We start from the raw sequence: 916187 nt of genomic DNA on the forward strand, positions 1-916187 counted from the left end.
ATTTAAATAATAATAATAAAAGAATAACAACAACAAAAAAAGAACAGGCATAGAGGCTCTGGTTGGTGCTGCTCAGTTGTTAGAGCATCAGCCCACATACCATAGGGTCATGGGTTGCAGGTTTGATTCTGGTCCTGGTTGGGGGCACGTGTGGGAGGCAACTAATTGATGTGTCTCTTTCTCCCTCTCTATTTCCCCTACCCGCCTCTCTCCCTCCCTTCTAAAAATCAATGGAGCCCTGGCTGGTGTGCTCAATGGTTAGAGCACTGGCCTGTGCACTGAAGGGTTACAGGTTTGATTCCTGGTCAAGGGCACGTACCTGGGTTGTGGGTTTGCTCTCTGCCTCTGGTTGGGACGCATGTGGGAGGCAACCAGTTGATGTGTCTCTATCACATTGATGTGTCTCTATCACATCGATGTCCCCCCACCCCTACCCCCTTTCTCTCCTTCTCTCCTTCTCTCCCTCCCTCCCTCCCTCCCTTCCACTTTCTCTCTGAAAAGCAATGGGAAAAATATCCTCTGGTGAAGATTAACAAAAAAAGAACAAGCACAAAGGGCAAAATGATATGCTATAATTTGTGGAATTAGATAAATTATCTGTCTGGAGAAGTGGACAAAGAGATGAATGAAAAAAGGAAGTTGGATTTTAGATGGTTTTCAAATTGAGACTGTTCCCTATTGTAAGTAATTTAAGCTAAGCATGGAAATGAGATTCTGTATATTTTATCTAATTCTGCAAATGAGACAGGAATATACATTAAAATCTAATGTTTGAAAGTAAGTCACTATCAATTTGAGTAATCTGGTTTAAATCAGAGAAGAGTTCATTCTGGGTGTCATTTTGGGTTTCCAGGTTATACAGAATTAGATGCAATAGGATCTGTTAGGTTGAGAACTTTTATAGCTAGGTGTATTCCAAGACTCACTTTTATCCACGACTGATTTTTGCTGTGAGGTCATGCTAATAATGTACACTTTAAGAAATATGCTCTTCCTTTGTGAAAGTTTCTCTACATGTCAGCCAAAAGATCTTAGTTCCATAAAATAAACATTAACATAAAACAATCTTCTCTAAAAATATCACTGAAAATGTGAATTAAAATAAGTCTGTTTGTTAAAAGTTACCTGTAATTGATAATATCAGAGCAACCAAGCCGCCACTCTAAAGTTTCCGTGGTGAAGTCATCCGTATTTCCTAGGTCAGTAAATCCAGCGACGTAATCTTGCGTTTTCCCATCTTTCACCAGTGCTAGTGTGGGGATGACTTTGATCTTCAGTCTCTCACAAAGGAAAGGTGCTTTTTCCACATTCAGCTTCAAAAATTTGGTCTCCAGATGTTTCTTGGACAATATTGCTAAATGTTTGTCTAGTATTTTACATCTGTAAATAATAAATATAAAAAATCAAAACCCCAAACAACAGAGTTCTTCTTAAAGATAAATGCCATTAAGTAAGGTACACCTGATTTTATGTTTATCTGTTTGAGTCTCATACTTTGGTAGCCAACTGGTGCTTGTGTCAGGTGATCTCACTTCCATTTCAGAGATAGCTGCCTGATTATGAGAGGCAGAAAAACAATGTAGTATTCTAAGAAGTCAGATTTGCTTTAATGATATTTATAAAAAACACTCAATATATGCCTTAAATTGTAAGTGCTTCACAAAGTTGTCATGTTAGTGATAAAAACAAAAGATTGTAATTTCTTTTATGCATGATTCCTGGTATCTTATACAGGAAGCTTGAAGGGTGACAAATCTAAACTTGATGGAACTCGGAGAGACTTCTCAGAATTAGAAATGTGCATATGGTGCCATATGTGCAAGTGCCACTGAGAAGTAACACTTCTAGCTGTCAATATGTCATTATGGTTTTAGAAAATGAAAATACCAGAAGTAACTTTCATTAAGCCATCTTCTAAAGAGAAAAATGGAAGTGACATTTTCTTTAAAGTAGGATGTATTTAAACTGGTCAATCCTCTAGTGTTTCTGAAACAGACTATTGTAATAATCTTTTTGAGCAGTAGCTCTTCACCACTGGTATTCATTACATCGAACTTTAAAATATACAGATGAATCAAAATTCCCTGGGAGTGTGGCTGGATACATGCAGGTGATGCTCATGCCCAATACAGATGAGAACCACTGCTTTGGATGCCTAAGACACTAGATGCTTCAGAGTTGTTTTTACCAGGCTTTTGGGGTACTCCATAGTTGCAGCTTTTCCTGAATTAGGTTTGGGCCTAGGGAAATTCTGATAAATTTAATGTCTCATTACTTTTCCTCTGAATGTATCTTTTCATATATCACCCTGAAGTGCAGCAATGAAATTTTAGTGAAAATGGTAGGAGAGAACTAATTATTATTATTATTGTTGTTTTTAAACATCTTTTTATTGATTTGAGAGAGGAAGGGAGAGGGAAAGAGAGAGAGAAACGTCAATGATGAGAGAGAATCATTGATTGGCTGCCTCCTGCACACCCCCTACTGGGGATGAGCCTGCAACCCTCGCATGTGCCCTTGACTGGAATCGAACTCGGGACCCTTCAGGCCACAAGCCAATGCTCTATCTACTGCGCCAAATGGGCTAGGGTGAGAAGTAATTATTAAATGGTTTTTGAATGAAGCTCAAAATAAAGGATAAATAAACCATTATGTGAGACATATGTTCCTGAACATTTGTATATAAATCAACTCCATGGCTTTATTTGAGTAATAAGGAACATTTTATTTGTTGCCTTTCAATTATTTTTATTACTCAAAAAAGCTTCATTTTTCTTATTTAGCTTTTTGACTCTGTGCTTGTTCCCTCAACACGTTACAATGATTTCCTGTTCCTCAATAAGGAAAGCATGTCTGATCCTGTCACAGACACACTTAGCACACATGGATCCACCACAAGCTGTTAGACAACCTCCCTAGAACTTTAGGTCTCACAGTGCAAACTCCACGAAGCAGGCCTCGCCACAGGCCACATGCAGACTTTGGTGCTTTCCCAACCTTCTTGGTATAAAGGGGAACAGTTCTATCACCAGGGGTTTGGGACAGCCTATGTTCTGTTAGAGGCTGTATTGTTAGAGCCCGGCTGGTATGCCAAAACACTGGACCATTTGAAGGCTTGAAGACACCATCCCTGGAAGAGCTGGAATTTTTTAAACGATTTCATTTTTATTGACTTTAGAGAGAGAGAAGGGAGAGGAAGTAAGAGAGAAACATCGATTGGTTGCTTTCTGCATGCACCCTGACGGGGATCGAGCCTGCAACCTGGTATGTGCCCTGACTGGGAATCAAACTGGTGACCTCTTGTATGGGACAATGCTCAACCAATTGAGCCACACTGGCCAGGACTGGAACCTATTTTAAATAAGACTTTGCATCATTTGTCAATTAATCCATTTTTTAAAAATACAGAAGCTGCAGTCATGGTGTCGTTAAAATAGCATTAGGCTTAAACCTATTATCATTTAGTAACTGCATGACATTAGGTGAGCAGCACATGAAGCATGTACCTACTTAACTCAAAGGGTCACTGTGAGTGTTCCGGGATTTTACACGTGAAAGTGTACAGCCTATTATGTGCTAGAAACTTAGAAATATATACATACCTAATGATTTAAATTTTGATTTTTCAGTTTTAAGATTAGTACTCCTGGTGCTGCACTGTGAATGTATCCATCAAATATATTTACTAAGCACCTACTATGTGTCAGCCATGGCTGCTCTAGGGCTAGGAATCCAAAACACAGTGGTCCACCTACAGGCAAACTCTACGCCTTCATAAAACAAGCTAGTAGTGAAAACATCTCATAAACAAGCGAGCACATCACATCATCTTACAGACTGACATGATATCAATATATCACTTGTCATCAACACCAGAGGTTGGCAACTTAGGACGATGAATGCCATGGGAGATAACAGCGTACCACAATGGCAGAGGGCTTCCTTGATAACCTTTACCTTCCCCCATTTCCCCTTAGTGCAGGGGTGGGGAACCCTTTATCTGCCAAGGGCCATTTGGATATTTATAACATCACTCACGGGGCACACAAAATACCAACTTAAAAATTAGCCTGCTATTTTGGTCAAACATTTAATTAACTCACCCCTAAATGCCTTGGCAGGTACAAACCAAATGATTTCTCAGGCCTTACATGGCCTGAGGGCCAGATGTTCCCCACACCTGCCTTAGAAGATATTTCACCATTTCAATATTTTCTTTATTTTTATATTTTTAGTCAGTAAGTCTCAAGCAATCAATCCATGAAAGACGTTAATTAACAGCCAACTTGTTGGGTGGTGAACCTAAGACAGGTCAATCTCAAGAAACAAGAAAAATCTCACATAAATAATCTAACTTTACACTTAAAGGAACTAGAAAAAGAAGAAAAAAAGAAAGCCCAAATTGAGTAGCATGAAGGATAATAATAAAGACCGGAGGGGAAATAACTGAAATAGAGTCTAAAAAAATAATAAAAAGGTCAATAAAACTAAGGGCTGGTTCTTTGAAAAGATAAACAAGATTGACAAACCTTTAATCAGACTCATCCAGAAAAAAGAGAGAGGAACCAAATAAATAAAATCAGAAATGAAAGAGGAAAAGTAACAACGTACACCAAAGAAATACAAAGAATTGTAAGAAAATATTATGAACAACAATATGCCAACAAATTAGGCAATCTGGACAAAATGGATAAATTCCTAGAACCATAAAGTCTTCCATAACTGAATCAGGAAGAGTCAAGAGCATCTAAATAAACAGATTACAACTAGTAAAACTGAAGCAGCAATCAAAAAACACCCAACAGTCCTAGCCAGTCTGACTCAGGGCTTAGAGCATCGGCCCAGACTGAAGGATCTCAGGTTTGATTCTGGTGAAGGGCACGCAGGCTCGATCCTTGGCCCCTGATTGGGGCATGTGCAGGAGGCAACCAATTGATGTGTGTCTCGCACATTGGGGTTTCTCTCTCCTTCTCCCTACCACTCTCTCTAAAAATCAATGAAAAAAAAAAAATATCCTGGAGTGAGGATTAACAAAAAGAAAACAACAACAAAAAAATATCCAACAAACAAGAGTCCTAGACCAGCTGGCTTCACAGATGAATTTTACCAAACATTTGAAGAACTAACACCTATCTTTCTCAAACTATTCCAAAAAATTCAAGAGGAGGGGAGACTCCCAAGTTCATTTTACAAAACCAGATAAAGACACTACAAAGATAGAAAATTATAAGCTAATATCCTTCATGAACATAAATGCTAAAATTTTTAATTAAAGCAAACTGGATCCAGCAATACAGTGTAAAAGATTATACACTATGATCAAGTGAGATTTATTCCAGGATGCAAGGTTGGTACAATATACACAAACCAATTAATGTGACATACCATATAAACAAAATGAAGGATAAAACCACATGATCATTTCAAAAGGTGCAGGAAAAGCATTTGATAAAATCCAGCACCCATTCATGATAAAAACAAAACAAAACAAAACAAAACAAAACAAAACAAAACAACTCAGCAAAATAGAGAGGGAACATACTTCATCATAATGAAGGCCATATATGAAAAACCCACAGCCAATATCATACTCAATGGGCAAAAACTAAAAGCATTCCCTTTAAGATCAGGAACAAGACAGGGTTATCTGCTTTCACCACTCTTACTCAATATAGTACTGGAAGTCCTAGCCACAGCAATCAGATAAGAATAAATAAAAGGCATTCAAATGGAAAGGCAAAAGTAAAACTGTCATTATTTGCAAGTGACATGATACTGTATATAAAAAACCCTAAAGATTTCACCAAAAAACTACTAGGACTTGATTACATTTAATGAAGGATGTAAAAGACATATATTTGGAAAATTGCAAGATACTGAAGAAAGAAACTGAAGATACAGTAAGTGGAAACATATGCCATGTTCATGGGTAGGAAGAATTAACATAATTAAAATGTTCATAGATTCAACACCAAAGCAATATAGATTCAACACCAATTCCAATCAAGATACCAATGGCTATTCACAGAAATAGAACAAATATTCCAAAAATTTACATGAACCCCAAAAAAAGGCTCCAAATAGCAACAGTGACCTTGGGAAAGAAGAACGAAGTTGGAGGAATCACCCCACCTGATATCAAACTATACTACAGGGCCACAGTAATCAAAACAGCATGGTACTGGCATAAAAAGACATATTGATCAATGGAACAGAATAGAGAGCCCAGGAATAAATCCATGCCTTTATAGTCAATTAATATTTGACAAAGGAGGCAAAAACATACAATAAGGTAAAGGTAGTTTATTCAATAAATGGTGTTGGGAATACTGGCCAGATACGTACAAAAAAATGAAACTAGACCACCTTCTTACATCATACACAAGAATAAGCTCAAAATGGATTAAATATTAAATGTTAGAATCAAAACCAAACCAAAACATTTTTGCACAGGAAAGGAGACCATCAACAAAATGAAGACAACCCAATGAATGGGAGAACATATTTGCCAAAGATATATCTGAGAAGGGGTTAATATCCAAAATTTATAAAGAATTTATAAAATTCAACACCAAAAAACCCCCAAACAATCCAATTTAAAAATGAGCAAAGGACTTAAATGGACACTTCTCCAAAGAAGACATATAGATGGCCAATAGACATATGAAAAGATGCTCAATGTCACAAATCATCATCAGAGAAATGTAAACTAAAACCACAATGAGATGTCACCTCACACCTGTTAGAATGGCTATCAACAATAAATCAACAAACAACAAGTGCTGGGGAGGATGTGGAGAAAAGGGAACCTTGTTCGTGCACTGTTGGTTAGAATGCAGATTGGTGCAGCCACTGTGGAAAGCAGCATGGAGTTACCTCAAAAAAAAAAAAAAAAAAAAAAAAAAAAAAAAAAAAAAAAGGAAGTGCCTTATGACCTATGATTCCATTTCTGGGAATTTACCTGAAGGAACCCAAAATACTAATTCAAAAGAATATGTGCACCCCTGTGTTCACAGTGCAGCATTATTTCCAATAGCCAAAACATAGAAGCAGCCCAAGTGTCCATCAATAGATGAGTGGATAAAAAAGCTGTAGAGCCCTAACTGGTTTGGCTCAGTGGATAGAGCGCCGGCCTGCGGACTGAAAGGTCCCAGGTTCGATTCCGGCCAGGGGCATGTACCTTGGTTGCGGGCACATCCCCAGTAGGAGGTGTGCAGGAGGCAGCTGATCGATGTTTCACTCTCATCGATGTTTCTAACTCTCCCTCTCCCTTCCTCTCTGTAAAAAATCAATAAAATATATATTAAAAAAATAAAAAATAAAGGTATCTACAGCTTTTTTTTTTTTTTATGTTTTATTGATTTTTTACAGAGAGGGGATAGAGAGTTAGAAACATCGATGAGAGTGAAACATCGATCAGCTGCCTCCTGCACACCTCCTACTGGGGATGTGCCCGTAACCAAGGTACATGCCCCTGGCCGGAATCGAACCTGGGACCTTTCAGTCCGCAGGCCTGAATAAGACATAAAACATGAAAAAAAAAAAAAAAAGCTGTAGATACCTTTATTTTTTTTAATATATATTTTATTGATTTTTTACAGAGAGGAAGGGAGAGGGATAGAGAGTTAGAAACATCGATGACAGAGAAACATCGATCAGCTGCTTCCTGCACACCTCCTACTGGGGATGTGCCCGCAACCAAGGTACATGTCCTTGACCGGAATCGAACCTGGGACTTTCAGTCCGCAGGCCGGCCCTCTATCCACTGAGCCAAACTGGTTACGGCTGTAGATACCTTTATACAGTGGAATACTACTAGGCCATAAAAAGGAAATCTTACCTTTTGCAACAAAATGGATGTACCTTGAGAGCATTATGCTAAGTGAAATAAGCGAGTCAGAAAAAGGCAAATACCATATGATTTTACTCATTTGTGGAATCTAATGAACTAACAAGCAAAATAGTGACAGACTCACAGAGAGTAGGCTGACAGGTGGGAGTAGGGGGAGTAGAGGGAGTGGGGTGGAGGTACTGAGCCAAAAAGAAAAAAAAAAAAAAAGAGAAAAAACTCATGGATAGGAAAACAGTGTAGTGACTGCTGGGGGTGGGAGGGGGGTAGAGGGTCGGTGGGTAGGAGGAATGGGTGGAGGGAGGTGGAAGGAGGTAGAGGAGGGTAAAGGAGGGATAACTGGTGCTGGACAGACTTGATTTGGGATGGTAAACACAATACAGTGTACAGACTACATGTTGTAGAATTGTGCACCTGAAACCTGTATAATTTTGTTAACCAGTGTCACTCCAATAAATTCAATAAAAAGAAAAAGAAAAAAAGTAGAAAAATTCTTGTTGCACTGATAAAAAATTTAAGTATACATTTCTAAGGTGTTTTTATTTTTATTTTTTTAAATACATTTTTATTGATTTCAGAGAGGAGGGAGAGGGAGAGAGATGGAAACATCAATGAGAAAGAATCATTGACTGGCTGCCTCCTGCACGCCCCCCACCGGCACATGCCCTTGACCGGAATCGAACTTGGGACCTTTCAGTCCGCAGGCTGACGCTCTATCCACTGAGCCAAACCGGCTAGGGCTCTAAGATGTTTTTAAAGTTAGTAAATATATAATTCAGAAAACAGCCATTAATATAGAAATATTGACTTTCAATAATGTTCACTTATACTTGTATATGTAACTGGTTTTTAAGTTAATCTTTAAAATAACAATTGCTTAACTTCAATGTACAGACTTCTAGTACAAAGAAACAACTTAGAAAGTAGTTCCTTTTATTGTTCTTAATTTCTGTCAGTATACAGTATTTCTATTCAAACATCTCTCCATGTTTAAAAAAGTCAGTCAAGGAAACAATGTTACCTGAATGTAGAGTCTCTGTAGAAATGGCAAACCACATTTTTACTCTCCTTGACTTCTTGAAAAAAGTCTCTCTCACTAGGGATTTCTCTGTATTCCCCATGTCCTTTTGAAAGCCATTCCTGATTTGAAGAAAAAGGAAATATTACACATTTGAAATATCTTTTAGTACCAGCTTATAGGGTGTGTACAAATCAGCACAATACAGGTGAGGCGACAGTTTACACTTGTGAATGTGTGAAACAGTTTATTCTTGTATTATTTAATTATTGTATTATTTTACATAGGAACTATAAACTATTTTTGCCCCACCCTGTACTTTGTAATGTAGTTGATTTTATCCTGTAGAGAAAGGAATTCCTTTCAGTGACTTACTTTCCTATGTTTCTAGTGTCAATGCAAAAGTAGTGTACGTACTATCTCCACAGCACGGCTCATATTTATGACAATTACCTGCCTTGGTAACTTAGAATATAGGTTTTATTAGAACTTTGAAAATAAAATTTTAGACTCATGAGACTTAGCATGTGCAATCCATTTAATTTCTCTGCACTCAAACTACTAAAATCAGAGGCATTTGATTCAAATTACTAAAAAGCTTTCATAAATAATGCTCATGAGATAAAGCCAGCCTTTGGGGACAGGGGAAAAAAGAGGGGGGGAGGGTTACTGCAGCTCTGATGCTCAGGGGCCCTGCTTTCCCTCGACGACCAGCAGGGAGAGGCAGGAACCTCTCTATACTGGTGGCCAATGGGCAGTATCCTAGAGGAAAGAGTGGTCTACTCCGTGTCCAGAAACAACAGAGATCTCCTAAGTCATGTAATCCAACTTCCCAAACCAAGATGCCAACCCTCACCAGCACGCCTGGCACACCCTCCAGCCTCTGACCTTTCCTGTGACAAGAAGCTTCTCCCCACAACGGGCAGCCTGTTTCCTCGTCAGGCAGTTAGTTTTAATAAAGGGGAACTGGGCTCGCAGGCAGAAGGCCTGCGCCTGAATAACGTAACGGCTCTACTGCTTAACAGGCTATGAATTCTAATAACATGCCTGAGCCCCAATTTCCTCATGTGTAACAGGGCGATCATGGAGCATTTACCTCAGAGTAGTTGTGAAAATAAGGCAATCGACACGAAGATGAGTAAAACAGTGCCTGACACATGTGCTTAGAAAGCATCTGTATGTGTACTGGTGCTAATCTTTAGAAAGGTCTTCTCACACTGAAGTGCCTCTATCTCTAACTTCGGTCTGTGGATCCCAGCTTGAACCTACGATTACAGAGAAAAGTGCTAATCTTTTCTTTACATGTGGGCCCTTCACATATCACATCTCACCCATGTCCTCCCTCCTCTACACTGAATCTCCATTTCCTCTTGATTGTTTCTCACACGGAACAGTATCTAGACTCCCTCTTCTGGTTGTCCTCTGAACAGTCTAACTCCTCCATGCTCTTTTAAAACGTGGCAGAGGTCTGAATGCAGCCTCCAGAAGGTCCAACTAGAAAGAGGCAGGAACACCATCTCCTTTCCTCCTCTGCACTTAAGCTAAAGCAGCCCAGGTGCAGTATCCATTTCACAATGGCTTCCATTGAGCTGACACTCACAGGAGGCCCAGATACCTTTTCCTTATGTGACATTTCTTTGGTAAAGCTCCTATAAACAGTTTAACCTCTCAAATACAATTCCTTAAAATGATATGTGACATTTCATGATTCCTTTCTTTACTTGCTGCCGGGGTTCTTGTCCCAGCATCAAGAAGGGTTCAGGAATCTGGAAAAGGCTGTGGGTAGATGACATCGGAATCCAGAGATTAATAAAGAGTCTGGAGACGAGATATAATTTTGAAAGGCATTGGGGGTTAGAGGACCTTCAGCTAAAGGAACTGAAGACTCCCTCCTTGTCTAGGACCCTTGCTTTTATTAACACATTGCGTACCACATAGAAATCTCTAAGACATACGCCAGGCACCGCACGTTTCTGGGCAAACCGCACGTTACTTAAATCATCATAATGCACTTTAGGTGTTGTTTTTCAATGATTATAACATTTTTATTTACAAAAACAATTAAACAATTAAAGTTCCTAGTTCTTTTTTAATGTATGGTACTGCGTAAAACATTTTCCTCTATGAAGAGGGACCAAACAAAATTTATGTAAGTATCTAGATTCACTCCTTTTTCCATGGGTGTGAAAAACGAGAACACTCGTGAGCGTGAGCGGTCCTTAACAGATGGCGCGGAGAGAAAACTCCTGAGCAGTACGAAACGTGTTAACACAATCTGTCCTAAGGCAAGGTGGAGATAATACACTTCAAAGGTAAGGTTTCAAAGGGTACAGAAGCATCCTCAGAATGGGGGAATTAGCCTATGGCTGTTCAGGAGTTTGGCCAGCAGGAGGCAATAACATGAGGATTAAGATGCCCTTTAACTGTCTGGCAGCCACCATCAGTTTCCTATCCAGGTCTGGGGAAATGCCTTTAACCATTCCCAACAAGTGAATACATGTGTGACTCAACCCTGTTGAGTCCCCAAGTTTAATCAACCTTTTGATGAAACTCTTAAAATTATGACATGCTGGAATTGGTTCCCGGCAACTTGTCAATGACCTGTGCACTTAAAACAGTATTTTTATTAAAATAGAAAATAATGAACAAAATTTTTGGTGGGCTCACCCTATTTCTTACCTTGTCCTTCTGCTCTCTACCTACATCCTATGCCTCTAGCTGCCACAGTAGGGGGGTGCTTGGCTGACTGAGGAATATTGATTAACACAGGTCTATTAAGTATTTATGTCACTGTGTACACTGGTTTCCCCAATACCTTTGTGGATCAGAAAAATCAAAATTACTATACAATCTGCACTACTCTTTCAAAAAGAATGGCTATAAAAACCATTAAGGCTTCTTGCCTATTTCCTCAGAAAACATGTTCAAAAAATAAAAATAAAAAGGGATCTATTAAAATGCAGTAAAGCGCAGCCAGCATGGCTCAGTGGTTGAGTGTTGACCTATGAACCAGGAGGTCACGATTCAATTCCTGGTCAGGGCACACGCCTGGGTTGTGGGCTCGATCCCCAGTAGGGGGCGTGCAGGATGCAGCTGATCAGTGATTCTTTCTCATCACTGATGTTTCTATCTCTCTCCCTCCCTTCCTTCCTAAAATAAAAAAAAAAAAAAAATGCAGTAAAAGCTCTAAAATAAGACCCTCTGAGTTACTCCATAACAAATTCATTTTAAATTGATTTGTATGTTTTGTTTTTTTTTAAATATATTTTATTGATTCTTTACAGAGAGGAAGGGAGAGAGATAGAGAGTCAGAAACATCGATGAGAGAGAATTATCGATCTGCTGCCCCCTGCACATCCCCCACCGGGGACATGCCCGCAACCCAGGCACATGCCCCTGACCGGAATCGAACCCGGGACCTCTCAGTCCACAGGCCGACGCTCTATCCACTGAGCCAAACCGGTTTCGGCTGATTTGTATGTTAATAAAAAAAAAATCTAAAGGCTGCCTGCTTTAATTGGTTTTTAATTATAAATACTCAGCCTATTGTTTTTAAAACTGCTGGACATCTTCTTTTAAGATATCAAATATGTTCCTCACTGCAAATCAGGTAGATACAGAGTTCTACCCTCGTATGCCAACTTTTTTCTAGTTGAGCATTAGCAATGAGTAGTGTGTTTAACTCACAGCTAACTTATGACAGGCTGGCTTCACCACCTGAAAGGGAACCACTGCCTCCTGCAGCTGAAGTCTCTTCCCAGTCCACTTCAACCACATATATCTGAGCTCAGAAAATGACCCTGGGCACGCATTTCTTTTACTTGACTGTAGACTATCACACTGGGCAGGCTAATTTTGAATGTGTCTTTAAAACTAATTTTTATCCAGCCAAATTTTTAATAGTGATAGGTAATTTGAGGTTAAAAAAAAAAAAAGATAAAGGAAAAAGAAAACACCTTAACAATGAGGACCTGTAATGTAACTACTGGCACATGTGTATATCTGCTAGGCGCACACTGTTAAAGTAATTTCAGAAAGCAGAGCAGGGAGGTTACTTGTTTCTGCTGTTGAGTTTTCTTTAGTGCCTTAAGTCTCTTTTCTTTGAGGAGTTCTAGTTCATCCTCGTCCATCTGATCCATTTTCTGAATTTCAGCATCCAAACGCTCTTCTACTAGTTTGGTGGTCTGAAGCAACTGATTTTCCAGGACTTTTGAAAACATGTCGACAGATGTATGAGCTTCCATTCTTTACAGTTCAGCCTTGCTGCTGGGGAGAAGGTTTACAAGGTTAGAAAAAAAGATGCAAATAAGTAAAGTTTTCTTTCTTATTTTAAAAAAATTCCAGCAAGTGCATAATTTATAGTTTACAAAGTGTTCTGCTGACAATCAAGCACTTCATGTTAGGCTTTTCAATAGATTATAGTCACAGCACTCAAAAACGATTTAGAGCAAAGTTTAGGTGCTCCTGAGTTAGTTTTTGTTTTATTATATGAAAGCAAAGATAAGTCTTTAAGAACATAACCACAGACCAGAGAAAAATGAGTAGTTAGGAGTTATAGTAGTTGGAACTATAGCTAGTGATATATATTGACAATCATTATTCTTTACCAAAGAAAGAGAAGCAAAATAGAAATGACTAAACTGTTGTAAGGTTGTACATATACACAGATACCAAACTTTGCTTCAACACAGAGCAGAGTTGAGCAAAAGACACATTTTCATGGTCTCTGCCTAAATGACTTTCTTTTCTTTAACTCCTAAGAAAGGCAATTACAATTTATGTAAAGAATGATGCCTGGTGTTCCCTAAGCTTTGGTTTCCATTCCTTTTCTCCCATTACCTAACAAAATCTATGAGGCCACAAGATTGATATTGACTTATTGACACTCAGTGTTCTTAGCTTTGATGTAAAACAATGTAATAGTCTATTTTTGACTTTTCCATCACTCTTCTATGTAAGATAGGAGTTTGTAAACATATTCTAATTCAGATTACAAAGGAAGATCTCAATTACATTGGTTTTAAAGAAATGTAGTCCTGCCCTGGCCCAACAGCTCAAATGGTTAGAGTATCATCCCCATATGACAAGGTTGCAGGTTCAAACTCCTGATCAGGGCACATACAAGAAGTAATCAATGAACGCTTAAGTAAGTGGAACAATAAATCAATGATTCTGTCTTTCTAAAAAAAAAAAGATAAAAAATTCTTTCAAAAGAAATGTATTATTTTCCACCAGCAACAATCAGATGGCGATTTTTATGTGTACACCTGGATGACTACAGAAATATAATTTATATATTTTGCCTATCAAAGCAGGAGGCTGTTGCATCTCAACTACTTACCTGCATCTGCAAATACTAACGGAGCACTTTCAAAAATCTGAGGGAGCCCTGGCCAGTGTTTCTAAGTAGTTAGATCTTCAGCCTGTGCCCTGAAGGGTCTTAGGTTTGATTCCTGGTAAAGGGCACTACAGGGTAGTAGGTTCGATCCCCGTTCAGGAGGCAAGCAATCGATGTTTCTCTTTCTCTTTCCTCCCTCTTCCCTCCCTTCTGCTCTCTCAAAAATTCACTGGAAAAAATATCTTCAGGTGAGGATTAACAAAAAAATCTGAATAAACTGTGATCTCATCCACCAGCTTCTGTGGAAACGAAGATAGTCTTCCTGAAAACCTCACTTTTGATTCCTTTTTCTCCAAAGAAAAAGCAGCTGAAATGCACATTTCACTGCATCTTTGTATCTCTACAGCTAGCAATGTCAGGGGCACAGTAGGTGCTCAAAAAATATTTAACTTGGGCCCTGGTGTGGCTCAATGGATAGAGCACCGGCCTGCGGACTGAAGGCTCCTCCCCGGCCTGGGCCCTGGTCAGGGGCACGTGCAGGAGGCAACCAATCGATGTCTCCCTCACATTAATGTTTCTCTCTCTCTCCCTCTCTCTTCCACTCTCGCTAAAAATCAATGGGAAAAAAAATTAACTTTGAATGAACAAACTGTTAGTTCCTCAAGTGCTATAAAATTTTAAAGGAGCTGTATTTTATATGTAGTAAAAGAATTTTATGCCGAAACCGGTTTGGCTCAGTGGATAGAGCGTCGGCCTGTGGACTGAAGGGTCCCAAGTTCGATTCCAGTCAAGGGCATGTACCTTGGTTGCGGGCACCACCCCAGTAGGGAGTGTGCAGGAGGCAGCTGATCGATGTTTCTCTCTCATCGATGTTTCTAACTATCCCTCTCCCTTCCTCTCTGTAAAAAATCAACTATATATATATATAAAAGAATTTTACACTCCCTACCTTCCAAGAAAAATGTCAGCGAGACTGTGACTTTCCAGGGGCTAGGTGAGGCAGAAAACTGAATACTAAAGCCTGACTTGCTTGTCAGAACCAAGCAAGTTCTTACCAGGGGCAGATAGAATTGATACCTGACACAATGGGTCAGAGGCTGCCTGCCACTACTTGAGCCAAATTAAGCAGAGACAGGGTTGAATCATCAATGAGCGTTTATTCCAATAATGCTGGCAGTTTGGGAAGAGCAGTCGGTCACCTGGAAATTCTGCTCTGACCCCCGTCACCAGTGGGCTGATTTTATTAGGATCAGGAAAAGAAAACAGCTGTAGCTGCGAGCTGCAAGTGTAACAGGGCAAGGGAGGGTGTGGTCTGCAGTCCGGCCTTCAGGAGCTCAAAGTCTGATAACAAGGCGCTAATCTTCTTTGTTTTTTTAAAGCTTTATTTATTTATTTATAGTCAATCCTCACCTGAGGATATTTTCCCATTGATTTTTTGGGGGGAGAGTGGAAGGGAGAGGAAGAGACAGAAACATCGAAGCGAGACACATGGATTGGTTGCCTCCTGCACGAACCCCGACCAGGGGCGGGGAACCTGCAACCAAGGTATGTGCCCTTGACTGGAATCGAACCCGGGACCTTTCAATCCACAGACCAACGTTCTATCCACTGAGCCAACCGCCTAAGGCGGCTAGTCCTCTTGTGAGGCTACAAGTAGTTCAGCCCATTCCCGGGACTGGAGAATGGTCAGCCGTCCCGAAGCCAACTCCCGGAGGGGGTCAGGGTCCGAGTACCGCAACCAAATCGAAGAGTGTCCTGTCCTTGGTCTGTTTTTAAAATGTGTTTTTTTTACAGCCCTGTTGTTGTCTTTTTGCAACACATCCTATAGTTTCCCGGAGTCTGTAAGAAAACCTCCTATCTATAGTTAGTAAGGTGAGTAATTATTAAACAACTGTGGCTCTATTCTTATTAAGTGCCCTTCCCCCTTTCAGGATGAATTCAGAATTTAATGCTGCGATAATCTGGAGCGGAAGTGATTGACGAGAGCTGCGGGGGAGCGGGAGAGGGAGGGGCAGGTGATGGTGTTCACCGCATTGGAAGGGGTAAGGCCAGGTTTAGCAATCCTGTTAACTCTCTATTCTTTAAGCCACAAGCCGCGGATTCTTCCATTTTTCAGCTCCACTGGGACGGTGGGAAAGGGCTTGTTCTCCAATTACCTTCCCACTTCCTGGATCCGCCTACGTGCGCCCTCCCAACCAACCCAGAGGCCTCCTCCTCAACCGAGAACAGGACCTGCCCAAGGAATCGTCCCCAAGGTATCCTGCCACTCCCCGAGCCGCCTGGGAACAGACGAGGGCGGAGTTCAGCTGGCCCTCGCCTTCAATGCCTCCCGAGGCGCAGGCTCCAAACGGTCACAACAGCACTGACACCGGCACCGGGGCCGGGGCCGCGCCCCTCCCCCGCCTGGAAGGATGCTGAGCGGCGGCGTCTCCGTGAGCACTGGGCCGCGGCGGCCGTTTTCCCCACACCACCCCTGCCTCACCTGAGCTCTCGGTGATCCCTGAGAAGGGACGGACCAGCGGCTCCAGAAGCACAGTCCACCCTGGCTTCAGCTTCGCAGCAGCTGCTAATGGCTGCGAACCAGCCGTCACTTCCGCCTCTAGATTGGCTGAGGCGCGCTTACGCTTTACAGCCTGCGACGCCGGAGGAAGTGACGGGGGAGGAAGGCGGGCGAGAGGCTGGAGCTGACGTGTGGCCCCGTTTCCGGCCCGGGGTTTAAACAGCTCAGAGGGCGCGGGAGCAAAGTATGCTGGGAGTGGTAGTTTTTTAGTGCTCAGCTGGAGTTGTCTGTAGGCTCTGGACCTCAGGATACATGTTATGTCAGAAATCAGATAGCCACACTCTTGCTCAAGAGTGACACTCCAACTTCGTTTCCATCCTGTCTATGGAACATTAAAAAAGTTGAATTGTAACATACAGCATGATTAGCTTGTATGTAGTTAACACTCGTAATGTCACCGACCAGATCCAGTTATAGCACATTTTCACCACCTTCCTAGATTCCCTCGTGACTTCCCTAACACAAATTTTTAGAACTTGTTTTAGTAAACGACCTATTTGGGGAACTTAATGGGTGTGTCCTTTATTTTTATAGTGATTGTACGTACTTCCTAATTCATGGAGTCACTGAGAAGCTCAATTTTGTCCTGGATTTATTTCCCTTGGGAACAACCAGAGCGCTTATCTTTGCTTCATTGTGGTTCTTTACTGATTTTCCAACAGCTGAGACTACAAAGGTGTAAAGGTGTAAAGGTTGAAAGGTGGAACGGAAGCCCAGCTCAATTAAGTTCGGCTTCTGACCAGGCTCCAGTTCTCCAAGTATGCGTCCCTCGAAGGGAGGGGCCGACTTGGGGAATTTTCAGCCTCATTGTCAGCCTTTGGGTTCTAGAACCTGGAAATCGCGCGGGCGTCGATGCGCGGCGGACGCTTGCGGGAAGGGGGCGCTCCGCTCCGGCCTGGCGGGCGGGCGCAGTGGAGACGCTCTACCCGAAGGGCAGCTCTCGTTGAGCCACGCCCTGCGTCCGCACGCCGAGGCGGCGGGAAGATGCGCTTGCGCACTGCGAGCCCTCACCATATGTGCCCTGTCCCAGTGCGCGGGTCCGTGCGGAGCCGGGTGCGAGAGGCGGCAGCGCGGGGCGGACGGAGCTGAGCGGAGCCCGAAGTCGGCCGGGGGACAGTGGGTCTGTGAGAGAGCGAAGAGCGGGCTTGGGGCCGCGAGCGCCGCTGTCAGGCGATGGGGAAGAAGCAGAAAAACAAGAGCGAAGACAGGTAAGTCAGTGTCTGGGTCCGCTCGGCAGCGGCCGGCGCGGCTCAGGGGGTCGTGCGGGTCCCGCCGGGTCGGGGTGGACCAGGGTTGAGGCTCGAGGCCGGCCTCGCAGGGCACCGGGCCCGGGCCCTGAGTGGGCGCCGCGGGCCCGAGACCCCGGTTCCGGGCAGGCGCGGAGGGCCTCGGCGGCTGGCGGGCTCTCCGAGCCAGACTCAGTCCCACTTCTGCCCCTCGCCCGGCCAGGAAAGGAGGGGCCTCTGGCCTGAGAAGCGGGGCAGTGGTTTCGGGGCTCCCGGCGTGGTCCGGGTGGTCGGCGTTTTGGGGGCGCCGCTCGAGGCGAGGCTCAGGAGGAGTTCTGTGCGCCTTTGTACCTGCGAGCACTGGGGGGCGAAGGGAGCTCGAAGCAGCTGTGCCCGTAGCCGGTGTTCCCACTTGGGAGCCTCAGGTGCGTTGGGGGCGCTTTGCACTCACCTCCCCCTTGAGTTCATCTAATTTGGTGGGTACAGTTCTCGATTATTTCATGGCTGGTGGTCCGGACTCCATGCTTTTCGCTTTCCTTCTTCCGGCCAGTCTTTCGATGGTTTCTTTGCTCTCTAGCACCTCCCCCAAGAAAGGAGGCGGAGAGGAAACCGACCAACCAGGGTCGCTCCTTTCTCACCACTTAAAAGGCTTTGGGGGGAGGGAGGGAGCACCCCGAGATTTCGGTCACTTTTCTGTGTCACATTCGGTTGAGTCTTTTGTCGTCGGAAGAGTTTGCTGCCTGGGAGGGAACAGCATCTGTTACTTTCCGCCTTTGTATACCACTCACCAAACTTAGTTCAAATACGGGGGGAGGCGGGAGGGGAGTGAGGTAACTTAAAACAAAAACAACCCGTGATAGTTCATCTTTCTGACTCAAAACGGACGTGTGGTGTTGAAGTTAAAATAAGATCACTAACTATAAGTAGTAGGAATTCTAGATCGTTTCCTCACCTAGTACTCATCTAGTTGATGAGTGGAATTAAAAGATAACCAGGGTGAGGCTTGTTTTTCACTTACAGGTCCACTGGAGGAAGTTAATTGGTTTGAAAAATAGGACCTAATTATTAATCAAACAGGATAAGTACCAAAAAAAAGGTAGAATTCTGGGTGATTTCGTGGGACAAAATTTCCCTGCCTTTGACAGGATGTTCTGATGCGTGGGATACTTTTTTCTTTGAACTGTGTACACAAAATAGGTAAGTTTAAAAAGCTTCGAGTACCAATTACCCAGCTTCACCCATTGTTATCACATCGTCAATCCTGTTTCATCCACCTGTTGGATATTTTATTTTTTAAAATATATTCTTATTTCAGAGAGGAAGGGAGAGAGAGGTAGAAACATCGAGAGAATCATCCGTTGGCTGCCTCCTGCACACCCCATGCTGGGGATCGATCCCCGCAACCAGGTCATGTGCCCTGACCTGGAAGCAAATTGCGACCTGGTTCATCGGTGAACTCTCAACCACTGAGCCAGACTGCCAGGCCTGCCTTTTTGGAGATATGTGTATGTATATATATATATATATATATATACACATATATATATATATATGTATATATATATATACACACACATATGTATATATATATACACACACACACACATATATATGTGTGTGTGTGTATGTATGTAAATATAAATAATTAAAATATATTTTGATTTGAGGGAGAGGGAGAGTGAGAAACATCAGTGATAAGAGAATCCTCGATGGCTGCCTCCTGCACGCCCCCCACAGGGGATCCAGACCGCAATCCGGGCATGTGCCCTTAACCCCAGTCCAACCTGGGACCTTTCAGTCCGCAGATCCACGCTCTATTCTTTGAGCCAAACCCGGCTAGGGCCCTTGTTGGATATTTTAGAGCAAACCTTAGAATCCGTTCATGAGTAAATTCTTCAGGTGTATTTGAAAGATAATACTTGAGGGGAGAAACCTGTAGAAACAGAACAAAACACAACTGCACTGCCGCCGTCAAGCCTAAGGAGTATTTACAGTGTTTTCTTAAATATTGTCAAGTGTGCAGCCAACTTTCTAATTTCACTGATTCTCTTAATTAAAAAGATTTTTTTTAACAATTGGTTTGGTTCACGATTACGGAAGTCTGTTATTTAGGTTTAAAAGTACATGTATATGTTGTTATTTTACTTACAGTTTTTATCTTCCAGACTCACAATAGAAAAAATATTCAGAGGGGAGAATTTTATTGTCTGTATTTTTGGAGGAAATTGTGTCTCATTGATTCATAAAGATTTTCACGGATTATGTGAAGTTTCAATTGCAAACACTGGAGCCTGTTAAAAGATTGGTTTGGAAGTGTAGAAGGAATGCTCCTGTTGTTTGGGGAGTATTTTTTTTTTAATATATTTTATTGATTTTTTACAGAGAGGAATAGAGAGTTAGAAACATCAGTGAGAGAGAAACATCGATCAGCTGCCTCCTGCACACCCCCCACTGGGGATGTGCCTGCAACCAAGGTACATGCTCTTGACCGGAATCAAACCTGGGACCCTTCAGTCCACAGGCTGATGCTCTGTCCACTGAGCCAAACTGGTTAGGGCAAGTATTTTTGTTTTGTTTTGTTTTTATCCCAGCTCAGACTAATCTGTAGTCTTTATTTTTTGGCTCACCTTGAAATGAAAGTGGTGGCAATGTAATTGAAAAGGTTTTCTCACCTTATTTTTCCTCCATGGATTTCTTTGCTTGATGCTGTTCAAATTGTAGGTAAAAATTCCTAGGGTTTTGCAGAGGGTCCCCCTTGACCAGAATTGCCGGGCCTTTTTACTTGGTGTTCCACATTAGATATTTTGGAGTGGGAGAGGGAAGTTTCACTACTTGGTTAGTTTACTTTGACCTTTTGTATATTTAAAAGGTACAGGCATACCTAGTTTTATTTTGCATTGCATATGCTATTGCGTTTTCTTTTCCTTTCTTTCTTTCTTTTTTTTCAAATTAAAGTCAAGATCCTCCAGCAAAAAGATTATGATTTGCTTAGTTGATGGTTAGTATATTTAGATATTACCTGGTTTTACTTTCTTGTATAAAGATCTCCACTTTTAAAGATTTTACATTCATCCCACCTCTTCCCTAACCAAGCTCTCCTAAGTAGAGCATGTTTCTGGCCAAGTAGAATTGGGTGAGAAATGAGCAGCTGTTTATTAGTTATCAAGATAAGGCACTGAGCTACTTTTCAGTTCTTGGAAAGAGCATAAATTACTTGACTGTTTCAATTCTTACAGTGTTATATTTAATCCCTGTTTTAACTTTTTAGCCACTCAGTGTTCATTTAAAATTAGGTTTTATTTCATTTGAGTATCTAATTTGTTATACCAATGACTAAACTTTTTTTAAAGACTAAGTTTTAGAATTTTGTTCCAGCTTGTGTAATTCTGAGAATGAGGCGTTGATATAGGGTATTCAGCAAGTGATCCTGACTTTTTTTCATTTGGGAAAACTCTTGATGAGACAAGGGATAGTATTTAACATCTACAGTTTATACAGAATATAAGGCTAATATTTTCATTTCTTCCTATGACCTTCCCAGTCATCAGTTTACATAATGGGACCTTATCTTATGGAAACTTGCATTCTCAAGACACGTCCTACTGTTTTCATTTACACAGTATGGTGAATGTTTCTTACTAATGTGTGCAGAGAAAAGGACCTGGATTATCTGCTTTTTCACAATTAACATTCAATTCTTCATTCTGGTATCCCTCCTTTTGTTGGATCCCCCAAATCTGGCAGTTATATTTTTCAAGTTATAAGGAATATGGTATCTCATTATAACTAGTGGGATTAATACCATATATCTTCCCCCCCTCCCCAAACACACACACACACCTCCCCAAAGAGAATATAGAGGGAAGGAAGATACTGTTTTACCTATCACACAGTCATTTATTGTGGAGGTGGAGATGTCATTCAGGAACTAGAGTTTCATGAGTCAGTAGAATTCTGGGGTATCTATCTGCATACTTTAGATCAGAAAAAAAAGATGCTTAATCTGAGAGTTCTCTTAGCTTGTTCCGACACTGATATTTTAGGAAATTGGTGTGTTGCAGGAGGGAAAGAATTTCTAGTTTTCCATAAATGAATAAGAAGGCAGATGAACTTTTCTTGTTGTCTTATTCTGTATTGTGATCTCTATTGAGATCTGGAGCTGATGCAACCCCTTTTATTTTTAGTCCTCACCTGAGGATATGTTTTTATTGATTTTTAGAGAAAGAGCAAAGGGGGAGGGGAGAGGGAGAAACATCGATGTGAAAGAGGAAAATCAATTGGTTGCCTGCTGTACATGTCCTGACCACTGATCGAACCTGCAATCTAGGTATGTGCCCTGGCTGGGGAATTGAACCTGAAACTTTTTGGTGTATAGGACTACGCTCCAACCAACCAACTGAGCCTGGCCAGGGCTCATGTAGTTACTTTTATTTTTTTAAAATATATTTTATTGGTTTTTTTTACAGAGAGAAAGGGAGAGGAATAGAGAGTTAGAAACATTGATGAGAGAGAAACATCAATTCAGCTGCCTCCTGCACACTCCCTACTGAGGATATGCCCGCAACCAAGGTACATGCCCTTGGCTGGAATCGAACCAGGGACCCTTCAGTCCGCAGGCTGACGCTCTATCCACTGAGCCAAACCGGTTAGGGCTGTGATGGTTGATTTTAATTGGGAGTTGATTATTTGGTACATTTGACACCTTTATGTTATTGAATCATCCCATTCAAGAAATGTATTGAGTGTCTATTAAAGTGCCATATACAGTGATCAACAAATAATAATATGACATGCTTCTGTATTTGGTTAATGTAATTGTAATGTCAGTAATTGTGGAGAGCAGCTACAGCGTTCAGACAGGATCAAGCCTCAGACTGACTTGTGGCAAAGCCACATACAAGTCCCAACTTGGAGGGCAAAGCCCTCCCAGCACAATTATAGCCAAAAGGCTATGGTTGTAAGCTTGACCTTATAGTCTGACCCTGCAGTCCTAGGTAGCTAAGGGATGTGGGCTGCAGGAGGTGCAGCAAGTGCTGCTTAATCAAAGTTTGATAGAGCAGAGAATGGCAACAACAGGAAAGAAGCAGATTTGAAACTCGCCAGAACATCGTAAACATCTTGCCCTTGTTTTGCTTTGTGTGATCTGACTATAAAGTAAAGCTTGGGCTTACAGGTTGTGTCACTGTTTCCTCATCCAGACGCAGTGATCCACCTGGCCCCAACTGTATTCTCTTGTCTGTTTTCTTTAATCCTTCACTGCCCCTCCTCAGGTTCACCACTGGCCATGCTGGACGTGGTTGAAGTAATATTTTATTACCAGGGGCCCAGTGCACGAATTCGTGCACCTTGAAAGGAACTGTGGGCCACGAGGCTACAGTGGGCACAGGAGTGGGTCTCGGCTGATCCTCCATGCCCTGGCCCGGCTCCTCCCACCACAGCTCTTGGTCTCCTGTCTGCTGGTGCTGGCCCTGATTGTTCGGCGCCATCACTGGATGTGAGTGGCGGCTGCTGCCCCAATCGCCCCTCAGAAGCAGGGGGAGGTGGAGAAGCCCTGAGGGGCGATCGGGGCTGGCACCAGGTGCTGGCAGTGGGTGCGAGTGCCAGGCAGGACCGTGGTGCGTGGGAGCAAAGAATTTTCAGTAACCACCAGAGGCTCCCCCCAATGAAAGCGATTGGTGCCCCACCTTGGTCTGGCGCCCCCGCTCACCTGCTCTACCATCCCGCTGCGTCTGACGTCCACCATGTTCTGCACACGCCCCCTGGTAGTCATCACACGTCATAGTGACCAGTTCGGTGTTCCACCATTTGGTCTATTTGCATATTAGGGCTTTATATATATTTTATAATTTTCTTCACTTGAGTCTTTAGAATATTTCTTTCTTTGCTTATTTCTAGGTATCTTACAGTTTTCATTGCTGTTAATGTAATACTTTTTCTTTCTTTTTTTCTGATAAATAGGAAAACTTTTCCAGGATGGTTGGTTGTCTTGTGTGTCACCAATTTATTGTACTCTTATTAGGAGTAGCTGTATAAAGGATGAGGACTATGTTGTGATTAGATTATTAGTTTGTCCTAATATGTGAATAGTAAAGGGGGAGAGCATGGAGAAAAAGATACAGCAGCATTCAAATGTTTTAATTAGTGACACACAAATGACTGCTTTTTTACCTTCCTTTCTTTCTATTTTATGCCTTGTAACAAATATGTATTGTCGAGAACGTTTAGTGCAAAAGGTATTTTGAAACCTGTATTAAACAGTACTGAAATAATCACAGTGTACTATTTGCCCCAGCAGTAACTACAACATTTACATAATGAAACACTTAATGTAGAACCAAAACCATGCTGTAACTATTTTGAAAGTGTGGGAGGAAGGAAAAGGAATAAAGATCTAAGAAATACCATGTTACATTTCAACCAACAATGTATTAGAGTTATAATTTCTCTACATCCTCATTAACACTTATCAACTGACTTTTCGATTACTGTGTAGTAGCCATTCCCATGAGTGTGAAGTGGTATCATACTATGATTTTGGTTTGTCATTCCATGATGGTTTAAAATGTTAAATGTTGTGCTTATTGGATATTTGCATATCTTGTTTGGAGAACTGTCTATTCAAAGCCTTTGCCCATTTTAAAATTATTTAGGAATAAGAATTTTTTATATATTCTACATACCAACCCTTTATCCAGGTATGATTTGCAAATATTTTCTATCATTCTGTGAGTTGCCTTTCTTTTCTCCCATTGTTCCACTTTCTTGGTGATATCCTTTGTAGCAAAAAGGTTCTAGTTTTGATGAAGTCTGATTCATCTATGTTTTCTTTGGTTTTTTATGTTTTTGGTGTCAGATCTAAGAAACCATCACTAGATCCAAGGTCGTGAAGATTTACTAGGTTTTCTTCTAGTAGTTTTATAGTGTTAAACTTTGAGCCATTTTAAGTTAACTTTTGTATATCATGTAACATGGGGGGTCCAACTTTATTCTTTGCATGTAGATATCCAGTTGTCCTGACACCATTTGTTAAAAAGACTTTAATTCTTTGTTGAAATCAGTTCACCATGTGTGTAGGTGTTTATTTATAGATTCTCAATTCTGTCCCATTGATCTGTATGTCTATCCTTAAAGCAGCACTTCTCTGTCTTGATTACTATAGCTTTGTATTAAGTTTTGAAATTGGGAGTGTGAGTTCTCTAACCTTGTTCTTTTTGAGACTGTGTTGGCTAGTCTGGATTTCTTGCATTTCCATAGAGATATTAGGATCAGCTTCTAAATTTCTGCAAAAAAGGGGAGGTGGGAGTAGGTAGAATTTGGATTAGGATCACATTTCACCTGTAGATCAGCGATTTTGAACTTTTTTTTCATCTCATGGCCTACATAAACTAATTATTAAAATTCTATAGCACTCCAAAAATATGTTTTTTGCTGATCTGACAAAAAAAAGATGTAATTTTGATTCATTTACAATGGACAGCTATTGTGTTGGCTGTTACCATTTTTTCATTTGACAATCTTAGGGAAAAGAGGTCAGTGCCCTGACTAAATAGTCAGATATTGCATGTTTCAAAAATTCTTGCAGCACATTGTTTGAAAATTGCTGCTATAGATCAATTTTGGGAGTATTGCCAATATTTTGCCTTCTGATCTGTAAACATGGGATGTCTTTCCACTTATTTAGGTCTTAGGTGTTTTTCAATAACATTTTGTAGTTTTCAGAGTAGATTTGCAACTCTTTTCAAAAACTATTCCTGAGCATTTCTTTTTTATGCTATTGTAAATGGAATTCTTTTCTTAATTTCATTTTCAGATTGTTCATTGCTAGTGCATAGTTTAAATACAGTTGATTTTTGTACAGTGATCTATACTGAAATCTTAATGAATTCACTTATTAGCTGTAATAATCTTTTTATCCTTAGGATTTTATGGTCAGGTCTTAGGCAAGTTCAAATGGTTTCGTCCTTTTCTACTCTAAATGCTTTTTCTTTGCTTTGCCTGAAGTTCTGGCTAAATCTTGCAGTACAATGTTGAATAGAAATGGGGAGAGTGGACATTTTTGTCTTGTTTCTGATCTTAGGGGAAACTTTGTTTTCCCCCATTAAGTATAATGTTAGCTGTGCTTTCCCTAGAGACCCTTTTTTAGGTTGAGGAAAGTTTGCTTTCTATTCCTAGTTGGTTGACTCCTTTTACCAGGAAAGGGTGTTGGATTTTGGTTAAACACTATTTTTTCATTTATTACGATAACCATGTGTTTTTTGTCTTATTTACTAGAGGCCCAGTGCTCAAAATTCATGCACAGGGGCGGCGGGGGGGTGGTGGTGGTGGTGGTGGTGGTGGTGATGGTGTGGGTTCAGCCTGGCCTGTGTGCTCTCGTAATCTGGGACTCCTTGGGTAAGGTCCCTAGGCCTGGCTGGCGATCAGGGCCTAGCCCTGTAGGGCCACCACTGCCACTGCTTGCCATCTGTGTGGTGCTGCCCCTTCCCCCCTGCCCCCGCCACTGGTCGCCTCCCTCTGCGGGTGACTGGCGTGGGGTGCGATAGCTTGGCTGACCTAGGCCTCCCTCTGCAGAGTGATTGCTGGCCTGCTCACACACCGCCACAGCATCGCTGGCTAGTGACCTGGGCCTCCCTCTGTTGGGCGATCACAGGGCCCCAAATCGATCACCCCGCAGAGGGAGGCCCCGCCCACCCACCTCAGTGCTGCCAGCTAGGTGGCCTGGGCCCCCCTCTGTGGCCGCCGGCAGGAGGCAGCTGATGAATCTTTCTCTGTCATCGATGTATCTCTCTCTCTCTCCCTTCTTTCTCTAAAATCAATAAAAACATTTTTCTAAAACGTTCCTCTGTAGGTGAATGTGCTAGATTATTTTGTTCTCGAGTAACATTTAGATCTTCTTTGTTTTCATTTAAGTGCCAAGGATGACATTGATCTTGATGCCTTGGCTGCAGAAATAGAAGGAGCTGGTGCTGCTAAGGAGCAGGAGCCTCAAAAGTCCAAGGGGAAGAAGAAAAAAGAAAAAAAAAGGCAAGACTTTGAGTAAGTATATTTCAAATATATTTCCTTTTTACTGGCTTTGGTACAAGATTCACTTATTAAGCTGATTCCTTGCCTTAAATATATTTTCATCTTTTCTAGTGAAGATGATATCCTGAAAGAACTGGAAGAATTGTCTTGGGAGGCTCAAGGCATCAAAGCTGACAGAGAAACCGCGGCAACAAAGGTGAATGGTTGTTAGCCAGCCTTGCTTCCTAGTGCCTGTTTTTAGGGAGCTGCTTTTGCAAACGGATAAAATTTTCTATAAATTCTGATGCCAACAGGGGAAAAGCAAGTTTTAGGAAAGAAATAATGTCTTTTAAAACCTTTTACAGATAGAAAGATGCTTTTCTTGGAATCTAAAGGTATTTTGGGATATGTTGCCTGTTTATAAAATTGATATATTTGGAGATAGAACATTTCCTATCTCCACCTTCAATTTCTTAAATATTGTTTCTTTTTCATCATTTGAATTTGGAGAGGCCTCAGAACAGTGGGAAAGTGATAGGTATTTCTTCTTATTTCAATACCCCCCCTTAAACTTTGTGTGCCATTTGAAGAAGCTAGTAAATGTGGATTGTGATTAGTACTGGCTTTAGAGCACCTGGATTCTGACATTCACTGTCAGTGTGAGATGTGCCTGACACCTAGGCTAGCTTTTGTTACTTAGTTGAGGTTTATATCCTTATAAAAAAAAACTTTTGAAAATATTTTGAGAATTTTTTGATGTGTTTTTAATGAAGTATGTGACTGAGGAGTTTCAATTATTTATTTTAAAACAAAATATAACGCTGTTAATATTTCTAACAATGGAAATTTTCTAGCCAACAGAAAATAATGAAGAAGAATCCTTCTCAAAACAAGATAAAAAAAAGAAAGGACAGAAAGGCAAAAAACAAAATTTTGATGAGAATGATAGTGATGAATTGGAAGATAAGGATTCAAAATCAAAAAAGACAGCAAAACCAAAAGTGGAAATGTACTCTGGGAGTGATGATGATGATGATGATGATTTAAAAAAACTTTCTAAAAAAGCTAAAGGGAAAACTCAAAAATCAAATAAGAAGTGGGATGGGTCAGAAGAGGATGAGGATAACAGTAAGAGAATTAAAGAGCGTTCCAGAGTAAATTCTTCCGGGGAAAGTGGTGATGATTCAGATGAATTTTTGCAGTCTAGAAAAGGACAGAAAAAAAATCAAAAAAATAAGCCAGGTCCTACTGTAGAGAGTGGGAATGAAGATGAAGACTCCTTCAAAATTAAGACAGTGGCCCAAAAGAAGGCAGAAAAGAAAGAGCGCGAGAGAAAAAAGCGAGATGAAGAAAAGGCAAAACTGCGGAAGCTGAAAGAAAAAGAAGAGTTAGAAACTGGTAAAAAGGATCAGAGTAAACAAAAAGAACCTCAAAAGAAATCTGAAGAGGAAAGTGTAAAATCCAAGGTGACTCTTGATACTGGAACAGCCCCTGCCTCTGATGAGAAGGGAGAGGTGCCCATAGCCGCTGAAGGTTGGTAAATTATTGCAGAAAGGGCAAAAGGCTTGAGTTCATATTTAATCTAAGGTTTGGTTATTATGCCCCAAGTCATTTTCTTATTTGTCCTTGGTTATAAAGATGCTTAATTGTAAGAAAATCTTTAAAAAACTACATCTGTGTACTTTTTGAATTGATGTTTATTGTTAAAGATTTATATGTAATACAAAATGTCTTTCAAGTGGTTTGTACACAGACTAGGATTTTTATAGAATTTCACTGTGGTAACCAATTTTTTGTTGATAAAGAGTAGAAGTTGCCTAATGAAAATTTATTCTTCTCTGACGATAACTTGGTGTCAGGTGATAACTGAATTCTTTCCTGTTTTTATATTTCTTTATCAAAGTTTTTATTAACTTTAAAGAGAGAGAAAGAGAGAGGAAACATTAAACTGAGAGAGGGAGAAACATTGATTGGCTACCTCCTGCATGCCCCTTACTGAGGATAGAGCCCACAACCCAAACCGGGAATTGAACTGGTCACCTTTTGGTGCATGGGACGATGCTCAACCAACTGAGCTACCCAGGCCAGGGCTCTTAGCTGTTTTTAAAAACCCAATTCAGCCTGTGAAATAGAAAAGTGAAACATGCTGAAATTAGTTAACATCTTTTAAGCAATAGACACTTTTTAGTACCATAACTAATTACAAAAAATAGCTTTATAGTTAAATTTCCCACTCTTTTTTTTTTTTTTTTAAATATATTTTATTGATTTTTTTACAGAGAGGAAGGGAGAGAGATAGAGAGTTAGAAACATCGATAAGAGAGAAACATCGATCAGCTGCCTCTTGCACATCTCCTACCGGGGATGTGCCCGCAACCCAAGTACATGCCCTTGACCGGAATCGAACCCGGAACCTTTCAGTCCGCAGGCCGACGCTCTATCCACTGAGCCAAACCGGTTTTGGCAAATTTCCCATTCTTAATCAGAATAAAAACAGATCAAATGATTCACATAGCTTTTCTTTAGACTGGTAAAACTTTTAAGGGGAAAATTGACATAACTTTTTTAACCACTTGAAATATTATCTGGACATATTTGAAGAGAAATACCATGAAAGTAGCTTTATAATCTTTAGCTTTCTAAGCATAATACTATAGAGTTCTTAGAATATAATTACCTATATTTTTGTGTTTTACCCTTCTAATATCTTAAGATTGGCATCATTCATATTATTCCCATTTTATAGAAGCAACACTAGCTAAGAATTAAGGCAGGAATTCAGACACTGTGGATTAAGAGCTACATTAGATACATTATATCTTGTCCCTGCTGACAAGATCCTGCTGTCTTCTGGCATCTCTCAGGACAGCTTAGAGCAACACCAGCCTTGCAGGCTCCTAAGGAAGCTAGCTTGGGGATTCTAAGCTGATCTAGGCGCTCAGGTTCTCCTGTGCTCTTCTGGATGCCTTGATGCCTATGGGCTCTAGCCTGCTGCTAGCATCAGCTTCAGCCCATTACGGTCCTAGAATTCTGGGGTTTGCTCATCATTGCCTTAGGAAACTTTAAAAAAACAACAGCTTATCTATTCTTTTTTGATAGATGACAATGAAGCAGACAAAAAGAAAAAAGATAAGAAGAAAAAGAAAGTAGAAAAGGAAGACAAAGAGAAGGAGAAGAAAAAAGGACCTAGCAAAGCCACAGTTAAAGCTATGCAGGAAGCTCTGGCTAAGCTGAAAGAAGAAGAAGAGAGACAGAAGCGAGAAGAGGAAGAACGCATCAAACGGCTTGAGGAGTTGGAAGCCAAGCGGAAAGAAGAGGTACGTTTTCATAAAGTTGCTGACATTGACATTGTGTTTAACTTAAGATCTCTTCTCTATGAAATATCTCTAACCTCTAATCTGTTGTCTGTCTGGATTTAAATAATAAGATCAAGAGGTACAGAAAATTCTACCCTTATTTCCTGAGGTACAGACAGGTGTTGCTTATGTATCATTGCCAAGACATAGTCTATTCTCATGAATAATCATTATGTGCGCCCTGGCTGGTGTGGCTCAGTGGTAGAGTGTCGGCCCAAACACTGAAGGATCACTGGCTCGATTCCTGGTCAAGGACGCATGCTGGCAGGCTCGTTCCCTGGCCTTGGTTGGGAACATGCAGGAGGCCACCAATCTATGTTTCTCTCTCACATTGATGTTTCTCTCTCTCTGTCTGTCCCCATCCCTTCCACTCTCTAAAAAATCAGTGGAAAAAATATTCTTGGGTGAGGATTAACAAAAAAAATTATGTATAACATTTAAAATATTTTCATTTGGAATCTCCTAACATAATACTTTGCATGTATCGCAAAAGCTCTGTTTGAAGCTTGGGTTTTTTACATTTAAATTTTATAATTGATTAAGCTAGTACAATTTTTGTCTGATATATATTCTTTTATAGGAAAGATTAGAACAAGAAAAAAGAGAAAGGAAAAAGCAAAAAGAAAAAGAAAGAAAAGAACGCTTGAAAAAAGAAGGGAAACTTTTAACAAAATCTCAGAGAGAAGCCAGAGCCAGAGCTGAAGCTACCCTTAAACTTCTACAAGCTCAGGGTAAGTAGTATTTTTAATTAATGGGAAGAGTCTAGATGTTTCTCTCAAGTAGTTGTATCTTTATAATGGTCAAAATGAAAATTGAATTGTACTAGAACAATTCCTATGAAAATGCTGTGAAAAAGTCTAATAATGTTAGGTGATATAATTTCCTTATGTAGGGAGATGACTTACATACTATGTTAAAATTTTATGTGTAAATGATAGTGTATGTATAAAAACATTTTTTTGTTCCCCAAAATAAATGAAAATAGAGAATGTAGTTAAATGAGTCCCCATTACCCATCACTCAGTTTAAACAATTATCAATATATATCATTTTTGTTTTGTCCTCCACCCACTTTTTTCCCTTGTAGTATTTTAAAGTAAATTTCAGATACCATATTATTTTACTTTAGTATGTATCTCTAACAAGTAAGGACATTTTACTTTTTAACATGAATAGAGTACATCTTCTAACAAAGTTAATTCCTTGATAGCATCTGATTTTCTGTCCATTTAAAATTTTTCCCCATTTGTCTCCAAATGCATTTTATAGTTGATTAAGAAAAAAAAAAAAATCAGGATCCAGAGCCATAAAACAAGCTTTAAGACATTTGAAAGAATTAAAGCAAACAGAATAAAAAATAAAACATAATTGAACTGTCTGGCTGGTGAGCACAGTGGTTAGAGCATTGGTCTACACACTGAAGGTTCATGGGTTTGAATCCTGATCCAAGGGAACATAACCTGGGTTGCAGGTTTGATTCATGCCCTGGTTGGGGTGAGTGCAGGTGTCAGCAGTCGATGTGTGTCTCTCATATTGATGTCTCTCTCTGCCCTCCCCCCACTTTCTGGCTTCCTCCCTTTCCCTCTCTAAAAATCAGTAGGAAAAATATCTCAGGTAAGGATTAACCAAACACGCACGCACGCACTCACACAACAATTACACTAGAAAAGAATAATAGAAATATATTGAGAAAAATCCAGAAATATTTGAAAATTAAACAACCTGCTTCTTATTAATCCATGAGTTCAAGAAGTCCATAAGAATTAGATAGTAACTTTAAAAAAAGATAAAGCACAACAAAATTTTGAAAATGTGCGTAGAGGGAAATTTATAGCATTAAAATGCTTCTTTTAGTAAAAGGAGAATAGTCTTACGTTTCCCATCCTACCAACCAAAAATAAGAAGAGCAAAGTAATGTAGTAGAAAAAAAATAGAATCAATTAGGCCTCCTCATTCTACCCCGCCTGCTCGGCAGCGGAGGCAGTGGTGGCAGCAGCGGTTGTCCCTGCCTCTCCGCCACCTCCACCTCAGCTTATCTCCAGGCCAGTGTCGTTGGCAGAGAGGGGGACAGTAGTCATAGACGCCTGCCCCTGCCTCACAAGAAGCTCCCCAGTTGTTGCACAGTCTCACTCTTTGGGGAAAGTTTATGCTAGAAAACTGAAGGCAATTAATGGGTGAATATGATCAGATTTCTCCACCAAGTTCTCAGTCTGATAAGGAAAATCCCTTGTTGTCAACCTAAAGAAGCATTCAGAGAAGACATCTGACTCTTTTCAAGATGAACTTGAAGGTTATATCAAAGTGCAGAAAGCCAGAGGCTTAAAACCAAAGACTTGTTTCAGACAGATGAGAGAGGACTATTTGGAAACCTGTAGGGACAAAGAAGAGGTTGATTTCAGACCCAGGTACAGAAGGTTTGATCAAAGACTCCCAACTGAAACCATCCAGACCCACCCAAGGTCATGCAGTGTTTCACAAACAGTGGAAAACCAGTTACCTCATACTACCAGCTCATGACAGCATGAGATACTGTCAATTCACCAGGGACTATTTCTCAGGAAAACCAGCACCCCTGAACCTTAGTCATCTAGAGTATAATTATAGCTCACACAGTGTAGAATCTAGAGTTTACAGGCACCTCTCAGAAACCAGTACCAGTGCCCATAAAGCCGGCCATGAACAGATACAGGAGAAGAGAAAATGGCACCCAGAAGGAGGCAGAGAAAAATCGGAGGAGCAGCAGCCCAAACATAAGAGGAAAAAAGGTTGTGAGGAAACAGATTTAGACAAACACAAGAGCTTCCAGAGAAGCAACACAGAGGTAGAAACAGGATCAGCACAGAAAAGCTTAAGAATCAAAGGGAGAGAAAAAGACAAGATGTAGCCTCTAAGAAAGGATTGTAAGCGTAGAAAAGAGAAAAAGGAACAAGGCACAGAAAAGGACAGGAGAGGAAATGCTTTGGGACCAGTCTGTCCTTGGACTTTGAAGCTCTTGAGTTGGTTCTCCTGAGGTTAAACTGAAAAATCATTGGGGAGCTTGGTTTTATGATGTTCATGTTCATAGCACTTTTCTCATGGAAATAGGTACTGTCACTTCAAACAAAGGCCAAGTGAACAAAAAGTATTTAGGCCTTGGCCGGATAGCTCAGTTGGTTGGAGTGTGGTCCCAATAAGCCAAGCTTTCAGGTTCAATCCCTGGTCAGGGCACATACAAGAAGCAACCAATGAATGCACAAATAAGTGAAACAACAAATTGATGTTTCTCTCATTCTCTCTCTCTCTCTCTCTCTCTCTCCTTCAAATCCTTATTTAGTATGCTTGATAAATCCAACATGGAAATTACTTTTCTTCATTTTCTAGAAACATCATTACATTTTTCTTACATATAATGTAATTTTCCTTAATGAGAGCAGCTTTGCTTTTATTCATCAAACTGCTATGATTATGGAAATATTTTTCCCTTGGGAATTCATTTATTTTAAATTGGAGGATTAATAGGCTTTGTAGAATCTATTTCTTAATTGGGTTTGTTTTAGTTTGGGGTGGGGTATTTTTACATTTATTAGTTTTTTCAATTTACATTTTTTCCCTCTGAGATATATATATATAAGTTCTTTGTACTTTATAGATTGAATAATGAAAAACATTAAAATAATCTTAGGTTACATATGGCTTTAAAAGTTTCAAAGAGTATACAAAATCCATTTATAATAAGTACTTATAATGAAGTTCTAGTTTCTGAAAAAAAAAGAATGGAGCCAAAAACCAGTTCTTGAAAAAAAAAATGAATAAAATTGATAAACTTCTAGACTGACTAAGAAAAAGCTAAGACAAATTATTGATATCAGGAGTGAAAGGGTCGGGAGAGGCATCATCATTACAGATCCTATAAGTATTGAAATGATGATAAGGGAATAGAACGAGCAATTCTATACTCATAAATTCAAAAGCTCAGATAAAATAGGGCCATTCCTTACTAGATATAAACTATCAAAACTCATAAAGAAGTACATAACCTGGATAGTCCTATATCTACTGTAGTCTCCCTTCAAATGTGGAGGATACATTCCAAGATCCTCAGTGGATGCCTAAAACCATGGAGTAACAAAACATACTTATGTTTTCTCCTACATATACATACCTCTGATAAAGTTTAATTTATAAATTAGACACAGTAAGAGATTAACAAGAACTAAAATGAAAAATATAACAATATTAACTATAATAAAAGTTATGTGAACATGGTCTCAAATTAAGACTACAATGAGATATCACTACACATTTTTTAGAATACATAAATTAAAAAGAATCAAAACATATGTTTTAACCAAATGCTTGTGAGGATATTGAACAGTTGATACTTTCATACATTACTGCTGGGAATGCAAACTTGTAAAGACACTTTGGAAAACAGTGGTCAGTTGCTTAGAAAATTAAATACATATTTACCTAATGTGCCATAATTTCCACTCCAAAATCTTTACCCCAGAGAAATGTTCACACAAAAACCTCTCCATACGAATACTCATATCAGCTTTATTTATAAATGTCAAAAACTAGAAATAACTCAAATGTCCTTCAGTTGTCTACTGAATAAAGAAAGGAACTGTGTTCCATCAATACAATGGAATGCTACCCAGCAGTAAAAAGAAATGAAATACTGGTACATATAACAAAGAGGATGACTCATCCCTTAAGATGACAGCAGCCAGACTGTAAGGTTCATTTCTGTGACATTTGGAAAATGCAAATCTTTGAGGATGTAGAACAGGTCAGTGCTGCCAGGGGCTAAGGATGTGAGCAGAGTTTGACTACATAATATCCACAGAGTGATGGAATTTTTTTGCATCATCATTGCGATGGTGGTTGCATAATTTTAGGCATTTGTCAAAAGTCTTAGAATCGTACACCGACATAATGGAATTTTATTGTATTGGTAAAATTTAGAATGCCTTATATAAAAAAGGTTTTTCCATGAATGTTATTTTTTATATTTTAAGGTATGTATCTTTGAGGTGAATAGAATGTTATGTGTTTAAGTACTATCTCCTAAGGTGACATACAGGTTAGTATAAACCTGAAATTTTCCATTATCCCTCAGGTGTTGAAGTGCCATCAAAAGACTCTTTGCCAAAGAAAAGGCCAATTTATGAAGATAAAAAGAAGAAAAAAACTCCACAGCAGCTAGAAAATAAAGAAGGTTTGTATACAAAATAATCTGATTTAGAAACATTTTTTTTGCTTTTTCCCAACTTTAAAACAGAATGGCTTTAAAAAAGAAATCAACAAGTCAGAATGGCATATTAAAACTGATTTTTTTCACACATTTCTGATTTTTATTATTCTCAACTGGTTGAAATAATAGGGTGATGAAAAAGTAGTTGTGTTTTAAAAATCTGGATCCTACCCTATAAATAACTATTTTTTAATTTAATTTAATTTTTTAATCTTTATTGTTGAGAGAGTATTACAGATGTCCCCACCTTCTTTCTCCCCTTTGTCGCTCTCCACTGGTTCCTGCCCCATCCCAGGCCTTCACCACCCTCTTGTCTATGTCCATAGGTAATGCATACATGCATATAAGTTCTTTGCTTAATCTCTTCCCCCCCCCTTCCCTCTGAGATTCTTAGTCTGTTCCATGTTTCTATGCCTTTGATTCTATTTTATTCATCAGTATATTTTGTTCATTAGATTTCTTTTTTTTGTTTTTTTTAAATATATTTTATTGACTTTTTTACAGAGAGGAAGGGAGAAGGATAGAGAGTTAGAAACATCGATGAGAGAGAAACATCGATCAGCTGCCTCCTGCACACCCCCAACTGGGGATGTGCCTGCAACCAAGGTACATGCCCTTGACCGGAATCGAACCGGGGACCCTTCAGTCCCCAGGCTGACGCTCTATCCACTGAGCCAAACTGGTCAGGGCTCATTAGATTTCTTGATTGTTTATTTTGATTTTTACATTAAATTGTTGATAGATATGTATTTATTGCCATTTTATTCATATTTTTTATCTTTTTTTTTCTTTTTCTTCTTTAAGAAGACCCTTTAGCATTTCATGTAATGCTGGTTTGGTGATGATGAACTCCTTTAGTTTTTTTCTTGTCTGTGAAGCTCTTTATCTGACCTTCAATTCTAAATGATAGCTTTGCTGGGTAGAGTAATCTTGTCTGTAGATCCTTGCTATTGTCACTTTGACTATTTCTTGCTACTCCCTTCTGGACTGCAAAGTTTCTTGAGAAATCAGCTGACAGCCCTAACCGGTTTGGCTCGGTGGATAGAGCATCGGCCTGCAGACTGAAGGGTCCCAGGTTCGATTCCGGTCAAGGGCATGTACTTGGTTGTGGACACAACCCCCACAGTGGGGAGTGTGCAGGAGGCAGCTGATCTATGTTTCTCTCTCATCGATGTTTCTAACTCTTTATCCCTCTCCCTTCCTCTGTAAAAAATCAATAGAATATATTTTTTAAAAAAAATCAGCTGACAGTCCTGTGGGTGCTCCCTCATAGGTAACTAACTGCTTTTCTCTTGCTTCTTTTAAGATTCTCTCTTGGTCTTTAACCTTTGGCATTTTAATTATGATGTACCTTGGTGTGGGTCTCTCTGGGTTCATCATATTTGGAACTCTGTGCTTCCTGGATTTGTGTGTCTATTTCACCAGATAAGGGAAGTTTTTGTTTTTGTTTTGTTTTTAAATAAATTTTATTGATTTTTTACAGAGAGGAAGGGAGAGGGATAGAGAGTTAGAAACATTGATGAGAGAGAAACGTCGATCAGCTAGCTGCCTCCTGCACACTCCCCACTGGGGATGTGCCCCCAATTAAGGTACATGTCCTTGACCTGGATCAAACCTGGGACCCTTGAGTCCACAGGCTAACGCTCTATCCACTGAGCCAAACCAGTTAGGGCTAGGGAAGTTTTCTGTCATTTTTTTTTTTTAATAAGTTTTCAATTTTTTGCTCCCTCTCTTCTCCTTCGGGTACCCCCACGATGTGAATGTTGGTATGCTTGAAGTTGTCCCAGAGGCTCTTTACACTATTTTCATATTGGATTATTTTTTCTTTCTGCTCTTCTGATTGGGGTTTTTTTTTTTTGTTTTTTTTTTTTGCTTCCTCATATTCCAAATTGCTGACTTGATTCTCAACATCCTCTACTCTATTGTTGACTCCCTGTAAATTATTCTTCATTTCAGCTAGTGTATTCTTCATTTCTGAATGGTCCTTTTTTATGTTGCCAATGTTCTCACTAAGTTCCTTGAAGTTCTCACTGGGTTCCTTGAGCATCCTTATAACTATTGTTTTGAATTCTGTATCTGGTAGTTAGCTTGCTTCCATTTCATTTAGTTCTTTTTCTGTAGATATTCTCTTCTTTTGTTTGCAACATGTTTCTTTGTCTCCACATTTTGGCTGCTTCCCTGTATTTGTTTCTACGTATTAGGTAGAGCTGCTTTGTCTCCTGGAATTGGTAGAGTCTCCTTGTGTGTAGGTAGGTGTCCTATATTGCCCAGTGGCTCAGCCTCCCCAGTCACCTGAGCTCAGCACTCTAGGTGCATCCCTGTGTGGGCTCTTTGCACTGTTCTGTTGTAGTTAAGCCTTTATTGCTGTTGGCATCACTGGAAGGGATTTACCTCTAGGCTAATCAGCTGTGAGGACCAGCTGTGACTACAGTTGAAGAGCTAGTGTGCAGGAGACACCCCCTGTGGAGCAGGACTTGTTTCATTGTGGCTTTGGTGCTCACCAAATGCATCCCTTGAATGTGTCGCTCATGGATGTGGTAGGGTTGTAATCTGGTTTGGTCTTAATCTGACCACTGAGTGCACTGGCTCTGGGACCTCCTGGGAGGTTCAAAGTCAGCTATTGCCTGTTCCCCGCTTGGCCAACCTCCACACACCCCCACTACCCCCAGTCGTGAGCTACAGAATGATCTGTAGATTGCTGTTACCTGTTTTGGGCTTGGAGGTGCCCAGGAGAGGCCAAGCTGTGAATCAAGGCAGGCTGCTGCTAGTGCCAGGCCTGGGCTATTTACCAAGAGGTATAGGGTATGCTAAGGCCAGCTGCTGCTTGCTTGAGAGATTTTAGGAAAGTCTGAAGCCTGAGCCACGACTGGCCATTTCATATAGAAAAGCCACTGGAAATAGCTTGAGTGGGCCTGCAAATTGGGTAGGGCCAGATCTCAGGGAATCACCATGGTGGGCAAACAGTGTGAGCCAGACTGATGGAGACTCAGATATGGTGCCTGATTGTTGACTCTGTTGGGGGGAAGGGGTCATCAAAGGAATAGTGATCTCTGCCAGCACTTTTGTTTGAGAGAAATCTGCCCCCCCAGTTCTTGCCCTGATTTCAGATAATTTAGGTCTTCCCCCTATGTCCCTGGATCCTTTCAAGCTGCTGCCCCAGAGCTGGAGCTCAGAGGAAGTGGGTCTGAATGAGTGCGCTGGCCCTTTTAAGAGGAACTGGCTGAGACTCTATCATTCTTTGTTCACTCAGCCACAATCCCTGCTGGTTTTTTCAGCCTGAAGTTACGGAGACCTCTTCTCAGCACTGGAACCCTGGGCTGAGGGGTCTGATGTGGGCTGGGACCCCTGGCTCCTCATGGGGGACCTACACAGCTCAAATGCCACCAGTGGGTGTTAGACCAGCCTGTTCCACACCTCTGCTCAATGTGGCTTCTTTAATTCTCTAGTGGTAGGACTTCCATTTGGCCAGCTTTTAGGCAGTTCTGAAGGCTGTTCTGTAGTTTAGTTGTAATTCTGATGTGGTTATGGGAGGAGGTTGAGTACCGCGTTTACCTATGCTGCAATCCTGACCTGCCCCGTGAATAACTCTTCTTAACTGAAAAGTACAACTATCATTTTCTTTTTTTCTCAATCTTCTGTATTTTTACATTCTATTCTTTGAGCAGAAAGAAAAACTATTTTCTGTAAAATATATGACATACTTAAACATTTTTTGAACTTGATAAAGAATTAAGTATATACTAATGATTTTTATTCAATACTTTAATAGAGTATCCTCACAAAAATTATATACTGAAAAATATTAATTTGGTTTCTGCCCTTCACTCAGTGTCTGAGCCAATAGAATTAAGTGCTGCTGTAGAAGTTGTGGAACAAGGTGTACCAGAAAAAGAAGAGTCACCACCTCCTGTTGAACCAGGCCAGTAGCATTGACTAATAAATTCTTATTAAGTAGCATTGATGTGTCCTAACTGTCCTAGTTATTAGTTTGGAGAAACCAAATATCTGGCAGGGTGGCCTTTTTTTATAGTCTTTTCTAAATCATTTCTTTTTATTTCCACATTGCAAAAGTGTGGAAGTGAGCCTTGAATCAATTTTTTATTTGTAGAATAAAATTTTTGTAGAGAGGATAGAGGTTTTTTACTTTCTTTCTATTGATGGGTCAGAAATCTTAGGTGGTACCAAGAAGACCTGAAGTTATTTAATCTTTCTGAAGAAAAATTGGAAGCATTTTTAATTAGGACTTTTTAAGAGTCATAAAAGTTACTATTTTTAAAACATTCTTAGAGGTCAGCCTCTTATTTAGTAAATCAATTCAGTTTATTCAGTGTTTGTGTTTTTAGGTTGGAGAAAGTCTCTGACTTTCTTTTCTTCTTCTTTTTTTTTTTTAAGATAAATATTATTCTAATTCATGAAACTAGATATTGATAGGAAGCCACAGGCTAACATAATGTATGTTTGGTAAAATCAAGAGACTCTCAAGTGTTCAAAGACAGGAATGGGAGTAGAAACACTTGAGGATGTCAAGACTGACCTACCCTGGGGAAAAATATTACTGGTAGTCCCTCTCTACATCCCCCCCTGGTTCACAGTGCAAAAAAATATCATTTGTTTGGGCACATCTTAGCTTAGCGTAATGAAACTAGAGAAATTCCATTTGACATGCTTATAGCAGTCCAGGATTGTAGGTGATATCTGTAGCAGTAAAAAGAATTGCTAAACTGGAAGGAGGCCTCTTTGGGCACATGTTCCTGACTGTTGTTTCCTCCTCCTTAAGATGACTTATCCAAACTTGCTGGCAAATGATTTTTCCAGAGAAGCAAATACTACATGTGCCCTCATCTTTTGAGAATAGTTATGCCTAATTGGATTTCAGTAAAAGTGTCATTGTTGTTAAAGGCAGTATTAAGTTCTTAATATTCAAAATAATACCTTTCTGACTATTTTTGCGTTGTAAGCACAACATCTCTTCTAATTTTCAACATGAGTAGAGATGTAGCTTTGTACATCCAATTATGTGATTTATGTAGTATTTGTATGTATCTATAGAGGCTAAAGAAAAATAAATTCTTATGTGTATAAAGTTTAGTTGAAAAATCAAAAAGAAGATATATGTGAAATTTCATTTGTCTTCAAGAATAGAGTGTGATCATGTGCCCTAGTGTACTGGTTGGGGCAAGAGTAGGTTTACAGTTATGAGTACATGAAACAGAGTTTATTCTTGTACTAGAGGCCTGGTGCATGAAATTCATGCATGGATGTGGTCCCTAGGCCTGGCCGGCGATCAAAGCCTGAGCTTCTGGTGTGGAAGGGCAGGTCCCAGCTAACCCCTGGGCCCTGGGCAGCACCTGAGACCCCGGTCTCCTGTGCCCCCAACTCTCTGCCTGAATCATTGGACCCCTGCCAGGCTCCCTCAGCATCTGGGAGCCGGGCAGCCCCGCTGCTGATTGCCATCTGCAGGGTGATTGGTGAGGCGATTGGGCCCCACTCACACCTGCCTTGATCTGGCGCTGCCCACTCACCTGCTCCATCATTCCACCCTGGTCCTGCTCTCGTTGGGGCTGGTGGCACCTCCACTGCCAGTGCCATGTTGCTGACACCTGCCATGTTCCGTGCTGCCCGCTGGTGGTCAGCACTTGTCATAGCAAGCAGTTAAACTCTGGGTTGAACTCCAGGTCAAGGGGACAATTTGCATCTTAGGCTTTTATTATATAGGATCATTATTTAGTAATTATTGCATTTTCCATACAAACAACTGTAAAACTACTTTTGCCCCAACCTGTATTCAAAATACTAGGGAATTGTGAATCATTTAGTAATAATAAATTATAACATGATAGCTATATTGAAAATTAGTTCCAAAGATAATGAAATTGTGTGTATTTTTTTTTGCATAATTAAAACATTTCTTTTTAGGTCAGCATAATTTTCCACTTTTTTCTATGTCTTTAATGAAAACTTTTATTTACAGAAGAGGAGGAAGAAACTGAGGAAGCTGGATTGGATGACTGGGAAGCTATGGTCAGTGATGAGGAGAGAGAAAAAGGTGAATAGCTCGTAAGCACTTGTTGATAAATCCAGTGGTTATTAGAGGTGTTTATATTTAAAGGAATAGTTAGTCTCCTCATAATGACTGCTATATGAGCATTCCTGAGGACGGAGAGCAGTTTTGCTCTCTCCGTTGCTATGGTTCCTAAATCCTCATGTGGATCCCATTTCATGAATAGGTGGTTTTTCAGAAGGTCATTTGTAAGATAGTTGCCTGGGATTTAGAATACAGTTTTTCAGAGTGATAATGTTATAAATGGGGTTAAGTTATTAAAGCTAGCCTACAAAAAGCCTCTTTAACTTAAAATATAATACAAACTCAATAGAAATAATAGTATATTTCCTAATCACTCTGATAAAAAGTGTCTTTTTGTAATTACTTTCTATCCTTTATTACTAAAATCAACTTTCTTTAGGTTTAATTTGCTGGGTTTTTTCCTTTTTGAGTTGGATATTTATCTCTTTGTTTTTCAGTCTTTCACCTCAAATATTTTTAAAATTATAAATTTTTCTTTAAGCATGGCTTTAGCAAAATTCTACAGGTTCTGATATGTTGATTTTTTTAAATTTACATTTAAATATATGTTAATTTTACCTATGATTTATTTTTTTTAAGTATATTTTATTGATTTTTTTACAGAGAGGAGGGGAGAGGGATAGAGAGTTAGAAACATCGATCAGCTGCCTCTTGCACGCCCCCTACTGGGGATGTGCCCGCAACCAAGGTACATGCCCTTGACTGGAATCAAACCTGGGACCCTTGAGTCCGCAGGGCCGGTTAGGGCCCTATGATTTATTTAGAGGTACATTTCTTAATTTACATTAGTAAGGACTTTCTAATTATCTTCTTGTTAAGTTATTATGATCAGAAAACATACATGGTTCTGTCCTTTGCAATGGGTTGAGAATTTACAACCCAGCAAATAGTTGATTATTGTAAATGTTTCATATGTGATTGGGTGTGCTTGGTGTCTTGTTCACTGTGTTTAGTCAAGTTTGCTGATCGTTTTGATTAAGTCTTTTATGTTCTGAGTTTTTTCTGGTGTGCTTTTTCTTTTACTAAGTGATGTGTTAAAATCTCCCACCATGATTGCAGATTGTCTATTTTTCCCTGAGTTTTGCCAACTTTTGCTTTCTGTATTTTGGTGTTACATTATTAGGTGAACACAGTCTTACATCTTTCTGATGAATCGACTCTTACTGATATATTATTTGTTTATATTATATTTACTTTATATTTTATTTTTATTCATTTTTAGTGATACCTTTAGCCTTTAACATGTACTTTATCTGATTTTAATTAATACAGTTCCACACGCTTTGATTTACGTGCTTTTTTCCTGTATTTATTATTCTTTCTGTGTCCTTAAAGAGCCTGTAATTGAGATTTTTATATCCAGTTTGTCAGTCTTTATTTTTTACCTAGTGCACTTAGCCCATTCTTATACCTAACATTTGTTGTAATTAATGAAGTATATTGGTTTTATACTTATCTCACTAAATCCTTGTTATTTGTTTTGTCTTTTTGTTTTTTCTCTCTTTTCTTACTATATTTTGGATTGTTGGATTCTTTTTATTAACATTTTTTCCTCCTTCCATGAGCTTGGAAGTTGTGTACTTTTTCATTTACTTTTAGTGTTAACCTAGAGACTTTTAACATGGACCTTTGAACTATCATTGTGTAATGTTACCATCTTCCCAGACGATGCAAAGACCACTGAATACATGAATAACATTTACTCAGTTCTCAATTTATATGTCATTATTCTCATTTGTTTTAATTCTCTATTTTAAACCCCATAATACCATATTTTTCATAGTCAATATTTATTTAAATTTACCTAAATTCTTAGCTTTTTGTTGGTCTTAATTTCTTCCTACATCTCTGACCTTCCATTTGGGGTTATTTCTTCCTGCCAGAAGAACTCCCTTTAGAATTTCCTTTAGTAGGAATCTATTAGTGAGACATTCCATTTTTGCTTTTCTAAAAATATTTTTCTTAACTTCATTCTTAAAGGATATATTTACTGAGTGAGGAGTTCTTTGCTAAACTTTTTTTAAAAATATATTTTATTGATTTTTTACAGAGAGGAAGGGAGAGGGATAGAGAATTAGAAACATCCATGAGCAAGAACATCAATCAGCTGCCTCCTGCACGCCCCCTACTGGGGATGTGCCCGCAGCCAAGGTACATGCCCTTGACCGGAATCGAACCTGGGACCCTTGAGCCGCAGGCCAATGCTCTATCCACTGAGCCAAACCGGTTAGGGCCTTTGCTAAACTTTTATTTATTTAACCCTTTGAAAATATTACTCCCTTGTCTTGTCTTTCATTATTTCTGTTGAGGATTCAACAAATAAATTTTTCATGTGTCTTTGGTTTTTAGCAGTTTAATTATGATATAACTTGGGTTGATTTTTTCTCATTTATTCTGCCTGTAGAGCTTTATAAATGTATGGTTTTATGTTTTTTTATCAGTTTTGCAATGTAATGAGCCATTATTTCCCCTCAGGTAATCTAGTTATGACTAGATAGACCTTGTTACTGTATTCTTGCATTTTATTTTATTCACTTTACTGTATTTTCCATCTTATTAAGTCTCCATGGTTTATTCTAGTTGTTTGCTCATTTTAAAAAAATTTTTTAAATTTTTATTGATTTTAGATAGGGAGGAAGAGAGAAAGAGAAATACTGGTTTGTTGTTCCACTTATTGATGCATTCATTAGTTGATTCTTTGTGTGTGTTCTTGACTGGGGATTGAACCCACAACTTTGTCATGTCAGGGCGCTGCTGTAAGCAACTGAGGCACTCCACCAGGGTTAGATTGCTTCTTCTGGTCTGTCTTCTGGTAAAAATTTCATTTTTTAAAAAATTTAGTCTTATCTTTTGCTCCCTGGATGTTAGAAGCATAGTCATTTTTTAATTTTGGCTTCATGACTTCAGTGGAAGCCCTCTGGGTATGCTGGCTTTCCTCATGTGAATTGTTTTCTCGTGTGGTTTGTTACTTTTATGTGTTTTTATAATATATGTAGATATTATATTTGTAAAAGTATAGAAATAATTTGTGGTCAAGGATTTTTTTTTCCACCCTCCAAAAAGAATTTCTTTGTACATTCACCAGGAGTGAACTAGGAATAATAAACACTAGTTAATTATTCCAAATGTAGAATTCAGAGAACCTAGAAGTGTTCTGCTAAGAATGAGGGGGAGGTTCTGTTTACTTCCTATTCATCCTTACTGCTAGGGTACAGTTTTTCAGGTTTTACCTCACAGTAAGGGTGTTATCTAGTGTTCATCTACCTTGCCCTCCCTGAATCCTTGGTAGGCCTGCATTCCCAATGCTCCTATTCACTGAGGGGCTAGAAAGCACTGCTCAACCTTTGAGCTGCCTCCTCCAGAATTCCGCACATAAACCCCAGGGTAAGGCAATACCAAGTATTGTATTCAACATCCCAGGTTTCTGTCCTCTTGTATCCTGGCTTAGTAATGTCTTTCTTTTTTTTATTTGATTATGTATGAATTAATGCTTTACATGTTTACTGTAAAATGGCAGTCTTCATTGTAGCATATGGGCAAAGACTTATTTGGAATTAAAGATATAATATTGCTGCCTTATTTGTCTTTAAGGTCTCTTATGTTGATGGGAATCTCATTTTTAATTTTTGTTTATTATAAAATCTCTTGTTTTTCTGAAAGAAGGAAACACAGTGCATATAGAAGTAAAAGAAAACCCCGAGGAAGAGGAGGAAGAGGAGGAAGAGGAAGAAGAAGAAGAAGAAGAGAGTGAAGAGGAAGAAGAAGAAAGTGAAGGCAGTGACGGTGAAGAAGAGGAAGAAAAGGTGTCAGATGAGAAAGATTCGGTTAAAACATTAGTTAAAAAGCCAAGTAAAGAATTGAGCTCAGAATCTGAATATGACTCTGATGATGATCGAACTAAAGAAGAAAGAGCTTATGACAAAGCAAAACGGAGGATTGAGGTATTTATTGTTCCCTTTTTCTTTGCTCCTTTCCTCCACAGTCCTCCTCTGTGGTCCTTAGAACTGTATTCTACAACAGAGGCTTTTATTTAACAGCACTTTAAAAAATATAGTCACAGAATAGTATTTTGTCCAGTTTCTTGTAAATCAAGACAATAGATCTGACAGTGTTCCAACCAAGGACCCCAGTCCCTTACCCAAGTCAGAACAGTGACTGCTTCATCATGCTTTTCTTGTGTTCTCAGAATTTTAATGTGCTCTTCGAATGATGGTTTCTAGGTATGCAAAGGTATTCTGAGCATATGGCCTTTACTTAGAAACATCAGTTAAGTGTGGATTGCATATTTAAGTTAGTCAGTGTGAGGCATCTGATCACATAAGTTTGAATCTGGTGGGTTAGTGAGGCTTCTCTTTATTAAGTGCACATACGTAGGAGACTTACTCTATTTTTCCTACTTAATGCAGCAGATTTCAAGAGATAGTTTTCTTAAATTATGTCAGTTTGGCATAAGCAGCACACTATAACTTTTAATTTGCTTGAAGAGGCTAAGGCTAAAAACCATCTTAGCGTTATCTTTTCATGAATAATTTTAATTAAAAATTTTTTAATACCTTTATATCAGTGTTTACTGTTTTCTTCTGTGAAGTCTTGATAGGTATACATTTTCTGATTTTCAAAGGACTAAGAAGGACTGTTATTGTAAATTGGGCTTTCTTAACCCTGGTGCTATTGACATTTTGGGGCCAGGTAATTTTTATATATATATTTCATATATATATTTTTTATTTATATATATATATTATATATATATATTATCTTATATATATAATTTATTTTTTTATTTTTTTTAAATATAGAACAACCAGCTCACTTCTCCTCTCATAGTTTTTGTTTTTTTAAAATATATTTTTATTGATTTCAGAGAGGGAGAGAAAGATAGAAACATCAGTGTTGAGAGAGAATCATTTGATCAGCAGCCTCCTACACGCCTCCTACTGGGGATGCAGCCCTCAACCTGGACATATGCCCTGACTGGAAATCAAACTCTGACCTCCTGGTTCATAGGTCGACCCTCAACCATTGAGCTATGCTGGCCAGCCGGACGTGTAATTCTTTGTTGTGGGGATTGTCCTCTATATTTTGGGATGTTGTGTAGCATCCCTGTCCTCTACCCACCAGATGCCAGTAGCATTCCCCTCCTGACGGCTGGTTGTGACTGCTTCTTTCTACGGCACCTACTCAAACCATCTCCCTTGCTTTGGAGTTTGTTCTGTGTTTGAAAATCTAAAAACAAGCAAACAAAATGGCTATAAAGCAGAAAGTACAAGTTTCCCCATTATCTCACTCCCCAGACTTGTTCATATTCTTGTTTATGCACTTCAGATTTTTTTAAATGTTTAATTGAAAGTAAGTTATATAATATGTTTTGGAAAGATTTTTTTTTTTTCACATAACAATATGCTGTGGACCTCTTAGCTTAACACATTTTTAAGCAGCTTTGTTGAGATATGCTTTACATACCATCACAGTAACCTGTTTTAAGTGTACAATTAAATGATATTTTGTAAATTTACAGTTGTGCTACCAACACACCTTAACTTTGGAGTATTTTCATTACCATCAAAAGATTCCTTGTGCCAATTTAGTCATTTCCCATTCTTAGCCACAGACAGCTACTAATCTGCTTTGTCTCTATAGATAACTTTTCTGGAAATTTCATAAAAATTCACTTCTATAATATGTGGTCTTTTGTGCCTGGCTGTTTCTCTTACTCTGTTCCTTTATGTGGTAGTTATATCAGTATTTTGTTCTCTTTAATTACCAAGTAGTGTTTTGTATAAATATGTCATATTATATTATTGTCCATTCACCAGTTAATGGACGTTTGAGTTGTTTCCACTGGCTATTGAGAACGGTATAGTATTGTTATAAGTATTTTGTTATGAGTTCTTTACCTGAAAATGTGTTTTTATTTCTTTTGGATTTATTGCTACAAGTGAAATTGCTAAATCCTATGGTAGATTTGCATTTAACTGCCAAAATATTTTCCATAATGGTTGCACAATTATAGATTATCCCATTTGAGGGTTCTAGTTGCTCTACATTCTCGCTAGTAGTTTTTATTGTTTGTCTTTTCAATTTTAGCCGTTCTAGTGGATGTGAAATAGTTTGTCTTATTGTGGTTTTAAATTACACTTCCATGATCTTGAGCATTTCTTCATGTGCTATTGCCATAACTATGCCCTCATGGTGAAACATCAATTCAAATTTTTAAATTTTGTAATATGACTTTTTATTATTGAACTAGTGGCCCCGTGCACAAAATTCGTGCATGGGGTGGTTTCCCTCAGCCTCTCCAATCTGGGACAGCTGGCTCCTAACTGCTCACCTGCTTGCCTGCCTGATTGCCCTTAACTGCCTCTGCCTGATTGGCCCTAACCCCTCTGCCAGCCTGCCTGATCGCCCCTAACCTCTCTGCCTGCCTAATCGCCCCTAACTGCCCTCCCCTGCCGGCCTGATCTCGCCCCCAGCTGCCCTCTCTGCCTCAGCCCCCACCACCATGGCTTTGTCCGGAAGGAAATCGGAAGTCTGGAAGATGGCCAGTCGACCCATTCTAATTAGCAGATCACCCTTTTATTAGTATAGATATATTATATAGGATAGGATTGCTTAAATGGGGGGAAAAAGCCTTTTTCAGCAGAAGGAGGTGCTCTTGGCAGACAAAAATACATAATCCCTATGTCTAGACTGATAGCCAGCCATATGCACTATACTGCCAAACCAGGCATTAAAAAATTGAACCGCTTTCTCATACCTTACACCAAACAGCTGTTGCCCTTAAAACCCTTCCTCAGCCCCCACCTTAGGTTCTGCCTTCGCAGTTCACCCAGATTAGGTTCTGATTGGTCGGTTTCTATGCCAGGCAGTGTCAAAAGCTCCACCTCCTACGCAGCCATTGGCTCCTCGCACTTCCCCCTTATTTGGTTCTGATTGGTCAGTTTCTATGCCAGTCAGTGTTTCCGGGCCTCATCAGAGAGGTGGGGCTGATCAGCAGCGCCCTAGGAGGCCCAGAGAGAAAGAGAGAGGCAACGGCTGATCAACAGCTGCCATGGAGACTGCGCATGAGAACCTGCCTGTCTTTTCAGGCCCCTCTCCAGGCCTGATCCGCAGCCCCTTTGGCAGTCAGTGCTGGGTCGCCACGTGGGCAGCGGCAGTCAGTGCTGGGTCGCCACGGCAACCCAGCATTGACTGCAGGACTCACTTCCGGTTGGTAGGGCCTTCAGTCCTTATGGACCCTGGGTTTTTATATATTAGGATTGCAAGAGTTTTTTTTCTCTTTTCACTTTTTTACCCATTGGTTGTTAAATAATCTTTTTCTTTATTAAGTTTTAGAAAGGAAAGGAGAGGGAGGGAGGAAAGAAGAGAGAGAGAGGGAGAGGGAGAGAGAGGAGAGAGAAAAACAGAAACCAGTATGAAAGCGGCTTTTGAAATTTAGCAGTTTTATTTAGTTTTCAGAGTATAAAATTTGTCATTTTGTTAAATTTGTTACTATTTCATTGTTTTTGCTGCTATTGTGAGTAGGGTCATATTTTTTAAACTTTTCATTGCTAATGTAATTAAACAATTGATTTTTGTTGATTGATCTTGTATCCTGCAACTGTACTTAAATTTTTTTATTCTAATAATTTTTCAAGGATTCTTAAATTTTCTTTTTAATTGGTGTCATGTTGCCTATCAAAGGACGATTTTAATTCTTCACTTTCAATCTCATTGTTGCTTATTTTTCTTGCCTGATTTCATTGGCTAGAACAGTGTATTATTGAATAGAATACTTGCCTTGTTCCCAGTCTTTGGGAGAAAAGCATTCAGATCTTAAACATAACTATGATGTGAACTGTGATGTTAGGTCGATATCTTTGATCAGTTTGAGGAAATTTTTTTCTTTTCCTAGTTTGTTGGAGTTTTCTGTCATGAATGGGTGATGGATGCCTTTTGTTTGTCTATTGAGATGGTGTTTTTCCTTTCCAGTATTAATGTATGATGTAGTACATCAATTGGCATTCAAATGTAAAACCAACCTTGTATTGCTGGAACAAATTCCACTTGATTTTGGTATATAATCCTCTTTATGTGTTACTGGATTTGGCTTGTAATATTTTGTTGAGGATTTTGTGATACCCATGAGTGATATTTGTCAATAGTTTTCTTGTCATATAGTTGTTTGTCTGGCTTTGGTGTCAGTTTAATATTAGCCTCTTAGGGTTCCTTTGTTTTCTGTAAGAGTTTGTGAGGGATCATATTATTTACAGTTTTAAATATTTGGTTGAATTTACTAAAAAAGCTCTTTTTATGGGAAGATTTTATAATTACTAATTCAGTTTATTTAGCATTTCGTTTTTTCAACTTGTTATACTCAGTAATTTTTGTCTTTCAGATAATTATTGTGTTTTACTTAAGTGTGAACATAAAGTAGTTCATAGTATCCTCAATCCTTTAAGTTTCTGTAAAGTCAATAGTGGTGTCTCTCTGTTGATTCTCATTTTGGCTATTTTTGTCTCCATAGTCTAGCTAAAGATTTTCCATCTTTTTGATCTTTTAAGACCCAGTTTTTGGTTTCATTAATTCTTCTCTATTTTTGTTTTTTCTTCAATTGACTTTTTTATTTATTCTCTTCCTTTTGTTTGGGCTCAGTTTCCCCATTTGCTAATTTCTTAGGATGACAACTGAAATTATTATTTTTTTAAATAAATCATTATTGTTCAGATTATTACAGTTGTTCCTCTTTTACCCCCATAGCTCCCCTCCACCCAGTTCCCACCCCACACTCTTCCCTTACCCCCCCACTGCCCTCATCCATAGATGTACAATTTTTGTCCAGTCTCTTCCCACACCCCTTCTCCCCACCCCCCCGAGAATTGTCAGTCCACTCCCTTTCGATGCCCCTGATTCTATTATAATCACCAGTTCACTCTGTTCATCAGATTTTTTATTCACTTGATTTTTAGATTCACTTGTTTATATGTATTTGTTCCTAATTTTTATCTTTAACTTTTTCTTCTTCCTCTTCTTAAAGAATACCTTTCAGCATTTCATATAATACTGGTTTGGTGGTGATGAACTCCTTTAGCTTTTTCTTATCTGTGAAGCTCTTTATCTGACCTTCAATTCTTAATGATAGCTTTGCTGGATAAAGTAATCTTGGTTGTAGGTTCTAGCTATTCATCACTTTGAATATTTCTTGCCACTCCCTCTGGCCTGCATAGTTTCTGTTGAGAAATCAGCTGACAGTCTTATGGGTACTCCCTTGTAGGTAACTGACTTTTTTTCTCTTGCTGCTTTTAAGATTTTCTCTTTGTCTTTTGCCCTTGGCATTTTAATTATGATGTGTCTTGGTGTGGTCCTCTTTGGATTCCTTTTGTTTGGGGTTCTCTGCGCTTCCTGGACTTGTAAGTCTATTTCTTTCACCAGATAAGGGAAGTTTTCTGTCATTATTTCTTCAAATAGGTTTTCAGTATCTTGCTCTCTTCTTCTGGCACCCCTATAATTTGGATGTTGGTTCACTTGAAGTTGTCCCAGAAGCTCCTTACACTATCTTCATATTTTTGGATTCTTTTCTTTTTGCTTTATCGGATGGGTGCTTTTTACTTCTTCGTATTTCAAATCTTTGACTTGATTCTTGGGATTCTCTTGTCTGCTGTTGGATCTCTGTATAATGTTCTTTATTTCAGTCAGTGTATGCTTAATTTCTAGTTGGTCCTTTTTCATATCCTCGAGGGTCTCACTAAATTTATCGGCGGTTTCTAGAAAATTCTTGAAAAACATTATAAGTGTGGTTTTGAACTCTATATCCAGTAGTTTGCTTTCCTCCATTTCTGTCATTTGTGATCTGTTTCTTTGTCTCCACATTTTTTATGCTTCCCTGTGTTGGTAGAGTGGCTTTCTGTGCTAGGTGTCCTCTAGGGCCCAGTGGCTCAGCCTCCCCAATTACCTGGGGTTGACACTCTGGGTGCACCCCCTTGTGGGCTGTGTGCATAGTCTTGTTGTATTTAAGGATTGATTGTTTAGGTAACACTGGGAGGAATTGACCTCCAGGCCAATTGGCTGTGAGAATCAGCTGTGTCTGCAGTGAGAGAACTTCTGTGCTGGAGACACCCTTCTGGGGCAAGACTTGCTTCAGTGGGGCTTTGGTGCTCACTGAGTCTGCCCCCTGAGTGTGTCCCTTATGGATCTGAGGAGTTGTAATCTGGATGGTCCTAATCTGACCACTGGGTACACTGGCACTTGGATCTAAGGAGGTGCTAATTTAGCCTCTGCCTGAGGCTACCCAGCAGGAGCTATGGAGAGATCTGCAGGTTCCTCTTCCTTGTTTGGGGTTTGGAGGTGCCCAGATGAGTCCCAGCTATGAAGCAGTGCAAGCTGCTGTGGGGCCTTGGGCCTTCTTTTGGATGTTCTGGGTCTTTCTGACCCAGCTGCAGTTTGTTAGGTAATTTTAGATCTCAAAGGGCCAGCCCATTCATATGCAAAAGCCTCTGCGCACAGCTTGGGTGGGGCAGGGTCTCAGGGAATCAAGAGGGCGGAGCAAACAGCTATGGTTGATCCTCAGTGCTACCCTAAGAGGCCCCGTGTCTCAGTGTCCTGGTAATTGCTGCAAACACCTCTGAGAGAAAGCCACCCTTGAGTTCCCACCGATGCCAGACAATCCAGTTTCTCCCTGTATGAGTCTGGGTCCCCAGAGACTCACCCGGAACTGGAGTCAGGGCCGTCGGGAGCTTGTGCCTCCCTCCTGATTGCAAAAGACACCGGCATCCTCCGTTGCCAGCCCTTTCCGCATGCGCCTCCGTACCTCTGTACTTTACTTCCGCACCTCCTGAGTCTCAGTGTGCTTTTCTCTTTCTTCTAGTTGGAGAATTTCCACTCAGCCAGCCTTCCTGTGGTTCTGGATAATGTCCGTTTTGTCTTTTAGTTGTATTTTTGAAGTGGCTGTGCAAGGCAGCAATTTCCAGTGTTTACCTATACCACCATCTTGGTTTTTCCTGAAATTATTAGTTTAAGACTTTTCTTCTTTCCTAATACTATATAGAGCAGTGATGGTGAACCTTTTGAGCTCGGTGTGTCAGCATTTTGAAAAACCCTAACTTAACTCTGGTGCCGTGTCATATATAAAAATTTTTTGATATTTGCAACCCTAGTAAAACAAAGACTTATATTTTTGATATTTATTTATATATTTAAATGCCATTTAACAAAGAAAAATCAACCAAAAAAATGAGTTCGCATGTCACCTCTGACACGCGTGTCATAGGTTCGCCGTCACTGATACAGACATTTAAAAATACAAATTTCCCTCTACGTACTGCTTTAGCTGCATCCCATAAATTTTGGTATGTTGCACTTTTGTTTTATTCTGTTCGAAATATTTTCTAACTCCCTTTACTATTTCCTTCTTGACCCAGGTTTTATTTAGAAATACATAGTCGTAATTTATAATTGTTTGTAGATTTCGTTATTTTCCTCCTGGTGTTAATGCTAAATTTTGATTATTGTGGTTGGAGAACACACTTTGTATAGTGTCTGTTATGTAAAAATAATTAAGGATTAAAAAAAAAAAAGAAGAAGAATTAAGGATGACTTATCCCTTAGCATATGGTCTCTTCTGGAAAATGTTTCTTACGCATTAAGGAAGAACGTGGATTCTGCTGTTAGCGGGTCTGGTGTTTAGTTAGGTCAATTTGGTAGGTGATGGTGTTCAAATTTTCTGTATACTTGCTCATTTTATGTGCAGTGTTTTTTTTTTTTTATGTGTAGCTTTTCTTTCCTATTTTGAAAGTGGGTTATTGAAGATCCTAAATTTATTGTTGAATTGCATATCTTAATAACGTTTTTGTTTTGTTTTGTTTTTGGTCTGGTACTCATATAGCTGATCCAGCTGTTTTATAGTTATCATTTGCATGGTCTTTTTCAGTCTCCACTTTCTACCTATTTGTGGCTTTGAATTTATAGTGTCTCTTGATGACAGTGTGTAGGTGAATCTTGCTGTTTTATTTATTCACACAATCTGCCTTTAAAAGTATTTAATTGATTCATATTTAAAGTTATGAATATAGTTGGATTTTCTCCATTTTTACTATTTTTTTTTTTTTAATACACTGAATGGTTTTGGTATCTTTTTTAAAAGTTATTTTCTTTTTCTTTTTTTTAAAGAATAGTATATTGATTTTTAGAGAGAGAGGAAGACAGAGGGAGAGAGAAACATTGATGTGAGGGCGCAACATTGCCCTAGTGGGGATTGATCTCGCAACCACGGCATGTGCCCTTGACTGGTAATAGAACCGGCAGCTACCTGGTATAGGGGTCCATGCCCAATCCACTGAGCCACACTGGCCAAGGGTTAAGTTATTTTCTTTTTCTAATATATTTTATTGATTGTTTACAGAGAGGAAGGGAGAGGGATAGAGAGTCAGAAACATCGATGGGAAAGAAACATTGATCAGCTGCCTCCTGCACATCTCCTATTGGGGATGTGCCCGCAACCAAGGTACATGCCCTTGACCGGAATCGAACCTGGGACCTTCCAGTCGGCAGGCCGATGCTCTATCCACTGAGCCAAACCAGTTAGGCCATGAAGTTATTTTCTTAATGGTTGCTTTATGCATTATAATATGTGTCTTATCTACTTCAGATTATTAGTAGTTTAATTCTAGTAAAATATATAGATTTTGTTCTAATATAGATCCATTCTTTCCACTTTTCTTTGCATGTTATTGTTATATCTGTATATATATATAAAAGCCTAAGCAACCATTACTACTGAACGACCAGAAAGACTATCAACCAGTCACTATGACACGCACTGACCATCAGGGGCCAGATGCAGGAGCTGCCCCGTGGTGGTCAGTGCGGCTCCCACATCCAACCTCTCGTGGCCCCTCCCCCTGGCCGGCCAGGGGTCCCTCCCCCCAGCCTGCCGGCCCCCTGGTAGGCCTCAATCACCAGCCAGGCCAAGGGACCCACCCGTGCACGAATTTGTGCACTAGGTCTCTAGTATGTTTTTAAATGTTCTAAACCCAGTAAAACAGGGGTGTTAATATCTTATTTGACCATTTATCTTTTAAAGGAATTAAGAGAAGAAAGGAGAAAAATACATTTAAAGCATCTTAATATTAACCTAAATATTAACATATCTGGTATTCCTCATTTCTTCATATGGATTGTTTCTGCCTGTCATTTTTTTCTACAGTGTAGCTCTAGCCCCTCCTTCACTTTGCCTTTGTGCTCTTTATAATATTTATTACATCTTTATACAGGGTGGGACAAATGTAGGTTTAGAATTGTTCATATGGAAAATAATAAATAAATAATGACTAATAATATAAGAATAAACTGTTTTACATGCAACTGTAAACCTACTTTTGCCCCACTCTGTATATTATAAGCTCAACCATACAACTTTATAATTATTACTTTGTGAAGTTATCTTTTAAATCAGTTAAGGAAGAAGGCAGAAATAGATACATTTTTACTGTTTTTTACATTTACTATACTAGTGTAATGACAGTTGCCATTGCTCCTTTTTTCTTATATGGCTTTGGCTTTGAGTTACCATCTGGTATGGCTTCATTTCAGCCTAATGAACTTCTGTGGTATTTCTATTTCTCACACGCTGATCTCCCAGCGGTGAGTTTTCTCACTCTTTTTAAATTTGGGATTTATTTATTTCACCTTCATTTTTTTAAAGGATAATATTACTGCATGCTGAATTTTTGCTTGACAACTTGTTTTGTTTTTCTTTTTAGCTCTTTGATATGTCATCTCATTGCCTACTGGCCTGTGTTCCTTCTGACGAAGATTAAGCTATTAATCTTATTTGAACTTGACCAATAAATAGTGAGTGGTTTTTCTCTTGCTGTTAGGATTTTCTTTTTGACTTGGCTTTTAACAATTTAATTAGATGTGTCTTGGTGTGGATATCTTTGTAATTATCCTACTTGGAGGCTATTGAGCTTTTTAGGTGTGTAGATTAATGTTTTTCATCAAAATTTGGTAGTTTTTGGTCATTATTTAAATCTTTTTTCTCTATTTCTCTGTCTCTTCTCCGTCTGGGACTCATTTTATATGCACATTTGTTTGTTTGAGGGTGTGCCATAGGTCTGTTGAGGTTGTCTGTGTGTGTCCCCCCCGCCCCCCCCCACACACACACACTTTTCTTCTTAACCATTGTTCAAGGTCTCTGATTGCCCCCCATTCGTTTATATTTTCTGTTGAGACACTCCAGTGAGATTTTAAATTTGCTATTGAAGTTTTAAATTCCAGAATTTTCATGTGTTTTTCTATAATTTATATTTCTTAGTACCTTCTTTTGATGATCCATTCATTGTCTTTGCACGGATTCTCTTTAGTCTTTTGAACGTATTCATAATAGCTGCTTTCAAGTCTTTTTCTGCCAAATCCAAAATTTGGGTCTCTCAGGCCCAGATTCTGTTGACCACTTTTTTCCTCTGTGGTCAACATCTCTCTCTCTCTCTCTCACACACACACACACACACATTTTCCTGTTTCTTTGTATGTCTTATAAATTTTTGTTAACAAGTGGACATTTCAGAGAATATATTATAGCAAATCTGAATTCTGTTCACTCCCTACAAATGTGGTGATTTTGGGTATTTCTGTTTATTTGCTTTTAGTGAATCATGTGGATTAATTCTGTAAAGTCTTTCGCTTTCTTCTCAGTTTTTGGTTCATTTTAAAATTTTTGTTTTTATTTTTAAGCCTGGTTTTCTTAGCCTTGCAATTTGTGTGCCTCAATTTATTTGCCTTTGACCAATTTGCCTTAGCCTTGCATGTAGGTTAGCTTATTTTAGTTGTCAGCCATATGATTGGTCAGTTTATTAGTTCATTCTGGATTTTACTTCATGCATTTGCAAGGCTTGGTGTTGAGTCAGGAACTAGTAACTCTCTAAGACCTTTCTGGTCTCTGCTGTCAGCCTTTCCCAGGAGCACAGACCCTGGACCACCAGCAATAAGTAGATCTTATCATTGCCTACTTTTGTTGCCTTCTTCCACCGACCTCCCTGTTAATTTTGTGACTGATCTTCCAGGTCATCTCTTGCTCCCCCAGTATAGAGACCTTAGTCTAGTTGTGATTTTAGTTTTATCTCTTTGTTTGCCGCTGAGATCTCTCTGTTTTGACAATGATTGAAGGCAGGGATGGGGAGCGTCCAGCCCATGGGCTGTATAAGGCCTGCGAAATCATTTGCTCTCGCCCTGCCAAGGCATTAGGGGTGAGTTAATGAAATGTTTAACCAAATACAGCAGGCTAACTTTCAAGTTAATAATTTTGTATGGCCCGTGAATGATGTTATAAACATCCAAGTGGGCCTTGGCAGAGAAAAGGTTCCCCACCCCTGCTGTGAGGCATGGAATTGAAGTCCCTGTCCCCTCTCTCATACCACTTCTACTCCATGGCACAGTGGGGGTGCAGCTCCGGACTGAAACTGCACAGGCTTCCGTTGCTCTTACTGATGGTCAGTAGATTTTCTTGAATTAAATGTTTCTCAATTTATTTGCCTTTGACCAATTTCTAGAGTCCGTAAGTGGTTGTTTTAACTATTTTATCCACGTCTATCTTTTTTTTCGGGGGGAGAGGATTTGCTGAGCTCCTCATTCTATCATTCAAGAAATCCTGCCTTTAAAACCACATATAGTATTTGATATTATAGAAGGATTCTGTGTTAACTTGGTATTGATCTGCTTGGTCTGCTATAACAAAAGACCACAGACTGGGTGATTTAAAATAGCGGTTGCCAACCTTTCAAACCTCACGGACCACTGGTTGGCAACTGCTGATTTAAACAACAGAGGTTTATTTTCTGACAGTTCTTGAGGCTTAAAGTTCAAGATTAAAGTGTCAGCAGGTTTGTTTTCTGATGAAGGCTCTCTTTCTGGCTTGCAGACAGCTGCCTTCTCACTGCGTTCTCGTGGCCTTTCCCCTGAGTGTACTCAGAGATTGATTTTTTATTTCTCCTCCTCTTGCAAGGATACAAGACCTATCAGATTACAGCCCCACCCTTATGACCTCATTTAACCTTAATTACATCCTTTAAGGCAGCCTCTCTCCAAATAGTCAAATTTGGGTGGTAGGGCTTAAGTGTATGAATTTGGGAGAGATACATTTCAGTTCATGACAAACTTCATGGTTCTCAAACCTTGCTACATACTATCCTTGTCTCAAATTCACCTCACACTCTGAGTAAGTAGTTCCATTGTGGATAGGGGTCTCTGCGACAGGAATCTATGCAGCCAGATAGGTATCATCAGCCTGGGGGTGGGAACACTCTACAAATCCCTCAAAGAAATTAAGTGGTTACTAATTTTCACTTATAAATAATACTGCAGTGGACAATCACTTACTGGACACCTGCATCTCTGTGTACTTGTCCTGTCATTGCTTCAGGACAGATATTGAGGGGTAGAGTTTTCAGGTTAAAATCGATACTATATTACTTTCCAGAAAATGTTAACACTTCACCAAGTATAGGAGCGGAGGCATTTTCTCCATATGAATCCTGAGGTCACAGTGTTCGCATTCCAGCAGGATGTACTGTGAAGCTCCTTTACTGCTCTTTGCTAGTAAATACTCGCGTGTCACTTTGACATTTTAAAACTTTTCCCCCACTTGCTACAGAAAGATCCAGTGTCTAGTGGTAGAAATGAAAGTAAAGAGTTCCTACAGAAATGGTTTTTAGATGGAAATAGTGTTGTGAGTGATACTTCAGAGTCTAGATGAAAGTCTTATTACCTCATGTGAATGGCAGCTTTGTTGTGCGTGAAAGGTTATCATTGGAAAGAACCACTGGCATGGGTTTTTGCTTGGTTCTCAGAAGTGAAGTGTTTAGGTAATTAAATGCTTCAGAGAATGCAATGTGGTTCAAGGACAGACTTTCTCATGCCCAGTCATACATTAGGAAGGTGGGAAATGCCATTGGATGTCTTGGGCTAAGGCTTAAGTAAACTTTCTTCTAATTGGTAGGTTTCATAATGTTTGTACATTGGACAGGTTTTGAAATAAATTGTTTTACAACTCTGAAGCTCTAAAGAAATATTTAGGATGCAAGAGCATACCTCTTTTTATATAATCCCACATAAGTTAAAGGTTGTAGTGTATAGTAAATGTGACAGAAAGATCAATTTTTTTTTTTTTTTTAGTATATTATTGATTTCAGAGAGGAAGGGAGAGAGAGAGATAGAAACATCAATGATGAGAGAATCATTGATCAGCTGCCTCCTGCACGCCCTCTACTGGGGATCGAGCCTGCAACCCAGGCATATGCCCTTGACCTGAATCAAACCTGTGATCCTTCAGTCCACACACAGGCTGACACTCTGTCCACTGAGCCACGCCGGCCAGGGCAGAAACAGCAATTTCTTTTCTGTTCATTCTATTCCATTAAGTTAGTCATGTGCAAAAGTGTCTGGAAATTTGAGCCCACACCTCACATCGCCCTTACTCGTATTAACAGTGCTACTCTGAAAGCTACTGTAACCAGGTTTATTTTTATTCAGAGGTACTGTGATGGAAATTAGATTGTAAAGCTTATCTTGTAAAATGCAGTTACATGTACTTAAACACATTGTATGCGGGTAACTTATTTATACGTTTTACGTATTTATACGTTCTACCAGTGTAGTAGAGCACGGGACACGTATTAATACGTTTTTTATAGACTAGCGGTAGAATGCGGGTAGCGTATAAATACGTAAACTAAAGTTATCGTAATTTTACTGAACGTTGCCATTTGCGCAAAAAATTAGCAAAAATGGCCCGCGCCACTTGTTAGCGCACGATAAAAACTACCCGCAAACAATGTGTAAATCAAGAAAGAACTTGAATGAGGTTGTGGCATTCTCTTGCCAAGGCAACATCATTAAAAGGAAAATAATGATAGGGTTTGAAATGTTATTTCTGAGATTTTTTTTTTCTTCCTAGAAACGGCGACTTGAACATAGTAAAAATGTAAATACGGAAAAACTACGAGCCCCTGTTATTTGTGTACTTGGACATGTGGACACAGGGAAGACAAAAATTCTAGATAAGGTAAGAAAGTGCTGTTATGCATTGATACAACTTTTAAAACGAATGATGACTTATGAAAAGTTAATGTAAACCATGGCACATATATGCAGTTCTCTTTACAATAAATACGTTACTACTTCCTTTTTGTGTTTGCTTCCTTTTGCATTTTGAAATACAAACCTGAATCTGCTGTCTTGCCCCAGCTCCGTCACACGCATGTACAGGATGGTGAAGCAGGTGGTATCACCCAGCAAATTGGAGCCACCAATGTTCCCCTTGAAGCTATTAATGAACAGACTAAGATGATTAAAAATGTAAGTATACTGTATCTCATATGTTTTACTCTCTAAAAAGATGTAAGCTATTTCAAGCATAAGAAAAAGAACAGAATAGTATAACAGACCTATATGCTCACCATTCATAATTACTATGCCATTTTGTCCTATTTTGCTTCAGATCTTTCTTAAGCAATAAAACATTAGATATTGTAGGACCCATCATATTTCATTTCCTTTCCTCTTACTCCAGGAGATCATCACTATTCTGAAGTTAGTATAGCCTTCCCCTCCATGTTTTAACACTTTACCACCTAGCTCCATGTTTCAAAATTGAGTTCTGCCCTGACCAGTGTGTCTCTCAGTGGTTAGAGTGTTGGCTGTACATTGAAGGGTCTTGGATTCGATTCCTGGTCAAGGGCATGTACCTGGGTTGCAGGTTCGATACCCGGCCCTCGTTGGGGCTCGTGCAATAGACAACTATTCGATGTGTCTCTCTCTCACATTGAAGTTTCTCCTCCTCTCTCCCTCCCTCCCTTTCACTCTCTCTCTAAAAATCAATGGGAAAAATATCCTTGGGTGAGGATTAACAACAACAAAAAAATTTTGAATTCCCTCCCCATCAAATTATATATCAGATTAATTACATATATGTATTTTACCTTCCTTATTTTCTCTGTTCTGGAGATATTTTATCTATTTATGCTAATTATAACACAAAGATCATATAAGATTAATGTAAAGCTTAATGAATCATGATTAATGCAGACACCCTTTGCATCACCGATGTTAGGAGAACGGAGTCTTGCCAGTTCCCTCAGAAGCACTCTGCCCTTTTCTGGTCAGTCTTTCCCCCTGGAGTAACTTTTAAAGTAACCTCTAGCTTTTATTGTGTTAGTGGTCACAGAATGTTGATATTCCAGTCCCTTCAACCCCCCCTATGGATTACTTCTGTAGAGAAACTCTGTTTAATCTACTTCTTTGTTACTAGGTATAGGAAAGACAAAAATAAGCATCTGATACTTTATCAGCTTTCAAAATAGTGACCACTTTGGCTTGGTTTTGTATTATAAACTCTTGGATTTAAACATGTTTACTGTGTTTTAATCCATTTCAGTTATATCGTGCTGAGATAGTTCCATCTTTGCCCTGTGGTTGGCTCCTGAGCCTTTTTGATACAATTCTGGTGGTCTTATTGGTCTTTTATTGCATCCAGGCTCTGGTGTACCATGATGTTCTAGGCTTTTCTTATATATGAACTAGAGGCCCGGTGCACAAAAATTTGTGCACTCGGGGTGGTGGGGGGGCGGGGGGGAGGCCCTCAGCCCGGCCTGTGCCCTCTCGCAGTCTGGGACCCCTTGGGGAATGACCACCTGCTGGCTTAGGCCTGCTCCTTGGGGGATTGGGCCTAAGCTGGCAGTCACACATCCCTCTGGCAGCCCGGCAGTCCTCAGGGGATCTCCACTTGCCAGCGGGGAGCAGGCCTAAGCTGCAGCCGGACATCCTTAGTGCTGCTGAGGAGACAGGAGAGGCTCCCACCACCACCACTGCTGTACTGGCAGCCATCAGCCTGGCTTGTGGCTGAGCAGAGCTCCTCCATGTGGGAGCTCACTGACCACCAGAGGGCAGCTCCTGCATTGAGTGTCTGCCACCTGGTGGTCAGTGTGTGCCATAGTGACCAGTCATTCCCAGTCTTTCCGCTGTTAGGGTCAGTTTGCATATTACCTGTTTACTATATAGGATAGAGGCCTGGTGCACAGGTGGGGGCCGGCTGGTTTGCCCTGAAGGGTGTCCTGGATCAGGGTGGGGGTCCCCACTGGGGTGCCTGGCCAGCCTGGATGAGGGGCTGATGGCTGTTTTCAGGCTGGCCAAGCCGGCGACAAGCTCCCAGCCTCTCCTTTTTTTCTTTTTTTTATTCTGGGATTTATTTATCTTCTATAATTGGAACTTTGTTGCCACTCCAGCTTCGAGGCCACGGCCTGCTGAAAGCAGGTATCTGGGGTTTGTTTAGCTTCTATAATTGCAACTTTGTTGCTTAGAGTGGAGCTCAGAGCCCGGCCGCTTGGCTTCCTCCATCACTGGAGCAAGCAAGCCTCCTGCTCGCTTCAGCTGCGTGGCTGCTGGCCGCCATCTTGGTTGGGTTAATTTGCATATCCTGCTGATTAGCCAATGGGAAGTGTAGCGGAGGTATGGTCAATTACCATGTTTGTCTATTATTAGATTAGATAACTCTGTCCGGACCTGCAACTGCGCCTTGCAAATAATTCCCCAGTTCCATTGTCACAGAGCAGGTCAAATTGGTAAATTTAGAACCGAGAAGCAATAAGTAACAGACACACACAGCACATATTATTACTTATCAGTGTCATCTCCCTTTGTCCCTGAATTGGTCTTCATTTAGTGTGTAGTCTGTCTCTTCAGTGTTGGTTCTGTGTGCTTGTGTTTTATGAAGCTTGCTTTCTGGTAGATTCCTGAGGCAGGAATAATGTCAGTAATGTTCTTTGCGTTGTTTGACTATTGAAGAGTCACTTTGTGGCTGCCCATTGGCTTCATGCAAATGCTTGGCTCACACTTTCTTTCCTTAACATCTTAGTTACTCCAGTTTCTTCTCCCACATGCACTGCCCTTCAGAACTGATCACGAGCTGACTTTCATCTTCTTACAAGTAACATGGTCTTTCTTCATTTTGGTGTTGCTTCTGGGTCAGTTTCCAGTTGTGGCGTCTTCAGTGTGTGCTTGAAAATCTGTAGTTTAGGACAGTTTTCTTGAATTATAGTTTTTCAAATTTGTTATTTACTTTTGTGATATTTTACCTGATATTTCTGTCATTGGGGAATTCATTCCACCGATTTTCAAAATACATTTAACCCTTTGCGGTCGTATTAAATTTGGACATGGGTGTCGTACTGGTCGGAATTAATTTCCATTGAAAGAGCAGTGATACATAACATGCAAGATTATGAAGGATAAACAAGATTTATTAATTCTTTTTTGGAACTACGTCACTGCTAGTAGAATCACTACAAACGTTATCACTTTCTACGTCAGAGTCATTATTCAAGGTGCCAAAATAAAACTCTTCATCGTTACTTTCAGATTCGCAGTACACTTCTTTCGGTAACTTTCTTTTTGCCATTTTGGAGTATTATTTTGAAATATCTTAACAAGCGAGAATGCCCAATTACAGTTAAACGTAATTTGTAAAGCTTTATTTGAAATTCTGCAAAGTATCTCCGAAGCTTGTTGATTTCTTCACTCTCAAAAGGCGACTGACTCGCCACGGTGTTTTGCATGGCGAGTGTGGAATGACCGCGTTTGTTTATATTGAGTTTCGATATCTCCGATTTGTCGGGGCAATGTTTTGGTTCGTGACAAGGTCGCTTAGACACTTAAAAGCTTTCAGAGAAATTATGAACTGATACATGAATGAATAGAGTTAAGATTCGTACGGTTCCTTGCTGTGGTGGCTGAGAGCAGACATACGACCGGAATGGTAAAAAAGCTTTGGTGGCTGAGAGTAGACAAACAACCGCAAAGGGTTAATAGCTTATTCCACCAGGTGCCAGGACTTGAAATCTGGTGTTATATTGGGACATAGTTGAAGAGCATGACTTTTATTAGGCCTGTATTAAAGTTCTCCGGATAATGTTCATATGACAGTTATAAATGTTTGCATTCCAGATGCTGAAGTGGAAATGATTATGGTGCTCAGTGAATGTTGATTCAGGATCACCAGGATGCAAATTTGAAATGTTTTACATTTGAATCATTCTTTTAAACTGGGTCAGGAGATAAGATTTTGAAAAAATCATTTGAAGATTGTCAACAAGTACATATAAAGTAAAAACTGTTTTGTGTGTGAGAGAGATTTATTGGTCAGTGCTACTCTTTAGCTTAAACAGCGGTTCTCAACCTGTGGGTCGCGACCCCTTTGGCAGTCGAACGACCCTTTCACAGGGGTCGCCTAAGACCATTGGAAAACACATATATAATTATATATTGTTTTTGTGATTAATCACTATGCTTTAATTATGTTCAATTTGTAACAATGAAATTGTGGGTCACCACAACATGAGGAACTGTATTAAAGGGTCGCGGCATTAGGAAGGTTGAGAACCACTGGCTTAAGAGAATGTCCCTCTCAGGCCTGTTGTACTGCTTCCCTTCATTTATTCTTTACTATTTTAGGTTGATGTGGTACATTTTCTTCAACACATACTTGGGATATTTTTCAGAGTTTAGAATTGCTTTAAAATTGGACCAGAGAAATTTTCTAGACTTCGAGAACCTCTTTTTATGTGTCAGCTTTTTTATAGTCACTCTCAGATGATCACTCTGTCATTTATTGCTAATACTCTGTTCAGGGAATATTAACAAAGGGAATGCCTTCTTCCCTTTTTTTGGTTTTTGTTTGTTAATCCTCACCTGAGGATATTTTTTCCATTGATCTTTTAGAGACGGGGGAAGGGAGAGAGAGAGAGAGAAACATTTATTTGAGAAATATCTATCAGTTGCCTCCCACACATGCCCTGAACGGGAATCGAACCTGCAACCTGCCACCTTTTCGTGTATCGGACGATGCTCTCTCTAACCACTAAGACACGAGCCAGGGTGGGAATATTTACTCGTTTCCATTTTTTCTGCAAAACCCCTTTTGATACTATTGAAAATATTAACTGTTATGCTTTGCTGGTTGACTCACTGTTTTCAAAATAGTTCATTTAGAAAAGGAAGTGGTGATAGTTTCGAGTGTTCGTGGTGAGCTAATTGTAAATACGCTGGTACTATTTTGGCTTCCCTAAGCTCTCCCTCTTCCCCATCTTTCTAGTTTGACCGAGAGAACCTACGGATCCCAGGAATGCTGATTATTGACACCCCTGGCCATGAGTCTTTCAGGTGAGAGCACGGGGATTCTTTTGTCCACAAGCAAACTGCTTGAAACTGTGAGTCTGAAGGTCCAGTCAGTGAAGTCTGAGCCTTCTGAATCGTTGGGTATACTTTGAGATTTGTGGTTTCTACTGCAGTTCTCTAGCTACTTATCTCTGATAATTACCAGTCCTCCTCCTTGCCTCACTAATTTTATTTGGATACTTGTTTTTTGTTGTTTTTTAGTTTTAATTTTTTATTTTAATCCTCACCCAAAGACAGTTTTCCCATTGATTTCTAGAGACAATAAAAGGGAGGAAGGAGAGGGGCGGAGAGAGACACACACACATCGATTGGTTGCCTCCCACATTCACCCCTACTGGGGCTGGGGAACCTGCAAATGAGGTACATGCCCTTGGCCTAGAATTGAAACATAGACCCTTTGGTCCAAGGGCCGATTCTCTAACCACGGGGCAACCTGGCCAGGGCTACATACTAGTTTTTTTATAGAGAGAAGCCTTTTCTACTTGGAAGAACAAATCCTATTACATTCCTGGTCTGTCTCCTGTGAGACCCATTGCAGGTGGGATTTTCCCTCATAGCCTCTCGGCCATATTCCTTAGCACACAAAAACCTTCGTCAGTAAAATTGGCAGAAATATTGGATTTACTTTGGCAACTAACTCATTCCAGCTGGTGTCAGATAGGTGTTTGGAAAGTGAAGGGCTAATGAATGGCACTTGAATTTAATGCATGTACTTCATTTTGTTCTTTTGTTTAGGTTTTACAAAACAATTAACATTTTAAGTTTCTTTAAGTAAAATTTTATTTCAAGATTTCTACTTATGCATCTTTTTCCTTCCTTTCAACAGTAATCTGAGAAACAGAGGCAGCTCTCTTTGTGATATTGCTATTTTAGTTGTTGATATCATGCATGGTTTGGAGCCCCAGACAATTGAATCTATTAACCTTCTGAAATCTAAAAAATGTCCCTTCATTGTTGCACTCAATAAGGTAAGCTCTGCTTCTGAAAAATTAAATTGTGAAAATATGCTTCTGCCTTAGCTGGTTTGGCTCAGTGGATAGAGCATCGGCCTGTGGACTGAAATGTCCCAGGTTCGAATCTGGTCAAGGGCACATGCCTGGGTTACGGGCTCAATTCCCAGTGGGGGGCGTGCAGGAGACAGCCGGTCAATGATTCTCTCTCATCACTGATGTTGCTATCTCTCTCCCTCTCCCTTCCTCTCTGAAATCAACAAATATATAATTAAAAAATGCTTCTTTAATTTTAGTACTAGAGGCCGGGTGCATGAAATTCGTACGCGGGACAGTTCCTAGGCCTGGCCTGCAATCAGGGACATCTTCGCCGGCCCCGCCCCCTGCCGCCATCCACCCCTGGCTCCCTGTTTGCCATTGGGTGATCAGTGCCTGATGGCCGGGGGAAGAGACTGAGAGGTGGTCAGTGCGCCTCATAGTGACTGGTCCAGCGGTCATTCTGGTCATTCTCCTGTTAGGGTTAATTTGCATATTACCCTTTTATTGTATAGGATAGAGGCCTGGTGCACGGGTCGGGGCTGGCTGGCCTGCCCTGAAGGCGGTCCTGGATCGGGGTGGCAGGGGTTCCCCCTAGGGGGGCGGGGCCAGCCTGGGCGAGGGGCCACCAGGGGTTTGCAGGCCGGCCATGCCCCTGGCTTTGTCAGGAAGGACATCTGGAAGACATCGGTCTATCCGGTCTAATTAGCATATTACCCTTTTATAGATAGACTAGTGGCCTGGTGCACGAAATTCGTGCACATTGAAAGGGAATTAATTAGAGGAAATATTTTAATGTTGCTATTTGCCCTTTCTCTATAATAAAAGTGTGAGAGATAAAAGGAAATGAGTACAATGTATATGAAAATAATACATAATTTTATTAATAAATAAACAATAATAAAATGATACAACAAAAAACTCATGATGTAAAAACAACACTGATGCAAATAATGACTGATAAAGTGATTAAACTTATTCTAATATCTCCCTGTATACCACATTAAGAGTAAAAACACTTTCAGAGTGCTTGACTAATTTCCCTTGGGATAAAGTATTTATAACTTTAACTTTAACATCACATGCTCTTCGAACTTGAGAGAAAGCAACATATAACTGACCATGTGCGAAAACGGGTTCAGGTAGAAATATTCCTACTCTGTCTAGAGTTTGTCCTTGTGATCTCCCGGCGGAAGGGCTGGTTGGGGGCGTGACTGATGGCTGACGGGCAGCAGTCACCCCGCCAGTGCCGGATCTCCCACGGGGGATCCAGGCTGGAGGGGCGACTGCTGCGGGAGATCCAGGCTGGAGAGGAGACTGCTGGCGGTCGCAGTCGCCCCGCCAGTCCGGATCTCCCGTCGGGAGGCGTGACTGATGGCTGACTGGCAGCAGTCACCCCGCCAGTGCCGGATCTCCCGGCGGGAGGGCCAGTTGGGGGTGTGACAGCTGGCAGACCGCCAGGGTCACGCCCGCCAGCCCTGGGTCGGGTCGCACAGCGGTCGCCCACCATCCAGGTCACAGATAGCAGGCCCGGATGGCGGCGGGGCAGGCAGAATGGCGCTGTCCCATCCTGCCTGCAGTATGCAAATCAGCCGCCATCTTGGCTGGCAGTTAATTTGCATATAGCCCTGATTAGCCAATGGGAAGGGTAGCAGAGTGACACTAATTACCATGTTTCTCTTTTATTAGATAGGATAACTTTCATATAATCTACTCATGGTAAGTTCAAAATGAATGACAAATTTACACACACACACATAACCATCACCATTCACAATATAGACCATTTTTGTATTCCCAGAACATTCCCTCCTGTTCTTCTACAGTTAGCCTGCACCCATCACCAACTCCAAGCAGAGACTGATCTGCCACTATAGACTAGTCTACCTGTTGTAGAAATTCATGTTAAAGGAAATATACACTGTGTAATCTTTCCAGTCTGGCATTTTTCATTATTCATATTATAATAGGATTATCCATGTAGTTGCATATCTCATAGGTTGTTCCTTTTTATTTCTGAGTAACATTTTTTTATCTGAATAATACCACATTTTATTTCCCCGTTGAAGGACATTTAGATTAGTTCTATTTTAGGTTACTTATTAATGAAGCAGCTGCGAACATTTGTACACAAGAATTGCTGGTTCATATGGTATATGTATGTTCAACTTTGTGAGAAAATGACACATTTTTCCCAAAGGGACGTACCAGTTCTTTTACATTTTAGCCCACAGTGCTTAAGAGCTCCAGTTCCTGCACGCTGTTGCTGACTTGTAGCCATCCTAATAAGTGTGGAGTGCTAATCTGTATTTCCATGATGACTGATGGCATCAAGCATCTTTTCCTGGGCTTATTTGCCACCTCTCTCTTTGTGAAGTATCTATTTAAGATCCTTTGCTCATTTTTTATCAGTGTTGTTTTAGTGTTGAAATTTTTTTGCTGTTATTAATCTTCACCAGAAGATATTTTTTCCATTGATTTTCAGAAAAGGAGGGAGGAAGGGTGGGAGAGAAGGTGGAGGGAGGGGGAGAGAAAAAGAGAGACACATTGACTGCTTGTCTTCCATGGTTAGAGTGACAGCGCTGGAACACTGAAGGGCCCATATCGGTGTTGTGGGTTCACAGTGTTCCAGCGCTGTCACTCTAACCATTGAACCACACCAGTCAGGGGTTGTATTGAATTTTAAGAGTTTCTTACATATTGTTGTTACAATTCCTTGGTCAGTAATGGGTACTGCAGGTAACTCTTGTAGTCAGGACTTGGCGTTTTCTTGTTTGTTTTTTTCATTTTCTTTACCATGTGTTTTGAGTAAAGATTTCTGATTTTGACAAAATCTATTTTTAATTTTTTTATATTTTAGAGAGAGGAAGGGAGAGAGAAAGAGAAAAACATCCATCGGTTGCCTCCTACATGCTCCCAGGGGATCAAACCTGCAGTCTTTGTATGTGCCCTGACTGGCGATTGAACCTTCACCTTTTGGTGTACTGTACCATGCTCCAACCAACTGAGCCACTTGGCCAGGGCTTGACAAAATCTAATTTATGAGAAATTCATAATTTGTGTTTTTTGTATTCTATATAAATAGTGTTACCCTAGCTGGTTTGGCCAATTTGAGCAATAGAATAATTAAAATGGGCTATTCTCTGAGATTGGGAATAATTACTTTTTATTTTCAATTTTTTTGGTATATAATTTTCCTGATGATGGTATTTGCTGTAATTGATCCTTGTTCCTGTCTGCTATTGATACAAAGCCATTTTGGAATTCTAACAATGTGGTGGTGGTGCTGGGTCATTCTGGGATCTCATCTTTTGCAAACAGATGGCCACCTCTCAGGACTCAGCGGTTTCTAATTTAGGAGGGGATGCAGGTTGTCAGGGGCTTTGGGTGCAATAAAATAATGAGTAATTCACAAAAATACGGGTAAATATAAGTAACACGAGGAATTTTCTGGAGCATTTATTAACCTTTTTAAGTGTTTTCTGTGAAAAACTCTTCCAGATTGATAGGCTGTATGATTGGAAAAAAAGCCCCGAGTCCGATGTGGCGGCCACTTTAAAGAAGCAGAAAAAGAACACAAAGGATGAATTTGAGGAGCGAGCAAAGGCTATTATAGTGGAATTTGCACAGCAGGTAAGAAAGCTGTCCACTCATTACGAAGAGGCTGCATCATGGAGCAGCGTTTTCTTTCACGGCCTTATCTGTCACTAATACTGGTTCTGTTCCCCTATTCCTGGCACTTGATGACTTTTATTCTTCCCCCTTAGACATTTTCCTTTGTAAATCAGAAAGTGCATATTTCAAAGATCTCTAGGTAGTTTTGATGTTTAAATTTTAAAAACTGAGTTAACTTGGGAAGAAACTTTTTCTGAAACATAATGAATGCCTCAGGATATGCATGACCTTTCCTTGAGTGTTTCTGACGCGTTTCAGGATTAGCCATTTGCTCATTCAGCTTCTAGTTGGGTTAAGCATTCCTGTTCTGGATGGCCCTCCACAGCTTGGCCTTGTGGGTGATTTTGCGCTTTATGTCTTTAGGGTTTGAATGCGGCTTTGTTTTATGAGAATAAAGATCCCCGCACTTTTGTGTCCTTGGTACCTACCTCTGCACATACTGGTGATGGAATGGGAAGCCTCATCTACCTTCTCGTCGAGTTGACGCAGACCATGCTGAGCAAGAGGCTAGCCCACTGTGAAGAGCTGCGGGCACAGGTGATGGAGGTAAGGTTACCTGGCAGGTGATCATTTTTTTGTTTTGTTTTTATTTTTAATAGTAGGTTCCTGGGTGGGGATATTTACTGCTGTTAGATTTAATCGGCATGGCGCGTTGTAGCTTATACTTCTTTGCAACCATGTCTCTTAGGTTAAGGCTCTCCCAGGAATGGGCACCACTATAGATGTGATATTGATCAATGGACGTTTGAAGGAAGGAGATACAATTATTGTTCCCGGAGTGGAAGGGCCCATCGTAACCCAGATCCGAGGCCTCCTGTTGCCTCCACCTATGAAGGAGTTAAGAGTGAAGGTAAGCCGTGGTGATCAGCAGTGACCTGTGGGGACTTTTCGTGTTGGGAAACTGCTGAGGTCTCTTCCTCATTTTGAGTGCTGCTTGTCTCACTACGCACACACACACGCCCACACCCCCCTTCCCCACTTTATGTTAGAGGTCTTCATATAGGAGGGACCAGAATCTTCTTATTCGCCAACTAAGCTCTTGATAAAAACTAAAGCACACTGCTAAGTAATTTTTCATCACCACTTTTATTGTTAAATAAGACATTCATACAGAAAAGTACACAGCACATAGAAATGTTGAGTAAGTTTTTAGGAAGCAGACAACCAGATCAAGGACAAGAGCGCTGACACCCGGAAGCCTTCTGTGTGCCTCTCCTGGACTCAGCTCCCTCTGCCCCAGAGGGGACCGTGCTTCCGTTGTCATGATAGTAACGAGTACCCTTGCTCTCTAACTTACAGCCTCCATACCTGAGGATGCGCTCTTAAAAAGTGCGGACTTTCTATGCATCGTGTCATTCTCATTTTCCCTTTGTATCCTGCTGCTTTCAGTCAAAAAATAAAGATTTATGGGTGTTGCTGCACTTTGGTTCCCCTTAGCTGTGTGTGGTGGGCCATTGCACAAGTACATTGCGGTCAGTTTGTTCTCCTGGTGACGGAGAGCGCAGGCTGGCTCCAGTTGTACATTTCACTGCCAACACTCGTGAACATGGCGTATTGTCTCCTGGGTGGTTGCACAGGTTTCTCCAGGGTGTGTATAGGAGTGAAGGGCGGACTCATTGCTTAGGCTTAGCTCCACCTTCAGGAGGGGAGGCCAGTGTCCACGGTGAGTGTGATGTTGCCTCCCACCTGTGTCCATTACTCACATCTTTCAGCTCTCGATGCTGATTCTTCTTTCTGTTTTTCCCATTCTGGTGGCTGTGTAGCTCTTTGCTGTTCCAGGTCGGACTTGCCTGATTAAAACATCGTGGCCATTATTTTGTTTATAGCCATTTGAATTTCTTTGTGAAATGCCTATTGTGCCCTGGCATTGTTTCTCCTTAGCACATTTCCGAGTTGTTTAGTAGTCAGGGTATCAGGCTGATTGGTAGGTAGCTAGTGCATCATTTTTTCCTGTTCCATAACTTTTTTTTTACTCTTTTTCTGGCAGCTTGAGAAACAGAACTACTTAATTTACTGTCGATTTTATCAAGCTTTTGTGTATTGCTTTTTGTGTCTAGTTTAAGAAATCTTTACCCCAAGATCATGGAAATACTGTCTCTCCCGTCATCTCCTGGTGCTGAGCACTTTCCCGATGGTTGTGGTAACGTGCTTTGGTCTCTGCAGAACCAGTATGAGAAGCACAAAGAGGTGGAAGCAGCTCAGGGCGTGAAGATTCTCGGCAAAGACCTGGAGAAGACGCTGGCTGGCTTACCCCTGCTGGTGGCGCACAAGGAGGATGAGATTCCGGTGCTTAAAGTAAGTGGTTTTCCTCTGGAGCCACCTGACCTGTCGTGGGGCCGAGGGGTTCGCGCTAGGAATGGCGAGGGAAGCCTTAGGTCATGGCCTCTTAGCGAACAGTTGACACTTTTTAAAAAATTACTCCAGTTTAAACCCCCCCATTATTTTAGTTTGTATAATCATATGAATTGGCATAAGTAATACTGATGTGCCCTACAATTCTAAAATACACATTTCACTTAAATAAAAAATAAGTCCAGAAGGTGTTTGCATTTAGATGCCCGAGTCTGTGGGCAGAACTAGGTCCTGGGAGTCACTCAAAGCGCCGTGCCTGTTTGTAGGAGCAGATGCCGCGTGAGCCCAGCAGCTTCACAAACGCGGATGGTGAGCCACAGGTTATACCACTGTTCTCAGCCCACGGCTGGTCTGGTGAGCTGGGCCCAGCAATCACTCTTCAGGCTGTACCAGGCCCAGGGCAGGGAGAAGAGGGCGGGCATGCCTCGTCGGCCAGTCCCAGGTTGGCGTGGACACCTGCATCATCTTGGCATCAACATGATTGTTTTACTTAGAATCTCCTCACCTTCAGAGGAGCAGTGACGGAGGACAGGGCTGCGAGATTAGGGTAATTTCAAAATTGAGACAGTTGAGCTGAGCCGTTGGACTATTTCGTTCCTCTCACTGCTCTGCCTTATTTGCCAAGTTGCGCAGAGGTTAAGCATATTTCAGTGTTAGTAAACCCCACACGGCGAAGCGAGGTGGGACACAGCTCAAATGTGGCCCCAGAGCCTCCACTCCTGCTCAGGTTCTGCAGTGCCGGCTCCTGTAGGCCTTGGTTTTGTGTTTGCAGAAGAATACTCTAGGCTGCTGCTGGTGGAGTTGTATGTACAGCCATGTAAATTCCAATTTCTTCTTCAGGACGAATTGATCCATGAGCTAAAGCAGACACTAAACGCCATCAAGTTAGAAGAAAAAGGAGTCTATGTGCAGGCGTCGACACTGGGCTCTTTGGAAGCTCTGCTGGAGTTCCTGAGGACGTCAGAAGTGCCGGTAAGTGACCAAGCGCGGCTGCAGTCCGTAGGGATGGTGGTGGGCTGCTTCTGCCATGTGGTCGGGTAACGTGCGGACACCGTCTCCAGTACGCAGGAATCAACATCGGCCCCGTCCATAAGAAAGACGTCATGAAGGCCTCGGTGATGTTGGAGCATGACCCCCAGTGAGTACCCGCCCTCCTGCCGGAGGCTTCGCCCGTGATTTCTGTGCACCTCCTTGGGGTGTGCGCCGTTCTCATTGTCTCTCCTGTTCTGACTTCCAGGTACGCAGTCATTTTGGCCTTTGATGTGAGAATTGAACGGGATGCACAAGAAATGGCTGATAGTTTAGGAGTTAGAATTTTTAGTGCAGAAATTATTTATCATTTATTTGATGCCTTTACAAAATATAGACAAGACTACAAGAAACAGAAACAAGAGGAATTTAAGTAAGTTGGTGATTTTCCCTACTTTGGCCTTTGATGAAGTTGACTATTGGAGAATTGCCTAACAGCAGGAAGGTGTGTGGACAGCAGAAGCATGGTGTTTGCTGGAGGCTGTACCTGCAGTGCTGTAACCCGTGGCCCCGTCCCCACCCCCTCCCAACCGTGTGGGGACAAATCCTCAGGAGTCTTCTTGGCTTACGTTTTGGTTTCCATTTTCAGTTTGGCAAATGGAAGTCTCTTTCATGGGGGTAGCTGCTCCATTTGGGGACTGTCTTCCTCCTCTGGGATTGCCAGGAATGGGGAACCTAGGAACTGAAATGAGGGAGGCATTCCAGGGAGCAAAGCTTGGGCCTGCAGCTGACCTGACCAGGAGCTCAGTGTAAGAGGCACTCGCAGGAGCTAGAGTCAGCAGTGCCCCTGGCACTCTCTTCCTCTGGGAGCTCAGGGGAGAGACAAGCAATGAACACACGAGAAGTGGGGAGAAGTGCTAAAAAGCCAAACAGAGCAGGGGCGGGCCCAGATGAGGAGAGCTGGGAGGCAGCTCACCTCTGAGATCCAGGCTACGATCCAGCCACCCAGACACGGGTGAGGACAACGCTGGGCAGTGGCCCACACAGAAACCCTTAGAGGGATGAGTTCAGAGGAGTCGGCAGGACCCAGAGCACGTGGGACCCTGTGCATAGGATGGATTTTGGAGTCAGGGATGAGGGCCCATCAGGAGGCTCCCATAGTCCAAGCCAGACACCACAAAGGCTCAGAGCAGTCGCCCTCGGAGTGATGACTCAATCGGGCATATTCTCAAAGCTCAGACTGTAAGGATTTAGACCAGCCGTGGGCAAACTACAGCCCGCGGGCCGGCCCGTTTGAAATGAATAAAACTAAAAAAAAAAAAAGACCGTACCCTTTTATGTCATGATGTTTACTTTGAATTTATATTAGTTCACACAAACACTCCATCCATGCTTTTGTTCCGGCCCTCCGGTCCAGTTTAAGAACCCATTGTGGCCCTCGAGTCAAAAAGTTTGCCCACCCCTGGTCTAGACTGAGACGTGTTCACTGTAGATCGTGAAACCTGACGTGAAAAGGCTTAAGACATAAGACGCTGTGAAAGCACTTGAAGCTTTGCTTCATGAGCAGGGAAATGCTTTTGGATCGTCTGATCTGGGAGCATGCCAGAGAAGAGGATGTGGTTTGATGCCTGCGGGTCCCAAGAACAGCCTTCACGTGGGCCATGCGCCACCCTGAGGGTAGCGCCCACCGAGGTTCTAAGACCCGAGTGCCGTCTGTAGCTCAAGCCTTTCAGTCTGGGCACCAGATGCTCCGTGGGGCAGTTTCTCCGAGACCTGATGGGCGGGGGAGGGGGAGGAGAGGAAGGAACCACAGAAGGTGCTGTGGACTGAGCACACCCCCGGGTAGCACAGTGTCCCTGCTGCCTGCAGGGGTCTGGGAAAGCAGCCTTGTGTTCACCTGTACTTGCTTTTTAGTTTAAGTGACTGTACTTTAAAATCCTTGTTTTTTTCTTTCAGGCACATAGCAGTATTTCCCTGCAAGATGAAAATCCTCCCTCAGTATATTTTCAATTCCCGAGACCCCATCGTGATGGGCGTGACGGTGGAAGCAGGTCAGGTGAAACAAGGGACCCCCATGTGTGTCCCCAGCAAAAATGTAAGTGCCAGCTGTACTTTAAGAACAATGTGCTATCTCGTAAGCTGTAAATGGGAGTCCAGGAATGGTGACAAAAGACTTACACCAAGCAGAGCTTGTCGCCTTGTGTAATTTAGACTGCAGTCTTGCTGAATGTCAGCATTCCTTAGTCAATCTTGGTTACTAACACCAGTGCATCAGTTATGAAGACTGCAATTTAGAGCCCTTTCACATTTCACTAATTGCCCACCTGCTGGCTTGGTCCCGGATCCCTTCATGTGCACTGCCTTTGGCTGTTGGGTGTTTCAGTCTTCATCGGGAGCAGCCCGTCCTTCCTGAAGAGGCCAGACCATTGCTTCCCAGGGCATTTCTCCACTTGGGTTTCGTGACTAAGGAAAGGATCCTGCATGTCCAGGTGCTTGTCGGTAACCTGATTGCTGGGGGAGCTGTGTGTTGCCAGCTCAGCCTCTCCATTAGAGACACACCTTTCCCCTTTGTAATTAATTACTAGGTGGTCTGTGGGGTACTTTGAGTCCCTATGATCTCCTATTCCTCAGCCTTTATCCCAGAAGCAAGCATTATATAAATGGTTGCAAAATTGTGATTCTATCACCCACCTCCCTCTGTGAAGAGCCCTCACCTCCCTGACCTTTTCATTAAGTATCCATCTGTTTTGCTTTTTAGCACTTCTCCCCACTTCTCGTGTGTTCATTGTTTGGTTTTGTAAACTCTGCTGTTGTAATCCATCACTGATACTTTCGATGGCCACGTTACCCAGTTTGGTCTGTGGGAGCCACATGCCCCTGGAGCGTAAGCATCTCTTCCTCCTCCCGGTGCAGGACGCTGCCCCAGACCATTCCTGTAGTTCCCATTTCTGGGATGAGCGAGGACGTTTATTTGCAGTTATTGTCTCCTGTATGACTGGCCAACCTTTCTCTCTTCCCAAGCAGAGGATGCCCCCCCACCCCTAAAATTGAGACTAGGCTGCTCATAATTCATCCTCAGAACGAAATGCAAAGTCTTTACGTGGACCTGCAAAGCCTCCCTGACTTCATCCCCAGCTCCTCACCCCTTGCTCATAGCAGCCACTCCATGCTCATGCCTTGGGCACCTGTCCTGTGAAGGGTGGGACAGAAATAGGAAACAGCATACAGCGCTTTCCAAGCTGTGGCCACCTCGGGAAGGGCAGGGGGGACGGTGCTGTCACCCGTTTCTCAACGAGAACATTGCACTGCGGAGGTGGTGGCCATGGTCAGCAGCCGAGGCTTTGACACTGGCCCTCGTGCTCAGCAACTGGTTTTCCTCAGGCTCAGCTCTCAGGTGCCTGCAGCGGGCAGGATTCCTCTGCTGACATTGTCCTCTGTTCTTATTTGACAGTTTGTGGACATTGGAATAGTAACAAGTATTGAAATAAACCACAAACAAGTGGATGTTGCAAAAAAAGGACAAGAAGTCTGTGTGAAAATAGAACCTATTCCTGGTGAATCCCCCAAAATGTACGGGAGACATTTTGAAGCTACAGACATTCTCGTCAGTAAGGTAAGTCCCTGCCAGAGGGGCACCTGAAGGGACTGGTTGTGGGCGGGCTTGATGGGTTGAGTGGCCGCCTAGAAAGCTTTTCATGTCGCGGGCTGCCGGTCTCCCAGGTCCCCCTGCAGCCCTCGCCCAGTGGCGCCGCCTCGGTGTCCAGAGTGGCCAGCATCTGGGGGCGGCTGGCCGCCCGCTTCTCTGGGCACTTGTGGGTTACATTCTGTTCTTATGCCACCTGTGCCTCGTCCTTTGCAGATCAGCCGGCAGTCCATCGATGCCCTGAAAGACTGGTTCAGAGACGAGATGCAGAAGAGTGACTGGCAGCTTATTGTGGAGCTGAAGAAAGTATTTGAAATCATCTAATTTTTCCACATGGGGCAAGAATTAGAGTAAATGCAAGAAAAAAAAACAGGATAAAAAGTGGAATGGACGTATCTGGACACTGATGCACTTAAGTACGGAAGGAAAAAATAGATGTATAAAATGTTTTCCATGAGAAACCAAGAAACTTACACTGGTTTGACAGTGGTCAATACCTGTCCCACAGCTCCAAGGTGCCTGTCCACATGCCCGCTCCTTCCCCACCCTACCTGCTGCTGTTTTAAAGTTTGCCCTTCCCCAAATTTGGATTTTTATTACAGATCTAAAGCTCTTTGGATTTTATACTGATTAAATCAGTACTGCAGTGTTTGATTAACCAAGCTTCTGCAGATTTTGTGATTCTTGGGACTTTTGATGTAAGAAATACTATTTTATTTATGCATCTCCTTCCCACAGTCATTTTTGTCCCCACCCATCTGCTCTTTGGATTTTTTAAAATAGAAAATTAGGTATTCTGGTATTTCTTTATCTGCTTTGTGTGAAACCATGGTGTAGAGTGTAGCTGGCTGCTATTGACTGCTTGTCTAGTCATGAGTCCACTGTAATCAGCACAATTCTGAACTCCAATAAAGAGAACATTCACTAGAAAGCTCTGCTAGGCCTTCATGTTAGCGTAGCTTCTCTCCCATGAGTCTTCAGCTCTTTTCTTTTAAAGATAAGAACTATTTTATGAACTGTCTCCAACCTTGTGTACCAGCACATCTTAACATTAGGAGTTTTTAGATAATAATCTTGGTCTATTTTGTCCTAGAAAGTCTATCATGCATACATTTTCTGATTAGAAAACGGAACTGATAACTATATGGGCTCAGTGCTTCTAAATTGTCATGGAGACGTCATAATGACTCATTTATACCAGTAATCTGATTATAGCTAGTTTTATGGTTTTCCTGCAAAGTGTGGGTAAAGATTAATTCCTATAACAGATCTCAAGGGTCTGACAACCTATTTATAAGTGTCAGATGAAGTCAGTGTAGGTGTTTGAAGAAAATGTTCCCAAGTAAACTCTATTTTTAAAGTGTTATGGCATAACATAGCATAAAATACTTTATACTTTATGTACATTTGAAAATCTGTACCACTCGTCATTATTGAAGTTCCTCAAGGGCCAATAGAGGCAAGAAAAACACCTCTAAACACCTGTGGGGCATAATTTTCCCAGGAGAAACTTAATCTTCAATTGTGTGTTCTAATTCACCACATGGAAACTCCTCCACTGGGAAGAAGTAAAGATGTTCTTAACAGGCTGTTAACTGTGTTCCTGCGTGGGGGGAGGGGTGACTGTCTGGAAGCAGCAGGCCCAGCCTGGCCCTCTCGGGAATTACAGAGCCCAGCACGAGTCTGGGCTGCAGGTTGTTCCCATGGTGTAACAAACGGTTCCGGGTCTGGTTCCTAAAGGATTCACAAAAAGGAACCTGTACAAAATATACATACAGTTCTTTATTAAACAACTGTAAACACTTCACTGTAAAAATCCATAAAACTTTATAAACAAACATTTTGTAAATAGAATCTATACTACAGTAAAAGAACACATTTATTTACATGCAATACTGACAAATTTGGCACTTTTTGAAAAGAAATGTACAAAACACTTGCTCAAAAAGAAATTTGAAATTATGAAAACTCAGAGCATTACTACCATGCACTTTGTAGATACCTCACAAGCACTTATGGCACCGCAGCGAGAGCACCGCGCTCCCTGCTCACACTATGTAACTTTCAATGTGCTCCCATAAGTCTGTTGTAAAACCACCTGAACATTGTCAAGAATAAAGTCAAATGCCATATTCCAAACTGATTCCACCGACTGCTGCGTCAACCTACAGGTGGGGAAAGAGGAACATCAGGAAAGACTCATGATTCCTTCAGAATCAGTTTAACATTTTAAGATAAGAATCGATTTTGGCAAACTCTCGAACATTCCAAAGGACTTCCCTTGGTTTTAAACTATATTAAATCCCAAGGGGAACAATCTCATTTTGCCTTTATTACCCAGCCAATATTACAGCATTCCTTTCTCTGCGATTCTAAATAATAGGCACCTATTTTTCATTAACCCTGGAGAGCAAAGTTAAGGCAACCGACTGCAAGAAACTACAAAACTTCGAGCCTTGCCCTCCCTCCACTAGCCCGTGACATGCCATTTCACCTTCGATGGAAGTACTAGTTACCTTTTCATGTATTTTATAACGAGGTCCAGTTTCTCCAAGTCTTTCTCCTCTATCAGGTCAGTGCAGTATTTCACAACTTGCAGAATGTCTTCTTCCATTGGATCTAGAGGGAAAAGACCTCAAATGAGAACCAGCCCACCTGTTCGTAGGACAGGAAACTGTGTTTTTACAACAACGCAGACGAATGGGCTATGAGGGAACTTCCCCAACCAGTGTAGGTGCTTGGCTGATTGAAGGCTATCAGATTTAGAAAAATGAGCACCATCGACATAGTTGAGCCTGTCATGTTCTGAAACCACAGGACCATGCATTACACATCAGTGTTCGGCTCTGCCCATCCAAGCCGACCTGAAATGGTGGTGATCCACTCCTTGAGCAGTGTCTTCACGTCACTGAACTCGACGGCTCCGGCAAGGTTGGGTGCTGGGGGTCTGACACAGCCAGATGGGGAAGGCTGCACACCTGAAGTAGAAGCAGAGAGTTCTCCCTGTTAAGAAAACAAATGATAAAAGTGCTGTATTTACACAACATCAAGTGCATTACGATTCAGTAAAAGGTCAAAGTTTAAGAAGCATAAAGCTGACCAGCGGTTTCCCAGGGGTAGGACCTTCGTGTTTCAGAAACCCTTCGATTAACTTCTGGGGACTCCCGCTGGCCCCTGGCGCAGCTTTTACGGGACTGTTAAGCAGCTTGTTTTTCAAAGGGCTCTGAACCTTTTTGGGGGAACTGATGGGATTTTTCTTCTTGTTTCGTTTCTTTTCTTTCACTGAGGCTGGTTTCAGCTGAAGGAACGGATTCTTTGGCACTAAAAGATGAACATAAGATCCTCAAACAAGGTATCTGGATAGTAATAAGGATTCTCTCCCCGCCTCAAATCCAACCCTTGTGCGCGCGCACCCCCAACAAGGCTTCTAGCTGAGACTGGGAGGCATTAATGACGAGGGCAGAGAGGTGCAGGCGCTTCCTCGTCTCCGTTGGACCACTGCTTACTGATAACTGTTCACAGGATGCGATAAAAACTCAGCAGGTGAAACAGAAATAGGTGAAACAAATAAGCGGCCCATCAGCACTAGTCTGTTTTTAGCCTACATCCTTTTATGTGTCCCTTTCAAAGGACAATGGCCTTGGCAATTATGCAAAAAGATTTCTGGAAATACCTATTTAGGCATCATTGTTTTTTTAAAGGCTTAAAAAAGTCAAGAATGGTGTTTATAAGTCAAGAAGTTACAGACACCAATCTAACTAGGACTATATCACTTACTATATTGTCTACTTGTTCTGTTCCTCTCAACATGACTAAGAGCTGGGACTCTGGCCATGACACACAATGGTTCGCTTCTCGCACGCTCCTTGCTGGAGGCCACTCCCCAGGCTCACCTGCGGCGCTGGCTGCCTGCGGGTGCGCGCTCTCCCCCGGCCTCTGCCTCTGCCCATAAGCCGCTTTCAGCTCCTTCTGAAGCTCAGCGGGAAGGGCAGCAAACACCTCGGGGTCCACCTCGTGGGAAGGAAAAGGGTCAAAGTCAAACAGGTTGATTCCACACGGCACCTGGCTTATACTTTTCACAAAATCGATTATTTTCAAATCATACTTTTCTGACCTATATGAATTCAGAACAGGTCCTCAATATTAAGGCTCATTAAATCCTCATGGGGTTTTAGGATGAGACTAAGGAATACGATTCTGAATATGAAGTGAACTTTAAAAAAAACAGTCACCAGGGCAAGCACAGGCTCAGCTCGTATGTAATGTTTTCTGAGACATCAGACTTGGACTGTGTCACTGTCCCCGAGTTAAGTTCTCCACCCTGTTTCTCAAGTACAGCCCATCAGTAGTCTCTGGCTGGTGAAACGGGAACAGGATGTTCTGGGTAGAAGCTGTGAACACTCATGTGCCACAGCCTCCCTCTTCTCAGCCCTCAGTTGCTTCAAGAGAGGCTGCTATCCGTCTGTCCTACAGATGATGAGACGAGCCAATCCCCTTTCCCCCTCGCCCCACCATGGATGTGGTGTAGACTAATGAGAGTTTGAGGTGCAAAGGAAATAAGACATGCCCTGAGCTGGAGCAGGGGGGTGGGGCCATTTAAACTGGCAGAAGACCCTATATTTAACTTACTTGTGAGAATGCTGGGAGGGCTATTAGGCTGATTCCCATGTCGCTGTTAGATGCTTGAGGTTCTGGTATTTGTAATAAAACTGTCCCCACTGGTTGAGGCACGATTCCTGTATTACAGCCATTTACTGGTTCGTTCTTTTTGTCACCATGCTGCTCCCCTTGCTGAACAGCACAAACTTGCTCTACTTGTTCCCGGAGATCAGGCGGGAGTGCTTCTAAAACAGACTGATCGAGCTGTAAAATACAGGGTGCAAGGTTGCACCACACTCAGAGATGATGTGTTTGGAGAGATCATACTTCACGTCCACCTCAACTTTAACATCTTGGATAATGAAGATAAGGTGAGGTGCAGAAACCAGGCCAGGAAGGCCCCCCAAGCTCCTGCCTCCAAAGGCTGAGTAGAAATGTGTGGTTCTAAAGGTGACCTATGTACACACTGGAGATGAGACTACACAACTGGCCGATCCCACAGGATCAGGTCAGTCCACACAGGAAGAGCCTCTGTTAAACTCAAATCTGACCCCACCCTTGGGCACGGGCCACTGCCTAAGGCAAGTATGTCAAATTTCTAAGGCCAGAAGTTGGCCTTTCAGACAGGAAACTATATGCCCCTAAGCACAAATAATTTTAGGCCGAGAGCAGACAGCTAGAAAAAAGCTAACTGCTCCAGCCCACATACTAGCATCCCTGTTCCCTTGGCCAGGTCCTTCCTCCCTCCACCCACCGCATACATCCCTTAGGAAGCACGAAGCTCATGAGCTGGGCAGGCCGATCTGACCTTGCTGGGAGCAACTTTCTGAAAACTCAGGCCCATACCTGCCCTTTCCCTAGCTTACAGCCAGCGGCAAATGTTCTCAGCCTCTGCCACCTACTGCTGCAGAGAAATCAACCTTCCCATCGGGCCTGCAGCAGCACGCCACGCCAACAGCGCACACCAGCTCAGTGAGCAGCGCGGTCAGGAAAGTCACCCCTCCCAGTGGACTGTGCACCTGCTGTCACAGGCTTCTAGTGACCGCCAGTGCTGGTGCTCCGCTCAGGAAGTGCCTGTGGTGGACACTCACAAAGGCAGTTAAGGAACTGGCTCTCATCCAACATTTTACAACTTGCAAGGGATGCAGATCTGCAGAAGCACCAATCTTTCACTTACACTGATCATGTGGCATTTGGAATTCAGGTATATAGTGGCCCTAAGGAGTCACCTTTTCTCTCTCTTGACTACACTGGCAAGGAAATTAAACACGTCGTTCCTACTGTAAAACTACTTTTGCATTTTTATCATACTTAATTATAGAAATATACCTGGGAAGGTGATGGGACCTCTATACTCAGGTTCAGTTTTGATTTTAAGCTGATGGGAGAATGTAGACCATTCCATTTCCCCGAAGGCTCGGCTTTGCTCGTAACAGGGCTGACAGCAGATGCCAGATGTGTAGAGAGAGATGGCAGGAACGTGCAAGTTCTAGAGGCAGATGAGATTTCCAGATCCATGGCAGCCAGGAATACTGAAAGTACAGAAAATACATACACTAGCCTCTTCAGCTCATCTGGGCACATGGGGGGCATTCTGCTCCACAGACTTCAATATGCTCATCCTGATGCCAGCCTGTGTCTGAAGGGCCACACACAGAGCCCTGCCAGACAGCATTTACAATGAACAGCTCTCCTAAGGACACAGCGGCCCCAGGCAGAACCAACCCACCACCCACCTTCCTGGTGCTCTTCTTCTGAGGATGTCTTTGCTTTCTGAACTTGGAGGAGGTCCAGGACAGAGTGGGAGCCACCAGGATCTGGCTGAGCTGGCACATGCCTGGGACAGGCGTGAAGTCTCGGATGAGCAGGAACCAACTGGTTCACTTGAATCCCAACCTAGAATCAGAAGAAAGTATGTTTTTAGGAAAACTGAAGTGAAACGTGAAGTCAACTGAGCAAAATTCTCAGCCAATCCTCTTTTTACATCTTCTGCTCCTGTTACTAGAATATAACGTTAAAGTATTTAATCAGCCTTCTACATGATTTTTACAGAAGTGGCTTCTATACTACCTGGTGAGCAGACAGTCCCTCCACCTTCAGTATCCACTTCTACCCATATACAGCACTCTTCACACAGAACAGCCAAAAAGGAAGCTGCTGTATCTCACCAAAGTTCTTGCCAGCCAAGTTTTTAAAATAAGATTCTAAAAAATTTTAAAAAGCAGATAGTCTACCTGCAAACTTCATATAAAATAAAAAATATTAAAAAATGGGTTTGGGAGTGGATGGGCAGCGGGTACCCTTCAGACATCTGTACAAACAAGCACCCTGCACCAGCACAGAATCAGCACAGCAGAGCCGGGAGAAGTTGAGTCACGGCTGCTGCAGCAGCACCCCAGTCCTTCCACAACGCCCACAGCAGCCAGTAACTACCCTGTACGCACGCGTGCGTGCACACCGGGACCAGCCAAGGTTCATCTTTAAGGAAACTAGGTTTTCACATTCCTGATGCCCTCTTCTAGTCACCCTCATCAGACATACGTTTCTGATTAAAAAGCACCCGATAAGTACAAGAACTGCAGATTCACACTCCTCCCAGTCCCATCTATTTCTAGAGAAACAAGAATAGGAAGCAAGATAATGCATGTAAAATGAGTCCTTGGTTAATTAAAGAAAGTGCTATAAAAACTGAAGATATCAAATTATTCTAGGCAGAAAACAGATTTCAGAACAAATTTGATTTTCTCTGAAAAAGGAGATCGGGTCAGGTGAGAGTTGAGTTTTTTGGTTTCTATCAAAGGAGCTGAAACCTGCAAACAAACCCCACACCCGCCATGGCCAGGTTCTGATCAGGCCTCCAGTGAAAACCATGCTACATACAGAAAGCCTTTTAAATGCTGTGTACTCACCCCTCTCATGTCCGATATGTTTAGCTTCAATGTGTGGAACATGTTCAGTGTGGCCTTTCCAATTACTTTTGCACTGTCTGTTGCCTGGTCGAGAGTCACGGTCCTGTAAGGACAGAAGTAGCTTTTTACAGGGCCGGAGCTGCCCCTGCGCCCACGGGTGTCTCTGCTCCAGGGCACTGCTTACAGTTACAAGGAAGGTGTAAGGAAGCCACAAAAAGCTCACGTAAGTATGAACCAATGAGAGAGTTTTCCCTCAAGGAAGCCAAATGAATTAATTACATTGGCAGCAAAGGGAAAAGAAAATTCATATAGGATATTGGGATTTTAAGAAAAAAACTAATAAAGAACTAGCCAACTAAAAGAAAGTGGAACTTAAAAAAAAAAAGTACTCTAGTTAATACATAAACAAATATAAGCATATTGTGTTGCAGCCAAAGCATGGATGTTAAGTACAATGCTTTTTAGATACCAAGACAAGTTTTAGGTTCCAAGAAAGTTGCAGCGGAATGGTTAATGTTAAGAAGGCAAAGGAGAATCCTTGTATTTTGGTTCCTGACTCTAGTTTTGTTAGTCTGAGGTAAGGCCATTGAATAATCTCAACAAGTGGATATGAGCTCATTACAATCCTACTTTCCCTCAGCTCTGTACACAGAAACGTGTGGACAGCCATGACAAAGGGGACACGGTGGCATGTACATGAGAGAGCCCCCCTCCTTTCACCACCTAGGAGGAGCCTGCCACTCACAGCTAAGGGAGGAGGCACCTCCCTCAAAAGATCCCCCTTCCCGTCCAGACCACACCCCCTTGCTATGGAGGAACCAGATGCGAGCTGGAGGACTCCATTCTGGTGAACCTGTAAGCTAACAGAAAAGATCACAGACACTACCAATGGCTGTGGCCACCCCACAGCAAGCCCCTCCAAACACTCGGCTGTGGTGAAGCCCACAGCTCTGGGCGACCCACTGAGTCCAGAGGACCAAACAGCATCGTCGCAGTTCCCCGGGGGGAGACAGCCAAGCACTGCCCGACAGACACCGGGAGAAAACCTCCTGTAACAGCAGCCAGGACAGGAATAAAGGAATGTGGAGAAACACTCACCCTGGGACTGGATGAGTATTTAAGAGATCAGAGAAAATGCTGCAATGTGAAACACTAGGAATATTTACATGTCCAAAGAACAAAACACAACACTCGGAAATTTAAAATGTTACTAGAAACAAAAGATTTAATGCTGACAAACTCCCTGGCACAAGGAGACAGAGCAGACAATAAAACTCCAGAGCCTGAGACAGAGGTCCTGAGAGCTCAGGAAGGGAAGGGCTGGAATTCTCAGTAGGAATCCTGACAAACTGGAAAAGTGACTTCTAACTCTAAGTTATGTTTATAGCCTTTAAGCCAGCAAAACCCATACAGGTTCAAAAAGGCATCTTGCCAGGCACTCTTCCTCAGTGAGATGGAGGAGGAGGAAACGGATGCACACAGTGCAGGCTTGGCAGGGGGTCTTGAGATGAACCAATCAGCCAGGAGTAGCAGGCTGGGGGACGCCAAGAGACAGGTCTCCCAGAAAAAAAGGTCAAACCAACAGATTGCTGATGTATTGAGACACACTGGAAGGGGTTTGGGAACAACCTCTGGTCAATTCACAAAAAAAGCCAACAAGATACTCAGTAAATCGAGAACAACCTGTTCACCAGGAGAGGAAATGTGTGGATCACTGTACAGTATGCACGCGGCTGTAACAATTTAACACTAGACTGTGACTGATCAAAAAACCGACGACTTTAGGGGGCAAAGAAACAAGCAGACAGGGAAAATAGTCACTGACAACGGAAGAGAGAAGAGGATAAATCCTCATCTGCAGTAGAAAGTCAGTCAACATTTTACAAAACGGAAAGCAGCTAGAAACAGCTGAAGCGTGTCCCTAAAGCATGGAGGCACCACCAGGAGAAACCTCTGAAGCGCAGAAAGAGCAGCACTGGAGCTGGAGGGCCCAGCACGGAAGCACTGCAGGCGGCACCTTTTCAATCAGACGCATTCCTTTGATAAAATACAGACGTACAAACTTCAAACTAACCCACATACACAAAAGAACTCCAACGGGGAAAGATTCTTTCCCAAAAGGAAAAGCGTTGTAGGAAAAACTTTCCTAAGCGAAAATCAAGCCAGATCTCAGTCTCCATGTAGCTCTGACAGGCCATTAAAATCTGTCGTTTCTATTAGTTTCATCTAGTGTCAGAGTCTGGAAGCCACAAGACTGTGGTCAAGGCCACGTACAAGAAATTACAGAATCATGGAATGCGGAGACCAGTTCTTAATTCCCTCAACTGAACAGCACTTTAGTCAGACTACAACGGGAATCCACAAACTTTTCTGTAAAGGGCCAGACAGTAAACACTGGTGCCTGGTAGGCCCCTTCGCAGCCTTCATTTCTCACAAGCCATTGTGACAAGTCATTCTTCCCTCACACCAATCCTATACAAACAAGCACAGGCTGACTAGGCCCACAGGAAGCAATCTGTCACCCCCGGATTAGAGGGAACAGAGACTCAGCATTATCGTATTCCATAATCCCCCACTTCAGCATTTCTTATGCAGTCAGGACACCACCACAATGTTAGGTGTCAGGGGCTGGCTTACAGCTCATCTATATCTTGGTGACGCTTATAAAATGGCACTGTGTCAATCAATTATGTGCTTCTTGTGCATCATCACGTGTCATGCAAGTTAATATGTTAAGAGCACAGCAAAATGTATATTATATTGCTGTGTTTACTAAGCGGAGAGTTCTTATCTTGTTAGAGGTACTAGTAAACATGGACATATTGTGGCGGAAAGGCTATAGCAGCTGGGATGTGCTGCAAAATAATTGGGAGGAGGGGAGGGTGCAGCAGGGGAGCTCACAGCAATGGTTGAAGTCAGGTGATGCGCCCGTGTGGGTTCACTGTACTCTCCTTTCTATTTTTGTATTATATGTTTAAGATTTTCATAAAACATTGTTTCTTAAAAGTTCAGGACAGCCCTAACCGGTTTGGCTCAGTGGATAGAGCGTCGGCCTGCGGACTGAAGGGTCCCAGGTTTGATTCCGGTCAAGGGCATGTACCTTGGTTGCGGGCACATCCCCAGTAGGGAGTGTGCAGGAAGCAGCTGATCGATGTTTCTCTCTCATCAATGTTTCTAACTCTCTATCCCTCTCCCGTCCTCTCTGTAAAAAAATCAATAAAATATATTAAAAAAAAAAAGTTCAGGACAAAAAAAGAAACAAATACCAACAGCAGCAAATAGACACGTGCTTATAAAAAAGCCAAATAATTATCCTGAGTCAGGGGGAATAAAATATCAATTTCAGTTTTTTAAATGTTGTAATTACATTTCTGGAGAATCAGCGTTTTTCCAAAGAGAATGATCAGCAGGCTGATTTTCTTAATAAGATTAGACAGAGGGAGCCCCTAAGCACTGCTGAATATACCACAACATACAATGCTAAGTAACGATATGACATTTAAAAGTGCGGACATGCCAAGAGGAAACGAACTGCTACCAGTTCCCCTTCCAAAGAATTATTTCAGTTTTGGATGTTCCTTTCCATGTATCTTGAAAAAATAAAGCTCCAGGTTACATTCCCAGAAAATGTATTATTATAAACTGTTCCTATAGAAACTATGTTAAAAAAAACTTATATCCAGAGTAGAGTCCTAATAACCAACTTATTATAGAAATAACCAGAGGCCAGGTGCATGAAATCGTGCATGGGTGGGGTCCCTCTGGGTGACCTGCAGAGATCGAGCTGAAACCCGCAGTCCAACGCCACCTGCAGCTCCTATCTGCTGCTCCCGCTCATCCCGGCCCCACTGTGCCTGCCACAGGCTCGCACCCAATCAGTCTGCATCTGGCACCCTCCCAAGGGGAGTGGTGTGCAGGATCAGGTTGAAACCGACTCTCCGACATCTTCCAAGGGGTCCCGGATTGCAGGAGGGTGCAGGCCAGGCTGAGGGACCCCACCAGTGCATGATCAGGCTAGGGAGGGACCACAGGAGGGCTCCAGGGCATGTCTGGCCCATCTCACTCAGTCCGGATCAGCTGGACCCCAGCATCAAGCTAACCTACTGGTCAGAGCATCTGCCCCCTGGTGGTCAGTGCACATCATAGTGACTGGTCGACCAGTTGACTGCTCCCTGGTGTTCAGTGCACGTCATAACAAGCAGTTGAGCAGCCTTAGCATACCAGCATATTACACTTTGATTGGTTGTTCAGTTGTTCTGCCATTTGGTCTATTTGCATATTACCCTTTTATTATATAGAATAAGAAACTACCATTTGAAATAGGTAATTAAAGGTTCATTAAAATAGGTAAACAGAGTTCAAAATTATCCGATTGCATAAAAATGTATTTTATAAATTACGTTGTTCAATGGGTAATTTGTAACCCGTTTTCCTGGTAAACAAAGGCCTTCATGATAAAGCTGGAAGTTTTCTGTGGCTGACAGCATCCTCTTGTCCCCCTCAGCAGCATCTCTATAAAAAATGTGACTGTAATCATGTTTGGAATGAACTCTTTCTTTACATCTATGTGGCTTTCAGGAACCAAAGTCTTAAAGCTGTGGTTGCCCAGCAGATATAAAACAGTGTGCAGAGTGGCATAAAGTGATGTGCAAAAAACTAAATATTTTCATACTAGTCTCAGCTCTTAACTGAAGTTTTATATTTGTGGCTCCTGCAATTAAAAAAACTCATTTTAAAATGCATTCTACCAGTTTTCAGAGACTACAAGGATTAATCTTTTCATGAATAGAAATGAGACCTCTCTCAATGAGGAAACGTCTCATTCAACTCATTTATTGAATGACTATATTGAAATTTCCCAACAGGTCCCTCTCCCCAAGTCCACAACCATCTGTGGGTACAGGTGTTAGGCCTTTCCTGTCCTTCCTGTCCCTGCACTAAAGTCAACGGCCTGACCCCAAAGCTAGGCCACCAAAGGTCAGGAACACGTGGACAGGCTGACCCTGATCAAAGCAACTTAATTCAAAGATGGCCCCAGGCTGAGCCTGCCTCTACAGAGTATCACATACCATCGGAGTTTACAGATCTCTATTCATACTTTTCCTTGGTTTTTATTAAATACTAGAGGCCTGGTGCACGAAATCCGTGCATGGGCGGGGTGGGTCGGGTCCCTCAGCCCAACCTGCGCCCTCTTGCAATCCAGAACCCTTGGGGGATGTCTGACTGCCGGACATCTCTTTCTCTCAATCCGGGACTGCTGGCTCCTAATCGCTTGCCTGCCTGCCTGCCTGATCGCCCCTAACCGCCTCTGCCTCAGCCCCCACACCCAGGACCCAATTTTCCATCCTCCGGCCGGCCACAGGCAACCAGGACCTGAGTTTCCCTCCCTCTGGCTGGCCGCCGGCACCTGGGACCCAGGCTGGCTTCGTCCAGGCCAGCCACAGGCACCCGGGACCCTGGGTGGTGCTGCCGGGTCTATCCAGTCTAATTAGCATATTACCCTTTTATTAGTATAGATAATAACCTGCACTGAAATATTAACACCCAATATCCTTTTAAAGATAAGCTTACCTGGCGATGTGATCACAAATTCCATGGCCTCCAAATTTTGCAGTTTCTACAGGGGCCCCCGGCTTCCGTACCATTATTTTGAGAGTCAGGCGTTTACCCTTCATGCCAGCAGCTTCAAGCCGTCTTTGAATTTCCTCTGAAAGACTCAGAAGGAAAGCTTCTGCTTCTTTGGGCTATGGAAAGGCATACACAGAAAACTCCCACATTATTTTCCTATAGACCTAACAATTCCAACATTATGCATACACATTATTGACTATTTTGCTAAGCATTTGTTTAAAAAGATTCTACAAGCTCTAGGGATAGCAAATATTTGAAGAGTTAATGTCAAGCACCAAGTCTGGTCTAGTTACAAGATAAGACAATGTGAAAACATAAAGGACAGCCTAAGGTAAACCTATGAAGTGATCAGTACCTGGGTAAACCTTATTCCATAGTTGATCTCAGCTGAAATCGATTTTCTTTCCTTTTCGGTTCGAACTGGTCTGTCATCCAAACCTCGGCAGAACCTGTACAGCATCTGCCCTGTCTTGGGACCAAATTCCCTCTGGAGTCTTGCCATGGTCATGTACTGCAGGTCTCCACAAGTCTTAATTCCCAAAGATGCCAGTTTGGCCTCCATGGACCGTCCCACTCCTAGGAAAGAGCCCATATTGAGTTTAGTTGTACACATAAACTAAGAAAAACAATGAATTTGAATGAAAATTTCATATTGAAATTAATTTTTAATTATTACATTAATTTAACAATTTAAATATATTAATTTAAAATAATCTCCCTTAAAATTTTTTAAAAGAACTGATCCTTTGTTTATTGACATTGTTTATCATCAATCTCTCCTTTTTTTTTGGTTTTGTTTTGTTAATCCTTACCCGAGGATATGTTTCCCATCGATTTTTTTAGAGAGAGTAGAAGGGAGGGTGAAGAGACAGAAAGAGAAACATCAATGTGAGAGGGACACATCGATTGGTTGCCTCCCTAGTGCCTCGACTGGGGTTGGAGATTGATCCCACAACCGAGGTATGTGCTCTTGACCGGAATCGAACCTGTGACCCTTCAGTCTGCGGGCCAATACTCTAACCACTTAGCAACGCTGGCTAGGGCTTTTTGTAAAATTGTTGACAGCATTACAGATGTCTCCCATTTTCTCCCTTTTTGCCCCACTCCTCCCACCCCCTGGCCCACCCAAGGCCTTCTCCATACTATTGTCTGTGTCCATAGGTTATGTACATAGGTTCTTCCATTCTTCCCACTTCTCCCACTGAGATCTGCTATTCTTATTCATGCAGCCATACCTCTGGACCTGTTTTGTTCATCAGTTTATTTTTAGGTGACATAATCAAAGCATCTCATAGGTTAAAGAATTTTTCTGTGTAAATCTTGCTAGTAAAGTCATTTCTAGAATCTTGTTCTCAATTTGGGATACACATATAGGTGAGCCAGAATTTCTCAAATATGTAGAGGTCTCAAAAGAATACTGTTTTTACTTATTACTGAGTAATGTTCAAAATTTCTACCTTATTCACAGAATCAACTAATTTAGCTATAGTAGGATTTTACAGACAGATGAGGAAACTCATGTTAGGATTCTATTATGATTTTGGTGATGGCAAAAGTTATAGCCCTAGCCTGTCTGGTTCAGTGGAAAGAACGTCGGCCTGCAGATTGAAGGGTTCCAGGTTTGATTCCAGTCAAGGGCATGTACCTCAGCTGCAGGCTCAATCCCTGGCTCTGGTTGAGGCATGTGCGGAGGCAACTGATCGATGTGTCTCTCTCTTACCAATGTCTCTCTCCCTTCCACTCTCTCTAAAAATCAATGGAAAAATATCCTCAGGTCAGGATTAACAAAGAAAGTTTAGGATACAGTTCCAACCACATTTTCTTTCTTTTTTTTTAATTAAATCTTTATTGTTCAGATTATTACATTTGTTCCTCTTTTTCCCCCCCATAACTCCCCTCCTCCCAGTTCCCGCCCCACCCTCCGCCCTCACTCCCCACCCACTGTCCTCATCCATAGGTGCACGATTTTTGTCCAGTCTCCTCCCGCACCCCCTACACCCGTCTCCCCCACAAGAATAGTCAGTCCATTCCCTTTCTATGTCCCTGATTCTATTATGATCACCAGATTATTTATTCACTTGATTCTTAGATTCACTTGTTGATAGATGCATGTTTGTTGTTCATAATTTGTATCTTTACCTTTTTCTTCTTCTTCCTCTTCTTAAAGGATACCTTTCAGCATTTCATGTAATACTGGTTTGGTGGTGATGAACTCCTTTAGCTTTTCCTTATCTGTGAAGCTCTTTATCTAACCTTCAGTTCTGAATGATAGCTTTGCTGGATAAAGTAATCTTGGTTGTAGGTTCTTGGTATTCATCACTTTGAATATTTCTTGCCATTCCCTTCTGGCCTGCAAAGTTTCTGTTGAGAAATCAGCTGACAGCCGTATGGGTATTCCCTTGTAGGTAACTGAGTTTCTTTCTCTTGCTGCTTTTAAGATTCTCTCTTTATCTTTTGCTCTTGGCATTTTAATTATGATGTGTCTTGGTGTGGTCCTCTTTGGATTCCTTTTGTTTGGGGTTCTCTGCGCTTCCTGGACCTGTAAGTCTATTTCTTTCACCAGGTGGGGGAAGTTTTCTGTCATTATTTCTTCAAATAGGTTTTCAATATCTTGCTCTCTCTCTTCTTCTGGCACCCCTATAATTCTGATGTTGGTACGCTTGAAGCTGTCCCAGAGGCTCCTTACATTATCTTCGTATTTTCGGATTCTTTTTTCATTTTGCTTTTCTGGTTGGGTGTTTTTTGCTTCTTCGCATTTCAAATCTTTGCCTTGATTCTTGCGCTCCTCTGGTCTGCTGTTGGGAGTCTGTATAGTATTCGTTATTTCAGTCCGTGTATGCTTAATTTCTAGTTGGTTCTTTATCATAACATCGAGGGTCTCATTAGTTTTCTTGAGGATCTCACTACATTTATCGGCGGCTTCTAGACAGTTCTTAAGAGACCTTAAAAGTGTGGTTCTGAACTCAATATCCTCCATTGACAGTTTTGTCCTGTTTCTTTGTCTCCGCATTTTTTATGCTTTCTTGGTGCACCCCCTAGTGGTCTTTGTGCGCAGTCTTGTTGTAGTTAAGCCTTGATTGTTGTAGGCAATACCGGGGGTGATTTGACCTCCAGGCTAACTGGCTATGAGAGTCCGCTGTGTCTCCACATTTTCTTTAAATGGGCAGTAGAACAAGAACTTACAACACAGGCCCAAACCTGGACAAGGGGTACCAGTGATCTAGGGATGAAGGTCCCTAAGAAACCGAGAGGCAGAGAGGGCGGGGGGTGGGGGGGTGGTGGTGACAGATTTCTTTTATAAACAAAGATTACCTCCCAGGAAAGGTACTACCTTTCTACAGATGGCCAGCATGCACTAGTCCCTATGTCGCCCTGTCCAAAATGCAAGGGGGACCTTCACCCATAGGAAGCTGATGGGATCTGTTGCTTTCAATTTGCCTGAAAGTTTAACAAAGGAATACATATTTAAGAAAGATATTTGAGAGTAACCAAAGGGAACTAAAAGTCTTATTAAAATGGCCTCCAAACCACCAAATCAGTATTTTTTCATCAATGAGGAGACTGCATTCCTGGTCTTCTGCAGGATCTTATCAGAGACCCCAGAGTGCAATGTGACATTTGCTCGTCACTGTCACTCGGCCCCTCGGAGTGGCTTCAGTGGAAGGAACACCCAGCCTAGTCCACCTTGTGCCAGGAGAGCCTCTGTAGCAGTAATGCATGACACAGGTTAGGAGGCCGTCACCCTCACAAGAGGCCTATGGCCATGGAAGGGGGCTAGACGAGATTCAACCAGAACTGATTCCCTAACAGAAGCTAGAAGATGTTGAGGGTGCTGCCTCCCATTTTGAAGTTCACGTCAGAATAGAGAAAAAGTAAGAATACCAGAGTCTGAGTTAACAATTACAACAAATCTTCCAGGGGAACACCGTTCAGAAAAGGTGAAGTTCCAGGTGAAACGCTTGAATATTCTCATATACTAGATTGGCCAAAGACAGACACTTTCCTATTCAGGCTCAGAGAAGGCTTTTTGTCTCAGTTTTTTCCTTCTCATCACTGCCCTGCTCTCCACTCTCAAAACGTAACCATGCTCTTTCCCTTACAGATCTGGGAGCCAATCTGTTCTCCGTGACTTGCGAAGTCAGTAAGAGGTGACATTAAAGTGTGTGTGCTGTGTGTCGGGGAGGGGAGGAATAGGAAACCTATAGTTTTTGAGAGTATCTTGAGTACACCAAACAGAATTATTATTCACTAATAGGTACAAAAGAAAGGCTATTATATTAAACTATCAAATTAGCCACAATCAACTGAATCTAACAGAACTGTCCTGTAGGAAAGCAGAAAAGATCCTCTCTATTGCATGCTCACCTACTGCAAGGAGAGTGGCCTGAAGTCCAGTGTGGGAGGGAGGCATGGGGGTGGGTCAACCTCTAACCCCTATCACCTGCAGTGGGGCGGAAAAGTTAAGCTTGGAATCAGCACCAAACCCCGAGAGGGTGGCTAGTTTAACTGACTGTATCATATAAGTGTTTATAATGAAAGGAGGTGTGGCTAAGGAGAAAGTAACAGAGTCTTAAGACTCATACTGAAGACAGCCACCTAGAAAGGAAAAAGTGAAGAACAATATGCTAACTTAGAACCAAGTCTCAGAGTCTCAGGAGAGAAGAAAATCAGATGTGGGAGCTCCTGGTCAAGCCACTGGGACCAGGCCTTGGTACTTGCCTTGAATGGGAACCATTACTTTAGATTAGAAAAGGCCACCAACGTCTCCTCCTCACCATCAGACAGCGACAGCCCAACAGAGCCACACGAGAGTAGTTTTGAGAATAAAGTTTCACCACCTAAGTGAGCGCTGTCCAACAGAAGTGTCTGTGATACTGCACACGTTCTGTACGTGCGCTGTTCAACCCAACAGGCACTTGCCCATGTGGCTAGTTCACCCGAGGAGCTGACTTTCAGTTTCACTTCACTTTAACACGTGTTGCTAGTTCCCTTTGGCTACCCTATCAGGACAGCATGGACCTTTCTGCACAGCTACATGTTCATGCATTTCTCTGAGAATAGAGGTGGGAACTAAGTGCACAGCCCAGAGTCGGCTGAACAGGTAGAGAGGGCCCTTAAATTGGGCACATGCACAAGATAAAGAGTCTTGCAAAGATCTTAAGAACACACAGAAACACCTATTGCATTTACATAGTTCTTGGGGACAGTCCTGTCTTTCAATAGATAAACAGATCTCACTGAGTAATGTATTTCTGAGCCTAACATATAATCATTAATCTGTGGAGTTCCCTAAAGTAAACGTAACTAGTGTGTTTTTCCTTCTCATGTAGCTACCATAACTGCGTATTACTGTGCGAGTAACAACACTATGTGCTAAAAATTTAGGGCCAAAGAAAGCTTGTGGAAAACAAGGAGTGAGGTTTGTAAACACTGAATTTCTTCTGGTTATTGGTCAAAGAGCATAATTTCCTCAAAGCATGTTCCGCAAGATGTCAATAGGTATTACATATCCATCTTCAAATATTTTGGGGAGATTACCAGTTTTTAATAAACATAAACAGGTGTTTTTACTGTAAGAATTCTCAGAATCTTGACTGTGTGGGCCCTTCCCTGCGAAGGTCCCCACACTGCATGAACCCTTTTTTAAAGTAGCAGCTTGTACTCTATAGAGCACACCTGGGGACCGTGGGTCACAGAGCCATCTGCAGGACAGGGAACAGAAGGCCAGCATTTCACATACCTGAAATGTTCTAAATACAGAATTTGGAGATTTTATAAAAGTCAACAGTTTAAACACATGAACCCCAGAATTCTGGGAGGATACAAGCAGTTTCTGAAGGAGACGATGCGCACGAGAAGGCGCTTGGCAGAGGCAGCCAGCCTTGCAGCCTCTGCTGTTGAGACCTCCACGAGGAAATTCGAGGCTGTGCCCAAGAACCTCACGCTTGCCCTTCAAGAAATAAAGAAATGTCCCTCCGGCCAGGAAGCCAATGAAAGTGAAAGGTACGATTGCTGTGTCAAGGACCTAGGATTCTCTGTAAAAACACCAACAGCAAACAACTAAATAAACCCTACAAAAATGATTCATTTCACAATGGCGTTATGGACCAAAATGTGTCTCCTCAAAATTATTAAGTATTGAAATAAATGTGAGCTCTACATACATTTAAGAAAGAGTAATAAAAACAAGCAAGGTCATTATTTTCCAACCCACTGGTTCAAGTCCAGTGGTGGCCAGAGCCCAGCCAGCAGCTCAGAGCACCAGGTGGGACCCCCCTGGACAGGATGCTCTTGCATTGCAAGGCCACCCCACGCTCATTCAGACCAGGGACAATTGAGACACCTGATTCCCCTCACATGACATCTTTAAGGTGCAGGAGGGACCTGGAGAAAACCCACAGAGAATGGGGAAGGGAGACCATGCCAACTCCCCTGGGAATCGATTTCTTTTCTCCTCAACATCATAAACAAAATGCCACTGAACCACATGACATCATTCATGGACCTGCCTGTAATTCGCCAGCTAGATTTTATGATTATTCAAATTTAACATCAAATGAAACATCAAAATGTCATATTTCACATCTCTGACATTAAATACAATCTTTTAAGTTTTTTAATATGGGATCAGGAAGCTTTAAAATTAACTCATCATAAAATGGCATTTGGGTCATTTAATACTTTGTGGCCTCTAACAGAAATTTCTTAGTTCAGATACACTTTTATTAGACTTAAGCAATACACAATCTACAAATATCATCAAATCCATTTTTACCTTTTTTTAAAAAAAATCTTTATTGTTCAGATTATTAGTTGTTCCTCCTTTTCTCCCCATAGCTCTCCTCCACCTGGTTCCCACCCCACCCTCTGCCCTTGCCCCCCACACTGTCTTCGTCCATAGGTGTACGATTTTTGTCGTCTTTTCCCACACTCCCCACACTCCCTTCCCCCCCGAGAAGTGTCAGTCCACTCCTTTTCTATGCCCCTGACTCTATTCTATCCACCAGTTTATTCTGTTCACCAGATTTTTTATTCACTTGATTTTTAGATTCACTTGTTGATATGTATTTGTTGTTCATAATTTTTATCTTTACCTTTTTCTTCTTCCTCCTCTTCTTAAAGAATACCTTTCAGCATTTCATATAATACTGGTTTGGTGGTAATGAACTCCTTTAGCTTTTTCTTATCTGTGAAGCTCTTTATCTGACCTTCAATTCTGAATGATAGTTTTGCTGGATAAAGTAATCTTGGTTGTAGGTTCTTGCTATTCATCACTTTGAATATTTCTTGCCATTCCCTTCTGGCCTGCAAAGTTTCTGTTGAGAAATCAGCTGACAATCTTATGGGTACTCCCTTGTAGGTAACTAACTCTTTTTCTCATGCTGCTTTTAAGATTCTCTCTTTGTCTTTTGCTCTTGGCATTTTAATGATGATGTGTCTTGGTGTGGTCCTCTTTGGATTCCTTTTGTTTGGAGTTCTCTGCGCTTCCTGGACTTGTAAGTCTATTTCTTTCACCAGGTAGGGGAAGTTTTCTGTCATTATTTCTTCAAATAAGTTTTCAATATCTTGCTCTCTCTCTTCTTCTGGCACCCCTAAAATTCGGATGTTGGTACGCTTGAAGCTGTCCCAGAGGCTCCTTGCACTATCTTCATATTTTTGTATTCTTTTTCTCTTTTGCTTTTCCGGTTGGGTGTTTTATGCTTCTTCGTATTTCAAATCTTTGACTTGATTCTTGCGATCCTCTAGTCTGCTGCTGGATCTCTGTATATTATTCTTTATTTCAGTCAGTGTATACTTAATTTTTAATTGGTTCTTTTTCATATCCTTGAGGGTCTCACTATATTTCTCAGAGGTTTCTAGGAGAATCTCGAGTAACCTTATAACCGTGGTTTTGAACTCTATGTCCAGTAATTTGCTTCCTCCATTTCTTTCATTTGTGACCTGTTTCTTTGTCTCTGCATTTTGGCTGCTTTCCTGTGTTGATAGAGTGGCTTTGTGTGCTAGGTGTCCTACAGGGCCCAGCCTCCCTAATTACCTGAGGTGGACACTCTTGGTGCACCCCTTTGTGGGTTGTGTGCACAGTCTTGTTGTAGTTAAGCCTTGATTGCTGTTGGGATCACTGGGAGGAATTGACCTCCAGGTCAACTGGCTGTGAGGACCCGTTGTGTCTACAATGGGAGAACTTCTGTGCTAGAGACACCTTTATGGGGCAGGACGTGCTTCATGGGACTTTGGCGCTGAGTCTGCCCCCTGAGTGTGTCTCTTATGGATCTGAGGAGTTGTAATCTAGATGGTCTCACTCTGACCACTGGGTAGACTGGCTCATGGATCTCCAAGGAAGTGCAAAGTCAGCCACTGCCTGAGGCCACCCAGCAGGAGTTACAGATAGATCTGTTTGGATGTGGCCAGAGAAGGCACAGCTGTGAAGTAATGCAGGCTGCTGAGGAGCCTTAGGCCTTCTTTTGGAAGCTCTGGGGTTCTCTGACCCAACTATAGTTTGACAGGTTTTTAGGCAGAGAAAGGCCAGGCCATTCATATGCAAAAGCCTCTGTACACAGCTTGGGTGGGGTTGTAAATTGGGTGGGTCAGGGTCTCAGGGAATCACCAGGGCGGAGTAAACCGCAATGGCTGCCAGTCTGCACTGCGGCAGAGAGGTCCCAGGGTCTGTGTCCCGCAGCACCGTGCAGGAACTATTATCACTGCAAGCACTTCTGCGAGAAAGCTGCCCTCATGTTCCAGCCCGATGCCAGACAGTCCAGTTTCTCTCCGTATGAGTCTGGGTCCCCAAAGTCTCGCCCGGAACTGGAGTTCAGAGCAGTCAGGAGCTTGTATCTCCCTCCCGATTGAAAAAGACAACAGCGTACCCAGCTCCCAGCCCCTTTCGTGCGTGCCTCCGTACCTCTACACTTCCACACCTCTGCACCTCCTACCAGACTCAATGCGCTTTTCTCTTTCCTTCTAGTTGTAGAATTTCCACTCAGCCAGCCTTCCCATGGTTCTGGGTGATATTCGTTTTGTCTTTTAGTTGTAGTTTTAATGTGGTTGTGCATGGCAGCAAGTTCAGGTGTTTACCTATGCCGCCATCTTGGTTGTCTCTCCCCATTTTTACTTTTTATTAATTTCAGAGAGGAAGGGATAAAATTTCGAGACTCAAGTCACCTACTTATAAAATTATCCTGCTGGACTAGTGATAGTTTTCTGATTTTAGTGAGCAAATAGTTTTAATTAAAAGGATAAAGTGTATGAACCATTAACTCATAGAAGTAAAACTTGCATCTCCATCTTTCTTGCCAAAGGGCCAGCATGTTTACTTTCACGTTTTGTGTAGGACTGTGTGATCAACTTCCTTATGTAAAATCTTTCCGTGGAGAATCATCGACTAGAGTTCATTACATAGAGGGAGAGAGAGATAGAAACATCAATGATGAGAGAGAATCATTGGCTGACTGCCTCTTGCACCCCCCGCCCCCCACTGGGGATCGAGCCTGCAACCCAGGCATGCTGCCTGACTGCATGTGCCCTGACAGGGAATTGAACTGTGACTCCTTCCTGGTTCATTGGTCAATGCTCAGCCACTGAGTTACACAGGCTGGGCTCACTAAATCCATTTTTAACAACCAAATGAATTAAAAAAACTTTCATCAAAATATGCTACTTTGAACTTTCCCACCACAGACCCACAGGAGCTTGGTGAAGCTCAGACAGGCTGCCTTATAGCAAAGAGGTGAGATTATATGACAGAATCAAGGACTGATGCATGGTTTAGAGAAATTCCTTAGAAAGAGGCATCTATCGCCGAAACCGGTTTGGCTCAGTGGATAGAGCGTCGGCCTGCGGACTGAAAGGTCCCAGGTTCGATTCCGGTCAAGGGCATGTACCTGGGTTGTGGGCACATCCCCAGTAGGAGATGTGCAGGAGGCAGCTGATCGATGTTTCTCTCTCATTGATGTTTCTAACTCTCTATCTCTCTCCCTTCCTCTCTGTAAAAAATCAATAAAATATATTTTAAAAAAAGAAAAAAAAAAGAAAGAGGCATCTACCATAGAAAGCAAGTCTAAATACTTAATAATTATGAAAGAAACTGTCCTCTCCCCCCCAAAAAAACCACATCTATTCAAGGCCTTTTAAAAGGCAACCACTTTTCAGTTGCAATGAACCCTATTTGATGATTCTCCATGCAAAGATTTTACATACAGTCCTACACAAAAAGGTAAAAGTAAATATGCTGCCCTTGGCAAGAAAGATGGAGATGCAAGTTTTACTTCAATCTTTGAGTTAACGGCTCATACACTTTATCCTTTTAATTAAAACTATTTGCTCACTAAAATCAGAAAACTGTCATTAGTTCAGCAGGATAATTTTATAAGTAGGTGACTTGAGTCTCAAAATTTTATCTTTCACCTAGAAGTACACTATTTTAGTTATGATTTATTTAAAGGACCAACTTCATCATATTTGCTTTAAATGTTTTCTTAGAATTCCTTATCTTCCTACTTGAGAAATACTTCACATTAAAAGCAAAGCTAAATGTAAGATTACGATCCTGATAAATCAATTGAGATAATCACTGTGAAATTCTAAATTTTTCTCATGGCACTCAAAAATAAATAAATACTTGCCGAAACTGGTTTGGCTCAGTGGATAGAGCGTTGGCCTGTGGACTGAGGGGTCCCGGGTTCGATTCCGGTCAAGGGCATGTACCTGGGTTGCGGGCACATCCCCAGTGGGAGATGTGCAGGAGGCAGCTGATTGATGTTTCTCTCTCATTGATGTTTCTAACTTTCTATCTCTCTCCCTTCCTCTCTGTGAAAAATCAATAAAATATATTTAAAAAAATAAAAATAAATAAATAAATACTTAATTCATGTTTTGGAAAAGAGATACATTATAAAACTTTTAGCACTAATAACTGTTTATAATAAGTTAATGTTAAAAAGAAAAGGTCTGTATTCACCTGGTAGATTAGTAACTAGCTGACCTCTGATGAAATCATCGACTTCTTCTGGCTTTAAGTGGTACTGGCCGTCTGGCTTTGCTTTTCTAGTTGCCATTCTAGCCAGGAGAATATTAGAACCTATAAAACAAGAAAACAAAAACAAAAGTTATTCAAGAAATAGTCACAATTATTTTTAAAATTTATTAACAAAGACATCTCCAGACAGGTTACTGAGCAAATTTCTATAAATAATGAAATTATTTACAATTTTGATCATTTCAAATACAGCATAAAACCAGCAAAATTTTGTTTACTAGAGATTATAACCAGCATGGTTACTGAACAGAGGTAACCATGTTCCTCTTTGTTCCAAAGTAAGTATCATTTCAACATCTCCTACCCAGGTAAAGGAATAGAGAAAGCAGTCCAAACAATGGTGATTTATAGAAAGTTGAGAGCAATGATCAGAAATTAGTTCACTTTACCAACCAGCAGATCCAGGCTAGGCAGGACAATCAGGCCAAATGAACTCTATTGGACTTGGGAAAAAGAAAGCCAAAGAACCAGAAGTCTCACTCTACAATCAGGACACGTATAGTAGAAACTGAGGACATGAGAGACTTAGAAACAAGATGGACCCTGGCAGTGAGGCCCCGGGTGTGGCTGTGAACACGAACCCAGAGCAGAGCAAAGGAAAGGCTCCTGCAAAGGTGCCAGGGACCTGAGAAACAACATGTCAGGTGAACTTGTATGTGAAAAATGGCACCTCCAAAAATGATGGGAGGCTTATAGAAAGCACACGTCTTAATTTTAGGGTAGACGCCTATAAAATCCATGTGTTTCCCAGGGTAAACAGATATTCAGGAAGAGAAAATGTCCTAGAAAAGTCACACCAAAATGATAAATATGGTGAGTTCTAAAGAAGAAAAGGGGGCTGAGGAGAGGAAATATCATGTGGGAATTTTGTTTTAATTATGTGCTTGAATTTGAAAGAATTTTTTGGTTTTTTTGAAAGAATTTTTCATATCGTCATACTTGTACGTTAAAAATACGTCCAATAAAAAGCACACCAAAGCTTGTGCCTGATCGGAATTGCACAAGGTGAGCCCTAAGTGAAAGATGAGAAGGACCTGCAGGCCAAACACCAGGCAGGCCAGCTATTAATAGAGGGATGCAATGAATGTATTGTCAAGTGTGGACATTGTTTTACTCTCTGTATCTTATGCTGTTTTGACACATTAAAAATCTTGCTGGGCAGTGACAGACTGCCCTCCTGAGGCTAGCTAATTTCTAAAGAGTAAACACTTCCTAGCGAACATGCCTTCCAAGGCCAGCCAGCCACCCCACCCATTTCCTTATCCAACTCACACACAAAGCCAATATGCTCCTGCTCTCCCTCATCCCAGAGCCAGGTACAGGCCACCAGAGACCACCCTTATAGCCCTAAGGCCACTGGAAGTACCCAGAGTAGCCAATCCTGAGCTGTTTACTCTTGCTCTGCCCGGCCGGCCTTTCCTAAAGAAACCCCAGTAAAGACTCAGGACTAGGATTCCTCTCACTCCTGCTTCCTCCTCCCCACCGAGCTCTGGTGCTCCCTCTCATCCCCCCACGGTCCTGCATGGTATGGCATGCCCTCTGGTCCTCTCGGGAAATGAAGCCATAAAAATCTTCCTTCACTAGGACTGGCTCTTTTATCTGCATAAATTAAAAGGCCACCGGTACAAATGAGACAGGAACTTCAGAGGAAGAAGGGTATTTGAATGAGAATGGAGAAGTCATGACTGAAAGTGACAGTGAAGCCAAGAGGAAGCTGTCCCTCCCTCTCAAGTGTGTGGCACAGAGCATGGCAGGGACAAACTAGATCCACTTGAGAGAAGGGCAAGAAGAGAGGTGCTGAGGAGGTTCTGAATGGAGAAGGTCGCTCAGGGAAGGTTAGGTATGGAGAGAGAGGGTTCCAGAGGGCACAGCAGACAAGTCCACAAAGGATAAATGGTGGGAGTTAACGAGGAAACCAAGGGCAAGACGTAAGATCAACCAGGCAATGGGTGAGAGACGAGACCGTCGCTGAGGGCACCATCACGAGGCGATGCCTGGAACTGCGAGTGGAGACAGGATGGCCGCACAGTCCAGGAGGCTGGAGTTCAGAAAGTAACTGATTACAACAGGCCTGGAACTTCACACTGAACTCCGCACCCTCACCACCCTGCTGCAAACATGGCTTCTGTCCACACTTGACAAAAAGTACGCTGTTCACACATACGGACTTCAATTCTCCCATTTCTGAAGAGCAGGTGAGAAATGCTCCAACTTGGTTACTCCACAGATATTGTCAACCACTGACTTGCACTTCCCACACTTTGATCTCATGTACTGGACAACTGTGAGCAATGATAAGAATTGTTTTGGAAGAGGCCTACGCAGGAAGGTAATAAAAACAAAACCCAAAATTCACTCCTAAAAATTAAGTGATCCAAAGTAATACTTTGAGTAAAGTGAACAATAGGAGAGAAGCTAGATCCTAACCAATCCCAACAGAGGCAGCACAGTGAGTCTGGTCTTTGATTTCCATGCGGACAGCGCTTGCAAATTCATCAGGAGTAAGCTTGGTCTCCGCAAGGATCTCAGTGATGTCCACCAGCGCTTCATCACAGCTGACTGCTTCGATGTTGTGCGTATAGCTGTCAACACAAAGCACAGGCAATGAGGCACAGCTACAACTGCATCCATCACCACAAACGTGGAAAATACAGTCTTTCCATGGTACCCCCTCCAACACTTCCTTACAAGACTTAAGATGATAAAAAATATATTAGCATTTTCATTAAACTGGCCCAAGTGCAAAGTTAATTAATTAGTGTTTTCTCTTTCCATATCATCTACCAAAAAACAGCAGGAATTATCATTCCAGTTCCATTCTCTATACTCAGAACACCTTTATAAACCTCTGAATAGTTGAAAAGTAGTAGGTGTGTTAGAACTGTCAACATTTAATCTAAAAAATTTTCAGACATGGTTTACCAGAATTCCTAAAGAATAGAAAAATCATATATCTGTCAAATAAGTAATCAATGCTGCCCTAAACAAAAATGCCACAATTCCATACCATTCACAGTAGCAGGCCCGAGACACAACATACAATGGCCAATCACCCGAAATGCCCATCTAAAAGGACACCGTCTACATTCCCAGCATGAGAGCTACTTTAAGTTTTTGTTTTTGGTTATGAAGTATCCACACACAAAAGCTTGTTTTAACTATCTAGAGAAGATAAAAGGGAGAGGAGCATTGCCATGTGCTCCAATGCTAATTAAATACATGGACCACGAGTGAGAGGCAAGCAGAGGCCTTAGGACCAAAATGTATCTTCAGGAGCCCACTTGGTAATGTACACTAGGAGGCATAGGCCTCATCCTTCACCTACACCTTACTGTAGGCAACACAACACGTCAGACTAAGTGTCTGTATCCATTCAAGAATGAATGAGTGTTTTGTTTATGCCTAAATAAAAGGTGGCATCTGTAAGAGCAGAAGGGCGTGCTTGACTTGAAGAACCTGTTCAGAGTGAAAGCTGCCCTGAGGCATGGTGACTAGGAAGCTAAGGCAAGATTTCCAAAGGGCGGTAGGAGAGTATCACGGATTTTTCCTCCCCGAAAGAATAGCCACATGCCACTGAAAATGTCTCAACAGACTAAAATTCTATCAGGACTAATACATGCATGGCTGGCAGTTGGCTCTGGGACCCAGAGCACATGAGGACCACTACTTAGCTGAGTCAGCCACTCCCAGCCCTCATTCGGACACTAGCACTGACAGCTTCAGAACAGGATTTAAAAAGCACACCTTTCACTAGGCAATACCAATGTTCCTGCATTTGGGTTTTAAGGACAGCTGTGATTACACCTGGGGCTCATCAGTCAGCACTCAGGCATACATACTGATGCCAGACAACTTCATCTGCCCCTTTATATTTTCGCTCCTGCTAAGCAAGCTCCCACAAAGTAAGAGATTGGACCATATTCTTCTCTGAAGGACTAGCAGCATCAACAGCTGTCCATATAAATAGATACTCAATAAATAGGAATTCAAAATAATGCATATGAAAGTCAAGGAAGAGGCGAACAGAGGCCAAATGTCTATCTCCTAGAACACCCACACAGCTCAAGGGGTCGGCACACCCTGGCCCACTGTCCAGATGGCTGTTTTGATAATAAAATGTAGTGGAATAAGATAACATCTGGGGCTGCTTTCACACTAAACAGGAGGTGAGTGGCTGGGACACAGACCTACACAATCATTACAGACAAATGTGCTGATTTCTGCTCTCGAGTACACATGGTCTGGCATATACTTATTTTAAATTTTGAGTTCTTAATTGATATTAAATATACCTACACTGTAAACATTTTAAAAATTAATCACCTTTTCTCAAGCCAACTAATCAAGCACCTTGAAACTATTACTAAAACTAACTTTTACAGAAACTAACTATGGCATATCTACTAATTTTAGAAGACAAAGGGCTTTACAGAGTCTCTACTTGTTCACCATCAATTCTAATTTTAAACAAAACAATAATTCCAATGTATTAAAAGGGAATAACCAGGTTTAACCCTCTGAGTGCCAACCAATATCCTGGGAACTATGCTAAAATTGCCAAGGCATTTTTGCTGATTTTACAGCAGTTTAGGAAAAAAATTATGAATCGCAAGTAAATGAAGTTACATATTCCAAAACTTAAGGAAACCTTTACTACATTGACATATCTAGCAATATCATCATCACTAATAAAAGCAGACTTAGAACTGGATGCCATTTCGAAGCTTTGATAGCGCTCTGGGCACTTTTGGCGAAAGACAGGAGGAGCGCGATCGCACTCCCCGGCACTCAAGGGGTTAAAAATTCCTTTCCTTCATTTGTCTGGTTGCATGGAAAGAAAACTAGAACCACTGACTACAAGTTATCTATACTAATAAAAGCGTAATATGCTAATTAGATTGGACATCTTTCCAGACGACGCCGGAGCTGCGAGGGCTGACCTCTAGTATACATATAAAATCAGATTCTGACCAAGTTCAGCAGCACAAAAAGATGGAACTACCGATTACTGGATCTGCCCAAAGAAAGGAGGACAGGCTGCCATACTGGAATGCTGAGGAAAGGGTTCCTGAGAGAAAAAAAGTCTATCAAAAGCAACGAACAGCCCTGCAGCATGGTTCAGTGGGTGAGCATTGACCTATGAACCAGGAGGTCACGGTTCCATTCCCAGTCAGGGCACATGCCCTGGTTGCGGGATCCATCCCCAGTAGGGGGAGTGCAGGAGGCAGCCAATCAATGATTCTCTCTCATGATTGATGTTTCTATCTCTTTCTCCTAGAGTCTCCCTTCATCTCTGAAATCAATAAAAGTATATTAAGAAAAAAAACCACAACTCTGATCATCTGAAAGCAACAGGACTCTTTAATATCAGATAGAAGAAGCAGGACAGACACACAGTGACAATATCACATACTATACCTTGCCAATGTCTCATACATCGTGCGTGCAACTTCCTTATATGCATGAAAATCATATGGAACAGCTTGAAGATTAGGACAAAGTTGTTTAGCGTACCCAAAAAACATTCCATTCTTAATACCAACTTGTCTAGAGAGAAAAAAAAGACATAATGGAAGTTATACTAAAAAATATTAAATGCAAAATAAAGTATCAAATACGTGATACCATATCCCAAGCCAATAATACACTAATTTTCATTTAACTCCATTCTCATTAGGGATAAAAATAAACATAAAAAACCTTCAGGTTTGTCTTCCCCCCAAAGGAGAATTCCACAATTGTCTGATTAGTGTGAATGACACATGGAGATGTGCCAAAATATGTTATCACAATGTTTGTCTCCTGCCTGCAATGGGAGATTTCTCCTAAGACTCACACCTTTGGCTCCTTTGCAGATGCCAGCTTCCTGTGCTGGAGATATCTCAACCACAGGGAGCAGGAATCCAAGAGAGGCTTTCTTCCTGACACGGGAACCATTTGGCCAGGACTCATCCCCCAAAGACAAAATATAAACAAAAGACTATACAAAGCAGCGCTATGTGACAAGCAGACAAAATGTACCCGTCCCACTACCACCCGGTTCCCACTGACCAATTCCAAGCTCCGCAGGTGCCTCCACAGTGGCTGAGATGCCAACAGCACTGTGTATGGCAGGACATCAGTCTGGGCAGGAGCCAGGGTTCTAGCACTTTGAGGGATCTAATTGAAAATGGTAAATTTTACATCTTGTTGTGTGCCTCAATGCCCCACACTACCTTTGATATCTGGAGCATTCAGCACAAAAGTATAACTGTGGACTTATACATAATTAGTAAAATTCCATTTTACTACTCTATAATGAATCAAGAAAAAAAGGTAAAAACACAAGCAAAATAATGAGCAATGTTTTCACCAGATTATATACTCCTATGGAAATACATCAAGTGGTTATTCTATACATACATTCAATAAATATTTACTAAGTGCTTACTTAGTATGGCGTGTGCCCTGTTTTAAGAAACGTAGTCTTTAATTACTGAGAGGCCTCTGGCATCCTCCCATCTGAGACCAACAGTGAAAGCCAAGAAAAAAAAGAATCCTCCAACTTACTCAGAAAAAAATGCAAAATCACATGCATTTCTCATATATTCAAAAACAGTTATAATTATCTAACTGCAAAGCCCCTAATAAATGAGAAAGATCTAACAGAAAGAAAAAATGACCATAAAGGAAGTGATGACAGACAAAACAGAAGGTAAAACAAATTATTTTATTCATTTCACAAAATTTTATGTCTCAGGCATTTTGGAAGGTGGTAGATAAGAAACATGAATGAAACTAGCCTCAGGAAGATCATGAGGATGCCTGCCTTCATCCCCCCAAGAATGGATATAATCAATGGGTCTTCATTAGTACGGTAGGGCAGTATATATACAGGGGTGGGGCAAAAGTAGGTGTACAGCCCCGCCTGTGGGCTCCATTTCCGGTGAGGGGGCGTGCAGGAGGCAGCTGATCAATGATTCTCTCTCTTCGTTGATATTTCTATCTCCCTCTCCCCTCCTCTCTGAAATCAATAAGAATATATTAAAAACAAAAAGTAGGTGTGCAGTTGTGAGTACATCAAACGAGTTTATTCTCGTATTATTATCACTTATTATAATATTTTCCATATGAACACCTGTAAACCTACTTTTGCCATAATATTTAGAAATGCAAATATTTTACCCAATAGTGTAAAATATTTCCAATGCTAGGTATATAGGTTCAGCATGTAAAAGCTAAACTTACAAAAGTAATTATTCATTTTTAAAGAAATGTGTTACATAATTCCTATAAACATCATATTTTTAGATTTACAATAATTTCCTTTTCAAAATTTTCACTTATACAAAATGTTCAGGGCATAACACTTAGAAAAATAGAATACAGCTCCTCATGTACTCGTGCAAATGCACATCCTGAGACAAGTGTTTAGGAGCCACTGGACACTGTAAGGACGCTACAAACAAAAAAGGAAAACCAAGAGGTTTCCATAACCAAGGGAAGCAAAATACCTTGAGTAGATGGTTGAGAAATGAGATTTGTTTCACGTAGAATAACTGAGTAGACAATTACGAAACAGTCTAAAGTTACTCTCCACTACAATGACTTCTTTCTTATTCCTCCCGCTGAAGTCCCATGCAGGGTACACACCAATACTTCCTGAGTGTGTGTGGCAGAAACAGCTGTTCCCAGTTCATGCAGCAGAGATCATGCTCTTTCTGGTCACATGCTACGCTCAGACAATTATTTTTGATGTTGGATAGACAATATAAAAAAATTAACCACTAAGTCATTTCCATGGTCGATTTAGTATACAAAAGACATCTATGTCGCTGAGAAGAGCAAAGGGTCCTTACAAAAGCCCATAAAAGCAGGTTTAAAAATTATCTGATCTTAAAAATCTATGATTCTAGGGTATCTGTATATCATCTATTCATCTACATATCTACCTTCTCACTTATAGACAAAGCGTGTTCTTTCAGTAAGTATGGGTAAAACTACTAACAATAAATGCATATTCTGACCTACATTCACACAGCCTCCTTTCTGTAACTTCCACCAGCTGGTGTTCACATTCCATCCTTTGCTAACTCCATTATTAATCTGTCTACTGAAAACTCATCAATGCACAAAGCTGGGCTAACCATCCCCACAAGTCCAGTCTCCACTCCCAACCTAGAAATACCTCTGATATAATTGTGAATATATTATTTTAAAAATCTTCCCACTTAAAGAAAACATAACTATTCGATAGCCACAACAAAAGGGTATCCAAAAATTGTTTTCTGGAGACCTTCATTAGCAATGAGCCATCTAGAAAATGGAAAATTATAATTAAAAGACCAAAACTCCACTATTGTGGTTTTTGTGGGTTTTTCCCCAACTTAAACTCAAATTCATGTTCATCATTTCTGCACCTCCTTAAAATAAACATTTGCCATTTAAGTGGCATTTAAATGGCTTGCTACATACCATTTGGCCCTCATACACCACGAGCCCAATTGTTCTGTAATAACTCAGCTTGACAACCACCATCTGTGATACAGGTGCACCATCCAAACCCCAACAGAAGCCTGGAATCTAGACACAAGTGTGGCTCTGGAGATCCAGACCCACCAGGAGCTGGAACACTTCTACTTTGGAGGCAGCCTCAGCAGCCAATCCAGCATTCAGCTTGGGGACACAGAGTGAGAAGAGAGATCCTAAAGAGGAGCACAGAAAGGTGGAGCTTTCACTTCATCAACCAGCAAAACCCAAAGTCTGAGAGAGTATCTGGGCTTCATCACACCCTCCAGATATGGGACACAACTGTCAGCCATCAGAAGCACAAGTCACTGTTCAATAACTCAGTCGGGGAGAAAAACACCAGCCTATTGGGCACAACATGAGATCAGCTCTAACTTGCCTCTGCTAACAAATAGACTAAGACTAGTCCAAAAGGCATCGGTAGTCGACAATTATTTTTTTACTAAAATAAGTTTTAACTCAGTTACATTATCAACAAACAATGAAATAAATTAAAACAATTTTGTCATCAAAGGCAAAGTTAGTTTAGGAGTAAAAGTTTGACATGTCACAAGTGGAAAATACTTTAAAATATTTTATAATTATACACAGATGATGCTTTTTCCTTAAATATCCTCTTATAAAACAATTGGAAAATTTTAAATAAACTATTTTGGTTAGATGACGTTGAGTTGAAAATTTTTGTTCAGATTAGACTTGCTTAAATAACCCCAACTTTTAATTGAGACTGAAATATGTTACATATATCGAATCATTATGTATACCTGAAATTATATCTCAATTTTTAAAAAAGTATGAATGACAAAGCCACAAGATGCTACCTACTTCTCTCTCAAAAAAATAAATAAAATACTGAAAAATATAATTGATGTAAGACTGTTTTTATAAATTTTAAATTAAATACTTTAACACTTGCCAACAATGTGTAAAGGCCTGCTGTTATAAAGGTAAAAATGTCCGTGTTTAGTTGTAAGAAAAAAAAAAGACTGCTCTTTTTAATTAATTCATTGTTACTCCTTCTACTTTCACAACTATTATAATAGATTTTTAAATGACTGATTTTTTTTAAGTATGAGAAACATATATAATATGTCTGTTTCTTCTTATATTAAGACAGCCAACAGTAATTAAGGTATAAGCTTACTATAAGATAAAGATCCACGAAGCTGGTGGTAACAAGTAGACAACACTGCAATTATAAGTGAGATTATTGGGTAGGCCAGTATGGAATTATTTATTTTTAACTTAATAGGCAATCAAGTTTTAACGTAATTTTTAAAAGAAACTGAGTATTAAGGGTTAATATCATAAAGGATTTTTCTTAGCTGTTAAAGGAATGATGACAGTAGATGAACACTACAGCCTCTCCCATTCAAAAGTATCTAATTCTTTAATTCCATTCTTCAGAAGACAATGGTTTAAAAAATTAGTGTCCAATTTCTTTTGATTTCCACTGTAGAACTTATGGGTTCCTCAGGAAACTATTTATCAAAAGTCTTCTACAGCCCTAGCTGGTTTTCCTCAGTTAGAGCGTTGGCCCGTGGACTGAATGGTCACAGGTTCGATTCCAGTCTAGGGCATGTACCTCGGTTGCAGGCTCAATCCCCGGCCTGCAACTGAGGTACATGCCTGGTTGGGGCATGTAAGGGAAGCAACCAATTGATGTTTCTCTGTGTCTCCCCTTTCCTTCCACTCTCTCTCTCTCTAAAAAAAAAATCAAAAATCAATGGGAAAAATATATCCTAGGGCAGGGGTCCTCAAACTTTTTAAACAGGGGGCCAGTTCACCGTCCCTCAGACTGTTGGAGGGCCGGACTATAGTTTAAAAAAAAACTATGAACAAATTCCTATGCACACTGCACATATCTTATTTTGAAGTAAAAAAACAAAACGGGAACAAATATAATATTTGTATTTGCATGTGGCCTGCGGGGCCTTAGTTTGAGGACCCCTGTCCTAGGGTGAGGATCAACAACAACAACAAAAAGAAATCTACATTTGTAAGGTGCGGGGGAGGGGGGAAGAAATGGAAAGAATTAAGGCTAGAACCATTTCTTTCCATACATGTCTGTATATTTTTAAATCACAGGCCTGACTAGCATGTCTGAATCCACTTCCAAAGATTATATGAAAATAATTAAGTACAATTAAACCATTCCTAAATATTATAACACAGTTAATTTTCACATACCTGGCTTCATAACTGCAAGATGCAATTTCAGCCTTCGACAAGACAGAATCAATTCCATTAGTATGCGCAGAATCTTGATTCTCCCACAGTGATGAATCTGGTATATCTGCTTTAAAAATAATAAAATTTAATGATTATATGTTAAAAACTGGTTTTCCTTAACTTCTATTCAAGAAATGTATTTTTCATTCCTTTCTTATACAAATAAATTTATAAATAAAAAACAAATGTATATATAAGTTGAGCAAACTCCAAATATAGTTTATCCCCATTGGTATTTATCTTATTTAATAAAAGGAAATCTGTAATTCTAAAATGGTTTGTTTCCATTAAGTTTTCTACTAGCAGACAGATAAAAGCTTGGAATAAATGGAAAGTATTCTGTTTTAATAACACTTTGTAAAAAATGATCAAAAGCTAAGTATGAAATATCCCCTGAACCCAGTCTCTTGGATGGACAAGGATGAAAGGTGATCAGGATGATGAACCCCTCCTATAGCCTCAGAGGATTAATTAGCGCTCTCTCATGGGAAACAGTTAAGGGAAAATATAAACCTCTCTAAATGTTCTTTGCTGTTTCCTAAAAGAACTGCAATACTTAAAAACTAATTAACATGTTCAACAAAGATCAAATTCCTACAAGTCATTTGATCAAACAATAATTTAGTAGGTCATATACCATAAAAAAATTTCACCCTAAATTTAAGACTTTTCTTTTGAACATATGTCAGGTAAAAGAGCTTCACATTATCCCCCCTTCCAGAAAATTCTACTTTTGATTTAACAATGCAGGTTCAATTAAACATTAAGTGTGGTCAGAATATCAACTGCTTCATGGAAGGCAACTCTAGCCTAAATAGTACAGCTCACCAGTATCTCTTCCTATCCAAACCAAACTGCCTGCTTCACACACAAGTATAAGAGTCTGCGAACTACAGGCACTTCACTTCCTTTGGACCACCTTTGGCCTCCCTCATAACTGAGAAACAGATGAAAACACAGCTTTAGTTACAGTCTTGGATAATGCTATAGGCTCCAAGAAGAATATGCTTTAAAAACATCATTCTAAAAACAGTCTCAGCTATAGTTCTATTATGAACAAAAATACCATTAGTTAGTAAAACCAGACCAATATACACCACTTCAGCTAATTCTAGACAAACCTATTCTGAGTATATTGTAGCAACGCAACTCAAACTCAGCATTTCTCTTCGACTTTTTTCAGAGACATAATTTCCATAAAAAAATCAGCCAAGTTAAAGCACTACCAGAAAAACATGGCTAGGTGTCTGGCTTTCTGGGCTAAAACAACTGTTGCTGGTTTGACTCCAGTAGTCAACATCTTTTTACAAACTATACAACCCATATAAGCATTTCTGGATTCGGCACCCATACACGCAAAGCATAAATGCAAACCAAACTCCGAGGACTGGCATCTTAATGAGGTCATATCCCACTTACATAAAAAATAAAAACAGCAGAGTATATAATTAGAGCTATGATTTCTGATATATTGTGACTAATATGTGTTAAAGTATGACAAATTAAGGACAGAATGCAAAACAGACTACTTCTGAAGCGTCTTAGAAGACTACATAGCAGCTTTAATAGTCCATTACTCTAAGCTGAAAATCCTTGAGAATTTCAGGATTGTATCACAGTTCAAGAGGCTACAACTAAACAACAATAACAAAAAGTTGAAGCTTGAACAGCCACAACCAGCTGCTTTTCAAATGTATAACCATGAGTTATGCATTAAAAGTTGGGGAGTTAGATGACTTATATTTGAAAGGCTAAATAGTCTAAGATACCCGTCTTAAGAATTACAGAAACCATGCTTGAGGTGAGAACAGTATCTGAGGTCCCTGCGCTCCCAAGGCCCTGCCTGAGAGGCAGCGCCTGGGGCTCCCCCTGGCTGGGCTGGCTGACCTTTTCCACAGTGCAGCAGAGTGCGTGGATCCCTCCACCAGCGGAGTGAGTTGCTTCAAGGGAGATTCGGGGAAATGCAGGGACACACTGTCCTCACTGGAGGGCAAAGTAGAGAACTGCTCATCAAAACTTGACAAACTAGACGGGCACATGGAGAATGTGGAGGAACGGTTGGAGAAATCAGAGGCCAGGACCCAAGTCTGTGAAAAAGAAATCGCTGAGAATAAATCTATGGCTAGTACGAATTTTAAAACTGTTGTTCTTTAGAATGAACACTGAAGTTGTTGAAAGAACAGGAAACACTGCATCATGGAATCCCGGGAGGGATAAAAAGGCCCAACCATGATATCTCGAGTATAAAGGGATTCCAGATAATGAGGGTCATCAATGAGAAGTGGCATCACTGAGCATCGCTCAGGAGGCAGCTAACCAAAGGAAGCCACGATGGAGAGTCCTGCTTACACTGTTAGACAAGAGTTTCTGAATATGACCAATAAGAAAATAAAGCTTTTACAAAGGGCTAAAGATGCTACTTGGTCTAATACTCTGCCTAGACATACAAGTCAAAACATTAGAAATGAATTTATTTTTAAGGTTAGTGTGCAGAAGCCAAAGATTCTAATTCCTAACTTTATCCTCAAAATTTTACAATTTGGTATCATATCTAATAAGGACCCAGAGAAAGATAGGAAATAAAAAGGAAAGAGGAACAAGGGCATTGATAAAACAAGTACTAAGTAACAAGTTCTAAGTGCAAACTTAGTTGCAACCAAACTTCATAATAAAGGGCAATCTATCCATTTTATATGTGACAAATATTTTGGTAAGCTCTTAATGGGTCAAAAGGCTTAGAACACAAAAGTGAATGACATGAAGTTAAGAGAAAGAATATAAAGTACAAAGTATCATATTCATCTCTTCTAGTGATAAAAAAAATCTATTTTTGACAGTTTTCAAAGGCAAGTGAAATTTCAATATTTCTCCTAATATTTACCTTCCAGTTTACCATCCACACAAGAGGTGGAGGGATGTGAATTAGAAAAGGTCATTACAATGTCATGAAAATCCAGTGGCTAAACTGATGAAGACCAGTAACAGTAAGTTTTGTTAACAAACTGTTTATGGTCAGATCATTTGTGAATGAAAGGAAAGAGTAAGAGGACTGGCTCTCAGCTACTCCTAAGAAAAGCTTGCTTGACAAGGTCAAACTTCCAGATGCAAACTGTGGAAATAAGAATGCGTGTGGCAAACACTTTTTTACCCAGAAACTGAGCACTGAGTACCTGAGAGATGTTACTGACTAGTATGCACATAATAATTTCTCCTTCTTTCAACGTTCATTCAGTAAGTTTTTACTAATGTCCAATATGTGACAAGTGTTGTGCATTTCCTTAAGCTACTTGGTTTCTAATACCACACAGAAAATACAGAAAGAAAACCACAAAACCATACGACCAATACTTATGAAACTGCCCATATTGTCAAATACCGCAATACAACTAAATCTCAATAAGCTCAAAATATTCACTACCTCAATATCTACTCATGACACTCAAAATATCAGAACCTTAAAAATCTCTTAAAAGATTTAAAGACCGAGAAAAGCTTTAGGTAATCTGGAAAGTACAGACACACATGAAGCATAAAGATGTACTAGTATGTATCTACAATTATTTTCTTTTATACCTGTACCATGTAAACAGATAATCACAACCAACAAAAAAGATTAATAAAAAAAAAAGGCCTTTGTGATGTCAACTAGCTTTCCTATGGCCTTAATTTCATTGAGATCACTGCTAAAACAAACCTAAGGTTTCATAACTGAAAATTTAGGGACCTGAAATAATTGGGATGAAATTTAACTGCACACTTTCCATTCCACTGTACAGCTCATTTCTGACTACTTTCTCACTAGCATTTTTCTGACAAACAAAAATTTTTTTGACAAACTAAAACATTTTTTGGCTTTGCAAACATCCACGAAGAAACTGATTAATGTTAAAGAATTTAATTTCTAAGCAAATACTTCTCAGGGAATATACTCAGGAGAAAAAAAAACCCACAAGAAAATCTTAATAGTATTTTGATAAATTTATGATTTTTATTTTATTAATAGCCAAAATTTAAAAGCCAGAGAGATAAGAAAATGTTTCTAATATGAAATAGGTTCAACAAAGATATGAGGAATCATTGCTGATATTTATCTTCTTATTCCAGTAAACTAAAGTCCTACTCTATATTACTTCACTGCCTCATACAAGTCTTTAGCAGCATAAACTTTAGCGTCTTTACTGTAATCAGTGATCAAACAACTAGCAATTAACTTGCGAGTCTAGCAGCTTCCACAAAATAATGCCCATGATTTTTATCCCCAATCTAAATTTATACAAAGCAAACTAATCACAACTTTTAAAACATTTTTCACTCTCTGTCCCAGGAAAATATCATCATCCAATTCAACCAAGCAAAACTATAAATCAGTCATAGATATTATTACATTTCAATTTTGCTTTAAGGAATCATTAACACCTTAGAGCACTTGAATGAAAAGGCTAATTAATTCAACTGCTTTTGTTGCTGTAACGACAATACCAACAGCAAAAGCCAGAAATCTTCAACAGGAGCACTACGCCTTCAAAGAGAGCTCATGATTTGTACCTGCTTTGCCTTTCAGGATTTTATTCTGGTAATACTGCCACTCCAACTGGGGGTTAGCTCCAGGACGTAGAGGTGCCCTTCCTGTGCCTCTGTTACTTGTAACAGCCACGGGTTTCCCTGGGAGGAAAAGAATTAAATTATTTTAAAATCTAAGTACAGGGAAGTTAAGAACACTAACAATATGTAAAGGAAAAATTTTCCAAAGATTTAAAAAACATGACATTTTTTCTTTAGCTTTATTTAGGCATTAATCCATAAAGGAGCTATTATTATCTTTGAATATTATCAATCACCATGTACAAATCATTTAAGTTTCTCAGCACACCCCAAAAAAGTAAACTACTGACAATTTGGATGCATTTATTCAACTTTAAAACAACATTATCACCTAGCTTTCCATGGTTTTTGTTTGGTTTCTTACAGTTGGAAAACAGGCAACTCAGATCCTAGGTTCAGACTGGAGGGGCTAAGGAGAGAAGGAACTAACTAATCTAGATTTTTAATATTTCCGATATCAGAAAAACAGCAATACCTAAACAAACCTAATTTTACAGCAAGAGACACAACATATATGCAGAGGAATCACAACCTCACCTACTATTTAATCAAATGTTCAGTATATAGTCCTATTTTGGTTTATTTATAAAAATGTTTCAGTATCACTTCTGCATGTGTGTGTTACGTTATGAGATAACTGTAACTTCTAAAACTACAGCATAATTACTTCACACATATTTTACTGGACGCATTTGTTGTAAGAACAAAAATTAATAAACAATAATAAAGAAGTCACTAATGGGCTAAATCAATTTTTTTTTTTTAAATATATATTTTATTGATTTTTTACAGAGAGGAAGGGAGAGAGATAGAGAGTTAGAAACATCGATGAGAGAGAAACATCGATCAGCTGCCTCCTGCACATCTCCTACTGGGGATGTGCCCGCAACCTAGGTACATGCCCCTGACCGGAATCGAACCTGGGACCTTTCAGTCCGCAGGCCGACGCTCTACCCACTGAGCCAAACCGGTTTCGGCTAAATCAATTTTTTAACATTTAAATACTCCTTTTAGAGGTGAAGCAGCAACTACTTGTGACAAAAATAAAGCTCTGGTATTAATCCCAGTAGCTCTGTGCTGTCCATAAGGGCAGAACTGACTCTGCGAAGAAAATGTTACATCTCTCAGACACAGAAGGAACCACTGAAAAATCCAGAATAAGTATATTTTAAAGTATTGGTTAGCTAACAAATATTTGAAATTCAATTAAAACAAAGACTGCAAAATGACAACATATTTTAGTGATATTCAGTAACACAAAATTACAATTAAAAAATTGGAATGTTCACTATGTACAGAATAGTTATTTATTCAAGAGGAAGTATTAAAGACATATGCTACCATAAAAATTCCCATTTACTAACAAAGTAATAGTAAATATAAATAAAAATATGGAAAATGCCCAATGCAGGTCCCTGCCCACATTAGTCTAAGACAGCCGTGGGCAAACTATGGCCTGCGGGCCGGATCCGGCCCGTTTGAAATGAATAAAACTAAAAGAAAAAAAAGACCCTACCCTTTTATGTCATGATGTTTACTTTGAATTTATATTAGTTCACACAAACACTCCATCCATGCTTTTGTTCCGGCCCTCCAGTCCAGTTTAAGAACCCATTGTGGCCCTCGAGTCAAAAAGTTTGCCCACCCCTCGTCTAAGATGACAGAGCCTTCAATTTAAGAGTTCTTCCCTAAAGACCTGATTTCTATAGGCAGAAAAACATATTTCTCATGATAACAGAGTCCAGAAAATTTAGAAGTAGGAATTGATTCTGCCAAGGAAAATTAGAAATACTTCTTAAAAAATATTTTATGGCCCAGCATGGCTCAGTGGTTGAGCATCGACCTATAAACCAGGAGGTCATGGTTCCATTCCCGGTCAGGGCACGTGCCCTGGCTGCAAGCTTGATCCCCGGTGGGGGCGTGCAGGAAGCAGCCAATCAATGATTCTCTCTCATGGCTGATATTTCTATTTTTCTCTCCCTCTCCCTTCCTTTCTGAAATCAATAAAAATATATTTAAAAATAGATATTTTGTGATCCTTAGAATATATATTTATTTATAATAACATATGAAGTTTCTGAAAACATAAAAAAGAATACAGACCTTTGAGATCTGGCCTATTTCGTATACCCACTGATACAAAGAAGCAATCCATATCAACATGCATTATACAGCTCTGATGTCTGGGTGAACTCAATACTGACATATTTCCTAGAAGGAAAAAGAGAATGTTCAAAACCCAAACTAATTTTTAATATAAAAGTAACAGGTCTAGTTAATTTTACAAATTATATTTTTAAGTGCTTACAAGTAGGAGTCTTAAAAAATATAGAATCTATTATATTATAGATTATTTCTATCACCTCAAGAAAAGGAAAATCTCAGTTTCTTTAGCTCTAAAAGTAGTTCAGATACAGACTGAGCTTCCCAATAATTAAAATCAATTGTGAAAATACCATGTTTTCTTCCTAGCGTATATTCTAATAAAGTCTCAAATTAACAGTTTGTCTAATGCTTAACATTTCTGTGTGCTATTTTATAAAACTGTATAAAGGTGTTTTTATATACTTAGTTACACAGAGCTCAGTAACTTCAAATGTAGTCTACAAATATTCTTTGATAAAATAAAAACTGCTGCTATTAATGAGTGCTTGGTAGGTGTCAACCACTGTTGCAGGAGGTTTACATGTGAGAATTTCAACACTATGAGACAGGCAATCTTATTATCCTTATTTTACAGATAATAACTTGCTTATTAAGTCACACAGCCAGTAAGAGACTGAGCTGGCATTCAATCCCATGAAGTCTGATTCAGAGCCCTCAAGCCACGATAAAGTTGTTCTAAACAGACACACTTAAAAAAATAACTTAAGAAGCAAAAATCTATGTATAAATTCTCCTCTTGCATTTAAACACTATCAAAAGTCAGCTCTAACGCTTATATGAGTGTTCTCTCCTAAGGTCTCTGGCTTCTAATCATCCTGAGCAACAGGGAGGCCATCGCGTTAGTTTAACTCTAATCCAGCCACAACCAGAGCTTTCCTCCATATCAGTCTCACCCTACCCTTTCCCCTAGCCCTGCAGGGTGGGCAGCCTTGGAAATATGACCCCTGAGATTATATAAAGTTCTGGCCTCAAAAAGGAGTTTTCCTCTGGTGGATTAAAGAATACTAGTACTGAAGGTTTCTCTTCACAACAGGCTTCCAAAAACTTACATCTACTGCCCAAAAGGTTCAGGCCACTCCATTTACTAAATTCTGACTGCAACGCATTTACCTAGTTCTGTATCACCGGTTCTCAACCTGTGGGTCGCGACTCCTTTAGCGGTCGAACGACCCTTTCACAGGGGTCGCCTAAATCCATCCGGCATATCAGATATTTACATTACGATTCTTAACAGTAGCAACATTACAGTTATGAAGTAGCAGTGAAAATAATTTTGTGGCTGGGTCACAACATGAGGAACTGTATTTAAAGGGCCAGAAGGTTGAGAACCACTGTTCTATATGCAAGGCACTGAGCCTTTGTTCGTGTTATCTTCCTTAAGTTCCCAACCCCACCAGGTGAGCATGATGGAATAGCATTCCACTGCAGGGAGGAAACTGAGACTCAGAGAGGGGAACTGATGTGCCCATGGTCTTGCTTCATGAGAGTAAGAGTTAGGGTTGCGTCAGAGTATGTCATCTAACTCCAAAGCCACACAATTCCTTACTACCTTCTATTTTACCTTCAAAATTGCCTTATAAATCTTAACAATATTAATTCTGCTGCATTAAAGTATTATATAAACAATGTAAACAGCCCAAAATAATGGTTTTAAATATTCAAGTAGTACAGAATGCATATATCAAATACCTATTGAGTACTTTCATACAAAATTTCCCATTTTATTCCCATTCATGTAACTAATGCATATGAATTCTTTGAAGCTTTCAAAATTAAATGACCTTTAGGTTACAAGGCCAAGGCACGATGTCAAGATAATCTAATACCTGTAACATTATTCTGAAATATTTCAGAAATAACAAAAAGCATTTAAGAATATATCAACCAGCAAAACACATTAAAAAAAGAGAGTTCCCTCACTTTCTAGGGCAGAACCATGAGCTTCTCTCTGTACCTCAGTTTCCACAGCTATAACTTAAAGGGTAATAGTAGATGTTCTCAGAGATCCCTTCCCCTTGGGGGGGAGGGGGGGAACGGGAGGGGATGTATAATCTGTAAAAAGCAACTAAAACTTCAAACCAGATACTAATTTATAATAACTGGTACAGAAATATGCTTATTATTTTTGGTTTTGTTATTTTGATAAATAAAAAAATTACAATTAACCGATCTACTTATATGTGAAAATACTTAATCCTTCTAAAAGTTTACCACTGCAATTATAACAACTATGTCAAAGTTATTTAATTATTTAAAAATCATTATGATGCAAGCTTTTAGAAATGAACAGTTACTCTTACCAAACCAATTAATTCATTCTTACAGGACTTTAAGCACTCAATATAATACGTTATCTTTTACATAGTTCAAAACTTAAACAACTGGTAATGTCTACATGATGAATGAATGTTGAAAACCTTGTTACTGTTTAAATTAGCTAGAAAATATCAGCCACACTAAAACCTAATTTTGTAAAAATTATTCCAATAAATAAGTTTTCTATAATATTATTCTTTCTGTAAACTATATAACTTGCTGTTGCCAAAGACTTTTAAGCTTAGTATTGATCAGCATACCAATGATAGCTTAAGAACAAAATGATCAAGAAAAGCTGTTGATTAAGAAAACAATTTTAGTATCTACCTGTGTCAGTTACAACAAGGGCAGACCTGCCTGTTTTCATTTTTTTTAACTTTTCCCTTCCTGGGAAGATACCATTACTTTGTCTTTGTAGGGTATTGACAAACTCAGTCAATTCACACTTCCACGTTGATATGTGATGCAGTCTTGAACGAGAATAGAAGTCTGAAATAAAACTGCCGTCTGAGGGTCTGGATGGCACTGAAGGTGCTGCCTTGCTAAGAGTAGGTCCTGAAGTGCTTTTTGTGCTTGAAGGCCCCTGAACAGTGGAGTAGTGAGCACCATTTATTTTAGTGTTAGTGTGCAAAGATGATAATGAGAAGGAATTAGTTCTGTGTGGATTCCGCACGGCATCTGTGTTCCTGGTGCTTTGTTGCGACAGCTGCACACTGCAGTCTCTGAAGTCGGTGCTGCTATTCTCAGCCTTCTCCTCCCTCTGGGTAGAGTCTGGAGAAAGCCTGCTGGCAACACTGTTGCCTCCAGGCACCCAGCAATCCTGTATCTTTAAGGCACCATTAGAGCTATGAGTGTGGCCATTGAAAATGGCAGGGCTGTCTCTGTGAGGTGGAATCCCGTTTTGTTTCCTTTCTGGAAAGATCTGCTCCAGCTCCGCAAAACTAAAATCACTACTTGCATCTTCTTCATTCCAACTGTTCATTCCATTGGCTTTGATTTCTTTTTCTGTCTCAAGCTCCTTAATTACGTGATTTCTAAAGCAGGGAAAAAGTGTTCTTAAATTAATAATGTCTTACTTTCAAGCTAAAATAATTTTTCATTTAAATATTGTCTTGGTGATACACACTTTGATACCCCCAACCCTGACTCCAAAAACTGAAAAATTAAGCCACAAGTTTTATATTCTTTTTCTTCCAACAAAGGATAATTTTTGCTAAACCAAAGTAGCAAGAAAACTAGGAAAACTCTAGAACATTCACAGCCTTTTAGTTTTTATTAAGCTTTAGACACCACCAAAGAAGACATACAATGGATTCTTATAAAGTTAAGAAAAATCCAAAAAACTATTTTCAACTACGCTTCCTACCAAAAATTAAATGGAATCTGTAAGCTCTAAATACCCAGTTTGTAAAAGTGTCTGGCATGTACTAGGCAGTCAATAAATATTCCCTAAATTATTGTAATATGAACAAACTCCCATAAAATAGGTAAGAAACTTTGAGTTCTTAATTCCTCCTTTTAATTCCAGTTTTACGTAAGGCATTTTTTCAGCAAATTAAATCCAATATGCTACAACACTGAGGACAGACAGTATTAGTTCCACTGAGGACAAGCCTGACAGACCATATTCATTAATCCATTAATGGGGCCAACTGTTGTACAAATGGATAAAAAAGAAAGAACCAGGTCAATGTGCATGGCTAGCTCAGTAAGACTTATACCTAGAAAAATGAGGACGCTTGCCCTAGTAATGAGGAAAATGGCATTTCATTTATAAAAAAGCATATTTAGATACCAAGGTGGTCCAAGGTAATCTGGACCAAGTCTCCTGATAACAAGTTTATAAATGCAGGACCAATGACAAATACTATGCTAAATTTACATCCTGGCTCCTCTAATGTTTGCTTGGTAATGCTCTATAATAAAGACAAAATTCATTTGCATTCAAGAATCACCTAAGTAAAAAAACCCAAAAACCTGAATTATCGAGCAATAATTCATTCTTAGAAACAACCAAAGTGTTAATCTAATTACAATTCAGATTTCAGATAAGGGAGCCATAGTCATAGGTGAGATTACCACAGAATTACCAGGTTTAATCTAAAGTCCCTCATCCTAATACCAACATGGTATATTAGTAATGACAGTCTGAATACACAGAAAAACCGCATGCAACAGAACATTACCACCCATTTCTGGGCTGGTTCAGGCTCAGGCTGATCATCTCATGGAATAGGACAGCCAACTCTGAGTATGTCCAACCTCACAAATTATCATGCCAGTGGCAAGGGGAAAAGAAAACCAACTGAAAACAATTAAAAGAGGAAGGAAAAAAGTCTAATTCTGTTACATGTCAGAGAAAGTCTGCCTTTGAGATAAAGAGAAAGCTATGGAGCAAAATGTCACACAAAAGAATTACAAAGACATTTGTAAAATGTATTGAACATACCGAAAAACAAGGATTATAGTAACAAAAGTGAAGTTAGAAAAGGCTTAACATCTATTTTTCTGTGTCACAAATAAGATCCTTCATATTTTACTAGCAACACATGCAACAAAAACGCATATATTAGCAGAAAACACCTTGCAAATACACATTCTTTTTGTTTTTCAGTCTAGACAAGTGGATATTTACAAAGTAGCTATACAGGAAATATATAATCAGTAAAGATACATTTAGTAAGCAATAGTGTAAAAGTATTAAGAAGTAAAATCTAATAGGTAAATTTTTCCTAAAATTGACACCAAGAATTTCAAAAAACACATATAGGCCCCCTTATCTACAGTTTCACTTTCCACAGTTTCAGTTACCCGCAATCAGCTGTGGTCTGAAAATACGAGATATACAATTCCAGAAAGAAACAATTCGTAAGTTTTAAATTGTGCACCTTCCTGAGTAGCCTCATTACTGAGGCATTTTATCATCTCATATCATAAGCAGGGTGCATACAGTACAATAAGGTATTTTAGAGAGACTTTATTCATTTAACTTTTACTACAGTTTATTATTATAACTGTTCTATTTTACTTTTAGTTATTATTGTCAATCTCTTACTGTGCCTAATTTATAAAATTAAGCTTTTATCATACGATACGTGTGTATGCACAGGAAAAAACATTGCATATATGGTATTTGTACTATTCACGGTTTTAGTCATCTACTGGAAGTCTTGGAACATAATCCCCTGTGAATAAGGAGGAACTACTGTATCTATTTTTCTACTTTTATTAGTGTGAGAAAAAAAAATATGGAGTTATGTATTCAAATGTTTTCTGGTATTACTTGTACACCTTCATAGTACTAAAAAAATTAAAAGTTTTAGGTAACATGAAATCATCTGAATATACTTATAAATGAGTACATGTTAAATAACAACAAAAACTACAGAAGGCAGTGATATTGGATACTCCCAGGTTAGATTCCTGGTCTTGTTGAGAAAAGATATATCCAATTCCCAAAGCAAGCAACTTAATAAATAAGGAGAAGGCTGATGGTAATAATGAACCACCTGATATACAAGTTAAGGTAACACACCAATTAATTTAAAATCAACTTACCCAGGATTATTGCAATTAAACCTTAAACCAATATATGTGTAAAAATCAGTCACATGGGATAAACTCTAGATTCACCTTGAACTCTATAACATTTAGGGTCACCAACTAAATTTTTATTAATATTAAATATTTACATATTTAGAACTGTTATGAATTTGGAATTTTTCAAAAATAACCTGGAAATATTAACATTTTTATTAATTGGCTTTCTATGCATGACACATAACAAAAGTATAAGTGGCATAGCTAATTCAGTTTTTGAGAAAGCAACATTCTTATCAAATTTCTTGTAAGGAAGTAATTACATTCAGAAAAATCTATAGAAAATTTTACTTCTAATAATTTAAGATCCATTAGTTTAACATGGGAATTTAAAACAACTGAAAAACCTTTCCTGTTTACATTTTATTTATGAAACTTCCATGATAAAAACAATTTCTTGGTAAGACACCCACACACCTATTTCTGCCTGTGTAGCATAGGTGAATGGCCAGGTTATATAGCTATTTCTCTCTTCAGCAGAGCAGGAACCACACCCAGTGCTAAAAGCAAGCTTTGCAGCGTTATCACCCTAGACAAACTTACACCCTGTTGTTAAGCTGTTTGGCTCCATTGCTTGGACCAGGCACCGGGTCCTCAGGTTTGCATACAGGATTGAAGTTGAGACTTTTCTGCATAGTGGACTGCTTGCTGTACAGCTGATAGGGAATGTAGGACAGGAGTCGTCCAGCTTTGATGCTGCAACAAAAAGTAATAGCAACGTAAGAGTTCAATAGTTGGGGGAAATGAGCTTTCCATGAAAAAGCAACGTTCTTAATGATGGGAGTATTTCACTAGCAAGCCATCTTTCCTATTAGTCCTCTCCCTCTGTGTTTGTGATTCTAATATACTTTGAAAAATGACATCCCATCCATGAAAAGACACACATCTGAGATTTTAAAAAATCAATAGCCAACAATCCTATATGAGGCAAAACAACAACAACTACAGAGTAAGATGAGAAAAGCAAGAGTTGGATTAGCTTATATTTTTATCTTGACTTTAACATTGACCACAATTTCCCCTCAAATAATTGTACAATCATCAATACTTTCTCAAATCCCATCTCACATATTAAATTTTCCCAGAATAAGTAAATTAGATGAGGATTCCCAATTTCCACAATTCATGTTAGGTCTATTAAATGTGAAAAATTCTAAAAGAGCCCTGGCCGGCATGCTCAGTGGTTAGAGTGTCAGCCTACGCACCAAGGATCTCCCGGTACGATTTCCGGTTAAGGGCACTTACCTGAGTTGCAGGTTTGCTCCCTGCCTCCAGGTGGGGGCATGTGCAGGAGGCAGCCCATCCATGTGTCTCTCTCACACTGACATCCCTTCCTACCACCCCTTCCCCAAATCTCTCCCTTCCACTCTCTCTGAAAAAAAAAAAAAAAAAAAAAAAAATCGATGGAAAAAATATTCTCTCTGTGGGTGAGGATAAAAAAAAGGGACAAAATCAAAATGAAGGACCTCAACTTTAATAGTAATAAAGAATTTATACTATTTTAATGGAAGAGTGACTGAGACAAGGCCATTTGAGGATATGAACTCTATGAGGGCAGAAGCTATTTGTAATATCCTCTTCCAAATGTTCATTACCTACTAAACATAACCAGTAAAACCAGAGTAACACCAGTATTATTATAATACTGGGTAGTACTAGCACATTAACTGACACTCCCAAACAACTATTCTTTTGTTCTGCATAACTAAAACTAATTTGATTGCCATCTTAAAATCTGATTTTTAATAAATTAATTATTAAATTATTAAAATAAATTATATATGGTTACTATACCATTTAAAATATTTTCAATTTAAAATAGCCAACCAATAAATATACTGTACTTATGCTAACATCCAAATTTTACAACAGGTCTTTAAGTATCAGAAAATGTTTCTAGAAACATTTCTGGCTTTAAACCTAAAATGAATACTAAGATAGTCATATTTTAATTATTTAGAAAAAAATTAATAAGTAACAGACTAAATATACTTTATTATATCATAAATCCAAGAGCTTGACATCTAATTTTCTCAAAGGACACTACAAAACATGTAAGAAATGACTGAATTAGCTAACAAAAAATAATTTAAAATACTTAGTCAACTCAGAACATAGGAAAAGGTGATGATATATGCTAAAAATGAACTACAAAATGTTAGTCTATCTGTCCTTTATGTAATTATATCAATATGTATCTAGTAATTCTACCTAAAGCACCTACTGTATCCAAATGCTATAAGGACTACATTATGATGGGAAAGAACATACCAGAGACATTTCAATTTTCATTTACCTAAATACTTATTATCAGGCTAAGTTACTTTTGTTTTATTTTTTAATTTACTTTAATCAAGTTTAAAGATTTCATCCAAATATCAGAATCAAAATCCTAAAATTAGGTCATGTATTAAATTACTATTCTTTTTTTATAAGCTGTTTATATTATTGTTTTATTTTATTTTATAAATCTTTATTGTTAAAAGTATTACATACGTCCCGCTTTTTTTCTCCATTGACCCCCCCTCCAGTCCGCCCCCACCCCCCTTAATTTACTATTCTTTATCAAACTTTTTGCTTCCTTTAACACTTGGTCTCAACTGCCTATGGATCGCTCTTCTTATAATATTATGTATTTCACCTGCTTCCCCCACGCCAGATGTAGAGGTACTTAATACGTGAAGTAGAACCCTAACCTTAGCCTCCAACTTTTCCTTACATATAGCTGTAACTAAGGGATAAGTAGAGAGTGGGCACTCAAACACTGAGCCACATCAGCCAGGCTTCTTTGAGGAGTCTTAATTTTTTTTTTTTTTTAATTTGAGGAGTCTTAATTCTTGCTTTGTCCTATAGCCCAGCCCCACTGAAGTTATCTCTAAAACAGAACTTTGTATCTAATAGTTCTCGAAATCATTTCCTATTTCTATCAACTGACAATGACTTTACACTGACAGTTATAACCAGATTTGGGGAAATTTTACAAAAAATTAATATACAACAAAATTATCGCTACATAATTGCTATTCTGAACTTTTTCTTCTAGCTTATAGTATCAGCACTTTCTTTATATGAAACAATTCTGCACATCTAATGTGTTTATGGTTCCAGTCAATGTCTCTGTTATCCTGTATTACAGAAACAGTATCTAACACTGGTCTACACACCCACCCATGGATTCAGGCTTCTGTCTTCTTCCTTATTCAAAAGTGGATTTAAAGCAAGAAAGGATCTAATGATGTGCTAAGGAAAAACTGAGCTGCATTTGTCCATTCCGCCATTAAACAAAAATTATCTTTATGCACCAAAATTAAAATTCCCTTTGCCCCACGTCCACTAAACTTCCCAACTATTCACTAAGACACTATGAGCTAAGAAAAGGAAATAAACAGGTATAAAAATATAAGATTTCTTGCCCTTACACAGATACTGAAAGTTAGGCTATTCATTCTTTTTTTGGGGGGGTGGGGGGGAGCTAATCATTTTTTAGCTCCTAAGGACTGAGAATACATTTTCTAATAAAATGTTACCTACAACAAGTCAGTGGGGTGTAGTCTGAAATGTGTGTGTTGGTTAGTTAGCCAAATAAAAATAATATTAGAAGAATTCTGTAGTGCTGTGAGAGAAAAATGTAAATGACACCAATATTAAATTTTTTAAAAAGCCAAATCTACACCAGAAACTAGAGTCATGCACATTTTCTATAAAGAATAAATTGAAGCAAGACACAAAACCACAAGGAAAATGAAAATATCATGAAAGAAAATGTTGCAATCAAGTTTTATTTGAGTTTAAATAAGCACTCTGATATTTACATTGAATATAATTAGAAACAAAGTTTTAGCCTATATGAAGTATGAGATCTTTGGAGCCTCTGAGTATATGATAGACGTGCTAACATATCAGAATTTGGGAGCTTAAAAATAAAGGACAGATTCTACTGAGCATCAGTCACTCCCACTAGAAGGGGTATGAACTAGAACAATGGAGATGACACTCTCCACTCACAACAGAGCCATGAGAACCTAACCACAGGAGGGAGGCAGGTTTCCATGCTAAAAAGACTCGATACAATAAGCAACAACAAAAACTACATTGACCTGCAATGACTTAGGACAATGCTTTTAAACTGTGTTCCATGGGACTCACTGCTTAGTGAGGAGCGGGGTGGATCACAGCAGCTTTTCATGAACTATTCCAAACTTCAAATCTCAATATAAAACTGTCTGAAGAAAAGGAACAGGCAAAATTTTGAAAATCACTGACTTATACTATATGCAAGCAAGTGTGGGATTTTCAAGGCAGAGGCTTCAGTAAAATAATCTCACATCTTACACTCATGCACACAGGCGTCTCATTAAGGGACTTTCCAGCCCCTTAGCAGTCCTGGCTCTATAATCATGTGTATGTACACTGACTCAGGTTTCATGATACAGACACAGAGACCAGGGAATTCTAATCAAAGCCCAGTAGTCACCCCACACACTTAGAAGCGGTAGCTGCTATTTAAACTGCCCAAACTAAAAACAAGAAAGTTAATTATAGAAGAGAATATCATGTAGCAGCCATTAAATAGCTAATACAATGTTTAAAATTTTAAGTATAATAAAATATCATTAAAACACCACCAAGGAGTAGCCCTGGCTGGGTAGTTCAGTTAATTAGTGTGTCATCCGATACACCCAAGTTGAGGGTTCGATTCCCGGTCAGAGCACATACCAGATACAAGAAACAACCAATTAGTGCATAAATAAGTGGAACAGCAAAACGATATTTCCTTCCCTCCCTCCCTCTCTCCCCCGTCCCTCCCTCTAAAGTCAGTAAATAAAATAAATACACCAACACTGAGGAGGGAAAGAGATCAACAAGATTGGGATTAGAGTGTAAAAGGAAACAGTAGTGTGCTTTAAGCAAAAGAATTCTATCCTATGATACAATAGATACTGACATTTATTTTATATACTAAGACATGTGCCAAGACTGATCCATTTCCACATGGGCCAATTCACCTATAACAAGCTTAATTAAATGGCAAACAGCAGACCCAAATAGGAGTCAGAAAATCTGGACTGAATCCTGCTGTTCTCAGGCAAAGTAGTTAACCTTATTAGCCCTGCCTTCTCATATATAAAATGAAGCAAACACACCCTAGCCAGTGGCTCAATGGTTAGAGCTTTGGCCTGAGGATGGAGGGGGCAAGGATTTGATTCTGGTCAAGGGCACATACCTCGGTTGTGGGCTCAATTCCTGGCCCAATCAGGGCAAGGTCAGTAGGCAACCAGTTGATGTGTTTCTCTCTCTCTCACATTGATGTTTCTCTCTGTTTCTCACCACACATTCCACTCTCTCTAAAAATCAATGGAAAAAATATGCCAGGGTGAGGATTACCAAAAACAAAACAAAATGAAGTAAACAGGCCACATAATCATGTTATCCAAAGTCACTTTAATCATTTAAAAGCAGATGATTAGGCTTGACTTCAAACTAAAATGCTATCCATAAAAGTGAATTTTAAAACTTACAATGGCCACAGTTACTTTTTCTATTTTATTACCTCTAGTTGCATTCAAGGCAAGAAAGAGCAGGCGTAAAGAAAACAGCTGTCATGAACCCCACCATTTTCTCAGCAAATCAACTCCTACCTGATAAGAACCCTTTTCACCTCCACTCTCTTACTGTCCACGGAGTTACCCCATACCTTCCAAAGCCAAACTAAATATCCCTAGATCAAAATTCTAGCCCTAGCACAGGATAGGACTGGAATGTCTGTATGCAACAACACACACCTGATTCTGGAATGATCCTAACTTCTTATACTGAAAACTTCATAATTCCTTTTTGAAACACACAGCTAAAGGCCATGTTCATTAACCTTATATAATGAATGGATAGTGACTAAGTCATGAGAACACAGCACAAAGAACCAGTGAGATGTTCTAGGAATGGACCTTCAGCAATCCTCAAAGGTTTAAAAAATGCTTAATCTATAAAATACTAGTACACCTGGCTTTCTGGAAGCTAAATACACTTTAAAATACACAGACACACACACACACACACACACACACACACACACACACACACATATTTTATTGATTTCAGAGAGGAAGGCAGAGGGAGAGAGAAATATCAATGACAAGGAAGAATCATTGATCGGCTGCCTCCTGCATGCCCCACACTGGGAATTGAGCCCACAACCTGGGCATTTGCCCCAACTGGGTATTCCATGATGACTTCCTGGTTCATAGGTCAATTCTCAACCACTGATTATGCCAGCCTGGCTAAATGCACTTTTTTTTTAAATGCTCTTTTAACTTTTTGGACTTTATTAACTAGAAGCCCAGCACGCAAAATTGTGCAGCCCTGCCCACCCACACGCGCCTCGCTGTGCCCACCCACCCGCCTGCCAGCCTTGCTGCGATCTGAGCCTGTGGACCGCAGGGGAGGGACCGAGAGATGCTCCACGCACTTCATGGTGACGGGTTGTTTGGTCGTTACAGCGTTACAACCACAGGCTTTTTATAATATAGATACTTGCTAATGTTTTTAGAATTAAAAATGAAACAAAACAGTTTCTCCTTATATATTATGCCTTTACAATGTGCCAGGCACTGTGCTAGTTTACATAACCATAGCAGGCAAGTACCAGCCTTCTTTTACAGTGAGAAACTCAAGTTCAGAATGACTGCAGAATTCTTCCCCAAGTCACACAAGATGACAGGCATGCCAATTCCTGCATTCTGATGTGAACCCCGGTGTGTCTCCAGAGCCCAGGCACAGGCTTTCCAGCTATGCTATGATGCCTCCCACTGAATCTGTGCTGCTACATCTGCTACACAAAGGAATTGAGCACAACTCAATCTGCTGAATAAATTTATGGAAAGTGTCAAAACTAGTGAAGCTTAGGATTTTTTCAAAAGCTTGGAATTGATTGAAAAAACCAAAGTTTGTTTCATTAGAACTCCATAATTTAATCTGACCATTCTTTTATATAATAACTAGAGGCCTGGTGCATGAAATTCATGCACGGGTGGGGTCCTTAGGCCTGGCCAGCGATCAGGGCCTATAAGGGTCATCTCGTCCAGTCCCAATGGGGCCAGGATGGCCGGGGCCTGCTGGATGGGGCATGCTGAAGGGGGGAAGAGACTGGGAGAGGGACCACAGGTTTTCGGACAGGGGGAGGGAAGGGGGGAGGTTGGCTGGCTGTGGAAGGTTGGCTGTGGGAGCACACTGACCACCAGGGGGAAGCTCCTTCGTTGAGCGTCTGCCCCCTGGTGGTCAGTGTGCATCATAGCAGCTGGTTGACCAGTCATCCAGTCGTAACAGTCGCTTAGGCTTTTATATATATAGACTAGAGGCCCAGCATGCGAAATCACACCAGTCGTTATGGCCACAGGCCTTTTATAATATGGACTAGAGGTCCAATGCACGAAATTCGTTCAAGGGCCTCAGCCCTCGCAGCCGAGGTGGCTTGCCTCGGCCCTCGCAGCCCCGGCTTCATCCAGAATGTCATCCAGAAGGTCGTTCAGCTGTCCAGTCTAATTAGCATTATTACACTTTCATTATTATAGATAGATTATAATCTATTCATACATAAAGTTATTATTTTAATCCTTTAACTTTCAATTTTCATAAATCTAGCAATCACTCATATATAATATTATAGTTTTAAAATATAAATCACCTAAGTATGGCTCATTACCAAAGTTCCAAATGACATATTTAAACTTAAGAAGTTAATATGAATAGCCATCACTGATTTACAGCACACCAATTCCAAACAAACGGGGAACATTGCCTAGCCCATAATAGGTGCATAAATATTTGCCAGTGAATAACTTGCTTAGTCAACCTTCTCTTATCACCACCTCCTGCTGCTTACCGGCTGATTGCCCCTAATTCCTGGTAGCTGAGGTTCCATGAACATGAATGTAGTACTTTTAATAGGATGTCAAATCCTAGGCCACCTGAATTATCAATGTGAAGTTAGAGCAGGGGTGGGCAAACTTTTTGACTTGAGGGCCACAATGGGTTCTTAAACTGGACTGGAGGGCCGGAACAAAAGCATGGATGGAGTGTTTGTGTGAACTAATATAAATTCAAAGTTAACATCATTACATAAAAGGGTATGGTCTTTTTTTTTTTTTAGTTTTATTCATTTCAAACGGGCCGGATCCGGCCCGCGGGCCGTAGTTTGCCCACAGCTGAGTTAGAGTATAGTAGTGTTCTTTAAGACATTAATTACTTTTCACACTTAAGGGGCAATGTAAATGTCTATAATAGAAATAAAATGTATTCCAATTTTTAAACCTTATTAAAAATTACACTTACCTTTCCACAATCCATTCTGGCCGAATTACTTTTTCCCCCTTCAATTCTTTTATTTTGGCAGTAGGAAGATTTGTGGCAATAATGTGTGTTGTTTTGGACCTGGAATAATACACATGGTACTGTCCTCCATGCAACATCATTAGCTTTCTCAATTCCTCAGCAGAAGGATCTGTAAAGTTAATATTAAAATATATTATGAGGTTTATATATAAGAAAGTAGAGTCCTAGCTGAATAATCCCTAGAACAAGCCATTCAGAGAGTATATGACTGGTTCACTTTCTCCTTGGCTGTGTTGCCAGTAAACAAAGTTGGGAGGTAAATCACAAGGTGATAAAGCTATTTTGCCTTAGCACATCCTCTTCCTCTGGTTGCTAGAGACGGTCTATCAACACAAAAACATCTACTGCTAAGAGGTGCCTAGAAGAGCAAATAGGAACCTCACGTAATGAATCAAATAATAATAACAGAGCAAATATTTTTAAACTTTTGATCACATTTAGCTGTATGACCCTGATATTGGTATCTTTTGTTTTTTTATAAACTGACAACTATAAAGTCATTTATGAATCAGTTTACAGAGATTCCAATTAATCTTACAGCTCTTTCAGAGCATAGCAGGTCCTCGAATAGCAACATTTTGTTATTGCATTAATGAGATGCCATAGGAACTGAAATTTCGTTTATATCAATCAGCACATTGTAAAACTGGTTATATGTCATTTCACTGAAAGTCAACAGAACCTATTGATTACATTCAGTGATGACTTACTATAATACAATAGTCAGAAGTCCACCTATACAGAAGATAAATTAAACACTGCAGACCGAGAAACAGTGCATATTTTTCAACTGTTTCAAAATATTTTATTCCTAATACAACTATTAAAAATATCTTAAAACAAAAATCAATGTAGTTTATGTTTTCCCATTAAAAAAATGTCTGACTCATTACAGTCTGTTATAGTGGGCATTTAATACTAGCAATTAAACTAATTATTTTCAATAGCTTTTCTATTTCTTTCACCTATTATCCTAATGAAAGCTCTAAATCACACCTCCCCTAGCAACAGCTGTGTCCCGGGTGGTGGTGTGTAGGGGGGTGCGGGGTGGGGGTGGGGGGGGAGTCACAGGAGGCTTATGTATCTACTTTGTTGTTCAAGCAACAGATTTTCCATAAGCCCAAACAAATATTATAGGTCCAAGTATTTAGATGAACACCTTTCTTTTTTTTTTTAAATATATGTGTGTGTGTGTGTGTGTGTGTATTTATTGATTTCAGAGAGGAAGAAAGAGGGAGAGAGAGATAGAAACATCAGCCTAACCCAGCCGTGGGCAAACTACGGCCCGCGGGCCAGATCCGGCCCGTTTGAAATGAATAAAACTAAAAAAAAAAAAAAGACCATACCCTTTTATGTAATGATGTTTACTTTGAATTTATATTAGTTCACACAAACACTCCATCCATGGTTTTGTTCCAGCCCTCCGGGCCAGTTTAAGAACCCATTGTGGCCCTCGAGTCAAAAAGTTTGCCCACCCCTGGCCTAACCAGTTTGGCTCAGTGGATAGAGCATCGACCTGCGGACTCAAGGGTCCCAGGTTTTATTCTGGTCAAGGGCATGTACCTTGGTTGTGGGCACATCCCCAGTAGGGAGTGTGCAGGAGGCAGCTGATTGATGTCTCTCTCTCATCGATGTTTCTAACTCTCTATTCCTCTCCCTTCTTCTCTGTAAAAAAATCAATAAAATATATTAAAAAAAAAAAAAAGAAAAGAAAGTAACATCAAATGATGAGAGAGAATCATCGATCAGTTGCCTCCTGCACGCCCCCCAACTGGGGAACGAGTCCACAACCCAGGCATGTGCCCTTGACCGGAATCGAACTCGGGACCCTTCATTCCACAGGAGAACACTCTATCCACCGAGCCAAACCCACCAGGGTTAGATGAAGACTTTTATTATAACTATCTAATTAAATGAGTTTTAGACTTGAGAAAAATTTAAAAACTAAAAAAGCAAATACAGATATGCCAGGTTTAATTCATGGTAAATTCTACTGTATAGAATTCATTTGATGTTACTGACCACACATACTGACATTGCCTGATAAGTGCAAGCCACATATATTAAGATTTCTAAAATAAACATATATATATATATTTATATATTTATATATTTTAGTACCCTCAGTAAAATCATGAAATCATTTTAATAATACTCAATTTAACCCAATAGTTCCAAAACATTATCATTTCACTGTGTAATCAATATAAAAAATTGGGATATTTCATATTTTTTTCATACTGAGCCTCCAGAATCAAGTGTACATTTTCTTTTTACAGCACATCTCAATTTAGACTAACCTCATTTCAAGTATTGTTTTTTTTAAAACAATATATTTTATTGATTTTTTTTTACAGAGAGGAAGGGAGAGGGATAGAGAGTTAGAAACAATGATGAGAGAGAAACATCGATCAGCTGCCTCCTGCACACTCCCTACTGGGGATGTGCCCGCAACCAAAGTACATGCCCTTGACCAAATTGAACCTGGGACCCTTTGGTCCGCAGGCCGATGCTCTATCCATTAAGCCAAACCGGTTAGGGCTATTTCAAGTGTTTAAAATATGTGGCTAAAGGCTACCAAATTGGACAATGCACTAGAAAAATAAATGAGAACAATGTTTAGATAAAATTAGTTCAAAATTCATAATCGAAAATTTTCAGGGGTTGGGATCACAAAAACCAAGCTAGAGCATCACAATGATTTAATGAAAAATGGTGAAAATTAAGTAGCTAGTCAGTCAGAAATTTATAGTTTACTTAGTTTTTTTCCCTAAGATCAAAGAATTTGGATCACTTTATTAATACCAAATTCAAGGATAGATACAATGCAATTATATGGACAGACACCAAATCCAATAAAGAGCACAGAAATGTAAAAAAACCTTCTTACAAATTAATCTATACTTTTTCCAAACCAACTGTATTAAATGACAGAAACAGCAGGGGGCTGCCGGAACACATTGTCTTTGCATACACATGCTTGAAACACACTCTTCCCTCTACTAGTTGCTCTTTGAAATCTAATTACTACATTAATTTGGAACTGGAAAACCTGGAGAGTTCATTGTCCTTGTTTTTTTCATTGTTCTTTTATGGGATGAAGTTAAGGGGGCTCATTAAAGTTCAATTCTGAAGACTCTCAAATATTCTTCAGTGTTAGTGAACCATGAAACCAATCTATTAAAGGTAAGTGCACATAAACTATGTGACCTGGGCTTACTCTTGGCTTTAACATGCTTTACTGTGTGACTCTGGACAAGTACCAGACTCCTTTAAGCTTTCTCCCTTTTCTTTAAAAATAAACAAGGAAGGCCATAATGATGAATTAAGTCTGGCACATAGGAAATACTCAATATAAAAACTGCTATTATTATAAAGTATGAAGACATCAGAACTCCTTTCAAGTAATGTATATGCCTTGAGACTCTTGCCCTAAACTCTAAAAAAAATGGTGGAAGAAGACAATACATATGCTGACAAATGGTGGCTCGAACTTGCAAACAAAACTGGAACTACCCATAGCGCACAATGGACAGCAGCCAGGAACCACTCCATCAACCCAAACAGCCTGATATGTAGCTGGTGGCCAACCTCATTATGATTGTTTTTTGAAACTTTTAAAATAGTATTTCTCTTTGACTCTATTTCTTCAGCAACCAAACATACTCCCAAATTATAAGTTCAAAAGAATATAAATAATAGCTCTAAACATTTGCATAATAAATTTAACACCCTTCTTTAATTCAGCAGATGTGTGCTAATTAGAGAAAAATACTTATGAGATAGTATTCAACAGTATGAAATCTATATGACACTAAAAGTTGTGTGACAGCCAGGCCGGTGTGGCTCAGTGATTGAGAGTCGACCTCTGAACCACAAAGTCACAGTTCGATTCCCAGTCAGGGCACATGCCCAGGTTGCGGGCTCGATGTGCAGAAGGTAGCTGATCAATGATTTTCTCTCATCATTAATGTTTCTATCTCTTTCCTTCTCCTTTCCTCCCTGAAATAAAAAAAATTTTTTTTTAAAGTTGTGTGACATACTCAAGGGACCCTATCCCTGTAATCTACTACACCAGTTACTTTTCTTCATAGTACTGATAATCTAAAATTACCTTGTCTATTCATTTACTTATTGTCAGATTTCACCCCAGAACATATGCTCCTTGAGGACAGGAACCTTGTCTGTCTTACTTCCATGTATCTGGCACAAAGCAGGTGCTCAATAAGTATCTATTGAATTCACTGAGATCCACAATGCTTCACAGACTCTCCCCTGAAATATTTACTCAGTCTCTTAACCCCTAGAGTGCCAGGGAGTGCAATCGCGCTCCTCCCGTCTTTCACCAAAAGTGCCAGGAACGCTATCACGCTCCTCCTGCAGTGTCACTATCAGATGCTAGTAGTTCACTCTTCATTGACAGATGGCACCTAAGTGCAGATTACTTATGATGCCGAATGTTTGTAGTTCTAAAATTGACCACTGGCATTTATCTGCCTAATTTTTTACAGGTACTACGATTTTATGAAGTTTACTCAGATTTTGTAGCCCTAAAGCTTCGAAATGGCGTCCAGTTCTAAGTCTGCTTTTATTAGTGATGATATTGCTAAATATGTCAATTCTTGCTGTGAAGATGACGATTTTGTGGAAGATATTGTAGAAGGGTGTCCCTCTATTTTAAAATTATATATTTTGTTCAAATTTTTTTTTCTACTAGTATTTTATAATACAATCAGCAAACAATATATGTCAAAGATGAAAACAAATGTAGTAAAGGTTTCCTTAAGTTTTTGGAATATGTAACTTCATTTACTTGCGATTCATAATTTTCCTAACCTGCTGTAAAATCAGCAAAAATGCCTTGGCAATTTCAGCATAGTTCCTAGGATATTGGTTGGCACTCAAAGGGTTAAAAATTAGGCCAGACAGCAGACTCCAAAGTGAGACTGACTGAATTAAAATCCTAGCCATGGACTTCAGGCAAGTTACTTAACTTCCTAGGCCCCGGTTTTCTCATATGTAAACTGGGGATAGAAACAGCTGTTGTGGGATCTAAAAGAGCCAAAAATTATAAATTGCTAAAAAAAGGCCATACACATAGTAAGAACAGCATGTCAGCTATCACCAGTATTATTATTATTATTATTATTATTATTATTATTATTATTATTACTAGTGGCCCGATGCATGAAATCCATGGACATTAAAAGGGAATTAATTAGAGGAAATATTTTAATATTGCTATTTTGTTTCCATCTCTCCATCCCAGTATCTCCCAGTCTCTGCCTTTGTTTTTCTCAACAGTCCTCCAGGCCTCCCTGCCTCCCTCTTCCTCTTTCCCGGCTGGGAGGGGATTGGGCCAGTGGGCCAGCTCCACCCTCTGCCTAAGGGCCTCATTCTCAGAGAGGCTGGGAGAGCAAACTGGGAGGGAGGGAAAGAAAGGGAGAAAAGGCTGTGAGCTGGTGAGCACTGTGTGTCTGTGTGTATTTGGTTATGAGTGTGAGTGCCGGCCCCACCTCCCCCGGCCCCCGCCCCGCTGCCACAAGTCCCCACCCACCAGAGCCTGCTGTGGGTGTAGCCTGGGCATTAGGCCAAGCCTTCGGCCTTGGTGTGATGGACCCTGGCTCTTTATATATATATACACTAAAGGCCCGGTGCATGAAATTCATGAACTGGGGCGGGGTGGGGATGTGTCCCTCAGCCCAGCCTGCACCCTCTCCAATCTGGGACCCCTTGAGGGATGGCCGACTGCCCATTTAGGGATGAGCAGTCGGACATCCCTCTCACAATCCAGGACTGCTGGCTCCCAACCGCTCACATGCCTGCCAGCCTGATCAGCCCCTAACCACTCCCCTGCCAGCCTGATCGACGTCTAACTGCTCCCCTGCCGGCCCAATTTCCCCTAACTGCCCTCCCCTGCTCGCCTGGTCACCCCTAACTGCCCTCCCTTGCAAGCCTGGTCCCCCTCAACTGCCCTCCCCTGCAGGCCTGGTCCCCCTCAACTGCCCTCCCCTGCAGGCCTGGTCCCTCCCAACTGCCCTCCCCTGACGGCCATCTTGTGTCCACATGGGGGCAGCCATTTTGACCTCAGGGGGTAGCCATCTTGTGTGTTGGAGTGATGGTCAATTTTCATATTACCTCTTTATTAGATAGATAACTAGAGGCCCGGTGCACGAATTTGCAGCGATTGAGGCCTATCAGGGGGGCGTCCAGCCAGGGGGATGGACCCCAAGACGTTGGCCGGTTGGAGGGGTGGGGGGTAGGGTAGGGGCTGCGGGAGTTTGGCTGCGGGAGCACACTGACCACCAGAGGGCAGTTCTGCATTGAGCGGCTGCCCTCTGGTGATCAGTGCGTGTCATAGCGACTGGTCGACCGGTCATTCTGGTCATTAGGTTGTAACCGTCACTTAAGCTTTTATATATATAGATTACTATTATTATTATCTCTTATTCCAAAGCAGGAAGATGGTAGGAACTTCAGGGCTGCTCTCCACTTTAAATAATTTTTTTTTCAATCCATAATCTCACCTACAAGTCCTTCTCTTGATGCCCACCCTTCCTTCCGTACATTCTCCTTCTAGAATGTCCTGAATGTACTGTACTGGCAACCATAAGAGAATAAAAAACCAAATTCAGGGAAATTCTATATTCTCTAAATCTTTACAATTGGTGTTACACTAGAGAATGTCACAACTAAAAAAACTTTTTGAGATCTAATAAATATTTCATTTCCCACACTGGTAATATATGAGATTAATCAAGTTAAACCAATTCAAATAAAAATTAACATTCCTCAAACCTCATTACACATTCTCACTATACATACTATTTTTAAATACATTAGAGTATAAAAAAGGTAACTGAATCACCAAGAAAATCACCACCACAGATTATCACTGACATTTTGGTGAAGATCCTTTAAGTAAAACAGTGACTCTGTGGCTCCCAAAGATCACTTTATGGGGGTGGGGTGGAGTGGGCCAGGGGTGGGGTGGGGATATAACATTGGTTCTAAAATAGAATATTAAAGGGACATGTGGCAATCAAATTTTTTCCTTGAAGCTCTAAATTTTTAAACATGTAAATTATTGTTTATTAATAAAGTTTCTTATAAATGGCATCAATTTTAGTTACATTAACAAACCAAAAACTGGAGAGATTAAGGTAACTTTCCAAAGTTACACACAGCTAGTGGGCCAGCTACAATTCAGGTCCTAGTCTATCTCCCCAAAACTCATACTTGATCAGCATTAACATGATGCAACCCTGAATGCAATGTCTGGTTTGCAGTTACAGGTTAACAATTAAAAGTCTTGGGGATATGACTCATCTCACTTAGCCTCTTTCCAAATTGACAAAATGAAAGGCTAGACTAGACATTTAAGATCCCTTACACAGCTGTTTTACAATTTCTATGCACTAAAAGTATTATCTCCAGAAAACCAACTTTGCAGACTATTTCAAAAGTTTGTGAGAGAAAGCAAAGCAAGTCACATCACACCCAATTTTATTGGTAAACTAAAGCAGAAAAAAAATGTAAATGAGGAAAAAAATACACACACACATAACTCATATATTTTGATTACCTAATAAACTACAATGTCTTACACACATAACAGATACAAAATTCAAGAAGTTTAAAGTCATGAAATGCAAAGTACTTAAAGCAAATAATGTTTCTGTTATGGCCAATATAAAACATGCGGCATAAGGGAAAACACAGTGAACTGAAGACCAAAAGTCCTGATTTTAGTTTGGCTCTGCCATAATTAACTGGGTGACATTAAGGATTCTAGCCCTAGCTGGTTTGGCTCAGTGGATAGAGCGTCGGCTTATGGAATGAAGAGTCCCAGGTTCAATTCCGGTCAAGGGCACATACCCAGGTTGCAGGCTCCATCCCCACTGGGGGGTGTGCAGGAGGCAGCCAATCAATGATTCATCACTGATGTTTCTATCTCTCCCTCCCTCTCCCTTGCTCTCTGAAATCAATAAAAATATATTTTAAAAAAAGTTTTCTACTATCCAGCCAGCATGGCTCAGTGGTTAAGCTTTGGCCTATGAACCAGGAGGTCACGGTTTAATTCCCAGTGGTTCGAACCCCAGTGTGGGGTGTGCAGGGACAGCAGATCAATGATTCCCTGTCATCATTGATGTTTCCATCTCTCTCTCTCTCTCTCTGAAATCAATAATATATATATATTATATATATATATATATGTGTGTGTGTGTGTGTGTGTGTAGAAAAGTTTTCTATAGAAACATAAGATCCAGAGAAAACAACTGATTAATAATACTTTTCACCTAAAACTGTGTTTCTCACTGATCAGAACTGTATAACTTAAAAGACTTACAAATATCTTAGAAAGCTTTGCAAACCTTACACAATATGTTTCCTAAGGAAAACCAGTGGTAACTCAGGTGTCCCATTTTCATTAAAATGTTCAACCAGCGCCCGCTCCAGTGGTGTCAGCAGTCCTGGGGGCAGACAGTGATCCCGGAGGCGCTGGACACCCCCGCCAGAGTTCAGCCACGATGGTCCGGGGTGAGAAAGCCCCGCCAGGCCCCATGGCTGCAACTTGGACCTGCTTCCTTAACCAGGGACCTGGTGTGGGGCGGGCAGCAGCGGCACTTCCTCCTCAGCCCGAGCGTGGAGCAGGTCCCTGCGGTTTCAGAACTGAACTCCGAGGCCTCCCTGGGCAGCAGCAGCCCTGAGCCTGCCGGCTCTCCCTCGATCCCGCCAAGGCTTGCTTCTCACACTTGCTGAAAACCTTCTCGGTCCACTTGCCATAGTAATCAGTTTGGCTGAAGGGTTTGGGGGACTTTAGCCGCCTCCCCCTCAACCCCACAGGGCAGGCTGAAAAGACTGGGGGACTCCAGCAGGGTTGAGGGGACAGGGCGCCGCCATCTTGTGGCTATGGGTGCCTCCATATTTGTGAGGGTGTGGTGGTCAATTTGCATATTCTGTCTTTATTAGAAAGGATTATATTTAGCTTTACCTGCTCTTTTTTTTTTAAGTTTTATTTTATTGTTTAAAGCATTACAAATAGTGATACATATGTCTCCTTTTTTTCCCCCCCGATTGTCCTTCCCCCCGCCTCCCCTACCCCACAGCACATGCCCTCACCCCACCTCCCCAGTGTCTTGTGTCCATTGCTTATGCTTATGCATACAAGTCCTTCAGTTGATCTCTTACCCCCGCCCCAACCCTCCCCGGCCTTCCCACTGTACTTTGACTGTCTGTTCGATGCTTCTCTGCCTCCGTATCTTTTTGTTCATCAGTTTATAATGTTCTTTATTCTCCATAAATGAGTGAGTTCATGTGGTATTTTTCTTTCACTGCCTGGCTTATTTCACTTAACATAATGCTTCCCAGTTCCATCCATGCTGCTGCAAATGGTAAGAAAGAATTCCTTCTTTTTTATAGCAGTGCAGTATTCCATTGTGTACATGTACCATAGTTTTCTAATCCACTCATCTGCTGATGGGCATTTAGGCTGTTTCCAAATCTTAGCTATTGTAAATTGTGCTGCTATGAACATAGGGGTGCATATATCCTGATTGGTGTTTCTGTTTTCTTGGGATATATTCCTAGAAGTGGTATTATTGGGTCAAATGGCAGTTCCATTTTTAACTTTTTGAGAAAATGCCATACTGTTTTCCACAATGACTCCTCTTTTCTTTTGTTTTCTTTTCTTTTAAAATATTTTTATTGATTTCAGAGAGGAAGGGAGGGGGTGAGAGAGATAGAAACATCAGAGATGAGAAAGAATCATTGATTGGCTGCCTCTTGCACGCCCCCTACTGGGATCAAGCCCGCAACCCAGGCATGTGCCCTTGACCGGAATCAAACCCAGAGACCCTTCAGTCCGCAGGCTGACACTCTATACACTGAACCAAACCAGCTAGGGCTCTACCTCCTCTCTTCCCTCAAAGCAGCTACCTCAAATGACGCACAAGTATGGAAAGTAGGGACAGTTTTGCTCCACTTCATGTAGGTCACACTATGCACCTCAAGTATTTGATTCCATTTATGATTAAATATATGCCAGACCCTGACCAACTTCATTAGAGAAGCACAGTAAAATTAAACCAGGATTAATCCTCTATAGAGCTCAAGCCAAGTCATGCTGGCTAATAAGCATTTACTAATGTTCAGTCATGTACAAAACACCAAAGGAAACAAATTAAGAAACTGCTCTGCCTTAATGAAGAAGACAGATGGAGAGAGACATTTAAACCAAGGATTTTCAATGTTTTTAAAGAGCAGGATCCTTATTTCAAATGAACTCTTACAATAAATCCCCCAAAATACCAAGCAAATAAAAGTAGTAGTATAAAGTTTATTATGAAAGTTCAATTAGTAACATATATACTCATTGCCATTTTGCATTTCAGCATAGTACTGACGAAATCCTGATTCACACACATTAGAACTATTAACATTTCCAACTATTTAAAAGATACTAAGTATCTTCTCAATCCAGTTTAAGATTATATTCCACAATACTCCTACTGTGAATTTCATAGAACATTCTTTGAGATTCTGGATTCCATAACATTTCAGGATTACCTGAAACAAACTACAGTAAGTAAGAGATAATTAAGCATAGTAAAAGTAAAAGGCACATATCAAACACAGGGCCACACTTTAGGCCTAAAGCTCTGCAAGAGAAATTGTAGCACAGCAAAGGCCATTGCATCACACCAAAGAGCCACATGAAGACCACTTTCACATCAAAGACAGACTACATGTTATAACACAAGCTAAGTCTCTTCAAATTCAAGAAGACTGAAATGATATCAAGCATCTTCTCAGACCACAATGGAATGAATCAATGAAAAACAATCAAACACTTGGAAGCTAAATAGCATGCTATTAAACAATGATTGGACCCTAGCCGGTTTGGCTCAGTGGATAGAGCATTGGCCTGCGGACTGAAGGGTCCCAGGTTCTATTCTGGCCAAGGGTACATGCCTGGGTTCCAGGCTTGATCCCCATTAGGGGGCGTGCAGGAGGCAGCCGATCAATGATTCTCTCTCATCACTGATGTTTCTCTCTATCCCTCTCCCTTCCTTTCTAAAATCAATAAAAATGTATTAAAAACAAAATACAAAACAAAACAAAAAACAATGATTGAGTTACCAAAGAGATCAAAGAAGAAATAAAAAACATCCTGGAAACAAATGACAATGAAAACACAACAATCCAAAATCTATGGGACACGGTGAAAGCAGTCCTGAGAGGGAAGTTCATAGCACTACAGGCCTACTTCAAAAACAACAAACAAGAAACATTGGTAATTATCTAACCCTACAACTTAAAAAAAATTATAAAGAGAGTACAAAGAAAAACCTAGAGGAAGTAGAAGGAAGGAAATAATAAAGGTCAGGGCAGAAACAAATGACATAGAGACCAAAAAGAACAATACAAATGATCAATATAACCAAGAACTGATTCTTTGAAAAGATAAACAAGATTGATGAACCGCTAGCCAGGCTCACCAAGAAGCAAAGAGGGAGGACCCAAGTAAACAAAACCAGAAATGAACGGTGAAGTTAACAATGGACCCCAATCCTAGAAATAAAAAGGATTATAAAAAGAAAATACTTCGAACTCTATTCCAACAAAATAAACAACCTAGACGAAATGAACATATTCCTAGAAAATAAAATCTTCCAAAAATGAATTAGAAAGAATAAAAAAATCTGAATAGGCTGATAACTACTGATGAAATTGAAGCAGTAGTTTAAAACTCCAAGCAAACAAAAGCCCTGGTCCAGAGGGATTCCCAGGGGAGTTTTACCAAATTCTCAAAGAAGAACTAACACCTCTACTCCTCAAACTATTCCAAAAAATTCAAGAGGCAGGAACACTTCCAAACTCTTTCTATGAGGCTAGCATTACCCTAATTCCAAAAACAGATAAAGACATGGCAAAGAAAGAGAATTACAGGCCAATATACCTGATGAACACAGATGCTAAAATCCTCAACAAAATTTTAGCAAGTCAGATCCAGCAATACATTAAAAAGATTATACATCATTACCAAGTGAGATTTATTCAGGGGATGCAAGGTTTGTACAATATCCTCAAATCAATAAATGTGATACAGCACATAAACAGATACAAGACAAAAATCACACGATCATATTAATCAATGTACAAAAAGCATTCGACAAAATCCAACACCCTTTTTTGATAAAAACTCTCAGCAAAGTGGGACTAGAGGGGGAATATACCTCAACATAATAAAGGTCATATATGAAAATCCTACAGCCAACATCATACTCAATGGGCAAAAACTAAAACCATTTCCCCTAAGAATAGTAACAAGACAGGGATGCCCTCTTTCACTCTTGTTCAACATAGGTCTGGAAGTCTTGGCCATAGGGAGCAGATAAGAAGAAATAAAAGGCATCCAATTAGAAAGGAAGAAGTAAAACTCTCATTTGCAGATGGCATGATAGTATACTATACACAGAAAACCCTAAAGACTCCCTCAAAAAACTACTAGAATTAATAAATAAATTTGGAAATGTAGGATACAAAATTAACGCCCAAAAATCCATAGCATTTTTATATACTAATAGTGAACTCTCACAAAGAGAAACTAAAAAAAAATCCCATTTACCATTGTAACAACAAAAATTTAAGATACTTAGGATTAAACTTAACCAAGGAGGTAAAAGACTTGTACTTTGAAAACTACAGTACTGTAGAGAGTGCCTGGGAAGGCACATGAGCATTTCTTAAAAAATATTGTCAGCTGAATCCAGTGCCATCCTGGAACCCCGCTTTGCCAGAGGCAGGACTGTTGTCAGCTTGACCTTCAGCCCAGGTGCCAGGGGGTGGGTTTTGCTATTTAAATCCAGCCAACCACCAGGAAAGAATATGACTCAGGCCCACCCAAGAATACGCATAATCTCCTTTGTCTTGACCTTTAGTAAAACTTCCTGGTTTTTGCTGTATAAAATAAACACGCTGTATTGGCTCTGGGTCCCTGTCTCTCCATCAGAGGACAGTGGTCTCATCAAGCCCCAGCTTTTTCCTTCCATCTCTGTGTCTGTCTCTTTCATTTTCTCAATCCCCAGCAGCCCCTACTCAGGAACCGGACCACTCTCTAGCTGCGCTGGACACGGAAAAGAGAGAAATATTCACACAGTACATTAAAAAAAAAAGGAATATATATAAACAAATGGAAGAATATACCATGTTCATGGATTAGTAAAATCAACAACATTAAAATGTCCCGATTATCCAAAGCAATCTAGATTCAATGCAATCCCTATTAAAATACAAAAGGCTTATCTCACAGACCTAGAAGACTCCAAAACTTAATATGGGACCAAAAAAGACCCCGAATAGCTGCAGCAATCTTGAGAAAGAAGAACAAAGTTGGAGGAATCACAATACCAGGTATCAAAAAAAGCCTGGTATTAGCACAAGAATAGGCATACAGAACAATGGAACAGAACAAAGAACCTAGAAATCGACCTAAGCCTTTATGCTCAATTAATATTTGACAGAGGAGGCAAAAGCATACATTGGAGCACAGTTTCTTCAATAAATGGTGTTGGGAAAATTGGGTAGATACATACAAAAATATGAAACTAGACCACCAACTTACACCATACAGAAGAATAAACTCAAAATGGATAAAAGGCTTAAATGTAAGTCGTGAAACCATAAAAGACCTAGAAGAAACTATAGGCAGCAAAATCTCAGACATCCTTCATAGTGATGTTTATGGATACATCTCCTATGACAATGAAAATGAAGGAGAAAATAAACAAATGGAATTACATGAAAATAAAAAGCTTCTGCACAGCAAAAGAAACCATCATCAAAATAACGAGAGTCCACCACATCGGAGAACATATTTGGCAATGAAACATCTGATAATGGGTTAATCTCCAAAATATACAGGGAACTCATACAACCTAACAAAATTAAGACAAATAATCCAATTAAAAAATGGGCAAAGGACCTAAACAGACACTTCTCCAAAGTGGACATACAGAAAGCAAAGAAACATATGAAAAAATGCTCAAAGTCACTAATCATCCGAGAAATGTAAATTAAAACGAGATATAATTTCACACCTGTCAAAATGGCTATCATCAACAAATCAACAAAAGACAAGTATTGGCGTGGTTGTAGAGAAAAGGGAACCCTCATGCACTGCTGGTGGGAATGCAGACTGGTACAGCCACTGTGAAACAGTATGAAGTTTCCTCAAAACATTAAAAATGGAACTCCCATTTGACCCACTGATCCCACTTCTAGGAATAAATCCTAAGAAACCTGAAACACTCATCAGAAAGAATATATGCACCCCTATGTTCATAGCAGCATAATTTACAATAGCTAAGACTTGGAACAGCATAAGTGCCCATCAGTAGATGAGTAGATAAAAAAAACTATGGTACATTTACACAATGGACTATGCAGCAATAAGAAAGAACTCTTACCATTTACAACAGCATGGATGGACCTGGAGAGTATTATGCTGAGCAAAATAAGCCAGTCAGAGAAAGATAAGTATCACATGATCTCACTCATATGTAGAATCTAATGAACCAAATAAACTGATGATCAAAAGTAGACCCAGAGTCACAGAAGCATGAACAAACTGTTGAACCTCAGAGGAAAGTCAGGGGAGGGTGGGGAGGAAGAGATCAACCAGCATGTTGATCAAAATTAAAGAATGTAAAGGTGAAAATGTAGGTTAGAATTAGGACAAGAATGTCTTTAGCCATTTTCATTAGAAAACACTTATTTATCCAAGACCCAAGTAAAAATGTCAATTCCTCTTTAAAGGATGTATTCTAACTCTTTTTTAAAATATATATATATATATATGTGTATATATATATATATATATATATATATATATATATATATATATATTATTGATTTTTTTACAAAGAGGAAGGGAGAGGGATAGAGAGTTAGAAACATCGATGAGAGAGAAACATCGATCAGCTTCCTCCTGCATACCTCCTACTGGGGATGTGCCCACAACCAAGGTACATGCCCCTGACCAGAATCGAATCTGGGACCTTTCAGTCCGCAAGCTGACGCTCTATCCACTGAGCCAATCCGGTTAGGGCCATTCTAACTCTTGAAGGCAATTATCACTCTTCTGTATTGCCACCCACCCATTTCCTCTCTTCATGTCTAACTCCCAGAGATTACTTATTCATCACAAAATCCACATTTTCCATGAACCACCATCTTGGTTCAAACACAGTTCCTAACACATAAGCAGCATACAAAATGTATTTGTTCAATCAACTATAGTAGAGTAAAATGAGACGGAAGATCCATAGACTGAAAAACTCAACATTATAAAGATATCAATTCTCCCTAAATTGATCTATAGGTTAAAGTAATTCCTATCAAAATCCTAGGTAGGTATTTATTCTATAGACAAAGACAAGCTTATTCTAAAATTTATATGGGAAGGCACAGGCTCTAGAATAGCTAATATAATCTTGACAAAGAATAAAATGGAAATAATCACTCTACCTGATGTTTAGGCTTACTATGTAGATACGATGAGTCAAGACCACATGATATTGGTGAAGAGATAGACATACGTCAATGAAATAAAACAGAGACCCTAGCAAGAGACCCACTCAAATATGCCCCACTGATTTCTGACAAAAGTGAAAAAGTAATTCAATGGAAGAAGCACAGTTTTTTCAACAAATGGTGCTATAGCAACTGGATATCCATAGGCCATGCACACAAAAAGTTAACTCAAAATGGATCATAAACTTAAATGTAAAACATAAAACTACCAAATTTTTAGAAAAAAATTTTTTTTTAAAATCTAGTGCTAAGTAGACTTCTAACCTAAAAGCACACTCTAATATAAGGAAAGATTGACAAACTGGACCTAACCAATGAAAAACTTTGTTCTGCAAAAGACCACATAAAGAGGCTGCAAAAGACCACATAAAGAGGCTGAAAGACAAACTACAGACTGGAAGAAAATATTTGAGAACCACATATCTGACAAAGAAGTAGTACCTAAACTACATAAAGAATTTATAAAACTCCACAGTAAAGAAACAAACAATCCAATAAGAAAATAGGCAAAATACATGTATAGACATTTTACTGAAGAGGATATAAAGATGGCAAATAAACAACACTAGCCATCAGGCAAATGCAAATTAAAACTGCAATGAGATACTACTACTTAGCTGTATTGAGGATGCATAGCAATCCTATCCTATATAATAAAACCCTAATATGCAAATCAACCGAATGGCAGAAGGACCTGCGGAATGCTGTCACTATGATATGCACTGACTACCAGGGAGCAGACACTCAATGCAGGAGCTGCCCCCTAGTGGTCAGTGCACTCCCACAGGGAGAGCACTGCTCAGCCAGAAGCTGGGCTTAGAGCTGGCGAACGCAGCGGCGGTGGCAGGAGCTTCTTCCGCCTCTGCTGCAGGCAGGCAGTAAGGAGCGAGGGGAACTGGGCTGCGAGAGTCCCAGACTGTGGGAGGGTGCAGGCCGGGCTGAGGGACCCTCCACCCCAGTAGGCCTCAAGTTGTTATACAAAAGAAAACCACAATGAGAAATGACCACTACAATGTTTAAAATACAATACACAGCCGAAACCGGTTTGGCTCAGTGGATAGAGCGTCTGCCTGCGGACTGAAGGGTCCCAGGTTCGATTCCGGTCAATGGCATGTACCTGGATTGCGGGCACATCCCCAGTAGGAGATGTGCAGGAGGCAGCTGATCGATGTTTCTCTCTCATCGATGTTTCTAACTCTCTATCTCTCTCCCTTCCTCTCTGTGAAAAAATCAATAAAATATATATATATATAAAAAAAATACAATACACAAACACTGTGGATGCACAGAAACTGGATCACTCGAATTGCTAATGGGAATATAAAATAGTATAGCCACTTAAGAAAGTTTGTCAATTTCTTTAAAAAAAAAAGTGAACATGCAACCACCATGACCCAGCAATTGCACTCTTAAGTACACAAGTGTTCACAGCCAAAACCAGGATATAACCCAGATGTTCATAAACAGGTGAATGATTAACAAATTGTGGAATACCCAAAGGATATAAGACAATTCAGCAATAAAAACAAAACAAAACCTGGAAACCAAGATGGCAGCATATGTAAACACCTGAAATTGCTGCCTCGCACAACAACTTCAAAAACACAACTAAAAGACAAAACGGACATCATCCAGAAACACAGGAAGGCTGGCTGAGTGGAAATTCTACAACCAGAAGTAAAGAAAAGCACACTGAGACGCAGAGGAGGTGCGGAAGTAAAGTGCAGAGGTACGGAGGCGCGTGCAGAAAGGGCTGGCAACTGAGGAGGTGGGTGTCTTTTTCAATTGGGAGGGAGACACAAGCTCCCAACGGCCCTGACTCCAGTTCCGGGCGAGTCTCTGGGGACCCAGACTCATACACGGAGAAACTGGACTGTCTGGCAGCGGGCAGAAATCAGAACTCGAGGACAGCTTTCTCAGAGGTATAGGTGGAATAGCAGTAAAAGTGACGGAGTACCTAACCAAAGGATTTTACTTTTATCATTTTTATATACAAGACTAGAGGCCCGATGCACAAAAATTCGTGCAAGAGTAGGCTTTCTTTCCCCTGGCTGTGGGCACCGGCTTCCTCCGGTCTAATTACCATATTACCCTTTTATTATTACAGATAATTATTATTATAGATAATTTTTAAAAAGTCACTCTCAATCCTAATAATAATGCATGCCAAAAGAGTACCTAAAAAGTAAAAAGTACTCAACCTGTATATCCATTAACATAGATGGCAACTCCACTAAAAATTGTAGATGAAGTTCCATCCTTCTGCATTTCAGCATCTGATCGAAACTGTTCCTCCAATTTCTGGACCTTGGCAGCCATATATCCACCCTAGAATTAAAGAAAAGGTAAACACTAATCACAAAAGTTATACTTTTACCCCCTTACCCCTTTTCTTAAAGAAACTTCTATTTAAAAAGACTTTATTCTGTGCCAATGACCAAAGTATAATGATGACAAAGGTGTAATGCTAAACATGAACCAGAGGCAAGGCAATAAAACAGGCAGGTCAAAAGAGACTTTTCCCTCTTTTGACTCTATTTTTAATAATTCTTTAACATTTTTATAATAAGTTATTTCAAAATATTAAACAAAAATAAGAATATGTAAAATGTCAGAAATAATAAATTTAATGCCACAAAATATTGTTCTTATCTATAAAATCAAGCAAAAGTTACATCAAAGTTTAAACCAATTAAAATTTAACATGTGGTCAATAAGTGTATATTTTAAATGGGCTTCCACTATCTTCTGTATATAGAAAGCTTAAAAAAACTTCATGTAAAATGAAGCAGCTTGAAAAAACAGTATAGTCCTCTATACATGTAGATAAGAATACAATAAAGAATTCGGTGACTAAATTCTGGATCTAATCAATCTATGACAAATTTTTATTAGATAACAGGAACCTAAAAAAAGAATATAAAAACATTATCATTTTTCCTACAGACATTTACAAATCTAAAAAGCATGCCTGAATTCAGCTACATTTCCCCCAAATATTTAAATAATTAAGCTTAATTGATTTAAATTATCAATTAAGTTTTTATTGATTTATCTAGATCAATTAAGAGTATCAATTAGGTCTTTAAAAAAGTAGTACACATTTTTTTCAAAATGCAAATGACTTCATTGTTTTTGATTATTCAAATATTGAATGCTCACTGCCAATTTTTTAAATATAAAGAAGAAACTTTAAATTAGCTATGATCCCATTCATTGTTAACATTTTAGGATATTATTTTCAAAGTTTATATCTATGCCTCAGAGCATAGCAGCTTTACAAAAACAGAATCATATATATCAATATTCCTTTATAACACAACACCCTTTTAAGTCAAGACCATCTGCCAGTTTAAAAAATATAAAGCTAAATAATGGCTGCAGTGTTTCACTGTATAAAAATAATTTATTTAACTAACTCCCTATTCTTGGATAGCTAAGTTTTCCTGTTTCTCAGTATTATTAGCAATGCTGCAATAAAATTATCACACAATAAATTGTGTGCGCTATAATATTTATTTCTCAGGATAAAATTCCTGCAAGTTTAGGGGTTCAAGTTGAGCTTTCTACACATTGTGAAAACTCAGAGTTGATATCTAAAGTGATTTATAATTTAGAAAATGGCTTAAATCACATTATAAGCTATAAAAAGAATGAAAAATATCTAGACAGTTCAATATAATTTTTATTCTTTTAAAACACACCCATTTTCCCCAGCCATCATTTTCAGCTCGCCTCCTCCATCCACCTCGTCTCATGGTGGAGTTTCTGTATTAGGGAGAAAAAATAAAATCAATCTTATAACATAATATACTAATTGATATTTTACTTCAGTATCAAGAAAAATAAAAAATTAAAATACAAATGTTTAATTCATAAAAGTTGAAAGTATAATACCAAGTGAAGAAAGTTTTTCCAAATTTTCACAAGTGACATTTGTTCCTAAAAACACCCTCCTACAGGTGAGTATCAGGTTTTAATTACAAGTACTTTAAATTTAAACAGGAAAACCTTTTAGACATTCCTGATCAACAATCCCAACACCTACTTATGTAAAACATCACCAAATCTGACTAACATGGTCGTGATTACTTGTTAAGGATTAATCAGTGTTAACAGAACCTAAGAAAACACATTCCTTTATGAAATGACCTATAGTATGGCTCTTAAACTCTGTCTTTGCTATTGTATACTGGGCACTTAAGAGTGCACTCACAGTGTAATTCATCTATTACGCAAAAAGCCCTTTAAAAAAATCAAGTAAAATAACACACCTACTAAAGCAGTGATTTTCAAGTGTGCCACACACAAAAGAAATTTTTTTAATCATCACCGGAGGACATGCTTAGAGAGGAAGGAAGAAAGGGAGGGAGGGGGATAGAGACAGAGAAAGAGAAGCATTGATAAGAGAAAGAAACCTCAATGTTTTGCCTTCCACACATGCCCTGACCAGGAACAAACTGGCAACCTTTCAGTGCACAGGACAACACTTCAGTTATTACTTCTCTCAAGATGAGGCCAACCAACTGAGCCATTCCAGTCAGGCCACAAGAATTTTTAAAACATGCAATAGCTGACTATTTAGTCAGGGGCACTCACCTCTTTTCCCTTAGATTGTCAAATTAAAAAACGACAATGGCCAACACAATAGCTGTCTGGTGTGAATGAATCAAAGTTATACCTATTTTTATAGTTACACTGGCAAAATATGTATTGTTTGGTATGCCATAGAATTTTGGTAATTAGTTTATGTGTGCCATGAGATGAAAAGGTTGAAAAGTGCTGATCTAGGGATTTGACGCAGAAAGATTACACTGATAAACTAGGAAATCTGGCATTTTCCTTAAGCAAACACTTGACCATCTGTACTATAAAATTACCAAAATGACCAAATGATAGCTCAGTGGCTAGCAAGGTATAAAATGACTCCTAAGCCTGGCTGTTGTGGCTCAGTGGTTGAGCATCAACCCATGCACCAAGAGGTCACTGGTTCAATTCCCAGTCAGGGCACATGCCTGGGTTGCAGGCTGGATCCCCAGAAGAGGGCATGTAGGAGGCAGTCAATTGATGTTTCTCTCTTATCGATGTTTCTCTCTTATTGATGTTTCTCTCTTATCGATGTTTCTATCTCACCCTCTAAAATTCAATAAAAAACATTTTTAAAATATTTAAAAAATAATAAAATGACTTCTACATCAAAACATAAGGCTAACCCTAAATGGCTACATCTTGAGACATGACTGCATTATCCTTCATAAAATTAACATGATTTCCATTTAGGCATTATTTTCTTCTAGTAACTATATGTAGGTTAATATCAAATGGTTCCCCTATGTTACTGGAGAAGCCTTATACATTATCCAAGTCAAATCAGCTTTGATATGGTTTTTAAGGTTTTGTTATTGAGTAACATCTTAGAACATGACAGCATATATTTTCTTTCAAATATTTCTATTCTTGGTATATTGTGGGATGTAGTTTCTCCTTTCTGACATTTATGTTAATTATAAATTTTTACTGTCAACCTTTGAAGGGTGTCTAAAAGATGTGTGGAGATATGCTCAAAGAGTTAAGTCCAACAGAGCAACAAAGTGCAAAGTGATTAACTCTGATTAGGGGCTGCTGGTGCTGAGGGAGAAGAGTTTTGTTTTTTCAAGTTTGAGAAAGGCAGGGCATGGCTACCCAAGGTTCATCATGAGTCTCAGAACTGCCATATTTGCTTTGCTGAATACTTGTTTTCGCGAGGCTTACTTTGTCCAGTCCCTCAAGATTTTCCCCCTTATCTTAAAGGAGTCTTGGGAAATTTGTTAACACACAGTCCTTGACTTCATATAACCTGAATCCATATATCTGCTCTAACAAGTAAAGAGAGTTTGGGAGTTCTGGCTATTAGATTAAGGATGTATACCCACAAAAAGTAAATGCAACAATCTGATAAATGAGGCAAATTTTAAAAATACAATATATTTTTAGTTTAATTCATTTGCCCAATCATTTAAGAGCCTCTTATTTAAGAGGTATTGTGTATCCACTAAGAAAAGCCAATATGAAAATCCTTACTGATGGGTTAATGAGGATAGACAAGTACAAAACAAAGCTGCAATAAAAAAACAAAAACAACAAACACATTTTAAAGGTTCTTTACCCATTCCAGAGTAATATAACTATCCCAGACAAATGTTTAAAGCTTCGAAAAGTAAAAGAAATGAGAATAAAGGAATTAAAATTGTAATTTCATCATTTCCACTAATTTAACCCATGTACAGCAAACTCCTAGTGGTCCAGGATTCAAAGAATAAGACCCCAAAAAAGGGAAAAGGAAACAAGAAGCATATTTCATTTTATACATTCAAATTCAACTTGAGAAAATTCCATAACAAATAGTAAACTAAACAATATGGACCAAACTTCCTGCTGAGGAAGAGGAAAGCTACACAAAACATTGATTTTAAAAAATTGCCTCAAGGCATACAAGGTCCAGCAAATAATGAATTACTGGGCCAAGATTTAGAAGATGACAGAGAGGACTCCTGCCAGCTCATGTTACCTTTCCCCACACAAACTGGGACAGCTTTTCTCGCTGAGGGCATTTGGCAACTCTAGAAGAGTGGCTGAGAAGATGGACAATGTTTTTGAAAACAAAAATCACAGTATTAAGCGAACAGAAGTTGCAGTTCAAAGGTCTTCCAAGGATATAAATCTGCACACTTGGGATGAAGACCCTAAGAGTAAGAGTAAGCTGAAAGTAGGCAGACCATACTTTGCAGAACATGTATCCTGCCCAGATTATTTGTCTCTGAAAGCAAATTAAGGTGATTTTGGATTGTTAGTGCCGGAGTATCTGGTGAAGCAAATGTAAATCCTCAGTGGAGAACATCCTAAACTCCACATACTTGTACAATCTTGCAAATATAATGTCTGGCACACAAACAAAACTAACCAGGCACACAAGATCACACGAGTGAGAACCAACAGCAACAACAAAATAAACAGATCCACAGACACTTCAGATCCTGAATTTAACAAAGACAAGTATCAGAATATGGGTAAAAAACTGGGAAGTATACAAAGTAGTAATTAAATGCTAACTCTAGAATTGAAACATACCAGAAGTAGATGGGCAAATTAATAAATAAAAGCAAATAAAGAACAGTTGAAAATAAGTAACAAGAAAAGATCCAGATAAAGGAGTAACAGACACAAAATGATAGAAAACATGGGAGGGAAAAAGATAAAGGATATTTAAGAAGGTCTAACTTAAGTAAATTTGGGAGGGAAAAAAATAAGAAAAACAAGTTATATTTGAAGAAATAATGGCTAAATCATTCTAAAACTGATTAAAGATATCAAGCCACAAATACGAGAAATCCAGGGGGGGAAAAAAGACATCTATATTTAGATATATACTAGAAGTATGGAAAACTAAAGACAAAAATATATACATTGAAAGGTGACATGAGTAGGGAGAACAGAGTGATTCCATTCAAAATACACAAAAGAACAAATTAACAGACAGCCATCTTTCCAATAGAAACTAAAAGAGTTAGAAGACAACAGTTCTGGGGAGAAAAAATCATTAACTTAGAATTCTATACCCAGAAAAAATCAGTTAAGAATAGAATAAAGGCATTTCAGGCAAATAAAACAGAAGCTAATGGCATTAGCAAACTTGCACTGAAGGAAACCCAAAAGGATATCCCTCAGGTGAAAGGTAAATTCTCTTACAGAAAAAGAAAAGGCAAACAGTAAATATCTGGATAAATCAATGTTAAACAATGACTGGATAAAAATACAATACTGGCAATCAGCTGTTTGTAGCATTAATATATAGCTTAAGTGAATCCAAAGATTATGAAAAAGAGGAACTGTTTCTAGTCAAGGCTCTGTCACTAACTGGTTTCACTGATCTCTGGGAAATCTTAATTTCTTGGATCACAATTACTGTCACCTGGGTCTCTTACTATAAGAGGTTAGAACAGTTGACTACTGGAGTTCTGTTAACTTAAAAAACAGGTAAACTAAGGAAAGCTCAAATTACCATAAACTGAGTTTATTTGGAAACTAGTGGCCTGGTGCATGAAATTCATGCACATTAAAAGGGAATTAGAGGAAATATTTTAATATTGCTATTTGCCCTTTCTCTATAATACAAGTGTCAGAGATGAAAAGAAAAGTAGTAAAATATATATGACAACCTCCCTCCTGTCAGAGTTTGCGGCATGCCGCAGGACCCAGAGTCAAGTCCCCGCCCAACCGTGTGCGCCTCAAAATTGTGCGAGACCCAGACCCAGCCGGCCCCACCCCCGTCAAGCCCCGCTGGGCGGGGGGCGCAGCCTCTGGTCTCCCGTCAAGCCCCACTGGGCAGGGGGGTGCAGCCTCAGGTCCCCCAGCCCCAGTGTGAGGGCACGATGAACATTTGCATATTAGCTCTTTATTATATAGGATAGCAGAAGAATTGCATGCTGTAACAAGGTACAGGAGAGCCTTGAGGGGTGAAGGGAGCTGTATTTATTGGCAAGGAGTGCAAAAAGGGGGAACTTCAGCTAAAGTCTACGCAATAAGTTCACTAGCTGGAGAATGGGGAGGGTGTTCTGGCAGATATTCATTGGTTTTGGTCTTCTGTAAATCAGGCATTTACAGGAAATCAGTCTCTTGGTTCTGAAGTTCACACATGCATGAGATTCTCCATTTCAAATCCTCCTGTTCCATTTTAGATTGAAATCCTTTCACAGTTCTCTTTGGTGCACTATACAAGACACACTGAAAAACTATTTTCAGAAACTAAATATAAAAAAATAAAATAACTATATCCATCTTTGTTAGCAATGTATTTCAAGGATTTTATTATTTAACAATGTTGCTCTACATTTGTTTACTTATTATACAGATCCCTTTTACTTATTCCAGAAGGTGACAGATAAGGCAACTTGTTCTATCAAATTCATTTAAATAATCTATGTTTAGGCTAAGATTGCCCATGACAATAAATTAGGGGTAAAAACATAACTAAATCTGGCCTTTACTGAACACTAGGAGTGGCAACTTATCAGCCGTGTCACTGCTGGATGACATCAATTGTATAACTTTCTTTTATCAGACAGTCAATGCTAAGCAATTCAGTATATAGCTGTAGATTACATTACATATCACAGCTAATTATGTCATCTAAGAAATAACTTAGAGACCACGTATAGGAGAACCCACACTAGACTACTAACGGCATAATACTCTGTGAAAGCATGATACTATAGTAGGCACTACTGAGACAAATGAAAAATAGGCACTCTGTATGAGTTCTAAAAAGAAATGAGCACCAATCAAGGAAATACTAGCTCTACAAATAAACTTAAAAGAAAGATTTTAGGCAGGAATAATGGGGGGAAAAACCAGCAAACCCTGGAGCATCAAGTGAACTACATGACCCAGATCCATAATCCTGGTCAAGAGCAGTGACAGACCACGCTGGCAAGCAGCAAAGCTATCAGACAACCTGAACTGCATGGCCAAATAAAAGGGAGACTCAGGTGACAGGATGTAAACAGTAAGTAGGATTATCACACTTCTGTTGATATGTACATGGCATCAAAGACTGTTTATACTTCCCTCATTTCTGTTAGACCCACACTCATCTGCTTTCTGATACTCAAGATACCACAGAATGAAAGTATGAAAAATATGCTAAACATGTAAAACTGCCTTGCCCGGCTAGCATGGCTCAGAGGTTGAGCGTCAACCTATGAACCAGGAGGTCATGGTTCAATTCCTGGTCAGGGCACATGCCTAGTTTTCAGGCACAATCCCCAGTATGGGGCATGCAGGAGGCAGCCGATCAATGATTCTCTCTTATCATTGATGTTTCTATCTCTCCCTCTCCCTTTCTCTCTGAAACCAATAAAAGATAAAAATAAAAAATTGCTTTTAATCTTGTATATGATAGGAAGTCAATAAATTCTTGTTGAATAAAGAAAATAAACTTATATATAAAGCATGGTAGTAATAGCGATATGTAACAAGTATAGTGTACCTCAATATATCAATATTCAAAACTCCACCTTGCATATTTAATCTTACCTACTCTTTATTTCTCTTATTTTAAAACAGCTTTCCAAAAATTCACAACAGAATCCTGTGCTGTTTAATAGTCAGCAATATGATAGACACTCCTTCCTCAAAAAGTAGCACAGACAAGATTAGCAAATGACACACACTTTTGGTGCTAACCAGAACCACAAAACAGATAGAATTAAGTATAAATCATTTAAAGCAGTGGTCGCCAACTGGTGGTCCGTGAGGTCCAAAAGCTTGGCGACCGCTGATTTAAAGGGTTCTAAAGACTACGGTGCTTCCTTGGAAGCATGAAATCACGAAGTAGCTAACATAAAACCCTGATCTTGGAAACTGGTATGCCATGAGTAAGGCTTACCTTTCTGCTAACCAGTAAGAATCTTTGAAAAAGGGGCTTTGTTAGTGCCCTGACGCCATATCCAGGGGAAAAGTTCCCCACTCTAGATGACTCATTTGCTTCTTCAAATACTGCTCTCCCTAGCATGGAGGAGGGCAAGAAGTCAGGCTATCACAGCTTGGGAGAAACAGTCCACAGAAATAAAACTGTTCTCATCCTCTCAGTTACCCACAACCTTCTGAACTACTAGTATAATGTGTCCTCTTGACTAACCCCACTCACTAAGAGAATGTCCTTCATGGACAAGCCATCCAATTCCCAAGGTAGGCTTGTTAAGTAAAAAGTGCCTACTAGTTTTCAGATGAAATTCCTGCAGACTGGGTTCCAACCTACTAGGTGTACCAGTTAATAATGTGGATTTTTTCAATAGGTGGAGTTACACATATGTTGATGTATATGCGATTTGACATGTATGCTATTTTGTTGTATTGACAACAAGCTTCAAAACTTCGTATGTCAAATTTCCTGAAGGTGTTAACATCATAGATATTTTTACACTTAAAAATGTCAAATTTCGTGCCAAAAAAAGAGCATTTGAGGGAAGTTTTAACGCATTGTATGCAGGAAACGTATTTATACGTTTTACGTATTTATACGTTCTACCAGTGTACTAGAGCACGGGACACGTACTAATATGTTTTTTATAGACTAGCGGTAGAATGCGGGTAACATATAAATACGCAAACTAAAGTTATCATGATTTTACTGAACGTTGCCATTTGCACAAAAAATTAGCAAAAATGGCCCGCACCACCCGTTAGCGCGCGATAAAAACTACCAGCAAACAACGTGTTAATTCATTACTTTATTTTGAAGAAAAGTGCTGCTGAATACTTCGGGAAGCTTATGGTGAACATGCTCCATCTCAAGATACTTGTGAATGCTGGTTTAAACGCTTTAAAACTGATGATTTCGATGTGAAAGACAAAGAATGTCCAGGTAAACCGAAAAAGTTTGAAGACCAACAATTACAAGCATTATTGAATGAAGATGCATGTCAAACTCAAAAACAACTTGCAAAAAGATTAAACACTGCTCAGCAAACAATTTCTGATTGTTTACAAGCAATGGGAAAGATTTTAAAGGAAGGAAAATGGGTGCCGCATCAACTGAATGAAAGACAAATGGAAACCGAAAAGTCATCAGTAAATTGCTGCAATGGCACAAAAGAAATTCTTTTCTGCATCAGATTGTGACTGGCGATGAAAAGTGGATTTATTTTGAGAATCCCAAATGCACAAAATCATGAGTTGATCCAGGTCAACCATCAACATTGACTGCAAGGCCAAATTGCTTCAGAAAGAAGACAATGCTCTGTGTTTGGTGGGATCAGGAAGGTGTGGTGTATTCTGAGCTTCTAAAACCAGGTGAAACTGTTAATACTGACTGCTACCGACAACAAATAATCAATTTGAACCACACTCTGATCATGAAACGACCAGAATGTGCCAGAAGACACGGCAAAGTAATTTTGCTTCATGATGATGCACCATCACACAGTTCAAAACCAGTTAAAGCAGTGGTTCTCAACCTTCTGGCTCTTTAAAACAGTTCCTCATGTTGTGACCCCCAACCATAAAATTATTTTCGTTGCTAGTTCATAACTGTAATTTTGCTAATGTTATGAATTGTAATGTAAATATCTGATATGCAGGATGGTCTTAGGCGACCCCTGTGAAAGGGTTGTTCGACCCCCCCCAAAGGGGTCGCGACCCACAGGTTGAGAACCGCTGCTTTAGACAATAAATTAAAAAATAAATATAAAAGGCTAGTCAAGCCCTGGCCAGATGCTCATTGGTTAGAGCATCAGCCAGTGGACCGAAGGGTCATGGGTTTGATTCCTGGTCAAGGGCGCATACCTCGGTTACAAACTCGATGCCCCAGCCCCTGTCAGGGTGCAACCAACTGATGTGTCTCTCTCACATCAATGTTTCTGTCTGTCTCAATCTCTCTCTCTCTTCCCATGCTCTCCTACCTCCCCTTCTACTCTCCAAAAAAACCAATGGAAACAAATGTCCTCAGGTGAGGATAGATCTTCTATATATACACACATATAAAAGCCTAATATGCAACGTGTCCTCTCGGGAGTTCGACTTAGAGACCAGGAGGTTGATTGCTCACTATGACATGCACTGACCACTGGGGGCAGCGTGGAACAAAGGAAGGCCCCGGCCAGCAGCCCAAAGGCTCGATCGGCCCTGACCACTGGCCAGGCCTAGGGCCCTTACCAGTGTACGAAATTTCATGCACCGGGCCTCTAGTAGATAGGTAAAAAAGGCTAATCAAAACCCACTACAAAAGAACATCATTTTGACTTTTTTACTGATTGTTGGTGGATATTACCTCCCCACTGAATGATGTTAATCACCAGGAGCAATCATTTTCATGCAAAAGTAGTATTTCATCCATTTTCTAAAGAATTATCAACATTATAAGTTTTCAAACAGTTCATAACACACCAGCAAAATTCCCACTACATATTCAGAAAATGTCCAAATACATATTCATCAGCGTTAATTTGTTGGCTACATATTTGTAACTCTATAAAGTATACTAACTATTAAATAATGAAATTGATTTTGAGTGGCTTTTATTCAGTCTCATTATTCTAGTTATATGTGCATGTAAGGGTTTATCCTCAACTTAAATAGTTGTTGGGTAGGTGCAGCTACTGCTGCTCATCTGCCAGTCAATCCACGAGCAGCATGACTGGCCTGCGTGTCTACAGCATGTTGGTCACTGGGTCACTCGAAATCAAATCTCAGCAGAGTGAGGTAACCTGCACCCTGGATGGGAAGTGCATCCAGTACCAGCTAATAGACATCTCCCAGGACAACACCCTGAGGGATGAGATGGGAGCCTTGGCAGGCAACCCACTGTCAGTGGGAATGAAAAATGGTGTAGCTACTATGGAAATCAGTATGACAATTCCTTAAAAAAATGAATATAGAATTAACATATGACCCAGAAATTCCACTTCTGGGTATATACCCAAAATAATTGAAAATAGGGTCTAGAAATGGTATTTTTACACCCATGTTAATAACAGCATTATTCACAACAGCCAAAAGATAGAAGCATTCAAAGTGTCCAGTGACTGATAAATGGATAAGCAAAATGTGGTATATACATGACAATAGTGTATTTTCAGCCTTAAAAAGGAAGAAGATTCGGATACATCCTACAAGGATGAACCTTGAGGACATTATGCTAGGTGAAAATAAGCCAGCCATAAAAAGATAAATATTGTGTGATTTTACTTATATGAGTTATCTAGAGTAGTCAAATTCATAAAGACAGAAAGTAGAATGGTGGCTGCCAGGGGCTTGGAAAGGGGGAAATAGGGAGTTGTTTAATGGGTTAAAGTTTCAGTTTTGCAAGATGAAAAAGCTCTGGAGGTTGGTTGCACAAGATGAATATACTTAACATTACTGAACTATATGCTTAAAAATGGTTAAAATGGTATATTTTATGTTTATATGTATTTTACTACAATTTAAAAAATAAAACATTTTTTTAAAAAAGCAAAGATGATAAAAAAAAAAAAAAAAAAAGACTTTTGACACTGGAAACACTCCACAGGCATCTGGGTTCACAGAGACCAACTAGCAAGCTACAGGGAAGGGGTGACTGGGAGTTCAGATGGTAGTACAAAGCTGAGAAAGAGACTACTTCCCTAAGAAATCTGTATAGCAGATTTTTTAAAATCTTTTAGGAGAGGGCAGTGGGAACGGGTTTGCAGAATTAATTTATCAGGACCAACTATTGTCCTTATAAGTAACTAAGTAAATGAAGTACTGGCACATAGTCACTAACAAGGTCTGTCAATACCTGTTCAAATGTGCTCTTATTTGGTCTTATGTGAAAAAGGCTTTACCACCAGATAAATAGCTTTTTATATAACATTTAGATACGAAAACACAGCTGTTTTGATTCAACCACAGACACCATCATGGTTCTCAGACTGCTGAAGTTATAAGGGCACAAGACAGATTCTTGAATTTTGTATCCCAAGGAAGTAGAACCTTCTTCCAGCCCCATCGCACACACTACAGTCAGGATTTTACTTTGAAGAGACCCTCGCCAATCTATTTAAAACAAAAACAACTAGATGAAGAATATTGAGCCCTTGTAACAATGTCCAAGAAGCACAACTACTGGCTCTAGTCTTTAGCATATACTCACTTGTAGTGTAAAGGAAAACCCCTATTCTGTAAAACTACTGTTTGGAATTCTCTGCTATTCTTTGGACGGCCTCTTATTCTGAAAAAATAACTTGGCTTTCTAGCCTGCTTGAATAATGGGGGAGATAAACTTAGCTGTCTGACCTTGTAGGCCAGAGACTAGATACATCCAATGCCATGCCAGGTGCATTTTTTAATTGGATAGAACTGTGTAGTTTTCAAGGCCGCCGCCAGCAAGCGCACAAAGGGCTGGCTCTTCCATAAAAAGGGAAGTTCTGCTTGTAGCTTTGCTTAGAATTTGGATTCATTTCCCTAAGCCCACCGCAGTGAATAAAGTGTAACTCCAAACTCTCAGAGCGCTGCTTGGTTCTTGTCCAGTTTTTCTGTAACAGTAGGGATTCTAAACCAAGATGAAAATTTACATCCTAAGAATCATAGCTGTGTATTTATTATCCTAAATAACTGTATTTCATATATTTAAAATACTTTTCAAAAACATATAAAAATAAAAAGGCAAGATATTTAGACCAGATATTATTCCTAACCTGATAAATCCTTAAAATTTTTCATTTTAAAGTGGTTTTTCCCCCTTCAGTATATTGACACATTTTCCTATTACCAATTTTTTTCTGCTTCAATAAAACAATTCCTGTACTATATTAGGTACCATCTTGATCAATACCAATTAAACATAGCATTCAAAAACTTTAATCTACCAAATAAGAGTGGCTATACATAGTGCTCTCTCAACAAATTCCAGACTTGGATGCATAAGCCTTTCCTTGAGACATTCACTGCTATCGTCACAATTACTGATTTGCTGTTTTTGTTTTTTACAAAGTTATGCATTATTTTTATTAAAAATACCAGTTCACACATTTTAAAACTCAAAACAGAACTGGCTATCCACATTACATATTTTACAATATAGCCACCTAAAGACTTCCTTTGTGAGATGTAGAAGAAAGACAAGATTCAGTCAAAAGTTCCTAGTACTTAGGAAATAAATTCCTTACTCAGATCACTGCTATTATGCATACCACCGCCTCCTCAGAGCAATGTGAGGAATAAAAGGGACAGTGCATGGTGATAGCAAACTACCCTTAGATCACATTTCCCTGTCTCGGACAACATCATGGTCTTGGTTTCACAGAGGCCCTAAACAAGTAATTGATGCAAAACAATTTTGCCGAACTAAAGTGGTCACACCAGTGTAAAAGTCAACATGCAAGCTCTTAAGCCTTTCTAAAGCATCCCAATGATGTTATACTGTTACGTGAAGAACAAATCTAATTACACATAATCTGATCAGTCTCCAGCTATATTTCCTGTTTCATCACAGTATGTTATTTATCAGAAATGCAATGCGTCAATGATGCACAAGTAAGAGAGGCTTAAGGTTTGCTAGAAGTTTTCAATGTATTTTTAAACTATACTGTAGAACAGTAAGCTCTTACAAGGATGTTTTATGATTACATCACAGCAAGCAACTGTCTATTGGGACAAAAAAAGATATGTTAAAAGGCAAATAATTTGCTCTAATTAAATATGCACAGCTTATTGACATTTTTCTTAAAACAAAAATTAGGGTTCATCTAGTGAAGCATAGGCATTCTGCCACCACCTCTGTTAGCAAATGGAATACAGTTCTAAAAATTCCTGTGATCTTGAATGTCTTGTTAAGTGTTACAGGGCTTTTGTTTTTCTTTTAGCCACTAAATTTTTCAGGAAAAATTCACCTGCTTTATATGAAGAACATACCAGAGGGCCACTTGCCATATAATGAAATCCAAGGTCATTTCCTACTTTTTCCCTATATTTGAACTTTTCAGGAGTAATGTATTATTCAACCTTGAGGTGGCGCTTTGTTGGCTGCATATACTGTCCTAAAGTCAAACAGTCCACATCTGCCTCACGAAGTGCTTTCATTGTTACATATACTTGCTCGTCATCCTCGCCTAAACCCAACATTATAGATGTTTTAGAAATGACATCAGGCTGAACCTCCTTGGCATGCTTCAGGACCCGCAGAGATTGGTCGAAATTGGCCCTGGGATCACGAACTTTCCTCTGTAATTCTGGAACTGTTTCTACATTATGTGCATATACATCTAACCCTGACAGAGCGAATTTTTCTATTGCTTTAAGATCTCCTCAGAAATCAGGAGTGAGACATTCCACAAGAATTTTTGGATTCCTTTAAGTATGATACAGTCTTTGCAAAGTGTTCAGCTCCTCCATCAGGCAAATCATCTCGATCCACAGATGTCAGGACGACATAATCCAGACCCCACTCTGCTACTGCCTTTACAGTATTGTAGGGCTCATTGGCATCCAGTGGAGGTGACTTTCTTGCAGTCTTAACGGAACAAAATCTGCAACCTCTTGTACATGTGTCACCCATCCACGTGATTGTGGCTGTAGCAGTAGCATATTCTCCACCTCCCCCAACACTCTCCAATATTGGGACATCAAGCTTCCTCACACACTGTATGGAGATTTAAATTCCGCAAAGTATTTTTCAGCTTATTGTAATTTTTCCCCATGGGAATCTCTGTCTTTAGCCATGGAGGTAGTCTTAACCTTTCTCCTTTCTGGCGCTTTAAGTTTCCTTTATATTCATCCCAGGTGCTCTTGTCTGCAAGATAACCAGACATAAAATCTTGAAGGTCTGGTCCATTTTGTAAAAATTCCTTTTCTTTATCTGACAAGGAACTTACTGCTCTGACTGGGCTGCATAAATATTTTCCAAATACCTGGGGTCCCACGGTGCGGACCACTACCCCGCATCGTAGAGACATCTCCCTCTTCCGACTTCCAGCAGGGTCCCGGGATCTAGTTACCAGGAAAAGCCAATTACTGATTTGTGTTTATGCACTGCTTTTCCATGCAGCCAGTACTCAGTTTGGCTAGGTATTTTCAAAGGTTTCTCTGCTCTAGTTATAAAAGCACCACGTTATTGTAGAAAAGTGAGATAATACATAAAATGGAGAAAGGGAGAATTACCCATATTCCCACAATCATTTAAAAAATGCATCTGTTGACTGACACTTTGTATTTCCTTCTAGTATTCCTTAACTTTTAACATTTAAATTTAAATTCTTTAAACTTAAACACACCAATAGTAATATCTTACATTTCCACAGTGCTTTTATTTTTTAAAGGGGTCTTTACAACTATTTATCTTTACATCTGTGGAGCAGGTAGGCCAAGTACTAGTTATTTTGTACACAGCTGCCTTCTAGGGCAAAATGTTTGATAAAGCTGCACTACTGGTTTGTGGTACAAAATCACACTTAGCTTTTATGAAACAATGTCTCCAAATTTTCAAGGGAGAAATTAACAATGCAAATTACAAGCAGTCAGATCTTAGTTCTTTTAGGGCTAGAATTGTAACAGAAATTCTAGTCTTGCAATTTTTTAAATGTTTATGATTCTATCCATTTACAAAAAGGCTTTTAACATGAAAAGCTTACTTACTATGCAACTCTGTCTATACTTCCAAAAAATAAGATGTGCCTAATCAATGTGGCTGTATAGTAAAATATTAATCTTTACTATAGAGGTCTAGTCTTTTTCCTTCATTCCTGGGAGGTGAACTCTTAAGCCCGTGGAATGTCCTGCCTAATAAATGTCTTTGTCTACCAAGGAACTGAACTAGGAGCCACTCACATAGTCTGATTCATGGTGGAGGCTTCTGGCCATCACAATCAACCTTCTGAGGCAAGCATGTCAAACTCAAAGGCTAACAGGGGCCAAATAAATGAGGCACGTGGCCTGCTGAGAGTTTGACATGCTTATTCTGAGGGAATGGAGACTAAAGGTCAACCACATGAGCAGTCAACCATATCTATATGACCAAACTGTAAGGTCTGATCAAATAATCAAATCGATATTCCCTCCCCTGGGAATGGACCTTTAGGCCACTTCACAATGGACATTCCACTTGCTTAGACCACACACCACTTGCTAAGACCATCATCTCTCCCCTCCGGAGTTTCCTAGAATCCGGACCTGCACAGAGAATTCTCTACCCATAAAAAGCCGGCCTAGAGTCCTTTAAAAACTTCTGACTCCCCGTCTTTGGGTGCTGGTACCATTTGGGGGCTCAGCCCATCTGGTATTCAGATGACCTAATAAATTTATAATGCTTCACCCCTTTTGGCCTCGTGTGTTCCTCCTTCGGCGACCCTAACACAAACTCTAATAAAAACTCTGGACACTAAGCCTGGTTGGCAATACTTGGTGTATCTTGTCACTCGTCATTGCCAGAAGTTAGCTCTATACCAGACAGACTTCAGTGGGAGAAGACAACCCAAGTGCCACACATGAACTCCCCTGTGCTCTCATGCACCCTTTCTCTCAGCCATTTTTTTTTTACTTCTTCCTTTTCTATTTATTATTTTTAAATTAAATCTTTATTGTTCAGATTATTAGTTGTTCCTCTTCCCCCCCGCCCATAGCTCCCCTCCACCAAATTCCCACCTGTCTGCCCTTACCCGCCCCCCCCCACTGTCCTCATCCAGATATGAGTTTTGTCCAGTCTCTTCCCGCACCCCCCACACCCGTCCCCCCAAGAACTGTCATTCCACTCCCTTTCTATGCCTCTGATTCTATTCTATTCACGAGTTTATTCTATTCATCAGATTTTTTATTCACTTGATTTTTAGATTCACTTGTTGATATGTATTTGTTGTTCATAATTTTTCTCTTTACCTTTTTCTTCTTCTTCCACTTCTTAAAGAATACCTTTCAGCATTTCATATAATACTGGTTTGGTGGTGATGAACTCCTTGAGCTTTTTCTTATCTGTGATGCTCTTTATCTGACCTTCAATTCTGAATGATAGCTTTGCTGGATAAAGTAATCTTGGTTGTAGGTTCTTGCTATTCATCACTTTGAATATTTCTTGCCACTCCCTTCTGGCCTGCAAAGTTTCTGTTGAGAAATCAGCTTACAATCTTATGGGTACTCCCTTGTAGGTAACTGTTTTTCTCTTGCTGCTTTTAAGATTCTCTCTTTGTCTTTTGCCCTTGGCATTTTAATTATGATGTGTCTTGGTGTGGTCCTCTTTGAATTCCTTTTGTTTGGGGTTCTCTGTGCATCCTGGTCTTGTAAGTCTATTTCTTTCACCAGGTAGGGGACGTTTTCTGTCATTATTTCTTCAAATAGGTTTTCAATATCTTGCTCTCTCTTCTTCTGGCACCCCCATAATTCGGATGTTGGTTCGCGTGAAGTTGTCCCAGAGGCTCCTTACACTATCTTCATATTTTTGGATTCGTTTTTCTTTTTGCTTTTCTGGTTGGGTGTTTTTTACTTTTTTGTATTTCAAATCTTTGAGTTGAGTCTTGGGATCCTCTTGTCTGCTGTTGGATCTCTGTATAATACTCTTTATTTCAGTCAGTGTATGCTTAATTTCTAGTTGGTCCTTTTTCATATCCTCGAGGGTCTCACTAGACTTGTTGAGGGTCTTTATCAGCGGTTTCTAGAAAATTCTTGAAAAACCTTATAACCGTGGTTTTGAACTCTATATCCATTAGTTTGCTTTCCTCCATTTCTGTCATTTGTGACCTGTTTCTTTGCCTCCGCATTTTGGCTGCTTCCCGGTGTTGATAGAGTGGCTTTTTGTGCTAGGTGTCCTATAGGGCCCAGTGGCTCAGCCTCCCCAATTACCTGAGGTGGACACTCTTGGTGCACCCCTTTGTGGGCTGTGTGAACAGTCTTGTTGTAGGTTAAGCCTTGATTGTAGTTGGTATCACTGGGAGGAATTGACCTCCAGGCCAATTGTCTATGAGAACCAGCAGTGTCTACGGTGGGAGAACTTCTGTGATGGAGACACCCTTATGGGGCAAGACTTGCTTCAGTGGGACTTTGGTGCTCACTGAGTCTGCCCCCTGGGTGTGTCCCTTATGGATCTGAGGAGTTGTAATCTGGATAGTCCCACTCTGACCACTGGGTACACTGGCACTTGGATCTATAAGGAGGTGCTAATTTAGCCTCTGCCTAAGGCTACCCAGCAGAAGCTACGGAGAGATCTGCAGATTCCTCTTCTTTGTTTGGGATTTGGAGGTGCCCAGATGAGGCCCAGCTGTGAGGCAATGCAAGCTGCTGTGGGGCCCTGGGCCTTCTTTTGGATGTTCTGGGTCTCTCTGACCCAACAGCAGTTTGTTAGGTAATTTTAGATTGCAAAGGGCCAGGTCATTCATATGCAAAAGCCTCTGTGCACAGCTTGGGTGGGGTGGGGCGGGGTCTCAGGGAATCAACAGGGCAGAGCAAACAGCTATGGCTGATCCTCAGTCCTTCCCTAAGAGGTCCCGGGTCTCAGTGTCCCACAGTAATTGCTGCAAGCACCTCTGAGAGAAAGCTGCCCTTGAGTTCTGCCCACTGCCAGACAGTCCACTTTCTCCCAGTATGAGTCTGGGTCCCCAGAGACTCGCCCGGAACTGGAGTCAGGGCCGTTGGGAGCTTGTGTCTCCCTCCCAATTGAAAAAGACAACCATGTCCTCAGTTGCCAGCCTTTTCCGAGCGCCTCCGTACCTCTGCACTTTACTTCCACACCTCCTCTGAGTCTCAGCGTGCTTTTCTCTTTCCTTCTAGTTGTAGAATTTCCACTCAGCCAGCCTTCCTGTGGTTCTGGATGATGTCCGTTTGTCTTTTATTTGTAGTTTTGAAGTGGTTGTGCGAGGCAGCAATTTCAGGCGTTTACCTATGCTGCCATCTTGGTTTCTCCGTCCCATTTTTACTCTTTACTCTTTTAATGTAATAAATCGTAACTGTAAGTTTAACAACTTTCAGGAGTTCTGAGTCCTAGTTAATCACTGAACTTGAGGGCAGTTTGGGGGACATCCAAATTTGTAGTTGGTATCAGAAGCAAGAACCGTCTTGGAATTCCCAAACTACTAGGTGGCAGAATGACAACTGTCCTCCTATAATATGGTATTCATTACTCATTCTCCCTTTCTTTTAGTAAAGAAACACCTTTTCCACCCTCCCTTAGTAGGAAGCAAGGGAGCCAACTAGAGACTACACTTCTAGACTCCTCTAAAATCAAGCCTGGACACAAGCAGAGTAATATATACAGAAATTTGTGCCATATTCTTTGTTATTGTTGTTAATCTTCAACCGAGAATATTTTTCCATTGATTTTTTAGAGAGTGGAAGGCCAGAGTAAAAGCCAGTGATCTTCACTAAGGAGGAATGTTTTATCTTCACAGAAAGCCCAATGATTGCAGTAAATCAACAATTCCCAAGGCTGCTGTAGAAGCTTCATATTAGGAACAGAACTTAGCTGGAGAATAAAGGAGTTGATATCAAAGAGGGGACTGTGTCCTCAGCAGTGGTCTCACATTGAGCAAGCATCAGAATCACGTGGAGGGCCTGTCAAGATGCAGACTGCTGGGCCCCAACCCCAAAGCTTCTCACGCAGTAGGTCAGGAGTGGGGCCGGTAATCTGCATTTCTAAAAAAAACGTTCCTAGGAAATGCTAATGCTGCTAGTCTGAGGCATATACTTTGAGAATCACTGATTTTGCCTAAAGTGTATCTAGAGTGGTCAGTGAGAACAGAGACAAATAAAGAAGTTCACAGGTAATGAGACAGAGTATATAAATAGGATGCTGCCACAATGTGCACTAAGGAGAAGGAACTAACAAAACTAAATACAATTCACCTTCAATGCAATTGAAGGTTTTTATTAGGTTACAGATGACAAGATCTCTCCTATCCTGACTTTAATTCCTTCTCTCCCCCCCCCCCCATTCCAGGTATAATCTAAAAATTTACTCCATATTTACAGAACATTTACCATAATTTGCAATTTTCAGGTGAGTAAAAAGTATAAACCACAATGCAAAGTTAACTATTAGAGAAAAAAAGACTTGCATACAACTACAAAACAGCAATGAACCTCCTCTTGGGGGAGATCCAAGGAGGCCTCTCTGAAAAGGTGCATCTAAGCTGTGAATAATAAGTAGGATTTAAATAGGTAGAAGGGGATTTCAGGAAGAAGCAAAATTCATGATTAAAATCAAAAGAAAAAAGATTAAGTTTAAGCAACATTAGGGTATTGGCTGCTATTCAGGACACATGGCCAGAGGTAGTGACAAATGAACTAATAAGGTAGGTTGAGGTAATAGAACAGAAGGTCCTGATCTTACCAAGAAGTTTGAACCTTACTGTGTATAAGTTAGGAAAGGAAGTGTAAATTTGTGCCTGTAATGGTAGGGATTGGGCTGGTTGCAGAGACAGAGGTTCTGGCTCTTGAAGTTCTCACCTTGTGTATCTCACAAGGTAAGTTGGCACACACAACACTTAACTAAAAACCAATCCCTCTGCAGAACTGCAATTCAAAAATATGGTCAAATTCACTCTTTTCTAGCTCTGCTAAATTCCATCTTGAACAAATCTCTCTTCTCATAAATCCTAATATTAAATGTAATTGCAAGTGAACATAAAGGGAGTAGAATGTTTAAGAAACTACCACTCCTTTACTTTCTGGCCTCTTCTCCCTGGCTTCCTGCCAAGTAGCCCCTATTGTACATGAAAAACAACAAAACCCCCTACCTTTTAAGATGATATGACATTCTAAGGAAATGCTACATTGTTCAAAAGACACTAGAACTAGTAGTCTTACTCAATGTAACAGTTTTTTGTGCACTTTATACCTTAAAACTAATGCAGTTTATTTCTGAGAAACATTGAGTTCCAAGAGAATGTAATACAATCTTTCAGTGACAATTAGAAATTTTCTGTTGGACATAAACAATACGCAAAAGAACATTAATCTGCACCTGCAACATTATAAAATTGAACAGCTAGCAACTTCCACTCAAGACTGAACATTTAAAAGGGCAATTAATTCGACAAATAAGTTACTAAAACATTTTAAAATTCTAACAAATACATTATCAATACCTCCACCTCTCCAAAAAAAATCTCACTTCATAGGTTCTTTTCACTTAACAGTAATAACCTAAGTCTAAAATTACAAATTCAAAAAGAAATTCTAAAAATTAAAGTTTTCACAGCCAAAATTATTGAGCTTTTTAAAATACCAAAAAGTCTGCCCTAGCTGGTTGAGCTCATGGATAAGGCATCGGCCTCGGGACTGAAGGATCCTGGGTTCGATTCCAGTCAAGGGCACATGCCCAGGATGAGGGCTCAATCCCCAGTAGGGGGTGTGCAAGAAGCAGCCGATCAATGATTCTCTCTCATCATTGATGTTTCTCTCTGTGTCTCTCCTTTCCCTGAAATCAATAAAAAAATATATTTTTAAAAGTCTGTATTCATAACCCAACCTACAACACAATTTATATAAATAAAATATTTGGCTTAAACAAACATCATCAGCCCAGGTTTTAAATACTCTTGCATCAATTGAAAAGAAAATGTCAACAGAAGTCAATCTTCCATATTCAAAGGTAACCTGTTCCAATTTTTAATATAATGGATATCACCAGGCTAGACCAGAACGACCAGTCACTATGACGCCCACTGCTGCCAGCGAACCGGCCTGATCCGGGGGTAGGCCAGTGGCCAACCTCCAGTGGCCCCTCCTCCTGGCCACCCGATCGCTCTCACACCCCAATTGGGGGTGGGGCCCGCCAGCCAATTGCCCACGGCCTCTCCTCCCAGCAGGCCCAGCTCCGATCTGCCAACTGGGGCCAGGATGGCCAGACCCCACCTGTGCACGAATTCGTGCACTAGGCCTCTAGTATTTTATATTAACAGGTGACTCCCAGTGCACACTTAGTTTCAGGATGGGGTGGGCCATGCTAGAACGGCCAACCATGTGATGAAGGTTGGGGCTCTGAGCCAGAGAAAGCCTGACATCCCAGAAGAGGAGAGGGACTAGTGGCTGAATTAAACTCTGTGACCAATGACTCAATCATGCATATGTACTAAGAACCATACAGTAAGGCTTGGATGAGCTTCCCTGGCTTGTAATCCTGTATGGATGTGGTGGGAAAATGACTTTCTGAGGACACAGAAACTTCATCTATGGGACTCTCCCAGGCTTTTCTCTATGTATCTCTTGATTTGGCAGGTCCTGATTTGTATCCTTTACAATAAAACCGTAACTGCAAGTACAGCACCTTCCTGAGTTCTAAGAGTCATTTTAGCAAATTATGAAACCTGAGCAGGTGGTGGGAACTTCCAAATTTGTAGCCAGTTGATCAGAAGTACAGGTGGCCTGGTTGCCCTGTAATACTTGGTATCTGAAGTGGAGTTTGTGGGCTGTGCCCTTAACCGGTGATGTTGGCCCTAACTCTGGGTAGTTGGTGCCAGAACTGCATTACAGCTATAAAACAGGAAATACTGCCTTACCTCTCTTCTCAGGACTCTTAGAAGAATCAAATGAGAAAAAGTCAAATGAAAGTACTTTTTAAAACACAAAGCATTCCAAAAAGTAAAGGGCTTTTTCAGTTAGGCTCTCAATATTGCCAATAGTCACCAAGCAATAGAGCTTATTACAAGATAAAATTCAGAATTTTGTGAAAAGCATTTAAAAAAACAAGAAATCAGCCCTGGCCGGGTGGCTCAGTTGGTTGGGAGCGTCATCCAGTACACCCAAAGATTGAAGGTTCAATTCCCAGTCAGGGCACATACCTAGATTGCAGGTTCGGTGCATACAGAAGGCAACCAAGTGGTCAATGTTTCTCTCTCTCTTAAAAAAATAAAAATAAAAATCAATAAAATTTGTTTAAAAACAAACAAACAGAAAAACCTACCCTCAGGTGAGGATTTTTAAAAAAATCATAATTTTAATTACATAATTCAGACTTATGCCTAAATGATAAAAGTATATTAAGTCCATTCTCAAGTGTAGAAATGGGAGTTTAGAAAATGTAGGGTTCAGCTATTTTCTGACTATACCTCCAAAAAAGGTAATTTTAGCCTCAGTTTTGATCAGGAATGATTGAAGCTAATACGCAACATTTTGGTTACTCAAGATATGGCTTCAAAAAAAAAGTATTTGTATCACAACCAACTTTTTGCCCATCCTTAACTAGACTTTCAATTCAAGCATAAAGCCGAGAGACCAGGTTGGTCTTTCAAAGATTTCTCAAGCTATCCTATGTGCATAAGGAGAAAGCACAATTTCTAATTGCATTACAGAGCACAAGACCTTTCCTGTTACTAAAGCCAGTGATTTTATTTTATTATTGATTTCAGAGAGGAAGGGAGAGGGAGAGATAGAAACATCAATGATGAGTATCACTGATTGGCTGCCTGGCTGCCTCCTGCACATCCGCTACTGGGGATGGAGCCTGCAAGTGCCCTGGACTGGAATCGAACCCGGGACCCCTCAGTCCACAGGCCGACGCTCTTTCCACTGAGCCAAACCAGCTAGGGCAAAGCAGGTTTTTTTTAAAAAACTCTCAAAGTTCTCTACCCTCTTGAAAATAAGATACTAAGTATACCTTGGTCTTTCCCTGGGTGACAAAGGGGGCAACTTGTTATTGTAGCAGAAAAAAAATGGTCTTAGAGAAAACAAAAACAAAAGCCCCCTAGGTTCTAGTCCAGGGGTGGGCAAACTTTTTGACTGGAGGGCCACAATGGGTTCTTAAACTGGACCGGAGGGCCGGAACAAAAGCATGGATGGAGTGTTTGTGTGAACTAATATAAATTCAAAGTAAACATCATTACATAAAAGGGTACGGTCTTTTTCAATAGTTTTATTCATTTCAAACGGCTGGCCCACGGGCCGTAGTTTGCCCACGGCTGTTCTAGTCCTATTTCTCCTCTTTATTAGTCAAATGAGTCTATGGGTCTCATTTTCCTCCAGGAAAATATAAGGGTATGGTCTACAGAAAACATGTCAAACTCAGGGGGGGGGGGGGGGGTTGCATGCCTCTTTTCAATAAGAGAGGCATGTGGCCCACTGGCCACGAGTTTCACATGCTTGGTCTACAGAATCTGTAAGGTTCAATCTAACACCAGCATTCTGAATCTAAAGTGTTGAGAAGTCAAAAACTCATATCTTCAATATTCTTCAAATTTCAAGTCTTGCATATATATGTCAAAGATCATTAAGGCTTACCATGGTGCAAAACATTCTATCACATGTTCCTCCTCACTAAAAACAGAGATAACAAAAAGTTGCTCCACATCAGCATCATTAATTTCTGTTATTTACTTACTACCTGAAATTTATTTCAGCCTTAAGTAAATTTAAAGATATTCATGTTTTCTTAAATCTGGAGCATTATATCATTATATACAAAACCTTTTCAAACTATTTACAAAGCTGACCTAATGCCACATGATGCTTTTGACTCATTTTTTAAAATATATTTTTTATTGATTTTCAGAGAGGAAGGGAGAGGAAGAGAAAAAAACATAGAGCATCGGCCTGCGGATTCAAGGGTCCCAGGTTCGATTTCGGTCAAGGGCATGTACCTTGTATGCGGGGACATCCCCAGTGGGGGGTGTGCAGGAGGCAGCTGATCGATGTTTCTCTCTCATCGATGTTTCTAGCTCTCTATCCCTCCCTCTCCCTTCTTCTCTGTAAAAAATTAATAAAATATATATATTTTTTTTTTTTAAAAAAAAAGACTTAGACTTCAACTGGACCTTCAAGAATTTTCCTGTCTTAAGCCTCCAGCAAGTCATTTCATCACCACAATCCTATCTCCAGTGGAACTTCAAAGAGAAATACATAGAAGCCACTCTGGTGGGCAGCTGTGGAGATAATCACTCTAAGCATCTTCCACATATCTAAGAATAAAAAGGCTGACTGACTTAAACATTGCTCAGCAATTTATTTTTTAATCCGTTCTAGACATCCACAAAATATATGTATTTAAAAAGAAAGAGTTCTATAAATCAGCAAAATATAAAATTCAATTGATTATACCTCTATCTCATGCAAAAACACAAAATCTTAACTGAATACTCCAAGGTAATTTCAAACATTGTTTTTAAAAACTATAAAACAACCCTGTGCTAAGCACTTTACATATATTAACTCAATTACTCACAATAATCCTATGAGATAGAAATGATTGCTCGCATCTTACAGATGAGCAAACTGAATCACCAAGGAATTAATTTGCCCAAGGCCACACAATCAGTAAATGGTAGGAGCCAGGATTCTGACCCCAGCGCCAATGTTTAAATCAACTTATACCACTCATTCATTTAACAAGGTTTATTGAGAACCTACTATGTGCCAGGCACAGTTCTAAGCACTGGAATAGAGCCATGAACAAGTCAGACAAGGTCTCTGCTCTCTAGTGGGGGAGGGAGGGAGGGCCTTGGAGCAAATGGGGGAAATTGATAAATAAATGACTATTGTATATTTGCCTAGTAACAAATGCTGTGGAGAAAAATAAGGCAAAATGAAAGAATTGGAAGACAGAAGGAGGGGCTGGCTTCTACTTTAGAAATCACCTCAGATAGTCCTCCCAGGACATCTGACCAGCGAACAGAAGATGTAAAGGCAAGATAACCGCCAGGAAAAGGGGTGCCCAGCTAACTGCACAGCAAGTAAATCACCCTATGATAGGAACAGTTTGGTTTGTTCAAGAAATGGCAAAAGGACCTAGGGCAGGGGTGGGCAAACTTTTTGACTCGAGGGCCACAATGGGCTCTTAAACTGGACCGGAGGGCCGGAACAAAAGCATGGATGGAGTGTTTGTGTGAACTAATATAAATTCAAAGTAAACATCATTACATAAAAGGGTACGGTCTTTTTTTTTTTTTTTAGTTTTATTCATTTCAAAAGGGCCGGATCCGGCCCGCGGGCCGTAGTTTGCCCACGGCTGACCTAGGGACTGAGGCAAGGTGAAGAGTCACCTGCTAAGAGGTAAGGTTAGAATTAGCAGCTATCAAATATGTAATGCCCTGATAGGCTGTGGTAAGGAGTTTGGATTCAATTCTAAGGGTTATAGGAAACATGGGGAGGATTTTAAGCATGATAAAGAAAAATGATTTATGTCTTTAAAAAAAAATCACTGTTATGTGGGGATCAGTAAGACAGGGAGCAAAGCAGGACAGCAGGGAAGGCAGGCACTGTTGTGGCAGTATAAGGAAGAGAAACTGTTTATACACAGATGAGATATTAAAAGGAGAACATGAAACCTAACTGTCTCTAAAAAAGACATTTTTAAATATTTCTCCTTCCTCGCCCTGGCTGATGTGGCTCAGTTGGTTGAGCATCATCCTGTGCACCAAAGGGTAACCAATTCAATTCCCAATCAGAGCACATGCCCAGGTTGTAGATTCCAATCCTGGTCAGGTGTGTACAGGAGGCAAACGATCAGTGTTTCTCTTTCTCCCTCTCCCTTCTAAAATCAATTTAAAAAACTCACATAATTAAAAAATATATATCCCTCCTTTCACTCCCCATTCCTTACATAATTTTGAAAATCAGAGATAATCTTTTAATAGCCATGTTAATGCTTCAGATAGTGCTATTCTAGGAGAACAAAAGATTGCTATTGCCTTCATTTGTAAATGCTGTTTAATATACTGATATATAATATGCCACATGAACTCATGTAGTCTTGAGAAGCAGAAAGAGCTTTACTGCTCTTTAGTTTAGGATTCATTTATCTATTTGGAGACAAGAGGTACCTATCACCTCTTCTAATTACACTTTTCTTCTAATGCTTTGTCTCCAGCACATCCTGACTCACTCTAGATTATGAATTATAATAGAGACATTTTCCAAAGGAATCTATATTTACTGAGCTTCACTGTGTACCAGGGATTCACTAGGTGCCTTAGATTTAATTCATTTAATCCTGAGCTACCCAAGGTGGGAGTGAGGTCTTCATTCAACAAATGAGAAAAAAAAATCAGATATTAGTAACTTAAATTGTCCAAGGTCACACAGCTAATGGACAGAATCAGAATTGAAATCTACATGTAAGTCCAAAGTCTTTGTCTTTCTACTATAGCAGCTATCAAAGGAAGGACTATCAGATATATGATATGTAGCCTTCTAAACTTAACTTTTTTTAAATAGTCACCCAAGGATATGATTTTATTGATTGGGGGGGGGGGTTAAAGAAACATCGATCTGAGAAAACATCGATCAGTTGCCTCCCGAATGCACTCCAACGGAATTAAACAAGCAACTTTGGGTATGTGTCCTGACAAGGAATCGAACCCAGACTTTCAGTGCACAAGGGGACACTCCACCCAAATCAGCCACACCAGCCAGGACCCTTCCTGACTTATTATTAATGACGAGGCTGTCCCAGGTGAGGACAGGGTTTCTTCTCTTATGTAGAATCTGAGTTTTGAAGTTGGAAGTGGGAAAATGGAGTGGCCTTACATATTCAAACACACTATCTTGAAAAATTACTTTCTACTTGAAACTTCATAGAAATTAACTCCAAAAGAATGAGTCCCACCTGTTTAGGATAAAGAAAATTTAAATACGTATTTATCATAAAATAGGTGAAAAGTTCTATGACAAAAGACAGACTCTGCCCTTGAGACTGCAAGACATTGGGAGAGCCTGGCCAGTGCTGCTCAGTGGTAGAGCATCAGCACACGCACGGAAGGGTTAGTCTTGGGTTTTGGTTCCTGGTCAAGGGCATGTACCTGGGTTGCAGGTTTATCCCAGGCCTTGGTCAGGGCTTTTGGGAGGCAGGCTATCCTTGTGTCTCTTTCTCTCTCTATTTCCCCATCCCTCCCTTCCACTCTCTCTAAAAGTCAATGGAAAAAATATCCTCAGGCGAGGATTAAAAACAAACAAACAAAAAAGGCAGTCAGAGAAAAACAGAATGTGGATGAAAAGATATCAAAAGTGACAAATAGCCCTAACCTGTTTGGTTCAGTGGATAGAGTGTCGGCCTGCGGACTGAAGGGTCCCAGGTTCGATTCCAGTCAAGGGCATGTACCTTGGTTGCCGGCACATTCCCAGTATGGGGTGTGCAGGAGGCAGCTGATCGATGTTTCTCTCTCATCGATGTTTCTAACTCTCTATCCCTCTCCCTTCCTCTCTGCAAAAAACCAATAAAATATATTTTTTAAAAAGTGACAAATAAATACACTGAAAATTGAATGGAGATCATTAAAGACGGAGGATTTCGGGGGTGGGGGTGGGGGGGGGGCGGTGAGCTTGAAGAGCCCAACACAGGAAGCAGGGGGAGGGACATGCGAAGGTATTTGCACCGTAAGGCCAGGCGACCTGGGAAGGCGGAGAGGGCGAGTTCAGCAAGCAGGTGGAGGCACCCAGACGGGTTGCCGTGCGGGCCCCAGGGAGAAGCAATGTCTTGTCCTACCCTACCCCAAGGGGAAACCCCAGGACCGAGGTGGAGAAGCAGAGAGACCAGGCGGACACCAGAATTAAAACGATCACAGAAAGTCCTTCACAGTTAGGTACCAGCCCTTCATGGTAGGTGCTGGTCCATCCACATTATTTTTACCTAAAGATAACCATTTCCACCCTGGACGTGACCTGAGAAGCCTGGAAGACAGAAAGCAGACTTACACCGCCTGTAGTTTTTTTTAATAAGGGGGAGGCAATCAAGGAGTGATATATTAAGGTATTTCTTTACAAGCTGGGTTAGGTAGCGAGAGCAGTTTACTGCGGAAGGAAAGGCCCCTCTCCGTGCACACAGGGACTGACTTGTTTTGACAGGGAGTGCGAGTGTGAAAGGGGCACTTGTCTGGACAGGTAGGAGGTGCCCCACGTCTTAAGGCAACAGAGGAGGAGGAAAAACAAGTGCACAAAAGCTGTCTTCAGATATTCCGACCCGATGCTGGGACCCACTGCGGGGATGTTTGATGGAGGGGACCACCGGCAGCGACGAAGACCCGCTCGGCCCCCGCGGGCACCCCGCGCCGCTCCGCGAGCCAGCGAGCAAACGCGCGCACGAATGAATGGCGCGGCGCTGAATGGCCGGCGAGGCGCCGGCGCAGGAGAGGGAGTTTGCGGCGCGGCCGGAGCGGGGCCGGGAGGCGTCTGCGGCCCGGGGCCGGGGGCGCGGAAGGCAGGGCCGCAGCGCCAGTCGTCGCGTGCCGCCTCCGCGGGCCGCCCAGTGAGGGGCCGGCCGGCTGCGCCATGGCGGAGGCGGGGAGGGAGGTCACCGTTACATAACCCGGCGGCCGCCGCGCTACAAGCGCCCCGGGCCGCCAGGCCGCGCGGGGACTGCCGCGGTGCCCGGCCAGCGCGCCTGCCCGCCCCGCCTCAGCCGCCCGCGCTCGGCCGCCTCCGGACGGGGCTGCGGTACCTCTGGGCTGCGCGTGTCCGGTCCCGCCCTTCCCCCCATCCCGCCGCCGGCCGGGGTCGCTCACCTTCCACGTTGCCCCACACCACCATGCCCGGCGCCGCCGCCTCCTCCGGCCTCGCGGGCCCCGACGCCCCCCGCCGCCGCACAGTGCGCTTGCCGGGGCCGGGAGGAGGGCCGGGGAAGGAGTCACACCGCCGCGCCGCTCGCCCCACGCTCTCGGAGGGCGGCCCCGCGCGCTCCGCGGCAGACCCCGCCCCTCCCCCTCGGCGGGCGCGCGCCGCAGTCTCGCCCCGCCCCCTCAGGCCGGATCCTGGCTCCGCCCCCGCCCCGCCCCCTGCGGGCGGTGGCCGGCTTGTGCGCGCTGCCGGCGAGGCCCGCCCCGCCTCACCCGCACTCATTCCCGCGCGGCGCACGCGCCCGCTGCCGCCCGGCCTGGGGCGACCCCGAACGCCGGGAGCTGAGCTTGGAAGCTGGGCGACCCTCCCAGGCCCCGCCCCCTCTCACGCCGCGGGGATAGCGCCGCCGCCGCACGTGACCGTCTCCCTGGCGGGGGCGGAGAAAACGTAGCGCGGACCGGCCTTTCGCTTCGCGGAGCCCGCCCCGCACCCCATGACCTCCACGCCCCCAGCTGGGATGGCTGCTTTGGACTGGGCGCGGTTCTTCTTCAGCGAGTCTCCGCCGCCCCCTTCCGCCCCGGACGCTACTGTCCGAGAGGACACAAGTGCAAGGACTGACCATGCTTAGAACCCTGCGCTGTGTGTGCCTCCGTGGAACACCGGGTCCCCTCCACGAGCGACTGCCTTACAGTGACATCTAGCGGAGAAGGGACACAGGCACTGACACTTCCCGGCGTCGGAGCAACGGGGCCCGCATTGGTGGGTGGGAATGAACACCGCGCCCTGATTGGCTGTCAATTCCAGGCGGCACAGCGCCTTTCCCGTCCTCCCAGGTCCCGCCCTGCGTTGCGCCTGGATCTTTGTAAACCTGCGGCTGGAATCCCATCTCGCAGCACTGGCGTTACACGCGAAAGCAATTTTCTACTGATGTAAAAAGAAAAATTACACATTATGTATGATTAAATACAATTTTAATTCGAGGGCCTTCTAGCTACTCATAAGGCCCATTCCCGCCCTCTTGGCAATGTCGGTTTTCCTGGAGATCCCACGTTTCTATGATAATCTTTATTGTAATGCACAAACGTGAAGTGAAACTCCATGCAAAGGCTCAACACGTTTTCTCATTTCCTTTCCCTGAAACACCTGACGAGTTTCCAAGTACTTTGGGGGAAAAACCGGCACTCTTGAAAGCTGATCTTGCGGAGCTGGCGTTAGTTTACTAGTAATTCGGAGAATACTCAAATGACGTTTCTTTTTTCCGAGCCTTTTGTGTTTACTACTTTATAGGCTTTTAAAAATGCGCTTCAATTTCGGTGTTCTTGTCTCTCACCCAGCAAATGCAGGCTGTGTGCTTTTCTGAGACGTCATAATGTAGTACCGATTGGAGTGCTTTCCACAAGCAGAAGCAGCTGCGGACTGCACCATCAGGGTGTCATCTGCTAAAACGCCACAGAAAAACAGTGGCAAAACCTTTTTAGTTATGGTTTTTAACGGGTCTCTAAATGGCAGTATTTCCATTAACAAGGAATGGCAAAACTCGCTTTTCAAATTGAAAAAATAACTTGTGAACTCTACAGGAAATGTACCACTGTATTTCAATGTCAATTTTCTTCCCCGCTCTCCTATTCCAGTGAAAGGTATTATTTTTATGTATTTTCTCAAGGAAGAAATACAATATTAAGTTAACTGACCTTGGCAACACCTTTCTAGAAAATAAGATGATATTAACTGCACTTGAGTGCAATCTAGCAGGCGGCCTCCAATTCGAATTGTTCTCTAGATAAAATAGGATAAAAGGAGTGATGAAGAGATAAATAAAATGTATACAAACTAGAATTCTTGGCACAATTTAGCCAAAGTTTTCTTCATTTTTGCCCATTCTAGAATATTCTAGTACACGATTATACATATATATATATATATATATATATATATATATATATATATAGACAATATATTACATAATGTCTGAGGAGGCTTTTATTTCCATTTTATCCAGTTACCTGCATTCATTTGTCGACTTCCATTTATTCTCATTTATCTTTCCTAATCTAAGGGGCAGAGCTGGCCTGACCTTTAGGTAGGGCCACTGAGATGACCACTTTGGACTCCCACATTTTAGGGTGTGCTTTGGGGCACTCCACCTTATTCCTCTTTTCTGAACTTCCTTAACATCCATTTTTGAAATTTCTATCATTACTAACATCTCTAGGGGCCTATGAAACTCAGGCGGATGAGCCTTGTAGGGACTGCCCTTGGTAAGGACATGACTCTGCTATCCTTCAACCTCTGTATTGACAGTAAGTTTTCTAGGAAACATCCACCTCTAGCCTCTTAAATACCCAAAACGGAGAGCATGAAACCATTAAAGAACAGAGGCTTGTACTCGAGTTCCTTGGGCGCTATGTGCACAGTGACTCCTGTGACTGACTGACAGGAAAGGACGATCGTGCTGATTAGTATAAGGCCTTCAGCATATTATGCGGAACGATGAAATAAGGCAGAGTAAGCACAAGCCCACAGAAATTTAGAATTGGTTGGAAGCAGAATTGGTTTACCAAGACTTAATTCTTCTAAACATAGTATCTGTTATTACATCTGTTATCCACAGTAAAAAAAAAAAAAAAAAAAAGCCCATGGGCAGGTGTATATATATCTATATTTAAGCACCATAGTTCCCAAAATTTAGGACGATTCAACAAGTGGTTACAATGTGCATTCTGAATGTCAGTCACTGTCGAGTCAACGAGTCAATGGTGAACAAAATGCATGTCCTGCCCTCGGTAAGTTTCTAGTGTGGTGAGGGAGGAGGCACAGGTTCAGGGCTGCCCGCTGAAGGTGTTCTGTGGCCCACATAGAAAGATGACATCTCGGTAAGGACTGACAGACGAGTCAACCTGGCAAGGGAATGCCGCTCTCCACAGAAGGAGCACCATGTGCAAAGGCAGAGGAGGGAGGAGGACCCCATAAACTGGATGAGTGTGTTTTAGCTAAAGGCAATAAGCCATTGAAGGGTTTTAAAGGGTAAAGTGACAAGTGTGAAAGTCGCTCTGGCTGCCGCATGGAAATAGGCTGGAGAGGCAGTCAGGGGTTCTTCTAACAGTCCAGGTGCCCAGGTGCAGGCCCAGAGGAGGCAGGGGGTTAAATGTGACCAGGGTAGGGGTTCGAACATAATGAAAGAGTAAAGAGCAAGGCAGCTGAGGACATATACAAGGAAGGGATTATGTGGATTGATCATGGAACTTAAACTGAAAAGGAGGAAAAGATTTGCCAAGGGTAGGCGGGTGGGTGGGTGTCAGTGAAAAGATGGTACCTATGAGGGGGTGGGGAGCGGGGAGGAGTCAAAGGATTTTTGGAGTCAGGCACTAAAGGCTGTGGTAATAACAAGGTTGCAGAGGAAATTAGTGGTTGAGTTGGGATAGAGGCCAAGATCAGAGACAAGTTCAAGGATATGAGAGGCCAGCATGAGAGAATCTAGGTATATACTGAAATTATCGAGAGTTAAGACAGGAGTAGTGTTGGAGAACGGGTCAGTGAATCAGAACACAATTTTGATTACTCTAGGCCAGGAGGATAAATGGCATTCAATAAGCTCAACTCCAATAGAGAGATGGTCCTAGGACAGAGGTTCCCAAACCTTCTCTGTTCACAGCATCCTTAGATCTGTCATTTTTTCCACAGTATCCCTAGGCCATAAGTAATACTTAATAGTTTTGTTTGTCAAGTAAGTAGGGCCAAATAACCTAATAAGTACTTGTGACCTAACAACTTAATAGGCATTTAAAAGAAAGTAATACAAATAAAGTGAAAGCAAAAATAATATGTCAATTTTATTTTTAATAACCATCATTACTATGGGACCTATGTGTCCATTGAGCAATGTAAAACTTTTCAAGCCATGGGACCACATTGGATACTGCCACCCTCATTTCCCATTCCGCGCTGGCAAGAATATTTCATGCTTATTGCTATCTACTTCATATTCCATTAAAAGAGGAGGTCCAGGAGGTCCCACGGTGATACTAAGGTAAGTCACCTGGCGAGGTGCATTGTAAAACTAACTGCATTTCCCCATGCAAGCTGCAGTGGTACTTTTCACCAAGTGAATATTCTCTTCAGCAAACTTTTTACCCAGTGGTTTCAGCATCCACTGATGATCCTGGACTGAATAAATTATTTCACTAGTTTGCAAAGGAGCAATTTTCTAATTCCATCATTCTCTCCACATTATTATTAGCAGGCATTTTTCTTCAGAGAAGAACTATTTCTTATAAACTGGGAATAAACTATCATTTCTCCTTAAAAAGCAGAGCAAATGCTTAATTTTTTCCCAATAGCTACTAATTTTCATAGAAAAGTGTTGTCTAAAAATTACCTCCAATGGTGGTAAGTTTTTTCTTGAAAATTCTAATGAACTCATAAATTTTATTTATTGCAATCTTTCCATTGATTATATTCATTCTTTTTGATGCACAAATTGTTCCAGATTTGGCCAGTCGTAGTCCCTTTAAGTCAGTACCTATGTCCTTTAACACACATCTGTCAATTGTTCAAAGGTTTTTTAAAAAATATAGTAAGACAACCATTATTATTATTATTATTGTCATTATTATTATTATTATTATGCTATTCTTGCTTGCTAATTTTTCCATGTGAGGATCAATCCTGTGATATCATTTGCTTTTGTCTCTAGGTCTTCTTTATATTCCTGGTGTTCTGGAATTTCACAATTATATACTGTAGTGTGGTGCTTTTTCTATTCATTATGTTGGGCACTTCACTGACCCTTTTAGTCTAGAAGTACTTGTATTCATCTATTTTGAAAGGTTTTCTTGTACTATTTCTTTAATAATTTATTTCTTTAAATATGCTCTCCTACACCACCACACCCCCCCCCCAAAAAAAAAAATAGAAAAGAAGACAAAATAAGCTCAAAGTTAGCAGAAGGAAGGAACTAACAAAGGTCAGGATAGAACAAATGAAATAGAGGTTGTAAAAAATAGAACAAAATGGCCCTAACTGGTTTGGCTCAGTGGGTAGAGCACTGGCCTGTGGACTCAAGGGTCCCAGGTTCGATTCCGATCAAGGGCATGTACCTTGGTTGTGGGCACATACCCAGTAGGGAGTGTGCAGGAAACAGCTAATCGATGTTTCTAACTCTCTATCACTCTCCATTGCTCTCTGTAAAAAATCAATAAAATATATTTAAAAAATAGAACAAAATGAAGAGTTGGGTTTTTTTTTAAATAAACAAGGAATGTACACTTGAAACCTATATAATCTTATTAACCATTGTCACACAATATGTTTAATTAAATTATTTTAAAATAAAAAAGAGATAAAAAACATTGACAAACCTTTAGCTAGACTAAGAAAGCAAGAAGACTCAAATACATAAAATCAGAAATGAAAGAGGAGATATTAATTACAACTGCTACCACAGGAATGTAAGGTATCATCAGAGACTACTATGAACAATTATACACCTAAAAATTGGATAACTTAAAAGAAATGAATAAGTTCCTAGAAACCTTCAACCTACCAAGACTTACTCATGAAGAAATAGAAAATATGAAAAGACAAGAAGTAATCAAAAACTTGCCAACAAAGAAAAGACCACAGCACTTGATGGCCTTACTGATGAACTCTTGAAAAACATTTAAAGAAGAACACCAATCCTTCTCAAACTCTTCCAAGAAATTTAAGACAAATTCATTTTATGAAGTCAGCAAGGCACTATAAGAAAAGAAAATTATAGGCCAACATTCCTGATGAATGCAGATCTGGGAGAGTAGACCTTATTCTCACCACACACAATGGAAACTCTGTGAGGTGATGGATGTGTTTATTAACTTGATTGTGGTAATCCTTTCTCAAAGTACACAATTTTAAATCATCATATTGTATTTTATTTTATTAGTCAATTATACAATAAAGCTGAAATAAATTTCCTTTCCAATTTTCTATCCATTTGTTCTATCTTTTGGGAGACTTCCTCAATTTTATCTTCTAAATTTTCAATTAACTTTAAAACTTCCTACTATCATGTTTTACATTTCACACAGCTCCTTTTTTGTACTGGGAAGGTCCCTGATTTGTTTAAAAATATCATTCTGTTTCCATTGCCAAGATCTTCTCTTCTCTTTCTATGGATATTACTGACATTAATTATTTCAAAAGTTTTTCTCTGTTTCTCATGTCTCTATTTCTTCTCTTCACTGTTGTTTTTTTTTGGGGGGGGGGTGGCAGAGGGGGATGTTGGTTCTTATTTTCACATTATACACTGTGGTAGTCTGCTAGGACTGCCATAACAAAATGCCACAGATGAGCAACTTAAATGCCAGAAATTTATTTTCTCACAGTTCTGGAGGCTGAAAGTCTAAAATCAAGGTGCCAACTGGGTTGGTTTCTGGTGAGGCCTCTCTCCTTGGTTTGCAGACAATAGCCTTCTCCTTGTGTCCTCAGCCTTCCCTCTGTGCATGCACCTTCCTGGCGTCTCTTCCTCTTCTTACAAAGACACCAGTTCTATTGGATGAGGGTTCCATCCACCCTTATGATCGTTTAACCTTAATTACCTCCTTAAATGTCCTATCTCCAAATATAGTCACATGGGGTTTAAGGCTTCAACATGTGAATTTGAGGGTGTGACACAATTCAGTCCACAACAGATACCTTTCTCAGATATTGATAACTTTGATCTATCGGCTCATATTTAAGCATGAGGCCCTGACAGCACGGTGTGGCATGAAAAGGCCTGTTGAGTGATGGGTGTCACTACCAGACAATGAGAGCATCAGCTGCCTTCTATGTTGGGAATCCCTGAATATCAGTAACCATTGGTTTTTTAGGAAGGACGATTCATTTTTTCTAAAGAAAGCCCCTCCAGTCCTGCGGTGGGAGATGAAGCCTCGTTGCTGGCTCTGTGGAGCAGGAACAGGGGGCTGGGGCAGGAATCTGGGCATCTCAGCCTCTGGTGCTTACACTTTCATTCCATCCCGTTTTCTTCTGGGCATCCTCACCTTCAGCTGGCCATGCATTTTGCATCCTGAGCTTCTGTAGATCAGCCTCTCCAGGGACAAACTTCTACTCTTACTCTGGGGTCAGAGAACGGGCATTATTTGGGTGCACAGCCTGCTTAGCAGGTCTGTTCTGGGTGTGGAGACACAGAGAAGTCAGCAACCTGGGAGCAGTCCTGTGCTTATGGAGCTTAAGGTAAAGGTGTTCAATAAGCAAGTAAAAAGTATGTCAGCAAAACACCAGGTAGTGGTAAGTGCCATGGAGAAAGGCAAAACAGGAAGGAGGGTGTATATTTATAGGGATGGTCGGGGCGCCCTCTCTGGTAAGCAGTCTTTCAGGCCAGAGGAGCCAAGGGAAGAAGCCATGTGGGCATCAGAGAGGAGGGCATTCCAGGCTCAGGGCACAGCGAGGGCAAAGGCCCTGAGGTGGGAATATGTCTCAGTCTTTAAGGATAATGAAGCCGGGTTAGAGTGACCAAGAGGGGAATGGTTGGAGATAAAAGTCGGAGAGTGGCAAAAAGTCAATTAGGCCCTGGACCTGGATGCTGAGTGTGATGGGACCATCAAAAGGTTTTGAGCAGAGGAGTGATGTAGAATCTGATTTAGTTTTTAGGAGAATCCCCATGGCTGTCATGCCAGGATGACCAGAGGAAGAGCAGTTTTAGAGGGGAGTCAGGAATTCTGCTTTAGTCACGTTAAGTTTGAGATGTCTATGAGATATGAAAATGAAGATGCTGAACAGACAGATATGGGGAGATGTCTAGGTTAGGGGGTATGCATTTTGGAATTGTTAGTTTATGGTGATTTGGATCACTCAGGGAAAGACTGTAGAGAGAGATGTCTAATGACTGAACTTTGCAGCACTCCGATTGGAGGATGTTGTCAAGAAGATGGGGAGCCAGCAGAAGAGTCTTAGCAGCTTTTCTGCCCGAAGCTTCTCAGATTGCTCCTCTGTGGCCACTGGAGACACTTAGCTTTCAGCTTCTGCTCAGCCAGGTCAGGTGCCACACACCCTTCTGATCTCTACCTTCCAAACTTCCTCTCCTTCCCATTCTTTTTCCTTGTGTAAGTCCTTCTTATTTTTTTAAAAAAAATCCTTTTACGGCCATTTCTGTGAGATTTGAAAGCGGACAGAGAAAAATAATGTGCTCAATCCAAAGTTTAATAGCAAATCTCCATGTTTGATTTTTAAAAATTAACAAATTATTTTTTTTCTCTAGTTTGGTCAGGTCTGTTGGTCCTTCATCATGCTTACGTCAGATGTTTCAGAGCCCGTGTTTTCTGAATGAGATGGACCAGTAATCTGAGGGACATTCTGACTGGGTGGCTCAGCTGATTGGAGCAACGTCCCGCACACCAAAAGGTTGCAGATGTAATTCTTAGTCAAGGTGCCACGGATCGATGTTTCTCTCTCACATGGATATTTATCCTCTCCCTCCCTCCCTCTCTCTAAAAAATCAATGGACATATCCTTGGGTGAGGATTAAAACATAAAAAATAAGTAATCTGAGTGACAGATTTTCTTTCTGCCTTTCTCCTCTCTATTTTTCTCTGACATGAAACAATGTGTTTTATTGTTTCACTACCACTGGGCATCAGCCTGGAAAAAAGTATGCTGTACTTTAAAACTTCGTGAGGCCTTTGCTTAAACCAGCGATTTTCAACCTTTTCATCTCATGGCACATAAGCTAATTATAAAATTCTGTGGCATACCAAAAAAGTATATTTTTTGCTGATCTGACAAAAAATATGTATAATTTTGATTGATTCACAATGGAGGGCTATTATTGTGTTGGCTGTTGTAACTTTTTTTATTTAACAATCTAAGGCCGTGGTAGGCAAACCACGGCTCACGAGCCACATGCGGCTCTTTGGCCCCTTGAGTGTGGCCACGAAATTGCAATCATACTGTATATGCGCACCGGCACGTGGTATTTTGTGGAAGAGCCATACTCAAGGGGCCGCAGTTTGCTGACCACTGATCTAAGGGAAAAGAGGTCAGTGCCCTTGACTAAATAGTCAGATATTGCATATTTTAAATTTCTTGTGGCACACTATTTGAAAGTCACTGGCTTAGACAATGTGAGCTTTGTATAAGTGTGTGCATTTGAATTTGAGTATATGCCCCTTATCTTTATTTGGGCTTTTTCATATATTCAAAAAAAAAAAAGTCAGAACATTTACTCTGAAGATGCAGTAGAGAGTCACAGTCATCTCTATTTCTCGTAGGCTTCCGCCGGGAAAGTATGCATCTCCTCGTGGCATGCAACCTCGAGAACTCTGAGTGAATTTATAGTCTGGGGACCAGGAAGCCTATCTCGCAGATTCCTGCAGTGGATTCCTGAGAGAACTGGTCCTGGGTCCGTCTCGGGCATTTTCCAGGCCCCGGCTCCAGGCCTTGGCAGCCCCGTCTCTGCCCTGAGCTCCATGACCTGTGCTTCAGCTGACTCAAGTTGGTCTCAGTAACTTGCAACCGGTAACTTAGTAAGAAGTTCTTACTGAGATCAAAGCTCTGTTTCACTGATCTGGAAGGTTGACTGAACTTTCCGTACAGAGTTAAAGCAGTCTCTCTCTTCCTCTGCCATCAAAAGGAACCAAAGCATTGGCTTGGGACGAACAGCTCCAACTCAACTTTGCTGGGTGCGGGTTAGCAATTCCCATGACCTTGGACCATTTGTGGGGCTTTGGTAGAACTTGGTCTCGGGGACCAGCCATGCCTCACCAGATGGAGAAAGCTGCAAACGGACATAGGCCTAATTGATCAGCACTTCCCTTTCCCCTTCACCAGACAGTAAGCAAACCAAGGAGCATTCTAAATTGCCCTGAATTTGGGGCGTAGTGGGAGAGGTTTAGAAATGTACTCCTAACTAATATAGGAGATACGAGAATCACATTTCTGGATTAAAAGTAAGTGCACGTCCCCAAATTCAATTTCCTAACAATGCTACATATCTTGTTTTCAGACTACCTCCTCTGGAGGAGGTCTTTCAAAGGGTTTGTCTATAAGAGGTTCCAACATTTTAGGAAAGCCCAAGGGCAAAATACTCCCGTAGTGGTAGACCAAGTCGATACACCAAGTCGGCAGGAGAACCACAAACAAAGACCAGGGACACTCGCTTCCCACTCTATCAGCAAGGCCCTGGGGCCTGCGTGTACCTGGGCGGGTGGAGTCTCTTTCTGCATTTTATTGGATGAGTTCCCTTTTGTGGGCGTTCTAAATACAAACACTGAAGGCAAAAGAGATTAATATGAAAATGATCTCTGATGCTGGTGGTATTCAAACATAAACACACTTTAAACCAGTGGTTCTCAACCTTCCTAATGCCGCGACCCTTTAATACAGTTCCTCATGTTATGTTGACCCCCAATTTCATTGTTACAAATTGAACATAATTAAAGCATAGTGATTCATCACAAAAACAATATGTAATTATATATGTGTTTTCCAATGGTCTTAGGCGACCCCTGTGAAAAGGTCGTTCGACCCCCAAAGGGGTCGCGACCCACAGGTTGAGAACCGCTGCTAAACGGAGGCTCAGTTCTGTTGTGGGAATAGCACTGGACAGAGAGTCAGGCACCAGGTTTCTGGTTTGGATTCTGGCACTAAAGAGCTGCTTAATTTTGCACAAATAGTTTAACTTCTCTGGACCTCAAAGCAATGGTCTGTAAAAGAAAAAGGTTGTAGTAAACAATGCTTTCCCTAGTTCTAAAATTTTATAAAAAAACCTTAATTTTAAAGGTTTAAAAACTAAATAAAATGAATTGGAATCATGGTTGTCTCATACCGTACTGAAATATTCAAAATAATACAATTCACTTAAAAAGCTAAAATGGTTAAAAATATAATCAATTAAAGATAGGAGAACAATAGAAAAGGCTTTTGTTTCTGATCTTTTTTTTTAATATATGAAAAAGCCAGAATAAAGATAAGGGGATTATAAAAGACAAGCAGAATTAATCATTATATGAGTTTAATCAGGAAAAGATTAAAAAAATCAGGAGGCTCAATATTGCAAGCAGCATTCATAATCATAGGCTTTTAAACCACATACACAAGACATCAAATATTTCCACATGGGGAAAAAGAGGGCTCAGAGAACAAAAGGGATAAAGAAAGTCTAGGCTTTGAAAAGACAATTTCATTACTCACAGAGGGAGAGAGTGGAGAATTGCCAAAATGAAGAGCCTTCTATCTAGGAACAACAGCTGACATTCAGGAGGCTGAGTGAAAGGGCGGGGACAGTAGGAAGATTATTAACAGGCAGAATGCATCTCGGCTAAGCAAAGCACCGAGCTTAGATATTATTGTTTCAAAGGCGTTCGGCAAATAAACAGAGGTATAGAGAAAATTTGAAAACATTATGAAAAAACCCCAACCAATGTGAAGAAAGTTTTCAAAGTAGGAAGAAGCACAGTTATCTTGAAGGGAAAACAACAAACAAAAACTGAATGGACTAATCAGAATATACAATGGTTTAGGAAAATGGAAAATCTAATATGGGAAAAAAGCCAGCATGAAAGTATGGGATATAATTTCAATTATGTGGAATATAAAGAGTATAAATGAACAAAAAACACACACACAGAAACAGACTCATAGACACAGAGAACAGACTGATGGTTGCCAGAAGGCAGGGGGTTGGGGGCCTGGGTGAAAGAGGTGAAGGGATTGAGAGTACAAATTGGTAGCTACAGAATAGTCCTGGGGCCGTAAAGTACAGCAGAGGGAATAGAGTCAATAATATTGTAATAACTATGTGTGGTGCCAGGTGGGTACTGGAAATATCAGGGGAATACTTGTAAAGTCTAAAGTTGTTGAACCATTATGCTGCACACCTGAAACTAATACAAAATAATATTGAATGGATATATATATATATATATATATATACTTTTGATTAAATAAAAAAACAACAACAACAGAAAGTCTGGGACAGTAACAGGAATTTTTAAAAGCACAATTAGGTTTCATTTTTAAGACATGTTATTTCACCAAACTTTGGGCAGTTCTAGAAGTTACTGCAATAACTATGAAATAAAGCTGATGGTTGCCAATCAGCACATCCTAATTTTTAGTAAGAATTCTTCGAAAATTCCAGCATGGGAAATTAAATTTAAATGCTGAGTCAGAGGCTAGGAAGTTCCCTATTTCGGAGCCAGGAAGCGGTAGGAAGGTGGCCCATCAACGGCCCTGGGACTAGGGCACCACTGTTCAGGAAGCCCAGGTCCCAAAGGGAAACGGGAAGTGCAGCAGGAAAGAAGGAAATAGTGAGTCGAGAACCAGGAAAGGGGCTTCTGAGGTGAGCAGCACCTCTGCAATTGGGTTCCCCTCCTTAGCAACATTCTTATCTTGGCATCCAAGACCCTGTGACTGGCCCTGCTTCCTCATCAATGCCATGCTGCTGCGCTCTCCCCTTCACCCACCACTCTGCAACCAAACTTTGTGCCTGTCCTTGACTTCACCTCTGGGGCTTTGCCCTTACAGGTTCCCTCTGCCTGAGGCCTGTTTGGCCAGCTTCCGCTCTCCTTCAGGCCTCGACTCATAGCTCACCACTGCAGAATGACATCCGGTGAACAACCTGTCCAGAGTTGCCGCCGCCACACCTTCTGTTCACCTACCATCGCATCCCCGTTTCTATTATCTGTCTCCTCGCCGATCACATGTCCAAATGGTCCCCACCTCCTCCTCCCAATTGGGATATGAGCTCCCCGAGAAGGGGACCTGGTTGTCTTGCTCAGCATTGTGTCCCACCACCTGGCATGCATTGGTTGCCTGAATAAATTAACAATAATTACTCAATCTCTACCAATTCTTCCAAATGTCCCTTTTTCTTTCATGCTTATTCCCATGACACAGTCTTAGCACAATTCTTCATCTCTTCACACCTCGACAAACACAACTGCTTCCGAAATAATTACTGTCCCGTTCTGTGGCCCATCCCACATGTTACTTTCAGATGACTCTTCCTAAAACATCGTATCTGCTATGACTCTCCCTGTGGTGACTTTATCAGTGCCCTCCAGCCAAAGACCACCAGGGTCACCCCTGTAGTTGAACCAGTTGGGTTTAATACTCACTGTGGAGAGCACACGCCATGGGGAGTGACTCAGTCAGGGGTGAGAAAGGACCTGTTATATGAGTTGGTTTGGTTGGGTGATTTGGAATAAGGTGTAAGGAAGTGGGGGTCACTGGATTGGACGTTGTCAGAAAGCAGGGGTAATTCTATGATTGCAGGTCCATAAATCTTATCTACGAGGAGACGAGACTAGAAGGAGGATAAAGTTGTAATTGGTAAAGAAGTAGCAGTCACTCATTTGGCTGAGAAAGGGAGTATTTGGTACTTCTGAGTGGCAGAGTGACTTTTTTTTTTGTTTCATGCTCAGTCAAAATTATGAAGTAGGCTTGCTTTATTTCATTTTATCACGGTCTCAGAGTGGCCTTATCTGAGAATTGTTTACATCTAATAAGAGACTAGTATACCTAGCAGTGAGGGCCAGGCCAGCTTCTCAATGTCAGGGGCTGCTTTTTTTGTTCTCTTTCTTCCCTTTTGGCCACAAGCAGATGAAGTCAAGCCACAGGACATTAATTATGTTATCTAGATTTTCACTATTGCCAAGATTTTGTTGAGCAAGAGCAGAAAAGTATCTTTGAATGCAGCCTGTGGTTGATCTAGGGTTAATCTTTCCTTCTTCTGTTGTATGAGAGTTGTTGAAACTCTGTGACAATGACTTTGCAGGAGCATGATGGACAGGATACATCAACCAACTGCCACACAGGCAATTATCAGAAGCAAAATGCCTCTTAGTTGCTCTAAGAGGGCTTGAAGCCAAAGGCATAGATTATGAAAGCCAGGCAATAAAAGTGTCTCCCATAATCCACCTGTGTGTGTTTAACAGAGCCAGATGGCTTTTCCTTTCAGCCTAGTCATAGATCATTCTGTTTACCCTGGAGTATTCATATAGGTCCAACAGAGAGTATTTGCTATGGTATCAACTCCCCGTTGGCTGGCTAAGAGGAAATGAAGGGATAATATGATTGTTCATGACAACTCAGGCTAATGAGTCTAGATTAGCTCTTCAGATTTCCAGAGTAGAATCATTCATGATTTCTGCTCAAGTCAGACACAAGTTTCAACTCACTTTTCTAACTGTATTATTCCCATTGTGGGAATCCCCCTGGACGTTCTCCCAAATAATATGTGCTGCTTTGGAGGCTTTGGGTATCCTTCTTAAGGAAATAGGATCCAATGAAAGGATTGTGCTTTAAATATCTGGATGTCTCTACCAATTGCTCCGAATACACAGGGTCAGTGAGTGTGTGGTAGAGAGGAAGCCTGATGTCCATAGAAGTAGTATCCTAGCGGAATGCAGATTGAATTAGAAGTGTAAGCATCATTCATTGCCATGGGCATGCGTCCCCCATGATGGACAAATTCCTTGAGTGAAATTTAATAGTTCCTGCAAAGGAGGCTGAAGTTATTTATGAAGAGAACACATGATCAGGATAGACCCAATATCTAGTCCTGATAGATAAGGTTCGGCTGATAGGATTGTAATGATCTCAGCAGAAACATTTCAAAGTCCAATTTTTGCAAGATTGGAGATTGGGATTAGTGATGTGAATGAAATTCAAGAGTCAGAAGGAATCTGTTAAAGGGAATTTTTATTCTAAAGAATTTAAAGGAATAGTCATTAAGTTTTTATCACAGGGGCAGTTAAGGAGTTACAGATCCGGTAATCCATTGGATTCAGAGTGGCAGCGATGATCTGGAAGAAACATATAAGAGAGTTTTGCTTTTCCTTAAGGCTTAAGGGGTAGAAGGGACCATAAGGGACCAGAAATAAAAGGATGAGGACAAGAGGGATTATATTAGTGTTTTGTTTTGGCAGATGTTAAAGTGGAATAATAGGCAACTTCGTGCAGTAGAGTGAAGGGAAATCAGCAAATTGTTGAGGAATCTGAAAATTCATCTTGTCCCATCATCCTGACTGGGAGCTGTCCGCTCTGAAGTCACTTATTTGCCCCATCATCTTCGGTAGACACTGACCATCCCTGAAGATGGCACCTCAGGGAGGATTGCCGGGGGCTGCCTGTGTAAGATCTCAGGTGAAGTAGATGTTCAGTAGTCAGACCGAAGTGACATATATATCTTTTTAAATTAAAAAATTACTGATTTGAGAGAGAGAGAAGGAGAGAGAGAGAAACATCGATTTGTTGCTCCACTTTTTGATGCATTCATTGGTTGCTTCTTGTTTGTGCGCTGACTGGGGATTGAGCCCACAGCCTTTGCCTATTGTGACGATGCTGTATGCAACTGAGCTGCCTGGCCAGGGCAGATAAGTCTTTTGATCTGAAAAATATGAAACCAAGGGCCAGTGCTCCCCCCCCTCCCAAATTGTAATTGCAGATGTCTTTAATAATAATGTTCCCTTCAGTAAGTTGCAACAAAATTGAGAACATATAGTGTGGGGCAAACGTAGATTTATAATTATTCATATAGAAAATAATCCAAAAATTAATAATGATACAAAAATAAACACTGTTTCATGTACTCACAACTATAAACCTACTTTTGCTCACCTTGTATAGTAGATCAAATAGCTCCAAGACCACATCTTTATTTAATTGTATCTGCAAAGACCCACCTTTTTTTTCAAATAAGGTCACATTCACAGGTATTGGGGGTTAGAAGTTGAAGATATCTTTTTAGGAGGCACAAGAGCTATGGCATTACTTCAGCTATGGGAGTTAAGGGTTTCTGAGAGCTTTGCTAATTTTGTTTATAATTTCACTAGTTCTTTTTCTTTTCTTTTTTTTTTTTAAATATATTTTATTGATTTTTTACAGAGAGGAAGGGAGAGAGATAGAGAGTTAGAAACATCGATGAGAGAGAAACATCGATCAGCTGCCTCCTGCACATCTCCCACTGGGGATATGCCCGCAACCAAGGTACATGCCCCTGACCGGAATCGAACCCGGGACCCTTCAGTCCGCAGGCCGACGCTCTATCCACTGAGCAAAACCGGTTTCGGCTTTTTTCTTTTTTTTTGAGCATTGCAGATGAGTAGTTTCAGATTAAAAGACAAAACTTTACAGAGTTCTTTAATAACAGGACCAGTAAATGAATGTCCCTCTCACTAGAGCAGTGGGAATTCCCCAACGTGTAGAAACAAAAGCAAGACATTTTCTTTTTTCAGTTTTCCATTTCTTTTTTCTTTCTTTCTTTACTTTTTTTTTTTTTGCCATAGTTAGAGCAGTAGATCTTTGGCAAGAAAATTCAAGCTGCTCTGAGAATAACGAAAATATATGCATAAGCCAGTACAGGAGGCATTTCTAGAAAGTCCACATGGAGTGTTCAAAGGGCCCTCAAGCTTTGGTTCCTGCCCGCATCTGCTCTTCACCGTTTTGCAGGATTTTGTCACTGGCTGGTAGGATGTATTTTGGAAACACCCTCACACACCTCTAAAGCTACCCCGCTAATGTTGCCGATTGATTTCTGTTACTATGTGTAATCTAATGAAGCATTTTGCTAACTCCATCTTCAGTTTTTTCCGCACTACCAGGTGGCCATCCTGAGAGTGCCAATCAAATATTATCCATGTGCAATGACTATCCTACTTCTTGCTGTTTTCTTTCTTTTCTTTTTTTTTTTTTTTTTATGAATCAGGGGCTTGTCTCTGATCGTTAATAACAGCCTCTTTGGGTTCCTCCGAGGCCTTCTTTTCTGTGTGATTATAGGAGCAATTATCTTGGTTAATGTTGCCTTTTTAGACATAGTGGTCAGCTAAGGCATTTCCATGACATTCAAGGGCTTTGCATTTTGAATGACCTTCCACTTTTATTATAGCTATTTCCTTACGTAAAAGCAAAGCGTTAAAAGTTCTTTAATTTGTCACCCAGTTCTTATAGGGGATCCTGTCTATGTTAGAAAACCTCTTTGTTTCTGGAGCATTCCAAAGTCATGGACCACTCCAAAAACATATCCACTATCGGTATAAATATTTGCTCTGTTATTCTTTTGCACTTGATAGATCCTGGTGAGGGCAATTAATTCAGCCAGCTGAGCTGATTTGGTTTCTGGCAGTAGTTTATATTCCACAGGTGAATTCAGTTTTGTGATCGCCTGACTTGGTTTCAGATTGCTTTGTACCACGGTGCTTGCAATAGGAAAATGACCCCCAGCTTCAGGGAGCCGGGGGACAAAGCGTGGCTTTTCTGCGCAGAAATGCATCAGTTCAGCCTCATCTAGGAGCCTCCTGGGCAGTTCCTCCTTCAGGATCTGGTGGGCAGGACAGACGAAGAGGAACTCTGTTGCAACGTTCAAAGTGATTTTGATCACGTAATTGATGGAGCCAGCGGATGGCTAATGCAAATCAGAACAGAGTGAGTGAACAGGATAGTCTATGAGCAAAGAGCGAGTCTGGGGGCAGGGCACGTTTGGGGGTCCTCCTTGGTCATGGCTGGGCACTGATGGGTCCCCTCACCTCATGCTCAGAGGCAGCCACTAGACAATCACGGCAAGGAGTGCAGGAGGCAATAAAACACACTTGAGAAAAGTCAGTGGTTGAACAGAGACCATCTGGAATAAGCAGTAGTCACCAGAGAAAGGATAATGTACTTTGCCTGGGTTTTTTAAAAAAAAGCCCAGTAACTGATGTAAGTACTATGGGCCTCACTTTATTGAAATATATGGTATGAGGGGCCAGCATGTATTTTTATGGCTAAGTTAACGGACTTCTAGAGATAAAAATGAATATAAAAGCAACATTTACTACTCATATAACCTTAGAAAAATCTCTAATAGCCTTTCTCCTCCTTTCTCTACTTCCTTCTCTCCCTTTCCCTGCTTCCCTTCATCCCTTCCTCCCTCCATCCTCTCGCACTCATTTATACTCAGCATCTACTATGTGCCAGACATTGTGCTAGGTACTGCAGACAAAGAGATAGAGAAGAGTCCCACCCTGGCTTCCAATCTAGCTCACAAGCTGATGCCAGTAAAGTTTGCACCCAGGTGATTACCAGGTAGTGCAGGAAGGGGTGGGATGTGGAGCCCCGAGCAAGGTGCTCTGGAGTCCAAATGTGGGCCCCTCACCAGATTGGGGGGTAGGGAGAGAAATAAAGGCAGGTTGAATTTGGGGGTGGATGGGGCTGGATGAGGCCTGTGTGTTTTGAAAGCTAATAAGGAATTGGCTGAGAGAAGTTGGAGAAAGGTGGTCTAGGAGGTGGGAAGAAGGTGTGCAAAGCTCTGGAGGCATAGAGGGTGCTCAGTTCAGAACTCTCACGTGGCTTGGCATGGTGGGAGTCCCCTGTGGGGAAGTGAGTGAGCTGAGATCAGAGAGGCGAAGGCCAGGTGGCTGGGGTCATGCATGTCAGTGCGGCTGGACTTTCTCCTAGAGCAGTGGTCCTCAATGTGGGGAGTTTTGTCCCTCAGGAGACCCTTGGCAGTGTCTGGAGACAGTTTTCATTGTTACAGCTTGGAGAGGGGTGCTACTGGTATCCAGTGGGTGGAAGTCAAGGGCGCCACTCTACATCTTAGCATTGGCTGTGGCCGCCTCTCTCCAGTCTTAATAAATCCACATGAATGAAAAGAAATGGGATTTACAGACTTTAACTATGAATCTCTCTTTCTTCCTGTCTCCCCCCTCCCTCCCTCCTCCTTCCCGAGGAGTCAGGTGTGGTGACAAACAGGCCTCTTAAATGTCAGGCGTGTGTGCATGTGTGTGTCACATGAAAGGCCAACATGGGAAAGGAGCGGAGGGATCGGATGGTCCAACCGGTCGGCTTCCAGATGTGGAGAGCGTGGCCCACAGAAGTGCATGCACTTGTTCAAGGTCACAGGCAGTGTGACTCCTGGCACCTCCCCCCCCTCCCCCCCAGTCCCCAACACTAGATTCTTCAGCTGCAGTTCCTAGTGCCTCCCACCCCCTTGGAGCGAATATCTCAGAACCGCTGGAAACCCTGTGTTTGCCCCTTGTCTGTGTTCTTTGGCATGTGTAGTGGCCATTGCTGAACTCCGTCCTTGAAGCTATCATTTTCATACCAAAACAAAGCAGAATAGAACAAAACAGTCCATCCAAGCTGAGTTACAAATCAAAGGTACCTGATAACAATACGTGGCATTTCTGGAGAGTTTTTGTCTGCAGAGCACGTCCAGAGCGATAGCTAATGAACTCTACACGCCTCTTAGGAATACACACGCACCTCCCCGCACGCACCAGCAACTTAATTTACATGAAACAACGAACCCTGAAGTGGCGTTCCACTCAATCACAGTTATAGTCTCACCCACTGGGGAGCTCCCTCTTAGATCCCCGTGCTGCCTCCTCGGGGAGGACAGGCCAGGAGCGTTCACACAAAATCAACTGTCTCTGGGATGAAGGTCCCGTTTTAAAGGCAATGACCTCCAGTAAAAGACTTGTTTAGGTGCAAAGGCAGGACAGTGGTTGGATTTGAGTGTGGCCTTCCTCCTGCGCTGGGCCCCTCCCCTCCTCTCTAACCTTCCTGGCACCCCCTACCTCCCCACAGTCTCCTCCTGCTAATTGGGGAGAAGCAGTGTGATAAGATGTCACGCCAGGAGGAATGGGGTGCTCACTACATCCAAGACAAGGTGCAGTAAACTGAAAGAACATTGGGGGAAAGGCTGAAAACTCAAATGAAAAGTTGAGTGCACAGCCAATAATCCCTAGTTGACATTTGAAAACAGCCGTAAAAGAGAGGTACCAACCCCAAGAAATGGAAAAGTTTACATCCAAAGAAGCAGAGTTAATAGAGCAAACAGAATTTGGCACATGTATAATTAGAATCCTCAGAGAGAAATAAAGTGATATTGCACCCATAAAAAGGAAGGTCTTCAAGGTCTTGAAAATGAAAAATCTGATGATTGAAATAAAATTCTCAGTAAATGGGCAGAAGCATTGAAACTGATAAAAGAACAAGTGGAAAGGCTGAGCCAAGGAATTCTCTCAGAATAGCAAAAATGAACAAAGAGACAGTATAAAACATGGTCAAGAGCATTGGAAAATAAACCCAAACGTTCCGAGACCATGAAGGAGAGTGTCCTGGGCCAGGACTGGAGAGCAATGTCCCAGGGTGAGGACAGCTGAGCAGAATCAAGGACAAAAGGAGAGAACAAGAGACTTATCCAGCCATGTTCTAGTGAAATTCCCGACAGCAGCGGCACAGGGAGCAGCCGTGCCCTGGGAGTCGGGGTAGGGAACGGAGGGCTCTGTCACCACACAGAGAACACTGGAGACAAGAAGAACTGAGCGATGTCTTCCAAACTCTGAGGCCAGTCCTTGGGAATCGGCACTCCTCACCAAGTGAGACGATGGCACAAGGGTGATCATCCAAAGACAGATATTTTCAGACTTGCAAGGATTCCAAAAAGTTACATCTCAGATCGGACCTGAAGGAAGAATTAACTCAGGGAGTGTACGGAACAGCAACAACAAAAAAGCTGGGAAGCCTTATGGTTAAGTCTAATTAAATAAATATCGACTCCTTTTAAAATTGAGATATAATTCACACACCACAAAATTCATCCCTTTAGAATGTGCACTCCAGTGGGTTTTAGTATATTCCTGTGCTGTGTGACCTTCATCACCAATTCCAGAATATTTTCATCACCCCAGAAAGAAACCCTGAGCCCCTCAGCAGTCGCTCCCCATCCTCCCCTCCTCCCAGCCCCTGGCAACCACCAGTTCACTTCCCATCTCTGTGGATTTGCCTAAACAGTTCATATAAATGGAATCATGCGGCAGGTGGCCTTTTGCATTAGGCTTCTTTCATTTAGCATAATGTTTTCAAGGTTCATCTATGTTGTAGCATCTTATTATTCCATCATATGGTTATACCTATTTTATCCACATCAGTTTATGAACTCTTGTTTCCCCTTTTTGGTTATGAATAACGTTACTATGAACATTTATGTGCAAAATTCTGTGTGAATATGCTTTCACCTATCTTGGGTATATATGGAATTGTTGGGTCATATGGTAGCACTATGTTTAACTTTTGAAAAATTGCCAAACTGTTTTCCATAGTGTCTACATTTTATATTTTCAACAGCAATATATGAGGGTTCCAATTTTTCCTCATCTTCATCAATGTTTGTTATTGTCTGCCTTTTTTATTATAGCCATTCTACTGAAAGGGAAGTAGGAGCTCATTGTGGCTTGGATATGCATTTCCCTAGTGATTAATAATGTTGATCATTTCAAGTGCTTATTGATAATTTTTATATATTCTCAGGAGAAATCTCTATTTAAATTATTTGCCAGTTTTAAAGTTGGGTCATTTGCCTCTTTTGTGGTTGCATTGTAAGAGTTATTTATATATTCCGGACGCTAGACCCATATCAGATATATGACTTGCAAATATTTTCTTTGGGTTGTCTTTTACTTTCTAAATGACATCCTTTGAAATATGAAAGCTGTTAATGTAGTGATGTTCAACTTATCTTTTTTTCCTTTGGTTGTGCTTTAGGTGTCACATCTAAGAAGCCAGTCCTTGATTCAAGGTCACAGAGATTTATAGCTACATTTTCTTCTAAAAGTTTTATAGTTGGAGCTCTTACATTTAGATCTTTGATCCATTTTGAGCTACCTTTTGTATGTGGTGTGAGATAGGGGTCCAAATTCATTCTTTTGCACATGGGTATCTAGTTGTCCTGGTACCATTAAAAAATAATTTATTTTTATTATTTTAAAATCCTTACCCGAGGATATTTTTCCATTGATTTTTAGTGAGAGTGAAAGACAGAGGGAAAGACAGAGAGCAATACTGATGTGAGAGGAACACATCAATTGGTTGCCTCCTGCACACACCCTGACCAGGGCCTGGAGCCAGGGAGGAACATGAAACCATGGTATGTGCCCATGACCAGAATCAAACCCAGGACCCTTTGGTCTGCAGGCCAACACTCTGCACTGAGCCAAACCAGCTAGGGCCCATTTGTTGAAATGTTGATTATTTTTAAAGAGTCCAGTCTGGAACTAAAAGTTTACAAATGGTATCTATATGAGAGACTAAGGTGAGGTAACCCAGTTTGCTAAGGTTTATTTTTTTTTCTTGTTGTTGTTGTTGGGGGACATAGATACTAATATTAATTCTAAGCATTGACAGAAAAACATGTATTTATGTTTGTGTATTAAAATCTAAGGGCAACCACTAAAAGAAACTCATCAGAGAAAAAAGTAGAATAAATAAAAGTTGATTAAATCAATGAAACAGAAAAGAGAAGAGAAAGTGTGGCAAATAGACACATGGAAGATGGCAGGAAAACCCAAACATATCAGTAATCACAATGAATGTGGCCCTATAAAAGTCACCTATTAAAAACATGGAGATACTCATAGTGGGTAAAATCCACAGTCCAACTACATGCTGATTACAACTACATGTGAGAGACAAATCTAAAGCAAAACAACATAGGAAAATAAATGGTCCTGGGATGAAAAAAGATACAGGCTAGCTAACACATGGAAAGTAGCCATAGCGATGTGACATGGGGCAAAATAGAAAATGAGGGGTGGCCCCCTTGCGGGGAGCTGAGAAGGGTGGCAAACCCCATGGCCACATGAGGCCCAGGTCTTAATTCTAGTTTAACCGAATGTTAAATAGACCTCCCTTTTTCCAAGAGTTGTCAGTGTGCTGTGAGTTCCCTTCTTCACATTATACATAGAAATCATCTTATAATTTAAAAAATATTTTTATTGATTTTTAGAGAGTGAGGAAGGGACAGGGAAAGAGAAAGAGAAAAACATCGATGTGAGAATGGAACATCAATCAGCTGCCTCCTCTATGACCCACACTGGGGACCCCCCCCCCCCCGCCATGCCCCACACTGGGGATCAAACCTGAAACCTGAGCGTGTGCCCTGACTGGGAATTGAACAGCAATCTTTTGGTGCATGGAACGACACTCACCCAACTGAGCCACACCAGCCAGGGCCACAAAAATCATCTTAAAGTGGATCATACATCTAAATTTTAGAACTAAAACCTTAAAATAGGGGTCCTCAAACTTTTTAAACAGGGGGCCAGTTCACTGTCCCTCAGACCCTTGGAGGGCCGGACTATAGTTTAAAAAATAACTATGAACAAATTCCTATGCACACTGCACATATCTTATTTTGAAGTAAGAAAACAAAACAGGAACAAATACAATATTTGTATTTGCATGTGGCCTGTGGGCCGTAGTTTGAGGACCCCTGCCTTAAAACCATTTGAAAAAAAAATCAGGTGTAAATCCTGATGACTGTGGGTTAGGCAAAACCTTCTTATAAATGGCAAAATTAAAATAAATTAGTTGGATCTCATCAAAATTAGTCTTTTGTACCATAGAGGACACTATCAAGAAAGTGAAAAAATGACCACCAAATGGGAGGAAATATTTACAGATCATATCTCTGATAAGATGCTAGTATACAGAACACACAAAGGACTCTTACAACTCAAGAGGCAAAAGACAAATAATCTGATTTTAAAATGGATAAAGGATTTGAACAGACATTTTTCCAAGGAAAATTTTAAAATGGCAAATAAGTACCTAAAAGGATGCTCAACATTATTAGTCACGAGGGAAATGCAAATCAAAACCACAATGCATACTACTCACACTCAGTAGAATGGCTGTTTAAAAAAAAGATGGACAATAACAAGTGTTGGTGAGGATGTGGAGAAACTGGAATGCTCAGACGTTGCTGGTGGGACTGTGTAATGGTGCTGCTCCTGTGCAGAACCGTTTGGTGATGCCTCAAAAAATTAAACATAGAGTTCCCTTGTGACCCAGCAATTCTACACCTAGGCATATACCTAAGAGTAGGAACATATGTTCACACAAAAACTTGTGCTATGAATGTTCATAGCAGCATTATTTATAATACCCAGGAAGTGAAAACACCCAATATCCATAAACTGATAAATAAGTAAAATGTGGCATGTCCACACAATGGAATAGTATCAAGGCATGAAAAAGAATGAAGTGCTGACACATGTTACAACACGGATGAACCTTGAAGACATTATACGAAGTAAAAGAAGGCAAACACAAAAGACCATCTGCTGTATGATTCTGATGATACGAAATATCCAGAATAGCCATAGAGATAGAAAGTGGATTAGTGGTTGGCAGGGGCTGGAGGAAAGGGTAATGGGGAGTGATTGAAAATAAGTAAGAAGCCCTAACTGGTTTGGCTCAGTGGATAGAGCATCGGCTTGTGGACTGAAAGGTCCCAGGTTCAATTCTGGTCAAGGGCATGTACCTTGGTTGCAGGCACATCCCCAGTAGGAGGTGTGCAGGAGGCGGCTGATTGATGTTTCTCTCTCATTGATGTTTCTGACTCTCTGTCCCTCTCCTTTCCTCTTCTGTAAAAAATCAATAAATTTTATAAAATATATTTTTTAAAAAAGAAAATAAGTAATAAGCTTCTTTTGGAGTAATAAAAATGTTCTATAATTAGGTAGTGGTGATTGTCACAATCTTGTGACTATCCTAAAAACCAATGAACACTTTAAAAGGGTGAAATTTACCCTGGGTGGTGTGGCTCAGTTGGTTGTCAGTTCCATTCCTGGCCAGGGCACATGCCTGAGTTTTGGGCTCGATCCCCATAGGGGGCATGCAGGAGATAGCTGGTCAATGTTTAACCCTCACATTGATGTTTCTCTCTCTGTCTCTCCCTCTCCCTTCCCCTCTCTCTAAAAATCAATAAAAATATTTTTTTAAAGGGTGAAATTTTGTTTGTGAAATATATCTGAATTAAAAATATATAATGAGTCAACCTAAACATCCATCAATAGGGGATGTCAAATAAACTACAGTAGCCCACACTATGGAAATAATGTGCAGAGGGTCAAACAATGGGGTGGATCTTATGTACTGACCAGAGGCCTGGTGCACAAAATTTGTGCACTGGTGGTGGTGGTGAGGGGGGGGTCCCTCAGCCCGGTCTGTGCCCTCTCACAGTCTTGGAGCCCTCGGGGAATGTCTGACTGATGGCTTAGGCCCGCTCCCCCTGGGGACCGGGACTAAGCAGGCTGACCTCCTTAGCACTGTTGTGGAAGTGGGAGAGGCTCCTGCCACCACCGCTGTGCTCGCCAGCTCTGAGCCCGGCTTCTGGTTGAATGGCACTTCTCCTGTGGAAGCTCACTGATCACCAGGGGGCAGCTCTTGTGTTGAGTGTCTGCCCCCTGGTGGTCAGTGCACATCATAGCGACTGGTGTTCCGCCATTCGGTCGATTTGCATATTAGCCTTTTATACCTGTGGGATCAGGCTGAAACTGGCTCTCTGACATCCCCCACAGGGTCCCAGATTGTGAGAGGGTGCAGGCCAAGCCAAGGGACCCCACCGGTGAACGATCGGGGCCAGGGAGCGATGCAGGAGGTTGGCCAGCCAGGGAGGGACTGCAGGAGGGCTCCAGGGCATGTTCAGCCCATCTCGCTCAGTCCTGATTGGCCAGACCCCAGCAGCAAGCTAACCTACCAGTCGGATGTCTGCCCCCTGGCGGTCAGTGCATGTCATAGTGAGCGGTTGAGTGGCCTTAGCATATCATTAGCATATTATGCTTTGATTGGTTGAACGGATGACCGGACGACCGGACACCTAGCATATTAGGCTTTTATTATATAGGATAATAAAGGGTGCCCAAGACTTACTATTAAATGGTAAGTTTCAGGACACAGAACAGCATGCACAGTATGATCCTATTTCTGTAAATACACAGATAAAGTGAATATAGACAGATACACCCAACTGACTCCTGTGGCTCCCGTTGGGTGAAATGGGATGAGAACCAAAGGGAACTTTTGTCTGTCCGAATTGCATGCCTTTTAAAAACAAGAATGTATTCTTGAATTGTTTGAAAGTGAATTTTAAAGAAGAAAAGGGGAAAAATGTAATGAACTAAAAAAATGGCTTAAATCAGTCTTCATATCCAGTATTTTCAATATTAGTGTTCAAACCACATACAGCGTCACAGCTTCCATTGGTGCATTGCTTTGTAGTAAACAAGGTTTGACAGGTAAAAAACACAAAACCAAAAACTCTCTCAGCAAGGATATTCCAGGCTCTACCATAGGAACCTGCATTCCATACTCACTTAAGCTGGTGTTCCTTTTTTTACATACTTTCATAGAGGAAAAGATAGTTTGTTTATATTTAAACTGGTTGATTATATTTCTAACACATAAGAAAGGACGTTTTGCTCTGAAGTCCTAGGAAGAGACAGTAGCATGTTTTTGAGACAGAGTGATGTTGATTTCAAGGTTTATTAAGACACTAAAAAGCACTACTATTTACCTTTACCAGCTGTACCGGTTAATAATGCTGATTTTTTTCAATAGGTGGAGTTACACATATGTTGATATATATGCAATTTGATATGTATACTATTTTGTTGTATTGACAACAAGCTTCAAAACTTCATATGTCAAATTTTCTGAAGGTGTTAACATATTTTTACGCTTAAAAATGTCGAATTTCGTGCCAAAAAAGGGCATTTGCAGGAAGTTTTAATTCATTACTTTATTTTGAAGAAAAGTACTGCTGAAAGTTATCGCATACTTCGGGAAGCTTATGGTGAACACGCTCCATCTCAAGATACTTGTGAACGCTGGTTTAAACACTTTAAAAGTGATGATTTCGATGTGAAAGACAAAGAACATCCAGGTAAACCGAAAAAGTTTGAAGACCAACAATTACAAGCATTATTGAATGAAGATGCGTGTTAAACTCAAAAACAACTCGCAGAAAGATTAAACACTGCTCAGCAAACAATTTCTGATTGTTTACAAGCAATGGGAAAGATTTTAAAGGAAGGAAAATGGGTGCCACATCAACTGAATGAAAGACAAATGGAAACCGAAAAGTCATCAGTAAAATGTTGCTTCAGTGGCACAAAAGAAATTCTTTTCTGCATCAGATTGTGACTGGCGATGAAAAGTGGATTTATTTTGAGAATCCCAAATGCACAAAATCATGAGTTGATCCAGGTCAACCATCAACATTGACTGCAAGGCCAAATCGCTTCGGAAAGAAGACAATGCTCTGTGTTTGGTGGGATCAGGAAGGTGTGGTGTATTATGAGTTTCTAAAACCAGTTGAAACTGTTAATACTGATTGCTACCGACAACAAATAATCAATTTGAACCACGCTTTAATCGTGAAACGACCAGAATGTGCCAGAAGACACGGCAAAGTAATTTTGCTTTATGATGACGCACCATCACACACTTCAAAACCAGTTAAAGAAACATTAAAAGATCTTGCCTGGGAAGTATTAACCCACCCGCCGTATTCACCAGACCTTGCTCCTGCAGATTCCCACTTGTTACGATCGATGGCACATGCACTTTCTGAGCAGCACTTCAAAACATACGAAGAGGTGGAAAATTGGGTCTCTGAATGGTTTGCCTCAAAACAAGAAAAGTTCTATTGGGAAGGTAGTCACAAATTACCTGAAAGATGGGGGATGGACATTACTTTGAATAAAGCACTTTTGATGTTTCTCTCGAAATTATCGTGTTTTCTTTGATTACAAAATCTGCATTATTAACCAACCAGTACACCTGGTAAATGTAAAAGTGCTTATTCGTATGAATCCTTCAGGCTCATTCTGTTACAGTGTTTCCCAGCCCACAGACTGCGCTGCCTGTTTCGCGGGACTTATAGATGCGGCAGGCTCTCCAAACAGCGAAATAAATGGTCGATTCCATCATCTTCATACAAGTCAACTCAGACAAAATATAAGACCCCTAGATGTACTCCACTCCTTCCTCACATCTTTCCAAAATAACTCACTATTGAATTAGTCATGATTTAAATGTGGAGTAGTGTTTATCTGCAATATGGTAAACACAGCTGTGAGGGAGCAACTTTTCTTCTTATATGAGAGGGAGACAGAAAAAAGGGATTTGACATGTGCCCTTCTTATGCAGGTCTGGGCACCACCACAGCGAAGCCCTCCAAGCTCCCCACGCAGGCAGCTCAGAGGTGTCCTGGGAGACACAGCCTCTGCAGGCACAAGAGAACCCAGTACCGAGCGGGGTCTGCTGGAATTTCCTTGGAAAAAGTGTTCTCGAATTTTGAGAAGAAAAGCTGGAGGAATGACCCCCACTGAAGCCACTGGTGTTTGTTAATTTCTGGGGTGAAGCTTTCCCCACATGCTGGAGTGCACAGGTGAGAGCACGTGGGTTCCTCAGTGGTAGCGGTCTGTAATGTGGGTGCTTAGCAGACCATTGCGACTACTTGGGTTAAAATGGTGACTATCCACACAGATTCTGGAACTTTCTCCATAACCATATCCAAGTGCTCTAACCAAAAGCCCCAAGTAACTATGATGTGGCAAAAATGAACTTAAGCTCTTTTAATGTTGAATTGCTAGACAAACATGAAAATGATATTGGGCCTTATTAATCAGCACTTTCAACAGTGCTACAATATGTATCTTTTTTTTTTTTTGAGCATAAATTACTGTACAGAATTGGCCCATTTAAAACCTTCACTGCTGGGAACCATCCTGAGACCAATTCCTGTAAGAGTGAGGAAGATGAAGGCCTTGTGACTTGGTGGCTGCTAAAATCTGGTCATCGGAAAAGTCTCGAGGGAGATGAACAGGTTCCTTGGTTGCTGGCAACTTACCCAAGATGGAGACGCAGAATTTGAAATGGTGTTTGCTGTGATCCCCAGGGCGTTTGATACTGGAATACTGACTCAGAGCTGCCCGCTCCGTGGCTAAACATCCGAGGTGACAGCATGAGAAAACTAGGGTTTTATTTATTTTATTTATTTTTATTGATTTCAGAGAGGAAGGGAGAGGGAGAGAGAAACATCAATGATGAGAAAGAATCATTGATTGGCTGCCTCCTGCACGCTCCTTACTGGGGACCAAGCCCACAACCCGGGCATGTGCCCTTGACCCTTGACTGGAATCGAACCCGGGACCCGTCAGTCCGCAGGCCGATGCTCTATCCACTGAACCAAACCGGCCAGGGCCAAAAACTAGGGTTTAAATTCTTGCTGTGACGACATGGAGCGACCTGGATTCCACTGAACCAAAGCATCTCTAGGCCTCCTCGTGCTAATACACCTTGTGTTGCTGCTCTGGAACTTTTTACCGTAATGCGGGAATTCACACTGGTTAAGGCATTGTGCTTCCGTGGGAAGGGGGTTAGAATTGATTGGGGCTTAAATTGGGCTGGATCTCTCAGGACCTTCAGCCGCTGTTCTTTTGAACTGAGAAAGGCTAGGAAAGGGATTGCCAGTGAGTATGGAAGACAGGGTTCCTTTTGAGAGTACTTCATGGTTATTTTGGTTAACCTCAAAGCACTGATTTAGGGACACGGGAAGCTCTGCGTGTAAGTAATATAAATATTAGACACAAGCTAAACACTTCGATCCACCTTTCAGGGCCTTGACCTCAGTGGTATGAAACACTGAGATCACTGGTCAAATTTCCAGTCTTTGTCCCAATGTTGGGGGCTAGAATGTTTAGTTTCTAATTGGGCATCACAAAAATCACTAAGTTATTATGTTGATTTTTCTCTCTCTTTGGACAGACTAAGGTTTAACCTATAATTAAGAGATCATGTTGAGGCAACCACCTAATCCACTAGAGAAAGATCCATCCATTTTCCCCAGAGAGGTTTCCTCTTTCCTGAAGCCCATGACGTACCCATATCCCTCATGACAGTTCTCCTTTCTCAGGGACCACTCCCCAGAGCAGCTGTCCTCCACTCCCCGGCCCCAAACACCACCACCACTAACAACAACAATCACCACCACCACGATCAGAGGCACAAGACCCACACGAGGAGAACTCAGCCTCCCAGCGTCCAGAGCAAAACAATGAGCGCAGGAGGGGAGGCTGCTGGCTGAGATAGGGGGCCCGCTGTTCAATAGGCACATTGTTTTGTCACGGCAGGTGCACACGCTGGAAGCCTGGACCCCATGGTCCTTCTTCCGTTTCCATCAGGAGGCCCCGCTTTCTGAAGGCCAGGCCTGGATGGGAAAGGGGGCGTGAGATCGCACCACTCGTTCTTGGCGGCTCTGCTGCTCCTGGCCAGGACAGACCCCCATTGGTTCAGTAGATCTCTGCCTACAGGCAGGATAGACTCAAGGTGGTGACAACAAAGGCTGAGGAGCTCCCTGTCACCCTCGTCCCATGAGGGGCCTGTGACTACCTGCTGTCACCCCCTGGGGCCTCCAGAACCGAGTCAGGACTGAGATGAGACGCAGCTCCCATCACACACCTCTGCACACTGGTGCCTGCAGATGCAGTGCGTTCCTGCTGTCGCTGTCCTGACAGATGCTTGACTCCTGCTGAGAGTGACAATGTGATCCTCGCTCTCGCTCTCGGTGAGGAAGTCTGAGTTACTCCTCACAGAGAGGAAAGGGAGGTGTGGAAAGGAGTTTCCTTCAAGGGTCAGGTGCAACAGGGAGAGGAGGGCAGTGTTTGGCAGCCCAGTTGTTTTTCTGACTTCTCGTCCCCAACGTCAACAAGTTCTAATGTTGAATCTTTGTCTCCTTAAAGCCCCACGGCCTCTAATAACCGTTCTTCTACTTTATTTTTTATTTTAAAGGATTTTAAAATTTGATTTTTAGAGAGAGAGGAAGAGAGAGAAACACCATTAGGAAAACAAAACATTGATTGGCTGTCTTCTGCATGCCCCACCCCTGCACACCCCCTACTGGGGATTGAGCCCCCAACCCGGACACAAGCCCTGACTGGGAATTGAATGGGCAACCTTTTCCTGTACAGGATGGCGCCCAACCGACCGAGCCACGCCAGCCAGGACTAATAACTATTCTTTTAAAAAGTCAAGATATTAAATCTAATAGAACTTAAAAGGAATAAAAACCCCAAAGACACATAAAAATCAACCCAGCTCACAGAGAAGGACATTTTGGGTTGAGTTGGCAGCCTTGGGGACCGCAGGGGGTTACTAATCAGTTTGCAATTGACTCCAAGTGTTAATATTGGTATTTCACCAGACAGGCCGCAGAGACAGCTGGTGATGCCACAAAGTGCCCATCACTCGCGCGAGTTCTATCCCTAGACTTGTGGACATCTGGACAACATGGCCATTCTTGAGGCTCTGTGGTCAACCCAGCTAGAGGGTGACGGAAACGAACCAGACTCAACCTCAGTCTCCACATTCTCTACAAAGCCACATAGCTTCGGCTGCTGTGGCAGGACGCTGTTAGTCAGGCGATGCACACTCCTAGGGCTAGTAGGTCCTTCCTCTTTGCTCATTTGGGAATCAGAAATAGAGATGATACATTTTTTGGGGAAAATCAGTTTTGTCTAATGAAAACTAAACAAGGGTGGAAAACAATATGGTAACTAAAATATTGTAATTATTTTTGTAACCAAATGGCACTGTGTGAAAACTCTAAACACTAATTTTTTTTCTCTTACATCATGATAGGCTAGACATATTCTCTGATGAGCTTTTCCTAGGTTAGCTCATGAGAGTCCTTGATTCAGCTTTTGGGCCTCATTGTTTCTATATATATATATCTTGATTTCAGAGGTGAAGGGGGAGGAGGAGGGGGGAGAGAGAGTGAGAGTGAGAGAGAGATTAATGATGAGAGAATCATTGATCGGCCACCTCCTGCACACCCCACATTGGGGATTGAGCCCACAACCTGGGCATGTGCCCTGACCGGGAATCGAACTGTGACCTCTAGTTCACAGGTCCATGCTCAACTACAGAGCTACACCGGCCGGGCTCATCCTTGCTTCTTGATGCTTAAAGACAAATGCTAATTCTTGTGTTGACTTGTAATTAGTACCTTGAATTCATCCCTGAGATCAGTGTGTTTAAAACAGGCTGTAAGAGGATTTTCAAAGAAACACATGGGGATTTACTCCCCTGGCTCCCATTACTGTAAGAGCTGTGGATTTAAACCCTTTGCAACTGACCCAACATTTACCCCTGCTGCCTCAGAGTGCCAATTAAATAATGCAAACCCAAACCGTGGTCCGGTGTAATTAGTTGGAGAACAGGTTTATGGTTTTCCTCATGCCAAGAAACAAATGGGCCCCTCTGGTGACAAATGCAGGGTAGTTCAGTTTGGACAGAAAAAGCACAAATCTCACATCTGAACATTCCTTGTGCTGCTTGGCAGGAAGTTGTAATATTGAAAGACTGAGAACGAGAAAAAACTCTGGTTCCAAATAGTTGGAAATGCAGGTCCTGTGGTTGTTTTTTCTTTTTTCCTTTCATTACAGAAAAGAGTCAAGACTTCAGTTGATTCAGGTTTCATAAAAAGGTATTACTTTAAAAAATAGGATTCTCATAGGGACAGGCTTTAGCATACGAGAAAGATAGTTCTAGAAAGACTGTGGGGTGTGAGGGAGTAGCAAGTTGGTGGTCCTGGAGCAAGCATAGCCCAGTGCCCGTCCTGGCTGGCGTGGGAGTGAGGGCTCTGCTTCAGGACAAGGCGTACAGGAATCTAAGGATGTGGGCTGGGTGAGGTGAAGTCATCCGGGTGTGTGTGTTACTGCTTCTGCCTCTTTGTTTAGTTTAGTTTGGAGGAGAGGGGGTTGAAAAAGGAGGGAGAGAAGAATAAAAACCAGGTGAACAAAAAAGCCTCCTGCACAGGGAGACAGACCATGGCAGGACACGGGTCTAATATTTTCATCTTTGCTAATTCAAAGGTCTTTTATTCTACTTAACCAGATATTGCGGACATCATTTCACCATGCTGGTTTGAGCTGGAAAATCCTGGAACACAAGGCAGGGAATGAACTTGGTCATGAAGGGATGCTGGGTAGGACAGGGTCTTGGGCGCTGGCTGGAGGTGTCCATGCGGTCATCAAAGTTAATTTCTAATCAGCGTTTCCTGAAACACGTGGGTGTGTTCTCCCCCATGTGTGTGCAGGCTTATGTGTGGGCTGGGAAAGACAAGTAGCAATGTGCAGGTGTAATGAAGAAAAACATACCTTTTTTTCCTCATGAAAAATATTAGACTGGGTATTGATAACCTGTGGGAGCTGTTAAAAAAACCTCAGGAGCCCTAGCCGATTTGGCTCAGTGCATAGAGCGTTGGCCTGCAGACTGAAGGGTCCCAGGTTCGATTCCAGTCAGGAGCACATGGCTGGGTTATAGGCTCGATGCCCAGTAGGGGGTGTGCAGGAGGCAGCCAATCAATAATTCTCTCTCTTCACTGATGTTTCTCTCTCCCTTCCTCTCTGAAAAAAACAAACAAACAAAAACAAAAAACAAACTCACAACAAGGTCACTTCTAAAGAGATTATGATCTGGGGACCAGAAAACTTACTTGAACATATTCTGAGTCTAAAGTTTTCTTGTAAAAATAGTCACAGAAACTGGTGGATGTTTTTTACGTACAACTCAATTTCTCTCATTTACAACATAAATCATTTAATGTAACATTTGCAACCTTAGAAAGGCAGACATATTTAATCCGAGTCAGTTTATAAATTCCAATTTCACATGGATTAAAAACTGCAGATAAATTAAGTCACAATAATATCCTGTACATGCATTAAGGCTGGTGACTGCTAAAGTCTCTTGGGTATCTACAAACAGGAAATCACACACAGATTACTGGGTCTGAAGAGTGTCTACATCATTAAAAAAATCTTGCTTTTTTTTTTTTTTTGGTGATACAGATTTCAACAGTAACTCTGGAAAACTGTGAAAAATGTTGTTTAAAAATATATATGTATATACTACTGCACAGTTTCAAAGATGTGATTCATAAATAATGTTGGTTGCACTGATTAATTTTATAACAATTACCGTACTTCCAAGGTGATGCGAACACGCAGTGACTTACACTCAATGTTAGGCACTAGTCATACCCTTCAGGCGTACTATAGTCTCATGGTAGCTGTATTGTACATATATATTTTTAAATGTATGCATTTATACAAACTGTGTATCGTATGCATGGGATTTCAGAAATGTACACATCACTGTTATATAATACACGCATCAGTGTTGCACACACTGGGTAAGTTTTAGTGCAGGGAGTCTCATTGCATTGCGTTCTATACGTTCAATCTAGTACACAATTTGTCAGCTTTTCAGATTATTTTTCCAGTACATTCCTCATTAGATCGTGGGTCCAAGTTTCCATTTGTAATTGGAAAGTTTCCAGAAATATCTGTTTTAACCAAACCTCTCTTTCCAGGCACAACTCTGCACATAAGTCTGATCTGTGTAGAGCAGTCACAAATCCCACATGTTGATCAGGAATGCATTTGATTACATTGTGATAAAGGGTGGCATCCGTTCAGGTCACGGAAGGATAGGTCAGTTGACTTGTGCTGAACGGCTAAGGAAATATGTCTCCAAAAAGAAAGACATAATAATGGACAGTACATGTTGAAACAGGAGAGTCACTAGAAGGACAGACATGAAGCTGTGAACAGTGGTTGCTTGGGGGTGGGGGGAGATTGGGGTGGGACTTACTACTACTTTCTACATTTCCATGTTGTCTGAATTTTTACATTGAAGCATGTATTGCTCTTATAATCAGAAAATGCAAGAAATATATTTCTACTTTGAAAAAAACTAAATAAGAGGAACAGTTATGAATGACTTTCACACGCAACAATAAGAAGTTGGCTCCTTACCATAATCATCTCTTCAAGCTCACACACACTGCCCCATCGTGCTCCATGATGAAACGAAAGGCCACCCCCACAACGACAGGTTTTGTTGGGAAACATGGTCTTCAAAACACTGGTAAAACGCCAGAGGCCACCTGTGTGTGTAGATGGGGCTTCACGGGTAGCACACCACGTGGATAGCGCACAGGCCTGCAGCTTTAAGATGGTCGAGGCCAGCAGAGCACCTGGGGACACACCTGAGGGTCACCCCTTATGTGAGAGTTTGAACATTTCAGCGGAATTCAGCAAGAGCAAGCAGAACTAAGCCTCAGTCCTCCAAACAAACAGACAAACAAACACACCCCACACACCAGTTCACAATTTCTTAAGTTAGACTGAAATTCCCAACATGAATGGGATCATGAACTCTACCCACAAGGACTAGCGAGAGGGTGTGACAAACCCCTCAGCTGGATAAAAGTAAAACAAACTCTGAGCAGTGCAGATGCTTGAAGGCCAAAGTCAAATGCCAATTTCATAAGCCCTTCACTTGCTCTTTCTAAGTTAATTTCGGGTCACCATGCGCACAGATCAATCATTTGTACAGTTTTGAAAGAGTGCTGAGAGCTAGGGAATTACAGCAATCTTACTTCCACTATCCATCAGGCTGACAATGTCAACATCGAAACTGGACCAACTGACCGTTGGCGAGAGCACACGAGTATCTGTTATAAATGCTGGGCGCCACCGCCCCCTGAAGAAAGGGTGGGGGAGCTCCGTAAACCGCACCGCTGTCTTTCTCAGACCAGCCTGGTGCGATATGGTCAAGTGAGAGGCCTCAGGGACATTTTTTTTTGTTTTTAAAATATGGCAAAGTACATCCTTTTTTCCCCCAGAAGTTTTTCTTTTTAAGCAATAATTTTATATCCAAATATATTTAATAAGAAGACTAAATCTAGGACATGACAGGGGACTATAAAATAAACAAGTTTCAGACAAAAACTGTAAACAGGTGTCAAAAAATTAAAATGTAAACTTAATAAAAAAAAGAAAAGAGTTAAGGGCGAGATGTAAACATACCAGACACAGAGGACATGAGCGTGACGTTCTGGGGCTGCTACCCCAAACAGCACCGCGACCGAGGCAGGAAGAACGCACCCTGCGCGGTAAGCAGGCAGCTAACCGGAGCCCCACACGTGCCCCCGTTCAAAATGCATTAACGTGGCACATTCTGCAGGAGGCGTGAGAGCATCAGACATCGTCAGGAGCTCGAGGCTCTCAGCCCGATAAGCAACACACACAGGCTCCCAGCGAAGGGGCAACCGGGGTAGCGTCCTGATTTGGCCAAGACGTTTGTAAGAAAGCTATCGTGGAAAGAAAAGGCTTAAAAAATCGCCACATTTAAAAGACTGACAAGTGCCGCCAAAGCTCCCCAGCCAGGTGCCACAGAGGCAGGAAGAAGTAACACCTGCGCAGGGCGGGCTTGTTGCAGGTGCAGGAGGTTCCAGTTCCTAACGGGACTCCCAAACGCAGCCGTGGCTGCCTGAGCGCTGGCTGGCTCGCTTCCAAAAGCACCGAGTTCTCTCCGAACATCTGCGCCAGGTTCAGACCACGATGGGGGCAGGGCAGTTGATCCATTTGCTCACCACGCATTTAGCCGATGATAAAGTTGGATGGAGGGGGCGAGTAGTAAATGAAAGGCAGGGCATTTGGTAACATGCAACCTAGTAAACATCCAGCAAAACGTGACTGACGTTCATTATTCAATTACCCATGAACACGTACAACCAGAGGGTAAGTGGGGATAGTATATCAACACTGGAAGTCATCAACAACGTAAGGACTAGGTCGTCTTGACTGGCAGTCAGGCTGTTGGTGTGCTGCATGTGCTGCACCTGTGAACTCACAGCGAGATTTTGGTTGAATGTTCTAAAAAGTCATGGTTTAGCTTTGAAGTAGAAAGTGTGTGTGTGTGTGTGTGTGTGTGTGTGTGTGTGTATGTGTGTAAGTGTATTTCCTCTAATCAGAAACCTCTGACCACTTTGTCTAGCCTGGGATTATGGAAACTAGACAAAGAAAATAGGTTTTAAGAGCTGTGCTTCTTACACACACAGGCTGCTGCTTCTACACCCACACATACAGGCACACATGCCCTGGGAAAAGACCATTGTTCGAGGCTGAGAAAATATTCACTGGATTTTGATAAATGCTGTGGCTGGGAATGTCAGTAGCACAGTGTCCAGAAACATTGAGCCGTCCACGGAGGTGGGAGCACAGTGCGGCCGCAGGGCGCGGTCCCTACGGCAGGTGGGCGCTGTTCCGCAGCCAGTGCAGGCCCTGCTGGGAGTACTGGACCAGGTGCTCCATGCTGCTGTGCAGGGTGACCGGCCCCATGAGCAGATCCAGGTCGTTGAAGAACTCTAGGGGACAGACAGAGTGGTTAGAGCGCCACACACGCTACGTGTGCTACCCTGGGACCCAAGTGACTTAAGAAGAAACTCCACTCGTGGCCCTAGATAGGGAAGTTTCTCCGTTCCATCATGCGACTTCAGCATCCCACTGAACAGAATGAAACACAAAGGTACAGAACTCAGACTTTTATCCAAATAGTCACTCTATGGGCAATTTTTAATTCAAATGAGTAACATTTACTTAGCCCAGGGGTGGGCTTGTAAATGTTATTTACAAGGGCCAATATCCAAATGGCCCTTGGCTTGTTTCTGCCAAGGGCCATTTGGATATTGATACCATCATTCTCTGGCCAGACAAAGTTATCAACTTAAAAATCAGCCTGCTGCGTTTAATAATCTCACCCCTAATGCCTTGGCAGGGCCAGACCAGATGATTTTGCCGGCCTTATAGGGCCTGCGGGCCGGATGCCCCCCCACCCCTCCTTGACTTAGCCAAACAGCAAAAAACTTGACTTCCTCAGGACATTCTCCTGGAGCAGCAATACTTCCCACTCTGGACGTGGGCTGTGTCTCTGTCGCCCTCCCCCTCGACCCAGCTGAGGCGTGTGCTGCACTGACAGGAGTCCCATGGAGGAGGCTCCAGGTTCCACGCTCCAGGCAGCAAATCAGAGGCAGCTGTGAAACAGCTCCCAGCCCTTGGACTTTCTCTGGGCTGGTCCTTCCATTAAACATGTACTATGTGCCAAGGCCCTGTGCTAGGTGCAGCAGGGTAGACAGGGAGTGCCAAGAGATCACAGCTGAGTGGCCGGGAGGGACAAGTACATCCGCAGGGCTGCTATGCCATCGTCGTAACTGGATTGCGGAGCAACACTCCTTCAAAAGAAGTGCCTTGGAGACGTTTTCAGAGGTGCTCATATGCATACATGCTGAATGAGGGCCTGCTGGGAGGCCAGGGAGGGCTGAGGGAAATGCCAGGTCCAGGTGGCTGGGAAGGTAGCCACGCAGGGACTGGAGCAGAACCGTGAGGGGAGCTGGTCCGAAAAACAATACTGACTTCCCGTTAGACATGTGCCCCTGGGCCCTCACGGAGGAGCCGTCGAGTAGGCCGCTGCCAGTGCAAGAGCTGGCCTGCTCAGGGTGTCCCAAACTGGCCACATACATTTTTATACATTTGTCCTTCTGTTTTGTTTACTTGGGACACCTTCCCCACTCCATCTCGGCTACTCAACTACTATTTGCTTTTCAAAATCCTGTTCCATGCCGGCTTCCCAGTGGATTTTCAGGGTCAGCACCTCTGGGCTGCACGTCACGCGCTACCTGGCTTTCTCATCAGTTTCATGAGCTCAGGCCCCACTGCCTATCCATGCTGTAACTTCCTCGTCACACTGTGGACAGCCTGGTCTTGTCCTCAGAGGCTTTACGCTGTCATGGCACCAAATGTACATCCAATGACTGGAAAGTGACCTCGGATTTGCACTTTCACCCGAGTAGTAAGTTGGTATAATCATTTGGGAGAAAAATTAACAATATATATATACCAAGATATCTATACATATAAAAGCCAAGTGACTGGAACGAGCAGTCACTATGAAGCATACTGTGGCAGCCAACCAGCCCGATCAGGGCCCTGATCGGTCCCCCATCCTCCCTCGGCCCAACCCTCCTGCTGGCCCGGCCCTAATCAGCCCCCATCGGGGCGGGTGGCCTGACTCCACCCATGCACGAATTCGTGCACTGGGCCTCTAGTATAACAATATAGATCTTAAAAGAATGTATACCTGTTGACCCCCAAATTCTACTTCTGTAACTCCTTCCTATGAAAATAATAAAATATATGGAAAAGGACTTATGCAAAACTATCATAACCTTATTTGTAATAGTGGAAAAAATTGGAAATAACCTAAATGTCCAACAACAGGGGGATGGCCTAAGAAATCATACTTTATGATTGTATAACCACTGTTCTGACAATAGTATAGAACCAACATAAAGGGTGTTTTTGAACTAGTTAGTAACATGAGAAAATTCCTGATATACTATTAAACAACAACAACAAAACAAAACAGGGCATAACACTGTAGATATACTATGACCTTATTTTGGTAAAAATCACACATATTTGGAGGAGACTAGACGAGACTTCAGTAGAATGTTAACAGTAATTATTTCTTGGTGGTACGATTACTGATGATATAAAAATATTTCTTTCCTTTACAACAGTTTCTATACTTTATAAATTTAGCCACAATAAACATGCACTCTGTTTATAATCAGTAAAAAAAAAAATTTAGAAAGAAATGGAACTTATTGCTTCATGTAAACACTTTTTTTTCAGTTGTAAGCAGCTATCCCTTAAAAAGCCAGTAACATTCACACTCATTAATTCATTCATTCAATGTTTCAGACCTCAACCGTGTTCTGGGCTCGGTGCAGGTCTTAGGAATACAAAGTCAGAGGAAACAGAGTCTGTCTTCAAGGAGCTCACTGTCAGCAGGGAAAAGAACATGTGTGCGCACATCTATGTCTGTATCTACAGATCTGTATCTTTGCACATTACTTGTGTCTTTATCATCTCTACTAGAGGCCCGGTGCATGAATTTGTGCACAGGTGGGGTCCAGCTAGCCTGTCCTGATCAGGGCTGACCCTGATCAGGGGCAGGGCCAGCTGGGGGGAGGGGCTGCGGGTGGTTGGCTGGCTTCCTCCCCCCCCCCCCCCCCCGGTCAAACTCCAGGTCGAGGGGACAATTTGCATATTAGCCTTTTATTATATAGGATGTGGAATCTTCCACAGTGAAGATAAAGGTGGGTTAAGGCCTGAGTGAGGGGAGAGGTTGGGAAGTTTCACGCTCTTCCACAGTGAAGATAAAGGTGGGTTAAGGCCTGAGTGAGGGGAGAGGTTGGGAAGTTTCACGCAATAGGTGACAGCTTCTAGAATTTCTTCTTCGGTAAATGATGACAACTTGTGTGGTGACGCCCAAGGTCAGGTTGTCTCCCTGAGCTGTGGTCAGGCATGCACACACACCCCAAAGGCACACACCTCGGTTTTCCTTGGCCAGGTTGTCTGCCATCTCCCAGTAGTCGTAGCTGTGGAGAATGCTGTTGGTGATGCTGACGTGATTGGCTGCCATCTGGTGGATGCGCTGTGGGATGCTGACGATGGTCGAAGGGGACAGGGCGCTGGTATTGGAGAGGCTCCCCTGAGATCCCACGGAGCTGGTGGGGGAGGGGTTGGGAGACATGGGGGATGGGGTTCCAGTGCTCCTGGAAGGGGAGAGCAAGAAAAGCAAGGTGGAGAGGCTGGTTCCCGGTGAGGCGGGCCAGCCCCAGGGCACCGTAAGCAAAGAAGCACACTGCCCAACACCAGGCAGTGCCTTGTTTATCGCCTTTACTTTGGAAAAATGAACTTACTCACATATGTAATAACTTAATCAATAAAGAAATTAAAAAAAAATAAAATGGTGAATGAGAAAAAAAGGAAAAAAAAGAAAAAAAGGAAAAATGAACTTACTTTCCACCGGCTCCCCATGGAGATGGGGCTTGGGCAGCTTTAGATGAATTCTGCAGGAAAATAGAAACATGGACAGTGAGCCATCTGCATAGGTTTACAGAGCTGACAATAACATGCTCTCAGGTGATGGCTGAGATTAGTAATGGCTGACACTGCAGAGAAAATGCAGATTCCCAGAAATGAATCTGGGAAGTCGCAAATCCTAGGGTACTGCTCCCTCTCTGAAACCCAGTGGGGACAGCTGCCTGGCCTGCTGGGTTCCACAATTGGCTAAAGCCAAGAGCTTATCCTGTAGCCTGGGATTTCATGCACCAAATGCAACGTATCAAATTAAATCATAATCCAGAGGGTCTGCTGAATCCTGAGCCAGTTTAATTTTTTCACCTGAAACTAGCTTAATTTTTCTGGAAAAGAAAAAAGACCAGACCTCCCGTCCCCCATGAGAACACCCCATATTGAAATGTAGGGCATATCTGCAGGAACCGTTGGCATACATTTAATGCCTGGAAATATGAGACATCAACTTGTATTATTTTAACTTATGAGACTTAAAAGTATTTCTCTTAAAGAAAGTTCCTCTTGAATATTTCTAAAAGGACAGATTTAAATATATTTCCTTGACAGGTAGGGTGTTCAAAAATTCTGATTTCCTGAATATCCTGACTGGGGAGGATATGTTTCCCAAGCCAGTTGTCTGCATCGGGCATTTACAAGAAGTTCTGCCTTTGGTGAGGGAAGTTCCTAAACGTATAGACAGACCCTCTCTGAGAGCCAACGATGACTTCTGGGACCTCCGTCTATGGCCGGTTAGAGGGAAGAAGTCTTTATACGCTGGTGTGAGTTTTCCCCCATCCCTGGCCTGTTAGAGGGAAGAGGTCTCTATACGCTGGTGTGAGTTTCCCCCCATCCCTGGCCTGTTAGAGGGAAGAGGTCTCTATACGCTGGTGTGAGCTTCCCTCTGTCCCTGGCCTGTTAGAGGGTTAAGAAGTCGCTACAATACTGATGTGAGTTTTCCTCAGTCCATGGCCTGTTAGAGGGAAGAGGTCTCTATAAGCTGGTGTGAGCTTTCCCCCATCCCTGGCCTGTTAGAGGGAAGAGGTCTCTGTATACTGGTGTGAGCTTCCCTCTGTCCCTGGCCTGGGAGAGTGTTAAGAAGTCTCTACAATACTGATGTGAGTTTTCCTTCCTGAGACAAGAAAACAGCCTTGTCCTGGTTCCCTAGACACAAAGCATTGCTTTTGGTTAAAAAGAACTTCACGAAGTGGAGACTGAGTTTTAGACTCCAGTGGGGGTGCTGTCAAGATGGTAGACGTGGCCTTGTATGTGGCAACTGTCAGTTGCCATCAGGCCTCTTCCTTGACCACCAGGCCCCGTGACTGTTAAAACACAGGGAACAAAGCCCTCTGTTCAGACAGCTCTGTACCGATAGAGCAGTCATTGCAGACAATTTGTCAGTGTTACCTGAAGGCCCATGATCGTGGGACTTTAAGGAGCATTTAAAAAGCCTTTGATTAAGGGTGACTACCGGGAACTCCTGGAGGGGAAACTCTGCTTTTAAGTGTGTCCTCTCTGCATTGCGCACACACTCAGGACTGTATACGGACACTAAGAACTTCTTGTATTCCTTCAAGTTCTGTGGTAACCGCTGTGGCCTGCAGAGTTCAGATTCCTTCTCAGTGAAGCATTTTTCTTGACTGTAATAACTCTCGTTAGTATTAGTTCTTAGATTCTAACATTTTTAAAATGACTTATCTTGACCTTAGGTGCCCAAAATAAAGGGAAAGGCTTAATGTTAGCCAAGACTGTTCCCTTCTTGGCTTAGCACCTGGTTACTCCTCAGGCACGACCAGGAAGGGGGTGGCACGCTGCATACAGCCCGCGGACCCCAACTCAGCCTGGTCACCAGAGATAATGTCTAAGTGGGGCTGGGGATAAAGGGTCTAAAATGACGGTGGTGCATGGATTGGTGGAGGTAGAGGTGGTGTAATTTCTTGTTCCTATAGACAGATAGACAGTAAAGAGGCCCCAAACCTCAAATTAATTATTACTTCAAGTCTACATCACAAAAGTGTTTTTGTTTTATTTTCCCAGTGAAAATGATTTCATTTGCTGAGATAGATAAAAGTTCTATCTTTGTGTTTACATATTGCTAGTGCCTCTGAGTTCCAACAAGCCATTTCTTACCATTTTAAATAACACCGTCATCAATAATTAAAGTAGCTACTGGAATTAGCTAAGATGTTCTAAGTAGTTACTTCCAAAAGGAAGAAGCTCGAGGTGCACATGAGGAATCTATGTGAAATACCAAGATGCATTTCCTACGACACGGAAGTGGGAACTCAGTCTCCTTTCCCTGGAGGCCATCGGAATGCCCGGGCTCCAGGCAAGGGGCTCTCAAGGCCATGCTCAGCCCTGCGCACCACGAACATGTCACAAATGGGTCAGAAGGCTCCTGTATTCTCCTCAAAGCAATGGATCCTGTCCTCAAAATGTCCCTGGTAGGGACACAACTAAATACGGGGAACCATGTCCCCCGATAGCCAGACAGTACCTTGAAATAGTCGATAAGTGCTTTTGAGTACTTGACAGCGTGATCTCTTTTGAGTCGAAACATCCGCCAGTACAGGAGAGCCAGGCATCGGTAACTGCAGGGAAGAAGAGAGATGAGCCCTGCAGGCACAAGTGTGTCCTGTGCAAACAAGACTTTTTAAAAATCTTTTGTTGTTGTTGTTGTTAATCTGCACCTGAGGATATTTTTCCATTGATTTTTAGGGAGAGTGGAAGAGAGAGGGAAAGATAGAGAAACATCGATGTGAGAGAAACACATCGATTGGTCGCCTCCTGCATGAGCCCTGACCAGGGCCCGGGCAGGGGAGGAGCCTGGAACCAAGGTAAGTGCCCTTGACTGGAATCGAACCCAGGACACTTTGGTCTGCAGGCCAACATTCTATCCACTGAGCCAAACCGGTGAGGGCTCTAAAAATCTTCTTGTTCCAAGTACTCAATATTTATATCCTCATTGTATATACAGTATACATACATACATACATGTCTGTAAGTGTCTGATCTTCCTTTTGTTCAGAAGGTGTACTTCACAATTTCAAGGGGTTACTCCATAAATGCATTTGCCATCAGATCATCGGTTCTCAACCTGTGGGTCACGACCCCTTTCACAGGGGTCGCCTAAGACCATCCTGCATATCAGATATTTACATTACGATTCATAACAGTAGCAAAATTACAGCTATGAAGTAGAAACGAAAATAATTTTATGGTTGGGGGTCACAACATGAGGAACTGTATTTAAAGGGCCAGAAGGTTGAGAACCACTGCATCAGATCATTTAATAATAGCTTTATTGCTTTGTTGGGGTACGGGGCTGGCCATTTCTTCTGCCACCACTAGAGGACAGTGTCTCTCCACGGAGGAGTGAGGAAGCTGCAGCTCATAGCTTTCGCTGCTTAAGGGGAGTTTTGGGGCAGAGTGACCTCACTCTGATTTCCCTCTGACACCCTGGCCTTCCCGCACCAGCGGTGTTGCTGAAAGAATAACCATCCACCTGCTTTTATTCCTTTACCTTTAAACTATTTTACTGCAATTAGTTCAAATAAAGGGACAGATATGTGTTTTTATAAATAGTAAAAACTCTATGCTGGGAATAGTTAACATTTTATTTTATATATTTTATTACTTACATATTAGTAACCTTCTATAATGCCAATTACTAATCATCATTAATTTATTAACCCTAATATGAAATTTAAAATTTGAAAAGAGTGCAGAAAGCATTTCCGAGAAATGCTTTTTTTGCTTGGTGCTTTTTACGCTCTTTTGCTTGGTGCTTTCCACTCATAATTATTGGCTAACTCGGGTGTGGTGTTGACCTGGGAGATTACCAACATACCCAATACAATATAACGGTCTCTTCTTAGCAGATCAAACTCCAGATGATGTGATGATGCTAAACTATGTGAGGCCCTCTTTTTTCTTGTATGTTGCTGTTATTTTATTTATTTATTTATTTATTTATTTATTTATGAGGCTCAATTGTCCACTGCAGATCAGGGAAGTAAACCTTTGGGGGCAAACATTTTGGATCCCTGTCACAGAAGGAACAAATAGAGAGGTGTCTTGTGATTTGTGGGCGTGGGAGGAGGTGTACTGAGAAGATGTCACAGGGAAATTACTTTTATAATCACATATTCATTATTAGTGTAATCGTCATAGAAATAAAAACCTATTAATGTTGGTTAACATTTTACAAGGAAAGCTTTTATTATCAAAGTGTAATGAGCCGCTCCTCAGTTTAATGTGTTGAGGACTTGAATGCGTCATCTTCATTCACTCAGACTAATCCCATGTATAAAGAGATAGATGAATTATTTTGATTGCAACTAAAATGTTCAACACAAGAGAAATTACATTTGGCACAATTCACATTCAAATCATTAAAACACAAACCTACCTGGTTTTAAAACACACACACACACACATACACACACACACACACACACACACACGAAAAGCTATCCTTGCCTAATGGACCTGTTGATTTTCAATACCTGAGTAGGCACCTCCTGGCTGGCATAGCAGCAAGCAAAGCAATGGGTGGGCTCTCCCTGGCCACCAGTGGACTTGCATTTGGTTTTGCATGTCAGAGGCACTAGAAAAACATTATGCTCCAGCACCTGGTTTACCAATGACAACATCCAGGCTGGGCAGGCTGTTTTAAGCTGATATGATGCACTCACCATAACGCAGCCAGCTGTTTATCCTCTGGTGTGGCATTGGGGCCTGAGTGGGTCTTTAGTCTCATAGCATACCTAGAGGAAAAGAAAACAAAACCAAAGAAATTTTTAAAAGTTTTTATTAAATTTATTGGGGAGACAGTGTTTAATAAAATTATGTAAGTTTCAGGTATACAATTCTCTAATACATCATCTGTATATTGTACTGTGTGTTCAACAACCCAAGTCAAGTCTCCTATCACCATTGAACCCCACCTTTCTCTATGTAATCACCATACTGTTTTCTGTGTCTATGGGTTTCTTTTTTGCTTAATCCACCTTTTTCACCCATCCCTGCAACCCCCCTCCCTCTGACAGCTGTCAGTCTGTTCTCTATGAATCTGTTTCTATTTAGTTTATTTACTTTGTTCATTAGATTACACATATAAGTGAGATCATATGGTATTTGTCTTTCTCTGACTCACTTATTTCACTTAGTGTAATACTCTCCAGGTCCATCCATGTTGTCACAAAAGGTAAGATTTCCTTCCTTTTTTTATGGCCAAGTAGTGTCCCCTTGTGTAAATATACCATAGCTTTTTTTTTTTTTTTTTTTTTTATCCACTCATCATCCACTGATGGGCACTTGGGCTGCTTCCAAATCTTGACTATTGTAAATAGCAATGCATTGAATATAGGGGCACATATTCTTTCGAATTAGTGTTTCAGGTTTCTTCGAATATATTCCCAGAAGTGGAATTGCTGGGTCACAAGGCAGTTCCTGTTGTAATTTTTTTTGGAGAAAACTCCATACTGCTTTCCATAGTGGCTGCACCAATCTGCATTCCCACCAACAGTGAACAAGGGTTCCCTTTTCTCCACACCTTCCACAATACTTGTTTGTTAATTTATTGGTGATAGCCTTTCTGACAGAGGGTGACATTTCATTGTGGTTTTAATTTGCATCTCTCTGATGATTAGTGACGTTGAGCATCTTTTCATATGTCTTTTGGCCATCTGTATGTCCTTTTTGGAGAAGTGTCTATTCCGATCCTTTGGCCATTGTTTAATTGGACTGGTTGTTGTATTAGTGTTGAGTTGTCCGAGTTCTTTATAAATTTTGGAAATTAGTTCCTTCTCAGATGTATCATTGATGAATATGTTCTCCCATTCGGTAGGTTGTCTTTTCATTTTGTTGAGGGTTGCTTTTGCTGCACTAAAACTTCTTAGTTTGAAGTAGTCCCATTTGTTTACTTAATCTTTTGTTTCCCTTGCATGAGGAGATATGTCATAAAAAATATTGCTATGAGAAACGTCCAACATTTTACTGCCTATATTTTCTTCTAGGACTTTTATGGTTTCAAGTCTTACATTTAAGTCTTTACTCCATTTTGCATTTATTCTTGTGTATGGTGTAAGAAGGTGGCCTAGTTTCATTTTATTTTGCATGTATCTATTCAATTTTCCCAACACCTTTTATTGAATAGACTATCTTTACCCCATTGTATGTTCTTTCTTCTTTTGTCAAATATTAATTGACCATAAAAATGTGGGTTTACTTCTGGGCTCTACTCTTTTCCTATGATCTATGTTTGTTCTTATGCCAGTACCATGCTAATTTGATTACTATGGCCTTATACTATAGTTTGATATCAGATAGCATGCTTTCTCAAACTTTGTTCTTTCTCAAGATTGCTATTCAGGTCTTTTGTGATTCCACATAAATTATTGGAATATTTGTTCTAGTTATATGAAATATACCATTGGTATCTTGATAAAAATTGCACTGACTCTGTAGATTGCATTAGGTAGTATGGACATTTTAATGATGCTAATTTTTCCTATCTATGAACATGGTGTACATTTCAGCTTATTTGTATCTTCTTATAATTTTCTGAGCACAGGTCTTTTACATCCTTGGTTAAATTTATGCCTAGGTATTTTTTTTTGATGCAATTGTAAATGGGATTGTTTTCTTAGTTTCCCTCTCTGTTAATTATTGGTGTATAAAAATGCAACAGATTTCTAGGCATTTATTTTGTATCCTGCTACTTTACTGAATTCATTTACCAGTTCTAGTTGTTTTTTTGGTGTTATCTTTAGAGTTCTCTATACTAGTACACAGTATCATGTCATTTGCAAATAATGACAATTTTACATTTTCTTTTCCAATTTGGATGCCTTTTAATTCTTCTTATTGTCTGACTGCTGTGGCTAGGATTTCCAGTACTATGTTGAATAACAGAGGTGAAAGCAGACATCCCTGTCTTGTTCCAGATCTTAAGGGAAATGCTTTTAGTTTCAGTCCATTGAGTATGATGTTGGCTATAGATTTATTATATATGGCCTTTATTATATTGAGTTATATTCACTCTATTCCCTCTTTAATGAGAGTTTTTATCATAAATCATTGCTGGATGTTGTTCAATGCTTTTTCTGTATCTATTCATATGATTATGTGATTTTTATCCTTCATTTTGTTTATGTGGTGTATCACGTTTATTGGTTTGTGCATTTTTTCTGCTTCAGTTTTGGAAGACTGTATGTTGCTAGAAATTTATCCATTTCATTTAGATTGTTAAATTTGTTGTCATGTACCTGTTTGTAATATTTTCTTACAATCCTTTGTATTCCTGTGGTGTCAGTTGTTACTTATCCTCTTTCATTTCTGATTTTATTTATTTGTGTCCTCTCTCTTTTTTCTTGATGAGTCTATAAATTTTGTTTATCTTTTCAAAGAACCAGCTCTTGGTTTCATGGATCTTTGTATATTTTTTTAGTCTCTATACCATTTATTTCCACTTCGATCTTCATTATTTCCTTCCTTCCACTTACTCTGAGCTTTTCTTGTTGTTCACATGATAATTCTTTTAGTTGTGGGGTTAGATAATTTATTTGAGCTTTTTTTTATTTCTTGAGGTAGGCCTATAATGCTATAAATTTCCCTCTTAGGACTGCTTTCACTGTGTCACATAGGTTTGGGGTTGTTGTGTTCTCATTGTCATTTGTTTCAAGGTATCTTTTGATGTCTCCCTTGATCTCATTGTTAACCCATTCATTGTTTACTAATATGTTATTTAGCCTCCATATCTTTGTGTGTTTTTCAGCTTTTTTCTTGTGATTGATTTCTAGTTTCATACCATTATCGTCAGAGAAGATGCTTGCTATGATTTCAATCTTCTTAAATTTATTGACACCTGTTTTGTGTCCTAACATGTGGTCTATACTAGAATATATTCCATGTGCACTTGAAAAGAACGTATATTCTGCTGCGTTGGGGTGAAATGCTCTGAAGGTACCAATTAAATCCATCTGGTCTAGTGTGTCATTTAAGGCCACTGTTTCCTTTTAGATTTCTGTCTGGAAAACATTGATGTTAATGGGATGTTAAAATCCTGTACTATGACTGTATTACTGTCCTTTTCTTGCTTTATGTTCATCAAGATTTGCTTTATATAATTAGGTGCTCCTATGTTGGGTGTTTAAAAGGGTTATATCCTGTTGTTGGATAATGATCCCTTTACCAGCATGTAGTGTTTTTCTTTGTCTCTTAATATAACCTTTGTTTTTAAGTCTATTTTGTCAACTATAAGTATTGCTACCCCAGATTTTTTTCACTTTCATTTGCACGAAATATCTTTTTCCATTCCTTTACTTTGAAAGGGGTCTCTTGGAGATGGGCCTCTTGTACACAGCATATATATGGGTCTTGTTTTCTTATCTGTTAAGCTACCCCATATCTTCTGATTGGAGCATTTAAGTCATTTACATTTAAAGTGATTATTGATACGTATGTATTTCTTGCCATTTTCTTCTTTACTAGAGGCCCGGTGCATGAATTCGTGCACCAGTGGGGTCCCTCGGCCTGGCCTGCAGGATCGGGCCGAAATTGGCTCTCTGACATCCCCCGAGGGGTCCTGGATTGAGAGAGGGTGCAGGCCAGGCAGAGGGACCCTACAGAGGTTGGCCAGCTGGGGAGGGACTGTGGGAGGGCTCCGGGGCAAATCTGGCCCATCTTGCCCAGTCCCAATTGGTCAGACCCCAGCAGCCAGCTAATCTATTGGTCGGAGTGTCTGCCCCTTGGTGGTCAGTGCATGTCATAGTGAGTGGTTGAGTGGCCTTATCATATCATTAGCATATTACGCTTTGATTGGTTGAACGGCTGACCAGTCAACCAGACACTTAGCATATTGGGCTTTTATTATATAGGATACCAATGTTCCTCTTTCTCCTCCATCTTTTTTTTGACCCTTTAACATTCCTTGTAATACTGGTTTGGTGGTGATGAACGCTTTTAGCTTTTCTTGTCTGGGAAGCTCTTTATTTCTCCTTCAATTATAAATGACAGCCTTGCTGGGTAAAGTCGCCTTGGTTGTAGGTCCTTATTTTTCATTACTTTGAATATTTCATGCCAATCCCTTCTGGCCTGAAATGCTGTTGAGAAATCAGCTTTCAGTCTTTTGGGAGCTCCTTTATGGGTAACTATCTTTCTCTTGTTGTTTTTAAGATTCTCTCTTTGTGTTTAACCAAAGCCATTTTATTTTATTTATTATTATTTTTTAAATCCTCACTCAAGGATATATTTTTATTAATTTTAGAGAAAGAGGAAGTGTAGAAAGAAAGAGGAACATTGATTAGTTGCCTCTAGCACACACCCTGATTGGGGATCAAACCCGCAACGTAGGTATGTGCCTTGACCAGGAATAAAAACCAGTAACCTTTAGGTACACTGGATGATGTTCCAACTAACTGAGCCACCCAGCCAGGACTAACCTTTGCCATTTTAATTATGATGTGTTCTGGTATGGGCCTCTTTGGACTTGTCTTGTTTGGGATTCTTTGTGCTTCCTAGACTAGTCTGTCTTTTGCCTTTACCTAGTTAGGGAAGTTTTCAGTCATTATTTCTTCAACTAGGTTCTCAATTCTTTGCTCTGGTACCCCTATGATGCAGATGTTGTTATGTTCATGTTGTCCCAAAGGTCTCTTAAACTATCTACATTTGAAAAAATTCTCTTTTCTTTTTGCTGCTCTGATTGGATGCTTTTTGCTACCTTGTCTTCTAAATCACTGATTTGATCTTCTGCTTCATCCAACCTACTATTTATTCCTTCTAGTGTATTCTTCATTTCAGATATTGTATTCATTTCTGACTGGATTTTTTTTTTTATTTCTCTGTCCCTTTTCACCTTGTTGTACTTCTTACTAAGTTCCTTGAGCATCCCTATAAACATTTTTAAAAACTCTGTATCTTATAAATTACCTCCATTTCATTTATCTCTTTTTTTCCCCCCTAGAGATTTCTCCTGTTCTTTCATTTAGGGCCCTTTTCTCCCCATTTTGGCTACCTATTTGTGTTTTTTTTCTATGTATTAGGTATATCTCTTATGTCTCCCAATCTTGGTATCCTGGCCTTATGTAGTAGGTGTCCTGTGGGATCCAGTGGCACAGTCTCCTTGATCAACTGACCTGGGTGTTCCAGGAATGTCCTTTGTGTGGGTTATGTGAGCCCTCCTGTTGTAGTTAAGTCATGAGTTTGCTATTGGCCCATTTTGTGTGGGTTTGACACTCAGGCTGTTTGACTGTGAGGCTCAGTGTACTAGCTGCTGTGCAGGTGCTGACCACACTAAGTAGAATTTGCTTCAGCAGGGTCTGGTGCCTGCAGAGATCTCACTTAGGCTATGCCACTTGTAAAGCTATCTGGATCCTTCTCTGATGTTGTCTGAAGTTGTGTTGGTTGTGAAGTTGTGATGTTGTCTGAAGTTGGGTGTGTTGGTTCTGGGGCCTCTTGGGAGGGACTGGTGCAGGTCAATATCAGGCACTGCCTGTGACTGATGCTGGGAAACTTGTTTGGAGCTACATGGGGATCCACAGTTTCTGGATGCCTCTGCTGTACCTGGGTATGTGTGCAAAGGACCAAGCTGTTCACCAAAGCTTGCTTGCACCAGCACCGAGTCCAGTGTTCAGTCAGCAAAAGGCCCCAAGGCACCTTGATATCCACCTTTGCCTGCCTCCACCTGCTGGTAGCCTGTCAGGCTCAGTCACTGAAAGAGCCTCTGATGGTACTTGAGTTTAATAGGTAGCTTCTCAGTGAGTCACCAGGTATGAATGGTGTTCACTAGATGGATAACACATTTAATCATAGAGCCAGTGCTGGGTCTGAGGCCACTCAGCAAAAGTCCTAGGGTATACCGAGTCTAGCTGCCACCCGCTGGGTAACTACAGACCTTTGTGGTGAAGCAGGGTCTTAGAAAATTTTCAGGGTGAGGCCAGCAGGGTTTATCAGGCCCAAACTGACCACGGCTTGGCTGTGTGAAGGGAGGGCTCTGCACTGGTCAGGCATAAGAAAGAAAAATGGACCCTGTCCTAGAGCCACACAACTCAGTATGTCCCAGATTCTGCCAGGAGCTGAGCAGGGCAGGGCTTCTGAGAGATGGGAAGGTGGGACTAGTGGATCTCCCATGTGAGGAAGTGCTGGTCAGGCTTGGGGGAAGGAGGGAGGAGTGGCCCCACCCCAGGGCCACACAACTCAGTCACCGACACCCTGAGTCTGCCTGGATATCTATCTATACTCTTGTCAAGGCATTTGGCTCCTCAGCAGGGTGTGAGCTCCACCGGATGGGAGACAGGGATTCCGGAGGGTGGGGCTATTGCATTTACCCAGGTTCATGTCATAAGGAGGGGAGTGCTCTGCCAAAAGAAAGATGGCGTCTAGGGTGTGGGAGAGGGACTCGGCACAGGGATCATGACAGCTGTCCCTTTAGCTCTCTCCCCAGAGCCACAAAGCCCAGTCTCTCCTCACACTACTCAAGTCCACTCTGCTGGAGCCCAGGGTGAGTTGCTGTGAACAGGATTTCGTGTGCTGGCCCTCTAAGAGGGCACCTGTGTCTCTAGCAGCCTTCTGTCTCTCCCTGGTGGACAGAATCCGTGATTTTTATAGCCCAGTGTTATGAGAGTGCCCGTTCCCAGCTCGGATGCTCTGGTCTGGGGAGCCTGGTGTGGGGTTGAGACCCCACACTCCTCAGAAGGAACCTCTGCAGCTGAGATATCCCTCTGGGATCTCAGATGCCACCCATGGGAACGGGCCAGCCCTTGTCGTCTCCACTCTTCCTGCCAGTCTCGATGTGGCTGCTGTAAATCTTGGTTATCAGACTCCTCTTCAGCTTGTCTCCAGTTGGTTATTCAGGATGATTGTTCTATAATTTAGATGTAACTCCAGTTTGGTCCTGGGAGGGGTAAGTGTAGATTCCACTTATCCGTTGCCATCTTGGGTCTCATCCAAAGAAATTTTTTAAAAATAACTTTCTTATTAACAATAGAATATCTTCTATGATGGAAGTCCTCTCTGCCTAATACTTAGATTTTCATAGTGCTTGCAGATATTTCTTTCTGAAAAGCTACCCGATGCTGCCTTGTTTTCCTGTAGCATTGTATTACTGTGATGCCTAGGACAAAATGATTTTTATAACCATCTAGCTACTTTCTGCTCTTTGATGATACAAATTCAAATGCTACAGATGGTTCAGAGTGACACCGGTTCAAGCATTCCACATATATGGTGACACATCCATTTTTACAAATTTTGATTTACAGCTGAGTGGCTGACAAGATGGAGGCAAAGTTCAATTATTCTGGGCCAATCTCCAGAAAAAAAATGTTCATTCCTATGCTCAGATAAATGCCGGGACTTACCTCCTTTTCACTGTGACAATATTTACTTTGACAGTAGTGTAAGTGTCCCGGTGTGTAATTAGTGGCTTTTATAAACTGAAATAGTTAATCACATTTATTTCTTGGGACTCTGGCCATCTCTCCAAAAACATACCAAGTTACTTGCAGATTCTTTGAGAGAGCTGAAGTAGTATGTGGCATGGTCAGGGAGTCCTGGGTCCGAATCCCAGCAGACAATCATTATTTGTGAGAGTGTAGATAAACTAGTATCTTTAAGCCTCCATGTCCTTATGTATCTAGTAAAACCAATACTGCTAATGACATAGGACTGTTGTAAGAATTAACTGAGATAGTATTTGGAAAGCTCTTGACATAATGAACTAGCTTGTTGTAAATTGCTCAAGAAACGATACTATTACTATATCATCTCTACAACATGCAGATTTGTAGTGTTTTCATGTGTATCTCTTTGCACAGTTTGCACAGTGGCTGCTGTGGATTTTACAATATACACATAAGACATCACAATTTACTGATATCAACAGTCTCCACTTTCGGCAAAGTGTGGAAGCTTTACTTCTATTTATGTCCCTTTACTTTCTCCACTTTTAAATAACATTGTCTCGAGTATCAGATAGTGGTATACTTTTTGTTTCAACCAATATGTATGATTTATGAAACTCATGAGATAGTTTATTGCACATATCTTCTTCAGCTGTTCTTCGTTCTTTCACAATGCTCCAAGATCCCTTTTTATTTGCCATTTTCTTTCTGTTTGAGGGACTTCCTCTAGCTAATCTGCAATGTTGGGTTTTTCTTAGTCAGATAATATATTTATTTCCTCTTCATTCCTGAAAAATAGTTTCATTGAATCTAGAATTCACTGTTTGATAGTTTTTTCCCCTTTCAGCACTTAAAAAATGTTGTGCCACTCTCTTTTGGCTTCCACGGTTTCAGATGCGAAGTCAGCTGTCATTTGAATTGGTGTTCCCCTACAGTAACATGTCATTTCTCTCTGGTTGCCTTCAAGATTTCTTTTTCTTTGCTTTTAGTTTTCAGAAATGTAGTGAAGATGTGTCTTCATATGCATTTCTTGGGGTTTATCCTATTTGGGTTTTTCTCAGCTTCTTGAGCCTGTATGTTTATATCTTTTGCCAAAATTGGCAAGTTTCAGCTATTACTTCTTCAAATACTCTTCAGTCTTGCTGTCTTCCTTTCCTTCTGGGACTCCAATGATACATATGTGGATCTTCTGTCATTGTGTTTGAGGCTCTATGCATTTTTTCCAGTCTATTTTCTCTCTGTTACTTAGATTGGGTAAATGCTATTTTCTGTTCATTGACTCTATCCTCTGTCATCGCCACTGTACTACTGAGCCCATTCAGTGAGATTTTTATTTCTGTTAGTTTTGGGAAGAATTATTTTATATAATGAGTATTAGACATTATCCAAAGAAGTTGAACTCGCTAAAAACATAAATCATATGACAAAGGTTCTCAGTAGGGTTAACGGCTGAAATGCCCTTATTGGTTCATTAATGAGATGATAAGGATGTGCCTTTCCAGGTCTCCATCATGGAAAAGAAATGTCTCCCACCCACCCCTTCAGGTGCCCCCATTAGAAACTCTGTTCTGCTCATATGCCATGCCTTAACCCAGGTTGGGGAATTATGCACACATCTAAGTCTTACACTAGGACAACACCAGGACCTCTGAGATATTAAATCATAGGATACATTTCCTTCCCTAAAATCCCCTGAATCTGCTTTCCTTTCATTAAATACTTCTGAATCATTATTGATGGAGTTAGAATTGAGATTACACCAACATGAATCAGATTTTTAAAAAAGCAGCATAGAAGTGAAGTGAGTTAAAAATTTGCTACTTCCTAGCTGGGTGAAGTGGGCATTCATATCCCACCCAGACTTAGCTTCCTTCCTACAGCAATAAGGGATTATAGGAGCTGCCCTACCTCATCATAATGAGGGCAAAGGAAGCAAGGGATGCTGAAAGTGTCATGCAAAATCTTACATCCTCACTTTCGGAGATGAACAAAGGTTCTTAGTAGCTGGTACTACAGGTTGACATCTTTTCTCTGTATTCAGAGTGCTTACACACATTCCTCACTCCCCAACCCCACCCGCCCAGCGAGAAAACACAGTACTTACCTGATGAGTTCTACTGTTTCTGAATACATTGTGTATGGAGATTTGGATTCCATTGGGCCCTGTTCCATTGCATTTCCACACTCAATGAATGACAAGGCTGCTTCGGCATAGTTCAAAGCCTTTCCAAACTTTTCCACCTGTTCAACAGAGTTAACACAGTGTTTTCCCAAAGTACAGATTTTAAACATTATTGCCACACAGTCTAGACACTTCATTTGAGAAATCCAACTTTTGAGTTCTAAAATCCTGTGAATGGAACTGAGAGGAAAAAGAAATGGGGCACTTCCTCCTCTAGTTATCTTCATAAATTGCCACTATTTTAGGGTAAATGAGTGAATGGTTATAGACAGAATTGTACCAAATCTATGTAACAACTGCCAATTAGAACTGCTCAGAACTTCACGGTTGCTCCTCTTTCAACCCCCAGGGGCGTGGCAGCTTCATTCCTTGTTCCTCCACGCTCTGCTAAATACACAGCGAAGCTGGTAGGTATGATTCCATATAAGAATTTTCATAATCTTTTTTGTATACTTCAACTTTGATGATTGACAGCATAAACCTGTACTTTTGTATTTTACATTATCTGACATTTCCTTTTCCATGCCTTCCTCCTATTGTGTGTGTGTGTGTGTGTGTGTGTGTGTGTGTGCATGTGTGTAGTTATGTCTTTCATAGTCAGGACCCCAGTCAGGGATGAGAGTGAGGAGAGGAGATAAAACTCAAGGCAATATTTCAGCTTAGCTAAAAGGGGATACAGAGTTGATATTTAATAAAGAACATTTTTTGGATTATATGAGGTTGTCTAAATTGATGTTAATCTTTCCCTACAATAGCAAGAATGAGCTTTATATTCTTAGGCTCTATTAAATACAAATTTACACATCAAGTTCCTGGTTCCATACTTTGCTACTCTCTGTAGATAATTACATATTTTAAGTTTGAATCGCATAATCTCTCCAGTATTCATTCGTGAATCAAAACAGAATTACACAAATACTCTAATTACTAATATAAGTCTTGCCTCTAAAAAAAATTCTCATTGATAATGATGCCTTAGAAAACAGAATGTAGAGCAAAATACTCCTTCATTAGCAAATCGAATTTTTAAACAGCTTATAACCCTAATAGGCTATCCAGTAATATTTCTTGGCAACGCTTTCAGATTAAAGAAGCCATTTCATTCAGTAAGGATTTCCTGAAGCATCCAGTTCTGTCCTATGTGTACTCGATACACACAAGTTCCTCCCAAGAACATACAATACAATTAGAGAGAAAAAATGTGCACCCACAGGACAGTTCACCGTGCAAGGCAGCCTGCGAGTGACTTGAAACGCAGAGCAAGGAGTCCAATGCACATGAGATGGTAGGAAGGGAGCAGGTGGTGGGGCTTCAGAGGCGGGAGGCCTTGGGGAGGAGACCAGAAAATGACAGTGGGAAGGAAAGGATTTGGGGAGCATGCTGAGAGTGAGTGTGGCGAGAGTGAGAGTGTGTAAGTATGTGCGAGCTGTGAGCGTGTGAGTGTGAGGTTCTACAAGTGCACAGGCCTGCTGGCTGGCATGAGGAAGGTCTGCTTAGAGGCCGGTGGGAACACAGGCCTGCTGGCTGAAGCTGTGTCGGGTTGGACAAGGTGACACTGAGTGAAGAATCCTAGTAACCCTGGTGATTCAGGCAGAACTTTTCATTCTGCTTTAACGATCGCTGCTCTTCTCCAACAGTGACCTGGCCTCAGCTCCTCAGGTGACCATAACCCTTCATCAGCCTGTGGGAGTGCGAGGGCAAGAACTGCACCTTCTCTACTTTCTGACACTCTGGTTATGTCCCTTGCACTGATGAACCTAGGCAGTGATCCTCAGACAAGTAAATATTGAGGGGCAACATCGGTAGCATTGGGAGCGGAGTGCTGTTATGGCTTGGGCATCTTCAACACTGGAACAATACGATAAAGGTCATTTGAAATGCCTTCTCCATCTCCAGCTCCCCAGCCTCAGTTATACATGCTGGTGGGGAATGGAGCTGGCATTCCCTGAGGCAAGAGTCCCTTTGGACGAGCCTCAAGATGCAATAACCATACGATGGCTTTTAGAAAAAACACACACATACGTTGTTTTTTTTAAAAAAAAATCTAATGTCTAAACAGCTTCAAGCTTTCCAAAACAGGTAAGAAACATTTTTTTTTATAAACATCAAGTCATGGTGACTCTAGAGCAGTGGTTCTCAACCTTCCTAACGCCACGACCCTTTAAATACAGTTCCTCATGTTGTGGTGACCCCCAACCATAAAATTATTTTTGTTGCTACTTCATAACTGTAATTTTGCTACTGTCATGAATCGTAATGTGACTATCTGATATGCTATGTGTTTTCCAATGGTCGCGACCCACAGGTTGAGAACTGTTGCTCTAGAGCAGTGATGGTGAACCTATGACACGCGTGTCACCTCTGAACGCGTGAACTCATTTTTTTGGTTGATTTTTCTTTGTTAAATGGCATTTAAATATATAAAATAAATATCAAAAATATAAATCTTTTACTATGGTTGTAAATATCAAAAAATTTCTATATGCGACACGGCACCAGAGTTAAGTTAGGGTTTTTCAAAATGCTGACACGCCGAGCTCAAAGGGTTCACCATCACTGCTCTAGAGGCTTATGTGTGTTATAACAGTTTCTGCTGTACGGTTTCAGAGAAATATTCATTTTGGCAGATACCCATGAAGAACACAAGTCTTTTTGAAAAGGGATTAGATCTTGGGACCACGCCAAGGGCTGGCCAGGCTAATATGACAGAAAAGTGCAAACTTAGATTTTATTTTTAAAGAAAAAAAAAAAATGCTACCCACTGTCTCCATTACCTCTAGTTACTATTCAAAACTTAGGACTAAAATAAAATATTCATTTCTCCAGGGTTTTCTCCCTGTCAGGCGTTATTGGTTGAAGTCATACTTTACCGGGTGATGAGTGCTTGATTATATAAACATTTCTCCATTTAACGGACTCGGCCATCCTTGTAATAGATTTTATAATTACCCCAGCTACACTGCCCCAGTGATGAAGGTGCAGTACAAACATCATTTGGAAAAACCTATCTGGAGAGAAAAGGAACTTACCATTGCATCTGCCTTATGCTTCATCCGCTTAGCTTCTTGCATAAAATAATCTGCACTGCGTGGCCTACAAGGAGAGGATGATGCCAATGTCACTGCCGTGGAAGGGTAAGGTCTCCTGAAAATCTTCCTTCCTTCTGCTCAAACTTAAATCAGTTTCAAAACTCTGCTTAACAGGGAAGCAGGTACTTTTCACATTTCCAAATCACTGCCCGTATGTAAAGTACCACGACGATATTTCGCTTAAGTTAGCAATTCAAAACACAGTCTATGCCCATCATCTACATTTGCAGTGATTTTAACACGGCTCCCCAGGGCCTGATCTGAATCAGATTTTTTATTGCATGGTTAAGAAAACAAGTAAAAAACTTACTGTGTGATATTTACACGAAACAATGGCTTTTTAATGTAAAGATTGCAAAATATACCTCATAATAATTGCATGGGTGAGTATATATATGTATCCTTGTGAAAATCTGTGTCATTTACAGGTATACAAGGTAGAGTTATATGTACCCATATGTAATTATTTTAAAGCTTGGCAGTGGGAAAGGAAAAGAGGTCATGCTGTATGATTCCATTCCAGGCATAAGGACATTAACTGTAAAACGATGTCTACCTTGTAACAACGCAGTCGTGGCCTGGTTCTCTACGGCTCTGATTAGCTGGCTGGTCAATATGAGCAGTAGCCGTGCATTATTAAAGCAACACCCCGGCCAGCACTGCTTCTGCTGGGAGGTGATCCGAGTGTGCGTGTAACTTCAAGTTACACTGAGGTACTCATCACACTGCACCTTTCAATGCTTAGTCTGATAGTTTTTACACATCTGCATTCTTGAGGTGATATCACCCTAAACTGTTTTTGTGGTATTATAGGTCTTTATGTAGTCAATAAACTTGACTTACTCATGGATACCCAAAATAAGCTAGGACTCCCTGGAAGCGATAAGACGTAGGTAGTGATATGAACCATGGACTGTTTAACCTATTGTTACATGCTTATTCTGGACTGTCTTTTTCAGATTCTAATGGGTCTCTTTTCTCACTGCAATATTAGGTGGTCAAATATTAGGTGACCTTTTACCTGAAAAGGTCAAAATGCTTAGAAAAACCATGAATATCATATTGCCGATACCACTGCAATCCAAAACGATTATGCTCATTTTAATGGTTTTAATCAACCAATCAATCAAAGAAACAAACTGGTCATAGGTCACAAATCACTGAAGCATAAAATATTGTCAGGACTGTGGTACCACGCTAGAAATATTCAACTTCAACAAAGAAATGAGGAACATAGTTGCAGGGTTTCCTTGATGCATTAATAAAACTTCCGTTTTGGCTCATCTTCCCTTTGCCATTCCTCCTGTCACTCAGGCCTGCAAACTCCCATTCATCTCGGCGGGTCTCCAGTGGCCTGCAGGTTCCTTCATTGAAGGCCCTGGTCCTACGGACTCTGGTTTCTCCAGTTCCCTTCCTAGATGTCCATACTTCTTCCGTTTGAATGGCTTTAGTGGCCTTTACATGGTTGTTTTCCAAAGTTCTTTGTCCCCATATTGACCTCTGAACACATGTTGGTTGTCTGTTAGGTCTTTGATTCCAATTCTGGTGATTTACAGATTTTTGTTGTTGGTTTTTAATGAACTGACTTTATTTTTTTAGAGCGAGTTTAGGTTGACAGGAAGGAGAAAGCACAAAGGGTTCCCACGCATCTCCTGCCTCACACACCCACTGTCAGCATCCCTTCACTATCAGCATCCCCCACAAGAGTGGTACATTCATTACAATCAATGAACCTGCATCATTATCACCCAAAGCCCTTAGTGCACTCTAGTGTTCACTCTTGATGCTGTATATTCTATGGGTTTTGACAAACGTTTAATGACATTTATCCACCATTCTAGTATCCGACAGAGCAGTTTCACTGACCAAAAAAATCCTCTGCTTTCTTGTTTGGTTTTCCCTTTGTTTCATGTGGCGAAGACGAAGACCAAACTCCACTGCTAGCCCAAACCCAGGTCAGACTCCTGAGCTTCAGATGTGGTCCCAGAGCCCATTTGTTCCGAAGAGGAGTCCAAGTATTTCCATCAATTTCTCCCGTTATGAGATGCCACGGATGCTTTCTTGTAAATAAATTCCCCTTTCTTTTCTCAAGGAAACATCCACAACAGAAATCTAGGCCCCCGGCACCTCCCTTGGGTTACAGTTCCACTCCCCTCCAGTCTTTCCTGGACTTCAGTCCTGATCAGTATTTGTACAATATGGTTTTCCTTACCTCACCAGCCTGTCACAGACCTACAGCCATTCTGCAGTGCCCAGGACATCTCAGCTCAGGCCTCCAGTAATCTCACCCGGCTGTCACTCACTCACCAAGGCCTCCGACCACAGGGGTCGCCTCCTCACTGTCTTGTTACCATGTCGTCCCTGTCTTAGCAGCTCTGCTCCCACTTTTCCTCCTGTCTGGAATATTCTCCTCTCTGCTCCTTCACTGAGTCCTACTTCGAGCCCAGAATCACCCATCCCTCAGATTTTACTGCCACGAGGCCTTCTTGGTTACTTTGGTCCATTCTCACGTCTTTCTTTCCTAATCTGAGGCACTACCTCTTGTTCACACTACACTTCTGGGCATTCAGTTATCTTCTGAGCTACCCTGGGCTACAGCCATTGCAGTCACACAACTCGGCAGCTGGTACATTTCAGCAGGGACGACGCTGTGGCCTCTTTGATCTTTCCCACCCTGCAGTTTTAGGCACATGGGAGAAGGAAAATGAATTCCCCTTGAATAGCACCGAATTCATTTTGAGCTTAGAAGAGAGTGGTGGCTTCTGATGGCAGCAACATAGCCAATGAGCCAGAGAACGTCTCCATGGCAACCTGAAATTCTCTACATCATTATCTGCTCTACACTCCAGTATATGAGTTTGGTCATTTTTTTTCTTCCCATTTGGAAGGTCCTGTTGCTAACAGATCATCATTTCAAATGCATTTCGTTTTCATGAAAGGATTCTCTTGATAATAAGCTAAGACATCTCAGTTTTTACAAGCCTTCTACATTACCCTTATGGATGGCAGTGCCTCCTAATTCCTATGATGGGGTCCTCCATCAATGCTGTTTTTATCCGCAGCATATGAATGTATTTTTAAACCTGATATGAAGGCTGAGTCACAAACCCTCATAATAGTGGACGCGGATAAGTAACACATCTAATGTTCTGACTGTATCCCTGCAGCAACACCAGTAACCTGAGATGCTGGAAATGCACCATCCAGAGGCCACTTACGAACACATTAGAATTCTCATCTTTGCATGCAGTGGAGGGCTCGTTACACTGATTCACTGAAGACGGCCTGAAGATTGGCCCATTTTTCTCCTTTTAGGTGATTTCTGGTGCCAGGCTCCTAGACCAGATCATTATAGAGGCAAAGGGACCAATGGAATGTTGCTGAAATTGTCCAGCGGAGGATGCGTGCTGTCACCAGGCATCGCTCCACCTGCAATGCTCAAGTCAGTAGGAAAATGAAATTGTTGTTACTATTGTGGCGGTTACAGAACATGATATGGTAAAGGTACTAAAACGAAATCTAATTATCTCAGTGTTCAGACAGATTTATCATCTAATCTATTTTTTTTTTTAACACGGAAAACCTGAAGATTTTGTTTTTCGTTTAGATAATAACATTCTTCACATTGTTTGTCAGTGATGGTATTTTATGAGGATACAGGAGCAAGCCTAAAAAAAATTCAATTAAACATCATCTATGTAATTGTGTAGCTTGGGCTGATCTTCAGAAATGGGCCTTGAGTGACCTAAAAAGGCAACGCTTAGCTGCATGTATCTTTGTCATAAGAGGTCTCAGCAGCAAAAATAATCTGAGCACTTGATCCGCAAGAATGCTGCGTTCTTTTTCTTTTCCTCTCCTCGCCCTCCCACCTACCAGCACGCGCCTGCCTTCTAAGCAGCGACTGGTCTGAGCTGCCCTAATATTTCTCTGGCCCTCGAGGATTACAGCAACCTTGTCCTTTTGTTCTCCTTCGTGGAGGAGACAGAGTTGAATGGGCTCCCAGGGAGAGGCTGGCAGACTGCTTCCTGTCATTCCTGCCTCTGGGAAGGAGCCCCAGCAGCGCCAGCCTGTTCTGTGAAACCTGGCAGGCAGGAGCGCACGGCTGTTTGAATAAACAGGTGCCTTGGCACAGCAGAAATTGGAGTAATTTTCTTGGGGAAGTTGAAATCCAAACCAGACAAATAGGCAACTGCATGCCAAGTGAATTTATCACCTGACATCCCGTCAGCTGCCATTTGATAAACCCCAGACGCGCCCCAGTGTCCTGAGCGTTGGGGTACTTTCTTCACAAAGAAGAATGTGGAGGAAGTTGCCAGATGGGAGAGGGTGGGGGCCTGGGTGAAAAAGGTGAAGGGATTAGAAGTACAAACCGGTAGTTACAGAATAGCCACAGGATATAAGGCACAGTATGGGGAATATAATCAGTAATATTGCAATAACTATGTATGGTGCCAGGTGGGTACTTGAATTACTGGGGGGTCATTTTGTCAATCACATAAATGTCCAACTGCTGTGCTGTATGCCTGAAACTAACACTGAGTGTGCGCTGTAGCTGAAACAGGGCAGTCCAGGAACGGTTTCGATGCGCTGAGTGACGCCGCTGCTGAGGCCTTGCGGAGCCCGCCCCTCCGGTGCTGGAGCTGGCTTTGCAGGTGGCCTGCATCTAGGAAGCATGGGTTCACCTGCAACTTGTGTTCTCTAACCCTGGCGTTGGCTGGGTCCCGAGTCCCTGGGCCCCGGCTTCTCAGAAGCACCAGCGACCAGTCATTGTGCCTCCTTCAGGCCTTGGCTGTGCAGATGACTGCTTCCTTCGGCCACGGCCACACACAGAAAACAGCACGCGCTTTCCAGGATGCGGGCGGAGTGGGGCAGGGTTTGTTATTCCATCAAAAGCAACTTTCTAGTGAAATGGAAACTCATCAATTAGATTTTTGTTGTTCTCTGGGTGTGACATCTTATATAATAAAAGCCTAATATGTTAAGTGTCCAGTTGTCCATTTAACCAATCAAAGCGTATGATATCCTAAGGCCGCTCTGCTCGCTATGATGTGCACTGACCACCAGGGGGAAGACGCTCCCACCAATAGGTTGGCTTGCTGCTGGGGTCCGGTCGATTGGGACTGAGTGAGACGGGATGGACATGCCCTGGAGCCCTCCCGCAGTCCCTCCCTGGCCCCGATCATGCACTGGTGGGGTCCCTCTGCCTGGCCTGTGCTCTCTTGCCCTCCAGGATCCCTCGGGGGATGTTGGAGAGACAGTTTCAGCCTAATCCCATAGGCCAGGCTGAGGGACCCCACTGGTGCACGAATTCGTGCACCGGGCCTCTAGTTTAAAATAAATAATATTACAAAACCCTTTACTCCCTGGCCAGGTAGCTCAGTTGTTTAGAGCGTTGTCCCACCACGTCAAGGTTTAGGGTTCGATCTCCCATCAGGGCACATACAAGAATCAACCAATGAATGCATCAATAAGTGGAACAACAAACTGATGTTTCTCTCTCTCATCAACAAAACCCTTAAAATGATCAGAGAGGTAAGATTTCAAACAGGGAAATCTGAATTCTTTGTTGCCACCCACCCACCCCCAAGACTACGTCCCTTTTTTTTTCTCTTTTTTGTTTAGAACAAAATAAGGACCTGGTTGAGAGGCAGGAATTCTGTGGTGGAAAAAAAATCCCATTTGAAGAACATAAAGGCATACTGATCGAAAAGGTGGGGTCCAGCTTTGAAGGGACGGGGAGCCCCTCAGGAGAAGAGCAAGGTCACAGCAAGCCCTCCACGGGGGCACCCTGTGATGTCATCGCCTACTCAAGGATGTCAGGTGGTGTCCTCTGACTAAATCATGCTGCGTGAGATCCGACCTTTTACATACAGGAATCTTCCCATCCTCCATAAGATTTAAATCCCTTTAGCCCTGAGACTGCCGGGCAGAAGGACATTACAAATGCCAAGTTCCCTTCCTTCCCCACCGGGCACATTTCACACGCCACGGCCTCCAGCGCCCGGTGGCCGAGGGCGTCTGTTCTCAACCTCGGAGGCTGGAGGAGCCGGGCTCCTGTTATTGGTGCCACGGGACAGATGGGGCGTCTGGCTGAAGGTGATGATCGTGACTGACTTCCTAGTGAAATGTGGGCAAGAGACAGCCCATCCTTCTGGGAGCAGCAGGCGCCTGGCACTCGGGGTCCCTGGCTGCCAACGCAGCAATATGGCCCGTGGGAACGAGGCCGCGTTCTCCAGCCGAGCATTTCACCACTGAGCTCTGCTCAGGACGTCTGTGCTGAGGCCTGGGACACAGCTGTGCTCCCTCCCCAGCCAAGAACTCCCGTCACTAATTAGGACACCACGCAATTTACAGCCCCTGGCTCTGCACTGTGAGATCAGCTTCAAGGCGCTGAGTTGAATGCAATGCTGTCACTCACTGACATACATTCTTATGATTTTTTTTTAAAAACAAAAGCTTGGTAATCACACCAGTGTCACCTCAAGACCGTGGCTGTCAAGTAGTGATGTCGGCCCAGGAGGTGCAGTCGCACTCTGCCAACCCGCGCCTGCAGTTTTCGCAGAACAAGCTGACCTGGATCACATTTTCAAAATCATGTTATTCAGTTCAGTTCCTTCTGCATCCTGAGACACACACGGGTGCTTGTTTAGCTGGGAACAGAGAAAGGGGCCTGGAAGCCCGAGGATTCAAATGCACCTGCGTGTGGATCCCTGACACTCAGGCAAAAAGGAAGAAGCAGGCACTACCCCTGGGAATGTCACGCTAATTCAGGGGTTCATCCCACACGTGTCACTGGGCCCCCAGTGGATTCAGCTGCTGTCTGAACTGCATGTTTATCCAACCATTAATGAGTATTTATAATACAAAGGATGCGTTTACTTTTTTAAGAAGCTACACGATGCGGCTTTACGAATTAAATGGCAGCCCAGCATCTGTTCCTTTTTGGATCGTTGTAATTGGGTCCCATCCACTCGACGTGATGTCCGTGCTACTCTCTTGCTCTTTTCTTCCACTGGTGGCCTTTCTCTGGTCATTCCACTGCTTGTTGACACCGCGAGTGAGAAGCCAGGCATGATGACACAGGAGTGAGGTCGCATCTATCGGGGAGGCTGCCGGCGGGGGAGCTGCCTGGCGCAGGAGAGCGGAGAGGGAGCAGGACGCTCAAGTTTGTGGTCCCAGAAACCTTTCTGGGGAGGCCACCATGTGCCTCCGCTCCCCTGAGTTCATAACTGAGAGGTAGTTACATAATCATGTATCCTAGCTGCTTCCTGCTACTGTACCTGGTCCTTGGCAAGCCCTCAGCACATACCAATGGGACCTGGGAGACCTTTTACACAATCTTAGGTGACTTTCTCGCCCAGGGATCCCTTCAGAGACAATCTCTTATTGTTTCCAGGGAGACACAATGCTTATTTCTACTTTTCCAGCTTGACAAATCTGCCCAGGACGTTCTTAGTTCAGCGGTGGGTGGCGGGTTGAGGTGCATGTTTATTTCACTGCTATGGGTTTCAAGTCAATTGGGACACAGGGCGACTGGAACACGACATCTCCCTCTTCCTGTGATGGATGTGGAAGACGGCTTTTTTTATTCTATTATATCTATCTCCATAAAAGGAGGAACAGTTTTATTGTGGCTGTCAGCCAGGAAAATTAGACATATTGCTAATAGGAAGACCCATGGCAGCGCCTCATGGTTGATATACATGGTGACAAAATTATATTAGTTGCAGCCCCAATAAACTGAGAAACATTTTCTTGTATAAGTAGTTCAAGAAACTGCAGATCAAAGTACAATTACTTTGTTGTTGCTGTGTCTGACTTAGCTTTCTGGTCCAAACATTAGAAAATTCCTTACATTTCCATTTCCCGTGTGTGTGTGTGTGTGTGTGTGTGTGTGTGTGTGTGTGAATACCAGGCCCTTAACATTACTCGCTGGAAATGTTTGATGATTTGGGCATATCAGTGTTTGATCCTGTTGTTAGATTATGAATTCCAAATGCAAGTTTCCATGTGGTAATTAAACACAATTCTAATCTTCCGTTTTTACAAATGGTTAAAGCTCATGCGAACAATTTATACCACGGAACCCTAATTATATATGACCAACTGATTGTATTCACATTACATGCCCACCACCTAGGGCAGTGGTTGGCAAACTGCGGCTCGCGAGCCACATGCAGCTCTTTGGCCCCTTGAGTGTGGCCCTTCCACAAAATACCACGTGCAGGCGCGCATGTACAGTGCGATTGAGACTTCGTGGCCCATGCGCAGAAGTTGGTATTTTGCGATTGAGACTTTGTGGCCCATGCGCAGAAGTCGGTATTTTGTGGAAGAGCCACACTCAAGGGGCCAAAGAGCCGCATGTGGGATTAATGATATGAGAAAAATACTGCAATGTCTCAAATTAAATTACAGCGGTGGAGAGTGAGAGGTAAGAGTGATGTAAGCAGTCAGTAGCTGTGGGCCAACTAACAACAGTCTGCTCACATTCCTGAATGGCTGTTGGAGCTTTGCATCAACTTCTATAGGGAACAAAGATGCCACCGCATCCTGTACGTGCACGAACTTTCAGGACTGCTGCCCGTACGTGATCAAAATTAGTAAATAGTTCATCTTTATGCACTGTGTACCCAGCCTTAGCCTAGAACTGTCTCTGCTTCACCGTGTCCTGGTCCTGCTCTGTAACCAATGTAAATTTTTTCAAAACAACTTATATCTTTCTTCCCCAAAACATGGGTGCAGAAGGTCGGGCCTACTCCCCCACAGCCCTGCTCTTGGTGGGTCGGACCGCACACCCCAGGCAGGACCTGGTTCTTTTTCTGGCAGCATTTGGCTCAATAACCCCTTTCTTTCAGAAAAGCTTAGGTAGATTGTCCCCTCTATCATAAAACGTCTATTTTGCATCTTGTTACTTTCTTTATTTTGTGACCTATTTTGTCAGATGAAAGTATGGCTACACCACTTTCCTCTGGTGTCGTTTGCTTGGAGAATCATTTCCCACCCTTTCACTTTGAGTCTTATTTGTCCTTGCAGCTGAGATGTGTCTCCGTAAGGTGGCACATGGTTGGGTTTTGTTTTTGATTCAATCCACTACTCTGTGCCTTTTTAATGCAATCCACATCAAAATCCCAATGTCATTTTTTAAAGAAATAGAACAAGATGTCATTAGATTTGTATGGAACCACAAAAGACCCCAAATAGCCAAAGCAATCCCGAGAACAAGGAACAAAGCCGGAGATGTCACGCCCTCTGACTTCAAATTATAAAACAAAGCAGCAATAATCAAAACAGCATGGTATTGGCAGAAAAACAAACACACAGACTAACGGAGCAGAATTGAGAACCCAGAAATAAACCCCCATATATATATAGGCAAATAATTTCTGATAAAAGAGTCAAAAATTTCTAATAGAGGGAAGAAAGCCTCTTTAATAAATGATGCTGGGAAAATTGGAAAGCCACGTGCAAAAGAATAAAACTAGGTTGCCATTTGTCACCATCTGCAAAAATGAACTCAAGATGGGTCAAAGACCAAAATATAAGACCTGAAACAATAAGTTACATAGAAGAAAACATAAGTACTAAACTTATGGACCTTGGTCTTAGTGAAAATTTTATGAATTTGATCCAAATGCAAGAGAATTAAAGGCAAAAATAAATGAAAGGGACTACATCAAATTAAAAAGCAAGAGAAACCATAATCAAGACCAAAAGGCAAACACCACCTCTGGTAAGCGGTTAACATCCAAAATATATAAAGAACTCATATAATTCAACAACAACAAAAAGAAACAATCCAATTAAAAAATGGGCAGAGGACCTGAACAGACACTTCTCCCAAGGACATACAGGGGGCCACAGGTGTATGAAAACATGCCCAACTTCATAGCTATTAGGGAAATATAAGTCAAAACCACAATGAGATACCACCTCACACCTGTTAGAATGATTATTGTTGTCAAGACAAATAATGACAAGTGTTGGAGAGGTTGTGGAGGAAAAGGAAACCTCATTCACTGCTGGTGGGAATGTAGATGGTACATCCACTATGACAAACAATGGAGAAGTTCCCTAAAAGATTAAGAATAGAGTTACCATATGACTCAGCAACCCCTCTTCTGGGTATCTACCTGGAAGATTTGAGAACATTTATTCATAAATATATATTTACTCCTATATTCATTGCAGCATTATTCATGGTGGCCAAAACATGGAAACAACCAAAGCGGCCTTTGATAGACGATTGGATAAAGAAGATGTGGTACATATATACAATGGAACACAACTCAGCCATAAGAAGATAAAATACTGTCATTTGCGACAACATGGATGAATCTTGAGGATATCATGCTAAGCAAAATCAGACAGAAAAAAGTCAATAACCATATGATTTCACTCATGCCTGGGATATAAAACTGAAAGCAACAAACAAACAAAAACTCACAGATACAGACAACAGTATGGTGGTTACCAGAGGGGAAGGGCATTGGGGGGAGGTAGAACAGGGTAAAGAAAGTCAAATATATGGTGACTCGACTTTGGGTGGTGAACACACAATGCACTATACAGATGATCTATTATAGAAATGTACACTTGAAACCTCAAAGATTTCACTAACCAATGTCACGCCAATAAATTCAATAAAATGTTTTTAAAAAAGCAAATCTTTGGGCTGTGAAATTTTTTTGTTTAACAAAGATGACCTCCCTTGCTGCTTAGGGCCGTGGAGAAGATGAGGAAGTTGTGAGGGCCAGGAGCTGAGTGCAGCTATAGCAGCTGAGGGAAGAGGAGAAAAAGACACGTCCTCTTGGGCCACCCTATTGTTGTTGTCTTTAAAACTCTCATCTGAGAGGGAAGGAGAGAGAGAGAGAGAGAGAGAGAGAGAGAGAGAGAGAGAGAGAGAGAGAGAGAGAGAGAGGCGGGGAGAGGGAGAGAGAAACACTGATGTGAGCAACATCAATCGGTTATCTTTCCTATGTGCCATCCAGGGATCAAATCCACAACCCAGGTATGTGCCCTGACTGAGAATTGAACCTGCAACAACCTTTCCATGCACAGGACGATGCTCAACCAATAGAGCCGCTCTGGCAGGGCGTCCTGGACCACCTTAGCCTTTCATACATCCAATGATCTTGGAACATGTTCAGTAAATGAAACTAACAAAGAATGCATACTTGGCTTTCTATCCCCAAATTCTGGGGTCCTTGGAGGACAGGTGTGAGGACTCTCACTTCTATGATAAGGACGCTGGGACTTGGGGACATTTCGCACCCTTTAATTTTCTGACTCCGGTGGGGTTAGTGGTTTAGTGTCTGTCCCTGGGCCGGATTGTAGGCAATCTGGCCTGAGGGCGGATCTCTCATTATCACAGGCGGCTGCAGCCCCGTTTAATGTGGTGCCTCACACAGAGATGGACCGGTGCCTGGTGCACAGCTGAGGTTGCAAACAGGCGTCAAGCCAAACTCTTGAAACCATCTCTTCTGCTTTCCAGGCTTGTCCTTGACACATATTTTCTTCCCTAAGAGCCTCAGTAATTTTCATAACTTCTTATTTGTCACTTTCAGCATCTCAGGAGCATTCCAGGATGTTATCTTTATTCATCTCCTTCTCTCGTTTCTCCTCCTTTTAAATTGCTGCTGGGAAAGGAAGTAGTACTTGGGTTTTAGTGCAGGATGGAGTGACGATGACAGGATATTTTTCCTGTATAAGAACTGTTTATACTGGTATAAAGAATATAGATTTCATTTTCTTTTTAATCCTCACCTGAGGATATTTTTTTCATTGACTTTTAGAGAGAGGGGAAGGGAAGGGGGGAGAGACACAGAGCGAGAAACATAGATGTGAGAGAGACACATGGACTGGTTGCCTCCCGCATGCCCCCCGACCAGGGCCAGGGGTTGGGCCTGCAACCGAGGTACATGCCCTTGACCGGATTCAAACCCAGGACCCTTCAGTCCGCGGGCGGACGTTTTATCCACTGAGCCAAACTGACTCGGGCAAGAATACAGCATTTCAGAGGAAAGAGCTTCTGGGAATGAATCACTATTATTCTTTGCCTGTTTTATCAAAACAAAAACTCTTCTTCCTGGTAGCATACAACCGCCAAGTCGCGAGTACAAAAGGCTCACTGATGCCGTTCACCTCCTTTCGGACATCCTGGCTGCAGCCCCCTGCTCGCGGTGGTTCTGGCTGTTCCGAAGTCCCCCCAGGCCCCGGGGGCCACTCAAGTTCAGCTGCACGTCCCTTTGAGAGGACACTTACCTGACAGGTCGCGGCAGGAATGGCCACTGCATCCCAGATGCACATCCCCTCCCCTGTGGGACTGCCCTTTCCCGCTGGCCCTCACCGTAGCCGCAGAGTCCACACTTACATGTCGTCGAAGACGAGTTTCTGCCTCTTGCAGTCCCGGTGGCCGCTGGAGCCCGGGGACCACGGCTCCGTCTGTGGCCGTGGCTTGTGGAGAACGCTTTCTGAGCTGTGGTGAGCTGCTTTCTAAACAACAAACAACACGCCGGTTCTGAGAAACTGGCCGCGTGGCTGAGAGAGCAACCCATCGCACAGAGTATCTTGTGTCCCGGACTCTGTTAGAATCGGTGTTCAGATTACAAACAGACTGCTTCTTATTCGCTGTCTGTAAGAATTTGTTTAAATGAAGAAAAAGAAATATGTGCATCCCAGTTCTCAAAAGGGGCTTTCAGATACAGGGTGGGGCAAAAGGTCTACAGTTGTTCATATGAAAAAAAGCCATGCAGGTAATGATTGTAATAATACAAGAATAAACCCCGTGTTTCGCACACCCACAACTGTAAACCCACTCTGCCCGCCCTGTATGCTGTGCAGTGTCATCTCACAACAGTATCATCGGAGAAGGCTTGGCGTGGCCTCTCACAGACCTGGGCCCTGCGGTTCGGTGAGTTCAAGTGACAGCCCGACCCCCAGTGCTGTGACCAAGGCCCAGGGCTAGCACTCGCCCTGCTCTCTTCCATTGGCGAGACCTGTGGTTCTCCAAGTTGACTCTGCATGAGCTCATTCTGTGCATAGCAGCACACAGACAGCGGCCCCCCCTCCGGAGCCTCCAGGTCCGTGGGTCAGGGGCGGAGCTTGAGAGCGGGCATCTCTAACAAGCCCCAGGTGCTACTGACCACTGAGCTGTAACCCACAATCCCTCGCAAAAGAGGTGTTCAGATTACAAACAGACTGCTTCTTATTCGCTGTCTGTAAGATTAGAAAAAGCCATAGGGAATTTCTAGAAATTATTTAAAATATGTTTTTAAAAGGAACACTATTGATTTGTGGAAAAATTTAAAAAATTATAACTCTTGGGGACACAAATATTTATAGAGCACCCATTGTGTGCATACACTTGGATCAGAAGGCAATTGCCTTTGGTTATGAAATTCAAATCAATTCCTCTGAAGTAATTAAAATAGAAGGTAGCCCGGCCAGTGTGGCTCAGTGGTTGAGCATCGACTTATGAACCAGGAGGTCATGGTTTGATTCCTGGTCAGGGCACAGGCCTGGGTTGTGGGCTCGATCCCCAGTAGAGGGCGTGCAGGAGGCAGCCAATCAATGATTCTCTTATTGCTATTTCTCTCTCCCTTCCTCTCTGAAATCAATAAAAAAATATTTAAAAATAGTAGAATGAAAAAAAAATGATAGAATGTATGCCAATGCTCCTTTCCGTGTGGACCGATTTTATGTGGGGATCAGCCTCCTGGCTGTAAGAGCCCCCGTGCATCTCCTTCTTGCAGGCGCGGTGGGAGCCGCGGATGCGTGGCCCTTGTCTAGGTCGCTCTCCCCAGCTGGACGGGAGGTTTCACGCAGGCTCAGGCTGAATCTGCTAGACTGTCCCTGCCTCTCTGCTGCTGGGCACAGTGCCCAGCACTCAGTGAGCACTTGCTCAATAACCATCTACTCAGGGAAAGAATGACTAAATAAAGTCTCTATGTTGTTGTTTTTTTTTCAAATTTCTGCACACCATACAATTTTTTGCTTGTGATATAAGGACCTAGAGGCAAAGAGAAGTTTTGTTTGTTTTTAAATTTGAATTGGTAGTTTTTTATTTCAGGTTTTCCTAATATGGTTTTCTCAGATTCTTATAGTTTAGAATTAAATATAATTGTTCCCAAATGAGGGTGCTTTAGAGGGTTAATTTCCTGATACAACGAGATTTAGGCTCTTGTAAGACCTTCTACTAACCCTTTGATCTCATTATGGGATAAAGCATTGAGTACTGCCTCCTCATCTCCTTGTCAGAGTCATATTCTCATATCTCCCTTCCCCCAGCCTCACAAAGCCCCACTGGTTTTGACAGGCACAGTGACGGAGAGAATGCAGTGGGAGATGTGGAATGAAATAATGTAGCCCAGCGGATGCGTGGTCCAGCGCCCAGCTGGGGGGCAGTACAGAGGAACTAGCTTGTAGTGTTAGTTGCACAGGTGTCCACAGGTGTTGGGTTCTTTAGATAACATCATCTCATTTAAATCTTATGATGCTGTTTTGCAAATGAAACAGGCTCAGAGAGATGAAGCAAGTGACCCAAGGCCACGTGCCCACTAATTATGAAGCTAGGTGGATGGTGCACCCCAACCCCCTGCCCTCCCCAGGGGAGTGTAGGGCACTGGAATCACCCCAGGAGGTCGCCTAAAGAGGGGTGGTGGGGGTCCCACACTGTGGCTGCTACACTGGTCACCCAGGTTGGAGGGGGAACCCCAACATTTTGGCCTGGGGTTTCCATTCCAGGCTTAGCTCTGTCCTGGGACAAGGAATCTTTTCAAATGAAAGGGTGGGTTGGTCCCAAACTCCCGATTTCCTTTGTCTCGTGATAGTATTACTCTGGGCTGTTCTTTTCGGAATGGGGAATGAAACCCCACAGGCTTGCTGAGCAGAGGGCTCCTCAGTTTCTCCTCCTGCAGTTGTCCCTGTGCCAAATCTTCCCAGAACAGCCTTAGGGATCCTTTCTGGAACCTCAAGTGTGTGTCCAGACCGTGCTGGGCTAAGACAGGTGGCGTGTCGGGGTGTGCTCAGCTCCATTTCACATTCAATGGGGACAGGAGGAGCAGCAACGTACCGTGAGGTCTGCGGCATGAGCCGGCAGCTGGCTCTCCGCCTTGAGCTTTTTGTTGGAGGCGGTGGAAGGGAACAAGCCACTGCCGCTGGACCTGCTGGAAGACGTCAAGTCCTCGCTGGAGTATTTGTGTTTAGAGGCGTCGGAGAGGGGTGAGATGGGCGACCGGAGCAGCTTTTCATTTTTATTGATGGGTATTGCCAAGCTGCAAAAGAAAATCACAGTAATGGAATGTCACAAGCCAGCACAGGGAGAAGTAAATGTCTTATATATGACCCAAGCCTCCTATTTAAAGCCTGCTGGCAGCAAGACGTTTATGGGGAATTATTATACCCGGAAACAATTTTATGGCATTAGGACCATAACAAACAATAAGCAAATTTCACTCATTGTTTCTTTACTTGTCCTACAGGATGAAGAGTAACTCTGGAGTTAAATAACTAAGAATAATAAGACTTTCATTTTCTAAGTTTTTCACCCATGGATCTCAAAATGCACAACCAACTTCTTCCTGTTTTCCTACTAAGTGTTAGCAGCAAGCAATGAGGTCAATCAAATGACACACTTGTTCCTACTTCTAAAAGGACTTTTGATAACAGCTGAGCTTATACTAATTATTTTATGGAGAATAACAGAATTACAGAATGACTTGCAAAGCAAGAAGCAACTTTCAATTGTTAGGTTTCCCAGCTAACCAGGCATTGATCAGAATGAACACAGGACAAAAAACTCATCAGAAGTGACATTTTTGAATTCTAGCTCCTGATTTTACCTTCAAAACTACAGTCTGGAACTCCCTCCCCGCTCCCCCCCCCACCCACACACACACAGACACACACAATTAACCATCAGAGAAGTTAGTCATTATCCTTGAATTATTGTTAGGACTCTCTCCATTACTTAATTTGAAAAAAAATTGGGAAAAGACACATGAGCTTGAAAGAAACTCAACCACTGCTAATTTGGGATACTTGTAGAAGTCCCCTGATAGAGTCAGTTAAAAAAAGAAAAGGTAAATTCATTTAACAAAATGTAGTCATTATTCCCACAGTTATAATTGTATGTGTTGGCTATCCCTGCAAACAAATCATTAAAGCCACTTCAAAAGAAATTTCCTTAGTTGGTGGTGACCATGTAGAAATAGCAAACACAGGCCTCAGATGACAAAGCCAAGGCTCTCGAGATTATGCAAATAGACATGTTTAGGGATAGAATATGTGGTGATCGATTTCTGGTTCAAAAAGCACTGGATGACTAACAGCTTAGCAGTGGGAAGGCACGTCTGAAAAACTGCCGTGGGCCAATCACAGTCACTGGGCTAGTGATGATGGAGGCGCTGACGGTGAAGATGGATGTGAACAGTCTGAATAGAACTGTTTCTTGACATGTGAGTGAAAAAAGTCCCATATCAAACTCTATCATTGTACATATATGTGATTTTAAATGTTCATGGAAAATTGGATCATTACACTGTACTATCATGGACATATGATTATTTCTTCTTTATCATTATAAGTTTATATAGTCAAGCTGACCAAAGAAACTTTCTTTGGATCTCCTTTTTGGGATGGGTGACCACTTTACATATGGGGTTGTCTTATCACACGGGTATAACTGACAGCAGTCAGCACCAACCCGGGGGTACCCAGACTGCCTTTCCTAGAAAGTACTCAAGGCACATTGCTATACACTGTGTCATCACTTAACATGAAACCACCGACAGGGCATGTGGAGAAGCATGGGACTTGGTTGGAAAGAATGTAAGGAGGATTCTCCGAAAGGTCGGGGGCCTCTGGGTGGACCCTGCCGAAGGCGGCAGCCCCTACCGTGACTTTTCCAAACAAGTCCGATCCTCAGGGTGTTTTGCTAGAATCTCTATGTTTGGTCTTTAGACATGAACCTTGTAGAAGCATATACTTTCTTTAAGGATGCTTACCCTGCTGATTGTATCTAGAGGTTAATTTTAGTTCAAGCTGTTGCTATAATAAAAACCTAAGGAGGCAGGCAATCAAGGCTTTTTTGATGCCTTATGCCAACTAGCCCCTTAGCTTCTCTTTCACAGAAATATGTGTCAGAGTAATCATTCATCCGTCGTTCAGGGTCTGCCGGTCAGCCCCGGCAGGGGCAGGCTCTGCCAGGCAAAGGCTTTACTGCAAGAGCTTATGAGTCCTGGGCTCCATGTAGGATGGAAGCGACACCCTCACTCTCAATAACCTCTCACTGAAATTGAGCATAATGAATACTGTTTATAATCATCACTACAATCATGGTAGTTACACATGTGCTAGAAAGGTTACTTATCCTGGTCAGGGTGGCTTAGTGGTTGAGTGTCAGTCAACCTATGAACCAGGAGGTCGCGGTTCAGCTCCTGTTCAGGGCACATGTCCAGGTTGCAGACTCGATCCCCAGTAGGGGGCATGCAGGAGGCAGCTGATCAAGGACTCTCTCTCATCATTGATGTTTCTATCTCTCTCTCCCTCTCCCTTCCTCACTGAAATCAATAACACAAATATATATATATATATATATATATATATATATATATATAATTTTAAAAGAAATTACTAATGCTAATGGACAAAGAATCAGATATCTATACTAATAAAAGGGGAATATGCTAATTAGACCAGGTCAACCGGCCATCTTCCAAATGTCCGAATTCCTTCCGGACAAAGCCATGGTGGTGGGGACTGAGGCAGAGGCAGTTAGGGGTGAGATCAGGTTGGCAGGGGAGGGCAGTTGGGGGTGAGATCAGATTGGCAGGGGAGGGCAGTTGGGGGTGAGATCAGGTTGGTAGGGGAGGGCAGTTGGGGGCAAGACAGGCAGGCAGGTGAGTGGTTAGGAGCCAGTGGTCCTGGATTGTGAGAGGGATGTCTGCACAGGGATTGGGCCTAAACTAGCAGTCGGACATCCCCCGAGGGGGTTCCAGATTGGAGAGGGTGCAGGCTGGACTGAGGGACAGCCCCTCCGTGCACGAATGTCATGCACTGTGCCTCTAGTATAACTATATGCACATTTGAAAGACGATTTGGAACCACATTGTCCCCATTAACTTTTTCCCAGTTATTTTGGGATACTGTCCACTCGGCACAGAATTTGTGGACAACGCCAGCTTGTGTGCAGCTCTCCCTCCTGCTCAGACCTTCACAAGCCCTGGCCCCTCCCAAGGTGGCTCTAACACGGCAGCGGGCCTGCTCACGCGCCTCGTTCTTGGCATGTTAGTGCCGCTCTCCATCTCCTCCTAACCTTTCTGCTTACAGTTTTATGTGTTGTGCTGCAGCATTCATCTCCCCTCACAAACGCTATGTTCGCAGCCAGGGAGAGTGAGGAGAGTCTTCGCAGAGGAAAAGTGGGTTCCGAGCTGTGCTATTTCGAAATGGCAAGAGCGTCTATGACTGATGAGGGGCTACTTGCTTGTGATGAATACCTGGGAGCTTGCCTTGCGAGAAAGACATTTGTCACACAGGGGACTCAGTGCAACGTGGGTCCATCGGGAACGCCTGTGGAGGCGTCACTCGGCGGCCGTTTAACCTTGGAGACACAGATTCTGTCCCACACCATGATTTTAGTCTGCATCTAAGAGCGTCAGGTGCGTCGTCTGGAGATTCAGCTCAAAATTTATATTTCTCCATTCGTGTAATAAGCGTAGTGTCCTAAGCTTAGCTACTAAAATCATGCTTTAAGAATCCAGTCATTAAGCTTTCAGAGGGAAGCGTGCAGAGCTGTGGACGTAGTAACTGGTCTTTTGTTAGAGAAGCACTTACACACCCCAAGCGGTGGCCTGAGGTGCACGTCTCAGTGTGATGAGGAGCCTGAGGCTGACCCGAGGAGAGCAGGCCCGGACACCCAGACCAGAGCAGTCACTGAAAAACCGGACTTTCCCAGGTGGCACATGACTTCAGCCCCAGAGACCCCACCAGCTCACCTCCGCCCCCGAGGGAACACACACCTGCTGACGTTCATGTTGCAAGGATTCGCAGACACAGTGTTACTGGCAGAGGCGGCCTGTCGGGAAGAGCTCTCTTTCTCTCCCTGGGCCTTCTTGACCTCCCGGTAGTCGTCTTCGTTGTCACACTGCGTGCAAATAAGCAGAAACCAATCAGCTGCGGCTTTTAAAGGATCGTAATGAGCTCCCATCGCCATCTTGCTCAGAGCAAGGCCTTGGAGACCAGCTCACTCGCCTCACTGGAAGGCATCTGAGCAGCAATGTGGTCCAAGCGCCCTGGCTCTGGCCTGGGGTCCCAGTCAGCGCCTCATCAAATAAGGATGAAACGGGTCAGTTTTACTATTGGCAGTTCAGTGAGAGGGAAAGCCCAGCATCCTGATAAAAATGCAGGACAAAACACTGTGAATGACGAAAACGGCTCTGCCCTCAATAGACCTGACTTAGCCTCCAGAGACCTACCCTGTCCACAGCCTCGGCACCTCTCCTCCTGGAATTTCTCAGCATCCGAACAGGGCACAGCAACCCGTTCTCAGTGCCAGGAGGGCAGTGACAAGCTCGACCCTTTCTTCTGAAATTCACAGCTTTTATGAATTTCAAGCAAAGGTGTTACCTCTTGGTGCCTTACTCCCAGTTCACAATGGCTCTCCCATGATACCGAGAACCTTTGAAGCACCTTTTTGTGAAATAGTCCTTGGATTCAAGTATGTTTCCTTGGTTGTGTGTAACATTAGACGTGTATTAGGGTGCCATGCAAATGCGCTCCAGCTCGGGTGCGGCAGTGGGAACACAGGGATGGCAAGTGCAGGGCCCTCGGCAGTGCTGTCCAAAAGACATTTTCTCTCTCGCTGGGATTGCCACAGCCTCTCTCATAAGGACCCCAAGGGCTCCACTGAAACAGCGGAGGATCCCCAGTCCTTGGCTCTGGGCTACAGCAGAGCTAGACTCTGCACCTTTGACAGCCTGGTCTACGGGGTCCCATTTCCTGCACCCAGTATTGGGGTCTTAACACCCAGATGCTGAGTAAAGAGCACTAACAAATGATCTTTCACTTCTCTGTGTCTGTGTTTAATAACCAGTCATTAGATTTTATGAGCTTGGTGTCAAGGCTTGGCATAAATGAAGTTTCATAAGTTAAAATTTAAAAGGGGTCATAAATAATAAAATTATTTAAATACAGAACATTCTGGAATTTATATATACTTATAGATATTTATATGTATGTCTTTCTGCACATCTCCTTCTCTATATCTATATATGCCTATACATGTATCTGTATTTCCAATCTATGTTTATCAATTTCTCTCTCTCTATGTTTCTTATATATCAGTGGTTCTCAACCTTGGCTGCACATTAGAATCACCTGGGAATCTTTTTAAAATCCTGATTTCTGGGCCTCATCCTCCAGAAATTCTGTTTCTTTGTTATGGGGTGAGGCCACAACATTAGTAACAAAGAAACAGAATTTCCGGAGGATGAGGCCCAGAAATCAGGATTTTAAAAAGATTCCCAGGTGATTCTAACGTGCAGCCAAGGTTGAGAACCACTGTTATATATCTTTGTGTCTCTCTTACCCAAGCCCTCTCTCTTTTCATTATTCTATCCATGTATCCATCAATCCTCAGGTGGTTAATTGATTGGTCAGTCAATTGATCACCTGAGGCCTGATAGATAGATCAATCCAAAAGTAATGAGGAGGGCAGGATATCTAGAGGAAAACAGGAAGAAAGAGGGTGAGGGAAAAAGTGGGTTAACCCATATTACTGAATTATATTGTTTGAACTTGACAGTGCCCTTGTAAAGGTGTCACCATTTTACAAATGAAGAAAGTGAAATAAAGAGAAGGCAAGGTCACCAGATTAAGGTGAGGACTACGTAATTTGCTGGTTCAGCACAAAATGAAAATGTTGGGCTCCTTGTTAAAAAAGCAAGAAAAGTTCCTTGTCTTGAAGATGATTTTTTTTTTTTACAACAAAAGCAAAAAATAAACAAGTGGGACTACATCAAACTACAAAGCTTCTGCAAAGACAAGAAAACCATCAACAAAATGAAAAGGTAACCTATTGAATGGGAGAAAATATTTGCAAACCATATATCTGATAAGGAGCCAATAACCCAAATATATAAAGAAGTCACAACTCAAAAGCGAAAAACCCAAAACAATCTGTTTAAAAAATGGGTAGAGACCTGAATAGACATTTCTCCAGAGAAGACATACAGATGGCCAACAGGTACATGACAAGGTGCTCAACATCACTAATGACCAGGGAAATGCAAATCAGACCACAGTGAGATATCACCTCACACCTGTTAGAATGGCTGTGATCAAAAAGACAAGAAACCAGCATTGGCGAGAACATGGAGAAAAGGGGACCCTCCTACACTGCCGGTGGGAATGGAAATTGGTGTAGCTACTATGAAAAACAGTATGGAGGTTCCTCAAAAAATTAAAAATAGAACTACCATGTAATCCAGCTATTCCGTTTCTGGGTATTCATTTGAAGAAAAAGAAAACACTAATTTAAAAAGATATGTATATTCCTTATACATGCTCACTGCAGCATTATTTACAACAGCCAAGATATAGGAACAACCTACAAATTCATCAATGAATAAATGGATAAAAAAATTATCCTATCTAATAAAAGGGCAATATGCAAATATTTTGTCTTTGTCACTCTGTCACAAAGATGGCAGCGCTCATAGCCACATGATGGCGGTGCCCAGTCCTCTCAGCCCCGCCAGAGTCCCCCAGTCTTGGGGGGTGGTGGGAGAGAGGCACGGCTGTTGAGAGCGGGCAGCGTGAGCAGCCTGGAGGAATGCTTGCTTCATTGCTGCAGCGTTCCACCCCAGCCACGGGCAGCGGGCACAGAGTGGCCGGGGTGCGGGGGAGAAAACACTTGCCCCCAGTGATGAGGCAAGCATTCCGCACCCGGCTGCAGAGGGCCTCTGGCCAGCCCGGGCACGGAACGCTTGCATCTTTGCAGGCTGGGCTGAGGGACCCCCCACCCCCACACATGAATTTTGTGCACCAGGCCTCTAATCTACACTAATAAAAGAGAAACATGGTAATTGGCATACGACCGCTACCCTTCCCATTGGCTAATCAGCGAGATATGCAAATTAACTGTCAGCCAAGATGGCGGCCAGCAGCCAGGCAGCTTGAAACTAACATGAGGCTTGCTTGCCTCAGTGACGGAGGAAACCAACGTTCCCCGCCTGCAGCTGCAGTCCTCTAAGCCTGCTGTTTCAAACACTGTAACAAATACTGCCGGACTTCAGCCAGCAGATTTGCAACATTGTAAGCAAAGGCCAGAAACCTACTTTCAGCCGAGGCCTAAGAGCTGGAGCCAAGCCTCAAAGCTAAAGCTGGCCCAGAATAAAAAAAGAAAAAAGAAAAAAAGGAGCGGTTGGGAACTTCCGTCACCCCCAGCCTGAAAACAGCCCTCAGCCCCTCACCCAGACTGGCCAGGCACCCCAGTGGGGACCCCCACCCTGATCCAGGACACCCTTCATGGCAAACCATCCGTCCCCACCCATGCACCAGGCCTCTATCCTATATAGTAAAAGGGTAATATGCCTCCCAGCACCGGGATCAGCGTGACAGGGGGCAGCGCCCAAACCCCCTGATCGCCCTGCGGCTCTGTGTGTGACAGGGGGCGGGGCCCCAACCCCCTGAGCAGCCCTGCTCTGTGCCTGATAGGGGGGAGCTCCCCAACCCCCCCCCCCCACCCTGGGCCCTGCTCTGTGTGTGATGGGGTAGAGCCATAACCTCCCCATCGGCCCTGCCCTGAGTGTGAGAGTGGCGGCACCCCAACCCCCTGATCGGCCCTGCTCTGTGGGTGATAGAGGGCGGTGCCCCAATCCCCTGATGGGCCCTGCTCTGTGTGTGACGGGGGGGGCGCTCCCCCCCCCCCACGGGCCCTGCTCTGTGTGTGATGGGGTAGAGCCATAACCTGCCCTGAATGTGAGAGTGGCGGTGCCCCAACCCCCTGATGGGCCCTGCTCTGTGTGTGACGGGGGCAGCACCCCAACCCCCTGATTGGCCCTGCTCTGTGCGTGACAGGGGATGGAGCCGCAACCTCCCCATCGACCCTGCCTTGAGTGTGACAGGGGACGGTGCCCCAACCCCCCAATCGGCCCTACCCTGAGTGTGACTGAGGGTGGCATCACAACCTCCCAATCTTCCCTGCTCTGTGCATGATGGGGCAGTGCCCCAACTCCCCAATGGGCCCTGCTCTGAGCCCGACCAGGGGCTGCACCTAGGGATTGGGCCTGCCCTCTGCCACCCAGGAGCAGGCCTAAGCCAGCAGGTCGTTATCTCCCGAGGGGTCCCAGACTGTGAGAGGGCACAGGCCGGGCTGAGAGACCCCCCTCCCCCCCGAGTGCACAAATTTTTGTGCACCGGGCCTCTAGTATCTATATAATATATATTCACACATATATACACATGATACAAACAATGGAATATTATTCAGCCATAAAAAATAAAATCTTGCCAAAATAGATGAAGGTTGAGGGTGTTATAAGTGAAATAAGTCAGACAGAAAAACCATAAATACTATATAATCTCACTTATATGTGAACTCCATAAAACAACAAAAAACCCCTAAATAAATCCCCAAGCTTATGTACCTAGAGAACAGACTGGTGGTTGTTGAGAGGTCTGAGGGTTTTGGGGGGAAAGTGGAAGAATACATGAAGGGGATCAAAAGGTACAAATTTCCATTTACATAATAAAAAAGTCCCGGGATGTAATATACAGCATGGAGACTATTGCATATTTGAAAGTAGACAGGAGAGTAGAACTTGAAAGTTCTCATCAGGAGAAATGAAATTTGTAATTATGTATGATGATGGATGTTAATTGGACTTATTGTGGTGACCATTTCACAATATACACAAATATAGAATCATCACACTGTATACTAGAAACTAATGCAAGTTATATCAATTTTACTGCAATTTTTTTTAAAGCAGGAAGAGCAATGTAGAAAGTACTAAAGTAGAAAACATTTCCTGTTTCTCAATGTCTCCCTCTTTTTTTTTTTAATATATTTTTTATTGATTAAGATATTACATATGTGTCCTTGTCCCCACGTTACCCTCTACCCCCCACCCCCCCCACCCCCGCTCATGCCCTCACCCCCCCGTTGTCCATGTCCATTGGTTAGGCCTATATGCTTGCATATAAGTCCTTTGGTTGATCTTTCCCCCTTACCCCCACCCTCCCCTACCTTCCCTCCAAGTCCCGACAGTCCAATCAATGCCTCTCCGTCTCTGGATCAGTCCTTGTTCATCAGCTTATGTTGTTCATTAAATTCCACAAATGAGTGAGATCCTGTGGTATTTATCCGCTCTCAAGTTCCATCCATGCTGTGGCAAATGGTAAGAGTTCCTTTTTCTTCTTCCTCTTCTTAAAGAATACCTTTCAGCATTTCAGATAATGCTGGTTTGGTGGTGATGAACTCCTTTAGCTTTTTCTTATCCGTGAAGCTCTTTATCTGACCTTCTATTCTGAATGATAGCTTTGCTGGATAAAGTAATCTTGGTTGCAGGTTCTTGCTATTCATCACTTTGAATATTTCTTGCCAGTCTCTTCTGGCCTGCATGGTTTCTGTTGAGAAATCAGCTGACAGTCGTATGGGTACTCCCTTGTAGGTAACTGACTGTCTTTCTCTTGCTGCTTTTAAGATTCTCTCTTTATCTTTTGCTCTTGGCATTTTAATTATGATGTGTCTTGGTGTGGTCCTCCTTGGATTCCTTTTGTTTGGGGTTCTCTGCGCTTCCTGGACTTGTAAGTCCATTTCTTTCACCAGGTAGGGGAAGTTTTCTGTCATTATTTCTTCAAAAAGGTTTTCAATATCTTGCCCTCTCTCTCCTTCTGGTACCCCTATAATTCTGATGTTGGTACGCTTAAAGTTGTCCCAGAGGTTCCTTACACTATCTTCATATTTTTGGAATCTCTTTTCTTTTTTCTTTTTCGGTTGGGTATTTTTTGTTTCTTTGTATTTCAAATCTTTGACTTGATTCTTGGGATCCTCTTTTCTGCTGCTGGATCTCTGTAAATTATTCTTTATTTCAGTCAGTGTATGCTTAATTTCTAGTTGGTCCTTTTTCATGTCCTCCATGGTCTCACTATACTTATTGAGGGATTCATTAAATTTATCGGCGGTTTCCATAAAATTCTTGAAAAACCTTATAAACGTGGCCTTGAACTCTATATCCAATCGTTTGCTTTCCTCCATTTCTGCCATTTGTGACCTGTTTCTTTGTCTCCGCATTTTGGCAGCTTCCCTGTGTTGATAGAGTGGCCCTGTGCGCCAGGTGTCCTGTAGGGCCCAGTAGCTCAGCCTCCCCAGTTACCTGGGGTGGACACTCTTGGTGCACTCTTGGTGCCTTGGTTGTTGTAGAATCACTGGGAGGAATTGACCTCCAGGCCAATTGGCTGTGAGAATCAGCTGTGTCTAAAGTGGGAGAACTTCTGTGCTGAAGACACCCTTCTGGGGCAAGACTTGCTTCAGTGGGGCTTTGGTGCTCACTGAGTCTGCTCCCTGAGTGCGTCCCTTATGGATCTGAGGAGTTGCAGTCTGGATGGACCCCCTCTGACCACTGGGTACAGTGGCTCCTGGATCTAAGGAGGTGCTAATTCAGCCTCTGCCTGAGGCCACACAGCAGGAGCCACGAAGAGGCTCAGCTGTGAAGCAATGCAAGCCGCTGCGGGGCCTTGGGCCTTCTCTTGGAAGTTCCAGGTCTGCCTGGTTCGGCTGCAGTTAGGTACATTCACATGCAAAAGCCTCTGCCGCAGCCTGGGTGGGGTGGGGTCTCAGGGAGTCAGAGGGCGGAGAAAGCGGCCATGGCCGATTCTCAGCCCGGAGTCGCGCGTCTCAGTGTTCCGGTAACGGCTGCAAGCACCTCTGAGGGAAAGCCACCCTCAAGTTCGCTCGCTGCCGGACAGACCAGCTTCTCCCCGTATGAGACCTGGGTCCCCAGAGACTTCCCGGAACCGGAGTTCAGAGCCGTCGGGAGTTTGTGATTCAAAAAGACAGCCGCGTCCTCAGGCGCCACCCCTTTTCCTCGCGCGTGCGCGCGCGCCGCCGTACCTCTGCACTTCACCTCCGCAGCGCCTCTGGCTCTCAGTGTGCTTTTCTTTCCTTCTAGTTGTGGAATTTACACTCAGCCAGCCTTCCTGTTGTTCTGGATGATGTTTGCTCAGTCCTTTGCGGTAATTTTCAATTGTTGTGTGAGGCGATAATTTCCCGGTGTTTACCTATGCCGCCATCTTAGTTGCTCTCCTCAATGTCTCCCTCTTGATCTGCCACGGTGGTGTTTACTTGCGACTGTGGTCCTTAAGGCGTTGGCATACTTGGGAGGGGGGAGTGTAGACGCTCTAGTGCCCAGGATCCTGTCTGGCGACTGGGTGCATGCACACACCCCACAGCAAAGGATTTCCACTGCCTGCCAGTGGTGGGCCCACCTGTTGAGGGTAGAAAGTCCAAGGGAGCATTTCCCCTTTCCCTGGTCCCCACAACCCAAGGAATCTGGCAACCCTTAGGGGATTGCAGTCTCCTTTCCAGGAATACTCAGAACAGGACAGGTCTTCTCTGGACCTCACATGCTCTACTGTTCTATCACACTTCACTTACAGAGCACAAAATCAAAGAGAAAATGAAGACTATGAAGATGACCACCACCAGCATTAAACTCCAAGCCCAAGCCCTTCTGAGCAGGGAAAGTACTGCACAAACCTAAGACTGCCTTCTATTGGGAGACCTGAGCCAGACAGCCTAGGCTCACTCCTGCTCTGCCCTTATCACCTAGGGATCCCAGGCAAGTTGCTTTAAGCTCCTGAGCCTCAGTTTTCTCATCTGGAAAATGGGCATGACAATGATATTTGCCTCATAAAGTTATAAGGACTCAATGGTTTAATATACACAAAGTGCTGCGTCCCTCAGGAGGATAAGCATAAGTGTCAACTATTGTTAAGGACTTTGTCCGAACTTTGGAACCATCCATGACTACTGCAATCTTTGGTTTGTCACCCATTGTGTTTTTCACTGTGGTCCAAGTTACTTTTGAAGACACAGTAACAGGAGGGGACAATAATCCTCAAAATTGGCTTTAATTTCTGACTGGGTTATTTCCATGCTGAAAAGTCTTCGAAAACTGCTGAGCATCTGGGTCAGCTTCCAGATGTATTTCCAGCCTCCCGTCCTTGCACTGCCTTTCTCGCGCCTACGCTTCCCTGGTTTACCCGTTCCCCTTTCGGTGCCGCTTCCACCCTGACCCTCTGATCGCAGTCACGTGCCACATAATGACATTTTATTTATTTATTTATTTATTTATTTATTATGTATTTATTTATTTATTTATTTATTTATTTATTTATTTTTCATAATGACATTTTAGTCAATGATGGACTGCCTACAGGACAGTGGTCCCATAAGACTGTAATGGAGGCCGGCCGGTGTGCTCAGTGGATTGAGTGTCATCCCATGCACCAAGAGGTTGCTGATTTGATTCCTCGTCAGGGCACATGCCTGGTTGTGGGTTCGATCCCCAGTAGGGGCGTGCAGGAGGCAGCAGATCAATGTTTCTATCTTCCTCTCTCTCTCAAATCAATAAAAACATATTAAATTTTTTAAAAAAATCATAATGGAGCTGAAACATTCCTATTGCTTTGTGATTCTGTGGCCGTCCTAACATCACAGCGCCATGCATCACTCACGTGTTGGCGGTGAGGCGGTGCAAACCAAGCAGCTGCACTGCCGTTGTATGACAGTACAGCACATACAACTATGCACAGTTCGTAATACTTGATAATGATAACACACAACTATGTTACTGATCTATGTATTTGCTATGCTTTTTACCATTATTTGTGTATTCTTGATACTTATGAAATTTTTTTTCTGTACAATAGTATGTCTTCTTATGTTAGCAACAGCCTCATACGTCTCCTGTTTACCTGCCTCTTTTCTCTTGTGCTTGATTTAATGTCATGTTGTTTTCTACAGTAACATGCTCTGCAGGCTGGTAGCCCAAGAGCAATAGGCTATCCCATACAGCCTGTCCCATACAGCCTGTCCCATACAGCCTGTCCCATACAGCCTGTCCCATACAGCCTAGGTGAGTAAGAGTTTAGACCATCTAGGTTTGTGTAACTGCACTCAGTGAGGTTTGATCAAACACAAAGTCACCAACAAGGCACTTCTCAGAGCAAATCCCAGTCATTAAAGGGCACACTGTACCTCCCTCCTCCTCAGGGCCCTGTCCCAGCCCCTCTCCACCACCAAGCTCCTGATCAACACGATGAGGCTGGTGCTCCTCCCACAGGGCCGTCCTCCCACTGCCTGGCTTTGTGCACTTGTCTTCAGGCTTGACCCAGTCACAGCCTTACATTTTGCTGGCTCCTCAGTCAGCGAGTGACCCCACGGTTGATGTCACTGCACCCCTCCCAGCAAAGAATGGGGTTCACTAACCAGTGGTTACCTTTCTACAGGCCCAGCTGGCCTCGCACACACTTGATCAAGACTTCCTGTATGCTTACTTCAACACGCAGCGGACAGGGCTGTTACCAGACCTGTAAAATGGGAATTATAATGGTACCCCTGCACTGGGTGGCTGTAAGGTTTTAACTGAGTGACTGTGTGTCAACCATGTGCGACAGCATCGGGCATGTGTCAAGTGCCATGTGAATGTCTGCTGAGTGAAGACACACAGAACTGCTGCTGCCTCCCAATCCAGACCAGCAGCTGCTTGTGCTGTCACCTCACCCACAAGTTAAGGGGCAGCCCTCCTTCCCCAGTCCCGCAGCCCCATGCCTACCTTGCGTTTCCTCTTGGATTTGGGCAAAGCCTTTTCTACGGGTGTGTCGGATGGGTGGCTTGGAGGTGCGCTCTCAGCGTCCTTGGCTGCAGGCGTGCTGAGGGCCGCGGCCTCCTGGGGCAAGTGTTCTGGGATCCGGGACAGGAGGGTCAGGTCAATTTTGACCCAGAGAGACCTGACCTCGTCACTGTCCTTCAGGGGGGAGAGGAGTTCGTTGCGGCCGAAGGGGACCAGCGTGTAGAACTGCTCCTCCAGCTCCTTGGCGATGTCGCTGGTGGTCCTGGCGTTGATGGAGCCCACGGGTGCGCGGGGCCCGCCGCCGCTGCTGATGCTGCCGGCGGCCTCCTTGAGCCTCTGGTCACTTGCAGAGGCGGCGGCCACGGCCGGCGCTTTGGCCAGAGGGTACTCCTCCTGCTCCGACTCCAGGTCGGAGTCCGAGGAGGAGGACGAAGATGAGGACTCTGTCTCGATGAACTCCTTGGACTTGGGGACGATCCTGCTCAGGCCCCGCGTGCGGCGCTTCTCGCAGGTGACCGAGGCGCGCAGCTCCTTGCGGTGGCTCGTCCTGCTGTTGGCACAGGGCCTGGCTTTGGTGGGCTCCGGAGGGATGGGAGGGATCGTGGCGCTCGCCCCCAGCGCGTCCGCGGGCTCCTCCGGCCGCTGGCAGTTAGCGCTCTCGCCGGCAGAGGTCCTCTCGGTGCGCCTGGGGGGCTTCTTGCCCGCAGACCTCCGCGTGGGAGCGGGCGCGCTCTCCAGGGGCGCACCAGGGAGCGGCGGCGGCGGGGCGGCTGCGGTCACGGCCACGGCCACAGCCGCAGGCGGGGACTTCTGCTTCACCCCCTTGGTCCCCGGGGCCTTGTTGGCTGTCCTTGGCCTCTGCTCTTCCTTGCAGGCGCTCTTGACGTCCTTCTCCCTCAGGCCGGCCTGGCACCCGTCGGCGAGTTTCCCGCAGTCCTGCGCGGGGTCCTTCCCGGGGGCATAGTACTGACTGCTCTCCAGGCCGTGGCTTTCATTCTGGATCAGAATAGGCGGCTTGTGGGGATTAACTTTGTTTAGCCATTTATCCAGCTGCCACTTGTTAGAGGATGCAGGCTCGGCCTAAAAGCAACAAACAAAACATCCTTTATTACAGACCTACTCAAAGGCGCCCGGCTGTTTCATCTTCACTTACTCCTCTAGGTGTACGAGCAGAAAGCAGTGGGGGGCGGGGCGGGGGGGGGGGGCGGGGGGAGCAGGGGCACAGCCGCGGGGGCAGCTCTCAGTCGGCACCTGGATGCAGGGTGGCGTCCCTTTCCTGTCCCAGGTCGCTGAAATGTCAGGGCAGTACTTTGAAGCCAATTAGAAAAAATTTAGGGATAGTACGGTGCTTCATTAGAAGCCATTTCCAACACCTTTGCCTGTTACACAATGTGTATCTTTTATAATTACACACACACACACACACACATGAGATTCTGTGAAAGTTAACTGGGGAGCGGTCTGGAGGCCAAGTGTTAAAGTGCCTAGTTTCTGTAAGACTTAAATGACATTAATATGAGGGGGCTACGTGGAGACTATAGTCCCAAAGAAGGGACATAGCATTCATGCGGTGAAGGCAAGCAGGGCAGTTACCAGCAGAGGCAGCAGCTTGGGGCAGATGGCCTGGCTAGGGGTGCAGAACTCCCACTGAGCAGCCGCAGGTGTCCCGTGAGCTCTGACGGCGGGACTTGGTTAACCCATCCCTAACCTGCTCCCACCCACTTTGCCAGAAATGTTTCAGACATGAAAGTGATCATGGGAAGTCTTTCCTGTGAGCGATTAGTTTAGAGCAGGGTCCTCAAACTTTTTAAACAGGGGGCCAGTTCACTGTCCCTCAGACCGTTGGAGGGCCGGACTATAGTTTAAAAAAAAAACTATGAACAAATTCCTATGCACACTGCACATATCTTATTTTGAAGTAAAAAAACAAAACGGGAACAAATATAATATTTGTATTTGCATGTGGCCCGTGGGCCGTAGTTTGAGGATCCCTGGTTTAGAGCAAATCATGGGTATTCCAGGTTTTAAACTCTGCCCCATAGACCCGTTCTGGGGTCAGTGAAAGCCTGGCACAGAATGTGAAATCTTCAGAGACGCCATAACAAAGAAACAGAATTTCCGGAGGATGAGGCCCAGAAATCAGGATTTTAAAAAGATTCCTAGACGATTAATGTGCAGCCAAGGTTGAGAACCACTGCCCTCTTGGCAAAGGCGTCTCTGAAGATTTCACATTCTGTGCCAGGCTTTCACTGACCCCAGAACGGGTCTATGGGGCAGAGTTTAAAACCTGGAATACCCATGATTTGCTCTAAACCACTGGCCTAGGGGAAGGCCTTAATTCTCTGTCCCACAAAAAGGTGAAGAGCCGAGGACCTGCTTGATCGGTTGATTTCTAATGAAGTCCATTGATCCATCGTCTATGATTAATAGAAAGGAGGTATATTGGTAAGTGTAGAACTCCAAACAGAGTGTTTGCAGTTTGTGACCATACGTGAGAAGGAGAAAATATGTGAGTTAGGTGACGTCTTTTTCCTTCCCTACAGCCTCCCAGCCTCTGATCGTGGCATCTGCTGTTTCAGGGGAGACCAGAGACCAGCCTAGAAGAAAGAAGACATTGCTTGGCGTTGCCTTTCGAACATGACTGGTTAAAGTCCAGAGCAAGTCAGCCTCTCTCGTAGGAGAACACATTTTCTTTAACACAATAATTTCGTGTATCAAGATTCGTTTTTCAATAGTGGGCTCCACATGAGGAAGAACTCGGGGCACAAACCCTTGAGGAGCGTGAAGGGAAGGAGGGGCCTGGCTGCGTCTGGGGGAGTCTGGGGCCGTAACTCGGGAAGCTGGGAGCTTCTGAGGGGCCACGGGGCCTGGGGCCAAGGTGAGGGACACAGAGCGTGGGAACCAGGCACCGAGCCCTGGCAGGGACCAGGGACGTCCTGCTGCTGGTCCCTGTGTCCAGTGGGCCCAGCGTGAGCATCCGAGGCCTTTGCCCTGGGCTGTTGGGTGGCGAGGCTTCCCCCTGGGACACAGATGTGGGAGGAGGAACCCTTGTGGCCCTGATTGAGGGGTGGGGTGTCAGGTCTTTGCTTTGTTTGTTTTCATGCACCAAAAGCAAGACACGAAAGAACACAAATATCTTTTTGGCGGCCTCGAGTGGTAACACGGCAATTCCGACCTCGCTTTACTTGGCTTCTCGGAGAGGAGCCCACAGAACGCAGGAGCACACCCCGTGCACACTCACTGCCATGCAGAGCGCCCCTCGGGGAGCGGGCAGGCACAGGCAGCTGCTCCACAGGGGAAGCTGTCACCTTCCCTGAGAACGAGCTGAGTGTGGCTGAGAGCTAATTTGGTGGCAAACCATTTACGGCTCCTGTTACTGTCTCCTCCCACCCCCATTGCTCTCACTGTTTCAGTGACGTGTGTGCCTCAGCTTCCCTAGACCAGTGGTTGGCAAACTCTTTAGTCAACAGAGCCAAATACGGTGGGGCCTTGACTTAGGAGTTTAATTCGTTCCGAGACCGAGCTCGTTAACTCAAATTACTCTGTCAACTCAATGCAAAAAATCGGCCGAGAGACAGCTGGTATCTCAAAAAACTCGTTAGTCGGGACACTCGTAAGTCAAGGCCCCACTGTATCAACAGTACCATTGAAATTTCTTTTGAGAGCCAAATTTTTTAAACTTAAACTATATAGGTAGGTACATTGTTATTAACTTAATTAGGGTACTCCTAAGGCTTAGGGAGAGCCACACTCAAGGGGCCAAAGAACCGCATGTAGCTCGTGAGCCGCAGGTTGCCGACCACGGCCTTAGACAAATGGGGCGCAGGAAATATGGATGCGGGCAGAGGGGCCTCTTGCAGAAAAGGGACACATATGGGCAGGGGGGCCAACACTGTGGCAGAGCATGCCCCTCACGCTGGCCCCACCCCACGTTAACACTCCTTCCCTGCCCCCACCATCCTGAGCCTCCCACAGCTCACACCTCCCAGCACTTCTGCAGGGCACTCACAGTGAAGTGAGAGTTAGTACATTTAATATGCGCCTGCTGCCTCATGTGCTTTGGGGTCATTTTTTTCCCCACGTCACAGCTGAAGAAATTGGTCTGAAGTACCATCTACACCACTAAATCACGCTTCCTCCTGCCTCTCAAAGGGAATCCAAATTTCTGGGGCTGGTGTTCAGGACATCCATCACTTTCCAGTCATCCTTCGTTGCTGGAACATCTACAGTGTGCCTCCCGCTTCACATGTGCCATCTGATTTAATCCGTACAGATAAGAAATATCACCGCTAATTTATGGATGCGAATCAGAGAGGTTAAGTGACATGTCAAAGCTGCACAGCTACCAGGCACCCTGAGACTAAACACATACCGGTTTAGGCTTAAAGACCAGGGTCTCTCCCCGGCTGCCTCGCCTAATCTCCCATTCCCCCCGCATAGCTTCAAGAAAGAGGGACCTCATTCCCTGGAGAAATGTGGGTCTTCAACCTAAAATGAGAGAGTCAGGTCTGATTTTGGAGAACACCACTCACTCTCCAAACCAGGGGTCCTCAAACTTTTTAAACAGGGGGCCAGTTCACTGTCCCTCAGACCGTTGGAGGGCCGGACTATAGTTAAAAAAAAAAACAAAACTATGAACAAATTCCTTTGCACACTGCACATATCTTATTTTGAAGTAAAAAAACAAAATGGGAACAAATACAATATTTGTATTTGCATGTGGCCTGCGGGCCGTAGTTTGAGGACCCCTGAATGTTGGTGCCTCCTGCTAACCTCCACTGCACGGCCTTTTGATGCTCATGTTCGTTTCATGTGTACCTGTGCCTTCAACAAAGCCCAGCCCTCATGTCAGGCAGGAGCCAGGTCTCGGCTTCGGCGTGTCCCTTGCAGCGTCTGCACCAGTTAGGGAGGCAGGCTGCTGTGGCTGCTCCTGAGAACAATGCTCCCTGGCTGCCCCTCAACTCCTACTCTCAGTCCTTGGAGCGGCCATTCCGGGGGCCAGGCAGTTGTGGCCCCGGAAGCTTAGCTGTGAAGACTTCGTGGCTGTGAAAGAGGACCCAGGGTGGGACTCGTGCACTGGCATGCAGCCGGGATGGCCGCCTTCCTGAGCCACCCCAGGGCTTCTGCCCATGTTTTCTTTGCTTGCTCACTGCTTTCTATTTTCAGCCACGATTCTCCTCCCTGGTTGATTCTCCTCCCTGGTGAACCTTCTCTCCCACTCATGCCTAAGCCTCCACCGAGCACTGCAGTCCCTGCTCCATCGGACTCCTTCCTAGCACCCCCTGCCGTGCATCCCACAGACACCTCGCTAAGGGGAAGCTAGTTCAATCAACGAATACCTTGCATCACATTTCTGATGATTTTCAAGGACAACCCCGGGCAGCATTTCCCACAGGTGCTTTTAGTTCATGGAGTCCACGGAAAGGTTTCCATGTCAGATAAGTCTGGGGAATGTGCAATGGAAAACAGTTTCCATGAGCAATACCATGGGCTGGGTGGAGTCCTGGGGTAAGTGATGGTTACACCGACAATCCTGGCCTTCCATGTATCCATGTGGCAGGGTCTGGGAGCTCTCTGTCGGGGTACACTCTGCTCACTGAGGGGGAGTCACTGTCCCCTGGAAAGCTCTGACATGAAAGGGTATATCATGCCAGAAAAGAAGATGAAACTCAAGCGACACAAATTAGACTGAGAACACTCAGCGAACATCAGGCCACAGGGAGGTCACTGAAGGGTGGGCTAGTGTTTGCAGTGGCCACTCTGTGCCAGCGTCGGGACAAGGCGTATATGATGGTGAGTCTGTTCAATGCAGTGTCTCTACAAGCCCGGTTATGGAGGGCAGTGCAGAGGGAAATCAGTTGAGCCCCCTGGGTTCTGGTGCTGGCCACTGAGGGGAGAACGCGGGTCCTTGGAACGTCATGAGGGCCTCCTCTCCTCCGCACATGCCAGGCTGTTACGGTGACTAACCCGCTCTTGCCACTTCCATGGCCTCTCTGCACCCAGAAGCAAGGTGCTGAAAGCTGTGAAAGGCCCCAGGCAGCTTGGCTCCAGGCCTGCTCGCCAGAGCCAGGGCCTCTGAGAAATGCTGGGAGAAACGACAAGAGCTTCCTTTCCTCACCAAGGAGTTCAAACCTGTGATCATCTCAGGGACATTCAGAAAGAACTTGCTTAGAGTGCCTAAGAACTTACTTGGAAAACTACAGGACATTGAAAAAAGAGATAGAGGAAGACATAAACAAATGGAAGAATATACCGTGCTCATGGATTGGTAGGATCAACATCATTAAAATGTCCATACTACTCAAAGCAATCTACAGATTCAATGCAATCCCCATTAAAATACCAACGGCATACTTCAAAGATCTAGAACAAACTCTCCAAGAATTTATCGGGAATACAAAAGACCCCAAATAGCCACAGCAATCCTGAGAAAGAACAATGTAGGAGGGATCGCAATACCAGATAGCAAGCTATATTACCAAGCCACGGTTCTCAAAACTGCCTGGTACTGGCACCAGAACAAACATATAGACCAAAGGAACAGAACAGAGAAACCAGAAATTGACCCAAGCCACTATGCTCAACTAATATTTGACAAAGGAGGCAAGAGCATACAATGGAGTCAAGACAGTCTCTTCAATAAATGGTGCTGGGAAATTTGGTCAGATACATGCAAAAAAATGAAACTAGATCACCAACTTACACCATACACAAAAACAAACTCAAAATGGATAAAGGACTTAAATGTAAGACGGGAAACCATAAAAACCTTAGAAGATTCCATAGGTAGCAAAATAGCAGACATATGTCATAGCAATATCTTCAGTGATACAGCTCCAAGGGCAATGGAGACTAAGGAGAAAATAAACGAATTGGACTACATCAAAATAAAAAGCTTCTGCACAGCAAAAGAAATCATCAACAAAACAACAAGAAAACCCACTGCATGGGAGAACATGTTTGCTAATGCTATTTCAGATAAGGGTTTAATCTCCAAAATGCACAGAGAACTCACAACTTAAAAGGAAGATAATCCGATCAAAAAATGGGAAAAGGACCTAAATAGACACTTTTTGAAAGAGGACATACATAAGGCTGAGAGACATATGAAAACATGCTCTAAGTCACTAATCATCCAAGAGATGCAAATCAAAACAACAATGAGATACCATTTCCTACCTGTCAGAATGGCTATCATCAACAAATCAACTAATGACAAATGCTGGCGAGGATGTGGAGAAAAAGGAACCCTCATACACTGCTGGTGGCAATGCAGACTGGTGCAGCCACTGTGGAGAACAGTATGGAGTTTCCTCAAAAAATTAAAAATGGCACTCCCATTTGACTCAGTAATCCCACTACTAGGACTATATCCCAAGAAACCAGAAACACCAATCAGAAAGGATATATGCACCTCTATGTTAATAGCAGCACAATTTACAATAGTTAAGATTTGGAAACAGTCTAAGAGCCCATCAGCAGGTGAATGGATTAAAAAACTGTGGTACATCTGCACAATGGAATACTATGCTGCTATAAAAAAGAAGGAACTTTTACCATTTGCAACAACATGGATGGACCTGGAGAGCATTATGCTAAGCAAAATAAGTCAGTCAGAGAAAGATAAATATTACATGATCTCACTCATATGTGGGATATAATGAACAACAAAAACTGATAAACAAAAATAGATCCAGAGACAAATGGCAAGGGAGGGGGAGGTTAGAGATCAACCAGAGGACTTGTATGCATGAATATTAGCATAACCAATGGACACAGACACGGGGGTGGTGGGGGCTTGCCCTCAGGGGTGCGAGTGGCGGCGAGGGGGGGTGGTCAATTGGGGAAAAAGGAGATAGAGGTAAAACTTTAAACAACAAAAATTTTTTTTTTAAAAAAGTGCCTAAGAACTGCACTTCTCCTAGGCTGGGCTTTGGCATCACTCATGAGAATGAGACTCAACTGCTCATGGGCTTAAGCTTCAAAGTCACAGAGAAGAGCCTGGACAGGGGTCATCACAGACACTAATGCTTTTTACCCACTCCACTGCCCCCTTGGCTCCTGTACTGTCCTGGAACCCAGTTATTTCTTATAGCTAATACTCTTCTGGAGTTTCTCAACAAATTAAAGCATAACTTTGGCTTTGAAGAAGTCTGTCTAAACTTCTTTACTTTATTGAACTCCTGTATTTTTTTTGTTTCATATTATTGCCATTATCAGCCTAGCTCTGATAAGGCAGGGACATGCCAGATAATTGCTGTATCCCAGAGCAAAGCACCAGGTCTGGGGCACATGCTTGATAAGTATTAGTTGAATGAATACGGAATGAGTGAATGAATAAAATTATAAAGAAGGAATAATAATTTAGTTTTGGGGAAAAGTCAGCATTATATCAACCTGTGGCTTTTATAGATTAACTAGAAGCCCAGTGCAGGGGGGGGGGGGGGTGCATGTCCCTCAGCCCAGCTTGCACCCTCTCCAATCTGGGAGCCATCAGGTGATGTCCAACTGCTGGTTTAAACCAGCAGTCAGACATCCCTCTCACAATCCGGGACTGCTAACTCCCAACCACTCGCCTGCCTGATTGCCCCTAATTGCTTCTGCCTGCCAGTCTGATCGCCCCCTAACCACTCCCCTGCCAGCCTGATCAACGCCTAACTGCTCCCCTGCTGGCCCGATTGCCCCCAACTGCCCTCCCCTGCCAGCCATCTTGTGGTGGCCATCTTGTGACCACGTGGGGGCAGCCATTTTGGGCGAGGGTGTGATGGTCAATTTGCATATTACCTCTTTATTATATAGGATGTTGCTAAGAGCCTTCCTTTATATGGAGGCTGGGCAGGGGGGAGGAGGTAAGCCTCATGGAGAGGGGAGGGAAGTGCAGGAGAGAGGGTTTATTTCAGGGTGCATGACAAGTGCTTGGAGCAGAGCAGGAAGGTACTGGAAGAAATGAGGAGTGTGGGGAGTATGTTCCCCGGGTTTCTCAGTGCTGCTGGAGGGGGAGACCCTGAGGGACTTGAGGAGCCAGTCTCCGGACTGCAGGTAAAGCCACAGCTGCTCTCCAGCGTCCTCAGGCACAGGGCTGGGCACAGAGTGCCCGAGGGCTCCCTCTCACCGCCTCGGTTTACATAAGTGGCGTTGGTTGCATTCCAGAGCCCATTTAGAAATGTGGGCCCCACAGTGATACAGTGGGTTGTTAGGTGAAAAATTAAATCCTACCATCCAAGGTAACATCAAACATTTATACACGCAAGAGGAAACTATTTTACTCCTTCTTTAGAAATGAAAGTCTACCGTACAGAGCCGGACTTGAGAAATTTGTCCTCAACCCTCTCCCAAGAACCTCCATGCCCTGAAAGACTGTTTAATATTTCCCTTTCCCCTTTAAAGTCAAAATAGCAATGTTTTTATTGGCACCTTATAATGTTTTTATATGAGGCATCTAAATCTCCCACATAGATACTCACTATAGCTAGAAAAGGTTTCATTATTATTTGTAGGTTGATGCTAATTTTTAAAAATATTTTCACAAAGAAAGCATAGTTAGGAAAGTCTTATTAATACTTACAGCTCCTGTTCTTCTAATCTGTGACAAACTGCAAAAAGGTAAGGTCTTACCATGTCTAATCCCTAAAACTCCTTTCCCTGAGTCACAGGTGGCCTCGCTTCCCATTCAGTAACCGGCCCTGGCTGCTTACTGCCCTGCTGACCCTTAGGGAGACCTGATCCACTCCAGCCAGCGATATTTCCAGCATATTTGGGAATTTCTGGCCATCAAGATAGAGATTTTTGGAGATGAAAGATGCAACTTCTGTGCTTCCAAGGAAGCTCTGTACTTACGAGAACTGCGAGGAGGGGGCAGAGCAGGGAAAATGATGAGCCCAAACCAACCTGACAGGCTGCCAAGGGGCGGTGGCCTTAGGGGTCGTGGCTGTCACAGCACGAAGGTGGGGGGCTGTGAGGACCCGGGTCCAGGACTGACTGAGGCCCAGGGCTTGGGCCGTGCAGGTCTTACCTCGGGGCTGGAGTAGTGGGCGGGCTTGCTGCCCTCGCTCTCGCTGGAGCTGCTCTCGCTCTCGGAGTCGGATCCCGAGCTGCTCTCCGAGTCGCTGGACGAACTGCTGCCGCTGCTGCTGCTGCCGCTGCTGCTGCCCTTGCTGGAGGGCACCGAGGCTCTGCAGCTGGCCTGCTGGACCCCGGCGCTGCCAGCCCACGGCCGGGGGGAAAGGGAAGGAAAGTCAAGTGAGCCAACACGCAGCACCACCGCGCAGCTGTCACTCCACCAAAGGAGCGAGAAGGCACAGGCGGCACATTTGTCCACCATCACTTGGCGCTCGAAGAGCAACCGTCAAGGTCAAATCCTGCCCGTTAAGTGGTTACATACATGTCGATAAAATTGGGAGTGAGGGCTGGTGCCTGGGGTCGTCGGGCATGTTATTTGTATGGCCACTCGGAGGGGAAGGCGGTGTGGCTCGGCACGGCTTTCTGTCCTGCCGCTGTTCCTGAGAACGCCTTTTCCAGGGCACCCCCAAACACAACCATCTACAAAGAGGCAAGGAAATCCAAAATGCTTGGAATATTTTGTGAAATTGAAAATGTCTGTTTGCTTTATTTTAGGACGTGGGCTGTGAGGAAGGGAAGTGTTCTGCTCTGTCCTTCCCTGGCCTTCTGGAAGGTTCCGTAGACCGCGGCCCGGCGGTTACATAACCCTGCGCCCCACCTCTTCCCGCCCTCAGACTCGAGCGCTGTCGTCTTCCCAGGCCCTGGCTTGCTGAGTAAACAATCATTTTCCTCTGAGCCCTTCACTGAAGGACTGGAGATCCATCACTTACATGGTTTTATATATTCCAGACCCCAGGAGAGCGGCTGCCTTAGAGCAATAACATTTCAAAGCGTACTTCATGTTCACATTTCATGCTGAAATTCCCCAGCAAGTTATGTATGCAAATTATATATTCAGACAGAATAGGAAAAATGGACATTTTCTAATGGTAATGAATTCACCACAAAAATTCAAGTAATACATAGCCACCCAAAAAAGTGTTTGAGGCAAGAATAAAGTTTTTGGTACTCCCATAATATTTAACATTTTAAAAGTCTGTATTAATTAAAACACATCTAAATCTGTTCTTTTGAGGTTGAAAGCTAAACCCAGAAAGGCAGTGACCACGTTCTCATGTGACGGCAACCAATACTTTGCTTGCCCCTTCCCACTGTGACCATGGACCATGAGCGTAGGCAGGGCGCCAGGGCTTGGCAAGGGCTGCTAGGGTCTCAGTGCAGTTCAGCCTGGACAAGGTGAGGGACCATTTTCACCGGCCCCTGCACCTCTGACAAATGCTCTGCCAGGGACGGAATCGCATAAATCCTTAGTGTGGGGCGTGGGGGTGGGGTGAAGGGGTTATTACTCATTGGAACCCGCTTCCAGAAGCATGACAAGACAAACACCGTCTTGCAGGATAGACCTGAAAATAAAAGCAATTTGTGAGCTGCAGGCCAGGGAAAGAGCGCGCTGGAACACAACCTTGCCTAGAGGTTTTTCTTTCTCCCACAGTGTCACGGCCCACACCCACGGCTGACAAATCCTTCAACACCAGGCGGCAGGGATTTCTTGTGCAGCCTCTCGCTTGCGTCTGGTGCTGAGCGAGAAGCCCTGGCTCTTTAGAAGGGAGGTGAGTGATCAAAGGCTGTAAAATGGCTTTCTTCCCTATGAACGAAAACCCATCTTTCCTGCTGGCGGAGCTGAGATGGCTCCTATCAATAAAGTCATTACAAAGGAGATTATCAGTCTCTGACCCAACACGAACACCTGAGATCCACGTTAGTAATCGTTAGTCAGGGGGCCCCCAAAACACCGGGGTGGGGAAACTCCAAAACACAAACCGACACCCCCCACTAATAAAGCTAAACCAAATCCAAAAAGCCCCAAAGCGAAGCCACACATGGCGGAGGGAAGAGATAGTCAGTCCCCCGCCCCACTTTGGATGCCCTTTTCTGCAGACTGGGAAACCGAGATGAATGAGGAGCACGTTGGGTGGTTTTATGTGATGGCCAAAGGCTTGGAGTACGTCCTACCTGCTCCAGTTCCAACAACAAAGAGCATGTGATGCGGGCTGGTGTGTGGAGTCCCGGGGGCTTGCACCACATTGCGACTCCTTAATTTCTGGGAACTGTCCACTGAGCGTGCCCATGCCGCCCCCTCTGCGAGGCTGCCCTGCAGGATGAGACCGCAGCCCAAGGAGACAGAGCCTCTGGTCCCTCAGGACGGCAGTCAGCCTTACGCGTTCACGTTTTCCTTCCTCAGACTGGGAATTCCCTGACAAGGACAGTCTTACTGACATAACGATTGTTTGTTTTTAAAACAGTGGGGAGAGCCAAGAATTTTAGGTTTCTCTTCATGCTTTGCTCCATGGGCTGAGGCTCACGTGGCTGCGGGTCAGGATAGGATATATTTGTGGTTCAGGGTCCGAGCAGAGAGTGTGTGCCAGGAAGAAAGGTTAAGGGTGGGAGCCTGGAGAGCTCTGTGCCCCGATCTGGGACCAAGGAACTGAACGCATCCACCTGGGGACAGCTGGCCGGGCTGACCGCAGCGGCCCCACTCCCGCCTCAGCACACGGCGCCGCTGCAGAGGGAGGTGGCAGTAAAAACCAGAAGAGGGGATGCGGTCCCCACTGCAGACAAGGGCTGATAAAAGGGCTCTTTGGAGACACAGAATCAAGAAGATGGGAGAAGACGTATTGGAAAGACTTCCCCAAGGAAGACGGGGCTGCATATAGTTAACGTTTTAGTGTGACAATAGGTCTCATGCTTTTGTACCGGAGATACTAAAAAATTAATTTAAAAATTTAACTTTTTCCTGAAACAATAGCATAGAATAGTTGACATGATGACATGAGTGCTCTTGGGCTCCCTGTCATACCAGGAACATGGTGCGGTTGAGTCTGTAGACATGAAAACATAGATGAGGTCATGGGATAAATCTCTGTTGCCCAGCTTGGCACCGTACCTGGGACACAGTGGGCATTCACATGTGATCACTGAGTAAAAAAATCAATAGGAAAAAAATCCATCATTGGTTTAATGAGTTTTTTTTTTTTTTTAAAGCATTTAACCTTTCAAAAAGGTTACAATTTCTCTTTTCCAATAGAAGAATATTTAAGGGGATTTCAGCACCTCTGTGCTCTCCCAATTTTAACACTTTTTCCTTTCGGTGACTATTTCTTTAAATGTACTCTAAATTTCACATGCTATGATGTAGCCCAGTTCTCTCTCGGGTGGTTATTTAATTTTTGTATTTAATTTCGTGGAACATCTTGCTGGTTTTGTTCGTGGTCAGGACCCAATGCCCCCTGGAGAGTCCTGGCTTTATTCTAATGACCGGCTTGCTGTGCCCCTTCCTTTGGCTGCAGTGACACATCCCTGCAGAAGCCGGCCTGGGCCAAGTCTGAACACAGACAGTAACAGAAAAGATCTGGAACCCAAGCGACAAATCCCGTTCTCGCAGTCCAGGGTGTCCTGCCTGCCAAGGGTAGAGTGGGGCCTTGGATAAGTACCCACAGGCGTCCACACGCTTTCAACCAACAAGCGCCGGGGGCAGGCTCCCTGCCGGCCGGCACTGTGGGCGCCCAGGGCCCTGGCCGAATGATATTATGCAGAAGGGCGGTGCCCCTTTTCACTCAGCACTCAGTGTGAACTCAACAAATGCATGATTTCCAAAATGTAATCAGTCCCCTGGCAACAGGATCCTGTATAGAAAGCACCTTTACTAGTATTGCTATTATTTGATCTAAAACTATAACCAATGATGAGACTTGAACATGGTCAAAGCTGGCGCAAGGGGGTTCGGACTGCTGGAGTTATCTTCCAAAAGACAACACTGACAGGACCGTGGACTGATGTATTTTTGTTTGTTCTGCATTATCGCCTGGAACAGCTCTGCTAACACATGGCTTTTGAAGCTCTTCGTGGTCTGGCCTCAACCACGGGTCCATCCGAAACCCCGGCCGTGATCACTTCTATCACTTTGACAGTGTGTGTCGGTTTCTGGCTGCGTGCCTTTGCCGCGCCGTCTCGCAGGAAGCCCTTTCTCCCCTCCGCTTGCCCTGCAGGCCCTCTCAGGGCCGAGCTGCAGGGCCCCCTGTTCTGCACAGGTTTCCCAATCCCCAGGCATGGCGGCTGTTCCTCGCCCGAGCCCCCCAGCACACCGCGCATTTCTCTGCTATTATCCTTGTATCCCCAACGCTGGCAGAGGGTCTGACACAAATAGATTCTCAACTAATGTTGATTGACTTAATAAAATAACGACTCCTGACACAGTGTGTAAAACTGATTCCCGATACAATGTATTTTGTTATACTACGAAGTAGCCCAGGAGATGTTGGTATATCTGTATTTTCTCTGTTGCTCTGGGGCTGCGTAGGATTTCATAAAACTGGTATCTTTAGAAAGCTACCATCTATATCATTGGTTACAAATAGAAAACCTACAGAGGCAAGGCGAGTAGCATAAGTGACCAAGTGTACAAATGTAAGGAAAACAAATGTGTAACCTGTGATGCTAACTGACAGCAGACCCGTGGCTCCCTCGTGGGCAAGGTGTCGACCTGGAGCCCAGACAGCTCCCCAGGCCAGCCTCGCTCTGCCAGGTGGAAATGGGAGCCCGGTGTTACCAAATCCTTTGATGTTCCAGAGGAAGCCCCAAATCCCAAGGTTTATTTCAAATCTCCCGATTTTAAAATGCTAGCACCCAATTTGAAAAGTTCTGACAATGAAAAGTTCCATTGTATGTCAGCAATGAGACGCATCTGTGGTCAGTGGAGGCCTGTGAGCGCCAGTCGGAGACCCTGGCCCATGTCCTGTTATCACACATTCTGAAGGCCTCAGACGGTTCCTCATAAAAGAATGAACAAAAAAGACCACGGCTAGGAGTTTTACTCTCTCAGGATTTAGGTGAGCAGGGCCAACAAGAGGCTGCCGCTAAACAGATACAATGGCTCTCTCAGTCCACTTACTTCAAAGTTTTTAAGATTTTGAAATAATGACTGATTCACCAGAAGTTGCAAAAATAGTAGGGATGTCTCATGTACCCCACACTCAGTGTCTCTCATGGCCTCATCTCATAGGATTACAGAACAATGTCAACACCAGAAAACTGACAATGGAACAGTGTGCGTATAGTTCTATGACATTTCATCACGTGTAGACTCACGTAGCTACCCCCACAATTAAAACATAGAACTGTCCCATCATACAGGAGCTCCTCATGCAACTCCTCCAGAGTCACACCCACCCCTGGCAACGACGCATCTGTTTTCCATTTCTAATTTTTTTTTTCATTTTAAGGATGCTAAATAAAAGGTATCAGATAGTGTGCATTATTTTTAAATGAGATTTATTGAGATATAATTTAAATATCATAATATATATGTAAATATATATATATATATATATATATATATATATATCCTTTTGAGATGGGATTTTTTTTTTTTTGTCAGCATAATGCTGAAATCCCTTCCAGGTATTGAGTATATCAATAGTTTGCTATGTTTTATTGATTCCATGGTATGGATGTTTAACCATTCAATCAGGAACATTTTGGCTGTTTCCAGTTTTTGGCTATTACAAATGAGTCTGCTATCTGTGTATAGGTTTTTGTGTGAATGTGTCTGTTCATTTCTCTGGGACAAATGCCAAGGAGTGTAATTGCTGGGTTGCATGATAATTGTATGTGTAGGTTTTAAAGAAACTGAGAAACTGTTTTATTAGTTTTGGGCTCTATTGTTTGGTAGTTACACATTTAAGGATACTATATCTTTTTGCTGACTTGACTCTTTTTTTTTTTTTTTAAATATATTTTATTGATTTTTTACAGAGAGGAAGGGAGAGAGAGATAGAGAGTTAGAAACATCGATGGGAGAGAAACATCGATCAGCTGCCTCCTGCACATCTCCTACTGGGGATGTGCCCGCAACCCAGGTACATGCCCTTGACCGGAATCGAACCTGGGACCTTTCAGTCCGCAGGCCGACGCTCTATCCACTGAGCCAAACCGGTTTCGGCTGCTGACTTGACTCTTACCCGTATGTAATGTCCCACTATATCCCTGGTACTTTTCTGTGCTCTGAAGTCTACTTTACCTGATAGTAATATAGCCATTTTTGCCTTTCTTTTGATTAATATTTTAATGGTATATATTTTCCATCCTTTTACTTTCAACCTACTTGTATTATTATATTTAAATTGAGTTATATTTATTTATCCTCTCTTTTAATTGGTGAATTTAGGCCTACATAGAGAACCACATCAAACCATTTTTCAAATTATCTTTTGACTATCAAACACAATTAGAAAACACAAGAAGGGAAGGGACATTTATTATATTTACCCTATTTTTACTCTTTCTGTTTTTCTTCTTTCCTTCTTGCTATCATTTTGTTTTATCAAGGTTCCTTCTTTTAACATGTCCTTTCTGTTTCAAGAACTTTCTTTCGCCATTCTTTTTGGGTAGGTCTCCTGGTGACAAATGCTTTTAGGGTTTGTTTTTGTTTTTGTTTTTTAATCTCAGAATGTCTTCATTTGACCTTCATTCCTGAAGGAAATTTTCAATGGAGATAGGATTTTAGATCGAAAATTATTTTCTTTCAACACTTGAAAAATTACTTAGCTACTTCCTTCTGGCTTGCATGGTTTCTGAAGCAGTGCCATTCGAATTGTTTTCATTGTTTACTGCTACAGGTAAGGTGGTGTTTATTCCTGCTTTCAAGATATGTTTCTTTTGTCTTTTATTTTCAGAAGTTTGTATTTTAGTTTCAGATATATCTTGGCATGGGGTTTGTGCTGACAGGGGTTTGCTCAGCGTTCCCAAACAGATGTGTAGGTTTCTATATCTTCTGCAAAACTTGGAAACTTACATTATTACTTTAACTGCTTTTTGAATAATGTTTCAGCCTCACACTTTTTCTCCTCCCATTCTGGTTCTCTGATGACACAAGCAGATCTTTTGTTACAGACATATAGGTCTATGTAAGAGGCTCTGTCCTTTCTCTTTTCTTCTCTTTTTCTCTTTAGCTCTTCTCTATTGTTCATGTTGGTGAGTTCTCTCGTTCCACCTCAGGTTCACAGAACCTCTCCCCTGTTCTCTTCACCCTGCTGTTGAGCTCATTCATTGACATTTAAAATTTCAGTGGAAGGAAGTCAGGCTTCCCACCTGGCCTTTGCTGAGGAGGAGGAGAGTGGGGTCACTTCTTTTCCTTTCCTGGGTGTTTGGCTGGAATAGAGCAATTGCTGTCTAAATGTTTCCTTCTTGCTAGGATACCCATTTCCTGGTCCTTGGACTAGACAGAACTGGCTTCCCGGGTATTTAAAAAAAGCTGTGCCTACTGGCATTTCCAAGTTGCTGGCTTCTCCAGCATTCCCTCTGAGCCATCTGAGACAAAAGGACACCCGGGGAGCTCGCCGCCGTGTCTTTCCTGAGGACCCTGAGGTCCGAGCTGATCTGCCTGCTCTTAACCTTTGTCTTATGTTTGTTTTAAATGTGACGTCTAGGAATCTTCCTATGCTTAGCAGGAGGGACAGGGAAAAGCACACCAGTATCTTGACATTTATCAGTGGGAGGAACCTTTTCTCTCAATACTTCCAACCTCCAGGTCTGGTTAATTGTCTCAAAGGCTGATCAATGAAACAGCCATGCAGGTCTCTGCTACAGTGCTTACCCATTTTAGCGTAGTGTCAACACAGGCATTCATTCACTTACGTGAGAACCACTCCTTGTGGAGATGAAGCTCAGATTTTATAAGTATGTGTTCAAAGCCAGAAAGAACATGCCACTAACAATGCATATAGGTAGCCTTGTGAGAAAAATGGTTCATGAAACGAGCCTATAAAAATGTTAAGGATGAAAAGGTGAATACTGTAAAAGTTACGTTCAGAGGAAATGGCATGGGGGTCAGGGGTAGTATCAGGGTGACATTTGTTAAGAATCCACTTGCGCCAGGTACATCAGAGTGACAGCATGTGTGTGTGCTGCGTGTGCTTGGGAGGAGGGAGCTGACAGACACTCGGCCACACACAGACACTGCAACAGCCAGCTGCTCTAGGCTTCTCCAAGGGAAAAAGTGTGACCATCACACACACTACAGAATCATAAAATGTAGATGAAATCGGCTGTGAGAGCTACAAAGAAAGTTAAAGCACTACTTGTTGACAATGCAAAAACTGCACATTTTTCATGAATCTAGAAAAATCCAAGAAAAGCTCTATAAATAAGTCAGAATAGAGCACCCAGTACCCATAGGGAAGGAAACAGTCATATTCCAACACAAAATAGTGACTCAGGACAATGGACAATACCTCCCTCCAGCCCCCACCCCCTCAGGATCATTTTATTACTTTATGCCTTTGTTGCCCTCTCACAGGGTAAGTATTATTCTGTTACTTTATGGGTGAGGACAATGAGAGACAAATAAGGGACTAAGCTGAGATTCTACTTTACCATCTATATATATAAAAGCCTAAGTGACTGTTATGACTGAATGACCGGAACGACTGGTCGACCAGTTGCTATGATGGGCACTGACCACCAGGGGAGAGATGCTCAATGCAGGAGCTGCCCCCTAGTGGTCAGTGTGCTCCTACAGCCAACCTCCGTGGCCCCTCTTCCCTGCCCGCCCCATAGGCCCCGTTTGGGGGGGCCAGCCGGCCAACCTCCCAGGGTCCCTCCCTCTGGCTGGCCAGCCCCCCTGATAGGCCTCGATTGCCAGCCAGCTGAGGGACCCCACCTGTGCATGAATTTGTGCACTGAGCCTCTAGTATGAAAATAATTAGGGATGTTTAAAACACTTATTTACAAGGATATATGCTCATATTAGTTGCAATAGGAAAGGATTTGTAAACAATCCCAAATGCCCAACGACAGGGGATTTGTTAAAGAAGTAATGACATACCTTTACGAGGGAATACTTTTCAGTAGTGTGTAGTCACTATAAACATAGTTGCAGGATACTTCCTATCATGAAAGTCCTCACAGTGCACTGCTGAGGAAATGGGCTTTTCAGTATGCAGACCAGGAATACCTAGGTGTTGATTCTGCTTTTTCCGTGGGGAGGATAGGGTTTTGCTGACTGGATTTTATTTAAGAATCAAAGAGTCCTTTGTGTCTGTAATCTGGCTCTTACATGGGATTATTAAGCACACAGATTGTCTAAATCTTCTTGACTAGTTATGTGAGGCCCAAGCATGAAAGGACTGAGGCGTGACACCCTCGAGGGGCACAAGGGGATCTGTGCAGGTGCATGGGGCACCTGCTCTGTGGGCCGCCTTTGCCACCTAAGTTGAGGACCTTTGACTGTCAAACACAGTTTAGAGAACATAAGCAGAGAAGGAACTGACAGGATATATGTGTGTGGTATCCCCCTGATAGTTGTTGGCTACAAAGCAGCATAATCATAATTACAAAATATGTACACAGAGGAATAAACCACTAGAAGGATATATACTTAAAGGTTAACTGTGGCTATTTTTGGATGGTAGAATCATGAGGATTAAATAGTTTTGAACTTGCCTATATTTTCCAATTTTTTTTACTTTTTCTCCAATGGAACCTACACTATCTCTTCCAAGTATATTTGATTGTGAAAGTTGATTCCGCCAACATAGAACTGAAATGAGCTTGCTGGTGTTTATTTAGGATTTTGGGAGGATCTGTATTTACTGGTGAACCTGACATATATTTACGTTTCCCTATTTTGTACTTTGGGGGCAATTTTTGGCAGGTTTTACATCATGGTGGTTTTAGCTTTAAAAATACATTGGAGAATGTTTTACCTGTTCACAATGTTCTAGAAAAGTTTAAATACAATGAGAATTATCTGTTCCTTGAAAATTCAGAACATACAATCAGTAAAACCATCTAGCCCTAGAGCCTTTTAGAATGGCAATACTTTGGTATCTTTTACAATTTATTCCGTAGTTAGTATCTATTCTTTCTTTTGTCAATTTACATATGTTCCAAACAAATCTATTTATATTTTCAAATTTATTTATTTCACAAAATTTATATAATACTCTCGATAAATACAAAATCTATCTAGTATATCACCTGCTCTAAACTTTGCTTTCTCTTCCCTTTATTTTATCTGTCAAAAGTTTTTCTACTTTATTCTCAAAGAAACAGCTCTTAATATATATTATAATTCCTGCATTTTCTGGCTGTGCTGTCTTCTGCATTTTCCATGTTTATTTTACAGTACTTTTACTAACTTCTTGAGTTGAAGGCTTATTTCAGCGATTTTTATTCTTTAATAATGGAAGCATCTGGACCATCGTTTTGCCGTTGAGTACACCTATAATTGCAGGTGATCATCCTCATTATGCTGTGTTTTTATTTTCTTGACTTTCTAAATAGATTGTTGTAATAGTTTTAACTTCTCCTTTGATCAAATAGTTATTTAGAAGACTGCTGTTCTATACAGGAGGACATTTAAGAAAGGTAAGTATTTAGGTCCAAAAAAGAAACATGGGGATGCAGCCTAGCAGATGGTAGACTTCTGTGGGATGGTGGCTGCAGCCTGAAGGGGAACTCCTAGGGCTCAGGTAAGACAACCGGGTAAAGGTGAGAAGGAAGAGGCAGGCCGCGCAGCTCTGTTACTGTGAACTCGGAGGAGCTGGGAATAGGACATGGCCTGGGGAATGGGTCAAGGCCATAAGTAAGACTTACACAGCACCGTGCATACTCCAAAGGTCTCCCAAACCTCCCGGTGGCCTTAGGGAACGATAAAGGGCAGCAGAACCTGCCACATTTAGCAGGAGGGAAATTCAGTAACATGGAAGGTCTATAAACTTAGACAGAAACTATGTCTTACTGTTGATGCCATTGGAGCATATGGAATTCTTTCTGTTACAAACAGAAGAATCCAGAGAGCCTCCTGAGGAGCCAATTGGGCCATTTCTATAGTTTTACAGGGAATGAGGAACGAATGCCCAAATTCTAATTCCATGAAAAGCTTTCAGACACAAGGCTTGACCACCAATTTCAGACACCAGAGAGCACAGATGTCACCTCATGGTGCTCTTGTCATTTCCTGGGTTTCCATCCTTCATGAAATCACGTGTCATAGATGACAACAGCCAAGAATTCTTAACCAGCTGCCTGATGCTCTGCCCCCCTGGCTTAGACTGGTGCCATGCCTTGGGGCGCCTGCTGGAACAGCACCACAACATTCTTGAGCTCAAGATTGCCGAGATTATAGCATTCACACCTGACTAATGACACCTGATAAGGAATATTAATTCTTTGGATTTATCAGGTTTCCTTTTTAGGATGGAGTGAAGAATGGTCTCTTCTGAATGGACTAAGACAAGAAAAGCTATGGCTTAGGCTCTGGGTCCCATTTGGAGCAAAGTGTTACTGTAGTTGAACGAAGAACCACATGTGACTCAACCAGGGAGAAAAGCATTTCATAAATAAAGGGGGGAAAAACAGTAACATACAAATATACATTGGTTCCCAAATACTTCTGGGCCTGCTGATAGTTTTTGTCTGTTTCTAAAATAATGTTTTCTTCATGTATTTGTAAACAAGGGCCCATCAGAGAACATCTCTGGACTGAAGGCTCTGAATGGGGTGGAGCCCTCTGGTCCCTTCTGCAGATGGCAGTGTTCTTGGCGGGGGAATGTAAACATCTCCGGAAGCAGAGGACATCTGCACATCTGGTTAGTGTGACGGATAGGGCGTAAGCGGGAGTCATGATGCGTGAGCGCCCTGAAGGCTGCTGGGCTTGAGCCCATGTGGAATGCTCTCTGAAAGCTCTGCCTCGGCCTGGCCAGGCCACCTCTGCACCACACAGCCAGGTGAGCCCACGGCAGGCGCCTTTCCATGCTGTGCCTGGGCACCGTTTGCCAAGAAGCAGCTGCCTCTGGTGACACAAACATGCTTCCCTTACAGTCACGTGGGTGGTACCACCAGTGACACAGTTGAAAAGTCCTGCTTGGCCAGAGAACCTTAAAGCAGGGAATTCAACATCCTTCTCTTGACAATTGGGATGGGAGCTGCAATGTGGCAGCTCTGGAGGGCCTGGGCCCAGCTGCCAGAAGCTGCAGGACCCACCAGCGCAACCACTTCCCTGGGCGGAAAGCTGACCCCTGGGTGAGGCGAAGGGCACCTGGTGGGAGTGTGGGGACATGGGGTGGTGAGACGCAAGGCCGCTGGCCTCTGTGAGGCTGAGCTGGCTGGCTGTGGGGACGGTGCTGCCGGTGTGAGTGTTCACGCTCCAGCTGCTGAGAGTCGGCTGGCCACTCAGATGAACGACCTCAGCAGTGTTTTGTTTGACCTGCTCATAAGACAGATGCAGCTCTTCTAACTGCCTCAGCATGTTTTGCCCCAACTCTGTGCCTCTGGAGCTGAGCAGGGAGCCTCCCAACTCCATTGATTTTCAGCCACCTGGTCTACCACAGGAGGCTGAGAGATTCTGGCCTTTTGTAATTTAATGCTGGCCTGAGCTCCTTTCTCACCCGTCCTCAGGGGCAGGGTGCCCAGGGACAGCTTCTAGAGATGAAATCATGTGGGGACATGTGAGGCCTACTGCCCCCTGCTGAGTTCCATGGTTCAGTGTGACAGTCCTGGGAGAAAGAGGTTCGGCTATAAAGAGCATCTCTTGTACCTTTTGAGTATCTTAAAGGAACAGCCAATTAGAGATCTTGACACTGTGTCCTCGCGTATCTAGTTCTTAATTTACTTACCTATATTTCCAGTTCAAGGAGGCTTCACACAGTGTCCCCCCTGCCCCCTGCCGGCTCTCATGGGAATGCTGTAATCCATGTGGCAATAATACTTTATGGGAGCTCCTCACTGCTTTAAAAAAGTATCAGCTTCCCTGTGATGTAACTTACACAGCACACATTCCACCTGTCTGAAGAGTGTAATTCAATGTGTGTGAGTACACTCACAGGGCTGTGCAGCCATCATACAATATGATTTTAAAATATTTTGGTCCCTCTTTAAAGAAACCCTACACCTGTGAGTAGTCATTCATCATCTCTCCTAACCATGTTCCACTTGCTCCAGTCCTAAGTAACCACTAATCTTTCTATTGCTATAAATTTGCCTACACAGACATTTTATCCTATACAATAAAGGGGCAATATGCAAATTGACCCTTACACCATAATGCCGTCACAAGATGGTGGTGCACACAGCAGGGGCAGGGCCAGTGGCCACTCCGCCAGGGCTTCCGCCAGGGTTCCTGCAGCCCCACGGGGTCCTGGTGGCCACTTCACGCAACTTCTGCCGGGGTTTCTGTGGCCCTGCAGGGGTGGGGCCCAGCGGCCACTGCACATGGCCCAGAGGCGGGGCATCGGGGAGGCACTCCAGGACTTGGGGCCAACCTGCGATGCACTGACCATGCGGGGTAGGACTCCAGGACTTGTGGCGGTCCCATGGCGCAGGGGTGGGGGGGAGAAGTCCTGGGTCTCACATGATTTCGCACGACAGGTCACTAGGATATAATAAAAGCCTTGGTGGAGCAATGCCCTCACGCGATGTCACCACAAGATGGCTGCCCTCATGTCATCACAAGATGGCCACCACAAGATGGCTGGCAGGGGAGGGCAGTTGGGGGTGAACAGGCCAACAGGGGAGGGTAGCTGTGGATGATTTGGCCAGCAGGGGAGGGCAGTTGGGGTTGAACAGGCCTGCAGGGGAGGGCAGTTGGGGGCGACCAGGCTGGCAGGGGAAGCGGTTAGAGGAAAGGGGAGCGGTTAGGGGGTGATCCGGTTGGCAAGCAGAAGCGGTTAGAGGAAATCAGGCAGGCAGGCAGGTGAGAGGTTATGAGCGAGCAGTCCTGGATTGTGAGAGGGATGTCCGACTGCCTGTGGGATCGGGCCTAAACTGGCAGTCGGACATCCCCCAACAGGTCCCAGATTGGAGAGAGTGCAGGCTGGGCTGAGGGACCAGCCCCCCACCCACCCTGTGCACAAATTTCATGCATCAGGCCTCTAGTGTTATATAAATGAAAACATATAGTAGGTGTCTTTTGTGTGTGGCTTCTTTCATTTGGCATAATGTTTTCAAGTAGTGTCCACGTTGTACCATATATCAGCACAATCTAGTGGCTGAGCGATATTCCACTGTATAGATAAAACACCTTTTGCTTATCCATTCATCAGTTAATGAACACTGCATTGTTTCCACTTTCCGTTATTATGAATAAAGCTATGAGCATTTGTGTAAAAATTCTTGTGTGGACATACATTTTCACTTCTCTTGAGTATATACTGGGAGTGGACTTGAGGGTCCTGCCGTAGCGCTATGTTTAATCACTGGAGGAACTGCCAGTTTTTCCAAAGCAGCTGCACCATTTGGCATTCCCACCAGGTGTGTACGAGGCGCAGTTTCTCCACATGCTTGTCAACACTTGTCATTGTCTCTCTTTCTCTTCATCCATAGAAATGGGTGTGAAGTGGGAGCTCATCGCAGGTCTGACGGGCATCTCTCTGATGCCTAACAATGTCGAACATCTCTCTTCATGTGCTCATTGGCCATTTGTATACCTTCTTTGGAGAATGTCTAGTCACATCCTTTGCCCTTTAAAATTTTTTTTATTATTGAATTGTAGTAGTTCTTTATAAATTTTGGATAGAAGTCCCTTACCAGATACATAATTTTCAAATGTTCTCTCCCTGTCCATGCATTGTCTTTTCACTTTCTTGATGGCATCATCTGCAGCAAAACTGTTTTTAATTTTGATGTGGCCCTAATCTATTTTGCCTTGTGTCACTTGTCCTTACTTGACTACTTTTAATAGTATATATGCTTGAATTTATATATTCTTTACGTTTTTGAAAGCATTTTCTTTTGAAATCCTTTCTCTGAGCCTCACAATAAATCTATGAAATAGGAAAGCCAGCTATCATTATGTCCACTTTACAGAAGGCAAAACAAAAAAGCTCAAGGTTGCACAGCTGGTGAGTGGAGACGAGAGGCTGGAGCCAAGTCTCGGGCTCCGAATGCTAACCTGTGCTCTCTGAGGAGTCGAACTTCCCCAGCAAGTCGGGCCCATGACCAGCCTTTCTGGCCTCAGTTGGGCACTTTTCGATCATTCTGCCACGAGGCAGAATGGTATGTAGGCTTTAGACCACACTGCACGTGAGCTTCCCAACACTACTTCACAGAAACCCTTTCATTTCCATACACCCAGCTTTAGTGCAGGGCCCCAGACAGCTATGACACTGAGCAGGTCCAAGGACGCTCCCAGGGGAGGTGAGGGGCCCAGAGAGAGGCAGCATGGATCGCCGTCGGCCACCATCGTGTTGGCTCCTGAAACTCTCCTCCTAGCCCAATCTCTGTCTGAATAGACCAGTTCCATTTCTCTCCCATGTTTAAAGCAAATAAAGTAAAGCCTCTGAATGCCAGATGCTCAATCTGCATCTCACCAAGGAATACAAGACTTTAGGATGATGAGCTCAAGGGGTTTTTGTGGAAACCAAATTACGGCATCTGAGGGGCAGACTTGTGGTGGCATCGGCTCCAGCTGTGACTTGTTGGCTGCTGTAATTGGCTGGTTTGTTCCCGGGACAGGAACTCTCAGGGCAGATGTGTAAAAACTTCTCGAGGTGTTTGCGGGAAGGGCTGTTTCCACGGCTCCCTCAAAGGCCCTGTAATAGAGCACAGCTGATGGACTGCTCCAACAGAGCAGGCACTACAACTGAAATACGTAAAACCACAGCGAGGACGTGCGCACCTCCTGATCAGGAGCCCCTAGGAGGGCCTTTCCAGGACTGGCTGACCATCAGCGGCTCTGGTGGCCTCATCGCTCCCCGACCTCCTTTCTCACTGCCACCCGGGCTCGGCTCCAGGCTCACTCTCCTCCCAGCTCCAAGAGGGCTGCCACGCTCATCCCACAGGTGACGATGTCCAGAGGAAGGGATATTCCTCTAGGGCTTCCCTTGTTACAGAGACCACGCCTGGTGCCTCCCCGGCTTGGATTCCATCACCTCTCCATGACTAACCCAGTCCCACAGCAAGGCTCAGAAGGCCACTGAGACGGGCTTGGGAATTCAGCACTCACCCCTTAGGACTGGACACCTACCCACCTCCCTGAAGAACCTGCCGCTGAGGGTGGGGTGCATGGAACAGCCTCTCTTTGTACGGAGAGGGGGTGGCTGTCGGACAGGCAAGCACTGGTATCTTCCTCTTGCGGAAAGCTTGCTCCATCATGAGATCCTGGGCAAATGCAAGGAGCCCAGCCAGCCGGCTACCGGCTACAGGACCAGCAAGGCTGGCTTGATAGGTCACCAGCTAAGATTCAAGGAGAGAGCAGTGCAAACACTGACCCTGTGGGTCTCTACTTCTCACCTATCAAGAGCTGGGCTTCAAGTGGATGACGCCTAAGGTCCCTCTCCCTTCTACCATTCTTTGCTGAATCTATAGTTAATGAAAAAGAAAAACCTGGCTAGTGGAGGGGAGAGTCCGGGGCCTAGTCTTGGGCTCCTAATGCTAACCTGTGCTCTCTGAGGAGTGACCTACTTTTAGTTACTTTTCCCTAGAAATGCCTAATATCAGAATTTCTAACTCGAAGCTATGTGAATCTCTATGTTAATCCTATTCCTCGCCCCCATTCAGCATGGTGAGTGGTGGGTAGGTCAAGAAGAACCCGGAGAATGTTGGAGCCGGAGGCATGGATGGTAGTTCGTTGACTAACATGCTGTCCTGTGTGTGTTTACTCCCGAGCACCTGGTTTTCCCGAGGAGCTGACGTGGGCAGGCCAGCGGGCAGGGGGCCCAGCAGCTCGGAGAAGGTGTTGAGCCTCTTGGCAGTATAGCCTGGTGTGTGCGGGTGACAAGGCCCCGGGTGGGGGGGGCAGCAGGAACTTGACCTTGGAGTCTGGAACTGCTTGGCTTTGGTGGTGGCACTTGCTGGCCATGATCGCCTGCTTCATGACTGGGATCACACCCATGCCTCAGTAGCCCTGGGGGTGACGGTGCACCTTGTGGGTCTCAGCGCAGCCAGATGCCGGAAGTTCTTCGCCCGAAGGGTTGTGTTTTGTTTGTTTTTTTAACACCTGCCCACAGTAGACGATTTCCCTGAAGGTTTCTTCACCTTCTCCAGCTGAGACACAAAGTACCTGAGGCACGACTTGGCAATGAGGTGGGGAGGTGCAAAGATGCACATGCAGCAGAGGGTGGGGTGCAGCCTTGGGGGTGGTGGTGGGGGGGCAGGCAGCACCCCACTGCCTTGGACTCTGCAGCAGGCTGAGGCCTTTGTGGCATTCTCTCTGCGCTTGCCATCCCCCAAAAGGAAGGTGTCCCATGTTACAGTGGAGCTGACGCCAAATTCATTGGGGCTGGAGGTTTCTTCTCTGGCTGTGGGCAAAGTGACTTCCAGGCCAAGCCACAGGCATGACCTGCCTGCAGCCAGTCGCTTCCAGAGCACTGTCCATTTTTGGCTGAGGTCGGTGGGGGCTTTTCTGCCTTAGGCATGGAGAAGGCTGCCCGCCTGGACTGTGGCTTCACACTCACTCCCTGCCTGCACTGTGGTGATGCAGGAAGCAGGGTTCACCCCTGTCCTGGACGTCAGAGGGCCTAGAACTGTTCAAAGGAGACAGTGCCTGGCAAGTGGTAAGTTCTGGGGCACGAGTCTTAGTTCTAAGAGCTGAGAGACCGGGAATACCGAGGGCCCGAGTTTTCTCAGTGTCAGGGTTTAGCTGGGAGAAGAGAGGAGGGGCAGGCCCAGGCCCAGTGGGGGAATCATGGCAGAAGCAGGCGGCCAAGAGCCAGAGATCCGGGGGGCGGGCGCTGAGGGTAAAGTCAGAACAGCCTCAGACCAGGCGGTGGAACTGCGATCCTTCGGAGCCGGGGGTGATGATGTAAAGAGTGGACAGATAGAGTGGGACTGACTGATTCTGTGCGCCATGCGAAGAGGAAGTTCTCCAAGCAAATGCACGTGATTTAAAACGGGGCAACTATTCTGAGTGGGGGAGCATTGCCCAGCTCCGCTCTGGTGCGGGCCCTGCGGGTAGAGGCAGCCCAGGCCGGTGGTCGGGTCTCCCCCAGCTCGCTCTGCAGAACCTGGATGCCCAGGACAACGCTCGGCGAGACCCCAGCTCGTGAGGGAAAGCGACACTCCCAGACACAAGCTGAGAATGAGCTGAACCTGGAGAGGGAAACCACCACGACATTCATTCTTAAACACACATTACCAGGGCGCCTGCAGAGCGTTAAACCGAGTACAGACAGTCTGCGCGGGCTCCTGAGACAGCCCAGGCCGCTGGCCCAGGCCGTTGGTCCTGCCGGAGCTGCAGGGTTCTCTGACCTCATCCTTCTCTAATCAGAACGACCACCACAGGCTCCCAGCTCCTGAGAGCCTCGCCTTTGGGGGGGGGGGGGGCGGGGGCAGCTCCTGCCTGAAACCGAGCCAGCGACCTCTCTGTGTACACACCCTGAGTGACTGTAATGTAAAGGTGGAGGCAAAGTTCCCCGACCATCTCCAGGTAACCAGGGGGAAGCTCAAAGGAGGCTCTGTGGAGACAAGATTTCAAATAAGTGGGAGTCCCATGTAATTAAAATAATTTTGAATTAAAATTGCCACTTTAGTAATTGCTTTTCTATTATAATATTTACACTGTTGCCATTGTGTAACTTATCTCATTAATTACTGTTGGAAAAAAGTGAGGCACTGAATAATTAATGTGATGTGCTAACCAAGGGAGTCCTGATGCCTAAGGAACAGAGCTTGATAGAAAGTGTCACCCACACGCAGTCTTGCTAACGAGGGCCTCGAAGCCGGTGGCCAGTGGCTAGGGGGCCGCGCTCCAGTTCCGCCGCCTGCTGCTCTTAGAGGGCAACGGAGAACACCCCCCGCCCCCCGGCCTCATCACAGACATGGGAAGGAGGTCAGGAGTTCTCTTCAGTGGCAGCAAGAAAAAGCTTGCACTTTATCAAAACAGACAGCACTTGGCACCAATAACTCAGCGAAATAGAAATTAGAAATGGCACCCGAAGGTCAGCAGGGTTGGGGTAGCAGGTCATGCTGCACAGAAAGTGGGAGCCTGATGCTTTCCATGAGGGTACGCACGGTGGGAGGGGCAGGGAGCCAGTCCAGGCAGATGCCCCCAGCCTGGGAATGGTACCTCCCCCAGATGCCCCCAGCCTGGGAATGGTACCTCCCCCAGATGCCCCCAGCCTGCGAATGGTACCTCCTCCAGATGCCCCCAGCCTGCGAATGGTACCTCCTCCAGATGTCCCCAGCCTGTGAATGGTACCTCCCCCACCTGGATTTCCCAATAGGCCCCACACTGACAGCCAGTATGATACACTCTAGTGCAAGAGGAACCATGAGGCAGGATTTTCTACTGGAAAGAGATGCTTGTTCCACTGAAAAGGGAAACCTCGTTTTCAAGGAAGCCTCCTCAAGAGTGAGACAGAATTTGATTTAAGCCGCACCCACAGTATCTATACAGATGGCCCTCCAAGATCCCGACATTTTCTTAAGGACTTTCCAACAACGATCAAATACTCTTATAGAATTTTTTTTTTCTTAAAAAATATGTTTTTATTGATTTCAGAGAGAGGAAGAGAAGGATAGAAACAACAATGATGAGACTCATCAATGAATTGCCTCCTGCCTGCCCCCTACTGGGGATCGAGACCACAACCCAGGCATGTACCCTGACCAGGAATCAAACCATGACCTCTTGGTTGATGGGTTGCCCCTCAGCCACTGAGCTACACCTGCCTGGGCATTTTTTCCTAATGGTTTTTCAATCAAAATATGGCTTGGGTAGGGTTGCCACATAAAGTACAGGTTATCCAGTGAAATCTCAATTTCACATAAACAATGAATAACATGTAAAGTTAGGGACATAAGTTATATGGAGACTTATTTGTTGTTCCTGTAGTTTTATTTGCTAAACCTGGCAACCTTAGGCTTAGTGATCTTTCTTATCCATCCAATGTAAACGCTGTAGGTGCCACACACAGGGGAAACACCCTGGGAGGTGAATGACCCTGTTGACCCTGGCAACAGCCCCTCTACTAAATAACGTGCAGGTGATTTCCTGCTCGCCATTTTGCACTGTCTCCTGGGTTATTTCACAGGATCCCGGTTGGAATGACAAGTGAGAGGATTAATTATAACTGGTCACAGATCGGGAAGTTTGGGAGCCCGGGAAGTCACCTTTCACGTTGCCAAAGCTACATTTTAAGAGCAATGTCATACAGGAGACATTATGATGGAAGAACAGTCAGGAGATACAAGGAACGGGGAGATAAACTGTCATCTGAGTCTACTTCAAAGTTACACAACTCAGGGTTAAAAGATTGCCTTTTAAAGCTTTCAGTCAGTTGAGAGGGATGAACAGTGAGCCTACCAACCACTTACACAGTGAAACGAAAGTTGTTTCTGTCTCCAGGACTGCAACGCCCACCAGCTAATTCAGAGCCATAACGTGGCCGTATGAAGAGGTGAGAATTTCTATGCAAAGAAAAGTCTGAACTGCTCCCAGGGAAGGTGGAGACAAAGCCAACACCTAAGGGTCTTAGCGCATCCACAGTAGCCGTGCTCCACCCACCTCAGTAGCGTCCGGTGCATCTGGGCAACAGAACATTGAAAGGTGTTCCATTCGGCAGAGCTGGCCTGGCAATTGTGCTGCAGCGAAGAGAAGGAGAGTGGGATCTGCAAGCCTGGAGTCCATTTCCCAGCTCCTGTTCCTTGTTACATAAAAGCTAGAAAATCCTAAGCAGTTCTTCTCCTTCAGACCCTATTGTTTGCACCTTCCTATTGTGTGGAAGGTAGGGAGGGTGGAGAGATAGATGAGGTTGACTGCACGCGGCATATTTCACTCTAGACTCCTCTTTGGGGACTGCTCATGCGGGGAGGGCAAGGGACCCAACCCCTCAGAAATGCGACCATCATGGGAGATCCAGAGTTCATTTAGGAGCGCTGTCCCTGCCAGGGTTTTATCATTAAATGTCCAACAGATGACCTTCACCAGAAAGCTCGGAGATAGAAACAACACGGGAGGTGTGACCGGATGCGTTGTGGGAAGCTGGAAAAGGGGAAGGTTAAGGGACTGAAATGCTAAATACCAAGGAAAGTCATAGCAACGGGGTTGGGAAACAGAAAGAAGCCTAAGATAGTCACGGGAGACCCATCACAGAAATAAAGAGATGACATTTATGGCACCTCTCACTTCCCTCAGGAACTTGATCAGCTGATGGAGATGAGTGGTGGGAGGATTAGGGGGGGGGGGGGAGATGAGTGGGGGGGGGGTAAGTCCACAGGGCGGTTCACAAGCTGAGATACAGCGAAGGGGCCACACCTCCAAGGAAAGGGAGAGGCCTGGCCCGCCTGGGGCTCGCCTGGTGGATGAGTTGACCTTTCAGAGAACACGGTCTCCATCGGCTGAGATGCAGGAGCGTTTAGGAGGCAGCTACTGGCTAAGCCTTGCAGATGGAAGTACTGAGGGCCGCGGTGGGAGAGCGGCTTCACAAAAACTATCTCTGAGGCCTGCCAAACGCTTCACGGTGGACAGAGCAAGTGCTACCACCTCAACTTAGCAGGTGAGAAAAGGACGCAGAACAGCCAGCCGGTGCTCGCTGAGAGGAGGCTGGACAGGCCCACGATGGAGCCTGTCCTTCAGGGGGAGGCGGGGGGAGGAGAGGCCAGGTGAGTCAGAGGGGAGGAGGAGAAGGGGAGAGATGGCTCCAGCAGGAGGAACAGGATGTGGGCAGGCATGGAGAACTGACACGTCTGTGCCCGGTGCCGCAGAAGGCGTCTGTGACAGAGCAGGGCTGGAAGGGGCATGAGCCCCTACTGCTACTGACCTTCCGACACCCAGGGAGTCTGTGTGGCCCCCGCGACCTGGAGCTCCGCTTCACCAGACGGAGGCCGGGAACTGATGACGGGCCCCAAGGAGCAATGTGTGGGAAGGGCTCACGTTTTAAAGGCCTACGGGGCACAGAGCTGTTGTAGAGGCCCGAGGAGAGCCAGGCCGGCGGTGTCTCCCAGGAGGGACATTTCCCGAGGTTCCCTGTTCCCTTCCAGCTGGCTGGGGCAATATTAGCTCCTCCCAACGTTTCAAAGTGAGGCCACATTTTGCTCAGACGTGTCAGTTCTCCATGCCTGCCCACATCCTGTTCCTCCTGCTGGAGCCATCTCTCCCCTTCTCCTCCTCCCCTCTGACACACCTGGCCTCTCCTCCCCCCCGCCTCCCCCTGGAGGACAGGCTCCATCGTGGGCCTGTCCAGCCTCCTCTCAGCGAGCACTGGCTGGCTGTTCTGCGTCCTTTTCTCACCTGCTGAGTTGAGGTGGAAGCACTTGCTCTGTCCACCGTGAAGCGTTTGGCAGGCCTCAGAGATAGTGTTTGTGAAGCCGCTCTCCGGGCTTTTCCTGCAGCTGGTTCCCTCCGCCCTTTCCCGCAGCCGGTTAACTCGGGCAGTGTGGACGATTAGCTCACAGACGCTGGCTACAGGAGCGGGCAGGGAGGGTGGGCTGCCCACCACAGGAGATCAGGGTCACCTGCAAGAGGGCTTCCCCACCAGCAGAGAAGGGAGGAAGGAATCTCCAGGCCAGAACTCCAGCACCTCAAATCTGTGAGAACACCGCTTCCCAGTCTAGACATGAGAAAGGGGACCACCGGGGAGGGGGTGTCTAGAATATTAGGATGTGCAGAGACATACATTGTGTTTTTTTAAACTTTTTTTTTAAAAAATATATATTTTATTGATTTTTTACAGAGAGGAAGGGAGAGGGCTAGAGAGTTAGAAACATCGATCAGCGGCTCCCTGTACACCCCCTTCTGGGGATGTGCCCGCAACCAAGGTACATGCCCTTGACCGGAATCGAACCCGGGACCCTTGAGTCTGCAGGCTGACGCTCCATCCACTGAGCCAAACCAGTTAGGGCAGTGTTTTTTTAAACTTTTGATTGTGGTTTCATATAGACAGGGTGTCCCAAAAATTGTATACACAATAACAGCTGATAGCTCAACGGATGTTTCTTTTCAGATTTAACCCATTGGAAAAAATAATTATTCAAAGTGTGTATACATTTTTTTTTTGGGACACCCTGTATATATCATATAAAATGCACCATTTTAACCATTTTCAAGTGGCATTAAGAACATTCACCCTGTTGTGCAGTCATTCACACTAACTTTTTTTAAAGAGTTCAAACCCTCTTAAGGCCACACTGAGTCGCCCAGCTGTTCCTGAAGCAGCTGTGGGCTCTGATCACAAGGTTAAACCTCCTCCCCCGTTACCCCCCCCCCCCCCTTCCTGCTGCTCCTTATACCCAAGCATCAGGTTCCCATCATTACTGGGCTTCCCCAAACCCACTAAACCATCCCAAAGGGCAATCAGTGGCTTCATACAACTTATTTACTCAAAAAGGCTGAACAGTTTCTTCCAGGCTGTCCTGTTCTATTTGTAAAATACAAGTTTGGGAGCTTTTAAAATGTGTGTTATTTACCTGATAGAACTCAATGGCTTCTCAGGAGCTATTCAGCTGTAGTGTGGAAATTAGTGCAGGGGGTTTTAAAAGCTGATTTTCAGACCTGATAGCCTGCATTTCAGATGGTAATGTGGCCTGTTAAGCTAACAGCCCCCCAAGGTGGGGCAGGAACACTTACAGCCTCTCGGGAGGCTGCTAGGCAAGGGGCCACCTTGGTTAGCATGGCCGGGCCTGTCAGCCTTAGAGACATGCGCCATTCAGTGTTATCTCTCTTATCATAGTCCCCAAACAGATCTCCACCCGAAATCCCCATGTGATCTGAGAGATCGTGTTGGCTTTTGAAATGTGATTATTTGCTTTGAAATAATAAGATGAAAACAGTTCTTTGGTGATCAGCTGCAGGCGAGCGTGAGCCTCCCGAAGATCCCGAGACCACCAGTAGCTCAGGGGAGAACAGGCTGGGTGAGAACCTGCCCCAAAGTAGGGGCAGAATGAGCAGTAGTGAGGGATAGTTCTTGGAATGTGTTGATATTATCCTATACAGTAAAGAGGTAATATGCAAATTGACCCTCACTCCATCATGCCGTCACAAGATGGCTGCGCCCACAGCAGAGGCAGGGTTCCTGTAACACAAGATGGCTGCGTCTACAGTGGAGGCGGGGTTCCCATAACGAGCTGTAACGAGTGATCAGCAGGGACCTGAGGCTGCGTGGTGCTGGGCCGGGGGACCTCAGGCCACGCCCCCTGCCCCGGGGGCCCTGAGGCTGTGTCCCCTACCCGGTGGGGCTTGATGGGGGTGGGGCCGGCCGGGTCTGGGTCTCGCACGATTTCAAGGTGCACACGGGTGGGCAGGGACTTGACTCTGGGTCCCGCAGTGTGCCCCAGACTCTGACAGGAGGAAGATTTTCATATACATTTTACTAATTTTCTTTAATCTCTGACACTTCTATTATAGAGAAAGGGCAAACAGCAATATTAAAATATTTCCTCTAATTAATTCCCTTTTAATGTGCATGAATTTTGTGCACTGGCCACTAGTTTTCTTATAATGTTGGGGTAAAAACATGCCCCATACAGTCCTAGCTGGTTTGGCTCAGTGGATAGAGTATCGGCATGAAGACTGAATGGTCCTGGGTTCGATTCTGGTCAAGGGCAAGTACCTTGGCTGCAGGCTCCTCCCTGGCCCGGGCCCTGGTTGGGGCTTGTGCAGGAGGCAACCAATCAATGTGTCTCTCACAACAATGTTCCTCTCTGTCTTTCTCTCTTCCACTCTCTCTAAAAATCTATGGAAAAATATCCTTGGGTGAGGATTAAAAAAAATTTAATGACACAAAACTAACAAACAAACAAAAAGCATGCCCCATACAATTAGTTATTCATGTTTCCACATCTGAAATCCACACTAATACTTTGGTTTTTAAGCCTCTTGGTCGGACTGGAAGAGAGTCTCATGGTACGTTGGGGAGAGACTTTGCCTAGTGGGCAACAGAGTGATTGCTAGATTGACAGAGCCCTTCTACTCACCACCTCATTTAATCTGCCCAGAAACCTAACAAGGGGACACTCTTATCCTCCTATTTATACAACTAAGAAAGTCAAGACTAAGAGGGTGACTCCTTGGCCCAAAGCAAGTTCCAACCCAAGTGTAAGGATTCAGACCCCCTTGCTTGCTCCTTGACGTCCAGGCTGCAGTTGGCATTTCCCCTCCTTCCCAGGAAATCAGAGATGAGCGGCATTCTTGGTCTTTCTTGTTGGAAAGGCTTTGGGTAAGTCATTACTGAGCAGCCGCTTTGTAGGCAGGGCGCCCTGCCATTCAAGGTGTGGATCCTGTCCTTACTCGTTGCTGAGATCAGACATAAATGCATAAGGACGCAGAGGGCAGAAGCACGCCCGTGTCAGCGGGTACATGCTGTGCTGACGGAATAGGAGCTGAGGGAGTGGGGTACGCTGGTTATTCACGGTTTCTGTGGAAGATGAGGCTGGACCGCAGGCTTGAGGAAGTGCTGTGGAGCGATAGGCGTCCCAACACCAGCGCCTTGCCTGGAGGCTGCCGAGAACCTACAGGGCCCACACCTCGGGTGGGGGCTGCTGCTCCTTGCTCATGCCTCAGCCTGGCCTTGCTCAGGCCATTCTTTCTGCAGAGAAGGCTGGCCCTCCCCTTCTCCATCCTGGGTGGCCTGTCCTGATGCCACTTGTCCTTCACATGCCACCTCAAAGGCCCCTCCCCTTCCTCTGTGCTCTGAATACTTCAGTGTTACCCCTGTACCCCCTGGTGACACTCTTCCTATTAATTTACGGGTGTGTGTGTGTGTGCGCGATGTTACTGAAGCAGCTAAGAGAACTGACAGAGTCAGACAGACCAGTTTGGAGGCTTTGGCTAAGTTATGTATCCCTGGAAACCAGACTCCCTGGGATTTCAGGGAGAGTATTTGGTAAATGAAATGAAACTTCATTGAAAATGTCATCTCTCAGTTCCTCATGCTAATCTCTCCTTCCTAGCTGAGAGGGTGGTGTGAGGATTAAAGGGAGTCATGTGCGTGAAATGCTCAGCGTAGCGCCCACACACGGCTGCTGTAGTAGACCTAGGGCTGCGTGCACATGTCCATGTTTAATACACAGTGGTTATGCGGACGTCTACGTGTCCTCGGCCACTGTCAGCTCCTGCAGAGTGGGCTCCATCGTAAGGAATGTGTGTGTCTTCCGTGGAGACCAGCACAATGCCTCGCCAAGTGGAGGAGCTCAGAACTGAACCTGCATCAAATGAATGTCGGAGAGGACAGAAAGAATCTATATATATAAAAGCCTAAGCAACCATCTGACTGTTCACCTGGTAGCTATGATTTGCAAAACACCAGGGGGCAGATGCTGCGACCAGTAGAGGTGGGAGCCCGTTTCCTTGCGGAATTGGTGGTGGGTTAGGTTGCTGCTGGGGCACTGTCAGCCCCAAATTTGCTTCACTCACACCCCAGACCCAGATAGGAGGGAGCCCAATTCCAGGGTGCGTCACCCGAGAACCACCCTCTCGCAATCTGGGACCCCTCGGGGGATGTCGGAGAGCTGGTTTTGGCCTGATCCCCGCAGGCCAAGCTGAGTGACCCCACCAGTGCACGAATCTGTGCACCGGGCCTCTAGTTACAAATAATTGGTGGTAATTAGATGGAGGCAGTTTGCCCAGTTGGCGCAGCTCAGTGGCTGAGTGTTGAACTATGAACCAGGAGGTCACTGTTCGATTCCCAGTCCAGGCATGTGCCCAGGTTGTGGGTTAGATCCCCAATGAGGGGCGTGCAGAAGCAGCCAGTCAAAGATTCTCTCTCATCACTGATGTTTCTACCTCTCGCTCTCTCTCCCTTCCTCTCTGAAATCAATAAACATATATTTAAAGAAAAATGGGGGGCATTTTAAGTCCTTGGACAGGGTGAAGCATGAGGAGGGGGAGGGACTGGAGGTCATGGCCTTCACTCCCTCTTGGTGCAGAGAGTTCTCGATGGCATCATGTGTTCTCTTCTATTATAATTTCTAATTTAATACACTCTAATTTCAATCCTTTGACTTTTTTAAAAAAGATGTTCAATCCTTTGACATTTTTAAAAAAGACTTTCTTACCTACTTTTGGACTAATTTTTTTAAATTGAATTTATTGGGGTGACACTGGTTAACAAATTACACAGGTTTCAGGTGCACAATTCTACAATACATCATCTGTACACTGTATCGTGTGTCCATCACCCCAAGTCAAGTCTCCGTCCATCACCATTTATCACCTCATTCCTTCGGTACTTCCCCCCCCCACCCCCCACTCCTGGCAATCACCACATTGTTGTCCATGTCCATGAGCTTTTTTCTCTTTTTTCTCAATCCCTCTACCCCCCTCCCAGCCACCCATCCCCCCGACCGCTGTCAGCCTACTCTCTATCTATGCGTGTGTCTTTACTTTGCTTATTAGTTCATTTTGTTAATTAGATTCCACACATGAGTGAAATCCTATGGTACTTGTCATTCTCTGACTGGCTTATTTCACTTAGCATAATGTTCTCCAGGTCCATCCATGCTGTTGCAAAAGGTAAGATTTCCTTCTTTTTTACAGCTGAGAGATACTCCATTGTGTAGCTGTACCACAGCTTTTTCTATCCACTCATCTACTGATGGGAGCTTGGGTTGCTTCCAAATCTTGGCTATTGTAATTAATGCTGCAGTGAACATAGGGCTGTACATATTCTTTCAATTAGTGTTTTGGGTTTCTTTGGATAAATTCCCAGAAGCGGGATTGCTGGGTCAGAAGGCAGTTCCATTTTTAATTTTTTGAGGTAACTCCATACGGCTTTCCCCAGTGGCTGCACCAGCAGTGCACGAGGTTCCCTTTCCTCCACATCCTCACAGCACTTGCTGTCTGTGGATTTACTGATGACAGCCCTTCTGACAGGTGTGTGTGGCAGTGAACAGTGCGTCTCAATTCTATGGCATCTATAGGCAGGGCCTGCTTGGACCCTCAGGGATGAGCCCTGGCCCCGGACTCTGCCTCCTGAGGTGGTCTGCTGCCATGGGAACAGCCAGGTTCAGGAAAGCGTTTCCTATTTAAGTCCAAAGTCACCATTTTTAACCACAAAACCTTCATTCATGTTTCACTGTTCTCTTCCATTCATCAAATAACTTATTGTGTTTCCTAATTGCCAGGCACTGTGCGAGGTGCTAGGGATAAAAAGATCACCTTAGTTATGAATGAAATGTTACGATGATTATAATTATTAGTGGAAACGAAGACAGTTTTAGTGCACACCGAGTCAAGTCTTTGTCAGAATATGCGTGGCCTGAGTCGCCTGACCCCAACCCCACCCCAGCCTGCTTGTTGCTGAGTGAAGACGGACAGGGGCCTGGAGGCCTGTCCCAGCTCTGCCGCTCGCTGCCTGTGGCCTTGGCTGAATCCTGTCACCTTCTGAGGTCAGTCTTCTTGCCGGTCAAGTGAGTCCTTCCTACCTCACAGGGTGGCTGTCAATGTGACAGGGCTGTGAGCGCTGCAGGAAGCTTTTATTTACCCGGCATCCCAGAAGAACGTCACTACAGAGTCCCTGGCACTGGAGACTGGAGACTGTGGGTCTCAGGGTTGACACCCTCCCTCCAGTGTGCCTCCTGGGCATCTTCCAGGTTCAAAATGTAGAAATTCTTAAAAGTCCTCCCTGCCCTGCTTCGGGGACACGTCCAGTCCTGCTTTTAGATGCAGACAGACTCACAGGGAGGTAAAACCTCTTCACTTGATGCGATTCCTCACTTAGTTAATTTCATCATCTTCTCCCTAATGGGAAGAGGACATTCGATGGGCGAGATTGACTCAAGGAAGCTAAACTGAGAGCAGCACATGCGGGAGCCAGCAGCCCTCTGGACGACGAAGCCCCGAGGGGTGCGTGGCCGCTCCTGGTCGCCCCCGCAGCCCTGCACCGCACGGCGCCCGCTGGGTTCCCGGGATGCGCTCAATAAATACTTGTGGCATAAATGAATAAATCAATGGTAGTTGTTTGGATTTCAATATAAATGGATCCTGGAGCTGAAATACTGCCAGATGGGCTGACAGGGCACAGTCTGGTGATGCGTCTCCAAGGCTATAAACACGCAGGCATCTCTGCCGTGGCAGGCTGACATTTCAGAAGATGATTACATGCATGATTTCACCAGGGCCGCACGTGCCCTCCAACTGCCAGCGCTTCAACAACTGTTTTCACGTTGGCTTTCTTGTTCATTCCTTTTTTTTCCTTTTTTTAAGTTGAGCACCATTTTCCCCAGCTCCTCATATCAGTAGCTGAACACGATTTATTCAGATGAAATTAGGCTCCGTTTTTATAAAGCCCAGGTTACTGCAAATGATGCTTGAGGTTTCGCAGCAAATATGAATTCCTGATCAGCGGCCATAAAGCACCCCTGCGGAGCTCCAGGCCTGCCCCGGGACCACGGAGGCGCCGGGTGATTGACACCGAGTCCTCGCGTGCCTCCCGCTCCTGCCCAGGCTTCAAGATGGACCTCCGCCTCCTGCAAATGCACAGCTGCTCGGCCTGATAAATCACAGGGCCCTTTTTTTTCATCACAGTTACCTACTATTTACTGCTTCGAGGGGGAAGTGAATCACAGCGAGAGGACTCCGTGTGCTGCGTACACACCCCCTTCCTTCTCCTCCGGCACTTTGCATGTTTCCACATTCCCGCGGAGCACGCTTTCCCGCGCAGTGCGTCCACCCCGGGCTCACCTGGACAAGCAAGCCTCCGGCCCATTTATCTTGGTTCTCCTTGCCCCTCTCTACCCACTGACACAAAATCCATAAGAACAAAAGACGCCTGAGAGGCACACACTACCAGGAGTAGGTGGAAAGCACTGTGTCGTTTTGCAAGCTGAGGTTTCCTTGTAATTGGCTTGTCTACCACACTGAGGCTTTTGCCCCCTCTTCCTGCCCTGGCCTCCTGATGTTTTTCATTATTTGAGGCACCACCGCGCCTTTGGTATAGCGGACACCCAGTGGCGTATAACAGATGAAACACTCTACAGTTGATGCTAGAAAAGAATGAAAAACAGGCCACCCCACCTACACATGGCCCTTCCCGTCGGGGGGTGGCAGGCGTAAGTTGGGGGAAGTCAGATTTGCATTGTGACTGTGATCCCGTGATCATCTGCGGACACACTGGCTGTTCAGGCTAAACCGTAAATGAAGCTCATTGCTCAGGCCAAACAAAGGCAGGCCAAAGGTTTTCTTTGGGGTTGACCACAGATAATTTTTAAATTCAGGCAATGAAACATTTCATAGTTTTAATTTATCAGGGTTGTGCTTTGGTTACCATGGACTCACACACTTTATTTTATTTTATTTTTTTTGTTTTTATTTTTATTTATTTTTTAATTAAATCTTCATTGTTCAGATTATTACATTTGTTCCTCTTTTTTTCCCCCCCATAACTCCCCTCCTCCCAGTTCCCGCCCCACCCTCTGCCCTCACTCCCCACCCACTGTCCTCATCCATAGGTGCACGATTTTTGTCCAGTCTCTTCCCGCATCTCCCACACCCCTTTCCCGCCCAGGAATAGTCAGTCCATTCCCTTTCTATGTCCCTGATTCTATTATAATCAACAGTTCATTCTGTTCATCAGATTATTTATTCACTTGATTCTTAGATTCACTTGTTGATAGATGCATATTTGTTGTTCATAATTTGTATCTTTACCTTTTTCTTCCTCTTCCTCTTCTTAAAGGATACCTTTCAGCATTTCATATAATCCTGGTTTGGTGGTGATGAACTCCTTTAGCTTTTCCTTATCTGTGAAGCTCTTTATCTGACCTTCAATTCTGAATGATAGCTTTGCTGGATAAAGTAATCTTGGTTGTAGGTTCTTGGTATTCATCACTTTGAATATTTCTTGCCACTCCCTTCTGGCCTGCAAAGTTTCTGTTGAGAAATCAGCTGACAGTCGTATGGGTATTCCCTTGTAGGTAACTGAGTTTCTTTCTCTTGCTGTTTTTAAGATTCTCTCTTTATCTTTTGCTCTTGGCATTTTAATTATGATGTGTCTTGGTGTGGTCCTCTTTGGATTCCTTTTGTTTGGGGTTCTCCGCGCTTCTTGGACCTGTAAGTCCATTTCTTTCACCAGGTGGGGGAAGTTTTCTGTAATTATTTCTTCAAATAGGTTTTCAATATCTTGCTCTCTCTCATCTTCTGGCACCCCTATAATTCTGATGTTGGTACGCTTGAAGCTGACCATGGACTCACACACTTTAAAGCATACAATATGAGCTACCAGACACCCGAGTTCTCCCAGAATGCCTACTTAAAACAGGAGACCGGAGAAGTGAAAAGACAGGCAAGACTGGCCTTCTAAAGATGCTTGGATAGTCTCTCCCCTCTGACACCTCACAGGGATGAGCCTTCTACGGTCCTTACCAAGGACAGAGAAATGTCATCCCTTTGCACTGTCACTGGCCTACCAGGTCCCGCCTCAATGCCTTGGAAGCAGGCTTCCTGCACTGTAAACCCACATCCCCAAACCCTGCCGACCAAACCCACTTCATCATCAAGTTGCACATCTTAAAACAAAACAGCGCCAAGCCCTGTACCAAACGTCCTTGGGCCTGGGCACTCCAGGCGGTTGTGGGGCCACATGGAAGCGGGACTGGGTTAGATGTCCACCTTGGGAAGGTCAGAACCTGGGATGAATCTTTACTCAGTTCCATCCCCACCCGAGGGGTTCCTCTGACAGGCAGACTGTTAGGCTGTCACGAGGAGTCACGCTGACTATTTCCTAGAAATTACTGGTTTCCTCCAGATTAGGTAAGGTGGTAGAAAATGACTTCTGTCTCTGAGTCTCTAATTTAAGACCCTAGAAAATGTGAGTCCAGTGAATTCAGTAGGTGTTCTAAGTCCTTATTTGGAAGGAGGGTTTCCGATGGCATCTCCAAATGGTTACAGATGGTTCTCACTTACGGAAATTACACGTGTGGCCCGAGCCAGGGGACACAGGACAGGAGCAGCACAGAGCAGGTAGCTGCAGACAACCCGCTGCTAGGCCAGCAGGTGGAGAAACGCATTACTTTGAAATGAGCCAAGTTCCCCCAAGTTTGAACAGAAAAACTATTATATTTAAGGGGGAAATGCTCTACTCCATGGGAAGATAGAGAAATTTGTAAGGAGAGTAGTGACAACGGGAACCTCTGTCTTTAGGGAGTGGATGGTTTTCTTTTCACGTTATTTTGCACTTAGTCATGCAATCAACAGGGGCCCAGGTGCTAACTTACTAGGTGATGAACTACGGGGCTCGACCAGGAGGGTTGGAGGGAATTTCAGAACAAAGTCAAAGGGAATAGCGTTGCTCATCACCCATGTACCTTTCTACCCAGGACAGGGCCACGTGTCTTCTGGGAAGAAGTCCTAATTTCTGATTGTATCTTGCAACCAGGTCTTCGAAGGGAGCCCATACTTTCCTAAAATAGGTTTGATTCCTTCTACCAGAGGTCATAATGACATTTATTGAAATATTAGAGGCCTGATGCATGAAATTTGTGCAAGAGTAGGCCTTCCTTCCCCCGGCTGCCGGCACCGACTTCCCTCTAGCACCTGGGACCCAGGCTTCCCTCGCAGGCCCAGCTTCGTCCGGGAAGTCATCCAGTCTAATTAGCATATTATGCTTTTATTATCCCATATAATAAAAGCCCAGCGACTGAAACGGCAGGACGACCAGAATGACCAGAGACCAGAACTACCGGCCCTTCGCCCAGGCCGGTCTGCAAACCGTCATGGCCCCTCGCCCTAGCCGGCTCCGCCCCCCCCCCCAGCGGGGACCCCCACCCCAATCGGGAGCCCCCATCAGGGCAGGCCAGCCAGCCCCCACCCACGCACCAGGCCTCTATCCTATATAATAAAAGGGAAATATGCAAATTGACCCTAACAGCGGAACTACCTCTGGACCAGTCATTATGAGGCGCACTGACCACCTCTCAGTCTCTTCCCCTGGTCAGCAGGCTCCAATCGCCTGGTGGCAAATGGGGAACTGGGGGTGGGTGGTGGCGGGGGGCGGGGCTGGCTGCAGGCAGCCAGGGAAGATGGCCCTGTTTGCAGGCCAGGCCTAGGGACTGTACCCATGTATGAATTTCGTACGCCGGGCCTCTAGTTATAGATAATTTATCACCATAAAGCTTACCCATTTAAAGGATGCAATCCCATGATTTGTAGCATAGTTACAAGGTGGTGAAACCATCACCACGATCTAATCTTACATTCAATGCCCCCAAAAGAAACCTGGCAATCATTGGCAATGGAGCAATATTGTGAACCAAGGACTTTCTCTTGCTTTTCAGGGCATTTCGTTGAAGAAATCACCTAAGAAGCCAAAGGGAATGAATGGCTCAGATTTTAAGTGTTTCTATCCAGAGCCTCTCCTCCTTCTACCCACAGACTCAGAAGCACTGCAGTCCCAGCTCCTGGGAGAGTCCCGGAAGGAGCTGCTGAGGCGATGCGGCAGCCACCTTGGAGCACGCGAGCTGGGGCAGGCTTTTCAACAGTAATAAACATACTTGGGCTCAGCCCGCCACCGGAGGGAACACTTTTCACCCGGGTGCGCAGACCACGTGCCCACGTGACGGGCTTTCCCTGGTAGAAGCTGAACTGATCTTGGTTACATAGTCAATTATTGCTCATTCCACACAAGAAGAACAGGTAAGGAAGGGAGGTGGTGACAGTCCACTAGGTAACACCGAGGTGCCCACCAGCCAGCTGTTCTGATGCAGTAAGAACCTCAGATGTGCAGAGAAACATCTTTACCTCTTGAAAATTCTTTTTTAAAAATATATATTTTATTGATTTTTTACAGAGAGGAAGGGAGAGGGATAGAGAGTTAGAAACATCAATGAGAGAGTAGCATCGATTAGCTGCCTCCTGCACACCCCCTACTGGGGATGTGCACAAAACCAAGGTACATGCCCTTGACTGGAATCGAACCTGGGACCCTTCAGTCCCCAGGCTGATGCTCTATCCAGTGAGCCAAACCAGTTAGGGCTTTAAAACACACACTTTGCGCGCATGCACACACACACACACACACACACACACACACACACGTGCATGGACACACATGCACACGCAGAACCTTAGCAAGTGAAAAAATAAAAAAACCAACAACAAAAAAGGGCCTGATCTGCTCTCAAAAGTAACTATAGATCCTATTCAACTATTTTGATACAGTAAAGCCAGACGTGAGACACAGTTTGAGTGACAGTTGACTAGGCTGGTAGATCTCATTCATAATACAAGTCAGAAAACCAACCGAAGCGCAGCGCGAAGAGCCAGGCACTCAGGACCATGAAGTGGGTGACGTGCATAAAGTATTTCAGGAGAGAATCTCATTGAAAGCCAGACAGCTCCCGGGGAAATGATACGGAAAAAGTCTGACGAAAACATCTCAAAATAAATGAAGTACTTATTGCTGAAAAATGAGCTCAGATCGCAGCCAATTCCAAAGTTCAGAATTTACTGCGTGCTGAGGCCTTTTCCTCCAGTTCCTTGTCTCTTGTTTCACTAACAACAAGGGACTCTCCACACTTCCTGTGAAATACAACAAGGCGATTTTTGCAGTAATAAACCCACATGGGCATGACAAATCCAAGCATGCAAAACGTTTAACACCCCAGCTCCCAGACACTTGAGGGACAAAATCCGATTATGAATTATATGCTACAATAAATAAGGCTCGATGTTTCATAAAGCAATTTATAGTTCATAAAAATGACAAAACGTACCTGTCAGACAGAGCGTGGAGCGCGGTTCCCTGGGCTGCCTGGTGGAAGAAAGGGCAGAGATGTTTATTTAATATTCTGACTTCTAAATTACGTGGTCAATCAGCACTTAAAAAAACCCGTGTCACACACATTTTTGCCATGTGGCCAAATATTACCAGTAAGCTACAGGCAACACAGTAAGAGCTCTGTCATGGTATGCGGTAAATGCTCCCGTAGAGTTAACTGAAGCCCCTGCAGTGCCCACCTGCCACCAGGGGGCGAGCGTGGGGCGGCAGGAAGTGCCAGGCTGGTGAGGTTGGACAGGTCTCAGGAGACCGTCCCCGCCCAAACCCTCCCCAACTATTCATTTGTATTCCCTGTTGCTTTATTCTACTTTCCTGAAAGAAAAAAAAAAAAATCTGTTTTGGTTCCTTTATAGCATCTCTCCCAATGAAGGTACACCTTTTGACCCAGTTTTCTGATTTATTGAAAAAGCCACCACAATTGTAACCTGGAACACTGACGGAAATATGATATTATGAGATATGGATTTGTTTTTAGGCAACGATTTTGTGGCAATTTTAAAAGAATCTTTAGAGATTCATATTGAAATATTTATGGATACCGTTACAGGATCTGGGATCTGCCTTGAAACAATGTACTTGGAGGGAGGGGAGGGTGGGTGGACATGTAAATAAAACAATGTCCTTGGGTTGGTAACTGCTGAAACCAGGTGATGAGCACACCGGGGATTATTATATTATTCTAGACTGTTTATGTGTTTGAAATGTTCTATAAAACAAAAAAAACAAAAAAAGAAAAACGAAGCTAAAGACCTCCATTTCTCCATCAGATTTCCCCCATTTTGTACTCACTGCCTTTTGTCTGCTTAGCCTAGCTTGTCCATGTGCCCCGTGTGGCTGAGCTCCGAAGGCAGGGGGCACACTCATTCTACGTCTCCGAAGTCATTACTGGGAGGGATCACAGCACGGCCTGTGAGACCAAGGCTTACCCGGGTGCACAAGAAATAAGAAGTGCACATGGCCGTTCACTGCGTACAGGACACAGGGCACGTTTACTGTTTACCAAGGGCGCCGGAGTGTTTCCCATGCCATTCCTCATTCCATGTGGATAGCAGACAGACAGACACAATCTTCAGATGAGAAAAACACGACCTGGCAGAAACCTGATCCCTGTCACAGAACTGAATCCACCCTTGGCGACACACAAACACCTCTTGGATCACTCGGTCAGCCCAGCACTGGCCGGATTCCCAGCACATGGAGACCACTGCCGGAGGCTCCAGGAGGGATCAGAGCAAAGGCAGGGCGCACAGTCACTGTGTCAGAGAAGCCCAGTCCCTAGGCAGGAACTCTGAGCAGAGGTCCAGGGAGGACTGGAAGACACTTGGGCATTAACATGCAAGTGGAAGATGAGTAGGGGGGGATGTGGGTGCTGGTAACTCATGGCCGGTGGGCCACGGGCTCCTCAGTCAGGGCCTGGGACGGCTGGCAGGTGCTCAGTACACATCTGATGAGGAAATGTCAAATGGATGAATAAATTCGGGAAGCCTTCTCACTACTATCTGAGCAAAGCTGCAAAGACAAGGAGGGATGTGTTCAGGGAAAGAGGCATTGGTCGCTCCAGACTGCAAGGCAGAGCCAGGGCCTCCGCGGCCAGGCCTCTAGCAGTGGTTCTCAGCTGGGGCACCTCTTGCCCAAACAGCAAGGCTACTGGAGTTGAGTAGGGGTGTTTCTGTGTCTTAACAGCAAGGGGGGTCACTACTGGCCACTGATGCCTGGGGCCAGGGATGCTATAGCCTCTCAAAGGCCCGATGGGTCCCTGTACAATGAAGCGGCCCCCTTAGAAGGACAGGGGTTCTATGGAGAAACACTGCAGCAAAGGCCGGAAAGAAATCTGACAGGAGCGACACAGGAGCTGAGACTAAATCAACAACAGGAACTTGGATAATTCCCACGGGGACATAACCACACGGACTGAGGAAAACATAAGCTCTGTTGACCTGGGCACTGAAAGTCCTCATCCTGGGAGAGGTTCACTGTTCGTTTATGTGAGGGCCTCAAGACTCAGCTTCCAAACTGCTCTTTCTACCCTAAGTGGGGTGGTGAGGGAGCTGGCCAGCCATGTCCAGGCTCCAGTGAACAGTTTATGGGGTTACTGCCCCTCTTTTTTCTCTGGATTCCTGTGAATTAAGGGCCAAATGCCAGGGCATTCCAGTGTCATGAGGGGAAAGATATCCACAGAGCGCCCTCTTGCTGAGGACGCCTTAGGGAGCAGAACGAGGCGGGGAAAGAGGTGAAAAGCCTCAGGAGGCCGTGGAGACCAGGAGCCCCTCCTCCTCCCCCCATACCCCTCCCGTCTTCTCTGTGCTCTGGGGGGGGGGGGGGCGGCAGCCCAGGCACCACCATAAGGGAGCGCCCGGCAGGTGCAGGGCAGCCCCCACCGTCCCCAGGGCCCCATCGCTCAGCGAGATGCTTTCCTTTTTGGCAGCTATACTTGAAAGGAACCCAACTCCCTACTCCTGACTCTGCTTGGCTAAATATACAAACACGTATTTTGAACTCCCCCAAGAAAAGGTGGCATGCGTGATTAGTTCAGCCTCAACGCATCTCCGCAGAAGGCACGGCTGACGGACTTTTCCAGAAATAACAGAAACCTTAAGGCGCGATGTGGCTGGAAGGTCAACAGACACCTCTAACATGGCTCCTGCGTGTCCCCTGGCCAGGGCTGCCAATGTTTTAGCAGTCTGCTGGCTTTGTTCTCTTCTGCCTCCAAATACTTCCCGCTGACTTTTGTGATAAGGAAACGGTGCCCGTTGATGTGCAACGTATGAGAAAATTATTTTAAAAACAAAAGCAAAAACAAGCACAAAACAAGCCACTCTGCTGTGGTGCCTCCAGGTGGCGGTCCCTGCTGAGGACCCCGCGCAGGTGGCTGCTGGCCAAGTGCTCGGATGGGACTGAGCAGAGGCGCGGGGCAGGGCCGCCTTCCTCCAGCAGATGGGCCTGACGCTGGCACCAGAAGGCCCTCTTGGGCTGAGCATGGCATCCCACCAGCGCCGGACAATGACTTTCTGTGATCCTCACTCTCCCATCTGTCCGCATGACCAACGTGTCCACACACTTCACACCGTGGCACGGAGCACCATCGGCCACCTGCACCACAATTTTTCATGCCTGAATTTGATGGCGCTATTTACTTTGCAGTTATTTTACAACATTAAACACGTTATGGAGACGGCTCACCATCCATCAAGAAAGCAGATGAGAATATGTTAAAGTTTTAAACAATAACTTTAAAACAGCTTTATGGCATTAAGTTAAAATGGTATGTCATACACCAAAGCAAAGACCGCCAATTTTATTTTATTTTATTTTTTTACTGCTCTTCTTTTAAATAAACGTTGGCTTTTGGACACTATTTTTTTTTTACTGTTGAAAATAATAAAATAAATAAACATTGGAACTAAATCGCAGAGAAAAAACTGCGTAGGTGACTCATAATTGAAGGCTGAAGGAAGACACAGCGTAAACTAGATGAATTTCCTTCTTTCAAGCGTTGTGTGTTACAGCACCCACACTTCTCCCTTCCTGAATCATCACCTCGGCTGGTAACTTTCCTCATCCAGTTCTCAGCAAAATAGTGGGGAGGGTGAAGGGAACGCTACGCTGATCTTTCCCAAGTGCCTTACGCATTCACGAGTGACTCTGAAGCATAAGCTCTGAGACAAGTTTTCTGCCAGAAATAATCATTTTCCAGTTCTTTTCAAGAGATGGCTTTTTTTTTCTGTCTTCATTATAGAAAGCTTGGAACGTGGGACAGAAGCAGTAGAAATCCAGGTTTCAATGTATGAGAAATAAGTTACTAGTCCTTCTGCTACTGAAGGAAAATCAAAGGAGAAATGAGGTGCCCTTATTGTAACCGGGTTGCGGGCAGGGCAGGCTATGGACGCTGGAGTGCGGAGGGGAGCGAGGGAAGAGGCTGGGATTCAGAGGGTGCCAGGAAGATGCAGTTTCGTTCCTTCCTGATGGAAACAGAACGAACCGGACAGCTCCATGGTTCAATCTGAAGCACCTGTGGTGTGCAGGTAACAGGCTGGGTGTGAGTTACAATCAAACAGAGAAAGCTCTCGCCATACTGTATGTAGGGCCTAGAGGTGTCAGACATAAAAGTTACACATTCTTGATTGCACAAACGTTCTAGATTGCAGGGGCTCTGGCCGAAGAGGAGTGGGTGCCGGGGGACCTCCCTTGGAATGAGTGGGTGAGGAAGGCCCACTAAGTCAGGGGTAACTAAGCTGATGCCTAAAGGATAAACAAGAGTTACTGGAGCAGAGAAGTGAGAGGGGGTGTGGAAGAATGAGCTCCATGCAGGCCTAGGTCCTTACTCAGTTAAAGAACTACAAGAAGGCCACTGTGAGGGAACTCAGCGGGTGGTGGGGACACTGGCAGATCCCAAGGGCTTTGGAGGTCAAGTTAAGGATTTGGGGTGCTCTCCACCTAAGAAACCGCGGAGTGGTTCACATTAGGGGAAGTTGGGTAAGGGATGTACGGGGCCTGTTCGTACATTCTCTGCATCTTCTGATGATTCAATAGAAGTTTTTTGTTAATCCTCACGCAAGGATATTTGTTCCATTGATTTTAGAGAGAGTGGAAGGAAGGGGGGGGGAGAGGAACACACTGATTGGTTGCCTTCTGCATGTCCTTGGACCAGGCTTGGGGATCGAACCTGCAACCCAGGTACATGCCCTTGACTAGGAATCAAACCCATGACCCTTTGATGCCCAGGGCGACTCTAACCACTGAGCTACACCAGTCAGGGATGATGGATCTATAATTAAAAAAAATAAAGGAGGGAGCAAGGCAGTATGATTTATTTATTTATTTTTTTTTTCAAATTTCACTTTGGCTTCTGTTTGGTAAATGGATTTGGGCAGGAAGGTTCAATGTTTAAGGTTGTTGCATTAATCTAAGCAAGAGAAGTGCATGGTAGCAATGAAGGTGAAGAGAGTTTGTGTTACATTTTGGATGCAGAACTGAGGAAATTGACGATCAATTGGATGTGACGGGCCAAGGTTGGCGGCAGGAATGAACCCCAGGTTCCAGCTTGAGCCCCTGGTATAGATGGAGGGCCACTGACTGGGACAGGCAAGGTGGGGGCAGGGGCAGGGGTTAGGGCAAAGCTTAATTTGGATATGTGAAGTTCAAGTTGTTTTCAGGATGTTCAGGTGGAGATGCTAAATAGATGTCTGGACACATAGATCGCAGCTGTCAAATGCCAATGAAGTGCAAAACATTTGCATATTGTTGACAAATTACAGTCATAAAAAGGAGATACAGGCTAATGCGCCGGAGCTACAGTTTGCTCTCATTTGAAGAGAAGCAGGCTCGGGTCAGCTGGCTAGAACAGCCTGTCCATTCCACACGCACGCAGCCCATCTGCGCTGTTCCCAGCACAGGCGTGTTATCCTGACAGCGAGGGTGGCATCTCTGTGGCTGTGAGCCGAGTCAAATTGCTCCACCTGTTGGAAGGCTGTATCCACATTCAACTGCTCGAATAAATGCCATCCCAGCTCGTTTTTGGTCATTTGTGTTCAGCTGTTATGAAGCATGCCATGAAGTTTAGGTCCCATCACGTGTCTCTGTGGGAATTCTGTCCAGTAAGGCTTTACATTCTTTCTCGCCATTCTTTTGAAGTTGAGACTTGTATTCATTAATGTATTTCACTGCTTAATTTCCTTCCACATCGGTTAACACATTCTGTTTCATTTACTGAACTTTCATGCTGTTCGTTTTCATTGGAGTCCTCGTTCGTTCTTTTTAAAAAAATATATATTTTTATTGATTTCAGAGAAGAAGGGAGAGGGAAAGAGAGATAGAAACATCAACGAAGAGAGAGAATCACTGATCGGCTGCCTCCTGCACACCACATACTGGGGACTGAGCTGCATGCCCCACACTGGGGATGAACCTGCAACCTGGGCACGTGCCCTGGCCACCACCAGCTGGGCACGTCATTGAGTGTTGTGCCCTTCCATTTGGTGTCCTCCAACCCATTCAGAATACTGGCAAGACAAAAGAAGAGTCCTGCTCTCTGGTTTTCCCTCTGTAACAGTAAGCACTTCGCATTCCCAGATGCCTACAGATGCTGCCCAGGAAGCATTCTGTTCAGGAGACTTGGATCTTATTCTGTTCCCTATGGGGGGTCAGGTCGATTTGGGGATAACAACATACATCATCCAAACAAGAACATTTTTTGAGAGTGAAAGGGGATATCCCGCCCCCAAAGGGAGCTAGGGAGCTGGGGACAACAGGAGAGAAAGTGCTTTTCTCAGCACACTGGCCATGGGGCTGCTGGATCAAGGAGGCTCGATGCAAATACAATTCGATCAGGTGCGGAGGCAGAACTTCAGGGGCCGAGGAGCTTGTCAAAAAGCAAACAGCTCCGAAGGGGGTCAACAGGGACAGATCGCTTCGATTCTCAGTGTCTCTGAAGTCAAACCAACGCATCTGCCATTTTCTGGCTCTTCCTGGCTGCTCCTCCCTCTACTGAGATTCTGCCTGTCAGTGTCGCCGAACACCCGAGCTCCCGGGCACCTTTCTCTCAACTCCTCGTCTGGAACCTGGATGAGCATAGGCTTCTTTCTTCTCTTGAAAAGTTCGCCACCTGCTTCATGAGAATTTTAGTCTTGGCTCCTCAAGTTCCTGGAAGACACTGAAGGCAGAGATCCTAGCTCATCCTCACCCAGAAAGAGCTTCTTTGTGACAACACTCATTGTGAATCCACTACCGGTGGATCAGCAGGTAAGATGCGAGGAGGTGAATCAGCTACCGGTGGATCAGCAGGTAAGATGCGAGGAGGTGAATCAGCTACCGGTGGATCAGCAGGTAGGATGCGAGGAGGTGAATCATCTACCGGTGGATCAGCAGGTAAGATGCGAGGAGGTGAATCAGCTACCGGTGGATCAGCGGGTAGGATGCGAGGAGGTGAATCAGCTACTGGTGGATCAGCGGGTAAGATGCGAGGAGGTGAATCAGCTACCGGTGGATCAGCGGGTAAGATGCGAGGAGGTGAATCAGCTACCGGTGGATCAGCAGGTAGGATGCGAGGAGGTGAATCAGCTACCGGTGGATCAGCAGGTAGGATGCGAGGAGGTGAATCAGCTACCGGTGGATCAGCGGGTAGGATGTGAGAAGGTAACTTCTGCAGATGACCAATTACTACTTGCCATGGCTCTGATCTGAGAGATGTGTTAAAATACATTTCTTTCTGCACTATATATTCTTTCTCTACTTCATTTTCTTTAAAACGTGGGTCCACTTTGGCTTTAGAGAAAGGCTGCCTAGTTTTGTTTTTTAACACTGGATTGCTTGGGTTAGTTTATGTCTACCAGAAATCCAATGGAGGCAACAGCACACACTTACTGAGCACCTGCTACACCCCATGAGAATGCTGGTTAGGGTCCACAATGCCAGGTGAAGTGCCTGGATGACATCACCTCACAATCGGTGCCCTGTTACCAACCGCCTGGCGTGGGGCCATGTTTGAAGCCAGGCTGTCAGTGATAGTCAGTTACTAATTGGGCGATTCTGATCTCCTGAGAGGGGTTGAGAGCATTTCCAGGACCTTGACTCGCTAGAGCGACACTCTGAACCACCTGTGACCTCCGCTGCCAGGCCTTGCGGTCTGTGCGGTCACAAATAAAACTCAGGGCAGCTGCTAGGAGTTAGGAGAGAGAAGGGAAAGGTGATGACAATGTGAGCACATGCAATGAGGCTGCTCCTCATCTACAGGCACTGGATCCTCCCAGGGGTGAGGGTCCACTGAGGGCGAGGGCCCCGCTGAGGGCGAGGGCTGGAAGGTATCAGGCATCCTTCATGGTGGGCCACACTGACTGTCATGAGGGTGCCACTATGAGTCAGAGGGTCCCAGTGCGCCCGGGCAGGAAGTCTTCATGGGGTGGTGGTGGGGGGTGCAGGGTGAGAGGTCCGGAGGTCTTTGGGGGGTGGAGTGGGGGTGAGAGGTCAGGAGGATTTCGGGAGGGGTGGTGGGTGGGGGGAGAGGTCAGGAGGTTGGGGGGGTGGAGTGGGGGTGAGAGGTCAGGAGGTCTTTGGGATGGAGTGGGGGTGAGAGGTCAGGAGGATTTCGGGAGGGGGTGGAGTGGGGGTGAGAAGTCAGGAGGATTTCGGGAGGGTGGGAATGGGGGTGAGAAGTCAGGAGGTCTTTGGGGGGGTGGAGTGGGGGTGAGAGTCAGGAGGATTTCGGGGGGGTGGAGTGGGGCTGAGAAGTCAGGAGGATTTCGGGAGGGGGTGGTGGAGTGGGGGTGAGAGGTCAGGAGGTCTTTGGGTGGGTGGGTGTGGGGGGGGGTGGGGTGGGGGTGAGAGCGTCTAGTGAGGCTTTGGGGGGGGGGTGGGGGTGAGGAGGAGTTTGGGGGTGAGTGGGGTGAGGTCAGGAGGATTTCGGGAGGGGTGGTGGAGTGGGGGTGAGAAGTCAGGAGGTCTTTGGGGGAGTGGAGTGGGGGTGAGAAGTCAGGAGGATTTCGGGAGGGGGTGGTGGAGTGGGGGTGAGAGGTCAGGAGGTCTTTGGGGGAGTGGAGTGGGGGTGAGAAGTCAGGAGGATTTCAGGAGGGGGTGGTGGGGTGGGGGTGAGAGGTCAGTGTGAAGTGGAAGATGATGGGAGGAAGACCCAGGCCACGTGGGAGGCTATGAATGTAGCCCAGTGAGGAGGCCAGGGCATGGGAGCCATTTGCACTTCATGAGCTGTGGCACTGCCGTCCCACTGCTTCTGCCTGGGGAGTGGACACCCACCCCATAAAGGGCTAGTCTTAGGGAGGCCAGATGCCAGCTCCTTGAGGCCAGAAGTGGGTGCCAGTTTCTTTATTGAACAACCTTGGCACCAGGTCTAGCCAACAGCACAGGGCACACAAATGCTTGACAATATCATGTCCTGCCTCCAGGTGAGCACGCCTTAGTGAGGCCTCCCCGGCCCCTGGGGGTGATGGGTTAGGCTCTCCCATTCATTCAGTCAGTTCCACCTCGTTCCATAACACCTGTCCTGTCAGAGGGTGAGAGCACAAGATTGGCAACTGGGCATTGGTCTTGAACATAGATTCTAACATCTATTCAAGCTCTGCCAGTGCAATTACAAGCAAGCATTCCTTTGCTTTTTGTTTGTCTGTTTAAAGGAATGAACAAGGAGCATTTTGCTTTTACTAAACAGGCATCGTCCATCAATGATCAGTTACCCTAAAGGTAGAAGGATCTGAGAGATCTTTGCTGAACTACAATTTTGTTAAAAACCAAAATAGCAAACTCCATGAAACTCCTTTCCGTGTAAGAAATTCATTTGCACCAGTGTTTCCCAGTAAAAGCGTCTATTAAGGCTGCACATAGGGGACTGTTCAGGGTCCCTGCTGGGCAGGTGTTATTACCAGTCTCTAACCTTCTGTTCCAAACAGAAACACTTTGTCCTCCTAAGTAATATGTTCTCAAAACTCAGCCCCACTCATGAGCTCGGTTCTCTTGTTACCGATGTTCTCAAGTTGCAAAACGTCATATCTAGCCAAAGCCTTTCAGATTTCACACCTCACCTTTGTTGTGTGTGTGTGAGACATAATCACAGGGATACGTTTAAATTCCCAGCCCCCAATTTTTATATATTTTTTCACTTGTCCAAGTGGTATGTGTTCATTTCAGAAAAAAATTAGTACATATAGGAGGCCAACAACAAACAACAACTAAGGCAAACAGAAAACTGCCTCATTTCACCACTGGGCCCACAGTGACCATTAGCTGTTTGGTTGACTCTGTCCCTACCTTACATGTAAAACAAATCCAATCACGACTATCTCTCACAAAAATGCCACGAAAGCCTTGAAAATAAGGTAAAATCAAAGATTTTTTTGTTTTGTTAATCCTCACCTGAGGATATTTTTCCCATTGATTTTTAGAGAGAGTGGGAGGGAGGGGGAGAGACCGAGACACATCGATTGGTTGGCTCCGGCACACGCCCTGACTGGGGATGGAGCCTGCAACTGAGGTACGTGCCCTTGACTGGAATCGAACCCTAGAGCCTTCAGTCTGGGGGCCGATGCTCTAACCACTATGCACCCGGCTAGGGCGAAATCAAAGATTCTTGACAAGAGAAGTTCCAGGGGGAGAACCCCCTCAGAATCTTCTCACTCAGCTGTCTTTTCTAACACCCACCCGGTGGCAGTGCCTTCTCTCTCTGCCTCCTTCCCTCCTCCTCACCCTCTCCTCCAAAGCTCAGCCCACCATTCTCTCTTCCTCCTCCACCTTTGAGCTCTATTTTCTATAATTAGCTCCTTGCCTTTTCCTATAAAATTAATGGTCTTGCATTCTTCCTATACACCTCTCCTATTACTGAAATGAGCATTTAAAAAAGTGTCAGTAATGCAAAGAAAGGACACTTTTGAGGGGAACAGAAAGGGAAGAAGGAGGATGTAAAAATGTCTATTTTAAGAGTTTTACACTCAGATCTGCCTCTGTAATATATACTTATATCAATACGGAATACTTTCCACTAATCTCCGTAGTACTTCTGTCCCGGCACATTAAGGCTGGCTGGCTCCTGGTCACAGAGCAGCAAGGCCAGCCCCAGCCCGGCCTCGGCCCCACTGCAGTATCAGCACAGAGGGTGAAGGGAAGGGGACTGGGCGAATCTTGAATTCTGCGAGTTTCAGCTTAAAGAGAGCCAGTGGATGCTGAGGACGCTAACAGACGCTGGGCGAGCTTTCTCAGGGGATGCTAAAGAGGAAGTGCAGGCGGCATCTCCTGGATGGGGGTTTGCGGAGGGACGGGAGGGTTTCAGGACTCTGAGACTGATATCTTCTCAGGAAGTTCGCAGGTGGAATCACATTGTTTATCTGAGAGCTTTCCAGGAGCTCCCGGGGAAGAATTCTTTCCACCTCTGACCTCACCACGGCAGGACTACATATATAAGGAAAGAGCTGCTGGGCTAGGGCTGGGCAGGTGCAAGGACCACTGTGGACTCTCAGGCGCTGGTGGGTGGTGGCAGGAGACCCGGGCTTGGTGGGTGATTCTCAGAATTGTGAGAGGGGCAGAAAGCCCTGGACTCGGGCAGAGCACTGACAGGGTGAGTGTGTGTGTACTCATGTGCGCATGTGTGTGTGAGTGCGCGTGTGTGTGTGAGCGTGTTTGTGTATGTGTGAGTGTGCGTGTGTGTGAGTGTGTGCGTGTGTGTGAGTGCACATGTGTGTGTGTGTGAGTGTGTGTGTGTGTGATTACGCACAGGTGCTTGTCTGGCACCTACAATTTCAAAGTGAAAGCAAACTCACTAGAATAACCCGCGGATCTGGTGGCGGCTGGTTGCTTGGAGCTGCTCTATGGACAGCATTTGGGTCTGAAATCCTGTTCCTGGGAGCAGAGGTGAAGTTGGGGTGAAGCGTGATGTGGCCCCAGTCCTGCAGGTTCCACCCTGGCTTTGTGGCTGCTCCTCAGGGCTTGGGGCAGCACGTGCTGCTGGAACCCACCTTCCAGGGCACTTGCAGAGCTGGCCAGGCCTGGGCACAGCCAGATGGCAACGGCCCATTAATGATGCTCATCTTGGGCACAGCGGGGCACGGGGTTTAGTCGCTTCCCATTTTGTTGGGTCTGCCAAATGCCTTTTGGAGCTTTCAACCAAGTTCTTATGATGCCTCAATAGGGTGCCTGGTGGAGTCCCACTGACCTTCCGCTGACCTTGGTCGGTGGTTACTCTTAGGAATGCAACTGGGGCCCAAGTTGTGGGATGCAAATGTTGTTTTGTTTTCGTATAAAGGCAAGATGGAGGGAACATCAATGTTTTGATAGTTTTGTTAAACATACAACCTGCATTTGAAGAACCAAAATTAAGTCTGTCTTTATGTTTCACTTAAACATCTCTTTTACTCAGACAAAAATAACAATAGTTGAAGGTAGAAACTGACAGAATTCAAAATTAATGGTTAGGAAACATTCTCAAAATTGCACTTTGCCAATCAATTATGTAACAGAAGAGAAAGCTGAACCTATTCTCATTGTGTTATTATTGCTATTGGTGTTAGACTTTTCACCTCTCAAGTGACCATTGCTATGGTTTATTTATACTAGTGCATGAAAGTGTGTTCATGTATAATATGTTGTAATCTCATGCCCTTCCTGAATGGCCTTGGACTTTTATGAATAAAGTCCCAGTTGAGAGGAGAGGTGCCCAGAGACCTGTTGCTGGACCAGACCTCCCAGAGAGAGATTCCGGCTACCTGCACCCCCACACTTGCGCAGTCTGCGGAGGACCATGGCTGTGGCCTGGCATTCGGGGGACTGTCTGGCCACTTCTGGAAGATGGCCTTGTTTCACTCAGCACAACCTGTTGGCTGCAGATCTGGTCAGCATGGCACTGGGAAGTGCCTGGGGTGCTGAATTACCACAAATGATTATGCTCCATGTAGCAATAACGGGCTAAGAGCGTCTCCTGAGAAAAGCTGTGCTTATGAGATAACCAGCCCCATGAAGACTTGGAAAAACAAAAATGTAAACAAAACTTTCCAAGTGTAGAGCTGGACCAAAAACCTGAGTGATTTAGGGAATCCCCACGCCTGGGCAGGAGTGATAGCATGCACTTGCAGGAGCACCCACTCTTGAATGGCTGCACTTCTGAAAAAGCTATTGAAGGAAGACACCATTCAAGTCACAGGACAAAGGACTATGCCTGTGCGTTAAATAGGAGCGTCCCCTGGAGGGAGGAGTCCACCCCTCTCCCCACAGCGGCCCTGTTGGCCCTGAGTGAGAAGAGCTGCCTGTCAGTAACACGCACAGCAGTTTCTGCGCTCCCATTGGAGGGGCTACTTGGGTGGCATTGATGTGCACCATTAACGAAATGCTTAACTTAAAAAATGTTTCTCCTTTCATGAATTCTTCAACTTGACAAAGCAATAATTCTCATTTTTGTGTTAACTATATGTTTGCCTAAATTTAATGAATCACCTATGATTTTTACATAATTTTTTTTTCATTTTCCTGATTTCTAGTCAGGGTCCTCAGACTGAAATCAGGCACGTCCTAAGGTCCAAGCTGGTTGGACACAACCACGTCTACATAAATCTCAGTCAGGTCCCCGGCGGGCGTCTGAGAAAACATTTTGGGAAACAGGGTGTGGGCCTTTTTACATCTGTGCTCAGTGACACTGAAGCTGGTTGACCATTCAATTTTGGAGATTATAGTTCATTAACAAGAAAAAAAAGGCAATTACATTTTTATGTACCCCCACCTACGCTAGCGTTTTTCACAAAATGTTTAGAAAAAAAAGTCATGATATAATAAAACTGGCCATCTTAAGAGAATTTTGCAGTTGCCTATGGTGGCAGTAAAATTTTACTGATAAAATATAATTACTTAACTAAGTTTGAGAACTTAAACATATAAACATAAGCCTTCTGCTGAACACTTGGGTTTCAGTGGTTGTGACTGAAGGTTCCAAGAGTGATTCCTTCATGTGCAGATGACGAAGATCTGACAGGCAGTCGTTTTCAATTAGAGTGATTGCTCTGCTCCCACATTAAAAAGGGACCAATTTGTCAGTATGGTTAAACTGTGCAATACTAAACATGAACACAAAGTAAGCTACCTTTTTTTCTACTTTGCTATTAGGGTTAATATACATGTAATACTAGATATGTGGTGTGTATATGCATTGAAGCAAGGGCCTGGCATTTCCTGATATTTAAAATTTACTCCCAATTTTTGAGGACAAATTACTATAATGAATATTACCAATGAGGAATTCATCAAGACCAACAAGCCAGCGTCTTGTACAATTTGGCACTTAGTAGGCATTCAAGATTACTCTCGAATGACTTTTATGTAAAAATTTTGTAGCTCTTGTTTTGACTCCAAATAACATCTACCCTACAGTTCATTTCTAATGCAGGGAGAAACTTGATTTTGGAGCCTTGCCCCTCAAACCTGGTCCTGATTACTGCCTCCACTCCTGTTTATATAATTCTGCACAGTTTTGGCAGGATTCAAGAGCACATACCAGGGTGTTGGCTTTTATGAATCTCCTGGGATGTGAATGTCAAGCCGACTGGATGAACTCTGGCCACAAAGCCCAGACAAGCACAACGACTCTATTTATTCAGACTTGGCCGCCTGAATGCAGATGGACTCTGTGGGTAATAAATTTTCACAGGCCAAGAGCTCTAGCATCAACCAAGCTGATCCCGGGAAGAAAAATGCACCCAGGGCAGTGCAGCGGTGCTGCTGACCCTCCTATGCCGTGGTCCACGTCTGGGTGTCGTGCAGCCAATGCATTTGGTCGCTGATTGACAGGCACGGCCAGAGGTTCCTTTGGAAAAGCTCTGCTTTCTGTTACGCAATAGTCATATTAGAAAGAAACAAGGGAAAAAATGAATAGCACTCACTGCAATGGGCAATCTGCTCTCCCTACCACACCCCACACTGGTGTTCGTTATCCAGCGAGCTCTATGGCACAGAGCAGAGACCTGACACAGGAATGTTCCCGTGTCTCCCCACGAGAAACTCAAGGTATCAAAGAGCAAGACGTGCGGCTGAGCCAGCCATCCTGGCAGCGCCGGTGCAGCCGGGCTTTCCGTTCACACTGAGATTCCTTCTGAGAGACATGATTAGTACTCCACGCATTCAAGTAAGACAGGAACTGGCTCTTTAACTTGAAGATTGATGTTAACTACCTAGATATCTATTACATTAATTGTGCTCTCCAAATATTGATTGGGGATTAAAAGGTAACTTTTCTTCATGGTGAGGAGTAAATTATGCCAGTGGGAGACTTTCCCTCTACAGACTTTACCCAATGATCATGGCCTGCAAAATTAAAATTGTCAGTTGTAAGTGGGTAACCCGTGCTCATTTGCAGAGAAATATGCAGTTCTGTAATTAAAATGAAAAGACGGCCTAATATGCATGGATAATGTAATCACTGGAAGAGCTGTAGGCACATATGTAGCCATTCGCTTTGGACCCTGCTCCCTTCCTCTCTCCACGCTTACACATTTGTCATCTCGGAGACACTGCCTTCGCTGTAAGCTCATCTAGACATTTGCCGTGTCCGCCCTCCCGAGCCTGGCCTGACATGACCGGAAGAGCTGTCCTTTTCAACACATGCAGGACAACTCTCATCTCCCTTCCAAATGCATTTAAAAACGCCTTTGGTACTTTGTAGCTTCAGGAATAATTTTGTCTTCAACCTTTTAACTTATTCACATCCCTCCAGGGAAACACTGCTCCTTGGAATTGTTCAAAAACCAAGAGTTACAGGAAAGGAGATCAAACAAATTGCTACAAGTATCACATGTCCTTCACGTACCCGACAAACAAGAAAACTGGTTCTCATAGTTTATCCTATTCCCAGTTCAAACCTCATCAAGTATGAAATTTATAGGAGCAAACATGAGAACATGCTTCCATTCCAATGATATCTCCAAGCTCTCTGGGTAGACCCCGTCACAATCCCAGCTCTAAGGTCACAAAGTTCTGCTCTCCTCGCAAAGGAAGGCTGTGCAGACACCCACCTCCTGGCTTTGGAGGCTTCTGTCTAAGAAAGCGTCTGAAAACGTGTAACTGCAACATGGCTTGGCGTTAAGCTGTGTACTAAGTGGCTACAGACATTTCCAGGGAACCCGGAAGGACGCTTTCCTCCTAAATAGGTAGCGTACTGGTGCATTACTCTACAGTCCACTTACGACCTTGGGTCTTACGTGTGGTCTTCTCTGCCAGCACCTTTGATCTTTGGATAGATCTAATTTGAAAAATCGGTATTGGGTAAAGAAATAAAGGTAGAGAAAAGCAATCTTTGATACTGGATAATGGACAGCAGCAACTACTGTCTATTCATCTCCTCATTGTGCACTCACTCAATTTAGTGCCTCTGTTGTGCCAGACACAGTCCCTGCCTCGTCGGTAGAGAAAAGATAGTTTAAAAAGTAAAAATAACACGTAACTACAACTGTCATGAGGCTTGAAAGGTTAAGGTTATTGTGAGAAGAGCTAACCATGGTCCAATTTAGGGGACGGGGGCGCTTCTTGAGGACGTGAAAGCTATGCTGTACTTCCCAGACGAGTAGGTGCTGGTCAGGGAAAGAATGAGGGAGCCCCCCCCCCCCCCCCCCCAGGAAGCTTCGCTTGGCTTGCGGGCAGGGAGGGGGGGGTGGAGCTGAAAGAAGGCCCCCGCGGCTGGAGTGCCACGGATGAGCTCAATGCGAAGTGATGGGGAAGAGTGGGGGCGCCACGCTGTGTAGAGCCCTGTTGGCTCCGGATTTTGTCCCAAGTGGAATGGTTAGTTGAGATTCTAGACCAGTGGTTCTCAACCTTCTGGCCCTTTAAATACAGTTCCTCATGTTGGGACCCAACCATAAAATTATTGTCGTTGCTCCTTCATAACTGTCATGTTGCTACTGTTATGAATCGTAACGTAAATATCTGATATGCAGGACGGTCTTAGGCGACCCCTGTGAAAGGGTCGTTCGACTGCCAAAGGGGTCGCGACCCACAGGTTGAGAACCGCTGTTCTAGACCAAGAAATGACTTGATCTGATTTACATTTTTAAAAAATCAGTATGAGAAAGTCGTATTATAGAGGGGAAGGGATAGACATACGCTAGATGGGTTTATACTAGCCAGGATGGAAAGAGACAAATGGACTAGTATTTAGTTTTGGAGGCTGAACTTCTAGGACCTAGAGCTAAAACTAGCATTTATGTGGGGAACAGGAGTCGTCAAGGAGGAGTCCAAGGCACACATCTGGCAGTGCCGTGTTCAGAAATGGAAACATTCACAAGAAGGACATTCACATTTGGGTGCGGGTGGGTACCGGGTGGCAGGACCAGAAGTCCAGTTTGGCACATATTGAATATGAAATGCATGTGAGACATCCAAGTGGGAGAGGCAAGAAGGTCTTCAGTTCAGAAGAGAGCGCTGAGCTGAGGGTATAACTTTAGAAACTGTAAGCATATAAGCACTGAAGATCATGGGAATCATGAGACCACTCAGTCAAAGAGGGGGGGGGGAGGGGGAGAAGAGAGAGAGTGGGGGAAAGAAGTAGAGAAATCAGGAATAAATGCTAAAAGGCTCCAACATTTGAGGTTGGGTAGAGGAAGAGCAGTCAACAAAGAAGCCTGAGAAGAAACAGCCAGAGGGGCTGGAACAAGCAGGAGTTTGGTATGAGACACCTCAAGAAAAATGTGTGATTGATAGTTTTCAAGGCCGAATGCTGTACATCTTCTGGTAAGAGGAGAGGCTGAAAGGACCAAGTAGACGTGGTCTGTGGTGGTCACTGTTCACCCAGTGAGTGGTTCTGGTGGGGAGGTGGGGCAGAGGAGATGGATGGGTTTTGGAAAAGAGGAAGGCAGTGTTTTCAGTAATAGAAGAAAGGGAGAGAAACAGTGAAGATTAGGGTGGTTGTGCGGCTCTGGTTATAGGAAGAGGAGACTTCCCGGTCAGCCATGAATTCACTAGGGAAATAAAGGTGAGTAAGGTGCAGAATCATTCTGGATGTTCACTCAAGAAGTCAGGAAGAGAGAACCAAGTCCCATATTATCCACTTAGCATCAATTCTGTGACAGAGGTAACTATAGGATACTAGGAGATTAAACTTGTAGAATGCCACCACCAGTGAACTGCTAGGAGTTATGTATATATAATGTAGTACCCAGAACAAGTACTTAAAAAGCTAAACAAAGAGATACAATAAAAATAAAAAATATTACAGATAAATAAAAATGGAGTTCCCAAAATGTTCAAGAAACCTATAGGAAGCCAGGAAGAGGAACACAGAAAAATGAAAAGAAAAGAAAAGAAAAGAAAAGAAAAGAAGAGAAAAAGAACGAATAGAAAATAAAAATAAAGTGGCAGACTTCAGCACTAATGTATTAATAATTACATCAAATGCAATGATCTAAATACATCAATTAAATGATAGGCATTGGCAAAGGGATTAAAATATGACAACGATATGCTGTCTATAAGAAACTCATTTCAAATATAACGACATAAGCAGGTTGAAAGTAGAAGAATGGAATTAGTTCCATTACACAGACATTAATCAAAAGAAGGCAGCAGTGGTGGCATTGATGAAGTAGACCTCAGAACAAAGAAAATTACCCAAGAAAGAGGGGACGTTCCAACAATAAAAGGGGCAATTAACCAAGAAGACACAGGAACGCAAAATGTTATGCACCAAATAACAGAGGTTCAAAATATGTGAAGCAAAAGCTGATATAATGGAAAAGAGAAACAGACAAATCCACAATTAACATCGGAGATTTCAACACTCCTCTTCCAACAATCAACAGTGACTAGACAGAAAGTCAGCAAGGATATAGAATAACTCAGCAACATCAACAGCAGGATATAATGGATATTTACAGAACACTCCACCTAACATCAACAGATTAGATATTCTTTCAGGAGCCCACGAAACAGATACCAACACAGACCAGATCTTGGGCATAAAAATTACTCGATAAATTCACAAGAACTGAAATGACACAGCATGTGTTCTTTGACCACAATGGAACCAAACTAGAAATCAGTACAAGTAAGATGACAGTTGGGAAATGAAATAATATGGTTCTAAATAATCCCCACGCCCAAGAGGAAGTCTCACTGAACTGAATGACAATAAAACTACATCTCAACATTGTGGCATCCAGCTAGGGCACAGCTCCTTCACAGCTTCCTTCTCTGCTAGGAGCTGTGCCCTAGCTGGATGCCACAAATGTACCCCCACAGTCAGTAGGCATTGGAAGAAGATGTGAGCAGTCCTAGGCATACAGGAGAGACTTTCTTGCAGACCACGTAGCCATTGCTAATAAGGAGCCATCTGATAAAACAGTTCTTTAAAGCAGCCCTACAAAGCGGCCACATACTGGCTGGTCAACAATATCCTATATAATAAAAGGGTAATATGCAAATTGACCCTAACAGCAGAACAAACGGGAATGACTGGTCACTATGATGCGCACTGACCACCAGGGGACAGACGCTCAACGCAGGAGCTACCCCCTGGTGGTCAGTGCGCTCCCACAGGGGGAGCTCTGCTCAGCCACAAGCTGGGCTGATGGCTGTGAGTGCAGCGGCGGTGGCGGGAGTCTCTCCCACCTCCTCAACAGTGCTAAGGATGTCTGACTGCGGCTTAGGTCTGAGGCTTAGGCCACAGTTGGACATTCCCCGAGGGCTCCCAGGTTGCCAGAGGGATGTCTGACTGCCAGCTTAGGCCCGATCCCCTGGAGAGCGGGCCTAAGCTGTCAGGTGGACATCCCCCGAGGGGTCCTGGACTGTGAGAGGGCACAGGCCAGGCTGAGGGACTCCAGAATGGACAAATTTTTGTGCACTGGGCCTCTAGTATCTTTATACTGACTTAGACAAAAGAGGCTTCTTGCCAAATAGGGACATCAATATTTGGGTCACAGAAAGGTACACCTGTGCATTGTGTACAGTAAAACTGCTGTGTCATTGCCTTTGCACATGCACAAGGCAAATTGGCCTTGACCATCCGGCGTACTCTGATTAGGGTTCCCACAGCAGTGATAAGAGTGCATATATAGCACTAAATGCTTATATTAGGGAAGAGGACAAATCTCAAATCAATAATCTCAGCTTCCTCAGGGAACTAGAAAAAAAAGAGCAAAATGAACCCAAAGCAAGCAGTAGAAAAATAATAAAGGTAAGAAATCGATGAGATTGAAAACAGAAAAAACTGATAGAGAGCATCAATGCAACAAACGTTTGAAAAGATCAATAAAATTGATAGACATCCAACAAGACTGACAAAGACAAAAATAAAGGTCAGTATCAAGAATAAAACATGGTATCACGATAGCTCAGATGTCAACAGGACAATAAAGGGATACACTTGTACACACATGACAACTTAATGAAATGATGAAGTGATTATCTAGAGAGCACATAACCTACCCAATGTGAAAAAATCTGAATAACCCTTTAACTAGAAAGAAAACAGAATTCATAAGTTTTTAAAATCTCCAGGCCCACTAAGTTTCACTGAAGAATTCTGACAAACTTTTAAAGAGGAATTAACATCAATTTTATACAATCTCTTCAAAAATGGGGAAGAGCTGGGGACACATCTCAGTTCATTTTACAAGCCATTGTTGGCCTTCTGCCAAGACTAGACAAAGACGATACAAAGAAAGAAGCCTTAAGAACAATATCCCTCATGAACATAACAGACAGATGTGAGGATGTGGAGCCACTGGAATTCTCTTCCATTGGCAGTGGGAGTGTCAGCGGTGCAACCGCTTTGGAAAATGGTTTGGGACAACCTACTGGAGTTGAACGTGCACACACTCAATGGCCCAACTGCTCTCCAAGAGACCTGCACATGGGTAGTTTAGATGTGATGTGTGGTTTATGAATAGTCATCAAGTTGTACTCTTAGGTTACATGTCCTTTTCTCCACGTGTGCTTCACTCAATTATAAGTTAACTAGGAAACAATAAAAAGCCTATTGGATCTGGTGACATGAAGACAGCAGGGAAGCACAGTTCTGAGGGAGTGGCGGGCTTTGGGGACCTCAAGTTAATTCCAATTTTACAAATAGCGTGACTGGAGCAAAGAGCAGTTGAGGCAGTGGGCCAAGGTTGCAGAATTACTGCGTTGGAGGGCAGGGCTGGAACCCAGGGAGCAGGGACGCTGAGCCCGTGCCGACCCACCACCCTGCCCGTCTACTTGTCCTTGAGGGCACCGAGGCAGCGAGGACAAAGGGAGCACGGACAGGAGCACTCACAGGCACTAGGGCCTGAGGCCCCTCCCGGAAGGGCCAGCAGGCACTGCGGCTTGATGCTCCTGTAGATGTCGCTTTATTGTGATGTCCAGGCTGTTGACCAATATTCACAGGACAACCAGGCATCATGGAAGAAAAGATGACGCATTCTCGTATACTATGTTTACCAAGACCGGGAAATGTACAATATATTTTTGAAATATTTGAGTTAAGGGACAAACTCTGAGTACATCTGAAAGTCAATTGCGTTAATTGTCTAATCATCTCCCAATGCCAGAGCGACGCAGTACGCGCGCACGTGTGCCCAGGCTCCGTCCACTCTTTCTGGCACAACTGTATTTTGGTGTTGGAGAGAAAAAAAACTCACCATATCATTAGAGTTTTTGAGAAGCATGGAAATTACGATTTTGTAATTAGGCCAGGGTATAATTATAGGCTACAGTCAGATAATATAATTAGTGTTAGAGCAATCCCTGAAGCTACCACACACAACCACGGTGTGAAGCCTTAATTAAAAAGAGGAGATTACTGTATAAAAGTCATTCATTCTGTCAGCTGCTTTCATTGCAAAAGGTGGGAAGGTGCCCACACATAGGGACTAAATGCAAGAATAAAGGATCTGACACTATAATCACAATACAATAATATCAGTGTCTACAAATGGAAAAGAAGTCACTAATAAAGCAAGACGAGTCAACTCCAAGTTCTTGCTGCCTTAGAGAACATCTTTGATAACTAGTTTTTTAGAATTGAGTTTGCAGTGGAAATCTTTCCTGGAAATAACTCAGGAAATTCTTTGCTAATTAAAAAAGGCTTGTGGAGTGAAACAGCTAGGAAATCCCTTTTCCAATATGAAGTTTACACCATCTCTACGTCTGATGTGACTTATCCACAACACACCTATGTGAACTTCTCCCTGGGAAAACACACACAGATGAAATCATTTGCTTATGGTCACACAGACGAGGACCCAGACGAGAACTGTTCTCTAGGTCTAGCACAGTGGCTGTGTTATGGGCAGCTGACTGCCCTGGTGTCTCCACCTGGGACCAGTGAGCAGTTTCCCAGAACCCCGAGTGGTCCTCCGGGTTCAGTTAACCTCCCTCCACTTGGGGTTCCCTCCGCTTGGCAATCCAGTTTCAAGATGCACCGAGTTCAACCGCAGGCCAAGTTGCTTCTTTGGTGCCTCACCACCTCTCACCAGGTGAGCAGACGCTTCGCTCGCTGCTCTCCTAGCCACACTGCTCAGACGCTCTTCCTGGGAGCTTCCTTTCACTTTCCTCTCACCTCTGCCCGCTCTCTGTGCATTGTTCCCATCCGCAGGTCTAGACAGCGCCTGCGCCTGGACCGCGGGACCTTTATGTAAAATTCCCGCTCCCAAGAGCCACCGAACGGCTCACGTGGCTTGTAGTGCACGTAAAAATGACTTAGAAAAACCTCTCCGAGTCGTTCTTAGACCTCCCACGTTTATCCACCCTGACAAAATGCGGCACAGGTAACAAGAAAAAGGAAACCGTGTAGGGAAATCTGTCTTTAGTGTTTCCAAACATGCCTTAAAACGCAGGCATTGCCTGGAGCGCAGAGGTGAAAGTGATGAATGTTGAGTGGGTATTTTTTCACTTTAACTGACTGATCAGAAGAGTATTTACAAAGCCCCGACTAATGTCTGGAGCTGATAAATCAACACCAAAGGAGAACATTTCAAGCACATTTATCATTTAAGACAAATGGGCTATTCTGAGCACGAAGCTTTCTTATTCATCATTGTAGCTCACCTCTACGCTCGCGTCTCCTCAATGTTAATAACATCTGCATAGGACTCCTCAATATTTAATGTGGACAGCTTGCCTGTTGCATGCCGATGAGGTTAGGATCACGCCTCATCGCCAGCAGGCCAGTCAGCTTTCCAGAAAAAGAGGCTTCCCCTCTGAAGCCTGACCCCAGCTAGCTTCCTTATAAATAGCTGCTGTTGGTTTCAATGCCATAAAAAGCACAGAATTACTGTTTTAAGGGAAATTAAGGTCAAGATATTTTAACAGACTTTCCCAACGGCACCAAACATTGTCATTAGCAAAGGACACCCAGCATCGTGGGCCCCATGTTTCAGCATTTGTATGACTCAGCTAATGTCCGGGACGGTCTGCCAGGTCGGCGTCACAGTGCCACGCCCAAACAGCACAGAGCCCGAGGGGAGCTTACCTGTTCACCCTCCTCTTCATCACTGCTTAGCTTGAGGTCATCTTCTAGCATTCTGGAAGAGGGAACAGAGAGGTACCGATGCTTAGCAAATTCAAGTAATTCTCAACAAAATATATGAACTCGAGCAACGTTTCAGTCATAAGCCCGTTTGATGTACTGATTTGGAAAAGTGTTCGTTTGAAGCCCTTTTCCTGTGATGCACCGAGAAGCAACACATGGCCACGTCATGAAAATTACCCCTCACAGCAGTCACAGCGTGAGATGGGGGCTTCCAGAACGTGAGTCGCGTTTCCTGCGAAGGTTTTCCGCGTGGCAGCGGCTGTGCTCCGTGTCCACCGCCACGCACGGGAACAGGACCAGAGGGCCAAGGGGAACGCTGCGGAGGCTAGAAAACAACACGCTAGAGCAGCGGTTCTCAACCTGTGGGTCGCGACCCCTTTGGCGGTCGAACGACCCTTTCACAGGGGTCGCCTAAGACCATCCTGCATATCAGATATTTACATTACAATTCATAACAGTAGCAACATTACAGTTATGAAGTAGCAACGAAAATAATTTTATGGCTGGGTCACAACATGAGGAGCTGTTTTAAAGGGCCAGAAGGTTGAGAACCACTGCGCTAGAGGGTGAGCCACGCCGCTCGGGGCTCCCTCCCACGGAGACCTGGACACACCTCAGCAGACCCTGCCGGACGAGGAGGATCAGAGGGGACCTTCTGGAAAGACTCCGAAGGCCACTCCCCCGCGCCCGCAGATCTGTATGACAGCACAATCCTGGGTCCATAAAAGTTAAGGGTAAAACAAAAGACAAAAAACACTTCAAGCCCTGTGATTTCTGATGATGATAAAATGATATTCTTATCAGCACCACTGAATTGTTTCTTTACAGAATATTAGTTTTCGGATTAAGTCATTTCAAAAGAAATCTCACTTAGGAGTGCGCTCCACAGCAGAAATGCACGCAGGCTGGGGCACCAGGGGTGGGTCTGAAGGCCCTGGGCCCCTGCGCTCCAAAGGCCTTACTCTCCTCCTCAGTCACCTTCCAAAGACGGTCCCTTAGAGTGTGCCTCGATCCCTTTAAAAGTCCATCATCAGTATATTCCTCGGAATATTTTAATAAGTCATCTTGGTGACTTTTGGGGTAAACCTGGGAGAAAGACCTGCCAGGATGGGTCATGGGCAGAGTTCTGGCCCAAGGCTTCATGCTTAGGGCAGGTCACAACTCCCCTGTTTATAAAACGAGGTGATTCCTGGCAATCTCTAAGGTCCAATCTGCTTTGGATTCCATAAGTCTAGGACATAAATCTGCCCCTCTTTTGAAAAGTAGGAAAACTCTTGTATTGTCCTTGAGATCACCACTGAGGAATTGCTAAGCAACTGTGGCGTACCATTGAAGCCACAGCCGCTGGGACGCCACGTCCACGTCCTCACAGGCTGCGGCTATGCTGCCTGCCAGTAGTGAGAAGTCTCATTCGCTCATTATTTAAACCTCAAGCAAACAAACAAAACAGCAGCAAAGACTGTAGAGCAAAGACTGTGCCCCCAACTGCTCTTTATGTCCGTCTGGCATGCCATTCATTTCCCTTGACCTCAGGAACTCGTACCCCCGGCTTCCAAGAGGAGACGTAGTGGAGATTTATTAGAGCACTAGTAGCCCTGCGCACGAATCCGTGCGCCAGTAGCTTGCTGCCGCCCTCCAGTAGCTCTCTGCTGGCTGCTCCGCCCTCCTATAGCTCCCTCCGCCCCACCCCCTGCCCCGCCCTCATAGCTTGCTGCCCTGCCCCCTCCTGTAGCTCTCCACTGCCCACGTGTAGCTCGCTGCCCCACCCTCCTGCTGATCTGTGATCCGGTCGTTACGCGGTTGGTCGTTACGCTTTATGGTATAACGACCATTTGCATATTACATCTTTATTATATAGGATTGTCTGGGAAGACGCTAAGGAGGGGATGGTGTTCTCTTTGTCCTTGAGTCCTTGGTGACTAGCACAGTGACGACAGAGTACAGTGCCAGCTTGCTGGCTGGGCTAAGAGCACCTTCCCCAAGACTATTTTCCTACCAAAAGGTACACATGCCTTTCTGATGAAAAATACCAGAGAAGCAGCCAGTTTCTTGCCTCTAGCCCTTCCTCCCTCTTCTGGGGCAAACTGCCAACTGCAATTTGGTTTAATCTCACAGACTGCCCTTTGAGCACTGGGTGTTCTACGTGTGGGTGGTCCTGTCAGTGGGGAGGGAAAGGGAGGGGAGAACACACACAATCGTTGCTAACAACCCCCTTGTTGTTACATGGAAGTCCTGTCAGGGGTGACTGAGAAGTTTCATCTTTATCCCGGCAATCGTGTGCATGGATTTGAAGGCCTCTGTCAACCGGAGCAGGAAACCCCAAGACCCTTCAAAGCAAGGGATCTTCGCTGGGCTGCACACCAGCCGAGTGACTCGGCCACCACACGAAGCTGGCGCTGCTGACAGTAACCACAGCCGTGAAAACAGTGCGTCAGGGTCTCTTCTAAGGTACAGAGAACAGCTCAGTTTTGTCTGTTTTAAGCATGTGCTAAATGTGTGGACAAGCCTCTCACACCCCTGGTCCCAGGCAGGGGCACCTCTGGCCTCGGGGTCGGGTTTGCAGTGAGACTCACGTGCCTGGTCATCGCTCAGAGGAAAAGCAGGAGACCCAGCTAGCTTTGGGGGCAGTGACCATCCTAACACCGAAGCTCTCGCTCATATTTAAAAAATATCTCCTGGCTCATATCTAAAAACTAAGGATCAAATGTAAGAATACTCTGCATTCAAGAGAGACTTCAAGAGAAGTCAGAATCCAATGAAACGTCAGAATATCTTGAATCTGAGGAAAGGGCAACGGAAACACTGAGTGAAACAGACACAACTCAGGGCAATTCTGGCTGCTGTTCTCAACCGGAGACGCAGACCCAGTCCCTGCCGCCTGGAGCCTGAGCTCCAGCAGACACCCCGGAGGCCGCTGGGACTCAGCCCATCCTAGAGCCTGACCAGCGTTCTGCTTGGCTCTGAGGGTCACAGCAGAGCCCTGTGACTCAACTTCCAAAGCACAGTGCTTGTTCCCTTCACGCACTTCGTTCTGGCGTAACGTTTATCAACTGCCCACTTTTAATGCTGGAAATATCAGAGTGGCCTCTGGGGGGTGGGGGGTGGGGGGGAGCGAAGTCTATTTGAGGTTACAGCTGAACAAGAAACCATGGCCAGAGAAAAGAGAGCTGTGACAGCCACGGCATCCTAAGCGCTGTCGGGTAGTGTGGCAAAGAGGCCCCGGGCCTGTGCCTCCGCTGAAACAGGTCCATAGCTCCTGCAGCCCTGCCCCCACCCCCGCCCCGCCCAGGAGACAACATGGCTATTGTCTGTTCATTTGCAAAAGGAAAGACTGGGCTAGGTGCAATAGACAAGAACCACACAAACGAAAGTTTTAAACCAAGAGTAAAAGAAAGTGCAAACTAAGTGTCGGTTAGGCCATGGGGTAGGGGTGGGGACCGCTAATGACGTTTTCGAAAAAAGGCAATTCTGATGCTCAGAAGGCTGAGGACAGCTTAGGATGGGTCACCTGCACATAGTGCAGGGGTGTGCGGGGACCCCTCCTGGCACCCCGCCACCCCCCTCCACCCCTCACCGGGGCACCCCGTCTAAGCCAACCACCCAGAGCCCCGCCCCTCACGTTCCCAGAGCCTTCTTGGTGTCTGAGCTCCTGATAAAGGGCAGCAGCTCTCAAGTTTGAATGATTCTGGCCGGGCCTGCTGAGCACTGTCTAGACCCCCTCAGTCAACCCCCACAGCAAATCCTCTGAGGTGGGCATGCTGGGCAGCAGGCCTGGAGGTCAGAGCGACTGCCCAGGCTGAGTGAGTCCAGCTCTGAGGCTCAACCAGCCGAGTGACTGGACACCTGCCTCAAGGCTTTTCCAGAGAAGTCAGTACAGGATCCCTGGGAAACGCTCAGCACAGAACCTGGTGCAGGAGGAGCATCTATAGATGCTCACTTTTCTTAACATTCCTTTACCTCCGAGGGTGACTAAAGCTGCGGAGCATTTAAGAAACTTGATGGGTAAACAATTTAGGAGGCAAAGATGTTTCTGCAACGAAGCCTTCAAACTAAACCATTTGCTCTGCTTCGGGCCATTTTGCAAAGAAAATACGTTCTCTGGAAGCTGTGGAGGGGTTGCAACTGCTGCTGTGGTTGATTGATCTGAGGTGACTCGACGTCTACAGAAGACAGACAGCATGTCCGTCAGTCTGAGTGCACAAGGAGACATGCCCTGGGAGCCCGTGGTCGGCCTCGGGGCCAGGAGTCCCTAGCAGGACCCACAGCCTGATGACTACAGGGACACTGAAATAAAAGACATAAGGTCACACTTTGCAAGTGAATGCCAGACAGCAGAGGTGCAGCCAGCAGGGCGGAGACCCCGGATTTGGCCCTGAGCACCCAGGAGCTGCCCAACTGCTGTCAGGAGCACAAGTCGGGGCCCGTTGAGGCCGCCCTGCGAGTCTGCACCGGAGCACCTGGTGCAGGGGATCAGCATGTTTTGAGCCGTGGGCTGAATGGTCTTGCTTTCTTGTATGGACCAGACTGCGTGGAAGAAAGGGTGCGACGGGGCCTGCTCTGCCAGGCACCCCTCGGGGTGCGGGGGGGGCTCTCTCTGTTAGGAGGAGACGAGTGGAAACTGGGTCTCACCACCAGTGGCAGCATTGGCGTCCAAACTCCAACCGTTGACTTAAGTCACATGTGTGTTCACTGGGTGGGACCGCTCTCCAAGGAAGCGTCCGACTGCCAGGGCTGGCTCCCCTCACACACTGCGCTCAAACCAGCACTGCCTCCCCAGCCACTTCTCAGAGCGGATAACCGTGACGCGCAGATGCACGTGATTCTAACAGAGCCAACCGCTTCATCTGCAGAGATCTTCCCTTCGGCTCAGGAAGGTGGGTTCAAGGCAACCCAGCAACTTCATATTTGATTATGGTAACTTCCACGTGTGCACTACTCTTAATGGAGCCACAGGCAAATGTACGTTGTAGCTGGTGCTTATGTTTTCAGGCCCAGCACTCTCAGGAAGCAGAAGTAGCCGCCTGCCCTTAACAGATGGCCAACTGCGTCTCAGGCTCATCTGTATCTTACAGGTACTGCGCAGGGGCACTTCACCTGCACATGTAACAGCGGTCATTTCACAGAGCAGTGGTTTTTAATTAACAGGATTTCCCTGGAATTACTTGTCATTTAGGGCTCTTAACAGATGATGCCTTTAGTCCTTTAAAGTTCATTTCATTTAGGTATATCTTAATGGCTTTTTAAAAATCTGAGTTTAATTGGGCTGTTTGATTTTCAGATTTGTTTTTATAGCTGGTGCTACTACTGTCTCCCCCTATTTGAGGTTTAAAACCAAAGACAAATGTTTATGACTCCCCATTAAGCATATTCATATATGCAAATATCTCCTCTAGCAATTAGCAATGCATGATAGCCTATGCGTTATGCAAGTACACCCCTCTGACGGCATTCCCCGAGCCATCATCTCCACTGCCTGGAACACGGGAGGGAAAGTTGTAAAACTCATTTTATTCTGAAGTCCGGGTCAGTGCTGCCATCTCCCTGGCTTATTTTCATCACTGGTGGCCACCTCCTCTCTGCATTTGTTTAGGAGAATTTAGCTCGTGCCACTCCAGTTAACTGGGAACCAGGAAGTCTAGGGTCGGCTCACACTATGATGCAGTGGGTCCGAGGCACATGAAGTAACTGAGTCTGGAAGCAAATGGAGAATCAGAACAAGACAAAGGGGTGGTCTCGGTGACCTAAGAGTTCCCTACTCTGGTGTTTTCCCATCTGGGTGTCAGTGCTATATCTTTTTTTTTATATATATATATTTTATTGATTCTTCACAGAGAGGAAGGGAGAGGGACAGAGAGTCAGAAACATCGATGAGAGAGAAACATTGATCAGCTGCCTCCTGCACACTCCCTACTGGGGATGTGCCCGCAACCAAGGTACATGCCCTTGACCGGAATCGAACCTGGGACCCTTGAGTCCGCAGGCTGATGCTCTATCCACTGAGCCAAACCGGTTAGGGCAGTGCTACATCTTTTGAAGCCACGGTGATTCCAAGGGAGATAGACGGCGTTTGCTCACACACACTGCCTTCCTGGACTTCTCTTTCCAGAGTCTGCTCTGGTTGTCAATGACAACACAAAAGGCCTGGTTCTGCCAGGTCGATCCCGGGCAAAGGTGCACGGTATCTCTCCTGCTTATGATCTTATTTTTTCTTCAGGACAGTAAGTCCCAATGGTCCTTTTCGCGGATGTATAAGCGACGGAGTCCACCTGCCACCTTCTCCACAGGCCCACCTACCTGGGGACAGAATCTCATTTCCTACCACCTAAAAACCTTGGGAAAAGCAACCTCACTTAGGAAACCTGCCAAACCCTGGTGAGACATGGGATGAAGGCGTGCCTTCAAAATCTCAAGTGAGCCCTAGATGGTGTGCCTCAGTGGATAGAGCGCCGGCCTGCAGACTGAAGGGTTGTGGGTTTGAATCCGGTCAAGGGCATATGCCTGGGTTGCGGGCTCGATCCCCAGTAGGGAGCGTGCAGGAGGCAGCAATCAATGATTCTCTCTCATTATTGATGTTTCTATCTCCCCCCCCCCCAAATCAATAAAAATATATTAAAAAACAAATCTCAAGTGAGCAACAGCTTTCCCAATATAGTAGACCCACATCTGGTATATTAACACAGGACAAAGGGAAATCAGAGGAAAACGAAGCTCAACACTAATAGAAGGACACAGCCAGTGGTACCGAGTGTGGGGAGGGGGGATGAGTCCTGAAATGGCAGCCGTAGCCTACGTGTGAGTCAGTTCTGTCCCTAGCTAGCTCTGCGAAGACTGTTCCATCTCTCTAGACATCATTCCCACCTCTCTGAAATGAAGCTTGGATAAAGTGACTCTGCAGCCTGAATCCCATGGGTCTGTGCCTTTAGGGATGGGTGGGAGCCTGGGAAGACTGCTGGAGGATGAGGAGGGAGCTGGTCACACAGCTGCAGTGACCACAGGAAGGGGATGCTCTGAGTCCCGGCCCAGGAAGAGGGGGCGGCCTCGCAAATGCTGCACCTGGGCAAGGCTGACCGCGGCAGGGGAGGTCTGTCCACCCGTTCCCCCGGGTTGCCGGCCCCCACTTCTCCTGGATGTAGTACAGACACCTCTCCCTGAAGTTGTTTGAAGTGTCCTGGGTTTCAGTTGTGTAATTTTAAAACTCGGCTGGTTGTTCCTCTCACTTGGAATTGCAGTTGTAGCAGGTGCCAGGCTGCCCTGAGGGAGCTCTCGGTCTGGGGGACATGGAACGCTGGGCCCACACCCCTTGAACATCCCTGGACTCCTTCCACCCAGAAAGATGTAAAATGCCACACACAGTTCCAGTGATTGTAAAAACAGGAAAATGCTCCGTCTTTTCCATTTAGGGAAGTGGTTCTCAACCTTCCTAATGCCGCGACCCTTTAATACAGTTCCTCATATTGTGGTGACCCCCAATTTCATGGCTACAAATTGAACATGATTAAAGCATAGTGATCAATCACAAAAACAATATGTAATTATATATGTGTTTTCCGATGGTCTTAGGCGACCCCTGTGAAAGGGTTATTCGACCCCCAAGGGGGTCGCGACCCACAGGTTGAGAACCGCTGCTTTAGGGCAATGTGGACCACGGTATAAAGTAGCATTCTCCGTACATATTAGACCTGAAAATTGCTTCCTCCTGAAAGAATTTCAGGGAAACTGGGCCGTGGGTACTCGATGATTTCTATCAACAAACAACCGAGGCTCTAGCAAGAGTGCTTTGACAGGGAACACTTTCTCCTCAAAGATGGTTTTATAATCCCTGTCCTTGTTCCTTACAAGGACTTCTAGAAAATTACTTTCTGAACTTGCTGTTCTCGGTATTAGAGGATGAGGTTGGGAAAGCGTCGCAAAGGCAAGTACAGTGTGTGCAAAACAGGGCCCTTTTCCGAGCAGACACCAGTGAGAGGTGGCAGGACTGTCAAGGGCACAGATCCAACAGCGGGCGTTTCTTCCCCTCACCCTCTCTGCTGGGGACTCTGTCCCTAAACGAAAGGGAACTGACATGCTTTCGGATTTGGCTCAAGTGTGTGATGTCGGATATGAATTGCTTGTCAGTTAATCAGTAAGCTGGTTGCCTATTCTGTTTGCTAACAAATGACTTGCATATTTAATTGATAACTTTTTTTAAATCCTCACCTGAGGATATGTTTTTATTGATTTTTTTAGAGAAAGAGGAAGTGGGGGAGGGCAGAGGGTGGGGAAGAGAGAAAGAGAGATAAAGAAACAGTGATGTGAGAGAGACCCGACCAGAGATTGAACCTGCAACCTAGGTATGCACCCTGACCAGGAATCGAACCCACAACTTTTTGGTTGTATGAGGTGACGCTTCAACTGAGCCATGGGCCGGGACTTAACTGATGGCACTGAGAGTGAGAAAGCATTGACCCAAGAAGGGCCACTTGTACAGCAGGCTCAGATTTGTCCTTTGTTCACAATACATGTTTTTGATTTCTTTGGTTATTGTTATTGACAAGTTAATTGCTAAGAGAGTCCCTAATTAAGAGACTTATTTGAACAGATAAGCTGTTAGGACTGGAAAAGAGAACCAAGCTTAGCCTCCTAATTAGCAAATGCATGTAAGCTACACGGGCCTCACATGTTGCCTGAGCACCATAGGACACAGTGGTCTCAGAACCTGACTGGGCACTGCAATCACCGGGGATCTTTCCAAGGTGTTGCTGCCTGGCTCCCACCCCATCCCATACTCTGATGCCATAGGTTTGGGTGTGGGAACCACTGCATAACACAGAACTAGAGAGAGCGTCTCCACAGGTCAAGGCCTTGAGTAGCTCTGGATCTTGCATAAAGCTTCATTCTGAGTTATAGTTTGTCCATGAACAAAATAGGATGACAGTCAAGTCTCAAACAAGACAATAAAGGTGAAAGCAGACGCAAACTGTTGAGCCGCGTTGGAGGGGAGGGGTTCCTCAGTGATGGGGCTAGCATTTCCTGGGGTGCTCAAACACGGACTCACGGCTTCAACCCCAGAGATTCTGATTTTACTGGCCTCAGACTGGCACAGGCATCAGTCTTTATGACATGCTTCCCAGATGAATCTACCTTCAGCCAGGGTTGAGAACCAGCAGTAATGCCAAGTGGACGATGACCTTCTCCTTAAAGCCACCTCCAATCCACAGGGCAGAATTCTCTCTTCTCTAACTGCACAGACCTAGTGCATTGTGCTAGGATTGCCTATCAACACATCTGCTCCCTGCCCCGCCCCCCGCCCCTGGCCATTTGAATGAGATTGCTTCCAGGGGAGGGGTGAGTTCCCCAGTGCCAAAGATAAGGCACAAACCCATCCTTACTGGTAAGTTAAGGAATTCTCTCAGGGACACTCGATTGCCAAATCAAATAGGCACATTTGTTTCTTCGTCTTTGATCGCTCTGATTTATGTGACTAATATTAGTCTGTGACACTCCTTTCTTGGAATGCTCCCTGCACAGCTCCTCTAACTCTCCAGGTTCTCTTTACCCTTGACCTCCCTTTCCTTCAAGCATTTACGCCTTCCAGCCACTGGAACTAGTCAATGTCAGCCCAGGCCCTGGCCCTCAGTTCCTTTCTCTTCTGCACCTTCTTTTCTCTCTACTTTCTCCCAAGGATGATCTATGACCTTGTCCTCTAAGTGCCATCTCCACAGGGTCAACCACACCTTGGGGATCTCTGCACCATGGAGCCCACACAGTTGATCTCACTGGGCATCTTCAGTATCTAGTAAAATGCCGAGCACAGAATAACACACAATAACTGTTTGTCGAGCAAATAAATTAATCTCTACTTGGATGTGCCTCCACCTTGATTTGTCCAAAACCAGAACCCATTACCTCCCTAAAATCCAACATTCACTGCTGAATTCTATATCCAGGTCTGTGGCACTGCCACTCAGCTGGTCAACTGAACACAGCTTTTGACTTCCTCTCGGTCCTTCCTACAGACAATAAAACTCTCAGATGTGTCTGCCCTATTTCTTGAGCTCTCTTTTGAAACACCTCCCGCCCCCTCCATCCCTTATCATACCACTTTAGCCCATGCCTCCAGTTCTCAGTATAACAGCACATCCCACCCTGCAATCCTTCCTCTGTCCTATTCCACATCTTGCTGCTGTCCACCTACAACCTACATCCAGTCTCTGCCGCTTCCTAAGGCGCACGGGCTCTCCATAGCCGGACCTCAGTTCACTGCAGCTGCTCCCCTGGCCTGGCCCTTGAACTCTTTCCTGGAACAATACAAAACTACACACAGTTCCTCTTCTCTGCATCTTGGCCTGGCCTCTCCTCCTGCCTGAGTGCCCCTCTTTCTGCTCACCTATGACTCACCCTTCAAATGCCACCCAAAGGGCACACCTCCTTGATGCTCAGTGACCTTCATTAATTTCCCTCTTCTGTATGAGAGCATTAGTGCACTTGCCACCCTGTGTTATAACTGCTTGCCTTCAAGTCTGTTTTATCTACTGACTCATGAGAAGTGTCTGGTCTTATTCTTCTCTGTGTCCCAGGGCCTGGGGGACATAGGTATTTATTTAATTGAAAAAACATAAGCACACACTCCTCAAAATAGGAGCCAAGACCTATAATTTCACAGAAAAAAACTTGATCCATGACTCCGAATGGAATGGAATAGACTTAAAATATACCTTCAATGAACTGAGAAATAATGAGCTCAAATAAGTTATATAAAAACTTATTTAAAAAATAACTTTTTAATAACACACTTGAAAGTTCATTGTCTATTAACTTCAAAAACAAAAAGCAGTCAGGCACATTTGTCCAGTCTAGAGTCAGGCCAACACGGGAAGGGCGCAGACAGACCCCAGGGGACCTGGGGCCCCCAGGGCGGAGTGGCTGCTGAAATGTGAATGGGAACACTGACGGGCACACGCTGCTCCAGGAGTTCCTACAGGAGCCTGGATAGTGTAGATATTTTTTATCCAAATCTTCCTCAGTAAAAATTTGACTTCTGAAAGTATATTTTGGCTAATGGTATCTACACTAATAAAAGATAAAGATGCTAATTCACTGTACCTTTGCTACACCCAAGCCATGCCCACCAGCCAATCAAAGTGTGCAAATTAACCCAACCAAGATGGCAACTGGCAGCCACAGAGCTGGAGCAAGCAGGAGGCTTGGTTGCCCCGGTGTTGGAGGAAACCAAGCTTCCTGCCTGCCCTGGCTGGCTGTGGCCTCCACAAAAGGCAACAAAGTTTCAATTATTGAAGCTAAATAAATCCCAGATACCTGCTTCCAGCCAGCCTCCACTGGGAGCTTGGGTGGCTGGGGGCTGTGGCCAGCCTGCAAACAGCCATCAGCCCCTCACCCAGGCTGGCCATAGCCTCATGGGGTAAGGGTCCCCTCTGGGGGGCTTGGCCAGCCTGCAAACAGCCATCAGCTCCTCACCCAGGCTGGCCAGGCACCCCAGCGGGGACCCCCACCCTGAAGGGGCTGTGGCCAGCCTGCAAACGGCCCTCAGCCCCTCACCCAGGCTGGCCAGGTACCCCAGCAGGGATCCCCACCCCGAAGGGGGTGTGGCCAGTCTGAAAACAGCCCTCAGCCCCTCACCCAGGCTGGCCAGGCACCCCAGCGGGACCCCCACCCTGATTTGGGACACCTTCAGGGTAAACCAGCTGGCCCCCACCCATGCACCCAGGCCTCTATCCTCCTATATAATAAAAGGGTAATATGCAAATTGACCCTAACAGCAGAGCAACTGGAAATCACTGGTCACTATGACACACACTGACCACTGGGGGCAGATGCTCAATGCAGGAGCTGCCCCCTGGTGGTCAGTGTGCTCCCACAGGGGGAGCTCTGCTCAGCCACAAGTGAGGCTGATGGCTGCCAGTACAGCAGTGGTGGGTGGGAACCTCTCCTGCCTCCTCAGCAGCGCTAAGAATGTCCGACTGCAGCTAGGCCTGCTCCCCGCTGGCAAGTGGACATCCTCCGAGGGCTCCCGGGCTGCCAGAGGGATGTCTGACTGCCAGCTTAGTCCCAATCCCCCAGGGAGCAGGCCTAAGCCAGCAGGTGGTCATCCCCTGAGGGGTCCCAGACTGTGAGAGGGTACAGACCGGGCTGAGGGACTCTCCTGAGGGCACAAATTTTTGTGCACCAGGTCTCTAGTCTTAATATTTTTTAAAAGAAAATTTAACTTGTGTTTTGAAGAGTTTCAACACAGGCATAGTGGAGTTTTTTTCATTTTATATTTTTTTTCAGTTCTCTTGGTGGAGAAGGCAGGAGTAGAGAGGACCAGGGGGAGTGATGGGGAAGGACGAAGATGCCTGCGTGTTGTGCTCAGTGTCAGGAAAACTGGGTGTGTCCATCAGAGTGTGCCGGGTGTGGGCATGGGTGACGGTGTCAGTGGTATGCGAGCAATGTGTGTTTAAGGAATGCATGCTCGCTTTGCTGTGATGTTGTTTGGAGCTTAGAAAACGAACCCCTTCGGGGAGCTGAGGCCCAGAGGAGGCCTAGCTGTGTCAGAGGCTCCCTCCCTGCCCTTCTTCTTCTTCATCAAATGAATCTTAACCGGAATTTCCTCACTTCCCATCCTGCCATGCACTCCTGCTCCAGAAAGATCTCAGGCTCTCAGAGTACCAGGCGGGTCCAGGCCAGGCCACGCCCAGCTGGCGCATCTGCCCAGCAGAGTCAAGGGTGAAGGGGGAAACTTAGAATCTCATTTGTCACCGGGAGCTCCACATAAGATCCTTCCATATACCTGTGTCCACATTATTTTCATGAAAAATATGGTCCAAAAACTCAGCCAAAAATGTAGCACCCGGTGTTGCCGAAGCTCTTGTGCCGTTGGCTCCACCCCAAAGACGGTCATTTCTCTGCTTTCACTCAGCTGCCTTCCCCAAAGGAACCTTTCTCTGGGAGCCGGTGAAAGGACTCAGACCACAATGAGCTTGTGGGGATTTTAGAAGCAATGAGGCTCTGGTGACAATCGAGGCGAGTGGTTTATAAACTTCTGCTGTTGTTGGCACACCCCAACCCTTTCTTCACAGGAAAGCCTGTGGGAAGCAGGGGCCTCCCTGCCACTTACCCCTCCCACCAGGCAGCAGCACTGTGAGTGGCCACCTTGCCATCAGCAAGGGCGCTGGCCGGCAGGACAAGCCAGATTCTTGGAAACCAACGTCCTTTCTAGCGGCAGATACTGTAAAAGCTGGATGTGTCCACATCTAATTTCATATGGGCATATTTTACATAGCACTAGGACTTATCTATTGTCATCATTTATTAAAGGAAAAATGTATACCTTTTTAGAAATCAAGGTGATTTCAGCCAAAGAAAATGAAAGAGTTGGTGAGGATTACAGAAATGGCATTGGCTCCTGGATCCTGGGACATGTCCCTCTGGTTCATGGCTGCTTGCTGGGTAACAGGAGACACTATTGCATGACCCTTTTGTCCTGTGATAACAAGTAATTCTACCTTTCCCTTATCACTGGAAAATAAACTCACTTTTTTTTTTTTTAAAGAATGACCATGACAGCCAGTGAGTCTGGTACCTTATTCTCTAACTTGGCAAAGAAGAAAAGCCCCTGTTTCATTCCCCACTGCACCATTATTTCCAGTGCTGAGGTATCTTATCTGAAGCCCAGCCTTTTCACTGTGTAAACACTTATTCCTCACTCCTCAATGCTTTTCAGAACGCTCTAGCCAAGAAACTGGGGATGGCTGCTTCAGACTTTCAAAGCGTTTGGACTCAGGGTCACGTTCAGATGAAGGAAGACCCGTTTGGCGTCCCTGCCCCACTAACCATGCAGCAGGGATCAGGACGGGCGCCGCTAATGCGAGCAGGTGGGCACACTGGCAGCCCAGGGGAGTGGGGTGCTCCGGGTGTTCGTGAGTGATGGCCCGGCTCTACTGCCCAGCCTTCTTCACTTGCTTGGTGACCTATGGCAACAGTCGCTGTCCGTTTCCTTCTCTCTAAAGGAGCAAAGGAAACTGTTGGGGCTGTTGTATTTGAAACACAATATGTGGACAAAGGCTTTCATACTCCCAGGAATAAAACGTTATCAAAGTTGTCATTTGGTGACACCCTTGGAATTTGTTTACTAAAGCCTCGCCCCTCCCTCTCATACATCCTCAAAGGGCAGCTCTTCTCACCGATGCAGCACCTGGGCATTTTTGCTGCAGATGCTCCCGAGGTATTTGCTGCCGCCTCTGCTCCATCCAGCCATTTCACAGGGCGGGTTTGGAGTAGCATTTACTAGGTGTCCCGGTTAATAATGGCGGATTTTGTAATCAAAGAAAACACGATAATTTCAGGAGAAACATCAAAAGTGCTTTATTCAAAGTAATGTCCATTGCTAGCTACACATTCCCCCATCTTTCAGGTAACTTGTGGATACCGTCCCAATAGAATTTTTCTTGTTTTGAGGCAAACCATTCAGAGACCCAATTTTCCACTTCTTCATACGTTTTGAAGTGCTGCTCAGAAAGTGCGTGTGCCATTGATCAGAACAAGTGGGAATCTGCAGGAGCAAGGTCTGGTGAATTCGGCAGGTGGGTTAATACTTCCCAGGCAAGATTTTTTAACGTGTCTTTAACTGGTTTTGAAGTCTGTGATGGTGCATCATCATGAAGCAAAATTACTTTGCCGTGTCTTCTGGCACATTCTGGTCGTTTCACGATCAAAGCGTGGTTCAAATTGATTATTTGATGTCAGTAGTGATCAGTATTAAAGGTTTCACCTGGTTTTAGAAGCTCATAGTACACCACACCTTCCTGATCCCACCAAACGCAGGGCATTGTCTTCTTTCCGAAGCGATTTGGCCTTGCAGTCGATGTTGATGGTTGACCTGCATCAACCCATGATTTTGTGCGTTTGGGATTCTCAAAATAAATCCACTTTTCACCGCCAGTCACAATCTGATGCAGAAAAGAATTTCTTTTGTGCCATTGGAGCAACATTTTACTGATGACTTTTCGGTTTCCATTTGTCTTTTGTTCAGTTGATGTGGCACCCATTTTCCCTCCTTTACAATGTTTCGCATTGCTTGTAAACAATCGGAAATTGTTTGCTGGGCAACATTTAATCCTTCTGCAAGTTTTTTTTTGAGTTTGACACCATCTTCATCCACTAATGCTTATAATTGTTGGTCTTCAAACTTTTTCGATTGACCTGGACGTTGTCTTTCATATCGAAATCATCACTTTTAAAGAGTTTAAACCAGTGTTCACAAGTATCTTGAGATGGAGCACGTTCACCATAAGCTTCCCAAAGTATACGATAACTTTTTTTTCAAAATAAAATAATGAATTAAAACTTCCCGTAAATGCTCTTTTTTTTGGGCACAAAATTCAACATTTTTAAACGTAAAAATATCTATGATGTTAACACCTTCAGAAAATTTGACATATGAAGTGTTGAAGTTGTTGTCAATACAACAAAATAGCATAGATATCAAATTGCATACATATCAACATATCTGTAATTCCATGTATTGAAAAAAATCCTCATTATTAACCGGTCTCACTCATAAGATCTGTCCTGGAAGTGTCTGAATGTTTTGGCCACTTTGGCAACTAGTAAGAAGTTATATTTCTGGGCCAGGAGTGGGCACGCATCCATCCCTCCTCAACGACTTTCAAATGTCCAACATGTCTACTTAAAATAAAGCTCAAGGTGCAGGGAGATACAGGAAGTCGCTGACACCTGCACTGGAAAAGTGCTGGATTAGCAGCTACTCTGAGACTTCTGTCACTTCCCGCTCCATGGCCTGAGTGAATTAGCCTTGTTAGGCCTCCACTTCTGGGTGGAAACTGAATAACACACAACCCCTCAACTTTAAAGGATTCTTGGGGAATTGAATAGATAATGTAGACAAAAGTGTCCTGCCAATTTTAAAGCACAGAATAAATGTGAGGATTATGAGGGTGTTGGCTCAGAGCCTGGTATCCAGGAGGATTGCTCTAGATGGGAACTGAATGGAAGGGCCACCAAATCACCACCAATTCCTAGCAACTTGACATGCAGTCCAGAGGCGAGGGGGAGGAGGAAGAACCGGCAGACTATATTTGGGCTCAGCAGGCTCCAAGCAGCTTCCCTAATTGACAGGATGAGAACAATGAACTTCATCATCTGGTCATGTTTCTAAAGAATCAGTTCAAATGACAAAACACGGGGGAGACCTTTTATTCTAGCAGGCTGCATCCTTTGGGTGTCCCTGGGCCCACTGGAAAGGCAGGCAACAACCCTCGTTAACTATCTGGAGAAGACAGATGTCCAGGTGAGGAAGCAGGAAGCTATAAGCCCCTTTCCTTCCTTCTCTTCCCCCACCCCATCCTGCCACCTGTCCAGCCCTACCTGCCCTGCCTGCCCCTCAGCACACCTGGGACCGGACCCCACGCTGCTCTGCTGTCTTGCTTCTCTCATTCTGTTTGCACTGGTAGCCAGTTTCATTCACTTTTGCCCTCAGTCCTTCTATTGTTGGCTGTGGTTCCTGGTACTTCATCTCCCCTCTCTGAGGCCAGAGACCATATTTCAAGTGTCTTTTGAGGGCCATCAGTCCTTGTCAGAGGGCTGAGCCCTTGGCAGGTGATAAACACCTACTGATACGGAGCCTGGACACCTGTTAAGAAGCTGGAACCTGGTCCCACAGGCTGTGAATCCTTCAAGGGAACTAAAGAAGGATGGGCCCCGATTAGACCTGCCCTTCAGAAAGGTGATCTTTAAGGCAGCCCAGATGGAGGCCTGAGTGAGGGAGGCCGGATTTTAAGAGGGAAAAATTGCTTCAGGTCCACAGTCCTTACATGAAACCGCCCAGTCTGGGTGTGTTTGTTTCAGGATTCAGAAGTTCTTTTGTAATTTAGAAAGGCCAACTGATGCCTACCCTGCACATTCCACAACGCCCTGGGCAGGGCCTGGGTGTCTATTGAGTAGTCGCAGGAAGTGTGGTGAAAGCTACACCTGGCTTTGAGTCAGGTCTTCCAAACGGGGTTTTAAAGACTGCAGGCGTTCAGAGCATTTAACATTTCTGAACTGAGGGAGAGAGACTGTGGGTCAATATTTTATAGGAAAGCCCTCCAAGGAGAATGAGTCTTGTTAACTAAAGACTCCTGTGTTCTGCTGAGCACCTTGAGGGAAGTCAGTGGAGAGGTCAGACTGAGGAGCTGCTCAGCCCAACAGAAGGAGAGGTTTGGGAGCGCGAGGCCACCCTGGAAGGAGGGAGAGGCTGAGGGGGTGAGCTGGGCAGCGGCGGAGAGGGGCTGGCAGCTGGCCAGAGGCTGGCACTGGCTGTGCTGAAGCCACCAGAGGAAGCAGGGAGAGACCTGTGGGCTTTTAAGAACAGGGATGCCTAAAAATCACTTTGAAAGAGTGCATTGCTTTTCCCACCCCACATGCTGGTCAATTATCTAGAACAGTGTTGCCTAATAGAAATATAATGTGAGCCCCCTATGTAATTTAAAAATGTCCAGCAGCTACGTTAAAAAAGTTTAAAAATGGTGAAATTCACTTTAATAATGCATTTACTTAAGCCAATCTACCCCAAACATTATCATTTCAACATGGGATCAGTAACAATGACTAGTGACACTTTTCTTTTCTGCATGAAGTGTTTGAAATCCAGGGTCTTTTACACGTCCAGCCCATCTCAGGTCACCTGTGCCTGGTGGCTCAGCCCACCCTCAGCTCTTCACTGGGTGGGTCTCACGGCGGTCCCCAGTTCCCTCAGTATTTTCACTTGTGTGAAGTTTGGCTCGTTTAATTCATTTAGTTTTCTAACCAGAGGACTGGGTTCTAGGTACTTATATCTATGAGCAAAAACATTCTTTTTAGTCAGATCTCTTGAGATAGGCTAGAAGTATGCCCTTAAGCCACAACAAATAAATCTGGGAAATGTATTTTCCTATGAAAACTCTGATGTTCCTTGCATGCCCACAGCTACACAGGATGGAGGAGGGCTGTTTCTGCCTCACTTTTTTCCCACTGTAAGTGGACATGTTTAGTTCTAGCAATACAATAAGATTTCTCCAATGAACAGCACAGCAATGCATCCCCTTTTACTGGTAAGAAATGGGATTTCAATTGTAATGTGTAATTCTGAGAATTTGTGGGCACTTATTGCGCTCGATGCCATAAAATATAGTAAGGGAACCGGTAAGAGACTGAAATAAAGCATCTCCAAAAAGAAAGATTAACCAGTCGTTTTCCCTAGCCAAAGAACTCTCCAGAACATGTGGCAAGCTTACATGTGTGGGCCCCCACACCACTCCAACAGGGCACGTGCGAAACATCCGCCACCAGCTCCCCACAGAGGACCTTCTCAGCCTGACTCCTCACACAACAGTAAGCTGTCCAAACCCATTCCAACAAAATTGATTATTTTTTTTGGTGAGGGGTGCAGACAAAATAAATTGCCTGAGAAACCAATTTGACATAAAATCTTGGCTGCTTGGAAGAATGGTAAAACGTTCCATCGACATAGCTTCATTGTCTCCCATCTCACGCCGACATCCCCACATGTCACAGCATCAAGACAGGTGGTTTATAACACAGGAAGCTAAAACCATGGCATCTTAGCTGCATAGTATGCAATTTCAAGCCAGATAATCCTATGCTTCTATTATTTAAATTCTGCATTGAATGTAATGCAAAAGGTCTAATCCGAGGTGTGCATTAGCAACTGTACAGATATGTCAGCACCCACTCAGCCTGCCACACAAGGAAGAGAATCAATTTATACTTATTATTATACTCTGTTGCTTTTTCCTCTTTCTACTCGAGACATGTGGTTTCTGAAAGCCCAGATCTTGACCAAGGAGAGTTCTACCCATCTCAGAGCAGTGTGTGGTTCCTAGGCACTGGTGGAACTCTTGAGGGCTATGAAGGAGGAGCTGGCCAGCCCTGCTGTTCCCTTCGCTCTCATCCTCGGCCATCTATTTCATCTGAGAGGGCGAAGCCCTTGCAACACATTCAAGCTGTGAAGACATCAGGACTCTTAACCCAACTCTTCTTCCCACCCCAAGGAAAAAAAATGGCTCTTCATAAGAAGAGATGAGAAGTAGGTGAAAGCTGGTGAGGGGGTGTTTCACGTGAGTTCGGATGAGGTTTCTGCAGATTTGAGAATTCTCAATGCCATGAGGTGTCCTGCTACCCTCAGCTGGGTGGCACTGAGGTGGAATGAGATGGCTTTCTGCCCATCCCTGCTTTAAGTGTGAGGAGTGGTAGATGCATGTGTCTGTTTCAGGTTGTGGATATCATACCTTGAAAAAGACTTTCCAACCCAAAGACCAACTGTGAAGGGCCCCAAGTTTTTTTCAGAGAAAGACAAAATATGTAAGGTCCAGCTCTATAGAACAAATGTAGTAGGAAGAGCATTAGTAAGACGATGAGTTAGGTTTCTGTGCGTACTCCCATTGGAAAGGCTAAGCTTATTTTAAATGAGCAAGACATCCTGCTCTTGCAGCAAGGTCTCTGGGATCAGGACAAGAGAAAAATAAGTCCCACTGAAGACCCAGGTCATGAAAACTCCTTTCAGGGTGTGCCAGCTCTGCCAAGGGTTCAGAGCTGAGAATCAGTAGGTCCAAGGATCTGAATTCTCCTCCTGGTTCTGATGGTAATTAGAGAGAGAGGCTACAGTGTTTGGACAGGTTCAAGCCTCAGACTAATGAGAGGGCATGGTCCTCTCGTGGCAAAGCCACGTGCAAGTCCTAGCTTGGAGGGCAAAGCCCTCCCAGCGCAGTTATAGCCAAAGGCTATGGTTGTAAGCTTGACCTTATGGTCGGAACCTGTGGTTCCACGTGGCTGAATGATATGGGCTGGGGGAGGTGCAGCAAGTAAACAAAGTTTGATCAGGTGCATGTAACTGAGTAGATTGGAAACCCGTGAGAACATTGTAAACATCTTGACCACGCCCTTATTTTGCCTCGTGGAACTGGCTATAAAATAAAGACTTGGCTTGCAGGCTGTGTGCTGTCTCTCCATCAGAGAGGGCAGCATCCCACCTAGCCCCAGCTTTATTCTCTTGTCTGTCTTTTCTAATCCTTCACTGCCCCGCCTCAGGTTCACCCATGGCCGTGCCTAGCGTGGCACAGTTAACTACATAGCCACAAACTTCTTTGTGATTTCTTTTAATGGGATAATAAAACCAACTCTGCCTTCTTCACAGGTTGCTGAAGAAAACATGATCTAATAGAATAGAAAGTGCTTTGAGAACATTGTTTTATGAACATAAATAAGGCAGTGAACAAACCCCTAACCTTGTGAATTTGCACGCTTCCCCGCTATCTACTGCCTGTATCACAATGGCTTGTCTATGATGCTCTGTGGTATCTGCATCTGCTTTTTCTTCCCTAAAACGTCTCTGTATATCCCCGTCTGTTCAAAATAGAATTCCAAGTGTGCATCATCCGCAGGATTGGGCAACGGCAGAGTGCTGTTATTCCTGGACCTCACCCCAAGTTCCAAGAACCAGACCATCTCTAAATGTCTTCCCAGCTTCAAAACCCTCATGTAAGCTATGCCACAGTCTCTAGCTAGGCATCTCTTGTCCTTGCCTTTGGACTTCTGTTTCAGCAGCTCAGTTGTGTTTTCTAAAGCTCATGCCCTGCCCCCAGGCCCCATGTGTTTTCCAACACCACTAATGAAGGAGTGCTGGAGCCAAACTGGGCATCTCTTCAAGAGCCCACTTGTGACTCATGTCTTGAACTACCCAGCATCGGGGCTGGGTGGCTGTCACATAATATTTGCAGCATTTGGAAAGTCTACCTCAATCTCAACTCTAAGGGTGTTAATCCTGGCTGACCACATTCATGCAACAGAATCCAAACACTCTGACTCACGTTAGGGGTCTGGCATTCTTGGACTTTAGATATTGAGACAGTGGAAAACTTTTATATCAGTATAGGTGCTGCCAATAATTTTTATCCATTTAAGGACTTGACCTCTTACATATTTACCCAGCAATTTCCAAGGCTCATCACTGACCAGAGCTAGTACTCTCTGCAAGGAGAGACGGCTCCACACCGCTCCACACATTAGTAGGCACCACGTGAGAACAGTTTAGGCATCAGTATTTTGTAATCTTCATCACAGACACTGTACACATTTTGTTACATTCACAACTAAGTATTTAATTTTCTTTGAAGCAATTAAAGTGGTATTTTAAAAAATTTTGGTGTCTACTTGTCAATATATAGAAATGCAATTGATTATTGTGTGTTGATCTTGTATCCTGTAATACTACAGTCCTCATTTATTCTATTTTGTAGGTTCTTTGGGATTTTCTATATAGACAAGCATGCTGTCTCCAAATAGAAACAGTTTTAGTTCTTTCCCAATATGTACACCTTCCATTTCCTCCTCTTGCCATATTGCAGCGGCTAGGACTTCCAGCACTACATTGAGTAGGAGGGGTGACAGTGAACACCCTTACCTTGCTCTCCATCTTCGAGGGAAAGCATCCCCTCTTCCACTATTAAGTATGATGTCAGCTGTTAGCTGTAAGTACTCTGTAGATGTTCTTTATGAGGCTGAGGAAGGTCCCCTCTATTTCTAGTGCACTGAGAGCTTCTGCAATGAATTGGTGTGGAAATTGGTTAAATGTTTTCACTGCATCAGTTGATATGCCCATATGTCTTTTCTTCTTTAGCCTGTTTATGTAGATTACATTGGTTGACTTTTAAATATTGAACCAGCCTTGCATACCTGGAATAAATCCCACTTGCTCATGTATAGTGTTCTTTTTATATACAGGTAGGGCAAAAGTAGGTTTACAGTTGTTCAAATGGAAAATAATACAATTATTAATCCTATATAATAAAAGGTTAATATGCAAGTTGACCAAACCGCAGAATGACCAGTTGCTATGATATGCACTGACCACTAGGGGCAGACACTCAATGCAGGAGCTGCCCCCTGGTGGTCAGTGTGCTCCCACAGGGCGAGCGCTGCTCAGCCAGAAGCTGGGCTTGCAGCTGGTGAGCGCAGCGACGGTGGTGGGAGCCTCTTCCGCTTCTGCAGCAGTGCTAAGAACCACTTGGGGAATGTCCGCCTGCCGGCAGGCGGACACCCCTGAGGGGTCCCTGACTGTGAGAAGGCACAGGCCAGGCTGAAGGACTCCTCTTCCCCCCTCCAGTGCCTGAATGTTTTGCACCAGGCCTCTAGTATATAATAAAAGAATAAACTCTGTACTTGTGTACTCACAACTATAAACCTACATTTGCCCCTCCCTGTATGGTTAGATTCAACCTGCTAGAATTTAATTGAAAAAGTATATTTTTTTTATTTTGTAAATATTTTTGTTTTTAAAAATATTTTTACTGAATTTATTGGGGTGACATTGGTTAATATAATTATATAGGGCTCACGTGTAACACATTATCTGTAATACATTATCTGGAAAAAATTTTAATGTCTAAAATAGGATCTATTAGCCTCAATTAACTTTCTTCCTTCCTGTCTTTGTACTAGTATGTCTTAGGTACCAAGGTAATACTGTCCTCATATGATTTGGGAAGTGTCATGTCTGCCAAGCCCCTCCCATACTTTTTCTGGAAGAGATGATATAAAATTAATGTTAAACTTTCTTTAAATATATGATGGCCCTGGCCAGGTAGCTCAGTTGTTGGAGCATCATCTTCTACAACAAAAGGTTGTGGGTGAGATTCCTGGTCAGAGCACATACCTAGGTTCTTGGTTAGATCCCCAGTTTGGGAGCATAGGGGAAGCAATTGATCAATGTTTCTCTCTCACATTGATGCTTCGCTCTCTCTTAAAATCAATAAAAACACACACATATCCTTGGGTGAAAAGTAAAGAAATTGTTCATTAAAAATAAAAGTATATATATGATAAAATTCTCCAGTGAAACCACCTGTACCTAGAGATTTCTTTTTTTGGAGGGAACTTTGAAATTATGAAGTACATTTTTAAATAGTTGGGGGACCCTGACCAGAGTACCTGGATGTTGTTAACACTAGATTGCCCAAGGAAGTCATTGTGACTGCTTTTTAATTTCAATTAGAAAAACAATTATGTATATAAGGACACAATGTCTTAGAATTTTGTGACTTTTTGTACAACATATAATTGCGTTTATTAATAATTGTAGTTACCTCCCCCTTCTTCATTTCCCGTATATATATATGTGTTATACCTATATTGCCCAAAAGCAGTCATTTTGACTGCTTGGGAAATTTTAAATAATCAAATGACTCTTATTATTGAATTGAGTAAATTTCTTATATGACCAGTTCGGCTCTGTATTGAAATAACAGTTTTCATTTTTTTTCGATTACCGTCACATGATAACATACAAGTACATGATAAATTGTCGATACTTGATAAGTTGCAGTTGCTCAATAAGCTAAACTAGTACTTGTTATTCGAATCTTTATGCAGTGATACTTGTTCTAATAAGTTGTTTATTTTATTTCTTTTGCGCCCTAAATTCATGAAAGAAATGTGGAATAGAAGTGAGTTATTGGAAAAGCTAAGGAACGTAAGTGAAGAGTGCTCTGATATTATTCTTTCACAATGCAGTCATTTTGACTGCTTTTGGGCAATATAGGTATATGCTAAATTTCAGTCTTTCTAGTGTTAAAGGCCCATGTAACATCCGCATGTACAATGGCAATGACACAGCAGTTTTACTGTATGCACAGCGCAGGTGCACCAATGACTGGCTGCTTTGTGGGGCTGCTTTGACTGCTTTGTTAGCAATGTGTGCAGTGGCTGCTGTGTTTGCAACAAAGTCTCTTCCCTCTTCCTGTGGCTGCTCATGTCTTCCAATGCCCCGTGCCCAAGGGGTCCCATCCCTAGCGTCCCGGTCCTGTTGGGCTCAGACCCAGCAATAGATAAAGGGCTATTCAGGTTAACAATTCCAACTTGGATGAGTTTTGATAATTGTAGTTTTCAGGGAACTGGCCCATTTCATACAAGTTGTCAAATTTATGTGTGTAGAATTGTTCATAGAATTACATTATGCTTTTGACATCTGCAGGGTCCATAGCAATATTCCATTTCATTCCTGATATTGTTTTCTCTTTGGTTATCTTCAATTTAGCTAGGATCTTATGAATTTCTTAAAAACAAGTTACTGTTAATTTCCTCGACTGTTTTAAATTTCATTGATTTCTACTTCTATCTTTATTATTTCATGTTTTTTCCTGCTTGCTGGGTTTATTTTGCTTTTCTTTTTCCTGGTTTCTTGAGGCAGTGCTGAGTTAACTGATCTGAGATCTCTTTCCATTGTAATGTAAGTATTCGGTGCTGTAAATTTTCATCCCAACACTGCTTTACCCCACACATTTTGATATATTTATTTTCATTTTCATTCATTTCTATGTATATTGTAAATTTCCTCCTTGACCCATGGGTTATTTAGAAGTGTGCTGTTTAATTTCTAAGTTTAGAGATTTTCCTGTTTTCTTTCTATGATTCTGTTATGGTCAGAGAATATACTTTATACAATTTCAATTCTTTTAAATTTGTTAAGGATTGTTTTATGACCCAGGATAAGGTTTATCTTGATGAACATTCCATGGGTGCATGAAAAGAATGTGGATTCTACTGCTGCTGGGCAAAGTGTTCTGTTAATGCCAATTAGATCCCGTTCTTTCATGGTATTGCTCAGTCCTCCATATCCTTGATTTCCCCTCTAGTAGTCTATTAATTGCTGAGGGTGGGTTCTGATGTCCCTAACTAGAGTTGTGAATGTGTCTATTTATCTTTTCAGCTCTGCCAGTTTTGCTTTGTGTACTTTGAAGTGCTGTTTTTTCTACATACACGTGTCAGATTAGTATACTTTCTTGGTGGATTGATCCTTTTATCATTATGCAATTTCCCTCTTTGTCCCTAGTAATTTTCTTCTTACTCTGGTCTACTTTTTAATATTAATATATTATACTGACTCCTGATTTTTAAATTATTTTTGCATCCTGTACCTTTTCAGTATTTTTACTTTTAACTGACTTATGTCATTATGTTTGAAGTGAGATTTTATAGACAATTATAAAAACTGTTTTGTGCTGATTTGGGTTGGGAGAGAGGTGGAAGAGGGTATAGGGAGTTTATAAATGGTGATCAAAAATATAAAATAGAGAAAATAAAAATTTAACAATTAAATTTTCTCTACTAACCTCTGTCTTTTAATTGGTGTATTTAGACCACTTATGTTGAATATAACTATTGATAGGGTTTAAGTCTGCCATATTATTCATTGCTTTTTTTTAACCCCTTTTTCTCATTTCTTTTTTATTGCCTTCATGTGGATTAAACATTTTTGAATTTTGCTTTGATGTATTTTTTTAAAAAATATGTTTTTATTGATTTTTAGAGAGAGAGGGAGGATACAGAGATAGAAACATCGATTGGCTGCCTCCTGCACAGTTCCCCTTCCCCCTCCTGGGTGGGAATGGAGCCCGAAATCTGGGCATGTGTCCTGGCAGGGAATCAAACTGGTGACCTCTTGGTTCCTGGGTTGAAGCTCAACCGCTGGGCCCGGCTGTATTTGTCTTTTTAGTGCATTGCTCTGTTTAGTTTCCTTAGGCGTTGTTCTAAGTATTGCCATACACATAGATCACTTATCACAGCCTATTGGTAACCACTTTGAGTGAAGTGCAGAAACTTCCCCTCCACTTAAGTCCCTTTGTCCTCTCTGCTGTGAAAACTATCTTCAACCTGGGGCAAGAAAAGAGTTTTGGAAATTCGGGTCTGAAATATGCAAGCCTGTGGCCCCTGAACTTCTGGGGTCACCTTGAGGTATCAGCCCTTCCTGCATTTAGTGATGCCTTCCTGGTATAGGCATCAGGTGCGCAGGTGTCCAATGTAACACACTCTCTATTACAGCCATGGTGTGTCTTAAAGAAACATAAGATTATAACCATCCACTATGTCTCAGACTTCACATGTAAGACAGAGACCCACGGCAGAAGCTCAGCATCAGTATACAGTATCTTTTCTGTGGCTGTAATTGGGTAAGATGAAGTCTGGGCATTGGAAGGAATGGATTCCACCACAGAGAGCCACTCCACTTTCAGAATGTAGATCCTATACTATCTCTGAATTCTGGAAATTAAAATCAACAAGCAACTAATTATGTTTCTTGCCCTTTATTTGCTTTCCTAGCCCCTGGATCATCTGCTTAGTGGATTAAAGTACAGAGTTCTGGATCATGGGATGTATTGTGTGGCTGACACACATTTCAAAATGTTCAGGAAATAACTAAGGTGATTTTCCACTTTTTTAGTGATTTTCTATGCCTGTCATATTTATTACTAATATATTCCAAGAAAGTATATTAGGGGCAAAATCAGACACCCAAAATATCTGGTATAATGGTAGATGTAGACACTGAGCTAGATCTTGAAACCTGAGTATCATTCTCGTAGGAGAAGTGGGTACAATAGGGGAGGATCTCATATGAGAGTCAAGAGAAACCCAGAGGAGAAGTAGGAGAAAGCATTCTGAGCAGAGAGAATGGCATGAACAAAGGCCTAAGGAAGAAAATCCCGGGCATCATCGTGGAATAGCAAGCTTACCAGCTTGCATGGTGCTTCGGGTGTGTGGGGGCGTGGGGGAAGGTAGTGGGAGAGGAAGCTAGAAAAATAAGTGGGCAGATCACAAAAGATTCTTAGGTCCAGACTTGGAATTTGAACTTCATTTCTGGTAGTACAAAGTTATCACACATGTTAAAGTGGAGAAGTGGCATGAGCAGACTGTACTTCAAATGAATTAATCTGACAGCATCACCGGATGAAGAAACTGGTCGCAGGGCAGTCAGGCTCCTACAGAGGACAGGGAATGAAGCAACGGAGGCCTAAACAAAGGCGTGGCCATGGGAACTTTGGAGAAGCTGAATATAGGAGAAACCATGGACATAGAACTTGATAGGATACAGCAAGTGATTGAATCTGGAGGCCAAGGAAGGGAAGAGAATCTATCATTTTGAGTGTGGGTAGCATCATTAGCAAAAGTAGGTGATATAAGAGAAAGAGCAGGGGCAGGAAGGGTTTGTGGGAAGATGGAGAGGAATTTGAGATTCTGAAGATGTAGGGTTTGAGGTTTGAGTGAATGGCTGGAAAGACTCCTTAGGAGCTCAAGGACATCATGAATTCGAGATCTCCATCTGGGAGGCATCTGGTCGGAGAAATAGGAATGGATGAGATCGCCATGAGAAGGTTGTAGAGAAAAAGAAAGGGTCCAAAGACTGAAGCCCGGTAAGAAAACCAAGAGGATGCAGTAGGGAGACAGACAAGGAATCAATGGTTCAAAGAAGGCATGATCAACAGGTCATGGGCTGCAAAGACATCAGGAAGTTAAGGACTGGGAAAGGGCCATTCATCGGTTTGGCCCGGTGGCAGATAGGTCACGGTGACCTCGGAGTACTGATGTCAGAAAACCACCCTAGTAGACAGGCGGGATGGACTAGGAGACAGTTTAAGGTGAAAACGACGGAAATGGAGGATGCTCCATGGCCCCTGCACACCTGACTAGATTATTTTCCTTTGAAATAATCCGCAACCCTTTTTACTGAAATGAATGTGGTTCAGTTAGGGCAAAGGTGGTTTCCAATTCTGACTAATCAACAAAAGTAACTGGAAATTTCCCTAAAATACAGATTCCTAGGCCCAAACCCAGCCATGGTGATTCAGAATTTCTGTGGCGGGGCCCAGGAAGCTGTGTTTTAAAGCCTCTTCGGTAATTCTGATGGTTGGCTGGTTCTGGGACCTCCTGACTATGGTTCTCAACCAAGGCCGTATGTTAGAATCGCAGGGGCAGCCCCGACTGACCGCGACTCTGCAGAACACTGGGTTAATATTTTAGAAATTTCCCCAGGCGATCCGATGTGCACCCGTCTAAGAACCATGGTGAGGAGATTGGATTAAAAATAAATTAGTTGGATGGGATACTTAAATTCACCAAACCGATTGGTTCTCTGTTATTTATACCACCTGACCATTTCCTGTGGAGAGTTCTATCAAGACCACACCTGCTTCTAACCTGCTATCACAGGCTGACGGTGTGGTTCCCGGAGGCTCCCAGTGCAGGTCCACCGGCAGCCAGGCCTGGGCGGGTGCCATCTCTGGCTCTTTGGGGAGAGACTGGCTTTAGAACTTTTTGAATCCTCTTTAAGGGAAGCATACAGAATAACACGGTTCTTTCTCTGAACTAACCTCCAATGTACTTTATAAAACAACCACAACAACAATAAGGTGCAGGATGGAGGAAAGATGATAGAAAATGCAATGATGGTTCATAGTTCACAAATATGAAAAAAATATTTTCAGGCAGATTCATAATTAGTTTGATCAGAAAAGTCCTTGCACTGTTAAATCAAATTTTTTAAAAAAAGTATCAACAATAATACAAAACTACAGAACTGAGAGCCTAGCACCTAATTGTTGGCTCTCAGCTGAGATGTAAGCCCAACCCTTTAAATGCCTCTCAATTAAAAAAAATACAAAATTTTCTTTTATTTCAAATGATGGGACGATGCAATTCTGCTCCCGCAGCCCCAAGGATCATCTGAGATGGAAACTGTCAGCTTCTCTCCCGTTTTATAGGGCATCCCATTTGCATACTCAACAGACAGTACAAGTTCAAAGGCCATATTCCCTAACACGTACAAATCCTATAATTGAAAGATGTAACAGTAATGTGGAGATACTCTTACCCCGGTGAAGGCTGGCTCCAGCGGTGGCTCAGGAAGTCAAAAACTAGTAAACTTGCTTGTAATAACATCCTAAAATTTCCAAAGGTTATTTTCTCGCATCCACAGTTAAAAAGCCATCTCCTACAGAAGTGTCACATCTGTGACGTGTCCAGATGAAGGCAAGAGTTGCTTCCTTATAGTAATTTGTCTGGTTAGAGATTAAAGGAAAACAATCTGTTTTGAATCTATCATTTAATATTTTCTAATAAAAAAAATAAAAAAAGAAGCCATCTTCACGTTTCCCAGCAGAACTGCGTGATTTTTAAAGAGGTAAAGTTCTTCTCCATATCAGGTATCTGATAGGTTTTTGCGTTTCAGTGCAAAGCAAACAGGCAAAAGGTTACCCAGAAAGTTTCAAGCGCATCTTAGTAAGGTAAACTGAAGTTAGGAAGCTTCTTTGGTATCAAATTACTGAAGCATCTTATTGAAAACCCCAAATCCTCCTTGCAATTAATAAAGAATGGTGGTATTCTGACAAGGCTGGGAGCTGAGAGCCTTTAAATTCCAAATCTTTCCATTCCTGGGTGAGCTTTGCTCTTCAGATGTGAATAGGATGCCTTTCTCCTTCTGGCTGATGTTCAGGCTGGAGTCTGGGAAACAAACTTTTTCCACCCCATGACCTCAGTTTTAGGATTTTTTTCTTGCAAAATGTTAGTTGTTTTACTTGGCAGATTGCCAGAATTCATTCTCTCTCTCTCCTTGTATTATTTTTTTCTCTTTTCCCTTCTCTTTTTTCTCCCTTCCTCACTTCTTTACCTTGTCTGTCTTCTATTCTTCAATAAATTATGGATTTAAGTTAGCTGGACCTAAGCTTTATGTGTGGTGTTTGGTAGGGTTGCTAGAATTAGCAGATAAAAAGTATGGAATGCCCAGTTAAATTTAAATTTCAGGTTAAAAAAAACCCCCACTAATGTTATTTAGTATAAGTATTTCCCAAATATTGCATAAGACATACTTATACTAAATAATTATTCCCAGATATTACATGGGCAGAACTACACTAAAAAATTATTCCTTCTTAATCTGAAATTCAAATTTAATTGGGTGTTTTGTATTTTATCTGGCAATCCTAGTTTGAAAGTTAAACAGAAGGGATAAAAAAACAACAAAGACATCCATTTACAACTCCTGGAAGAAGAGAAGTTTCCATCCTTCTGAATGCGTTTTGTCTAGGCACAACCTTCCCCTGGCATTCCTCTCATTTATTTTTGACCCATCGAGCTTCGCTAACAGCTCCACAGAGCATACCACACTCTGATACTGAAGAAGTTCAGCAGGGTTTCAGGTCTCACCAAGCGTCACCTGAGTCCAGAACATGCAACATCATTGCCCAGGCAACATGGGATCTTAGGCCAGCAACAAAAACCATACAAATACTCATTTTAATTCATTGTTTTTCTTTAAAATCTGAACATCGAATTTCGTATTTTCAAAGGCACTGAGTTTTCTCTCCACAGTTCTCACTCTGAGGTGATTTAGCATGATTAGTAACAGTAGTTATTTAAAAAAATAGAATTCAAATGTACTTTGAACTGTACTAAAATGATGACCTCTTGGACATTCTGAAAGTTAAGAAAAATCTTAATTATGTTAATTATGCATTCAAGTGTATTTTCCATTATCCATGTATACTCAGGAGTGACACATAATTCGGAAATGCTGTTCTCTTATTCAGAGGCATGTTAATATTCAGCATTTTGAAAAGATTTTGAGGTCTAACAGCTGAAATCAAGGCTGTATGGACCGGTGACTAAAAGCACAGGCTCAGGAGTCAAACTGAGCTCAATTCCCAGTTGTCACACGAGCTGAGTGACTCTGGGCAAATCACTTACCCTCTCTGTGCATCATTTCCCTTATCTGTAAATGGGGATAACCACCCCCAGAGAGCAGTGAGAATGAGATAAGTAAATGCTGAGAAGATTGCCTAACACACGTAAATGCTCAGTACATTTTTTTTTTTGGGGGGGGGGGAGGGTGAAGGTCACATGACCTAGCCCAAATTGTCAAAAGGAAAGTGAAACGCAAAATCAGAGACTGTCTATTTTTACAATTGGCTCATGAGAAACAGATTTTTTTCTTGGGTTCAAATGCAAAGTACATTTTTTCCCAAAATCGTGAATAACAGTATTTTATGTATTGATCCATTAAAAATCTTTTTGTTTTCAGAGTCTACAACTTCTGGGGTTATTGAAGTTGGCATCATATTGCTTCAAGAAGTGAAGCTGTGTGGCTGACACACCACCCAACAATGGGTGTTTTTCTTGTCTCACCTGCTGATTACTCGCTCTGCCCTCCAAAACTCCAAAAGCAAAGCAAGAACACTTTCTCCCCATCCCCAAAAGGCCACCGATTAATCCAACCCTCTAGCTTTCGTGTGAAACAGGCTTTCAAGTGCAATAGTGCCCGGGCGCTGGGCTTGCTGCCATCGGGCACTCTGACCTTCCTTTGTTTGTGTTCGGAACCAGCCTTGGCGTCCAGCAGAGCTGGACCCACAGGACCCCCGTTCAGGAGTCTGAGTGCCAGAAAGTGCGTTCAAGTCAGACCCCTCTGGGCGACGCTGGCTCGGCCACTCTACCTGTGAGCCCCGGTTTCTTTATCTGTAAAAAGGGAGGTTCCCATGCTGCCTACTTTTCGAGTGGCTATGCGGATTCAAAGACCGGACTCTTCCATGCAGGGTTTGTCGTTTACCCCTGTGGTCCCTGCGTAGCTGCTACCGCATCTTATATAGGTACCCTGTGTTCACAAAGCGTTTCGTGCACAGCCGGGCACACAGTGAGTGCTCAGCATTTGTTATCTCCTAGTCATTTATATCGGCACTGGTACTCTTCTAAAGAAAGGCCTTCCATCTATTGTTAAACAGGAATTCCTTTTTAATGTAGAAACGTGAGTGTGTGCATGGGTGTGAAAGTTTGGTCAGCGCCCACTATCCCTTCACGCCCTGTGTCTTTGAACATGTCAGTCATTTAAGAAGCTGAAAGTGGAGGTGGAATTTTGTGGTAGAACTGTGCGGGCAGAGGCTTAAGTACTTGACATGCTTTGGTGGGATCATGTGACCACTGTTCACCGAAATATCCTGGGCCAACAGCGGGAGGCGCTCAGAGGTGAGCAGGTGGGCCAGGGCTGCGCAGCCATCCTTTCATTTCTGCCAGATGAACTCCAGACTCCATTCCCTGCTATTGCCATGACCTCCATCACTGTGCAGAGACCTCCCCTTTACCATCGCCTGTCACCAGGCATCCTCCCACCTCCTTCTCCAAGCTGCCTTCCAGGCTCTTTGGGACGGAATCTCTGAGAAATGTGGAGGGAGTCAGGTACCCAGGGCTTTCGGGCCATACCGGCCCTTGGTGGAGAAACAGGATTTCTTCCTCAACATCTCTCCCACTTCCTGTGCCCTCTGCACTGGACCACAGACCTAACGGGCGCCACCAAGCGGCTCTGCAGCCAAGCTGGTCGGAATCTCGGCTCTGCCAACTGTGCGACCTCCACGATCCAGCACATTTCTCTGAGATCTCGACTTCCCATTCAGTAAGATGAGACGTAATAATGTAATAATGCACCTCATTGGACTGTCACGAGAATTAAATAAGACACCGTGTTCACTGGAGCGCCTGGCGCAGAACAGGCACTGAGTACGTGGGAGCATCATCTCAGTGCGGCTGCCAGGGGCGGATGAGCATCAGGGCGTGGGGCCAAAGGGAAGCTGATCTGGGGGCAGCGCAGGGAAGGGACAGAACTCGGTCTGCACTCATATGAGCTCTGCAGTTTGGAAGTTTACATCTTCACTGAAATCTGTAGATGAGAAAGGACAATTCTAGCTAATGGTATTTCTGGAAAAAGATGCATAAAATGCACAACTGTACTCCAACCATCCTGTGTTATTGTGCACTCATTCATTTATTCATGCTAATAATTCCTTGTTGAGTAAGTGTTATGTTCTAAATGCTGGGCCCGGCTTCAACACAATGTCATGAAGAAGCTATATGAAAACAAACATATGAAGCAAGTATGTATACTCAGTCTGTTAATATCAGGCAATATTTATTGATTACCCACTGCAATCAATAAATATGGTAACATTTGTTGATTTCCCACACTTTCCCACAGCCACAGTGGCTCCCCAGAAAAACGCTGCCATCTGCCAATGCTACAGAGAGTACAGACTGGTCCCATGTGCTCATTAACATCTCCGTGCACTGGAAATCACTGCAAAGGTGCACACTCCCCTGTCGAGACTCCGTCTGCCTTAATCATACGTGAACAAGGCAGTTGCTATGTGATCTAATGAGGGGTCACTGAACGACTTTACCTCCTCTTAGGATATACACCCCCAAGTACCTGCTTCTTGAGCTTTGATGGGTTCCTAAACTTTCCTGAATTGTCAGTCCTGGGGGGATGCGTGTGGGTTCTGAGGGGAGGACTGCAGGGTGCCACCTAAGCCAGTCATGTCCTGCAGCTGGCAGATCTGAGTGAAAACAGAGTCACTGGATACAGATCTTTGGACCAAATTCTTATATCCTTTCAGCCTTGGTTTCCTCATCTGTAAAATGGGGAAAGAACTAGGCCATTGGGCGGACTGAAGAGGTCATTTCCATAGTGATGCAGCCAGGGCTAGCACAGGGCAGCACTCAGCACTGTCACTGCCTTCTCCTCCCCGCTTTGGGCACAAACTGTCTTGTCAGTTAGTCAATAACTATCGTATTTTGTGAACATGGGAGGACAGTTTGTGTGGTTTGACCTATGTTTAAACATATTATATAAGAACTAGTGGCCTGGTGCATAAATTCATGCACATTGAAAGGATATTAATTAGAAGAAATATTTTAATATCGCTATTCGCCCTTTCTCTATAATAGAAATGTCAACCAAAGTCACGATTGACAATGACAGATTGAAACACACGTGTGTGATTGGCACCAGCGAGAGCTTTATATGTATCATACATGTGCGAGTCAACTTAGCCTTTTATCCTATATAATAAAGAGGAAATATGCAAATTGGTCATCACTCCAACACACAAGATGGCCGTCCCCATGTGGACACATGATGGCCACCACAAGATGGCCAGTAGGAGAGGGCAGTTGGGGGTGACCGGGCCAATAGAAAAAGGCAGTTGGGGGCGACCAGGCCTGCAGGGGAGGGCAGCTGGGGGCAACCAGCCTAAACGGGCAGTCAGACATCCCTCGAGGGGTCCCAGATTGGAGAGGGTGCAGGCTGGGCTGAGGGACACCCCCCACCCCTGGGCACAAATTTTGTGCATGGGGCCTCTAGTATATATAGAATAAACTTGCTTAATTAGACCTGCTTTCTGAGTTAGCTTAACTTTTTCCAGCCTATGGAAGCACCCCAAATTCTCTTTCAGGTAATTGTCAGCAACACAGCAGTAAATATCAACATGAAGCAGATTATTATTGTAGATCACACAGGGAGAACAAAGGGTAAAATATTTGACTGCAGCAGTGTTTGACTATATTGTACGCAGTGAGAAAACCTGAAGTCATTTTCAAGGTCCACCATTTCTTACTTCTCTTCAGTTGGGCCAAGTTTCTAAACTTTCTAAATCTGTTTTCCAGCTAATGAAAAGAAAATAGGATTCCCCCGAGTCTCCTATCTACCTACTCCAGGACTTCTGTGAGGATCAAATGAGATGAGGCATGGGAAGACACTTCACAGACATTTGATTAAAGTGTGAAATGTATGCACCTGGCTATAAAGCAAGTTGTGTTCCTGGGCTGAAGAAACTGCAAGGATGTCAGTCATTGCTAGGAAGAGGAAGCCGGGCATTGATACATGATGGCATTACCACAGTGACCATTTCTGGGCTGGGCTGGGCTGTGGGCTGCATTTTGCACAATGGTGTTTTGGCATCGTCAGCTGTGATTTGGTGGGCTGTCTCTTGGGGATGGTGGCGGGGCCTGTGTCCCACTTGGGGTAAGCCCACTGTTGCTTTGTGGTCACCAACTCTGCAGTGCCATTTCTCTGTGGGCATCACGGCAGCTCCTGCATTAAGCGTCTGCCCCTCGGTGGTCAGTGCAGGTCATAGTGACTGGTAGGACAGTTGGACACTTAGCACATTAGCCTTTTATACATATAGATGAAAAATGTGAGAGTCACAGCAGGAGATGTTTGTGACGCTTGCTTCTGTCATAAGATATGATGTAAAATGTGCTTTTGACTGTGTGGGTTACGTTCAAACAGTCTGAGATGAGTATACACCTATATCCATAATTGAAAGCAGGGACTCAGAGAGATATTTGTCCACTCACATTGGTAGGCAGCATTATTCACAACAGCCGAAGGCAGAAGCAGCCCAAGTGTCCATGGGTAGATGATAAACAAAACATATATACACACAAGGGAATATTATTCAGCCTTAAAAAAGGAAATTCCTTTTCTAAAAAGGAAGGAAATTCTGACACAAGCTACAACATGGATGAGCCTTGAAGACTTTTCGCTAAGTGAGATAATCCAGCCACAAAAGTGCAAATACTGTATGAGTCCCCTTCCAGGAGGAGCCTAGAGGCAAATTCAGAGAAACGGAAAGTAGGGGGGTGGCTGCCGGGGGTGGGGAGAGGGGAGGACGGGAGTTATGTGCTAAGGCAATTTATTAATTTGGCACATTAATGGGTACAGAGTTTCAGTTTGGGAAGATGAAGAGTTCTGGAAACAGCGGTGATGGTAGCAAACAATGTGAGTGCACTTATGCTACTGACCTTTCCTGTGGCCCCCCTACCCGCAGTTTTGCTTTCTGGCGTTTCAGTTACCAGTGGTCAACCGGGGTCCAAGTGTATTAAATAGAAAATTCCAATTGTGTGCTGTTCTGAGCAGCATGGGGAAACCTTGCACCATCCTGCCCATCCTGCCCATCCTGCCTGGGACGTGAACCATCCTTGGCCAGTGTCTCTGCGCTGTGGGTGTAGACGCTCCCCACCGGTTTGTCACTTAGGAGCCGTCTGGGTGATCAGATCATCTGTCGTGGTGTCACACCCTACTTTACTTAATAATGGCCCCAAAGTGCAAGAGTGGTGAAGCTGACAATTTGGATATGCCAGAGAGAAGCCGTAAAGTGCTTCCTATAAGTGGAAAGTTATGTGTGCATAGGCAAGCCATGGAACATAGAGGGTTTCGGTACCGTCTGCAGTCTTAGGCAACAGAGGCTGGACTTGGGATAGGGGGCTACTGTATACTTAAAATGGTTAAGATGGTACATGTTATGTGTATTTATCACAATTAAATTACAAAACATTAAGTTACAAAACAAAAGTTTGAGAAACCCTGATCTAGACAACATCCTGAGGGGAGGTTCGGTGTGATGGAGCCGCATGCGCAGGGCAAAGACAAGGAGTGACTCTCTGGGAACAGAGAGGGGCCAGGGGGCAGACTTCCCCAGAGACCATGGGCCTTCCAGCCTGATGTAAGAACTTGGGAGATAAGGTGTGCAGCCTTGTTCTGTGATGGCATAATTTCTACACATTCTTGGGCTTGCTTAGTGTTTGGACCTGAGAGTAAAGCAATTATCAGTGTGACTAATTCCCCTTTCAGGTAAGACTGACAAAAACCTCCTCCCAGCTCTGCCCAGCCGCACCTGCACGTATGGCACCTGAATGCTGGGCGTGGGGCTTCCTTCCTTCCCAAGGCCTTTAGTCTAGTTTGCTCATCTAACGCAACGTCACTTTTTATTCTTGGTGTCTGAGATTGCAGACACAGGACCTGGCTGATGTTTTCTAGGCAAAGGCTGTACACTAGGCTTCTCACTTCCGTAGCAGACAGGATCCTGGCAAATCACCTAAACAGATATGGGAGGGAAGCCTCTGGGGACGGAGCCCTCATAAATAAAGGAACAGCCGCAGTTCATCATTTTAAACACGGGCTGCTATGGCCAAAATAAGTACCAGGAGGGTTTCCAGTTTCTCTGAAAAAAAAAAAGAACTTGTTTTGGTAACAGTTCTCAAATCAACGGAGATCTCTCAACTTCCGGATCAGTTTGTGTAACCTGGTTATTAAATGCACATGCATAAATAGTACATTTCTTTATAAGTTTAGCACATAATTGTTCCTCTGTATATTCTCCTTCTTAACATTTTCTAAGATAGCTCCACGATGGGCATATTTTTAATGAACATTGTTATGAACTATGAATACTGTTATCTTCCTCCAAAATTCATAAATTGAAACTCTAAACCCCCATGTGATAGTATTAGGAGGTGACCCTTTGGGAGTTGACTAGGTAATGAGGGAGGAACCCTCATGAATGGGATTAATACTCTTATAAGAGACCGGATAGAGGAAATGAAGACAACTACAATGTGTTCATTGATATGAACACATTTCACCTTTCATCTTTATGAACGACTCACAGAGTTGCACATTTCACACCTGGAAAGGGGCTCTGGGCACGATCTCGGCCCAGTCTGCTCACCATTCGACGATACCCACGTCTTCCCAGATATTTTAAAACAGGAGTCAGCGGTGGAGGTGGATTCTTCAGCCGCCTCCAGGCCACGTCTTCTTCCCTGGGAGAGGTAATACCAGGCGCTCCTGGCCTGGGCCCATCGCCAGGAGGCCTGGGGAAGTGCCCGTTTAAGCTGACATCTTTGGAGGGGCCTGACACTCAGCCTTTCTTCTTCACTAGAGGACCTCTACACATTTTTGTTCTTATCACCCTTAACCCTTTCTAAGTTTTCCACTTTTTTTAAGTAAGAGATTAAAATTCTCATAAGCTCTGGTCACTACCAACTGCCATGGCAGGGTTGTTTCCTATCTTTTATTGATCATGAATCTGGTTATGATAGTAAAGATAACTATTTACTGAGTGCCTACTAGATAATGGGCACTTTCTATAGATTAATTCCAACTAATGTATTAACTTTGGAGAAAAAACATTTCATGGGTCCGATTCAGTTTGAGCTTATAATAACTTCCAAGTCTTTTACTGTACAAGGTGTACCTCTGATGAACCATTTCCCTTCTGCCTCATTTTGCTTATTTTTCTTCCTAGGAGTTGAATACTTTCTGTTTAATCCCATTTCTTTATGAAGGTCATTTCAAATCTTCATTTACTCTTTAAGGTTACAGTTACTTGGTTCCACTGAGGGTCCTCTACAAACATTGAAGGAGCCTCCTCAGGACTTTCCCACAAGCCTGTGCTGAAGACCTCTGACTTCAGAGTGAATTTGTTGTCAGCAGGAAAATCTGGATTGAGTGAGCATGGGGACCCTGCCTAACTGTGGCTTTCATAGTATTTTGGAAATCTCCCTTTGCTAATTATCTCTAGAGCTTTTCTGGTACAGATGACTTTCTAGCAGGATCTCCGTCTACCCTTCCTCTGCAGGCCTTACCTGGAGTGATTTTCCTGGAATGATTACCATCTCCAGAGAAACTACCTAAGAACTCTGAGATGCCAGCAGAATGGGACAATGGTCAAGAGCTTGACTTGCAGGGTTTGGATTTTGGGTTCGAATCTTGACTTTGCCACTTGAAGGCATATAAAGCAGCAACCTTAATTAGCCTATTTTGCCTATAAAATAAGGTGTTTTTTTTTTTTTTTGTAAGAATAAAACATGTCCAGTGTTAAGACTAGTATGTGGACAATGTAATGGCTCAAAACATGTTAATTATTATCATTATAGGGAAGAAAAGCTGCCACATAAATATTTATCCTTTCTGTAAATATTTTTTATTTCTTATTTTTTTAGAGGGAGGCAAATTTTGTGTGTGTATGTAAGTTTTCAGCAGCTTTACCCCAAGAGTATGTACCAAGGAGCATAATGGCTGGATTATACGGCGAGAGTATATTTAGTTTTGTAAGAAACCATCAAACTGTTTTCCAAAGTGGCCGTAACATTTTGAGTTCCCACCAGCAATGTTTGAGAGTTCCTGTTGCTCCACATCCTCGCCAGCATTTGGTGCTGTCTGTGTTTTGGTGATTGTAATAGCGGCACATCACTGTTTTAATTGGCATTTCTCTGATAACATATGATGTGGAGCAACTTTTCATGTGATTATTCATTCACCATCTGTATTTCTTCCTTGGTGAAATGTCGGGTACCTTCTTTGGCCCACTTTTGGGTTGTTTTCTTACTGCTGAGTTTTAAGAATTCTTTGCTTTGGATGTCAGTCCTTTATCAGACGTGTCCTTGGCAGACATGTTCTGTCAGCCTTCTCATTCTCCCGACATTGTGTTGTCACTCTGGCAGCCCTGAGCTCCATCCTCCGACACTACCTGCCAATACGACTGTGGCTTTCTCCTTGAGTTCTTGTTGTCCTATATCAGCGGTTCTCAACCTGTGGGTCGCGACCCCTTTGGCGGTCGAACGACCCTTTCGCAGGGGTCGCCTAAGACCATCCTGCATATCAGATATTTACATGACGATTCATCACAGTGGCAACATGACAGTTATGAAGGAGCAACGAAAATAATTTTATGGTTGGGTCACAACATGAGGAACTGTATTGAAAGGGCCAGAAGGTTGAGAACCACTGTCCTACATGGATTGGGGCGTACTCTTAGGGGAGAAGCTGTATAAACGTAGATCTCACCCGCCCAATGTTCTTCTTTCAAGGATCAAATTACCAACAGTTTCTGCTTTCTAACAAACAGTTTAAAAAACATTTTGTCCAGGATTTTTTTTAATAGTTAATTCTCTGCAAGAGTATTAATCCACTATAAGGTCTCCCATCATTAACATTATTGGTACGTGACAGAGGTTCCAACTTTTGGTGTTTTGTGTGTGTTAAGAATATACCACACATTTCATCTTTCTGAATACTCATAGTATTACTGAATAATAGCTCCTGAAGGGATCTTTGGGTGTTACCCAGCTACTTGTCCTATCAGGCAATGACTGCCTAAAACTTAACATGATGCATTTTCTGCTGATTTCATCTCCAGTGAGGAAAGATTCCTTTTTAGGAAATTAGCTCTCTGTCTGCAGGCTCCCAGCTTCATACTTGAATTTAAATCCACATGATGGTTTTAAGTGACTCCCAGGGTCAGGGAGTTGCACAGACAGAGTGTTATACAGGCATTACTAAAGCCATGTCTCTCTCACCAGATCACAGGTGTGAAAATGATGTCTTTCGTAGTATCCCGTGTGTGTGTTATCTGCAGTTTTCTTTGTTCTGCTTCATCCCTCAGCTCCCATGAGCTCATCATTTCTGGTCTGTTTTACTGAGATTCTCTCCCCTTGTTCTATCTCCTGGCATCTGCACACCTGCTACTGCCAACCTGACACTGGAATCATTCTGATTACTGTGACCCTTCATGTTTTGAGTTAAATTCCCCACTCCCCCAATTCATATGCTGAAGTCCTAACCTCTCAGAATGAGACTACTGGGAGACAGGGGCTTTATAGGGGGTAATTGGATTAAACAAAGCCTGTAGGGCGGGCCCTAATCCAAGATACCAGGCATTGTTACAAAAAGGGGAAACGGACACAAGCGGGAAGGTAAGAAGAAGAGACACAGGGAGGAGAGTCCACCTGCAGAACAAGTCAGCAGGCCTGGACACATCCTTCCCTCCCAGAGGAAACCAATCTTGGACGTCCAGCCTCCGGAACCATGGGATTATACGTTTTTGTTGCTTACGGCACCCAGTCTGTTGTACTTTGTGCCTTAGCAGCCCCAGCAAACTAACACACTAACCACTTAACAAATAGTTGGACCCCAGTTTTTCTACTTGATTCTGACTCATGGCTTTACTTTGTCTCCTAAGATCCACTGACTCCTTAGAGTTAATGGGCAAAATCCAAAATATCCAAAAATTTGTAACCTACTATTTTTTACTTAAGTTGAATGTCTTTTCTGATCCTTCTAGACCAGCGGTTCTCAACCTGCGGGTTGCGACCTCTTTGGTGGTCCAACGACCCTTTCACAGGGGTCGCCTAAGACCATCCTGCGTATCAGATATTTACATTACAATTCATTTTTTTTTTTATTGCTTAAAGTATTACAAAGGGTATTACATATGTGTCCTTTTTCCCCCCCGCCCTTGACAGTAGCAACATTACAGTTATGAAGTAGCAACAAAAATAATTTTATGGTTGGGTCACAACATGAGGAACTGTATTTAAAGGGCCAGAAGGTTGAGAACCACTGTTCTAGACCAAGCATGTCAAACTCAAAGGCTAACATGGGCCAAATAAACAAGGTTTAAGCTTATGTGGGCCATAAAAAAAACTAAAGCTTCAATTTTCAAAGAAATGTAGGTTTAATTCGATAGAGACATGCTGAATACAAAGGGCTGAAATAAATGAGTAATTGTTAACATAAAATAATAGAACATTTTAATAAAAATTAATATTTTTTCTTGAACATTAACTTACCAGACACCGATTAACTGAACAAATTAATAATTGTAACACAAATAAACCTATTTTTTTGTTCTCCGAAAGTGAAATATTTCCTGTTGTGCACACCAAACAAGTTAGTCCAAGACTAATGACATGGCCATCAGCTGCTAAAATATTCCCTGCTAATATCAGTGGAGAGAAATGGTGCGCCTGTAAGGGAAGTGAATGCAACACAATTATAGTGATCAGTCATTAGCGAACTTGTAGTTCGTTATTAATAATTATGTATAACAGGATATTATAAACATTAAGTTATGAAATTTTTACTAAAATGTTTCTTACATACCATTATATTGGCTGGGCTGCAAAAAATATTCGTTGTGGGCCACATGCGGCCCACAGGCTGCGAGTTTGACATGCTTTTTCTAGACAAAGTAAGGATATTGTCCCTGCCCACCTAAATAAAGCCCAGACAAGGTACTGACAGGGACTGTAACGTGCCAAGCCCTGGCTCTCCGATCATACACGCTGCTCCTCTGGCCTAATTCCTACAGAACTCCGGATGGCGAGCTCCTCCAGGGGCCCATGTTCAGAATCCTCCACTTTTACCAGAGATCCTTGCAACCTCAGCTTAGTTCTGCTATTATAGTTCAAGAGGCGGGTGAGGCCGATGGCTAAGCAACTGCTGTGCTTGAGGAGAGAGGAGTGTGGGGTGATGCACCCAGCGTTCCCCGTCCTCAGATCGCCAGCGATAACAGAATTTAACAGAACAACTCAGACAACACATTTCCCAAGGAACTGAGGTGTGGAAACCAATTCCCTTAGAGAACAGAATTTTTTTAGGAATGCATAAGGAAAGAAGAACTTTCACGGTACATCAAACTGCATTAACAAAATTGGTGTCTACTGAATGAGATTTAAAATTTGTACAATTAAATGCAGGATGTTAGCAGTTTTCCAATATATTTTGTTTTGTAAGTGATGTTTTTTAAATGAGAAATTTAAAAAGTTATTGTCTCTGCAATAATTACCACTTTTATAAAATTATTTATAAAAATACAACTTACTCCCAAATAGCTTACATTATAGTTGTATAAATTCGCATCCAGTCTCAAATGTTATTTAAAAGAACCAAATTTTTAAATGATTCTACCCTTTTCAGTTCTCTAGAATGCCTCCAGATGGCATTAAAACCCTTTCCCCATTATATTTTGCAGCATAAAAATTTTAAAGCTAGTGATATTTTAACCATTTAAAACTAATCAATGTACTATATATCATCAGAAATCATAGCAATGGAACTGTTTAGAACTTTTAGTGTAACATCTTCAGGAACACAACATATAATCACATCCACTATGAAATATGTAGCCATCCTGTGCGTAAGGGAAGCCGAAGGATTTTTCTAGACTGAGAAACAGATCTTAGACAAACTAAGACACTCAATAATATTATATCACAAACTGTGATTTCTACTGAGTAGCATTTTAAAAGCTTAGTAGTAAGAGAGCTGACCCACATAAAGATGAATTCACAAACCATATAGGAATAAGGAAACCGTGTTCCCCCTCAGGGTTAAAGATTTTCAAAGAGCAAATGTGATTCCTAAAATAATTTGTTAGCTCCTGAATTATTTCATTTAAACTCTGGTGTATAAATTTGGTATCAACGGAATCATTAACACTTTTGGATTCCTTGAGCACCGAGAGGAAAACAGCAACATGCAAAGCGAGGAACGTGTGCTTTCGAAGGGCCTTTTCTTCTCTTTTAAAAAATGCTTTTGTTATTTCAAAAACGTCAGCAAACTCGTGAGATTCCTGAGATATCTGTATTTTTCACAAAGTTCCGAGGGGAGGATGCCGATGGCAGGCGTTTTGAATGACATCGGTCCCTCCCAGGTGTGCGGGACAATGCCTCCCGCAGGTGAGCCAAGTTCTACATTATGTACAACAGTGACGATGAAAGTCTCAAACACATTCTCACCAGTGTGTGCCCCCCCATCTCATTACACCTGGACTTTCCGAAGAAGAGCACTTGTGTCTCTGATATTATTCTTTCTGTGTTAAAGCACAAGGAAGGCCTCCAAATGCGTGTGTACTCAGAGCACTTAAAAATACGTTATCAGGAGAAGGAGAACTGGCCCTTCTCCCATTATTATTATTACTGCTACGCGGCACTTGCACTGTTCCGTATTACAGGCACATTAAAGAACCGCCATCACGAACAGAAAGAGGAAAGAGACTTACGATGTATTCGAGGTGCCATTGTCTGGACTCTCGGGCTCAGCATCACCTTTCTCTTAAAAAGGAAGCAGAAAAAAAAAAACACCCAACATGTGAGTATCACCGTCTTAAATATTTAAGAGAGATTAAATACATTTGAATACTCCTATTTCCTATTAACAATTTTTCAAAATGTGCAGCAGGAGGCTTTTAAAACACCTTTTTATGTCTGAGAACCGGATTTGCAAAATAATTTCTTCTCTGTAATACCACTGCCCGGGCACGGATCTGTGAGCAGGTACTAAGGAGCTGTTTGTAAACAACCAGAGACTCAGACTGGAAACCTCGCCAGGAGATGAATATCTGACAGCTGGAACCTGTTTCCTTCCACTCCACTTTACAGAACATTTAAGGAAATAAACCCCATTCGCATTCCACATGCAAGGCGTGCTGAACTTCGATCCCTTTTGCTAACATAAGCCGAACCAGGTCTGGCTGCGTCAGAACTCGGAGGAGAGAATTTTACTGAGGTTGTATCCTAGGTGACAAGGTCCCCAAGAAATACCCCTACCAAGAGCCCTGGCTTAGGTTTTGCCCCCTCCCTCCCCAGTTAGTGCAGAATAAGATGTAAACCAGAAATCCTTCCTATCTGACAGGTTAGGTAGAGAAATGTTTCACGGTGGTCATCAAGGATTTAGCTACGGGGGCTTGGAACCAGTTCACCTTTCGTAGTTTTAAAGGGCAAATTCCTCTTGCAAAGACACTGTAATTCTTAGATCCTCGGACACTGGGCGTTTGAATTACGCGTCCTGGTGCTGTAAGGTGCTACCTTTTGGGAGATGAAGGAGCAAGGGTCGTGACTGCCAGTGTGGGTCGGCTGTGTGACGATGGCTGTGCTGTGCTAACAGTTTAATAAACCCCAGGCCAGGCTGTGAGCTGTGGGCAATGGGCCTGATGGTGGCAGTTGCTTTGCTTTGCCATCTGAGTCTGGCCTGGAGGTCTCACAGCGCCCCCGGTGTGCTCTGCTGGGCCCAGGCCTACGCATGTGCAGGCCCCTTTTGTCAGCACGGTCTCCCTACACTGCATGATGATCACATTCTGAAGATATTGTCCAAACGGAACCCCAAACCAAACTTGATCATTTCTTCTTTTTTCTTTTAGGAAATTGAAGTTGTGAGAGAAAGAAGACCGGTAGATGTGGTTCACACGTCTGCCTTAGATATAACAGAGGTAACTGGGCGTGGGGACAGCTACGAGGGACAGCCACTTCATCAGAAAGCCAACCATGGACTTCACCGCCTGGGTAACAAACGCTGATTAACGGGCCCCGTGCACAGGAAACCACGCGGAAGCGCAAGTAGAGGCAGCAAACCAATGAAGTGGCTCTAGAGCTTGTACTGTCGCGTCCGTCCTCCAGGCCACACCTGTGGTGCCTCAGACACGAGAGGCCTCATCACGGGCTTGAGAGCTGGAAAACAACCTCCTCAGTCCATTCCAGAGTCATTCTTCCATGCAGCGGCGGCAATTCCTGCCAGAACCCTATATAGTTATACTCGCGCTATGTGAGAGAAAGCTACGCAGAGGTTCCAGTCTCCAGACTGATCCCCCTCCCTTTAATTTGGAGGAAGTTGTTGCTTTCCCCAGCCTAGCACTGCCTGCAGCCACACTGAATACAATCACAACAGAGTGTGAAATAGCCAGGCGGCAGCAGGAAACAGTCAACATTTCCAAACAACTTATGTCAAGAAAACAGGAAACCGGGACTGTCAATGAAGACACTGGATGTTTGAGTAAATGTTTTTCCCTGGCCAACAATTCTGCCAAGAACCCGCAGGTGGAGAGGACACAGGCCTCTGCACGTGGGGCCGGGGGCTGGGAGTCGGGCTGGACCAGCGCAGGGACAAAGCTGCCCCGAGCAGCACTTCTGCTGTGGCGACAGGGACAAGAGAGGAGGTTCTGGCCAGCAGCTAGGACACCCGGGGCCAAAGGAGACATTTAGGAACAGCCTGGGAGGGAGTGCGCGCAGCACCTTCTGGGGAAGGGTAGGTGCAGGAGGGAGAAAGGGACCAAATTATTTTTGTCTTTCAAAAAGAATGAAATAAGATTCTCCCAACATCTTGCAATTGTAGGTGATGCAATATCTGAAGTTCCCTTGAAATGTTTAAGTGCCTACGTCATTAAGAGCCACCGCTTCTTTCTCATGACACAAGGGAAAATTATGCATGAAAGCTAGATGTTTCTGTGCAGCTACCAAGGAGGACTGGGGTCATCCTGGCTATGTCAACTGTTTTCATGATGGATACCCCGCGGGTTCCTCTGGGAGGGAACCGGCATGGATCATTAAGGAAATGGACAGAGAGGTTGGCCCGGGTGCAGGGTGCACATGGAAATATAATTACAGAGAGGAAGAGGGGAAAAATGAGCCACAGCAAGGCCTCACACACACAGACACATGTACACACAAGTAAATCATGTAGATACATATGTGTAGTATATGTGTACTTTCAACCTGATGCTTCGCAGGGTCTCCGTGCCTCGCACAGTCCCTGACACACTGCACGCTCAGCGTCTGTCTTAAGTCTGATGCCTGTCATGAGCTCAGAACCCCACACTACAGGGGAGAGATGAATGTACAGTTCCAATATTAAACAATCTGATGACTCCAATAAGTCACAAAAGAAAAAATACCGAATTGGTGCCCTTCAGACACTTAAGCGAGTGCACGGGGAGGCTCACACTCTCCAACACCCTGCCCAGAGAGGGACTCAGGATGTCTGAACAGGGACAAATATAGGTTGCGCTAGGCTGGATTCTGCTGCACAGGTAAGGTTTACTAAACTACAACTCTTCTTTATAATACAAGTAATCCACGTGGATGGTAAAACAATCGACCAGCAGAGAAAAGCTGGCACCTTTGCTGGCTTCTGGTTTTATTCTGTGAGCCCTTCAGCCACCACTCTGAGTAACACACGTATTTCTAGATGTGTCAACATTAGAGGGCACCTAAAGATCTCTGATATGAAGGATGCGAGATAAGGTACTTAATATACTACCACCTCCCCTCTCCTTACAATTTTATTAGTCCTATCATTACTTTTACTGCCTCCAGTGAGTATTTATAACTTTCAATACATTTAATCATCCATTTCTTGATTAATCAACTTCTGACAGTATCTTTCCTCTGAAACTATGCACAATGAGGAAATTCCCCCACCCATTCTCGCCTGCCTTCCCGCCCTCCATCACCCACAACTGCACAGCTATCCCTTCCATCTGCATAGCCGAGACTTAAAATATTTATATTCTGTTCAGTGATTATTAATGAGGCATCCTCGTTCATCTTAACTTAATAACTTAACTTTTAGACTTTCCTATAGGCCAATTAGAAAAATTATAAACCCATAACAGAAGTTTAAATACTGCAACAATATAAACATTAGTCCGTGAAGAAAGGGGACTGGGCCTGTTGAGAAGAGAAAGCCACTGAGCCTGAGTGAAGGCCAGCACTCCCTGCCCTGAGGCCCCAGGGAGTCTCATTCTTAATTCCATCATGCCACAGCTTAATTGGTCTCAAGTCTCCCCTTTTCCTTAGAAAATGTTCAACAGAACATGCGTTTAATGTCCATAAAATGCATACATACAGTTTTTTAAAAATTAAAATGAGTTAACTGTGAAGAAGACACTGCCAAGAAATAACCCCAGAGTCTCTAAGTTCCTGTCCCTCCCAGCGGAATTTCGTGCTAGTCATTCTCTTCCCTTCTTGATAGTCTTTACCCCCCATGCGTTTATTAGTAAATAAAATATTCTTCAGTTTTCCTGATTCTGAAATTTGCATGAATGGAATCATACTGTATGCCTTCCTCCGAGACTTCCTTCTGTCACTCACGACCATGATGTTTAGACCCAGCCACCATGGGGCACAGAGCTGTGGTTTGTTCACTGCTGTGCAGACTATAAAAAAACCTACCAGGGTTTTTCCATTCATTCTACTGGTTGGACATTTAGGTTTTTCCATATGAATGACACAGTTACACATGTTCACGAACACCCTTTCTCATGCACGTTGGGAGTGTGGGCCACAGGGCTTTCACATGTCCAACCTCACCAGGGAATGCTGAACTGGTTCCAAGTTAACTTACAGTCAAACATTAAAGAATGGTTTTTCTCATTTAATAATATAAAGTGAAATTTCAGTGTAGTGTTTGCATTTCTCTGAGTACCAATGTGGAAGAGATATTTTGTGCTTGCTCTTCTGTGACATTCCTTCTCATTTCTCAAAAAAACAGCCTAAGTGCCCATCAGCAGATGAATGGATTAAAAAAACTGTGATACATCTACACAATGGAATACTATGCCGCTATAAAAAAGAAGGAACTTTTACCATTTGCAACAACATGGATGGAACTGGAGAGCATTATGCTAAGCGAAATAAGTTAGTCGGAGTAAGATAAATATCACATGGTCTCACTCATATGTGGGATATAATGATCAATATGATTTGATGAACAAGAATAGATCGATCTAGAGACAAATGGTAGGGGAGGGGGAGTTAGAGAGCAACCAAAGGACTTGTATGCATGCATATTAGCATAACCAATGGACACAGACCCTGGGGTGGTGGGGGCTTGCCCGGGGTTGGAATGGCTTGGGGGGGGGTCAATTGGGGGAAAAGGAGACATATGTAAAACTTTAGACAATAAAAAAATTATTAAAAAATTTTTTTGTAATTTTTTAGCTCATAGAAGCACTTCATTGTCTTGATACAAGTCTTCTGTTACTGTCTCTCTGTCTCTCTCTCTCACACACACCCTCTAGTAACTTTTCCCAGTGTGAGTCTTTTACTCTTTTTCTGGTATCTGCGCATGATTATAAGTTCTCAATTTTAATTTACTTGAATATATCAATATTTTCCTATATTTTATACTTTTGTTTTATTTGTATTTAAGAAGTACACCAAAATATGTTCTAGTTTGTCTTTGGAAAGTGTATAACTAAACTGTTCACATTTAGATCTTCTACAAATACCAGGAGAAGTTTTTTATATGACATAAGGTAATTTCATTTTTCTCATAGATAACCAATTATTCTGGTACTATCTATTAAGAAGCTCATTCTTTCTCCATTGATCTACATTATCAGCTCTTTCATGAATCTAATTTTTATATATTTGTGGGCCTGTTTCTAGGTCTCATATTATCTTTCATTGCTCAATTTGCCTATTACTGTCTGTATTACTTAGCTAAAAACATTTATATATTTTTAATATGGGCAAGGCAAGGCTCCAACCTTGTTGTTCTTTAGGAGTGTCTGAGCTATTTTTGGGCCTTTGTTCTATCAAAGAAATTTGAGAATCACCTTGTCAATTTCCAGATACACAAAAGTGAAGTTATAATTGCACTATTTCCTATAGCTGTTGAGAAAGAAGTCAACTGGAAGTTTAATTGTTGCTTCTTTGAAGGTATTAAAGGGCAGTTTAAGAATTGTTTCCTTATCTATGTGGTTTTCAGATGAACTATAACGTGTCTAGTGTGGCCTCTTATTTTTACTGCTTAATATGCATTGGGTTTCTAGAATTTGTGGGTTAGTGTATTCAATTCTAAATTTTTTTCAGTCATTATCTTCTTTAATATTTCCTCTGTTCCCTCATCTCTTTCTGAAATCCTACTTAAATATATGCTAGACTTTCTTTCTTTATCCGTTTCCTTTTTCTAAATATACTTTTATTTATTTATTTATTTTTTAGAGAGAGAGGAAGGGAGATGGAGAGAGAGAGGAACATCCATCGATATGCATCCCAACCAGGGATCGAACCCACAAACTGGGCACGTGCCCTTACCAGGAATCGAGCCAGTGACCTTTCAGTGTGGTGCATGGGATAACACTCAACCAACTGAGTCACACTAGCCAGGGAATATCCCATACGTTTCTTAATTTCCATTTCATATTTTCCATTTTCTCTAGGCTGCATTCTAGATAATTACTTAAATTCAATTTCCCAATACATTAATGCTTTTAGCTGTATCTAATCTGCTGTTCAACCTGAATGAGGAAATTTTCATTTGTTATTATTTTTTCATTTCTAGAGGTCTGATTAGTACTTCTTCAAATCTTCTTGCTCTTAACCACATTCTCAAATGTCTCATTCTGGAAACTGAAGCAAGCACTCTTATTTTATATTCGGGCTGGATAATCCTGATGTCTGAAGTCCTTACGGGTCTGTCTAATTCTCTGCGTCTGCTGTTCTCCTTACTCTTGTTCATGGTCTCTTGCTTCACTGTATATAGTGTTTGTGATATGGAGTAACTCATCTCTCTTGGAATTATGGTTCTATTATTACTTATTCTCCATTTTGTTTTCTCTTTCTGGTATTCCTATTAGCTGGATTTTGACCTTTCCACCCCAATTAATCTTCCATGTATCTTAACTTCCTTTCAAATTTTCCATCTGTCTTTTGCTTTATGTTCAGAAAAAAATGTTTTCAACTTTATATTACAAGTTATAGACTCCACTATTACCAATCATTTCTATTAATTTTTGTGAAACATATTTTTAATTCTCAAGTGCTCATTTGTTCTGCAACTGCTTCTTTTTCATACCACTCTGTTCTCTCCTTTCATTTAATAATTTCAAATGTTTCTGAAGGCTGTAACTATACTTTACATTTTTTCTTCTGTTTCTTGAATTAAGTGGATTTCCACTGGCGTCAGTCCTCTTTGGTACTTATTGGTGACACATCCATGTTTTGAGTGATAGCAGGCTGGTTAACAAAGGTAACTGATGTGGGTTTCCTGTAGTAGTACACTGATCCATTTCCCTAACACACACTCCCTGGTAGGAAATGCTGCTCTGAGCTCTTTGTAAGTGGGAGGGTATGTTAACTGCAGACTTTATCCAGGGTTGGGAGAAGAGAGACCTCAGGACAAGCTGGGAGCCCTGATCCTCTCATCACGCTCCACACCAAGGGAGAAGCCCTTTACTCCGGGTGTGCGGCATTTTTGTTTATTTCCATCTTGAAAAAAGTTAACTCTTCTTCCCCCACTCACATATGTCTTTTTTTAAAGTCTGGTATTACCTCAGAATCTATACCGCTTCTCTTAGGTATCAGCTCCCAACTAGGGCATCTGGTCACCTGTTCTTTTCTTAGCAAACGTTACCGTGTTATTTGGTATTTTGTTGTTTTGTTTTGTTTGTTTGTTTTTTGGGGGAATCCAGATGGAAAGCTCTGTATGGGAACCAGCTAGGATGGGGGTGGAGGGGCTATAGGTGGAGGAACGGCCCAGGTCCCTACCACGCTCTGAGCGCCAGGCCTGTTCCCTGTGAGACTGAGCAGAAATCTGGGGTCTGTCTTGGAGTCCCAAGGACATTCCCACCACCACTAGAGCTGGTTTCTGTTTGTTTCATTATGACCTTCCTTGCCCAGGATTACTTAATAGGAGGGTCCTGTCTACTCTCTGTTTTCTAGAAACTCACCTGAATTTCTGGTTTGTTGATGCACCCTTTTCTGTCCTCAGCGCTATTACAGATGTATGTCCATGGCGACAAAGTTCTGGTTATTTAAACAGAGATTCTGGAGGGAGGGGGAGCGCTCATGCTCAGTCTGTCCCTTGAACAGGGCACCTCTAAACTTTAATAAAATGTAGACATAGGTCACCTCTTTTAATATTTAAGTTTCTCAATGCTTAATAAGCTTTTATTTTCTAAAATTAAATTAAATTAACCAGTAATTTAGCAAACTGACTAAAGGATCCTTTAAAAGATCTGGCTTAAAAATAATTTTCTGTTCAATTAACATACTCTTTTCTCTTAGTATCTATATCATACAACATCTCCAACTTCAAAAAGAAAAAGCAGCATTGACCTGAAGTGGTGATGGTTAGCTCATCAATCCACACACACACATTTCGTGTTTGGTTTCTCTAAAGCTCAGAGTGCTTTTTATTTTCTACATATTTACGAAAGTCACCATTCCCCAAACTGTAAGGATTCCAAACCAAATACAAGACGCAGCAGAGGCACGCTGGTGAGACCAGCTCTCCTAAAGCTTTAATGTGCTGTAATCCAGGTGAATGCTCAGATTTTTAAACAGTGATATTATCTGTATATAGATGTGCTTGGCTTTAGGAGACGATTTACTTTAAAAACACAAAAAATAACCTCCCTACCCCCAGAAAAAGAAAAGCCAATCAGAGATTTCCCTGGGCGATGGACTGCCAGAGGGTTTCATACCACCCGCGGCAGGTGCCACCTCACATTCCACAGACGAGGGTCTGCTTTTTCATAAGCCAAACGCAGCTTTAGCTGGTCATTGACAGGGCATGCTGTAACAACATCCCGGATGCACACAAAACCCACGGTATACAGTTATGGACAAGAATTCAACTTCACACTGAACCATCAGAAGCAACCTTTCTGGGGTCAAGGTTAGGGGAGGGAAAGTCTGTTGTCTTTGGGGCAGACATCCCTGCATTCAAACCCTCGTTGTCATTTTTTTTCACTAAAAACAAGGTTGGCTATTAACTTCAGAATCTCATTTCATCATGTGCAAAATGGGGACCATCAGGCCTACCTCATCCAGGCACTGTTAGGATTAAGTGAAGTAGCGTGCGTCCAGGTGCGGGCACATGGAAGAGACTCGATACTTCCTTCCTTTGTTCTTTACGTCAAAAACTCCAAGCTGAGAGAAGGTACTTTTATTCACCTATTGTCTCCTCCCTCTGCCCTGAACTGTTTAAATTCAAATGGAAAGACACGCTGAGGAAAGTAACAGCACTTTTTCTGTATACTCTGGTCTTTGGCACATGGTGCTGACGCCTGCACAGCTCATGGATTTAACCGTGCATTTCTCCCGATTCCTTTTCTTACTACTGAATTTAGGATGTTCTTTAGGGTTCAAGTCCCTTGGCATTTCTCCTCTTTGCTGGTATGTGCTCACAGCAAATTCCAGCCACGGGTGAGATGATTGAGTGATACTGCCTATGCATCATTATGCCACCGTTGCCCTACCCTGACCTTTCTCCTGCTGTGCATGGGAAGTCTGGGCGTCCTAACACATCTCTCTGCCTGTCTTTTCTGCACAGCCCTCCTGCCCTCACAGATGCTCAGTGAGCGAGCCTCAGTTCCAAAGACACATCTGCTTGCTCAGAGTGATTTTCATGTTCAAACACGGCTTTGTAATTGCCAAGGGGTACTCTCAGCTGACTGGCTGGTCATCGATGGAACAAAGCCCAGTCTTTGTGGATGTTGTTCATGACACGAATGAGATGGCGTGTGCATTTTTAATGCTCAAGAAAACATTAACAACAATTAGTAGTGCCAGAGAAGTGAATGAAAACACTACTTCATGGGATGATAACATCCTCTCTTTGACAACGAAGCCGTGGCATTGGATTCAATAAGGAATTCCTTCCTCGACACTTCAGTCTGTCTGTCTCTGAGAGAGGGCATGGTTTCCTCATGGATTCTAAGGCCGTTAATCTTGAGGTCTTCTGATTGGTTCTCTTTGCCCATTCTTTTTCTTTCAATTAAGATAACTAATTAGTGTTTTTTAAAAATGTTTCCCCTCCACGTATGCCGGAAACCAGCTATAACAAAGAATAATGTTCCTCCAACCTCCATTGTTTTGATAACCACCATTTATGTTTTGGCCTCCTCCCCTTGAAAAAAGACAGAGGGGCGCTCAAGCTCACATGAACCTCATGCATTTGAAACATACTTGAACAAATGGCCCTCTTTTTCCCCGTTTGATTTTGTTTATAGTGAAATTCGTTCACAATTACTGTTTATTGCATACATCTCCCCTACTCACCCCCTCAGCAGCCCTTCCTCCACCACCACCACCACATACACACTCATAAAGCTGTAGAGAGAAGCCTTTCTTACTTGGATTATTGTGTCCAGAGGAAACCAGCTGAGAGTCCTAAAAGAACAAGAAATATCAATTAACTTTCTCATTTTGACTTTTAAAATCTAAGTTGAATGTTAGATATATTCCTGGTCAATTTCTACCAGCTACTGTAATGAAAAACATTTGCATAAATGTGCTCGTTAAAAAGTTCTGGTACAATAGTTCACAATCACTTCTCTTTTGTATTGTAGACTTTTTGTTTTGTTTATTGAGTGAAGTTCACATAACACAAAATTAGCCCTTTAAAGTGAACAATTCAGTGGCATTTAGTACATTCACAATGTTGTACAGCCACCAACTCTCTTTAGTTGCAAAATATTTCCATCGTTTCAAAATAAAACTCCACAGCATTAAGCAGTGTCCCCTCAATCGCCCCCCCTCCTCAGCCCTGGCAACCCCCAATCGCCCCTCTCCTCAGCCCCTGGCAACTCCCAGTCAGCATCCCAGCTCCATGACTTTATCTGTTCTGGATATTTCCTAGCCCTGGAATCATGCATCATGTGACCTTTGGTGCCTGGCTTCTTTTACATTGCCCGTTGTGGAGATTCATCCACGTGGTAGCTTGTATCAGTAATTCATTCCTTTTTGTGGCTGAATCATGTGCCATTGTGTGTATACACAACAGTTTTTATTAACAGGCCCATTCATCTGTTAATGCACATTTGGGCTGTTTCCACCTTCTGGCTATTGTGAGTAGTGCTGCCATAAACACACATGCATGTGTACTTGTTTGAGTCCCTGCTTTCAATCCTTTTGGGGATACACCTAAGAGGAGAACTGCAGGTTCATGTGGCGATTTTATGTTAAGCGGCACTGCCAAACTGTTTCCACAGTGGCTGAGTCATTTTGCATTCCTACTAGCAATGTCTGGAGGTTCCAATTTCTCCACATCCTCACCAGCACTTGTTATTTTCTGTTTTTAATTTTTATAAAATTTATGATAGCCATCCTAGGGGATGTGCAATGGTTTCTCATGTGGTTCAGATTTGTATTTCCCTAATGACTAATGATGTTGAGTTTCTTTTCTCTTTTCAACTATGACTCGTTTTTTGAAACAACAACAAAGCAGCTTTATTGAGGCATAAACAATTTAACACAAGCTGCACATATTTAAAGTACGCAATTTATTGATAAATAGCATTAAAGGGCTGCTACTATTATCATCTTCTTGACTCAAGGACTGTTCCATTTTATTAAGTAGCTTAAACAGAGAAGAGTAATACCTACTCATTAAAGAAAATTTAGAGGAAAGTATACAAAAGTTGTCTATAATCCCAAATCGGGTCATTTCGGAGGTTAAGCTGCTGCTTTTGGTTCGCCAGTGCGATTCAAGTGTGTCACCTGGCAGTCACATGCACAAAAGTGACACCCACTTCTGGCTTCTAGGAAGAATAGTTCCCGCTGGGCATTTCTCCTTCTCCATCTTTAAATCCTGAATTCCCAAAACCTAAACGCTTGTCTGGTACGTGGGAATCCTAAAGCTTCTTTATATGAGCTCTATTTAGCTGAGAAGTCAAGTTGGTACAAATCCTTTTGCTGAGGACAGAAATCACCAAGCTCCCCAGTGTCTGAGGAAGTCATTCCACGGAGCGCCATAGCAACCACTATGTCCCACCAAGTGTAAGGTGCCACTGGAAGTGCAGGAGGCCGCGCGATCTCAGGGACCACCAGCAAAGAAAACGGCTGCCGATTAACTGTCAGATGCCACCAGCTGTAAAACACACCCTGATTTGTAGGGAACTTACAATGTGAAAAACCACGCACCTTACACCAGTAAGTCCAGTCATCCGTAAGCCGTGTTGCTGACGGAGGACAATACTCCTACTGTGCGAGCGAGCATTACTGCAAAACTGCGTTTTGGAACCACCTGACGACTGGGCCACTCACACCTCTCCTTGTCTGTCTACGAGCCCATTGCTAGAAGTACAGAAGGCAAGAAATGCAAAACTATCTTCTCTTATTCTCCCCATACACAGTGAGATATTTCCTAGAGGAAAAGAACCATCTGACTTGGTTTCATCGCCTTCCACCCCTCTTAATCACTTTCTTCTGAATCCTATTCTATAAAGCCTCAAATAGTTAAAATAATGTAATTTACAATGAATTTCAATGTTTGATTTGAGGTAATGCTAACCATGGAGTTTTTAGTCCAAACATTTCGTGGTAGTTTTTGAGGCATCCTAGCATTACTCTTCTTTGTTTAAATACTAAATGCTACTTAATAAAATGGAACTTGCCACTTTCCTCACCCCCGGCTTCCGTTCTCCTTCTGGGCACCCAGAGGAGGCCAGCGCACGGGCATTTCTGTCAGGATGCCGGCGTTCCGCCACACAATGCTTCGCAAATCTGCCAGCCAGGACAGTTTCAGGCCAGGGCTGATCACCGGACTCAGCACCCATTGCTCTGTGACTTGTTTGTGAAAAGCCATTAGGTGTGCCCGTATGCCTTTTGAGAATGGGGAAATTCTACAATTTTCAGTTCTTTATTTGCATTTCACAACTTTTGAGACTGCTACAGAAATGAAGGGAAAAGGGCAAAGCAAATTCTTCGCCCCCCACCTTTGTTGAAACACCCGATAATGGCAGCCAATTTAAAGAAGTCACGTATTCTTTCCTTTACCCAACTCAATTACTCTTGAGATTTGAAGAATGAGGCAGACATGCCTGGTAGCATTTGTCCAGGAAACAGGGACTCCAGATGAAGTGTTCAGAGAATAGAAGAAATACCCACATTTGGTCGCAACTGACCTTACTATACGTTATGTCCTTCCATACCCGGATAAATCGGGGAAATTCTCGGAAGTATTTAGCTAATTAATTCAGTGGCGCTGCCAACTCAGATGCACAGTTAAATCAACTTTCCTGGTGAGGTCAAGTCGCCCCTTTAATCTTAACAAGATTAGGCTTAATTTAATTATTTGTTACTCATTTAGGAGATTTTGCCCCTCAAATTCTATGAATAATTCTAGCTCCTTCATGGTGGCAATACAGTGATAATCTCAAATGTTAATAATCTATCTAATTAAGGAAATGCAAGCCACCAGCTGACAGAACACTAATTAGTTGAGATACAGGTTGGAAGAGGTATAGTACGTGTCAAAATTAATGACAGTCTTGCAGTAGGCAGAACAAGGGCCCCCCAAAGATGTCTGTATCCTCATTCCCCGACCCTGTGAACATGTTACTTCTCATGGCAAAAGGGGCTTTGCAGCCTGGATTAATGATGAGTGTGGGGTGGGAGATTATTCTGGGTTACCCAAGTAGGCCCAATCTGATACTCCCGTGTCCTGGCAGCCCCACTCTGTCGTTACCGCTCTGTCATTGGCTGTTCTGTGCCCATTGGCTCTGCCCAGGCCCCACTGGCCCTGCGGTGCCTCCAAGACCCAGGTATGCTCCTGCCTTTCCCCTTCTCTTCCATTTCTGTGGACCTCTCTGCCCCTCATCTGCACGACCTGCTCCCTCACCTGCTTCAGGGATTTGCTCAAATGCCACCTCCTCAGAAAGGTCTTTCTTAAGCTCTCTATTGAAAAGTCATCCACTTCTAGTCACCATCAGCATTCACCTCCCCCTTGCTATGCATTCTATTGTCCCCTACTAGAAAAACATAAGCTCACCAAAAATCTACCAGAGCCGGAAGGAATTCAGTAAGTAGATATGTAAAATCCAGTAAATTTCCTTCACACCACTGAGGACTAATTAAAACATGAAAACTTTAAAAAAAAAAGCTCATTTAAATACAAAATACTGTTAAATATCTGTGAATAAACCACAGAACCAATGTGAAAGACCTACAAGAACAAAATGTTTACCAAAGAACATGCAAGAAGATATGAAAAGAAGTGAAGAGATATTCCAAATTCTTGGACAGGAAGATAATATTGTCAAATGGATATACTTTCTTAAATTAAGTTAGACACCAAACAAAATTCCAAGAGGATTTTTTTAAGGATCAACAGGTCATCAAGATGATTCTTAAATTGATCTGGAAGAGAAAAATGTACAATAGGCAGGACTTTTGGATAACAAAAAAGGATACTGGCCTGACCACATGTATGTATAAATAGGCCAGAAATCATTAATAATTTAAACTAGGAGTCAGCCAAATATAGCCCACAGGCCAAGTATAGCCCAGCCTTTGATTTGTTTTATCTTAAACAACTGAATGCTTTTTAACGTATTCAGAGTTTATGACCATAACACATTTTAGAATATTATCATCAATTAAAAAAATATCCTTTACCCTTTAGCCAACATTCAACCCTACCTCCCCACATCTGAGCTTCAAGAAACCACTAACCTAATTCTCTGTCTTGCTATATTTGCCTACTCTGGACATTTCAAATATATGAAATCATATAACATAGTATGTGGTTGTTTGTGACTTTCACTTAGCATAACATGTTTAAGGTTCATGCACATTGTATTAGGTATCGCCATTTCACTCCTTTTTATGCCTGAAAAGCATTCCATATGTTACTTGTGTGTATCTATTTATCAACAACATTTGTGTTGTTTCCACTTATTGGCTACTATGATTAATGCTGCTACAAATGTGCATGTCTAAGTTTTGTATGGATGTGTTTTCATTCTTTGGGTGTATATCTAGGAGTGGAATTGCTGGTTCAGAGGATAATGCAGTGCTGGAGAAACTGCCTAAATGTTTTCCAAAGAGGCTGTAACATTTTATGATCCCACCAGCAACTGAGAGCAGGTTTCCAATTTTTCTACACCCTTGCTCACACTGGTTACTGTCTTTGGTTTAGCTATTTAAGTAGGTATGACTCATTTTCTCACTGCGATTTTGATTACTAATAGTGATAGTATCTTTTCATATACTTATTAGCCATTTGTAGATCTTCTTTGGAGAAATGTCTATGTAAATCCTTTGCCCATTCTTAAAATGAGCTATCCTTTTATTGTTGAATTATGAATTCTTTATACTAGTATATTACTAAAGGCCTGATACATGAAATTTGTGCAAGAGTAGGCCTTCCTTCCCCCAGCTGCTGGCACCGGCTTTCCTCTGGCACTCGAGACCCGGCTTCCCCCCGGCCGCTGGCAGGCAACCAGGACCCAGGCTTCCCTCGCAGGCCCATCTTCGTCTGGAAGGTCTTCCGGAAAGATGTCTGGTCTAATTAGCATATTACGCTTCTATTATTATAGATGCTGTCACCTGTTTCTATAAATAAAATTTTATTTGAACATAGCTACAGTCATTCATTTATATATTGTCTGCAGAGTCTAAACTATTTATGTCCTGAGCCTTGACAGAAAAAGCTTGTCAGCATTTGATTTAAACAATGAGTTATTGGGAAAGAAGTAAATACACCGAAAAAACAGAATAGATACTCCTGAAACAAATCTATGTATTTATGAGAAATTAAATTGCTGATAAACATGGTATTTCAAAATAGTGTGTGTGTGGGGGGGAGGAATATGAGCTAATTTTATTAATAGTGTTATAATAATTTACTAGCCATTTAAAGAATACAACTAAAATTCTATGTTAAACCAGTCACAACATTTTTTTAAACCTAAAACCAAAACTATAAAAGACTTAGAATAAAATAGAGAACATTGTTAGAATACTGGTGTAGGGAAACTTTTTTAAAAATCTCTGACAAAAATTAAACACTTTGCTCGTATAAAAGGTACATAAATCATATGTATATATAGTTATATCATATATAATAAACACATGAATAAGCAATAAGGAGTTCCTAACAAATCATTTTTTAAAATGTGATATGAATGGGCAATGACTATGACTGGATAAGTTGCAAAGGAAAAACAGCCCATTGTTAAACTCAGAAGAAATTGGAGAAATGCAAATGAAAACAATGAGACAGCAAATTTTCACCCAGAAACAAGGATAAAAAGTCAAATAATATTAAACGCTGGCAAAGATGCACAACAAAGTACTCTGGAAATGCAGTCCAGAGGAATTATGGCTTTGGATGCCTCCAGCACCACGTTCCTGCTCCGGCATTAGTACTCGGGACATTCAAAGAGGCACCTGCCCAACACTGTTTGTTCAAACAGCGTTTGTGATAATAACCAACCGTAAACAATCTGAATGTCGATCAAAAGGAGTTTGAGTCAATAAATTACAGCAAATTCATACTAGGAAATACTTTGCTGCTGTTAAGAAGAATGAAGAAAATATAGGTTCACTTGGAAAGCTCTCCAAATACATTTTGTTAAGAAAAGGAAAAAACTCTTAGAATGGAATTTATCATTGTGATGATTATAATAAATAATTATTTCAATAATTCACTAGAGAAAGTTGATATGACTACTTAGCAAGGATATTTATGTATTGTGGGTATCTGGAAAAATTTCAACCCTTAGAAGAAATGCTTTTAGCAACAATACCATTTATGATTTTTAAAAACTGCATATGCACATACATGTATATGTAATGCACAGAGAGAATGACTGGAACGTTATACATCAAACTCTTGTTTGAATGTAGTCCCTTGGGTAAGGGAAATAAAATCTGGATGAGGGTACTGGAAACTTTCATATTTCACTCCTTCTATTTACATTATTTTACCTTTATAATGAGTATGAAGTTATATGTTGTATTCAAACAAAACGTATTAGACTCATGTATAACTTAAATATATTCTGTAGTTATTCTTTTTGTGTACTTGTCTTTAGAAAATATGGAAATCTATGGAAATCTTTTCTTTTAAATTCCTAGATAATATTTTATGCTTTATAAAAGATATCTAAGAGGAATTAAATACTACCTGCCCTCAATTCTAAGACATTGATTTTAAGATTCATTATTAATTTAGGAAAAAATAAGCAATTTTTAGGAAAAAATAAGCAATCACACTGAATGTATAACACTTGTAAGAAGCAACTTCACAAATGTTCTCGATAAATGACACATAATATGCATCACATTTTGCATTAAGTATGGAAGTGTAGGTGTAAAATTGCAATCTTCATTTTCCCCTTTGATGAATAAATGTATGTTTGAAAAATGTTGAAAATCAGATCCATATGCCTCTGGCAGGAATATTTTCAAAGGAAAAGACAATAAAGGGAGGACCCACTGGTCCAGGGAAATTCTGTGTGGAGACAGCAGGCTGCTCCTGAGTGACACCAGACCTCACCTTATTTGGGAATGAAAATTTGCTGGGTTCCACCTTGCCAGGCGGCTGAATAGCAGAAAGTGGTGGAAGCCAGGTCATCTCCTAAAGGGAAGAAAACAAAACAGCATTAATACAGAGCGCATCTCAAGTCGGGAGCATCTGAAGCAGCCACAAAGCCCGCCTCGCTAAAGCACGGAGGGGTAAGAAATGAGCAAGAGATGAAAGGGAATGAGAGGGATTTAAAAGAACAACACAGTGAAGCCCACTTCTACGATTTCTCCCCATAATTTTACCAAATTCGTGGTTCCGTGGCTAGCCTCATGTCCCCTTTCTACTTTAAGTAGAGCTACAAGGTTGTCCTATTTTCACTTCAATTAAGCTCCTGAGTAAAGGGACAACACGGTGGTAAAAGTTCTATGGAAAATGCCACACACAGGGGGCTGTTTCTCTGGGACTTGATCCCACAAAATTCACAGGGTGTTTCTGCAGGACTGCATACCGCACTTCCAACTTTAGGAATCAGCACTGCAGGAGTTGTTTATTTTATTAAAACTCACATCAGTATGAGTTTCCAGTAAGCTCCCCGCCCCCCATCACTTTCCTCTTCATAAAAATGTCATTCATGGAGACGTGAAGACACAATCACACATATGAAACCAAGAGAGAGCGTGTGGTGATGTTTATAACAGCATTAAGAAGACAGCTTTGGGTCACATGCAGTGGTCTGCCACATGCTTCCTGACATGCACTTTCAGGAAGCGGAGAGGGGCAGGGTCCCCCGGTCACTCCCAGCATTCCTCGCCAGCCCATCTCCTGGAAGATACCTGCGTTCACTCAGTGACTGTGGATTAAACTGAATCGATTTCTGATGACCAGGAAACTGACTTAGAGTTGACAGAGACCCTGAACCCAACTGCTTGATTTACATCCACTTCCAAACACAAGCAAGCAGAGGAGCAGGTGGTCCAGTTTAAAAGACGTGAGCAATTCTCTTTAGGCCAGCGGTTCTCAACCTGTGGATCGCGACCCCTTTGGCGGTCGAACGACCCTTTCACAGGGGTCGCCTAAGACCATCCTGCATATCAGATATTTACATTACGATTCATAACAGTAGCAACATTACAGTTATGAAGTAGCAGCGAAAATAATTTTATGGTTGGGTCACAACATGAGGAACTGTATTTAAAGGGCCAGAAGGTTGAGAACCACTGCTTCAGGCGAAGACGTGTTCTCAGTTCCCTTGGTTGGGGGTCGTTCTGTCAGGTGTTTGGAGTGAGAGTTTCTTCAGGATGGTCTTATGCCTTCTTTCCCCGGGTAAGTCTCCTCCCCCAGCACGCCAGGTGGTGTAGACCCACCCAGGGAGCAGGGAGAGGGAGTGCACTCACACCTCCTTGGGAGGATCACTGACCCTCCGTCATCTCCCGCCCACGCGACACATGTACCGTAGGTGGGTTAGGCTCCTCTGAGGTGTCCCTTCTCCATTTGCTGGCACCAAGGTTTCATCAACCGAAAGCACGGGAAGACGCAGTGACCCTTTCTTGCCTCTCACATCTCACACCCTACTCTGCGTCTCTATCCCTGTTGTCTCTTGTGAAGACTGTGTCCAGGAACAGAGTGGGTCCTCAGTCCATTTTTCAATGAACAGAAAATTAGACAGTATCTCTGCAATGTATCTGCCTTTCTTTCTGGTTACCCGAACTACCACCCTAATCGCACCTTTGTTACTTTTAACCTGAATGACTTTAGGAGCCTCCTGATTGGTTCTCTTTCTTCACTTGTGATGAAGCCATCCTCCACATGTCTGTCAACCTATTTTTCCTGAAGTGCAGATGGCAACGGAAAGCACCACTTCTACAAGACATTCATCTACCACCACATGTACAATGATGACGACTGCGATGGCCTCGACGCCTCCTGCGGTGCTTACAGTTTCAGAACACCTCCACGCGAGCCTTCCCATCCACACCCAGCCTTTAGTAATCATCATTACATCCACACTGGAGGTGAGGAAGGGAAGGCGCAAAAAGATTAAGTGATTTGCCCAAGTTCACTCAGTTCACGAACGCCACCGCTGAAATGTTCACGCACGTCTCCTTCCGCCCAGTCCAGTGTTCACTTCTCACTCTCCCGCATCTGCCCCAAACACAATGGTATTCAAGACCTTCTGCGATAAGGTCGCAGGTGTCAGCCTGGTGCCTTTTACTAATCTACACACACGACAGATAAGAAAACGACAGTCTCTGCTATGACTTACATTGCCCCCTGTGTGTGTGACTGCCCTACCCCACATGCCTTTTGGATTTCTATCTCTCCTTTAGGGCTCCTCTGAAACATCATTTATGTCATGGGCCTTAGCAGATTCCCCTTCTGACCCAACGTGATATGACAGTCCCCTTCTCATGCCCCTCCAAAGCACTACTTCTCCCTCTGGTTGTAACTCTTAGGTTCCTTTCCTGTGTTTAGTTTTGTAAGCATACACCTCTATCTGCGCGCAACCATTCTGCTTTCTTCTAATGCCCTTCCCCCAATGCAGAACAAAAACAATTCTCGGGAATCCTAATAATCTCTCTCAAGAGTATTCAGTTTTACTAAACACAACTCCAAGAAGGAATCCTAATAATTTCTTTCAAGAATATTCATGTTTATTAAACATAACCTTTTAAAAACGTAGTTATTAAATACTTAGTTATTAAATACCATGTCGTTTCCACCTAATTAGAGCATGAGACGGGAACCAGCATATCATAAATGAAGGAATAATAAAGACAATAGGGTTGCTTGAAACACTTAAATTTATTAGAATTCCCAATACATACTTATTTATATGAACTAATTAAATACTTGTTTTTAATGAATGTGCAATGACTTTTTAAGACTGATTATCCACTACATTAAAATTCTCCATTAGGGTTGCATGGAAAAAATTAAGGGCAAATAGACTATTTCTATGTCCTCTTCTGTCACTTACTAGCTCACTGAGCTTGAGTAAGTCACATTGTCAGTAACTTGTAGTGATTTCAAAGCATAGACTTTCGAATCAGTCTGATCTCAATTTGTGGTATCTTAGAGCCAGAGAAAATAGAGTTGCTAACTAGCTCATGGTTTAATCATGAACATTAAATGAGATAATATATATATATATATAAAGAGCATAGCATGGTTCTCGTATGTTTAATCATTCAATAAAAGACAGCACTGATTAATATCAAGCTTAGTTTCAGAATTCTTGTCTCTAAAATAAGAAATCAAATTTCTCTCTGGGCTTTAGATGTTGAGAATCTGGGGATAGAAGACTATATGGAAAGGTGTTTTTCCGAAGAATGAGGGTATTATGCAAATGTAGTCTATAATTAAGTTAGCAATTGTTAATTCAAACTCATATTGCTAAAACACAAAGTTATTTAAAGAGTTGATTATGATTCTTAAGTATGATATGTATTTTCCATTGGAGAAAATGTCCCTAAGTTTTCTCAAGGGAATGGAATTCTGACGTAATAATAGTAGTCAGTGAGATAGGTTTTGAGGAGAAGGTGTTTAGTTTGTATCATTTTCTGGTAGTGACTTAATCTGTAAGCAAAGGGGAAATTTCATAACTGCTGAAACTCCCCTTAGTTTGCTCACTACACAGGGTAAGAATGCTATTTCATTGCAAGGCCACCAATCCCATGCGCCGTTCCACACCCCGCCATGCTCTGGACCTCCCAGCCTCAACCATCCCTTCCTTACTGCTTCACTCCTACTTCCTCCACTTAGGTGCCCTTCCGTCACATCCTGGACCACAGGTAAGACAGGACGAGAACTAGGATGTTTAAAGCCAAGTGTGCCAAAGTCCTTCTGATCTCACAAACTCCTCTATTACTGCCCGTCTGTCTTCCTTCCTTTTTATTTTCTTGTCCCGTAGGAATGAGGCCAGCCCCATTCCCGAGCACGGAGAGGTCCTCGGTTTGGAGCCGATGGATGGGATTCAGAACCAACATATCTGTGTTCACACAGCCTCCCAGTCCCAGCCCTCAGCAGATGTCTTGTTACCCAAGGGACAGATTTCAGGGCGTCTTCCTATTTCTCAGACAGACGCAAAATGCCAAGTCTCTTTATAGCCAACACATTCCCTTTTCTCCTAAATGTAAGAACAGATGGTTAAATGATAAGAGTAGAGAACACTGCATTGCATTAACTGTCCAGCTTTTCTCTGTCTCCCAATTTCCAGAACACCGTGGGGCACGCACGAGGTTTCCATCCTCATGCCTACTGCATAGCAACCCAAACCGCGAGTCCCCAACATCCATAGCTTCCGGGAAGTAGAGTGCTTCTCTTGCACAACGCCCTCTCCCTCCATGCAGCTGCCCACTTACTGTGATGTCTCCTGCATCAGCCTGTCTTAGGACAAATGGTTGACACTTAGGACACCCATTCACTAAGCAGTGTAGCTCTTTGTTATTTAAAAAGAGGAGAAACAAAATTTAAATATTAGCCTGAAATATAATCTTAGAGTTCAAAGTGTACAGTTATGAAGATCTGCAAAGTACATTTAGCTTGCAGACAGGTTAAACAAGAAAAAATGTAAAAATACTTTAATTTTCCTACTAAAAACAGTAAATGGAAAAACACTTTCCCTGGTCTCTTTTCCTATCTATGCTTCCCCATAGCCATGGATCTCAGCCACAGCCACCGACCCAGCCTCCGATATCAGCCATGGCCACAGATCTCGGCCACGGGTCCCAGCCACGGCCACCTCTTTCAAACCCAGCCAAGGCCATGGAAGTCTTTTCTCTCAAAAATCATTCCTACGATGCACTTGCTCAGAAGCTCCCAGTGACCCTGCTCCAACATTGAAGGTGCTCTGTTGAGGGAGCCGTCAAGGAACACACAGTGTCAGTGCCCGTACCCCTCCTGGTGCAGTGTCACTGCCCGTTCCCCTCTGGATGCAGCGTCACTGCCCGTTCCCCTCCGGGCACAGCATCACTGCCCGTTCCCCTCCTGGTGCAGTGTCACTGCCCATTCCCCTCTGGGTGCAGTGTCAGTTCTGTTTCTCTCCTGCACGGTCCTCCCCGAGCTTTGGGGTTAACATCCATTCCTCCTGTCCTGCCCTAGGTTTCCTGTCCCGACATCTGTCATTTCTTTTCCTGTTATTTCTAACTTGACTTACCTCTTCAGGAAGCTCAGTGACCAGTGCTATCGTCAGCCAGGGTTACACACTTCACCCTCCTTTATACAGGATTTGTGACACGTATTTAATATCTACATGCTACCTGAGCTGTGAGTTGTCTTTCTGCCTGTCTCCACTGTCCCATCATACACTCTTTAACCCCCGCAAGATTATAACCTCTTTGAGGGTAGGGATCTCCTGTAGCTCCCGAAGGCTTAGCACAATGGGTTCAAGAACAGGAACTCATTGGATCTCTCTAGGTTCTCTGTTTTGCTTATAAAATGATGGCAACAGGGCATTACACTCGTTCCACCAAACACACAAGACTGGTGCCAGGGTCAAGGAGATGAAGCTGCTTCTTGCTCTTGCAGCAACGCTTCAGTGTGCACGCAGGGTCTGCCGGAGAGGAGGCCCAGGCCTGGCAAAAGAGCCCAGTTAACCCCAGGATTCTGTCTCAGAAACTTACTTTTTCCTAAATAAAACATGGTTTAATTCTGTCGCCTGGAAGGAAACATAAAGTGCCAGTCCGTTTTCCTGTGTGGCAGTGGCGCCTTTTGCTTTGAGTTTCCATATCAGAGAACCACTCAGCATTTCAGCTCTCATGCCCGTTATCCGTGTTATGACACTCTGATCAGACAAGTGCTGCCAACGACAGAACATGGGCGTTTTATTACACGGCCTGTCCCTTAAATGCCGCCGCGCACAGGACCGCGGGTCTGGTGACGGGGAGAGCGCCACGGGCCTGCTCCTGGGAGGCTGAGTCCAGCCCTGGAGCAGATGAAGTGGGAGAAACACTATTGGGATGAGAACGCCCATTCTAATCGTCAACCCATCCTGGCCCTTCACCGGGACAAGGCCAGACGTCAAGGCTGGGCAGATCTGGGCTCAGAATAGGATCACAGTCAAAACCTCTATGTCCGTGCCTAAATCAACAGAAGTCCAAGATTATCTCATTCTGTTACTATGGGAGAAGGGTCCATAGTTTGAAAAGTAATAGTAATAGAGTGTATTTGGGACCATTATTTTGATGGAAACATTATTTATCAAAAGATTTTGGAAAAACAGTAGCTGTTGAAAAAAACCGCCTTCCTTACTAAGATTTTTAAAAAATCTATTTTTCATAGCATAATTTAGGCTGCTAAAATTACAAATAAGCAAGTAACCAATAAAAACCTGTAACAACACCATTACCAAAAATCACAGCAAAATCTCATTTCTTTAAACGGAAAGCCCAGGAGTATGTACAATCTGAACCAAAATTGACCCGAGAAGGAGATACCCAGCAGCTCAATAGTATTTTCTGGTCTCGTGGACACACCTGGATGGAGAATCTCAGATGGAAACACCAACTACTCTAATTCACCGCTAGCGGGAGCTTTTTAAACTTCTCGCCCTCCCCTGCTCTCAATGAGGTTGATCTCCAATGGATATAATGGAAGGGGCACCTCAGAGGGAAAGATTAATGGAATCAATTGACGAAGCAGCTTTCAAGTCGGCTTTCACAGACTGAGAAAGAGGAGAAGCGCGTGTGCTTAGATAGCACGGGCCCCCCGCGGGCTTGAGGCAGGAACGGAGCATCCGGCCGGGAGGAGGAAGGGTGTTAGTCACTGGAAGGCAATCAGTTCCTGCACTGGAGTTGCCTCTCCCCTCGCTGACTCCAGCTCCCCCCCGTGAACTCTGCACTCTCTCCTTGGAAAGGGGTAAGAGCATTGGCTGAAGTTGGTTCCACTGCCCCTCTTAAAAGACTCCACTGAAGACGTCTTTTTCTAGAGACAGTGTTGCTGTTTCCCAGTGTCTTTTGGGCAGGAAGATGGTGGGACTTGTCTCAGCTCTTGCCGCTCTGTGTTCACTGCATTCCCTGACTCATCTATTCACTGGGGACCTTTTGTAACAACAAGAACCATACATCCCTCATATTAATTTTTAGAATCACCTGGCTTTCAGGTTCATTTTATTTCTGTGTTCCAAACACACTGTAATTCCCCTTCTTTACTTTGCGTATTGTTTCTAGAACAGAACATTGTGTCAAAATGCTAGAAATAGTCAAGTCTACATGGGGCTCTCAGGATTTAAAGGGGGAGGTTGGTACTGAGCGTACAGCTGCAGGAATTGGACGCTTCCTGCGCCCCCGGTGGCACGCCAGCCCCGGTTCCCGCGGCAGCACGCGGACACCGCTAGTTTCCTGCAAACCGTGTGTGGCTCCTGGGGAGGAGCATGAAGGGGTCTCGCTTTAAAAGAGGTTTTAAAAAAAGAATAAGGCATTGGAGGGGTAGGAAGGGGATCTCTCAAGTTCTGAATCTGGGGCTGGGCCACATCGTTTCTGAGATAAACCATGTTAAGTCTAGGTTTATAGGAAGTAGGCTAAATTTCTGACCAGTTTGTGAGAAAGGTCGTGTTATTCATGATGCCACTGTCACCTATTTGTGATCTCCATAACACCTTTTAGTGGCAGCACAATCCCAAGAAACTGGCCCTCCGAACAGACATGCAGATTACAACGCGTTCTAGAAGGAGCTGTGGTTCATAATGATCAGCCTTCTCTTTCATAGGCACCGCAGGGTGAAGATGGTTTACTTGGGGCAGACAGGAAGGCTGTGGAGGCCAGCAGGGGAGGAGGGAGAGAATTACGTTCTTGGCCATGTTTATCCTCACCCCCCACAACCCCAACTCTTTTCCACAGGAGATAATGTGGAAAAGTGCGTCTGACAAAACCCACGTCTCAGTGACAGAGAAGCAGAGTGGTAGAACAGACCAGGCCTGGAGCTGGCGCCTGAGAAACCTTGTCCAACGGTGACCCTGCCACGGACCCGCAGAATGGCCCTGGGCCACTGCACTTTTCTGATTGCTGGCGTCCACATCTGAAACCTGGAGTCAATAACCCTCTCTGGCAGGATTGGTGATAACGATGCAGGTACCCAGCATACGTCTGGCACAAGGCAGGCGCTCACGGAGCGTCATCACTGCTCTCGGACTGACTACCTTTGTAATTAGTGCTGGCAGCGTCTGGCATGGGCCTTGGGAGGGAGGGGACGCATGAGCACAGGAAAAGACATTTACGAGTTTGTTTTTTAATCCACTTCACTCAGTTAATTATTTAATATTTAGCTAGTTAATTATTCATAGTCAAATAGAAGGCACTATGCAAGAGTACTTATTAGGCAGTAACTTGCTTCCCTAACTCCCTCTGCCTCTGAAGCTCCAGGGCGCAGGGGGTGGCGGGGCCATCTCAGCGTTGGAGGCACATCTTAAGTGGGATGCTGACTGGTAAGCTGGTCACTGGGGTTCAAAAAGGCTTAGAAGCTTTGCCTTTAAGCATATAGACTACCCCAGGGCAACAGTTAGGGCAGTTTAGTGAGTCCGCTGGCCTGCAAGCGAGCTCTTCTCAGGTGACCTGAAGGAGGCCATGGGGACATGTGCATGTGGAGGAGAAGAGCTATGCTATGGTGATAGGACTTAGCACCTGGGCAGGCACAGAGAAAGGCAGGCCAGGATGGACAAGAGGTGTGCGAGGTGATTTATAAATCACTGAACGCCTTGCCCTTGTCCAGCAGGAATGGCTCGTAGTCTCAAGGATGAACTTTCACGAAGGACAGAATGACTTATAGGAGATGGGAATATCTCCCGAAGGACTCCAGATCTGGACAGCCAGACCCAGAGGCTGCAGGCAAGCTGGTTAGCTTTGGAGAAGGAACAATGTTTTTTTAACTATGAGGTTAAAATATCCTTAAAAAGTAGAAGCAAAAGATTAATGTGTTTCCCCCCCCAAAGTTCATAGGCCTGCAAGAAAAGGAAAGTTAGGACCAAAATAAAAATAAAATGACAACTATTTTTATTAGAAGAAAAGGCATTTAAAAAGGCGGCGTTAGGAGAGCTTGATAAAGAGATTATTAACCTTTGGGAAAAGATGTTCTGTAAGAACAAAGAAATAAAGATAAAGAGGAAGACACAACATTAATGCTGTCTGAAGATAAGATCCTGAGCTCAGCTGCTAAGTGGGGAAAGGGAGAAGAGAACGCCAGGAAATTAGGAAGCAAAGACGATCTTGCCGAAGTCTCCATGGGGAGAATGTGAGAAGGAAGGGTCTGCATACACAAGGGCAAATGGATAATCCACAAATTTCAGGCAGATGTTTCCATTCTTTGATCCTCGCCCAAAACACAGACATGGTTCCCGGTCTTGAGAAGGGGTCTGCAATCACGCTGAACAGCTTATGACTTAGTAAAGCCAATCAGCACAGTTTCTGCTAGTGCATCCAGACAGGCATTCAAGCGAACGCATATCTGAGCAGCCACTATGTCCCAGGTGGATACAGCACAGCATGCAGCAGCCATGGTCCCGCTCGGAGGAAGCGTGAGAAACAGTGGGGGATATAAGCAATCAAGAATGGACAAAGAAATGTAAAGGCAACAGGTTCATAGTCCTCGTGGTTGCTGTGTGTCCTTTTCTTTTTGGGGTGTGTGTGTGTGATGAAGCTGCCCCAGCCAACAACACCCATCCTGGCCTTACTGGGTGCTGGTTGAGGTACCATATTCCTCATGGTTGCTACACTGATCTGATGAATCTAATTAGTGTTTTAGCAAAAAGGAAGCATGAGAGGGGCATGGCTGCGGTATCAGACATCTGAGGAGCTGCCTTGTGGAAAACACATTCCATGTGGCTTATGGAGACAAGAAGCACAGTCAGCGCCAATATGGTAAAGCTACAGGAGAAAATAAGCAAATGGGGCTACATCAAAATAAAAGCTCCTGCACAGCAAAAGAAACCATCAACAAGATGAAAAGGGAGCCCACTGCATGGAAGAACATATTTGGCAGCGATACATCTGATAAAAGGTTAATATCCAACATATATAAGGAACTCATACCACTTGCCAAAATGAAGACAAACAATCCAATTAAACAATGGGCAAAGGGCCCTAGCTGGTTTGGCTCAGTGAATAGAGCATTGGCCTACAGATCAAAGGGTCCCAGGTTCAATTCCAGTCAAGGGCACATATCTTGGTGGCAGGCTCCTCCCTGGCCCGGGCTCTGGTCGGGGCTTGCGCAGGAGGCAACCAATTGTTGCGTTTCTCTCACACTGATATTTCTCTCTGTCTTTCCCTCTCGCTTCCACTCTCTCTAAAAATCAATGAAAAAATGTACTCAGGTGAGGATAAAAGAAAAAGGGCAAAGGACTTGAATAGACACTTCTCCAAAGTGAACATACAGATGGCCAAGAGACATAAGAAAAAATGCTCAAAATCACTGATCATCAGAGAGATGCAAATTAAAACTACAATGAGGTATCACCTCACACCTGTCAGAATGGCTATCATCAACAAATCAATAAGTGACAAGTGCTGGCTAGGATGTGAAGAAAAGAGAACCTAGTACACTGCTGGTGGGAATGCAGACTGGTGCAGCCATTATGGAAAATAATATGGAGTTTCCTCAGAAAATTAAATATAGAACTGATATTTGACCCAGTGATCCCACTTCCAGGAATATATCCTAAGAAGACTGAAACAACAATCAGAAAGGATATATGCACTCCTATGTTCACAGCAACATGATTTACAATAGCTAAGATCTGGAAACAGCCCAGTGCCCATCAACAGATGAGTGGATAAAGATCTGTGGTACATTTACACCAGGAATACTATGCAGCAGTAAAAAAGAACTCTTACCCTTTGAGACAGCATGGAGGGACTTGGAGAACATTATGCTAACTGAAATAAGCCAGTCAGAGAAAGACAAGTATCACATGATCTTACTCATATGTGAAATCTAATAAACAAAATAAACTGATGAACAAAATAGATCCAGACATGTAGAAGCATGGAATAGACTGCCAAATCTCAGAGGGAAGGTGGGGTTGGGTAGGTGGGTGGGAAGAGATGAACCAAAGAACTTACATGCATATATGCACAACCCATGGTCATGGACAATAGGGTGGTGAAGGCTTGGGGTGGGGGGTTGGGGCAGGCTAGAAGGGGTCAATGGGGGGAAATAAGGGACATATGTAATACTTTCAACAATAAAGATTTTTTAAAAAAAGACTTAAATGTGTAAGATCTGATATGATAAAACTCCTAGAAGAAAACATAGGGAATAAGTTCCTTGACAGTGGCCTTGGTAGTGATTTTTTGGATTTGACAAAACAAAGGCAGCAAAAATAAGCAAGTGGGATGTTAAACTAAAAAGCAAAAAATAACAAAACAAAACAACAATAAAAAAATGACAAGGCAACCTATGGGATAGGAGATTTGCCAACCACATATGTGGTAAAGTGAGAATTTCCAAAATATACAAATAACTCACAAATCCTATATAATAAAAGGCTAATATGCAAATCGACTGAACTGCGGAACGACTGGTCGCTTTGATGTGCACTGACCGCCAGGGGGCAGACGCTCAATGCAGGAGCTGCCTCCTGGTGGTCAGTGTGCTCCCACAGGAGCCTCTCTCGCCTCTGCAGCACTCAGACATCCCCCGAGGGCTCCCTCTCTGCGGGAGGGTGCAGGCCGGGCTGAGGGACCTCATGCACCGGGCCTCTAGTGCAATAATAAAAAAACCCCAAATAACCCAATTAAAAATGGGCCAGGGCCTAAATAGACATTTTTCCAAAGAGGACATATAGATGGCCAACAGTTATATGAAAAATCATCATTAGGGAAATGCAAACAAAAACCACAATGAGATAGCACCTCACACCTGTTAAGGTGGCTACCATACAAAAAAAACACACGCAAGAGATGACAAATGCTGGCAAAGATGTGGAGAAAAGGGAACTCTTGTACACTGCTGATGGTAAGGAACTACTGAAAACAGTATGGAGGTTCCTCAAGAAATTTAAAGAAGAAACACTGTATGATACAGTAATCCCATTTTCAGGTATATATCCAAAAGGAACTACATCATTATCTCAAAGAGATACCTGCATTCACCGCAGCATTAATCACAACATCCAGGGTGTGAAAACAACCTAAGTGTCCACCGACAGATACCTGGACAAAGAAAATGTGAGCTATCTCTATTATAAATTATAAAATTCGGCCTTAAAAAAGAAAATCCTGCTATCTGCAATAACATGGATGGACCTTGAAGACACGATGCTACGTAAAATATGCCAGACGGAGAAAGACAAATACCATATGGCATCACTGTATGTGGAGAAACAGCAGAAAGGTGGTTGCCTGGGGCTGGAAGGTGTGGGAAGTAGAAAGAGGTTTGTAAAAGGGTACACCTTCCAGTTATGTCAATAAAGTCTGATGATCTCATATATGGTGATAATAATGCATTGTAAATACTATACAACAGAAATTTATCAAGAGAGTAGAACTTAAGTGCTGTCACCAAAAATAAAAATAAAAAGGTAAATATGTGAAGTGATGAATGTGTTACCTGAGGCAATGGTGGGTGGGGCTCTTTCACAATGTATGACGTATATAGAAATGATCACACGCACACTTTAAATACATTGCAATTTTATTTGTCCATTACACCTTAATATACAGTCATTTTTTTACCTCTCTGTTAATTTTATAGAAAAAAAATGCTGAACTATTGCTTTAATTGCATCTCTAATTTTTAGTATAGCCTATGTATTAGACATATTCCTTTCCTATTCCTAAATACCTACTTATATCTTTGCCCACTTTGATATCAGAATATATATTTTTCATGTTATTGTTTAAAGTGTTTTGAGTATTTAGAAAATTAACTCTCTGTCTTACCTGCTAGGTTTCTGTTTTATTTTCAAATACGTCCAATATTATTCTGTATTAGTTTCAACTGTACAGCAAAGTGGTTAGAAAATCATGTGCTTTACAGAGTGGTCCTCCTGCTGCTTCAAGTGCACCCCTGGCCCCACACCTGTTCGTCTCGATATTACTGGCTCTATTCCCTACGCTGCAATCTACAGCTCTGCGGCTATTTGTGTAAATATATTTTCCATATCACATCTTCATGGAAAGAATTCCTAAAGTAAATGGAAAAGAAAACTTGGGAGGAAAAGCAGCTCTTGAGAAGAAAAGGTGAGCAATAAAATGTTTTTGGAAAGTATTCAATATAATGGTCAAAGTACGTGGCAGGAAATGTTATTGTATAGCAGCAAACGTTTCCAAATTTTGAAATGTGTCTGCTAAAAATATTTGTTGTAATAAAAGCCTACATAGGCTCTTAGCAATATAATAAGATTATATCAGTAATATTCCAGTTGAACCATTAGATGTTTAAGTGTGTGTGTGTGTGTGTGTGTGTGTGTGTGTGTGTGTGTTGTGGTTATTTTCTATACAATGAGTTTGAGGAATCTTATGGGGTGATGAAATCTTCTAAAAACTATATTGGGGTGATGCACAACTCTGTAAATTTACCAAGTCACTGAGTTGCACACTTGAAATGGGTTAGTTTTTGATACGTACACTCTGCCTCGATAAAGTTGTAAAGAGGAGAGAGGTATGGCGCTCCTGATGCCCTGCAGGTCAGGAGTAGAACAGTGGCGCGAAGGTGGCAAAGGCCCGCTGGCTGGGGAAGGGGCCACAGCGCGGGAGCAGCAGGTTTGGGATGAAGGGTCTGACCCAGTAAGTGTGGCCCTGCGGGCCATGGGGAGCATGGAGGACGGTGCTGGGGGGACAGTGAGCGTGCTGGCCCAGGCAGAGACGGAGCTGGAGTAAGTAATGAGTGCCCAGGTGATGGAAGCCTCTGAAAAACAGCAATTCAGACCCGACATCCAGCCAGTGAAGATACCGAGGCCGGATGTCATGATAAGAGTGGTTCTGAGAAGAAAGGAGGCTGGCCCATGTGGGATGCGCCAACCAATTGCTAGAGAAGCAAAGTTCCTAGTAGTAATTGTAAACGTCCCTTTGCTTATAGAATATTTATATTCCAGGACTTTATGCTTCTCCCAGCGTTTCAGAGCCCCAGAGACGGAGAGAAGGACATTGTGCAGAGAAGCAGAGCAAGGGGACGCAGAGACAGCAAGGCTGGCCCGGGTCCCAGCGGGAAGAGCATGGGGTCTGGGGTGGAGGCTACTTGGAGACCAATAGGATTTCTCAAGCGAGAGCGCGTGGCCTGTAGAGGTCACCTGGCCAAGGCCACAAGCTACTCTGCGGCTCAGACAGAATGCGGAACGGGCTCTGTGCCCTTCAGTTGGTGAAACAGTGATAAGAACACGAACTGGGCTTGGGTGAGAGCGAAATAAGACACTGCACTTGGAAGTATTTCGTAGATAAGCTACTTAATGGAGAACAAGCAGTGCGGCCAGGCTTTCTTGAGTGCGCATGGCATACTCACCCTCTCCCAGCCGCTGCTGCACGGCCCTGTGTCGGCCTCAGCGCTGGTCCCTCTCTTTCCCACGCTCCTCCCACTCTGGAAACAAGAACTAGGACAAGAGAAGAGGAGAGAGAAGAGGAAGAAAACTGCAGAGACCAGACTTGGCGAGCTGGCAGGCCACGAGGGGCAGGTGAGCAAGCACCACAGGAGTCAGAACCCTGGCTCTGTCCTTGAACAGGGTGCACGACTGGACTCTGGGGCCTCGCCTCTCCTCTGTGAGCACTGGGAGAAGAAATGCCATAGCCAGGAGTTTACCGAAAGAAGCAGTCGGTAGAGGGCTCTCCCCCAAGGGCCTGCGCAGGCTTCTTGCAAAGTCTGCAGAGAGGGCTGGCCCTGTCCAGCCCTTCTGAGAGACAGAAACGGAAAGTATTTACTCCGGAAACGTGGTCTCCACATCCAGCCAAGGTCTTAAAGTTTTACATCCTCTGTATCTGCCTCTTCCCTTTCGTTGTTTCTCCTCAGGAAGACACGGTGGAGATTTTTATAAATACTTTATTTTGACCAGATTCAAAAGCTGTGTTTAAGCCAATTACCATTTTAACTTCAGCACTAAACCACCGTGCTTTCATTCTCGAATTGCCTCCCAACTTAGGAAAGTTCATGTGCCAGTCTCCGATGTATAATTCTAGAACCATCGTTCGTTAAATGGACTTGAGCACAAGGAAGTTGGGGCCTCTGCAGCCAGGAGAAAGGCCATTGGTCCTGATGCCAGACTAACCTTCCCTGAACACCTTTCCTATCATGCCACCTGCCCACCAAAGAGTCCGCTGATCTGAGAGGGCCCCTGATCACGCATTAGACTAGGTCCGGTTCTCAGCCTCGTCTCAGGCCCTGCTCACTTGACCTTGCACAGTGCTCCTCCCAGGACCCCTCACTCAGGTGGCTGGGTCCCCCCGCCGCTCACAGGAGGGGCCTCTGAGCATCCCACCGACAGGCCTTTCTCAGGTGTCGGCCCCTCTGCGTCACTCCCTGTCCAACCCTTCCACCACTTCTTCATTCAGACCCATACTGTTCAGGAAACATGTGCGTATGGCTCCTTTTCTGAACCTCCCCTTTCTCTGAGCATCTAGAGCACGAATTGTTCACAGCACTCAGTCAGCCACCGAGACCCGCTCTCCCTCTGTTCACAGCTCCAGCCCGTGTCCAGCGTGGCGCAGTGCCCATGGCCGGGCTCATTAAAAATCCCTGAGTGGTGACTTCGCATGTGAGGTATGACAGGGAACGAGGCTGACTGTCCAGCTACCACGTGTAACACACATTCATACAATTCTTTGTCTCTGCCAGGCAGCGAGTCTTTTATTCCCACAGCGCCATGATAGCTCAAATGTCTCCGGAGTTCTTCTTTGGAATTGCTCTACATCGAAGTCCTTTGAATTCCCAGGGGATGTGTGGGGTGGGGAAGCTCACAGTGGACATGAATTCAGAGAGGCTGAAAAGTCACTCAGGCAGACTTGATAAAGTGGCTGATGACGCTAAGGAGCTGTTTTGGAACAAAACCTGAAGGAGGAGGCTGGTCCCTCACTGCTCCTGGCTCTCAGGAAGAGAGCAGTCCTAGAGCAGTGCGTGGGCCGTGACACCGTTAGAACGAGTAATTATTCTCAAAATGGCTTTCTGCAGGACAATGAGTGATCCCATTGAACGCATTAAAAACACCCCACACTATTTCTTTTAAAAATGAACCTAGCAACTAAGCACACAGTAGGAATTAATTCGACACCCACTGACCTAACCTACTTACAGTTGTGGTAGAACACTAGTTTGGTTCAAAGAAATCTGATGCTTTATAAACACAAAGCTCCGAGGTCGACCAGTAAGGCAATGCAGCAGCCAGAGACACACGGTGCGCACGACATCTCGCAGGAGGGAGGGATGTGCGGGGGACTTTTAAATTACAGTTCTCAGAGGGGTTTCAACTAACGCTGGGACGAAAAGGAACACACTCCATGTGCCTGGAGTTCCTTATAATTGTGTCTTTTTGGCTTCTAACAAAGACCAGCAGCAGAATCAGGGTTATTTTGGGCAAATTTCAAGAAACGAAAACAAAGGTTAACAAAGAAAGAACAGAGGCCAGTCTGCTCACCTAGTGCAGCCGATGGCTGTATTTACGTGGTTGGAGGAGTAACGCCGAAAGACTTTCAAAGTTCCACGCACCGTATCTGCCAAGAAACTGCTTCAGGTTGGCAGAAGGTAGAAACCCTGTGTTGGGTAAATATTTAGCAACACTGACGAATTTTTAACACTAATATCTCATTTGCAGTGGAATACACTTTATGGTCTGAAATCTCTTTCTCCATTCTGCTTCAGAGGTGATGATAAAAATCGAAACCTATCACCTGTCCTCCTTGAATCCCGCACCTGTGCCACGAGGTTTCCCACAGGCCAGCCTCCTAGTTACAGGGAGGGGAAATGCTGTGAGGAAGCCTGCTCCTGCCACCGTTCCCGCAGGGCTCCAGGCTCGCAGATGAAGGGCTGCTGGCACAACCGCGACACACTGCTCAAATCATCTTTTATTATTCCTGTCTGCACAACAAATAGCTTTGTCCGGGGCTCATGGTGGACTTCAGCCAGCATCTAAGAGGGCTCAGCTCTGATAGCAGCTCTGCCGAAGGCAAAAGGCAGACCACTGTGTCACGGCCGTGGCGCAGGGCACTGGGGGAGCTTGCGGAGGGGCATGGAAAACAGGAGCCACGGACTCTGCTGGAAGGGCTGACAGTGCTGCTGGGGGGAGGAGTCCACAGAGACACGTGCAGAAGCAATACAGTCCCTCAGCATGTGTGACAAACTCCAAAGACAGTAACGGGCAGTGATGCTCTGAGCTGAGGGAGGGGTGTGCTCACTGTGAGCTAGCGTGCTCAGGGCTCCATGGGAGTGGGGTGGGGCTGCCTGGAGGAGGCAGAAAGAGTGCAAGCCAGTAAGCAAAGTGAGATTTGGATAATTCCAGGAACAGGCTGGCACGGCATTTGAAGGGACGAATGGAAGTCAGCTGGAGTGGAGAGCTGAGGAGGGTGAGGAGCGGGGTCTACAGGGCAAGGGCTTTGAGTGCCAGACTGCACCACGGAGGGTGTGGGGCGGCAGCTGGAGGTCAGCGAGGGCTTGGACGTGGAGGGTCACCTGTGCCAGGTGCTGCTTTAGGCAGAGTAACTTGGCAGTGGTGTGCCAGACAGTTTGGAGAGGGGACAGTGGAGGGAAAGGCAGCCTTCTGGGAAGAAAAGCTTTGTAAAAAGTTGAGAATATAATTACAACAGGCTAGGAATGCGGAGGTGGAGGGCTCCAGAAAAATCAGATGTTTCAGCATCAGAGTGAGGAACTGCTTTTAGAGAACAGAGTGTGAGGCCAACATCCGACCTCAGAATAGGTTTCTTCGAGGGCAGCTTTGAGAGCACCATGGCCTAGGCTCAGTCAGGTGACTGTGAGGGCACAACCAGGCCTCCCCCCAACTTCTGGACCCCAGCCCTGCCCAGGCAAGGCCAGGGTGGGGCGAGCTTCCCTTCGACCTCTAGGGTTCTCCTTTTCTTTACTGCAGACAGGAGTGGGCCTGGTCGTCTGCACTTGAGTTAAACAGGCAGACCAACCCACCTGATTTCTTCAACGGCACTGAGGGGCTTAGCTCCGCCTTTGCCCGGCTTCTGGCCACACGTAAGACACAGAAACCGCAGCCCCCCCCCCCCCCCCCAGCAGGCTCACGTGTGGCATCTGGAGCCGGACGGACGCAGGCCGGTGAGTGAGCAGCCCCACGTGGCATGTCACTTAGGGCAGCGTCATGTATTGTAGATCAAAGCAGCCACAGGTTCGGGGACATTAGAATCAATGATCAAGTATTTTAAAGGCATAAAAGCCTGAAAAGGAACAGCGCAGCCCTGCCTGCAGAGCGCCCGCTCTCCCCTGACGAAGAAGGACTTTCACACAGAGAAAGTGCTGGGCTCCGAGGAAGGGGAAAGACATCTGAATTGAGGTATGAAGAGTAACTGGTACCATGGAGTGGCCAGCGCCATCACTGAGTCACCTGAACTGGAAGTTTCCCGTCTAAAACCACAGTGCAGGTGTGAGACTGGCTGCTTCAGCTCCTGGGGCTGCCGCTGTTCAGAGCAAGAACGTCTAATGTATTTCAAAGGCACCGTGGGCTGAACGCTCACTTCTTCCACATTTCCCCCTGTAATCCTCAGAGCAAGTGTGAGGGAAGCACTCCTGCCCCGTTTTAACGATGAGGAAACTGAGGATCTGAGAGCTTCAGGTTGTCCAGGGCCACACAGCCAGGGGGCGGAGGGGTGGTGCCCATCTCTGTGCCACCTCCCGTGGGAATGGGCCTGTGCAGGTCTTCCCCAGGGAGGCTGGCTGCTGAAACGGCGTCCCCTGCCCTGGGCAGATGCCTTCTGCCACTGACCAAGCCCTGGGCGCAGCGGCAGAGCAGTGGGGTAGGGAAGCCTCCAAGATCCACAGTGAACGTTCCGGAGGAGACACAGCCCTATTTTGTCACTTATTCTTGGAGACAAGGAGAATTTGACTTTCAGGGAAAACCTACTTTCTACTAGTGCCACTAAGCAGAGCTAGTGCTTAGAGAACTAGTGACTTTAGACGCAGACTATTGGTACGAAGGGGTGTCCTGAGCATCCAGTCACCCTCAGCCCAGAGTAAGGGGCCTATGATTTTCCGAATAAACACTCAGGCTTTTGAGTAAGTGGTAGCTGCGGTGCGTCTGTTTTTAAACTATCATTTACGGAGAGCCTCCTGCTGTGGGGCCCTGGGCTCATCCCTGTGCAGGCCCTTGTTCACCTGTTTCCTTCCCCGGATGTCGTGCCCAAATGCCCCAGGAGTCCCCAGTTCTCTCTCACATGAGAAGCTGACACCTGGTCTTCTCTCGGCAGGTCTTAAACCGGCTGACACCAGACAGAGGCCGGTGTGCCCCACGGCTGGCGGTTAAGGGCAGTGGTCCCCAGGTCACAGGCATCTGCAGACTGACCCTGCTGGGTGGGCCCAGGGAGGGGACTCCCAGCTGCTCCCCACAAAGGGAAGACACTGCCCTGGATGTGGCCTTGGATCCGCCATGGTTGGGTTAGACATCCCCACAGCCTTGCCGTGTAAACTTCTCTACTGGAGTTAAGTACAAGGTTCCTCATTTCTAACCACTAAATTAGCTCAGGCAGGATTGCTAGCGCAACACCTCCGGCCTTTCTGCAGCCACGAAAACTCCGGGGAGCTGGTCTCTGCCAGGCCACCTCCCTGCAGCCCTGCCTTCAGGCAGTGGACCAGGAGGCCACCTCCACCCCTGCGGCTGCACAGAGGGGCTCCCCTGCAGTCAGAGGCCCAAGGGCCTGGCCTGGAGCACAGGGGCAGCTCGCACAGCGGGTGCAGGTTCCTGCCAGTTCAAATGGGCAGCCCGCGCTCCCATATGGCCTGGCCCTGCAGGCCTGAGTGTGTATTAAAGACAGGTTTCAGTTGGCTTGTTCCAGGTCTGAGAACCAAAGTGATCTCTGCACCTGCCTCACGGGGTCAGGCTGCGGAGGGCGCTCCCTCTGCTTGTCGCACATCTCCCCTTCCCCGTGGGCTGATCTCTCCCCTCCTCCCCCTAGGCTCTCACCTCCTACAGGCCCGTGGTTATTCCCCGCACCTTGCAAGGTACCCAGCATTGAGTAAAGTCAACAAATATTGTTCAATGAATAGGGAACGTACCATTGATCCCAGAGAGGGATGGAGCAGTGGTGTCTCGGCCAGGCAGTGATGGGATGGGAGTGAAGGAAACAGTGGGGATGAAGAGCAGACATAGAAAGCAAGGGAAGTACTCAGGACACATTCTCCACATGCTTCCCCAGCTCTCAGCAACACCGACTGGGACGCCATCTTCCCTGCTATGTGAACGTCAGTGTGATCCTCATGGACGCCCACCTGTCTACGGGTCTATGTGTCTGTCCGTGTATATGTATCCATCTATCAAGTGTCTGCGAGGTTCTCTGAGTGTGCCACCTCCCCCCGCCACACACACACACCCCCACACGCACACACAAATACAGAAAGAAGGAGCTTAGAAAAACCATGTTCACCTAAGCAGTTCCTCCTCAAACTTTCCAGTATAAGCATACCTTTCTGAAATCAGAATTTTGTGGACTTGTAGTTTTTAGGATTTAATGATAAGGAAATGACTAAAACATATTAAATTCAGCATCACCTCTAAATTGAACACATCCTATCTAATAAAACAGAAACATGGTAATTGGCGTACAACCGCTACCCTTCCCATTGGCTAATCAGGGCAATATGCAAATTAACTGTCAGCCAAGATGGTGGCCGGCAGCCAGGCAGCTTGAAACTACCATGAGGCTTGCTTGCTTCAGTGACGGAGGACTCCAACGTTCCCCGCCTGCCGCTGCAGGCCTCTGAGCTGCAAACAACTATGTAACAAACATAGAAGCTAAACAAAACCCCAGAAACCTGCCGGGCTTCAGCCAGCAGGATCGCAACATTGTAAGCAAAGGCCAGAAACCTACTTTCAGCAGCAGAGGCCTAAGAGCTGGAGCCAAGCCTCAAAGCTAAAGCTGGCCCAGAATAAAAAGAAAAAAAGGAGCGGTTGGGAGCTTCAGTCACCCCCAGCCTGAAAATAGCCCTCAGGCCCTCACCCAGACTGGCCAGGCACCCCAGTGGGGACCCCCACCCTGAAGGGTGTGTGACCAGCTGCAAACAGCCATCATCCACTCACCCAGGCTGGCCAGGCACCCCAGTGGGGACCCTTACCCTGATCCAGGACACCCTTCAGGGCAAACCAGCTGGCACCCACCCATGCACCAGGCCTCTACCCTATATAGTAAAAGGGTACTATGCCTCCCAGCACTGGGATCAGCGGAGCCGCGAGGCCTCCCGGCACCGGGATCAGCATGACAGGGGGCAGCGCCCAAACCCCCTGATCGCCCTGCGGCTGTGTGTGTGACAGGGTGCGGCACCCCAACCCCCTGATCGGCCCTGCTCTGTGTGTGACAGGATGCGGCGCCCCAACCGCCTCCCCCCCAGCCCCCATGGGCCCTGATCTGTGTGTGACGGGGTAGAGCCATAACCACCCCATCGGCCCTGCCCTGAGTGTGAGAGTGGCGGCACCCCAACCCCCTGATCGGCCCTGCTCTGTGGGTGATAGAGGGCGGCGCCCCAACCCCCTGATTGGCCCTGCTCTGTGCGTGACAGGGTACAGAGCCCCAACCCCCCTGATGGGCCCTGCTCTGTGAGTGACAGGGGGAAATGCCCCAACCCCCTGATTGGCCCTGCTCTGTGCATGACACGGGGTGGCGCCGCAACCGCCCCATCGACCCTGCCTTGAGTGTGACAGGGGATGGTGCCCCAACCCCCCAGTCGGCCCTACACTGAGCGTGACTGCGGGTGGAATCACAACCTCCCAATCTCCCTGCTCTGTGTATGACAGGGGGCGGCGCCCCAACTCCCCAATCGGCCCTGCTCTGAGCCTGACCAGGGGCTGCACCTAGGGATTGGGCCTGCCCTCTGCCACCCGGAAGCAAGCCTAAGCCAGCAGGTCGTTATCTCCCGAGGGGTCCCAGACTGCGAGAGGGCACAGGCCAGGCTGAGGGACCCCCCTCCCCCCCCGAGTGCACAAATTTTTGTGCACCGGGCCTCTAGTCCTATATAATAAAAGCATAATATGCAAATCGACTGAATGGCCGAACAGTGGAACAACCATCCAGACAACCATCTGGGACCACGCTATAACACCCACTGGTGCCAGGCCAGCCAAGGCAGGTGCAATGCGATTGGTTGGGGGCCAGGCCATCGCCCCATCATCGCCCCCAGAAGAGGCGGGCTGCGGCAGGTGGGCAGGGCCTCCCTCTGCGAGGCAAGCCCGGATCCCAGGTCCCAGAGGGAAGCCGGTGCCATTAGCCAGAGGAAGGAAGGCCTACTCTTGAATGAATTTCGTGCATTGAACCTCTAATACAGTGGTCGGCAAACTCATTAGTCAACAGAGCCAAATATCAACAGTACGATTGAAATTTCTTTTGAAAGCCAAACTTTTAAAACTTAAACTATGTAGGTAGATACATTGTTACTAACTTAATTAGGGTACTCCTAAGGCTTAGGAAGAGCCACACTCAAGGGGCCAAAGAGCCACACGTGGCTCGCGAGCCGCAGTTTGCCAACCACGGCTCTAGTACTTAATAATCAGGAAAAATGACATTTAAAAAAGCATAGCCCCGCCTTAGGGATGATCTTGGATTTAAAAAATTCTCATTGGTTCACATTCATGAACCAGGAGAATGAGTTAGAGACTCTACGGTGGCTAACTTCGGGTGTCCAGCAGTGCTGCTAAGAACCTTGTCGCTTTCAGTTCTAATTGCTGTAGAAAAACCAGCTCATGCATGACTTCAGGACTTAAAATGTAGACAATAGGCACTTAGAAACAGCACATTTTCTATGTAAAGCTCTTTCTGTTATTTTCTGTCTGAACTGTCTACCTACACAATTAAAAGAAAGAAAACAGTAGGAAAGGAAGACACCTGGGACTTGTGCGTATGTGTCTGTGTTTAGGAGAGGCCCATTCCGGAGAACTTGGTCTCTTCCCAATAAAGCGCATTCTACAGTTGTATTTATTTTGGCACCTCAGAGCCCCAAATTCCTATCGTGTTTTTAGTAGGAACTATAAAATAACTTTAAAAATTTGAGACAAAATTTTACATAATATAAAATTAACAAATTTAACCATTTAAAAATACACAAGATAGTGGGTTTTAGTTATTTACAACGTTGGGCAACCATCATCCATATCTAATTCTGGACCATGGCCATCGTCCCCCCAAAAAACCTTGTACCTTTCGGTTCTACTCTCCCCCGATCCCTTCGGAACCACTATGTACCATCTGTTTCAGTGGATTTGCCTATTCTGGACATTTCATGTAAATGGAAGCATACAATATATGGCCTGTGTGTCTGGCTTCTTTTACTTAGCAAAATGCTTTCAAGGTTCATCCTTGTGGTAGCATACCTAAGTACTTCATTCCTATTTATGGCCAAATAATACTTCATTGTATCACAATTTGTTTACTAATATATCGGTTGATAAGCATTTGTGCTGTTTCAACTTTTTGGTCATTATGGATAATGCCACTACAAACAGTCACCTACAAGTTTTTACATGGAGATGTTTTTAGTATCCTTAGGTATATACCTCAAAATGGAACTGCTGGGTCATATGGTTTAACTTTTTGAGAAACTGCCAACTGTTTTCCACAGCTCCTGCAACTTTACATTCCTTGGCAATGTATGAGGGTTCCAATTTCCACACATCATTGCCAATACTTTTTAATTTTAGCCACCCTAGTGGTGTGGGTGTTGATCTCTATCTTCCCAATGACTAATGAATGACAAGCATCTTTTCATGTGCTTCTTGGGCATTTGTATATATTTGTATACTTGGACAAATATCTATTCAAATCCTTTGTCCATGTTTTAGTTGAGTTGTAAGAGTTCTTTATATATATATATTCTGGGTAAGAGATCCTTATCAGATGTGTGATTTACAAATATTTTCTTCCAGTCTCTGGATTATCTTTACACTTTTTTTAAAAAATATATTTTTATTGATTTTAGAGAGGAAAGGAGAGGGAGAGAGAGATAGAAACATCAATGATGAGATAGAATCATTGATCAGCTGCCCCCTACTGGGAATTGATCCTGCAACCCAGGCATGTGCCCTTGACCAGAATTGAACCAGCGACCCTTCAGTCTGCAGGCAATGCTCTATCCACTTAGCCAAACCAGCTAGGACTATTTTCACTTTCTTAATAGTGTCCTTTGAAGTACAGAAGTTTTAAATTTTTATGAGGTCTAACTTAGCTATTTTTTCTTTAGTTGTTTGAACTTTTCATGTCATCTTTAAGAACCAACTGACTACTCTAAGATTACAAAGATTTATACCTATGTTTTCTTCTAAGATTTTTATAGTTTTTGCCTCTAAAATTTAGATCTTTAATCCATTTTGAGTTAATTTTTGTATATGATATGAGGTAAGGGTCTGACTTCATTCTTTCACCTATGGCTAACCAGTTGTCCCAGCACATTTGTTGAAAAGATTATTCTTTCCCCATTGAGTGGACTTGGCATCCTTGTTCAAGATCAGCTGGCCATAAAATCATGGGATTACTTTGGGACTCTCAATTCTAGTCCATTGATCTATATGTTATTCTTATGCCAGTACCACAGTCTTGGTTATGGTTGCTTTGTCATACACTTGAAATCAGGAAATGTGAGTCCTTCAACGTTGCTCTTCTTTTGAAGACATTTTTGTGGTGTGTTTTTTTGCTTTGGAGGTCTTTTACATTCCTATATGAATTTTAAGATCAGCCAGTCCATTTCTGCAAAACAGGCAATTTGAATTTTGATAAGGATTGTACTGAATCTGTAGATCAATTTAGGGAGTATTGCCAAGAGTTTATTAAGGAAACTCACATGTGAGGCGTGTCCTGAGTGCCAACATAACATGGATAGCCTCCATCCTGACAGTTACATATTTATTTCTTGTCTCCTGCCACTAATATGTAAACTTCATGAGAACAGAGAACTTTCTCTGTTTAGTTTACTGCTCTATTGCAGAGCAGGGGCCAGTAAACAATGGCCTCCAGACCAAAGTGGCCTGTCACTTATTCTTGTAAACACAGTTTTACTGGACATGACTACCCCCATTCGTTCACTATGGTTGTCTATGGATGCTTTTGTGCCTACAAAGGCATGACTGCAGAGCTGCAAGATACTGCACGACCCACAAAGCCTAAAATATTTACCACTTGGCTCTTTATGAAAAACATCTGCTGGTTCCTGTTTTGAGGCCTGGCATTCTGTGCTGGCATATGATAGAGGTGCTGAACACACCTGTTCAATGAACGAGTGAATAAAAGGGAAGAAGAAAGAAACAAAGAAGTAGGGTTAAGAAATATCATCTCAAAAGGGCATCTGCATTTGTTATTAGGTTAATCATAACCATAGCAAAACATAAATAGGGATTTCAATATAATAAAGTCCAAATGTATATAAAACATTTTATAATGCTGTTTTCTGTACATTGGGAACACAATGTGTTTTCTTTTTATTTTTGGTGGTTCTCACCCGGGGATATTTTTCCATTGATTTTTCAGAGAGACTGGATGGAAGGTGGGGAGGAAGAAAAAGAGAGAGAGAAACAACAATGTGAGAGAGAAACGTTGATTGGTTGCCTCCCTTGCACCCCAACCAGACTTGGGGATCGATTGAGCCCACAACTAAGGTGTGTGCCCCTGATCAGAACTCATCCTGAGAACCTTTGGTGCAAGGGCCCATCTCTAACCACTGAGCACCGCTGGCCAGGGCTGCAATGTGTTTTCTTTGATGTGATGTGAAAGTAATGCTGAGAGGAATACTGCTAGCGTATGTGGCATTTAAGCTCATATTGAACTTTATTATCTGGGGGATTTCAGTCCAAATAAACAAACGTGCACACACCAAAAACTATTGCTTCCGAAGACTAAAAAGAAAGTTTTTTTTTTCTCCCCTTTTGTTTCTTTAAATTATTCTGGCCAACGTTTGCGTTTCCATTTCCACGTGGGCAGGAAGACAGCCTTTTGAATTTAGAACCCTCACATTGTAATAATTGTAAAGAGTGCACTTAAAAGGCTTAATGTAGACATTACCAAAAGCTTTGTAACTCAAACATCTGTGAATGCAAGGGAACATTATAAAATACAGAAACAGGATTCCAGGTTTATGATGTGATTTCTTTTAAAGGCACTAATTCTGCGAGCATGAGAGAGACAAAGGAAGGAACAGAAACCAACAAAGAAAAGGCCAGCACTAGGATTTTGTAATATGGTACGATGTCCCCACTGAACGCTCGGAGCACAGAATGCCTGAGCTGTGACTTTTGTTGTCGCTGCAGGACGAGGGGCCTACAGGGTCCTAAGGTGTTCCAGGGTAACCCATCTGAAACTCTCCTGAGACTTTTAAAATCTTGACCTGCAACACTGGTTCTTAAGAGATCTGGCTTGAGAAGCACTTGTTCAATTCCTTCTGACCTTTGGTTTTAATGTAACATGTAGTCTCAGGCCTCACCTGATACTTGGTCATTCAAACTGTTAGTTCAGTTTGCGGACACACAGTCCTAGCTGCGCACATGCGCACACGCACCCTACTGGTGGTGAATTCTGAGATAAGACTTCTGAAGGTAAAATGTGTGGTGAGCCAGCACGGCCATGGCATACTTAGCCCCACATTGGGTACCTTATGTGCTGCGCCAGCATAGCCAAGGGTGATCCTGAGAGGGGGTGGTGAAGGATTGAGAAAAGACAGACAAGAGAAGAAAGCTGGGTCTGGTGGGATGCTGTCCTCTCTGATGGACAAGCCATGTCTTTATTTTATAGCCAGATTCCACGAGGCAAAGTAAGGGCGTTGTCAAGATGTTTACAACATTCTCATGGGTTTCGATCCTAATCAATTACATGCACCTGAACACTATCAAGCCCACATCACTCAGGCACATGGGGCCACGTGTTCGGACCATAGGTTCACGCTTACAACCACAGCTATTGGCTATAATTGTGCTGGGAGTTGGGGCTTGCACGTGGCCCCGAGAGGACTGTGCCCTCTCATTAGTCCAAGGCTTGAACCTGTCCAAACACTGTAGCCGCTCTCCACAGAAATGAGTGTTCCAAAGCCCCCCAACAAGACTGAAAATATTTTAGACTAATGACAATTTGATGTCCAGCACCAAAAAAGACACAAATGATTTTTTAGTCTGTGAATGCGTAGAGGATCTGTTTGCTTAATCCAGTGGTTCTCAACCTTGGCTGCACTTTAGAATCACCTGGGAATCTTTTTAAAATCCTGATTTCCGGGCCTCATCCTCCGGAAATTCTGTTTCTTTGTTATGGGGAGGAGTCACAACATTAGTAACAAAGAAACAGAATTTCCAGAGGATGAGGCCCAGAAATCAGGATTTTAAAAAGATTCCCAGGTGATTCTAAAGTGCAGCCAAGGTTGAGAACCACTGGCTTAAGTTGTTTAGATAAGGTCCTAGAGTTTGAGAGAGCCTGGATGGTACAATGTCATTGGTTGTAACTTGAGTCCAGGTGGCCTCCTGGTCTCTTGGTATCTCTTTTGCAAAAAACAGTGTTGGATAAAATACATCCCTCACAAAAGAAAAACGGACAATGTGTAGAGATTTAAATGAGAAAACTTGACTATTTTCCCAACTTCAAAATGGCAATAAAGCTTTGCTCTATCTCAAAGTTTGATGACTGCCACGCACTGCCAACCCCTCGCCCCCAATATTCCTTCAGATCCTCCTCTACACTTGAGGGATTGAAATTCCCTCCATCGTTAGAAGTTCTGAAAAGCGGTCGCAGACCCCGTGCTTCCTGGGGTCTGTGCACTCTGAGGGGCTTTGCGTGTCGCCGGTGCCAGGGACTCTGGGTAGACAGTGCAAAAGGGGGGATACATGTAACCTCTGCGGTTTTGTCCAGGAGCCACTGAGGCCCTGAAGTGTGAGGGAAGCATCCTATTTTGGGGCGTCTGACTCAGGTCTCCCAGGAGGGCGCTTGATGTGTACTGACGGAAGACACCACCAGACAGCGAGGGTTAAACAACAATGAGGACCCACTGCAAGCTTCCCCTGTCCTAGGCACTAAGTCAAGCTTGGTCACTGACACATGTGTTCTTTTCCCAACCAAACAGCCTCCTTGTTCAAACTGCCTGTCGTAAAGCCTTTAGCCCGACTGTCTTTCTAGAATCCAGGCACAGTTTGTGATGTGGAGGCTGTCATTTGTAGAAACATCTAGAAGAGGAAAGAATGGTCGAGAGACCACCCTGAAGATATAAAAGCAGTTTATCTTCTAAACTCTTCTTGCTGTGGTTGTAGAAGACGGGCCCTGGTGGACAGGCAAAGGGGTCCAAGTTCTGCGTTTGGCTAGAGCAGTGAATCAACTTTCTCGTTTGAGCACCTGCGGCGTGCGAAGCACAGACTGCATGTCGTCCACTGCAGTCATTAACTGCATGTACTCCTGCAGGCTGCAAAAGTCTGGTCGAAAGTTTACTTTTGAGGTGCACTGAGGCCTCCGGCCTTCCCTAGTAACACTCAAAGAAAGCACTCAGGTGACTTCATGCATGCCTCCCGAGAAGCAGGGATGCACCTAACCAGCTGCTCTGGCCCGAATGATCAGCAAGGGAGTCTGGTCTAGGCTAGAGAACCTGGAGGCAGTATCTGTAGATCAGAACAGGCCCATGAAGCCTCGAGTTCTCAGGACTGTCATCTTGAACAAGTCCCTGCCAGCAAACAGCCTGCTGTCCCCAGCACCCTCGTGGGTGGTCCAGGGGCACTCTGTGGGTTCTCAGAGTGTATGTCTCAGTGCAGTCAGACCCTGTCAAACCTCTGCAGGCTCCAGATCTGACAGGATGCAAGGGGGCCCACAAAAGGCCCATGGTGCACCCCACAGAGGTGACAGACACAGGCCTGGGACTTACATCCCTACAAACAGACCTGTGCAAAGGCCATTGGGCTGGCAAACAAAACTGCACATACCAGGAAACTATTAGTACACGTCACACGTTAGTGTGATACTGAAGCCGTATAAAGCTTCGTACAGGATAAACAGTCTTCTAGCAGATTTAAAATGCTCCCTGTCAGCATGTGGGGAACAAGCGCCATATGGCATTAAACACTGGAGCCACTTTCTTTTATTGAATAACGTGAACTCAATGCTTTCAGCCATTTTTAATTTCAGGTTCCAAAGGAAGAATATACAAATGCAATTGTACTGCCTTAAAGTTTAGTCCATACCCTTTCAATTACCTTTAGAGACTATTTCTGTCATGAGCACATCCTGAGTGACTAGAGTTTAAAAATTCATAATGAGCTGATAAGGAGGTTGTATTTGTTTTCTTCTTTGCAAATCTCTTCTTGATTCTTTTGTATGTTTGTTCATCCCTTAACTTTAGCTCTGAAATATCCATTGAGGGAATCTGGCTGCAGTTTCTGGCCCTGTTTGCACCTGGTGTGGTGTTTATGCACAGAGGTGAAGCAGGGGCCTCAGAGATTTTAGTCTCTTTGTCCTCGTCATAGCCCTGCTGGTGTCCTGGCAGCCAGAGGACACCGAGGTGACAAGAAGCAGCAGAACGGGTTAGAGTTTCTGTATCAGCCTGAACTGGTTTGTCTGTTTCTATTAAAAATCTGGCTAAGCCAATCCAAGTTCTAAATCTATGCAGACCTCCATAACAGAAAGAGGGTAAGTGGAGAGCAGGGAATTACAGCAATGGAGTCTATAAGGAATGAAGTTACACTTCACGACCTTCGTGCCAGGCTGACATTAAGTGGCCATTTCTAAATCTAAAATAATAGCACCAAGGTGGGTTCCACCTACCTGACGGTGCTAGTCCCAAAATTATCTCCGCGTCTCCAACGATTACCTATAAAGGTTACAGCCACGACAGCTACTACCGATGAGGAGACTGGCCTAGAAAGAATAAAATGTTCCTCCCTCATTCCTCTTCTTTCTTTACAACGGAATCTTACCAGGAGCGCTGTGTGGGCAATACAAGGAGACATTTTATGTCACTCCAGGTTTCTAGAAGGTACTTAGAAATTCCTAAAAAACGCTGCAGAGGGAAGATGTCAGTGCGGTCCCTTCTCCCACAGAATCTGTGGAAGCCTGCAGGACTCCAGAAAACTTTTGCCATTTCCGTCACTCAGGAAATCCCGGGAGTTGGAGTCAGCATAAACTTTCATTCCTGGCGTTAGTTAGTTAAGGACTTGAGTTCACCTGGTGCGATACCTACATATTCCCCGCCGTCCATCTCACACACTCCTGCGCGGGGCCTCCTGTGGGGACTTGTGCCCCAGCTCGTGCCTGGCGGGTCTGCCGGGCGGCAGGAGGCACAGAGGGTATGGGTCTGTCACTCTGCTCCGTGCCCTCTGGAAAGGGTCTTAGCTCTCAGTTCAGCTCCCTCCTCTGAAACGGACTGATCATTGCACCTGACTCCTGGGCCAATGGTGGCTCCAACGAGACAGCACTAGAGCCACGATCAACACACCAGCTCCTTGAATGTCCCAAGTATTAGTTGTGGCTATTGAATTTAGGACTAAAGATTAAAGTGGTCATAAAGGGAAGGACAGAATGTTGGCTATTCAGATAAAAATAATGTTTTGCCTTCAAAATGACAAACGTTTACAAAGCAGAGTTTCCCACATCCTGTTTCCTGGTCCCGGACGATAAAGGCGTGGGTGTCCTGCAGAATAAGTTATCAGGCAGGTAAGCATCCTGGATTCTGCTCAGAAGTCAGGGGCGCAAGGGCCAGTCAACAGAGCTGACACTGGAAAGCACTGTGGTTTGATGCCATAGTGCTATACAGTAAGACAATAAAAATATAAAGATCACTTCAAGTTTATCCTTTCACCTCAGTACACTGACAGCACTGGGCTTGCCTGGGACAGACTCTGTGCCACGGGGCCTGTCCTGCACCTCTGGCTCGGGTGGTGGGATCCCCACCACGCCATCTGCTCCTGACACTCGGTCTCATTAGCACGACTATTTTTATTGATACACACAGCCATGCTCCTTGTAGCATCTTAGCTAAGCTTTATTTATTGTATCTATCTATCTATCTATACAACAATATTAACACAGTCAAGCACCAGGACCGGACTTGAGGGCATCATTAAAATCAGCCAGTGTTCAGTGAGAGATTTAACGATGGATTTAATAGTACTAAATGGAAAAAAATGCCCTTGGCCTTTACATTCTCATTTAAAAACATATAAAAGAGCCGTAATTCAGGCAGTTAGACTTCTCGCAAAGATTTTGCTCTAAATCACAGATGGCAACGGGAGGCCACGGCTGTGTGCTGGCTCCCACCCACTCACTCGGACCGTTAAGCCAGACGTGCCTCGTGCAGTCGTAATTAGCAAACTGCCTGCAAATGCCATCCCTTAAATCAGAGGCCAGTGAGTGCCAGGCGGAGGCACAGAGGGTAGAAAACAGCAAAAATCATGACCCGGGTTTCTCTGGAGGCTGCCTTCTCTGCAAGCCCACGTCTCAGCCTCAGTCCTGGTGCCGCACCTGCACCGGGCAACGCGGAGCGGGTGCTGCCTTTCCAGGAACGCCTCCTGGGTCGGCGCTGGGTCCTGGGGCTTTGAGGCCACCTGCTGCCCCGCACCAGCGCCTGCCTGCCCCTCACTCTTTGCCACGAGGTCATCTGTTTCTGTTTTGGAAACACATCACTTAACCAACTAATTCTCAAAATGTGCCCGTGACCTATGTCCAGAGAGCTCTGATTGGGGGCTACTGGTCTGAAAGGCTAAGCATTTCTGATTAAAGACCATTAGGCTGGGTTTCATGTTTGGACAGATAGAGTTTTGGCAGGCAGAGCAGAAAAGAAAATCCTGGGTTTTACTCAGAGGCCTCTGCTTGCTCAGTTACACACCAGCTCTGGGATCCAGGGCTGGCCCACCTCTGAGTCTGCTCTCTCCTCTGCAAAGTGCCTCCCTGAGTTGGTCTGACTTCTCATAATTGTTCAGGACCCAGGCCACTGGTACTGTCTTTTCTAGAGACCCAGGGATTGTGAAAACGTGACCAGAGTGACACCACGGCTGCCCTTCCCAGGCTCTTCGTCAGGCTCCTCTGGGTAGCAGGTGGGTTCACAGGCAGCGGGAGGCGGCCTTGCTCTTCTGGGTCCAGCATAGCACAGACGTCCATCCTGGAAATGTGGAGGGTCGGCACTGAGAACGGGTCACGCAGGAGGGCTGCCCAAGGATCCGGGCGGCCTTCCCGGGAGTCACAGTGCAGAGTCCTCCCACACTTTTAAAGTCTTGTCAGGAGAAATAAACATCAGTGGCAGAAGCACAAGCTCTGCAAATTAAAATAGAGCTACAAAATGGTCTTCTTTGCATTTTTAAAGCAAATTACAGAATCACTCAACGAATTTCAACAATGAGAGGAATGTAGATCCAGTCAAAATTACACATGCATGGACGCTGGCGACACCTAAAATTAGATTCCCGGTGGCAGCTTCTGCAAAAATAGTGATTGCTCATCAGAAAATACATACTTTCCTATGTGAATCGCTCTCGCCTGCGATAAATTCTTCCAAAAAATGACGACTCAAGCATTTAGCAACCTGCTTTAGAAAATACTGCAAGCTCATGCTTCTTTTCCAAAAATGAGTAAACAGCAGCACAGATAAGAGAAGGAGTGTGACAGCGACATTAGAGTCCTGAACGGTTTGAAAAGCCTATTTCGCAAATGAAGTTCCGTAAGAACTTCCTGAAACGTGACTAACAACCAGGTAAATATGGTAACTATAGTATCCAACAGTAGCACCCAAACAAAACAGCTAAAACTTTATTAATAAAACTATCATATGCTTTCCGACATCTAGACACAATGGGCCTAATGCTTTGGGGTTTTTGAATGAAATGCACTAAAAAGAACCTTCCATGAATGAATGAAAGAGCTAAGATTTGCTTCTCTCTGGTAAAGAAACTCTTAAGACACATTCACGCATGTGAAAATAAAGTATTTCCTTTATTGAGCACTGTTTGCTTTTACAATATTATTATCAATCTCCACTAAGTGGCTAACGAATTCTACAGTGGTTCTCAACCAGGGGTGATATCTGGAGAAATTGTTGGCAATCACAACTGAGGGGGTGCTACTGGCATCTAGTGGGTAGAGGCTAGGGGTGTTGCTAGCCATCCAACAATGCACAGGTCAGTCTCCCACAAACAAGAATATCTGGCCCCAAATATCAATAGTGCCAAGGCTGAGAAACCCTGATCAACATATAACCCAGCAATTGTGCTCCCAAGCATTTGCTCACTATATATGTCCATGAATGGGCAGCCACAAATGAATGGGTAGGAATGAATAGTCAGATGAGGAGGTACATAGGGTGAGGTCAAGAAGACCTTGAAGAGCGTCTGTCCCCATGGAGTTTGGGGTGTACCACTCTCTCGGCCCATGAATGAGTTCCTGTTCACCAACCGGGAGCACCAGCCTTCTGTATTTTTCTGAAGCCTTCATACATGGGCATGACTGATTACATCCTTGGCTATTGGAGATGAAGTCAACCTTTAACCCCCTCTCTGCTCCCTGGAGGTCAGGAGGTAGGGCTGAAAATTCCAGTCCTCTCCACTTTCATGGCTGGTTCTCCTGGCAGCTGGCCTCCATCCTTAAGTTATTCAGGGGATTTCCAAAGCTCACTTCATCAACAGAAACTCAGGTGTGGTTGAAAGAGCTTTGCTATCTATTAGTAACAAAAGAAACCTTTCTCTATCACTTAGGAAATTCCAAGGGTTTTAGGAGCTTTTGTACATGAAAGAGGGAGGAAGACCAAATATATATTTATTATAAATCACAGTATCATAGTGGTCATTCACGGAGGTGGCCAGAATGGTAACAATCTAAATTGCTCAATGTGCATGCTCCCAGCTGAGGCCCAACAGGTGACGCTGTGCCTCTTCTCAGCTCTCATACTATAAACAAGCGTCGTTCTCTGGTATATTCAACGCCATTTTTTTTTTTTTTTTTTTTTTCATTTCTGTGGGGTTTGTTGGTGATCCCCCTGTTTACAATGCCCTCAAGTGCAGTGCTGGAGTGCTTCTACTGCTCCTAAGTGCAAGAAAGCCGTACTGCCCGTTACGGAGAAATCCCGTGGGTTCGCTAAGTTTCGCTCAGGCCTGAGTTAGTGTTGGCCATCAGTTCAATGTTAATGAACCAGCAATACATATTAAATAAGGTGTCTTTAAACAGAAATACACATAAAACAACCTTGTGTATAGATGGGTTGATGAAATCGTTGTGACCAAACAGGCTTGCAGGAACCTAACACTCTATTTTCCTTCGGGTTGGTATTTGTGAATTCAGTCTTCATGGCACTTTATAGAACATAACTACTGTAAACAATGGGGACTGACGGTATATATGGGTCTTCTATAGATTTCATTACACTGGCATTTCTGTCTGTGTCAGTGTCTGCTTCCCTAAGAACCACACTTTAGCTCTCCATTTATTTAGGCTTTCATTTCCCTTAAAAATTTTCTATAGTTTTCAGAGTAAAATTCTTGCATGCAGTTTGCTAAATTTATCAGTACTTTATACACAATTTTGATGCTGTTTGAATGGACTATTTTACTTAATTATTATATCGGTCATGACTCGTGTATAAAAATTGGCAAAAGAGTATATATCCTTGGCTTATTGATTAACTTGAAGAGGAAAGCATTTCACTAATTATATTGTTACTATAGGCTTTTTGAGGTTGCCTTTTAATAAGCTGAAGTTCTCTTATGTTCCTAGTTTGCTGAGTTAATTTATATATTCAATTTTGTCCAATGCCTCAATTGAAATAGTATGGTTTTCTCCTTTATAAGTTAATATGAAACATTAAATTGATTAATTTTGTATGTTAAACTTTTCCTACATTCTTGGGATAACTTACTTGGTCATGGTATGACCTTTTTCATATATGTCTGGATTTGAATTGCTGTAATTTCATGAAAGCTTTTGAGTCTATGAAAATGAAAGGTGCTAGTTTATAGTTTTCTTAATCTGGTTCTCTTGTCAAGCCAATGCTATCTTCAAATAAGTATTTGGGAAGTATTTCCTACTTTTTAATTTTCTGAAAAATTCTGTAAATGATTAGTATTCTTTCTTCCTTAACTCTTGGTAAAATTTATGAGAAAAGCCTGGAGTTTTCTTTGGGGAATTATAAATTCAATTTCTTTAACACAGGCAGAACTATGCTGATATCTATTTTTCCTGGTGTCTGATTTGGTAATTTGTATCTGAATTATTGACTCTATTAGCATAAGATGGCTCATAATAGCCCCTTATTATTTTTAATATCTGTAAGATCTGTGGTAATGTCCCCTCTTTCATTGATGATAGTGATAATTTGTGTTTGCTCTTTTTTTCTTATTAGCTCACTTAGAAGATTATTAATTTTATGGATATTTTCAATGTATCAGCTTTAGATTTCATAAATTTTTCTCTTCTCTTTGTTCATGTTTTCTTTAAATAAATTCTTCTCTTATGTTTATTAATTCCCTCTACTCCCCTAAGGGCTTAACTTGCTCTTTATACTCTAAATTCTTAAGGTGAAAACTTACATACTTGCTTTTCAACCTTCTTTTCTAATACAAACTATGAAAGCTATACAATTTCCTCTAATGTTGCTCTAGCTGAATCCCACAGATTTTTATCTGATACATCTTCATTAGATTTAATATACATTCTAATTTCTCTTGTGATTTTTTTCTTTAATCTAGAAATGTGCTGCTTAAATATTCTAACTTTGGGGAATTTTCCAAATACTTTTTTGTTTTTGATTTCTAAATTAATTTTGTCTTAGATGGAGAACAAACTATATTTTTCAATGCTTCTAAATTTATTGAGATTTGTTTTATAGATTACTATATGGTCTATTTTACCAAATGCCCCATGTGGATTGATAAAGAATACTGGGTGCAGAACTGCTGGGAATAGTATTCTTTCTAAAAGGTTAACTAATAAATTATTGGGTTTAGTACTACTAGGCACAGTGTCAATTAGGTCAGGTTGGTTGTTAATATTTTAAGGTCTTCCATGATACTACTAATTTTCTGTCTACTTGTTCTATCAAATAATAATATTGAAGGTTGAAATTTCCAATGGAAATTGTGAATCTGTCAGTTTTTCCTGGCAATTCTACCAGTTTTTGCTTCATGTAATGCAAAGCTGTTTTATTAAATATATGCACATATGAGGTTGTTATATGCTTTTGATGACTTGCTATACAATTTTTATCACATTAAAACATACCACTATATCCCTGGCAATATTGTATTTATCTTGTATTCTACTTTGGCTGATATAAATGTAGCCCTTTATCATTCTTTAGATTAATATCTACATATATTTTCCATCCTTTTACCTTACCTATCTCTATATTTAAAGCATGTAGACAACATACTAGTATAGTTGATTACTGCTTTTATTATCTTTATTCTAACAATCTTGGTCTCTTAATCAGTGTTTAGGCCATTGCATTTAATGTAATTATGAAGTGGCATTAATTTAATGTTAAGTGTATATTACATTAGGCTTTGGTTTAAATCTATCATTTGATAGTTGTTTTTTATGTGCATTGTCTATTCTTCTATTGTTGTTTTCTTTTCTCTTTTCCCTGCCTTTTTTTTGTATGAATTGAATCTTTCTTGGAATTTTCCATATTTTTGGCTAGTTTGCTATATCTCTATTTAATTTTTAAATAGCTGCTCTTCCGTTTAAAATAAGCATTATTATCATATCTGCCATATAGGAATATGTAATTCTACTTCTAATGTAAGAGCTTTACAACAGTAATCTTTATTTTCTCCCTCCAGTCCTTTGTACTATTGTTTGTCATTCATTCTACTTTTACATATATTATAAACATTTCACTAACTTGTTATCATTTTGTTTTAGATTCTAGTTATCTTTAAAATCAAATTAAATTAGAAAAATATTTATATTCACTAATATATTTACCATTCCTGGAACTCTTTAATCTCATAAGTAGCTCCAAGTTTCCATCTGGCATTGTTTTTCTTAAGCCTGAAGAACTTTCTTTAATATTTCTTTAGTCCACTTGGCAATGAATTCTCCCACCTTTTATTTATATGAAAAATTCCTTTTGGCTTTCATTTATGAAAGATATCTTCACTGAATATTGATTCCTACATTGACAGGTTTTTTTTTTTCTTTCAACATTTTAAAGATTCCAATCCACTGTGTTGCTGTTTGTACTGTTTCTCACAATAAGGTGGTTGCCATGTTTTTGTTTGTGCCCCTATGTATAGGGTTCATTTTATTTTCCCCCAGCCTAGCTATTTAAAATTTTTCTTTCTTACTCAGTTTTAGCTTTTTAAGTATCATCTGCTCTGATGTAATGTTCTTTGTGTTTACCCAACTTTGAATTTGTTGAACTACCTGGATCTGTAGGTTTGTAGTTTTCATTAAATATGGAAGACTATTGGCCAGTATTTCATCAACATTATTTCTTTCTGCCTCTTTTTTTTCTCCTCTCCTTCTGGGATACCAAGTGCACATTATGATAAACACCTAGATATCACTTAAGGTTCTGTTTCTTCCCCTCAATCATTTTGGAAAGCCTACCTGCCTGCCTGCCTGATCGCTAACTGCCTCTGCCTGCCAGTCTGATGCCCCCTAACTGCTCCCCTGCCAGACTCATTGCCCCCTAACTGAGCCTTGGGCCACTGGGCAGCCGCCATTGGCGGATTGCCTGAGCCTCGGGCTGGCCCTGGGTGGCTGGGCAGCTGCCATCCCTGGCTTGCCTGAGCCATGGGTTGGCCCTGGGCAGTGGCAGTCGTCATCCGTGGCTTGCCCGCGGCTTTGTCCAGAAGGACGTCCAGATGGTCGTCTGGAATACGTCTGGATGGTCGTCCGGAATGCGTCCAGTCTAATTAGCATAGTACCCTTTTATTAGTATAGATAATTGAAATACAACACCTTATTACTTTTAGGTGTAAAACACAATGCTTTAATATTTGTATATATTGCAAAATAATCACCACAAGAAGTCTAGTCACCATATATAGTTACAATTTTTTTTGTGTGATGAGAGCTTTTAAGATTTATTTTCTTAGCAACTTTCAAATATGCAACATAATATTATTAATTATAGTCACCATTCTATTCATTATATCCTCATGACTTAATTATTTTATAACCAAAATTTATAATCAAAGTTTGTATCTTTTTACTCCCTGCAGTCCATTTTGCTCACTCCCGTCTCTCCTCGGTTTTTTAGACTATATATAAATGAGGTCATAAGGTACTTGTCTTTCTCCATCTGACTTACTTCACTTAGCATAATACCCTCAAGGTCCATCCCTACTGTCACAAAGGTCAAGATTTTTATTCTTTTTTTAAGGCTGAATATTAGTCAATATATACATATATTGCATTTAATATATATATATATATATATATATATATATATATATATATATATACTATATATATACCACATATTCGTTATCTGTTCAACCATAGATGGACATTTAGATTGTTTATAAATCCTGGCTATTGTAAATAATGCTACAGTAAACATGAGGGTGCATACATTTTTTTAAATTAGAGGTTTTTTTTCTTCATATAAATATCTAGAAGTATATATTAATGGATCATATGGTAGTTGTATTTTTAATTATTTGAGAAATGTCCAAAATGCTTTTCATAATAACTGCACCAATATACATTTATTCCAACGGTGGAGTGTTCCCTTTTCGCCACATTCTTGCAACACTTATTATTTCTTTTTTTTTTTAAATATATTTCTTTATTGATTTCAGAGAGGAAGGGAGAATGAGAGAGAGACAGAAACATCTGTGGAGAATCGAGCCCTATGGGGATCGAACCCGCAACCCGGGTATGTGCCCTTGGCTGGAATCGAAACCGGGATCCTTCAGTCCACAGGCGGACGCTCTATCCCTTGAGCCAAACCAGCTAGGGCCCAACACTTGTTATTTCTTATCTTCTTGATAACAGCCATTCTAACAGGTGTGCATTGGTAATTGTTTCAACTTTTTTCTTTCTTCAAAGATAAATAAAATTTGCTACCCGTGGATCTTATTTATCTTTAGAAGGCTTAAATTTAAAGTGTGTTAGGGTGGGTCCAAAGGAGCCTTTACTCTGGGGACATTCCAGACTTCTTACTAAGGCATGGCTCTTCTGGTGTCTCTACTTAATGTTCTGCTCTTTTAAATGAAATTTCTCCATCATAGCTGTGAGGATTCAAATGTACCTCTGCCCTACATGAGCTCTGGGAATTGTTTCGTTTATAGCTCCTTGGAAATTTTTATTTCCATGGCCTGTGGAGTTTCACATTACGTATGCAAGGATTGGTACTCAGAGATGACTCAAGGGACTCCCTGTGCAGATTTCTAGAACTTTCTGGGAATGCCTCCATTTTCGTATTCTGCCTCGCAAATCCCAGCTCTCTAGGCTCCTCTGAGCCCAATTCTCCTGCCCCTCGTCCCAGGGAGACTTCTAGGTCCTGCCGGAAGCTGCCTCTCTGCACTGTAGTCTGGAGGCACCTCTGAGTGTAAATCCAAGGAACTGCAGTTGTCACCTCGTTTATTTTCCTTCTTATAGGATCACAATTCTGCATTGACTGTTTTCAAATGTCTAACAATAGTTATTTCACTTATTCTGTGCAGTTTTCTATCTGTTTGTGGCAGAAGGACAAATCCTAAGCCATTAATCACTTCATCAGAGGAACCAGAGTAATCATTCAAAAATACAAAACTGATGATGTCACTCTAGCTTAAAATATTTCAAAGCTGACTCTATAATTTATTGTCTATGTTGGGACATTTTTGAAGTACTAAAACGATAATCAGAAGGGGGACTGTGCTAACAGCATAGAGCATGATAATCGCAGAGAACTGGGACCTCTACCATTGTCAATCATCTAGGCTTAGCTTCTAGGCTCTCATCACATTATCCCCGCCTCAATTTCCTCCCATTTTCATTCCTTAAGCTTTAATATTTCTATAGTGCTCTTTCTTTTGCTTGTGGCACCTCCCTATTGTCTAAGTAAATTCTTCTTCCCTTCAGGTGGTTGAAATACTACTAGTATGTTCCTCTACATCTATATAATTATTTGTACCTCATTTGGCAGGCACCTCATAGAACTGTATTAATTTGTTTGCATAATGTCTCCTCTTATTAACTAGGTTGATGAGGAAGTGAGTTCAAAAATCAAGAAATACGTTTAAGAAAAATTAATCCAAAAGCAATATTTGTGAACAATAGGATAAAGGATGAGTGATAGAGACAATTTAGAAGATTGTTCAATATCTAGAGTCTCTTAATTTCAACATTCAAAGCTAAAGAAATCCCAAATGCTCTGAATACCAAATCATCTTACTTCTTCTTCTTAGACTCTCTACCACAGTTATAACCTATTTAGAAATTCAGAATTTTAAAATGTAAAAACCTAAGTATAGAGATCTCATGTTCCGTATTTTATTCTCCACAGCTTATGACTTAGGCAAATCTGCCAAATTTTGGTGAGTTTTAAAGTTGGAAAAGTATCTGCAATTTTCTCACTGAACTATATTTAATATCCTACTGTAGTGCCCATTGCAACTGGCATATATGAACACATTGTGTCTACAATCACACTATTACAAAACCTTACAGTTTAAAACTGGTCTAATGTTCAATGAGCCAATCCATTAATATGATATTACAAGCTAAATGCTTATGCACCTAATAACAGAGTTTCAAAAGGTATGAGGCAAACTCTGATATAACAACAAGGAGAAATAGACAAACCCATAATTATAACCGGGTTTTACTAATCCTCCCTTAGTGAATGACAGAATAACTAGGAAGAAAATCAGCCAGAATGCAGTCTTGATGGTCTATGTAGAAAAATCAGTGAAATCTATAAAAAAGCTACTAAAATTAATGGTAGTGCCACAATGTTGGAGGACAGAAGATCAATAAACAAAGATCAATTGTATGCCTATATGCTAGCAACTAATACATAGAAATTAAAATTAGAACACAATATATACAACATAGCCCATATACAATAGTATAAAAATATGACTTAGGGATAAATCTGACAAAAGATGTTCAAGTCCTATAAACTAAAAACTTCAAAACATTGCAAGGAGAAATTAAAGGAAATTTAAATAAATGGATATATATATATATATATATATATATATATATACACACACACACACACACACACACACACATATATACTGTGTTCATGGTTTGGAAGAATCAAAATTGTTAAGATTTCAATTCTCTCCAAATTTATCTGTAGGTTCATTCAATACAATCCTAATAAAAAGCCAATGGAAATTTTATTTTGTAAAAATTGACAACCTGATTCTAAAATTCACATGGAAACACAAAGGTGTTAAAATAACCAAAACAACTCTGAAAAACAAGAACAGAATTGGAGAACTAATACCACTTCATAGAAAACCTTATTATAGAGCTACAGTGACCAAGTGAGTGTAATATTGGTGTTAAAATTGATAGACAGGAACAAAATAGAGAACCAAGAAATAGACCATATAAATACAGACAACTTATTTTCAATAAAAATGCAAAGATAATGGAATTGAGAAAGCAAAATATTTTTAACAGTTATTGCTGGAAGAATTAGATATCTATGTGTGAAAACTGAACTTCCATCCATACTTTAAAGTGAATCTTAAATGCAAATGTAAAACTTTAAAAAATAGGAGAAGCCCTAGCCGGTTTGTCTCAGTGAATAGACCATCATCCTGCGGACTGCAGGGTCCTGGGTTCAATTGCGGTCAAGGGCACATGCCTGGATGTCGGCTTGATCCCCAGTAGGCCTGCAGGAGGCAGCCGACCAATGATTCTCTCTCATCGTCGATGTTTCTATTTCTCTCTCCCTCGCTCTTCCTCTCTGAAATCAATAAAAATATATTTAAAAAAGTAAATAAAAAATAGGGGAAAAAATCTTTGTGACTTTGGATTAGGAAAAGATCTTGTAGCCATGACACCAACAAACATATAATGCATACAGAAAACAAATGATAAACTGGACTTCATTGAAATTAATTTTTAAAAAACTATCATCTTTGAAAGCTACCAAGGAATGTAAAGACAAGCCCCATACTGACAAAAATATTTGCAAAGCACATATCTACAAAGTATATGAAAGACTCATATATCAAATATGTATAAGTAATTTAAAAAAAACCCCAAATCACTAAAAATCCAAACCTCCAAAAGGTCCGAAGTTTTATATACTCCACCAAAGAAGAGCTATATGGATAGAAATTAAATATATGAAAATATGCTCAACATAATTAGTCATTAAGGCAACACAAACTAAAACCACATGAAACTATTCCCATTCAAATGTTTAGAATTAAAATGACCAAGTGTTAGCAAGAATCTAGAGGAACTGAAACTCTCATGTACCGCTGGTGGGAATAAGCACTTAGAGAATACTTTGATAGGTTATTTTTGAAAAGTTAAACATTCCACTTCTATCATTTGCTCCAAACATCTACCACTGGGTGTGTACTTCAGAGAAAAGAGAACATAATTCCACATGGACTTTTTATATGTAACAAACATGTGCACAAATGTTTAGAACATATTTCTTTGTAGTAGCCAAAAAATGGAAAAGCAAATGTCCTTTGAAAATGAATGGATAAACAAATTTTGGTATATCCATACCATATCATACTGCTCAATAATGAAAAGGAATTAGTCATACAAGCAGAAACACGGATGAACCTCAATTATGCAGAGTGACAGAATCCAAACAAGAGGACATACTATGTGAGTCCATTTATATAAAGCTCTAAAAAAACCTTCAAACTCAGCTATAATGACAGAAAGCAGATCACTGGTGGCGTAGGATGGGGCAGCATGTGGAGAAGGGTAGGAGGGAGGAATGACAAGGGGTTCTGAGACACATTCTGCGAGTGATGGGTATGTTCACCTTGATTATGAGGCTGCTTTCACAGGTATATACCCATGAGAAAACCTATCAAGCTGTCTGTCTAATTATGTGCAGTGTACTGTATGTCAACTATTCCTCAATGAAGAAATGCAATGCTACTTCCCATTTCCTCCCAATTCTACCCAGTTCAGATTTTATACATGTAATCCTTTCTGTAAGTTTCTAGCAGTGTATCTTTTATTAAAACCAGCTCAATAATTTTGAGGAAATTCTCAGAAATTTCAAAGTATGTCAACTTCTTGTAATTTTAGAGGTTAACTTCCCTCTCTAGCCTTCACCCCAGTGTGCTGTGAGGTGTTTTCTCATGTGTCAGTAACCTGGTCTTCACTGTCACAGGCCTTTTTTGTTTACGTTTTAAAGCATTATTTTATTTATTTTTTATAAGATTTTATTTATATATATTTTTTCTTTTTTTTCTTTATTGATTAGCTACTCACAGTCACAGGGGTGAACCAATGGCACTGCTACTTGAAAAGGTGGGCCGCTAAGTAAGGCAGTCCCTGCCTCAGCAGGAGACTCGTGTAGTAGGAGCAGCAAGTTCCTGCCACAGGCAAGACCCATCCTTCTTTCCTTCAGGAAACCAGATGGAGGAGCCTCCTCTGTTAAAGAAGTTTCACCAACTAAGTCCCTGTCTTGATGTCTAGTGACAGGAGCTCTCATTCTTATGCCCCCGTCACAGCTCTTCACTTCACGCATTCACCTCTGACCACAGAAGTAGAAAAGGTGAACACAGACGCTGCAGCAAGACTACTTACGGGGAGTTCCTGCTTCATTTCAAGTCATTCATTAGCCAACTTCCTTTCTTCTCTGTGAGTCAATGCTCTTGTGGCTCTTCCCATAAGAATCTCCCTCAAAATTTCCTTTGTTAAATATATGCTCCCACAGGTTTTTACATGTGTATTATGTATCAAATATATAATTACATAATTACTGTAATATAATTTAACTGCATAATTAGAATGTATAATTACATAATTAAGACATATAATTACTAAGTTTAAAAATTTATGGAAATTATTTTTTTAAATGAATAATGCATGTACAAGGAGGAAGTACTGAAATTCATGATTTGGGCCTTCTAAAAATTACTTCAACTGAAAACAATGTGTAACCACTAACCAATTATTTCACTTGATGTCTTGAGTGCTTTCACACATTTCAATGATTTTTTTATTTTATTAAAATATTACCTATCCTGGATACAGGAGGGTGACAGAAAGGCAGCGCTCGTGAAGTGTCCCTGAGGCTGCCTGCATTCCTGACCTCCCCCCACAGATGCAGCAGAAGTTTCCTTAATATCGCTGACTGATTATTAGCATGCAAGTCATTACCCAGCTGGTGTTTTGGTGAATCCAGGAAACAGTGTATCTGATTCTGAACCCCCGAAAGTCTATACTTGGTCTCAAAGGTATAGTGTTACTTCAAACGTTGATTAAATATCAGTTTCATAATAAGAAAACCTACCTGATTTCATTTAATTTCAACTTAAAGAATACAAGTTTTTAAAAGTGATGTGTATTTTATCAGTGGAATCATGACAAGCCCACTATGCCAGATGCCAGGGATAGAAACAGGAAGCAGATGTGTTCTCTGGCCTATGTCGTTCAGACAGACACATAAGCCAATAAATACGACCTGGAGAGAATATGAGCAGTAACAGCTTTTGAAAACTTTAAAAAACCTAATGTCATAATTTGGTGCCTGAGGAAATAATACTCTAAACCAGCAATCAAGTATTGATTTTCCTGATCCAAATCAGCACGACAGTTGATTAGTTCCTGTGCAGGCCCATACTTTGTTCATACTTATTAATACAACACTTCTCCCCAGCACCTCCTAACTGTGGATCTGTCTGCTGCTGCTTCAGAATGTGCCTTCCGGGAGGGCAGCTACTCAGTGCGGGAAACAGGAGTCCTACACACACACACACACACACACACACACACACACACACGCACTGAAGGAACATCGCCTGCCCTTCTCATGGGAGCAGAGTCCATGTCTCTTGACAACATATGTAACCAGCACATCTTCCGAAACTTAAGTTTAACCTGCAAGTATTCGTAAAGATCCTTCTCGAATGATGACTTATTCTTGGAAAGAAAAAGGAAGCACATGCACAAAGTAAAAAAAAGTGATGAGAGCAGGAAACTGCCGGCTGACCCTCTGTTTTATGCATTGCACTGGCCGTGAGAAGTGAGGTCTGCGTCTGCCAGAACCGCCAGCCTGGTTTCAGGAGCAGCCCCGTTCTGCAGACTGCCCCATCACGGGCCATCTTGCTCATTCATCTGCAATAGGTTCCTGTACATTCGCTCGTTAATTACTCCCCCGTCAACACTCATTGAGCCACTGCCTAGTATGTGTGCAACGCGGTGCCGGGCATGGACAATGCAACAGAGAGCAGGACACAGCCCCTGTCGGCATGGAGTTTGAGTATCAGAAACAGGGCGGACACGTCGGCCATCTCAGACATGAGAAATAGAGTCCTGGGTAGAATGGGAGAGAGATGGGACGCGAGAAAAAATGGCTTGGTATAAAGGTTGGAAAGTCCTGTAAGATCACAGAACCCCAGGTCTTGGAAGGATGTTGACCTAGCCACAAAATGAATGCAGGCATCTGTACCAATACCCCCCAAAGCCCCTTTGACATCTCAGCTGGTAGAAAGGTCTTCCTGATAAAAGCTGAAAACTGCAAATTCCGTTCCTTGGTTCTGTTTTTTTTTTTCCCCCTGAAGTCAGAAGAACCAACCTAATCACCTGCTGCTGTGGTTCAAGGCCTGCAATTACGATTCACTCCTACGTGCTGCTGGACATCTGGTGAAACCAGGCCTCCCGTGGCCTCACCACAGGGCCCCCACCCGCTCTGCCCCGGAGATGAGGTCTCCTAGCCAAACAGCCCTCCTTATGAAGGGGACCAGGCGTAGTTCCCGCTTATTCCCACAGGGGGTGTATTCCCCTGCCAGTCAGCAGTTATTCGAACAAGCCAATCTCAGCCCTGTGGGGGCCAGAGGGCACCAGACCTTCTTGTTCCTATACAGCCTGCCTCTCAGCTCTGTTGGTTCACTGTCCAGAGTGCAGCCCCTGGGACCTTGCACGGCCCCCCACCTCCAAGGCTGGGAATATATGTGAGCAATGAACAGGTGTGGATCATGTCTGTCTAGGTCAGGTGTTGCATGTGTGGCCATCCCCACTAATCCAGGGCAGGAACCCCTTCTTCAGCAACAGGGCAGAGAGGAGACAATAAAAACAGCTGCCCGTGCGTGGTGGACTTGGGAACCTGGGAAGAGGGGGTTAAAGAGAGGCCCAAAGAGCTCCACTTCATGGGAATTTGAGAATTCAGAAATCACATTTCCTCACACTTCCCGCCTTCTCTAAATCCCACCCTGACTTCTGTGGGTACAGCTGCTGACACAGTGCAAAGGCAGCAACAAGGAAAAGTGAACAGAGGCAGAAACCAAGGAGTCACACTTCAGGAAAAAGAAAACAGAAATGTTCTGGGGTTTCAGGACCACGGTGACAGGAAGCTTATTCTAGAAAATACGTGTAATTTTGCATTTAATTCATCAGCAGATTCTGCCTGCATCTAACGCTAGTTCTTTGAATATCACATCCCAGGGTACCGGAATTCTACCTGTCTCTGTGTGGAAACAAAGCATGATGAGCAAGAGAACTAATGATTAGTACTAACATGTGTGTTCGCCTGACAAACGCCAGCCAGTCTCCTCCTCCTCCCTCCTGCCCAAGCTAATGGCTGAACCTCAATCAATACACTCAGGAAAGACCACAGAATCAATAACAGGGCTAATTTCACAGAATTAAGAAGTGGCTTTTTTTAAAAACAAGAAAGTAGACACATTTGCAATAACCACATTCGTATATGTTGCCTAGCAACAAGATATAAAAATGATGCACTGTATGAGGAACTTATTTTCACATACAAAACCAGCTCCCTGCCTTCGCAATGCTGCCACGTACTTTCCCCCAACGAGAACTCCACGGAGACTATTAACACTACCATTTTCCATAATACACTCTGTTAAACAATTATGTGTTTTTGCTAGTGCATTGAAACAGTGAATTTATTTAATGACTAGTCAGTGAAGCAGCGGGAGGCGTTTTTTTCTGTTTCCAGTTTAGGCTCACAGGTTCATCCCCTGGGCAGGAGAATTCAACAGCTACAAAGCGAATGAATCAGGACACCGGAATTCACATACACAAGGTGAGAGGACAAGAGGTTGTCTTACGTACCAGTGTTTTTTAAAGGGAAAGTAGACAAGGAAGTTAAAGTGCATTATTAGTGTTTCCAGTTTTCTTTGGAATATAAAAGAAGCTTCTGGAAGGCAGAAAGCCTTTGAGGTTCCGAGGTTCGTCCTTGGATATGGGAATGAAGGGGAAGCTGTTGAGCTGCTGCGCCCCTGCTGGCCACGTGGGGAAGCTCTCAGTGAGGGCAGCTCACTCCCAACCTAGTGGCTCTGGCAGGTGGGAAGGGGAGCAGGTCCACCCAGCTTGGGCTTTACAGGTATCCTCTCGCACCATCCTCCTATGGCACCGAGTCCATTTAACAGAAGCAGGAAATGGGCTCAATGAGATTACGTGATTTACCCAGAACCACTCATCTGGCAAGTGGGAAAGCTGGATTCAAAACGGGATCTGTCTTCAATGCCACCACCCACCTTTGCCTCAGTTGGCTATTACTGGTTTCCAGCTGGGGGGGGATGTTCTCCTATCCAAGGATCTAAGGAGAAAACCTAGCCCCTCAAAAGAAAGAAAGAAACAAACAAATAAACAAAAAACCCAACAACTTTCCCAATGAGCCCACATCACCCTGCACTACACTGATGCTCTCTTCAACTTGCACGCTTACACGAGTTTTTGCAAGTTTCTTATTCACTGTTATGTGAGATCATTAACTCCTTAGTTTAGGGACACGTGTTGTATTTTGAAAACTAGTCTCTGCTGAATAGAGCATTTTATTCAGAAGACTTCCAGTAATAAAGATGGACAACCTGTGGGTCAAAGGATAGTTAGTTTTACAAAATTTGGGGGGGGGGGGCAGGGATCTATCTTATCCACAGTGCTATCTTTTAACACCTGTGCTGGAACACCACGCATGCTCTGCTCTGTAACGTGTATAAGGCCAACTTCATGCACTCGTTAATTTCCAGGTTTCCCTAACAGATGACTGACCAGTGATTTTGACTCAGGACCCTTTGGGACTTGAATCAATACTGCTATCTATGAAATAGCCTGAGACGGGCAAAAAGACAGATCTGTTATCGCTGGATGCTAATCTGAAGTGGAATGTGTTATTTAATGGGAAGAGCAGGTGCTTATAGTTGAAGACTCCTCATGACAGCTGAGCATCCTTCTGGTTGCTATGCAACTCCAGACGTCCCTGTCTTACCCAGCCTCTCTCACCTCACCTGTTTCCTCATCGAGGAAATGATGACAACACTTACACTGTCAGGGAGTCAACAGATATTGATGGCATAACCACAGGGCACGGAGCAATAGACTTACTGCTTATGTAAGCCAGGAAGGCAAAGTGGAGGATTAGTCCAGAAACCGGGGCAAACCAGAAACGAGTAGAGGCATGAGGCCCTGAAACTTTCCAGGTGAGTGTGGCCATATGCAGTCCTGGCTTTGGGGTATTTTAAACTTAGTTTCTGAAAAGTCTTGTCTACTTACTTCAGCCAACATGTTTGTATCTTGGGTTCTGTTGCTACGATAACAAATCACATCAAACTTAGTGGCTTAAAATAACACAAACTCAAGATCTTACAGTCTAGACGGGCGAACGCCACTGTGCGGCAGGGCTGTGCTCTGTTCTGGAAGCTCCAGCGGAGAATCCGCTCCTGGACCCTGCCGGCTCCTGGAGGCCCCATTCCCCACGGCCCCTTTCTCTGTCCTCAAAGCCTCCTCATACTCCCAGCCTCTGGTTCTCGCTCTCCCACTGATGAAGACGGTGATTACACTGGACCAAACCAGATCATCTGGACAATCGCCCCATCTCAAGGTCATCTGATGAGTAACCTGAACCCCATTTATAACCTGAACTCCCTGCCTTATAACCTAGCATCTTCACATGTCTGGGGCTGAGGATGTGAGCATCTTTTGGGGGGGAGTAGGAGCACTTTATTCCACCTACCGCAGTGCGGGTCTGCATTTGAGGAATTACTTGTCCACTGAGGGCAACGATGGGTTATGATTTACATGGGTGCAGCCAGGGACCTGTAAGACGTCTACTACTGCCTTGAGGACTTGTGGTCTAAGGAAGGTGATAAATACATAAAATATTAACTACAATAAAAACAACCCTGACATTTATAGCGTGATTTATAGTTTGCAAAGCACTCTGAAATACACTTTGACCTTGAGCAACACAGATTTGAACTATGCAGGTCAACTTAGATGCAGTTTTTTTCAATAAACACTGTAAATGTATTTTCTTCCTTATGAATTTCTTTCTTTTTTAAAAAAATATATTTTTATTGATTTCAGAGAGGAAGGGAGAGGGAGAGAGACAGAAACATCAATGATGAGAGAGAATCATTATTGGCTGCCTCCTGCAGTGGGAATGGAGCCCGGAACCTGAGCATGTGCCCTTAATCCAGCGGTTCTCAACCTGTGGGTCGCGACCCCTTTGGCGGTCCAACGACCCTTTCACAGGGGTCGCCTAAGACCATCCTGCATATCAGATATTTACATTATGATTCATAACAGTAGCAACATTACAGTTATGAAGTAGCAATGAAAATAATGTTATGGTTGGGTCACAACATGAGGAACTGTATTTAAAGGGCCAGAAGGTTGAGACCCACTGCCTTAATCGGAATCGAACCTGGGACCTTCCCGTCCACAGTCCAATGCTCTATCCACTGAGCCAAACCATTTAGGGCCTTTATGAATTTCTTAATGTCATTTTCTTTTCTCTGGCTTACTCGCTTATAAGAATACAGTGTATAATGCATTTAACATGCAAAATGCATGTTTTAACATGTTTAACATGTTAAAATGCATGTTAAACAACTGTTTATGTTATCGGTAAGGCATCCTGTCAATGGCAGGCCAGTAGTAGTTAAGTTTTGTAGGAGTCAAAAATTATAAATGGATTTTTAATTGCGTGGATGGGGGGGAGGGGGTTTGGTGCACCTGACTCCCAAATTGTTCAGGGGTCAACTGTATATTTCTTATTGACCTTCAAAACTACTTTATAAGACAGGTAAGACAAGTGTTCTTATCTCGGATTTATGGATGAGCAAACTTAGGCACAGAGGGATTTTCTTAAGGCCACAGAAGCAGCAGGTTCAAACCCCGGTATTCAGAGTTCTGGTCCAGCGCTCTCTGCACAAAACCGTACTGCGTGCGTCATGTCACCATACAAAGCCCAGAGAATCAGTAAGAGATCTGGTTTCTTCTCTGCGAAAGAAAGGGCAGGTGTAAGGCTGTTCAGAAACCTAACAAAGAACACAAAGTAGGCGTCTCATGGAGCTGAGGGGACTCTCTCCCCACGAACTCAGCACCTTCCCTGTGACACATCGCAGAGCGAGAGGACAGGGAGAACGGGGCACAGGCAGGGTCTTGAGCCCCCGGGGCAGAGCACCGCGCACCTCACACCCACAGTGAAGGGGAGCTGCCTGCTCTACGCTCAGTTCCTTCGTATGAATAAATGAGTGCAGTGACAGGCCGGCTTTATCCTGTGTGCACATTGGCACGGTGCACATGCACACGTAACCACAGAGGTCAGGAGAGTGTTAGAATCTTGCACTCCTGTTCACACTAGCTATTTTATTCTCCAAAAAGCTACATCATTTTCATGGAGAATCCAAGATCAGAAACTTGATCATTCAAGCCACGGTCTCACACATCTGTTCTGCCGCCTTACCTTTAAAAAGCAGCGGATGGTGGCTGTGTCCCACCCAAAGAGGTGTGCCGACAATTAGTGAGACGTGGCCACTGCTGACGACTGGGTTCGACAGCTAGGGCCCGTCCCAGTGACTGTGTTCAGTCACTACTGCCCACCCTCTCCTTTTAGCGGCTTCCCACAGTGGCCTCCGGAAGTCAGATACAGTGGGGCCTTGACTTACGAGTGTCCCGACTAACGAGTTTTTTGAGATACCAGCTGTCTCTCCGCCGATTTTTTGCATTGAGTTGACAGAGTAATTTGAGTTAACGAGCTCCTTAACGAGCTCGGTCTCGGAACAGATTAAACTCTAAGTCAAGGCCCCACTGTATCACTGTTTTCCTCCCAGGAACCTCTGGAGGAGAGAAGCTGAGAAGTCCCCACCCCTTGCAGGTAACACCCCACAAAGGCACGCGGGACCTCTGGCGGCAGTACCCTGCCCAGCCTCCTCCGGAGGGGACCTTCCGAGCCCCAGAGGCACCACATCTCTGTGCATCACTCACAACCTGACTCCCAGGGCTACGCTGAAGGCTGAGGTAGAAGATAGTCACTGGAACAATGCAGTACAATACATACTATAAATGTGAACGCATAAAGGAAAGTCAAGTGTGACTCCCTTTCTTAATTGCCTAACACAATTCTCACTGGATGCATAAATTACAGTGCCTATTAACAGCATATGAATAATAATCAGTTTACTTTCCGACTTGTATCTAAATATACTTTCTATATGATTTCATCTTTTATTCAGCTGTTTAAAAGCAGAACATCTAATTACAGTTCCTATTAGTCAACATTAATTTTTTTTCTTTTTTTTTTAACATGAAACATGTGTGACAACTGATTTTCTAAAAACAGAATTCTTTAGCATATGGAACAAATTGTGTTATTATTAATGTAGTCCCAAATGACTCGGCATTTCAATTTCCTTAATTACTTAGTCATTGCTGATTATGTCTTTTTACAATTCATTATCTCATTTCTTGCAACATGGGCATTTTATTCATTAAGTGTCAAAAGGAAGGGTCTGACCTCATAAAAAAAGATAATCAGGAAATACTGACATATTTTTAAAAGCCTGTGTGCCCCTCCTTTAACACTTCATGTGATGTGGTAACACGCTCTACACAAGTCTCGCGCGGAGGGGGTGCAGATGGGAGCACGGTGACGGCCGCAGTTGGCAGGGGTTGGAGAGGAGTCGGGGAGGGGAGGCTGTGAGCGGCTCGCCTGAGACCTGGCTAATGACAAGCACACACCAGTTCCAACCACAGCTCAATCACCCTGTGAAGCTCTCATCTTAAACAAAGTTACTATTTGGGAATGTTGACAGTTGTACTAGTTTTATTCAAAAGCTAAAATGATCTTTTTAAAAACAGCTCTTTCAGTGGTTCCAGGAAACGCCGGGTGAGAAAGGTTTCCTAAGTTAAAAGAGAAACAGCTCTAAGTAAGGATGCTGCTTGTCCTCCGGCGGATTCTGTGACGTTAGAAAACCGGAGCCTGACCTGGACCATTTAGTAGGGCCCACGCATCACGACCCTCAGGCAGACGGCGGCTCACGATTTCAGGGAGGTCTGTGCACCTTGTCTGCGACCACATCCATCGCAAAGATAAAACAAGGCAGAGAAAATAGGAAAGGCTGAGACTGTGAGGAAATTAAAAGGAGAACAGACATGCTTTTCTACCTGGTCATGCCTTGTCTCTGAGGTGTGAGGGGGCTAGGGAAGAGCACCCCCAGGCTTCTCATCATTCGCACTTTACTTATAGCCTGGATGGACGTGCTACAGTAACAGAACAAAATGGTAAGCCTTTCACTGAGCGTAGCTTCCAGCTCAGCATGCATCTCCTGGTTGTGCTGAAGTTGAGTCTGCTGAACAGGGTATGCCAATGGGACTTGGTCTGGTTTGGTTTTTTGTTAATCCTCACCCCAGGATATTTTTTCCATTGCTTTTCAGAGAGAGAGTAGAAGGGAGGGCGGGAGCGAGGGGGGGGAGAGAGAGAGAGAGAGAGAGAGAGAGAGAGAGAGAGAGAGAGACACATTGATGTGAGAGACACATCGATTGGTTGCCTCCTGACACATCCCAACTGAGGGCGGGGAATGAACCTGCAATCCAAGTATATGCCCTTGACCGGGAATCGAACCAGCGATTCCTCAGTGCAGGCCCACACTCTACCCACTGAGCAACACCAGCCAGGGCTGGCTTGTTTTGTTCTTTTTTATTTTGAATGAACCAATTGATACCAAATAATCAAAAGGACTTGCACCAAGGCAAGGCAAGGCAAAGCTTGCAACACAGGGAAGTGTTTATGACTGTCTGCTCAATACTCGTCTGAGCCCCGGAAAGAGAATGTCTTTGGAGAAAGTTGCTGAAATATTTTGACATTTTCCCTCCCCCATTTGAAGTGTGTGAGGGGAAGGGAGACAGTTCCTTCTCACCGCCAGCCTAAGCCAAAGGTTAATAAACACACGTGCACACACACACGCCCCTGAGGACTTTTATTTTCTCTGGGAGCTTGGGGGATGCCTCATTTAAGCCTGAAAGCATCAACAGGGAAGTGGCTGACTGAATGGCGTAGGTGGACTGCACTTCCTCCTGCAGGGAGACCAAAGATGCCAACGGTTGGGGCAAGACAGGGAGAGAGGAGTGGGTATTGGGAAGACTGAAAGAGAGGCACTGCCCTCGTCAGAGGAGCTACAGGTGATGTCCACAGGGGGGAATCTTTTTGGGACCATTAAAGCATCCCAAGAGAGAAAGAGACCCACTAACCGGTGAGAGAGCTGACACCTGCTCGCAGGGCTAGCCAAGGACAACTCTTTGGCCCCTCACCACTCTTTTGTGGCCCTCGCTCTAGCCCTGGAGGAGCCAGGAACCCCAGCGGAGAAAAAGAAACATGCAGACCAGTGAAACAGACGGAACCACCATGCCCCTTCCCCGTCCTCCCGGGATCCCGCCTGAAGGAAGCCCGCAACGGGGGAAGAGAGTCTTTAAATGAAGTGCAGAGATTTGACGATGGCCTGTGCCTGGGCATTTTAATTATTGAAAGGAGGCATTCTTGTGGCTCAGAATGTCTAGAAAAGTCACGGGAACTGTTGAGACTCCTTTCAGGGCCAAGGGGAGAAGGAGCCACCAAGACGGGGTCTCAGGAGGCGACTGGAGCAAAAGGAGGGCTGCTTTATATCCTACTGAGTGCTCCTCAGACGTAGCAGCGGCCTTTTCTTATTGTGGAAAAGACACATAAAACTCACCATGTTAAGCATGTTTAACTGTGTGCTTCAGTGGCACAGGTACTTCACATTGTTTTGCAACCATCACCACCACACATCCACACCAGTTTTTCATCTTTCCGAATGGAAACTCCATTTCCACTCAGTAATGTGTAATGGCTGCATTTTCAGGAGTAAATACAAGAACTCAGCATAAGGCCTGGCTCCCGGCTCCCGCATCTACTATGCTGTCGTGGCTCTTTCACTCTTTGTTTATTTCACGTCTGACACTTTTTATTTCTGCATGTGTAGAACTGAGTTTCTGACTACATCATATTCCGTCTGCCTCAAGAACTTCCTTTAGCATTCCTTGTGAAGTAGGTCTGCAGGTAATAAGTTCTCTCCGTTTTTGTTCGTGTAAAACTCTATTTCTCTTTAACTTGTGGATAATGTTTTTTTATTGAAACAAATCTCAGCTGACAGTTTTTCCTTTCAGCACTTTATAGATGTGACTTGTCTACTGCTTGCTTGGTTACTAATGAGAAGTCTGCTGAAATCCCCATCCATGGTCCACTGTTGGTAATGTGTCTTTTCTTTTTCTGGCCAACTTCAAGATCTTCTGTCTTTGGTTTTCAGCAGTTAGAATAGTATAGACCAGTGATGGCGAACCTTTTGAGCTCAGCGTGTCAGCGTTTTGAAAAACTCTGACTTAACTCTGGTACCGTGTCACATATAGAAATTTTTTGATATTTGCAACCATAGTAAAACAAAGACTTATATTTTTGATATTTATTTTATATATTTAAATGCCATTTAACAAAGAAAAATCAACCAAAAAAATGAGTTTACGTGTCACCTCTGACACGTGTGTCATAGGTTCACCATCGCTGGTATAGACTGTGGAGTGTGTGTGTGTGTGCGCTTGTGTATGTGTGTTTGTATTTATCATGTTGGGCATCCCAGAGCCTGAGCTTCTGGAATATGTGGTTTGGTGTCTGTCACAAATTTTGGAAAATTTATTATTATTAATTTTATTATTTATTTTCTTTAAAAAAATCTTTATTGTTGAAAGTATTACATAGGTAGGTCCTCCTCCCCCCGCCACCCATTAACCTCTTTCAGCCTGCTCCCATCCCCCCCAGGCCCTCACCACCCCACTGTTTGTGTCCACAGGTTATGCATATATGCATAACAGTTCATTGGTTGAATTCTTCCCAACCCCCTCCCCTGCCTTCCCTCTGAGGTTCAACAGTCTGTTCACTGTTCTACGACTTGGGGTCTATTTTTGATCATTAGTTTAGCTGGTTCATTAGATTCCACATATAAGTGAGATCATGTGATACTTACCTTTCTCTGACAGGCTATTTTGCTCAGCATAATACTCCACAGGTCCATCCATGCTTTGCAAATGGTAAGAGTCCTTTCTTTTTTATTGCTGCGTAGTATTCCGTTGTGTAAATGTACCATAGTGTTTTTTTTTATCCACTTATCTGCTGATGGGCACTTAGGCTGTTTAGTTTTGGAAAATTCTTGGCCATGATTCCCTCTGCCCTGTTTTTCTTTTCTCCTCAGGGGATTCCAATTACATGAATGTCTGACCACTTATAATTGTCCTACAGGTCTTGGGATGCTCTGTTCATTTTTTTCTCCCCTCACATTTTTATCTCTTTGTTTTCAGTTTGAGTAACTTCTATTGACTTATTTATTTTATTCATGGGTTCTTTCCTCAGCTGTGCCCAGTCTACTGATAAACCCATTACAGGCGTTCTTGGCCTCTCTGCTTTCCTTTTCTCAAAGGTTTTCATGTGCCTCTCTTTGTAGTTTGTATGTCCCTAAAAAAGTTACCTACATGATTTTGCATGCTCTCTGTCTTTTCCTTAAGAGCCATTAACATACTAATCGTAGCCATTTAAGTTCCCTGTCTGATAGTTCTAACAGTTGGGTTGCATCTGATTCTGGTTCTAATAATTGCTCTGTCCCTTCAGACTATGTGTTTCCCCTTAATTTTTAAAACATGTCTCCTAAGTCTTTGTTGAAAGCCAGACGTGTTGTATGCAACAGTAGATTCTGAGGGAACTATGCTCCATGCCTGGAGATGAGAACGCTTTTCTTCCTGTTAGGTCTTCAGAGTGGAGGTTTGCTAACCTAGGTCAGGAGTTGGGCTGGACATAAAGTCTGCTCTCTGCTTGGCTCTGCGTGAGTCTTCTCTTCGCACAGCTCCCCCGGTTGTATCCCGCTGCTATTTCTACTTAGTGCTCGTTCGTGTGGTGGCTGGAGAGTTGGGAAGAGGGTCGCTAGCGTTCGGCTTACGCCTGGTTTTAGCTGGCACTGTGACCATGAGTGTTGGTGGAGTGGCCTTCCTCCAGGCCTCATGGAATGTTAGGCAGCAGGCATTCCTGCCCTTTCCCAGGGGCAGAACTTTCAGTTTTCTCTTGTTCTCCTCCCCAGGGATGATGGGTTTCCTCCAGGGATCTCAAGATGCATTTGAATTGCCCTTCTCCGTGAAGATGAAAGCTCCTGTTTCTTAGAAATGACAGGAGATGAGACAGAGTGGAGTTTTGGTGGTGGGTGCCATTCCTCTCCCTGAGCTACAGGGGTCAGCAGGCCCCCAGGCTGCAGTTCTGTGCCCTTCTTCCTGCAGAGGAAGATGTCAAGTCAGAGGGAGAGACAGGAGTGGGTCTGAGAGGTTTGGCAGAGGCTGCTGTTCATCTCCCCAGCCAACACCCAGGAGAGGCTCCGCTGCCTGCCCCGGTCTCCCCATGAGCACCTGGTGCAGGAAAAACCTGAAAGATCTGCAAACTGCCCTGTGTTGGTGGCGCCCTCCTTCCTGGGAGCCCAACATTTGCCTTTAGCAACTCACAGCAAGTTTCCGGCTGGCTCTTCTCACTGGTCCACGTGCTCTGCGTGGCCTCCCATATAAGCAAGTGCTCAGGTCTTGCCTTTCTGAAGGTGCCGTCTCTGTTCACCTTGCAGGTTAATTGGTTGCTCTGTGACTTCAGTTCTTTCGTGGGTTTAACAGCAGTAGTTAATTTTCTGTTTCTCCAGCTTTTGTACTGATGGAGAAGAGGAAGCCATGCTCCTCTGGCTCCGCCTTCTGGAGCTCTGAGCTGAGGGATTGTTTTTAACAGCATGTTACCAAGTTGTGTGCCAGCCTCAGTCTCCTTTGAGCTACACAACCAGCCCGTGAAGCACACGATAGGTGCCCCGGGCAGAGAAGACATAATTTAGAAAACTTACTACTGATTATTCTTCATTTTCAAGTAATCATAGGTATCATTATGAACTCCTAGTTCACTCAAGTAGATTCCTACCTGAGGCAAAAATAAAGTTTATAAATTTAGATGCCTTTGCATTACCATGAAGACATGAATTTAGCATATGTGCAATGTAAGCTCTTACTCATTTATGGACCTAGAAATCACTTAAAAAAAAAATAAAATAACTCAAGGCATTGAATACAATTTAACAAGTATTATGTCCCATACTTGAAAGCATATATTATGTCTTTTTTTAATGAAATGTGTCTTTATTGATTTTGAGAGAGGAAGGGAGAGGGTAGAAAAATAGAAACATCAATGAGAAAGGAACATCATCGACTGGCTGCCTCCTGCACAGGCCCTACTGGGGGTTGAGCCCGAAACCCACACATGTGCCCAGATCAGGAAATGAACTGGTGACCTCTTGGTTCCTAGGTTGATGCTCAACCGCTGAGCCACACCAGCCAGGCTGTATGATGTCTTTAAATATGGAATGAGTCAGTTTTCTCATGAAGTTAAATTTCCAATAAGTAATTTACTTACTGAGATTATTGCTGGGTGCTACCAAACGATACAGAAATGAAGGTCTTCTCATTCTAACTGAAATTAAATATGTATATAAATGAAAAATACAATATTGAAAAGAAACACACAACCCTTCATATGTCATCCCACTTCCCTTCCTGTGTCTTCTTTTAGGGGCCTGTGTGAAGGCTGCGATTTTGTGAATTACCTCTTTACAGACTTCCACTATTTTCATTCACTGTCCTTTCAACTCCCAGTAGACTTCTGAGTTTTACATTGCTCTCCTCAGCTGCTAAGTCTTTATGTAGAAAGAATTTATATTGAAGTAGGAGGGTTTCATGTAATGTGCCAATAAGTAAGAGGGCTGGTCCAAGCAATCTACCAAGTGTATTTTGATGTGAAAATACTGCTGCAAGTTAGAAGTTATGCATGAGTTTTAATCCTTTCTGAGCTCTCTAAAGGAGTCTTGAGAAACACAGTAGACTAAGACATATATTATAAAAATTACTTTGCCTGGGTAATCTGATTCATAATTAGGCATACTTAGTATAACCATATACTTATAAAAGCAATGTATAGGCATAAGCTGACATAAATGAACATGGTTTTACAATCAGCTAAGACGGCACAGAGATTTAAATAAGCACTTTAACTGTACTTACAGTGATGAAAAGCTATGTACTGCCTCGCAAACATATGTTCCACCAGGGGGTGTAGTCTGCTTTTATTCCCTTTGCAGCGCCTTAGTGCACCTACCTAAGGAACAGTTGTATAAAAAAATCCTGTATTTTTGTAAAATGATTTATGAAGTCCTATTGGCTTTCATTTTTATTCCAAGGAAGCTTTGTCTTTATATTTTATTACTGCCTTTCAATCAAACTCAAAGTGATTTCTATCACTTTTGTTTTTCTATTAATGCTAAGTTTTTAAGAAATTGTAAAGCAAGTATCTAGAATCTTTAGGGAAGTTTGCTATTAATCCTAGGTTAATCTTTTCCTATACATAGCCAAGAATCCTTTAGCAAAGGAATTGTTTCTTAGCGATAAAGATAATCTTACAAACATCCTACAATTAGAGTTTACAGACTAAGATTTCTTTAAGTAAACCTCATCTCTAAGGAATTTGAAAACACTTGATTATCCTAACAAGAATATATAGCTGCTAATAGTAGCCAGTTCCAAATGAAAATGCTTTTTTCAATCCCGCACTTACAAAACTTGTTTGCTTCCAGAACCCTACTTGTCGAACGAAAACACTTTATTAGAGAGAGTGAGGCACGCTGACTCACCAAGACGTGCGTGTTCACAAGTTTATCCAGCAACAGATGTTACAACCGTATCAGATAATGAGGGAAAAGGACAGCTTTTCTTTTTGTTTTTGCAAAATGCCCGCTATATTGAGATCTCTGTTGGCTCCGCGCCCCCCAGCCAGTCTGTGGAAGAGCTGTGGTTGAGCAGGAGAGAAAACTCCTGTCCTTACAGGGAGAGGTGCTTCGGCTTCGCCCCTGGGAACCAACTCTTGGTGTCTCTGGGTTCTCCATCCTTCCCCGCCCCTCTCCTGAGGACAAGGGCAGTGTGGACTACTGTGGTCCTTCCTGGGGCCAGTAAGGGCAGGGGGAGTCCTAGGAGGGGTGAGTAACAGAGCTCCTCAGAGGGCAGCAGGAAACAGGCTGACGAAAAGGAGCCCAGTTTTCAAGATGCAGAACTCAGTGACCAGGACACGCGTGAGTGCACAGTCGAGGGCAACGTGTAAGGGGCTCTCAGAGGTATTTCTGTGCTCACTGCGCGCGCGCCCCTCGCGCTAGACTGCAGGCCTGGAGCCTCAGGCGACCCTGGGCAGCTTCTCATCCCAGAAGCAATGAAGGCAGCATCCGGCGCGTCACCTAGCTTCCTCGGGCCTGTGAGAAACAGGCAGTACAAACACTATGGTCCTGATACAGCCCCACAGGAAGAATCTGCTTAGTCTTCCATTTAAAAAATATTCAGATTTTTAAAAAATCACACTGTACTGTGTTTATAAACGGGCTCTGTTGTCTGCGAGGCCCGAGGTTAAACCCTAACCAAGTCTCGTCATTGCTGTCTGTTAACCTCCCCACATGTGAAGTTCCTCTTCCATAAGATGAAAATGACATCATAGGGGTCATGGTGAGGACTGAAAGAGATACGGGATGGTAAGGGCACAGTAAGCCACCACCACAGGTTAAGCAATGCCGTCACTGTTGTTTCTGTTGCGTGAAGTCATGGGGTCTAATCCAGTCCCCATCCTTTGACTTCCAAGAAAGGGAGGCTAACATGCACTATTGATTCATCGGCTCTGGATGATTTTTAGTGCTGACAGGTCCAGCACCCATTCTGCGAGGGACTTGAAGTGTTCCCGTGCCCCTAAGACACGGGGGCCTGGGTAGAGTAGGGCGAAGGAACACGTTTTTAAAAAGCTCAAACCAAAATTATCGCTGATCTGATATCCTAAACATTTGTTCTAATTCACCAAAGATGGTGCTCACTGCCTTTTCATTTCCCCTCCTTTTGCATGTGCTTGGCTTTTGATGTGGCCACACTTTAAAAATACATCATTAAGCAGACAAGCATGTGCCCCCTGGAGCTGGCCCTCTTAACAAATCTCCTTTTGTGTTCTTTTGTGCCGGAGTGATTAATCATTTCAACCATCCAAGGGCTGCTGCTGATCTGTGGATGACTCCAGTTACCACGGCCCTCCTACCCCCTCCACACGGCTGGAAACATGTTAGGAATCTGCGCTTGGGTTTTTATTCGCATCACAGTGGGCTCCTCGTTTCATAAAATAACTGGGGAACCTCCCAAAGAACTCAGGTCCATTTCCTGCCTTTTCCAGGGTCTGGGGTGGGGTGTGTGTGGAGGGGTGTGTGTGGAGGGGTAGTGAGAGACGATCAGGGAAAGAAACAAGGAAAGTTAAAAAGTCAGGAAGAGAAGTGCTTATGAGGCAGAGCAGAGGAGAGGTTTCTGTCCTGCTGCCTGGGGAGGGCCTGTGGCTCTATTTTATTCCACTTGCCTGCGCAGGATCATCTTTACTGCATGTGGCTGGTTTCTCTCCCTCTTCCCCTTCCCCCTGGTTCTCTGCAGTGGAGCCTGGGAAAGGCTTTCGGATTTGAAGCGAGTCTTTGGCTCAGCAGGGCCTTACTCTGTGATTTGGTTTCCTGTGAGGCAGCCTAGGTAGGCTTTGGGGGGCTGCTCATTTTTTAGAAGCTGTTACTAACATGTTTAGTTAATTCTTAAGGTTCTAGGTTAAAGAGCCTATTCTCCACCATTCCCACCACAGATATACTCTGTTAACTGAATTCAAACATGTTTTTAAAAAGCTGAACCAACATGCTGTTAGGTCACCGTTATTGCCAGAGAAGGGAGAGCTAAAATGGCTCATAAAGTAAATATGCAGATGCAACTATTTTGACAATATTCTATTAGTTAATATAAAATTCTGGAATGATTTTTTAAAAATGTACTTTATATAGAGAAATAACTCTACATGTGAGACTATTAGAAGGTATTTAGCAATAGCTGAGGATTTAAATTAATGTATAATAAATCGATAATAAGCATGCTGATCTCAGGATTTTAAAATCAGGTTCAGAAGCCCAATCAATGCTCATAGAGAAATACTTAAAAAAAAAGAGAAGAATATAAAAACCTTATTATGTTTAATTCCACAAAATCACAGACCTCTAATTTAGAGTTACAATTTTAAAAATTAGGCACTAAAATAAAAACATTGTAATGAAAAAGTTGTAATAACAGTGAATTGTCCATAGATTACAACTTCTATAACTTTCTAGGAAATTCAGAGAGAGAAAGACATCCTTTTGCACAAATAGGCTCCCCCTGCCCCCCTTCCCTCCTCCCCCCGGCCCCGGTGGACAAGCAGCGGAAGAAGGGAAGCTACAATAAGTAAGTCACCTAGTGTTACCATATGACAATTCGAGGTTAGTGTCTGGAGACAGCAGATGCACCGCTCCTGATTTCGATCGGACCCTGGAGGCGTGGGGAAGCGGTGCTGGGCGGGAGGCTCCGCAGCGCCCGCCGTGCCAGGCAGCACTGTGCCAGGGCAGTGAGGCGCACGCGGGCCAGGAGTGGAGCGAGGCACGAGGGAAACACCTCACGCTCAGTAAGGAGTTAATCTGGGAGGTCCAAGAATGGTGACACCTGGTTACCCATTATTTTATATCTTAGAAATTGTTTTAAGCTTTCCTGTGAGTGTACAATAGTCATCTGCAGAAAATTGGTATAATTTCACAACCCTCAATTCCAAAAAAATAACAGGAAAGACTGTGTGTGGTTTAATGATAATAAACACAATTTTAAAATGAATGTCTTGGGTTGATCACTTTGGATGGATGTGTTTTAATGTGTTCTTGTTCCAAGAATTGCTTTACACAGAACATATTAACAGTGGCAATAGCTTGGAAATAGCTTTGACTTCCAGCCCTTGATTCTAGGAGCAGCAACAAAGTAATTAGCCAAATTATCCCTGCGAAGTTATTATCCTGATTCTTCAACTTGTACATCGCACTCATTATCTCTCAAAATGGAAAACTCAGGCCCATGGAAGATCATGGGAGTACAAGTGGTGGGTGCGGAGGTGCTGGCGTTGCTGCGGGAACCGCAGGCAGAGGGCCAGGCTCCCTCGCTCCCCACCGCCGTGAGCAGGGCACAGACTGCGCATCTGTGCTACTGCTGTGTTCTCACACCCCGGGTAACACGCAGCCTCGCAGGGCAGCCCGTGGAGATCTGATGTTTCAAATGAACACCTCAACCTTTTTGTTGCAGGACTGGGAGGAAGACAGGTGGGGAGCAGGGACAGACACTGAGCAAAAGGTCAAAGTTATTGGTTTTCACCCACTTAGTTGGTATTTATTAGACATCTACTATGCGCCAGTCATTGTGCCAGTCCCTGGAGACGGGCCTAATGGGGTAAGAAAGACCTTGGCGACTCAACAAGAATAAGAGTAGGGGGTTCCTGGGAAATAGGGAATCGGAGCATTAAAGTCAGACTCGGGGAGCCAGGAAGGATCCCTGGAGGAACGGACGTCTTAGTGGGGCTTGGAAGGTAAACAGTGGCTGGAGGTGGGGTGACCGAGGTAAAACACCTGCAGGCAGTGGTGCCAGGTGAGCCAAGTCAACAGGGAGCTCCCGAGAGCAGGAGCCACACTTGAGGGAGATGGGCTAGTCCAGCCACCATGATTCAGCATAAATGAGGGGCACTCTGCCTGGCTGACCTCAGGGGTCCAGAATCCAGCCCCCAGCGCTGGCTGGTAGAGGAGGTTTCACAGCTCCATCCCAGAAATCCTGGAGGAACTCAGGCGGCGAGACTCGGGGACAGAACAAGGGCCCAAGCACGACGGTGCCCTGCTAAGAGAGACCAGAGGAGCTGCCCACAGAGGAGCCGGGCTCAGAGGGCAATGCCTCGCGCGTGGCTGTGCCAGCCACAGGCGGACACTGGGAGGAGGACGCAGTGACGGGGCAGTGATGGCACTGAGGCCTCGGTGATCTGTCTCCTAGGACTTGTGTGCGAGGACCAGCTGCCTGATGGTTTCCAGGTCAGCGAGAGAACCAAAAGGTGCAGGGTGAGGTGAAGCAGGTCACAGGGCCCTGCATGCTGAAAACGTTCTCACACAAACACACACTCCAAAATACTTCTGCAACACGTGGAACTATATTTGCCTTCGTATTTTAGTATTAATATCACTTCAGCTATTATTTTAATATTTTGTTTCTTAATTAGTACCCCCAAATATTCTTTATTAAAAGACCCCACATATAATAATGCACAAGTCATTTAAGAGAAACTCAGATTAAGTGTCCAAGACATTGAAGAGTAAACCATGGACACAGTCTATAGGGTGGTGAAGGCCTGGGGGTGGGGGGCAGGTTAGAAGAAGTCAATGGGGGGGGGGGGCATATGTAATACTTTCGACAGTAAAGATAAAATTTAAAAAAGGACATTACCAGAAACCCGGCCCGTCATGCACTCTGTGCAACATGCCCCCTTGGCCCTCTCCTGACTGCCAGCCTGGGTCAGTGGGAGGCGTCAGCTCCACTGGCTTCCATCGTAGCCGGTGGCAGCTGGTCCTGGTTAACACGATTTGCGTGCCTCTTCCTTTCTTCCAGTAACATACTGACAGACACCCATGCAAAGACACTGACTAAGGTATCAGAACCCGCCCTTTAGGGCAGAAAATATATTCCACAGACTTCCAGCTACTTTGGCTGCTAACATTCCCTTAGTCTCTATCCCCAAGGTCCTGTAAATGCCCCTGTGACTTCTCATGGTGCAGATTAGAAGGAGACAGGGGAATGTAGAAAGGCAAGAGGCAGTCCTTCATAATGGGGGCTTCAGCACTTCCAGGGTTCTTTTGGCCATCCCCCCAAAATGTCTGGGCTCAGAACAGATCCTGTAGAGTGGTCTCCTGCCCCAGCTCCACGGAAACTGACCACCTGTAGAGTGTAGCCAATAGGAGCAGGCCATGGGACACCCTCACAGACACTGGGCACCCTTAGCAGGGGTGGAGCCATTTAAGTAGAGTTTTTGGTTTCAGCCCAAAGGACAAATATAATGACATCTATTGAAAATGCAAAAAGAGGCCTGGCTGGTTAGCTCAGTTGGTAGAGGGATACGCCAAGGTTGTAGGTTCAATCCCTGGTCAGGGCACATACAAGAATCAACCAATGAATGCCCCGGTAAGTGGAACAACACATCAATGCTTCTCTCTCTCTCTCTCTTCCTTGCTCTCTCTCTAAAAATGATAAAAAAAGAAATATTTTTAAAAGAAAAATTCAAAATTAAACCCTGCCAAGTGAAGCTAATTTCTCTTGGGCAAGTAGAGTAGGTTTTTCTCAGTGAATTTCTCTAACCTACTTCTCGTTGACTTTGATTTGATTTTACTACAACGAGTAATGGGATATGCCAATGGGGCTCCCTTATAGTTATAGTTATAAAATGGCATTGATTTTGCCATTTGTGGGCTTCTTTTAGTCACTGGTAAAATCTTTACTGTTTGAAACAAATGAAGTAAGTTATAAGGAAGAGCTGGTCTGGTCTGAAGCAGGGGAGTCCGACCTGGGTCCAGCTCTGCAAATGGCCCAAACAGTCACTTAAAACAAGCCGCCTCTTCCTTCTCTGGCTTCTCTCAGGTGGCCAACATGTTCATTGGGTTAAGGAGCATGTGGACATTCAAGCCAAGGTTCCTCTCAGCCCACCACCCAGCGTCTGAATACATGGTGGGGGAGGGGGCTCAATGAGGTGCATTTCGTGTGACACCACTCTCAGCTCTCTCCTCACTCACGGTCTCCCAGGAGGTGCCTTAGTTTCCAGAAAACCAGGGAGAAGGAGTTCCCTTTACTTGTCGGCAGTCTGTTCACTTACTGCATCAGAATACTGCTCTGGGTCTCCAGAATTTAAACCACCATCAGTTACTTGCTTTCGATAAACAGAACTGCAACTCTAGGTAGGTACTCACTATGAATGTCTCACAGGACACGGGCACTGAATTAGCGTCTTCAGATGAAAGCCAAGAAGGTCATCTGCTCAGAGGCTGCACTGAAATCGACTCTGAGTTCATCCCTTAAGTCCAAGCCAGAATCTCAACTCGGGTCTCCCGCTGAGAGGCTCGCTCTGTGATGCACGCTGCCCCTCAGCCAGCGCCAGCTAAGCCTGTCTGCATGAAATGTGTGCATCCCAGGTTCCAGCCCTGCACAGCCCCATTAAGTTGTAAATGGATTTTATTTGCTGAGCAAATGTTAACGCCATTCTACGCTAATGGGTAATGCTATGAAAAGCACCTAAGTACTATAGCACCAGAGCCTTTACGGTGAAATATTGTGTAACTTAGGAAGCTGTCTGTTATAAACAGATGTCAGCCACGAGGGCTTCCAGCCCTTATTGCCCATCTTCATGGAAGTCAGTTATAAGGTCTCCCTCGGTTAAGTGAATTTTTCAATAGTACACAGATTTATTAAGTCCTAGGATTAAAATTCTCTGAGTAAAAATTAAAAAATAATTACCCTTTAGAACATAATGTAATATTTAAATGACTTGAAAACAGTCACCTCGGCAAAAATAAGACAGGGGAAAGAGAAAGAAGTTTAAAAATGAAGTTGGAGCCCCGACTGGGTGGTTCAGCTGGTTGGAGCGTTGTCTCACACACCAAAAAGGTTGCTGGTTTGGTTCTCGGTTGGGGTGTGTACGAGAGGCAACAGATCGATGTTTCTCACATGGATGTTTCTCTCTTTCCTTCTCCCCCTTCCTCTCTCTCCTAAACAAACAAACAAAGCAAAACATACCCTTGGGTGAGGATTTAAAAAAATAAAGTTTGTAACACTGTCCACAAAACCTCTATTGAGTTCAAGTGCACAAACGCGCGATCTGGCACTTCTGATTCATAAACATGTAAAAATGGAAAACCTCCCACTCACAGTAAAATACACAAGTGGTTTCATTAATGAACCAGCGAGTTGTGTGTGTGTGTGTGTGTGGGGGGGGGGTTGCTTCTTAATTTAATAAAACACCATAATTGTTAAGACAGAGAGAGGGTACTGAAGCCAGATGATGCTTGTTAAAATCCCAACTCTCCCACTTACTCACTCTGTGACCTTGGGCAAGTTGTATTTAACTTCTCGACTCAGTTTCTTCATCTGTGAAGTGGGGATGTTAACAGTGCCTCCCTGTGGGCAGCTGTGATGCTTCAATGAGTTAGCACATGCAAGGAAGTTAGTGTCTCACTCATCATAAATGCTAGCTCTCCATCATCTGGGAGTTGTCACAGTATGTCACATTTACTGCAAATGAAAGGGATCCCAATGGAAACTACGGCCTTTCCTCACGAACTGTGGCCTTTCTATGACTTTTCACTGTTCAGAGAACTCACTGACTCCATCTCTCCAGACTGGATTCACCCAGCCTCCCCACAGAACCAGCACTCCAGGTGAGTCACCAGTGACTTTTCTGTCGTTTGCCCAGTCCATCAGGTGGTTTTCGATCCTTGCCTCTCTTGTCCCCTTGGAAAGTCTGGGCACCACTGAGCTTGACACGCTCTTTCCATGGGTTGTAGGACTTTTCACTGTCACAGTTTTCCCTCGGTGTCTCCAACCACTCCCTCTCGTCTCCCCTGGACACTGGATCTTCCTTCTCCTGACCTTTAAATGTTGGAATTTAGACTCTCATTGCTCTTCAGCCTCTAGTGTCTCCCCAGGCAAATTCACCCATTTCTGTGGTTTTATTGCCAACATTCTAATTAATCCAAAAATGTTGGTCTACAGCTCAGACCTCTGTTCTGAGCTCCAGACCCATGTATGTTCATTTACATTCCCCATGTTACTGAAATGTCTCAAAAGGTACTTTAAACTCAACATGACTAAAAATAATTTATGATTTCCTCTCTGCCTCAAAGCCAGCATCTCCCTCACTGCTCCCTTGTCTGTGAGTGCCCCACAAAGCATCTCCCCTCTGGACATTGGCAATACCCTCCACTCCTTTTCTTCATCCCTTTTGCCCTCAATCCATTCTCCGAAGCAGCTAGTGGTGCATTTACATTGCCAATGTGACCACACTGCTCCCGTCTGAATCCTTCACTGGCTCCCTGTGCTTATGGGAACTTGAACATGGCCGAGAAGGAATCCTAAATTCCAGACCCCGGGGCCACAGTGTAGGAGCAATACTGATACCCAGCACATCTGGCTTCTCCGACTGACCTTTATCCGCATGCACTCCAGCCACTCTGGCCTTCCCTGGCCTTTCTGCGTCTCTGCAAGCCAAGCTCTTGCACGCCCTCTGCTTGGAACCCTCACCATTGCATCCCCGAGGCTGATTTCCTATTCATCCTCCAACTATCAGTTCAAATGGTGCTTCCTCGGGGAAGCTGTTCTTGACCCAAAACTAGGTCACGTGCCCTATGATGAAGAGGCTGTCATAAAACCATAAGTGTTTATCACAATTGACATTCTACATTTATTTGTAAAATGAAAACTTAGCTATATTTTCTGTAGAGTTGAAGAGGGGGCATGTCTGTTTGGCCCACCGTCGTTCCCCCAGTGAAAAGGGCACACTCACACATGTTAAATGAATATCCCAGTTTCCATCATTTTAAGGCATTTGTTGATGCCCCTGCTCTTACTCCACAACAAAAGGGAACCTTCACTTAAACGTGATGGCCGTGAGTAACAAGTAACTTTGGTGACCTTGGACCACAAGGAGAGAGAAACTCACCAGGACAACCGGGCTCCACAAAGACCAGCCATGGGAACCCAGCATTGAAAGGGCCAGGGCACTGTTTCCCTGATTTACGGCCAAAAGAATGTTTGTGAGCTGCCAAAATGATACTCACCCTTCTCTTTTGGAGGGTTCTTCCACTCACTCACTCATTAACTTATCCACACAACAAAATCGTGAATTCTAAATTCCAGACACGGGGGCCACAGTGTAGGGGCAATACTGATGCACATCAAATACAGATACACATACAGTAGGCTGCAGCTCAGAGAGCCCGTGCTTGTTTGCAGGAGAGGACATGCTTACGGTAAGAGGGGAAGGTGATCCTGGAGAGTGAATGGTGTGCGTGGGGCAAGGGACAGCCAGAAAACAGTCCAGGCAAAATGAGAACACTGACAGGGTCTTCGAAGAGCTGCCTAAATGCCAACTACTACCTAGATACCAAAGACCAATACCTCAGGCTGACAGGTAAGGAGAGAGGCAAAGTCTGCCTGTGCAGCACTGTTTCCTCCAACTCTGCAGCTCCTCTCGTCCCGGACCACTCTACATGGGCTCTAGGAAGAGGGGAGCTTACCGAGAGCTCGCTGTCTGCTAATGAAGGCACCGCCTCCACTACCCTCAACCTTGCATATGCATATGAATCAATGATCTGGTTGGTCCAGGCCTTCCCTTTTATCCACACCCGACTCGAGGTGGGCTGTGGCAGTGGTCGATGCACTAGGGGTCAGTGTCCTGGGAACGCAGCAGTGGGGTAAGGCAGACTGAGGCTCTCCTCAGTTCTCTTAAGGAAAAAAAACTAAGCTTTAAACTCTTGGCTGCAGCATTCAGTTTATTCTAGGTACACTTTACATTACTTATACTATATCCTTTTTTAAAAATATATTTCTTTATTGATTTAAGAGAGGAAGGGAGAAGGAAAGAGAGAGAGAAACATCAATGATGAGAGAGAATCATTGATCGGTTGCCTCCTGCACACCCCCTACTGGGGACTGAGCCTGCAACCCAGGCAGGTGCCCTGGGCTGGAATCGAACCTGGGACCCTTCAGTCCGCAGGCTGACGCTCTATCCACTGAGCCAAGCCGGCCAGAGCTACACTATATCCTTTTGGTCTGTGTGAATTACTCAAGCTCCTACTCAAACTTCGAGCTCTGCTTGGAGTATGGAGAAGAAGGGTCACATGACAGATTTCTTCTATATCCTCAGAGAAGATAGGAAAGGGTAGGGGGTAGTGTTTTAAAGAGCAGCACCCAAGAGGGGCCCGGTGTGTTCTGGTATTGTTATTCCATAGATGTAAACACCATAACCAACCAAAGGAAGATGGCCTTAAACATTGAATATTTGGACTCAAAGAGGAAAGTACACTGAAAGAGAAAAACAGGAAAAGTATATCAGCATTTTACACGATCTATTCTTTAATCTGAAACAAAACTCCAGGACAGAGAAAACATAGATATAAAATAAAATCTGTATTTTTTTTAACATATCCTTAAATGCCAGAAAAGAAGCTACCCGCTTTGAAAATGTTTTCTATATAAATCTCTACCAGAAAAACAAAAGTCAGTATTAATTCAACAAATCGAACTTTAATTCATTATTTTGGTCAACTTGAGTTCCAAGATTTACTTATGACATAATGCTTTCCAGGAAGAAAAAAAATATCCTGTCCCAGAAAACAATCTGATGGTTAATGTAAAGTTTTAACCAAATAATCATGTTACTGTAATTCACTAGAAATTCAAGAAAAAGTGTGTAGGGTGTCCAAATTTTAGAAACATATTAAAATGAAGTTTTTTTTTTCTTCCTTTATAAGGAAAGAACTTCCACACCATCTGGTCTAAGTTATCTTGGTGTTCTGCCGAACGCAGTGTCAGCTTGCTGAGAACTGTAAATTATTAGGTTACACCCCTAAAATATGAGTGAGGAGAAAAATGGATGAAGAGGACACTGACTCTAAGTCTGGACACGCAGGAAAACACTAATACGGGACAACAGCCCAGCCCAAGTGCCTCTGGGTAGGAAACGGTTCCTGGAGGGCATCCACTCCGTAGGACCATGACGAAAAGGACAGGTTTACGAGAGTAACACGCAAAGTAGTAACATGCAAAGCAATACCGAAGTGCATTTCCAGACTCCGAGATGCCTCTTCGTCAGAGTGCTTCCGATTCCAGTTAAATTTAGGGGGAAAACAACAAGGCAACCCCGCCCGACTTAACGTACAGACCATTACAGCTGCTTCTAAATGCCTCCTAACAAACGGGGCCTCCAAATGTGAGCACAGCCATGTATGCCACCTGAACTCTGTTCTCCTGCCTCCCAGCTAGTCCTGTGAATCCAGTGCCCCTGCAGCCCCGGCAAAGGCACCCAACTGAGGAGCAGCTCCCAGATCTCGAAAAGAAGTGCGGTTTCATCAAGAGGCATTTAGGCAACTTGCGTGACTCCCCGCAGAAAAGGTAAAGTGCCGGACACGGAACGACCAGCTCCCTCTGCCGACGCAGCCACATGACTGCTTTCTATCTGGAGACTGTCCAGCCAGCTGGTAAGATTTGTAAAGGAAGATCCTTACCCGGATTATTTCTTCCACACAGCTGTTGGTTTCTCCAGATCGACTCTCCTGGAAGCAAAGGAAAAAACACACAAATTAATAAGCCTGATAGACTAGATTTATGGTTACAAAGAAAAGATGACACGTTAGCTCCTACATTTAATAGAGTTTGGACTCAGGGAAATGCCTAAACTGGGACCTACCCATAAGCTCCTTTCCTTAGCGGGACAGCTCCCATCATAGCTATGACTGCTCTCCCTCCCCCACTGTGCACTGCGCTGGACAGCTCCGCCGGGAACAGGGCACACGCGGGGAGGTCAGGCTGGACCCTCAGGCACAAGGACACCGAACGGCAGGCTCCTCGGAGTAACAGTACACAACCTGCAGGGCTGAGCTCTCTTTGCCTTGGGCTCATCCAGATGTAGAAACATGGCATCTACTGCCAAGCGGATCCAGTTCACCTCCAAATACATACAGTGGCCCCGCCAAATACAAGGTTGCTGCGGCTTAAGTAAAAGTGTGGCAGTTCCGCTGTCCCCAAAGCCTAGAGTTACCAGTTTGATGGGCCGAGACCCAAAAGACCAAAGGAGACACATCCTCTCAACATTCGCACGGCATTCTGGGCGTCATGTTCCAGAGCCGCTTGCTCCAGGACCCGCACTGCCCTGTGTCATGGAGATGTTAAGGGCTCTGGGAATGGCAGCTTCCGGTCACAGCTGACTGCGGAGCATTTTAAGCTCCAGAGATGCTGTGTGGTGACTACTGGTGACACAGCCTGGAATGCAGGAGGTGGCTGTGTGGGGACATGAAAGCAGCAGCAGACACAGCAGGTAGAAGTGGTACTGTGGTGTCAGGGAGAGAGTTCTCTTGCCTTTTAATTCAATGATACTGACCACAATTCAGCATGACATCCTAAGCTCTCCTCACCCTGAATGGAGACCCATGCCCAGTAACCAGGAACTCCCCATTCCTTCCTCTCCCCAGCCTCAGGTAACCACTAATTTACTTCCTGTCACTATGAATTTATAAATTCTGGGCATTTCATATAAATGCAATCATAAAACATGTGGACGAGCCATTGTTTCTTAGGATTATGCTTTCAAGGCTCATCCATGTTGTACCACGTATCAGTACTTCACTCCTTTTTGTGGCTGAATCGTACTCCACTGTATGGTAGACCACATTTTGTTCATCCATTCACCAGCTGATGGACATTGTTGTTTCCACTTTGGCTATTGTGATAGCACTTCTTTGAACTTTTGTGTACAGTTTTTGTTTGGGTGTGTAACTAGCAGTTGACTTGGTGGGCCATATGGTAGTCCTATACTTAGCTTTTGAGGAACTGTCAAACCGCCTTCCCCAGGGGCTGTTCCATTTCACATTCCCACCAGCAGGTTCTGATTTCTCCACGTCCTCATCAACACCTGCTATTTTCCAGTTTTGTTCTTGGTAGTAGCTAACCTAGTGGGTATGAAATGGTATCACGTTGAGGTTTCAATCTGCTTTTCCTAATGATTAACACATTGTATGCGGGAAACGTATTTATACATTTTATGTATTTATACGTTCTACCAGTGTAGTAGAGCACGGGACACATATTAATACGTTTTTTATAGACTAGTGGTAGAATGCAGGTAACATATAAATACGTAAACTAAAGTTATCGTAATTTTACTGAACGTTGCCATTTGTGCAAAAAATTAGCAAAAATGACCTGGGCCACCTGTTAGCGCGCAATAAAAACTACCCGCAAACAATGTGTTAATGATGTTGAGCATCTCTTCATGTACATGTTGGCCATTTGCAACTTCTTTGGAAAAATGTCCTTTTCAAATTTTTTAATTGGATTGTCTTTTACTTGTTTTAAGAGTTCTTGATATATTCTGGATATTAGACCCTTTATCAGCTATATGATTTGTATATATTTTCTTCCATTCTGTGGCTATACTTTCTTGATAGTGTTCATCCATGTACAAAATTTTTAACTTTGATGAAGTCCAATTTATCTGGTTTTTTCTTTATTGTTTTATTTTTGGTGTCATATTTAAGAAACTGGCTAAATCCAAGGTTATACAGGTTTACCCATTTTCTTTGAAGAGTTTTATAGTTTCAGTTTTTATACTTAACCCAATAGTTTGAGAACTTTGGGTAAAATTTATTTCCTTATGGACATTTGATAAGTTTTAGTTAAAACAGAAACATTATCTTTGTATAGATTATTCCATTTTAGTCTCCTTATTAAAAGATCAATAACAAAATGTGTAAGGCACAGCCATTGTTGCTAATGGTGCATGAACACAATATACATGTCTATCCTTATAAATCAAGAAAAACTATGTTAAATATCATGACAGAATTAGCAATAATACTTCATTACCCTCTCCTACATTCACCCTTTCTTCTGTTCTTCTAAAGGTTACAGTTTGGTGACATACATCTAATGAGTCCCCACTCCACCCCCAAGACTTATTCCAGGACTTATCTGGAAATGTCACTATTCTGACACTCTGATCCACATTGGCTCAGAGAGCTCTTTTTGGAACCTGCCCCAAACCTGCTTCCTTTCCAAGGCAGCCTGAGGAAACCATCACAAATGCTGCTGGTAAATTCTCACTCAGGCAAGGCTTGATGGCCCTTTGAAACGACATTTGGAATTTAGTGGTGGGAATGAAGGTCTCAATTAAAAAATGTTTCTTCAAACCCATAACCATTTCTCTTACTCTACTTCCAAGTCTCAACCCTTTCCTACCATGTAACATACGGGTAGAGCAAATGCTAAAATCTCACTGTACTATTCTCCACTCTAAAACAATCAAGGAAAACTTGATTTCATGTTCTCCTGGTGGACTCACCCAGACACAGAGTACACTGAAAAGACTCAACAAATTAAACTCTGGGTTTGATCACTTAAAGCTAAGCTTCTTCTGAAAGTAGATTTATATACATGATTGCTCTTATAAGTAGCTCTCCCTATAGTCCTATAAGTTTCCATGACCCTACTCTGAAAAGGGAGGGAAATGCAGTATAGATGCCGCAGAGATAGGGTATGTAGGATTAATACATTGCGTCATCTCAGTGAGCTCCAACTGTGAGCTCTGATGGTCTAGAATGACATCAGGTCTTCTGTACTAAGAGGGCCCCTTGCAAAGTTGAGGAAGTGAGACCAGACCCAAGGACTTCTAAGAACAGTCTCAGCCATCCTGGTCTTACATTCCAGTGTGGAAAGTTCTCAGCAGGGGAAACTCTTGGGCCTTCTCTGAAGCATTTCTGACTCCTGGGACACCTGGTGTTACAACAGGGGGAACCAAAGAGGGGTAGTACATTGGGTTTGAATCTCTAGGACCCTGTCTGGAATGGAGTGAATGCATGAGGCATGGTATTAAGGAAAGTTTGAATTAAAAGGAAACCTAGAACTCATTTTAGGCCACTCAGTGACTTCAGCAGATGGAGAAACTGTGGCCCAGAGAAGTGGAGGACTTTGTTTAAAATCATTCTGGTGCCAAGGGGCAGGCAAGGTAGAATCCACACACATTTCTTCAACGCCAGTTCAACCCTTAGAACTGCCTCACCTTGAGGTCACTGTCATGTTTTAAAGTATGAAACTAAAAGGACCTGGACAGTATTGGGGTACATTTCCTCCTTCTTTTCCATGCTGCAAATTCTCCAACACTTGGTCACTCTGTCTCTTCCTCACTGACATCACACGCATAGGCCAAAGCAGGAAGTGACAGGAGAGGAAGTGGAGAGAAACGGTTAAAAGGACTATCCCTTCTCTGACATTAACAAATGAGAGACAGGACTTGTGTGCTCTGAAACTGGAGGACAGAATTCCGCCTGTCTCCCAAATACACAAAAGGGGGTTGGTGGGGAGGGCTGTGTTGGCAGGGCGTAGGGGTGAGGGGAGACCAGAGGGCCTTTCACCAACTTGAGATCTTTCTCAAATCTGGTTTCAGTTGCAGTTGTGTACTTTGATTAGAATTACATTTAAAAACTTCCAGTGTTTATAAACAAGATTCAAACATGCATGTAATTTACATCTCCAAATCTGAGTTTGTTTTTTTCACAGTGAAGTTACTGCTTTCCTTGGAAAGGTACCCACTGAGAAGGAGGGCTGCACAAAGCAAATTTTAATTACTCTGGAGTTTTTGAGGGTTTGTAGCTGTTGCTTCCTGCTGAGCCGCTGAGCTGTTGTTCTTATTTACTCCGATGTTGATGAACCCACTCCATTTCGCTATCATTACATTTTGAAATCTGTCATAACAGTCTCACCTCATTGAATCTCCAAGTAAACTTCAATTAAAAGCGAGCAACCCCAGCTGATTCTCCTCCACAGCCTTGCTTGTCACAGAACTGCTTTCCCCAAATCCTACCACTTAAGAGCGCTCCACACACCCTGCCAGGGAAATGCAAGGAGCTAAGGACAGCAGGTCCTCTAATAATGTTGTTTCACCCGTCAATTTGTTACACTATCGATGAGATGCCATAGAAACTTAACTCTTGTTTACATCAATTAGACTACGGTAAAATTCCACTATACATCAGCTCCTCTTAAAGTCACAAAACCGACTGACCACTAAGTGGGGACTTACTGTATAGCTCAAGACACAGCCAGGAGCTTTCTGCCAGTGAGAGCAGAAGCCCCTCATTACCATGCCAAGCACAGAGCCCTGGAAGAAGCAAGCAAGGCTTAAGGAGAAAATACTTGATCAAATCAGTGGGAAATGGCATTTCACTGCAGAGGCGATGAAGCCTATTTTAAAAAAATAGCTTAACTCTTCATCGGACACATTTAACGCAGAACTTTCATTCTAAAGTACTACTACTTTAAAGTCACAGTGCCTTTGTCTGCAAGCTCTCAAAAGGCCCTCAAGCATTTAGAAATTATTTTATCATGTGTACACTCTTACATACTTCACCAGAAGTATTTTAAAATAAGTCTTACTATTCTGGATTTACAGAACACCTCAGGTACAAAGAAATCAAGTGTGCCATCAATGCCCCCAAAACAGTGGGCGAGGGTCTGAACTCAAATTCGGGGATCATTGTAATTCTGTATGAAGGCCGTCCAATCAATGACTATGCCCCCAGCCTCACCTGAAGCTAGGGTTACCTATGGACGAGAAGACAGTCAGCCAGTTCTCTTCCAAATTCCGCCTGTCTTACACCAACCTAACACCTCCCCTTCCAAGGCCTACATTCTGTTCCCTATCACCCAAGCCACAAGCCCGGCTTCATCCCTCAATCAGTCTCCTCCTTATCTCCTGAATCTTGCTTTACCCGCCATTCACATCCATCTCTTCCTCCATGATCCTACTGTCACCATATCTCTAGACATTTATACAATGAGAGAAAAAAATAAGCAAACACAATTGTAAAAGATGTATAAAGGCATAAAATAAAAATGCAAAGAAAAGGACAGCAGACAATATTAACTAAAAGACAGGTCATAGAAAAAAAGAATTAGAGAGCACAATACAGAAGGAGTAAAAATAGGGCATTAATAGGAATGGTATGGAAAAGGAGGGGGAACAAATATTATGGATATTAAATATATATTAATCCACCCCTATTTTCCTAAAAGACAAAGGACACTCCTCCAAAAGCTACATAGGGAGATAATTCAAAAAATAAAATTAAATAAGGCTAAATTAACAGATAAAATGAACTTGGAATGCTAAGAGGAAACCCCGACTTTTCAAGCACGCTTGAGATAGTTACTGAATGGTGCTTACTGAAGTGGTCATGCACACAGCTACAAAACAGCTTCAAAAAATTCCCAAAAGTAGCTGTTTTATAGCCCAGATTCCTTAACCACAAGTTATCAAAATAATAAGTGATGAATTAAACATTGTGAAGGCATAAAATCTCCTAGAATTCTTGGAATAAAATGGATACCACACACTTATCAATAATTCTTTATATTTACAGAAAAATAAAATTAAAATGCTGCAAAACAAAACAATGGGATGCCCCCAAAGATATTCTTTGAGGCAAATTCATATACTAAAAGCTTTAATTATTTTTAAAAGGAAATTTATGTACTAAGTAATATATTTAAAATTTTAAATGAAAAGAAACATACAAAAGGAATAAAATAGAGAAAACCAAAGAAATATTTACAAGACAAAAAATCAGTAGCATTTATAAAACCAAAATACAATTTCTTAAAAACCAAAATAGAATACACTACCCAAAATAATAGAAAGGGACTTAAAAATCTGTTCAATAAAAAGTAAGCCCAAATAAACATAATTTGATATAAGGGGATAATAAAATATGTGGAAAAGATAATTATAAGAGAATCTTAATATTAATATTAAAATAGAATATAATACTAGTAAGTAAAAGTTTTTATGAAGTTGGCAACTTTTTGAAAAACATCTGACATAAGAAATAAAGAAAAATGATATTAGACCTACAAACTTGAGAATGCAGACTAAATTAATGGAAACTTATCTTCTAATAAGGTGTTCAGCTGGACAGTTTTAGAGTGAAGTATTTCAAACTTTTAAGGAATAACTAATTCCCATATTCTTTCTCTTTCAGAGTAGAAAGTACTAGAAAGCTCTGTCACTTACAAATTAGTATAAAAACCTCATGTAAAGAAAATAAATAATTATCCCTTATGAAGTTAAATATAAAATCCTCAACAGAATATTTTTTATTGTTTAAAGTATTACTAATAGTAGTACACATGTCTCCTTTTTTTAGAATATTATAAATATAATTCAATAAAACATTATAAAAATTACTAGAAATTTAGTGGATTTTGTCCTAGGAATAGAAAAATGGTTTAATATTGATGCCCTTTGAAGGTAGTGCATCATAGAGGGAATATGTAAAACTGTGATCATCTCAGCTTACAAATTTTTGATCACATACCTGGAAAAATCCAAAAGACACCACTGTTACTCTTATTTAAAAAGGAGTTTAAAATGTGGAAACCAAATACTCAAAGCTCAATAGCTCTTTTGTGTAGCAGCAATAAACAATTTAAAAATATGAAAAAAAATCCCACCTGTAATATCAAGAAAAATGAATGAGGAATAACCTTAACAAGAATGTTGAAAACCTTTAAGAGAAATCTACAAAATTCTACTAAAGAATACAATAAATAAATAAACAAACAAATAAATAAATAAATCCATCCCTGAAAGGGACCGAGTTAGACTTCTCAAATACTTCCCAACTCTAACATATAATAATATCTCAAAACTGCATTAACTTAAAATAAAATGAGGTGAAAACCATGTAACAGAAATTCAACCATTTAAAAGTGTGCATACAACTCAGAGGCATTTATGCATTCAGTGCTGGGAATCACAATCACTTCTCTCTTGTCCCAAAACGTTTCTGTCACTCCAAACAAAACCTCTGGCCCCTTAAGTAGTTTATCCACACTCCCCTTCATGTTAACTTTTTAAATATGACTTTTTTTGTATTACCAAACACTATGCTGAACTCAAAGAACAAAATCAGAAAAATGTTGATGAGTACATTTACTTGTATTAGTGGATTTTATGATTGATACAGCTCTCATTTATGTGTTTATGACCAGCTCCTGGCAGAGTACTTGTTACCTCATAGTAAGCTCTCCATGGTGTTTGTTGAATGGATAAATAAATCAGTGGTCATATACTAACAGAAAAAAAAAAAGACTAAAAAGTAATAGGGCTGGTCATCTACATTACAAAGGGAGGTCTGCTCTACCCACAAACAAAATAAATCATCACTAGAGTTATCCTAAAGACAAATTCTCAAAACATCAACATTTATTTACTTCAATAAGTTAAGCTTATTCTGATGAATACAGAAACTATTAGCACGTTGGTGTCTATAAATCAGAGAACAAGTATTAGCCTCCTGGCAACAGGCAATAGTGCTAAAGAGTTAATAATCAATTTTCTATCAGATTCTTAGCCATTGGACAAGGTCTTTCAATTATGTGATTATTTTCATAATGAAAGTTAGTGACCTCAATCAGAGGCTGTGGTTAAAAGTGTACTGGTTTCCGGAAAGTTAAGTGGTCTGTCAGTGCGATGACCTTGTCAAAAGTCATTGATGACATAAAGACATCAGAACAGAGACAGTGGTCTTACATCCTGATCACTAATTGACATCGAGTGCTTTCCCACTTAATAAAGAGCCCGAGTACTGTGTACTGGGGACGTCTTCCATACTGTCCTGTCAACGCTGGGAAGAAACCACAGAACAGGGATAATGAACACATGCTTCCCACTTGCAATCTGACACTGACAAGAGTACTTCAAGAGCTCTGTGTTCTGTCAACTAAAACGGTGCAGCCATTGCTTTCAGCAGGAGGAAGACCATGCAGGTTCAGGCAGGAATGACGATGCTGATGTTACCGCATCCTCACGTGACAGGCAGACTGTGGTGAGATTTCTAAAACAGACCATTCCTTTTTAACATTTTCCTGATTCCCATCCTGCGCCCAGTCTATCCTATCTAATAAAAGAGAAACATGGTAATTACCCGTACCTCTGCTACCCTTCCCATTGGCTAATCAGGGTGATATGCAAATTAACTGTCAGCCAAGATGGCGGCCGGCAGCCAGGCAGCTTGAAGCGAACATGAGGCTTGCTTGCTTCAGTGATGGAGGAAGCCAACGTTCCCCGCCTACCACTGCCAGCCTCTGAGCTTGCAGTTTGAAACATTGTTAAAAATATAGAATCTAAACAAACTCCAGAAACCTGCTTTCAGCCAGCCGGGATCTCAGAGCTGGAGTTGAAACAGTGTTTTGATTATAGAACCCAAACAAACCAGATACCTGCTTTTAGCAGCGGAGGCCTCAGAGCTGGAGCCAAGCCTCAGAGCTAAAGCTGGACCAGAATTAAAAAAAAGAAAAAAAGGAGCGGTTGGGAGCTTCAGTCACCCACCAGCCTGAAAACAGCCCTCAGCCCCTCACCCAGACTGGCCAGGCACCCAAGCGGGACCCCCACCCTGATCCAGGACACCCTTCAGGGCAAACCAGCCGGCCCCCACCTGTGCACCAGGCCTCTATCCTATATAGTAAAAAGGTAATATGCCTTCCAGCACCAGGATCAGAGGAGCCGCGAGGCCTTCCGGCACCGGGATCAGCGTGACAGAGGGCAGCGCCCAAACCCCCTGATCACCCTGTGGCTCTGTGTATGACAGGTGGCGGGGTCAAAACCTCCCTATCCACCCTGCTCTGTTCGTGACAGGGGAAGACGCCCCAACCCTGATAGGCCCTGCTCTGTGCCTGATAGGGGGGAGCTCCCCAACCCCCTGATTGCCCTGCAGCTCTGTGTGTGACAGGGTGTGGCACCCCAACCCCCTGATTGGCCCAGCTTTGTGTTTGACAGGGTGCAGCACCCCAACCCCCCCCCCCCACACACACACAGGCCCTGCTCTGTGTGTGACGGGTAGAGCCATAACCTCCCCATCGGCCCTGCCCTGAGTGTGACAGTGGCGGCGCCCCAACCCCCTGATCAGCCCTGCTCTGTGGGTGATAGAGGGCGGCACCCCAACCGCCCCCCATGGGCCCTGCTCTGTGTGTGATGGGGTAGAGCCATAACCTCCCCATCGGCCCTGCCCTGAGTGTGACAAGGTGCGGCGCCCCAACCCCCTGATCCACCCTGCTCTGTGTGTGACAGGGGGTGGTGCCCCAACCCCCCTATCGGCCCTACTCTGTGAGTGACAGGGGGGAGCTCCTCAACCCCCTGATCGGCCCTGCTCTGTGCATGACAGGGGGGAGCTCCCCAACCCCCTGATGGGCCCTGCTCTGTGCATAACAGGGGGCAGCGCCCCAACTCCCCAATCGGCCCTGCTCTGAGCCCAACCAGGGACTGCACCTAGGGACTGGGCCTGCCCTCTGCCACCCGGGAGCAGGCCTAAGCCAGCAGGCTGTTATCTCCCGAGGAGTCCCCGACTGCGAGAGGGCACAGGCCGGGCTGAGGGACCCCCCTCCCCCCCGAGTGCACAAATTTTTGTGCACCGGGCCTCTAGTGTAATAAAAGATTAAAATGCAAATTGACTGAATGGCAGAATGACTGGTCACTATGACGGGCACTGAACACCGGGGGACAGATGTTCAATGCAGGAGCAGCCCCCTGGTGTTAAGTGTACTCCCACAGGGGGAGCGCTGCTCAGCCAGAAGCCAGGCTCACAGCTGGTGAGTGTAGCAGTGGTGGTGGGAGCCTCTCCCACCTCCGCGGCAGCACTAAGGATGTCCATGGGGAGCGGGCCTAAGCCGGCAGTCGGACATCCCCCGAGGGCTCCCAGACTGCGAGAGGGTGCAGGCTGGGCTGAGGGATGACACCCCTCCACCCAGTGCACAATTTTCATGTACCAGGCCTCTAGTCTAAAAAATAATATGTTTTAGGTGGCAGAAGTCTTGCTATAATACAGTTCTTTTGTTTTCTTAAATGATGGAGGAAAATTTTCAGGAAAAACACATTTGATTATCATTTAGAGGTGGCAACACAGTTTTCTTTTATAATCATGAAATTCTGAACACAAAAGCTTGTGTGATGGAGAGTCCAGCCCAATGTGGCTGAAGAAATTAGCTAATTACAGATACTAAGGACTGCTCTAATTTGTGTCCCAACGGAAGACAGGTAATCAATTCTCTTCAGCCAGGAACTGAAATCACTATTATAAATGCCAATAGTGGTGCTATGCATTTGACAATATTCTAGTTGGCTTGTGCTATTAATTTTACTTCAGCATTTTGCCAAAAGAAATAAAGGACAGATTCACAAATAACCCTTAAAATGTGATGTTATTATGACTCTTTTTTCTCCATCATCATCTCACCTTTCCAGAGAGCTCTCAGGTCTGTCTGACCTCCAAAATAGCATTCATTCTGGGTGTGCCTGACATGGACTGTTTTCTGAATGCTCTCTGAGGAGATGGGCTGTAAGTAAATGCTGGGTAAAGAAAGACAACTGCAATCAGCTGGGGAGCAGGGGAGAAGGCTTACCTGAGAGGTGGGAGTGGGGAACATGGAAAACAGGCGTGAGAAACTGGTACGTATTTTTACTGGTTGATGGAAATTTTTAAGTATTCCACGTTTTATATTTTTAAATAAGTCTATCTACAATGCCACACTTAAATATTTTCTTCTTTTTCACTTTTTAAAAACTTTGTGTATATTTAGAGCATTTTCATTCTTGACTCACTATGACTCTTGGGAAATATTTGCAGGCTGTTGGAGAAGAGCTGTCACCATGGCAATGGCTACTCCTATAAAATGCTCAGTTCCTTCAAACTGTCCCCCAGTGTAAGGCCCAGTGAGCTCAGTGGCTTGTGGAACTTGGGGTGCTGGGGTACCTGGGGCTGAACCTGGATATTGGCCCACACATGCGCCCTTTCCTCTATCAAGGCAGGCCTCAGAGGCCCCTAGAAGAACTGCTGTGTAAAACATCACCAGGTAAAGTCATCCTTTATTGTGGTCCTTGGGGGGCAATTCAGGCAGAGAAGAGACTGCTCCTAGGCCCCTACCAGAAAGAGGGCAGACTGTCTTCCATCCCAATCCAAAGCTTCTGGATCCCAGGGGAACACACTCGCTCTTATCTTCATACCCTCACTACTGTCATTCATCCCTTGGATTGCTATCCAGAGGGAGAGAAACAAAGGTTTTACAAAAGTTTGGTACGAAATAAATGCAACGTCTGAACTATGCTGAGGTTATTATGGCGAGATCTCATTTGGACAGACGCAGGCATTCCCTTTTCAACGATATGTAACACCGGGTGGGGGATCCTGCACCTACAGGGAACAGCTGGAGAGAAATCCATTTGTTTGGGCCACTTTCTGGTTTCACCACCTTTGTCTTCTCCAGCTTTTCTCGGTAGATATTACAGTATGGAACTGATCATCAGGCTATTTTCTGCACCAGGAATCTCTCTTCTGAATAGAGTCAACCTTAACTGAGTTTATTAAAAAAAAAAAAAAAAAAAGCCTGGAAATCTAATGAAGGCACACCCAAGATCACGTTGGAATAATTTAATGAAAAATGATCATTTTGTGATAAATACCAACAAGAGCAGTCAAGTTAAATCAGAAAGTATGAATAAAAATTAGCCAAGGCTATTTTCTATCTAACACTACGGCTTAAAGGCCTATAGAAAAAGCAAGAAAAGAATCACTCAGTCATCTATCAACCTTCCTCTCCGACCTGATGCCAATGGACTAAGAGGCAATGTTTGATTATGGACTCAATTTCCAGCAATGGGGAAGGTGGTGAGTTTTAGAGCTCCTTCCCAAAGGCTAAAGAACAAGGACACCCAGAACCTTAGCAATCGTGATGGAATAAATGATACACATTAATTAGTGAGACATGCAACCAGAGAGTAGACCTGAAAAACCTGTAAGTTGGCATAAAATGGAAGAATAAAAGGCTGGCCACTGCTTAGGTAGATGGTGTAGTATGATGACAGAAAAGAGCACGATTCAGCTTCTCGTGTACTTCTGCTTTCACACTCAGGACCACCTTCCGAGTTATAAAGAGTAGAACAAATTAAGAAGGAGTTCACGCCCCAGTTAGGTGGCAATACTAAGAGAGAGCTTTAACCACTTCACATGGCCGCCCCAGGAAAAGTGCACTCACGGCACTGAAGGGACTTGCTGCTGTGGTCACAGGCCCACCACCTTGGAGAAACCACAGCCCCCTCAAAAAAGCAAATGCGCTAGCTCCTCCTAAGGGAGGGTCCCCAAACTCCAGACTTGAGTTTGCTCCTTAGGGCCCCACAGTCCCAGCAGAAAAGCTTGGGCTTCCACAAATACAGCCTTGCCCTTTGTCACGCATGCCCCCCAGGGAAATTACCTAACTCCTCTAGACCTCATCCTTCTCACTTGTAAAGTAGGAATAATACTAGCACCCAGTAATGGGAGGACTACATAAGGGAACACATAAATGCACATAAGGCATTTGGTGGGGTGCCTTCCATATGACAGCTGATCACTAAATATGAACAATTATTTTATTGTAGAATTACATAAGAGTACTTTAGTACTTAGAAAAGAAGCAGTGATTATTAGAAGTCAGCGTGAGTTCCCAAAGACCAGGGATGTTATCTCTACCGTTCCCCTGGTGTAAAATGTAACGCATCTGCATTTTCTGCAAGGCCTCTGTGAAGATCTTGTAAGACCTCCCAGTGGATGAGAGGGAAACATATGTTTTGGTTGTTAATACAGGTAGATGGAGCTAACGGACTAGCCACACCTCAGTAAGTTAGTACTTATAGCGTGCTTACTATGTGCCCATCATGTTCCATACTAGGGATTCATAACTGAATATAACATGCCACAAGTCCTGCCCTCGTGGAATTTAGATTCAAATGAAAGGAGACAGTAAAGTAAACAGATTACAGTACAATGGAAAATGAAATGTTATGAAGAAAAGCAGACCAGGGGTCTGGGAATGTGCGATGGGGTATTGTTAGTCATCTCTTCATCTGATGAGCAAGTTATCTCAGAGATAAGACCTGGGCTAGGTTAGCTCCCTCTCCTACCTCTTTTCCTACCTATAAAGCTATAATGTTTTTTCCTTCCACGATGAGAATTTCATCATTCTTAGTGACAATGATGTGTTTAATGTTTACCTTTGTGGCTGAATTAAAGCTCCTTGAGTCTAGAAAAAGACGGCATGATTAAAGGAGGGTCTGCCATTGGAGGAGCAGCTGAAGAAAGCGAGATAGCGTGTCCAGGGCAGGTGAAGAGGTAGAAAGGCTCAACTAGGTGTCTTCACACATTAAAGGGCCTTGATGCAGAAAAGGGTTTAAGCTTATCCTGGGTCATTCCTTCCAGACATGGGCGTGTAGACCAACGGGGGAAAGTACAGGGATCATCTTAGCTTCCTGAAAGCTCTTTTCAGAATTAAAACCATCCGCAGAGAGAATGGGTATACTGATTAAATGTCCAACCAGAAAGGAAATGACTATTTGAGTAGAAGTTAGTTATTACCTCACGTCTAAGTGTGAAACTCTTTCTCGCTTTCAATCTGTAATTCTGGTCCTTTCCAACCAATTTTTGACTAATAAAATGTTGAATGGTAAATTTCTGTATCTTCTGGTTTAGTATATAGTCTATATGAGTTATTTATGAAAAAAACACACACCCTAAAAAGAATAAAAAGAATAAAAAGAATATTCTAAAAGTACCAATCTACAGGTATGGCATAAGACCTATTACAGTATCCAGTAAATTAAATAGACTAATTGAGTGGAGATTTGAGAAATTTTAATGAATAATTAAGCAATAAAAGAATCCAATATGAAAATCTATTACAACCTGTTTACATTATTTAACTTCAAGCACTTCAGTTCTGTGTGCTTCTAATTAGCAAGCTATAAAATATGCCATCCATGACAATATAATGAGAAGAACTGTTTATAATAATAATTGATACTCATTTTCACAGAGAGGAAGGTTACATGGATACAGGTTGCAGCAAACAAAGGGTTAAACTCATCACTGAGGAAAATGCTGCAGGGAGGCAGCCTTTATTATACATTTAACCTCACAATGCAGGGCCCTGTCCTAGAAAATACTACATCACAGCCGAAGCTTCCTGCTGAGGCAGGTGATTTCCCAAGGTGAGGAGGTGAGGGCGCGGGCAAGCCAGGTGTCCATGAAATTCCATACTTTCCCTGGATTGAATGAATCCTACCATGCTGACAATGACTTAACTCCAGCTGCTAACTTTCACGTGGTCTCCCTGATTCCTCAAATCCTACCTGCATAAATGTTTTACAGAAACACTGTGTGTGTTGTGAAGGACAGGAAATTAAAAATGGTTGTCATTCTGCATTTGGGCTGGAGCTTGCCCCCTGCGGCACTCCATCCCTGAGCACGGCCAGGCTGATCGTGGGCTTGGCAGTGCGAATCTGGGCTCAGAGGTGGGAAACAAGCCCACAGTACAAAGACCCACCCTTTCCGATCCTTTTGTAATTCTGGCTTTAGAAAAATCAAAGTGTTCATTCAGGAGAGATGCAGCTCCTGCCCCTTTTCACAGAAACAGGAGCATCTATAAAGACCCGCGCTGGGAAGCCTCAGTGCTTTCTAGGCACATGATTGTGGCGGTAAACGTGTTTCTTCACCTCTGGCTGTACCTCTGAGCTGCCAGACAGAAGCCGTTACTCTGCCAACAAATAACCTGCCAACACTTCGCAATAATTAGAGCAAAAGGTCCTTTTCTAATATCGCAGAGTAGAAACTTCGATATTAAATTTTCCTCTATTTGTTCTATGTGCAAGGCTAAGACTGAGCGAATCTTAGACTGGTTTACAGCTTGGAGTCACGGAGACACTGTGAATGTAGGTCACAGTCTGGGACCAGCAACGACCTAGGACAAAGCCAGATCAATGTGAGCCAGGAACCAGTCATCACAGCGTGGCCACTGTGTGCCAATTCCAAGCCAAGCAGGCATCCTACCAGCCCTCATTTAAAAAGAGAAAATCAAATAATCTTAATAGAGTATTGGTGGGCTTCTTTTTCACCCCATACCTTTTAAGGGAAAGACCGAGTCCGCTCTGATCAATACAACCTCTCCTGCTTCCTGTGTCTCTTCCATCTGTCAAGCAAGAAAATGCCTTTCTGTTGGCACTAACCCACCGTGCCCCCAAAGGGAAGAAAACCTCTGAAGGGACTGTCTATTTATAAGCCTGCAGTCTTTTCATTTCATTAAAAACACACACATAAAAAAAACAAGGAAGTGAAGCCTATAAAGAAAACGCTTCTCAGAAAACCTCTTGAAAACATAGCTGAGTAAAATGAACAAGAAGATGAGAGAAAGCAAATCATGTTCAGGGAACTCAGATTCTGCTTTGTGAAAGACACCCCCCCCCCCCCCCCCCCCCCCCCGTATCTAGAAGGCCACTTATCAGTCACTTCACGTGCTCATTCCTTCGCTCACAGCTGGTCACTGGGCACGGACACTGTGCCAGTACTGGGGGCGGGTGGGAAGCAAGACAGATAGGGCCCAGCTCAGCTCATTACACTTTATGGCAGAGCCGGAAAACAAATACACAGGCCAGTTTCAGAGGGTGACGAGTGAATACCGAAAAGTCCAACACGGCGACGTGAAGGGGCTGGAACCGTCATCAAGACTGCCTTCCGCACGAATATCACCTCACTTTACTCACAACGCAAAGGTACAATGGGAGCTTACTGTCCCTTGGATGAAAGGGGCCTGTTTAAGATGAGACAGTGATTAAAAACAGCCGGTGCAAAACCCCAAAATATAACAACATAAAATTGAAAAGCTGCAGCAATATGTGGTCCCAATTTCCATCACATCCTCACGACTCTGGGAAAAAACTATTTACAGTTCCATCGCAGCCATACTGAAAAGGTAGGGAAAGAACCACAGGTTTTTTATAAGAAATTTTGCAAATAACATGGCAGTATTGCAAAATGCAAATGCAAATGCTGCTGAGCCATCTGTCCAGTATTACGGCAACATTGGGAAAAGGCTCTGAAAGAAATGATGTTTGAAATCATTAAAAAAATAACATGTCAAGTTTAAAATACTCAAGAATCTTAAAACCAGCATCAACACATTCATCAACCATATGGCCCTACAGCAGGTTTAAAAAAAAATTCGCCCTGCTTGCATTTTCTACTTCATCCCAATGGTTTTTAAAACATGTTTCTTTTCCTCATTTGAGTACCTTTTTTTTCTGTTGATTTCCTTGGTATTTACAGCTCCTTGAATTATAGCTAGATTCATAATATTCATTTCACCCTTTCTGAAGCAGGAGATAATACAGTGGGGAAAATTAAAGTCAAGCGTTCCAGAAGAAGAGGCACGTGGGTGACTATATATAACTTCTTGAACACATCTTGCTTTAGGTCTAGTGACCTCACATTCTCAGTAATAACAGCTGGCTTCATTGACAATCATACTTTTCTAGGCACCGTGCTAAGTGCTTTGCATTCATTGTACCATTCGGTCGTCACAGCTTTACAAAGTAGGTAACATTATTATCCACATTTTGCAAAAGAGGAACTTCCTCAAGGTCACACAGCTAGCACGTGGCAAGGCCACAGTCCAGGCCCAACTTTGTGGGCCAAGTCTGTGCTCTCGGCTTGTGTTACCTGCAACACATCAGTGTTCAGATGTTTGTGTGCACAAACCTGAGTTGGCTTTTTAAGATTAAGAATAAGCAGTATGTGTTAAGGGTAGAGACCTCCCTTATCTCATCAAGAAGGGACTCTTGGGGAAGTGCCTTACATTCTGCACAGAGGTACTTTGGGTGGTGGATACACAGTGCAACATACAGATTGTGCATCTCAGAAATGTACAATTGAAACCAATATAAGCTTATTAGCCAATGCCACCCCCCAAAATTTAATTTAACAATAAAGTGAGTGGAAATCTTAGAAAAGAAAAAGAAATGTTCAAAAAGTGGCTGTTGTGATGGTGGTATAACTATGAATATATGAAAAATGATTGAATTGTACATTTTTTTTTAAAAATATATTTTATTGATTTTTTTACAGAGAGGAAGGGAGAGGGATAGAGAGCCAGAAACATTGATGAGAGAGAAACATCAATCAGCTGCCTCCTGCACATCTCCCACTGGGGATGTGCCCGCAACCCAGGTACATGCCCTTGACTGGAATCGAACCTGGGACCCTTCAGTCCGCAAGCCGACGCTCTATCCACTGAGCCAAACCGGTTTCGGCAGAATTGTACATTTTTAATGAGTGAATTGTATAGTGTATGTTTATCTCAATAAAGTTGTTATCCAAAAGAAGAAAGAGGAGGAGGAAGAGGTGGTGCAGGAGGAGATAATCCACGGTCTCTAGGAGAAAATATTTGCAAAACATGTATTTGAAGAAAGACTTGCAACCAGAATAAAGAACTCTTAAAAAAAATTATATATATACACACACACACACACACACACACACATACAGTGGGGCCTTGACTTACAAGTGTCCCGACTAACGAGTTTTTCGAGATACCAGCCGTCTCTCGGCCGATTTTTTGCTTTGAGTTGCGAGCTAAAATTCGGGTTACGAGCCAGCTTCAGATACCCCACCGCTAGTTGGCACAGCGAACGTCACAGTGAACGCCACAACATCAGCCCAGCATCACGTGTCTCACTCGTTCACTTTAAGATTTGACATACGAGTAATTTGAGTTATGAGCTCCGTCACGGAATGAATTAAACTCGTAAGTCAAGGCCCCACTGTGTGTGTGTGTGTGTGTGTGTGTGTGTGTGTGTGTGTGTGTGTATATATATATTTCAGTGAAGAAGGGAGAGGGAGAGAGAGATCAGCTGCCTCCTGCACGCCCCCTATTGGGGATCGAGCCCACAACCCAGGTATGTGCCCTTGACCAGAATCGAACCTGGGACCTTTCAGTTCACAGGCTGATGCTCTATCCACTGAGCCTAACTGACTAGAGCCAGAATAAAGAACTCTTACAACTGAGTAAGAAGGGGACAAACAGCTCAATATAACATGTGCAAAAACACAGTGATGGGGTATTGTGAAAGGGACTCAGGGACCAACTGAAAGAGTTCCTAATGGCAAAGCTGAAATAACACAATTAAGTCATATTGGATTATAACTCAAAGTATAAAATAAATATCCATGATTCCATACTGATATAAACAAATGACTGAGCAAGTAAATGGAGAAAAATAGATAAATCCCCTGTGGACAAGAATTAAAGGAATTGTAGCTAATCTTCCCTCAAGGAAATGAAGCACAACCATGCCCCCCTTAAATGCCGGCTGCACATATGACTTCTTTCCGAAAACTACAGCATGAAAAGGAAAAGAGTCTAACTTTACAGGGAAGAAGCCTGGCAAACACTACTCCAACTAAATGATCAAGGTCAACACCAACGGTGATAAGTCTTGCTGACAGCTTGTACCCTTTTTAAAAATATATATATATTTTATTGGTTTTCCACAGAGAGGGAGAGGGATAGAGAGTTAGAAACATTGATGAGAGAGAAATATCCATCAGCTGCCTCCTGCACGCCCCCCACCGGGGATGCGCCCGCAACCAAGGTACATGCCCTTGACCGGAATTGAACCTGGGACCCTTCAGTCCGCAGGCCGACACTCTATTCACTGAGCCAAACCGGTTCGGCGACAGCTTGTACCATTGATATGATGTGATGCAACTAGCACTTGACCTCTGTGGTCTTCCTCCCACAAACCCAGAACTCAGTCTAAATCATGAGAAAAAGATCAGACAAAACCAAATTGAAGGTTTTTTCTTCAAATGCTGGGCCGGTATTCCACAACACTGTCGAGGTCATAAAAAAAAAAGTCTGAGAAACCGTCACATTATAGAGAAGATTAGGGAGATATGACAACTCGATGTGTGGCATCCTAGATGGGATCCTAGAATAGAAAAGGACAGTAGGTAACAACTAAGTAAATCTGAATAAAATATTGACTTTAGTTCATAATAATGTGTTTATGTTGGATCATTAGTTGTAGTGAATGTACTGTCTATATATATACAAAAGGCTAAGTGAACAGCTGATCAGCTGACTGGCAGATCGGCCAACCAGTAGGTATGATGCACACTGACCACCAGGGGGCAAATGCTCAATGCAGGAGCTGCCGAGTGACAGCAACTTTATAGTTTTTTATAATTTCCTGGGCTCACCACTGAGCTAAACGTGCTTGGATATAACTCTAAACAGCAAACCATAGATCTGAACTCTGGGATAGGCTGGTCGCAGACAAGACACTGAATGGCACGCAACCAGAACTATTCTGAATGGCATGCAAATGAGCTGAAAATAAAACTGACATTGAAACTAAAACCCACAGAAGGCACATCAGAACTGAAAGCCTGAATCCCACTAGGCTGAGTGCCTGCTAAAACAAAAGTATCAACATTCTCCATAAGATTTAAACAAGAACCAGAGACTTCTTGGGTGATATTCAAAATGTCCAAATGCAATCCAAAGTTACTGAGCATAGAGAACCAGGAAAATCTCAACTCACATGGGAAAAGACAAGAGATGCCAATAATGAGGTTACAGAGATGTTAAAATGATCAAAATTTGTTGAACTGTCTATTTAAAATTGGTGACTTCTTATATATATTAGAGGCCCAGTGCACAAGATTCGTGCACTGGGTGTGTGTGTGGGGTGGGGGGGGGGGAGTCCCTCAGCCCAGCCTGCACCCTCCTGCAGTCCAGGACCCCTCAGGGTATGTCCGCCTGCTCGCTGCGCCTTACCTCTCGGGCTGCTGCTCCTTAGCGCTGCCATGGAGGCAGGAGAGGCTCCCACCACTGCCGCTGTTCTCACCAGCCATGAACCTGGCTTCTGGCTGAGCAGACCTCCTGCTTTGGGAGCGCACTGATCAGCAGGGGGCAGCTCTTGTGTTGAGCATCTCCCCCACTGGTGGTCAGTGTGCATCATAGTGACCGGTTGTTCTGGTCATTCTGCTGTAAGGGTCGCTTAAGGCTTTTATTATATAGATATGATGCCTCAAAAATGAACAAAATGAGAATACGTTTTAAAAGGACTGATACAGTTGAAATATATTATTAGCTTGATTATAGTCTGAGATAAGTTGATTCTTATGGACTATTCTGAAACTAAACCATTATTCAAAGCATTGTTCTTTGAGAAGTTATGTTTTAAGTTTCAAACAATCCATTTAAAAAATATCTTTTGGCAACTAGTCCTTTCATAACTTAATGATGACCAAACATTTTAGAAAGCATGGTACCTTAGAGATCCCATCTTTAACCCAGAAACATGAAACTTCTGATCAAATTATATATAAGCATATCTTTTAAAAAATATATTGGGGTGACACTGGTTAATAAAATTGTAGAAGTTTCAGGTGTACAATTCCATACTACAGCATCTGTGTATGGAATCTGTACTGTGTGTGTATCACCCCAAATCAAGTTTCCTTCCACCACCACATAGTCCCCCTCTACCCTCTTCCGTCTTCCCCTACCTCCTCCCAACCCCACTGGTAATGACCATACTGTTTTTGATGTCTGTTGAGTTTATGTTTCTTTTTTTTTTTTCCTTCATCACTTCACCGGTTTCACCCAGCCGCTCAACCCCCTTCCCTCTGAAACTGTCATTCTGTTCTCTGTCTTTGTGAGTCTGTTTCTATATTGTTCGTTAATTTAATTTGTTCATTAGATTCCACACAGAAGTGAAATCATATGGTACCTGCCTTTCTCTGACTGGCTTTCTCCACGTAGCATAATACTCTCCAGGTCCATCCAAGCCATCACAAAGGGTAGGATTTCCTTCATTTTTATGGCTGAGTAATATTCTACTGTGTAAATGTACCACATAAGCACGTCTATTAACATCTCTCAGAAAAGTCTCAAATGATGACTCAACCGGTTTGCTGGCATGGGGGATGTAGGAGAGAGCTATTAAACCCCCTCCATTCCTCTGGCATTGAAATTCTGTTGGGAATTAATAAGTCCTTCTTTTATAGAGTATCTCTCATTAAAATCCTCAGTCTTGCCCCTAGCCGGTTTGGCTCAGTGGATAGAGCATCGGCCTGCGGACTGAAGGGTCCCGGGTTCCATTCTGCAACTTGCTTGCAGGCTCCTCCCTGACCTGGGGTCTGGTCGGGGCGCATGCAGGAGGCAACCAATCGATATGTTTCTCTCACATGGATGTTTCTCTCTGTCTGTCCCTCTCTCTTCCACTCTCTCTAAAAATCAATGGGAAAATATCCTCCAGTGAGGATTAAAAAAAAAAATCTTCAGTCTTTTCCTAGCAAAAACCTCAAAGACAAATAGCATTCCAGTTTTTATTTCTACTGATTACTAAATTATTTGGAGAGAGACATACATATAGGTTTCAAGAAGACTGTCTAAATGAATATTTATTTTCTCAAAGGGAAAAATCTGTAGAACTGATCATCTTTCACTCTAAATAAATGACTAATCATAATTGGTATCCTTGTTTGGGAGCTCATTAGCAAACTGTTCCTGTAATTGAACCACTCATTTACAGGCACAATGGAATGAATCAGAACAGAATATTGAACCCCACTTATTTGCACTGATTGTGATAAATTGTCGCAGTTTGTTTATAGCACTGAATAACTTTTAATCCTAAAATAAATAGGCTGATTATCAAATGATTCTGTATTATTTAGCTTTTTTTCTTTAACATTTAGAAAATGTTTTATGTAATGATTGCATGCATAGATCCCGAACTACAGAGCTTTTTATTTCATTGTTTGCTTCAGTTCCAAGAATTTAGAAGTTTTGCCAAGTCACTCTGTCAATAGCTCATTAGAAAAATAAGAAAAATAAACTAAGGGGAATATATGCTGTGGATTTTATTTGCAATAGGCATGAAGATACAGAAATATAACCCTGGAGCACATGTCCACATAAATCCCAAGCTTGGGTCAGACTGACTTTCTCTCCATGATGGTGAAAGAGCCCATGTACCTTATGGAGCCTACTTAATTCAACCTTCCCAGGTGGCCCCCCAAATCATGAATCGTTATCTTTTATGTTCTCCCGAAGTGCCCTGCCTATGTCTCCACTGTCACATTTCTCCCAGCCTATCTTTATTTGGGTAAGTCTACCTCCTCAACTTGACCTTGTACCCACGGGGAATTCATTAATAGCTTTTTCCCCTGACATAAACTAAAGGAAAATATCTCTATTATTGTATTACTCTGAATTATTGTTCAAAAAATATTCCCTCCCCTTTCCCTCCCACTGTGAGTGGAATATTCTCCCCCCTCCCTGCAACCGCCCCCTCCCCCATCTTGGTGGGTCAAATGACTTGCTTAGGCCAATGGTACATAGTAGACATGATACAAGCGAAGGCTTAAAAAGAACTTGCTCAGCAGGGATTGCCCTTCTAAACTCCTGCTATCTCCATGAAAAGGACGTGTGGTTGAAGGAGGATTAACTCTTAGAACAGATCTGAACCCAGCCTTCAATATGGAGCTGGCAGGCCTGGCTACAGAGCAAGAAATTAAATGACTGTTGTTCTCAGCCACTGAGTTTGGGGTGGGATATTCCTCGATAATGATGCCCACATTAATGTGGGGGTTTTAGCCACTAGGAATATGTCCGGGTTAAAATACATTTTGGAATAATCCCCCAAATGAAGTAACTCTGCTTTCCTCTGCCCTAAGTACAGTGCTAAATCGCGTCCACATTGCTTTCCACCAATGGCCTTACCTTACACTTGTTTGCATTAACACTAATGTCTCCCTTTCCTGTCCACTTAGTGGCTGAGGGTTTTCCTGTGGTTTGTCCTGACCACTTTGGCACACTGCTCTGCATCGGAGTTGGAGTTATTTGCAAGCACGTCACTGTGCCACCCTGTCTTCTGGAATCCCATCGTTTGGGGACGGAGTGTTTTTGGAGTGGCCAGGAACCACCTGCAGCCCAGTCACCCAGACCTCTTGTTAAAATTAGCAATTACTGGGCCAGCTCCTGGTCTACTGGGTCAGAGTTTCCGGGGCACCATCCAGGAATTTACATTTTTTAACAAGCTCCCTAGGAAATTCTTATGTTACAGCAAACTTTGTGAAACACTTGAACAGTGTAAATGTTAACTAACCAGATCTGAAGCCAATCCTAGTCCTAGAGGATTTAAATGATTATATATCTTTATCCAGAAATATATCTGTTTATTCTTTATTTTTGTTTTCTCTATGTTCATTATCGACTACTTTAAACCATGACTTTTTTCTTACCTCTACTTTTAATTACATCAAAGTTCAAATTTTGTTTTAGTAACCTTGGTACATACTATTTAAAAACCTTTGGATAATTTCAGTAAATTATTTCAATGGCTTTTCTCTATTAAAAAATTTATATCTTCTGCCAAAGCCGGTTTGGCTCAGCGGATAGAGCGTCGGCCTGCGGACTGAAAGGTCCCAGGTTCGATTCCGGTCAGGGGCATGTACCTGGGTTGCAGGCACTTCCCCAGTGGGGGATGTGCAGGAGGCAGCTGATCAATGTTTCTCTCTCATCAATGTTTCTAACTCTCTATCTCTCTCCCTTCCTCTCTGTAAAAAATCAATAAAATATATTAAAAAAATATTATATCTTCTCTAAAAAAAAAATGTGGCACTTGGAGTTAGTTACATATTTGCCCCAGAGAAGTCATAATTCCTCCCCTCCAAATAATTGCTCTTACATTTTGCATTCAATGATCCTCCTCTTTAATGGAATTCACTGGCTGGTCTCACATGGAACTGACTTACAAGTCTTAACTCATTCAGTTTCTTATGGAAAGAAGTAGAATTGGTAGTTGGTCAGGTTTTTAGCAGTTTGCCAGTTACATGACAGGTTTTAGTCAATAGTTCCAAAATTGCCAGTAACTCTGCTTCTTCTGTGGCTTCTATTCTATGTAAGAATGAATGCAACATTATATTTAGTCTCTTTATTACCATGTGGATGGTATAGAAAGAGCACGGGCTTTGAAGCCAAAGTGCCTGCACTGGGGCCCTGATTTTACTCTGCCTCAGTTTCCCCCACTGTATAAACTGGGATGACAATAGCATACCACACCAGCCAGTGCATTACACACTGATTACATTTAAAAGTGCTTGCACAGTACTTGCTTCATCAGAAGTTAAGATGTGTAAGTTGTTGTGATTATTATTTTGAAATCCTTGAATGTGTTCTTGGCATTGTTATAAATCTTTAGTTAGGTTCCTTTGTATTTAACCACACCCCCTTTTTGTTTTCTTAAATGTTTCATTTCAAAATATAGGAGACATACCAAAGAGTATCCATAATGTATATGTACATTTTAAAGAATAACAGTAAAGTACATACTTGTGTTCCCAAATAACTTAAGAGGCAGATTTGTAACAATAAATTTTTGGATCCACTGGGCTTCTTACTTATGTCATCACCTTGCCTTCACTATTCAAATGGTGTGCTTGCTATTCCCTTGCTTTTCTTTATGGTTTTACTACCTATTTGTTTATTAGTATTTCTAGGAAACTCTGTAAGTTGCCCATAAATTTTTTTATGACCTATTTTCTTAACACTCTCTATCTGTCACATGTTTTTAGGCTCTCCATTTTCCTCAACTGCGGCACTGTCACAGATTTTGAAAGATGTTCTGCTCCCCGCAATGGTCAATTTTTTCTACAGTGCTTAGTTTTGGAAGGTTTCCTCCCCAAGACACCCTCACCCAATTTTTCAGCTTCTCCAGTCATGTTTACAGATAACACCCAGCATCATTTGTCTGTCCCAATGCCCCACTGTGTGGTCCCGACACTGGCTGAATTATTCAGCAGGGAATTCCCACAGTCTCACCTCATTCCTTATGCTCTTTACCCTGTGTAAGAGCTAAGTAAAAACAATCACTGTTTTACAAACATAAAAGGGGTCTCTGAAACCTATATGATGTGTTAAGATGCGAAGACATCACAAATGACACTGAATGAGGCTGCAATTAAACTTATTCAGTTTTCTAAGTTAAAATCTAGTGCCAGATATCAAAGGTTTCTTCCTTCGGTCCTTCTTCTTTTAAACAGTTATGATAGCAATTAACAAGACCCCTTTGGTCACTCTTCACTATTCTGCATTCCAACCACTTCCAATCATCTAACGATGCTGTTTTGGTAAACTAGTATTACAAAGGTTTTTTATTAAAATAAATGTCGTTTTAAATGGAAACACTCAATAAAATATCTCAGTAGATGTTTTTCCTACAAAGGAAATGGAACCACAGAAATTCAAAACTAATCCATCCACCTTGCTCAATAAACACTCCACTGTTCACTTCCTATGGGCATTGATTTTTGCAGTTAATAACAGAAGTTGAGAAGAAGTAAGCTTTGTAAAAGGTAGCTGTATTTGTCACTCGCCAAGGAGCTCTGCATTGCCTATTCCAGATCCCACAAAAGGTAAAAATTTATCTTGTGTTACAAGGGTAACCATCTCAGAGTAAAAGTCAGACTGTGGTGCTGGGAAGATAACTATTCCAATTTAAAGACACTACTTTCTCATGGGCCATGAAGTCAGATGATGACTGATTTAAACTATACAAACATCAAAGTCAGACTCTTCTATTTATTTTGTCTCCTCTTTTAAAAGAAATTCAGAAAAGAGTTCACATAACCTCAACCCTAATCCTTCAACCACCAAATAAAATATCTTAAATAGATATAAGGATGACTTAGAGATACTGAAAAATATTTGGATTCCTCTACTGAATTACTTTTTTTTTTATATTTAATGTTACAGATAACACTGAAAAATCAATTATTTCATATATATGTTATGCTTTGATCTGAAGATAGAATAATATTATTTAATGGAGACCAAACTTATCCACACAACAGACCCTTTTTCATCAAAACTATATCCAGAAGTTACTGGGACGAGTGTGGCAAGCGTGTATGAGTCAGCTGGCAGCACCTTAACTGAGCAGCTCTGAGGCAGATTAGGATGGAAGCCTCGGCTGAAAGAACATGACAAGCTCATGATCAATTTTCATTTGAAGTCCACATGCCACAAAGATGTTATTTCTTTCATAATGGTAGAGTGAACTCTCCATGTTGGAGATGACAAGGAAGAACAAGAAGGAGATATTATGAGGCCCTTCTAAGCCATCAGAGTTACAGGAAAGTGAAGTAGATATAAACTATGTGTTTGCTTCTTCAATTCCATAGAATCACCTCCCGAAGGGAAGCCAAAAAAGCTGGTTGTTGCTGTGGTCCTGACGGACAGTTCACTACAACTGGAAATGTCTGACTAGATTATCTACTTCCTAATCTCACCCACCATGGCCTTGGAGAATTACAGTCTAATGTAGCTTTCTGATGTAAGGAACCTGATGATGGCTGCATAACACAGACAAAAAACAGAGGATACGATAAAGGATGTCTGATATCACTGCTGGACTTGGATTCTGGGGTCTGGATAAATTTGTCTGCTAATAAAAGTCCAAATGCCTTTAAAAATCCACCTAGTCTTTTGCATGATGATGAGGCCAGGAGTGGCAAACATGTCTGAACCAATACTGTCTCCTAACTGGGCCTTAAGTAAAGCAGAGTTCCATAATGGCTTCCATTTTGTTCAATCTCTCTTTTTTTAAATGCATTTTTAAAAATATATTGTTATTGATTTCAGAGAGGAAGGGAGAGAGAGATAGAGAGATAGAAACATCAATGATGAGAGAAAATCACTGATTGGCTGCTTCCTGCATGCCCCACACTGGGGATCAAGCCCATGACCCAGGCATGTGCCCTGATTGGAAATCGAACCGTGACTTCCTGGTTCATAGGTTGATGCTCAACCACTGAGCCATGCTGGCCAGCCTATGCAGTTATTTTTAAAAGCACAAACACAGATCTCTAGACTGGCATAACTATTTATCTGCCCGTTGGGAGAGTCTCTTAAGTTAATAGGCTACAAAAAGTTATGACCAGCCATTCAACCAGCCATATAACCAACTATTCAAAGGCGGCCTGCTCCTGACTGCTCTGAATAAAGCCCGCCTTCCAGATCCGATGACCACTCTGCTGTGAAGGTCCCTATCATTAGCAATGAGAAGTCTGAAGTTAACATGTGAGCCAAGCCAGGCAATCCTGTAAGCAACGAAAGAGCTTCATCACAGAAAGAGAGCTGGAAGCCTTGTCGGAATCCTCTTTCACAACCAAATGTGTTCATTGAACATGAAATATTAAGTAAGAGCTGATATGGTCTTTGGGAGGGTGATAGAGTTCAACACCATTAAGGCCCCCTGAAACTCCAAATCAAACAAAAGGGCAAAGAGTCGTGCATTCTCTGCAGCTGGAGACTCAGAGGTGACAGAGATGACACATAATGCTTCTTAGGCATTTTAATTAGCATCCCCTAAGTACCTTCTTAAGCATTAAATAGAAAGAAAACAGATTCTTAAACAGAATCGATTTGCTGAGCCCGCACTGCTGAGGATATGTGGAGGTTGGATAGAACCAGACAGTTAAGCAATAGCTGCATGAAATGCTGAACGGAAGTGAACAGAAGCTGTATGGGTGGATAAAATGCTCTCAGGGCACAACGGCATACCTTCAATAGCTGTAGCCCAGTCATCATGTGCTGGGGGAAACATCAGGGGACAATCATAACCAGTGGAAAGGGGAGAGCTTCTTGGAACAAACTCTGAAAGATTCAAGGACAAAAAGCAGGCAACTATGGCCCATGAGCAATGGACTATGGAAATAGAGAGTAAACCAAAGAATTATTTATATGAGCACTGAAGGTTCTGGCTATCAAACTGCTTATTTTAGCCTCGCATAGTTCATATGTTTGATGACAGAATTCGATTCAGAAAGATCTCATTAAGATGGATCAGCCATACCAACAACATAGAATTTATTAGAGATCCATGAGAATTATATTTAGGCCCAAAGATACAACTCTAAGAACCTATGACTTGTAGCTTAGGAGCTTCATGTGTATAAGACTTACTTCTGGGAGTCAACAATGAAGCAACATTGACCAATAAATTAATTTGATTAATTATGTAGGAAAAAGAAGAGGACAATCCTATTCATGGATTAAATGTGCTAGGTTCTGGATGCATCCCTTCAGAACATGTCCAAAGAAGAGGCTGCATCAAGTCACTGAAAATGCTCACTCAGGGGATATGAGAACACAAGGATATCAAAAAGCCTTAACATTTTTGAAGGGCTATGTAGACAAGAGATAGGCATTATTCTATGAGGCTATTATGGGAAAAATTAGAGCCACAGTTGGACATTACAGTTCAATCATTCATTCAACAAATACTATTTGTGGAGCTCCTACTATGTCAGGCATTGTGCTAGGCAGCAGAATTACAAGATAAGGGAAATTGTCCCAATACTCAGAGGTTTCTAGAAAAAACTGACTGCCTTATGGAGACAGTGAGCCCATAGTCTCTGAAGACACTGAGACAAAAAAGTTGGAAGCTACATTTTAGTCTTAGACTGGTTGGAAATGGTAATCTATGAATTTGAAGCTCCCAACCTCAGAGTAGTTTATGATTCTCTGATGAGTTCCACCATGCATCTCTTTGTCAGTCTTCTACATTCTAAGAAAGAGGCTATCTCAATATGGTTTTCAGTGGAAAGCAACAAAAACCAACACTGGTTATTTTAAATAGAAATGGCATTTGTTAAAGAAGATAGGATTTCTCAGAGAGTCTCCAGGAAACCTGCAAAGCTAGATCTTAGAGAAGGTCCCCAGTGTGCATGGCCAGAACACCTCTGCAGTGACTGCCGATGGTGCTATAAGAACACTATCCAGGAAACTGACACCATTGCTCCCATTCTCGCTGGGATGGGTTCCATGCATTCCTGTATCCTCACAGCACTAGCCTCTAATTTAATAACTGGAGGGATGAGTTGAACTGGCAGAGCCTGGATCATGGGCCCAAGTCTTGGCTTTAAGGGAAGCTGGGAGATCAAGTATCTAGCATTTTCAGCCTTGACAGGTGGGCTCAGCCTCACTGCGGGGTGGGGTGTCCTATTATGATGCTCAGATGCTGAGAGTCCCCAAAATGTAGTAAAGGTTTAAAAATACTCAATGGAAGTGATAGCGGTTCTTCCCCCAGTGACACTTTAACAAAGCCAAATAATGGAAACAGAAGCCCAAAAGGTGAAAAAAATGAAAGTTGGCAACATGACTTCCTTAAAATCACAGAGAGTGTTTGCTTCTCCAAATCCCCTTTTAGGAAGAATTATGACAGTCATGGTCTTTCACAAACATGCTCAACACCAGTCGGAAATTGAAATAAAACTGGTAACAGGAGGAAACCAGGAGAAACTGGGGAGTTTCGGGCTGTCTTATGGCAGAGGTGTGTGTTAAGTCAGCCTTGTGAAGAGCTAGTTGCCACAGCGGTGACCAAGAATAACCCACTAGGATCACAGGACTGGAAGAACCCTTTAGCAGTCAGGAGATCCATCACAATGCGTCCCCAGGTCCCGCATTTCCAAAATGATGGCTGGCAGCCCCCTCTCTCTAAAAGCCTCTCGGGAAGGGCATCTGATGACCTCCCGAGGTAATCAGGAATTGCAGATGTCATACAGCTCATCGTCAGAATGTTCTTCAATAATGTCTTGTTCATTCCATCCACATCCTCCCCACCCGAGTAGTGAAAACAGAGAGGAGGGGCTCACCATCTCTTCCATCAATTTCACTGTGGTTTCCATGGGACAGTGCTGGGTCAGAGCTGAGTGACCTCACACCTCAGAATGCGTCCCCGGGGGCATCGTGGACTCTGGGTGACTCCTTAGAATGCCAGACTTTCTGCAGGAAGTGAGAGCATGCTAATTGTGCCCCTGGGACGGGTGGGCACTGAAGAGAGATTAGCTTTCCCCCAGCTGTCAAGCTGGGGCCCTCTCATTAACACCCACGTTTCTCTCTCTTCCTTTCTTTTTTTTCTTTCTCAGGTCCTTTGACTGCAGCTCGTGTACTTGAAGTATGTAGCTGAAAACATGCACAGATGGGACCTGCGAGATCATGAGAACACTTTCACAGCTCCGGAAAGTGTGCTGGGCTCCTTTCCTTATGAAGAAAAAAACCCTGTATTCTAATTTCTACCCATTTTCCACTCTCTTTCTGTTTCAGAAATAGATGATTACAGAAGCCAATGTTCCAAGCAGTAATAACCAATAGGGCAATAATTAAAATCCAGTTCTTTTGTTGTTTTCTTTTAATCCTAAAGCAGCTAATTGTGTCTGCTAATCTTGTCTTCATAGTTCACAGAGAGGGCACAGCATCTGAAATATATTCAACATTAGCTGCAACCAACTGAAATTCAATGTCAGCCAGAAGGGGAGACAGCAGGGCGGCTGACAGGTGGTGCCCTGAGGGGAGATGTGTCCTGAAGGAGGAGGGACTTGGGGGAGGGGCTTTTATCTTGCTAGGAAAGTTCTAGAAAAGGGGTTGGGAGTTTTGTACAGAAACAGCAAGATAATGAGGAACGGGGGAAGAGTACTGAGGACATGAGTCTGTCTTGGATGACCCCTGGCTTCTTGAGCATTTTAATCAGTCATCTATGACCCCCTGAACAATATCAAAAAGGCAAAGAGGATGAAGTTACTGTTCTCTGGGTGGACAGTGTGTTCTCTTTGTATGAAGAAAGGGAGCCACGCCAAGATCCAACAGTCCTATTTTTAATACAAGTTCCTACTTCTGGACTTCTAGGTGGCCCCTGCCACACCCGCCTGACCCCGGCCACTCAGGCGCTCACCAAACTGACCCCAAGCACAGTGGGGCCTCCGGTATCCTGTACAAAGAGGGCTGTCGTCTATAACTTTAACATATGCTCAGGATTTGGAATAGATGAGATTAATGATTTTCCCAGAAAAGAGCTAACAGAATTTATTTGTAATGACTTGATAAAATTATAGTACTTCTTACATCTCAGCAAGGGTCTTCCATAAAAGAAGGTACTCATTCAATAAATGTACCCAGCAGCCACTCTGCCCCTGGGTCAGGTGTAGGGTTAGAGGGTGGGGTGGGTGGGGGGAGAGAATGCAATATGACTATGATAGAGTACTTACTGCACAGACTTCCACAGTTTCAAAGGTCACGAATCTAATTTTGGAAATTATGACAGCTGTCCCGAGGAAGTGTTGGGACGGACACAAACTTGATTAATAAGAAATGCTGAACAAGAAGTATTCAACTGTTTTCGTTTATCTCCAGCGTAGCAGTCACCACTGTGTGGCCTTTCAAAGGACATCAGTAACACAGCCTGCCCCGGCTCACCCCCAACAGCGCCCCGGTGTGCAGTGATGTGCCAGACAGCAAGTGACGTCAAAGCCCAGTGACAGAACCTTGACCAGAGGGCCACTTTTATAGGGTGATGGGGGTTAGGGGCCGGGCATATATTCTTAAAAATGTTGTCACTAGTGGATACACTCTTCTACTCTTCACTAGTGGAAATTCTGTTCTTCTGTAGCTCACTTCATACAGGTCCTGCAAACACAGCAGGAGTAGGCATCTTTATGTTCAGGGAGATGTGTGGGCCTCTGGGCCATCTTCTCTGCCGCCCTCTGCCTCTGGGAGCAGCAAACACCACTGCTGTGGGTGGCAGCCTGTCAACCGACCAGACAGGAACTCCAGATCCAACAGCATCACTTCTCCCCAGGGGAAACCACAGCGGCTTCCTGGCTGCCTGCATCAGCCTCCTACACTTGCTTCCCCTGGACCTAGACTCTGGTGGGAGGTAGCGGGAGGACACATGCCTGCCCTCTCCCATGGTGCAGGAAGCTGGCCAAGATGAGTGGCGGGGGTGGTGGGGGGTAGGCACCAGGGGCATCCCGGTGCTGTGAAGCACCTGTGCCAGCCCTGGGGATCTGGCCACACAGATGGCAGCCCAGTGACTTCCTGGAGAACTTCTTAGACCAGGAGATGGGTGGTCACCTGACCATCCTCCACAGGCTGGGCCAGGCAACAGCCTCAGTGACCAGGAGCCTCCTGGGCCTTTGAGGGAGCTCTTTACCCACCCTGGAGCCTTCCCTCCCAAGCTGTGGGATGAGCGAAACCATAACGCTTTTACAGGAAAAAAAAAAAAGAATTAGCAACTAGTATTTGAAAAATAATAAATTATACAAAGAAACCACTTTGTCCCTCACACTGATTTAAATTCCATAAAGTAGAATTAAAAACGTGGGATTCTGGGAGTAAACAGCCTCAGTCTGCATGCTGACTCTGTCACGTAATAGCGACTAACCCTTATAGTTTCTTCACCTACACCAGGGGTCCTCAAACTTTTTAAACAGGGGGCCAGTTCACTGTCCCTCAGACCTTTGGAGGGCCGGACTATAGTTTAAAAAAAAACTATGAACAAATTCCTATGCACACTGCACGTATCTTATTTTGAAGTAAAAAAAAAAAAAAATGGGAACAAATACAATATTTGTATTTGCATGTGGCCCGCGGGCTGTAGTTTGAGGACCCCTGACCTACACAGTGAGGAATATAAGGTCACCTGCTTCACAGGGAGCTTGTGAGTGTTAGATGCACAGCCAAGAGCTTGGCACATACTAGGCACACAATCTCAATAAATATAAGCTATTAATAATATTATTAAATGTTGATTTCACAACACTATGTTTTGTTCTATTTCTCACCTCAGTGATGTCCTATGACCCATCATGAAACAGATTAAAAACCTGGATAAGCTGAATACAGTTAAAGTTTGTCTAAACGATAAGAAATGCTCTTAAAAATGGCTTATTTTACAGATGTTTCTTCAAAGCTGAGTCTTAATCAACAATTGAAGGTAGTATTGTAAATATTACTGAGAAATTAAAAATCAAAGTAAGTAAATGTGAACTCTGAAATCACAGCAGTGAACTTTTCAAACCCCATGACATTAAAATCCGCTGGTCTCCCCGACACTTTGCACATGCATCTCTCACAGAAGCATGATTATGTAATGCTATGCATTGGTCACTGGCAAATATTGGTTCAACTGACTTATATGTATCTTCCATATTAGTTAACACATTTCATTATGGAACATCAAAAATCATATTTGTTTATATCACCACTGGTGTCATCAAAAGTCTTTAAGCTCAAGTTAGCGTCACTGTCAGACTCCTAGTGGCAGATGTAGGATTCGCTAAAATTCTGATTTTTGCTTGACAGCTCAAGTCTTATCAGTAGCAACAAACACTGTCAGATGTTTTCCTTGAAGTGACAATTTACTTCATTCACTTTTGAGAACATGTCTGCCAAACACCCAAGGTTGAGGATCAGTTTGTCTCTCAGCCACTCTTTAAAGTCAACTCCTGTTCCATTTTACTCTCGTGCCACTAAGTGGCTTTTTTCATGACGACCATTCTCGGGTCAGCGGTAGAAGGGCCTCAGACACAGCATCAGAAAGGCATGGACTCAGCTAATGAGATCTAACAACATGAATAATTTTTGCTTCCTTATCAGGGACATTCTTAAGTGGAACTGGAATTCCTTTTAAACTGTGTGTGCATGGCAGTTAGGGGCACTGCTACCATTCATGCTACGGTGCCTGCCTGCAGTCTTACCTTCCATTGTTTCTATACCTAGTGTAATGTCAACACAGTGAAAAAAGACAAATACCATTTTTGTATTATTGTGAAGACAGCTTTGATCTGAGGTACCCGCTGTAAGGGTCTTGGAGCCTTCAGAGAGTACACTTTGCCAACTGCTTTCGACAGATTCCTTCACCTTTCCAGGCCTCAATTTTCCTATCAGTAAAATGGAGAAAACTCGTAGGACATATCCCATAGGGTATCATGAGGACTCAATGGAATAAAGCATGTAAAGACAGAAGAACAAAGCTGGCCTATAGTGAGTGCCATAAAATATCAGCTAAAAGGAGATCAGGGATCACTCGAGACCCTTGGTTCATTTGGGTGTGATAAAATAACCATCTCAGTGTTTAATGAAAAGGAGAACATCTGTCAGTCATTTCCATTGAAAATTCTTGGTTATTTCCCTGACGTCATTAAAAGTGGTCAGAGACTCCTTCAAACACCTCCCTTTAAAAAGCTCTAATTGCTGAACTCACCCTCTGTGGCCTGAGAATACGACCTCCCCACTCCTGCAGAGTGTTCTGCGCCTCTCTTCTGAGGAGCTGCCTGGAAATCACCCAAGGTCCTGGAGAAAGAGCTGACATTCACATCCACGCCTCTGTGTGTACCTGGGTCCTCAAAGGGAGGTGACACCAGGTGAGAGGAGAAACTGCTTGTACCCTGAACCTGATGTTCCATGTCAGCTCTGCAGGTCAGTGTCATTTCCAAAAACACCAGGCTCAGGGCACACACATCTGTCCCTCTAACCCACAAGACAGGCAACTGATTTCGGAGGTTATTTTTTCCTGATGATACTAATATGACTTTTTGAAAAATTAAGGCCGACACAGATGTATAGTGGAGCAAAATATAAACTTGTATGAATGTTTTAGACAATGCACTTTTTGCTTTTGTTAAGACACTTATGAATGATGCTGCTCACCGGCCATGTGTTCCATGCTGACCTGCTGGGCCCCGTTGTCCAGAGCCAGCTTCCTGCCTGGCTCAGAGCACCGCAGTCAGCGCTCCTCTCGGCCTCCACAGGACAGACCTGCTCTGCCTGCGGCCGTGCCCTGGGGTCTCCCGGCCTGGAGCACGCCCCGCTCTGCTCTTCCCAGGGCTGCTCCTCCTACAGGCAGGTCTTAAAGCAGGAATCACCTCCTAGAGGCCTTGTCTGACCACCGTATTTACAAGGGCTCCCTCACTCCCACCCCAGCTCACTCTCTCTCTATCCATTCGAGGTTTGTCTGTTTTTAAATAAAATTACCAGTATCTGAAATTGCTTTATTTACTACAGTTATGTATCTTCCTCCAAGAAAATTATTCCCCATTGAGGGTAGAGACCTGGTATTTTTGGTCACTAATGTTATAAGGTTTGTCTGCCTGATGCTTCAAAAGAAAGACCAATGCTCAATTCCCTTGGGCAGGGCATGGAGTGATGCAGGCACCGACTGAATACTTGTCAGCTGAGTTGAAGACTTGGCAGTAGGCATCAGTCTCCACCATCAGGGACCCTGGCCATGTGGAGTACTCAATATATATTTATTTTGACTGAGTGATAATATGTTAATGAGTGAATAAATCACAGAGTTTCTGACTCTAAAAAGGACTATATTGTGGAAGGCTAGTGACCACACAAATTCCACAGAGAAGCTCACATGCAGCTTGGCTGGAGAGTCTGCCAGGCACTGGTTCTGACAGTTATGCTTTGGATAACCCCAGTCTGGCGTCCACCCCATCATTCCACAGAAGGTGCTCATGGTGGAGGCACACAGGATGTCCCCGTTGCCAAATCAAACAGGCTTTCTTCAATCTTCATCTTTCTTGTTGTTCTAAGCAGCGAGACAGAGCGGCCCCCTCTTCACTGCTCCCGTGACTTTGGTGACTTCTGGTTGCTCTCTGACTCTCACTCTCCTTGGCCAGCTCCGCCCGAAATCATTTACTATTCCTGGTGGTTACAAAAGACTCAGTTCTTCACTGCTCATGCCACACTATTCCCGAGACCATGCCATGCTCTCCTGTGCCTGTCGATAGCATCTGTATCTTAAACCCGAAATGTGTATCTCCAGCCTGGATCTTTTGTTAAATTCCAGGCTCATTTTCCAGCTGCCTGGCTAGCACATCTACTTGAATATCTAACAGAAATGTCAAAATTTCTAAAATTGAACAAAATCTTCTCCTAAATTGCTTCCATCCTTCTCACCTCAGGAATGTGCACCCCATGAAATCCACCTGCTGTCTTCCTATACATCCACTTCATCAAAAAGTCATGTCAATTCACGTGATTCAAAAGATAATCACATTGGAAGTACTCTGAGGTACCTCCAATTCACCACCTACCCTAAGGTATCATCACCTCTCATCTTTTAACCTGTTTCCTTGCTTCTCTCCTTGCCCAGTTCTATTCTTCATATAGCAGCCAGAGTCTTCTTTATAAAAGAGGAGTCACATCATGCCAATTCCATGCTTCAAACCATCTGTGATCGACATGATCAAAACCAAAATCCTTAACATAGCCTAATCGATCCTGTGTGGTCTCGTTCATCCCACCCCCTTCACCATCATTCCAAAATACTCCCCCGCTGGCTCACTAAGATCTAGGTGCACTGGTTTTCCTTTAGTGTCCCCAAAGTACAAAGATATTTCCTATCCTAAGGCCCTTGCCCATGCTGTTCCCTTAGCCTGGAATACTTCTTTTCTAACTTTTCTGCTATCTGAATGATCCACAACAACCTTGGTTTTAGTAAGCATTTTTTGGAAGACTTTAAGCAAGAAAAGTGCTTTAAGTCAAATTTGTAATTTATAAAGGCAAAAGGCGGGAAGAGGAACTGGAGTGGTGAGGATAAAGCAGTGATACCATTGAGATGGGGTGTGTAGGAGGAGATGTCATTGGTATATTGGGTGGGGGGAAGATAATGAACTGTTTGGGGCATGAATTTGTGACATCAGGTAGAAATGTCCATCACCTGCCATGATGGGTGGGGGCCATGGAGGGTACCAGCAGGTTGGTACCGCCACTATGAGACATCAGAAAGGGAGCTCGCTAGGAACGTGGAGAAAGAGAGACTGAGAGCCAATGGGTGGCAGAGCCATTACAACTGTTGGCACCCAGATAAGGATGTTGAGATGATCATTGGCACTTTATTAAAGATCATTACTCTGTAGCCACACAGAACACATGAAGTCAGCATTACTTTTGCAATGTTACAAAAATATTAAGTGAGATATTAAACTATTTTATAAACGCAATATCCTACTTTGTTTAGAAGAAAACTATAACTTCTGCTTGCCACTAGCATAAACATTGCTAAACAGTGACTGGACGTTATCTTCTAAACTAGAGGCCTGGTGCACAACATTCGTGCTCTGGGGGGTGTAGAGGTCCCTCAGCTCGGCCTGCACCCTCTCCAATCTGGGAGCCCTCAGGGGAGCCCTCTCCAATCCAGGAGTTTCTGTCTGTCTTTGCAATCATATGAGCGAATTGTCTGAGACCCCAACCCAGTTTGGTTTGTTGCTCACAGAATTATAGAGACATTTTTTTTTTCTTTGCTTCATGGGTGGAGATTTCCTGGAAGTTTTAGGGTAGCTTCCCTTTAATTTTTCCTAGACGCTCTGATTTTACTTATGTCTCTCACCTTTGCTTTCCCTCCATCCCCACCGCAACAGTAACTTGCTCCAGGCTTACTTTGCTCTAGTGCAGTGGCTCTCAACCTTCTGGCCCTTTAAATACAGTTCCTCATGTTGTGACCCAACCATAAAATTATTTTCGTTGCTACTTCATAACTGTAATGTTGCTACTGTTATGAATCGTAATGTAAATATCTGACATGCAGGATGGTCTTAGGCAACCCCTGTGAAAGGGTTGTTTGACCGCCAAAGGGGTCACGACCCACAGGTTAAGAACTGCTGCCTAGTGTCTAGGAGATCCACCTGCCACCAGAAGTACGATTCCCAGCATTCCTGGTGCTCCCCGCGCTCTGGGCTCCCGCTTCCGGTTCTGGGGTTGCCACCAAAACTACTATTCCCAGAATTCCTGGTGCTCCCGCAATCTTGGTTTTCCCTTTCTGCTCTGTCTCCCTCCCATGGCCTCCCACTCTGCCAAGTCCTCCAAGCTGCCAGCTCTCCCTCTCTGCTCTCTGTCTGGCAGCTTGGGGAGCCAATTTCCCCAAGCCGCTCCACTCTCTGCTGGCTCTCCCACTCTGCGCCTGTGTATGGAAATTAACCCACCATCTTTGCTGGGTTAATTTGCATACTCACTCCTGATTGGCTGGTGAGTGTAGCAGAGGGATGGTCAATTTACATGTTTCTCTTTTATTATATAGGATTTATTATATATAGACATTAATTTTCTTCCAAACAATGTAATTCACAAAAGACTGAACTCTTCATTCAACAAATATTCACTGGGTCCCCCTGTGTGTCAGACAGTATTCTAGGTGCTAGAGATAAAGTGGTAAGAAAGACATACAGGAGGCACAAATTGGGTGCTGAATGAATGGATCAAATCAAATCACACTATTATATATCAGACCCTCAACAATATTTGTAGAACAGTGTTGTGTGTAGCATTTCCCAATTATACATACATGATACTATAAGTCAGCTTACCTTGATCAGTTAGCATTAAATGTTGCAAAAATATCTAATAGTTAAAAGAAACATCAAATGAGATGCAATTTTATAGTAATACTAGTGGCCTGCTGCACGAAATTCGTGCATGGGGGGTGGTGTCCCTCAGCCCAGCCTGCACCCTCTCCAATCTGGGACCCCTCAAAGGATGTACTACTGCCAGTTTACAGGGATTGGGCCTAAACCAGCAGCCGGACATCCCTCTCAGAATCTGGGACTGCTGGCTCCTAACCACTCACTTTACTGCCTTCCTGCCTGCCTGATTGCCCCTAACCACTCTGACTCCCAGCCTTCTTGGCCCCAACTGCCCCCCGATGCCGGCCTGCTCACCCCCAAAAGCCCCCTGCCAGCCTGATCGCCCCCCAACTGCCTCCCATGCTAGTGTGCTCACCCTCAACTGTCCCCCCTGCCGGCCTGCTCGCCCCCAACTTTCCCCCCTGCTGGCCTGCTTGCCCCCACCTCCCCTCCCCACTGGCCTGCTTCCCCCCAACTGCCCCCCTGCTGGCCTTCTCACTCCAAATTGCCCCCCCAGCTGTCCTGAACACCTCCAACTGACCCCCACTGATGGCCTGCTCACCCCCAACTGGCCCCACTACTGGTCTGCTTACCCCCAACGGCCCCACACCTCATCAGCCTGATCACCCACAACTGCCATCTCATCCTAGCCTGATCACCCACAACTGCCCTCCTCTCTTGGCCTCTTACCTCCTCTACCTCAGCCATGCCATCATGGCTTTGTCCAGAAGAACGTCTGGAAGGTCTCCTGGAAGGTCTCCCAGTCTAATTAGCATATTACCTGTTATTAGTACAGATGTAGGAGAAAACAGGAAGAGGAAGTTTGGATAACCTCTGTGGCAATTTTCTCCAGGCCAACCGCGAACTTTGTTTAAGTTGAGAAGAAAAATCAAAGCTGGGCAATTTGATCCTGGGACAAAATTATTTTGGTTGAATTCTAAGTGGCTAAATTACAACTTTTGGGAGCAATAGTTTCTGCCATGGAACGTTCTTTCCCGTGTAATTAGTCTTACTCTCAATTTTTGTTTTTAAGTACTTCAGAGTCAGGAAAATTCCATGCTATAATCACCTATTTATTTGGATACATTACGTGTTTTTACTCATTAATTATGTCTTTTTGAACACTCATAGCCTTCCACATATCATGGTTTCTTTCTTTAATATGTTATTTTACAGTAAGTAGATTTTAATAAAAAACAAAGGCAAACAATTCTGTTCTGTCAGTAGGCACTGACTTATACTTCTTCCAATTCTCATGCTCTCTGGGGCTATACTTCCATGAAAACAGATACAATCTAAAAATAACCCATGATAAGTATAAATTTAAGAACATGCAAGATAGTCTAATTACTTAAGAAAGCTATCCCTGAACTCTTGATTTGGAAGTCTTTCAAGTAAAGAGTAGGTGGGTGGGTGATTCCCGGAGTCTGCCAACAAGTGTTGTCTTTTCACTCCGATTTAATAGCATCCTGGTCAATACACTTCATCTGGATTTAAGCTGTAATCCTCTTTTACACAACTTGATTCTTTAAGTGTTTGGAAAATCTTTCAAATGTCTGAATGAAACGTGGGCAGAGGTAAAGAAAACTAGACAACTGCAGGCCATGAAACTAGGTCCCTTCGAGACATCAGGCTTTCTTTGTGAGGGGACGTCTGCACTCAGGGGAGCCCAGGAGTCTGCTGGACAGAAGCAGTGAGGCAGTAACACGGGGCTGGGGCTGGGCAACCTGCAGGGCGGGTCACTGCGGTGGAAACGCAGAGCGTGCAGTTCCAAAGCTGTTTTCCAGACTGTGTTCTTTAACTAAAGATACCTATTATTTATGCTTTAAAAAAAAAATCAGTGACTTCCCCACGCAGTCCATAATGAGTTCTGCAGATTCATGGAATTCCTTTCTTGAAGTCATTCCCTTTAGCTGAATTCTGTTTATACTATCCATCCTCAAGCTTATTTACATTCAGACTGTGAGCAGGGACTATTTTTATATCTTCTAGTCGTGCTCATCAACTTCTAGTAGCTCCATAAATGTCCATATAACAATATTAAAAATATTAATGAAGCATTACATAAAAACTACCGAGTGTACATCAGTTTTTCTTCCATTTCCTTGAGGTACAGCAAGCTACCCTCATAAAATTTCTCTATTACTTCACAGGAGGAGAATAGTCAGAGGTTCTCTGTGAAGGTAATTTGGAATTCTGGACAATTTACTCAGTCAACTGGGCTAAAACAACTGGTCTTTATCATCTCTTATATTCTGCAAAAGAAGTTGGTCAACATTTCAGACATGGCCAGGTTCACAAGGCATTGGGTCTTGCCAATGTGTCTCAGGGCCACATATGTTCTTGCCCTATGTAGGGAAACCCTGAGGTTAATGTCTTCACCTCTTCTGGAGTTTTCACGTCCTTTTTGATTTCATTAATGTCCATGGAAACAGATAAAGTAGCTACTCTTTTAACAAGTATGAGCTACCATCAATTACCATTGTAACTTCAATTAAAATATTAAAGCAGTTAAGGATCCAATAGAAATAGTTTCCCTTTTTAATAGCACTTAAAATAACAATGAAAGTGGCAAGACGGTTATATGTTCATTTAATTGCTAATGAAGCCAAACCAATCATTCAAAGTTGAGTTCCCTGTAGAATATCGATCTGAAGGACCATCAGCAAAGTACCATCATTTGATAATAGAGATTTAAAATTAGTATCAGAATTTTACTTTCCAAAAATTCACCTTTGAATTTATGTTGCTGGCTGTTTCATCTCCAGCTTGCTAAAAAGAAAAGTAAGATCACCTTAAGCAGGCAGGCGTGAGTCTAGGGTGGAGGAGTGAAAGTCTGATGAAACGTGTGCCTCATATGCAGTGGACAGGAGCCCTGGGAGAGCTCCGGGGGCCTGCTGAGGCCTCCAGGGACAGGTCGCCCTCTGAGGCTCTGACTCACAGCACCAGGGCTGTTTTTCCTCTGGGGAAGGACCAGACACTTGCCCTTTATAAAAACCTCTAGGATGAGTCATCAGCAAAACTAGCTGGCACTGGGAGGTGGCGGGTAGAAATGAGGCCTGAAAGGAGACCATGCGGTCCCTGTGGCTGCTGCCCTGGCAGCGTAGGCTGGTTTTCACAGGGAGAATCCCTGTGGATCTCATCATATATACAGGACTCCTACTCAATTTCAAAGGGTGCTACCCACCCTGGGAAAAAAAAACACCCACATTAGCCCACTGAGGAGCTGTGAAAAAACACAGGCAGGCAAACAGATGGCTCAGGAAGCAGCAATGTGGAATAATAGTGAGGGTGTGGGAGTCGGAGGTGTAGGCTGGGCGATGATCAGAGAGGAGAGGAAGGACAGCAGCGGTGACAGATGACAGAGTGTTGTTTGGGAGGAGCAGTTGGAGGAGGCAAGGGGAATGGAAGGGCAGGAGCATAATTAGGAAACATCCCCTTCTGTCGACTCCTAAGTCCTGCTTGGTTCAGTCGGAGAGAGCACCGGCCTCGCGAGGAAGCCCAGGTTGGCTGCATGCTCTCCTAGGGGCCTTCCCTTTCTGATGGAGACAAGTCCGAAGTGAGCTCCTGTGTGCAGCTGCAGGCAACATCAACATGGCTGTTGAGAATTCTTTATAGAGCATCCGCCTTTGTACTCCATACTTCACCGAAGTTAATAAGTAGGTGTCAAACTCTGAATTAAAATTCCCAGAAGAGGACACAGCACAAAGGACAATAAAAATGATTTTTAAATAATCATAGGGATAAATAGCATCCACTTCTGACAAATGTAAGTGCGGGCATAAAATGTTATTAGGCTACAGACACCGTCCTTTGTTCAGGAAGTGTGCCTCATTCTCCAGGCGTGCCATTCATCATCCTAATGAGCCCTCAAAATGTAAATTAAACAGCAAAGACGGATTCGTTCGAGAAGCATCTTTGTGCGAGGTGTGAAACCATTTTTCTACTTTTATTCTTAGACAGGGCTTCATTTTTGCATTGGGGGGAAAAAAGGGCCCTCGATACTCGAACACTTTATGGGGTAAGTTCATGCAATTCACATTTTCAGTAAACCGTTCATTCACTCTTCAATACTTTGGGATCTGCAATTTCAAAGAAACAGAATCTCATTTTAAAATGCTGTGCCCTGTAAATTATGTTTGATCTGGAAAATCTTAGGAACCTGGGCATGCATATGCTTTCTTGTTTTATTCAGAAGTGATTTGGTCTAAGGGAGGCCCTCAATGAGAAAGGATTAGTGAAAATTTCAAACAGCTTTAGTTTACTGAGCCCAATGCTGTAATGGCTGGGCAAACACCATTTCAGCCATTAATGATAAAAGATTAAGGTCATGAGACAAATTAGTTGTGATTTCTTGTTATGTATTGATAAGAACATTACCCATTCCTGGGATGAATAGAGAAATCAGGGTTTTGTACTTGACCTGAATTTATGCATGAGCACACACAACAGGAGGGACTGAGCAGCGGCTAGGGAGGGATCCAGGAAAAATACAGAGAAAGGAAAATAGCAACAAATCATGTCTCATTTTGGCCTGATTGGTTCTCATTTGCCTCTCTCTGTCTCTCTTTCTCCCACCCCCACCCCATCCTCTCTTATTGCAACATATAAATCATTCTTTGCATTCTCTGGCTGTCCCTGTGCATGCGAGAGCTCAGCTTACCCATGTGTCTTCCCCAGCTCTTAGCTCTGTGTGTGAGTGAATGTATATAAAATGAAGATACAAATAATTGCCCTATTGAGGTTTACCTCCTGTCCAGGGAACAGCCATTAATCTGCCCAAGGGGGTTCCTCCAGCCCCAATCTGCAGAATAAATTATCATTAACCAGTCTAGGTATTCTAGAGACATTATATTTTATGGGGTCAAAATGTTGGGGAAGTAACCCAGAGGGAGAGCTGAAACCATCCAGCTGGGAAAGAAGCAAGCCGGCGAACAGCATTACAAGAAAGCCTGGGTTCTTAGTGGCAATGGATCAACTGCTGGTCCGGCTTGAGGTCAACCCCCAAACCCTGTCTGAATCATTGGGATGGTTGATTGTGGGAAGCACCCCTGCCCTGTCACAGTGCCCAGCGATGGCCCACCTCTCAGCGAGAGGCATCTCTCTTTGAAGGTTGGGCTAATGAAAGAGCGCATCATGACTAATGGTAGCTCACGTTAAGCCTACATATTCCACTGAACATACTGTTCCAGGTAATTTGATGGAGAATTTTCTTTTCAGCATGATCGAGCTGATTCAATACAAGGCTCAGGACTGTCAACATGACAGCTGGCCACATAAAGAAACTGCGGTCTCAGCCCAAGCTGGGGCTATTTCATTTCTGCCTCTCAGTTTCCTAATAATGCACATTTTGATGGGCACGTTGATTGGGTTATGATCTAAGAACAGCACTAATTAGTAAGAGAGAAGCTAATGCTATGTATCCATAGGCCTTGAGAAGTACTGGGGACAAGGAACAGGGAAGGAAAAAAGCAGTTTGAGTTATAAAGTCAATGTTAATCCTGACAAAGCAACACAAGGTATTATTCTATACAGATATTAACTCTGAAAAAGCACTGTACACCAAGAGACATATGTTAAAGTGGAATTTAAGCCTCGTCTGGAGTAATAAACTGTTTTATTTTCCACCCCCAGGTGGTAAACACAACGTACAATACAGGAACTGGAAAGTGCCCTACTGTGGTGAGCATGCTTTTTAACCTTGGCAGTACGTTAATAATATAAATTCACACCAATAATATAAATTCTCACACATAAAACCTTTCAAGTATAAAGGAAATAAGCGACTCCCTGAATGTTTCCTGAGAAAACTCCCAATGAGGAAGGATCTCACAGTTTGAATGCACACTTCTGGCCAGATCTTAAAATTCCTGTGAATGGGCCTCATGTTAAATGGCTGACAGCACCGCTAGGAACTCTACAAAGTAAAACACATGCTTCATTAGTCCCCCAGCTGAACTCGGGATCCTCTGGCTCAGAATACATCACGGCCTTCAAAAATAAATCCCCTTCTGAATTAACAGCTCAGAATCATTACTCTTTGGCGTGACCCTTCAGTTTCCTTGGGAAGAGAACTGCATCTCACAAAGGTCTATTTTCTGTGGGCAAACCAGGATTTCATGGAGAGAAGGCACATTAACATGCTCTTCCTGATATCATTTCCCCATTTTCACCCCCAAGTGGCTTCTTTTCCCTTCTCAACTGAAACATCCTTGATCGAAAATCAAAAGACATCTAGAAAGAGACTAAAGTTTAGTTTTAGGTGTATGTGAAAAAAAAAAAAGCTAGATGGAATTATTAACAATTTCGGAAGAAGGACGCATTATAGTTAATAAAATTTTGCCACACTGAAAATGGTCGGGGCCCAGGATGGGTGGCTCATTGAACACGCAACCCTGTACTTCAAAGGGTTACGGGTTCAATGCCCAGTCAGGGCACATGTGGAAGGTAATCAATTGTTGCTTCTCTCTCACATCAATGTTCCTTTCTCACCCCACTTTCTCTCTCTCTTAAAAATCAATGAAAACATATCCTCAGGTGAGGATTAAAAAAGTGGTTGGGATGTTCTTCTTTTTTGTTGTTGTTGTTAATCTTCTCCTGAGGATATGTTTCCACTGATTTTTAAAAAAATATATTTTATTGATTTTTTACAGAGAGGAAGGGAGAGAGATAGAGTTAGAAACATCAATGAGAGAGAAACATCGATCAGCTGTCTCCTGCACACCCCCTACTGGAGATGTGCCCGCAACCAAGGCACATGCCCTTGACCGGAATCGAACCCGGGACCCTTCAGTCCACAGGCCGACACTCTATCCACAGAGCCAAACCAGTTAGGGCTGATTTTTTTTTTTTTTTGAAAGAGTAGAAGGGAAATATGGGGAGAAAGAGAGAGAAACATTGATGTGAGGGAGACACACACATGTCTCCCTCATGTACCCTGACTGGGGCCGGGGATCAAACCTGCAACCCAGATTATATATAGGTCCTTGAGCGGGAACTGGTGTGCAGGCCGATGTTCTAACAACTGGGCAACACTAGCCAGAGTTTGGATTTTATTCTCTACTAGAGGCCTGTTGCATGAATTCCTGCACGGTGGGGTCCCTCTGGGTGGCCTGCAGGGATCAGGCCAAAACCCACAGTCCAACACCACCTGCAACTCCTACCTGCCGCTCCCGATCATCCCGGCCCTACTGGGCCTGCTGTGATCTCACGCCCAATCAGTCCCGACTGGGAGAGGCTTGCACTGCCGCAGCAGCACTCTCAAGCCCTTGGTCTGGCGCCCTCCCAAGGGCAGTGGCCTGCAGGGACCGGGCTGAAACTGGCTCTCCAAAATCCCCCAAGGGGTCCTAGATTGTGAGAGGGCACAGGCCAGGCCGAGGGACTCCACTGGTGCACAATCGGGCTGGGGAGGGACCGCAGGAGGGCTCCAGGGCATGTCTGGAGCTAACCTACTGGTCAGAGTATCTGCCCCTTGGTGGTCAGTGCACATCTCAGCGGCTGGTTGACCAGTTGACTGTCTGCCCCCTGGTGATCAGGGCATGTCATAGCGAGCAGTGGAGCAGCCTTAGCATATCATTAGCATATTACACTTTGATTGGTTTGTTTGGTTGTTCTGCCATTCAGTCTATTTGCATATTACCCTTTTATTATATAGGATTGCAGGGGCCTTGTTTATCCAATTAACCAAACTCAGTTGATTATTTCAGTGTCACCACCAAAGATTAATAATGTTTATTTATTTAACAGGCCAAATGAAGGGATGAAGTCTGTGTATAGTCAGGATAAATGCTGCCTCATTTCACCAGATGTGTATGATACTACAGACATAATGTTTTAAACACATTAGGAGAGCTTGGTCTATGAAGTAATTCTACTGTAATGCCTTCATAAGCAGAAAACCATTCCTTTATTTGCTTATTATTCCAGATTTTTCAAAGGTGGATGTTTACTTAAAGCAGAATATGACTAGACTATCCCCAACTTTCACTGTGAAGAGCACATAAGCCAAGTCCTAGAGGAGACCTATTCTGGTTTAGGAGTTGTTGGGTTCACTATATTTCTTCTCCTACCCTCTCCAACCCCAATGTTTCAAGGGTATTCACTGGAACAATCCATGTGTATTCCTGCATTTTTGGTTTTCTTCAGCCAGAAATCACTCCTGTAAAGTTAGTCTGCTACCCACCGCTAAAGAACTCTATCCTGTACTTGTAGGTTAATCTTAAAATAGAGCTCTCACCATTTAGTTCTCTTGTTTACCCACCACTAGTGGCTCCCCATCATCTAGAGCAGCGGTTCTCAACCTGTGGGTCGCGACCCTTTCACAGGGGTCGCCTAAGACCATCAGAAAACACATATATAATTACATATTGTTTTTGTGATTAATCACTATGCCTTAATTATGTTCAATTTGTAACAATGAAATTGGGGGTCACCACAACATGAGGAACTGTATTAAAGGGTCGCGGCATTAGGAAGGTTGAGAACCACTGTCCTAGAGGATAAATCTACAGTCCACAGAGCCCAGTGCAGCCCCACACCAAGCCTTCCTGTGTGGCTCATTTGGGCATTTCCTTCTGAACAGTGTCCCTTCCTGCTGGGAGCTCCTCCTTCCACCTCCCCCCATTCAAATTCTTCCTCTGAAGGTCTGCTCAAACCCTACTTCATCTATGAAGTCTTTCTCACCTCTTCCTCCCCAAACCCTATGTCTACACCTCTCTTGCTTGATACTCATTCCTTCCTATCTTTCTGAGCTATTTAATGTCCCACCTGCTTAAGTGTTACCAACATCTCTGAGTAGGAAGTATGTCCGATATTGCCAGGCATGTAGCCTACCCATGGTAAAGACTAAATAAAATTAATCATCTTTAAACCCTAAAAATTCCATCCTTGGCCCCTTGTAAGTTTTAGAGGAGAGGAAAGATACGGAGCCCTTTGGGGTCCTTTGCAATGATCACCAATTTTTCTGTAGTGAATCTGGGCGAGAAATGCAATCACTTGCTTGGGCCATTTGAACAAGCTCATTTGGCAGGAAGACCTCACTTTTTGAGCAGATGTAACCTACAGGACCAGCTTTGGAATCGATCAGGTGACGGGCTTCTCCTCCGACCCTGTCCAGCGACATTATCAGAACCTGTTACTGACTAGTTCTATTTCGTCTCCAACTCTCCAGAGAAGTTCCAGTAGACACTGGAAGAGTGGACATGTAGGCAGTAAAAGTTTATCGATCCAGTTTACTCCTAGTGACTGATCTGAAGAAGGGGGAACAAGGCCTTAACTAGAAGTGCAGTTATTTCTTAGGTTTTGAAAATACATGTAAAAATCTCCTTTAAACATACCTCTTATGCACCCTCTGCCGGAGATCCGTCTTTGGTCACTTTTTGTTCAATAATATGGGACCTTTCAGATTTGCTACCTCTTGCTACTTCAAAAAGGTAACAAGACACTGAGAGGGAGCTCAACCTCACACTAGTGACATCTTACCACTCCTTTCCACCCACACATCCAAAACTGGGACAACACTCGTCTTACCCCTGGCCAGCTCTTGCTGGGGAACCTTTTCCTCAGATTGGTCTTAGCTACCTGAACACATGGATGCCCCACGATGCCCATGGCTAAATTAAAGCTAATACACTGGAGTCATTACACCAACATTTTTTGCCAAGAACACAGGAGGGGTATACATGGTCAGAGAAGCCCCCTTAATTAAGCAGGATGGACACATTCCCTTGATGTTGGGTCTGGGGGGAGTCTCCTGTGTCCTTCCTCCCTGCTAGAAAAAAGGAAAGGATGCAAGTTTGCTATCAGGAAAATCTTTAATTGCTTTTGGACTATTTTAACTTCAAGTCCAGTGGATTAAAGTCCTTTAAAACGGTTCTGTATACCATGCTCCATGGAAGAAATCTTATTAGCCAAATTGGAAGAAAAAATTAATGACAATAAGGCAGACATATACAGGTAGGTTTACAGTTGTGAGTATGTGAAGCACAGAGTTTATTCTTGTATTATTATTAATTACTGTATTGTTTTCTATAGGAACCACTGTAAACCTACTTTTGCCCCACCCTGCACGTCATCAAAGCGACTGCTGCAGAAGACATCCCAGGGTAACATTGGATTTGTAGACTTCCTGAATGGCGAAAGAACGACAGTACTCATGAAAAGGTTTCACTATATTAATCTGGGATATTTTCTTAAAAATTATATTTTTAAAAAGACTTCAACTTAGAAAAACCATCTTTAAAATCTACTGACTTCTAGCCCTAACTGGTTTGTCTCAGGGAATAGAGCATTGGCCTGCAGACGGAAGGGTCCCAGGTTCGATTCCAGTCAAGGGCATGTACCTTGGTTTCGGGCATGTCCCCAGTAGGGGGTATGCAGGAGGCAACTGATCGATGTTTCTCTCTCATCGATGTTTCTAACACTCTCTCTCCCTTCCTCTCTGTAAAAAATAAATAAAATATACTTAAAAAATAAAATAAAATCTACTGACTTCCAGAGACTGCCCATCAAGGCGGCCGAGTTAACACTGTTCTCGCACCTCCCTCGGCCACACCAAAATTACAGCTGAACTGTGATCGGCCATCATGGAGAAACACCAAAGTCTAGCTGAACAGAAACCCTCTAAGAATACATAGGAGAAGCTACGCCACGACTGCATATGTCAACTATAAATGAAAAATAAAAATTATTTTAAAACATCTATTCATTTCCACTTTTATACCCAATGCTATAGGAAGTAGCAAATTTCTCTTAACTAAATTTCCAGTGACACATCACTTTAAAAATCACATCACTGAAATTCTCCCACTTCCCTTTGCGGGTGGCTGAGCTAGCTCATGCACCTAAGGCTGTATCACCAGTCAGTGTTTGAAACAGAAATGGTGGCACGCCGTGTTTGCCCGCACAGGTGGCAGCGCCTCCCTGCTCTGGTGGGCAGGACATCTCAGCGCTACAGGTGTGCGGATGGGATGGAGGCCGGCTGAGCTGATCTACGCACCTGTGCCTCCCCAGCATGCTACATTTGCCCTCAGTCTCTGGAATGTCAGAGGTCTAAGGGAAAGAGCAATGAGCAAGACTCAGCCCCAAGTCAGAGAGCCTGTCTCTGAATCCAGAAGAAGTTAAAGTACAGTTTCCTGACAATTTACTTTTAGAAACACAAAATTAGAGGGGAAAACCCACCCTTGTTACTAAGATCATCTGTAAGAAGGATGGCGGGTGCTTCCTGGACTGTGAGTCCTCTTTACAGCTGGTGTTCAGGGCCCCAGTGTCAGCACGGTGCTTGTTCATTCAGCATCTGCTCAGTTTTATGAAGCTGTTTTTTAACGCAATGCATTATCCTGCTCACAGAGCACCACAGTGTGTATTAACAGTAATGTGATTATCACAACCTGTTATAATTATTACCTACATATACGTACTTTTACTAGAAAATATAAGCTCTTCAATGGTAGGAGTTATTCTGTGTGTGTGTGTGTGTGTGTGTGTTTCTCCATTCCAATTCATAATACAATACCTGGAACACAATTATCATTCAGTACACATATATTTTTATTATTATTGTACTGATAATTATTAAGCTATTGTAACAGTTATCAAGCATTGAATACTTATTGTAAAAGGCACTATATTAAACTCTTTCTATATTTCATCTGATTTAATCCTTCATCACATCCCTATGAGATGGGTATTCCTTCTCTCCATTCACAGATGGAAGGGGAGGAGACAGGTATCAACTCCAGGCAGATAGGTTACTGAGCCACACTAAACATCCATGAGCACATATGACTCCAAGAGCCACGGCCTGCGCTGATATTGGTAACCAAGTTCAGCCAGTACTAGATCAGTAACTTGACAAACACTGTCATGTACAGTCAAAACTTTGCTTCTCATGTTTTGGTAATGAACCTAATGTGAATACTTTAGATTAGTGGTCGCCAACCTTTTGGACCTTGCGGACCACCAGTGGTCCGTGGACCACCGGTTGGCAACCGCTGCTTTAGATATAATTCCAAAACAAGGGATGAAAAAGTATATTCCCAATAAAACATGGATAGGAAGGCATAACTCTAAAAATGAAATATAGTAAAACTTCACTGTAACTTAAGAACAAATGATAAGAGGAAATGATGGAAGTATTGGCCTATGTGAAAGGAATCTCCCCTATAAAGCACAGGCATCGATGACATTATATGTAATTTCAAGTGAATAAAAACTGTTAATTAAATAGAAGCTTTAACATACGTACCATATTTGAACTTGGCCGTTAAAAAATGGCATTTCTGGATCTATTTTTGTTCCAGAGACAGAGAAGCATCGAACAGACTATCAAACTTCAGAGGGAAGTCGGGGTTGGGGCAGAGTAAGGGGTCAACCGAAGGACTTATGTGCATGCATATAAGCATAACCAATGGACACGGACACTGGGGGGTTGCGGGGGAGTGAGGGCATGTGCTGGGGGGTGGGGGTGGCCAGGGAGAGGTCAATGGGGAAAAAGGAAACATATGTAATACTATATGTAACATTTTAAACAATAAAGAATTTTTAAAAATACATTTCCTTTTCTGTATCATATTGAAAACTACATCCAGGGTTTCACAGCTATGAGACTAGAAATTTTTATTTAAATTAATGCTACAACTACCCTAGTACCTCTAGGTAAGTTCATTATCTTTCCCTTATTTCTTCCTACTTTGCAGTTTGCTGTTTAACAGTCACCATTGACAATGACTTTTATACTTAAGTATTTCAGAAGGAAGGACATTTAGCCAACCTAACTTGAAGTCTTCTCCTTGATGCACTGTAATCAATCACTACTTCTGAAAAGACTAAGGCATGTGCATCAACACTGTACCTTAGAGCATGCAGGGTCTTTGTCAACACACTGCATCTTCGCAAGGAAATGCCAGCACTGTTATTTTGGGGCCTCCCGCTGACCCCGAGGCCAATGAGGGCCCAACCAAGAAGCCAACGGGACGGTTAATCAATAGCAGCCACGGCACCTTTCCTTATCCCCCAGAATCTTCATTTTCAATGAGGTTTTTATATCATTAAAGTAAGAAAACAGGACCTTCAATCTCCACTGGTTTCAGTGGAGGATGGAAGAATTAATTTGACTGTCACAGAAGTAATGATCCAACTGTGTGCTTGAAGGCTTTAAAAAATCAGTTTTAGATTTAAAGCCCAGGACAGATATAGCTGAGAATGAAAAGCACTTGTGTATCAATTCTCTTTCTCACAGCCCCAACGGATCTGAATCTTGTAAAGAAGAGCAAGAGGTTACGAGTCCTTTAAGATACTATGAATAATATATTTGAAATGGTTTATCAGCAGTAATACCGGTGCAGTTGTTTCTTAACCATGTTGGCACGTGTCATCTCAACACATACATAACCACATGACCCCTTCCTAGGGGCAGACACAGGTTGTGTGGGTCTGAAAGGCTACTGAGCGCGCTTTTAAAAATGGTAAAACTAGGTACGGGCCTTGTGAGAGGACCATGCAACCCAGGAGCCTGAGATTTAAGCTTAATTTAATAGGAAAGCCGCCCTGCCTCATCCGCTGGAAAACACGAGTATCCTTCTGCTTGTACAGGGGCGAGTTCCGAGTGGGCCCGGAGAGAGCAGCGCGGGGACCCACTCAGCCCACGGTGTTCCGTGGACACCCTGGAAAACTGCAGGCGCCCTGGAAAGGGGCCAGGGAAAGGGCACAGCGGTGAAGGAGTGCCTTCTGCTGTTCACACGATTTAGGGGACTGACAGTCTTGTCATTAGGCATATGTTCAGGGTTTTCAGAACTAGCTTTACACGTTTACGTGTTTTGCTTCTCATCATTTGTTTCTGGTATTAATTTTCAATGGAAAATTCATCAGGAATGCAACAAGGAATGGAGAGGAAGTCAGAAGAAATAACCGGCTTTTCACACTTGATTAAAGTACATGTGCCGGCGCCTGGTTTTTAACTGAGACACAAAGGACGCACGGCCTGCCGAGGGCACCAGGAGCCTGACCAGGCAGACCGGGTCACGGGCCAGAGCAGGCCGAGGCCCGGGCGGGAGGAGGCACACCGCCTCTGACTCGCATGCTTTCTCACTGCCTCTGTGTTCTCACACATGCTCACCAGCAGCCCCTCCCCGGCCTTCAAACAGCAGGGGCCTCTGAGACAGGCTTTGGTGTTCCTACTCTGTCTGGGTAGCCGTGACCTCTGTGTGCCCCTGCCCCACCAGGTGCAGGATCAAGGCCTGTCACTGATCGTCCCCACCTCTATCATGGGACCCAGGGGGCTGAGAGTTAGTTCCCTGGCTCACTGGGGCCTGCCTTGGGCCTGTGTCTTTTACATGTAGGTTTTACCGTTATTGAGGTATGGGGACACGAGGCAGCAGGTTGGGAGACTGCCGAAGAAACAGATGGTCAGTCACGGGTCCCGAGAGGAAGGAGCACACCACACCGTGGGGCCACCTGGGGGCGCACCAGGGTCAGTCGGGAGGCAGAGGGATTGGGGGGAAGTGACCAAGAGCCTTTATTGTAGTTTCTAGGGAAGGAGCAAGCCCGGAGGGACGGGTAAGCAGATTCAGGGTTGGCTAGTTTGAATGATTTTAGAGCTCTGGGTCAGGCGATGTCCATAGTTCCCTAGTACCAGGTCCTGGAGTGAGTGGGGCAGGGAGATGGTGGGCAGATAAAAGAGGTGGCTGGGCAAGGAGGATCTGGGTTAGTTGGTTTGCATCTGAAAGGTGCACTCCCAGCTGGGAGTCATGTACTATCTCTAGGAATCAGCTGGCTTTGGGAGGGGCAGTCCCCCCAGGGTCAGCTGGCCCCGAGATATCAAAGCACCAAAAACACACAATAAAAACACATGATTAATACAGGAGGGAGCAGCCGTGGGCAGCTTTGGGGATGCTGAGACTGGAAGAGAGACTTCCTTGACCCTGTTTCAGGCGTGGGCCCGGCGGGCTACTGAACCTCCCACCGTGTCCCAGTAACGGATGGAAAACAGGTGCAGGTGGCTGTCTCACTCAACACCAAGGCAGTACACATGAGATCCCCCCCCATGTTAAAGATGAAGACACCGAGTTCAGAGTTTGAAGGTGCTTTTCCCATGCCACATAGCTAGCAGGCAGGCGAGTCAGGGTTTGTATCTGGGCTCAGGATCATCCTATCTCTTAGGCACTGGGTTTGAAGTCTACCAGCTTTTAAAGGTCCCAAACAAATACATGAGACCTGAAGAAGGAAAATATATCAGCTCCAAAACAAAAAGAGAAAGCTATAATGTCAAAAGTAATACAAGCTTATAATTAAATGTGCAAAAATCATATGAAGTAATTTTTATTGTTCCACTTAATATTCACTTAAAAATCCATTACACTTCACAAAACTCAATTACACTAGACAATAATGTGTTGCTTAGACTTTTTTTTTTCACGTCCCAAGAATTCCTGCGTTTACCTGACGATCGCAGAAAAATCAACTGTAAATTAAATGAATTAGTTACAGTCAAATAATTTCAAAAGCAAAATTACAAAAGCCCTTTCAAAAGTTATACAGCATTAAAATAAAACAATGAGATGTTGTGCTCAATGTGGGATATGGGTATCTTTTCATATGTTCAATCAGAGCCACCAAAAGGAAGCAGGCCTGATGGCTTGGAGGTCTGAAAAGAACTCGGCCTGAGTCAGCCCGCTCCACATGTGAGCTCTTTCCACTCATATTCCTGCCCCCACCACCCCGGGCATGGAAGGCGTTTCAGAGGTCCCTGCAGGAAGGGCCTGTTGCAGAGAGTGGCTTACGGGCTCTGCTCACTGCTTACTACGCATGTTATACCTTCAACACGGTAGCATATAACATCAACTATTACAAAGGAGGTGAGAATATTCAAATACACAGAAATTCCAAATGGAGTTTCTGGAATGTCTGTCAAGAGCACCAGTGAGGTCTGGGAGTCCGAAAAGCCGAGTTCTCCTTTGAGTGCCACCACCCTGTGACTGCCTGGGCTGGTCTCAATCCTGGGCGGGCCCTGATTTTCCTTAGATATGCATTTTAGGACTTGAATGATACCAGACCACAGCATCCCTGATCTTTAAAGTCTTTAATTTTATTATAAAAAACCACACAGCTCTGCAAAAGGGCTTGATTGTCAGAATGGAATGGCACACATTAATACGCTGATAATAATAGTATTTACAGGCTTAATTTAAACAGAGGGCATACAGGGCAGCCATGGAGACCAGGCTCCAGAGCCAGACAGCCAGATTTGAATCTTAGCAACGGAGACTTTTGGATAATTTACTTAACCTCAGCTTCTCTCATATGCAAAATGAGGATAAAGGCTCCTACCACACAGGGTTGCTGCTGCTGTAATTAAATTTAAATGTTTACAGTAATACTTGGCACACCGTAAACTCTCAGTAAATCTTGATGTTGTTCTTAACTTTTAGAATCTGTTTTTAATTTTCATAAAGTAAATTCACCAACAATAATGACTGTACCTGGAAAAGTCACTGGAAAAAAAAAAAAGTTTAAACCCAGAGACACTTGGAACCTGCAGGTTTTGTATTTGCACCGGTTCCTAGATTTCAAATGACTATACATACAACTCCCTGGTCAGGGCTGGCACTAACTCGGTGCCTCCAAAATGAACTCATATTCTTCTGAGTTTCAGAACAATGTCACACCACCTACGAGAATCAGAAAATTAAATGTACAGCTATGGAAAAAATGTCACTCAACTGTATAGATTATGATATCCATCCTAATTTTAAATACTCAGGAGAATAAGAAATTAAAAACTTAAAAGCAGCAGAATGTAAAATTAGTATTCAGAAATCTGTTGCATTTTTATACACCAATAATGAATCAGGAAAAATTAAGAAAACAATCCCATTTACAATTGCATTAAAAAATACCTAGGAGTAAATTTAACCAAGGAGGTAAAAGACCTGTGCTCAGAGAACTACAAGACACTGAAGAAAAAAATTGAAGACAATACAAAAAAATGGAAGCATAGCCCTAGCCGATTTGGCTCAGTGATTAGAGCATCGGCCTGCGGACTGAAGGGTCCTGGGTTCAATTCTGGTCAAGGCACATACCTCGGTTGTTGGCTCAATCCCCAGCCCTGGTCAGGGTGCGTGCAGGAGGCAACCAATCTATGTGTATCTTTTACAGCAATGTTTCTTTCTCTCTCTCTCTCTCTCTCTCTCTCTCTCTCTCTCTCTCTCTCTCTCTCCCCCCCCCCCCCTCTCCCTCTCCCTCTCCCTCTCCGTCTCCCTCTCCGTCTTCCCCTTCCTTCCACTCTTTAAAAATCAATGGGAAATATCTTTGGGTAAGGATTAGCAACAACAAAAAAAGGGAAGCATATACTGTGCTCATGGATTGGAAGAATTAACATTGCTAAAATGTCCATACTACCCAAATCAATCTACAGATTCAATGCAATCCCTATTAAAATATCAATGGCATTTTTCATAGAACAAATACTCCTAAAGTTTATATAAGACCCTGAATAGCCAAATCAATCATGAGAAAAGAAGAACACAGTTAGAGGTATCATACTACCTGACATCAAACTATGCTACAAGGTGCTAGTAATAAAAACAGCATGGTACTAGTATAAAAACAGATACATCAATCAATGGAACAGAACAGAGAACCCAGAAATAAACTCACACCTATATGACCAATTAATATATGACAAAGGAGGCAAGAACATACAGTGTAAAGCCAGTCTCTTCAATAAATGGTGATGGGAAAACTGAACAGAAGCATATATATATAATCACTTTCTTACACTATATATAAGAATAAACTCAAAATAGATTAAATACTTAAATATAAGATCCAAAACCATAAAACTCCTAGAAGAAAACATAGGTGGTAAACTCTCTGACATTGCTCTTGGTTCCCTTTTCCTAATATGCCTCCTCAGACAAAGGAAACAAAAGAAAAAATAAATAAATGAGACTACATCAAACTAAAAAGTTTTTGCACAGTGAAGGAAAGCATCAACCAAGTGAAAAGACAACCTAGTGAATGGGAGAAGATATTCATCAATGATACATCCAATGAGGGATTTATATCCAAAATATGAAAGAAACTCATATAACTTAACACACACAAAACAAACATACTACCAAACAATCTGATTTAAAAGTGGGCACAGGACCTGAACAGACATTTCTGCAAAGAGGACAGACAGATGTCCAATGGACATATGAAAAGATGCTCAACATCACTAATTACCAGGAAATTGCAACTTAAAATCACAATGAGATATCACCTCACACTTGTCAGAATAGCTATCATCAATATATCGACAAAACACGTGTTGGCAAGGATGTAGAGCAGTGGTTCTCAACCTTCTGGCCCTTTAAATACAGTTCCTGCCCTAACTGGTTTGGCTCAGTGGATAGAGCGTCGGCCTGCGGACTCAAGGATCCCAGGTTCGATTCCGGTCAAGGGCATGTACCTTGATTGCAGGCACATACCCAGTAGGGAGTGTGCAGGAGGCAGCTGATGCGAGGTTTCCCTCTCATCGATGTTTATAACTCTCTATCCCTCTCCCTTCTTCTCTGTAAATATCAATAAAATATATTAAAAAATAAAATAAAATAAAAAATAAATAAATACAGTTCCTCATGTTGTGACCTAACCATAAAATTATTTTCGTTGCTACTTCATAACTGTAATGTTGCTACTGTTATGAATCGTAATGTAAATATCTGATATGCAGGATGGTCTTAGGGGTCGCGACCCACAGGTTGAGAACCGCTGATGTAGAGAAAGGGGAACCATTGTATACTGTTGGTCAGAATGCAAATTGGTGAAGCCATAATGAAAAACAGGACGGTGGTTCCTAAAAAAAAAATTCAAAATATGACTACTGTATGATCCAGCAATTCCACTTCTAGGTATCTATCCAAAGAAATCTAAACCACTAATGTGGAAAGACATATGCACCTCTATGTTCATTTCAGCATCATTTCCAACAGCTAAGATACGGAAGCAATCTGAGTGTCCATTAGCAGTGGCTGTAGTACATATATGCAAAGAAATATTACTCAGCCATAAAAAAGAATGAGACATTACCATTTGTGACAACATGATGGACCGAGAGGGTATTATGCTAAGTGAAATAAGTTAGACGGAGAAAGACACATAGCATAATTTTATTTAAATGTGGAATCAAAAAAAAACCACAACAAAATAAATGGACAAACAAAACAGAAACAAACTCATAGATACAGAGACATAATGATGGTTGCCAGACTAGAGGAGGGTTGAGAGGCTGTGTAAAAACGTGAAGGGATTAAGAAGTACTAATTGCAAGTTATAAAAACAGTCATGGGCATATAAAGCAGAGCACAGGGAGTATAATCAGTAATATTGTGATAACTGTGTATGGTGTCACATGTGTATTGGCACTTATGGAGTGATCATTTCATAAGTGACATAAATGTCTAACTACTATGCTGTATACCTGAAACTAATATAATATGTATGTCAACTGTAATATAAAAATTTAAAAAATTCAAAGGAAGAAAGAAAGAAGGAAAGAAGGAAGGAAGGAAGGAAGGAAGGAAGGAAGGAAGGAAGGAAGGAAGGAAGGAAGGAAAGAAGGAAGGAAGGGAGGGAGGGAGGGAGGGAGGGAAAAGAAAAGAAAAGGAAAAGGAAAAGGAAAAGGAAAAGGAAAAGGAAAAGGAAAAAGAAAAGAAGGTAGAAAAGAAAGACGAAAAAAAGAAAAATGCTGGTCTTACCATCTGGATAGACATGACAGGCTTTTTCCCACAAACGAATATTTCTAAAAATCCAAATAAACCATCTTTGTATCCTTTGGCTGGGCCTGCCTGGTCCCTGGACAGTCAAGCTTTATGCTCAGGATAATAATGTTCACACCTTCTCAAAACCTCCCACAGCAGGAGCAACCTCCCTGAAGCACTTCATAGTGTGCTACACAAAGCAGGTATTTAATAAATGTTGGAAGTTGAGCAGTCTACATAGATGGTAGTATGGACTGAGTGTCTGTGTGCCCTTATAAGTTTACGTGTGGAAGCCCTGTCCCCCAATGTGACAGGATTTGAAGGTACAGTGTTTGGAACATAATGAGGGTTAGATGAGGTCTTAAGGGTGGGGCCCTCATCACAGGATCAGTGCCCATAAAAGAAGAAATACCATAGCCCAGCTGGTGTGGCTCAATGGTTGAGGGTCGATGCATGAACCAGGAGGTCATTGTTCAATTCCTGCTCAGGGCACATGCTTCTGTTGCAGGCTCAATTCCCAGTAGTGGGTGTGCAGGAGGCAGCCGATTAATGATTCTCTCTCATCACTGATGTTTCTTCTATCTCTCTCTCCCTCTCCCTTCCTCTCTCTGAAATCAATAAAAATATTAAAACACACACACACACACACACACACACACACACAACAAACTCAACTTGCTTTAAAAAAGGGGGATATCAGGGAGCCTGACTGCCCCCTCTCCATCATGTGAGGACACAGCATGAAGGTGTCTGTCTGCAAGCCAGGAGGAGGGCCCTCTCTAAATCCCAACTTTGCATGCACCCCGATCTCTGTCTTCCAGCCTCCAGAAACTACAGAATCTAAACTCCTGCTGTTTAAGCCACCTAGTCTATGATATTTTGTCATGGCAACCCATAAAGACTAACCCAGATAGTTTACAGATATTAACTCTATTTGATTTTATTACTTTAGACAGAGGGACTAGGAAGAAAAACCCAGAAGTCACTAAATATCTGTATCATTAGCCTCAGCTTTGGACTTGAGATTTTTATCTTTCAGTATTTAAGGGCCTCAAAACTAGGAATCCTGTTTTGTCACTTTCTCATTTTTTTAAGGCTCTGTCTCTCTGACCTATAAAGGCTCCTCATCTAGAAAATCAGGCTAATAACAGGATTAAATGAGATGTTTCATATAAAGTGATATTATACAGCTGCATAAGACAATGAGATAGCTTCTGAGAGTGATAGCCAAGGTAAATTGTGGGTGGAAGAAAAGAAAAACAAAGAAGAGAATAATACACACAGATATGGCTCCCTTTTGTAAAAAAAAGAAAAAAAAAGGAGGAAGAAAAATATTTGTTCCTATGTGATTTTATCGACTTAAAGAAAACTCTAGAAGGATTCACAAGACAACAGTAAATACAGGGATCTGTGTAAGCTGAGTGTTGGGAGGACAGAGTGCAGCAAAACAGGGTAGATGGGACAAGGGGAGTACAATGTGACTGTAAAATTTTTTTATATTATTTAAATTTGAAAAATTATTTATTCAAGAAGGAAGGTAAGTAGGTAGGAAGGAAGGACTTAGGAAGCATTGGTACTTAGTAAGCATTTCAGTTGTTTGACATTTTTTCTCATGAATGTCAGGAAATACTTTATAAAAGCTTAATCACAAAAGCATTGCTTTTAAAAACGTCACACAATGCAAAAGGACATAGATTTAAAAATTTTAAATCCCCCTTTATTTCTGCACCAGTCTATATCTCTCTCCAAAAATAATCAATTACTAATAGTTTTTGTGTCATTATTTAAAGATAAAAGTGGGATCGTCCTATATGTTGGTTTTGCAGCTCCTTTTTATTTAATATTTCTCGATGTTCATGTAACTGACATACAATAACCCACAATGTTTGTATGCCACAATTTCACTTCTTCCCTGTAGGAAGGCTTGCGGACTGCCGGCAGTTTGTTACTATTACAAATTCTTCGGGCACGTGTGTGGGCATTTCTGCCGGAAACGCTCTCAGAAGTGGACCTGCCAGCCCGAAGGGCTCACACTTTGGACTGCTCACAGGTCTTGCCCCACTGCACCAGCTGACAACCGCACCACCAGGCACTTCCCTCTCCATCAGAAGGATGATAATATGAAAACTGATTTTAAAAATTTAAATGTTTGAAGTTGATCTGTGTTTCAATAACACAGCGTAGAAACATGCCTTTGATTTTAATAAGACGACATGATGAAATTCTCTGAAGAGAAGAGGTTGTGTGGAAGGGGGGGTCAGAGCCTTCACTTACACATTATGTAACTGCACCTATTCACCAAGGTTTCGAGGTCAGGTTTTGAGAGGCCACTGAGCTCACTGCAGAGAAGCCCTCACCCTTGGTAAAGCCTGGCCTTTGACCCTGTCTGCAGAACCTCCTGGCCATGGTGCCGACTGCAATAAAGGCCTAGGCTGTACATTCTACACAGGCCAGTGAAACAGAAGGAACAGCACATCTGGGACTTGGTGGCAGTGCTTTAAGGTGAACTGCGTCAAGTATGAAACCGTACTTGTGCACCCCTAGTAGCTGCTTCTACAATATCAAAGCCTTAAATACAGAGACGTCCAGCCGACCTGCTTCCATGCTGCAGCCCCCTACCCGCCATGCCACTCACTCCTGCCACATTTGCAGGCACATCTGGTTCCAGAAGTACCTTCCCCATCAGTACCTGACGCTTTTTTGCATAAAGCTCTACTCAAGAACCTGTCAGAAGCTCCCATCTGAAGTGAGCAGAGTTCAATCAAAGGACTTTAAAGGGCTAGTAAGGTGTTTCCTGTGGTCATTCTATTCCCTGTCAAATGTAAATGAACTGTTTTTGCAAACACACCCAATACATTCTAAAGAAGAGATTTACTTTTATTTTATTATTATTTTATGTCTTCAATAGTATTGTGAAGATTTATTCAAACAATGGTTACTTTATTTGCCAAATTAAATGAAAGACATCCTATCTGATAAAAGAGTAATATGCAAATTGACCATCACTTCACGAAAAAGATGGTGGTGCCAACAGCCAATAAGAAGGGAATATGCAAATTGATGTGACAAAGATGTGACAGAGAGGAAGGGAGAGGGAGAAAGATATATAAACATCAAGGATGAGAATTATTGACTGGCTGCCTCCTGTATGCCCCCTACTGGGGATTAAGCCCACAACCCCAGCATATGCCCTTGACCGGATTGAACCCGGGACCCTTCAGTCTGCAGGCTGACACTCTATCCACTGAGCCAAACCAGTTAGGGCTTATTTACTTTTTTATATCATAATTTCATAGTCTTTCTTTCTGATAAGATACCCTTTAGGAGCAAAATATACATTTTATACCTTTTTATTTGTCCAGAATTGTGATGAAGATACAGTTGGCAAGTCCAGTAAATACTGAATTGAAGTGTTTAGTTGGGCATACATGACATAGGCACAACAAGTGAATATTACACATTTAAGAGCCCTGGCCTACAGACAGAATTACGAACTGCCAGTTTAATAAATAACATAAATTGTGAATTGATAAGAAACAAATGATTAACCTTGGAAACATACCAGAGAGTTTATCTGATAAGCTGGGTCAATAAGCCTTAAAAATTTCCTACTTCCAACCTTTTCTGCAATGCCCACTGAGCACCCCACAGCCTTATAGACAGAACACAGACAGAAGTGGGCCGCCCCCCCACCCCACTAATTCAGAAATGTGCTTGCAGAGTGAGAGAAATCTGAGCTCGCATGGCTTTTGCTTTTTGTTTTGGCCTTCTTAAGTCTTAACATTTTCCTCTATGTAATTCTCAAAATAACAGCTACTCACCTGCACTGAGCACCTACCCCATGCCCAAAGTGATGCCCAATGCTGTTACTGAATTCAACTGTCACTCCAGCCCTAAGGGACACAATTGTATGAGGACGCCAAGGCACACAGAGGGCCGGGCAGCTCCCGGCCAGCATTCTCGCATCAGCATGGGATTCCAAAGCCCTAACCCTTGAAACTGACCATGACCCCCACATCTCAAATCTCAAAACAAGGTCGTGATCAGGAAGAGCCCTTCCATAAGCAACCACATCTTAGACGCCTTCTTTTTCACCAGCTCCTTTTCTCCCCGGCATTGTTCTTAGTCCTGTAGTTGTTCGTACCAACACTGGCCCACCACGTGTTGCTTCTAGCTCTCATGGCTGCACCCAGCGCCGGACCCAGCTCCATTGCAGCCTCTTCCAGCTGCCCACTCCGCACACCTCCTGCCACCAGACCAATTTTTCAGTAATACATTTCCATTTCAGCTTAAATACTAAAACAGCTCCCACTGCCTCATGGCCCTGCTGACTGGTATCCTCATGTTGACCAACCTTATCTCCTATGACTGCCCCTGCTCCCAATGGGGCACACCTCCCCCTCATCTTCCTTTCTCCTCCTTGCACACCAGCCTCCTTCCTGTCCTCTGTCCTCTTCTCTCCTGCTTCTGCTTATGCTAAAGTCATTTTCAAAACCAAGCCCAGTGCTAACGTCAGTTACCCTAAAATGCTTCTCAGGGATCTAGGTCCAGGATGTCTTTAATAAGTACTGTGCATTTCAAATGTGTGGATTGGGCAACACTAAAGAATGCTAAATATTCGAGAAAGAAAAAAAAAAGCCCACTTCTGGACAAAACCAAAACCTTCTTATTTACTTTTCTGTTTTCACCGCACATTCACCAATATACGCCAGTCCTCCCAACTCCCCTAATCTTGGCAAGTTTACGCTGCAGTTTTGTGAAACAAAGGTCACTTGCTCAGCCACAGATAAATAAAAATTCACAAGCTTCTCTAGGAAAATCAATACAGGTACTAAAAAATCTAAGTTGATAATAAATTTTAGTTCCCCTTGCACATATCTCAGGAATGTCACTGTTTACTGGAACCGCTGTAATATCAAGATACTTCACAGGGGTATTGATTTTGCCACTGAAGTGTGACTAAAGGGATAAATAAACTGCTCTTGGGGTCAATCGATCCATTTATCTTCACTGGCATTTTATAAAAAGTCAAAGTAGCATAAACTTTGATAAATAAATGTTATCATGAAAGAAATATTGCTGACATAAGGATTCGAGGGGAAAAGAACCGACAAGTCTGCTATCGGAACGACGCGCAATTGACCTAACGTTTGAGCAGTTTTTATGAGAGCTACCCACACACGAACATCTTTTTCACCCTTTCTACGTAAGCCATGTGGGCCCAAGTAAAATTTTAAGCCCCAGTGGCCAAGAAAAATAGGGGTCACAAATCAAGCCCCTGTGAAATAGAAATGCAAGAGAAACAGAGTTTTGTTTTGTGTTCTGTTTAATCAGAAAGAAATGCTGGAGTCCCTAAGGTAGACAAATGTCTTTGGCTATTTGTACCTCATCACGCATTCCCAAAGTATGTTTGGAAATAGCCCAGCTATTTAGACTTTAAAGAGTCATAATGGGCCACGCTCTGAAGTGGCTTCTTGGGGCTTTATTGTTAAGTGACGTGGTACTAATAACCACTTAACGGCACCACAATGATCCCATAAAGATTTCAACGTGAGGCCATGAGAACACACAGCATCGCGGCTGTCATAGGAATTACGAGTCCAGAAGAATTTTTATTCAAGTGCAGGAAGAGTGGGCCCTGTGCGGAGGCTGTAACTTAGCAGGAGAAATGATACTGGCAAGAAGGTTTGCCTGCAGTTGTGTGCAGCTGTGTGAAGACAGCACTAACGCTGCAAGGACGCAAGTTGGTGCTGTACTTCCGGCCCAAGAATGACCAGTTAAATGACTCCCCAGGGAGTCGCACAGTGTTCAGGATGCAAGGACTGCTAAAGATTGTAAGTCAAGTTTAGGCGACCTCGGAAAGGGCTCTCAAACAAAACATGTCCCTAGTACGCAGCTCTTCCATTCAAGCCCAGCCCTGGATCTCTCCTCATTAACTACCAGGGACCGCTGCTGCCTTCAAATACCACCCCCCTCTACCCCCTTTCCCCACACACACACACCCCAGGGGCACTTTCCAGGGTCCTGTTGGAGGAAAGCCTGCTCAGCATTTGGTGAGGCCACTGAAAGGAGTACATCTCCCGGGGGCTGGTGCAATGCCCAAAAGGACACAGTGGGCACCGGATACAATGGGATTTACTGACTGAGAGTGTCTGGGTGGCCAGACCAGGCCTGGGATTCTCTGAGGGTCACAGGATGTTGGCAATGTGGTTCCAACAGCTGCTAACACTACCCTGGGCAGGAATGGAGCGGTAACCATGGGTACAGTCACAGGGGGAAATGCCCATGATGAAAAGCTGTCTGGCAGGCTTGGGCAGCCTCAGAAATAGGTCTGGCACATTCCCCTGATGGCAGGACCCTAGAAAGCATCCATGGAGGGCACAATGCTAGTCACTTTCCTCCGCCTACAGAGCTGCGGGTACAGGATAAGGCACAGCGGTCCAGAAATGCACGCCCCACTCTAATGGCAATGTCCCTCCTTGTCATTTGAGGAAACAGAATGTGCATACCCACGTGTGTGCATGCATGTCCTCCAGCTAAGAATTTATTGCAGAAAGTCCCCCTGATATATGGCACTAAAGAAAGAAGCGAGGTTTTGTTTGATGGGAATGCTTTTAAGTTTCCTGCCCAAACTCCTGAGGTACCCTGCCTTTCCAGTGCAGATTATCTGAGGCTTCCATTCCCTGCCAGGATGTCACCTACATGTGGGTTACAGAGCACAGCTGGAAAAAGCTGAACAAAACCAGGCAGACTGGGGCTTCATTTGGGTGCTTGGGCTACGTGCAATCTGAGTGACTCCACTAGGCCTCTCCCAGGTTCCAACAGGTTCTGCTAAACCCTGGAGGCTCTAAGCCCTGGCCCTCCCTGCCTTTCTCCACGGCCAGCCAGCGGGAGTGAACTCATTATCTTGATGCCCTGCCCCCACCCGGCTTTTCTTCCCGTGATCACTATTTCTAAGAATGGCACCACCCACGTCCCTCCAGCTACCCATGCTGACATTGTGGGAATCAGCCTCCATGGCTCCAGGGCTCCTTTCAACCTGCGCACCACCCCGTTTCCCTGAGGAGCTCTACTCTGCACACTCCTCTGTTCCTGCAGAAGCTAGTCTAGCTCCCACAGCCCTTCCTTCTTCTCTAGTTGCTGCAGTCCCTTCATCTCCCCACAGGCAGCTGAACTCACTGCAGCCACAGTGGTCTTTCCAAAACACCAGTCTCATCACATCACACACCCAGCCCCCCGCGTGAGACACTTTAATGGCTGTGCCCTTAGAAGGAAAGGCCAAATGCTTGTCGCAGCTAAGAAGGCATTTCAGGGTCTGGCACAGATGTATTTCTTAATTCCCTGCACACTTCCCAGTCCCAGTCTCTTCCAGTTCTCTCCTACACGTCTAGGTTTTGCAAATGTTTATCCCTCTGCCCCTGTGCATCATTTAAGTCTATGCTTGGATGTAATTTGCTCCTCAAATCTGAAAGTGAGATCCCTTCTGGGTGCGCCTACAGAACTCCATGTGTGGTCACTAACACTGCTCATGAAATACAGATTTCAGATCTATTAGGAAGTATGTTTGTTCATGACTGCTGAAACTGTAAGCTCATGCACTAAAAATTATAAACTTTAATAAACAGTATAAATAATTTATAGCCATATAAAGTCTTAAAATCTGGGAGCCACATGCTACAATTAGTACTGGCTTATAAATATACAATGGAGGAAATATTTCTTTTTTATGATCAGAAAAATTGAGCATTTGTTTAAAATCAATGAGTGATAAATTCTAATTCCCAGTGGGTGACTTCTGGATAATGTTTAAATAAAGATAAATGTACAGTATACTATGTGTTTTTCAGTATATTCAGCTGAATTCAATTGTTTATTCAACTCAATAATGCAGGCATACCTACCTCATCATGCAGGTACACCTCATATGCAGGCATACCTCATCATGCAGGTGTACCTCATATGCAGGTGCACCTCATATGCAGGTGTACCTCATCATGCAGGTGTACCTCATATGCAGGTGTACCTCATATGCAGGTGTACCTCATATGCAGGCATACCTCATCATGCAGGTGTACCTCATATGCAGGTGCACCTCATATGCAGGTGCACCTCATATGCAGATGTACCTCATCATGCAGGTGTACCTCATCATGCAGGTGTACCTAATCAATGCAGGTTTACCTCATTTTCATGACAGCATGCTTTTGATACTGCGTGCAAACTGAATTTGTGATTCAAAGTTGATTTTCAATGTCTCATTTGAGCAAATTCTATGATAATTCCATGTTCAAAGGAAAGAATCACCTCCTAATTTAACTTTCTTGAATGATTCAGACTTTCATAATTGGATTTACTTATAGCAATATTATAAAGTAATTAAATTGATTTTAGTCACAGAATAAAACACAGAGAAAAAACAGTAACATAAGATACATACATACACATTGCCAAGTTCCTACATAACACAGGGGCTGAAATGATTAAGCTGTCACTTAAACCTCTCATGCATAATGAGGGCAGAAACACAGGGAAGTTTAGCATTTACATTCTTCTGTATTCCATCTTCTCTTGCTAATTAAAAAATTTTTACTCTCAATTTACAACTCTCAAGAACAGACACAGCATTCTATATTGGGGCCATTTTTTCCTAGAAGTACAGAAATGAGTTTCTCAGGAGAATAATCTCTATTTTTCCAATCAATAAACATGAAATAGTTGCTTAGGTGTGTATGTGTGTGTAACTATAATTGTTTCATTATGCTCTATTCCAACAATTTTAAGATGTTGTCAGTTGTGAGCTGTACCACGATGTTGTGTGCAATTTAGGAAGAAAAACTTCTGTCAACAAAATTATGACACATAATAGACCCTAAGTCACATTCCAATTCAGAGATGTTAAAATGTGAGAAAATATTCATCTTGAAACCAATGATACACAGTATAGACTCTTTTCTGCTTTATTCCCAGCATTTGAAACAGTGCTTGACAACAGTAAACACTCTATAAATATTTGCTGAGTGAATGAAAAATTAGTAAGTGAATTAAAACAGTGAAATAAACATCTTGCATACAGGGAAATTATGAAAATTGCAGGAACTGCTCAAAAGTTTTAAAGAGTAGTTGTCGTTTCATATGCCAGTTGTCTCTTCTTTTAAATTACAGCTCAGGAAATTGGACTAGAAATGATAATTACCTCTTTACAAACTTCTACTAAATAGATAACTGTCAGGTTTAAGTCATGCAAATAAAATCATATATAAATTTGATGAGAATTTTTAAACTCGATTTTAAAGCGATTGATCACCCATTCTGACATTCTTTGCAAAGATTTTCCCTTGAGTTTTACTTGAAGCGTTTTCCTTATATCAGGCTTATCCCCAAGGTCTGGGGTATCTTCATGTCACTGAATAAACACCCCTTAGGCTTTATCGTGAATCATGCCTTACTTCACAATTGCTGACCACTTGCTGATGTCACCAATTACAAATCTTCCCCCTAACTATACGTCATGGACAATTCTTTCTTTATTAGATTGATCTTCCTCTAGCTGACATCATTTTAAGATATTCCCACTTCTGTAAACGAAGAAAGACTTCAAAAAGTTCTCATTTGTTGTTTGTATTGGCTAAGTTTTAGTCAATCACTTTATGCATCTTCTTTATAAATTCTATCTTTACCTGAAAATTCCCACTTTTCCCTCTCACTTGTTCTGCCTTCATGGGCTCATCAACATGACACCGGACACTGGTTATATCACTTCTGTCATCTGACGCTCTATTGGGAACAGAAGCTTGGCTGCCCCAAGCCTGGATCTGCATGTATCAACGCAGGTCTATCGGGTCTGGGGTGAATGTGTGTGTCCTCTGTGCTCAGCGCAGCCCTGGAGAATCACTAAGCAAGGACACTGTGTTCTGGCTCCACAGTGAAATGCACACCTCTCATTAAATGGCAATCCCTTCATTTCTAAAGGTTGAACAGACAGTGGTCACAAATGAATTCCACTCGGTTCAATTTAAAATGCAGGAAATAAGTCCTATCCAAAAATACACTCTGGCCTGGGGCCCTTTTCACTTGATTTTGAATGAATTTTATTTTACACCCCTTCCTCTCAGGATCTGTGACGCAAACACCCAGATTAGGCTCTGGAATCCGAACACAGGCATACCGACTTTTATTGTGCATCACAGATACTGAGTTTTTACAAATCAAAGGCAAGACCCTCCACCCGCAAAATAATTACAACTCACTTTATTGTGACATTTTATTGCGGGGGTCCGGTACTAAACCTGCAGTATCTCCAAGGTACGCATGTACTTGAATGCTCTGATTCAGCGGCCTTGTAGAGTTTTTAATTGGAAGAGGGCTTCTTTTTAACTGATAATACATTTTCAGTGCAAACAATATCGGCAGCGGCAACATTTCATTGCTTTGTTTTGTGTCTTCAATGATCAGCGTTGCCTTTGCCTCTCTCCCTAGAGTCCTCAGGTGCCCTCTTTCCTTGGAGAGAAAGAGAAGGTCCCAAAGGACTATGGCCAGTTCTACAACTGTCTCTCCTAGGACTCTCTGGGCCACTAACATCATCTACTTGGTTCTCTTCCTCAGAGGCCTTCTAGGGTCTAGAGCAGTGGTTCTCAACCTTCTGGCCCTTTAAATACAGCTCCTTATGTTGTGACCCAACCACAAAATTATTTTCTTTGCTGCTTCATAACTGTAATGTTGCTACTGTTATGAATTGTAATGTAAATATCCAATATGCAGGATGGTCTTAGGCGACCCCTGTGAAAGGGTCGTTCGACCGCCAAAGGGGTCGCGACCCACAGGTTGAGAACCGCTGGTCTGGAGTTACAGCCCTTCCCCACACATCTGGTGCCTGCATCCCCCTGTGGCCATGCCCGCCAGCTGCACCAGATGCCTGGTGGCCCACCATTCTGCCTTCCCTTTCCTCCATTCTCCCCTCTGCTGCGGTCACCGTGGGGCTTCCTCCCACCCCTCCATACCTCAGTACCTCCTGGGCTCCTCCTCCCTCCTCTGGGCTGTCACTCTCCACATTTCCTCCTCCCACTCTCTCCCACGCTACCCTATGGCAAGCATTCAAGGATGGAACTGTGCTGGGTGGGACATCTGACCGTGGCGAGCCATCCAGGCGGCTCTGTGCTCTTTCTCCAGAGTGGCACCCAGGTCTTCAAGGCGTAGCCCTGAAGACGTGTGTTAAAGTTCCTGCCAGCCTAACTCTGCTAGTTTGGGGAAAAACTTCTGATGAAACTTACGTAACAGCCCTCTTGGTCTTAGTGACCTTTCCCATCTAAGGGCAAGGACGGTCATCTGCTGACCTGCCTCCCATTTTCAGTTCAAATGCTTCTTGCCTGCCCTTCCACACTCCCTCCCTTTCTCTCAGAAACTAAGATTCTATTATCAGTTACAGTTTTTTCTCTTATCATCTTAGATGCCGATTATTATAAAACTAGAGGCCCGATGCAAGGGGCTCGGCCCTTACAGCCCCAGCTTCGTCCCGAAGGTCGTTCGGCTGTCCAGTCTAATTAGCATATTACGCTTTTATTATTATAGATGCCAAGGAGGAATCACCCTGGTTAGTTGCCTCTTTTGCTCTCCTGTATTTATTTATCCTCGCTTCATGCATTTCAGTGCATTGGTACAAAAAGGTGTTTGTTTCAATTTTATGTTTTGAAAACTATAACAGATATTCATGAGTTTAACTTAACTGTTTACTTACTACAGTCACGCTTGTTAAGGGCTGCAATAAACCAACTGGAAAACTAAGGGCTTCACTTCCTCACATCCTAAGTGGCACAGAATTCTAAGAATCCCCTCATTACAGATTCAGTTGGTACTCATACCAGCAGCATCGATCCTAACGACTCCACTTGGAATTCACACCGATGTTAGCATGTGTCATGCCCTCCACTGCCCTCAGAGAATCATGCTCACTTACGGTTTTTTATGCCCTGTGTTTGATAAATAAGCTGATAATCTTTGCTCTGTACAATAAAAGACTATTAAAACCAGGCCTGACTGATGTGTGGCTGGAGACAGAAGAAGAAAGAAACTTTTTAAAGTCCCAACACCAACATACAGTCCTCCAGCTCCTTTCCTGCTACCGTGTCCAGCTAATCAGGCTTTCTTACATTTCTGGATGTCATCCCAAACCACGTGAAGACACAACTCTCAATCACACGGTAAACCTTAAAACCCACCAAACCACAACTGCTACCGCCAGCGGTATTTTTTTCATGCCAGATATTCACTTGATCATCCTAAGAAACCCAGAAATTTGGCATATTGACCCATTTTGTATTCGAGGAAATAGAAGCAAGGGGGTTACCCACTGTGCTGGGCAGGCAGAGCCAGGACTTGGCGGAGCGCTGGGCTTCAGACCCAGGCTCCCCTGCTACCAAGTGGGTGTGTTAGAACTGATTTGTCACCTCCAAACATAGTCCTACCCCTACCCACCTGGAATGGCCAGCTGTGCATGTCAACTTGGCTAGGATAAAGTCACTTAATCGAACCCTCACCCAGGTGTTGCTGTGCAGATATTTCACAGATGTGGTGAGCATCCACAGTCAGTGACTTCACATAAAGGAGGTTATCCTGGCTAATCGATGTGGGCCTAATCCAATCCGTTGAGAGGCCTTAACTTCGGAACTGAGGTTTCCCTGAAGAAGCAACTCCACCAATTCCACTGGTGAACTAAACATCAATTCCTGCCCAAACTTCCAGCCTGCTCATCCTGATGGCCTGCCCCATGCATTCTGCATTTGCCTGTCAATTCCTCATGACCATATAGGCCAACTTAATACAATCAACCTGTCACCCATCCATCCATCCATCCATCCACCCACCCACCTTCCTCCCTTTTATTTATATACTAGTGGCCCAGTGCATGAATTCGTGAACATTGAAAGGAAATTAATTAGAATAAATATTTTAATATCGCTATTCGCCCTTTCTCTATAATAGAAGTGTCAACCGAATTCACAATCGACAATGACAGATGGAAACACACACGTGCGATTGTGCAAGAGATTTATATGTATTGCGTACGTGTGAGTCAATTTAGCCATATATATATAACAAACTTGCTTAATTTGACCTGCTTTCTAATTTAGCTAAACTTTTTCCAGCCTATGGAAGCACCCCAACTTCTCTTTAAGGTAATTGTCAGCAACATAGCAGTAAATATCAACATGAAGAAGATTATTATTGTAGATCATGCAGAGAGAACAAAGCATAAAATATTTAACTGCAGCAGTGTTTGACTATATTCTGCGCAGTGAGAAAACCTGAAGTCATTTTCAAGGTCCACCATTTCTTACTTCTTTTCAGTTGGGTCAAGTTTCTAAACTTTCTAAATCTCCGTTTTCCAGCTAATGAAAAGAAAATAGGATTCCACTGAGTCTCCTATACTCCAGGACTTCTGTGAGGATCAAATGAGATGAGTCAAGGGAAAACGTTTCACAGACATTTGGTTACAGTGTAAAGTGTTTCCACCTGGCTATAAAGCAAGTCATGTACCTGGGCTGAAGAAACTGCAAGGAGGCTAGTCGTTGCTAGGGAGAGGAAGTGGGTGTTGCTACGTGACGTCATTACCTGGATGGAGGGAAGGACACTTAGCATATTAGCCTTTTATATATAGATAGATAGATAGATATCCATATATCTTCTACTGTTTCTGGTTCTCTCTTGAAACCCTGACTGATGCACCACCTAAAAAGCGAACTGATGATTAAGGAGCTATCATGAGCCAATACTGTGTTAGGCACTGTGGCCTATTAATGTACAGCAAGCCTGCACATATACTACATGCCAGGCAACCTCCCCCAACCCCTACATGGCAATCAATTTCATTCTAAAATTTCGTACAACTATTTCTCCTTTTGTAATTTAGGATTCCCTTTATCCTTAATGGAGGCAGAAAACAAACTGCCCTCCTCGTATAGTTAAAGTCACTCATATATTCATGCTGTCATTGATAAAAACGATGTTAAAATGTAAAATCTGCATAAACTTCCTAACTCTAGCCCAATTCTGTTGCACTGTGTAAGTTTTACTATTTTGCATAATTAACAAGTTCATGCAAAACTCAGTCACTGCAAGTGCAAGATTAAAGTGAAGGATTTCCAGCATTACCAAAATATCATTCATCAGATGCTGGTTTGGAAAAGCCGGTTCTTCTCTCCGTGTTAAATGACCAATGCTCCCTCATGCTTCCCTGTGAATCAGCTCCTCGCTTGCAATCACTTCACTGGCTCACCTGTGGAGCTCTGGTGTCATTTTCCCCCTCATCCTAAGTCACTAACATGGGATTCAGTCTACTCATAAGAGATTCTGAAGTGCTGAGGAATGCTGCTCTTAATATGAAGCAGGTATATACCAACACGTTCAGTCTTGGGTTCACTATACCCATCCTTACACCACCACCGTCCACTCTGGCATTCTCCTAGCGGCGGGAACCTTGATTCTTTACTCTCCATCCTGAGACCTTATACCTACAGGCTGCTTACAGCTTATCTTATGTCTCCAACAAAACTACCTGATGTTTCTATTCAGGTGGCTTATACCCGCCTATGACTCCCATTTCCCATAATACTTTTCAATCTGTGTTGGCTATTTTATCTCCTCCTGTCTATTGGTCTAAAACCAACAACTGGTCACCTATAAGCCACTGAACGTAATTTCCAGCCCTTCGCTCCTGTCTCTGATCAAAAGATGTTTACAAATTCCCTTTCATGTACAGCAGCAACATGTTCACTCTGAGATGATCTCTGAAGTAACAATGTGCTGATCTGTCTGAAGAAGCATAAACACAATGTCTGCTCCACCGCAGAGACTACTCACTAAACGCCAACTGTGCTGAAACGGCCACGGAGGAAAAAAGCACCGCGAGTGCTTGGTTTGGGAACAGGTGTACTTCTGTTCAGGCAAGGCTAGAAACGATCCTCCCACTGCTTACTCACTAAGGATTGTCAGCAAACGTTTTTATTGTTCATTCGTTTTCATTCCCAAGCATATATTAAAAAAGCAGGCTTGATTAATAATTTAAAATACCGTTTATGGTAGTAGCATTTGGATACTGTATTAAAGCATTAAAGAAAGGCCTCGATAGGGGAGAGGTAAAATAGCAATGCATTCGTCCCCCACCAAGCACCACATCTGAGCATTTTGATCACTATACGCACAAAGAGAAACAACAAAAACATCTGGATGAACGTTTCCAGTTACTGCAAGAATGTTTTAAACATCTTGTCTTCCGTGTCACTGTCTGGAGGGTACATAGGAGTAATATCTCTTGGACCTGCATCTCCCAGGTGACTAAGTTTATATTTAAGGACTACGCGACTACTGAAGCCCTCCCAATTTCTCTTTTCACTTTAGCTGCTAGAAAGCTCAGAGTCCATTTACAGGCTATGTTTACTTACTCTGCAATAATTGTATAATGAATTTGGGCAAGTTCCCTTACATCCTTTGCTGAATAAGAGACCTTGTAGTTTGGCAGACCAAGTTAAATCTAATTATTTCAGGATCTGACTGGCTTTGCTGTATGGCTAACATCACATATTTCTCCAAATACTGAATTAAGGGCTCTACAATTCCTTGCTCCTTATCAAGGCTACTCTGACAACTGGTGTTAACTGAAGAATCTTAAGAGAACGCCCTTTTTTTTTTTTTTTAAATACATTTTATTGATTTTTTACAGAGAGGAAGGGAGAGAGATAGAGAGTTAGAAACATCGATGAGAGAGAAACATCAATCAGCTGCCTCCTGCACATCTCCTACTGGGGATATGCCTGCAACCCAGGTACATGCCCTTGACCGGAATCGAACCTGGGACCTTTCAGTCCGCAGGCCGACGCTCTATCCACTGAGCCAAACCGGTTTCGGCAAGAGAACGAACGCCTTTACATAAATGCTAAGGAAGGCATAAACAGTGCTTTTGACTTGTGCGCACAGAGTAATAACCCAGCACGGCGTCTGTGTCGGAGCTGCTGCGGGAGGCACTCCCTGGGGTGGAGCGCATTAGTCCATTTACTCTGCCAGCTGGCGGAGGCTCCGTCTTTGATGCTGGATTGCGAGAAGTGTGGCATCAAGGGCCTGTGGTTCTGTGTGTGGCTATCACATCCCAATCTCTTTTAATCACGGTTTGACCTATGATTTCCGTGTGTCAGTTTTTATAAGACTGAGAATGTTCCAAGACTTAGTACAAAAGTATTATGTATATGAAAAGGATTCCTCACAAAAACTCAGTAGAAACTGCAAATTACAGACTAGCAGCCTCAATAGATCAAGCCTGGTTTTGTTGGACATGTGTGCCCATTTGAAATTTGCCCGTTTGATGTTCACTCACACAGGAGGTGGGGCTGGCTGCTCTGGCAAGTACTGACCTCTGATATGGCAAAACCCCAAGTAGGAAGGCCGAACAGTCATCAAGGGTTTTCTGTGCCCCAGGATTCATACAGAATTTTACAGATCAACACTTGAACTGCATATAAAAACATTACAAATGTATGTGTTACGTTTTATCGCAAACTGTTCCTCTGAAAGAATACCCTGCTGTGCCCAGAAGCTGCCGCCACCCACCTGAAAGGATGCTGAGTGGGAACTGAAGGGGGTGAACTGAGTTCTGGCAGCCCAGGGGCTGGAAGGGAAGACGGGCATCTGGGGCACACCTGTGCTAGGTGGTGAAGAACCCCGTGCTGCTACAGCTGTGATGTGAAATTCCAAGAACCACCAGGTATTTGAAAATCATTTCACCACTTTAAAGGCTCTGGTACAGGTTAGCGGCTCTAATGATTCATCAGGATTGTCTTATTGAGAAGAGGGGCAGAATTTATAAGCACAAAACCATAGCTGGCAGAGGAAAGTGCTCAAATGGAAGAAAGGAACAGAATCCGCCCATAGCCTCAGACACAGTGTTCCTTGGGACGTGGAAATAATTCAGAGATATGGGAGGAAGAGATTGCTCTTTAGCCCAAAGGAGAGCAAGGCCACATTCTCATTACTGGGGATGATGAATCCTGATATTTCCAAGTGATCAGCCTATGCTAGTACAAGGAAGGCCACTCTATATATATCAGCCTAAGAACCCAGCATTCTTAGAGGCTTGGGGCAAAATCCACTGTGACCCGTGGAGAAATATTTGTCCAGAAAACTGATGATCAGCATTCTACATTTATGCTTGATGACAAACACAGTCTATAAATACCACTTGGTAATTTACATTAGTAAAAATTATTAGCCAAAAGTCACACTTGGAGCGTATGTGCTTCCACATACCACGTAACTTGTTACAACTTGTCCTCATAGTTATAACTACGCTGTATGTCCCCATTAAAACCCAATATATTACTTCTCTGCACACTGATTGCAAAAATTTTCCTCCATTAGGCTATCTTCCAATCATCCCGAGCTTTCGAAAGGTCATATTTTAACCTGAATAAATGTAGTTGTATTTCCCACCATATGATCCCTCAAGATCAGGAATCACTAGTGTATGAAAGAAACATGGGGCTACATCTGTCATCAGGAAACCACAAATTTAATGAGGGTCAAAATCTCACAGGGCCATACAACCCCAAATGATAACACAGGGAAACAAATTCTTAGCTTGCAGTTTCTGTATTAGGGGTTGATTGTGTTCTGCCAAAATTGCATATCCACGAGCAAAACAAATTCTCTTAGTTATTTTAAGCTGCTAAGTTTTAAACCACTAAAGTGGACTGCCACCCAGCAAGGGGTACCCACACTCTCCTACAGGGAGAGCACAAAGATGCACGAGGTGCTGTCCTCTTTGTGGAGACAGATACTAAGTGGTACCAAAACAGGGAGGAGAAAGGACAGCCCCACCTGCACTCCCAGCCCCTTGTCCCCGCTGACCCCACACCCATCCGAGCCTGAACCCTCCAAGCCCTTCCTAGGTTCTGAAAGCACTTGGGCAAAACCAATGCCAGCTCACTCCTTTCATCCATAGAGGAGAAGAATCAAAGAGTTGAAGTAATTTAATAACAAGGACAATGTCTTATTCAGTTATACCTACTATTGTCCCTAATGTAGGAAGAACTGTATCTAAGCATTTGAAATAGATAGTGAATTCTTTTTTTATTGTTGACACCATTGCAGATGTCCCCCATTTCCCCCCACCTTTGCCTACCTCCACCCAGCCCCCGTCACCCCTTCTCTGGCCTTCACCACTCTGTTATCTGTCCATGGGCTATGTGTATATGTTCTTTGGCTACTCTCTTCACCTTATTATTTGAATTCTTGATAGTATGTTTGTTTTTCACAGTGGTAGTGGTAGAAACTTTGGACCTATTGTTTGTGCATTCAAATACTCAAATAATAAAAAAAAATATTGTGGATAATGGGAACAGGGCTTCTCACTATCAGAAAAGGGAGTTATAAATACAGAAAGGGAGAAGACTAGAATGAACCGTGTGGAACGGAACTGGAATTGGAGGTATCAGTATAAACCCTGATTTCTGTTGATACAAAGGTAGATAAACAGGTGTATGGGTGATAGATGTTAGGTAGATACTCAAGTAGATACAGATATGTGTATATATGTATGTGTATCTATATATATGTATATATCTATATGTATATATTATATACTAGAGGCCCGATGCACGAAATTCATGCAAGGGCCTTGGCCCTGGCTCCCGCCCGCTGCCACTGCCATCAGGGACCTCTGCCATGGCCTCTGCCCACTGCCACCACCACTGCCGCTGCCACAGGCCTCTGCCACCTCTGCCACGGCCCCCACCTGCTGCGACTTTGTCCGGAAGGAAGGACGTCCAGAAGGACATTCAGTCTAATGAGCATATTACCCCTTTATTATTAGAAATAATATATAGTAGCTCTATCTAATGAAAGGGCCTAGAAAGAAGGATAGCCAAGTAGCAGTGAGCACACATAGTACCCAAATCTTGGTTTCTAAATACCATTTCTGGTTGCGGGGGGGAGGGGGAACCAGGGCTCCCTGAGAAATGGTTGATTCCAGACTCCAGGTCTGGGGCTGGGGAACTACAAAATGATTCTAGAACATCTTGTTGCACCAGAAAAGGGAATAATGAAGAATGATGGAAAAATGTCAAACGGAAAGAACCTAGTTTGAAAGGACTCTTGCAGATCAATTCCAGGGTAACGTGAGTGTTAAAATAACGTGAATAATCGATTATAACCCACTGGATAAAACAGAAATCCACGAGTGCACACTGATTAAGTGAATAAGGGGGAAGGAAGGCCCCTCCTTACAGAGGAGTGACAACTAGTAAACGCACCAGTCATGGCAGTTAGAAAAGCACCATTTGACCAGCACTACTATAATAATGGACCAGGCAGGACACATCAGAGAATGCTGACCTGGTCTCGAAGACACTTACTGATAGTCCTTACACTAACCTCAGGGGAGGAACCTGGCAGGTACCACTTTAACCAAGTGATGACATTCACAACATCAGTCCTAGGACAAATCTCATCATGGGCCTCTGGGCACGAGCTCTGAGAAGGATGAGCACCTCTCCTGTGACTTTCCTGTCAAAAATGCAAAGCTTGAATCCAATCATTTGAAAACACGAAACAAACCTAAATTGAGAAACAGTCTATAAAATACTGGCCTCTGGTCTTCAAAAATGTCCAGGTCATGAAAGACAAAAAAAAAAAAAAAAAAAAAAAAAAAAGAAGAAGAAGGAAAAAAAAAGAGCCGGAGGAACTAAAGCATTTACAGGAGCCTAAAGAGACATGACAACTCACGGGTCCTGAAGAGAATCCTGAGCGGGGCAAAGAAAAGGAGACATCACAAGGACAATTTGAGAAATAAAATAAGGCCTATAAGTAGCCCTGAACTGAAGATCATTGCCTAATTTTGATTACTCTCCTGCAGTTGTGTAAGAGGACGTTCTTGCTTTGTGGGAAATACACACTCAAGTATTTAGGAAAAAGTGAGCATCATGTCTGCAACTTACTCTCAAATGGTTCAGAGAAAAATTTTATGCATATATGCTAACATATTATACACTATAAACATATACAGAAAACAAAGCAAAGAGAAGAAAATATGAAAAAGATAAGAATAAAGCATTGTGGTAAAGTGTTAACATTTGGCAAATCTGAGGGAAAGGTGTAAAGGAATTTTTATTTTTCTTGCAACTTTTAATATGAAATTATTTAAAAATAAATAGTTAACATCATAAAGATATGGAAAGATTTAAAAATATCCACCCAATAGTAAAATAGATTAAAATATTACATATTAGCTTCTAACTGCAATTAACATGAAAAATACAGAGATACATGTATCAATAGGAATACATGGTAAAAATATGTTAACTGACAAAAGACAAGTTACACAATGTCATGGATAGTCCAATATCACTTAAGTCATTTAAAATACATATGTGAAACATTACTCTAATTATTTAGGGAAATTCTTATTAATTTTTGACAGGGGGCCACACATTTTCATTTTGCACTGGGTGTCAGTGTTTTTTCAAATTAAAAAAGACCTTTTCTTAAGTTCATCTTAAGATGTTAATTTGGCCTGTGATAAAACAAAAAAAAATAAACAAATAATATTCAGCATTTCAAAGTTGAATTGCCCTAAACTAGAGTTCAATTTAAAAGAAAACCTATCTGCACCCGGCTAGTGTGGCTCAATGGTTGAGCTTCAACCCATGAACCAAGATGTCACCAGTTCAATTCCTGCTCGATCCCCAGTAGGGGGCATGCAGGAGGCAGCCGATGGATGATGTTTATCTCTCATTAATGCTTCCATCTACCTATTCCACTCTCTCTAAAAGTCAATAAAAAACATATTAAAAAAAATAATTTATTTTTTTAAAAAAAGAAAGAAAACTCTGCTTAGGATGTGGTTCCCTTGTCTGAAGCAGTGGCAGTCACTTCTCTGCTGAAACATGACCTCTTCAGAAGTTTTCTTTAGCCCCCGCCCCCCATGCAGTCCATCACCCCTCGCCTTATTTGTTTTTATCACAGCACTTACTCTCTGAAATCCTACCAATTGTTCACACAGTTATGCATATTACATCCTCTTCATTAGAACATAAGCCCTGGGAGGTAAGGGGCTCTATATCCCTGACCCCTGCTACATATTCCAGGGAGCTAAACAGGACTTGGCACGCCGCAGGCATCTACTGTCTGCTGATAAAATGAACTTAAAACAAGAGGAAGGAAGAGAGAGAGATTTGCAGAGACGGAGAGAAGCCTGAAAGAGTCCATGCTTTTGGAACAAGCTCACAGCAAGGTTTTCCAAGAGCCTGAAGGTTGCACAGACTTGAAGGTGGCAGGGACACCTGGTGCTTGGAAATCACATTCTCCACTCACGTCCTCAGTAAACACTCCAGGCCAGCGGTCGCCAACCGGGGTCCGCAGGCCACTGGTGGTCTGTGAGGTCCGAAAGGTTGGCGACCACTGCTCCAGGCCACACTCCTGCACACAATTATGAGCTGCCACTACCGGAGCAGCAACCTCCCAATGTCATCAATGGTGATCACCTCACATTTTCATTTTGATGAAACTGTGTGAGAATCGCACCTTTGAGAGGCCACAGGCAAAGAGGCCTACACAGGTAAAGGCCTGACACTAAGGCCAGGGATTCCTAGGCCGCCTTGGTAAGGGGAGAATTGCCAGAATCACTTTTGTGTGTCTGCTCTTGTTTATGCTGTTCCCCGGTTCTCAATTCGCCAACCTGTAGGACTGACATGAGCTTCCCTTTGTAAAACTGGCCCTAACTATTGGGGCCACTGGATAGTTAGGGGCCTGGCAGACCGGGTAAGGTAGGACCTGGCTTAAGAGTTTAACAGAGGGACTGTCTGCCTGCCCCACTGCAGGCTAGTGCAGCACCCTGCCTGAGGTTAGAAACAGAGAGGGTCTGAACGCCCTTGGCCGGAAGGACCAGAGCCCAGAGGCTGCTAACAGAGGGCAAGCAGGGAGGGGAGGCGATGGGCCCTCAGGCTCCTCCGTCCTGATCTCCTCACTGGCTGAGCTCAACAAGAAGCCAGAGGCCAGGAGAGCCTAATGGGCTCTTAAAGGTGGGCCTTCCTGGCACTAAGCAGGAAGAAGAAGAGGTGAGAGCAGATATGGGAGAGGCAAAAGGAAGAAACTCCAAATACAATGGCTCTCCTGCTCTAAACACCTGTAACAAGGGGTGCACAGCTCTATCCTCCCTTGTTTGAGTTTAGCCCTTGTTTGCCGTGTGCTGGCCTTTCTTTCCGCTGGACTCTAAGCTCTTCAGGGCAGGGGCCTCATAGTATTCTTCCTGTGTTCTCCATCGCATCATAGCGACACTACCAGTTCGTGATGGTATGGTAGGTTACTAAGTAGGTGGTCAAGATTTCCTGATACTAAAAATGACCTGAAAGTATCAGCATTAATTTTCTAATGATCCGTGACAGCAGTGGGTGTCTATCTCGTTAACAGTAGCCAAAATTCTGCACCAAATAACATACATTTCCACAGGAGATACAACACTAGCTAGTAAGAAAAGTAAATGATGAAAGTAGTTTGCTATTTGACAAGGAAACTACATTATCTGCTTCACAAAAAGCCTGAAAAAATTTCTGTGGGGTACTTACTACTTGGCCATTACATGAAAATATTACAGAAATAAAAACCCTACGAAGAGAAAAAATCCTAACAAATCCTTATAGAACTGAATAGTATTATGCCAGTGTGCAATCAATTCTAATCCAAAAAGGAGGGAAAACAGCTTTTCTCTCTCAGTGTAGTTTTCCAAAGGGAATAAATAATTTACTGTTCTTTCAACCAAGCAATTCTCTGCTATTATTTAAAAAATATTTCCTCGTTGCAGTTGCAAAACAAAACACAGTTTGTTTGTTTTCTTGGCTTGCCCTTTACATGGCTGTGTATCTTTTGATTATGAGCATGATTACTCAGAAGTCATAAAGAAGTTTGCAAAACACCATCATCTTTCTTTGGAGACAGCGAGGAAAAGGCAATCAATCGAAGTCTGAAATATCCTGGGAATATGTTGGACTATTTAAAATAATTGTAAATTAGGTGACTTATACATCACACTTACGTTCTTTAAAAATACTACCGAACATCTACTGAACATCTTCATTTCCCAGTTCCTAGTTCCTTGGAGATTCCGGAGGTCAAAATTACTGACCAAGTCTCTGCACACAATGCCCCCCTCCTGGCTTCCACAAAGACGGTGCCACTGTCAGAACAGCATCTGTTCTGGTGTCAGTGTCTGTAATGTTAATCATTCCAAAATTTAATTAACAACTGAGATGTTGCTTTCATTCATTCATTTTTTCATCCTGGCAACAAATACTTACGAGGTGAGATGGACAGACATACCACCAATCCGCATCAAATAACTGCCAGAGGAAGTGCTAAGCTGAAGGTTACCTTACGACCGGGGTATTTATGTAAGTGCAGGATGAAGGATAAGTCTTCCTTGAAACCAAACCTAACTGAATCAGTGCCAATGGCAAACTTTACATGTTTTTATCTTGTTTTCAGATATTATTATGAAAAAGAATAGCAGGAACAAAAATACTAAATTCTGTAGAAAAAGTTGAGTATGAAGACTAAAACTTGGATATCTTACCCCCTGTTGGCCATCCAAACCACTTTTGCACAAAACCACTATCACCTCCCACTGGCCTCACAGTAAAGGTGGTTTTCATCTGGGCATTAAAATGCCTGCCTATTACGCTTTGAAAAGTAGGAGGTATATTAATCCTCCAATAATCATTATTGTTATTGTTTTATGGTACATGTCAGTTACTGTATGACTTTTATGAATATCGACAATAATCATTAATTCCCCATAGTAGCATAGAATCATTTCCCTCCACTGTACTGTCCTCATAAAGGACGTGGGTAAAAAACATTTGGGGCACCAAATTCTTTTATGGATGATCCATGAGCATAAAACTATTAATGTATAATTAAGGATAATTATCATATTTCTCACATCAATGTCCATGGCTGAACACATCAATTAAAACTAATGTGTAATTTTCATGTTTCAAATGAATTTAATTCTGGGAAGAAGATCCGTTGTATGCCTTCTTGTATCTATTTTGTAGGAGGCATTACTTTGCCAAGACTAGAAAGGATTTGTAATATGGGATGGTTCCTTTTATGAAATAGTCCAATCATCTGGGCAGCTGCCACCAAAACCAGAGCAACCACACTGTTCAGATTATTTTGGGTCTAATAGGTGAACTTTGCTTATATTTAGAAAACTGATATTAGTTCAAAGTGCCTATGATATTGTTTATAAACATTTTCCCCTTATTTTAACATTTTCATACTGATTAATCTTTTTTCCTTACTAACTAACAATTCCTTTACAGCAAAGGTTAAAAGTAATATAGTTCCACAGATTAAATGCAAAGTAACTAGAAGACAAAAATAATAAAAAATAAAAGGAAATTAATGAAATAGAAAACTGACAAACAAAACAAATCAACAAAGCCAGAAGTAGGTTCTTTTTAAAGATTGCTAAAATTGATAACCATCTAGAAAAACTAGTCAAGATTTTTAATAAAGACCGAGAAAGAAAATGGAAATTATCAACACTAAGAATAAAACAGTGACTATGACTACAGATTGTACGAAAACTAAAAGCATAATAAAGGGATATTATAAACAACTTTATGCTAATAAATTTTACAACTTGGGTGAAACAAATTCCTTTAAAGATACAATGTATTAAAACTGACACAAAAAGAAATAAAAAATCTAAATAACTCTATGTCTCTTTAAGAAATTGAATTTGTAATTAAACTATTTCCCAAAAGAAAACTCTAGGACTAAGTGTCTCCACTGTTAAATTCTTCTAAAAATTGACAAAAGAGAAAAACCAGTCATTCACAACCTTTTAGAAAATAATGAAGAGAATATTTCCCAACTCTTCCTATAAAGTCATTATAATCTGGTACCAAAACCAAAGAAGAGAGAATTATAGACCAAAATTCTTCATGAACATCAATATTAAAAAAAATTAAACAAAACATTATCAAATCACCTAGCACTATATAAATACACCACAATCAAGCAGTGTTTATTCCAAAAATTAAAGGTTGGAAGTCAATTAATGTAGTTCACTATATAAACAGATTAAGGGAGAAATTCATATAATTTTAGTAGATGTAGAGGAAGCATCTGACACATCCATTTATGTGAAACACTTTCAGTAAACTAGGAATAGAAGAGAATTTCTTCAGCCCGTAATAGGCATTAAAAAAATCTACAGTCAAAAACACTTAATAGTAAAATATTAAGTGCTTCTACCAAAGGTTGAAAAGAAGACAAAAATGTCTGCTTTTAGCACCACTATTTAACATTTTACTGGAAGTCCTAGCCAGTGCAATGAGATAAGCGAGAGAAATAAAAGGATACAGATTGGAAAGGAAGATGTAAAACTCTTCGTATTCAATGCTCACACATTGTGTATAGAAAAAGTCCGAATAAATCTAAAAGAAAACTACTAAATCAATTTAGCAATGTCCCAGGACACAACGTCAATACATCAGCAATAACAACTGCTAAAAATACTATTTATGAAAATATCAAATACTTGGTGAGAAATGTAATAAAAGACACACACAATCTTTAAACTAAAATCTCTCATACATTGCTGGAAATTACAGAAGACCCAAATAAATAGAGAGGTATAGTATGAATGCATAAACTGAAAACTCAATACTGTTAAGATGTCAATCTACCCAAATTGATCTAAATAAAGATTCAATACAATCCCACTCAAAATTCCAGCAAGCTTTTTAAAAAAGAAAATGCACACAAATAAAACTGAGATAATCATAGACAAAAAAGCTACTAGAAACAATGAGAATGCATCATTTCTCTAAGTACTCATTCTTCCCAATAATCCATAACATCAGTCTAATCAGGAAAAAATTTTCAGATAAACCCAAACTGAGGGTTATTCTACAAAATTCCTGTAGTCGTCGTCAAAAGTATCAAGGTCATAAAAGATAAGGAAAGACTGAGGAACTATCGCCTTTGGAGAAAATTAATGACTAATGACAACTAAGGGCAATGTGGAATCCTGGATTAGATCCTGGAAAACAAGGGCTTTAAAGGGAAAACTGGCAGAATCTGAACAGAGTCTCTAGTTTACTGAATACACTGTATGGATGTAAATGTCTTATTTTTGATCATTGGACCAAGGTCATGTCAGGGGAAGCTGGAAGAAGGGGATTATAGGAACTCAATGTGCTACCTTTGAAGCTCTTCTGTAAATGTACATTTCAAAATAAAAAGTTTTTAAAATCTATTAGAACAAAGTACAGAATAATAGATTCATGATGCTGAAGTAGGCAAAGATATCTTAGAGAGAGTACAGAAAGGAATAAACATAAAAGGAAAAACAACTTGGATCATATCACAATTTAAAATGTCTGTTCATCAAAAAGCACCACCTAGAGAATAAACAGGTAAGCCAAAGAATGGGAGAAAATATTTGAAAAGCCCATTTCTAAAATATAAATTGCATGTAGTGTATAAAAACACTCTAATACCCAATAAACAAAAACAACAACACCGTTAAAGATGGGCAAAAGGCCTGAAGAGACACTTCACAAATGAAGATAAGCAAACAGTCAAGAAGCACATGAAAAAGTGTTCAAGCTCATTTCCATTCAGGAAATGCAAATTAAAACCACAATGAGATACCCACACTCACCCACAAGTAAGTGAAATGAATGAATATACGAAAAAGACGAAGAGTACCAAATGTTGAAGAAGATGTGGGGTAAACAAAACTCGTCAATACTGCTGATCAATATTGCTCATCAAGTATAAGATGATAAATCACTTTGGAAATCTTTTGGGCAGTTTCTTAAAAAGTTAAACACACATCCACTCTACGATCCACCAATTCAAACCATGTCTGAAAAAAGCCCTCTACTGCTGTTTTATTCTTAACTAGAGGCCTCGTGCACGAGATTCATGCACTCGGGGGGTGGAGAGGGCCCTCAGCCCAGCCTGTGCCCTCTCACAGTCCAGAAGCCCTCAGGGGATGTCCCCACAGGGAGTGGGCCTAAGCCATCAATGGGAGATACTTAGTGCTGGTGGGAGAGGCTCCCATCACCTTCACTGCGCTGGCCAGCAGTAAGCCCGGCTTCTGGCTAAGTGAGGCTCCCCCTGTGGGAACGCACTGACCACCAGGGGCAGCTCCTGCATTGAGCGCCTGCCCCCTGTTGGTCAGTGCCTGTCATAGCGACTGGTTGTTCTGCCATTCGGTTGATTTGCACATTACCCTTTTATTATAAAGGATAACCCACACTTAGAAATAGCCCAGATTTCCATGAAGGATCAACCTACAGTGACATGTTCAGACAGAGGATTGCCACTCAGCAATGAAAAAGAAAAAGAGAAACTACTGATTCAGACCAACATAGATGAATCTCAAAAATATGACGCTGAATTTAAAAATCCATAAATAGAAAGAACATAGGTATGATCCCATTTCTATAAAATTCTAGAGTAGGTAGAGTCATGATGGTGACAGAAATGAGATCAGAATTTGCTTCCGGTGGCTGGGGCTCCAACTAGAGAGAGGCATGGAGATGACGGCATTTAGCCTTCGCACTTACCATAATTGACTGAAAGTTACACTTAATAACTGAACCTTTCACTGCATGCAAATCATACCGCAACTTTAAAAAATGGTAAAACAGTTCCTAAGAATTAACAACCATTATAAATTATCAAATTAACATGTTTTTTTTCTTTTATGCCTAGACTCTTGCCTACTTATGGGGCTGAAATAAACCTTTCCACAGTTTCAGTCCTTTGGCCACTTCTCAAGGAATGGTGGTGAATATTTTCTTTTCAAAAATATTTATCTTTATTGTTGAAAGTATTACATATGTTCCCCTTTTCTCCCCATTGACCCCTTCTAGTCCGCAACCATCCCCTGCCCCAGGCCGTCACCACCCTGGGTCCATGGGTTCTGCATACATGCATACGAGGTCTTTGATTAATCTCTTCCCACCCACCCACCCCTGCCTTCCCTCTGAGATTCTGCAATCTGCTCCATGGTGAATATGTTCTTATCCACCTTTTTGGAGCTCTTGCCTACAACAGGCTACTTCTCATTCAGGTGTCCCTGAAATACTTCTCAACTGTGTATACTACATTCATGCATGTGCCAGCCATTTCCAACAAACGCATCCAGAGCATCAACAATTTACAGACTTTTAAAAAGAACAGAGATTTCGACTAGCCTCCACCTTTGCAAATATTTTAAGCAGCCATGACAAATGCAGTGTTTTAAGCAAACACTTTTCCTGACCCCACAGGAAGCATGGCAGTAACCCTACTTCATTCTAGGTACAATGACATGGGGGAAGTCTGAGGATGACAGAGCTGGGGTCCTGTTTAACCTCGATTCTCCAGGATGTTCTCACAGTTGCCATCTCTTCAAACCAAATGTCAAGTTGCTCAAAATTAAATGGCTCCTTAGGGAGTTACTGGGTAATAGGCACAAAGCGTTGATGAGGACTTTGCTCTGAACCACATTTGTGATGCTCACCAGAGCACAGATTATCAATTTCCAGATAGGAGCTCTCAATGCTGAAAAGCATACAGAATAGATGGAAAGAAATACGCTTTGGGCCTTAAGAATAAGCAAATGCTTTATTTTACATTCCACCCAAGTATTCTCAAGAGCCACAATTACAAGTTCTATAAACTTAGAAGCTAATTTGTATTTTTGCAAAAGGAACCATTAAAGATGAGTAGGATCTTCTGAATTCTAGCTGGGTAGAAAGTAAGGTCCAATGAATTAATTCGAAAGAGATAGCAGTTGTTCAAAAACTGGCAATAGTTGTTCAACGGCATATGAACATATCTATTGTGCTGACTGTGTAAGTCATTTGAAACAGATATTTTAAATGACTTTGTTCCATAGTTCTTCTGCAATAAAAACTCAATTTTGCTTTGGGAAAAAATATTCCCCAAATAGAAAAATTTTGCATCCTTGGTTTCTGGCATCAATATAGCTTTTAAAAAAGGAAAAAGAACATGCTATGATCTACCCCAGTATGCATGTACTGAACATACGGAACATGTTTATTGCCTCTATACAGTCACACCATAGAATTTACTTTTGATGTTGTAATTCTTACAGTTACAATTAAACTAAGGTGCAAAATGCAATCAATAACAGCTACTCAGAAAGGACAGGAAGAACCATCTCTGCTTTCTGACTCCACAGTGGGTGAGAGTCAGAGCACATGGCCTAGTGCAGGTCTGCAAGGAGTGGGCTTGCCCATGAGTCAGCCTGCCAGATACGAACTGCACAAGAAGGGCATCAGATCTTGAGTTTGTTGTTAACATCTCCCCTTGAATGGCGCTGCCCTGTTCTTCCTCCCAGTATCACTTAACAAATGTTTGTGCCCTACAAGGGCCTACAATTGAGGCAATTTCTTTTCCCCTAGCTCAGAGGATTAAATTCTGAGTTGAAGAAAACACACACACACACACACACACACACACACACACACACACAATGCATTTCCTCCCACTGTGGCTAACACTAATCTTATAAACCCTTCAAGGTTCTACCTGTATGTCACCTCCTGTGAGTTGCTCTCTTAGAGCCCCTGAAGAATCGACCTTCCTACTCATGTCACAATTTGCATCTCTGCTATAGCTCTTATTTGTCCTGCTCTGATCCACAGCTTCTATCTAAGGCAGTCGAAGACTCTCTCGAGTCCTATGTGAATTCTGCCCAATGTTCAGCACAGCACCTTGCATGCAGCTGTGATCACTAAATAACAGCTGAATTCCTGACCTTTTTGTCTAAACATGGAACCTGTAAGCGCACTGTCATTCTCAGGAAGATGACCCGGGAAAATCCTGCTTCTTGGCTGCTTATAGGAAAGTGATTGAGCCCATTTAGTCAACAGTGATTGAGCCCTACTCAATTCAACTGTGTCAGGAGCAGAGGATACACAAATAAATAATTTGGCCCTGCTCCTCACGGGGCTCCCTGCCATGGGGTCAGGGTCAAACATAAACCAATAAGTACAATGCGAAAATCCCCAATACATGCCTGGAAAGAGACAGAGTGAGCTGATGAGAACATGAAAGGCAAAGTGCGAACACATGGGCGCAAAAGCGTAAACGTGCAGGCAGACCTTAGGTATATGGTGTTTGGTTCTAGACCCCGCCGCAATAAAACAAGTCCCGCAATAAAGTGAGTTATAATCTTTTTGCCGGTGGAGGTTCTTGCCTTCAATTTGTAAAATGCAACATCTGTGAAGCACAATAAAGCAACATGTAATAAAACGAGGTGTGCCTGTAATTAAAACAGAGCTCTTGCTTTAATTTACCTTTAACAATAAAGATAAATTTTTTTAAAAAGAAAATATTCACCACCATTCCTTGAGAAGTGGCCAAAAGACTGGAACTGTGGAAAGGTTTATTTCAGCCCCATAAGTAAGCAAGAGTCTAGGCATAAAAGAAAAAAACATGTTAACTTGATAATTTATAATGGTTGTTAATTCTTAGGAACTATTTTACCATTTGTTAAAGTTGCGGTATGATTTGCATGCAGTGAAAGGTTCAGTTATTAAGTGTACCTTTCAGTCAATTACGGTAAGTGCGGAGGCTAAATGCCGTCATCTCCATGCCTCTCTCTAGTCAGTTCCCCAACGGCACTTGCACCTGCCGTTCTCGCATAAGTGTGGCTGTGCAGAGCGGGAGCAGGTCAGGCCACAACTCCCTCATGCTTCCCATCACCCCACCCTGAGCTGTGCTCTACTGTTTAAAGAGACATACTTTTCATACAACAAAGCCCTAAACCCACACCACCTATCTCACACATTATTATACATACCCATAGGGGACAGGATAGGTTAGAAAAGGCATCAGCTGTTTTTAATGAGAAATGTACGGCCTCTCGAGGGCAGTTTGATTAAGTGCAATTTTCATCTCCTACACCAACTCTGAAGGCCCACTGGACACTTAGACCCTGTAAGGCTGCAGGAGAATTAGGAATGATCTACACGTTTATCATCCTACATCATGCTTCTAAAACACCATACACACATGATGCTTCCAAAGACCTCCTTCCAGAAACCTGGCTTCCTTCCTCTGCTTGTAGAAAAAATTTTAAACACTAAAATAAAATTTCTAAGGTCAAACACAATCAGGATTTTGCCCACAAATGTACATCTCAAAAGAACCTAAACAAAAAGATTGTAGCTGGCCATTGAGCTGGACTCAACCCTGATTCACTTCCTCTGAGTCTCCCGCCGGCCCCTGAGGTCGCTCCCACAGCTGCTGTGGACATGGACACAGTGGCACTGAAACTCCTAAGGGAGTGGCCCCCCGCCTCCTTTCATCTCCCTAAGGCTCAACATGCCCCCAGCTATGCAAGCCAAATCTTCCTTCGAAGTCAAAAGCTAGGAGATGAACAATTAGACAATCTTCCAAAGGCTTCCAAATGAGTCGGAAGCAACTTGGCCGCAGAGCCACAGCAGCGGTCCAAACCTTAAAATCTCAGTGTCCTGATCAGAGAGCCAGAAGCATTCGCTGAGAAGCCACCGGGCCCGTGGGGGCGAGTCCAAGCTTCAGAGTCCGTGAAGCTACTGTAGATGTACTAATACGGAAAAGGAAATTACAGTTTAGAGCTAAATAAGTTCATGAAAACCTCAAAATGGTAGCTAAATAGCATTATGTATTTTTAATACGCATGGTATAAAGCCAGCAACCTCTCCTTGAATACAAGTTTCCTAAAGCTCTTTGTCAAGTGGCGGCTGATATTTATAGGTCATCTGGGAGGAAAGTGCTCACCTAATTTTATGTAGATGAGGACAACAAGCTGGACTTTGTTTGCCAGTAGTTTCAGGGGGAGCTTGAAAGCTACTCCTGATAAAAGAATCTTCCTTCAAAAGCTCAGTAACTGAATCTGCATAAACTAAGTTAGATGACTCTTTTTATCATATCACGGGGTAAACAAGGCCAGGACTACTCATTCTTCAGTAGGAAACACAGAAAGAAGCCAGAAAGCAAGATACAGCTGCTCAGGCAGACCTTGGCGACTTGCGGGGTAAAGTAATACCACTGCTGTGGCTTGCGGTGGCCCCAACCTCAATTCACTTAAACAAAGAATGGCATCCTCCTGGCTGAGGAGGGTGTGGATCCGTCCACAGGGAGCTCTGAGCTCCTCTCCTGGAGTTGCATGGCCGCGGACTGAGAGCGCTGGTCACAGACACCCTGCATCGCAGCGTGCCACGCGCACGTCCCATAGCACCGCGGGAACCCAACTTTCATGGGTCGAATTAAATGCTGTACAAAGAAGTACAAAAACCGTTCTAGACCAGTTTAATTCTTTTCAGGCCATTCTGTAAGAAATGGCATGGGTAAGCGGAAGTAACCGTGAGAAAACTCACAATCAATTATGTAACAGGAAGGGAAGTCTCTATCTAGATCAACTCAGTTCAAGAAGAAAGGACACATTCCTTCCTTTCATCACTAAGCCGCCTGCCTACTTTCTTCCGAGTCATTTTATGTTGGCCTCAGTTATTTTCTTTAATGAATTTAGTTTCTTTGTTCCCCAGGACTTTTCCTATTAATCATCTGAAAAGCCCACATCACTCAAGCACATCTCACAGAAAAATGCCCTCTGAAAGCAAAGCATGTCGGACATCATGCTGCATGGCCCTCCCTTGATTTAGATGCAAGTTCATGGTGCAGTAAAGCAAAAAGCAATTCAAATTTTTAAAATAAAACGTTTCAGTATAACATTTTACAACCAAAGTAGCTTGAAAATGGCATTCCAAAACAATGAGAAAGGCTGGGATGCCAACGAACGCCTAGCATTCGGAACATGTGGGCGTGAGGACCATGTTACATGCATCTGACATGTCCAGTGAAGAACCAGGAGTAAAGGTACTATCACACATTTAGAATTTCTATTTTTTTAAATGAACACCTGAATACATTATATGTTTCAAATTCGGGAAAAAGGAAAATCCCAGGATATTAAAATAAACCATTTCCCGGATTATACAGAGATTGCCACAAACCTGCACCTTAATCTTCAAGAAACTCAGACTCTGGCTAAGAGAGTGATCCACACACAGGTGAGGGCTACAAGGCGAGTTCAGTTTATCCAAAGCCCTGGCCTGCTCACCAGGCAACAATGAAAGGATGGGTCATACCTGAAGACTGAGACAACTCTCATGCAAGCAGAACTGAGCCAACAGCTGGTCCTCAGGAAGGGTCGTGCTGGGTCATTATAATGTGGGTTCAAAGTTCAGAGTGTCTTCAACGTGGCCCCTGTAGGCTGGTCTTCTCAGTCTTGAGTCCAGACTGAGCCCCAACCCAGCCACCATGTGGTCATGTGAATGTGCCAGGAACTTGTTTTCAGAAGGAGATTCTTTGGTAGCTGAGTAGGCTCCAGTCCCTCCCTTCCCTCCTCCTCCCCTCCCCTCCTTCCCTCCCTCCTTCTTTTTTCTCTCTCTTTTTCACATAACTACTACATTTCTGTACTCTGGGGCAAACTAGGCTGCTTTCTGAAACAAGCGATTTGTGCCTGGGGTTCAAATCTGAGTCTGTGTTGATTAATGCCTATACCTGCAGATCCAAGGGCGGGGGGAGGGGAGGGCGCTACCCTAAGGGCTTTTATAGTTCTTCAAAGCATCGGCCATTAATGTGCTAAGTTAACTACCAGGATCCAGGAAGTTAGTCTCAAAATATAAGCTCAAATACCTGTCTTTTCTAATGTATGGTTCTCAAGGACATGTTCCATTCCTATGAGACTTTAGTGAGAATGGACATGTGTTCATTTTTCTAAAAAATGTTTTATTTATTTTGAGAGAGAGAGAAAGAGAGAGGGAGGGAGAGAGAAACATCAATCAGTTGTCTCCCATAGGCACTGAGCTCACAACCTGGGCATGTGCCCTGACCAGGAATCAAACCAGTGGCCTTTTGGTGCACGTGATAATGCTCAATCAACTGAACCACACTGACCAGGGCAGGTGTGCATTTTTTTAAAGCATGTGTTTATAATGGCACTCACAGTACATCCCGGTGTGATTCAGTAACTTGACCAGCTTTATAGGCTGGAGTTCCAACAACCGCTAGCTTAAGATTTAGAATAACATTCCTATAGAACAGGGTTTAAAGTCACAGAACAACTCTGTTTTGTCAACATCACAATCTTACATATGATTCATTGTTTTAAGACACTGAATAAGCATGGATTATGATGACCCTAGGATGCGTCTGTTTTGTAACAAAATGATAAAGTATAATCATGTCCTCCCTTTCTCATTACTTCTGGTTGGCTTATGCCCCAGGTATGATGACTCAGGGCCTAAGAGTCATTATTCACTGAACAGTTATTGGGCTCATGCCACTCGCTAGGATGTAAAACTACACACTCTGCCTTGTGGAGCAATCATTGTCCGGCCACCAAAGAAAGCCAAATTATTCAGTTCTTTTTTTAAGGAGAAAAAAGATGCTACATGGCCAAGAAGAGACTGGACCTGGATATGAACCCAGAAGGAGCCCAGCTGTGAGGGCTCGGTGAGGTATTGGAAGGTCACTGGTGGAGTCTTTTCTTTTTCCATTTCATTGAGTACTTGAAACGAGTTATTTATGGGGCACTGTTTAGAGATCACCATGACACTTTTATACAAACACACTACAAGTATAAATAACGTGCATTGTAAGATTTTCTATGTACCCTCTTCAGTCCATGGGAGGCTGAAGTCCAAGATGTTAAATAGTGCAGTCTGCGTAACTATCAAGATTAGATGCATTTATCTTCCCTAATTTAGCACTACTATTAGTGTACAGGTGATGTGGCTCACTCATCTTCCCCTCTGAAAAAGAGCATTTCGGAAGACATGTCTCCTCATTTCAGATTTTACGACGATTAAAGAAAACAAGATTTGGAGACAGAGCATTCCCCAGCTATTGGGGGTAGCAGCTACCGCCAAGAGAATGTTCTTCTCCACAGGTGTCCCCATGTTCATGGCCTTTCCCACACTACATCCACCACAGGACCATCAGCCAACGGTGCCCGGGGCCGGTCAGATGCTGCTGACTCTCCTTGCTGGGGGCCAGCGCTATACCTAAAACACTTAAGTCACCTTACAAACTCCACTGCACTGTTATGTATCTGCCTGTCCAGCTAAGCTGGAAGAACTGGGGAGTGAGGGCTGCCTCTCAAATTCATCCGTGTCTGGAATGTACAAAATGCTCTTCGATGTCAGTCCCATACTCTCAGAAACAGTGAATGCATTTTCAAGAGTTTAAAAGGCAGCACAGAGAGGCAGCAAGGTAAACAGTTTCCATGTGACCCTGAGGCCTTCTCGGTTAATCCTGTTTCCCAGTTAACTTCTCTGCCGTGCAACAGAGATCTTCTTGTTCTGTTCCTGATCACAATGCAGTCTCAACAATGTGGGTTTTTACTGATGCTAAATATGCTCCTAAAAGCTACACTGCAATCAATTTCATGGAAAGGCAAACTAGATTTGCTTGTCAGATAATAAGTGTATAAATTCATAATTAAAACAGATGTCTATTTCCATTTCCAAGAAGGAGCCTAATGGAATGGAGAGAGGGAACTGAATTCTTTTTTTTTTTTTTACAGGCATACCTTATTTTATTGCACTTCACATTGCACAGATATTGTGCTTTTCACAAACTGAAGGTAAGATCCTTCGCTAACAAAATGATTACAACTCAACTGAAGTCTTAGATGAGGGAACCGAATTCTGAGTCCTATACCACGGGTGACTTATTTCACCTGAGATCTCTTTCAGACAAACGCAACATCTGAAGATTAAAGGCTTAGGGATGACTTGGAACAAGTTCCTTGAAAGACCCATCAAGGAGGCAAGGAGCTTAAGCTAGAGGCAGTGGTATTTATATTAAGCGTTTGAAACAGTCTTAAACACGAGACTTGATAACTGGTGGAAAAGAGAACTGAAGGTGGCCGGAGGTATTTAATAAGAACAGGACTGTCCCAAGAGGGACCAGGCTGTCACGCCAGCTGAGCACCATGACCTTCCTCGGGCCCTGTGACTCCCTCTGCACAGCGCCCACCATGCACCCCAGGCTCAGGGCAGCACACCTCTGGGCAGCCTGCCCGTCATCCCTGGGGACTGGTTTAGAACCACACACAGGAATTGAAAGAGGCCTTATATACAAACAGCACATCGAGTGAGGGACAAAAGCTATGCCCAGAGTCTTGCCTCAGAAGCTGGGCGTGGGCTGGATGCCTGATGCCCCTCTCTGCATAGCCCCGGGGGTGGGAAGGGGACAATGATGGAGAGGGTGATGTCCAGGTCAAGTGTGTGGTGTCTTTTTGTTCCGTGGTTTGACATTTATGCTGACCTACCGACAGGGCATTTTCAGGTCTAGAAGGTGAGTATGTTATGTGAGTTTCCATAAAGTTCTGGATGTCAGCAAGTTTTGTGAGAGGCCTCCTCTGTGGCCCAACAGATAAAGAAATCCAGAGGCAAGTCCCTTAAACCCACAGGGCCTCAAAGGTGTGGCCCTGAAGTGCCTCATGGGCGGTAAAGATAATCAGAGCAAATCACCTGTGAGGGAGTAGAAAGTAAGAACAGAGGAGAAATGTCCTGCAAAACCTCTACCTGTGGGATGGGCCAAGAGATGCCTGGGGCTTCACCCAGCAGGGAGGGCTGCGGGACCCAGGCAGAGCAAGAAGGCAGACCAGGTGGACTTCCTGGATGCTTGCATTAGAATAGATGCTTGCAGATAACTGATTGGTGGGTTAGTGTTCCCTCTTCTCATTTGACCCGGAGGGGAGAAGCTTGCCCTCCATTCCTGAGAAGGGGCAGCTGGGAAGGAGCACTTCCGGCCCCACTCCACCCCACTCACTACTCTCTCCTTGGGCAGGAGCCATATGCTGTTACTGCCTAAGGGAGAAGGTTCAACGCACCTGGTGACCTGGTCCTTCCGGATCTTTCTATGAAGAGAGCGCACTTTGCTCTGATCCCCTGCCAGGCAGGACGCGGAGCCAGGCAGGACATGCCCCTCAGGACCAAGACCACCGTGACTGGCACGTTTAATTCTGAAGAGAAGAAACACAGCAAAGGCCACCCTCTCTGTTGCCCTTTATCGGCTGAGAATTCAACCTACATTGGACTGTCACTTATGTCTTATTTCTCAATCGGTTCTGAATTCAGGAGAGGAAGAAAGGAGGATGTTTGCACACCTCCGAACACCCCGACAGCTTTATGTCTGAAAAGAGGAGGTCACCTAATGTGTGCATTAGCACAGGGACAGCATATGACTCTGTCGTCTCCAGCATGAGTGACATTCTTTCCTCCTGAATCATGAAGAACCTCAGAGTCCCTCTCAACATGCTGCTGATGGGGACAGCCACCACCAATGAGCTGCGTCTGCAGCATCAAATACAGCCCATTTGTTATTCTGGACTTCTGCATATTGGACGATGGCTGAGTCACTTTCTGAAGAATGCCTTCTCAACTATACTTAGCCAGACAGGTTATCGGTGGCCATTATTCTCATTCATTCATTCATTCATTCACTGTACAAATATTTATTGAGCAGTTGATAACTCAAATGGAGGAGAAGGAGGCTGGTATTTTCTTTAAAGAATTTCTTTAAGATAATAAAGTAGTGAGGATAATAAAGTGCCACAAACCTCACTGTGAAGTCATGGTCTCACTACAGTCGAGGGTGCAAATCAGAAGGCAAGGGACTGAGAAACTCCAGCATTCCCAGAGATGGCAGCCCTCCCCCAGGAATGAGTGGGGCAATCTTAAGCTACAAATGACAGCTGAGAATTCCCGAGGCCTCAGTCCCACCACAGGTTTTTCCTAAACCCTACAAATGGCCCCACCTCATAAGGCCTAGAGTCTGTCCACAACTCTTATCACCATTTCTCTATTTTGAAAGTACTCAAAATCTAAATACACTTCAACTTTTTCCATTGCATTTTCAGGTGTTGACCACAGAGTACTCAGCACATGGAGGTAGGAATTAAGAACATCTGCTTGCAACAATGCAGTTTCAAATAAGCAGTCTTCTTGGTAGGTAACCCAGCTCCCTATCCTCTATCATAGGGGCTGCAAGAGGAAGCATTCACTAAAAGCAAAAGGAAGGGATGGGAGGAAGTGGGAAGAAAGAATATGAATGCAAACACAAACAAGAAAATACCTCCATGTTTTCACTCCAGAATCAGAAGAGCAAAAACACTCAAACTGATCGGCTGATATTGGAAGACAGGTGATGGGTAGATAGAGAGATATTCATTGAGAGAGAATTTCCAAGATGCTTGGAAGGAAACATAAATATAACTTCAACACTCTTGTCTTTATATTTATTTTTTCCCTCCTGCTCTGCTTCTTCCTTTCTATCCTTCAGAGACTACAGCCTTTGGGCAAACAGATTTGGGTATTAGCTGGGTATTAACTAGACCATCTGAGCTGCTGGTAGGAAGGATTCACAAGAGCTAGCCACACGACACTTGACTAATCCCTCACCTGGGCACCAGCAGCAGCTATGGCCTGGGGTGCTGTGCGGGCATGAGTTTCCAGGAAATCGGAGGATCGTTCCCGACAGCTGCATATTCTGAGTGTCAGCACCTGGCCTGCTGTGATGATGGGCTTTACCCTAATCAGACCACCCGGACTGCAGGGACATGGAAGCCGCTGAGAATAAAGGCATTCCTGTTATCTGTCAAATCCACACGCATTCCTACACAGGCAGGAGGAAATGCCATTTGGGCCGTGTGTGTACGCAGTTTACAGGCTGTAACTTCATGTTCTGATGTTTTAGAATATCAAGGAGAAGTTACACAATACTAAAGGCACAGAGACTGACTTCAAACTCAGAAGTCCCCAGGAAGGAAAAGGAATTAAGGGCATTCACTTTGTTTGCAGGTACTGGCTCACTGGGAGAAATTACTGGACTTCCGAAGTGTAAACACACTTGTTAAAAAGGCAAACACTCTTTAAAGTACTAATGGCCGTCGTCAAGGAAAGGTTTTGTCCTCGGATAATTACTGGCACGTGTCTGCTGCCCTCAGTCCAGACCAATGCCAGGGCTGGATTATCGGGGGCCTGTCCATGATCAGTGTTGGTTTAGCCTTGGCAAGTGAGGCCCTCAGAGACTTGGGCATAATCCTAGGACACCCATGACTATTCAGTGGGTCCAAATCCTCCAAAAGATCACATTCTAAATGATAGTTTACATTCAGGAAGAACACAGAAGAAAAGTACAATGCATTTCATGGTGGACAGGAATAGGAACCAATGATGTCCTAATCTGAAAGGCTAGAAGAGAAAGGAAAGGTCATTCACAAAGATATCATTTCACAGGAGCATAACGGGGAGATGCAGGGACAAAGGACATATAATTTCAGTAAATCGAAGGGTTCTTCATAGAATAAATTTCGGAAGAGTGATAGACTTCTTGATAGACCATAAGTCTAGTGACACATGGCGTTCTAAATGAATGTTTTTGAGAGGGTGGACACACACACACACACACACACACACACACACACACCCATTGGTTTTGTTTCTCTGGAAGACCCTAACACAAATGTTATTATCTTATGGTCCAGAAAGACAAGAAAAGGGAGAAATCAGTATTACGAAGATTCCATCTTCATTAACTTCTTCGGCAAGCGCCATCCTGTTTGATCATGGCTGCCTGATATAGTGGTGTTTCCTTTCGAATAGAAAATGAATACAAACGTTTATTAGGATAAACTTAAGTAACATTTAAACTTTCTGATGACACCATTAGGCAAAGATTTTTTAGATTTAACCCACCTAATCACAGAAGCGTACGGCTAAGTTCTTTTAGCGGAAAAAAAAGGGTCTCCTTACCCCTTTCCTCACTTTGCTAAAGAACACTAAGCTCCTTTCCTACAGAACAGCCCCTTTCAATTGCGATTGACACTGTATCTAAGAAACATTTAAGTATTTGCAAAAAATTAGAACTTATTACCTAGGATGAAACATTCAAGGACTACATGCAGCTTTAGAAAGGCTAGAATATATTAAATTAGAAACTAACAATTTGCTTTAATATCTCTTCACTCCAGACAGAGATAAATACAGCTATCCTATATAATAAAAGGCTAATATGCAAATCGACTGAGCAGTGAAACAACCGGTCACTACAATTTGCACTGATCACCAGGGGGCAGACACTCAACACAGGAGCTGCCCCCTGGTGGTCAGTGTGCTCCCACAGGGGGAGCGCCACTCAGCCAGAAGCCAGGCTCATGGCTGGCGAGCTCCACAGCAGAGCTAAGGATGTCCAACTGACAGCTTAGGCCTGCTCCCCCAAGGGCTCCCGGACTGTGAGAGGGAGCAGGCCGGCGGAGGGACCCCCCTCCCACCACCGAGTGCACAAATTTTGTGCACTGGGCCTCTAGTTTGTTATAACTAAGCTTCCTGAAACATTTGATATTCTGACTACTTCTGCTAGAATAATGAAACACTTGAAATACAGAAAGTGAAATCTATTTCTTTCATTATCTGTTTATGGCAACCTTTTTCATCTCATGCACACATAAGCTAATTACTAAAATTCTGCAGCACACCAAAAAATATATTATATGTTTCGCTGATCTGACATAAAAAAATTGGTATGATTTTGATTGATTCATACCAGAGGCTATTGTTGTACTGGTGGCTGTCATTTTTTAATTTGACAATCTAAGGGAAAAGAGGTCAGTGCCCCTGACTAAATAGTCAGGTATTGCATGTTTAAATATCATTGTGGCCCACTGATCTAGGAATATGATGATGAGATTATATTCTAGATGGCATGGGGAAGAGCAAGTTGAAGGGAGGAAAACAAAGATAAGGAAGAAGAAAATTAGTGTACAAGACAATTTCAGAAAATAAAGACGATGTGAGAGCGAGTTACTGCTGGGAGCTATTTTAGATATGTGACCAGAAAAAGCCTCCTATGAAGGTAATATTTAAATTGAGATCCTGAATTAAGAGAAAAAACAGCTTTGTGGAGAGCTAGGAAAGAAACATTCTTGGCTAAAGGCATAGCAAGGGCAAAGGTCCTGGGGCAGGAATAAGCTTAGCCTGTTGGAGGATGGTGCTGACTCAGAAAGGAGCACTTGGTTCTAACTGAGGGGAAGGGGTAAGTCAGGAAAGTGCTTCCAGTTGGCCCTGGCTGCAGCCAAATCCTCTCCTCTCTAGAGCACGGGGTTCCCACCAGAGAAGGAGCACAGCAAGGAAATCCTCTCTCCACCCATCCCACCTCACACCTGGCTCAGTGATACCACCCTGTGCCTCACTCTCAACAGATTTTCCTTCCCTGCATCACAATCACATGACACTTAGAGGAAAAAAACAACAACAGAGGAAACACCTCCTTCTTCTGTATTGAAGAAAAATACTTTTCAGTAGCACTTCCACTTAATAAGTAGTTGTTGCCCGGCCGGTGTTGCTCAGTGGTTGACCACTGACCTATGTGCCAGGAGATCATGGTTCCAATCCCCGTCAGGGCACATGCCAGGTTTTCAGGCTCAATCACCAGTAGGGGGCTTGCAGAAGGCAGCCAATCAATGACTCTCTCTCATCACTGATGTTTCTATCTCTCTATCCCTTACTCTTCCTCCATGAAATCAATAATTTATATATATATATTAAAGCAGTTGTCATGACTAAGACGCAGTCAGTTCCCATATCAAAAGCTCACTAAAACATGGTCCCTATCCGAAGTTTGCCAGGTGCCTCAGTTCAAAAGGTCAACTGCATCTTAACCAGCCATAGGCCAAGCCATTGCAGAAGAGAAATGACCCCTGGGACCTCCAGGCTGCCGTGAGCACCTGGTGAGGGAACCTGATGCAACTGTCCCCCTTCCTCCGGACCCTGTCAGTGAGCAGCGGGTCAGTGTCTGCAGGCCCAGCACCTTCAACACTGCCAAGAAGACAATGGCATCCTCAGTCTGTTGTTTTAGTTACCATTATTTAAACATCAGGAAACACACTAGTCCACTGACTTTAGTGGCGATATATCTAATTTTCAATGAATGATGATGACATTACACAGAAAATGATTCTTTAATCACTAAAGAAAATGCTACACTGTTCTCTGCTCAAACCCAAAAGAGCTTTTTTTCCTCTGGAGTTTTTATCAAGTGGAAGTGTTTTCATTTATTTTAATACAGATCCATCCTTTCTCTCCCTTCACAGACTTACTGCGCTCAAATAATTGTCAAATTACCTGGTGACATGCTCCTAATGAGTTCTACTTGGCTAAAAAAGAAGTCGAATGTGGAATAATTCCTCATCGGGTTTCTATTACCCTTCTGCTGACTGGCACAGTCTCCCATCTAATAATGATAGTTTGTGGGGTTTTCTGATTTCCCTCTTGTATGTTTCTCTCCGTTAGTGTTCAGGGGTCCCAGTCGTTCTGAGAAAAACACATCCTTTTCCCACTGAAGTCTCTACCTGCAATTTTTGTCTGGATGTCAGATTAGACAGAAGGTGGACTTTCAACCTAACCCACTTCTGTCTTCCATGACCTCTCTGTGTTTACAATAAGCCTACTTATATAGCCTCATTGTTCTAATGGCCTGAACTGGGATTGGAGTTGATACCATTGCATTGGAGTTGGCAATATTCTCTCCATGTTGTCTTGGTGTGACTACTTCCCAATGTAAATTAAAGCTACTTAGCTGTATTACCTAATTCCCGATCAGTAATAACCTCTATATTTAGAAATGCCCTAATAAGTAAAGTGGGATTGATTAGACAAAAACTCAACATAAGGCGAGGCAGATGTGAGAGACTGCCAGTGGGGAACCTGAATGCTTGCTTCCTCAGAAATGCAGAGGTTGGTCAGAGCCCCGCATCTTCACCCAATGGCCACCCCCGGCCGGGTCACCAGCACTGAACACAGAGAGCAAGAGCCAGCCCTTCTTTCCTTGCGGGTCAAGAAGTTTATATTCTAAGGGGTGACATGCTCGACTACTTTTTGCTGTTTAAATTTTTCAGCCGTTATATGCTGTGAACCATGCTTGGCCCTGGAGGTACACAGGATGAGACGAGGCAGTGAGCAACACGGCCTCAAGGAGCCACTCTCTAGTGGGAGGGACGTAGGTCAAGGGCCCGTTGCCACAAAGAACACTGTGTTCCACGCTAAAGTGTAATAATAAAAAACAAAATGACGTATTATTTTACATTCAATTAAGAAATAGACTTTAAGAGGTTATCTGATGGATTTTTAAAAACAGACCTAGAGAAAATGGCAGTCATGAGGAGTTCATGTGAATCTCTAATAAAAATTCATGAATGTGATTCACCATTTAAGCATTCCATAGTTATTAGACACCTACCACACCTGGTACTCCGTTAACGCTGGAGTGACAAAGGTGAGACAGGATCACCAGGGGACCTCATCCTCGGAGATGAACATGCAGCATAGCTCCCAATGCAGAGCAATAAGGGTGGTGCAGAGAGGTGAGCAAGCCCGGGGAAACCAGCCATCAAAGAACGGCCATTAGCTGGTCCTCAGGAGACAACTGTGGCTTCCAAGAACTGGAGTACTATTAGTAAGCATTCGTTTGGAACAGAAATTCTCCCAAACAATAGTCCTAATCCCGCCTGTTCAGACCCTCTCAGATCAAATTAATATATAATCACAGAAAATACAAGTAAGTGTCTATGTGTCTAGTTCAAACAAAACGAACAGCAAAAACCCAGCTCTTTGAACAAGAAAACCATGCATCTAATGGAAAAGGAGTAGCTTTTATGCTTTCCTTGAAGACTCACGGCAGATACAGACCTCTTCTCCGTTCCCATCACCCTTCCTCACTAGGAAGTCCGCCTGCCACCCAGGCACCTCCTGGTCCCCACCACAGGTCATGAGGCAGTGAACAAGGAGGAGTTGGGAACAGTTGTGCGTGTTTTTTCATATATGGGTGTGTGTGTTTTATTTCAGAGAGAGGGAAGGAGAGGGAGAGAGAGACATCAATGATGAAAGAGAATCATTGATTAGCTGTCTCCTATAACCCCAGACCAAATGATTTCATGGGTCTCATATGGCCCTCAGGCAAGACGTTCCCCACCCTGGACTGAAGGAAATAACAGTGCTGAGGTTGGTGTGTGGGTGCAACACAGGTGACCTGCCGAGGAGACTGAAGTTCAGGTGTACCCCACTTTCCACAGCTTGCATTATGCCACTTCACTTTACAAAAGATCTATATCAGTACGTGTTTTCACTAAGTGAAAGAACTCTGAAGAGGACTTTCACTTTTACTAAAAAAAAAAGTGAAAATAGCGTCATCATTTGCTTTGCAGCATCCATTAGAGGCAGAGGCACCTCAGCAGTGAGAGTGGCCCCACCGAGCTCTTTACCCAGGAACCACCCCATGCATCTCGGCATCCAGCCCTGAGCACCTGGGCTTTATCTTCACTTATTTTGTGCATCAGTAGCAAGCTGTGTCCTAAGATAACAGAAATGCCTAAGAAAGCTTGTAAAGCTATTACACTTAGCCTAAAACTGGACCTAATTAAGAGTATTTTGTATGGCTTGGTAGGTTATTTTGGGGGGTCTGGGAAGGCTCAAAATCTGTCCCATGTAAATTCAAGGTAATTGTTTCTTTAATTTATGCTACTTGGGTTTATGAAAGGTTTCATAGGAATGTCCTACTTTCAGATAGTGGGGAAAACCTGTATCTCAAGCACTTTTAATTCCCCAATTATGTATAAGTAACTTGCAAACTAATCACAAACCTTTAAGGCAGTGACCACATCTTTTGATTTCTGTATCACCCAGAGGGCTTTGCACTGCATTCTAAATAAAATGGTCCTTATTAAAATATGTCAATCAGCCCTAGCTTGTTTGGCTCAGTGGATAGAACGTCGGCCTGTGGACTGAAAGGTCCCTGGTTCGACTCTGGCCAAGGGCACATGTCTGGGTTGCAGGCTCGATCCCAGTAAGTGGCATGCAGGAGGCAGCCGATCAATGATTCTCTTTCATCATTGATGTTTCTATCTCTCTCTCCCTTTCCCTTCCTCTCTGTAATCAACAAAACTCTATTTTAAAGAATATGTCAATCATATTTCAGTTGAAACAGAAAAACTCAAAAGAGGAAGGTGGATGAACATGAATGGTGGACGAGGGCCTCGTTGAAGGACACATTATCCCTCTTCCCCAAATGAGCTTCTTCTGCTATCCCCAATGGACCTCCCTGCCTGATGCTGAGAAAGAACAAAGTCCTAACGGCACTGCCCCAGGAAGTCCACGCAGAGCTACCAACGCCTGCAGCCTCCTCTCACCCCAAACCGGCAGTCCATGCGGGAAAACACCTGAGAAAACCACGGTGTCAAAACACGCAGACAAACGCGCACGCAACAGCAACCAAAACCTGGTCTTCCCGGCCATGAGCTCATAACAACATCCAACTCTCCAACTAGAGCAGCGTGCACACTGCTAAAGAAATGGGTGAGAAACCTCTGGATGTACTTATTCTAAGTTTAATTCCTCCAAATAAAGTTCTACTTGGAAAGATGAAAGCAGAGGGCCTTTGTTAAAGTGGCCAACAATATCTTCAAGTAAGTCCTATTTGATCCAGTTTCAGGAAACAGGTTTGGTATCTTGCATAGTTTCATTTCACTTGGGAGAACAGGCTACAGCAGCACGCTGGGAGCCAGTCCAGGCCTGGGGGTCAGAACAACTCTGGATTTCAATCCTGGCTCTGCCACTTGCAAGGTGACCTTGAGCAAACTATTCTGGCTGCAGGTTCCTCATCTGTAAAGTGGAAAAACAATAGTACCGGCCTAACAGGCCTGTCGAGAATTAAATGAAATGATGCATATAAAAGTACTTAACCCATCCATTTAGGAGATCATATTGCTGCTAACATTCATGGATCTACATTTTTATTTATTTAACTGTTTCCATTTTCTTAAAAAATATTTGTTTTCTTTTAGTTCCCTTAAAGATGAGAGAGGAAGGTAAACTTTTGGGGAAGCATGTGTACTTCATTCAGTGTATGAATGTTCTAAAACACGCATAGGCATCTCTGTATGTCTTCTATAATTTTAAAATAATGTTTCAAACATCAGATAATGGAATAAACGATCTTTCCATTCACTCTTCCCAAGTACTTTTAAAAACAGTTTCTTGTATTTTTCCTAGCCATTACCAAGAAATGTTAAAAATCAAATTTCTAAGAGCAATTGGCTTTATAAGAAACAGACAACAAAGCGTTTCTAACAAAATAACTTCATAAGCTGAATCTTAATTACATGTGCAACCGTAACAATTCAGTCTGGACAAATGCACAGGGTCACTCCGCAGTGACCCCGAACGTAGCATCACCAACCAAAGGCTACTTGGGTTATCTCTCTGCTCCTTCGGTAGCCAAGTCCTTCAGCATTTGTGGTTGGGTTTCTAGGTTTTTCGTTTGTATTTTTGAACCTGTCAAAAAATAAGGGGGAAACAAGCTAAAGGAGAGGAGGTGTGGGGGTGAACATGTAACAAGGATTCCAGAAGAGAAAGAATGAAAATATGTGTTGGATCTGAATATTCTGTTGGGTAAAAGGGAGATAAAAGTCACTGTATTCTGTACACAGTGCCTGGGGCATGGGAGATAATTAAATGTTGGTTCTTTGAATGATCATAGTAATTCATTACCATTAATGATGAAAATAATATGGCCAAATAAATATTTAGTGTTTTTTTGGTGTGTTTTCAATGAACTGCCATACCCATTAATCGTTTTATTTTATACTCCTAGGATTAGAAGAGTATATTTAACTGTATAATTCACAGATGGAGAATATATCCATCCACTTAGCAAGCATTTCTTAAGCATCTATTATATGTATTTACAACAGGAAAATCAGACTCACATATAAATCTGTTAACTTAAAACTGTATTATTTATGTTTCTTGTCCTATATCAAAGTCTTAACAAGTTGTTGACATACTCTCTGTCAGGGCAGAAAATAAAATCTAATGTTTAGATAGAAAATTAATGCTGAAGAAATTAGATAATAATGAGAATACATATGCCGACATCCAAAAACATGTGCCCGAGGACACAGACGTCCCTTATCTGATTTGGTGCCAAAAGGGGGCAGGATAAAATGAAGCCACTGAAAACAGAGGCTGAAGTCCTACACTAAATAGTAAAATAAGCTTTCTATTTCACCCAAAAGCTAAAAAATAAAACTTATCTATTTTTATAACAACACTTTTATGTCCTAATTGCAACCATGCACCCAGCCTTTAGCGAAGAATGAATCAAGCCACAATTATTCTTCAAAATAAATTCTCCGACCCTTGAGAATGAACATCTTGGTGGGTTTTTTGATCCATAAAGAGGATTGCTTTTACGAAGATGACTGAGCGTGTCTGTGATTCTTACAAGGATTTCTCTTTCACACAAAAATACCTACCGCATTATCATCCTGGTTGTTCATGCGCCAATGGCGCTGCCTATGAACTGAGTTCTCCCACATCATTTTCATTGCTATCATGAAATCCCTCATTTGGGTAAAAACTGCATGTCACATTTCTAAATTGCAGTGTATTTGCAAGTTAGTGTCAGAAATGTACAGCGTCGTAGTGAGGGACAGACAGACAGATGCCTGGTTAGGTAAAGAGGAAGGTCTGAGTAGAGGTTAATTTTATAAAGGGTCAGTTCATTAGTAAATACAACAACTTGATTTTCTCTACAGCCCTGGCAGTGCCTGGCTTCCCTGCGAACGATGTGGAGGCTGAGTGAGGGGCAGGCTGCCTCCTTTAGAGAACAAGAGGGACCAGCTGAGCTCCGTTTCTCTCGCTCCACCTCAGAGCAGTCCTTCGCTTTCCAAGCACCCAAACCTTTGCTTGGTTCCCTCCATCCCATGCCCCCCACCACGAAAATGCTCGCCTTGACCTGCCCTCCAACATCTTGCTCTTCTTCCTTCCATGATTTCCCAGTCCTGCCTATGATTATTTCTAAGCTTTGCTAGGAAAATAGCTCCTTACAATAAAAAACTCACCTGAACTCTGCTATGTAGGATTGAAAAGGGGTGCGTGTGCAGAAGCCCTCTGACGTGACACATTTCCCGTTACCAGAGCCTCTGCGCTCCTCCTTATCAAAGGACCGACAGGTGCAGGCCCACAGCCCTCATGTCAGGATGTGCAGCTGGGGGCCTGGTTCTCTAACTGACGATGCAACCTCTGGTGAGTTCTTTAACTCTTGGTGTGTTAGCTTCCTTACCTGTAAAATGGGGGTGATAACAGCGCTGTACTCCATAGAGTCGAGTCAGTACGAGGACTGAGATAATTCACGGCAAAGTGCTTCAAACAGGGCCTGGTACCGGCAAGCACTAAGTGTTCGTCCTTACTGCGGACCTCAAGCACCATGTAGTGCTCACATCAGGCTTCGTACCAGAGCCGTGGGACCCAGAGATCACACCCAGCTCCTGGGCCTGAAATCTGATAGGGGTCGGTATGGCAGGGGCTTCGATGGCCCGTCACATTCACGGCTGTGTGATCTGGGGGTGGGGAAGCAGGGACAGACATCCAAAGCCGCCTGCGCCTCTTGGCAGCCATATGGCTCTAGATCAGTGGTTCTCAACCTTCCTAATGCTGCGACCCTTGAATACAGTTCCTCATGTTGTGGTGACCCCCAATTTCATTGTTACAAATTGAACATAATTAAAGAATAGTGATTAATCACAAAACAATATGTAATTATATATGTGTTTTCCGATGGTCTTAGGCGACCCCTGTGAAAGGGTCGTTTGACCCCCAAAGGGGTCGCGACCCACAGGTTGAGAACCACTGCAGTCTAGATTAAGTATCTGATGTCTTTAGGCTTCTCTCCTCTGCTGTAAAAAATGGAGACAAGACTTCCTAACTCGCAAGGTTCTTGGATGAATATGTATCATACACATTTGAGAAAGCATCTAAAACAGATTCAAACAGATACTCACAAATGTGCATTTCCCTTCTTTTCTTTATAAAAATGACCATAAATTCAAATTGCAAATACCTAGACGAGAACGTGCCTTTTAAACAAGTCACTCTGGTTAATTTTAAATCCTTCTATATCCAACGACAGTCCTTTGAAGACTGAGCATCAGTAAAAGCTGTAACTTCTCAAATTCATCAAAATTTATTATTTCATCCTGCACCGAAGTGGCTAACCAATGAACTGAGAAAATTATATTGTAATATCCTTTCTGGGGCTCTGTTTTATATAGAACAGGAGGGGAAATGCCAGTTGTTAAAAATAGGCAGGACAATTATGTGAAAATGAGAGACCAACGGATAGATGGCAACAATTTAGAACCAGCACAGCAGGGTGCAATCACGGTACAGAGAGGCAGAATGGTATGGGTGGCCCCAGAGAGGAACGGCTGCCTCCTGCCAGGACCCCTCTTGCTGTGATGACAGTCACAGAAGCACGACCCAGCCCTCACCCACACTCCTGAGTGGGGCACTGGGGAGACGTAACAACTGTTTCTCGAGAATCAAGTCCGTCTTGTGGGCTGGAGTGCTTGGCCACGGGCATGGCTTAGTCTGCCTTGGGCACTGTTTCAGGGGACTTTTCATGAATGCCGGGCAAAGTGTGACGGAGCGATACACATTCAGTGCTGCACACAAACAGACCCAAACCCTCACAGATTAAGTCCTATGGACAGAGTGTCAGTGACATATTTTCATGTCCACTTAGCATTATACAAATGCAGGGAAATTAAAATGCTGTGGTACTAAAAAATAACTTAATTAACAATTTGCCATTCTGATAACTGTACAGGATGCTTAGGTTTTTTCCTATCTTCAGTCACATTTTAAGGCTACTCTGCCTTAAAATAGAGAAGATAGATTTCATATATTTTCTAATACACAATGGTATGTATGTGTGTGTGTGTGTGTATATATATATATATATATATATATATATATATATATATATATTTCCTGACACTCTGTGGAAATGTTAGGAAGGTAATGGGGTGCACATATGAAACATACCTTGGAAGTGCAGTGTTTAGAAATGCCTTGGTTATCACCAAGGTGATGTAGTAAAATGAGGATAATAAAATATAATTAAACATTAATTACAGAAACTATCAAAAATAATCAACCTGTACAAAGCACAGCACTCCTATTAAAAAAGAAATTGATGGATAATAAAATATATACAGTATTCTGTCCTCTAGACCTAATTACTTCAAGGCAGCAATTAAATTTATAGAAAACTGTTAAGTTTCTTCTGTAACGCTTTACTACTATGAACTCAAGACATTTTGACTGAGAATCGCTTCCCAAAAAATCCCTGTGATTGTTTAACATCTTCATGGAGACCACGAAGTGCCATAAATTCAAAGGTGTCTGAGAGAAACAGACAGCAACGGATTTCAGCACAGCTGGGCCTGCTGTGTGCTCCTGGTGCCCACGGGACAGGCTCTCCTCCCATTAGAAATGTCTAATGCTCTCATAGCCAAGGCCAAGCACAGTTTAATAGGAAGAAAAACATTTTATTTTAATGCGAAAGTAATATTCTGCAGAAAGACTGGCAGAACATATTTTCACTAATAATTATGCCAAACTGCTTACACCAGTTTGTTTCCCTACTTCAGGAAGCAGGACACCCTTTCATAAAGCCACTCAATGTCCTGAAGGGAAGCATTACGTTTTTAAGTGGGTATAAAAATCTCCCCTCTTGGCCCTTTTACAGCACATCCAGCGAGTTCAGAGAATGCTCTACGTGTAGGCAGCCATAAACATAACTTCCCTCCATTGCTGTGGGGTTGGGGGAGGAGGCTGGGATTTCAGTTTTTACACCGATACATTTTTACCCACTAGGAAGTGGTTTTAGTCAAAGTAGGTGTGTTTAGGTGCAGTGATAGGCAAAAGTCAAAGCAGTAAATGTGAGAATGCTGCATGCATGTGTCTCAGGGTGCAGAACAGCTTTCAGAAATCCAACTGTATTTCATCTTTCCTCCTCTTATACTTTCTCTGTCTATAAAAGATGCTCTTCATCCAAAAAGATGTTGTTAGTCCAAAGACACTCTCAGCACAAGTGAAAACAGCATGACAAGGACATTAAATAAAGGAAGAATTGAATGATGTGCGCCTGCTGAGAGAACTGCTTAGAGTGAGAGCTGGGGACAAGGGGAGACACCGCTGCAGGCACAGGGCTCCTGTCCTGATGTGAGACGTCAGCCTGAGTCTCCGAGTGACTGTTTCCTGAAGCAGAAGTGAAATGGAACCGTGGCAGCCACGTCTGTAAACCACGCTCCTGGAAGCCAATAAATCAGGGTTGTTTGTCACTGCAGAATCACTCTCTTTAAGTTGACTGACGTCTGGTTTTTATATGCAAGTTACGGTTAGGGAACCTGATTTTAAGGGAACACAAGAGTGATCCCTCCGCCTGGCCGGGCAGCTCAGTTGGTTGAGCATTGGCCTGTACACCAAAAAGGTTGTGGGCTCTATTTCCCGGTCAGGGCACATGCTTAAGTTACGGGTTCAATCCCCAGAGTGTGTAGAAGAGGTAACTGATTGATGTTTCTCTCACATTGATGTAACTCACTCTCTCTCTCTAAAAATAACAACAGCAAAAAAATCCCCCCCCACACACACACAAAATGAGTTATTCTTCATCTGTAATGCCTGGCTTTTATATTAAATGAAACAAATGATTTGGCAACATTCCTTAAATATGCCTCATTTTGACCACTCAAAATTATTCCAATGAAGAGATTTCAGAGGCACTTTGCTCATCATCCATCTCTATTCATGACAGAACATTCCATCGTCACTAAACAATAAGCAATATTGTTGCTGCAGTGTGGTGCGAGGCAGTTTTGGCAAGGAGTTTCCAAGAGAGGAACAGGAGATGGAATAGGAAAGAAGGAACTCAATATCATCTGATAATTTACCGCTGTTGTCTTTGACTGAAGAGGAAATGTGAGCTCCATGCCATAAGAATCGCAATGTAAAAGTAGGTTAAGCATAAAGCAAAATAATATAAGCACCTACCTATGAAAGCTCCAATTTATGAAGCGATCAGCAGACGCAGCTGCACGCGCTGTTCAGCAAATGCAAGGCCCCACGCCAGGGCCGTGCGGTGCAGACAATCCGCATCTGCTGCCCGTGACCTGAAAAGGGGTCTAAGCCGTGGTCGGCAAACTGCAGCTCTCAAGCCACATGCGGCTCTTTGGCCCCTTGAGTGTGGCTCTTCCTAAGCCTTAGGAGTACCCTAATTAAGTTAATAACACTGTACCTACCTATACAGTTTAAGTTTAAAAAATTTGGCTCTCAAAAGAAATTTCAATCGTTGCACTGTTGATATTTGGCTGTGTTGACTAATGAGTTTGCTGACCACTGGCTCTAAAGTAATGCACACCCCCTCCCCATATACACAGGCTGTGTTTGTGTGTGTGTATGTATGTGTATGTATGTGTGTGTGTGTGTGGGGGGGGGGATGTCCCTGAACCATTAAGTAGATATCTACCTTAATTAAAGGTGAGGTACCTTTACTTAATTAAAATGTTGACCCCTAGAGAGTTTGGTAGGGCATTCCAGAGTTATTTTTAAAACTTCATCACTCCTTTACAGGAAGGGGAGTAACGCTCAGCACTTCAGGACGACACGCAGAAACAGACTAAAATCAAAAGACAATAACCCAGCGTGACACTTCCCTTGCATTTACCTCCACAGCCTGTCAAATCAGGAAATTCATTCGCGAGTGTGTGGGATGTGAAAGGAGAGAGAGAGGAGAACACGGTGGTGAGCTGGTGTAGTTCTTCGCAGAGTGGAAACATACTGCACGGAGTCACACAAACACCAGCCTCCTGGATGCGGCCTCCGTAGGGTGTGCAGAAGGCAGTGCTGTGCCCAGAGCGGTGTGAGGGGTGAAGGGGCCCGGGCAGGTTAGAAGCCCTTTCGGAGACAGTGGCATGTAGCAGGCACAAAGGGAGCCAGCTCTCAAGCTCCGTGGATGAGAAAGTCAGCACATCCATCTTGCTCAGGGGAAAGTCCGAGCTGTGTGTGGAAGCAGAGTTGCGTCTTGAGTATTCCCAGCGTCTAAAGCAAGGGCGGCAGGAAGTCTCTCAGAGGTAGGTTAGCAGGATGATGGAGCAGGCATAGCCACGAGGCCTGGTGGCTGCCTCAGGCACACTGGTGCCCAGAGAACTCTTGTGGACCTGACTTCCCCCCGATAATTAAAACAAGACAACTCTCAGCCTGGTGGTAGTTCTGCCTCCCAGAACAAGGAAATGGATGGTTGTGCTGTATACGCCCTCCCCCCCGCCCCCCAAGAACACTGCTTTCAATCTGGACACATTGCGAGAGGAGACAGTGTCCAAACATGAGCAAACAGGAAGATAAAGGCTTTGGACACGTTGAATGTTAGGGGAACTGCAGACGTATAGCCCTGGAAAAACTGCTGGAATGGGAAAGTGATCCCCAAAACATCCGAAGGTTCGTTATAAAATACATTTCAATAAATATTTACTGAACAGCTTCCCGTGGACGCCCCTGGAGGGACACAGGGGTTGGTAGACAGGCCTGTCCTTGGGGAGTGTGCGATCTAACGCAGGCAGAACAGCAGCACAGCGGGGCGAGGGGGAACAAAGCCCCCATTTCACCACAGGACGTGCTTGGGGATGGATAAAGTCTTGAAAGCCAGAGATTTTTTTGAGGAGAGAGTAAAAGAATAGGAATGGCTTGAACAAAGAGTTGGAAGTGGGAATAAAATACCTGAGGTTGGAGAAACAATTCTAGTTTGCCTGATAAATATGGTATGATGAGGAAAGTAATGCAAGACTGGTATGTCAAATGCATATTTCCAAGGCACGTTTGCACTTAAAGAGTATTTTATCACAGTCCTATAACCCTCTCATTTTAGTATTGGGGGGAGAATTTGTATCACAGGACTAAAATGCCCTCATCTATGCTGGGGAAATGAAGCACAGAATTCTCCCTCACAACCCTTGGATCTAGCACCTTGTGAACACTCAGAAAGGGTGTGTTTTTTTTAATAGAACAGAAAAATTAATTTATATTTAAAAATAATGTTTAGCATAAATACATAAGATTATGAGCATTCTTCTTCCTAAGAACAGTCATATATTATTCCTTTCTATCAGTTTGCAAACTCTTGTTCAAGGAATGCTTACAATATGTGCCCTAATTTCAGTATGTGCCCTACTCGACACGTGGCAATGGAAGGCTTCTCCCTACTGTACCCCAGCACACCCACCCCCAAGCGTAAGCCATAGGTCTTTCAATAGTGTCCAGACAGACAGACAAGTGCAGGACTTGAATGGTTGTTGTTCACTGTTCCATTCCCAGAGCCTAGAAGAGTACCTGGCACATAATTTGTGGGGGAAAAAAAAAGTTTGGTTGTTGAATAAATAGATTTTTAACTTATGCAAAATAAGCCAAAATAAGTTATGTGTGCCCCAGGTGGGTGGCTCAGTTGGCTGGGGTGTCGCCCCATACAAAAGGTTGTGGGTTCTATCCCGGGCGGGGCATGTACAGCAGGCAACGAATCTATGTTTCTCTCTCACACTGATGTCTCTCCCCCCTTCTTCTCTCTCTAAAGATCAATAAACATAACCTTGGGTGAGGATTAAAAAGTAATAAAATAATGTGTTTTGTTGCGTGTTTGTTTGCTCAGATTACCCATGATTTTAATGGAGTGGCACAGTGAAAAAGAGTAAATCTCCTCTCTTTGATGGGCACTGGAGTTGTTAACATCTAAGCAATCCCTCTTCCAGGGCTCATCTTTAAATTTTTAACTATTTCAACAATAACAATAACTGTAATAATAATAACAATGCAGGCTTCTGTACTATGATTTTTAGACACAACTAGAAATTACCTGTCATTATAACTTCACACTTTCTTAACTATTAAAAGGAAAGTAGTCTTTTTGATGATTCATTTAATATCACTACTTACAATTCTTTTTTTTTTTTTTAAATATATTTTATTGATTTTTTACAGAGAGGAAGGGAGAGAGATAGAGAGTTAGAAACATCGATGGGAAAGAAACATCGATCAGCCGCATCCTGCACATCTCCTCCTGGGGATGTGCCCGCAACCCAGGTACATGCCCCTGACCGGAATCGAACCTGGGACCCTTCAGTCCGCAGGCCGACGCTCCATCCACTGAGCCAAACCGGTTTCGGCACAATTCTTTTTTATGTTTACTAAAAAAAAACAAAAAACACAAAAAACCTCTAGCACCATATGGACTAACTCAGAGATATCCTGCCGGGATGTCCCATTTCATCAGCAGCACACTAAATGCTATTATCCTCACGATAACCACGAAACATAGTCCCTTCTATCAAGTGCCGCGCCTATGACAAACCTCTAATTAAAACATCAACCTTGCCATCTATGTTGCGTTATTTTTCACCTCCGCCTCCCCTGCATCTGTCCTCCTTTGCACCACACACCACCTGCCACCCCGTACAGGCACCCTCTGCGGAGGGGCAGGTGCTCGAGGTGGCTGCGGAAGGGACAGGTGCAGGGGCTGAGGCGGATGGGCATCTGCAGCAGCCCGTGTCCAAGAGGGAGCCTGACAGCTACTTCGGGATTTGCCCCACCTTTCCCGTGACCATGACGTTGCGCTGTTTCCTTCCGAGTGCCATGATGGAGCGGCCAAGCCTGTGACCCACTTCCACACAGCCCTGAGCTCCCGGCTGTCCCGGGCACACGCCCCTCCATGCTTGGGCTTGCTACCTGTTCTCAAAACCAGAGATCACACAGAGCCAGCCAGCCATGTTTCAGCACACAAGTCGCTGCTTCAGAGTTTTAGTCCTTCTGAACGCCATTATCCCCAAGTTTTGCCCATCACCTGTCTCGCCTGATATCTCACCACCCTGCTTCCCACCGCCCCAGGATACAGCAAAGCAGAGGGAGCTGACTCGGGGGAAGGTGACCTGTTTTCAGAAGTTACTTTCTAGCTGTCTGTTCCAGATTACCAGCTAGAAGCCTCTTTCATCTGGAAATTATGTCCTATGGGCGTCGCAACCATTGAAAAACTGTGGTGATTAATTGCTCAGGTCAGGCGAGGGGACGCATTGATCTTTCCTTCCTCTGGGTCCCCAGTGTTTCTTGCCCATGTCAGTCACTTGGCAATTAATCACGTTTTGCCTGGAGACATCTGCGGTTTCACTTTTGCTATTTCTATAGCTCTTTGTTCCCAACTGGCCATTCCACTTAATCCACACAGATTCTGTAGATCATGCGTCCGCATTTTCCACAGACTATTCACACTGGGTCTCAAGTATCTGTGGACTGACCGGAAGTCAGGTCTAGACACGGTGGTGTAGACTCATTTCTCCCTGCTCCTCCCTCTCACCACAACAATGAACCCTGGAAATAACACAAGTAGCAAAGGAAGGAGATGCCTGAGAGGTGGCAAAAGTAAATTGGCTAGGGACCTGGGTCCAGAGGCTCCCAGAGTGACAGGCTTCTGAGGACTGCCCCATCCAATAGAAGAAGGTGACCCAGTCCTGGCACTTCCCAACCCACAGCTCATAGGAACGGAAGGCAGCCCAGGAAGGCTCCTTCCTTCTGAGTAAGACAACACTGGGTAAGGCAGAACGGATAAGAGGGGGAAGCCAGAGGGCCCACTGACGAAACTGGACAAGGAGAGATGTTCTCCTACCCTCGAAGGCCTGAGACTGCCCTCCCCCACCCAGACACACACGCAAGGGGGATCCTGCCACAGACACCCTTCACCTGTGCCCTTCCCATGGGCCAGGCGCTCCCTTCCCTGCCCTGGAGGCATCAGGGACCCAGCCTGCAGAAACTCCTTCCTTCTCCTCAAGCAGCACCAGGACACAAGGTAAGCCAAGCAGACCAAACAGCATTATAATGGCTCTGAATAGTAAACATCATTGCAACTATAGCATACAAAAGTAGCCTATGTGCTAAACCTAAAAAAGAGAGACTCCATGTAATAGCCATGGTGTCCACAATAAAATTTTAAAATCATCCGTCATACTAAGAACCTGGAAAGTCACAAGTTGAATGAAAAAAAGACAGTCAACTGATGCCAACCTTGAGGTGATCAGACATTAGAATCATCTAAAAAGGACTTTAAAGCACTTTCCATGAAAATGCTTCAACAATCTTATAAACAATAAAATCTCTTGAAACCAATAAAAAACAGAAAACCTCAGGAAAAATTAGAAGTTATAAAAATGAACAAATTGAAATTGTATAATAAAAAGTATTTTAATGAATATAAACTCACTGAAGAGCCTAAATAATAAAGTATGGATGATAGAGGGTAGAATCAATGAAATTGAAGACTTATCAATAGAATTTACCCAATCTGAACAATAGAGAGAAAGTAGACTGAAAAAAGAAAAATAAACAGCCTCAGAGACCTCTGAAACAATAAATGGAAATCCAATAAATTTTATCGTCAGAGGGCCAGAAGGTGAGAGAAGAGTATGGATGAAAGAGTATTAAAAAATAATAACAGCTGAAAACTTCTTAAATGGGGTGAAAGACATAAAGTTACAGATTCAAGAAAATGAATGAATGCCAAATAAGATAAAATTAAAAAAAAAAGACATCATGACACAACATAATTAAACTTTTGAAAATTAAAGGCACAGAACAACTTGAAAGTGGTTAGAGGGAAAAGATATATAGTTTATAAGGGAATGACAATTCATATAAAATTATATTTCTCATCTGAAACCATGATGGCCACAAGGAAATGGCACATCATTTTTCAAATACTGAGAGGAAAGAACTGCCCAACTATGATTCTCCATCTGGTGACAATATCATTCAAAAACGAAGGGAGAAACAAAAACATCCTCAGGGGAGGGAAAACAAAGAGGATGTGTGCTGGCAAACCTACCAGCGTGGCTAGCAGAAGGCCTGTAAACAGGGACAAAAGCAACAGAGAAAACCTTGGAACTTCCGAAGAAAGGAAAATCAGAGCCGGTAAAATGGCTGGTTGGAGCAAAAATTATTACACCCTCTGATGTGGTGCACAATGTGCATAGAGGGACCCCCAAAACCAGGAGACTTAAAGAGAGGGAAGGGTGAAAATGCCCAAATGGCAGCAATGTTTCTACATTCTGCTTAAAAATGGCAAAACATTAATTAATACCAGAGATATGTTCACATGTGTAGTGTAATGCCTAGAATCAGCACTAAGAAAACTATACAGAGATATACTTTTTAAAAACTATAAATTAGCCCTGGCCGGTTTGGCTCAGTGGATAGAGCATCGGCCTGCAGACTGGAGGCTCCCAGGTTCTATTCCGGTCAAGGGCATGTACCTTGGTTGCAGGCACATCCCCAGTTGGGGGTGTGCAGGAGGCAGCTGATCGATGTTTCTCTCTCATCGATCTAATTTTTCTCTCTCTATCACTCTCCCTTCCTCCCTGTAAAAAATCAATAAAATGTATTTTTTAAAAAACTATAAATAAAACAGCGCAGAATAATTTAAAATGCTCACATAATCACCAGAAAAGTAAGGAGAAACAGAAGAATGAGAAACAGTGAAAATAAATCAGAGGGCAAATAAAACGAAAGAGATCTAAGCATGTCAATAATTACCTTAAATGTAAATTGTCTATATAAACCAATCAAAAGTCAGAGATTGTCAGAGTGGATAAAATACCATGATCCAACAGTATGCTGTCCACAATGATCTCACTTCATATACAATACCATAGGTAGACTGAAATAAAAGGATGGGAAACATCAAGAAAGGGAAAAGGGTAGAAGTGGCTATATTAATATCAGACTCAAGATAAAAAAAAATACTAGAGATAATGGGGAATATTACATAATTATGAAACAACCAATCCACTGAGAAGGCATAACAATTCTAAAATTATAGGCACTAAAACAACCATTAAATCCTCTAAATGCATGAAACAAAAACTGATAGAGCTGAAATAAGGAACAGATGAATCCATAATTATCACTTGGGACTTAAACACCCCACATTCAGCACTAGTTAAAATTACTAGACAGAAAATCAAGGAAGATAGAGAAGAACTGAACATCACATTTACCAAGATCTAACTGACGGGTGTAGAAAACTCCACTCAGTAACAGCAGAATACACATTTTTTTTCAAGTGCCCATGGAACATTTCATTCATCAAGATTAAGCATATCCTGTACCATAAAACAAACTTCAGATCTCAAAGCACTGAAGTCATACACAGACCATACTAGAATCATATCGGAAATAAATAACAGAAAAACAATAGGACAATCTACAAACCCTTGGAAATTAACACATTTCTAAACACTCCATGGTTCAAAAAAGATATCACAAAAGAAATTAAAAATCCACAGAATGGGAAAACATATAATTAACAGCATATCAAATATGTGGCATGCAGCAAAAAAAGAAAAAGCCAAAGAAACAGCGCTGAGAGGTAAACTTATAGTACTGAATGCCTGCATTACAGAAGAGAAAAGGCCTCAAATATTAGATGCAAAAATACTTAATAAAATATTAGCACATTAAATCTAGCAACATTTAAAAAGAATTATGCACCATGAACAAGTGTAATTTATTTTGGGGATGCCAGGACAGCCACGGTGGCCACAGAATCTATACAGAACTCTCTGCATCCTGATTGTGCCAGTGTCAGCATCCTGGTGGTGATACTGTACCTTGGTGCTGCAGGACGTTACCACTGGAGGGGAATGGGTAGAGGGTACACGAGATCTCTTTGTATTATTTCTTACAACTGCATGTGTAGATTACAATGATCTCTAAATAAAAAGTATAATTAAAACACCTGTGGGTGCTAAATGTAACCGAACTCAATCATTGATCTTTAGGATCTTATATTACGGAAGACTGAGCATGTCATGGTTGTTGGTTCTTAGGGTGTAGACTTCCCCAAATTGAGCAATGTTAGATTGCTCCCTGAGATTTTAACTTTAATGACGCAAAAATATAAAAATAAATTTTCAGTGAAAGCTAGACCTAGAAGAAAACATGTAATCTCAATGAAACTACCTACCTAAAGAAAGGCCATGTGGCTCAGAAGTGGGGCAGGGGGAGAAAGACACCCATCCCAGGTCTATTCAGGGAAGAAGCAGGAAGTCTTAGACAAATCTATGCCTAATACCCTGTTAGTAAGGACTCACACCACTGAGGTGGAAGCACAGAATTGCACTTATTGGACCTTAAATATTCCAGTCCTGTTCTCTCTCCTGGGGCATATAGAAGATAAGACAAAATATTCAGCAATCTACAGTAAACCTGGAGCTCATGACTAGCTGAAAGCTGTTGGTGCATACATGCCTACCTTCTGCTTTTTATCCTCTGAGCCAGGGGTGTGCAACCTTTTTTCTATCAAGGGCCATTTGGATATCTATAACATCATTCACGAGCCATACAAAATTATCCTGCTATATTTGGTCAAACATTTAATTAACTCACCCCTACTGGCTCAGCAGGGCCAGACCAAATGATTTCACAGGCCTTCTATGGCCTGTGGGCTGGACGTTCCCCACCCCTGCTCTAAGCCAACCAGATCTCAATCCTATATTCTTTACCAAACTTGTAGTTTGTTTCCTGCTTAAACTAATAAATGGACATTCTAATTTCACATATCAGGCTTGTTAGTTTAGATTACGTGAGTCTAGTCTGAGGAGTTTGGTGGCAAAACCAGCTTTCTGAGCCCCAGGTCCACCCTGCGTGCTGTGGCAAATTCCTCACGGAAATGGCGCCAACTACAAGTGGGCTCTTAGAGGCTGGGCTGACTCTCCTGGCACTGGTTACTCCCTGCTTGTCTCGGGGTCCAGTGCTGTCTTCCTGAATCTACTAGTCCAGTGATGGCGAACCTATGACACGCGTGTCAGAGGTGACACGCGAACTCATTTTTTTGGTTGATTTTTCTTTGTTAAATGGCATTTAAATATATAAAATGAATATCAAAAATATAAGTCTTTGTTTTACTATGGTTGCAGAGTTAAGTTAGGGTTTTTCAAAATGCTGGCATGCCAAGCTCAAAAGGTTCGCCATCACTGTACTAGTCAGTCTTCTGCCAGCACTACCAGTTTAAACATGGTGCTTTCAAACTCTTCGGCCATTTTCACACAACTGCCACATGACCAACAGAAATATACATGAGATTGTTTTATTATTTTGACTAGCGAGTAAAAGTATTTGGTGTTTCTGCTTACTTTAAAGCACTAAGGAAATTCAAGATTTAAAAAGTATTATTATAATACAGGAAATTAAGTGACCTCCCAATACCAGACTTTAAGACTTTGCTCTATTGAGTTACTCTATTGAGTTTATGATATGAAAGACCTTTCCAAACCACTTTATCTTCTGCCATCAGGATTCCCAGCTCCTCTTAAAGCCCTGTGCTCAGGTGAGCTGTCAAGAAAAAGTGACTAACTCAGACGGGCTTAATTGAATAGTTAGTATTTAAAGACAAAGTAGAACTAACATGGCCATGGTGGCCACAGAATCTATACAGATGAAATGCTGCCTAAAGGGTCATGTAGTGTTAATGGTAAAAAATTTTAAAATAACTCAGGGAAACTGGACCTAGAAATGATAGTCTCAAAAGAAAATGAACGACACAGGATATAATCAGTACCAAAATAATCAGTCATTCAATAGAGATTTTAAAGTTATTGATAAACTCAAGCTTTATGATGATATTTATAAAGAGAATACTTGATTCTGATTTAAATATCTTCATTAAGATAAATATGAAAATGGGAAAAATTGGAAACAGATTAACTGCACTCCATGGAAAATTGATTACGGGAAGGAATTAAATAGGCTTAATGATGTTCCCCCGGGAGCTCCATGAAAATTAATCTATGCTGGGCCAATTCTGATTAAAATGTTATGTTCGTAAATTGGGAACCAAAACGTCCTATGCTGATTACGTCACTCTGCCGCTTGAACTCTGCTCCTGTAGATCCGGCCATCCTGCCTTCTCCCCATTCTCACCCCACCTTTCCATTCTTTCTCTTCCCCAGTCTTTCACTCATTTTGATTTTCCACAGCTCACCTCTTATACATGGGTATTCCCCAAGGTTCCATTCTAAGCCCACTTTGTAAATTCAATCGCCCTCCCTCCTTCCCTCTCCAGTCACTGTCCCTCTCCTCGCCCGCCCCCTGTAATGCTCCTGACTTCCACCTCCCTAGCTCGTCTGGCTCCTGAGTGCCAGCTATCAATAAGTGCCAATGCCTGCTACACTCTTTCGACATGGACGTTCCACTGATGCATTCAAGTCAAACCATCCAAACTGCACCTAGCACCTTCCTCCACAACCTACTGGACACAGGAGGAGCTGGCTCCCAACAGCTTGGGCACTGCTGTCTTTTCTCAGCTCCACACTCAGTGGCACCGCCTAGGAGCTGAACGCAGCATGGCTGGGAGCATCTACACCACGGAAATTGGCAAGCAGGACCTCCCTGTGTTATTTCTTGGCATTCCACCCACACAGAGCTTCATTCAAGCCTCACCAGTGTGTGCCTAGACCACTGCCAGTTCCCTAACTGGTCCCCTCGACTTCTGCCTTAGATCACATGATATATCCCTCCCACAGCCGCAGGATTCTACTCCTTAAAAAATAGCGTGGCACATTCAATCTGCCTCAGGAGCTCACCATTTTCTAAGGAACAAAGCCCAAAACACAGTCGATCATCTGTGTTTCCTGAACACAATAGTAAGTGCCTACACATTCCCATCTGTGGTTTTCCTTTGTATTCCCTTAACCTCAAATGTCCCCACCCTCACCCTCCTCTCAAGGCCACTCAGCTGAGAGGCGCCTTTCTGGACCCCCATTAAGAAGGAACCATTTCTCCTTAAGCCCTGCAACACCTTCGCTTGCACCACTGTCCCTTCGGGCTCTCTGCTTCTGCGTCTCACGTGTGCCAAACTCGGCAACAATCCACTTCATTTCCATCCGTTTTTAAAGCCTCCTCTTGCTCTTAAATGATGGAGATGCTATTTTTCTTTCAACCATACATTTCCTTCATGTTGCTTCCCTAACCCAATTTAATTATCCCCAAACCATAAGCATTCACAGAGTCAGGAATGCCTACTCTGTCTGTCACAATCATGGGAGATGAAAGGATGTTTAACCCCAGGCTGGGTGTTCCAAGTGCCTGCAATTAACGCAAATCTTCTTTCCCCCTTTGGTTGACTCTATGATTAAAAAAGAAAATGATTTCATTCAAGATAATTTAGTTGACATTTCTGGTTTGGTACAACTTGGAGCTGAGACGGCTCCCACTCCCTGGGATAAATCAGCATGCAGAACTGTGGAGGCCCCAGGAGCAGGAATGCCCTCGACATCTACAAGTAATGGGCAAACAGGAAGTGAGAGCAAGAAAACAAGTGACCTAGAGGAGGTCTGGTTGCCATCAAATACCTCCGGAAGTCTCGGACACTCTGGCTACAATTTGTCCAATTTTCCCACCGCCCTTCCTGTGAGCCTTCCCCTCTCTCTCCCTTTGCTCCCACTCCTCAGGCAGATGAAGCCACATCCTCTCAAGGAGGTGCCAGCACTCAGCAATGGGCCATTGCAACAGAAGAGAACCAGACCTAGGTCAGAGTCAAGCTGAGCTGAAAATGAAGCAAAAGGGAGGTGGCATGAGAAAGAGCACAGGCCCGGAGTCACCCGGCCTACACTGCCTCCCTGCTGCACCCTGCTGACTTCCCAAGTCCCACAGGAGGAAGGAGGGCAGGGGCGGCGTTCGGTCCCTGCTCTCCTTGGCCAGGGCACGAAGGTGAGGAGATGACCGTGCTGCTCAGGTGTGTCACTGTGTCCCCTCCCTCTCATCCCTCAGAGAGAACCCTGGCATTCTCTTTCTCTGCAGTGACTGGTGGCCTCACCACCTTGAACAAAATGTACTAAGTGGTTGAGAGAGCCATGTGTGTACAGCTCCACCTGCATATGCAGGCGGCTTAAACCCCCTGTCTATGGAGACAGGTTGTGCTTCATTAACTGCAAGTTATTAACATGAAAATCCCTGACTTTTCCTTCAGATCATCCAGATTCACAATTAAAAATTAATAAAGTCCTACAAAATCAACTAATTTTAGTATTTCTAAGCCTGATTATCTATTTACTATCATCTTTTATAATTAGGACCTTTTTGAAGTTTCACACAGTTACCACAATAGCACCGCACATTTATACGTTTCCCTCCTAAAAAAACGCAAACACCTACAGGTTATCTCCCTCAGGCTCAGCTGCTGTACTGCATGTGGGACTGAGATGAAACCTAATGACACCTAATAGCATACAAACGGCGCGTCTCCTCTGTGAGAGGTAAAGACATTTTCTGATAGGAGATGAAAAAGGAAAAATTTACAGCAAAAGGCAGGGACATGAAACAATGGGCTGGATGGTTTTTCTTGGGGGCATTTGCTCTACAGCTGACACTAAATGCAGTCACCTTCTCACAAGAAGTGCCCTCTCTTCCCCAGAGCAAGCCAGGGCCCAGAGCAGGTTGCACCTGGCCTGAGAGCACAGCCCTCCTCTCTCCCACCAACCCTTCCTGCCTGGCCCTTTCAAACAGCCACGCCCTCCCACAGCAGGAACCACCATCTGCCAAGCCTGTGGCTTCCCTAGAACCCATCTCCCTCCCCTCTCCTCCCTCTCTCCTTATCTCTCTCTATATAAATACATATTTATAAATATATCTCCCACCTGCCCTCCCCATCATTCTTTATTACTAAACCTGGTTTAGCATCAAAATCTCTATTTCATCACCACCCACTTACTCACTTGGTAATCCTTCACCACCTGCCTTGGGTTGTTACCGAACAATCTGTCTGTTTTTACTATGCTCACCAAGTTGACAACGGTCACAGAAATGAGCCTTCTTCCCAACCCTGCAAGGCATCTGACACTGCTGACCCTGCCCTCGCCTCAATGCCGGGCTCCCCTCTTCACTTCCAAGACACTATGCATCCTTCGCTTCCTCCTGCAGCTGCTCTCTGTTGGCGTCTTCTGCTGCCCCAATGGCACAGGGGCTCCACGGCAGAGCTCTCCGCCTTCTACTCTTCTCTCTCCAAATCTCCTCCCCAAAGATCCTCAGTTACTGCTTCGTTGGCGTAATTACCATATCGAGGACTTCAGCTTCAAGCACCTCAGCCTTGTGTTTCAAATGCTTCCTCATCATTCCACTTGGTTTTCCTTACATCAACTCAAATTCAATATACCCGATGAGAAGTTACCACCTTCTAGACCAGGTCCCAGGCCAGCTCTAAGCCAGCTGTTCCACTTTTATTAGTCATGTGTCTGAGATTTCTGAGCATCTACAACTATAACATAAGAATCAAATATCCTTGACCAGCCGGCGTGGCTCAGTGGTTGAGCGTCGACCCATGAACCAGGAGGTCACGGTTCGATTCCTGGTCAGGGCACATGCCTGGGTTGTGGGCTCAATCCCCAGTTGGGGGGGGGGGGCATGCAGGAGGCAGCTGATCAATGATTCTCTCTCATCATGGATGTTTCTATCTTTCTCTCCCTCTCCCTTCCTCTTTCTGAAATCAATAATAATAATAAAGAAGAATCAAATACACTTCCCGCCTGGTCCAGAGGGGTGTTGTGATGACCGAATGGTTTTTACATCTATAGATGCTGTAAATCCCTAAAGTATCATCATAGCAATTCGCCCACCACCCCTATCACTCCAAGAATCCCTTTCTTTTCAGTCACAGGACCGATGGCTTCTCTAATTGTCTCTCCCTTTGTGCCCACAGGTGCAGCTCCAGGGGCTGGAGCTCTCCTTCCCAATGTCTCCCAGGCCCCTTCCTTCTGTCCTCATTCTTCTCCACTCCTGCAGTGCCGGCCATCTCCAGTGCTTGCTCCCTCGTGAGGACGTTTCCCAGGTCTCCCGCCTCACCCCATTCTGCTACCCCAGGACACTCTTCCCAAGACAGCCTCCACAACAATCTCTCCTTCGTTCCTAAACTGATTATGGTTCCCAGGTTGACTAGGAAAAGATCCAAACTCTATGGGGCTGGCTTTCAATCCCTTCCAAATCCAATCTTTTCTCTCCAGTCAAAGCTATCTCCAACAAACCCAAAACCAAAACTACTCCTCCTAAATGGAAATGTCACTTCTCCCCTCAAGGCTGAAAGGTCTTTGGAAAACTATATATGTATTAAAAAAAAAAGTCTTAAATTTACTTTGTCTAATCCACACTGTGTAGCCCACTATTGAATGAGCATGTGGTATTTGATCCGTCTTGTACTGAAAATTCTAAGCAGGGTAATATGATCATACAAATATAATTTAAAGTCCATTTCGGTTTAAATAATGAGAAGTCATCATCTAGCCCTGCATTGGGGAGTCAGGCTCACAGCCAAACCAAAAAAATGAGCAACAAAAGTCAATGTACTAGTTGGAGGTTTCTGCTCCGTATGATTGATCTGGAAACATATCTTAAGGCCTAGCTAGCAAAACGTTATGGTTAAAAACATATTTGATTTACACTGTCTAAATCATGAGAAGGAAACCAAAAGAATCTGACATGTCTGTTTCATTGTAAAGACAGAACAAGCCTAAATCCATTAACAAGTGAAACAACTCAAATTCGATCCACATCAAGCCGTGTCCTTCCCTGCAGCACAGAAATCTCTGGGCTCAGGGCCAGCTGACCATTGGCCAGAGGCCAGTGGCTCTAACAAGTCCTTCGGGCACTGAGAGCATGGGACTATGACATTGGGCGTCACCCAGAATATATCCCAAACCCTGGAGAAGGGTCGATGAGGATCTCATGCAGATGCCACAAGGAGTATGCCCAGCTCAGGAGACACCGGGAGGCCACACACACAAGACCGGTTCGCAAGAGGATCCGGACAGGAGCACGTCCAGAAAATTATTGACTCCAGAGCTGTCATCGCTGGTTAACTCTTGATGAAGGTCTAAGGCTCGGGCAATGGCCTTTCCTGTAATTTTAGGACCTGTGGGGATAGAGGTGTCCGGTAAAGGCAGTGATGCCACAGGCACAGAGTTTCGTGGACTGTCCACATAATGCATCCACAGTACCTTGCTTTTCATTCCGAAGGCTATTTTCACTCACTCGGGTTACTGGCTCTTTATTGCATGCTCGGCCTGCTGTAGGTACCGAGGATAGAGCAGCGAACAAGACACAGTCCTTAATGTGTGGAGGAGGCAGGCAATAAACCAGAAAATGAATCAGGTAATTGCAGATGGCGACAGTGGTATGAAGAATTTATAACAAGCTAGAAGGGATGGAGAGTGACAAAGCAATGCCTCCACACCTAAAGTGGTTAAGTGTATATAAACCTGCAAGCTCTTCTCCCCGGGTGATTTTATTTAGTGAAATAGACACTTTTTGACACTGATCTGATCAGAATGGACTCTAAAACAACACATGATCGTTTTTTCCCCTGATATCCTTTCTATAACTTCCAAGCTCCTGGGTTCACCTGACCCTTAGCTGCTCTGTGCTGAGTGTTCACTACAGATAAAGCTGCTCTTAGCATTTGTTAGTTACCTGTCACTAACTCCAGTCCTCTGTTTCCTTATTATAGCACAAATACAGCTGAAAAGCAGCCCACACACTCACTAGAAAAACACTTCTTTGCTAAGATTTGGTGGGAAGAGGAAAAGCATAGCTCCTCGGGACTCCTATTCTGTTGCTGTTGTTTTAAGGGATGTGGAAAATGGGAGCAGATCAGCAAGCTGTTCTCCTGGCTCCATGCCCCACCACCTACACTGAGTAAGAAGACTTACTGAATGTTTTACCCATAGATACAGACAGACACCTAAGATAGGTGGTTATATTTTATTCCACTTTATGCACAGAGGGGGAAATCACTTAAAATAGACCCAAATTTCTCCTAAGTTCGATACCCTCAAATGTGTGCTACATCAAATTATAATCACACATGCAGGTCCACTGAAACATGTCTGAACATTTTGACTTGGGGATACAAAACTGCACCGCCTAAGCCCTAATTCCCTAATTCTAATTCGCAATGTTTTCCCCTTTCTAGGTAGTGTCCTCGAGTTTTTTGTTGTTGTTTTTTTAATGAGACCTTTAATGGAAAATTATTGCTACAGGTACAGGTCTTCAATTTCCATTCTCTCTCTGCAGCTATTATTTTAATTAGTTTGCCTGCCTGTAAGCGGACCCTTTGCTGCGGCCTGCTCTGGGGCAGGGGTGCCTACAGAGGATTCCCCCTCTGAAATGCAGGCGTTAATGAGCCATTTCAGTAATAACAGCCCTGCCCTGAGCCAGGAGCCAGAGCACCAGAGACACCCCATGGAGCAGAAATGCTCATGAATTTCTGAGGCTGTCTTCCTAATTTGCATTTACACATAGCTCCTGAAGAACAATTTTCACCTGTGATGTTCTGTGCTGGGGAGTAAGGGAGTTTAGATGTTGAATATGTACACATTATGTTAATACAATAGAGGTAAATGAAAGTCAAAGGCATTGTTATGTAAAATGTATGTCTTACCGAAATGTCTATTTTCTGTCAAAAATTGTTTTATTTTCTCCCTTAGGTAAAATGTGACAGAAATTTTTTTTTAATTAAGTGAATCTTTATAATTCCTATTTGATTAGGATTACCTAATTATTCCTCATTTTCCTATAACCTAGACTTCATAAACCTTGTCGAGAGGAGGATTAGTTGGTGCCAGGCGACTTCGCACAATGGCTGGAACCCAATCTAATTTAACACCTGTGTGCTCATCAATAAGTGTACTCAAGCACAAAAGTGAGCAGTGTTGAGCGATTTTGACACTGACTGCATGACAACCGCAGATTCTGTATCCAAACATTCGCAGACAAGAAGCTAATTGCAGTGATGAAAGGCACACCGTGAGAAGCATGCGTAAGCGTTGCCGTGATCCCAACAGAACCTTCTTTCCTGCCACCAGGGCCCTCCAGCGCTTAGCTAAACCTGCCTCCACGCGATCTGACCACCCTCTGTCCCTCTGACCAATGAAGAAGGGCTGTGATTTTTTCACTGTGGCTCCTGCAACAGTGAAGGTCTCTTCCATGTGTGGAGATTTAGTGCAGCAGCTGAGTATAAAATAAATGCAAAAGCTGACATTTGTCATCACACTGAGGAAATGAAAGGCTAGTTAATGAGATGTGCTTGAACCCCTTGCCCCCAATCCGCCCTTTGGTACCAGTGGTGACTACAGACACGTTGTCTTTCTAATTGTGACACAGGTTCGCCAAGGGCAGCGCAGGAAACATAGCATCGAGCAGGTGGAGTGCTGACAGGAAGGAAACATGCCATCAGGTGCAATTCCAGGAAGTGGCCATTAACAAGGTACTTCCCGAAGTACACAGCTTCAACCACTAAGTAAATGTTATGATCTATCACTTGATTTGGAACTAAAAATGCCCAGGACTTTGTGAGCCCACCCAAGAGACCTGCTAAATCGGAAGGTATTCTTATTCTTAACCTAGCAATCACATTCATCTACTCTTGTTCTAAGGCAAACTTGATTTTACGTTTCACCATGCTCTTTGGGCCTTTTCTCTTGACAGCCATTAGGATAAAGAGAAATCAATACATGTCTGATTTTAAGCTAGAATCCACTCAGACCCACTGAGTCACTGGTCTCTCATTTTAACCTCCATGAATTTGGGTAGAATTGGGTATTTTTAACTATCACACAAAGCAAACAAAACTCAACCACCTATCTAAATTACCCAACTATCTGTACTGAACAATTTTATCCGGATAAGATATAGCTGTTTATGAAATACTAAGAATGAGCAGAAAAGTCTGATTTCAAATCTACGGATGCCAACATTGATCATGGAAATACATATATAACAATACCTGTAAGTGAAGTCATTTACTATGGCATTTTGCTAATATAGTGGGACTGAAATGAAGAAAATTGTTTAGGAAATCTGGATTCTCATGCATCCTGTATCTTTAAAGTGTGCACGCGGGCTGGGAGAGAGGAGGCATTTGAATTTCCCTTTTATTGTACAATGTTTGGAACCCAGTTGGCTAAGATGGGATGAGTGACCCGTGCTTTGGTGAGCAACTGTGGTCACAACCCTTTGTACCAACATCTCACTATATCCTTTCCGCCACTCATTTTTTGCCAAGCTGCCCTTCTAGATTATAAAAGTGTTGTGCGGAGGAACATTTCACTAAATTCTGGAAGAGCACAGCCATGGAGATGGAAAATTAAAATACGGAAAAGCAAAGCTAAGAAACCAGCGGTTCTCAACCTGTGGGTCGTGACCCCTTTGCGGTCGAATGACCCTTTCACAGGGGTCGCCTAAGACCATCCTGCATATCATATATTTACATTAGGATTCATAGCAGTAGCAACATTACAGTTATGAAGTACCAACGAAAATAATTTTATGGTTGGGTCACAACATGAAGAACTGTATTTAAAGGGCCAGAAGGTTGAGAACCACTGTAAGAAACAGAGCCTGATAACAGCATTTTGCAGAAAAGGCCCAAGAAGGTGACAGATGTGCCCAGGTCCATGCGACCAGCAGCAGCAGGGACAGGAGAAGAACCCATCATCCTGGGGCCTGTCCAGGTTTCTCTGCAGCCACTGCATTGTAAGGAGGAGGTTAACACCGGCACTTGTACAAAATTAAATTCTATCAGACATTATGGATTTCTGGTGGGAATACTTCAGAAATGAAAACGCAGTTTCCACTTAAATCAAATTAAATATCCAATTATGTCACACAGAATTATACCTCAATAGGAATCTGTTTTACTTTACCTTCGCATAAAAAGAAAAACTCACTTTTTTCTTTCTGGTGATAAATTAAGAGTTAGATGCAAAATGACTCATTTCCACCTCTGATAAAAACACAGCTTATTTTAGGTTTGGGTTTAGCATTTGCGGTCCAGGGACTAAAAGGAGTTGTATGGAATAGTTCCTGTATATACATATACATATTTTTTTAGGAAAGGGTTCTTAGCTCTTATCAGATTTTCAAATGGGTCTATGACTCTCCCAAAGATTAATAACATCTGTTCCAGAGAGAGCTGAGGCTCTGGCCAAGTAAGAAATCCTTACTCCACAATCTTGTTTCTCTCAATAGCTCCTAAATCCCTTCAATTCACGAAAACACTTTCAAATTCACAAAGAAAATCCCTAATGCCTATAAGAAAAGTAAACTCTGGCTCTCACTAGAGGCGGAATGGACAGCAGTTGATTAATTCCACAGTGAAGAAAATTTAACATAAAACTTTCCTTCATTCCAGGTAACCTGAACTTCAGATGGGACACTGTCAGCTGAGAACCATTTCTTTTCTCTCTCTCTCTCTCTCTCTCTCTCTCTCTCTCTCTCTCTCTCTTTTACTAAAAATAATAAAAGGCTTATATTTACTTGATTTAAATTTTCCCAGCAAGCTTTGTCCTCTAAATTCAAGTGACTGGAACTGAAATTATTCCATCTTGGAGAAGAAAAAGCTGAAAGCCAATTTAATATTGGTTTTCAAACACATGAACGGAACTCCGAGAGAGGAAGATAGCCAAAGGAAATGGGCTTTGAACTAAAGTAGGAGGAATCAGAGTTTGCTATTAAGCTAAATGTCCTGACATGAAGTGTTCATGACATTAAACCAAGAGACTGAGAGACCACTTTTGGAGCTTTTAAAAACAGGATAGATTTTTAATGTCTGAGGTGGTTTGGACGTGGTCCTTCCTGAAGTCAGAAAAATGAATTTTTCCCCCAGTGGTCCTTCCTGGCCTATCAATCTAAGGGTATAACTGGCATATCAGAAGTGCGGACACTAGCCCAGACATCCAGCGTCATCTCTCTAATGGGGGCGGCCACCATCTCTCCACCAGCCACCACCAGCCACTACCGTCACCTCATTGCTGGAGGCCTGCTCCTTTTTGAGGCGGGAAGGGGTATCCACTGGGAAGAGAGCTGTGTTCCCTAATCCCCCCAGCCCCCACCAATCCCTCGGAGATCCTAAGTTTTCAAGAAAAACAGTAGCTCTCAGGCATTGTAGTAGAAACAATGTGAATGCAGTTGTTCTTAAATCTGCACTGAACACTTTTTCTTCCTTCTCTTGATGAAAGGGAATAGCTAGCTCTTCCAAAAGAACTATCTATACAGCTGAGCTGGTTCCACCTTTCTTTGTCCTTTCTGAGGACAATCCTGCCCCAACTTAAAATGGAGAAGGTGCCTGCAGCCTCAGACCTGCAGCTGCCTCAGAAGTCTGTGTGTGAATCCTAAAGGGGAGTCCCAGGGGACACTTATGGAGGGGAAGCTCAGCTCCCCCTACCTCCGTGGTCCTGAGTTGCTCAAGGTCCTGGAAAGCATCTGATCAACGCTTATCTGCATGCATACCCCCCTCTTCCCTGTCATCCCCTCCCAACTCCTGCCAGGGCTCCTCGGTGAGAAGGAGCTCATCACCTCCAAGCAGCCCATCTCAAAGCTGTTTGCTGAAAACAAGAGAAAGAACTCAGCTGACCTCTGCCTCTTCCTCTTGCCCCTACCTGTCCACTGCACACTGATCTCTGAAACTTCATACACCAGTCTCTGAAACTGTCCGCCCTATTTGGCCCTTGTGCCAGGACAAAGATACACGCTAAGTCTGATCCAAATGCAGGACACTCACCTGGGCCGCAAGGCTCAAAGACAGCTGCAATGCAAACCCCCTCTGAGGTTCAGGGGCAGAATTCCTACAAGGTCGGTGCCACCTCTCCTTTATTAGAAACAAAATAATCTTTACAAAAAAGTCTGAATATCCTTTACGAGTGAAGACTGCTCACAGCATCTGATCCACAGGAAAATCTAAATAGGGTAAAATGTGTATATTTGTGTTGGTGCCTATCATAAAGCAAAAAAATGCCCAGCAGGAACCAAGAGATCCATACGCTCAACATGGGAAACATATTTAGAGAATACTCACATTATGGTTTTATGGCTATTGTCAATGTCAAAAGTACTTATTGGCTCATGAAAAACTCAAAGCATCAATGGGGATAATATGACAACGAAAGTCATTATTAAGAACACGGGCCCGGCAGCCACCAGGCCAAGGAGAGACGCTGGCCTTCGTCGGGCAGTGAGGCCGTCATCCTCCCCCGGGCGCAGCCACAGTGCCCCTGTGCCCGGCACCGCAGCAGAGCCACGGACACCTACTATGGCCTACTATGTTTAACCAAAACACCAAAAAGCATTTTTTTGCTTTATGATAGGCACCAACACAAATATACACATTTTACCCTATTTAGATTTTCCTGTGTTTTCTTTCTAGAAGGGACGGACGCAGGGAGGGAACAAATATGACTTAAATTTGTCCCAAGTCTGAAAGGATATAAATGGGGAACATTTTATCATTAAACATATTGGCCTTCCCCACTGGTCTCTTCAAAGACAAGGACAGGGGCGGAGTGGGTCCCTGGGGCACCAGAGGCCCTTGCAGGGCCTGCACACACCAGGTGCTCGGCCACATTTATACAGAACTGGACGGCATTTTCTCAAATCAAAGGAAAGTCAGTGCCTGAGAACAGCTCATCTTAGTAAGAGGTTCTGTGACTCTCAGTCTTTGTAGAGCAGAACCAAGATGGCGAACCACGAGCTCGGAGAGCTATGCACCTGAGGCTGCATGAGGATGTTCTGATCCAGGCAGAAGTCTCACAAGCCATGAGACAGGACCATTCAGAGTCCATTAGAGAAGAAAAAGAAAAACTCCTTTTGTTAAGGTTTCTTTATTCTTTACCTTTACCAAAAAAATAAATAAATCATTCCCTAATTCTACTACCTATATACCAAACATTTTCTTTCCCACTGCAAAGCCACTCTGTGAATTCAAGAGTCACAAAGAACTTGAATTCCATAAAGTACAAGCAATGGAGAAAAGCAAACACTGCTCTGAGTATCACTGTCTGCACTGCTCACTCCCTGTGGTTTTCAACTACACTTCTTACCATAATCACGTACCCTTAATTAAATATAAGTTTCTGGCCGAACTTTTAAATGTAAAAACTCATGACAATGGAGCCTTGGGTGTACAGCCCCCTTTTCGCTGTAGAACACTATTCAACCTCATCTACTGCTTTGCTTCACTGAAATTAATAAGAGAGTGGGAGTTTCATACCCATGGCAGTAATGCTCCTTACGCAAATAAATATTGCGCTCTTTGCCTTTCCTGGCCGTTCCCCAACCTCACTGCAGCCTGGAGGGCTGTCCGGCCTATCTGGCCCTTGTGCCAGGACGAAGACACAAGCTAAGTCCGAACAGACACCGTGTCGATCTTTTCTTTCCTCTCACGGCGGACAGAATGACACCCTGGCACGAATGTGCATGAGGTGGCAGCTAGAGACAGGGCACATCCTCAGAGACAATGTGCGAGAAGGACACAAAGAAAGGCAACAACTTCTCTTCCCCAGCATGTGGCAATTTTTAGATTTCAAAAGAATAGACAGCCACACTCTCTGAAAGGTTTTGATTTGTGGCAATTGCTTCTCTTTCCCTGATTCCATTAATGCCAGGTTTGTTGACCTTTTAAGGCACAGGGCCAGGTATTTTCCTCTTGTTTAATACTCCCTGGTGGTTATTAACTGTATCAATTTTCCCTTATCCAGATCAATTCTATATAAAAATATGTCTTTCAGTCACTGTATGTTTTTTAACCAAAATATTTGTAGGCATCACGTTCTTTTGCAGTCAGTCTAAAACAACTTAGTCATAGAGTTATTTTTCAATTACATGAGTTGTTTCTGACTATACAATTCATGTTCATTGTAAGCACATATTGGAAAAAAGTAAAAAACTTTTAATAATTCATAATGCCACCAATCAAAACAATGTCTTGTAATAGACTGATTAATAAAATTGAGATTACCCTTTATATACTGTTTTACATTTTTTCAGGTAACAACATATCATGAACATTTTTTCATGATAGTAAGTTCCTCTTCAAAATCATAGTTTAATGTCATATAAGGCAAAGGGATTTTTTTTCCAATTCCTTGATACGTTAAGTACAACCATGAGACACATTTCTGTAAATAATATTTTAAATTTCTCCACCCATATACCAAATTGCTCTTCAGAAAGTTAACAATTTTAACTTCTATAAGGATACTATAAGACTGTCCACTCTTCAATCTTCACAGTTTTTTAAATATTTGGTAGGCAACATATTATGACACTGATATTTTCGTTTGCATGTCTATTATTTCCATTTTTTCCTTTCTTTTGTCAAATAGCTGGATATCTTCTTTTGTGAACTGTTTACTCGGGACCTTTAGAGCACTGTGCCTTTTAGAGCATTGTGCCTTTTCCCCCTATCTGATATTTACAGAGTCCTTTGTGTTTAGGATATTAACAGACTGCAAATTTTCCCTGTTTATCACTTGCCTTTAAGTCTTGGATCATGTTTTAAAAATGCAAATGAACATGAACTTATATCTGTGTCATTTCTCATATGAACTTCAAGCTGTCATTGGAAATTACTCCATTTACAATAGATAGATGTATTTTATGCGCTGAACTTGTCCATTGACTGTTAACCACCTAAAATATAAAACCACTAGGACCTTTTGAAAAAGAGCCTCTGACTGACAGGTACCAGAGACAAAAAAATGCCAGTAATTTCCATCGCTTTTTGCTGTTAATGGTGTCAGGGCCCGGCAAGGCCCCATAGATATTGCACTAGGCTCTTCTGCAAGCCAGAGGAGCCACACACAAGCAAGCAGAGGTAGTCCGGGACCAAACGACCCCCCAGAATTCAGTTTGAAGTTCTAAGGTGACCAAACCAGAGTAGCCTAAACAGAACAGAAAAATGCTCCCGGCCCGAGTTCCCTGAAGTTCAGGTCTCATGCTGGCATGCTGCTCCTGGAAATATTCCTAATGCCTCTGCGTCTGCTGGTCCAACTTCCTCCACGCTGTGGACCCAGGATATTAAATTTACCAGAAATTTGCAGGAAACATGGAGCATTTAACTCAAAATGAAACTGAAAACCAGGCAATCAAGAAGAGAGCTGGGATCAGAAATAATACAGAAATCAGAAAGGACAGAAAAACAAAACACTTCCTAATTAAAGACAGGGGAGAATTCAATAGTGGACAAAACCGAAAACATTCCTGGCTCAGGTAACTGCCACACACAGGTACTCTCCCTGAGGGACAGGACAATCTTTGTCACAATGTACAAGTTAATTCACACTTCAAGTACAAAACCAGGCATCCATAGCATCATCCACAGATCATTAATAAAGATAAAAGTCTCAGCCCGTAAACCATTACTCATGGGTCTGGGCTGATTAGGGCTCAACCATAAGAGGTTAAATATATGTTAGATAAAACCGAAGTCCTGCTCAGTGAGAAGAGCCTGGCACAAGAGTGAGGCTGATCCAGTCTTCCTTCCGTCGCCATCTATCCCAGCGGCAGAAGAGCAGGACTGAATACAGCCCACTCTTCAGTGGCCCATGCCCTACATCTGCTTTGAATATTTACGCTGCTCAATAATTCATATGAAGGATAATGATCGTTTCTCTTTTTCCCCTCATCCAAAACGAATACTTGTGAATTATTTGTAAATGTCTTCTTTATTACTACTGTTAATATGTTCAATACATATATCCTGAAACAGCTTCAAATACTTGACAAAATCTCTGCTAACCAGGCCGACTCGACAAGGGCCGGGGGTGGCTTACCCTGTGAGGGGGAAGGCTGAAGAGCAAGCGGTAGGACCAATGCCTCTTAAATCTGTTAACTTCGGAAGGGCCAGAAAGCCCAAACATAAAATTATCTGGACAATTCCAGTGAGAAAAACTCACTTTTCCCCGAATTTGTTCTGTAAAAGAGGCTTTAAAGGGCTGAATTACTCATATAGCTGTTCTGGTTGGTCTGCGTTTAATTAAAATCAGAAAGGGAAGTGCTGCCAGGCAGGCGTCTTCCGAAGGCTGGAGTCGGGAGCCCTGCAAAGGTTTTGCAATAGTACCACGTGGCTCCAAAAAGTGCCAGCAGAGCAGGACAATTAGTTTTAATTTCACTAATTTGGGAAGAAATCCACTTCACAGCGCTCATAAAACCCCGCTTTTCCAACACGAGAAAGAAAAATACGTAACATAAAACAAAATACTGTACAAGTGTTTTCCTCCCAGTTGGTGAAGAGTAAGCTTTATGCACTTTGGGTTTTGCCTTTTATTTTTAAGATGCCTTTAATACTTAAAATGTCAAGCTTCACCCTGGATGGTGTGGCTCAGTTAGTTGGGTGTCCTCCAGCACCCCCGAAGGTTGCTGGTTCAATTCCCAGTCAACGCACATGCCTGGGTTGCAGGCTTCATCCCCAGAAGGGGCGTGCAGGAGGCAGCCGATCAATGTTATGCTTTCAATTTGATGTATTTCTCTTCTCCCTTCCTCTCTCTCTAAAAATCAATAAAACATTCTTTTATAAATAAATAAATAAATAAATAAATAAATAAATAAATAAATAAATAAATAAAGTCAAGCTTCAAGTGTTCAGGTGATTGTGGTTAGAGTTGAAATGACAGAGCTCAAACTAATGCGCAAAGCATCTAAGATTGATATATGGGTATTAATCATCTCCAAGTAAACAATTCATTGATTTCTGATTTGAAAGAAATCTATGAAGTTTTTTAATTCAGTCTCGAGTCAAAAATTTAAATGATGAAAGATCTTCACTCAGCTTCCAGATCAATTCCACCCAAAGTCCTTATTTTAGGATGCTATAAAATATCCACAGAAATTAAAATAGAACCCTCTGTGAAGGCCTGGGCTGAGCATCTACGTGTGTTTTTGTTTTGTGTTGGTAACCTACATAGTAATAATACGCTACAGCGCATGGATGTAAAAATAACTGAACAGAAATGGAAAGAGGTGTTTTAGTAAATCTACAACACTGAGAACAAAACAGTATGTTAATATCCTCTGTTCCAGCTCCAGAACGTCCAGCTCTGCCCCCCATCAGAAAGACCTAGTTAATTCACATGAGCCGCTTGCTGTCTGAGAGTCTTGCCAGAACACTTCACAGCCCCCTCATTTGTTGGATGGTTTTATAGGTCTCTGGTGCTGAGCAGAGGGGTAGGGCAGCTTGCAGTGCGCAAGGAGGACAGATAAAACCTCCCTGCTGTGCAGATTTAGTCCATTTGCACTGGCTCTCAGACAGAAAACGAATTGCAACCTCTCACAAAGGGGCCCTTTTTTTGCACTCGTAACCCTGAAAAATGCTGGCAAAAATAAGTAAACCAGGCAACCTCACATCAGGAGGGGGAGAAAAATGGCTACCCCTCCAACAGCTGCTCTCATAATTAAGAACAGATTTCATCGCTAAACTCTTGCTGGTTATGTCTGCAGCAAAACAAATACACAGATGTGAGGCATTTACATGGTGGAAATTCTGTGCTGGGTAACCAAACCAAATTTACCTTTTTTTGCTCTAAAAGATTCTCTTAAAAATGTCATCCAATCAATGGTAAAGTATAAGGCAACGTCCAAACCTTAAGTACAACTGTATTTCTGTCATTACCTTGCAACTAAATTTATTTTGGCCTTTTACCAGATTCGCTTTCTTTTTACGTATTCAGAATTGCAATGGACTGCCACGGACATGACCTCTTTTCAAATAATGAAAATGTGCTACCAGTTTCTTTTACTCATAAAATTTGCTAAATTTATTGCTGCCTCATTCATCTATGTTTTAAAAAGATTGCATGCACATGCAGTAAAAAGAATACCATCTGACCTTTTAAAAGGCAAATTGGTGTGCAGTTAAATCAGAGAAATAAAATTAATGAAATGGTAAAATTATAATAAAAACGAATAAGGGCAAATTAATGGAATGCCAGTCCATTGCATTGAGAAAGTGCAACTGACAATTCACTCAACACTGATGAATCCCATGAATGCAATGTTGAACGAGAAGCCAATAATAAAAAGTACAAAAACGGGCAAAGGTAATTTTGCTTTTAGAAGTCGGGCTTGTGGTCACTACTGGGTGGGTGGGGTGTTGCCGGGAGGGGACAGAATAGTGTTTCTTGGGATCTAGTGATACCCCACTTCTTAATCTGGGTGATGGTTACAGAGATGTGTTCACTTTGTAAAAACTCCTCAAGGATTACTTTTCTCTATATAAATTGTACTTCCACAAAAAGTTTAAAATGTAAAATAAGTTAAAAAAAAATAAACAAGACATGCACAGAACTTCATGATTTTCAATGTCCAACATAAGCACTTTTTTCAGTGACTAAGTTGGCCCAATGTTTAAGTTTAAATTAATAGCACACTGTTCTAAGATAGTCTCTTGTCTAATACATTAAATTGCCTCTCCTCCCAAAAGGTGTGAATGTTAAATAAATTTTCATTGCGTAGTTCATTATCACAACTATAAAGCAAAGAAGCAGTTCTAAACATGTAATTTTCAGTAATTACTAAGTGCATTTTAAAAATGATATTACTACACTGTTTTACCTAAGGAAAAATAATCCTCGTGAAAACCCACAGATGTAAATAGGTTCTGTAAAGGTAAAAAAAAATGCAAGGCAGTGCCTACTAGTGTCTAAGAGTCTGAATTCTAACATTAGATTGAAAACACTGCTACCACCAAAATATCCCACGGGAATTCAAGAATGCTGGACTGGCAGGTTAACTAGTGGGGGAGCTTTCATTTAGAGTCACCATTGCAGAAGCTGAAATTACGCTGTAAATAAGCATTAGCCAGCAGAGGACCTGGAGAAGTGAACTTACTAATGACGACAGGGTGGTGCTTTCCACACGCTTTCCTCCCGGTTAGTTTCTTTGGGAAACAAAAAAGGCTGAGCATTGCAAACATAATCGCGCACGCTTTACCCTAAGTGGCTTCGCAGCTGCACTTCTCAAATGGCGACCATCAATGCATGAGCAGGGGTCAGAGGCATAAAGAGACTTCCTTTACCCTAAAAGGAGGGTTTCTCTGACCTCTCTCTTTATGTCTGTTCATCTATTTCAACGTGGTTGCAAAGGCTGAATTCTCTTCTGATAGCCTGATCCTACGCAGTAATTAATGTTGAACCGCTAAACCTAAATAAAGGGACATAGAAAACTTTATCCATAGTCGCTGCCGTAATCTACGTGGTGTCCACATTTATAAGTCAAAGCCCTGGAGAACGCATACCTACCACAATGCAACACTCCACAGACTGCTGCCCGCTGGAGCGAACTGAAATAGCTTAGCGTTCGGTTTTGCTTTCACATGCACTGCTTCCACTCACAGACGGGCACACGCAGGGCTGGTGTGTGAAGTGAATGTTACTTTAGATCCATCCACAGACGCTTCCGTTAATGTCCCTCTGACATCAAGCTGGGGACCCAGGCCAGCGCAGGGCTCATTCGGTTGTGATTTACTCTCAATGTGAGCTGGAATAAGCAATGTTACTGGGACTTTTGCTTATACCAGACAATGGGCATTTATTTGTTTTAAACAACTCTTTTGTGGCCAGAATTCAAGGAAACTTTATGATTTCAAATTCCTATTCACTCAGAGTATGGACACTTTTCTACTGACCATCTGCCGCTCCAAACGAAGGTCTCATCCACAAGTACTCTTGTACTATCCGTATCTTTTAAAAATATATTGTCTGGTATTTAAGAACTTAATGTCCAGCCAGAATTCTGACAGGGTGTAAGATATAAAGTATATCACTTCCTCAGTCTGAAGCCTGAGATAATGCATGCTTATAAAACACTATTGAGTCCTTTGCAAAAAGAACTGATGAGTGATTTTTAAAGCTTTTACAATTTAATTTTGCAGTAATTTGTGAAGCACCTGCATGTTCAGCACTATACTCAGTGCCTAGGACATGAAGATGAACAAGGCAAGGTGCGGGCCTGACGCGGGGCCCACAGACTAGTCAGGGAGACAGCTGTGCGCTAATGGAAACACACCTGAGGGATTGGGGGAGGGAGGGATGGATAGATGAATGGATGGGTGGATGGATGGACGGACAGATAATAAATAAGGGGACAAGAAGTGTTGTGAAGGAACATAGAAAGTGGCTCATTTCATGAGGAGTAGAGGTTTCACAGAGATGATTCCACTCACAGATGACTCCTTGCAGAGGTAGACAACTGCAGAAGCTTTCTGGTTTGGAGGAACTGACTGTAGGGCATGGAGCCATGGAAGTCCATAGCATGTTGGGGGGACAGCAGTCTAGTTCCGAGAGGCTGAAGTGTTGAGTACCTGGCTCAGTGTCACGAGGTTAAAGCTAGAAAGGCCAGTGAATTTGTGAAGTGTTCTGTATTCTGGGTCCAAGGATCTGGATTTGTCAGCTTCTAGGTTAGTATTTTCTAGCATATGTTTCTCAGAATACTGATTCCATGAGTTGCTTTGCAAAAAAAGTTTTGTGATCAAGTAAGTTTGGAAAACATTACATCCTGCAGTCTCCTTTAGGGGCTTCATAACATACATCTGGTAAAAATCAGTTTAACTTGAACACCACTTTACAGAGCTACTGACATCCCTCAAAACTGCTGGCCTGCAGATTACACATGGGGAATACTGAAAGCTGCTCTAGCAAAGCCAGGGACGAGGGAGCTGCTGGAGCAAGAATGTAAAATGACAAGATTTAGTTCTTCCTTTTCAAAAAATAAATAGGTTTTTAGCTGTGCATGTCTGGCAGTGATGTGGATGTTGAACTAAACTGGGAAGAAATTAATGGCAAGAAGCCAAGAGGTGACGAAACATGGGGGAGAGGGCTCCCACTAAGCGACTTTCTTAGACAAGATTAAAAGGAATTAATGGTAGAGTAGAGGTGGAATGTTGGGAGCACTGTGAATGAGAACGACTCCAAGGTTCTAGCTTCGAGCCCCAGTGCAAGGCCCTCCTTTAGCCAACACACAGGGTTTCAGAGGAGAAGCCTGCTCTACAGAAAATCGGCAAGATCAGTCTGCTCGCTTTCAGTGCGGGGGATCTGCTAAAACATCCACGTGGGCACATCAAGAAAACAGACAGAATATGGCTTTACAGGTTCGGAGAAGGTCAGGACTACAGGAACATATTGTAATTAGAGAGAATAATATATGAAGTCATTGAGATGGATAAAGTAGGGCCCCAGGAAAACGTGTAGGGCCAAAGAGCACAGAATCCAGAATCCCAACACCTCAACGTATAAGGCATAACATTAATTACTCAGCTGCATGGACACACGACACTTGTATATTATAATCTTAAGGTGTTTTCATTGTAACTTCATTGTAATGTGAAGGTTTTATTGTAATGTTTATTGTAAAAGGTTCTCTCTTACATTATCCAAAACAGAATGTAGTGCTGAGCCTGACAATGTTCTATATTTTTACTTTGATCATTGGTACATCAACTCATCAAAATATGTTTGGAAAGAATAGGGTCTAACTGAAGACTAGAGCAATTAAGAGAATTGACAGTCTTACCGCTAGTTAGTCTTGCTTGCCACAAGCCCAATAATGATGTAAAGAATAAAAAGGAAAGAATCATGGACGGAGGTTTGAAAGGATGCCTGAGAAGTCCATTTGTGGATTTTAATCAATATTATATTATTTTTTATCACATGAAACTAGAAGGTTGAAAATCAGTTCAAAATATGATGCTCTTGCCCTGACTGGTTTGGCTCAGTGGATAGAGCATCGGCCTGCGGACTCAAAGGTTCGATTCCGGTCAAGGGCATGTATCTTGGTTGCGGGCACATCCCCAGTAAGAGTGTGCAGGAAGCAGCTGATCGATGTTTCTCTCATCAATGTTTCTAACTCTCTATCCCTCTCCCTTCCTGTCTGTAAAAAATCAATAAAATATATATTTAAAAAAAATATGATGCTCTTTCATTTTACTTGTTTCTAAGGCATTTGAAAATGCAAATAAAATAATATAATTCACTTGAATAAGATCATTAACAGGTATTAGAAAAGTATTTCACTGCTTAACATGTTCTGTTTTTAATTTTCATTGCTCTGATATAAGAGTGTTAACAATATTCGCTTTTCCCCTCCCCACCCCTTGATGTAGCTGAAATGAGTTTCACTGGAACATCATGCAATTAGCCTGATTTCTTGGAAGGGTAGTCAGGAAAAGCAATATCCTACACCAACAATGGTCTTATCACCCACCAGAGCCAGTCAACAGGTACTGCCCAGTGTCTAACCTGAGTGAGGCACCGTTCTCACTCATGCCAGAGACACCAGGGGAAGGAAGACAGAGCAGCACAGTTATTACTGAGCTCAAGAAAGATTCCAGTAGCTGCCACTTACTTGCACATAATGCTTCTTCAATAGACCAGTATGAAGTTCTTACACACTTTAGTATAAAATACTTAAAAAGCGGCATTAGATGTAACAGGATTTCCAATTCTCTTCAGTTAGGAGGGAATAAAACCCTCAAGAATTATGAAATACTGTTGCACAACAATGTGAATATACGTTAACATTACTGAGCTGTGCACTTAAAAATGGTTAAGATGGCCAATTTTATGCTATATATTTTTTCCACAATAAAATGTTTGGAGAAGGGATTAAGAGAGGAAGGTAAAAATCATTTCACTTCCAATTTGATGGAACTAAGGAAACTTCTGGAGGGTAAAAGAACCTCTTCTAAAAACTTCCTGTGCTCTAGGGAAATAGAACAGAACTGAGAAAAATTAAACCCTTTACAAACTTTACGCCTTTAGGCAATCTGACAATTGTTGATCTTCCTTCCATATTGGATTTTAGTACTTTAGGCAACTCAGAAATTCTCTTGCTCTGGTCGGCACAAAAGGTCATCTGGGGTTTCCAGATCAATCTCTGTGGTTTCCACTTGTTAAAAGAACAGATTAAATTAATCCCTACAGTCCAACATTTACAAGGCGAGCAAGTCTCTCCTCTGCATTCCAACACTTGGGGGTGAGCGGCCTGAGTCAGATGTTATTACATGGGAGTTGAAGAATCTAACTGAAATGTATAGAATTTTTTTTTTTTAAAAAAAGGAAACCCAAAGTCTTAATTAAAACCTTCAGAAGCTTAGCACAAAATGTTTCAGCCTTTGCAAATTAAATGGAACTTTTTCCACTAAAAAAAAGTATAGGCAATTTCTTGGGGGGGGGGGGGGGTGAGGAGAACAGTACTTGGAAGAACAAAATGAATTTATTTTCACTGGAATGTGTGTATATTTATACTGTCTTACCCACCTCTGTCCTTTAAATTTAAGCTCAAATATTTATTTTTCATTTAAAAAGTGGGCATGCTTTTAATTTCTAATATAAGGATATTATGGTTTACTAAATTATTTATTTATTTACTTCTGCTAGCAATTTAATCTGTGAAATACAGCTCAGGGGAAAAAATGCAGTCATAAAACCTGTTGGTATAAAGATAAGCAGTTTTTAAATATCTAATTAAATGTGGTCACCAGAGAAATCACAGCTTAAGAAATTTTATCAGAAAATGATTAATCCATTTCGGGCTTCACCCAAATGTCATAAGAGAACTCATGAATTTAGATAGGAATCCACTTATTATCCTAAGACATTTTCATACTGAGTAAGAAGAGTCTGTGATAATGGCTATAGGCACTATACTTACTTCCACTAAATTCATATCCTTTGTAGCTATCATTGATTTCAGGAACAATTCTCAAACTAGAGTAGTATAATAGGGGAACCTTTTCCCTTTTGTCAAAAATGTCTAGCATGTCCTAAAACACTTTATGAATTTATACACCCCATTCTTTCAGAAATTCAGAAAATTACACACATTGTGTCATTTTAATTCAAAACCACAATTCAACAAAAAAAAAGTATTAGCACTATATGTTGAACTCAGGTACTGAGAGAATAAGGATGGGGAAGATAATTCCTTCCTTTAAAGGGCTCACAAAAATCATGACATAAACCCTTAATCATATACTCAATGATACAAAGTAATAGGTGCTATAGCTGCTGGTTTGCCTCAACATCTACTCATGCCTTCTTCCATAATAATAAAAAAATTTATCTGGACACATAGTGACCCAACATAACAGATGGACACATATCTTAGCCTTCTCTGAAGCTAAGATAGTCAGGTGACTTCTCCTGGCCAATAGGATATGAGAGGATGTGGTTTGTTTTCCTTCCAGATTGAACCTTTAAAGGGCAAGATATGCCCTTCCGTTCTCCTGCAGACTAGAACAGAACATGGACCATCCTGGATCATGTGGATACGCATAACACTCCTGTAAGTGGCAGAGCCAACTGTGTGTGTGTGTGTGTGTGTGTGTGTGTGTGTGTGTAAGGAGCCCAGATCCATGATAGGGTATCAATGAAAAAAGCAGTCTGCCACCTCAGATTTTAATGAAAGAAAAATAAACTTCTGCCTTGTTTTTAAGCCACTTTTTGGAATCCATCATATGAGGCAGCACCAAGCTCTAATTAAGAGCTAATACTGATGCTTCTTTTTCTGGGTGTTTTGTACTGGAAAATGCCCATTAAAAGGAAAAATTTAATAGTGTGAGTAAAGTCTAATTTTTAACTTCTTCATGAAAAACAAAACCCTCAATTATGACAATAAATTAATCTCATAATTAATTAAATAGAAATGAGAATTAAAATGTAAATTCTTAGACGAGAATGACTTAAGTAATCATTGGGGGTACAAATTTTTAAACAAAACTGTATGATCATGGGATTGAAATAATGAAAAAAACATTTACAGATAATAAGAAACAGAATAGACACCAAAAACAGAATCACTGATATATAGGAAAGGCTTAGGAAAATTGCAGTGAGTGTAGGTGAAAAAAATATAGATCAAAGCAATTAGAAAGGAACTAAACAATACAAAAGAAAAAGATGACCCAAGGTAAGGGTAAGTCCTTTCAGAGGCAAATCGAAAATAGTATGTGCAAACAACATGTGCAAATACAACGCAAAAATTCCTCTGAACTAGAAGAATGAACTGAGCCTGAAGGATAGAGCACTCCATGTCTTAGGAAATGCTCAACACTGAGACGTATTTTGTTAAACTGCAAAATTTAAAGAAATCATTCTTTAGGCATTCAAGCCGAAAGAGCAAACCATCTATAAAAAGTAACATGATGGGCATTTGGAAGAATATATATCAAAGCTCATGTGAGGCTCCAAATCTGATGAAACCAAAGAAACATAAAGAAAGAGAAAGAGATGAAAAAAGAAAGAGAATGTTATTTGTGAATGACGTTCATCTTACATTTGTGATTATTTTTTCCCCCTGGATGGTGGGATTTGAATTGATTTTTAAATTTTATTTTTCTTCATTATTTAAATTATTTAAGTGCGCATGTAACCTATTAACAGGAAAACAATGAGTAAATGGAAAAATGTGAAGGATAAAGATGGAAAGTAAGTATGCCACTATATTAACAATGAGCAACTCTAGTGGTGACTTTCTACCTTCCAAGCATTATTATTTTCATTATAAGAGGAACTAGCCTTGGAAGAAGAATCTGGCAGGCAAACTAGAAAAGGAAGCAACTCTGAGCACAAGCAAAGGGAGAAAAGTAAGAAAGAAAATGGCATGCTTGGGAAGTAGCAGGAAGTCTGGAAGTAGATGGAGAGCAGCCCAGGTCAGATTATATGCTATGCCTATACTTCATTCTAAGGTTTATTGTTTATTTTTTGTCACTGATGTAGGTTTGTCTTTCTATTTTTCAGGTGAAGAAATTCAATGTATAGACCTCAGGGGGAAAATAATTCAGTACTGATCTAATAGGACCCTATTCTAGAAGACGGTGTAAACGTGAACAGAAAGGGGACTGTGTCCTCAAAGTGCTTACAATACATTTGTGAGCTCAGACACACACAAAGAAAAGTAAAGAAGGCATATTATAATGTAACAAACATTACACAATAGGAATGCAGAAGAAAAGAAGCTCTTCAATGGCTGGCGCCAACTGTAGAGGTGCAGAACTTGACCTTGAAGAAAAGATGGAGCATTTCAATTTAAGGTTTCTAGTTTCACAAGAAATTGAGTGATAAGATCCCTACCTATAGCTACACCACAATTCCATGAAGAAGTATTTATCTTCTTTCTTACTAAAATTAGAAAGAAAAGATGGACTAATTAATCATTTATGCTGAGATTCAACTATTTGAAAAAATAAGCAAGTAAGTAAAGACAACATATCAAAATAAATTCCAGATAGAAAAATTTTCATCTAATTCTTTACGGTTTCATATGTTAGACTTAACATATATATTAGAGGCCCGGTGCATGAAATTCATGCACTCGGGGAAGGGGGCAGGGGGTGTCCCTCAGCCCCCCCTGCACCCTCTCACAGCCCAGGAGCCCTCAGGGGATGTCTGACAGATGGCTTAGGCAGTGAGTGGACCTAAGCCGACAGTCAGACATCCTTAGCGCTGCCACGGAAGCAGAAAGGTTCCCGCCACTGCCGCTATGCTCGCCAGCCGTGAACCTGGCTCAGGGCTTCTGTCTAAGCAGCATTCCACCTTTGGAAGCACGCTGACCACTAGGGGGCAGCTCCTGCATTGAGCATCTGCCCCCTGGTGGCCAGTGCGCGTCATAGTGACCGGTCGTTCCGTTGTTGGGTCGATTTGCATGTTAGCCTTTTATTATATAGGAAACACACACACATACACACACACACACACATATATATATATATATATATATATATGTATATATATATATATATATTTGTAACCATAATTACAAAGGAAGAGATCAAAAGAGATACAAAATTTAATTTCTCTATTATAAACAAAGGTTAGTTAACAAACGGAAAATTGCTTGTAATATAGTTAAGAAAGGTCAATTTGCTTCATATTTAATTAAGAGCTCATAACTCAGTAAGAAAACATATAAACACTTCAACAGATAAATGGGTAAAGAACATGAACAAAATTCACGAAAGATTATACAAGAAAACTTTTTGTTCATTTTGGAATTATAAATTAGATGTCTAACAATTTTTCCTTGGAATAGATCCTATCTGCACAAAATTCACATGTAAGTTCATTCAGGGTGTGGGTGCCTCTCCATGCCCCTCCTCGTGACCCTCCGTGCCAGCACACACCTTGCTGCTGCGCCAGGGCGAGTTTAGGCCTCTGCTCTAACAATCCCTCCACTCTACCTGGCATTTCCTTTTGCCAGATGCCCCAGCTAACTCCCTCATATCCTAGCCTCACTTTATTCTTGCTCAAATCTTACTGTCTAATGAGAATTATGCAAACCTTCCTTTTCAATATTGCAACTGGCCCAGCCCCCTTTAGTCTGCCCTGCTTTTTACTTTTTCCAGAGTACTTATCACAGATTATAAAAAGGATAAAAATCAAATGGTAAAGGAGCGACTTAAATAGACTGTGATGAAGCAAGGAAGGCTACTCTGAAAACACATGCTTAAATGTACTGTAATTGGGGTGTGTGAGGGACTCTCAGACACTTTGAAATCCCAGTGGGTACAACTAAAGCTAAGAAATGTAAGTTATGGAAATGTTGACTTGCAGGTCGACATGAGGAAGGGTGAGAGCCACCCTGAGAGGGGAAGGTGCTCCAGGAGGGTCTAGGTTCCCTCCTCACTGTGGGTGAACACAGACAGGAAGAGACCTGACAGAGGTGCCACAGAGAGCCAAGCATCCCACACTGATGCTCCCCATGAGACCTTTCAAGGCATTTTAGAACGGGGGTGGGGGGTGGGAGGGGAGAGAAGTGGCTGGCCTTTGTTTTCAGGGCTTGCAAAAATAGCTGAAAGCATCCATTTATCTATTTTCCACTGTTCACCTTTCTGTCGCAGAGATAAGGGGTCAACCATTTACTGTGTATTAAAGTCAGGCCAAGGGCTTTGTGGACCCTAAGGCTATGTAACCAGCGATATTTCTGAAGGACAACAGGTAAACAGAGCTCTGGATAAAGATGTGGGTTACGTTCGCATCAATTATGAAACAATGCATTACCATGAGTGAGTGGAACAGACACCGTGACAGAAACGGGATCGATGAAGCCCGTAACGACATGCCGAGGAAAAGGCCCCAGGGACGTCCTGGGAGTCAGGACCCGCTGGAATCGAGGGCGGCCTCTAAGAACTCCACGTGCTCCAGGCTCTTTTAAGCCCACTGCAATGTAATTCATGGGGCACAAAGTTATGAAGGCCGGGGCCCAGCCCTCCCATTCCTGTTCACCTCCTCCAGCGCCCTGTTCCCACCACCTCCCTTTGGCTACAGCACATGCCATGTGGCCAGAGAACACAGCGTCTGCGGCAGCACAGACACGCAGCACTGGACACGCTGCCCCCGAGCCAGGACGGCTGCTCATGAACACAGAACAGAGAACCAGGAAAACGAGGCAGAGCACACGGCATCGCCGGCAGAGCCGCTGCCCGCGGTAGCCGGTGTTTCTGAGGTCGGCACAGAGCGGCACAGCTTACCCCACGGGGCTCGGTTTACACACATCGGTAAGTGTGGTTCTGTTTCTCTGTGACAGCCACTGTAAGTTGCAGGTGAGAAGGGTATGGCTCCTCTCTTCCCAGAGAGGTGTGGCAGGAGTTACCGAGGCCCCAAGGAGCGGGGTCAGTGACTGGAGGGGAGTGGGTTCTTTCACTCGTATCCTTAAATTAATGGAGCAACTCAATGAATATGTACTGAGCAGCAACTCTGTGCCAGGCACAGTTAGGGAGGCTTCAGTAAGCTAAGCAGTAAAAACAAAAGGGAAATCCTTGCCTCTAAGACACTCAGATTTTAGTGAAATTCATCCACCTCACCTCAATTTCTGGATTCCGAGCTCTCAAAGCCTCTAGAGTTGAGCCCAATAGAAGGTAAAAGTGAAGCAAACAGAGCTAACATAATTATACTATTATGAGTTATTATTACTGTGGATTCACTGAGTGCTTACTATGCGTCAGTCACTGTCTTAGCAGTGTAACGTATTAAGTTATTAAGTAGTCATAAGAATGCCACCGATGGGTACTGCCGCATTGAATTGTGCCGTGGAAATAGAGTGTTTACAAAGGTAATCGAGTTAAAATGAGGTCATTAGGGTGGGTCCTAACGCAATCTAACAGAACACCTTCCCGAAAGGGGAAATTTGGACAGACACACAACAGAAGGAGGACAAGGCACAGACATGGAGAAGACAGCTCTCCGGGCCTAGGACAGAGGCCTGGAACCGACTCTCCCTCACAGCCCTCAGGGGAAACCACGCCTGCCGACACCTTGACTTCAGACTTCCAGCCTCCAGAACTGCCAGACAATTCATTTCTGTGGCTCCAAGCCAACCAGCGTGTGGTGCTTCCTGACAGCAGCGCAGCAAGCCGATCAAGGTGCAACCAGGACTCCTCATCACGCATAAAGCCAATGAGACACCGGTCACCCGGGGAGCAACTGGACTGAGAGTCAAACTCAAGACAATCCAGCTGCAGCAGACGCACTCCTCGTTCTGCCGGAAAAGCGGCCATTTGCGCAGAGAGACGGGTCCTGAGCGGCAGGGGGAGTCCACGTTCATCTCCCAGAAAGGCACTGCTCAGCCCAGCTACACATGCTATCGGTACTCCGTGGCTTCGAAGAGCTCTATCTCAGCGAGTCATTCTAAGTACCTACTATCTGAAATGTTTAGCATTTTTCCTCAGCCCACATCCTGTTGATTCTGTATTTCATTTAACTGGAGATACAGCTCAAGTGTGACATGTTCCATAGAGAGGATAGCTCAGAAAAGCCAGCTACACAGAGAGACAATTCTATCTCAGCCTCGTCATAAAATCGCAGGGGGCCAGGCATTAAATGAGGGAGACGCAGGATACTCAGGCTTTGCTAGAGTAATCCAGGATCATCTGTGTCTTCAAAGGCTTCAGTTATATCTAACAAACACAAAAGAACTTTCAGAATTTCATTTTTCTTTCCCTGGCCACCCCCTCTCTGTCTCTCACGTGCACACAAAACCACTTCCAACAATACCCCATCTCCATATTTTGTTTGCTGTTGCTGTTTCAGAGGTATTGCTAGTAAGAATAACATAGCCAATATTTCCCAAATGCTTACTACATTATCAGGGTGCTTATAAGCAAGTTACACACTTTGCCTCATCTACTCCTCCCTCCAATAACGCTGCCAAGCACGTCTTATCAATTTCTCCCCTTCACACGTGAGAAAACTGAGGCCTGGCTGTTAAACAACTTGCTCCCACCCGCGTGGTAGGTAGAGCCAGGATGTGAGCCTAGTCCTGGCTGGTCTGCATAGCAGCGGTCCTTCCACTGTGCTCGCACACAATTTCCAACCAAGAAAGGACAAACTACAAAAAAAAAAAAATAAGAGGCTTTTCTCACTGGGCTGTCCAGGGTGGGAGTGATGCTGAATCAAACGTCATCTTTGCAAGTGGCTCCAAACACAGAGATCTCAGGCTCTTGATTAGCCCCAGGGCTGGAGTCCACACACAAGGTTGCAGTTTAAGGGAAAACAGCTGTAGTCTGTCCTGATGCTTTCTGAGAGAGAAAGCTTTATGAGAACTGAGAAAATATACAGGAAAAATGGAGTGGGGCTTGCTCACAGCCTCCCCTGGGGGCCGGTTCTCTCCTCAAAGCCTCCAGCACAGGGAGCCATCTCCTACCTTACAGCTAGGACACTACCCTAAAGAAGCCCGAGAAAGGGGATGGAACAGGACACATTTTAATATGCATTCTTCAAATTCTTAAGTGATTAAGTGCTTTATCTTTTAGGGCCCCACTGGCTAAACATAGAAGTACCAAAAAATATGGCAACATTTCCACTTGCGAGCCTTCACGATGACCTTCAGAATGACCCTTCTACAATTCAGAAAACAGATGCTTTCATTATACACCTGAGATCAAAGTGTTGAGTCTTCACTCTTCTCAGTCTACACGGTACAAGTTGTGCTCTCGGGAAGAGAAGGGAGGACGTGCATTACGGGACAGGAGGCGCGCAGAGCATAACTATCGGTGCTGTTGCTAAGCCACACTGTCCCGCAGGACATGGCTTCTGTCTCAGTGAGTGAAGGGGAACGGTGACCAGGGGAGTGGGGAGGACGAGTCCATAACCGTCAGGGAAACCGAGTCTCCAGGCTGGCCCTCACCCTCATTTCATCGTGAGCGACAGCGCAGCCCGGCTGGTGTGAAAACACCAAGCAGCTCAAACGGGATGAAGAACTTTAGACCAGCACGAATATGGAACGCACATATTGCTCTGCAGATGCCTTTTTCCTCCGACAGGCTGCTGCCGACTTTAATGTGGAAGAATCCATTTTCATACAAAGGTAGCCAAGGGTGACAGGAAATAGGAAGCCCACACCATTTATCTTCTGTGAACTTGAAAAAAAAAATCACTTAATTGCTTTTCTAGGAAGCTATTTTGTAGAATCATGGTACTTTATCTTTCTGCTCTTATTCGTGGTATAAATGGTGATGTTAAAATGACCACTGTGAAAATGCGATGATCAACCAATACGTTTTAAGCTATTTAATTACTTATTTTAACAAATAAAATTCTGATCAACCAAAAATGGTTACTCTGTTCTTCTGGGTGAATTCTGAAACTCGTAATACACAGTCGATCCACTGACGTTCACCTTTAGGTGTTCCTCTCCTGGATTCCTTCCTACCCTGCCTTTCCAAGCGCTTCCATTTTCAGCCACCACGTCTACCTATGAAATGAACGGCCAGCGGCCTGACCTGAGCGTTTTGGAGCACCCCCGCTGAACTGATCTCGCCCAACAGCTTCAGAGCCTGTGCGACCACCTGATGTCTCAATAGCACTGCAGACTAGACTTTTTCAGTGTTGTCCACCTCCCCTGGCATTAGACATTATTTTTAAATTCCACAAAGTTTGAAGCGAATATAAAGCCCTCTTTTCACATCTAAAGTTATCAGTTAAATAATAATTTATCATTATTCCATGATCCAAAGACAGATACACTGAAAAGCTGGTGACACATCAGCTTCAGGGCCTCCTGAGCAGAGGTTTCTCCAAGGCCCAGGAGGGCCCTAGGAATGTGCTAATGTATGTTCTTGTAACAATTCCAGGAGAAAGGTATTTTTTATTCTGTTTTTCCTAAAGAGAACCCCCCCCCCCAAGACAGTGTCATCTTTAGGTCCCACAAAACCTGTGCCTGGCCCTCCAGATAAACGGTCCCCCATCACCTGAATCCTGAATTACGTGTTAAGGGCAAAACATTAATTTTGTGTTTGCGTGTGAAACAAAAAGTCATTCACTTCAATTGGAAGTAAGATGTCGTGTGCCCTACCCTAGAACATTCTAGCATGCATGCTCCAGTCATTCGTGAGGTTCTCTGACTCTCACCTAACAGTAGTCACCCTTCCAAGTGACACTCCAGGGAAGGCTCACTTAATGAGGGGTGGCATCAAGAGTAAAAGATGCAGCTATAACAACAAAAACATGTTTTTCATGAAACACACAGCCGAGCTGGGAAAAACCAGCCCGGAGGCAGGTGTACCAGTTAAGGAATTCCCTTGAGGTCTGTAACTTCCACATCAAATTGCACTAAATTTTTCTACACTAATTACCTATTACTGAGGACTAAAGAATTATAAGAAATAACTCGCCATGGCAGCAGACAGAGTACAGATGTTGTGAGGGACGAATGAAGCATTTACAAGTGTAAAATCGGGAAAATAGAGTCACCAATTCTCTATTGTTAAAAATAACAGAATGTTTTTCTACTACAAGGACTATGAAGGTGAGTGAATTTTCCTAGGGCAAGACAGACAATTTTAAATTTAGTTTGGACCAGGGGTCCTCAAACTTTTTAAACAGGGGGTCAGTTCACTGTCCCTCAGACCGTTGGAGGGCCGGACTATAGTTTAAAAAAAAAATATGAACAAATTCCTATGCACACTGCACATATCTTATTTTGAAGTAAAAAAACAAAACGGGAACAAATACAATATTTGCATTTGCATGTGGCCCGCGGGCCGTAGTTTGAGGACCCCTGGTTTGGACTTTAAGTGACAGAAATTACAAAGGAAAAGCTAAGTGCTAGCACCTAATTTATTCAATTGCTGTAAATTTCTTGGAGGCAGAGACCACATCTTAGCTTTTTAAAAAATATTTTTCACATCAATTATACCTAGTCCTTGACCTGATTCTTCTCAGGAGGAATGTGCCTATACAACACCATACAGCTATACCTGCACCTTCCCTGTCTTTGTCATTTTTACCTAACACTTTCTTTTAGCCCCCAAATTCTTCACACTGCCCTAAGTCTTGCTCAACAGCTAACATCCTGAAAAAGTATAGTCAAGATACAAGTTCCATTCAGATCATTTCTTCTGTCAATTTCCCTAAAAAACACATTCTCTGCTTCACTGGAGATCAGTCAACTATTTATAGAGGATATTTTATTTTTTAAGTTCTTTTATTTTCTACAAAAAATAAAAGCAAGTATTCCCTCAAAAGTAAAATCTGATTGGTTTGATAAAATTATTTAGTTTCTATGTTAAGATTGTGGATTATATGGAATTCCCTAAAAATAATGAATGATATACCTGCCAAAAGGTACTTCTTAATTTCTTAGAGTAATGTAAAAAGAAACAAACAAAAAAAACACCTTTGAGTTTAAAGGTTGGGAAATGTAACTTACAACTACCACCCTGCTACTAACTGGAAAGAGCCATTTTGTAGTATGATAGTGGGCTGGTTAAACATAGCAGTATTACAAAATTCAAATTACCACATTTTCCATAACATGCGATGCTTTCTACTAAAATAAAGACTGCATCGCGCCCCCCCCCACCACTGCCACCAAAAAATCCACCGATTACAACTTTGTCCTATCAACAACACTTTTTCTTACCTCTTCTCTATCAATGCATGATTGCCCTCTTTGAAGCGTTTAGCATAGAATGTCAGGAAGAAGCAAGCTGACTGCATATGACATTATACGTGGGGGAAGTGAAACACTTCCTGCACAAAAGCACTAATTTCTGTCGGGCTGACTCTGTCTCAGGCCTTTCCCCCCTGCTCTGATTACTGAGCACAAGTCCAGTATGCCATTCTCAATCTGGCATCCTGAAAGTGTCCACGTTATTAATGACATACCCAAAAACCTAAGGCAAACTAAATAATTACTTGCATAAGGCTGAACTGGCGATCAAACGCTGGCTTATAACCAGAGCTTTGTCAACTCAATGGGTTCCAAAATAAATAAATTATTACAGAATAAATCTGAAGTTTCTTTGGTACATAAAAATAATTTTAACAAAGAATCACTTGGGATTGAAATTATAAAGGAATTCCTGATGGTTGCAGTCACCTCTGTTCAAGGATACACCATGGTTTTTGTTGCCATTACAGGATCATTTGATAGTAATAACAAAAATCAAAAAACTTACTGAATTCAATTTTGTAAGGTGAGATCTATGTGTGTTTCCTACAAACTTTTAAAAACATAAATGCAAAAACGAAGAAAAAAACCATAAATGCTTGCAGAAGTTACATTTTTGTTTCTATTAATTTCTAATGAACATTTTCTGGGGTCCATCATAAATGAATTATCAAAAGATGTTACTGGCTTCTGGTATAATTTCCTCATTAGAACCTGTGTAAACATCTCAAAGTAAAAGAAAAAAGTCTTGTCTAATTAGGTAATACATTGGCCTCCCAATTGGTGCATGGCACTTTCTGAGATGATAGCTCAGAAATGGTTAAGCTCAGCATTGTAGGGCATTCAAGGAGATACGTTAAATCATCTGCTTCATTTGGTTATGAGATCAAATTAAGACACAAAGATTAGTCTGGCCACAGTGTTACTCATCTTTAAAAAAGAATATGTCAAAAAGAAAACAAAATCTTGAACAGTTTCTAAGTACAACATTCCAGAACTCACATTTATTTCAATTATTACACCTTAATCACAGTAAAATAAAACATGTGCAGTCATATTTCTTATTCCTGTGCTCTTGACAACTGTCATCAATTAGAAATATAGTATGAGATATGCTTCTCTACAACAAAACTTCCTTTTCCACCCAAATTTCTGTTCAAGTTACTAGTCATGGACTCTTTGCTACCTCAGTGACTATGCGATTTGCTTGTTTTAAATTCTAGTGTTCTATCCATCCACACATTTGAATAAAGTCACAATGCAAACCAGGAGAATCTGAACTAAGATATTTCGCTCTCTTCATGTAGCCTAAGATAATTTTACAGGACACAGAGAGTCCTTACTTTATTAATTAACACCAATGAACCTGGGTCTTAAATATTATAATAAAGATGGGACATCTGAATATTTACCATAATCAGCATTGAATCATTTAACAATTACTTTCAAAATCATTCAGAAGTTTACCTTCTAAAGTTTGTCCTGGAACATTCCAAAACTGACCAAAATATTAAATATCTGAACTATTTTACATAAAAATTCACCTCTTTACATATGAAAAATTATAGTTTGTGAAGTACTTTCACCTTTAGTATTTAATATCTCCATAATACTGGCTTGTTTATAAGCTATCCCCTGAACTGCATTCAAGAAGATATTCCTTCCTGAACTAACAGAGAGACACATACAACTACATCTGTTGGAACTTAACAAGTCTGCCTGAAATCAGTTGATTGTAAGAAAGCGTTACTTATGCGTACATCCTCCCTTACTGACCGCTACAAATCCTACCACGTGAAGGCAGTCACACACTGAAATAAAGAAACCTGGGAAATGAATTATCAGCGGTCAGGTGGACACACAGAACCACGCAGATGCCCGTAGTAGTCATGAGAAAAGACTCACCTCCGATGGCTTGGGGATGCTGAACTTGGAAAGCTTGGCCTTGGCTCTGGTGGACTCTGGCTTGGCGGCCGGGACGCCCCTGTATGACGTGCAGTGCACGCTGGTTTCCGTGGACGACTTCAGTTTCGGAGACTCATCGGGAGCCTGATCTTGGCCATCCATCGGCCGCACGTAAGCAGTCGGTTTCTGCTGGACCAGGCTGGGTTTGGAAGCCAGAGATGGAGGAAAGTTCTGAACACAGTGTCCACTGCCGCTGTGCTTGGCTGCCATAGCGGGTGGTCTTTCCTGGGTCTGAAGACCCACCTCTACATTGCACACCTGTTTGGCCCGTGGCTGCTGCCTGCCAGCGCCATCTCCAAGCAAGGTCCTGAGAGAGCTCTGTTGTGCTGAGTTGGAAGAAGAAGGAGAGGGGGGTGAGGGTGAGGGGGTGGACACACAGTGGTTAGTCTTTTGATTGGGGTTCTTTGGAGGAGCAGATCTGGTCAGATCGATCAACCTGTGTCCGCGCTTACTTGCTCTCTGTGGGCCGTCGGGAGGCGGGTGCCCAGCCTTCTGCCAGCCCACGGTGCCCCTCTTACTCTGCTGCCCGGGCACAGCCGCTGGTGTGGAAGATGCCGTGCTGCATACAGAGGAGGCCTGGGCCTGGGCTCTTGAATCTGCGACAAAATGTTCCTCGATCTTGTTCACAGCAGCCTGAGGAACCCCAGGTTTGGGAACGCCAACGAGATGACTCTGATTAGATCTATCAGTTAAGAAGTCCTTCATTTCATCGTAATTGCCTAACGTATTCTGGATCCGGTTGGAGAGCTCATCCCCCTTGTTAGTCTGGAGAAAGAGAAAGCACACCCTGATATTAGAGACCATGGGAACACGGCAAACAACGGCGGGGTGCCGTTATCGACCACAGAGCTGCCACATGCAGAACGCGAGCAGGAGATGAAATCTAAACCGTCATCTCTGAAGAAGCCCGCCGGCATTCGCTGCGCACCAGACCCAGAGAGCTGGCCAGGGTCGTGGCTGCACAAAACGGCGCCTGTCCTGCAGCCTGTGCAGCCGCTGAGTACGTGCAAACTGCACTCTTGCACCTCCACACCATGGTCCGACTGAGGCTCTCCAGGAGGGGACTTCTTCCTTTTTGTAGTCCCACTGGAAGCTTTTCTTACAAATTCAGATTTGGCTCAAACTGTTCTCTTTCCAGTTTCTAACTACATAATTATTCTTGTCAGAAACCCAGAGTGGCAGGCGAAAGAAGTTAGAATGAAGTTTAAATGAACATAGGCTAAATATGCAAGAAGCTACGAGCTTAAACTACACAAGCTCCATGCGGCCTGAGACACTGGGATGACATTCCATTTTGGAAGAGTGGTTATATTTCTGGCCTTTGGTATAAAGGAAAACCAATCCAACAGTTTCTTTCTTATTAGCCCTATCAAGTAACCCTGGGACCAGCATGATCCACGTGTGACAGATATGTAACCCAACCTCTTTTAATAGTGTTTGCTTCCTAACACCTTAGAGAATATAACAAATAGCACTGACTTTGAAAATCAATGCAGAGATGACATATATGTTACCGATAAAAATTATAGCAAGCAGATCTCAATATTGATACCAAGATTTGTGGGGGAGACCCCCATTCTTAGTGTCAAGGTTGCCTTCCCTTGGCTGAACAGGCAGAAAACTAATTGGAATTTGATTAGGCGACTCTTTTGGTCAAGACTGTCATCCCGGGGGTAGAGGTGCCAGTGGGCGAGGGGTGGAGATAAACAATGGAAAACCATCTACCTTGTAGGGTTCACTGAAGAGGGAATAACTGGAATTAAATGTGCCATCGTCCTGTTGAGTCTCCTGATTTCTCCTTTCTCGTTCTTTCCTCCGTAACACATTTCTATCTGGTTCATAGACACTGCATCAGGAGAAAGAAAAGAGAGTAACTACACACAAACATTAAAGGCTAATGTCCAGCATGACATTCACCCAAGTACAGAAGTCTGGTTCACGGACAAATGGTGATGATGACAAGAACATGGGTCCGGTTAAAGCTAGTCTAACCAAGGAGTGCGGGCTCAGGTGTCGGATAATTACAGTCTTCGGAAGGAGAAAAGTCCTGAGGACAAGTCCCAGCCAGCGCCAGACCTCTCTGCATGCCCTGTGAGAGGGGAACTGTCTAAGCAACTTTGACAGGAGAAGGCTGAGAGTAATCTCAAGGCAGACGGTAATTACTGCAATGTGTAAATAGGAATCTCAAGCACATTTCCTCCTATGACATGGTCCCCGTGTGTTATGTGGGCATGCTCCTGTATTTTCCTTTCTGTTTTTTTTTTTTTTTTTTTTTTTTTTTTGCATGGCTGTGTTTCTGTAGTGATTCTTCCATTAACTGGCTCCCTAAAGAGCTGTTAAACTCCATGCTGCAGTGGCTTTCACAGTTATGAGCCTTCTTCTGATCTCTGTTAATCAGTCAAGTCGTCAAACTAGGACTGAATCAATTCTTCCTTTTGATATATTTGACACTATCACTCCTCCTAACTATGAAAAATGTGCCAGGAGGAAGGGATACGGGCAGTGAAGGGAGAGAGCGGAAATTGAATTATGGCGTGTCATCAAGGAACCCGGCCTTTTGTTGAAGAACATTAATATCTCTTCTCCTAAAATGCAATTATGAAATGACCAGACACCAGCTAACTGGGAGGACTGAGAAAGAAACAGTGTTCCTTCCCCCTATTGGGGAGAAAAGAAAGGGCCTAATGTAACTAACAATGAGGAAGGGACCCGAGTAGTGAAAGGAGGCGGCACGCTTGTTTTCTTCAGCTCAGCAGAGAAAGAAATCCGGCCTAGCGTAGGCACGGAGCTCGCGCCACGGGTGGTAAAGAGCCTGCGTGTCCCTCAAAACGAGCACGGTCTTCGTTTCCTAGCAGAAGCATTTCGCTTAAGTGACCTTGCCATCGTTTTGCTTAGAGCTCCCGCTTGGTCCAGTGCGGGCAGATGCTCAAGCTGGAGCAGGACAACTACCTACTGACTGTGGGTCTCCCCTAATCAATAAGGTGATGACAAAATAGACAGGCTTCGTCTCTCCCCCTACCCCCACGCCCATCTTCATTATAGAGCAGGGCTGTTTCACGGTGTGGGGTACATGTTTAAACATGAAGACGGTCTATAAAGAGGGCTTCGCAATGGCTTTCGGTGCCACAGTCCAATGTATAGCCAGCAAATACCGTTAATAACTATTAATAATGAAAGGATCTGTGGGTCCAAAGAAGCTTATGAAAACAGTAAAGATAACCAATTCTTTAGTTAAACTGTTAACTTGGGTAAAAGAGAATATTTGTGTTATGTAGCTGTGGAGGGCACAAATAAAATAATCATAAAATATATACTGCCTATCCTCCTAGCTCTGCCCATGTGGCCAGAATATACTTTAAATGCGCTGTCTCCATGGTGATGCTAGAAATGCTCCGGGCAAGGCTGTGAGAGCACCTAGAGCCCTACATTTACATGTAAGAGTGAGGGATGTTAAAAAAAAACACACAACACACACACACAGAACATGTAGCCCATTAGCATTTTAATTTATCCTTAATAATTTACCCAAAGTTATTAGATTTGGGAGTCCAACCAGTGACCTTCATACAAAGAGAGACTACAGTCTGACCAACTGAGGGCCCCACAGCGCCTACATCCATCACCAAGCACTCTCTGGGGTGGCCCTGGTGGCACTGAATGGCATAGGGAGGCACAGGATGATGATGACACTCTCACAGAACCAGGCTTCCCGTTCAAAGGAGAGGATAGCATGGTCATGCCCTGCCATGGATAGGCACAACGTGAAACCCCGGCTTTCACGAACATTCCACGATTTCAAATGGAGATTTCTCTAAGGACACATGACTCATGCTATGGATGGACACGATGTGGGCTTTAGCCAAGAGAATTTCAGTTTCACTCTGAACTCACTACCTTTTGGACCAAAACCAGCAATTGCAGTAAGAAACAAAAAGCTTGCATTGCATGCATCACCTTCCTCCCTGGCCAGTGCCTACAGACACCTGGGAGGCCCCTATTGTGCTGACCTCCATGCACACAGACCCCCACAAACATGCTTGCTGTCCTCAGCCAGGTCAAGCCCACCAAACATATAAGACTGGTGTGATGTATGATATGACCATAGGTGACATGGAGCAGGCAGGTGGTCATTTAGGATGATTTGGGGCTCCCGAGAAGGCCCCCATGCCCCAAATAATACCTCCTGCATCGGCTGGTTGACGACTGAAATTCCACGACTAGAGAGTCACTCCTCTGGTTTAAGATGTCTTCACCCCTGTAAGAAACGCAGACACCACAGAAGGGAAAACATTTAAACCTGACCAGCCCTTGTATCTTAGCGTGGGTGAGCTGGTCTGCTTTTTGCCCCCGAGGGCCAAGCAGAGGATACAAGGACATCAGGGTGCAAAGGGAGCCCAAAAAGGAGGCGTTATAAGAAAAGGGAGGGAGTGTAGCAATGAAAACAAATTGATTAACCCCACCTGTTAGCAACCTGGCTTACATGCTCAAGACGAAGACATCAGGACAAAAGCCAAAATCAATTAGGCAGATACCAGACTCACTGCATCTCTAGGGTCAAGGGAAAGGATTGCTTCCCAATATGAAGTGAGAGGTGAAGAGGACGCTGCTCCTCCTTAACAAGATCTGCCTCACTCCCCAACCCCTTTAAGCTTGAGGGTCAACAAAAGCACCCCAAGGTGCAGATCACTGCTAGCTAAAGCCTCTGATGGGGTTCTGCCTGTATCCCCAGCCTATGCCTTCTAATACTAAAAAGGACTGGACACCCTCAGGACCACCTGCACATACTATACCAACAGAAATGCACTGGCCGTCTTTTTTTTTCCCTTAATCTCTAAAAGATCCTCACCCCAGGACATGTTTTTACTGATTCTTAGGTGAGAGTGTGTGTGTGTGTTGGGCGGAGGGGGGGAGTGGAGGGGGAAGGGAAGAGATAGAGAGGGAGAGAAATATCGACAAGAGAAACATCGACTGACTGTCTTCCTGTATGTACCCTGACCAGGGATTGAACCTGCAATCTTTTTGGTGCATGGGAAGACACTCCAACCAACTGAGCCACCCAGCCAGGGCTGCACGGACCATCTTTTATGGGACCACCCCAATGTGGTGTCCTGCAGTACCCTCCACACCATGAGATGAAAACCAAACGACCAGAATCATCCCCCAAGAAGAGGGGCGACTCTTCCTCAACGCCTCCCTCTCCAGTGGTATCTCATCTCCTCCCTTGGTAAGCAGCCCTGTGGTCTCCACCGAGCATTCAGCTCTTCCCAAGCACCCACCCTTATCTTTCACTAGAACCACACCCCCACGTGCCGTGTCAGCCTAGGCAGCTGTAATGTCACCTGCTTAAAGCAAATGTCATTGTAAACGGAAGCCTGGACTTGCCATCCCCACCTCTCCCTCAGCATCCGAACTTTGATCTCTTCTTCCAGTACTAAACATTTTGACTCATAAAGACAGTATCTTCTCGACAGCAAGTCCACGGACCCACTGATTACAGGTGACATCTGTGCAGGCGTCCGTAGTCCCAGAGGATGCCTTTCTTTTGACCTGTTGCCATTAACACTCAGCCCTCTTCCCTCCTCTGGGTTCACAGAATGTGAGGACCACGCCATTTGCTTTATTTTTGTGGTTGTTCGGCAGTTTATTTTGTTCATTAGATTCCACATACAAGTGAGATCATACAGTATTTGTCTGTCTCTGACGGGCTTATTTCCCTTAGCGAACCCTTCCCGTGACAGGCTGACAGCCCAGCCTCACTGCAGACTGAAGCGACGGAGAATTCTGAGTCCTGGCACGCCACTATACACGCTAGACTCAGGCAGGGCCTCGTGTTACGAGCTGTGTTTCTTTGTTACTAGCAGATGGTAAAATTTCCATCATCTGTAAAGCTGTTCCTGATTTCTGTGAAAATTACAAGAACTACACTCTTCAAATGTATGTCACCAAATGTATTCATTCATTTTGCATGAAAGTGGAGGCAGCCAACTGCTACAATGTTATTTATTATTTATTGCAGATGTATAACATTCCAGAAAACGAAGCTTTTTAATAAACTCCTTTAAAAAGAACACTGATTTTTAGAATTAAAAAATGAACAATAAAAATGTAATAAGAACTTCCTGGTCATTTCAATTGATTTGTTTTAATCTACATATCGAAGTATGCTGCAGGGCTCAGGCAAAAGTCAACTGTGCCAGGTAAGTAGGAATAGATGTTCAAACGTGATCTTATCGTCATTTCCAACATTAATGTAGTCTTGACCGTATGGTAACAGTATGGAACTAAATAACGGTAATACCTTTGAGCCTGATGGCTTCTCCCTTCCACTGAGTTCAAAACACTTCACTTACCTGTCCCCTAATTATCCTTACAATGTCCCTTGGAGAAAGACAATGACAGTAGATATTGCTAGATTAACTTTTTAAAGATCAAGAAACTAGGATAAAAGTCTGATCATTAGCCCTAACCGGTTTGGCTCAGTGGATAGAGCGTCGGCCTGCGGACCGAAGGGTCCCAGGTTCGATTCCGGTCAAGGGCATGTACCTTGGTTGCGGGCACATCCCCAGTAGGGGGTGTGCAGGAGGCAGCTGATCGATGTTTCTCTCTCATCAATGTTTCTAACCCTCTATCCCTCACCCTTCTTCTCTGTAAAAAACCAATAAAATATGTATTTTTAAAAAGTTTGATCATTAAAATGATATCATAAAGAAGACATTATTTGCCAGTGATACATCTGATAAGAGGTTATTTTCCAAAATGCATAAAGAACTCATACAACTTAACAAAAGGAACACAAATAATCCAATTAAAAAAGGGTAAAGAACCTGAATAGGCACTTCTCCCAAGTGGACATACAGAAGGCCAAGAGACATATGAAAAAATGCTCAAAATTACTAATCATCAGCGAGATGCAAATCAAAACCACAATGAGGTACCACCTCACACCTGCCAGAATGGCTACCATCAACAAATCATCAAATGACAAGTGCTGGAGAGGATGTGGAGAAAAGGGAATCCTAGTACACTGCTGGTGGGAATGCAGACTAGTGCAGCCACTGTGGAGAACAGTATGGAGTTTCCTCAAAACATTAAAAGTGGAACTGTCATTTGATCCAGTGATCCCACTTGTAGGAATATATCCTAAGAAACCCGAAACACCAATCAGAAAGAATGTACGCACCCCTATCTTCATAGCAGCACAATTTACAATAGTTAAGACCTGGAAATAGCCCAAGTACCCATCAGCAGATGAGTGGATAAAAATACTTGGTATATTTACACAATGGAATACTATGCAGCTATGAAAAAAGAAGGATCTCATATCCTTTGAGACAGCATGGAGGGAGAGTATTATGCTAAGTGAAATAAGCAAGTCAGAGAAAAAAAGTATCATATGATCTCACTTATGTGTAGAATCTAAAAAAAAAACAAAATAAACTGACAAATAAAATAGATCCAGAGACGTGTAAACATGGGAGAGACTGATGAATCACAGAGGGAAGGGGGTGGGGGGAGATCAACCAAAGAACTTATATGCATATACGCATAACCCATGGACACACAAGAGTGCAGTGAAGGCCTGGGGGCGAGGGGTGAGGTGGGAGCAGGTCGCAGGGGGTCAATGAGGGATAAAAAAGCACATCTGTAATACTTTCAATAATAAAGATAAATTAAATAAGTAATAAATAAATAATATTATTCCAAAGACCAGCAATATCTACAGTTCTTTCTTCCTGTCTGTCCAGGGAAGAGGAGCTGCCCATGAGCCAAGGAAGGCCACACTTGCTACACCCTGATGTCTACAAGCCCAATGTTCACAAATAGAGCTAATGAGCCCCATGGCAGCAACAAAGGACACGCAAAGCAAAGAGAAGCTCTTCCTCATGCAGAAAGAACTAAAAGGAGAATTCTGGAATAAAGCCTGGGCTGTTGTAATTTTTAATACTCCCAAAATAAAAGACAAAAATCAGTCTCTCTCCACAGCGCACACATGCAACACAGACGACTGGACTAGAGAACAGATAGAGAAGGAACTATAGATTCAAATGCAAGGCAGATGGTAGCACCTTTTTCACCATATCTGAGCCATTCATCAGCCCTGCTCCAACCTTTGCCCGCGCTGCCCTGCTGGATGGAAAGGCTCTGGGCTCATGCGGCCCACCTCCAGCTGAGCCCAGTGCTGACCCAGCTGACCCCGCTGGCCTGGAGAGACGGCTCTCCTCCCTCCTGCGCGGTCCATATGCCGCCGTCTGAACCTGAACCGTTGCTTGAAGCAAACGGCATTTGCCATGAAGGAGGCTTTCTGCCAAGGGTAAACACGGCTAACTGTACCCCTTAAGAAGAATCACCGAAGTGTTTTATTCCTTTAAAAAAAATTATCCTACCTACTGGTATATCTCTAGGGTTGGGATCCAGGAACAAGGGAACTCACGGAGAAGAGAAGGAACCACCGCTCACTTGTTTTGGAAAGAAGTTATCATGTTCTCCATGTTTAAAAACATTGCCCTCTTCAAACAGCAAATAGAACTACAATTCACTTTCGTCCAGAAGCATTTCCTGATGCCGTGGTGCCAGATGCCAGGGAGACAAGGAGGGCTGTGAGCAGTATTCGCTGCTGCTGAGAAGCTGGCCATCCAGGGGTGGGGGGAGGGGAGCAGGGAGACGGGGTGCATGCTAAGCAGAGGCTGTTGACACCAGGTGGCCAGGCACAGGGAGTCAGGATTGCTTCCTGGGAGAGATGGCCTTTGAGCTGGGCCTCAAAAAAAAGGCAGGTGGGGAGAGGGAAGGGAAAAGAAGGGCTTGGGATGCAGATACGGAAATTACTACCAGTGGCCTTGGAGAGTATTCAGCGGAGGTGAGCCCTGCCCTCCCTATGCCATCGTGTTTCTTTAAACAGAAGTTCCATTTCTCTGGTCTGCTCCACTCCTAGCCTGGCCTGGCCACCTCGCCCTACAGGTGTATCTGATCCCTTTCTGAAAGCAGGTTTGGTGGGGAGCAAGTGAAAAATACTTCCTTTACAGTTTGCATCAGGCCTGGCCCCGAACGGCTTGATCCCAGGGAAGACCATTTTTTCAGCCATGGAGCCGTCACGGTCCCGAGACAACATGGGAAGCTGTCCCTGCGGTGGGCCGGCGGCCACAAGGCAAACGGGGAGAAGAAGGGCCTGAGTGGAGAAGGGAGAGGCTTCCCAGAAACTCTCTGCTCTTCAGAGCGGCAGCCGCAGAGACTGTGTTAATTACAGAGACTCAGACACTGAGAAAGGATAGCAACTACTTCACACTGAATGAGTCAAACTAATTAACATCTCTTGTTATTTATAAAGCAAATGATAACAGATCAATCACCCTTTCTTAAGTCAGGGAAAAGCAAAGCTCTTGAAGTATACTTGCAAATCCTCTCCTCAGTCTACAGGCAGAGCTGGTGGAAGGAAAGACTGAAAGGTGGTCAGGGAGTGAGCAGGTGAGAGGAGCGAGTCAGGCAGAGAGATAGGCTGGAATCAGAGCTCAGAAAAGAGGCGATGATCCTCCCAAGGTGGTGGTGGTGGTGGCAGTGAGGAAGGTGAGGGTGAGGATGACTGTGGTGGTGGTGGGGGGGGTGGGTTTGATGATGGTGATGAGAGCAGTGAGGAAGGTGAGGGTGAGGGTGACTGTGGTGGCGGGTGGGGTGCTGAGGGCAGTGAGGAAGGTGAGGGAGAGGGTGACTGTGGTGGTGGGTGGGGTGCTGAGGGCAGTGAGGAGGGTGAGGGTAGGGGTGACTGTGGTGGAGGGTGGGGTGCTGAGGGCAGTGAGAAAGGTGAGGGTGAGGGTGAGGGTGGCTGTGGTGGTGGGTGGGGTGCTGAGGGCAGTGAGGAGGGTGAGGGTGGGGGTGACTGTGGTGGAGGGTGGGGTGCTGAGGGCAGTGGTGATGAGGGCCGTAGAGCAGGTTGAGGACCTGTGAGGAGTCAGGCAGGGCCACAGTGACTGACAAACACTGAAATGCTGACGTGCATCACTCTGCCCCGCTGGCTGACACGAGGCTTTTCCTTTTGAGTCAAGTCATTCCAGCTTCCATGTCTGTCCACTCCGTCCCCCCACAGCACTACGCGACTGCTCACCATCAACTCTGTGACCCCAACATTTACTCTGCATTGGACTCCTCAAAAAGGTCAGTCCGACCTCACCTGTTTGCTTCTGACCACAAAGGTTATATCAACCTCAACTCGATCTTCATGCAGTTTGTGAGCCCATCCAGCTCCGCCTTGGGGCTGCCGCCCTGTCTGAGAGCGGGAAGGGGTGGAAGGTGGCTGTGCCACGATCATCCTCCCACCCCGCCCCTGCCACAGCACGGTGACACTCGGAAACAAAGGGAGTCACAAAGTCACTTTAGCCCACACACATCCTGAAGGAAAACAGCCTTTTTGGATGATCTATGGCATCTTCCCAGACCTACCAGGCCCATTTAAATTTTTCCAATTACAACAACTCCCCTTTATAACCACATGCAACCACTGTGCAAACCACTTTATTTCATGCATTATTTCACTAACTAGTCTTCAAATCCCCAAGACACCTCATTCCCATCTACCAGCAAAGAAGCAAGGGGCTCTGTGGTTAGCTAACTTGTCCAAGCCCCACACCCAGGGGGCGGCCACGCCGGGGGTCTGAAGTCAGGCAGTCTGGCACCAGAGACCAATTCTGAGGCTCTGCTCCACTGGCTCTGCGGGGAGCTTGCCCACTGACAGCCTTTGACACGTGGGAACCCCGTCCTTTGTTAGTACACCAGCCAGAGGGTGGTGATTTTCAGATCATGACAATTTCAGTTCATCCTTCTAAGATCTGCTAAGCCTCCTTGGTGGATAGAAATTAACTTCAAGGATTCTTCTAAAACCTATAACATATAACTGGGATAAGCAATTCAAATGAGTCAGCACTAGCAGCTCACTAAGGCCCCAGTCCCTGAATTCTGTCCTGTGAGCTCCTTGAGGACTATGGAACCCATAGTAAATACATCTTATAGTAGAGCTAGCACAGACGAGCCGCTGCTACCATACGGTACTGGACACTTGTCAGTGCTTTACGGATCGTGCACTGAGTCCCAACTTCCTTTCCGACTCAGTGGAAATGAGGGCTGTTCCCAAATCTCTCTTGTAAATATGCTCCGGTGAGTTTTGAGAGAGAGGCCAGGTAAACGACCACCTTGCACACCCGAGGGTCAGCCACTTCTCCTCAGGGACCAGGAGTCTGGGTGCCATGAGAACAGCGTCAGGCTCCGATGGAACTGCTCCGCTCCGAGGTCAGTGAACGCCGCAGGCTACATGACAAGCAGCTTCCAAACAGGCTTTGCATACTATGGTACAAACAGCAGAAGTGCACTGGAGTTTCTTAGCAGGACCCTTTTCCTTTACCCTATAAAAGTTCCTTGGGATGGAGCAACTCCTGATGTACCGTCACCTCCGTGGTAGACCAGAGCACTCACTCGGCCCTGTGAGCCCCACCTGCAAAGTCCCTACCACACAGCTTCAGAGAGCACCGCCCCTCGGCACCGAGCGGCATCAATCACAGGCCTTTTCATGTGAGAGCCAATTCATTACTTTTCCTCCACCCAATGCTCAGTTAAATTTCATTTTCACTTTACAGCATCGGTTTCCAAACTTCAGCTCCTACGAATTTTAAAACCATATCAGGAAGGGTCCCATTTTTTATAGCAGCCTCTGTTTTAACCATACGCCCTTCCATACAACCCCCTGGATGCCCAGAGTCCTGCATGTGGTGCCTTAAGTCAGAGGGCACAAAGGAGGCTGAGTCAGTTGGGTCCGGCTCCTGGACGCCGAAAGACCCCGAATGTTAGCCATTAAAGAATGGCTCCTGCCAAGCTGGTGTGGCTCAATGGTTGAGCATCAACCTATAAACCAGGAGGCCCAGCTTGTGGGCTCAATCCTCAGTAGGGGGCGTGCAGTAGGCAACCGATTAATGATTCTCGCTCATCATTGATGTTTCTATCTCTCTCTTCCTCTCCCTTCCTCTCTGAAATCAATAAAAATATATTTTTAAAAATAAATTTTAAAAAAAGAATGGCTCCTGCTCTTCCTGCATCCAACTCCTCAACTTCTTTTCTTCCCAGAACCACCCAGGAGAAATGCACTACCTGGCTGAAATGGGATTTCTGAGAGGAGTAAGAATCCATCCAGGCTACTGCCATCTGTTTACTAACTAGCTTACCTGTGAGGTACAAACTAGCCAGAGGCTAGAATGTAAACAGAGCTAACTTTATGGGAAGGTAGTATTAGTGGGAATATAATAAATAATATTGCAATAACCATGTATGATGTCAGATGGGTACTAGACTTATTGGAATGATCTCATCATAAGATATGAATATCTAACCACTATGCTGTACACCTGAAACTAATATAATACTGTATGTAACTATAATGAAATTATTTTTTAAAAAAGGAATATGCATGTCCTCATATGCCTCCCGATGTCTACTCAGGCCAAGCTTTCAAGTCTTCCATGTAGGCAGCACAAAAGTGGAAACGACCATCACAGAAATGCTTTTATCAGAGAAGGAAGAGACCCTGATCTGAAGATGAGAATGACAGGTTTCAATACAGGGCAGTGGGTCAGCTTAGCTGGACGTCTCGGTGGATGAGGAGGGCAGGGAAGGACATAAGAATAAAAGTCCTCATTCTCTGAAAGAGCACACAGAACCCCCCTGAGAGATGATGGAGCCTCTACGCTCACCAGGAGGCAGAACCGGGGTGTCTGGGGCATGAGGCCAGGAGCTCAGTTCCTCAGCGGCAGAGAAACAGAAGCCAATGGGCAGATGCTCCCTCAACTTCTCCTCCTCCGACCTTTCCCGCCCGCATACCACCTCGGGGCTTCACACCTCTGTTCCCACTCCACTAGAGGCCGTCCCTCCTCCCGGCCACCTCCCCACCTGACTCTGTTCTCCCCAACCCCCCTCTCCTGCAGATGCCACTTTCTCCTATTTGGTCACCATCTCGGTCTCACCTAGCTTCTCCTCATCAGCAAATAAATCCTTCCAAGCCCTCCTATCTTAAAACAGAGAGAGAGAACGACAGTCGCCCCCCTGACAGTCTGTCTTTCTGACTGTGGCTCCCGGTCACAGATTTCTGCGCGGCATCTACACTTGCCGTCTCTCTCTATTCCTGGTTTTCTGAACCAGGCTTTCCTGGTCGTGCTGTTCGGAGCAAGGTCACCACATCCTCGCTGGGCAATCGATGGATGCTCCCACTGCCCAGCCTCTCACAAGGCTGCCATTTCCGTCTGAGAGGCTTTCCTCCCCCAGGCTCCCGGCTGCATGCTCCGGGCTTGCCTCCTGCCTCCCATGCCCTACGTTTCTCTCCTAGGCTGCTCCTTTAGACGTTGTTGTCACTCGGGGTTCTGTGCAAGACTTCATGCCTATGCCTGGTCCCTTCTCATGTGACAATCTTCCTGGGTGACATCATTCTTTCCTTGCCTTCGGGTGCCGTCCTTATGGAGGGATTTATGCCACCCAAATCTCTCTTCTCAGTCAGCTCCAGACCCAACTACCCCACTATCTATCCACTCGGTCTTGTCTACGGAGGCTTCCCACAGACACACACAGCCCGGCAAACTGACACTTAGTTCATCGCCACCCCCAGACCCGGACCCTGCCTCCCCTTCCTTAGCCTGTGTGGGCAGATGGCACCACTACCCACCTACCTGCTGAGGTCAGAAACACGGGCACCATCTTGACTCCATCACTGCCCATAACTCTACTCCTCATAGGCAATCAACCCCCAGTGCTGTCAGCATCACTCAAATCTGTTCCCTCTCCTCCGCGGCTACCTCCTCAGGCCAGGCCACCGGCTCTCAGGCCCTTGCAGGGCCTCCCAGGGGTCCTCCGGGCTGGTGTTCCTGCCCCCGTGCCATCGCTCCTCTCGGCAAAGCCGTGTGCGAAAACAGCGGCCTGGCTGTGCCACGGCCCTGGCTCCGCCCTGGCTCCGGGCAGAAGGCACTGCTGGCACCATGGCTCTGCGGGACCAGCCCCTGCTTATCTCCCCAATGCCAGCCAGTCATCCACCTGATGTCCATGCCATGGCCTCTCTCCGACCTACCTACCCCTCCTGAGCCTGAAGGTCTCAGCTTGTGATGCTTCCCTGTCAGAAACGTTCCTGACTTAATCAACAGACCCGGGTCCTGACAGGGGGGCCTTCATATGTACCACACAGAAGCCTACATTCTCCCATCATCACATTTCTTATCCCAGTTATCTGAACCTTTTGTTAAACACCTAGTTCCACAAGAAGGAGGCCTAGGTCTACTTTCTGTACAACTATATTCCCAGCACCTAAGATACTGCCTGGCACATAGTGGGCACTGAAAAATAATACATGCTAACTAAGTGTCTAATTGTTTTCTCCTTCCTTTTCAAAATTAGCCAATACACACTGCCAAAATCTGAGCAAACAGAATAAAAAATCCATTTGATCCTGGATCTTACTATGTCTTTTATGGTTAAGATTTTCAGAATGACAATGAAAATCATGATAATAGTAATAATGGGTAACTGTCTGGTGCTGGAGAGTTTTTAAAGAAAATTTTATTTGTTATCTTAACTATGCTTCTCAATAAACCTGTTATACAGCCCTTATTTATGCAAAACATGAAATTTTAATAAGTGAACATGTAAATATAAAAACGAAATGAGTCCTAGTTTGGCAGCTCAGTTGCACGTTCGATTCCCGGTCTACCTAGGTTGCAGGTTCAATCCCTGGTAGGGGTCCTTAGGGGAGGCAACCAATTAATGTTTCTCTCTCACATCAATGTTCCTCTCTCTCTCTCTCTCTCTTTCTCTGTCTCTCTCAAAGTCAATAAAAACATATCCTCTGGTAAAGATTTAAAAAAAGAAATAAAATCTCCCTGCCATAAATATTCTTATGCTCCTTTTACAGACAAAGGCTCTTTTATCAATGCAAAAGTGACTCTTAGAAAATGTAAATGACTTGACTAAACAACAACTACTAGAATCAGAATTTTAAATTTCAAGGAATTTCTGAGTAATAAGAAAAATCACTATTAAAATAGTACATTTAAATAAAAATTATTAAACAAACACTATATATAAAGTGGCAGTTAGACATAAAAAAGATATGCACGGCCCCTGCATCAACAGAGACTCTCGAGGACATTTCTCTGACTACCCCTGGTGATAACTCTGTAGTCAATGAAGCTTGACTTGGAGGTAGATGTTAAGAATTATGAATTATTTGAACTCTATAGTTCTATAATTCATTCTGCGCTACTGACACTGAAGATGATTGATTCTAAATCTCCGTGTAACACAGTGTCAGAACACCAACAGGTGTTCCCATTGCTGATGAATCACTCACAAGTCCCAATTTTAATTAGACATGGAATCTATCATAAAAACATTGATCCCCAGAACATTAGAAATGTTATATTATATCGTATAAGGTTACCGACACATGATGACAATTACCACAATTCTTTAAGAAATGTTATCAAGACGACACTCCTTAAGTTCACTCTGACAACATTCTTGCCTCATGTTACCTAAAAATGTCTTTGCCACCTCCTCCCCTTCTCCTTTCCTCTTGTCCCCTACCCCTTACTCTTTTATGTTTCCCATGTACACTCATTTACAACAGAGTAAATCCGATGTCACAGGCCAGATAGGCAGCTCTGGGACATTAAGATAAATTTATTAATGTGAAAAAAGCCTATGAAGAAAGCTCTTCCTTCTCAAAATGCTGTGCACAGAATGAACACTTAGATAATGTAGGATTGGTCGGGTTGAGCAGTTAGTGTCACATTACATAGGCAGAGATGGGTGACATCTCGCTTCTCTCCTCGTCTTTGATTTCTGCAGGTTCTTATCAATTAGCCTTCTGCTGAGTTAGCAGGAGGATTCCATTGTGTGTGCTTCTATCTTGATTTCCCAGCTTTCTGGGCCCATAGGTGTCTTCCCCTCCATTGGACTTTAGAGTCCACACTCTCAGAATTAGCTGAGAACAATGCCTGGCTCACAGTAGGTACTCAGTTACCATTTGTTGAATGAATAGATGGGTGGATGGATGCATAAAACACCAACCCTCTTTTCACAAAAGAGCCCGTAGGAATAAGCAATACTGTGAGCAGATGTGTCTGGTGTTTTCAGGACAGAAAAGCCCACACTCTGATGATACATAAAGCCTTCCAGGTACATTCTGGGAGAAGCAGTCTCAAGGAGCTGATAAATTATTTTAGCAAATGATTTTTTAATGATTTGCACAAAGAGAAATGAAAGTGGTCACACTGTCCTTTTGCAATTAAAAGTTAATAGAAGATACTGTCATATCTCAGTGGGGAACTACTAGATAATTACTGAATTTGAAGCTTTCCTGAATACGAAGCAAATGATTCAGGGTCAACTTGGAACTACGGAAGAGGGAAAACAGAACAAATCCTACCACTGGACAAGAAGAATACATCCTAGCACTGGGCCTACAACTTCCAAGGACCTTCACAAATGCTAATATTAGGCCAGGAAGAGGGAGACCCAGGTAAGGTCCAGCCACAGAAAAATTAGAAGCCACTCCTTGCCTCAGGCCCTCATCTCAAGCAGGGTTATAAAACCAATCCAAACACTGATCAGTGGTTGGTAAAAAGCAAGTAATGTCGTGAACACGGAAGTCTGAAAATGTCAAAGTGCTCTGCCAAGGCAAAACATTATTAGTAACCTAAATTAAAGGTGTCTACTCACAATGCAGAAAGAAATACCAATCCTTACATCTCAGATAGGTGGCCTGAGTAAGCTGTCCTTAAAAACTAAATCTGACCCATGCATTTCTTATATGAGAAAATGCCATTCATATTTAGGATTTTGCTAGTACTGTATTATTATTTAATTGCAAAACACAAACGAATGTAAAACCAATTAAATATCATACTTAGAAGACTGGTTAACCAATTACAGTACTTTACATGCAAGACCACGTAGCCTGGGCTGGAGGGGAGCTATGACTATGGGCACAGAGACTATCCAACACATGGAGATTAGGTGAAAAGTGGGAGCTATGGAAGAGCATGGGTGATGTCATCTCTTTTATGTAAAAGCACGTATGTTTATAGATCAGCGATTTTCAACCTTTTTCATCTCCTGCACACATAAACGATTTGCTAAAATTCTGTGGCACAACAAAAAATAATACATATTTTTTGCCAAACTTACAAAAAAAATAGGTATAATTTTGATTCATTCACACGGACAGCTACCGTTGTGTTGGCTGTAGTCATTTGTTTATTTGACAATCTAAGGGAAAGGAGGTTAGTGCCCTGACTAAATAGTCAGGTATCGCATGCTTTAAAATTTCTTGGGGCATAGCGGTTGAAAATGCTGTTATAGATACATGAAAGTTTTAAAATAGTTGTCCCTGAGGTACATGATGGAGTGGCAGGGTTTGTAAGAAATTTATATTATCTGTCTTGCTTGGATGTTTTTACAAGCACTTTTTTTTTTAATAAAAAGCATTGATTTTTAAAATATTGACAGTGTAAAGTCTTAAATTGTTCTTCCCCTTCTGAGCCACCTATAAGCATGCAAAACGAAAGGCAATGATTAGTAAACACGGCACAGGATTACGTGCTGCACTGATCCAGGACCCTGGCTCTCCTGCCAAGCCAGGCCCATTTCCTCCACTCCGCCTCCCTCCGATCTCCTCAGTTCCACTCCCCAAGGACAAAGTAATCTCTCCACAAACCTAACCTTAGACTGTAATCCAACCAAACTCCACTGAGCAAGGACCTTCTCAATATCTCAGTGATTCCACTGTCTTTAGGCAGGAATCACCACATTCACCCTGACAGCATCCAATTGCATCCACTCTGGTATAATCCTGGTTTCAGGCGAATCCTCTCCATGATTCCCAAGGGTAACTCAGAAGACACCAGGCCATCTGATACCAGGTCCGGGAACTTCTCTTGATGAACTCAGCTTGTCTGCTTCTTCCAAGAGATTGAGAGCCTTAAGACTGTGAACCTGGGAACAGAGGCATCTGGGAATTTCCATTTATAGCAGGATAGCAATTTATCACAGCAAGGGTTGACTGAACCCCCAAGGCCCTCCAGAAACTCTGAACTCTACTCTCCTGGCTACAGTTTATTAACTGTCCATCCCACTGCCTTGTCCACCCCCTCACCCAGATCTCTCCTACCTTCTAATTTCATCAGAATGCTTTCGGGATTTTGGGTGAAACTCTCTTCTCTCTTCTAGGCAAACTTCGGTTGCTGTTTGAGAATACTATTGATTATGTCTATTATTTCTTTTCAAGTTAGTAAATAAAACTGAAATTTGTTATTAAAAAATTGTTCTTTAGATTATAATGTTTATTTGCTTTGTTTCAAATATTTATATTTTAAGCAGTTCTCTCTGACAAGTATTTGTAAGTATTACAGAGCAAGGAAATTATTCTTAGTAAATTTAAAACCAGCCCAGGCCGGGTAGCTCAGTTGGTTAGAGCGTCATCCTGATACAACAAGGTTTCGGGTTCAATCCCTGGTCAGGGCCCATACAAGAATCAACCAATGAATACATAAGTGGAACAACAGACTGATGTCTCTCTCACTCTTCCCCCCCCCCCCTTTTTCTCTTTCTCCCTCTCATTTCCTCTCTCTCAAATCAATAAATAAAATTAAAAATCATTTCTTCTTATTAAGCATATTATATTTTCTTAATCATTAAAGGCTGTGCATCTCCTCATACTATGAAAATGTTGGTATTCTGTAACTTTGATGTGCTATTTCCTATCCATGTCAATATTTTATCAGCATGTAAGTTCACCAAAGAAATAATAATAAATATGTGAAAACTGCACAACCTTGCTAATAATTAAAGAAATGTAAACCAAATAAATGTGAAACCATTGTAATCTACCCAACTGGAAAATATTTTTTCAATGAGTTGGAAAAATATTATTCAATTCTGGTAAGAGTTGGGTGACATGTCTGGAAAGAGCACAGATCAGAACAAAGTTCCTTAGAAGAATGTTGCATTTTATAATTCATACTGGGAACCTTTAAAAAGGCTCTTTTACCTTGCTAATTTCATCCTAGGAATCTGCCCAAAGCACAATACAACAAATACAGCACTGCCACAATGATGGGTATAGTATGTCAAAGGGAGACAGGAGCCAACTGAAAAAACTTCCAATGGCCAAAATGGAGATCTTTGAGCAACAAAACAAATAAAGCAGTACTGGATTATAACCCAAAGTATAAAAGAAATACAAGTGAGTCCATACTGATATAAGGAAATTATTAAATAAATAAGTGGGGGAGACCAGATAACTCTCCCAGGCAAAATAACTCCAGGTAATTAATTCATTGGGTCCTCCACCTTTAGGGACATGCAGCATCACTCTACACTCCTTGAGAACTACAGGTTCTGCAGCAACGTAAGTAAATCTCACAAATGTAATATTGAATGAAAGAAGCAATATTGAGAAGAATACTACATAATTCTATCTGTATAAGGTACAAAAATCAAGAAAACACAAAACCAGAGCGCTGGAATTCAGGATGATTCTCTCTGATGAAAAGAAAAAGGAACATGTGTGAAAGGATGCCCAAAGATATTTCTGAGATTCTGGCAACATTCTGTTAAACCTGACCAATGATCCATGTTCCTCCCATCAATGATCTGAACAACACAATAAATTAAACTTCACCACTACTTCACACTAAGCATGAAACCAATTTCAGTTGAAAAAAAGAAAAAGAAACCCAGAATTTAATGTTGATGTAACATAGAAATCAGTTTACTTTTTTCCCACATGGTGAGCCAAATGACCTGGAACTATTAGTTAAAAAGTGTGTATTTTCCCCAGTGTGGTTCTGTTCCTGGACTTTCTTTTCAATTCCATTTGTCTATTTTCCTATCCCTGTGCCAACACTGCCTGTCTTAATTACTACAGCTTTACAACAAAATCCTCATATCTAGTAGAGTAAGTCCTACAACCTTACTCTTTTTCATTATTGTGTTGGTATTCTTGATTGTACTTTTCATATATAATTTTCGAATCAGCTTGCCAATTTGCACAGAATTCTACACACAATTGTTGGGAGCTACTCTGGGGACAAGCACGCATGTCTTTGAATATGTCATAACCATATTTCTTCGCTAGACAACTGTGGAAGCCTGAAGATGGACTTTCCCTTCACCTGGGTCCCTGAGTGGAATTAATGTTCCAAAGAGCTCCCATGCCCATTGACACATTATGAAAATGAAGCATGAGCAAGAAACAAACCTTCATTATTTAAAAGTAATTATATGGCCCTAAAAATGTCATGGCCTTGGAGTAGGATGAGGGTTTAGAAGAAAAAGATTAAAGATTAACTCTGGATTTATTTTAAATATCTGAGCTACAACAAGCTTATTGCATAAATACTCATTCACACAAATATGGGATATGAATCATTACTTCTGTATGAAACATCTGAGTTACTTACAGCTCTCTGAAATTAACTCAAGACATTTACCAGATGGCAAATTCTGAAAATAAATTTAAAATATGTAAAATTACTGTTTGACTTTTATATGAAACACAGAATACCTAAGTATAACTTCATATCTTAATTTTGAGAAGTGGAAACAATACAGAATTTTTATTTCTAATATCAGTTTTGAATGATTATCAATTCTGATTTGTGAAAAGATCTACTTTTTGTAAGCCAGTCAGTACTTCCCACTCATGATTTTTATTGGACAATAAAAGCCATATGGCCCAAGAATTCATCAGGATTAATAAAAAGAAATGCAAATCGTTATAATACAATGTGCCCCTAAACTTTTTAAGAACCTCTGCAACAGCTTTTTGTGTAAATCAAATTAAGATTTACTATATAATAAAATTATGTAGTAATAACATCAATCTTTATCTAAAGTCATTATTCTTCAACATTTAGCCTTGCTACACTGCAGCATGTAAATTATACAGGAGAATTCTCATGATATCTATTGTACAGAGCACAGAATTATTTTGATTTAATTCTTGATAAGAAGTGAATCAGTAACCTGATACTTTAGACTGGCAAATCAATACCCCAAAGCTCCCTGGAAGATTAGGTATCACTCTAGTCATGAAGCAGCTTGAAAAACTGAAATATTAGCGCTGACAGAGGGATTGCTCTATTGGGTTTCCAAAGGCTTTCTTGTGTGACTCTATGCTTAGTTTTATGTCAAAGAAAATCAATTTCTTTGTTCAACTTGTCAATCAGAAAACACATTTAGAAACAGTTATTTTATTGAAACATATAAATAAGTACATTGTAAAATAACATAAGATGAAATGGAAATATAAAATGGCATTACATAGAAAATATACACATAATAGAATTAACATACATGCATAATATAATTAACATACATATAAATATAAACTTATATGCAAAAAATGTAGAAATTAAAACTAAACTGACACAAAGTTGATCAGATTTTGTCTATCTTCAGTGTTCAAATACACCAATCTTTTTTTTTTTTCAGAATTCAGAAAAATCATTATAACCAGCTTTTCCCATTACAATGAAAGTCCACAGAAAGGTTCTGTGAGGTTTTTTCATCTGCAAACACTAAACTTTCTAGCGGGATGGTAATGCTGGCACATTTATATCAGAGTATCAGTGACAAAAACATTCCTCTTTAAAACAAAGAGACTAAGTGACCCTACATTTCACTTTACATAACCACCAAGAAATACAGATGTCTGGATTTTGATCTAACGCCAACAAAAAGAGTATACAGTGGAAACCACGGCAGAAAGCAACCTAACACATTGATCTAATTATTGCCCAAGTTCCCTCATTCCATCAAGGTCACTCAAGTTCACCACGCATGGAGTATTACATGTCATCTACATTCATTGCCTCATGAGTTTCCTTTTATTTTTATGGATGGGTATTGTCAAAAATCAAGTCCTGGGCTCTAAAAAGTGAAGTCTAACCAAAGAAAGGAATCAGATTCATTCTTGCCCCAATGTCCATTCCCCTGGTGATCACTGTGTCCCCCGAGCTGGGCATCCTCAGGCTACCCGCCAGGCAGTGCACGACGCCACGCCACCACAAGCCATACACGCCTGTTTGCCATCCATGGCTTTCTTCACTATGGCTTTGGCCAACTCCGTTCCTTCAAATTTTAGTCTTCAGACACTGTGGAGTTACATGTGTGCACAAGTAGAATAGGCTCTGAGGATGCTCAGGCCAAGGGGCAATCTTCCTTTACACCAATTCTGTCGAGACAAGGATGCGTAGGGAGCATATTTCACCCACGCACACTTCACCTGCATCAAGCTATGCTCAATAACCTCACTGAATGAGTCGACCTTTTCCCTTCCCAGGAATATTGTTTGTGAGCAAGGAGCCCCTCAGTGTGAATGAACCCTATTTATTCAACTGGAGTCACCAGATACACACACCAATTATGAATAAAATATAACTGCAGAGAACGGTGACTCTTCAGTGCACTAAAGATGGTCGAGCTCCTGTAAGTGAAGCAACCTCATCATTTTTTACCAGTTTCAGTCGAGGGGCTTGTGGGTACATATAACAGAAAGTACGGTGCAGTGGGCAGAGCACTGCTGGTCACAGGGTCTGGGTTTTAGATCTGGCTCTGCCGTTTACTTACTTAAGCAACCGAAGGCAGGAACCTTCCTTTTCGTCTATGTATGCTCAGTACCTAACACTGCTCAGCACACGATGGGCCCTCGATGAGTATTTGTTCAATGAAAGAGAACATATTCTTATGACTTTGGACACCTAATGTCTTTTGGTGTAAGTTTCCAGACCTTCAAAAACAAGGACATCATAATGCCTCCACGCCTTCTACACTGGGTTGTCGCGACAACCAGGTGGACTAACAGACATTGGTTGTAGCTACGTAAATAGTTACCTGTTAACTATAAAGTACGCTACAAAGGTAAGTTCTAAGTAAAGAAGCGTTATTGCAATGGGGTTGGTAACAAGGGTACTTCAAGGACCATGGCCCTCAAAGCCCAGAACTCTCCTCCGTCCCTTGAACCACTTGATCACCTCCTGGTATGCAAAGATATTCAATCCTTTGAGAAAGATCATTGATATGGTTCTAATCAAAATTGAAAGTGTGTGCCAGGCTCTGGAAAAATAAAGTGCTAAAGAAAAGTTTTCAAGTCTTTCCTGACAACGATCTCCCTTCATGAATTCGCCATTCACAGGGGCAGCACCAGCATCCTTGCAATGCCCTATGTCTAAAGTGCCTGCCATTTGCCTGTCAGGTAAATGCCTTCTATTTAATAACCCTGGAATTGCCTGAGGCCATTGTTACCTTACCAACTTTTTAAAAAGCTAACTTCATATCATTACAAATCCACTTTGGGGTTATGAGATAAATAATAAAGTATTTGGGGGAAATGTTTTATCATACCACAAAACATATTCAAAATAAATGCCAACAGATTAAAGATAATTGTTTTAAAATGGAGCAACAACAAAACAAGAAGAAAATATAGGTAAATATGTGATCATGGAAGGGACTGACACTCCTAATCATTAATGCAATGAAAAAGATAAAAAAAAAATTATATATTTAACCATGGGAAAATTACACACTTCTATATATCATAAAATACCCACAAAGTTAAAAGATTAAACTAGGGGAAATATATAAAACATGTAAGAAAAGGGAGAATAGTCTTACTGTATATATAGAGTTTTGAGAAGTAAATAGTTTTTAAAAATCAGATAAAGTTGAGTTAGGAAGTCAGGTAGAGAACTCCATGTCAGGTTTCATTTATATGTGGAACTGAAAAAAAAATAAACAAACAAGCAAAACAAAAACAGACTCATAGAAACAGAGACCATAAGGATGGTTACTAGAAAGGAGAAGTAGGGGAGTAAAACTGGTGAAGGAGAATATAGTCAATAATATTATGATAAGTTTGCATGGTAACAGATGATTACAGAATTAGTGGAGTGATTACATTGTAAGATATAAAAATATCAAATCACTATACTGTACACCTGAAAGTAATATAACCAATATCATATTGTATACCAACTCTATTTAATTTTTTTTAAAGTGAGTTAGGACATGCAGTAAATCACAAAAATAAAAATAAAAGAGGGGATGAAGAGAAATAAAAATAACCAAATATGAGAAGGAGAAAAAGCTCATATCATCACTAATTTAAAGAAAAAAAATACCATTTTTCTCTACCAAATAGGCAAAGAGTTAAAAAATATAATCCCCAATACTGACAATGGTACAAGGCAGCAGGAGGTCTCATATGCTCCTGCTGGTAGCAAAACAGGTCAAATCTTTCTGAAGAGAAATTTGGCAACATATCTAAAACTATATAAAGCTTACACCCTCCAATCAGGACTTCCATTTTTAAGAATTTCTGCTAAGGGAATTATCAGTGATGTGTGCAATGAATTCTATACAAGAATGTTCACTATGGTGCATTTATGTAACTGAGTGTTATAAAACTGTTTTCAAGGACAATGTAATGGTATTTAGTGATAAATGCTCCACAATATTAGTGAAAAGGCAAGATTCAAAACTATATGGGGTATGATCCAAACATGGGGAGAAGGGAAAATATAAAACCACACATTTATATGTACATTTCCATGGGAAAGTCAATGATGGTACTCTCAACATCAACCTGGAGTTGTTTTTAATTGTTTGATTTTGGTTCCTGTAGAACAGTGGTTCTCAATCTTCTGGCCCTTTAAATACAGTTCCTCATGTTGCGACCTAACCATAAAATTATTTTCGTTGCTACTTCATAACTGTAATGTTGCTACTGTTATGAATCGTAATGTAAATATCTGATATGCAGGATGGTCTTAGGCGACCCCTGTGAAAGGGTGGTTCGACCGCCAAAGGGGTCGCGGCCCACAGGTTGAGAACCACTGCTGTAGACCCTGAAATGGCAGGGGCAAAAGGAAGACTTTCAAAGTCAAATTATGTTTCAAATTATAAAACTCTTGGCTTTATTTTTTCTCACCCAAAAAATACTCAAGTCATTAAAGAAAAGAAAAAAAGGAGGAAAAGGAAAGACAACACAGGAATCATTCTTCTGTAATGAAATCCAAGACAGAAGGACAGAAGGAACACCACCCCACCCCCAATGGAGTCCTCCAGAGGACACAGGCACAGGAGAGGACCCACAGACACCTAGGCTGAGCACATGTGTCTATGCCTGCTGCTTTCCTACCACACTAATGTATGGTCTTACTCAGATTTCAGCCAAACAGATCACCTGGCCCCTGATCTCATTCTCCCCGGGATTCCAGCCTTCCAGTATCAGTCAAGTTGACTTATCGTTTCCTCAAACTGAAAACAATCTGGAGAGATCAATGACGCCCCAAAACAATGTCCAAGTGTGTACATAGCAAAAAGAGGAGGGGTGTGGAGAGCAAAAGTGTTTTTACAGAAAGGCCTAGAAAAGAGGAAACAATCTCCACCACTTTGTGGACTAATAGTACAAAGAGAGCTTTGATTTTATTTCTCTGATACTTTATAAACATTGGAGAGAGCAAGTGAAGGACATCACGCAGCCTGCAGTGGGGGAAAGAGGCTGGGATCCAATCCAAAATCTCCCCATGACTTCACCCGTGACACATACATGCAGAGAAAAGACTGCAATGTCACAAAGCATTCAAAGGACTTAATTTCTATGGGTCATGGGACTATGCAACATGTTTATTTTCTTCTTTTTAGCTTTTCTACTTAGGAATTTTTCGAAATTTACCTAGTTTGCTTTTATAATGAGAAAAAACTATTACAACAGTGCTTACATTTTTAATTAGGTAAATGAAATACCACCTTCTTTATGTCACTTTTCTGCTCACAAACCTATAATGGCTCCCTAGTAGCTAACAGCTATCCAATCAAATTCACAATTTTTCAAGTATGTTCTACCAGATGCGATGATGTCCAGAACCTTTAGCATGGCACAGAAACCATTCCCTCCCCCCCCCCCCGCCCCCTCCGCCCCATGACATACTCACCTCCCTCTGTGGCTCTATCCCGGTTACATGGACCCAATATTCCAGACATGCAGGATGGCTCCCAAGTGTATCATGCTCGCTTTGGTGCACATGCCTTTGTTAACCTTCTTACTCAGCTTGAAATTCCTCTTTTGTCTTTTTTCTCCAGGCCCCACTGACTGTGTGCTCTACTGGAAGGTCTCTCCTCTCCTCTAGGAAGCAGACTGCTGCCTCCTCTGTGTTCCAGGGACATTGGATTCACATGCATTAGATTCGTTCTCACATCTCTCTCACGAGACTGCACGTTCTGGGGCAAGCACTCATCTTTGTTCTCCCCAGAACCTAGATCAAAGGGGCACTGAATAAATGTTTGCTAAATTGCATTTGTATCTTAACTTTTCTATTTCTGTCAATGTTAAACTGCATTTTCATCTTTGATTTCTTTTTTACTGAGTTTATTGGGGTGGAGTTTTCATCTTAATCATTCTATTCCTTACGAATCTCCAATACAAAGATTTATGAGAACAGTTCAGACCAGCAAACATCCGCCTCAACACTACTGACCATTTAAAACCCAATGATAGTGCGTGCCATGCTTTCCAACTGGAATTTCATCTATCTCATGACTCTCAGCCATCACCCTGTCTCACGACCCTCTCACTCCTTCACGGGAAGCTTCCCCTCCTTTACCACACTCCGCAGACCCACCCCTCCAAATACATACTCTTCTCTCCTTATTTTCTCTGCTGGACCTTTCTAAACCTGTAGGTATTAAGACCCTGTTTGTCCGACGCTATGAAGTACTATGTTAATTATTGCTTACAGCCTCCTCCATTAGACTGTAATCTCCTTAAAGAAAGAGAATGTTGCCAATGACTTGGAATCCCACTTCCCCTGAGTCCCTGGCACAGTCCTTCACACGGAGAGCTCCCCGCCCAGGGATGACAGCCTTCCTTTGCTCCAAGAAAGAGTCCAATGCAGCCGAAAGGCCATCCCCTTATGAATTCAGCCAATATACACCACTGAGTTTCAACAATTCCAAATGGCCCTGCGGACCTCCCCCTGGTGAGTAAGGAGCAGAGTGAGAACACTATAAAGGACCCCTTTTCTAGTCATTAGCAGAGATGGTGCTCTAGGTTCACATCCTACTGCTCACATCAGAGGACCACCACAAACCCGTTAACAGCAGGATGTTGAGGCGGTGGCTAGACCTGGTGTCAGCGTGGCCAGGTCTGTGGCACGTGCCGGCAAGAGCAACGCAGACCTGGGACTCTGAAGCACCTGCTTACTCACGGGACATTCATGGGCTGCCCCTTCTATAAAGCGTTTTCTCACGGGCCCTACAAGTGAAAGCAGAGTTAGAAACATGGTTTCGGGGCGTGGGCAAGTATTGTTTACTTGGACTGGCTGAGAATTCGCCTGCACAGTGATGGGACAGACCCCCTGAGAGGGGTGACCCACTGGGCTGCACACTCGGAGGAGAACAGGAGGTGGGACTAAAGGGCGGGACCTGAATTGGCTGGGAACGTGCTGACTGGAGGCAGACAGACCTGTGTTGTAACTGTCATCTATCACATACTGCAGCAAGTTTCTTAACCTCATCATGTTTTCCCTTTTATTAGGGTTTATAAAGTAAAACATAGTGAGAGAGTTTTCATTAAACCTGAGAAATACAGATGTATAAGAATAAAAGCTTTAAATCTTTCTCCACCTTTTCCTTCTATTACCATGCATCCAACCCAGCCATCTTTCGGTGTGTGCTCAATTCAACAGAATATGGCAACAACTAAATCTAACCAAATTCTAGTCTAAGAATTCTAAAACAGATACACTTCCAGCTCAACAAAAACAGCTCCCATCCTAAAGAGGACTGCATCCTTCTTGATCACCTTGAACTTCCTAATCAGTGTAAAAGAAATCTTGAAACATTCTAGATTAGTACTTACTATTCTATGTCTCCCTCCTAAACTGGAAAGACTTCAACTTTGCCGGGACTGACCTGCAGATCCTGAGCAGCAGATGAATGGATTACTCTGACACACGTTTCTGTGAAAGGGAGGGCTAAGGGGCTGCTTGGCTATAGGGACCAAACAGCCCCATTCGCCTGCCTCCCTAGGCTTTTATTGTAAAACAGCTTGAACTAAAATTAACCTCTAGATACAATTAGCAAGGTAAGCATCCTTGAGAAAGCACATGCTTCTACAAGGTCAGGTCTAAAGACTAAACACAGAGATTCCAGTAAAACACCCAAGGGCTCGGACTTGTTTGGAAAAATCAAGGCAGGGGCTGTCACCTTTGGCAAGGTTCCCCTAGAAGCCCCCGACCTTTCCAAGAATCCTCCTGACAGACTTTCCCACCAACTCCCGTGCTTCCCCACAACTTAATAGACTTTGGCGTTTAGCAATTTCTTCTTGCAAACTGAAAGGCAGTGTGGGGTGGTGGTAGAAGACATGCTTGATGCCTGTGTGTCTAGAACGGGATCCAGTTCTTTAACTTGCCAGATATCTACTTCAGGAAAATCATCAGTATCTTCATTTGCAAGGTGGGCATAAAAATGCTGATACTACACATACTTTTGTATTTTTATATGTTTTTATTGATTTTAGAGAGAGAGGAAGGGAGAGGGAGAGAGAGGCAGAAACACTGATGAGAGACAAACATTGACCGGCTGCCTCCTGCATGCCCCTCCACTGGGGATCAAGCCCATAACCTGAACATATGCCTTGACAAGGAATTGAACCAAGGACTTCTCAGTGCGCTGTAAGACATTTGTTCAGTATTTCTGAACAAAGTAAGAGATTACTCCTGCACTGTAAGACATTATTCAAGTACAAACACAGGGGGATATAGTTATATAATGAACGAAAAGCTGGTATAAATAACAAAACCTTAAAATCTACAGGACAGGTTCTGTCAGAGTCTCTGAATATTTTGGCTCAACTATTACTAAATTTTATTATTGAGAATCTTGTAAAGTAACTCACTTCCAGAATTTAAAAACACACTATTTAAATTTGAATGTGCTAGGAGTGTTTTAGTGGTGGGTCCTCTTAGTTGTGGTGAAAGTTGTGAACATCTCAGAATCTTCAGTTCTTTGACTCCCTGGAGGTGAGGAGTGGATAGACTCAACACCAGCTCTTCCAGCGCAGGGGCCTGTCCTGGTGGGTCAGGGTCACGGGGGCTCGCAGTCAGCCCAGTTACATCCTCATCAGGGCCAAAGCCTCCCCCTTCATCACCTTGAGAGTTAAGTCAATCCAGGTCTCTGGGTCTTCTGAAACAAGGCCCAGGCCTCGGCAGAGCTAACGCCATGTGCGAAAGGGTCATCTCATGAGGATCAAAGTCCTGTGCGATTGATGGCTCTGCCAACAGCATGTCTGCTGAGCAGCTCAGCAATAGCCTGCTGAGCGTGAGCATTTGTCAGCTCCACAAAAGGAGCAGGTAGGTTCCTAGAGAACTATGAAACGGGCCTCGCTGCAAAGGCGTGGCTTCAACCGCACTTGAACTTCGGAAGCAGAGTGGTTTTGAAATACATCCTGGAAAATACCTGACTCATAAGGAAGGGTTATACTAGTATCTGCCGGGCACTTTCAATGCTTATGTAAAAGACAGTGTAATGCAAAGCAAAATGTCCTGTTAGCAGTACCAGAAGTGTCATGATTTTAACTCTGGAATGCTAAGTCAACTAATCTTCAATATCCTGTGTTCAGATGACAGGCAGGCAGCTGAAGCTAGAGTTTAGGCTTGTCCAATTAATCAAATAACCTCCATGCCACTTATCCTTGGAATTGGCATTAGAAAAGCCTCCATGTTCCCCCAAATCATATAAATGCCATGGCTTTCTATTCATTAAATCCAGGTTGGCCTATGCCGATATGTCATATTTTGACATGTAGCCCCAAGGGACGTACAATCAAAATTAAGAGGAGACCTTAGCTAAAACTGGCATGCCCCACTCCAATGAACAATTTATGCTCACACATAGATAAAAATGTATCTTCTCCAAATGATGACTATTAAACTGTTAGAAATAGAGACACAAATGATTCATTTCATTATGTGTAAAATATTTCTTTTGTCTTTTAATTCAACATATAGAAGTAGTGTTCACATCATAGCAAGTACAGAGGCGATTATTATGTATAATTACATACAGATTTCAAGACTACTATCATCATGGTATTTACTGAATAACCCTGCAGTACTAATAAAATCTGATTTTTCTCTTGCTTTAAATCAACTCACGGCTTCCCTCTGCATTTGGACTAAACGCCAAACTCCTCTCCATCACCTCCAATGCTCCAGCCATGCCCACCGTCTGAGCCCACCGCATACAACCCCAACCCCATCCCACCACTCTCCACCCCCGGCCTGCCTGCCATCGCTCATTCTGTCCCTGCACACTGGCCTTCTTTCTTTGTTCTTTGTCCCATGAGTGAGGCAGGAGAAAGGCCTTTGTCCCTGCTGTTTCCTTTGTTTGAAAAGCTTTTCCCCAAGACCTCTGTGTGGCTCACTTCTTAGATCTCAGGTCAAACGTCTCCTCGTCAGCGGGGCTTCCCTGGCCACCCTAACGAGTGCTGTGCTCGACCTGCAATCACTCTTTATCATGCTTCCTGATACCCCTTTTACTTTCTCCATAGCACGAATATATTTCAGTCTGAAATGGGTTGTCTGTTGATTATCTGGCCCACTAAACCATAAGCTCCAATAGGAAAGCAGTTCCCTCTCACTGCATCCAGAACTGTGCCTGGCACCCAGTAGGTGTTTGTTACATAAATGAAAGCTGTGCTAGAAGATGCACAGAGCAAGCGACAGACATGGCCATCCACACTCCTGAAGCTATCTAATGACTGGAAAACAAATGGGCAAATAGCGGCCAAGAAACAAACAAAAACATACTTAGCAGTTGCATATTAAATTATGATTAAGTAATCAAGGTTAGCAGAAATTACCCAACATGAATAAATTATTTAATAAAATAAAGAAGCGTCACATGAACTGTGTGTGGCCTGGGCTGGGAAGGCTTCTGAGGTTTGAGAACGAAAAACTTGAACTTTCTAACATGGTGTGTGGACTGAACGTCTGTCTCTCCCCCAAATTACTATGTTGAAGTCCGAACCATCAGTGCGATGGTGTTTGGGGCCTTTGAAAGGTATTTAGGTTTAGATGAGGTTATGAAAATGGTATCGGAATTATAAGAAAAAGGAGACCCAACTTCTCTCTCTCTCTCTCTCTCTCTCCCCTCCCCCCCCCCCCCCCATGTGAATGCCCAGGCAGAAGACCTTCTACAAGTCAAGAACAGGGATCTCCCTGGAAACCGAATTTGTTGGCACACTGATCTTGGGCTTCGAGCCTCCAGAACTTGGAGAATTAAATGGCTACCATTAAGCCTTCCAGACAAGGGTAGGCTTACTATAGCAGCCGGGGCTAACTCACACATGTGGGGTCTGGTATGGTACCTACTGCCTGGAACATCACAGTTGCTCAATAAATATCACTGAATTTCGAACTACTCAAACTAAGAAAAATATAAAATGTTATTTTTGTTTTCTCAGTGAATAGTTTTCACAACCACTTCTCTCTAATCTTTGATGTTTCTCTCCAGCATAAATAGCAGCAATGTGGGTATTAAAAGTAGGAAGTAGAAAAACCATCCATGAATGCAGGTATAATGCAAGTCAGAAGAACGTTTTTTAAGTAGGGAAAAAATTATTTTCAGCCTTACAAAATTCAAAGAGACTTCAGCAAGTGCAAACAGACTTCAGCTTTTTCACATTCCTCATGCCCAGAAACTAGGACATTAAAATGCCAGGAACCCTTTCAATATTTAAACCATGTGATAAATGCAGGAGAAAGTCTCAAACGACTGAGATAACTTCTGTGGAGCTGCCAAAGGGCCAGATGCTTCTTTTTAAAAAATATGAACTTGGCTTTGAAAAGACCTGGGGCTCAGTCCCAAACGGGCAGGGCTGACACGTGTGCAATGCGTGTCCTCAGGGTCCTCAGCAAGCGTCTGCTAACAGCAACACCGTGTGACCACCGGGCGAGGTGGCATGTGCAAAACACAGGCTCTGCTGCGCACGCGGACAGGAATCGGACGGACTTGGTCTGAGGCCCTGAAAATAAATTCCATGCAATTACATGGGGAGAATGTGGTGTTGGAAAAGATGCAAAGTACCTTCACTGCACCTGAGACTTTTATTTTTAGAAAATTTGAACAGAGATGAAAGGGGAAAAAACAACCATATTGAAAAAGAAGTTTCATGATGCAGAATATGAAAAAATAAAACACTTTTGAACCAATACATACAACAAAGAGCCGTTCTGTTCACTATTGCCATCTATCAAACTACCAACTGTATCTGTATGATCTTTCGCCTTAATTCTGAGCTTGTAAAAGGCCCTACTCACGCACATTCATGTTCACACACTCCTGAACACCCTGCACCATGACGGGCTTGAAATACTGAATTCAAAGATTTTTGCAGTTGTGGAGATTTTTTGTTTTTATTTTTTAAGAACGCCTAGACTGCATTTCTACATTGGCAGCCCCTCGTGGAGTTCACCTGAGTTTAAATTCGCTGCCAAAATTATGTTTTCAGTGTCTTTAACATGGGTCGGCCTCCCGAGACCATGTGTCCTGGGCTTTCCTAGCAGGCAGCCGGCCCCTGAGCACCTCGGCTCTGGTAATTAGATCTCAGGGCCCCACCTTCCTTCCCGCTCGCCAGCGGCCAGCGGGGAACCCTCGGAGCCCTGGCTGCAGGCTGCCTGGCTGGCTTGCCTTCCTCGCCACCTGATCAACGACACAGTGAGTGCCTGGAGGATACATCCTCCATTTCTGCCCTCTCTCCACACCTCGCAGATCGACTCTCGTGGAATACAGCTCATAAACATTCATTTCCTGCAGTAACGATATCTACATAGTCCTAGACAATTCCACATGTTGAGTAAAAGAGCCCTTTCTGATTTCATCTGTCTCTAAGACACAGGACTGGGGATAGAGGTACAAAGAGAAAAACCTTCAGATGAAAATACTGAATTCATTCAGAGCTACCCCTTCCCCCTCCTCCTCCGCATCAGTCCGCATAACTTATAGAGTGCAAGGGGTCCCAAGGCCTTTCTTCAAGGTATTTTTCATTCTCAACACCCAACCCAGGTTCACTTTTCTGACCCGATGAGGAAGTCAGCAGCTAAAACAGTAAGATTCCCTGAGCAATGGACAGAAACACACACTATCTCATTTTCCCTCTGTGGGCTGGCCTGCTATGTGCTGGTTTCACTGGCCGGCGGATGTTTAACATGGCATTTCGTTCAGCTGATCTCCGAGACTGAGTTCAAGGGAAGTTGATATGTTTGCATCCCTTCCAAACTGCTCTGCAGGTGTGCCAAGGAGGGAAGCTGAAACAGTGCTGCCCATTCAGAGGCCCCGACCCTCTCTGTCCCACTGCTGTCTCGTTGTCTGACAGGTCAGACCACCACATGAGGCAGTGAAGGCTGGTCAGAGCCAGGGGCGGGCGGGTGGGAAGGGGGGCGGACGGGGGGGGGGAGGGAAGGGGGGCGGAGTACAAGATGAAGAGCCTCAGCCCAGAGGCTCTTGAGCACCTCCCCGGCCTAACCAGCCATCCCCATAAAACTCAGGGCCTGGTCTGAAAGGAGAAGGGGAAGGGGTAAGGAACAAGTCATGGCAATGGGGGGAGAGCGGTGGGGGGCGGGGCAAGAATGGGAGGAGGCGGAGGAAATGGCTCTTCTCTTTAATCAAGTGCCAGAGTTGATGTGAGACCACCTCAGCATAGCCAGCAACCAGGGATGGCCCAGGAAGCAGCTGATGTCAGCGGTCTCACTCTACCACGTTCTCCTTCTGCCTCTGAGAAGCACAGAACATAGCCAGGCCACTGCACACTCCTCAGGAAGAACAGCTACCACCATTCAGTTCTCAGGATGTGTCAGGCATTCTGCTAAGAACTGCCTTAAATCTTCCCTTTAAGGGACCAATAAATATTTACTTTTCTAGGAAATGCAAATATATAAATATTATTTCTAATCTCCTCTACAATCCTGCTATGTTGGTGTATGAGTCAGGTTTCTCAGGAGAAACAAAACCAGCAGAGGGGTGTGTGTGTGTGTGTGTGTGTGTGTGTGTGTGTGTGTGTGTGTGTATGCGCGCGCGCGTGCGCACACGCCCAGAGATTTGTTATAAGGAATTGGCTCATGCAATTCTGGAGGCTGAGAAATCCCAGGATCTGCAAGCTGGAGGGGCTCGGAGAGCCCACAGGGCAGAGCAAATGCTGTATTTGGTCTCCCCAACCAGACTGCAAGCTCCAGAACCTGGTGGATGCTGGGCCTTAGATTTCTCCAAATATCACTGAGGACCTTCAATGAGTCAGGCTTATTAAAAAGGGCCCAGCTCAGACCCTGTCCTGTAAAGCCTTTTCATCCTCTACCTCCAGGATAAACCCCAAAACAACCTGAATACAATAAACTGAAAATTGAAAAATAAAAAAAAATCCATACCACAGGTCCTTGACAATTTCCTTTTAAATTCGGTTACAGTGATTAAAGTCTTGAGTTAAAAAAAAAAGAAGTCAACTCTGAGCTGCCAGCCAGTGTTGAGCGGTACCACACGCGGACGTTCTCCATCCCACCGTCAGTGTGCGATGACATTCTCCGTGAGGAGAGAGCAGCATGTCCTCTGTGACAAATTACGTTGCAAAGCTGTTTCCTCTGCTCTCCGGTTTCCCACTTATATTAATGAGTGCCATAAAGGAAAGCCTTTAAAGATAGTATTTATTTGCAGAAACAAATGTCGATTCATAGCACTCAGAAGCACATGCACGCACTGAGGGGAGACACTCGCGAGAATCCTAACGTTTTATCATGTCCTGGATATTATTACCACGGTACCTGCATATTTCCACACTCCACCACCCTCATATTTCAGTCTGTCGTGGCCTCTGACCGCAGCCGTTCTGTGGCACCCCGGCACGTGACCCACAGTAACACCAGCAGTAAGTATCACGTTTCGCCCCTTGTCAGAACTGCCTCAGACTACATCAACATGAATTATTTTAAGAACAAATGCATCTCTGTTGTTTACAATGTAACAAACACAAAGCCATGACAAATGTCACAAGCTATAAATAAAGACATCTCCATTGTACTGCACTTATTCATCTCCAGGTTGAACAAATGTTAATTACAGAGAATTTGAAAATGAGTCTTGTTAATGTCATTTTTAATTTAGCATGTTACGGTGTAAATGTTTTCCATTGAGTTAATTTACACCTGTTATCACAAGCGTCATTATTAGGTTTCTAGTGGAGCAGCTCTCTGTGACTCTAAAATTTGCTTAAAATGGCAGAAACAATTACTAATTAGAAGGACATGTTTACTTTAATTATGCTTATTTCCTAGCCTAGTTGTATATGTAATGTATTATGGAAGTGTATGATTTAATTAGTGAAACTCATTTATCACAAGCAATTTCTCAAATAAGCACTGCTTTAAAAATACAACAGGTTCGTGCGGTGTTTCATAAAGTCCTTGATGATATTTCTACAGAATGAGACTATATGGAGATCTTTCACTCATTTCACTCATGAAATGAGAGCATTTACCCACTCTTTTCTCCCAAATTTTGCAAAAATTAGAATAGTCTCTCAGCTTACCAATAATAAGAGTTCAATTCTGCAGTTCTTAATGCAAAATTTAAAATACGGTGTACAGCCCTGGCGCGGCGGCGCAGTCGGCTGGCGCATCGTCCTGTGCACCAAAAGGTTGCAGGTTTCATTCTTAGTTGGGGCACATATCTAGGTGGCAGGTTTGATCCCTGGTCAGGGTGTGTAAGGGAGGCAACCAATAGATGTTTCTCTCTCACATCAATGTCAATCAATCAATCTCTCTTCTCTTCTCTCTCTCTCTCTCTCTCTCTCTCTCTCTCTCTCTCTCCCTCCGCCCCCTCTCCCTTCAGCTCCCCTTCCTCTCTTTCTAAAAAAATCAATTTAAAAAACAGATCCTCGGGTAAGGGTTAAAAAAAATATGGTGTACAAAATTTACAGATCTATAAACTCAAAATATTTAAATCTGCACTCAAAATTAACAGCCTGTTACTTATTGATATTTACACTGACAAATTCCATTTAAAATTTTTTAAAAGAAAATTCCTTTTTTTAATAAAAAGAACATGCTAACATTCCTTCCTGGAATCATGACTCTGGCACCCAAAGTACAAGTGACTTTTTTCCCCCTAAAATTTGGAGCACAGTAATCACCAATGCAATACAGGCACACTTGGGAGATATGGGAGTGTGTGTCCAACCCCCGTGGTAAAGCAAGTGTTGCAAAAAAGCAAGTCATAATCTTTTTGCTGGTGGAGGGTCTTGCCTCCAGTTTGTAGGACACACAACACCTGTGAAGCACAATAGAGAGGCATAATAAAAGGAGATGTGCCTGTAACTGATTCAGGAAAAGACCACAAAACTCCTAAGAAAGATTGCTGGAGAATGGGACATTCACCTGGTCTCCAGAGGAGAAAATCATCCTTAGCGTAGAAAAGCCTGGTTTACACAACCTCAATGGCATGAGCAAATCTAATGCCACCACCACCACCAGGACAGACTACCTGTGCGCCCTGAGGTGCGGCCTTGGGAAGGCGCCTCTCCCTAGATCGCATTCTTTAATCTTATCAAACACTGACCAGGGACAGACTGTGGTACATTCCACAGTAACCAGTCTGGACTTTTCAGAATGGTCAATGTCACAAAAGACTTGGAAAAGCTAAGGGACTATTCTAGATTAAAAAGAGGCTAAATACACGTCACAACTAAATGCCCTATGTGATCCCTTGATTGGATCCTGGATTTAAAAAAAAAAAAAAATACAAGAAAAATTGAGACGGTTAGGGAAATCTGAGTCAGGACTGTATACTACATAATATTACTATATCAAGGTTACATTTTCCTGGTATTTTAATAACAGATTAAAAGACAGCTGGAGGCAGAAATGATGAAACCAAAGCTGTCCTACTCTGGGGGCATCATGAGAACACAGGGTTCTGTGGGAAAACAGTAATACTGGGGAAACAGAAAGCAGCAGGCAGAGGAAGACCCAATAAGGGAGGGACTGACTCATGGAAGAAGCCATGGGCTGAGTCTAGTCTACAGCGGCTGAGGACAGGGCATGAGGCATCACTCACCCATGGGGTCGCGGAGTCGGAGCCGACTCACCAGCGTGTAACACAAGAGAAAAGACTAATTCTCAGGAGAGACACCGGAAATGGTCAGGAACGAGTTGTCATGATCTGCAACATCTCTTTGAACATTCAGAGAACAGAGTGAGAGCTAAGAAGCAAGTGTAGCAAAATGGCTGATGAATGGGGTAACGAATATTTTTCCAGTTCATTACACCCATTTCAACTTTTCTACAAGCTTGAAATCAAAGGCTGGGAAAAGATCAGCAGTCCAGTGGGCAGAGCGGTAGGGAGGCCAAGTCAGGCATACTCTTTACATTTCTTACACACAGACGTCCAAGAAATGTCACTACACTGCTCTGAATTTCAGCGTTTTAGCACGGCCATTAAAATGGCAGCACATTGACTCACAACATACCTGAGAAGCACGTTCTAGTCACGTTCTGTTTTTAGACCCAAGAAAGAATCCATCCACACAGCAGCCAAGGCATGCCTCATACAGATGCATGCACCCCACCAGCCTGGCTGAGAGGTCCAGGACTTGGTTTTGTTAGAAAAGATCAATCTACAGTGTGCTTTAATTTTAAGATATTACTTATGATAAGTCTCATTACAGTACACTTCTACAAACACACTTTCTTAACAAAGTAAAGTAAACCTTGGTACTTGTAGGATTTTGCCCAACCAAGAGAAATCCCCAAGAACCCAAAGGGCAGAGTGTTCCCCACTCATCTCAAGGCAACCCCCCTGCTGCTCCTACAAACACAGACGGGCTGGAGGACACTCACTAACCCCCACCAGAGCAGGTGATGCTGACAATCTCTTCTGGGGAGTGAGGACAGGCCTGCTGCACTTTAATTACTGTGTACTAACGACCAGTGAGGGGACAGTCTCACCAAAGGAGCGCGGCCTTCCAGGGTCCCTGCCTCCAATCCTCTCTATCCAGACATAAAGTGCACAACAGGCTCTCTGCTACCTCCTGAGACTGCCACCGAGCTTTCTAGTAACTATGGCATTTTCAGGAATGCTGGAACGTTATCTTTTCATTCAATTTCTGATTTCTGCTCATGGACATTCTGGTAGTCGTCTTTAAATATGGTTATCCTGCCGGTTAAGATAGATAACAAGCACTTTGTTTAGTTAGCATCTGCCCACTCTCACCCCACCCCTGCATTTTAACCTGCGGGTTAGACCAGGCCTACCTAAGGAAGTAAACAGATGTTGCTGGAAAGAGCTGGAAATTTCAAACTGAGACAATGCAATGCCTCTCAGGAAGGTGGAGAGGGCTGCTGGTAAAACTCATGACGGCTAATGAAGGTCAAGATGGTGGCATAGGAAAACGTGGTATTCACCTCCTCCCACAACTACATCAAAATTACAACTAAACTACAGAACAACCATCACTCAGAAACGCCTGAAATCTAGCTGAAAAGAAATCCTACAACTAAGGAAAAAAGAAGCAGCCACAACAAGACTTGTAGGAGATGCAGAATGAGCTGGTCCCACACCCATGTGTGATAGATACAAATCGGGAGAGAGACCTCAGCTGTGGAGGTTCCCCTCTGAGGAGTGAGGGGTCCCAACCCCACACCAGGTCCCCCAGCCCGGGGTCTAGTGCCGGGAAGAGAAGTCCCCATGACTTCTGGCTGTAAAAACAAGAGGGGATTGTGGCTAAGACAGAGGACTGCTGGAGTCCCCTACATTCCTCTTGAAGGGACCATGCATGGAAGTACTGGGACTCACTGCCTCTGAGCTCCAGCACTGCAACAGCAACTCCAAAGGAACCGGGGCATACAGCAAGAACTGAATTGCCTGGCATCAGGGCAAGAGCTGGAGGCACAGCTTTCTCCCAGACAGGACTGCTGGTAGAGGCCACTGTTCCTATTCTGAGCCCTCCCCCAACAGAGCTGGCAGGTGAGCACCATATCTGAGTCTCCATCAACGTGGCTACCACTGTTGGCTCCACCCTGGTGATTCCCTGAGACCCTACCCCATCCAACTTGCAGGCCCACCAAAGCTGTTTCCAGTGCCTTTTCCATACTAACAGCCTGTCTTGGCTCATGTTTCAGACTTTCCTAAAATTTCTCAAACAAGTAGCATCTGGCCTCAGTGTGGCCCATACTTCTGGCTAAGTGGCCCCAGGCTCGGCACTAGAGGCAACCAGCCCTGGTTAACAGCTTGGCCTCTCCTGGGCACCTCCAAGCCATCTTAAGTAGTAGCCATCTGCAGACTGCTTTGTAGCTCAAGCCAGGTGGCCCTAGGCAGGACACAGGTGGTGGTTGACAGTGGCCAGTACCTCCCAGGTGGCCCCAGAGTCATATCCACAAGCAACACACCCAAGGGGCAGACTGAGTGGGCCCCAGGACCCTGCTGAAGTAAGCCCTACTCAGTGGGTTGGGCCCCTGCACAGCTGATCCTCCACTGTGGTCATGGTCACAGCCAGGTCTAAAGCCAATTAGCATGAAGGTAAATCCCTCCCACTGATATGCTAACAACAATCAAAGCTCAACTATAACAGAAGGGTTTACACAACCCTCACGGCACCTGGAGCACCAGCTTAGGTGACTGCAGAGGCTGTGCCACTGAACCTTACAGGACACCAATATATAAGGCCACTCTATCAAGCTCCACCTAATACATAGAAACCAGCACAATGAGGAGACAAAGAAACATGTCCCAAATGAACAAATCTCCAGGAAAAGAACTAAACAAAATGGAGACAAGCAACCTATGAGAAGCAGAGGGCAAAACGCTGGTTATAAGAATGTTCAATTATCTCAGTGCCAATGTCAACAAAAAGATAGGAACATAAAAACAGAATTAGAAAATATAAAAACGAACCATTTAGAAATGAAGACTTTCTAACTGAAATGAAAAATACATTACAGGGAATCAACAGTGGAACAGATGAAGCAGAGGAACAAATAAGAGATTTGGAGAGTAAGGAAGCAGAAAACACCCAATCAGAACAGAAAAAAAATATGCAGAGAGTTTAAGGAGCCTCTGGGTACCAACTTTAAGTATACCAACATTCGCATCATAAGGTTCCAGAAGGAGAAGAGAGAGAGAGAGCAAGGAATTAAAAACTCATGTGAAAAAATGACAGAATAGTTCCCTAATCTGGTGAAGGAAATGTACAAGTCCAGGAAGCACAGAGAGTCCCAAAAGAGATGAATCCAAAGAGGCCCACACCAAGACACATCATAATTGAAATGCAAAAGCTTAAAAGCAAAGACAGAACCTCAAAAGCAGCAAAAGAAAAACAGTTATTTACACAGAGCTCCCATAAGACTGTCAGCTGATTTCTCAACAGAAACTTTGCAGGCCAGAAGGGATTGGCAAGAAATACTCAAAGTTATGAAAAGCAAGGACCTACGACCAAGATTACTCTATCCAGCAAAGCTACTCTTCAGAATCAAAGGACAGATAAAGAGCTTCCCCGGCAAGAAAAAGCTAAAAGAAATCATCACCACCAAATCAGTATTACAAGTAATGTTAAAGGGTATCCTTTAAGATGGGAGGGGGGCGTGGGAGGATGGGAGAAGAAAAGTTAAGGGATTAAGAAGTACAAATTGGTAGTTACAGAACAGTTACAAAGATGTAAAGTACAGCATAGGGAATATAGTCAATAATATTGTAATAACTATGTATGGTGTCAGATGGGTACTAGATTTATTGGAATGATAACTTAGTAAATTATATAATGTCTAATTACTACACGTCTGAAACTGAACATGTATCTTCTATCTCCAGAAAAGGGAAGAATGAGGACGAGGCAAAACTTACTGGGAGAAACAAGAGAGGCCAATAGTGAACCTGATGTACCACCCTTCACCACGCTGTAGGAAGTTTAAAGGAAAAAATTAACATGGCTCATCTTTCTTATCTGCTATTTATAGAGAGTGGAAATGAAAATCCAGGGAGCTGTACAGGAGTAACTGGATTGGTGTCTGTGTGTGTGCACCTCTGTGTTTATGCTTGTACAACACATGCTGTATCTGTGTTTCAAGAAGGAGAGGTTGCTGAAGCAGGATAAGTTTCAGCAAAATGTAACCTTCGCCTTAGAAACCAGGAACCAAAGTAATTAGATTACAATCTTTCCAACACTGTGGGAGAGATTCGATCAATTAGAACCAAGATCAGTTACATTATTTGGTTTTCCTAAGTAATGGACCCTTAAATATAATCAATACTTCTCCAGGCTGTGAATTCTCAAGACCTGAGATTCATTTAACAAAAAACACAAATGGATTTTCAAAGGGCCCTGGGATGTTCCATCACAGAAGGGATTGGAGTGGGGCAGCAGAGAGAACAGACTTTTGAGTTCCTGTCCGAGTCTTCCTTTCCTTCCCTCTTGTGTGTGCTATTGCCATGTATGTTTGATTGTTCACATATAAATTAAATTTCTTTTATCAAAGAGCCTTAATCTAGGACTAAGCAGTCATATCACTCTGTTTCTTTTTAAAGTTTCAGTATTAAAACTAATTTGATAGGGAACAGAATAAAATTGAGATTTCTATTTATGTTTTAAGAAATTGACAAAACTTAAATTGTAATGTTATGAAGAAAAGTGGCAGAAGTTGCTCCAAATCAGCTAACTCCTGCCACCCCTCTCCTCCAAGAGTGAATTTAGGGAAGGGCAATGGGGATGTCCTGCCCAGTTTGTGGGGTGGATACCCAGAGCTGCTTTCCAGGACTATTCTTGCTTAGAATCTATACTAATAAAAGGGTAATATGCTAATTAGGGCAGGTGTCTTCCTGACATCCATCTGGACAAAGCCACAGCGGCTGCGAGGCCCAGGGCTCAGGCAGCTGTGAGGCCCGGGGCTCAGGCCTCACAGCCGCTGCAGCTGACAGTGGCAGCAGCAGCGGGGTGATGGGGGTGGTGCCTTCCCCTGATCAGCCTGGTCACCTCCCGCAGAGGGAGGCCAAACTGCGGCTTAGGCCTGCTTCCCACAGGGAGCAGACCAAAGCTGTCAGTAGGACATCCCCTGAGGGCTCCTGAACTTTGAGAGGGGGCAGGCTGGGCTGAGGGACACCCCTGCCAGTGCACAAATTTTCGTGCACCGGGCCTCTAGTAGATCCATAAGAGCCCTAGGTTAACACCAAATTCTCTGACTGCCTACTCACCGGGTCTCCACCCTACTCCAAATGTAGGAGCTAGGTTTAGAGATTGTCATTCAACTTGGTGGGTCTATTTCCCAAGTTACACAGTTTAGAGCTTAACGATAATGTATTTATCAATCGAGACAAGACAATCATCCTCAGTGCTCAAAGTCCACTCACTATTACCCTAAATTAAGTCTCCTGGAGGGGAAATCGGGAATGGCGCGCCTGTGACTTCCTCCAGCAGCTCTTGCATGGGCACCTGCAACACACACGCCTCTCCTCAGTGATTTGTGTAACACACTTGTAATAATTAGAAAGTTAAACAACTAATTCCTGACTTCCCCAAGAGCCAGGCTTCTGGTAGAGTGTGAGGAAATGTGGCGAGAGGGGAAGTGGAAAGGAGGAAATTTACACTGAGAGGCTCTTCTGCATGGCTTTTAAGTTTCTGTGTAATGAAGAGATGCTGAGGTAATCTAAAACACCAGGTAATCAAAACGGCATTGATATTACCTTTTACATCAATTACCTTCCTCTTGGCAGCAGTTGAAAAATTATGTTGTACTCAAAAGTCAGCCTGTTGACTTTATTTATACAACACCTGAAGTGTGGTTGGGTGTCAGCGCGCTAGCCACCGTGGAATTTCAAATTCTGCTGTTTGACAGTAACTGAGAGTTGACTCTGCAGGCACTACGTTAGAAACTGTACCATTTTCAAATCATGTGCTTCCACCATGAAGAAAATGCAGATCTGGGACTCCGTTTTCTCATCTGTGGAGTGGGGATAATAATGTTGGACGTCACTGGCCGTTTGGACTAGGAAACGTAAGGGATGTGAAGCACCCAAAATAGCCTCCGACACAGGGTAGGTGCTTAGCCTGCTATGATGTCTGTCAGGAGCAGTTTCCCAGAGAAAGAGCTTCCCTTTGAGTGTCTTTCATCTTTTTGACCAAATCATCTTCCGGTTCAACAAAAGGAGGCCATATGCTGGGAACACAGGGAACTCCCCCTGCGGAACGTCTGATGGCGACCTTCACTCACCTGGTTACACATGCCAGCATGAATCCTGTCTGAGGATCCCTCTCCCTCCTTCTCTTGCCAGCTTTAAAGGATTCACTAGCATTTGGTGCTCCTTGAAGAGGCATGAAGAGTGTTTGTGTAGAAAATCCAAGTGCATAAGCCTACGGCTGTCAACTGGGTGTACACTGACCCCCTCTATGTCTAGGTGAGGGGTCGGCTCCTCAAAACCTGACGCTACACTTTCCAGTGGCTGTAGTTCTTGGTCCTAATTAAGGTTTCTCATTTCTAGGCATCACTTCATCCTTTTCATTTAGCAGAGCCTCTCTAATCCCGGGAACTGGAGAGACTCCTACAGGCCATTAGCACACCCTCTGCACCTACTGAACAGTCTGGCAGGAAGAGCACAAGACTGTAGCTTTAGGAGACCCGAATCCCAGAGCTACCTCGGCCAACGGGGCACACTGGGCAATTCAAGACTATTTTCTCATCTATACAGCGAGGACGTTGGATTCGATGGTTACAGTAATGGTTAATTTTAGGTCAACACCCTGACTAGGCCTCAGGGTGTCCAGCTATCTGGACAAACATTATTCTGCGTGTCTGTGAGGGTGTTTCCGGATTGGGTGAACATGAACCAGTAGCCTGAATAAAGTGCAGTGCCCTCCTCAGTGTGGGTGGGCCTCATCGACCCTACGAAGGCCTGAACAGCACAGAAAGGCTGACTTCCCCCTTTCTGCCCAACTGCCTTCCAACTGGGACATGAACTAAGACATTCAACTGCCCTCGGACTTGAACTGGAACATGGACTCTTCCTGGTCTGGAGCCTGCAGGCCTTCAGACTGGTGCTTTCACCATCGGGTGTCCTTGCTCACAGGCCTTTGGGCTCACACTAGCACTTCCGTCGCTGGCTCTTCTGCTTCTCATTTGCCGACTGACCCTGCAGATCTTGGGACTTTCTGGCCTCAGTATCACATGCACCAATTCCTTACAATAAATCTCTTCATATAAATACCATGCACACAGACCCAATTAGTTCTGTTTCTCTAGAAAACCTGATGATACAAGCGCCAAAGATAATTTTCAATTCTATATGCTGCCAAATGGTCATCTAATCTGTGCTTGAACACCTCCCCGCCTCCCGTGCAGCTCATCTGGCTTTAATGAGGGTGGGACTTGGTAGGTTCCACCTTGGGCGAGAATCCAAAGCCCCACCACCCATCTTCTCAGCAGTCAGGAGCTTAAACCTAACTGAAGTGATCTCACCTGGGGAGAGGAGAGTGCACCTTCTCTTTGGGTCTCCTCATCATCATGCTAATGTAGGAGCCTGAGCCTGCCTTGGGCACTGTTGTTAGTTTTGTTTCATTCTGGTTTTCCTGGTTATGTTATAATGTTGGCTAATCTTGAGTCTGCTCATTTGCACATGAATAACCATGAAATAAATCACCACCCAGCACTTAAGCCAGGACCTTTAGTTCCATAAGTGCAGGACTTTGCCTTTGTTACCAAAACCAACATTATTTTGTTACCTTGGGGGCAGAAATGTGGTGATTTTTATTCTGTCACCTAGGGGACCGTTTCTCCCTCTCACCTGTCCCATCCTGAGACTGGCTAATAAATCACCATCTCTAAGAGGAAACAGGAAGTGGGTCCTCCCGCTGCCCTGCAGCACTCCCATGTCACCTCCCTCCAGGCCAGTGGTCTCCAGCCCTGACTGCCCAATACAGTCACTTGCGAATCTTTTGTAAAAAAATGTCAGACTCAATCTCACAGGTTGTTATGCAGCTGGTGAGAAGCGGGGAAGGGGAAGCTAGGACATTAATAAGAACTTCTCCGGTGATTCTAATACGTAGCAAGTCTAAAAACCAGTCTTCTCTCTAGACCAGGGGTCAGCAAACATTTTCTGTAAAAGAGCCAAGTGGCAAATATTTTAGGTCGTGTGGGCCATATGGTCTCTGTCACAACTGCTGTTTTTTCATTGTAGCATAAAAGCAGCCATAGGTGATATGTAAATGAATGGCTTGACTGTTCCAATAAAACTTTATTTACAAAAACAAATAGCGGGCCATGTTTGGCTCATAGGCCACAGTTGGTCAATTAATCCATCCATTACCCAGTTTTAAAATGGTTGCTGCATCAAATAGAATCTCATGGAACTGCATGATCACCCAGCTCACATTTCTGCATCTTGCCATTCATGAGAGACTCTCAAATGGCATGTTGAAATCAATATTCACTCTCTAGCTGACATTCCTTTCCTGTGTCATATTGATGATCCCAGCCAAACAGGAACAACCCTGTTCTAGGAGAATCCTTTCTGTCTCCCAGTAACCACTGCTGCCTTTTTATATGTTCACAAACATCTGTTTAAAATTGCTTCTGGAATTTCATCAGAAACTGACTTAAGCTCACCCATCTGCAGCTTCTAAACTATGCTTCTCCCCCTGGAGAACTGGGACATGTTCACTGAAATCATTTACAATCTTCTGGCATCCTGGTCTCCTTGGTTCTCAAAATATTATCTAAAGTGGTTCACGGTCCCGTCGGCAAGCTCTCTCAGTGCCCAGGAGACCTAAATGCACTTTCAGCGGCTCTCATTATCTCTTCTATCTTGAGTTTTAATTTTTCCTAAGCATGTTTATTCTACCCTTTCCAATTTTAAGATCCTATTTCCTGATAAATAGGATACAATCACAATAGGAGCCAAGCAGGTCTGTGTGCTCCACGTCCTCTGTTGACACTGCACCATCTGTTCTAAAGAAGGCTAGGTCTTCTTTATTTTCTTGGCTTCAAATATAAATGCTTTAAAATCCTGCATACAGGTGACCATATGTTTTGGTTTGCCTGGAAGAGTCTGGTATATGTCTTTTGTCCTGAAGTAAGTGCTCATAGCATCCTCTTCACTCTGAAAAGTATCGTCTGAACAGCTGGAAAAGCTGGGGACATGGGGGTAGACAGCATTTCCTAGACTGGATGTGTTTCCAGGTCTGTCACACACTCGAGAGAAAAAGAAAACGGTCTCTGCTAAGTCACTAGCTACACGGGATTCATTTCCTGGCTCTGCCATTTACTAGCTGTGTGACCTTAGAGCAGCGGTTCTCAACCTGTGGGTCGCGACCCCTTTGGGGGTCGAAGGACCCTTTCACAAGGATCGCCTAAGACCATTCAAAACACATATATAATCACATATTGTTTTTGTGATTAATCACTATGCTTTAATTATGTTCAATTTGTAACAATGAAAATACACCCTGCATATCAGATATTTACATTACGATTCATAACAGTAGCAAAATTACAGTTATGAATTAGCAACGAAAATATTTTTATGGTTGGGGGTCACCACAACACGAGGAACTGTATTAAAGGGTCGCAGCATTAGGAAGGTTGAGAACCACTGCCTTAGAGTAAGTTATTTAACCTTTTTGATGCTTGACTCCACCCTTTTGAGCCTTTGTACCTCTTAAATGAATAAGCACATGATCAGAGCACTTGGCACAGTACACACATTACATAGCAAATGCTCAATAAATGATACCTAATATTCCTACTAGTATTATTGTCCATGTTATTCATTCCCCCAGCCCTCTCCCCAGCGTCACAACATTTGTTACTCTCTATTCTACTGGTGCGGTTTGTCCTGCCTTTTCTGTTGGTCACGTTCTTCTTCACACCAATCTCTTCCTACTAGTTTAAACTCAACTGCACCTCTGCATCGTTTGTAAAGCCTCTCCCATGTTGTTGAAGAAATCTGTCTTCACTAGGAAGCTGGACTACTCAGAGGGGCCTTCTCCTCTCACAAAGAAGCCACCTGCATTTACAACCTACATAATCTGTGAGCTGCTCTGGCAGGAATGCAAACGTATACTCCATGAATCCCTCGGCGTCTATGCTTCCTGATCAAGATAAACTACTATCCGCCATGGATCCCTTGGGAACACACCCTGAAACTTGTGAGATTTCAACTCTCAAATAGCTAGAGTAAATCACACTAGCTATAAAATAATAACTGCATTAACTTTCTGAGAATAAGGCTGACCTGCGGCATATTCAAATAGTGCATTAGAAAAAGGATCACACAGAAAAAGTGAGTGATAGCTGGAGTTCCAATATCAACTACAAAATAGCAACCATTACTTATTCAGTGACTACTATATGCCAAGAAATGATATAGGAGGCATATGATAAATGTTATCTCGGCTCGCTCTTCAACTCAGCCATCCTGCTGGAAACTGAGCCTCAGAGGCCTCAGTCCCCCAGCTGCAACCTGGTAGTGGCAGGCACAGCAGCCACCCGGCCTGCGCCCACAGTGCATGCGCCTTCAGAGACACCATGCTATGTCTTTTGAAGACATACGTTTCTAGACACAGTTGAAAAGTAAAAGGCCTCCTTAAAAAAGCAAGATAGTGAGATTTTTAGAGAAATGTATACATTTTTAGAGAAATGTATACTTTTGATTAAGTGAATGAATAGCTGACCTTTAAGTAGTAATTTTGGATGATGAAAGCCAGATATCCAAGGTTGTTTTTTTTACACAAGAGACATCATACACACAAGGCTAGTAGCTTGAAGCAGGTGACTGTAGTGAAGCATACAGCCAGCAAATTCAATGAAGGTACCATTTTGACACATACTGTCCAGAGAGAAAGTGAATAAATATGAAGTGGCCCAAAGTTGGTCTATATATTCAATGGATTACTTACTACTCAGCAATAAAAAGGAATGGAGTACTGATATGTGCTACAACAGCACATATGTTATGCTAAGAAAAATAAGGCAGACACCAAAGGCCACATATGATTCCATTTATAGGAAAGGTTCAGACACAGGAAAATCTATAGAGACAGGAAGTAGATCTGTGGTTTGCCAGGGTTGGGGGTGTTGGGGAATTGGGGGATGATAGCTAAAGGGTACAGGGTTTCTTTGGAGGGCCATGAAGACGTTTCAAAACTGACTGAGGTGAAGGTTGCATAGTCTGTGATACCCTGTACACTTTATTATGGATGAATTGTATAGTATGTGAATTATATCTCAAGCACCTATTTATTTTAAAAAGAAAATTGCACGTCCTCGTTTCTAATCCAAAGCAAGTTTCAAAAAGGATAATGAGGAGAAGGAGGGCTAATTTTGATCCTGAGGCCACACCAATGCTCCCATCTGGCTGAGGAGTCAGCCAAGAGGCCAGATGTCGGGACTGGAAGACAAGGACCCAGGACCTGGCACTGACGCCTTGCCAGTGCCTTTGAAAGAGGACAATGAACGCTCATCGGGCACAAAACAGCAGCATCCACAGAACAAGCGGCAGGATCCCCGCCAGATGATGAATTTCTTTAAGATCATGAATAAACGACGTTCTATAAAACCACAGACACAAAACATGCATGCCTGAACGTATGAATCTGATCGAATCATTAACATTTAGAGAGCATCCTAAGGGTCTAGGATACACAAGTGGCAATGTTATTACTGAACAACGTGGGAAACACGCTCTATGTCCTTGTTCACTTCAATGTTGGCCTCTGCGAATAGATCATTTTCTATTAATCTGCCTTGCATGGTGTTATCCACCAACTTGGCCCTTACGGTCATGTGTACAGGTAGTAAAGACGCTGGGGAAATCAAGGGAACAGCCTGGTTCTAGCACAGGGATGTGGTAGGTGCCAGGTGTGCTTTGTGTGTGTTCTATCTCCTGAATCCTCACAACCACCCAACAGGCGATAGTAATTTTGCAGACGGGAACACTGACGCACAGGAATGTTCACTTGCCTAAGGTCACAGAGTGAGGAGCAACGAAATTGGGCTTTAGGCCCAGTCAGTTTGGCTCCAAGGCTATGTCCTTAACTGCTGTGCTAAACGCTGCCTACTGAACTGTGCTACCTACCTGTCCACCAGACTCTCTTCCCACTTCTGGAAGACAGTCAAAGGCATTTTGAAATACAGATAACAGTTCATATATGTTTCTCAGCACTATTAAGAAAATTATTTAAATATCTATTCTATTTAATTATCTTTATTTTAATTTTTTATTAAAATAACCTTTTTATTTTACAATAGCTCTAGGTGTACAGAAAAGTTGCAAAGATGGTGCAGAGAATCCCTATATATCTCATCACCCAATCTGTCCTATTGTTAACATCTTACATGGGGGTGTTGGGACAGCAGCACCCCACGATTACCCCATAAAACAAAGCCCATACTCTCCTAGAAAAGCATCCTTGATTGAGGTCCCAAGGCTTTTCCTACAAATTCAGATCAGTCAAATATGAGCTAGCGATCAAGACTGCCCAAATACACATGAAACAAAACACCATGAGTGAGCCGCCGAGGAAACAACAAATAACAGATTTAGATTGCCATGGACTTCAACTGTTTCAACTACCAGATACAAACTATACAATAACTACATACCTGTGATGTCAAAGAAGCAAAAGATAGAATTAAAAAAGTAAGCCAGCGATGAGTGGCTGTCAACAACAACCAGCAGCTTTCACGTTGCCCGGTGAAGAGCTCCGGGGGCTGGCTGCACACACAGCAGCGGGTAAGTGGTCAATCTTATGTTGTGTACTTTACCACAATTTTTTAAAATGACCAGCCAATTTAAGAAGAACCAAATAAAACACTTTTTTAAAAACCACAGTCATTAAAATAAAGAATCCACTAGCAAGATTATATTAGTCACAGCTGAAAAGAAAATTAAGAAGCTGGAAGGAAGAACTGAAGAAGTCACCTAAAAGGCAATACAAGAGAGACAAGGAGGTGAAAAACAGAGAAGCTGTTAACCCGTATGGAGAATACAGCGAGAAGGTCCAAAGGAAGTATAATTGCAGTCCTAGAAAAAATAGAAAGGATGGAGGAAAGGAAATATTTAAGGAGCTAATAACCGGAGGCTTTTCCAGAGGTGGTGAGACATGAAGCCATGATCTACTGATCAGGGTAAATAACAGGAAATCCACCCGACGCTGCTGAAGAAACCAAGAATTTCTCCCACCTCTTCCTTTCCCACGGCCAGGAACCGCAGGGCCGGGAAAGCGTGGTCTGTGTAAGTGCCCACGCGTATCAGAATGCAGAGGTAATTTCCATGCCGACACCCACCCCCTTCCCTTCCCAAAGTGCAAGTGCTAGTCTGCGGACTCCTGAAAGCACCTCCACTCCGCTCTTTTATAAATCCTACCGATGCATTATGATTAGATGCTCTCCTTACCCAGCAGCTAGCCAGGGAAGAGGATGAAAGGATGAATAATACCCCAGGGAAGGAAAAGCCCTTCTTCAGCTGGTTTAAGTCTTGCCGATAATGTGCACACAGAATTTTGCATTTACCATAAAGCCCTTCAATTAGTTTATAGACAAGTTAACCTTCTAACTCCCAGCAAACATAATTCATGCACTTTTTATACCATGCAGCATCCTGCTGGCTATTATCCATCATTTACAAGTGTTATTTGTCTATAAAAATGACACTAAATTTTTGAAAAATGACACTGCTCTGCCTGCTTCTGGCTGTGTTTTAACAAATGATACCACTGCAAAAGGCTTTAAGTCATATAAGAAGCAATTAGTCAAAGAAGCAATAAATATTTTTTAAAAGGATATAAATGATTGCTTGTCCAGATAGCCAAATGTCTAAAGGCTGATACACAATAAAATAAGGGTTAACATAAAAGAGTACACTTCATTATTTATGGTTAATAAAGTTAATCAAATTCAGTGCTTCTTACTCCTGCACACATTAAACAGAAACACGAATATGATATGCATATTTTATGGGAAACAGCCTGAAAGATTATTATCTCTAAAAGGAAATCTTGCAAAGAAAGAGATGCATAAAAAGTTGCTGCTATCCTATTAAAACACAAACTGTTTTGCTTAAGACACAAACATTTATTTTAATTAAAACTATTAAGCTAAATAATATTTTCCACAACTGACAACCATGACTTACACATGAATTCCAGGATTAATATTAAAATGAATTACTGAAGAGAGAAAAAGATACAGTCAGAGCCTTTCAATTTTCTTTTTTTCTGGAATCTTATCCACCTATCCTAGAGCAATACTTTTCTTCAGGTCGAAAATCTATTCTCAAAAGATATACTAGTATCTTTTTAAACAAAATGAGATAAGTGTAAGCTCATCAATCAGCCATTTCTAAATGCATTATCTTCAAGTGGCTTGGACTTTTAAGTCACTTGTCTGCTTAACATTAAGTGTAAAGGAGTTTCCAAGAAAAGAAAATAGAAAATTAACTTCATTTCATAAGTTCTCCAATCATGCCAGCAGACAGCTGACACTGTTACAGCGCACACTTACAAATCAGTGGTTATACACACCAAACGAGAAATGAAGACGGCAATCAGGTAGTGGTGAAATTCCCCAGAAGCGCATTGTAGTCCATGTTGCTGAACAGCCGTTCAATTGTGGTTTAAAAATTTTTTTTTTTTAAACCTACCTACAGATATTTTGAAGAGTAGTGACTTTTGAGGGGAAGAAAGTAGAAAATCTACTCAATTCATCTAACAAGTAAGCCAGCAAACGATCAATAAATTTTAGCTCTAACTCTTTTATTTTTGTTGTTTTCTTTCAAGTTGAATTCTAAAACTTCCATGTCATTACACAATAAAATAGTACTGACTCAAACTGAGGGCAGGCTATTTGGGGGGGAGGGGTGGTACCCAAATATCTACAGATATTGAGTAATGAATGAGCCAGCAGCAAGGAAAGACACAGGAAGTGAGCTGAGGGAAGTTTCCGCACCCTCTCCTGCTCCATGACCCTTGAATAAGGGCCAAAATGCCACTTCTAATCTGATTTTCCATTTCTTAGATGTGTTTTATTAACTCCTCTTTTATTGTCAATTAAATATTCTAACTGGCACATTGTAGACATACAGCTATTAGATACCGATTGTAGTGTAATGTGTTTGTAATGGTCTGGAGAGTTATGGTTCTGGCAGGCCCAGTGAGGTCCCATTTACTTCTTCACTGATAATGACTGCATGGTAATACCAAAGTAGTGAGTGATCACCAAGTTAGTGCCCTCACAAGAAGAGGAACGTTCTCTCCCATCTCCTTTGCATTACTCTGAAGAAATGAGGTATCTTTCTCCTGCCTCCAAATGAGAAGCAAACAATGTTGACCATTTCTGAAGGACCTCTGATGCTCAAAGCATTTGCTAGTGTTCTATTAACTAGCCCCCAAGCATCCCTGCAAGGAAAGCTGTAGGAAACCCTGTCCAATCCCCCAACATTTTACCAGAGAACAGAGGCAAATGTTTAGAAAACTTGCCAATGGTCTGAGAGCTCCCACAAATGGAACCTGGAGGGGATGTCATTTTTATGCACATCTTCACCTCCAGTAGTATGCCCTGAAGGAAATACTACTCATGACCCTGGGCAACTACAATTCATCCACTTGTATCTTCACCTAAACCATCTAACCCATCATGACTTTTCTCTCAACCATTCAACTTGAATATCTGTCCATACTTGCACTTGCTGACAAAAGGTGTGGTTCAAAAGGCCAGGCAGGCAACCCCGAGCCCGCCCCCCCCCCGCCCTACCCCCCTACAAGGAGATGTAAGACGTGTACTTCTTCCAGTCCCATCTGCAGCCCAGGGAAACCTGCCGGGGAAAGCGCCTCTTATCTATTTCCTTCTGAGAACAAATGGAACCAGCGCACAAATGCAAGGGGCCTACACGTGCCATGCACACAGCCCTCTCCACACGCATCTGAGATAAAGAGAGTTGTTTCTGGGTGATCGGTCTGCTCCCTGGAAGTCAGAATTTTCTAGTAAATATTTTTGATAACTCCATCCTGTCTAAACTAACAGTAACAGCAACATTAAAAACGAAACAGCATGCCAGAAAAAAGAGACTAAATTCCACTGGTAAGCCAATGGTGGCATTAATAATAACAGTAATTAAATATTCACAATAGCCTTACATTGTCTTATGGAACCCATTTCTCAGGACCTCTCAAGACTCCAGGTAGCCTATGTTTTAGCATCCTTTACTCCACAAGGAAGGGAAAGGTACTCATTATCCCTGTGCCACACAAAAAGCTTTGGCCCAGAAAAATTAAAACACTTGTCTCAGCTATAAACTGGTGACAAGGTGGAGACATGGATTCAGGTCTCCAAACTCCCTGCTAACTAAATAACAGCCCGGAAGAGTCATAGAAAAGTCAACATAAACAGAGTGTCCACTGTTATTTACACTGCCTACAATAAATGTTTGTTCCAGAAAAAAAAAAAAAAAAAAAAACAGTTCAAACAAGATGGGAAATAGTCTAAACACAAAGGGTTCACTAGAGGAGGAAAATATGTTTGCCTTTGCTGCAGCAGAGGAGCTGGTCGGAACAGCACGGGCCTCCCTGGGAAGCAGGGCCCGTGGGCTGCGGACACAGGGCCGGTGAGGGGACCCGAGAATAGTCAACTCCTCTCCCAACGCCCCAGGTTCCCATCTTTGACCTGGAATGTGAGTGATCTTTTTCAACAAGCAACTTTAGATTTGTGTTATAAATAATGACCAAGCGTCCTAATCTGACACAGGGCTAAATAACAAAGAAGAAAGAGAAAACTAACTGGGAATCTAGGAGGCTCCAAAGTGACAGGACACGAGAGAAATAGCCGTGGCACACGCTTCCTGGTAGGCTGGAAGGTTCTGTGGTGGACACCACGTGGTCTGTGTAGGCTGCAGTGGTATTTCTTTACCGAGGGGATTCGAACTTGGCACCTGACGCAATTAGCCTAGAGTAGGAAAGCCGCTGTAGGGGAAAGCTGGTTCTCCGAATATCCCAAAGGCTGTCTTGCAAAAGAAGGGCTGGATTTACTCTGAATAGTGCCGGAGGGTAAGACTAGGGAGTGACAGGCAGGAAAACACAGCCCAGAGTAGAGCAGAGCTTGCTAATAATCAGAACTGCTCAGCCATGGCCAGGGATGCCTGGGGAACCGGAGCCTTGTCTCCCACGGGCCTCCAGCAGAGGCGCAGATGCCCACCGGCAAGGATGTGGCGGGGGTAGCCAGCGCTGGGAAAGGTGTGAGGCAAACAAAAGCTGGATTTTTTGACATGCTAGGACTCCACGGCGGTTTTCAATGTCTCTGCTCAGGCCTCTGTGGTGGCACTGCGACGGCTTCATCACTGACTCAGGTGGGCTTCCCAAGTGTGGCCTCCAAACCCAGATGTTTATTAGAATCAGCTGGGGGAACTACTTAATCATAAAGATACCCAGACCCATATTCTACAGCTTCTAAATCAGCCGTGGGCAAACTACAGCCCACGGGCCGGATCCGGCCCGTTTGAAATGAATAAAACTATTGAAATAAAAGACCGTACCCTTTTATGTAATGATGTTTACTTTGAATTTATATTAGTTCACACAAACACTCCATCCATGCTTTTGTTCCGGCCCTCCGGTCCAGTTTAAGAATGCATTGTGGCCCTCGAGTCAAAAAGTTTGCCCACCCCTGTAAAATCCTACTCTCCAGAAGTTGGCCTAAGAATCTGTATTTTTACAAAGCTTCCACATGACTTTCTGGCAGACCAATTTGGAACCACTGGTAAGCTCTTTTGTGCCTACATCTTCGTTTGAAAAATTGAGTTAATAATAGTTTTTACCTTAATGAATCATATAGATAAAATTTGGTAACATATGTAAAATACTTAGTATGGTGCCTATTTTGAGTAAACACACCTTAAAAATGTGTTCTCTGCACTACGTGATCAAGCTTGAGAGCCTTCATTGGTTAAAAATGTGGACAGTCTGGCCCTGGATGGTGTTGCTAAGTGGTTAGAGCATCAGCCTGAGCACTGAAGGGTCTTGGGTTCTATCCCGACAAGAGCGCATACCTGGGTTGCGGGTTCGGGAGGCAACCACTGGATGTGTCTCTCATCTCTCGTGCACGTACTCACTCTCCTTCCCTCCTTTTCTCCCTCCCTCCTTTCTAATCTCTCTAAAAATCAATGGGAAAAATATCCTTGGGTGAGGATTAACAAACAAACAAAAAAATGAGGACAGTCTGGCTTATGTCAACTTCATACCTGGCCATTTCCTGTTTTCTCATCCTATCTCCTTCAGGCAACACCGACAAAATCTGATGCAATATAATTTGAATAAAATGCCTTATCTGTGTGCATATTACCTTATGATTAACTTAACACCGAGGTGCATTTAAAAGTTGAATGTAGTACAGTAAAAAGTCTGTGAAGTCTGGTTGCTCTGCAACAGTTAGAAGCTGAAGATGTAAATTCTCTACAAATAATGAGTTTAAAACTCAAATTTATTCCCACATATTTAGGTAAAGATAAAAGACCCCATTTCTCTCTTTCCCTATAGCAAGCAGTCGCACTCACTCATTTAAAACCCTGCAGTGCACTGAGCAGAAGAATATCCTGTCCTGACATGTAGACCACCACAAATGGCTTCCAGTCTTTAATTGGAAATTTGCTTCTAGACACTAGGGTGAGTGTTAAAAAAACCCCAACAGAAAGGAAGAAAGAAGGCAACTGGAGCAATTTATATCAAGTGAAAAAAGGCCTCCAGATTTCCGTATTCCTAGTTACAATTTATCAGACTGTTTCTGTTTGGGTGGTTTTATACAAAAAAATAAATAAATAAATTGTAAAGCGTGGTTGTTTAAGCACATCTAAAGGTTAAACTCCACGCAGCTCACCTATATGTGAGAAGAAGGAACTGCCAAACACTTCACCTTTTGAGACTGAAACAAGCCGACTAACAGATGTGCAGTCCTTGTTGCTGTAATTGTTGTACGTGGAAACCCAAGCATTTTTAAAGCATGCATCATTTAAGGCCTCTGGGTCAACTCTCCTGTTCATGGCTGACACAGGCTCACTGCGTCTCATTTATGCACACATGCTAATGCCTTGACCTGTTACACAGCATTCGTCATTATTCTCAGATGTGTTCCTGGAAAGCTGGAAGTGAATTCTAATCAGCTCTACTTTCACATTGTTCCACACACGATAATTTTAGAAATGCAACAGCTTCAATTCTGACTGATTGTAACTGGCCACAGCTTCTATGGTTCTCTCCTCCCTCCCATTCTCCGTGCCCACTCCAGGTTCTCTCCTCCCTCCCTTCTCCGTGCCCACTCCAGGTTCTCTCCTCCCTCCCCTTCTCCGTGCCCACTCCAGGTTCTCTCCTCCCTCCCTTCTCCGTGCCCACTCCAGGTTCTCTGCCTCCTCCCCTTCTCCGTGCCCACTCCAGGTTCTCTGCCTCCTCCCCTTCTCCGTGCCCACTCCAGGTTCTCTACCTCCTCCCCTTCTCCGTGCCCACTCCAGGTTCTCTGCCCCCTCCCCTTCTCCGTGCCCACTCCAGGTTCTCTGCCTCCTCCCCTTCTCCGTGCCCACTCCAGGTTCTCTACCTCCTCCCCTTCTCCATGCCCACTCCAGGTTCTCTGCCTCCTCCCCTTCTCCGTGCCCACTCCAGGTTCCCTCCTCCCTCCCCTTCTCTGTGCCCACTCCAGTTTCTCTCCTCCCTCCCCTTCTCCATGCCCACTCTCATCACATGCAGTGTCTGGCTCATAAGAGATGCGCAGTCCAGATCTGTTGAATGAAATAATCATCTTTAACACTTGAAAGATCTCTCTAAAGACAGTTTTTATTAAAGTTGTTTTTGTATTGTAAGACGCTATCTCTAATTAACTTGTTTGATTTTTTTTAAATTTTAATAAATGAGGCTCTTCTTAAAATGGAACATATTGTTTCTGGTTTTCAGTTACAACGTTACTAATGGGAATGAACATTTTATAACATATGAAAGCACGTAAAAGAATAAAATTACAGTTATGGTCTTCTTCAGCCCAATGTAAATGCTCAAATATTTGTTTAAAAAGACTCTACATTTTAGAAGTTACAGCATTAAAACATCTGACTTGAAACATCCTGTAATTTGATAATGTAAACACCTTCTTATTCACAATGGTCTAATAGTACATGACCTGTTCCTAAAAGGACACAATGTGTGCCAGACCTTTTATTTTAATTCTGGAACTGTCATCATATAAAGTAGAGAACCTTTTTAAAAACAAAAATGGCTGTCAAGAGAAAAGTCTGAGGTATTTTTAAATGAAAATGTAAAGGATACAGGAGTTCAAAGCTCCAAATCCTGAGTTTTTATGTGACTAGTGTACAAAGCATGGCTTGTGGAATATGCACTGTCTGAGAATGAGATATCTCCATACACCACATTCTACAGCTGTGGACTTAGGTTTGTAAGAACAGTCACAGTGCGATAATAAAGCACACATACATACACTTTTTGTACCCCCAAAACATATCTGGAGAGAGGAAGTGTGGTTCTGTGAGGCCCTGGTCTGACGGTAAATGCACCAAGCTTTGGCTCCATTCTAAAGCCGGACAAATGGCTCTTGGAAGAAACTGGAAGGAGCACCCCTAAAAATGCTTTGAGCAGAACCATAGGTAAATACCAGACGATGAACTAAATGGGCTGTCACTTTCGTTAAGAAACAGAACCGTGGTCTTGCCTTTTTTTGTCTGCGAGTCAGCTGCCTTTTCCCCGTGAAGCCATTCTCCCCATTTCCCAGTCTCGGCGAGTACATATTCATGGCGCACACCGCACAGCAGATGCGGTTGTCGGCAGGTAGTACCGTCTGCAAATCCAGCCCGCTCAACTGAACACCATTCATCATGTATTTTTAGGCCTTGTGATGTCTGCAACTAAATATAAACAAGGAAAGAATCACTGACAACGGGAGACTCCTAGCCAATGAGATGGGATGGCTGGGAAAATCACCTCTATTTTAACCACAGGATGAGTTATTTTGGCCTCATGTAAATTGAGTCACTTAAAATTAAATCTGTACATTAAGTAGCTCAGGCTGTCCTCTAAGTCAGCGGTCACCAACCTTTCGGACCTCACGGACCACCGGTTGGCGACCGCTGCTCTAAGTGACCCCCTGGTCTTTAAGGGAACACGCTGTGGACCCCTAGAGAGCAGGCCCCTGGAGCGCAGAATCCTCAGGGGGCTGGGGCCGGCGTGCTGGCTGGCCACACTGTGAGGAGCCTGTCCTGTTGGCAAAGGCTGCAACCCCAGGAAAGTGCCAAGTGTGACAACTGCTGGTGCCCCTTTGTTTTTCTGGTTTATTGAGTGTGGAAATGACACCATGAATGCTGAGAATCCACCACATCATAAATATTGACCTGTTTGGTCTTGTTCCAGTACAGTGTTTGGGACACCTCACAGATTTTCTGCACCCAGAAATTCCATTTGAAACATGCTCCCAAAGTAACTACCGTTGCTGTTTCTTCGATTTGTGTTTTCTTTATTCTTGCCATTTTATCTTCATTTACCTTCTTCCTGCTGCCCCTCTTACTTTAACTGAGTCCTTGGCTACTTAATGTACAGATTTCATTTTAAATGACTCAAATGTCATTTTTCAATGAAGTGCAAAATGAAGGCCAGTGCTTTCCTTCCGGGTGTTGAGGAGCGATTCCCAAACCTCCGCCTCGGGGCACCTTACTATGCTCTAGTCTGTCATGGGTTGAACTATGGCCTCCAAAACTCATATAGTGAAGCTCTAACTCCCACTACTTCACAATGTGACCTTATTGGGAAATAATGTCATTGTACTAGATGTAATTAATTCAGATGAGGTCACACTGGAATAGGGTGGCCCTGACCCCATATAGTTTGTGTCCTTGTAAAAGAAGAAGGAAATCTGAACTCAGCAGGCATGCAGGGAGAAGGCAATGTGCACATGCAGGAGAGACCAGGATGATGCCAAGGGATGAACAGATGTGCTCTCGCAGCCCTCCCCTCCCAAGGAACCAACCCTGCCCACACCTTGACCATGGTGGGAGTCCTTGTCTCCAGAAATATGAGGCAAATGTGTTGTTAACGCCCTCCAGTCTGCGGTACTTGGTTATAACAGCTCTAGCAAACTAGTACACATACCATGCATTTCCTCTGTTTATCCAGAAGCTCAACAAACTGTGCTATCTGGTCAAATAAAGTGCAGTATAGAGCCAGATAATTAAGACACTAATGTTTCTCAAGTTCATAGATCATGGTCAGAAGTTAAAAATTAAAAAAATAATTGCTGGCTACGAGTCACATGTTGATGTCAAGAGCCTTCAGATGACCGCCTTCATGGCAATCAGGTTTATTTTTTACGTTTAAATTTTAAAGTGTTACACCAAAGTTTAAATTTGTAAACAAGCAGCTCCCTGTGCACAAAGCAGCATTTTATTCCATCCATGATATATAACTAATAAAGAGACTAGAGAAATGAGACATTCTTAAACTGCTAGAGGCCCAGTGCACAAAACTCATGCACTGGTAGGGGCCCTAGTGGCTGCTGGCTGCCAGCCGGGGCCGCCCTCCCTTCCCCCCGCCTGCTGCCTTCGCTGGCTGGGGCTTCCCTCCCTTCTCCCAGCAGCCGCTGCCCCACCCCCTGGTCGAACTCCCAGTTGAGGGGACAATTTGCATACTATGCTTTTATTATATAGGATGGAAAATGAGAACATGTGGCCGATATGATGAGTACTACAAACAAGTCAGGTCAGAGGAGCCAGTCTCTCACAGGTATGAAGGAGATTCAGTAGAAAATTCCAGCAGGAAGACCACCGTCAAGTCCCCATCATGGATCAGGCACTTGATCACCCTGAGCACTGGTGTCCTCGTGTGGTTCTGTCAAGGCCCCCAGCGTAGCTCCCCATCCAATGCAAATATCCGGTTCTAACTGAGCTGGACGACTCTTGTATTTTACTCTGTCGATCTCTCACCCTGGAAAAGTTCCCACTTTCTGGGCTTCTGGACTTTTCTGCCTCCTGGCTCTCCTGCCTCTCTGGTCCTTCCCCCGCCTGTGAAAGGCACTCCTCAATTTGCTTTCATTCTGGTCACTCCCTGTGGTCTCCCCAGGGAGCTGGCCCACCGTCCAAGCCTGCATTTCCATCCTAACCTCTCAACTCCCAAGCAGCAGTCTCTAGGAAAACAGCCGTGTGAATATGATAACATGCCTTGCACTTACAGATACTTAGATTTATACTTTGGCTAAACAGTATTTTCATAGTTGATCAACACAACATGAAGAAATAAGATGACCTGACAAATGGGTCTGTTAATAGATTAGTCTCTTAAAGAAGGTTAACTCATTCCAGCCACCACTTGCTTATAATATATTTCTGGTTGTACCTCATTTTACCTGGTAAAAAGTTAAAGCACAAGTTGTCTCTGAATTCTGAATCAGAGGGTACAAAACAGGTAACGTGCTTCAACAGTGCCCAACATGAAGATACCCAGGTCCTTCCTGAGACTGGATGACTGGGAAGAACGAAAGGCAGAGGCCCCAGGAGTGCTTGCTGACCGTGTTTATCCTAACAGCACAAACTCCGACCCTGGAGAACTCAGGAATAATTTGCAAATGGTCACTGCCACTTAGAGGCAAATTAAAGTCCACTTTTGAGAACTAGCAGATAGAAAGGTAAGGAGAGGCAGTAGGAAGCTTGGGTAGGTAAAAGTATTCTAATTTAAATGTTCAAAGGACCATTATAGGATCTTAATTCCTGCCAGTAAATAGAGCATTTAATTATATGGCAAAGAGCTATAAATTCAGCCCCTCTGGAATGGAAACTCAGCAGAGAGCTCTGCGCTCCAGGGAGCAGCCTTCCTTTCGCACAACAGCCTGAGCTAACGCCCCAGGACCCCAGGTGGTGATAAGTGTAGAGAAAACCCAGTTAGGGGACAGAAGGCCCAAGGCAGCTGGCCATGAGCCAAGTTAAATGTCAAGGCTCCCAAGTAAAGCATGGCAAGTGCCCGTACCCCAATCCACCTCTGCTAAAACCTCGTGGACATGCCAAGCTCAATGCCTTCATTCAGTAAATAAGTCCTTAGGCAGTACGGCCAAGGCTGAGGCAATGGTCATGCCCTTCTAGCAAAGGGCTCTTCTTTATTTGAGAGCCTGAGCTCTGAAGGGAAACAACACACAGTAAGAGCAACACATGACTGCCAAGGCTGCTTGCTTCTCTTGCTCTGAGCATCCTGCCTCAGTTCCTCCCTGAAGCACCCTTCCCCGAGCACAGCCAGAGAGCACTGGCCATGAGCACTGGAGTTCCCTAGAAACTGTCAGGCCAGAGCAATCCTGTTTCTAGACATGGCAACAGCAGTGGCAAAAAATACACAAAACAACCTGTCAATTAGGGGAATAACCAAGGAAACTTCACTATAATTAAGGAAAACCTCAAATTCTGGTATTTTATCAATATTTCCAGGTTCCACTTTTTTAAAATAGGTCCTGGCCAAATTCCTGGCGTGCATTTATCTGATGAGGTTTCAAACGATGGCGCGCGCGTGCGCACACACACACACACACACACACACACACACACACAGGAACCATTGCAGTTGTTCCTGGCGCTTGTTTCTCTGCGGGTCCCTGCTCAGTAAGCCTTTTGTGCCTTGTGGGCTGTCACAGGGCCTTGAGGTCCAGCTCCTGGGCCCCACACCACCCGGCCAGCTGCGCACAGCAACACCCACACGCAGCCAGATTCATCCCGAAGCACCGGCCACTCGCCAGGTAGCGTGAAGTCTGGTTCGGAGGCAGGGTAGCATGCTCGTAATCAAGGCAGAGCTGAAAGTTAAAACAGACTAGAGAAATGTAAATTTCTTCGCAAACCAGGTGGATTTCCTGCGATAACACAAGTCTCTCTGTCAAATCAGAGCAGAAACACAACGTTGCTGGAGTTTACGGCATAAAAAGATGTGGCTCCCGTCACTATTTGTTCCCCTGAACTCTGCCTTGTCCTCTATCAATTATGTCTCCAACTACAAACAGAGATAACTTCTTATCTCATGCAGCGATAATTAAAATGTCACCCCTGAGACACCAAGAATGCTTCTGCTGTGAGAACTATACACACTGTCAGTGTCACGCTCAGGCCCGAGCCAGGCGTTCCCTTCCCGGGGAGAGCTCCATCGCTTCCAGTGCTTTCAGAATAGCCCCCCATTGGAGAGTGAAGACCTGCCACCTCAACGCCGCGTGCGAGGCGGCGCGCAGCTGAGTGCCTGGAACTACAGCCCCGTCTCACAACACAGCAGTCCTGGCCTCCGGAGCCTATCTGCCTTTCTCTCTGCACAACTGAGTACGATGCCGCACACTCTCCCTCTGAAGGCCTTGCTGTTGACTCCACTGGAGTTGGTAAAACTGCTTCCCAACTGCGTAGTTCTTTTCCCATTTTCTCCCCTTTTTCCTTTTAATAAACCCCCTGCTGAGGCACAAGAGGCTGGAGCAGTGCAAGCGAAGGGCCCCCGTGAATGCTAGAAGTGATTTAATCTGCTGGCAATCTTTCTTTCAAGAGTGAGGAGCATGGTCTCCTGGGCCAGTGCAATGCTATCAACATTATATATGTGTGGTAGGGAGAATGATGGCCCCCAAAGACATCTGCCTCCGGATCCCCGGAACCTGTGACGATGTCGCCTTACAAGGCAGAAGAGGCTTTGCAGATGTGAGTAAGTTAAGGATCTTGAGCTGGGGGATTATCCTGGATTATCCCCGTGGGCCTGAACTAATCACAAAGAGGGAGGCAGCGGAGTCCCAGAAGCAGAGGTCAGAGCCCGGCAACTGCTGGCTTTGAAGACGGGGAAGAGACCACGAGTCAAGGCACGTGGAAAGCCTCCCAAAGTGGGAGAAAGCCAGGAAACAGATCCTCCCTGGGGTCCCCCAGGAGGAACACTTTCCTGCCGACGCCCTGATTTTGGCCCAGTGACACCCATTTCTGACTTCTAAGCTTCAGAACCGGAAGATAGTAAATGTGTGTGGTTTTAAGCCACAAAATTTGTGGTAATTTGCTCCAGCAGCAAATTACAATCAAGGAGTTTGGGGAAACACCCTGCTAGTCCCCAAAGTCTACTCTTATTATTCCAACTCTGGATGACCTGTTCCATTAACAGGTGAAGTGCCCTAACCAGGTGAAGTGCCCTTTATTTAAAGACCCAGCATGCAGAATTCTTACTACACGAGAGCCCATTTAAGCCAAACCTCTAATTTTAGCCAAGAGGAAAATAAGAACTCAGAGAGGGTCAAAGAATGCCCGGAGACACCCAGCCAATCGGTGGCTTCTGCTGACATTCTGACCCAATTCTCTAAATTTCCTGTCTCCTGCTATACTGTGAACAATGCTGTCCCTCAGAAATATTCTTCCTTCCTCTTCTAAGTTGATTCCCTTGGCATATTGTACATAGGCTGCATGTTTCAACTAGGAAGTAGCACAGAGTGGCTCAAAGAAATTCAGTTCGCATCACAATGTCAGTCCATGGGCTAAGATGGAGCACTGGGCTGCCGCAGACAGACATCCGGAAGCCAGGTGAATCCGGCTTCTCCCAAATGCAGAACATACAGAACAGGTTTATCAGGTTATAGGTTCTATGAATACTATCCAAAATACAGAGCACAGTTTTGGCCACCTCAAACTCAGAGCTTTATAAGGCTTTTTTATTTGTATTATTTTGAACCAAAAGCACTCACAGTCATAGGTCCCTTAATGACCGGGATCCCTGCTGAGAAATGAGTTGTTAGGCAGCTTCCTCATTGTGCAAACACCATAAATGTGCTGACGCAAACCTAGGTGGTTTAGCCTACCGTTAGACTGCATGGTCTGGCCCACTACTCCTGGGCCACAAGCTTATACAGCAGGTACTGCACAGAACAACACACGATAAACACAAGCACAAGAGAAAAGGATGCGATCAAGAGACGGGGGAACGTGAGAGGCAGGAGGCTGCTGCCAGCATAACAGAGCACACTTACAGCAAATTCTTTTTTATAAGTAGCAAGGGTACAATCTAAAATAATGATGGAAGGTATAATAAAGACATAAACCAGTAACACAGTTATTTATTGTCGTTATCAAGCATCACGTACTGTACATAATTGTATCAGCTACACTTTCACACGCCTGGCAGCAGGCTTGTTTACACAGCACCACCACAAACTCGTGAGTCATGTGTTGAGCTATAACATTAGGATGGCTACGACATCACTTGGCAATAGGAATGTTCAGCTCCCTTGTAATCTTATGGGACTGCCATTGTTTATGCAGCCCATCATTAGCCAGAACATCGCTGTGTGGCACATGCGTATATTTAGAGCTGCAAGAGACTTCACGATCGTTAGTTCAATCCTTCATTAGTCTGAGAATTCCCTCTACAAAAGCATGTAAATATGACTTGGTCTTGACCCAGAAGCACAAAGCACTATCTCAGAGGGCCCTGTTTCTGGCCCCGGCATCAAGTCTGGCTTTTAATCAGTGGCACAAAATGATGACAGAGAACAGGCTCATTCAGCTGAAGGCTATGCTTAAGTGAGTGAACTTGCAAACATCTCCCAATGAAGGAATTAAAAAACCAAATTCAAAATAATATGCCAAATGGAATTCAGCTTGATATTCAGAAGAGCATCCTTAATCTACAAAAGAGTGCCAAATAAAAACTAGCAAACTAGCAGAATTCAAAGTTCCTCAACTGAGCTGTAAACTCCTAAGGGCAGACACTGTGTGAACATACTTCTCATTCTTGCCTGTTGCCCCTTCTTTTACAACGGTGCGCAATCAGTACGCGTTGAGTTCAACTGGAATGCACAGACCCTGCTGAACAGCTCTCAGGAACGGGGAGAGCCTCCGAAACACGTTTACAAAATGAACTGTACCTTCCTCTAGCCCTGCAACAGAACTCGGAGTTCCCCAGCTTCATAAACACTTGCAGATACAATCTAAAGTTTTCCTGGTGGTCCAGTTCCGGAACCAGCGTTTGCTCCTTGATTTGAGGCTCATTGTTCTCTGGGCCCAAGCTGATCCCTGATGGCTGTCTATGCTGTGATGAGTGCTGGGTGAATGGGGTGCTACCAGACTCACTGCAAGAAAAGGTTAGGAGGTCAGCTGGTGGTCCGTGAGCTCCTGGCCATGAAGACAGAACATCAGCCTTATTTCCCCTGGTTCTTGACTAACCATGCCCTTCCCTGTTACTCTTGTCGCTATCACTTAAGTAGGGTATCACACCCGCTGTCATCTATCTAGACTCAGACGCAACAAACTGACCAAGAATGAGAGCCACGATCTGCAGAAACAGTTTAAGAGAGCAGCAACAGCCTCCAAGAGAGAGAGACAGAGAGAACACCGTCTTGGCTTGAAAACCAGAATGCCACAGCGACTGGCACTATGGCCAGGGTCCTACTTGAGCTTAAACCCAAATGCGTCGTGGTTGCCTCACCTGCCTGCTGCTGATGACTAGAGAGAATGTCGGTAACATGCTATTAGTTATTAGCAGCTCTTAACCATTATTGCCATGTGTATAGTATTACATGCTGTTTATTGCAATTTTCTTTGGCTCTGTCAAAGATTATATTACTTCTAATTAACACATTAATATAGTTCACCTTGAAGGTTTTTCTTTTTCACTTTAGATTTCTATCTGGGGCCTCGGCTGAAACTAAACACCAAATCCCTGTGCAGATGTGTTGCCCCTCCTATAAACTGTTTTCCGGGAGCCTGAGGACACGAGGCAGAAGCAAAGCCTACCATCACAGCTGCATAACGAAAGAGAAGGTAAAGTCTGTACATCAGGAGAAAAACAAGAGGTAAGACTCAGAAAAAAAAAAAGAAAAAAAAGCACAGTCAGCACCAAGCACTAACCAGTTTGCCTCAGATGTTCTCTAGAAGGAAATAACTTGTATTGTTTGGGCCAAATGACAAATTATAGGTAAAGATTAAGAATTGTTGCATTTTGGAGGCTTCTGGGGCCAATTTCTACTTCAGAGCAGGAGGGCATGTCCTCTTCTGAAGACAAAGGGAAGAAGAGCCCTCTGCCAATCAGAATAAGGCTGTGCCCTGACTGCCTCAATCACTGGCCACATCGGGGCATGTGCTTAACGAACCCCTCACTGTCCTACCTGCCCCGTCTGTCAAGTGGAACCATTGGATTGGCTGCCATGTAGGGCATCCTGCAGCCCGAGTCACCCGGCTCAGCCGCTAGTAGGACGTTTCAGCTCTTGCATGCACGTGTATTTTTACATTTTTTAAAGAAAGAAATTCCTACTGACATTTCTTCCCCTTGACTTAGTAATTTTTAATATCTAGTTCCTTGAAAAGCGTTTAAAGAGGGCTTTGCCAAAGTATATGAGCATATGTGTTTTCTTAACTTTAATTTTTCAAGATAAATTTTTCTCATCAAAAATTCATATCCTTCCTAGGTAAACATAACGTCAGGAAAAATCGGGACATATTGAAATATGAACTAATGAATGAAGAAATGAGCAAAGTAACAAACTTGAGAATAGACTGTGCACTGTCCTATATGCCTAAGTTATCTAATTTTAGCAAGAACTGTGACTAACCAGTGACAGCCCCACAATGGTTTCTGGATGCTAAATATAGACCGGGTCCAAATTCCCAAAATCTCACCCTGGCTTTATCACACATCCTTGGCAAAAGAATGTTACTCTGATAAAGCTCTCCGGTCTGGCCATGCTTACTTAAATGCCCCCAACTTGTACCGTCTTAAATGTAACTGCCAGGGGAGGGAGGGATCACTTTAGTCCTCCAGCCAGTCTGTACTAAAGAGTCCCTGATCCCACCACTGCCACACAAAGTGCACCAGTTGTGTCCAAGCTGTTGTGTGAATAATCTGGATATTGCAGAACGGAGGAAAAACACCGAGGACCACATTATAGCTATAAAAATGACATGTGAAGCTATCTGGTCATGATTTTATCATTGAGTCATGACCTTCAGGATAACACAAGCAACAATTAATACTTGAAAACCCCTTGGCATATAGTGTGGCATGCATTCTTATAAAGTGGATCTTGCAATAATATATTTGAATCCCTAAGCCCTTATAGACAATATTGGTCTCCTTAATTTTATTTTAAACACCAAACAGCACTTTTCTTTTAGCAATTACGAGAAAGTCTATCAATGAGCTCTTTTGTAATTAAGGCACATCTAAGCCGCCTGACTCCACCACGCCATAAGAGAGCATCCTATAGGCTCTGAGTTCTTACTGGCTTACTTTCCAATCAGTCACCTGTCTTCATGCTCTGGGTGTAACTCCAAGCCTCCTGCTTGTTCAATACAGTCAAGGAGAGACTCAGCAGTGTCTTCATGATAAAATCACTTCGCCTGGCACAACGGCTTTGCCAAGCATCCCTGTCAGTGCCCATTCTCCTCTGCAGCTGGAAACACTAACACAGAAATCAGTTCTACCCTCTCCGAGCGCAACCTCAGCTTCTGCTCATAACAGAAGCGGCTGCTGCCAGAGCCGCTTCCTCCCTCACACAAGTGGGGTCACCGACGCCTTCGGGAGTCTGAGGAAAGCTGTAGGCTCTCTTCTCAGAAAAGGCCAACAAAAATAATAAAAGGAAGGGAGTGGGGGAGAAGGAGGAGGGAGGGAGGGAAGGAGAGAGGAAGGAAGGACAGATGCTGGTCTGTGTGGCTCAGTTGGTTGAGTGTCCTCTGTACACCGAAAGATCTCCAGTTTGATTCCCTGTCAGGGCACATGCCCAGGTTGCAGGTTCGATCCCCGGATGGGGTGCGTTCCAGAGGCAAGTCATCAATGTTTCTTCTCTCTCTCTCCTTCTCACTCCCTCTCTAAAATCAATAAAATATTTATTTTTAAAAAAACAAAGAAATGCACATATGATGTGATGGGTTTTCCTGACCTCCAGGTTAAGAATCTCAGCTTTACAAGGCTGAGAGAGGAAGAATGGGGTTGATAAGATGGGGTGAGGCTACAGAAAGAGGGAGAGGGACACACAGAGAACCAAAACAAGTGACAGGACACTAGAGAAAGTGTTTCGAGGAGAAGTGGCTTCCTCCCCTTCTCTCGAGCCTGGGAACCAGGAGTCTGGGTTCTGGTCCAGGTTCTAACTTCTATCTTGAGCAAGTTCTTAGAAAACATTCCTCAATGAATACAATGAAGGGCATTAGCTAGATAACTTTAAAGCACTTTACACATGCGTGAATTCACTTAATCTGACACCTATCCTTTTCCAGGGTTCACAGTTGACAAAATAATTATGCAGTAAGACGGAGCAATAGAGGGGGATTAGAACTCAGAACACCTGGTTCAGAGCCCATGCTCTTAATCACTACTGTGTGATTCCTGCCTTCTACTGAGTCACACCAGGAGAACGATTACAGTACAAAAAAAAAACCCAGTAAAATGAACATAACTATAAAATATACATAAAGTGGAGATATTTAACAAAAAATGAAATGCTGTTTTGTGTCTTACATAACTGATTAAAATACGCTAATTTATCATGAAGGTATTGTCCAATTTCATAATCTTAATATTTAAAATATCATACAGATAACTCACTTTCTAGAGAAAATCAAGTTATCGTCAACAAAGAATAATTTACAAATGTGGATGTTTTCACTGGTTCTCACTGTGCACTTCTTAGACATGGTTATTAGCATACTGTATATCAGCTACTTTATTACCAGGAAATACAATAACTGAGTATACAAAATGATCAGTGTCTGTCTTAAAGCAATCTGGGGAAAGCAATGAAGGTACTAACCATGACACTAATGATTAACTACAAAAGAACACAAGTACAATAAGTCAAGTACAATAAATTTGGGATTGCAGAATTACTTGTGATGCAACCTAACACTTTCTTAATATCTTCCCACACATAAAAAAAAAAAAAAAAAGTCAAAGTGACGAGCAGGAGGTCTTTAGCTCTTTTTTAACACAAGTATATGAATTCCCCCCTACAGCCTCCTGCAATTATCCAAGAGAGTCATCTGATATAAAACATCTTTCTCCTTGCCTTGACTAGGCCAATTCCAAGCTCCACGCCCTGGCCAATCACTCCCCTATCCCAAAGTTCCCAGGCCACCTAAATCCTACTACCCTTTATTGCAACATGCAAGCCCTCCATCAGGCCCTTTCACTCAGTTCCCTATACCCTGAACTCCAAAACCACTCCTAGCCTGTTTCCATTCCCAAATCCATTAAGCACACTGGCGATGTCAGAATCACCCAGGACTGTGGGTCTTCTGTACCTCAATAGAATCCCAGAGACTCTGGATTCCCCGGTGATTCTGGGAAACAACTAGATTTGAGGACCACTAGACTAACTTTTAGTTGTAGATATTGGTTTTCTCTACTGTAAAATGAGGGACCTGGGCTGGAGAGATGATCTCCTAGGTTCTCCTCCAAACAGAGCGAAGAGTCCAGCTTCAAGAGCTGTTTTACGGATACTGTTGAGGATGGGCTACTTAGCAAATCTTGTGCAGATGCTGGGTTAGCTCTTGCTCCAAAAGAACCTTCTACACAGGTTTCAAGATATCAGCACTTGACTTACTATAGATAGAAAACTGCAGAAATCACTCTTTCAAATACCAGGGTACCAAGAAAATACAAGTTCTGACTTTCTATTTATTTGTTAAGGAAATCCCAGAAAGCGCTACCTATAACATAGCTGGTATGTGAGAATTATGAAGCATGTCGCTGAACTGTCATAAGAATTCACACACCTAATAGAAAGTAATAGTGAGAAAAACAAGACAGTGGTTCTTCTTGTTATAATGTCAATGGGATAATCCAGGTAACAATTCAAGTCCAGGAAATATATTAATGGGCCATTCTATTAAAAGGGGACTTTTCTAGCTGGCCTTTGAGTCAGACCTCCCACAGAGGAAGCAGTTGTGTGATGTATGGCCAGGGCAGAAGGGATTGGGGGTTATTTTGTTCACTATATTGGTGCTTTTCTTTACTTTGATTTTGAATGCAGTGAAGCAAGGTTGCAGATCTTCCAACTGGCTACAAGCCCCATCATATCCACTTGTGTTACTCCTTCTTGGCCCAGAATGTATTTGAATTGTGACCACTGGGCTAAATAATTATGTTAACATGATTATATAATTATAAACAATTATATCTTACCATCATGTAATATGAGTATATTCACATTCCATACTTTATTTGCTTCTTATAATCCTGTTTACTAATTAGGAAGCTAGTCTATATATATAAAAGCCTAAGCGACCATTACGACCGGTCGACTGAACGACCAGTCGCTCTGACGTGCTGACCACCAGGGGGCAGTCGCTAAACGCAGGAGCTGCCCCCTGGTGGTCAGTGCACTCCCACAGCCAACCTCCCACAGTCCCTCACCCTGGCCAGCCGCCCCGATGGCTCTTATCAGGACTGGGTGAGACAGCCCATATCGGCCCCAATCGCTGGCCAGGCCGAGGGACCCCACCTGTGCATGAATTTGTACACCAGGCCTCTAGTAAAAAATAAAATTAAATTAAATAAATAAATAAACCCTGAGTAACTTGCACAGTCCAAGACCTAAAATCTGAATGTCACATAATAAATAACATTATGTGGGAATTTTGAAATTTGATTATCACTTAAAGGTCAGTCATTCAGAATATGTGAAATGAAGCTTCTGTATTTCCATGGGGAAGTCCTGGGGAAGTCACGTGCCTCTGTTTTTCTCTCCAGCGTTCCTGAGCTTCCAATAGCAAAGGAAAAAATTTAGAAAAAGTCAGTTTTCAAAAGAAGTCATTCAACAAAGTACTAGCAAAATGAATCTAGCAGTGTACTAATGGATTATACACCATGACTAGGTGAAGATATTCAAGGAATGCAAGGTTGGTTCAACATACAAAAATCAATCAATGTAATAAGCCATATCAATAGAATAAAGGACAAAATCCATATGACCATCTTAATAGATGCAGAAAAAGCCTTTGACAAAATCAAAAACTCTTTTCATGATAAAAACAAAACGAAAACTCAACAAACTAGAAATAGAAAGGAACTTCATCAACCTGATAATACCTAGGAAAACCCACAGATATCATTATTAAAGTACACGACTGAAAGCTATCCTCCAAGACCACGAACTAGCAAAGGATATCCATCCACCCTTACCTCTGCTATTCAACATTATTCTGGGGGTTCTAACAGGCCAATTGGGCAAGGAAAAGAAAAGATATCCAGATTTGGAAAGGAGAAAGCAAAACTATCTCTATGCACAGATGACATGACTTTGTATATATAAAATCTTAGGCAACGCACACACACACTCTCTCACAACTATTCAGACTAACAAGTACACTCAGCAAGGTTGCAGAGTGCAAGATCAATATACAAAATAAAATGTAAAAAATATCAATGATCATGCTTCCATCACTCAATAATTACTAGCAACTAAAAATATTGCTCTTTTAATGTCATTAATCTCAACCTGACTAAAGAGAATATAAAATTCAGAATTTCCTTTAGCATTTTTAAAACTATGACATTTGGTTAAGAAAAATGTTTCCTGGAATATACACAATTCTAGAAAATGTGGAGGAAAAGATACTTTTGTTAATATAGCCCAGAGGTTAAGTGATGAGAATTAGAAAAGTGTTTGAAGCCACAAAAGATCTTCTGTTAGACCCACTAAAGAACACTATCTTCTCAAGTTTTCATTTTCCTCTAAGGGTTTTTTCTTCAGAGTGATTGCAACTTTATAGCAGTTGCAATCAGTTCAAAACATTGCACGGTGATGCTCATACAAATTAATGACTACATTTTCACTTACTTAGTTCACATTTTACTTTGGTCCAGTCTCCTAGAGATTTGAAACAACATTAAGCACTTCACAGTATTGTTGTGGACTGTTTCCTTTATCAATTTCTTTAGAATTAACAAAAAAGTGGTATTTGATTCCAACAATATTGGTCGTGCTTCTTTATAGGTAAGACAAACCAAACATTCACAAAAGTGAATATTGTTCTATGTTTCAGAAAATACTTTTCTGAAGACCTGAATACAGACCCTGCTACTCTAAAATCCATAAGCATAAAGCAGGCTAAGGGTAAACCTAATCGCTGAGATCCTGCTAAGTCCCAGGGAACTCCTTCCGCACTCTCTATCTCAGGACCTCAAACTAAACTAACATATTCATTCATTCACATCAATGGTCAGTTATCATTCCCTATGTACCTACAGGTTCCCACATCTTCTTTTGTTGTTTAAATTCTTTCAAAAACTGAAACTGGGCTAAAGTTATAAGTAAAGGATTGGTTAAAGAAAACTTTAATAGAAGCTATTTTTCTGTAAAGCAGATAATTTGCTGCATGATTCCCTTCCAATATATGTATAGATTTTGCTCTTTATTCATAATTTGATTCTAATTAGTCAGTGACAAGCAAAGTCAAGTTATTAATTTAAGAATCAGGATGTAATAATTGTTTAGAGATGAAATATTAAATAAACACATACTTTTAAAAACTATTTCCCTAATGTTGTAAGCTTATACCATGGAAACTTTTCATCATTCCCCATTTTTGCAATGAAAATTCAAAACAGATGATAAATTCAGTAGAAAGAAAGCCACTGGCCAATGGCAGAACTATTCTATAATATAAAAGGGCATCCTACCAGACAGTTCTACAGGCTATTCGTAAATCTTGCTATTTTTCTTTAGTTTAAAAATACTGATTAGCTGCACAGTACACAGTACACCATTATCTCTCACTGCCCTCCGTTTGGGAGGATATGCATCCTGCTGGCCACCAGTGGCTTGCAGTACTGTTTTGTGAAAGGAGGCTACTTCCCTACCTTACCCTGGTCATGCTTGGCCCTGTGACTTATGAGGCCAATGAAATGGGAGCCATAAGACATCTGGCTCCTTTTTCCCCTCCACCAACAGGATGGCATATTCCACAAAGGCGCACTCTGTCAGCCTGGGCCCTCGAACAAAAAAGACATCGGAGCACAGCTGACTTCAACTACCGTGTAACAAGGGCAAGAACCACACTTTGAAACGGTAAGCCTCTGAGATCTGGGGGTTACTACACAGCAGCGCCTGAGCAAAGCCGACTCACACAAACTGCAATCCTAGCATTAACCCCCTGTGGCTTGAATGTATCTGACAGATGTCATAAATAACCGTCCGGGGATGCTGACCTCACAATTCAGTATGAAACACGTATGTAATGACTCATCTCCAGGTGTGCCAGAATCAAGTGATTGGATGTAAAGATATCCTGTGTCCTGCATCAGCAACTAACACAGTGATAAGAGAAGGGAATCAAAACAACAGAAAGCACCCAAATCTGAAGTCTACGGAAAGAATGAATCCGTGACTTAGGTTCACTGTACCAGGACCACAGTGGGCTGTCACCCAACTGGAAAATCTGAGTTCATTCTTAAGTGCAGGAACGGAGGAGTTAGCATATGAACATGGATCAAAGCGTAGATACGAGGTCAAGGCACAGCCATTCATCTGAGATAGTAGAGACCTCAGTTGGTTATTGCCAGAAAAGAGTTACTAGAATGTTGTCATTTGAGCTATTAAAAGTCATTGCTCTTAAGTTCACCTAAACTGAAAAATTTAATAATATAATGCTGCTCTGGCCAGTGTTTCTCAGTGGGTAGAGTGTTGGCCACACACTTAAGTGTCTTGGGTTCGATCCCCAGTCGAGGGCACAGTACCTGGGTTGTCTCTCTCACAATGACATTTCTCTTTCTTTGTTTCTCTCGTTCTCTCTCTCTTCCTCCCTCCCTCCCTTTCGCTCTCTCTTGAAAAGCAATGAACAAAAAAATATCCTCAGGTGAGGATTCACAAAAATAAAATATATATAATGGCTTCACCAATTTGCAAGTACTATTTTCATTAAAATACATGTAATAATTTTAATAGTTCTTAGCACCTGCAATGCATAGGGCTCATTATATCAGTACTGAGGAGGTTTGTGAAGTCATTAAGAATGAATCCTTGTGCACAACAGAAGAAAGTATTAGACTATCCTCCATACCCATCTGCCATAGTCATTAAATAAACGCAAGGCCAGACCTCAAAAAAAAAAAAAAAAAGGTATCAGTTTTTAAAAAAGATACAAACTGGAAAAGTGACTCACATTTACCTCTGAATATGCCTTAAGCAACATAATGGACATAACCACTGAATATAATTACATGAAGGAAGCCATGCAAAGGGAAAAAAGAATTAATAATAAAGTGCCATATACTGAGGCCCTACTATGGGCCAAGCTATTTGTGTATATTATCTCATCTAGTCTTCATAGCAAATCAGTGCCATAGGCATTACACCTCCATTTTACACCTGAGGAAACTGTGGCTCAGAGAGTTGTTAAGTTACCTGTTTAAGGTAACACCTAGTAAGTCTCAGTCAGAATTTAAACCCACTGTATGCTGTCCCCCAGCCCCTTTCCCTTCCCATTATCCAATGGTGTCTTTTTAAGCTACCTTAAAATTTCTTATTCTCAAGAATTTTTAAAGACGACATTTAAAGTTATTCTTGTCACAGGTTTCAATATGTCACAATTCCTTAAGCCAATAATCTGTTAAATTTACTTCACCCAAATATCTCATGACATAAATTAAGCCCATTTACTCTTTCCATGTCATCAAAGAAACACTTTTTAAAAAAATATATTTTTATTGATTTCAGAGACAAAGGGAGAGAGAGATAGAAATAGCATTGATGAGAAAGAATCATTGACCGGCTGCCTCCTGCACACCCCCCGCTGGGGATCAAGCCCACAACCTGGGCATGTGCCCTGACTGGGAATCAAACCATGAACTCCTGGTTCATAAATCGATGCTCAATCAGTGACCCACGCCAGGTGGGCAAAGAAACATTTTTTACAGAATCAGTCATAGAGCTAGAAGAAACAGTTGGTTTTTATGTAGAAAACAAAAACAAAAACAAAAACCGCAAAATAATCTACATGAAAAAGAATCACAATGTCAGATTAGTCTCAGAGGTAAAATTAGTTGTCCTAGCTTTATTGCTGTACCATTATTATTGTTATTAATAAAGTTATACTTAGGTGTTACGGTAGATCTGACCAGCTGTAATAAACAGTTGTTACCATTTTCTTCACAAGTAATACTTGCCAAATTAGTGTTTTCATGAGTATGCAAATAATTAAGAGGAGATATATACATTTTATACATTTTAAATACTGACAAAAAGCAGTACCTAAATTATAATGAATTACAGACAATCCTTGCACAGTAAAGCCTGTTTAATACAAATTCCATTAGTCCAAAGTACAGAATAATTTTAACACTCTATATTTATTCATTTTAAGTTAAAAAGCCCAAAGTAGTTCAGCCAGTGTGGTTCAGTAGTTGAGTGTTGACCCACAACTACTCAGGAACCAAGAGGTCACTGGTTCAATTCTCAGTCAGGGCACTTGCCCAGGATGCCTGCTCCATCCCCAGTAGGGGGCGTGCAGGAGGCAACCAATAGATGATGTCTTTCTCTCAGCCATGTTTCTAACTCTCTATCCCTCCCCCTTCCTCTCTCTCTAAAAATCAATAAAATATATTTTAAAAGCCCAACGTAAATCTCAAGATGTCAAGATATTTTTCCATACATACCTCACTGTACCTGTTGTAGACCATACACACACACACACACACACACACACACACACACACACTCTTCTGTCAGGGAGACAGACTTCCCACCACATGTAAGGACTCCAGAGCCGGACTGCCTGGGCACAAACTAGCTGTGGGTCTTTGGGCAAGTTACTTGGCACCTTTGTTTCCTTCTCTAAAAACTGTGGACTAACAGGACCTACCTCACAGGCTATGCAGATAAAATGAGACATGGTACTGGGAAAGGGCTCACTACACTTCCTCACATAGAAGAAACCTACTGCCTGCACAACCCATTCGATGGATCCAGCCCACAACCCAGGCATGTGGCCTGACCAGGACTGGAACCTGCCACCTCTGAGTGCATGGGTCAAGGCTCAACCAACTCAGTCACATGAGCCAGGGCTGTAGATCACTTTAATACCAGGCACCGTGCTCAGGATGGTCATGGTAGTAGCTCCCAGGGACAGTGTGAGTCTGGGGACTGGTTTACTGCCAGATGGGCTAAGTGCCCATCTAAGGAGTTACTGCCGTTAAATGACAGGGCACGTGTCAGTCTTGTGTGTCTGAAAACGATTTTTAAAAAGTCCATTTAAATAGCCCACAGTTAGAAAAGTCCACTGACTTTTCCTGGCTCTGTAGCCTCATCCAGTTACTTCTGAATCAAAACTACTTTATAAAGACGCTAATTAAATTATGGATGGTATGACATAAATTTATGCTAAAGTGATTTACACAGATTTTTCCATTCATTAGTCACTGATTCAGAAATAGCTATGAAACACTAATCATCGACATTTCAGAGGCTAATATTTGAGGCTATCCTCTTCTCTGTGGTTCCATTCTCTGAAACTTCTATTCCTCACAGATTTTTTAAAATATATTTTTATTGAATTTTAGAGAAAGAAGAAGGGAGAGGGGACAAGGAACATTGATGTGAAACATGGATCAGCTGCCTCCTGCATGCCCCCTCTGGGGTATTGAGCCTGCAACCTGGCCATGTGCCCTGACCGGGAATCAAACCAGCAACCTTTCCATGCATGAGAGGATGCCCAACCAACGAAGCCACACGGGCCAGGGTTCTCACAGACGATTTTTAAAAGTGTCCACTACCCAACATATCTACATACAACCACCCACATGCTCTAATTCTGCACCTGGCCCACCCACTTCCTTCTCTGAGACCTTCCTCCATCAGTCTGCCCACCTTTTCCCTCAAGAGTGAGAACATTCGGTCTCCACTCCCCCACTTCCCATTAATTCTTTCACCCCCACTGCCGACACTGCTGACTCCACAGGCCACCTCGACCATTCCATGTCAGGTGACAGCTCTAAAGCTGCTGACCATGGACTCCACTCTCTCATGGTCTCCACCTCCCTGACGATTTCTTTTCAAACTCCCTTCCCCTCACTGCCCTCCCAGTGTCCTTAGCCTCCTTCTCGTTCTCGCCTCACTCTTCCTGGATAATTGTGTCCAATTTCACGGCTGTCACCAGCAGCTGTATGATGATAACTCCCAAATCTTTATTTCTGTCCTAACCTCCTTCCTAAATGCCATTTTCATGCAGCAAACTTTCTGCAGGCAATTTCACCTGGATGGCCCACAGGCACTTCAAAGGTAACATATTCAAATCCAAACACTTTACCTTTCCCCACTCAGCTTGCTCCTCCTTCTCCTCCTCCTCCTCCTCCTCCTATACTCCCTACCTCATCCTACAAGCTGAATAGTCTAAAAGCATCTTTGCCCCATTATCACCTCTCATTTCCCCCACCCTGTCAATCAGCAAGTTCTGCAAATGTCATCCCCTAAACACTTCTCTAACCCTTCCCCTCCTCTCCATCCTCACTGGCCCGGGCTAAGCACCATCAATCCCTGACTGACCTTCTGATCCCCCAGTCACCAGATTCATTCATATAAAACACCTTCCAGAAATAATAAAACGCAAATGCGACCACTGTGTTCATCTGCTCAGAGCCCTCAATAGCAGGCCATCACCTACTAGGAAATGTGCAAGCTCCTTGGAATGCCATGCAGGGCTCTCTAACCCCTGGCCTCCATCTCCCTAACTCATTTTCTGTCCCTTCCTACGGCTAATGCTCCAGACCTGCACTTACCCGTGTCACTGCTATTGTTCACAACACACTTGTTTTTTCACCAGTTTGCCTTTGCTGACATTATTTCACCTACCACACCCCTCCTGCTCTCTGCCTTACTCTAATCCATCCTTTAAAACTCAAAATAGAAGTTACTTCCTCCAAGAACTCTTCCCTAAAACTCCATACTGGGTAGAGTACCCTTTTATGTACTCATTAGGACTCCCTATTACAGTATGTAAAAACTCTACAGAGAGTATCTGAAATAATCTGTTACAGGCTAAAGTATAAATACATCAAGAACTAGCAAGGTGGTCTATTCACTTCTGTCTGGCTCAATTAATAGTTGTTCATCTCATCCGACTGGCATGGCTCAGTGGTTGAGCATTGACCGATGAACCAGGAGGTCACAATTTGATTCCCAGTCAGGGCACATGCAGGAGACAGCCAATCAATGATTCTCTCTCATCATTGATGTTTCTATCCCTCTCTCCCTCTCCCTTCCTCTCTCTGAAATCAATGAAAACTTATTTTTTTTAAAAAAAATAGTTGTTCATCTCAGCTTAGAAACCTATAAATCTAGAGGAAGGAAATTACAAAGAGCAGCTTAAAGCATCAGTACTATTTTACATTATTAGACATAATATTTTAGGATTTTAAGTACTGCTTTTGTCCTGCTGAAGGGTAAGAGTAAGGAAAAGAATAGAATTTAATTTATGTAACTTATTATCTACCTAAATATTAGAACCTAAAGTATTATACTTTCTTTTTTTAGACTAAATATTTAATTTTCATACTCAGAACTTATTAACTTAGCCTTGAAGTTTCATTCAAGTTGAAGGAAGGGGAAAGGAAGGGTGGCTAGGTAGTAGGTAAAATTCACTGGCTTCCCCATAGAAGACTTTTCTCAGGTATTCTGCACATCCTAAAAGATTAAACTCTATGTTATTAAAAGACAAACACTCTAAAGCAGTGGTTCTCAACCTCCTGGCCCTTTAAATACAGTTCCTCACGTTGTGACCCAACCATAAAATTATTTTCGTTGCTACTTCATAACTGTAATGTTGCTACTGTTATGAATCGTAATGTAAATATCTGATATGCAGGATGGTATTAGGTGACCCCTGTGAAAGGGTCGTTCGACCCCCACAGGGGTCGCGACCCACAGGTTGAGAGCCAATGCTCTAAAGGACAGCCCTAAGAGGTGTAGTTCTCAGAAGAGGCCATGCCATGTTCTTGGGAAGGACCTATCTTCAATGAAAGAAACAAGTAGGAGAGTCCATGTGGCACCAGCTGAGCAGCCAAAAGACTCAGCAGGCTCTACACACACCTGGCCGAGCTCCAAGCACCCACAGCAGATGATCAGTGGTGCTCAGGCACAGCATGGACTTCACCTATGTCACCCTAATGGTTAGGGTCTAACCCAGGGATGGGCAAACTTTTTGACTCGAGGGCCACAATGGGTTCTTAAACTGGACCAGAGGGCCGGAACAAAAGCATGGATGGAGTGTTTGTGTGAACTAATATAAATTCAAAGTAAACATCATCACATAAAAGGGTACGGTCTTTTTTTTTTTAGTTTTATTCATTTCAAACGGGCAGGATCTGGCCCGCGGGCCATAGCTTGCCCACGGCTGGGCTAACCTGAGCCCTGACGACACAGGCCAGGCTAAAGCCGTCCTCCTAGACCAGTGGTCAGCAAACTCATTAGTCAACAGAGCCAAATATCAACAGTACAACGATGGAAATTTCTTTTGAAAGCCAACTTTTTTAAACTGAAACTATACAGGTAGGTGCATTGTTATTAACCTGCCTATACAGTTTAAGTGCCGTTGATATTTGGCGCCTCCCCCGCGCTGCCTATCCCGCGGCCCGCCTGTGCCGCGTCTCCCGTCGCCCGACCGACACCCCCCACTTCTCCTAACGCCACTTCTTCAAAATAGACTCGCCCAGGCCAAAAACCGACTTCTGCGCATGGGCCACGAAGTTTCAATCGCACTGTACGTGAGCACCCGCACGGGGTATTTTGTGGAAGAGCCACACTCAAGGGGCCAAAGAGCCGCATGTGGCTCACGAGCCGAGGTTTGCCAACCACTGTCCTAGACAGTTACCCAGCTAGAGTTCAACTGGTATACCACCGTAAAGTAGTAAATCATTTGATTTTGCATCAAATAGAGAAGGCTATTTCATATGGCGGCTCACTGGAGTTGTGTGGTCTTCCCATTTCTGCTGATGCTGTGGTCTATGACAGACAGCTCATATATTTTGCTCAGAGGGTCTCTAGAGCTATACCTGCCAACAGGTGAATCCACCATGGCTTCAACTATGTCAGTAAAGTGCAGAGTCCATGGTCAGTAAAGACGCCTGCCTCTCAGCCTGAGGTACAGTCCTCAGCTCCACCTCAGCAGCTCTGAGGAAGGAACCAACGGGCTCCCTGCCACGGAATACAGTTGGCATGAAAGGGAGCAGGGAGCAGGCAGGGCCATGCTGGCTGCTGTCTTCTCAGTCAAGGCCGAAATCCTGAGCAATGTAACCCAAGTGCAGCATTTACCTGACCATCATCAGTTGTTGTTGTTTCATAAGGAACAAAAAGGGATTTATTTTCCTTAGGACCCACCTGAGCAAACTGCTGCCCTGAGAGAGTCCTCTCCCCCCCAAGAGTTGTCCAAATCACCTGGCTACTCATCTTTGTACCATATACTGATATCCAATAAAATGTTTTCTCCAATGTGAGGAAAATGCATGAATTTGATGACATTAGTACAAACCAAAGGAACAGCAGCACATTATTTTCTTCACTGTGAGCCCAACCTTTCTCCTTACTTGAGGGGAATAGTCTCCCTCTCTCCTCCCAATCTGAAGAAAAGTTACATTGGTGGAACATAACGTTGCATATCCTAAGAAATGGCTAAATACAATTAGATAACATATTGGATTATGATGTATAAGGCAATATTATGGCCACTGGAAGCACAAATGAGAAGTACTGCCCCAAACAATGGGCTGAAAACTACTGCAGGTACTTCCTCTGTGGGTCACCTGTGCCCCACGGCTGCAAGCTTTAAATCGGTCACCAGTGTTCCTGAAAAGTCAGCTGCCTTCAAACCTGAAAGAGCCACAATTGTTTAAACCAAGTCTGGCTTTCTCTTATTAGCAACAGTCTTCTCTGCCCATCTCAGAGCATGGAAGTGTGTGTATGATGTGACGTGTGTGTGTGTGCACACCCATGCACACATACAAACCCTCATTAAGAAGATAAAGTAAATAAACTTCCTGCCAATCTCACAGCACATTCAAAGTCAATTGTGCTATATTTGCTCACATAATCAGTCCTGTCTGCACATATTTTTCTAATGGAATAAGATTGAAAATTAAACGCGAAACTGCAGCTCAGTCTGACCATCTGATGGACTTAAGGCACTGTGGTAGGGCTGAGGAGAGCGTGCCTGGCAGGCTGGGGATGGAAGGTCCCATCTGAGGTGCCTGACCCTTGCCATTGGTCCCACTTGGAGCTGAGTTGTGATTTTCCCTAGGACAGGGGGAAAGTTGCAATTTGCTGCTATGGCCACAGGGTAGTGCAGTAATTCTGCAAGTAGCTGCCCCCACACATACACCAATGTCAGGTCCCCCACAGCCCCCTCCTGCCCCACCCTCCAGTCCCTCCCAAAGAGAGAATGGCTGGGAGAGAACGCAGACATTTGGCCTGAGTCCTGGGCACCTACAGGAGCTATGGTGAGACTCCTGACAAATCGAGAAGTGTCTGTAAGGCTATCCATTACTCAGCATTCCCTCCTGACGCAGAAGGAAGCAGCCTTTGAAGGACTGACAAGAACTGCCAAGCTGTAAAAGTGATTGGCCTATTTATCACAAACTTGGTTCATTTAGGTTTTTATTTCCTGCAATATCCCCACTAGGATACAATTAACCACCCCCTCACTCATCAGAAATATCAGAAAGACGCCCAAAAATAAATGCTGCATCTAAATGTAACCTCCTGGCATTATGGAATGATAATGTTATTATACAAAGCCGCCCCACAATAAAGAGGAAAAAATAAAGTATTTTGAAAGATCTTCTTTGCAAAGGCATTTATATCCCTTTAGTTCTTGCTACTCAAAGTTAGGTCTGTGGACCAGCGGTATTACCTGGGAGCTGATCAGAAATGCAGAATCAGAGCCAGTATGTTACCGAGATCCCTACGCTACCTGGATGCACAGTCATGTTTGGGAGACACTGGCCTAGTGAGTATACTGACCTACCTACTCAAACCAATTTTCTAAACCCTGGGTCTCTTCTTCCTCAGAATATACTTTATAGAAAAACAAATATATTTTGAAATTTGAAAACAAAAACAGGTTCTTACCCAGAACTGATGATGATCCACTAGAGCAGTGGTTCTCAACCTTCCTAATGCCGTGACCCTTTAATACAGCTCCTCATGTTGTGGTGAACCCCAACCATAAAATTATTTTCGTTGCTAATTCATAACTGTAATTTTGCTACTGTTATGATTCATAATGTAAATATCTGATATGCAGGGTGTATTTTCATTGTTACAAATTGAACATAATTAAAGCATAGTGATTAATCACAAAAACAATATGTGATTATATATGCGTTTTCCGATGGTCTTAGGCGACCCCTGTGAAAGGCTCGTTCGACCCCCACAGGGGTCGCGACCCACAGGTTGAGAACTGCTGTTCTAGAGTAAAGCCCTTTTCTAGCTAAACCATCAGGTAACTAATTAACATTTCAATGAACACTGACAGAAAATCTGTTCTGTCACTTCATAACTCAGGTAAACAGCACAGGTGTGACAAGAAAAACTTAAGTAAGACAGACTCGCATTATAGCACTCTAGAGGATTTTTGAAAACCAATTTCCTGTCCATAAAAAGGAAAACAATTTTTCAGCATCAAGGTAAGCGCACAACTCTAAACTGAGTTGCTATGTTAGTGTGGTTGCCAAATTACAGACATTGTGTTTACCTCAGCCAACAGTGAACCTGCTGGGCAGAAATTCCGTGAAGAAGTTTGAGTACCCTCTGCCTTTCTCCACACGTACGTGGAGAAATTACAAAGGGGAAAAGACACAAGTGCACACAATGAATGACTTCTGCACTCTCTGATTCTGCAACCCTATGATTGGAACGGCTGTAGAATTTTGAAAGTGGGAGGACTCTCAGAGATAACCCATTACTGCTGGTCCACTTACCCAGGAATCTCTTTCCAAAAGTTCCTGGCAGGGGGTCCACAGTCTCCTAGAGACAGCCAACTGTTACCTCTAAAACCGAGGTGTCACCTCCCTTTTAGGTACTGTCACACCCACTGATCTTCCTTGTGCCCTTGAGCAACCCAACTCCTTCAATCAGTCTGAGGCCCCCCCCAGGTGTTAAGTTTCCATAGGCTCACCCCATTTAGTATCTTGGATGGTGTGGTATCCTCCTATCCTGGTAGAACTGTATTCTGTTTCTATTGAAACTGAATTATGATTAGCCTGACATAATTTAATGAGACCCACAGTGCCAGATGAAGTCATTTGATGTAATGGGTAGTAATTCAATACATTCTCAGTGAAACATCAAAGATTATGTAATGGTTAATATATCTACATATGTTAGTAGTACAACCATAAGCAAGGGAGTATTTGTCTGCTAGACTATGACATACAATGAAGGAAAACCACCAATCTCTCCTTAAAAACATTCCCGGGTCCCACTGCCAGGGAGAGAAAGAACTCCACCGGATGGTGACCGGACCCAATGTGGCCTTTCTGTATCTTCCTTTGTTTATGATAAAGAGGTGTTTTTTTTAGTGAAGCAAAGGGCATAACAGAACTACATTTGGCCTTCACGAAGCAACTGACGCTTTTATTACTTAACATCACAACCCTATGAGGTAGGCCAGCATAAGTGCTGTCATTTTAAAAGTGATTAAACCACGACTGAGAATAGGAAATGAGAAAAATCGTGAGCTGCCCAGGGCCAAAAAGAAAGCAAGACTGGAGCCAGTTGAATTCAGAAACCTCAATTAAATTCCCAAACAAAAGGGAACAGGCAACACTGAATATAAGTTGTATAGATTTCACTTTGAAATAAAACAAGGAAACATTATGTTAGCCTTAAGTGATATTAAAATTGCCTTTTATGGCTTTGATTTTGCCATTTAGGCTTTATTCACAAATAAAGAGAATTTAAACAGGCAAATTTTAGATTACAAACTCCACTTACACACAAAAAAAATTTTGCATTCTATTTTAAGAGATTAATTTTTTTTCCTAATTTGACTGTTACTATAATCAAGATTATGCCAAAGGGCCTTTGGTTCAAGTTGCTAAACCTAAAGTGTCATTGATTCGACCATCTCTAGTTCAGAGGGACATTCTCCCAAAATAGAGTCCTAGCATTTTATAACCCTCCCACATTTTCACAAGAGATCTGGAACACAGGAAGGAGTCATTTCCCCACGCAAGACTCATCCTTAGCGTCATCAAAAGGCATTTGGTTAAAACCCATCTGTATATCCAACACAGTCTCCCTGTTATCCTGGCAGCCCTGCGTGCCACCCCCCCACCCCCCCCCCACACACACACACACACACACACACACACACACACACGAACCTGGCTTGTTCCAAAACACACCACCTTTGGCGCTGGGTGGATACAGCACTCGGCTCCTTGACCCCCTCACTTCACTGCTTCCCATCCACATATCCCTGCTTCCTCCATGCTGGCCACCTGCCCCTTCAAGGCTGCAGCCCACAGGCCCGAAGCCTGGAAGCCACTCTTCTTGGATATACATAGGGATGGCAAAAGTAGGTTTACAGTTGTGAGTCCATGAAACACAGCGTTTACTCTTGTATTATGTATTTCCCAAATGAACAACTTCTGCCCACTTCCTGTATTCAGGCCACACATACTGAGATCCTTTTCTGCGGCCTGGGCCTCTGGGGGGGAGGGGGGGGGAATTCCTCAGCCAATTAGAGTACCGCAGCCAATCACACCACCTCTTCTAGCCAATGAGAGTGCCGCCCACTGCAGGGGTCTAGATCAGTGATTTTTCACTTGTATGCCATAAGAGTGTTTAAAACACGCAATACCTGACTATTTAGTCAGGGGCACTGACCTCTTTCCCCTTAGATCAGCGGTTCTCAACCTGTGGGTCGCGACCCCTTTGGCGGTCGAACGCCCCTTTCACAGGGGTCGCCTAAGACCATCCTGCATATCAGATATTTACATGGCGATTCATAACAGTAGCAACATGACAGTTATGAGGTAACAACGAAAATAATTTTATGGTTGGGTCACAACATGAGGAACTGTATTTAAAGGGCCAGAAGGTTGAGAACCACTGCCTTAGATGGTCAAATAAAAGAATGACAACACCCAACACAATACAGCCGTCTGAGGTGAATGAATCAAAATTATACCTATTTTTTGTCAGATCAGCAAAAAGTATGTATTTTGGTGTGCCGCGGAATTTTAATATTTTGTGTGCTATGAGTTGAAAAAGGTTGAAAATCACTGCTCTAGACCACTCGCTGTAGAACTAAGGCCGGACTCAGCTCACCCAGGAGAAGGGGATGGTCCCACCACCAGGCGGACACCGCCACTTCTGCTCCTTGTGGCCTGGTGAGCTGCTTTGACCTCTAAGGGCTGACAAAAGGAATGGGGCAGGCCTCGAAATATTTGTTTCTCTGGGGCTGGAGGAGTTGAGGCACCTGAGGGTCAAGAGCAGGGTCTGGGGCAGTTTTCTGACACTAGGAAGCGCCAGGGAAGCCTGGCTAAGGAAGCCAGGAAGAAGCCAGGGCCTGGGCACATCCGTCAGCTGCCAGTTGACTTGAGAGGACCAAGTGTGTCAGTACGCACCACGGGGAGGCATCATTTGAAGACTAAGTTGTTAGTGCTCTGCTATGCCCCCGCTCCCTGCAGGAGCACAGTGCATTCCCACCCTGCTTCTGGTAGTAACTTCACCTCCACCTTCACTCGGCCCTTATTCCTCGTCATGGTCTTCCCTCCGAAGGACCTTCCTCCCTTTAATTTTCTCCTCCTGAACTTCTACACCTCCATGGTATGCCAAATGCCAGTCAAATCCATGTCAAATGCCAGTTAACCATGAAGGTCTCACTCTCTCAAGGGGATGTGGCCTCATGTCCTTGAAACGGGCAAAGTCAGCTTTTGCAGATATTTATATGTATGGCTACTCTCCTACAGGCTCCCAGAAAACCTTTCTTTTGCAGCCCCTACAGCAGCGGTTCTCAACCTGTGAGTCAAGACCCCTTTGGCGGTCGAACAACCCTTTCACAGGGGTCGCCTAAGACCATCCTGCATATCAGATATTTACAGTACAATTCATAACAGTAGCAACATTACAGTTATGAAGTAGCAACGGAAATGTTATGGTTGGGTCACAACATGAGGAACTATATTTAAAGAGCCAGAAGGCTGAGAACCACTGCCCTACTGTGAGGTTTCTTTTCTTTTGTTTGAAATCCATGAATGGGAAATTTTTAAAAAAGAAAAAGAATAGAATAGAAATTTTCAGTGCATCATACATAGTACCAATAAGTGTAACCGTGACACTTTATTTCAGTTATGTGCTTGTATGTTCCCGAATATAGTGGGTTGCAATGTTAAATTAAATGTACTTGTTACTGTGAGTGATGGTCTGAAACATTTGCAAGCCATTGCTCTACAGTACCTATCCTATGCCTAATACTTCATGAATGCTTATTAAATTGAACAAATTTATGAGTATAAAATATCCATTCATTACTTCAAAGATTCAAATTTGAAAGAATATAAAATATAATGCCTATCTGAACAAAAGTAAATAGATTCCGGCCTATGTGAAGCTACTGGGGATGGTAGTGTAGTACAGAGGAATCTGAATATTTACTATTAAACTCCGACAGACTTTCTCCCCAATAACTAAACTGTGTTTATATTTAAGGAAGATTAAATCGAATTTTGACCAAGCTCACTTTGGAAAACTTTTCTCATTCACTGAAAGTAACTCATGATGACAAAGTTCTGCATCTTTAAAATACTTGGTATAGGTAATTCCACCATGATTCATGAAAGGATCTTTCAGATACATCATGACAGCCTTTGTTCAAGCTCTTTCTTTGCCCAAGATGCCTCTATGTCCTGTCAATACCCCCACCCCCACCGTCTGTAAAAATTCCATTCATCTTCCAAGGCTTAGTTCAAAGGCCACCTTTTCCATGGAAGCCTTTTTTTTTTTTTTAACTCAATTTTTCCTCTTTCCCTCCTCCACCACCCACCCCAGTCCCAAGTGTGGTCTTTCTGTCTTCTGAATAAAAAATGTTCAGAACTTCCCTTTTCACCCTTCTCATTCCCCTATTAGACGATAACATATCAACCCACGGTTTATTCATCTTTGTATCCCCTACAGCAATCAGCACAAGGTCTTGTACTTAAAGAGATGATCAATAAATATTTGTTAAATGAGTAAAAGCAACCGTTAGCCTGTTATAAGGATGGACGTTATTTTAAAGGCCCTGAGGAATGGCTTACATGCCCAGCTGATGAGAAGCTGGTGAAGAGCAGGGAGAAGGAAGGGAGGGAGGGAGGTGTGGGAGGCTGGGACCCTGCTCCTGTGGATATCTGCCCCTGCGAGCAACTGAATGACTGAACCCCAGACTCTTCAGGGGATGCACCTCCACAGCAGATGTGGAGCTGGTGAGAGTGAGTGTCTTCAACCTGTTCCACATTGTCCACTCTTGCTTCAAATCAGAAGTGGAAATTTCTTCTCAACTTTAAGGTATGGCTGAAATGAAACGTTGAAATGGCTATCTGGAGGTCAAAAGACCTCTCTTGAAACATAAGGATAGGTGTTCGTGGGGGGTGGGGGGGGAGGTAAGGAGCCAGAGGAGATGGTTCATGAATTATCAACTAATTGTCTATATTGATCATATTCTATGCACAGAGCTTTTCTCTTCATAACGTCTATACAGACATCTTGGGACACTTTCTGTGACCACTAGACTAAGCTATTGAAGGTTCAAAACTACAGACCTAACTAACAAACTGCAATTTGTTTTATTGGAAAATGATGCCCACCAATTAGAAAAAAAAAATTATTAAGGATTAAAATACAAGTCTCTTTTCCACTAACCTGTACCGCTCCAAAGAAAAGTGTTTTTCTAAGATGAACTAAAGGAAGAAGTTTCTAATGCTCTTTATTTTAAATTTATATATTTACGTTATATACATTCATATTAAATTTATATATATATTTAAAATATACGTAATAAGTTAATTCAGATACAATAAGCATAATTTCCTAAATCTTGGTATTTCGTTTTCAAATTTTTAGTTTTAGATCAATATCATTTAGGGCTCTGACCTTCTCTTTCTTTCATATTTTAACAAAAACCTTAATTTCAAGTCCATCAAAATTTTGTTTTGTAATTAATTTAATTAATTTTTTAGCCTCATAAACTGGGAGACATCAGCCGTATGATAGAAACTGCACTGGATTTTAAATTAGAAAACTGAGCTTTGAAATTAATGCCTCATCTGACTATAGGTCCTCTAGTTGTAGATATGTGATGTTGGGCAAATTACCTGATCTTCCCCACCCTCATTTTCCCAAACTATAAAATGGGAATAATAATAGTACTTGCTTCCTAAGGTTGTTTGTTGTGAGGATTAAATGACATAAAAACATGTAATGTATTTAGAACAGAGTTAAAACATGGAATATACTTAGAACAGTATTTGATAAGTGGTAAGTGTTCACTAAATGTCCATTTGTTTTACAGTCTCAGTAAGTCACTTAACAGTTCAGACCTCCATTTCTTTGCCTATAAAATGGGACTACTACAGGCTGTCATCTCTAGGATTGTTATGATTCAAATAAGCAAACGATGCATATGAAAATGTCTGACATGCAGAAAACACACAAATGTTAGTTATTTTGGATATCTATATATAACCTTAAAAGTAAGTCATAAACTTAAAAACTTATAAGCTTAAAAGTAAACCATAAAATTTAGTTAGAAAATACCATCCAAAAATGTATCCATGACTCAGAAAACGTCTCTGTTAAAATGCATTCAAGGAGTTTATCTTTATCAGAAACATATAAGCTTTTGTAAAATGTAATTTCTACATCTGCAAACTAGAAAGACTCCCAGTCACGCACTTTCATAAGTGTACAGTCTGTACACTTCCATAAGCCAAAGAGAAATTAATGCATTGGTTAAATCTGGTTGAATGTATAGCGACTTGAAAAAATGATTTTTTTTCCACTTTTAAAAATAGTGAGTATACTGTAGCTAATGTAAATTTCAAGTCAACTCAACAGATATTTATTGTGTGAGTGTGCTCCAGGGAGCTCACGGGGCACTAAGGCCGCAAAGGGAAGTAGGCTGAGGCCCTGTGCTGGAAAAGCCCACAAAATATTACTTGTAAAAATCATGAGGGGGCTTCGATTGGAACCAGCAAGCAGACAAGCTGCATTAAAAATATGCCAAAACAATGTCTCTCCCTACGACTGGAAAACTCCAAAAGTCACTTTTAAAGCACAGTTTCTTTCTAGAAACCTATTGAATTTGTGCCAGAAACCAGCATTCCTAAATGTAAACCTGTAAAATAATAGGTATCTGTAAATGAAAGGCTGAAATAACCCTGGAGCAACAACACAGTAATTAGCAACTTTTATAGGGTAATAACATGTTTCATATTCATTTTACACTGGCTCTTTGAAGTTCCCAATATCCCACAGTGTAATATATAAAAGTTTTATTACATTAGGGTCCATCCTCATGTATTTTATAAGAAACTGTTCCACAACACGCTAGCTTTGTGTCAAGTGCGTGACACCTGGCTTCAGAAAGATAAAAGTCACTAGAAACCTAAATCACTGGAAACATCCATCCATCCATATATCATCTCGACGATCTACAAATCATAAAGCAGTTGAGCTTTAAAACTGTACATTGCATATTCATGTGCACACCACTTGGAGTTGTAGACACGTGTGAACTCTTTACGGAATTAAACAAACAAAAAAAAACACAAAAAAACAACTCAGCTCTACAATAAGCAGGGCAGAATAGGGTGCAGTTAATATGCTTGTTTCAGCAGATGTTCATTCCCGTAAATATTAAACAGAACACAAGTTCCTCCAGGAATAATATGCATGCAGTAATTTTACCACCTGAATAGGGCTGGTTGGAAACATTTTAGGCGATTGGGGTTGGGGGGAGCGCGGAGAGGGAGGGGGGTTACCGGTAAGAAGGATGTTGAAACAGCCAATGAGGTTTTTAAAACACCAGCAACCGGAATTAAACTGCTTCTAGCGGCGATTTACCCACAGCAGCTCCCCAACCTGAGAGCCGAGCACCGCACCCGGAGGCTCCCAGGCCGCCCGCGCCTGGCGCGAGAGCTGCACGCGGCGCGGGTGGGTGGAGGGGGGCAGAGGACCGCTGTGCGAGGTGTGCAAAGAGGGCCCCCGGGAATGGTGAACCTCGAGGAAATGGGTCCCCTGGGCCGAGGCCTCTGGAATTCCCGCACGGAGACACACTCGCCCTGCCCTGCGCGCACTGCCATCGCGGGTGGGAGTGGGTGGGAGGGGCAGAGAGGACGGAGCCGCCGGGACCGGCGCCGGCGCCGCGCGCCCTGGCGGGAGCATCCTCCACCGGCGCTTCCCGCAGCCCAACTCCAGGGGGTCGCGGTGTGCACCCGAGAGGGGCGAGGGGACTCGGGGGAGAGAGGGAGGGAGAGAGCGGGGCTCGGGGGTCGCAGGGTGGATCCGGCACTAGTGACACGTTCTAGAAAGCGGTTCTGTCTTTTCTCTCCATGGCTGCGCTCTGCCCCTAGCTCCCCAGATCCCCAGCCCCGGGGCTGGGGCGGGCGGCACCGGGCGAGGAGACTGGAAAGGGGGCAAGGAGACGGGCAAGCGGCCGCGCGTCCGCCCGGGGAGGCGGGAGGGAGCGGGCGCCGGACCACCCCACCCCCACGCGCAGCCCCCGGCCCAGGTGAGGTCGGGCCGCGGCCCCCGTCGCTCCCGCCGCCCCGGCCGCCCGCCGGCGTGGGACTCACCACAGCGACTCGAGGTCCCATTCCTGGAGCAGGGCTAAGTCGAAGCTGTCCATGGTGGGAGGTGTCGGTGTCAGCGCCGCCGCCGCCGCCGAGGCTCCGGCCGCCCGCGCTGCAACGAAAAGCGGCGCTCAAGGTGCATCCCAGCTGCGCCCGGGCCGCCGCCGCCCCCCGCACCCCCCACCCCGGTCGGGCTCCCCGCGCCCCCGCCCCTGACGCGGGGCCGGCGGCGGCAGCGGCCACACTCACCCGCTCCCGGCTCGCGGCCGGCTCACTCGGGAGAGCGGCGAGCTCGCCCCGCCGCCGCCGCGCCCCTCCTCCTCCCCGCCCCGCGCCCGGCCCGCTGCCCCCGCCGCTCCGCGCCGCCGCCTCTTTCTCCTCTGGGAGGCGCGTGTGCGCGAGCGAGGCCGAGGCGCGCACCCGGAGCCCCGAGCCGCGCCCGCGCGCGCCCCTGCGCTCCCCGCGCCGCCCCTCGGGGTCCCGCGGCGCCCGCAGGCCGCGCCGCCCCCCGCGCCCCCGCGCCGCCGCCCCGCGGCCGCTCCGGGGCGCCTGGGGCAGGGAGCGGGCGGGGGATGCTGAGAGGCCGCCGGTGCACCCCCGCCGCCCGGCCGGCCGGCCCGCTCTTTAGGGCCCAGGATCACGGTGACCCCGCCGGGCGCCCTGGCGGCGGGGACTGCAGACCTGGAGTCGCGGCCGGGAAATTCCCGACGCCCCAGGCCCGTGAGAGTTAACTGTGCCGCCTCCAGCAGCGCCGTAAACAAACCGTTTAAAATATCTGGAGTCAGTAAGTTAAAGGAAATAAAGGGGACCGGGAGGCTAGTTCTCCTGTCCGGACCTGCAGCTCGGCCTGCAGTGGGGCCCCACCATCCTTCAGCTGGCCAGTCCCTGGAAACCAAGCCCCCCTCTTTGTATTTCTTACAGGGAAGGGGGCTGGCCTCTGGGTGCAGACTGCAAACTTCCTGCCCGGATTCCAGTCTGGAGAGTGGCGCACTGTCAGCTGGAAGATGATAGAGTGTCATTGTGGCTCTTAAAAATCAAGTCCTTATTATCCTTCCTGATTTTAAAGGACCTTTTTTCCCCCTCCCGACTCTTAGAGACTTGCTGAGAAGCCCATGTCCAAATCTGTTTCTCCCAAACCGGGAACCCTCCTGAGCCTCCACCCTCCCGCCCTTGGACACAGCTCTGGGAACCTCGCTGGGGATTCCCGAGGTTTCCTGGAGAGAGCGGTACGGAGCAGTGTAGTGAGGTCCCACCGCTTGCACCAAACCCCCACTCCTGCCGGGGGAGGCCTTTCTGGTACTCTTCCCCTTTGTTCTTCCTCAGTGAGAAGAACCACTGACTGGGGACCCTGGAAATCTAGACCCTTGGGTAGAAGGCACAGGATCCCTCCAGGGTCAAGCCTGAGTGTCACCCTCTCACCCCCCTGACCTGTGCATGAGGATTAACAAACCCCGTCTGGTGAACATGCAGGGGAAGAAAAGACCAATGAGAATTCCTTCCTATTTGGAGTTGGATTACAAAATGCTCGCCCTTTCCTTCCCCCGGCTCAAAAGTAGTCCTTCCTTTATTAGCATCCGTAACTAATGTGCAAAATGTAAAACAGTAAATTAAAGCAGAGTGACTGTCCACATAGTTCCAGAAAACGGAATTGTTATTTTACAAGCTTACAACGCGGGTCCCTAAAAGCCTCCCTCGTTAGGCGAAGGTAGTACCAAGGCTACCGGAGAACAAAGAGACTGAACAAGCACAGGTGAGAAGAGCTGTCTTCCCGAAGCCCAGTCCGCAGTGTATTTGGAGAGGAAAAATAAAATCTGTCTCCCTAATATCTCCTTAGCAGACGCCTTTGCTGGAAATGTTTGCTCTGGCAAAAGTGAGCCTCTGGAGCCATCCAGACAGCATTCCCAGGAACAAAAGGTGCGGGTGGAGGGTGGAGGAGAGGAGGGAACAGCCCCTTTGGAAGAACTGCAAGTTCCACAGTCTGGACAAGGAATGCATCCTGTCCCTGTGCTGGGGGCTGCAGCAGGGAAGCTTCCCGAAAGCGGACCTCCCACCCTCGCAGAGCCCTGGCCCTCCCTCCCCTCCCAGCACATCTGTTTATACAGAGGAGGGCTGCTGAAGGACAAACAGAACATGTTTGTTGGGAGTCCCATCCAGGGCTTGAAGCTCAAGATACAGATTTGCCTTCGCCGCTGTGGAGTCTGGAGATGAGTAGATGGCCCCAGAAAGGGAAAGAGAAAGCTCTGGGGTGCTTGGAGCCCGTGGGTCCATTTACCATGACAGGCCTCTCCCCCAAAGCCACATCTCCAAAGGAAGATTTATATTTGAATTTAGGCACGGTGCTTCCTGTTCATACACGAGTGTACTTGAACCTCAAGCAGTTGCACTGGGTATTTAAATTTTTTTCATCTGAAACAGCTCCTATTTTCTGCGTGGGGCCTCTAGCCTGGACCTCTAGCCAGCATTAATACTTTTATTTCCAGGGGATAGAACGTCCAGGTGGGGAACAGCACCTTTTGAAGAAACCCTAGTAATAGTTGTAGATATCATTTTTACTAAGGCATCGTGGAAATACGTCTAAATGAATAGTATTTAAAAGTACAATGTAGAACAATTGATAAGAGCCTTAGTAGAGAGATCTTTGTTGTTATTATTATTTATTTGGTTTATTAAGGTGGCCCCACTATTCTTCAGTCCTTATACCTATTCCAAAACAAGCATTTAATTTAGTTGTCAAATTTTAAATCCCTAATACAAAGCAAAACGGGGCTTGGACTTCCTGGAATTAGAATGCCAGAACTGAAAGGGAAACATTTTTCATCCAGGAGTGAGGGACTACCTAAATTAAAAATTTAAAAAAAAATCTGATAGTTCCTAAGAAGTTGATGTAGCATCTGTGCGCACTAATGACCTTGAGGCTTGAGGGACCTTTCTCCTGAGACAGATCCGCGTTTCCACAGACACTGCACAGCACCTCGCAGTTCCTGAGAGCCGTGGGGGAAGCAGCTCAAGGAGGGGAGCTGCTGGGCTTTGCAGGGCAGGTTTGTTTCGGCAAAATCTATGAAGAAAAGGCCTTGGGAATGAATCCTTCTCAGTCTGGGGCAAGCGCACCAGTGCCCTTAGCAAGGGCTCCACTCCCATCCCCGAGCCTGGAGTGGGAGCCTCCTAAGTGGGCCCGGAAGCAAATCTGTGGCATCCAACTCAGACCTCCCTTTGGCTGAGCATGCATGGCTTTATTAACTCATCCCCGATCCTGAAGAGGTGGCTACCACTCAGAGGTCGCCTTTGTGACTAGGAGGAGATTTTCCTTTTATAATCTCTATTCCCCTAGAAGAGGATGCTTGGCTGGCAGCCAGCTGTGCAGGTGGTCTTGCTGGAAGGTGACGGGAGCCTCTGCTCCCCCTCTTCCTCCCCTGCAGGGCTCCTCATTGCACCTTCTCTCCTGCTCAGCCAGGCTGCAGACCCACAGGCAGCCTTTCTCCTTCCAGGGGCTTCTTGGGTGTTCCTCACTGTATCTTTGGATTGCAGAATAAGCCCTCGAGGCTTTCTGCTTGCAAATTACATGCTAATTTGTGGAGCCTGGACAGCTTGGGTTTTAATCCACCTAGGCGTTCTAGCGTCTTCAGGCCTTTGTCTCTCCACTGCTGTCTCCAAGTGGTTCTAGCCTGGGACTGAGGTGCTTTTCTGTTTCCATTTTTTCCATCATTCACCAGGTCCCAAGCAGATGGTGTGGCTGTGCAGGCTGTCATCACTCCTCCTATGTTTCCATGGAAACATGGGGCATAGGGACCATCTCTGCCTTGGGTTCTCTGACAGTATCCTCTGGCAGAGAACTTCAGCACTCTGGGCCCCTCCCCCCGTCTGCCCACATTCCTGAGAGTTTGAGAATATTCTGCAGCCCTGGAAGCCAGGGTCATTTCAGAGATCATCCAAGCACCTACTCCCCACACATGGTTGTTAACTGGCCTGAAAAGGGAGGGCGAGGGTTTGGGGGCCAGTGCTCCTGTCACATGGCTGAGGCCGATTCGCAGTGGTGGTTTATTTGGACTATTTTCCCCTCAGCCAGCTTCCATAATGGCTGATTACTGCTCAGATGTCAAAAGAGATACTCCTAAGATTGCATCAACTCATCAGGCAGCAGATACTTTTTTTTTTTTTATTGCTTACAGTATTACAAAGGGCATTACATATGTGTCCCTTTTTTTCCCCCGCCCTTGACAGTCCCCTGGCCTCCCCTACCCCCCAGTATCTTATGTCCATTGGTTATGCTTATATGCATGCATACAAGTCCTTTAGTTGATCTCTTACCCCCCTATCTCCTGCCCCCCACCCCTCCCCGGCCTTCCCGCTGAAGTTTGACAATCTGTTTGAGGCAGCTCTGCCTCTGTATCTATTAGTGTTCAAAAGTTTATAATGGTCTCTATTATCCATGAATGAGTGAGATCATGTGGTATTTTTCCTTCATTGACTGGCGTATTTCACTTAGCATAATGCTCTCCAGTTCCATCCATGACGCTGCAAATGGTAAGAGTCCCTTCCTTTTGAGAGCAGCACAGTATTCCATCGTGTAGATGTGCCACACTTTTCTAATCCATTCATCTACTGATGGGCACTTAGGCTGTTTCCAGATCTTAGCTATGGTGAACTGTGCTGCTATGAACATGGGGGTGCATATATCCTTTCTGATTGGTGTTTCTGGTTTCTTGGGATATATTCCTAGGAGTGGGATCACAGGGTCAAATGGGAGTTCCATTTTCAGTTTTTTAAGGAAACTCCATACTGTCTTCCATAGTGGCTGCACCAGTCTGCATTCCCACCAGCAGTGCACAAGTGTTCCTTTTTCTCCACATCCTCTCCAGCACTTGTCGTTTGTTGATTTGTTGATGATAGCCAGTCTGACAGGTGTGAGATGGTACCTCATTGTTGTTTTGATTTGCATCTCTCGGATGATTAGTGACTTTGAGCATGTTTTCATATGTCTCTTGGCTTTCTGAATGTCCTCTTTCGAAAGGTGTCTGTTTAGGTCCTTTGCCCATTTTTTGATTGGATTGTTTATCTTCCTTTTGTTAAGTTGTATGAGTTCCCTATAAATTTTGGAGATTAGGCCCTTATCAGATATGACATTGGCAAATATGTTTTCCCACGCAGTCAGTTTTCTCGTTGTTTTGTTGATGGTTTCTTTTGCTGTGCAGAAGCTTTTTATTTTGATGTAGTCCCATTTGTTCATTTTCTCTTTAGTTTCAAGTGCCCTAGGAGCTGTATTAGTGAAGAAACTGCTTCGGCATATGTCTGAGATTTTGTTGCCTTTGGATTCTTCTAGAATTTTTATGGTTTCCTGTCGTACATTTAAGTCCTTTATCCATTTTGAGTTTATTTTTGTGTATGGTATAAGTTGGTGATCTAGTTTCATTTTCTTGCATATATCTGTCCAATTTTCCCAACACAATTTATTGAAGAGACTATCTTGGCTCCATTGTATGTTCTTGCCTCCTTTGTCAAATATTAATTGAGCATATTGGTTCGGGCCGATTTCTGGGCTCTGTATTCTATTCCATTGATCTATATGCCTGTTCTTGTGCCAGTACCAGGCAGTTTTGAGAACAGTGGCTTTGTAATACATCTTGATATCTGGTATTGAGATCTCACCTACTTTGTTCTTTCTCAGGATTGCTGCAGCTATTTGGGGTCTTTTTTTATTCCAGATGAATTTTTGGAGAGTTCATTCTAGATCTGTGAAGTATGCCATTGGTATTTTAATGGGAAGTGCGTTGAATTTATAGATTGCTTTGGGTAGTATGGACATTTTAATGATGTTGATTCTACCAATCCATGAACACGGTATGTTCTTCCATCTGTTTATGTCTTCCTCTATATCTTTTTTCAACATCCTGTAGTTTTCTGAGAAGAGGTCTTTTACCTCTTTAGTTAAGTTTATTCCTAGGTAGCTTAATTTTTTTGGTGCGATGGTGAATGGGATTGTTTTTATAATCTCTCTTTCTGAAAGTTCACTATTGGTGTATAGAAATGCCTCAGATTTCTTGGGGTTAATTTTGTATCCTGCTACATTGCCAAATTCATGTATTAAGTCTAGTAGCTTTTTGATGGAGTCTCTAGGGTTTTGTATGTATAATATCATGTCATCTGCAAATAAGGACAGTTTTACTTCCTCTTTTCCAATTTGGATGCCTTTTATTTCTTCTTCTTGCCTAATTGCGATGGCTAATACTTCCAGTACTATGTTGAACAGGAGTGGTGAGAGTGGGCATCCCTGTCTTGTTCCTGTTCTTAGGGGAAATGGTGTTAGTTTTTGTCCATTGAGTATGATGTTAGCTGTGGGCCTGTCATATATGGCTTTTATTATGTTGAGGTATGAGCCTTCTACTCCCGCCTTGCTGAGAGTTTTTATCAAAAATGTGTGTTGGATTTTGTCAAATGCTTTTTCCGCATCAATTGATATGACCATGTGGTTTTTTTTCTTTCAATTTGTTTATGTGATGTATCACGTTTATTGATCTGTGGATATTGTACCATCCTTGCATCCCTGGGATAAATCCTACTTGGTCATGGTGTATGATCTTTCTGATGTACTGCTGGATCCGATTTGCTAAGATTTTGTTGAGGATTTTGGCATCTATGTTCATGAGGGATATTGGCCTGTAATTCTCTTTCATTGTGTTGTCTTTACCTGGTTTTGGTATTAGGGTGATGCTGGCTTCATAGAATGAGCTTGGAAGTGTTCCTTCCTCTTGACAGGCAGCAGATACTTGATGAGCAAAGCGTGTTACTAGCGTTTTACACTTTACTGACATTCTACCCCCTCCATGTGCATTTCTTTTCATTTGTTTGTACAAAACCAGGTTTTCTCAAGGAGTGCACCTTCCTCCAAGTTTCTAACATCCTCCTGCCTATATAATTCACTTATATAGCCACATAGGCATTAATTAGATTCAGAAGTCCATGGAAACGGCAGAGCTGGGCAGGGTCAGAGGCCAGGCAGGGCAGAGAAAGGAGCGAAGAAAATGACCCTTGGGAGAGGGTAAGAAAGTGGAGGGAAATTTTCCATGCCACTCAAGTGCAGACAAAAATAATTTCAAAATGTGGTCAATCCTCTAACATTGTTGAGAGGATTAAAGTATTGTCCAATTAAAGAGGTTTTTCTTTCAAGGTGATCTGGTATAATTCCATGCATATATGTCTTTGGTGGTAGTTGCTTCTTATATAGCTGATACAAAAGACTAGTGTGTGAAGCTCACCACATTTTTTTAAAGTACATAAAACAAAGCAGGCACATGAACTGAAGATGCAAGTTCAGGCTGCAAAGATATAGGCTATTCATGAAAGTGGATCAGAAAAGCATTTCCCAGATCATATATTTCGTGTCATGCTGACTTACTTTCAGGATAATCCCATTATTTGTGATAGAAGATCCCTTGGTGCTGGTAATAAGAACCAAACATCTGATTTAAAACTTAATACCCCCACCGGCTCCTTGTGCTTCTTCAAGATGTGTACGGGACATTGTGCAAGACTCAAGGACTCTGAGCTTGTTGAATTTGGAGATTACCAATCATAACTATAGCAAACATTTCTTTGTTACGATGTACTGGGTACTGTTCTAACTATCAACTCCATTTATTCTTCCTGAAACCATATGAGATATGTTACCATTGCTCTTATCTTACAGGCAAGTAAACTAAGGAACAGATAAGTGTCACCAATCAAAGCATGGCAGATGGGGGACTGGATCTAGCAGCCAGAATACCACACCACCTCCTGCCCTCCTTATCTGTAGCATTGGCTCATTCTCATGCCTGTGGGTGCTTATACAAACCTAAACAGAAGGCAAGGGAGAGCCCTCTACCTCGCTCTCCTAATCTTTCTTCCTCTACTTTTGACCCCAGACCTCTGCCATACCACACCCGCAGTGAGGCACTCATTCTCGCAATCCCAGTGTCCTTCTTTGCAACATGAGACAGCTGGGCTGCACATTCTTTGTCTCTGTCAGTTCTAAAATGTTAGAGTTCTGTTTTCAGTTGCTCCTTCTTCCTCAGTGCTGGGAGTAAGTCAGAAGAGCCATCTGTCTTTTCTTGTTTAAAGGTAGGAGTTCCTCCTCCACTTAAGCAAATCTCAAGGTGATTGCTATTTTGTTAAGAGTTAGCGGCGCCAAAACCGGTTTGGCTCAGTGGATAGAGCGTCGGCCTGCGGACTGAAAGGTCCCAGGTTCGATTCCGGTCAAGGGCATGTACCTGGGTTGCGGGCACATCCCCAGTAGGAGATGTGCAGGAGGCAGCTGATCGATGTTTCTCTCTCATCGATGTTTCTAACTCTCTATTTCTCTCTCTTCCTCTCTGTAAAAAATCAATAAAATATATTAAAAAAAAAAAAAAAAAAAAAAAAAGAGTTAGCGGCAAACAAGACTAAAGTGTCCAGGTGAAAGACACTTAGCTTAGGTCTGGGGGGAAAGTCCAGTGACTGTGAGTGCCAGACTTTTCTCTATGGCTCCAGAGAGATTTGAGCATGGAGCCCCTGGAGGACCCTGAAGTTCAAAGTGGACCAACTATGACTCAGCCTGAAGACAACGCATTTCATAATTACATCTTGATGAGTTAAACATTGGCGGGCCAAGGGCAGCAGTGTAAGATCCTCACCAGGCCTTTCAGGTAGAGGCATCTCCTACAGCTCAAAGATCCATAGTGGAGGTCCTCCAGCCAGATAACGAAGAAACAGAAGCAGAATCTACCATATCAGGAGCTTGAGACAAACAAGTGATGGCAGTCACACCTGGTTGCCTACTCAATATTCATCCACCCTCTCTACTAACAAAACCCAAGTTTGGTTTGGGGAAGTAATAGGCCCAGCTGAAATAACTGTATTTCCCACTTTCTATTATATAACTTTAATTCAGCAAGAACTGAACATGTAAGAATTTCCTGGAAAGTTTTGCCTTTCTGGAATAGGCACCATCCCTTCCTCTGGGTCACTCCCTTGTTTTTGTCCAGAAGGCCACTGGAGGTCTGAGATAGAGCACCCATCTTGGATCTCGAGGCCAAAAACCACAGACAAGTTGGCAGATCTAAAGCTAAAGCTTTCTTCACACAATTGTTCCATCTTTGAACCACCAATTTTCTCTGGACTGTTGAGGATAAAACAAGACCTTATTTGGCTGCACCATGCTAGTCCTGTTTTGATTACTGATGGAGAATCATGGTCCCCCAGTGTGCCCTGCAGTCAGGTCTACCAGCTGTCCCAGCCTTGTGCCCCTGCAGAGGCAGCACTGCAAGAGGAGCCGCTGTGATTTGGAAAAGCCCGTGTTTGCTTTTTTGGAACAAAATCTTGCCTTCTGGGTTCGCTTCAATTAAGAAACCCATGTTTGATTGAAGACTGATTAATGTGGCCCCAGCATTTTTAAGTACTCCATATTAATAATTGTTTATTTACTTTCATAGTAGCTATTAACCTGATTAAGTTCCTGTTACATCCTCACAGGATACTAGAAGATCTGTGTTCTGGAAAAGAGGGCAGGGATAATAATAGTCTGCCTTTCTTAACTATGCATGTTTCAGACCCTGTCATTGTTTCTACCAATAAACTAATTACCACTGTATGGAGCTGATTTGCTTCAGAAGGAGTTTAGAAGAACAACTAATTAAGTACAGTATTTTGAAATATAAACGGCCTTACAGGGTTAGAACCCTATAATAAAATCAGAGAAGCTTGAAAGTCAAGAAAAGCCATAGAGACTCTCTCTAACTAACCCTCACTACCAGCCCTGGTTTGTGCAGCCTACACATGAACATGTCTAATGATAGGCAGTTCACTCTCTCCAGAAGCTTCCTGTTCCATTCTCAAGGAGCTCACTCTGACTGGAACAACATTTTTTCTTATATTTATGAACCCCAAGTTGATCTCCCTATAATTTCCTCACATATCGCCAGCTTATAGCAAGCATTCCAGTAGTGCTTCCTTCTGGTCCTCCATATATTGAGATTCATAGCCTCAAGTACTTTCCTCATTACTTTCAACAAAGGGAATTCCTTCTGCCGTTGAGAATACCACATAGAGAAGAGGAGACGGTCTCCAAAGGAGTCCACGGACAAGGGAATGAGAGAAACCCTGCCTTCTGCCAACGAGGAGTTGGTTTCTTGCAGGAAGGGAGCTTCACAAAGAAGATGGAGCTGGCCACAAGCAGGGACAGGCACACCACAAGACGGGGAGGCAGGGAAACCCTCCAAAGAAGACACCTCCCTGCTGGTTCTCAAGGAAGGAGTTGCACAGAGGGAGGCGGAAAATAGGAGCCCAGGTCATGGGAAAAGGAGGAGCGTGAGGACGGGATGGAGGCCTGATTAGAGCTCAGGTCTGAGGGTCAACCCTCACCCCCGCCCCCACCCCCGGCCCTTTTGAGGGGTGGTTCCCAGTGTTCTTCCAAAGCTCCCACTCTCCTGTGATGCTTATTATAACTCCATCTAATTGGCCCATACAGTTACATTTCTATGAGTTTAGCATTACTTTCTGTCATTCTCTAGATAACAATATGAGCTTTATTACAACATAAAGAAAAATTCATCCTCTAGGGTGACTGTCAGCCCAGATACTCATGCTGTCATCCCTCTCATCCTGCTTTGAAAAGCACAACCTCAAATCAGGGATGATGTCCTTGGGGGTACCTACCAAATCCAAAATCTTAGGGTCAGACCCCAAGAGAATAATCTCAAGAATCACAGAGATCATTTCAGATATTTTATTTTACTGAACAAACATTCTTGAGCACCTAGCACTTGCCAATCAGTGGGTTAAGAAATAAGGAGAGGCGAGAAGCATGTTGTGTTCCAGTGACAGAGAAGGTTCTCTGTGGTCAAAGCGCTGTGTTAGGGCGGGTGGGAGGTGGCCGAAGTCAGCCAGGGTTCAGGGTGGGACCGGAAGCAGGATGCGGGGTAAGGGAAAAGGAGCCAAGGCCAGGGCGAGAGGCTGGGCCAGGTGTGAAGAACCCTGTTGGCTGTTGTGAAACATCCAAAGTGAGCAGGAAATGAGCACCAGAGATTTAGTAGAGCAGCAAGTGAACACCCAGCTGCCAAGCCCAGGGGCACAACTGAGAGTCAGAAAGAGGAAATGGTTTCTGAGAAACCAGAGAAAGTACTTCACAGAACACTGGGCTCAGAGGTTTTTCTTTTTTGGTTGTAAAATCCAGCAAGACCGTAACCCCACCTCCCTAGGCGCAGGGCTGGCCACTATCGTGTGAATGGCCCACAGCAACATGAAAATGTGTAGCCCCTTGTGCATAAATTATCAAGAATTTCAAAATGATGATGGCAGAGCATTAAACCAAGCGCGGGACCCTTCAAAGTGGGGCCCTGGGTGGCCACACAGGCCACACGTCCATGAAGCTGGGCCTGCGGAGGTGAGCGCGGTGAAACATTAACGCCTGGGAGCCTGGCGTCTAAGGACTGGTTGAGCAGCACGTCCATTGCACAGTGCAGCACGCTCATGGCCGGCACCATGCAACCCCCACTGCAACGGAGTTTGTTCCAAAATGAAAATGTTCTGTTTTTCCTGATTGTATTGAAAACACACACAGAGGAAAACAGTTCAAGCCACGCACAGCTGTATGTGCCGGGGGGGGATTTTAAATTGCTATAAATAGCACTTTCAATCTTTCTCTTCTTTTTCTATAAGAGTGAGTCCTCAATAAACTTCTGTTTGCTAAGCAAGGTGATAATGGAGATGTAGGTTAGGGAAACTGAGGGAAGGGGGGAATTATTCTGCAAAATAGAAAAATATATGAAAACAGGATTATAGGAAGAAATGAAGAGTTTAGCCATAGAATGAAGGGAAGAGGCAGTAGCTTAAGGGAGAAGAATTTTGGGGAAAGTCAGAAATATCTAAATGGGCCCTAGCTGGTTTGGCTCAGTGGATAGAGAGCCAGCCTGCGGACTAAAGAGTCCCAGGTTCGATTCCCGTCAAGGGCACATGCCTGGGTTGTGGGCTCAATCCCCAGTGTGGGGCGTGCAGGAGGCAGCCGATCGATGATTCTCTCTCATCATTTCTCTCTCTCTCTCTCTCTCTCTCTCTCTCTCTCTCTCTCTCTCTCCCTCTCTGAAATAAATAAAAATATATTTTTTAAAAAAAGAACGGTCTAAATGGGATTTTGAATGTTTTTGCAGTATGATGTGATCACATTCTCCATCCTCCTAATGATCCTTAAATTTTAAAAAAAGCTGCATTGCTCATCAAAGTTTAGAGAGGTAGAGGTATGTTTATGTGTGTTCATGTGTATGCATGTGTGTGTGTGTGTTGGGGGAAGTGTTTTTCAAACCTAGCTACAGATTAGAATTAACTGGGGGGAAATTCCAATGGCCTTTCCCACCCCAAAATACTGACTTAATGGGTGTGGAATGAACTGAGGAACCCCAGACTCAGGGGAAGCCATCCCAGACGTAGCTAGGACTAGGTGTTTCTTCTGGCCCTGGTCCAAGTCCTTTTCTTTGGTGACTGTCATTTCCATTGGCCTATTTGTCTATCCATGGTCAGTCCCACACTTTTATAACAAAACTTGATAACAAAGTTATGGCTGATAGAGCTAGCTTTACTTCCACCTTTTTCTTGTTCAAGATAATCTTCTATTTCCAGCCCTTTATTTTTTTTTTATCATTTTAGAATCAGCTTGTCAAGTTATATACACACACACACACACACACACACACACACACAAACACACAACACAAACACACACGCAAACACACACATGCACATACAAAAAGATCTGAAAGTAGTTTAACAGGAATTGCTTTAAATATATAGGTCAGTTTGGGGAGAACTAATATGTCAATAATATTGACTCTTCTGATACATGAATATCCTATAGCCCTCTGTTTATTTAGCTTTCCCTTTCCCTTTACCAATAATGTTTCAGATTCTTCTGCATAAAGGTCTTGCATATCATTTGTCAGATGTGTTATCTAATTATTAGAATGAATAGGTTGGTTTCCTATTCATTCTAATAATTTGTCAATAGTTTTACTTCCTATGCACACAATAATTCAATAATTCACCAGGTGAAGGGTAGCTGGTTTTGTTCCCCCTCTGCAATCCTTACACATTTATTTATTTTTCTTACTAGAGGCCCAGTGCACGAAATTCATGCACTGGGGGGTGGAGTTCCCTCAGCCCAGCCTGCCCCTCAGTCCGGGAGCCCTCAGTGGATATCCTATTGACGGCCACAGTCTGGCAGCAGAGGCTCGGAGCAGGCATCCTGTGTGTGTGTGTGTGTGTGTGTGTGTGTGTCCCCGCTGGGGGTCTGCCCCCAGCCACATTGGAGGCTCAGAGTAGGCGTTGTGTGCGTGTGTGTGTGTGTGTGTGTGTGTGTGTGTGTGTGTCTTCTGGGGGCCTGCCCCCAGCCACACCGTGGTGGCTTGGAGCAGGCGCCCCTCTCTGTTGATCTCTCAGGCTCCTAGCCTCCACTATGTGTTGTAGTCTCCCTTGAGCTGTGGCCAGGGTGGGGCGCTGCCTGCAGGCCACGCTTTCCTGATTGCTGTGGCGACCCAGCAGCAGGTGCACACGGGGGCTGCCTGCAGGCCGCCCTTTCCTGCTCTGGGATTGCCATGGAGACCCAGGAGCAGGCCTTGCTGGGTGCTGCCTACAGGCCGCCCTTTCCTGCTCACTGATCACCATGGGGTCCCGGCTGGGGGCGGGACTGCACACAGGGCCCGGATGGTGGCTCACGCTGTCCAGCCCTGCCTGCATTATGCAAATTAGCCACCATCTTTGTTAGAGGCTAATTTGCATATCTCGCTGATTAGGCAATGGGAGGTGTAGCAAAGGTATGGTCAGTTGCCATCTTTGTCTATTATTAGATAGGATTTTCATTTACCAACTAGAACTTTAAATACCGTTTTGATTAGACTCAGTAAGGGTAGACATCCTTGTCTTGTTCCTGATTTCAAAATGAGTGTTTTTGGTAGACTCTTTATCAGATTAAGCAATTTCCAATCTACTCCTATTTTATTAACATCAAAGCTATGTATTATTTTGTTTAATGAAATCATGAATTGATGCTGAATTTTATAAAACGTTTTCTGGGATGATTCTACTGTTTGACATATTTTTTCTATACATGTAGGAATTACATCAATTAATTTTCAAAAGTCAAACCAGCCTTGTATTCATGGAGTAAGCACAGCTCAGTGGTGATTTGATACTTGTTATATATTTATTGCTAGAGTCAATGTGCTTTTATTAGGGGGGAGATTTCTGCACCAATGGTCATGAATAAATAAATGTTCCCATTTTGAAGTGACCTTGTTAGCTTTTGTTAAGAAAGCCCTTCAAAATGAAATGGGAAGATTTACCTCTTTTTCTTTTTATTCTCTGGGTTTGTTTATGTAACATTGGCAGGGTTTCTTTCTTTAATTATTTAGGGGCATTCACCAGTAAAGTCATCTGAGCCTACAGTTTTCTTTGAAGGAAACTTTTAAATTACAGATTTAATTTTTAATACTTTTAAGTATATTTTCTGTCAATTTTGGTAAGTTGTGCTCTTCTAGAAAGGTATCTGAGTCATGAAAAACTTTAAATAGATCTCCATAAGTTATGATATTTACTTAATATCTACCTAATTTCTATAAGATCCCCAGTTATCTCCCTCCTTTTTTTAAAGAAAGCTTTATTTTTATTTTTTTAATATATATTTTATTGATTTTTTACAGAGAAGAAGGGAAAGGGATATAGAGTTAGAAATATCAATGAGAGAGAGAGAAACATCAACCAGCTGCCTCCTGCACACCCCCCACTGGGGATGTGCCTGCAACCAAGGTACATGCCCTTGACCAGAATCCAACCTGGGACTCTTCAGTCTGCAGGCCGACGCTCTACCACTGAGTCAAACCGGTTAGGGCATTATCCCCTTTTTCATACCTTTATAGTGCTTAATTATGGCTTCTCTCCCTCTTTCTCTTTTTAAAGCAATCTCGCTAGCACTCTACTCTTTTAGCAAACTTCAGTTATTCAATATAGTGTTATCAACTATAGTCACCATGTTATACATTGGATCCTCAGACCTTATCCATCTTAAAACTGAAAATTTGTACCCTTCTACCCAAACTCTTCCTATTTCCCACCCCAGCCCCTGACAACCACTTGAATACCATTTCTATGCTTAGTTTGGGATCCCACATATAAGTAATATCAGGCAGTATTTATCTTTCTTTGTCTTGCTTATTCACTTAGTATAACACCTTCCAGTTTCATCCATATTATTGCAAATGACGGGATTCCCTTCTTATTTAAGTTTGAATAATGTTCCATTGAATAATGCAACATTTTGTTGATTCATTGATGGACACAGGTTGTTTCCATATCTTGGTTATTGTAAATAATTCTGCAATGAATATGCGAATACAGATATCTCTTCAAGGCAACAATTTTGTTTCCTTTGGATATATACCCAGAATGGGATTGCTGGGTCATATGTTAGCTAGTCCTATTTTTAATTTCTTAAGGAACCTCCATACTGTTTTCCGTAGTGGCTGCACCAGTTTATATTCCCATCAGCAGTGTACAAGGATCCCCTTTTCTTTATATCTTTGCCAGCAGTTGTCATCTCTTATCTTTTTTATAATAGCTACCCTAACAGATGTGAGGTGATATCTCATTGTGGTTTGATTAGCATTTTCCTAATGATTAGATACAGAAAAAGCATTTGACAAAATGCAGCATCCTTTCATGATAAAAATTCTCATATTAATTTTCTATCTGAATGATTTCATCCATTGTTAAAAGTGGGATATTGAAGTCCTCTACTACTATGGTATTACTGTCTATTTCTCCCTTCATAACTGTTAATATTTGCTTCAGATATTTTGGTGCTCCTATGCTGGGAACTACATAAATCTTTACTAACATTATATACTCTTAATTAACTGACCCCTTTATCATTATATAATGACATTCTTTGTTTCATTACTTTTTGGCTTAAAGTCTATATTGTCTGATATTAGTATAGCTACCACTGTTTTATTTTCTCTCTTTCTTTGTTTCCATTTGCATGGAATATTTTTTTCCCTTTTACTTTCAGTCTATGTGTGTCCTTAAACCTAAAGTGAGTATCTTATAGACAGTATACAGTTTGGTTCTTACTTTCAACTCCATTCAGCCACTCTATGTCTTTTGACTGAAGAATTTAATCCATTTACATTAAAACTAGTTATTGACAAATTTGGACTTCCTGTTGTCATGTTATTAATTGTTTTTATTGTTTTATAATTCCTTTCTTCCTTTCTTGCTGATCTTTGTGATTTGATGATTTTCTGTAGGGGTATGCTCTGATTCGTTTCCCTTTACTTTTGTGTATCTACTATAAGTTTTTGCTTTGTGACTACCAAGAGGTGTACATAAACCAATTGATGGCAATCTTTTGAAAGCAGGTAGCAGTTTAACTTCAAATGCATACCAAAGCTCTACATTTTTCACACTCTCTATTCTACATTGTGTTGCACTATTACAATGAACATTTTTTACATTGTGTTCATTAACAAATTATTGTGGTTATATATATTTTTAATAGTTTTACATTTTAATCATTATAATAGAATTATAAGGGAATTTACCCACCACCATTACAACATTAATTTAACTATAAATTTACTTTTGCCAGTGAGCTTTATACTTCCATGCTTTCCTATTACTAATTAGTGCCCTTTTTTCTGCTTGAAGAACTCCCTTGAACATTTCTTGTAAGGTTGGTCTAGTGGTGATGAACTCTTTAACTTCTGTTTGTCTGGAAAATGTTTTATATCTCTCCTTCAATTCTGAAGGACAAGTTTGCTGGGTAGAGTTGTCTTGATTGGCAGTGTTTTTCTTTCAGAACTTTGACTATATCATCCCATTCAAATCTGGACTGCAAAGTTTCTGCTGAAAAAAAAATCTGCTTATAATCTTATGTGGGTTCCTTTGTATGTAACAATTTGCTTTTCTCCTGATGCTTTTAGGACTCTCTTTTTGTCTTTAACTTTAGACAATTTAATTACAATGTATCTTGATGTAAGTCTTTTTAAATTCATCTTATGGTACTGTTTGGGTTTTTTCCATCTGTTTCCTTCCCTAAGTTAGGAAAGTTTTCAGTCTTTTTTAAAATAATCTTTTTGATCCTTTCTTTTCTCTCTTTTCTTTTTATGGGACCCTATAATGTGTATATTGGGTCTCTTGATGGTTTCCCACAAGTCCCTTAAGCTCTCTTCACTGTTTTTCATTCTTATTTCCTTTTGTTCCTCTGACTGGATGAACTGCACTGCCCTGTCTTCATGTTCACTGATCTTTTCCTCCACTTTATCTAGTTTGGTGTTGAACTCTACTATTAAATTTTTCAATTCTGTTATTTTATTCTTCAGCTTTATGATTTCTGTTTGGTGCTTTTTTCAAAATGTCTATCTCTTTTTAAAATTCTCAATCTGTTCATGCATTGCTCTCCTGACCTTAGTGAGGACTTTATGACTATCATTTTTAATTCTATCAGGTAAATTAATTATCTCCATTTCATTAACATCTGTTTCTGAGATTTACTTTGTTCTTTTGTTTGAAACATTTTCATCTATTTCTTCATTCCCCTTGACTCTTTGAGTTGGTTTCTGTATATTAGATATAGCAGCCACCTCTCCTAGTTTCACAGTGTTAACTCATGCAGGAGATGAACTCTGTCAATCAGCCCAGCATGAGCACCTGATTGTCTCTCAAACCTTTGTGGTTGTCCAAGCTACCTTCTTTGTTATTAGTGGCTCCCGGTAGTTGAGGGTGTGCCAAGACCTGTTAGTATCCCAAAAGGGAGGATCACATTCAGCTCCTCAAGTAGGAGCTGGGAAAGTACTAGTATGTAGTTAAACTCCTTCCAGAGAGAAACTGGGAGGAGGTTGTTTTGCTATTCCCTCTGTGCTGCACCTGGGTATATATCCTCAGGGGAGCATCCTGTGGGATTTGTGAATGGAAGCCCATTGGCTATTACAGTCAGGAAATCTCGGTGGTATTGAAAATAGTGGGGGGAAGAGATATATGCAAGGTCTTTCCAAGGGGATCCTGGCAACTTGGAGTAGGCTAGAGGAAGACAGCAGAGACAGGGAGGAGATGTCTGCTGGTTTCCCTGGTCTCCAGGGTAGCCAGCCTCTAGATATGTGCTAAATGCAAAGACTGATCCCAGGCATCAGCTTTCAAAGTATGCATATGGACCACCTTCAGGGAAAGACTGTGACATGTGTAATTTTTTTTTCTTCTCCCTCTGTGCTGAGCCCTAAAGGGATATCCCTGAGGGGAAGCCCATGATGAGTACCATTAACAACTGCTTCTTTGTTTGCTATAGCCTGTGGGTCTTGTGGTTACAAGCACACTAGCGTTCTGAACTGATTGTTTTAAGCGCCTGTCCCTCAGATGTGAGTCTTAAAAGAGAACCTAAAGGTGGGGGTTCATACCTTTCACTCCTCAGGGAGAATCCTGATTGTTTGGCACTGTTCCAGGGGTGTGGTTTATGGCAAAAGGGTGTCTCAGACTTTCTTGTCAGTTTCAGTCTGGGTATTTTCTCATTTGCCTGATGTGTAGGATTTTTTTTAGAGGTCATCGATCTGTGCATAAATGTGCATTTGATGTTCCCAGGGTAGGAGGGGGTCGTCCCCTATGTCACTATCTTGGTTGACCTTTCTATTTTACCTTTATTATTAAAGAATATTTTTGCTAGGCTTAAGGTTCTAAGTTGACAGACCAACGCTTAACAATTTAAATTTACTTAAAGATATTATATCTTGGGGAGTCAAGATGGCAGCCTGCAGGATGGCAGTGAGGAAGAGAATGTGAGTGAGGGAGGGAGCAAAAGGAGAGTGTGTGGACGTGGTTGTGTGTGTGTATGTGGGTGAATGAGGGCCAGTTAGATCCTGCAGGAGTCTCAGGAGCTTGAAGACTAGGCTTTCCTAGATGGGAAGCCCCTGCTAACACTACAAGTACTCCCAGGCAGCCAGCTCTGGCACAGAAAACACACCACCTTGAAGGGGAGAGCAGCTATGACTAGGAGCCCAGCCTCACGACCACCCAGACTGGACTCAGACACCACCCCGGACCCTACAGCCACTCTGGCCCAAAACCTGCTACCTCAGCTGCAGACCCATAGACACCAGGACTCCAGCCTCCCAAGCTGCAGGCTCCTGAGAGTCCCGGAGTGCATGACCCTCCCGCCAACCTGCCGCTGTGGCCATGGACCCTGAACCTCCCAGCATCTGGACTCTTCGGTGAGAGCAAAAATGGGGAGACAAAAAACAACCCCCAAAGGAAAGAAAAGGAAGAGTCACCAGAAAAGGAACTAAATAAAACGGATGCATACAATATGTCAGAAAAAGAATTCGGAGTAAGGGTCATAAAGTTCATAAACAATGGGTGAGAAAATCAACAACTTATGTAAGAATCAAATGGAAATCAAAAATTATATGGCTACAATGAAAAACACAATGGAAGGTTTCAACAGTAGACAAGAAGAAGCAGAGGAACAAATTAGTAAGTTAGAAGACAGGGCAGTAAAACACACCCAATCTGAACAGCAATTGTAGAAAAAAAATAGAAATCAGGAGGCGAGACTAAGGAAGTTTTGGGACAGGAAAGGAAGTAACATACACATAATAGGAGTGCCAGAAGGACAAGAAGAAGAGCATAGTTTAGCAAACCTATCTGAAGAAATAATGACAGAAAACTTCCCAGATTTGGGGAAGAAAAAAGTCACACAAGCACAGAGAGTCCCAGACAAGATCAACCCAAAAAAAGCAACACCAAGATGCGAGATAATTATAATGGCAAATGTTAACAACAAAGAGAGAATCTTAAAGGCTGCAAGAGAGAGAAGGACAGTCACCTACAAAGGATCTCCCATTAGATTATCAAATGATTTCTCAACAGAAACACATCAGGCCAGAAGGGAATGGAATGAAGTATACAAAGTGATGCAAAGCAAGGGACTGAATCCAAGAATAGTCTATCCAGCAAGGCTATCATTCAAAATTAAAGGGGAAAACAGGAGCTTCACAGACAAAAAAAGGGCTAAGGGAGTTTATCATTACAAAGCCAGCAATGCAAAAAAATGCTAAAGGGATTGTTGTGAAAAGAAGAAATAGAAAAGAAAGAAAGAACACAGCCATAAATAAAAATTGATACAAACAAGTACCTATCTATAATAACCTTAAATATAAATGGATTAAATGCTCCAATCAAAATACATAGAGTGGCTGAATGGATGAGAAAACATGACCCATATATATACTGTCTACAAGAGACCCACCTCAGAACAAGGGACTCACACAGACTGAAAGTGAAGGAATAGAAAAACATTTTTCAGGCAAATGGAAATGAAAAAAAAAAAAAAAAGCTGGGGTAGCAATATTTATATCTGAAAAAATAGACCTCAAAGTGAAGTCCATAACAAGAGATAAAGAAGGCACTTCATAATACTACAACGATTGATACAACAAAAGGATATAACTCTGGTAAACATATATGAACTCAATGCAGGAGCATCCAAATACATAAAAAAATTTCTGGAAGGTATCAAGGAAGAGATTGACAGCAATACAATCACAGTAGGGGCCTTTAATACCTCATTGACATCACTGGATAAATCCCCTAGACAAAAAAAACTAGCAAAGAAACAGCAATCCTAATGGCTCTCTAGATCAGATGGACTTAATTGACATCTTCAGAACATTTCACCCCAAAGCTACACAATATGCATTCTTCTCAAATGCATATGGGATATTTTCAAGGATAGATCACATATTGGGACACAGACAAAGTCTCTTCAAATTCAAGAAGATTGAAATCATATCAAGCATCTTCTTAGATCACAAAGGCATAATATTAGAAATAAACTACAATAAAAACAATTTAAAAAATTCAAATACTAGGAGGCTAAATAGCATGCTGTTACACAATGATTGGGTTACCAAAGAGATCAAAGAAGAAATAAAAAACATCTTGTAAACAAATGACAATGAAAACACAACAATCCAAAATCTATGGGACATGGTGAAAGCAGTCCTGAGATGGAAGTGCATAGCATCACAGGCCTACCTCAAAAAACAAGAAAAACTGGTAATAAATTATCTAACTCTACAATTTAAAAAATTAGAAAGAGAGCAACATTAAAAGTCCAGAGTGAGCAGAAGGAAGGTCATAATAAAGATCAGAGCAAAAATAAATGACATAGAGACCAAAAACAAACAAACAAACAAAAATAAAACCCCAGTACAAAAATCAATAAAACCAAGAGCTGGTTTTTTGAAAGGATAAGCAGGATTGATGAACCTCTAGCCCAGGTCACCAAGAAGCAAAGAGAAAGTATCCAAATAAACAAAATCAGAAATGAAAGTGATGAAATAACAATAGATCCCACAGAAATTCAAAGGATTGTAAAAAAAAAAAAAATACTATGAACAACTCTACTCCAACAAACTGATCAACATAGAAGAAATGGACATATTCCTAGAAAAATACGACCTTCCAAAACTCAATCAGGAAAAATGAAAAAATCTCAATAGGCCGATAACTATGAAAGAAATTGAAGCAGTAATCAAAACACTCCCAGCAAACAAAAGCCCTGGACCAGATGGCTTCACAGGAAAGTTTTACCAAACATTCAAAGAAGAATTAAAACTTATCCTCCTCAAGTTCCAAAAAATTCAAGAGGAAGGAACGTTTCCAAGCTCTTTCTATGAAGCCAGCATTACCCTAATCCCAAAACCAGATAAAGACACTACAAAGAAAGAATTACAGGCCAATATCTCTGATGAACATAGATGCTAAAATCCTCAACAAAATTCTAGGAAATCGAATCCAGCATTACATTAGAAAGATCATATACCATGACCAAGTGGGATTTATTCTGGAGATATAAGGATGGTACAATATCTGCAAATCAATAAACATGATACATCACATAAATAAATTGAGAGATAAAACCACATAATCATATCAATTGATACAGAAAAAGCATTTGATAAAATCCAACATCCTTTCCTGATAAAAACTCTCAGCAAAGTGAGAATAGAGGGATTATACCTCAACATAATAAAAGCCTTATATGACAAACCTACAGTCAACATCATACCCAATGGGCAAAAGCTAAAACCATTTCCCCTACAAACAGAAACAAGACAGGGATGCCCAATCTCACCACTCCTGTTTGAAATAGTACTGGAATTGCTAGCCATAGTGATCAAACAACAAGAAGAAATAAAAGGCATCCAAATTGAAAAGAAGAAGTAAAACTGTCATTGTTCACAGATGAAATGATATTGTACATAGAAAACCCTAAAGACTCCAGCAAAATACTACCAGATTTAATAAACTAATTCAAATGTAGCAGGATACAAAATTAATGCCCAGAAATCTATGGCTTTTTTATACACCAATAATGAACTCTCAGAAAGAGAAATCCTATATAATAAAAGCTCAGCAACTGAATGGCAGAACAGCCAGAACAACCAGTCGACCAGTCGCTATGACCCGCACTGACCACTAAGGGGCAGACGCTCAATGCAGGAGCTGCCCCCTGGTGATCAGTGCGCTCCAACAGTGGGAGCACCACTAGGCTGACCTGAATGAGTGGTGCTAGCACAGCGGGCCGAACCCCCACAGGCCATGCCCCACCACCAGTGCATGAATCCTGTGCACCGGACTGCTAGTTAAAAAAAAAAAAAAATTCCATTTATCACTGCACCAAAAAAAAAAAAAAAAAAATCAAGATACCCAGGAATAAACTTAACCAAGGAGGTAAAAGACCTGTACTCAGAAAACTACAGGACATTAAAAAAAGAGATAGAGGAAGACATAAACAAATGAAAGAATATACCGTGTTCATGGATTAGTAGAATCAACATCATTAAAATGTCCATACCACCCAAAGCAATCTATAGATTCAATGCAATCCCCATTAAAATACTACCGGCATATTTCACAAACCTAGAAAAACTCTTCAAAAATTCATGTGGAATAAAAAAGGATCCCAAATAGCCACAGCAATCATGAGAAAGAAAAACAAAGTTGGAGGGATCACGATACCAGATATCAAGCTGTATTACAAAGCCACTGTTCTCAAAACTGTCTGGTACTGACACAATAACAGACATATATACCAATGGAACAGAACAGAGAACCCAGAAATTGACCCAAGCCATTATGCTAAATTAATATTTGACAAAGGAGGCAAGAGCATACAATGGAGTCAAGACAGTCTCTTCAATAAATGGTGTTGGAAAAAATTGGACAGATACATTCAAAAAAATGAAACTAGACCACCAACTTACACTATACACAAAAATAAACTCAAAATGGATAAAGAACTTAAACATAAGACGGGAAAACCATAAAAATCTTAGAAGAATCCACAGGCAGCAAAATATCAGACATATCTTGTAGCAATACAGCTTTACCGATACAGCTACTAGGGCAATGGAAACTAAGGAGGAAATAGACAAATGGGACTACATCAAAATAAAAAGGCTTCTGCACAGCAAAAGAAACCATCAACAAAACAAAAAAAGCCCACTGCATGGGAGAACATATTTGCCAACAAAAGGAAGATAAATAATCCAATCAAAACTTGGCAAAGGACTTAAATAGACACTTTGAAAGTGGACATACAGAAGGCCAAGAGACATATGAAAATATGATCAAAGCTACTAATCACCCAGGAGATGCAAATCAAAATGACAACAAGGTACCATCTCATACCTGTCAGAATGGCTATCATCAACAAACCCACAAATGACAAGTGCTTGCAAGGATGTGGAGAAAAAGGAGCCCTCATGCACTGCTGATGGGAATGCAGACTGGTGCAGCCACTGTGGAAGACAGTATGGAGTTTCCTCAAAAAAAAAAAAATGGAACTCCCATTTGACCCAGTGATACCATTTTTAGGAATATATCCCAAGAAACCAGAAACACCAATCAGAAAGGACATATGTACCCCTATGTTCATAGTACATTTACACAATGGAATATTATGCTGCTGTAAAAAAGAAAGAACTCTTACCATTCACAACAGTATAGATGGACATGGAGAGCATTATGCTAAGCAAATAAGGCAGTTGGAGAAAGATAAGTATCACATTATCTCACTCATTTGTGGAATATAATGAACAACATAAACAGATGAACAAAAATAGATCCAGGGACGGAGAAGTATTGAACAGACTGTCAAACCTCAGAGGAAAGGCAGGGGAAGTGGGCGGGGTAAGAGATCAACCAAAGGACTTGTATGCATGCATATAAGCATAACCAATGGACACAGACACTAGGGGTGTGAGGGCATGTGCTAGGTGGGGGGAGGTCAATGGGGGGAAAGGAGACATATGTAATACTTTAAACAATAAAGAATTTTTTTTAAAAAACGATATTATATCTTGTCTTCTGGCTTCTATCATGTCTGTTAAAAAGTTGGATGCCAATTATATTGTTGTTTCTATGAAGGTAAATCCTTCTTTACCTCTGATTGCTTTTAAGATTTTCTTTTTTGTTTTTGGCTTTTGGCAGATTGCTATATGTGCCTAGATGTAGATTTACTTGTCTTTATCCTACTTAAGGTTCATAGGGCTTCTTATCTGTGTTTGAGAGCTTCCATTCGTTTTGGCAACCTTTTAGCCATTATCTCTTTAGTTTTGATTTTGACTCATTCTTTCATCACTCTGAGACTCCAATTTTTGCACGTTAGAATTTTTTACCATCTTCTCTATCTTTTACTGTCTTTTAAATTTTAATTCCTTTGTCATTCTAAACTGTATATTTTCTTCTAGTATATCTTCCAATTAATTAATTCTTTAATGAACTAAATGTAATCTGCTGTTAAACCCATTCACTAAGTTCTTAATATGGGGTATCATGCTTTTTGGTGATAGAATTTTCATTTGAGTCCATTTTGTAGTTTTTCACCTTTTGCTAAAATTCTCAATTTTATCTTTCTTCAATTTGTAAGCATAGTTATTTTAAGTTGATATCTGACTCCTTTATCTGGAGCCCTCAGGAGTATATTTCTGGTATTTTAAAAGAATCACTGTCCAGGAGAAACCAAGATGGCGGCATAGGTAAACACCGGAGAATGCTGCCTCGCACAACCACTTCAAAAATACAACTAAAAGATGGAACGGACATCACCCAGAACCACAGCTGAGGGGAAATTCTACAACTAGAAGGAAAGAGAAAAGCATACTGAGACTCAGAGGAGGCGCGGTGCGAAAGTAAAATACAAAGGTGCGGAGGTGCGTGCGGAGCGGGCTGGCGGCTGAGGGTGCGGTTGTCTGTTTCAATCGGGAGGGAGTCTCAGGCTCTGAGCTCCAGTTCTGGGAGAGTCTCTGGGGACCCAGACTCATACGGGAGAAGTGGGACTGTCTGGCATCGGTCAGAACTCAAGGGCAGCTTTCTCTCCGAGGTACTTGCAGCAGTTGCTGGGACACTGAGAGGCAGAGCCTCTGGGGACGGGACTGAGAGCAGCCATAACTGCTTGCTCCGCCAGCCCTGTTGATCCCCTGGGACCTGCCCTGCCCAAGCCTTGCACAGAGGCATTTGCTGGATAGCCTCAGGCAAAGGCTAGATTAGCACCTTCCTAGAGATCGGGACAGAAGTTCTCCCACTGCAGACACAGCTGATTCTCACAGCCAATTGGCCTGCAGGTCAAATCCCCCCCAGTGTTACCTACAACAATCAAGGCTTAACTACAACAAGACTGCGCACAAAGACCACTAGGGGGTGCACCAAGAAAGCATAAAAAATGCAGAGACAAAGAAACAGGACATAAATGACAGATATGGAGGAAAGCAAAATGCTGGATATAGAGTTCAAAACCACACTTTTAAGGTCTCTCAAGAACTGTCTAGAAGCCGCCAATAAATTTAGTAAGGCCCTAGAAAAGACTGGTGAGACCGCTGATAAATATAGTGAGATCCTGAAGAAATCTAATGAGACCCTCGATGTTGTGATAAAGGACCAACTAGAAATTAAGCATACACTGACTGAAATAAAGAATATTATACAGACTCCCAACAGCAGACCAGAGGAGCGAAGAATCAAATCAAAGATTTGAAATGCGAAGAAGCAAAAAACACCCAACCGGAAAAGCAAAATGAAAAAAGAACCCAAAAATACGAAGATAGTGTAAGGAGCCTCTGGGACAGCTTCAAGCGCACCAACATCCGATTTATAGGGGTGCCAGAAGAAGAGAGAGAGCAAGATATTGAAAACCTATTTGAAGAAATAATGACAGAAAACTTCCCCTACCTGGTGAAAGAAATAGACTTACAAGTCCAGGAAGCACAGAGAACCCCAAACAAAAGGAATCCAAAGGGGACCACACCAAGACACATCATAATTAAAATGCCAAGAGCCAAAGACAAAGAGAGAATCTTAAAAGCAGCAAGAGAAAGAAACTCAGTTACCTACAAGGGAATACCTATATGACTGTCAGCTGATTTCTCAACAGAAACTTTGCAGGCCAGAAGGGAGTGGCAAGAAGTATTCAAAGTGATGAATGCCAAGAACCTCCAACCAAGATTACTTTATCCAGTAAAGCTATCATTCAGAATTGAAGGTCAGATAAAGAGCTTCACAGATAAGGAAAAGCTAAAGCAGTTCATCACCACCAAACCAGTATTATATGAAATGCTGAAAGGTATCCTTTAAGAAGAGGAAGAAGAAGAGAAAGGTAAAGATACAAATTATGAACAACAAATACACATCTATCAACAAGTGAATCTAAGAATCAAGTGAATAAATAATCTGATGAACAGAATGAACTGGTGATTATAATAGAATCAGGGGCATAGAAAGGGAATGGACTGACTATTCTTGGTGGGGGAAGGGGTGTGGGGGATGTGGTAAGAGACTGGACAAAAATCGTGCACCTATGGATGAGGACAGTGGGTGGGGAGTGAGGGCGGAGGGTGGGGTGGGAAGTGGGAGGAGGGGAGTTATGGGTGGAAAAAGAGGAACAAATGTAATAATCTGAACAATAAAGATTTAATTTTAAAAAAAGGAGTATATTTCTACTGATAATATGTCATTCATATTATGTTACATCCTATATTCAGTTATTTTTTTTATTATATTACTAGAGGCCCAGTGCATGAAGATTTGTGCAATAGGCCTTCCTTCCCATGGCTGCCAGCACCGGCTTCCCTCCGGCATCCGGGACCCGGGCCTTTGCTATGGCCTCCACCTCCCACCTTCGCTCTTGGCCAGAGCTGCCTCCCACCTTTGCTCCGGGCTGGAGCTGCCTTCTGCCCGCTCTGGCCGGCTCCATGGCCACCGCCCAGAGGCCAGCCCTTGGCGGCCGGCCAGGGCTTGCGGGAGGCTTGGCTTCCTTCGTCATTGGGGCAAGGAAGGAAGCCAAGTGTCCCACTCGCTCCAGCCAGCTCCATGGCTCCAGCCAGCGTTGCCATCTTTGTGACTATGGGCACCGCCATTTTTGTGTCTATGGGAGTGGCAGCTAATTTGCATATTACCCTTTTATTAGTATAGATGACATGGTATTTGCAGAAGTAATATGATGCCTATTAAGATAAAGTGATGTTATCTTTCTCCAGGGAAGTAAGATTCTTAGGAGCAATAGCAACTCATGATTATCCTATATAATAAAGAGCTAATATGCTAATTAGACCAGATGGCAGAGGCAGAACAACCTTCCAGAATGACCACTGGGTGGGGGCGGGGGGACAGAAAGCTGCACTACCAGGCCAGCCATGGTGATCCTGGTGCCCCACCCCCCTTCCACAGAGGTGGCGGGGAGGCCACGGTACAGCCTGGTCCTGGTCCTGGTGCTGCCCCTTCCGCAGAGGCAGCGGGAGAGGGGACTGCATGGTCCCAGAGCCTCTGCAGAGGCAGGATGGGGCATGACTGCAGCGCCTCAACCTCCATGGCCCCTCCCCCAGCTGGCCTGGCCCCAGATCAGATCACCCCCCCACACACACACCAGTGGTTGGGCAGCGCCAGTGCTAAGGCACAGCGAGCCTGGTTTCTAGTTGAGCAGCAGTCCCTCTCCCTCCTCTTCCCCTCCCCGCTCAGCCAGAAGCCGGGTTCATGGCTGGTGAGTCTGGTGGTGGTGGCGGGAGCCTCTCCTGCTTCCGCGGCAGGTGCGTGGTAGGAACAAGGGGTCCTGGACTGTGAGAGGGTGCAGGCTGGGCTGAGAGACATATCCACCCCCCCCCCCGCCCCCGCAGTGCTTGAATTTCATGCACTGGGCCTCTAGTCTGTGTATAAAAAATTGACAGGATTTTGAACTTGAAACTTCAGTATAGTTTGGATCCATGTCTACTTTCAAGGCCCCAACTCTTTTAGGGTACAGTTATTATCGGTGGGGAGCACTCCATTTACCCACCCCTTCCCGGCAGAAGTGGGTTTCTTGCGATGTCATAAGAAAAGGAATTTTCTGAGACTTGCATGGGAGGATGAGATATTGTGGAAAGCTGTATTTCTGTGGAAGTAAACCACTGACTTTCCAACGTCCCGTTTCCCTTCGTCCCGCCAAGGAGAATGTCCACCTGTGTCTTCAGCAGGGCCAGAATTACAGCCGCTGCCCAGAATTCCTGCTCCGGTTTGGGCACAGTCCAATCCAGTGTCAGGCCAGCTTAGTTTGTGTTCCCAGTTGCAGCCCAACAGTCCATTATGTGTGGGGTCTGCGTGGCTGCACGGCCATGGAGGAAACACTCCTGGCCAAGAGAAGAACCGGAGAGCCACAGCCACGAGCACCAACAGCCAAGAGAGGCAAAAGAGCGAACTCTTTTGTTTGGGGTTGTGTATCCCCGAATTTCCGTGGGCTTGCAGTGTCCCTGCCCTCCCTGGTCAGTGATCTCTGTTCCCAGGTTTGACTGACAGGCACCTTCCCCATGTCAGTCGGACTTTACTGCACACACACCCATCTCCCTTGGTTGGACCCCTTCCCCCAGAGACCTGTGGGAAATGGACCGGTGGTTCCTCCGGGAGTGGAAAGTTGCAGCTTCCTGGTGACGCTGCCCAAATGACATGCTGTAATGTCTGGTCTCCCTTTTGCTCCTTTCCTTTACTAACAACTAGCTGATCACAGCTTCAGCCTTCCAATCCAAATGATGGGGATTCACTCTGCTCTGTCACTCTGCTCTGTTTTTCCTAGGTGGCCCCTGACTCCCTTGTTATCACCTGCGCCCCAGAAGGCTGCCCACAGCTTGCATTAGCCCCTCGTCCACTGCCTCCAAAATCAGGATAGGCCTCCAGGGAATAGTGATCCTAAACGCTAAATTCTCTTCCTTTAGTCTCCATCTTCTGGAGGTTGGCTATAAAATTCTTCACTCAACTTTTAATCGCCAACTCCTTTGTATTCTAATTATTCAAAAGGTCTGTAGATGGACTGAATACATGCATATGTGCTGTGGGGGAAAAAAAGTTTTATTTGGATTTGGGTAATTTTCTCTTCCAGTGACCTTCATAGGATGGCTGTAAAGTATTCTGTGTATCGGTTAAGAGCACAGGGTTTGGAGAGAGCAAATCTGGTTTAAATCCTTGTTTTGCTTCCATTAGCAGTGTGATTTTTTTTGGCAACTTAAACTTTCTGATTCCCACTTCTCTCACTGGTAAAATGTGATGATTATAGCTTTTATTGCTGACAAATAAATGGACCAATATAGCAAAGATATAACAGAGGGTTGGCATATACTGTAAGAACCTAACTATTTTTACTCACTATTAACTACTTAAATATTTAATAACATCTGCCAAAAGTACTATTTCACATTTAAAATAATTATAATGGTGGGATTTTTTTTCCTGGTGTTTTATTTCAAGCAGGAACTCTTAGGTCATGACTCTGGGGTTCTGGCACTGCTTGCTTTGTAATGTTTCCATACCCAAAGCTCCGCCGTGTTCGCACTGTATTCCATCGGGGACCCGGTGGAATACTTCCCTGGCATTCTGGGGTCAATTTCAAACTCCAATTAAGAAACATTCTGGCTTTGCCTACATGTGGCCTTAAAGCACACACAGAGGTGTGTGAGACTCCCGTATGTGCCTATGTTTCTACAATTGCCCCAATTCTTTTAACGTTTTTATTAGCTCCCTCTTGACCCACAGGTGAGGCCCAAGATGTGCCCTAGGAAAAAGCCTCTATGGGCACCCTCAGGGGCCTCCCTGCCCCAGCCCTGCTCTAAACCCCTTTGCCCCGTTTCACACGTCTAGACATTACCCACTCTTCAGGAGCCTGTGCCTGGGGATGCTGCCTGTTGGGCACTTGAAAGCAGGCTCATTTAAACATCAATAACTAGGAGTCTTCCTTGACCTCATGCTGCTTAATTCCTAACCCAGTCTTGACCCCCCAGCTCCAAAACCCGGTGAAAAGTCAATAAAAGTAGCAAACAATGTTATGTTATTCTTGGGAGACTTTTTCAAACAATGAGAGGGTTTAACAATAGTTAATTATGGTTTAATAGTTGCTAACAAGTCTTGAGTGTTTACAATGTGGCAAGCAATGTACACACATGCTCCCATTGGTTTCGCATAACAACCAAGCGAGGTAAGCACGATCATTACCCCCGCTTTACAGGGGGGAGCTGTGGTTTATAGCGGCAAAGTGTTTAACCGGAGGCCACACACCAGCTCCAGGGGCCATGTCAGCCCTTTCCAGGGTCTGTGTGCGCTCCGTGTAGAATATTAGATTGAGAAGCTAGAACTTTCCGCTTGTCATGGAGGAAGCTGGTGTGAAGTTTTGAAAGAATGTCTCCAGCAAATTAATAGGTCTGCGGTTATCCTACAGATTTGCTCTTAAAATTATGCTTTTAAAAACTTCCCTGATGAGAATAGAGCCTGAGGACCTAATGAAAACAAATAGGCTAGCAAATATCAAGACAGCCTGTCAGAACGGGCGAGAGGAGTCCGGAAGAAAGGGCTGTCACTTGGTCATGTAAGTGATGCTGTTTAATAAACAGTCCATAGCAGGAGGCATGGGCAGGTCTTGAGAAGAAGCTGCCTGGAGAAGCTGTACTAAATGGTCAACAGTAAAGGTAACCCTCCTGCAAGCCTGCGTTCCTAGGCCCAGCTGGAGTCCGTGTTTCCCCGTGATCTCTGACTAGACACGCTTGGTGCATAATCATGTTACAGAGTTCACCCCCACTAAGGATTCTAACAGTCCAGCCCAAGGCCTTCCACAGAAACCATTTCACGTGGGGATCTTTTGTGGGGGTGAAATGAACTCGTCGTGGGGATAGAATTTGGTAAATTACTTAGTAGTCCAGCTGCTAAGTCCAAGGTTTTGTTTTTCTTTCCTGTGAAAACTTTCCACACTTACACAAATGGTTCCGGGCACACTTGTTTATCTGAGGAGAGAAAAGAAATCTCCTATTCACTTTTCTAGACAATTAAAATGTAGCCTCAGGAGATTATCACGAAATTGGGGAGTCTTTCGCTTCATTTCAGCCTTTTAAACTCATCCGACCAGTGTGAGTATGGAAAGAAATGGATTCAGGGACTGTTAATGTCAAGATGTAGGATTGAAAGTGAAATGGTCTAAAATACTGCTTCAAGGATGGTGAGGGTACAGGAGGAACGGGTCATACCGTCTATAGCGGAGGCTTCCCACAGTGACGCTACATCGATGGGGACCCCATTTACTTGCTCTGTATGCTGCCAGCCATGCTGGATACTGCCCGGCAGTCTAAATGCTCAGCAAATGCTTGTGGGGTGAACAAATTTATTTAGAAAGGGCCTGAGCTGGCCAAGGCTTTGAGTTGGATCTTAAGGGATGACTCTGACCAATGGAGAAGGAATTAGTTCAAGTTGGACAGGGACGCACCTGCAAAGGGATGAGGGTGACTTTGAAGTTCTCACTCAGGCAGATGCATGGGCTCAGGTGCCATAAACTAAACACCGTGGCAGATGGAGGAGGAGATGTCAAGTCAAATTAGCAGCACACACATGATATTTTGCAACAAATTGGAAATTCGTGTTCAAGAGACTGGTACATCTTGATGAAAATTACTGCCTAAGTTGCCTTTCTCCATCAACCCCTATAATTTTTTGGTTGTTGTTATTACTAATCCTCACCCAAGGATATTTTTCCATTGATTTTTAGAGAGAGTGGAAGGGAGGGGGAGAGTCAGAGAGAAAGAAACATCGATGTGAGAGAGGCACATCAATTTGGTTGCCTCCTGCACACACCCTGACCAGGGCTGGGGCTCAAGCCTGCAACCAAGATAGGTGCCCTTGACCGGAATTGAACCCGGGGCCCTTCAGTCCGCAGGCTGACGCTCTATTCATTGAGCCAACCCAGCCAGGGCCTTTTATAACCTTTTTGTTGGTATACTTGTCACTGTCCTGGAGCTCTAGTCTCTATATATTTTCAATGTTCTTGTTTACCAAAGTGGGGTATTGCTTACTAAAGGCTGAGATGATCATAAGAGAATGCTCCAAACATTTAGTTCAAATATTTTATTATCATCTACATGTAATAAGTAGGCTGTCATTTTCCTTTTTTCATTTCTTACTAAAGCCTGTATTTTTGTGTCAACATTTTGTAAATGAGGAAATCGAGGCATTACAATACAGCATTATTCAAGGACGTGGGGCGGGTGGTTGCAAAATTAAAGTTTCCCAACCCAAAGTAGTATAAACTGAATATGACTTTGGAATGAGATGCTACATGGCTGGGACACATGGCTCGAGCATGCGTGGTTGAGATCATGTCTCTGGGGAGGAGAGGAAAGCAAATGGCTCTTTGTTAAGTCAGCGTCTCTCAAAAATGTGAGTTTTTCCAAATTGAGTGTTTCTCCAAATGTGCATTTCCCCAATTGTAAACCTGTTAGATATTCACCATGCATATCAGCAGCGAAAGGGTCTGAGAAGACCAGCAGCAAAGGAAAACTAACTTCATTTAACTCATATTTGATAAAACTCATTTGATGTTGGAATACATTTTTCATGGGCTGTTGTAAGGGAACTCACTTAGGAGATGCAATATGACTCCAGCAGCAAAGGCATCTGGGAAATGTTGGACTCTGTTTAACCTTCTGTGACTGTTTAACTCTCTGTAGCCTCAGGTTTGGCTGACTACCCAGAAAGCCGGAATGCCACCCAGAGATCAATGCCATGCCCCAGGAAAGAGGTTAATGAATGTATAGAGTGTGATAACTGCCTAAATCTGTTAACTTCGGAATGCATTGTTTTTTCTGGTGATCTACATGACTACCCACCCTATGCCTTTACTATTAACGCCCAATAAACAAAGAGACCTTGTCTGGGACGGGGAGGGGGGGGGGGGGTAGATAATTCCCAGCCGGCCACCACTGGGAGCGCAGCTCCTTTGGCCCTGTTTGTGACTTTCTCCTACCAAAACTCTTAAGAATTTGAATAAGGCTACATGACCGTTCTTCAGAATCAATCCTGAATTTAGACTTTTCAGGCCTTCCCCCAACAGACAGCTAATCTCATTTTCCAGGAAGATGTGGAAAATGTTGATTTCAGAAACCAATGTTTAATTTCATAGTGTTTGTTATATGCTATGTGATCAATAAATGCTTATTTTTGAATTTGTGGAAGTAATTTTCTAATAACAAAATTTTTATTTGTTGTCAACATTTTCTTTAACGTGGATTTTTAAAAAGTGAATAGCCACTACTTTACTTTTTAAAAATCCACGTTAAAAACCTTAGAATGAGGACAAATACCTTAGAATTTGAAATAATCTGGCTTTCTTAACATCTACTAACAATACTTTTTATTTTATTTTTATTTATTCCCTATCCTATACTATACACCCCAGGACTATTTTGTGGTTACCAACCTGTGGACCTTAATCCCTTCTATTTTCACCCGGTTCCTAAACACCTTCCCCTCTGGCAACCATCATCAGTCTGTCTCAGTATCTATGAGCCTATTTCTATTTTGTTTGTTTATTTTACTTTTCAGATTCCACATATTAGTGAGATCACCATTTGCGACAGCATGAATTGATCTAAAAATAATTTTTAAAATTTCTGCCATCTCATGGCCTGCCCAATCTCGAGAAAAATTATTCTCTGAAACTGTTCATTCTGCTTAGATGCCTTCTTAGTGTGAGTAAGATTTAATTATCTCACTTTCTTTATGGGCAAAAATAGATTAATTGCTTAAAATAAAAATAAAAAGAGGGACTGTGACATGGGTGGCGAGGCACACAGACCCTCCCTGGTTTACTGCTCAAGACAGGACAAGGTGGAAGCTTGGACTATATGTCTTGTACATTTACCAAAAATAAAAAGAGGGTTAATTTTCCACATAATCCTATTTTTCAATTTGTTTTGCAGTTTATTTGGTTTTGTGGAATGAGACTGTGTTTATCAGGCAAATTGTGGGTCAAATTTTGGCTTCATGACTTACTAGCTATCCTATATAATAAAAGGCTAATATGCAAATAGACCAGTGATGGCGAACCTTTTGAGCTCGGCATGTCAGCATTTTGAAAAGCCCTAACTTAACTCTGGTGCTGTGTCACATATAGAAATGTTTTGATATTTGCAACCGTAGTAAAACAAAGACTTATATTTTTGATATTTATTTTATATATTTAAATGCCACTTAACAAAGAAAAATCAACCAAAAAAATGAGTTCACGTGTTACCTCTGACACGTGTGTCATAGGTTTGCCATCACTGAAATAGACCGAACAGCAGAACAACTGAACAACCAGTCGCTATGACATGCGCTGACCACCAGGGGGTGCATGCGGAACATGGTGGGCATCAGTCACTGCGGTATGGTGGGGCAGGTGAGCAGGGGCACCAGACCAAAGCGGGGCGCCAGTCGCTGTCATCAGGGCGAGCCTGTGGTTACTGAGAATTCTTTGCTCCCTCACACTGTGGTCCCTCCTGGTGCTCATACCAGCTGCCGGCACCATCAGCGGGTGCGAGTGGCAGCTGCTGGACCTGATCACCCCTCAGAACTTCTCCACCTCCCCCTTGCTCCTGAGGGGCGATTGAGGCTGGCAGCCACCACTCACACCCACTGCCATGACAGCCCCGCTTGCACCCACTGCTGGTGCCAGCCCCAATTGCTCTGTGCCGTCAGTGGGTGCGGGTGGGGCCAGTGCCATCAGCGCTTGGGAATGGTGGTGGCAGGAGCAGGGCTGTCCACAGACATGGGGCTGGGCAGGGGTGTGGATGATGGGCCGAGACCCACCCCTGTGCCCACCGCAGCCTCGCGGCCCACAGTTTCTTTCAAGATGCATGAATTCGTGCACTGGGCCCTTAGTTTAATGATAAACAAGTCTGTGAGTTTTAGTTTCCTCCTTGTAAAATGTCAGTAGTCATATTGGAATACTAGAATAAAGCCTTTCTCACTTTAGCATTTAGAAATCTTCAGGATTTCTACCCTAAAGCAAAGCTACCTAGCAGACGCCCCCTACATCCCACTCACGGCTCTAAAGAACAGAGACCCAGTGAGAAAATAACCTACTAACAATAGGGGGATAAGGTCACATATGTACTACCTTAATCAATAAAGAAAAAAAACAATAAACACATAAAATGCATACAGTCACTAATCCTTCTGCCATAAACGGAAATGTCAAACTAAGGATCACCAGGTATACAAGAAGAACTGCAGCATTGAAAAGAAAACCCAAAAGAAGCAAACACTGACCAGGGCGGGGATAAGAGGGAGAGAAACACAACTAGGGAACAGAAGACAACATTAAAAGCACTCTAATTAATATGCCAGGGGAGGTTTGGAAAAAAATATTATATCCTAAAAATTAGAACAAAATGCTAAGAAAAAGAAACCATTAGAGAATAAAAGAGAATGAATGCTTGAAGGTTAAGAAAAATAAGACTAGCTCTGGCCGGTGTGTCTCAGTTGGTTGGGCATCATCCTTCGCACTGAAGGGTTGCTGATTCGATTCCCAGTCAGGGCACAGGCCCAGGTTCGGGCTTGATCCCCCGTAGGGGGCATGCAAAAGGCAGCCAATAGATGTTCTGCTCTCACATTGATGTTTCTCTCTCTCCCTCTCCCTTTCTCTCTCTCTAAAAATCAATTCAAAAATCTTTTTAAAAAAATAAGACTGGTTGAAAAACATTTTAATTAAAGAAGGATTAGAAAAAATATTCTCTCAACATTCTCAGAATGTAGGGAAAAAATAAAGAAATGGAAAACTATGAGACAGAAGATCAGTCTAGGAGGTTTGACATACAGGGTTGGAAATGCAAAAATTGTAAATAAATAAAATACTCAAAGAAAAAATGGTCCAAAATCAAAGGACAAAAATTCTTCAGAATTAAAAGAGCTTCCTGAGTGCCCAGCACAATTAATGCAAGAGATTAATATCTGAATACAGAGTACCAAGGAAAGGAAGAAACTTCCAGAGGTTTTCATCCCATACAGATATCAATCAGGTAGGAGGGCAGAATAATGATCTTTTCAGACAGGACGATCTCAGAATGTTTGTCTCCCACATATCCTTTCCTTTAAAGGCATTTGATGATGTACTCCAGAAGAACAAAAGAGTCGAATAAGGAGTTTGTGGGGTCTAGCAGTGTGTGGTTCCAACCCAGAATCCTGACGGAGTGGAAAACGTCTACAACATGACAACTGCATATCAGGCTTAGAGGGCAGCCAGGACAGATTGGAGCTGGAGAATGCTGGGCAGAAATCAGGGGTTGGGGGTCTCCAGGAAAATGGGGGCTTAATAAAAAGATAGTCTTGGAGAAAATTAAACACAGAAATAATGCAAGAAACCTCAACAGCACCCATTGGAAACTCCAGGGGTTGGTGGTAAGGTGAAATAATGTATAATAAAACTATAATTCATGTACAAAGCAAACTGAAATGTGGCAATATTGGAGGATAAAAGCAAAGAAAAATTCTATTGAATCCTGATGCTGGTAACATCCTTTCTTGATTGTCCCAGAGTTTATGATGTTAGATGTAGTAAAAAGAACAGACTCCTAACATATGACTTGATCAGTCTATGGATGAATCACGGAGACTTGGTTGCAATTACAGAGCCAAATGTGAAGTAAATGTTTATCTGACAAAGTGGAGAACAGGGCAGGGGCACCGATAACTTTATCTTTTTGTTGTTGTCGTTAATCCTCACCTGAGGATATTTTTTCCATTGATTTTTAGAGAGAGTGGAAGGGAGGGGGGCAGGGGGAGAAAAAAAGAGAGAGAAGAGAGAGAAACATCTGTATGAGAGAGACACATCCATTGGTTGCTTCCCTTGGTTGGGGGAGGAGGGAGGGATCAAACCTGCAATCCAGATTCGTGCCCTTGACCAGGAACCGAACCCGAGACCCCTCAGTGCTCAGGCTGATGCTTTAACCACTGAGAAATGCCGGCCAAGGCAATAACTTTTATCTTTTAAAGAGAAGAACCAGAGATAGAATATTATCAAAAGTTAATGAAATGAGAAATGTAGATTAGTATACTTTAAATTACAGGACGATCAAAGATAATAATAGATGTCAGACTTTTGAATGTCCAGGATTCTGGGAGGAGAGGGTGGTAGTATTGAGCTACGTCCCCAAGTTTGCTATTAAGGACACTATACATAATATCTTTTATTGATAAATTAAAAAAATAGAGTTATAGGCATATTGCCTATAGGGATGTAAGAGCAGAATTGAAAATGGAAAAGAGCCTTTTAGAACGGGGCCCTGCCTGCCTCATTTGTTGGACAGTGTATCCCGGTGCCTGGAGTGGTGCCTGGCACACCTGCTACACCTGCTGACACATGCTGAGCAGGAAGAGCTGGCTGAGAAATGGGAGTGAGAGAGGAAGGGCCAGAGGCTCTCTCTTGCCCACATTGAACGGTTACTGGATGAAGGTATCATTTGGATGAAAAAGTTGTCATTGTGAAAGTACACAGGAAAATGCAGCACGCCTCCGAAAGTAGTGACTTCCTTGGGGCCATGACAAGGGAGGTGAAACCTGAGTGAGGAATCAGCCAGGGGAGGGAGGAGCGTTCCGGGCAGAGGGAGCACATGCGCGGACATGAGGAAGGAAGGAGATCCAGAAGGCAGGGCAGAGGGGCGTGGGAGGAGGCTCGGTGAGAGCCTGGCAAAGAGGGCCGGGCAAGGCTGAGAGGCTTGGCAGGCCACGTTAAGGATGCTGATGAATTTCTCAAGAAATGCGACGTGAGGCCCGTAGGTGTCTGCATCCCATAACCTACCGCCAGTGCGGCTGGGCGCTCCTGCTTTGTGCAGCCACTTGGGACCGGAGCCCCCAAATCGCTCTGCTCTTGGCAAATCGGGAATGTGCTGGGCTTTTGGATTTGATTTTCAGTTCCAATAACTCTGAGCTACCACAGGAAAAGAAAACACTCCCGATCAGATGACGGGGTGGAATATGGTCAACAGAGGGCATACACTGTCCACTTACGGCACAAGTTGAACGAGCTGAGCTGAGAACGTTGGTGGAAATGGCTGGGTTTCCTTATCACCAACGTATTGGTGCTTGTCGAGAAGTCGTGCTGCTGATTGGCATGGATGCAGAAAGACACTATCAGGGCAAGTTAGGCATTGATCGGTGGCAAAGCTTCCTCTAATCAAAGAGCCAGAGAAGTGTTTGCGGGGCTCTCAGGAGCAGGGGCGGGCCAGGTGCCAATGGTAATTGGAAAGATGCAGGCTCTACCCTGAAGAGGCGCCTGTTCCCAGCCGAGGGAAATAGATGTGGATGAACCCAGATCCGTTCTCACGGAGCACAAAGGCTGCCCGGGGACTAGGCCTGGTGCTCTGGGAAGCGGAATGAACCCTTCCAATCCACTCGGGTCCTTGTTAGTGCGTCGAAACAGTCATTTACTCAACGCGGAGAGCTCGTGCCGCTTTCCAAGGCACTTGGCTTCCTCCCAGGATGCTGGTTGCACACCAGGGGACTCCGGCTCACTAATCTTTAACACTTGTCATAATTATTTTTCCTTCAATAATACTCTTTTCCCCCCTGAGAAACTCAAAATTATTACGTAAGGAAAATGCAGAAATAGAAGTGTGTGATATTCTTTAATAAAATGTAGTCAGCGGCCCCGGGGAATTTTTGTAGCAAAAGCCTCTCAAATCAATTATATTTTCTCATTTCTGGTTCCAATTATTGAATATTTTATTTCTGTATTTATTTAAGTTCTTTCAGAATGAAAAGGTGGAGTTGTGTCGACACACGGAGGAAGGAGGGGGTTATTAATTAACGTTGTTTAAAGTCTAAGATGGAAACAGTGCTGATGCACATAAATTTGCTGCAATGAGCTGTCAGGCTGCTCTGTGAGGTTGCAGGAACAGTTGGCAATCCTGGGAGGTGGCCCAGCGGTGTGTCACCCCCTGGTCTCTAGGAGGTAAGTCTGCAGTCACAGTTAGTCCCTCCAGTCGGAGGAAAAGCAAGCGATGCACCCAGGCGTTTAGAAAACCCAGCACTGCTGCCCCGCGCGTGTTGTTTCAGTGAGAATGCTCAGTGCTACTCCCTCTGTCTGCCACTTCAGCTGGGCGCTCATGTCACTTCCTTCCATCGTCTCATCCCATTCTGATGTCATTGCCGTGACATGGGTGGGGTGTTGCGGGTGGTTATTTCCCTTTGATACGTGAGGAACACCAGGCTCGGGAAGGTTGAGGATGCTTGTCCAGGGCCACAGGGCTGCTCAGTGGCAGAACCCGCCCAGACTAGGAGCTTTGATTCCTGGAGGGTCCTGCTTGCTAACTCCCTGAGCTCAGGCCCTGCTTTGCCTGGCCTGGGAGCTCCCACCTTTCCTCCACACCCCGGCTACGCACTGCTCGGACACCTGAGTCAGCAAAGCCTGAGAAATGCGGCTCCAAGGAGATTCCTGCTCCCAGCTGAGCTACCCAGGGGCATGGGGAACCCTCGAACCCTCAGGATGGCATGCACCTCAGGCGTTAGTCAGCACACAGGTAACTATTGGGCAGGTGGATCTCTGACCCTGGCTTGCTAGCTTCCCTTCTCAGCTGGGGGCTCCTTTGTAACAGGTATGAACAATGCCACCCCTAGTTCTCATTCTCTCTCTCTTCCCTCCCCTCCCTCGCCCATTCTCATAGGGATCGCTCACAGGAGACTGCTGATGTCTTCTTGTGGTTGGCTAAAGATGACCAGAGTGACCCACTCAAAAAAGGTTAATTTCTGAGTTCAAGCAATGAGTTTCCCGAGTCTGCCTTTTCCAACCCCAGACCACTGGAGATTAATAAAAACGTTGGTTATTGTTATTTGGCCTGGAAGATGCTAGGAGTACTGAGAATTATACTCTGTTGACTTAAGTCAATCTTATATTCTTATTCATTGTGACACCAGAAGGCAAAATGGGAAACAAGGGTCAAAATGACAAAGAGGCTGATTTTGGTTCGAAATGAAGCACTCCCCGGTAATTAGGACGCTTTGCAAAAGGACTGGCCATATCAGGGGCCGGGAGGTTTCTGTTGCTAGAGATGGTTAAACAGAACCCGTGACTATGTAACAAATGTGCTGGAGAAGGAGAGAAGGGCTGGAATAGATGACCTCTAAGGTCTCAACGCTGAGATTGCTAATTTGTTTATTCCTCCTATGGGCACGTTTCCGCAGTACAGAGAGGGAGCTGGGTCGGGGGTCAGGGCAATGGTCAGGCACGTCCAGCCCATCTGTCGCCTCTGCTGAGCCGCGCTGCTCGTCCGCTAAGTCCAGCCAGACGTGTGTAGGCTGCCCTTCCCAGGGCAGCAGCTGGCAGCATGCAGGGCCATGGCCAATGGGAAAGAGGCTCCCTGATTTCGGCTACATTGTCACCGTCGACAAACTTAAGAGCAGCAGCCACTTAACTAAGCCAAAGGGTCTATTTTGATGAGATTCTGAAACAAGAATCCCTAATGATTTTCCCCTCCAGAATCACAGGAAAGTGCGGCAGGGGTATCAGCCTATCATTCGAATGTGTACTCACTTGCCAATTACTCTGGATTGATGCTTCCTGATGTAAAAAACAGCTGAACGTAAACTATAAATCATATATTTGACACTTTAGTTGGGACAAAGATTGGCTATTTAGACAACAACATCAGCCTAGTAGTTTTCCTCGCAAATGTGCTATAACTAAATATACAGGGTGTCCCTAAAAAATGTATACACACTTTGAATAATGATAAAGGCACTGTTTATTAAAATGTAATAGAACCTACAGGCACTGTGTGTACACATTTTGGGAGGGACACCCTGTATGTATACTCCCTCTCTCTCTCTCTCTCTCTCTCTCTCTCACACACACACACACACACACACACACACACACACACACACACCTATACAGTCCACATTATGACCAAGTAATGGTTGGGCCAATCCAATGGCCAATTAACTCCCCAGAAGACCGCCAGGACCTGTCCGGCACGCACACTCTTTTCCAGGTAACTCAGAGCCATTTAGAAAATTACTGCTGTGGTTCACAAAATGCTCCATCAATCTGAGGACTCAACCAAACCCTCTTCCCAAAATTTGCTCATCCTTCAAGTAACTGACATGTTAAAGTGATGTGGGCCCAGTGTCTAAGTAATAGAGAATAGCTGCTTTTGACTGAAAGCTTAGTATGATCCAGGCACTCTGCATACATTCCATGCAACCTCACAAAGTCCTCGCAACAAGCCAGATGTATTACTACCCCTGTGTTAACTGAGGAGTAAACAGAGACTCGGAGAGAAAACTGATTTGCCCACAGTCCAACAGCCCTGTTGCCTGTTCACAGGAAGTGCTGGATGCACGAGCATTAATATTATTTTATACTCAGAGGCGCAGGTCTAGGAGTTCAGGTCTGACACCCCTCAAACCGCTCACTCTTGCCTCCATGCTGTTCTATCTCAAATGACGTGCATTGTCCACAAGAAGGAGGTGTCACGGCCAGCTGTCACTGGCAAGATCCTTGTCTTGAGGGAGCCATGTTGAGCATCCCTATTAGTAAGAGCATGTAGCATGAAGAGAGTAACCTCCAAGCTTGGGTAGGGGGCACAAAGATGTTTCCAGAAGTTTCGAGAAGTTCATCGATACATTCAGTGTGCAGGTGTCGTTATTTCTAAAACGATGTGCCAAGACTGCCGTGCAGGCCAGGCTCCTGCCAGCGTCCCATTCCCGCCTCCCCTCACCATAGGTTCTGCCATGGCAGACACTGCGTCACCCAGGCCTGGCCTGTGTACATGCATAAGACCCCGCCCCCGGTGGGCACAGGGCTTGGTGAGACGCCGGTGCCTTTGTGAGAATTAGAGAAGAGGTGTCCTTCCTCTTGGTGGTGGAGTGTGGGCTGGGTTTTAGTTGCTTCCCATGCACTCGGCAGTGTGCCCCTGTGCAAGTCACTAAACTTGTCATATATTAGGTGGTGCCAAAGGCAAGGTGGTCAGGGATGGTCTCTCTGAAATGGGGACATTTGGGTGGAGGCCTGAAGGAAGTGAGAGGTAACCTTGCACCTGGCCTGGGCATCCAGCCAGAGGGCAGCAGCGCTGAGCGGGAGGGGCTACACTCGGTGTGCTTCAAGAATGACAGAGAGGCTGTACCGGAGCCCCTACCACTGGGGGAGAGGGCACCAGGAGGAGTCGGAGCGCGGCAGCAGTCAGATCAGGTAGGGCCTGCTAGGTCCTGGGTGAGTGGAGTGGATGGCATTTCCCAAAGATGGCCATAGTAATACCCCATGTGCTCTTTGCAGTGTGATATCGCCGTGCCCCCTCAGAAGACAGGGTCTATCTCTTGGCCTATTTGAATGTGCGCAGGCCTGCTGACTGCTTTGGGCAATAAGCTTTGGCAGAGTGGGTGCTCTGCCAGTTTTGGGACTAGCCCTTAACCAGTCTGGCAGCTTCTCCTTCCTGCCTCTTAGAAGACAATCATAGTGGAAAGAGTGCAAATACGTCCTGGCTGGTATGCTCAGTGGTTAGAGTGTTGGCCTGCACACTGGAAGGCTGTGGGTTCGATTCCTGGTCAAGGGCATGTACTTGGGTTGCAGGTTCAATCTCCGCCCGTGGTTGGGGTGCATGTGGGAAGCAAACAATTGATGAGTCTCTCTCACATTGGTGTTTCTTTCTCTCCCTCCTCCCTTCCATTCTCTCTAAAAATCAATGGAAAAAAATATCCTCGGGTGAGGCTTTAAAAAGAGAGAGAGAAGGACAGAGAGAACAGATACCCCGGGACTGCCACTTTTTGAGAAGTCGAAGTCACAGCGAGAGCTCTGGAGGATAAGAGGCCACATGAAGGGACGAGAAGCCACGGAGCCGCAGGCACCCGGCATGTGAGTGAAGGAGCCATCTTGTCAGGGGTCCTCCAGCCCAGCCAATACCAAACGGCACTGACTCCTGACCCACGACCTCTTGAGCAAAATGGAAAGACCGAAGCCACCGTGCTCTGGGGTAGTCGGTTAGGTAGCAATAGAGAGTTGAAACAGTGAGGTTGGAGGCTCTTGGAGGGTTCTGAGCAATCGTATGATCTGACTTCAGTTTGACAAGAACTCATCTGGGCCTGTGCTGGGAACAGAATGCGAATGAAGAAGGGAGAGTGTGGAAAGGAGGCCAATTTGCAGAGCAGGTAAGAGACATGAAGTAGAGGCAGAAGTTGGGGGAAGAGATTCAATTCTGGATATATTTTAGAAGTCACGTGGCTGGGACTTGCCGATGGATCAGTTGTGGGATGTAAAAGAAAGGAGTAAAGGATGGCTTCAGGTGCTGGCCTGACTCTGGAAACACGAAGGGGACCTTTACTGACACGTGAGAGAGTTGCAGGAGGAGCAGGGTTGGAGTTAGGGAAGTCGGGAATTCTGTTTTGGACAGGTCAAGGTCACGAGGCGGAACACGCATTCAAGTGAAGACACAAAGTGTTGTTGGACAGTTGAGTGCCTGGCCAGCAAAGAGGCCAGGACTGGGATATGTAAGTTTGAGCATCACTGGTGTTTCCATGGCCGTACTGGCTCAGATCACCTGGGGAGTAAATGTGGACAGAGCAGAGAAATAGGAGGACTGAGCCCTGGGCACTCTACCATCTAGGGATGTAGGAGAGGTGGAGAAGGAACCTGAGAAGGAGACTGAAGGTGCAGCCAGTGAGATAGGAAGAGAAATAAGGGAATAGTGTCCTGGAGGGAGAGAAGTAAGCTGTTCCAATGAGGACAGAGTGGAGAATTGTGTCAAATCTTCTGAAGAACTAAGTCAGATGAGGACTGACCATTCTTGATATTTCTGTCTTCATTCTTGACATTGCAGTCCTCATTCTTGATGTTACTGATTCAGAAAGGTGCTTTGACCATATAGTAAATTTGCGTGTGTGTGAGCGCGTGCATGAGTACTTTCTCTTCTCTCCCATCGATCTGCTTATCCATCTGGAACTATATGACAACTGAAACTTTCATACTTGACAAGGCACGCTCCATGGACCCCTGTCACCTTTTCTTCTTTTTTACAAAAAATATGCTGGTTAATCTAACCTAAAATTCACCAGAATTCGACATTAAACTTTTAACAAGTCCCCTTCCTCCCTGAATACACTGGAAAATTTATTATATATGTATATTTTTGCAAACGAATTGGTTTTGTAAAAGTTAATATTGAGTGTGCTTATCTACTCTCCACATGGTATGTGTTTCCATTTATGTTTCACATCTCCAAGTAGATTTTTTAAATATATGGGTCTCATGTGTTTTCTCTTAAGTTCTATTCTAGGTATTTAAATTTTAGTGGCTTTTGTGAATTATATCCCCTTTTTCTTACTGGCTATTTTTTGTTATAAGGAATCTATTTTTCTATAAAGAATTATCTTGTTATTTCTAATGATTTTACAGGTGATGCAAACAGATTTCAACACCTTCGCACAGCTTTGGAATCATATAGTCTGTGTATAAGGCTGTCCTAATTTCTGCTGATAAAATCCTAGTGTGGAGAATGGAATTGAATATGGCAGTATTTCAAAGTGTTCCCCCGAGAAGTCCATGGTTTCCAGGTGCTCTGGGAACGATTGTAGTCACACATCTCAAATTGTCCCAGAAATTTCCTATTTCAAATATTTTTCCCTTTGTTAACCCATGAGTCAGACCATATGTCCTTTGATCTTTGCTTCAAAAATATTGTTACGGTATTTAGAAACAGGGACAGCCAAATAAAGTTAGAACATATGGGATATTTTTCCTCTGAGCCCCTATCTTTCCTCTTAGCATTCTTCCTGGTTATGTGTGCCTGCGCACACACATGCATTCACACATGTACACAGACACACACACACACACAGACACACACACACACACACACACACACACACTGGCGTCCTGGAGGGAAGGGATTTCACTCAAACAATGCAACGTGGGCTGCCACTGTGCAGCCTGGACTCTGGATCCCCTGAGGCAGGTTCACGTGGAAGGCTACGGGGTTGGATAGCTTGGGTTTGAACCCACATCTAACGTATGCACTTGGCCAGGTCACTCAACCATCCTGAGTCTCTGTTCTCTATATGTAAAAGGAATGTCTGACATTGACAGTGTGGGCTGTTGTGGGGACTCAGAAAACTGATGTAAAATGCTGGACATAGTAGGAGCTGGCAAACAGCATCAATTACTTGGATTTGGAAGGGAGTCCCATGTCACTGCTAAGGTTCTTAAGAAAAGTCCTTGGTCTCACATTCCACTTTCAGCTGTAGACGCCAAGTGGTCAGATGAGACTGCAGGAAGCAGTGGTGTCCATCCCCTGATTCCCCCTGGGGTGCACCTAATCAACCAGTGGCTGATTTCTCATATTTCTCACTACCTAGCCACCACCTGAGATTGCTGTGCAGTAACCACGGGGAAGGCATTGGTCATTTTTGCTGTCACCTTCCAATCAGCCACTCCTTCCTATTTCCACTCCCGTCTCTTTTGGGGGGATGCCTGTGTGCATAACTTTGGGAGGTAGGGCCTGTAGTTAAAATGGATGGGTCTGATGATCCCCTGGTGACAGAAACGTGACCTAGATGCACTCATCTCTCTCCTTTCTTCTGGGACTCTATATATTATATGAGGGATGCCCAAAGTGGGATCATTGAGATCATGTCTTTACAGCGGTGGCCACATGAGGCAGCCCAGACTGTGCCCATGTTCCCATCACTGTGGCTTGTAATGGTGTTCTTACTGGTTCTGGCTGCCTGATATTCAGATCCCCTCGCTTGCTCAGCACCCAAAATCGTTCCAAAAGATTGCCTTTTGGTTCAGCGCAACTGAGTTTGGGTTTGCTCTCTTGCAACAGGAGTACTGTCTGGTACAGCCAGATTCTAAGAGGAAAAGTAAGAGAGGTTCACCCCACTTTTGTTAGAGTGGTCAATATCCAGTGCAATCTTAAAGCGCAGGCTTACAGTCATGCATCAGCTCAGGACTTGGGAACAGAATGCCTTTCAGTTCGCAGATTTATCATCAAAGGGGTCAAGAACATGGAGGAGTAAAAAAGGGTAGCAATCAGCATACATAACCATCAACTCATACACAAACTCTTCGTATGCTTTTAGGAGAACGTGAGACCATTTCTTTTTTCAGGGTGGGGAAAAGTAAACGCTCTGTTGGCCCTTTCTCTCTTCACTCCCCATGACCTCAGCACTGCCCCTTGTTCCTCAGAAAGCTGCCACCAAGCATTTTACTAGTTATCTGATTGTCATCCTATTTAACATGCTCCCTGGTCTGTTGGCGGATGCTAGTTTAACCAAGATCTAATTGGTAACATATTGTCAATTGAACTAAGTGCCATATGATGGAGATTTAAACCCTGGTAATTTTTCCATTAAAAAAAAAAATCTGTCAACAGGCTCCAGCAGAGGACCAGCAATAAATCAAATTGTCATGTTTATTAGTTATTGCAGGAGGCTCCTTGTCTTGTATTCATTATAACCCAGTTTTTAGCACCAATAAAAGCTATAAAGAGGAATGTGTGTGCAAGGTGCTCTTTAATGGGTTTATATTTGTATGCAAATACCTGCCTGTATTTTAATCGTGAGAAAAGTGTTGTTGCTTCACTTTAAAAGGAATGTGAACTTGGGCTGTTTCTGGAACAGGCATAATGTTCCTAGCTTTTACAAAGTTGTGTTATAAAACACTGGAGTCAATTCACTAATAATCAAAGAGAAGAAAATGAAAAAAAGAAAAAAAGAAAAAAAAGAGATGACACATACCCTTATCAGGTTTGCAGATTAAAAGAATGGATAGAATGGCTGCACTAAAGGGTTTGTAGAACAGTCACTGTCGTTTGACTTGGAATATTGAAAAATGGAAATAAAAGAATTTTCCAGAGATGAGACAGGTTAAACAAATTATGGAATACCATTACCGGAGAGTAAGCAGCCATTTAAAGAGTAGCTGAAATCATATTTAATGATGGATCATTAAGAACCAAGAGCATTTGTACTTTTAACTTGCCGTTAAAAGTCACTTTCACCATTTCTTCTCACATGAATTGAAGATACATCATAGTATTTTACACATGTAGCCTCACTGGAATCTCATAAAACCCTGGGAACGATATAGGATGGGTTATTACACCCACTTCACAGAAAAAGAATCTGAAGTGTGGAAGATAAAGTGGTTTTTTGAAGGGTTTCTGCCTCTGTCAGCCTCGGGAGGCAGGAGGCAAACCCCACCGCCCACCCTCCCACCATTTCTCTTCGGGTCTGGCAGCTCAATTGCACAAAAGGTGCTGATAACAATAATAGCAATAAGAACAGCCCCTAACGCCCTCGCTGGTTTGGCTCAGTGGATAAAGCATCGGCCTGTGGACTAAAGAAAGGGCCGTGGGTTCGATTCTGGTCAAGGGTACATGGCTGGGTTGGGGGCTCAATCCCCACTAGGGGGCGTGCAGGAGGCAGCCAATCAATGGTGCCCTCTCATCACTGATGTTTCTATCTCCCTCTCCCTTCCTCTCTGAAATCAACTTAAAAAATTTAAAAGAAAGAATAGCCCTAACCCTACTGAGCCTTTCAAGGTCCCAGACGAAGCGCTTCCGTATAGCGCCTTTAACCCCTGCTTCAGAGGCAGAGACCATTACTGCACCACGCCCCCAGTGCAGACCCTGGCCCGAAACCCCCGTGAGTGTGGCAGCTGGGACTTGAACACAAAAGTCAAGCAGAGGAGCAACATTTTTTTTCCCATTTTGAAGATGCAAAATAAATAAAAATGTGTCCGACACAACTAAACACTGAGTGCAGACAACATCCAGAGCAAGGGAGGAGCAGTAGACAGAACAAAACCAAAACCTTGTGGTCTTAGGATAAGAGGCGAGTGTTTCTGTTACTTTCACTGTGATAATCTCACTTCACCACTGAGCTGGGAGACCTTGACGGCCCTGGTTAAGGAAAGGCGTCCTTCCTCAACGTCGCACCAAGGGCAAATGCTTTTGATAAAAGCAAACACCATGATTTTTTTAAAAATATTGATCGTTTGGTGTGTATACCCAAGACTCACAAGTAAGCGTACTCCCCTTTGTCATCGTGGATGCTGGTTAACATCTGGCCGTTAGCTGTTCTTGGTGCCAGATCAGGTCCCAGACTAACTGAGCAGATTTCACCTCAGGGCTTTCAACCCTGGGAGTGGAAGGGATTGTGGGATGTACACTTGCACATGCTTTCGCCTTTACATACATAAGACTTGAATAGCAAGGAATCATGGTAGGAAAAAATTCTTTACCACACCATTAGTCCTCTGGTTTCACAAATGTGGTGACTATTGCTATTTGGCACTACATGTCGTGCTTATGTGCATATATGTGTGTGCCCACATGCACGCATACTTGCCATCTAAGAAAGATGGAGATAGCGCTGGTAGCCCTGACGGTAAGAAGGTCACGCGTCCTGAGTTATTCCTGCAGGAGTGGTGGTAGCCTTCAGGTGAACCACATACTCTCGTCCCTGTGCCCAGGCCTACGGGGGACCATGCACTGGGGTCTAGTCTCTGGCCATGCCCTGGGTGCTTTATGAGGTGTAATTAGTGGCCCAAATGAGTGTCAGACACGCGTATCCTCCCAAGACCCACAGGCCCAGCTACCATCCTAAATGTGGGTGAACGTGCTCATATCTACATATTCATCACATGCATATTCATTCCATGCTACACCCCATGCAGTCTGGTATTTTTTTTTTTTTTTTTTTTTATCACATTCCAAGTCTGCCTCCCCAGTCTGCCCAGCCATTCACCAGAGGCTGAATATCTCTGGGAAGCAGACTGGCGTGCTCCTGGCGGCCCAGCCCTGAGGACCTGGGCCAGGCTGCCCCACAGCCCTCCTGAAGGACGTACAGTAAGGGTGACCTCTTTTCCACCCCAGGCAGCCCAGAGGACCCGGGGCCCTCTGGCTCGATCTTACCTCTCAGCTCACACGCTCCTTTTCTTTCTCTGCCAAGTGAGTAATTCAACTTCTTTCTTCTGAGGCTGAGTGTGGCGCTCCCCGCTCCCTGGCAGCCTTCTGAATGGCACTCTCTGCATAAACAGGAAGAGTGTGTGTGGTCAGGACTCCAGGGTGCAGGTGTTGGTAGAGGATGTGAAAGTGTGGAGGCGAGTGACTGAGCCAGCCAATGGCATTTCCCCAGCAGACACCAGCCGGCCTCCTCTCACCCACTGCAGGGCGAGGTCTACCAGGAGGCTGGAAGCAGGGGCCGGGGCCCCACGCTGGGGTCCACCTGACACAAACCAGAAGAATGTGGCCTGGGGAGCCCAGGGAAGCCCGGGGTGTTCTCTGCGCTGTGCCGCTCCCTCACTCTCTGCAGACTCCTTAACGGAACCCCTTCCAGAGCGTCGTATCGCCAGGTTTGCTGACTTACACTCACAGTGAGCTTGTCCAAAACCCTGCTGGTTCCCTAAACTGCCCAGACATCCAAAAGACCAGAACCAAAGCCGTATTCTCCTCTGTAAGGTCACATCTTCTAGAACTTTCTAGAACAAAGATGCACCAGGAAACAAAGCACTAATGAGGAACCCCAGGAACCCAGGATGTGCTACTGGGGGGGGGGGGAGGGTTCCTACCTCCTCATCTCCATTCATTAGTCCATTCTCAGCAGTCCGGTTTCTGACCCCGCATCCTCTCCCTCTAACCCATCACCCCTGGAACTGCTTTTGCTGATGTCACCAGGGAGCTCACCAGTGGACGCTTTTCCCACGCCCGTCTCCTCTGATCCCCTGCAGTGTCTCACACCAGTGACCCCTCCCTTCCTTGGGGAACTTCCCCTTCTGCCCTATGAATCCACGTTCCCCTGGGTGTGGTCAGGTGACCCCTCTCACTGCCAGGCCTCCGTTCCTCTGCAATGTCTGTGTCCTGTCTTGGCCCTGGGCTCCCTGCTCAGTCCAGTGGCTCCTGCTCCCCCGGGGTCTTCTCTGCTCTGCGCAGCTGCTTCCCAAGCCCACGTCTACATTTTCACGTGTCTCTGCTGCTCCCTGGCTGTCCCCCAGGCCCTAAGGTTAACAGGCCGAAATGGAGCCCAGCTGTCCTCCCCTTGCACTGCCGTTCCAGGTGGCCTGTGAGGTCCTTCCTGCCTCTTTCTAACTTGCTCCTGTTCTTCCCTCTGAGTCTGAGTCCCTCTGACCTCTCGCTTTGCTCTCGGCTGATACGGCTTCTTCAGGTTTGACCCTCAGTGACCCTCATCCAAGCAGGGCCAACCATCTGTATCCTCAGGCTGACTGGCATCCGACACCCTAGGAACAACCCCACCCAGTCCCCTGCCACCCACGGAGAAGTTACCCCAGGCGTGGCCGCCTCAGGTCCGAGGCAAGAGGAAAACCTTTCTCTCTCCTCTGTCCTGCCTTCTTCCCTGGCGAGCACACTTCTCAACCAAGCCCTGCGGATTCTACCTCGCACCCCAGGCGCCAAGCCTTTCTCTCTCCCTTCCCACAGCCAGGCCCCGTCACTGCCTAGTCCACCAAGGGGCGTGAGCACCCAAGGCTGCAAAAAGTGCACCGAGGTATGGGAAGGAGACTGGGACATATACGTATGCTGACTTGTTTATTTTTACTGACGATAATATTTACCCAACATAAAATTAACCATTAATCATTTAAAATGTATAATCCAGGGGTATTAAATATACTCACAATATTGTGCAGCCACCACCTCCATCTAGTCCCAAGATTCACATTTACTGGTATTTTTAGGCCATATTTTAATTTTATTTATTTTTAGGATAGCTTTTTGGGGAAAAATAATTTTATTGATTTTTTAGAGAGAGAAAGGAAGAGAGAGGGAGAGAAACATCAATGTGAGAGCGAAACATCAATTGGCTACCTCCTGCACCCCTCTCTACTGGGGACTGAACCCGCAACCGAGGCATGTGCCCTGACCAGGAATCAAACCAGCAACCTCTCGGTGCGCAGAACAACACCCGACTAACTGAGCCACACGGGCCAGGACTTTATACCATATTTTTAGTGTTTTTGTTTTGTGTCTACCTTAACGCACGCAGTGTATGAATGTAATTGTATTGTGATCATTTGTGAGTAATCACACACCTATTGGAATATGTTGTGAAGACTTCTTTACAGAGGGGGTTGCACAACAGGAAATATGGACGTGTTTGATCTCCAAACTCATCTTTCAGGTGACAACATCCAGAGCATTTTCCAAAATGCCTCTAAATTTTCTTTATAAGAGACTGCAAAAGCGATCACATCGCAGGCCCTCAGCCCCAAATCCCAAACTTCAATCGCTGGGTAGACGGTATGCCTGATGCTGGAGCTCTGCCCCTCTTACATGATCTCCTGTTACGCTCACCACTTCCCTCTGCAGCACCCAACGCCACACCGCTGGTGATTTCCTGAACACAAGGCTACTGTAGGCCACTCTGCCTTGTTGTCCCATGCCATTTCCTCCTCGGGGGAGTGTAGGGCGCAGCTATGGGGCTAAGCCTCGGACTGACCTGTTGGCAAAGCCACAAACAAGTGCCAGTTTAGAGGGCACAGCCCTCTTAGCATAATTAGGCTTGACCTTATGAGGCTCCCTAGATCTTATCTGGGAAGCTAATGGGCTGAGGGAGATGCAGCAAGTGCTGCCAAAACAAGTGAAACTCACAAGAACATTGTAACTATGGTGACCACTACCTTGTTTACCTCTGGCTACAAAATAAAGGCTCAGCTTGCTGGCTGGGTCTCTCTCTGTGGCCTCAGCCAGGCACAGGAGATCCACCTAGACCCAGCTTATTCTTTCTCTCTGTCTTTTATACATCTTTCATTCACCGTGTCCCCCCACCCCCAAAGCTCACTGAACCCTTGGCTGTGCTGGCCCAGCACAGGGGTGCCTGTACTTCCATTGACTGTCTAGCAAATCCCCATGGACTCTAAAAGCCCCTCCTTGTCCCTCCTGTTTTAGGCAGCATTCATTCCACATGCCTGCCGCCCCAGAAGCCTTTGCCTCCATGCAGGATGGCACATCTGGTGGTTAAAGAGGCTCTGATGTCAGAAAGACCTGGGTTTGAATTCTGCCTCTGCCACCTACCAGCTGTGATACCTGGGGTCTGTCAGCTTCTTCCAGATGATACCCACCTCACAGAGTGATGGTAGAAATTACAGCATCCTGTATGCACAGGATACAAGAAGCAGTAAGTGGTGGGAAGTAGTACTATAGCTATCTTGTTTGTTTGCCTTGCTATTTGGAGAACTCCCCCTAACATTCAAAAATCCCATACAAAGGTGAGCTACTCCCAAGCAGGCAGAATGCCTTCATTTTTTTTTAAAGCCAATTCTTTAGTGTACGTTTGTAACAGAGGCTCAAAGCATGCATTTCCTGCCAGCTGTCTATGTGTGGACCTTGCCAATGTCCCAGCCACACGACCTCCACTCCCCTCCTCCACTCCCCTCCCACTGCTCGCCCAGCCTGACCCACCACTGGCGGGTCTCTGAACACACTGGGATGTGCCTGGCCCTGTGTTGTTGCATGAGCGCTTGGCTGTCCCGACCTGACGGGGGCACTCAAAGGCACCTGCCAGTGCTCCTGCCAGTGAGCGCCCCCTGTGCCCCACACAGAGGCCCTGCCCTGGGAACAGTGGGCAGAGGAGAAGGTAGACGTGGAATGTGAGCAGCAACAGGTCTCCGAAGGCAGGGCTGGGCACAGATGTGTTCATTTGAATTTATTCCCAGCCTCTGGCAAAATGTGCGGCACAATATTTAATCAATGTACTTCCTCTGCCGTGGCACCTGCCACACATAATTACATTCAGTGACCTGGCACCTTCCTTGTGAAGTAGAGTGGGTACCAGCCCCCTCCATGCCTGTCTCCATGTGACCTGGAACATAGTAGGCCCTCAGTAAATATTTGTTGAGTGAGTAGATGAATGAAAATGTTATTACACTTGTACATATGTGTAAGGGCAGGCATACACATCGTGTTTGTATTTCGATGTAAATCTCTATGCATAATATTTGTTCCTGCCATGGCCATCCCACATGAAATGTTCATTAGATTTCCCAGCCTCACTGAGCAACCCAAACATACACACGTGAACAAAGTCATTTTAGCTCCTATCTCAGTATCACATAAATCAGACGGAGGGAGGGAGTGGGAAGGGGCTAAGCTAGTTAGTTGAACAACTTATCTCTGTTAAGATAAATAACCGAAGGAAATGCACAAAAGGAAGAGGAACACGTCTCACATGCTTGGTTTAGACAGGGGCGGGCAAACTTTTTGACTCGAGGGCCACAATGGGTTCTTAAACTGGACCGGAGGGCCGGAACAGAAGCATGGATGGAGTGTTTGTGTGAACTAATATAAATTCAAAGTAAACATCATGACATAAAAGGGTACGGTCTTTTTTTTTTTTTTAGTTTTATTCATTTCAAACGGGCCAGATCCGGCCCGCGGGCCGTAGTTTGCCCACGGCTGGGTTAGAAAGGGGTAAGTGAGTAGGTAACAAATTAAAGGGGGATGTGGGGTAGAGCAGCTCAGCATCCATAAGAAAAACTGCTGCCAGAGCCACGGTGTAATCCAGACTGGAGCCTGAAGCAGGATGGCTGCAATGACATAGTAAGAAGCAAACAGGGCAGACAGGGATGGGACGTCATTACAGACGCTCTGTGCAACGGTGAGCATTTACCAGAGAATAAGTTGCCTGGGAGAGAATTTGCATACAAATGAGATGCTGAAAGCACAGGAACAGGATAGTGATAAGACCTCGTACATGTTATTAAAGCATGTCAGTGTGGGGGGAATCAGTAAACTGATGCCATGTGGCTTTAACTCCATCCTATTACCAAGTAAATTTTAAATAGAGTCCTGAGCTTTAAAACAAGGTACGTGGCTCTCAATTCAGAATGTTAGCTGATACTTTGTGTATGTCTGCCTCATTAGTTTTATTGTCTGGCCTTGAAGTATTATTTTTGGAAACAATATTTTAAAATAAATATTAAATTCTTAGGTGTCCTACAGGTTAAATTTAATAATGTCTTTTTGAGAGAAAAAAAATAGAACTTGATTGCCTTAAAATTTTTTCTTTCTATATTTTTATCTATAAATGTTCCTGTCTGTTTTAATTTTGTCATTGATTATAACTTATATCAATTTATAATTTCATTTCTCATTATAATTATATTTTACATTGAATTTGACTTTGTATAAATATAAATACCATACCCCTGCCTCCTTTATGTTTACATTTTCCTGAGAGTATTTATCCTTTTATTTATTTTTATTATTTTTAAAATTTTATTTGTATTGATTTCAAAGAGGAAGGGAGAAGAAGAGATAGAATCATCAATGATGAGAGAGAATCACTGATTGGCTGCCTCCTGCAAGTCCCACACTGGGGATCGAACCCACAACCTGGGCATGTGCCCTGAACGGGAATCAAACCGTGACCTCCTGGTTCATAGGTTGACGCTCAACCTCTGAGCTACGCTGACTGGGTTATCCTTTTAATTTTAATATTTCTTTGCCATTTTTGTTTATCTATTAGGAGCCTAGTAGCTCAGTTAGAGTTTATGTTTCACCTGATACTTGCCCTTTAGAAAAGGATCCCCCCTTTACTCTAATTGACTTAAGTAATTTACTTGACTTCTATTATTTTTAAGGCTTCTCCCTTTTTATATTTCTTGCGACTTCTTGTTTTAATTTTTCTATATGCATTATGTATTACTTTCTTTGAAAGGTAGATATCCCGTGTTCATTCCACCGGTCTTTTATTCTTTAAGTGTAGTCAGTTTTAAACTGGCAAAAACATAAGCAAAATTTACTGTTTTAATTTTAGCAAGACTGATACAATGTTAAACAGAGCAGCATATTAAACAGAACTACTAATGGCACAATAAGCTTAGCAATTCTGGGAGGAGCCGACATTAACTATTTGTCACGTCCCAGGAACCTGGGCTAAATGCTTCGAAGGCATGACTCAGCGAAGGGGCTCCCAAGGCTAAGGTCTGGCCACGGCCGCGAGGAGGCGGCTGCACTCTGAACTGCAGGCTGCGTGTACAGTGCCAGCCCCAAACCCAAAGTGACGCCGCAGGGATCCTGTAAGGAGCCCCTGTCCCCCTGGCCTTCTGCAGCCCACGAGGCTGCTTGGAGGTCCTCCGGGCACAGATTACATGGGTCCCGAAAAACAGCTACTTAGAGCGAACCCACTCAAGTGGGGACCAAAGTTAGATACTCAATAGACAAATAAGAAGTTTGATTGTGACTTCATCTTTAAAAAGAAAAAATTATGAAAGTAAGTTTATCTTACATTTATTAGATTTAGATTATAATGTGCTTATTCTTAAGAAAAACATGAAATAGACTGAGTCCTATCTGGGTGGCTTTGGGCGCAATGCTCCTGACAACAGCGTAGGTAGCACATGAAGACGTCCTTCACGTCACACAGCTTTATGGCACCAACATAAAGTATCTTCTTTATTAAAAAAAAATACATAAAGAAGCAAAGGATTCATCTATTTGCCTAATGCCTCTCTCACTCTCTTGACATTAAAATCACTCCCTTTCGAAGTGGCTCCATGTTGGTTTTCTTTTCAATTTTTAACTGGAGAAGCTCTGCTAAATCGCATTAGATAATAATTTTACATGTGCTTCAGACAGTTCTCCATCACCACTTTCATTTGCCTCATGAAATCCCACCATCTTTTGCAAAATGTTCAGTTTCACTTTGCAGTTGACTTACATTGCATATCTATTGTAGTGCATTGTCTTGTCCTGTTTATGGCAGACACATGGGGAGGGCCACACTGCACCAGCCTTGGTCCTGGCAAGAAACAGATGGCTTACTCACTCAGACTGTGTAACTGAGGAGGGCTTAATTTAAAAAAGAAAGAAAGCAAGCTTAGCCCTAACCGGTTTGGCTCAGTGGATAGAGCATCAGCCTGTGGACTGCAGGGTCCCAGGTTCAATTCCGGTCAAGGGCATGTACCTTGGTTGCAGGCACATCCCCAGTACGGGGTGTGCAGGAGGCAGCTGATTGATGTTTCTCTCTGATTAGTGTTTCCAACTCTCTATTCCTCTCCCTTCCTCTCTGTAAAAAATCAATTACAAATATATTTTTTAAAAAAAAAAAAAGCTTAAAAAACGTTGTTGGGCAGGGCTATGGGAAGCCAGTGAAGATGCTGAAGGATAGCTGGATGAGCAACAGCGGGAAGCCATTACCGGCCACCTCCAAGCCCTAACCCCCAACCTGTGGCCCAAAGAGCACAGCCCTAGCTGAAGGGAGCAGAGGCCACAAAGGAGCTGTGAGGAGTAAAAGGACACAGGCCATTTGCAGTAACAACTGGGAGCATAATTATCCCGACATCACTTTTATTGTCACCTGATCTCCTGCCAGTGACACCCATTGGCCAAATCCCAGTAGAATCCAGAGAGCAAGGGGAGCCCACTGATTACATGGGTAGAGCTCAGCTTCTTGGGCCATGGGGTTGAAGGGAGAAATTGGATCTAGAGGGACAAATAAAACTACCTGTTAAACTGACCCAAAACGTGTTGATGTGCTGACTCAGTAGATTCTGATGGTAAGTGGAGAGGGATGTTTGAATGAGAACAAACAATAAGTGCGCAATTCATCATGGCTCTTCCGGTTTTGTAACTTGTCTTTGCTATATCACATCATGACTGGAGTGACTGGGATGACGATACCGGGTTTGTATGATCTCCTGTAGTTTCCCTTCTGAAGGAATGTGAAAGTTTCCCTTCTACTTTGAAAAGAGAAGACATGGAATAAAAGGTAAATTGTATGTGTGTGTGTGTTGGGAACATATTTATATGTACATGTTGGTGGCAGTGGGAACGGCACCAGGTGCCAGACCATAGGGTCAGACCGGACCTGGGTTCAGCAACCTCGGTGCTGGAGTTCTGGCTAGGAAAGAATTCAGAGCCAAGACTCTCAACTATAAGGGAACATTTATTTGGAAAATGATAGAGGTAGAAGTAATTCGTAGAAGAAATGGGCTTGGAAAACAAGTTATAGAGGTAAAGGAAGGGCCCTTGGAGTTTAGAAACGAGGAAGGTAAAGGTGACCTGCCCTGGGGGAGGTGGGAGGGGGAGGGCAGGGCGTGCTCCCAGGAGGGAGAGTGCACTGGGCCCTCTGTCCTAAGGGTTTTAAGGGTGAAGATTTTAGGGGAGGTCCCAGGGAAGATCTCGGTAGAATATTCAGCTTTCCAGGGGTGCCCTTTCAGGGTTGTGGTCTCCACTGATTGACTGGCCGGCACCAAGGCAGGGGTCATTATTCCATGTAGCTGGTCCTGATGTCAATGGTGGCACATCACTTGTCTGGTTTTGCTGCTTTTCTGGACCTGGAGCTGAAATACAACTGAGGCCCAGATGTTTCCTCTGGGAAGGACAAGGTCAGGGCGTCCCAACTGCAAGACCAGTGATGTGCCAGGGGAGGAAGGTCACCCTGGGGTGAGGTCCCACGATACAACTGTCCTTTGCTAGGTACCTGGAGCTTTCCACCCTGGTGACTTGCTGTACCTGGTCCATCGTCCTTGCTCTCTGCTCACGTCTGTCTAACTGCCTACCACACATATACACACACCAAAAGATGTCACTTATGTAGCATGAGTGAACCGAATGAGTAATCCGGCAATAATGGACATTTCAACTGCTGAGATGCTTTCTAGCATTTGGGGCAGGCAAGCTGGAACCCACCAGTGCACAGGAGGCCATGTTTAAGCTTTCAAGTCTTAACCACCACTTTCATAATCTCACCTGATTTATAAGGTCTAATGAGCAAAATGTAATTTTCAGAAAGGAATTAAGGTGGAAATAATTTCATTTTGTGTTATACTTTCAATGGCTTAAGGAAGCTTAAAAATAACGAAGTTCCTTCTTTTTCAAGTCTTTCAGAAGATCTGAAATTGATGTCAGCTAGGATAATTATTAGAAATCTACTTGCTTCTAAACATTCAGGATAATTTTCTTGTTTTTGAACATTCTGATAATAAAAACAGAACAAATAAGGGCAAAAGGAGCAGAATACATCATCCTGATACAAAGCTTAGTCCAGGCTACACTTGCAAAGGAAAGCATGTATTTTTAGCTGGTGAGTCATTCATTTGTTTTCAAGCTATAGTTTCTCACTACCCATCCAACTTGGAAACAGACCACTCACTAGTGTAAAAGATTCTTTTTAATCTAACACTTCAACGAACATCCTGCCAGGCTGACCATGGTCCATGGCCCAAGCCTTCCCGCACCCTGAGCCTTTCATCTCTGGGGTCCTGTTATCTCCTCTGGTTGCTGCCTGGGAGTAGGTCCATGGCATCTGCACAGGTCTAAGCCATGTCTTAGTTGGGTTAGAAGTAGACTCTGAGTTCCATGCTTCAACGTCTCTGAATCTATTTTTTTTCATCAGTTTATTTTGTTCATTAATCTCAGAGCGAAGGGGAGGGGGGCAGGAAGAGATTAACCAAAGAATGTATATGCATCTATACACAACCCATGGACACAGACAATAGTGCAGTAGGCCTAGGGAGAGGCAGGTGTGGGGTGGAAGGGGGTCAATGGAGAGAAGAAAGGGGACATCTGCCATACTTTCAACAATAAAGATAAATTTTAAAAAAGAAGTAGACTCTGAGACAAAATTATAGTGCAAGTCATTTCTTTGGGAGGCGCAGAAAACACCAGCTGAGGAGTTGAAGAGAGAGACAGGAAAGAGAAAATGGTCAAAAGGGGGCATTAGCAAGCCACCAAGGCCAATTGCAACTTAACTCCTGGGAAAATGACCTGGGAACCGGTATAAAACACACAACCCAAGGGCTTGTGGGCTGGAGTGTTTATATACCAACTGCTATCTGTCATTGGTGGAAAACTACTTGCTGGAGACACTAGAGCTCATCAGCACTTCACGTCTGCCACAGATGAAAGCAAAGGAGGATTTGGAGGCCAGAGGAAACCCTCAGTCAAAGAAGTGCAAGTATTGGCAGTTAGAAGTCAGATGGGCATATTCTAAGGCAGTTGGTTTTGGCCAGGGCACAGAGGCAGGGCACGACTGGCATCTGGGACACTATGGCAATTTCCTCTATCACTCTTCCTTTTCCTATCCCACCAACTCAGGGGGATTAATTTCTTGTCCTGGAGTGGAGAAAGCTCTACTCTCTCCACTCTGTCTCTGTCAATAATTTTGCTGAGGCCTCACATTCTCTAAGTTGTCCTAGAGGCCTAAGCTTCTAGAACACCCAAGCCAGAGAACCACAGACCTCTGTGGCTCTGTACTCTATCATCATCACATGGGACGATGGACACTGAGCAAAGTCTCTGTGTCAGTGGATAAAAGCAAAAGGTGACTTCTGGGGAGTTTAATATCTCCAAACTTCACGCTTCCATAGAATTTACCCCTGTTATACCAACACACCATTAGTTAATTACTACTGTGAACACCACAAAAGATATTATCATGAGAACATTCATGAACACAAGAATAAGTGTGAGCAACCATTGTCAAATGATCCTATATAATAAAAGGGTAATATGCAAATCAACCCAACGGCAGAACACCCTGGTCCCTCGCCCCGCTGGTCCCACCCCCGAGTGCCCTCCCCCAAGTGGGGGTGGAGCTGGCTGGCAAACTGTCCTGGCCCCTCACTGGGGGCTGGCCCATCCCCGATGGCCCCTGTTGGGACAGGCCAGCTGGACCCCACCAGTACACAAATATGTGCACCGGGCCTCTAGTATTAATATGTAATCTTTGGCATTTGTGTTCTCACAATTCAAACTTGTTTTTATTAAAATCCTATAGAGTATTTCTCTTTAGGCTATGATGGAATGATTTGTAGCTAAAACTCCAAACACATAGAAATGTAAACATAAAGGATTTATCACAGGACATTGGAGAGAAGCTGGGACAAATGGCCAGGACTTGTGGGGCCAAAGGGAAGCTCACTGAGGAGAACAACCATTTCATTCCACTCTTCCTCTGAGGACATTTGCTTGTTTTTGACACAGAGAGTGTGAGGTTGAACTGGGCAGAAGAAAGCTACCAAGATTCAGATGAACAGAAGACCTTCAGATGATCAGAGGGATGAAGAGGCAACATAGGAGCTGGGGGTTGCCAAGGCAGTGAAGACTTCAAGGGTCAAGTAGGCAAAGGGAAAATTTCAAAAATGTGAGCCTCGAAGCATTTGTTGATTCTTAATTTGTGCGATACAAAAGGCCCCAAAACCTCAGAAAAAAAACAGCTGGAAAATAGAGCAGAGGTTTTTTGTGATCATGTATATGTAGGGAGACAAAAATTAGAGCCAGTCCCCCGCAAGCTCTAGTGAACACCCCAGCTCTCAGTGAGTCTGGAAGATAGTCTAAATGCAGATCTGAATCAGAAGTAGGCTCAATCTCACAAAGGCTCTAGCATGAACCACGGCTTAAGGTAAACTGCCTACATTTGAACTGCCTGGCAGAGGACAGCATTAATCCTCTCTGAAGGAAGAAAAAATTACCCTCAGTCTATTCAAGTTTTCATGCATAATGTTTGACATTTAATTAAAAATATCAAGTATTTATGAAACAGGGTAGAGATTAAAAGAGCCAATAAAAATAGACACAAAGGTGATCAAGACAAATCAGTTACACATATTTGATTAATATTTTTGTGAAAGTAGATGATAAAATGGAGAATTTCAACATAAAGCTCTAATATACTAAAGGGAAGTTCTAAAAGTTAAAAATATAACTGAAGTTTAAAAAGAATACATAGGCTTAGCAGCAGACTGAAACAGCTGAGGAAAGGATAAGTATATTTGAAGATCAGTCAGTAGAAAAATATACACATTAAGACAAGGAGATAAAATACAAAAACAAACAAACATGTTAAGAACATAAGAATTATAATGAAAATGTCCAAAATATGTGTACCTGGAATTTCAGAAGAAGATGAAGAGATTGGGGGAGAAGTAATATTTAAAGAGATAATGTCTGACAGTTTTCCAAAACTTATAAAAGACATTGTCAGATTCAGGGATCCTTCTGACTCTCAAGCGGTGTAAATAAACTAAAAGAAATCAAACCCCACAAACCCATACACATCAGGGCAAAAATGAAGAAACTTAAATACAAAGAGAAAACACTAAAAGCAGCCCCCCCAAAAGACACAGCACTTCTAGATGGGCAATGAGCTATAAGGCTAATACCTGACTTCTCAATAGGAACTTCCAAAGCCAGAAAACAAACTAGTAATTTCCAAATTTATACTCAGAAAATGTGTGTGTGTTTGTTTTTCTTAAATATTTAATTGATTTTTTACGGAGAGGAAGGGAGAGGGATAGAGAGTTAGAAACATTGATGAGAGAGAAACATGGATCAGCTGCTTCCTGCACACTCCCCACTGGGGATGTGCCCGCAACTAAGGTACATGCCCTTGACCAGAATCAAACCTGGTACCCTTGAGTCCGCAGGCCGACGCTCTATCCACTGAGCCAAACCGATGAGGTGTTTTGTTTTGTTTTATTAAATTCATTGGGTGACACTGGTTAACAAAACTATACAGGTTTCAGGTGCACAATTCTAGGACACATCATCTGTTCGCTATATTCTGTGTTCATCACCCCAAGTCAAGTCTCTCTCCATTTATCCCCCCTATCTCCTCCTCCACCTCTCCTGGCCCCCTTTCCCCTCCCCCGGGCAATTACCACACTGATGTCTGTGCCTATGAGTTATGCATGTATGTTCTGTGGTTAATCCCCTCACCTTTTTTCATCTATTTTCAGATCTTGGCTATTGTAGATAACACTGCTGTGGACATAGGGGTGCATATATTCTTTCGAATTGGTGTCTCAGGATTCTTGTTTGTCTGTTTTGTTAATCCTCACCTGAGGATATTTTTCCAATTGATTTTTAGAGAGTGGAAGGGAGGGAGGGAGAAGCGGGGAGAGAGATCTAACATGCAAGCCAGGTACTTACCCTTGACGGGAACCAAACCCATGACTCTTTGATCTGCAGGCTGACCACTGAGCTCTAACCACTTAGCTATACCAGCCAGGGCTCATTGTGGTTTTAATTTGCATCTTCCTGATGATGAGTGACGTTGAGCATTTTTTCATGTTTATTGGCCATCTGAATGTTCTTTATGGAGAAGTGTCTGTTTAGGTCCTTTGCCATTTATTTTTTAAAATACTTATTTATTTCAGAGAGGAAAGGAGAAGGAGAGAGAGAGAAAACACATCAGTGATGAGAGAGAATCATTGATCGGCTGCTTCCTGCGTGCCCCACACTGGGAATTGTGCCCTGACCAGGAATCAAACCATGACCTCTTGGTTCAAAGGTCAATGCTCAACCACTGAGCCATGTCGGCTGGGCTGCCCATTTTTTAATTGGAGTGCTTGTCTTCTTGGTGTTAAATTGTTTAAGTTCTTCATATTTTAAAAAAATTAACCCCGATCAGATGTGTCATTGGCAAATGTGTTCTCCTATATAGTAGGTTCCCTTTTCATTTTGTCGATGGTTTCTTTTGCTTTGCAGAAGCTTTTCAGTTTAATATAGTCCCATTTGTTTATTTTTTCCTTTAGTACTCTTGCCCTAGGAGACACATAGGCAAAAATATTGCTATGAGACATGTCTGAGATTTTACTGCCTATGATTTCTTCTAGGACTTTCATGGGTTTGGAACTTACTTTTAAGTCTTTTAATCATTTTGAGTTTATTATTATATACTAGTGGCCTGGTGCACAAAATTTGTGCACGGGGGAGGGGTGTTCCTCAGCCCAGCCTGCACCCTCTCCAGTCTGGGACCCCTCAAAGAATGTCCTACTGCTGGTTTACAGGGATCGGGCCTAAACCAGCAGTCGGACATCCCTCTAGCAATCCGGGACTGCTGGCTCCTAACCACTCACCTGCCTGCCTGATTGCCCCTAACCACTCTGAATGCTGGCCTGCTCGCCCCCAACTGTCCCCTGCTGCTGGCCTGCTTGCCCCCAAATGGCCCCCGCCAGCCTGATCACCCCCAACTACCCCCCCTGCTGGCCTGCTCACTCCAAACTGCCCCCCCCCACTGTCCTGGTCACCTCCACTGACCCCCACTGATGGCTTGCTTGCCCCCAACTGGCCCCCCTGCTGGTCTGCTTACCCCCAACGGCCCCAACCCTCACCAGCCTGATCACCCACAACTGCCCTCCCCTCTTGGCCTCTAACTGCCTCTACTTTGGCCCCGCCACCATGGCTTTGTCCAGAAGAACCAACGTCCAGAAGGTCTCCTGGAAGGTCTCCCAGTCTAATTAGCATATTACCCTTTTATTAGTATAGATACAGGCCTGGTGCATGGGTGGGAGCCAGCTGGTTTGCCCTGAAGGGTGTCCCGGATCAGGGTGGGTGTTCCCTTGGGGCATGGGGTGGCCTGGGTGAGGGGCCTGTGGTGGTTTGCAGGCCGGCCATGACCCCATGGGGTGAGGGTCCCTGCTCGGGGGAGGTGTGTGGCCACCCTGGGTGAGGGGCTGAAGGCTGTTTTCAAGCTGGCCACACCCCCTTCAGGGTGTGGGTCCCAGCTGGGGTGCCTGGCCTGCCTGGGTGAGGGGCTGATGGCTATATGCAAGCTGTCCACACCCCCTTTAGAGTGGGGGTCCCCACTGGGGTGCCTGGCCAGCCTGGGTGAGGGGCTGATGGCTATATGCAGGCTGTCCACACCCCCTTCAGGGTGGGGATCCTCACTGGGGTGCCTGGCCAGCCTGGGTGAGGGGCTGAGGGCCGTGTTCAGGCTGACCACACCCCCTTCAGGATGGCGGGTCCCGCTGGGGTGCCTGGACAGCCTTGGTGAGGGGCTGCGGGCTGTTTGCAGGCTGGCCAAACCCCCAGTGGGGACCCTCACCCCATGAAGGTGTGGCCAGCCTGGGTGAGGGGCTGATGGCTGTTTGCCGGCTGGCCAAGCCCCCAGTGGGGACCCTCACCCCATGAGGGTGTGGCCAGCCTGGGTGAGGGGCTGATGGCTGTTTGCCGGCTTGCCACAGCCCCAGGCAACCCAGGGTCCCAGACCCTCCTTGAGAGGAGGCCACAGTGGCTGGAAGCAGATATCTGGGATTTATTTACCTTCTATAATTGAAACTTTGTAGCCTTGAGCAGAGCCCACAGCCACCAGGGCAGGCAGGAAGCTTGGCTTCCTCCATCGCCAGGGGCAACCCAAGCCTTCTGCTTGCTCCAGCTCCGTGGCAGCCACCATCTTGGTTGGGTTTATTTGCATACTGTGCTCCTGATTGGCTGGTGGGTGTGGCTTGTGGGCATGGCTTGTGGGTGTAGGGGAGGTATGGTCAATTTGCATGTTTCTCTTTTATTAGATAAGATAATGTAAGTTGGTGGTCTAGTTTCATTTTTTGCGTGTACCTGTCCGATTTTCCCAACACCATTTATTAAAGAGACTGTCTTTACTCCATTGCATGCTCTTCCCTCCTTTGTCAAATGTTATTTGACTATAGAGCCTCGGGTTGCCTCTGGGCTCTTTTTTCTGTTCTATTCATCTACTAGTATATGCCTGTTCTCATGCCAATACAGGCTGTTTTGCTTACAATAGCCTTGTAGTATAGTTTGATATCAGGTACTGTGATACCTCCAACTTTGTCTTTCTCAAGATTTCTGAGGCTATTCTGGGTCTTTTTTTGATCCATTTGAATGTTTGGAATATTTGTTCTATGGTCTTTTAATAGGAATTGCATTGAAGATAGATAGATAGATAGATAGATAGATAGATAGATAGATAGATAGATAGATTACTCAGGGTAGTATGGACATTTAATGATGTTAATTCTTCTAATCCATGAGCATGATATATGCTTCTACTTATTTGTATCTTCCTCAATTTCTCAATTTGTATCTTCCTCAATGTCCTAGTGCAAGTCTTTTTTCCCTTTTTTTCAATACTAATTGGGATTATTTTCTTAGTGTCTCTTTCTGACAGTTCACTAGTGGTATAGTGAAATGCCACTGATTTCTGAATATTAATTTTGTATCCTATACTTTGCTGAATTCATTTATTAGGTTTAGTAGCTTTCTGTTGGAGTCCTTAGGGTTTTCTATGTACAATATCATGTCACCTGAGAATAATAATAGCTGTACTTCCTTCTTTCCAGTTTGGATATCTTTTATTTCTTCTTTTCTGATTTCTGTGGCTATGACTTCCAGTATGATGTTGGCTATGAGTTTGTCATATTTGGCCTTTATTACATTGAGGTATGTTCCCTCTATTCCCACTTTGCTAAGAGATTGTATCATAAATCGGTGCTGAGTTTTATCAAATGCTTTTTCTGCATCTAATGATATGATCAGGTGGTTTTTATCCTTTATTTTGTTTATGTGTTGTATCACATTTATTGATTTGTGGGTATTGTATCAGCCCTGCATCCCTGGAATAAATCCCACTTGATCATGTTGTATAATCTTTTTAATGTATTGCTGGATCCATTTTGTTAATATTTTGTTGATATATTCATCAGGGATATTGTCCTGTAATTCTCTTTCCTTGTAGTGTCTTTATCTGGTTTGGAGTTAAGATAATGTTGGCCTCATAATAAAAGGCTTTTAAGTTCATCCTAGCTGGTTTGGCTTAATGGATAGAGTGTCAGCCTGACAACTGAAGGATCCCAGGTTTGATTCCAGTCAAGGGCACACGCCTGGATTTCCGGCTAGATCCCCAGTAGGGGGCGTGCAGGGGGCAGCCATTCAATGATTCTCCCTCATCATTGATGTTTCTATCTATATCTTCTCCTTTCCTCTCTGAAATCAATAAATATATATATATATATTTTTAAAAAAGCTTTTAAGTTTTCCTTCCCCTTGAATTTTTTGAAATAGTTTGAGGAGGAAAGTTGTTAGTTCTTCTTGACTGTTTGGTGGTAAAATTAATCTGTGAAACCATCTGGTCCAGAACTTTTACTTGTTGGGAGGTGTGGTTTTTTTGTTTGTTTGTTTTTTATTCCTGCTTTAATTTAACTAATTGTAAATAGTCCATTCAGGTTCTCTGATTCTTCCTGATTCAGTTTTGGAAGATTTTGTGCTTCTAGGAATTTGTCCATTTTGCCCAGGTTGTCCAATTTGTTGGCATATAGTTATTCATATTTTCTTACAATTCTTTGGTGTCAGTTGTTACTCCTCTTTTATTTCTGATTTTATTTATTTCAGTCCTCTGTGTTTTTTTCTTAATGAGTCTGGTTAAGGTTCATCAATCTTGTTTATTTTTTCCAAGAGCCAGCTCTTGGTTTCATTGATCTTTTGTACTCTATTTTGTTTATTTCTGCTCTGATCTTTATTATTACCTTCCTCCTACTCACTTTGGGTGTTGTTGTTTTTTTTCCAGTTCCTTTCAGTGTAAAGCTAGATGCTTTATTTGAGTTTTTTCTTATTTTCTGAAGTAGGCCTGTAATCTTACAAATTTCCCTCTTAGCACTGTTTTTGCTGTGTCCCATAGATTTGGGGTTGTTGTGTTCTCATTTTCACTTGTCTTAAGATAACTTTTGGTTTCTTCCTTGATTTCATTGTTAAACCATTCATTTAGTAACATGGTAATTAACCACCATGACTGTATGTTTTTCAGTTTTTTTTCCTTTCGTTGATTTCTAGTTTTATACCATTCATTATGGTCAGAGAAGATGCTTGATATGATTTCAATCTTAAATTTATTGAGACTTGTTTTGTGTCCTAACATGTGGTCTATCCTAGAAAATGTTCCATATGCACTTGAAAAGAATGCATATTCTGCTGCTTTAAGGTGAAATACTCAGATGATATCAATTAAGTCCATCTAATCTAGTATGTCATTTAAGGCCCTCATTTCCTTGTTGATTTTCTTGTCTGGAAGATCTATCCATTGATGTCAATGGGATGTTAAAATCCTCTCTGACTGTATTGCTGTCAATCTCTCTCTTTATGTCCATCAAAATTTGCTTTACATATTTAGGTGCTCCAGTGTTGGGTGCATAAATGTTTATCAGAGTTATATCCTCTTGTTGGATTGCTCCTTTTATCATTATGTATTGTCCTTCTTTATCTCTTAACAATAGCCTTTGATTTAAAGTCTATTGTCAGATATAACTATTGCTACCCCAGCTTTCTTTCATGTCCATTTGCATGAAACACTTTTCCCCCATCCCTTTACTTTTAGTTTGTGTGTATCTTTCAGTCTGATGTGGGTCTCTTGTAGACAGCATATATATGGGTCTTGCTTTCTTATCTACTCAGCTACCCTATGTCTTTTGACTAGAGCATTTAAACCATTTACCTTTACAGTTATTATTGATAGGTAGGTATGTATTGCCATTTTATTCTTTTTTAAAAAAACTATGTTTTTATTAGTTTTTAGAGAGAGAAAGGAAGAGGGATAGAGAGATAGAAACACCGATGAGAGAAATACATTATCAATTGGCTGCCTCCTGCATGCCCCCCACTGAGGATAGACCCTGAAACCCATGTATGTGCCCTGACCGGGAATCAAACCATTGACATCTTGGTTCCTGGGTCAATGCTCAACTACTGAACCACACCCACCAGGTGCCATTTTGTTCTTTTAAACTTTGTTTCTTTTGTTTTGTTTTCTTCTTTCTTTACTTCTTAAAGCAGGCCCTTGAACATTTCTTGGAATACTGGTTTGGTGGTAACAAACTCCTTTAGCTTTTCCTTGTCTGGGAAGCTCTTTATTTCTCCTTCAATTCTAAATGATAGCCTTGCTGGGCAAAGTAGTCTTGGTTGTAGGTCCTCCTTTTCATCACTTTTAATATCTCATGCCAATCACTTTTAACCCGAAATGTTTCTGTTGAGAGATCAGCTGACAGTCTTATGGGAGCTCACTTGTAGGTAATTAATATTTTTTTCTTGCTTCCTTTAAGATTCTTTCTTTGTTTTTAACCTTCACGTTTTAAATATGATGTGTCTTGCTGTGGGCCTCCTTTGTTTCATCTTATTTGCTACTCTCTGCACTTCCTAGACTTGTGTCTTTTTACTTCACCATGTTAGGGAAGTTTTCAGTCATTATTTCCTCAAATGGGTTACTGATCCCTTGATCTCTTTTCTTTCTGGTACTCCTATGATGAGGATGTTGTTATGCTGCATATTGTCCCAAAGTTCCCTTGAACTATCCTTATTCTTCTTATTTCTTTTTTTCTTTTTGCTGTTCTATTGGATGTTTTTCTCTATGTTGTTTTCCAAATTGCTGATTTGATCCTCTGCTTCATCCTACCTACGTTTTATTCCTCCCAATGGATTCTTGATGTCAGATATGGTATTCTTCATCTCTGACTAGTACTTTTTTGTGGTTTTTATGTCCTTTTCCATGTTGTTGTAGTTCTTATTAAGTTCCCTGAGCATCCTAATAGCCATTAGTTTGAACTCTGCATCTGATAGATTGTTAGCCTCTGTTTTATTTAGCTCTCTTTTTCTGGAGACTCCTCTTGTTCTTCCACGGGGAACTGTTTCTTTGTCTCCCCATTATGGCTGTATTTTTGTGTTTGTTTCTATGTATTAGATAGATATGCTTTGACTTTCTTTCTTTGTGTGGTGGCCTTATGTAGTAGATGTCCTATGGGACCCAGTGATGCAGTCTCCTTGATCACCTGAGCTGGGTGCTCTAGGCATGTCCCTTGTGTGGGTTATGTGGACCCTCCTGTTTTAAGTGAGTCTTGATTGCTGTTGGTCTATTTGTGCATGGGATTGATCCTCAGGCTGGCTGACGGTAAGGCTCAACCCTGATCACAGGATGCGAGCTGCTGTGCAGGTGCAATCTCAATATGGCTTCTTCTACAATTTCTTAGTTTTAAGACTCCTCTTCAGCTAGTCTTCAGGTGATTATTTAGGGTTATTGTTTCCCAATTTAGTTGTATTTCCAGTTTGGTCCTGTGAGGAGGTGAGTGCAAGATCCACCTACTCTGTCACCATCTTGAAAGTTCCATGCCACCTCCTCCTCCTGTTCTGCAACCAGATCACAACCACCCCAAATCAAAGAAACTGCTGTAATCAGAAAATACTCTTTAAAATCTAAAGAAAAAATACTTTTGGACAAACAAAGAAATTACTTCCTGCAGTCCCTATGCAAGGAACACTAAATTTGGATTTTCTAGCAGAAGGAATATAATCCCGGATTGATATATAGAAAGGCATGAAGATGAAAAGAGATACACACATATGAATAAAAGAATGAGAACAAGTCATGATTTAAAATGTATGTACAGTTAAAGTTCATGCCAACCATATCACAAAAAGCAGGAACTTAGTAAAGAAAAAGGCCTAGCATAAAAGTGGTAAAAAATAACAAAACCCACAAAACTGATTTATATTGAACCTTCATAAGTAAAAAGCACAGATAGTAGTCTCTAGGATAGTCATTTAAAGAGTAGTACATGAATATATAACTAACTAAAAGCAAGACGAAAATAATAAAATTGTGGAAGATACATGCAATAAGAAAAGAAACTAGATCACCAAATTACACCATACACACAAAAAAATCTCAAAATGGATAAAAGACTTAAATGTAAGGTAGTAAACTATAAAAATCTTAGAAGAATCCATAGGCAGCAAAATACCAGGCATGTTATAGCAATATCTTTACTGATACATCTCCTAGGACAATGGAAACTAAGGAGAAAATAAACAAATGGGACGACATCAAAATAAAAAGTTTCTGCACAGCAAAAGAAATCATCAACAAAATAACAAGAAAGACCACTGCATGGGAGAACATATTTGTCAATATTACGTCTGATAAGGGTTTAATCTCCATAATTTATAGGGAACTAATACAACTTAACAAAAGGAAGATAAACAATCCAATAAAAAAAAATGGGCAAAGAACCTAAATAGACACTTTTTGAAAGAGGACAAATAGAAGGCCAAGAGACATATGGAAACATGCTCAAAGTCACTAATCATCTCAGAGATGCAAGTTAAAATGACAATGAGGTACCATCTCACACCTGTCAGAATGGCTATCATCAACAAACGACAAGTACTGGCGAGGATGTGAAGAAAAAGGAACCCTCATGCACTGCTGGTGGGAATGCAGACTGGTGCAGCCACTGTGGAAAACAGTATGTAGTTTCTCCAAAAAGTTAAAAATGGAACTCCCACTTGATTCAGTAATCCCACTTTTAGGACTATATCCCAAGAAATCAGAAATACCAATCAGAAAGGATATATGCACCCCTATGTTCATAGCAGCACAATTTACCATAGCTAAGGTTTGAAAACAACCTAAGTGCCCATCAGCAGATGAGTGGATTAAAAAACTGTGGTACATCTACACAATGGAATGCTATGCTGCTGTAAAAAAGAAAGAACTCTTAGCATTTGCAACAGCATGGATGGACCTGGAGAGCATTATGCTAAGTTAAATAAGCCAGTCGGAAAAAGATAAATATCACATGATCTCACTCATTTGTGGAATATAATGAACAACACGAACTGATGAACAAAAATAGATCCAGAGACATATAAGCATTGAACAGACCATCAAACCTCAGAGGGAAGGCAGGAGAGGGTGGCAGCGGGTGGAGGGGTAAGAGGTAAACCAAAGGACTTATATCCATGCATATGAACATGACCAATGGACACAGACAATGGGGGGGGGGTGCTGGGGGACAGGAGCGGTAAGGAAGAGGTCAATGGGGGGAAAAGGAGACTTATGTAAAACTTTAAAAAATAAAGAATTTTTTTTAAAAAAATTAAAAAGGAATAATACTTTAATTATATAAAAGAAGTAAAGAAAGGATAAATAAAAGGTCTCTAAAACAGGTAGAATGGTAAGACATTAATAATAAACTAGATTTCACAAAAATAAACCCCAACTTTATGCTGTTAACAAGATACACATTTAAATATAATATAAAATGAAAAGATTAAGAATTAAAGGATAAACAAATATGTACCATGAAAATACAAAGTAGAAGAAAGCTGGTATAGCTGTATTAATCAATCAACTACTAGACAACTGGCAAGGCAGGCTTTAAGGTAAGGAACATCACCAGAAATAAGGAGAGACTTTCATAATAATAAAATGGTCAAGTGTCAAGAATTATACAAATACTAGAGGCCTGGTGCACAAAAATTTGTGCACTTGGGGGGGGTCCCTCAGCCCGGCCTGTGCCCTCTCACAGTCTGGGATCCCTCGGGGGATGTCCACCTGCTGGCTTAGGCCCGGGGAGCGGGCCTAAGCTGGCAGTCAGACATCCCTCTGGCAGCCCGGGAGCCCTCGGGGGATGTCCACTTGCTAGTGAGGAGCAGGCCTAAGCTGTAGTCGGACATCCTTAGTGCTGCTGAGGAGGCGGGAGAGGCTCCCACCACCACCACTGTACTGGCAGCAGTCACCCTGGCTTGTGGCTGAGCAGAGCTCCCCCTGTGAGAGTGCACTGACCACCAGGAGGCAGCTCCTGCATTGAGCGTCTGCCCGCTGGTGGTCAGTGTGTGTCAAAGTGACCAGTCATTCCCAGTTGTTCTGCTGTTAGGGTAAATTTGCATATTACCCTTTTACTATATAGGATAGAGGCCTGGTGCACTGGTGGTAGCCAGCTGGTTTGCCCTGAAGGGTGTCTTGGATCAGGGTGGGGTCCCACTGGGGTGCCTGGACAGCCTGGGTGAGAGGCTGATGGCTGTTTTCAGGCTGGCCAAGCCCCCTAGCAGGGACCCTCACCCCATGGGGGTGTGGCCAGCCTGGGTGAGGGGTTGATGGCTGTTTGCAGGCTGGCCACAGCCCCTTCAGGGTGGGGGTTCCCTCTGGGGTGCCTGGCCAGCCTGAGTGAGGGGCTGAGGGCTATTTTCAGGCTGGTCAAGCCCCCCAGTGGGGACCCTCACCCCATGGGGGTGTGGCCAGCTGGGGTGAGGGGCTGAGGGCCCTTTGCAGGCTGCCCACAGTCCCTTCAGGGTGGAGGAGTCCCACTGGGGTGCCTAGCCAGCCTGGGTGAGGAGCTGATGGCCATTTTCAGGCTGGCCACTCCCCCGCCCCCTCGACCCAAGCTCTCCCAGCCTCTCCTTTTTTTCTTTTCTTCTTTATTTTATGGGATTTATTTATCTTCTATAATTGAAACTTTGTAGCCTTGAGCAGAGCCCAAGGCCAGCCAGGGCAGGCGGGAAGTTTGGCTTCCTCCATAGCCGGGGGAAACCCAAGCCTCCTGCTCGCTCCAGCTCTGTCGCCGCCTCTATTTTAGTTGGGTTAATTTGCATACTTGTTCCTGATTGGATGGTGGGCGTGGCTTGAGCATAGCGGAGGGATGGTCAATTTGTATGTTTCTCTTTTATTATATAGGATTATAAATTTGTATGCACACAATTACAAAATATATAAAACAAAACTTGATAGAACTAAAAGCAGAAATAAAGTCACAATCCTATTGGGACATTTAAACATGCATTTCTCATTAACAAAAAGAACAAGCTGACAAAAAATTCAGTAAGGACACAAAGGACTTGAATAACTGATTAATACATTTGACCTGATTGTTCTATATAGAACACTGCACTCCAAAATGACCGACTCTCTATTCTTTTGAGATGCACATCGAATAATTACCTAAATTGAACATACTGTGGTTCAGAAAGCAAGCAGTGAAATCATTTAGAGCATGCTATCTGTCAGTGAAATTAAGCCATAAATAGTAACAAAAGGTAAGTAAAAAATGGCTAAAAGTTTGGAAATTTTTAAAATTTCTAAATAACTTATGGGTTCAAGAAGAAATCAGAATGGAAACTAGTAAATATTTTGAAGTGAATGATAAGAGTTTTGGTTTCTAGTAATGGTGGAGTAACCTGTATTAGATTAACCCTTTAACAAATAAAAATTATAAATTCTGGGCAAAATACTAACAACCTCTAGACAATAACAGCAACTTAAACAAATGACAATTTGTAAATTTGTCATATCACAATCAAATTGCTTAAAACCAGTGAAAAGAAAAAAAAATCAAAAGCTTCCAGATTAAAAAAAACACACTTATGTACAGAGGAAATGAGATGAAGCTGACAATATATTTCTTAGAGGAAACAATGAAACTTCAAAGACACTGGAACAAGTTTTTTAAGTGCTGAAAAAAATTGTCAATGTAGAATTCTTTTCTGGTTGTTTTTTGTTTTGTTTTGTTTTGTTTTGTTTTTTTGTTAATCCTCACTAGAGGATACTTTTCCACTGTCTCTAAAAACCAATGGAAAAGTATCCTCTAGTGAGGATACTTTTCCATTGGTTTTTAGAGACAGTGGAAGGGAGAGGTAGAGATAGAGAGAAACATCAATGTGAGAGGAACACGTCAATTAGTTGCCTCCCACATGAGCACTGACCAGGGCTAGGATGGAGCCTGCAACCAAGGTATATGCCTTAACCGGAATTGAACCCGGGAACCTTCAATCCGCAGACCGACACTCTATCCACTGAGCCAAACCAGCTGGGTCAATGGTCGGCAAACCGCGGCTCACAAGCCACATGCTGCTCTTTGGCCCCTTGAGTGTGGCTCTTCCACAAAATACCACATGTGGGCGCGCACGTACAGTGCAATTGAAACTTTGTGGCCCATGCGCAGAAGTTGGTTTTCGGCCTGGGTGAGTCTATTTTGAAGAAGTGGCGTTAGAAGAAGTGGGGGGTGTCGGTTGGTCGGTCGGGCGACCGGAGACACAGCGCAGGCGGGCCTCGGGATACGCAGCGCGGGGGAGGTACATTGTTTTGAGGTACGTTCGCTGAGGTCGACCCCTTCCAACTCTCCCATCCACACTCGTCTATCTGAAACAAGTATACAAGACGAGTGTGGATGGGAGAGTTGGAAGGGGTCGACCTCAGCGAACGTACCTCAATCAGATTGAGGACGTTTTTAGCAAAGGCCAGCTTAGGAGTACCCTAATTAAGTTAATAACAATGTACCTACCTATATAGTTTAAGTTTAAAAAATTTGGCTCTCAAAAGAAATTTCAATCGTTGTACTGTTGATATTTGGCTCTGTTGACTAATGATTTTGCCGACCACTGAGCTAGGGCAATGTAGAATTCTTTACTCAGCAAAAATGAAGATATGTGCAGACATACAAATGTTGGAAGAATTCATCATGATCAGATTTTCACTACAGTAAATGTTAGGGGAAATTCTTTAGGCAGAAGGAAAATGATACTCGTTGGAAATCTAGATCTACACAAAGGAATAAAGAGCACCAGGAAAAGCAACAATAAGTGAACAGCGGATGTTTCTTAGTATTGAAATTTCTATAAAAGTAAAATAGTAACAATGTATTATGGGGCCTTTAACATGTAGAAGAAACAAATGTATGACAACAACACAAAAGCCAGGAGGAAAGAAATGAAAACAATCTGTGGAAGGGCTCTTAAGCTGTATGTAAAATGCTACACAATATTATTTGAAGGCGGATTATGATAATTAAAAGTTGTATACTATAAACCCTAAAGCACCCATTAAAATAAAACTACAAAGAGCTGTAGCTCATAAACAATGAAAAAGATAAAATTAAAGCATAAAATGCACTCAATTAATCTAAAATAAGGCAGGAAAAAAGAAAAGGGAACAAAACACAGATGGACAAATAGAAAATAAATAGTGAGATGATAGAGTGAAACCCAGTCATATCAGTAATCACATTCAATGGTCTAACACCTCCATTTAAAGATACAGGTCAAATGAGATTTTTAAAAAAAGATCCAAGTATATGCTACCTATGAGAAATATAATTAAGACATAAAGACTCAAATGGTTTAAAAATAAAAGAATGGAAAAAGATATTATAATTAATCAAAAGAAAGCTTGAATTTTGATTACCAGGTGAAGTCAAATATCAGAACCAAAAGATTACCAACAACAAAAGGCCATTTATAATGATAAAAAGATCAATTCATGGAGAGGACATACAATTTTAACATTTGTTTGTAAAATAGAACTTTAAGATACATGAAGCAGATATTGAAAGACTACAAGGAGAAATAGACAAATACACAATTATGGTAGAAGATATTTCTAATATCGTGATTGTGGTGATTAGTGACGGCTTCACAGGTGTGCACATATATCCAAACTTTAAAAATCATTCACATTAAGTACATGCAGTCTTTTTGTTTCTTAATTATTCTTCAAAAAACATGTTTTAAATTTAAATAAAAAGTTTTCCTGCAAAGAAATCTTCAGGCCCAAATGTATTTACTGATGAATATTTATAAAATTTAAGGAAGAAATAACACCAATTTCTTCTAGAAAACAAATAGAAAAGAAAATGTTTCCTAACTTATTTCATGAGGCCAGCATATCCTTGATACCAAGTCAGTTTAAATAAAACAATACAAAAACAGAAAAATTGCCACCTGATCTCCCTTATGATGCAAAACCCCAAAAAACAAGCTTAGCAAATTGTATCCTGAAACTTTTAAAAAGAAATTGGGTTTATGCCAGTAATGATTTTGAAATATCATTCAATGTAATTTACTAATTATCAGAATAGATGTGAAAAATCATATTATTATTTAAATAGATTTATAAAATAGATTTGACCAAGTTTAACATCTATTTATTTATATTTAGAAAGTTAGTAAACTAGAAATAAAAGGAATGTTCCTTAATATGATAGTATTTACAAAAAGTCTATAACAAACACGTTTAATGGTGAAATAGTGAAAACTTTCCCTTGTGATAAGGAATGAAACAAAGATACTCAATATTACTATTTCTATTTAATATTGTGATATATAATATGGTCATTACAACAAGGTAAGGAAAAAAGTTACAAGTATTGGAAAAGGAAAAATATAACTTTGTATGTAGATAAGCCAAAAGACTCTGCAAATTCTTAAAATTAACAATCAATTTAGCAAGACCACTGAATACAGGGTCAACATATAACAATAAGTTATATTTCTATAATCAGGAACAGTCACAAAATAAAATTTTAAGAAGCAATCCCGTAAAGTAGCATCAGCAGACATCATATAACTAAAAATGAATGTAAAAAATGTTATGTAATTCCTCTGAATTGAAAACTACAAGGTAGCATATGGACAAATTAAAGAAGACCTAAATAAATGAAGGAATATATCATATTCATTTTTACACCATAAAAATCTCCTGTATCCTCTTTGAGTCAATGAATTTATGTGGGAATGGAAGGAGTCAAGAAAAGGCAATACAATGTTGAAGGAGAAAGCTGAAGATCTTACTCAACCACAGACAAATTCTTATGAAACACATCCCTGAATCCAGAACCAGAGCTGCACATACACTATAATTGATTTATGACAAAGGTGTCACTGAAATGCATTGGAGAAATAATTATTGTTTTCTAAGAGCAGTGTTGTGCCAATTGGACACCATACAAGACAAAAATGAATCTTGACATCTACCTCACACCATGCAAAGAACCTTTTCTAGATGAGCTATAAATCTAAATGTGACAGGTAAACACTGACACTTCTAGAAGAAAATATTGGAGAATAGCTTTATGAGACAAGGGTAGGCAAGGATTTCTTATGTATGATACAAAAAGCACTAACCCCAAAGGAAAACTGGAAAATTAGACTATGTCAAAATTAAGACTTATTATTTACCGAAGGATTCCATTAGGGAGTTAAGATACTACCAAGTAGAACAAGGAATTTGCAATTCCTATCTAACAAAATTTGATACTCTTAACAATCGATAAGTAAAATACAAATGATGGAAAAAACCATGTGAGCAGCAATGTCATAAAGGAATATGCAAATGTTCAATAAAGATATAAAAAAGTGCATGTTTCATGAGGCATCAGGTGAAACCAAACCAAAGCTACAAGGAGATGCCACTATATATACACCAAAATGATTAAAATTAAAAAGACAGATAATACCAAGTGGTGACAAGAATGTGGAACAATTAGAATTCTCAAGCACCACTCATGAGTGTGTAAATTTGGATACCTGTTTGGCAGTATCTACTAACAGTGAATTACTCCATACCTTATACCACAATAATTCTACCTCTGGGTATACCCCCAACAGAAATGTATACACAGGTACACCAAAGTGCAAGGGCAAGAATGTTTATAACCACACCCTTCATGACAGCAAAATGTTAAAACAGCCCAAATGAAGAAATTGTGGCATATTCATACAACTTAATACTGCAAGGTATGGTTAGCAAACTTCTTCTGTCAAGATTTAGAGAGTAAATATTTTATGTTTTAGACCACATGTTGTCTCTGTTGCATATTCTTTTTTATTTTTTACAACCCTTTACAAATGTAAAAGCCAGTCTTCACTGGTGGGCTGTACAAGAACAGGCTGTGGTGGGCTGCGGGTTGCCAGTCCCTGCTCCAGAGCAATCGCAATGAATATGTTACTACTACATACAATAACACACATGGACTTCACAAACATCATTTTGCATGAGAGAACACAAAAAAGTGCATACTTATCATTTGAGGCAGAACTAATTGATGAGGATAGAAGTCTTGATAGTGGTTACCTTTGGGGGTAACAGTAGTGATGAAACAGGACACAAACCAGGCTTCTGAGGGGCCAGCAATATTGTTTCTTGATCTGGGTGGTGGTTACACATGAATCATTTGGTGCAAATTCATTGACTTATACACTTATGATTTGTACAATTTTCTGTCTGTGTATTATACTTGAAAAATAATTTTACTTAAAAATTCTAAAAAATTATAAAAGTGCCGTTTCTTTTCTCCCACAATTTAATTCCTTCCCCCTCATTGCCATTTTATACCAGTTTCTCTTCAGCTTTCTAATTAGTAAAATCCTTAGCCCACCTAGCTTCTGCCTTCATCTAAAAAGTGTGCCTGTGGCTCAGAGCCATAGTCCGTGTAAAGATGTTAAGTAAAGGTTTTCAAAATATTGGCTTTCCTTGTCCTGCGTGTGTGGCCCTGGGAGACAGGGAGAACGCGGTGGAGAGCAGCAGAGCGCACAGGACAGTGGATTGCATCTGGCCTGCGCTCAGTCTTCCCGATCATAACGCATTTCTTCCTGATCATAACACGACTCTGTAGAAGAGGCTTGAGAACACAAGTTAGCCCCAACGAAAAGCCTAGTTGAACATGTTTTTCTCATTTGTGCTTCATCCTAAACATTTGTAAAGACTTAGCAGCTCCCCCCAGCAGGCCTTTTCAATCCACATTCCAGTAATGGCGTTTTCGTAAAGGCTTCTCAAGGACGTTTTTATTCCAGGCTTCCACAGAGCCAGGTTACCTCATTGTCTTTGGTGGCCTCGGAAACCTTGAGATCGGGACCCACAGGACAGACAAGGAGGCGGTTCCTCCACACGGGTTGTTCTTGTACCTGGTCCAGAATTCCAGCAGAGTGGGGATCGGAGGTCAAGCCCCAGGGTCTAGACATGACGGAAATACAAGAGCAGAAAACATGGCTCCCACTGCTGGGAAGTGCTGCTGTGTCTCAAATCTACTTGAAAAGTAGTATGTACTGACTTTCCTTTCCTCATGAGCTAGTTAGGCTTATTGATTTCTTGGGGGAAATGAGGCTTTAACAGAAGATAGTAACTGTGGGGTATTTAATGGGAGCATAGCATCAGGGGGCTGGTGACCCCGAGAAGGACAAAACAATGTTTAAAATGATCAGAATAGAGAGAAGTGTCAGAATGTCAAAAGTGTGTGGATAGACAAGACTAGGGAGAAGAGAAAAAAGATGGATATGGGGAGAGAGAAACAGAAAGTGAAACGGAGAAATGAAAGGGCAGAAAGGTGAAAGGGAGTTCAGGAATGATCCTAGGGCCAGGACACCTTGGCCTGCATTAGCCTCCTTGCCTGCAAATCAGCAAGAGGTGAGGATAACTTCACACCAGCCTCCCAGGGAAAGAACTGCCCCTCCTTGGCCACATGATCTGAGCCCATCCCTGCCCTTGGTTACACCATGCGTGTACATGGAAGAACCCGGGAGGTAGAGGGAAGAAATAAGTTGTATAATAACATGCGTGGGTTCCAAAGAAAGTGAGGCATAGGGATATTACATAACCTACTTGTGACTACTCACCCAATACTGGTATTGATGGGATTTTAGATCTTCAGATTCCAAAATTAATTATCTTCTCTAAATCACCCAAATGGATGAGATTCTTAAGAGATCTTTCCAAAACATACTCCATTCTGACTGCCATTCCAACTAATTCATTCCAGTGAGACAAAGAACTCCTACCTAAGCACCTTATGGTTTAAGCCAATGGTTCTCAAACTTCAATGTGCACAAAATCAAATGGGTATGGGGGGGCAATAACAGCAGATTTCAGTCACTGACTAGGACCAAGTCCAGGGAGGGGGGCCAAGGGGCAGCCCAGCTCACTGGTTTCCAGTGGCAGCATGGGTTGAAGTGGGGGTGGGGGTCAAGTATTAGGAGATGGGAGGCTCTGTTTCTCAGTTCCCATGCAATGTATATTAGCGTTTTAGGGTTGTCATAACAAAGTGTCATAAAATAGACAGCCTAAAATGACAGAAATTTATTTGGACTTCTAGAGTTCTGGAAGCTAGAAGTCCCAAATCAAGGTGTTGGCAAGCCATGCTCCCTCCAAAGGCTCTAAGAAGAAGCCTTCTTTGCTTCTTCTAACTTTTAGTGGTTTCCAGAAACCCTTGTCATTCCTTGGCTTATAGTGCATCACTCTAATCTCTGTTTTCATCCTCACATGGCCTTCTACCCTGTGTGCCCATGTGCAAAGTTCCCTCCTCCGATGAGGACACCAGTCATATTGGATTAAGGCCCACTCCAATCTAGTATGCCTGCCTTCTTAACCTGATTATATCTATAAAGACTCTATTCCCAAAATAGTTTACATTCACAGGTTCCAGGTGGACAGGACTTTTTGGGAGACACTATCAAGTACAGTGCAGGCAATAATAGTGATTATAAATGACCTGGGTTCAGATGACTGCCTCAGGAAGCTCTAAGGAGCGTTTGTATGGGAAAGACAAAATGAAAAGAAAACCAGAACATTCAAAAGTCAGAAAATCTCTCTGGCAGCATTGAAAAGGGTCCCTTATTTCCTATAGCTGTAGGACAGGCATAGCTGAGGACCAAGGCTAAGGTCTTGGAGTAGCAACTATATTACTGCTGCTTCCATTAAGCCCAGTCCACCAGGTCCCTTATGCTAAGATTTCTTATGTCACTGTGCTAGGACGCTGTAAAGAACGAGATGAACCCTAAGAAATGGGTTAGGGACGTTTGGGCAGACATAAAGGAGCCGGGAGCTTTGAACTACCAAATCCCCCTGAATCCTTTGCTGGTGAAAAGCAGACCCTTGCTCCTTCCCCAGACACCTTCCACACAGCCTTTCAATAACTGTGGCTCAGCCGCTTTATCACAAGACCCACTGCCACCACCTCTCATTGCCTTGATCCTAACAAGAATTCCATCCAAATGCAGTCCTGAAAGTGACACAATTGTTAGGATTCATTGAAGCCTTGACTCAAACGGTGGCCTATGGTCAACTAGGCTGAATTCTGCTGGTAATGCTGTGCAAACTTGGGTGAGCTTATTAATATGCAGGTTCCTGGGTCTCACCCCAAGATTTTGAAGAACTAGGTCTGGGCTAGGACCTGATAACCTAACAAGCTTCCAGGCAATGTCTGTGCTAAATGTACACTTAGATTAGCACTGTAGCATTCAAAAGTACCTGAAGAGAAAGGTGTCTGAAGATTAATGGTATAGGAGTGATGTGATGAGTTTACTAAGTGCAACCTGTTCAGATATCATGGGAAGATCAAAATCATGAATGGATCTTTCCTTCCTTGAGGCCATAAGAGGTGCATTGGTGAGAATTCTCTAAAAGTTCTAAGGTGGATGTCCTCTGAAGGCCAAAGATACTGGTAGGTGTAGCAATACAGGGTCTCCCCAAAAATGTATATAAACACTTTGAATAATTATAAAGGCAGTGTTTATTAAACATTTCATTTTCACTTAACAGGTATCAGCTATTAAAGTGTGTATACATTTTTTGGGACACCCTGTATATTGGGTTTTCAGATCTCCATGCTGACTTGAGGTTTTATAAGCCAGGTAGTGGTGTTTAAAATTCAGAGACAAGGTAGGTACAATACCTTGTACAATACAAAGCAACAAAGATAGAATTGCTATCAATATTTTGACCTGCATAAGATGCAGAGGTGAGTCTCTAATGTCCCTTGGAATAAAACAGATGGGAAGCTTTCTAGAGTGCTGCTTGACATACATAGGTGAAAAAAACTCTAGGTCTGTGGGCGGAAACCTAAACAAGTTGCCATGGAGGGAAGTCAAGGTTGCTTATGCAGTTCTCAGACATCAGCCAGTTCACAGATCAAAATCTCCTAAATTGAGGGGTGACTGGGTTCCTGTGAAGAAGGATCTAGCAATATTGTACACAGAGGTACAGCCTTCTGTGAATATTCCTGCAATGGTCCCTCTGAGGCCAGTTTAAGGACTGTGCCCTGAGATAACGAGACTTTCCAGGAGTTATTAGATATTGGCTCCGAACTGGTGCTAATTCCTAGAGAAACAAAAAACCACGAGGGCAGAGGGCATTTTGAGGTAAGTAATAGATGAAGTCTTCTTCCAGTTTGTTTCACAGTAGGTCTAGGGAGATTATGAACCCATTTGTGGTTAATTTCCCCATTATCAGATTAGAATGGGACTAGATATACCAGTAACTAACAAAAGTTTTACACTGGTTCCCTGATCTATGGAGCAAAGACTATTATGATAGAAAGAGACAAACAGAAGTCCCTGAAATTTCCTGCAAGCCTATCATTAAGAAAGTAACCTAAATGCAAAGATGAATGCTGCCAGCAAAGACTTGACATATGCAAGGGTTCAGACTCCAGCCATATCTCTATTTAAATAACCTGTTGAAACAACCTAATAGCTCCTGGAGAATAACAATGATCACAGACTCAACCAGACGGTAATGATGATCTCACTGGTGTGGGATAATCAGAAGCAAATCAACATGGTTCCTGGTATCTGACATGTAGCTGCAGTCCTAGTACATCCTTTTTTCCCTTTCAACATCAGCAAAGATAGTCTGAATCAATTTACATATACAGGAAAGGCACATCCCTGTCCTGTCTTAGGGCTACGTCATGTCTCTCACTTCCCACTGAAATATAGTCCAGAGGGAACTTGATCTTCTTGCTATCTCACATGATCATGCTGATCCATTACATTGATGATATGGTAATTTGAAAAGCAATGTTCTCATCTGCTGATAAATCTCTACTTGAGAAGCAGCTCCTGGCATGCTACTGAGTCCTGCTGGAGACTAAACACCTCCCCATGGAACACTGTTTCAGTTATCTATTGCTACATAAGTTAGTTTAGTAGCTTAAAACGACCATTCATTATCTCTCATGATTCTTTGGGTAGACTGAACTTAGCTGAGCTATTTTTGTAATCCACATGAGCTTGGGCTATGTCATCTGGGAACTCATTTGACCTGGAAAGTTGAAGATTGCTCACCAAGTCCAACATGGCTGGTGATTGATGTTGCCTGTTGACTAAAGAGTTTGGGGCGGTTGATCAGAGTACCTATATGTAACCTCTCTGTGATACTTGGGCTTTTGACAGATTGATAGTTGACTTCCAGAGAGGAAGGAAGAGAAGAAATGAATGCTCCCAGTCCTTTTAATGTCCAGGCCTACCACACAGTGGCACAGTGGCACTCTACCACATTATCTTGGCTTATCAGTCTAGTTTCAAGAGGAAATTAAATAAACTATCTTTTGTTGAGAGAGAGAGTGACAAAGACTTTGCAGGCATTTGTAATCCATTACGGATACCAAGTAACTATGCAATCTTATCTGGCTACCATAAATACATTATTTGATCTATCAAATCATAAAAGAGGACATACATAACAAGCATTCCATCGTAAAATGCAAAATGATAAATATAAAATTGAACCAGAGTAGGTCTGAAAGGTCATTAATACACTGTCCAAGTCAATAGATGATAGTTCTGTGGTACCTACTCTTGTTCCTTTTCTTTCTCTCTTCTCCCTCAACCTATGGGCACATGGGAGTTCCTTGTGATCATTACAATGGGGATGGCTGGGAAAGGGGGAAGTAGATGGGTGCTGCAGTACAGTCCCACTTAGAGTAGCACTGAAAGACAATGGTGAAGTGAATCCTCCAAGTGGGCAAACCTTCAGGCAGTACATCTGGTTGTCCACTTCCTATGGAAAGACACATGGGCTGAAAAATAAGTCTACATTTATTCAAGTGCAGTGGTTATAGGTTTGGCTGGTTGGTTAGGGTTGTGGAAAACACAAGATTGAAAGATTAGTGGCAAGAAGCTCTGAGGGAGAATTAATGAATCTTTGGAAGATATCCAGGCCCCTGTAAGTACCCATTGCAGAGGAAGTTCTCAATAATCGAATGGACAAGACCCATCTGGTGATGCAATTCAGCTTCTTTCCCCAGACCTCTTGGTCCTTGCTGAAGGGACCCATTTACAAAGTGGCCACAGCATCAGGGATGGAGGCTGTGCAGAGCTGCAACAACAGCAGGTGCTTTCCGTTACCAAGGTGGAGATGGCTATTCTCATTTCTGAGTGCCAAACCTGCCGATTACAGGCCCAGAGCTAAGGCCTTGATATGGCACCATTCTCTTGGTGCATCATTCATCCACTTGGTAGAAAATTGATTACATTAAACCACTTCTATCATGAGGGATAAGTGTTTGTAGTCCTAAGATCAAATTTACCTTTCTTACCTGAAGCACTTCTGACAATACCACCATTCATGGCCTTTAAGACTATTTTATCTATCATCACGGTATCCCACACAAGATCTCCTATGGGTAGAGTATACATTTTATAGCGAAGGAATTGGGTCAATGAGCTCATGACACAGAATTCACTGGCCCTCCCATTACTTAGTTATAGCTGCCCTGACAGGTTGGCATGTTGTCTTTCAGGAAGCAACACCAAGCTTTAAACCAGCTACTGTAATATGGTACCATCTTCTCCAGAATGTTGGCAGCCAAAGATTGGAGGTGGGCATGGCTTCTCTTACTCACACATCAAATAACACTGAAGGAATATGTACTTTCTGTCCCCACAATCTTGGTTGCAAACAATTTAGAGTTAATAGCATTTAAGAAAAGGATGCTTTACCTGGGGCCACAGTCATGGTTCTGCTGCATGGGAAAGCCTTCTGGTCATTTCAGCCTCCTCCCACCATTAAACCAGGTAGGAAGAAAGGGATCAATATATTGTCTGGGGTTCTAATAACCATAGAAGGTGTTAGATGGTGTTCTGATAACCAAAGGGGATATTGATTGGGGGCAAGAAAAATTATGTTTGCAATCCAGGATATTCCCTAAAGTGCCTCTTGGGCAAATAAAACACTGGTGACCAACCCAGGCAAGACGGCCGAGGATTGAGATTTTTCCAAAATAAATATCTGGGTCAGGAACACACCTCAACATAATAAAGACCATAGATAATAAATCCACAGCTAACATCATATTCAGCAGTGAAAAGCTGAAAGCTTTTTCTCTATGATCAGGAACAAGAAAGGATGCCTGCTGGTATTGCAAGTCATAGCCACAGCAATCAGACAAAAAAAATGTATCCAAATTGAAAAGGAAAAAGTAAAATTGTTGCTATTTACAGATGACATGATGCTATATATAGAAAACCCTAGGGGGGAAATGGGGACATCTGTAATAATGTCAACAATAAAAATAAAGTTAGAAAATAATTATCCAATAAAAAAACCCCTAAATATTCCACAAAAAAACTATTAGAACTAACAAATTCAGTAAGGTTGCAGGATCAAAATTAATACTCATAAATCAGTTGCATTTCTATATACAAATAATGAACTATTGAAAGAGAAATTAAGAAAATAATCCCATTTATAATTGCATCAAAAAAATTAAAATACCCATGAATAAATTTAGCCATGGTGGTTAAAGTCCTGTACTCTGAAAACCAAGGACATTGGTGAAAAAAATATTGAAGATGATTAAATGGAAGACTACTGGTACCATGCTCATGAATTGGAAGAATTAATATCATTAAAATGCCCATACCCCCCAAAGCAATCTACCAATTCAATGCAACCCCTATCAAAATACCAATGACATTTTTATAGATCTAGAAAAATAAGCATAAAACATATATGGATCCCCAAAAGACCCCAAATAGCCAAAGCAATGTTGAGAAAGAAGAACAAAATTGGAGGTATTGCACTCCCTGATTTCAAACTATAAGACTATAGTCATCAAAACAGTATAATAATGGCACAAAATACAGACACATAGATCAATGGAATAAAGAGCCCAGAAACAAATTCATATTCTCCTTGGCTGCCCAATTGGTCACTTGGATCTACTCATTTCCAAAATCAGAACCATTGCACCCAGTCTAACAAGATGCTTGCCCACCACCTGCACTTTCTGAGCCAGGTCAGCTTCTTCTTCCCGCTTCTAGTCAATATTTCTTGGCCTCTGCACAGCTCCAAATATTTCACATTTGAGCTGCCTCTTCTCGCCCCCCTCCCCACCTTGGCCCCCCCAGCAGACGCCAAGGCTAGACAACCTCACAGCATCAAATGCCATGCCTTGCATAGAAGTTCCTCAGGAGAAGAAACGAGCTGTCAGAAAGCATTTTATAGACTGTAAAGTCTCAGAGACAATGTAATTTTTGTTGAAGAAATTAAATGATCAGCATTACACCAAAGTTTTATATTTGATAGAGTCTTTTCCACAGTTGATATTTGTAACATGACAGTGGAGAAAACCACATGTAATTTCCTTTTATAAGCATATTTTTTCCTGCCGAAGGTTCATTAGGAAAAGACCCACCTTTAAACCCACGTGGAAATGGTAGGAACATCCCTCCCTGCTCTCTGGGAATGAGCTGGAGCCCATAGCTCTCTAGGATAGTGGTGCACAACATTGCATGCATCAGGGTTTTCTGTTAATCCTCACATGAGGATATTTTTTCATTGATTTGTAGAGAGTGTGGAAGGGAGTGGGAGAAACAGAGAGATAAGCATTGATGTAAGAAGGACACATCGATCGGTTGCCTCCCACATAAGCCCCAACCAGGGCCAGGGATTGAGCCTGCAACCAAAGTACATGCCCTTAACAGGCATTGAACCCCGGACCCTTCAGTCCATGGGCCAACGCTCTATCCACTGAGCAAAACCGGCCATGGTCATTGTGTGCATCTTTGTGCATGTATGTGTATATGTGTATGTGTGTATATGTATACATAGGTATGTGTGTGATGTGCGCCTCTATGTGCATGTATATATGTGTACATGTGTGTATTTGTGTGAGGTGTGTGCACATGTGTGTTGTGTGCAGGTGTGTGGCTGTAGGTATGTGTGAATAACTATGGATGTGTGTAGGAGAGGCAGTCAGAGCCTAGAGCAGAGATGGAAGGCAGCAGGCAAAATGTGTTTGAACTCCAGGCTAAGGAGAGAGCTTCGGCAGAGGGGCTGGCAGGAAGCTGACGGATGCCTTTCTCTGAGCAGAATGAAGCAGACGCGGCCAGAGGATATGGGAAGGTTCCAGGCCAGGGAAGAGTCAAGAAGAAAAAATTCACATTCTTAGGTCTCAAAGGGGACACTGTTTAGGGACATAGGGATTACAACAGTTATGTACTGACACGAAGGCTTACTGTAGTTCTGTGTTTTAACCCTTGCTGTACTGGGCGGCAACTTGGGACTTAAGAGAAATAATGATGATGGTAAGACCGATTGAGCACTATGTGCCCAGTGCTGTTACAAGCCTCTTATATGTATCAGCTCATTTAATTCTAAGAAGAACCCTCTGACATATGCTTTGCTATTGTCCCCACTTTACAGGTAAAGAAACTGAGGCACAGAGAGATTGAAGGATAACTTGCCAGAGTTCATAGGCTGGTAGGTGTTGGAGCCTGACACAGAGTCACTGGGGTCTGTCTACCTGCTAAGTCGCTTACAGTTATTTCTGTGGATAAAGCTAAGGGAGTGAATCTGTGTGATTTTTGTCATCGTGTCTGAAAAACTTGATCATGTGTATCAGACTGTCCCAAACCAGCCGCTCTGATATTCACTGACAGAGGGTGACCAACCACCCTGGTTTGCCCAGGAGCTGACCCTGGAAACAGCCCCGGAAAACCAGTGGGTCATCCTCAGAGGTCTGCTACTTAAAAGGAATACTTGCCTCTATGGACTTCCACCAGTTTACTTTGTTTTAGCAACAAAAACGTCACCAGGGTAGTTTCTACACTTGGTCTCTGGCATCCATTCATAGCTGTCATTTAGGTGTAACGGCCTCATTTGTTTTTCATTATGCAGTGGCTTTCTTCCCAGGCATCCTGGGATGGGTCTGCTGTGCGGTGGAGTGGAGGGGAGTGGGCGGCTCTCTAACCCACTGCAGGTGCAGGAATGTCGAACAGCTGGGTAGACCAGCACTCCCCGCTCCCCATGGAGAGAGAGGCCCCAGGGCTGGTGGAAGCCTTCAGGCCCTGCCTCTCTGACCCGCAGGAACTCCTGTGGCTCTCTGAGTGCAGGGTGGGTTAGGACAGATCGGTAAGGCCCAAACGGCCCAAACACCTCTTGCACTCGTTCGACAATGCGCACCGGGCTAGCCTTTCTGTCCTCAAAGCCCTCGAAAACTAAGTGCCTGGTGCACAGCGGGCACCTTTGACGTCTTGGTAGTAATTGGCCCACTGTCGGCGCCTCTGCCTCGGTGCCTCTGCGTCGCCGTGGTGCAGTCTCGCAGGTCCTCTCATTGTGCCTTTCGCTTTCTTTGTCACTTGGCCGCCTGCCATCTGCTGGAATCTTTTCCTTGAGTGACTGGGGAGATGCAAAGCCTGCCAGTCTCTGGTGAGATCTTGCTGCTCAGCCCAGCACACGCTCTCATTTTATGTAACTTCAACGTCCCGGCTGGGAGAAAAGCCCCACCGGCTGGCTCGTTCCATTTTATCAGACCAGGCAACAGTCAAAGAGAAGTGACAAGCGTGGAGTGTGCTCGTTCCCGAAGCCTCGGTGGGCGCCCGCTAATGATCTGCAGTTTCTGGGCTGAGGAATGTAGATTTGCAGAAATAAACCCTAATGGCTGCTCATCTCAAGTGGGATCAACAAAGTCACTAGGGCAGAAAGGAGGCGTGCAGGTGGCACCGAAGATAGGTGCAATCTATAACTAGGATGCTTTCGAACTCAATTCCTGCTTAACTGAATGATAAACTACTGAGAAACAAATAACCTGGGATTTGGGATCATTTGTGTACAATTCTATTTGCATAAAAAGAACCTGTGTACCAGAACCAGGAACTCTGGTCTCAGCTAAGTTGTCCTGCATTGATCACTAAATTGGAACCCTGCATAACTTCCTGAGGTTTTCCCGTCTCTTCTGCTTGAGAAATCGGTTCTCGAATCCAAACAGCTCTTCAGGAAAAAACAAACAAACAAAAAACAAACAAACAAAAAACCTATATGTGTGCAACTAAGTATTATTTTCTTTCTATCTCTAGAGATAAAGTGGCACTACTTCAAGAGAGACACAATGAAATCATTTAGAACTCCACTCCTAACCCAGCATAAAACTGTAAGAGCACAGTTCTTCCTGGGGGCAAACTAAAGCCTGCATTAAGGTCCCTGCGTATGATTACTTTACCGTGAGAAGCAGAACGGTGTTTCCAAAACCTGCTGTTCACTCTTCTGATCTGTTTGTCTCACTCACGACCATCAGCTGCTTCCCAGTTACAAAGATGAGCCTGGCAGGAAATGAGGGCCTTTCTCAGGACAAATACAAGACCATCCTCTCTGCACGTGGTGTTTGCATTGTGTTTGTCAGCGTCTGGCTGGTAGAGAGGCTGGGAAGTGAGGAGATGATTACACAGGAATCCATATTGCGGGAGAAATAAAGACGGGCCCTTCAGTGCTGCGTCCTAGCCCAGAAATCAGGCGGTATAGTTCCCAGGTGCTCAGTGATGCTCATTTACTGACTGTGGAAAGAGAGAAATGGAGGGAGTGGGCGGGGCTCTGTCCTGAGAAGCCAGCACTCTGCTGCTCCCTGGCAGGGCACCTGGCGCCAGACAATTGCCTAAGAGCTTACAATTAATTTACAATTTAAAACATCCTGGGAAAGACGCCTGGGTTGCCTGGTCTGGCAGACTCTATAATCTGAAAAGGAGAGGGCCGTTCCCTTTCTGTCCAGTTTTGCTTAATGGACCAAGAGAAATCATGCCACGGGCCAGGTTTAAGGCGTGTTTAAAGGACATCGCCTAGTGACGTATTAACCTGTGGGCTTATCTAGTCCCTGCTTCCATCGCTCGCATGAACTCTTTGCAGCTCTGCTCCGAACCGGCAGGTGGAGGATAGCACTGGGTGGCCTGAAGGAGGCTGCGGAGGCCGGAGGGTGGCCATGGCGGGGTCCCTCCTGTCTCAACCATCCCTCCCTCAACTGGGCAAGATCTCAGACAAACCCGTCTCCCCGAGGGGCCTCTGCAAAGGGCCTCACCCCCAGACGTGGTTTGCTCCCACAGCCTCCTCGGTCCAGGTCCATCTAACTCCCACAACAGCCCCTCTGCCCTGACCTGAGTGCTTGCCGGGAGAAGTCTCTTCCTGCCACACGTTCATGACCACACTTCTCCCACCCTGAACCCGGAAGGTTGACTTACTGGCTAGTACCTGAGGCCAGTCCAAACTCAGCACCATTTTCAACCCCAATACCAGGCAGCACTGTTGCCACCCTACCGTCCGGCTCTGTTCCCTGAGGCTGGGCACAATGTCAGTCAGTGACGACCATTCTCTGATGCTCCAAATCAACACAGCCCTCCAATCGCACACGAGCCAGCAAGATGGCTCAGCGAGTGCGTGTGGCTCCTGTTATGCTCCAGGGCCCTGGGGACACAGCAGAGGCCATGACCGGCACATAGATATACCATGTAACTCTGACCCGGAAAATAATGTAATCAAGGAAAATTAGAGCAGCGCAAGAAGATGGCGCATCCTGAGGGAGCCATTCTGCTGGTGGTGGTCAGAGAAGACAGCTGAGAAACGCGAGGCAGCCAGCCCAGCAGTCGGCAGCGGGGAGGATTCTTCTAGGCAGTGGGACTAGCAAGTGCAAAGGCCCTGGGGTGGGAGCCTGGCTGTTTGCTGTCCTCGCCCCCTGCCTGCCTCCAATCTGCGGCCCATCCCACTTCCCACTCTGGGCCAAGGCCACTCCTTGCACAGTCATTGCTCACCTGCAAAAGCGCCCTTCCTTCTCCCGTGTCTCTGGGCCCAGGGTCCCAGCAGGGCTGGGAGTGTGTGGTTGAGATGGCGGCCATCCCTCCTAGAAGCTGTATGGATTCAGAAAACAGCCTCTTGTTTGCTTTCCACCCAAATGTTGACCCTTCTTCCTAAAGTAAGGGGATCACGAAGAAGGGATAGCTGACCTGTTGGACATTTTCTCCTGAGCCTTTTAGGGAGGTTTTTCGCATTCTTTAGAATTTTTAAGGAGCTTCCCTTTACCAAGTTAAGTCCCCTCCTCTTGACTAACTCTCCTCCCTCCCTCCCAGTTGGTCTCCCCTCCCTCACCCTACCTCACACCCTGGGATGAATGCAGTGGCCCAGCTTTGGGGTGGGGGTCCTCCCAGCAGGCTGGTGAGCATGATGTCTGCTCCTCAGCCAGAAACTGCCTGTCCCCCTGGAGGTGGGGGCCTAGGAATTCACCCTCCCCTCCTTCCTGGGAGGAGCCACGCAACACAACACTCTCCAGAAGCACCATGGCCATTCCCTCCGCCCATCCTCGGGCTTGCTGGCCTCTGATTGCAGATGGCTCTCAGGTGGGCGCTAACCCAGCCCGTGCACAGGTAATGCGCCCGAGATACGTGCCTCAGCTCCTTGCAGCGCTGCGCATCTGATTTCCAGGGCACCGGGTCCCCGCAGAGTCCCTGCGTGTTTTCTGGTGATGCCACGGATGATGGAAATCTTTGGATGTGTGTGCCCCAGGGGACCCGGAGGTGGGTTACTCAAACACTCATCTCAGCTCTCATAACAAACCCCATCCACATCTCCAAAGGCCGAATCCAGAGGCCGGCTGGAAGGCCGGTCTTTTCTTTTGTCTGCACCTCAGGCCCATGTCAGTGATCTCTCCTCTGATCTTTCTAGGTCTAAAGAATTGTTACTGAATTCATACTTTGCTTTTTGTCTTTTTCAAGGTAGGCTAATTACTCAAATAAGCAAAATCTGAGCAGCTTAACCCTGACGATGCAGTTCTTGTCACATCACAGTCACGGGGGCTGAGCAGCCTCTCCAGACGGCCTCCAGGAACGAAACACAGCCGTTCCTGGCACAGCCGTGTTCAACCCTGGCCTCTAAGGGCCCGTGGATGCGCAGAGAGGGGGAGGTTTCAGGGGCCAGCCGTGAGGGGGCACACCCTAATTTCTGACTGCACAAAGGTTTTTGTTTCGAGGAGCATTTTTTGAGGCCCCACGGGGAATACTGACTGACCATGGTGGCTTGAACATGTCAGTAACCTGGCCCCACTTACCCGCTGGGGACACTGGGAAATGTAGTTCAGGACCATTTGAGGGGCACATGTGCACCGTCTCTGCTACATCCTTTGATGCCTCGCTTTTATTATATTTTGTTTATTTCCATGGATGCAGAAAAGGAATAAGGGCCTCAGAGGTTTAATTCAAACCTCTCGCCTTTACAGGTGACGCCCAGCGGAGCACAGTGACTTGCCGGTAGAGTTTAGATCAGACGCTGCTGCTCAGATTCTGCTGTCACTGTTCTCCCTAAGGCTTTTGCATTTTTTACCTGACCAAGAACTTATATTTTCAGCGAGGTCAAGAACTAGGTCTCTAATCCCACTCCTGGAACAGCCTCAGGCTTGGCTTCTCTGCTGCAGCCGGACCAAAGGCCTGGGTCCCCGGTGCCGGAGGAAAACCGGTACCGACAGCCAGGGGAAGGAAGGCCTATTGCGGGAATCTTCGTGCAACGGGCTTCTAGTAATACATATAAATAGAGTGCATAGAAACATACATGTGCAGTGACCTTTAATTATAAAGCCACTAAAATCATAACTGGAATGTAGTTAGAACTCTAGAGACCCTCCCCTGAGTGTCCCTCTGCACTAGCCCCCCTTATCACACTGTGTACCCCACAGCCTGGACTCTCAGCTCCAGGCAACACTGGTTTCATGGGCTGAGGCCTGTGCCTCTCAGAGACCCACGGTCAGAGGGGTCCCCCGCTTGAGATTTAATGCTCCGGTCTTACCATCTTTCCAGTCTTAGCAGTTCTTAGAACTTGTGTTTTGTAAGTGAAGTCCAATGGAGCATATGCGTGAGCAGAGGAGATGCATGTGGGAAAGGATAAACCTTTAAAGTGTAGTGCTGTTAACCACAGGTCCCTTTGTTTTGTGACAAAGGGCTCTACGTGTTCAGTTTGCAGTCTGCCCTGTAACTGACGCAGCTGGTGTGACTGGAGGAATATGCATGCCTTACAACAACAATGGTAAAGTTCACTGGCCACTCTTGGCAACAACCTGTAGGTGTTTTCTACGCGACACAGCTGGGGGGCGAGCAGCAGTTGACCTCATTCACTGAGCGAACACAGAGTGCCAACCATACGAAAAGCACTGTGACAGATGAAACATGATTCCTCGTCTCAAGGATCCTAGAGTTTCCTGGGCAAAATGAGAACACAGTTTCCCCCCGGTCACCAATCATTTATCTTGATTGCAGCCAGAGTGATCCCGCCAAAACTGAGATCTTCCCGTGACACTTCTGTCCTTAAAGCCCTCCAGTGGCTTCCCAGTACCCTCAGAATCAGGTTCCCACCCCCTGAGGTGGTGACGCAGTCATGCACTTCCCGCGGTAATGACCAGAGACACCACAGTCCCAGGGGCCAACAATCAGAATAGCTCACATAATACGAAGTCCCAGCCTGGTGCATGCATGGGATCAGTGACCTCACCCTGGATGTAGGTCTCCCATTGGGCTGCTCTGTCTTCCCAGCTCACTGGTTTGTCTTCCAGGGTTGGTTTTACTTTGGATCCCCAGGTGGCAGCCAGGATATATCCACAGGGAAAATACCATGAGAAGGGGAAGGGTGTGTTTGTTTCTATGTGACTCTTTCAATGACCAAGAAAACCTGTGTACAACCCTCTCTCCTCCCTGTCTCACTGGCAAGTATTTCGTTCTGGAAAAGGACTGAGATTGCTGTGATTGGCTCAGATCCTGGTCTGGGAGGGGCTTTCCCTCCTCTCAGTCACATGCTGCCTAGTAGCTGAACAGCATAGAGATTCCAGGAGCGCAGAAGGAAGGCGGGTGGCATGGCAATCAGTACTGCCCCGCACCAGGCCTGTGAGACCCTTCTGCATCCGGCCCTGTTTGCCTTTCCAGCCTCCTCTCCGGCCACGTCTCTCTCACATTCTGTTCTTCAGTTACACTAAATGTGTCAGCCTGCCAGACTCTGACTTTGGTTGGGGTATCTGCTCATGCTGCTCTATTTTTTTTTTTTAAATACATTTTATTGATTTTTTACAGAGAGGAAGGGAGAGAGATAGAGAGTTAGAAACATCGATGAGAGAGAAACATCGATCAGCTGCCTCCTGCACATCTCCCACTGGGGATATGCCCGCAACCCAGGTACATGCCCTTGCCCGGAATCAAACCCGGGACCTTTCTGTCCTCAGGCCGATGCTCTATCCACTGAGCCAAACCGGTTTCGGCCATGCTGCTCTATTTATCTGGAACTCGCTTTCCCCTGAAGTACCTACCTCCTGACCCCAACATGTGCATGCAGGAGGGTGCACGCGCACTCACACACTTTCACCCAGTTAACTCTTGGTCATTCTTTTGACCTGTAGTTTAGGCTAGGAAAGGGAAGTTAGCAGCATCTTCTCTAGTGACATACACTGAGTGGCCAGAGTATTATGACCACCCCATCAGTACTTCACTGGGCCACCTTTTGCCTTCAATACTGTGGTGATTCTTCTTGCCATTGGCTCCACGAGATGTTGAAAGGTGATGCGAGGAATGTGACACCATGCCTGATGACTAGCACTGTCCAGTTCTGTGAGATTTGAGGGTTGTGCAACCAGCTGCCCGATGGCTCTTTTAACTTCGTCCCACAAATGCTCAGTTGGATTGAGATCTGGTGATTGTGGGGGCCACCTAAGCAAGGTAAAGTCTCCCTCATGTTCTTGAAACCACTCCCGCACAATACGAGCACCGTGGCATGGCGCACTGTCTTATTGGAAGAAGCCATCTCCATTGGGATATGCCATCAACATGATAGCATGACCTTGATCAGCAACGATACTTAGGTATGTTGTGCTATTCAGACGTTGTTCCACATGAATTAAAGGGCCCAAATCATGCCAGGAAAACATGCCCCAAACCATAACACTGCCCCCACCAGCTTGAAGGGTTGTACTCATGCATATGGGGTGCATGCTTTCATGCTGTTTCTGCCAAATTCTCACTCTGCCGTCTGCATGATGCAACTGGAAACGTGATTCATCGGACCACATGACTTTTTTCCAATGCTTGACTGTCCAATCCTTGTGTTCCTGTGCGAATTGGAGACGTTTTATCTTGGTAACTGCAGACAGCAACGGTGTTTATAATGGTCAGGCCCTCTAGCAACTTCAGTATGAAATTATAGCCAACTTGCCTACAAACGTCAAGTAATCATAATAATCTGTCCACTCAATGTATGTTATTTGTTTCCCATAGTGTTTTTATATTTTTTGATTGGTTTTGGACATTTAAAAATAAAATCAAGCTTCTTGATTTCTCTTAAAAATTGGGAACAGGCCTGGCCAGTGTGGCTCAGTTGGTTGGATGTTGTCCTGTGCACTAAAAGGTTGCCAGCTCAATTCTTGGTCAGGGCACATGCCCAGGTTGAGGGCTCAACCCCCAGTGGGGGGCATGAAGAAGGCAGTTGATCCATGTTTTACTCTCACATCAATGTTTCTCTCTCTCTCTCTCTCTCTCTCTCTCAAAATAAATAAAAATATTAAATAAAAAAATTGGGAATGGACACTGGCCCGCCTGGCCACAGGACTCCATTTGCTCAAGCTGAAGACAGTAGCCACTTTAGACAAGGCTTGCTCTGTCCAGCCCATTCAGTTTTCACCTGGATGGATTAACTCATGATATTGCCCGTTTAGCCCTGTGGGCATTTGAGGTTGCCAACCCTGGCTTGATGGCCCTTACTGCCCACTCCCAACTTGGATTGGGTTCTTCTTGGGAGTTTAACAAGCACCCTTCCCGCCCCCTAGTCACGGCACTTGTCACACACACACTGCCGTGCCCGTCCGCTTTCTTGTCAGCTCCCTCAGCACTCCCTTAGGTTATGAATTCCGCCAGGTTCGCGAGTGTGTCTGTCTTGTTCAAGATTTTTGTTGCGATCACCTAGCACAGGGCCACATGTAGTGGGTGCTTAACGAAAGTAAGAAGTAGAGTGTATGTCGTTTGTCTCAGAAGAGCATTTAGACCAGCCGTGGGCAAACTACGGCCCGTGGGCCGGATCGGGCCCGTTTGAAATGAATAAAACTAAAAAAAAAAAAAGACCGTACCCTTTTATGTAATGATGTTTACTTTGAATTTATATTAGTTCACACAAACACTCCATCCATGCTTTTGTTCCGGCCCTCCGGTCCAGTTTAAGAACCCATTGTGGCCCTCGAGTCAAAAAGTTTGCCCACCCCTGATTTAGACCCAATTTGTTTGCCCTACAATTACGTGTTCATTCAAGCAGCATCAGTTAACAGATAGTGTACTAGGTCAGTTGGAGCCCTCAGGGAGCCCATAGGCTAATGGGAGACCAATAAAAATAGAATGACTATGGCGGAGGTAATCAGCGGCATCTGAGAAAAATGTGGAGGGTCACTGATGGGCAGTTGATTAATTTATCTTGAGTCGTGAAGAGAATCTGCGTCTGGGTCCCAGCAGAAAATGGAATGCACGCCTGATGGTTCAAGCAAAGAGTTTGGTGAAGGGGTCAGACACAGGGCTGCAGGCAAGTTAAGGAAACAGCAGGGGCTGTTGTTGGAACAGTGGGAAGCCATTACCTCTTGGGGACAGAGGGGCAAGCAGAGGAAACGGTGGGTGCCCTCGGAGCACGTGCCAGCTGGAGTTGTGGGACTTGGTTAAAATTAGGGACCTGGCACCGGCCTAGGGAGCGAGTGAGGAAGAAATGCCCTAATCTCTCTCTTTTCCTACCTGCCAGTCTCCTGCCAATCCCACTGGCTGAGTCCAACCAGAAGCCAGGGGCTACGGTGCCAAGGTGATGCGCTCCTGGAGCAGGGAGGAGGGGAGAGAAGGGACCTTGTGGGCAGCAGAGAAAAGCTAGTGCAGAGTCTTTCCAAGAAGAGGTCATCACTGTACACCAAAATTAATTGGAGCAAAAAGCATTGCAACCCAGAAAACACAGATAGAGGCAGCAACACCAGCTGCCCCCCGGTGAGGACAAAGCCCGAAGTTCCCGGGCGGACCGGACCGGTGGGGCAAGCACAGAAGTCCGAACCTCGTCCGGGTGCGAATGTGTGTAAGTCTGATTTCTCTAGCGTCCGCCGGGCTCTATAGGGCCCTGATGTTAGTGACTCTGGTTTTAGTTCCCATCACCCGACAGGGGAGGCTGAAGTCAGAAGGAAAACTATTGTTTACACCTACTTTAAGCATTTTTTGTTGTTTTGCTCTGTTTGCTTTATTTGTTGGGTATTATTTTTGTATACACAGACATGTCTGCCTTGTTTCCAGTTATTATCACATGTCAATGTGTCTGCTGAGCTAGCTACCCTTTGTAAACCACAGCTATATGCTCATGCACTACGGTGGAAGTTCTTCACTTCAACCACAGGCTTTGGGAATAAAAATCTAAACGCAATTACTTTGAATTTGAGGTTTGGTTTTGTTTCTTCAGTTCCAGAGCCCATCAGCTGGCGTTCAGGCGTCGGCAGAGGCGGAGGTGCGTGCTGTTTTCAATGCTATTGGGAAAGGTTGGAAACTACTGCGATTAGTCTAGATTTCCCTGTAGCTCTGAGCACAGAACACTTGCCTAAATGTTCTCCTCTCAAAATGTAATTCCCTTAAAAAGTGAGATTTGGATTGGTTCGGTCCTTCTATTTGCTCACATAAAGAAAAAGGAACATTTGCGAAGGATTTGGCTCCTCCATCTTTAGAGGAAGAACAGCCGGCTGGGTTTATGCCCTGAAGGGAATGAAAGTGGTGAATTGGGAGGGATTCAGGCGCTCCTTATTATTCAAATTGTGCAAGTTTCGAATGCAAAATTTTGAACAGGTTCCATGCTGAAGTTCCGGTAGAAAGCTCTCACGCCTACTCTACTCTGCATGAGCCAAAACATCTGGCTGAAAAAGCTGAATCCAAGACTGCCGTCCTGCGTTCCGTTGCCTTCCCAATAAAAACCCACGGCTGGCTGGCCTGGCCACACACCTGGTGATCACACCAAAGGGGCTCAGGGTGATGCCATTCAATACACTTCAACTCACAAGGAGAAGGCATAGGCACATAAAGGCCTTGAAGGGAGCAAGGTCCTTTTTAAAAGGTTTAACAGGAGCAGGCACTCAAGTGTTTGACGCAGCAAATGGATTGATTTCCGATTCTCCATTGGCTTGTGTTGTCAATACTGGGCAATCTTAGGGAGCATTTTCTTGGTATGTAGTAATTTTTAAGTTTGTGAAGATTTTTTAAAAATCAGTTACTTGTGTCCAGGTACCTTTCAAAAGGATATTCTTGACATCCTTCCAACAAGATGCCTTTTATCCCAGTTGGGGGGTGGGGGCGGGGGTGCGTGGAAAATCCATCCAATGAGTGTCAAGAGCCCTGTGCTCTAGCGCAGGCTTTGGACCCCGGCGGGTGGCTGGGTCTCTTTGTGGCTTGATTTCTGGCTGAGTCACTTAAGGTGAATGAACCTCTTTGCCTCCTTTGCCTCATTGAGGGCCAACAGGGGCAGAATGAAAACATGTTCAGGTGCTTTAAGGAGCTCAGAGCATCATACACAGTCAGCAACAGCGAGACTCATCTGCCTTTCTGGCTGCCTGCCAGGCATCCCTGACCTAGTGGCAGCATCCCTCCCGGCCACCAGGAGGGCACTGCAAGAGTTTATACAAAATGAAAGGTTTTTATAGGAAAAAGGGTGGGTCAAGGGACCTATTAACAAAAGAAAAAGAAAGGATTACATGGGGGGGGGGGGGAGAAATGGGGAGGTTTTTCACGCAGATTGCCTTTTGTTTGTAGCGGGAGGGAGGAGGGGGCCCAGATTACCTTACTGGTGTTTTCCCAGAAGATGCCAGACTGACTGATCGAGATTACATCAGGTAGCATCTCCAGCTGTAGTATCAGGGGTTTTAGCGTGAGTGGCACCACTAAAGATGGCACACGGTAAGAACTGGGGAGACCTCTGAACTACAGACACCCTGAGTTAGAAAGCTTTTCTCCCAGTGCAGATGTTGCTCTGATGGAAGAAAGTACTGGGAGGCTCTCAGGCCACAGCAACCTGAAGGGTGTGGTCAAGGAGCCGTGGGTGGGCCGAGTCCTTAGCCTGCCACTCCCCTTCTTCCCCACAACACACGAAAATCCTCGAGACCCCTCAGAGGGCTCTGTGGCCACTCACTTGTGTGTCCTCTGGGGTCGGGAGCACACTCTTCCCTGGTCACTTTTCCGAGCCCCAGTGCCTCTCTGTCCCTTGTGAGGCCAGTGACATGGTGTGGCCCTTGTGTGACTCAGGTTTGGCCTTGGCCTTGACCTCTCTCGTTAATGAACTCAACTTAGTCAAGGCTCTGATTACCAGTGCGGGGCCACCTCTTTCGCTCCACATGCTGGCCGTGCCCCTCTCCATCTAACTGTGGCTAATTAAAACAATTTCAATCCTGAAATAGGGAGGCTTAGCGTCTGGCAGTGACCCTAGTGCCACAGCTATTTTCTTTATCTTTCATGTCTTTGCAGTCACCTCCCCTCTCTGCCACTTGGGTCTTCACTTAAATTACGTAGGGGCTGGATTCAGAATCACCCCCTCCTACTTATGCAAAGTGAACATCAAAACTGAGTGCCCAGGCCCCCGTGGCCCTTTGTCCCATCCCATCTGCCCAGGAAAGCGAAGGGAAAGCCCATTCCTTTTGGACTCACAGGTGTTGGAGGGTCACAGTTCTGGGGTTGCCATGACACCCAGGCCCTGGACGCCTCTCTCTCCACTGGGGGAGCCCGACACACAGCATTGGACAAATACTCTGTCCTTTAAACTTATCCTGCAGCTTCAACTTCAGACCAAGACAAATATGGAGCTTTGAGCTCAAATGTATTAAAGGGATTTATGCGTGACTAAAAATAGAGAAAAATTCATTACATTCCTTTCTTGTAAGAAGCTGGATTTACTTTGCTAAATGTGTCTCAGAAATGCATCTTTTTCTTCCCTGTCAATAGTTATATTTGCTGCTGTTCCCAGCAGAGCAGATTGACCATTAAATAATCACAATATAAGGGAATCCTCAAAAAAATACAATTTTAGCACAAGAATGCAAGGTATGCCTTGTTTTAAAGAATAGAGGTGTTCTTCAAAGTGACTTGCCGGTAAAGCAACTAAGAAATACCAGAAATGCACCAGAAGGGAAATGAAAAATGTGGCTCATATTCCAGACAGGAGGGAGCAGCAGCCTGGGGGAGGGGCGGCCCTGGCCTCCGCCTGGCCTGCTAGGGGCCTGCTCCTCCGACCCAGGCTCCAGGAAGCTGGGGGTGGTGCCTGCCCCAGGGCGCCACTCGGCAAGGCCAGGAGCGCTGGGCTCCTCTCTGTCCTCGCCTGCTGTGCACCCTGACCAGCCCTTGGCAGGCAGAAACGGCGAGAGCTGGGGCTGCGCCTGGGAGATGATTTCAGAGCCAACGGGAGGACAGCCTTTGTTTCCCGGACAATTTACGGCGCTGTCTGAAGCACAGTTGCTTCGTGATGCAAGGCACAGTGAGTACAGCTCCGAGGAGAGCAGTTTGTGTACCAGACGTGCTCTGTGCTGAGCCTGAGCAGCGGCCTCTCAGGCACACAGATCGCTTATGCAACACAGATGTCAGCTGGGGCCTCGCTGTGCTTGGAGTGGAGGAAGTCTTGGCTTCCCAGAGCCCAGCGGCCTCCCGCCGACTCCTGAACACCCCCAGATGTCGTCTCGGTCTGATCCTGGCCTCCTCGTCTCCGTGCCCCTGTCCTCCGTGGGTCCCCCTCTGGAAGCCACTTACGCCAGCGCTGCGGGAGCTGCCGCGAGGACCTGACCGGAGGTGGAGGCTAGGGCAGGGCTGGGCTGGGGTGATGTCCCATACTTCACAGCTTAAGACTTTAAAACCTCCCCTCACAAGGTCTCCTTTGGAGGCGATGAAAATGTTTTGGAACCAGATATGATGGTTGCACAACGCTGTGAGTGTACTAAACGGCACTTTAAAGTGGTTCATCTTATGAGAATTTCACCTCAATAAAAACAAAAAACAAACACCACCCTCCAGCCCTTCCCTCGGGCAGAGCCCAGATTCCCTCCCTTCAGTCCTCCTCCTGCTCCTTCCGTCTGGGGTGCCCACACCTGCCCTCACAAAGGCCGCACGGGCATCAGCTTCACAGGCCTGGCTGTGGGGCCTCCACCCTCCGTAAAGGCAGTGAGAGGAAGAGAGTGACGTTTCTGTCTGTTGCATTGATTAGTGAGGAGTGGTGAGGCAGGTGGCATGCAGGGGAAGGCTCATTGTTTAATGAGCCAGTAGTGCCTGTGGCATTTCATCCCCACAGAACTGGGCCCCGGTGGTAGGACAGACAGCTGCCCCACCTACAAAGCTCCTCAAACTTCGGGAGAGCAGGACTAGGCCATCCACGGCCCAGGGGTCAGGTGTGGGCGCCCTTAGAGTGCACTAGCCAGTGGGCTGCCCATACCGCCTCCTTGCCCTCTGACCTTGAGTGAGCCCTTCAGCTTCTGTGCACGTTAGTCCCCTCATCTGCACCTGAGATCCAAACAGTACATGCCACCCACTGCTCACCTAGTGGCCAGCACGCTCTGGGTGACAGTGCCAGTTACTGTTAGAGATTCTGATACCTTGGAACATGGCTAGCAGAACCGCTCGGCTCTGGAGTTTTGGCTTGGGATTCCTGGAGTATTCCATACAGCTCACCTGGACGCTCAGCATTCCCCAAGAGCCTGCCCCATGTGGACTCAGAAAGTGGAGTCCCTGGGATGGCAAAGGTGCCTGGAGAGCAGGCGGCTGAGGTCTCTGTGCCTAGACAGAAGCGCGCCGCAACTCAAGTGGAACTTGCTTCATTGCTTGTATTCGTATTAATGACAGTTTACAAAACAGTTTCACAATAATTTTCTCACTTGTTTTTACACCCACCATAGGAAGCAGATTTCACCCCCATCTTTAGAAATGAGACAGCTGAGATGCACAAAGGTTAGGTGACTTGCCTAATGTCACACAGCAAAGTGGAAACCAAGAGTCAAAACCAGGCGTTCTGACTTGTGTGTGACCTCCCAGGCCGTCCTCAGCTGAGCCCTGGGCTGCAGGCTGGAGGGAAAAATAAAAGGAAGACTCACTCGTGTCCTGCCCCCAGGGAGCGTACAGGGGGGACAGTTGAAGTTCTGCAGTTCCTGGTCCGAATGGTTGCCAACAGTTACTCCCCAAATCTCCTCGACATTTTGTAATGAATTACTTCATTTTCTTCAAAGGCGTGTTGTGCTGATGAGCTGTGTCCCCTGGTGAGCCTGTATCTGGCTGCAGAGAGAAAGAAGTATGGCCAGCTCTTAGCGGGGAGACCAGGTCTGCAGGTGGGCAACCTGGGCAAGGTGCCCAGGCTCGCTAAACCTCAGCTCAGTTTTCTCATCTGATAGTAGGATCATCAGAGTACCTACCTCACAGGGTTATTGTAAAGATCAAATGGGAAAATCTATGTAAGTTATTTAGCACAATGTCCAAAGTTATTATTGTTGTGCACTTAAGCAAGCTTTATTCCACACTGACCATCTCCAGTAATAAGCAAATTCGACATTAGCCGGTTCTACATATTTTATACAATGATGGTGTCCTATGGGATTAACTGCAATTAACTATTCAAAATTGGATGTTCTTCATCCTTAACTATGCACCTATACACAGACTAGAAATCTATAGAACACTAAAAGCACCATCATGATGAATAGCAGATGTCAAAGGTATGCTTTGAGGGCTTTTTCAACGTCAGTCATAAAAGAAATTTCAGGGGGAAAAGTCAATCATAAAGACTTTTTATTTATTTATTTTAAGAATATTTTTATTGATTTTTTTTTTGAGAGAGAGAGAGAAAGGGAGAAAGAGAGAGAGAGAAACATTGATTGGCTGCCTCCAACATGCCCCCTAACAGGAATCGAGGCTGCAACCAGGCATGTGCCCTGACTGGGAATACAACAGGCAACTTTTTGGTGCACGGGACAATACCCAACTAACTGAGCCTTGCTGGCCAGGGCAATCATAAAGGATTTATAAAATATCTATTTCATTTAAATGTCAGATTGGGGAATAAAGTTTTATGACAGTTTTCAATAAATGTACTTAACCCAACAAATGTGTTTCATTGGGAAGTTTTGTAAAAGCTACCAGGAGACAGTAAAACAAATTAAGAATGTGGAATGCTATGTCCCTTTTAGGAAAAATTTTGAGGCTTATACTAGTACTAGGAGCCCAGCAGGCCATTCGAAATCGCGAGGTGCCGCCCACTCCCTCTCTGGCCCTTGAAGCAGCCACAGCCACTGCTGATCAGGCCCTCCCCCAGCACAGGTGAGGAGATCCCTGCTGCCCCGCCCTGACGCTGTGTGCACAACCTTCTCCTCCTGTCTGGTCGACCCGTTATGGCATCCCAGTTAATTAGCATATTTCTCTATTTTGTATATATATATATAGATAAGGAATGACAATATCCCATTCTCATCTTTTTGTTCATTATCCACATTTGTTCTCAAAAAAGTTAAAATTAAAAAAATGTTTGAAAGAGGATGCTCCTCAAACAAATACTGAAGGTGAATTACTTTTAGGTGCAATGGTAAGTTGGATCAGTCATCATTTTTAATAAAAGTGATTAATGACTAAGCGAGAACAAAATAGGAAAGTGAGCAGTCAGGTGGAGTTTATGTTATTGTAAAACTGGAGTAAAAGTCTATGGGATGGAAAAAAGGCCTTTGGGGGCTGGCCAACTGCTCAAATAGCCAGGAGGCTGAGCAGAGTGGCTGCTGCTCTGGGGAACCAGCGTCCAGCTGTACAGGCAGGGCCCGTTAAAAGTTAACAAAATAGCTCGAGATCACTATTTTAAGCGTTGTGAATTGGCAAATGGCAAATACCTAGCTGAACAGATGACTGGTTTTGATTCTTAACAGCCGATTGTACAGGAAATGGGCCAGGACAGGCCTTCAGACACTGAAGTGGCTGCAGCAGAGACGAGGGTATAGGGCATGTCTAACTGTATGGATCAGCAATCCCAGGAAGCAAACAGGAAATGCCAAGTCATTTCCCATCAATTCTTGAGCATTTTCTAGCAAATTAAAGGTAAGTCTGGAACTGCAGTTAGAAGTTAGGGGAGGAGGTCTGCTTGGGAATGGGTGATAGAAATGGGGGAGCCCAGTAAGAGGGGAGGCTGACTATTTTAGGTACTATTCAAAAGTTTAATGATGGAGGGGTGCCATAGTATTAACCCTGTTTTTAGTTTTCTGTATTTCCTGATGCTTTGACACCTTGGGGCCTAGGTAAGCCTGGAGAGACTGCTCCTCCCCAGGGCTAATTCCTAGGCCTGCGAGCATGCCTTTCACACACAAACTAACCTATCCAGGGCCCCTGGGCCCCAGCCACATCCTCTACCTGAGTAATAATAAAGCCCACGTTTTAAAACATGTCAAATGGCTCTCACACTCAGGGCCACTGTTCCCCTGCCCTACCTACCCAGCGCCAGGCACCGGACCACCCCGCATAGCTCCTGTCGTCCCTTCACACCAGAGCCCACTGCAACTATGCAAAGTGGCCACCCTAAGCTCGCTCATATTCTGCTTACCTTGCCTCCATCGTTAGGTCTGATCAAATAGTTGAGTCGATACCCTCTCCCCTGAAAACTGACCTTTAGACCACGTCACAACTGATATCCTCTTCTGCTTAGACCACATTCCCCCCTGGACTTTCCCAGGATCTGGACCTGCCCAGAGAGTCCCCGCAGAAAAAGCCCACCTAGAGTCCTTTAACACCCGTGACTCCCCATCCCTGGGTGCTGACGCCATTTTGGGGCTCAGCCCCAGATGATCTAATAAATTTATAATCCCTTACCACTTTGGCCTTGTGCGTTCCTCCTTCGGCGACCCTAACACTACAAGAACCACAATATAGGCTCTTGCCCCCCCATATATTCCCCTCACTTTCTCTGCCTCCTGACGGTCCCTGTGCTTCCCCGTGTGGCCCTGGTGGTGGCCCTGGGTGGTGTGGCATGCACCTTCCACTTGGGAACTGTGAGTAACAAACTCTCTTTTCAGTGGGCCTCCTAATCAGCTGGCCTCACCATACCTGAATTATAATAAAACCCACATCTCGAAACAGCCACGCCAAACGTCCCTGGCATCAAAGAAGCCCTGCCAACATGTCCTGCACCCAGAAAAGGCGAGGCTGCGACAGTGAGCCTGAGCTTCATAGTGCAGGAACTCACCTGCCCGCGCTAGGCACCCGGGCTTCATTCATGAGCAGTGGGGACCCCAACAAACCCCTGACAGGGGGATGATGGCAGCTACCGAGGGCGATGATCCAGCCTTGGAATGTAGGACACCTGGGGGGAGGGGAGCAGTGAGGAGGCTGGAGCTGCTGCCTAGGCCAGAGGGCCAGGCCCAGACCCTGGTGGAGGGAATAAGAGGACACTCTCGGTCAGAATAGGAAGATCTTCCAACCACTGAGATGTGATAGCTGTGGAAGGAGAATGAAAATGACCCTGAGCTTCCAAACGCTGGCCTTCAAAAGGCAGAGGTATCGGGGGCAGAAAGAAGAACGATGGACCAATGGGAAGGCTTGGAAGTTGGGGGACAATTGCCTTCTTCAATCTCTCCTTTTAAACCAGGTGCTAGAGATCTTAATGGGTGCCCCATCAACGCATGTTTATTTGTTGAGCAGCTCCTAGGCCAGTGATGGCGAACCTTTTGAGCTCGGCGTGTCAGCATTTTGAAAAACCCTAACTTAACTCTGGTGCCGTGTCACATATAGAAATTTTTTGATATTTGCAACCAGAGTAAAACAAAGACTTATATTTTTGATATTTATTTTATATATTTAAATGCCATTTAACAAAGAAAAATCAACCAAAAGAATGAGTTCGCGTGTCCCTCTGACACGCGTGTCATAGGTTCGCCATCACTGTCCTACGCCCTGTCCTAGGTGCTGAGAGGAGACAGTAGTGAAGCAGATAAAACTGGCCACTGCAGAGTGCACCTTATAGTCACTAGAATCTGGTGGGAAAGATGCGCCCAGCCCACTGCTTTTCCTACAAGAGCGCTATCACGCAGGAGTTGCCACCAGAGACTCACGACACGCCCTTCCTCGCACCTGCTGTTCGGTTCACCCCTGAGAACATGCGCACGCAGCATCTTCACCCCTTCCACGTGGAGACAGCACCAGGCCGTTAACAGAGAAGCTGCAGTAGTTGCAGCTAACTCAGAAATCCCTAGTTATTTATCCTCCTCTCGGCTTATCAAATAAGCCTTGATGAAACGAGGTGGCAGAGTCACGTGGGACCAGACGCCCCTGAATGAGGAATGGCGTGGGCAGAGCAGTGCCCTCGTGGCCCCTGGTCCTGACCCGGGCTGAGAGCCCTCTCTCCCAGCCCAGGGACCTCCTCATTCACAGTGCACACCGCTGCTCTTGTCTTCCATCTGCCTACAGAATCGTCACTTCATTTCTGATTCCTTCTCTGACATACAGCCTGGGAGCCACAGATCAACTGCAAACCCCACAGGCAAGGAAGAAAGAGAAATGTACAAATGGCAGAGCCCCGCAAAGCGTTCTGGAAATGTAGGAGCTGAACTCCCCACGGTCCATCCCTCCGCTGCCCTCTGCCATCTCCTCTGGTGTGGGCACCTCTCAGCTGTGTATGCCTCTGTCGTAGCTTGAGCAGCTTCAACAACACACGCCTATTTCTCAAGGTTTTGGAGGCTCAGAAATCTAAAATCAAGGTGCTGGCCCGTTCGGCCAGTTTGGCCAGTTCAGCCAGTCCAGCCCTGCCTCCTGGCTTGCAGACAAGCTGCCTTCTGGCAGTGTCCTCACATGGCAGGGAGAGATCAACCCTCTCACATTTCTCCTTAATAATGCCAGTTTTATCATCACTCAGCATAACTTGTTTCTGACAATTTTATCATCACTTACAATAACTTCCATTAGGGTAATAAGGCATTAAGTAGATGTTGATTGCAAATAATCTGGTTACAGTCACCAATTATGTGGAGACTGATTCTCCTTTCCTGTTTGAATGTGATTTTTGAAACATCACTACTTCCTAAAAACAAAACATGTCAAAGGAAGGAGACACAAACACTGTAGAGACGGAAAATGAGATTTTTGTGTATTTGTCAAGTGCCAGATTACAAGATGAAAACAAAGGATTCATCTTCAGGGATAAAGAATGTAAACAACTCGCTCCAGTTACTTTACTCTCACCTTCTCTCCCTCGGGATTAAATAAATATGTTTACTATCGATGGGCCATTTTATGCACCTGAAGACGTCGCGCTCAGATGCCCTCTCGTGGAGTGAGGATCTCCCCCGCACACACTGTTTCTGTGGAGATTAAGTGTAAATTGCCAGCCTCTGAGTTTCATGTCTTCCATCGCTGGGAAGTGCCGGTTTAAGTGAGGGGTAGCAAGGCTGCAGATACAGAGAATGGTTACTTAGGGCTGGCTGCTATAAGGTTCTATAAGGCTGTCTGTCTCCCCTGGCTTTCAGGTAGTGATCACATAAGTCAATGGAAATAACAATGCCTTTACCACTAGCAACTGCTACTTGAATACTGGCATATGTAACTTGGGTTCCAATTATTTGTTTCCAACCGGATCGGCCATCCTTTGGTTATATTTAAGTTTATAAGATTGTGAATGCCTTCTGGGTTCTTCTGGAACGGGAATGATTTTTCTTTCCTCCACAGACGCATTCTAATCTATTTTTCAGTAACATCTTCATATAATTTTGGCTTAGAGGAGCTGAAAATATGATTTAGATTTCAGGAAAAAAATTACAATGATAGTACGCACTGTGTAGTGTTTTCAACTATTTAAAAACAATTTTCTTTTATGTTTCCACTCTCTCTTTAGAAGATTCCGAGCATTAGGAGAACCCGTGGCATTTCTTACACTTTATAGATTAGCCAGCTATTTGCCCCATTTTACAGATAAAAAACTGAGGCTTAGAGAGACACATGACTTACTCAGTCACACGAGTAAGTATCCACATTAAGATTAGAAGGACTCAGGTGTCCTGATCAACAACCTTTCACCCACAGTCATAAATGCCCGTGAAGGGAAATGCACACCCCTCCATCCACTGTTAACTTTTTTCCCTTTAAATGCAGTTGCATCACAATCTCCCTGAGAATGAGTCTTACATAAGCACATGAGCGAGCGTTCGTGTTAGATCTGGCCATCTGGGGCCAGTGCAAAGGACCTGGCTCGGCGTGTGGTGTATAGCTCTGCACAGTTACCGTCAGATCAATGTGCGAGACAGCCTCGCTGTGCTGCCCAACACTGGGGAAGGGGCATCCTTGAAGTGTCCTCAGGGACCCGCTGTGCCATCACCCCTCACTGAGGGCCTATGGCATCTGCTCCCTGACTGCACCGAGAGACACCTCTCCAGGTGGCCTTCCTTCAGGCGCCCTGATTTGCCCTCCTAAAAGCAACCGACAGTGAGCCTGAGTTCTGTCTCCGAGAAGGTTCCCAAAGAGCAAATGAAGAATTTAGCATAATTCAAGTTCTAAAGTGCACTACGCTGTGAGCTTGGACCTAATTACTGCAGACTGCTACCCCGGGAGTATAGTGATCCCCTCAGACAGGCTGCTACTACACTTGGCACTTTATCAGGGGGGAAAGGTCAAGAAAGCTTAGGAAAGAAGAACGAGCTCAAGAAGGTCAAGGAACCCCTCACTACAAGAGTTTTGGTGGTCTTTACCTTGCAGCCTCTCCCATCTGCATGCACGCCCACAGTTAGGTGAGCAGAATCTAAACCCCTAGGCAGGCCCAAACCCAAAGCTGCCGGAAGCCGGTCCATCTTTGCTGCTTGACACAGTCGCTGCAGGGAAGAAACATCTGCACAGCATATGTTTCAAGGGACCTGGCTTAGGATAATCTCCTTCAGCTACTTCCTTGTAGTTTAACAGAACAATAGAGTAGTGACCTTGGAATGGAGATAACAAACGCCCTAACCTTTGGAATAGAATGGATAGGATTAAAATCAACTGGTATAAATACAGATGTAACAGGAGAATAAAGACAGAACCTGGCTGGAGAACCTGACTAGAGAACCTGGCTAGGCTGCTGATCAACTGAACGCTGTCTCCGTGTCATTCCTTCTTTGCCGACTCCATCCACACCTTTGGGAACCCCTGGACCTGCTGGGGTTGGGCCCCACACAAAGCAGCAAGGCTGCTTTATACCCCGCGGGGAAGAAACACCTGCATTTTAAGGTGTTCCCTGCCACAGCATTCTCCTCCTCTGTACAGCAAGCTGCATCTATTATGTGAGAGGAAGGAATTACTTGGCTTCCCTACGTGAAAAGTCACCAAGGTGAGTTTTTCTATTTGCCGCGTGCTGCGTTCCAGAGCTTAAAGGTTGTGGCAATGCCCCCCATGCCTCATGGCATTCGCCGTGTGCCCTTGTGGGGGTTCAAATGAGCTCACGCAGCCCTGGAGTCGCGGCACTGCCAGCTTTTCTCTGAATGAGAACACAGGTCTAATTATTCCAAATCCTGCTAAAATTAGGCCCAAATGTTCCATTTTCCATGTGTTCCTTTTAATTAAAAAATGAAATGAAAGAGAAAAGGAAACCATCAAAATCAAATAAATAAAAACAGATGGAATGTGGCATTGGAAGCTCCGGTCTGTAATAGCATTCCTTTAATAAAACCCATTGGTTAATTTGGTTGAGAAAAGCAGTGTTAAAATTAAGTAAGAATTAACATTCACTTGGGTAAATATTTGTAGTTTCCTTCATGTGCTGCCATGATAAAGGTAATTTAGCTTAAAAGCAGTCATCATCTTTCTCTATAACTGATAAAGCATTACTAATTGTGTGTGTTAATATGGTACAATATGGAATTGAACAGAGATTTTATCTTAATAACATCTCCATTCAATTAAAGACAGTGTTGTATGACAGGAAAGATAAGTGTGTTTGTTCCAACGAGCACAGCAGAAGAGCAACTGTGGGAGGTGGTGCAGCAGCTCACATTCTCCGGCTCCTCTAGCTGACGACGTTACATTTACAGTCACTATTGTAAACAACACTTTTTTGAGGGGGATAATTCAGATAATGTTTCATTGAGAAAGTGATACTTTAATTATGTGCAAAAGATACTCACCTTTTGGGTGTGATAGGATATTTCTACAAACAAGATGCTGAGTGGAAAATGATCGGACTCTCCTGCAATGAAATAACCATCCTCATGGCTACTTCGACTCCCCAGCCTCAGTCGGCGTGACATGCGTGGCCAGGGTCTGCCAGGGAGAACTCTCAGCTTGCAGCTGTGAATAACAATGACTTAACTGCAGGAACGCTGGCGCCATGGGTCCAGTTCTTTCCTCCAGACCCTGAGTGCACCCCCTCCCACCGTGGTGCTCTAGGCTGTGACCCCCTCCCCCCCCAGCCTGGAAGGACAGGATTCCATGTGTGTGGGGGGCGGGGCGGGGGGGGGATGAGGGGGGAGAAGGGGATGCTAGCCATCGGAAGGCCCCAGGCCTGAGAAACCCAGCTCCCTGGGGGCCTAGGCGGCTTTGCCCTGATAAACACATCATTGCTACAGACTGGCTGCCCTGCAGGACCAGGAGATGTTTTGAATGTCAGTTGTTTTGCCTGTTAATTTGTTTGTTTGTTTTAAAAAAGTATATTCCACAAACTGCCTATTAGAAGGCTGTGAATTTGCTGTGCAGTGAAATCCGCCCCCCTACATTGCTATGTGGATGTGCTCCCACTTCACCTCCTTGCCTCTGGGGGCAAAGAGCCCAGCTTGACACCCCCACCCCCCTCCTATGCACACACACACACACACACACACACACACACACACGTGCAAAGCCTTGGAGGACACAGCTCTTTATTGTGATTTTGTGCACATTCATCAGCCACACAGACTTGTCTGATACCAGGCGGCATGAGTGTGAACAGCCTGAGTGGATGAGTACCAGCTAAGATGAAAGCAGTTTGGGAATAATTACAAACCGCCCCCCCCTCAAATGCTGTTTTAAAAAATCAGTCTGCAGAAGCCATGCAACCCTCGTTTTATACCAACCCCAGCAAAAAAGGAAACCATAGTTTAACATAAAGTGGGGGATGGAATCACTAATCAGCTGCACTCACAGCTTAGCTTCGGGAAGAGACAGATGGAAAACTCCTCTCCGGAGATCGCTGCTTCCAAACTCAGAGAAAGGGCTTCTGGACATGACCAGGGTGGAGAGTTCACGCCTGCATTTCAATGAAGTGGGAGCACGTTTTAGTATAAATGCAAGACTTTCGTGTCTGCCTTTAGAAACACAGAGATGCTGGCGTGCGTGGGGCTCACCCGGGCCTGACCCCGGCTCCTCCAGGGAGTGGGAGTCCGTGAAAAGGCAGGTCAGCGGGGGCTTGGTTTCCTACACGAGTGTCATGATGCTGTCATCTGTCCAGGGAAAGAGGGGACACCAGCCATGGGCTAAAAGTTATCAGGAAATTGCAGCATCGGGAATAAAGGAATTATTTTCATGAGAAAAGCGACTGGCCATTGGCTCATAACGGGCTAAAAGGCCATCAGTGATCCTTCTCAGAGGCCCCAAGGCCTGGTGTCCTGGACCCACAGCTGCAGTCGGTCAGCCGGTCAGCCGGGTGCAGATCACAGCGCAGCGGGACGGTGGGCAATGCCCACCAGCCCTCTCCGCTCTGCACTGCCTGGGGTGGCACAGGCTCCTCAGCTCATCCTCATCACTTTCTAGGAAAGAGGCTCATTCATGACGGACACACTGAGGCACCGGCAATCTTGGCGACTCACCTACCACAAAACCCTGGCCCACCCCGTGCCCGGGAGTCCCTCCTTCCCCAGCTGCCGTCTGCCCTGAAGTGTAGGATGGTGCTTCTTTTTGAAAGGCAGGTGTGAGCTCTGGCATTGTGTCCACTGGCCAGGAAACTCCACATCTGGCTCCAGCCCCCTCGGCCTCAGTTCCAATAACAACGGGAATTCTTTAGACGTTCGCTTCTCAACTGTTTCAAATGACCTCTGCTGGTGTCATCATCACCCTGCCAATATGGCTTTCATATCAGAATGGCTCTGAGAAGTCTTCAGGAGAAAAATGTGTGTAAATATGTTATAAAAAATATTGTGATGGGGGTTCAGGGACCATCTGGACCAAGTCTGGCGGAGGATGGCTTGCCCTGGGAGAACTGAGCCAGTAGATGGTCTGAAACTTCACCACAATTACAGGCCACTATGCTAAGTAGCCCCATTCCTGCAAGATCCTACTGACACTTTATAGAAGTCATGCATTTAAAAACAGTGGATGCAGGTGAAGGGGGTCCAATATACGGTGACGAAAGATGATTTGACTTTGGGTGGTGGGCACACAGTGCAATCTACAGATCCTGTATCATAGAAATCTATACGGCCCTATTAACCACTGTCACCCCAATAAATTTCATTAACATTTGAAGAAAAAATTGCTCCTTTTCTAAAACAACTTTTCTGATAAAAAAAATAATATTTTTTATTTACAATAAAAACAATGAATGCATATTCTCTTCTCTGGGAAACTGCAAATAATCGGGGTGCTCCAGTTTCACAGTGCCTCTGATGAGTGTTCAACCCATGGCCCTTAAACACAAAAGAATAATAGCATGGATGCCCTCGCCGGGTGGCTCAGTTGGTTGGAGCGTTGTCCCCTACACCAAAGGGTTTGGGGTTCAATTCCTGGTCAGGGCACATACCTAGGTTGCAGATTTGATCCCCCCCACTTGGAGTGGGGAGGCAACAGACCGATATTTCTCTCTCACACTGATGTTTCTCTTTTTCTCCTTCTCTCTTCCCCCCTCTCTCAAAATCAATGGAAACATATCCTCAGGTGAGGGTTAAAAAATTTTTTTTAAAAAAGAATAGTTGCCCTAACTGGTTTGGCTCAGTGGATAGAGCGTCAGCCTGCAGACTCAAGGGTCCCAGGTTCGATTCCGATCAAAGGCATGTATCTTGGTTGCGGGCACATCCCCAGTAGGGTGTGTGCAGGAGGCAGCTGATCGATGTTTCTTTCTCATCGATGTTTCTAACTCTCTATCCCTCTCCCTTCCTCTCTGTAAAAAAATCAATAAAATATATTTTAAAAAAATAAAAATAAAAAAAATAAAAAGAATAGTAGTAGCATGGACACTCAAGGCAAACTCAAGTTCAAAATGTCAGAAAATAGGAGATCAGGATAAGATTAACTTCTCTCTTAATCGCAGAAAAGTATAGGGCATTCTGAAATCAAAGACACTTATGGCAGTGTGTTTCTTCAAAACCAACAAGAGAGGGAAAGACTTCAGCAAGATGGGGCTACAATCTATGTAACGCAATCGTGTAACCATGTACATCTAGTCACTTTTACTGTGTGGTGTTGGTTAGAAGCAGGTCATAGGTCTTGCCCACTCTCAATGGGAGGGATCACACAAGGCAAGAACAGCAAGAGGTGGGAGTCAAGGGGTTACCTTAGTGTCAGCTGCCATAACATGCAATTACCAAGTTCATGAGCTTCAGTATTAAGACTGTCCTTCTCAGAGCATCAGCACCTGAGGTCAGTTTGTCCCGTTACTGGTGATAGAAACTCAGACCATTTGGTGAAGGTAGCATCTACCAGGTTTCTCATCTGCAAATTTACCAGCTTTCCTTTTGCAATTATTGTCAGCTTGTTCTTCATCAAATCGCCACCCAATAATTTTAGCAAAATTGATGATTACCTACTTGAATCAATTATCATGAAAGTTGCAAAATGGTGATTTTTTTAAAAAACTCCCCCATTCTTTTTACATTTGTTATTTGGTTACAGAAAAGAGCTTTCCCTCTCCCTGTATGTGTGTAGGTATATACAGAGGTGGGCAAACATAGGTCTACAGTTGTTCTTATGGAAAATAATACAATAATCCTATCTAATAATAGACAAACATGGTAATTAACCATACCTCCTCTACACTTCCCATTGGCTACTCAGGGCGATATGCAAATTAACTGCCAACCAAGATGGCGGCCGGCAGCCAGGCAGCTGAAGCAAACAGGAGGCTTGCTTGCTCCAGTGATGGAGGAAGCCAAGGTTCCCCACCTGCCGCTGCTGGCCTCTGAGCTGCACTCTAAGAAATAATGTTGCAATTACAGAAGCTAAACAATCCCCAGATACCTGCTTTCAGCCAGTCAGAGCTGGAGTGAGAGGACCGAAACAATGTTGCAATTATAGAACCCAAACAAACCCTAGATTCCTGCTTTTGGCAGCCAAGGCCTCAAGCTGGAGCCGAGCCTCAGAGTTAAAGCCAGCTCTCAGCTCCAGTGACAGCCATAGAAGGTAAATAAATCCCAGAATAAAAGAAAAAAAGAAAGAAAAAAGAGGTTGGGAGCTTCAGTCACTAAACCAGCCTGAAAACGGCCCTCAGCCCCTCACCCAGACTGGCCAGGCACCCCAGTGGGGACCCCCACCCTGAAGGGGGTGTGACCAGCTGCAAACAGCCATCATCCCCTCATCCAGGCTGGCCAGGCACCCCAGTGGGGACCCCCACTCTGAAGGGGGTGCGACCAGCCTGAAAACAGCCATCAGCCCCTCACCCAGGCTGGCCAGGCACCCCAGTGGGACCCCCACCCTGATCCGGGACACCCTTCAGGGCAAACCAGCCAGCCCCCACCCGTGCACCAGGCCTCTATCCTATATAGTAAAAGGGTAATATGCAAACTGACCCTAACAGCAGAAAGACTGGGAATGACTGGTCACTATGACACACACTGACCACCAGGGGGCAGACGCTCAATGCAGGAGCTGTCCCCAGGTGGTCAGGGTGCTCCCACATGGGGAGCTCTGCTCAGCCGCAAGCCAGGCTGATGGCTGCCAGTACAGCGGTGGTGGTGGGAGCCTCTCCTGTTTCCTCAGCAACACTAAGGATGTTTGACTGCAGCTTAGGTCTGCTCCCCGCTGGCAAATGGACATCCCCCGAGGGCTGCCGGGCTGCCAGAGGGATGTCTGGTTGCCATCTTAGGCCCAATCCCCTGGGGAGCAGGCCTAAGCCAGCAAGTGGTCACTCCCGAGGGGTCCCAGACTGCAAGAGGGCACAGGCTGGGCTGAGGGACCCCCTACCCCCGAGTGCACAAATTTTTGTGCACTGGGCCTCTAGTCTATAATAATAAAAGCATAATATGCAAATAGACGAATGACCGAATAGCAGAATGACCATCCTGATGACCTTCCGGATGACCATGCTATGACACGCACTGGTGCCAGGCCAGCCAAGGCCGGTGTGATGCCATTGGTTGGGGGCGGGGGGGGGGGCGCCATCACCCCATGATCACCCCGCAGAGGGAAGCCCAGGCCACTAGCCAGTGATGCTATGGCAGGTGTGCGGGGCCAGCCAGTGATTGCCCCACAGAGGGAGGCACAGACCAGCCCAGCGATCCCACCCCATGCCTGTCACCTGCAGAGGAAGGTGACTGGTGGTGGGGGAGGGGGTGCAGTGCCACACAGATGGCAAGCAGTGGCAGCATCGGGGGTGGGGCCAGCTGCCAGCAGCCGGGGAAGGAAAGCCCCGATAGGCCCTGATCACTGGCCAGACCTAGGGACCCTACCCGAGTGGTTCCAGATTTTGAGAGGGTGCAGGCTGGGCTGAGGGACACCCTCCCACCTTGCATGAATTTTGTGCACTGGGCCTCTAGTTAATTAATAATAACACAACTATAAATGCTGTGTTTTGTTTACTCACTACTGTAAGCCTACATTTGCCCACTCCTGTATTTATACAGATATGGACACATGGATTTCTACTGTTTTAACGTTTTCTAATCAATTAATTCTTATTTATTTTGATGCTCAAATTGTCCCAGATTTGATCAGTGGGAACAGTTTGAGCTGACTCCTGTCTGCTGAGTCTTCTTAACATGCCCCCATCCTTCTGAGTGCTCCCTTGCTTTCTTGCATAAGACGATCCAGGTCCCTTTGTACTTCCTGCCTCAGGTCTGGAATCAGTCATTTTTCCAAGGAGCCCTGGTCCCTTGTATTGGAGAATGACATTTAGAAACCATGATGTGTGTGCAGGAGAGGGTTTCAAACAAAGATGGGCGATAGGACTTGGAGAGGCCGCTGCAGTGGGAACCAGCTGTGCTGTGGGTTCTCAGAGCCAGAGAGTCCAGCTGTGGGCAGTGTTTCTCTTGAATGCCTCAAAGTGTTTGCACCATTGCAGACCCTTAATGGGTGTCTATAAATAACTGGTTGATTGATTTGTTCATGGACAGATTACATTTATTGTTTGATAATCAAGCCAAAGCCACTAATAGTTTATTATGTACATTTTTATGAACTTTCTGCAATAGGTAAGCAAAGTACCTGGCAGCTTGGAGATAGTCCTGGCCACCCTCCATTTGACTACTGACGCCCCTTGGACCTCAGCGAGGGGAGGCCATCCCTGGGTCACTCATGTGGCCAGCGGCAGAGCCAGCCCTGGACTCCGGCCCTCAGGCTCAGGGCCCTGCATGGCATACACCTCTCATCAGGACCACGTGTGAGGGGTTGCCAAAAAGAATCTTTCCTTTTTACAGAAAAAGCTTTCCAGAGCCTCACGCCTGACTTCCCTGATGCGACTTGACCTGGGAGACACCCCTTCTGCCCAGGCCCACAGGCCCACATTCCAGGCTCACAGATTCACTCCCCTGCAGCTGGAGGGCGCTCCAGCTGAGGGCTGTCCCACCCGCCACAGGCTGAGCAGCGCACCACTGCTCCTAGCCCACCTGTGAAACTGGCAATTACACTATCTGCAGGCCCAGGTCCCGGGGCAGTGGGGGTTCGGGAAGGGGCAGGGGCCCCACTGCTGCTCTCTGTCTATTTCATGATAAGAGTAAGCAGTCTTACCCCTTACTCAATAAAAACAAATAAATAAGTAAAAACAATTCTCTAAAAGGTCAGTGGGTGCGAGTGCCACTACAGGGTGCTGAGCTCTCCCCGTGCACGGATCTCTGAGGTGAGAGCTGGGAGCGCCCCCCCCCCCCCCCACGCCGTCAGCAAGCATCTTCATTGGCTTCTTGCTGCCCTAAGAGGACTTAGTTCCAGTTCTCAGCTTTCAAATCCGCCCAGTCTCCTGGCAGGGCCGCCAAATCGTCCCCAGCGCAGAGGTCTCCCTCCCCGGGCTCTGCAGCGGTGCCTGGGCCGCTCTCTGAGCCAGGGCTCCACAGGGCGGACGCGAGCTTTGAGCCCCGGCAGGAGTCTCCTGGCACCTTTCCTGGGAAACGGAAACTGCGACCCAGGGCTCACCTGGGGAGGTGCATCTGAAACACTGAACCAGCAGTAAAGTTTCCACGGCGGGACCAAAGTTTCCACAGTAGGACATTTTAATCACCCAAATGAGGCAGGCGCCGGGTTCCAACAGCGAGGAAGCGGCTGGAGTTAGACCTGGGTTCCAATGCCAGCCGCACCCACTACTGGCAGTGGGATCCTAGGCACATTATTAAGCTGGTAAGTGCCTGAACGCATGCTACCGCTCCCAGGCACGGGGCTACCCTAAGCTAATGAATCTCTAGGGTGTAGTTATGAGGGTATCATTTGTTTCAGAAGGTATCCTCAGGCTGCATAAGCTCCAAAGACGGGATCCATTTGTGCCGATTTCTATGGGTTATTCACCTGTTTGACTGGAACAGCCTCTCTCGCCCTGAGGAATGAGTGCTAATGGTGGAACTGACAGCTCTGGGGGGTGCGGAGCCTCAGGGGCAGCCCCAGTTTCCTTTGGAATGGAAACATCACTGCCACTCTGGCCTTCAGACCCTTACTCCAGCCCCCCTTCTGCGTCTCTTGAAACCATGTTGGTGAAAATGCTTGGAACCGCAAAGTGCTGTTCACATGTCAGCGTGAAGTGAGTCCTGCCTTGTTCAGGCCCCGTGCCTTAGCACAGCGGGTCCCCACCTGGCGCCCACTGGAATCCAGGGAGAGACCTGGGGAAATGCAATGCCTGCGCTGTGCCCCAAGCCCATTCGGCAGAGTCCGGGGGTGGGGCCCAGGCACCGGCACTTGTTTCCGGTTCCTCGGATGATGCTGTTGTGCAGCTGAGGGTGGGAACCAAAACCTCAGAAAGCCACCCTGGGCCTCCCAGATCCTGTGCTTCTGGAATATTGATCTCTGCCATTTATTCGGTGCTGAGCTTTTGCTTCCTTGTACTGTCATTTGTCATTTTGTTTCTCCCTCACAGGGTAGGTGGTGAGTACCTTTCCAGCCTCTTCATCTTCCCCCTGCCCCCTGGCTCTGGGCATTTAAAGGGGCCTAAAATTGTGAGCAGGAGGATGTAGCTGCCTGCTGTGCACCCAGGCCCAGTTAATCCACTGGAAGAAAGAAGAGCAACCACTTGTTTAGCCCTCTCTGTGCCAGGAACTTTCATGCTAGCATCCCCTTAAGAAATGGGCCAGGAAAGGAGCTCATTGGCCCCATTTTGCAGGCCAGGAGGTGAGGCTCAGGGAAGTGCAGTGAGTTGTTTGCCTGAGGCCACAGGACCTGCCAGTGCTGCAGGGGGATTCTTACACTGGTCTGTGCCCCAAAGCACCTGCCTTCCTCCCAGTGCTGCCCTGACGGTGGTCTCACTGAGCAAGGTCTCATCAGAGAGAAAGCGTCTGGGTGCGAGGCTGGAGCCAGCTCAAGTGTGAGTAAGAGAACTGTCAGCCTGAGAGCTGAATTTTCACTGCACAAGTTCCTGAAATGATTCATACTCACTGTATGTGGCCAGGCTTACACCTGAATGACTAGCTCAGCTATGAAATTTGGGTGCTTTCCTGAGTTCCTGCTGAAATTTAATAATAAGGTGGCCTATAAATATTTAGTGGTCGAATAGAGGTCTTTTTTCATTTTTGGATGGGAATCAACATCCTTTGATAATTGCATTTGAAAGTTGCAAATGATCTCTGACCCTCATGCTTTTCAAGATAACTTATGTAGATCACCTCTTTTAAAAACACGAATGTGGAGTAAATAGAACAGTGAAGCCATTCGAACCTGGAGGTCATTTCCCTCTGGACGTGTGAGGACAGCCTGCTGGGCCAAGCAGAGTCAGGCAGTGGTGCTGACGTTCTCCTAAGTGAGGGCTGCTTCTGAGAAAGATTTCTCTCCAGGCTGTCCCTGTCCTGCTCCGTTATGCCCCCAGAAGCATCTGCCAAATCCCGCACTGGCCTCAGATGCCTTCATGCTTTCTGCCTGTTGGACCTGTTGCTGGACCAAGAGCACAAGGTCCCCCTTCTACGGCGGCTGCCCTCCCTCATGGCTGGAAGGACCTCTCTGGAGCTTGTTAACAATGCGGTTCATCGGGTCTGGGGCCGTGTTATCTATCGGGCCTCCTTGGCTCCTCGGGGCTGTGAACCATGCTTCAGAAAGACAGACTTAGGTCAGGACACTTCAAGGATTGCTCAGTCCAACCTTTGGAGGAAGAGGGTTTTCAGGAAATCCCCAAGATGTTAGCTCTTCCTCCTTTTTGTCTGTTCTCCTGTCTCACCCCCACCATCAGGGGTCCTCTGGGCTCTTCTCTGGGTGCCCTGTGGTGGCAGTAGGGGTGGGAGGGGGTATGGGGGGAGGGGAGGAAGCAGAAGCAGGCCTGGGCAAGGGGAGAAGCTGGCTGCAATGCAATCTGGGTGAAGGCCTCAGCCGAGCCCGCGGAGAGCCCAGGAGTGGAGATGGCCCTTCAGAGGTGTCTCTTGCCAGGTGTCTCACGCCAGGTGTGTGGTCAGGCCTGGGCCTTTGTTCCCCTGCCCTAATTAGTTATCCCTGAAGAGGGCTGCAGCCAACGGTGTCTTCCCGCAGCCCTGGAACATTCTGGGGAGTAAGTCCTTCATTCCTGAAGGGGATCTGGGTGGCCCTCACGCTGTCCACCATGACTCTTGTGACTACCAGGACTTTTCGCAACTAAACCCCAGAAGCTCTTCCATGAGCTGAATGAACGTTCAGCTGGGATATCTGCAGCCCTCATGCCTGGCCATACTCTGCCTCTGGGCACGGAAGGGGCTTTAATGGCTCTCCCATCCAAAGTCAAGCAAATATTTGAAGGTGGGACTTTCATACCGTGCCTGAAGCCAAGAGGTGGCACATGCAGTCCCGTGGGCCCCTCTGTCTAAGGTGGATGCTATGACTGTCGTGTCTGGAAAACAATTTCTATACACCAGGCCCTCTGCTTAGAAAATTCCCATGCATTTAAAAAAATTCCCCCAAAAACTTCACAACAAGCCTGTGAAATAGAATCTACAAAATCATTACCCTCATTTTACCAACAAAGAGTGATAGAGGTGCTCCGAGAAATTACATAACTTTCCTGATGTCCCTGTGCAAGTCGATGGTCGAGCCTGATGCAAACTCGGTCCCTCGGACCTGCTGCTCACCGGCACCGGAAGGATCCACCTAGAAACTGGGTCCTGGGTCCCATCTGGGAAAGGAAAACCAGGTGCACTTTGGAATTGGCATGAGAATAACCCCATCCGGCCACCAGCAGGCCAGACATAGCCCACGGCCTGCTTGGATTGAACTTGCCTCCTCAATGCAAATCTCTGCCATTCTCCCTCTGAAACCTCACACTCCAGACTTTCCTAAGCAGAAGGAGGTCTCCAGGGAACCCCAGATATTAGGTCAACCAGCCCAAGTCTTCCTCGTTTTACAGCTGAGTAAACTGAGGCCCAGGGAAATGAAGTCACATCCCCAAGGTTGCTTAACCCTCCTTGGAAGTCTGACCCTTTTAAGGTGTATGTTTAAACAATATCCAGATTCTTCAATAAAAATACAGTGCCATACACAGCCCTGTTTCTCACTTGACTGTTTTGATAGAGGCAGGCAGGAAACCCTAAAACCACAGAAGAACTAATTAGCAAGCAGGGAGGCAACAGGCTTCCACGCCATGTGCTGCCTCACCGCCAGGGTCCTAACTAGGATGGATGACCCCAGGTTTCACCCCGGGCTCCAGTGCACAGAGCTGCAGAGATTCCAAATCACATTGCTAAGTGAGCACCGTTCATCACAGTGCTCAGCACCCCCACATTTATGCCCACCTCTCTGGGCTCGTGGGGGGCCTGATCCTGGGCCCCAGAGGCCCCCTTGCCAGCTAGAGGAGAAGGATGGCGATGACCAAGGCTTTGGGATATGGGGATGCGTGTGTGCTCAGGAAAGGGTGGGGGACCCTGTGCTGTCCCTGTAGTGTCTCCCAAGGCTGTTGCTTCTCAGGAGGAGGACTAGTACCAGCATGCTCTTCCCTCGGTGCTGTCCCCCATCCTACTCCACTGCACCTCATGCCACCCCCAAATGCAGCCACGTGCTCAACCACCAAGCCCCTGTGTTACAGAAACACACAATTCCGATTCTTGCAGCTTCAATATCAACGGAGCCCTTAGGTAGGCAATGACCTACATAGTATTAAATATGGAAATATAAGAATGTTTATCTTTTAAAAAAATATCCCTGACCCACTTTCAGGCCACCAACACAGGTACTCCTGGGTAAGGCAGATTCCAGTTTATTCTGAACAGCACATACGCTAATATAATTAGCGTTTCTCCTAGGATTTATAGTAATTCAGTCAAAGCCCTTCCCCCGCCTCCCAGCAAGGGCCATTTCTGAAACATGCCTTAATTCATTTGTCAGAACATGGCTGCTGCATTAAGGGCCTGAATGAAGACAGCAAATTCTCAAACACAGGCTCATGGCACAGAAACGTTATGCATCCTCTATAGGCTGTGGCCTCTGGGGGAGGAGAAGAGCTGAAGCATGCTGGTGATGAATTTACAAAAGGAGTGCTTGTCATTCTTCCCTTTGTTTGCCAGTGGATCTAAGAAACCCCTTTAAAGTTATTTTTTAAAGAATGGTTATATGATATTAAAGGATACTAGCTGTGATTTAAAATCCCTGGCTGGCAAAAAGCCAACAGAGCAGGTGCCTTCTACTCTGGTGTGGTGAGCAGAGCACGTGATTAGAGATCAGAGACCCAGGCTCAAGTCCCAGCCCCGCTGGTTAATGGCAGGATGACCTCAGGTAGTCATTATCTTTATGTTCCACTTTCTTCCCCTGAAAACCAGAATCATATTCATGCTTACTTTGTTGAGTTATTTATAAAGACAAAATAAGATCATGTATGTGCTTTATCGACTTATATCGCCTTACCCAAGGATACAGAATCTTCTATATTTTTGATTCACAGGTAGAAGGGTTGAAGTCAGCACTGAGAATCAAGAAAATTTCATTTCCATCATGCTTTGCTTCCCAGTTTATCTTTTAGTCCTCAGAGGTACCCAATCTCCTTCCATTCTGTATGGCATGAAATGGATTATAAATTCAATCATACAAAAGTGTAAATGTCTCTCACAGGGACATTTTCTTGGTTACAGGAACCAAACTTTAATCTGAACTGCTCAAGTTCTCTGAGTGAGGGGCTGAGGGATAATGTGGGGACACAGAGGCATACTGGGTCCTCAGAATTTCATGAGTAGGCAGGTGCCTAGTTGTGGATATTTAAGAACACCCTGTGGATGGCAGGGTGTGATCTGAAAGGAGCAGTTTTCCACAAGAGCCCAGGTAACTCTTACCAATCTTTGAACCCGTCCCACTCCACACCTGCTGGGAATAACTACCTTCATGGGCCACTTGCAGCTGTGGTCTTGGATGTTAACACCCAAACCCAGAGAAAGCAGTTGGAGGCTCTTCTTTGTGATGCTATTCTAAATGGAATTGTTTTCTGATTTATATGTTCAGATTATCCATTGCAAGTGTATACAAATAACAACTGACTTTTTAAAAAATTCTTTATTGTTTAAAGTATTACATTTTCACCCATTGACCTCTCCCCCACCACTCCCTCCCCCAAGCACAACCCCTCACTCCCTCTACTGTCTGTGTCCATTCATTTTGCTCATAACAATTGACTTTTATATATGACTAGAGGTCCAGTGCATGAAATTTGTGCACAGGTGTGTGTGTGTGTGTGTGTGTGTGTATGTCCCTCAGCCCAGCCTGCACCCTCTCCAGTCTGGGACCCCTCGAGGGATGTCTGGCTGCCCATTTAGGCCCGATCCTGGTGGGGTCAGTCCTGAAACGGGCAGTCAGACATCCCTCTCACAATCCAGGACTGCTGGCTCCCAACCGCTTTCCTGCCTGCCAGATCACCCCCTAACTACTCCCCTGCCAGCCTGATCGATGCCTAACTTCTCCCTTGCCAGCCTGGTCGCCTCTAACTGTCCTCCCCTGCAGGTCTGGTCCCACCCAACTGCCCTCCCCTGCAGGCCATCTTGTGTCCACATGGGAGTGGGCATCTCGTGTGTTGGAGTGATGGTCAATTTGCATATTACCTCTTTATTATACAGGATTTTTATCCTGCCACCCTGCTGAACTCATATATTAGCTCCAGTGAGTTTTCTAATTTTAAGTAAAGTCTTTAGGATTTTCTCTATCCCATCTATCCCATCTGTGAATAGACAGGCTTTACTTCTTCCTTTCGAATCCAATGCTTTTTATTTCTTTCTCTTGCCCGGTTGCCCTGGCTACCACTTGCAGGGCAATGCTGAACGGAAGTGCTGAGAGGGGACATCCTTGTCTTGTTCCTGATATTAAGAGGAAAACATGCCGTCTTTCACCACTGAGTGTGCTGTTAGCAGGGGTTTCTCCCAGATGCCCTTTACGAGGTTGAGGAAGTTCCCTTCTAGCTTTTTGTAATAAAGGGTGGTTCAATTTTATCAAAGATATTCTTCACCTATTGACATGAGCATGTGGTTTCATTCTTTATTCTGTTAATATGGTATATTACATTGATCAATTTTTGGGTAATAAATCAGCCTTATATTCCTAGGATAAGGCCCACTTGGTCATGGTGTATATTCTTTTTTATATGTTGCTGAATTTGATTTGCTAGTATTTTGCTGAGGATTTTTTGCATCTGTATTCATAAGTGATATTGGTCTATTGCTTTCTTTACTTGTGATGTCTTGGTTTGGTTTTGGGTTAGGATTACACTGGTCTCATAGAATGAGTTGGGAAATGTCCCCTCCATTTCTGCTTTTTGGAACAGTTTTTCGAGCACTGGTGTTAACTCCTAAAATGTTTGGTAGAATTCACCAGTGACATTTTCTCTCACAGGGACATTTTCCTGTCACATAGCCAGTGAGTAGTTTTTATTACTAATTCCATCTCTCTGCTTATTACTTGTCTAGTCAGAGTTTCTAATTTTTATTAATTGGGAAGCTCTTAAAAGAATCCTGTCACCATTAAGAGCGGACACTCTCAGAGACCTCACTGAGTGGCCACCTGCAGCTGAGCCCTCTCCCTTCTTCTAAGCAATTATATTGTAGTCACAGCAGGTAGAAATTTTTCGTGAGCAAGTTTAACTCCCTGAACCATTCGATCCAAAATATAGACTTGTAAATGAGCAGAAGTGGGATACAATTAAATTCCATAACTTTTCAGTCCACCACAAAACGTAGCAGGTGCTAACTGAGAGACCCAGAGCTCGTCTTAAAGCTGGAGGAGGCTGGGTGGCGTGGCTGGGTCACATGGCTCCTTAGAGGTGGCCAGCCCCTGGGAAAATCAGGCAGCAATGCCCTTGTTTTCATTCCTCTTGAAAAGCTCAGAGGCCTCTGGAGCGTCATCATCAACAATAGCCTCTCCTGGGCCCCAGCGGCCAGAGCTTTTCAGAGTTTTCACCATGGACCCAGTTTCTTATGATTTCTTTTCCACGCCCACCTGGCTTCAAGGGAGTTGCAGTGTCCTTGAGTTTTTTATTTCTTGCTATCTCTGAGAGGCACTTTCATTGTTATTGCTAATCGTTATGTGGAAATGGCATGAGGGTGCCGAGCTAATAAATATGCAGAAGTTGCAAAACTCCAGGAATCCAACGGAGTTCTCACAATCTACTTACTGACTTCCTTCCTTCCTGGGAGCCAGAGCCCCTTATGTGTCCTTGTTCTCCAAGTTTACTCCCGGGTTGTGGTCTTGATCCCCAGTAAGGAGCGAGTAGGAGACAGCCAGTCAATGTTTCTATCTCTCTATGCCACTTCCTTCTTCTCTCCATCTTAAAAAAAAAAAAATCAATAAAAATATATAAAAACATTCAATGCCCAGAGTATTACCACCTTTCTTTGAAAAGGCATTATTTCTAGGAGCTGTCTTAGCAAAGTTCAGACTTTCCTGAATCTAGTTAAGTAAGTTACATAGGCACTAACTGTTAAGGTACTTTTCCAAATTATTTCTCTTCTTAAACCTTCCTAGCTTTACGTTTAAGCCTCTGCAAAGGCATGACAGTGACTCTGGCCTAAATATTGGAATATGGAAGAAGTTATGTTCATGAAGAAGATCACAATAATCCCTTTATATTTTTGCCTCCTTCTTTGACAGCCTTAAATTCCAATAGGATCCATCATTCCTTTGCTTATGTCATAGACTCTCTAGAGCTCTCTCCCTGCACTGTGCTTGCCTGGCAAAACCTCAGTCATGATGAAATCCAACTTTCTTACACCTGCAGCTGAGCAGCTGAGAATGAGTGAAGAAAACCGCGGAGCCAGCAGACTGGTCTGACCTAAAGCCCTGGCCCCTTACTTCAGGCGGCACCTTAGTGCTACCAGCAATCCTGCCCTCTGAGGTTTGCTCACCTTCCCACTCTCCTTGACAGCTATTCAGACCTCTCTCTTCTCTGACCATCCCATCAGCAGATGAACTTGATTCTTATTCCATTGAAAAGATAGAAGCCACTGACAGCTCTAGTTAAGGTCCTTGCTGATAGCCCCATGCTAAACCTAGCTGTCATTCCCAGCCCTCATCTTACCTACCATCTCTTCCTGAGTGCCTTCTCTTTAGCAATCCACCCTGGAATGCCCAGAGCGTGGTTCTCTGACCTCTTCTCCTCTCTCTATATATACCCACTCCTGAAGAGGTATCGACTGCTTCTCATCGCTCATGACCGCTGAGTGTACACCTCCACCCCAGGCCTCTTCCAAGAGTGGCAGACTCAGACTTGACCTCTGCCTCCAGATTAAGTATCATCTCACACTTACTGTGTCCAAATAAAACTGGAGCAAGTGCAGTTTTCCCTTCTAAATCAGTCGTACTCTAAGCCAAACATCTGCACCATCCTTCACTCCTCTCTCTCACATACCACAATCAACCCATCATCCTTGTTCAGACTAGTCTAAAATCCAACCCTTTTTTCACCACCTACACCATTACCTGACCAGGAATATTGCAATGGCCCAGCTGGTCTCACCCTACTTCCCTTTGTGATCCCTGTTATCTATTGTCCATCCAGTAGCCAGAGTGGACCTTTGAAAATAAAAAAAGCCATATCATCTATACCATTCTGCTTCTATGCCCCAAGTCTAGCAATGGCTTTCCATCTCACTTACAGGAAAATCTGGTTGCTGGCAAGCTGTATGACCTCTTCTCCTCTCCTCTCCTCCTAACTTGCTCTATACCAGCTGTGCTGGCCTCCTTGTCCTTTCTCTAATGCATGCCTCAGGGCTCTGAGTTTGCTGTACTCTCTGCCAGGAACACTTTCTGCCAGACATCTGCCTACCTCGCTCCTGGACTTGTATTAGTCAGACCTTCTCAGAATGCTTTCTGTAAAATAGCACAGGCTCTACCGACTCAGCCCCTTGTTTTCTTCCTAGCACTTTGGTCTTGCTGACATATGATATGTTTATCCGTTTAGAGTCTGCCTCCCCTACCTACAGGGGAATGTAAGCTCCTTAAAAGCAAACCCCTTTGATTGGTTCACAGTGACTGACACATAGCCACCCTTTTAGCATCTTCTGTATGAATAAAGAATTAATTTATAATAGTAGAATTCATAAACAATTTGTGTGCATGGCAGACAAATGAGTAAGTGAATTATAGTTTCACTATGGAATTTGACATAGTCCATAAAATTGATGGAATCACTCATAGGTATTACTCAAAGGACACGAACGGTTTTCAAAAAGGACTTCAAATTGTTAACAGACACACAGGGGAAAAGTATTACCCACCTAGCAACCAAGGAAAAGCAATTTACAAGAACTCCGGGATACTATTTTCCCGTTACTAAATTAGCACATGTTTCTCTTTAAATGTGCACCAGCAGGTCCCGGAAAGGCTTTCCGGTGGTGGACTTTCCCTCCAGGGGATGTAAATTTATACAACACCTTTGAAAAAAATTGGACAAAAATGCACATATTACATCAAGATGTTCATTCTTTTTCATCTGGTAATTTTATTGGGAGTATCACATAAGAGCATAACAAATTCCATGGAGATATATACATATATCTTTACCAAATGTACCTATATGTAAAGCAGTTAGTCTACCTGTCTCATGGTTAGGAAAATGATGATGTATCTACCCATTGAACACAATAAAGCTACTAAAATTATGTGTATTGAGGGTTTTATTGATGTAGAGAAATGTTTATAACATAATATGATACTAAAAACTAGCCCCGAGGAAGACAGCAGGTTCCCCAAGAAGGAGTGAGAGCCATCCACAGAGTTCCTTTAGGCACTGGAGATCCTGACTTCTGCAGGGGAGTACTGGTGTTTTCTATTTGTGTCCCCAGAAGGTTTAAGTTTCTCTGCAGATAATGCTTTGACTGAGCACTTTTCAGTTGCACATCAGTGGTATATGGAAGAAGAGACATGACAAAGAGGGGTTCCACCAAGTGTTCTCGTCACACACCCCTCAACATCCAGGAGGAGCTGAAGGGAACAGCAGAGGCACCAGTTAGCCATGTGGAATCCCAAATCAGAAATACTAAGCCTGAGGGTTTGTTCTCTGTTGCACACAGGTGCACCTGCACAGGCAGAGCCCAGCTTCAGTTCATCCAGATGAGTGAATGGCTCATTGACTTTTGAAAACACGCAATTTTAAATTGTTGAGATAGTTGTAGATTCACATTCAGAACGACACAGAAACACCCACCAAGGTTCCCCCAGTGGTCACATTTGAAAATACTGTAGTACAATACTACAACCAAGACATTGATACTGCCCACTAATCTTATTCAGATTGCCTCAGTCTTACTTGCGTGTGTGTGTGTGTGTGTGTGTGTGTGTGTGTGTGTGTGTGTGTATGTGTTCTATGCAATTTTAACACATTTGTAGGTTCCTACCTCCACCACCACAGTCAAAATACAGAAGTTCTGTCACCACAAGAATCCCTCTGTTGACCTTTTATAGACATATCTACTTCTTTCTTCTCCTCCTCCTTCTCCTCCTCCTTCTCCTCCTCCTCCTCCTCCTCCTTCTCTTCCTCCTCCTCCAAGGCAAAAATAGATTTATTGGTACACACAACAATGAAGGAAAGCAGTCTTCTATCAAATGGAGAAGATTAAGATTCTTTAGTAGCTGATTCTGGGACCTCCTACCATGGGAAGACTTGCTTTGTTGCCTTCAGATGTTGCATCTCCTTACCTGACACTCCAGCAGGCTTTTAAGATGGGTCTCCCTGCTGGGCCTGCTTTTCTAATCCCTTAGGATACACAAGCTGGTGCTCCAGACAGCCCGTGTCTTCTGTTTGCCCAGGGACTTTCCCAGGAAGCACGAGAGATCTGTTTCGTTGCTGACAGAAGCCACGGTCTTCAGGTCTAGCAGGAACTTGGTTAACTCACTCTCCAACAACAGAGCAGACTCCAGAGCCTGCACGCCAGTTCCCCAGTTACCTCTGTCAGGCCTCTCATCACCGGAAAGTAGATTTTGCCCTCACATTTTCATAGTTATCTTAGGCACTGCTTTGCGTGTTCCCACTTTGCCTCAGCTTGGTCTTCAAAGAATGTGGCAAAGAGGCCGTAGATAACAGCACCACTGACGTGCAGCTCCTGAGAAGCCACGTGCTTCATAGCAGCCCGATACGCTCCTAAGAGGAGGTTCTGGACCTGGGCTAACCGCTAGCAACTGCTACTGTTTTCCATTCCTTTGCTTTTTCATTTCCACAAAATTATATAAATGGAATAATGTACTGTGCAAACTTTTGGGCTTGACTTTTCTTCACTTAACACAATTCCCTCTAGATCCATCCAAAGGATTCATCCAAGTGCTTGCATGTATCAATATTTAGTTCCTGTTCATTGCTGAGTATTAGTCTATGGCAGCGATTTTCAACTTTTTTCATCTAGGGCACACATAAGCTAATTACTAAGCTTCTGCGCACACACAAGACTAGATTATATTTTTTGCCAATCTGACCCAAAACATAGGTCTAATCTTAACTCATTCACACTGGATGGCTATTGCTGTGTTGCCTGTTGTCATTTTTTTATTTGATGATCTAAGGGAAAAGAGGTCAGTTTGTGGTTTGAGCCCCTGACTATACAGGAATCACCCTTATTTCCAAGTCCCGGAAGGTCCCTTCCCTCGTAGCACCAGCGGAGGGAAAGTCACCCCATCCCTTGTGGATAAATGAAGCAGACAAACACAATCCCTGCAGGTAAACGAAGCACACAAACACAGCAGCATGAAGACTGTGAAAATTAAATTGTTATTGTAACCACAGCCCACAAAGGTAGGCTGAGTGCTAGATCTAAAAAGACAGCCTGCTAACATAATCACTAAAATGCCCAGGATACAATAGAGATCACTAGTCATACCAAGACTCAGAAAAATCACAACTGGAGAGCAAAAAGATAATCAACCACCTGTTGCCGATTCTGAGATGAATGAGGTGCTGGGATCATCTGACAAGGATTTTAAAGCAGTCATTATAAAATGTTTCAACAACAATTAAGAATTCTGTTGACACAAATGAAAAAAAAATTGTAAAACTCACCAAGAAAAGAAACAAATGGGAAATTATAGAACTGAAAAAACCCAATGACCAAAATTAAAAAAAAAAAAAATTGAATGGGTTTAATAATAGGGTGAAGATGCGAGAGAACAGAATTGGAAACTTGAGGAAATATTAATAGATTTCACCCAATGTGAACAACAGAGAGAAAATAAACACAACAACAAAAACAGAGCTTCAAGCCTATGTGACAATAACGAAAGATCCCACGTTTGTTATATCGGAGTCCAAAGACAAGAGAGATTGTGGCTGAAAGAGAATTCAAAGAAATAATGGCTGAAAACTTCCCAAATTTGGATAGAACATCAACCTACATTCAAGAAGCTCAGTGAATCCCAAATTAGATAAATCCCCCCAAATCCATGCCAAGACACATAATTAAATTTCTTAAAAAATAAAGAAAAAGAAAAAAATATTGAAAGCAGCCACAGGGAAATGATATATTGTGATCAATTTATATGACAGAAACTACAGACACTAGAAGGAAAAGGCCTATTTTTCAAGTGCTGAAAGAAAAGAACTGCCAACCACACATTCTATATCTGGCAAAACTATCCTTCAGGAATAAAGGGGAAATACACATACTGTCAGATGACAGAACACAGAATTTGCATTTAGAAGGCCTACCCCTAATAAATGGCTAAAGCAACTTCTTCGAACAGAAAGGGAACAATAAAAGAAAGAATCTTGGAGCATCAGGAAGGAAGAAAAAACAATGGAAAGAGAACATTAATCGTACATACAATAGACCATCCTCCTCGTGAGTTTCATAAACCATATTAATTATGGAAATAAAAGGTATAACACTCTCTAATGGTTAAATCAATGTGGGGGCAATAAACGGACCTCAGTGGAAGTAAGGTTTCCACACTCTACTTGAAGTGGTAAAATATTAATAATAATAGACTGTGATAAGTCACAATAGTAAGTTATAATAGCCAGAGCAAGCTCTAAAAAGGCTATTCAAAGCCATATACTCAAAAACACTATATATAAATCAAGATGGAATCCTAAAATTTTTGCTAATCATCTATAGGGAGACACAGAAAAAGAAACAAACAAGAAACGGAGAAAAGAAACAAATGATAAAATGTCAGACTTTAAATGCAAATAGTCTAAATACACTAATTAAAAGGCAGAGATTGCTTTAGTGGATAAAAAAAGTTTCAGCTATATGTTGTTTACAAGAAACTCACTTTTAGTTCAGTGATATAGGTAGTTTTAAAGCAAAAGTGTGACAAAAGGTATAACATGCAGGCATTAAAAATACAAAAAGAGGAGTAGCTATATTAATATCTAATAAAGTCAATTTCAGGGTGAAGAAAGACATTACATAGTAGTAAAAGGATCAATCTACCAGGAAAAAATAATGATCCTAAATATGTATACACCCAATAACAGAGACTAAATATCCATGAAGCAAAACTAATATAGTTAAAAGAAAAACTAGATAAATCCACAGTTATAGTTGGGGACTTCAACACCCTCTTCTCAGCAACTGGTAGAATTTCTAGGGGAGGAATTGGCAAGAACAGAGATTTAAACAATGCAGTCAACCAGCACAATATAGTCGATGCTGAGTGAACGCTCCATCCCATGATAGCAGAATGCATTGTTCCTTGCCACCCCCACTACCCCCCCCCCCCCCCCCCGGCCGCCTTCAGTGCTCATGAGACATTCACCAAGGCCTGCCATATTCTGGGCCATTAAACAAATATAAAAAAACAATTAAAAAAAGACATTGAAATCATACCGATTATGTTTTCTGACCATAATGGAATCAAATTAGAACTCAATAAGATAAAGAAAGCAGGACAAGCTCTAACATTTGGAAATTAAACAAATACTTCTAAATAATCCATTGGTAAAAAAGGAAGTTTCAAAAGAAATCTAAAAATATGCATAGAACTGCGTGAAAGTGCTCACCAACTTTTAAAGGTGGGGAGAAGTTCCATAAGCTTTATATCTTTTAAGTCGCTTGCCAGGGTCTTTCTTTCACTGGCTGAATTATCCCAGGGTGTCTGACCATCACATCTCCTTACCCCTTAATCACCTTCCGGGCCCTTTGCAACAGTCTCTCCTCACCCATTACAACCCTCGGCAAGGTTTTATTCATATTATAGTCCACAATATCCTTCTGCAGGTATGAAAAATTAAGGAAAGGAATTTCTCCTTTCAAAGAGGTGTCACAGAACAAATGTGTTCAAAAGTGTTAATAAAATCCCGATATTAAGAACGGCTCCTAAAGAGAGCTGGAAAGTCCTAATGGGGTATAAAATCTGGCAATTAATTCCTGAAAGAACGCCTGAGAAACTCTAACGAGCCTTGCCTGTTTCCTCTTTTTATAAGTGGGATTGAATGAGTTATGTTATTCACACTTTTCAAGTGTAAATCTTAGCTAAAGGAGCCTTAATTATGTTTAGGCTAAGAGCTAGGAAAGCAGCATGGTACTCAAAAGTGAGTCTCCAGAAATTAAAGAAATAGGTGTAGTGTACAGATGTGAGCGTTTTCCTTTTTATAACTCAGATGCTATGGTGGGGTGCATGAGTATACAGAGCTGTGCCTTCCTTCAGGCAGGGACCCTGGTGGGGTTGATGACATGTTAATTTCAGGAGTACGTGTCTGAGAGAAGAAACATGGGACATGTTTTATGAGAAGTTTCACTCTGGGGCAGAGGTCCAAGCTGACTTTGGGGGTGGTCTTACGGCCACCTGGACAAGTCAGGTTTCTTGCCAGCTCTGAAACGGGCTCATTTCCAGGCCTTGTTAGACAAAGTTAAATGGGGGCCAGCGGGAGGGAGAGCAGGTCAGGCTGCTGGGAATCTGGACAGAGTGGACCCGGGTGCCCAGAAGGGCCCTTTAGGTCCAGGGTGGCGTCAGAGCCCATCCGCCCCACAACTTCCTCCTCCCCGCCACCTCCACTGCCATGGGTGAAGTTTATTGTGGTTGGTTGGGCACCGAATGAGGATAAGATCTGGTCTCTGCCCTCGAGAATTTTACAATCTCACTGGGAAGGTGAGACCCACAGCCAACAAAGGAAGCAACCAGCCGGCATGTCCTGTGCTGAGGTGGGAAGCAGTTCAGAGGTCACAGGTGGGGGTGGACTGGAAAGACGGAGGTGGTGGCAGGCTAGCAGGTCTGAGGCTCCATGACCACGCCTTTGTCCCCAAGTTTCACCTGAAGTGGGACATCACGCTCTGAACGCTCGAGGAGACAGCCGCCGGACTGGCTGGAGAAAAGGCACCTTCCTACGAGGGAGAGTCATCCACATGTGCTCGCGTCCCCTTTACCATCGTTCCTATGGTATCAGAGCAGCCAGACCGGGTCTCTGCAGGGAGATCTGGCCACGATTACTGGCTTAGCTGGGCTAATGGGAGCAGGTGGTGGGATCTCTAGTCTACGAGTTTCAGCTCTGAACTATAGGGTGTGAATTTGAATCGGATTTGCTTTCTGCTTGGGCTTGGCTAAGGCGTCTACTAAAAATTACATATATGCAGAGGAGTCAAAAAAAGAGCCGAGAAGCAGAAACTAGCCAGGAGGAAGCTAGCCCAGATCTGGGCAGCCACGGCCCCAGCTTTCCTGAGGACATTATCAAAATATGCAAATTGCACTACAAAGACATACTGTTTCATTTATCAGATGGGCTGAGCTGAAAACGGGCTGCTGAAGATCAGCATGGATGAGGGTGTAGGAAGTAAATGGGTGCTTGTGGTACAAGTGTAAATCAGTATACCTTGTTGGCTTGCAATTTCGCAGTATCTACCGAAATGCTTCGAATTCATATCTTTTGACCCAGTATTTCCACTTTTAAGATGTAAGCCTCCAAACCCTTTTATAAAAGCTCCAAGGCTCAAGCCTGCTCCTTGTGGCGTTGTCTAAAAACCCAAAAGTATTAAAAACAGGGAAGTACCTCAAATGAACTCTGAAGAAGAAGATGAAATAAATGCGGGGGCATCCGCACAATGGGATCCTGTGTCTTAAGAACGAGTTGGACTCTTTCGCTGAGATGGAAAGTGAAAAACGCCAGCTCAGAGGAGCAGTGGCAGTGTGAGGCCATATCCAAAGGAATCAGTAGCAACAGCAGAGCCAATGCCAGTGTAAAAGAGGAGGTGGGGAGTGACGCACAGCCCTGGGCAGTGTGCTCCAGAATTGAGGCTGAGTACATTCTGTAGCCTGGAATTTTGCAGAACTGCGTCATTCAACCCGATGAAAAGGTAGGCCCATCTTAATGTCCTCAAACACATTTCTGTACAATGAATAGTTGCAGGAGTCATTCGCGACATTGGTAAATGTGTGGGCATAGGAAGTGATACTTCATAAGTTTATGACACAGAGCTCCTGTGTGATTAAACCAGGGAAGCGAGGCCCATGTGGCGAGGTTGATTCAGATCCCATATCAAGAGCTGCCATTGACTGTGGGTCTTTGAACACGTCACTTTAAGTCTCTTGAAGTCTTGCCTTTGTTATCTGGGACTTGCAGTTGGGCAAGGTGTCCTTTTGAAGGGCTGTGCGGGATGGGCAGCATGCAGGTAAGTGGAGGGGGAAGCGATTGTCCTGGCAGCGGGCGCTGCAGAGCTGACACACCTACTCTGCATGAGCTCAATGCAGACTTTTCTAGAAAACCTTGATGGCCTTTCCCACGCTAATAGTTTCTCTCATCCATCCCTGGCCATCTGCTTCCCCAACTATACTTGATTGAAGGAAATTAGAAAGAGAGAGAGATGTGTATTAGGAAGAAGAAAATATGAATATGAATGGGGAAGGGACCTGGGTCCATTAGGAAGGCGGGCAGTTAAAGATGAGCTACTAGAGGTGCAAAGCACACTAACAAACGTTTGAAAAGCAGACCAAGGATCTCAGAGGTGCTGACTGATGTGTCGCTCAAGCCCAGCGGTCCAGGCCGCCCCCAGGGCCTGCTCCACAACGCGGCCATTGATCCAGCCCAGGTGTGCGCAGCCTCGCCACTCTCATTTCCCCTTCCTGCCGCCCTCGCCGCCTCCCGCTGCTCAGGAAGCTGGGCAGTGCAGGCCTGAGCAGGGCCTGGGGCGCCAAGCCCATTCCCAAGGTAAGAGCAGCTTAGACAAGTTTGTGGCAAAGACAAGTTTGCCATCATTGAGTGAACTTGGGGCAGTCTTGCAGGGCTGATGCCTTTACAACCAGCCAGGACTGGGCCCTGGGAGAAAGACGAAGTCGTGAACAACGTTAAAGCCACTAAAACATATTCTGTGCCCACCTGAACCTCATAACACTCCATGAGAGGCAGGCATTGTGAGGGCTCTGAACCGATGAAGAGGACAGGGTTGGTCAAAAAGGTCGGAGGACTTGTCCAGAGTCAGCCAGCCAGAAAGAGACCAGGTCAGGACTCCAGCCCAGGTCCACCCGGGTCCTCTCGCTGAGATATTCTGCCTTTGGCTCCATTCAGGAGTCTCCTATCCCTTGCACACTTGTGAGCCATCCAGTTGGAAAGCTGGACCTGCCAAAAACAGGCTTTCTTTGTCTATCTGTCAGTGATGCCCTTTCAAATACATTAGAAGGTTAATCTTAATAGATATTCAAAATCAATTTGAAACCTCAGCAATAACTGCAAAGCAATCACTCCTGCAATGTTGCATTGCCTCTCGGTGCCTCAAAGAGGGTCTGTGGTCATTCAGGTCTCAGCCCCGCGCCCCTGTGTGAGCGCCCCTACACGCGGATGGCTGAGAGTGCATCTGGCCCTACCTCCTGCCTCTGCTCATTAATTGCAGTTAGTCATGCAATCTCTCCCACGTCTCCTGGTCCCACCAATCCAACGTCCCTTCTGAGGGATGGTCAAGTGATAGGATGGATGCGGTTTTATAAAAGCTCACACATTAATCAGAATTTATCAGTGCAGACTTGTGGCACACAGGTTGAGAGCCACCATACTGAAGAGCTGGCTGGTGACAGTTTAGTGCTGTGTCTTCTGGGCATGGCCGCAATCTGGGTGCGATCCTTGAAGACTAAGCCACCTTCAAGAGGCAAAGGGACACATCTCCAAGGGGGTTCCGACACCTGTGGGAAAGGCTCGGGAAGGGGCAGGAAGGAGAGTGGCTTGGGGGGGCGGGAGGGGTGCAGTTTCTGAAATCATGTAGCACAGGCAGAACTCTCCATATCCCCTCAACTTTCTATGTTGAAGCCCTAACCAGCACCTCAGAATACGACCTTACTTGGAAATATGGTCATTGCTGATGTAATTAGTTAAGATGAGGTCATGGTCGAGTAGGGCGGGCCTTAATGCAGTACGACTAGAGTTCTTCTTTAAAGGAGAAATTGGGACACAGACACAGGCAGGAGGAGAATGCCATGTGACCGTGAAGACGGCCATCTGCAAGCCAAGGAGCGGGGCCTAGAGCAGATGCCGGCCCCACTGCCGCCTTTGGGAGGACTGACCCTGCCGACACCTTGATCCTGGACTTCTGGCCTCCAGAACTGTGAGAGGATACATTTCTGCTGCTTAAGCCCTCACTCCGTCTGCGGCGCTTTGCTATGGCAGCCCCAGCAAACGAACACACCAGCTCATTTTCAACGTTCTTGTAAAGTGAAACCTGGTCAGTTTACAGCAGCTCTCAGGTGTGAAGCTACATATTAAAATACAGCAAAGCCAGAGTCATGTGCCTCAACCCAAAATAGGAACAGGGCCTCTGTGTTATTTCCCTCACTTCTCAGGAAACCTTCCCAAACCACCTGTGCATGCTGGTGGCATCGTGTCCCCTGCAGGAGGTATTTGTGTCCTAACTGGCAGATTTTAAAGTACAAAAACCAGGGAGCTGATACCCTAAGCATGAAGTCCCAAATATTAAATGATAATTAGATTAAATGTATATTGACCCCATTAAACCGTGTTTCAGTCCTCTATATAATTGCCACTTGGAAATCTATGCATGTAACACCATGGTCTGATTTTTCACTCACTGTGCTTACATTTTTATAGCTTCTGAAGAACACAGCCAGAGACTATGCACTCCAGAATAAATGGGACCAAACCAAGATGTTCTCTGCTTAAGGAATGTATTCTGAATTAGGGCCAAGGGAACACACACAATTTTATGGCAATTTTGCAAAATCGGATTTACCTTGATGACTGTATAAAACTTTGCACTGCAGTTTTACCCACAGACATCCTGATTGTCCTGTGATCTGATATGCATCTTGCTGGGTGAAAGGATACACATGAATTCCTTTTGTTTTTCTTTCCATCACTGGTCCATGTCACCAACACCCAACAGGCAGTCAGGACACGAGCTCACCAAAGCTGGAGCTGGTGTTTAATTTGTTTTGTGCAGTAGGAGCATGGCCCAGTGTCCCACACATGGACACTGCATACTGTGTTTCTTTCATTCATTCACTCATTCATTCATTCAACAAACGCACTCCATGGCGAGGAATTCCGCAGAGTAGAGTGACAATCCTGGAAGGAAAACAGTGTGAGCAGAGCTATTTTTTCTATCTATGTAGAGGTAGTCTGCACACAGGCATACTCACCGCCTCATTTAGATTATTTGGTCCAAACCCAACAGGCCAGTTTTCTATCTGTTCTCTGAGGGCCTTTGAAGGTCTGGGCTGGTGGCGACAGTACCCCATCAGGTTTCCTTGGCTCTTCCCTAAGGGTTTAGCCTGAGGACAGAGGAGAGCTGCAACACAGAAAGGCTCCTCTAGCTTACTGCTCTTGACTCAAATAATAGCATCCGCTCTGACATGATGACTGCACCAATTAGACGGCGGCAAAGAAAACACTCTGGTGGAATACATTTAATTGCAGGAATGGAAACCTCTCCACAAGTCCCTGAAGCAATGCTGTGTCTCCCCAGGGCTGGGTGACAGGTGGGGTGCAGGCAGCAGCCCACAGAGAGGCCCAAGCAACCCTGAGCCGGGACCTCCTTGTCTCCAAACTGCTCACTGGGCACCTCACCTGGCTTCCTAGGTTGTGCTCCTACCACAACCTGCTGCGGGGAGAGGCCACCGGGAGGGCTGACAGTGGGGCCTGGGCAGCAGGAAGGACCCCAACAACCCGCATGATGATGCTTCCAGAGCCTCCCTTGAGCAGAAGCCCCTGAGGGCAGGGCCTCAACCTGTCCAGCTGTGCACACAGCAAATAGATAGTGAAGAAAAAGAATGGCTGGGCCCAATGTCAAGGACATTGACATAAAACCATTCTTAGAACATCCTTTCTTGGGTGTCTGCACACACGGGGCTCCTCCAAAGCACCCCCTTTGTGCATGGAAGTGGGGTGCAGGGCTGTTGTCACAATCACTTGGGGTGCTGAACTACAGATCTATAGACTTCAGGCATTTTCTGGGATGGCTTTAAAAACGAACAAAATAAAAGAGGTTCCACAGAAAATCATTTTGAGTTATCGTTTAAAAATACAAATGGCCACTCACTGTGGCCACAGAAACAAGTGTTCCTTCCGTTTTGTTTTTTAGATGAAACTGTCAGCCAAGTTGAAAAAGTCTATCCCCGGCTGCTGCGCAGCACAGAATGGGGGACGCTGCGCCTCCCAGAGGGAGGGTGGGGCCATTCGTGTCCTGGTTCTTGTCGAGACAGGGCGACAGGAGAAGCTGGTTACTACTCGGCCAGCAGCCGGCCCAGGCTGTGGGGACCTGGCCTCACCAGATAAATGAAAGGGCGTTGGCAAAGGGCGCGGCACCTCCCTAGTCCCGCGGGGGGAGAAGGGGGTGCCTGCACCCCCGCAGGTGCAGTGTGTGGAGTGTCCCGCCCCACATGCACGGGCGCGCTGGGCACCTTGTAACTTACTATTTGGTGTCACGGAGCACCCCTACCTCTCCCCTCCCCAGCATCCTTGGCAGCCAAGTGCCTGGCCTGTTGGACGCAGCGTCGGGCGAGGATTAATCACAGCCCAGCGTCTAAGCCTTGGTTGGGTCACTGTTTCCTGGGTGTTGGCTTCTGTGTTTGTGACACTGTCCCCTTGTCAATAATGGCCCATATCAAACAACAGTGAAACCGCTGGGGCCGTGGCTTAAAGAATCGGCTAAGTGACTAAATGAACTACTCAGATAGCTACCAGGCAGTGACCGCCCTCTCTGGGCCAGGACTGCTGACTAGTCATTATTTCACAACAAGCCTGTGCAGCTCTTACCCTCGTTTTACAGGTCAGGAAACTGACCACAGAGAGGCTGGGTAACCTACCCTAGGTCACACAGCCAGCCAGTGACTAGCCACGACCGCAGTCCCTTGGTGTCTGATTCCAAGCCCCAGCCCACTGCGCCACACGGCCTCAGGGTAGGCGAGGCACCTACAGGTGGAGGTGGTAGGTGAGGCTTCTCTCCCCAGCCCTCCCCCTGTCCCCCAGGGGTGAGCACAACCATCAGGCTGCGTAAAGTGCTTTCTCCGTCACACACCAGCTCCATTTTCCTGAAGTACCCACCGGACTTTGTCTCCCAGCCCATCTTGAAGTTAACGCACAGGGGGGTGCAGTTGGAGGGGCCGGGAGGTGGGTGGGTGCACCCCTGGGAATGTCTGCGGTAAGACTAAACCCTGCACAAAAATCTGGTCCCGGAAAAGAAAAGGAGTTGGCCTGCGGGTCGAGTTACCACAGCTGCTGGGACCCACTCCCAGACTCGGTGGGGAGAGGGTCCGAGGGAGCAGGGCCTAGGGGATCGGGATCGCGGGGCCCCGAGGGCTTGTCTGAAGCGCACCTTCTCGGTTTCCGAGAGGGCAGTTCCGGACCCGGAGCCGCAGGGTGAAGTCCGCCTGTGCCGCTCCTAAGATAAGGTGAGGGCGCAGGCTGGGCCGGGAGCCGGACTCCTTCCAGCACAGATAAGATTGAGGCCTCGGTCTGAACTGTCACTAATACTCTGCTCCTTCCTCGCCTGCCCGGGGCGGGAGCAGCCAGTGCGAGCCTCCCCTGCACAGTCGGTCAGGGGCACAGCGAGGTCCCCAAGGCAGGCCCCCAGGAGGGAGGGTGTGGGCAGAGCCGGGCAAGGCTGAGGCAGGAACTCTCTTACTCAGTGGAATCACATCTTGTAAGACATGGATTCTGCAGAAAAAAACCTCATTTCCCATGTCTGTTTGTGAGATCCACTGGTGTGCTTGACAACAGGAAAGAGGCATTGCCTCTCTTACAGCCTCCTCTGTGCAGGTTGTCAGTGCTAAGGAGGACATTTGGGGGATGGAACCTAGAATCCACAGAAACCCCAGCGGTTCCTCCGGCAGGGAGCTGTGAGCACAACATCCCCAAAGGGCAAGTTCCCACACCTGCACCCGCACCTGAGCAGTTACTGTGCTTGGCCCCAGCCCTGCGCCACTCACCCCATCCACCCACAGCCCAGCTCTCCTGGCCCACAGAGTCCCTGCCAGGTTCCTACACTGCCTCCCTGCCTCCCTGCCTCCCTGCCTCCCTGCCTCCTGCTCCAGAGGGTCCCTAACTCATGCACCTCCCTCCAGCCCTCCTTCCCTCCCCTCCTGCTTCCCTCCCTCCCTCCTTGTCCTGTTGTCTTCAAGTGTCCAGCAAATAGTTATACAGAACTAGCTAATCCCACAGTGCACTTCTCCCGCTCTCCTCCATATTCTCTCCAACCTCTTCCTCCTTCCCATTCTCTTGCAACCCATGGAGTTTCTCCAGGGAAATCTCTGCCCACTTCCTAACTCTCTCTTCTTTCCATTTGGGAGTAAAAATTAGGGGTGACTGATGCGAAAGTGGTGCTGCTGATCCAAGTGAGTCCGAGCGCGTTTGCCACAGGGAGCTCGCTGCCCTCCATCTCCAAAGCTCTAGGAGGTGCCGGAAGGGCCTCTCCGTCTCCATGAGTCTCTGACGGCCACGTCCTGTTTCTCCACGGAGCGGAGAGCTGCCTTCCACAAGCGGTCAAACAAGAGGAACTTCCCCATGACTGCCTCACCCAGGGAGATGCTTTTCTCTTGTTTTCCTTAGCAGAGTCTGGATGTCATTATCAGCCCCTAGGGCAGCGGTTCTCAACCTGTGGGTCGCGACCCCTTTGGGGGTCCAATGACCCTTTCACAGGGGTCGCCTAAGACCATCAGAAAACACATATATAATTACATGTTGTTTTTGTGGTTAATCACTATGCTTTAATTATGTTCAGTTTGTAACAATGAAAATACATCCTGCATATCCGATATTTTCATTACAATTCATAACAGTAGCAAAATTACAGTTATGAAGTAGCAATGAAAATAACTTTATGGTTGCGACATGAGGAACTGTATTAAAGGGTCGTGGCGTTAGGAAGGTTGAGAATCACTGCCCTAGGCCCTAGGCAACCCAACCAGATCAGGACTCTGGTTGTTTGCGGCTGGCCCACAGGGCGAGCTGGCCTCCTTTTATCCCCCATGCTCTATGGAGAGCTGTGGCCTGAGCACCACCCATCTACTTGACATTGCTGGGCCCATGCCTGTGGGGGGGACACTTTTGGGCATCACTCAGCTCCATCATCCTCACCTCCTAGTCCAGGCAATGCTGTGGGAACCAGGTCTCTGCAGGCTGCAGCCAACTTCACCCAGGTGTAACTGCCTGTGCCTTGCACACCTGTGTCAGGCTTTCTCTGCGATGCTGAGGTGTGGGGCACTGGTGGGAGCTGTTTCACATACACACACACACACGTCACCTGGAGTTGCCGAGTTCATGCCCTGTGAGGCACCCACTAACCTGCGTGTGTGTGTGTTGGGGTGAGAGGGGGGTGCTTGCCTCTCATTGTTCAGATGGACGGTTCAGAGTCTTACCCCTGATTCTTCAGAGCTCCCCAGAGAGACCATCCAGTGACCCTGCACTGCACCCGGTACCACATCTCTCCCCGGTGGTTCTGTCGCTCACTCCTGCCCTAACTAAGCCAGTCACATCAGCACTTGTCTCAGAATGTGCTTTGGGGGACCAGGAGGAGGCAGGCTGTTGCTAAGTGTCCCACTGCACATGGCATTTCCTGGAGAAGCCGGGAGAGAGGCGGCTTCTTACAGGGACACTGTGAGCATGATCGTTGGCTCAGCTTGCTCCTCTGGGCACCCAACCTAGAAACACATCCTTGCAAACCCCAGAAGCGCTTCAATTAACATGGGTTTTCATAAAGACAATTAAAGGCATAGCTAGCTGGTCCTGCTCTAGGATGAGGCCAAAAGACCGTTCACTGCACTGTTAACTCAAGCAGAACTGCATAAAACTATCTCCAGGTAACATGAGAGAGTCTGGTGTTAGTTTTCAGTTCTTCAGCCCGCCAAGCAAGGACCATCTTTAACCACACGCAGAGGATGTGGTCTGCTCCGAGCTGGTCCAGACTTCTCGGGCTCTGCCTTTTCTGTTCCCTGGATTTTGCTTCCCTGCCAAGTCAGTGCTGCTATGTCATTTCTAGGATCAGGTTTGAAGCTGAGCCCAGAGGTCTCAGGGAAGGAGTGGTTCCCTCCAGGCCTCAACCGAGCCTGGCAGCTCGGAGCTGATCACTACACAGCCGACCTGCCATCGAGAGGAGGAGGGACACGGCCTCTGCTTCTTTGCAGGGAAGAGTGGCCTCCTGACTGCTGCCTGAGATGAAAGGGTCCCCGGGGAGCACCCGCAGGCGCCTGGCTTCCCGCACTCAGATCGCCCGCCCTGGGCACTGCTGATTCACTGACACTTTCTACCTGAGCCCTGTCAGCTGCAGAGGGTGGAGGCCGCCATGCCGGTCGTGTGTGGTGCCAGCTCAGACCTTGGGGAGCCAGGTGCAGTGAACTGTTGGGAAGATCTTGAGGAGGTGACAGGAGGGATGACACAGGGGGAAGGTCCCGCTAGGCAGCCAGCCTCCTCCCCTGGCCCAGCCGAGAGCCTTCTGCCGGGTGTTCCAAAATGGGGCGGCGGGAGAGGAGAGCAGTGCTCAGGCCTCACTCTTATAAATGTTCCAGTCCCGCTGCCTCGAAAGAGATGTGAATTATTTTGCTTCAAGAAGAGAAAAACTCAAGGCAAAAGCTTCAGCAGGCACCCACCTGGCGGGGGCAGGCTGTCTTCCTGCCCTCTTCGCCCCTCACTGGGGAAGCCTGGTCTCCTCACGCCTCAGCCGGCTCAGCCCCCTGCTGCGCCCACAGGGACTGAAGGCCTTTCCAACCCAGACAGGGATGGTGGCTGTAGAGTGCCACCTGGAGGCAGGGGCAGCTCACTGCTTGGAGGGACTCGGCCCTTTCCCCACCTTCATTCATTCATTTGCTTTAGGGAGGCCCCATCTCAGGCCCCAAGCCCAGCCAGGGCCCTTCAGGCATAAGGCCTCACACACATCTGGACGTGGAGAGGCCAGTGACCCGCAAGGCTCCTTCGGCTTCCTCTGGATTTTGTTTTGTTCTTTTGTTCGCACTCAGTCTTCCAGATGTATTCCAACCCTCTAGGTTCCTCAACTCAAAGAGGAAATGCTTCTTTTTGATGAATTAAGCCAACACAATAAGTGGAAAATCCACACGCCGTCGTCTTCTTCTTCTTTTAAATATAAAAAGACTTTATTAAGAAGGCTTTGGAGTCCAAAAGTAAAACTCTTGATATAATGTTTCGAACCCTTACGTCAGCTTAGCAAATATATAATCACTAATTTAGCTGCATTGGATTAAGGGTCCGTTACTTTAAAATAAATTCTAATTCTTATTCCATACAGTACAAAAATCCACACTTCTTTTATTTATTTGGTTTTATTTATTTATTTATTTATTTTAAATTTATTTTAGAGAGAGGAAGGGAGAGAGAAAAACAAACATCGACTTGTTGCTCCACTTATTCATGCATTCATTGGTTGATTCTTGTTTGTGCGCTGAGCTGCTCTAACCAACTGAGCTACTCAGCCAGGGCCTGAAAATCCGCACTTCTTGACCGAAATACGATTGCGTCCCTTAATTCTTCTTTCAAAGAAGCTACACTTGACCCTGGCAGAACACAGGTTTGAGCTGCACCGGTGCACTTACACGTGGATTTTTAAAAAGAAACACCTGCACTGTTTGACCAGGTAGAGAGTCTGTGGATGCGGAGGACCAACGGACTGTATGCATCGGTCTGTGCCACTTTACCTAGCGGACTTGAGAATCTGCGGGCTTCGGTATCCTGGGGGTCCTGGGACCAGTTCCCATGCCTGGGGACGACTTACGTTTGGGGGGAGTCAGAAGTTACACGTGGATTTTCAAATGAGCAAGGGGCTGGTGTCCCTAACCCCTGAGTTGCTCAAGGGTCCACTGTGCTTTGTTCCAAGTTAGGAGTGTGTTTTATTGCTCCTAGCACAATGACGGCCGGCTTAAGAAAACACTATTTTAAAACCTAAAACACTACCCTGGTTCTCCTCTTAAATCTAGTGGCCCTCTCCCCAGGAGAAGCTGAGTGCACTTCTCCCCGAGCTAATTTAGCTACAATCGCAAGGGAACGGGAAGTCAGAGTGGACCCTCTTCAGAAGCTGAGTGTCCAGGCGCCTTAGGGAACCAGGTCAGCAGGTGGCAAGACCTCAGCCCCCAGCTGGTGGGGCGGGGGTGGCTCAGTGGGACTCATAGTCCCTACTTTTAGAGAGACTAGAGCCCTGGATAGGGCGTTGGGACAGAGACAGGGGCACAGGACAGAAGACAGACGACCACTGCTCTATGGTCACTGGTGGGTGGTTCCTGTGTTCAGGGGCCTTCCTACGTGCAGCACTCTCCACCCCCCACACACACACACACACATACACACACCACAGGCATCCACCAGATAGGATGTGCAGTCAGTAGGGAGTTTTTTTCTCACTGCACATCACTGAGGTGTGAGGAGAGCTGAGGCTTGAGGCAGAGCCAGGCCCTCATCAACACCTCACAACAGAGGAGCAAGGTTTCTGTTTAAATCAGGGGTCCTCAAACTACGGCCCGTGGGCCACATGCAAATACAAATATTGTATTTGTTCCCGTTTTGTTTTTTTACTTAAAATAAGATATGTGCAGTGTGCATAGGAATTTGTTCATAGTTTTTTTTAAAACTATAGTCCAGCCCTCCAATGGTCTGAGGGGCAGTGAACTGGCCCCCTGTTTAAAAAGTTTGAGGACCCCTGGTTTAAATCCTTGCTAAGCTCTGGCTGCACCTTGGTGGTAGCCATCACAGCTGTTTGCCAAATATTCCAGCTCTCCACCTTCTGAGGACATAATAGGGTTGTCGTCCCTGCCCTCTTATGGTTGGATTCGGTCATGTGACTGGTCTGGCCAATCAGTTGTAAGAGCAAGTGGCACATGTCCCTTCTGTCAGAGCCAGTAATGGCAGGTACAGGGCCCAGGAGTCTGCCCTTCCTCTGGCCCTATGTCCCCCATGGTAACACTGGAGATGGTGGCTGCCCCAGCAGCTCGGTCCCCACAATTCACACACACACACTCCACATGCTCACATGCACTCGTGTACACACACAAAATTCACACACACTCCACATGCCTACATACACTCGTGTATACACACAATTCACATTCACTGGGTGCAGCACAGAACAGTCAGATATTTTCTTTCCTGTCATCACTAACTGTATCTCCACAGCTCCCGGGTCCCCTTTTGAAAAACAACATCCCCTTGCCCACCTGCACTAGCTGTGAGGCTGGAGGGAGCAAAAAAAAAAAATCCATTGTTTTAAGCACCTGAGACTTTGGACTCCCCTGTTGCTGTAGCACAAACTGGCCTGTAACGTCTCTCTCTGGCTTCCCCTCAAACTCATCCTGGCACTTAAGGTGGTCCTAAAGCCCGGCTCCCACTCCAGACCCTCCGACTCCATTGGTGGGGGTCCTGGGAATCAGGGTTTTAATAAATGAACTTCTTGTTTTAGACTGCTCTGAGGTTTACAGGAAAGTCGAGAAGCCAGTACAGAGAGTTCCCACAGGCTCTTCGGCAAGTCTCCCCTACTGCTAACATCTCACAGCCCTCTGGTGCCTTTGTCACACCTAATGAACCCACATGGGCACGCTGTTATTAACTAAGGTTCGTCCTTTATTCAGGGATCTGCAGCTTTTATCGAATGTCCTTTGCTGTCCTGGGATCCCATCTAGGATATGGCATGACATTCAGTTGTTACATCTCCTTAGGCTCCTAGACTCTCCTTGTTTCTGACGACCTTGACAGTTCTGAGGGGCACTGTTCAGGTGTTTTGTAGACTGTCCGATCTGGGTTCGTTTGATGTGTTTCTCGTGGTTAGACTGGCCCAGTGGGTTTTTTGGAGGAAGACCTCAGAGGTGGCCATCAGTCAGGAGTTCATGACTTACAACTGCTGGTACTGACCCTGCTCACCTGGCTGAGGTTGGGTTTGTCAGCTTCCTCACTGTGAAGCTGCCCTTTCTCCCTCTGTCCATTCTATACTCCTTGGGACTCATTATGTGTAGCCCTCGCTGAGGGGGAGGGAGCTATGTTCCGCCTCCCTGAGGGAGGATTATCTACACAAATTATGTGGAATTCTTCTGTCCGAGAGGTTTGCCTATTCTCCCCAGGTGTTTATTTATTCAATAATTTCTTATATCAGTGTGGACTCATTATTTTATTTTATACAGCTATGGTCCAACATCTCACTGCCCCGGTTGTCCAGGTTCGGCCACTGGAGCCCCCTCAGCCGGCTGCTGTGCCCTTTGACGGGCCTGGTCATGTCATTGTGTCTCTGAGCACTTCCTTACTCTCTGGCACTGCAAGGTGCTCCAGGCCCATCCTGCATCTCACCTGCCCCAGCCCTAGAGTCAGACATTTCTGCAATGAGCCCTGGCTCCTGTATTGGGGAATGGTATTAACAACCAAGATGCTTGGTAGGGCATCCGGATTTGTAATTTAATGAGCAGCAAAGTGTGGGTGCCACTGAGTAGATTGCAGTGGTTCGCCACCCTACCTGCACGTGAGAAGCACCTGGATGTCGGCTGCAGCTGGTGGGTGGCTCCTGTGTCCAGGGGCCTTCCCACATGCAGCACTCTCTCCCCCGCACACACACCACAGGGATCCACCAGATAGGATGTGCAGTCAGTAGGGAGTTTTTTTCTTTGCACTAATTTGCAAATACTGTTTATACTAACATTTACTCGAGTTTAAGTCTTAGCAGAATTTACACCCCGTACCTCTAGCATGTTCTCTGTCTTTCCCTGGAGCTCAGTCCTTCTCTCAACACCCAGAGAATATGGAAGGTGGAGAAGTTACTCTCTCAAGGTAGCAAGGTCCATTTGGGATCTAACCCAAGGTTTCTAACCCAGGACACCTTTGGGGGCCAGGAAGGGAGCTCTAATTAGGTTTGAAATATATGTGTGTACATGGGTGTATGTAAGCATGTGGAGTGTGTGTGAATTATGTGTGTGTACACGAGTGTATGTGAGCATGTGGAATGTATGTGTGTGAATTGTGTGTGTGTGCATGAGTGTATATGAGATGTGGAGTGTGTGTGAGTGTGCATGAATTGTGTGTGTATAGATGAGTGTGTGTAAACATGTGGAGTGTGTGTGAGTGTATGTGGATTGTGTGTGTGAGACCAGGTGAATGTCTGATTGACAGTGAGTGTGCAAGTGTATGTGAATGAGATGTCTGAGATTGTCTATGAGTATGAATACATGTGAATGAATGTGTACGATATGTGAGTGGGCATGTGAGTGTATGTAACTGTGAGCAGGAGACTGTGAGCTTGGGGTGGGAACAGGGGACACCCAGTCCCACCTGGGGCTTTAGATCCCACTGACACAGCCTCCTAATCGTCCTCACTCCTCACACCGGCTTGAACTTCCCAGCCAGCGCCTCCACCCTAAACGCTCATGGGAACAGAGACTCAGGGCCAGGGCCTCCACGCCTGGCACCATGCCAAGCCTCGTCTCTTTCCTCTGCTGAGAACCTGGGTGCAGCGCAGAACAGTCAGATATTTTCTTTCCTGTCATCACTACCTGTATCTCCACTGCTCCCGGCTGCTGTGTTAGCTCATCACCACAATTAGCAAGTTGCTGGTATCATACTAACGCTAGTTAATGATTCCCTCGGAGACAAGGCAAATTTGTGGGATGCCACTGGTGAGGGGATACGTCTGCTCCAGAGAGAAGCCCAGGTGCTTGGTGTGTCAGTCACACTGCAGTGTGGTCCCAGGAAGGGCTCGGTGGGTGAGGGCACGCGGGAAAGGTGGTCACAGGTGTCCCTAGGCCTTGCCCATCCTCCGGCTCACAGCGCTGGCCGCTCCGGGAACCTGCTCCCCAGCCCCTCAGCGGTGCTGTGACAGCCACAGCAGCCCCGGCTGGGTCCTGGTGAGAGCAAGTAATGTTTATCATCTCTACCTCCTCACGTTGCTTGTGCCCCACCCTACCTGTGTTTCAACAAAACTGCCCTGTCTTCACCCCGTCCCCTTAGGGCCCCAATGCGCCCATCTCCCCTCTAGGACACATGCGTGTTTAACAAAGGAAGTGTCATCGCCATCTGTAGGGCCTCTGAGGGCCGATGCTGGGGGACAGAGCAGGGGTCTGGGCCCAGGGCCACTTCTCCCAGGCGCCTCTACTCCCTGGGGAGCGTGACAAGGGGAACCGAGAGTTCTGGGGACGCAGCGTGTAGTGGGACACACCACAAACCCTTCGAGGGCTCGTTTGGTGAAAAGAAGAAAAACAACCGCAGGCTATTTCTGCCCGGGCTATTCTAGTAATTAGGGTGTTTTTGCCTGAGTTACTCAAATAGCAACCCTGTGGTGTCTCCCTTTCCTAAGTGAGAAAGTCCCTTCTCAGTGGACAGTTTAGGTTTGAGGTGTTTTGCTGTGGCTTCTTCCTAATTTCCAAACAGCGAGGGCTGAGGGGCCTGTCCCGCCGTGTCCAGGAGGTGAGGGGCCCTCGCTGCCCCGGCTGCCCAGCACCGGGGTTCATGACGTCCCCTCATCAGCTCGTCCTTCTGGTTTGGACCTTCACCAGTGAGCCAGCTGCCAGCCCAGGCTGTGCGAGGGGCTGTGCGGGACTGCGAGCAGCTCCGCTATATTCACCGCAGCGCACTCCCAGCTCTGACATGGAGAGCTCTGTGCCTGGGGCAGCCACGTGCCACGCGAAGCCTCAGCATCCCAGTGCAAAATGAGAATGACAGTGCCGGCCTCACCAGGCCCGCAAGGTTTACATGTGTGAATACATGCCGTGCCCTGGGATGAGGTCTAACATATGCATATACATATACATATACACATACACATGCACATATGTACATATATGTGCATATCTTATATAATAAAACCCTTACATGCAATCGACCTAGAGGCGGAACAACTGGTTGCTATGACATGCACTAACCACCAGGGGGCAGATGCTTAACGCAGGAGCTGTCCCTTGGTGGTCAATGCACTGCTCAGCCAGAAGCCAGGCTCACGGCTGGCGAGTGCAGTGGTGGTGGGGGAGCCTCTCCCGCCTCCACAGCAACACTAAGGATGTCCAACTGATGGCTTAGGCCCACTCCCCACCGTCAGTCAGACATCCCCCAAGGGCTTCTAGACTGTGAGGGGGCACAAGCCTAGCTGAGGGACCCCCCTGAATGCACAAATCTCATGCACCAGAACCCTAGTCCTATCTAATAAAAGAGAAACATGGTAATTAGCGTATGACCGCTACCCTTCCCATTGGCTAATCAGGGCAATATGCAAATTAACTGCCAGCCAAGATGGCGGCCGGCAGCCAGGCAGCTTGAAACTACCATGAGGCTTGCTTGCTTCAGTGACGGAGGACTCCAACGTTCCCCGCCTGCCGCTGCAGGCCTCTGAGCTGCAACTCTAAGCAACTATGTAACAAATATAGAAGCTAAACAAAACCCCAGAAACCTGCTTTAGTCTGTTGGCTTCAGCCAGCAGGATCGCAACATTGTAAGCAAAGGCCAGAAACCTACTTTCAGCAGTGGAGGCCTAAGAGCTGGAGCCAAGCCTCAAAGCTAAAGCTGGCCCAGAATAAAAAAAGAAAAAAGAAAAAAAGGAGCGGTTGGGAGCTTCAGTCACCCCCAGCCTGAAAACAGCCCTCAGCCCCTCACCCAGGCTGGCCAGGCACCTCAGTGGGGACCCCCACCCTGAAGGATGTGTGACCAGCTGCAAACAGCCATCAGCCCCTCACCCAGGCTGACCAGGCACCCCAGTGGGGACCCCTACCCTGATCCAGGACACCCTTCAGGTCAAACCAGCCAGCCCCCACACGTGCACCAGGCCTCTATCCTATATAGTAAAAGGGTAATATGCCTCCCAGCACCGGGATCAGCGGAGCCGCGAGGCCTCCTGGCACCGGGATCAGCGTGACAGGGGGCAGTGCCCAAACCCCCTGATCGCCCTGCGGCTCTGTGTGTGACAGGGGGTGGGGCCACAACCTCCCTATCCACCCTGCTTTGTTCATGACAGGGGAAGGCGCCCCAACCCCCTGATCAGCCCTGCTCTGTACCTAATAGGGGGGAGCTCCCCAACCCCCTGATCGCCCTGCGGCTCTGTGTGTGACAGGGTGCGGCACCCCAACCCCCTGATCGGCCCTGCTCTGTGTCTGACAGGGTGTGGCGCCCCCTCCCCCCCCCCCCACGGGCCCTGCTCTGTGTGTGACAGGGTAGAGCCATAACCTCCCCATCGGCCCTGCCCTGAGTGTGAGAGTGGCGGCGCCCCAACCCCCTGATGGGCCCTGCTCTGTGTGTGACAGGGTACAGAGCCCCAACCCTCCTGATGGGCCCTGCTCTGTGAGTGACAGGGGGAAGTGCCCCAACCCCCTGATTGGCCCTGCTCTGTGCATGACAGGGGGTGGCACCGTAACCTCCCCATCGACCCTGCCTTGAGTGTGACAGGGGACAGTGCCCCAACCCCCCAATTGGCCCTACCCTGAGCGTGACTGAGGGTGGCATCACAACCTCCCGATCCGCCCTGCTCTGTGCATGACAGGGGGCGGCGCTCCAACTCCCCATTTAGCCCTGCTCTGAGCCCGACCAGGGGCTGCACCTAGGGATTGGGCCTGCCCTCTGCCACCCGGGAGCAAGCCTAAGCCAGCAGGTCATTATCTCCCGAGGGGTCCCAGACTGCGAGAGGGCACAGGTCGGGCTGAGGGACCCCCCCTCCCCTCCAAGTGCACAAATTTTTGTGCACCAGGCTTCTAGTATATATATAAAAAGCCAGCGACCAGAATACCAGAACAACCTGAATGACCAGAACAACCAGTTGCTATGCTGTCCACTGCAGCTGGCCAACCGGCCAGATCGAGGGCAGGGCTGGCTGGCCAATCTCCTGCTGTCCCTTCCCTCCGGCAGGCCTGGCCCCAATCCACTCCAATTGGGGCCAGGCTGGCTGAACCCCACCCATGCACGAATTTGTGCACCAGGCCTCTAGTATATATGTCTTAGCTATTATGTAAGCATTGCACCAAATCTTACCTTCTAGACTCTACACCACTTTCATTTAAAGGTAAAATTCAAAATTACTCATTGAATAAGTACTATATGCCAGATGCTTTCACAACCACCATCTCTCCAATCCTTGAGCCAACTCTGAGAGCAGCCGCCACTGGCCCCATTTCATAAGTGAGCAGAGATTCAGAGAGGTTAGTTCATTGGCCCAGGTCACACAGCTTAGTAGTTAAAAGATCAGCAGTGATTTCCTTCACAGGCCCTTCCTCTAGCTTGTCATACAACCTTCCACTCTTCCCTCCATAAAAACCTCACAAGGACATATAAACCTTTGTCCTGAAACCTACTGCAGTGTAGCCACAGATGTTTACAACAGATGACATGAAACTTCACCTGAGCTCCAGGCAGTTATTAAAGAGAAGGACTGCATTAAGGGCTTCATCCAAAATCATTAGGTTACTGCACCCTCTGCTCTGCCCTGGGTATGTGCCATGGAGTCTGCCCCTGACCTTGGCTCCCAGGCAAGGGGCTTGCTGTTTGCAGCAAGTGCGAGTAGATGCCATTCCGGGCGCAGGCTTTGTTCCAGGAGAACTGTCACCATCTGTCTCGGGCGCAGCCACTGCCCCTTGGGGGCCTCACCACCCCTCTGGGCTGGTGCGGGGGCTTCTCTGAGACCCCACAGCTCAGCCTGAGTCACACGTCTTAGATGCTTCGCTTACATCGGCTTCTGGAAGGTCTGCCTGGGCAAGTCGTGCAGCGGCTGGATGGTGGCCCCAGAAGACACGTCCCCATCCTGATCCCCAGAACCTGTGCGTGTGACCTTATTTGGAAAAAGAATCTCTGCAGCTGAAGTTGATGTAAAGACCTTGAGATGAGACCGTCCTGGATGACCTGAGTAGCCCTAAATCCACGGCGAGTGTCTTAGATGAGACACACAGAGGGGAGGCCTCGTGAAGGCAGAGGCAGACGTTGGAGTGATGCAGCCGCAAGCCAAGGAACCCGGCACGACCCCCCTCCCCACCCCCGGGTCTGGAAGAGATGAAGAAGAGACACTCTCCGCCGCCGCCAGAAGGAGCCCAGCCCTGCCATGCCCTGACTTGGGACTTTGGCTTCCGGAAGAGCAGAAAAGAAATTCTTGATTTTTAGCTGTTCATTTTGTGGTCATTTGCTATGGCGGCCATTCAGGGAATGGACACAAACAGTTTTATATGAACACAACGCCCTAATACACACGTTCACTTTCAGAACACACGCCGGCCTCACCGTGAAGGTTCCAGGGGACGTGCTCAGTGGATCCGCTGTGACTGAACGCAGGCTGAGCGCCGGTCGGTTACATCCACCGGGGAAGGTACCCAGGAAAAGCAGAGGAGCCCGCGGAAGTGGCTGGACAGACCCCTCTGGCTGCTGGGACCGTCTACACCTTCGGTGAATGTGTCCTCGGCTGCCTCCTTCTGCTGGGGAGATGCCCGTTGGCAGATTCTCCAATGTCTCTATTCCATGTCAGGGGCACACGTGCGCTCTGAAGCTGAAAGCCAGCCCAGCCCTGCGGACCGTCACCCAGTCAGTTACAGCCGGGGGCCCTCTTCTGACAGCCCTCTCCACCGGGAGTCACACGCCGGGGCCCGCGGGCTTTCCTGGGGGCCGGGGCAGAGCTTCCTCCATTCCCCATCGGCCGCCTCCACCTGGTGAACTGTCACTCTTCCCTCCCTGCCTGTTGGAGGGATGACCTCTCTCCGTCCCAGGTCTAATCTCTCTCCGAGGTTCTGAGTCCCGCCTCCTCTGCCTCCTCGGGGCCTTTGCTTCACCCTTAGTCAGTGTCTTTCCTTCCTCTCCCACAGCCTCCTCTGGGACAGAAACATGACTGCGGCCACTCGCCCACGGGCAGAAACTCCCCACCGCGGGCATGCCAGGCAATGCACAGAAGAGGGCAGGAGACCCGAAACAGGAGAAACAGCCCTCGCTGGAAGCAGCACACGCAAATCAACAGCAGCGAGGCATCGTGTCAGTCCCCTCAGGTTGCCTGAGGTTAAAACGCCTCACAATGCCTGGCCGCCTGCCTCAGTGGTTGAGCGTCCACCTACGAACCAGGAGGTCAGGGCACATGCCCGGGTTGTGGGCTCCATCCCCAGTAGGAGGTGTGCAGGAGGCAGCTGATCAGTGATTCTCTCTCATCATTGATGTTTCTATCTCTGTCTCCCTCTCCCTTCCACTCTCTGAAATCCATAAAGACATTTTTGGAAAAAACAAAAACAAAGAAACACCACACAATGCCCAGTGCCTGGTGCTGGTAAACTATGTTAATTACAGCTTCCTGTAGTGCATGTAACTGAAGGACCGACACCAAGCACATCAAACTCAAAGGCTAACACGGGCCAACTAAACGTGGCATTTGACATACTTAACCTACAGCAGCGGTGCTCAACCTGTGGGTCGCGACCCCTTTGGCGGTGAAACGACCCTATCTCAGGGGTCGCCTAAGACCATCCTGCATATCAGATATTTACATGACGATTCATAACAGTAGCAACATGACAGTTATGAAGTAGCAACGACAATAATTTTGTGGCTGGGTCACAACATGAGGAGCTGTATTTAAAGGGCCAGAAGGTTGAGAACCACTGGCCTACAGGTACCCGGAGAGGAGGGGTCTGAACACGGAGGCAGCCACACCGCGAGGATCGTCCCTTAGGCTGAGCTTGGCTGCGAGAGCCTGGAGGACAACGCGAGGGCTGCCGGCGTTTGAGGACATGTGCTGGGTGCAGGTTACTTGCTTTTGCTTTGCTGAGAAACAACAGGGGAACAGTGCAAAGGACGTACCCAAGCTTAAGGGCAAAGTGAGCCGCTGAGATGCCTTTTTACCTGCTTAGTTCTCCCAAGGAGCCCCGCAGCCCACAGGCTGGGCAGCCGGCTCGGAGCGCGAGTCTGCCAAAGTAGAGGGGCCGGATCCTAGTGCTCACCGCCTTGTTAGCGTGTGAGTGTGTGTGTGTGTGTGTGCAAGAGTGCGTGTGAGTGTATGTGTGTGTGAGCATATGAGTGTGTGAGTGTATGTACAAGAGTGTATGTGAGTGTGTGCACGCATGTGTGTGAGTGTGTGAGTGTGTGTGTGTATGTGATGCATGTGTGCGCACGCAGGCTGTGGAGGGAGGCTACACCAGCACTTCAAGGCCACCTTATTCCTTATCATTCTCATTTCTTACGAATAAATATGAACCAAGTATGGAAACCTGTCAGGGTTTCGTTGAGGTGCCAATGGTGTGGAATATTCTCAGCATTTCTCTGTGTTCCGCAATATTTCATTTAAAAATCCGTCCCTAGATCTGACAACTTGCCACTTGCCATCCCAAGCAGAGGCTGGGAACTATATCAGAACGTGCAGAATGAGGAACCTTTGCAAACTGACTGCACGTGTGCCTTCTGCAACCCCATCCCGTGGCAGGGACGTCAACACAGTGTGGGGAACAGAGAGCCATGCGCTCCAGGGGCCAGCAGAGGGGCCGGCAGAGCCTGGAGCCCACACCCCTCTCTGCAGCCAGGCCCAGAGGAGCCGGTCCCTCCAGGAGAGGTGGAGGGGGCGCCCCGAGTCCCCAAGTCCTGCAGTGACAGAGGAAGGAGGAGGAAACAGCTGCCCCCACTCCTGCCCCGCCACAGCCAGTAGCAGCCGAACCGCCTCAGGGCCTGGTGTGCTGACCGAGCCGCTGCCGGTCTCTCCTTCCGCAGCCCAGTGCCAACAGCCTGCGGACCAGCCTCCGCTGCCTCCGCTCACAGGCAGGCGCTTCACGCCTGGGAACTCCAAGCCGTGGACATATTAGATTTCCCATTTTATAAATTAAGAAGTCAAGGCTCTGAGCAGTGAGGCAGTGCCCCCCACCCCCACCCCCAGCTCAGCCGTCGGCGGGAGTCAGCCCTGCCTGCACCGCCCACCCACGCTGCCTGGCACCATCCCACTCACCAGCGGGACACTTGGAGGCACAGGCATTGACATGATTATCGTATTATTTGACCTTTGCAGAGAGAGAGTCTATAGTTCTCATCAGCTGTGAGCCAAAAGAGATTCCGTGAGAAGCCCAGCTCCTGTGACAATGAAAGTAACGCCTACCAGCCTGTTTTCTGGTCAAAGACTACAAGACTCTTCCTTCCTGAGTGCGGGGAGGTGTCCAGGCAGCTCAGCTCTGCAGAAAGCGGGTGTCCCCATGCCATCCACCGGCAGCTCCTTTCTCAGATCCAAACTCACAGGCCCTTCATTCCTGCGTGTGCGGCGACCCCATGTGGCCATTTCCCAGTATAACCACTTGCTGGGGGTTGATTTCTTTGGTCAGAAGTTTTGCTTTCATCCCTCCGAGGAGGAGGACAGTGGGAAGCAGCCCTGACTGGAAGAGGTGGGTGGATTTGCCGGGACAGACATCCTTCTGGCCTGCTGACCACAGACCTGAGCTCAGGAGGTGGGCTGAGAGCACCCCCTTAAAGCAGCGTCTGGGAGTCAGCAACACGGGGGTCAGCACAGCTGACCTCCAGGCCTATTGCTGCCTTCCTTTTCCCCCTCCACCTGCCCCACTTCTCGCCTCCCCTCCCTCAACAAGGCTGCTGGGTCTTAGAAGATAGAGGCAGACAAGGAAACTGCTTCGGTGTAAACTCGCGAGGCAGCAATGTTATGTGGGAGCTGGAAAGGCCCGTACGGGTTATCTAAGTCAATCCTTCATTTTGGAAATAAAAGTCAGGGCCAGAAGTCTGAGGGGGTCTCTCCTTAAAACCACCCAGCGAGAGACTGCACGCGGCTGCTGTTAGCATGTGCTGAGTCATGTAGCTGAAGTAACGTAAGGGCAGGTTTCTCTCATGTAACCCAGGGCCCCTCGGAGATAGGTGGGTGGCTGCCAGGTGGATCAGTGTTAGCTCAGACCCAGCTGCTCTGCCTTCTGCCTCGGCAGCCCTACAGCTCACCTCTTTCCACAAGGTGACTCCAGGGTCACAGCGTGGTTGCTAGAGCCCAGCCCATCAAGTCCGAGCTCCAGGCAGGACCATAACGACAGGACAGAGGCAAAGCTCGCTTGCCAGAGGCCTAGGCTTCCTTTTCCTAGCTGTTCCTATTTTCCAATAACTCCCTTCTCTCTTATTGGCCATCCCCGCCTGAGAAGGAAGCTCGGGACTGCGATCTTGTAAGCGGGGAACAGTCCCAGAAGGGGGAGAATGAGGATGTAGACAACTAGAAGCGTCAGTGACCAGTGGTGATAACAGCACTGTGTCTTCACGCCTGCTCTCCCATGTATCCGCCTAATACCCTGCTGCTAGCATTCGCTATTCCCATTGCGCCCATTCGCTATTCCCATTGCACCGGGAGGAAAAGGGAGCTTCGTCAGGTTGTTACCTGCACTATAGCTAGTGAGTGTTGGAGACGAAATCTGAACCTAAAATCCATGGTCTTAACATTATGGCGCCAGTGGAAGGGGAAGAACCACAGGACTGGCCCAGGGACTTTGCCCGAAGGGCAGCTTTCAGAGCTGCTCTGGGGCTTCCTCATCATTGGTTCTTAATTGCAGGTGGTGAGAAGCCACAGGGAACCTTCATGTGGGGAGAAGGGTGCACTGCTTTCTCCACCGCGGTTGGGGAGGGCAGAACATTCGACAGCTTGGTCTGCATGTCAATAAGCGAGTTTGCCCAGACCCTCCTCCTTCCGCCCTGCTGCTGGCTTTATAATCTCACGACAAACCTTCCACACGCATCTGGGCTGTTTTGTTTTAACATCCCATCCGCCTGGCATCTTTTACTATTTGTGCAGTTGGGTTCAGATTTTTTTTTTAAACCATGTAAATGTATAACATAGATACATCCTTTTGCGTTGCAAAAAGGCCCTTGGATTCATAAAAGAACTCATCCGGAGTTCCTTTAACTAGAGGTCTCCAGAATTTTTAAACACACAATATTTTAAAGTATTAACTAGTTGACAAGATGGCCCAGAGACAGAGACACTTAAAACTAGATCATGTGATATTTGTCTTTCTCTGACTGGCTTGTTTCGCTTAGCATAATCATCTCCAGGACCCTCTATGCTGTCTCAAAGGGTAACAGAACCTTCCTGCTGCACAGTATTCCATTGTAAATGTGCCATGTTTTTTATCCACTCATCTACTGATATGATCTCACTTATATGTGGAATCTAATGAACAAAATAAACTGATGAATGAAATAGTACCAGAGGCCTGGAACCATGGAATAGACTGAGGAATCTCAGAGGGAGGGCGGAAAGAGATTAGCCAGAGAACTGACAGGAATATATGCATTGCCCATGAACACAGACAACAGGGTGAGATCTGGGAGGTGTGGGGCAAGGGGGAGAGAATAAAACAATAAAAATAAATGTTTAAAAACTGGATTATGTTACTGCTAATTGAAGATCAACTGGAAATACGTCACAACATAGATCAGAGGGAAAACAGAATGGCATACATGACCGACGTTTTCCAGACGCCTCTCCCATAAAGCAAGTCCAACTCTGCCTCGAATTTCTGAAAATGAGGAGGAATGGCGAGCGAGGGCCCCGGAAGCGCTGCGCGCCACAGTCAGCCGCCTGTGCAGTGGCGATTCTGATTTGCTCCTGAATCTACCTGCCAGGGGATCTTGGCTGAGACTTTATTCTTTTGGTGAAACTCTTTGGGAAACCATCAGGCACAGGCTGGGCGCCTGATGGGAGCCCTGCCCCCTCCAGTCTTGTGCAGGACTGCAGAGCGTCCAGCAGGTGGCGCCAAACGCCTCTTGTCCTGTAGAAGGGACCCACCAGAAAGGCGGCTCCTTCCTCCTTCCCTGTCTGTCCGCTCAGCCTCCCGCCTCTCAGTCCCTCCGGCTTCCTTTAGTCACTGATGCATCAAATCTCTCTAAAAGCCCAAAGCCGAGCTCTGTGCAAACTCTACACAATAATATAGCTCTATGCATAATAAATATAAGAAACACTTGTGCTCCAGGCATTTGTGGTGGGGGTGAATATTTGTTCACTATCTTTGGAACATCAGAGAAAGAGTAACTGTCTGCCAGGCCTGGAAGAACAGAAATCAACGTGGACTGAGAGGAAGAGGCAGGCCTGCTGTTCCCCGGGATCGGAGGACAGACTCAGACGCGCCAGCGGCCAAGTGCCCAGGAGCAGCGTGGTGGGCGCTCCCTGAGTTACCTGCCCTCTCCGTTCTGCGGGCAGCGGACCCCATGGCCTGCCCTTTTAGGAGGAGTCCCTGGCGGAGGCGGGGTTGGGCCCCAGTGTGTGCGGACATCCACTGGAGACACAGCGCTGGGTGCCCTCCTCGGGGCACCGGGGACCCCAAAGGCTCAGACGTTGCCCTAACAGGTCTCCTTGTTGCGGGCCTGGCTTTGTCCGTGATTTGACCTCTGATGTAAGAGTGGGACAAGAAAAGGCCCCTTCAGTGGAGACCAGTAGCTCAGTGTTCAACGTTATATGAAAATTATCTCTCAACAAAAGAAAAGAGAGAGGGGGAGGGGAAGGAGTACTTCGTTCCCACTAGGCTGGGACCCGAGGAAGTTGCTCAGCTCACAGGAGGTTATACATGTGTCTGGGCACCAGGAATGCTGCCCCTGCCAGCAGGCTACAGGCCTCTCCTTCAAACCTAACGTCGCAAGGTCAGGGCGCCCTCACCACTGCTGTCCTGGGTCAAGGCCTGCCTGAGGGTGACGTGGACACCCCGGACAGAAAGGCCACTCAGGACACCAGGAGTGCACCAGGCTGCACCAAAAGGAAAAACAGCTATAGACAGACAAGAGACCAAAGGAACCATTTTAGCAGCCTAAAGTCATCTCTCAGAATTCTGTATTTAAAAAAAAATTATATTACCAGCAGATTGTAGGTTTCTAGTATCTAAAAGGTGACATTTCCAATAAGGTTAAGATGTTGCTGAGTGAGACCTGTGTGTAGCCAGCGGTGGGCTGACTTCCAAGACACATCTGTGAGGGCGGCGATTATTTGTCTTTTAATTTGAGGTCCTTTTGTCTGGCCGGTCCTACGCCCACAGCCCTGCAGCGGTGTCACTCACAAAGTGACCAAAGCGTGGAGTAGGGATCTGGCGGAGGGGGCAGAGGCAGCAACCTCAGAGGATACCCCAGGCCCTGGGGAAGATGATTGAAGGCATCGTCCTGCCTGTCACACCTTCCGGGAGAATTTGTTGGGGCCCCAGAAGTGATTCCTAACCGGAGCTGTTGGAAGTTTGCAAAACAAAGTTAATTGTAGTTTATGGTAATCACCGGCTTATTTAATGCCACGGCACTTGGTTTCTGAGATGAGCATTGAGACAATCCAAGTGTCAGAACTAGGGAGGTCAGGAAGCAGAGTGGTTAGTTATTCTTCTCTGAAAAAGAAACGAACCTCCCGAGATCGTTCAACCCCATGCTCTCAGAAGTCCAGCAGCCGTGTCTCGATGAAGTGAGGACGGGCCTGGAGTCCTGTGGACATCAGACACCTGCTACACACCTCCTGCTCATCTGCCCCACACCTGCCACTCACATGCTCCACACCTGCCACTCACATGCCCCACACCAGCCCCACACCTGCCACTCACCTGCTCCACACCTGCCCCACACCTGCCACTCACATGCCCCACACCAGCCCCACACCTGCCACTCACATGCCCCACACCAGCCCCACACCTGCCACTCACATGCCCCACACCAGCCCCACACCTGCCACTCACATGCCCCACACCAGCCCCACACCTGCCACTCACCTGCCCCACACCAGCCCCACACCTGCCACTCACATGCCCCACACCAGCCCCACACCTGCTGCTCACCTGCTGTGCTGTACCCTTCGGAGCTCTGATTCTCCTCAGCTCTCAGATGGCTGCTGTGAAACTCCAGGGTTTAGGTTTATAACTGATGACGACCGCATTTGTCAGTCACACTGACATGCATTTGGCACCCTTAGAATGCAAGGATCCGGAAGTAGCGATTGTGTGGACAGTGTATACACCTGAAAACGCTCCATCGTTTCTCCTTCTCCACAGAATTGCCTTCCCGTCTGCCTGTCACCCACCCTAGGCGCCCGCTGCCCAGAGCCTGCCCCAAGGGTCACCTCTCTGTGGTCACAGCAGCATCCTCCCTCTGGGGCTGCATCCTCTGCAACCGCTGCTGCCCCGGTAGGAGGTGAGGAAAGGCAAGGTTAGCGGGACGGGCTCCCAGCTCCTGCCAGGCGACGGGGGTGGGGGGGGCTGGGGGTGGGGGGCGGGATCCTGGCTCTGCTCCCTGCCCCTAAAGAGGGAGTCCGCTGCCTGCCTCCCGCTGCTGCAGGTCACTTTGACTGTGTGTGACACAAGCCCCCCAAACCTTGGAGCTCAGAGTGCCCACGAACAGCTTCCCCCCCTCCCCCATATTTTATTGAATTTTAGAGAGAGGAAGGGAGAGGGATAGAGAGTTAGAAACATCCATGAGAAACATCTATCAGCTGCCTCCTGCAGGCTCCCTACTCAGGTACGTGCCCTTGACCGAAATCAAACCCAGAACCCTTCAGTCTACGGGCCGACGCTCTATCCACTGAGCCAATCCGGTCAGGGCCACGACCAGCTTTCACTCGCCTCCACCCCTGCCTCTGCCAGGCAGTGTCCCCTCTGCCCGGATGCTCTCCGTCCCCACCCTGTGCCCACCAGGACCTTCACCTCTCCTGCCCACAGGGCCTCTGGAGCTGCAGGCCCGGGATCAAACCATCGGCACATGTTCTGGGCTGCGCGTTCCTGCAAGGTGAGGCCACGCTCTGAGTGACTGTCCCGACTGACAATGGCTGCCCTCCTCACCCACCGCGGACTCCTGCAGAAAGTCAGGGACCCCCGGGGAGGGGGCGAGAGAACCACGGATGGTTCCTGTTAGGTCGGAGAGAGCCCAGGATCAGATACATGCAGACATGTGATGAGACAATGGACTTCCCCTGGAATTTCTCAGAGATCAATGTGCCAGACACAGATACTGGCTTCTCCATGACCCCCTGCAGCTGAAACTTCCTCAACTGAATACCTCAGCTCATGTCCCCGCCCCTCACCCAACCGCAGTATAAAAAGAGCGCCCCCCTCCTTGTTGGTGTGAATCCACGTGCCCTGTCCAGGGGTACGTGGGTCTCCCGGGATCGCAGAATAAACCTTTTCCTTTCCTTTCTTTTCTGATTCACTGGATTCTCTACTTCTTGCGCCGCCTCCTGAGCCACCTAACCTAACATTTGGTGCCTTGAAACCCGGGTGGCGCGAGCACTCCATTTGGCCGTCCCTCCACGGCTCTGGGTGCCCGCCTCTCCCTCCTCGTGGCTCTGGACCCATCAGGACCTCATCTCTTCAGCTCAGCAACTTTTCCCAGTTTGGCAGCATCAGCGGTGAGTCCCGCCCCACCCCCGTGCTGGTCCCAGGTGGCCACCCGCCCGCCGGCATCTCTGTCCGTAAACCGTGGCCACGTCAGAGATTGCCTCTCCGGACCCTTCCAGGAAGGCTCCTCCGGACCTGGGGGGGGGGGGGGTAGCAGGGACGCCTCTACCCCGCCCATGGTCCCTCTGTCCCGCCCATGGTCCCTCTGTCCCTCCGTAGCGTGGGTTAAACCGCTGGGACCCCAGCCTTTAGCCCCGCTACAGGCCATGGGGATCAAACACAGGGGGAATCCAAATTCCAAACCTGACCTGAGCACACCTCTAGGGTGCCGGCTCACCGATCTGGCTAAACACGGGGCCTGCCCCGGACCTGCGTCCTTTTTACGTAGCATGGCCTCAGTATGAAAACAGGACCCTGACTTTACCGTCACACCGATCTCAGTAATTTCTGCCAGCGAACTGGGAAATTTGCCCAAGTCTCTCTCTCTCAGTCTCTCTCTCAGCCTCTCTCCATCTCTCTGCGTTCCCCGTCCCTCCCCCAAAGTTCCTTCTGCCATCTCTCCTTGCTCCGCCCTTCCTCCTCCCTCTGGGCTGTCCCTGTACCGCCAAGCCCCAGGTGTGTGCGGTGCATGTGGGGGTGGGTTCATGTGCTGTGTGTGGGACGCGGTGACGGCACCGCCATTGTCTCCACGTCCCCTCACCCCCTCCACCGGAGAACTCCCCCGAATTCCCCTAGCGAAAGCCGCCCGCTCTCCCGCTGGCATAAGCCCCTGTCCCTCCATACTCTCCCCTCCTCCTCCCTCCCGGACCCTCCTCCAGCCACGCCTTCTTCCACCTCCCACTGATCCCGCCTCCCCTCTTCTGCCCGCCCCACTGCGGCCAAAACTCAAACAACCTTTTATAACCCCACGTCCCTGCACGCCTCCGCCACCACTGTGCCCTGTTATGCCGCCACGCAGTGGGTCCCTCCGTGCACCCAGTCCGTCTGCGCACCGCCGCAGCTGCTAACACCGTAGCCGCTGTGGAAGCTGGAAACTCAAGTCCCCTGCCGCCCCCGCCCCTGCCTGCTTTCCCAGTCGGTACACACACGCATTCATAGGCTCTACCTTCCTTCTGTCCTTCCTCCTCCGTTCTGCTCCTGGGAGGTTGCGGCTTTTAAACTCAACTGCCAATACCTCTCCCAAGCCCACCCAGGTCACCTCTCCCGCGCTCTCCCCGCTCCCTTACAGGCCTGCCTTAGTAACCTGTACCCCACGCAGTGCCCTCTGTAAGGTCTAACCGCCCACCTTCCTCTGTGCGCTCCACCACCGTGACTGCCAGCACTATAGTTCACAGGTGGCCGGCCAGTTCCCTTTGCGAGAGGTTGCAGCTGTGCTCTCTTCAGACCCTCTTAACGAGAAGCTTCCTTCTCCCCTAGAGCCCAAATCCTAAGAACGTCAGCTCCAAAACAGCCTCTCCCATTTCTGCGCCCATTCTACCCCTGCCATAGTCCCATCCAGGAACTGAGGGCATAGTCTGAATCTATGCCCCCCACTCTCTAACCCGACCTTTAAGGTCTTCATTAGTCCTCAAACCCAGGTCCGAGATCGAGTGAAAAATGGCCTTGAAGGTTCTTAATGTCCTGGAGGAGCAGGCACAGTCAGAATGGGAGGCCTGCCTTCCACAGGAGGTAGACCTGCAGACACGCCTTAGTTGTGGCCCTGTGGTCGATGGCAGCCGCCATGGCCCTAAGGGGGCTGTGAGCGGTGGGGGTGCAACGAAAGGAATGCCACCGGAGAATGCTTCAAATGCGGAAATGAAGGCCACTGGGCAATGCAGTGCCCCTAGCCCCAAGCTCCGACCAAGCCCTGCCCAGCATGCGGTCAAAATGGTCACTGGAAGAGTGACTGCCCTGGAAAAGTGGCGGGCCCTCTACGCCTCAGCATAGGGGGGCCACCCTTCCAGGCCAGGACCTACCCACTGGCTATGTTGGAACTGGCTGAAGACTGAAGAAGCCCAGCCTCGATGACTCTAATCACCCTCGCTGAGCCTCGGGTCACAATGAAGGTAGTAGGTCACCTTCCCGGTTGACACGGGGGCTGCTTTCTCTGTCCTGCCCTCCTTTTTAGGGCCCCTTTATCCTTCCAAGATCTCAGACATGGGTACTGACGGCAAATCCACCTGCCCTCTGGCCACTGGACCCCTTCCCTGCCTCCTTGATGATAGCATGCCCCATGCCCCTGTTAGGACGAGACATCCTCACCATCCTAGTGGCCACTCTGCAGTCACTCTGAGCCCTTCAGTTTCCCTGCTCCTCCCACTCCTGGCCCCCTCCCTTTACAGGGATGCGGATCCCCCACTGCCATGCGTCCCGTTATGGAGCCCAGTTGTCCTAGACCACAGTAGCCTAGCTCAGTCTTCGCCTAGCTCAGTCTTCTCCTAGCTCAGTCTTCTCCTATCTCAGTCTTCGCCTAGCTCAGTCTTCACCATGAATGCCTTTTCTCCTTATCTCTTCCACGACTGTCCCCTCCTCTGAACTGAAAACTGCTCTGACCTCGCCCCATCCCCCTCCACCCTTCCCAAAGGAAAAAATGTGGCAGTTTTAAAATCCAAGCGGCTAGAGGCCTGGGAACAGGCTGTGCGACCTGCTCCCTCCCTCCCCGCCTTTTCTCCAGCCTCCAGGTCCCTGGCTTCCACTACTCCTTCCATTTTCCCTTGGATATCAGCGCATTCTAACGTTTTCTCCCACTTTCGCTGCAATACCTACCTCTCTCAGGCTCACCGAGTGCCTCCCACCATCCCCGAAGAAGATTCGGCGGCACCATCCAGGACCGGATGACCCATCATTCCTCACAGGCTCTTACCTGGCAAGGGACCCTCCAATTTTGCTCAGGTTTTTCATATTTTCAGGTGAAACGGACATGGAATGATGAGGGAGTCATCAATTCTACTGTCTGGATGGGAAATCCTCTAATGTCGCTCTCTATTTACGAACCCTGGACCTACTCCTATGCCCACCCTCATCAACACAACTTTCCATCTACTCTCGAACATCAATCCCTCCTCTACATCCTGCTGGATTTCTGTCACTGCCTCGAACCCTCATCATAGCCACTCAATTCCAACCTATTGAACCATCTAACTAAACTCTCTTTAGAAATTCGCAGCTCCTGGCTGGACCTCCTGCCCATGGCCCTGACCAACTCCGGCTACACCAAGGAGCCCCATTTTCTTGAGCCCTTTTGACTCTTCTTGCTCAACCACCTTCTTCTTACTGATCCCCCTCCCCTGGGTACGTATCTCCCATATCTGTCTTTAACTAGGCAATTGCTCTGAGAACACGAGAACAGGTTTCTGCCCAAGCCAGAGCCGACCGACCAGGACTCCCAAGACCAGCCCTTCACCCTGGTGACTCGGTCCTCCTTAAGAACCTACAACCACAAGCCTTGGAGCCTAGGTGGACGGGACTTCACACTGTAATCCTCACAGCCCCCACCGCGGCCAAGCTGCTTGGCGACTCCAGCTTGACGACCTGTCCTGGCACCGCCTCTCCAGACTCAAGAGGACCCCGGAGCAGCATGACTTCTATAAATGTGAGGTGTTGGGCCCCACAAAGGTCTGCCTTAACTGCCCTCCCCTCCTCCTTCTCCTCCCGGCCCTGAGCAACTTACACCCACACCCACCCGCTTATGTGTGGAGGTTCAAGGTCCATGAAACCTACTACCAGAACGGCAGCAGAACCCAGACAGATGTAATCAAGATGTCAACACCTATGGGGTTGCCATGGGAGAGACTTTCATACCACACCGCAGCCAGTCTCACCAAGGCCAGCCTAGGTACCTTCTTTTGGTGCAACAGCACCTTAAGCAACTGCATGAACTCCTCTGACCCCGGGCCTTGCTTCGTGGTCACAGTAGTTCCCCAACTAACCTTGTATGGAGAGTCGGAGCTCACTGGTTGCTCCCTCCATCCCATCCCTGGACCCGCTGGGCTGCCTTCCTCCCTGTCATGTTAGGGGTGAGTATCGCTGCCTCAGTAGGCCTCACTGGGGGGCCCTCAGGAACAGTCTGGTCACTGCTCAGTACTTTAATGACAAGCTCCAGTTAGCCCTGGAGTCTAATACCGCCTCTTTTAGCCTCCCTACAGTGACAAGTGACATCAGTAGCCCAAGTAGCCCTGCAGAACCGATGCGCCTCAGACCTTCTGACTGCAGAAAAAGGAGGAACCTGCATATTCCTTCAGGAAGAATGCTGTTACTACATCGAGTCGAGTAGTGGAGCAAAACATAAACGTACAGACCCTGACTAAGCTGAGTGAAGAACTACATGCAGGACACTTCCAGGACAACTCTCCTTCCGGCTGGTTCCAAAGCCCCTTAGCTACCTGGGTCCTACCCATGATAGGGCCCCTGATTCTCATCTGTGTCTTTTTTCTCCTAGCCCCCAGCCTCCTCAAGTTCATCCACTCCTGGATCACGGAGATGTCACGGGTGACTGTGAATCAGCTCCTGCTCCATCCCTACGCTCGGCTGCCCTTCGATCTGCCTCTGCCTAACCCTGGCCTTTAAAACACCCCCCTCGTCGCCCTTAGCCAGCTGGAAGTAGCTAGAAAGAGTCGCCTCCCCCTATCACCAAAAGGCCGGGATGTTAGGTCGGAGAGAGCCCAGGATTGGATACATGCAGACATGTGATGAAACAATGGAGTTCCCCTGGAATTTCTCACAGATCAACGTGCCAGACACAGATACTGGCTTCTCCATGACCCCCTGCAGCTGAAACTTCCTCAACTGAATACCTCAGCTCATATCCCCGCCCCTCACCCAACCGCAGTATAAAAAGAGCGCCCCCCTCCTTGTTGGTGTGAATCCACGTGCCCTGTCCAGGGGTACGTGGGTCTCCCGGGGACGCAGAATAAACCTTTTCCTTTCCTTTCTTTTCTGATTCACTGGATTCTCTATTTCTTGCGCCGCCTCCTGAGCCACCTAACCTAACAGTTCCGCCATAGCAGGGGCAGCCCCAGGCCCACCAGCCCTTGTCCAGGGCATCACTGCTCTCCTTGTAAATGGGCGTGTTGGGTAAGATGGAGGGACGCGTTACTATGACGATGTGTGCTCCGTGGCGCTCAGTCAGCACCCGCAGGAGGAGGAGGTGCTGCTGCAGTTATCCTTGTCGCTGGAAGGGAAACACGAGACTTCTGTGAACAACAGGCACTGTGTCTTCCATGACCAGGGACTCTGGCTCACGGCTGGGACCAGGAACCTTCAAGTTACTCTCATCTCCATGGCCCCGGGCCAGGCAGCAGTTGTCAGAGTGTTAGCCCCAGGGGTCAGGGGACCAGGGGAGTCTCTGGCCAAGGACCCCACATTCTGGTAGAGACACAATGGCCCAGAGAGAGGAGGAGGAACTCAGAGCTCTGGCTCCTGGACAAGTGCCTTCCCATTGAGGCTGCCTGACGGAGGGAGGAACAGCACTGTGGGCTGGAGGCTGGGCTTGTGTGGACAGACAGTGCCGAGTCCCAGCTGTGTTCCTGTCGCAGAGACGTGGACTGGGACACGCGCTGCACTTAGCATGTGTGGAGACCGAGCACCGCTGGTGTGGGATCCATGCGACAGAACAGCAGGAGTATGACAGCGAATGTCTGGCTCGCGGAACTCCTCCTTAGAGAATGTGGTGCGTGTGTGTGCGTTTGCCTGTGTGTGTGGGTGCACCTGTGCATCATTGTGTGTGTGTGCAGGCGTCACTGTGCTTGTGCATGTGTCACTGTGTGTGTGCAAGTGTGTGCGCACATGTGTGTATACATTGCCTTACAAAGATGCAGAATTATTTTCAATTCTCACCAATGCACAACTTTCAGGCTCTCGGGGATTTGTCTTCCATTTCTACCCCAATCGTCACAACCTTGGCAGGTCTTCTGATGTGATGCTGCACAGACATACTTGGAATCGCTCTCACCCAGCACGGCTAGGTCAGGCGCCAGAAGGCACTGATGGGTGCCGGGCACCAATTCCAGCGTAATTGTCATAATTTCAAGAATTTCATCAAAAGGTTGATTAAACTTGGGGACTCAACAGGGTTGAGTCACACATGTAGTCACCTGTTGGGAATGGCTAAAGGCATTTCCCCAAACCTGCATAGGAAACTGATTGTGGCTGACAGACAGTTAAAGGGCATCTTAATCTACATGTTATTGCCTCCTACTGGCCAAACACCTGAACAGCCGTAGGCTAATTCCCCCATTCTGACAATGCTTCTGTACCCTTTGAAACCTTACCCTTTAAAGTGTTTTATCTCCACCTTGCCTTAGGACAAATTGTGTTAATAAAAGCAAGGGTCCTAGGCAAGGAAGGAGTCTTCAGTTCTTTTAGCTGAAGGTCCTCTGACCCCCAATGCCTTTCAAAATTATATCTCGTCTCCAGACTCTTTATTAGTCTCTGGATTCCTATGTCATCTATGCACAACCCCTTTTCCAGATTCCTGAACCCTTCTTGATGCTGGGACAGAACCCCGGCATAGATGGGCATGAATGAAGTGGTGTGAATGAGGCCGACTCTTCTTGCGCCCTCTGGGAAAAGGACTCCTACCCCAGGAGAACCAACCTGCGGCTCAGGATTCTCAACAGAAAGAGGTGGATGGCTGAGGTCTGGGTGCCGGCTCTTCTCTCTGAGCTCCACTGTTTCCCGCAGGCCAGTGCCCACGGGGCAGGTGACTGCTGCTGTCCTCTGCTCATGCCTGCTGGCCATGCAGGGACCCAGGCACCTCCGTCCCAGGAGTGCTGTCCGCTTGGTAATCATGTTCCCCGAGTGCCTGATCTCCTTTGGGTCCTGTGGTGGGGCTGGCAGGGGGATGCACAGGTAACAGGAGGTAGCCTCTCTCCCCACAGGGCTCTACCCAAGGAGCTGGCAAAAGAGAACACTGCTTTTTTTATTATTACTAGAGGCCCGGTGCACAAAAATTTGAGCACTCGTTTGGGGGGGGGGGTCCCTCAGTCCGGCCTGTGCCCTCTCGCAGTCTGGGACCCCTCAGGAGATAACGACCTGATGGCTTAGGCCTGCTCCCGGGTGGCAGAGGGCGGGCCCAATCCCTAGGTGCAGCCCCTGGTCAGGCTCAGAGCAGGGCCGATTGAGGAGTTGGGGCTCCAACCCCTGTCATGCACAAAGCAGGGCGGATCGAGAGGTTGTGATGCCACCCTCAGTCACGCTCAGGGTAGGGCCGATTGGGGGGTTGGGGCGCTGCCCCCTGTCACACTCAAGGCAGGGTCGATGGGAAAGTTATGGCACCACCCCCTGTCATGCACAGAGAAGGGCCAATCAGGGGAGTTGGGGCACCGTCCCCTGTCACACACAGAGCAGGGCCCGTGGGGGGGGGGGGGTGCACTGCACCCTGTCACACACAGAGCAGGGCTGATCAGGGGGTTGGGGCGCCGCACCCTATCACACACAGAGCCGCAGGGAGATCAGAGGGTTGGGGAGCTCCCCCCTATCAGGCACAGAGCAAGGCTGATCAGGGGGTTGGGGCGCCTTCCCCTATCATGAACAGAGCAGGGCGGAGAGGGAGGTCGTGACCCCGCCCCCTGTCACACACAGAGCCACAGGGCGATCCGGGGGTTTGGGTGCTGCCCTCTGTCACGCTGATCCCAATGCCGGAAGGCCTCGCGGCTCTGCTGATCCCAGTGCTGGGAGGCATATTACCCTTTTACTGTATAGGATAGAGGCCTGGTGCATGGGTGGGGGCCGGCTGGTTTGCCCTGAAGGGTGTCCTGGATCAGGGTGGGGGTCCCCACTGGGGTGCCTGGCCAGCCTAGGTGAGGGGATGATGGCTGTTTGCAGCTGGTCACACACCCTTCAGGGTGGGGGTCCCCACTGGGGTGCCTGGCCAGTCTGGGTGAGGGGCTGAGGGCTGTTTTCAGGCTGGCGGGTGACTGAAGCTCCCAACCTCTCCTTTTTTTCTTTTTTTCTTTATTCTGGGCCAGCTTTAGCTTTGAGGCTTGGCTCCAGCTCTTAGGCCTTGGCTGCTCAAAGCAGGTATCTGGTTAGTTTGGGTTCTATAATCGAAACACTGTTTCAACTCCAGCTCTGAAATCCCAGTTGGCTGAAAGCAGGTTTCTGGGGTTTTGTTTAGCTTCTATATTTGTTACAATGTTTCAAACTGCAAGCTCAGAGGCTGGCAGTGGCAGGCGGGGAACGTTGGATTCCTCCGTCACTGAAGCAAGCAAGCCTCCTGTTTGCTTCAAGCTGCCTGGCTGCCGGCCGCTATCTTGGCTGGCAGTTAATTTGCATATCGCCCTGATTAGCCAATGGGAAGGGTAGCGGAGATAGGGCTAATTACCATGTTTCTCTTTTATTAGATAGGATATTTTATTGATTTTTTTTACAGAGAGGAAGGGAGAGGGATAGAGAGTTAGAAACATCGATGAGAGAAACATTGATCGGCTGCCTCCTGCACACTTCCTACTGGGTATGTGCCCACAACTAAGGTGCATGCCCTTGACCAGAATCGAACCTGGGACCCTTGAGTCTGCAGGCCAACGCTCTATCCATGAAGCCAAACCAGTTAGGGCGAAAACACTTGCTTTTTTATTAAACTGTGAAAGTAGCACAGGAAGGATCAAATTGAAGATGATGGTGGGAAGCTAATATTGGAATCCTGTCCCAATACCAAATGAAATATGTAAAAGTGAAAAGCAAAAATTGCAAAAATATTCCTGGCAACAATCAAATATCCCTCTCACTGCACATTTGAAAATGGGTGGCCCAGGAAAGGAGAACTCTGGCACGTTAGTTCTTCAAGGGCTCCAAGCCCCACTATACCGGCCCCACCTCACCCTGAAGTCCTGCAAGAAATAAAGGCGACTCCCTGAAATACTGGGATGTCACTCCACCCCCATTTGGAGGAAGGCCTACTGTGGGGAGCGTAGGCAGTGTGTCCCAGCAGACTTATGCTAACACTGTCCTCACAGCAGGACCACAGGGACGGTGGTGGGCAAGCTCATGTGTCTTCACACCTTCTGAATCTACGTGGTATCAAAAGGACAGTGTGCCTAGGAGCCCTGATAGAATGTTAAGGACCAAGAGAATCTTAAAATCTGAGGGGGAGCGCGTGAGTGAAAAGCTGCAAAGGAATAACAATACAGATTAAAGCCATTCCCTCATTATCAACAACAGAGGGTAGAAGACAATGTGATCATGTCTTCAGAGGGTTGAGACAGGTAGCAGTTTACTTAAGATGCTGACTAGCATTCAACGTGAGGGCACCTGAAGGTGTTTTCGAAAGATACAGGTCCTACTAAACCTGTAAAGGCGGTACTTCAGCGAGAAGAGCCGTGTGTGGTTGGGAAGAATCGTCAGAGAGAAGCAGCAGTGATTACAGACATAAGGAAATCATGCTGGCATGAAAATGTCGCAGGTACTTTTCAAAATTTTAAAGCAGGAGGCATGGAAAGGACTAGCCAGTGAAAACATGGGGTTTGGGAGAGGAGAGTACAGGGAAAGGCTGGGTTCATAAGTCTTTCTTTTATTGGGAGGGGGTGTATGGAAACTGACCGACTTTATGTTTTGTGAGAAAAATGCTAAAGGAATGCAAGTTAAAAAGTATGAAGGGAATTGCTGAAATAGAATAGAATAGAATAGAATAGAATAGAATAGAATAGAATAGAATAGAAGCCTTCCAAGCCAGCAGAGGAAACATAGGGCTGTAAAGAGCCATCTAGCAGGGGCAGACAAGGAGAAATCAAATAAAAACTTTAGAACATTAAGTGGAAAATGCAAAATAAGGTGGTAGACCTATATCAATAATCACGGTAACTAAAAACATAAAATCCACTGACATTTTGTCTGAAAGAAGGATTTCATATTGAGAAAACCTGCTTTATGCGTGTATAAGACATACTTAAACACAATTACTAAATATGTCATGAGGATTAAAATTATGAAAAAAGTATACCAGGAAACTATTAACTGAAACAAAATTAAAATAGCTACTTTATTATGGAATAAAAGACATTTTGGGGAAAATTATGGATAAAACTGTTAAAGAAGAGTCTATCAGTGGCTTACTACAAACTTGTGTGCACCTAACTTTATAATCTTATGAAATATATGGCAAAACTCAATAGAATTACTGGTTGAAATTGCTAAATCCATAATCAGAATGGGAGTTGTGGCCAAGGGTCTCACAGAACCTGATTGATGAAGTGGACAAAAAGGAAAGTTACCGACTATTTAAATAATTCAGCTAATCTTGATTATATATACACACATGTGCAGTCAACATGTTCACTAATAAATAGAAGATTAAAACAATTATTTATAATTGGCCCACAAAGGAATTCTCAATTAAACCAAGGAATTTATATAGTAAAGACCATCATTGATAATGACATTATAGATAAAATGAAAAACTACCTATGGTCCCCGAAATCATACATTTGGAAATTAAACTTACATTTGTTAAAAAAAAAATCAGTGCCCATGTTATGATCCTGTTATATAAATACGTGTGTGTGCACATATGTGCATAGCGACACATGAAGGACATTTGTGAAGAGTGATTATCAACTGTAGACGGTCATTTCACAATGGTGAAATTTAGGATTTTTTTATGTTCTTTATTATTTGTATTAGTCATTGCTTTTCCATTGAATACGGCTTATTTACAGAATTCTTATTGTGGAAATAATTCTAAATATGTTTTAAAAGTAAATTTGAAATATAAAATATTTTTTAAAAAATATATTTTTATTGATATCAGAGAGAAAGGGAGAGGGAGAGAGAGAGAAACATCAATGATGAGAGAGAATCATTGATCGGCTGCCTCCTGCATGCCCCCTATTGGGGATCGAGCCCACAACCCAAGCATGTGCCCTGGCCGGGAATGGAAACCTGACCCCCTTGTTCATAGTCGACGCTCAACCACTGAGCCACACCGCTGGGCTGAAATATGAAATATTTTGTATTGAACAACAATGAATGCAAACAAAATAGCTAAGGGAAACTCATAGCCTTAAATATACGTATTTTAAAAAGATGAATGAAGTGTTCAATTAAAGAAAGCAGGAAATAAAGCAGTTGAGTGGTCCCATATAAAGTGTAAGGTAGAACTTGACAAACACAACAGTAACATTAAAATAAAAAAACCAAGGATGGTTAGAGATGGCTTAAAACATCAGTTCTCCCCAAAACTAAAAGGAACATATTGATTTAAATAAAAAGAGAGAGAACACGAACAAATCCATACTGGGAACACTCCAGCACACAGGACGTGGCTACAGGTTCCCTGGGATCCGGGAGGGAAAGGACTCAGGCCCCTGCCCCGGCTCCTGCCTGCTGTTGGTGTACTGGGTGCATGGCAGTCACCCAGGCTGCGCTGCTACTTGAGGAAAGCAGCTACCCTTTCCTAGGAGGGTCTGCGCCCACAGGCAGGAGCGGCCCTGCCCAGGCTGCCTCCCCACTACCTCCCAGCCCAGGGCCCTCGCACCCCGCTGCAGGCCTCTCCAGTGGCTTTTCTCTGATGTTCCTTTGTTTGGGGTGAGTTAAGGCAAGGGGTCAGACTGGAGCCTTCCTGCTATGGAAGAGGAATTTCCTTTTCCTCCCCTTTGTGGGAACCTGAAGAATCTGAGGGGAACAATCCCTTCTGTGTGATCCCAGCGGCGGCTGGTGCTCCAGATGTGGGAGGGGAGCAGGCACCTGGACCCTCTTAGCTCCAGGGCACCCGTGGGCAGCCCTCCTCACAGCCAGCAGGCACCCCATCACCATCTGCACCACCAACACCTGTTGACAAGGGGAGACGTGACATTGCTAATGCACAGGGCTCACCTTCTGTCCCTCAAAACGCAATTGCCTGGAGAGCTCTGAGATGCTCATTCCTCACGGAGTAAGAGCTGCTAATGGCTTAGCATACTGTCCCTCTCAAATGAACTCATAACTCTTCCCCCGCAGTAGGACTTACCAACTGCGCCGGACAGGGTTTTGTTTCAAACATCCACATGGTAGTGGCAACATTTCATCCCTTTGAAGCTCCCTGCCATGTTTTTTAAAAAATACAAAAAACCATGCACACAACTAATAACTATATTGAGCTATGCTGTTTCATATTGTAGCCTCTAGCTCCCTGTGCCTACTGAGTGACTGAAAGCTGGCTAGTCTGAATCGAGGTGTGTTGTAGGTATAAAATACAAACTGGGAGTTTAAGACAGTGTAAAAAGCTGTAAAATGACTCACTAATTTCTATGTTGGTTACCTGTTGCAATGATATTTTGGATATTATCAGTTAAATAAAATGATTAATGTCACCTATTTTCTTTTACTTTTCTATGTGGTTACCAGAAAATTTAAAGATTTGCATGTGGTCTGCATTTTCTTTCTAGTGGACAGTGCTGATAGAGAGATGTGTGCCTCATTCAGGTACTTTAATAGTCATTTAATCTGTACCGAATTGCTCATTACTCCCTCCATTTTAAAAAATGAAACTGAGGTTGGCAATTTGCTCTTCATCTCCCAGTTAGCAGCCAAAACAGATCCTGAGTGCTGACCACAAAACCCAGCCTCCCTGTAGAAACCCAAGGACAACAGCCTCTCTGGATAAAACATGGACCTGGGTCTCAGACAGGCAAACTTGAACACAAAGCTCTTTTTCTAAAACTTGGTGTTTCCCTTAAATCAATATTTTTCTGCTTTTTAGGTTGGAACAGCAAAAACAGATGAAAAGATTTTAAAAAATCTCATTGCTCTGGGGCTCAGAGGGGCTCTTTATGCCAGGGGAATCGTTCTGAGGGACAGTCAGACAGAAAGCACTGGTAAAGAAAGCTCTGTTGTAGCAACACCTCCCCCCTTTTCATTGCTCCTCACCCCCTATTTAAGTTTCTTCTTCAGGGAAAATAGACTGACTATTAGCTGACTGTCCGGTTATTTTGCCTCAAGCCCTCCTGCCCTTCCCAAGCCTGGCAGAGGCCGATCACTCACATGTCGCCTTTGCTCTCAGGGACTCTGCTTTGCTGCCCCTGCCACCTGCTGCTCCTGCCTGGTAACAGCGAGGAGAGAGGATTAGGCTGCTGCCATCCCATCCCAAAGTCACCCCTTGTGTCCTGCATCCTTGGCCAACACCCACAACATCCTGTCACATAGAAAGGGTGAGACCAGAGTGTGGGGCAGAAAAAGCCTGGGGCTGCAATCTTGGCTCAAGGAGAGAGAGTCCGCCATCACTGGAGGACTTGACCTTTACCAGGGTTGGTGTGGATAAAGCTGAAGGTACCTACCATGCTAAGAGTCAATAATTCTATGGCAAAGGAACTCCACAGAGGAAAGAAACTAGACCCTCCTTCCAGTCGGTGGTGCCATCCGTTTCCCCCTCCTTCTGCCTCCAGCCACAGCGGCTGAGTCCACCACCCCTTGTTGATGTGTCTCCTCCTGCTTCTGGAATAATTAGGTCTCAAAGGCTGATGGCAAATGCAGGTAAACAGTCAGTGCTGATAAGAGAACTCAAAAGAGATAACTAGTTCAGGAAACTAGGTTTTCAATGTAACTTCAAAGGTCAATCAATATTCCAAGGGAATCAGCCTGAAGCTGAACACACAGAGAACAGGTGAGGGCCCTATTGTTCCCCACCTCCCTTGTTACATGTGCAACAGTCTACCTTCAAGTTCTCCTTGTATTTCCTCATTTTTGCTGACGGTTTACATCCCCTTTTTCTTATGTATCTTTTTTAATAATTGAACATTTTATTTGTAGCATGACAGGAGCAATACATCGCACCCCCTTTATAATTATTTGTATGATTTTACTTGTCACAGACAGTTGGTCTAGAGAATTTCTGGGACCAAGGAGTTATCTGGGTGTCTCACCCCTCACTTTGAAGTCCTCTGTATCCAGCCCTGCGCACGGTACTGTGGAACCATGACACAGCTCCTGCCCCTGAGGAGTCTTCACGGACTTGGGGAGACAAACGCAGGGCGTGCATGAAGAGTGCGGTATGAATGTGGAAAAGAGGGTATAGACCAGGGGTGGGCAAACTTTTTGACTCGAGGGCCACAATGGGTTCTTAAACTGGACCGGAGGGCCGGAACAAAAGCATGGATGGAGTGTTTGTGTGAACTAATATAAATTCAAAGTAAACATCATTACATAAAAGGGTACGGTCTTTTTTTTTTTTTTTAGTTTTATTCATTTCAAACGGGCTGGATCTGGCCCGCGAGCTGTAGTTTGCCCACGGCTGGTACAGACCCTGCCTCTGGCTGGACTGTGTCTCCCAAGCCTTCGCACACTCTCGGGCTCAGGCCTGGCACCGCTCTCAGTTAGTTCTGTCCTTCTGTCCCCTCACAGGTGAATCTGGGGATTCTCTCAGATAAAACCTCACTGTGAAACGAAACCTGATCGTGTTCCTCATCTCCGTCTCACCTTTCCCCTTGGAATTCCTTCCAGCAGCTTAAACCAACATATCCCCCGTCAAAATGCTCTCAGCTTCCCATAATCAAAGCTGTCCTTCCAAGCATGTGTTACTGCTAACCGGCTTTGTATCTCACCAGACATGTGCACGTGGACAGGCCACGTGTCATCTCTGAGACTCGGTTTCTGACATGGAAATTTGTGCTACTAACATCCTTCCCCACCTCTCTCTCCTTTCATCCACATGCTAAGGAACCAATGGAAAAAAATAAAATGATGAAATCACATGCCAGTAGCAAATATCACTAATATTGTGATAGTAGTTTGAGTTCACAATCTCTTTTGTTCCTATAGCATTTTTTTGTTAATGAACTTAACTAATAATATTTTATTAAATTTATAATTTTTGGAATTAAATGTCACATTACAGTCATAAACAAAGCCTGTACTATGGCCACCACTAAAAGCATTTTGAATAACGAGCTGCTAACTGGTCCCCCATCTCCAGCATCCCTGTCACATTGTAGCTTTATGTACTTTGCTCTGCTACCAAGGTGGGCCCAGACAGCTTATCCTGGATTCGTGGGTTCTGCGTTACCCTCCAAGTGTCAGACTGAGCCTCAGCTGTGCCTAGATCTTGGGTTCAGATACATTTCAGCAACTACCCGGAAGTGCTCCAGCCAATCACAATCGTATTTATTTGTAGGACGCTGAGGAGTGTTTTGTATGAGAACTTACCATGACGAGAGGAATGGGCGAGCAAGTTCCACTCTGCCACAAAGTCTGAGCCGTAAAAGAGGAGAAGTGACTCTGAAAACAGTGTCATTACCATCACTCAACACCTGCCCCAGCCCCGTGGCTCAGATCCACCTCTGCTCTGTAGGAGAGAGACCGATGGTTGTCCAGCCAAAGCCAGAAAGAGCTGGTTCAGTGAAAATGCACTGGCGCAGTGGGGCTCAGGCACGAGGGATCCCAAAACAAAGGGGCCTTGGTCCTGCTGTGGAAATCCTCTCACAGGATATAACACAACATGGGCAGGTCCATCCTGCCCTCCTCCACCCTGTTTGTGCATAAAGAGTGATGTCTCCATAAAGATCTGTCTAATTTGCTAGTCTTATAAAATCTCATTAAACAGTCCATTTTTATCTTTATTCTTTAAAAGGGACTTAGACAAGGAATACAGAAATTACTGTCCAGGGGGTGAATTTCGCTGGAGACGATTGGACTAGAATGTGGAACGTGGACAGATGGCCGTGGGCCTCGCTGAGGCAGCACCGGTACCTGACACTTAGGGCAACAGGGGTGTGGGACCTTAGAAATGGACCATGATGCAGAAGCTGTTAAAAGTAGCAAATATTTGCTCATCCTAAAAAGGAGCCTGCATGGTAGATGTTATCACCATTTTATGGAGGAAAAAAATAAAACCAAGGTTGAGATCACATGGACAGTATCAGACCACCGTTGGAGAGTGAACTAGAGTGTGAACTTTGGGATAATTGCACCTAAACGGCTGTGCCAGCCTCGTTGCACTCGTGCGGTGCCAGTAAGTCCATGTTCTCCTTGATTCCCAGAAGGAACTTCAGATAGTGCCTCCATTTATCACCGAGGAAACAGGTGCGGAGAAGTTGTTACTCGACTTATCTGACTTCTCCAGGAAGCTGGAGAACACACGGTGGGCTCAAAGTACCATTTTCCTCCATGCTGGTTCCATTCATGTCAATCACACAGCCCATCAAACCAAGGTGGCCAGTGATTTAGTAGATCTACCCACTAACTTATAGAATCTGAGTTTACTCCTCAAGCGTCCAGCCTAGAAATTGCTGAACTTGGACTAGATCCTCAGGTTGCCCTTGAGACAAATCACTCTCACACTGTCAGCCTATTCAGCTGGCCAGAGCTTCAGCCTTTGTTTCAAGGTTTGCACCTGAGTTCATAGGGGCCGATGGTCCAGTTTTTAAATCTACCCTTTACGACTGATAGTACCTTTCCCCAAGACTGCTGGTATGTCTTTGTATTGTCTCAGATCCCCCAAGTTCTACACAAACTGCTGAGGCCTGAAACCATTGCAGCTCCCAGACCTTGACATTTATCCTCAGCTCATGCCTTTACATGAAGAAAGCTGCCTGCAATGCACTTCTGTTTGCTCCCACCCCCTGCACTTACCCTTCAGATTTCGGAAGGCTGTCCTCTTGATGAGTGTTCTCTGAGCTCTTCAGGTGTGCCGATTAGCATAGCTTCCCACTCCAGAGGGATTTTCTGAAATACGCTGCAGTCAAGCTCTCGTGTTACCTACAGCTGGAGTAATTGTGGGGAAAGGCTCCACCTGAAAAAAATCTTGAAATACGTTGTTAAATTTTGCAAAGCAAAATCACCATTCTGGACCTATGCTCACACACATGTGCACCTAAATTCACATGTGTGGGTGCATCACCGAGAAACCCAATGAGACATGTTCAAGGCCAATGGTGCAGTCGCAGACAATTTGAGCAATTCCTATTTGCACTCCAAAATGAATCAGACCAATATTCTGTGCAGTAAATATCTTTTTATAAAATGACATTTAAACTCTGCATGAAAATTCCAGAGAGCAAATAAGATGTTCTGAAATTAATGAATCCATCAACTCAGGTGAAGTCTTCCAAAAACCTATCATGTCACAGAGCAATTAACGGGATCTTTTCAGAATTTAATGCGTTGCTGCTGAATGCCAGAAATATTGGACAGTACTGGCAATTTAGGCACTTGTCTAATTCAAAGGGGAGTTGGCGCTCACAGCATTTATCATAGGTGCGGGAGCAGTATCAGTGCTTGTCTAGAGACAAGGAATTGTTAGTATTGTACTTGTACAAGTAAAGAGAATCTGCTAACTCCACTGAACACATCCCTTTTCTTAGTATCCAGTAGGTTAGTGTAGCTTAGCAAATAACGACATGTGGCCGCTGCTCACAGAATTCCCTAGTGTTTTCAGTCCTCTCCATGTCTATCTATCAGAAATCTGATTTTCTGGGCTCAGGTCTTCTAAATGTCAGGTCCATCCCAATGGTAAATGAAATACTTTAGAAAAAATATTTCCTCTCCCATGGTGCAGACGTTAATGGTCTTTCAGCAAAGGCCAAGACTCTATTTTTAATAGAAAAAAAAATCTATTTCCTCCAGAAATGAGTACCCGTGACTAAGACCATAGCTCTGGTGTTGGGTTTTAGTCCTCTTTCTGTTACTTTTGAGGAAGCACGACCAAGTTATCCAACTTCTCCAAGGTTTCATTTTCTTGTGTGAAAAGCAAGGTAAGCTTAGCTGTCTCACAGTGATGATGTGGATGTTCAAAACAATAATTTACATAAAGCTCTTAGCACAGAGCCCGGCACAAAATTCGTGCTGAGCAAGTGGTATCTACAATCAGATGAGCTTCTGCACAAATTAGTCTGGCAGTTCCCTGATAACTGAATTCATGAGTAAAGTTTTTTCCCAAATTAGAAACATCTGAACACCCTTTAAAAATAAATAGCATTTCATTTCATTTCATTTAAAGCTATACAGAGAATACAAATGGCTGGACATCACTGCTGGCTTGACGTCCTCAAAGCAAAATTGATAAAGGCCAGATCAACTAATAGGTAAGCTACACAAATTATTCCATGGGTCACTTCTCTATAATTTACATCTGCAGACCGTTTTTATGTATTTATGTCATTCCACTGTTAATTATTGAGCACTGTTATGACACAACTAGACACTGAAGAAAATATTCTTATTAGCTGTCATGTATTATGTGATTATATGCTGGCATCATACTTAAGGATATTCATTCATTATTTTATTTAATTTCCACCCAAACATCCTGAGATGAGTCCATCTGATTTGAGAGCCCAATCCTTAATCACTGTGCCTCACTGAGTGTCCTTTCCACTAACTCACCGTCTGGGCCGGCATGGGGACAACTACGCATGGGTACCTGGAGGCCCAGGGAACATCTTGAGTAGGAAAGTGAGCACCGTAACTTTAAAGCGTTCATACTCTCTCAGATCACTTCCAGCCTAAGAATCCTATTGGGAATCCCAACCCCAGGTTTTCTCTACTCCACACACCCGGGCTCCCTATTCTGGTTGAGTCACCTAATCCCAAGTAGCCCTGAGGGCTGGAGCCAGCATTCTCACCATTCCTGAGAGTGTGTCCTCTTGAATTTGTTTTTGGAATGTTCTGCTCCTTGACTCTCCTCAGTTGTCTTGGGTCAATCTCAGCTTTGAGACATGCCATTCCTTTTCTGCCTCGAACTGTGTTTGGTGTATCTGGTTATTTTACCTAGAATTCCATTTCTACCTAATCCTGCAGGTTGGTGTCTGCATTTTGATTCTGTCCTAACCCTTGGCCATCTCTTCAATTAAAATAGAATTCATGTCTCCATTCTCCCCTAAGCAGCAAAAGTTAATCTATGAAACACAAAGAGAAAAGGAAGTATAAGAAAAGGGAAGCCTTGGCTATTATACATTATGTATTTAATAGTATTTCCTATACAATTCCTTTCCTCTCTCTTCTTCCCACTTCAGACCATTAAATGTGAGGTTGCACTAACTCAGTGGTCGGCAAACTGCGGCTCTCGAGCCACATGTGGCTCTTTGGCCCCTTGAGTGTGGCTCTTCCTAAGCCTTAGGAGTACCCTAATTAAGCTAATAACAATGTACCTACCTATATAGTATAAGTTTAAAAAATTTGGCTCTCAAAAGAAATTTCAATCTTTGTACTGTTGATATTTGGCTCTGTTGACTAATAAGTTTGCCGACCACTGCCTAACCGGTTTGGCTCAGTGGATAGAGTGTTGGCCTGTGGACTCAAGGGTCCAGGTTTGATTCTGGTCACGGGCACGTACCTTGGTTGTGGGCGCATACCCAGTAGGGAGTGTGCAGGAGGCAGCTGATCCATGTTTCTCTCTCATGTTTCTCTCTCATCAATGTTTCTAACTCTCTATCCCTCTCCCTTCCACTCTGTAAAAAATCAATAAAATATATTTTTTTTAAATGTGAGGTTAAGGAGCAAAATTTTCTTTTACTCTCAGTTCTTAACTCCAGCTAACCCTCAAGATCTGATATCTGAAGAATTTCAGATTATCTGATGTTTTCTTTCTGCTCCTAATCCTTTTTTCTTTCTCTTTTTTCTTTTCTTTTAATAACCTTATCTCTAGATATTTTCCTTCAGAACATTCTCTTTCATAGAACCTATTTCTGCATCAACCTGTGGACCCTACTCTGTTCTTCGATTTAGCTAAAATTTTAGTGTATTGATGTGTACAGTCTGTCTCTCTACTAGGCTAAAATTAACCCACAGAACAAGGAGTAGTTAGAAACAGCACTTACCAAGCTTTACTAATTTTTGAAAGATTTTCTGAAAGAATATGTGCTTTTAGAAATTGAATTCTTCCCTGATAATTTTTCATACACATGCCAGTAGCCATAGGAAGTACTTTAAGCAACATGCTCTTCTCAAGCACTATAGGAACCAAGATCACAGAATTTAACAAATTACTACACTTGAAATAAAGAAATTTCATTGAAAATACTATGTGCTGATTCTTTAAGTATAATCTTCTTATGCACATATGCAAGGAGCTCCTAGTCTATGTGTTCTCATTTTGGAAATCAGCTGTTTCTAATAGCCACATAGTAACCGACTAAATAATATAGTTAAAAATTCTCCGTAATGGCTCTGTCTCCAGACAGGTTTCCTGACTGTGCACTTTTCCCAAAGCTTGCTCACAAATGACCACTCTGGTGCAATAGGAGAAAAATGATGGCCTCAGAGATGATCTGAGACTTTAATATGGGAGCAATAACTCTTTTCCAAAGGTCTCTTGATCCACCTTCACGATATTCCAGCATTCCAGCCAACAATAGGGAGATTATAGAAGGGACCTCAGAGACCTCTCTGTCCAAAATCCTCATTGGAAATTTGAGAAACACAGATGCAAGGAGGGGAAGATAAAGTCAGTTACTCAAAATAACACGTTAAATGGAGGAAATAAATTAAAATCCAAGTCTCCTAAGGCATTATGCAATGAAAGGCAACTGCTGTAATTAGCTAAACCGTTGTGAATAAATAAACATGATGGTGCGCTTCATTCTCTTCATGAATACAAACTCAGGCTTGACCAATGGAGGTTGGTGGAAACAGCATTTTGGCATTTCTCAACCTATTTTAAGAAGCATGGAAGCTTCTGCTTTGACCTCTGGGAACCCTGACCAACAAAGAAAGAAATCTTAGTATTCTAACACCTCTGTGTGATGAGAAGTCCAAGCCACATGGAAAGGTGCTGTGCTGACTGACCCTCTATTTCAGGGGTCCTCAAACTTTTTAAACAGGGGGGCAGTTCACTGTCCCTCAGACCATTGGAGGGCCAGACTATAGTTTTAAAAAAAAAACTATGAACAAATTCCTATGCACACTGCACATATCTTATTTTGAAGTAAAAAAACAAAACGGGAACAAATACAATATTTGTATTTGCATGTGGCCCACAGGCCGTAGTTTGAGGACCCCTGCTATTTCCTCTATTTAACAGCCCAACTGAGCCCTCAGCCAATAGTTAGCTTCAACTTCCACCCCTGAGGTGCAGTTCATTTGATCCTTCATATGACTAAAGCTCCAGCCACTACCTGCATGAGAAATCCCACAGAAAAACCACGTAAGTAAACCCAGTCAACTCACAGAACCAGGAGAAATAATAATAAATCGTTATTTTAAGCCACTGTCTTTAAAAGAGCTAATTGTGCAGCAATAGGTAATCAGACGACCAGCTAATAAAGAAACCACTGAAACATTTTAAACAGGAGAGTGGTAATAATTCAGCTCATAACTGAACATTTTGCATAGGTAGGGCCCTGGGAATCAGACTACTTAGAAAGTAGGAGATAAACACTTTGTCCCCTGCTCTCATACACAATCTAGTTTATTTGAGGTTTGAGGGCTACTGGATGGAACTGCTTGACGTTCCTCCTTCCATGTACATATATTTATCACATAGATTCTGAAGATATCAGAGAGGAAGGGAATGAGGGAGAGCGAGAGAGAGCGAGAAGAATCAAAACACTTACACAGAATTTCTGACCCATGACTGACAAAGTACCAGGTTCCAACTCACGCAGCAAGCTATGAAGATAACACCAACGGTCCCTGCTTCCTGGTGCTCAGACTCTTATGCTTGTGTAATTCCATGCCATGCCAGATAGGGCGGACCCATGTAACCAATATGATGTTGCAGAAATGGCCATGCAACGGGTGAGGTTAGGTTTTAAATGACATTGCAGCTTTTGCCTTGCTCTCTCTTGGATTGCTCATGCTGGTCAAATTTGCTCTCCCCATGTCTGTTTTACTCTATAGTAAAAAGCCTTATGTATGGTCAAACAAAATTCTTTACCACATTGTTTATCCTCAGAAATATGTTGCCTATTCTTGGTCCTCTGTTTTTCCCTCTGAATGTTTAAATTAGTTCATGAAATTATCAACAAAACCTTGTTTGTGTTCTAATTGCACGTCCATTGATCAACATCGTGGAAAGGAACAACCTTAGACTACTGACTCTTTCTCTTCACAAACATAATAGATTTCTCCATATATTTAGGTCTCTTTATAGTTTAACATGTTCTTGTGAGAGTTTGACTATTTTTTATTAGCTATATTCTTAAGTACTTTATATTTTTCTTCCTTGGTAAAACTGGTATCTCTTAGAAATACTTTTTCTAAATCTGTTACTAGAATATAAAATTCAATTGGAATTGATAAGTTGATACCATATTCTTCTTGCTTGCTAACTTCTTCCATTTATTCTAACAATTAATTTTGTATATTCTTTGAGTTTTACATGGTGAAAACATACCATTTGCACATAGTCATAATTTCACTTACTCTCCTACCATGTCTAAATTTTCTGGTATTTTTTTCTAAGTGTACTTTCTACAAAATAGTACACATATAGTTGAATAGAAGATATCTCCAATGTTGGGATACTTTTACATTTCTGATTTTTAAGGAAATGTTTTTAATATTTTCCTTTTGAGTCTCTGTAGGCTTCTTTATTATGTTAAGGAATTCCTCTTTTCTTCTTCTTTGGTAATTTTTTTTATCATTCACTAATAGGTGTAGAAATTCACCAAATAATTTTTTTCCCTTTTACGATGATAGTGTACTGTTTTCCTTTAATTTCTTAATGATTATACTAATAGTTTTTCATAACCCTTACATTTCTGAGGTCAACTCCTTTTTCTTTTCATTTATTATATACTTTGGTGAATTTTATTTGCTTAGTATTTTTGTTCAGAAATTTCATACCTATGTTCTTGAGTCAGACTGGCTTTAAGATTTCTTTCTCAATTGTTGCTTCTCTGTTTTCCTTTTTCCCAAATTCTTTCCCCAATATTTTATAACAAGCATTCAGACAAGCCCGAAGGTTACAGAAATGAACCTCTCTGTGTATCCATCACCAAACAACAGCAACCATCTTCTAATGGCCTCTCATTTCATCCACTTTTTTTTTTACCCTCAAACACATTGGATTATTTTGAAGTAAATCCTGCACAGTATAATTTATCTTTAAGTACTTTATTATGTGGTTCTAAATTAAACTTTAAATAATATAATTACAATACCATAATCACACCTAAAAGGAGTAGAAACCCTCAACATTTTCCAACGGTCCCTTGTAGTCAGTGTCTCACTGTGCGGTTGTGATTAGCTGGTTATTAATCACAGGGAAAGCGAAAGGGAGGCCAGACGTTCTCAGCGTGTCCCTTTGGGCAGCGTCACCAGGAAGCGCCAACTTCCCACCCCAGGCACTACCGGCCCATTTCCCACAATGACGGGGAAGGGACTGGGCAACGGGGAGTGGACACAGGCGCAGTAAAGCTGGGGTGACGTAGGGAAGGTGCCTGTCAGTCTAACCTGGAACAGAATCCACAGCAAATACAGAACATGTGGGAATAGATGATCCCCAGACAAAGGAGCTAGCTCTTGTGTGGCTCTCTGCGTCTCTGGAGTTGCTCCTGCTTCCTTGCCTTAGCCCATGTTCCTAGAGGCCGCACAGCCCGTGGCCATTGTGAGAGTAAACAAGTAATCTTTTCTGTCAAAGAAGGGAATGTGGGCAGCCGCCATTCTGGCCCACGTGACTTGCAGCTCCCCTGGGGGCCGCCATTTTGAAATGCAAAGGTCAACCCCTCCCTTTCCCTTTAAATTAGCCAATTGTGCAAGACTGTGAGCCTCAGCTCTGACCAATCAAGAGTGAGGGGCAGATGACGTGCCCCTTTTGGACTGCCCACTTAGTGAGCATGCTCCCAGACCCTGTGTGCATGGGCACTCTCCTGCAAGAGTAAAGATATTTCCTTGCTGTCTGGCTCCCATGTATCCTTTGTGTTCTGCCAGGACCCCTGGTTTTGGGAATCACCTTATTTCTAACAATTTGGGGGGCTTGTCTGGGATTCCACTGGTCACTACAGAGGCCATTGCACCCTCTCTTGAGGAGGAGTGCCCCACTGCCACGCTGCAGTGGCCTCGGTGAGGAGGGACAGCCACTACCCCAATCCCCCTACTCCCATGGCTGACTGCAAGCTCGGGATGGAGAGTTAGCCAGCGATGTGGGAAGGTCTCAAACAAGCAGCACTGTGGCAACCAGGTAACCTCATGCATGAGCCAAGGTGGGAATTGGACTGAGTACTACTTTGGTGATTGGGTATCCTCTGAGGTCGGGTATATGTGACTGGGATGTGTCTTGGACATGAAGCAAGTGTGGGGTTCTGATCTGCAGTTCCATTCTACTGCAAGGGAAGCAGCCAGAGAGGGATGAAGTGGATCTCGAGGAGTGCAAGAAACCTCCAGTATAGGAGTTTAGGCACATAGCCACGAGGGAGTTTCCACACATGGGAAACAAAAATTCAACGCCTAGGAAATACATTCCCCCAGATAGTCTATTGGGAGTGTTATGGGTTCACTCAGCGAGATAGACCACCAACTCAGAATTTAAATTTAAGAGCCTTTATTAAGATGGCCAGCTGACTACAGTTACAGCACCCCTCCAAAGCAAAGGCTGAACTGCAGTGCTGACTGCAAGAGTTACAGCATTTTTATTTGCAAAAACCACAGAGTTAGTTACAAAGCCTTGTTTACATAATTAGTTCCCAACACAGTATAGCATCATACAGTGACTACCTTCCTATCTATGTGTTCTAGGAACAGAGAGTACAGAGTGCCGGGAAGGGGCCATGAGACCATATCTCAAGGCCTAGCCTGATGTCAGTGCCTTCCTATCTATGTGTTTTAGGAACAGACAGCACAGCATGACCCGTCTGGCCGAAGTGCCAGATATGCAGCCCGGCGCAGGAGGTTTCAGGGAGAGGACAGTCCCTGAACCAGGGGCAGGAGACATTGCTCTGCTTTAGTATTTGTTTTTTCATGGTGTGTGTGTGTGTGTGTGTGTGTGTGTGTGTGTGTGTGTGTTTATGCAGGGCATTCTGTGATGTCTATGGTTTGTGCGTGCCTATAAGAGTGTGTCTGTTAATGTTTCTCTTTATTGTTTGGTTTGAGTTGTTTAAAGATGGGGCATGTCCCGTTTTGGGGGAGCCCCGCTATTTGTGGTGAGGCTAAACACGTGGCAGGGATTGAGGGAATGTCCCAGCAGCTGCTGTGAATTCTTAATATTGGGGACTTTTCGTGCTTTCCCTCTCAGGGTGTCAGCACCTAAAACTTTTAGCTAGTAAGAGGGTTTTTTGTCTGTAATGTAAATTTGGTTACTGATTTACTTTGCCTGCTTTCTATATTTTGGGGACTTAGTTTGACATAGGGAAGTAAGGATTACAGGCATGGGGAAGTGGGCAGTGCAGGCTATGGTTGGACTCCATTGTTTGAGAAACAAGGTTAATGTTTCCATGATGGTGGGCAGTTCTTGAATGAGAATCCAAGGTTGACTCCCAGGTCCTAGAGGCATACAAGTTCCAGATTTTTGTCCCCAACACTGGGAGGAGCAGATTTGCTGAAGTGCTCTCCAGCAAGTTGCTGAAATAGCAGTGGGGGGAGCTATTTTTATAAAGAAAATATAAACTCCCATTTTTATAAAGAAAAGTAAAATAAAATAGTACATTCACATGAAAGCCACTAAAGGCAGATCAGATGTCCCTGTTACCAAATTGCCAATAAAATGCCCGGGATAATAATGATTATCTTTAAAATCTCAAAATTGTTGTAACTTAAAACTTTGAGTTTGCTGGGTTAAATGGTAAAAATTATTAAATATCAAGATATTTTGAAATAACAGGATACTAAAATATTAATCTGAGTTTGCTTCATATGGAGAAACTAGAGGATTGATCTGAATATGCTAATGATAAGTCTTGTATTTTATTTAAAACTAGGGACCTGGTGCACGAAATATGTGCACTCAGGGTGAGGGGAGGTCCCTCAGTCCAACCTGCACCCTCTCACAGTCTGGGAGCCCTAAGGGGATGTCCGACTGATGACTTTGGCCTGCTCAGTCTGACATCCTTACTGCTACCACGGAGGTAGGAGAGTCTCCCACCACAGCCGCTGCACTAGCCAGCTGTGAGTCTGGCTTCTGGTTGAGTGGCACTCCCCCTGTGGGAGTGCACTGACCACTAGGGGACAGCTCCTGCATTGAGTGTCTGCCCCATGGTGGTCAGTGAGCATCATAGCCACCAGTTTTTCTGCCATTTGGTCAATTTGCATATTATTATTATTATTATTATTATTATTATTATTATATAGGATATGTCTTAAAAATGTGAATGTATTGCTAATCTGAGGAAACATGTCGCCTAAATATTAAGGCTAAGGGCTAAGAATTTATGGTTTTGGTGTTATTTTGAATGGAAAAAAAGTGGGCTCTGAAAGTTGTAAGGTTTGTGAGGTTTGTGAGGAAAGGAAGCTATATAAATGGCACAGGCCACTAAGCCAGGACAAGTGGAATGGGGAAACTGAGATGGTTCAACAGCAATTTGGAGCTATCTAGTAAATCCCATCTTCCCGAAACCAATGTCCGTGTCCATTGGTTAGGCCTATATGCTTGTATATAAGTCCTTTGGTTGATCTTTCCCCCTTACCCTATCCTCCCCTACCTTTCCTCCAAGGCCCGAGAGTCCAATCAATGCCTCTCCATCTCTGGATCAGTCCTCGTTCATCAGTTTATGTTGTTCATTATATTCCACAAATGAGTGAGATCATGTGGTATTTATCCACTCTCCAGTTCCATCCATGCTGTTGCAAATGGTAAGAGTTCCTTTTTCTTCTTCCTCTTCTTAAAGAATACCTTTCAGCATTTCATATAATGCTGGTTTGGTGGTGATGAACTCTTTTAGCTTTTTCTTATCTGTGAAGCTCTTTATCTGACCTTCTATTCTGAATGATAGCTTTGCTGGATAAAGTAATCTTGGTTGTAGGTTCTTGGCATTCATCACTTTGAATATTTCTTGCCACTCCCTTCTGGCTTGCATGGTTTCTGTTGAGAAATCAGCTGACAGTCGTATGGGTACTCCCTTGTAGGTAACTGACTGTCTTTCTCTTGCTGCTTTTAAGATTCTCTCTTTGTCTTTTGCTCTTGGCATTTTAATTATGATGTGTCTTGTTGTGGTCCTCTTTGGGTTTCTTTTGTTTGGGGTTCTCTGCGCTTCCTGGACTTGTAAGTCTATTTCTTTGACCAGGTAGGGGAAGTTTTCTGTCATTATTTCTTCAAATAGGTTTTCAATATCTTGCTCTCTCTCTTCTTCTGGTACCCCTATAATTCTGATGTTGGCACACTTGAAGTTGTCCCAGAGGCTCCTTACACTGTCTTCATCTTTTTGGATTCATTTTTCTTTTTTCTTTTTCGGTTGGGTCTTTTTTGTTTCTTCATATTTCAAATCTTTGACTTGATTCTTGGGATCCTCTTGTCTGCTGTTGGATCTCTGTATATTATTCTTTATTTCAGTCAGTGTATGCTTAATTTCTAGTTGGTCTTTTTTCATATCCTCCAGGGTCTCAGTAAATTTATCAGCGGTTTCCATAAAATTCTTGAAAAACCTTATAAACGTGGCCTTGAACTCTATATCCAGTCATTTGCTTTCCTCCATTTCTGTCATTTGTGACCTGTTTCTTTGTCTCCACAATTTTTTTTGCTTCCCTGTGTTGGTAGAGTGGTTTTGTGTGCTAGGTGTCCTGTAGGGCCCAGTGGCTCAGCCTCCCCAGTTACCTGAGGTGGACACTCTTTGTGTACCCCCTTGTGGGCTTTTTGCACAGTCTTATTGTAGTTATGCCTTGATTGTTGTAGGATCACTGGGAGGAATTGACCTCCAGGCCAGTTGGCAGTGAGAATCAGCTGTGTCTACAGTGGGAGAACTTCTGTGCTGAAGACACCCTTCTGGGGCAAGACTTGCTTCTGTGGGGCTTTGGTGCTCACTGAGTCTGTGCCCTGAGTGTGTCCCTTATGGATCTGAGGAGTTGTAATTTGGATGGTCCCCCTCTGACCACTGGGTACACTGGCTCTTGGATCTAAGGAGGTGCTAATTTAGCCTCTGCCTGAGGTTACACAGCAGGAGCTACGAAGAGAACTGCAGATTCCCCTTCCTTTTTTTGGAGTTTGGAGGTGCCCTGATGAGGCCCAGCTGTGAAGCAATGCAAGCCGCTGTGGGGCCTTGGGCCTTCTCTTGGAAGTTCTGGGTCTGTCGGGCCCCGCTGCAGTTTGTTAGGTAATTTTCAGTTGCAAAGGGCCAGGGCATTCATATGCAAAAGCGTCTGTCGCAGCCTGGGTGGGGCGGGGTCTCAGGGAATCAAAGGGCGGAGCAAGCAGCTATGGCTGGTCCTCAGCCCTTCCCTAAGGGGCCGTGTGTCTCAGTGTCCCGATAATTGCTGCAAGCATCTCTGAGGGAAAGCCGCCCTCAAGTTCAGAGTTCTCCCTGCTGCCAGACAGTCCAGCGTCTCCCCGTATGAGTCCTGGGTCCCCAGAGACTTCCCGGAACCGGAGTTCAGAGCAGTCAGGAGCTTGTGACTCCCTCCTGATTCAAAAAGACAGCCGCGTCCTCAGGTGCCAGCCCCTTTCCGCGTGCGCGAGCCTCCGTACCTCTGCACTTTACTTCCGCAGCTCCTCTGGCTCTCAGTGTGTTTTTCTCTTTCCTTCTAGTTGTAGAATTTCCACTCAGCCAGCCTTCCTGTAGTTCTGGATGATGTCCATTTTGTCTTTTTGTTGTATTTTTGAAGTTGTTGTGGGAGGCAGCAATTTCCCAGTGTTTCTCTATGCCACCATCTTAGTTTCTCTGGGTATCTCTTCTACTTTAATCTCTATCAGGTTAGAAGGCTTCCTGGCCCAAGACCCTCCTCTTGAGTTCCTGGATCATCACCATTCACCAGGAGACTATGTTCTGGTCAAGACATGGAGGGAAACAATTTGGGACCCTCCTGGGAAGTACCCTACCTTGTCTTTGCTTACCACTGAGGCTGCTGTTCAGACTGCAGAACGAGGTTGGACCCAACACACATGGGTTAAGGGCTGACCACCAGCTTCTCTGGGTGGAGACACCTCAACTTGGACAGCCACACCAGGACATAGCCTCTTGAAATTAACACTAAAGAAACTGTAAGCTGTCTATTTGCTTTAGTGGTCTGGCAAATTGCAGGGGCTTACAATGTGGGCTGGGGAAATGTGTAAAATCTGGATCATGCTTACCCAGTAAAGTCTATTGATTATAGATAACTTGAATGACTTGGATATTTCAGCCTTTAGGCCAAGAGATTGGCTAGGGCTACGTTTAGGAGTAGATGTTGCAGGACAAGATCCCCTAGGAAGGTTTGCTCCGATATTGGTAGCCCCACCCAAGGACATTGTCACTGCCACTACCATGCAAATAGAAGTAGAATATAAGGAAACAAATGCCTGGGTGGAATGGACTAAATATTCTGTACATGCCCTAAATGAAAGCAACTGTTACGCTTGTACAGCAGGAAGGCAGGAGGCCCAAGTGGTCCCATTTCCATTCAGATGGACCTCAGACAGTAACAGGATGGAATGTGTGCGTGCCTTGTGTCAGGAGGAAACTGCCTGGGGAAACACTTCCTATAAGACTCTCTCCTTGCTGTTCCCCTCCAATAGAGGTAAAGAGCAAGGTTCCCCAAAATGATCCAGCTCCCGTCCTCCAACGTAATCTATACCTCCTGCCTCTCAAGGTCTGGAAATAGTACTCGGAGTTTACGGGAAATTTATCCAGATGCGTAAATGGCCGAGTATCCTCAGAAGCCAATCATTCTGCACTATCGATACCCAGGGTTGACGTCTGATGGTTTTATGGGGCACCATTACTTGCGGCCTTGCCCAACACCTGGAGCAGAACTTGCACGCTCATACAATTGGCTATTCCTTTCACTTTGGCATATTGTAAACCTTTTTCAATTGGACAGACTAGGAAGAAGAAAGAGAGGCCGGGGGCTCCTTTGATCCCCATATTTACACAGATCCCACTGGGGTTCCAGGAGGAGTGCCAAACGAGTTTCAGGCTAGAAATCAGATTGCTGCAGGATTTGAATCTGTCCTGTTCTGGTGGTTGTAATCAAGAATGTGGGTTGGATTAATTATATTTACTATAACCAGCAAAGGATTGTTAACTATACTCACGATGCAGTTAAAGGTATAGCCACACAACTAGATGCCACCAGCAGGGTGATGTGGGAGAATAGGTTGGCCTTGGAAAGGATTCTGGCAGAAAAAGGAGGAGTATGTGTAATGTTCATGGGCCAATGTTGTACATTCACCGCTGACAACACAACCATCACGGAGCCCTACAGGGATGATGAGTGAGCTGGAAATCCTGGAACTGAGGATCCTTTCTCTGATCCACTAGAGCAATGGTTCAGAAAGTGGTAGGAAATGATGGTACCCATGCTCACCCCTCTGATGATCTGGTTAGGAGTTACAGTGATGGGATGGTGTATCATCCCATGCATGAGGAGTCTTATGTAAAAGTTAATGGAAACTGTGTTGACCAAACAGCAAAATAATCTCCTCCTAGACACTGCAGAGCAGGAAAGTCAAGGAATGTTAGCTGAGTTTGAAGAAAAGAGTTAAATAAGAAAAGGGGGGGAATTGTGGGTATAAATAAGTAATCTTTTATGTCAAAGAAGGTATTTTAGGCAGCCACCATTTTGGCCCACGTGATTTGCAGTTCCCTGGGGCTGCCATTTGAAGCGGCAAAGGTCAAACCATCCCTTTTTACTTTAAATTAGCCAATGGCACAAAAATGTGAGTCTAAGCTCTGACCAATCAAGAGTGAGGGACAGATGACATGTGTCAGACGTAAAACCCCGAGGGGATGGCCTGCTCAGTGTGCATGCTGCCAGACCCTATGCGTGCACACCTCCTGCAGGAGTAAAGGTATTGCCTTGCTGTCTGGCTCCTGAGTATCCTTTGTCTTCTGCCAGGACCCCTGGTTTGGGGGCTCGCCTTCTTTCTAACACCATGCAGACCCCACACACAATCAGCTGATGGCTGCAGCTGGGAACACATGCAAATATGGAACAGAAACTCTGGACAACACGTTAGCCCTGCTACAGACACAGCTGGGCTTTTCCCTTGGTGAGATGAAGGGAAATGGGACTCTGGGAACTCAAGGATGTGATTTTTTCATGCAAATAAATGCCACTCATTCGCCCACGGGAGTCTCAGAATGTTCCTTTTCTTGTGACATCGCAAGAGCCCCACCTCCACCGGCAACAAGTGGGGACACAGAGAGCTCCCCATCCATAGCACCGTATTAATTTTTTTCCCATTTGCTTTGTTCAAATCAGGACCTAAACAGGCTCCATACATTGTATTTGAATGACACATTTCTCCAATGATAAGAATGTAATATTGCTTTATGTTTAAAAATTCATTTGCTAAGGAAATGGAGTCATTTGTCCTATAGCGTCCCACCTTCTAGACTTTGCTGATTATATTACTGTGTTGTAACATATAATAATTTCATCCTTGATATTTCCTGAAAGTTGGTAGCCTGATGTTAATCAGAGGTTCTCAAAATGTTTTGACCTCATGACACTTTTACACTTAAAAATTATTAAAGACCCCAAACTATTTTTATTCATACGAATTATTGATATTTATGATATTAGATATTAAAACTATTTTTAAAAATATTTATTTACTAACTAGTTTTGATCATTTTCAAAAAACTGCCCCCAAAAATGCCCATATGAGAATGACAAGTTTTTCTCTCAGTCCATTTTTCAAGTAAGAATTGTGTTTCATGAAAACTGTTACAAATGCTTTTTCTCGAAGCAAAAGCTATATTTTATTATGCAGACTTCCCATTTAATCATACAGAATATCAAAAGAAATATATCCAAGGTTTCAGACTTAAAATAAAATTAATTATTTTTACTGTTTCGTCAAGTTCATCCAGAACAGTTCTTCAGTAAAAATGACTTGTTTCTTGCAAGTGCCTGGATATGGAGAACACAGGTTGATGCTACTGCCTTGATTAATGCTGACGCATCAGAACTTTTACCCACCTTGCTTTTGTCCCATAGTGTAATTGTCAGCACAGTAAAAAAAGACAAATAACATCTTAGTATCATTATGAAAGTTACAAGTTCACGGGCTCCCTGGAAGTGTCTTGAAGACCCCGTGGGTCTACAGGTCACAACCTGAGAATGCCCTTGGGAAGTGGCAAATGGCCGTCTCAGAATTGGATGGACCTGAGGAACTGGTCTCAGGCTTCCCCCAGGGAGGAAGGCACTGCTATTCATCTGCTGTTCCCTCCTGGTTTCCCACGGAGTTACAAGACCCTGTAACAGCAGCTCTGAACCACTGCTGTTTCCCTTAGTTCTAATTGTTTCTTTCCCCTCAACTAATACTTGGTTCTCAGCAATCATTCCTATTTCTATACCCACCTGACTTTTACTTAGTGATTTCTTTTTATTTATTCTTAAAATACAAAGTTAAAAGAAAAATATATATACAGGGGGAAAAAACATATTCATACATATGCCTAGAGTGACCAGTACTTGGCAGATTGAAAAAAAACAGCAACAACAAAAACACTACCAACGTTTCCCTTATCTATTCAATGCCACATTTTCTAAACCACATAACATCAGAATTTGTGCCAAGGGCTACCTTCATTCCAGGAAGTTTTCAGAATAAGACAACCAGGCACAGGATAATAAAGTCCAAACTGCACCTGTTCCTAAGGAAAGTGTTGGCCTGCTAACGGAAAAGAAGTGATATCTGGGCAATTCCCAGCCGTTGTCCCAAATTGGCTCCTTGAACCAATGCCAAGCCCTTTCCCGGTATCCCTGTCTGGGCCCACATGCCTGCTATTCATTCAAGGCCACACCCTCAGACTCTCTTATAAAAGCCGAGTCTTTTCTGACGTGACCAACCATCCAGCTACCTGCAAACAGGTAAGTGGGAGCTGAGAGGAGGTGAGAGCCATGGCAGGGGTTTACCTCACACATTTGGGGAAAGGCTATAGGAGGATTCTGGTCTTCAAGGAACATCAGTCTTATGGGTAAGAGGGTGTACAGATTCTTCAATTATTTCCAGAATCATAAAAGAGGATAGTTGTCACCAAGATCAATTTATTCCAAGGAGTGTTGTCAAAGGAAAAGGCAAGAGGGAGAACAGAGGGATCCCTACATGCCCTCTCTCTGACTGCACTTCTTTAACGATCTCTGATTGCTCCTTCAGGTCACAGATATTGTACAATGCTGCCTCCCATAGCCCTGCCCAGCGTGTCCTGGGTGCTGTTCTCCTGCCTGATGCTCCTATCGCAGGTGCAAGGTGAGATTTCTCTGCCTCCAGCACTGGGTTCCTTGTGAATGCTCAGGGCCAAGAGGTGGAGGAAGCCTCCTGTGTGATGCATGTGGCAATGGTGAGGTATCTCCTCACACAGTGAAACTGCCTGCCATTCCTCCACCGTCACTCCTTCCTCAGGGTAACTCATGGGGGGGGGGAGAGGGGACCACGGCGCTCCATTAACAGTTGAATGAGATGGTTTCCATTTTGTGAGTGGACTTTGGCAGGATGAAGAGAGAAAGCAGGAAGGGTCAGCAGTGAGGGAAGCAGGAGAACGACTGGAGGACTTGGTGTGAGAACAGTCAGCTCAGAGTGGGGGAAGTGTTAGACTTTGGAATACAGGGGGAGGGTAGAATAAAAAGGGATGCTTCTTCATTTAATAAGGGAGCATAAGGGAGCTAGTTCAAGATGAAGAAATCCTGAAAGTGTTGGAAATGATGAGAGGTAGGCAAGAGTTTGGTGTTCATTCCCCCAAGCACTGTCTCACAAATATTCCCACAGTCAGTCCCAACACCCATTCCCACACTTTGTTTCACTCCATTTCTCTCTCTCACGTCCATCCACCCCAGGTGAAGAGTCCAAGAAGGAAGTTAACGCTCTACCGAGCAACTGTCCCCAAGGCTCCTATTACCATCACTTCTACTGCTATGCTTTGTTTAAGACACCAAAATCCTGGTTTGAGGCAAATGTGAGTAAGTGCATTTACAGGTAGAAGTATTACATTAGAGACAGGAGGGAGAGGGGCTGGTCTCCATTTTCCAGACTTTTTTGGGAGTGAGAATGAGCACCCTCATCTTTTACATGCACACCTCTTCTTACCCCTCAGCCCTGCCCTACCCCAGTGATGTCTCAACCTCCTCCTCAGTCTGTCTCTGCCCCACACAGATTGCCTGCCAGAAGCGACCCTCGGGATCCCTCGTGTCTGTGCTCAGTGGGGCTGAGGCATCCTTCTTGGCCTCTCTGGTCAAGAGCATTTGGAGCAGCTGCCCAAACGTCTGGATTGGGATTCATGATCCCACACAGGTGCGATGACATCACCTGTCTGTTATTTCTGAAGCTGCTATGCCCTTCAAGCCCACTCCCTGTCCCTGTGCCTGCCCAGAAAACTCCAGAGCTTAGAGATCTGCAGGGACATTTGGGGAAAGGGTGGACCTGGAGGCCAGGTGAAGAGCTGAGTTCTGTGAAGGTTGGTAGTCTCCAGGGGAAGTTAACCTGCCTCTTGTCCAGATTTGTATACCGTTCAGACATGACACCCTGTAATTCAGTTCTCTGAGTTTCAGGGAGGAATCCTACATGAAAATGAGATGCATTTTTCCTTGTAGAATACCCATTGCCTTTGAGTGGAATGATAAATTCACTGCCAATTGTTGTCCAGCCAGTAACATGTTACTCTGAGTGGTTCCATTGGTCTTTATGGTTATTGATTTTGGATTTACCAATAGGAGCAAGGAATTAGGAAAGAGGAAAGCTCTGTGACAGCATATGGAATAGCAGACCAAATTCCATGATCCTGAGGAGAGGATCAGGTGTTCACCTGAGGGGATCATGCATGGAGAACTCTAATGACCACTCAACCTTACCTGGCTCCATCCTCTACTCCCTAGGGCTATGAACCCAATGCAGGTGGATGGGAGTGGAGTAATAACGATGTGCTGGATTACCTTGCCTGGGAGAAAAATCCTGCCACCATTTCAAATCCTGGCTACTGCGGGAGCCTGTCACGAAGCTCAGGTAAGAAAGAGAAGAGCTACCTTCTGGCCAACCTTTCCATCCCCTCATCCCCGTTCCTGGGCCTCACCTTCAGGTAACTCTCCTGAGCCGTAAAATGCAGTGTTGGTTTTTCTTCTCCCATCTCCTTTCATCTCTCCTTTCTGTGAGTTTCCTTCCCTTGGAGAGGGCCCCTGGTGACGATGAGGGCGGGGCTTTGAGTCCTAGGCCAGAGTCTGGGATGTCTCTCTTTTGAGCCCTGAGCTCCACCAGCCCCACTCACTTTAGCTATTCCTTCTCTCCAGGACATCTGAAATGGAAAGATTATAACTGTAATCAGATGTTACCCTATATCTGCAAGTTCAAGAATTAGGTGAGTCCAGCGGACATGGCTCAGTGGTTGAGCGTTGATCTATGAACCAGAAGGTCACAGTTTGATTCCCATTCAGGACACATGTCCAGGTTGCCGGCTCGATCCCTGGTGTGGGGCATGCAGGAGATATCTGATCAATGATTCTCTCTCATCATTGCTGTTTCTATCTCTCTTTCCCTCTCCCTTCCTCTCTGAAATCAATTTAAAAAAGAAAGAAAAGAATTAGGTCAGGTGGGAGCCAGTGGCCTGAGTTTGGGATGCAGCTCATCGTGGGACCAAGTGAGAACCCACCGGAAAGGAATATTTTTGCACACCCTCAAACCCAGCCTCTTCTTTTTGACCTTCCCTCCTCCTTGCCCTCATTTCAGGCGTTCTTTGTTTCCAATGGCCTGAAGTCTCAGAGTGTAATAATAAAAATTTTATTCAATACTTGTGCATTTTTGTGTTCCAGTCTCATAGCAAGACTGAGGAGTCAGTGGGTGAGGGAGAAAATCTATATAGATGCTGCCTTTGTTCTGTTTCATTCAGGCCCCTGGGACAATGCCCACAGGGACGTGCCCATCAGCACATTTGCGATGAGGATGTCGGCCTTGTTCACATAGGATTCACGTTGTGTGCAGACAAAACACTGGTCTCCACACCCTCTGCTGCCCCCGCCTCCTGATGGTGTGGCACCAGCAGCATTTGGGGTTACTGTTAGCCCACGATGGTGTTACTAAAGGTTGCCCCAAAATTCACACAAGAAGTAATTTTGATAGAAAACACAAGTTTATAATTAAAAATTGTAAATTTTTTATTGATTCATAAAGTATATAATATAGGGTTATGTATGGGATAGAATAATGGGTAAATGGCCTCCACGGCTTTGCTGGCACATATGCATTCTTTTGTTGAAATTTTCCATGACCATTTTGCATAAATGTGGTTGAATTTTGTTGATACAGCGCTCAATTTCCTCCTTCAAGGTGTGGGTGGTCATGGGCTTTTTGGCATAAACCTTAGACTTCAAAAAAATGCAAAAAGTCCAGCATGATCTGGGCAGTCAATTCTGATCACCAAAATGGGAAATTACACGACCAGGAAATGACTCATGCAGTAATTGAATTGTTTCTCGGGCTGTATGGCATGTGGCACTGTCTTGTTGAAACCACGTGTCGTCCACATCCATATCTTGCAATTTAGGCACAAAAAACTGGATTATCATGTCATGATAGCAAGCACCATTAAATTCAAATCTTGCGTGAATTTTGGGACACCCTTTATAACAGCACTTCCGACATTACTGGTCAAGAGCATTGGTTGTTTCCTTTAATGTGCAATCTAAATTGGACCATAACTTTTATAAAATATTAACCACTTGGACTGTGGTACCAGCTGAAATGTAGAGCATTAGAAGTTGTTACTCTTAATAAAGAAAAAAGTGTGAACAATTTGAAAACCAACAACTTTTCCTGCATTCATCACCCTGACACCTGCCGAGGCTCCAGAGCACAGGGCCTTCTCATTTCTGCTGAGCTGGAGTTGATGGAGCCTTGAGCTCTTAGGTGCATTAAATGGTAATTGTGACACATTGCGGAATGCTGAGTGTGGATTGGGGTTAAGAGTGAGAAACTGCAGGAGGCTGCAGTCTTAGGGAGGTTGCTACTCTTTCATGGGTTTTACTTCTGAAACTCCACCAGATTCTTGTGATGAAGAGAAAAATAACCATTTTGAATCGTCCAGATAAAGACACCACAACGAAAGAAAACTGCATGTTAATGACCTTGATAATTACAAATGTAAAAATCCTCAATGAAATGATACCAAACCAATTTCAACAGGACATTAACAGGGTCATACAGCAAGACAAGTGGGAATTATTTCTGGGGTGCAAGGAAGGGTCAACATATGGAAAACAACCAATGTCATATACCACATAAATAGAATAAAGGCCAAAAATTCCTCGCTCATATCAACAGATGAAGAAAAAGCTCTGAGAATCATTGGCACAACATTACGCCTGTAGTTAACAAATAAGGTGTTGTGCACTTAAATATGTTAAGAGGGTAGATCTCATTTTAAGTCTTGTTAGCACAAAAAGAAAAACCCATAAACAAATAGTAGAACGCAAGGAAACTCTCAGAGGTGATGGGAATAGCTAATAACTTGGGCCTGGTGATAGCAACCTAAGTGTTTACATACGTCCAGACTCCTAAATTGTAAACATTAGTTACATGCATTTTGGTATACTAGTTATACCTCCATAAATCTGGGGGAAGAGGAATATAAAACTCAAAAACTGGGACATCCCGTGTACCTTGGCCTTGGTTCTAATGTCATTCTCCAATAAACGGAACAAGAGCTTCTTGAAGAAATGGTTGAACCTAAGACAGAAGGTAATATATAAAATAAAAGTGGAGTGTCTCAGTGCCAGAAAGCAAGAAAGTAAGAAAATTTAAAATTAAAAACTAATATTGGGGTTGTGTTAATGGAATAGAGGAGCCAACTGAAAGCACTCCCTAGGACCAAAGCTGGGAGTAAGTCAGCAACAAAAGAAATCACATAGTATTGGATTGTAATACAATGCAAATATCCATGAATCAATTAGGATATAATTACTTACATGTTAATATAGTATTAAGATTCATTTATGACAATATTTATAATAATATATAATATTATATTAATCTATTAATATGTACGCAAAGACCAGTATTTCATGCAGAAAAATTCCAAATAATTTATGGAGCTCCTCCACATTCACATAATTCTGTAAACTTAAACTATCCTAAAAGTTAGTCTTTTTTTAAAAAGAATGACTAAAAACAAAATATAAAACAAAAAAGTGTATATATTACAAACTCATTTTTAGAAGTTTAAATGCCATAGACAAATTCATCTATCAAATTGTTATAAAGTTTTCTAAAATCTTATTTCTGCTTTCCATTTTTATCTTACCATAGACCAGACAATAACAATGTGAGAACCACACCATTGCATAGACTATATGATTAGTTCTTTATTCCTAAGGCTGCTGAGTGGAATGAATTTCCTGAGTACTAGTAGAGAAAGGGTCTCAGAGGGCTTCCTGTGCTGGGGCCTGGAGACATTCCGGCCTCAATCAAGACTGCCCTTGGGAAGACTTAACATCTGGCAGGATTTCTATAAATAGTAATTGAATGAACAAAAAAACTGAATAGGTGATATTTTATTTGAAAAGCACCACTTGTGCGAGTGAAGGAGAATTTTAATGAAACAAAATATTTTTAGATCATCATACTATCACTACCTCACTGTTGTCACCTTTGCAGCCTCATAAGTTGTGTAAAAAGAAAGTATTTGGTCAATTCCCTCATCTGAAAGGGGGATGGGACCTTGGCCAAAATTTTTCAAATGGGCCTGGAGCAACTCAGCATTTCTGCCTAGGTAGGGTTGCCAGATAAAACACAGGACTCCGAGCTAAAGTTGAATGTCTAATAACAAATAAGCTGTTAGTATAAATATATACCAAATATTACATCTTTGTTCATTCTGGCAGATATTGCATATTTGCAAATCTGACTATACTACATGTGAAGTTTTCATTCTCAAATAAATAGATGAAATGAATAGCTAGTATCTACTTTTCTAAACTGATGTTCGGTAAGTTTCCTGTACCCTTTCTAGGATAGGCTGCCTATCTCCAAAGAGAGAGGACCACCAATTACATCTGAAACGTAACTAGAAGCACACCTAGTCCTTCATGTAGAAAATGTTTTTCTATTATTATCTGTCACAGTTAGGGACTATTTCCTCTTTATTCTCTAAAATAGTTTGTATGGGATTATGTATATTTTTATGAGAAAATGTATATTTTTGGGGACTTTGGTAGAAGTCTTCTGAAAACTCTCTTGACCTAAGAGATTTAAAAAAGATATATAGATTAAATTGCTTAGTAATTATAGTAGGACTTTCAAACTTGTCTTAATTTCCTCTAAAATTATTAGCAAATTTTCAAGCCCAGCCATTTAAAAATAGAGGAAGCGGAAGAAGAAGTGGGAAAAGAAGAAGAAGAAGGAGGAGGAGGAGGAGGAGGAGGAGGAGGAGGAGGAGGAGGAGGAGGAGGAGGAGGAGGAGGAGGAGGAGGAGAAAAGAGGGAGAGGGGGAAAGGAAGGGGAGGAGAAGAGGGAGGAGAAGAGGGAGAAGGAGAAGGAGAAGGAGAAGGAGAAGGAGAAGGAGAAGGTAGAGAAGGAGGAGGAGGAGGAGGAGGAGAAGGAGAAGGAGAAGGAGAAGGAGAAGGAGAAGGAGAAGGAGAAGGAGAAGGAGAAGGAGAAGGAGGAGAAGGAGAAGGAGGAGGAGAAGGAGAAGGAGAAGGAGAAGGAGAAGGAGAAGGAGAAGGAGAAGGAGAAGGAGAAGGAGAAGGAGAAGGAGAAGGAGAAGGAGAAGGAGAAGGAGGAGAAGCCCATTTAGGAGTTGCAGGATAGAAAAAAAAAAATGACAATAGTCCTGGGCACCTGGCAGTCCAGCTCCTTCACTGGCTTTACGGGGTGACTGAAAAGGACAACCCTCCGTCTGCCCGACCTGTGAGTGTGTCTTACAAACACAGAGTGTCAATGTTCCTTGCAGGGCTCTGGGCTGCGTAAGTGACTACATTCCCCAATACCGAGAAAGTCCAGTGAGGGAAGATAGATCTGTGGTGTGTTATCCTAATAAGTGAACACATGCAACTGCAGCAGTCCCAGGCCATTTCTGTAGCTCAGCAAGCACGCCCAGTGCTTCTTTCTCCTTCCGTCCATCGGAGCAAACCCAGGTCTTCGTTAGTCATTGTCTTTAAAGTTTCTTGCATGGGTGGAGGGGTTGGGATTCATTGTGTTTGAAGGAATGAGAAGAGGGCATTGAAATATTTTTAAATAAATTGACATATTTTTCCTAAATATAAGAAAAGAGGAAAAAAATCAAACAGCTATTCATTCAACTACTTTGTGTTAAAAATTTAATTAGCATTTTAAAAGTGATATTCTCTAGGAGAGGGCCACACCCATAGGAGAGCCAGTAGGCAACAGGTAAACTTTACCCCTCTATTGAAGTTGCCCTTGCTCTCATTTCACTCTCAGCAATTTTATAAAAAAAAAAAAAAAAAAAAAAAAAAAAAAAAGTCGGTGACTTAATAGGAAATAACATCTCCCCAGATAAGGTCCATTTGTCAATTTGAGTTCTCGTTCTCTGCATTATCTTGCCAGGAGGGCTAATGGTTTGTGAATGGGTAGAGACCCGAGGCGTTTAGCTGCAAGGTCATTTAAGAGAAGCCAAGTAAGAGGAATTTTGAGCACATCAGCAGGTTGGTATGGGAAGCCGAGGGGTCTGACTCTGAGTTTGGAACTCACCTTTCCTCACCATTAGTTTCCTTGGCTGCAGCTGTAACTGAACAATGGCTATCAGTGGAAAAGGAATTGGACCAGAAGTTGGTAAACCAGATTTTGATTTCTGCTCTGCCTCTTCTTAGCTACGTATCTGTGCTACCCCTCATTACTTAAATGAGACAACCTCAATACCCCTTTTAGACCAGGAAGGTATTGAACACCAGCAGGTATTGAAGCGATTTCCCCAAACCTCTCCTTCCCATCCAGATGTTTCTTATTCCAGCTTTGTTAATGCTTTGTTCCTGTTTTCCACTACTTCCAAGATTTTTGCTCTTAATTTAAACATTGAACTCTATTCCTGCTATCTCCACACTAAGTGTTTTATGTGCTTTCCTAGTTGTATTAACTTACAAATAATGACACTCTTATCTCTAACACTCTCTAGTATAAAACATACAACAAAAAGTGCTTGGCAAAGCATTAAATGTTAACATTCTGCATTACAGATCCAGGAAGTATTCAACCAGGTAGCGATTTGCCTAGTACCATCAGACCATACCATAAATGAACCTGCACTCATTTGTTCACTTAAACAGATTTAGGAGTTCACCATAAGGTTATATGCTTGATTCAAATCATCATGCTTTTGAAATGACTAGAAACTCAACTATGCCTTCAAGAATAGCACATCACCCCCACCCCAATCTGGCACAATGCTGAGCGCAGGAACTCAAGTGCAAACAGTTCCTAGTTTCCTTGATTTGCTCATACAAACCATTGTTGACTCCAATCTTGAACGTTTATATTGGGTGGCCTTCAATCCCAGCACCTTCTGCCATTTTGCTTAATATATGACTTTGGTCTTTCTAGGGCTTTCCTTTCCTCCTTTAGGTTTGTCTCTGCTTCCCTGCTGTATCAATTATGATACTTTTGGCTATAACAGAATATCCAAGCATAAGCAGTTTGAATAACACAGAGATTCATTTATTCACTTAAGAATTGGGGCAACAGGACTTTTCAGGTGGACCAGAAGCTTAGAGATGACCGGACTCTAGGTTGACATCTGCCTGGTTGTCTTGACCTTTCCCTCATTGACACAAAATAACCACAGCACCCTGGGCATCATCTGACAATTTCCAATGCAGTGAACAAGGGAATAGGAGGGAAAAAAGACTTCCTTCTCATGTTTCATACACTCTTATTATGGAGAAACATTTTTTCTCATAACATTATGGTTGATATGATCTTACATTTCGTTGGCCAAAGACGGGTTGCAGTTCTAGTCTCTATTCAACCACTAGGAAGGGATTGAGATTGCCATAATTTACTTTCAATCAGGACTTATTTCTTGGGACTGGGTTTATTATTGCCTTTCATAAAAAATTGAGGTTTTGTTAGGAGAATTTTAAAGAAATAGCTCTTGTCAAGTCAATCAACATTGTCTACTATACCTAGAGTCACACTGAAGTTTTTGAGTTACTGATCACAGAGGATAATTTGCTAAATTCATAGTCATTATTTATGACCATTTTCTGTCTTGAACCATTTTATAAATTTACTCCACCTGATGAATTCTCATGAACCTTTCCACATAGAAGTCTAGAACAGAGGTAGACAGGCAGTCTCTATCTTTCCTCCCCATGAATCCACTCAGTCCCACTGAACCCTCCATAATTTAATGCCTTCCAAGCAGTCAGGACTCTACTTCTATTGGCACTGTTGGTAAGAAATATTCTTGTCGCCTAGTACTTGTAATCTCTTATTTCCTCTCACTGAAAACTGCTCTTCCTCAATTTGAGAGAGAAGGTGGAGGTACTACAATTCGTAGGAGCACCCAATTTTTAAAAACTTGTATGAGAAACTTTCTGTTATATATAATATCTGAATTCCCCATAATTTCCTCTTCTAGCGTCCATATTCCTTTTGGGTTACTGACAGCTCAAAGGTACCTCAAAGGTACCTGAGATAGGACACAGGCTTCTTTTAGGTTGCCTTAGCTGTGTGGATATAAAATGCTGACATGCATTCTAACTCACTAAAGCAAAATGGAATGCTTTTGGAAAGACATAGTTTATCTCAATGCACCAAAGATTAGGGCATATAGTTGAGTCTCATGAAGGACTAGGGAAAGAAAGAACAAAGGAAGAAAGTGAGATTACTCTCTCCTTCCTGTTTAATTTTGTTGCTTATATATGCTTTGGAAATACTAATTTAATAGTTAAATTAAGAAAAGGCAGCCTGCCTTGGCTGGTTTTGCTAGGTGGTTAGAGTCTCAGCACAAGGACCTAAAGGTCATGAGTTCAATTCTAGGTCAAGGGCAGGGACTTCAGTTGCAGGCTGCATCCCTGGCCCAAGTCAGGGAGCATGCAGGAGACAACCAGTCCATGTGTTTCTCTCACATCAATGTTTCTCTCTCTCTCGCCGCCCCCTCCCTTCCACTCTCTCTAACATCCTTGGGTGAGGATTAGTTGTGGGCTTGACCCCAGATCAATGTTTCTCTCTCATCAATGTATCTCTCTATCCTTCTCCCTTTCTCTCTCTAAAATCAATAAAAATATATTGGGAAAAAAAGAAAACACCAAGTTAATGCAAAGCTAAGCAGGTGTCCTTACTTCATGGACTTTCCAAGTCTATGTAAGCAAATGTGTGAAATTCAAAGAAAGGAATAGGGTGGTCAGCTTATTAGGCATTTGGCTACAAGTTTTTGTGTGCTTGTTTTTGTGTCTCTATTTGGGAGAAATACCTATCAATAGATTGCAAGGTAAATTCAGTTTTAATAATAACCTAAAACACTGTTTTTCAAAACATGGGTTGAAAATTTTAGCCATTCTAGTAGGTGTGCAGTGGCATCTCATTGTGATTTTAATCTGCCTCTCTCCAATAATGAATGATGTTGAGAAAGTTTTCATGTGCTAATTTGCCTCTGTGTATCTTTTTTGGTGAAATCTTTTGCCCATTTTGTATTAAATTGTCTTGTTATTGGGCTATAAGAGGTCTTTATGTATT

The 916187-nt window shown here is 43.9% G+C and overlaps 5 protein-coding genes, 1 long non-coding RNA gene and 2 pseudogenes across 23 annotated transcripts in view; 3 read left to right on the forward strand and 5 right to left on the reverse strand.

Moving 5' to 3' along the window:
• TXNDC9 (thioredoxin domain containing 9) overlaps positions 1–16846 on the reverse strand; it is a 23779-nt gene extending 6933 nt beyond the window's left edge. For 3 of the 5 annotated variants that reach the window (XM_036302309.1, XM_036302307.1, XM_036302305.1), the window contains exons 1-4: positions 16688–16846; positions 12923–13130; positions 8871–8989; positions 1126–1380 (exon numbers count right to left, since the gene is read on the reverse strand). In XM_036302309.1, coding sequence (XP_036158202.1) covers positions 1126–1380; positions 8871–8989; positions 12923–13111 — 563 coding nt within the window. In that variant the 5' untranslated portion in view covers positions 13112–13130; positions 16688–16846. Of the gene's footprint in view, positions 1–1125; positions 1381–8870; positions 8990–9963; positions 10133–12922; positions 13134–16687 lie in introns of those variants that run through there. The other 2 variants (XM_036302306.1, XM_036302310.1) reach the window with 2 other exon arrangements.
• Positions 16847–17737: 891 nt separating this feature from the next.
• Positions 17738–77906, forward strand: EIF5B (eukaryotic translation initiation factor 5B). 3 transcript variants are annotated; one of them, XM_036302304.1, is made up of 24 exons: positions 17738–17973; positions 26899–27024; positions 27124–27208; positions 27846–28524; positions 30091–30308; positions 30928–31078; positions 35449–35547; positions 39413–39502; positions 41555–41629; positions 45332–45609; positions 59595–59702; positions 59885–59995; positions 64785–64852; positions 65694–65835; positions 69355–69486; positions 69892–70074; positions 70217–70378; positions 71692–71823; positions 72721–72852; positions 72942–73018; positions 73118–73282; positions 74806–74944; positions 76301–76462; positions 76709–77906. In XM_036302304.1, the coding sequence occupies exons 1-24, from the start codon at positions 17939–17941 to the stop codon at positions 76814–76816; spliced, it is 3657 nt and encodes a 1218-aa protein (XP_036158197.1). In that variant the 5' UTR covers positions 17738–17938; the 3' UTR covers positions 76817–77906. The 3 variants fall into 3 exon arrangements, 2 of the variants coding, with proteins under 2 accessions (XP_036158197.1, XP_036158196.1); XM_036302303.1 differs by having other exon boundaries at positions 17739–17973; positions 45329–45609; XR_004966643.1 differs by lacking the exons at positions 72942–73018; positions 73118–73282 and having other exon boundaries at positions 45329–45609.
• LOC118652479 lies at positions 31211–34537 on the forward strand (annotated as a pseudogene).
• Positions 77907–78261: 355 nt separating the features above from the next.
• REV1 (REV1 DNA directed polymerase) lies at positions 78262–180107 on the reverse strand. Of its 10 annotated transcripts, XM_036302302.1 has the most exons (24): positions 179974–180107; positions 151777–151840; positions 150274–150400; positions 132416–132584; positions 124631–124783; positions 120815–121521; positions 118109–118216; positions 115949–116065; positions 111362–111470; positions 106700–106822; positions 106082–106210; positions 103091–103245; positions 100586–100705; positions 89987–90207; positions 89572–89744; positions 84001–84103; positions 82828–82987; positions 82421–82623; positions 81122–81355; positions 80386–80503; positions 79593–79813; positions 79357–79495; positions 79009–79111; positions 78262–78657 (listed from the first exon to the last, which is right to left on the reverse strand). In XM_036302302.1, the coding sequence occupies exons 2-24, from the start codon at positions 151828–151830 to the stop codon at positions 78546–78548; spliced, it is 3858 nt and encodes a 1285-aa protein (XP_036158195.1). In that variant the 5' UTR covers positions 151831–151840; positions 179974–180107; the 3' UTR covers positions 78262–78545. The 10 variants fall into 10 exon arrangements, with proteins under 10 accessions (XP_036158195.1, XP_036158186.1, XP_036158185.1 ...); XM_036302293.1 differs by lacking the exon at positions 106700–106822 and having other exon boundaries at positions 111362–111467; XM_036302292.1 differs by lacking the exon at positions 106700–106822.
• LOC118652490 lies at positions 163555–180106 on the reverse strand (annotated as a pseudogene).
• Positions 180108–213656: 33549 nt separating the features above from the next.
• Positions 213657–712007, reverse strand: AFF3 (AF4/FMR2 family member 3). 2 transcript variants are annotated; one of them, XM_036302283.1, is made up of 24 exons: positions 711927–712007; positions 711681–711789; positions 624999–625073; positions 622544–622664; positions 621271–621583; positions 620759–621144; positions 465757–465804; positions 395118–395198; positions 387967–388003; positions 378112–378163; positions 334805–334856; positions 311828–311865; positions 277143–277329; positions 267113–268210; positions 257291–257415; positions 253345–253546; positions 250645–250766; positions 238215–238278; positions 235108–235244; positions 225297–225368; positions 223097–223190; positions 220546–220595; positions 220075–220298; positions 213657–217046 (listed from the first exon to the last, which is right to left on the reverse strand). In XM_036302283.1, the coding sequence occupies exons 2-24, from the start codon at positions 711731–711733 to the stop codon at positions 216925–216927; spliced, it is 3753 nt and encodes a 1250-aa protein (XP_036158176.1). In that variant the 5' UTR covers positions 711734–711789; positions 711927–712007; the 3' UTR covers positions 213657–216924. The 2 variants fall into 2 exon arrangements, with proteins under 2 accessions (XP_036158176.1, XP_036158175.1); XM_036302282.1 differs by having other exon boundaries at positions 620759–621583.
• A 179128-nt stretch (positions 712008–891135) lies between these two features.
• Positions 891136–894128, reverse strand: LOC118652439. The gene is made up of 3 exons (XR_004966638.1): positions 894061–894128; positions 892327–892459; positions 891136–891405 (listed from the first exon to the last, which is right to left on the reverse strand). It is a non-coding gene; the product is annotated as an uncharacterized LOC118652439 (long non-coding RNA).
• Positions 894129–905692: 11564 nt separating this feature from the next.
• Positions 905693–907863, forward strand: LOC118652492 (regenerating islet-derived protein 3-alpha-like). Of its 2 annotated transcripts, XM_036302311.1 has the most exons (5): positions 905693–905768; positions 906353–906471; positions 906669–906806; positions 907388–907514; positions 907796–907863. In XM_036302311.1, the coding sequence occupies exons 1-5, from the start codon at positions 905693–905695 to the stop codon at positions 907861–907863; spliced, it is 528 nt and encodes a 175-aa protein (XP_036158204.1). The 2 variants fall into 2 exon arrangements, with proteins under 2 accessions (XP_036158204.1, XP_036158205.1); XM_036302312.1 differs by lacking the exon at positions 906669–906806.
• The last annotated feature ends 8324 nt before the right edge of the window (positions 907864–916187 follow it).

Source organism: Myotis myotis, unplaced genomic scaffold (assembly GCF_014108235.1).
Source record: "Myotis myotis isolate mMyoMyo1 unplaced genomic scaffold, mMyoMyo1.p scaffold_m19_p_30, whole genome shotgun sequence".
Taxonomy (NCBI): domain Eukaryota; kingdom Metazoa; phylum Chordata; class Mammalia; order Chiroptera; family Vespertilionidae; genus Myotis; species Myotis myotis.

Bases quoted from the DNA above. Each gene is read 5' to 3' on its own strand.
- EIF5B (XM_036302303.1), top strand. From the start codon at position 17,939: ATGGGGAAGAAGCAGAAAAACAAGAGCGAAGACAG. The intron at 59,996-64,784 runs GTAAGTATACTG...CCATCTTTCTAG, and splicing joins AGACTAAGATGATTAAAAAT to TTTGACCGAGAGAACCTACG. The intron at 76,463-76,708 runs GTAAGTCCCTGC...CGTCCTTTGCAG, and splicing joins CAGACATTCTCGTCAGTAAG to ATCAGCCGGCAGTCCATCGA.
- REV1 (XM_036302302.1), bottom strand. From the start codon at position 151,830: ATGAGACGAGGTGGATGGAGGAGGCGAGCTGAAAATGATGGCTGGGGA. The intron at 90,208-100,585 runs GTGAATACAGAC...GCTCTTTCCTAG, and splicing joins GCTAGTTACTAATCTACCAG to GAGTGGGACGGTCCATGGAG. The intron at 80,504-81,121 runs GTAAGTTAAATA...CCTTCCCACGAG, and splicing joins CCCTCCCAGCATTCTCACAA to GTGGACCCCGAGGTGTTTGC.
- AFF3 (XM_036302282.1), bottom strand. From the start codon at position 711,733: ATGGACAGCTTCGACTTAGCCCTGCTCCAGGAATGGGACCTCGAGTCG. The intron at 311,866-334,804 runs GTAAGCTCCCCT...TTCTTCCACCAG, and splicing joins ATGAAGAGGAGGGTGAACAG to GCAGCCCAGGGAACCGCGCT. The intron at 253,547-257,290 runs GTGTGTGTTCCC...TTTCTTTTGCAG, and splicing joins TGCAACATGAACGTCAGCAG to CTTGGCAATACCCATCAATA.
- LOC118652492 (XM_036302311.1), top strand. From the start codon at position 905,693: ATGCTGCCTCCCATAGCCCTGCCCAGCGTGTCCTGGGTGCTGTTCTCC. The intron at 906,472-906,668 runs GTGAGTAAGTGC...TGCCCCACACAG, and splicing joins AATCCTGGTTTGAGGCAAAT to ATTGCCTGCCAGAAGCGACC. The intron at 907,515-907,795 runs GTAAGAAAGAGA...CCTTCTCTCCAG, and splicing joins GAGCCTGTCACGAAGCTCAG to GACATCTGAAATGGAAAGAT.